This window comes from Mauremys mutica, chromosome 10 (assembly GCF_020497125.1).
Source record: "Mauremys mutica isolate MM-2020 ecotype Southern chromosome 10, ASM2049712v1, whole genome shotgun sequence".
Taxonomy (NCBI): Eukaryota; Metazoa; Chordata; order Testudines; family Geoemydidae; genus Mauremys; species Mauremys mutica.
In genome coordinates, this window is record NC_059081.1 from 28064487 (window position 1) to 29217919 (window position 1153433).

General features: G+C 41.0%; 4 protein-coding genes and 3 long non-coding RNA genes across 18 annotated transcripts; 3 read left to right on the forward strand and 4 right to left on the reverse strand.

Annotated features, from left to right (window-relative positions):
* The first annotated feature begins 13446 nt into the window (after positions 1-13446).
* GALNT13 (polypeptide N-acetylgalactosaminyltransferase 13) lies at positions 13447-506431 on the forward strand. 7 transcript variants are annotated; one of them, XM_045032703.1, is made up of 14 exons: positions 13447-13637; positions 48485-48649; positions 138739-138925; positions 202351-202600; positions 307817-307985; positions 346118-346284; positions 348513-348720; positions 351472-351642; positions 363741-363858; positions 384878-385058; positions 436041-436180; positions 446130-446228; positions 475748-475882; positions 501785-506431. In XM_045032703.1, the coding sequence occupies exons 4-14, from the start codon at positions 202459-202461 to the stop codon at positions 501923-501925; spliced, it is 1671 nt and encodes a 556-aa protein (XP_044888638.1). In that variant the 5' UTR covers positions 13447-13637; positions 48485-48649; positions 138739-138925; positions 202351-202458; the 3' UTR covers positions 501926-506431. The 7 variants fall into 7 exon arrangements, with proteins under 7 accessions (XP_044888638.1, XP_044888637.1, XP_044888636.1 ...); XM_045032702.1 differs by lacking the exons at positions 13447-13637; positions 48485-48649 and adding an exon at positions 137307-137371; XM_045032701.1 differs by lacking the exons at positions 13447-13637; positions 48485-48649; positions 138739-138925 and adding an exon at positions 179455-179617.
* LOC123378646 lies at positions 56892-109647 on the reverse strand. The gene is made up of 5 exons (XR_006582692.1): positions 109567-109647; positions 80475-80596; positions 79236-79341; positions 61344-61555; positions 56892-57777 (listed from the first exon to the last, which is right to left on the reverse strand). It is a non-coding gene; the product is annotated as an uncharacterized LOC123378646 (long non-coding RNA).
* RPRM (reprimo, TP53 dependent G2 arrest mediator homolog) lies at positions 66148-67612 on the reverse strand. Its single transcript, XM_045032709.1, has one exon. It carries the CDS (start codon positions 67315-67317, stop codon positions 66922-66924), a length of 396 nt encoding a protein of 131 aa, XP_044888644.1. The 5' UTR covers positions 67318-67612; the 3' UTR covers positions 66148-66921.
* On the reverse strand, positions 337304-338077 carry LOC123378647. Its single transcript, XR_006582693.1, has 3 exons — positions 337971-338077; positions 337697-337785; positions 337304-337434 (listed from the first exon to the last, which is right to left on the reverse strand). It is a non-coding gene; the product is annotated as an uncharacterized LOC123378647 (long non-coding RNA).
* Positions 506432-526940: 20509 nt separating the features above from the next.
* On the forward strand, positions 526941-529565 carry LOC123378375. Its single transcript, XR_006582577.1, has 3 exons — positions 526941-527179; positions 527972-528164; positions 529432-529565. It is a non-coding gene; the product is annotated as an uncharacterized LOC123378375 (long non-coding RNA).
* Positions 529566-650512: 120947 nt separating this feature from the next.
* Positions 650513-817750, forward strand: KCNJ3 (potassium inwardly rectifying channel subfamily J member 3). Of its 3 annotated transcripts, XM_044978491.1 has the most exons (4): positions 650519-651558; positions 665676-665892; positions 674223-674260; positions 675421-676769. In XM_044978491.1, the coding sequence occupies exons 1-4, from the start codon at positions 650872-650874 to the stop codon at positions 675505-675507; spliced, it is 1029 nt and encodes a 342-aa protein (XP_044834426.1). In that variant the 5' UTR covers positions 650519-650871; the 3' UTR covers positions 675508-676769. The 3 variants fall into 3 exon arrangements, with proteins under 3 accessions (XP_044834425.1, XP_044834427.1, XP_044834426.1); XM_044978490.1 differs by lacking the exons at positions 674223-674260; positions 675421-676769 and adding an exon at positions 816455-817750 and having other exon boundaries at positions 650513-651558; XM_044978492.1 differs by lacking the exons at positions 674223-674260; positions 675421-676769 and adding an exon at positions 669008-669117 and having other exon boundaries at positions 650517-651558.
* Positions 817751-980078: 162328 nt separating this feature from the next.
* LOC123343391 lies at positions 980079-1036060 on the reverse strand. 4 transcript variants are annotated; one of them, XR_006572222.1, is made up of 2 exons: positions 1035632-1036060; positions 980079-980208 (listed from the first exon to the last, which is right to left on the reverse strand). XR_006572222.1 is itself a non-coding variant. In XM_044978506.1 (2 exons), exon 2 carries the CDS (start codon positions 1013344-1013346, stop codon positions 1012732-1012734), a length of 615 nt encoding a protein of 204 aa, XP_044834441.1. In that variant the 5' UTR covers positions 1013347-1013666; positions 1035632-1036060; the 3' UTR covers positions 1012658-1012731. The 4 variants fall into 4 exon arrangements, 2 of the variants coding, with proteins under 2 accessions (XP_044834441.1, XP_044834440.1); XR_006572221.1 differs by lacking the exon at positions 980079-980208 and adding an exon at positions 1010623-1010745; XM_044978506.1 differs by lacking the exon at positions 980079-980208 and adding an exon at positions 1012658-1013666.
* Positions 1036061-1153433: the final 117373 nt, after the last annotated feature.

Consider the following 1153433-nt stretch of genomic DNA (forward strand, 5'->3'; position numbering starts at 1 on the left):
ACAAATGTAAGGTCGGCATGAGAGAGAAAGCGCACCTGTGTGTGCCCCCTGGAACTGCCTCAGAACACCTCTGTACTGCAGCAGAAAAACAAAGAGAATCCTTAGATGTAGTGATGCAGAACACAGAAAAGAATGTTTTGCATGTCTTTATAGTGTCACAAGTATATTCATGACATCTCAAGACATCTGGGTTTCCCTCCTCTCAGGTACCAACCTGAGCCTCTGCCTACTCTATTCCTTCTCTCTCAGGATGCTAGTCTGCATAACACTCTTCCGCCCCTCTCTCTCTCTCTCTCTCTCTCTCTCTCTCTCACACACACACACACACACACACACACACACACACACACACACACACACACACCGAGACACACACACACACACTAACTAAAGACAACCTCTGTGTCTGTGCTTTTCTTCTTCTCCTCTCAGGGATACCCCATCCCTAAATCCAGTCCATCTGTGCTCCCCTCCCCCATTTCTCTCCTGAGTTGCTGGGACAGAGTGGGGAGAAATCTTTCAACCCCCTCTATTTCCTCCAGGGGATGGCACAGGTTTTAGGGTATGTTGCCAACCTCTTGCTTTGCCTCCCAGAGAAATGCTAGGCTAGGGAAGATGGCGTTTGAGTTCCATGCTCAGCTGACTTACAAGCTGGGTGAGCTATGCAGCTTCAGCTACAGTTTCCCTGTATCATGCTGTGATGGGGTTTGCATGCCTCACACTGGGCAGGAAGGGGTTAATTCCACACTCTGGGCAGAGGACGCCACACCCCCTCATCCTTGCTGGGCATGCTCCAGCTGGAGCACCAAGATACAAGAGAGCAGCTCAGTCTGGGTGGACTGCCAAGAAGGGAGGATGCATATTGCAGGCTCCAGCCTGGGAGCTTCTGAAGTCCCAGACTATGGAAGCGTAAATCTACGTACATTTGCAGCTAGTTTATTCAAAGGTTCTTTGTTTTGTGTCGGTCTGTTAGTTCTGCACTGTTCATATGCAGACACTTTGTTCTTCTGTCCTTGCTGATACCTGACCAATAACTGACCTGCTCATTAGAGAGACAAGGTGGGTGAGGTAATATCTTTCATTGGACCAACTTCTGTTGTTGAGGGACAAGCTTTCGAGCCATACACAGCTCTTCCTCAGGAAGTGGGATTTGGACTAGCCCTCTAAAACTAGTTGTATAGACAGTACTTTGAATTTGCAAGCCCCGCCCCCTTCCTAGGCTTCAGAGCCTGAGCTCCAGCCTGAGTCTCAACTTCAAAGGGTTGTTTACACAGCTATTTTTAGAGCATTAGTGCAAGCCCTGCTAGCACAAGTCTCTTGACCCGGTCTGGGAGGCTCGCTCCCACTCACTCCAGAATGTTGTGCAGATGTATCTTGCATGACTTAGGAGTCTAAGACCCATTTTCAAAAGTCACTTAGGCCTGGGCTACACTAGTGAGGGGGTTCAAACTAAGATACGCAACTTCAGCTATGCATAGCTGAAGTCGAAGTATCTTAGTTCGACTTACCTGGCTGTCCTCACGGCGGCGAGTCGACTGCCGTGGTGCCCCCGTCGACTGCGCTTACTCCTGCTGAGGTGGAGTACGGGCATCGATTAGCAGATCGATTTATCACGTCCAAACAAGACGCGATAAATCGATCCCCGATACATCAAACACTACCCGTCGATCCGGCGGGTAGTATAGACGTACCCGTAGAAGCCTAAATTCCAGTGGATTAGGTTCCTAGGCATCCAAGTGACTGAAAATGGGTCTGTGACTTTGACTTTGAAAAATAAGTCACTCAGACCCTTTTGATTGTTACCCCAAGTTTTCTTGGTTGATGTCTAGTGCTTCCTAGTTTCAGTGCAGCTGGAAATACTGCAGGAAAAGTAACTTTTGTGAAGTTCATTGCATCTACTTTCAGCTGAGAAAATTCAAAACCAACTTCTTTTAAATCCTTAAAGGTTTGGGTCAGTTCTTACTTTGTCACTGTAAAAGAAATACACAAACAACATGTACAATTCTCATCTTTATAATCAAAGATTAATATGAGGAACTGCATTTATTTTTAGATATAAATTAATATGGCTCAGCTATTCCAGTCCATAGTGGGAATGTGGGTGTTTTCTTGGCTCATCCAGGAGTCTTTCTTTGCCTTGTAATGCTTTTCCATTATTAAACATTGAACACCACTGTTCATTGTGAAACTACTGTATTAGAAATAATTAGGGACAAACCTTAGTTTGTCCCCGTTTGAACATATGTATTATAATAGTCTACCTGACATGAGATGAGTTATTGGTAGTGAAACTTGGAAGAGAAGCCAGCTTTCTTAGGTGCCAGTGCACTGCCTTAAAATGAAGAGATTGCCCTTTCTCTTCTTGCAGTACTTTGTCTCATTCACTGTCCATCCTAGCCACGAAATGAAGCTGGGGTCCTTTAGAACAAATAGTATGAGATCACGTAATGAAAGATTGTATCACAACGGGGACTGAATTAAGATTGCACAGGCAGAGAATTATTAACACCAAAGAAAGAAGTGAGACTAAAATTCATGCTCTTCTCCTGGCATCAGTACTCCAGTCCTGCCAGAATGCTCAAGGGTGCCATTCTGGCACATTTTTGGGGAGATAGAGATAGCATCTTTTATGGTACTTCTGGTACTTTGTGGTCCAGCACTTCTCAGGGTACGTCTACACTACGGGACTATTCCGAATTTGCATAAACCGGTTTTGTAAAACAGATTTTATAAAATCGAGTGCGCGCGGCCACACTAAACACATTAAATCGGTGGTGTGCGTCCATGGTCCGAGGCTAGCGTCGATTTCTGGAGCGTTGCACTGTGGGTAGCTATTCCCTAGCTATCCCATAGTTCCCGCAGCCTCCCCCGCCCCTTGGAACTTCCGGGTTGAGATCCCAGTGCCTGATGGGGCAAAAAATCATTGTCGCGGGTGGTTCTGGGTAAATGTCGTCAGTCACTCCTTCGTCTGGGAAAGCAACGGCAACAAGCATTTCGCGCCTTTTTCCCCTGGATTGCCCTGGCAGATGACATAGCATGGCAATCATGGAGCTTTTTTTGCCGTTTGTGACTCTCACCGTATGTGTACTAGATGCCGCTCACAGAGGCGATTCAGCAGCGCTACACAGAAGCATGCTTTTGCTTTTGCATGACAGCAGAGATGGTTACTAGCCATATTGCACCATCCAAACCCTTCCATAAATTGGAACTGAGGATGATCATGGCTACCAGTCCTTTTGTACCATTTGCTGCTAGTGCCCCTGGTCAATCAGCCAGGGGCGCCAAAGCCAAGAGTGGTTACTAGCCATATTGTACCTTCCATCGTTTTGTACCATTGGCTGCTGTCATAAGTGCCCCTGGCCGATCAGCCAGGGGCGCAAAAGCAAAAATTGGGAATGACTCCCTGAGTCAATCCCTCCTTTTTGGTATAAAAAAATAGAATCAGTGCTGCCTAATATAGGCAAAGTGTGCTAGAGAACCCACCTGCTCTGTGTCAGAGCCCGCAGAAATTATCTGTATGCTATTCACAGGGGGTGCTCCTGTAACAACCCCACCTGTTGATTCCGTTCTTCCCCAGCCTTTCTTGGCTACCGTAGCATTGTCCCCCCACTTGTGTGATGAATTAATAAAGAATGCAGGAATAAGACACACTGACTTGTTAGTGAGAAATGAGTGGAAGGCAGCCTCCAGCTGCTATGATAGTCCAGACAGGACATTAAGCAGTGTGTAGGAGAGGAGCTACACTGCTTAATGTCCTGGGGCAACTGAATCTTTTCTTTACACATGAAGGGTGGGGGCTGATGGAGCTCAGCCCCCTGTTGCTATGATGAAGACGGTTACCAGCCATATTGCAACCATCCATCCACCAGAAAAAAATTAGGGCCAATAGGCTGATGACGAGGACGGTTTACCAGTCCTTTTGTACCATCAGCTGAGGCTGATGATGAGGATGGATTTCCATCTTTTTGCACGATCAGCTTATGCTGATGATGAGGATGGATTTCCATCGTATTGTACCATCAGCCGCCCATGACGGGGGGGGAGCAAGGATGTTGGTGTTGAGTGCTGCACTATCGCGTCTATCTGCAGCATTCAGTAAAGATAGGGTGACATGTAAAAGAGTCAGAGGATTGTTTTTACCTTTCGCTTCTGGGCGTGTGGGTGGTGGGGTGGGTGAGTAGATTGCCGAGCTATGCCCTGACCCGCAGACACTGTGTTTGACCCTAGAAGCATTTGGAGCTCAGCCAAGAATGCAAATAATTTTAGGAGGCTGCAGGAACTGTGGGATAGCTTCAGTCCTCCAGTCCATGCGCATCCATTTTGATTCTTTGGCTTTCCGTTACGCTTGTCACGCTGCAGTGCGCTGAGTCCCTGCTATGGCGTCTGTCTGGAGATTTTTAAAAAAGGATTCTGAATTTCATCTTCTGTAACGGAGCGCTGATAGAACGGATAGAACGGATTTGCCTGCCCTTACAGCGATCACATCCGCATGGTCCATGCGGGAGCTCTTTTTTTTTATTTGATTTCGGACTGCATCGCCACCCGTGCTGATCGGAGCTCCACGCTGGGCAAACAGGAAATATTCAAAAGTTCGCGGGGCTTTTCCTGTTTACCTGACCACTGCATCCGAGTTCAGATTGCGGTCCAGAGCGGTCACTGGTGCACTGTGGGATAGCTCCCGGAGGCCAATACCGTCGATCAGCGTCCACACTAACCCTAATCCGATATGTTAATACCGATACTAGCGTTACTCCTCTCGTTAGGGAGGAGTACAGAAACCGGTTTAAAGAGCCATTAAAATCGATATAAGGTGCCTCCTAGTGTGGACGGTTTTGGCGTTAAATCGGTTTTATGCTCCTAAAACCGATTTAAACGCCTAGTGTAGACCAGGCCTCAAGCGCAGCACTCACTCACTGCCTGGCCCCCAGTGGATCCTCCTTAAATCAAAGGAGCAGCAGCAGCTGTCACTGTCAACCATCTCCTACCCTCCAATCCAGTACTCTAGCTGTATGCCTATGAGCACATTCAGTGTGAAGGGTATGTTACTCCAGCTGTGGGTCTGGAGCATATTCAGTGCAGATTGCTAATATCTCTAAACATTCAATCTCTCCTAATAAGCTCTACTGAGCACGTATGGTGATTTCAGACGCATGTACCTCTGACAAAGCTGCTATATTTTCATGGGGACAGCAAAAAGCCACTCTCTGGCCCAGGATGATTTGCCTCTGCCAAGTTTTAAATTCCTGTTTCAAGCCAAGGAAGCACTAAAGCTCTTCAAAGACAAGGTTAGGGAAAATATTGAACAGTGAACACTATCCAGTTTGCTGTACCTGTCTCTTGGAAATAGCTCAGGAGTTTTTGCTGACACTTAAAACAAAACCAAAACAAAATGAAAAATCAGTCTGAGGCCACGAATGAGTAAGGAAAATTTCAGCCCAAATAATTAGTCTGATCAAATTACAAGCAAATGAAAACAGAGGCTTATTATAATGCTAAGTTTTAGGCAACCTTAACTATGAGTGCAGATATTAGGTCTGCCTGTGATACTGTATCACTGGGTAAGGAATGGTGTCCCTAGCCACTGTCTGTCAGAGGATGGAGATGGATGGCAGGAGAGAGATCACTTGATCATTGCCAGTTAGGTTCACTCCCTCTGGGGCACCTGGCATTGGCCACTGTCGGTAGACAGACACTGGGCTAGATGGACCTTTGGTCTGACCCGGTACGGCCGTTCTTATGTTCTTATTATTATAATGGATAACTCAATTCTGCTTCTCCTGACTTGAACAGGAGCAACAAGCATTCTTAAAACTACTATACCCACCTGCTGAAGTGAAAAAACAGATTGACAGAGCCAGTAGAGTACCCAGAAGTCACCTACTACAGGACAGGCCCAACAAAGAAAATAACAGAACGTCACTAGCCGTCACCTTCAGCCCCCAACTAAAACCTCTCCAGCGCATCATCAAAGATCTACAACCTATCCTGAAGGACAATCCCTCACTCTCACAGATCTTGGGAGACAGAACAGTCCTTGCTTACAGACAGCCCCCCCAACCTGAAGCAAATACTCACCAGCAACCACATACCACACAACAAAAACACTAACTCGGGAACCTATCCTTGCAGCAAAGCCCGATGCCCACTCTGTCCACATATCTATTCAAGTAACACCATCATAGGACCTAATCACATCAGCTACACCATCAGGGGCTCGTTTACCTACACTTTTACCAGTGTGATATATGCCATCGGGGGGATTGCTCATTGGTTTGAGCAGTGGCCTGCTAAACGCAGGGTTGTGAGTTCAGTCTTTGAGGGGGCCATTTAGGGATCTGGGGCAAAAATCTGTCTGGGGTTTGGTCCTGCTTTGAGCAGCGGATTGGAGTAGATGACCTCTTGAGGTCCCTTCCAACTCTGATATTCTATGATTCGAAGATCAGACCTCTTGTAGGTGAAAAGCACTACAGATATAATGCTTTCTTCTTTTATCAGTACTTTGCCTACAAAACCTGGCGATAACCCAGCAAGTACTGTGACTAATAATTTACTTCTGCTTTGTAAACTGTTCCAAAATTACACATTTATTTTGCTGAAATTAACCGTGCCACAATCACTAGAAGCTTAAATTAAATAGCATCATCTCTTCCTCAGCCTCACCCAGACAAGTGAAAGTACAGGGGGAATGATTTGTCCGATTATCCTGCTATTCCAGAGATATGGGTTAGTGCAGACATTTCAGCTTTTTCATCCCCACGCTCTGCAGCATGAAACCAATCACAAAAGGAGGGAGCTGAGTCTTCAGGTGGTAATTTCCAGTAATTAATGCCTTGGGGAGAACTCAGGCCCATAATAGCATAATAGTCTGGTAAGTCTGCCAGTGAAGTGGCTGCTTCTCAGTAAATGCAGTTCATTTTTGTCAGTCATTGTCCTGATCGAAAACTGAAGTGTTTCCTTTGATAAAACAGGACTGCTAGAAGAACGGTTCTCTCATGCTCTGCTCTTTATTTGTTTGCAGCTACCAAAAATTGGCAAACCTTTAGATAAGGTATCTGTCTCATGCAGGCTGCTGTATCATTTTTTAGTATTATATAGAGGTTTATTGTATCTGTATAAGGTATGTAATTCTTCTAGGCCAAATTCTGAAGCCTTTACTCAGTTTTTATTTTGTTCTTATTCTCGCCAGACTTTCACTGAAGTCAAGGTGAGTTAGGTTTTGCTCCATGCCACCCAGAATCTTTCACTGGCTTGAAGTGAAATAGAATATTTGCCCAGCACTTAGCAAACATTGCAACAGCTTGTCTCTGAAAACAACTAATTATCTAGTTGCTGAACACAGCTTGCAAATAACTTGTTTGCAATAACGGTTAGGTCTATATCCAGGCCTGTTATTGCACATCAGATATAGGAGAATTTAAAGATATGTAAAAGGGGTAGAATATCAGACTATCAAATTGTTGTAAATCTTTATCCTGTCATTGTGTTAATGGAATAAATATTGAAATTAGTGTTGAGTGGAAATGTCCATTAAATGTATTGAACCAAAATGTCAAAAACAAGAATAAGAGAGAGGAAAAACCTTTCAATCATCTAATTTATCTATTCCTGGCGTAGGATTGCTCTGCAGAGTGCGGTTTTTAGTTTTAAAAGTCCCAGGGGATGAAGCTTCCATCACTTTCCTTGGGAGATCAGTCTACATTCTAAAAGATCTAGTCCTTCAGACCTTTTCTCTGCTGTTCAGCTTAAAATTTTCCTGTGTTCTTTACTCCTAGTTGTACTTCTTTTACAGCCCTAAATAACTTCTTTCTCCTTAGAAAGTTTACACCAATGAATGGGTTTAGTGATCTGCTGAAGGCACTGCATTGTGAATATAAAATAAATGATACTTTCTATTTAAGGGGAAAGGTTCACCTCCTATAGTTACTCTGAGCTGTAATGATCTTCCCTCTGGCTGGAAGAGGCTCCCTCCAGATCCATAATGTCACTTTCCAAGTATCAGCAAAAGGAAGTGGAGAAATTGGTGGTGCTCTTCACCCACTGCCAGGGGTTGCCTTTACTGTGCTCCCAGCCCTGCTAGCCTGGAGAAATTGGGAACAAAATCCATGATTTAAGCTCTTGTCCCCTACTTGGCATCCATTGCAATTAGCCCTTTCTATCTATTTATTTTTTTAAATCTTGTGCGGCAGATATCTATCTTTTCAGATCTTTGTTTTGAAAGGAAGCTCTAATTTTTAATCCCTTCTTTTTGAAGTAGGAGAGTTTGAGGCATACTGGAACAACTGACTTCTTAGCCTGGCAACAAGCCACACTTCACATCATCAGACAAAGTGGGGTGTGTGTGCATGCGTGCGTGTTTGTTAGAGTGCTCTCTGTGGGGTTGAAAGCCATCAGCGGGGAGTGCGCACATCCATGATAGTCAAGTGTGGCAAGTTTCCAAATCAGGTCAGCTATTTAGATTTTTTTTCATAAGGAACATTTGCTGCTTTGAAGTCCAACACTCTGGAGGCAGACAGAGAGTGTTCTGGCACATAGCAGTACAAACATGACATGACCGACTCAAGTTTTGTTTAGATAAATGTTTGACTCTGGGACCTGGCACACTCGTTTCAGTCTGTAATGGCAAAGATCCATATTGGAGATTATATTAAGACGACATGATAGGAAGGAAGCTACTGTACATGTCCCATTAGCACTTCTGAAACACCTACAACTAGCAATGATTTTATTTTATTTAACTAAAATAAAATAACTAAGAAATGTTGTCTGTCAGCCGTATTTGTGGCAGTACGTAATGCTAAAGCATGGAAAGCTAGCAAGGGAGATTTCAAGAGAAATGGATTGTTATGTAAGCAAAGCATTTTAAAGTAATGAATCCCAAGGAAAGCTACATGAAATGCTTTTTAATTTTGAAAGCAGTTTTCCTAGAAAATTAGGACCTGCTCCTGCAAGACCTTACTTACCCCTGTAGTCCCATTGGAATCAATTGTACTACACACGAGTAAAGGTTTTTAGGATCTTGTCCTTTATTTATATTTGTAAAGCTGTTTCTGTTCTCTTTGGGAAATAACAAAGCTGGCACCTTCCTCCCTGTTTTTTGCCTACAGAAGTTTTGGTTCTCAGCAAAATTGAAAAGAGTGGAAATGTTAGTTCTCGAAAGTAATTTTTTTAAAATTGTGTGTAGACAAGAGAGTGAATAGTATAGAGTCAGATTCTGAAATCCTTCTCTGAGCAATACATTACAATGTAAACATTCCCATTTGTTTCAGCAAGACCATTTGAATAAAGGTAGCAGAATCAGACCTTTAGGATGTTCTATGGCATTAACAAAACATACCTTAAAAATCACTAACCATTAAAAAAAAATATGCTGGGGGCAGGGGATGTAGTGCTCCAAAACAGCTAAAGTGAAGGATTTTTAATTGTGCTGCTGTTAGTATAAGCAATAATCATCTGCCTAAAATGGAAGCTGTTTCGATAAAGCAAGAGATTTGAGCTAGTCTTGTGGGAAAAGTGATCATCTATTGTTCTGAGGATTGTAATGTATTACCCACCTGCCTGCAATTTGATTTTTGAGGATAACAAAGAAAGGCTCGTATACTGCAGATTTTATAAAAGTAAGTGTGAAGAAAAGTACCCCCTTAACAGAGACTAGTGAAATTAACATTTCCTGACAGAACAGAGATCCAACTACAGATCAGGTCCTTCTTAAATCTTAGCACCCGCCCCGGTTGTCTCTTGTCTGATGCATTGCCTCCTGGATGACTCATAGAGTATCATGCATATGCAAATTTGTGACATCCAAGGAGCTCCTTCAACATTGCCTCCAGAGAAACTAATAAATATGAATGACCCTGTCAACCACAGCAAAGTTTTCTTAATTTAATAGGATAAAGGCTTGTTGTTCTCACTAATCATAGAGGTGAAAGAACTCTGCACGTATACATATTTTATCTAAGCATTCTCTTTGCATTTGTTTGTCCTCTCCTCTGTGCAATTTGTACTATAAGATTATTTTTTTATTTGCACATTATTTATTAGAAAAATCTCAGACTATTTCAATAAACATAAAGCATGGACTCCATGTACATTCTTCAGCTTGTCCCACAGAGGGGAAGGAAGATTAGCTCAGGGTAAACAATTCTAGGATGACAACAGCCAGATATATGTAGTTAATACAAGAGATAAGCATGATTTCTAAGATGTAGCTTATTGGTCGGGCACTGTAAGTTTTCTTGTTGCTGCTTTAATCCAAATACACTTCGGAATTTAATTTGTTCTCTCACATAGTCACACTCACATACATCTATTAGGGTTTATAATGTAGAACTGGTGTAGAGCACAAGATAGAACATATTTTTCACAAGTTGTATATGTTGTGATTAGAATTTAAATTTTAATATAACTAAATATCTATCATTATTATAAATTTTAATATACCCTATATATTATCAGCCCTGGTCAGTGCCACTAACACCCTATCCATCAATATAATCCTAAAAATGACTATATGCAGGAAACCACTTGGTCACCACACTTACCCCAGCCACACTAAAAAAAAATCTGTTAGCTACAGCTAGGCACTCAGATACCACAAAGTTTGCTGTGAAGGGAAAGTCTGGGACATACACCCCTGCCCCCGAAACACACTTAAAACCACTATCGCAAAACAAGGACACTCCACCAGAGAAGTAAATCACATTATGGAAAGGGCCACACAAGTACCCCAGGAGAACCTGCTTCAGTACAGGAAAAAGAAACCTAGCAACATCTAGTTGTCACCTACCACCCCACACTGGAATCCATATGGGATATCCTCAAACAATTTCAACCATGGTCTTAACAGGGGCACTGGTTTTATGGCTCATTACAACAGTTTGTAACACCACACTGTCTGCTACCCTTAATTGCCCACTTCAGACCCTTTATGCATATGTCTTAGGTGCCATTTTAGAAATGAGAATACAATAATGTTGAGTTGGCCTAACACGCATGCATTCCGAAAAGGAAAGTAAGTGAAAATATAGCTTAGATTCTACAGCAAAGAAGGAAATGTGCTTCTGCCATATCTTCAGCCATAAGGGATCCCTGGCTCATGAGAGCACTACCTCATCCAGAACAGCCTGAAACACCAGGATTATCTTTACTGCTTATGATCCACTGCTCAGTGCCTAGGTGGTGTGGAGTCGGAGGTGCTTCACAGTGACTGAATGATCCATGGGGATCAGAGGCTGGAGCAACCATGGAAAAATATTAGCGGGTGCTTAGCACCTACTTGCAGCCATGGTCCCTGCCCTCCCCCCCCCACAGTGCCTCCAGCCCGCTGGTGGACCCACTGATCAATTCTTCCTCCCTCCCAGCGCCTCCCGCCCGCCACGATCAGCTGTTCTGCGATGTGGGGGAGGAGCAGGAACAGGGAATGCTCGGGGGGGAAGGGGCAGAAAGAGGTGGGGGCAAAGCAGGGGCAGGAAGAGATGGGGCAGGGTTGGGGGCAGGCCTGAAGTGGAGGGGGGGGGTCGAGCACCCCCCAGGGACAGAGGAAGTTGGCGCCTATGCATGGGGATAATAATTTTGAGTGCGATCAGGAAGTCTTCTGGTTTCTTATTGCTCTGACATCACAATTCCCCTCCCCTCCTTTCTACTTCTATTCTTTTAACTTAATCCTGGTACACACAGCAGTTTGGGAATAGACACACTCCCATGTCTTGCATATGTGAGTCTGCCATCTTCACTCTCAGCTAGCGTGGAATGCTAGAAGGGGCAAGTGTGGTGATAGTGATGGGGCATGCAAAGGGCTGAGGAAGTTTGCACACTGGACCACGGGTCTTGTATTAGAGGCAGAATCTACTAGCTTTGCAGAAGGCCCTGGTTTTGCCTAAACTGGCCCTAATGATTCTTTGTGTTTTTTAAGATATTCAGGAAAATAGGAACATTAGACTTTTTTCTTTAAAGTGAATGTTACCTTCATGGAAGATGCAAGCATGACTTGGACACTGAAGTCCTTTCTCCATCAAAAAGATTTATGGCTAGCAGACCTTACTGTCCCCCGACCCTATTCTGAAGGAGGCAGTTATAGGGTAATAGAACAATTGCCAGGACTATTTGGAGCCAAATTATAATCTAAAACATATGCACACAGCGTCCAGTGCCTTCAGTAGGAGTTATATGTGCTAGTCAGTCCTTCTGCTTTGTCAGCCTGTTACTGACCAGCACACATGATGTACAAGAAAATTAGTTGGAGCAGGAGTGGAGGGGAAAAAAAGGAGTCTTCCCAAAGGATACATTTAAGCCCTTTACAGACTGGATTTCTTTCTAAAAGATATGCTCTAGCTCAACCAGAAGTTGTGGGAATCAATATGGGTCATATCTCCAAGAGGCTAAGCACAGACCTTGCAGCCCATGGGTATGGTGGCTTTAAGCCATTTTTTCCACCCTCCAGGGCTGCTACAGTGGCTGGAGAGACCCACTTCCACCCGTCAGTTATACAGTTCAGGGTTTGGGGCAGATTGTTCCATTCAGAGGCAACTATTTGGAGAGGAATGTTCACTACAACAGTGACTCTTAACTTTTCCAGACTACTGTACCCCTTTCAAGAGTCTGATTTGTCTAAGTTTCACCTTACTTAAAAATTTACAGAATCACAGCACACTATTACTGAAAAATTGCTCACTCTCTCATTTTTACCATATAATTATAATTGGGATGATTTAGTTGGGAATTGGTCCTGCTCTGAGCAGGAGGTTGGACTAGATGACCTCCTGAGGTCTCTTCCAACCCTCATATTCTATGATTCTATGATTATAAAATAAATCAATTGTAATATAAATATTGTACTTACATTTCAGTGTATAATATACAGAGCAGTATAAACAAATCATTGTTTATGAAATTTTAATTTGTATTGACTTCACTAGTACTTTTTATGTAGCCTGTTGTAAAAATAGGCAAATATCTAGATGAGTTGATGTACCCCCTGAAAGACCTCTGAGTACCCCTGGTTGAAAACCACTGCACTACAAGATGGCACATTTTCATGTTGTTCTTCTGAGAAAGATGATGCTACAACTGTGTCACTTACTTGTGAAGAGGAGAGAGGATCATGGAAGTCAGCCTGTGACATGAACTAGTGCAAATAGTACTCTTGGACAGGGAGAAAAAGTTTACTGTACTTATGCTGCTGCTATTTACTTTTAGTGTTCAGGTCATGTGTGTAAGAGAGAAAAATTTGGTACAACTGGTTTCAGGGATTAGTAAGAGTGTTGGAGATTCCCTTGCTTCTGTCTCTGCTGTTCTACACACACAACCAAAAGTTGTACCGAGTCCATGCAGGTCCCCATCTTGTGGACGCTAAAATTCAAAGTGGGGAATAAACCTATGACACTAGCCCATTTACTGAACGCTGCCTGAGCAAAAATGCTAGTTCTTCACCTGCTTCTCTCTTCCCAGGTGCAAGACTATCTTACAGCATCAAGGCCTGAGATGGTGCATGAGATTGGGAGGAGATGGTGAAGGACTGAAGGGAGTAAAGGAGGCAGTGGTGATCAAAGGATGTGGAGAGGGGAACAGGGACAATAACCGAGGGACCAGGAAAGCCAAAGCAAGTGACGTGACTGGGCAGACAGTTAAGTCAATTGGCAAAGGTAATGTAAACTCAGTGGCTAAATGAGTTAGCCAAATGGCAGCAGTGAGGTTAGAGCCAGCAGAATAAATTTACTTGCAGCTGCAAATATTCAAACAGTTTGACTAAGTAAAAAAAAAAGATATAAAGTAGTAATTTCCAAGACAACATTAAAAATGAAGAAAGCAAGGAAGGTTTATTTTCCTTCCCTTTTTCATCATAGATCTTGTCCTTATCCCTATTCCCACTTATATAAAACACTTTTAATGTAATCAGCATCCTTCCACTGGTCTAAAAAGGGTTCCACATCAAATCTGGGAGTATTTATGCTGATTCTAATAGGAATACAAGTCCTTAGGTCTTTAATTTATGCTGGCAATAAAACAGTTCTGTCTTCCTTCTAATCCAGAGCAATGCGTCAATGTTGCCAATTTCTGAAATTGAGAAGGAGGAGAACCCTTTAGTTAACAATCCATGAATCCTGAAGCACAAAATGAGTAGTTGAGTTAACTTAGTTGTGCCTATCTAGATAGTAGGGGAATGATATCTTTCCCAAACTTCTGCATATTCTGCATGTCAAAATGAAATCCCTGTAATTTATGTTTGTAGCCTAACAGGTAATATGATTTGATTTAATCTTAATGGCATGAAATAGACTCAGTATAGAAAATTAAATTAATCTATTCCTGGAATTCAGAGATTAGTTTTAAGTACCATCTCTTGTCAGTTATCATTGTGGCAAATTATCTGAATCCCAACCCAAAATTGTATCTAACCCCCTCCCCACCCCCCATTCTTTGTCTAGTTTCCAGGGGCAATGGAAGACGGGAGAGATTCCAGAGGACTGGAAAAGGGCATATATAGTGCCAATCTATAAAAAGGGTAATAAGGCCAGCCCAGGGAATTACAGACCAGTCAGCTTAACTTCAGAACCTGGAAAGAAAATGAAGCAAATAATTTAAGCAATCAATTTGCAAACTCCTAGAAGATAATAAGATAAGTAACAATCAGCATGGATTTGTCAAGAGCAACCTAATAGCTTTCTTTGACAGAGTAACAAGCCTTGTGGATAGGGGGAAGCTGTAGATGTGGTATATCTTGACTTTAGTAAGGCTTTTGATACTGTCTTGTTTGACTTTCTCATAAACAAACTGGGGAAATGCAACCTAGATGGAGCTACTATAAGGTGGGTACATAACAAATTGGAAAACCATTCCTAGAGAGTAGTTATCAGTGGCTCACAGTCAAGCTGGAAGGACATATTGAGTGGGGTCCCACAGAGATCAGTTCTGGGTCCAATTCTTTTCAATATCTTCATCAATGATTTAGATGATGGCATACACTTATAAAAGTGAATAATAGTACTCTTATTATGTTTGCAGATGATACTGAACTGGGTGGATTGCAAGTGCTTTGGAAGATAGGATTAAAATTCAAAATGATTTGCAAACTGGAGAAATGGTCAGAAATAAATAGTATGAACTTGAACAAGGACAAATGCAAAGTACTCCACTTAGGACCATTTGCACACATACAAAATGGGAAATGACTGCCTAGGAAGGAATACCACAGAAAGGGATATGGGGGTCATAGTGGATCATAAGCTACATGTGAGCCAATGGTGTAACACTGTTGCAAAAAAAGCAATCATCATTCTGGGATGTTGCAAGCAAGACATGAAAAGTAATTCTTCCACTCTACTCTGCGCTGATTAGGCCTCAAAGGGTGTATTGTGTCCCGTTCTGGGCGCCACATTTCAGGAACGATGTGGACAAATTGGAGAAAATCCAGAGAAGAGCAACAAAAATGATTAAAGGTCTAGAAAACATGATCTTTGAGGGAAGATTTGGAAAAAAAATGGGTTTGTTTAGTCTGAAGAAAAGACTGACGGGGGGACATGGTAACAGTTTTCAAGTACATAAAAGGTTTTTACAAGGAGGCAGGAGAAAAATTGTTCTTCTTAACCTCTGAGGATAGGACAAGAAACAGTGGGCTTAACTTTCAGCAAGGGTGATGTAGGTTGGATATTAGAAAAACTTCCTAACAGTCAGGGTGGTTAAGCACTAGAATAAATTGCCCAGGGAGGTTGTGGAATCTCCATCATAGGAGATTTTTAAGAGTAGGTTAGACAAACACCTGTCAGGGATGGTCTAGATAATACTTAGTCCTGCCATTAGTGCAGGGGACTGGACTAGATGACCTTTTGAGGTCCCTTCCAGTCCTACAATTCTATTATTCCTTGTTCAGTGAACCTTCCTATAAAACTGAGAAATTGCCATAAAAATATAGTATATGCTATTTTCCAAAGTGGCTTAAAAGCATTTATATTTACAAGGCCAATAAGTAAGAAGAATGCCCATTTCTAATATAGATTGAGCCATCTCTTGAGTTCCTCATGCCTTATTTTGTTAATTTATAAAACTGAATAATAACATGGCTTAATTAAAAAGGAGAAAAATGTGGGCAGACCTTCAAGTATGAATAATAATAAACTAGGGCCCCCTTCCTGCAACTGTCCCTTCTAATCACTTCTACATCCTGGTTATCATAGTCTGCCACAATAGCGCAGTGTCTAGGATTTAACCACCGCATGGGAATGTTTTAAATGCAAACAAAAACCTGCCTTTATTACAATTTAAGAGATTTCTACTAACCTCAGGTTTTATAAAACTACTTCTACTATACTTAAATTTTGGGTGTAAATTGACCAGACAGCATGGGTGGCCGGTGAACTGGCCACTGGGGGAGGCCAGCCCCCGGCCCCTCCCCTTATGCCCAAAGTCCCACCCCTCCCCCTTTCCTTTTGTTCCCCCTCCCCCACATGAGTCCAGAGCACCCCCATTGCTGCCCTGGCCCCCCTGCCCCAGGCCACCAGAGTGCCCACAGACTCAGAGGGCCGGGCGGTGTGGCTGCAGTGGCCCCAGCCCCAGAGCACTGGGCAGCTAGGCTGCCACCCCAGGCCTGGAGAGCCCAAAGTGCCTGGTGCCCAAGCAGTGTGGTCCCAGCACCCTGAGCGCCAGGCAGGCGGCATGGCCCTGGCTGCAGCGCCAGCCGCCCTAGCCAGCCTGGGCCACAGAAGAGCAGGAACTGCCGGAGAGTGCCTGGGGATAGAGCATGAATGGGGCCACAGTAGGCTGTTTGGGGACACACAGCCTCCCCCAGCCTATGATACCTACTGCCCATGCCAGACAGTGTCTTTTAAATGTGTCTGCCTGGCTACATATTTTGCAAGGAATAAATGAATATTCTGTACAATAGTCTTCCTTCTTAGCTATCAGGATCCCCAATACCTTAAAAAAGGGTAGCCAAAATCCAACAGTCTGTCAAAATTCAAATGCCAATAAGCTGAAGAATATGACTTCCTTTTTTACTAAAGGGAAGAAGAGAGTTTTTTTTGCCTTAATTTATTCTTTAATCCCAAACAAATGGCAAACTCCTCTCTAACTTCCAGTACTCTCTTGAGGGACCAAACTAATGTTCAGAGACAGTGCAGAACACTGTGTACACTTAATGCAATAACCTTTCAAACTAAATCCACCCTGATACCTGAGATACCTGGGTCAAGTTTTACACTGCTGGCTAAAGACTCGAAAGCAATAAAAGGGTGACAAGATGAAATTTGCTCAGGTATTTCTTTTCAGGCAAAATGATCAGAAATATTGATTTTTAAGCTTTCCCATCCACCAAATCAAGTGCTATCTTTAAAGAAGCAGTAGCTGGTTGTGCCTTACTATCCTGTACAGCACATGTTAAATAGTACAACATTACTGATTTTTTATGACTGATAGAATATACTAACTGTCTGGACAGAATATTTCTGTCTGCAATAAGACGTGGGAATGAGTTGCAGTGATTGCATACCTACAGCTAGTTTGCAAGTTCAGCTTGAAAGGAGTTTGTGACTTTTTGTGTGAGAATGATTTGCATGGTGTATGTCCCAAAGTTTATTAAAGTTTGTGTTTGAACCTGGTTTTTCCAAGGTTGATTCTTCCAATGAACCCAGAGAGAAGTTTTGAGTTTGACTAGTTCTTGGCCACTTGCGGAGTTTCACTGGTTTGTTGATATGGAAAGTAGATTAGACTCCAGTGGTGATGCAGCAGCAGAATTTTGTTCAGAAGGAAACAATTTCCCCTTCTATCACTAGGCTGTAATTATGTGAACCAATCATGTATATAGTAAAAATGAAACCAGTTCCCTATCACTGGGGGAATTATAGAAGGTGATACTGTACCTTCCTCAAGCAGCATTATAAATAACTTCAAGAAAATGGACTAAAAATCAGTGCAAGATTTCACCTCAGAGGATCCCTACTCTACTCCAGATGCTGCAATACCCAGAGCAACTCTTCATCAGTGATAGTTACTTAGCTTTGGCAATTGTGTAAGAAAGGGTGGAGGAGCATGGTACAAGTGGAAAAATGGGGCTGAATGTGCTGGGCCTGCTTCCACTGCAACTAAGGGGAATGTGTGTCCCCTTCCCTCAGAGCTGAAACTTTAGCCGTGGTGTTTGGAAAAATGAGATACGCTTTGACTGGAAGGCGGCTTCTTGCAGTGCATTTCCTGACAGCTAGAAGGATCAGGATGCATTGTTAAGTGGAGGTATGTCTGCAAAAAATGGTCTGGTAAGTGTATGAAGAATAAACTGGTCAAATGCTGCCTTCAGTTGTACCTAGGCAACCCATGCAATTTAGAGTTACAGAAGTACAAGTGAAAGAAGAATTAGCCCAAGTATTTTTTTTTTTAAAACCCTTTCTGGTAGAAAGAACCCTATTCTAAACTAACTGATTCTGAGATACAGTAAAGGATCTTGGGTAGGAATTCACCAAAGATAAAACCCAAACATCTAGGGAAAGCAGGAGCAGAGGTAGTCTTGGCACATCAGTTGGCAGTTCCCAAAGGGGTTTCTGTGATCCAACCCATCACAACTGTATTAAAAATGTTCTTATAAAAACTATATTTGTAAATCAGCAGATGATTCACTATCCTGAATTTTCATGTGTGCAGCGACACCTCTTTTTACATTTATTGGTGCTCATCTGAGCTTTGCTGAGCCTGTCTGAAACAAAGGCAGGATTTTGACAATGCTGTCATGTAAAAGATGATAAACGTGTCTTTGCTGTATGTTAAAAGTACTTTTCAGCTTAGATTAACAGCATCCTCAGGGATGGTGGGAGCCAATTTAGTTATTTCAAAAACAATAAACCAGGCTTATACACAAAGAAAGTTCATGAATTGCTGCATTCTGCGCAAATGTGTAACAATTTTCAGATGAAAAAAGCAGAGTTGTGCTAAACAGCATAATTAGACTGAAAATAAAAGATGAATTCTTATAAACAATGCTGGATCTTACTCAGATTTCTATCTTTCCTTTTATTAAGGGAATGATTATTATAGCACTTAGTGATTCAGAGTTAGTTTATCTCTCATCTCAATTATATTTAGCTCTAAAAGATACAATATACATGTGACCGGTTGGATCATAGAAACCCCCTTGGGGCTCCCAATTGATGTGCCAAGACTACTTCTGCCCCTGCTTTCCCTACCAGCTTGGGACTCCAGCACCTTGTCTTGCTGAGCCAGACACACCCATCTGCTCCAACAAAGACCCAGGGTCTGAACCACGTGCCCCAAAGCTGCAGACTTAACCTGAAAGCAACTTACAGAAGTGTTCCTGTCTTTAACACTCAGATGCCCAACTCCCACTGGGGTCCAAACCCCAAATAAATCTGTTTTATCCTGTATAAAGTTTATACATGGTAAACTCATAAATTGTTCGCCCTCTATAACACTGATAGAGAGAGATGCACAGCTGTTTGCCCCCCAGGTATTAATACATACTCTGGGTTAATTAATAAGTAAAAAGTGATTTTATTAAATACAGAAAGTAGGATTTAAGTGGTTCCAAGTAGTAACAGACAGAACAAAGTGAATTACCAAGTAAAATAAAATAAAACACGCATATCTAAGCCTAATACAGTAATACAACTGAGTACAGATAAAATCTCACCCTCAGAGGTGTTTCAACAAGTTTCTTTCACAGACTGGATGCCTTCCTAGTCTGGGCACAGTCCTTTCCCCTGGTACAGCCCTTGTTCCAGCTCAGGTGGTAGCTAGGGGATTCCTCATGATGGCTGTCCCCTTTGTTCTGTTCCACCCATTTATATATCTTTTGCATAAGGTGGGAATCCTTTGTCCCTCTCTGGGTTCCCACCCCCTCCTTCTCAATGGAAAAGCACCTGGTCAAAGATGGATTCCAGTTCAGGTGAGATGAGCACATGTCACTGTAAGACTTCATTACCCACTTGCCAGCACCCAGTATACAGTGAGACTTGCAAGTAAAACACAGCCATCTGCAGACAATGGTCCTGGTTAATGGGAGTCATCAAGATTCCAAACCACCATTAATGGTCCACACTTTGCATAATTACAATAGGCCCTCAGAGTTTTATTTCATATTTCTAGTTTCAGATACAAGAGTGATACATTTATACAAATAGCATGACCACACTCAGTTAATTATAAGCTTTGTAATGATACCTTACAAGAGACCTTTTGCATGAAGCATATTCCAGTTACATTATATTTGAATTCATTAGCATATTTTCATAAAATCATATAGAGTGCAATGTCCCAACAGTGTCATAGATATGTATGGAATATAGACTTATACACACTGTGCTGTTACTTGTCCAGCATTTTAAAGAAGCCTCAACTCAGCCTTTAATTTTTCACCCTCAGTCAATTATTACTACTAAATAGCATGTGCAAAGGGTAGAATTTCGACATTTTAATTACCTGGTTACCTACATATGATTTCCAGCACAAAGTTAGAGGTTGTTTTGGAATATTTGGCCCATTTAGGTTAAAATCTTACATATGTAATTATAAAGCTGAGAAAATAATGTTCTATTATATATAATCTGAATTCTAAAAGCCTGGCTCCCCCAATGTCCTTTGACACCCTGAAAATACCATTTGTCTTCTTCCAATTCTTCAATGCTGATAGAAATATCTAAAGTGATACAATGAGGTAATGTATAAAATATATGATAACAAATGAACAAAGTGTCTGATCTAGAGCTGCGTTTCTTCTCTCATAGTTTGCAGCTAGATTTCCTCCAGGCAAAACCTTTTAATATTTTACAGCTCTGCTTGGAACTAAGTGCTGCAAGGTTCTTGTGATGATACACTGTGTGAATGTTCACTGTATCTTACTAGCAACATCTCCATGCATGTCTGGAAAGGGGCTGTTTACTGGCTTCCTTTCATATTCATGTATAATTTGCAGACAACAAATGGGTTTTCCTGGTGTGCATGTCTTTCAGAATTTATATTAATCCATTCAAAGCACAAACAAAACAATTTAAAAATCAATAGCTACTGAGCTACATTAAGGAAAGAAATTTCATTAATGTTAATAATCAGAGGAATTATGGAACCAATCCCCTTTACTGATCTTTAGATGAAACACTAAATTTCTTTTGCAATGTATCAAATACTTTAAACAGATAATTTTGTGTTCCTTTATACCTGCAAGGTCATGATACATTGTAGCCTGACCTTTTTTGACATTAACTGTACAGCTATCTGACAGCATCTACCGGTACTTGTCTATTTAGGTGTCTAGACATGAGTTTTTGTTTGTTTGTAGTCCACACCGATGTATTGCTTTAAGTGAAAAGGTATACATGGTATGGTGCACCTTTGTATTGGACAACATATGTTGGTAGTGTTTTATCAGTTTTTCTGTAGTTGAAGAGACACAGTCACTATAAAGTCCTGTTCTGGTGTACTTGTAACTTTCTAAATACACAGTAACACCTTACATTTCTCTTGTGTGCCATCCTAAACTGGATATTTCAGGTTGCTAAAAGCTTTGGCCCAAAAGACTTGGTAACATCGACTTCAATGGGAGTTCCTGGGTACTCAGCCACTAACTGAGGTCATTAACTGGGCCACTTATGGTAAACTCCAATAATCTTGACCCTCAGCTTAGGTAGACCAAAAAGCATCTACTCTTTTCTGTATTCTGCACTGTTGTTGTTTGTTTCATAATATCACCATAATGTAATATTACAGTGATGCCACATAATGTATGTCAGGATAGTGCAGTTATTTTTTCCTGAAAAATGATTGTCTAAATGTCCTCAGAACAGACCTGGAGTGCAGTAAACTCCAACTCCCATTCTCTGTGCTGCAGCTTCAGTAAACAAGTGCAACCTTAATGAACAATTTAGAACCTTTTGGAGTAGAGCAAGTCCCTGCACTTACTCCTTCTCACCCAAGAAAAATAGTTTAATTAGAAATTTTCCTGTGCCGTGGCTTATAAGGTTAAATGTTCATGTATTGTATTGTACTTTCTCCTGCATGTGGGATAATGGGTTACAAACATGTGAAATTTAACAGAACATTTTATTTTTATGAAAGCAAAAACAGAGATCTTCACCCAGCTCTGAGTGAATGCCATTGTATCAGATGCTCTTAAATTATGTACATAAAATTCAGTGGTAGATTGTCAGACATGTACATTTTTCTTAGTTCAAAACTGTATCCGTAAATCTTTCATTGCAGTACAGCCAGTTTACTTTAAGAATGCCCAAGAGGGGTGAGCAAATGCTGAGATGTCACAATGGAACTGAGCAACAATATCAGTTCAAGAATTGTGCTATCTAAGGAAACTTTAGAAATGCAATTCACAAGGGTAACTAGAAGTAATGTGATCAAGTTGAGAAAAGCAAGATTTAGGTCTGAATATCAAGAAAAGCTTGCTAACACCGAGTGAAATATTATTTAATATCCTTCCAATGGAAGTGGTCTAAAACCCCCATCCAGATGACTTAATAATGGTTGGACTTTTCTATTTCCAATTTCAAGTCTGTTTAATAATAATTTTTTAAATTGTGCCACATGCTGTGGGTGTATCAGATACCAACAACTAAAAGAACAAGTGATGGATACTAAACATCCATATAAGGAATGAGAAGTAAAACGCTTCAAGGCAAATGCCTGTTGGCTACATAGATATCAGGGATGGTGGTAGTTCTGGGTATTGAGGAAGACATTATAAAAGAATGAACAGGTGGAAACTGTGAAAGGAGAAACTAACAGAATTTCCTGAATTCAGCATGGAAGTAGCTGCTGTAGGGGACGATAGAACTCTTTGCCAAATCTGTGGTGTATATACCACAATCAGCTATCCTACTATATTCTAGGCTGCACCTGTTACTGGGGGGGCACCAGAGAACCCGAGTGATCTTGTGTCTCCATATACCATCTATAATGCTATATATATATATATATAATTTTGTGTGTGTGTGTGTGTGAGAGAAACACACACACACACGTGGTCTTTGTCTAGCCATAGCAAAAGAGCTTTTATGCTGGCTGGTCCAACCAGTATAAACTAATGGACCATACACAAACTGTGTCTACTCTAGGAGCCAGACTGTTATAGAAACTACCTCCAAACTAATGGCATCTTGAATTCTATAAATCTCAAAAGTACCTCCCCACAAAGCAATATGTCCAAGGAAAACATGGCAACAGCAGCCAAAGCTAGGGAATATAGAAGTACCTGTGAGGAGTCCAGTGACTATAGCTTTTGCACAGCTGTCTAATATTAAAAGCAGAGTGCTGAAGTCACTCTACTTCCACTGTTGATCCTTGAGCTAAGAGGGGAAGAAAAGAATTGAAACAAGCTTAAATTACATCAGCTTCAAATTTCAGTCAAACTCTCTGCCTCCATTCCTTATTTTACATCCCATTAATGTCAGAACACAATGAGTGGGATATTAATTGTATCACAAGACATAGTTGTTAGTCAAATCTAGGCTTAGTATTTTTTCTTTAATTAAAATTAGTTAGGGGTGCAGGGCTCATTTAAAAATGTTGTGGGGAATCTGAAACTTAATTCACACTTTATAGAAAAATGACAATAAGAAACATCATTTAAATTTGTAGACACCTATGCTTAAAGACTTCTGGGCATCTTAACAACAAACAAAACCCTAAACAAACTACCTAACCACCTGCCATTTAATGCCGTTATCACTTGAGCTGCCAGCTAAGGGATTAATCATATGGCTATGGAAGTCAGTAGAAAGATTCTTTGATTTCAGTGGGTTTTAGCTTAGGTCTTACTGCATGTGTTCTAGTGCTGTTACATATCTCTTATCTCTATTTTTCAGTTTATCCTTGGATAATTAATACAAAAGTAATTAAAAACCGGAATGATCTACATGTAGTTGCTTTGTATTGGAAGGCAGCCTTTGGCCCTTGGCGTCTGTCTAAAAGAAACACAATACTCTTAAAATATCTCTCTTTTTAAAATAAGATCATGTATATATCTTTATCCTCAACCTATTCAGGTATAATACATTTAGAATAGCTTGTTCCTCACTGCAGGGATATTGAAGTTGAAGGAGGCAACAGCAATGGGGTAAAAACATATTTTCATTTCCTTTAAATGAAATTATCAATATGCTTGGTCTCTGTGTCATGAATAACTTAAATCATATAAAATGGAAATGATAAATTAGGACCACTGACATAATTCACCTCAATAGGAATGAGTAGTGCTTTCATGTTTACATTAAATGTTGTTTGTTGAATGATACAAAGTGTGTTAGCTTTCAGATTAGACCTTTTTAAAGAAGAGGATTTTAAATGTAATTTACATAAAAGAAAAATTAAACAGGCAGAAACTGGTATAAATGGAAGGTTAGATATAAACTATAATGTATGCACCATTTGAATAATTGTAAAGATGGTAATCATGAACAGGGCTGTGTTTTGTGTTTTTTCATTTACAGGAGGCTATGTTCATATGCCATTTTTTCCCCATACTTCATTTATGGGCTAACTCCTCTAAGTTTGGCTTGAGATTTTTACTTTGAACAAAAATCACTCAAGCTAAACTAATAAGGTTTGACTTGTTTCAGGCCAGCTTTGCATGGTGTCCCCCCATCCACAATGGTTCTTGTACCTAACTAGTGAGGGGTCCACATCCCAGCTGAAGTTTCTGCTTTGTAACAAAATTCAAGTGAGTTTCTCCTGCATTGGGGTGTCATAAAGTTCTACCCAGCTCAGTTTATTAATATTATGGATGGGGCATCATAACCTTTCAATATTCCAATCCAGCAAAATACTTAAGCACATGCATAAATTTAAGCAAGCGAGTAACCATTGACATCAGTTTTTTAAAATGTATGTCTCAAGCATCAGTGTGATTTGGTATAGAACGTTGAAATATGGCACAGAAACAGCCCTCTTTTTGTAGGGCTATGCTCTGAAATGAAGTGAAATTGGATAATTGTGTTAAGATACCCTTTGCAAACCATTGGATCACCTTAAATATTTGCTTACCTTAAGCATGCAGAAGGAATCTGTAAAATCTCATGCATAGTTACTATTGCCAGGGAAACCACTTTCTTGGTATCTGTTTTCAGTATTTCATTCCCCCTTTTTTCCTGTGACTCTAAGAGAGCTGCACTAGCTCCCCCAGTCTAAATTTACCAAGACATTGGCTGACAATGTTTCCATCCATTTATGCAAAAGATGTATAGAAGAATACTCTGTCAACTTTCTAAAAAGCCATTGAGTTTGTGTACCTGATTTTCTAAAAATGTATGTAGCTAAGTTTAAAAATCTGACTTTTCATGGAAAACTATGAAAAATATTCCGCTTACAGAAAATTCTTTACTTATGTGTGTGTTTCTGAAGAATTGTCCATAAACAGAATGTTGTTTATAGTTCTCTTTGTACCAGCTCTAACAGACTTGCCCATTTAAATTTTTCGTATACAGCCAGGACACACTTAAAAATTTCCACTTGTTTGAAAGATTATACATAATAGAAGTCTCTCTATTTAAAAGATAAGTACTATTTCTGAATGGGCCATGTTCCAAACTCAAGGTGAGTTATATGACACAAAAATATAACCAACACTATCACGCCAGCTAAGTTTAAGTTAGTGTTTTCATAAGCCCTTGTTTTCAGCCACTTTGAATTTTCCAAAATGTTCCCATTTTTGGCTGAAATTTACCAAGCATGGTCTCCACTCAAAGGTGAATGTTTTGGGAAGGGTTTGTAACAAGACGGTGCAGTCATTTTTTAAAACAAAGAGAATGAGGGTAGGGGTGGGAAATCCTCATTTTTATTTATAGACAATACTGTAACTTTTTTCTCTTTTTTTAAAATATCTCGAGCACCAATGTGGCATGGGACAGAAAGTTGAAATTTGGCATGGACCCAGCCCTTCTTCTGAGTATTCCAGTGAAAACAGATTTTGATTTGACAATTATGGACATTTGAAAAATGCTGTTCACGCAGGCACTTTAGCAATGTTTAGAGTAAAGGTAGGATGTGCTCTGCTTCCCTAGAGGAGTCCACTCTCGCTTTCTCTGTATCATGGAAGTGTGACTTTTATAAAGTGTATGCTTCAGTCTAGTGCATGAAGTGTATGTGGTTCAGTGTGTATATGCCTTTAATTCCTTTTGTATTGCTAGGAACTTTTACATGGAAAACATCCTTGGATTTAAAGAATTAATAAGTTTCTTCTGTTTATTCCTTATCATAACATAATGAGGCATGTGGGCCCCAATCCAAAACCCACTGAAGTCAATGGGAGACCTGCCATTGGCTTCAATGGGCTTTAAACCATATCTCTGATCCTACAAGCCTTTTACATCTGGTACTCCCATTGAAATCATTGCAGGATGATTAGTAGCAAAAGGAAAGGAACAGTTAAGAAAACATACTCTTTTCATGCAATGTCTCCAGTAATGAGAGGGCAAGAGAGAAAAAAGACTGAAAATAATGAGGCAAAAAAACCCAGTATATTGTTTCTAGTTAGAATGTTTTTCAAAGTACTTCATGAGATGCTGTGTAAAGTTGTTTTGTTCAGATTTCTCACATAGCCCTTTTGAATTCAGGATCTGGCAGTCTGCTCCTTGATTTTGTCAGTCTTTGTCCTTTTGCTGAGGATAAACAATATAGCAGCAGTAAAGCAATAAAGACATTAAATCTCTGATTAAAAGAAGGAATGGGGAAGATAAATCTGATGGAGTCTTGCTTTTTCACTAGGGGAAATTCTTAATCCTTACTGGTGTGACCCCAGTTTGACTGCCTGAATTAGGGGGCCTGGTCAATGGCACTGGAAGAGGGCAGGTCAGGAGGCCAGGGCCTTCCCACTTTTTGAAAGTGAACGGGCCTGGCCTGTCCACTTTTCACCAGGGTGGTCCCCACCCCCTTCCCTCCTCTTTGCCCTGAGGCCCACCCCGAGACCAGGCCAGCGTGGAGCCCAGGAAGTTGTGGGAGCCATGCAGAACCTCCACATGCCTGCGGTGCAGGGGGGCTGAGAGCAGCACCTGGCCTGTGTCTCTGTCTCCTGGGCTCCCTGCCCAGCCCAGGGCAGGTGGAGGTGGAGAGTTGGCACTAGCTCCCCACAGCTGCCCACAAGGCTATTCATGACAGTGGCCTTGGATCCGCAGCCCAGCCATGGTAAGAGCTGCATGAGCAGCTGTGAGAAGTCATGAGGGTCTGGGGGGCGGGGACACAGGCTGGGGGCTGGTCATCTTGGGCCTCCTGCACCCCAGGCAGGTGGAGTGTCCACTGTGGCTCCCCACAACTGCCCGGCCCCACGCTGCTCTTATCATGGCTGGGTTGTGGCTCCTGAGGCCCGCCCCTCTGGCTGGAGCTGGATTGGGGAGAGCTGGGCAGCTGTGGGGAGTGGGTCCCTCCACCTGCCTTGGGCAGGGAGCCTGGAGGGGATATGGGGTGTGTGTGTGGATTCCCCAGCCCCACTCTGGCTCCCAGCTTGGCTGGGGGGTGGGTGAGTGGGCTTGGGGGAAGAGGAGGAGTGGGTGCAGTGGGGACCTCAGAGGGTGGGGGGGCTGTGTTCCCCCTCATTTTGGGGAAGGCACCAGTGCCCTTGGGCCTTGTTACTCCTTTGGGCACTCTAACTAGAAATTAGGTACCAAATACTTGTTTTAGGTGACCAAGTGTCTATCCGAGTGTCTGAATTCAGCACTGGTAGCCAAACTTCAGAGCTGAGGTCCCCATGATTAGCAGATGACAGCCTTTTCCATTTACTCTTCTGCAAAGCTGACTTGAAAGGTATTTTGTTTGCAAAAACAGGAGTTAAGGCTTCTGTAGTTCTTAAAAGTTGATGACCTCAATAACAGTGGTTTTACTCAGACACACATTTGGTGACTTCAAAGGGAGTTTTTTTACTGAGTATGGATTGCAAGAACAAGCCCTAAAACTGGAGGCAGTGATGCTGATTGTATTTGTTTAGGAATTAATTATGTCCTTTGCTACTGTGGATAAAATGGAGAACCCTAGACACAGGGTATGTAAAGGTGCTAATAATTTTCATTTCAACATCTTTTTAAAAAAAATTTATTTCTGTGTCTGTACATGTTCTGCCATTAATGATTGGGATTTCAAACAGAATTCCCATTTACAGTGTTCTACTTCACCTTTCAATAACAGGCCCTTTATGGAGTTTCATAAGATGTATGCTATTTGAGAGTATACCTTCAGTATGGGTGTCACTCAGAATATGTTAGAAAGGGGTGTTGGCTTCAGGTTTCAAAGCAGAACAACTCCATTTTTCTTTCATTAGTAAAACATTTGTATGTGTCTTTCTTGCACCTAAATTTCTACTTCCTGCCCATAATAAATTTTTCAGACATAGGTGCTTCATCCATGGTTATCTCGCCTACAAATGTTTTAGCAATGTAATGTGTGAGCAATTATATTATATTCAGCAACATGCCTGAGAAAGCACAGATCTTGCACGAAAACAGTGGATAATAATAGATTTTTGTTATTGCTCATCTTCCTTTGGTCATAGAGATGCTCATCTTGATTCCTGTAATTCTCTTCCTCTCATCATTATATTTTCTTTTCTCTGTTATATTTTAGAGAATTTAAAAAAAAAACCCTTTTCAAAGAATACACAGTAGCAGCTCATTTTTTGAGAGACTTTTTATAGTTTAAATTGAAATGTGACTGAAGAATCCAACCTGCAGGTAGCACAAACACATTCTCTTCCCCCTGTAATTCAGTCCATAAAAATCTGGTATCCATAAAACCTTACACAGATATTAAGAAACCAGAAAAAAAATCTGAAAAATCATTGCCTGGACTCAGAGTATAGTCTCATCAGCGTTCAGCTCCACTCCAAGAGAATGGAGAAGAAACAAAACCCAGAAAAATATGAAAGAAAGAAGTTGAAAGAAAAGCACTGAGGAAAAAAAATGTTTTTTCTTAAGTGAGAGGATGAGGATGAATGTGGCAGACTTACAGAATGAGCAAGTCAGATACGCCTTGCTAATTGCATTGCATTTTTCATTATTCCAGTTGTCATGCTGAAATTAATTGATGACAAAGTTATTGTCAGTATGAAAATGTTGGTATTTGTACTCAAGTGTTACAGTGGGTCTCCATATTCAGTGTCCCTGAGGGACTCCCTCCACCTGCTCTTGGCACTTGTAAGGCTGAGGCCTGCTGACCAAGTTCCTATATTAACTTAGCAACACAGGGTTAGAAGTTTGCCCATCCTGTGAAGGTTTCGGTTTTCTCGCCCTTCAGGGGGGTTAGTGCTTGTTCCCCCAAAATTAACAGTCAAAATCAAATAGGGGTAGGGGTAACAAGGTGGTTCTTTGTAAGAAAAACGAGAGAAAAAGATAATGAAATACATATACTTTTATACTCTCATGGACACAGTGACTATGCATGGGGTTACTAGAAGATGTGAAAATGACCTTAGAAATATTGGTCGAGGAATTCTTGAGTGCTCTTGGCAATGTCCAATTCCCATTTGCCTTTTGAGATTAAGAGTTTGTCTACATGATGGGGTGTGATTTCTAAATTGCACAAATGTGTAATTGGTCCCCCTGGACCTTCTGATGTGCACTGAAGGTTCCCTAGTGCCCTTTAGCATAATATTGTTTCAAACTATTTTGTAACAAAACTATGTTAAATAATACAATCCCTTATCCCCCTCTTTTTTAAAACCAGCTCTGTTAAATATGATTTATTATGGACTGTGTGGACCACAAAATTGTGGTCAGCTTTGTGTCATCTAATTTGAATGTTCCCCAGCATGTTCAAAGACTATAAAATTTTCTTGAGTAGACCAGGCAGTGGCAGATTAGCCACTGGGCTAATGGGACCTGTACGCAGGGCCCCCCCGCAAAAATGGGCACCCCTGTACCCTGACCCACTCCGCCTGCCTGGCGCTCCTGCCAGGGAGCGGGGTCGGAGTGCCCGGGCTTGCCCTGCTCCCCGTGCCTGCCCGGTGCTCCTGATGGAGAGGGCCTTGACCTGACAGGAACGCAGGGAGGGATAGGGGCACTGCAGGTGGAAGAGGTGGAGAGGGGCCCCCACTTGCTCTTGCTCAGAGCCCCACAAACCCCTAGTCTGTCCCTGAGACCAGGCCTGTGAGAGCTGATATGTCCAGGACAGCACTGCAGATTGTTCACCCAATCCTGAACTGGTATCTGCTAACACTGACTCCTGCATTTATTATCCCATTAGATAGTGTGGTTGCATGCAGAGATTATTATATAAATTTGCAAAAATGTAATGAAATACATCCTCAATGTACCAGACATTATAGACTACCTTCCCCTTTACATACACAGATAAATTAAAAGTTCATCCTGGGAGTTCTTATGTTTTTTAACTAGATCTCAAACTATTTTAACTTTCCAAAATGAAGTCATGAATAAAGTGCTTCACAGAGTACAATATATGCAATTAATCTGAGAAGAAAAATTAGTGGTTGATTGACTACTGATATGTTTTTGTTCTAATACTTCTGCAGACAGTATGCTTTATTACATTCATCAAGATACAAATGGGGAAAAATGATAATGAGCTATAGATCATCTTTCTGTGATAGCCTTAAGGAATGTTTGCCAAGTTTTGAGATGCCCCAGTTTTTGACTAACTTCACAAGTACCCTGTTGTTTTTAACATGTTCCTCCTGATCCAGAAAATTCCAAATTGCAAAATAGACAAAAGCCTAATTTATCAATTTGGAAAGTCACTGCTAGCAAGTCCAGGGTCATGGGTTTCATTGTAATCATGGGCATCCATGCCATCCATTTACACTGACTGGTTCTGCTCAAGAGAGACAAGTGGGTGAGGCCCAAGATGGGCTAACTTCTGTTGGTAAGAGAGACAAGCTTTTGAGCCACACAGAACTCTTCTTCAGGTTCTGCTAAAGACTGTTGTATCTGAATAATCTTCAGCCTGTTCAAATGAACAGAATAGGGAGGCCAAACCAAAGGATGGTGCAATGTGCATGCTCCCCCAGCAACTAAAACAAAGTTAAGTCTATTTTTAGGGCCATCAGCCTTGAAAGAGTCTTTTTAAATACATCCCCATCCAGTAGACTGAGGATTCTCAAACTTTCCCCCACCTTTAGCCTCCAAACCACTCAGTTTCTTGCCTTGATCCCCCAGTGCCTTGCAGTTGCCAATGATTGTGGGATTAGGGTTACAGCAAGCGAATAGGGAGGGGACTAGCCATGGGCTTCTAGTGGGGAAGTGCTGGGTAGAGGGCACTGGGTGCAGTCAGTTGGACAGACTGAAGCCATTTTATGTGGGGATAAAGGTTTGTGAGCTTGTGGAGAGGATGTTTTTTGGTAGGTAGGAATGGTGGGGGGTCATGGGCTGGAGAGGGAATGATTGCTTCTGGGGTAGGAGTAGTGAAGATGTGGAGCGGATGGGATGACTGCTGCTGGGTGAAGTGGAGGAGGTGGTGTGTAGCAGATGGTTCCTGCAGGTGTGAGGCTGCTGAGTATGGTAGCAATTGCTGGCAGTGGTGCTAAAGATCCTTGCTTCTCTTGCCCCCTCTTCTTCCCTTGATATTTAACCCGCTGTGTGACTTAACACAGTTATTCTACTCTCTAAGGTAAAATGTAATAGACACTGTGAGATGAGATGCATTAGGCCCAGAAGCACCCTGCTGAAGGCCTTAGGGCCCTGCCACACTCTGTCCCAGAGAAGAGCAGAAGAGAAGTGGCTGCAGGGGAAGCAGCCAATCGGGGCTGCAGGAGTAGTCAATCAGGGACCAGGAGGGCCATATAAAAAGGAGCAGCAGAGACAGAGTCAGTCAGTTGCTACCTGGGGCTGGAAGAGAGAGGACTGTGTTCTTGGCTGGCTGAAAGAGTAGCAGGACCACAGATAGCTCAGTGTGGGCAGGGACGGAGGAGCTAAGAAGGAACTGCTGTTGGGACTCAGTAAGGACTGAGCCCAAGGAGAGTGGCAGGAAGACAGTGTTTCCAGGGAGAAAGCCCTGGGGGTATGGTCCCATACCAGGAAGGAGGTTGTTCTGTTTCACCTACAGACAGGGTGTGTGACTGGGCTGGAGGGTTGAGTCACTGAGGACCCACTGAAGAAACCATCAACCAAGGGGAGGTGGTGAGTGCTCCTGAAAGGTGGATGCTACTGTCTTATAACATCACAAACTGAGAGACTGCAGGCACATGAACTCAGTGCTCACAAGAGGTGGGTGCCAACCCTGTACACACTGTAATTCTACTAATGTGCTATATTTGAACTGTCTCTCAACTGTCAGGAGTTTTATTTCTTCAAAAAATAACCAATACAGTCCGGAAGCTGTTGATTCTGACTCAGACAGTAACAGATGTAATCCCTTCACAGTGGCTCATTATCACAGGTAAGAAATAGTTTATAAAAGCATTAGCTGTTCCTTGGGGCCAGAACTAAACAAGCCCATTTATTACTGCTGGCTGCAACCAGTTCCTCTAGAATTACTGCTCAAGACCGATGTGAGATAGTAATGCTGTTTATAATTATAGTCAGCCATGTATAGTCAGACCCCCGTTTTTGTTGCTCACAATCCATAAGTAATTGTTGGCTTATCTAGGATAAATATTCATGGAAAAGTACTGTTGAATTAAATTATATTATCTTTATGACTCTTTTTAGAAAATGTCAAGAAGCCAAAATATAATAAAATATTTGAGTCACTTTAAGCATATGACCCGTGTGTGCTGTAATATCTGCCCCAAATCTCAAAATCTAGGGTCAATTCATGAAGTGAATCACTTTAGGAATATTAATGAGGGGCAGATGTTGAGCCCAATAATTAAACTGTCACTTATTGGCAACAATTGTTAAACATATATGTACATTTTCTCAAGACCTAATTTTATTTTCTCTTTATGTAAAAATCAGTAGGTATTTTGAGAATTTGAGCATTTTGGGATAGAAACATAATATCTGATAGATTAGTGATTTAATCCTAGTTTCTGTCACTAAACTAGCCCATCATTTGAGTAGGGGCACACATACTATGGTGATGGGTGGCAGTATAAAGCCATAAGATAAATTAATAATTCCTTCTCTGAGAAATGATACATTAACACAAAGGAATATCTTGATGGTGTAGTTAGTGGTACAGCTAGAGTTTGCATTCATGCACTTTCTATGGATACCCAATGTACTATTGTGATGGGGTGTACACCCCGCACAAGTTCTGAGAAGCCAATTAGGGTATCTGGCTGCACCTGGAGGGAGAACCCGGCTTAAATGAACATGAAGCCCAGCAGGGCAAAAGCAGGCTGGTTAATATACAGTCAGGAAGTTGATAGCAGAAGTCATCAGCAGAGAAAGAGACTACAGTAGTTCTCTGGGACCAGAGAGATTGGAAGGAGAAAACCCAGGATAGACAAAAAGTGCTGGGATTCTAGCCCTGGAGAAAATCAAACTCGGAGGAGTTGTGGGAAAGGAAATCCTGAGATGGCTGGGTAGAAAGAAGCCCCGGGAAACAGCAGCAAGAGATAGGACTGTGCAGCCTTTGGTTGCTTGTTGTAGGGTCCCTGGGCTGGAAACTAGTGTAGAGGGCAGGCCTGGGTTCCCCTACCAGCCACTGGGTAGTGGCACAGGATTGTTGGAAACACCAACTAGGCAGTTGGTCTGGAGGGACTTTGTTACCTCAGAATGGGGGGATGATGTAGTGACCTAGCAGAGGGTGGAGTCATGAAGAGAGGGAACACTCCAAGTTGCAGACAGAGAGAGGTGCCATGGCATGAGTGAGTGACAGAAGGGGACACCAGACCAGATGAGAGCTGATTCCCCAGACACAGCTATGAGGAGGCTCCCCAGTGGTGAATGGACCCTGTCACACTTACCCATTGCTCTCAAATGGCTTCTTTTGAAGAGAGCCCATGAAGAGCTCCTCATGTTGGAATTCATGGCATAAGGTGCAATGAAGTCAGTGGTGCAATGGTCCCAGGTGCAGTGAACTGCAGGATTAGGGTATTGAATTGTAGATGGGCAGCTCAAGTCAGTGGAGCTATGCCAGTTTACAGTAGCTGGGGATCTGTCCCCTGTGCTTGAGAAATTAAATTATATTTCATGGAAACATTTAGGACACATCTTCCTTTTTTTCCCCCCTTTCTTCAGATGCTTTTATGGGTCAGCCGCACAAGTTATGAAAAAAAATATTATTCATGCACCCACCCACACACCAAACAAACCCTTTTAAATACTCCAGTGGACACATCCAAAGTAGTTTTAATAAAATGTGAATTGTGTTGACTATAGGAGATATAAACTGTAAAAGTTGAGGAATTTTTTTAATTTTGTTTGAGATAATTCCTGTTGTTGAGGCTGGAGACCTTAACGGAGAAAGGGCAATGGCTCCACTGCCTCAGGACACAAGACACTTGCTTACCTTGCCACAGTTCTTATTGCACACTGATCAGGGAGCCATTGAAGGGATGGGGGTATAGGCAGCCTGGCCTAGGGGTCACAGCTGGGCTGGGGTCTGCACATCAGGGAGGGTAGCTGCTGAGCTGGAGTCAGACGAATCACAAGAACCAGCTTCAGTAAGCAAGAGTTGGGACCAGAGTCAGGCAGAAGTTGGAGACTGAAGATTAGAGCCAGAATCCGGGTCAGAGTCAGACTAGGATTGGGGGATCAGAAGACAAGGCGAAGTCTGGAGTCATATCAGGACAAAATCTGTATGGTTGCCCAGATAACTTCCTGGGGCAACCCCCAGCGTAAAAGAGGGCTGCAGGGTACCGTCACTTTGGCTCCCTGGGGTGGTACTTCATGTGGTGCCTAGTCTCTGCAGTATTCCCTGGCTGTGGTTCTGCATGGCCTCCTAGTGGCACCTGAGGTCAGACGTCCCAGGCTCTGGAGACCTGGGTTTTAATCCACAGCCCCTTACAGCCATAACAGCTGAGACATATTGTAATATTAGCTGCCACTGTCTGAGATACTCTATATCATGGGGGAACAAACTGCACTCCATGCTCATCCTTATAATATGATTGTGTGGTACCCAATGCAAAGTTTGTCTTGTTGGGTGTTTTCGGAAGGCTCATGATGCACTGAGCATTGTTATAGTAATGTTATAGGTTGTAATTTCATGTATATAGTTATGAGGCTGAAAATATATCCTCATGGCTTAAAACAAGCCCAGGCAAAACTCTCCAGGAGCAGAGGGGCAGTTCACACCTCATCAGAACATGTAACGGACAAACCCAGCCTCACAGGAACAAAGGACACTGGCCTAGGCAGCAACAAAGGATTGTCCATTACTACTTGTCCTACCTTCAGTGGACATAGAGAAAAATTGACCATTGTCCTCTTTATAGTAGCCCTTAACATATTGGAAGACTGTTATCAGGTCCTCCTTCAGTTGTTTTTTCTCAAGACTAAACATGCCCAGTTTTTTTAACCTTTCCTCAGAGGTCAAGTTTTTCAAAAACGTTTATCATTTTTTTTGCTACCAGCCCCACCTATAATATATCAGGTCAGGTATTTTCCCCTTTAATTTGTGTACTGCACCATGTGTATCTAGAGTGCTAAATAATGACCAGAAAATCACTATGCTTACACATTGCAGCTTTGCCATGCTGCATCTCCACCCTCACACCATGCGTGTTCCTCAATCCTCACTTGAAGGGTCACCTCAAAATGTAGGGGATAGTTTAGTCTTCAGTCCATCCAGTAACTGGATATGCCTATAGGGGCGCAAATTGTGATGGTGTGATGTAGACACCTGTTCACTTAAAGCTGAAGTGAGACCATCAGCTTGTTTCATATAGGTTACCAAGTATCAAATCATTGGTTAATGACATCTCATAATTACAGACGTGCTGGATTTGAGCAAAGGAGCTGGTGAATATCTATTATGAATCACCTGAGCCATTTACCTTAGCACCACCCACACAAGCTATTTGTGTACAAGTTTAATATAGTAGATATTGGTACGGCCATGGAAGGAATCCAGAATTTAATTTTCAGCATCAGTTCTGCTGACAGCTTCATCTGTAATATTATGAATTAGCTATAGCAATTTCACTTAGGAAAACTTCATATTAATTTTCTGCCTCTAAATATTAGTCAGCTCTTGTTCCTTAAATTAATGTGCTTTTCCATAACTATCTCACAAAACTGCAAAACTCTATTTCATTTAATTATACCTTTAATGTTCTGATTTTGATCCTATCTTAGTGACAATTTCTTTTAAAAAGGATAGATTCTTGGCACAGAAAGACAGGATTTTTGTTCACTGTCTGGCATTGTTACTACTAAATTGTTGATCACTAAATTACAAGAAAATGAGAAATTAATAAAAAAAAAGAAACAGACGACATTTTGTGGGGGAAGCACAAGGACCAGAACAAACTGAACAATCTCCATTAATCTTCCTTGGGATTTGGAGAGGAAGTGGCAAAACTCTCGTTGGAATTATAAACAGCGCTTGAATCATTTTCATAGTGCAGTATCCCTGTTTAAATAGTAATAAATTACAATCTTGCTCTGTTATCATCTGGCACATTCCTTTTGCTCTTTCCATGAAATAGCCGTAAGATGATTTAAGGTGTTTTTGTTTCCATACTATCTGACATCAGGGAAAGGGTTTACTGGTGATTGCGTTATGCAGATATTATGCCATTATTTCTTTCTTCTTTTCCCACAACTCTCATATCACAAAAGGTTCAATCTTGCAAAGTGCCAATGGGAGCTGAGAGTACTCAGCAACTCTCAGTAGGTACTGTACTTGGCATTTTACAGGACTGGATCCAAACTGATTGTCAGAAGGATATTTGCATATTTAGTTTTCATAGCAGTGCTTCTTGCAGAAAGACGTGTCGCCATCACCACTCTTACTTCATTTGATTGATTTCCCCTTATTTGCATTTTCACTTATCTTCGCCTTGAAAGAAGATGATCCTCCTTCACCTTAGAACTGACCCTGGTTTTTAATAAGCATATTTTCTATTCACTCTTTGAAATGGATGAGTAAGTCTCTGTTTCCTTTCATACCCTCAAGCACTGAAATATATGGGCGTGACAGAAATGGCAAGGAACACTTTAAGTAAACTTTGCAACCTGCAGTTTGAAAAGAGAAAAATACCCCCATGATTCTTCTGCTGGGGATCCTAGGTCAAAGAGGGGAGAAGTAACTGTTTGACAAGCAGACATAAAAATGCACCCCAGCGAATCCTAGTAAACTACAATACTTATAATGGGGTTTGGTTTCATTTTTTTCACTCCCTTCAATTGATGAAGATTTCAGAATGAAACAAGAACAAAAAGATTTCCCTTTCTTCATTTGTATTATGAACTCAGTCTACATCAGGGCAGCTCTCTAGAGGTTCAAAACTTTGCATGGTGTAGGCTATTTAAAATGAATGATGTTCAAAAAACCTTAGCATTAACTGATGCTGATGAATTATTCTTTTGTAGCTTTCTTTCAGACTCTCAGACTAATCCATAACTGCATCAAAGAGATCTTTTCAATTTTTTCTCACCTGGAAGCCCATTCAGTGTCCTGAATCTGTCATACTATGGATCAGCATATGTTTTTTGTTTTTTTGTTTAGAGTTTTAAACTGCTGCATAGCTGTGCCTGGCTTGTTTTTGCCTTTCAAATAGCAAAGAAACTAAGAGATGATATCTCTAAGGATCTCCAGTCATTTTATCTTCTTTACATTTCATTGATTTATAAGCATGGATCTGATATAATATAGGTAGAGGAATGTTAATACCTTTGCTGTAATAACCCCTATGGAAATCTGTTTATTATAAGTAGTATAAACCTAATGGAAGAGACTAAAAATAAAGCCTTTTATGGGACTGCCCTGATATATATTTTATATATATAAAAAATACACATAGTGTTATTCTACCAGTGAAGAGAGTGCAAAAATATGCAGGTATTTCTTCATAGTGCAATCACTAGGGTTTTATTTAACCCTAAAAATGTCAAAAGGAAATGCAGAAATGGCAAATCATTTTCTACAGTTCTGCACTTCTATGCCTAAAAGAACTGATAATGATATTGTGAAACAGTACACTGGACGGTTATGATTTAAAAATGCATTTCAATTTGTTTTTTCTACAAATGTGTTTACTTTGTTTCCTGGGAGCAGTCAGCTTGGACAATCACAGGATGAATCCCCTACAGTCTCTCATCAAATTTCAAACATGAAGGGGATGAAATAAGAAATCTGAAAATAGTGGACTTAAAAAAAATAAATAAAAAAAAAAAGGGGAGGGGGGGAGGATGTAGAATTATGTTTTGAGGGAGCCCTGGGAAAATAGATATGGATCATTTGTTGTGAGACAAGACATGGAAATGTAGTTCTGGGCAATTTCTTAATACACACAAATCACTTCTCAGTAGAACAGTAGAAAGGGTACCAAAGTCGTAGGCTACTGTAACAGTAGAAGACTTGATAGATCTGTAAACCAGTGCTCAGAGCCCTAAATGGTGGGGTGATGAAGTGGGAATGTTCTTGATGTGTTATGTGAATGCTGAGTGGGGAGTATTGACCTGGAAAGGTTGCAGGGGAGTTGAGACGGCCTGCATTGGGGAAGGGAGCATACCTGAGCATGTAACCTGAGAACCCAGGAGGTGGGGTTGAAGGCCAGGTAACACCTCTGCCTGGGAAACTGGACAAAGGCTGAGGAGGAGCCGGGGGGAGGCTGAGTGAGAGGCTAAAGGCAGTTTCAGTTTTGGAACTGGCTGGGAAATGGAGAGGGGTGCCCTGACGGGGCTTGGGCTTCCCAACGGGGTTGTGGCCTCCCTGGGAGCCCCAGATGGACCTAACTAAAGGGGGTCCTGTTGTCTGTATCGGCAAGACTTGTTTTGGGCTGTGTTCCTGTCATCTAAATAAACCTCTGTTTTACTGGCTGGCTGAGCCCTGGTCTACACTAAGCTCGGGGGTCGAACTAGGGTACGCGAATTCAGCTACGTGAATAACGTAGCTGAATTCGAACTACCCTAGTTCGACTTACTTACCGTCCAGACGCCGCGGAAGCGAACTCCGCGGCTCCAGGGTCGACTCCGGCAACTCCTCCTGCCGCGGTGGAGTACCGGAGTTCGAACTAGCGCTTCCGGGGTTCGAACTATCGCGTCTAGATCAGACGCGATAGTTCGAACTCCGAGCAGTCGACCGTCCCGGTAAGTGTAAACGTACCCTAAGAGTCATGTCTGACTGCAAAGTGGGGGTGCAGGACTCTCTGGCTTCCCCAGGACCCCGCCTGGGCGGACTCGCTGTGGGAAGCGCATGGATGCTGAATGCTGAATGCTCCAAGGAGAGACCCAGGAGGTGAAGACCTTGTAAGCTTCTTGCCCTGAAGACAGTCTGCTCCAAGGGAGAGGAGGCTCCCCAAAGTCCTGACTGGCTTGGTGGGGAGCAGTTCCAGAGCATCGCCCGGGAACTCCGTGACAGGTGGCACATCTGTGGCATAGTTCTCCCAAGTTCATCTTCCAGAAAGTTTTAAGTAGCCAGTGCAGCCCCAAAATGGCTATCAGGTGGTCAGTAGATACATGGAATCAGTGCATCTCTCAGCATTCTCACCTGGCAGGACTTCTTTGGAGCTCCCAGCGAAACCAGTAACTGTTTTTATTAGGTGCATTTCTATGCCTCCATGTCCCCGTCCCAGTCATAATGTGTCTGGCCCCTGGCTAGGAACCTGGAAGAATATCCTCTGGGCAATAGCATTTATACATAAATGGTGATGAAAAGGCATGAAATAACTATTTAGATATGAAGTATGGAGGTCTTGCCTTGTCTACAGTAACTTGTATATCTGCGACTGCAGTTAAGCCAACCAATTTCAGCCACTAACTTGATCCTGCAGCCTTTTGGTAAGAATAATTCCTGCTGGCTTTCATGGGAATTCTGTGCATGAAATGACTGCAGCATCAAGCAAGAGACTGCTACAATGCTACGCTACTGGTTCCTTCACTCCTTTTAACCCAAGACCCTTAATTTAGCCTTCTGTGGCGGTCTGTTCACTGTTGTCCCATTGACAATTGTATCTTATTTATAAGAATTCAATGTTGATCAATGTATTTCCCCTGCATGATGGGAAGAATTTGGAAAAGGTATTATAGTTATTCTTTGGTAAGAGTGCCTGGTATAAAAGTTTAATTATCTACCACCACTAAGCCTGTCATTTCTCTTTCATCAGTAACATAGAAGTAAGATATTTTCTACTTTGCTGACCTGTGTTCCCCCGTCTACTTGGCTTTGGTATTTCTCCACAATTCTCACTTGGGGCTTCCATGCCAAATAGGAGAGTTTCCTTTACATAAATGAGGATGGCTGAATAAATGGTGACTCTTAATTTACCTCGGCCTCTAGTATATTCTTAGATGTACTTTGTGCTGTACTCCAGCGGAGTGGTTACAGCAGTGCAATGGGTCTGTTTCATAGTCTCAAGTCATTTTTGTGGTGGTTAAAAGTCTCAATCTTATCAATTGTTTCTTTAAAATGCATTAGATGTGAACAAAATATGAAAAAGGAGGTGATTGAAGCACAACTTTATATTAAAGTCTGATTAGTTCCCTTCTTGTGCCGCTTTCTCTGTTTCCCAGGTTGGCTGTGCAGACTCATTCTTTCTTTCTCCATAATGACTTATTTTTCTTTCACATTTTGAAAAGAACAAAAAAATTGATCTGAAACACAAACATTCCATACCAAAAAGATATCGCTAGAAAGAACGGAAATAGGTTTGTATATTAGCCCTACTTTGCAGTGATAGGGCCAAGTCATGGCTCTGGTGAGTCAGGGAAATGCAAGCAGTCATGGAGCAACTATAGTGCCTAACCCCTGTAGGAAAAAAACCATTATGCCGGTGCAAAGCATAAAGCCTTTGGACACTGGGCAGCAGCACAAGCTATACCTTCAAAAAGATATGCCATATATTTAAGCGCCTATGTCCCAGATTTAGGCTCTACTGCAATCCACAAAACCCTACTCAGCTGCTCCCAAAAGTTGTAGGTGTTAATTTTCACTGTAAAAGTCTCCTAGGGTGCCTAAGTTTCTGGGCATGCATCCTTCTACCTCAGCCAGGTGCCCGGACACCTATCCTGTACCTAAACCCCAGTGTGGTCCTCAAATCAAGGGACAATAGATGGGACAATGCTTACCTTGTCTGATCTGGTAGGCATGCTCTGAGCATGACCAACTCCACACAAAATGGCCAGAGAATGACAGAGCAGTGTCCCTTTTACCCTTTAACTCAGTGGTTAGGGCACTCATTTGGGATGTGAGAGATCCTGTTTCAAATCCTTCCTGTACTTGAGGAGAAGGATTTGAACTGGGATTTCAAATTGCCTCTCAGGTGAGTGCCCTAATTGTTACTCTGATTCTGGCCCAAGGCATGTTTAATTATTTATACAAAATGAAATGTCTTCAACAGGGAAGGAAAACTGAGAGAACCCACACTTCAGAATATCCCATATCCCAGTGCTTAGGGCACCCACCTGAAGGCTGGGAAACCCTTGTTCCAATTCTTCTTTCTCCTCAGGCACCCGAGGTGGAAACTGAACTAGGGTCTCCCACATGAGTTCCCTAACCAATACCCTAAAGGTATAAAGGAGGCTGCTGCCACCACCCTCACCCGCTGTGTGGAGTTAACTGTGTGCTGCTACTGTTCTTGCAAGAAGTGGCTTAGGTACCTGACTCCAGGAGATGGTTCATGGCTGTGGATCGCAAACAGAGATGGGCATCTCCCTTCAGCCCAGACTCAGGTTCCTAACTCTGTGAGAGGGGCAGGACTTAGGCTAGACCCCACTCATCGGTGCTGCTGTTGACTAGCTTATGGAGCCCATTCTAAGGTGTCTGATTCTCCCCAAAGATTGTATAGGGAGCCTAGTCACCTAACCCATGGTTTGTGGATTCCATTGGGTGGTTGGGGTCCAGATCCACAATGGCATTTGGCTGCCTTATGCTTATTGAAATCAATGAGAGGTTAAGCACCTAAATTCCTTTGGGGATCTGGGCCTACGGACCTAAAAGTTAGGTGTTGCAATACTCAGAGTAGCCCTTTTGACTTAGGATGTGTATTGTATAAATAAATGAGAACAGCATTGAATGATTTCAAGGTAACCATTCACTCTGGGCATTGGTGGATTGTCAGAATGCATTTGGCATCTCCATATAAAAATTTAAAAGATAAATGAAGAAGCATGTTTTTATGGAGAATACTGATCTGTTCAGCTTTACCTGATTGCTTCTCACACCCAAGTGCCCTTGATAAACACAAGACTATTGACTCTGCTTACATTTGTTAAGAGCAGGACAAATTCTTTTAGAACTTTCATCCCAAAGCAGCAGGACTGAATCAATGGCAGTTTATATTCTCAAGTGCAGTGCCTGTGGGTCTCTTGCTGGAAAAATGGAATGGTCCTTTTAATCAATCACAGGAATGAATCTTTGTCAAAAACAAAATTGGAACCAAATTAGAAGTGCTGGATGTGTGCTACTGAGCCACAGTACTAAAGGAATCTTAAAATCCCAACATGCTATAGAACTTTAAAAAAAAAAAAAAAAAAAGAGGGGCAGAAAGAAAGAAAAATAGAAATGGTCATTTAACTGTGTACTAAAGTGATCCAAACTCTCCCTGATCTTGGTTTCCAAGCAAGATGAGAATACCACACTTAGCAATGATTTCTAACCACTATGTGTGTCTATATTCTGGGCTTTCTTAAGGAAACAGCCCAACTCTCATTAAAAGGCAAGATAAAGTTCTGCATGAACTTAAATGGAAACAAGATCAAGCTCTTAAGACCTGATCTTATTGGCCTTTAATGGTGAGCATCTCTGGTTGCTAGTGTCACTTTATGTTTAATTGCACATTCTAACCCGTAGAAAGCCTGGGTGGACCCAAAACCTATTCTCACAAAGGCTGGGTGGCTAGGAAACCACACTGGTATTGTTACAAACATAGCATAGTCGAATGGATCAAGCACTAGGCTGAAATTGAAGAAACCTGGTCTCTATTCCCAGCTCTACTGCTGTGTGACCTTGGAAAATTCACTTTACCTTTCTGTGCTGTCTTGTCTGTTTAGACTGCAAGCTTTTCGAGGCAGGAAGTGTCTCCTCACTATGTATTTATAAAGTGTCCAGAATCATGGGTCCCTGGTCTCAGTTGGGGCCCTGAGGTTTTACTATATGATAAACAATAATAATAGTTTGCAAAAGGCAAGAAGCCACTGGTTTAAAGTGCTGCTTTTATTTAATATATATCACGTTTTGGATAGAAGACAAAGGTGTATGATTAGGAATTATTAGATAGCCCCTACTATGTTCCATTTACTGCTCATCTCAAATCTCTTCTAAGGTAAATTCATTTTCTCTCACTTTCTTGTGTGGATATACTTTATTCTTAATCAGAAAGTTCTTTTGTACATAAAAATGAGCAAGAGATGTTACTTGAGAAGAAAACAGTGATACCAAGTAAATGGCATATACAACTTTGTGATAGGGGGTTTGTGGGTCTGGCTGGCCTGCTGGTTAGCACACCTGCCTTCCAGTCCCTTGCCCCTCTGTCAGGGCAGCCGCAGTAGTGATATCTGTCCTGACTTTGAGACTGGAATCTTCAGCTTTCCACCCCCTCTGGGCCTCAGTCCTTAAAGAGATGCGATATGGGGACCTGGGCCTTCTCTCTACCAGGTTGCAACGCAGGGCCCAGTGGGAGGCAACACGGGCTGAGTCCTCCCTGCAGTATTTCCAAGTCTGCTTCCTTGGGTTACTTCCTACCAGTGAGTCCCTTCACTTTGGGGCATGGCCCATATTGTCCAAACAGTTAGCCTTTCAACAACAACAAAAGAATCCAAAGTACCAGGGCCCTGCAGGACCTGCTGGTTCTCCAAGGGGGTAGTAGTAGGAGAGGCTCTGCTTGAGGGCCTTACCCACTCTGTGCTCCCCTCTCCAGCTCAACCTTCAGTCTGGCTTCCTGGAGAAGGATTCCTCTTTCTTGCAGCCTCTCTCATCACTCTTTGCCTGGGCTTATGAGCTGCCTTTTAACATGCTCCTCCAGCTGGAGCATGCTCAGCAGGCCCAGAGGGTAGGGTTGCCAGGCAACTGGTTTTGACCAGAACGCCCGATTGAAAAGGGACCCTGGTGGATCTAGTCAGCACTGCTGACCGGGCTGTTAAATGTCTGGTCGGTGGCACAGTGGGGCGAAGGCAGGCTCCCTGCCTGTAGGGTGACCAGACGTCCTGATAAAATCGGGGCTGTCCCGATATTTAGCCATTTGTCCTGTGTCTCAAAGATTGATTGGGACGCAATTTGTCCCGATATTTTGCGGTACTCCTTTCCCACCTTGCCCTCCTATGTGTCGCAATATTTTCTTCCTCTCATCTGGTCACCCTACCTGCCTGCTATGGCTCCGCATGGCTCATGGAAGCAGCGGCATGTCTCTGCAGCCCCTAGGTGTAGGGGTAGCCAAGGAGCTCTAAGCACTGGCCCCACCCCAAGCACCGCTCCGCAGCTCCCATTGGTCAGGAACACCTCCACATAGGAGCCAGAGTGGGGACATGCAGCTACTTCTGGGAGCCACCTGAGGTAAGCGCCGCCCAGAGCCTGCACCCCAACCCCCTGCCCCAGCCCTGATTCTCTTCCTGCCCTCCAAACCCCTTGGCTCTAGCCTGGCACACCCTCCTGCACTCCAAACCCTTCATCCCCAGCCCCACAACCCAAGCTGGAGCCCTCACCCCAACTCCCTGTGCCAGCCCAGAGCCCCATCCTACACCCCAAATCCCTCATCCCTAGCCCCACACCTGAGCCCCCACCCCCAACCCCCTGTCCCAACCCAGAGTCACCTCCTGCACCCTGAACCCCTAATTTCTGGCCCCACCCTGGAATCCACACCCCCAGCCCAGAGCCCATATCCCCTCCCACACCTCAACCCCCTGCCTCAGCCTGGAGCCCCCTCCCATACTCCAAATCCCTTGGCTCCACCCCCCAGCCGAGAGCCCCCTCCTGCACCCCAAATCTCTCATCCCCAGCCCCACTTCAGAGCCCGCATCCCCAGCCAGAGTCCTCACTTGCTCCCGTATCCCAACCCACTGCCTTAATCTGGAGCCCCCTCCTGCACCCTGAACTCCTAATTTCTGGCCTCACCCCAGAGCCTGCACCCCCAACCAGAGCCCTCACCCCCTCCAGCACCCCGACCCCATGAACCAGCCAGGTGAAAATGAGCAAGTGAGTGAGGGTGGGGAAGAGCGAGCGACAGAGGGGATGGAGTGAGCGGGAGTGGGGCCTCAGAGAAGGGGTAGGACGGGGCAGGGCCTCAGAGGAGGGGCAGAGCAGGAGGCAGGGAAATGGTGTTCGATTTTGTGTGAGTAGAAAGTTGGCAAACCTACCAGAGGGGTGGGGCTATTTGTGTTATGCTCATACCAAGCACACGAGATCTTTATAGAAGAAGGCAAATACGCAGCATTTATTGAAAATACAACAGTTAGCATATGCTTTTCAATCTCTCTCTCTCTCTCTCCTGCCAGTGATGTTTATAGTTACCAGTCTGTTGTAGCTCGAGTCAATCTAATGGCCACTTAGATTGAGCACAAGTGTGGAGCTGGGCTCTTGTCAGTCGCGATCCGATGCGCCGAGGCTTTGCAGGACTCAACCCAGAGTTCCATAGCAAAACACGCCAGCTTTATAGTTGTAAATTCCCATTTGAGTCCATGCATTTTACAATGTTATTCTGTAATCATTAGTCCTTAAGCGGTGTTATTATTTGATGGTTATTGTCGGGCTTCCCATCGTTATCTCCTATTTGTTGTCTCACCTTCGGGGGTGCCTGCCTCACCTCTGAGGTCGTCAGTGCTGCTAACATGTTTAGCATCGGACACAATGGATGTTTTCTGATTGTCTTCTGGTCTTTCCAAGTTTCTCACTTCTTCTTGACCATCTGGACATTTGTGATGGCTTACACACCTTATCTTTTCCTGATGCATGCATTCCTCATTCACACAAACAATCTCTTACAGAAACCTTCAAAGGTATACAGACAGCAGTATTGTATATTCAGCAGAATACATTGTAAATCAAGCCTTGCTAAATCTTATAACTAAAACAATTCACATTGGGGCTTCAGGCCCTCAACATTCTTCTAATCTCCTTAACATAGATACAATACAAGATCCTGTCTCTTACTTACTAAAACCTTAAAACAAAGAAATGTATATTTAACTAGAGTGCCTAATTTGTAATACATATAGGAAACCATAGTAGACATTATAACTTATCCTAAAACAAAAGGGTGACCATAATCAGTCATAAGGATTGTTCTGATCTGTCATTCCTTTCTGCTATTCAAAAAGGGTGGCTGACAGGATGAAATCAAATCATACATTAATTCTTATTGGACATTATAAAATCCTGCTCCTACACTTGGGCCCAGTATTGTCTTTTAACCCCTTTGGGCCCAATGTGGGGACTGTTTACACCAGTGGTTCCCAACATGGTGCCCGCGGGCGCCATGGTGCCTGCCGGGGCATTTATGTGTGCTCGCCTAGTGCTCAGCAGGGGAGAGAAGCCACAGCCCCACGCCTGCTGGGGACAGAGAACTCCGGGGCTGCAGGCTGCGGACGCCAGTGTTCTCGCCCCCTGGCAGGCACGGGGCTGCGGCTTCTCTCTGGCTTCTCCTGGGCTGCAGACTGCGGGAGCCGGTGTTCTCGGTCCTCCCGGCTTCTCTCCAGCTTCTCTCTGCACTGCCCAGAACTGGCGCCACCCCTCCCCCCCCCCCAAAAAAAAACCAAAACCAAAAAAACCCCGCTCTGACTCTGCAGAATGGACCCGTAGCATGTGCTGCCCCAGGCACATGCTTGCTCCACTGGTGCCTGGAGCTGGCCCTGTATGTGAGTAATTGTTGGTGCCCGCCACACTCTTCTGAAAACATGAATGCGCTACTGGCCACAAAAAGGTTGGGGACCACTGGTTTACACCATCACAAACTGGACACTATACAGTGTCCCATTTTTACAAGACAACATGAGAAGCCCAAGAAAAAATGCCCACATTGAAAAATGGAAGGATGGAATTAGATAGGGACTCTTGTCAATTTGAGTGATAGAGTAGGGATTCCTATGCATCTTGGTGAGATTGTACAGGGCAAAAAGAAATTATTAAGAAGGGAATAGCGTTGTTATAATGAGATGAAATTAAGAAAGAGAACATTTAGGCTGCAGATCAGGAAAAGCTGGGAGAATGAGGTTTCTTAACTTGGAACTATTCTCTGTCTTTTTGTTATTTAAAATTAGGTTAAACAAAGCACTAGTTAATGGACAACGGGAGATGGACTAGATGACCTAAGTGATCTTTTCCATCTCTTAATATATACAGTTCTGTGTTTCAATCCAAAATGTTTACTAAACATGCTGCTGCTTTTTCCAGGGGGTGGTTGGCAAAGGGAGATGCATGGGTTTTTGAGGATGCAGTAATTGTAATGAAACTATTCAGTGTATTAGTGAGACACTGGGGACGTATTTTTAAAGTTCTGAGTGACAGTTCCACTATGTGCACAAATCCCATCATTTTTAATGGGATTTGAAAATGTAGCGCTAGCTGTCATATAACAGGCATATTCTGAGGCTAGTGATTGTGGAGCGGGATGAATGTATTATAGAGAATTCTTTCTTCCTTCACCTCATAAAATTACTGAATTGAATATCATTCTAGGTTGCTGTTTTAACCTGCTAACCTCTCATGCATTTTTCTCATATAATACCTGTAGCATGTATGGAGGAACTTTTCACTTCTGCATCGTTGAGTATGGTGATATATTTAGCTGGCAGTGCAAAGGGCATACATCTTTCCTGAGTTGTATGAAACCTTCATTTTTACAGAATATGTCAGGGTTTCAACAGATGATTGTATTCTAGCATCATACAGAAGATACCATTTGCTAACACTTTCTCATAACCTTGAGAAACTTAGAAGTTAGTGATGGAAACATCCTATTAGATGATCTAGTCCAATTTCTTGCAAATTGTTCCCTACAGCATCTTTTCCAATACATTGTCCACTCTACTTTAAAAGTCCCAAGTAATGGAGTTTCCCTTGGCAGACTATTCCACAACCTTATACTTGTCGCTGTTAGGAAGCTTTTCTGGTAATTTAGCAAAATTTTCCATCCTTTTTCTCCAAGTTATACATGTACCATCTTCATCTTCAGTACATCCTACAGACTCGTATGCTCTCCTCCCCTCCTGTTTGTATTCCTTTAGTAAGATATTCACACTTTTATGCTTTGAATCTTTCTTTATAAGTTGTTCCAGTCTTCTGATGATTTTTCCTGCTCTCTTCTGAACACTCTCAATCTTCAGTATCTTTTTGGGACTGTTGTGGCCTCAATAGAATAATAATCCAGGTGTGGTTATACCAGAGCAGTACGGAGAGGGATCTAATATTTCCCTACTCCGTGATATCTTCATGAATGCAACCCAAAACTATGTTAGTCTTTTGTGCTGCCCTAGTATGTTAAACTCATGTCTAACTTTCTTTTAGGCATTTTGTTAATGACTCTGAGTGTTCTTTCATCATTCTTCCCTTTAAACTCCTTCCTCAGATGAGTGTCAACTAAGGAAGAATTCACGTCCTGACAAGATTCTTGGGGGAAGCACTGAGCTGTTCCATGGTGGCCCTTCTGGTATCACCTTTCCAGTGGCATGACCGCCTGGCACTGGTGTGAGAGAGTCACAGGTTCACCTGAATCAGTGGAGCATCTAATGAGGTAAGCTCCCTTTAAGTCAACTGATGTCCAACTCCCATTGCCATCTGGCCTTTAAATTCCACAGCTTAAAACAAAAACAGACTTTTCCTGACTCAGTCAAAAAGGTGCAGTTAGATTTAGACCCCTGACCAGTCCAGGCTTTTTTGGGTTAAGACGGGAGATCCTTCTGCCTCAGGTTCACACACAACTGACCACTAGAGGAAGCAGCCAGTTATTCTACTTTGTCTGCTCTCACCTGATATCCTTCTGCTCACTCCCAGCCTTTTTACCCCAGGGTGTGTCTCGGCAGCTGGGCCTATAGCAGAGGGCAGCAAATGCCTAGTACATCCAGTCACAGACAGCAATGACTATCAACTGCAACTATGGCGACACTACCACCCAACTATAATGTTTGCCCTTTCCTTTTGTAGCTCTGCCTATGATTTTTTTATCCAAATTTGAAAAAACTCTAATTTTTGTTTTCTTCCATATGAAACCCTCCAGGCATCTATATACATTATTATAGCAAGTAAATGGAGGGAAAACAAAACAAAATTTGAATTCATGGTAAGCAGCTGAAAATTATAAAATGAGAGTTTAATCATTAGGTTCCTTGGGATGCAATTCTCTCTCACACCATCAGGGAGGTAGAGTTAGAAACTGTGTCATTTGCTCTTTCAGTAGCTTGTGGGCTGTACAGCAATTAATCTGCGATCCAGGGATTCTGCAAGCTGCCTGTCACCTTCACCATGCTGCTGTGCACCCTTATCTCCCTCTGAAGTAGGGGAAACTCTCTGCCACAGAGAACCATGTTAGGTTTGATGGGCCATTACATGTCCACGATCTGGATCCCAAATAGAAGCAAAAGGAAGAAATTTAACCTGATATTGATAGAGTAAGGGACATAGGAATGGTATATTGCTTTGTGTATTTTTCATATTGTGTTTTTATGTCCCCTTTTTTCTGGGAACTAAAAATACTTTCTATAATTGTGGAATAGGTCCCGTGTAGCTAGTGACCAAACTTCTGGGTACAGGGAGTGCTGGATACTTTAAACTCTCCTTGATTTGTTTCTTCAAGAATTGAATATACTGTATTCTTCAGCTGCAAGCAAAATTTGTTGGCTTTAAAAAAAAAAAAGCGAGAGAGTCTCCATAGCAATGAACCGACTCTCACAAACTGTAAAGAAGGGGTAAATTGGACAGCTGTTAGTGCCACTTCATTTGGATTTAAAGTCATTAGAGCAAGAAAGAATCTGGGATTCTAAAAGTTAAGTTTCTAAGTTTCACTTTTATGTTGTAGAATTGAAAATGTATTTGTTGCTTTTATGACAGCGCCAAAAAAAAGCCTTATTGCCACCAAATGTTCTGACAAGAACTTTAAGACTTACATATATTTTCTGCCATACAATAACAGGCTATTGACTGTGCAAAGGGAAATGAGAGTAATAAAATAAGGAAACGTTCACTGTCTTTGAAACCATTTAAAAAAATTGTACTTGTAAATGTTCAGATTTGTCTGCAGGGAATCCGACAGTAGCTCCAACTAATAGTCACTGGAATTTACACGGATGATAGTTTGCACAGTGCGCTATCCTAGTAAATCTACAGGAAGTCTTTGCTTGTCTTATAATGAGCTTACTTAGAGATGGAAGAATGTTTCTGAAATGTAAATGTAGTGGGCTGAAATGTTTTCCATAGGACTGAATAATCTCTTCATTAAGAAGAGATGAGGGGACCAGAAAACCTTAACATTTTTTTCAAAGAGGAAGGAGGGAGGAGGTAAAGCAATTACGAGATATAGAAAATGAAAAATGCAGAGAAGTAATGGTTGGTTAAATCTCTATTAAAGCATAAAGTAATTATACAGCTGTAGTTTTACTGTCTCAGATCCCTCTCCTCTAACTCCATCTTGGATTCCCCCCAACTGGGCTTTTGTCCTCTCCACTCAATTGAATCAGCTCTCAGGAAGGATTCAGATTATTTTCCTGGACAGATCTTTCGATCTCTGCTTCATCTTCTCCCTCCTTTTGACAGTGTCGATCAAAATGTCTCTCTAAATCTCGTACTCACTTGATGTTGTCATTGCTGGTTCTCCTCTTCTGTTTTCTTTGAAGGGGTTCTCCTTCCCCTTCCCTTTTTGCACTATACACTTAGAGTGATCTCATCTGCATGCACAACTTCAATCACCATATTTATACTGAAACCTTTCAAATTACCCTTTCTGCTTATGACTTGCCTTATTCATCCAGTCTTACATCACTATCTGCCACATTCTCCTTCCTGCCACTCAGGAAATTCAAGAGCACTGACCTGTCATTCAGGTTCTCAGAATTTCCCACATTGACTACAGACTCCTTCTCATCTTCCTTGGTATGCCTGACACTCACATTGCTCTTGTGCAATCCTGTCAAAAGGTGGCAGCTAAATTAATCTCTCTGGCCAGTTGCTCTCACTTCTTCTTTGAATCCATCTACTAAATGAAAAGGAAATTATTGATATCTGGAAATGTTATGGAGGATGGATTGATAGAATTTGATGACTCCCCTCTTTTATCTGAGAAATCAGGCATGTATCCAAATCCTATTGCTTTTTCCTCCATAACATTTCCAAAATCAGACTTTGCTATATTTACATAGTGCTAACATTTTTATTCAGGCCAAGGTCCACTCATTCTTCAAAATCCTTTTCAAGACCCACCTTTTCTATGGTGCCTACAAGGAACCAGCCAGTTAATGATAGCTAGGTTATATCAAATTTCATTTATTTAATACCAAACAAACCAAAGATTTCAGATTAGCTGAGAACCATGAAGTTGTGCAATAGCTGACTTGTGCAACTGCATATTCTTATTGTTACTCTTGTCATCTTCACCCTTTCCTAAATTTCATGTCATTCACTTGTTGTAGCTTGTTTAAAATTAGTGTGTAAACTCTTTGGGGGCAGGGACCATGTCTTTCTGCGTGTTTGCAGTGTGATGGAATCCCTGGGGTACAACCTGGAATTGTGGGACTGCTGTGACCCCTTAACTCTCCAGCCTGGTCTCTCTCTCACAATGTTTTGCAAGTGACAAGCAGCAAATTTCTCTAAGTGTTGTTATCACCCAGCCACCAGTATGCAGTGGCACACCCAACTAAGCTGCATAAATGCTCTCCAAGCCACTCATGAACTATATGCAGGGAAACACCAGCAAATCTCTCAAGCCTTCAGCCTTGCACTCTAGAAATACACAGTCTAACACGGCTCCAGACCTTCTCTGGAACAGTGCAAACTTATTAATTAGTTCACCACTTCATCCAAGGAAGTGGACATTCACCAGCCTTTGTAATCTGAGCAGATTCCCCAAGCAGTTTTAGACAAACTCATTGGTAAGAATAAAACATTAAAACAAGTTTATTAACTACAGAAAGATAGATTTTAAGTAATTATAAGTGGTAGGCATAAATGTCAGAGATAGTTACCTTAAAAAAATAAAAAGTAAACACACATTCTAAATCCTAAATTTCAGACTAAGCAAGATTTGAATCAAACAGCTTTTCTCACCCCACTGGTTGTTGCAGATAGTTTACAGTTCTTAATATACTGGCTGAATTTCCTTCTCAGCCTGGGACCAATCTCCTCAGTTCAAAGTCTTTGTCTATTTTTCCCTGCATTCTTGTGCCTTCAATGAAGGTGGGGGAAGAGGGAGGTGATCTCATGATGCCACTGGCCCTTATTTTATACTCTCAATCCATGCCCTGGAAAGATACTGGCCCAGGCATGTCCTGGTAGGCCTTGCTGAGTCACAGAGTTGAGCAATTCCCATTGTGTGGTGCTTGCACAAGTGTCACTGAATTGTAGATCTCTTGTTTACAATTCCCCTGCTGGTCAACGCCTGCCTGGGTATGGGTCACCTCCTTTGTTGCCACTGGAGAACTAGCAGTGGGTAACTCTTAAACTCACAACATATTTCAATAATGACCATATAGCAGAATATCATAATTCCATATACAATGATGATACACATATTTTGACAGAACAATGAGTTTCAGCAGATCATGACCTTTCATATGGTATTTTACATGGCATGCTCTGTATGAAATATCACAACCACATACAAATGATGAATATGGGGGTTACAGGGTCACACACAGCCAATAGCACTGTACAGTACAAGTACTGCATATAAAACTATGTTTACACTTACTGTGGTGTGTAAAGCAGTGGTTCTCAAAGCTGGTCCGCTGCTTGTTCAGGGAAAGCCCCTGGTGGGCCAGGCCGGTTTGTTTACCTGCTGCATCGGCAGGTTCGGCCAATCGCAGCTTCCACTAGCCGCGGTTCACTGCTCCAGGCCAATGGGGGCTGCAGGAAGCGGCGCGGGCCGAGGGATGTGCTGGCCACCCTTCCTGCAGCCTCCATTGGCCTGGAGTGGCGAACCGTGGCCAGTGGAAGCCACGATCGGCCGAACCTGTGGATGCAGCAAGTAAATAAACCAGCCCGCCCTGCCAGGGGCTTTCCCTGAACAAGCGGTGGACCAACTTTGAGAACCACTGCCATAAAGTACAGGCACTACACATGTAGCTATGCGCTGCAGTGAAAGGCAGGGTGCGTCCACATTTGTCTCTATGGTGCATAGCTACACACCACGGTGAAAGGTTCTGGCAACTGGGAAGCAACAGGACACTACACTGCTATTTTTAGTATTGTAGATGTGGGATGCACTGGTTGGCCAGGTAGAGAGCCAGATAAGGTATACACCCTAAGGTTCAGGTGTATGGGGCACTCTACTCTACTCACTGAAGACATGACTCACCATCTGCATTGCTATTTATACCTATGCTAGCTAGGTGTGCAGTGTCTGTACTCTACACACTGCCATAAGTGTAGGCCTACCCCAAGAGTTGAAGGGATGCAGTGGATACAATACTGGATTGGGATGCTTTACTTGGCTCTGCTATTGACCTGCTGTGTGACCTTGGGCAAGTCACTTTATTTCTCTTTGCCTCTGTTTTCCCATCCACCCTTTGTCTGTTTTGTCTATTTAGATTGCATGTTGTTCAGGAAAAGGACTATGTCTTTGCACAAAGCTCCTCTGCAGCATGGGGCAGGGGTCACTTGCTGGAGGATTCTCTGCTGCTTGAGGTCTTCAAACCACAATTTGAGGACTTCAATAACTCAGACATCGGTTAGGGGTTTGTTACAGGAGTGGGTGGGTGAGATTCTGTGGCCTGCATTGTGCAGGAGGTCAGACTAGATGATCATAATGGTCCCTTCTGACCTTAAAGTCTATGAGTCTATGATGGGTCCCCGATCCTAAATGAAGCCTCTAGGCCAGGAGTGGCCAACCTGAGCATGAGAAGAAGCCAGAATTTACCAATGTACATTGCCGAAGAGCCACAGTAATATATCAGAAGCCTCCCATCAGCTCCCCCCTCCCCTGCTCCCAGTGCCTCCCGCCCACTAGCGCCCCTGCCGATCAGCACCTCCCACTCCCTCCTCACACCTCCTGATCAGCTGTTTCGCCATGTGCAGGAGGCTCGGGGGAGGAGTGAGGGCACAGCAGGCTCAGGGGAGGGGGTGGGAAGGGGTGGAGTGGGGGCAGGGACGGTGGCAGAGCCAGGGGTTGAGCAGTGAGCACCCCCTGGCACATTGGGAAGTTGGCGTCTGTAGCTCCAGCCCCAGAGTCGGTGTCTATACAAGGAGCAGCATATTAATTTCTGAAGAGCTGCGTGTGGCTCCGGAGCCACAGGTTGGCCACCCCTGCCCTAGGCCCTACTATTGGTAGTGAGGTCTGCTAGTAATAATAGCATAATGGGGCCCCAACCCTAATTGGCATCTTTAGGTACTACTATAATACAAGTCTTAATTATAGAGGAAGGACTTTGGAGCAGAGACAAGGGTGATACAGTTGCTATGGGGAAAGTGGAGAGGAGAGACTGAGTTTGAAGTGGAAGGCAAGGCTGAAGCAGAGATTGGGGCATGGCAGTAGAGGCCCTGGCAGATGTGACAGTGTGCATATGGCAGAGAATATGTGTTGATGGGTTAGCAGATGCGGAGAGGGAGAATTTCAGACAGTTATGAAGGCAAGGGCTTGGCAGAGTAAGAAGGCAGGGCAGTAGAGAGAGTGGGATAAGGGAAATTGGCAGTAGGAAGAGGGTCTGGACCACACAGTGTAAATGCATTATTCCCTTGAGATTAAATTGGAGTAATGATCTGCAGTGGATAATGGGAAGATTCAAAGCTAGTGGCTTGCATGTAAAGGAGCATTACACAAAGAGGTGATGCAGAATCCTACACTGCCCAAATGGCGCTGCAACGTATTCAAAGAGCACAAAGTCTTCAGTGACTCTTTGCCCTAGAAATACTGTATGAGGGCTTCTACACCAGGGGAATGGCAGGGGACTTCACTATTTTCAATTTTTATTATTATATCCTATAAGCATAAGAATTACTGCATTGGGTCCATCTTGTCTAGTATCCTGTCTCCCACAGTGCCAATGTCACATGCTTCAGAGGAAAGAGCAAGAAATCCCATAGTGAACAGTTATGGAGTAATTTGCTCAGAGAGGAAGTTGCTTTCTCACCACTGTCAACTGGTAGTTGGATTATACCCTGGAGCGTGAGGATTTATATCCTTTATACAAACATTTTACCTTATCTGTTCTCATTACCTCTATGAAATCTCTATTCCTGTTAAAAATCTTACTAAGATCTTTGGCTCACTGGTACTTTGTGGCAATGAGTTCCACAGACCGATCATGCACTGAATGTATCGAAAGGATTTCTTTTATCTGCTTTAAAATTGCTGCATTTCAATTTCATTAAATGGCCCCTTCTCCATGGATTATGAAAAGGATAAACAGGAGCACTTGATTTACCCTCTTTATAACATTCATTGTTTTAGATGCTTCTACATCCCTTCTCATTAATTTCCTTTCCCAATGAAACTATCCCATTCTTTTCAATCTTGCCTCATGCTGAAGTCTTTCCAGCTGGTGCCATTCTAATACAGAAAGGGGAAGGGGGCAGAATTTCAGAGGATTGTGCAAAGGATGTTCGCTAAGGCATGGAGCCCAGCTCTTTGCACACCGGCACACAGGGAAGTTGGGCATTGGTGGGCCAGAGGAGAGGTGGGGGTAAGGTCTGAACTTCTGCAGCTGTTCTTTTCCTTTTTTCCCCACAGAGGGGGCTGTGTTTAAAGTTGCAGTGACTACAGCAGCTTCAGGGTACTGGTACCAGGGGAGCAATTGAGGAAGCGCCCTAATGCAGTGGAAACCAGGAGAAGCAGAATTATCTAAAATATTAAAAAAAAAAACCTCAAAAAGGGCTGCCAGCCACTGGCCACATATGAAGGTATGAAGAGGAATAGATCTTGTTTGAGGATATTTTTGAAGTGACCAGTGGGGAAATTAGGTTTCTAGTAAAAGCAGCAAAGAGTCTTGTGGCACCTTACAGACTAACAGACGTTTTGGAGCATGAGCTTTCGTGGGTGAATACCCACTTCGTCAGTTGCATGTCATGTATTCACCCACGAAAGCTCATGCTCCAAAATGTCTGTTAGTCTGTAAGGTGCCACAAGACTCTTAGTTTGGATCTGTAAAAGCAGCAAACACGGCTACCCCTCTGATACTAGGTTTCTAGTGGACAGCAGGTCTAAACCTCAATTGTGGAGAGGTCACCATTGCTCTTGAATACAAAATAATTGAGACATGTGATGTTCCTTGCGGCTTCTTTAACTATACTAGTCACTTGGAGTCATGGTGTGCTGAAATCAATGGATCTTTCATTCAGCAAAATCTGTTTATGCATGCCATCCCTCACCCCCCCACAAAGAGAGAGAGAGAGAGATGTTCTTTAATGATTCATGATAGATACCGTGGACTCAAAGTCAGTGTTTTAAAATTTTCTCAGCTAAAGATCAATACTAAAATGTGTTCTCTATACTTACATAACATAAATATTTTATTAGGAGAAACCATTTCATTATGATTGGTTAAAGCACTCCAATCCAATAAAAAAAGTACTCAATATATTGGATATATTAAATGATCTATGAGTATATGATCACTTTAAGTGATAAATATGATAGTACATGTAGTCTTTATAATTTAGCAGAGCCTGTCACTTACAATAAACCCTGGTTTATTAACTACAAATAGACAATGCTAAGGATCCTACACTCCTTATTCAGGCTAACCTCCTTTTGGAATCAATGGGAATTTTGCCTAAATAGAAATGCATAACAAAACACAGTGCTTGCATGTATTTTACCAGAAGAAGCATATATTTTCTAGATACTTACAGTTTTCATTTGATTATTATTGCCCCTATAATATGGTGAGCATAAAATTAAAATTACACAGCCATCTAGACAAATTTAGCCTGAGAACATTTAAATGGCTATATCTAAAAGCAATTGCAGTTGCTGGAGCTATCTTCATAAGTGTACCCATTTAACACACTGTGCAAAATGTTTCAGTGTTTGATTCTTGTGTTGAGGGCTCATCACACATTGTAACCAGCTTTTAGAGAAAGGGTGAAATCTGTAATGATTCAGTGGTGTTTCAAAACCAGCATTCCATAGCCAGCTGCAAGGAAAGATGCAAAAGCCAAGTGAGACACAAAAGAGAAACGTGCTGTTAGTTGATAGGGAGGAAGGGGACATAATGGAATTTGTATAGGTTTTCTAAGGGCTCTGTTTTACCACAGAACTGAAGGAATTACATACATAAGAAATCACATACATAAGGAATCTATTTTCTGTTCTAGCTTGTTTTGCACACATGAAGCAAATTTAAAAAATAAAGCCAAATTCCTCTCAGTTACTCCTGTACAACTCCATTGACTTTACCCTTCTTTTAAACAAAGCAAAGTAGTTATAGATATATCTCAAATTCTGGGGATGGCAAATAATCTGAATGTGGAGTGGAATAAAATTCCAATTCTTCTTCGAGTGCTGTCCCTGTGGGTGCTCCACTGTAGGTGACGGTGCGTCCCGGCGCCGTTGATCGGAAATTTTCGGTAGCAGTGCCTGGTCGGGACGCACACACTCAGTTGGTATCTCCCGTCTCGTTGGAATCTTCCTGAGCGCGTGCGTCCCGCACCCTCCTAAGTTCCTTCTCAACCGCCCTCGGCCGAAGACGGGACTCGGAGCAGTGCTGATCTTCTTCCCTGGTTTTTGAATGAAACAATTACATAGAAATAGTTAGTTAGTAATATCCTAGTTGTTTCCCTTCCTTTAGAATAGTTAGTTTAAAAAAAATTTCCTCAGGTTTGTCTCCCACTGAGACTCTCTCCCCTGGCATTACTAGTTCAATAATGCCAGGGGCTTCAGGATTCAAGGAATTTGCTTCCTGTCAGGACTTTATGCCAATATCCAATGGGCACTCGCGCTGTGTGAAGTGCCTTGGCAAGACACAAGTCCCTGCCAAATGTGTCCACTGCACGAGCCTCAAAACCAGGGCTCATCCTGACAGGAACCTGCCGCTGAAACTGCTTCTCATGCAGAAATCCCTGCAGCCGCCTCTGGAGACAGGTAATGGCAAACCCTCTCCCTCACGCTCCCCGGCCAGGTCCGAACGACCGGGAGCATGGCTTCACCCTCTCTGGAGCAGAGGCAAGAAGCTCTGCAGCTGCCTATGGAGCAGGGCAGTAAACCCACTCCCTCACGCTCCCCTGCCAGGTCAGAACCGACCGGGAGCCCGGCTTCACCCTTTCATATGAAGAGGCAGGAAGCCCTAATGTCTCCTCTCAGAGACACTCAAGAGGGTAATTGATCCCCTGCAGAGTCTTTACCCTTGGTGCTGTCAGTGCCGAGAGCAGGCAACTCTGACCGCCCCTGCACTTTACAAGCAACTCTTACAGGGCTCTAAAGCAGGGACCCGACTTCCCGCAGCGGGAAGCTCTCCTCGGCACCGGTTTCCCCGGCACCGACAATGGACCCGGTGCCAACAACGAGTTCCTCCTCCGGCACCGAGTCTGCCTGCCTGCTACCCCCAGCAGATTCAGACCCTCTGTGAGGCTCTTACAAACAGCTCTCAGCTCCTGCCAAAGTGAAACTAAAATCACTCCGGGCTGCCGCTCAGACTTCATGCTCTGCAGCACACCAGCCTACGGAGTAGCAACCATTCCTGCATTAGCAGGATATCTCTGTGGCCCCTAGGCCTGGTTCTCCGCTCCGGGACAGGGAGCACTCATTGTTTGAACAGCAGCTCTCCCCACGTGACCTGCGTACTTTCACTGATAGTGAGAATGGCACACAGCAGCAGGCAGGGTTCTCCCGGCCTGAGTCTCCCCCCCCCCACCCCCCGGAGCCATTTATACCCCAAGACATGGGGCATCATAAGAATCAGCCTCAGTTTCCCTACTTTGTCCCCCAGTGGCCGGGACCCATTTTTTTCCTACCCGATGCCCTGGCCTCAGTGGTACCCGTGGTCGGCTCCTGCCACTGCTTCTCCTTGCGCTCCTTCTACCAGACCGCAAGCTCATCCTATGCCTATATCCCCAGCTCTATCAACATCTAGAGCTCCTGAACCCACTCCTGAAGACGTGGGCTATGACCCCTTCCCTGTTTTACTGGCTCCTGCCTCACCATCAGCCACAGAAGTCGCCCTTATGCCTCCACCTCCACAAAACATGGATGGCTTTATGCAATTTCACGAACTCAGGACATCCCTTTGGAGGAAGTCCAGGAGACACAACATAGGCTTCTCAAAATCCTCCAACCCTCTGCACCTTTAAAGATAGCACTACCCATAGAGAAAGCTCTCCTAGAACCAGCTGGTACTCTCTCGCAGACCCCGCCTCCATTCACCAACATGCAAGAAAGCTCAACATAAATACTATATGCCTGCGAGGGACATTGATTTCTTATTTTCCCACCCACAACCCAATTCTATTGTGGTTGATGCAGCAACACACAGAACAAAGCAGCCACATTACTGGCCCACTCTGCAGGACAAGGACCTCAAATGTCTTGACCTCCTGGACCGCAAGGTTTATACTCTTCTACTTTGCAATTTAGAATTGCAAATTTATTCTACCTTCCTTGCAAGCTATGACCATGACAACTACAACAAGCTCTTTGATTTGCCTCCCATATACCGAAGGACAGGAGAGCAGACTTCCAGTTAGTCCTCGTCGAAGGTCAATTGGTGTCTAGCATGGCACTATAAGCATCCCTGGACGTGTCTGATCCAGCAGCCCACACCACTGCAGTGATGATGTGCTGGTCTTCTTGGCTCTCGGCATCCAATATCCCCAAAGATTTGCAGTCCAAAGTGGAGAGTCTCTCCTTTGACAAAGATAACCTCTTTTCCCACAAACAAACAAACAAACAAACCCAATATGAAATCTTTCAGACTATGAAAGACTCTAGAGCCACTTTCTGCACATTGGGCACTTACCTGTCCCTCCCCAGGAGACAAGGGTATCAACCTTACCAAACGCCCAGCACAGAACAATATCACCAACCCCGGTCTACACCGTGTGACACTGGTAAAAACCGCAACAGACCTCTTAGATGCAGGCAAACCCAGGCACAACCAACTACTTCCCACCATTGGGTAACAAACAATTTTGAAGTGCTGGTCGGGGGTACATGCAACCATCCCTTGACTCCACCGTCTATTTGCCCATTTGGCTACCACCTCCAGACTTTCCACCATGTCTAGCAACAGATCACGCAGGACCATTGTGTCCTGGAAATAGCTCAGTCAGGTTACTCCATCCGTTTCCTATTTTCCCTGCCTATCCTTTCTCCGTCTCTGTCCCTCTAGGGACCCCTCTCACAAGCACCTTCTCTGCGTGGAGGTGGCTCATCTTCTCCACCTAGATGCAGTCAAGCATGTGCTGATGCAACATCGGGGAAAAGGATTCTACTCCCAAAAGAAAGGCGGGGGGTGGAGACCTACATTGGATCCGCCAACTGAACATGCTTGTACAGGTGCAAAAATTCAAGATGGTCACATTGGGCACAATAATACCCACACTGCACAAGGGAACTGGTTCACAGCTCTCACCCTACAAGATGCCTATTTCCATATATACATTCATCCAACCCAGCAGACATAGTTTTCTGCATAACACTGACTCCGCCACCGAACATATTGGCCTCCCTACATTGGTAGACAAGTCCAGAGAACCTATGCACGGACGTTCCCTTCCATCCACATTCCCCAGTACTCATGTTAACCATGGTCGCTTCCCAGATAGATTGCGGAACGCACTTAGGCAACCACAAGGCACGGGGCCGCTGGTCCCTATTAGAGACGCGTCCGCACATCAATCTCCTAGAACTCCGAGCTGTCAGGCAGGGAGGAGCACAATCTCACTCTCTATGCACAACGGCCATTAAACTATGGAATTGGTGCATACATCATCACATAAAAGTCACCGCTTCCTACCTGCCCACGTGTCACAACACTACTGCCGACACACTCAGCAGACAGTTCTCTGAGAAACACGAATGGGAATTACATCCATCAATACCCCAACAGCTGTCTTCCCACTGGGGCACTCCATTGATAGACCTGTTTGCCACTCCTCAAACTGCAAATGCCATCTATTTTGCTCCAGAACAGGACTCGGAAACACACCTCATTCCTTGGAACAACTCCTTCATGTATGCTTTTCCACTGATTCCACTCATACACAGGGTTCTACGCAACATCACAGAGGACAAGGCCCGGGTCATACTTTTTGCCCCAGCTTGGCCCAGGCAGACATGGTATCCTTACCTGCTACGCATGTCCATCCATCCTCCCCGTACTCTCCCCGACAGACCACATCTCTTCTCCCAGAACTACGGTCAGCTTCTTCATCTGCAGCTCTGGAAACTCCATCTGACGATGTTGTTCTTTCAAGGTTTCAATCCCACGAATTAGCCTGCTCAGAACAGGTCTGACATGTCCTCCTGCACAGTAGAAGGGACTCCACTCCTAAGACTTACCTGCAAAAGTGGAAATGCTTCTCCATCTGGTGCTTCCACAGATGCTTAATACCCCAGACTGCAACCCTCCCTGACATCTTACACCATCTTTTCAAACTAAAACAGGACACGTTTTCACTCAGTTTTATCACAGTACGTCTCGCGGCCCTTACCACCTTCCATGACACTCTGGACGGCTATTCACTTTCACATGCCCCACCATGAAACCCTTCCTCATGGGCCTGCAAAACCTCTACCTTGAGATTCATTCACTAGTAGCCTTCTGGAGTCTCAACCTAGTTCTCTGCGCTATTATGAAACCTCTTTTCGAGCCCCTGGCCACTTCATCCCTGCTCCACATGTCCAGGAAAGTGGCTTTCTTGGTTGCCATAACGTCAACAAGAAGGGTTGGTGAAATAAGCGCCCTGATGGCCTACCCTCCCTACACCATTTTCTCTAAACACAAGCTTACCATACAAACCTGGCCCAAGGTGGTGTCTACCTTCCACCTTAACCAGTCAATACACTTACGTGTATTCCATCCCAACCCTCACATGACTCCACAGGAAGCTGCATCACATACCCTCGATGTCCGACGGGCTCGTGCATTCTATCTTGACAGAACTAAACCATTTTGTGAATCCCCTAGGCTTTTGTTTCTACTACCAAGAGATCAAAGGGTGATGCTATCTCTAAGCAAAGACTCTCCAAGTGGATCTCCACCTGCATCAGATCTTGCTATCAGACCCAGAATATTCAACCACCAGAGGGTGTTAGGACTCATTTTACTAGAGCAATGTCAACATCCATTGCCCTCCTCCACGGCGTACCTGTTACAGACGTATGCAAGGTGGCCATGTGGACATTTGACCACACATTTGCCAAACATTATGCTGTCGCATGGGATACTACAGCAGACACCATAGTTGGCCATATGGTACTTTCTACCTTTGTTCCTCACACAACTCCAAAATCCCACCAACCATAGTGGGTACTGCTTTACATTCACCTACAGTGGAGCACCCACAGGGACAGCACTCGAAGAAGAAGAGAAAGTTACTCACCTTGCAGTAACTGAGGTTCTTCGAGATGTGTGTCCCTGTAGGTGCTCCACTCCCCACCCACCTCCCCTCTACTTTGGAGTATTAGTATGATTTCTCCACGGTAGAGAAGGAACTGAGGAGGGTGCGGGACACACGTGCTCAGGAAGATTCCAACGAGACGGGAGATACCAACTGAGTGCATGTGTCCCGACCAGGCACTGCTACTGAAAATCTCTGATCAACGGCGCCGGGATGCACCGTCACCTACAGTGGAGCACCCACAGGGACACACATCTCGAAGAACCTCAGTTACTGCAAGGTGAGTAACTTTCTCTTCTCCTGCACACTCCTGTAACTGTGTGAATTCTTTGGCATTGTGTTCTGTGAAACAACTGAAAACAGGCACCCAGATTGAAGTCCTAGGATAAAATCCTTGGCTCCATTAAAGTCACTGAACGAACATCAATGGGACCAGCATTTTTTATGTATAATAGAAAATTTCCTTCCAGGACCTTTATTCTGGTGTCAATTTTATATTTTGTTTCGCTAAGTGCTAATAGTTCTTTCTTTCTCCAAGAGCTTCATGTATTGGAAAATGAAAGGGGGCAAGATTAACCTGGAGTTTGGGGGTTAAAGTACTTTGCTGCCATTAAAGCAACAAGACAGAAAGTGTGTGCGCACTCTTGAGATAATCTTATAACTGAATTGTCACAAAACTCTTCTGAAATCTTAAACCAATTTTATTGTCAAATAAGTTAGCATTCCATAAAACATTAACAATGCAGTTAGGCAAGGTAAGTATCAGGGAAATCATCTGATATAGTGCTGATATTATTATATCATGTGGTATTCCAACTAGTTACTTTTCCATAACCCATAATATTTTCTTATAGGTGTGATCTTTGAGTTCACATTTTGTTGCTTGTTTGAAATCACAAAGGGGTACCTTTATGAATGAGAGATTTCTAAATGCTCTCCTGAAACCTCCACTAGACTGAGGTGTCTCATGGTCTAAAGAAACTACGTACAATCTTCAGACAGCTGACTGCCCATCAGTCTCAAGAGCTGCTGGTGCCCAAGTGTGTTTAGCAATGTCTAGAAGATAAGTATGAGTTGGGAAATAAATGATTTCCTCCATAGTAGAAGAATGGAGGTGACTGTAGTTATCAGAATCTCGGCATAAATTAGTTTGGGGGACAATTATTTGTGTCTGGTTCAGAGACATATTTCCCCTCAGTTTCCTTTTCCTTCTGTCTGGCCATTGATACTCAAGAAGCATAGACAATAGTGGGATATTCTGTGCATTTATAATATGCAAAGTCCTCATGGCTTCTCTGGGTTTCTGCCCCAGAAAGGGGTAGGTGGCAGCTGGGATTAATACTAGGGAAGAATTTAGGCAAGAAACTTTGAACAAAAAATTATTTCAAACACAATTTCCAAATTGAAATGGTCATTATATAGAGCTTAAGAAGAAGTCATGTATCAGTCACAAACATTTTGTTAGAGCTGGAGGCTTATTTTTTTTATAAGAGATCCATTGGTTGGGCTGGAGCCAGGTTTCTGGTATTCTGTCCAATTGATCAGTAAATCATCTACTGCTGATGTTTTGTTTTGTTACGAGATTAGAGGTTTTTCATCCTTTAGATTTCCAATGGTGGAAATGTTGTGGCTTCTGGAAGAGATTAGTCAATAGTATGTTACTCTTAAAGTGTTTATGCATCATAAACACAGTTGAATGGGGCCACATCCCAGATGTTTCATGATTCTACTGTACCATTTGCAACTCAGGTTATTGGCAACACTGTCTAGATGTGATGTTTCAAATGAGTAAACTTTATACATTCAGAGTTCTTGCTTCTGTCAGCCAACTGCATTGCCAGCTACAAAAAAGAAAGGTGAATTAAGGAAAAGATTGAGTTATGACTAAAGTTCTTGCCAATGTCTCATTTGAAAGATGTCTCAGTAACATGACTTTACTTTGATTAATAACAAATTCCACAGCACATTTATTCCAGAGGAAGCAGGCAGATCTGTTCCTTGTCTTTCTTTTAAATGCAGTGAAAGAATGAGTGCATGGTTGAGCTGCAGGGAATTTTCTGCTTGTGGTTTGAATTGAACTGTGTAAATTCTGTTTCTTGCTTAATTATTTATTAGTATATTATTCATAATGGAACTATAGTCTCAGAACCTGCTCAATTCCATCCTCTCTTAACTTGATTGTGCATTTTGTATTTAATAAATGTTACCTTGATCAACTGAAGCAGGAACTTTTTAATAACTTGATTGAGACAAAAGACCTGGTCAGATCAAATGTCTTTTTGATGAGCCCTTGATGGCTCAAGCAACATTTTAAAAACTTTTTAAAGAAAAGTCTAAGAAAATTTTTTAATGGTTTGCTTGCATATTGGAATTTAAAATAGCAGTCAACAAAGTCTTGCTTAAATATTTTGTACGTCAGTGACAGACACTTGGCTTTCAGACAGATTGCTGAAGTCTTTTTGCATGCCTTCAATCAGTGACAGCATTTACGCCAGTTTTACTTCTAGAGCAGATGCAGATGTATTGATTTACCACTAGCAACTAGTCCAAGCCCTTAGGGATTTGATAAACCGTCATGCAAAACTCCCCATAGAAAGATGTTCCCTTATCCCTTTAAAGAAAATAAATACACTGAAGACTCAAAACCTTTTGGTGTGTAATTTTTACCCTAAAGGAATGTGACTACAATGAGGCACGTTGCAGTCAGGATTTTATCTAATTTTTTTAAAATATTCTGGGGAACACACACACTCCCCGTAAACTCTGGCTATAACACTGATCCAAGGCTAGAACCAACGTGTCAAGAACCAAGGCACATTTCTGGCTCTTAGCACGACTCGAGCATTTAGAAGCTGGGGTAAGTGCTGGTCTTACTTTTAGATTGTATGCAAGTTTTCGGCACACAAAGCCTTCATCGCCCTTATCTGTCATTATTGCTAAAAGGATTTTTTTTAAAAAAAAAAGCAGAATAAAACGGAAGATTCCCGAGTTGCAAAGACGAGATCTTGGACATGTTGTATATTTCAGGCTAAATCGACTTGTCACGGACATCGAAGTTCCCTTTCTAAAAATAGTTCTAGTAGTGATGATTACTAGCAGATCACTACTCCTCACCTTTTATTAGCTGCGTAACATGTTTTCCATGGTGGATCATATCGTGGCAGACGCGTATTCCCAGCTCCTTCCTAACACCTGAGGACGAGCCTTGAAATTACACTTGATTTAAATTGACCTCAGTTTTGTTGAATTGTTTTAATCCACTGATCTCATAAACGGTTGGAAAAGAAATATAATTGCAAAGGAAATGGCCTTGCCTCTAGATTACCGCGGTGTTGCAATAATAGAATTTCTTGTGTTTTCTAAAATGTCTTATCCCCTTTCCCCCCCCCCCCCCTCTATAACCTTTTTTTTCTGCTGAGGAGCAGAGAGCTATCAAAGTGCACACCAGATGCTGTATTCCTTCCTGCAGACCCCTTCAGCTAACTTCATCGTTGTTTGTGGAAGCGCAAAAGGACTACGGAGACCCCAGAGTCTAAAAGCTTAAGATGTATTTTATTAAAGCAAATGAAATCAGAAAAAACAAACCAAGACAGTTCCCGCCCGAGCACTTTTCGCTGTGTAAACCGTGCAATTCATAGACAAAAAGCGAGGGCTCAGCCTTCAGGCGCGCCGGCTCCCGCAGGCGCAGGAGTGACTCGGACCCAGGCTACAAAAAGAGCCACAGTAGAAAGACAACTTCAGACATTCACATGGTGGTTGTTAGTGTTGTTTGTTTAGTGGCAACGAACTGCCAACCCGCGTCCCACCGAGCCAGCGTCCTGGCTGTTGTCAAACGTATGAAAAACCGTGGAAGGAAAAGCTCTAAAACAGGAATTAACATTTGACAATCAGCATTTCCTTCCCAACCCCCCCGCTCCACCCCACCCCTCTGTTTTTAAACCAAGCAGCGAAGTGCATCACAATCACTATATACAAGGCGCTGCAGGAGGCTCCGCTCCGGCCGTGTAACATACAGAAGAGGCAGACGCGCCCTGACTGCCTGGCTGGGGCTGTCCCCGTCCCCCCCAGCCGCCCTGCTCGGGAGCCGCGGGAGAACCGGGGCTGGCATCGGAGCGTCCCCGGGCAGCAAGCAGTGCCAGAGCCCCCAAGCCAGGAGCGGGTCCGAGGCGCCTCCGCTCCCCTTCCCGGGGTGGGGCTGCCCCGCTCGGGCAAAAGGCACCCGTGGCCGCTGCAGCAGCAGCAGCGAGGGCCTGCGGCAAGTGCCACCTGTTTCCTGGCCGGCTCCTCAGCGGGAGGCTCTGGCTGTCAGTAGGGCCCGACCACCACCGCCTCCACCTCTTTGGACGGTCTCCGGTCCTTCACCAAGAAGTTGATCATCCCCTCGGACTTGATGAGCAGGTTGCAGCCCAGGAAGAAGATGCCGAAGACCACGGTGAGCGAGAGGACGCACATGACCGCGATCTGCACCACCCGCATGATGTAGAGGCTCCTCTCGTCCGGGCCGGTCACCACGAAGCCGTTGTCGGTCACCACGGAGGCCTGGGTGCAGCAGCGCAGGGCCCGCTCCAGGGCGTCGCTGCTGTTGGCGAAGAAGAGCCCCGCCGCCTCGGTCTGATTGCCCAGCGAGGCGTTCATGGCCGGGGGCGCGGGCGGGAGGAGAGCGGAACAGGTGGCCCCGAAGACCAGCCCGGAGCGCCTCATGCAGCGGCGGCGGCTCGGCGGAGCAGGCGGGAGGGAGCGAGCGAGCGAGCGGCTGGCTGGGGTGCGGGGTGAGCTCCAGGCAGGGAGAGTTCTGCGCTCGCCCCCCGCAAGCTCGCAGGAGCCGCCTCCTTCTGCTCGGCTGGGGCTGCGGGAACTTCTCCGCCTGGGAAGCCACTCGCCGTGGGAGGGGTTCGCTGCTCCTGCTGCCGGCAGCTCCGAGGGGAGAGCGCCCCTGCCCGGCTGCTGCGGGCAGCTGCTGGAGTCACAACACCCTCCGGCACCCGCCCGCCTTGTCACTTGATGACTTGGAGATTTGTTGGTTTTAAAGGGCTGTCGGTCTCACGGCGGGGGTGGCGGGGGATGTGACAGGCCAGCGGGAATGATGACTTGGCTGCTGCACTGCCTCCTACACAGCTGGGAAGTTTGTTAGAGAAGAAAGACCCCCCCCAAGCCAGCACCCACTGCGCTTCCTGGCACAAACCAACTCCAAAAGCGCGACACTGGCACCTGTATCCTGCTGGGCCGAGCTCATTTTTGGTTGCATCACCCCTGGTCTTCCCACCCGTCCCTTAGTTTTACTGTCTAAGTTTAGTGCATCTGCAGCTAATAGCAGTGATACGTTGTCTCTATTTTGATGGTGCAATTTCTGAGTGTGTGGCCAACATTTGTCACGTTCGGGGAAAATCTGATTGCTAGATCTAACCTTTTGTGGCGCAGTTGCATAGGGACACAAGCTCTGGATTTATATGTGCAGCAGACGTGGGTGAACATCTCTATTCAAGCAGTGGAATTTGGCTGATTGAAACACAAACAGGATCTAGCTTTTTGCAGTACCTTTGTTCTGGGATGCACTGATGGCTGTATTGTTGGGGGGTTTTGGGTGTAAGATGAGCATCTACATTTCCTCTCTATTTATGCAAGAGATGTAGGAGGGTTGAGGCCAAAAATTGTCTGGATCCATCAGGATGCACAAGCCAGATCAGGGAGTTTGCTGTGCTCTTGTGTTGAGATGCATCATGATCTGGATTATATTGGCACAATAGGAGTGTCTACAAGTGTTTTATTTACATGGATCCAAATGTCAGGTGCTGTTTTTGCTGTGTTGTGGTAGCAGGATGCATGATCATTTTAGAGTTTTTTGGGTGCAGTAGAATGACTAGATATGTGCTTTATTTTGGCAGTTTAATTTGATTGCTTGGGTATAAAATCAACCAGATCTTTTAACCAGACTCATTTATTAGCTGAAAATGCAGGGGCCATATGGCTGCTTGTGTTTGCAATAGCCACCTCTTTCCCTTTGCTCCACTCAGCTGCTTCAAAACAGCAAAGTGCTAAGGTCTCATGAAAGTATCCATAGTTAGAAATCTTTTGAAATATTTTTGTTGTACAAAAGTATGAGCACATTGCAGGCTGCTGGCAATTGATTCTCCTGAAATCCTAAAGAGTAGCTAATAGTTTAGCAGGATCCTATGCACCATCACTTATGGTGCCATTAGAGATGTAGACCTAATTCAGTATTCCTCTTCCCTGAGAACTGTGTATTTGGGAGTCAGAGGTCTGAAGCATTTCATATTACACATGTGGATTTGACTCAAAAATTGACCTGATGTCAGTCTGAATGAATGGCTAAACTGAACAGATTAATTGTCTTTTATGTTTTACTTCCCCAGTAAAGGGTGAGGGTGGTAATAAGGAATTGTATCACCAAACACACAGATATATAAACAGAATGTTTGTCATGAAAAGCCAGCAAATGTAGAACGAGTAGGCTGAATTAAATACCTTTCTGTCTTGTACAATGTGGGCTAGCCCCAGGACAACACCCTGGGCACTTTGGAAATCTTCTATGCCTTGAGGAGAGAATCTGCTATCACACTTGTGTGCAGCCTGCCTTTTGGATCTGCAGTGATGTTTCCCAACTCTGGGAATAAGATAGGGTTGGAGAATGGCAATTCCTGCTGGTGTCAACCATGCTACCAGGATTATTGTTGCCTTACATGAGAAACAGTGAGCATGATAAATGGAGAGACAGCAAATGGATCCAAGACAACAGGAATGCGCCCACTGCTAGAGCCTGTTGAGTCTGTCTCCAGCTGTACAATTCATCCAGCTGGCTGAAAAGTTGGGTTGCAAGAAGTTCACTCCCAAGGGTCCCAAATACCAGGGACCCGTAGTTTTGCATATGTTTGCATATTTTCTTGCTGTAGATCCAATAATGTGATTGATTTACTGTCAGCTGCTGTAATTTTCAACCCTGCAGTCTCCTCTGCCTGAATTAAAATTTAATTCTTGAAACAGCTACCAGAATCTACTTGCTAGGGGTGTCCACTATTGTAAGTACTCACTGTAATTGATATACAGAATAGTTGGTATGTTGTCTGTGCAATACAATCAAGTGGTCTGTCTTTGTCAAATTGTGAATAAGTCTACAAGGAGTTCCAGGCAATTGATATGGAGGGATGAGTACTTCTGAGTCTCCTTGTGGCCAGTGCAATCCCTAGTTGATAAACTAACATCAGACTAAGTGCTGAAAGAACCTAAATATAACCCCCTTCCTCATTCCAGGCCTGCATTGGCCCTTCCTCTAAGCAGAGGTTGCTGGTGTTCCAAAGTCTTTCCTAAGACCACCAAGATATCTTCTGTCTCTGGAACTCTTGCCACAGGCTCACCTGCATTCTAGGAATTCCTTGGCAAGCCATAAGGGACATATCCAATCCTTTCCCTGGGCCCCTGTGAGACCTACCTATATATGAAGCAATGAATAGGATGAGCTCTGATGTCATTCTCACATTATCAGATGGGATAGGATGAGGTCATTTTATTTTCACTACTGGATACAAACCACCATATTAATTCTAATCAGTGATGAAGGCTGGTGGTTATTTTATCCAATGGATATTGTGGGAGATACAAAATCTTCAGAAGAGAAGCCAAAATCCCATGTGATTCTTATCTCAACAGCTGATGCCACCAGGCCTCTAGACAAGGTTTGTGGAGCGCCCCTTAATAACAAGATTGTTTCATGGACCATCCTCTGTCCTGTATGTAATTCTCTGTGTGCACCATCTCCACTCCCAGTCAAGATGGCATCATATCTCCACAGCAGTTAGAGCAATGGATTATTTGGTATTTAAGTATTTAATGTTCTTTTAACTTTTTGAAAAATGCTATTTAGTAGCCAGGAATGAGGAGAGCCAGAACCCTATGCCAAGTCACCACCCTGTGGACCATTATCAAGTGCTTCACAGATGACCACAGTTTGGGAACTACTGATATAGCACTTTCCATATGACGAACTCAATGTAATGAATTAATCCCATGACAATATGAAATGAAGGTAGTGTTGTTATCCCAATTTTACAGATAGCGACATTGAGGCACAGCGAGACTATGATTTACGTAGGGCCACAAAAGAAGTGGAAAGAGAAACCAAATAAGATTACTCCTAATCCTGTACTTTGTGCCCTCTGACATTTAAAATTTGTTCTAAGGTTTTCTTCTATGGTGGAGTGGCAAAATAGAAAAAGAGTTATTACCATAAACAAACAACAAATCCTATATTCTGTACATTTTATTTTACATTGTAATTTAATGCCAGAATTAAGGCAGGATGTACAATTTCACCTCTGTAGAATTGCTGTAGTTTTTTAATTCTTATTTTGGGTTTAGCTTTTAAAATCTGCTGGATTTGAAAAACAAATATAGAGCAGCTTTGAACATTGAAGTGCAGGTGATCTGTCTTCTGCAATCAAACAATCTTCTACAGTGCTAGGAGAGCCAGACTTTCCATATGTGCAGTGACAGGTGGTTGCTTAGTACTAATGTGTAGAGAAGCATGAAAATGGTAATTTCTGTTCTCTGATCCAGGCTTATTTAAAAATATGAGGCAGAGGAGAATCATTGTCAGACCTCAAAAGAGCCCTGTTCTTATACTGGAGGATTAAAAATACCAGAAATAAATTACTTTGAGTAAACTAGTAACTGAAAGAGCCAAAACAAAACATTGACCCTTTCTTAAAACTTTCATTTAGAGTATTTGCATGAATCTCCATTAGTGACAAATCTAGCTTGAAACCCATCTTATAAGTATTGATGTAATGATTAACTAATAAATAACCCAACTGATGAAATATTAACTGAATTATACTGTAGCAGTTTCATTGGTGCTCAGTTTCCAAACTTATTGCACGATAGCGTTTCACTTTTCATTCTGTTGTTGCTTTCCTTGTTTGACTTCAGTGCAGTAAGCACTGTATAGTTAGAGAAAGGCATTTCAATCTATTTTCATTCACTCTATTCATTAATTTACTTTTGTGCCGAGTCTTGTCATGATTTGTTTCAGCCAAACTATGAATTGTGGTGTTTAGGGTTTTGTTTGCTTTTGCAAAGGGACAATTGGTTCAGTAATTTTTATGAGTAGTTTTTTTGACACATCAAAAGCTTTTAAATATTTTAATGACTTTTTTGTATAATTAGAAATGGGGAAAAGTATAAAGTTCAAGTTGAGTACAATAGGCGTCTTCGATGATGAAGAAAAATCAAATCAAAGTTTTTTAAATAAGTTTTGATATGTGCTAATATATCTCCTTCCCTCTGTGGATCTGAAAACAGTTTTCCAAAAACAAATTAAGGTTTTCCAGCAACTCTATAATATAGGAACATATTCTCATCTGAAGCTATTTGGAAAAAAAATATGAAAATATTTCCATAAAAATGGACATTTTTTACTCAGTTTTCTGACCATCTTCATTATTACCCTCATTATACGGATGCTGAAACTCCAGCTCAGGGAAGTCGGTCATTTACTCAAGGTCACTGTGATGACCACCCCACACAAAGCTTGAAGGGATTAAGGTAGGTAGATAGGCCAATGAACTGCCAAGGTTTCACCTGGAGGAGGAGTGAGGATTGATTAGAGATGAGGCTCAGTTGGACAGGAACAGGAGTGGCCTGTATAAAGCTCATAAGATGAGCAGTATGAAGTAGTCTCTCCGTAGCAGGTGTGTTTGGGGCTACAGAGGCAAGTAGCCTGCAGTTACTCCCTGAGATGAGAGAGTTTGGGCTGGGAACCCTGGGGGAGCCAGAATGTACAGGAAGGCTCAGGGAAAAGGGAGTAAGATCCAGGATGGTACAGGCCTTGGGTGCTGACTAGAGGGCCCCTGAGCTGGCACTTAGCAGAGAGTGCTGGCCTGGATTCCTCTACCAGCCACTGGGGAAGTGGCTCAGAGCAGGCAGTGGAGGGCAGACTGCCTGGGACAGTTTTCCCCCAAAGACTCTGATACCCTGGAAGAAGAGAACTATAGTGACATGGCCAGAGGGCCAAGTCACGAAGCAGAAGCTGTAGCTCTTGGAGTGAGAAGGGCCACAGGGTGAGAGAGGATGACAGGTGGAGACACCACCAGAGGAGGGTGCAGCACCTGAAAGGAGTTAATCCCCAGAGCAGCCAGCAGGAGGTGCCCTGAGTGTAAGTGGACCCTGTGACTATCACATAGCAAGTGACAGGAAGAGAACTCAGAGTCCTCACTCCCAAGCCCATAGTCTAAACATTGGTGTTGAGGGAGTAAAGGCCCGGCCAGAGTGTCTTTCTGCACTGGCAATCTATGGGTGCTGAAATAGCCCCTTGGGGCTGTGGTGGCTGGCCATAGGTTAGAGAAGGGCTGAAATTGCTCTAAAACAGTGATTCTCAAACTTTTTTTGAAAATTGCTGAGGGGCTTGGCGGACCACTTAATGATCTTTCCAAATGTTGTTTGTACCATTAACTAACTATTGTAAAGTGCTTTGGATAAAAGGACTATGTATAAAAAACTTAATAATAAATGTTTTTTGGTTCTACAAATAAAAGCACACCTCGTATTTTAATAGCAGTAGTCTTACCTTTCTAATGCAATGGATGTGCCCTCTTTCCCCTGCTGCGGCAGCCCCCGAGCTGGGCCTGGGAAGGAGAGGGGTTTCTCACGTCACAGCAGCCACAGAGCTGAGGCTGGGAAGGAGGGTCTCTCCCCAGCAGCCGCTGTGCTGGAGCTGGGGAAAGTCGCCTCTTTCTCTGGCCGCCACAGCCCTGCACATCCCAAATTCCCCCACCCACTCTTCTCATTCCACTGCCCCCTCCCACCTACACCCCTATTCCCCACAAGGCCACCACCTCACCTTACATGTGCATCTTTTCCAGGGTCCAGGCACCTAATTAGTGGAGCCACGGCTGCACGGCTCCACTAATTAGATGGGTGGCCCTTCATTCTCTTGTGTACGGCCGCCCAGGCTTGCACCTTAGAGGGAACTATCTGTGGACTACCTGAATGGAGCTCACGGACCACTGGTGGTCCACAGACCACAGTTTGAGAACCTCTGCTCTAAGACATGCCGGTGATTGGGCCAGCTGGTTCTAGAATTGGTGGAGAATAAAGGTAGTGCAAAGGCATTTTTGGTCCATCTTCATCTGCTCTTGCTGCAGCTTGGATAAAACTCCAGAATTGGTACTAAGTCTCTAACATCAGGATAGAAAGATGCACCTAAAATCTAGATCAAGATGCAAAAGTTTTATCTGAGTTGAGTAGCAGCTCCAGTCAGAGAAACTAATGAACTGAAAGATAGCAGTAAGAAACAGAAGACTGGTTTGTGCTACTATTAAAATTAAAGTGTGATTTCTAGCTGTGGATTCATTATCCATATTCAAATAAAAGCAGAACCATGTTTTTGGGGGCAAGATTATTTATTTTCTATTGTGTGGCATTTTTTGTTTGAGAACATCAAGGAAATAGATCAAAATCCAGAGTATATTTCAGGTCATGTAGTGACATCTAGTGTGTATAAGAGACAATATGCAGTATTAACTTACACACAGTGGGTTTTGAAATGGGAAACAGAAGGGACACAATCTCACAACTGCCTCCAGAAATCTGAACTAATTATTGGCAGCAACAAGACAAAGTTGTGGTGCCACCTCATTACAGTGTGATCATTACAAAACTGACAAATATTTGAGCCTGCCAGCACTAAACTAGAGATGACATCAAATTAACCTCAAAACTAATGGTGCTTTAAGGTTAACCAAATTTAGGCTGCGTCTTCTGCAAATGGGGAAAAGAGGTAGCTAAGTGGGAAACCACTGCTGTGTACCTTTCTGAATTTCTCCAATATCTACTCCTGAGGGCATTCTGCACCAAAAATTAAAAATTCTGCACACAATATTTTAAAATTCTGCAAGTTTTATTTGTCAATAAATAAATGCAGAGGCTCCAGCATGGCAGTGGGGAGCACAGGCCATTGGCTGTAGAAAGGTGGGAGATCACCCTACAGCCTCCCCACCCCTGGGACATGGACCCAGTGGTGAGTCTGCGCCCGATCGTGACACAGCATAAGGCCTGGGCTTGCCCCAGAAATACTCTGGGGCCCTGCTCCTCTGTGCCAGCTGCACCAGCATAGGCCTGCACAGCACATTTCATTAGGGTGTGCACCCAGGGAATTTTTTTTTTAAAGGTGAACATCATAAAGGTTGGGGTGTGGGAGGGAGTGCAGGGTGCGGGAGAGGGTGTGGTGTGCAGGAAGGGGCTCAGGGCAAGGGCTTGGGGCAGAGGAGGGGTGAGGGGTGTATGAGGGGGCTCAGGGAAGGGGGATGGGATGCAGGAGGGGGCTCAGGGCAGGGGGTTAGGGTGCAAGGTGCAGGCAGGGGGCTTAGGGTGGGGGTTGGGGTACAGAAGGTGTGCAGGGTGCGACAGGGCTCAGGGCAGGGGATTGGGGTGCAGGAGGGGTGCAGGATGCAAAAGGTGTCTCAGGGCAGGGAGTTGGGGTGCATGGGGGTGCAGGGTGCAGCAGGAGGCTCAGGGTAGCGGGTTGGGATGCAGGGTGCGGCAGGGGGCTTAGGGCAGGGAGTTGGGGTGTAGGGTGCAGGAGGAGGCTCAGGGTAGGGGGTTGGGGTGCAGAGTATGGCAGGGGGCTTAGGGCAGGGAGTTGGGGGTGGGGTGCAGGCAGGGGGTTCAGGGCAGGAGGTTGGGGTGTAGGAGGGGTGCGGGGTGCAGGCAGGGGGCTCAAAGCAGGGGGTTCGGGTGCAGGAGGGGTACAGTGGGGGCTCAGGACAGGGAGTTGGGATGCAGGGTGCAGGCAGGGAGTTGGGGTGCAGGAAGGGTGTGGCAGGGGGCTCATAGCAGGGAGTTGGGGTGCAGGAGGAGTATGGGGTGCAGGCAGGGGATTTGGGTGCAGAGTGCAGGCAGGGGGCTCAGGGCAGGGGATTCGGGTGCAGGAGGGGTGCAAGGTGCAGGCAGGGGGCTCAGGGCAGGGAATTCGGGGGCGGGGTGCAGGAGGGGTTCGGGCTCTGGCCCGGTGCCGCTTACCTGCAGTGGTGCGCTCGCTGCCTGCTCGCTTGGCCCCGGCCCCACGCCTCGCTGCTCACTACATCCCTGCGCAGCCCCTTGGCGGGGGGAAGAGGTGACACAGGGCTCTGTTCACGGCCCTTGCCACGCCTCCAGGTACCTCCCCTGAAGCTCTCATTGGCTATGGTTCCACATGCTACCTTGAATGTCCTCAGCTAGACTTCTTATGTGGATTGGGGTCTTCCAAGCTCTTTTGTCTGTTAAATGCTTCCTGACTGAGCACATTCCTTTCCCAAGGAGTGACCAAATGTTCTAACTAAGGCTACTTAGAAATCTAGCAATTATACAGCCAATGTTTATAACTTTGAACACACAAATGGTGCCTGCATACAACTAGGATGAACATAACCAGTAGATCATAACCTTTACATAGATATGTTACATGGCATATGTAGCAAAACCCTATTCCAGTTATATCATACATACATTTATAAGCACCCCCCATAAAGCCTTATGGGGTCACTGTCACAAAGTGCATATCTTCTCTGACCCAACTGTAATTAATCTTATGTAAATTACACCTACCTTTGATAGGAGTAACCTGAATCAGGCTCTGTAAGGAACTGCAGCTAGGCAAATAAAGGCCCTCATTAATGCTGTGTTGTCATTAATGCATGGTCATGTGTGCCAACAAATGGAATAGGGTATAAATTAGAATGGAAGTAAAGGATGTTGACATAATCGATTGTTGAAAATATCTAAATGTACGGTGTGCATATACTGTGTGCCAATACAAATATATTTTGTGTATCGGTCAGCCCCAGATTGATCTACACTACCTGTCTCTTGCTCTTTACTATTGCAAATACATTGCACAAACATTATTGTCACCATTTAAAAGAGTTGTATAATGTCGATCTTGTTACGTAGTTTGAAAAATTACCTGCCCTTTGTGCAGGTAATCTTAACCTAATCAGCACCAGCTGAATCATTGTCAACTCAGAGGGCTGCAATTTCACTTTAGTTTTTTGTGTATATGTACCATATCTGAGAGTGCTTGCATATTGAGGGTATTATCTGTGATTAATACTGTATAGTCATTGCACTGTGTTCTGGTTAAAAGTTGGATAACAAGATTTTAATGTTGATTTATAATACAGAGGGCACTTTATTTTTAAACTTGCTGTAAGAGGGCTGAATGCTGGTCCCATTGAAGTCAATGGCAAATCTCCCATCAACTGCAAAGGGAACAGGATCAGCAAAATGTCAATGCCTTTTATACAACGTTCAGTTTCCATAATATGGGGGGCCTGGTTGATGGGTATAGACTCCTTTGAGACAAGTGCCTTAGAATGGCTTCTACCTATTGGTGTTTTGAGTACTGATACTAATAATGCCTTGAGAGTTGCTTCCTTTTTGTCTTCTACAACTAGTGCATTTGCACACACTTAGGGGATAACGTAAAAGAGTCTTTAGGTGAGGTTAGTGAGGGCTATAGGCAGCAGGGGCGGCTCTAGGATTTGCGCTGCCCCAAGCAGGGCGGCGCGCTGCGGGGGGCGCTCTGGCAGTCGCCAGTCCCGCGGCTCCGGTGGACCTCCTGCAGACGTGCCTGCGGAGGGTCCGCTGGTCCCGCGGCTCCGGTGGACCTCCCGCAGGCATGCCTGCGGATGCTCCACCAAAGCCACGGGACCACCGGACCCTCCGCAGGCACGTCTGCGGGAGGTCCACCAGAGCGGCGGGACCAGCGAACCTTCCACAGGCATGTCTGCGGGAGGTCCACAGGAGCTGCCTGCTGCCCTCCCGCAGGATGCTGCCCCAAGCGCGCGCTTAGCGCGCTGGGGTCTGGAGCCGGCCCTGATAGGCAGTGAAGTAATTTCCAGGACCTCTGGGACATTAATGTCCATTGTCAAAAAGAATTGGCTTTCCAGTAACAGGTGAGAACCATTCTTAGTCTAGTAGGATTTTTTTGTTTTGTTCCCCACCCAAGATTTAAAAAAAACAAACCCAACCTCAGAACATTTTAACTTTTAGGTGAACAGCAATACTTCATAGGACTTGGCTCCAATACCTCTTTTGGGGATATCAAATTTATGATAAGGTTAGATACATTCTTGATATGGTGTATTTGTCACTAATGGTCCATATTCTCCGCTCTACTTCTGGCCACTCAAGCATCTGTCCCTATGTGGCCAGCTGAGAATTTGAACAGTGTATGGGGCTCTTTGCTGGCATCAAAGGATCAAGCCACCTCCTACATCAACTGCCCCTCAATACCATGGCATGAGAGAGGATGAAATGAAGCATGCCAATTGCCATATGATCCCATACAGACTATAGATAGCTGGCATAAGAGCAGCCTCTACACTGCTCTAATTGACACTGATGGGAAAACACCAGTGGAAATGCACCATGTGAATCAGGGAGGAATAACCCTAGGCACTGAGCAGATCATGAAGAGGAGACCTAGTTTAATGTGTTCCTTGCTCCACAAGGTATAAACTAGTCTCAATACTTGCAATGGGATTATTTGTGTATGCATAAACATGCCAGTCAACCAACCACAAATAAAACATGCTCTGTTTTATTTTGGGTCCATTCCACTCTTAATTTCCTATATATAGCATTCTCACTTAGTATCTTTCTTTAAATATATTCTATTTTGAGGTAGAAAAACTATTCCAGATCATCTTCCTCCCTCAAGGCTTTCATGAGGAAAGTTTAATGAAGTGGGCAAGTCCTTTTTATATATGTTTGTAAAGCCTGTGTCACCCTGACTTTCAGCTGAGAAGTCATGCCATCAGCAGAACAAATATCTCTTATCAGGGTCCTCCAATCTTGAGTATAAATACTCACAACTTCCTTTTCCCAGTTTTATGACCAAAAGTACAATGAATGACGATGAAAGCTTAAAAAACAAATCCATAAATTCTTAAGGTTTGAGTCTCCTCTCATTTACACTGGTTTTGCACCAATATAACTTTTTTTTTTTGCAGTGGCGTTACTCCTGGTTTATATTAATGTAAATGAGAACCAATGTAAGTGAGAGGAGATTTCAGGTCTGACTTCTAGATCATCTGTAGGTGTAAAATAGTCAGTTAGCACAAATATATAATGACCTCTTAGAAGCTGGTTCCAAGGGGAAACAGTATTCACTTTTAACTTCTGCCCACCAGCTAGTTTGGAGAGTTGATTTTAATTAATCTTAGCAACATTCAGGACTGTCAGCTCTTGCCAGTCCTATGGCAGGCTGTGCTGGTGCCCTTTTTGGTACAATTTGAGAAGGGGTCTATAACAGAGTATGCTAGCCCTGTCAGACCAAACCTGGGTCAAGCACATTCCTGTTTCATGTTTGCAGAAGGACCCCCAGTGAAAGGTGCAAGTTGGTCTGATGGAGGACTGCTTGGAAGCCAAGCACCCTAGGAGTGAAGTTTTATTGAACTTAGATTTTTTTTTAATAGCGTTTAATATTTACTTTGGAAGGGGAAGACTTTTATTGTTGGTGGTTTAACCAAAGTGCTAAACTAAACTGTCTATACCACTGAGGAAGAGGGAATCTGTGGGAGTATCTATCCTGACTATGGAAAGATGAAATGCTATTATGAGGTACTCACCCACTCCAACTTAGCCTTGTGGGAAGCCCCAGCTCAATTCCTCTTCTTTGAGCTGCTACAACAGTGATTCTCTCCCACTGAAGTCTCCTCAGCCAATTCCAGCTATCTTTAAATAAAAGCAAAGTTTACGGGCAACTTGCAGAGGGAAGGAAGCATGAAATAAGAGTTGGCTGAAATGTAAACTTGGTTACACGGGGATTCCAAGAAGTGTAGCTAACCAATACCAGAGTTTTCATTACAAAGCATGGGATAATATACCAGAAACTCTTGCATATTAGGAAGCTCTTGGTTTGCTCCAGTAGCAGTACTGCAAAGTGTTGCTTTCAAATCAGTAGGTCACATGCACTCCAGAAAACATCACTCTGTTAATCAAAGTTTCCCCCCAGGTACAGGAAAGGGAGCCTTTTGTTTTTCCAACTCTTTCAAAGAGGCCAGTTACCTACCATATTCTCTTCCAAACACCAGTTTTGTCAGATATGTACATTTTATTACAAGTATATTTAGCTCTCTGAAATATAATATTGACCTCTCAGTTTATAATATACCTGAAAAGTTATAACTCACATACCAGGAGACATGCCTTAGTTTTGGTGTAGTTTCATAGAACATATTTCCTTTACCGCAAGCACTTGTAGTCTGTAGTCTCATCTATTTATCTTAGGTAACTATATGGCCCCCCTTACTGGAGCACCTCGTAATCTTTAATTTATTTATCTTCACTACACCCCAGGAGATATTTTACAGGTGGGAAATTGAGGCACAGAGACCCCACATGACTTGCCCAAGGGCACACAGGAACTCTGCAGCAGAGCAGGGAAAGGATCTTGGATCCCCCAAATCCCAGGTTAGCGCCTTGACCACTGTTCCTCTGTGAAGTCTTTCCTCTCCCCTCTCCTTCTACACACACTTTTCATGTGCAACTGGTTCACAATAACACACAATACGAGCTGTCATTGTGTGATTTGTGTGAGAGAGATAGCTGGTGTTCTCCTGGAGGTCTCAGCAGAGCAGCTATTTACTATGTAAGGTATGGCTGTTTCTGCCACATGTTCACTATAAAATATTATACTTTTGCATTCCTACATATTACAGACCATTGCCTCTTTCTTGTAATAGTAACTTTGTGACCATCATGACAGCTTTGGGCAGGTTAGCTCAGCCCAAGATCAGTATGTGTCCCTGGCTAGCTTATGCTACAAATTGCAGATTATGAACTAGTTGGCTGGAGGTTTACCATACCTAATAGTCAGTTGGCCATATCCTCTTGGGACTGATGTGTGCTGGCTGGTATGGAAGCTGGGTTTTCCTGAGTACAAGATTGATATTCAGCCCAGGTACTGGAGGATGAAAGCTCTCTACCTCTGCAAACACAAAGCCAAACAGAAAACATTGCCCCGAGGTACAAAAAGTGGCCTTCATTTGTTGAAATCCATATGTATACACAAAAGCTGCATCGAGACTGTTGAAAATGTCTCCTCTTTGGAGTTTGCCAGTGTTTTCACGCAAAATCCCAGCATACATAAACACAAGTAGCACCATGTGATCATTACAGAAATGGTTCCTCTGTGGATATCCCATTCAGCAATAGTATAATGATCTCTTTATCATGTTTGATAGCTTTTTACATTAGACAAATGGATACGTGTAAATCAGAAGAAAATTCTGTTTAGAAAAAGGTATCATGAATAGGGCTGGGTGAATTATTTATGAATAATACTTTCACTGGAAAACGTAGATTTGGGTTGACTAAAACATTTCACAAATTCATGCTGAATTCACCAGATTGTTTCAGATGGGGGAGGGGGAGTTCCCCCCAAATCAAAATGTTTTGTTTAACACTTTTGAAATGTCTCAATTTTGTTTCAAAACTTTGCTTCAAATTTTATTTAAAAATAGTAAAACATCAAAATAATTAAATGTGGTGGTTCAGGTTGAAATATTTCATTTGATCCAAAATGAACTTGAATTTTTTTTATATGGCCATTAACACAAAAATTAGTTATTCTCAAAGCTCTAATCATGAAGTTGCTTTTTTACTCTCAGTAAAAATAAGGAAGTTTATAAAAATATCTACTCTCCATTTGCAAATAATAAAACTAACAACTGCTGGTTTAAGTAAACATGGGAAAGTTCCATATTTTTTTAAAAGGAAAAGTAACATAATATATCGTCTCATAGCTCTCATTACAAATCATTTGAAAAAGATGTTAAAACATGTCCTCAGTATGAAAAGAAAATAAACAGAAGCATAGGGCTTGTCTTCACTGCAGAGTTAATTGAAACTATATCTCAAGTGTGGCCCCTAACTTGGGTGCCATCCATCCCAAACCCCCTAACTCGCATATGGTAGTGCCTTTAACTCAAACTGACTAGCACATCGGGGGAATGGGCTGAAGTTCAAGTTAGCACAACTTGTTAGCTGCTAACACAACCCCTCTGTGTAGCTTGACTGTTATTTTATAGTGTGGCTAGGCTATCTCAAGAGGAGTTAAGGTTAACTCTGCATTGATCTAGTCTGATCTAGGCTAGGCCTGGGAAGGAAAGATGCCTAAAGGGTTTGGCTGATGTGAGCTATGTGATTAGGAATCTCCAGGGTTTATTTAGAGTGAGGCTTGGCATCAGATCAGCCCCTTCAGGCATGATATGGAGTATTTGTCATCTGCTAGTGGCTAACCAGAACTGGCAGCTTCAGTGAGAGGCTGTTTCCTGCTCCCCAAGTCCCTTTGTCTTTACTTGCTAATTCCCTCTACATTGTCACTGGGACAAGGGGGCTCCTGAAGATGTACCTATGTAGGAAATAGTTATCCTAGGTAATCACTGAAGTTTTCCTTCAAGGACTAGTTCTTTTATGTTTTCCGATATGACTTCAGGCAATGGGTTCTGCTTGATGTGATTCTAAAAGCATCAGGCCAGATGCAATGTAAAGGATAAGATTGCAATTATGTAAATTAATATATTTACTTATTTTTTTTGAATAAAGCCAGCAGGCTCTGTGCTTTCTCTAAACTATCTTGGCTTGTAATTTGGTTGCCTGTTGGGATGGAGGTAATTAGAGAGAGACAGCTGTAAAATTTAAGTACGGACATGACATGAAGAAATTCACCTTATGTTACAAAAATGTTCTGCTCTACTAATCCTGTGAGAAGAACATATTAATGTATTCATCAATGTACTTTTTGCTACCTTTTTTTCTGTGCCATCCAAGGGCTTACAAAATCAATTTTAGATACCTCGTTTGAGGCATGACATTGCCATATTGATGGTTTTAAATAAAAGCACTGTCTGACAAGATATATTATTAAGTGCAAATTAGGGCTGTCGATTAATCACAGTTAACTCACGTGATTAACTCAAAAAAATTAACCGCTATTAAAAAAATTAATTGTGATTAATCGCAGTTTTAATTGCACTGTTAAACAAGAGACTACCAATTGAAATGTATTAAATATTTTGGATGTTTTTCTACAGTTTCATATATATCTTGTATTATGTTGTAATTGAAATCAAAGGGTATATTTTGATTACAAATATTTGCACTGTAAAAATGAAACAAAAGAAATAGTATTTTTCAATTCACTTCATACAAGTACTGTAGTACAATCTCTTTGTCCTGAAACTGCAACTTACCAGTGTAGGTTGTTTTTTTGGTTACATAACTGCGCTAAAAAACAAAACAGTGTAAAACTTCAGAGGCTACAAGTCCACTGAGTCCAACTTCTTGTTCAGCCAGTGGCTAAGACAAACAAGTTTGTTTATATTTACAGGAGATAATGCTGCTCTCTTCTTATTTGCAATGTCACCAGAAAATGAGAACAGGCATTTGCATGGCACTTTTGTAGTCTGCATTGCATTGTATTTACATGCCAGATATGCTAAACATTTGTATGCCCCTTCATGCTTCGGCCACCATTCCAGAGAACATGCTTCCATGCTGATGGCGCTCAGTAAAAAAATAATGCATTAGTTAAATTTATGACTGAACTCCTTAGGGGAGAATTGTATGTCTCCTGCTCTGTTTTACTCGCATTCTGCCATATATTTCATGTTATAGCAGTCTCGGATGATGACTCAGCACGTGTTGTTCATTTTAAGAACACTTTCACTGCAGATCTCACAAAACGCAAGGAAGGTACCAATATGAGATTTCTAAAGATAGCTACAGCACTCGACCCAAGATTTAAGAATCTGAAGTGCCTTCCAAAATCTGAGAGGGACGAGGTAGGGAGCATGCTTTCAGAAGTCTTAAAAGAGCAACACTGTAATGTGGAAACTACAGAACCCGAACCACCTAAAACAAAAATCAACCTTCTGCTGGTGGCATCTGACTCAGATAATGAAAATGAACATGCATCGGTCCGCACTGCTTTGGACGGTTTTCAAGCAGAACCCGTCATCAACATGGACGCATGTTCCCTGGAATGGTGGTTGAAGCATGCGCATCTGGCATGTAAATATCTTGCAATGCCAGCTACAACAGTGCCATGAAAACATCTGTTCTCACTTTCAGGTGACATTGTGAACAAGAAGCGGGCAGCATTATCTCCTGCAAATGTAAACAAACTTGTTTGTCTGAGTGATTAGCTGAACAAGAAGCAGGACTGAGTGGACTTGCAAGCTCTAAAATTTTACATTGGTTTATTTTTGAATGCAGTATTTTTGTACATAATTCTATATTTGTAAGTTCAACTTTCATGATAAAGAGGTTGCATTACAGTGCTTGTATTGGGGGAATTGAAAAATACTATTTCTTTTGTCTTTTTACAGTGCAAACAATAGTAATCAAAACTAAATACAAAGTGAGCACTGTACATTTTGTATTCTAGGTTGTAATTGAAATCAATATATTTAAAAATGTAGAAAACAAAACAAATTAAATGGTTTTCTATTATTAACAATGCGATTAATTGTGATTAATTTTTTTAATCGCTTGACAGCCCTAGTGCAAATTTGATCACTTGAATGTTGTATAGTGTCAAATGGCTCTGTGATAACAGTATTGTGTGGCGATAGAGCTGATGACAATCACCATGTGATTTCTGTTTTAATTGAAAACATGCATCAGTGCTATGTAAAGTTTTTTTCTATTACATTCCTATTGCAGTTATTGGTGGGGTTGTGAAACTGAATAAAAGCATGTAGAGGGAATTACAAGTGCTTTCCCCTTGTAAATGCATATTTGTGTAAATAATGGTGGTGTGAGTTGGTGAAGTCTCTTTTAATGGTGCAAATTTCATATTGCCCATTTGAATAAGACTCCTAGATCCCAGGGAAGCAGCAATATTGATTGATAGCATTAGGACCAAGAAAAGGAATGCAGTAGGTACCTGAAATAACTGCTTAAAAAGAACACAAACACCCCTTATCGTAAGCAGATGCAGACAGTCCCTACTAAAAGCCAGAGTCTTCCAGGGCTGGAGCTTTGGTTGGTAAATTCCTGACATCTAAAGTGAAACCAGTTTCAAACAATTTCTGTAAACTTTATCTTCCAAAGGCATATTCAGAGATAAGCAAATGTGTACCTGAATCTGCCCCCTCTGAAGGATCAGGAAGGCAGACACTTATTACCACATATAGCTGGGTTGAGTTTAGTGATGGCTGATCCTCAAAAGGTTTGACATGGGCACTTATACAGTCTCCTGAGTCTGCAAAATTGGGCTGCGAAGCTAACAGTATCTCCAGTTGGTCAAATATAAGCTATTGGACAGAAAGGATCCATTCCACATCCTACTGAAGTCAGTGGAAAGATTCCTATTGACTTCAATGGGCTTTGGATTAGAACCTAAATTTGTTGACAAGAATGCTTTTAAAATTCAGATACGCTATGGGTTTCTTAGCTCAGATATACTTTTTTTGTTACCTCAGTCACATAAGGGCATTAAAATGTTTCTGTACAAATTATCTCTATTAAAATTGACATCTTATTTCTCAACACCTCTGTTCCCTGGGCCTGATCCAACTTCTATTATAGTCAATGAAAAGAAACCCCTTCACTTCAGTGGGGGAGGGGAGATAATTCAGATGACGCAGGTAATATCTAGACCGGGGTAGGGAGCCTTTTTTCTATCATGGGTCATTGAGCCACAGAAAAATATCAAGCATGCAAGAAGCAAGTCTTAAAGACTGTGAATGGCTTGCCAATTACAGAACCAGTTTCTCCTCCCTTGGTTTTCACACCTCAACTGCTAGAACAGGGCCTCATCCTCCCTGATTGAACTAACCTCGTTATCTCTAGCTTGCTTCTTGCTTGCTTATATATACCTGCCCCTGGAAATTTCCACTACTTGCATCCGACGAAGTGGGTATTCACCCATGAAAGCTCATGCTCCAAAACGTCTGTTAGTCATAAGGTGCCACAGGATTCTTTGCTGCTTTTACAGATCCAGACTAACATGGCTACCCCTCTGATACTTGAATTAATAGAATACAACATAGACAGGGACTGCGGGATTATATTGCTAACCTCTAACAATATATATGTAAATACACAAAAACACAAACATTATCTATCAATATGTCCCTAAAGGTTGAATCTGGGTCAATTAGCCTGCAAGCTGCTTAACCCTTCCTGGGATTGGTCACAGTTGGGGAAATAGTAAACGTTGGCAGTTCGGATCCATGTTAGCTTCGTATTTACTGCACTCTAGCTTCACTCTGCTGGGTCTGCCAGACAACCACTTCATTATTAAGAGACCTTCATGTAGTAGATGTGACAACAATAAAAGCCAGAAAACACGATGATTAAGCTGACGCTGCATCCTTCGGTCATGTCTTTTTTGAAATATTATGTAAAATGGTGTGAGTTAGGAATTCCGCCCAACAGTACATGTTGGGCAGAATAAATACATTGAAAAACATGTGTTGTTTTCAACAATCACTTTTGGATGGCAAATCAGCAGAAACAAGTATTAATACTAGCAATGATAACTGTACATCTCTATGCCAGTGTCACCGTGCCTCAGGGGTCACAGATGAGAATATCAGATTCAGGACAAACTGCTGAAAAATAGAGCAGACTCACCCCAAACTGGTGGTTATTCTACTATTAGCTATACCAAGCCAGTAACAAAAGTCAACTTCTGTTGCACCACACTGGTTAACAAGAAGTCAAAAATGCAGTCTCCTTAGACATTCCAGCACTTACCTCATCACCCAGACAGCAGACTTTAAGATGAGAAGTTATTAAAAACATATTTAATCAAACAAAGGGTTCTTCTGATACCAAGAGATCAGTCACATAGCCAGGTCAGTATATAATTCAGATCTTACCCAATAATCATGCTGCTGCCAATCCTTTAATAACTAAAATCTAAAGGTTTATAAGAGAAAAGAAGAGAGTTAAAATGGTTAGGGGAATCATATACATAAAAGTGATTGCAAAGCTCTTATATCAGGTCTGAAGCAGTGACTGAATAAATGCTAGCTTGCAAAACTCTCTGGAAATTACCCAATCAGCTTGGGAGTCATCCGTCCCTGTTTAGAGCTCCCTTGTTAGAAACCCAGTCCAGATAAATGACGAAGGAAATGAAGACAAAATGGAGATGTTTCCAGGGTCTTTTATGCCCTCTACCACACGGATGGAATTTTACTGTCCCAAACAAAGCCCACAGCACAGTTTGTGGAAAAGTGCAGGCACAAGATGGAGTCAAGGGTCACATGAGCAAGTCACATGGCCTTACATGGCTTGCTGACTCACAAGGGCAAGCCATTTGCCACTTGGAGGCTAAGGCATCTGCTGGAAGAGCCATCTGGGTAGAATGAATTTCTTCTGTGGCTCATGGTGAGAGTTAATTGTCTTTGATGGGCCATCAACACAAAGCTGTCTGGCATGGGTGGTGCATATAGGAAGCTAAGCCTCCCCAAAAAAGCCATGCAGGGGGGGGAGGGGAAATGCCACTGGGTCACCTCTCCGGAGGCGTGCCAGCCTACTGCCACCTTTGGAGCACCGGAAGCAAAGCTCCATAGAAGTGAGGGGGGCCACTGGTGCCCAGACCATGGCCCTGTCCATGCTCTGCCTCACCCCCAGTCTGCCTCTTCCCCTGATGTCCCCCTGCCTGCTGCTCGCCTAAGGCAGGAAAAAGTGATGGGGCCATGGCCCCCAGTGGCTCCCCCTGTTATGGGAAATGGGTGGAGAGGAGAGAGCGGTGGGGGGAGGGGGCAGAGAAGGGCAAGTTGTGGGTGGGTCTTCAGGGGAAAGTGGCAGGGCCATGGTCCAGGCACGGGTGGGTCTTCCGCTCCCCTCCTTCCCCCCCTCCCTCTGAGGTTGCTTCCGACGCTCACATGTGAGCCTCTCCAAATGGAGGACTCACCCCACCTATGCTGTCTGGCTGCAATGTAGACTTTACTGGTGGGTGTTACACCAGTAACAGATACATTTGAAATACAGGTACATAGTCAATATTCATAACTTTATATGAATGTATCATCTTTGAATCTAAACAGTATAATCATATTTGATTGTTACTTTTCCGCTGATGCCTTACATGGCAAACTTTGTATAAGATTTGTTGCAACAGTATACCAGTGGTAGCAACAATGATGTACGTGGCCACATTTCAATCATACAGTATCACAGCCAGGGCCTGAGAATGTAAAATGTGTATAACTCCCAGGGGTTGTGTTGATTGGGAGCTATGGAGGCAATAAGGTACATGGTCTGATTACCTGATAATTATACAATTAATTTATATACACCTGGCTAATGACTGATGTGCCACATGGAGCAAACTAACTCTATGCCTGGGTGTGATGAATTAGGTACAATTTTATAAGAAATTGGAGAGTAAAGGGCAGTGGAAAAAATAACAGTAGAAAATCAAAACCCAGTGTGGGGTTTTGAACCTTGCAATAAGCTTTCATGCAGAGAGGTTAACTTGGATTGTTTTGTTGTGGCGACAAAGGAAAAGGAGATTCTTTGAGTTGGATGGAACATTTGCAAGCAAAATAAAGGCCTTTCTTCTTTTGAGCTTCTAGACTGAATTCTGCTGTCTGCACAGTCCATTTTATTTGGTAATGATTCTAGAGAAGCAGCTGCTCCCTTGGATTTGCATGCAACTTCCACGTAATTTACTCAAGAAGCATTGTATAGTGGCTGAAGCACAGAGTTTAGGAATCTGGAGAACTGTTTTCTTTATTTTTGGCTCTGCTGCAGATTTGGGCCAGTTATTTCACTTTCCCCCCGAATCCCACCCCAGCTACTGCACAGGAATGTTGTAATGCTCAATCAATATTTGTAAAGTGTCTTTAGATCCTCAGTTGGGGAAAAAACAATGTATGTGCAAAATATGATGTTCAACGGAATGAAAAGTAAAAGTGCACACTTGGAAAAGGGCATGTGCTCTGTGCTGCATATGATTGTTGAACTGAGGAGATATGCTCCATCTGAAATGAGTGAGATATTGAAGTATTAAATTAAGAAGTAATCTGTTAACTTCTAGAATAGTACAGGGTGCAGTAATATATGGGAAATATCTGCTTATCAGATGGAGACATTGTCCAAATATTTCATGATGAATTACACCTATAGATTGTATCCTCTCAGTGTTTCTTCTCTTTCTCTTGAATTTAGATTCTTTTGTGAACTGCAAATGAAGCATGGGGTGCAAATAATATTCCCAGATGTATATTCTAAATGCTTCACAGAGAGAGAATACCTGAATTAACCATCAGTGATTAGCAACTCTACACTACTTGCTACGTTTGCCATTGACTTAACTGGGATCAGGATTTTGATTTATGGAAGTGTAAAATAATTCATTTAGAAAATTACATTCTAGAGTAACCACTGTAACCAATTGCATAATCTGTATTTTGATTCATGACCCATTAATTTTATTTAAATCTAGTGATATATCAATTTCACCTAGGTTAGTCTGTCTGGCTGTGGATAAATCTTTCTTTCAAAGGTGTGTCAGCCTTGACTTGGAATTTCCTGGCTTGTCTATTGTATCACAGTATTAAGATTTAAATGTAACTTTGCATAATCTTGTGTTCATTCTAGATTTTTTTAATGAAAGGTTTTAAATGTGTTTATTTAACATTTTATGTCTTGTGGGGGTAAATATGCCCTTACAGTAAGCTTGTGTATAGAAGCATATTTCATAAATTCAAGTTTAATTTGTTTTTCCAAACAATATTTTGTAGCATGTATTCATTGATCCAAACAGTTTTTGAACATCTATGGTTTTGTTGGGTAAAAGATACTCATGGAAGGCACACTCATTCTGGACATGTACTATTCGCTGTTCCAGGCTATATAAAGTTAATATTTATGCAGTTTTTTAAAAGTGGATTTTACAAACCCTTTTGGATTAGAATCTTGTACTTGTTACAGTTTATTGGGCCAAACAGACTCTCAGGCAGTCAGTGCACTGCATAGCAGCCTGCCTAAGGCCTGATTCAGCCAAATCCCATTGACTACTCCATTTGCTTAAAGATAAGCATGGATGTAAATGCTTTGCTGGATCAGGGCCTTAGTCTGTATCCTAGGAGCTATTTTGAAAAGTTCAGTGAAAGATGTGCTCATGCACAGGAAAACCATCATTTCTAGATCAATTGGGCCAAATCCTTGCACAGCAGAAGTAAACACTGGTTTACCATGGCAGAGACCATATGTTCCTGTGTCTGGCCTCGTTGGGTTTGCATGTCGCTTTAACTCACATTGACAGTAATAGGAATGCAGCTGGTGGAAGCTTCCCAGTCAATGCCCTTTCTAGCTGACCTGACTATTCACCTTATTTTGCCAGCACCATTATTCGCTCTTAGGACGTAAGTGACCCCTTTTGCTGGCATCCCCAAAGCGAAGCTGTACTTACTTCACTTATTCTGTCTTCATTGTTACCCACCAGAGAGCTCTCCCAGCATTTTCGCTGGTGCCAGCCTAAATGCTGGCAGTGAACTTGGTCCAATAACTTCAAGATTACTTAAAATCTACAATTCCTACTGCACATTGCCATGCCCCTTGGGATCTTTAGCAAAAGAGCTTTTATATCAATTCCATTCAGTAAATGGAAATCTTTCCCTTGACGTGCTCCTCATCAGGTCCCTTCTGATATCAGAAACTCCATATCCCTCACTTTCCCAGACAAGAATGAAAATTCATTAACTGTCTACAATGAGAATGAAAATAAACAGAAGGGCAAAGGAACATTTTTATTGGTGCAGAGTGCAAACATTATTTTATGAACTTTCAATGTGTTATCAGTTAACACATTCAGGAGTTTAGGTGTAGAGTTACAGACAAGTACCTAAAAGGCTTTTATTTTATGGTACTTCCATAGTTGAAATAGCAAAGCAGATTTTGGGGGTGGGGGATTGGTTCATTCTAATCTGAGATTGAAAAGCTAAAATGTTTGGAGTCTAGGTTTTATTAAGGTTCTGTATGCAAACCCTGTATTTGCTGGTTCGAGTGCACAGTTACTTTGTGTTCATGTATTCTGTGCTCGTGCAATCGCAGGCTTTGTATATTCAGTTTCAATCCAAAATTAATTTTTGTGCTTGAATTTTCAAAACCTGAGAGAGGCTTATATTGGAAACACAGCAGACACTCCAGCAGCAGGAGTTTGTGGAGCATAATAAGGATAAACTATACAAGTTAAGAACTGAAAAATGAGAAATGTAATCAGTTATGTAGTTAATCAGTAAGAAAAATATCAGTCAGTCCTTCCCTCGGTAGAGAGGAAAAGACCAAATTTTATTTTCTTTGGCAACTATTGCTGTTCCTTTTTTTTCCTTCTCCACCACCTCTCACCACTCTCAGATATTCCCTCTTACTTGATGTCAATTTCAAAATCTCCAGCTGTACACAGATAAACTGGATTAGTTTCCACAATGTCATTGCCATTCAATTTGGTTTTAGAGACAACACAAACTGAAATGAGAATTGATTGTGTCTGTGGTGAGCAATACAGTTTTCAGGTTCTTTAGAAGACTGTGTCTCTTCACAAATTCGGTTAAGCATGAAACAAACATCCTTCTTCAGAACAGCACAACACATGTAATGAAGCAACACAAGAACACATTAGACATCCTTTTTCATCTGTACCCTAAGCAGAGATTTATTTATTTATTTTGGTAGTGGTGTGTGTGTGAAGATAAATGCTTCACCAGCCTCCAACAGCAGGAGTCTGAAGTGGAGAAGGAGGAATACCACACAGTGGGGATGACTCATTTCTTTTGTCTAGTCTATAGTTATCACACTGGTTGTCAGTCAGTCTGAAATAACTCCACTTTGAGGGTAGCTTTAATATTATGCTACATGCTGCTATAACGGTTATTTAGTAATTCAGCAGCACTGAGCTTTTCCTTCTGTTTTTTTTAACTTTGACATTCTTGCATATTCTATTCATATATCCATGTACACCCATCAAAATTTCATTCTTTGATTTATCTCCCATGGCCAAATACAAGCACAAGACTTTTAAAAAAAACATTAAAAAAAATTATTTTAGTATTTACTCATCTGAAAATGGATGGATTTAGGACTGTTCTCCCTCCCTGCTGAGTATGCCAGCAGCTTGCTTTAATTAGTAACAGCAAATTAGCATATCAAGCAGTAACTCTATACTAGCACATAAGAGTAATATGGTTTAGTTTGGCAGAAAAATGTATGAAGGGCTAGCCACAATCTAGAGGCATAGGCGGGAGTAGGGGTTCCTTATACCCCAGAATTGCCATTCTGGAAGTGCAGGATCTGAGATCCAAATTTTCATTCTTGGTTAGGAAGGGGACAGGAAGTAGGTGGAGCCATGCACTGGCTAGCAGAATTGGCTGAGCATGTGGGGGAGGTACACTGCGTCCCATAAAGGAGTGTCACAAATTACTCCCTACTCAAACTGGGGAACTCCAGGAAGTTGGGTTTTTTTAGGGTGCTGCCACAACATAAATAATAATCAGTTGTAGTATTAAAACCTATATAATTTTTGTTCTTAGCGAGACAGTATGTAAGTTACTATGACCTGCGTTAGGCCTCGCATCCTTGGCACCTTGCATGGGCATGTGAACAAAACTGTCAATTGGTTATTGAATGTCGTTACTGGTTGTAAGGCACATTCATTTCACCAAGAACAAATAAAGATGTTTTAAAATGAAGGGTGGCTATTATTACTGAACACTTGCAATGCTGCCATAGCCAAAGACCCCATTCAAGATCAAAGTCCCATTTTGCTAGGCGTTGTAAAATCCCCTAGGAAAAGAGGGTTCCTATCCAGAAAAATTGTCTCAATAAAGACAAAAAACAGATGCATGGTGAGGAAATTGGGATGCGGCATACAAGCAAAATGATTGTGGTGGTGATAGGCACGTATCTTGTTTGTTCTATTTTAATGCTAGTTACATGTAACCCTTGTCTAATTATTTAAAGTTATAAAAAGAGTGATTCAGAACACTGACATCCAATTGTTGTTGTGTCCTCAAATTGTCTGGATCTATTCTCCATATTCTTTCATTCTAGTCTTATATTTAGAACCTACCAAATTCACAGGCATGAAAAACGCATCATGGACTGTGAAATCTGATCTCCCCCCATGAAATCTGGTCTTGTGTGCTTTTACCCTATACTATACAGATTTCATGGGGGAGACCAGCATTTATCTGATTGGGAGTCCTGCCCAAAAGGGAGTTGCAGGGAGGTCATAAGTATATTTGGGGAGGTGGGGGGTTGGGGTTGCGGTATTGCTGCCCTTACTTCAAAGCTTCAGAGAGCGGTGACTATTGGTGGGTGCCCAGTTCTGAAGGCAGCACCCAGCCAGCAGCAGCGTAGAAGTAAGGGTGGCAATACCATACCATGCCACCCTTACTTCTGCACTTCTGCCTGCAGAGCTGGGCAGCCAGAGAGTGGCGGCTGCTGACTGAGGGCCCAGATCTGCAGGCAGCAGCGAGAAGTAAGGGTGGCAATACCATACCCTGCCATCCTTACTTCTGCGCTGCTGCTGGCAGCGGCTCTGCCTTCAGAGCTGGGCTTCTGGCCAGCAGCTGCCACTCTCCAGCTGCCCAGCTCTGAAGTCAGCGCCCTGTCAGCACCAGCACAGAAGTAAGGGTAGCAGTACTGTAAGCAACCCCCCCCCAACTCCTTTTTGGGTCAGGACCCCTACAATTACAACACCATGAAATTTCAGGTTTAAATAGCTGAAATCAAATTATTTACATGCCAGATATGCTAAACATTTATATGCCCCTTCATGCTTTGACCACCATTCCAGAGGACCTGCTTCCATGCTGATGATGCTCGTTTAAAAAAAATATGAATTACATTTGTGACTGAACTTCTTGGGGGAGAATGGTATGTCTCCTGCTCTGTTTTACCCGCATTCTGCCATATATTTTATGCTATAGCAGTCTCGGATGATGACCCAGCACATGTTCATTTTTAAGAAGACTTTCACAGCAGATTTGATGAAACGCAAAGAAGGTACCAATGTGAGATTTCTAAAGATAGCTAAAGCACTCGACCCAAGGTTTAAGAATCTGAAGTGCCTTCCAAAATCTGAGAGGGATGAGGTGTGGAGCATGCTTTCAGAAGTCTTAAAAGAGCAACATTCCAATGTGGGAAACTACAGAATTGAACCACCAAAAAAGAAAATCAACCTTCTGCTGGTGGCATCTGACTTAGATGATGAAAATGAATATTCGTCGGTCCTCACTGCTTTGGATTGTTATCAAGCAGGACCCGTCATCGGCATGGATGCATGTCTTCTGGAAGGGTGGTTGAAGCATGAAGGGACATATGAATCTTTAGCGCATCTGGCACATAAATATCTTGCGACCCCAGCTGCAACAGTGCTATGCACCGTTCTCACTTTCAGGTGACATTGTAAACAAGAAGCGAGTAGCATTATCTCCTGGAAATGTAAACAAACTTGTTTCTCTGAGCAATTGGCTGAACAGGAAGTAGGACTGAGCGGACTTGTAGGCTCTAAAGTTTAACATTTTTATTTTTAAATGCAATTATATTTTGTACATGATTCTACATTTGTAACTTCAACTCTCATGATAAAGAGATTGCACTGCAGTACTTGTATTAAATGAATTGAAAAATACTACTATTTTTTACTGTGCAAATATTTGTGATCAAATAATATAAAGTGAGCACAGTACACTTTGTATTCTGTGTGGTAATTGAAATCAATATATTTGAACATGTAGAAAACGTCCAAAAATGTTTAAATAAATGGTATTCTATTCTTTAATAGTGCAGCTAATTGCACAATAGCGATTAACTTTTTAAATCACTTGACAGCCCTGGTATTTTTATTTTGTTTAGATCAGTGTCTCCCTCATGCTATCTCAAGAGTAATTTGTTTTAGAATCCAGTTCAAAGTGTATCTGTTTTGCTTTACTATCACACGTGCTCCTGAAGGTTAAATTGTAAATCCGGAGTGCTCACGTGGTCGGAGTTCTTGGAGACTGTGAGCTTGGGCTACTGGGGAAACTGAGGGGTCAACAGTGGTCCTGGGGCCTAGGGCAGCTAGACTGTATGGTCCCATTTCGGTGAAGGAGTAACAGACAGAGAGCACCTGTGCCCAGGAGAGATGCCAGAGAGTCTGTAGGGAGAGAGGCAGAACAGTGACTGAAGGATTTGAGATTAAGGGAAGCTTTAAAGCACATCAGTCCAGTGGATTGGGACCCAACAGCATCCTGGTGAATGGCCAGCAGAGGGAGCTTTATTAAGGTCTGTGAGTGAGCAATTATGATGGTTGATTTGAAGATTCCTTGAGATCCAAAACAATTGTGCTGGGAATGGGGAGATGCAAATCTGGGCTGAAACAGCTATTGCATGAACAGCCATGAAGAAAAGCATTACAAAAGGGATACAGAAACAGGAAATACAGTCCTAAATGGATTGGGAACTGGGGAGATGGGGGAGAACAATGGATATTTTTTAGAGACATGACTGTTGTGTCCGACAGTGTCTGGGTAAATATGCTTGTGGGGGAAGTTTGGGATTAGAATGAACAGAATATAGCTGGGTGGCGGACATGACAATTGATTTAAGATGCAGAGGTTCAGGGATGCTAATGGCTGCATCTCAAGGAGTCTGTGAGGGACAAGACAAGCTGGAGAAAGATAATGCACTGGAGAAAAGTGAGCTTTTGCTCACATGTGGTATAATGCACATGGAAGTATTTTGACCCTCTATTTTAACTTTTTCCCCCTCTAATAGAGTTCTCTGAATTCTTTGAGAGGAGCAGGCTGGAGTTTGCACCCCCAATTTATCACTGGATCCAGTGGAGCTTTGTCTTCCGCTGCCCCTGAAATTCTCTTTGAAAAGGGGTTTCCCCAGCACGGGGGCTCAGCACAAGGTTAATACAGGGGATTTAATGTACTTCAACCGCGGCCGGCTCCCTTGTCTCCACACATGGCTCTTTGCAACCCATGGAGGTGGCTTATGTATTAGAGGTAGGAGAGCCATAAATGAAGGGTTGGTCCCTTCCACACATGCACAGGGGGATGAATGGGCACACCATACTCTCTGTCTCAAGTACCTGCCATTCTCTAGGCCTTTTGGCCTTCTGATCTCTCTAACCTGGTGTTGGAACATTCTTTCCAAATTAATTTCATTACATTTGTGTTTTTTACATTTTTGGCTCTTCCATCACATTGAAAAAAATATTCAGAACAATTCCTACACAATAAGATAAATCTATGTGCAGGATAATACAATAACAACTATAATTTTCACCAATGATATTGGTGTAATGACCGCTGGGAAGCAGTGACAATAATTAAACGCTGGGACAATCTTGAATGGGAAAGATCTCTCCCTTTCATTTATGAATTGTCTTCCTGCTAAGAAACTGTATTTATCAGGAGGCAGTGCAAACTGACAACTTTAATTTTGCATTGCTTGGCTAGAAGCAAGTTTAATTACATTAACATTTGTTTTTATTTTTTAAACCCAAATGCTTTAAACCAAAATGCTTCAAGATTTAAAATAGAGAGAGATTAACTGTCTGAGCCTTTGTTTGGATTTCTTCTGTTCAGGTAATAATACATGAGAGGAAGGTTTTTGGGAAGCAGTCCAAAGATGTGCATATTGTACCAATTAAAACATAACATTTTCTGCTACCCAATAAGAATATAAAAAAGCTTTAAAATTCTCATAATCAAGATTTGATTTTTTTTAATGTGGGCGATCGATATCTATTTCCTAGCCCTGTTTTCAGAAACAGTTGAACTGTTTGGCTAATTTCTTTTCTTTTTAAAACGTCAGTCACAATTCAGACACCTCCAATAGAAAATTTCAGCCCAAACAATTAAAGTTTGACAAAGTTATAAGGCACTGAAAACAGGTCCTTCTATTTGGAAACAGTGGGCAACGTTGTTAATGGGCACAGCTACCAGCCACACCTATGATACAGAAATATACTGCAAATGGACAAGGGTAGCACGTACAAGTGTTGCTTGTATCTCCCATATCTCTTGTAAGCCTCTACCTTACTTCCAGCAGCATCAGCGAGGCTTACACCAGTTTTCCCCTAGGTTGAACAAGAATGCACATGTGTTATAGCTGGGATCCTTTGACACTCCATGGCCCTCGTTACAGGCATCCTATGGTGCAGTTGCATAGGAAGTCCCTTCTATGTACATAATGTTCAGCATTCACTGCAGATAACTCTCTCTATATAAAAAGCTATTTTGCCTCCTTCCAGCTACTGGAGAGAAAAATCTATATAGATTTTTTTGCCTCTCTTAAGTGGCTCTTTGCTTTCTTCTGTCTGAAATACTGAGTTAAAGTGGGAAATAAAGCCCTGGGCTTTAGCTCTGCCTGTAGCTGCCACCATTATTGTTATTAATTGGGTGGAACTGATCTGTGAGGCCAGAGTGCTCAGGGTAGGACACTCCACTCTCACTGCCCATTGTGGATGACTGTGAAGTGGAGACCAAACTTGTCACGTTTCCTAAAGGTTTTTAAGGACAAACAGCATTGCAGGCACTCAAAGCCAGATCTGTTTATTTTGCTAACTGTTGCAGGTAGCACCAGTAGCCCAGACAATAGTGTAATGAGCCCATTACAACTAGGCAGGATTGGCATCAACATTTAGTGTCAATAAAAGCACATGTTGGATTTAATCTTTCTCCAACTGTCAGGGCCATGAATCTCTTCCAGCTCCACAACCAGTTTATGTGGCAAAACATCTTTCCCTTGAATCTGACTAAAATTCGCATACTCTGGCACAGTAAAAGGGGCATCAGCTGTGATAATTATTTTTAACAACTTTTTGAGTCCAAAAACATCAGGAAAGCTGCTCAATACGACAAAAAGGGACATATCAAATCAGGGAGGAGGGGATGAAATTTTAGTGACTCTCCGTTACTTGGCCTGATCCCTTGGTTGGCCTGAAATAAGTCTGTAAGCCCCTCAGACTGTACATCCTATACCAGTGATTCTCAAACTTTTGTACTGGTGACCCCTTTCACATAGCAAGCCTCTGAGTGCAACCCCCCTCCCATCAATTAAAATGCTTTTTTGTATATTTAACACCATTATAAATGCTGGAGGTAAAGCAGGATTTGGGGTGGAGTCTGACAGCTCCCGACCCCCAATGTAAGAACCTTGCAACCCCCTGAGGTATCCTGACCCCCCAGTTTGAGAACCTTGTGTCACTATTTAGTCCAACACAAAAACACTGTATTAAGATGAGTTAAGGTTGAGAGTGTGGATAAATAATGGAAGGGTAAAAAACAGTACAGGGATGTTGTAATTAACCTAAAACAAAACATTATTAATCTAGGAAATTCAGAGTTAAGCTTTCAATTTAAAAGAAATCTGAACATGTTAGAAAAACACTGTTAAGACCCCAGAGCAACCTTAACTCTGCCCAGCAGTGATATCGTTCAGTAACCTTTTGATTAAAGTATTTTAGTGTTTGTGGTACCAGGTTAATTACACTGATTTTTTAGTCACATTTGATATTTTTCCCCTTATGTACCACTACAGAATATACTTGCACATGTTTAGTCATTGTCCATAATGGAAAGACTTTTGGAGGAGAAAGATTTGACACAAAATATACTGTTTATAGTGGGAGTCACAAAAATAAGATACACATAGGTAGAGTGACCAGATGTCCTGATTTTATAGGGACAGTCCCAATTTTGGGGGCTTTTTCTTATATAATCATCTATTATTCCCCGCCCCATCTTGATTTTTACACTTGCTATCTGGTCACCCTCAGGGGCGGCTCCAGGCCCCAGCACGCCAAGCGCGTGTTTGGGCGGCATGCCACGGGGGGCGCTCTGCCAGTCGCTGGGAGGCGTGCATGCGGAGGGTCCACTGGTTCCGCAGTCCGCTGGTCCCGCGGCTCCAGTGGACCTCCTGCAGGCGTGCCTGCGAAGGGTCTGCTGGTCCCGCGGCTCCAGTGGGACCAGCCAAAGCCGCAGGACCAGCGGACCATGGAACCAGTGGACCCTCCGCAGGCACGCCTGTGGGAGGTCCACCGGAGCTGCCTGCCGCCCTCCCGGCGACTGGCAGAGCATCCCCCGTGGCATGCCACCGTGTTTGGGGCAGCGAAATGTCTAGAGCCGCCCCTGGTCACCCTACACATAGGTGAAAGCCTGGCCCCATTGAAGTTGGTGGGAATTTTCTCATTGGCTTCAGTAGGAGTGGGATTTCCAACTAGGAGCTGCACAGGGAGATAGAAAATGTCTCAAGCTAAGTTAGAATGCTTAGAAGATTACTGAGATTTTGGAAGGTAAGTTCATCATTTTCAATATCACAATGGAGAGTGACAGACCCTTTCTGTCTGAGACATCTTAGAGTGGGGCAGGAAATGGTTTTCCCAACCCATGACAATTTTTGAGATTTTTCAAAACTTTTTCCTTTCCCGAAATGTTGAAATCTCAATTGTTGAACTGATAATCAATCTGAAAATAATTTTGGGTGAGGTCAATTGAAATTTTTCAATATCGGATACCATGGGCTGTTAGGTATCCAGTCACTGTAAGGTTAAGGATGTTTGTGGCACTTTACAGACATTGGCTGACTATCTAATTATCATAACAGCCTGTGTGATAGGTAAATAAAATCCCTATTTTACAGATGTGGTAACTGAGGAAGAGAGCTGCAGAGGCCAACATTTAGAGACAATTGTATAAAATTAAGCATCAAACTCCATATTCAGGCACTTAAGTAAGAGTGGCCTGATGACCTGCAAGCTTCAGAAGAAATAAAAGAGACAGATTTAAGTTGTGATTATTCTGAATCCTAGTGGCCAGGCCTTGCTGACAGTGAGAGGAATGTAAATAACCTTGAATCTTAAGGGAGTGGGGGAACAGTGACAAGCTTTTAAAGCTATTGATTAATTTTACATCAATTTACACTTTCAAGGTTATCTTCAAAGAGCTAGAAATGCACTTTTCTGTTTTTAAAAAGGAAAGCTTTATATTTCTAGGTCCTCGAAGTCCAGCTCTGTGGGCAGGGATGGAGGAGTCTCTGTGGCTGCATTAGTAAACTAGGAATGGGTGTGCCCTATAACAGAGGTTCTCAACCTTTTTCTTTCTGAGGCTCCCCCAACATGCTGTAAAAACTCATTGGCCCACTTGTGTCACAATAATTGGTTTCTGCATTTGTAAGCCAGGGCTGGCATTAGGGGGTAGCAAGGGCAGTTGCCTGGAGCCTCATGCCACAGGGGCTCCTGCGAAGCTACATTGCTCAGACTTCGGCTTCAGCCTCGGGTGGCGGGACTTAGGGCCCTGGGCTTCAGTTCCAGGCAATGGAGTTTTGGCTTTCTGCCCTGGATCCCAGCAAGCCTAACACTTGGTGATCCCCTTGAAACCTGCTCGTGGCCCCCCCAGGGAACCCCAGATCCCTGGTTGAAAACCACTGCCCTATAAGATGAGCTGATAATCATTCCTTGATTAACTCCAGACAAAAATTAAACTCTCACTGAAAAAACAAGCACATCTACTAGAACAGACAGACTTCAGTTATCCAAAGAACAAAATAACTGCTCCTAAAAATATGCTGTACCCCTAAAGATTTCTGAATGCTTTAATGCAACATAATGAGCTCTTAGCTCTTGGATAAAAATAGAATTTTTTTCTCCACCAATCCAGACTGTAGTCTTGGAAAGCACTGTATATTAGTCTATTAGGTTTAGAGTACAATAAAAACATTTATCTTTGCCTGTCCAAATGTAGAAAGACAAAAATCAATTTCTCTGGAGCCAGTTGTCATTTAATGTTCTCACTTTAGCAATATGGTGCAATCTGTGTCACCGATAAAGTTAGATTTTGTGTTGTTTGTTCCAGGAGTGCAAAATGCACTTATCTCTTAGATTGCTTTCTACTGCAGTTTTCACAGGAAAGAGCCACTATGTCCCTTCTGTCTTTGAGACAGCTAGTGTATACTAAAGATGGTCAATCAAGGTTTGTTCTTTGTCATTTTGCTGCTTTTCTAGCAATGTAATTAACTTCTTTTATCAGAAAGATGCAGAAGAATTAAATAAGAGACTAGACACAATCCACACTAGACTGTCTTCTTGCTACATCCTAAATTTCCTCCCTTGCTTTAAATACAAATAGGATCCAACATTTGTTCCTAATTGAATCTATGTATAATTGATTATTTCATCAAAGGTTGACCATGCTTCAGCCATCATTTGAATAAAGAACTGCCTTTGGTATTTTTCAAAAATGAAATTGAAAAGGAATGTACAACAAATAATTGAATGTAATAGAAACATGTGGACGACTCTTTACATGTTAATGCTCTTTCTCCACATGCAGTCTGCTAATACTCCATCTTCCCTTCCTCTCATACAGACCACAGGCAGTGCAGTGAACTCAATGGAAATTTTGCCATTGTCTTTAGTGGGGCCAGGATTTTACCATCTGATTCTTCAGTGGAAATTACAGTTCTCTCTTAACATCCTATTTGGACAGGTAATAGTGCCTAAAAGCCATAAATGGAAATGATATAGGTATCTGCTGAAAACTGTGTCCCAGAGGGAGGAAGAGACAATATCTGCAAGACACGGCCAATATTCTACATCAGATGGGGCTGACGTAAAATGACTGCATGATCAGAGAGCTATAACCAGCTCCAGAAGGCCTCCCCTGTCTCCCCTGGTGCCCTGCAGAGAGTGTCTCTAGCAGGTGATCTGACCATACTGTATATTGTAGGAGCTCTCTGTCAAAACATAAAGGTATTTGTGGGTACAGAATGAATGGGACGAGTGCTTGTGTGTTCAGAGTGCTCTCATGGTTGTCTGGAATGAGCAGCTTACTGACATTTATTGGCATCTTTCCTCTTCGCTGCCTTAAGGCATTTCCATAAAATCCTAAGTGCTCTGCTATTCTTGTAGGATAAGCATTGTGCTCTTGCAGGCGCACTGCAGCTCTCAGTGCAAATCTCGTTTTGTATATTCTGCAGCTGATCCCTGTACAGAGCTCTTATTGTTAGAGTGCTGAATTATTTACTATTCTTATTGTAGTGCAGGAGCTGTAGTCAAGGACCAGAACCTCACTGTGCTAGGTGCTGGATAAAGCCCCAAAAGACTGCCTCTGCCCCAAAGAGCTTACAATCTAAGGAAACGCCATGAGATGACAGGTGGATACAGGCAAACAGATGGGGAAGTAGAAGAAAACAATGTTGGTCAGCATGAAAGGCAGTGGTCCACATCAAAGATAAGAGATAATGTCTGCTGATCCAAAGGCACAATTTTTGTCCTTCTAGTTTATTAACTCTGCTTTTTGTTCCAAGGGTTTAGTGCTCTGAGTCTCTTCACTGTGAGCCTGATTGCGCATGGACTGCAGTGAAGTGGCTCCTGACTTACAGGTGTGAGAAGGTCAGAATTAGACACAGTTAGTTTTTTAAAAATACTTTTGACCAAATTCTGCTTTCAGATGCACCAGTGTAAATCTTGAGCAATTCTGTCTCCACTGGAGTTCTGCCAGATTTACACTGGTGTCAGAGAAGAAAATTTGGCCCTTTGTCTAGTTACATAAGCCAACCAACTGCTTTGACTTTCCTGGGACATTTCTTTTCCTATACATTCCATTTAGATTTTCCTCTAGCTCTTTTTATGACACTTTCACCTCTTGCCCTTTTTTCTCCCCAACACACTGAAGTGTCCCTTCTTCCATCTGCTAATTACACTGAACCATCCTTTTCCTTTCATTAGGCTTGTTTCCTGTTTTGATATATTAGATCTGACACACTTCGCTCCATATACTGAGTCCGGAGGTCAGGAGTCCATTTCCCTTCCCTATTTCTTGTGTATCTGCTTCAGTCGAGCATACTAAACTAAAAATATCAGCCGGTTGGAGAATATTGCTTTCAGCCAAGGAAGCATTCACTATGATTCCCATGTCACTGTCTAAAACTCCCTGATGATTTTCATCATTCAAAACTAACCAGACCATTTTCTTTTAATTCTCTTCCTCAGGGAATACCCAGCAGCATGGAGCCCTGTGATTTAACTGCTCTAGCTGGCAGCCTTGGAGTTGGGATTTCCCAGTGCTATCTCCAAAGGGCTGATTCTGGAACATCTCTCTAGTCTGGGCCTGATTCACCACTGTGTTACTCCAGTTTGATACAGGTTTAACACTGTTTAAATCCATGGAGTTACAATGGCATAAAACTGCAGTAACACAATGGGGAATCTGGCCCTGAGTGTCAGTTTCAGAAACCATCTGAGGACATCAAAGCAGCACATTCACGGAGAGCTCACTGAATGTGATCTGAGTATCATTCAGCATGAAAAGCAGGCAGTGACTTTTCTGGGCAGCATGGTCTTGTGTTTAAAGCATGGGACTGGGAGTCAGTCAACTTGCGTTCTGGTCCCAGTTGTAACAATGACTCCTGAGTGAACTTAGGCAAGTTATTACTCTGTCTGTTTCAGGATGGGATCCCTGAATGGGCTGTAGTTGCATGGGAGCTTGCATTCATAACTTTGCTAGACACTAAAAATCGTGGTCTTAATAAAAGACACAGGATTTATGGCTTATTATAACAATCTGTAACCCACTAACCCCCCTTCTTGTCCTATGACTACATGGATGTTGACGGGCCACTTCCCCTTGAGTGGTCCCTTAGAATATGTGCTAACTACTTATGCTAAAGTATCTGTTTGATCTTGTATTTAGCTGTGATGCTCTAAGTACGTTTCCCAGACCCGAAGAAGAGCTCAAAAGCTTGTCTCTCTCACCAAAAGAAGTTGGTCCAATAAAGGATATTACTTCACCCACGTTGTCTCTCTAATATCCTGGGACTGATACAAGTACAGCACCACTGCATAGTCATTGAGCCAGAGAGAGAGACAATGACTTTGTAGGGGACTCACTTAGGATATGGGAGACTCAAGTTCATGATCCAGACTATTTAATTATTTGTACACAAAAGAATAGCTTTAGCAGGAGAGAGTGAGAAAGACCTATACTACCATATTCCATAGCCCAGTGGCTTAGGTCCTTCTCTTGCAGTCAGAAAGACCAAAGTTCTCAGATCCCTTTTGCACATGAGGCAGAGAGGGAAACTGAACGCATGTTTACTGCATCTCAGATAAGAGCTCTAACCAGCTGGCAAAAAGTTATAAGGGAGACCACACCACACATCTGAGTCCCACAAATCTTTTTTGGGGGGACGGGGCTGAAACTATTTAGTGAATTTGTGTCAAATTCACAAATAGTTTTGGGTCAACTGAAACTGCATTTTTTTGGTGAATAAATGTATCTGAAAATTGTTGTCCAAATGGACGAGTCCTGTGTTCCTTTATTTTCTTGAATGGTAAAAACCACCCTGTGCCAGGTTTATGTGGGTAGTTCTTGCCAGTAAACTTTAAAAGAATCTTTAAAAAAGATATTCACAGAAAATAATGAATGAGTAGAACCCAAACCATCAATGATAATTGTTTGGGGTTGATGCCAGACAGACTCAGGCAATGAGTTGGAAGAGCACCAGGCGTCTGTGTTAAAGAAAAACATTGGAGAATGAAAAATACGAGTTCACAAAATGCAAACATTAATGCAGTGCTAAGCATTAGATTTTAAATGCACAAAAATCAGGAGTTTCATGTTATGGTTCCCACAATGACCATAACAGCCACAATTATATATAACTTTTATGCCTTTATATATGTGTAAAGTGGCAGAGTTATGGTGCCCATAACAACTATAACTCTTCCTTACCTGACTTTTTTGTGAATTTCAAATCTCCTCCAAGGGCCCAGTCTTGTATCTCTATTGGCAAAACTTCCATTGAATTAAAAGACCATTAACTTCAGTGGGAGATTTTCCCACATAAGTATTACAGAATTGGGCTATGCAGTGGTGCTTTAGCACAATTGTTTGCATTTAGTTACCTTTTTGACTATTACACTTAACTTTGATATGGCCCATGTTATATTTGCCTTCTTATCAGCATAGATAGTAACAAGATTGGTTAGTTTGCAGATGCAATATGCTGAGTGATTCTGCTGTTATTAACTCTATAGATTTATTTTAACATTTGAATAATTAATACAGGTTGGTAGTTTACCAGAATTAACCTTCTAGAGATTCAGTTTTAGTCAAGAAGAGGCACAAACTTTTGTCAATGCCAGGAGGATAAAGGTGGGCTTTGTGTACACCCAGATACCACCTTATCTCATAAATACTGGTAACAATTAAAAACAAATATGGGAGAAAATGAAGCAGGGAATCACACCGGATCAGGTCCTTTGGGGTTACTTTGGCATGTCCAGTCATCTAGAACTTTGATGTGAAAAGTCATTCAAAACCAGTGAGGGGGGGAAATTTGCATTGCGCTTATTTCCAAAATAGTGCAAATGGTCAAAGTAGGAGCATGAATTATGTCTTTGAAGTGATTTGCCCATGGCTATTTTTTTTCCTAGTGATTTCATGAGAGTAGAGTAACGTTGGCCCCAAAACAAAACTACTGATCAGAACATAACTGAACTCCAGTTAAACCTTTGATCCCAGCCCAAACTTTCCCACTGCTCGCTGCTATCTCTACTATCAACTGAACCAAAGCAGCAGATCTGAACCATCCCAGGGAATTCTGGATCTGGATCTGAACTTTGTGGCTTAGGGCCCATCTTTAAATAAAATCTTCTCTGTGAGTGCAGTAAATGACTGTGCTCTGTTATGTTTCATGGCCTAAAAACAGAATTTAAATTAAAAAGAAAAAAATATTTTGCTGGAGGGTTGCAATGTAACACTACTTTATTTCTTAGAATTCAGAGTAATAACACACGTGAACCCCAACAGAGGGGGACAAAGCTGGCTGCTCCCTAAAACAAACAGCACAACTTGCCTCGCTTTACTGTAGTCTGTCTGCAAACTGACACTGATCACATGCTTTTTCTTAGAAAGCCCCCTGCCTGCAAGCAGGACCATGAAAACCCCTCTGAATTTAAAGTAATAGATCACAGATGTAACAGTTTTCAAATATACCATACTCTATAGAGGAGAAGAGAATTTGTAGTGAAATAAAAATTGTTTTGAAACTGTCTAAATTCACATCTATCTACAGCACTAATAAATCTATGATTTTACATGCTCTCACTATAGACATGTAAATGTAAAATAAGTAAATAGGAAGTAGCCCTACTGTCATCTTGAGAAGTCTATCTAGATCAGTAGTTTAGAGTTACAGGCAGACACACCAATAGCAGAAGGAGTTTTCCAGATCTTTTTCTTTCTTTTTTTTGGGGGGGGGAGGGGGAGGGGAGGAAGGGGATGCTTATTCACCTATATAATGGTTATTCTTGTCCTAATCAGATGTAGTGGACTGTAGTTTGCCTCTGAAGCCCACACTTTCCAAAATGTTTGCTGGTCCCTATATGTCTGCTTGCAGCTCAGATCTTCTGGTCCTGATGGACATTTCCTGTTGCATTTATCATTAAAGCGTTGATCTAGCAAATCTTTGAGGTGCACGGCGGCACAAAGCTGTTGCACTCCAGTAAGTGGAGGCAATAAGTGGGCACAAAGAAATGAAAGTGGTAGAAATAGTCTCCTCCATGCTAAGAAGTAATAAATCTCACGTCCCTTCCATGCCCACTCTTAAGTGTGCAGGATTAAAAAAGGGAAGTGGAATGGACAGACAATGGGCATGTCGGAGATGTGGCTTTAAACGTGACTCTATTCTAATGAGGTGCTTTGCTATGTGCTCTTCTCATAGGTCTTACTTCTGCCACTTGTCGGAGTAACGTGCTTGCAGCGCAGTAGTGCTGTCATTAATGCAGAATCAGGTTCCTTTGTGCTCCCTGTTCCTCCCATCACTTCCTGTCTAACTTTGCTTATATGCAAAGTGCTCCCCACCTACATTGTGAAGAATCAAGCTCTAAAATGGCATCCAATAGGGATTACCTGGCTACTCAGTTCATATCAATGGGGACATTAAAATATTTGCAGTTAGCTGCAGAATACTGTTTTAAATTTTCTCTGAGCTTATATGCTGCAAGTAAATGTTTTTATAGTCTGCTAAGGCAGTGCTAAAAGTCACGGCAATTTCCTTTGAAGCGCTTTAATAGCATAACTGCTTAGCAAACCTTCCTCATCATTCATATAAAGACATGGTGCTATAGAGTTAGGATGTCATAAAAATCCACAGTAATCAATAAAGCACGGGAAAAAGACTATCAGTCTCCTTTTTGTTTAATAATTCTTGATGTCTGACTTCTAAATCCTATGGACCCTAAAGATTTAAAATGTAATTAGCTCCCCTTTGATCCATGTTGATTTGAAGATCATGATTTTCAATCATTCTGTTGACAGATGTCAAATGCAATGTAGAAGAACTTCCATAACTTTGTATGACAGACTGACAAATTGTCAGGAATATAAACAGAAGTTATACTAGGACTCACAAGTGCAAAGCTAGTGGGAAAACTTTTCAGTATGAAAGAGTCATTTCACTGCCTGAATATGAGCTTTATGAAAAAAAAAAGTTAGTTGCTCTAAATATCAATGGATGTAATGTGTATGCCATGAAACAGTCCATACATTTATAAATGCACGTACAGAATATTATTGTAAACATGTTTATTAAACTAATTGTTTTGATGCCAGTGAATTCCAGGAGGTGTTAGAGTACAAATCCAACAAAAGAACAAACCCTCAAACAGTTATTTATACAGGATATTTACCAGCATTGGCATTAGGGAGATAGTATAGCCTAGTGCATAGGGCTCCGAACAGGGACTCAGGAGCCCTGGGTTCAATTTCTAGCTCTGCTGATAGTCTGACTGATCTTGTGCAATTCACTTCACCTTTCTGTGCCTCCGTTTCCCCATCAGTAAAAGGAGTATAGTGATACTGACCTCTGTTGTAAAGTGCTTTGAGATCTAAAGATGAAAAGCACTTTATAAGAGCTAGGTATTATTATTAGAACTTGAAATAGAGTATTCTAATGGTGCTCTAGGACCAAATTCTCCCCCACCCTCACCCTTTGCACAAAAACACATGGAAGTCAAGAAATTGAACCACTTTCCATGTGTTTCTAGCACTAGAAAAGCTGGTTTCTTCCCTCCCTGGTCTCTTTTAGGGTGAGTTGGCAGATGGGTGGAATGGTCAAAGGGGCTGGGCTGGTTTTCTAATTGCATGGAGATCAAAAATTCGGGGGGAGCCCTGGCCTGCAGATCTTGTGACATCCATGCAGATGGTCTGCCTCTGTGTTGCTTCTCCTCTCCAGACAGTATGCTGATTCAGTACCAAGACTGCTATTTGTTCCCTCAGTACCTGACTGTGCACTACCTGCTAGATAGAAGCTATGGATCAGAAGTTCAGAGCGGTCCAAGTGCTTGTGCAGTACTCAGGGGTTTTAGGACTCATTCTATGATGCTGTTTGTGGGGGCATATATCAAAAAATGCTGTTCTCCCATTTCTGCCTCAGCCCCCACCTGAGAGATCAACCCCAAATCCTATGGAACTATGAATTTTTCACATTTCTGCTAGAAGTTTGGGGTATTTTCTGGACCTCCTCAGCATCCCTCTCCCCCTGTACAAATGCTCAAGGCACATTGGGTTCCCTTCCAGACATGGGACAAAGAAGTCTATGTGGCCTTTAAGTGGTAAATTTGACTTGGTGCACCTTTGGATTCTATTTTAATCTTTAAAAGGAGAAAAAAAAAGCATTTTGGACATATTTAGTATGCATTTCACAGTACTGTATCCAGTAAACAATTTTCGCCACTAATGTACATACTATATAGTATATATTAATTGCATGATGATTTGCCCTATAATATATCACATACAAAAACTCCATTAAAAAAAAAGAATGTATTTAGGTGGCAAAGTCAGGCACCTGATAATCAGCAAACACCAGATTTATAATTGCCCATGGAACCTTAATTCTGTCTCCTCATGTGTCCATCCTGTGTACTGAACAAGGCAGGGTGGCTGCCGTCATCTTGGCCAACAGACTGCAGATTGAAACGGGGACCTCCATAGCTAACAGTCTGAGTATTTACGGCTTAAGTTAAAGAAATAGGCTCTGTAGCTGAGGCCTGCAACAGACTTGCACCTTCTGTAGATCAGGCACAGATGGGGAAGTGTAACACCTGCAGACCAGTGGGTTACTTGTGCATCAAAGTTGTCTTGTCCTCACACTGGAAAATAGAAGTCTTGCTAATGGGTAGAGGAAGCAGTGATGAGGAGGTTTGTTTGTTTGTTTGTTTGTTTTTTTTGGTCCCCTGTTAGGCTGTGATCCAGCAAGGACTTTAATAGAATTACTCGCATGCTTAAAATTAAACATGTGCTGATAAGTGCTTGGCCGCTGGATTGGGGACTTACTGAGGGTCTTTCTTTGAAGGCAGTGAACCAAGATAAAGATCCAGGTATTACATTCAAAGCACATCCTTTCCACAGAATGCAACAAAGGTCTATTTCCTAGCTACATGGTTTGTGCAGGCTATTCCATTGTTTACCCCTTCATGACCTTGCAACATAACTACATGGCCTCCTGACCACAAGGCTTGATTACAGTAATTTCCTCTTAGCAGAGTTTACAGAGGGCTTCACTTTTTCATTTACAGCTTGTTTAGAATAGAACAGTATGTTTGCTCACTGGTCCAAGCATATAACACCTCCCCTCGGCTGTTTATGTTGGCTGCTATAATGTGGTATATTGACTTCATGTTGATACCATTGGCTTTTAAAGCCCTTAACTGCATAGGTCCTGGCTATAATTGAGACCTTAAGTATCATCCTGACAGGAATTTGTTCGTGTTCTGTCTCTTAAACCCCCTCCCCCTCACCAATCCCAACATTGCCATCTTAAGTCAAAAAGCAATTGCATTTGTATTCTCATGGGTGCTACTACATTGTGGAACTTTCTCAAGTCCACCCCCATCCCCCTTTTAAAAAAAACAATTCTTTTTTTTTTTTTTACCTGAAGCTGTATTTTCCAATGACCATTGTTAGGCTTCCTGTTTGTTCTTCTATCTCTTTCCCACTTCTTTTTTAAATAGACATTCTAATTTGCATTGATCTTCCTGAATTAAGAAGGTGGATTTTAATGATGGTTTTTATTGTACATTTAATTTGGTTTTGTGTGTTCCACAGAGCCCCAAGCACCTTTGAAATGCAATAGAAACAAAATTACTATAAAATATTAGACACACAAAATGCTCAGAATTTGTTTTAGATTAAGCTTTTTACAAAGCATCCATTGCTGCACTTATTTCCAAAGGTGAATATACTGTACTGTGTTTCTGAAATCCTGTTTAGATGAGCAAATGTCCTGAGTTCCAAAGTCCAACTTCAGAGTAGCAAACCATTCCGGAATAACGTATTTATTGTAGTATTTTGGAAAAAATTCCACACACCACGCTGACAATTACCTTTTCAGCATGCTGCGAGGGAAATCAGGCACAAAATACCCATTAAAATAACAGAAGTTTTCTCATTCTGAATTCCCTGTGCACTCTGCTGAATATGTCCCAATTTGTGTTTAGTTGCACACATTCAATATAAAAGCATATTTGGAACCAGAGAAAGTAGTTAAATTGAGAGCAGTAGCAATGACCTTTTTTCGCATCTCCCTCACTATGTGGGATTCTTTAATATAAGAACGGCCATGCTGGATCAGACCAATGGTCCATCTAGCCCAGTATCCTGTCTTACAACAGTAGCCAGTGCCACATGCTCCAAAAAGAGTGAACAGAACAGGGCAATTTCAAGTGATCTATCCCCTGTCATTCAGTCTGAGAGGTTTAGGGTCCCTGACCATCCATTGATGGAGCTATCTTCCATGAACTTCTCTAATTCTTGTTTGAACCCAGTTATACTTTTGATCTTCACAACATGCCCTGGCAATGAGTTGACTGTGTTTTGTGAAGACGTGCTTCCTTATGTTTGCTTTAAACTTGTAGCCTATTAATTTTATTGGGTGACCCCTAGTTCTTGTGTTATGTGATGGGGTAAATAACACTTTTTTCTCCACACTAGTCATGCTTTTCTAGACCTCTATCATCCCCCCCACCTTAGTTGTCTCATTTCCAAGCAAAAAAGTCCCAGTCTTATTAAGTTCTCCTCATATGGAAGCTGCTCCTTACCCCTAACCATCTTGTTGCCCTTCTCTGTATTTTTTCCAATTCTAATACATCTTTTTTGAGATGGGGTGTCGAGAACAGCACATGGTATTCAAGGTGTGGGCATACCGCGGAATTATATAGTGGCATTATGATATTTTCTGTCTTATTCTCTATGCTTTTCTTAATGGATCCTAACATTCTGTTAGCTTTTTAACTGTTGTTGCACATTGCACAGACGTTTTCAGAGAACTATCCATGATGACTCCAAGATCTTTCTTTAGTGGTATCAGCTAATTTAGATCCCATCATTTTGTAAGTATAGTTGGGATTGTTTTCAAATGTGCATTATTTTGCATTTATCAACATTGAATTTCATCTGCCATTTTCTTGCCAAGTCACCTACTTTTGTGAGATCCCTTTGTAACTCTTTGCAGTCTGGTTTTCAATAACTCAGACATAGGTTAGGGGTTTGTTATTGAAGTGGATGAGTGAGATTCTGTGGCCTGCATTGTGCAGGAGGTCAGACTAGATGATCATAATGGTCCCTTCTGACCTTAAAGTCTATGAGTCTATGATTTAACCATCTTGTAGCTTTATATCATCTGCAAACTTTCCCAACTCACAGCTTATCCCTTTTTCCAGATCCAGGATATGACCAGGAGAATTTAATCTCCTTGACACTATTTTAAATCTGACTAATAGAGAGCTCAGTTTGGTACATAAGAACCTGCTGATGATTGTGCTGTCCGTGCATGGCCACAGATTGTTTTATTTGTGTGTAATATGATCTGATAAAGCAATATGTTTCAAAAGGAGAACTTATTTTGCTGTCCTTAAATCTTGCATGTAGGGTGTTATGCGGGATTCCTACCTTGTAAGTTGGAGAGCTGCTTCTGCAGACTGTTCCTTATGGGATTGTTCTCTCAACATAAGGAAGATGTAACTCTATGAGAAACTATAGTACAATTTAGTTGATTATTTCTGTAGTTTTCAGAGTGAGTGCAGTCTTTGGATGTACAACTATTCAACTATGTATATTGTAAAGCAATTATAAATGAAGAGAATTCATTTAATACTTTAAGACATTCTAGAAAAATTGAAAGAGGAAGCAACCAAAGCAATTTCCTGACCTGCTTCTTGCTGGAAAATTATTGTGAGTCTGAGTACTTTGAAAGTGCTAGCATTATTTTTGTATTGGAGTGGGAGCACGAGATAACCTATTTGGATCTGCTCTTCCTAAAAATAATACTTTTTTTGCAATTATCACTTTTCTTTTGATAATTTCACCTAGCTCTTTTACAGGGCTTTGTTTCAGTACATCACACAGTGCTTTATAAAAGAGGCAAGTATATCATTGTCCTGATTTTACAAATGGCAACACTAAGATGCAGAGAAACAGTGACTTGCCGAAGGTAAGCCAGCAGCAGAACTTGGAATAGAACCTAGGTTTTCTGGGCTAGTGCTCTGTTCACTGAAGCAGTACAAGCTGTTAAAATTTTAAGACTCACAACCTCTCTGTGAGATGTGATAGCATTACAGAGGCTGTACTTCAGTGCACTGTACCACTGCACTTAGTAAAGCTAACACAGATAGCTAGTATGACATATGTTTTTTTTTATTTAGAATATTGACACAAATTCAATGTTAGGGTGCTGATGGAGGTTTCTTTGACTAAAGAATATATAAGAATTTAAAGAATGCTATACCAGGGAAAGGAAGTTTACTATGTCTTTATCCATTGACTGCTCTATGTACTCAAATTATACACATTAAAACATAATATGCCTGCCTGTGTTTTCTACTGTTTTGCAATAGTCTTATTTTTACCTTTAATGCTAGGATCACAGCACTATGGCAGCACTTGGAATTCTTTGAGTAGATGATAGATACACACTTTTGGGGACACACCCATGTACTCCACACCTAACCTGGAACCCTATGGAAAGCTCTGGCTGTTGGGGAACTGCATAATGTTCCATGAAAGGTAAAGTGTATTTTGAAGGCTATCTAAATTCTTCTACACGCACAGGATCCAATACAAACAGTAAAGAAATATGGATGGGAAGTAGAGGGTGGCTCTCTATTTACAATCTACTTAAAGAACTCAGGTACAGGTGAGTAACTTTTCTTCTTTCAAGTGCTGTCAATGCAGATCCCTCACACTTTTGAGATTCACTAGCAGGAACAAAATCCTAAGGTGTTGGGGGTAAGAAGGAGTCGTCACTGAATGGTGCATGTGGACATTTTTAACTTCTGAGGTCAGATGGAGAAGATAATCCTGCACAAAGGGGTGACCTGAGCTCCAGGCAGCAGCTGTTTTTATTTCCACAATGGGAACATGCCAAATGTATCCGGAATCTAGTCAAATGTTCTCTGGGGCTTTCAGGGACTGGGATAAGCACTAGCTCATAGCATGTTTCCATACAGGACGTAACCCATTTTGACAAGTGTTGGGATGATCTAGCTTATCATCATGAAATCTGATTCTGTCATCCTAAATCACAACTAATCTGGGGAATTTATAGCATATTTGTGTTTTATTAAAGTAGCAGCTCCTTATGGGCCTTCTTAGCCTCTGGCATGTCTGACCTGGCAGTGAATGTGGGTTAGGGATGATAATGGGTTAACCGGTGGTGTGATTTGGATGGAATCCGTGATTACTTTAGGGATACAATGGGGATGAGGATGCAGTTCCATTTTGTCCTTGAGCATGTAAGGAGGATTAGCCACTAAAGGCTGGAGCCTGATGATTCTCCTGGGGTTGGCTGCCTCAGGGTCTCTTGGGCAGAGGGGTGTCAACTGGCTCCTGCTGAATAAGTCATGCCTATGGCACAACTATCTCAGAGGCACTGTGCTACATGGGGGAGAACCCGCAGGATTTTCAGATGTAACCATTTTAGCACCAAGCACCTTAACCCCACCCCAGAACTACCCCTTTGACCAATTTACTCCTTTACCGCATCTCAGCACAGAGCCCTTGAGCTCATATGGCAGCCAACCCCATTCTTTTAGCCTGCCATACTGTCCAGTTGTCTGTACAAGCTTTTGAAATTCTGGCTGTAGCGTACCATGGGTAGCCTTGGTACATATTCATTATTCATCACTAATAGGTTATTAGTATCTCTTATCTCACCAACAGATAGTTTGTGCCGGTGATTTGAAAGTAGATTGTTCTCTGGGCTCGCTGGGTAAATACCAAGCAGATATGAATTTAATTAAAGTAGAGTTTTTTCTTCTTCCTTTTCTGTGAAGAGGGCACTGGAGAAAATATGTTCTAATAAACAATATTATTGGCTTCTCTTTTTAAAGGTTAAATACTTGTAAAATGATCTTGCAGAATATGGAAGATATTAACAATTCAAGCCCAAACCCCCACCCATTTGAAATCTCTAAAATTTCTGGGATGTGATGAAACCTCATTCTTAATAGCAGAAACTTACAAGCATGTGAGTGGCAAGCTTCTCGTCAATGACATTTGTACAGATTATGGTGAAAGGAACTGCAATTATATGACTTGGAGACATTTTAATGTTTATAGAGGTTTAAATAGCTGTAGAGGTCTGTACGCATGCCAGACAATAGCAATCAACAGGATGGTGATAACACCTAAGCTCTGTCTGCACTAGTGTTTCCACTGTTGTTACCAATGGTGGCATTGTAGTGGGTGTTGAATTACATGTCCAACTTTTGCTAGAGAAAAAGGGGAATCCTGAGAAGATGGGTGGGGTGGGATGGAGGGAGATATAAGAACAACTTGGAGGGAAGGCATGGATATTTTATGAGAGAAGAGTCCTGACGGGAGGAAAGTATAGAAGGATCATGGGGATTCTTGAATAGCAGGGTAGGAGAAGCATGAGAGTTGTTTTGAGAGGAAGGGGGGTTGTACAGACAAGGGAGGTGTTCAGAGGGCAGTGCAGGAAAATAAGCAAGTGCATGGGGTTGGTTCCTGAGGGGATGGAGGGGTGTTAATGAGACACTAGATGGGCAGCACTTTGAGTTACTACAGAGAATTCTTTCCCAGGTGTCTAAACGGTGGGTCTTGCCCACATGTTCAGGATCTAAGTGATCACCATATTTGGGATCGGGAAGGAATTTCTTCCTGGGTTAGATTGGCAGAGACTCTGTGGGGGTTTCACCTTCCTTTGCAGATCGGGTCACGGGTCACTTGCAGGTTTAAACTAGTGTAAGTGGTGGATTCTCTGTAACTTGAAGTCTTTAAACCATGATTTGAGAACTTCAGTAACTCAGCCAGAGGTAATGGGTCTATTACAGGAGTGGGTGGGTGAGGTTCTGTGGCCTGCAATGTGCAGGAGGTCAGATTAGATTATCATGATGGTCCCTTCTGACCTTGAAGTCTATGAGTCAACACAAGGTGGGATCCTGAGGTGTGATGTATATAACTATGTCCCTGTAAGGAGAAGTGTGAATCTGTGTTTTGTGTGCTCCATCTGTACCCGTAAGGAGTCTTCCTGACTACTGATTCTCTGTTGTGGGGAGGGGTCACTTTGAGGCATATCAAGGGGGCTGCTACTGGTTTGGAGGCACACATCCTTACTATCTCACTCACACCCACATCCACACACTCTCAGAGCATGCTCTTTGTCTCATGCAAACTTAACATTTGTTCTTCCTTGATTTCATTCTTCTAAAATAAAAGCCGATTGGACTGAAAGTTTGGGTTTGATCTCTGTGTATGGAAAATATAACAAGGATATTGGAGTGTGGGAGGCTAAGGGGAAGAGGTGAGCTGGTGAAAGAGGGAAGGGGGAGAGGGAGGACAGCAACTTTTAAACTGCACAAAACCTGCAGCCCTCGCCACCAACTCCACTACCCCCAGTGCCTGCTGCCTCTTCAGCTACACCAGCTCAGCCCTTCCCCATTCTCACACTGGGTGCTACCTTTGCTCATCCTCACAAGCTAATTTGCCAGCTGGTCTCTAATTGGAAAATCCACCCCTGCATTTTTTTGAAATTCCTCACCTTTCCGTCTTTCATCAAATAAAGAGTTGATCTGCATATTACAGGCTTTGTTTACCTCTGTAATCAACAGTGGACAGGCTGCTGTAGAAACAGCCCTTTAAAAGATAGTTTAATTGAATATTAATTGGGGATGTGTGTCCTCTGATGTGTTAAGGATTTCTTTTTGAATCAGGCGGTATTCCTTTTATATCTTCCTGACTCCCTATGGAAAAATCACAGGCTGCAAAATCATGAATCAATCTTTATTCACCAAAACTGTATGGTCTGAACTGGTGGCCTTGGGGTACCCTCTTCCATGCAGAAAGCAAAGGGCCAGTCCTGCAAGAAAACGTTTCTTGATGGGAGTGGCTCTTACATATATACATAAGGCCCTTTGTCATGGGGTTCTATTGTCTTTACAATTTCCCAGGAATTTATCAGTGTTAATAAAAAAAATGTAAAGTGTGAAAATCAAATAAAAAAAGAAAACAAAACAAAGAGCCAGTGGGGTGAAGAGTGTCTGCTATTTATTGGAGGCAGTGGATGTGGATGTGGTTAGAGGAGCCTTCCAATCCCTACAGGCCTAATGCTGCAGCGATGGTCTCTGTTGCCAGGACCTACCCGCCCCATTTCACTCCCCTTATTCTGTAGATCTTTTCAACCCCAAGAACTTAAAAAAAAATCAGTGGGAAAACAAGTTTGTTACCAAAGAAAAGGGCATCTTAAAATTGTCTTGATAAAAGATCTCTAGCTCCCTCTACTTACATTGCTCTTATCGCACTGAAAAAGATCTTAGTGAATGTTGTGTCTGTTGCATTCTGCTTAGAACAGATTATAATGGAGGTGGCATAGAGAAGGCAGAACCAAAAGTAAATACAAAGACTGTATTTTAAAAAAGGCAGAAAACTTTGACTCATGCATACATTTTTACAAGATTGGGTCCTAGTACTGCAGTCAAGTTTTACATAAACTTGAAATCTATGGGAATATTGCTGGATTTCAGCGAGATGCATTAAACTGAAGATATAGCAAATTCAGGACTTTGCTACTGCTATATTCTCCTAATAGATTACTAATTGGGGATTTCAGGGTTTGGTGGTTACAAAATGACTATATTTAAAAGCATTTGTATAGTGGTACAATAAGATGGCAGATGAAAATGAAGGATTATTGTAATTAAAATGTTAGAAAATGGTGAGCCTTTCAAGATATTCTAAAATCACCCAAACTCTCCGGGATTCAGAGACAATTTTTGTTGCATTTATAAGCATTTCTCTAATTTATTGAAAATAAATCACTATTTAATTTTGGAAATGTCAGAAAAAAGCTGAAAAACCTTTATTGACCTGATACTGCACATTTACCTGAAACACAGTGGATCAATTTCATTACCTGTAAGCAACTGATTGACATTTTGAGTGTCATATGGGAGCTCCACAGATACAAATCTCATCCAAATAAAATATATTGAAAAGACCAATTTTATGCAGTTCTATCCTGTTTTATATTGTGTGGAATACTTGCATTTAGGATAATAAAGGAAATGGAAACAACTGACAGCAGTTGTATTTTATGTCAATGTCCACATCTTGCCTTGCTAATTAGCTTAAGTCTGACTTGAGGAAAGCAGTCTTCACTAGGTGAGAGAAGTTATTCATTCTCCTTGCCTGCCTAATTCTCATTCTTTCCTGAAAAGAAATTGTCAATCATGCTTAATTGCACTAAATTATGTGATGGATTGGAACAGAACTACTGGTTGCTTCAGGCTAAAATGGGTGCCTAGTTTACTTTCATGAGTCTCAAATTGGGATTTAAACTATGCTCTGGAAGCAATTTATATGATGTCAAAGTGGTGTCAGTGTTCAGGGCAATTGAGCTGTTCAGAAAATGGAGACACTTTTTCCCCTAAAAGAAGATTTTTGGTTGAAACATGAAATTCAACTTTTGAAACAGTTCTATAGAGCAGCCTTTTTATTTGCCAGGTTTCTAAACTGTGGTTTATATTTTAGCTTTTCTGGAGATCTGGAATTCTCTCTGAGGCTGATGACTTTCTAATTATTAATAGTGCTGAATAGAAATTTTGGGTAAAATTTTGCTCAGTTTTTGTATCCAACCTCAACCTTCTGTAAACCTATTCCTCACCTCTGGCACACATACCTCTTCACTTCCAAATTTCAACTGGAAGTGCCACAAGAACACACACAAAGCCAGTGAGAAATACCATTCAAAAAAGCTGACACCAAGAAATATCACATGTATTTCCTTAGCAATTTCTAATCTTATTTCTAGCTATCTGACTTAGTCTTTTCTAATGCACAGTTGCTATAGTATCTGAGTCTAACAATCCAACCTCGGCACAGGCCATGAGCAGGACTAGAACCTGGGGCCTACCGTACCAAAACCCACAAGCTTTTACCATGGTAACAATAAGAACAGCTCCCTTAGCGGGAAGAAGTAGGAACCTCTTATCCTTTGTGAAACAGCCACTAAAGGGAACCATGATCATACCAACATGCCAATTTCAAGATTTTATATGCACTTCAGATAAGCAGCCAAGCTTTTGGATCCTTAGCTGAACAAAGCTGTCATAAATATAAAGGGAAGGGTAACAACCTTTATGTATGCAGGGCATAAATCCCTCTTGGCCAAAGGTACAGAATCACTTACCTGTAAGGGGTTAATCAATTCAATTAACCTAGTTGGCACCTGACCAGAAGGACCAATGGGGAAAGAAGATATTTTCAAATTATGGGGAGGGGGGAGGTTTTTGTTTGTCCTCACCTAGTTGGTTCCTTCTTGGAACAAAGAGAGAGACCAAGCAGGTAACCCAGCTCCTAAAAAGATGCTGAACTCATACATCTAAAAATTATAGAAATTGTAAGTAATAGCAAGGAAATGCATTAGATTATCTTTGTTTTAGCTTGTGAATTTTCCCTATGCTAAGAGGGAGGTTTATTCCTGTTTTTGGTAACTTTGAAGTTGAGCCTAGAGGGGAATCTTCTGTGTTTTAAATATTTTTATTTACCCTGTAAAGTTATCTTCCATCCTGATCTTGCAGGTGTGATTTTTACTTTTTTTAAAAAAATAAAATTCTTCTTTTAAGAGCCTGATTGATTTTCAGGGTTCTAAAAACCAGGGATTTGGTCTGTGCTCACTTTGTTAACCTATCAGTTGGTATATGATTCTCAAGCCCCCCCAGGAAAGGAGGTGAAGGGACTAGGAGGGTATTTTGGGGGAGATAGGGCTCCAAGTGGCCCCTCCCTGAATGTTTGTTTAAATCACTTGGTGGTGGCAGCAATACCATCCAAGGGCAAGGAAAGGAATTTGTGCCTTGGGGAAGTTTTTAACATAAGCTGGTGGAATATAAGCTTAGGGGGTCTTTCATGCGGGTCCCCACATCTGTACCCCAGAGTTCAGAGTGGGGAGGGAACCCTGACAAAAGCCTATCAGTCTTCTGACGTCTTTTCATCACAAGTGTTTTAAGTGGTCTGAGGTAAGGCACCTGTTTCTACAAAAGTGAAAAACAATGTGCAATATCCTTTGTTGTCTAAAGCACTCTCCATTTAGTGACTGAGGGTTAGATCCACAAAGGGATTTAGGGGCCTGCCAGCCACTGGAGGCACCTAAATCCAAAATGTAGATCCTCAAAACCCCTGCTCAGCTACACCTATCTAAACCTGTAGGTGCCTAAATTCCCTGGGTGCATGTATTTCTGCTGCCTGTAGAGTCCCCATGGTACCTACGTTTCTGCTGGTGGGTATGAACAAAGCTGCCTAAATTCTGATAGCACTGAGCTGCACAGCACCTGAGTCCCCTCAAACTAGGTATTGAATTAGCTATCCCACCTGTGGGGCCTAATCCATTAGGCGGCCTCTAAGCATGTCTTCCAGTTGGGCCCTACACAAAACACAGCCCCAGCAAGGTGGTTCAAGTCCTCATTCTGCCTGAGAGGAGCAGCGGTTTAACGCCAAGTCTCCTACATCCTGGAAGAGTGCCTTAACCACGGGACTATTGGGTCTTCTCGGGGGGTGTGGTTCACTAAATCTCTCCTGCTGAATGAAGCATTTCTATAAAATGCGTTAGAGCAGGGACTTTGGTCTCCCACATCCCAGCTGAGCGCCATAACCACTGGGTTATAGCATCAATCTCTCTGGCACAATGAACATTTATTTAGACAAAGTGGAATATTTTCCAGGTGAGAGCTACCCACTTCAGAATACCCTGCCACCCAGTGGTTGTGGCACTTCTGTGGGATGTGGGAGAGCTAGGTTCAATTTCCTGCACTGAATCAGGCACATGGTGATTTGAGCCCAGATTTCCCACATCCCGTGTGAGTGATCTAACTATGGAGAACTGCTCGACACTCAGCTTGCTGGCTTTTGTGAATCCCATTCTTAGGCACCTAACTCTTCCCATTCGTTTTATGGGGAGCTGGAGACCTAACTCAGGGCTGAGGATTTCACTGGGTGACAGGTAGCCTAAAGTTAGGCACTGCAACACTAGATCCACCTGTTTGTGGTTCTCCTCTGAAAGATTACCTAATCCACTGCATCGTAGCGTAATAAAATCAAACTAATCTATAGCCTGTAATCTATATTACTTCAACTCACCCATAATCTCTCATCTTGTATAAATCACACTATTTTATACTGCTTTGGTGAGAAAATAATGTATGTCAATTATTCTGTTTACTGTTAATAGAAATTCAGAAACTGATGATCTGAGCGTATTCATTGTCATTTGTGCAAAAGTGTGTATTGTAATATATCAGGGAATGATACAGACAAAATGAGTGTGATGCATGAGAAAGCATTGCAATAAAACTTAGTTCTGAGGTGATCTCGTGACTTAGTTCTGAGGTGATCTCGTGACTTAGTTCTGAGGTGATCTCGTGACTTAGTTCAGACCCTAGTTTACTGGGGCTGCCTGACGTTCACCTTATCAAGACAAGTAATTATCAAGAAAAGTTTACAGCATAAAGAAGAAAGTCATGAGAATTTATTGATGCCACTAGATAGTAGGAACTCAAAGCTAGTAATGCATGGACAATAATAGAAAAAGTTAAGAAAAAAAGAACAGTTCTGATGTAAAGACTTCTGTAATGAGGCTAGAGGAATCTCATACTCTACAGATTCTCTTTGTAGATATTATTGTTTCCAAAATAAAAAATAATTCCCACAACTTCTAGTCCCTTTGAGGGTGAATGCATCTTTCATACAGTAAGTTGATGCATTTTTTACTCTGTAGTCATCCAGACTGAACTATGATACCTACAGTTGCACAAACTTCCCATATTCATTTTAAGTTTTTTCATTAACTTCAAAGCTTAGTCTTGATCATTTAACAGTGTAATGTACTTCTTCCAGCCAAAACATCTCCAGGCACTTTCCAATGCTTTACCCTAGTCTGTGCTGCCAAGTTTCTGTTCCAGAAAGCACAGGGGCAACTACTGCCCCCCTATTTTCAAGCACAGGGGTATAAAATTGTCTCCCTCTGGACCCTTTCACCCCAACTTTGTTCCTGTGGCAGCAGCAGCTGAGCATTCCCCTGGATCTCCCCTATGGGGTACCCTAACAGCAGGGGAGCAGAGATAAGAGCTCCTTCCTCCATTTGAAAGGCAAAGGCAGCATCAGACTCAGGCAGCAGAGAGAACCAGAAGGAAAAGTCCAGCTTCCCACCATCTCACTCTTAAAGGAATAGGAGGAAGGGTCCCTTCCCACCTGCCCTTTATTAGAAAGACAGACGGCTTGGTGTTAACAGAGCACAGGGGACACACATGGACACAAACTTGTCGCAGAGCAGAGGGCTGAACTATATGACCTCTTGAGGTCCCTTGTAGCCCTACATTTCTACAATTCTATGAAAGTTGGAGGGCAACAGTTCTGGGAGGGAAAGTGGAGGACACCAGGTTTAGGGTGACATAGCAGGACACAGAATGGTAAAGAGAGAGACAGAGCACTGCGGGGACGTTAGCAGGGACACAGATCTCTAAACATGCACACACACAGACACCTGTTGTTATGGTATAACATGTTGCTCTGGGAGGGCTCTCAGGAGGTGGGAAGTGAACTCTTCTGTGGAACCAGCTCCTTCTCTCCCTCAGCTTTTGGAACAAAAATGACTCCACCAAATCCTTCAACATATTTTGTGGATGCAATTCAGTGGGTTCTTCCCCACCTTAACCCCCTTCACATATCACTACCACTCCATGGGTATTGAAGGGAGGGACTGAATAAGCAGGCCCAGGATTTGGTCCTAAGGTAATATGCCTCTGCTGGAGAACAATTCCTACAGAGGGATATTTTAGATTCCCAATGGAGAAGAGTCCAGCACGTTCAGTCATGCTATCCCAGCTTAGCTGATGAGCATACACACCACTACCTTCTCCTAGCTGGAATATGAATTATGTAACTGATAGCTAATGCTGCACTAGCTCATGTAGCCGAGCCATTTTTTTTAAGAGATTGTGAGTTGTGTTCATATCATATGTGCACAAATAAACTGATAACCATGATTTCTAGGAAGTTTTCTAGGAAGATAGTTATAAAGGCAGGCTGCTTATGTTTTACAGAAGATTATATATGTACATACACTGCTTCATATAAAACATAAAACTAAATTAAACCGAAGTCACTACTCTTAAATTTGGAATAATCATTTGCATTTTGTTTTCAGATACAACTATTGGCTAATTCAATCAGGATTGATTGAACTAGCCACTGAAGAATTAATCACGATTTATCATGTACAACAAAAGAAACCAGATGTATCACATCTCTGTTTGAGTCACCCCAATTACTTTCCAATATCACTAGCTCAGTGGTGCAAAGTGAAGGGCTGGTTCAAGAGAAACTGGAATTGGACATTCTGCAGCATGTGGACACAGTCAGACGTAAAAAAATAATAAAAAAAATCTATTCCTCTCCCCCCCTCCATACGCATCCACACACATTCATCTCTTATTCACTTCAGTAACCATAACAACTATGCAAGCTGAGAGTAAAATTTGGCCCATAGACTTACCCATGTGCAGTGAGAAAACAACATGTTAGAACAGTTCAGTAAGAAGTCTATTGTGATGTCACCTAGCAGCATGAATTTTAAATTCTCATCTTATCTTGTCACTTTGCTCACACAATTGTTCAGGAATGCTAGGCAGTTAATAGGCTCAGAGGAAATAAGCTGATATGTTTGTTGTAGCTTGTTCTTTAATCAACAAAAACAATATGAAGAAACCACTTGAATACATTTGGGTTCCAAATAACCGTGTTTCGTTAATATACACAAACATGCAAGGCTTACATACATTTGACATGGACACAGCAGCAAAATGAGAATAGTCACTTGCATGGAATTAAATTGCAGGCCACAATTTTTAACACAGTGGAGGGACGCTACTGTACCTCCCCCGCATCACCTATACCTGGCGTTCCATTGGTTACAGGGCTTGTTACCATATAATCCATAATTCAGGGTAGGTTCTCCTCAGCCTACTCCCCAGGACTCAGCACCCTCTGTTCCCATGAGAGGGATGCAGGTTGGGGACCTCAGCCCATGAGGTCTTCAGGTCTGACTTTGGCCTGCAAAAGCCACAAAGTCTCATCCTATCACTTGAGTCCATCACCAAAATCTCATGTCTTTTACCTCTGGGAACCATTCATTTTATTCTCTGACCTTTTGTTGGTGCTGGCTGTGAGTTGTGATGAGTAAGCAACATCACCCTAGTACCTTAGTTTAGGTACTGCACATTTCTGCTTAACCCCCTGTGGCTTGCAGGTGCTGCAAGGAAGGCAAAAAACTCCCTGGTCCTCTGCCAATTGGTCCATGGTTCAATCCTCTGAACAGGCGATTGGCTAGACCCCTGCAGCATCTGTCAGGCTGGGTTCCCGTTGCTAGTTCAGATGGGCAGGGTGGGCTGCTGGAACAGAATGTCAAATGTATGCAAGCATTTGCCCTTCCCTTCCTGCCTGCCCTTCCGCGGGCTACATCCTGTCAGATGAGGAATGCTGGCCAATCAGCACCCCTCTCCTTCAGCTGGCCATTGGGTGCCAGAGACTCCAGGGGAGAAGCTAGATATTGTCCCCTGGGAAGAGCCTCCCTCCCTTGCTACTGGAGTTGTCCCTCTTTCACCACCGACCCATCAGGTTCCACCACCTGTTGATGCAGGTGGGTGGCATATTGCTGCTCTGATTGGTTTCTGTAGGCTTCTACAAAAACACTCCGTGCCATTAGAAGACTCACAAAACTATTTAACGGGACAGTAGTTTATTCCTATATGCTGCAGTTCTCCTGAAAGTTGAAATCTGCTGATCAGAATGTGTTTACTGTATGATGATGATGAATGCCAAAGAAATAAATACATGAATACCAGTTAGAGAAGGGGAGAAATTCAGCTCTAAGGCATGGTCCTACATCCTGCCCAGATGCTGTGGAAATATCCTCTGTGGCAATTCCACGAGGGAGGAAGTGGGTTGTGCAGGAAATGGGCTTTCTTCACAGCATCATCTGCCAAATGGGGAAAACTGGCATAACAAGAATCTGAGAACAGTGGCTCCATTTAGAAAGTCGAAACGCAATAGGTTGCAAAGAACTGGGGAAAGGTGAGACAACAACCTTGCAGAAAATGTCATTGCTACAAGGAAACGTCCCACATTGAGTAACATGGGACCCCAAATGATTAAAATAAGTGGAAGTCACTGTATTGTGAAAGACAAGTAGACCATATGTTATTAGAATATAAAATTAAGTAATCTAATGTGATTTAAAAACATTGCAACGGACAATAAAAATATATGGTCAAATAACTAACATGTATAGTTAATTGTAAAACAGCTGCATCTATCTGACAGAATCATTACATTAATGCCTCTTAAAGTTTTAATGGTTGCATTTAGAGCCATTTACTGTGATTGGCAACACATCAATCAGAAACTAAATTTTTTCAGCATTACACAGGGAAACTTTTAGTAGTGACCAAAAATTAATTAACAGAGGTGGTATTTCAACCAAGTGGAGCAGAATTATACTGTATGTCTTTGTGAAAATCTCTTAACACAAAAAATGGTCTAATGGTGGTCTCTCATATAGGTTTCCTTGGACTTCTTTTTTCTCTTCCAGTTCTCAAATAGGCTCAGAAATTCAGAATACTGTGAGATTAGAGCTAGTCAAAATTCATCTGAAATTTAAGGTTTCTTTTCAAAACAAAATATTTTGTGGAAAATTTGTCTTGAAATTTTCCAGTTTTTTGAACAACGCCCCAAAATTGAAAAAAAAAACCACATTTTTTTGAAAACCAAAACAGGCTGGTTTTCAGTTTATCAACCAACTATAACTTTTCCATGAACATTTTTTAATAAAACAAAAAATGGCTTATTTTAAAATGTTTCACTGAAATCCCTTCCCATTTTTGACTAGCTCCATGTGCGATAATTGATATTAAAGTGCCAATATTAATTGATCTTCACACAGGGAACATGTAAGTCAAACCATCCTGTTCCTGTAAGGCCCTTTGTCCCTCTGAAGGATTCATCCCGTGGAAGGGCAGGCACTTACTGCAGTGGGCTCCTTCCTTGAGTTTCCCACTAGAGAGAGGGAGCAGCTTTAATACCTAACAGGAGCTCTGTAGGACACCATTGGCTCAGGTTGCTCAGGGAATGCGCTGAACTTACGTACAGGGGGCTGAACTGGATGACCTCTCAGGGTCCCTTCCAGCCCTATTCTGATTAATAGAAACATTGAAATGTATCCCCTGGTTGCTATGACCACTCCTTTCTCCTGGCCCTTGATGCTCACATTTGGGCCTGTTTTTACCCCTTACAAAACCCCTACATATATTGCAATATTTCCCCTAGTGAACTTTCCATCTCAGGGAACCTCTTTTGGGACTTGTGCCATCAGAAGCTAGGGAAAGACCCAAGAGTAAGTCAATACAGTTATCACCATAAAATCCCTGTTGGTGTTTTTAACTCTGTTTTGTAGTTCGTCTCTCTCTCTCTCCCAATCCAGCTTCTAAATTTGTTTTTAGCTTCTTTTTCACTAGCCGAGTCATGTCTTGGTTTCAGTATGGAAAATCTAAGACTGAAAACAATATTTTTCAAATAATTATAGTAATAAAGAGTAGTTTATATGGCACTGAAATCTCGAAGGCCAGTGAATGTCTCTGTGCTTCAAAATGTAGTTTTCTGACAATTTTTCTCTGACTTCTAAATCATAAATAGTTCTGGGAGCTCTTTCTGGAGTCTTTTGTAGGAAAATGTGTCAAATACATACTGTGTTATTACTTATGTACTCCCATATATCTGAATCCATAGGCCCTGAAACTATAATCAGATATCCAGGTATGGCGCCTGGGACCCATGCAGAACCCTGGGGTTATGCACCGGTATAACACTATGAGTAGTGTGTAGTGGGTAGTAGACAATGAGAACTGAATCCAGGGCTTCTGGTTCTCAAAGCATGAGCTTCTATTGCCTGAGCAAAACCACACTCCTCTGTTAGCCACAGCTATAGCAGGCTCATCAACCTCTACGTGTAACTCCACCACCACTAGAGGGGGCAGAGTACCAAATTTAGTTGCTGTGAGTTAGACAGGTGCTAGGACACACTCACATGAATCACACTGCAGGATTAGAGGACGCTGTTATGAACCACATGACTTTCTTTTCTAGGGGAAGCAAAGTTAATTTAAGCCTTTGGCAAATATTTAGACTTATTTCAGGTGTAGTGTCTATGAGCTACACATTTCAATAAGACCACTGAAGTTTAACTACACAGTCATTAATCCTTGTGCCAAAATTTTTGTTCTTTTTAAATGTATGTAATTTAGAGCAGTAAAGCATGAAGTGAAAGGCACACCGATGTATCGCAGTATTTGACGGATTGCCATCCCTGATTTTCTGACCTTCAGGACTACACAGACATCACTAGGCTGTACACTATAGACACCCACAGGATGTTCATGTTCATAAACAGGGATAAAATGCAGGACCTTCTATTCCAGTATTACAGGCTCCTGCCACTAGCAATAAAGGTGAATCGTAATGCACACTTGGATGGGGCTGCTATTTTAGTAGGGGGGCTTTGGTATGCAAACACTGGCTAGTTATGTTACTCTCCAGAGAGCTCTCTCTCGCATAGGACTTCGTACCGATGTGGTTTTGTAGAAGGTGGCAATAATGTTATCAATAACCCTGGACAACATTTTTCAAATTTTGGAGTTCAAAGAAATAGGAAAATTTCTAAAATAAATAAATGAATAAAAATAAATCCCCCAGTTCTCTCCTAGCTCTAGGTATCAGTATTTTTCCAAAAGTGTTTAGAAAGTGCATATGTGCCCAATGTGCATTTAGTGCCGTGTATATATCAGATCCAAAATGGAAAGGTCAGTCTTCAGTTTGAAAACCTGTCCTTCGTCATGCGAACAGGAAGGGCTAGTAGCCTGAACGTGGAACGACTTAATTATGTGAGATATTGAGCACCTCCAGAGAGGTGCTCAGTTCCTACGGAAATCAACAGGAGACACTCAGCACTCCATAGGATAGATCTCTGAATAACCAAATAAATCTTTAATATCTATGATTTTACAGAGTCTATGATATTCTTAGATGTACTTGTGATAGATATGGCAATGTCCTGCCAGACCCTTGGGAGACTTCTATTGAAAAGTTTAAGTATCTTTGGGGGGTCCATTGAATTAATGAATTATTTATGTATTAGTGTGGGACAGACCTGTATGTAAACTCTCTAGAGTGGAGAGGTGAAGTCTATTAATACAGCCCAGAATCATATTAGCCTTTTTTGCAGCTGCATGTTGTTGACTCATTTAGTTTTCATATTCATAACCCCCAGATCCTTTTCAGCAGTACTACCACCTAGACAGTTATTCCCCATTTTGTAGTTCTGCATTTGATTTTTCCTTCCTAAGTGAAGTACTTTGCACTTGTCTTTACTGAATTTCATCTTGTTGAATTCAGAACAATGTGCAAGACAAGAATGGACTTTTGGGACAATAAATGTTAAGTGGATTTCCTTACCTAGGGAGAGGTAAGTGCAAATTCTCTCCCTCTGGTTATGCAAAAAACAAGCCCAATGAAGCTATGCCATCAGGAGTGGATCATTGTCTGCTGATTATCTGTTCCTGGAGACTGGAGATCAAAGGCCCAAACTGTCTAAAGAAATGGCTGAACTGCCCAGCCTGGGTTCTGGTTCTGAATCTGAGAGTTATGAACCTGTAACCACAGGCAGGGCCAGCCATAGGGAAAATGGCACCCAGGGTGAACTTGTATTTGGGCACCCCTGGTCCCTGCTACCTCCCCACTGCCTCCCTCAGCCCCCACCCATCCTCCCTATCACCCATAGCCCCCACCACCATGCTTAACTTGTGCCGGGGCTTGCCAGGACTGAGCCCTGGCTCCTCTAGACTTAGCAGTTCATAGCCCTGGCACCTCTGGGCTTGGCAGTTCATAGCCCTGGCACCTCTGGGCACCCAGCCAGCAGCCACCACTTTCTGACCACTCAGCTTGAGCCCCAGCCCCTCTTTCATTAGAAATTAAGCTTCCCCTCTGCCTTCTCATCCATCCCCACATTGCCCCCAGGCTCCACTGACTTCTCACCATGTGGCCCTGAGCTCCCTTCTGCAGCCTTGCACCCCAGGCCCACCCCTCTCCTTGCCTCTTGATCACAGTGCCCTGGGAAGTCACCCATGTTGCCCACCTGTAAGGCTGACCCTGTTGGAAGGACAGAGGCCAAGGTCACTGTTGGGGTGACCTCTGAGCTTTTTAGCATGCATGCAGGTTCTTTTATTGTTTTAGTATGTTTTCTCTAATGGCTTCACCTTAAGAATAAATGTGCTTGCTTAGCTAGAGCTCTGTGGTAACTTGTAACTGGGCAATTACATTGTGCGTAGCCTCCAGAAACAAAACAGAGTGCACACACTGGCCTGCTTAGCCAGTCTGGCTTGCTGTGAATATCACAGTGTAAAGCAGGGAACAGTGCAGCCTTAAAATACCCTGATCAGGAGGGAGAGAGAGGCAGGTCTCCACCCGGGGAGGTGATGGTTGGGAATGAGAATCTTTTAAATGGATACCCTTGGTAGACTATGGACGGGGAACTCATGCAGTTACTCTGAAACTGTGACATATAGAGGTTACATACAATCCTGGGTCACAATAATACATAAATCATTCATTTAATGCAATGGACCCCAAAGATAATTGAACTTAATTCAGTAAAATCTCCCAAGGATGTGGCAGGATATTGCCATATTTGTTACAGTACTTACAGGCAGTTTTCCTACAATAGGAACAGTCAGCTAAATTAATTATAAAATAATTCTCCATTAATAATACCTAGTGATTCATACCCAATAGCAGCAAATGTCACACATTTCTGGAGTATTTTTAAATGATTAAATAAGATCTAACCAGAACATTAAACCCATTTGCAAATTGTTTAATTGGCAAAATCAGATCTCAGATTTTTTGTATATTATTGTGAACTAGAAAACTTTTAACTCTGTCTGAAATAATCAATATAAATTTGTTAGCAACTTGATTTTCTAGTAACATAACCTGTCCCAAATGGAAAGACAAGGAAGTAAATAGCGGTTTAATTAAATTAACACATGATCTTTTTGCTTAGAAAGCGTTCCTTTCCCATTAAGACAAGAACATTTAACCTTGTAACAGGACTGAATTTCAGAGCATATGATCTTAAAGGATCCCTACTCTGGAATATTTATTCAGTCATTACTGGTCTCTGTTTTTCTGAAAGGTAAGTTAAAAGGTTAGAACAACAATTTCCTTACTTTGTAATAGAAAGTTTCATTAACATGCTACAAGTACAATAGAGATTTTATAATTTTCTCAAAAGTAATTTTTTTTCTTCTGTTGCAGGATGCACTTTTACTTTTATTGTTCCTTTACTAGCATTCGTTTGTTAAATTATAAGAACTTGCTACCGCTAGACCTCCAGTGTCTGCAGCACATCTTCATAAGAAATAATGCAGGCCAAATGCTGAGGTGCAGTTTTCCCTCAGTCCTTACTCATCCACATTTCCATTGGCGTTAGGATATCAAGATTTAGCACATACTTTATGATGCATTTTGGTCAAGTTACTATTGTAAATGGAGCTGAGTGAATAACTTGCAGCTGATGATACAGCTGGTTAATCTTGCTGCTACAATTTAGTGAGCAGATTTGTCATTTCCATTAATTTACCTGTTATTCAATTAAAGTCTTTCAATTCTTTAAAACTCTCTGGAGCAATCTTAAGTATGCGAAACTCAAACTGCTTAGCTTAGCTGTAATTGGCCAGCCAGATAACATGGTATTGTTTCTGTTTAGATGAGTGCACAAGCATTTGAAGCATAAATTTTTGTGTTCGCTTACTTCGAGTTCAGTTTTGTGAATTATGTGCAACGTCACATGTTGAGGCAGATCCTTAGCTGGCTTAAATTGTCAGCTGAAACTTTTGAAATGCACTTTATGTGAGCATTTATGACAAACTCAATTGCCTGAATTTTTGTGGAAAGCAAATGAAAAAAGGTGTGAGTATGGCAAAAGTAAAAATGGAAAAGTTTTAGCATGATTCAATGAACTCAAACTGTAAGCAAGAATTTGCAATTGGTAAATTAATGGATTTCATTGCCTCAGTCACACCTTACACTGCAGATGCACAGCTGAGATTCATGCAATTTATTTGTTAAGTATGAAGTATGAGGATGAAATCTGCTAGAATTAATTTAAGGATTTAACACTTCAATTTCCAATTCTATTTAGGTATTTCATGCTTGAAAATGGGACTCATAAGGCCTAATCCTCTCCTCCCCCGGTTAAATACACAAATTTCCATTATTTTTTATTGCAGTACATCACTTTTATTTCAACAGAATTATCATAGGGCTGTAACAAAGCAAAGATCACTAAATATCAAAATTTTAAAGTTTAAGCATGGAAGCATTTTATTCAATAGAAGAGCCTATCTTCTTATTTCAATAAACAAGCCAGTCATTTAGCGAAACCTAAATAACGTTCTTTTAGTAAATTCATGAAATGCGTGGTTTCCCTTGTAGCTTAGGCCTGGTCTACACTAGGACTTTCAGCACAGTGCTCAAGTACCCAAAAGCTATCATACCCTACATTTGCCAAAGTCCTTCACTTCCAGACTCACAGTAGTCCCAATCCCAGTCCCATCCCCTAACTGTCTACTTAATTAATAAACATGCTTTGCTGTTAATTACTTAGTATATAATATCTCAAAAATATTGTAAAACTAATTCTACAAGTGGCACAAAACTGAAGCCAGCACAACTTAGAGATTTCTGTATTGCTACCTGTGTGTTCAGGTTGACTAGTGTGAAAGTTTAAGGCTCACAGTGGTGTCAAATCTTGTAATTTTATTGGAAGTCTCACAATATTCAGTGTGTTTGATAAAGACCACACTCCTGGGATCAGGTCATTGTGAATCTCAGCTTCCAATTAAAAAATAAAAGTTTCTGGCTCTTTTGGTTGCGGAGAAAAGCTTGAAAATGAGAACCCTAAGGCTTCAAGAACAAGCGTTCACATAAGAACCACTCCAAATTTTGTATTTTTAAAGTTTCATAGAAAGGTAGGGCTGGAAGGGACCTCAAGAAGTCATCAAGTCCAGGCCCCTGCACTGTGGCAGGACCAAATAAACCTAGACCATCCCTGACAGGCATTTGTCCAACTTGTTTTTAAAAGATTCCAATGATGGGGACTCCATGACCTCCCTGGAAGCCGATTCCAGAGCTTAACTACCCTTCTAGTTAGAAAGTTTTTCCTAATATCTAACCTAAATCTCCCTTGCTGCAGATTAAGCCCATTACTTCTTGTCCTACCTTCAGTGGACATGGAGAACAATTGAGCCTCATCCTCTTTATAGCAGCCCTTAAGACACTGGAAGACTATTATCAGGTCCCACCCCCCACTTCATCTTTTCTCAAAACTAAACATGCCCAGTTTGTACCTTTCCTTATAGGTCAGGTTTTTAAAAACCTTTATCATTTTTATTGCTCTCCTTTGGAGTCTTTCCCATTTGTCCACCTCTTTCCTAAATTGTGGTGCCCAAAATTGGACATAGTGCTCCAGCTGGGGCCTCACCAGTGCCAAGTAAAGTGGGACAATAACCTCCCATGTCTTACATACAACACTCCTGTTAATACCCCCAAGAATTATAGTAGCCTTTTCTGCGGGCTATGAATGTTTGAGGTTGGCAATACGGGGTTCTAAGAGTATGTCTACACTTCACCTGGCAGCATGATTCCCAGCTCAAGGAAAAATAGAATGGTGCTGCAGCAGCATGAGTGGCGAGAGCAGCTAGCTGCCCTTAGTGTGTGCTTGCCAGAGATGCTAAGTACATATGCAGGGCAATTAGTTCCTCCCAGCACTCATGTTGCTGCAGCTACATTCCATATTTAATAAGGAGTCCTTGTGGCACCTTACAGACTAACAAATTTATTTGAGCATAAGCTTTCTGGGCTAAAGCCCACTTCATCAAATGCATGCAGTGGAAAATACAATAGGTATATATATATATATATAGTATTATAGTATGTGTATATATACACACACACACACATAGAGAGAGAGAACATGAAAAAATGGGGGTTGCTATACCAACTCTAATGAGACTAATCATTTAAGATGGGCTATTATCAGCAGGAGAAAAAAAAACTTTTGTAGTGATAATCAGGATAGCTCATTTCAAACAGTTGACAAGAAGGTGTGAGTAACAGTAGGGGGAAAATTATCATGGAGAAATAGTTTTTAATTTGTGTAATGTCTCATCCACTCCCAGTCTTTATTCAAGCCTAATTTAATGGTGTCCATTTTGGAAATTAATTCCAGTTCTGCAGTTTCTCTTTGGAGTCTGTTTTTGAAGTTTTTCTGTTGAAAAATTGTGACTTTTAGCTCTGTAATTGAGTGACCGGGGAGGTTGAAGTGTTCTCCGACTGGTTTTTGAATGTTATAATTCTTGATGTCAGATTTGTGTCCATTTATTCTGTTGCGTAGAGACTGTCCAGTCTGGCCAATGTACATGGCAGAGGGGCATTGCTGGCACATGATGGCATATATAACATTGTTAGGTGTGCAGGTGAATGAGCCTCTGATAGTGTGGCCCACCGTAATCAATTAGTCTCATTAGAGTTGGTATGGCAACCCCCATTTTTTCATGTTTTCTGTATATATAACCTTCCTACTGTATTTTCCATTGCATGCATCTGATGAAGTGGGCTTTAGCCCACAAAAGCTTATGCTCAAATAAAATTGTTAGACTCTAAGGTGCCACAAGGACTCATCGTTCTTTTTGCTGATACAGAGTAACACGGCTACCACTCTGAAACCTGATTCCATATTTAGTGCGCGTAGCATAGCTGGGGGGGGAAGCGGGGCAGCGGTCGCTCTCCTACTGAGCACAAGTGGCGCCTTTTCAATTTCTTGGCGCCTTTTTAATTTTTACTCACCCAGCGGCACTTCGGCGGCAGGCCCTACACTAGCTTCAGGTGTCTTTGGTGGCACTGCAGGCCCTGCCACCAAAATGCCACCGAAGACACGTGGAGCGAGTGAAGGTCCTGCCGCTGAGGTGCCACCGAATACCCAGAGCGCTGCCCCATCAGTAAAAGCGCTGCCAGATGAGTAAAAAGCGCCACAGCGTGTGGCACTTTTTTTGTGATTGCTCCCCCTGTTCCCTCCACCTGGATACGCCACTGTTTAGTGCATTAACTTAATAAAAGCTAGTGCAAGTTTGACTCCTTGAGCTGGGAATCACATCCCCAGCTTGAAGTATAGACATACTCTAAGATTCTGATCTGTGATGTGGGGGAAGAGGAGGTGCACTGTCCCAGCAGTGGCACCTGGAAGCATTATGCTTATGGAGCTCAGGAACAGGGACAGGGGCCCAGATCCTCAAAGACATTTAGGTTCCTAACTCCCATTGATGTCAATGGGAGTTAGGCACCTAGAGACTTTTGAGGCTCTGGGCCTATGCCTTTAGGCACTCAGCACCAGCAATTACTAGGGCCGTGATTCTGATCTCAGACTAGTATAAATTATGCCTTGCTCTGCTGTAGCCAATGGAGTTACACCACCGAGAGTATGGAATCAAGCCTTAAATCTGTAGAATAACATTTATTGCACACAATAATGCTGTTCTCCATGCCATCCAGGCACACAAGCTATTGTGTGCTGCTTACAGAGCTAGTGGAACCTTTTTGCTCTTAAGGAATGCAGGCAGATGCATTATGGCTCTCCCCTGCATGGGATTGTTGATGGCAGAAGGATTATCCAGAGCAATTCTCACCTAGCACACACACATGCTGCGGTAACCATAATTTGGCTTTTAATTTCTGCAAATTAACTGGAGCAAAGAGGATGGTAAAATTAACTGGACAAGTTAATTCTATTTTGCCAGGTTTTATTTTTTCCAAAAGAACTCCAGGATAGCAGTAGCCACATGCCAGTACTTCACAGGGCTGTGTGTTAAATAGTATGCTCCACAACTTACTACCACATAGAAATGTGCTTTCCCAGCCAGTTTTCATCCTGATTTGCTCCTGAGTTTTAAAAGGAAAGTGCTTTCAGCTGAAGGCTCATTGAATTTCACAGGTGTAAAAGAGGCCATAATTTTAAGACAACAGGTAGTATAACTGAATTATTATAGTGTCCTGACAATTCGTTATTACTGGTAGTGATACACAAGAAGTAGAAAATCTAGGCTGAGCAGAAAAATGGAAGTTAAAGCAAAAATGAATTTTATCTGTAAACAGCTATATTGATACCGATCCCTGAGAAGTAATAGACATGAAACCCAACAGAGCAGAAGCTGACTAACAGGATTAGGTAATTTATCTATCCAATATTTGTATTCTAATATATTTCAGAGTCATATTTGTTATGTTCAATAAGTTGCAGTTTACAAATGTCAAGTCTGCTGATAAATATATTTAAAGAAAAATCTTAGTACACATCCCATATCCCTTTACTTTATATCTTAAGATTTATTTTTGAATCAGCAAGCCAAAAATGTTTTCTTAGAATGAAACTGAAAATTAAATACCTTTTATGTCCTCTAAAACTCCTCTCTTCAGCTTTCTGTTTCTGAATAGCCGCTTAATGATTTCATGCACTTTGTCATGGGGCACATCACTTACCACCAGACTGGCACCTACTCACTCTGGGGATTAGCTCGAGGCAGGTGCCCCCCTATCCACACTCTGCACACCGTGACTCCATTTCTATATCCACCTGCAGCCCCTCTAGCAGCTTCAGGAACTGAAGCATCCTCTTTGTGGCTCAGCCCTCTGGCCATGTCACTATCCATGTCCCCCCCTTCCTGGGGCTTTGGCTTCTCAGTAGTCTTAGGCAGCCTTCCTGCTCGCTGTCTAGGTGCCACTCTCCCAATGACTGTTAGGGGAAAATGGACCTGCCTTCTTCTCTGGGTTCCAACCAAGGGACCCTCAGCTCAGCAGTCTGGGTCTTCTCTCTTTGGACTCACTGTTCTACCCCTGGGCAGCTTCCTACTACTAGTCCCCTTTCCTTCCTGGGCCTACCAGTTCCTAAAGCTGTCTCCTTCTCCCCAGGGAGTGAGTAACTGACGCCTACAATCTTCACTCACTCCTCCCTTTCTCCTGGAAGTGTCTGCCTTTTCCCAGAAGCCCTTTCTGCTTTCAGCTCTAGGCTCTATAGGCCCTGCCTATTCCTGCCCAGCTGAGGCTCCTTAATTAGCTGTCTAATTGGTTAATTGGCCCATTTGGCCTGCATTAATCCTTGCAGAATGAGTGTGGGGTAGACACTCCATCACACACTTCTGCTTTAATGTTAGTATTTTTCATTCCTGATGTATCAAGTGTTTTTAAGTTAGTGGTTTTTAAAATGTTTTATGATATGTAGTTTTAATGTTACAAGGAGGAAACAAAATAAGGTGTACCCTTTTTTGATTCTAAAATGAAGATGTGTCACATTGTCTTGACATCATCTGTTCTTTATCCTCTGTTGTCTATATAGCACATTAAAAACACATTTGGAAAGCAACATACTAATCCTTTTAAGCATTCATGTGCACAGCAAGACAACATTTTAAAAAGAGCAGATGGAATAAGAGGAAAAACAGATTCACAAACCAACTGAATTCCATTTGCGATCATGCTAGTTGGTTGAGAATATTCAAATAACCATTAAGATAAATGAGAATATGAATGAAACATAGTTCATTTTCAGAAGTCTGTGGTTCAATGAACTTAGGCCTTCATTTATTGAACTTTTGATTCTACAACTAAATAACAAGCTCTGACTCTAATGGCTAAATGGCATTTCTTTTAATATAAAAATTTATTGATAGTTGTAAATTTCTTATCCACTGTATGAAAGAAATAAAACTACCCCAATCTGTACATCTAACGTGTTCCAATCATCATAGTAAGTTATTTTCCAATAATCTTGTCTTTTTGTTGTTTTAAAATATATTCTCTACCTTGTCACAAAATCCATGTTTTTGGTCATTCATCTGTTGCCAAATTCATCTCTGGTGTAATTCCAATGTAGTCATCTAGGATTCTGAATCTTTTTTTTATTATGCTACCAACTCTGTTTAAAAATGTTGGTATGCCTAAATGTGTTAAATACTTCTGTCATGGTTTGGACCCCCCTTCTGGGGTGCCATCTGATGTGATGGGGTCCTCCTGAGCCTGCCCTTTCCACCAGCCTGAACTCCCTCACCCTGTCTTACTGCACACACACACACACAGGTAGGGATGCACCCAGCTGTAGAATCACACAGTCTGCAATCAGCTCTGTGTGGGAAGACTCAGCTCGGGGAATTGCCCGGTACTCTGGTACACACACCCTCTGGAGTGTAAACCCAAAATTATATTGTCTTACACTCAGGGGCGGCTCTAGCCGTTTCGCCGCCCCAAGCACGGCGGCACGCCGCGGGGGGCGCTCTGCCGGTCGCCGGTCCCACGGCTCCGGTGGACCTCCCGCAAACGTGCCTGCGGATGCTCCACCGAAGCCACGGGACCAGCTGACCCTCCGCAGGGATGCCTGCGGGAGGTCCACTGGAGCCGCCTGCCGCCCTCCCAGTGACCGGCAGAGCGCCCCCCGCAGCATGCCGTCCCAAGCACGCGCTTGGCATGCTGGGGCCTGGAGCCGCCCCTGCTTACACTGTATAGAGAGCTATACAGCATAAGCTCATGAAATTTGCCCCATCCCTCAATGTGGAGGAAGATATGCACAGCTTCCCCCCCCCCAGTTATGAATTGCAAAAACTGGTTATAGAATAAACAAAAACAAGTTTAACTACAAAAGGTAAATTTTAAGTGATTATAAGGGATAACAAACAGAACAAAGCAAATAAAACAAAACACGCAAACTAGGCTTTTTACATTAAAGAAATTGGCTACAAATAGTAATTTCTCATCCTAAATGTTTTATGCAGGTTGCAGAGTTTCTTGAAAGTAAACTGCACTGCTTGCAGCTTAAGTCTCCAGGTATACCCTTCAGAGGCTGCCCTTTCTTGCTGGGCTCAGACCCTACGCCTCCCTCAGTTTAGTTCTTTTGTTCCTTCAGGTGTTCTCAGCAGTCTGAATATTCTGAGCTGGGGCTCCCTCAGTTTCTCCTGTTGAAGCTGTTCCATTGTGGATAAATAATGGACTTGTTGGAGCAGGGGTACCAGGCCAGGGTCTCCCAGGTGGGTGCCCTAACTAGTGGGGTACAGTTATTCCCAAATTCATATTTCTTCTCTCTTTCTCTCTGCCACAGACTGTTCCAATGTGGATAAATACTTAGTCATTGGAATAACTCTGTAGCCCAAGTACATTTGCAGATCCCACTCCTGATTACTAGGAATAATCCCCATTCACTAGAAATAAGTGTAATACAGATGCTCAGTGCGTGTGAGGATGTCTCCTAGGGCATGTCTACACTGCATCTGGGAGTCTGGGTCCACAGACTTGTGTTAGCGGAGTTTGTTCTCATGCGCTAAGAATAGCTGTATAGACGTTGTGGCTTGGGTTCTGAAGCCTGGAGAGGGCGTGGGCTTGAGGGCGAAGCCACAACAGCAAATGTGTCTATTTTGAGAGCACTTGCACAAGCCCCACTAGCACTGTGGACCCGGGCTGTCAGGCTCGCTCTTCAGTGCAGTGTAGACATATCCCTACTGACTGCCCCCAGTGCCTGTAACAGCCTGCTACTTACTCCTTTAACTCTGGCCCTGGGGCTTCTGCTTTTAGAATCTGTTCCAAAGCCTACTGGAGTTAGTGGAATGGCTCCCATTGCCTTCTTTGGGTTTTGCATCAGCCTTTTGGAAGTAAAGGTCCTAACTTTTATCCTCCTTGAATACTGTGGTGTCTGGTATTTATTTGGTGCAAAAGCACACAGTAGTAAGCCACATCTTCAACTGGCAAGGTGAGATCTCATGGCTAGACAGTAACATAGAGAGACTTCCTAACACTAAACAAAGGAGCTTTGCAAAGATTTAAGCATCTTTCTGTGCTGTTTGTATAGTGCCCATCTCAATGGGATCCTGGGCCGTGACTAGGGTCCCTACGTGCTATAATGCCAATAATAATCTCTAGAAGAAATAACCTCTAAATAAAGTGAAAAAGACTAGCTCTCCACAGTACTCATTTTCTGCTTCCTATATTTGTTTGTTTAGAACCTATTTTATTAGGAAAATCTGATAAAAGCGGTGCAATGTCATGTGTATTCCAAGTCAAGAGAATGTTACAAAATCTACAAAGATTATCAAACATACAAGACACCAGAAATGGAGTTATACATAGAATTTGAGCATATGAGTTGCAAACATTCTTAACCTGATGGAATTCTTCATATCAAAAACAAGAGAAACTTTAATGGTTATTATTTAAACAATACACATTTTAAACTGTATTTCTTTTAGTGATTATACCAGCAAAACAATTGGCTTGCTTCTAGCAGAGATGAGTGAGCTGGTTTGAATAAAATAAGACCCGTTTCTTTCCCCAAACTTAGCAGACTAATTTCTGAAATTTGATATAGTTCTTTTTAAACACAACTTCTTTCACATCTTCACAGGGGTTTCCATATCCTGGTGATCGACTGAACCAGAATTGGGATAGAGACCAAAAGAAATGCTGTCATCCTGGGATTTCCACCTCAACCTAAGGCAGGAAGCACCAGAAATCGCAGGCGACTGCCACTTGCCAAAAGGTCTTCAGCCCAAATTTACAGGCTCAAGAAATTCGGACAAAGCTTGAATAAGGTAATCTGGAAATGCAGGCTGAGGAACTCACATGGGCATGTCTAATATGCACCTGGGAGCAAGCTCCCAGCCTCAGTCCACATATTCAGGCTAGTGCTCTAAAAAAATAGCTGTGTGGACAGTGCTTTGACATTGCAGCTTGGGCTGGAAGTCAAGTTTTCAAGCCCTCCTCCCCAGGCTTCAGAGCCTGAGCTCTACCAGAGCTGCAATGTCTACACAGCTATTTTTAGAATGCTATGCAACCAGGCTGGGCGGCTTGCTTCCAGATGCAGTGTAGACAAACCCATTGTGACCCATGAACCAGGTGCGGTCCAAGTATTTCAGAAATGGGGAAGGGAGGGAAATATAAAACAGGGAAAATATGTGGTCTTTGAGAGACATATGTTTCTCACTCTGTAACAGTACTGATTAAAGGGAACTCGTACCAGACCAGGTAGGGGAGGCACTTTCCCTGTTATTTGTCTGGTGGGCGTGTCTAGTTTGCCCCACTGTGCTAGGCACTGTACAGACACATTTTGAACAATACTAGGTAAGGAGGAGGGGAAAGATCTCCCTCTGCTTTTCATGGAGGAGGGGGAGCTGCACACTTTCCTTCCTTTGACTTTAGCCCCTGTGTAACAGCAACAATCCCAAACAAACCTACAGGAAGTGTCTCTGCAGACAGAACAGAGGGTCCACTTGAAAGTGAAGGACATAGTGTCAAAAGAGGTTGGGTGCTCTTATAACTCTGCATTCATTGCTACACAAAATATAAAAATATGAAGAGAAGTGATCTGGGAAATCTTAGCCCAGAAGTATGTGTCTAACTCCTTGCATTTTTAATTTACATTATAAAAAGGCCATGAATGACATTAAGGGCAGGCCAAGAGAGTTTATGCTGGGCTAAGACCAAGAAGCAAACCTTTCTTTTAAAGAAGCCTTTATTAAAAAGCAAGTGTGATGGAAACTTTTGTAAAAGGGGTCAGACTGCTACAGCTCTGCCTGCACTGCAGCTGCCATCAGTTTTAGTTCTGGTTCAGCTGAATCAGTGGAAATTATGGGGGGAACTTCTCGTGTGTATACAAAGTCTGATGATTGGAGAATGGTGAAATGATATGACAAGATCAAGACCTGAGCAACTGGGAAAGAGAGGGCTTTTCAGTTAGACACACACAGTTTAAGGCAGTCTGTTTTTGCTAACACTTGGTGTAAATGACTAATTGTGATGGGATGTACCTACACTGCACTGGTTCAGCAGGGGTTAACCACGCCTATGGGCTGAGGAGGCCACACCCCCTTGTCCCTACTGGGCATGCGCCAGCTGGAAGAGAGAAGAAAAGAGAGAAACTCAGCTCAGTCTGGGCTGGCCACCACAGGGAGCAGATGTGTACTGTAGACTCCTGTAAAGCTAAGAGGCAGAAGCCAGTTGGGGCAAGGCTCCAACTGAAGGAGGAGAGACAGCGGAAGCCTTGAGACTACTAGGCTTGGAAGGAAAGGTAAGAAGGAGCCCGGAGGAACTAGACATTGATCTGGTTATGGAAGTGGGGATAGACTCAGTGTATTTTAAAAGGACCCCTGCTGAGCCCATGGTGGATACACCTGCCACAGACAGGCTGGGACCTGGTGGAGTAGGTCCCCCTACCCTGGCTGACACCCATCCCTTACTGGTGGCCCACTCCCCTCTGGCCAATAGGATGCCCTCTCCTGCCTAGGAGGGTGGCCCCATTGATCCTGGGGCCACCCAGCCCTGCCTAGGAGGGTGGGTGTGGTGACATAGGAAATTAGGCCACTTAGGCTGCCAAATCCCTACTTTAATTCTCCCACAACCCAGCACCCCCCTGATGGGAGTACGTATCCTGTAATACTAATTAATATTTTGATGAAATTAAGCTTTTGTTAAAGATTTAACATCATCACACTTTCCTAGCTTACAGCATGTGTATTAAAGTGTGATGGTGTTAAATCTTTAACACAAGCTGTGAAGATCAAGCATAATCATATCCTGAGTCTTGATATTTCTCAAGTTTTAAAAAAGTAAGAAATAAACAAACCTTTCATGACTTCTTGATTACATCATAAAGGAGCAAGACCATTTATTTAAAAAATCCTTTCATGATCACATTTAGAGAGGAAGACCTTACTTTCTAAGGCCTGTCACAATCTCTCAAATGCGAACATTCCTTGGCATGACTGGGTACTGCAGGCAGTGGATTTTGGGTTATGCAACAATAATTAAACCATTACAAAATCTAAGACAGACACTCCTGAGCCGCTTCTATGGTCCCAGGAGGCTGAACAAGCTTTCATGGATATTAAACAAGCCCTTTCTAGTGCCCCAGCACTTGGACTTCCTGATAACACTAAATCGTTTGGTTTTTTTTCTGCCATGAGCGCAACAGGTTTGCCTTAGCTGTGTTAACACAAAAATGCAGTGATAAACACCGCCCCTCCCCCCTTTTGCTCTACCGACTGAGCTAGCCAGGCCTCCTGCATGGCAGGCGAGAATTCTACCACTGAACCACCAATGCTCTCAATTAACAGATGAACCCCAGATTCCTTTACGTCCGGATTTATGTGAGGCAGCAATCTCCTCAGCACTGATATGCAGCTGCAACCTGTCCCATATCTGAGGCGGCAATCTCCTCAGCACTGCTTTGCATCTGACCTTGTTGCAAAATCAATATGTTCGCATGGTGTGAGCCCAAGAGGGACAGACAGGCCCGAGGGCAGTCCTCCTCTGAACCCCACTAGAGATTTCAAAAGGTCTCTTACTCCTTGTCTGGCACCTTGGGGTTCAAAGGGAACAGTACATAGTGATTGCGGCTCTCTCAGCCGAGTGTTGCCATCTGAGTCACGGCACCAAATTGTGGAAGAAAACAAGTCCTCACTCTGTTTGTTAGCAACGAGTCAGACAGTTTATTACGAGCAATTGCAAGGGAAGACTGCTGTCAGACAGGGGGTCCCCCTGACCTTAGGCAGATCTTCCCCCTACAAGCAGTACAAGACGAGTATTTATAGGTTCCCGTTACATACATCAACGGCTAATGGTTATCCTTTGTTTATACAAACTCCCTCCAGACACTACCTTATCTCAAAGTTTCTGCTTAAGTCAGCATTTCATTCTCATCAACTAAAGCAAGGCGAAAACAGTATCTCTTACAATTCTCGTGTTGTTAGGGTCAAAGTTACCTTTTGCTCAAAGGTAAGCAAAGACATTTACCCCTAGATCCTCCTCCTTCTCTTATTTTCTGCTTCCACACTTTGAATATTAGATTAATGAATCTGCTACCACAGGAAATCTTCTCCCCATGCAGGTATTTATAAACTGATAAAGTCACCTTCTATCGTTATCTTGAATAAACTAAATTGCACTTCTTTAGTCACTCACTGTAATATGGGTTTTCCAGACCTTAAATCATTTTTGTAGCTTTTTTCTGAACCCTTTCCAATTTGCCAGTATCATTCTTAAGGTAGAGACACCAGAACTGGACACAGTATTCCAGTAATGGTCTTACTAATGCTGTATACAGTAGTAATACTGCTTTTTTTATTTCCCTGTTTAAACATCCAAGGATCGAATTAGCTTTCTTAGCCACTGCACCATCCTGGGAACTCATGCTGAGTTGTTTATCCACCATGATTCCTAAATCCCTTTTATAGTCACTGCTTTTCAAAATAGTCTTCATCCTGTAAGTGTGACCTATAATCTCTGCTCCTAAAAATATGACTTTGTATTTGTCTGTATTAATAGGCATGTTCAAATGAGCCTATATTACCAAATGATCCAGATTGATTTATCTTGGCTATTTATATAGCCCCATTATTGTAGCATATGAGTGACTTACAATCTTTAATATATTTATCCTCACAACATCCCCCTGAAGTAAACAAGTACTGTTTTCCCCATCTGTAATATCTCTCCCTCTCATTTATTGATATACGCGAGAGAGACCTCAGAATAGTCGAGTGGTTAGGACACTCACCTGAGATGTGGGAGACCCAGATTCTAGTCTCTTATTTGGAGCAGGAATTTGAGCCTGCATCTCCCACATCACAGGTGAGTGATCTAGCTAGCGCATAGACTCAACCTCTTATGCTGGAACTGTTTTGCTTTGTATAAATTTAAGTAATCATTGGGCCAGAGAGAGAGACTGACTCAGGCAGAGCAAAGACTGGAAGCTGGGGGTCTCGCATCCCAGTGAGAGCTCTAACCACTGGGCCATTCTGGAGCTCTTTCTGCCTTTTTTGCAAAAGAATTTCCAAAGATCACGTTTTCATCCTGATGTGGCAAGAAAACAAATCCTGAATTCTTGAAATGTTTTGCAAAATGGAACGCATGATTTATGGGCATTAATTCTACTACCATCCTTAAGACTTTACTGATTGCATCCCTTATGAGACTTTCCATGATTTTAACCTGGGATTAATGTCAAGCTAACTGGCCTATGGTTACCTGTGTCATCAATTAGTGCATTTTACAGACCAGATTGCACAGAAATGAAGTGACTCACTTAGGGTAGGTCTATACTTACCCGCCGGGTCGACGCGTAGAGTTCGACTTCTCGGAGTTTGAACTATCGCGTCTAATCTAGACGCGATAGTTCGAACTCCGAACGCGCTCCCGTCGACTCCGGAACTCCACCACCGCGAACGGCGGTGGCGGAGTCGACGGGGGAGCCGCGGACTTCGATCCCGCGGCGTCTGGACAGGTGAGTAACTCGAACTAAAGTAGTTCGACTTCAGCTACGCTATTCGCGTAGCTGAAGTTGCGTACCTTAGTTCGACCCCCCCCTAGTGTAGACCAGGCCTTAGTCACTCCCAGCTGGGATTAGAACACAGCTTTCCCTACTCCTCCATCCCTTGTTCTACCCACTGGGACCTGGAGTCTTTACTTGAGGGAGCTGTTTATTCAAAACATTTGTCTTTAACTTGTGTATTGATCTTTATAAAATATGACTAATATGCAGCTAAGATTTAAACCTGTGTTTTTTGCATCTTGACTGCTTCCAGAATGGGAATAGCATTGATGTCAAATTGATGTAACTGAAGTCCAGTATTTTTATTAGTATCTTATGAAAAATGATTGAGGAAAACGTCTTTTAAAAAAAGCATTAATTAATTTAATTACTCTAAAAATAACTAATGCTGTCTATTCAACCTGAGAGCAATTCCTTTGAGCCATTAGGGTTCTTGAAGCAAATGATATGGATTAATCTTTCCCATATGAGTGAAATTACAGCCTCTAACCTTGCTAAAGTATAGAACAAGTTAGATTGAATACCAAGTTGGTCTGAATCCCAAGATGGTTTTTGCAAAGATGTGGATGAAGAACTTTCACCAGTATTTCCCCAGCTCAAAGTTCAGTGATACTCAAGCAATATGTACTCCTAGGGGAATTCTTCAGGAGTGCATGCTGGCAGAGAACGCCCTCAGCCCTCGCAGATTTCCTTTGTTTCCCTGCAGAAAATGGCAGGGAAGTCACGCAGGAGGGAAGGGCGGGGAGTGACCATGGGCACAGTTTTTGGGGAGGGATTGCCGCTGCCTCTCCTCAGGGCTGGTGCAAGGATGTTTCGCGCCCTAGGCGAAACTTCCACCTTGCGCCGCCCTCCCCCCTGAGGCACCCCGCCACGGCAGCTCCCCCCCCTCCGCCCTGAGGCACCCCGCCACGGCAGCTCCCCCCCTCCACCCTGAGGTGCCTCCCTTGTGGCAGCTCCCCACCCTCCGCCTTGAGGCACCCCCCCCGCTCCAGCTCACCCCTGCTCCGCACACGAGCACCCTGAGCATGCCATCACTGCTTCACTTCTCCCGCCTCCCAGGCTTGCGGCACCTAAGCTGATTGGCGCCGCAAGCCTGGGAGGTGGGAGAAGTGAAGCGGCCATGGCATGCTCGGGGAGGAGGCAGGGCAGGGGTGAGCTGGGGCAGGGAGTTCCCCTGCGTGCTGCCCCCCCTTACTTGCTGCAGGCAGCCCTCCCCACGCTCCCCTGCCCCAGCTCCCTCTGCCTAAATGCCGGCGGTGACCGGGGAGGCCAAAGATCCGGCCACCGCAGTCGCTGCTGAAGAAAATGGCGCCCCCAAAATCCCAGTGCCCTAGGCGACCGCGTAGGTCGCCTAAATGGTTGCACCGGCCCTGCCTCCACCTCCCGCCCCCCCCCCCCCGCACCATTCTGCAAGCACAGAGCTGCCCAGCTGCAGGAGGCTGTATCTCAGCTCTGCTGACTCTGCAGCTGAACACCACATCCTGGGTCTTAGTGCCAGTCGTGCTCCCCTTCTGTGTGCTGGGAGCTTGTTTTCTGTGCAACAGTGAGTGCCCATGGTGGGGCTGGGTGGGAGGGAAGGGGAGAGGGGAATGGAGAAGAAAAGGGAAAGCAGGAGCCCAGCATGTGGCATCCCCTCAGCAGCAGCTGGGGCTCCCCTGTTAAGCAGACCTATTGAACCCTCACCCTGACAAGCCCTACTCCTCTGTGCTTGGACCCCTCTGAGCCTTGCACGCCTGGACCCCCACCCTATCTAGCCCCACTCCCCCAGCACCCAACCCCCACACTGAGCCCCCCCACACACCCAGACCCCCTGCCAAGCCCCAACTCCCCACACCCAGGCCCCCCATCCTGAGCCCCAACCACCTTCACCGAGATCCCCTGCAGAGTCCCATTGCCCCTGCACCTGGACCCCCGCTCCCAACCAGCCTTGTGTATCCAGATCTCCCACTGAGCCGCCCGCACCCAAATTGTGCTTCACAGAAACCTCTCACCTACACCTGGATCCACCCACACTAAGCCCCTCCACACTTGGATCCTGCTGGGCTGAGCCTGCCTACCCGCATCTGGCACAGAGAGGCAGGGCTCTGGGGTGTTTCTGGTGCAGGCCCAGCCCTTGCACTGGGTCAGGTGCAGCCTCTCTGCCGAGTCCCTATACAGGGGAGGTGGGGGCTTCAGGGTCATCTCCTACATCAGTGCAGCCAGTGACCTGTGCTCCTCAGTGCCATGCTGGAGCCACATTTATTTATTGACAAATAAAATTTGTAGAATTTTGCAGAATTTTAAAATATTGTGTGCTTAATTTTTAATATTTTGGCACCAAATTTTAAATTGTTTGGTGCAGAATTCCCCCAGGAGTAACTATGTACACTTGGCACTTTCAGACTGAATGAGTCAGTGTATGGATGGTAGTATCATGTCAAGTGAACAACAGCATGTCCCTACTGAAATAGCAAACAAGTTTTGGATTGTTTACTCCAGTTGTCAGACTACAATATTCTCATAATGGAGACAGAGGTCAGTAGTTCAGAGTCTGGTGGGGGGGAACTCATCAATTACATATTATACGTGGTGGTGGCGGCACTGATTCAATTCCAAAAGCTGTTGCAGGGAGAGAGAGAGAGAGTCTGGTACATTTGTTCTAGAATTTCAGAGTCCATTCCACCTGCCTAAAGTGGGATTGGGGAGAATTTGCCAGTGTTAATAGGCAACTATTGGGAAGGGGAAATACCACCCTCCCCCCGATCACCACACACTTGGGGATTTGTTCACATCTTGTTAAACTGACAACCTGTATGACATTTTGTGAGTAAAACTATGAGGGAAATTCTTCACTGAATTCTAAAATGAGGAAGTGTGCATCAAAGTGGAATCATAACACTGGACAATGGATATACTGCATTTCCTGGGAAATAGAGAAGAAATCATGTTGCAATTTCCATACTAGTATTTCACTTTGTTAAACATTTTCTCATTCTATGTCAGTGAAGGAACCTTCTGAAATGATCTGTTCAACTCTGATCTCTCTGGAGTGGGGGTGGTGCCTGTCTCTGAGCAAGAGCCTGCGGGGGGGCGGGTGTCTGTGAAAAAATTTAAATCAAAATGCGGGTCCTCAAGTTGCTACAATTTGAGAACCGCTGCTTTAGAGGGTAAAAAAAGCCAACAAAAGGACAAAGAAAATAGATTTTTGTGTAGTTGGCTCTAGGTCTACTGGTTATAGAGAAGTTTAATGGTACCAGTGCACTGGTCTGAGCCCCTGCAGGTGTGCAGCTTAATGGAGTATTAATGGGTAGCCATTGAACATGACTAGGGAATACAATGGAGTGGAAGCAGTTGCCATGGACAAAAGAAGTGTGCATTTTGAGTTCATGCAACTCAAAATAAAATATGCTGTAGTTTACCTATCTGCATTGCAGCATTTGTTATAGCTCCTGTAACTCAAATGTCTCCCTCCTCCCAGGTTTTTCATTCTAATATCACAGCTTCATTTACTCTCATTTCTGAAACTCACGCCTCTACCTCTGTTTTCTTATCTGAAACCAATGAAATAGTTTGATTTTCCCCTCTCCCACAACATTGTGGCAAAAACAAGACAATTACCAGAAGGTTTCTGTGTCACTCACCTAGATCTATAGTGACTGACATCAGCCACCCTATGAAACAGTAACAAGGGCATCAGAATTTCATGTAAGGAAATGCAATGTTTGTCTTTTTGCTGCTGATAGAATGCCAACACCCTTAGGAGTGCTTGTCATCTTGTATTACATCTACACCAGACCTGCAGGATTTGTGCTGTTCTTCAGTGAGCAATGAATGTTTGTAAACAATTTTATTTATTAATGACATATGAAAATAAACGTGTTTTATATGGGCAAAGGGGATATTTTCCATATGCCTAATATCTATAGCTGCATTAACATTTACACTCTCCTAAACCCAGTCTCTATTCTGTGTGTGTATGTGATATATATAAAATACACGCCATTCGTCTGAACGAAAAAATGGGAGCTGTTGAATTTATTTGCAGGAGGGGTTCAGATGGAGAGATTTTTATTCATGAACAGAGACAGACACACATGAGGATGTAACCTAAATTCTAATAATGAGGGTAATTGTACTCTGACAAATGGAGCTGGAGCCAGAGAATGAACAATCTTTCAGTCAATTCATCTATTTAACATTTTGATTTTTTTAGTAGATTTTTTTTTAAAAAGAATCTGACCTTTCTTAACACACTTACCATTTGCTTTAATTTTTCATGTAAACAAGATGAAGTTACAGCAGCTTAAGACCTTGCAGTTTACATTGAGCTCCAAGGCTTAATTAGATCATGTTTAACATTCTCTTGTCTTGAGTAAGTGTTCTTTGTTTGGCACTCATCACTAGTAAAAACCAACCTGCATTTTCTGTTTTTCTAACAGTTTCTATTTCCAGTATAACATTGACCTTGGGATCGAAATTGTCCTTCAAAATGAGAATAGTTTTGAATTACAAGGGCTCAAAGATAAGAGATTTCTAGTTGTTTTTGTACATTCCTATAATAAAAAGTGGATTCATATTTTAAAATGAAATTCAGGAAGAAACCTTATTCTTTCAACTGAGACATACCAGAGTCTAGTACAGCATCTTAACTGTTCATTTAATTACTTTTCAGCTTGCTGTCATAACATTAATGCAACTTTAATATTCAGTACAAAGGGTAAAAGAATGGAGACAACTATCCCATGACTCCAGAAGTCAAACCATTTAAAAGAATATAACAGTAACTAAATACAAATAAACCTATAATTCTCATACGTAATAGCATATATAGCAAAAATATAGAGTAAAATTAAGAAGATGTAGTAGCGTGGGGTGGGGTCACTAAAATGTTTAGCACTAAAGTACAGAAACATTTCCAGCTCTATTGAAAGACAGGCAGGCAGCATATACTGTTACAGAATGAAGTCTTTTGAATTTCTATTTTAATGACACAGACCTTGGAATTGAATTATAAATTAGAAGTTTGTTATTCACTAGTCTGATAATATGGAGAAAATTATCCAGTACTGTCTCAAATTGTCAGCAATGAGTTAAAGGTAGCACAGCTCTCTAAAAGTGAGTGGCAATTCTGTCTCTTTGGCTATGTGATGGGGCAGAGTGGCCCTGCACTGGTACAGCAGGGGTTAACCCTTGCTTCCTAACAGAGGAAGCCACGCCCTGGAAGCTCTGCTGGGCATGCTCCAACTGGAGAATAGATATAAAAGCCTGCAGATCAGCTCAGTCTGGGTTGATCACTGGAGGAGAAGGATGCATGCTGCTGCCTGCTTCTGAGGAGGGAGAGCCGGCGCGTAAGGATCCAGGAGCTAGCCAAGCTAAGGCACTACTTGGTCCCCCAACAGGGGATGTCACAGGAGCGAAACAGACTGGAGGACCCCCTGCCCCAGATGAACTGGTATTTACAGTAGGAAGTGACCCAGGGGATCTTTAGAGACAAACAGTGTTAGAGCTGTGGGGAAGCATGGTGTGTTGTGGGCGGATCCCTGCCAATCGAGGAGCAAGGAGAGCTTGCCACTACCAGGGCCCTGGGTTGGGGGCTCGGTGGAGAGGGTGGGCCTGAGTGCCTCTACCCACTCACCTCTGAACCGTGAGGGAGCTTATATGGACTCTGGCCGCTAGGCTGTGCTACCCTGCTTGTAAGGGAGGTGCTAGGTCACGCTACTGCGCCAGATGGGTGATAGTAGAGAGGAAGACCAAGAGGCTGTCATTGACCGCCCGCAGGGAGGCGAACGTAAGGACTTGAGAGTGGTGAGGTGCCAGCACCCCATCCTGCCCCTGCCACAAAGGGGTGCCGGGGTGCCCAGTCTGCCACAGGCTAGTTCAAGCCAAGGGTTCTCTGCAGCAGAAACTGTCAGTTGTGTGTGTGGCATGAAGCCTGAGACCAATAATGAATTGAGAGCTGTGTGTGAAGCTATCCATTTTTGCCTCATAAGCTGCTGATGTGCAAGAACTGAGATTTTCATGATTTTTTTGCAAGATTTCTGTACTTGATCAAGGGGGAAAACTTGCATTTTCTGAAACTGGACTTTCATGGCCAAAAAGATAAAATCCTACCCTGGTCCAAATTCTGAAACTTCTATGTGGAAAAACTGGCAGCTTTTCACAGGAAAATGGCATTTTCCACCTTCAAATGTGTTGGGTGTTTACTTTTCTGTAAAACAACAAAACAGGAATGGTAACCAACTTAAAAACCCTGAGATGAACCAAAACATATTTCACTTCACAAAATCAACATCCCCTAGTGCCCCTACCCCCATTTCAGGCAAGATGTGGCAGAGAATTTATTATTTTATTAGATATTTATTTCTCTCTCTAGTAGGGAGAACAAATACCTGAAGAGACTTTATCAGAGGACAAACATGAGGGCGTTTCAAAATAGTGATAATGCTTTAGTTACACTAGTTAAACACCTAGAGAACTTTTTTAAATGGTATTTCTTTTGTTCTATATTTTGTGCACCTGAGGACTTGATGTATAAACTGTAGAGGATATAGTTCTGCAAACTTGTCTGTCCCTGGCAGTTTACTTGTCCTTCACTGCTCAGAAATAGAACACACATTCATAAAGGATGACAATTGTATTAAATTATAAGAATTAAATTATGTAAGCATCCCATATGGGTCTTGATTAAAATGCACAGCCAGGAAATTCAGAATTAAGAATGGAGCTCCATTTTTGACCATTTCTGTTGTTCCTATGACAGATTCCACACACACAATGACTGCATTCCTGCAAAGCTCCGGCTGGGACAGGGCACTGCCTTTATGCCATGTACCTAGCTCCCCAGAATCTGTGGAGTTTATATTTCATAGGTTTTCCATAAACAAAAACAGAAAAGCAGGTTTTCCAGGGTGGATCAAGGAATTTCATCATTCATGAGGAATGCTTTCTTAACTTGTACTAAGCTGTGTGTGTGTAAGAGGAGGTCCTTTAAAATTATTCTTTTAACCACAGGTTATGGCATTACTGCTAGGAAGACACAAGCCCATTTTAAATATAGGGAATACCTGTCTTCTGACAAAGTAGTAACACATTGCAGTGCTGTAGTCACATGTTCAAGACAGTGCTTAGTCTCATACTTCTGGGACCGGGAGCATCACAGATGCTGCACATTCATCAGTCTCTGTTAGGCAGGAGCACTTCTCATAACTTTCAAGGGGGAGTCCTCTGGCCAATGATCTGAAATTCATTGGTGCTGCCAGTGGCTAGAGAGTAATTACTTCTAATAGCCATCGGCATGACTCCCTGAGGGTTTGGTGGTTTTAGGCTGGTACTTGAGGCATAATGGCGTAGGAGGGGAAAAATGACTTCAGAAGAGATTTCAGACCCTTATGTTTTCTTGCTTGATTAGTGAAAACTTGCATCTATAGCTGAGAGGGGCAAAACCAAAACTCAACAGACACACTAGCCTTCAGAGAGTAATCACATTAAAGCAGATCTTATATCAGAGATGGTGACTTATTCATAATGTCTTTTTTTTGTGGAAAAGCCCATTACCAAAATATTTATTTTGCTTTATTTAGATCAATAAATGGAAAATGTTATTTCAGTGATGTATAACGTATGTTTACATTTATAAATTGTACTTCTAAATACAACTTTAAGTGCCTCGCTTTGCTTGTTTTCCTAAAGTTAAAAAACAAACTTGGCAACACTAGACTGTCCATAAAACCTTTATTATAAGTTAATTTGTTTCCAGTTTAGTAGAATTTAATACTAATAAACCATTGCTTTATTGCTTCAGTTAATTCTAAATATTTGTCTATTTTTAATACAGCCCAATAAAGATCTACTATTTTGAAGGATAGTTATTCTGAGCACTAATGAACTAGAATTGCAGTAAGCAGTTGTCAGATTTAAAAAAAAAAAAGGTCTAGATGGCAGGGACACATCCCAACAGGAAGAGTCTAATCAATTGAGATGAGCTATCATCAGCAGGAGGGGAGGGAAGAAAAAACAAAACTTATACTGGTGGTCAGATTCTCCATTGTATTATAGCTCCTTTATAGTGCTCTAGTGGCATAAAAACTGGATTCAGCCACTAGGGGAAATCCCCTGGTATAGGGGAGCGTTGCCACATGGCATAGAACTGGCATAATGGCTCTCTGCCATGCCTCCTTGTAGTCCTCTTGTAGAAGGGGCCCCGTCAGGGGAAGAGATGTGGCAGAAGTGCTACTGCACTTCAGCTATCCAGGCACTCAGAATCATCCTTTCTGGGTTATAGGCAACCAGGTGTAAATTAAAGTAGCCCTGAGACTGGTTTAAATTTCCTCTGGGGCCAGCCTGAAACTTTGCTTCCTCCTCTTTTTGTTGTGCAGAGATTATCTAAACCAGAATGAGAATCGGGGTTCAGGCCTGAATTTGTGCCATAGGTATTAAAGAGCTTCAAACCTATGGTAGTGAAAGGAGCTGAAGGGACCTTGGACCAAGAATGGAAGGAGTTGTTGAACAGGAAATGCTAGATGGTGGTAGTGGAAGAATCAAAGAGAACATGAGACAGAGGCCTTGTCTACACTACAGGACTATTTCGAATCTACTTAATTCGAATTTGTGGATTCGACCTTATGAAGTCGAATTTGTGTATCCATACTAAATACACTAATTCGAACTTCTGAGTCCACATTAACGGGGCCGGCGTCGACTTTCGAAGCGGTGCACTGTGGGAAGCTATCCCACAGTTCCCGCAGTCCCCGCTGCCCATTGGAATGCTGGGTAGAGCCCCCAATGCCTGCTGGGGGAAAAAAATGTGTCGAGGGTGGTTTTGGGTAACTGTCGTCATTGAACCGTCAATCACGCCCTCACTCCCTCCCTCCCTGAAAGCGCCTGCGGGCAATCTGTTCGTGCACTTTTCTGGTCAGTGACAGCGTGGACGCCACAGCACTGCAAGCATGTAGCCCGCTGCGATCCTCGCCGTTTTCTCCTCCTCGCACTTTATCGTCCACCTCTTCCACATTCAGCTGCTGAGAAATTGGGCTACTTTTCAATGGTTCTGCAAGCACTGGGGGACCATAGGGGACGTTTTACCAACATGAACGTCGGATGGCCGGGCAAGGTTCCTGATGCGTGTGTTCTCAGGAACTGTGGGCTGCTCAGACGCCTGCTGGAAGTAGTTTCTTCCCGTACCACGAAATAACTGTTGTGGATGTGCATTTGCCTATAGTGATCCTCGGTGACCCAGCCTGCCCGCTAATGCACTTGCTCATGAAGCCCTATACAGGCGCCTGGGACAGCGACAAGGAACTCTTTAAATACCAGCGAGCAGCGTGACCTGTGACTGTTCAGTTTCTTTACAGAGAAGCTGAACCTGCCCCTGTTTCTTTACCCAGTTACTGTTGACTCTCCTCTTCGGTTAAATACCCCGTTCTCCCCGTTTCCTCCACTTCCAAGACACGTGTAAAAATAAAATACATGTCACACTGTTACTGAGGAGAGGTTTCTTTATTCATGACTTTTCGTTAAAGGGTCGAAATTGGAACGCAGAAAAACGGTGGGTAGGGTGTGCGCTGATGTAAAGACCGCCTCTAAACTCAAGGAATGACAGGCTCCTGCTCCTACAGCGGTCCGCATTGCCGGACTGCTTGTTTCAACGGAGCTTGCCATCCCTCCTTTTTGGGATTCTGTGTGCGGGGGGCTATGTGGCCTTGTGGCGGAGGAGGACGGATACAGATTCCTCTGCTGCGTGACTCAGCGGTCCAGGACAAGGACCGCTGTATAAGATCTGTAACCGCCCTTCCCCGCTAAAAAGTCACATCCCCACCGCCCACACAGAACCTGGAAACCACCTCCCATACCGACCACGGTGCCTGCTGACTGCACTGTGTGTGTTACCCGCTGCTGATCCGGCCCCCGTGTCTGTACCCTGGGAAAGGTGCCTGTCCTATGCAATTAGCAACGCACTTCCCCACGCACCCCATTCAAACACAGTCTTCAGTGAAAAAACATGACGGAAACAGTACTTAACAGCAAAGTATTTTTATTACTTAAGTACACAGTTATGGGATGGGACTGGGATTGGGACTTGTTTGAGTCCGGAAGGGAAGGAATTATGCAAACGTAGGGTATGAGAGCTTTTGGTTACTTGAGCACTCTGCTGGGGTGCAGTGACAGTATTCACGGCCCAGGGCGGGCATCCTCCTGGTTATTTAGGGTGAGGGGGGTATGTGACTTTGTGGCGGGGGAGGGCGGTTGCAGAGATACTGCCGGGGGCTCTGTCCTGCAGCGGTCCTGCAGAACATACACAAGTCGCCGGAGCGTGTCCGTTTGCTCCCTCACTAGTACAAGCATTGCTTGAGTCGCCTTCTTGTGTTCCTCACGCCACCTCTCCTCCCATTCGCTGTGTGAGCGCTGGTACAGAGAGACTTTCTCCCTCCACTGCCTCTGCTGGTCCGCCTCGGCTAGGTAGCAGCCCACACATTCATCGAAAATCGTGTCCCTTGTCTTTTTCTTTCGCCGCCTAATCTTCGCCAGCCTCTGCGAGGTGGATGCTGTGGAAGGTCTGGAGACAGTGGAAGCTATGAGATGGGAAACAGTTAGTGCATTCCTTGCAATGATACTTTTTTGCGAACAATTAACTGAGTCTAGGCTGTCTCTGTGAATTTTTTGTTGAGACACCTGTGCCAGCTGTTGCACAAATCATTTGCGCGGTGGATTCTGGGTAAATGTCGCCAGTCATTCCTTCCTCCGGGAAAGCAACGGCAGACAATCATTTCGAGCACGTTTTCCATGAAATGCCCTGGCACACGCCATAGCGTGGCAACAATGGATCCTATTTTGCCTTTTGTGTATGTCACCGTATGTGTACTGGATGCCGCTGACAGAGGCGGACCAGCAGCGCTACACAGCAGCATGCTTTTGCTTTTGCATGACAGCAGCGATGGTTACCAGGCATACTGCACCGTCTACCATACCATGAACTGGTAAGAAGACGGTAATAAGATGGTCATGGTTACCTGTCCTTTTGCACTGCGCCATTTGGTGCTGTCATAAGTGCCCCTGGTCGATCAGCCAGGGGCGCAAAAGCAAAATTTGGGAATGACTCCCCGAGTCAATCCCTCCTTTTTGGGTATCTAAAAATAGAATCAGTCCTGCCTAGAATATGGGCAACTGTACTAGAGAACCACTGTATCATAGAACCAGAGACCACAGCTGCTCTCTGTCCAATCCTGCATAAATTTTTAGCTGAACGCTATTCACAGGGTGTGCTCCTGAAACAACCCCAGCTGTTCATTCCGTTCTTCCCCCAGCCTTCCTGGGTTCCAATACCATTGTCCCCCCACTTGTGTGATGAAGTAATATAGAATGCATGAATAAGACACAGGTAGTCGTTTGTGAGAAATGAGTGGAAGGAAGCCTCCAGCTGCAATGATAGTCCAGAGATGACATTAAGGGGTGTGGAGGAGGGAGCCACTCATCCCTCTGCTAGTCCAGGGGCAATTGAATCTTTTCTTTACAATGAAGGGTGGGGGCTGATGGAGCTCAGCCCCCTGTCGCAATGATGAGGACGGTTACCAGCCATACTGCACCATCTACCATGAAAAATTAGCACCAGGCGGCCTTGACTGACCGGTCCCAAGCAAGTTGGTATGGTTGTCATGGTTACCAGCCCTTTTGCACTGCCCCATGTGCCAATAGGCTGATGGTACAAAAAGATGGAAATGCATCCTCATCATCAGCCATCCATAGCGTGGGGGGAGCAAGGATGTTGGTGTTGAGTGCTGCACCATCGCGTCTATCTGCAGCATTCAGTACAGATACGGTGACATGTAAAAGAGTCAACAGAGGATTGTTTTCCCTTTAACTTCTGGGGGTCGGGGGGGTGCGTAAATTGCCGAGCTATGCCCCGACCCACCGCGGACACTGTGTTTGACCCTAGAAGCATTTGGAGATCAGCCAAGAATGCAAATGCTTTTCGGAGACAGCAGGAACTGTGGGATACCTTGCGTCCTCGTTCCCCCCTCCCTCCATGAGCGTCCATTTGATTCTTTGGCTTTCCGTTACGCTCGTCACGCAGCTGCGTGCTGAGTCTGTGCTATGCCGTCTGTCCGTTTATTTATTAAAAATACTTTGGACCAGGCGTAACGTAACATTTCTTCCCCTACTTAGATGCAGGAGTCTCCGAGCGAGATCACCGTGAGGACGGGCACTGAAGGAGATAGAGAGCACATGCTGCGTGAAATCTAGCACGAACCACGGACCTATGCAGCCGTGCTCTGGGAGGCAGTGCTCCCTGAATACCGCATGAAAGCCTCGCGCGGAAAAGTGTGCTATCACGGAGCACCCAATAAGGCAGCTCTCCCCAGGAACCTCCTGCTGATGCTTATCGATTAACGGCAGGAGAGCTTCGTGGAGTTCTCCCAGGAGGATTTCTGTTCTATCACCATATATACAGAGACCTCCTTTTCACACACTTCAGATTCCTGTTATATTAAGAATAAAAGTTAACATGGTTAAAGCACTTACCGACTGATCCTACCCCTGATTCAGGATCTGGGTTCCTGGCCGGAGAGGGTTGGTAGGGGATCTCCGTGACGGTGATGAAGAGATCCTGGCTGTCGGGGAAACCAGCGTTGTAAGCACTATCTCCTGCCTCGTCCTCCACAAACCCTTCCTCATCTTCCCCGTCCGTGAACATCGTCGAGGAACTGTCCGTCGACACTGTCCCATCATCAGAGTCCATGGTCACTGGTGGGGCAGTGGTGGCAGGCTCCATAGCGTCCATTGGCCGCTTTGATTTTTTGGTAGGCTTGTCTGGGGTCCTTGATTTTCACGCGGCACTGCGTTGCATGACGGCTGTATCCTCTGTCTGTATCATGGCTTTGGAGACCTTCTCGTAGGTCTTTGCATTCCGTTTGTTGGAGCGCAGCTCCGAAAGCACAGACTACTCGCCCCCCACACCGATCAGATCGAAGAGTTCCCGGTCAGTCTATGCCGGGTCCCTCTTTCTATTCAGAGATTACATGAACTCCTCTGCTGGAGAGCTCTGCATTGCTGCCGGTGCTGTGGAGCTCGCCCCGATGTGCAACCAGAACGTCAGATTCAAACCGCCCAGACAGGAAAATGAATTCAAATTTTCGCGGGTCATTTCCTGTGTGGCTGGGCAGAGAATCCAAGCTCGGGCTGCTGTCCAGAGCGTCAACAGAGTGGTGCAGTGTGGGATAGCTCCCGGAGCTACTAAGTTCGATTAGCATCCACACCAAGCCTAATTCGAGCTAGCCGTGTCGAATTTAGCGTTACTCCACCTGCCGGGGTGGAGTACCAAATTCGAAATAAAGAGCCCTCTAGTTCGAATTAAATGGCTTCCTGGTGTGGACGGTTGAGCGGTTAGTTCGAATTAACGCTGATAAATTCGAATTAAAGTCCTAGTGTAGACCAGGCCAGAGAAAAGAGAATTCTCCAAGTAGTCTCCCCCTAAACCCACTGATGTGACAAGGAAAGGAAAACCTGGTAAGAAGGTGTTCATATAGCAGGAGCATGAGGGAGATGTTTGTTAGGAGCTTTCATGTAATTTTGGTTTGGGACTACATAAAAAGCAGCTTTTTTTTTTTATTCTCAGTTTAATGTGGGTGGATGCAGTCTTTCTGCTTCAAAGATGCATTTGATATCAACAAGCCTGGAGCTAAGTGGAAGTAGTTCATTACTCTGCTATATATGAAGAGCTAGATTCAGGCACAAGGTCAGAGGGAAAATATGAAATATGTAGCCCCAAACTGGGGAGAGACTACAATAGCATGTTGCTCAGGTTCCTGGGGAGGAGGAGGTCTACCAAAAACACATTTGATAGAATGACCTAGTTCACAAACACTGTTAAGCTCTAGTGAATTGAGCTCTAGACTTTCAATCTTTTTTGCTCCTGTAAGAGCTATAGAGCTCTCTATGTGCTGGCTAAAGTGGGTCAAAGAAATCATTGCAAGTAACTTATTTGGGGAACATAGTCCTCCTTCCTGTTTGATATATGAACAGATCATGATTTAATACATTTGTTCATTCAATATTGCGTGGTGAATAATGTATTGACTTGAACAGTTCATAGTGTAACATAGTAGGTTTTTGCCTGAGAACATTTCCCCCTTGGATCATTTCCTCCCACACCATGACCGTGAACCTGTCCCACAGATTCTTAAAGGTAAATTTTGAACAGGTTGTTACTGGCCTAAGTGAAAGTGCCTGTATAGTCCACTTGTCATGGAGGTCACATCTTATTGTTTTTGTTCTCCAAATGGATGATCTAATTATGAACTATTTTGATTTCTACTGAAATAATTTCGTTTATCAAAGCTTTGTTTCTTGAATAAACAAGTCTCAGCTCTAGGCTCCAAATCTGCTTTCTGACAGAATTCATAAAAACAACAAAACTTTGAGTATGCACATAGATGAACTTCTTGAGAGAGAGACATGGATTCAGGGAAGAACAAAGGGTGCTGTTTAGCTAACTAGAAGACCAGAAGCTAAGTGTGTCTCAAGAGACATGAAGTGACCTAACCTGTATCTTTTTCTTCTGTAACGTAATAGGAAATACAACGTACTTTACTACAGGATAAGTGTTTCTCCCTATGCTTTTTACTCTTTAATAAAGCTCATTTTAAAGGAGAACTGCTGTCTGCTAGGAAGTTCACCCTGCCTTCCCTACCAGAGGAGAATAAACAAGCAGGTAGCTGATATTCAGGGTTGTGCAGGCTACATGAATTTCAGGTCCTGGAGCTAAGGTGACCAGATGTCCCAATTTTATAGGAACAGTCCTGATAGTTGGGGCTTTTTTCTTATATAGGCTCCTATTACCCCCACACACACACACACACTCACCTCTGTCCCAATTTTTCACACTTGCTGTCTGGTCAGCCTACCCAGAGCCACCCACTCTGTCAGGCTAGTGCAGTGTTTCTCAAAGGTGACCACCAGGTGCTTTTCTTGCAGCCACAGCTGCCTGGGCTGTGATGGGGGGAGGGATGGCCTCCTGTAGTGGCTGGGCCCCGCCCCCTCTGGAGAGACACAAGCTGGAGGAGCAGGCAGCCAGTGAGTTCCTCATTGTCTTGGGGTCAGTGGGGTCTGGGTTCCACCCTTGGGTGGTGGGTGGCAGGCTTCTGCCATGGGGTTTCAGGCTCCATTCCCTGGCCACACAGTGGCAGGCTCTGGCCCCAATCTCACCCCCCCCCATCACCCTTGCCCTCGCTGCCTGCCCCAGTGCCCACCTCCTCATCCAGGGCTGTACATTTTTATTAAGTCTGCAAAAGGGGGAAAAAAAACCCCACCCTACATAAATACATGACAATGATTTTGGTATGTATTTGTGTGGATTTACTTGGTTTTTCCTAAAGTTAATTCAGTATTTTAGGAAAAATTGTGAGAGCAGCCCCCAGCAAGAGATGGTGGCTGCACTCTGAGGTCACCAAAAAGTTTGAGAACCTCTGGTGTAGTGGGTCATGGATCATGAGATCCAATCCAAGGAGGGTGATCCCCAAAGGCTCTCAGAGGGTAATTGACAGACCAAGCAGACAGGGCCGGCTCCAAGTTTTTTGCCACCCCAAGCAAAAAAATTTTCCCACGCCCCCTGGCCCTGCCCCAACTCCGCCCCATTCCAACCCCTTCGCCAAATCCCTGGGCGTGCCACATTTCCCCTCCTACCCCTCCCTCCCAGGGAGAAGCGGAGCAGCGGCGCTCTCGGGGGAGGAGGCGGAGGTGAGCTGGGGGGGAGTGGTTCCTCTGCCCCCCCCCAGGGTTACTTCCTGTGGCCCTCCCTGCACCCCCCACCACCGCAGCTCACCTCCACTCCGCCTGCTCCCCTGAGCACACCGCCGCTGCTCTGCGTCTCCCCCCTCCCTCCCAGGCTTGGCACGTGAATCAGCTGTTTGTGCCAAGCCTGGGAGGGAGGGGGGAGAAGCGGAGCTGTGGCACGCTCGGGGGAGCAGGCAGCAGTGAAGCAGAGGTGAGCTGGGGGGAGCGGTTCCTCTGCGTGCCCCCCCCAGGGTTACTTCCTGTGGCCCTCCCCGCACCCCCCACCGCTGCAGCTCACCTCCGCTCAGGGCTGGCTTTTTGCACCCCAAGCGCAAAAAAAAAAAAGGGGGGGGGAGCCAGAGTGCCGCCTCTTGGAAAGTGCCACCCCAAGCACATGCTTGGAGCGCTGGTGCGTAGAGCAGGCCCTGACGCAGGAGAATGAGGTGCAGGTGTGGTTAAAAGGTAACAGTGAGTATATCTTCGCATAGCGGAGGCAACAGCAAGAACTGCATAATGCATTCCATTCTAAAGCCTATTCTCAGTTGCACATAACTTTCTGAAACTTGCAGCTATCAGACTGAAGTTTTCCATGCTTCGTTTCTGTTCAAAGGTGACTGATTGTAAAGGTGATCAAAATTTGTATACGTGTTCTTGAAAATGAGGAGGGGGGCGGAAATAAATGCTTCCCCTTTATAAAAAAGCTGTTGCATTTTTTTAAAAGAACTTTGCTGATCTCAAGGCTGGTTGAAAATTTAAAAGTGGCAAGGAAGTAGTCATCCCTGGGTTATGTGAATTTGAATTTTTCCTGAGAAAATTGGTTTAGGGTTGATTATGAACCTTTGAAATCACATACTGAGCACGTGTAACACTTACTGCTGAATATGTAGGATGGTATTTGTCTAGGGCTTGTCTACACTGGCAATTAACAGCACTGCAACTTTCTCACTTGGGTGTGAAACCCACCCTCTGAGCGCAGCAAGTTGCTGTGCTGTTAAGGTTCCTCCCCCACTCTGAACTTTAGGGTACAGATGTGGGGACCTGCATGGACACTTCTAAGCTTAATTACTAGCTTAGATCTGGTAACACTGCCACCATCCAGAAATTTCAGTGTCTGGATCACTTTCTGTCCCCCCCAAAACCTTCCCCTCCCTGGGCAGCCTTGAGAGGCTTTTTTACCAAGTTCCTGGTGAACACCGATCCACCCCCTTGGATCTTAACACAAGGAGAATTTAACCATCTCCCCTCCCTTCCCCCACCAATTCCTGGTGAGTCCAGATTAATCAGGTTCTTAAAAAGAAAGCTTTTAATTAAAGAAAGAAAGGTAAAAATTATCTCTGTAAAATCAGAATGGAAAATACTTTACAGGGTAATCAGATTCCTATAGCCCAGAGGAACCCCCTCTAGCCTTAGGTTCAAAGTTACAGCAAACAGAGGTAAAATCCTCTCAGCAAAAAAGGAACATTTACAAGTTGAGAAAACAAAATTAAGACTAACACGCCTTGCCTGGCTATTACTTACAAGTTTGAAACATGAGAGACTGATTCAGAAAGATTTGGAGAGCCCGGATTGATGTCTGGTCCCTCTTAGTCCCAAGAGCGAACAACCCCCAAAACAAAGAGCACAAACAAAGACTTCCCCCTGCCAAGATTTGAAAGTATCTTGTCCCCTTATTGGTCCTCTGGTCAGGTGTCAGCCAGGTTTACTGAGCTTCTTAACCCTTTACAGGTAAAAGAGACATTAACCCTTAACTATCTGTTTGACAGCTGTAAAGCACCAGTGTAAACAGTGCCCCAGCACTGGGAGCTATGCCCCTCGTTGAGGTGGTTTTTTTAGAGTGCTGAGCTGCGCCACGACCACACAAGGCACGTTAAAATGCTGCTGCGTGCTCTTGTAAATCCCACTCATAGATCGTGAAGCTAAGGAACAGATCTGCTATGTGTGACGACACAGTGAAGATATGCAGGGGATGAAGCGATGACCTCACACAAGGACTGAGTGAAGCAGACTCCTGTATCTTTCAAGTTACCCAGGATCTGGGGCAAGGGCTTCTCAAGAGGGGTGCGGAAGGAATGTTACTGCCTATTGTGTAGAAAGCCCAAACAGGAGCCACATTGTGACTAGCAGAGCCATAACTAGGAAGATCAAAAACACCTTCCCCAGCTGAGCAATTATTAAGGTTTCCAGGAGAGTCCCCTTGTTGTGGGCCTTCCTAAAACATATGGGCATGGTCTGGTGCTGTCCAGCCAAATTGTTCCAGATTATGGAATTTATAGGTGCTATTTTCAAGCCAGAATAACTGCTCAATCCTAGAGAGCAGCTCCAACTAACCCTGTCAAATTGCATACAGAAAATGTAGATCAGGGGAAATGTTAAGGTGCCAGTTAAAGAACTGAAACCTCAAAAGTGAAAGTTATTGGTATACACAGTTTTAACTCTCCCCTATATGTATGCATTACTGTGGAGTTTAACTGCACAACCCCAAAATATTCTCAATATACAGTACATTTTTTTTCCTGCAACTTTTATAATTATGTACTATTTTGTATCTTGTAACTTCCTGTGCGGCCTAGGGCAAGTCACTTGATGTCTGTCTCAACTCCCTGTCTGTAAAATGGGGATAATGGATAGGAACAGTTGTCAGGACAAGTACCTTAAACTGTGAGTGCTCAGATACTATGATAATGGATATACAAGTACCAAAGAGACAAGCAATTTTACTGATACGAAATTCACACTATCTTATATCAGATACTACTATGAGGATTGAGTGGTCTTTTCAAATGTGTAACTTCAGTGGGAGCAGTGTTAGATCAATGCTGAGTGATTTTGAAAATCACACCCTGAGTATAACAATATAGAGCAATAATGAACATTTGCTGGAACATAGTGACTACGTAACTGGATAACACATTCCCTCATTCTGTGAATTGCATCCAGGGAAGGCACATTGCTTGTTGAAAAGAAAACGTATAGTAAATGAAGTCAGTTCTGAAATACATTAGCATAAAGGGGCAGAGCTAACCTTTATTGTGCTATTTCCTGACATGAGAGAACTTAATTTTGCAATTTTAAGGTGTGCCTACACTACAAACTTTTGGTGATGCAAGTTACATTGGTATAAAGCTGTCACAGTCAGTATATCACTGTGCATGTGCATACTTGGCTCCTTGTGTCAGGGGTGCACATTCAGCAGGAGTGCTTGTTTCGATGTATAGTGAGGTGCATCATGGGTAGTTATCCCAGTGTGCAACTCACCACCATCCAGCATACTGTCTTTTAGGATGCTTTGGCAAGGTATGATGGGACAGAAATGAGTAGCCCAGGGGTGACTGGGACTGCAGGGTCAAGTTCCCATCATGCAGTTTTCTCCATCCTATACCATCTCATCCCATAATTTTCACAATTTTCATAATTTTCGCTGTCTAAAATCTTTGACAGAAGTACAGAACCCACATAGTGCTACATTATCATCATGTGCCTTGCAAGAACAGGACACATGATCTTCCAGTATTTGCAGAGCTGCAAGAATTGCTGCACAGAACATGACAATTTCCTGAAGGGCAGATTGCTGTAGGACATAGATCGAACCAATTCAAGGTTGTTGGTGGCCTTCATGAAGCAGCTGCAAAGGATGGCGTACCACATCTGAGCCAGAGAAATACCTACTGACTGGTGGGATCACATTGTAATGCAAACTTGGGATGATGAGCCGTGGCTGCAGAACTTCTGGAGGTGCAAGTACCTGTAGTGCTTGCCTTCAAGATATGGTACACTGAGCACACTATTTGCATCCTGTGGGCTTGGAATAGAGAGGAACCCCAAAAATTACACTCTGAGCCATCCTTTGGCCACATTTAAATAGAACCATAAAACGTCAATTACTGTTCTGTTCTGTATGTGACAGGAAAGACATTGTAGTGTGATTGCCGTTCCTCTGCCACTCTTTGAAACATCAAATGTCACCTTGACTGCAGCTCTGAAATCTATGTGGGGAAAAAAAGTGCTTTCAACATCTCAATTGCTTGAGTCTCTTCTCGCATGCTGCTTTGTAGCTTTCTGTAATAGCTGTCTCAAGTGCACAGTTACGAAGAATATTTGTAGAATGAAAAAGAAAAGAGCTGTCACCATCCCTAGAAATCTGTGTAGTTTCTGTTTGTTGTATGGCTCTGACACTTCAGTAATTGCTTCAACCTTAGTGCAGTCAGGCTTTGTGCCTTTCTTATATGAAACATTTCCTAGATTTCGTTTTTCAGATGTTTCAGCCCTTCTCCCTTGTCGTATTCAGTGCTTTTAGTTTGTCAATATGTTCAAGTCATTTGTAAACTATATGAGAATGTCATTGATGTGACGTGGCTGTCATTCCTTGCTTTCCTCATCAAGGCCTGAATTGGCCCCTTACAATCTATTCTGAGATATGTGCTACCCCAGGAACAGAGCAGAGACTGAACTGGGATTGTCACAACTTGGTCCCTAGTCCCCTTTGCTTTGGAGGGGAGTGAGGTGTAGGAGATATTTATCTTCCTAGTGCAGCCAAGACCTGGACAGGAGTGGGGGTAGTGGCTTCTTAGGAGGCTGCTCTTCATTTACAGCCATGCCTTCCCCCGCTTCACGCGACCCTCCCCCCCTCATGATGTGCAGGTAGCCCAAGCAGCAGTGTAAGGGGGCGGCTCATGCTCCCTTACATACTAGTGTGGGTGCATAAGGCTGGCTCACAACTGAGCCCTAAATTTTTTATATGAATTATTTTTTGGTATTTTAAAAAAGTCAACATAAATACAATACAAGGTATTGTGAAATACTCTGTACACCATACCACTAGTATTTTGTGGTAACACATTGCAATAACTGTGCTGCAAACCCTAGTGCTGCATATCCACCCAGGAAATACTGACCTTGATCCCAATTCCACTGAAGACAATGGAAAATCTCCCACTGTCTTCAATGAACATAGGATTATATGTATATTCTATGGTGCCACTGACAAGCATCACAAAATTCAAGCCAAATTAAATATACTGAATCTTTGTAACTCTGCAGGAAGTGGAGTGGAGATGGTCTTCAAACTAGATAACCAATGAAAATTGAGTCTGCCAGTTAGGCTTCCTACAGGGCAGAATTCCACCAGAGAGGAGTTACATGTGAAAAACTTCTACACCGTATTTTGTGTGGGGAAATGAAAGGGTTGGTAATTGAGGAAACTATCATGTTAAGATTATCTGGTAAGTTGTCTGACAAATGATGTTGGTTAAATGGAAGTTTAGAAGCAGTATTTTAAAGGGATCGTGTCTTTACATAACAGTAATATGAAGAACCCAGCTGGGCCCGTCTGAGTTCAAATAACAGTGTGTACTAACTACACATGACGTGCAAGGCCTAGCTACCTACATACTACAGCTCTGTCTGGTTTCTAATACAGAGAATACAGTGAGCACCACTAAGACTTACAGCTATTTAAAGGGATACCACCCAATTCCTATACACTACCAAGGTTGAACTGCAAACCTATTAAAGCATATAAAGAAGCCTCTACCAGGGTCTTCTCAGGACGTCAGAGGAACTATTCTCATTTGATAGCTTCTGAGTCATTTGTGCCTTGTAAACCTACCGTATTCTGTGTAAACTGTCTATTCTTCAACCTATCTTTTGAATCTGGCTAGTGATTTTCTTAATTATGACCAAACTCTCTACACTTAATAGCTCTGCCTGTTGCAATCAGAAATAGACAGTTGGCTTTTTCTGGAAATTCTATACAAAAGGTGGCACATTGAGTGCAGCCCAATGAAATGTTTACTGTCAACCGGGGTTCTACGCACCCTGTCTTGTCTGGGGGGCTTAATTTTTTTAAGAGCTAGGATGTAGAGATCCTCTAAGCATTGTCCAGCCATGCTGAATTATCTTCTCCTGCCTCTGTCCATTGTGTTTTGTACTAGAATGGTTAGCTATAGATTCAGGGGGAGTTAAGAAATACTACCCAATTTTTTTTTGTACAAAGGTATTGTTACTCCTGCAAGAGACATAGATTCCTTGCCTATCAACATCAAAAAAGAGCAGCACTCCCTTTTAATCCTTTTCCATGTCTCCTTCTCTTCTTGACCCCTTTAATTTTAATTTTCAGTTTTCCTATCTAGGTCAGGTAATTTGGGATTTCCTGATTTTTCTACTGCTATTTCCTGATGCCTGATTATCTTTTCAGAAGACAGCTCTCCCTCTCTCTGTCGTTGGCTGGTGTTTCAGGAAGGTCAGATTTTTCCTCACTTTTTCTGTCTTCACTTTCTTCCAATACTGATTCCTCTCCACTGTAGTTTTATTCTCTCTCTCTCTCACTCCTGTTTTCTCCTCTTCCCATTTGTGTCTCACCTTTATATTGAACATTTTCTCACTTTGCTAATTCCATGCACTCTTTCCTCACCCCATTCTTTCTATCACTACTCTCCCCGCCCCTTTTTTCTTTTGTCTCATTGATGGGTGTTTAAAATATTTGCAAAACTTTTACAATGAAACCAGAAACTAACCATTTAACTATCCGTTAACATTTATTTAGGAATTACTCAGAACTGACTGACTTTTATGGCTTTAAACTTCTCAAGCACTTAGTCGTCCATGACACACAGTGCACAGATTAGATTTAGCAAAGTTTGATCATAGGATTAAACAGGAGAAGTTTAGCGAAATCCATTTTAATACATGGTCAAGACTGACAATTTAAACACAAATGTCATAGAGGCAAAAGCAGAAGAAAAGCTATTATTGTGCCTAAAACATAAGCTTGGAAGTTAGGAGTTCAATTCCTTGTGCTGCCAAGGATTTCCTGTGGGATCTCGAGCAAGACACTCAACCTCTCTGCCGCAGTTTCCTCATTTGCCAAATATGGGTAATAGGGAAATACTATCTCACAAGGGCAGTGTGAAGCTTAATATATTAATGTTTTAAAGCACTTAGAGAAGTGCAAAATAGTATTTGTTATCTATGTGATGTGAAACTATAAATCAAGGTACTTGATCTTCTGCTGGTGGTAATTGCTGTTGTTTCACTGAAGTCAATGGAGCTATGCTGATTTACACAAGCTGGAGACCTGACCCAAGGTGACCACGCCAACCTTAACTTTGTTCTCTTCTTACTTGTATCCCATGAACCTCAAAATTCTTCTTGTTGCCCCACTAATCATAAGTATGCCCCTTTACCTCCACCTGCCTCTATGTATGGACTAAAGATTGCCTTCTCTATGAGCCACAATGATATAGAGTAGGACAGAGATTTTGATATCCATCCACTCTCCACACTGGGAATGGAGACCACCTTATACCACAAATCTCAGCTAGCTTCCAGAGTTAAGGTTGCTGTGAAGAAAATGGGACAATATACAGAGTAAGGGTGCCATAAGCATCTGCCAAATGGATCCTCCTAGCAAAATTGATCAGAGGGTTGCAAACTATTTTGGGAAGATATCATAGCATTCTAATCTATGTCAAATGGACAAGAGAGCACAGTGATGGGCACTCTATACATACTTGTAAAATAAATATTAGAGCTGATAAAATTTTGTAACAATTGAAAATGCTTCCATTTTAAAAATCCCTTTTGTTGATTGATTTTAACAAAATACTAACTTTTAATATCTGACCAGCTCTACTAAAGATCAGATTGGATGCTTTGAGAATGTCTTGGTTCTTTTCCCCCGTTGTTTCAATTCTTGCCTTGATTGTGCGTTACATTTTTTTGCCACATTAATTTCCTTTGAGTGTTTTGGTTGTAAATGTGCACAGATAAATATATCTAAATAACCATTTAAGGCCCTATTCCCATACTCAGGTCTAGACAGGGGAGCCCTTTCACCTGCTTGGAGCCACCTGAGTTCAATGGAGATCTGTGCAGGTGCAATGGTCCACACACAATGGTGTGATTACTTGGCTAGGTGTATTAGATCAAACTCAAGAACTTGAAGTTTGAACAAGTGGAATGAACTGATAAGTTAAAGCAATGATTTTTTTAATCATATGTATACTTACTGCAACTCGTAACCTATACTGCCTCATCTCTGCAATATTCCCTGGCCTAGAATATGTGACATCCTATGATTTAGTACTTGGACTGTCAACACTTTCATTCATCTGTAATAAAAAGTTAACTACTAACTACTCTAATTCCCTTCCCATCCATGCAATTCAATTTCCACAGTTGAGACTCTGAGCCTTAACTAGTCTGTGCCACATGCAAACAGCATTTAAATTATTAAATTTGTCTCTTTATTATTCCACTACACTTCTCCTGAGAATTTTTATAGAGTCCCCAAATGCTTATATCTGTCTCTTCATTTAAATCTAATAATACACCAATCAACTGTCTCTACAAGTAGTTCTATACAAAATAAAAACAAATCAGCTAAGTGCTAGTTTTCTAGGCATTGCAGTTTTCATAAATACTCAGATTGCAATGGTGCAAGTGTCACTATTTTTCTTAAATGTAAATTTAACATCAATAGCTAGGGGCTTTCTTGCAGCATACTGCAACGTAAGATTGACAGCTTTTCTGTCTTTGTCAGACTCTGTAGTCACTGAATAAATCAAGAACTATTTACATTTTGTTCTCTGTTCAGCTTCATTTCCATGTAGTTAAACATGTGAGGGTAATGTAATAGATTCATTTTTTCAAGAAAATTCTCTATTTTGACCTCACGAATGATTCAGCAAGACACTATCAGAGTCACAAACATCTTTGCTGAACCACTCTGATGTCACGTTACCAAAATACATTGCCATAATGTAGTCTGCACCCATTCACTGCCATAATAGTTCACTTTTGCAGTATGACACATAGCCCATATCTTAATCTAAATTATGCCTGCTGATCAAATTATCTGCTGATATTGTTCTATACATAAATTCCCTCAGTTTATTGGGCCACCTACAATAAAGTTTTCTAAACCTTACACATAATCTCCTATCTTAATCAAATTTAACTTTCTGGAGATACACAATACAGATATTGTGTAGCTGTGGCCTCAGCATTCATTCTGGCTTGACAGTTTTCCCATCTGACATGTCATAAAACTTAATTTCCCCCAATCCTCGGCTTCACCTCCTTCCCCCCAAGAACAGTGGCCCAGGATATTCTCTTAATCTCAGATGTTCTGTTTACATGTTGGAACCTGAGTAGCTGGAAAAAGTGGCTGGGGTGGGTAAAGGAACAACTCCATCCCCTCTGTAACTATAACAGAAAGGGAACAGAGTAATTTGTACCAGGGCAATGGTAAGTGGGTGGTTGTGAACAGTCTTGTGAATATGCATTTATTTGGCATTCTGTTGGCTCAAATTCAACCCTGGAGTGTTGCACCCACAGAATTCAAGCAGAATTTGGTATCCTGGGTATGGTTGGGGTATAAGTTAAAGTAGGGGGCACATATTGGGTCAAAATTTTTTTTTAAAGCAGAACTCTCCATTAGAATCAATAGGGCATTGTACTTAAAAGTCAATAGCACAATATGGCACAAGAAGTTCGGTCTACTTTACACCTTCCTGTTAGTTGCTTTTCCTGACCCCATCAGTGAAAAAGTTATATTTGCTTTGCAGACCAGAGAATGCCAAATTAGTGAAAGCTACATTAATTTGCCACTCAAACTACTGCTGAATTCTACACAGTGCCTGCAATGCTGGTGCACCTGCTTGCATTTGGCTGCATTTAGCTCCATGTGCCCTATTTTAAAATCTTCATAAGCCTTTATGAAAGAATACAAAGCTAAAAAATTCTGCTGTTCTGATATGCTAACTTTTTATTTCTAGCATATACCCATTTACCTGAGATACTTAAACAAATAAGTTCCTAAACATGCAGCCAATAAGTCCATCAGGTGTACATCAACCAGTCTGGGAAGTATCAACCTTTTCTGAAAGTAGAAAGGTAAACCTTCTATTTACACATTAAGGATCCTCAACATCCCTTTTGTAAATTCCTTCCTTTACACTGTTCACACCATCAACAATCTAACACTCCCCCACCCCACAATTTAAATATGGTTTAGCAAGCTTGATACCGATACTTTTGCAAGCTACATTTTTATTGTTAAATGAAGCCCTTCAAAAGCTGAACAGTCTCCTTTATCTTTAGGTGAAGACAATAAATTCTCTTGTTCGACTAGTGGAAAGATTATCTTTACTGAGTTTTGGGTACACTGGAATTTACATTGAGTTAATTTGCATATCAAAGAAGGCTTCCACTCTCAAAAGTTTGTTCGTGACTGGAAATGAGCATAGCTAACTGTTAAACAAAGGAATAGATCCTTAGTGGCATCATTGTTTGAAATATGATCTAGGATTTGGAAAATGGGTAATGCTGCCAGGTATTTTTTTGACTTACCATGACTTAAAGTCTTCAGTTATTTTAAACTAGTCTTGAAGAGAAGGGGCCTAAACCCAAAAACATGGCCTGAATTTGCTGCTTGACCCTAATTTAGAGTGGGTTTCAAGTTTCATACAAACCTTTTGCATGGTCTTTTTGCCTCTTAACTTTCATTGGATGTTCCTTTGCTCTTGATTTTAAAAAAAGGGTAAACAGGAACTGTCACCTGCCAAACATAATATCATTTGATATTTATATGCCTCTGTCATGTCCGTTTTTACTTTCTACCTCTCTAAACTAAATAGTGCTAATCTTTTTCAGTAGCTTCAGAGAGTCTAGTTTATCCATTCCTCTAGCTATTTATGCTGCTTGTCCCTGGACCACTTCTACTGCATCTTGTATGAGATCCGAAGACCCCAAAGGAGGCAAGGTGCGGCTTTATCATTGGAAATTTTAACTTCAGTATTTTCTGTCTCACTTTTTATACATCTTTAACATTCTCTTTTGCTTTTTTTCCCCACTACTACTGGGCACTGAACAGATGTTTTCAGTGAGCTGAGTGGTTTAGGTAAGACCTCATCAATGTGTACAAGTAGTTCAGATTATTCTTTCCAACATGCATTGCATTTGTCAAAACTGAATTTAATCTGCCATCCTGCTGCTAAATTGTTTTGTTATATCCCTATTTTCTGTGAGTCTCTCTGGTCTTTACTAACCTCAATAATTTTGTATCATCTGCAGATTTAGCCTCTTCTCTGTTCACCTTTTTCTCTTGGACACTGATCCTTGTACAAGACCATAAGGCATTCCAAGGTTTAATTCTTTTTATGTTGAAAATTTATCATTTGTTCCTACACTTTTTCTCTCTGAGAAAATTCTGTAATAGATTAGAAATTGTGTCTATTTTGTTTCTTGAATAGCATCTTGCACAGGATTTTGTCAAAGGCTTTTTCAAAATCCAAGTTATATCAACCTGTTCTTGTTCATCCACTATTTTGCTGACTTGTTAAGAAAAGTTCTAGTAGATTGTCGAGTTTCACAATAGGTCAAAAATCAAGCTAATCCCATTTCAAAACAAGGCCAAAACAAGACAATCCCTAAAAAACCCCAACACTTTATGTGACTAGATCCCCCGGGTGTGCAGTCTGGGACTGTGGTGAGCCCGCTGTGCACCCCTGACTCTCTCCCCTGCTTGCCCCTGCTTGCCAGATTCCGATTTTAAAAAAAAAAAAAGGCAGCAACAAGCTACAAGCCAAACAAGCAACAAGCCTAAAACTAGCCAGCAAGCAACTCACAGGCCAATTAAGCCAAAAACAAGCCCAATTTCTGTGGTTATTTCTGCAGGTTTGGCATGTCTGACTGCAATAGGTATACTGCCTAAGTTAGAAGTGCTCTGTGCATTTTTGTATCTTGGTTTAACTTACCTTAATCTTGCTCTAATAAGGTACACCTCTACCTCGATAGAATGCTGTCCTCAGGAGCCAAAAAAATCTTACCGCATTATAGGTGAAACTGTTATATCAAACTTGCTTTGATCCACCAGAGTGCGTAGCCCCCCCACCCCTCCCAGGAGCACTGCTTTACCGCGTTATATCCGAATTCGTGTTATATCAGGTTGCGTTATATCGGGGTAGAGGTGTACCAGGAATACATAAGCTTAAATAATTTCCTATAATAACATCCAAATCAGTTCTGTATGACAGCACAGTAGCTTTGCCTTAGCTATCACAGAACAGAGACAGGCAAACACCAACATTTATGTGGTACCATGGCAAAACAATACTTTGGGATCATCTGCTAAAATGTACTGCCTCAGCAGTATGGTTGTCTTTTTAACAGCAATTCAAACACTCTTGTTTGAACTGCGGAGTGATCTACTTACCTTAAAACTTTTCCCGTATTACAAGCCAAAGGGCCTATCCACATTTTTTGTACTATATTAACTGTTCGTTTAGAAACAGATATAATCAAATAGTACAACCCCCACCCCCGCTATGCACTATAAAAAGGTGCTTATATCAATGTAGCTTATTTCCCCAAATCTGAATGTTTCCTGCACTGTCAGACGTTGCACTTTTCTACCAGTATTACTTTGTCACACTAGGATGTTGTACCATTATAACTGTTTCTAAACAGGAGTTAAAGTGGTACAAAAACTGTGTAGACTAGGCCTTAGACTCCGTTCACGCTTCAAAGGGCACCTTCCAGAGCCAGCAGAGGCTGCTTTGCCTCTGGGAATTCACTCTGACAGGAGAATGGATGGGCATGTCCCACCCTGAGCTAGTGCCACCAAATTTTGGGGCTCTGCTCCATTGTATAGGGGATGTTGTGGGGACTTTGTGCCACCCCCACATTTTTACCACTGTGGACCCTGAACCCACAGACCTATCCCAGAGCTAAATCTAGCCCCTTATCTTTGTTAGTCCAAATATTTTTCTCTTTCTTTGGGCACCATCCTTGTAAATATTTTCCTCTCTCTCATCTGCAGTCCTTGGACTCCCACTACAGCCAATTAATTTTGACCATGTTCTTTTTGGTTGATCAGTTCTGATTTCAGAAACTGTTGCTTGGTATCTGCATCTCAAAATCTAATTTTCTACTGCAAAATTGTAACATCGTTCATTCATTTTTAATGCTCATAGGCAATTTGTCGTATTTTGAGGAGACAGTATATGCTTTTATCTCAGTAAAAACAGAATAACTTAATCTGATCTCATTACTATTTGTTTACTGAGATAAAAATGTTGGTAGCCAAACAGCCCTCGACAGGCTCTGTATATGCTAAAGCATATTTGAACACCGTGTCTCACATAGTTTTGCAATTCTTTTCATTATATGCAATCTATACTGAAAGACTTTTCCTCCAGAGACATTTTGTGTTGGGAAAAATCACTGAATTCATGGTAAGACCTTGTGAAGAATAGTTCCACAAACAAAATTTCAGCCCTTATTTAATTTTTGTGATTAGTATTTTATGCAAATTCCTATTAAATTTTTTTTATTGGCCATGACGAGAGTGCTTTTAAAATTCTTCTCCCTGACACTTAATTTTTGCTTTTTTGAAAGGAAGCTCTAATAACGTATGTGGCCTGTGATTTCCTTATGTCATATCTCCTGTAAGTGGTTGTCTTGAAATATATTTATCTCAAATGGAAATTACTCCTGCTGCTGAGAATTCCATTTGTGATGGTATCTTGAATTAACTGATTTTTAAAGATTTTATTTGATCTCACTCACTAAGTTTGATCATTTGCTAAATTATAATGCCTCATCAGTACTGTACATCCAAGCTTTTCTGTCTTCATCTTGTTTTATTTTCCACTTGTATTTTTTCTTTTTTAATCTGTTTATTTTGTCAAAAGTTTGTGTTTCTCCTAATCATTATCATCTTGTCATTTTATCCATCCATTTTATGTCTGTAAGGTTTGGACAAAAATAAAGCTTCACCCAATCCTGATCTTAAAAATCCCACCTACTGATTAACATTCAAGTCTTCAGATGCATGGTTTCCAAATTGTTTTTAATATACTTTTTTAGGATGCTTTGCCCATAACCTGTGGAATTTCCTGGCATCATTCCTTTGTTCTTCATACTGGGTTGAGGGCTATCACAGTAGCTGGTATATGTGTTGGACTGGGTTTGCGCTGCCCCAGGAGCTCACAGCCCCACCGCCCAGAGCACTGCGCCAGCGGCGGAGTGAGCGAGCTGAGGCTGCGGTGGAGGGAGGACAGCAGGGGAGGGGCTGGGGGTGAGCCTCCCAGGCCAGGAGCTCAGGAGCCGGGCAGGATGGTCCTGCGGGCCGCATGTGGCCCACAGGCTGCAGTTTGCCCAACCCTGTTTTAAGAGGTTCAGTGGGTGATGCATGTTTATGGCCACTGGAAAGGAAAGTTGGTGGCAGAAGAGCAGAGGGTAAGAAAAAAGAGATCTTGGATGGATGATATGGTATCCTGGGATGATCAAAAGGACTATTAATCCACAAAGATATTAGCAGAGGATTGTACAGAATGGACTACCGTGGTTGTAAATCTTCAACAATGGAGATACCACATAAAAAGAAGAGGTGTTGGAAAGGATATAATCTTTGGTTGGATATTTTCTGTGTTAGGAGTTTTTGGTGATCATTTCTATAATTTATGCTAAAGGTCCTAAAATCCAGGATAGTGTTTTAAAAAAAAATTCTTTATAATGTTTCAGAATATAAATAAATACATACATCAGCAGTGGAGGGACAGGGAAAGGACAGGGAGACAATCCACATCCAAAGATGAAGAGTCGGGTCTATCCAGTTCATTGTTAAAGGGTGTGACGGTCCCCACCCCTAGGGTCAGGGCCGCGTGGCCCATTGGTCACAGTCTATAAAGCAGCCCTTCAGTGCAGGGTAGCATAGCCTAGTGGCCAGAGTCTATAGAGCTGCCCTTTGATGTGGGGCAGCAGGGCCTAGCAGACCGAGTCTATAGCATTGGGGTGCCCCTTATGGGGTGTGGCAGCCCCAGGCCCACCCGACTCCACCGGACCCCGACCCAGGGCCCTAACAGTGGCATAACGGCTTGCCACTGATGCAGCAGGCGGGTCCTACCGAAACACACTGAGTTTCCCCAGGGGGGAGGTACCACTCCATCACCCTCCCTGGGTCACTTCCTACCAGAGACAGTATTGGGGTTTCCCATGAGATGTTGGGTCCTCTGTGTTTGGTAGGGCCAATCACCTCCAAGGGTTCCTCCAGTCGCCAGGGTGCAGGCAGGCCATGGATGGCTTTGATTCCCGGTGCAGTCAGGGGCTGTGGCTGGCCCTCCACAGGAGCTTCCCAGGCAGGTCCTTCCCCTGCAGCCTCCAGCCCAGAATGAGCTGGTCTCTCTCCCTTTATAGTACTAGAGCACTTGGCGCATGCCCAGTCTTGCCAGGGAGGCAGGACTTCCGCTGTCAATAACATGGGCTTAACCCTGTCTGGGCTAGTGCAGGGTAAGCAGACCCCAGCACAAAGGGGGACAGGGAAAGGTAACATGTCCTCCCTGCCCCAAGACATCAAAGACTGCAACAACTCCATAATGAAGCTGTCATCCACAAAGACTACAGGAAACCTTATTCTTCCAAGGAAGCAGAACGGGTAGCAAAGCATCCCATACCCACCCCACACGTGCCACTTTCAGAGGAAGTGTCTGAGTGAACTTCATCACGGACACACCTCTCTTGCCCTTAGATGCATATAGTAACCCACATTGTCATTGTGTGTGGGAGACAGAGGGACAAGATCCATGGACAGCCTGTCACTGTCAGGGCATCAGGCAGATTTCATTTGCATGAACTCCCCAGCCTAATGTAGGACTCTGAAGGTCCAGATCAGTAGGTGGCTGTTGTACTGCTCAGTGCCTCCTGCCATGTCAGCATGATCCTTCTGAGGATCAGTGAGCCCAGCATGAAGTATCTCTATACAGGAGTAATGACTGTCCTTCAGAATTTGACTGCAGTGTAGATGAGATCAGCAAACCGTTTCACATAAGTGACTGAATGCAGTTGTCCAACAATAATGACACTTGGTCACTACTCATGTAGCCAAATTCAAGTCCCCTGGATCAGCCAGGAAGTTATTGGCTATTCTATAGTAAAATGAGAACTACTACTTCACCTTCTCTCCTGTCTGAGTGGGTAGATATGTCATCTGGGAAAATCATAAGTAAATCTTTCCCTCCACCCTCCCCTAACTGACTTTTCTTAGCTTAATTGGTCTAAGTATTTTATGTCCTTTGTGTTTTTAAAGGACATAAAATATTATTAGCTAGGATGGGTAAGAATGGTGTCCCTAGCTTCTGTTCGTCAGAGGATGGACATGGATGGCAGGAGAGAGATCACTTGATCATTGCCTGATAGGTTCACTCCTTCTGGGGCACCTGGCATTGGCCACTGTCGGTAGACAGATACTGGGCTAGATGGACCTTTGGTCTGACCTGGTACGGCCATTCTTATGTTCTTAAGAGCTACTTTAAGTGAAAATCACTCCTACTCTAAAATTAATGACAAGTCACAGGTAATGAAAAACTACACTTTAGACACTCCGATAAAGTCAAAAACAACTTCATTGAGAAGAGTATTGAAGTAATAAACTTGTAATGTCAGCAAGATGTGAGCCCTTTATTGGAGAAAACTCATGTACTCCTTTTTAACAACTATGTGCCAGTTATACACGTGAAAATGCATTGTGTATTTACAGAATTCTAGCATCTAGTTTTTGGTTTTACTCTTAGTAATATTTATTTTACACTACAAGTAAACAGAAGTTTTGTATAGGATTTCAATGGGGTTTTTCTTGGTAGTGAAGAAATAGTCAAAGATAGTTTCTCTAGTTAAAATGTACGGTAACAATTATTTTCCCCAACCCCCTGAGGAAAGTCAGATATACTTTCTCTGTGGGAGATCCCTACATGACTATTAAGCTATGAAGTCAAGACTATCAATTTGAATGCAGGAAATTTTTTTCTTTTAAAAGTGAGATTTTACTGAAAATGTATCATTGAATCACATTGAAATTTTCTTAATCACAAGAGAGATTTCATATGTTTAAGTGTGATGATACAAGAAGAGATTTAAAAAGTCAGATTGTATAGAATAAACTATATTTTTCCATCAATTCATAAATAAATTTGTTAATTAATCCCAATTTACTCACACAATTAAATAATCACAATCACACTGTTAAACAATAGAATACCAATTGAAATTTTATATATTTTGAATGTTTTTCTACATTTTCAAATATATCTTTCAATTACAGAGAATACAAAGTGTACAGTACTCACTTTATATTTATTACAAATATTTGCACTGTAAAATGATAAAAAATAGTATTTTTCAATTCCTCATACAAGCAAATCTCTTTATCATGAAAGTGCAACTTACAAATGTAGTTTTTTGTTACATAACTGCACTCAAAAACAAAACAATGTAAAACTTTAGAGCCTACAAGTCCACTCAGTCCCACTTCTTGTTCAGCCAATTGCTAACAGAAATAAGTTTGTTTACATTTACAGGAGATAGTCACCTGAAAGTGAGAACAGGCATTTGCATGACACTGTTGTAGCTTGTGTCGCAAGATATTTACATGCCAGATGTGCTAAAGATTCATATGCCTCTTCATGCTTTTGCCATTGTTCCAAAGGATGTGCTTCCAGGATTGTATGTCTTCTGCTCTGTTTTACCTGCATTCTGCCATATATTTCATGTTATAGCAGTCTCGAATGAGGACCCAGCACATGTTCGTTTTAAGAACATTTTCATTGCAAATTTGATGAAATGCAAAGAAGATCAGATGTGAAATTTCTAAAGATGGTTATAGAACTGGACCCAAGATATAAGAATATGAAGTGCCTTCCAAAATCAGAGAGGGATGAGGTATGCAGCATGCTTTCAGAAGTCTTAAAAGCACAACACTCTGATGCGGAAACTACAGAACCCAAACCACCAAAAAAGAAAATCAACCTTCTGCTGGTGGCTCCTGACTCAGATGATGAAAATGAACATGTGTTGGTCCACACTGCTTTGGATTGTTATTGAGCAGAACCCATCATCAGCATGGACGCATGTCCTCTGGAATGGTGGTTGAAGCATCAAGGGCGATATGAATCTTTAGCACATCTTGCGATGCCAGCTACAACAATGCCGTGTGAATGCCTGTTCTCACTTTCAGGTGACATTGTAAACAAGTAGTAGGCATTATCTTCTGCAAATGTAAACAAACTTGTTTGTCTGAGTGATTGGCTGAACAAGGACTAATTGGACTTGTAGGCTCTAAAATTTTAGTTTTGAATGCAGTAGTTTTTTTTGTACACAATTCTACATTTGTAAGTTCAACTTTTATGATAAAGAGATTGCTCTACTGTACTGGAAAGGGTGAATAATATTTTTCAATTTCTCTTGTTTTTTACATTGCAAATATTTGTAATAAAAAATAAATACAAACGGAGCACTGTACACTTGGTATTCTGTGTTGTAATTGAAATCAATATTTGAAAATGTAGAAAACATCCAAAAATATTTAAATAAGCGGTATTCTATTTTAACAGCACGATTAATTTTTTTAATTGCATAACAGCCCTAAAATTTTTGTGAATAGCCTTTTTTTTCATTACTTAACTAGATGTATAGAGGGTTAGTTTTTTTTCTGTCATGCTGTTAGTAAATTATTCATGAGTCATTTTATCACCATTCAATTGGTTTTCTGTTATCCTAGCTCTGAAATAGGCTAGTACAAGATACTTAAGAGAAAGGTGTGAATCCTACTCAATGGATATGGCAGTAACATGCTTCCATGTGGGGCTCCTTCCTACCACCAAGCAAGGGGAAGTCAATATCTTGTAGACTGTCCATTAGGTGTCTTTTTTTTTTAAGTCTTAACTTGACTGACTGCAGATGAGTACCTATTTATAAACCCTACCAAGGAATTTGTTTCAAAAATATATTGTAGCAGTGAATTCCACATGTTAATTTATTTGTTTTACATGTTACCATATAATTTCATTGTGTGTCTCGTATTTCTATTTCACAAGATGGATAATAGGAGCACCCACATGACCTTTGCTATATTATCATTTTACATATGTTGAAAATGTCACCTTCTGTTCTTTTCTAGAAGCCAGACAGCCTTCTCTTTTAAGTGTCTTCCCTTCCATGCATCTTCTAACTTTCCTTATCCTCCTCTGGCCCTTTTCTTTGTCATCTCTATCTGAGATGGAGGTAGTATTCAAGGCGAGGGCATGCCCTCAGCATATACAATGATATTAAAGTACTTACACAACCGTATTTCTCTGTATCTTACTGCAACCTAATCGCTTATATGCGTGTTTTGCCCCCTGTCCACACGGATCCCGAAGTCTTTTGCTTGAGCGGCTACAGGAGTTAGAATCCAGCCTGATGTAAGAGTAGCCCAAGGCTGACTCCGGCTGGCACGTACCCCCTTTGCTCGCCGCGCGGGGTGTGCTCCCCCCCCCTCCCGCGTGTTAGCGGCTCCAAGACACGCGTGTACGGGCGGCCAGGCGCAGGGAGGGGAGTTTTCCTGAAGTTATGCGGGAGATTTGGCGGCGTCTCGCTGAGCAGTCGCAGCAACCCCCCCGGTAGCAGCGGGGCGAGGCTGTCAGACGCTGCCTCACAACACCCGCGTCGTGGAGGGAGGCGCCCCAAGCCACGGAAACGCGCTGACAGGCGCCCGGGCAGGCAGCGGCTCCCGCCGTTACCCGGGGCGGGGAGGACGCTCCCCCCTCAGCCCAGCGCGGGCTCGGGCAGCGCCCTGCTGGGCTACGGCAGCTGCGCAGGGCTTCAGCGAGCAGAGCAGCAGCCCGAAGTTTGTCCCGCTCTGCGGGAGGCTGCGCCCCCGACCAGCCCCACCCAGCCCGGAGCCGCAGCCCCACCGCGGCCACTCTGCGGCTCTGTCTGCCCACGTATCGCGGGACTTGGGCGCCCCGCTCCCGCCAGCCCGCACAGCCCTCGGGGAGGAGGGGGCTAGTGACGTACAGACCCCAGCCCCGTGCGTGCAACCCCCCCCCGGGAGCGGGAGCGGGAGCTGGAGCTGGAGCTGGAGCTGGAGCCGTTCGCGGCGCCGACACGCGCGGGGGGAGGGAACTGGTGACGTAAGGTGCCAGCCCCGTGCGAGCCCCCGGCTGCTGCGATAGGCGGAGCGGATCGGGGGCGTGGCCGAGCCGCCGCCGCCGCCGCCGCGGCTCAGCCAGAGGTGACAGTGCGCCAGGCGCGCTCCCATCACCTCTCCTGCCTCCTGCGTCCGCCTCCAGCCCGGGGCTGCGAGATGGAGACGCCGCTTGTGGACGAGGAGAGGCCGGAGCGGGGCGCGGCCCCGGGGGGCGTGTGAAGCCCTCGCTCCCCGCCGAGCGGAGTCTAGGTGAGCCCTGGCGGCAGCGCGCGGTGCCCCGCTCAGCGGGCTGGGGAGGGCGGCGGGCGCCCCGCAGCCGCGGTGCGGTGAGTAGAGGGGCTGCCCCGGCGGCGCTGGGCGCTCCCAACTTTCTGCGGGGGCTGCCGTCCGGCCGGGCGCCCCTGGCTGCGGGAGGAAGGTGCCGGGGCCGTAGCTCCTGGCGGAGGCTGAGCTGATGCTACAACAGGGCGGTTTGCGGAGCCTCAAAGCCAAGCGGCGGCGGCCGCAACTTTCTCGTGGGTTTGTGTTGCCTGGCCGGGGGAGGAAGGCGGCAGCGCTGAGCGGCGGCATCGGGTTGGCATCTGCCCCTGCCCGGGTGCTTAGAGGCGGCCTGGAGGGGTGGAGCGGCGTCCCCCGGCGCCCGGAGGAGCACGGCAGAGGGCATCTTCTTTCCGAGGTGCACGGCGGGCTGCGCTGCCTGGCAGCGGGCGGAGAAAGTCTTCCCGCGAATGCTGCCTGACAAGCAGATGGGGCATCTTCCTTCCCAGCCACCCGCAGCACAGGGTAGGGGATGGTGTGTGGGGCGGGGAGAGTTGCAGCCTAAGAAGGGGATTGAGGTGTGGGATTAGGCTTCTTTATCCTCAGGGACATTTATTACCGCTGCCTGGCAGAGAGGGGGGGCGTCTTCCTTGCTCAGCTCCTTGATGCACTAAGTATTGCTGATGGGATTGGGTTTTATGTCTGTACATGCTGCTGAAATCTGCTCCTTGCCAGTAGTAGTTTGTGGGCTGTAGAGAAGGGTGGGTAGGTGGAAGAGGGGGCTCAGGAGAGACTTGTTTGCTTGTATCTTCACTGAGATGCTGCTACTGTGGAGGAATTTCAGACTCCAGAGAGAACCTGTCCTGAGTTTTCTGATTATGATAATTATTGCAGTTATTTGCTGAACAAAACAAAATACATGGCAAAAAAAGATGCAGAAACTCAGAAGTCGATTGTTGCCCTTGTATACCTACTTCCTAACACCTTTTATTTTTCTGTGTTCAACTTTCATTCTTTTAAATATTTAATGTAAAGACGTCTGCCTTTTTGCTGTTCACTGTGCAGCAGTTGTACAATGTGGTCCTGAAACTAACAATTTGGGCAGATTTCCTGCTGTGCGGAAAGAGAAGGGTGAGAGTGCAATAGAAGTCAGAGCCAGGAAACAAACTTGTATGTAAGATATAGAAATAATTGAAATCTAGGGCTGAGGGGAGGGATTTTGAGAGGTCATCTAGTCCATCGCCACGTACTGAGGCAGGAACAAGTACACCTAGACTGTCCCTGATAGGTGTTTGTCTAACATATTCTTAAAAATCTCCGATGATGGGGATTCCACAATGTCTCTTGATAACCTACTCCAGTGCCTCACTATCCTTATAGTTAGAAGGCTTTTCCTAGTATGTAACCTTGCTGCAGATTAAGTCAATTATTTCTTGTCCTACCTTCAGTGAACATGGAGAACATTGATCACAGTCATCTTTATAACAGCTCTTATCAGGTCCTCCCTCAGTTATGTTTTCTCAAGACTAAACATGCCCAGATCTCTTACCCTTTCCTATTTAGTCAAGTTTTCTAAATCTTTCATAATTTTTGTGCTCTTCTCTGGACTCTCTCCAGTTTGTCTACATCTTTCTTAAAGGATGTAGCCCAAAACTGAACACAGAACTCCAGCTGAGGCCTCACCAATGCCAAGTAGAGCAGAATAGTTATTTCCTAGGGCTTACATATGACATTCCTGTTAATATACCCCAGAAATATATTTACATTTTTCACAACTGCATCATATTGTTGACTCATTCAATTTGTGATCTACTATAATCCCTGGGTCCTCTTCTGCAGTACTGTCTAGCCAGTTATTTCCCATTTTATAGTTGTGTCTTTGATTTTTTTTTCCTTAGTAAGTGTAGCTTTGCGCTTGTGGTCATTGAATTTCCTCTTGTTGATTTCAGATCAATTATCCAGTTTATTAAGGTCATTTTGAATTCTAATCCTGTCCTCCAAAATGTTTGCAGCAACCTCTCCAGCTTGGTATCATTCACAAATTTTATAAGCATATTTTGTCTCCAGGAAGGAGCTCTCTGGGACCCCACTAGATAAGTCCTCCCAGTTTGACAATGAACCATTGATAATTACACTTTGAATATGGTTTTTCAACCAGTTGTGCACCCATTGTATAGTAGTTTCATTTAGACTTCATGTCACTAGTTTTCATGAGAAGGTCATGTTGGCTTATGCCCTACTGCAATGCTTTACTAAAATCAAGATATATCACAACTACTGCTTCCCCCAATGAACTAGGCCAGTAACTGTCAAAGAAGGCAATTAGGATGGTTTGACATGATTTGTTCTTGACAAATCAATGTTGGCTATTCCTTAACCCTATTATCCTCTAGGTGTTTATAAACTGATTTGAACAGTATCTTTCCAGGAATTGAAGTTAGGCTGACTGATCTGTAATTCCCCGTGTCTTCCTTTGATCCCTTTTTGTACATTGTACTAAATTTGCCCTTTGCTAGTCATCTGGGACCTCACATTGTTTCTCCCTGGGAAATAATCCTGCCCATGCTCAACTTGTTCTGAAACTCTTTATGCTGAAGCAAATACTGGACAAAACATTAATACTTTGTTTAAATTATTTTAAATTATTTTTAGTTCACAAGTACCATTTAATTTTTCAATAGTGGTAAATTGACACTTGTATAACTTACCCTCAAAATTTTAATGGCATCCACAGTCCTAAAGATGGTAAAAATGTAAAGCAGGTGAGATACTCCTGTGCCAAGATAGTAGACAATAAGAGACTACCTTAGTGAGTTGCTGGGAATATAATATATGGCAAGATATTTGCAAGAACTGATCATCTGCCATATCACTTTGCTGAAAGTGTAATATCTACCTCGTTGTGGCATTTGGGGTTTGCGACATTTTTGTGTGGGAGAGTTCTAAAAGTGTACTCACTTCATAGTGACCAATTGTTTCACTTGATGACAGCAACATTGGGAAGAGGGAAGTATTTGGATTAAGACTGTCTGTCTGAGAACTGGGAATGAAGCAAGTAACATAAGTACAGCTTGAATATTATTTGTAAATCCTACCTTCATTCTGTTCTCTCTACTTTTTTAATGACTTAAGCAAAGTGGATGTAAAATGCTACCATTCTGATTTAGTAGCTTTTTATGCTCACTTTGAATGAGTGTAAATGCCCAAACAACGGGGCAAAAGAGAATCTGGCCTGTGTTTTCAAATCTAGGTTTTTGATTCATCACATGATAAAGCGACGAGTCAGCTGTAAAGCTCAGATACAGAATTCAGGTTTACATGCCAGCTATTCTTCCAAGGATCAGGTTAAGTTTGATTTCAAGTTAACTGGATATAAATTAATTTAAATTTGTTAGAAAATACTTATAATCAGTTTGGAATAGTAGAGGCAGAAGCAGCAGCTGGAATTGCCATTATTCTTCCTTTGTTGCAAAATGAGGAGAATGAGAATATTTGTTTGGGTGTTTCTGAATGGCTGAAAATAGTAAACAAGTAATAATTGAGAGTAAGGCATGACTAGAATTAAATACTTCACAGGAAAGGAAAAGGGTAGGGTCATTTTAACTGCTTGGTGGCTGTTGAACTCCAAGCAAAGAGATAAGCAGAACATTTACATTTTCCCATGAAATCTCTGTTTTCCTTTGTATTCTCAGTTAGTAGCACAACCTCATTTTAGCTCTTAATAAACCAAAGGTCTCTGTGTCCTGTGCACATGAGTAGTACCATGTAAAGGTTCTAATGCGTTAAAACTATTTTACTGAGACCCTGTTTTAAGTCACGAGTCTTCACTTATGTTAGACTGCACTTTAACCAGAGTCATTACTACAAGTATTTTGGTTCTTTTATTATTAATGGAAAAAACAGCTTTGAATGTTATACTGAGCGGGTCAAAGTGTTGGGGGTGTGGTTAGAAAGAATGGACTTTAAGCCAAGCTGTTTCAAGTACTTATTTCCAGGAATGAAGACCGACCTAAGTTTGGATCCCCCGACTACCTTCATAGGTTTATTCAGTGATTTCTTCATTGTGGCATTTTTTTTCAAAGATTAAATTAAATGAAGCAGTGGCCTCTCTCTCAGGGCCGCCAGCAGTATTTGGGCGCTGCCCCTCCCTTCCCATGGAGAGACAAAAAGTTGGAGGAGCAGGCAGACAGTGAATTCTCCACTTTCCCGGGGCTGGGGAGGTCGAGCTTCCGCCTTGGGGTGGTGGGTGGCAGGCCCCAGCCACGGGGCTTTGGGCTCTGTTCTCCATCCATGTGGTGGCATGCTCTGGCCCTGAGCTCCCACTCCCCCTCCATCACTGTTTTCCCCTGCTGCCTCCCCAGTGCTCCATCACCCCTGGCCCCCACTGCCTCGTACCCACCTTCCTATTCAGGACTTAATTTGTCCCCAGGCTTGCCTTGAGTGAGTGAGTCTGCTGTGAAAAGTGATATTTGTTTGTATGTTAATATCACTTTTCATAGCAGACTTAGTAGCTAGCAAGTCTTTAAAAAAAGCAAAAGAAACCAGAAAAAAAGACAACATGCAAAGCATCTTATTTGTGTTTCTATTCTGTTTAGGTCCAGTAAAGTATAGAGACCAACTTAATATTATTTTTATTATTGAGTCTGCCAAAGAACCCACAACCCTACATACATAAATTACAATGATTTGGACATGTATATGTGCATATTTATTTGTTTTCCCCAAAGTTAATTAAGTATTTTAAGAAAAAATGGTCAGAGCCAGCAGGGGTTGGTGGCCGCACTATGAGGTCATCAAAAATTTGTTGAGAACCCCTGTCTTGAGCAGTGTTTCTCAACCTTTCCAGATAATTGTACCCTTTTCAAGAGTTGGATTTGTCTTCCATATCCCAGGTGTCACCTCATTTAAAAACTACTTGCTTACAAAATCAGACATAAAAATACAGAAGTGTCACAGCACCCTATTACAGAAAAATACTTACTGTCTCGTTTTTACCATATAATTATAAAATAAATCAATTGGAATATAAATATTGTACTTGGGTTTCAGTGTATAGTATATAGAGCAGTATAAACAAGTCATTGTCTGTACTGACTTTGCTATTGCTTTTTATATAGTCTGTTGTAAAACTAGACAAATATCTAGATGAGTTGATGTACCCCTGGAAGACTACTGCATATCCCCAGGGGTACACGTACTCCTAGTTGAGAACCACTGTTCTAGATCCTCTAGTGTAGTCTTCCAAATCAGACACAACACTGTTGTCAGGTATGTTGTAATTTGGATAGCCTTCTGAAGGCACAAACAAGGAAACTGAGGCAGTTGTGGTAAGTATGCTAATACATACTCTCCCCGTAGAGGAAAGCTACTGAGTTCTTCCTCTTTTAATTTATATGGAGTGCTTATTGAAAGTAGGACAATGTTATAACTGGATCGTCTAGCTGGAGCCTTGTCCTATAACCATGTAATTTTTGAGTCTCTGCTGTATCAGTTTGAGTTTCTTTGCATGCTGGCAAAGCACTTCCTAGAAAGTATAATTAATGAAGGGGAAAGTTTTATAACTTGGTTAAGGTTGGAAATTCTTTTGCAGCTTTAGGTAATGTTTCTTTATTTGTAGCAGTAAATCCTATACTGTATTCTGTGTGAACCAGCCAAAACAAACAAATTAACCACAGTGCGATAACAAACAAACAAGTAAACTATACACACATTGAAATCTATGCCTCTCAATATGTTGACAAAGAAATTTGGCAGCAAAGCAGCAAAATTAGGGACAACACTTAGATATCAGAAACAAAGAATAAGAAACCTGGTAAGACTATTAATATAAAACTTTCAAGTGATAGTCTCTTATGAGACAGTAGAATAAAATGGAACAAATATATTTTTCTTGAAAACATGGTAGAACTAAATTTCTTCCTCTTGAAACCCCAAGATTACTGTATATACTCGTTCATAAACCGATTTTTTCGTAAGAAAGGGATGCACCAGAGAAGGGGGTCGGCTTATGAATGGGTATAGAGAGGGAGAGGTGGGACACAGCCCTTCCCCCAACAGAGGGAGCAAGGAGAGACAGCACAGCCAGCAGAGACAGAAGGGCAGAGATGGGGCCAGAGTCTCTCCGCTTCTGGCCACGCTGCTCTCCCCCAAGCCTCTGAAGCAGCTGAAGCGCCGGGGCTGTCAGGCTGCAGCCGTGCCACTTGGCACCCCCCCCCCCCCCCAGAGCAGGCTGTGGCTGCGCCGCCTGGCCTGCCGGAGCACACTGCCGCCGTGCCGCCCTGCCCAGCCTGTTGGAACATGCTGCAGCCACGCTGCCTGGTCTGGCCCGCCGGAGCAGGCTGTGTCTGCGCTGCCCAGACTGCTGGAGCAGCTTCAGCCAGGTCAGAGACATCCTCCCCTGGCCCTCCCCAGATAAGGTGGGAAGGGATGGGATGGGGAGAGTGTAGAGGTCCTGGGATAGGGGTAGGGTCATGTGGGGCTTGGTCATAGGGGTTACTCCCCTGACTCTCAGCTTCTTCCCCCCAAAAAATTTCCCTACCAGTTGCTGTCCCAGTCCATCAGGGCAAGCAGCTGGTACGCTGGGACACTTTGTTCACTTAGGTTTACCTCTGTGCCTGCAGACGCCCGAGGTAAACAAACCATCTTGGCCAGCAGCTTATCCTGATGGCCCAGGAGCCAAAGTTTGCTGACCCCTGAATTATAGGATTAGTTTATGAACAGGTTATAAAAAAATTTCCATTTTTATTTATCCATCTTGAGGGGGGCTTATTAACAAACCGGCTTATGATCCAGTATATACGGTAATTATTGCTCCAGGAATTAAATTTTCTGTTCAATATTGTGAGAGCTGTATATTTTTAAAGGACCTTTGTTTCTGCATGATTGCTTGAGATATATTACTGAGGATAATAACAGGAAAGAGAGAATATACACTGTAACATACTAATTTTGGAATGATGCAGTTTTGAATTTACAATAAAAACAGTGGGAAGACAGCATTCTAGATCTGGTTTAAAAATAGCCTTGTATTTTCATATTCTGAAGTTACTACTGTAAATTGTTTTTTGATGATATCAGGGTTTGAGCCTAGTTTTCTTAATACAAAACAAAACAAAAACAAACAAAACACCTGATGGTCTCTTCATTAAACAGAATAAGCAAAATAAGCTTTTGTTGTGCTGTTGTAGCTCAACCCATTTTCTGTGTGTCCTGCATGCGTAAGGAATATGACAGTGTCCTTCTGTAATAACTAAGGGCCAGATTCACACAGGTATTTAGGCTCCTAAATTCCATTGAAATCAATGGAAGCTAGGAAACTTTGTGGATCAGGACCTCAGTGTGGGTAAGTCTTATCTTCAGTCTAAAGTTAGTAGCCAATAGTGAGAATTGTCTTTGACTCTTCCTTTCTGAGATAAAATTATCAAGTTTACAGTGCTGGGATTAGGTTTATATGCTCTCATAGCACTGAGGTTTTCCACACTGTTATGGTTTCAGTTTAAGTCTGTAACAAGAGAAGTCAAATAGCAAGGCTTGAACAACTTGATTAATCAAAGATTTAGTCAAAGATTAATATAGCATAATACAGAAAGGAAGGCCAATATCTTGTTAACCAGTCTGGGAGCAGCAGTGCAGCTGTTCAGATGTCTCAAAATTTGAGCTTCACTTTATTTCTATATATACTAAAATTGTGTAAAACTGATGAGGGTTTCACCATTTCTTTATAATACTTCATACCTAATATATCGTTCTTATCTATTGTCTTTGTGTTTTGGGAAGCCTTTTTGCTAAGCTGTTTACTGCAGAGTCTGTGCCAGGCTCCTATTTTGGTTTGATCATAGCATTCCAAAAGTCCGCAAAACTTTAGAAACATCCTGCACCCAGCTATAGCTTGGTACAGAGGACATGTTAGCTAAGCATCAACAGAATTGTTTTTGTTCGTTTTCTCTGGAATTTTTCTATACCTAATGCTGAGTTTACAGTACTTCACAACTCACCTTTTGTACCTCATGGATTTTTTCTTATTTAGCGCCATACATTTTGCAAGACATATTTGTAGTAGCCAGGCATAGTAGAATACCTTAAGGCTTGTGGCCTGAATGTATTTCTTAAGACCTGTTGTCTGATACTGCAGGAGAATACAAGAGTCATGCAAAAGTTACAGCATCTAACTGTAGTTCAATTTTAGAATATGATTTAGCGTGAATATAAAGTATTCTAAATGTAATGTAGTATACTTATTTACTATTAACTACTTTCTTATGTTGGTTACATGATGTCTCACTTTTAAACACACTTATAGTTACAGCAACAAACACATTACATTACTTGATTAATAGTGATATGGGAATGCATATATTTTCTGGTAGATAGCAATTTATCTTCCTGGTTAATAATTCTCTTTGTGAAAGCTCTTTCTCCAATATATCCTGTTTACAAGAGTTAGCTCCACAAACCTTGATAAAGTCTATTCTTGATTGGTAACTGTTCCTATAGCTTTTAGCAACGTACAGTAAAAGCTGTTTTATCTGGCATTTCACCACTGGAAAGCTTTGTAAACCGGCATTTCTGATCTTCATTTAAATTCCAGTTTATAGTCCAGTTGGTGTGGGGCCGGCAGGGGGTTGGGGCTCCAGAGGGGGCATGGGCTCTGGGAGGTAGTTTGTGTGCGGGAGGGGGCTCAGAGAGGTGGGTTGAGGCACGGGTGGGGGTGCGGGGTGCTGGATCTGGGGGCCACTCATCTCGGGTGGTTCCCTGCAAGTGGCAACCTGTCCTGGCCGCAACTAGGCAGAGATGCGGCAGGTGGTGCTGCATGCTGCCCTCACCCCGCCCCGAGTGCTAGCTCCGCAGCGCCCACTGCCTGGGAACCATGGCCAATGGGGGAGGGGTAACAGGTCCTGTGGGCAGCGGCAGTGTGCAGAGCTGCCTGCCACGCCTCACCTAGGAGAAGCTGGGACAGGTCGTTGCTTGCAGGGAGCTGCCTGAGGTGACCATTCCCTGGATCTGGCACCCCACATCTCCTCCTGCTCCCCAACCCGCTGCCCCTCCCGCAACCAAACTCCCTCCCTCTTAGTTAACCAGCGTTTTTCACTTACCAGCACCCTCCATTTCTCCCAACATCCTGGATAAAACAGCTTTTACTGTACATAACTAAAACTTTGCAAGCAGTATTTTTCCCCCCCCATTTTGCCTTCGGTCTGTCTGCAGAGTAACGTGGGGCTTTGGTTTAGTTTGGTCAACAACACTATACCACCTATACAAGCCTTCAACCCACCAATCAAGTATCTCAGTTTCTTGTCCATAGTCTTGCCTGATTGGCCTCAGCAGGAAGTGAGTTCTTCTTTGCCTATGTAGCTGGTTACAAGAGGCCACAGAGCCTCCAATATGATGGTGTGTATCTTACAGGAGGTAGCCATGGGATACTGTCATGGAAACTTGGAGGTGGTGGAACCTGACTGCACATGGAAAAAGTTACTTGATATCAAGGGCTCTGCGTAGCCTGCCCTCCAACTATTTATTTAAAAAGATGTTGGATTTGCAATAACTATATTTTCACCTCTAAATACAGCCATTTGTGACTTTCTGTTTATTGGTGGGCTTATTATGAAAAGAGCATTTCATGTACAATGTTCAGTGTTGCTATAATAGCTTATGAGTGTGTAATTTGAGGATTTTTGACCAGTTTTCAGTCAGAGTAAGTGCGCAGTCTCAAATTATGAAAATGTGACCCTCAGAAACAATCTAAAAAAGAAAAGATGGACAGTGCATCGTAGGTAACGACTGCAATATAGCCTAGGGTAGCAACAGCAAGAAGTGCTATTGCCAACCCATCAACAGGCCAGTTGTGACCTTTATATCAATTCAGCTTTACTTACAGGTTCAATTTTTTAAAAACTTTGTTACACAGGGAATATGCTGATAGGCATTTTGTGCATACCAAAGAAGATAAACGGCTGCATCTACTTACAGGTTATTAGTTTTTAGTTAGAGTGCATGCAAAATAATGGGATGGCACAGCTGGGGTTGTGTGCAGGTTGGCTAGTTTCACAACACTGTGGAACTTTATAGCATCTGTGCTAGTGAATACTATAAAGTAACACAATTGTAAAAGGTAGTGGGGAAATCCTTTGGTACACAGTTGATAACAGTCTGATCTACATTCTCACTCCGATATTTGTCCCCTGGCTTTCCCGTAGGTCATTATCTCAATAGCTGGCTGTTACTGCCTCATTTTATCCCTGTTTGGATGGGCAGTGCACATGGGGTTCTGGCCTGAATCTGTCAAGCCATCAACATTGTGTGTCTGTGTGTTGTTCTAATGCACCTTTGCAGAACATTGAGATAGCACCTGTAATCTGGAGAGCAAACTGAAGACATCACTTCTGCAAGGCACACTGTTAATTGACTGTGACAAGGTAAAGTGGCGTCTTAGGCAAGAGTCTCTTCACCCTTTTTATCACGTGGCTGGGCAGGGTAAAGGAAGAGGAGGCAGGTTTCAGGGGAAGGCTATATCCTGTTTCCCATTGGCTGGTTGAAGCAGTGAAAAAGCCTCTGGAGATGGACTAGTATTTTTTTTTCCATTGAATTGTTTTATTTTTCGTTGCTTATGTCAGAGGCCGGCAACCTTTCAGAAGCCTCAAGTTTCAGAGGGGTAGCCGTGTTAGTCTGGATCTGTAAAAGCAGCAAAGAGTCCTGTGGCACCTTATAGACTAGCAGATGTATTGGAGCATGAACTTTCGTGGGTGAATGGACGAAGTGGGTATTCACCCACGAAAGCTGATGCTCCAATACATCTGTTAGTCTATAAGGTGCCACAGGACTCTTTGCTGCTTTTTCAGAAGTGGTGTGCCGAGTCTTCATTTATTCACTCTAATTTAAGGTTTTGCGTGCCAGTAATACATTTTAAAGTTTTTAGAAGGTCTCTTTCTATAAGTCTATAATATATAACTAAACTATTGTTGTATGTAAAGTAAATACGGTTTTTAAAATGTTTAAGAAGCTTCATTTTAAAATTAAATTACAATGCAGAGCCCCCCTGGACCGGTGGCCAGGACCCGGGCAGTGTGAGTGCCACTGAAAATCAGCCTGCGTGCCACAGGTTGCCTACCCCTAACTTATGTCCTTTTATAAGAAACAATACATTGTGCCCTGAAGAAAAAAGGCCTTAAAAAAGGACTTGGGTGTGGAGTTTGTCCTTTCCCTGGCTGGTGAAATAGCTCGCTATCTCACAATGGCCAACGGCTAGACATCTCGAGGTGGACCTAGACTAGAGTTTCTGTATTTGAGTAGAGGCTGAGCAAAACTCCATATCCAAACAGTCCTTTATTTTAGGATCCAGATTTTGTAAATGGCCTCTCTTTTTGTAACGGGCTGAGCCAAACCCCTGGATTTAAACACCTCCTAACGTTGTGGTTTTTGAGCCCATCTATTACAATCTTTCAACTTAGTAAAACTAAATATTGCTTCTCTGTGGTATAAATTATGACTCTTGGGAGTCAGGGGAACACCTCCAGTGTCTGAGTGCCATGGAGGAAGGCACTGTACCTAGGTAGGTACACCTTTGGCATTTAGGCAAATATGCATGGCAGCATCACTCACTATGCCTTTTAAATAGCATCTTAGCTTATGTTTGCCGTTACTGTGGGGCCAGTGATACCAATACACACTTCTGAGGCTTGGAACACAGCTGGTAGTGTTGACTAGTCAAGGTCTTTCTGTCCCCAGTGCTTTAAGGCCAGATTAGAATGAATAATGGGGGAAGGAAGGAGAGATCCTGATAGTGGGATCTTTTAGAATGTTTTCCAAAGGCATTGATGTAAGTCTCATCACTGGGGCCTCTAAAATCTGCCTTAGACATCACAATACAAAATATATTGTAAGTAAGAGAGAGAGAGAGAGAAGGTAGGTGAGGTAATATCTTTTAGTGAACCAACTTATGCTGATGAAAGAGACAAGCTTAAAAGATCTCACCTACCTTGTGTCTCTAATATTTTGAGACCAACATGGCTACAACACTGCAAATGCTGTAATGAATAGTCCTGCAATGAGAAGAGAATTGCTTAGATAAACTAAAAGGTCTTTTCTCACTCTAATATCTGAGAGTCACAGATGTGAGTTTTAAATGAAGAATAAGTCCATTTTTAAATGTCAAGTAGAAGACTCTCAAGAGGGGAAAAAAACTAAAGAATTCTTAAGATACAAAATGATGTTGATTGACTTTTAGCTAGAAATACCGAATTCTAATTTTGTTGTCTTATCAAATGTGAAAAGGCACTGTTTTGAGCTCTTGATAGGCTGTCAGTTCCACCATAATTTTTGCAGATAATTATTCATAAATTAATAAACTACTTGTGGGAATCTAATGATGCCTCATGCTGTTTCTGATCTATTCCTAGGATATTTGCAGACTATTAAAATGTACTGAGAATTAGTTTCACAGTAACTTCAACATGTCTTAACTTTGGAATAAGAAGTCTGTACAAAACACATTCTACTTTCAAAAAATCACAATTTAAGAAGATAGGGTTGCAAAGTTTACTTATTAATGCCAAATGACCTAGGAAGGTTTCTGGACTGGTTGTTTTGTTTGGTTTGTGCTTTGGAAGCAAAACTGATAAAGTATGAAAGACATCTGTCACATAGAGTGTAGCACACTTTAAAGATACACTAAACAAAAAATTTAATTCTCACTCTCACACTGTTCATTTTAGCCTATGAGATCACCTTTTATGCGTTCATGGCTCCAATATGCATATATTTTCTGTGCAGTTTTCTTGCTTCATATTGTCCAATTGGGAATTGTCACCAATGCACTAATGCCCAAGTTAAATGCTGATGTAAAACTTGACATAAATGGAGTCTATGTTGAGTCCCCTTTCTCCAAGCAGTATTGCGATATTATCCATTCTGTACATTCTGCATCTTCAGTGAATTCCACAACAGCCTTAAGTAGCTGATGGTCACATTAATTCTGCGACTCACCTTGGATTTAAACTGGAAATTCCGTCCTATGACCTTGAGCTCACGTGATAAACTGGACTCTCAACTGCATCTTGTACAGCAGAGTTGAATGTGTAGACTTTGCTTATTTCTCATGCACTGCACTAAGCTGAAATTGCTCTGCGATGGGAATTGCTTGCCCCATTCCTTTGCCATTGACCTCAAACTCTTGGGACATCATTATAGGTGTGCTTCTACGATTTATTAAACTGGCCACTTATGAGACCAGGATCTAAAGCTAAAAATGAGGTTGTTATTGACCCGAAGTCAGTATTGGGAGGTTAAACACTAAGGCAGAGTTTCACGTGGTATTTCCACTAGTTCCTTGTAGATTTGTATGGGTACTTTTAGTATTGAATGCTGCTCTCGGTGTGGTGTGCTTTGCTGGCATAGTCTCTGTATTGATTTGAGTACTTCACCATCACCACTTCTTAAGTTCCATCTTCATTAGCCATCTGCATCAGTTTCAGTGTTGAATGTTGCAACAAAATATTGCTCACAAAATGTGTTTCTGTAGCTGTTGTGTGGACATGCTGTATGGGCTGTTCTTTGTAAAATGATGCAGCATGTTAACACACAACATTGCACACAGCTATTACCATACCAGTGCCAGTGGCTCTCCTGAGGCCCCAATGGAGTAGGGTGACCAGACAGCAAGTGTGACGGGGTGGGGGGTAATAGGAGCCTATATAAGGAAAAGACCCAAAAATCGGGACTCTCCCTATAAAATCGGGACATCTGGTCACCCTACAATGGAGGAGGGGGGAGTGATTTGGGAAAACCTGCAAAGTATTACAAGACACGTCTGCAGATGGCAGTGGGAAGAATTGCAGTGGCAAATTGAGATAGTCAGTCTGCCAGAACTGGAAGACTATGCCTTGAGTGGCATCTTGTATTTAAAATTGTGTTAGTGCAATCTTAAAATGCAGTGTGTCCCAGCTAAATAACGAAAAGATAGGAAATAAGAGTGTTAAGGTCCTAAGAGGTGTGTAATGAGTTAAATTTATTTATTCACTTATCCACTTTTCTATTGCGCCTATAATCCTGAGCAACATATACAGTTATTAATATGTACATAAAAATATCAACCAAATAGAGATCTTCTGCTCTTCCAGATTGTAATTTTTTGCTTCACTGTGTTTTATCGGGGGGAGAAGAGTAGGGTGTGTGTGTGTATGTAATTCATTATCTTTGATATTATAGGGAGATATTAGAAAATAGGTCTCTGGTGAAATTTATAGCTTTATATACTCCTATGTTGCAAAATATATACTGTAGAATGTACAGTTTAACATAGCTGAGTAAGTGATGGTATTGAAATCCTGCCTTTCAGTTGTTTCTGATTGTGAAACCTTTCTGTTTTATTTGTATAGTGTTTAGTATTTTATTATGGATAGAATAAGAATGCTGATTTAGCTGGAAGATGTTGCTACATCCAGTATCCTATGGGAAAGCAAGTATACTTTATTTGTAGTGGAGATATTAATGGTGCACACTTCATTGCGTTTCTTGTCTGGAGAGCAGTTGAGGTAACCTTATCCAGTGTTCCTCCATTTATAAATAACTTATTACTTAAAGCTTTACTACCATATGGTAAAGTGATATCTCCGGTTAAACCAATTTAAGATTACACTAAACCAGGAGAAATAACTGAGACATCGTCTCTGCCTTTTCAGGATAAGCTTTTATGCTTTTAATTTACACACCACCAAGAATCCTGGAAATGATGAACCATTTGCTTGTCATTTTGATTGTGCATGATTTTTCCCTTTAACCCTAGGTATTAAAAAGCTCTTGGGATACCTGAAAGGTTCTACCTTTTTGGTTTCTAAGATGAATCTGAAACTGTTGAAAAGAATCTTGCAACAGTTCTGAAACCAAAACTAAAAAGACATGCTGTGGAAGTCAAAATAAAAAAGATTTTAGTGAGTAATACAAACCTTATGTGCTCATTGAAATGAAACAATACAGTGGTTTGGAAACTTAGCTGAATTCCATCAAAAATTACCTCCTTGAGAAATGCAGCTACCATGAATGGGTGCTAGGGACAAGACTGCTGATTGTTGTTGCTAAGCAGCTGCTGCCAAAGTGAGGCTAACAGTCAAGCTTGAAATAGTCACCTAAGAAAGTATCTCAGAAACGGAAGGCAGTACAAATTCAATGTTGGGTATAGAGGACAAAAATCTAACTAAAATAAGAACACTTTCCATAAAATATGGTTAATCAGATTGTGTTTCCAGTGGGCATTAACTCTTGTCAACATTCCAATAGGCTTCTAATATTAAGATCAAAATAGCTAGAGATGGAAAACTACCTACTAGATTAATTCAACAATAAAGTGGCTGATTTAAATTTACTGCACTACTTTATTATAATAGTACATATAGCATTTTCACCTGAAGTTCTAACAGCACTTTTAATAAACTAATGACAAGAGGAGATCTGGCACCCCAGAAAGGCTGTTTAGTATTAGGCCCATTTTATGGATGGATAAAGCAAGCTACAGAAGGATCAAGTGATTTATCTGAAGTCAGACTCATTTTCTTGTAGGTACTCAGTCTTCTAACTTCCACTGAAATCAATAGGAGTTAGATGCCTGAATACCTTTGAGGATCTGGGCCAGAATTGCCAGGCTGTAACTTAAACCCAAGAGGCCTAACTTCAGGTTCCCTGCTCTAGCACTCAAACTATACTTCCTCTAGTAAACCATTCACATTACTAAATGCTTCTAGTACCCTCAGAAGGTGTTGCTGTGAGTAGTGTTTGTGTCATGCACTCTTGGCCTTGGTTCTGGACACGTCATTCACACAGTTGTCAATTCTCTTATTTGTGTCCACACTGGTAGGAACCATTTCTCAAAGGCCAGCTGATCAATGTCTTACAGAAATCTACACTCTAAAAATGTTTTTAGATACATTTGTGTATAGCTGTTTCTGAACACAACTTTTCCAGGAGGTGCTCGCTGCCCCTGAAGTGATGCCACTGTGATACATCCTCCTATCTCCTTAGCAATTAAAAGCCAGGTCAGAATATAAAATCACGAGAGGGTCTGAAGTTGTTGGAAAGTAGGATAATGAAATATGAAAATGAAAAACTGTAATATAGGATTAGTTGTATTATGGACATGGTTGGAGAACAATCAGGTTTTGAAATTGGATGCTCCCTAAAGGAACCTAGAGTAAGATAATCAACCGGGATGTTCAAAGAAAACTTTTCCCAGTGCTTAAAAGGATGTCACTTTGACTGTTTCTCTCTGAGCTTACAGATAACACTTTAGCAAAATATCATATATTTCATCTTGGATATTTAGTATTTTTATTCACATGATCAAACAGATAAACTAGATGAAATACTGAATGTATAGGCCCTGTTGAGAGGTTAGCAGGCAACACATTGCCTGAATAGAGGAAAGACTACAGCTGCATGCTGCAGGTGCGATGATGATTAAGGAATTTGTCCAAGAGGGAAGTGTGGCTTGGCCCGGCTTTGGGATAATGCCCCTGGAACACTCTGCAGAATTTGAATTAATGAATTCTAGGAACTTGACACTTTAAGTGAAAGAAGAAAATGCTGGCAAAAAAATATTTTTGTATTGACACACTTTTTTACTTTGGCTGCATAAAATACTCTGAAAAATAGGCTCTATGCTCATCCAGTCACAGAGGCACACAACTTTATGAACTTCTAGAAATTTTGGTCTTAATCTCTTTGCCTCAGTTCCTCATCTGAGAATGAAAATAGGTTAATATTTAGAAAAAGTTCAGAAAAGGGCAACTAAAATGATTAGGGGTTTGGAACGGGTCCCATATGAGGAGAGATTAAAGAGGCTAGGACTTTTCAGCTTGGAAAAGAGGAGACTAAGGGGGGATATGATAGAGATATATAAAATCATGAGTGGTGTGGAGAAAGTGAATAAGTTATTTACTTGTTTCCATAATATAAGAACTAGGGGCCACCAAATGAAATTAATGGGCAAAAGATAAATAAACAAAAGGAAATTCTTCTTCACACAGCGCATAGTCAAACTGTGGAACTCCTTGCCTGAGGAGGTTGTGAAGGCTAGGACTATAACAGGATTTAAAAGAGAACTAGATCAATTCATGGAGGTTAAGTCCATTAATGGCTATTAGCCAGGATGGGTAAGGAATGGTGTCTCTAGCCTCTGTTTGACAGAGGGTGGAGATGGATGGCAGGAGAGAGATCACTCGATCATTATCTGTTAGGTTCACTCACTCTGGGGCACCTGGCATTGGCCACTGTCGGTAGATAGGATACTGGGCTGGATGGACCTTTAGTCTGACCCAGTACGGCCGTACTGGATGTTCTAATAATGTTTCTGGTGTACTCATATACTAGGATAATGAATGTCATAGACTGTCCTGGGTAGAAATTAATCCTCTATTCAGTGCAGAGTGTTGAGCATAAAAAGAAACATTGAACAACAGCCTCATTCACTGAGCATTATTCATCCTGTGCATGGAATGCTGCAAGAGACTTATGAAAAAAATTGTCATCATGATGCATACACACAAGGGAGCAAATGTAAGGGTTCACAGACAACTTTAATAATTGCATTCCTTAATTTTTTTTTTTCAGTGCTTGACTTTGCAACCTTGAAATCTTTTACTACATCTGTTTCTTAGTGGTTATTATAGACTAAGCAGGTAGCACTGCCTATGATAAAGTTTGGCTGACAATTCCCATTATAAGATGTTGTTTTCAGTTGCTTATAATTTTTCTGATCTTTAATCATTTGGACTGAAATTTTCCATGCCAGGTGTCTACTTCAGGCTGGATTTCTTTTTGAAACCTGGAAAGTTTTTCAGCCAAAAGGATTCAGCTGTTTCTGAGAACAGGGCGAGGGAAAAATAAGTTGTTTTCCCATTTAAAAAATTCTGGTTTCTCTACTTCTGAGTGCTGGACTTTCAACCTTAATATTCTTTTAATGTACTTTTTTTTTGGTCTGGAATATATATATTATGACACAGTGGTGTGCCAAGGCAGTGACAGGTAAGCCAAGGTCGCTGCCTTGAAGAGGTTACATTCTAAGCAAACAGTGAGTGGTGTGGAATGGGATAAAAAGAGATAGAAGTGCTAGATGCATGCTAAACTGCATGTTAGTTCTATGAGTGTGTATTTGTTTTTAACACTAACTCCTGACAGTATTGTTAACCAGGACACATTGATTCTTTGGGCTACCAGCATTGTTCCAACTTTTTGCTTCAAGCCATTTGTTTCTGATAATTTTAAATACTTTTAAATTAATTTTTCATCTAAAGAAATGTATGTTTTCTAATATAAAGCATTTACAGGGACTAGTAGACACTTGAAAATCCATTAGCTCATTGCCAGAAACAAGGAAAACTGGAATGGAGTCTCCAACACATCTGTCAAGAGGTCAGGGTTTCTGGGGCAAGGTGGGGTGGAAAGAAATACTTTTCAATTCTTAAACTGAAGGAATAGAATCTGTATTCTGTGTTTAAAATGCATCTTACTGATGTTAATGCTTCATGTGTGTATGCTGTTTGAAGTTCAAAAGAGAAATATTGCAAAAAATATTACATGGTTTTCTTTTGTTTTAGGAACTGGTCCTTAATTGAAACACAAGCTGACTTAAAAGTTGTAATAGACAAGTGATTTCTTCTTAATAATGTGACTTCTAATGTGGCCAAAAAATTAGTCTCCAAAAAAGATTAAACTTGGACTCTTATAGTTTTATCTTCAACATATATAAGAAGTCTGTCTGTCTGGTACATAACTGGCTAGGGCTATTACCGAATGTTAAATGAAAATATCTGCTGGTGGCTCTTCCTCTAGTTCTGAGATGTTAATTATCATCTTAAAATGAAGATTTAAAGGAGATAAAGAATGGGAGGCATGATTCTTATCTGTTAATAAATTACAAATTCTATCTAAGGTACTTAGTCTGTTCTTAAGTGCTAGAATCTGATGTCAACGCACAGCATGCACCGCTACATACATTGAAATAACAGTCTCTATTTGCATAATGAACAAAAATATCCTGAATTGTCTTTGACTTTTTTTAAACTGCAGAGCAGATTTTTTTTCTTTAGAATCCAGGTAGAAATTTTTATTCCAAATATTGTTAACATAAGAGCAATTTACTCCCAAAATTAATTTTCCATTATTACCATTCACCATTAACTCAGTATAGTTTATTGCCCAAGCTTTATTGGACCACAGGTAAATTTCACAATAAAGGAAAAAAGTTCAGTGGCACGTTGGAGTGGCTCTTGCATCAATAAGAGACAGTGTTAAAACTTATACAGCCTGGGGCACAGAAGAAGATGTCATGAAGCCCAATCTGTAACAGCTATGGTTTTATTATTATTATTTTTAATATAAATAAGTAAACCTAATTGAAGAGACAGGTTCTTCTAGATTATAAGGTCCTTGGGGAGAGTCTGTATTTGTGCCTTATATAGCACCAAGGACATTTTTGGTATTGAACACATAATGATTCTGCTAAGCATCCCAAAAGCTAATTCTAACCTCCCTAGTGGTAGGGAATGGGGGAGACCGAGCATATCAGTCATAATTTCCCCCGTTTTTAATAAAGATCTCTGTCTGAGGCCAATACATTTAGAACTGGGACATTTAGAAAAGTTCATCAGATATCAAGTACAGAAATGGTACTTTTAGAACTATTTCAAGGGTTATATTTAAATTTATACTATCTTTATCTTTCTCATCTGTTTAGTTTAGTATGTAATTAAACTTAGTCACCTTATACTTTAACAGAATAATTAATAACAATAAAAATGAAATTCAGCACTATTGCAAAGTGTTTTTACTGGTCTTTGGTTAAACATAGTAGTTGGTGAGGGAGGAGTCGGTATACCATGTGCACTGTTGTAGATTGTATATTTAAAGGAGAAAAAGAAATGTAACATTTAAATGGGTGCTCAGTTTAAACAAACCACCATCAACAAATATGAAATAATATAAGCAGATTAGGCCCCAAATCTCAACTGTCTTAAATACCAACATCCTTATGTGGGAACTCTCTCAATTCTAAATATTTTTAATTTACTACACTATTGCATAAATATTTTTTTAAAAAGAAGTAAATCTGAGCAGTTGTTCATGAAGCTTAAGGTAGAGTGTCATATGTAAGACACGAGACAATTGTCCTGCTCTACTTGGCGCTGATGAGACCTCAACTGGAGTACTGTGTCCAATTCTGGACACCCCTGTTTAGGAGAGAGTCCATAGGAGAGCAACAAAAATGATAAAATGGTTTAGAAAATCTGATCTATGAGGAAAGGTTAAAAAAACTGGGCATGTTTAGTCTTGAGAAAAGAAGACTGAACAGGAACCTGGTGAGTCTTCAAATATGTTAAGGGCTGTTAGAGACAGGATGGTGATCAATTGTTTTCCATGCCCACTGAATATATGACAAGAAGTAATTGAGTTAATCTTCAGTAAGGGAGATTTTAGGTTACATATTAGGAAAAACTTGAAAACTATAAGGATAGTGAAACACTGGAACAGGTTAACAAGAGAGGTTGTGGAGTTCCCCTCACTGGAGGTTTTTAGGAACACATTAGACAAACATCTGTCATGGTTGGTCTGTGTTTACTTGGTCACTCCTCAGTGCAGGGGCTGGACTTAATAGCTTCTCTAGGTCCCTTCCAGCCCTACATTTCTATGGATATGTCTACATTGCACTGTGGCTTGCCCGTGTTAGTTGACTTGGGCTCGTGTTACGGGGCTGTTCAATTGCGGTGTAGACATCTAGGCTCAGGTTGAACTCTGAGTTCTGCCTCATGGGAAGGTCCCAGAGCTCTGGCTACTGCCTGAGCCTGAATGTGAACACCACAAGCTGAATCCCAACAAGCCTGAGTCAGCTGACACGGGCCAGCTGCAGGTGTTTAACTGCAATGTAGGCATGCCCTATGCTTCTAAGGAACATGAATTAACCAGCTAATCTTATTCCCAGAGCTATGCTGAAAATTAAGGGGAGGGTCTTATCCCTTATTGGAACTGGTTTAGGGGGCTCGCTAAATCTTCTTTCCAATCATTGTGATCCTTCTAGTGGCTATTTAAGTACTCTTATGTGCTCCAGACAGGAGTAACAGAGCCTGAGCAGCAGATTCTCCTGCTTTTTTCCAATCCTTCCTCCTCTCCCCCTTCCTACCCCCAACCCCACAAAATGCAACCGTTCAATGGTGATCCACCAACAAAGGCATATAATATATTTTGAGTCATAACTGAATTGTAAGATCCTTGGGACAAGGAATGTGTCAGCTTCTATGTTCTGAGCACAAGCTGACACTAAAAGAATACAGAACAGGGACTAGATAAGGGCAAAGCTAGAGGGGTAAACATTTCTAAGGGCTAGTCCACACTTACCATCCGGGTCGACGTGGTGAGTTTGACTTCTCGGAGTACGAACTATCGCGTCTGATCTAGATGCGATAGTTCGAACTCCGGAAGCGCCGTGGTCGACTCCGGTACTCCACCACTGCAAACGGCGGTGGTGGAGTCGACGGGGGAGCCGCGGAGTTCGACCCCGCCGCGTCTGGACGGGTGAGTAGTTCTAATTAGGGTACTTCGAATTCAGCTACGCTATTCCCGTAGCTGAATTTGTGTACCCTAATTCGAACCCCCTTTTTAGTATAGACCAGGCCTAAGGGTCATTGCTCACTAGCCTAAAATCAGGCTTACCAGCTATGGCTTTGTTTGAGGGAGAGTATGTTTGAATTGCATCCTTCCTCAGCTTTTGTTTTTGTTTTTAATCCTCAGGGAGTATATTGTCTCAGTGCTCTAGTAAGAAGGACTCTTACAAGAAGGAAGCAGACCAGTGCAGTAGAGAGATAGTGTGGCATCTATACACATACTTGTAAAGTAATCCATGCCCTAAGTTAGTTGGGTCCCCCAGAGAAGATGATATTTTATTAGCCTTGTTACCCTCTTTTTGAGAAGCCAATAGATTTTTTTTCCCAATAGCAAGAAGGTAGTTTACCATTTTCTTCAATACAGTCTTTTAAGTAGTTTAAAATTTGGATCCTCAGAGTGGAGCATGCTCTTCCAAATGAGGGCTGTCTCTAAACTGTCATTTATTTTTGGAAAAGACATGTATGTAAGTGCTAATAGATGGCATATTTTGTTTTATTAGGCCCTCAGTAAGGTATCCAGCTGCTGAATGTTAGGACACTGCTTTTGAAACCTGGCATCAATACAGGAAATGTCCTATACGATTTCCCATCTCTGCGTGGAATGCCCTTTGTAATGGTAGATGTGAAAGTTTAAATTTACAATCTAACTTTAATATATTACAATAGAATGATGAATAGCTAAGTTTAATCCCCCTCCCCAAACATAGTCTTTTCAAGGCAGTATTCCACATAGGTAGATGGAGTATCTTGTGGCACTCTTCCTTCAGTGACATCTGGTGCTAAAGTGGTGGTCTGAACTTCAGTGACAGGGTCACTCTGTTTTTTGGGTTTACAGACATCTGGATAAAATATAATCCAACACAGGAAAAAAAATCAGAAGTACCGATCTCTTTACAAAAGCAAAGAAAACAAATCTTTGAAAGATGGGTTAACATTACAAAGAGGATAGTTAGATACAGGAGAAAGGAAAATAGTTTAATTTTTAAAATAGAGGAAAAGCATCTCAGCATTATATGTTTGTATCATTTTGCACCTTAAACTATGTATACTTGTTAGGTAATTCAAATATTTTTTCTTTAATTGCAGTGGATGCTCTTGACTTCACTTTCATACTGGAATTTAACCACGTGGCTTGGATACATCCCAGCAGTAGCCATCTTTACTCAGTGTGTGAACTAAAATCCAAGACAAGAGATGAGGAGATTTGTCTACTGCAAGGTGGTTCTTGCCACCTCTCTGATGTGGGTGCTTGTGGATGTCTTTTTACTCTTGTACTTCAGTGAATGTAACAAATGTGATGACAAGAAAGAGAGATCACTGTTGCCTGCTCTAAGGGGTAAGCCCAAGTTCTAAATTATGTACAAAGGTCACAGATTTGTTTGGAAGAATTTGTCCTGACCTGGAACTTGGACTGTTATGTTATGTATGTAAAATATCAGAATCTTAAGCATTCTGATTCATATTACTGTATTTGGTTCAGCTTGTTGGTTATGTTAATTTATCTTAGTATTAGATGATTAGCATATTAGCAGCTCAGACAATTTGGTATAAATAAAATTAAATATAGAACTCTCATTTACATGGAAGTATTTGTGTAGGAGAAACCACAGTTCTGTGAAGAGTTTTTCATAAAGGAAAAACTTGACTGACATGCAGATCAATTGATATGCAGAGTCTATGTAACTGCATTTATTATGGTACATGTTGAATTAAAAGTTTGGTTTAACTCTAGTCAGAAAACTTAAAAAAGAAAAAAATTTTTTTTTTTACCTATTCTTCCATACAGAGACATCATGATCATGTTTGATTTAACTGTAGCTACGTAGGGGGTAGAGACTGGCAAATATTTAGCCACTCTTTCTCCTCCATCCTACTCCTCCCCTTCCCCCCCCGGCATCCACCCAAAAACTTCCCTCCCTCTAATGTTCATTCAGAAGATTAAATGAACTAGAGTAGTCTGTTTTGCTTTCTTCAAATATTTTAATAATTTGCTTTACTGGCAGTTATCTACATGGAAACTGAATCTTAAGAGATTATAACAGAAATAGTCATGGAAAGCAAAACTGAATGTGTAATTGTGAATATTTGTACTGCAAACTGGTTCTAAAGTTTCTCATTGGCTAAGAGAGAATAACATTGCTTCATCTGTCCAGTGTGTTCAAATAACACAATTGAAATGTAGACTGATATTTGTTTGAAAACAACCTCCCAGAGCAAGAATAAGTCATTGATATTTGAAAGAGAATTTTGATTTAATGGATACATTGGAGACTCTTAATAAGTGGAAAATTAACAAACAGAAGAGGAAGTAAAATTTGTCAAATTTTTCATTATGAATTAATTGCTTACCTCTGCTAGGGAGTTTAGGTACAGTCTATGCAGGAGGCAAAGTAGTTTGAGTCTCTAATGGGATTGGGACAAGTCCCATTTAACTACTATATTTATAATTTATCTTTTGCTGAGAGTATGCAAAAGAGAGTATACAAGGCCATCAGTTTTATAATGAATGCATATGTGGATTAATGCACTGATCTGTGGACAAAAGTTGGGAATAAATCAGTCCTTCTGCCATTTGTTTTTGTTTTATGTGTGTGTAAGGCTCGGTTCAGTTGCTGTTTCTGCTAAAAGTTGAAATACCTCATGATGGATCATTTCAGTTTGGAATGATCAGTTTGTCATTTGTTGAACTGATTCAGTCAGATCAGTTGCCAAAAGCAGTCAGGGCCTGAGTCAGCAAAAATCTGTCTGGCTTCTCAGCCAGTATACATAGGTTTGCCTGTCTTTTTCTGAGTTTAGAGCTTCATTTATTAACAGTGAAATAAATAAATAGAATTCTATTGCAAAGGCTATAACTAGTGATTGAGTTCATTTTGTGTGTCCAAAATATTCAGTTGTAAAGTAAATGAAAGTATAAAAGGTTGTCTCTTTCTTGGTACATGAATTGGATTTGTTACAAAAATTTGAATAAAGACTTTGGTAAATAATAGCTCTGTCTGAGAAAGGAGTTAGAGGATTTCATCCATTTGAAAAAAAAAAAAAGTGAAAACAAACCAAAAGCCCTAACTAAATAATAAAGGTGCTTAAAAGCATCCTAGGGATACATGGCTATATGTCTATATTGATATTTTCTTTCTTGTTTTAATTTTTTGCATTTAGGTTTTAGATCTGGGTAATCTAATATGTTTGATTTTAGTGGGAATACTTGATCAAGATCTGGCCTATTGTAACTAAAAATTGATTTGTCTTTATTGTGAGCTGCAGAAAGAGGAGCACAGATTACCTCTAAGGCAGGGGTTCTCAACCTTTTTCTTTCTCAGGCACCCCAGCATGCTATAAAAACTCCACGGCGCACAACTGTTGTTTTTCTGCATATAAGAGCCAGGGCCAGCATTAGAGGGTAGCAAGCAGGGCCGTTGGCAAGGGCCCCATGCCACAGGGGACCCTACGAAGCTAAGTTGCTCAAGCTTCAGCTTCAGCCCTATGCAGTAGGGCTTCAGCTTTCTGTCTTTGGCTCCAACAAGTCTAATGCCAGCCCTGCTTGGTGGCCCCCGTGAAACCTGCTCATGGCCCCACAGGGGGCTCCAGATCCCTGGCTGAGAACCACTGCTCTAAAATACAAGGTAGAGATTTCTCAAAAGATACTGTACTGTTGTCAGAACATGCCTTTCATAGATAATTATACTAATCTTAACTATTTGCTTGCTGATTTCATTGTAAAATAAAAAATGAGACAATTCGACAGTGGTTTTTGTTTTAGTGTTAACTCTGTGCTTGTTTTTTTTATGTCAGTTTACTTAAGTTTTTTTTTCTCTTCAGAATTTATATTGAAATGTATATTTATATTGATGCATCTGACCATCACATTTTGCTAAACATTTTGCTAATTTGTATGGATTAGCTAAATAAATTATTTTTAAAAACCCCGTACATAATCCACCAGATTTTATTTCATAATCAATTTGGGTGACTAGACTGCAGTAGGCATCTTGTAAACCGTGGTGTCTACTTTTCATGAGTTTTAATATCCAGTTTATTGGATTTAATGTGTTATAGGTGTGACATGATTTCTCTGCAGAATTCTCCTCTTCTCTCCATTGCAACTGAAGCTATTAAACTTATAATGTAGTATTACTGCAACAGGGTGTCTGGGTTTTGTGGAGGAAGAGTTGTACAGAATATGTAATAACCTTCCTGTTCAGAATTTTGGCAAATACAATATGGAGTCATTGTGTGTGTGTGTGAGGGAGGGGGGGTTCTCTGCTCCTAGGAAAATACTTGAAGTTGTAACTGTTCATTGCAGAACTGTAATAATTATATTCATGTTGTATGAGGGACCTAGGGACTCTATACAATTTCATTGGAAGATTTTCTTTTGCATTGCATGGTTTTTTTGTTTGTCTGTTAAAATTACATTAAGCTTCTGACTTAAAGCAACAAAACGATGACAATCTAATTTCATCCTTACTGCTTGCTTCTGCCTAGTAATTGCAGTTTCTATGAATATAGAACTATGCCCTTTGAGACCCTCTATTTTACTTGGTAACCACATGCTGAGTGAAATCGAAGCAACTCTCTTAAACTGGAATTGCCTGGTTTAGTTGTTTTTAAGTGTCAAGTCTAATATGCTCTGTTAACATAGCATTTGTATAAAAAGCTTTTGGTTTTAAAGACAGTACTGTACTGTGCAAACTACAGCAGTTAATTTGCTTAATGAATAGTTGCATAAGTAATTGCTGCATACTTTTTTTTGTTTTGTTTTTGTTTCTCTTCTCACTGGCAGCTGTAAATTAGGGAATCCAAATGTCTGACACTCATATGGAGTTTTTTATTTCAGTAGTATTTCCAGAGTAGTCAAATCAATATATAAATTGTATTACATAAATAGCTACCTTCCAGAATAAAGATGTTTTGCCGTCAGCTTCAGTTGGAGCAGGAGCGGGACAGTTGAATGACCCAAATATTTTAAAAGCAGCAAAGAATCCTGTGGCACCTTATAGACTAACAGACGTTTTGGAGCATGAGCTTTCGTGGGTGAATACCGGGTACACCACACGATCCATTGTCTACAGCCAAGCACTGAGGTACAACCGCATCTGCTCTAACCCCTCAGACAGAGACCAACACCTACAAAATCTCCACCAAGCATTCTCAAAACTACAATACCCGCACGAGGAAATAAGGAAACAAATCAACAGAGCCAGATGTGTACCCAGAAGCCTCCTACTGCAAGACAAACCCAAGAAAGAAACCAACAGGACTCCACTGGCCATCACATACAGTCCCCAGCTAAAACCCCTCCAACGCATCAGCAGGGATCTACAACCCATCCTGGACAATGATCCCACACTTTCACAAACCTTGGGTGGCAGGCCAGTCCTCGCCCACAGACAACCTGCCAACCTGAAGCATATTCTCACCAGTAACTGCACACCACACCATAGTAACTCTAGCTCAGGAACCAATCCATGCAACAAACCTCGATGCCAACTCTGCCCACATATCTACACCGCCGATACCATCACAGGACCTAACCAGATCAGCTACACCATCACCGGTTCATTCACCTGCACGTCCACCAATGTAATATACGCCATCATATGCCAGCAATGCCCTTCTGTTATGTACATCGGCCAAACTGGACAGTCTCTATGGAAAAGGATAAATGGACACAAATCAGATATATATACACACCTGCTCCTGGAAATTTCCACTACATGCATCCGACGAAGTGGGTATTCACCCTCGAAAGCTCATGCTCCAAAACGTCTGTTAGTCTATAAGGTGCCACAGGATTCTTTGCTGCTTTTACAGATCCAGACTAACACGGCTACCCCTCTGATACCAAATATTTTATTTAGAATATCCAGTAAGATGTGTTAACTCACGTATTTCAGATTCAAAATGTGGATGTACTAAAATCTTTTTTCTCTTGTGCTGCCGCATAACACATTTAATCCTCTTGAAAATTATGTTGTCAATTTGTTGTTTGAAATAGTTTACAATATAGGAAATATTTTAGAAATATTTTTAAGACTGTAGCTCTGCAAACTGCTACATATAGACAGAACCCTGAGGGTCGCTTGTGCCCATCAGTTTACAGGACTGTTTTTTGTGTAAATATTTTAATAAATGTAATACATTTTCGTACTCTTATACTATCAGCTATGCAAAATTTTAACTATATATCTAGAGTGCTTGTTAAATATCCACATTTTCTAACATTAAATTTTAAAAAATAAGTTTATAATAAGCACCACAAAAATGGAACAATGAAAATAAAAATAGTAAGTCTATAAAGACCCTTTTGCTCTACAAGTGTTGTCTAAATTTGTACTTGCATCTGCATATGACATCTTATTGTTTTAAATATTTGATTTTGATATTCTTGAAAATAAGTTTATGAACACCTCCAAAAGAGAGTGTAGAATAGCTGTAAAACATAAAAGCCAACACAGATAATTGATATACCTCTACCCATTATTTTATAAAATAGATTTTAAAAGGTACACCAAGAATCCATGTACTAATTATTGTAAGGTCATTTAATCCATTACTCGTGTCGTTAATTAGTAGAAGGGAAGGACTACTACTTCTGTATAACTATATTTTTAGCCATGGGTACAATAACAAGTAGTCATTCCATGCCTTCTAATCTGTGATAATTGTTAAATCTCCTAAATTAAGGTGTCAAGTGTTCTTGTGCCAATTAAGGCATTAGATTAAATGATTCCAAAAGTTAATACCAGCACAATTGTTGCAAAGCTATGGGCAGTAGCAATATGGAACAGCACATCCTTGTCTAGTATTATCCACCAGCATTTGGCTGTACATCTTTAGATTTGCTGGCCAGTATAGTGGAGGCCAAGTGGTATGAAATAGTGTGTCTGCTGTATTAGGTGAGATCAGCTGAACAATCTCTTCATCTTGATGCAAATGTTATCCTAAACTGGAGTTCGTATTTGAGTAATGCTTTCTTTACACCATATATTTGTTCCTGTATTTTGAGCAAGCATCTTGTTGGAGAGAAGATAGTTGGTTAATTAAAGTAACCACTGGATCACATCAAGAATTTACTTTTAAGAAATATAAGAAAAAGGTAATTTGGGGTTCTTTAATTTTAAATGCTCATAATTTGTTCTATCTGATTGCCTTAAATATTAACCTCAACATCATCCTAAAGAAGCTTGCTGTTGCCTGTTCACTGAGTAGAAACAGATTTTGGACTAGTTCCCCATTTATTTGATAGACTCTGACACAGACCAGGTCTTTTGTAGTACTTCTCCTTCTCCATACTGCCTGGGTTCCAGAAGGTTCCAGCATTTAGAGTACTGGAGAAACAGAGCACCTCCTGTGAACTGGGAGGAGTAATTGCAGGGTAAAAATCTTCAGCCCCCAGTACAGAAGGAGTCTTTGAAAACTTTAGCTGCCACACTCTAACATGTCTCTGCTGAGCATGTGTGAATTGACGCTTTTGGAGATTTATAACTTGTCCGGTTTGGATGGATTTTCATGGGGAAAGTAAAAGGCCCATCCCTGAAACCAGGGATACCTGTGCCAGATCCCACCCCTAAATTTCAAGTCCCTGCTCCAAGAATGCTCCCTTCTCAATGAAATAGTGTGGGGGTGGGGGAGGGAGGCCAAAATAATCTTATTATTTTGGCTAATATCTAGAAATGGCCAAACCTTTTTTGAGGGGTGTGTGTGTGTGTGTGTGTGTCGGGGGGGGGGAAGTAGCCTGAGGCAGCCAGGAAAATTTCAGCCTCAAAGGTTTAAAATTTCAGAAAGTTACTACACGTAACTGCGTAACTGAAAAAGGATTCTTAAAGCAAAGTGTTGGGCAACCTTAACTAGAGTTGTAGCTACCATGTCTGCTTGTTGAATAAATGCACACAAGGGCATGAATGTCCAAAATACACCCCCCCATCTCTGTATACTGTGTGTTCTCATCTCCTGTCTGCCCTGTACATTCTACTTGGGAATCATAGAATATCGGGGTTGGAAGGGACCTCAGGAGATCATCTAGTCCAACCTCCTGCTCAAAGCAGGACCAATCCCCAACTAAATCCCCAAATGGCCCCCTCAAGGATTGAACTCACAACCCTGGGTTTAACAGGCTAATGCTCAAACCACTGAGCTATCCCTCCTCCTTAATCTGAAGTCACTACGTCTGGACCACGTGCAACTCAGGGTATATCTACACAGCAGCTGGGAGCGTGCCTTCCAGTCCAGATAGATAGACTCGGGCAGCTGGTAAGCCAAACATTTCTGTTTTGTTTCTCCTGAAACACATTTTTGCTTGAAACCCCTTCCAGTTTTTGGCCCGCTCTAGATAAAACCAGGTGTCTCCACCTCAAAATTCCCCTTGCCTTTGCTCAGTCAGTTTGTCAATCATTAAATATTAACTGGTGTCTTATAAAAAAACCACTGAAAAAAATCTAATCTGCATTCCTCTTTCCCTGTTTTTAATTAATGAGATGCTGACATCAAATGGGAACTTCATTGCCTACAAGTTCATTTGCTTAATTTGCCTCAAGCCCTAAACATCTCTCTTTGAAATAATTAGATGCTGCTGAGATATGTCACAAATAAGCATTACAAGTGAAAAGGCTTGTTCCTGGTCCTGTTCAATTCAATGGTAGTAGGAGCACACCCAAATTGAAGAATAATGATGCAGGTTTAGATGAATTTATAAGCATCTCTGTTAGTAGCCTTAGTAATTAAAAAAAGGGGGGGAGGGAAGAAACAGAAAATATAACATAAGCAGAACTGTCGCTAAATACTTTTTATTACAGGCAGGGCTAAGTTGCCAACACTTTTTATTATAAGAGACTGTTTTCAGTTGCCTAAAACTGCCAAACTTGTATGGGTTGAAATTTTCTATGCCAGGTGTCTGATTCAGACTGAACATTTTTGAAAATTTCAGCCAGAATGGATCAGCTATTTTTGAAAATGAGGCTAAGGAAAAATACATGATTTTTCTTATGTTAAAAAATCGTAAAAGCTCTACTGCTCCCCTGCTTGGACATTTGTCCTTTCTGATAGGGATTTGTCTACTGTCACTTCTGTGAAAATCTGCACAAATTTGGCCAAGTTAAATGCCTTTGAAAATTCCGTTTGCATGTGTTCAGTAGAGACTTCTTGGGTTTTTAATAGCAGAATTCCCTGTGGACTGAGCATGCTCTTGCCTGCAGTTGAGCAGTACTTTCTTTGCAACTTCAGCCTGAGGTACCTGCAGGCTATACTATGTCTGGCACCTAAACTGAGAGCAGAAAGACTGCCTCTCCTGTGTTCTTGATGAACCTCTCCCACTCCCAGGCAACGTGGGGGAGGAAGCTGCCTGATTCAAATACAGAGGAGACGAGAGCTAGATCTGTGGGGAGGGAAGTGGGGAGCTGATTAGGAAATAGAGTCTGGATGGGTTTAGGAGGGGAGACTTGGACTAGAGGCTAGCAGTTGGGGGAAGAGGGGAATTGGGAGACTGGGACTAGGTGGGTAATGAGACTGGAACTGGAAGCCAAGGAGGGAAGAGAAAGGGCTGAGAGCCAGTAGGTGGGAAGACTGAGTCTGGATGAGGAGCTGGGGGGAAACTGGGACTGGTTGGAGAAGAACAATGGGTCTGAGAACCTATAGGGTGGGAGGAAGAAGATGAGGGGAGACCAAACTGATGAGGAAATGGGATGCTGGGGGAGAACTAGAACTAGCTGAGCAAAGAGACTGGAACAAATTGCTGGCGGAGGCGGGGAGATGGGATGGGACACTGAGCTTGGATGAGGAGCTGAAGGAGGGAGATTAGAACTGGGAGCCAATGGAGATGTGGAGGAGTTGTGGGGACTGGAGGCCAGGGTAATGGTCTTGGAGAAAGATTGAAAGAAGAGCCAGGATGGGAGAAACTGGGAATTGCTGGGCAAGAGAATTGGGACTGGGATGAGACGCTTGAGAAGGGGAGAGTGTGACGGACTAGGTGAAGACACAGAGTCCTGTGGCACCTTATAGACTAACAGAAGTATTGGAGCATAAGCTTTCGTGGGTGAATGCCCACTTTGTCAGATGCATGAAGACAATGGGACTTAGATGAGAACCAGGCGTGGGTGGGAAAGAGATAGGAAAAGGTTAGAGGAAATGAGGCAGAAGTGGTCATGCTTAGGTGCAATGGGCAGAAGAGTTCTGCACCTTGTCACATTACACAGGGCCCCAAAGCTCTTGCTAAAAGCCTTTCGGAAACAAGGTTTTGAGTGAACAAATGGAAGGACCAATTACTGCCCTTATAAAACTTCAGCTTCTAAATTATCATCCAAGACCATCTTTATTTCAAGAGAGAAATGGAAGAAGATAATGTCTACTTTGTCAAACTTCACTATACCTTTCCTAAGATAAAATCTCCAAATCAGTTTCTGAGCTAATTGGTCTCCTGTAGATACCATGCATAATTCTTGTTTTGCTTCCAGCCAGCAATTGCAGCAAATCCATGTATAAAGATCTTGGTCCAGACCCAGTACTAGCATCTCTTGATGAACTCATTCTTAATAATACTTAACAGCTATCTGATGTCCAGACCAGAGAGGCTGGTCATTTGTACAGATACCAGGCCCTGTGTTGGGGGAACACATCTGGACTCCTAAATGACCTGCGGGGGGAATCTCGCCAAAAGGGGAGACTTCAAATATAAATTGTCTCATGCTGTGGATCACCAGACTTACTACTCTCTTTTCAGAAGATATATAGCTGCTAAAAAGGCAGAAAACCAGTATTACTTAGAGAAGTCACCTGGTTTGTGTCCTGGGGAAAACTCATCTGTTCCTCAGGGTTCTACACTAAGAATGAAAGTCTGGGTTGGCTGAGTCAGCAGAACACACAGAGGAAATTTAGCTAGCCTTTCAGTGCATCACAGACCAGACTGAAAGCTCATTGATGAGCCTATTTGCATTCCAGCCGTCGTGGAAAACTAAGTTCACAGATAAGATAGAATTTTCCATTTCTGTGCACTGAATGAGACAGTAGTCCTGCCCCCTCCTCCAAAAGTGATCATGTAATTTAGTTATCAGAATTGAAACAGGACACTAGATGGGGAGGCTCTGTGTCACTACAGAGAATTCTTTCTCAGGTGTCTGCCTGGTAGGTCTTACCCATGTCCTCAGGGTCTAACTGATCGCCATATTTGGGGTTGGGAAGGAATTTTACCCTGGGTCGGATTGGCAGAAAGCTTGGGGTTTTTCACCTTCCTCTGCAGCATGGGGCAGGGGTCACTTGCAGATTTAAACTAGTGTAAATGGTGAATTCTCTGTAACGTGAAGTCTTTAAACCATAATTTGAGATCTTCAATTACTCAGCCAGAGGTTAGGGGTCGATTTCAGGAGTGAGTGAGGTACTGTGGCCTAATGTGTAGAAGGTCGCCCTAGATGATCACAATGGTCCCTTCTGACCTTAAAGTCTGAGAGTCTGAGTCTGCGTATGCACAAATGGGTCAAATTAAGATTGCTTAGGAACCTATTTCCTAATTTTTGAGTACTTGACTTTGCAATGTTAATAATTTTTTTAATTGATTTTTGTTTGTAAAATATATATATTCATACAATGCCAGAAGCTCTTTACTGTTGTAACTTTTTTGTATTTAATGTGCATGCACATTTTATATCCTCCACAGCCCCCCAAGATGTAGGCTAAAGTAGTAAACACAATGCTAATGCTAATTATGTCGAGTACCAGAAATAGAGGGTAATGGTACTGAAGTTGCTAGACAAATTATTAAAATATTATTTTGGAGGAGAATTTTCTCAATGAGACAGTAACTCTACTTTATTCAAACTGATCAAGTACTCCTATTCTTAAAGAGAAACAGGCTGTGTTGTGATCATGTGAATCAAGTTAATGAAACATTTGGATGCTGTAATAAAAGTTTGGGGTTATGGCCAAGTTTAGAAAATGAAGCATTCATTTCAGTAGTTTCCATAGAAACATGTTTATCTGACAAACTACTGTATGCATTGGACACTCTGCATTTATAATGGTAGCACATATTTTTAACATACCATATGGGTATAATAGATGGATGAAATAATATTTATCTTAAACAGAAATCTTGTCACAAATTTGTTGACAAATAAGATTTAAAACATTGATCTGGATATTATGAAAATGCATTAAGTTTATAGGTCTTTGCTATATACCTCATGAAATAGAGTTTCTAAAGGTTGAGAGAAAACTGTTACATAGACACCTCTGATTGTGCATTTAAAAATAAATGGAAGCTCTGACTGAAATTTTTAGAGTCCTTATCAAGGTACGTCATTGTGTTTTCAAGTAGTGCATGGAAATAGATCATAGGACTTATTATTATTTGTAACTGTAGAAGCAACAATAATTTATTTACTAAGTTACTTATTTTTAAAGATATTGAAAGTATGACTGCTAAGCAGCTTCTTTTGTCAAAATGAAGGAATTATTTGTTGTGGGATAGGTTTTAATAAGCAAATATTGTATTGGGAACCATGATTTATATTTATGTCTCTTGGAAATACCGTTATCATAAATACTGCTGCTTGAGCACTAAATAGTGCATCTGCAGTCTCGTTTATTACCAGTTGCAGCTGGTGTCCAAAATAAGTGATGAGGTTGGTGATTAAATATTAAATACCCTTTCATCCTTCTCTAATAAAATATTTCTGAGCTCTGAATCTCCCCACACTTCACCATTGTTTTTGATTTCCTAAATAAAATTAAACAACCAACTAAACAATTTGGTGCTCCTCCCTTGATAAATATATTATACCCCAATAGCTCTTCTGCTGCAACTCCCACCTCTGCTCCCCATATGCTATAAATCAGGGGTCGGCAGCCTTTTGGAAGTGGTGTGCCAAGTCTTCATTTATTCACTCTAATTTAAGGTTTCGCGTGCCAGTCATACATTTTAACGTTTTTAGAAGGTCTCTTTCCACAAGTCTATAATATAGAGCTAAACTATTGTATGTATGTAAAGTAAATAAGGCTTTTAAAATGTTTAAGAATCTTCATTTAAAATTAAATTAAAATACAGAGCCCCTTGGACCAGTGGCCAGGACCCGGGCAGTGTGAGTGCCGCTGAAAATCAGCTCGCGTGCCGCTTTCGGCATGCGTGCCATAGGTTGCCTACCCCTGCTATAAATGAACAGGTTTCCCCACCCACTCTGCTCTGCACTAATAAAGAAGGCACTTGCATATCTGAGAGGTAACTACTGGTTTTTGACCTGCCCTAATAAAAGCAAACCTGATGTGCTCAACTCCACTGTATGTCATGGAACACAACATGTGTCCTTCTCCAGCACACACAGAACAGGAAATTGAGAGGTACAATAGAAAAAAGTTCAGGCTTATATTAATGTGCATAATACTAACACTATGCCAATTGTTAAGTTGTTATGGTATGTAACTATTCTTTTAATGTTCCACTGTTTGGTATAGAAAAGAATGATAAATACTTTCTAGTGGGAATGTCTTCTCATTTGATGAAGGTTTTTAAGTTCAATTAATATTAATGTGACTTGCTATGTTAATGGGAACGTAGGGAGCGATCTCTGAATCTCTATAATGGATCCCTTACAAAATATTCCCTATGATACCTTACATTACCAGTCTTCACTTTTTATTGTCTGTCTTAGAGTTTTGTACTTCTGTCTGTCACTGCAGTGTCTGAGAAACTTCCACATAAAATCGATAGCAATAGCAAATTTCCTAATGGACTTCATGGAGTCTCTGGCACGTCTCTTTTGGGGACGGGGGGTAAAAGCTCTGCTTGGGGAACGGATCATACCAGTGAATTACCATGTTGTAATAATATTCGGATACCTTTGGAGCCATTGTGATACCCACATTCACTGTGGTGCTAAGATAGAAGTCAGCATATCTTATTCTTAGAATTTTTCCCCAGAATATATTAGAATGATACAGCTATAATATAGTCTAATTGCTGGCCTGGCACCTATCCCCAAATCTGTAAACAAAGTACCATTATGTTATCAGTGGACAACTGGCTGTTAATACTATTGTGATAAGAGCTTACTGCCATTATGTTTTATATAAAGGATACCAGCTTTAAAGGCTGTGAAACATATTTATAACCGCTGCTGAACAAAATCCTCAGACTGCCAGCTAAGTCCCAATGCTGTGCTGGGTAATTTTCCTTCAGTTTACGTGCTTTACCAGCCTGCATTTTCAAACCTCAGCCCATGTTCCTGAAATCCGAACATGGACTGTGGTAGTTTCCATAGCTGAGAAGCCAGGGGAACTAACTTCCTGACCCCAGCTTACCACTACCTCAGCAGCCATTCCCTCCTCCTTGAACAAACCTTCCTAAACACGTCTAAAGTAAAGATGATGGTCTTGGTGGTAAGGAGAGAATCAGGTACAGGATAGTTTCTCTTACAGGTTCAAGTTCACAAACTCCAGTCTCTAAGACTATCTGCAGGGAGCAGATTCACTTTCAGCACCTATAAACAAAGCTATAGGGTTCAGTTTGAGATTCCCTTTGCAAACCCTGTCCTGCATTTGCACAACACTAATTAAGAACCACAGCAGGTGAAATCTCAGTCCCATTTGAAGTCAATGGTAAAACTTCAACTGATTTCAATAGGGCCAGGATTTCACCCCAGATTTTCTGTTCATTTCTTTAGGTGGGGTAAAGTATGGGAAGGAAAAATGGGAACAGTAATATATTGAATCCAAATTTCATATATTCTGAAGCGATGTCTGGAGTTTTTGGAAATTGTAGGGTATTCAGGGTCTTTAAATGGCAGAAGAATTCCACTGTGTCTGTGCCTGCCCGTCCCTTCCTCACAAACATTATGGTGGTACCTTACTTCATACTGTATAGTGGTGCAAACTTCAGCTGGGAACAAAACCCTGGCTCTGAATATATCCAAATTTATGGTGGTTCAATATACAAACCTGGATCTAGGTCATAATTTTAAAAATGACATACCAACGTAATGGATCAGACACCCCCAAGTCTAGGAGAGATTGAAATCTATATCTGAATTTTGCAGCTTCAGTACTCTGTGTTAAAATGTAAGTCTGATCCCGTTCTCCCTGAAAACCTTGGAAGTTGCATAATGGACTTCAGTAAGAGCAGGATCATATCCTTAGTCCGATTCCCTGGCTTTTGAACAATAGACCTAAATTATACAGGAGAAACATTGGAATTGTGGCACTGCCAGTTTCAGGATCTTTTGGTGCTACTGTTACATAAATAAATTAAATACAACTAACTTTTATTTTAAAATGTCCCATATTTTCAGTTTTCAGTATGGTGCAGGTTTTGTTTATTATTGCACTGTAGAAGTTGTTAGGGGGAACCTGTTTGTTCTGGCAGCTGACAGGGGGCTTTGGTGTCTCTGAAGGATGGGAGTCTTCATCCCACAGAAGCTGATTGAAGCTTTATATATGGGGGGAGGAGGTGTATCTTCTCTTTTCTGCTCCCTTTTGGGAAAGGAAAGTGGCAAAGTTAAATTTGGGGAACAGGAGGGGATTGTATGCCCCACTGCCCACACTAGCAAGCCTTTATAAAAAAAAAAAAATGACCAGCCCCACTGCACCTCGTCCCAATATATACCAATATATACAACAAATTTGATGTTTCTTCATAAATAATCAGTATTGACCTAGTTATGTGTGTATATTTTAAACCTGTTGTTGTTAGGCTTTGAGCTAACCCTTCATCTAGATGAGTGGGGAGTTCATGCTTTTCTCAGAACTATTGTTTCCTCTTTCTGCAGGCTCAGGCAAACGTTGTATTGGTTTAGAGCTAGTTCACAATTCTAAGAATACATTTGCAACCATAAGGGCTAGAGAGTGAGGACAAGATTTCAAGAAGATGAGTGGCTTTGGGTACCTTCATTTTTGGGTGCTCATCTTAAGTAATCTAAAAGAGGCCCAATTTTCAGAGGATGGGTGCTCAATGCATTCTGAGAATTGGGCCTGTTTAAAGTGACTAGTTACTTTTGAAAATCTTGACCTGCATTTTATTTTTTAGATGAAAATTGAGATTCTGAGTTATGTATTGTGTAGAAAACTTAAAAAGAATGTATTGTAATTTACATGGCTGCATAAACACCTTGTATATTGACCTTTTCCTTCACATATAAATGTTCAGAAAACTGTTAACTTTAATTATGCTACTCTAAACGTTTACCAGGGGTTATTACAATATTAGGGATTTTTTAAAGCATTTAACAGTATAGAAATGAACAGCTAAGAGTTAATGAGCATTCACATATACTCTCAGCTCATATAATAAATCCATTAACCTGGTTCTTCTTTCCTTATGGATAGATTCTAGAGAGTTGCAGTGAACAATTTTTCTTTCCCAAAGGCTCTCATGTGGAGTTTTTCAGGGATCATTCCTATCTTCTTATATTCATTATTCAAATGAGGCCATTAAAGGAAGGTGTGAGCTACCCAGTGCTCAGATGGACAATGCCTACTTCTATAGGTCTGCCCTAGCTAGCTGTGCCTTTGTGACGGGGCTGGTTAAAGCTCAATCCAGATAAGATCCAGGAGGGCAGAGGAAGCTTTTTGATGAGATAAAGGAAAAGATGACTTTTCCCAACTCTGAAGGCATCTGTCTCTCTCCAGTAGTCATAGTGGAACACAGTCTTCGGGTAGTGCTTTCAGAAATGCAGGTAGATGCAGTGACCAGGATTGTTTCTAAATGGAAGAATTTGAAAGACATTTGTTTTATGGGGGTTCAGTAGCTTTTTAAGCCTATTACTAGTGGAATGTTTCAAAGAAGTCCTGGAAAATTTCCTCTTCATCCTCTGTTTGTAATTCACTCTTACCTTCCACATGTTCTCTCTAAATCATTCAGTTGACCTTGGTAATTGTGGTGAGGAATTATGCTGCTTAAGGACAGAGCTCTGTGATCATTTTCCTTCTCTTTTTTCATTCTATGTCAAGGTCCAGTTTCTACAGAGGAAGACTGAATCTGTCTTTCAGTTTCTTTTTAAGTCTCGCCAGTGCACGTTTTTCTCTCCCATGCACCTTGTTCTCACAGTAATCAGACCAACCAGAGATCTCATTTTTATTTGTCCATTTCATTTTGCTCTCCATTCTCTCTTCCACAGTGACTTGATAATGTAGTACATTTATTAGCTCGAGTGATTGAGACTTGGTAAGTTTTCTCTTGGGTTCTGAAGAGCTCTGCAATAAATTTTTCATTTGAATTGGATCTCTACATTTGTGTTGTTTAACTCTTAAGAATGACATGTGAGAGACTTAAAAATGTTGCTAATGAAATGCACCATACTGACAACACTGTAGATTGAACTTACTTTACCATTTTGGGAATAGGTAAAGAGAGTAGCTGCATAAGCTTCCTTGCCCTGCCCAAGTACCATTGTATCTCTAAGGTGCCACCATAAGGGACAAAAGAGCACTTCATTCTCCATGCCGATTAAGTCCTTTGCCTGCTCTTGTCATATTTTTGTAGTGTAATAGCTATGCAAGGTGAGAAAAGGAGTAAGACAGTTTCTGATGCGTGAATCTTACAATCTGAACATGTTAAGGACACACTAAAATGATTACTATTGTGGGAGGGAGGTGGAGGAATAATGATGTTTGGAGAATGTCATTTTCCAGGGTGCTCCAGTTGCATAAGATGTCTTGTTTCACATTTTTTGTACATACCTAGTTATTTTCTATAGTTTACTTGGAGGACTGTTATTGAAAGTCTTTCTGGAAGAAAAGCTTCATGGAAGGAAGCTGAATTACTGCTGTAGTAGAATGGCATTCAAGTGTGAGATTATTCTGAATATTATTGAAGTGATGGAGGAACGAACAAAGGCAGAATGAGGAAAGGTTTAAAAGGGCAGTTAGGAAGAAGAATTGAGTGGAGAAAAAGGAGGAAGAGGAAATAGGAAGCAACAAGAACAACAATGTAAGTAGAAAAGTTGTGAATTCTTTATAGATACTGCCAATTGTAGTATTTTTTTAATGTTGCAGACCTATTGGTATTGGTGGATACCATCAACTCACTTCATATAGAGAAATGACTAGCCAACCTCTGATTTATTAGACATATGAGTTTGGGTTTAATCACTTGAAAGGTTCCATGTTCCATCACCAATTCCCTGAATCATCCAGTCCTCACAGAGGTTTTGCCTGTGGCTTATCAAAAGTTAGTGCTTTACGATCCTTCCTGTACACAGTCATGTGTGACTTCTGTACACTGTCACATGAGTAGCAAGGCTGCTCAAGGTAGAAAAATCTCCAGCTTCAAATGAAGACCAGGATGTATTGGCCTGCACCCTAAGAGGAGGGAGTGCCACATAACCACCTCAACAGGTTACTTTAATACAGCTACTTGTGAAGAATAATTTTGCAAACATTTTTGAATAACTGTGAATGTTTTGTGACTTTTTGTTCTGTTTTACCAAATCATTATTAGCACTTATGCTTGTGGGTGTCTTTACTTTGAAGGACAGTTAATTACTCTCTGCTTGACTGACTGGAATGAAGTGGTATCATCTCTGCTTGATGGCACTCTTTCAAACTGATACCAAACACATGCTGGTAGGAATTAACAATACCATCTTTATCATATTTCACTGACATTCACAAGAGCAAATGCATTTTCAACATTTATCAGTTTAGCAAGTGTAACAGTAAGTATCAAAGTGATAGGCTTGCAGAAAAGTTGTCACACTATTGAATAACATTTTGTGGTCCATTTACAAGGATGAAAACACACCATCCTCATCCTAGTAAATACACTCAGTTATATGTGCTCAGATATTGATCTGTTTGCAGTACAAGGATTTAATCCATTCAGCATATTTTGTATAGTCAGAAATGCTTAGCACATGTTCTGCTGTAGTCCTTGTGTTGTGTAGTACCTTTTAGTATATTGAGCTAAATTCTGATCTCAGTGATGGTGGTTGTGACAGGTTCGATCACAGAAACCCCCTTGGGACTGTCACCTGGTGTGCTGAGACTACCTCTGAGCCTGATTTCTCTGCCAGTTTGGGCCTTCAGATCCCTGCCTTGTCTAGCCAGACACGTCAGTCTGCTCCAACGCAAACCCAGGGTCTGAACCGCACGCCCCAAAGATGTGTATGAGGTCCCTTCCAACCCTAATCTTTTATGATTAATGGACCACACTTTGCATAACTACAATATGACCTCAGAGTTATATTTCATATTTCTAGTTTCAGATACAAGGATACAGTTATAATCTACTGAGTGTGGTCATCCTATTTGTATAAGCTTTGTAATGATACCTTGCAATATACTTTTTGCATAAAGCATATTCCAGTTACATTATATTCACATTCATTGTCATATTTTCATGAAATCGTATGGAGTGCAACATCACAGTGGTGTAAATCTGGAGCAACATTACTGAAGAGATACCAAAACAATATCTCTTATTCTCAGCTGTTACTGAATGTTTAAGTATCAGAAATTGCCAAAAATGCCTTTCCTTTGGAAAGAAAGCAGTAGTGTTTTCTTTTGGATGTAGAACGTGTTTAATGCTTGTCACCTCAATGCTGGATTACTTTAATGTGCTCTACACGGGGGCTGCACTTTCAGGCCATTTAGAATTTGTAGCTGCTCCTCTATTAAACAGTTTCTGCAATAAGGAGTATATTACATCTGTGATCTGCACTACTGATCAGTTGATTTCTAGATAAAGTTTTATAAATTGATTTTAACCTATAAGGTCCCCTAAAGTTTGAGCATTGCTCTAGAGACCACTTCTCACCATGTGTGATTCTAAAGCTCGCAGCACCTGTCTTAAATTCTTAGTCTGCCAGTCCCCAGATTTAATTACCTAAGGGCATAGCATAAAATTCCCTTCTTCTACAAGGCTTTCCAGGAGTGGGAGGCTGCTGTTTAATAAGTTCCTGGAATGAATGATTCAGTAAATCTTTGGTCTATATTGATTGATGTAGTAAATGATGTGTTTTTAAACCTTGTACGCTCACTTGGTCCCTTTAAAATATATAAATAAATAAAATACATAGCAACATTTGTCAGAACTAATTAGTTACTTAATTTTACAGAAGTTTAGGGCAGTAGGCCTCAAAAATATTTTAAATTAGAACGTTCATTACTGATTTGGAGTGCAAAAGTGCACCATGCTGAAAACAATTATTATCCCTGCCATCTATTTTAGCATATGCTCTTTTCTCCTGGGAGCATACTCAGATCCTGCACAGATGGCAGCCTCCTGAAGAGAGTACTTACCTTGTTCTTCTGTATTATAGTTCAGAAGGTATAGTTTATCACGTTGTACTGTTTTGTAAAGATCTTCCTTTAGGTTTGTTTCAATGTATTTTTTGTTCTTATTTTTCTATTCTAGCTTTTTATGTTTGTTCATTTTCGTTATTCTATTTTACGCCCCAGTCCTACAATAGCATGGGTGCAGGTGTAGTCCTGGTCCTGTGTGCACCCCCACTGGCTTAATGGGACATAAACCTGTGCATGAAGTTAAGTGTGTGGTTTTAAATGGAACTGCATATAGAAACAAATCAAAAACACACCCCAAAACTCCAGGTAGTGGTATAAATTATGATCTGTAATATTGCAAAGTGATATTTTAGCTCCTGTAGCATTTTAGTTTTCAGTTATGCTGATATTTTTGTAATTTAGTTTTTGAATCATATACCGGTAGTCACCATGTGAAATCTAAAGTATGCATAAACTAAATATTTTTAAAATCACAACTTTTAAGAAAATGAAATACACTAAATGATCTTACTTATCAGGTTCTCACACTCTTGTTTATAAATAATGCATATGCTGTTTGACAGGTTGTTTTTACTTCATTCAGTATTGTTAACTACTCTGCTATGCTGAGGTTTTATTCTCTGATTTTAACACCTGAGAATAGTCCTGGACAGGATTTAAGAAACAAAACAAGACATTGAAAACATTAGAAATAGTAAGAGAAAAGGTACGATAGTAAGCTGATGGTGTTGCATTGTAACAATGCTATAGGTTGCATTGTCATCTTCCAATTTCGCACTGTCAGAAGTATTTGTTGCATTCCTCTTCTCTATGGTTACAGCTGTTGTCAGTAGCTACCGGTGTGGTGGTCTGCTCTTGTTCGATGATAACAGTTGGCTGCATGCATGTTCCCTCTGTGTGATGCCCCAGTTCTGTGCAGATAGCTGACACAGCAGACCCTGAGAGAACCCCCAAAGACCACAGACTCTAGTAAGATACGAAGGAATCCTAGCCAGGTTTATTGTCAAATGAAGCACAGTAATAGTTTCCCATAGAATCTATAAGACACACTACGAATTTGTGCCCTCTGGCAATGGACCGGCTCAGTCAGTGGTGGGACTTTCCACTGCCCCCTAGGCCAGACAGAGATGTGCACTCCAGGACCTACTTTTATACAGTTACAGGACAGATTACTTATCCCTACTAATGTATTGAGGTACAACCCCTTGACTCATTGGGGGCTGTCTCCCTCTTTGATCATGTCGGTTCAAACAAATCTATCCATCATGTTGTCCTTTTGACCCTGTCTTTAATATGCACCTACCTGTTCCTTGTTATCTCTGTGGAGTGTTCTGATGCTATCTTGGCACAAGTTCCTCTTATTAGCATTTATCTGTGGATGCACCTGCTTCTAGCAGTCCTCTTCTTGCCAACTTCTGTGAGTGGGGCCTGCCTCTGGCTCACAGCCCAGCTTTTGCTTAGCAATGCCTGGAAGTACTTTGGTTCAGGCTTCAGGCCTCAGACTGGGCCTCTTGATACAAGAGTTTGTTTCAGGGCCTCATCTTACTATAGCTGTCATTCAACATTCGGGGAAAACTTTAATACAAGTGCTAATGAGGATTACCAGTGGAAAACACGTTTTAACTTTTACCTCAAAACTAGTACACTATGGAATTTAAAATTATAATGACATGCACCATAAGTGAAGATTTAAGCTCTAGTCATTCCATGATTGCCAAATCAGACAAGCTAAATAAGCATTCATTTGCATAATAAAGAGCTAAGAAAGAATCAGAGTGAAATGTATTCCAATGTCATCCTTCTTGTCCTTGGGATTCTATGCTTCTTTTTTTGAAAAAAATCAGTCAACCTTTGACTGTCCAATCACTATATAGTAACAAGGATACTTGTTGGTATCTTGATCCCTTTGCAATGTGCCAGCCAGTGGAGGCATTTTACAGAAAGGTGTCATTTACTTTGAATATTGGTAAAAGAAAAAAATCATGTTTTTATGAGAGGAAAAGAATAGGTAGAGAGAATAGTAAAACTAAATGTTCTCTGATATTATAGAAGATCAATAAAGTTCACATAATATCTTGTGTATATCAATCTTGTATGATTGTACATGTCACTTTTAATTTCAAAGTTTTTTATTTTTAATATAAAAGACTTCTTCAAGGAAATCCTTTGAATTCTGATTTGTGTTTCTGTGGAATAAAGCTTTCAAAAACTCTATGAATTACCCAATGCATAAAAAGTAATTTGTGGTCAAGAATGTTTTGCTGTAAAAGTATTTTTCTTAGGTTTTTGTGACTTATATACATTTAAAATATGCATACTCTAAAATGATATATGTATTAATCTCAGATTCTCTTTGCACACTTTTTATTAAATTAGCAAGAACTCTGTAATCTGAAAATGAAATATACCACAACATATTTTACTGTCTGTTAGCAAAAGGGTCCACTCCACTTTCCATGACATTGATTCTAATAGGAGTAGGATCAGAGCCTACTGTACAACTTGCATTATGTAAAAGCAGCAAAGAGTCCTGTGGCACCTTATAGACTAACAGACGTATTGGAGGATGAGCTTTCGTGGGTGAATACCCACTTCGTCTTGCATCCGACGAAGTGGGTATTCACCCATGAAAGCTCATGCTCCAATACGTCTGTTAGTCTATAAGGTGCCACAGGACTCTTAGTCTGGATCTGTAAAAGCAGCAAACACGGCTATCCCTCCAATACTTAACTTGCATCATGTGATTTATAACTTTCCAGTCATCACCTTCTACATTACAACTGTCCTTGCAAAGGTATGCACAACTGCAGTGCAATTTTACACACATTTAAGAAAAGTTATACGTGAGGAATAGTGGTTAATTAGGGTATTTTTTTTGTTTTGTTTTTTTTTTAAACTAAAAACAAATCTTCCCTTAAGTTCAGTGGGGCTAGGATTTTATCTTCCACCAATAACCATTGTCTAGTTTTATTTATTTATAAACCAAGGCCCTTCATCTTGTATAGATTTGTTTTGGTTTCTATTTAAATTTGAAGTGAGTAAATTGGTAACAATAAGCACCTGAACATTTAATATGTGCCAATATAACTTAAGTGAATCTTCTCATAACCTTTTCTTTAAAAAATAATTGTTTTTCAGCTGGCTACACTGGTCTAGCCCTACTTTGGCCAGATATATTTTTAATTGTAACACAATCAATTTCATTTATCAATTCTTGAAGAGTAGTGACTTCAAGGGTACAGTTATGGAAAGGTCTGCTGTTTAAATCCTGGCAGAATCCTGCTGCCAGGAAGGATGGTGTTATCTATCTATGTCAGAAACAGCCTTTTCCTCCTCTGAGTCCTTGTTAATTACCTGCTCCACAGCTGATCTACTTACCAAGTATATTTAGTGTTGTTTTTGGAAATCTAATCACTTGGGCAGAGTGAGCAAGTGAAAGAAAATTTGGAGAAGTCCCTGTATGTGCACTGTAAGGATACAGCTACATTGGAGTTGGTTGGTGTGATTCTGGGTTCACATAGATGTATCTACTCTAGCTCCACTTGAGCTAGTGCCTAAAAACAGCACTGTGTCCATGGCGACTCAGACTAACCACTGGAGTAAGTACCCAGGGGATTGAGTGGGATTAGGCAGCTATCTCAAGTGGCTGACCTGCCACCACAGCCACACTGCTATTTTTAGGCACTAGCTGAAGCAGATCTAGTGTGGGTAAATCTACACAAACTGGGAATCACACATCCCAGCTCAAATGTAGATGTAGTGTTAGCTCCTTACACCCCACAAAACAGGGTGGCTTCTGTACTCCATTTCTTTCTCTTTGCTTGAACTAGGACTTCTGTTACATTTGCCTCATAGACACAGATGTGATTCTGGTTTTAGGTGTGAGTAGTAGTCTGCTTTGTAATCAAGAGTGGATAAGCACCTGCTGTACCTGTGCTGACAGAAGTATGCTCTAGGAAGGGACTCATTTTTCTAAGATGAGTCAACTCTATTATCTTAGTGGATATATTTGTTTTTCTTAACTATACAAACTAGAAGAGTGGTGAAGTTTGCCAGTAAAGCTTTAATTCCAGCCTTGTAGAGGAAAGGTGTGCAAGTGTAATGCCAATCTGTAATTCATGCCTTCTTTATTTTTGGATGAAAGCTCATTTTATCCCTGTTCTCTGACTGATTTAATATCATTGACAAAAGGAACTGAATACAATGTTTGCTTGTAATACTTTAAGCAGTTTTTGTAGTACTTTAAGCAGTTTAGCTACAGTACATTAGCAGGTGTAATTGTAATCTATCACATGGGGCATAGTGTTCCTCCGAAGTATGAAAGATAAAGTAATGTATGAATTACCTCTCAAAAGTAAAAACAATAATTTTTACATTTTTACATTTCTTGTAGAATAATCAGGCTTGGATCTTAAATATTTTCCCCACTTTGCAATATACTCTTTTGTGATGAATCATGCTCTTAATTATTTTTAAATCAGAAGTGTGTGAAGGTTATTTTTAGACACAAGATGCCTACTCATATATTCTATTAAGTTAAATGGCAGTTTGACATGAAAGGATATTCTCTGTTTGTCTTGTACTTTAAAATGCCATGGACACAATTGTGTCAGGAAATTGGAATCATATGAGTGATGAATTTGCAGCATCTGCTGTCAGTAACAGATCTCATTCTCTCCTTATGGCATTGTAGACAAGTTTACCCAATATTTAAGTGTTTTAAATGTATACGTTATCTGCTATTGCTTTGGTTACTCAGTATTACAATTTATATTTCAGAATTATGCCATTTTGTTTTTCAACCAGTCTCCTTAAATCATTATCAAGTAAGGGCTCTAGAGAACCTCTGACCAAAAAGCCTGTGCTCTTCTAGCTTATAGCTAGAGGCATGCCCTCTACACCTGACTTCTCTTCCTGCTCCTGCATCAGACATGACATTGCGTAATTGCCTCTCCTTAATTTAGTGGTTCAATATTAGCATTAAATGCTACATAGACCTGCTTAATAACTACCAACATCCCCTCTAATGGATTCTCCTGGGCACTTATGCTTCCTATTCGATTCTCTACATATGTACAGAAACAAAAATGGATCCAACACTCTCTGCCTCCTCCTCACTATTCTTTTTCTATGTACTTTAAAATAAAATTGGGCTGTTGTAACCCACCTGCTCCATGTACACTCATAGAGTTTAAGGCCAGAAGGGCGCATCAAGATCTATTCCAGTGGTGCCCAGTCTTATTACACAGATGGGCCACATAACCTAAGAACAACCTTGTGTGGGACAAAGGGATTCTGCATATTTTAATAAGACTTAGCCCATATTGATTTATATTTTAAATTCAGCTTGTTTCATATGTAGTTAGCTTGTTTTTGGTACAAAATTGTCTATTTACACATTTGAGTACTCTAAAATGTATGGAATGAAGACAGTTTGGACATGTCATACTTTCCCATTCCCCAGCATTTTGCACTATAAAGTAATGTTGAAAGTACACAGCTTTGATAAATCTTGAGTTTGGTTTTGGTGTTGTATTTTGATGATTTCCAGATTGCAACAAATGATAGCTGATGATAAATCTGTTCCACAGTTGAGTTACATCCGGGGATAAATTTGGTTTAATTGTCTTTAAGAAAAGTCTTTAGATGTATTTTTCAAGAGAGGTGTATTTTTTTAGTACCAGCATATTCTTCAGTAATGCATGTACAGTATTACTGTACAATTAAGACGAACAATTACTGCTGAGCCTTTTAAACGGTGATAAATTTATATGAATTCCTTTCATTTGAAGAATAATCTCTAGGTCATTTGTTTTGAGGTTAATAAGTTTTGGAAATGTTTTCATTTTTACTGACTACATTTAAACATCAGTATAATGTGGTATTTTTCTCTACTCATCTTGAAGTATAATAAATTAGATCCCCACTTCATTATGATTGTTAGAATGTGTTGGACTTCCCTTTTATCACTCATCTACTGACGATATTTTGTTCTAGTGATTATTTTAATTGGGGCACTTTGCATATAAAACATTAGAACTTGCACACTATCTTATAGTCAGTGTGTACAGTTCAAATTGAAACACATTCTGTAACTGAAAGCACAAAACCTGTATTAGATGAGGCATTGGACTGTTTTTCCTTTAATGTACCAAAGTTATTGATAAATGAGTTTCTTTTGTTAATCTTGCTTTCATTTTGCTTGTCAAGCATTTGCTGAACAAAATTAACTTTGCACTTATAGGATTAGAAACTATGATTCCAGTTTGTCAAAGTATTAAAAAATCTGGTGCTTTAGACCACAAAACATTTAGGACTGAGGGCAGGTCTTCACTACCCGCTGGATCGGCGTGTAGAGATCCATCTATTGGGGATCGATTTATCGTGTCTCGTCTAGACGCTGATAAATCGATCCCCGAACGCACTCCCCGTCGACTCCGGAACTCCAGCTCGTGAAAGGCGGAAGCGGAGTCAACGGGGGAGCAGCAGAGGTCGACTCGCTGCCGTCCTCCTGGCCAGGTAAGTCGACCTAAGATACGCCGACTTCGAAACTCCCTTCCCCACCCGCCCAGTATAGACCAGGGCTGATTCAGTAAAGGTGGGTCTACACTTAAAATCCAGCAGCAGCACTGGTGCAGCTGCACCGCTGTAGCACTTCAGTGAAGACTCTACTATGCCAATAGGAAAGCTTCTCCCATCGGGGTACTTAATCCTCCTCTGCAAGAAGTGATAGTTATGTCGACAGGACAAGTCCTCCCGTTAACATAATGCTGTCTACACTGGGGTTAGGTCAGTATAATTGCATCGCTCAATGGGGTGGATTTTTCATACATCCAACTGGGCGACGTATATCGATGTAAGTTTATAGTGTAGACCTAGCCTAGGGTACTTAAGAACTTGCTTAAGTACCACTGAAACAATGAAATTTAAGCATGTGCTTAAATATTATGATATTTTGGCATTAGATCTCATTACAGGGGTTTGGCCTATGAGGATAAGTTCTGGTGCACACCAGCCCACTAGGCTTCAAGAGAACTCAGTGTGGGTGCAAGGGTTCTCCTATGTGGATCCAATTGCAGGATTAATGTCTTAGACTGGAAGGTGTTTCTGGCACACTTGTGGGTAGTGTAAAATAATAAATAATGAGCAATGCAATCCTGTTGTTCAGTTGACTCAACTTACTTAATTAATGCACTAAATCATGCTTCTCTGTAGATAAATAATATACCTGATGACTGACATGAACTCATTTAGAGAAGCATCGTATATTTATTTCTAATCTACAGGGGTAATTTGGAATTAAAATTAGTATACCACATTTGGCTTCAGTGATGGTGTGGAAACTAACATGGCTATCTGGCTTCCACAGGAATTTCAGTAATTCCTATGAGGCAGGAGAAATACCAAGTTCGTAGAGTAAGCATGAGCTGCCAGTTATTATCTGATAATGAATTCACTGTGGATTCAGGTGTCCTCTTAGAAACATCTTTAAAATTATTTATAACTAGACCAATATAGTCACAGAGTGTGTGAAGGAGATTACCAATACAAGATCTTCAGAATTATCCACTAGTGAGACATTGAATGAATTTCAGGAACATATGTAAATAACTTAATTAAATTATTTGAATTTATTTACAGTATATGATATTTAAATATTGTGATTCAAAGATTGCAATGGAGAATATTTATCTTTACACTATTTCAGTTTTTCTGTAATTTTAATTTTTAAAAATCCATTTGACTCTTGAGCATGTGATTAATCTTTGCCCAACAGTACTACCTTGCAATTTTCGGGGTTATATTTTAATTTTGTGAGTGAACTTAATAAATGATATCTTTACACCCTTGTATCACCTTGAATTAGAGGATCTCAAAGTACTTTAGAAATTAACCCTCACAACACCCCAATGAGATGATACTGTAGAAATTATCCAAATATCTTAATGTGGAAACAGCTGGACTGTGTCTTCTGCAAGATTATACAATAATTCAATGGCAGAGCTAAAAATAGAATCTTGGGGGCAGCTCCTCAGCTGGTGTAAGTGGTCTTAGTTGCATTGAAGCCCAGTGAAATTTCCTTTCAGTGGCACTGCGGCAATTTACCCCAGTTGAGGATTTGGCCCCAGAACTGTGCTCCAGCTGCTCTGTCATAATCTTTCTATCTCCTTGTGTAATGACCTTGATCACTCTAACAAGTACTAAATGGTGTCATAACTTTTGCACAGGAGAAGGGAGGTTAAATAAATGGCAACATTTTAGACCCATGAACATCTTGCCCAATTAGTAGTTAATATTATTATGAGTTGAGTGGATATTAAATTCCATTTTCTGCCTCGCTAAATTGTCTACCTTTCTAAGCCATGTGAGGATTTTCAATATGCAGAAAAGATTTTATTGTGGTAACTCTCACTTACGTAAAACATTAAAAAAAATACATTTGTTTTAGTGGAACTGCTTTGAAAGAAAAATAGAAAAAATATGAAAATTTTTGGATTTTCACAATGGCCAATATTGTATGATATTCTGGCAAATTGAACTATAAGTATTATAAACATATTGAGAGAGCTTCTGCACTCCAAACTGTGCTGAATTACAAGTATAATGTTCATCATGTAAATGTTGGTATCTGAATGTTGAATAAAGCTTTAATGATAAAAGATTTTCTCCATTAAGTGATAACAAAGGCCTTTGTAATAAAAGGATTTTGTCAGTCTTTCAAGATTTAGGAATAATTTAACTATGTTAAATTTTCTCATATTCTACACTGATTAAATGGCATTTCCTTTATCTGTTGCGCACTGGAAATCACAAATTTAAATATAGCGTATTATGACCCTAATATTAGCTGGCTAAGCAGATACCACCAGTGTTGATGGTGCTAACCTTTTGTAATCTGTTAAAGGAAAATAATTTTTGTGTTAGTGTTAGTTAGAACAGGACGGTAACCACAGGGAAGTTCCCAGTTTTCTTCTCCACCTTAAGGATATAGTATTACAATACTAGATCAGACCACTGGTCCATTTAGCTCAGTACCTAGTCTCTGATGATGATCTTAGCTTTGGAGTAAGATGCAAGTTATCCCATAGTGGACAGCTATAGAATAATTGCCTAGAGGGGAAGTTTTTTCTCCCATCCCTGCCAGTGATTACTTTGAAGCATAAAGGTTTGCATTGCCTACAAAACATTTTCTTCAATTTAGTATACTGTAACAGGACATTTTCATTATCCATATAAATGTATAATTTTTAAATTTACCAAGCTCTTAGCTTCAATTTTATCTTGTGGCTGTGGGTTCAACAGGTTTAATTATATGCTATGTAAAAAGTATTTGCTTTTTTAAACTTGTTGCTTTTGTTTTCATTTAATTTCCCCTTGTTCTCTAATTATGAGAATGGGTAAATAGAAGAGCACAGTGTACCTTGTCTGCAGTATTTGTTGTTTTGTATTCATATAACATGCCCCTCTTCTTTAATTCCTCTCTAAATAACAAGCTCAGCTTTTCAATCTCTCTGCAGATGGGGTTGCTCAATGACTAACCATTTTCAATCACTTCTCCCTGTTCTATCTTTCTGTTTATACCATATCTTTGAAATAGGATGACCAGAACCTAACATATTTCAAGTAAGAGGGCAGTATTGATTTATATAATGGCATTATATTATATAATGTCACTCTTCTCTTGTGACAATTTGGCAGTCCTGTTACACATGTCCTCTCCTCATTCTGAATGTGATGCTTCCAGGGGAGCTGCACTTCCTCCTACTGCAGTGGACCCTGCCTACAGACAGTCAGGCTATATATCTTCCTCTCCTTTGACTGCTCCACTTGCTGGAGCTGAGCATGGAAGGAGCAGACTGCTGCAGGAGGTGTCCATTCAACCTAGCTTTGTTACATCTCTCTGAAGTCCCTCACTCACTCCTTTATCTTGACTAATATAAATTGTTTTGTGTCAGCCACAAATGTTTTCACCTCTCCAGTTACCACTCATGAGGCTTTGTCTTCACTAGAGGTTTTACCTTGAGTTAATTGACTGCCAATAAAATTGAGGTATTTGATACCTTTGTAAAGGCTAGTCTGGATGCTTTGCCAAACATTTGTTCTAGGCTATAAATGTTTACGGTTTTCCTTAGAAATCAGTACAGTGTAACTTACAGATGTTTACAGCTTTGATCAAACATTTGAGAGTTATGCAGTCTCATTCGGAACAAACATTTTTAACTACCTCAAGTTAATTGGCAATTGGTTACCCTAGTTAAAATCTCTAATATAGACAAACCCTTGTCTCTAAATTCCTTTTTGATGAAATGTAGAAATGATAGAAAATAAGCTCCATTATCACCTTGATTCCTCTGATGTATTTGCTCCCTTTGCAATTGGCTTGAGAACTATGCATGGTATGGATACAGCACAGGACCATCTCTGATTAGTGAGAAATTAATGCCTGGTGACTCTCTTAGGCTATATCTACACTGCAGAGACTATAGCAGCATAGCTACAGCAGGGTTTTTTCCATCTTCCCGAGTGACAGTAGCTAGGTCGACAGAAGAATTTCATCAACTCAGTTGCAGTCTACAGCAGAGGTTATGGCAGCATAGCTACAGTGCTCAGGGCTATGGCTTTTTCACACCCTTGACCACCGTAACTATGTAGAACTAAATTTTAAGTGTAGACGAAGCCCTAGATACTTGATACCTCTGTCCGTGAAGTCATGTTAACTTGGCCTGTAGAACAGTGGTTCTCAAAGCCGGTCTGCCGCTTGTTCAGGGAAAGCGCCTGGCGAGCCAGGCCAGTTTCTTTACCTGGTGCATCTGCAGGTTCGGCCGATCACAGCTCCCACTGGCCGTGGTTCGCCGCTCCAGGCCAATGGGGGCTGCTGGAAGCAGCATGGGCCGAGGGATGTGCTGGCCGCCCTTCCCACAGCTCCCATTGGCCTGGAGCAGCGAACCGTGGCCAGTGGGAGCCGGGATTGGCCGAACCTGCAGACACGGCAGGTAAACAAACCGGCCCAGCTCGCCAGGGGCTTTCCTTGAACAAGTAGCGGACTGTCTTTGGGAGCCACTCCTGTAGAACATGCTAATCGTGGATGTGGTCCCAGTTCAGTAGCCTTTTTTTCCTTTCAGAGATCACAGAGCATGGTATTGAGCAGTTCTTTATCTATCCTGAAAGCCCTCATGTGTAATACTTCATTGATCTATCCAGTCTTTCATGCTGTCCTAGAACCACAGGGTCAGAAGTGACCACAAGGGTCAAGCTTTCCCAGTGCCTGATTTGAGAAACGGGCCTGGATGAAAGTAAATTCATTAAAGCTCATTCCAGACAACATATGATGAGTAGGAAGAAATATTCTTCAATTTTATTTGCCAAGTGACAAAGGCATAAGAAATATCACTTCTCTCCCATCCTGTTTTCTCTAATGTGGTGGTATCACTACATCTAGTTTGTAGTCTGGAAGCCCTTGTGAAACCTTAGCTACTCTAGATTCCCAGGAAACAGGAGGACTTTTTTTTTTCCTACCTACTATGAGACTGCAACCTTTTTTTTCTGGACTTATTTGGACTTATTTCTTCCTTTTTTGACTTTCATATTGGACTACTCAAATGCATGTTACTCAGGACTGCCTGCCTTTGAAGAAGACTTGGAATAATTACCTAGCCTATACAATAGACCTCTGCTTACTTAGTAGTGCTTGTTGTGTGGAGCATATTATACATATGCTTAGTGTACATGCTGGCTATGGATGTGCTTCTAGGTGCAATGTTATGAGTTGATTGATGTGTAAAGCCTTATTATGGTTTAGATTCTGGATATCTTAGGGCTTGTCTTCACTATGGGGGTAAGCTGACCTAAGTTACGCTACTTCAGCTATGTGGATAACGTAGCTGGAGTTGACGTAGCTTAGGTCGACTTACCTGGTGTCTTCATTGCACTGCGTCTATGGGAGATGCTTTCCGGTCGACTTCCCTTACTTTTCTCCGAGAGCTGGAGTACCCAGGTCGACTGGAGCGCACTCTGCTGTCAATTTAGCGGGTCTAGTGAAGACCTGCTAAATTGATCCCTGCTGCATTGATTGCAGCAGCGTCGAAGTCCCTCTAGTTAAGACCAGCCCTTAGAGAGCATGCTTCCTTTCTTTTGTCATATTCACAGAAGATATGAAATACTGTGTTTTAGCTCTCACAGCAAAACATTCACATCTGAAGGCTCTGAATCTGAATTTTTTTTCCCCTGTGGGTTCAACAGAGTCTGAATTTGTGGTCTTTAGGGCATAATGCAAAGCATTTACTTAAGGAAAGGAACCTGAGGAGGAAAAGTTTCTGTGTGGCTAAGGGAAGGTTTTTGATTGTTATATACATACACCCAGAAATTCAAATGGCCACATTTTGTAGATACTGATAAATAAAAATAATTATACTCTTGTAACTACTGTTTAGAGTCTGCAATCTAGAATGATAGTGGAAGAAGGATTGATGTGCTACTTGCAAACTGGATGTACATGAATTGAACAAAATGGGACATCTTGTATAAGCTAGCCTACTCTTGGTTGGTTCTCTTCCCCATTGCTCTGCTGTTGTACTGTAATCTCTGTTGTTGTTGTTGCAGAAATACCACAAAATAATGTGACTGGTAGGCCTGGCAATGCACTAGTCTTTTTTTTTTTAAATCTTGAGTTTAGCCTCATGATAAATATGACTGAGTACAGCTCAATCTGTACTAATGTGACAAAGTAGCAAAAACTCAGTTTCCATTTAAGAAATCAGTAATTTCTTTTCCAGCATTTCATATCATATAATGGGTCCTATGAGTCTGATTCATGCTATTTTAAGTGCCTCTCATACTTTTCCATATATTATAGATCCATGGCTATTTAAGATCATAAATGCTGTCCATTCACCTTCTAGGCAGATTTACTCAGCACTAAACGTACACAGTAATTTACAGAATATGCAAAAAAAATTGGGTTACTGCCTAGCACATCTTACAAATCAGGGCCCTGGTCTTTTAATTAAATACATATTGTGTGCTGGGCTCAGGCTTTAAAAAAACATGCAGGCTCCCAGTGGTTGTAAGACATGTGGCTGGTGAGCCTAAGGCAGCTGTGAGATTAAGGGAGGAATTAGCTAGCTGAGTTTAGCAGCAGAGGAAAGCAGAGAGGTTGTTTTTCTTTAGCTTGTAGGTACTCCACAAGGAAGAACTCAGGATGGGAGGAAAAGAGCAAATTGCCAACACCACTGCTAGCTCTTTCTCTGCCTGCATGCAAGGGAACCCTGGCCAGACAGGCACCCTGACCATGGAAGCTTCTACGCATGGCCTGGTCTTGACTTGCTGGGGATGTGGCCTGCATGTCCCTTGTTGAAGAAAGGTGGGGGAACCACCTAGTGTGAGAGGTGTCTGTAGATGGAATCCCTCAGGAACCACGTAAGAGAACTGCTGGAGGAGTTGGCTTATCTGTGCAGTATCTAGGAGCCTGAGGATCTCATTGACAGGTTGCACATCGAGATGTGAGCAGATGGAAGATGCCAGCCAACTTGAATAGACGACAAGGGAGCCAAAGGAGAAAAAAGAACAGTCTGCTCCACCAGGAGGAGACCTCAGGCAGTAGATTGTGATTCACCCTCCATGCAGGTCCCCCGTTGATCAGGTCAAGGAATTATGGGAAACTCTGCAAAAACTGTGCATGTTGCCTATTTTAAGCCTGAGCAGCTAGTCAGGTTCCAGGGCTCCGGTGATGTTCTAGGTGGCAGAAGAAATTGATGGAATCTGTTTTCTGTGATACAACCTTGTTTATTTACAAGGAACATACAATGTCTTGGCTATCCTAAAGCAGAAGTAGCCATGAGCAAAGGGACAGCACATGAAAAGATGGGAGTTGCCTTACCGTGTGTGTGTGTGGGGGGGTGTCAGTGCTAATGAGGCCAATTCAATTAAGGTGTAAGTGGCTTATTCTCAACAGTTGACAAGAAAGGGTGAATATCAAGAGAGGGGAAAATTACTTTTGTAGTGCTTACAAGGCCATTGTAATCAAGGTGGACGTGGGCCATTTCCAACAGTTGACAAGAAAGTGTAAGTATCAGCAGAGAGAAAATTACTTTTTGTAGTGACCCATCCACTCTGTCTTTATTCAGGCCTAATTTGATGATGTCCAGTTTGCAAATTAATTCCAGTTCTGCAGCTTCTCATTGAAGTCTGTTTTTGAAGAATTGCCACTTTTAAGTCTGCTATTGAGTGTCCAGCAAGATTGAAATACTCTCCTACTGGTTTTTGAATGTTACAATTTTTGATGTCTGATTTGTGTCCATTTATTCTTTTGTGTAGAGACTCTCCGGTTTGGCCAATGTACATGGCAGAGGGGCATTGCTGGCATATGATGGCATACATCATATTGGTAGATGTGCAAGTGAATGAGCCCCGATGATGTGGCTGATATGGTTAGGTCCTATGATGGTGTCCCTTGAATAGATATGCCATCTGCCCAAGAAACTTCCTGAAGAAGCACAGGAACAAATCTACACAGACACACCCGTAGAGCCCCTGACCAGGTCTCTATCTGCTACCCAAGATCCATAAACCTGGGAATCCTGAACGCTCCATTCTCTCAGGCATTGGCACCCTGACAGCAAGATTGTCTGGCTGTATGTACTCTCTCCTCAGGCTCTATGCTACCAGCACTCCTAGCTATCGAGACACACTGACTTCCTGAGGAAACTACAATCCATTGGTGATCTTCCAGAAAACATCCATCCTAGCCACTATGGATGTAGAAGCTCTCCACACCAACATTCCACACAAAGATGGACTACAGCCATCAGGAACAGTATCCCCGATAATGTCACGGCAAACCTGGTGGCTGAACTTTGTGACTTTGTCCTCACCCACCTTGTTAATCTCTAAGGTGCCACAAGGACTCCTCGCTGTTTTTGTATCAAGCCTTGGTTTAGGAACCAATCCCAGCTTTATACCATTGATTCCTATGGGAAAAGCGGTTTCGACTTATAACGTTTCAACTTACAATGCAATTCTGAGGAACGAATTGTGTTGTAAGTCTAAGGACTCCTTGTATATGAGGTCCCTTGTTCTATTTCCCGAATGTCAAAGGGCACACTGCTACATCACCTGATCTTTCTTAATCTACACTCGTTAAAATGTAATTATCCAGCTGTGCTCCCTTTTGGTTAATTTCATTCAAGCACATAGAAATACTCACATCTTCACTCAGAGGCTTCACACTTCAAAGTCTTTCTATCAAAAAGAAGCAGAGTAAAATCTCTAAAGAGGAGACTCTATCTAATAGGCATACAGTTAATTATTCAGGAGGCTTGGAGTCTAGGATTTAAAAAACAACAACAAAAAAAACCCTTCAGAGATGTAAGCTATCAGAATCTGTTCAGAAGATTATTCAAGTTGCTTATAAGTAAGTTAAAAATGTCACCTTACACCAAAATTCCAGAATATACATTTTGTCCATAGAAATAGACAGTCTAGTCTCTATCAAGAAATATTAAAAACAGAAACTAGTCAAACCCATGTAAATTCATTTTGAAATAGTTTCAACTGGGTTTTTTGGAGCACTAGTGACAACTGTATTTAAGGTAGCGTCAATGTTACCATAATAACCCCTTGCTTTCTGTTTCTGCTGTCTTTTTGATAACTTTCAATTAAAATCAGAGCAAAAATGGTTCAGCTGTTTTCGTGTGTGTGTTTGTGTGTGTGTGTTTGTGTGTGTGTGAGAGAGAGAGAGAGAGAGAGAGAGAGAGAGAGAGATAGAACACATGCCCATTGTCTTGTAGCATATTTTTTTTACCAACGTTCTAAGCAACTAAGAGCAGCACTGGCAGGATTACTTGGTTAACATAGCTTCACAGTGAATGTATGCCTCCTAACGTGCATGCTGGTGAGAGAGGCCTTTGGAGAAGTCCTGCCTCATTTTATCTTCCAAGGTGCTTTTTCACTTCTTATTATCTTATACCACTGAAAACTTTGCATCAAGCACAAAAAACATAGTTTTTTTGTCTCTGACACCACAGGAAGAAAGGCATGACTCCAGAAAGGTGGTTTAACTAGTCCACAACTTTATTAAGTTTCACATCTGGGACGTACCAGGCAATGACTCATCCAGTGCAAGCCGTAGAATCGTAGGACTGGAAGGGACCTGGAGAGGTCTTCTAGTCCAGTCCCCTGCACTCTAGGTAGGACTAAGTATTGTAGCCCATCTTTGACTGTGGTTTGTCTGACCTGCTCTTAAAAATTGCCAATGACTGAGATTCCACATCATCCCTATGTGATTTATTTCAGTGCTTAATTAGCCTGACAGTTAGGAAGTTTTTCCTAATGTCCAACCTAAATGGCCCTTGCTGCAACTTAAACACAATGCTTCTTGTCATATCCTCAGAGGTTAAGGAGAACAATTTTTCTCCCTCCTCATTGTAACAATCTTTTATGTACTTGAAAATTGTTGTTATGTTCCCCTTCAGTTTTCTCTTCTCCAGACTAAACAAACCCAATTTTTTCCATCTTCCCTTAGAGGTAATTTCTAGACCTTGGATCATTTCTGTTGCTCTTCTCTGAACTTTCTCCAATTTGTCCAAATCTTTCCTGAAACATGGAATCCAGAACTGGACACAATACTCCACTAGTGTATTGTATTGTACTGTATTCATTGCAGAGTAGAGCAGAAGAATTACTTCTCGTGTCTTACTTACAACACTTTTGCTAATACATCCCAGAATGATGTTTGCTTTTTTTGCAACAGTGTTACACTCTTGATTCATATTTAGCTTGTGATCCACTATGACCCCCAGATTCCTTTTCACTGTACTCCTTTCTAATCAGGTCCATCAATGGCTATTAGCCAGGATGGGCAGGGATGGTGTCCCTAACCTTGGTTTTGCCAGAAGTTGGCAATGAGCGAAGGGGGGGGGATGGATCACTTGATGGTTACCTGTTCTGTTCATTCTCTCTGAAGCACCTGGCATAGGCCACTGTTGGAAGACAGGATATTGGGCTAGATGGACCTTTGGTCTGACCCAGTATGGCCATTCTTATGGTCTTCTGTACCTGCATGGCCCTGAGGATGTCACATGGGCAGCAGATGTGTGCTGATTGGGCTGCAAGTAGCCTGTGGGCTGCGGGCAGAGAACCACTGCCTTAGAGTAAGCTTCACTCTCTTTCCATGGCTCAATGACTATTATGAATGACTATGAACAAAACAGATTTTTTTGAACAGATCAAAATATCAGTTATTTGCCAAGCTGTTTCCATCAATAGTGAGTAGTTCTGCTTCTATCAAACAAATTATTCTGATAAGGAAACCATTCTTACAAGATATTAACATAGTGTTATCAGCTACTTTGGAAATCATATTCTATGAGAAGGCATCTCTTTTGGTTTCACTACTGTTTGTTTTCATTTTCTAAAAGCTACATATGTGGGTAGTCAGTCTTAACTGCTCATGATGTTGATAGCTTTAACTCTTCATAGCAGGGATCAGTTCTGGGTCCAGTTCTGTTCAACATCTTTATCAGTGATTTAGATAATGGCATACAGCGTACACTTTTAAAGTTTGCAGAAGTTACCAAGCTAGGAGGGGTTGCAAGTGCTTTGGAGGACAGGATTAAAATTCAAAATGATCTGCATAAACTGGAGAAATGGTCTGAAGTAAATAGGATGAAATTTAATAAGGACAAATGCGAAGTACTCCTTTTAGGAAGGAGCAATCCGTTGCACACATACCAAATGGGAAATGAATGCCTAGGAAGGAGTACTGCGGAAAGGGATCTAGGGGTTATAGTGGACCACAAGCTAAATACGAGTCAAAAGTTTAACACGGTTGCAAAAAAAGCGAACATCCTTCTGGGATGTATTAGCAGGTTTGTAAGCAAGACATGAGAAGTAATTCTTCCACTCTACTCTGCACTGATTAGGCCTCAACTGGAGTACTGTGTCCAGTTCTGGGTACCACATTTCAGGAAAGATGTGGACAAATTGGAGAGTCCAGAGAAGAGCAATAAAACTGATTAAAGGTCTAGAAAACATGACCTATGAGGGACGATTGGGTTTGTTTAGTCTGGAAAAGAGAAGACTGAGAGAGGACATAACAGTTTTGAAGTATGTAAAAGATTGTTAGAAGGAGGAGGAAGAAAAATTGTTTTTCTTAACCTCTGAGGATGGGACAAGAAGTACTGGACTTAAATTGCAGCAGGGGAGATTTAGGTTGGACATTAGGAAAAACTTCCTAACTGTCAGGGTGGTTAAGCACTGGAATAAATTGCCTAGAGAGGCTGTGGAATCTCCATCTCTGGAGATTTTTAAGAGCAGGTTAGACAAACACCTGTCGGGGATGGTCTAGATAATACTCAGTCCTGCCACGAGTGCCGGGGGATTGAAGTTGATGACTTCTTGTGGCCCCTTCCAGTTCTATGAATCTGATAGCTAAGATTTTGAATAGCAGTAGAATCATGAAACTGTTTTAAGTAACAAAACATAATCCCTGTATGTTCTAAATAGCTCATGTTACACAAAAACAAGGAAATGGGAGTTTCAGGCATATTATCTATTAAAATGTTATGTTAATCTCCTGTATATTATTGGGGTTCAAAGCTTTTTCCATGAACCACTTCAGTTTGCAAGAGGGAGTCTGGTGTGGAAATTAAAACACTGGAGTAGGAATCAGAAGATTTTGGTGTTATTTCTGGTTGCTCCATAGACTTCCTCTGTGACTGTGGACAAGTCACTTAATCTCTCTATGCCTTGTTTCACCATCTGTTAAATGGCAATGATAATACTTCCCTGCCTCACAGGGACACTGTGAGGCTTAACTAGTTAATGTCTGTGAAGTGCTTTGGATGAAAGGCTCTCTAGAAATGTGAAGCATTAAACTACATATTATAATTCGAAACAGCATTTAAGCCCCTTTTCAATCTATCCTTTTAACCTTTGTTTTTTTCCATTTTTCATTTTGTGCTCCTTATCTTTCTCAGTTAGTTCTTTAAAATCTTTCAAAACACGGCTGTATTAATCTTTGCAATTTCATCACTGGAAAAAAAATTCTGAACATCAAGTGCTTGAACTTGTACATGCTCTGGCAAAATACCTATTGACATCACCAATATGAATGGGTGTTTTCCTTGTGCAGAGTGCAAGCGCAGGCCCCAGGTGTACTCTTTCAATCAGAAATTGACATTTTGCTTTAATCTTTTTATACACATTATTCTACCTGTTACTTCATTTTTATGTGCTGGCCCATTTTTATTTCTTTAGCAGCTTGTTAATCTTTAGACTCTGCATTATGCATTGCCATAATGGTGGTGTTAGCACATCAGTTAAATTACCTTATGTTTGCGAACATTGTACATTTTTTGATGTTATCTACATATATATTTGTTGAAACATTATGAAGTTGTCACATCTTCATAAACATGTACAAAAGAATAAACATTTATATATACTCTTGATGCAGTCTGTCTCTAATTTTCATGTGCTGCTGAAAATAGATGTTTTGCTAAGTTTTAGAAATATAAGTTGGAGCAGTAATTAACTGTACTTGCCCAGAAAATACCTACTATATGGAGCCCTGTTTTCCTAGCTGTTTGTTTTTCAGATTTTCAGATTATCTTATATTAGTAGTTCAGTGACTACCATCTTTCTACAATATCTTTCTATTTTTGTTTCTGCTGATACTGCATTTGCTGTCCCTCTTCACTTTCCAGATTAATTTTTGTCTCTGATTTTTCTCATAATTCTTAGTTATTCTTTGACATATCCTCACTCTTAAGCTAATGCACAATGTTGCTTTTTAATTATACTGTAGTTTTTCCCCCTTTTAACTGGGATTTGTCTTACTGTTCCTTCTTGAAGTACGTTAGTTTTTTTTCATCCTCTTTTCTATTTGTGTAAGTGTGTTGTGAATTTCTAATATGCCAGGACTCATTTTCGAGCTGTGATGTGACACTCTCAAGCTCAATCATCACCCTTCTGAGGGACCGAGAGAGAGACAAAAACTTGGATGAAACCAGCAAAACTGTTTAAAATATTTCACATTGCTAACTTAAGAGGATTTTTTGTGAAGAAACTCTTTGTAAATCTGAGTCTCGCAACAAAATATATTTAATTTAAAACAGCAAGCTGGCTCTATCAAGAATGAGCATGATTAGCCTTAGAATGTTCTCCTCTTTGTCATAAAGAGACATGCACATCTTTTCACTTCATCAGTTTCTTCATCATCAGGAGACTCAATAATAGGTGCCCTCAACATCCACCTTGAGAAAATGATACATTGATGATAGCAATCTAAGGCTTGGGAAGAGCCACTTTTATAAAAAAGTAATATATAGGGGCAACTACATTCTTAAAAAATAACAGATGGACACAGCAGTAGAGTATTGTTTATTAAGAAAATTAGATTTAGAAATATGGAGACTATCCTAATTTCTTATTGTGGGTCCTGCGCTTTTCCTTTGTGTGATGGGTCAGGGTGCCGCCTCTTGCCTCTATTCTTGGGCAGCTCCACTAGTGCCCTGGTGGGGGAGGAAAGGGGAGTGGGGAAGGGACCCGGGCCCTCCCGCTGTCTATTCTGACCCAGCCCAGGGGCCCTATGGACAGCAGCTAAGTGCTTGGAGTTGTGATTCTTTCCCCTTGGCTACCTCCTGTTCTGCCCCTTCAGCTTCTCGGGCTTCTTACCCTCTGTCTCCTTGGGTAGGGTTTCTCTTGGTCCTCTGTGCCTGGGGAGTCCCTCTGCCCTGCTTGAGCAGGGTTTCCCTTCCCCTGGTATTCTGATCCTCTGGTCAACAATAGTACTCCTCCAACTACAGTCAGCTCTCCTTCCCTCCTCCCATCTGACTGAAGCTGGGGTTTTAATCAGGTCTCTGGCAGGGTCTTAATTGACTCCAAGTGATCTAATTAACCTGTAGTAAACTCTTCTCAATCCACAGGGAATAAGACTCTGATCATCCTGGGGCTTATATACTTCCCATCTATCACTCTTTTGCTGCCCTCTGGCCCTGCTGTATCACATTACTCTCTCTGCTGTTGGTATTCATTCACATATGCACCTCAGTGGGTCCTCCCACACCATCTCATTTATATTCAGACTTTCCCCTATATTTTATTCATGCTCACACATACTTAGTTTACTCCTGGGGAAATTCTGTGCCAAAATATTAAATTCTGCAACAAAAAATTAAAACTTCAGCGTACAATATTTTAAAATTCTGCAAAATTCTACATATTTTATTTGTCAAAATAACACAATATAATCATATCAGTTTCAGTTATTTTTGGTCATTTATTTCAAAATACCTATCAGCAAGTATGTCTGTAATATATATGTACAACAAAAAAGATTTAGGAAATGTTTTTTGACAAATAGATTCCTTACTCGGCATATTAATACAGAACTCTGATTAATAATTCATTTAAACTACAATACAGAACCATATTTCTCGCACCCCTCAGAAGCAGTGCAAAGGCTTGGGGGAGTCAGCGGTAACGGAGGAGCTGAGGGAGAGGGAAGTAAATTGCTAGGAAGGAGCCTGGGTGTGAACTTGGAGGGTGTTGGGTATGGGTGGGAAAAGTATGGAACAGGTTTTTTTTAAGATGGGGTGGGGATGGAATGATAGGGAGCTTCCCCCATTCAGACCCTGGCTGACTCCTAGCCTCTACCATTCAGTCAGGCACATCTGTCTCTGTCCCCATGTGGTCCTTCACTCCCATGTGTCCTTGCACCCCTGTCCCTACGTGTCTCTGTAGCCCCTCCCCCAACCCCATGTGTGTCTGTCCCTACCCAGCCACTCCCCATCCCTATGTATCCCTGTCTCCATGTGTCTCTGTGCCCCACTCAGCCGCCCCCTGTCCCTATGTGGCTCTGTACCCGCTCCCCCTGTCCCTATGTGTTCCTGTGTGCCCTCTTTGTCCCCCTGTGCCTGTGCCCCCACTCAACCACCCTCTGTCCTTACGTAGCTCTGCACCCCATGCCCCATCACCATGTGGCCCTGCACCTCCCTCTCCTCTGTGGCCCTGTGCCTCCACTCCCGTTCAGCGCCTGCCTTAGTCTGTCCTCCCCCACTCACACTTATGGACCCCTGTCTGACCACCCCAGAGCACCCCACACTGTCTGTCTCCCTATAGCGCCTGTTTCCTGGCCTGGCCTGACAGGCACACGGAAGAAGGCAGGCTCTCTCTCTTCCTTCACTGGCCAGGAACTGCTGCTGTGTTCTATTGCCACAGCTCCCTCTGGTGGGAAAAAGGCGGAACTGCAGCAATATTTTGGCAGAAGTTTTTTTCTGCACAAAAATTAAAAATATGCACGTCTCATTAATTATGCACATCTGCAGTAGTGCAGAATTCCCCCAGGAGTATTAGTTCTCTCCCTCGATGCACTCTCTCAAAGCAGGAACAGGTCGGGGCTTTGGGGATTGGAAGGGGATCAGGCAAGAGCAGAGATAGGAAAGGATTTTTCACTTTTGATGCCTGTTTTCTTTTGCAACTGGCCAGAACTGTGGGGAGTTATAACAGGTCCCCCACATAACCTCCATTGGTTGCATCCATAATAAAATATGGGGAGGCTGGCAGTCTATTTACAGAGAATACATATAATAAACCCATCAGACTTGAAAGTAGTTGGCAAGCAATTCCTTGCTTTTTAGATATTCCTAGTCAATCACCATGTTCTCATTAAGTCGGACTACACATGTATAATGGAATTTTTTTAATTTTTAAAGTAAAATTAGTAATTTGACAGTCCTCCTTACCCACCAAAATGGTTGCCATGCTTTACTCTTCAAGCTACAGCACCTCAGCACTCTCGTGATGGAACTCCTTCCAGAGAAGGTTGAGGCACAAAAATGAGAGAAGAGTGGCTCTCCATGCTTGTTCAGTGACCCCTGGGCTAAGAGTCCCAACAAAAGTGATGGTGGTTTTTGCTATGTGGATGCAGTTCCATAGCTAGCTAACCAAAAATGGAGGAAGGCAACAAAAAATAAACTCATGCATCTGACGAAGTGGGTATTCACCCATGAAAGCTCATGTTCCAATATGTCTGTTAGTCTATAAGATGCCACAGGACTCTTTGTCGCTTTTACAGATCCAGACTAACACGGCTACCCCTCTGATAAAAAAAAAATAAACTGCAGCTCTATGTAAATCCTACAAAAGACAGGTGTGTGATTTCCTCCCTGGTATTGTTAAGAGCTTAATATTACTATTTATAGTAGTACAGTAACTCCTCACTTAAAGTCGTCCTGGTTAACGTTGTTTCATTGTTATGTTGCTGATCAATTAGGGACCGTGCTCGTTTAAAGTTGTGCAATGCTCCCTTCTAACGGTCGTTTGGCAGCCGCCTGCTTTGTCCACTGCTTGCAGGAAGAGCAGCCTGTTGCAGCTAGCTGGTGGGGGGCTTGTAACCAGGGTGGATCAGCAGCCCCCCATCAGCTCCCTGCTCCCCTAAGCTCCCTGTGCAGCAGCTGCTAGCAGGCTAGCAATTGCAGCTGTCCCTCCCCCCACTGCCATGTGCTGCTCCTGCCCTCTGTCTTGGAGCTGCTCCCCGAGCCTCCTGCTTGCTGTGTGGGGGTGGGCGGGGGCAAGGAAGGGGAGGGCTAATGTCAGGGTGTTCCCCTCCCCCCTGCTCCTATACCCACTTACCCCTTCTCCATATAGAGCAGGGTGGGGACACAGATGGAGAGAGACAGAGAGAGCCTGGGGCAGCAGCTGCTGTCTCAACTTCCTGATCCACTTAAAAAGACAATGCACTTAAGAGTGGGTCAGCTTATTTAAAGGGGCAGTGTGCATCTATCTCTCTCTCTCCCCCCCACACACTGTGTGTCTCTGTCTCTGTCTGCTATGCTGTCTCCCCTCCCCTCCATTCCTGCTGCCTTGTAGAGGCTACATTAACAACAATGTGTTAACCCTTGAGGGCTCAGCCAAGTGCTAGTTCATCATTTAGCCCCGGGGTTCTGAAACGGGGTCACAAGGTTATTACATGGGGGGGGGTCGCGAACTGTCAGCCTCCACCCCAAACCTTGCTTTGCTTCCAGCATTTATAATGGTGTTAAATATATTAAAAAGTATTTTTAATTTATATGGGGGGGGGTTGCACTCAGATGCTTGCTATATGAAAGGGGTCACCAGTAAGAGAGCTTGAGAACCACTGATTTAGCAGCAGGGCATTTCCTGGGAAATATCTCACCCTCTTCCACCCTCTAACTTCACCACCTCAACCAAGTTTCACAATCATCATAGCTGTGAACAGTATTAAATTGTTTGTTTAAAATGTATTGTGTGTGTGTGTGTGTGTGTGTGTGTGTGTGTATGTAATATAGTTTTTTGTCTGGTGAAAAAAATTTCCCTGGAACCTAAACCCCCCCATTTACATTAATTCTTATGGGGAAATTGGATTAGCTTAACATCGTTTCGCCTAAAGTCGCATTTTTCAGGAACACAACTACAACGTTAAGTGAGGAGTTACTGTAGAAGGATTTAAAACATTTTAGAGAGAACATATTTTATATACTGCATATAAGTGCATAGCAAATTATGTTCTAAAACACAACCCATCAGTTGGTGGGTGGGACTCTCTTATCTGCCGTCGCTGATAGTATCAGTCCTCTTGACCCCAATTTCTGGAGTTATTAGGTAACAATGTTCTCTCCTAGCCAAGACTTTGTAAAGAGATCACTCAGTGCACAAGAAACTCACTTTACTTACCATACTGCCAGCTAGGAACATGCCGCTTTATTTAACTGTAGAGCAAACTAAAAGAGGGAAAACTCCCACTACTTAATCAGGAGGAAGGGAGGGGTGCATGGCTCCAACCCATAATACTCTGGGTATCTCAGCTAACCCTTTGACCACTTCAGTTCCTTTTTCCTCATCCCTCTGTCTGATTGTGAGCAAGTCTTGGCTTGTGGAGCCCTCTCACTTTTCCCTGGCTGAGTTCCTGTAAGGAGCTGTAAACCAGCTACAAATGTCTATTCCAGGCCTTTTACAATGTTACTTGGCTGACAAATACCACAGGAAAACTTGCCTCCACATAAAGTTATCGGGACTTAAAGCACATGATCAGTTATTCCCATGATCTGTCTGTTTCAAAGTGAATCTTATCACAGTAGGAAGATCTTTTAAATTATTTAATCTTTTGAATAACATGGTCACTAGGATAATGTATGGAATCCAACCTTTCCAAACATCTGTAAACTGCATATTTTATTCCAGAAACAAGTGTTTCTGTTACTGACCTCTTTTAATATTGTACTACAAAGGGTTTAATACAAAGGATAAACAATAGAAAAAATGACTGATTAATAAGAGAAAACTGTCCTGAAAATTCCATTACCAGAGTCAAACTATTTGCATTATGGTGCTGAAAGGGTTAATAAGAAAGAAAAATTTTATAGTGCACACATGTATAGGATTTCCAATCTAATTAAGCAGTGTTAGAGTGATTTTTGTTTGTTTTTGTTCAATGAATCTGTGCTTTAGAAATTAGTCTGAGGGCCAATTTTTCTAAGTAAGAATTAAAAAGAATCACTAAATCTTGTCTTATTGGGTATGTATTCCATATGTTAATCTTGATTACATTTGAAGACAGATAATGATGGCACAAATATAAAGTATAATTTAATACTAAACTTATCTTAGTAGAGTTTTAAGAGTTATTTAAATCTTTTGTGCCACATCCCAAAATCAAAAATCCCACCACTTTTTTTTTAAATTTAGCCTTTAAAAACAAAGTCATAGCTTGTCTAATGTAAAAACAAAAAAATTACAGAGCTTGGTAAACAATTATTCTTATCCTTTGAAAAAGTTCTGAGGCTGTCAAATGGAAGAACAATTTTGTGGATCCCAAGAAGCTGTTTGCCCAGCTGCTACCGGTGACCCATTCTTTCTGAGGGCAGTATTCCTGCTAACTGTTAAAATTTCATGTTGTGTTAAAAATAATATATAACAAAACCAAAGAAAATAAAACCTTAGATTATTCTGGGAGTGACTTCAAGATGGCCGCTTTGAGTTAGCATGGCAGGATTCTGTGACAGTTTTGTTATGACTGACTTATGATTTTTTTAAATAGCACTAAACTTAGAGTGGGATGGTGTCTAGAATCTGAACACTTTCTAGATGATTTTGAGGCTTCTTAAAACTGGACATATAGGGTACATTTAAACATGATAATTTGGAGAAATAAAAATATATTTGAAGATATAGTAATTTTGTCCTATATGAAGGCTGACTGAACCAGTGCAAATGCTGCCACACTTTTCTTAGCATGCTCAGAGTGCATTCAGTTTTGTTAAACAGTCACCAATTACTATAATGTGAAATAGCAAATAAGTCCTCAAACATCCTTTTGGAGGGGTGGTGAAGAAGGGGGAAGGTGAGGGATAAGAGAGAGTTTGACTCAGCTCTAACTTCAACCACCTCCTTTGTAGCCCTAGCTTCCTCTCACCTCGTTCCCTCCCAGCATCAGAAAAAAAAATGCTGCAACTAAAATAGTCTTCCTTTCTTGTTAATCTGATTTTGTCACGCTGTCCTCTTTGCATTCTGATATGGTATCTTCTTTCCTTCTTCATCAAGTTAAAACTCCTGCAGACCTCTGGTCTCATTTTCTCCTTTCTATCTTGCTGTCCTTACGGGCCTTTATCCTTTCTCACCTTTGCATCTTCTTCTGTGTTGCCCATTATGCTCTGAACCTCCTCTCTCTGATTCTACTTCTATCAAAGAGCCATATTCATTTCATTTATTTCCTTCCTTTAATTCCCACTTCAGAGGCTTTCAACATCAGAAGAGTAATGCAGTATTGCCTACAACAGCATTTCAAAAATCATGAGTCAGACTGCAAACAAATCATGAGACTGGCCCAAAAAAACCATGGAACCCCCCCCATACCAACACTTATCTTTTTTGGTGTGTCCTCTGATTTTTTAATTCCTCCTCGCTATTTTGTGTGTGTGTGTGTGTGTGAATATGTGTGTGACAATGTATGTCTCAAATTTATAGTAAGTAAATTTGACCCTTGCTTCAGGAGGGCTCAGCTAAGATCAGGACCCTGTTGTGCTGTTGCTGCTGTTCGTCCTTTAAGTTCAAAGATGACTGTGACATTACTGATTGGTTTGGTTTCTGTGAATGCATGAGTGGCTGATCAGGCCAATTTGAGCGGTCTGTGGCACACTGAATGAGAAATGCAGCTATGGGTTACTTGATTAACAGCAGACATGCTGCTGTGCAAGATTTACGCTGCTGGCACTTCTGCTGTGCCTCCACAGTTGGTCTCTGCTCCTAGACTGTAGCTCCAGTGTGGATGAGACTTCACCAGGTAGAATGATCATGAGTGAGATCTTCCCAAAACTCTGGGTCAGTGTTGAACTGCCTCAAGGATAACGTGGGGGAGTAATTGAAACCTTTCTTTTGGCCTCCCTGAGAGCGTTTTCCCTCCCTTAGCTCAAAGATCTTTGTCAGGTGCTCATCTGACATTCCGGTGACATTGTCTGCTCATCTCATCTGTGATTTCATCAACTGATTATGGATGCTTAGAATACCTGCCTGTATGAGAATCTCAGTATCTGGAACCTTGTCTTGCCATCTTATCCTCATCAGTTTCCTCAGGCAGCCCATTTGAATGTGATTCAGCTTCATATCAGGCATCTGCACACCATCCAGGTTTTGCATGCATACATCAGAGTGAGCAGCACAATGGCTTTGCTAAACACAAGGAGACATTTAAAGAAAGTCCCAGCCTTAAAGAGCTTACAGACAGACAGTCTAAGCAAAGCATGAGGTGAGTTTGTGACATAGCAGGTGGAACTAAAACAGGCCAAACTCCTGTCATATATGGGCTACCACACAGAAGTTAGATGGAACTAATTTTTAAACCCCACTGAGCTAGGCAGGATCCAGACTCATGACCTACAGGTGAAAGGCTATGATGTAAAGCTGGGCAAATATTTTTGGATGATAGCTTTTTTTAGCCAAAAAATAAAATAAAAATAAAAATGCAGTTTTGGTTGACCTGAAACAATTCAGAAATTTGACAGGAACTTGCTAAATAGTTTTGGCCCATAAAAACGTTTTTTGGGATTCAGATGGCAGTGGAGTGGAAGGAGGGCAGCACCTCTCATAATTTTTAGCTCAGTAGTCAGGGGATTCATCTGGGATGTGGGAAACATGGGTTCAATTCCTCCCCTGGCCTGGTGCAGAGCTGGCATTTGAATTTGGGTCTCCGTATTGCAGGTGAGTCCCTAGCTCATGGGTTGTTCTGGTATGTCTCTCTGTTTCTCCTGTTCAAGCTGTTCCACTTTCTATAAATAATTAAATAGTCACTGTAGCAGGGACTTGAGCAGTGTCCTAACCACCAGGCTACAGAGTCTCTCTCTCTCTCTCTCTCTCTCTCTCTCTCTGACTATTCACTGTCATTATGAAAGGTAATGCTTAGTATCCCAACCGAAAAGGAAAGCAAACCAAGACAGTGCAACATTCAGGCTCTAGTTGTTCCTTCACATATACCGTCTATTCTCAGCAAACACTTCATTAAGATAGTTTTCTAAGTTTCTATATGAAATCATACTATAATGCTCACGTTCATACTCTATTTATTGTAACATCCTTTTTGTCATGTTTATTTGATGTAGCAAAATTAAACATGAATAGCATAACCTGCTTGTTTACTCAGTATTCTGTTATATTCCCATAAAGTCTATATCATCATCTAATAATAATTACTTAGATTGTAAACTCATTGGAGGAATCTGTGATGCTGCAATGATTGGTTTCTCTTTTTTACTTTTGAGGGTAGTGGGTTTGTAATGTTCTTAGTTTCTGATTTCACGTACGTGCAGGTAGGGTGACCAGATGTCCCAATTATTTTTTTTTTAATAGGGACAGTCCTGATATTTGGGGCTTCTCTTACCCCCCACCTCGTCCTGATTTTTCACACTTGCTATCTGGTCACCCTACCTGCAGGAGTTGACGTGCTTCTGACACCACATTCAATGTTCCAATATAAAAAGAGACAGAGCCAAGACGGTGCAATGTGCAGGTTCTATTCATTCCTCCACATATTTGTCTTCTCTCATCAGGCACTTCCTGAAAGGCTAATTCTCTAAGTTCGACAATTGGGAAGATATCTATTGCAACACCTGGAGGAATCCAGGCCCCCAGAAGCATTGAGGATGAATCTTTGAGGATGAATCTTGCTTTCTGGAAAGATAAATTTATTGAATCAAGTTCTGACCTTTTTAGAGCTTATACAGATAGGGTCTTGCATTTTCTGGACACAAACAAAATATCTCCCACATACCATGCTCAGGCCCAAACACACTTTACAATAAAGTGCCACACATTGTGCCCCCTAATGAAAATACAAATGCTAAGAATGCAGCATAAATGTGTCCTAGTGATTATAGATAGTCGCTTAATGTATCAAATGCTGCCCTTGTTTGAGTACTTTTTGATGAGTGAGGATCTTTGTATGTAAAAGCATAAGCCTGTACCATTCGAGCTAAAGAATTAGCTCTCTTTACATGGAAGCAGTAGCAGAGTCATAAACCTCTATGCTTGATTTTTTTTTAATCCAGTGCATTATATATTTTTATCCAGTGCATTACAATTAGAACTGTATTGTCTAATTTAGAGTATAAAGTCCTTTGTGAAGGGGTTGAGTCTACCTCTAGACAACTATGCTGAATGCAAGTGTTGTCTGGTATAGAACACAGTCTTTAGGTGGAACAGTTTTTTGTGCCTGATGTGAGAGTACTGGGCTAAAGGAGCATGGGGGAAAAAGTAATGTGCCAGTATTTCTGAGGAAGGCAGGACTGATTGTATATTTTTACTGAATTCCTGAACACAAATAGGTACTCATGTCTGAGTGATTTTGATATCAACTGGGTCAAACATTCTCAGATTTACTTTCAACTTTTTCCTTAGCAAAAACTGAAAAAAATTCATAATATATCTGATAGCCCTTTAATTGGGGCAAGTAGCACCACAGATAAAGGAGCATGCAGTATGATTAGAGCATTTACCCTGAACTTACAATTGTATTAGCCTCCTAAAGAAATGATTGTAATGGTAAACACAGTAACCTGTCTGCCTGCTTACTTGCTGTACATATAGATTCAAGGAAGTTTGTCTGTAGTATTTTTATGATATAATTTATTGACTGTAATTAAATTATTTTTCAGTAGTCCAGGTTATTGTTCCATTTTAGTATTTTGTGCTCCGGATCCATTTTTCTGAAAGAATTTAAATGAGCTTAATTTTTGTACAGTTTGACAGAGGGAGAATGTATTATTCAATTGATTTAAAAAAAATGTAAGCAAGTTACAATAAGCAATATGCTTCCAATTCACAGCTGGAAAATTTACCTATCAATAATGATACTTAAAATAAGTCAGTGCTCTGCATAAAAGTCTGTATTTGGAGGGACAAGAGTAGGCTAGTCTTGGGAAAATGATATACATGAAATGTAATTAGTCCATAAGGATGTTTTTTTTGAGCCACAGGAATTAATACAGAGTTTTGATGAGGAATATGAAGTCTAATCCTAAGGATCTGTGCACGTAGTACCCAGATGTTCCAATGATAGTCTTTCCGATAAACGTGTAGGTGAAACACTATGCATTCTCTTAACGCTGAATAAAAATGGGAATACATTTACAACAAATGCCTTTTATTCTGTGTTGGTAGAGCTTCTATTTAATAGAGTGCTGATACTGATTGCAATAATTAATTTAGTTAAATACAATAACATTTAACAGTATGTCATGTGGATTGTGGAATCATTATTCTAAATACAAAATATGTTAAAATCTAACTTTTATTTTAAAATAATTAAGGTTGAAACTCAAACTTACAGGTTAAAGCTATGTGAAATCATTCTTTCAAGGATTCACCAGTACCCTTATCTGAAATACTTAACTAAATATTTGTAGTTAGAACAATTACTAAAACAAACTGATTACAAAATATTTAATATTTTGTCATCTACTATCTCAAATACTACATAGAGACTGATGTAAGGTTAATTACCTGATTCCTAGGCCTGGTCTACACTACGCTTTGAGGTCGAATTTAGCAGCGTTACCTCAATTTAAGTCTGGACCCGTCCACACGACGAAGCGCTTTTTTTCGACTTAAAGGGCTCTTTAAATCGATTTCTTTACTCCACCTCTGACGAGGGGATTAGCGCTGAAATTGGCTTTGTCGGGTCGAATTTGGGGTAGTGTGGACGCAATTTGACAGTATTGGCCTCTGGGAGCTATCCCAGAGTGTGCCATTGTGACCGCTCTGGACAGTGCTCTCAACTCAGATGCACTGGCCAGGTAGACAGGAAAAGGCCCGCAAACTTTTGAATTTCATTTCCTGTTTAGCCAGCATGGCAAGGTGCAGGTGAGTGCAGATCTCATCAGCACAGGTAACCATGATGGAGTCCCAGGATCACAAAAGAGCTCCAGCATGGACCGAACAGGAGGTACGGGATCTGCTCACCATATGGGGAGATGGATCCTTGCTAGCTGAACTCAGTTGCAGTAAACGAAATGCCAAAACATTAGAAAAAGTCTCAAAGGACGTGACAGACAGAGGCCATAACAGGGACGCACAGCAGTGCCACGTGAAAATTAAGGAGCTAAGGCAAGCCTACCACAAAACCAGAGAGGGAGGTCCGGGGCAGAGCTGCAGACATGCCACTTCTACGCTGAGCTGCATGCCATGCTAAGGTTCGCAGCCACCACTACCCCAACCCTGTGCTTTGACTCCGTCAATGGAGAATCACGCAACAAGGAAGCGGGTTTTGGGGACGAGAAAGATAGCTCACAGCAAGGAAGTGGAGAAACCGGTTTCCCCAACAGCCAAGATATGTTTCTCACCCTGGACTTGGAGCCAGTACCCCCGAACCAACCCAAGGCATGCTCACAGACCTTGTAGGCGGAGAAGGGACCTCTGGTGAGTGTACCTTTGTAAATATGACACATGGTTTAAAAGCAAGTGTGTTTAATGATTGATCTGCCCTGGCATTTGCAGCCAGTACATCTACTGCAAAAGTCTGTTAACATGTATGGGGATGGAGCGCAAATTCCGGTGTTTGCTGGCATTCAGACAACATCCATTCTTTATCTCTCTCTAGTGTTATCCTCAGGAAAAGTGATATCATTCATGGTCATCTGGTTGAAATAGGGTGCTTTTATTAAGGGGACATTTAGAGGTGCCCGTTCCTGCTCTGTTTGGCTGTGGCTGAACAGAAATGTTCCCCACTGTTAGCCACGCGGTGGGGGGAGGGGTCAAGTGATCATCCCAGAGAATAGTGTGTGTGTGGGGGAGTGTTATTTGGGGTTGTGTTGCACGCTAACCTGCAAACCGCAGCCCCTTCTTTTAAATTGCACACCCATTTTAAATGGCCAACCCAACAGCCACTTGGTATGGGAAATGAGGGCGCTGCTGTTTGAAACCATTCCCACATGTTATGAAGGTTAAAGAAGCCAAAAGACTGTGGCTTACCATGGCTCCCTGCAAGCCAAATTCTGTTGCCTGGCACTGTGTGAGTAATCTCTCACACCACACCGGCAGGCCCTCAATATAAGAGGCAAAATGCTACCTTGTAATGAAAGCACATGTGCTGTGTAATGTGAACAGCAAGGTTTAACTGGAAAGAGTGATCCTATTATTCTCTAAAATGTGTCTTTTTCACCACCAATCTCCCTTTTCCCCCAGCAGCTGCAAATGTTTCTCCTTCGCAGAGGCTAGCGAAAATTAGAAGGCGAAAAAAACACACTTGGGATGAGATGTTCTCAGAGCTATTGCTGTCCTCCCAGACTGACAGAGCACACCAGAATGTGTGGAGGCAGAGGATGTCAGAGTGTAGGAAAGCACAACAGGAACTCGAGGAGAGGTGGAGGGCTGAAGAGGATAGGTGGCGTCAGCTTGCTGACAAGGCAAGAGTCAATGCTCCGACTGCTGGAGCATCAAACTGATATGGTCCAGTATATGGTTGAGCTGCAGGAAAGGCAGCAGGAATACAGATCGCTGCTACAGCACCTGTGTAACCAACCGCCCTCCTCCCCAGGTTCCATAGTCTCCTCACCCAGGTGCCCAAGAACGCGATGGGGGGCCTCCGGCCACCCAGCCACTCCACCCCAGAGGATTGCCCAAGCAACAGAAGGCTGGCATTCAATAATTTTTGAAGTTTAAGTTTTAAAGTGCGGTGTGGCCTTGTCCTTCTCTCCTTCCCCATCCTACCCTACACTTCCCTCCGCCCCCATCCCTCCCAGGCTACCTTGGCAGTTAGCCCCCTATTTGTGTGATGAATTAATAAAGAATACATGAATGTGAAGCAACAATGACTTTATTGCCTCTGCAAGCGGTGATTGAAGCGGGGAGGGGTAGAGGGTGTTTAGCTTACAGGGAAGTAGAGTGAACCAAGGTGGGGGGTGTTCATCAAGGCGAAACAAACAGAACTTTCACACCGTAGCCTGGCCAGTCATGAAACTGGTTTTCAAAGCTTCTCTGATGCACAGCACATCCTGCTGTGCTCTTCTAACCGCCCTACTGTCTGCTGCCTCTAATCAGCGGCCAGGCGATTTGCCTCAACCTCCCACCCCGCCATAAACGTCTCCCCCTTACTCTCACAGATATTGTGGAATGCACAGCAAGCAGTAATAACAATGGGAATATTGGTTTCACTGAAGTCTATCCAAGTCAGTAAACTGCGCCAGCACGTTTTTAAACGTCCAAATGCACATTCTACCACCATTCTGCTCTTGCTCAGCCTATAGTTGAACAGCTCCTGACTACTGTCCAGGCTGCCTGTGGACGGCTTCATGAGCCATGGCATTAAGGGGTAGGCTGGGTCCCCAAGGATAACTATAGGCATTTGAACATCCTCAATGGTTATTTTCTGGTCTGGGAAGAAAGTCCCTTCCTGCAGCTTTTGAAACAGACCAGAGTTCCTGAAGACGTGAGCGTCATGTACCTTTCCTGGCCATCCCACATTGATGTTGGTGAAACGTCCCTTGTGATCCACCAGTGCTTGTAGCAGCATTGAAAAGTACCCCTTTTGGTTTATGTACTCGCTGGCTTGGTCCTCTGGTGCCAAGATAGGGATATGAGTTCCGTCTATCGTCCCACCACAGTTAGGGAATCCCATTGCAGCAAAGCCATCAACTATGACCTGCACATTTCCCAGAATCACTACCCTTGATATCAGCAGATCTTTTATTGCGTGGGCTACTTGGATCACAGCAGCCCCCACAGTAGATTTGCCCACGCCAAATTGATGCCCGACTGACCGGTAGCTGTCTGGTGTTGCAAACTTCCACAGAGCTATTGCCACTCACTTCTCAACTGTGAGGGCTGCTCTCATCTTGGTATTCTGGCACTTTAGGGCAGGGGAAAACAAGTCACAAAGTTCCATGAAAGTGCCCTTATGCATATGAAAGTTTCGCAGCCACTGGGAATCCTCCTAGACCTGCAACACTATGCGGTCCCACCAGTCTGTGCTTGTTTCCCGGGCCCAGAATCGGCGTTCCACAGCATGAACCTGCCCCATTAACACCATGATGTGCACATTGCCAGGGCCCGTACTTGGCGAGAAGTCTATGTCCATGTCTATGTCCTCATCACTTAGTCTCATCAGTGTGCTGCCGTCGCCTCCTCGCCTGGTTTTGCTTTGGCAGGTTCTGATTCTGCATATACTCCAGGATACTGCGCATGGTGTTTACAGTGCTCATAATTGCCGCAGTGATCTCAGCGGGCTCCATGATCCCAGTGCTATGGCGTCTGGGCTGAAAAAAGGCGCAAAATGATTGTCTGCTCTGACGGAGGGAGGGACGACTGACGACATGGCTTACAGGGAATTACGGTCCACAAAGGGGGTGGCTTTGCATCAAGGAGAAACACAAACAACTGTCACACACAGAATGGCCCCCTCAAGGATCGAACTCAAAACCCTGGGTTTAGCAGGCCGTTGATTTCACGGAGGGGGGGAGGAAGCAAATGAATACAAAACAAATCTGGTCTATTTCTTGTTTTGATACACTCCATCTATCTTTTACATCTTTAGGGTGGCAGCAGACAGTGCAGTTTGATTTCTAGCCATTGTCAGCTCCTGGGTGCTTGGCAGAAGATGCTGCATTATGACTGCTAGCCAGTGTCATCTCTTGGGTGCTCGGCAGAAGGAGACTGCCCAGGCGCCCGTGACTGACCTCACCAAGGTTGGTTAAAAGAACACCCAGGAATATGACGATGACGGCTACCAGTCATAACGCACCGTCTGCTGCCAAAAGGCAAGGAGCTGCTGCTGTGTAGCAATGCAGTCCCACGTCTGCCAGCACCGAGGAGACTTACGGTGACGGTCAGCTGTGCCGGTTCCATGCTTGCCGTGGTATGGTGTCTGCACAGGTAACCCAGGAAAAAAGGCACAAAACGATTGTCTGTCTGCCGTTGCTTTCACGGAGGGAGGCAGGGAGGGAAGGGGGGGCCTGATGACATTTACCCAGAACCACCCATGACACTGCTTTTGCCCCATCAGGCAGTGGGATCTCAACCCAGAATCCCAATGGACAGCGGAGACTGCGGGAACTGTGGGATAGCTACTCACAGCTACCCACGGTGCAACGCTTCGGAAGTCGATGCTAGCCTTGGTAGTGTGGACGCAGTCCGCCGACTTAATGCACTTAGAGCATTTTGTGTGGGGACACACACAATTGACTGTATAAAAATGATTTCTAAAGAACTGACTTCTATAAATTCGACCTAATTTCGTAGTGTAGACATACCCCTAGATATGTTACATATTTTTGTCATTATCTTTTTTTAATTGATCTTTCCATTAGCTTTAATTGGTCAATGCCTCCTAAGCTGAAGAAGTATATTGTTTTTATTTCTGCAGAGGGCTGCATTCCAAATCCAGTCTTGTGTAGGGTAAATCTCCAAATCTCTGGTAATTCTGTTCAGACAGTATCAATCTGTTCACTTAATCCAAATTTCTGATGCCAAATTTTAAAGAATCACGCAAAAATTTGCTTTTTCACAAATAAATCAATTTGAATTACCCTCACATGGTGGGAGTCTCACCACAGCTGTTTGGTCTTTGCACATACGGGTTATTATGCTTGGCAAATATTCCATGCATATTTGTGAGGCTGTTTGAAAGTTTGACTCTTGAAGTCTGTCTCTTTTTTTTCTTTGTTAGTCTCCACTTCCTGTCTTTCAGTCACCCATTACCCCAATCACCCATTTTCAAACACTAGCAGGTGACTTGGCGGTGATATTCAATGAAAGGATTCAGTTTTCAAACTCATTCCATTGGACTCTGGCCAAATGAGTAATGATTTGTAAGCCTCCTGTGGAGATCCCCTGAAACAGAGATGCTCCAGAAAAATCTCAGAACTTGAAGAAAGCAGTTGATCAGACCTTTTTACTCCTAGAGATGAACTCTGTAGTAAGCAGCCTGGATGGGAAAGGAGCTAAAGTACACATCTAAACTTTTTATAACCTAAAATAATAGCTTGTTTTCAGTTTGAGCTGAAGTTCAGGCTGATTCTCAATTAATTGGAACTAGTTCACCCATCCTTAATCTGAACCCGTTCTTCAGTGAGTAGGAGATGTGGTGTGATGGGTCTGATCCAATGTCCTTTAAAGTGAATGGAAAGTCTGTCACTTATTTCAGTGGGAACAGGGTTGGGGTGACAAAAAGTTAAAATACAGATATATCTGAACTTGTGCAACCAAGTTATTATTCTGGCCTTATTCCTCCTATATCTTCTGTTCTGATGCAATCATTGGTATTTTTTTAATGTAAAAGGTTGAACTTTGCCCAAATAATTAAAGATTGCATCCACTTTCCTATGTAGTACAGTATGTAGACATTTATAATTAAGTCTCAGAATTGGAGATAGGGAGAGAATTCATCCGTTCACTTAAGACTGGCCTAAAGGTTTAGTGTAGTGTATATCCAGACATGTAATTAAATTTTAAAGGCATAAGAGTTTATTCTGCTTTTAGAGTAAAAATTTTAATAAAACGAATCATTGTTGAACAGCTTTGTAAAATCATTTATTGTATTTATGTAGAGAATAGTCCCAATGGCACTTTGGTGATGTTTACATCTTTAAATACAAGCTAGAATATTGATCAGATTACATTAGGATGTAGTTAATACATTAACTGATCAATAAAATTATCCTGGTGGTTTTAACTTCCTAGTATCCTTTCTTTTAGCTTTTAACATTGTTTAATTTCCTTATGCTTGGGTTTATATTTAGTGTTTCATTTTTCCATTACTTAAAAGTTATTGACTCTGAATTTTCTAATGCGATATGTGTTTTAATATATGGTTCAATCAATTTAAAATTATTAAAATATTGTAATTCTAGTACATATGAAAAAGTAAAGCTAACAAAAATGAACAGTGTTATCTTTAAACATACTAAAATACAATTTGGCACTATTTTGAAAAACACCACAATCATATTATTGTAATTCAAATTGTTTAAAAGTTGAATTGCTTGTTTTATATAAACATTTATTTGGATGAGAAGTATAGGACCACATTTTCAAATGAACCTCAAACTGGCCTCAATTCTACATTCTTCTTCAAATAGACATAGTGCCTTCAGGCATTAGTGCTAGAAAATTCTCTACATGGGTATTTGTGCCTGCACACGTGGAAGCCACATTTTTAAAGTGTGATCCTTGATCTAAGCAATGATTGCTAGAGTGATTCAGTGGTCTGAGGGAGATAAATGTAGATGAAGATTTGTTGTTTTTGCAGCACAGTTTAAGTGCTTGTTTTGAAAGATAAAATAATTAGTTTGTCTTGGATCAAGGGGGGAAAAATGCAAACAAAACTTGAATGAGACTGGGGACATAAATGTGAGGTTGATGTTTAGATTGTAAGCTCTTCAGGCCACTGCCTTTATTCTTTTTTGAATAAAATGTTTTTGCTATTAAGAACAAAAGAATGTCCCTACTGGGTCAGACCCAAGGTCCATCTAGCCCAGTATCCTGTCTTCCGACAGTGGCCAATGCCAGGTGCCCCAGAGGGAATGAACAGAACAGGTTATCATCAAGTGATCCATCCCGTCGCTCATTCCCAGCTTCTGGCAAACAGAGGCTAGGAACACCATTCCTGCCCATCCTTGCTGATAGCCATTGATGGACCTATCCTCCATGAACACTATTATAAAGTGTTTATCTATGGCACTCTAGATAGCTCTGACTATTTAAATAAATTCCTGTGCTTCACAGGTCCCAGCAAAGAGGACTGAAAATCCGTTATCAAGTGGGTGTGCTTCAGGCACTCCAGCGCTGGTTCCTTCATTTAAGCAGCCTTAATGGTAAATACATAGTATAACCAGACTAAAAGAAAAACAGCCTAATGACATATGAGTTAACCTTCCTCTCAGTAGTTAACAAATAGGTACTGGGCAAAGAGAAGGTGCTATCAGAAGTGTACAACATCTCCAGTTTTCCTGTCTCCTGCATCTGGTTGCTTGCCCATTGATGTAATTAGTTTCCAACCTTAGTTCTTACATGGCTGGGCTGGCTTCCATTTAGGACCTGTTAGTCAAATTAAGGCAGCCACATTCTTACATGGTTGAATATATCTACAGTTCAGGCAGTTAGGTCAGAAAACTCGATGCACTTTCCTGTGATCTCTGACAAAATCTGTTTGGGGTTTGTAGTTTTATTTAGATGCTCTCGTAACACTAGCAGCAGTAAGGAATGTTTTGCTTGAGTTAGTGTGTAAGTAATGTATTAAAAAGATAGATGCCAGTATTGTCTAAAACGTTATTGTTCTGAAGCGGCACACAGTACTTGCACAATGCAATACTCTATGTGCTAAGTGTGACTATTTTTGTCCTGTGTTCTTCTGAGAGATCATTAACTGCAGTGTTTCACCCATTAACAGAATGCTTTTTTTTTTTTAAACAATCAAGTTTTCTAGATAACTATAACATTAAAGACACAGTGATAACGTTTCTTGTAGCTTATGCCCCTGTAATGGGGATTGTTTGCTGAAAAGTAATGCTGTTTGTTTGTGCTTGTGATTTCCCAAGAAAATGTTCTGTAGTTTAAACTTACAGTATCAAGTTTAGCAAATATTTTCTAACAAACATAACCATTTTTAACTTCACAAGTTTTTTTATATTAATATTTCTTAATACTAGTCTTTGATGTATGTTCTTCTTCTGCTCCTTAAGCTTGTATCAACTATAGAAGAATACAACTGCATCCATTTTCTCACATCACGGGTGTCATAGCGGGTAGTGACAGTTTTTGGCAGAAAAGTGAATAATTAAAATGTAGCAGCATGACAAACAGTAGGGCTCTGTTTCCTGTAAATTTCAGTCATTAGATAAATGAGGTTTCCAGTTTTTTGTATTACAGCTTGCACAGCATGCTACATTAAATTACTTAAGCCTAATACTTACAATTCAGTACCCTGTTTGGGATTCTTTATAGACCACTTGCTGCTGAAATAGCCCTATTCCAAACCTAGATTAGTTAAGAGCAGTGTCCTTTTGTAACCACCTTTAGAATTCGTCCCCATAATACTAAAAAAAAATTAAATTAAAAACCCATAGGAAAGGCAGTTTGCACACACAATAAATTGTGTCCCTATTTTTGTGCCCAGAATTAATTCATGCTTTTTCCTGGAAATCCATTACAGGTGCAAAATTATGGTACATTTAATCTGCTGAAGCTCACCCCGAACAAAGAACTAGCACAAGGTGGGCTCAAGTGACTTTTAAATGGTCCATACATCTTGCAATTGTAGCCAAGTCTATGCATTGACTATCTGCACAGGGTGAATTTCTCTCAATATAATTATTTACAAAGTGGGATGCATGTTGGGTGAAATTCATCCCTGTGCACGGCGCCTTTGTTCCACCGTAGTCTCTTGTAAATGCTCAAAATAAGATTAAGTGGAGCATAGGCCTTGTGCTGGCCTTTTGGAATTCACCCCTGGAGAGTATGTAGAGAGGGTGTTTACTCTCATTACTGTGGAAGAGAAAGGGTTTCAAGTCCAACTGTTGTTAGTTAGGCCCACGGTTTGGTGATACTTCTGATTTCTCATCAAGTTACTGGTAGCATCAGAGGCCTAAAGCCCTTATTTCATCTGTGTGGTGATGATTGTGATGGCTCCTCTTTGATATGGACTGTGCCTTTTATCACCCCCAGACTTGATTAGTGAAATACACTTTACATGGTGACAGGTTTCAGAGTGGTAGCCGTGTTAGTCTGTAACAGCAAAAAGAACGAGGAGTACGTTTGGCACCTTAGAGACTAACAAATTTATTTGGGCATTAGCTTTCGTGGGCTAAAACCCACTTCATCAGATGCATGGAGTGGAAAATACAGCAGGAAGATTAAGGTTTTCCCCATGCTAATTTCCCCCCTACTGCTACTCACACCTTCTTGTCAACTGTTGGAAATGGGCCATCCTGATTATCACTACAAAAGTTTTTTTCCTGGTGATAATAGCCCACCTTAATTGATTTGTCTTGTTAGAGTTGGTATGGCAACCCTCATCTTTTCATGTTCTCTTTGTGAGTGTGTGTATGTATGTTCCTACTATATTTTCCACTCCATGCATCTGATGAAGTGGGTTTTAGCCCACGAAAGCTTATGCCCAAATAAATTTGTTAGTCTCTAAGGTGCCACAAGTACTCCTTGTTCTTTTTACACTTTACATGAACTTCCTGTCATCCACTGCTTTATTTTACAGAGTGTATGTTTTATACAAATGACTATATTGATCCTAGGAAAATAAATAAATACAATTTAAAATATGTGGTGGTTGGTGTCTTTCTCTAAAAGGGAAAGACATTAAAGAAAGGGAGAAGGGAGAAAGAACAGTTACATGAGTTTTGTCTCTGGCTATGAGATTGGTTCCTTTTCTGTCTCTTCTGCTGGCCTCCATTCTTCCCTCAGCAGCAATGGCAGGCAGTTGTAAATAAATTTAAAGTTATTTTGTTTGTAGAAAATCAAGGTGGCTTGCTTAAACATAGTCTTTCAGTTGAAATGTAATATGGACACATGGCTAGATTTGTCAAATCCATATCTTTTAAAATAATTTTGAAAAGCTGAGCACCAAGCCTAGTTGTTTGTCAAGTGGAAAAAAGGGGTGAAAGAAACAGTTTAGGTTATGAAATAACCTTATAAAATAATCGAACAAAATAAAATCACAAGCAGTAAAAGATGGAAGAAGGGACAGTTAATAAGGCTGAAAGATTACTTTAGAAGTCCAAGGTACACTGAACATTAATTCTGATGTGATAAGGTATTAAATAGCTCCTTTCAGTGTCACACTGGTAACGGCCTTTCTCTGTACTTCAACATCTGCACCTTGTAAAAGCAGAAAATCTAATTTTGCAACAACAAAAAAGGCCTTTCCCAGAAATCTGATCTTACACACTGTACATTTATCATGGCTAGCATGTCCCCGTTTCATCCTGACACTTTCCTTAAGAACCCCATGGAACCTACACTGAATACAGAACATAGCTGCTTAGCAATGTCAGACACAAATAGCTGCTTATGCTAGTGCTCCTGAGCCAACAAAGGCTCCCTATTGTCCAGGTACAATTTGAAGTGAACATGTCTTATCTTTTGAAAATTTTTGCAGAGATTTTCTGGAGGTTTTTCTTCATGAAAACCCAGATCTCAGACAGTTGGAGTTTTGAAAACTTTGAAAGAAATAAAAAATATTCCCCTAATATGATTGTTTTGAAAACAGGCAATTTTTCATTTAAACAAAAACTGAACAAAACTTCTGGTTCTGAGCATCTGTGGTTCCTTCTCTGCAGCAGCTCAGCAGTTTCCCCCATGGCTGCCTTGTGCATCACAGGGGAGAGAGTAGTTCTGGTTAGTCCATTGCCTGTGTCCCTCCTAGGCTGTGGGAAGCTCAGGGGGAGCAGCATAAGAGCTTGAATGGCTCTGCGTGAGCCTAGCGAAGGATAGCTCCTGTCCCTCACACAGCCATCCAGGGCTGCCAAGAAGAGGGATAAAAGAAGCTAAGAACCAACAACCAGTTGTAGCTCCCTGATTCTCTGCTCATCCCTGGGTTAGAGCTCAGTGGGGGCTTCTCTAACTTAGGCTGGCTGGCTAAGATCTTCAAGGGATCATAATGCCATCTGTGGATACCCAAAACTTAACATGCCACTCCCCCAGCACACCTGTCTGCTGTAGGAATTACAGGGAAGCAAGGAAAGGAAGTCAGCTATGCTTGCTCTAAACCCACTGGAGGCTATCCCACACTAAGGAATCTGTACCAAGGAACTTGTGGAAGTTTTTTACTCCCTTTTTATTTCCTGCATGGCACAACAGGAGCAGAACTAGGGAGATCGTTTTAGCCAAAGTATTGACTGTTTTTTGAAATTATACATGTTCAGGCTGAAAAGGTTGTACATGTAAAGGTCACCTGGGGAAACTCCTGCCTGACTATCCATCTGTGTGCTCTCGGCCTTTTAGGTAGCAAAGTTAAAATTTCTGTCATTTTGGATAGTTCTTTTGGTGAACATTGGGCCTTTCTGAGTCCTGACTGGAGAAGCTGGATGGAAAACAGGTTAGTCTGCTAGCCTGGGAGCCCAGAGACCTGGATTTAACCTCCTGCTCTGCCTCACGCTTTCTATACTTAAACTTCATTCTTAATGTATATGTTGTAATCACAAATCTTGATAAATATGAAGCCATATGTTTGCAGTTGCCCAGTTTATTCTGTTTGATAGTCAGAAACGATATTGTATACACAACAGAGCTATGTCTTTTTCTAGCATAGTAAAATTCAGTTATACATAAATAAAAACAGTATATTGTAAATTACAAGTTAGTTCTGGGATTTTATGGAAATATTGCTGCAATTTCCCAGTATTTGGGGTAAAATGAAAATGAAGTACTTGTGTATTAAGTACCTTTACTAATTTAATGTAAGGAATAACTGGGATAATTTTAAATGCCTTTCTGCTGTTCAGTAACAATAGAGAAGACTGGGGTTTTTGTAATACAGCAGAATTAATATAATCTGCCTGTTAATAACCGCCACCATTGGTGCCTATCTAATAAATAACCATTAAAGCATAAGTCATTCTTCATATTTTTATATAGGCATAAACAGTAAGAAAGTGCCTCAGGTTAGAGAAGCATGATTTTTTTTAGTCCATGTTGTGAAGTAAATGCTGTAGTCTACACAATAGAAAATAGGTAGTATTCTATCATATGCCCTACTGTAAGGTGTATTACTCAAATAAAATGAACAAATATCCTATAATTCTGAACCAAAAACAGTAAAGAGCTGATGTATGAGAGCATACTTTTAATCCAAGGTAGTTTTATAACTAAATAAAACAAATCATAACTCTGAACAAAGCACTATTATATATGACAAAGTATAAAACATTAATGTTCCTTACATTTGACAACAGTAAAAATGTCCTGGATTGTTTTGAGGCCATTGCTATCAAATGTTATTTGGCAATTTAAAGGCAGAAATCATTTTTGTTCTGTTATGAACAAAAGTCCCTAAACTCTCCTAGAATATTGATTGCAGCAGGATAGGTTTTAATCTGGATTTCTGAAGTGAGTAGGTTCCCAGATACAGCATTGTCTTCTTTGCCATTCATATATCATACTGAATGTTCATTTTGCTTTGTAGTTCTGAGAAGTCTTGTTTTTTTCCTTCCTAAGCCTCCACACAAGCAGTTACACTTGGTCCAGTTCATCCTAACTCTGTCATCTTCAAAGGAATTATACCTGGGTTGAATTTAGCTCATTGTTTACAATTGTCACATACTCTGCAGCAGACATGGTATGTGGTATTAACTAATCAGTTAATTACAATGATGCTGACAGATTAGAGTTCAGTTGCATTTTGAAATAAAAACAAAATTTCAGCACTTCTGAATTTCATTGTCTTCATTAGTAGCCTAGCACACAGCATAAAGCAGATTGATTTTGTTTTTGCAGGCAATGTTTTAATTTTAGTTGGGTCCATTTCAGAAAGTAAAGATCCTTTGATTAAACCACCACCCACTGTTTGTATTCAAGAAGTGTACTTTACTGTAAGTGTTGTTAGTTTCATATTTGAAAGAGCCCCATTGATGTGATTATGGGCATTGGCCACAAAATTGAGATCACTGGTATAAACTTGGTTTAACAAAACAGAGTATTGGGCTTACCTTATTGAAAGTGGATGGCACTTTTAACTGGAGAAGCTATTATATTTGAAGTGGATATTTTTCTCTCCACGTGCATTTTCTCTTGCATTTTTAACTCTAAAGCTGATGCTTTCTTTATCATTTTTGTTTTCCATAATGAATTTTTTTTAAACAGACATCTTTTAGGAGTTCCTTGGAGAAAGAAAGCAAAAATGTATTACAGCAACTGAGAGTTACAATAGATACATTTACATATAAGATGTAGATATATATTACAGATATACTAGTTGGAAAGAATACCTGATAAATTTTATAATCTGACAATACATTATTTCATATTTTTAATGGAAAGAGACAAGCATAAAAATGTAATTGAATAGAGAATCAGGTCCCCATATGTCAAAAATACTTCATATATATTTTAGAATAAAGATTACAGTGTAAATTCCCATCATGGCTTTTTGCATACTTGCAAATTATCTGTTCCACATTATCAGGGTTACTGGCACAGCTTTAAAAACAAAACAAACCTGAATCTGGTGAAAAGGAGAGGTTGCAATCAGGGATAAATACTTTTATTAATGAAACTTACAAAAATCTTTTGACATGAAAAGAAACTCTACCTTTTAGAGGATAGGAGCAGTAGTCAAGGGCATAGAAGGTTTTAGGACATTGTGATTCAACCTTTCACTTTCTATTACTAATTTCAGTCCCTCCTAGGGAATAAATTGAGAATTAGAGTTGCTCTTTCCACTGATAGTGATTAAAATCATAGCTGGTACACAGGAAAATCCAAAATGGGACTTTCTGGCTTAATAGAAACTATATGAAACATTAGTCAGGAGTTAAGTTTGGATTAGACCTGGTCAGACAGTGGTTCTGAATTTGGTCTTTTCAACGATTGCTGCCATCAATGTGAAGGTCTTACTGTAAGATGAAGATATTAAAAAAAGAACAATTGGTTTTGATTCGTCGTCTAATGACTACCCTAATTTTCTGAAAGCATAAGTGATCTTTGGGGAGAGGTCAGTACAGTGAAGTCCAGTGTTTGTACATTACATTACATTTTGTAATGCAGAATCTAAATTGCTGCTGCCATTGTTGGTGTTATCCTTTGCCTCTTTTGTAATGTTTTAATACTAGTTCTCTCCATGTGCTGTGTATAAGAGATTAACTTTAAAGCATCAAGCAAGTATAAGATCATGGCTGTTCTAATTTAGGTTCACATGCAGTTGCCTTTTAAGGCCCTTATTCTGCAGTTATGAATATCCAAAGCAGCTATTTCTTCCTCTCCCAATAAGCCCCTATGTCTAGAGCTGGTGAGAAGGCACAGGAGCAGCATAATGTCTGAATATTCCTCAGGAGACATTTCTACTGGGTTTCTAGAGGAGAGTAAAGAGATCACATTGGAACAGGGAATCCAGCCCTTTATGTTAAAAAAAAATGTAAACTTTATTTTGCATTAACATAAGGTGCGTGTATTTATTTTTGATGTTTCGCAGTTTATACAGATGGTGGAATCCTGTTGTTTATGTTTAAATCCAGGGACACTGAACAGCTGATTTTGGACAAAATCATTTCATAACTCTTGAGAACTTTGATATAATATATGAAAAATATTTGGAGCTGGATATGTAGAGAGTTAACAAAAATGCATTTAAGTGCCTCAGAAAGGAGAGAGAGACACATTTTTTTTCTTACACATTCTTTATTCAAAGTGATTAATTGAAAATATTTACTAGTATTTTCAAGACTCAGATATTTTTACTGTTTCTGTGCTATTACCCAAGCATCCAATACCTGCAGTTCAGTCTTAACAAAGACACAGTGCAGACACCAGTTCCAGAAAATTATTCTATACTGTTATTGCTCCCCTGTGTAACTGTATCCACATATGAAATATATTTCATGATACAGAAACCTTTGGCATAGAGAATCCTTAGATGGAACTAGCTTTGAGGTTTATCGAGATGACACTACCATAGGCATGGACTTTAGGCAATTGATTTTTAATCTTTATAGCACACGGTGAAGTAAGAACCTTTGAAAAAAGGCAAGAAGTACAAAGTATTTTTTTAAATGCTGGCTGTGAGTGAGGGGCTTGATCCTGAGAGATTCTGGTTTAATCAAGGACTGATGCTGTGGGCATTGAAGAAAAGTTTCGGGGAGGGAGAGCTCAGTGGTTTGAGCATTGGCCAGCTAAACTGAGGGTTGTGAGTTCAGTGCTTGAGGGGGGCCACTTAGGGATCTGGGGCAAAAATCAGTATGTGGTCCTACTAGTGAAGGTAGAGGGCTGGACTCAATGACCTTTCAGGGTCCCTTCCAGTTCTATGAGATAGATATATCTCCATATATGAGGGGGGAGGGATAGCTGAGTGGTTTGAGCATTGCACGCCCTCCCCTCCCAAACCTAGGGTTGTGAGTTCAATCCTTGAGGGGGCCATTTAGGGATCAGGGCAAAAATTTGTCTTGGGATTGGTCCTGCTCTGAGCAGGTGGTTGGACTAGATGATCTCCTGAGTTCCCTTCCAACCCTGATATTCTATGAACTATTAGCCTATAAGAGGAGCTTTCCAAATCTTTCTTTTTATAGCCTGAGTAATTTAACCTAGAGGGCACCAAGTTCTACATATGAAGCTCCTAATTATAATTCTTAATATTTATCAGTTTAAATAGCTCAGTGAGTTTTGCTATATGCAGTAAACTAAATATTTTATCACACCTGCTTAGAATTGAGAAATTGACTTTTGTAAAGTCTGTATATTCTGTTGGTTTGACTCCTCTTTAATTTCTGTAAGAAAATGAAAACTTTTAAGCAGTACATTGAACTACTAAACAGAACAATTAAATATGTTTTAAGAAATTTATTTTCTCCCAACTCTAATGAACTGATATTGTTGTACCAATATAATAAAAACCAGCAGGATCTTATTAAGAGGGATAAGGCAAAGATGCCACATTTATTGTAAATACCATAACAAAACAAAAGACAATGTTTTCCTACTTGTTTCCATTACTACTTATTCCTTATACACACACACACACATATTCATCCACACAATCATTCATTCAGGTTCTGTATAGATGTTATAGTTACCAGCCTAGATGTTGCTCATGCCAAGTTACTGGCCAGGTATCTTGGTCATGAGGATGGAGCCGAGTCTGTGTCAGATGCATCTGATGCTCCTGGAGGCTGGCGGCAGAACCATAGACTCAAAGTCCTCAGTCTTTAGAGTCCAGTTTTATAGGGATTTTTCCCTATGTTAGTTGATAGGAGTTGCTTCATTCTGCTGTTGCTAAATCAATCAGCAGATGGCTGGCTCCATGTTATTAGATGTTTTGTTTTTCCTTCCTTTGAGGTGTGGTGGGTGGATTCCAGTTTGCCCTCCGGGGGTCATCTGGTTGATCCCACTTGACACCTTGTTCAGCCAACACTGAATTCTTCAGACTGGTAACTCCCTAACCATTCAGTCACATACATTCTCTCTCTATCTTAATCACATCTATTTCACTGTCTCTTTGCTTTTTGGGGTGTTACCAATTTATGTGAGACTCCCTGTCTTTTAACAATCAAAGATAAAGTGAGATGAAAACTTACAGAGGGTGGGGGTTTCTATCTATACACTATAACAGCTACTGTTTTGGCTTACTTAGAGTTAATTAAAATGTTTAACAAGTTTTATGCAAAGTATTTCTTTGAGCTTAACAAGTTTTATACCAAGTATCTCTTTGAGCAGACTTTACACAGACACAGCTGGTGGCTTGCAGGTTAGAAGCTAAATGTTGGGAATCACAAATTTACTTCTAACATAAACCTTAAGTTATAAAGTATTAATTAACAATAAATCAATAAATCATTTCTCATATAAACCATGTTTAATATAAACCTTCTTTAATATCCCTACATAATATGCTTTGCTAAGGATTGTAGCATCTGCTTTGTGCTGTATATTTCAAAACTAATCCAAGGTCCAGTTTAGATACCTGAATCATGTGACCAAGAATTAGTTTGGTTATGTAATGTTTGAATAATAATTTGCACCTTTATCTGATGATCGCAAATTAATTTGCAAAGAACAATAATTCAAGCCCCACAGTGCTTCTGTGACATAGGTTTGACAGCTATTTCACAGGTGGATAATATAAGGCACAGATAATTTAAGCAATGACCCCAAGGTCTCAGTCAGTTGGGAATGGAATCCTGGAGTCATGACGATGCCCTGAGCAAATGGAATCAGTTATGCAGTCCCCAACTTTGTGTTTTCCTGAAGTGATTGGATGTACAGAGACAAGTATGGCAAAGTATATAGAAAAAGACTAGTTAGCTAGCCCATTTGTGAAGCAGTTTGTTTTTTGATGTAGGATTTGATTTGGACACCAAATAAGTGCATTCTCATGAGAAAGCTAAAGTAGGGCAGCTACCTAGAGAAACTAAATGACTCAGTGTATTTCCTCTGAAAGCCTTAAGCTTCAATTTAATTGGCTAAATGCGTCAGTTCTGTAACCGCTAAAAGGATAGAAGTCTAACTGTATTGATGTATTCTTTGGAAAGATTTAAACCCTTGGACAGACATCTGACCCGTATCGGTGGATCCAGTTAGAAACTGTCAGTATAAGACAAATTTGCTGTGGGTAAAATCCATTTTTAATTTACTTAAAATGTCTTTTCTTGCATCACTGTCATAATTTCATCTCTGGTGCTTGGCGTTTTAAAGGCCAATTGGAAGCACTTAGTGTTTCTCCCCCATTTTATGTTTTTGCAATGTGGATTCCAAGACAAAAATTTGGTCAATCAAGGTGGGCTGCTTAGGTTTTGTTCCATCCCTCACATGATCCCCTGGTCCAACACTCAGCATGGTGAAGAATAGGAGTATTGGGCCATGTCTGCCATTCTTCTTCATCCACAGTAGTAGCTGTACTCTTTGAGAGGCACACTTTCTATTACATAGGGAGACTTGAGATTTCTGTTTTCTCTGTAGACCACTTTTAAAAGATGCTAGTCTAATGCACAGTTAGTTTACTCAGGCCGTGTGCTCTTTCCCATTTTTCATGAGTTCAAGGGATGCCCCTAAATATACTTTTCCTAGGATAAAAAAACCCATACTGCTGCCAGCAGTAGCACAGAACTGCAGAAGTAACATTTGATCTTTGCGCTGGGAGGGGTGGCTATGGGGAGGCAAAGACAAATTTGGGGGTAGCTATAGCTCCCGCAAGTCCCCCTAGTGCTGCCCCTGCCTGTGTGTCTGATTGGCAAAAAACAGTAATGTATAATTCGACAATCTCAGTGTTCTGATTGGTCTGCAGCTTAATGCAGCTCTTCAGCTGCTGAACAATCAAGTCCTCTGTCTCAGTCCCACCATTTTAGTCTCAAGGTGACAAACCTGCGTTCATGATACAATCCCCAGAGTCCAATTTCCTTAAAATGGTGATAGTACAAATATATATTTTGTTTAGGAACAACAATCACTGCATTATATGTTTACAATACTTTTTGAAGTAAATACACTACATTGTGACAGAAAGATGTTATTTTCTAAACTGCTAGATTTAAATTATATGTTTTATAGCAGTTGCTCTGTTTCCTGCATGTACTCATGACCCCCACATCATAACCCCATGACACCCTAAAGGGTCACGACCTCCCCAGTGTGAGAATCCCTGTCCTAGAAGATACCTCAGTACATTTAAGGCAATACCTTAAAAGATAAATGCTTCTTTTTTAATGGCAATTACATTGTGATTGGTGTAATAAGCCTTGCACAGTATATAAGAATAAATCTGTTTATCTCCTTGCTCTCCTGCATTATGGCTTGTCACAAACTAGAACCATATGGTTCGTTTTACTGGGCAGTAAAGTGTATATGTTTTATACACTGTATTGTAACATACATTCTGATCAAGTGTATACACAATATATAAAATAATATCTCAAGATCAAATACAAAGATTCTTATGTTTTCAGTTCTAATGTGACCAAATGGATAACCTCCTTTACAGACCTTGGGCCAGATCCTCAGCTAGTATAAATTGGTGTAGCTCCATTGATTTCATGCCAGTTTGTTAGCTGAGGATCATGCTGTATGACTCTTCGATTGCTTATTTCCCTGCCTCAGAAATCTTAGTTAACCAGGATGCTGCTTTTTTGGGCGCTTTGCCTTTTGTATATATAGAAAACATGCATGGACAGGAGGCACACATACCAATTTAGGAAAAGAAGGAAAACAGTAAAGTTTTCTATTGCTTTGGAAGTAAGAGAAGAATTGCTGTAGGACAGTGTCTTGCATACAGTACTGAAAAACCTTGAATGATACAGTGGTTTAGAAAGTCCATCTTTTGAAGTTTTATCTTTGAATATAGGTACTGCATACATTGGATCAAATTAGGAGCCAAGCACTTTCATCTTGGTCACAGGTGGACATTAACAATGCAAAACTAGTGTCAATGTCTCATGATCAGCACCTCCGTGTCTGCTACATGCTAATCCCTGCATAGATTATTACTGCTAGGGGCTTGGGAACGCCGTACAACAAGTGGGCCAGGCACTTTGAACACAGGATGCAGCCCAGAATGCCCTCTATGCAGCTTTAACCAGGGAGGTCAAGACGTGGATTGTGAGCCACAGAGATTTTTGAGGTGCAAGATTTGGAGTGCCTTTTCTTTCTGGGCACCTGCCTAGTCTTGGCCCAAACCCTGAATTTACCTCACATTTTGTAATTAAGAAGCCTCTGTAATTCCAGTTTAAACTCAGAAATATTACTACTCCTTATATCCCTTCTTCCTTTCTGCCCAGCCTTAGGATAAAGGCTATGTAGGTTTGATTTTGTTTTCTTTATTATATAGACCACAAAGGCACCCTAGATCCCTGAATGTTATACAAAGTAAGGTTTCGGAGTAGCAGCCGTGTTAGTCTGTATCTGCAAAAAGAACAGGAGCACTTGTGGCACTTTAGAGACTAACACATTTATTTGAGCATAAGCTTTCGTGGGCTACAGCCCACTTCATCGGACGCATAAAATGGAACATATAGTGAGGAGATATATATACACATACAGAGAACATGAAAAGGTGGGAGTTGCCCAATCAACTCTAAGAGGCTAATTAATTAAGATGAACTGTTGTCAGCAGGAGAAAAAAGCTTCTGTAGTGATAATCAAGATCCCACCTTTTCATGTTCTCTGTATGTATATATATCGCCTCACTATATGTTCCATTCTATGCGTCCAATGAAGTGGGCTGTAGCCCACGAAAGCTTATGCTCAGATAAATTTGTTAGTCTCTAAGGGTAGGTCCATACTTACCCGCCGGGTCGATGCGGAGAGTTCGACTTCTCGAATAAATAAATTTAGATTTATTTAATCTAGATGCGATAGTTCGAACTCCGGATGTGCTCCCGTCGACTCCAGAACTCCACCACCACGAACGGCGGTGGCAGAGTCGACGGGGGAGCCGCGAACTTCGACCCCGCGGCGTCTGGACGGGTGAGTAGTTCGAACTAAGGTAGTTCGAGTTCAGCTACGCTATTCGTGTAGCTGAACTTGCGTACCTTAGTTTGACCCCCCACCTTAGTGTAGACCAGGCCTAAGGTGCCACATATACAAAGTAAGAGCGTCATATGATAGAAAGGAAATATTAGATTTGATATATGTGTAACAAGATTTTTGAAAATTTAACATTTGTAACTTAAGCACCTGTTAATATCTCAGATCACTGTATTATTTTCTTTAAAACAAAATGAATTCAACATTTTAAAACAAATAGATATGAATTGGAAATTAATTCAAGATGAAAACACACAGTGACACGTCCTGGTTATAGAAATCCTTCTGACATCATTTATTGATACCACATTCTAAAATTTTTGAAGCTTCAGCCTTTAAATCCACTGTAAAATAATTTTTAAGATCAGCTCAGTAAAGCTTCATAAATTTTCTGATTTGACTTTTGAACCTGGTATGGCCCAAATCTTCTCCTCTGTGCTCAAGTAAAGAGAGAAGGATGAGGAGAGTTCCAGGTCAGTTGGAGCCAGGGGAAATAGAATCATCAGGTCCGTAGTAGTCAATTTAGCTGCTACACCCTCCCTAGTGGGGTTAGATCTGGCATCCTGAATTATTTTGATGTACTCGCATGTAGGGAATGCAGGAAGTTATTTACTGTATTACAAGTGCAGCCCACATGCTTTGTACAGCAGCAATTGATTTGAAAGACCAAAGAAAGGGAGAGGAGCAATGGGGAGAAGACCTGGACTATTTTGTTTGAACCCTTTATTCCCTACACATGTGCAGAGAGCAGAGCAGGGCAGCTCAGCTTGAAGGACCTAGATGGACTCGTGGTGTGGCAGATAATGGATGTGCTCAGTAGTTGTTTCTGAAACTGTTTAGAAAGTTTCCATTAAGGATAAGCAATCTTACAGGCCTCACTCATATTCATAATCTGAGAGCTGAGACAATCAGAGTTCAGAGAGGAAAGACTAGAAATATGGGAGTTGGAGACAAATACATTCCTGTGGACCCAGTGGGTGATCAATGCAGGACCAAGAGACGTGTCCGCTGTGAGGGCTGCATCCCAATATCTATACCATTCTGAAAACAAGTGAGTAATTACTTCAGCTTTACTTACTGGGGTTGTCTAATTTATTAGTTTATAGACTAACGTATAGTCTACCATAATGCATGTACCTAGAGGGAGAACTGTAAGGGGGAGCATTTGTCTCCCCTAGAAGCGACAGGGACTCTGAAAACTATGCTTCACTATAAACTAACTGCTTTAAATTGGGATTCTGTTTAAGTTAAAGAGAACAGGAGGCAGAGTTCAGTCAGGTGAGAGTTTGTAAATCCTAACCTGATTTAGGTTTATTGGGAAAATATAGTACCCTATAGAGTAAGAACCTTATAGAAATCTAGGGAAAGGGATATTTTATATATTGATCGCAATACTTGTACTACTTGGGATACAAGCTACACCAGAAAATGAGGAGACCAGTCAGCTGTTATCCTAAGAACTGGAATGCTGTTTAGCTATAAGGATCCTCAGACATGTGTTTGCTGACAAGGCTCTGAAGAATCTGGAAAAGAACAGAGGTGTTGTTTCGATCTTCTTAAGCTTTTGAAATATCCAGGAATCCACGTTACGTATTATGGCCACAGAGAGACTAAGAAATCATCTCTGAAAGAAGATCAAAGGGGAATGTGTTTATATATGCTTGCTAAAGAACAGAAGTGCAAATATTATGTTGAAGCTTTACACTGAAATATATGTCGCAGCAGCAAAGTGATGGAAGTGTGTATAAGAAACATCAATAGTTTTACTATTTAATAGAATTTTTAAAAAGTTATTAATGTTTTCCAAATGCTGTTTACAACTTTTTTTGTGTTTAAATATTTATTCAGTATGAATTGGTAGTACACTTTCTTTAAGGCTAACTGAAAGCTGTTGTTGACATCTACCTATATTCAGCTTTTTGCACACAACGGCCCTAAAGGTTTAACTCTGTAATGCTTTCCAAAATGTCCAGAAAAGACGTACTTTTCGCCTTTTCAGCAAGAGTTAAGCTGAGATTCAGGAAAAGGGGAGTGTAATAGCATTTTACATAATTTACCCCCAGCAGTCCAACTACACCAATGGTGATCAGGGACTGCCACTTTTTACACAAGCAAAAGAGCATATATATTCATAGAAAAATAAGGTCCTATATTAGGATACAGAGTTGTACATTTTGGCGTAGCTCTACTTGGTTGTGTTCCATGTGTGCTTTTATAAAGAACATGCTTAAAATTTGATTTTTAATTTCAACAGGAGTAGCTGTTAATGACTACAATATATACAAAGTACAGTCAAACCTCGCAATAACGCACCCCGCCATAACGCAAAATCGCATATAACGCGATCATAAGTTGGCTCCCCTTTAAGGCCTAATACCAGTGGTCCCCAACGCCATGGCACCCGCCGGGACATTGATGTGCCCCTGCCTAGTGCCCAGCAGGGGAGAGAAGCTGCGGCCCCGTGCCTGCTGGGGACAGAGAACTCCAGGGCTGCAGGCGCTGGTGCTCTTTGTCCCCGTCAGGCGCAGGGCCGTGGCTTCTCTCCGGCTTCAAGAGGGGCCGCGGCCCCATGCCTGCCGGGGACAGAGAACTCCAGGGCTGCGGGCGCCGGTGCTCTCTGTCCCTGGCAGGCGCGGGGCCGCAGCTTCTCTCCGGCTTCAAGAGGGGCCGCGGCCCCGCGCCTGCCGGGGACAGAGAACTCCAGGGCTTCGGGCGCCGGTGCTCTCTGTTCCCGGCGTGCGCAGGGGCCGTGGCTTCTCTCCCCTGCTGGGCACTAGGTGGCGCACATCAATGCACCGCGTTGGGGACCACTGACTTAAACTGACCGGCTTGAAACCCCGCTATACTGCGATCCCGCATTTATCGCGATGGAATTTTTTGGACCCCAAACATCGCGTTATAGCGGGGTTTCACTGTAACTGATCATGTTTGTGCTGGGTACAAACAGTGGAAATATATTTGTGGTATTATAATAGTTACTCAGGCCTGGAGTTGTCCATGTTGATCTAAAAATAAGCACTTAGGTATAAAAAGGTACAAATTTTAACAGAATGTACAACTTTTAAAACCTGTACAATTTGATATCAGAGATCTGTCAGTTTCCTTTTCTTCCTCTGCAATATCTCCTCAGGCTCAGTAACCTCACTGCATTGTATACAAACCCAGTAAGTTACAAAGTAGCAGTAGTTTGAAGGCTAGGACTATAACAGGGTTTTAAAGAGAACTAAATAAATTCATGGAGGTTAAGTCCATTAATGGCTATTAGCCAGGAAGGGTAAGGAATGGTGTCCCTTGCCTCTGTTTGTCAGAGGGTGGCGATGGATGGCAGGAGAGAGATCACTTGATCATTACCTGTTCGGTTCACCCCTCTGGGGCACCTGGCATTGGCCACTGTCGGCAGACATGATACTGGGCTGGATGGACCTCTGGCCTGACCCAATATGGCCATTCTTATGTTATGTAGTTTTGGAAATAAGCTTTATTTCCAGGCAGTCACAATAGTCTATGACCCCAGAGCCCAAAAGTTAGGTCTTTTCTTGGTACGGTAAAAACAGCTATAGCAGCTTTCCTATATATATATATAATATAAAATATTGAACTATGGTTGTATTGGACAAAGTGCCCATTGTATTGCATTTAAATTTAATTAACTGCCGTATTTATTCAGAAGTTGGGCATATTGGTTTTACAGTAACTAGTGCCAAATTTAATGCATCCCACTCCAATAATTAAGTTAATTAAAATTATTAAAAATCCTCAACCAGTTCCCTGAGTAGAATATATCAATAGCCTATGTGACAGGTGAATATTACAGCCGCTTTTTACTGATTGAGATGGAAATTCTAGTGCCTTCTGTGCTCTTTTCACTAACAAAGCACTGCACATGCCCTTTTATAAGAATGGGCTGTGATGGGCAGTGGAAACTCCAAAAGTTGCATTTTGCACAATGCCCTCTGTGTTTTTTTTTGTTGGCAGGATTTCCCCCATCCTTAACCTCTCCCACTGAAGAAGCTGCAGGTTTTACATCCAAACTCATGGTTTCCCCAAGACGTTCCTCTGCACAGATTTTAGAGATACAGCAGAAACAAGGGCTTCCATAAACATGCCTCTCTCTTGCCTCTGCATTGTTATCCAGGTCACCAACCCCTGGCTTTGTGCTCCTGGTGATCTCCTTAGTGGAGGTGGTGGTCTAAACTGCGGAGGGGAAATGGCATAAATTATGCCAGCTTCCTCCATGTGATTTGGGGAAGACACTGGTAGAGCACAGCTGCCTTCCGATCTACATCAAATCCAGGAAACTAGAATCCTGTGAGGTGCTTCTGCATAGCTGGGTGGAGTGGAGAACAAGCGACAGAGTTTGGAGGAGGAGCTGTGAGCAGAGAACCCCTTCTGTATAAGTAGGGTGACCAGACAGCAAGTGTGAAAAATTGGGACATGGGGTCGGGGGTAATAGGTGCCTACATAAGGCAAAGCCCCAAATATTGGGACTGTCCCTATAAAATTGGGACATCTGTTCACCCTATGTATAAGGATCTATAGAGGATGAATGGAGCCATTGTTTTGTGAGCTTAAAATTAATGGCTGAGATTTTCAAAGCTACCTACCTTTCAAAGCTAACAGATTTGGATGCTGAGATTAATCAGAATTGGATGTTCAAATCCCCTAGGCAGGTTTTAGAATCTCACCCTATATCTCTGTGGCCTGTAAATGATGTATGGCGGAGTGTCTGCTACAAAAACTTTTCTGTGAATATCCATTCCGCTTTCTCTGTATTCAGACCCTGTTTTGTGTTCACTTTTTGTGTATATTCTAAGGAAACAAGCTTCACTGGGGTGAGAACTTGCAGAAAACTGAATGTTAACTTGAATTCTCAAATTTTCAACAAAAGCCAATTTCATAGTATACAAGCTGAAATTGGTGATATTGCTGGCTTGTAGTTACATACATAATCCAATGCCATCTCTGACATGAATCAATACCATTTTTGATGCTTCAGCCGTTAGACCCACAGATGACTTATATACTGAAGTAATAATACAATGACTTTTGCAGTGGATTGTCTATGACTAAACTTCAGACCAATACTTATTCTCAGAAAAAATATGAAACAATTATAATTAATATATTTCACAATTTTGCCATTTGTTTGCAGGAAGTTTACAAATAAGAAAAGAGGTGAAATTTCTTGAATAAGTTACGGGATAAGAATTATTCATTATGCTGTAGTACAAAGGCTGTCCTAAAAAGGGGAAATCTTAACTCAAGTAACATTTTCTCTAGCCTAGAGCAAAGAATGTAATTTCTATAAACAAGTTACTGATTTGTGCTGCTAAACTTAATGTAATAGCACAATGAATCTTATATCAAATATCACTTGGGATAATGTGTAATGCTCAAAATGCAACTCTTCTGTGGCTCCACAGGGTGTTGATTCAAATGGCAGTTCAGAAAATAAGTAATTCCACTATTCATAAATAAATTGATTTATTCAGGGATAATCTCTTTTCCTCTGAGATAAGTAGCAGGGTTGGTTTTAATGGCTACAGAATATTCTAGGCTATGGCGTTGAGTAAGAAGTGCATGGGAGAAAGGATTTCAAATTTGGGCAGAATGCTATCTGGACTTTGCATCAGTATGAAGAAAACAGGAGAAGCCATTGGGCCAGATCCTCAGCCCCTGCCCTGAAATACATTTTCATCCTTTATAAGGGTTTCTATTAATATTAATAGGAGTTGTAAGTTGGGATCTCAATGCATCATGCTGAGAATTTTACCCTTTCAATTTTGTCCCTGCATGTTCTTCTAGTCCCTTTTTAAAATGGTGAATTGTATTTTTGTCTTGAAAATTTAAATCAGAAGTAGTTAATTACTATGAAACTGTCATGTTTTAATTATAATTTACAGTATGGAATAGCATATTTTAATATGATTCAGTGTTATTGAAACAGCTGTAAATGAGAAATGATTAAAAATCCTGCAAATAATGCAGTTTTTTGTAGGGAATGGTCCACTTTTTAGAAGTAGGTTTTTCACTCTGGGAGCAGCAGAAACATTCAGAAGGCTATAGAAATTCTGTTCCAGATTCCATGGATTGTTTGTAGGGTGCTGATGATGTCCTAAGAATGAATTGCTAAATGTAGGAACTCTAGAGAAAATCTGAAATTCCTCTTAGGAAAGTACTGTGTGCTGTTAATTTGGGCAGAATTGCATATTCTCCCTCAGGGTTCACCAGTAGTAGGAGTTAACACCCAGTAGAGTGGTAATGAATCAAAGACTTTTTTTTTCACCAAGTGGATCTGTTTGTCTTTCATACCAGTTTCACGGTTCCTCACTTCTGCCGCAGATGTCCAAGGCTTGGAAAAGGGGCAAGAATAGTGCACTTTCTGTAGAGGGAGTTCCAGTCTTCCTGCCATTCCTTTCACTTGAAGAGTGACACAAAATCAGGAAGGATGTTTGCTCCTGTCTGACCCTAATAGTTTTGGTTTGGGACAGCAGAGCTTTGTTTATACACCACCAGCAGTTAGTATGGTAATTATCCTTCTTTCTTCACCCAATCCCACATTTCTACACATACACACACTCACTGTTGTAATTTTTTGGTTTTCCAGATCGTCTCCTTCAGGGATGTCATCCTGCACACTGATCCCAGCTTGTCCAGACCTCCCACCTAGTTCATAAGTATAAAATAGTTGTATCTGGTGTTTCTTCATTTAATCTCTCTTCTTTTACCATTTATTTTTGCTGAAATGTCATTGGGCTTCAGTGTACTGGATGAGTGTTTCCCTCTTACCCTTTGCATTTGGTTACTTTTTCTCCTAGACTCCTGTTTTCGTGTGGATTGATGTGTTGGGGTGTTCACCCCACACATGACTGGAGGGGTTAAAGTGGCTAGGCAGGCCAATTAACTGCCCAGGCTGCACCTGAAGGAGGCAGGGAGCTGGCCACTAATTGGAAATAGGCTCAGGTCGGTAGGACCAGGAGGGGCCTGTATAAAGCCCAGGAGCTGTAAGCAGAAAGGGGCTATAAGAAGTAGTTTGTAGTCACTCCCTGGGAGGAGGGAGTTTAGGCTGGCAAACCCTGAAAGAGGGGGAAGCTCGGTAGGCAGGAAGGAAGAAAGAAGCCAAGGGAAACTGCAGCAAGGGGTAGGACTGTACAGACCTTGGCTGCTTGTTATAGGGTTCCTGGGCTGGACCCTACTGTAGAGGACAGGCCTGGGTTCCCCTGCCAGCCATTGGGAAATGGCACAGGGTGTTGGAGACACCAGCTGTTCAAAGTGCTTGAAGGACTTTGATTTCACTGGAAGGAGAGGACCTTAGTGACCTGTCTGGAGGGCCAAGCCATGAACGGGAAGCTGCAGCTCTGGAAGTGAGGGGCTGTAGGGTGGAAGAGAGAACAGATAGAGACACTGCCAGAGGAGGGTCCAACACCTGGCAAGAGCTAATTCCCAGAGCCACCAGGAGGAGGCAGCATGTGTGGTGAGTGGACCCCATGACAGTTGGCTAATGCTTTGCCCCCTTTTCCATGCTTATTCTGTGGGCTGCTATTGAGAAACTTAATATTTATGCTGGTAACAATCAAGTCACATGAAAAAATAATTCCTACTGTGTTGCACCAGTTAACCTATCCTCTGACTATTTGGACTACAATTGGGAGTTAGAGGAAGAGGGCAATTTTTTCTTTCAACTGCAGAAGTGCTTCGCTGATGCTTCAAGCAGCTCCATGGAAATGAAAATGCATGCATATGGTTAGTAGTGTCACATAAAAAGAGTCAAATAAGACAACTATTACTGTTTGAACTGAGTCACTATGAACAATTTATTTTATAATCTGTCATTGTTTAAATAGTCTCTTCCAATAACAAAATGTTATATGTACAAGAGAAAAAAGATAATTACTTATAAAATTACAACAAAATGAGTGACAATGTAATTGGTATGATATATTTAGATCTTTTTCATTTATGATTATTTAAGGTACAGCAATTTAGATATTGCATATATTATGGTACAGAGACTATTTAAGTTTTCATAATATGATTTTTCAATGCAGAGCTGCACTGAGTACCACATGTCAGAGATCTCATATTTCACTGCACTGTCTTAAAGTACTTATATTAGATAATTAAAGCATGTAAAAAGTCTGCCAGTGGTTTTTAAAAAATTCAATATTTCCCTTTTCGGTGCTCCTGTGATAAGATAGTGTTCATTCTTTGTCTAGAAATCATATGGGGAAATAGGAAGCCCAGTAATGGATAAGTGTCTTTATCCTCTTGAGAAAAATTTGAATATTCAGCTCAATTATCTGTGACTTCCTGTCTTTAAAATTACTGCTGAACAACTAAAAACAGATTATTGAACTGCTTCAAACTAGTCTAATATTTAATTAGACTTTGAGTTTTGATCAAAATCTAGATATGTGGGAGCTTATTTTGCCAGAGCTATTCTCATGAGCAAAACAAATAAGAGTGATACCAGTAGAAGCATTTTACTTTAAAAGTGATGTGGTCATTTACTTGTGCAAGGTTGTACAAACAGCTTCTAGCTGATCAATGCTCTTGACACTTCATAGCTCAGCATCTCCCGACCATGGGAAAATCTCGAGACTCGTAGCCAAAGCAGCTTACCAGAGTGCATATTTTGTCCTTGATTTGATCCTAATCTATGCTTACAAGTACGACATCATTATTTTCACATGCAATTACTATGGTGTTTTTGTATGCACACACACATTCACTGATATTGCTCAATACTTTACAAAAATAAAGTCTTAGATCCCTTCAGTACTTTATTCCATACATTACAACGTTTGTTTTAAAATTAAAACAATCACCATGTAATTGGCTGTTTTGTCCCTATAAGGGCAAGAGATCTTGAGCTGAGGAGACCTGGGATAGTGTGTGGGGTTAAATTAGTAGAAGCAGCTGGTACAGAGGAACTGATTCCCCTATAAAGAGTACCAGGAAGCTTTAGAGAAGAGAGGGATGCACTGAGACTGATAAGACTCCAGCAGGGAATGCTGAGCCTGCAGGGAAAAGGGCTGCAGGCAGGGATGCTTGGGAAACCCCCTGTGGGAAGGGACTTAGAGTATAGATTGGATGAGGATGGGAGTTTTTGAGAACTGTATTTTGGGAGCTATTTTATGTTAATGAATCCAGTCCCCAGGAGTTGTGTGCTGTGGTAGCTTACTTGAGAGCCCTGAGAAGTGAGAAAACTGAGGCAGTGTGACCTCAGGTCGGGGAGGGGGGTGCTTGGGAGACAGCCAGAATGTTCATGCACCACAGCTATAAATTGCTGACAGTCATGGTGAGGATTTTTCTTACAGGTACATCGATTGTCACATTTTACTGGGTGTTCCATTTAGCTAAATTAGATCAGAGCCATGACTATAATAGTAGCTAAAATACCTCTTACAAGATTTACACTGAAACTACCACATTAAAAGGAAGATAACTGGTTAGAACTTCTATAATTGGCCTGATTTCATAGAATGCAAATACTGAAATGCGTCAGTATGAACGTGTGTGTGTGTGTGTGTGTGTGTGTGTGTACGAATAAACTCTCACTTTCCTTATTTGTGGGTCATCACTTGGCGTGTTAATGAGATACTAGATGATGCTTCTTCTCAGACCCTTGCTCCAAAAGTTTGCAACCATTATTCTTTAAATAGGTTTATAGCTGTCCTAAGGTGATTTTTTCACCTGCTGCTTGCTACATCAAATTATTTCTCTGTCAGTCAGACTCAGCCACCAATTTAATTTTCTGCCCTCCAGCATCCCAGACTCTTTCCTATATCCCTCAGGCTGTCTAGCTTGAAACTGCTAACAGAAAACCCAAAGCAGTTTTGCATATCTCTAGACAGCACTTACAGTAGAAGCACTGAAAGATAAATATTTACAAGAGAGGCTACAGTGTTTACTAGTGCATTTAACTAGATTATTTAACATCAGCTACAGATTTTTCAGAATTATACAATATGAAATGCTAGCATGGAGAAATATTGTGAAGTGTATTATCAGATGTAATGATGTTTGACTTGTGCAGGATTTCGAGATAGCATGTGATGAAAACTAGAAGACTTTATCTTCTGGATTTAAGATTAGAGGCTTTGAGCAGCAAGAGGAATATGGCATAAACAATATAGTACTGTATTTGGTTGTGGTTCACCCTTTTGTTTATTGGATTCTGTGCAGAGTTGATGGCAAGAAATTCTGTGTGCTCCATGGAATGCAATACTGGTTTCCTTTCCTATTCCTGGATTTACTGTGGAGATGTAACAGAGAATTATCAGCCCAGGATGCAGAAAAAATGCCAAGTAGCAAGCTATTAGCAGGTCACCTTACCATGCAGACTCAGATGCACTGAAGTATGAAGTAGTATATTACATAAAGGATATTTTGGTGTTTCTAATGACTCTTAAAGCCTGAAGAATGTAGCAGATGATAGAACAGGAATGGAATACAAGAGTGGTACCTATACTATAATTCCTAATAGGTTTTTTGTTGCTTGAAATGTTTTTCAGCTTTTTCTGGAGTCAAGATGGGGATTGCTAACTGGTATCCTTATGGCTGTTTATGACAAAAATGCCTTAGCTAAGGAGACGACTATTGCTGGCTGTACTGAGAGGAAGGGAAACTTGAAGCAGGCCACAGAACTATGATTTGATTGCTCAGGCAAAATGGTTTGGCACCTTCTATATTTAAAAGTATATCTGAATGATGGAAAGTAAAGTGAATAAGCAACACACATCATTCTGTGAACTGAACTATAGCGAAACTTCATTACTAATGAAGCAAAAATGAGTCACAGTTTAATGCACGGGCTCTAGAGCTATTCATCATCTAAGCCACAGCAGTAGCGCAATAGCCTTATGGGCCATCTCTTCCACAGTTGCTATTAGCATGGACTGCCTTCCTCCAGTTCATGTCCAAATAACAGCCGCGTGGAAGTTATTCCTAACCAAAACTACCCTGCTATAAGTAGATTCCAGTGTATCAAACTGCTCTGAGCCTTGTTTGATGTGAGGTATTGTCACCTGCATTTGTTACCAGCTAACTCTTTGGAGGCAAGGGCTGGGTCTTGGAAAGCACCTAGCACATTTGGGGTTGGACTACAATCTAAATGACAAATAATATGAAGGAATTGCGTTTTACAGTCTTCGAAATGGCCTAGCAAAACAGTAACTTCTATCATTCTCCGTATAAAGGCAGTGTTCATAACCCCGATCCTACACCACTAGCATGCTGTGAGGTTATCGTAGTATAGCCTCTGTAGTCCACATCAACCATCATGTTGTCATTGAGGATTAGTATCCAGCTGCAGTTCATGCTTTTTCCAGCTGCAGTTTCTGATTTCAATATTAGGTCCACCACTGCTTCAGTAACTCATCATGCAACAAAACTACTACTGCTAACTTTGCCCCTACACTGGAGATACTGTGGAGTAGCAGAACCATGACACCATCACCATCAAGAGGGGAGCACTAGCCAAATATCAAGCAGGTGCACACTGGCACCAGACTTTGAGCACTGACTTCTGGTATCATGGGCTTACTATGATTCTAATTAGTGAATATGTGCATCCATCCATACACTCTCTCACACAGCAGAATGGTTAAGAGGGCCAAGAAAAGTACGTTCTGTAGCACCTCTTGCTTCTGCTCCCGTGAAGAATCAGCATGCATTCTCCATAGTGCATGCTATCGATTGCAGCATATGTGTATAACCGTAATAAATCTGTGTCCTGATATAGGTACTTCTTAGCCCTCTGTCTGCTGAGTTTCCTCATCTGATGACTTTTTCTGAGTGCCAAAGTAGGGAGCAACAGAGCAGTATAGTAGCAGCTCAAGAAACTTTTCCTGATTCCTTCATTGTCAGATCTTTCTGTCACTATTCATTGCACTGAACTCGCTCCTTTCAGCGTGGTCTATCTCTTTTCCCATTAAAGTTCACTGGCACACAACTTTTACAAAGGTCCAAGGGGTAGAGGAGCTTACCAACTTGAAACTGTGCAGGCCACAGCACTGTAAGAATGTCTTGTTCCTGTTGAAATTGGTGGCAACACGCCTGTTGACTTGAGTGTTGCATAAGCAAACCCAGGAGGTGTTGCCAGATGTGCTAGCTGGGAACCATCCTCCAGGCAAGCCTGACTGAAAGCTCATGGAAGTCAGTGGCAATACACCTATTGATTTCAGGCTGTGGATCAGGCCCGGTATGAGTATTCTGAGGATATCCTGGCTTGTTTCTACCCTCACAGCTGTCGTCAGCCAATTCATGTAGCACAGGGCAAGATTTTGGAACTGAATCCCAGAATCTGCTTTCTTTTTGGCTTCAGCATTGTCTGGGTATATATGGTTTAATGTTAACAATCCATTAATTTAATGCTTAATTGAACAGAGAAGCTTCATGCAGTTTTTGTTTTTGTAAGTTCCATTTGCTGTAGAAGAGAGAGCTGCCAATTTCTATGTATTTAAGTTTCAATGTATTAAATCAATTTTTGCACACAGAGGGGTAGAATATGGGCAAAACTGTCTCTTGCCCTATGTACCCACATAGAATGGTAAGGGAATCCTGACTCCTATGTATAGGATAGGATCCGCTATGTTGCTATCCTGGGGAAGGACAGCAATCTCTTTGGAGCTGGTATTTCCATTGATATGCAGGTGGTGGGTAGGGTTATGGAATATGCAATACCTTGATTCCATTCTCACTGTGTGATCCAGTACTGCTGGGATGGCACTGCAGGGTATGTAATCTGCTACTGGTGTATCCCAGAAAAATTAAGCATGATTTTGCACTTTTTCCTTCTTCAAAATATGAATTTTACAAAATAGAATGAAACTGCTTGGAACTTTGTAGTAACTTCCACACTGGATGTAAGAGGCACTCTGGGTCACAACTGCATCCCTGATCTGCATCTGGAGCAGTGCAGCTTTGTGCCACCCCTTACTCATGGTAGACTGTAATCTGATGATTTAGCCTTGTATATTTAAACCTTCATATTTAGCTGTATTTAATTCTGGGACTTGTTTTGGAAGCAGTACTGCTGAAGCCTAAACCAGTTTTCATGCAATTCCTTTGAGAATGAGACAGGAAAGATTGATTTTTATGTCTCATATTAGTTTTGGAATAAAAAATAAATCCATGATAATTAGGAACTGCATAATGCATAAGCTGTGTCTAGAAAGATACAGTGCTTGTACTGATAGAGAGGCAACTGGGGAAATAGAAATGCAGAAAAGCTAGCAGTCAGTACTAAAATTTCTAGATATATATGCTCCACTACCTATTTAATTTATATACTTTACACATTTCAATTCTAGTCTATACTTATTATTTCCAGATTTATTTCAACATTTATTTTGAGAGTAGAAATGAAACTCTGTTTAACAAAGCGGAATGGTTTACTGGTCAATGTGTCTTTTAAATGTTTGGGGAGAGGGAAGGGAGGGTGTGAGTCCGCCCCTACATGTGCAATATACATAAGAGATTACAGAGCCAAATGCATCATGCACCTTAAACTACCCTGCCCTTTCCACATAGACTACATCCCAAAGGAGGAATTACTAACTTCCAAAGCAGTCAATTTTTTCTTTTTTTAAATTCCCAACCAGACAAAAGTTTCCTCAATCTTTCCTGATATTTGGAATTTTTCCTTCAAATTACCTGGAGGCACAGGATGGGTAAAATTCAGCTTAGAAGACATGGTTTGAACTCTGGAAGTCCCTAGGTCAATCCCTTGTGTGTTGGCCAAAAAAGACACCCATCATATAAGTGGGGGTTTTGTCTAGAGGGGTCTGTGGCTCTCAGATGCTCAGGACGTTTCCTCTCTCCAGAGGAAGTATGTAACCCACTAGTTAGTGTGTATTATGCATCACCCTCTGTGCCTGATTCCCAAAAGGAACATCTAAAGTGACATTTAGTTGCAGTTCCTTGGTTCAGACCATAGTATTGGCCAAGATCGTGAGTGTCACAATCTATAAATAGATCACATAAGGATAAAGTGATATTCCCAGCTCCTTCTCCTTTTGGAAAAGTCATTTTTGTTTGTTTTGTTTAAGAATAGTACAACACTGATTTTAATGGTTTCTTCAGAGAACTAATTCTCAAACCTAACAATCAAATTTGAGACTGACATTTTTTCCCCTTTTCTAATGTTTTTTGAACATTTTTGGATCCAAATGACCAATCCCACAATTCTACATAACTCAACCTTTTTTTTTTTAAGAATGTAGGGTACACAGCATTTCATATTTCTTTTATCAAAAAACAAACTCGTCGTAATAAACATCAACAATTTAATATAATGCTTCCACTACTGACTGTAGTAACTAAACGAGTTAACCTGTTGAAAGCAGTAATATGGATGAATGTCAAATAGGACAGTGCTTCCATCCAAAACCAGCAATGTTGTTGTGTAGGCATTATAGAAGAGATGGTGCACAGTATGGAAGAAGAAAAGCAGGAAAGTTAAACAGGAGATGGTGATGAATTGTGTTCCTTGGCTAGTTTATACACTATTATTCAATTATCATTAAGGCTAAGATTTTGTCACACATTTTTAGTAAAAATCACGGACAGGTCATGGGCAATGAAGAAAAATTCGTGGAAGCCCGTGACCTATCCATGACTTTTACTCAAAATATGCATGACAAAATGGGGAACTGCAGGGCATTCACACCACCTGTGGCTCCCAGCTGTGGGGCACCCCCACTGTCCCTCCTGGGGTGCCCTGGCCACCTGTGGTGGCTCCCAGCCACCACGGGCAATAGGGGGACCCTGCAGCTCCCAGGCGCTGCAGGCTCAAGTCACAGAGGTCTCTGGAAGTCACAGAATCCGTGACCTCCATGACAAAATTGTAGTCCTAATTATCATTATTGTGTAATGGTTTGAAGATTTCCCAACAAACAAAATAACTCCTCACTGTCCAATGCATTCCTGCCAATTATTTACCCAAGAAGCTCTTGGTTCAGTTATCTGCACTATTATCTTTTTGTATTTCATTGAGGAAAGAAACTTGAAATTGCCTTTGTGTAAGGTAGGCAGCCTGCCTCTTTAGCATTCATCCTTACATCTAGACTGAGGACTTGTTTGGTTCAAGGATTTGAAGGACCTGTTTTGTTTTGTTTTTTTTTTGTTTTTTTGGCTAGTGGTCTATATCCAGTGGTACCAAAGACCAAAAAGAGTAGAGTTCAACTTCTTTCTGTGTAACTGGCTACGATGCAATCAGATTTTTGTCAATTGAAATAACAAGGTAATTGGGCAGTAGGAAATACTGAAAAATACTGTATGTTCAAAAACCTGTAGTGTATGAGTTTATTAATAGCTCAAACTTGGATTTCATTAATAGTTACTTACACCCAAGGTACAGTTATCGCAACTTAAATATGCACATGAAAGATCAAAATAAAAATAAATGTAAACATGTCAAATGTGTTACTGAGCTCTGGTATCATTTGAACATTCACATACTTACCTAAGCAATATTCCCTGTCTGAAGCATTTTCTGAATCATAAATTCTTTGTTTTGAAATCCACAGGCTACTGCCTCCCCCCACTCATTTCTCTTCTGCAGTCTACCAAAGATCTCAGCACTTGTAATAAGCCCTTGAGTGGGTTGTTTTCACTTCCAAAGGAAGCCTATCTGCTGTGACAGATGATGAAATATGTCTGCAGGCAGAGTGCTGGAAAAGTAGCATTTTTATTCTTTTGGGGCATGCTTCATGTCACTTTATCCCTGCATGCACCAAAAGGGTCATTGAAGGGATGAGCTGTTAATCTTGTGCTTGAAGGTAAGACTATTCTTGATAGACAAATTTCCTTGAGAAAGCATATTTGAAAAGTACTTGAAGCCTGCTTGAATATATTAAGACTCAGTGTTGTTTGTTAATTGCACTGATGAAATCAAATTAATTCTGTCATCATGAGATTCATAATTCTGCCTATTTCTGATGTAAAGTGTATATAGTTCCTGCTTTGATTATACAGGTATGTATAGTAAGATTTGCAAGATGTGGCAGTCTGCAGATATTTGTAGGTTGCCTTTGTGTCAAGATCGTGAAAGATACCGGTAATTCTAAAAATGTAGGGCCAGATCCCCAGATAGTGTAAGTTAGTGTTGCTCCATTGACTTTAGTGGACTTGCATTGATTTACACTAATTGAGGATGTGGTCCATAGTCTCTTAGGGCTTGATCCAAATCTCACTGAAGTCAATGGAAATGTTTCCATTGACTTCAGCTCATTCCTTTAATCTTTCAGGATACCATAATAATAAAATAACAGACTAGGGAGGTGGAGGAAACCTCTTTGTTCATCTAGACCATCCCTCTGCCCAAGCTAGAATGTTCTATATCCTCCAGTACTTTTGCCAGTGGATAATTTGGCCCCTCATTCAATTATTCTGTGTCTTCAGTCTAAATTCCTCTTTGTTTAATTTTGTCCCTTTTATTCTAATTATGACTCTTTGGCCCACCATTCAAATACTTATACAGATTATTGGTTTTCATAGTCCCATGTTTCTTATTCCATGTTTATGGATGGTGCCCATGTTTTTCCATGGGTCTGGACCTGGGTGAATAATTCATGAGTACTTCATTACATGCATTTTACCTCTTTCTGTTGGCAAATGTGTGTGTACACTTTTATGCAAACTTTCTTGCATTTATTCATAATTTTAAATTTTTTTGCAGATATTTTGCAAATAATTGTGATGCATCTTGTTCAAGAACTGTGTAATGAGCATTTGAGACTCAAAGTTTGAGTCACTAGGCTGTTTGCAGAAAGTAGACATAAAATGGAGACACTAAAATATTTGTTTCAAACTAGTATTTGTAGATGGATGTTTGTTTTTGATTTGCAGTATGCACTCAGCTGTATGTGGGATCAAGGCACTTACATCCACATGCAGCAGAGCTTCTACTGGTTTTGTTTATCAGTTAACCAAGCCTTAATATGTATTTCTTTTCAATTTTACCCCAACAAGGTCTATATTATTATTTATTTTTTGCTATTCCGTGAATTCTTCCAAACTGCCAATATCCTCATTGGGCTACTGTGGTGCCCAGAAATGTGTGACGGGAGGGAAAGACTATCTCATTCCTGGTCCATGCTGTGCTTCCATGTATATTCCCCAATATTGCACAGACTTATTTTGCCAGTGTAACCCATGATCCTTCTTAACATCTGTAACCAATGTGCACCTTCAACTCTGATTTATAGAGATCTTGTCCGAAACCTGATAAAACTACAGAAATTATTTCTGCCTGTAAGACATACATTCACTGTATGGTATCTCAGGCTATTGAAGCACGAGTCATCTGGTTTTCTTTCCTGTGATATAATGTAGATAGCATCAAATCTCAAGACTCCATTAGATATCAGATCGTCATTATTCACTCTTTGTGAATGCACCAACATGTATGTGGGGATGTGTCATATGCACCTGTATCATGAGCATTATGGATTGTAGACTCATTTTATTCAGTCAAGGGAGGGAGGGCAAAAATACTCCAGAAGTCCATGAAGTATGCAAAAATAAGGGATTTTTATTTGACATCTCATAAGAGCAAATACGTTTGGCATGAAAAAATACAGCTCCCTTTTTTGATTTCAGCTAATCAGCCTTCTCCATCTTTCTCAACCGTTTCCTTAGGAGGTTCATGTACGTAACAAAAAATAAATGATTTTAGCCCTCTTTTTTTGATAATTTATAGCAATTTGCCATTTTGGCTTCTGTGTGAGTTTAATTTCCACTTGTAAAAACAGATTTGAAAATCAAGACTAAAGTTGCATTTAGTACTTTGTGGAAAATCTGTTTTAGATTTTTTTTTTCTGCTGCTACATTTCATCACTACTTTCCAAATCTCTCTTGCTCTAAACGCTATTGCTCTATGCTAATGGCATGCGGCGGTACAGGTTGTTCTGTAGTTTTTTATGTCTTTCACACCCCGAACTGCCAGTTCATGGGCATATTAACTGATCATGTTAACTGAGGGGACGACAAGGCAGTACACTTCTGTGCTTGAAAGATTCTTATTTTCTTTAGATAAATTGACTGTTGCAGAATAAATCACCAAACTTAAATTGAATCAAGGACTTAAATATCACCTTCAATGAGGTACTTCGCTTGGATGCAACTTTAAGCATATGAATAGTATCATTAAAATTAATGAGATTACTTGTGCTAAAAGTTAAGTGCATAGTGAGGTATCTTCCTGAATCTGGGCCTAAAGTGCAATGTAAAACAATTATAAATAGTGTTTTGAATATGAGTGAGGCTAAAATCTTGAAACTTTTTATTTAAAAACTAATAGAAATATTGCAAATATTAGGCAAATGCTGCAATATATGTTTTTAAAGTAACTTATTACTCCATTCACACAGTGAGGCCAATGATTGTATATTTTTCCTGCAATGCATGTTTTGATAAATTGTACTTTCAGAGTTACATGTTAAAAAACGACATTGCTATAAATTTAAGCATGAGATTTAATTTTAACTACACAAGTCAGGTTAATATTTCCTTTCCACTTAATTATATTGCTTTTTAAAGAGAAGAAAAAAAAGGAGGGGGAATAAAGAAAATACTATAATGAACTGGCTACTGTGTAGGTGTAGACCTCTGTCCTCTACTGGATGGAATCTCAAACACTCACCTGTTGTCTTAGGGCAGGTCTACACTATGGGATTAAGTCAACCTAAATTATGCAACTCCAGCTACGTGAATAACATAGTTAGAGTTGACATAGCTTAGGTTGACTTATTGTGGTGTCTACACCACCCTGGATCCATGGGAGAAACTCTTCTGTTGATTTACCTTATGCTTCTCATTCCGGTGGAATACCAGAGTCGGCAGAAAAGTGATCTGCAGTTGATTTAGCTGGTCTTCACTAGGCCCACTAAATCCACCCTTGGTGGATCGATCGCCGCAGTGTCTACGGTAAGTGTAGACATACCCTTAGTTCCTGCATTGCTAACAGCTATTAGTTATTCTTTTAGCTCTAGTGACAGGGGTCTGTACTCTTGTAGCAGAACTATATGAATTCTCTTAATACTATTGCTATGGAGCTAGAGTGGCCAGGCTAGCATAAGGATATTAACACTAAAATTTCTAAGAGATCACAGATTTGTAATAACAATTCCCCCAAGAGCTGAAACCCTATTGGATCACCCTAAGGACTGAGCATTTGCACCCCCTTCCAAATCCAATGGGAGCACTTCATCTGTCCCACCGCATTGTTAATGGCATTGGTTTTATATTTTAAATGGTTTTTGATTCAGTTCTGGATGATTTTTAAATGTCAGTAAACCAGCCGTTTTCCTATAGTGCCACTACAGTAAGACTTTAATGGGGAGTTCATTGGATGTACTGAGAGAGAAAAAATTTAATAAAATCTGATGACCTGTAATGAAATATGAAGATTAGTTCTCAGGGACACAAGCATAAAATACCTTCTCTATAGCTGGCAGCATTATTAGAATGAAGCCTATGTGTTTAATCATAGTGCAGAAGCAGCTCAGGATTTATGGAAACGTTTGCCTGAACGTCTAATGTTGTTCCCTCTAACTTCCTTTCTTTTGTGCCTATGTGGAAGATTTTACATGGAAACTCTCTGGTGTCACTTTTGTTCTGTTAACCTTTCTTGACTTAGATAACTCTTTGCTGATAGTATTAAAATGGGTTTAACAAAACATCTTAAATGCCTAGTTTTTGGAGGGTCTTGGAAGCTCAGCACTCTCTAAAACCAGGCTCATTTCAAGTGTCTCAATTAAACTTGAGGCACCCAGTATCACTATGTAAATAGGTTTGTTTTGTATATGTGGCTTTTCTTTTAAGATAGTCTATTAGCATTTCCCTATGATCAAGAAGAATACTATATACATAAGGCCATGAAATATTTTATTCAGCGTTCAGCTTCAAGTTGCTTGTGCTTATATTAATTAGGATTCTGATAAAAGATTTTAGAAAACAATTTTTTCAACACAAGTACATGAGAAGCCACATGAAATACATTTTTGTTTCTGCCTCACATCCTCAATTTTTCTCTCCAAAATGATTGGGGCATCTGAAAATTTAATACTGCTATTAAATTTTTTTAAAATCAATAAGGGCAGTGAGTACAATGAAAACAGTGATTTATAAACATAGGAGTTGCTTAAAATAACAAGACTATAATGTGACTTTTAATAAAACACATACTTGTATTATGCGAATGGATTGGGGGCATTGACTATGCTTAGCTGCAAGTCAGCTATGGTTAAATGTTTAATAGGGACTAAAATTTGATGCAATGCAACCTAGACCCGGGGAAAGGCTTATAGAATGTAGAGAAGTCTACATGTATGTCTTCACTACAATTAAAAACCCACAGCTGGGCTGTGCCAGCTGACTCAGGCTCGCAGGGCTCGGGATAAGGGGCTGTTTAGCTGTGATGTAGATGTTTTGGGCTCAGGCGAGGGCCTGGGCTGTAGCACCCTGCAAGGTGGAAGGTCCTCTGAGGCTGGGCTCCGGCCTGAGCCCAAATGTCTACACCGCAATTAAGTAGTCCTTTATCACAAGCCCAAGTCAGCTGGCATGGCCCTGACGTGAGTTTTTGATAGGGCATGTCTACACTGCAATGTTACATTCTTAAGCAATGCATGAGATGCACATTGTAAAGCGACTTTTGTTTAAGGTGTATGCATCAGGAAAGCACGTTGTTTATGTTTAGGGTAGAAAGCCACACAGAGCAACATCTGACCAATCTTAGATGTTGTAAGTTGTGTGAGGGCACTGGTTTGGGAATCTGGAGCTGTACACTCCAATACTGTGGCAATGTATAGCTAGGAGCTAGTCTGCTGGTAGATCTACTTGGTGATCAAGAAAATTAAATTTTGTATGTTGGCTAGTGTAATTATGAATCTTCTTATTCTTGATTCCTATTAAGCCTTTGCCTCACTAATATTGTAGCAGTGAGTTCCACAGACTAACTGCTGTTAGAAATTACTGCCTTTCATCAACTTTAGTTAGGTTGTCTAAATTGCATTGAATGTCTCCTTCTCATATTATGAAGAATATATAGAAACTGACAATAGACTTTCTCTGTACTATTTTATATAACTGGTTCATGTTCCCTGTTAATCGCTTCTGTAAATAAAATTGTCCTAATATTTTTTTTCCTCATATGAAAGTCCTTTATACTGCTAATAATTTTTGTTCTTCAAGTATGTCAGTGCAGATCCCACTCTAGGTGGGTATGTGCCAACTGTGTGCAAGCTTGGAATGTGATAGCAGTGTCCCCGGGGGCTATGACTGCACAAAGCACATCCTGGTGCTGCCACTCAGAGCTTAAATGCTTGCTTCCATCATCCTGTCTCTACAGCTCAAGATTAGGGTTGGCAGTTTTGGTTGGACGTATTCCTGGAAGCTTCATCGCATGACATAATCTTTAATTAAAGGTTAACGTTTAATTCCTGGGCAATCCTGGAGGGTTGGCAACCTAGGCTTTTGGCTTACAGGACACATACTTACACAACCTGCAGGAAGTTTCTACGGTGTACATCATCTTCATGGTAATAAAACATGCATAGTCTACTGAGGACTGGGCCAGTTGATGGCATTATACTACTCTTCGTAGAATGAAGTTCCAGATATGGCACAATTCTACAAATCCACAAATCTCTGGAGTGGCCCCCTGGGTGATGTCAGGTCAAGGCATGCACATCAGTGGAGAGCTTGAGGACATGATGTGCTTGTCCATCTTGGCAGCATGACTGAATATCTTGCAACATTGCTTTTGAATGTAGTGAGCGATCAGAGGAAAGCCAGATCTGTGAGATTATGGCATTTTGCACAAAGTTGAACCGCTTTATGGATTTGGCACTGACAGCGCATATAGAATGCCTCTAGTTGCTTCAAGTCTGCCAGTAAGAGGGTCCAGGTTTCTGACCCATATAGAACTACAGGCAGCACACAGCTGCAGTGTTGGCTGCCCTCAAGAAAAGGGATGTTAAAAAGCCATGTTTTGCATATGTGTGGGCAGGGGTATTAAATCCCTCCTCAACCCATCATTTTTGTTCTGGTTTATTTTTAGAGGGCTTCTGTGTTACTCTCATTTTTGAGCTTCAGTTTCATTCTGTAGTATTTTACACAAGCATTGGGTTCTAATTTCAATCTGTAAAGGAAAACTGAAACTAATTTCAAGATTTAATAGGGAAGTGATGGAAGCATCAAGATCCTTCCTTTCTCCCCCCTGCCTCCTCATCACCTGGGGTCCTTGTCTCCCTCCCCCCTGCCCGCCCAGGATAGGGGGAAGTTTTCATGTTGAAAAAATAACCCTGTAAACAGATGGTGGATGTCAGATACTGCCCTCCTAGGTATGCTATTGGCTGCTTGGGTGGGCAATGACACAAATCTAACTTGTATCTCCTAGTAATTTATCCATATTGTATGGTGGAGACATCTTTTTTCATAATTTGTAAATGATTTGATTCTTGTGTGCAGATTTGATTTCCAGCAGAAATTATTCCCCCCTCAAATTTAATTCAAACTGTATATTGAAGGATTGAGACAATGTTCTGAAGAAATAAGTACAGTTTATGGATTTTTCTTCCTACCATGTAATCCTGGCTCAGTCACGCACTGGTGTGTGCTTCTGTGGAGCTTATGCCATTTGTGATACGCTCTTCATCTTCCCCTTCTTTTTGAGTGGCAGGCCTCTGCTCTTGACTAACTCCCCTTTGCCTTTCTCTGTTTCTGCACCCATACAGTGACTATAATAGGTTGATATCTTACAGTGATGCTGTAAGCATTTATTACATAGGGCAGATCCTCAGCTCATATACATCAGTATAGCTCTATGGAATCAATTCCCAGTTCACACCAGCTGAGGATCCTGATCTTGATGTCTGTACTGTGCTTTGAATATCCAAGTGCAATATAAATGCTAAGTATCATGATAGTTTTAATGTAGTGATTTCTTTGTGGATGTAAAAAATAGCTTCCTAATAGACTATAAATAAAATGATTGACAGATTGTGCAGTTTGCTCTCTTTACCCTGCTGTTTATAGTTGAGGGGGAAATGAGGGTGATTTCACACATTGCAGCCCAATTTGGCATGGTACTCTAGATTCACTGATTTTAATCACCGTTTCAGAGCTGAATAAGGAGGACTTCTCTCTCAGTATAAAACATCTTGTACTTCTCAGGGGTTCATGCCCTCTGTCATTCCAAGACCAAAAGGTTCTTTTTCTAGGTTCCATTATAGTGGCCACCTGTCCAGAATAGCTGACAATTAATTCACCACAGTTGCCTCAAATCCAGACAAGCTAAAGGGAATAGGAACTCTCATCCACCTATTCTACACACACAGGAACCCACAGACACCACTACATTAAGAGGATTCGGTTTAGAGCTTCGCTTCTCTGGAAGAAGTAACTGGTTTTATGGGCAGCTGGCTGCGACCTCTCTGAATCCTGGTATCTCATTACAGGGATGAGGGATATTTTCCCCAGTGTAGGTTGTGAAGTGAAGTACTTCTGCTTTCAAAAGCTTTGTACACAGTATCACCAAGGAACTGTGGGCCTGATCTAGTTATTTAAAGTCAATGGAATTTTTTTATTCATTAGCTTCAGTAAACTGTCTGTATCAGGTCCTTAGCATACAGTAGTTCTTGAAAATAAGGGAAGCATATTTATCCTACAGGTTTTAGTTAACTAGAATGGAAAGTGTAAAGGTAACCAGATATTTTACAATAAAATGTAACAAATGCAAAACCTACTCTGGCTGTTGCCCGCAAACTGTAATTGCTTACCTATAGCATAGCTCTCCAGTGAATGAAACCATTTGAATGTGCCTTTTATAAATTTGACTTTGATTTTGATGTACTTGTGAGAATTGGGTAAACAGCAGTTGTCAAATTTATTTATTCTGGGCTTTAAAAGTTCCTGATGGCTTTCTAAACTAAAAGCTTTGAGATGTCCTGAGATTATTCTGGAGACAGTTGCTGACCTTTATATACTGAATTCATAAACTAAAATCCAAGAGCATAATTCCAAAAATAGGGATTTAACATCTTCAATAATAAGAACACTATAAGAGAAGTTTAAATTCTGTTTTACATAGTGCACAAATACAACAGTCATATATTGTGAAAATTGGTTCAGGGCACAGTTCAAGGCAGAGTACAAAGTTCATTACTAAAAATATAAAGACAAAGAAAAAAATGATAATGATTTGAAAATGGAGTTCCAGGGAGTTCCAGGGAACTCTAATAAAGGAAAAATGCAAGAGGAAAAAAGGGAGATCCTAAGCAAAAACATCATTGTAAAATCAGGAGAAATGATATGCAAAGAAATAAAACAAATGAAGTGTTTTAAAAGGCAACTACAGAAAAATAAGGACAGTTGTATTGCTTATCCTCTGAGAAACATTATTAGCTACTTTAGTGTAGACCCCCAACTTAATCTGTAGGAAATAAGTCTAGGTGAGTAACTATATAATCCACTTTATATTCTGTGCTTTTATGAAAAATCGCCTTTATAATATAGAGATTTTCATATGGATTTGAATGGTGGTATAGAAAATCATAATACTGGTAAAATGGTGATGTATACTTTTGGTTTTCAAATTGAAGAAAAGGGGTGTGGGAGTGCTTGGCGCTTGATAAAAAACAGTAAACTGTGATGGCTTGTGAAAGCTAAAGCTTAAAAAATGCAAATGGGACTAGCACATCTATACCTCAACCAGTTTATTTAAATGTTGACCTCATGCATACCCTGTAAGTGAAACATAGCTAGTGTATTTTTATTTTCGAATGGCCAAGTTAAATAATATATACAGCTCAAAATACTACAAAACATGTTAAAAATAATTAGTTGAATAATGGTAATGCAATGGCTGTGTGAGCAAACACAGCAGTCATTATGTGAGCTGAACAATAGCTCACTCATCCTTGGATATTGGGACGTGTTTTATTGAAAGAACACACATTGGCTAGATTGCCAAGCTTATTCTCTGCTCTTTTCAACAAATATAATGGGATCTTTTACTCTCCTCTGTACAGCCACCAAAGTCCAGCAGGTTAAATAGCTTTTAAAAAGAACAGCACTTCTCACTGGATGAAACTTACTCACGCTTTGTGCTGTGTGTGTGTGTAAATGAGCTTTGTGAAAGGAATCTGTCCAAGGGTTGTGTGGGGATCCACAGTACAGCCCATGGCCCTTTTTCAGAGTAGCCCCTTAGCCGCCTTTACAGCTGGTATCCTAGGATGGAATGCGGGTAGGCCCCCTTCACATTCCCTGTGGAGGTGTTTTGACCTACAGACCAACTTGACACACATCCTTCCCTATGCTGGAATTTGTATAGCTTGCTTGGAAGTAGTCTAAATGTACTCATGGAGCCCAGCTCTATCACGTGTAGAAGAAATGGAGCTTCCTGGTATGCTTCTTCTGTAGGTGTTCATGCTAAGCAGCAGAACCTCAGGGTTTTCCCCTAGTTGGGTGATTTGAGAAATCTATTTGATTTGGTGAACTTCACTGACTGCAGTATTGCAGGTGTGCTTCAGACTTAGGTTGCAGAGAATGGGTATTAGCCCAACAGCTAACATTGGATTTGAACTTTCTGCAGGGAAAAAAAAATCATAGCCTCCTTATTAGGAGTATTTTCAGTATTGATCCTATATTAAGATTCAGTGAAGTACCAACAGCACAATAGTGACTAAATGCATTTATAATGGCAGTACAGTATAGTTGAGTGACGATAACCAGCATGTAATCATGGATTAATCATCTACCCACCTAATATCAAATTACCCCCCGTGAATATTTTTCCCCATTTAATGAACTAAACTATTGTAAGCAGTGAATAGAGTACAAGGTGGTGGTTTTGACAAGTATAGCTTTAGAATGGCCTGGGACCTCCTTGCCAAAAAGCCCACACTTCTCCAGGCTGCCATAGTTGCAATCAGCAGAGGTACCACAGTTGGAGTCTCCGTGGTAAAAGATAAATAGGACCCAAGCCTTTGGAACTGACTCTCCACTTTGTCCAAAATGGCCCCAGTCTATTGACCTTCAGAGCATACTGTGTTTCCTCACAGCTACAGAAAACAAAAGACTCTAATGGGAGATATTAAAGAGAGAGAGAGAGAGAAGCATTTGCGCTTACATAGAGCTCTGGATGGGTTTTCCAGACCTGAAGAAGTGTCACAGCTAAATAAAGGGTGGACCAGATTGTTTAGCAGAAATAGTTAAGGTACCATTCAAGGTGAAGCAGTCCATTAACACTCCTCCAGTCAGGGTGGAGGGGGGGCAGTAGATGGGGAGTGGGGGGGGGACATTAGTGGGTTATAGATTGTAATAAGCCATAAATCCAGTGTGTCTATTTAGTCCATGATTTTTAGAGTGCAGCAAAGTTATGAATTTAAACTCCCAGGCTCATCTTTTGAAAATTTTGTGCAGGTTTTCCCTTGAGGAAGAAGACTGAAATGTCAGATATAGAGTGATGGGTTTGTGAAAAGTGTTCTACCACATAACCTGTGGACGAGATGTTATTGTCTGTCATTTTTCTGTGAGTTCATTCAAGAGCATAGTAATTGTCTCATTTCACTGATGTAGTTGCTATTGGGGCATTTAGTGCACTAGATGAGGTCACCACATGTTGTGATAGGCATGTGTAGGACCCACAGGTGTGTTGTGGGGAGGGTTGATCATTGTAGCTGTGGAGATATGTCTGCAGGACTTGCATCTGTTCTGGCAGGGTCTGGTGCCACTTTGAGTTGGTGTCCGGGTCTGATGATGAGCGTGGAGAGATTGGTGTGTTGTTTGAAGGCCAGAAGAGGGGGCTCAGGAAAGATTTCTTTCAGGATGTTTTTTAAGGGAGGGACACTGGACTAGGGAAAGGAAAATTAGGAGAACATTAAAGAGTAAACTAAATTGTGTTAACTAAATCATGTGAATAGTTTGGGAATAAGGCCAACGGGCTTAATGGTTCATTGCCAATCAACTATGCATGCCATCTGAGTGTACTAGTAACTCAAACTTTTGCTATCTGCGTTTATGAAGTTCAAATATAGTCAAAAGTTACATGCTTGGTCTCTGGGGCTCAGTTGATGATCTATCTGCTCTAATAGTGCCCCTCACCCGACTGATAAACAATGTTGACGTTACTCTGGGAGGAGTCTTCTCACCCATTCTGCTTGCTGATAGAAATTGTTCTATGATATTGATTGTCTAGCAGAAGATGCCCTCTTGAGGGCTACAGTTAATGTCTACTGGATTTGAGACAGTTAGGGATTATTTCTTATAGATACTCTGGGCACAATCCATTTGCTCAAACATGAGAGAGAAGATAGAATCCATTTTGGAGCCATAATAAAAATAGATTTTTCCTGTTACAAATGCATCTGATTTAGACTATATATTTATTTATACTTTATTTTAAAAAGTACTAATGAATGGTGGTTTGCTTAAATACAATTTAAATCTTACATAAAGATTGAACATGGGCTGGCTTTGTTGCATTTTAACCACATTAGAGCTATAATTCTGCATGGCAAGAATGTGTTATCTAAGGATGAAATTTAATCTATTTTAGTCACAGTACACAGCATGAGTACAGACTCTGTAGGAAGTTATTTAGCTTTGTAGACCAAAAGCTACAATACAGCAAAATCTCTTTTTGAAGTTTTACCCTGATGCACTTCAATGAATAACTGTAGAGCAACAACAGATTGCGGTGGTTCTCCAGCTTGAAGAGTGTATAGTTCAAGCTTTCAAGAATGAATGTGCAAGTTGCAAGCCTGTTCTGTGCCTTATTTCTTAATTTATAATGTTCACAATGGCAACTAGAAAACATTGTTCAATAGTGTACCATGCTATTGCCTTGAAATTCCTGGATCCATCTGCTGATGCTGCTTGGGGGGAAGCTGTTTTGTATTGCTGGACCTTACCTGTTTCATAAATTGCTATAAAGTCTGAATTATCAAGTCACTATCTCAAGGATTTCCACTAGGTGTTAGTCTGTTTAAATACTAAGTATTTCTCTTCCTGTTAGAGCCTGGTGCTATGAAGTGAAACACCCTGTCGCAGCAGATAATGGAACAGATCCCACAGATTGTATTTAACTACATTTTAATAGGAGGTGAGCTTCTGCAAGGATAGGTATCAGGTCACTGCCAGTGACTATATCAGTGATAGGGCTGATCAAAAGTTTATCAACTGATTTCAGCTAAAGAAAAATTTTCATTAAATTTCTGCTTTCTGCAGAATTCTTGTCAAAAAAAAGCAACCTGAAGCAGGGCTGGCTCCAAGTATTTTGCCACCCCAAGCAAAAAAAGCCGGCCCTGACCTGAAGACCAAATACCTCTCAACTTAAATATTTCACTTGAAAACCAAAATATTTCGAGTCAGACTTGCTGCCATAGTGCCTAATGAGAACTGTAGTTTGGTTGTCTTGCATGAGCATGGCTCCTCAATTGGACTTCATTCCTCATGCTGTGCCATGGGACTCCCATAATGTACCATCCTCCTATCAAAAATGGAGACTATGGGACTTCATGGGAGGTGCAGTTCAACCAGTGGCATAAGGCACTACAGCTCCCATGAAATACAGCAGCAATATTTCCAAATTGAAATGTTTTGGATTTCAGCAAAAGTGTACATGTGTGTTTTTTGTTTTTGTTTTTAAACCACAAAGTTTCCATTTCCAGCCAGGGGGAAGAGGAAAGTGGGAAACTTCTGACCAGCTATAGTTCATGGATGATGTAACTTTACTGTGTTAATCATGTTTAAGCTTTTGAGCATGTGATTTATGATGGTGATTTAGTTTGGTGTTGGTCCTGCTTTGAGCAGGGGGTTGGACTAGATGACCTCCTGAGGTCTCTTCCAATCCTAATATTCTATGATGCTATGTCCACTGGTGTTCCTACAAGCCTGAGCAGACTCAGTCTGAGCTGGGTGCCTGTTCAGTTTATCATGTGCTGTCTCTCCAACAAAGCTGCTTCCTCAGTGTTCGCTGAACATTAGTTATGAAGCTGATCACATCTCCAGCAGGGAAACACTGTATAGTTCATATAGTACAGTACCTAGTTTACTGACTGGAACAGCCACGTCAACTAGGTACAGGTCCTAACCTGAAAGCCTTCTCTGCCAGGTAGATTGCATATTTCACTCCAAAGCATAATTGATTTCAGGGCCGCCGGGGGGGCAAGTGTCCTTCACTCGCTGCGGGGCCCGGTCCCCCAGAGCTGCTTCCATTCTGGGTCTTCAGCGGCAGGAGGGCCTTCCGCTGCGGGTCTTCGGGGCACTTCGGCGGCGGGTCCCGGAGCGGAAGGACCCTCTGCCGCTGCTGAATTACCGCCGAAGCGGGGGCCCCCCACTGCCAAAGACCCCAGGCCCCCTGAATCCTCTGGGCTGCCCTGATTGATTTAGTTGGGGTTGGTCCTGCTTTAATCAGGGGGTTCGACTAGATGACCCCCTGAGCGCTCTTCCAACGCTAATCTTCTATGAGTCAGCTATGAGTCTAAGAATGAGTATCTACTTTGAACTACAAACCTATGTTGAAGCATTAGCATTATTTCCTCCTGGCCTATTTAGAGGTATTGTGGACCAATATAGGTCCATTTCTTAGTTTTATTTTAATTTTTCATGGGGTGGAGGCAGAAGACATGGGTGCCTCTTTCCTGACCTGATTGCCATGCAGAAGGGGATGAGGACAAACTTCCTCCCTAATTTCACCACACTTGTAAGGAAAACTCTCTGCTATAGAGAGGAAGGAGACCACGGGCATGTGAAAACCAGCTATCTGGCTAGGTATATGCCCCACCCACCTCTCTGGTGGCAAAGGGATATGAACACTTTGAAGACTTGCTACAATATATTCACTCTGCCATTTCCCAAGATAGCCCTACTCAGACTGGGGGATTCATCCTCTCCCCCTTTCCGTTTATGCTACATTTGTGGGGATGAGGCAGTTTATCTTGCTCCTTCCTTTGCCCTGAATGTTTTCCTCCCCTGGTTTCTTAAGTCTTGCTTCATTCTATGGCCAGTTTCATGCTGCTGTGTAGAGCAGTGGTTCTCAAACTTCGTTGTACGGCAACCCCCTTCTGACAACAAAAAATACTACATGATCCCAGGAGGGGCAATCAAAGCCTGAGCCCCACTGCTCCAGATGGGGGGAGGGTGGAGAGGGCAAGGCCAAAGCCTAAGCCCCACCGCCTGGGGTGGGGTAGGGGAGGCCAAAGCCAGGGCTTCAGCTTCAGCTCTGGAGGTGAGGCTCAGGGTTTGGCCCTGGGCCCCAGCAAGTTTAAGACGGCCCTGGCAACCCCATTAAAACAAGGTCCCGACCCACAGTTTGAGAACCATTGGTCTAGAGAAAGGCTATACTCTCTGACGTCTTCAGCAAACAGGTGACAGAACTTATTCCAGTAAGAAGGGTGGGAGGAAGGGATTCTGAGGCTGTGTAAAAACTGTACCATATTACAATTCTTAAATACACGATTTGATTTAAAGAGTCTGACCCTCTCTTTTCTCCAAAAAGTAAGGGCCAAGGATACAGCAGTGGCTGTCCAACATTAGTGGCTACCATCATAAATATTTTACTTGCTTTTTATAATGCAGTGAGATGTTTAAAGCACGATGAAAAGTTAACAATAAATAATGTGGCTGCTGGTGGGGTGAGATTGCCAAATGCTGTTCAGGGAGAATTAAAAGAGCAGAACAACATACATGACCACTTCTTCCTCTCTTGTCGGCTAAGTGTATTTTCCAAGGTAAAACCCAATGATTAGGAAGCATATAGAGCACTATAATTTCTTATCATTCCTTCTGCAGAGCCAGATCTAAAGAACCAGCAACTGCCCAGACTCAGAAAAACCATTTTATAAATGTCAAATGAGCATTTAGTAGCAGTTCCGGTGCATAGTGTATTTAGCTCTAGGGAGGATGCTGCTGACCCTAATGCACGTTAAACAGTGAGCCTGTCACATGCACATAGAAACAGGAAACTTTATGGAGCAGACCTAAAATTTCAGAATCACCACTTGCAGTTCTAAAGTGGCCCCAGTTTTAAGAATCCCTCTGATTTCATTTTAGGTCACAGTCACAGTGAAACCTAATGTAATTCTTCCTCTTGCAATGTATAAATGTGCTGATATTGATCAAAATGGGCATAATAGATGGATTCTTTAAAATGAGTTGTACTACATTCTTTGTTCAATTAAAGTGTAAACTAGAACTGGGGAGACGAGATTTCTGTGGTGTGGTCAAATGCTATGTACGCTATCTGTCGTCCATAATATATATATAAAAAAGCCAAACTTCTAAGCTCATTTCTATTAAATTTACTGAATAAGGACTAATGTCTAATTTGTTTAGTGCACCCATCATTCTCCAGTCTGCTCAGAAGTCCTTCATCTCCTGTGGAACAATGATGATTTGGAAAGGCTTTTACAGGTGTTTGTTTTCTTTGTTGCAAGCATGAGCAATTTTAATGAATAATTGGCTACAGAGGCTCTGATAAGTAACAGCTTCCTCCAGGCATTTATGCTCTGTGTTTTTTGTTTTTTGTTTTTTTTTTCCAAAACCAATCCAGTTCATTCCAGTGCTAAGGAACTGAAAACACGAACAGACAAATAGAAATGGGAACCTTTTGAAAAGTAAGCCACTGTATTCTCTGAAAAATATTGGGAGATCCATGTGGATATTGGAATACTGCAAATACTGCACAGCCTGCTGAGGAGGAAGTCATGATTCATGAACTTAATTGGCAAACTAAGCATGAAGATAGTTTGGTTGTATGTATGGGCACACAATATTTCTAAAGACCCCTATTAAATTCTGAGAGACTTTTTTCCATATGGGCAGTCCTATGCAAAATGGGAATGGTTAAACATCCTATAGGAAGGATATTATCACTAAATTGTATAGACGTCTAAATTATTTCTGTAGTTCCTATAAAAAGATTTAACTCCCTTAACCATTCCTGCAGTTGTGGGCTCCTACTCCCCCATAACATGTGACATATACTGAATATCTGTTAGAACAAGCATTAATCTACACCAGTTTGTGATGACTTGCATAACTCATTTGTGGCTTTGCCAGCCATGAGTAATGCAACCATCCCAAATTAATTCTATAAAGATATAATAGGAGATCACACTCTCATATATTCCATTTCTCTCTTGGTAGACTTCTCTATGTATCAGGGAATAAGCTAAGGTGGAGGATCTTTAAAGATTTTGCTTTTATTGATTTGTGTCACATTTTAAATGGCATGGTATAAATGCTGGTTTTTATGCTCATTTACCTACACTTAGTTGTTAGCAGGCAGTATTAATGCTTCCTAGTTCCATTTTTATTACGTTCATATTTTTTCAAGCCAAGTATGGATGGAAATGAACAGGAAACTGAGGACTAATATTGCATTATAAATTTCTGCAATTTAATTTGCAAAACTGGGTTGTGTGTGTTGTTTTTTTCCCCCAGGATCAGAAGCTAATTGGTTAGTACAATTAAATCCTTCAAAAAGCTTTGAGTGAGTTCATTGCGGTCGATTGGTTTTGTAATGGTTTATAGGACTGTGTTCTGTCACACAATTAATACAGTTAAGAAAGAGTGTATTTTTTTCTATTTTTATGGTTTAAATATTTCACATGGGAGTGGGGTTCTCACAGATAATTCTCAGGTTAATGCTGTTAATGGATAAGCTAATAGATCAAGCTGTTCAATTTTGGTTCAGTAAGTGGGACATCCTTTAGGACAGGGGTAGGCAATCTATGGCACGTGTGCCAAAGGTGGCACGTGGTCTGATTTTCAGTGGCACTCACACTGCCTGAGTCCTGGCCACTAGTCCGGGGGGCTCTGCATTTTAATTTAATTTTAAATGAAGCTTCTTAAACATTTTAAAAACCTTATTTACTTTACATACAGCAATAGTTTAGTTATATATTATAGACTTATAGAAAGAGACCTTCTAAAAACGTTAAAATGTATTACTGGCACGCAAAACCTTAAATTAGAGTGAACAAATGAAGACTCGGCACACCACTTCTGAAAGATTGCCGACCCCTGCTTTAGGATATCCCATTAAGCAGCCTATTTTATAGGAATGCTGTGGAGACATTCCTGGGATGAAATCCTGATCCCATGAGTGTCTCTTGGGAGTCTTGCTATTGACTTCATTAGGGCTAGGATTTCACCTCTGGCAAGTGAGACCTGGCTTCTGCCCCTGCCAGAGGTGACATCAGTGCTTCAGGGAAGGGTTCCTCTTCCTTTGCTTTTGGTACGGTTTCCTGAGATCCAGCTTTTTTGGGGTTGTTGATCAAAGCGGCTTCTTGTTTGTTTTCTCCCCCTCTCCCACCCCCCCCAGCAAGCTGGACAACTGTGCCCCCTGCACACACCACCTCCACTTAAAGGTGAGGTCAATCTCAGGTTTAGGAAACCATTTTTAATAAAAAATATGGCTTGGTTTCAGATTTTAAACAGTAATTGAAGTTGTTAAAATATTTCATTGTTTCTTTTATTCTGGGAAATGGCTTCTGAGGTTGTGTAACAATGTCTGGGCAAATTATGTCACACTAATATCCCTGGGTATTTTCTGATTAACTTTAAGAACTGACACAAAGTCTTCCTTCGCCAAACCTTCAAAACAAACCAATCCAATCCTGCAATCAAATGCCTGTGCAGATTTGATTGTAGGATCAGGGCCACAATGGCAATGTTTTTATTTGATTATCCATGTCGTCATCATCAGATAGATCTTGACACTGAAGATCTAGCAATTTTATGATGCTGATTGTTTTCAAAAGAATGCTCTTGTCTTTTGGATTGATTTAACATGCAAATAATTAATAATATTAGTTTTCTTGGAGATTTTTTTTTTCATTTAAATACACATTGAAGGTACATAGTGAAATTGATTGTACTTATTACATTGTTTGTCAGCAGGATGTTCCTTGCCACTCTTTTGTCTTGTATAATACGATGATGTAATTATATCTCAAGTTCAATATACTTTTTATTTTGATACTGAAAAACTTAGGTTAAAATGTGCTATATTCATTTTCTATGTCTTATGTACAAATACCTCTCATCAAATATATTATAAATATATAAAACATGTATTCTGTTTTATTGTATCAATACTGTAGCATAATTCACATTGGGATAATGTAGGTTTACAATCTTCTCGCTCTGGGATTAGTTTCTTTATGGCTAGAATATTTAGTAGCATGTACATAGCAGTCAAGGGTGACTTTCAAAAGGTTAGGAGTTTGGATTCAATTTTCATAAGCATCAGATAATTTGGATGCTTATATAAATCTCATCCAAATCTCTTGTATATGCAAAATTTCACTGGGAATATGATATTGTGACACATAATTGTTGTTCTCATTATATCTATCTATCTATCTATCTATCTGATTCATTACTATTATATGTGGTCTCTGCCAGAAACTAGAAGTGGGCGGAAAAATGTATTTGAAAATTTATTTATTTATTTATTTATTTTTTAAAGAAAAAGTCTTGATTCAAGTTCAGGTTCAGATATGGGTGAAATCTCAGTCTTGAGTGCAGACTTTTTATTTTTCTCTAAATTACCCCTTGTTGATAGATGCCATAAATCTCCTATTAGTGCAGAATGAAACCAATACACAAATATTAAAAGTGGGTATTTTGTTATCTTGTGTTACAGCTGTTATTTCAAGAAACCAAGAAGGACCTGGAGAAATGGGAAAGGCTGTGCTCATTCCCAAAGATGACCAGGAGAAAATGAAAGAGCTGTTTAAAATCAACCAGTTTAACCTTATGGCCAGTGACTTGATTGCACTTAACAGAAGTTTGCCAGATGTAAGATTAGAAGGGTGAGTTTGTAATGCACTGTGTAATTTTCAACACACGTGGCTCAAAAATCACACTGAGCCGTATTTTACCAATAGATATTTTCCTGGGATTCCTAATTGATTTCAGGGCATGATAGGGCTCAATATTTGATTATTTTCAGTGGTTGGTTGAAGAAGCTGTTTGAAAACATAATGATTTTATCATTTATATTCCCGTACTTACAAAATGCCTGTCAATGGCAATGGAAGTGTGTGTGGGGGGGGAGTGTACTGAGGAGAATTAGACCTCAATCACATTTCTAATGTGCCTTTTATTTGTATGTTTTTTAAATTGCTATCAGCAGACAACTGTGGCATGCACTGAACAATTTATACAGCACTCAGTTACCAGCTATGGTACCTGAGGGGAAAAACAGTCTCTCTAATCATTCTGGTTGAAACATATTAGGTGAAGATTTAACATGTGTATGCTTAATCAGAATCTTACTTTTTAAAAAAAAGGTAGTAAGAACTATTTCCAAAGGCTAGAAAGATGTCCTGAGAAGTCAGTAACAACATTTTTTTTCTCCAGTACCATCTCTACAGTTGTCTTCTAATACAAAGTTTTATGTATTAAAAAATGTTAGTGTTCCACATGATGTACCGGTAGTTTATGAAGTACTGTACAATGTCAGGTTGCATCAATCACTTCATATCATGGCATATGCCATAGCTATCTAATGTATGTTACATCATTGGGATCATAGTTACTTTTTTTCTAAGGGGGACTTCTGAATATGTTATAAAGTGTCCGTATTTACTATCTGAAAATTCATAGTCATCACACACATAGATAGCTCCTAGCACTGAAGCACTAATGGTAGAAAAGTAAATTATCCCGAGACTACATGATGGCTTACATCATAAGGTCTTTGTAAAGTCCTGACTGTTCTGATTACTGTAATTTTTATGTTACAAAAAACTTGGCTCAGATTTGCCATCATTACAAAATTGTCTTGAGAAATTTTCTGTAATGTGCTGGCTTTGTGGGTGTCAATGAGTGTGTTGCCCTCAAGTCGTAAATCCATGTAGCGGCTTTGAGATCTACGCGTGTCAATACCGCAACTCTCCTTCAGTTCAAAAGGGCTATTTTTAATTGAGTCAGAGGGCAAATATGCCATCCATTGTGCTCTGTGTGTGTGTATGTATGTATAAACGTGATTTATATAATAATTGTCATTGTATGTGGTGCTACAAGTTGTTGTGCCAAACAAAATTCCCCATTCATTGCTGAATGTCATGGTTAAAAAAAAAAAAAAACTCCATATGGTACCTGGCCAACTCTGGCAATGGTGTATATAGGAGAGGATAGGAGGAAGAATTACCTCCTGTCCCCCTAACATATTTATGTCCATATTTCCAGGAAATAATGGAGTTACTGCAGCATAAGCAAGGCCCTTCATTTTCAGTTTTTACCAATTTTTCCTGAAAAATTTCCAGGTTTAACAAAACCTTTTATTCAATAGTTACCAAGTTTTGGATCACTCAACTACATGAAAAATTGGATTAAGAAAATCCAACATATGACATTAGGTGTGATGATAAAAAATTATTCTATCTGTTACAGTAAGACAGTGTCATGGAAGATGCATGCATGTGTGCATATATATGTACCTCGGTGCTTGAGTTCTAAAATTAGAAGTGCTGGAACTCCCTGGACCCAGCTCCCTGCTCCAGAAGGGAAGCCTAGTAACCTGGGAATCCTAAGGCCTGGTCTACACTGGGGTGGGGGGGGATGTCGATGTAAGATACGCAACTTCAGCTACGGGAATAGCGTAGCTGAAGTTGAAGTATCTTTTTTCGACTTACCTCCTGTCCTCACGGCAGGGGATCAACAGCCGTGGCTCCCCCATCGACTCCGCTTCTGCCTCTCGCCCTGGTGGAGTTCCAGAGTCGATAGGAGCACGTTCAGGGATCGATTTATCGCGTCTAGACGAGACGCGATAATCGATCCCTGATAGATCGATTGCTACCCGCCAATTCGGCGGGTAGTGTGGACGTACCCTGAGTAACAGAGCTGCCATCTCTCCTTCTGGAATGGGCCTGGAAGAGGAAGAGGTGGAGAAGGCAGCATGAGGAGACTATGCCCTTCCCTCCTCTACCTCTTCCACTTCTGAAGCCACTCTTCTCTATCCGTTGCTTTATTTCTCTCTTGTCCCCAATATTTACATGGAAAACCTGAAGCACTGATTTTTTTTCTGTTTTAAAGTTTTTTTTTTAATAAACAATACCAATAAATTCCTGGGAAATCTTAAACAAAATAAAAACAAAAAATGAAGAGCATTGAAGCATAAAGCTAATGCAATGGAGTGGAAAATCAGCCCCCTAATTTCTTAACTTCATTTTTTGGATATATATAAAAAAGATACTATTTTTTAAAAAAAGGCTCAGTCCTCCTAAGGAGGTTTTCAACTGAAATTACATGCATGAAGGATTGACATTAGGGTCAAATTAAATTTTACAGATGTTGGTATCTATTTAAAGATACTTGTAGATTGCTGTCTGTAAATTGAAATCTGGGAAGGCCCCAGGGCTTCGTAACCTCACACCTGAGTTACTGAAGACAGATGAGAGTATTGTTGTACCACAACTGCACAGGTTCTTCCAGACCATCTGGCTCACTAATATCATCTTTGACTGGAAGAAGGGTGGTATTCTGCCTCGTGTTAGAAAAAGGAAATAAGGCTGGGTGTAATTGCCACTATAGATGTATTATCCTGTTGTTGGTCCCAGGGAATGACTTTGCTTCTCAGTTAATGTCTTGAATCAGTTCTGAACTTTGTGGCAAAGGCATGAAACTTGGGCATTCTCCTATTGACTAAATCTTTACCATGAGACAGCTTTTTGAGAAGATGCTTGAATTCAATAAGCCATGTGCAGCACTTGATTAATAGACTTCAATCAAACTTTGATTCAGTGCATCAGGTGAGCCTGTAGGATTTGATGACATGACTTGGCATCCCTGGGAAGATAACGTTATTAATAGATGATGATGATGATAATAATTAATAATAATGAAATAGAAAGCTGTGTTTTGAGATAATGGTAGATACATAGCATGGTTTCCTGTTTCCATGGGAATTCAAGGCTACGTCCTATCATAATCTTTGTTCAATATTTGGTATTGATTGGCTGATGGATAAGCTAGAGGAGGCAGCTGTCGGTGGCACTGAGCTGAACATCATTTTGCTTTGATACCTTTGAATACCTTGATGACATTGTCTTATTGGATCAATCTGTGAATCACTGTAGTTGATAGCTGATCTGGTAGGGCAAGAACCAGTACACTTTGGTTTGGTTATCAATCAGACAGAAGTAAGTTCCTGAAGGAGTAGGGTGACCAGACAGCAAATGTGAAAAATCGGGGCTGGGGGGTAATAGGAGCCCATATAAGAAAAAGACCCAAAAATCGGGACTGTCGCTATAAAATCGGAACATCTGGTCACCCTGTGAAGGAGCCTTTGACAATAGATTACAACCAACTCAGTATTAACCTGACCAGATGGCATACTGATCAGATGGCAACTGTTATGGAGTGCTTGAAAGTTGTAGATGTTCATATAGTAGCAGCCAAGTTCCAGTCCGTTCAGTGGTCTCTGTGGAGATGTCACGGCATAAAACTTACCACGAAGCAGTGGATCAATAGAACCCTGGTTATACCAACTTTATTGTATGACACTGAAACATGAGCACAGAGGAAGGCTGAAGAATGGTGGATTGGTGTTTTGATTCTTGTTGGCTTCATCAGCTGCTCCGTATTAAGTGGCAGCACAAGATCAACAATAAAGCTATCCATAGCGAAATCCAGTGAGTGCCTGCGTCAACACTGGTTCATTTTTTGGTGGTTTCCTTGGTACAGGCATATTAGGATGGAAGTCCTATTACAAAGCATGTTTACCAAGGACTGCCACTACACAGTCAAGTAATCACATGGTTGCCCGAAGCTTTGATGGTGTGATCGGTTCACCAGTGACAGACATAGACTGAACAGCCAGCCAGTCTTACGGACCTAGCTAGAGCTGGGTGGTACTTGATCTGCATGAGGCTACAACCTTTTTGGATTTGCAATGATGACGATTGGTTTTGTGTATTTGTTTTTGTTTGGGGGGCTGGGGGGAGAGAGATAAATCTTGTTTTGGTCACTTAAAACATACAGAAATATGGGGCTGGCTCATCTTTATCTTCCCCCTTTCAATTCTCTAGTCCTCATCTGTTCTTATATTTTGCCACCTAGATACTCTGATAGTGGCACACATATCAAAAATGTAATAAATTGCTACATTTGTTCTCTCAAATGACTTCCAAAGTGGATCCCACTTTTACCTTAGTATTGCTGGACCTTCCATCCCTATACAGACACTTTCTGATAGGCTACTCTTCTCTCTCTGCATTCTCTCTAGCTCTCCCTTCCTTGACAAGGACTTTTTCTTTTTTTAAATTATAAGATTCTGAGTAGTTAAAAATCCACATGCATGCCTGATCTCACACGCTTATTTGCATATAAATATAAAATGCTTCTCTTTTTTAATGAACATACTAAAAGAGCAACTAAAAGATAAATTAAACATTTAAGTATTAAATGTGTTCCATGTTTTGTTTTGATGTGGGAATTATAGGGTATCAGCCACCACATGAAAGCTACTATAGATAAAGATAAAGCTTGTCTAAGTAGTTCATCTACCCTAAGGCTCATCATTCTGCAAGAGTGTCAACAGCTGGCACATAAACAGGATCATTTCAGTTATGTTACTTTATCTTCCCTAATCCTTCAGTATCCCCTTAGAACAATATTCATTAGTCAAACTGATTGGCTGGTACTTATTACTAATAATTTAGTGCCTGATTCTGCAAATGCTCAGACACCTGAGTAATGTGAGTACTCAGGAGTTGATTTACTCATGTGAGTGTCTGCAGAATTGATTACTAGATTATTTAGGAAAAATGTGAGGCAAGCAAAATTATAAAAATATCAATTTTAAATTATTTCTCATTAAAAAAAATCATGTTCCTAGAATATCATGACCTACACTTAACTCTCAATTATTTTAGCTTACAACACATTTTTAGATAAATGAAAATAATTAAATACACACACATTGTCAAGATGTCTAAATCTCCAATTATGCATGCTTTTAAAATCTTCACTTAGCATAAATTGTCCTGCTTATATATGTTTGGTTTAAACATTAACCTCTCCAGCTCTAAGTGGAAATTTAAAATAAAACAAGCAACTCTCCCAGGCACCACAACACATACATCACTGCTGTTAGGGTAAGTCTCATGCATAAACCATGCATGTATGCACCTCCTTGAACTGTAGTCATTTGAAAGTCAGGACAGGTAACAGTTATGACAAAGCTGTATCAGTATTTTTTCCCTACAAGGCAATATTTCTGGTGATTGTGTGGTAATTTTTAGCAAACCATAACTTACCTTGTACAGTGATATCTGCAGTTATTGTGTGCACATGCAGATGAGCTTTTGTGGTGAAAGTAGTCCTAGCATAGTGGATTTTTTTTTTCATTGCTCAGAGCTGAAAAGATCCAGTTATGAAAACCAAGGACCTGGTTCTCCACTGCAGTGGTGTTGATTTGCATGACTTTGTTTGTGGATTTTTTTTTTTGGGTGTACAGAATATAGAGTTGGTGTAGAAGTTCCTACACCACCACCCAGCCTGGATTTGGTTTAGGGAGCACACTGGATGAAAGAGACCATGTCCAGAATGGTCTACCCTCCACTTCTTCCTCACAGCTTTGGCAGCTGACACAACTTGGAGCCCAAATCAGACTGCTCAAATTTATACCAGAGATCAGCCTGCGGGTCACAAAGGTTAGCTTTGCAATACTTGTCCTAAGCTGTGCAGTTTTCAGGTCTAATCAATGACTGAATAGTGCAGGGGTAGACAACATATGGCACACGTGCCAAAGGCGGCACATGAACTGATTTTCAATGGCACTTACACTGCCTGGGTCCTGGCTACCAGGCCGGGGGCGGGGGGGGGGGGCTGCATTTTAATTTAATTTTAAATGAAGCTTCTTAAGCATTTTAAAAACCTTATTTACTTTACATACAACAATAGTTTAGTTATATATTATAGACTTATAGGAAGAGACCCTCTAAAAATGTTAAAATGTATAACTGGCACGCGAAACCTTAAATTACAGTTAATAAATGAAGACTTGGCACACCACTTCTGGAAGGTTGCCGACCCCTGGAATAGTGTATATAAGTGTAACTGAGAGGATATTTCTGTATAGGAAATTTAGCTTTAAAAGAGGAAAATGTAAGACCCAAAGACTCAGTGCTCTTTTGAAAGTTTGCCTGTTTTCCTGTAAAGCATGACAAAAATAAAGTTGTGAAATAGGATGAAATTTACAATTTAGGGGATAGCTACATTCTATTTAAGGGAAATGAAGCATTCTGTTAATGCTGTATGCAGTGTATCTAAATGCATTTCCAGGATCAAAAGAAGGTGGGTTTTTTGTCTTCTGTCTTAAAGATGAAAAGTATTGAGAGAGATGAAAAACACATTCCATTTTTCTTTCTTCAGACAGATGCTTTCTGTACACTGTGTCTTTAGCGAGTGTTAAATTGTTTTCAGTGCCAACTTACAATACTTTGTTACTGAGGAGGAATATAATTTCATGGTTAATATAGTGAGCATATGAAAGTAAGACATATTTGTATTGACGTGGAAGATATAGGCATTCGTCTTATTTGCATTAGGTGTTGAAGTTGCCCTACCTGCTAGATTATAAAAGCAGGCTTTTCCTGTGAAAATCCAGTGTTTTCTGAATTGCTGTTACCACGGCAACATAGATGAATAGGGAATAAAATGTTCTTGTTGCACAGGTTACCAAGAGTGGTAAGTTTGTGTGTGTGCATCCTAAATGAAAGTTCCCACTGCCTAAAGTGCCATTCCTACCACCCTCTTATCTAGGGTAGAGTTTCTGAGTTGTGTGTGACAGTGAACTGATTTATTCTGAACACCTGTGAACAAGGTGGGCCAACAGAAGAAACTTGATACAAAAAGTCCTGTTAATTCTCATATAATAACCTGATTCTTCATTCATGGTATAGTTTTATTGCAACAAGCATCAGCTCTTTGACTTTTGGCCTGTGGAGAAATGGAAATATAAAGAAGGCAACAGGTAGGGTGGCCAATTTTTTTTTCCTTCCTGGTCCCTTTATTGTATTTATTCAGTTCCTCAATAGTCTCTGTTCCTGTTGTGGTCTAAGCTGGAGTAAAATGAGGCAGATGCTGTTGCTGCCAGGTTCGATATTTTTTGTCAGAGACAGGCTTCTGGTCCATATCTGATACCTCTATACAAAGTTGAACAGTTTCAACAGGAGAGACTGAGAGAAACCCACCCCAAAATAGCAAATAGCCTGGTGGACAGGGCACTCACCTGGCATGTAGAACACTGGGCCTCAGGTCTCTGCTCCACATCCAGCAAAGGGGGCAGTTGAACTTAGGTGAGTGCTCTAACTACTAGGCTGTTAGGCCATAAGGGGTAGAGTGGGAGGACAGTGGCACCTCCTTCTCTTTTGAGACAGGATATGCATATCTCCAGGAGAGGTTTCACAGCTATGAATCTTGAGCAGAAGGAGGCAACTCCCTCTGGCCCAGAGTTAGGTGCATAACTCCCTTTTGGGGGGGGGGGGGAACTCAGGGGTCTTAAGTCATATCCTCTTCTTGCCATTTCCTACGGCTAGTTCCCTGCTCAGCTTGCTGGCTCCTGTGAATCCCTTTCTTAAAAGTCTGACTCTCCGTGCACTGGGTAGGAAACCTGGGTGTCTAACTCGGGGCGGTGGATTCCAGTGGGTGGCAAGGCACCTAGACATTAGGTGTTTGCAATACTGAGTCTGAATCCCCTTTGTGGATTCACCTCTAAGTGTCTTGTGTGCTCTGCAAAAGTGTTTCTCAGTGAAAACAGCACATATCCTTTGAATTTCTATCCTGAATTGTCAGCTTCAGAATTTTTCTCTCTTCCAAGTCTTATTTGGCACACGTACTAGTATGAAATCTTGAAAATTACACTAATTCACCATAGAAAATCATGATTTTCATTTTCTTTCTAAGAATTGTCTCAAACATCTTAAAAAAATCACCCTTAATCTCTCTCTATTGATAAGCCTCTGACAATAGACTCTGAAGAGTATCCTATATGCTGTATAACCCATTAGAGTTGGATTTTCTCATCTTTTTAGGTTCATGTGACTTTGCTTCTGACAACAAAAATTAACATGAGAACAAAATGTCGAGGCTTTTATTTTTCTGCTCTGGAAACGCTTTCATTTGTAGGTGTAATCTCAGATGGTATTGTGTATTACTTTCTTTATATCCTTCATTAAAAACCAGAGGCCTGTCATTTTTTGCAAGTCATTTTTGTAGCTGTTTTTGGACCATAGTACCTCAAATTCTTGGCTAAGAAATTGCATTTTTGATTTATTTTGCTTTACTTGACAAGGATTTCTTTAAAAAAACCACACCAATATTCTGACTTTTTCCCTTTAAACTACCAAATTCTTCTAAAGATTTTATGTTCATCCTTAAGTGATAGAATTAGGATTATAGATATACAATCTGATCTAAATATTTCATCTAGATTTTTTTTAGCCTTGACTCAGTTATCACAAAACTAGATAAGTCCTTAGGTGTTTGCAACCAATTAACAGGAATATCCAGTTAAAATACTCAACTGTTCCAATATTGCACATTGTGATGCAAAAATAACATGTTTGGGTTTGAGGTTTTGTTTTTTATCGTGTCCCAGCTAAATACATTGAATGGCAGCTTGAAAGCCTGCCCCTTGCTTCTGGCATTTATAAATAGAAGAGGTAAGAGAGAGCTTCCAGTTTGATTTCAAAGAGCAGGAAGGAGGATTTTAAGTAGTGCACACTTTATATTCTCAATCTGTATACTTTCCAGGTCTCTTTTGTGATGGAAATTTCTGTTGTTGCTATAACTTAGTTATTTACAAATAAACATAATGTCTGTTCATGGAACTACTTTTCCTTATTGTGAAATATTCACATTCTTTGTAGGGTGTGTGTGTGTGTGTGTGTGGTAGGCAGTATACAAAAAGTATCTGTTTACCACTACTTTTGGAGAGGGGCTGGTGGGGGAGAAGAGAGGATTTGGTTTTCGGTACTTTTGTCTTTATCATACTAAATCATTGTACTGGGCTAAGTTCACCCCCCATGGTTTACATTGGCTTTTGACAGTCAAAACCTGGGTGCATGGTCCCAACGGAGGAAAGCATTCACTGGGGGCAGCAGCAGTCAGTGACTGCAAGCTCCATTCTGCTGGGAAGGCTGTAGTGCTACATGGTAGCATGAAAATGCTTTCAGTACCTCAATACATGTTTGTGGGGGAATTGTTGATGAAACCTGTAGGTTAGCTGGCTGTTTGTCTAGGAAGGGAACACTTGGCAGGAGAACCTTCACACAACTTAACACTTGGATAAACTGTTCTATGTAGTAGTGGTCATATATCCACTTCATTTGCCTTTTACCATCAATTATTATTTCATTCCTAGTTTCTGAGTCATGCTGGATCAGCCTCTCCAGAATTCCTTTATTGCTAAAGTTGCTTCAAGTTGTGAGATTAAAAGCTACCCCATTAGTTTATTTTTGAGCATACAAGATATGCCGAGAAAAAATACAGACTACTCAGATCTTCTCATTTACCTGTCTCAAACTGTATAATCTTTTGAAGAAGAAAATGGATTAGAAAGCCTAGAGAAATTAATTAGTTCTGCTAGAAAGTGTTGTTAAATGAAAGTTTGGAAATGTACCTACTTTGTGAACTCACAAAACCAAAAACAAACAAACGCACACAATCCATCACCTTGGAAGACTGCCAATGGGGAGAAAAAAATATAAACAGATACCCTGTCTGAGATCAAAGCGAGTTCCCAACACATAAATTAGCTAATAACTGTTAATACTAAGTCAGGAAAAAAGATAAGGATCGCCTGACACAAAGAAAGATATGATAATGAGTAAACAGACAGTTTCTCAGTTGGTTTTGTGGATCTTTTATCCATATTGTCATGCAACAAATGGAACAGTTAAAATCTGCAGCTTTTTCCTTTTGTCTCTCTTGATCTAGTTGCTGTTTTCCCAATACAGAAATAAGTGCTTGACTCCATTGTCACTTTCATCAGTATTATACCCATGTGACCGTATTGTTTCCAGGTTACTTCTGGATTACACTGGTGCAAAAAAAAAAAAAAAGGCCCTGTCTGGTGCCAGCTCTGGGAAAAAAAAATAGGTAAGGGAGTGGCCTGGGCTATATACTTCCATGTTTTGGAGTCCTCTGGCAGATTTTTGGGAAATAGTCTTGTAATAGACCCAGACCAGTTGGGAACAGCAGTAAAGGACAAGAGACTACAGGTGAATACAGACAGAGGGACGGATGTGGAGTACAATGAGACCATACTGGTCAGTAGAGCTGGTCAAAATTTGGGACTTCCATTTCGTGGGAAATTTTACCACTTTGAAATTTGTCAGATTTTTAAAATTTCCTGCAAAAATAGAAATTGCTTAAATGTTTCATTTTGGAAATACCAACATATGATGATCTTGAAAGTATATCTGCTTCCTGGGCCCCAGCTGCTGATTGAAATTCATGTGATTCTTGTAATGTTCACTTGGTCATCAGTGATCCCTTTCACCCCTGCTATTTAGTGGTGAGCAGCAGTGAAACTGATAAGAATCGTGTCACTTTCAATTAGCTGCCAGGGCTTCCACAGTCTACAGCTCCCAGGCAGCCTTCCTATGGGCCCCCAGGGCTTCCAGATGCCTGAGCTAGCTGGCTCCCCCAGCTGCCTGCCTCGTACAGGCCGCGGAGATGACTGCCCCAAGCATTGAGCAGCCTGGGGAGCCAGTAGGCCCACGAGCTTAGAAGCCTTGGAGTCCCCAGCCCTGGGGCAGTCTGGATGGTGAGGCTGTCCCAGAGCTGTGGACCCCGGTTGTCTTCCAGGCAAGGTGGTGAGAAACCAGGCAGCTGTCAGGAAACCTGTGGTTTGTCAGAAGCTTGTGAACCCAATGGGTTTCTGCAAAACATTTCAGGTTTGACAAATTTTGCATTTTCTGACACAAATTTATGGCCAGTTCTGTTGGCCAGTATGATAAGTAGCTCACCAGCTGCCAAACCCTTTTTGTCATTTTTTTTTGTAGACTTCCAGGCAAAGGAGAGTTTTAAGGAATTTTAAGTTAGCAGCAATGTTAGAGAGAACACGTACTACTGCTTCTATTGATTATGTAGTCTGGGTGTAAAACTAGAAAGAAACATGACATGCTAAAAAGAGTTCTGAGTATGTCAAGGGGAGAGAGTTTGATATACTGCAGGGAAGGTACTTGGGAAATATATTTCCCATAAAAGGCATCTAAGGGTACGGATTGGCGGGTAGCGATCTATCTATCAGGGATTGATTTATCGCATGTAGTGTAGACGTGATAAATTGATCCCCAATCGCTCTCCCATCGACTGCTGAACTCCAGCTCAGCGAGAGGTGGAAGCAAAGTCGACGGGGGAGTGGTGGCCGTCAATCCCGTGCCGTGAGGACGCGAAGTAAGTGATTCTAAGTCAATCCAAGATATGTTGACTTCAGCTACGCTATTCTTGTAGCTGAAGTTGCGTATCTTAGATCAGTTCCGCCCCCCCGCCCCCGTGTAGACCAGGCCTAACTATGTAACACTAAAGCAGAGTTAATTGTGAAAAAGCCAGTACCTCAGAATAAATAGGCATTACACAGATGCCTAGAAATAGTCCTCTAGTTCTCCAGATTCCTGCCCAAATATACACAGTACAGTTCCTTATAGAGAGATTCTGCTGGCCCCTTATCCAGGGCAGTGGAAGTAGAAGAAGTAAGGAGCTTCCTCCTGCACCTCTTTAGGAGGCTTGCGTAAGGGCCAGGCAAAAATCCAGTACCTACACTTAAGAGGAGTTCAGGGATTGCTCTCTTCGTATTCCCCTAAACAGTGTAAGAACCATGGCTCTACCCTCATCAGGGATGTCTCTCAGTTCAGGGCAACTGCACTTGTATTCCTCCTCTGTTATACCTCAAAGGCATCCTAGGCTTATGGCACCTCAGTCATGCCCTCTCTCTTGGGCAGAGACCTGCATCTCTTCCCCCATCCTGGGTTTTTTCTGTGGTGCACAGTTCCTGTTAGCACTGTGATAGTCCTGGCAAGCCAGACCATCTACACAGGCCAGCATCTGCACTTTTTCTCTCCATAGTCTACAGATAACTCTACTCACCAGCAGGTACCAAAGACCTCTTTATAAGAAAGTGCTTTCAACATAAGAATAAATGTATTACAGAGAAAACAATAAAAGAATCTATTTGCATGCTAAAAAGTTTACCAGAGGTCACCCCAACTTCAGCCTCAGGCCCTGGTAGATGTCAGTCCTTCAGAACACACAACTGTGTTTTCCCATAGTTACAAGTTCACAGCTGTCTCAGATTCAGAATCAGAACAACCATGGACAAGTCAATCTTCTTTATACTGCTTGGGTCTTTTGATATTGGCTTCTTGTAACAGCTGGTCAGCAGGCACAGTCCCACTTTTCAGGGCACAGTGTCAAAGGGCTGGGTTTTTGCATAAACAGAGGTGGGAAATTTGAATTCACCACCACTTAGGTATAACCCAGGAAAACCATTTAACACTTTGTTCCAAAAATCTATTCTTGTCTGGAACATTGTTCAGTATAGACCTTTGATGTCCAGATGTCTAATTTGTCACATTTCCCCACTGGAGAGGTTACCTACAATCCCAGCCCACAATAATACATACGCCTTTCATTTAGTACTTAAACTTAATTCAATTATATTCTATGAAGGAGTAGGGCAGCGTTCATGCTCCCTGTGCACACTGAGGAGGCTGCTATCCAAGCACAGAAGGAGGGAGATGCAACAGTATTCAGAATATCTGGGCAGGGACACATAACCTTAACCCTGTTCTCTATTCTTAAAACTATAAAACCTCTCTTTCTGCAATTCCCATCCTAAACTTCTTAAGAGTTTCTTTAGTTCCTTTTGCAGCTCTCCCAGTTTTGCTGTTTGTCTAAAATCTTCTAAATTCCAGAGTCTTCCTCAGTTTCAAGATGTGGATGTTCATAATCTTTGAATAGGAAAGAAAGGACTACTTTTTCAACCTCTTTTGCTGAATGGTCTCTTTACAGGAACATGTTAGAGGAACAGAAAGAGAACTCAGTGTATGTGCATAATCTCATCTTCACATTGCACAAAACATTCTCACTAATTACTTTATAATTTGTTTAAAAATTTGCATAACCTGACAGCAAAATAATTTAAGCCCAAATAACTTCAGTTTAACATAATCATATATCTGTTTTAGTAGCAACTACAAAACCTTAATCAGCGTTCATTACAGCAATGCAAAACTGCTATATAGCTTGTTCTAGATATGCATATTGGTATCAAGATTCCAAAGCTGTCATAAGAACTCAGTTACTGGAAATTATTTTAGTCATGGAAGGAGAACTGAACATACTAGAAATATAAATAATTTCTAACCTAATTGTATAAATCTATAATAAGTGTTTTCACTAGCTCACTCTTTGTAGAATTGGTCCTAAAAATAAATTAGTATCCTATCTACTAGCATTCAGTGCAAGAAAATCTCTAGTCTGTATGCTGCCTTCTAGAACTGTTGGAGCTTGTCTTTATAGATTTATACTGAAATGCCTCCCTGGAGCCAGATTAAACACAGACTGGCAGATTTTACTTTGCAATAGGCTACTAGCAGGAAGCAGAAAAGACTGTTTTTGAAATTCTTTAACATATGTAATAAATTCTTTGTATTTCTTCTTAGAATTGAAGAATTTTCTTTTTATATAAAAAGAATATTATTTATAGATCAAGTGAAGGACTATGGGTCATTATACAACATCTTACATCTGCCATAGCTATGAAACTAAGATTTCAGATTCAAGCATTATCAGCCAAGCACCAAAGTGGATGAGGACAAGAAAACGTGAATGTTCATCAGGAGTATTTATGTATGGCTCATATAATTTGAGGTTGCTTCAGTAACCAGCACCAATACAAAAAAAAATTTCCAAGTTCTCTATGTGCGGCTGTATCAATAAGCTCTTGGGGGAGGGGAACCATCTCTTTGTTTTGTGTTTGTACGCATCTAGCACAATGGGGTCCTGGAACATGACTAACACTCCTAGAAGCCATGGTAATACAAATAAGTAATATGATTTTACCCGGTAATATGAGGGAAGGGATTTCATCCTGAAGTTGAAGAGTGCAATTGTCTATTGGTCCAGGCAGTCTGTGATATTTTGTAGTGACAATTCTGCGGAAAGTGTACATGATAGCTTTAATTCCAAATATTGATATACTGGTATATTTTAATTTGAGCCATGTCGTACCCAAATAAAAAGCATACATTACATGAAGGAGTTAGACATTGCTTGGCTGTTGAGATATTTGATTAATTCAAGTGAGTCTCTTTTAGGGTGAAGAGGTCCACTTTTGAAAATGCCCTTTGTTCAGCGATTCCCTAAATAATTAAATGGCCTAAAAGTTCAAAAATATGTCCAGAGCTGGTTGAAACTCAGAATTTCTATTTCATGTGAAATTTTGATATTTCAAATTTCCCCCCCAAAATAGGAATTCTGAAAATTTTAATTTGGAAAAAATTTGAAATGTTTCAAAATTTATCTCCCCTTTATTTTTATCTTTTTAAAGACATGTAAGTAGAAGTAGTGGATAATATGTCATATCAGGTCATGTCAGTCCTACTCAATTACTGACATATCAAGTATGACAGTCAAAATATTTTATTATATTTTTTAAATCATTAAAGGCAGTTGCTTCTTAGTACTGATGAACAATGACAAAATCAGAGTTTTTCAATGTGTCTCTTGTTTGTGTTTGAATTAAAACAGTTTGACACTTCAACACTTTCATCTAGAAAAGATCAGTGCTCAGTACTAGTTAGAGGAGCAGCTGTTTTCAATATCCTAGTATTTAGAAAGAGTCCCATCAACACAAGAATATTGAATATAGCTTGTCCTCTAATTGTTATTATGTAATAAAGTTATATTATGCACTACTAGCACTGACACATCACAAAATAAAAGTAATATAAAAATGTTAAATTTCAAACCAAAAATATTTTTTTACAACAAAATTTTGGAATAATTCTGAAACAAACATTTTTGCTATCTGGAATCTTTTCAAAGGAAATTTAATGAAAACTGGTATGATTTTACAAAAATATTCAGTTTCTTGGACATGGCTGTTTCCAGAAAATGTGCGATGAAAATGTTCTAAGCCACTCTAAATATAGATCCATTTCTTACTGCAACACTGCTTTATACAGGCTACACTGCACTTTGGAAAGAGAAAGGTAACTGGCAGTTAAGATGAGCAGAGTGAAGTGTGTTCAAGTGTAAAAGAAGAACTTGTCATTTGTATTAAAACAAGGGAGGGCATCCATATTTCAACCCTTAACAGCACTGATAGAGCACCATATCCTAATAGCTTTATTAGTGAGATCCTAAATGTGATCACTCATCTCCTTAAGGAAGTTCAAAAAAGAAAAGTTCTCACATGCAATTTTGTTGGATTCATTGCACTGTTTTTGGTTACTTTTCCACAATCCTTGTTGGTTTGTGTTTTTCTCTGTTGGTTTATTTCTTTATTTAAATATATTATGAAGTCTTGAGAAGGTTGATGTACGTGGGGAAGATGGGAGGAAATGAGTTAAGATGGGAGGAGGGACTAGGAAGAGAAGGAAACGAAGGATCAAGGGCAAGGAGAGCAACGTAGACAATGGGACTGCAAAGTGGAGGGGAATGGAGGAGTTCGGGGAAGTAATCAACCATGACTCCCATGACGACAACAACAACAAAAAAAGTCATGGTTTTGGTTGCTCTGGCCAGCCTAGTAGCAGACAAACACTCCATGTTTGTTTTTGTTTTGTTTTGTTTTTTTATACACAAATTTGGCTCTGTGTGCTAAATGGTACAGACCTGCTGTTTTTTTAACTATTAGCTAAATATTGTTAAATGACATTGATTATTTTTGTGCAAAATAAAGGATATTTGACTTTGCTTATTTTTCCCCATGACAAACAACTTTCATTAACATGTTGTGTGGCAAACTTTTCTTCCTTTTTAACTAAAATCATGACTCTTGCAATTTTGACTCCTCAACCAAGGCAAAGAATCTTGCCTCCCCACCATCTCTCTAGCTCCATTATAGCCTGAAACTGATTAACATCAAAGCACCTTAAAACTCATCGCCCCCACCTCCAAGGCAATTTGAAGATGGTGGGAAATAGCAAAGGTGAGTAAGTGTTCAAAGGGGAGGAGGATTTTGATTTTTTGCCTGGCTAACTGGTGCTTGTTTTTTTTTTTTAATAATTTTACTGCTCCTCTTAACTTAAATATATGTCAAGGGCACCTGCCATGTAAGCATCCTTTCCTATAAATCTAAATAAAGAACAGAAATAGTGACATAGAAGACATTTATAAAATTCCTGAGGATGCACAGACTTTTCCTAAAATATAAATTTATTTAGAATCATAAAGGTACATTGCTTAATATTTTCCATGAATGCATTTTTTTGGGTTCCTCTTTTTCATGTGCTGTTCCTGAAGTAAAGCTCCCACATATACCCCATAGACTCATAGTGATGCTCATTGGTAGCGGATTTGCTTGCAGCAGCATCTTCCTTGTGAACTGACTGTGACTCGATTTTTCTGATGTAGTTCAAGGCTATTCAAGCATGAAATTGCCTCCTTCGTGTAGAGCAATCCCCTTTTGCCTGGCAAGTCAAGGTTCAGAAACTTGATATTTACTGTGATTACAGTTGTTGACCCCAAACAATTGTTGCTACTAACAAAGTTAAGCTTTTTTACATGGCCTGAGAGGGAGATGTTAAAATAACTCACCAAATTCTGTTCAGAGGTGAAAAGATCCTGCAATTATATTCAGCAACCTGAAGCTAACTTATCAGTTTCCTTACTGAAAAAAAGATTCTATAATGGTAACACTATTTTTTTATGCAATTCTAAAAATGATAGACAATGAAAAGCTAAAGAACAGGAGTATGAGACACTACTCTTACAGACCATGGCACAAATATTGAGCACAGAAATGTAGGACTGGAAATGAAGTTGAGAGGTCATCAAGTCCAGCCCCCTGTGCTGAAGCAGGACCAAGTGAACCCACACCATCCCTGACAAGTGTTTCTCCAACTTGCTCTTAAAAACCTCCAATGATGAGAATTTGCTCCTGAAGGTAACTGAATACTAAGCATGGACAGCCAAAGTGCAAGTGATTAGCAGTCCGGCTTTTTATCAGCAACTGCGGAGAGGGGTTTCTGCATAGTCCAGAGAAATGTACTGGACATAATGAACTGAAATTAACTGGTTATTAGGTTGGAGCAGCAGCTCCACTATCTTTGAGTGGGTGCAAGGTTAGACAATGCTCAGGAAGCGCTCTTATTGTGGAGAGGGGTGAAATCAAAGTTCTGTCCTTCCTCCTCCCTCTTCAGAAAGTGAGGGTCTGATGAGGTGCTAGCCAGGGCCTGGGAGTATGCTGACAAATGAGTTTTTGGTTGGCCCTCGGCAGGGGCACAAAAGGGAACGGGAGTGGGTCGTAGTTCTTTGAGTACCTATGTAAGGGCTGCCTATAAATATAAGAGCATTTGGAGCCCTCTCTCAGGGGTGGTTTCGGTCCTAGTCCTGGAGAGGGAAACTCTGGGAACAGCTTAGTTTAACGAGAAAGGTTTAGGCATCTGTCTTGTTATATATGGTTATTGTATGTGATGCAGGTTATTTCCACACTTCAGGAAAATATTCTATTCGATTGACTTAATGGCTGTTTTATTTTTTTAACGCTATTGACAGCACACCCAGAAAATTCACTCAGTGTTACAGCGAATAACTTGGCGTAATTCCCAGAATTCTAGGGAGCAAAAACTCTGTAGACAATTCATGCTCCGGCCTTAAGTGCTTATTAAAGAAAGCTGTCCTCCATTTTTGGTGTGGACGGTTATTCAGGGGAAGAGAGATGCAATAATGTTGTATGTGTTGTAGTTTAATATACATCGTACACCATCATTATTCACAAGTAAGAACACACTGATAGGTCCTTTTCTACTATGAATGCTCATTAATTGTGGAGAAGCTAGCAGGACATATTATATAATATGCAGAACCGGAAAACAGCATTTCCAAATTTTGTAGAAAGCAGAGTTGTGATTGAGCAGTTACAAGAGCCATTGAACAGTACATCTAATCATCATGGAGAAGTCATGATGACATACCTGCAAGGAGCATTGACACAATAATACTAATGCTTGTGAATTTACAAAATTAGATTGTAGTTAATCAAGATGATAGATGTGAGCCTTGCATCACAGTGATTTGCTCTGGTACATTTGAAAAATCTGGTGCATCATAGAACTATTGTTTGATTTGTTGCTTTTGCTATCTTGACAGAAATCCAATTTACGGAGGAAGCTCTAAGACTATATCTGTTACCTGCCTTATGAAGCATGGCATTGAAGACTACCTTATACCTATTAGCTAACACTTAACAAGGAACTAAATGACTGTGGCATAAATTATATCATCTCCCTTCTCTTTACTCAGAATGACACACAATTTTGCCTCTCAGCTAAAAGCTCCAAACCTAGCTTCTGTAGATTATCACTGAGCAATAAAATGAGGACATGATGATTAAGCCTGTAGCACACAAAATGTCATTCATGGTGCCATGTGAAAATGACTGCTGATTTTCCTCTTCTCTTATTTCCCTTATTGTGCAGTTATAAGTCAGAATATTTTTAGTTTCAGCACTGAACACTTTCTAAAACATACTTTGAATATATAATAATTCATAGTATAGAGAGCATGCAGGGGTGCAATCAGAAAGGCCAAAGCATAATTGGAGTTGCAGCTAGCAAGGGATGTGAAGGGTAACAAGAAGGGTTTCTACAGGTCTGTTAGCACCAAGAAGGTGGTCAGGGAAAGTGTGGGACCCTTACTGAATGGGCGAGGCAACCTAGTGACAGATGATGTGGAAAAAGCTGAAGTACTCAATGCTTTTTTTGCCTCGGTCTTCACAGACAAGGTCAACTCCCCAGACTGCTGCACTAGGCAGCACAGTATGGGGAGGAGGTGAACAGCCTTCAGTGCTGAAAGAACAGGTTAAGGACTATTTAGAAAAGTGGGACATGCACAGGTCCATGGATCTGGGTCTAATGCAGCCGAGGGTGCTGAAGGAGTTGGCTGATGTGATTGCAGAGCCATTGGCCATTATCTTTGAAAATTTGTGGTGACTGGGAGAAGCCCCGGATGATTGGAAAAAGGCAAATAAAATGCCCATCTTTAAAAAAGGGAAGAAGGAGAATCTGGGGACCTACATGGAGCAGGTCCTCCAGGAATCCATTTTGAAGCACCTGGAGAAGAGGAAGGTGATCAGGAACAGTCAGCATGGATTCAACAAGGACAAGTCATGCCTGACCAATCTTCTATGATGAGATAACTGGCTCTGTGGATATGGGGAAAGTGGTGGATGTGATATATCTTGACTTTAGCAAAGCTTTTGATACAGTCTCCTACAGTATTCTTGCCAGCAAGTTAAAAAGGTATGGATTGGATGAATGAACTATAAAGTGAATAGAAAGCTGGCTAGATCATTGGGCTCAACGGGTAGTGATTAACGGCTCGATGTCTAGTTAGCAGCCGGTATCAAGCGGAGTGCTCCAGCGGTCTGTCCTGGGGTCAGTTTTGTTTAACACCTTCATTAATGATCTGGATGATGGGATGGATTGCACCCTCAGCAAATTCGTGTATGACACTAAGCAGAGGGGAGAGATAGGATACGCTGGAAGGTAGGGATAGGGTCCAGAGTGACCTAGACAAATTGGAAGATTGGGCCAAAAGAAATCTGAGGTTCAACAAAGACAAATGCAGAGTCCTACACTTAGGATGGAAGAATCCCATGCTCTGCTACAGACTGGGAACCTACTGGCTAAGAAGCAGTTCTGCAGAAAAGGACCTGGGGATTACAGTGCACGAGAAGCTGGATATGAGTCCATAGTGTTCCCTTGTTGCCAAGGAGGCCAATGGCATATTGGGCTGCCTTAGTAGGAGCATTGCCAGCAGATCGAGGGAAGTGATTATTTCCCTCTGTTCGGCACTGGTGAGGCTACATCTGGAGTACTGCGTCCAGTTGTGGGTCCCCCACTACAGAAAGGATGTGGACAAATTGGAGAGAGTCCAGCGGAGGGCAACGAAAATGATCAGGGGGCTGGGGCACATGGCTTACAAGGAGAGGCTGAGAGAACTGGGGTTATTTAGTCTGCAGAAGAGAAGAGTGAGGGGGGATTTGATAGCAGCCTTCAACAACCTGAAAGGGGGGCGGGGTTCCAAAGATGATGGAGCTAAGCTGTTCTCAGTGGTGGTAGATGACCGAACCAGAAGCAATGGTCTCAAGTTGCAGTGGGGAGGTCTAGGTTGAATATTAGAAAAAACTATTTTACTAGGAGGGTGGAATGAGTTACGGAGGGAGATGGTGGAATCTGCATCCTTAGAAGTTTTTAAGGCCCGGCCAGACAAAGCCCTGACTGGGATGATTTTAGTTGGGGTTGGTCCTGCTTTGAGCAGGGGGTTGCACTAGATGACCTCCTGAGGTCTCTTTCAACCCTAATCTTCTATGATTCTATGATAGTAAGACAGAAAAGGTGAGGATCTCTCAGTAAGGCACAAAGAAAATGCTGTATCAACAGGTGGACTGGAAATGAAACCAAAGGGTCATCTTAGTTGGTGGGGAAAAAATTAGCAACCAAAGGTGTTTTAAGAAAAAGCCTTTCCTGATCTATAATTCCCATTACAGATTTGTTCTGATTAAGCTATTGGTCAAATCATTATTGCTAATGCTTTCCTGTTTTAACGAACTAGGACTCAATTCTACCCCCATTTAAGTCACTGGTAAAATTCCCTTTGACTTCAGTTGTGCAGGTCTTATGTGTTTACAAATCTGTCCATTCAGCTTTGATCAGGTCTGCCACCACTTAAGTCACCTTAAAGATACAGAGAAGTAAAATGGCCTCTATACTATGGTGTTTGTTTTTAAGTAGTAGTCTGTCTACATTACCTTATTCCCACTCAAACATAAAATAACTTTGAGCTTTTAGTAAATGATTTTCTTGCATTGAGTAACTTCTAAAATATCAATGCTGTATTTAGGGTTTGAAATCCCTAAGGAAGTTTGATATTCAAGGCTACATTCAAAGTATGTCGTCATTATGAATGGCGACAGCTGAAAGTCTGAGTGAAGGGTCTTTGTTTCTGCAATATACCTGCTTATACTGCATAATGGAACACCAGAGAGCCATTTTCATGACATATTTTCACAGCTATCTTCTGCTGGATATAAAAATTGATTGTTTCTACAGTATTTTGGTTCAATAAAATTCAGCAGGACAATGTAGATGCAGTTGCTTTATGATGCTGCTTCTCTGTAAGTGAAGTGAATCCTTTTCTTTACAAAAAAATCTGTTTACATTTCATTTGAATTTGTTTTAATTTTTTTTGAAATTAAAGTAATTTATGTAAATAAAATTGCGTCTAAACTTCTACATACTGAAACATTTTAACAGAACATGTTTTATGACATTACATTATTTTCTCTTGTCTAAGATGCCTGGTTGAAACAGATAATTCATTACATATAGCTGTCACAAATTGACTTCTGTAGTTCCTGTGGGATTTGAGACTTACTTACAGCTATGGTGGATGGGGAAGGGAAAGCATAATTGATTGATTGATTAAACCTAAATTTTTGAAATACCTGTCAGAATATGGGAATTGAAGCACACTTGCTTTTTCTCTCATTCTCAGAATCTTATCTGGTCCATTATAATGTTTCAGTTTCCCCAAGTACTTTCTAGATTGTGTATAGATTTTTCACCCAGAACAGTTTATCTTAAACAATCGGCTTACAGTAAGCAGGGTCGGCTCCAGACCCTAGCACGCCAAGCGCGTGCTTGGGGCGGCATGCTGCGGGGGGCGCTCTGCCGGTCGCTGGGAGGGCGGCAAGCGGCTCCAGTGGACCTGCCGCAGGCGTCCTTGCGGAGGGTCCGCTGCTCCCGCGGCTCCGGTGGACCTCCCGCAGACGTACCTGTGGAGGGTCCACCAGAGCCGTGGGACCAGCGACCGGCAGAGCGCCCCCCACGGCATGCCGCCCTGCTTGGGGCGGCAAAATGTCTAGAGCCGCCCCTGACAGTAAGCATGATCACAGAGCTACATGTGTTCACTCTAACTTGTGTTCATAAGGAAATTTTTGCACTTTGAGTGGCTGATTTTTTTTTAATCTGCTAACTGCTTAATAGGAATTTTCAGAAAGATCCCTTTTAGAGATTATCTGAACATGACTCTATTCAGACCCACTAAATCAGAGTTTGTGACAAAGAAATGTTATTTCTAGAAGTGCTACTTAAAGGAAAATGAGGATTACTAACCTCTCATTCGAGGCATTATTTATAGTAGATACATTCAGTGTAAGTAGTATCAGGACTTTATTTGGCTTCATATAATGTACTTGGCAGTTCAGTGACAGTGTTTTAAAAGAAATGACCAGGATTTTGGCTGTCAGTGTTTTCTTTAGAGAAGCGAAGTCAGAAAGAGCCCTTTCCATTACAACTGAGTGTTGAGCAAGCCATTGTTTCATTAGAGTACTGACCAAAGCTGTTCAAGACTTCCTAGAAAGTACAGCTCAAGCTTTGTGCTGCTACCTAAAAAAGATTTCATGGAATTTTATGTGACTAAGCCGTCAGTGACCACAGATCTGGAACCTTCTTCCCTGGAGCTCATAGGAGCTGCTAATAGTTGCCAGCATAGAAGCTGAACTCCATCACATGACTCCAGTCTTCGAATCTGATTGGCAAAACATTGGTGATCCTGATGGGTTCACAGATTCTATTTAAACCAAGAACAGAAACAGGAAGTTGTTCATGCAATCGATTTTTCCCTACTTAGGACTGCTTCCTCTGCAATACCTGCTTCTACCGATCTGGTAGCCTGACTCTGCCTTCCTCCTGATGCCTGACTCTTGGTTTTGCCCTCTGGCTTGCCTCAGACTCTGATCTCCTGGTATCTGCCAGGCCAGACTCTTGCTCCACAAGAGTGGGTTAGACTGCCCACATCCTGTTTAATGCAGTCATCTGTCCCATGCACATAATGTTATCTCTGAAGATGCTGTTTTCACACACATTTGCTTTTGCATTTTCTTTACAATGTCCATATTGGACTATTGCCATGTTAATTTTGCTTTAGAACTTGAAGAGACATCTTGTCTCATGTCTAGTTCTAGAAGGAACATGATGAAGCTTCATTCATGTTCACTGGCTGCCAGTCCTAGTAAGAAGTAATGCCTTCACCTCCATTCAGATATTGATCAGTGTCAAAACATGTAAATGACCCTGTGGCTCAGACCAAGCTTCACCTCCAAGATTTCCTTAACTCACAGTAGCTGCAAAGGCAGGCCTGTGAGTTATTTCTGTGCCTCCATACCAAAGCTGATAGTTGATAGGAAGAGAGAAATTATTTGATCCTGAGAGAGAACAATAAAATATTACTGAATTTTCTCCTGAGGATCTTCCAGTGGTGCAGGGGAGATTGCTGAGGAATAGTTCTCCTAGGCATTGGGATGATGGCTGAGCCAAGGACATGACCCATTCCTTGATTTAGTTGATTATTAAATTAGCGAGGGGAGGAAGTCATAGACAGCAAGCAAACAGGGATGACTGGCAATAACTAAGAGAGGTGGTTTTAGGCTTATCTGGTAGCTGCCTGTTGGAAACTTAAGAGCCCTTCAAGTCATCATTCCAGTTACTTTCTAGGGAAGATATCTATGGCACTAGTCAATATATTATTGGTGTTCATGAACTTTGTGTATACAATATCAGAAAAAAGGTACCCAAGAGTAACTGTAGTGTATTATCATAGGGGCAACTTTTAAAATGAAATCCCTGAATTCAGTAGTACTGAGAGCACAGCCAGAGGCTCCTTAGCAGCCGTTGTTGGGTTTTTTTAACCTCGTTTGTCTTAGAATTCTCTTTGATTTGAGGTAAAGTAACACTATTCCTCCCATTCTGTCACACCACAAAGCTTTGGGGTGTTTTTTCTCCAAAAAATTGTGGTGGCAGCACTAAGTGAAAAGTACGAATATTAACATCTTTCTGTGAATATATTTGCCTTTTCACTTGGGGATGGGAATGAAGTTTCCTTTATCCACTTCTGTAATCCATGATAGAGGACTTTTCATCTGTGTACCCCTTTCATTACAACATAGAGGGAAATTTCTCTTTACGTGAAAGGTTCATCAGGATTTGTAGAACTAATGCTTCAAATTCAGTTGTTGATGTGCATGCTTATGAGCCTGTACGTGCTTGTGCACATACGTCATTCCACTGAGTTCATTTCTGCAAGCACAGCACTGAGGTAGCTAGGCCTGCCTGGAGCTCAATATAGCACTCCCTTCCTCTCTGATGAGCAGTAGGAACCCTGCTCTCCGTCCACCAGCAGTGGTTTTCCTATTCCTTTCTCCCTCCGTCAACCACAGTGGCTCTCCCACTCCCTTCTCTTTCTCCCTCTTCACTCACCCAGCCCACTCTGTAACAATAGCTCCTGTCCTTCTTAAGGAGCAGACAAAGCTTCTCAGCAGGACCAGCCCAAAGAGCTCAACATGCACTTCAAGAGGGGCCTGTAACACACCTAAATGTAGAGGAAATTTTGAATCAGAACTAAACCTAATGACTGTTCACCATCTGTATTATGGGATGAGGCAACAGCCCTATCTGATCGCTTCCAAACTTTTAGATCCAGATCTGAAGTTGGTAACTGGGAGAACCTCAAAAAATGATGAAAATATAAATAAAAGGATAAAATTCCCATGCATCAGGATTTTCATTAGTGAGCCACAATTAAATAAATTTTAGTTAAGATATCAGAAATTTATCAATTGAATTTTTCATTTTCTATCATTTTTGTCGCACAGACACTTAATTTTTTTAACCAGAGAGTCATTATTTTATAAATAGAAGTTCAGTATAACAATTATGAAAGTGACAACCCATTTAAAATGTAAACTCTCTATTTACTGTTCTTGAACATTAACTCATCTTGATAGTAAATATAGACAATACAACAGTAACTACAAGATATTAAGTTTACTGGAAAGCAATCAAACCTGTAGATGCCTGAGTGACTTAATCAGCAATATAACATTGACTTAATCAGCAATATAACATCTGATGACTTGGTGGTTCACTTAACTACAATGCCATTATATTTAACAGACCAGCTTTCAAAAGGTCTCATTGCAAATAATATTATTCATCACTCATGACTTTTCCATTCCACAATATTGGCCTTTCTCAACATGTATTACTGTGAAATTAAGAATGGACTTTTCTGACATCTTGATATTGCTTTCAGTTTTTAAGCCATGACTTTGTGTTGTATTTAAACAGTAATGATGGAGGCAAAGGGTAATATGGAGGATTAGTGGCCATCTGGGAGGAACTGATGGCTTGTGGCTGCATTAATATCAGCCAATCATTAATACTCAGGAAGTACCCTGTACTGAGATGTGCAAAAAAAAAAAGTGTGCAGATTTCCTCTCCCCCATCCTGGATTATACTGTTTCAGTTGGTATGCATTGTACAGGGGCTTTTTGAAGAAGCAGTGCACTGGCCAAACAGAGGTCTTGAATCATTTTGCAAAATGCTATTAAATGAGCTACTACTAACACTCCAAACTTTTTCAGCTGAAAAAAATACTCTACTAGACTATGCTGGAATATAACATCTTAAACCTGGACCAAGATGATGGCATGAGGATTGAATCTGAAAAGGGACAAAGAGGGAGGAGAAAAAGTGGGACAAGCACAAAGAGAACAAGGGTATAACATTATGGTATGTCCAGCCAGGGGTGGGAAATGTCACCCCCTGTTATTGAGGAAAGTTTGTTTACCCATCTTCCTAAAGCTTTTTATGCTTTAGGGTTGTTTTTGGCATTTCATATAATCCTGTGAATCAATGGGACTAGTATGCAAAACAATTCCAAGGGAAAGCCCAGAGAATCGCCTGGTGCTGATGGACCATTTTTCAAGTCCTGTGTTTAGTGTCCGGAGGCTCTTGCCTTTTGAGAATAATGTGTTTTCTAACTAAACTGACTATTGAAAGGCTATCTAATATTTCATTTCTCTTACCCAAGAGCATTCTGTGCCATTAGTAGCAAAAGTCTACAGGCAAGAAATTCTTAGCAATTCACGGAAAGTTTCTACTTTAAGGACTGAAGTGCACCATTTGTCTGTGTGCAGAACTGAACATAGTCCTCTCTTGTTCACATACTGCCATAGTAGCACATTTAGTACTTTCATATCTTATAGTGAAATGCAATGCAGTCAATGCACATCAGGCTGTCAAAACAATAATATAAAAATTAGAAATTTATGTAACTCCAGGTCCAGTGAACAATAACCTTAGTACATTCTTCAGGGAAATTTAATATAGTTTTTGGATCTTCTTTTTGATAGAAGCAGAAAAAATTCTGTTAAATACCTTTTACTAAAATTCAACCATTCAATCATCTGAAAGAGTATTTCAAAACAGTTAAAAATACAGTTGAACCCTATGTCATGTCGCCGGCCTAGGGGTTTGCCAAAAATAGTCGAGATAACCGATGATCGAGATAAACCCCTATCCACCCCCCCACCCCTGAACTCCCCTGCCCTCTCTCCAACACCCCCTCCCTGCCCCCTTACTGCGGTGCCTGCACGTGGCTGGATCCGGCGAAGCGGGACGGGGAAGCGGGGCCGGGCGGCCGTGGACGGGGACCCGGAGCCGGGCAGCCAAAGAAGCGGGACCCGGTAAGCGGGGCCGGGCGGCAGGCGAAGCGGGACCGGGTAAGCGGGGCCGGGCGGCAGGCGAAGCGGGGACCGGGTAAGCGGGGCCGGGCGGGCGGCAGGCGAAGCGGGGACCGGGTAAGCGGGGCCGGGCGGGCGGGCGGCAGGCGAAGCGGGGACCGGGTATGCGGGGCCGGGCGGGCGGCAGGCGACGCGGGGACCGGGTATGCGGGGCCGGGCGGGCGGCAGGCGCAGCGGGGCCGGGCGGGCGAAGCGGGGACCGGGTATGCGGGGCCGGGCGGGGGGGACCGGGTAAGCGGGGCCGGGCGGGCGGCAGGCGAAGCGGGGACCGGGTAAGCGGGGGCGGGCGGCGAAACGGGGACCGGGTATGCGGGCCGGGCGGGCGGGGACCGGGTATGCGGGGCCGGGCGGGCGGGCGGCGAAGCGGGGACCGGCGAAGCGGGGCCGGGCGGACGGGCGGGCGGCGAAGCGGGGACCGGCGAAGCGGGGCCGTGCGGACGGGCGGCGGCGAAGCGGGGACCGGGTATGCGGGGCCGGGCGGGCGGCGGCGAAGCGGGACCGGCGAAGCGGGGCCGGCGGACGGGCGGGCGGCGAAGCGGGGACCGGCGAAGCGGGGCCGGGCGGACGGGCGGGCGGCGAAGCGGGGACCGGCGAAGCGGGGCCGGGCGGCCGGCGAAGCGGGGACCGGGTATGCGGGGCCGGGCGGACGGGCGGGCGGCGAAGCGGGGACCGGCGAAGCGGGGCCGGGCGGACGGGCGGGCGGGACCGGGTATGCGGGGCCGGGCGGGCGGCGAAGCGGGGCCGGGCGGACGGCGGCGGGCGGCGAAGCGGGGACCGGCGAAGCGGGGCCGGGCGGATGGGCGGGGACCGGGTATGCGGGGCCGGGCGGGCGGGCGGCGAAGCGGGGACCGGCGAAGCGGGGCTGGGCGGACGGGCGGGCGGCGAAGCGGGGACCGGGGAAGCGGGGCCGGGCAGGTGGGTACGCGGGGAACCGCGGCTAGGGCAGGAGTCGCGTGGCCGGGGAGGGATGCGGCAGGAGCCGGGCAGGGCTGCCGCCGGAGTTACAGTCGAACCCATTTATCTCGACCTCGGTTAGTGGCAAAAGCTCTTCTGTGCTCCAGATATTAGGGTTCGGTGAGATTAAAGAATCGACATAACCGATGAGAAACCGATAAGACAAAGAGGGAGTTTGGCGGTTCCACTACTAAAACGTCGACTTAATAGGGTTGGCAAGTTAACCGAGGTCGAGATAAATGGGTTCGACTGTAATCCTGGATAAATTACCAGGCTCTTGTGGAGATCTCTGTGTGCCAGCAAAAAGCATTTCTCTTTCCTTAAAATGTAGTCAACATAATTGTGGTTTATGAATGTTCCAACCATATCTGTAAAAGCAGAAACTAGAGTTTTTATAGCAGCAGTCTGATTCCCTCTCCTTTACCTCCCCCATTACTTACTGAGCTTCACCCTTTTTTTTTTTAAATCTTCATTTTTCTAGTATCTCTTACATGATGATGTTGAAGATGCAGCCTCTTTTACACAGTTCTTATTAAAGAGCCTCCAACTCAGGAACTTGATTTTTTTGGTAGTCTTAGAGTCCAGGACTGTTGACGTCTAGGGCATGGTGGAAAGCCCATTCCTTTTCTCAAGTGTTTGCTTAAGAGGTTGATTGGTGAGGGTGAAGTGTTTCTTTTGTATGGAATAAAATGTATGCCTTGAGACATGTTACATCGGATGATTGTATACATTTTTTTTAAAAAGCTATAATAATGTATTTGAGAGAGTCCTGGAACAGCTTCAAGTGATTCAAGAAAAAGAGGTAATTAAAATAAATAAGTAGTTTTTCATAAAACATGAACGTAATTGTTCTGTATTAATTAGCAACAGGGTAAGTGAAAGAGCGAGTTTGCATTTTAATGTTATATAGCTGTCATTTTTCAGAAGCCATGTGTTGTCCCATAATGAATAAGAAAAATAAAAAAAATTATGATGCATATTTCCTGAATCATATTATTTTTCTGAATAGTCACAGAAAGAGATTTTCTTCGTTCTATGTTTCTTCAAAAATGCAGTAGAGGGTGGTAAAATTACCCCAAATGTGTATAAATTTTAACAACTATGAAACATAAAATATCAGCAATTTTGCAAGATTCATTAAACATTTTATTCACTGTGTAGTAAATTCTACAGATCTTACATATAGGAAGCATACAAAGGATCAGTATTAAAGTCTTTACTTTTACCTTTTTACTTTTAATTACTGTTACTTTGTTGCTGAAGAGCAATAAAGGGTAACAAATAAATTACCATGCAAAAATCCAAGAAGTCGTCTAAACTACGGATATTTAACACACTTTAGATTTGGTCTTAACACTGCCACATATCTAATACAAATGTCTAGAGCAGTTGCATTTTCTCATCTTATAGACAATTTTGCTTTTGTTCATGTGTGAGGTATTGTCTTCAGTTGCTTCACTGAAAATATCAGTACAATTCTGAAAAGGATAAAATCACAATGTACCAGTTAACGTAATTTGCGCATAGCCAAGTGGAAAGATGGTAAATAGGTACATACTCTCAGTCTGTTTCCATGTTATTCATCTTGGAAAATGTATTTTTTTCACATTTAACAGCTGTATTTACTACATGTGTATTCCCAAAGCAACATCTGACAACTATACAAGCAAAAGTGATGTTTTTAGGAAAACATTTCAATCACTAGTATATTTATAGCCATCAGAATGGATTGTAAATGACCTGGAGAAGGCAGAGAATAGTTCCTTTGTGTTTATAATTACAGGAGCAATAGCAGTTGAGTTATTCATCGCTATTTTGATGTGGTGCAGCTTTAAATAGGAAAAAAATACAACATGAATCTTTTAATCATTTCAGTAATATAAAGTGAAAGGTCTTTAACTTCTGCACATCTATATATAGTACCACCTGAGTAAAATGTCATTAAATCAAGTGATAAACTGTTCAGAATTAAGACATTGTTAAAGGAGAACTACGGAGATTAATGGAGTTTAACCTCAGGCTGTGGGCGATACTCAGTACTTTTGAGCCCATGAACCTTGAAACTGTACATTGTACGACAGGTAGAGTTTACCAAATTACTCTTGCGTTCTTGTAAGAAAGATACTCCCTTGTTGCAGGACTGGTAAAATTTTAAAACTCCAGGATTCTAAGCAGTTGTAAAAAAACCGTTCTGAAAATATTTTTCCCTTCACCTGAAATTCTGTGCCCTAACAATGTCCCATAACTCCTTATTTGGTGACATCACTAACTCTGTTGGACATGTGTGTTGCATTATATATTATACCATCTGGCAGGTGGTAGTAATTGGAAAAGTTAACCTGCCACAAATACCAAGAACGCACATTTTGAAGTCTGGCTGCCGTTTATGGTTCCATGATAGTGAATGGTTATTTCAGTTTAGTGAGGGAAAGTAATAATGTCCACTTCAGAACAACCCCTTGAGAACAGGGAATCATGGTTGGGTCTTTTAGCTTTTATTACTTGGCAACATTACTATCTGTACATTGCAAGAAGAACTTTGTATGTTGTAATACCTGTACATGCAACTTTACCTTAGAACGTCCTATATCCTTTTATACTGTTATCTTCATATATTATTTAAATTTTCTCTTTAATAGTCATATAAAAAACTCCGCACAGGTTGGTTACATTTGTTTATGTAACTCTTAGAACAGTACTTTGGTCATCTGGAAGCAAGTTTTTTAAAATATAAAGTAATTGACACACATTCAATGAAAAATGTATTCACATATGGTTATATTAATGTATTTGGGAAGAAAATATTAATTGAAAATTATCAAGTATGTCACTTGTCTGAATTTTATTTTCTAGAACAGTTTGTGTCTTTTATTATAGATTGTGATAATTTTCTGATGCACTTCTGTTAACTGAAAATGTGAATTACAGTAAGAACAAGACTAATGATTATACACCCACTGTGTGTGTAATGTTACTGTTTTTCTTTAATTTTTTAAAAGTGAATTTAATACTTATGAAAGTGTGTGTGCTGGAAACTAATCAGTCCTAGTTTATCCACCAAACAAGTTTAGTGTAGGCAGTGACAGCACAAGCTTCCCATAGGAACCAGCCTCAATTGCACTAGACTCGAGCATAATTCAATCTCCATGCCTTCTTTGTTGTGCATTACAGTTATTGGCAATTTGGATGGTGGCTTTTGTGATGTGCTCTAGAAAATCACTTGAATGACTAGCTGTGATGACTTGTGTGATGTACATTGGGAATGATACTAAGAACACCAAACTTAATTCACATAGGCCTTCAAACAGCTAAAAGATTATAATGACCGTCAGTTAGTGTCATGCAATATATTATAAGTTTGTTTAGGATCCTTCTCTAGTGACTTGGTACTACCACAACAGGCTTATAGACTCATAGATTCCAAGGCCAAAACAGACCCTTGTGATAATCTAGAAAGACAACCTTTCCAGACTACTGTACCCCTTTCAAGAGTCTGATTTGTCTTGTGTACCCCCAAGTTTCACCTTGCTTAAAACCTACTTGCTTACAAAATCAGACAAAAATACAAAAGTGTCACAGCAATTTTTCAGTAATAGTGTGCTTACTTTCTCACTTTTACCATATAATTATAAAATCAATTGGAATATAAATATTGTACTTACATTTCAATATATAGTATGTAGAGCAGTATAAACAAGACAGTCTCCTTATGAAATTTTAGTTTGTACTGATTTTGCTAGTTCTTTTATGTAGCCTGTTTGTAAAACTAGGCAAATGTTTAAATGCCTAGATGTGATGATGTACCACTTGGAAGACCTCTGCATATCCCCAGGGTACACATACCCCTGGTTGAGAACCACAGCTGTAATACACAGGCCAGAGATCTTCCCCAAAATAATTCCTAGAGCAGATCTTTTAGAAAAACATCCAATCTTGATTTAAAAACTGTCGGTGATGGAGAATCCACCACAACCCTTGGTAAATTGTTCCGGTAGTTAACTACTCTCACTGTAAAATAATTTATGCCTTATTTCCAGTCTGAATTTGTCTAGCTTCAACTTCCAGCCATTGAATCATGCTACACCCTTCTCTGCTGGATTGAAGAGCCTATTAAATATTTGTCCCTCATATACATACATACAGACTGTAATCATCACCTCTTAAGCTTCTCTTTGTTAAAGTAAATAGACTGAACTCTTTGAGCTTATCACTATAAGGTACGTTTTCTAATATTCCCATGGCTCTTCTCAGAACCATCTCTAATGTATCAATATCTTTCTTGAATTGTGGACACCAGGACTGGACACAGTATTCTAGCTGCGGTCACACCAGTGTCAAATACACAGATAAAATAACCTCTCTACTCTACCCCTGCTGAAGATTCCCCTGTTTATGCATTCCAGAATTGCATTAACACTTTTGGTCACTGTGTCATGCTGGAAGATCATGTTGATCAGATTATCCACCATGACGCCCAAATCTTTTTCAGAGTCGCTGCTTCCCAGGATAGAGTTCCCCCATCCTGTAAGTATGGCCTAATTCTTTGCTCATGGCTGATGTTCCTTATTTAGCTCAAGTTGTACATGTTTGTGCTGTGATGCTGAAGTTCCTAGTATTTAAATCATGCAGGTGACCAAAGCAGAGGTCATTATAAGTGTAAATCATGTAGTCATCTGTGCAGTTATCCAACGTGCTGGCACAAATGACTGTTTATGTATGCAAATTTTGCAAATGCATAAAGCAGAGTCTCTTTTATAGTTGACCCAAAGAGTTATGAATGTCTCCGCTTTGCAAAAAAGTTGGATCCTTTGCCATACATTGATGTAAGAATTTTTCAGTGAACTGGGTCTTAACTTATACAATAAATAGATATAGACCAAGAAAAATATTGTTAAAAGAAATAAGTATTAAGGCTATATTGTTCCATGCAACTGCACCCACAAGCCCCTCCTGATAAGCCTTGCAGGATGTATAAACAAGAATTTAGCTTGAACACTCTGAAAGGTTTACTTTCTGGAGTTTCCCACATGTGCTCCCAACAGAAAAGTGGATTGGAAACCCCGTAGAGAGGTGCATAGGAGGCTCACCTTAAGACTCAGGATCTGTGAGGAAAAGCAAACTCCAGCCATGCAGAAGACTTACCCTCTCCTGGCTGTCACTGGCTTTCTCCCGCTCCTCATAGTTGTGTACTGTCCCTCTCTGACTGGGAATAGAGGCTTTCGAGGAAAGTTAACACAGCATTAAATATCAGCTGGATTTCTGCTCAGAAATTCTATTGGTGTTTGCAGAGAGTATGCCATAGTGATGCTATATGAGATTTTTTGTGTTCCTTAAAGTCCCAGCTGCTGGAATCAAGAGATTGCATGAAAACTTTTTTTCACTAAAGAAGTAAGTGGCTAGCCTTCGTGGCTGCAAAGCTTATAAAAAAAAATTGTCCTGAGTGCACCGTAAAGACTCAAACTAGAAAACCTAAGATTTTTTATTTGGAAAAAGTCAAGATTTGGGGGCCTGACTCGTGATTTTTTGAATGCTTGGGACTAGCAATGCTGATGCCAAGTAAATACACTGCCCTCACTCCTAAACTTAGAACTTCAAACTCATGCTAGTGCAGAGGAAAGCAGAGAAGGCTTAAATGTGTTACAGAGCCACTGGCTTGCATAGGGTACTTCTGCCCCTTTTTATTCCCTTGTGTTCCCCTCTGTATTGCAGAGAGGAAAGCCCAGAGACGAATTTTATAATCCATAGTGGACTAAAAACTCCTCTGAGTGCTTTAATGGCAGCTACCTGTTTTCTAAATAGCAACTAATGATACATTGCAAATTATGATTTAATGCTACAGCTTAGGCAAAGTACCAGCCTTTATGACTTCCACTGAAATCAAGTATCCTAAATTAAATGAATTGGGTAGTTTTAATTTAGTCTCTAGTGAGAAATTCAGATGTCAAGAAATCCCAGCACATCACTTGGTGCACTTCAGAATTTGTTCATGGGAGTTACCCAGAATGAGCTGATCTGGAAAGCGAATGATAACTTTCACATGCACATAATTTCTCTACCTATGTGTTTTTCTTTGCTTTCTTATTGTTTTCTGTGATTCATTCATTCATTTGTTAATTTCTGTGTGTGCTTTAAACAGTTTAGCAATGTCATTTTGTCTGTTTTGTGTAACAAAAAATTATACAATTGTAATACACGACAGATTTCAGCCATATTCAGTAAGAAAGATTCAAAATGACAGCTGTATGCATAAATTATACATTACTGATCAAAGTCCCAAGTGTGAATGTAGCAGTCAAACCGTTACATTAGCCCTGTTTTACCTTAGGCCATTGTAATGTCTATATAGATGATTGCATACTTGATTGTACATACACGATAGGTTGAAATGTAGTTGACCAGTTTATCTGTAGGTTTATCTTTTTTTCCTATCTACATCTAGGTGTTTCTGCACTATGTACTGATATACTCTGGTGTCTCCAATCTGTGGGATGCACCCTTAGACCACTTAAATTGGTTAACATAAGTTTTTCCACATTTCTCTTGTTTTCCGTAACCTGAATTTATATACAGATTAACTTAGTTTATGTACAATATAATAGTAACTGATGACACAAATAGTGCTTTTATATAGCCTGTAACAGAAGTATGACCTGGTTTTCTATATTTTAATTATATCTCTTTTTATTCTTTTATTAAAATACATTTTTTGTCCTGGTTTTCTCAACCTTTTTTACCACATACAAATGCACCTGTCATAGATGGTTTTTCAGTTTTTACATAAAGAAATCCATTTTTACTTCCTTTACAAAGGTAGTGCTTGATTTCTAAGACAGATCAGATACTCACAATCTTCTGTGAGATGACTTCTTGCTCTGCTCCCTGCCCCCAACACTTGGTTTTAGCAAGAGACTAACAAATAGAATTTTTACTTAAGTTTTTGTTAATTTGTTTGTTATAGCAATTAATATTGTTTTTGTAAATATTTTCAAACACAAACTTTAATAACCAATTTTTTTTAAACACAACACAAAAGAAAATCATATAAAAATTAAAACAAAATGAAGTTTAAAAGCAGGTTTATGTACACATGTTGAGGGTAATACACTTTTATGGTATTTGCTTGTGCTTGGGAGACAAATTTGAAATGTTTAGTTAGCTTTAACATTTTATAACATAAACGGACATAATATATATCCTTTTAAAAACATTTTGGCTATAATGCAGGCTAGAGGACCTCACTCAGTAATTTCTCGTTGAGCTAGAGCATATCTTTTAGAATAGTAATTAATAGTAAAGGAGTTCTTTATGATCCTGGCTAATGCTGTATAATTCTACAAGCTGAATGTTTAGCGGATGGGATATATACTGTAAAAGTGTTAAAAACGTGGAAGAGAAAAATCCTTCAAATAAATATCCATCTCCATGAGGGCAATATATAAAAACACGGATATGTTTTTCTTATTGCTTTTGCCATTATAGTACTGTGATGAAAATATTTTAGACTATACAATCTAATTTTAATGCTTTGCTTCAAGTAATTTTAATCTAGGCTTTTTTTGTTTAAAATCAAATACCAATCATTACTGAAATAATAAAAAATGTATAACAATATCAGAAAAAGGTAAAAGAAATACAGTACTGAAATAACCCCTTCAACCATGACATTACATTGTGAAGGCACTGGTTGTTAAAGTTATGCTGTGCTTTGCATTGGAATCCTTCCATTTCATACTTCATTGACTGAATTTAGTTATCGGGTTTGTCCACAATATATCTTCAGGGGACAATTGAACATCATATGTTTTTAAGAAACCATTTACTAACTTTTGCAGAGGAAACAATGTTCCCTTTCTGAGATACTGCCTTATTTTGCTCACATTTCTTTGAGTTACTCTAACTAAACTACCACCATCCCCACAGATGATAATATATAAAGCCATTTTTTTCATGAACCCTGTAAATTTAAATCATAATTGATGCCCAAATGTATAGTTAATTAGGCCCCCACCGTATTTAGGAAAACAAGGACTAATATGTACCACCTTTCTCCTTGGATTTTAAAGCTCATTAAGCAAATGAATAGCTTGCTGCTCTAAGGCCATGTTGTTTGACTAACTTCTTTAGTGATTGCTTCCAAATTATACATAGCTATAAAATCTGCAAGAACAGTTTCCAGCTCATACACATTTAGCATGATTCTTGCTGGCTCAGCTGGGAGGAGATTCCTTTTGAAGCTCACCTGGCAGAAGAGCTGCTTATTATCACAAGGCTCCTGGTTTTACTCTCCTGCAGTAATGGGCAAGAAGTACCACATGGATAAGACAAGCAATCAAGAGAGGTTCTTTGCTCTGGTTTCTAGAGCACATTATGGTTCTGTGACTATAATATGGAAACCAGTGGACTAATAGATTTTTTTTTCTACATTTGATACTTGGAAATGTCACCCTTAAATTTTGAAGGTTGTCATTGTGACTCTGTTTTATGTAAGTTTTTTCATATCAGTGAAACAATAGAAAGTTTTACAGAGAGTTTTGTTATGATAAGTGTGGGGGGGTACATGGACCATATAATGTTTCTTCAGTGCCCTAATTCTGTCATTCTGCTGACTCCTAAATGAAAAAGTAACTGGACTGACTAACCCAGTGTAAATACTAGGGAGACAGCACAACATATAGTTTTAGTTGTACTGATTTTCTGCAGCATGGTGAGTATTAAAATATTATGGACCACAGAGCTCTTGTGTGAGAATTATAGCACACCAAATCAGAAAAGGCCAGTAGACTACAAAAGAGTTTCTCTGCTTGTAACATTAGTTAACATAAATGTTCAGATTTAAAACATTTCAAAGAAAATGTTTAAAGAGGAATGTATTAACATGTTCTTAGGTTATCTATAGTAAAAAATCATTACTACGTATAGGCTTCGGGACAGGTAAGCATAGGGTGACCAGTTTTTCAAAATGCAAAAAATGGGACACATGCAGGAGCCCCGCCCCCTGACCAGGGGCAGGGCCTTCGGGGAAAGAGGAGGACCACGGGGCAGGATCTTGTGACAAAGGGGGGAGCAAAGGCCCACCTCAGCCCCTCTCCCCCACCACCAGGAAGAGGCTGGCACTGCCCCTGAGCCTCAGGCAGGCACGGATAGGCACCGCAGGGAATTCAGAACAAATGCTGTCCCAGAGTCATTCAGCCTGGGACTTGAAATGTACATTTTGGGACTATCCTGCTCAATTAGAGATGGGTGATTCCTGTAGGTAAGCACTGAACTTGCAGGCAAGCATGTGTTTAAGTGCTTTCTTGAAATCGGGACCACAAAGATGAAAATAGAGCTATAAAATGACTTTAAGTTTAGCTGACATTCATCAATATATCTAAAAGATTTTTTTAAGTAGCAATGCTGAAAATATTAGAATGAAGTGTCTTGGCTTTGACTACAAGTACTGTTGGTATTATAATATCTGCCCGTGCATGTGAAGTGCACGTATTAGAGATGGGGTAAGGAGACTGTATTTTGATTTGGGATTTGCAAGACGCCTCCGGTGAATTTTCTTTACTCAAATCAGGAGTGGTTAGTATTTAGGGTTCCATTATGTGACCCCCAACCCCAAATTTTAGAGGACAGAGATAACAGGTTTTAATTCCATTCTTCTGTATAATGGACAAACTGGAGTTTTTTGAAAAATATTCATTTTTAGGTTTTAGTTTTAAGAAACTTCCAGTGTTGCTCAGTGCTGGGTCCCATTTTATCCAAGCTGTAGGACTTGAGGGGTCGGGTCATCACTCACATGTGGGGTGTGTGTGTGTGCGCGTGCGCACTGCATTATTTCTTGGATGTAAATGCTAATTCTTCATTTGGGAAATCTGGTACAAAATTTTATTTGCAGCTTTAGTCTTTTTGCTGATCGTTTTTCCTAGCCAGAATACAGTATTCAAAACCCAATGCCTGAGAATCTGTGTGATTTTTTTTGTTTTGTTTTGTTTTTTGAGGGGGGCGTGGATGGAGGGGGGGGAAGAGTCTAGAGAGATTCATATCCTACTGAACGGTGAGCTGTCCAGCAATCTCGAAGCTCAATTTCCAGAACTTGATAATCTGTCATCTTGTTACATAGCACTGGAGAATGAATTTATAAAAAGATTCTTATCTTTTTTTTCTCTTTGGCAGATGCAAGACAAAAGTCTACCCTGATGAACTCCCAAATACAAGTGTAGTTATAGTATTTCATAATGAAGCCTGGAGTACTTTGCTTCGAACTGTTTTCAGTGTTATAAACCGATCCCCACACTATCTGCTTTCTGAGGTTATCTTGGTGGATGATGCCAGTGAAAGAGGTATAACCCTTGCTCAAATTTTCTTATGGATAGTTATAATAATTTGATAGATTTAAAATGTACATATTTTGTTAGTGTCACATTTGAGAACCCTGCAGCAGGGATTGTAAATCAATGGAGTTTTAACCAGTAATGAATTTGACCTCCAACTCCAGAGAGACGCAGTTTTGATTGTTTCCTGGATTAAGTAGCTCAGTAATAATGGTGTTTTTCAGTGACCATGTTGGACAACTGGTCATAAAGAATTTTAATGTATTTGGGAAGGTGCTAAGACATGGACGTTCCTGTAGCAGTAATTGACAGGTATTCTGACTGGAACTGAATGTTTACAGAGAGATTTGTGAGAGCTGTGCCAATATTTCCGATAAAGAATATCATGAAGAATATAGTGTCCTATGTGTCTGTCGTTCACTTCTCTCCTAACAAGGAAATGACTCACCCTTGAGGTTTAAACTTGCTTGAATGTCAGAAGCTTGAACAGTTTTCTCAGATTACTCTTTGTTTTTTGTTTTTAATTTATTTTGTGCCCGAGTTTCATATAGCCTCAATTACTGGTTTAAAAAACTATTTGAGGGTAGGAAAAGCAGTTTTCAGTAACAAAAATTGCTTTTGACAATGTTAATGTTTTAGAAATAAAAAAATGCTAAAATAATGGAACTGGTGAAAAGCCAAAAAATGTCAGTGTATTTGCTTTGGATGTCAAAATGTTTGCACAGCACTGCATCATGAGGACTGCAGGATTTGGAAGCTGTGTTGCCTGATTTCTCTATGGGTTCCAAAACCTATCCCCTGAGGGAAAACTTCAGCAAATACTATAAGATGCACCTCAAAGATTTTCCTGAGCCTTCTGTCCTCCTCATGGAGGTTTTACCATAGGCAGGTGCGTTACTGTCCTATATCTGCAGCGGTTTTAAAAATAAATGCAGGGGAATTTGAAGCTTATTGCACAGTATGAAAGGTACTGTCTTTTTTTAATCCACTGATTAGCTACAGCATCATATCATGTTCAGCATTATATAGCTGTCACATTATATCAGGCGCAGGGCTGTGCAATTATTTTGACATGTGAAGCAACTGAATTTTTTTGGCTTTCCCCAGTTCCACATTTTTAGCATTTTTCCTCTTCCAAAATATTAAAGTGGTCAAAAGCCTTTTTTGTGACTGAAAACTTCCCCCCCCCATGCAGTATGGCTCCCTTACTGGCATCCTCTAGTCTCTGAGGTGTGCCCTTGGAGGGATTGCAGGTACAGAGCTGGTGTTTAGTGCTGCCCTAAGTAGCATTAACATCCACATGGCTACCCAACTACATATCCCTGTTTCAGAGAATAGAGGGGAAGCGTGCACTCTCTCACTCACGCTCACAATGTGCAGCTGTTACTAAGGGGTTTTGGGGAGGGAGAAGTATGTTGCACTGGCTTCACTCTATCTTCCTTCCACTGCTCTGGGTTTTTCCCTGGACTTTTTGTTGCTCCCTTCCAAATCAGACATCAAAGAGAAGCACAGTGTCAAAGTACTTAACAGGACCCTCATACACAGGGATATGGTATGTTATAGAAGCTCCCAAACTGCTGAAGAAGCTTATTAAAAGTGGATTTATTTGAAAACTAAACTTAGACTCTACAACAAAATAGCAAAAACATATATTTAATCAAAGTACACATTTCTGGATTGAATTTACACTCAGCTTTGACTGACCAGTGTTATAAATAGGAAATTAATCACAATCTTTTCCACTTGAAATCTTTTATTTGCATGGTCTTCTCATGGGACCCATTTAACCAGAACTATATTGCAATCCAGAATGTGAGCAGTGTCCTAATGTAAGCCTCCATGACCTGGAAACTTATCTCTCATTCTTCAGAAAATTGACAAAGATGTCTGTATTTCCTGAATTGTGCTTTCAGGACCTTTGGTCTTTCAATATTCATAGAATCATAGAATATCAGCGTTTGAAGGGACCTCAGGAGATCATCTAATCCAACCCTCTGCTCAAAGCAGGACAAATTCCCAGACAGTTTTTTTTGTTTAACCCCAGTTCCCTAAATGGCCCCCTCAAGGATTGAACTCACAACCCTGGGTTTAGCAGGCCGATGCTCAAACCAAACATTGTCCAAGAATTACTCCGAGTGACCACTATGATCTATTACTGTTCTATTTTGAATCCTCACTGACTGCTGAATCTAGTTTGAACAAAAGTTTTTCTTGTATTTTTAAATTGCATTTGGCAGATTTTCTGAAAGCCTCATTAGAAAATTATGTGAAAAATTTGGAAGTGCCAGTAAAAATTATTAGGATGGAACAACGGTCAGGACTGATCCGTGCTCGGCTCAGAGGAGCAGCGGCTTCTAAGGGCAAGGTCATAACTTTCCTGGATGCACACTGTGAATGCACTTTCGGCTGGCTTGAGCCCCTCCTGGCAAGAATAAAGGAAGACAGGTAAGGATGGATATACGTTCTGCATGATGACAATGCCTGCTACACTGCTCTAGTTAAGGTTCTGTCAGAGTTTCCATTACAACCCTTTATTTTCAGTGTGATTATATCTTGGCTATAAAAAGAATCTTCTTTGGCCTGAACACACTGAAAACAAGTCATCAACCTGACAGCATTTTTTAGTTTAAACAAATGGTTCAGTACTTTTTCTCTTACAGTAGTGCCCCAAATTAATTTCTCAATAAATATTTTTATCGGGTTAAGATGCTTTAATAGTTATTGTATCTTTATTCCTACAGGGTCTCTGTTACTGGGGCTGGTAATAATAGTTAATAAATGAAGCCTCGGATTTCTGTGGCACCTATCCAATCTTTGGCTAGCAAACTAACCTGCCACCTTTGTTTGGTTCATGAGAGCTTGTGTATGCAATGCATTCCTCCACTAGCCCCATCTGTTCTCTTCTTGTGAGCTCACAAGCAATTGGAATTTATGCTTATCCTGTCTTCCAAGTGGATGGTGCAATGTGTACCTGCTCAGTTTGTGTGTAAGTGAATCCCCAGTTGAAACCAGAAATCAGAGCCCCAAAGCCTTGCTATCATCACTTTTTGCTATTGCTTTAAAAAGCAAATTCCATACACTTGTGTTTTATGTTGAGGAAGCAACTGTGTGTGTGTGAGAGAGAGAAATAATACCTGCTTGCCTATCTACAAACACTGTTGTGTTCGAGGCCAAAAAAGACTCTTTGCCTCTATTTGAGAAGCAGATGTACTGCAAGAGGTCTCCACAAAATGTTCCCTGAGTGATCCAGACAGCAGAGAGGCAACAGCAACCAGTTACTTCAGCAGCTGCTGGGGTTAAAGATGGGTGGAGTGTCTCCTGTGTTTGAAGGATGATGGGTCACTGTGGGGAGGAGGGCAAATGTGTAGGGGGACAGGGCTATGCGTTGGAGGAAAGTGGCTTCACTGCATCAATTGAATGCTGCAACAACAACTAAAGAGTGTTTTTTCCTATGCGTAGAGAAGGGATATGGGGTTTATGTGGAGGGTGTCTACAGAGGAGAGGGTATAGTGAAAGGAGATGGGCAGGAACTGTTCAGATATGTGGGGAGCAAAGGAATGGAGAAACTTTACAATATCAGTTCAGTTTTACTCTTGGGGTAAAAAATGCAGCGTTGTCCCTGCTTGCTTGAAGGACGGGGATGTCTGTGCATGGGGATAGGAATCAGCAGTCTGACCTGGTGTTTGCTGAGGGGAGAGGGGGTGTCAAGGCTTCATAACTCACTGTGTAGAAGCTTGCTGCTTCTCATTTGATGGCCTTCCCCCAGCATCATCATCTCAGCGACCCCAAGTGCTAGGAGATGATGAAATCACCTGTGTCTGAACCAAACCAATTTAAAGATAATCTTTTATGTGTGAGAGAGAAGATCACAAATGCACAAGAGGCATGAAAGAAAGCTGACTGTTGCACCCTCACGGTTGCAGTTTAATATAATATGCTTTACTAATTGTTTACAATAATAACCTCGTTATCTCTAGCTTGCTTCTTGCTTGCCTATATAACCTGCCCCTGGAAATTTCCACTACTTGCATCCAAAGAAGTGGGTATTCACCCATGAAAGCTCATGCTGCAAAACGTCTGTTAGTCTATAAGGTGCCACAGGATTCTTTGCTGCTTCTACAGAACCAGACTAACACGGCTACCCCTCTAATAATTTGTATGCAGCTGTTATTGGAGTGTTAGGGAAATACACAATCTTTTAAATTGTGGTGCTCTAATTGCATCTTCTTCTAATGTTTCACTAATGTATAGGGGATTTTTACAGTTTACGCTGTGACCCATATGTTATAAAGAATGTTAGAAATTATGAACTGATAAAAACATCAAGCATAGCAAAAAGAAAAGCTATCTCACTGGGGATAAAATAACATATGGCACCCGTTGCAGAAAAGTTAAAGCTATGTGGTACAGAGGTCAGCTTGGCACAACAGCAGCAAAATTTAGGTGTATTTCAAAATCTCTCTGGCTCAGTTATGGGGTTTCTCTTTAGCCAGCGCCAGTACTGATACAGAGGACACTGAGAAACAAGTTGTTACTCTGCATAGTTTCAAGCAAATACACAGATTATGCTGTGTATGGACATTATATAGTCTGTACCATGTTTGGCCTTCTGAGCTGGTGTTTTGTTAACATGGACATCAGCTTGAAAGTCAATTAAATCACTCTATTATAGAATATTGAGCAATGAAAATATGTACAAAAGCCCCATAAAAATACTTGTACAGAGTAAGTGATGTAATGAAAACTGAAACCTTAATGAAACATTTCAGTTTTATTCCAAATTCATGACAGATTTGCTGAGGTTTGAGTGAACCTAGATGAATTTTTGACCAACCTGCACCAACTTAATGCATTTGGATGGAAACTGTGGGGACCCCCTATTTGGTTACCATAAGCTAGTCCTGAAATCTGGTAGCTTAAAGCTGGGCTGTGATTTGAAGTTGGCAGACTAAACTTGGAGTGAAACTCAGGGAGTGAAAGCCCATGTAAACAGAAATGGGGGGGGAAAAGGGTTTGCAAAAAAAAAAATCTGACAACTAGAAAATTAATTTTGCACAATCTTGTTTCCAAATAAAAACTGCAGCGTGAGTCTTGATTTGTATGCAGAGAAGCCACAACAGAAAGGGATCTCTAGCATATTAGTATGCATTAAAACTGAAATTTCTTATTTTAAAAAGTACTTTTTTTTTCTTATAGAAAAACTGTTGTCTGTCCAATCATTGATGTGATCAGTGACGATACATTTGAATACATGGCTGGGTCAGACATGACATACGGAGGGTTTAACTGGAAGCTTAATTTTCGCTGGTATCCTGTTCCTCAGAGAGAGATGGACAGAAGGAAAGGAGACAGAACCTTGCCTGTAAGGTAAGGAGACTGGGCAAAGGATGCTATTGTATTATCTTTAACTAAATTGCATAATTGTGAGCATTGCGGTGTTTTATTTGTGGGTAATCATTTTTAATTATTAATACTTTACTGAAATTAAAATGTATACATATCCAGAAAGCATAAAGGTGTGGCACACCTTTTAGATTAAAACAATAGAAGACCATTTTCTCACCTATTCATAGCACTGCAATATAGTTATCAGAACTGAGCAAACGCCTTAAAGTTCTTCTGGGAGTAGTCAATAAAATAAGAAATGAATTTGTTTCGATGTGTTTGTCCACTTTGTATTAATTTTCTTCAAATATTCTAGTGAAGAAGTTTATTGGCTAACCTTCATAAAAACAATGAATTTTAAGCTAATATTAGGAAGTACTTGTGGAGAATAACTTCTGAACTTGTAAAATTCAAATATTTTCCCTAGAAACTTGATTCTAAAATTCATGCTCTTCTAGACAGGGAACAGAATTGATACCTACAGTACATGTCCTATCAAATCTAACAAACATATCTCCCATTCCAGTATTGACTACTGTCAATGAATTGCTCATGAATGATCTATAGACTAAGATTTAGTCACAAAAAGTATTTGGTGACTCACTTTAACACATTTGAGAAACTTGCTATCAGCTTGTAGAAAATTTGTGAACAGAAAAAAAAAAACCTGACATTCATTGACTAAATTATTTGCTATGGATTATTTGCTCAACTCTAATAGCTATAATGGTCCTCATGACAGTTAATGAAAGTATTGAAAAGCTGAAATAATGATTTCAAACATGTCCGAGGCATAATGCTGGATTGGGAATTTCCCCAACTTCATGTCCCATGACAGTGTGTAACAGGCAGATAAAGAGAGAGCCAGCTCAGGTTGAAATAGTTCACAATGCAGCCAAAAAAAAGGTTTCCAGACAAGACAATGGATAATAAAAGAAATTTTCATAATTATGTACGTCTGAAAGGGCAGAAATCTATAATTCTATGTTCTTCAGAGTTTTTGGGTTTTGTAGGTTTAGGTTTTTAAATATATTTCTGCTTGACAATGAAGTTATCAGGAACCATCTTTTCTTCCACTTATTTATTAGGAAAAACTACAGAATCTTAGTATGTAGAATATAAGGATTAAATGCTTTCGCACAGCTGAGAGGGGGAGGGGCAAAGGTGGCTTTTTGACACCTTTCTGTTCCCTCAATCTGAATCCAAGCTGCAGCCTGCTGCAGCCAACCTTCAAGGGTCTATTCTTCAGAATAGCCAGTGCATTGACCACCCCTGTAAGTAAACCGTTATGCCAAGGCTAGGAGAGGAGGGGCAGGGCCGGCTATCGCTGTTCTGTACCACCTGGCGACTCCTCCATGTTGGTTACCTCTCAAGCTTTAAGGGGGCCAGGATATGTCTCTTAAATCTTTGACTAGAAAGCATGTGCCAAATTCTGTTTGGAAATTGCTTTGGGGAATTGGACGCTGGACAGTATATAATGGCCCTATTTAAACTGCCAGCAATTTTTGATAATTACCACAACATGGTACATAAGAACATAAGAACGGCTGTACCGGGCCAGACCAAAGGTCCATCTAGCCCAGTATCTGTCTACCGACAGTGGCCAATGCCAGGTGCCCCAGAGGGAGTGAACCTAACAGGCAATGATCAAGTGATCTCTCTCCTGCCATCCAGCATGGTATTGGGGATACCACAATTATTCCTATTTCTAGTGTAAGGAAACAGTACCATGGGTACCATAGGTGATAAATGTTGACTTTTAAAATAATTACCACTGTAAATGTTAGCCTTGCTTCACATTTAGGGCTTAATGCTTTCCAGTGTGGCTGGGTGTGGCATGGACTCAGGGATGGCTGTCAGGGAGCTGATTCTGGCTCTGTGATTCTTGGAGCTACTTCCAGCCCCAAAGCAATGTCGAGATGCTTCTTGGCAGCACTAGCAGTGCCAGTGATGGATCCTTTATGGATCCTACAGCAGTAGAGAAGTACGGTGGCAGAGCAAAGCTCAACCAGGTGCCATTCCCATCAATAATGTACCAGTACCTCCTCTCCAGGAAGAGGGTGTGGAGACCAGAGGTTCAGGGCCTGACTGCAGTGCAGATGTGCCTCTGTCAGGTGAATTCTCTTCTGTGCAGTTGCAGCCAGATTATAGCTCCTTTTGTAGCACCTAAATGGTGCAGAAGGGCTATAACTCAGCTGGAGATACTGGCCCATAATGTGGACTTGTAAACTACCTGTTTGTAGTTAAAAAGTATTCCACAGAAATGTTCTAGAAGTGTATACATACTGTACAGTATATAGCGCACACACACACACACACACACACGCACACACACACACACACACACACACACACACACACACACACACACACACACACACACAGCTATTGATGGACAAATATTGTCCCAAAGAGCAAAATTAGAATGGTGAGGGAAATACACCACAAGCAAGGAAACTATCTTCCCCCTGGGTCACATTTTACTGCTATCATCTGCAGAGCCCCTCAGTAGCTGTTTCACTAATGCTGAGAAGTTTGCGTAAAATCCCAAGAGTTAATTCTTACCACTGTCCCTACTGGCTCAGCCTCTCTTCCTCCTCACCTGGTGGCGCCATCCTCCATGCCCCCTTCTGTACTGGCTCTCTGTTCCCTCACATCCCTGTGCGGTGCTTTGTGTGTCAACCTCCAGACAGCAAATGTGAAAAATCAGGATGGGGGTGGGGAGTAATAGGAGCCTATATAAGGAAAAGACCCAAAATTGGGACTGTCCCTATAAAATTGGGACATCTGGTCACCCTAACCTCCTTGCTTGACTTATCCACTCTCCCAGCTCCTGAATAATGGCACTGACTTGTGGGGAATTTCAAGAAATTCAAAAAATGCTGCTGGCACCAGCTCTCCTCTCCATGGTTACCAACTCCTTTAGTGAGAAAATGTTTGTGTTTGTGAGAAACTTGCTGGTATGTTGGCTGGTCAGTGTAGGACTTCACTGCTGATATCCTACTTCCCTCTCTTGGAGTCAAGTAGCATTCTTTTATAGAGTGGTCCTGAGCCAAAACCAGTCAACAGATTTTAATTTAAAAAACTCCTTTTATTAAAATAAAAATCCTGAAGAGGTTGGGAAGAGACAGAATAAGACACTTATTTGGCAGGTGCTTTCTGTTGTTAGCTGAGGTTGCTTGAAATGTTAAAAGTAGGCCTGTTGGAAATAATTAGTGAGCAAAGTAATGTATCACATGGCTAATGATATTACATAAATTATAGTGTGTGGGTTTATTTTGATTTACAAACAAACTATTAACTCCTAGACATGTATGAAAATTCACAAACAATTGAATTTGTAATAAGTTAAAATTATAATAAAATAACATTAACCTGCCTATAATCCTCCCCAGCTTCAAAACAAAATATTCCCCAATTATCCACCCCATTCCCCTTTTTCCTGTGCCTTAGGGGAAAAACCGGGGTGACAAGTGAGTCTTGCAGCTTGTTTTGATGGCCACCTGATCCAGGCCCCGATATACCAGGATAAGTGAGTTTCAGAGTCAAGAGCCTCTTATCAAGAACACCTACCACCAGTTACTCCTATTTAAACTAATGTTAGCTCAGACACCACAGGTGAGCATGGCTGCTGTGACGTCCCATGTGGGGGAAAGGCTGTCTCAAGTAGCCAGGACCCTCACCCCAAACTTTTTTTCATAAGTCAAAACAGCATATGAAACTGGAAATCAGCAGGCAGCTAGTGCATTTCCTGAGCACAAGTACAGTGGGCTTCCTATAGGAAATAATATTTAATTAGTGATCTATTGTGTTTGATGCTATCTGCAATTTCCAAATAGCTTTTAAAGCATAGCCTCATATGGAGCTCACGGCAATAAATCAACCTGGAGGTGTCAAAGACATGGATAATAGTAACAAGGTCTGAATCTAAAAGAAAATGATTCAATATTCTAGCCAAGCCTAAAGTGTTTTTGGCAACCACTGCTACTTCAGAAGCTACTGGGGATCCAAAACAAAGAACAAAAAAACCCCTCATACTGCAAATCTTAGCAACAAACCTTTTCTTCTGGTTGATTTTCCCATTCTACAAGCATCTGGGTTAAGTACTGTGAGTGTGTATCTAGATCTGTTTTTTCTGTCCAACTGATTAAATAGGTGTATATAACACCACTGACTTACATGTTTTCTTGAATGTGTGTATTGCATCCAAGTTCTGTTCTTTGGCACAGTGAAAGTTAAGGTGGTTGTACACATATAATTGAAAGAAGAATGTTACCCAGAGTATCTATCATCTATGATAAGTTAATATTGGTCCACACCTACCTTTCCCTTTTTATATTCAGTAGCAACATGCATACACTCTAGTATAAAATAAGAGTTGCTTCGTAAAGATCTTTACCACCTTTAGTAAGAAAGATCTGGATAATTCAGTCATAAGTCACCCAACATGCTCATGAAGATAAGTCTTAACAGAGCTCAGTCATCTTGTATTTTGTGTATATAAATCCCGATAAGTTGAACATGAAATTTACTGTAAACTCTAACCAATAGAATGTATCTGGTTCTTTTTCTTCAGTCGATGGAAATAAGCGCTAGACTTAGTTGCTTTGTTTGCCCTAGAAATTACAAGAAACTGTTTTATGAAATTTAATTTTGTAAGATGATTGGGGAGGTGAAGCAACAGAAATATCTGCCTTTGCTGGAGTTTCTAGAATTTATGGCAAATGCTTAATTAATTCAATGACTGTTGTAAAAGCCTACAGATAATTATCATCCAATACAGTTGTAAAGAAAAATTTATTAGTGTAAACTATAACTGAAAAAGAAGCTCTGTCAGATAGCTTTAAAAAACAAATCACCCACAATGAACAGTAGCTGTGGGAATTCATAAGTCTCTTATTTTATATTAATTAGTGATGCTTAGTGTAGCAAATAAAGATTCAGAATTCAGTTACAGTAAAATTAAAATACCTTGATCCAATGTACAGTCACTGCTGTCACTATTCTTCACAAATGTGTCCCTATTATTTTGATCTCATATTTTTCTCCTTTGTTTCCAAAACACTGCTCCAGTGTCCTTGTTCCCTTTCCTGTTTCCTCCTCACCATAGAGTCAGGAAGTCTACCTAGCTAGATTTTTATAAGGTCACCATAGTATATTATCTCCTCCAATAATAATTTTGCACTTACATGGTGCATTTCACCCAAAGAACTCTTAGCATTTTTACAAAGGTGGCTACCACCCCCAGTTTACAGGTGGTAAGTGACCTGCCTAAAACCACACAGCCAACCTGGAATAGAATCCAGCTCACTCAACGTGCTGTCCTCTACACTATCTACTAAGCTGTGTTACTTTGTTCATGATTCCAAACAAATTCTCCATTTCTCTTTCAGCTGGGGAGAGAGGTAAAGATTATAGGGACAAAGAAACATTTTTGGATAACAAGAACCAACCAAGCAACTTTCTGCCAAAATTCAAACACAGAATCGAATCAGAACCTTTTCTAAAGTTCAGGAAGAATTAGCTGGATTTTTCTGAGGCTTGATTGTTATCTTGTTTTTTCCACAAATGTAATTATTTTAGTCTATAACAAAAGCACCACAACACCAAGAGAAAAATCTGTGACTAAAATTACAGAATGAGGAAGAAGGGAGGGAGGGGGTGGGGGGAGAGAGAGAGGAAATCTCCAAGAGCAGATTGATTTCCAGAGCCAAAGTAGTTTAGACAAGCATTGCACTTGGGGATTCTCCCTAGAACCAGTTGGAACCTTCACACCTTTGAAGGTTTTTCCATCAGTTGTTCTCTTGCAGAAATAAAACCTGGACTGTGATTGATCATTCTTCAGTGTTTGAACCCAAATATTGTCTGGGCCCAGGCAGCCTATGGAAGTTGCTGCAGGACACTTCCTTTAAAAGGGTGCTTTGTTTATCTAAAATAGAGTAAGATGTAAGGACTGCCAATCAATATATGTCTTAATTAAGCTCCTACTTAACCCCAAAGTTTTTAGCTTGCTCCCATTTAAGTAAATGACAAAACTCCCATTGACTTTCACTGGAATAACCTTAGGCCCAGTAGAGCTGCAATAGGTTGGACTTTTTCAAAATGCTTTATTTTTATACATGCACAGTCCCCTCTTCTGTGAGTACAGAGATTCCTCAGGCTGCAGAACCAATGGGATTAGGCTATGTAACGGGAGAGAGGGTGGCTGGATGCCCTGGGCACATAAGAGGAGAAAAGTCCCTGCCAGCCACAGAACCCTTCTCCAAGTGAGCTCCCTTCATGGTTGTGCACAAAGAATGGAAGGGGTGTGGCTGGAGGACCCACTAGTACTTAGATCTTCTGCCCTACAAGTGGGAGGTGTGATCATGTATGGCTCCAGCCATCAGGCTTCAAACTACAGCCACATTGCATGCATTCCACCAAGGGGTGTCTATCCCTTTGTCTTCCAACATTTTCTCTGACAGCCATTGATTTCACTCCATTGATGATTGCAACCAACATGGTGGTTATAAAACTACCAGCCATTGGCTGAAAGGATATACTGGACACTAGGAGGAGTTGTGAAATCAAAAGACAATGGGAGCATGTTTGAGGGGCAGTTATAGTAACTTCCAAACCACTATTCTTTTTTAGCTCTTGATGACAAAATGAAAGAATTACAAATCAGAGCTTTATGTAACTAATTACAGGCATCAATCCAACATGTAGCTGTGATTAATTAAAATGGAGTAACAAACACCACAGGGAATTTTGAACCATGCACTTTTGTCAGGTTGTTGTATCCCACCACTGCCCAAATGATGAGAGAGAGAGAGAGGGTTAACCAAATCACATACTCTTGCTAAGCAGAATGACTTCCTTAATATTTGCCTTTAAATAGCTTTGCATACTATTTGTGCTCTGCAGAGCTCACTGTGTCTTTGAGAAAGTTCATTCCTCCTCCTGTCAGTGTGCCAACATATTATCATGCTTCAGGCAACAGAATACTGTCTGTGCTGAGAACAGTTTAAATGCAGCTTGTGTCTTCATACCTACAATGACAAAAATACCAGATGTTTTTGTGCTGTGCATGTTAAAGCTGTCCACACCAGTCCATCTTTTCTGGATATCACCATATTCATCTTCCCTTCTTAAAAGCTCAGTTCACTAGGTGCTAACATTTATTGAGTCACTCTTTATTTTGACATTTTTGCGTTCTTCCTAAGCATTTTATTATTATGCCAACTACTATGAATAAAAATAAAAGAACAAACATATAGAGAGAGTAGGGAACATATCTTTTTTTATCCTTTTCTCATTCTCCATCCCAACAACTGGATGATGTCTGATACTAGTAGGAACCTATGTAAATAGGATCCTTATTCCAGATTGCATATAGATAATGTCCTTATTTATCTTGCATACCTTAAGGTGATCTATAGTTTGCATTTTTGGCTGTGTGTTGAGGCAGTCAACAAGGATGCCAGCTGGTGAAACTGTAGTTCTGTTTTTTGGGTTGTGGTTGGACTGAGACCACCAAATCATATGGCATAGAGTGGTACGATGGAAAGGATTGTTGGTCATGCTAAACTGGGCTAAAGTTGAACTAATGACTTGGGAGCAAAAAGCTTTATGTCTCATTCATAATTCCTAGTACCACAGGAAATGATGACTTGTCCACATTCCCTCATGTTGCTAAATGTGATTCATGTAATTTGCGACTGTAAAATATGTTGTGTGCAGTGTTGTTGTGGGCATGTTGGTCCCAGGATGTTAGAAAGACAAGCTGGATGTAGTAATATCTTTTTTAGGGCCAACTTCTGTTGGTGAAAGAGACAAGCTTCAAGCTGACACAGAGCTCTTCTTCAGAGATCTGTGTGGAGCGTGAAAGCTCCTCTCTTTCTTTCTCCAAGAGAAGTTGTTTCAGTAAAAGATACAATTTCACCCATCTTGTCAGTGTAAAAATATGTAACTCATCAATTTCCACTTAGAATTCTTGGAGCCAAAGTTAAATATAACAGGTAATACTCCATGCTGCTCTTCTGAAAGGTACAGCACGGATTTCACAACCAGGATCAGGGGGATGTAGGGCCGCTTTAAGCCAACTTTCTTCCCTCCCAGTTCTAGGCTGCTCCAGGGCTTGAGGAGACTCCCAACATAACTTGGACAGCCCTGGAGGCCTTATCTAATTTTTGGCAGCTCCACTATAGACCATAGTGCTGCCTAGAATGTCTGCAGCCTCCCCACCAGTATGCCTTTCTGTCCCTATGCCCTAGCTTGCAAGGTGATCATTGGGAGGCAGTATTCCACAGGCCCTGCACTGACTGAATCATCCCTCATCAGGATACGGGGCTTTTAGGAGGCTTTTGTGCTATGTTGCTCCTTTTACCCAGCATCAAGGAGCCAGATCTTCTTCCCTGGTCTATCTCAGTTGGTTGGCAAAAACCGAACAAACCAAGAAAGCCAAATAACACCAGAAAAGACCAAACCAAATAAGACCAGAAAAATAAATCAGAATATGCTACCTTTACTCTTAAACAATCAACACCTAACATACACAATGCACTGACAATCATATAGTGGCAGCAGCTGAATTTCAGCAAGGATCAATAAGACTTTTATTCTTTCTATTATCGCTATTATAGTTGTTTTTACAATGACAGCGGCACAGCTTTTGTTTATGTAACAAGTACAATTTACATAGTTGATAATAGTTTTGGCTGTCATGTTTTATTTAGGTAACCCCTTTATTGATGTGTATGTAAATTTTACAGTAGGCCTGTATGATACTCAGTAGTTTCAGTTTGTAAGGATTGAGGCGAACATTGCTTACAGTTTTGATCTCTATGCAGTTGCACCCACAACCCTGCCATCAAATTTCAAAAGCCCCACAAATCTCAAAGTAAAACTCAGTTGAAACTGCCAAGAGTCACTTGCTTTCACAACGAAGCTGCAAAAATGAAAATTTTCACATGATTTTGATGCAAAACATCAGGGCTTAATATTGCAATCTCATGCACAGATGAGTAAATCTACTTATGTGAAACCAATGGGACTACTCATTTCAGTAAGATAATCTCCTATATGTGTGTTTGCAATATAGGGCTCATATTTTGGCTCACATTTGTTCATTCCTTGCTACATGCAGGTTTGTGCAAAACATTTGTGAATCTTAGTGATCGCTTGATGAATCTGGTCAGTTTCAAATATGTAAATAAAACCCAGCAAACTTAGTGATTTTAAGTTTTAATGTAATGATTTCACACAGAAATAGAGTTCTTTAACTAGCCGCTAATACAATTGTCATTTAAAGCTAATATTTTTGAATTGGTAAGTGCTCTCTAAAATATAATGTGACGTGTATACAAATTTACAAGAATTTTTGCTTTTTCTCCTGCTTGATGATCGTCACCTACAGTATTACAATATCGTACAGTGAAATGCCCCAGTCAGGTAGGGGGCCATAGCCAAAAATCATTACCATCTGTTCAGTTTCATTATTGTTCCTCATTATAGTTCAGAGGGTCAATGATATTACTTGTGGCAGAAATATAGCAAGGTTGAAGGCAGTTAAGCAGCTTTGAAACCTAGGAAGGCTTAACTATATTGAAATGACAGACAGTTAATTATCTGAGCTTACAGTGTAGAGAGCATGGGAAGAAAAACACACCTGTGAAATGTAGGTAAATGCAGAGGTTCAATATCATTTGCTTGCTCTTCACTGAACTATGCTATCTTATTAGGAGTTATCCTAGTAAGCTCTGGCAGAAGAGGAAATAATTATGCAAAGGCAACTACTCTATGGTATCAGCTGTATATGTCATACAAAATATATGTATAGGTATATAAGGTAACATGGAGGATTTCAAGGAAATCTCTTAGCAGTGTAGCTTCACTGGCACTAGCAATGGTGGGAGTGCTAGTATAGACCAGTAGCCAACTTTCTTTACCACTGGAACAGTTAGAAAGGGGTGTCTAGTGCACACTAGTGCTCCCATTGTTATTAAACACCAATGAAGTTGTGCTGGTGCTAAAATAACCGTGGAAGAGGTCCCTTGGTGTGCACAAGGGTGTATGTGTATCCAGGTATATATAGCTGAATAGAGCTGGATGGGTAATGCAAACAATTTCCCATATTACTGAATGAATTCTGTTGAGCTATGCTCATTTGAGCAATCAAATTGATATCCACAGTTTCACAAAGCCAACTGCAATGTCACATTCACAAGCATTCGTAGAAACTGAATTTTAAATTCACACACCAGGGGTATTTGTGCCGGAAGTGGTTGCATTGCTTATCCATTCAGGGAAGGGACACCTGTGACATATCTGACCAAAGACAAGGAGAAAACTACAAATTTTAAACATTGTATTTGAGTATCTGATATTCAATCTTCACAAACAATCCATTGTATAAAGAAAACTTGCTGAATAAATTAATTGTTGTGAATTACTAAATTGACTCAGCTGTATATTAAAGCTGTTTGTATGTGCGTCTATATACATATTTGTATACAGTGTAATAGAAAAGATTAGTTTCAAAATGCATATTCTAATTAAGTATTCATTTTGTAACTGTTCTTAATTCTGAGGATAAAACCACTATTCAATTTCCATATTTGAACACCAGTCCCTAATTAATAGTTATTCTAATTTTTTTGTGCTTGGATATTCTTATCCAGCAAAGCACATAAGACTTCATTACTTTAATGGGTCTGCTTAAAGTTAAGCTCAAGCTTAAGTGCCTCATCACATCAGCATCTTAAATATTAAGAGCTAGAATGTAACTTTAGAACCTGCCTTCAGTAAGGGGCAGGGTTTAGCTGCACCATCAGAGCAGATCAGAGAATTAATTGCCGTTATTTGCTCTCTGCTTCCCTTTTGTACTGGAGGGAAGTAATCTATTGGTCTATACCAGTAGCCTCCACACTGGCTCGAATCTGCTGACTAGTGGATTGCAGGGAGGGTCAGAGCCAAGACACTGCCAATCTCCCTACCCCGTGCCTACCCATTTATACAATAGTGGAATAGCATTTCCACAATAGTTGCTCTCCTTCCCCCACTGCCCCTCCATGTAGGTAACCCATGCAGAGGATTAACGCAGTGCCTTGCACCTTCTTACTCCCTTGTATGGTGTTGTAAGGACAGATGACAATCCTACCCTAAGGAATTTACAAACAGATTAACTAAAGTGTGGAGGGCCAATTTTTCAATGAGGGAGAATATAGAACATAAAGGCGCTATTCTGAAATACTAGAGCATATGACTAAAGTTCTTCATAGCCATGTTTGCAGGGTCAAGTTTTAACTTAGATTCCATGCTAGTTCTGTCCTCTCCCCTTAGCTGTGCACTACTTTTAGGTTGACAGTACTATAGATGCACTAATAAAAGCATTGATTATGAAATTATCTCAGCCTTTATTCTGATGGTAAGAGAAGGCCAAAGCCAAGTGTCTGTGAAGCCTGAAATTAGTACCGTTTCAATAATGTATGTTTATATTATCTCAGATAAACATTTGTCATTAATGTAGATTTAAACTCTAAAAAATCTTTACAGGGAAACAGGATATTTTTACTCATAGGAAATTTGCACTCTGATTGGATTTGCCTGTTGTAAAGATTTATAATCCTGTTAAGGGAGATTATGCCTGGTAATTTTATGAACATTTAGTCTGTCTCTAAGGGGAGAGCTAAAGGCATTAAACTCTCTTCACTAAGCATTTCAGATTGGATTTAAACTGCTATTCCAGATGCAAAAGGCCAATATTCCATCCACTTAAATTGATTTTTAGGTGCATCATATTAAGTAGAATTTCACGTACAGAGTGATGCTGCAGTTCTTACTCCGTAAAACTCCTGGTGTCAGTGGGAGTTTTGTCTGAATAAGAACTGCACTATTTGGCCCACAGCTGGAGTAGAGCTGTAGACATTCTAAACCATATTATTTTATATATTTTCATTAATGTATTTAGAATATATTTTTATATTCAAAAGGTCTGGAGACATGTGCTATAGTATCATTTATTAAATTTCAGTGTCTTTCAAAAGGTATTTTTCTTTTTTTTCTTTTTTCTTTTTTTATTTTTGTTTGTTTTCAACTAGGACCCCTACTATGGCTGGTGGCCTATTTTCTATTGACAGAAACTACTTTGAAGAGATAGGAACTTACGATGCAGGAATGGATATCTGGGGTGGAGAGAATCTTGAAATGTCTTTTAGGGTAATTCCCATTTTACTTCATTTTCTGACAACCAACAGTTATACTATAATGACATGTACATTGCAGATGAGGCACTTTTGTTTTAGCTAAAATGCAAGTTCTGGATTAATTTAAAATTCTAAAAATAACTAGAGATGCCTCGTGGTAGTGTTTTGGGGGTTCTTTTTCTACCGCATGCAACATTTATCATTGCTCTGAAAGATTTTTAGATAATGATTTTAAAGTTATCATAAGGTTTACTAATATATTTATATTAAAAACCCAGGGCTTTCATTGAAACAGTAGGGGTGCCAATTGACGTAAATTAAGTAAAGAAGTGTGCAGTATTGAAAATCCAACTATGCTTTTCAACAGAAGCTTTCAACTATGTATATTATCATGGATTTGCAAGCTATGACTGGGATTCCTGTTCTTTTTACATATGAGCGCCATGCTCTCTCAGGAATTTCATATCCTGCAGAATAGTGACTTGATTTCTATCAGTTGGCAGCATTTTGCCCCTGACAAGAATAAAATGAAATGCATTTATTTTGTAAATTACCTTTTTAAATCAAAGGAAGATTGGAAAATTGCGGCTTTGATGAATAAATGATTAGGAAGGATGTGAAAAATGACTTAATATCATATGATGTATTGCCGTCTTTACAAGGCAAAGTAGTATGCAAAATAAAACTAAATACATTCCTTTTCTTCGCATAAAACACTAAAGTTTTGTCAAGCAGATATTATTATTACTTTTAGAAGAAATCAGCTGAGGCTTTGGCAGTATCTTAACTACATAGTGAAGGCATACATTGTTTATTGTTCAATGAAGTAGAAGGATAGAGATTTTTTTCTAAGCTTCTTTTGCCTTGAGTGTTTTTGCTTTAAAGTATCAGATGTAATATTGTGTGTGTGTGCGCCCACATGTTTAAATGTACCTGTTAATTCAGTTCACTTTTTGCTGGGTATAAAAGTAAATGAATGTCTGCCACTTATGATGAGCAGTCTTAACCCCAAAGAACAGGCATTTTAAAACTAAAATTTTTGATGTGAATTAAACCATGTCCCAATGAACCTGGACACAATAGTCTATAATTGTCCAGAAAAAGCCTATTGTTAGAGCCTTCCATGGAGACAAAATTTGTGTCTGCATCTGATTCGCAGAAATGATCCACGGATATTCAGATTTGCAAGGCTCTAGATACAAAATTTCTCTCTGTATCCTATCCGCAGACCATTTTTGCGGATACTTGCGGATTTGCAGGACTCTACTTATTGTAGTTCTAATTTCAGGGTACTTCATCTATTGTCTTTGAGAAGGACTCTGTCCTGTTATTGAGGAAGCTTCTCTCCGGGGTTCCTTTTGTAATATACTGTCAAGAAGGAAACCTGAAGAAATTGTTTAGCCATCATCTTGCAGCATCTAACTCCTTAAAGTTCAAATCCTAGACATTTGATAAATGCTTTTGTCTCCTGTTAACAAAAATATTGAAGCCTCAGGCCTTGATTTGTACATAATTCTCCATTTTTGATTTTGCATTTTCTTTGTACAGATTCTTAGAAATTTTTGTAAGTGCAAAAAATGAAGTAATTTACAATTCCTTGCCATCTCCGCTCCTCCCCCTCCCCCCATCCCCCTACACATTGTGTCTTTGCCTCTCAAGAAAAGTGTAGTATTCAATTCAGGCCAGCACATACACATACATTTCGCTTTAAGCACATACTTAAGAACCAGTTTCAATCAAGATAGACTTAAAGTGTGTGCTTACCTGAATCAGTGCCCTATATTATAAAAACTTGCTCTGAGGGGCTTAATGTCTTAAATATAGTGTTCTCCATCCTCCACTGATTCTACCTTGCCTTGTTGTTTCCCAGCTCCCTGGGAGGCAGTTGGGGTATCCCTGTAGTATCTACCCCATCAGAGGTCAAGAACTCTGAGGATTTAGCTGCTTTGAACCATAGGCCTTGTCTACACTACAAGACTATTTCGAATCAACTTAGTTCGAATTTGTGGATTCGACCTTATGAAGTCGAATTTGTGTATCCATACTAAATACACTAATTCGAATTTCTGAGTCCACATTCACGGGGCCAGCGTCGACTTTGGAAGCGGTGCACTGTGGGAAGCTATCCCACAGTTCCCGCAGTCCCCGCTGCCCATTGGAATGCTGGGTAGAGCTCGCAATGCCTGCTGGGGGAAAAATGTGTCGAGGGTGGTTTTGGGTAACTGTCATCATTCAACCGTCACTCACAAACGCCCTCCCTCCCTGAAAGCGCCGGCGGGAAATCTGTTTGCGCACTTTTCTGGTCAGTGACAGCGCGGACGCCACAGCACTGCGAGCATGGAGCCCGCTGCGATCATCGCTGCACTTATGGCCGTTGTCAACTCCTCGCACCTTATCGTCCACCTCTGCAACAGTCAGCTGCTGAGAAATCGGGCGAGGAGGCTCCGGCAGCGCGGTGAGGAGAGTGGCGCAGACCTCTCAGAAAGCAGGGTACGCCGGGCAGTGGAGATCATGGTGGCAATGGGTCAAGTTCATGCTGTGGAACGGAGATTCTGGGCCCGGGAAACAAGCACGGACTGGTGGGACCGCATAGTGCTGCAGGTCTGGGATGAATCACAGTGGCTGCGAAACTTCAGGATGCGTAAGGGCACTTTCCTTGAACTGTGTGACTTGCTGTCCCCTGCCCTGAAGCGCCAGGACACCCGGATGCGAGCAGCCCTGAGTGTGCAGAAGCGAGTGGCCATAGCCCTCTGGAAACTTGCCACGCCAGACAGCTACCGGTCAGTAGCGAACCACTTTGGCGTGGGCAAATCTACCGTGGGGGTTGCTGTGATGCAAGTAGCCCACGCAATCGTTGAGCAACTGCTCTCAAAGGTGGTGACCCTGGGAAACATCCAGGACATCATAGATGGCTTCGCCGTGATGGGATTCCCAAACTGCGGTGGGGCTATAGATGGGACTCACATCCCTATCCTGGCACCGGCCCACCAGGCCAGCGATTACATTAACCGAAAGGGCTACTTTTCTATGGTGCTGCAAGGACTGGTGGACCATAGGGGACGTTTTACCAACATCAACGTCGGGTGGGCGGGCAAGGTTCATGACGCGCGTGTGTTCAGGAGCTCTGGTCTCTTTAGACTCCTCCAGGCAGGTACTTTCTTCCCGGACCACAAAATAACGGTTGGGGATGTGCAGATGCCTACAGTGATCCTCGGGGACCCAGCCTACCCGCTAATGCCCTGGCTCATGAAGCCCTATACAGGCGCCCTGGACAGAGAGAAGGAACTCTTCAACTACCGGCTGAGCAAGTGCAGAATGGTGGTGGAGTGTGCTTTCGGACGTCTCAAGGGGAGATGGCGGAGCTTACTCACTCGCTCGGACATCAGCGAAAAGAATATCCCCGTAGTTATTGCTGCATGCTGTGTGCTGCACAATCTGTGTGAGAGCAAGGGCGAGGCCTTTTTGTCCGGATGGGAGGTTGAGGCAAATCGCCTGGCTGCAGTTTACGCTCAGCCAGACACCCATGCCGAGAGAATATCCCAGCGGGAAGCGCTCTGTATCCGGGAGGCTTTGAAAGCAAGTTTCCTCGGAGAGCAGGGTAACCTATGACTCTCCACTTGCTTTCAAGAGAAACTGACCCTGGGCCTGTGTCAGTTTGTGTCGATTTGGATCTGCGGCTACATGCCGCGTTCTCCAAGTTTCCCCCACTTCCAAAGCACGTTTTTAAGCAAATTAATTGTTACACTCATTATTAATAAATCTTTCTTTTACTTTGCATTTCTGTTCTGGTGTTGAGACATGGACGCATACTGTGCTGGGCACGGTGTGCACTGACGTACAGACCGCTTCCTCCATAGAGGACTGACATCCTCCTGCTCCTACATAGGTCTCTGGGGTGGGGGACGGATGACAGTGGTTCTGCATGAAGGGGAGGGTTTGCAGGAAGGGGCGAGTGGTGCCTTCTTTGCATAGGGGTTTGGATGACGGCAGTGGGCTGCGGGTTTCTGCGTGGGAAGGGGTGATGGGTGTGGGAGAAGGGTGACTATCTGTCCGTGGATGAGGGCTCTTGTTGGGGCTCAGGGCAGCGGATAGGCTCGTGGATCCGTTGCAAGTGCATCGTAAGGGCAGCCTGCCTTCACAGTAATGGCGTGGCAGGCGCTAGGACCCTGGACAAGCATACACATTACGAAATGATCAGGGGCAGCATACACAACACAGAATGACCCTGGTGCCTACTGACTGCAGTGTGTGTGTGTGCCCCGCAGTTGATCCTTTCCCCAAGTCTGTACCCTGGTACTGTAGGCTATACCGTGCAAGTATGAAACCCCTGTCCACCCCATACACCGAAAAATCCTCTGACAGGAAAGACATGACGGAAACAGTGATTAACAGCAAACATCTTTTATTAATCTAATAAACAGTGGGGGGATGAACCTTGGATTTGGGACTGGCTGAGCCTATAAGGGAAGCACTTCTACAAATTTCTAACGTGAGAAGTGCGGGGTACACGGCCGCTCTGCTCTGGTTCAGTGACAGTTCTCACGGCCTCTACCACCCCTCCGTCTTGTACTTTTGGGTGAGGGGGGGCCAGGACTTCTTGGCTGGGGAGGGCGATTGCAGAGACACTGCAGGGGGGCCCTGTCCTCCAGCCTGCGGTCCTGCAGGACATCAACAAGGCGACGAAGCGTGTCCGTTTGTTCCTTCATGAGACCAAGCAGCGTTTGGGTGGTCTGCTGGTCTTCCTGCCGCCACCTATCCTCACGTTCCATGAGTGTGCGATGCTGCTCACATAGGGTCTCCCTCCAGTGTTTCTGCTCTGCAGCCTCTGCTCGGGAGCAGGCCATCAGTTCAGCGAACATGTCGTCCCTAGTCTTCTTCTTTCGCCGTCTAATCATTGCCAGTCTCTGCGAGGGGGATGCCGGGGCAGTCCGGGAAGGAGCCGAAGCTGTGTGATGGGGAAAGTTAGTGATTTCCTTGTACAGATACATTTTGGCGAACAGTGAACACCGTCTAGTCAATTTCTATGAAGAAGACCGTACCGGACAACAAGTGTCACGTGGTCTCCAGAGAAGCACAACATTTTGGCCTACGCTCTGATTGGCTGCGCCATTGCACAGGAGAGCGGAGAAGTCGGGAGAGATAGCAGAATCCCTCTAGCAGAGAGTCCTGGTAAGCCTTACAGTACATTATGCTTATCAGTTAACGGATAGCTGTGCCGTCGTGCTAAAGGCAATCTGGAAATCAGATACTATGACCCTTTTGCAGCCACTCCCGACACTGCAGAGGAAAGATCAATGTATGCTTTTCCTGTGTGGCCTACAGCACGTGGCTGCTAAGCGCGGGGCTTTGTTATGCAAAGTATAAGTAAACCATTAAGAACAGTAACTATTCGCTAATTGCCCTAATTAGATGCAGCACTTCAGTAACGAGATTACCCTGAGGCGTGTCTCTCGAGTGCAGAAAGAAAGGATGTTAAGGGAAGCACTTCACCGACCGGGACCCTACGCGGCCATGCTGGTAGAGGCGATGGTTCCCCTGTATCTGAGGATGTCGTGGCGTGGAAGAGTGAGCTTCACCGGAGGACCAAATAAGGCACCTCTTCCTCGAAACCTCCTGCGGAGGGTATTTGAGGAACTGTTTGAAGCATTTGTGGAATTGTCCATGGAGGACTATTGTTCCATCCCAATCTGTGTAGACCTACTGTTCGTTTAGTTTCCCTTTAAAAACTTTTAGATATAGTATTTATAGATAGAATTTATATTTTTGGTATACATGTTTTCGAGCAAATAAATATTTTCTTGTTTATACGACTTACCGCCTGATCCTTCCCCTGACTCTGAGTCCGGGTTCACGGCCGGTGAGGGTTGGTAGGGGATCTCTGTGAGGGTGATGAAGAGATCCTGGCTGTCAGGGAAAGGGGCATTGTGTTCGCTGTCGCCTGCGCCTTCCTCCACGGACCCTTCGTCGTCTTGCCCATCGGCGAACATCGAGTAGGAACTGTCCTGGCTCACTATGCCATCCACTGAGTCCACGGTCACTGGTGGGACAGTGGTGGCAGACCCACCGAGAATGGCATGCAGTGCCTCGTAGAAGCGGCATGTCTGGGGCTGTGCTCCGGAGCGTCCGTTTGCCGCTCTGACTTTTTGATAGCCTTGCCTCAGGTCCTTGACTTTCACGCGGCACTGCATCGCATCCCGGCTGTATCCTTTCTGTGTCATGGCTTGGGAGACCTTCTCGAAGGTCTTTGCATTACGCTTGTTGGAGCGCAGCTCCGACAGCACAGACTCCTCGCCCCACACAGCGATCAGATCCTGGACTTCCCGGTCTGTCCATGCTGGGGATCTCTTTCTATTCTTGCATTGGGCTGACTCCTCTGCTGGAGAGCTCTGCATCGTTGCAGGTGCCGCGGAGCTCGCCCCGATGTCAAAGCAAGAAATGAGATTCTAACTGTCCAGACAGGAAAAGGATTTCAAATTTTCCCGGGTCATTTCCTGTGTGGCTGCTCAGAACATCCAAGCTCGGACTGCTGTCCAGAGCGTCAACAGAGTGGTGCACTGTGGGATAGCTCCTGGAGCTACTAAGTTCGATTTGCATCCACACCTAGCCTAATTCGAGCTAGCAAGTGCGAATTTAGCGTTACTCCACCTGTCGGGGTGGAGTACCAAATTCGAACTAAGGAGCCCCCTAGTTCGAATTAAATGGCTTCCTGGTGTGGACGGTTGAGCGATTAGTTCGAATTAACGCTGCTAAATTCGATTTAAGATCCTAGTGTAGACCAGGCCATAGTGTACTAGACAATAACTCTTTCCCTAATGTGTCCCTTAGGAAGTATAACCCTATTTAAACTGAGAATTGCTTTAAAGAACATGATTACCTATCAAGTGGAATCCTGGCTTCATTGACTTCAATGGGACCAGGGCAAAACTCCCATTGACTTCAATAGGGCCAGGATTTCACCCTGTGTGTTTAGGTTTGTGATGTGAGTTGGCTGGTCACAGAATATTCCATTCTCTAGAGAGCAGAGCATCTGTTGATAGCATTTTTTCCCTTTAATACTTTCTTTAGACATATACAGTCATATTGTGAGGTCCTTGCTCAATTTGTAGTTTGCTCCCATTTAGGAATTTGTCTAAGTAAAGACCTCAGCATTTGGCCCATGTTATATAAATTGCGGGACTCTTTCATTAGTCACTAAATTCCAAATTCAGATTAAAAATGTCACTCCAGAATATTTGAAATGGTCAAGGGCAGTAACGCAAGTGCTAGTTATAGAATATGCACTTGTAGTAAGGAGAAGAGGGAACTTCACAAACAGAGCTATCCTTCCTCACTCATTAAAACTGGGCAAAATAAGCTTATGAATTTTCTGATGAACTCTCCAGGCATCACATTAGAAAAAGCTATTTCATTTCTTACTTCAGAAGACATTTAAACTTCAAGAAAAATCACCAGTTTGAAAAATAAGCATCAACCTAATAAGAGAGCAAGGTATCAAGAATAGAAATAAAATAATATGTTTTCAGTGCAATGCAATTACCATGGAAATGGAAAGCATTAATACTATGCTATTTCTTGGTATTCAGAGCCTTAAATTTTAAAAGGAGGCAAAGTGTGACCTAATTAAAACAAGTTTTAAGACATCAAGCAGGAATTGATTAACAAAATACCAATGGGAACAAATTAAAAAGTAAAGCTGGTGAAAACATTTCTAGTTTCAATTTTTTTTCTATGAAGTTTTCTGCATTTTTTGACCAGCTCTCTTGAAAACTAGTGATGTAGCTACCATAGTACAAGTACCAGCAGGTGAAGCCTGGTCTAATGGTACCAGGGTTTACAGTATTTATTTTATGCAAGTGTTGTTTTTGTGGAAGATGCCAGACTGATACTATGGTGGCTTGAGTCAGAATTTAGTTACAAAATGAGCACAGCATGGTAAGAGTCAACAAAACCTTTACTTATGCTAGCTCAGTAATGTGCCTCTCTCTACCTGTTCTAGAGGGATTACCTTTTATGGTGAGAGCAAAGTTTAGTCTCCTCACCTGTGAAATGTTTGGCCTGTCTGCTAAGACAACTAGCCAGGGATAGTGGTGAATGTTTGTTCATTTTCTTAAAAGAATATTTCATCATCTGAAGCTTTTGTGTCATCTAGCAGAAATGTGTGTTGGCACATCATGTCTCCTCAAATTTATGGTGGACTTTCCCTCTAGAGAATTTCATCAGGATGTATTTTTGTCAAGGAAGTGTTCAGAATTCTATGTAGGCTCTCCTCTTGAAAGCTTCTGATTATAGACTCATGTTATTCTTTCAGGAATTTATGCTGAATGTAATACTCTGTATTCTGGGTATCTCAAGACCTACAGGTGCCTGTCATTGAGTTCTTTTTGGACTTTGAATAGTTACCAACACATAATAAGCAGTAGGCTTGAATAATGTTAATGATGACACACTTGCTATCAGAAGGTAGGAAATTAAAAATTGTGATTGGAATTCCCCACTTAAAGCTGAAAACAGACACACAACCTCATGTAAAGATGAAGTGTCTGTCCAAAATTAGAATTTTCTGGCTTTTACCGGTTGGTGTCATACTATTTGATTATGTTGTTATTTTTGGAATACATGTCCCAAAGCTTAGTTTTAGCCAGGATCTAAAAGTTAATGGTAAGCAGTTCAAAACCTACTACCAAACAATCCCTTTTTATACTATTGTCCTATGATGGACATTCTGAGGAACCACTCTTATGAATAAATTTAAGGGATAAATCTTCACTAGCCCTGTACATCCCTTTTATACTCCACTATTGCAGCATTGGAGAGGAAGCAAGCTCCATAGAATGTTTTTATGAAGAACAATAATTGGGTGATTATGAAGAGGTGAGCATTGTATGTTCAAACAGTAGGACATTTTCAGAAATGCTGAGCATTTGAACTGAATAGGATCTGGGGATACTCATTACCTTTGAAAATCAGATTACAGTGTCTGTCCATCTCTCTGACAAAAGGGACTGAGAACAATGGGCTTCAAAAGGATCAGGCCCCAAATCAGAGTTACATATCTATTTAAGAGAATTTGTCTCCACAAAGACAGAGAGGAAAATGAAAGGCTTAAGAAAGGAGAAGTCAGATCTAAGATCATAACAAAACAGTCACCTTTGGGGCAGATGTTTTAGAGGCGGCTTCTCTTCCCAAAGGTGAACATTTTATAAGTTAGATAGTAAAAATCACTTCAGCTCTTCTGAAGTCATGAAAGGTTAGAAATATTCAAATTTTTGGATATGAAAAAAAAAAATTCTGGCTACCCTTTTGTTTTCAAAGGCATAGCTCAAAAAGAGTTACACTCTGAGCGCCAGATACTCAGCTGGGGTAAATCAACATAGCTTCAGTGAAAGAATTTAAGTATTGAGTAGTCCAAATGAAGTCAAACACTCGATTCAGGAAAGCATGTAAGCATATGCTTAAAATGGGTTGAAATTTTGGGAAAATGTTTGTGAATTTTTTTCCCAAAACATTTATCCTCTGCGCTCTCTCTCTCTTTTGTCAAAAAAATTGAAACTTAGGCATTTTTTTTGACCAGCTCTACCAATAATCAAGACAGTTCGAAAAAGAAAATGTGTTTTTTCCCTTTTGAAGTTAAGAATGGATAAAATGTATAAGTCTTGGGACTACCTTAACTCATATACACTTAGAAAAGTGTATGCTAGTACATATGAAGGTATTGCTGTTCATTCTGCAACGCTAGGAGAAACTAGTTAACCTTGTGCTGACTCACGCCTGTTAATTCTTCAACTGCAAAATTTATTGATGACAATGATAGGTGCCCATTGACACCTACCAGCTGTTACCTATCAGTTACAGAACTGGGAATCGATCTGTCTGTTCTTTCATAAAGCACTTCCATTCCCTTTTGTGTAGAAGATTTTTACACTCAAGATAATATTGTCACCGTGCATATTATTCTGTTGTGCTTCATCTTTATAATTTCATGCAGCATATTTTGGAAATAGATGGCAACTTCGAGGGCTTGTCAACATTTTTCACTCTTTCTCCAGCCCCAGTTCAGCTCCACTGGTGCTAGCAACAGTGGAAGCACTAATATAGCACATTCAGGCATTTTTATCATTGCCTCTTCTAACCATGGCCCGAGTTGTGTTGGTGCAAAATGAACAAAAAATGCAGAGTCCTAGTGCAAATGCACTTTTGGTACTCTTGGTTTGATAGATGCTTGACATGATTTTCATGTTACTTCACTATTTTCCCACAGCCTCAATAGAGTTAATACTCTTTTGTGTGTGCGTCTTTTTCTCCTGAATGAACATCCTTCATAATTTACCTATGGTAATCTCTTACTGCCATCCATTGTTTCCCTTTCTGACATGGACTTGGAGAATTCTAACAATTCATTTGACTTATTCATGCTTGTACCAATTGGTTAGAACATCATAGCTATGTTGGAATCCCTCCTCTAGAAAAAGCCTCCCTACAGCCATGTTTGACATGGCCAAGCAGATTGCCTTTTTAGATCTGAATGAACAAAAGGTTGCCACAATGTATAGATGAAGGAGTCAAGATGTTACAAAACAATTTGGAGAGAGAGAGCCAAATTTTATTAATGCATTTGTAGCCGGGTGGTCACCTCACTCCAGCCCTGAGGGGGTTAAAGGCCAGTCCTGGGAGAGGACCAATAGGAAAAGGCTGGGAGGCAGCCAATCAGGGCCGGCTGGGCCCTATAAAAGAGCTGCAGGGCCAGTGGCAGACACAGACTCTCTCCAGCCTTGGAGGGAGAAGGGCCTAGCTGCCTGGGAGCTCAGGGTACCAGAAGCAGAGCAGGGCTGGGGAAGGGCAAGAGGAGCTGGGGAGCTCCAGCCTGGCAACTCCCCAGGCTGAAGCCTTGTTAAAGGCCCAAGCAGGTACAGGGGCTGCAGAAATGTAGCCTGGGGAGAGGCAGAGGCAGAGGCAGCTGGTCCAACCTCCTTGCTGGTGATGAGTGGCCATTATAGACTGCAGTCTGTCCCTGAAAATGGGGTTTAGATGATGACTGGCAGTAACCACTGAGGCAAGGTGGGTATAGGGGATTGGGAGTTCCCCTGGGAGGGAAGACACAGAGTGTGGGGAGACTGCGGTGGGCAGAACCCCAAGGTAAGGGTCACTGGGGTCCTGGAGGGACACAGGGCCTGAGGCAGGTGAGACACCGGACAGCAGGAGGCGCTCTGAGGCTGATGAGCTAATTCCCAGTCTGACCAGCAGGAGGCGGTGAGTGCTCGATCTGCTACAGCACTCCATAATATGCATGTTGTACACTTCTCAGATGAAAGGAGCACTTACATTTTGGGGTTGTTTTTTTAGTTTGTTTGTTTGTTCCTTACTGTGCACTTGAGACATCATTAAAGTAATGGTTGTATCACTCTATGAGAACAAGCATGCACTATATTGTTATTCTTGGTATAGAGATTTCAGTCTCAAAGGTGCCTTAGAAAAACAGTTTCCTTAATGTTTCTTTGTCAGATAATGATCCCATAGAGCATAAAATAGAAACAAGACCACTTGAAAGTGAATTATTCTGAAGGCTAGGATGTGGGCATGTTCCCTTAGCAGAATTTTTGTTGCCAAAGACTATGGCTGTAGCTCCTGTTGAAGCTCAGCATATATTAATTATCAGCAAAACTTCAAAAACAAAATTGTGATGGAGAAGAACATTTTTCAAAAGCTGCAGGAAATCAAAGATAGACTAATGATTGATCTGTCCAAAAAAAAGTCAGATATGTGTGTTTACCAACCAGAAGCATGACGAATATGACAATAAAGCAGGAAGTATGCTGCAGGAACCTGTATTATAGTCAGAAAACTTCAAAACTGAACATAAGAACGGCCATACTGGGTCAGACCAAAGGTCTGTCAAGCCCAGTATCCTGTCTTCTGACAGTGGCCAATGACAGGTGCCCCAAAGGGAATGAACAGACAGGTTATCATCAAGTGATCCATGCCGTCACCCAACCCCAGCTTCTGGCAGAGGCTAGGGACACCATTCTTGCCCATCCTGGCTAATAGCCATTGATGGACCTATGTTCCATGAAACTATCTAGCTCCCGTTTGAACACCTTTATAGTATTGGCCTTCACAACACCTTCTGGCAAGGAGTTCCAGAGGTTGACAGTGCATTGTGTGAAAAAATACTTTCTTGTGTTTGTTTTAAACCTGCTACCTATTAATTTCATTTGGTGGCCACTTGTTCTTATATTATGAGAAGGAGTAAATAACACTTCCTTATTTACTTTCTCCACACTAGTCATGATTTCATAGACCTCTATCATATTCCCTGTTAGTCGCCTCTTTTCCAAACTGAGAAGTCCCAGTCTTATTAATCTCTCCTCATATGGAAGCTGTTCTATATCCCTAATCATTTTTGTTGCCCTTTTCTGAGTCTTTTCCAATTCCAATAAATCTTTTTTGAGATGGAGTGACTACATCTGCACACAGTATTCAAGTGTGGGCATACCATGGATTTATATAGAGGCAATATGATATTTTCTGTCTTATTATCTATTCTTGATGTTTCCCAACATTCTGTTTGCTTTTTTGACTGCCACTGCACTTTGAGTGGATGATTTTAGAGAATAATCCACAATGACTCCAAGATCTCTTTCTTGAGTGGTAACAGCTAATTTAGACCCCGTCATTGTATATGTATAGTAAGGATTATGTTTTCCAATGTGCATTACTTTGCATTTATCAACATTAAATTTCATCTGCCATTTTGTTGCCCAGTCACCCAGTTTTGTGAGATCCTTTTGTAGCTCTTTGCAGTCTGCCTACTATCTTGAGTAGTTTTGTATCATCTGCACATTTTGCCACCTCACTGATTACCCCTTTTTCCAGATCGTTTATGAATATGTTAAATAGGACTGGCCCCAGTACAGATCCCTGGGGGACACCACTATTTACCTTTCTCCATTGTGAAAACTGACCATTTTGTTAAGAAACGTATTGTGAGTAGGAGTCAGCCACAATTGGCATTGTTGAAATCTCTGAAATTTTTTAATACCTCTCTTTTTTATCTGATGTTCGAGTTGAGAGGAAAAGGGTATCTTGAGGATCCTTCACTTCTCAAATCACTAGAACAAACTGTGTATTCTTGGTATCACTTCTGACTAAGAAGGCACCATCCTAGGAATGCAAACACAAAAGGATCAGGATCCCTAAATATCGCCTGTAAGTTTCTCTAATTGTTATAAAGTTTCACAAACTACAGTTGCCCTTTTGAGCTGATGTCTACAACTGCTTTCTGGAGTCCCATTGCCTGCACACCCACTTCCTAGAGAAGATGGTATCATCTATGAGCACAAATATTAAATGGATTAATTGGATTATATGGTTCCTTTCTCACTCAATACTGTCCACTGTAAATCTAGACTAGATATTGCAGCTAATTTTTAAGCTGATTTCTCTGCTATCCAGCTGGCCTCAAGGAGGCGCATCAGTATTCAATAACCTGCTTTATCCTGATGGATGAGGAACTGGCATTAGTGTTTTCATTCACTTCAGAAAAGGCTTAGGAGTGTAATCAGTAGACAGGCTCATAAACTGTTCCACATGAAGTTGGCTGTAGCTTATTTTGACTAGAGCAACACCAGACTGCTTGTTTCAGACAGTAGTATATTGAATCACCCAGCTGGAGTATTTGCACTGTACAGCGATCCTTGAGCTGTGGAATGTATGTGTGCAAATGGAATGGTTCCACAAAGTTTTCATTTCCACAAATATACAGATTGGAGCCATCCTAGTTCCCTTATTACTTGCAGTAACAATACAAGGCTTGGCTCAGAAAATACAGATTAATGATACTTAATGAAATGTGTATCTTTTCTATTGGGAAAACAGTCACACAACTCCACATAAAATATTCCACAAGATAATGGTAATACAAGTTACTAAATATGATTTTTGTATCTTCAAATAAATCAATATAATCTTTTAGCAGTGCTACTGATCTTTGCTTTTTTTAATGATTTTATTTGTAGCAAGTCATATAACAATGACAATTTGGCAAAATATGACACAGTATCTCCTTTTAACAATGAATAAAGATCTTTAGTCTAATAAAAGAAAAATATCCCTAAATCTGTCCTCTCTGTCTCTCTGCTATAGTGTACATTTTATGCCTGTAGCTTTACCCTCCTGTATAGCTTCCTGATACTGATTTAAAGAAGCAGTACACATATCATGAGTTGTCGCATTCATCTTTCACTAAATGCCTTGGGCTGTAAAACAACATGCTATCGTTACAAGAGGATTGCATACAGTGAAGGCTTGGGATCTGCTAATTTTTCACTTTGCTCACTGCACCATGTAAAAATAAAGTGGAACATTAGCCATTCAGGAGTAAATCGTCCAGTGGTGTAAAAGGTGTTTTAACCAGTCAGGTGGGTGTAATTAAGTACCTAAATAGTGTAACTGGCCAAAGTGCATAATTGAGACCTTTCTGAAAAAGTTCTAAACAATTTAGTAAGGATGAAACCACCAGTGTTTTTTTAGACACTTAATAATTTTTTATAGAAATTACTCTAAAGCCTGTTAGGATCTTATTCTGCATTACATTCTTTCTTTAGGTTTTTTTTTTAAATCCATTCTAAAGAATTTTATAGCAAGAATTTATTTCCCTCATTCTACAGGATGTTTCAAATATTTTTCAGTTTTTATTCAGTTCTGTAGGGGTTATTTTCCATAAGGGAATGCCCAGAGTCCCCTCATAGTGGAAAAGGAGCCTTAAATAGCAGGTGGGCTTTTCTGAGGTGAGTGGAGCATTAAATAGGGGTTTAAGCTGGAAAAGGGGTTGTCCTTTAGAAAAATGGAGCATGTCAAGGTCAAAGAAAGCTAAACTCATACTTTGTTGAGAATAAGATATTGTTTAATCTTATTTTTGAACCTAGTATTGTGTGTGCCTAGAGCTTTGTATAGACACCTTCTTTATTATTGTAGAAATCCAAATAAATCAATGAGGGGAAAGTGTGTTTAATTCCGCTGGGTTACTTAGGTAGTACTTCTCCGCCTTAAGAAACACTCACATTATAGCAGTCATCAAAATCACTATGTAACAGCCACACAGCACTGCAGAATAGAGCCTCTTCCAGAAAAAACAGTGAGGGGGTCAGCATAACCAAAACCCACCCCATTTACTATATGCCTAATTATGGTAATCACTGAAAAACACATGGCCACTGTTCAGATGCCCGAGGACATGTCTGACAGCTGTGCCATGTTCAGGCTTTTTTATATGTCGCTTCTTAGCTTGCACCACTTTACTGGATTTTGCTTTCCTGATATAACTCTTGAATAATATGGGTATTATCCTTTTCCCAATGTGCAGAAAGGATTAATAATTCCAGGTCCTTAGCCTGACTTTATCTCAGCCTTTATTTTTGCACTTGCAAAATTGCAGTGATTGCTCAGGTGATTTAAATATTTAAGTATACTATTTTAGGCACAGTCACTGATTTAGCTGTCTAAAAGACCTAAGCCGCACTATATAATTATGGACAAAATAATGTGAGCCAGTGTAACTCATAGTGAGGCTGGAAAAGTTGCATGCATGCTTACTTATTTTCAGAAGTAAAACTAAAGTAGATGGTGTCACTGAAAATTATTTTAAGTGTTTGTGTAATTTTGAGTCTCTAAGCACCTGCCAAACAGTCATTCTGAAAAACTAGCCCAAAGGGTTTTTCAGTATTCCATAAGTGTTCAATTCTGCTGACTAATTTTAGGAGCACAGTTTGTACCCAGAATGCACTGAACATGTGCTTACATGCTTAAATATACATCCATAAACTCAGGACTCCCACTTATTTATGCTCTTTCCTTTGGGCATGCAGTAAGGTTTGTGCACCTAAGCTCCATTTGTTCTGAATGTAAATTTATGCACCGCTATCTATACTGTATCCTTAGATTCATTTTTGTGAAAAGTTAGCTACAAGTATCAAAAGGGCATTGAAATAGCTAATTTCATTATTACAGCATATTTTAATTATTATTAATGGCTATTTTCAAATAAATTTTCTACATATTTCCTTATCAAGGCAGCTGTTTCTTGTGTTGATTATAGTCATTTTCACATGATGGAAAACAAGTCTTTTTGTACTGTGATTTCAATGCCTGCGTGTAAACTGTGATTGATGAATGATCTAATTGAACCATCAATACTTGTAAACATGTTCAAGTAAAAAAGAAGTATTAGTTTCCCTTTCTAAAATCCTGTGAAACAGATTACTGATGCATGTAAAATATGTTTTCACTATCCAGATCTCTTGAAATCTTAACCTAAAACATAAAAAATAGAATTAATTATAAACTCGTAAAGTTATGGGTTGTGCTATAAAAATGCATTTTTTCACTATGAAAAGAGAAATTAAGCATGCAGTAGAGTTGTGACTTCAAGAATGAGGCTCTCACCAACAATTCAGAAGAGTTGTTTCTCATAAACTCCATTGAGGGCAATCAAATGTTTCTGTTCTAAAAGGTTGGGAATTAGAATGGTTAATTGGTAAAGCAGCTGTATCAACAGATGGGTATTTGGCAGTAAGAAGCTGACTGTGCCTTGCTTGCCCCAGTGTGATCTAGCAGACATCAAATATGCACTGAATTTTTATTAAATTGTCAAGTTTAAGTATCCATGGTAACTGTTGGAGAATTCTATAGCAGCCTAAAATATGATTATACTGTCAGACCTGGATATTCTACCTGCAGTGCAGTAGTCAACACAAAGACCAATAGTATCACTGCTGTTCTAAGCAACTATAAGGGTAGTGTAAAAATGGAACAAATCACGTGACTTGCTTTAAATAGATCAAAGTAATTTATGCTATAAAGGACAAGTGGGTGTAGGAGATATTTCACTTCTGAGTATCCACACATTGCAATATACACACCAGCAACCAAACACTGGGACCTGAATGTAAGTGAACTTGCTTTGAGTTGGTATTGACAAGACAGAAATGATGCTTTGTGGAAGGAGAAAACACGAAGTAGTGGTATGAGTCAGGATCTCCATCATTTATCAGCTAGGTGTGCACATCTTTTATCAAATTGGTTTGCATTCTGGGATGCTTTGGTTCCATGCTGTTCTCATTTAGCAGCCCTGCCCCAAAATGTCTTTTATCATCTGCAACTGCAGTCATTCCTAATATCGGCACTGTCACTGTTCACACCTTTGTCACCTTCAGGATGAAACACTATAGGGCTATATTGTAGACCACAAGAGACTTCAGAAAGTGTGGAATCCAGCTGCCTGCCTCTCAAGAGGAGGTGAGGCAGCAATGAGAATACAACAATAGACAAAGTTTTGTGTTGGATTTTTATTTGCTTCCCAGTATAGTTCATGGTGTTTGTGATTATCTTTAAACATCTGAAAGGTCACTTCTTACCCTAGCACGCAGGTGAGTTTGGCTTAGATGTTCTTTGGATAAAGCTGTCTGACACCAGTAGCAGGGATGTCTCAGTTGAGGACTCTTGATTTTGGACTTGATTCCCCTCCTAGCCTCAAACTGTTCTGTTTATAGCATCTTGCCATTATAAAACATGACTAACAAAAGCAGGATGCAAGCAGACATTACAATTAATGGACAAGCTGTAGAGGTGCGAATTTAATTATCTGGGATCATATTTATACAACCAAGGCAGCAGTTCCAAAGAAATCAGAAGACCATTTGGGCTGACCTCCCTTAAGAAAGTGTGGAAAAACTGTGATATCTCAAAATGTACAAAGGCGTGACTGATGAAAAGGCTAACTTTTTCCATAGCAATTTATGGATGTGTATAGTGGGAAGTTAATGCTACTGACAAGAAGAAAACTGAAGCTTTTGAAACGTGCTGGTGAAGACTCTTGCATATATCTTGGATGGGAAAAAAAGAATGAATGCCTATATTAGAAATATTATTGGAGAGACGCAAACCCTGATGTCGATAATCAACAGATACAAACTTATGAACTTTGGTCACATTAGGCATAGAAATGGAAATAACCTTGAGGAAGTTGTTATGGAAGAAATGGTGAAGGGCCTTCATAGTAGGGGATGAGCAGTAAGTGGCTGGGTGGATGGTGTGTGCAAGGCAGATCAGTGAAAGGTCGCTGCTGAGTGTTCAAAATTAGTGATGGATCATGAAGGTTCCTGAAAATTCTGCTATGATGTCACCAATATTCAGACATGCATAAATGGGTTTACGTAATAATTTATCAATCCAGTCAATTCTCACTGTTAATAGTTCTCGGTATAAAAGGTACTGGGATAGTAGTACCTCCCTACCTCACAAGGCTGTTGGGTGGATAAATATACTTTAAAAGATTGTGTCGCACTTAGATACTACAGTAATGGAGACAGGGCATTAATAGGATAACAACAAAAACCTTAAGAATAGACTTCCTCCCATTACATTTGTACATGACCTCACTCGAAGGAGGCTGTAAAGCACAAATTCCAGCACTCCCAGACAAAAATTGAATTAAAGCCTGCTATACAGTAAGTTAAACAAAAGGGGTTGTAGCCACTCAGCAAAATATAACTGAAAGAAATGAAACTACTGCAGTGTGAAGCAGAGTTCACTTACTAGACATATAATTGCACATGAATACTGTACCCTACTTGTTTCCAACCCAAAGGTGTGTTCATGTGCAGTTATAAGATTAGCCAGTGATCACAACAAAATATTAACAGGTTGCTTGTCATCCCAATTTTGGTCATGTCTACACAAATTCCATATAGTTTAAATATGGTACTACATTTTTAATAGTAGTCAATTTCCCCATGAATGCTTAAAAGCAGTTTACAAAAAAAGAGACTGAAAGGTTAAAATGCTGTTCTTCACAATGGAATCTAGACACCTATATAGTCCTGTGATAAGTTTACTGGAGAGGAGGTTGTATCAGGAGCAATGAAAATTTAGGAATATAAATTTAAAACAAATATTTTGGGAATTTCCTGGTGGACAGTATAATCAGTGGGGCGAGGAATGGAAAATCTGATGCTAGAGAAGTATCTTAGTGTTGGTGCTTAATGAGAGGCATAATGTTGAAGTACATTAAATATATTGTTTTGGAGGTGGTTTGTAAATATATACAGTAATGTATATTTACATTTTCTCATGCATTCCCTTTTTAAAAAAAGTTAGCAACTGTTCTGTAGTATGTCAACTTGAAGTTTCATCTATACTGACTAATTGTCACTGAATATAAAACACAAGATGTTAAACGCAAGAATGTTTTGTTGTTGTCATTGCTAATCCCACCAGAATACATTATTTAGCATACTAATGGAATTATAGAAAAGGGTTTAGCCGTATTAAATAAGAGCTACATTGTTACTATGGCAGCAACATTTCTATTCGTACAGTTTATTCTTAAATGTTATGTCTATTTAAAGGAGTCCTTATTACAAAAATGTAACAGTTCTTTTGTCAAAAATGCCAGAAAGTTTTTGTATTTTTTTTATTATTAGGAAGTGCTGTAAATTGACTTCATAAATTATGCTGTTAGGTGAGAAGGAAAGCCAAAGGTAGTGCATGTGGGGACATAGAAAGAAGGTGGATGGGTTGGATGGCGGCTGCTACTCTTTGCTTACAGCAAAAGGGGGAATGAATGTCAATTAAGTATAAGCCCCAAAGAAACTGCATAATATTGGTAATATAGAGAAGGGAGTAGTTCTGAGGAATATGTTTAAGTACATTGTGAGGTGAAAAACTGAAAAGTATAATTGTAGTAACCACATTACAGATTTATTCAGAGGTAATTAGTTGATAGAGTGAAACTTCTATATTGGAATGGTGACACTACAAAATTTGCTTAATTTCTAGAATCATCAATCTAGATTATGCAGCAGCAGTAGCACTACATACTTAAGGTTGCAAATTAGTTTCTGTTGTAAATGTGATACTTACTTGTCCTTCATTCCTCATAGTCCATGCTTCTGTGAAATCCACACAGGAATAACAGCTTCAAAATTGGTGGGCAAGGTCTGTGATCCGAGTGGAATTTTTTTGCCAAATTACAGGGCTATTGGATGCTGAAATGTAGGAGTGAATTATGAGTCCCCAGAAAGAGAGGTTAAAAACTTCTGATTTTTATAATGTATAGTCCTGGAACCTTAAAATTTCATTGGTCCTGCAGGTGGATCTTGTTTTATGAGAACTCACTGTTGTTCAGTGTAATTAAGTCTGCAGGTCAGATGGAATATTAAAAGCCTAGGGCCAAAATTTGCCTTCAGTTATACCAGTGCAATCCCACTGAAATAAGGGGAATTACATTGATGTAACTGAATGTGGAATTTGACTCCAGGACTGTAAGTAAACCAGTACTTTCCACTGCATGGAGATTATCAGATTTTATTTTGTGTGTATAGGTTTCTTCTTAATAGTCTAAGATAGCAGAGCTGCCTATCTCACCACAGACAGAGGACTGGTTTTGGAGCCAAAGAGCATACGTTTTGGCCTAGTGCTTCATGTATGTAGCAGGATGATGACCATGGTGACTGTGTGTATGCATATCTATACCTATAATATTACAATCAAGGACCATTGTACCATCTTCTAAATAGCCAAAAAACACAATGCCAGCAAAAATTACCAAAGCTCTTTTCTATTGTTATAAAATGTTATGAATTGCAGAATGAAATTCTTGGAAACTCAAAATCATTAAAAAGAAAAGAATAACTGATATCCTGAATTGAATGTGCATAGCATAATTACACCGTTTAGAGGGTAGGGTGCTAGAAAAAAATGTGTGTGTGTCTAAAGTGGTAGGGCTAAGTCTACCAGTCAGGTAAGCTTGCACAAGATGACTGAAGTGTATGGTCTTGCACCTGCTTTATCATTAGTGAAATTTGACCCATGCTATATAATTACATTAAAAATTGATGTGTAAATCTGTTTTTTGATCTCAGAAGTGTATAAAGTAAGGAGTCATCTGTCAAACATTTTCTTAGAGATGGCTGCTTCTTGCAACAGAATTTTTGCAGGATACTTTTTATACAGTTTTTAAATATTTTGCCTAATTTCAGATTTGGCAGTGTGGAGGCTCCCTGGAGATTGTAACATGCTCTCATGTTGGACACGTGTTCCGTAAGGCAACCCCTTATACTTTTCCTGGTGGCACTGGCCATGTAATCAACAAGAACAACAGGAGACTAGCAGAGGTCTGGATGGATGAGTTTAAAGACTTCTTCTATATAATATCCCCAGGTAAGAAATCATTTTGTGATCATTTTATAACATGTATATCTATCTGAAAAATGAATATGCGTATATATGTATGTGAGTGAGAGGTGTGGGAGAGCATAGTTAGAGTTCTTTCAGCATCTCCTTCTCAAAAGTCAAATCCTTCTAACAGTGATCGGTACCTCTCAGACCTCGTGTTATACGGACATTGGTATAGTCTCGGGCTCTGACTATAACATAGTCAGGAAGGTGCCAGTTTGGACCGAGGATGTTTCCAGGTGGTCTTAAATTTAATAATCTGCCTAAAGATAGCATTTGTGATGAGCAGGTCATTCTTCACACATTTTGCTGAGAAGGAGAATCCCATCAGGGTTTACATTTCCCACCCCTTCTTTGCCTACTTGGAGCACTTCTAAAATTTGTCAATTTTTATTTGTCTGCTATCATGTAACATAATTGAATGGTGTCTCTTTTTCATTTGACTCTTTCTCTTCAGTTTCTACCTGTATTTTATCGATTTCTATCTTCTCCTCTTTACTAAGATACAGAGAATCCTGGTTAATGGATCCTTCCCATGGGATGTCTCTGTCCAAACCATGTGCTCCTCCACACCTGCTGGCTTTCCCCGAGCCTCTAGTTTGCTGGCATGTAAAATTAAAAAGGTCGTAATCTGGTTCTGTTTTGGTTTAGGTGGAGCCCATCCAAAAGGTTCCCCAGTTCATTTTAAACCTAAATCTGTCCTCCCTACACTTTCATCTCATCCATGCACTGAAACCCTGTGGTTCTTCCTGTCTAACTGGCTTTGCATGTGGAATTGGAAGCATTTCAGAGAATGCTGCCATGGAGGTCTTGGACTTTAATCTCTTACTTAGCTTCTAAATTTGGCCTCCACAAACTCTGAGCATGCCCTCAGCTGACTCTCTTAATATCTGAAGACACTTGATTTGTGGTTGAGTTAACATGACTATCCTATGACTGCTAAGGCATGCATGTGCAAAAAGGGGGTATGCTGAGAAAGAGAGAATATTCTGAACCCCTTAATTTTTTAAAATTTCATTTTAAACATCCTAAAAGATACTTAGTCAACCTGTCACCCAGTAAAAATATCATCCAAAATATTTTTTAAAAAGCAACAATTCCCCACAAATCAACATCAGCATATTTGCATCAGACTAGCTATGGTTTTTCTGTATTTGTTACTTTGTTTGTTTCTCTGATCTAAAATGGAAGAGGATGTAATGAGTTGAGAACAATAAAGATGCCATGCTAGGGAAAGGACTCTTTGACATGATTTACCATGGATTTGACCAAATTAAGGCACAGTTTTTTTAAAAATCACCTATTGTATCATGTGGTATATTTTCTAAAAGAATGGATAATTTCAAGTTCTCTTTTGCCAGACAGTTTGATAATACAAACATCCCATTACAAGGGCTACTTGACATGTTACAATAAATGCTTTTAATAATATCAATTAAAAATACAGTTTTGCTTTATAGGAGTATGAAACAAGGAAATAATAATACCTTGATCCTAGGTGTCTGCCATTATAGATGTTTTTGCATTACATCTTACCAGCAAGTGCTCCAGGCTGACTAGGGTTAGTTGTTTAATGCATTTCGGTGAAATAATACACTCAAAATGCATTAGAAAATCACATTAGCCTTCATTTTATTCTAAAATACTTTAGAAGGTACTTTCTGAATTGGATACGTTATTGGTAAAAAGCATCATTATGTAAGTGTTTGGGATAGTGATATAGACAATGGAATAGTTAAATTATTCTATTTTTCAAAAAGGGCCTGGAATGAAATTGCAGCATTGCAATGGTGATAGTGGTTCCTGTTACTAAAGACAAGTGTGTCAGCATTTCAGTTATGAAGACTAGCCAACCTGTGCTGTTTTTCTTTTACTCCTACCCCCTATTCACTGACCCTAGCTAGCAGAGTGCAGCAGCACATCGATATTTTGGGAAGAGGGTTTAATTCCATATCTGCCAGAGCCAGTGTAGGATCTCTTCATTCCATCATACTTTTTCATGCCTTGCTGATTTCCTTTGTCCCCCATTCTGTTTTGTTTTCTACTTCTCTTCCCTTGCCTCTCTGCTTAGTGTGGGGATTTCAATACACCTCTACCGTGATATAACGCTGTCCTCGAGAGCAAAAAAATCCTACCGTGTTATAGGTTAAACCGCGTTATATCGAACTTGCTTTGATCCGCCAGAGTGCGCAGCCTCCCCCTTTCCCGTCCGGAGCACTGCTTTACCGCGTTATTTTCGAATTCGTGTTGTGTCGGATCGTGTTATATCGGGGTTGAGGTGTACCTAGGTCATTCTTTATTACAGTAGACTCTTACATTGGGTTTTATCTTATATCCCTTCTTACACAATGCTCCCACTGAAATGGGTGATAGGGGAATGTAGTATTTTGAGTCCAAGGAGGTCACCAGTATAAAAAAAATTTAAAAAGCGGAATGGAAAAGTAGATCCAAATTTTGCCCATTTTACACAAATTCAGCTTGTTCTCTGTTTGCTCCCCAAACCTGTATGTGCCCTATTTCCAAACTCTTCCCACTCTGAGAGCTCTGTTAGTCATGTGGCCAATTGTCAGACTGCCAAAATAATATGTTAATGTGGAATCAAAGATAGTTAGTTAGTAGAACAATTAAGCCTTACTGACTAAAGTGAATATTTTCTGGCCGGTCTTAATAGTGTAGACACTTTGGGCCAATCCTATGTGGTGCTTTCTCAGTCTGCACCTTATTGACCCAGCCTTTTATCTACAAATACAATGGAAAATGGGACTAATACTCCGAAGGTGGTAGTTTGATAATTTAGTATCACACAAACAAAAAACAAGAATATTATTTGCCTTAGATGTTTTTATATGAGAAGATGAAATATTATATTTTTTTAAAATGGATGCAGCCCTTTAGAAAGTAAATGTATTAAAAATGTGGATGTTGGTAATGTCAAATGACTGTGTAACCTTGCATTTGCTTCAGTGTTTCATTCTGGTAAGTTTTAATAGCCAAGTGCCCCACTTTAGGAAGCAAGGGATACAATGAATAGCTTTTCTGAGATGTGCTGCCAGAAATAAGTATTTAAAAAGGTGAGCAAGAGGCAAACAGATATTTTTCACTGGTGAATTGTCTCAAATACTCAGGAGGCCCCAAAGCATGAAGCAGCATACAATTGGGATGCTAATTAGATTTAGAATCTATCTCCACAAAAGAACTTTTTTTCACAACATGTATTTTAAAAGTGCCTAATTCGTTCTCTCACAGCATGTGTTTGAAAAGTACCTCATGCACTGTATTTCTTAATTTACCTCTATAGATTTTTTCCAGTCTTGTGAAACCTCTGTGGAGTTAGGTGCTTGGGATATAAGGTTTGATTTTGAATATTGATGTGATTAGTACAGTAGGAGATATTGGAATATGGAATTTGACACCTTACCTCATTATGCAACAGAATTATTCATGAGGATATCTTAATGCCAGGTCCTGAGGTGATGTATTATTTAGTGTGTGGATCTTTTCTTGATATATTGGGTAGATAGACGATATCCTGCCTTAGGCAGGATGGGGGAATGTTAATGAACCTCCACTGTTGTGAATTGTTTAACAATTCCATTGTTTAGCTAAATAGAAAATGGCTTATTTGAAAGTTTTGACACACACAGCCTTTGAGTGATGCTCTTGTAGTGGCGCACCTGTCCTTTAAGAGCTTAAATGAATGAACATTTTAGAGCTTTCTCACAGGAACTTCTATCTTGGAGAAGAAGAAAAATTGATTTTTCTCTTTTTTGCAAAAGAGATTCTTCTGGTGTCACGTTTGGATCCTTTTGTGACTACGCTTACAATCCTGCAGGATACAGCATGTAGGGTGAGAAGTTATTTTCACCGCCCAAATCCATACGTAGTCACCTAAATATACATCACCAGATTTTCAGAAGTGATAATCACTCACTAATTCTATTGAAATAACTGAGATTTGCAGGAATCCCATGCTTTTGCAAGCCAAATGACTTGTACTTTGATGCCAAAACATAGATATAAATAAGAGTCTGTCTTCACTGCATAATGCTGTTCAGTGTACTGTCTCTTAGCTTGATGCCCAGGGGCTGGATTGCCCTTTTCTGCAGTAAACTCTCCAGGAGGGGCTAAAAGGAGGGAAAACTGTGTGGGATGTCCAACATCATTTCATGGTGTGAGGGGGAGCTATTTCCCCCTTCACAAAATGGACTATGGGGCCTGGGTAATCCCAGAATCAAGGTCCTTGAGCCCCAGAGTTTCCTAACCCGGGCCTAGTCCCTGTAGGCCCGGCTTGACATAAGTAACTTGCCGCATTTCTTATTGGGGATAAGTGGGAAGGTGAATGGAAGGTTAAGTTTAAATAGGAGCTTGAGAAACAGTATGCTGGAGTCAGGATGTGTGCGCTAGCTAAGATAAGCAGCAACAGACGGATGCTAGGGACTGTAGACAAGAGTAAAGATCAGGTTCCAGGTGAACAGTAGGTGGACAGAGCATGCTGTACAGGGAAACCAATCCAAAAATGTGTGGTGTAATGGATAGCAAATGCAATGTAATGTGTAAATGTACATAAAAGAAGAGGCTGTCTGTCTAACTTTGGATGTGTGGTATGCACCTAGCCACTCCCTACTCTTGAGTCTTATCAACTCCCTGTCGGTTTGCTGTATGCCAAATAAAGGAACCTGTGGGCTCCAGTGGAACTCAACTGCTTGGAACTCGCTTTGTTTTATTGGTCCATGGGATTCCCTTAAAGTCCGCACCAGAGAGGGAAATCTGTGGGAACATTAATATAGCTCTAACCTCCACAGGCCAGTGTGTGGAGTGCACCGCTCTGTCTTGCCTCACACTATGTATGTGTGTGCGCATGCACACCACTCTCAGCCTTGCCTCACACTGTGTGTGCACATCCTGCTTTCAGCCTTGCCACACCTAGTGTGTGTGTGGGGGGGTGCCCCTCTATCTGCCTTGCCCCAACCGATGGGGTGGGGGGAAGCCCATTTTTTGCTTCCTGCCTGTCATCCTTTTTTCCTTTTTCAGTCACCTGTTTTGTCATCTTCGATTTTTCTAACCAACCCTCTTTAAAGTATAGAACTACCTTAAACCCTGTTTCCTGCTGGAGAGTGTTCAGAGTACAGAATTTGTCTGAGATTAAGTACAAGTACTTGTGATAAAACTAAAGGTCCAAATTATGGCTCTTTTGTCCCTTCTGGTCAGGGCTTCCATTAAAGTAATTGAGTTTTGCCATTGATTTCAGGGCATTGCATTTCCATTCATGCAAATTACTTTGAGCAGAAGGTGCTGCATAGTGTCCACAGAGGAACTGGAGGATTGTGCTAACACATGCAGATGACCCCAGACCCTATCGTGAAAGCCACCCCCATAACTAAATGTGCAGAGGAAATATTATGTGCAGTCACACAGGGACAGCTCCTTGGGACTCACCTTTTCAGCTCCCCTCCAAGCAAGCGACACTGACTATTCCTACACAGTAGACGTACCAGGAGTTGTCCATATCTTGAAAAATGAAGCATGAGGATCCAGCTTCTTCTTGGTTATCATTCATCTGTCCTCTTCTAGAGGATGAAATAAGCTCCTCCATCTACCTCTCCATCTTGCATCTCTCCATAACGGCAAGCATCCCTGATCTTGCTGTCAAACTGTCCCAACCCCAAATGAGCTAGCTGTGTTACAAACGTCTGTCTGAGACAATAAACATTGCAAAAAGCATCTGCAAAATCTGCTTTGAGCTCAGTGGATTTTCCTTCATGGCATCTGCTTTGTGCAAATATGTCCCTGCCTCAAAATTAAAATTTGGCCCAGGATATTAACTCTTAGGTCAGTATTGTTTACAAATGATTATTTATGTGCTTGACAATTTGGATAAACTTTGGATAACAATATTGTTCTATAAAGCTTTTTATCACTTAAAGATTCAATTTATATTACTACTGTGCTAGGAAAATTAGGATGAGTTGGTAGCTTTACACATTGTATAATTCAGTGTTAAATTGTGATTGCTTTTGCAGGGTTTTACATTTTGATTAAGTTTTTAATTACAGTAAATTTATAAGAGCTGCAGTTTTCTAAAGCAGAGAGTAGAGGTTAGATTTATTAATTACTCCAGAAACAAAGCAAATGCTTAAGGCTGAGTAAATGGATATTGAAAATACAAACCTAGCTTTCAGGCTTATTTAGAGGCAATGTTTAATTACAAACCTATGTTCCTATGTAAGCATTTATAATCATTAAATTACTTTCTCTTAAAATTGTATGAAAAAAAATGCCACTCACTCTTAAAATCACCACCCGCTCCTTGTCCTCTCCTCCCCCCCCCGTGCAATGTTATTAGTTTTCAAATTGAACATGGCCTTTCACATACTTTAAATACAGAAATCAAAGTAGAAGTGTGAATACAAGATTAAAGTACCTAATTGTGCAGTCTTAAGATACACAGGAACTCTGAAATTTGTTGGATTTTGACTGCATGAGTACTGCAGGGTGCTGGAACAATTTGTATAGTGGGGGTGCTGAAAGCCATTGAACCAAACTGTAAACCCTGTATATAATGGAAACCACTTCAAGCCAGGGGGTACAACAGCATCCTCAGCACCCCTAGCTCCAAAATCTATGGAGGACTGAGGAATAAAACTCTGAACTATTTTGGATTAAAAAAACCTTATAGTACTTACATATTGAGGAATACTTTGAAACTGATCTCGTCACCTTCCATAGGTCTCAGATTTTATTTTACTCGTGTTATTTGAATGGCCAAAGATACATGTGTTGGTCCTGCAGAAAACTTGTATTGTTGATAACCATTTCTAAAAACTACTGGGCCTGATTCTGCTCTGTTATACTGGTGTAAGTCCCAAGCTCAGCAGAAGTACTCCTGATTTACGTTGGTGTAACCAGTCACAGACTTCAACATTGTGATATCAAAACTAGGAGATTGCTGCAGGATTCAAGTGAAGGAAGAGATGGGTTCTGTAGAGAAAGGTCTGTATTCAAACACATTTTCAACAATAACAAAGAAAAAATACCACATGACAAAACTAATTTTTGAATGAATTTTCACTAGTTTAGAGCCTTTTTAAAAGTCCATTTAAATGATGATTAATAAAATTATAATGAATATGGTTAACAAAGTAAAAATACAAGCAGAATTATTGCAAATAAGGGTAATTTTCTTACATAAGAGCGGCAGATATAAAAGGAATCTCTGCATTGACTTCTGCCATAAAAGAAAAGGGAACTTAACAGAGCTGAGGCAACAAGATTGATCTGCAGCAAATATAGATACTGTGGTTTTTAAAAGGCATCTCTATTATTTTTCTTCATCAGTTCATCCCATCTGCCCCATCTTTTTTCAGACCTTTCAGTAGTTAAATAGATGTGGTCTTTTTAAGTTCAGGTAGGATAAGTAAATGTACAACACCATAAACAGGTAGTTTTCCAAAACAAATGAAGGAAATTTATGACTAGCTGAATACATTTAAGCCTTTTATGTCAGGCTTAAATAGTTTGGGATTCCTGCATTGGCACGAATTTAATAATTTCTGTTGGATCCAATGAATCCCAGTAGTCATTGGGCAATAGAAAGATATAGCTATAATAGTGAGTATGTCATGATGAGAACCAGTCCAAGTTAGCTAATACTCTTTCACAAACATTTTAGTGATGTGGTGTTGTTTTGCCTCTCCACTTAATACAATTTTGTACTCGCCTCCTCCACTCCCACCCCAAAATTGTATTTTTTACAAAATTTTGAGAGACTGCACACTTTTCATAGCAAAGAAAGCAAAGCTCACAAATTTGATCAGTGGAGTAGTGCAAAACTTCAAGGCGGGAGAGTGGTGCCAGGGATAAGTACAGATAATGTTAACGTGGGCATAGAGATTACTACCTTGATTATTCATTGATCTAAGAAGCAGCAAAGAATCCTGTGGCACCTTATAGACTAACAGACGTTAGTTAGTCTGTTAGTCTATAAGGTGCCACAGGATTCTTTGCTGCTTCTACAGAACCAGACTAACACGGCTACCCCTCTGATCATTGATCTAAAACGTTAATACTGCTAATTAGAGTTGTGCAAAAACCGAATTTCTAGTACCAATTAAACTTTTTAAAAATTTTCAGTGATATGAAAAAGGTAACAATTTTGGGGCAAACAACATTTTGACCCAAAATGAAATTTTTTCAGAATTTTTAACTTCTTTTAAAAAAGAACATTGCAGTAAAATTCAATATGAGAAGGCCTTTCAAATAAAAAATGTTTCATTTAAAAAATGTCAGAACCAAACACACACACGTTTTCGCCCAGCTCTACTCCTGATCAAAATTTCTACCCATGTCTTTTATTCCAAGCATTTTATTTATTTACTTATTTATTTATTTTGCTGCCTTTTTACAAACCCAAAACCTGGCAAATGTCACAGGAAAAAAAATCCATGGAGAATATTTCCTCCAGTTGTAGTCCCTGACTGGTAAGGTATAGTAAGGTAGGATTGTAATTGCTGGATGCAAATCATGCTTGAGGATACAGCCATAAACTATATAGCAAGAAGAAAGCCTGTGGTTTGTTTCCAGAAAGACTGTCCTGCCAGCCTGGGAGTCTTTCCTATGCTTCAGAATGAAATATTCTGGGAGTCAAGATCTCACCGTGAAGCCCTTAACTTTGAGGGAACACTCAGTGAGTTGTTAGGGCCTATATTAGAAGTTCTTCTAGTTGAAGAAAATCCTCTGTTAAACTCATTAATCCAGATGTTGCTAAGGGATTGTTTCTCCAACGTGGCACTGTTCCCCTTTAGTAGCAGACAATGGGATCATCATATTTCATCAGGGTGAAGGCTGCAAATGGAACAAAAAAGTAATCAAGTTCATGCAGAAAATAGAAAATAAAGTTACCAATTATGAGATGGCCTTCTTTATAAGAAACAGGTAGATGAAATATTAAGTAACTATAGCTTATTCTTTTATAGGTCATTTCTGGATGTCAGAAAATTGTTACCAATATTATTAAAATGATTTTTTATGCTTATATCCAATACCGATGTCTCATAGTTTATTAGTCTGTATAATATAGGTTTCTAGATAATACTGTTAGAGAACAAAGAGAGTTACATTTTAGTAATTAGTTCTCTGAAGCGATTGTCTATTGGGCACATGCTTATCTACCCTGCTCTCCTTTGGGAACTGATTCATTTGAATACTTATATTATGTCCTAAAAGAGAGAGGTACTGATGGTTATTCATACTGGTAAGGTGTTAAATATATCCCTTGGAATACACCAAATATTATGCCTCGAGGCAAAATCGAGCTATGAATTGCTGTCTTGAAGTCGTGTACCAGAGAAGTATGACTCCACTTATAACAGCAACTTATTAGCTCAATTTATAGATAAAATAGCCCTCCTCACCTAGTATGTGATGTAGGATCTGTAGGAACCAGAGTTTTGAAATCAGCACAGCTTTAAAAGATTTAAAGAAAATTCCGATTGTGAATTCTTGACAAAACATTGTGGCTTACAATGTAGGCCAAGTTTTCCATGTAATGAAGTCGGAGTCTAAGACACATAGGATTAGGTAGGTATATACCTTCCTGCACTTACATTACCTTCATGGATAGGCACTTAACACTGTTTGGAGCAGCTGTTAGGGATCCAGCAGAATGTGTTACCCTCTGATCTGTCTGAGCCACCCTGTGAGTGTGATGTCTATTGCTGCTTTCTGCAATCCCACCCTCAGTGCCTTATACTCCTAAAGGTAGATAGGATGTTTTTGTGTCATAGAATATCAGAGTTAGAAGGAACCTCAGGAGATCATCTAGTCCAACCCCCTGCACAAAGCAGGGCAAATTCCCAGACAGGTGTTTTTTTGTTTGTTTGTTTGTTTTAAACCTAGGTCCCTGGGTTTAGGGATCCAGTGCTCAAACCACTGAGCTATCCCTCCACCCTCTTTTAGAAAGTGGGATTCTGTTTGTTGCAGAGTGCAATAAATATATTTAAAGTATTCACTTATATAGTTTTATATGTGAAATTATGATCCTGCATTAGTGCATAAAATTCAGTTTGTATGGCCGATCATTTTCAGTGCATAGGTATGGTTTATAATTTGAACAGCCACTCAAATGTAAAGATCAGTATTGTTAATTAACTGCAGTTGTGAGACAACTTTGTATGATAAAATCTTGTGTCTGAACTGGAGGAATTTTCTAAAAGGTCATCTCAGCAACATGTATCATTTTCTTTTTAATTGAACAAATACTTCCAGGAAGCTACACATCCCTAGAAGCAACACTCTTTGTGAAGCCATCGTGGATCAGCTGGAAGCTTTTGTAGACAGTGCATATGTAATTCTGGTTTAGTGACATGTCAGATAGAGTAAGCTCTTGTATGCTACCATAATACAATAACATTCGTATTTTTAAAAGATAGTGTTTTCATTATCTGCTGTACTTTTTCTACACTGAGGTCATAAACAATAAAGCCCGAGAATGCACTCTTTTGTTACAGTTTTGGTAAATGGCAAAATGTTTCATAGTCTCTAGGTCGAGTAACATATTTACTATAAATAGTCAATAAATCCAGCGGCCCCAGTTAGGACTCCATAGCGCTAGGCATTGGACAAACAAAAGTAAGTTGGGCTTCCGGCTATAAAAAGCTTCCAACTTAAGCAACCAAGCAAAAAATAAATAGCAAGGGAGAAAAAAAAGCCAAATAAATATTATCTATATAAGAAGATTCCAGGATTGTCACTTTGTGTCTCACTCTGAAGACTAGAATATCTGAAGTATGAAGTGATGGAAACAGCCACAAACATATTTGGAGAGATGTGTGGTGATTGGGAAGACACTGGAGCATCCAAAGGGTTGGTATGTGCACACTTACCATAGTCACCAGCAGCTCAGACAGGAATTGCATATCCTGCGGTACAATCCCTCCCCATGTCCCCCTTGTGGATGGGTGGCTCTAAACTGCCCCAATGCAGGCCTTTGCATACCTGGTTTAATTTGGTCTCAGGTCTAGGTCTGGTCTACAGGCAGTTTTTGTATCACTGTGACTATATCTGTTTAGAAACCAACTTAGAGAGTTGAAATCCCCTAGTGTGAATACAGCATATGGGTGCTCTCCCTTCATATGCAACTCTCTTGCATTTACTATGTATTACATCACATATTTTTTGATTGGCTTGGTCTCTTCGCAGGAACTAATCCCTGTGCAGCATGCTCGGTTCATGCATTGTCCATGCTTGACCTCCTCTTTACATTCCTAAGTATCTTGTCCATTTTTAATAAATAGTTCCCTGGGTGTTCTCCCTTTTCTTTTAGCTGGCTCAGACATTCTATCTTTTTAGCCTGCTGACCTATTTATTTCAGCCTAATGATCTGTTTACTTCCCTAATTCTTTCCTCCAAAAAAGGAGGCCTCTCTTCATGTGTTAATTACTCATGTCAGGCCAGACCTATAGTTCTTAATGTGAAAGAATATACACATTTTATGTGAAATCTAAATATGTAGATTAGATTAGTTTTTTAAACAACATTATCTGCCTCAGAAGATTAGTGACCTAACCTTTCCATGCCAAGTGTATCTATTTTTGACATCCTGCCAGCTTGACATTGGATGATGAAGGAAATAGGTTACATTTACTGAGGTGTAATAACATTTCTGATATTTATTCAATAGTTATTGTAAATCCTATACATAATATTAGTAAAATTCCATGCAAGTTTGAATAGTCTAGTCACTGAACAGTCAAAAGGGATGCAAAGAAATGTATCTTGTTGGAAGGTAAGTAGCTATGAGTATATACAAGGCATGTGACAAAATATATAAGCAATGCTCTTCCTGTTCCATTTTTTCACTAGCTCCCTCTTCTCCCATTCCCATACCAGGTTTTTTTTCAGCTCAGTTAATCAAAAACGTTAATCATTTCATGTATTTTAAGTAGGTTGTAACTATATGTTCTTGTAGCCATATTCTTATTATGATTCTGATTATTATGACTCAATAGTAGGGCTGTCAAACAATTAAAAAATTAATTGCACGATTAATCGTGCTGTTAAACAATAATAGAATACCTGCATTCAAAAATAAAATGTCAAACTTTGGAGCCTACAAGTCCACTCAGTCCTACTTCTTGTTCAGCCAGTCGCTCAGACAAACACGTTTGTTTACATGTTCAGAAGACACCAGCAGAAGGTTGAATCTCTTTTTTGGTGATTCAGGTTCTCTAGCTTCTGCATCAGAGTGTTGCTCTTTTAAGACTTCTGAAAGCATGCTCACACCTTGTCCCTCTCAGATTTTGCAGGGCACTTCTGATTCTTAAACCTTGGGTCGAGTGCTCTAGCTATCTTTGGAAATCTCACATTGGTACCTTCTTTGCATTTTGTCAGTTCTGCAGTGAAAGTGTTCTTAAAATGTACAGCATGCTGGGTCATCATCCGAGACTGCTATAACATGAAATATATGGCAGAATGTGAGTAAAACACAGAGAAGGAGACATACAATTCTCCCCCAAGGAGTTCAGTCACAAATTTAATGCATTTTTTTTTAACAAGCGTCATCAGCATGGAAGCATGTCCTACGGAACAGTAGCCAAAGCATGAAGGGGAATATGAATGTTTAGCATATCTGGCATGTAAATATCTTGCAACGCCGGCTACAACAGTGCCATCCGAACACCTGTTCTCACTTTCAGGTGACATTGTAAACAAGAAGCGGGCAGCATTGTCTTCTGAACATGTAAACAAACTTGTTTGTCTGAGCGATTGGCTTAACAAGGAGGAGGACTGGGTGGATTTGTAGGCTCTAATGCAGTTATGTAACAAAAAAAATCTACATTTGTAAGCTGCACTTTCATGATAAAGAAAGTGCACTACAGTACTTGTATTTTTCATTCACCTCATACTATTTCTTTTGTTTATCATTTCACAGTGCAAATATTTGTAGTAAAATAATATCAGATGAGCCCTGTACACTTTGTACTCTGTGTTGTAATTGAAATCAATATATTTGAAAATGTAGAAAAACATCAAAAATATTTAATAAATTTCAATTGGTATTCTATTGTTTAACAGTGTGATTTAAAACTGCGATTAATCACGATTAATTTTTTTTGAGTTAATCATGTGAGGTAACTGCGATTAATCAACAGTCCCACTCAATAGATTATCCAAACTAAAAGATTTGGGAAAGGGCAGCTGGTCTAGCTTTGGAGCAGGCTGATAAGGTCATCATTAAAGTCCAGGAGTGTCTTTTTGTGCTGTGTGTCTTTCTCCACTGTGAGATGTCTGTCTGTCTCTCCCCCAATCATCTCTCTCACCATCTGTAAGTCATCACCATTTACCTTCTCAACCAGTCACTCTCATCATGACTCGCTCCACTCTCCCTTTGTGACCCTAAAAATGGACAGTTATGCCTCCAATGACTATTTGTGTGCAGATACCTAATATATGCAGGCAATTGCATATTTGGGTGCACAAATCGGGCACATTTTTATGTACACATTTGCACAGAGGCAATTGAGAAAAATCAGGCGCAAAATACAATACACTCAGTCACTGAAGTGTAACAGCTCAGTCACTGTATGCCCTTGCTGCATAGCTAAGACATTTTATAATCTTAATAATCAGTTAGTATACAATTAACACATAGTACCTAGCCTGTTAAATCTAAGATTAATGCCAAGTTACTGTGTTTTTAGAGCACTTTACATAAATTTAATTTTAGAGTTTTTATTTGGGATTGCAAGATCAGAGTTTGTGTTTTACCAAGATTAACTCAGCAGATTATGTGCAATGATTTTTTTTCAAATGTAATTACATAATTAGGTTGATAATGACTGTATTAGTTTAGTGAACAAGAAACCTTGATAAACATTTTCAGTCTTTCTTCAACCATTTCGAATTTTAATGTTTAAAGACTTCAGAAGTTATGCAGTGACATAACTCCAAAGTAAACCCTTTTAACCTATGGCATTAGGGCCTGAGCCTATAATGAGATATGTAGGGCTAATCTTGTGTACCTCTGTAGCAGGACATTAACATACTGATTCAGATTTAAGAACAGCTGCATCACATAGGGGTGGCTACTCCACATGCACAAAGCATTCTTAGGTTTTACTGCTTCATCATGCTGTTGCTGATTTGGGCTTCATAGTAAGAAATAAGTTCTGTTTCATATCTTCATAAAAGATTTAGATAATGTCATAGAGAGGACTTACAAAGTTTGTGGATGATATGTAGATGGGAGGGGTTGCAAGTGCTTTGGAGGATAGGATTAAAACTCAAAATGATCTGGACAAACTGAAGAAATGGCCTGAAGTAAATAGGATGAAATTCAATAAGGACAAATGCAAAGTTTTCCTCTTAGGAAGGAAGAGTCGGTTGCACACATACAAAATAGAAAATTCCTGTTTAGGAAGGAGTACTGCAGAAAGGGATCTAGGAGTCATAGTGGATAACAAGCTAAATATGAGTTGACAATGTAACACCTTTGCAAAAAAACCAAACATTTTGGGATGTACAGTGAAACTCCGCTATAACGCGATGTTTGGAGTCCAAAAACTTCCATCGCGCTAAATGAGGGGTTGCAGTATAGCGGGGTTTGTCAGTGATCCCCAATGTGGTGCATTGATATGCGCTGCCTAGTGCCCCTAGTGCCCAGCAGGGGAACGGAGCCCCCCGCCTGCCGGGGACAGAGAACTCCGGGGCTGCGGGTGCCGGTGCTCTCTGTCCCCGGCAGGTGCGGGGCCGCAGCTTCTCTCCCACTTCAAGAGGAGCCGCGGCCCCGCACCTGCCGGGGACAGAGAGCACCGGCGCCCGCAGCCCCGGAGTTCTCTGTCCCCGGCAGGCGGGGAGCTGTGGCTCCTCGTGAAGCCAGAGAGAAGCCACGGCCCCGCACCTGCCGGGGACAGAGAGCACTGGCGCCTGCAGCCCCGGAGTTCTCTGTCCCCGGCAGGCGGGGAGTCGCGGCTCCTCGTGAAACCAGAGATAAGCTGCGGCCCTGCGCCTGCCGGGGACAGAGAGCACCGGCACCCACAGCCCCACAGTTCTCTGTCCCCGGCAGGCGGGGAGCTGCGGCTCCTCTTGAAGTGGGAGAGAAGCCGTGGCCCCGCACCTGCTGGGGACAGAGAGCACTGGCGCCCGCAGCCCTGGAGAAGCTGGAGAGAAGCTGCAGCCCCGTGCCTGCTGGGGACAGAGAGCACCGGCGCCGGAAGCCTCGGAGTTCTCTGTCCACTGCAGGTGCGGGTCTGCAGCTTCTCTCCCCTGCTATGGTGTTGGGGACCATTGGTACAGTACCATATTGTATTATGCCTTAAAGGGGAGCCAACCTTTATATGCGATTTTGCGTTATGGCGGGGCGCTTTATTGCAAGGTTTGATTGTATTAGCCAGAGTGTAGTAAGCAAAACACGAGAAGTAATTCTTCCACTCTACTCTGCACTGATTAGGCCTCCACTGGAATATTGTATCCCGTTCTAGGTGCCACATTTCAGGAAAGATGTGGACAAATTCGAGAAAGTCCAGAGAAGAACAAAAAAAGTAATTAAAGGTCTAGGAAACATGACCTATGGGAAAAGATTGAAAAATTGGGTTTGTTTAGTCTGGAGAAGAAAAGACTGAGAGGGGACATGATAACAGCTTTCAAGTACATGAAAGGTTGCTACAAGGAAGAGGGAGAAAAATTGTTCTCCTTAACCTATTAGGATGGGACAAGAAGCAATGGGCTTAAATTACTGCAAGAGCAGTTTAGATTGAACATTAGGAAAAGCTTTCTAACCACCGGAATAAATTGCCTCAGAAGGTTGTGGAATCTCCATCATTGGAGATTAAGAGCAGGTTAGACACACCTGTCAGGGATGGTCTAGATAATACTTAGTCCTGCCATGAGTGCAGAAGACCGGACTAGATGACCTCTCAAGGTCCCTTTCAGTCCTATGATTCTATGAAAAGTAGTCGTGTTGGGGATGGAGAATGTGAGACAGAATTCAACACTACTTATTCCACATCCTAGCCACCAAAAGGGCTCATTCTTGCATAACTAAATCTCCCTTTGACTGTAGTGAGAATTTTGGATATATAATGAAAGCAAGATCAAATCCAGAATGGTAATACAGTTGTCATGCTGTTAGGAGTTACTTTTACTAAAGACAAAATTTAAATGCATTGATTCAGTTACTAATAATTGGGGCCTAAATTAACAGGATGCTTTTTGACTCCAAGTGTATAGTGCATCTCCCAAAGACTACTCTTGCAGCCCTTCTTTTGGGCACCTGTAAAAAAGGAGGGAAAAACTGAACTATAATTAATCTGTTATTCACTGGGACCTGTTATTGCTCCTGTGCCAATTACACTTTGTTAATATTCTTGGTTCTTGTAAGGCTCTGTCCTTCAAACCCTCACTCTTGTAACAGTCCGTGCATATATGTATAGTTCAGTTGAAGTTTAGCATTCGCAAGTTCGGCTCTTTAGTCTACAGCTTTGTATTGGTTGACAAAAATAGAAATTGAATGGAAGCAATAACATTAAAAGAACAGTCTAATCACATTTTCAGCTTGCTCAAGGCTATTTGGTTTCTATTCATTTTCGTAGAAGTCACACAACTAATTCCCTGTGTGCCACACTGAAAATGAGACACTTTGAGATATACTCATATAATACTATCGTTAAATATATAGTGTTGTCTGCTTGACAAACTGCACACATAGAAAAGGCCCAATCCTGCCCTTGATTATGTCCATGTAACGCCCAGCGAAGTCCCATGAGACGTGCACATGCATATCCAAGGAGAGAATAAGTTCTTATGGATTTAATGGCATATATATTTCACTCAAGTTTTCATGTAAAATGTTCTGCATATTTAATTATTCCAAAGCCATCACTATGTCTGGAAGTACACTTCATTACACAGCATGAAAATTATTTCAGTATATATTCAGATTTTTTGGTACTGGCATCCAGATCTCATGCATGCATGCAGGTGGACCTCTGCACCCACATGGAGCTCCTCACAGGATTGGGCCTAACCATATAAACATTTTTCTTAATGTAGTGCTTATTCAGTATTTCCTGTAGCGGCTATTACTTCATACATTCCAAGGCCAGAAGGGACCACTGTGATCATCTAGTCCAGTGGGTTTCAACCTGTGGTCAACAGACCTCTGGGTGCCTCAGGCTATACCTAAGATTTCCAAAGGGGTCCGTAAATCCATTTGAAATTCTGTAGGGGTCCACACGTGAAAAAAGAGTGAAAACCACTGAACTAGTCTGACACTTTGTATAGACCAGGCCATAGAACTTCCCCAAAATAATTGCTAGAGCATATCTTTTAGAAAAACATCCACTCTTGATTTAAAGATGGTCAGTGATGGAGAATCCCCCACCACTCATGGTAATTTTTTCCAGTAGTTAATCACATTCACAGTTAAACATTTACACCTGATTTACAGTCTGAATTTGTCTAGCTTCATTTTCCAGCTATTGGACTGTTATAACTTTTATGCTAGATTGAAGAGCCGATTATTAAATTTTTGTTCCCCAAGTAGGTACTTAGACTGTAATCAAATCACCCTTTAACCTTCTCTGTGTTAAGCTAAATATATAGACTCAAGAAACTCAATCACTGTAAGGCTGGTTTTCTAGTCATTTAAGCTTTCTGGTGATTCTTCTCTGAACCTTCTCCAATTTTCAAAATCCTCCTTCACCTTAATGACCCGTTTGTTTGTTTGTTTGTTTTTAAGAAAATTACAGTTAGCTATTAAGGGTCATACTTAAGTAACATGTAAGTGGTGGAGAGGACAATGAAACTAGAGCTGTGCAGCATATTTGTGTTTGCATTTTTAAATTAAGTCACTTGGAGTGGCCCCTGTTTTGTGTTTTCAGCAGATGTTCCAAAAATGAATTTACTAGCTGGAATGTTTGTGGAAACAGAAAACATTAGACAAATAGTTGAAAGTATTTGTGGAAAGTGAATTTTTGAGTTCATCTATGCAATTGTTCATATCAGAATCTTTATTTGTGTCTGTGATCAGGGGGCCACACTGAGGTTACTCAATTGGGGCAAACTGCAAAGAAGGGGGCAGACAATTCCCAAAGCTGATGGATATTCCAATACTTAGATTTACCAAGCCAGCACAAAACAGCTTCTGCAATTCCTTACTAGTTGCACAGAAGCCAAAACACAGTTCTCTTATTGCAACCCAGCCTTGGGCTTCCAACCAGATATCCAAGTCAAACATGATGTTACTGAAAATCTTATTAGTCATATAAGAAAGTTCTACCAGTCCCAAAGGATCAGACACATTACCTCCCAAGTTAATGAATATTTCAGATTTTACCCAAATACATGCGTATAGCCAATTCTTATGATCTAAACTGAAATTTATTAAAAAAAGAAGAGTGTATTGATTAAAAGATCAGTATATTTACAGACATGAGTACAATTCTAAGATAAGTTTTATAGTAGAGATGGTGAGCTTTGTAGTTGCAAAGAGTTCTTTCAGAATTAGTCCATAGGTTATAGTCCAATGTTCATATTCAGGTTGATCTAGGTGGGACTGAAGATCTCAGTCTTCCAACTTAGGCTTCCCTTTCATAAAGCATCAAGCAGATCTGAGATAAAAGGATCAGGTCCCAAGAGTCTTTTATACAGTTTTCTAGCATCCTGTGTACCATACATCACCAGTAGTGAACTACATGGATTAAAATACGGTAATTTATCTATTAAGCAGTTTATCACAAACTTTAAAGAGACATATACACAGTGACATTTCACCCAAGATTCATCTAAATGTGATCTCTGAGTTGATAGTGATAGTAATAGACAGGAACTGTCTGTTTACATGGCTAACATCTAACAAAATGTAAGTATCACCTCTAATTCTCTAACAATACAGGTTTGCATTTCAAAGTTCTAGCCCATCTAACATGGAATGGCCCAAGTTACCATTTACATACTTTTCTAACATGTCTTGAAAGGTTGAATCTGGATCAATTAGCCTGCGAGCTGCTTAACCCTTTCTGGCCATGTGTTTCAGTGTTATGTTCATCGAGTCAGATAACAGTAGTATATTGTGTGGTCAGTGTATTCAGTTAAAATAAATCAATATGAATATAGAATACTCTCAACAAAATCATCACAGATGAGCTGCAGGTCAAGAATTAGTCACATAAATTACTCAGTGACTAATTCTGAAAATCAAATTTGAGAAAAATCACGATCCGTACATGAAGAAGGAAAAAAAGGTGAAATTCTTTGAATAAAATATTGATTACATATTCTTCCCCCGGCTCTAGTTGGAATAAAGGTGCATGCTGTTCCATTAAGACTTTCATTTGTTGTTGACACTCTGATGTATTCTTTTCCACTTAGAATATAAATTATATTGACAAATATGAATATCAGATCCTTTGCTGAAAGGTTAATAACTACAGAAATAAGGTGTACCTTACAGCAAAAACACTTTAATTCATTTTTGTCTAATATGGTAAAGAAAGGAAGAAAAATACAGTAATGACATGTCAAGCAGATATAATAGAATCACAGAAACTGTGGATGGAAAAGGTTTAATGATTTAGGGTTGGAAATGGTTAGGTCATCTTATCTCATTTCCAGAATTGCTCCCTACAGCATATTTTCTAGTTCTTTGTTCAGTTAAGCTTTAAATTCACTTATGTGACTGAATTACCTGAAATTAAAAAAAAGAATAGCATTTATATAGTGCCTTTTCATCTCCAGAATACTTTTTATAAAGATTAACTATTCTTTACAAGACCCGTTTGAGGTAGTTGAGTGTTACTTATCTTTTAAACAAAAGGAATCTGAGGCAGAGATGTTGGGTGAGTGTGACAGTCTGTATCTCTATGTTCAGGCTTTCTACAAGACTATGATAAACTTTGTACAAGGTATGCCTTGTGAAGTATCATTTGAAAACTCATCATCTGCTGATCATTATTGTCATGATAAAATGTGTGGCATCATTGTATGTAAAGTTATAAGATTCTACTGTACGATATGCTCCAAGTTTAGAAAAGCAGGCATAAATCAGTTCCTGAGAGGCAAGAGGCTAGCCAACACCTCAGCCAGATGTCCACATAATCAAATGGACTATCACCTGGCTAAGCACCCGTTCTTTGGCAGTAAGAAGGGTATGAGTGAGAAATTGAGTGAGAAAAGCCATCCCACTTTTTATGGACTGTAAGGGTAAGTGACAGGTGGAGAGATCTCAGGGGGAAGAGGCAGTGTGGGAGCGGAGTCTTGGGGGAAAGGGGCGGTGTGGGGCGGGGCCATGGGCACTGGTTTTAGGGAGTTTCTGCCACTCGTGCCCTAAGTAATGTCAAAGTGAGTTACCCAAGGTCATAGAAGGAGTTGGTCAGGGTCAGAATTAGAATTATGCTCACATCACTAGAACATGCTTCTCCCAGATACTGTAGCTGGTGATTGCTCTTTTCCTGAACAGTGTGCCTGTTAATACACTATATAAGACAGTGACATGCATAAAAAGAGAATTATGTAGTAACATTGAAGCTTAATTTCTAATATAAGAATGAAGTGCATCATGAAAACTACTCTTGTTTGCTGCATCATGCATGAAACAATGCTCAGAAGGTCATCCATCTTCACAGAGTGAGAAATGGAGTAACTGGCATAAGCTACATGTAAAATCAGTTTGGTTATCTCAGTTGTTTATAGCACAAAACCACGACATATAATGTAGTGATTTGTCTTGACTAGTAGCAATCTTTATTTTCAGTAAGTCCCCTACTGAAGTTTCAGGGGAGTGTTGTTTGGAAAGGTGAGTGAGAATATTGCACTGTGCCAGGCAATAGTGAGTTTTATTCTCTTAAGACCTGTCAGTCTGCCAGGCAACAGCTTTTACATTTAAAAATTTGCCTGCAGTTTGGAAAGCAAATGTTGATATTTCATACACGTGCTAACATTTAGTTCACATACATAAACTGTCTTTGTAAATAATTTGCTGTCCATGTAACAATTAGCTGAGAAAATAAAATTTAGACTAAATGTTTCGGCACAGGATTTAAATTTGAAGCTCATCCAGTTTAAACAAATCAGTTTCACACATATTAACAGTGGAAATTGAATTACCAGAGTTAAGAAAACATTCTGATGTAAATTCTAGGTCCCAAAAACTTGTTTGAACAGATTTGAACAGCATTAAATTCTCCTTTTGCTGATCCGTTATGCTATCTGAGCCTCTCTCCTTTTGCGTAAACAAGGAGAAGCAGCTCAGATTGATGTCTCATTCTGGAATGCCTGGAAGGGTTTTGTATGTTCACACTGCTCAAAGCTTATTGGTGGCTATAAATTTGACACATTGCTTCAGTATACCTTGTAAATTGCATTTTACATGCATTTTCTTGCTTTCAGAATAGGTTTTTATTAAACTCTGATTTTAACAATAGCTGTCTTGACTTAAATTTCAATCATATAGGCAGTAATGAGACTGGTATGTTTGCAATCCATCATTTTGAAATAATCAGTGTGTAATATTGCATACACAAGCTACTGATTTAAAACGTGGTCTTACAGAGCAACATGCAGGTTTAGATACCCTCAGTACAGTACATGATTATGTACTTTACGTTTCTTGATTCCAAACAAAGATTCAGAGATATAATGCTAGAAGGGACCATTATGATCATCTAGTCTGACTTTTTGTATAACAAAGTCCATAGGACTTCCCTGAATTAATTCCTTTTGAATTAGAGTATATCTTTTAGAACAACATCCAATCTTTATTTAAAAATTGCCAGTGACCACAACCCTTAGTAAATTGTCCCAATTGTTAATTACCCTCACTGTTAAAAAAACTTGCATCAGATTTCCAGTTTCAATTTGTCTAACTTCAGTTTACAGCCACTGGATCTTGATATCCTTTGTCCTGTTAGAATGGAGAGCCTCTTATAAATTTTTTTTTTGTTCCTGATGTAGGTACTTATGGTTTTCTCTGTTAACCTTAACCTACTCTTTGTAATGCTAAATAGATTGAGCTCCTGGAGTCTGTTACTGTGAGGCATGTTTTCCAATCCTTTAATCATTCTTGTGGCTCTTCTGTGAACCCTCTCCAATTTATTAATACCCTTCTTGAACTCTAAAATTCTGAACTGGACACAGTTTTCCATTAGTGGTGCCAGATACAGAGGTAATAGAGCCTCCCTACTAGAACTGGGTAAATAACTAAACAAACAATTTTTTCAGTCTTTCCTTAGGTCATATTTTCTAGACTTTTGGTTATTTTTTGTTGCTCTTCTCTGGACTTTCTTCAATTTGTCCACATTTTTCCTGACATGTGGCACCCAGAATTGGACACCATACTCCAGTTGAGGCCTAATCAGTGCAAAGCAGAGCAGAAGAATTGTGTCATGTCTTGTTTACAACATTCCTGCTAATACATCCCAGAACGATGTTTGCTGTTTTTGTGACAGTGTCACACTTTCGGCTCATATTTAGCTTGTGATCCACTATGACCTCCAGATCCCTTTCTGCAGTATTCCTTCCTAGGCAGTCATTTCCTATATTGTATGTGTCCAACTGATTGTTCCTTGCTAAGTGGAGTACTTTGCATTTGTCCTTATTGAATTTCAGCCTATTTACTTCAGACCATTTCTCCAGTTTATGCAGATCATTTTGAATTTTAATCCTATCCTTCAAAGTACTTGCAACTCCACCAGCTTGGTATCACCCGCAAGCTGTATAAGCATACTCTCTATGCCATTATCTAAATCACTGATGAAGATATCGAACAGAACCGGACCCAGAACTGATCCTTGTGGGACCCCACTTATATGTCCTTCCAGCTTGACTGTGAACCACTGATAACTACGCTCTGGGAATGGTTTTCCAACCAGTTAAGCACTCACCTTATAGTAGCTCCATCTAGTTCATATTTCCCTAGTTTGTTTATGAGAAGGTCATGCAAGACCGTATCAAAAGCCATACTAAAATCAAGAAAGACCACATCTACCACTTCTGCCCCATCCACAAGCCTTATTATTCTGTCAAGAAATCTATTAGGTTGGTTTGACACAATTTGTTCTTGAGAAATCCATGCTGTTGCTTATCACCTTATTATCTTCAAGGTGTTTGCAAATTGATTGCTTAATTATTTGCTCCATTATCTTTCCAGGTACCGAAGTTAAGCTGACTGGTCTGTAATTCCCTGGGTTGTCCTTATTTCCCTTTTTATAGATTTGCATTATATTTGCCCCTTTCCTGTCCTCTGGAATCTCTCCCGTCTTCCATGACTTTTCAGAGATGATCACTAATGGTTCAGATATCTTTTCATCCGGCCCTGGTGACTTAAAGACATCTAACTTGTCTAAGTCATTTTTAACTTGCTCTTTCCCTATTTTAGTCTCTGACCTTACCTCATTTTCACTGGCGTTCACTGTGTTAGACGTTCAATCACTACTAACCTTGTTAGTGAAAACTGAAACAGTCATTTAGCACTTCTGCCATTTCCACATTTTCTGTTACTGTTTTTCTCCGCTCACTGAGTAACGGACCTACCCCGTCCTTGGTCTTCCTCTTGCTTCTAATGTATTCGTAGAATGTTTTTTGTTACCCTTTATGTCTTTAGCTAGTTTAATCTTGTTTTGTGCCTTGGACTTTCTAATTTGTCCCTACATACTTGTGTTATTTGTTGATATTCGTCCTTTGTAATTTTACCTAGTTTCTACTTTTGTAGGACTCTTTTTTTTTTGAACTTCAGATCATTTGAATATCTCATTAAGCCAGGGTCGTCTCTTGCCATATTTCCTATCTTTCCTACGCAGTGGGATAATTTGCTTTTGTGCCATTAATAATGTCTCTTTGAAAAACTGCCAACTCTCTTGAACTGTGTTTTCTCCTTCAACTTGCTTCCTGTGGGAACTTACCTACGCACTCCCTGAGTTTGCTAAAATCTGCCTTTTTGAAATCCACTATCTTTATTGTGCTGTTTTGCCTGCTACCATTCCTCAGAATCGCAAACTCTACCATTTCATGATCACTTTCTCCTAAGCTGTCTTCGACTTTCAAATTCTCAACCAGTTCCTCTCTATTTGCCAAAATAAAATACTTGGTTTGGGTCAAACCGAACTGTTATCTTTTCCTTCCTCCCTCCCCTGTCCCTTTCTTCCCTCTCCTTCCTGGCCCTCTGCTGTCTTTTCCCTTTCTTGTCTCTTCTCCTTCCTTTCTCTCTTGACCCCCCCATCCTCACATGCCACTGGTTTCAGGGAGGCTGAAGGGGGTGAATAAACAGTAATGCAGGATTTCAAGCCATCTTGAGCTCATTGTTCTATCCACTGGAAGCATTGGAAGAGTGCAGCCATTTTTATTCGAGGAAAACTCACTTCTAGCTGCAGAAAGAATGTGAGGAAGTGGTAGGCATTTTAACTAGGGATGCCCAGCTTCAGTAAATTTAGAAGTACTGAGAGTTGGTGGCCATTTTAATAGGGGTGAAATTTGCAAGAAGCTCATGAGCTCTGAACAGATTTTGTAAAGATCAGTTAAAATGGGACACACGTGATGAAACTAAAAGAACTGGCAAGTTTCTATTATTCAAATATAAAGCAGGACGTTTATTTTGGTTGGTGGGGGTATGGTTAAAACTGCCTTACTTGCATGCTTGTTCATCAGGAAGACCCAGACGTGGCATCGCATCCCCAAACTGGCTGATGCCATATTTTGAGTATTGTTGGAACATGAAATATTCTCCCTCCCCACTTTGGCTTACATCCACTTTCTCTGGTTCTTGTGTACCCAGCAATCTAACCCAGCAACTCCCTCACTGTTGCTTTACTTTAATTCTGAACCGATTTAATTCACAGGCACGTTTGTTTAAACTTAGGGTGTAAAAGTTTAGCTTGTTTTACCTCACGCTTACTCTCATGATCCTACCCTTGTCCATATCTTCCTAATTTTATGCAATCTGTGTTGTTGACCCACAATCAATTGAAAAACGGAGCTTAAAACTTTTCTTTCTTGTAGGTGCTCCTGTTTCATTTATCATTTTATTTTAAAACGTTTTACAAGACAAACATGATATTTGTACATCAAAAAGTGAAGAAGTGGCACAATACATAATAAATATACATGAAGCAAGACATCAAAATCTTATTTTATCTTGTGTGTCATTTACTACAGTCTGGTGCTTGCAAAGAGCACTCAATTACCTTTCCAGTAAAGTAAAATCAGAGAGAGGAGATTCCCAGATCGTTGCTTATGTGGGAAACAAGACCATTCTAGAATTTTTTTTCATTTTCGTGTTCTACCATGAGCTGCATAGCAAGGTCTGTGAGGGCTCAGATCTCATGTAGCTTGTCAGCTGATAGGGGAGAGTGATAGTGAAACTTTCATTTTATTACTTTAAATTTTAACCCCGAAATATGAATAATACTTATACTATAGGCAGCTTGTTCTAGAGGCGAGGATGTTGTACTGGGAGTTGGGCAACACACACATTCTGTTACTGGGTCTGCCTCTGACCTCCTGTGTGACCTTGGACAAGACACTTCACCTCAATTTCCACTTCTGTCCTTTGTCTGCCATGGTAGATCTTTGAAGCAGAGATTGCCTCTTATGATGTCTGTACAGAGCCTAGCACAATGTGGCCCAATCTCATTTTGCGTCTCAAGGCAATACTGTAATATAAATAATAATTCTATCTTTTGTATAAAGCCTTCTTTTATATACCCCAAATGCAGATAACTTGAGTCACCATCGTTACTATAAAATAACTTGATTTACCATTACTATCTGATCGAATAACCTTAGGACTTACAAGTTTGAAAGCGACATAACAAGTTAGACCATGCAGTATGCATATGTTTTATGAACAGATGTTTATTGCTTTAGATGACAGTCGCTTAACAAGCCATCATGTTGTGCTCCCTTTTTATCTCTTAAATGACAAATAACAGATTTTACCTGCGTAAGGATATATAAGTAAAAGTACGTTACTTCCCTAATCAGAATGGCATAAAAAAACAAGAGTAAAAACACATTCATGGAAGGAGTGTGTGCAACAGAATAATGTATAAATAGTATGAAATAAATCTTTGGAACATATTGAGGGGTTTTAAACTAAAATTATTAGCCTGATTTGGAAAAAAGAAAATCCTATTTTGCATGGATGCTCAGACATATAAGTTAATTCAGCACACTTGTTTTATTAGACTGTTTTAATGTGTTCGCTATCATAATAATGCATTCTATTAGTTGCATACCATTAATACTTTGCTATCAAAGTTGTGTACTTATTTTTAGGTGTAATTTAGAGGTGAGAGAACCTCGGGGGAAGACTTAGATGTCATGGAAAACTGCAGGGAAGAAGAAACGTAGGCTCTAATCCTGGAACTTGTTCCAGGTAGGCAGACCAATGACACTACATCAAACCCTATTTACTTCACTGGAGCTCTGCAGGAGTGCAGGTGTTCCTTCGTATGGAACAAATTGCAAGATCAGAGTCTTGGCATTCAGAGCAGAAGACAGGGAGTCAGTTTTCTTCCCAGCTCAGTCATTTTAGTTTCTCCATTTATCCACCTGTAAAACAGGGACAATAATAGTTACCAATTTCACAGCTACCATAAGGTTTAATTGTTGGAAAGCAGTTTGAGAGACATCAAAGGAAGGTAGGCAAAATGTTGCATTTTATAACTACTTCTTATTTCTATCATCTGTCATTCTGTCTCCTTCATCACAAAGCTTGTGGTTTGTGTCTTGCTGCTGTTCAGACTGCTCCCTATTGATCCCAGAATGCTTGCAAGCTGTGTATCACAACAGCAGTGGTATTTGTACACAGGAACATAGGATTCTGGAGGTGATCACTGATAAACAGACACAGACTTCTCTCTCTGAGGCTGTGGAGTCAATTAGAAAAGGGGCTTTTAAGGATGCGTGAACCAGTTAATTGAAAACAGGGATGGATTCAGACTTGGTTGGTGAGATTACATTTTGTCCATTATTTTTCAGTTTCTTTTCATCTCTAAACTTCTTAGTCCAGGCTAAGATCAGAACGATGAAGGGGGCAATGCCATGAAGAGGCTACTATTGTATTGGTTTTCTTTGTTTGTTGGGTTGTTGTTTTGTCCCGTTGAACAGAAGCTGAAAGTTATGGAAATCTCAGCAACGTGGCTATTCTGATGAGTTGTACAGTGCAATTTTTCCAATTCCTGATTTGTAGAAAATGTGAATAAATTCTGGATAATCTTGCTGACTCCTGGATGCATAACTGAGCCAATAGACAAATCTATTGAGGTTTTTTAATCCCTATTGGTGATGTAGCTGAAAGTTTGCAGTGCAGTGGCTGAGATAAGAAAAAGGATGGGGCTGAAGAGGCAGAAAGAAAGTAGCTGAAAAGGAGGGCAGTAGAGACAGAAAGTTCTCTTAAATAACTGCAGTCTATGTATAGTATGTTGTTGATTTGAAAGTTAGTCACTTTCTTAGGCTAAAGTAAAGCTTCTTACAGCCACAGGTTTCCCTGTATTGTAGTTTTGGGGAGTATGTGTATGCTGATCTTTAGATATTATAAGGCTATTTTAGGTATATAAATATAGTCATTTGTGGATGAGCCTGAGAGAAATACCAAAGAACCTAGCTAAAAATTGGATCTAATTTAAACGAGTGTTAAAAAAAGTATACAATAAATCTCTTGCAAAATTGAATAGCTTTGTGTGTCTTTGTAACATGAAAATATTGTCTTTCTAAACACATGGATCAATAACACAACTGGCAATAAGATGTTTTACCCTACAGTGAACAGCAGTGGAAAATAAATGTGCATATAGTGATCAAATAGATTTTTTTGGTACTCTTTTTCCATCTTGATTGTTATGTTGTTTGAAGTAAATCAGCCCTCCATCACACCCCTAATCTAGTGTCAGACCTGCAACCATGACTCATGTCACTAACAATGCTCACATGAGTAAGGGCTACAGGACTGACAGGGAAGCAGGCTTCCTGGGTTCTTTTTCTATTCTGCCACTTAATTACCATGGGCCTACCTGAGACATCCTTAAATCTTGTAATTGTACTTAAGCACATATTTAAAGTTAAATGCACATTTTAGTGCTCTTCTAAATAGGGAACTTTAGCGTATCTTAAGTATGTACCTGAATTGGAGCCTTGTAGTCCTGGTTCTGCAGACGCTTATTAACACACCTGCTTAATTTTAGTGACATGAATAATCCATTGACCTCAAAGAGATTACTCAAGTGATTAAAATTAAGTACATCAGTGTCTGCAGGATCTGAGCCAAAGTTTCTACTGTGTGCAAATCAGTTCACCTCTCCGAGCCTCTGTTTACCTACATGTAAAAGGAATATGATATTAATCCTTGCAACACACCTACTAGGAAGGTTAATGAATGTTTTAAAGTGCTTTCAGAAGCGTGGATAGAAGTCACTATATCAATATAAAGGATGATGATGATGCTTTATTTGTAGAAAGAAGTACTGACATTTTCCATTTACTTTCTTGAGTAATAGTAGTTTAGAATTAAAAGAATTTTAAAAGTTTCTAAATTGTATAGCGTCATATATATATTTTCTCATGTATTTAGAATCTGCCTAAGTCACTACATTTCACATTAGTTAAACTGTGATAATTTATATTTTTTTGTTCACGGTGTGCGCTAAGAACCACTCAGACAGGTTTTGGACTCTTTTGTCAGTTGTGCGTATTTTTTGCGCAGTGAAAACGAAGCACGACTGAGAATTCCACAGCCAAGTTCATTAGTATTTTGCCTGATTGGAATGTTTATGAGCTGCCACTTAACATGTCTGCTTCTGATACAGGTGTGAAATAAAGGTCACTGGATTTCAGAAGTGTGTGTAATTTACTTTATATGTATTCTTTACTGAGCCACCTCATAAGAAGTTTCAGAGAAGCACAAAAGATATATTGCAATAAATCATTGTGCTCTGCAGATGATTCCAGTGAGTTAGATCATGTATCATGCAATGTATGGTGATTATTTTTGAGTTCTAGGGTCATCTTTTGAATTTCTGCAATATGTCAGACCTAATTCTGTTTTCTGTTCTGCTGGGATGCAGGTAATTTCCATTTTCTAATTAAAATACATCTGGTTGCAAAGATTAAGTCACTTAATTAACTACTACTTTTTATTATAGTATGTGCAGTTAGGTAGAAAATGGTGTAATATTACCAAAGATTCACATGGATTTTTGTGGAAAAAGCCCAGCGTTCCATTAAGGCAAGATTCACATGACCCTCACTGAGACTACATTACAAACAAAACAAGTTTCAGACATGACATTTAATACTGTCTTCTCATACAGAAGATTATCATTAATATTGTATTTGTCACCCAAAGTTTGAAATAAGAATGTAAGAACGGCCATAGGGGTCATAACAAAGGCCCTTCTGTCCCAGTATCCTGTCTTCTGATAGTGGGCAATGCCAGGTGCCCCAGAGGGAATGAACAGAACAGATAATCATCAACTGATCCATCCCCCGTCACCCATTCCCAGATTCTGGCAAAATATCCAACATCATTAAAGTAATGTGCTCTAATGTGACAGATTGTGTACATCCTTTCCTGATATAAGTACAGTACAGGGACCAGAAGTGACCGGTGACTTTGGATGCCTCTGTTTTGGGGCAAAACCTTAAAGGATTTCTGATTTTTAGAAAATGCTGAGTAAACATCCTCTGAAAATCAAGCCCCTTTAAGGTCCTGGGAGTTGCTTGCCCCAAACCCGAGGCACTCCAAATGACTTGTCACTTTTGAAAATTAAGCCAGTCTAGCCTCTCTTAGGTAAGATGCCACCTAAGTAAAACCTGGTACTGCATATGAGGGATTAGAAGCAATAGCGTTGAGCCACACTTGCTCTATAATGCACTGGATTTTTATGTGGACATTATTTGCATCTAATGATATTTAATAACTTTCATTTCACAAATATAGGAAATACAGTATAATTTGTATGTTTTATTTTCATTTTTCCCAAAGATGGGGTTCTGTGCATATCTTTGTACAATTTTGGCATAAAATGTAGTTTGTACAAGAATGATGGATGTCAACGTACATTCTCTGAAGCTATGAGTGGTCTCCTGATAAAATTTTTTTTTCATACTGGAAAATTAAATGCAAGATTAGCTGCGATTTCAAATTTAACAGAGCTTAGTAGTAAACACAGATGCACTGACGTGTTTCTGTAATATTTTTAGATTTAAAAAATGGCTTGAAATTTTTCATGGAGCATCTATATACATTTCAGAGTAATAAAACTTCAGCAAGATTTTATCTATTTATTTATTTTGGGGCTTAAAGTAGGGAGTAACAACTTTGGGCGTTAACAGTTAGTTAGTCATTATAATCATGGCTTCTTGGGTTCCTTTTTTAACTCTAAGGCCTGGTCTATACTAGAAGAGCTATACTGGTATAAAACTATGTCAGCTAGTGGTGTGATTATTTTTTTATACCCATATAGTTTTATACTATTATAAGGCCTTGTGTGGATGCAGCTATGAGTGGTATAAAGATGCCTTTTACTGATTTATAGCTTACTCTTGGTTTTGAAGTGAAATAAGCTAAACCAGTATAAGCACTTTTACACTAGTATAACTGTGTTTACGCTAAAGGTGTTTTGCTGCTGTAACTGTACCAGTATAATTAAAGTGGCAAAGCTTTCTAGTGTAGAAGAGCCCTGACTTGGTTCCTTTTTCCAATGTAATTTGTTCCTTTCTTCTCTCTGTTTCCCTTTTCATTACCCTTTCAGCAAGAAGAGGAACAGCTTTGTTATTCCTTGACCTCTTCCCCCCCCATAGGGTGGTTGTCTTCTCCACTTGGCCACTAAATGTTTATTTAGTCTTCATTAACCAGACCCAGTTGTCAGGCCTTCGATTTGCAGGAAGTTTTACTTCTGTGACTGAGAGTGAGGAGTTTTGAACAGATTTACTTAAAGCAGCTGCTTCCAAATTACCCTTCAGTTTGCTTATCCTTTGCATCAGACCTAAAACATCTCATGGGCCATGATCATCCCTTACCATAAACTGTTTTGAATAGTTGTTCTCCTGAACCATCTATGTACTTCTGGCTGTTTCTTAATGACATATGCCTGCGACAGAAACTTTTCTGATTTTCCACTTATACTATCGAAAAATATAATCAGTGTCTTAATGCCTGATCTTAAACTTGTATTCACATGAGTAATCCTTATGCAGGTAGTACCAATGAAGTGAACAGATAAACTGGAGCGAAAAAAATTAAGAGAAACTTTGCATAATCAACCCAGTGTATGCCACAGTCTTCACAGCCAGGGCTGCTCAGTGAAACCTTGCAATGAAACCCAAACTGTCACAATCAGGTGTTGCTATAAGTTAAGGGGAAGGTAAATATGAGCACAAGGACAAAAGCATAGCAGATATAGATAGAAAGGGTGAGAAAAGTGAGTACAATTTTGTAGACTGTGGGCTTATTCCTGCATTCTAGGTGAGTGCTCCAGCCACTGGACTAAAAGCTGTAAGATAGATACTGCCACCGGGCATTTTGTGTGGCAAGACAGGCACCTAACTAATTCCCTCAAGAAATACCTTAGGCACCTAAGGTGCCTGAGTCTAGGAGAGAAATTCCTGGTTGTGAGTTGCTAGCAGGGATCAGCACCTTCCTTCAGTCTGGACTTAGGTGCCGAACTCCATGAGAGTGGTGGGACTTAAGGTATACACTTCACATCAGCATCTGTCCTTGGGTATCTTAGGCATCTCCCTGTCTAGCGTGCTAGCTTTTGTGGATCTCATCCTCAGGTGCCTATATCTCTCCAAGCATTGTATAGGCACCTAACTGAGGCTTTGTGGATCATGTTGTTGTTCCTGTGATTTTCTGAGTGCCTAAAAGTGAGGCGTTGTGAGGTTCAGTGTTGCAGCATCTAAGTCCCTTTGTGGACTAAGGTCTAAGACACTTTGGAAAATTTCACCCTAAGAATTTAAAACATTCTGATTAAAACACTCAGCTTTCAGTCTCACATCATGTGATGTCATAATTTCACTAAATCTCCAGACATCACAAAGACTGTAGGGTACACAAGTCTTGAATTTCTAAAGAGTAAGTAAAATTTTAAAGCAAAAACTTCATACGTCACAAAGAAAGGAGCTGGGGGAGGGAAGGCACTCCCCCGATATTGCCTTTCTCTGTCTTTAGTAACATAATTAGGAACGACATCTTGCAGTACACTGCACATGGGAAATTCTGCTCCACCTCGAGGGAGGCACATTGATTTCTATAGTCCTCTGCATAGCTGAAGTGAATTGCAGGACAGGCCTAAAATGGATTATATCAATCCCATTACTCTAGCTATTTATAATGCCAAACCACAAGAATATCAGAGAGATAATACAGGAAAAATATAGATAAAAGAAAAAAGTTCCTGCCAGTGTGTTCACTTAGGCAGTCGACTGGCTACCAAGGAAAGTAGTGTCCCTTATAGAGTGACCAGATGTCCTGATTTTATAGGGACGGTCCTGATATTCAGGGCTTTTTCTTATATAGGTGCATATTACCCCCACTCCCTGTCCTGATTTTTCACATTTGCTGTCTGGTCATCCTAGTCCCTTATGTTTACATTGCCTCCCACTTTCCATTATAAAAAGATTTTTGTGACTTCTTCTTTGAGGAGGTTTCAGACCTCCTTGTTTGCAGCCAGCCTGCGTTTTTTGGCAGGAGGCCCTCAGGCTACCGTAATGTATTTTTTGTTCCATGAAATTCTGTTAAGACAAAATGCCATTTCCTTTTTCTGGCTTTTGTTCCTCAGGAAATTTTTGGCAGCATACTGGAATAACAACAGATCACACAAACTTTTTATCAAGCTGGGTTGCTGTACTAGCAGCAGCAATACCCAATGTGCTGGGAACACAGTGGAGCTGCTAGAACAGCTGTAGCAGAAGGGACTGGGGGAAGAAGAGAGCTGGGCTGGGTTCCATCCTCTCACCTTGACCACCCTTCAGACTCAGCATCTGGACCCAACAGTGTATCCCTCTATAGTCTTCTGCTGCTGCCAGCTAATGTAGTTAGTCCTGTTTGAGTCTTGGAGCTTAAGTGGTAGCAGATAGTATTGCAGTGCTGGGAAGGACTTAAACATCACTGTTTATCATGATGATTAAAGCTGTGATTTGGTCATGGAAGTCATGGAATCCGTGACTTCAGACAGCACCAGTTAGGAGCAGCAGGGAGCTGCAGGGTGCCCGCGCAGTTCATGGCCACCGTGGACGGCAGGGGGGAGTCCCACAGCTCCCCATCATTGCTTCCAGCCACCACGGGTGACAGGGGGGACCCCCCTCCCACCCTCTGCTGCCCCAGGCAGCAGGGGGTACCCCCGCAACGATGGGCAGCAGTGGGAATCCCTGCTGCTCCCCGCCACCATGGGCAGCGGAGGGATCTGCTGCTCCCAGCTGCTATGAGCAGCAGCGGGATTCCCTGACACCGTGGGTGGAAATAGGGACCCTCGGAGCTTCCGGTTGCTGCTGGCGGCAGGGGGGGTCCTGGCAGCTCTCAGCCGCTGCAGGTGGCAAGGGGGATCCCCGGAGATCCTGGCCACTGCGGGAATCAGAGGGGACTCCCACCCTGCACCTTGGAGCCGACAGCGGAGGGGGGTCCCAGACACACACACACACACCCAGCTGCCCAGGCTGGGTATTTTGTCATGGGTATTTTTAGTAAAAGTCACGGACAGGTCACAGGATTCTGTGAATTTTTATTATTGCCCCTGACCTGTCCGTGACTTTTACTAAAAATATCAGTGATAAAAGCTTAGCCTTACTGATGATGCATGACAGGAGGTTGTTAGTTGTGCATAATAATCAGTTAGAATATTACATACTTATAAAAACTACTTTAAAATAACTCTGAAAAGTCAAGTACTAAAAATGTTAGGAAATGCCAGCTTTACAGTTGCCTATGCAACTCTCATTCTGCCCTCTTCTGTGTATGCAGTCTCATAGTCTTTAATTACATGATCATGCGCTTTTTCCACGAGACCTCTGCTTCATTTATTACTTATGATGGCTGCACAAGAGGGCAGAATAAGATTGCATGGGCAAGCAGAAATCTGTCATTACCTAACATTCAAGTATACCTCTACTCCGATGTAACGCGACCCGATATAACATGAATTCGGATATAACACGGTAAAGCAGCACTCGGGGGGAGGGGGGCTGCGTGCTCCGGCAGATCAAAGCAAGTTTGATATAACACAGTTTCACCTATAACATGGTAAGATTTTTTGGCTCCCGAGAACAGCATTATATTGGGGTAGAGGTGTACTTGACTTTGCCACTTAAAGAATATTCTTTTAATGTAGGTTTTTTAATGTAGTTTAAAATTAGAGTGAACAAGGAGAAAAAAAGAAAAAATTTCACGTAGAGACTAATCATGCATTATCTAGTACAATGGTTTTCAAACAGTGGGTCATGACGAAGTAGTGGGTCGTGGAATGGAAGGCACTGGGTCGCGGCTGCTCTGGTCAGCACTGCCAACTGGGCCATTAAAAGTCCCATCGATGGTGCTGCCCAGCTAAGGCTAAGGCAGGCTAGTCCCTACCTGTTCTGACATCGCGCTGCACCCCGGAAGTGGCCAGCAGCAGGTCTGGCTCCTAGGCGGGGAGGCCACGGGGCTCTGTGTGCTGCCCCAGCCCCAAGCACTGCCCTCCCCTTCAGTTGCCCGTGTACGTCTGCCTACACAGGCAACCCTCTGTCCTTGTGTCAGGATTCGGGTACCCAAGGCCTTGGCTGCCCTTCTTTCTCTTTTGGTCTTCCTGCCTTTCCCCGGGACAGGGAATAGCTCCTGGGACATTTCTGCGAAAAATGGGAGGTGACATTCTGCTGCGGAAACCCCCTGAATTTCGGGGAGCTCCTCTCCCTCTAATTACTCCGGTGGGAGCAAGTTTCCAAACCCAGGGAAATCTCTACCTATGAGCATGGGGTATGGGAGGTTTGGGACTACCCCTGCTTTCATACCGGTGACATTTCCCTGAATTTCAATTTTTACTGGTATGGTGGGGTAGTAACTAACAGTCCCATGGACACAGGTTACCCCTGTACGCTTGGCCTGCATTAACTGGCTGCGCTTCACTAATTTACCCAAAATCAGGGTGATAGCACTCCCCGAGTCTGAGTGTCATGGTTTCTACCGCATTCAACTTTACCTGCCTTGTATATTTATGTGGGGTGACTGTGACCCCTACAATATTGAGTAGGCTGCATGGGTCTGCCCCGTTCCCCAACTCCCCGCACCCATAACACCTATAATTGCTTCTAGTCATTCCCCTATCACGTGGGTTAGGAGATTTAGTCCCAGGGTTCCCCCCACTCAGCCCTTCCCCTTCCTTCTGGGTTCCTGACCGGTTTTCGACCTCCCTCTTCTTCCACCTAGGACTTCCTGGGGGATTGGCCGCCCGACCCTCCATGGTCGGGGTCAAATGTTTGTTTCGTGAGGGGCCTTCCTTGGGTAGTTGGGTTAATACCCTGGCTGTTATCCGTCTTTCCACCAATGTGATCATTTCGTCATAGGTGGACGGATCATTCTGGCAGACCCATTTTCGGAGATCTGGTGGCAGCCCCCGCATGTAATGGTCCATGACCAAAGTCTCTAATATGTCCTCCGGGCTGCATGCCTCAGGCCGTAACCACTTCCGAGCAAGGTGTATGAGGTCGAATAGTTGGGACCTTGGAGGTTTGTTCTCCCTGTATTTCCACTCCTGGAACCTCTGGGCCCGTACTGCTGCTGTCACCCCGGATCGTGCTAGGATCTCTGCCCTCAGCCGGGAATAGTCAGCGGCATCCTGAGTGGGCAGATCAAAGTAGGCCTTCTGGGCCTCTCCATACAAATAAGGGGCGAGAATGCTGGTCCACTGCTCCAGGGGCCATGCCTCACGCTGTGCAGTCCTTTCAAATGAGAGGAGATACGCCTCTATGTCATCGTCTGCCGTCATCTTTGGCAGACAACTGGTGGCCCTCAGGGTTCGCGTCCCATTGGACCCCTGGGCCTGGGTGGTGAGGATCTTCAGCTGGTCCACAACCTCGCACAGGAGGGCTCGATCTTGGGTCGCCTGGCTCATTAACAATTGGTTGGTTTCCTGCTGTAACCTCATGGACTCCTGTTGTGCCATCGCCTGAGCCCGGGTTGCCTCCTGCTGGGCTGCTGTGGCTTGCACCAGTGCTCTCACCACCTCCTCCATGGTGGTACAAACAGCAACAACAACAAAAAAACAACCCACAACCAAAACCCCAAGTGCACCCTTTTTTTGTTTGTTTGTTTGTATTCTTTTTTGTTTTTTTTTCTTTGTTTTTTTTTTGTTTGTTTTTGGTTGGTTTTTTTTTTTTTAGTAACCACCTCTTTGTTCCGCCACGCTGTGAACAATCACTATCCCACCCCTGACACCAGTTGTGGCAGAGCTTTGACCTTGCTCCTGTGGGTCCTGCGCTTCTAGGCGGTTTATGCTTAGCCTCAGTGGCTCACTGTGACCCTCCACATAGCCCTTCTCTCTCTAGGGCCAGGGTTACAGTCTACTGAGCCCTTTTCATCATAGGCTGCAAGGAGGTTGGTGAGAGAACTCCCCCAGCCTCTGTTCAGCCTCCTGTCCTGACAGGGACCTGACTTCCCCTTCCAGGAGCTGTTCCTGTAGTGGGGGGTTGGGGGGAACCCGGGCCCGCCCTCTACTCTGGGTTCCAGCCCAGGGACCCTAATGGTAGCAGTTGTTGGCAGCCAACCTTTCACTGCCAGAGTTGCTACATTTCCCTGGGCCACTTCCCCACAGCTCTCCTGCTTCTCCCTTCTTCACCCTTACCTTAGGGCTCCTTTAACGATGTTTTAGGGTGTCTTCAGTAACCAGCCCTTCAGCCGCACTTCCTCTCCTCTGGCTCCCTGGCTCCTCTGCCTGACTGGAGTGAGCCCTTTTTATAGTAACAGCAGGGCCTTAATTAGAGTCAGGTGGTCACATTAACTGAATGGCCTCACCTGACTCTTTACAGGTTAATTAGAGTCAGGTGTTCTCATTAGCCTGGAGCAGCCCCTGCTCTGGTCAGTCAGGGAACAGAAAACTGTTAATCCAGTGGCCAGTATATCTGCCTTCAGCTATTCTGCTGTACCCAACTGGCCTGAGTCTATCACAGTGCATAAAACACTATTAAATGTTACTGAATAACAAACAATTGATAAATATCAAAATCTCTTGACAAATATTCATGAACAAAAAAGGGTGGTGGTTGTTGATTACTCTACTGCAGAACTTTACTCTAGCTTTCAAATGTTTCCAGTGGGATACAACAATTCTTTTTCTGGTGGGTTCTAATGTCTCACAGCTTCAAATGAGTATACTTATTATGAATCAAAGAGCTAGTGTAAAGAATTTTTTAGTTTCGAAAGATCATTTCAGCCAACTTTCCTCTTCTTTTGAATCCAGGTTTGCAGACACAGGGATATGAAAATCAGTGTCAATCAAGTTTTAAAACTCTCCAGTAGATTTCTAAATACTGTAATATTTTCTGCAAAATATGTGACATACACAGACATGATGGTGTGGGATAGTGGAAATGATTTTTTGGGAACAACTTGAATAATGACCTGGATCACCATAGCCACTCATGAGGAATTGCAACTGCCCTAAAATTGTGCCATCAAAACGTTGATACATCCCATACCATTCTCCTCCCCCACCACACACACACACACACACATCTCTTAAGACAGGAGGCTGCTTAGTATAGGGACAGATTTCACTAAAAATAATAAATGCTGTGAAGTATTCTGCAGATGCCTTTAAATTAGTTGCAAAATTACCCCAAGATTCCATCCCTGATGTGTCCCCTTCCTCTCTTTGCTCTCCATTTGAGACTCGTAAAATAAGCTATTTGGGACAATGCCCGTCTTTTACTCTTTGTACAAATTATAGCACAACAGAGCCCTAATTCTCGAAGCACTATGGTAATAAATAGTAAAATCCCCAGCTTCATCACCATGTACTTTGTTCCAATGCATATCACGTCTATCTTTATCATTATGAATTAGTTCATGCCATCTTGTCTCACAAAAACAGTACATTTAGCCAATTTTGAAACGATATCCTCCTTCCAACCATTTGCAGTATATTCCAGTTAGCCAAAAGTAGGTGTAATGCAATGCCCATATCATCTAGTTTGTTACCACTTGAAAATCATTGGCTTTTTCATCTAATCAGCTCTGTTTCCCGAAATATTTAAATCCATTCTTTTACAAACTATACTTTTTCTATAGCCTTAAATATTATATTCAGATCACGCGATGCTTTCACTCTACTGCCATCAAGCACATTTTACTCACATTTTCTTATTTACATTTAAACATTTACTGAACTCGAATTATTTTCTTATTTTCCCTTAACTCCTCCAAGAATTGATTATTTGGTGCACAGTGACATAATGTATTGATTCATAATAGCTTGGTTTTAAATTGAGCAGAGGGGAATATAAAGGATTACTCAAAATCAATACAAATTAGTTTCTTGCTCAAAGTAAAAATAATATATGTGCGTGCTAGCATGCATGTGTATAAGGTGATGGAGATCTGGATAAGCCAGTCTGTTAGCCTGAAATGAAAAGTATTTATAGCTGGGTTTGTTCTGAGGTGGTTTTTTTTTAATACAATACAAAGGAGAAGCTATCAAAATCTCCCGATTGTATATACTGTGGTAGAATTTTCAATTTGTGAGTGAGATCACACTGAGAATGTAGTTAATGGGAGATTAGCAGATCACAGTGAAACAAGGCACAGCATGAAACATCCAGTGAAACAAAAACTAGATGCTGTTCCTGTAAGTCACATGGTGTTCGAGTTGAGAGGCAGTATTTCTGATTTAGATCATAAAAAGAACATCAACGTTTATTCTCTTGTATTGCTTGTGATCTAAAATGTTATCATCATTTTAACATCTTGAGTTCCTGGGTGTTCAGCTTTAATGTATTATCTGCAAATATTAAAACACTGAGAAAAAAACAATATTTGTATTTTGCTTTTAATTCCCTAAAATTGACGCCTCTGCCCAAAAGTGGGCTGGCTAGGTCACAGACAGAATTCTAAGCCACAAGAAAAAAAAACTACAAGCGTGCCTTCTCCCTGGAGTAGTCAGATAACCATTCTCCTTCACTACCCAACCCCACTACAATCAGATACTTTCCTTAAAATGTTGTTTGACGTTGAAAGTGAAAATGATGGTTTCCAGATCAAATGTGCACAGTTTACAATTAACAAGAGGCTTCTCAAACTGCCACCCCTACAAATTCCACCAGAGCTCTGAAAATCAAGATGGGTTTTCTTTGATTCATGCATCACCAATAATTATCAACAACAAAGATTTTGCAAATAGAACTTAGTTAACCATTTGTTTGATTATGCATGAGCCAGAGTAGAAACCAATCCATACACACTCAACTCTTTTGCCTCTTTAGTGGTAAAAGGAGTAAAAATGATAAACTTATTTTAGTCAGTAAAGTCACAAGGTATGACTTGTTCTGCAGAGTTCCTTTTCAGAGCAATACTACATTTTAAGTGGTGGCCTTTCATCTGGCAGGTGGGATTGGTAGGTGTTAGTGGGTGCAGGAAAGATAATTCTTAGGGATTGTAGTTTCTGGGTGCAGATAAGTAAGCATGCTGGCATGTGGTGTTTCTGATACTAAGTTACTAATGCATTTTCTTTTTGATCATTGACCCAAGAACAATGCTTGGAAAAGTTTATTGTTCCCTATGTATTTATACAGTTTCCCTCACCCACTGCATCACAGAATATTGCATCTTAAATCATAAATATTTTTTCATTTGTTGTTGAATATTAATTGTCTGGCTATGCCGAAAGGAGGACATGAGACATTTGACATTGGTTTAATCAGGCCACAACTTTATTGTTAGATGTCTGGGACTACCTAGCAGATAACAGTGTACAATGCAGGTAACCCCCATGTTTATTCCATAATTACCCGGGGAGCTTTTACCAGCTCCCACTCTTTTTCCATCCATGTTCCTCCATCAAATCCATTGCCAGGACCTTACCATCCACCCCCGCTCGTAGGAGGGTTAAGGTGGGCTATAAGAATGGGGGGTTGGCTCCCTGCCATACCAACCATAGGAGTCCCAAACCACTCCCCATTCCTTTCTTTAATGAACACCTCTTTTTAAGTCCTTTTCCAAGCCATTTTTCCGGTCACTGTATACCTTTTCTATGGAGTACCTGCACTGGGCAACCGTCCTACACTTAAATAATGAGTTGTGACATATGGCCTACCTCCCATCATGCCATGCATGAACAGAGCCCTTCCTGAAACCCACTGTGGGGAAGGCGAAAAAACCCCAGCTGCACCCAAGCCGATTTGGTGGTAAGGGAAAAATTCCTTCCCAGCCCCCTTAAAAAAGAGACCGCTAGTGTAATGCCTACAGGAGGTGTTGACCAAACCGATATTTTGCCACCTAAAAGGGAAGGAGGGTGGGTCCTGCCTCAGCCTTGGTCTGTGTAAAAGGAAGGCTCCTGGCGGCACTGTGCTGCCCCAGTCCAAACTCTGCATTCCCAGGGGATGAGTCAGCGACCACTCTGCCCCTTTTGCAGGAGTTTTCATCTCCCCACCCCCAGCCTTAAAGCAGTGTTCCCTTCACTCGGCCAGACTAGCCAAAAAACCTCCTGCTTAAAGGTGCAGAGCGGTCAGTATGTCAGTCAACAGATGTTTTTTTAAATTAAAGCAAAGTTAATCTATATTTTAGCTGTGTCTCCATTTCCCAGAGGCTGTCTGAGAGCTATACTGGTACTGCTGCTAATATGAGCATTTTCTGTTCCCATATCAGTCTGACAGTGAGGAAACAATCTCCAAGATAAGCTTCACATCTCTAATGTGATAGCTCCTCATGTTACCATTAGACTGGATGTTTTTGTCATATTTGAATACACTACTCTGATCTAGCATGGAAAATTACAGAAGAGAACATTTCAGATCACAAGCAACAGCTCAGACATTTGAACATGACATTCTTCTTAAATTTGATTCCACTTTCATTCTGAAGACCTTTACGGTTGTCAAAAATAACTGCATGGTCTTGGAGGTGAAAAACCATAATTGTAGTTATATTACTAGGCTTCCTCACAAGGGCGTTTCAACATGTGTAATTAGAACTTCAGCAAAAGAAATACACACTAACCAGATGCTAATTAACTGAATCACAGGGTTAAGCACTCTGAGGTGAAAGAGAAGGCTCTCAGTGTGCTGCAAAAGAAAAGTTATCCTAGGATACATTAAACTCATCAGAGACTAATGAGGGAAAGTGTCCTTATGCACCCCTTTACCTCATGGAACTGCTCATAAATCGGAGTTTTAAAACATATCTTCTGGAAAAGTTTCCACATCATAATATGATCCTCAGAATGGACCCTAACTGGCATTGATGTGGACAGTGACAAAATGAGCACAGACACATGCATGGAATTAAGCAGCAGGTGGTAACTTTTATTAAACTTTAACACAAGGGAGAGGCGCTACTCCTCCCCCCCATCACCCATACTGTCCTACACCAGGGATTTAATTGGTTCCAGTGCTGGGGTTACAGGGCTCCTTACCATATAACCCATATCACAGGGTAGGTTCTCCTCAGCCTACCCCCCACCCCAGACTCAGCTCTCTCCATATGAAGGGGACAGAGGGTTCAGAAGGGTGGGGACCTTGGCCTGCAACGGCCACAAGGTCTCACCCTACCACATGAGCCTAAGGTCCATCATCAAAATACCAGGTCTCTTACCTCTGGGAACTGTTCATTTTATTCTCTTAACTGCATGGGAAATTGGCCCCAAGTTGTGATAAGTAAACAGCTCCACCCCAGTAAATCAGCTGGGTACTAAGTATGTTCCTACTTAACCCACTGTGTCTTGCAGGTGCTGTGAGGAAGGCTAAAAATTATCTGGTCCTACGCCATTGGCCCATGGGAGAAAAAAATTCCTTCCTGACCCTCTAAACAGGAGATGAGCTAGACCTTGCAGCATCTGTCAGGCTGGGTTCCCATTCCTGGTTCCGGTGGGTAGGGTGGGCTGCTGGAACGGCGCCAAAAGGGGCTCTACATGGCCCCTGTGCTGGGCTTAGTCCTGGGATCTGGAGAATGCTGGCCAATCAGCACCTCTTTCCCTCAGCTGGCCAATGGGTGCCAGACACTCCCGGGGGGGGGGAGTAGCAACCTATTTTCCCTTGGCAAGTGTCTCCCTTCCTTGCTGCTAGGACTGGTCCCCTTTCAGCGCCGGCCCCATTAATTTCCCCCACACTTTGATTACTGCAGTAATCTCTCTGCAAGTCCGGGGGGGGGGGGGGAATATGCTGCTTTGCTGAACCTCCTTTCTCATATAGCTGTGTCCTCCATTTACAGACCTAGGAGTCTGGCCCATAGAGAACAAAGATGCACAAAGAGTAGCAAACTTAAAAATAAAATAAAATAAAAATGCAAGTGGACATAGTCCTTTTTCTCACATAAAAAGCTAATATGCTACAAGGTGATGGGGCTTTCTCAGACAGGAGAATTCAGTGAGCATTATATTATTAACTCAAAGATGTTAGATTTTTTTCACCATGACTTCCTGTGCATGAGCGCATGCTATCTCATGCTCTCTCTCGCTCTCCCCCAACCCCACCCACCTCCCAACAAACAAAATCTAATTGAAATGAAAAGCTACACTCTTGTGTTTCAGGAACATCACAACAGTATTTCCAGCCCTTAGGTACTCAGATATTATTAGTCAACCACAAGCAATCATGAGGGTTTTTTAATTGAATTCTTTTTGTTTGCCTGAGCTTTTCTCCACAACTCTGATGGCTAGAAATGTACTTTAAAGGAAGGATGGTAGAAAGGAAGGAATATCAGATAATAACATGATTCCAGGACTTGGGAGTTTAAGAAAGTCATCAAATATTGAGAGGCTTGTATTACAGTTTGGGAGAGTTGGCATTGCTACTATATGGGTTAGATATAAAATAGCTGGACGCTTAAGCAGAGACTAATCCAACGCATAAGATCTAATCCAACAATTCTCGCTGAGAATTCATGTCAAATTTTTGACTCAATAGACTGCAGTATTCATCCTATTGACTCCAATGGCTTTGCCTGAGTAAGACCTGCAGATTTGTGCATATAGTAGCAGTACCTACCAGTAGCACATATTTCATCTCCATCCATCTCTAATGACTTTTGACTACCAGGCTCCAGTTTTTAATGGGAAAACAGTTCCATCTGCTGGATGTTGTGTGTAAAGAACGGTGTACAATTCCCTGCCTTTATGTTTTTAAGTACGGTAAGCACTGTACATGTAGTGTAGAACTGCTACGTAGTCTAGTGTTTTTTCTGTTTTCTAAATGCTGACCTATCTAGGCTATATTTATTTGAGAGATTTAACTAACGAATAAGCAAACAAAAATAATCAAAGCATAATGCATATTTTAAATGCTATAAGGGAAGCACAATGTTATTTAAGATTTTTTTTTGTACAGGTTTTATTTTTATTACCCGCTATCAGGGTAAAATTCACTTTACCCGCATGCATGCTCAGAAACGGAGCTTTTATGCAGGTGAGGTGTGCAATGTGTGGATCCAGAGCCAGGAGGTCACAGGGTAGCCACCTTCCCACCCCCGGTCAATCATCTCAGCTACTATTCCATTCTGCTGGCTGATGTTAGGGTCACTGATCCTGCCTGATAGGATGGAAACCATAAAATATGCTGACTTGTCCCCAATGCCTCCCTCTATTGAGGCCTATATATAGGATCAGTGTGTAGCCCAGTGGTTAGCAACCTTTCAGAAGTGGTGTGCCGAGTCTTCATTTATTCACTCTAATTTAAGGTTTCGCGTGCCACTAATACATTTTAATGTTTTTAGAAGGTCTCTTTCTATAAGTCTATAATATATAACTAAACTATTGTTGTATGTAAAGTAAATAAGGTTAAAATGTTTAAGAAGCTTCATTTAAAATTAAATTAAAATGCAGAGCTCCCCGGACCAGTGGCCAGGACCCAGGCAGTGTGAGTGCCACTGAAAATCAGCTCTCGTGCCGCCTTTGGCACGCGTGCCATGGGTTGCCTACCCTTGATGTAGCCCTTATTCAGTACTCTGCAGGGGGAGAGGTCACACTGATGGGCCATTCTTAGGTAGCTTCCCTGCACAGCCACACTTCAGGTGTGGAGGGTGTTACCTCAGCTTTCCATAGAGAGGTGAATTTAGCTTTGGTGATTGCACCATTGCTAGTTAGGGGCCAAAAATCAAAACATATTTTCACAAAAATGTTCTAGGTTGTTTTTGTTTTGACATGTTCAAAAACTGTCCCTGTTTTTTCTTTAATATTTTCCCCAAATGATCAAAAATACTATCCAAAATACTTATTAAAATGGTTATTGAAATTTTTTATTTACAAAAAACAGTTTTAATAAACAAAATTTCTTGATAATATTCTCAATAATGCTTTTAATAAAAAAGATAATGGAAAACAAAATATCAGGAGGGAAAGCACATTTTTTCATGGCATGAAATATATTGACAATATTTTGTGCAACTTTTGATTTTGAAATAAAGGGTATTTTTCAATAAAAGAACTTTTCATGGAAAAAATTCAAACAGGCCTACTCTTTAGTTGCTCTAAACATTATCCTGGTACTTCTACCGAACATGTCCCAGGATGAATTGGTCTAAATCCTAGTTGTTCAGTAGCTTGTTTTAGAGTTTTTCCCATTCTGATTTAGGCAGTGAGTGGGGCCCAAGTGTGAATCTTAATACCATGTACCTACAATCCAGACATTTATAGACTAGAAAGATAGCTAACACATCTTAACATTAGCTAATGTGTTTTAACTAACACAGGTTAAAATAGAGCTTAAAGTAGTATAACTAGGGCAGACGTGTTTAACTTTTTGTACTATTTTGTTTGAAAATTTCCTAGGTGGCAACTCTGACTTGTGGACTGCCTGCCTGCTGTTTCCTAAAACAAAATATTAAATAACAACCTGAACGCTAAACTTCTTCAGTAGTCTTTTTTTCAAATACAGTAGAATCAGCAGTTATTAGGATATCCTGATGGACGGCATATTGTCCCTTTCTTTCTAGTAACCATGTGAGAATGTGTAAAGGCTATAGTAATTACCAGTCTGCTCTGGGTAGTATCACTTCTGCAGATGCATTATAGTTAGGAAATTAAATGCAACTGGGCAATACATAAAATCAGGACATCTGGTCATCCTAGTTGTGCAGCTATTTAAAAATGAAGATTCAGATTGTTGTGTGTTGCAAACAAAATAATCAGTTCAAGTGGCTAATGCCTCATTTTTCAATGTTAGGCTGCAATGTGGTAAACTAACTGAAATAAAACAGTTTAATGAAATAAGGGAGCGCTAATCACAGAAAAATCACAGGCTGTAGAAACACTTGCAAGCCTTGAAATTCCTTTTGTGAAGTGATAACTCAGATTTGGGGCCATATTTTGTTCTGAGATGAGGACTTTTCTCTCACTGACCTTCATGTGCACGCTATCAAGGGCAGAATTTGGCCCATATATATATATATTTGTTTGCTTTGACTGCTGACATTTATGTGGTTTCTTCCATGCTGTTTCCTACATATGGAACACTCTCCTGTATCTGGTTCACAAGACTACCACCTTCTCATTCAAATCCTTCCTGTACATTTTCATCTACCATGATATCCACAAGAAATCAATAGACTAAATATTGCGAAGTTGTGAGATAGTTGGAGACAGTCTATATATTCCTTTAATTTGAATGGGAATCTACTATTAGGATGTAGCCAGCCACCATCTGGCCACCTTACTTGTTTGGATTTCCCCTCTCCCTTCATCTGTTTTGTGTTTTGAGCGCATCAGTTCTCAAACTGAACTGTGGATTCCTTGTTGAAGGTCTGCAGAGTATTGCATGCTCACATGGTGCTCATTATAACTCATTTGAAATGCTTTGAGTTCTTATCTGTTAATGCCCTTACATATAATGAATTACTGTCATTGCCAGATGGATGCTATCTGATGATAAATAGGAAGAGAGGTATCCATGAGGCAGTCTCCCTATTGAGTTGTGTCCCACATTGTGTAAAGAAGTTTGAGAACCTCTGGTTTAGGTCCCAATCATACAATCTGATCTGCATGGGAGGACCCCTATGACCATGCACAACCCTCTTGAAGTCCATATAGCCAGGGTGGCAAAAAAAATTACCTATATCCATGTACAAGTGGCCAGAGATTGTCCCATTCTATGGGACATAGATTTGGCTACACGTTTGAGTATTGCAACCCATTTTCTCTAGGAATGAAGCAGCATGCCCTGAAAAGCACCAACTAGTACAGAATTCAGTAACTCAGCTTAGCAACATGGGTCACTATGAACACATCTCCACCAAGCTATGCTCTCTGCATAGAAAGGTCTGTGGAAGGTCTCAGTCCTAACATTCAAAGTCATCCATGGAACTGGCCCTAGGTATCTGAGGGAATGCCTCTCCCTCCTCAGTTACGTCTGCTCACACCAGGTAGATTCCATTGCAACCATGAAAGTATTGACCAGTAGAGAGAGGCTCATTAGTGGAAGATACAGGAGCTGGCCCTGGACTATAGAACTTACTCACATGACAGATAAGTCAAGAATGAAAACAAGCCTTAATACTTTCAGAACAAAATGCAAAACTAATTTATTTAACTTCCAAATATACCATACATACTTGATTATAAGGCAGTTCCTTTATAAGCCGACCCCCCCCCAAGATGGATAAGTAAAAATGGAAACTTTTTATGACCTGTTCATAAGCCAACCCTATAATTCAGGGATCGGCAAACTTTGGCTCCCGGACCATCAGGATAAGCCGCTGGTGGGCCAAGATGGTTTGTTTACCTCGAGCGTCCGCAGGCATGGAGGTAAACTTAAGTAAACAAAGTGTCCCAGTGCACCAGCTGCTTACCCTGATGGGCCAGGACAGCAACTGCTTGGGAAATGTTTTGTGGGGGTAGAAGCTGGGGATCAGGGGAGTAACCCCTGTTACCATCCCCCACATGACCCCACCCCTAGCCCAGGATCCCAGGGCCAGGGGAGGATGTCTTTGGCCTGGCTGGAGCTGCTCCGGCAGGCTGGGCAGTGTGGCCGCAGCCTGCTCTGATGGTCCAGACCTGGTGGCACGGTCGCAGCATGTTCCAGCCGGCTGGGCCGGGCGGCATGGTGGCAGCGTGTTCCAGCGTGCTCCGGCGGGCCAGGCGGCGTGGCCACAGCCTGCTCGGGGGGGGGGGCGGAGCCAAGCAGCACAGCTGCAGCCTGCCAGCCCCGGAGCTGCAGCTGCTTCAGAGGCGGCGGGGTGAGCAGCATGGCCAGAAGCAGAGAGACTCTGGCCCCACCTCTGCCCTTCTGGCTGTGCTGGCTGTGCTGCCTCTCCTTGCTCCCTCTATTGGGGGGAGGGGCTGTGTCCCGCCTCTACCACTCTATACCCGTTCATAAGCCGACCCCCTTCTCTGGTGCATCCCTTTCTTATGAAAAAAATTCAGATTATGAACAAGTATATATGGTACATGCAGGAGGGAGGCAATTATCACTTCAAACAGCTGTTACATTTTGACAGTAAATAAAATAACAAATAGAAATATTTATTCATTCAAGTCTGAACCCCACAAAATCTCTTATCTTTTTATTCCAAATAAAGGTGAGCCATAAAGTCAGTTAAAATGTTATTTCTCAGACAAGATGAGACAGAGTAGTAGTAATTTTCCACTGTCACATTAGGTTTTTTTTAATTCATTCAGTATAAAGTTCACTAACATGATTAGACTTTCTCTTTGTATTAACAAATAGGAATGCTGATGAAATACAAAATCAGCAAGCTTATTTTTATATAAACTGAAAATTACCATTGGTGTGTATCATTAATATGATTAGATAACTGTCAAGAAATTTTTCAGAGCTGTGAAACACACTTTCATTAGTCAAACTCAAAAGATAAAAAACTGAGATGGCTAATATATTGTCAGAGTTCATTTTTCTGGGTTTATACAATTTGTCTTAATTTTAAGAATTATCCAAAACGTTTTTTGAACAACTAAACTCTTTTAAGCCAGAGCTCTATTGCAAATATTTTCCACTGCAGCCTCAAGACATCTCTATCTTAGGAAAACCTGATCTAGAATGTGACTGAGAGGCAAATGTATCTTGTGGTGGATTATAACCTTATTTATCTTCTGCTAATTATCCCCAGACCAAGGACCCATTCTCTTTTTCCAAATACAAAGAGACTTGCCTGTCAACCCCATCTCCTTGTGCTTTATCAAGTTTGGAACTAAAGCTCCTGCACAGAAAGGCACCCTACATAGTTTTTGGCAAGTGGAAAGGTAGTTCGTGCATGATTACAGCATGCTTTTGGCAGCCATTGCTCTTTATTTCTAGCAGTTAAATTAACTGCCAGAAATAGAGAGCAATGCTTTATACCATTTGAAAGCTGGGGTTGCGGGCTTTTATATGGTCTACACCATTGATTCTGTGTTTAACAGTTCTCAAGATAACAAGCACTAAAGACATGTCAAAATCAAAGGGGAGATACAAAGGTAATTAGAATGTTGTGAGTTTAAAGTCCATTATCTCATGAAACTCTAGACCTGAAAAAAAAATTGCTATCAACCATTCTAAAGCTGGGAGCCTCAGGAAACAATATAGCTCTTTAGCGGCAGTGGAACAAATTCTGCTGTCAGTTGCATTGAATAATTACATTGATCTTAGAGTCATAAAAATGCAGAGCTAGAAGGGACCTCAAGAAGTTATCTTGTCCATCTCCCAATGCTGAGACAAGATTAAGTATACCTAGACCATCCCTGACCGTTGTTTGTCTAACCGGTCTTAAAAAAAATCCAATGATGGGGACTCCACAACCGCCCTACATAACATGTTCCAGAGATTACCTATCCTTATGGAGAGAGGTTTTTTGTCCTAATATCTACCTAAATCTCCCTACTGCCAACTAAGCCAATTTCTACTACTTCTCCCCTCTGTGGACATAGAGGCCAATTGATCACAATCCTCTTTATAAGAACTTTTTACATATTTGAAGACTGTATCATGTTTCCCCTCAGTCTCCTGTTCTCTAGACTAAATATGAATTTTTTTTGGCCTTTCCTCATAGGTCATATTTTCTAACCTCTTATTTTTGTTGCTGTCCTCTTGTACTCTGTTTGTCCACATCTTTCTTAAACTGTGCCACCCAAAACTGGACACAGTTCTCTGGCTGAGGTCTCACCAGTGCCAAATAGAGTGGAACAATTATCTCCCGTCTCTTACATATGACACACCTGTTAATACTACTCTTTATTGACATTTGCCTTTTTTGCAATAGCATCACAATATTGGCTCATATTCAATTTGTGATTCATTATAAGCCCTAGATGTTTCTCTGCAGTACCGCTGCCTAGCCAGTTATTCCCCATTTTGTGTTTGTGCATTTGATTTTTTCCTTCCTAAGTGTAGTACATTGCACTTATCTTTATTGAATTTCATCTTATTGATTTCACCTTATTCTGTAGTAATTGAATCAATTGAATTACTTTGGATTTACATAGATGTAACAGAGAGAAGAAATTCTCCAGAGAACATGTCAGTATATCGGTCCATTCTTTTCTTTCCAGAGAAGTCCTTTAGAAACAGTTAAATTCAAACAGAGAGGGGAGAGTGAATAATGACAACCAGATTTAGATTGCAAACATAAGTGTAAAATTTAAGAAGTAGGAATGTCAAGGAAGTAATTTCAATGGTTATGGGATAAATTGTGTTATAACTTCTGGGAATGACAAGAGCAATGTCCAATCCCATAACCAGAAAAATGAAAATAAGATGCAAATTAGATTGCTGAGAACATGACTTTCTGAGCATATATTGACTGTAGAAAAGCAGATTGTATAGTGATTGTATTTATTTTAATGAACAGATATTAGCACTTGACTGTGCCTTTAGGCTCATCCGTGAGTAAGGGGCAATGTGTAGACTGCACCAGACCACAGTAGCACCAGGAGGCATTGTGCCTCTGGGACACCTCTTTAAGGTACAATCTCCTCCTTGTTTCTCTTCTTCCAAGGGGTAGTAATTTGCTGTTGGTTTATAACAACAGCAAATTATGAGACTATCTGCATCAGCTTGTGCTGGTAGTTATGTTGCAGGTGTGGAGCATTAGTTCTCAGTGCCTCATGGGCAGCATGAACCCAGAGAGTAGAGGGAAAGAAAGGCAGGATTTTCTCCCGTAGAAATAACAAGATTGATTGAAAAAGGCAGCACTGTTACTTCCATACTTGCAATAAGACAGTGGGTTCTTTATGACAGTTGGTCAACTTTTTAAAGACAATGAACCAATTTTTGAGGGTTTAGATAAAATAATCCATCTTCCTCTCAAGTTATTTTTCTCAAAACAATTTGTTAAATTTGAACACACCAGCAAGATGCCTTTTAAAACTGTACTTAAATATTAGATGGCTATTTTTTCTTTCTTTCTTAGAAAATCAAAGCACATAGAAACACTGGTAAACTAAAGCAAAAGAAAACAGTGTGAATGATAGAACTTAAAATTATCTGTTTTGAAATCTCTATATATAAAATGAAGCTGGATAAATTGATATGGATCTCAATTATTTAGGTTAGTTCAAATTTAACTTTGATTCTGAGCTACTAAATAAATAATATTTTATACCATATGTCATTAACTATCCAAGATGGGAGCCAAGACATTAGTATGGCTATACTTTTACATATTAGAAAATTATAAACAGTACAGATATTGTTTTTATTAGCCTTTAATTTCCTAAAGTGGATGGCAGCAAAAATATCAGTGTGGTAACAGCTGCTACATGCAATTGTATCTTGTCGAGCTATAATTATAGGAATTAGAAAATGATAAAATGATCGGTGAAATTTTTGTGTATCTGTAAAGAATACTCTACATTGATTATGTATTTCTCTGAAAAATTCCAGGCGTTGTCAAAGTGGATTATGGTGATGTGTCAGTCAGAAAAGCACTAAGAGAAAATCTGAAGTGTAAACCCTTTTCATGGTACCTGGAAAACGTCTATCCAGATTCCCAGATTCCAAGACGCTATTATTCACTTGGTGAGGTATGAATTATTTCTTTTGGTTAAGTAAAAAAAAATATTGTGCATATGGGGGCATTGCTAATGAGCTAGAGTTTCTGTAGTGTTCTCAATTAAATGCTTTGAAATGTTCCCCATATCAGATCTTTTTATTTTAAACATACTGCTTTTCTTTTGCGTGCTTCATAAGGGGATGTCTCTTCATAAACATTCATACCTAAAGGTTTCTCTTTTTAACTGCATATCATGTTGGGAAAAATAATGCTTGTGACTAATACTTTTTAAATGAAAATAATGTGCATTAGTTGGAGAAAATGCTTTCCAGTAGCATTTATGTGATTATGGATAGAGCAATATAACTGAGGTCATTTTTGCCAAATTGGTTTGTTCATTTATGCTCTGTCAATTGGTGGTGTAGCTTACAGCTGAGAATCACAAACATTCCTAACAAACAACAGATTTTAATGCAACAAAGTGCAGAGACCTCTTTAAATGTCAGATAACTTACTATTTAAAATATTATTTTATGTTTTATCTGAGCTGACTTTTAAAAGCTCTAAATACTTGTGCAAAAATATAACTACTGGTAGAACAGCAATCAAAAGGGCTTGTGTTTTTCTTACATTCAGCAAAGTAACCTCAACATTATAAGAATTTGGAATTGCTATGCAAAGTAAAATCCACAGTAGGGTTTTTAGTCTAACTATTTAAAAAGTAAGTCAAACATGGTGTTAGAGAGAATGTACTTAATAAGCATGAAATAATAGGGTTTTGGAAGAGAATGTCAGAATGGCAAATGTGAAAATTATAAAATAGTCATTAAAAACACCTTATTTTCATCAATATGGCCTTGGTTTCTATGGAAACAAGAACAAAAACTCAGGCAGCATCTGTGAACTAAAACTCTTGCTTGTCAATTTCAGCTGTTGGCTGCCAGCCGAGCAGCAAAGGTGGATTTTTTCACCTATAGATAATAATACTGGAAATTCGAAAAGAGCAGAAGTAAGAGAGACACAGGACAGTATATGTCTATTACTTAATGGGGAAGGAGAGCAAATAATGGATGAAACAGAGAAAGCTGATGTGTTGAATGCCTTTTTGGTTTCAGTCTTCACTAAAAATGTTAATGGAGATCAGATGCTTAACACAATTATAACAACAAGGGGGAAAAATCTCAGGCCAAAACACAGAAAGAACAGGTTAAAGGCTATTTAGATGAACGTTAACATTATAACATTGTTATGTGTTATATATATGTATATATATATGTATATATATATATATATATATGTTAACGCATAACATTATATGTGAGTTATGAACTCCCTTTGGCCTTGTCTACACTACAAGACTATTTCGAATCTACTTAAGTTGAATTTGTGGATTCGACCTTATGAAGTCGAATTTGTGTAGGGCTGGCGTCAACTTTGGAAGCGGTGCACTGTGGGAAGCTATCCCACAGTTCTCGCAGTCCCCGCTGCCCATTGGAATGCTGGGTAGAGCTCCCAATGCCTCCTGGGGGAAAAATGTGTCGAGGGTGCTTTTGGGTAACTGTTGTCATTGAACCATCAATCACGCCCTCCCTCCCTGAAAGCTCCGGCGGGAAATCTGTTCGCGCCCTTCTCTTGTCAGTTACAGCACGTACGCCACAGCACTGCGAGCATGGAGCCCGCTGCGATCATCGCTGCACTTATGGCCGTTGTCAACTCCTCGCACCTTATCGTCCACCTCTTCCACAGTCAGCTGCTGAGAAATCGGGCGAGGAGGCTCCGGCAGCGCGGTGAGGACAGGAATTCACAGAGTGGCGCAGACCTCTCACAAAGCAGGGTACGCCGCGCCATGGAGATCATGGTGGCAATGGGTCAAGTTCATGGTGTGGAACGGCGATTCTGGGCCCGGGAAACAAGCACGGACTGGTGGGACCGCATAGTGCTGCAGGTCTGGGATGAATCACAGTGGCTGCGAAACTTCAGGATGCGTAAGGGCACTTTCCTTGAACTCTGTGACTTGCTGTCCCCTGCCCTGAAGCGCCAGGACACCCGGATGCGAGCAGCCCTGAGTGTGCAGAAGCGAGTGGCCATAGCCCTCTGGAAACTTGCAACGCCAGACAGCTACCGGTCAGTAGCGAACCACTTTGGCGTGGGCAAATCTACCGTGGGGGTTGCTGTGATTGAAGTAGCCCACGCAATCGTTGAGCAACTTCTCTCAAAGGTAGTGACTCTCGGAAACATCCAGGACATCATAGATGGCTTCGCCGCGATGGGATTCCCAAACTGTGGTGGGGCTATAGATGGGACTCACATCCCTATCCTGGCACCAGCCCACCAGGCCAGCGAGTACATTAACCGAAAGGGCTACTTTTCAATGGTGCTGCAAGCACTGGTAGACCATAGGGGACGTTTTACCAACATCTTCGTTGGGTGGGCGGGCAAGGTTCATGACGCGCGTGTGTTCAGGAACTCTGGTCTGTTTAAATGCCTCCAGGCAGGTACTTTCTTCCTGGACCACAAAATAACGGTTGGGGATGTGCAGATGCCTACAGTGATCCTCGGGGATCCAGCCTACCCGCTAATGCCCTGGCTCATGAAGCCCTATACAGGCGCCTTGGACAGAGAGAAGGAACTCTTCAACTACCGGCTGAGCAAGTGCAGAATGGTGGTGGAGTGTGCTTTCGGACGTCTCAAGGGGAGATGGCGGAGCTTACTGACTCGCTCGGACATCAGCGAAAAGAATATCCCCGTAGTTATTGCTGCTTGCTGTGTGCTACACAATCTCTGTGAGAGCAAGGGCGAGACTTTTTTGTCCGGATGGGAGGTTGAGGCAAATCGCCTGGCTGCAGTTTACGCTCAGCCAGACACCCGTGCCGAGAGAATATCCCAGCGGGAAGCGCTGTGTATCCGGGAGGCTTTGAAAGCAAGTTTCCTCGGAGAGCAGGGTAACCTATGACTCTCCACTTGCTTTCAAGAGAAACTGACCCTGGGCCTGTGTCTGTATGTGTCGATTTCGATCTGCGGTTACATACCCCGTTCTCCAAGTTTCCCCCACTTCCAAAGCACGTTTTAAAGCAAATTAATTGTTACACTCATTATTAATAAATCTTTGTTTTACTTTGCATTTCTGTTCAGGTGTTGAAACGTGGACGCATACTGTGCTGGGCACGGTGTACACTGATGTACAGACCGCTTGTTCCATAGAGGAATGACATCCTCCTGCTCCTACATAGGTCTCTGGGGTGGGGGACGGTTGCAAGTGGTTGTGCATGAAGGGGAGGGATTGCAGGAAGGGGTGGGTTTGCAGGAAGGGGCGAGTGGTGCCTTCTTTGGATAGGGGTTTGGATGACGGCAGTGGGCTGCGGGTTTGGGCGTAGGAAGGGGTAAGGGGTGTGGGGGAAGGGTGAGTATCTGTCCGTGGATGAGGGCTCTTGTTGGGGCTCAGGGCAGCGGAGAGGCTCGTTGCTACGGTGGAAGTGCATGGTAAGGGCAGCGTGCCTTAACATTAAGGGGGTGGCAGGCGCTAGGACCCTGGACAAGCATACACATCACAGAATGACCCGGGGCAGCATACACCACACAGAGTGACCCTGGTGCCTACTGACTGCAGTGTGTGTGTGCCCTGCAGTTGATCATGGCCCCAAGTCTGTACCCTGGTAATGTAGGCTATACCGTGCAATTATAAATCCCCTCCCCCCCATACACAAAAAAATCCTCTGACACGAAAGACGTGACCGAAACAGTGAACAACAGCAAACAGCTTTTAATAATCTAATACACAGTGGGGGGATGAAACTTGGATTTGGGACTGGGTGAGCCTGTAAGGGAAGCACTTCTACAAATTTATAGTGTGAGAGGTGTGTGGTACATTAGCGCTATCCAGTGGTGCAGTGACAGTTCTCACGGCCCCTACCGCCCCTCCGTCTTGTACTTTTGGGTGAGGGGGGGGCAGGACTTCTTGGCGGGGGAGGGCGGTTGCAGATACACTGCAGGGGGGCTCGGTCCTCCTGCCTGCGGTCCTGCAGAACATCAACAAGGCGCCGGAGCGTGTCCGTTTGCTCCCTCATTAGCCCAAGCAGCGTTTGAGTCGCCTGCTGGTCTTCCTGCCACCACCTGTCCTCCCGTTTGATGTGTGTGCGATGCTGTTGACATAGGGTCTCCCTCCACTGTCTCTGCTCTGCCGCCTCGGCTCTGGAGCAGGCCATCAGTTCCGCGAACATCTCGTCCCTAGTCTTTTTCTTTCGCCGCCTAATCTGCGCCAACCTCTGCGAGGGGGATGCCGGGGCAGTCCGGGAAAGAGCCGAAGCTGTGTGATGGGAAAAGTAAGTGATTTCCTTGAACAGATACATGTTTGCGAACAGTGAACACAGTCTAGTCAGTTTCTCTGAACAAGACCATACAGGGCAACAAGTCTCACGAGATCTCAGGACAAGTTCGAGATTTCGGAATACGCTCTCATTGGCTGCGGCATTGCACAGGAGAGCGGACAAGTGGGGAGAGACAGCTGAATCCGTCTAGCAGACAGTCCTGGTAAGCCTTACAGTACATTCTGCTTATCAGTTAATGGATAGCTGTGCCCTCCCGCTAAAGGCAATCTGGAAATCATATACTCTGACCCTTTTCCAGCCACTCCCGCCAGTGCACGGGAAAGATCAATGTATGCTTTTCCTATGTGGCCTACAACACGTGGCTGTTAAGCGAGGGTCATTGTTATGCAAAGTAAAAGTCAACCATTCACAACAGTAACAATACACTAATTGCCCTAATTAGATGCAGCATTTCATGAATGAGATCACCCTGATGCGGGTCCCTCGGAGTCACAAAGAGCGGATGCTAAGGGAAGCCCTGCAGAGTCCAGGACCATATGCGGCCATGCTTGTGGAGGCGATGATTCCCATCTACATAAGGATGTCCTGGCGCGGAAGAGTGTGCTTCCCGGAGCACCCAACAAGGCACCTCTCCCGAGGAACCTCCTGCGGAGGCTTTTCGAGGACCTAAATGAGACCTTTCTTGAATTGTCCCTGGAGGATTATTGTTCAATCCCTATATGTGTGGACCTACTTTTCATATAGTTTTTCTTTGAAAATTTTATATATAGTATTTCTATTTTTTTATACCTGTTTTATAAAAAATAAATGTTTACATGTTTATAGCACTTACCGCCTGATCCTTCCCCTGATTCAGAGTCCGGGTTAACGGCCGGGGAGGGTTGGTAGGGGATCTCTGTGAGGGTGATGAAGAGATCCTGGCTGTCAGGGAAAGCGGTATTGTGTTCGCTGTCGCCTGCGCCGTCCTCCACAGACCCTTCCTCATCTTCCCCATCGGCGAACATCGAGGAGGAACTGTCCAGGTTCACTATGCCATCCACTGAGTCCACGGTCACTGGTGGGGCAGTGGTGGCAGACCCACCTAGAATGGCATGCAGTGCCTCGTAGAAGCGGCATGTCTGGGGAAGGGCTCCGGAGCGTCCGTTTGCCGCTCTGACTTTTTGGTAGCCTTATCTCAGGTCCTTGATTTTCACGCGGCACTGCATTGCATCCCGGCTGTATCCTTTCTCTATCATTGCTTTGGAGACCTTCTCGAAGGTCTTTGCATTCTGCTTGCTGGAGCGCAGCTCCGACAGCACAGACTCCTCGCCCCACACAGCGATCAGATCCAGGACTTCCCTGTCTGTCCATGCTGGGGACCTCTTTCTATTCTTGGATTGGCCGGACTCCTCTGCTGGAGAGCTCTGCATCGTTGCAGGTGCTGCGGAGCTCGCCCCGATGTCCAGCCAGGACGTCAGATTCAAAGTGCCCAGACAGGAAAAGGAATTCAAATTTTCCCGGGTCATTTCCTGTGTGGCTGGTCAGAGAATCCAAGCTCCGACTGCTGTCCAGAGCGTCAACAGAGTGGTGCACTGTGGGATACCTCCCGTAGCTACTAAGTTCGATTTGCATCCACACCTAGCCTAATTCGAGCTAGCCATGTCGAATTTAGCGTTACTCCACCTGTCGGGGTGGAGTACCGAATTCGAACTAAAGAGCCCTCTAGTTCGAATTAAATGGCTTCCTGGTGTGGACGGTTGAGCGGTTAGTTCGAATTAACGCTGCTAAATTCGAATTAAAGTCCTAGTGTAGACCAGGCCTTTGTATGATGTTACTAACATGTTTAAGGCCAGACAACCTAGCCTAGGTAAAAGCGATAAGCAGGTCTGTCCTACAGAAAGGAATATGGTTTTACCTCAATTAGCAGTAAACAAAGCCATCGAGCTAAACCAGCAAGGCCTATCCTGATCCTGAACTTGAGATGCAGAGAATTAACTGGGCTTCTTCACTCCAAAGAGATGCACAGGAGACTGAATCCCCTGGGGGCCTTCATGACTTATAAGACAAAAACATCCCTGTGGAGATATAAAGAGGGTGGGGAGCGAGAGAGACTATCTTTATCCTCCTTCTTAGGAGACAAGGAAACCAAGCAATTTGATCTCTGTGATAGGTCCTGGCCAGGCTGGCCAGTAAAAAGCGGAAAAGGAGACTGGGGGTGAGAGAAACCATCTTGAACAAAACCGTATCTTGCTAGATTAAGTTTTAGACTTTTGGATGCATGTTTTCACTTTAATTTGCTTGTGAAATCTCTACCTTAATCCCTTTTACTTGGTATCACTTAATCAAGGCTCTTTTGTATACTTTTACTATAAACCAGTTCAGTGCTGTGTTTGAAGGTAAGGCTATATTTACCCCAGTTAAATTAATAAGTGGTGATGTACTGAACAGTGAACTCAACATCTTCTGTGATTGCACAATGGCAGGGGCTATGCACTGCAGAGAAACATATCTGAGGAGTTTGGTGGCTGGAGTTCACAGACTGTTACTTGCTAGGCAAGGCTTGGGCCAGGAGAGCCCTTGGGGAGTTTGCTGGTAAGGGATTCTGGTGTGGCAGGGAGCTGACACACAGTCTAATCACCAGCAAAACTCACTCTTGCTCAGGCAGAGAGGTAACAGTGGCACACAGCTGTCAGTATTCCCAGCAGTGTGTTACAAGAACATACTTATAGAATTTACTGATGATATCAAGCTGGGAGGTGTTGCAAGCACTTTGGAGGACAGGATTAGAATTCAAATGGGCTTGATGAACTGAAGAATTGGTCTGAAATAAAAAGTGAAATTCAGTAATGACAATGCAAAGTACTATGTTTAGGAAGGAAAAATCAAATATAGAATGGGAATAATTGTCTAGGCAGCAGTACTGCATAAAGGGATCTAGCCGTTCTAGTGGATCACACATTTAATATGAGTGAATAATGAGATGCCGTTGTGAAAAGGCAAATAAAGCTTGGACAGGGAGCCTCCTTCAACAACCATGTGAGATAGGGTTCTCCCCCACCACATATGGAGAGCAGCTTGTCCAACTGCCCCTGGCTCAGGATAGGAGTAGTCCCCAGCAGCTGAAGCTGCTTCTGCTTTTTAATAATAGAACAACCTAGTCCTGGAACCTTCTCTTTCCCCTCATTTGAGTCATACATGAAGCCTGCTACAGACTGTAGACTGCAGAAGAGAAGGCAATGAAGAAGGATAGGGCTAGAACTGGGAGTAGCACTACTCACTTATAAATGAACTCAATCCCCCAAGCAGCTCCATGGCTGCTGTGTGCAGAACAGATGGCTCATTTCCATCACCAGACCAACCTGTCTCTAAAGAGATCAGTCTGATGTGTGGGCATACTACCCAGCCTTATGGACCTCAGATACCCCAGACAGCCACACATCTAGCTTGCACAGCAGAGTTTTAAACAAGCCTGAGTTAAAATAAATAAACTGTTTAAGAGCAAACACCCTGATGGTTTCCTTTGAGGGAGGGAAAGCAATTTAAAAACAGATATCTTTATCATCCCAAATTTCTTAGTGATAAGTCGCCATATAAGACTCCCTAGTTGAATTTCCTGTCAGAGTCTCTTTTTCCCTGGACCAGTAAGGCCTGAGAGGTCTGTAAAATAACACCACTGAGCATCTGAATGAGAGCCTTGTGTTTGTGAATAGTGACCTCCTTTAGTTGATTAAGAACAACATTCTAAAGACAGTCCCCTTCCAGTCCTCCTTGGCATTGTGCAATATATTAAAATAATCTGATTTTACTTGATTTGCTGATTTAATTCTGATTAATTACATTCCAGCTTGATTTATCCCATACATACAGTACCAGTTAGGCTTCAGTAAGTGGTATTTGTAATTGCAGCTGATGGATAATTGTATTTAATATAAATGTTTAATCAAGAATTGAAGTATTTTGGAATTATGCAGTATCACAATGGTTTTTCATAAAGGATGCATGAGAGCTAAAGATGCATTTTTACTTTGTGTATTGCTGTTGGAAATTCCCCCTCTCCTACTGACAGGGGGAAAATTTTTATTTGTTAGACACATTCTTTAGGGTCTAAGCCCCTTTCTTCTGAAAAAGGGTAATAAATAAAAGAATAAGTTATGTGCATGATGAGCACTTTACACACTTTGTACATGCAGCTTCACTGAAACTTTGGGGTGCCAGACAGTATCACTTGGTGTGCTGATGGGGCCTCAAAAGGGATTGTAGTGTCACGTGTTTCAGTTCTGTCTGCAAAGTGAAGGAAAGGGTTGAGGAGGCTGTTTCTGAATTCACCCACCACTTCTGGCACACAGGCACCATGTTGATGGACACAATATAAGGACCTAGACAGATACCCAGATACTACAAAATCATCTTTTCTAGGGAGGTCTTACCAGAACTCTCGAAGAGCAAATATTTTGCCTTGGGAATACACCAGATTGTGCCAACTATATTTTAAAAAGTATTCCCTGGGGGGGTGATACCCCATATAAAATCTATCTACAACGTTTGCTTTATTACACTCGTGCACGTGCACACACACAATTGCATTTGTTAGACATTGTGATAAACTATCAATATATTCATGGTCTGATTTTCAGAGGTTTGAGCACGTTAAGTTCCCACTGACTTTAGTGGGAACTCTATGCTCAGCACTACTGAAAGTCAAGCCATCATTGTGTTTTCAGAAGCAAACTATAAAATATGCTATTAAAGTGCATTGAAGAAAAGTTTCCCATCTAATGCATTATTCCATGTTTATTGCTCTGAGCAAATGGTTTTGTTGAAATGGAGAAAAATAAAGAGATTTCCAAATTTCTCACTCCTTTGTAATTGTGTGCACCCAGGAGGATGGAAGGGTTGTCACAGAGTAAGGGGAAATGTTTACTTGGAGCCTTGTGTTAAAATATGGGCAATACGTGCTGGTGATAGCCAACTGCACAGTATACTGTATTACAGTGGAGGAGAGAGAACCACTTTTAGTCAAAGGGCATCAGGGCAAACCATTACACTTATGAAAGTGCCATAAGATTGTTAAAGTCTGTGCAGAGCAGATGGGGCCTCAGTCTTTAAGGTCTTATCTGAAAGGAGCACACACAGGAACTGTGTGTTACTCAGTGGCTCCACCTGGGAAAGATGGAGAGTTGAATCAGCCCTGCTGCACTTAAAAAACAACGATGAATTTTGAAGACAAATAATTTTGTCCTATATCACTTTCTTCAGGAAAGGTCATATTTTATTAGATAATTAAGGCAAAACAGTCCATTGACATGGAGGAAGAGGTGAATTTTTAATACATACAATTAAGGTATCATTTAAATCACAATGTGCTGCTTTGTGATATTTTTCATGTGCTTGAAGATGTTTTTTGTTCAAAGCTGGGAACGTACATACATGTTGCAGGTTAAAACATTGGTGCATTTGGATCATGTAACTGAACATTCAGATGGGTAGTTGCTCATGCAGTTATCTTATTTTCACACATAAATGTGAGGTTTGGAATTATATTTTTCAAAGGGCATCTGTAGTGCCTAGGTCTACAAATTTAATCCTAATGTTTTTTGCAGTGTCTTCTGGTTTCTTTTCTTTTCTTTTTCTCTTCCTTTTAACTACCTGCATGTGTTTTCACCTTTGTTTCTTCAGATCAGAAATGTTGAAACCAACCAATGTTTGGATAACATGGGCCGCAAAGAAAATGAAAAAGTGGGTATATTCAACTGCCATGGCATGGGAGGAAATCAGGTAAAAAAAAAATTAGTTACACCGTATCTTTAATCTGCGGGTGTGGAAACTAAGGCACAACAACCATCTAAATAATATATATAAACAGCCTGATTTAAATTCACTGAAGGTAGTGCTGAGGCTAAAAAAGAGTCAAAGCTAAAATGTCTCCCTTCAACACTTCACTGCTGCTCCTTTACTGATGAAGAATGATGGGATGGTATTTTTAAGTGTTGGTATTTAAATATTAAATATTCACAGGGCAACACACATGTATTGTCCCATGTACCTTTTACTTTTGGCAGCATTGAAACAGTTTACTTACCTAATTGTGCTTTGGTATTGCAGCAGAAATGTAGGTGTGTAGAATCACCTTTGTATTCAGAGGTAATAAAACAAAAGCTATAGTTACAATTATTGAGCAAAACTTACTACTTAACTTCCTGCCACTTATGAATTTTAACAATACTCAAAAGGCCTAATTTTCAGATAGTGGCTACAAACTTTGAATACATATATGTTGTACACACAGACCCCCATTTGCAGCTCTGGCCAAACTCTTGAGGAAGGAAAACAGTTATAGCATTTGAAATGTAAAGTATTAAATAAGCTTTTACTTTAATAACATCCCTTGTTCCCTTTCCCTTTAGCTGGAGAGAGCTTTTAAAAAGAAAAAAACCCTTGTCTGACAGTCTCTGAGATGGATCAGACGGTAGTAACTGTCCCTTTTGGGAAAAGACAAGTTAGCTGAGATGGGCTGGAGCTGTTGCTGCTGCTGCTGTTAAAATCAAATCCCATTTCATCCCACCTGGGAGTTTGGGTTTCAGCTGGAGCTGGTAGAGGTGATCATGTCATCTGCGTCCCTCTCTCCGGCCTGGTCTGGCCTGGACATCTCCCATGACTAGGATGATGAGGGCCTGGGGTCCCAGGAGATGTGCGGGGAGGTGAGGGGGTAATAGTCATAATGATGAAGCTTGCTCCAGTAGCCAATTTTTCTCCCAAAGCCTTTCTTTAAGAACCCACAAAGAGAATAGCCCATCCCCTATTATTTTGTCCACCAATTAGGTCTAGTGTCTAACACACCAATTTTGGTTCACTGATTTCTGGTTCTACACTTTTCTGGTTTACTAAGCATGATCTTAACACAGTCCTTGAGTTATATCAGTAAGTCTTTTTGTTTGGACTATTTCATACCTTTTCCCATCTATGTTTGTTGTTTGCTGACTTTTTACGGTTGAACTCCCGATTAGGGTAAATCCGTAAGCCCAATTATCCCGACAGTGCTTACTACTCTGAGTGGCCCCACTGGCATTCATGGGGCTGCTCAGGGCACTCAAAGCTTTGCCTGGTAGTTGTGTGTGCTGGATTGGGCTCTAATATTTTTCTTTAATGGCAATGGCAGATTCTGAGCTTCCTTGGGCTGGTGTTACAATCCACTGAAGGATTCTTAAATCTCCAGATTATTTTTGTCCCTCATACATGCACACTAGGGGTCACATTTCCAAGTAAGCACAATGGATGCACATGCAGAGTGTGAATTTACCTATTGCACCTTCAAATCCTTATATTTGCTTATGCAAATGAGTTATGTTATATTTCTGGCATTATTTTTGCTGACTCAGCATGAGCCATTCATATTTGACCTAAATATAGGGGTCCATTATCCATCAGTACTCATACATAACTCCTATAATCATTAATGAGAGTTCATAATGAAAGAGAAAAATAGGACAGAATGCAAGTGCTAGATGGACTGTATAGCTAACAAAATATAGCTATGAAATAGAACTATTTCAGATTGAAAAGGATGTCGAAAATAATACCAGTCTCATTAGGATTTCTGAACAAAAAGTATGCAAGCTTTCCCAGCTTGAGGCAAATAACTCATGGCTCACAAATCTTGCTAAAAATATTTTGTAACTGTAACATCTCAAAAGCATTTCAAGGGACTTTAAGGCTAAAATATTAGAAAAGACCATATATTTTAACATTTCTTTTACAGAAAATGTTGCATTTATAGTCTTAAGAAAACGAACTGTGTTGATTATGAAGCCATGTATAGTACTATATGTTTGATTTATTTGATGTATTATGGGTGAAGAAATCACTATCCTACATTTTAGAAATGTTGCCAGGATATCATACTTTGATAGGCTTCATGGCCATGCAGACCTGTGCATTTGATAACTGCTAACCACCAATTATGGTGCATTAAATTAATGGAGATATCCTATCTCCTAGAACTGGAAGGGACCTTGAAAGGTCATTGTGAAGGCAGCCCCCTGCCTTCACTAGCAGGACCAAGTACTGATTTTGCCCCAGATCCCTAAGTGGCCCCCTCAAGGATTGAACTCACAACCCTGGGCATTGATGAGTTAACTACTAACCCCTTTTTAAAAAGCTACAAATTGTACAGTACAACTTACTGCAACTTTAAAACTGGTCCCTGTGCAAGGGAAAAACTTTAAAGGATCAAGGAGCCAAATACTGCCCTCCGCTATGGGGAAATGGTTCTAAATAAAGTCAGTAGATTTTGTGTACTGATGTCTGAGTGGAAAGAGCATATACGCCTTGACATGGACACAGCAGCAAAATGAGGACAGACACATCCATGAAATTAAGTGGCAGGCCACAATTTGTATTAAACTTTAAAACAGAGGAGGGGCGCTACCTCCCCATCACCCATCCTCTTTTATATCAGGTATTTAATTGGTTCCAGTGCAGGAGTTACGGGGCTCTGTACCATATAACCCATAACACAGGGTAGGATCTCCCCAGACTATTCCCTGAGACTCAGTTCTCTGAATCCTAGCACCCTCCTCCCATGTGAAGGAGACAAATTATACAGCAGGGTGGGGACCTCAGGTTGCGAGGGCCAAAAGGTCTCACCCTGTCACATTGAGCCCAAGGCCCATCATCAAAATCCTACATTATTTACCTTTGGAAACCATTCATTTTATTCTCTTAGCTGCACTGGAAACCGGCTGCATGCCATGATGAATAAACAACTCCACCCTCGTAACTCAGCTGGGTACTAAGCATGTTCCTACTTAACCCACTGTGCTTGAAGGTGCTGCAAGGAAGGCAAAAAGCTTCCCGGTCCTCCACCAATTGGCCCAAAGGAGAAAAAAATTCCTTCCTGACTCCCTAAACAGGCGATCGGCTAGACCCTGCAGCATCTGTCAGGCTGGGTTCCCATTCCTAGTTCAGACAGGTAGGGTCGGCTTCTGGAACGGAGCTGAAAGGGGCACCATATGGCCCCTGTGCTTGACTAAATCCTGGAACCTGGAGAATGCTGGCCAATCAGCACCCATCTCCCTCGGCTGGCCAGTGGGTGCCAGAGACTCCCGTGGGAGGAGCTACCTATTATCCCTTGGCAAATGTGTCTCTTCCTTACTGCTGGGACCGTTTCCCTTTCACTGCCGGCCTCCTCAAGTTTCCACACCATTTGATGGTGGTGGGAGGGATGGCAATTAAACCTGTACCTGCAGATAGATTTTTGATTAAATGGAACATTGGCAATGAGTGAGTCACACAGGAAGATGCATTATTAATGCTTATCAAAATCAGACACTAGGTAAAGCCCCTTCATTGTTTCATTCCACTTTTGCAATAGCTGACTTCTAGGATTTTTGTTATTTTAGTTGAAATCCGTTGATTTTGCTGGTCAGGTAGAGAATGACTCAGCCATGTGGTTTGTCTGCCTGGAATCATCTCCATAGGCATCATGGCTACTCTTTTATTATGTTACCATGGGAATGGCTTCTGTTACTGTGGATATTCAGAAATAGAGCCTCTGCTCATAACAATAATCTAATCGTACCCTCATTCACACACAAGAAAAAGAAATAAAAGAAGTCTGAACTGGAGATTAATGCAAGTTTACAATTGCTACTCCTATATGTTAGTTTTACCAAAAGAAGCTTTCTTTTTTAAACATTACGATTTAGTAATATTGGCTCTCTATGGTAATAGATGAGAAATGTCTTCCTTAGCCACACACATTTGTAGGAAGAGCAAGAATATATAATCAATCACTCTTTTTCTCTTATAAAGATAAGTCAAATAAACAAAAAAGCTCGAATTTCAAGGTTCATCATTCATTCGTTTCACTTATTTTGCATTCCTTTCTTTAGATCCAGTGGTTGTATTGTGTTTGACAATTCAGTACAATAGCCTTTCTCCTAGTGAGGTGTGTTTTAATAAAAAGAAATTTAAAACTATCAACAGACATTTGTTGTAATACCATTTGTTTAGTCACTAAATCTTCAGAACTAAATGAACAAAAGAGCTCACCTTTTGAGAAGCCTAGATTAGAAGAGACCTTGTGCAGTGGCTTTTCCCCCCAGTCTTCTGCTTTTTAGCAGCAGGTTAAAATTAAGGAGTGAGATTTTATATTTTCAAAATATAAACACGGATTGGTGTCGGCTTGACAGGAAGAACAATGACGGCAAATGCAATGGGAGAACAAACAGTGAAAAATCCAAGTGAGCTATGAAATGTATATAGTAGTAGATCCTCTGCAGCATGGGGCACAGGTCACTTGCTGGAGGATTCTCTGCAGCTTGAGGTCTTCAAACCACAATTTGAGGACTTCAATAACTCAGACATAGGTTAGGGGTTTGTTATTGAAGTGGATGGGTGAGATTTTGTGGCCTGCGTTGTGCAGGAGTTCAGACTAGATGATCATAATGGTCCCTTCTGACCTTAAAGTCTATGAGTCTATGAGTATAGTTCTTTTTTATTTTGCTACATATTTAATTATTTATAATTTTATGCTGGAGCTGGTTTAAACGATGGCTTTCTGAAACTGTGCTGTCTCGTTGTCCTCGTCTACGCTTGCAACTCAGCTGTGTAGGTGGCAAAGTGGGGGCGTGCCTCTCAGCTAGAGACAGGGGCGTCTCCAGGCACCAGCGCACCAAGCGCGTGCCTGGGGCGGCCTGCCGGTCGCCTTGAGGGAAGCAGTCAGGCTGCCTTTGGCGGCATGCCTGTGGGAGGTCCACTGGTCCCGCGGCTTCGGCATCAATTTGACGGCGGGTACGCCGAAGGCACGGGACCGGCGGACCTCCCGCAGGCGCGCCACCGAAAGCCACCTGACTGCCGTGCTTGGGGCGGCAAAATACATAGAGCCCCGCCCCTGGCTCAAGGAGGCATGCTTGAGCTAGCTTGCTAAAAATAGAGAGTAGCTGCAGCAGCATGAGCTGCAGGATAAACGAGCCCCTGAGTACTTGCCCTTCCAAGACCCTAGGCACATACTCAGGACACTGCTGTGGCTACTCTCTATTTTTAGCATGCTAGCTCGATTAGACAAACACCTATTGGGAATGGCCTAGATAATATTTAGTTCTGCCATGAGTGCAGGGGACTGGACTAGATAACCTCTCGAGATTAGAGCTAGCACCAGTATGTCACCTCGAGCTGGGAATCACACCCACTAAGCCACTCAAAGTGTAGACATAGCCTAAGAAGCACAGCACAGAACTCACAGCCCAGGGGTAGTGGCTAAAGTAGCTTTAAGCCACCTTTGTATCCTCCTAATCCTGGACTGCTCTAGGTGCAAGAGGCTGCACATAATTTAGACAGCGTTGGGGAACTGTCTAAATTACAGCAGTTTCCTTGGGCTGCCATATGGCTGTCCAGAATCTCAATTCTGCTGAGTGCTAAAGACCGCTCCCCCCCCCACACACACACACCCTGCCAGTGCTTAACTTGTAATGGAAGAGGTGTCAGGGCGCAAGTAATTTTTTTGCATTCATAACTGATGTGGAAAGCCCAGGGGCTATGAACTGCTAAGCCTATAGGTGCCGGGACTCAGCTCTGGCACAAATTAAGCACTGCCTCCTGCCCCCCAGCCCTCCCTCAACATTCCCCCTATGCGGTGGTTTGCAGTGAGGTCCTTGGAGCCTTACAGCTATCTCTTTAGTATTGGCACTGGGGTCATCTTCCCCAGCTGTATATGGCACATTTAGGGTCCCTTTACCCCACTCTGGTCCTTTTACCCAGTTTAAAGAGTCTGGAGCAGAGGTGAGGCTCACACCCCAGGAATTAATGAGTCCTAATTCCATTTCTAACACTGAACCCCTCTCTCTCCTTGGGCAAGCCGCTTAACCTGTCTGCCTCAGCTTCCCCACCAGAAAAATGCAGATGATAATACGCACATAACTCACCTCACAACATGAAACTCCATGGAAATTGCTGATGGTGAAAGGAGGTGAATGTCCTTGCAAAATGCTGTCAAAGGCCTTCTGTGTGTTGTAAGTCAGTGTGAATTTGACCCAGTGTTTGTAAAGTCCTCAAAGGTATTATTCAGTGATGTTTGTGGTCACTTTTGCAATCCCTGTTTCTCCATTTTAACATCACAATTCTGTAATCCTTTCCTATTTGGCATTCATTCCACCATATTCTAGGAAGTTATTCTGGGAGTCTTTAGTCATGGTTGCTCAGATCTATCCTGTCCTGCTGTAATGGAACATCACAAGAGAGTGTTGCATGGTAATTCTGAAAGCTGCTTTCTTTTAAAGATGCTGGCTTATTCGGGGAGATGTTATGCTTTATTTTAATGCAACATTAGAGATTAATGCTTTTACCAAATCTTTTTACCTTGCAAAGTACTCTTTCTAAATGTCATGAAAAAGAAGGATATTTTATGTGATAGCTGACTGTAAATCTGAGACTAGTAAAAGCAAAAGCAGAAAACGACTATTAACAGCTGGGATATAAGCGTTAGATAAAAATCCTTTTTGTTGTTGCATCCAGATAAAAATTTCAGAGCTATCCAAATGAGGGAATAAGTATGGTAAGCTGAGCCACTCCTCAGCAATTGCCCTATTCAATTTTTTAATTATTTCTGTTCATCAGTTGGGGTTTTCTTTTCTTCTTCTAAGAATAATAATTGCATAGTCAACCTAAATTATATGTTACAGTTGATGATTTGGAGTGAGTTCTACAAGGTGCTGAGATCTTCCTCTATGGTGCTGTGAACAGCATTCAGCTCATCTCTGGAAATGTGCAGCCCCTTGTAGAGTCAGGCTGTAAGAAACTAAAAAAAATATTATGTGTTTGGAGACTGCGAGTGAGATCCTCACTCCTGCTCTAGCCTTTTTACTTCAGGTAAATGAGCCAGTGAGACATAAAGGGGCCCTAAAAGCCCCATGTCCAGCCTAGGGAGGTTTCCCCGGTGCAGGAGCTGTAGAAAGTCTGCATTTTGAGGACTCCTGCACCAGCACTGATGTAGGGACCTGCCAGGTTTATAGGTGGGGAAGAAGGGACAATATGAGGGTGAGGTCACAGTATGCAATATTGTGGAGACTTTGGGCCATGCTGCAGTCCATAGAGTAGCCCCAGAACCTGCTGTAAGTTAGATCCCAAGGACTGTCTAGGTTGAGCTGGATATTTTCTTTAAGTGAAATATGAAAAAATAAAGTTGTTGTTTTTTTATTCTAACTAAAAGTTACAGTATAGTGCTCAGAAGCTCTAAAAGGTCTCATATGCCTCTTATGCTCCAGGTTAACCATGCAGAAAGCAAAGTTACCCACCAGGTCAGTAAACAGTGCTGGCTATGGAAGAGAAGTGGGGGGAGCTGTAGTCAACCCAGTTGTGTGACCAGAGAAGTGGGGCTAGAGAAACCTGGTTCTATTCAGGACCTCTTTTGTATTTAAAAAAATAAAAATTGACCATACATGTTGAGGCTGGGATCTCTTTCCCCCAGTAAAGTTACTGTCTGCAGAGGTTTGGGGCTTATTCCACCTTTCACTGGCTATGGAGACAAGGTAAGGGAAATCTTGCCTTCTTTCCCTCCATTTACTGTTATATGGGGCTCCCTCCTTGGTGATCACCATTTGCAGAGGAAGAACACAGCCTTGTGAGCCCCTTGCTGGTGGCTGGCAGCTCTAGCTCCATTTTAGAACTTCCATTTTCAGAACTGACTGTCAGCTGCTCCTTCCATGAGCTCCACTGCCCTGTACAGGAAAAGTTAGAATTAAGGAGCAATGTAAGACTGGATTCAGCTATATGCAGCTGCTTCTGAGAGTGAGGTAACCTTTAGAATAAAGGGCAACATTGATGGCTATAGGCTTCAGAGCTGTAGCTTTGTTAATCTGTATCAGCAAAATCAACAAGGAGTCCTTGTGGCATCTTAGAGCAGGGGTTCTCAAACTGGGGGTCGGGACCCCTCAGGGGGTTGTGAGGTTATTACATGGGGGGTCGCGAGCTGTCAGCCTCCACCCCAAACCCTGCTTTGCCTCCAGCATTTATAATGGTGTTAAATCTATAAAAAAGTGTTTTTAATGTATAAGGGAGGTGGCACTCAGAGGCTTGGTGTGTGAAAGGGGTCACCAGTACAAAAGTCTGAACCCCCTGCCTTAGAGACTAACAAATGTATTTGGACATAAGCTTTTGTGGGCTATAACCCACTTCATCAAATGCATGGGGTGAAAAATACAGTAGGCAGATATAAATATACAGCACATACCTGCCTATTGCAGTTTTCACTCCATGCATCTGATGAAGTGGGTTATAGCTCACAAAAGCTTATGCCCAAATAAATTTGTTAGTCTCTAAGGTGCCACAAGGATTCTTCGTTGTTATTGATGGCTATGAAAGCAAGGACTCTCAAACATCTTCCGTGAGCTGTGCAGACAATTAAAGGCTGAACAGAGCCCTAGAATAAAAAAATAACCTGCAAATGTCCCCATTGCCTTTTTCCACTTATATTCTACATATAATCTTAAAGGATGACCATAAAATATGTTGTATGTTTGATTTGTTAGCACCCTTTTCTTAGCATTTAGCCTTTTGCAATTCATTTTTAATTAGGATGTTCAGGTGAAATAATGAACACAAGAGCATAGTGTTTTGGCTAGTATCAGGTGGAGTTTATGGTCTTTCATGTTCTTCTTAGTATGTGAGAAAATGTTCAGTTTTTCCAAGACATACTGTGGTGTTGATAAGTTTGGTTATGCACAGTTCTGTTCCGAGGTGGTGGGCCTTGGAGAGGGATCTGTGAGAGCAGCAGGGGAGTTTGCTTTCTGTCTTGGTCTCTGATCAAAGTCAGAGGCAGAGTCTCTGAGGAACAGTTGCTCCCTGGAAATCGGGCATTGGTTGTTGTACTGAGATTCCTAAAAGAAGAGACTACCTACCTGCCATTTGACCACCTCTGTTCCATATCTAGTTCTTATATAGCAAGTTACATATATAGTAGACTGATTTCTCCTCCACTGGGAAGTTGACCTGCATGGCCTCGGCCTGGAGATCTGTTGCCACTTGGCAGAGGTAACATTACATAGGTATAGCCTATATCAAAACCACATTCTCCAATTTCAAAATGATTCCCACCCTCCCCAAGAAGAATATTATATGAATAATAATAGAAAAGCAAGACACAGCTAAGAGAGGTTCAGTCACTTAGGGCTGCATCCCGCACAATGCTGAGTACTCTCCATGCAGGCGAGATATTGAGTGCCCTGCACTCCTGTTGAGGGTACTCACAACCTAGCAGGACTGAGACCATGGACATTGTTGGTTCATTGGCAGTTAGAACCCAATCCTACAAGATGCTGAGTACTTCCTGAGTGGTGCAGGATTGGGCTCTTAGTGAATCCAGAATGAAACCAGCCAGATTTTTCCCTAGTTTTATTTTTAGTAATAAAACCTCACACGGTAACAGTTGTTGTAGAGTGACATTAGAACAGGCGTATTATGTATTTGTTTTAGCAAACATATATATGAGGTAACCATTTCCCCCTAAGTCTTATATTGACCGCTTAGAACAGATTAGAAACTGAATGACAAAAAGCATATAGTTTAATGAAGGAAGTGATGCAGAGCCCTTTCTCAAGGTAGAATTCTAAGTAACAAATCTTTAGGGGTTGTTTTCCATCTGTGGAATTCTCATTCTATGCATACTTAACGACAGGATAGGTATTTGTAACATGCTAGTGAGTATGAGGGGTTTCTACACAATGACATGTAAAAAACGTCTTGATGCTTGGAAGATATGTTCTTAGGTATGTGCTTGACTTTTAGAATCTACTCAATTTTGACTATAACTATAAATGTATGTTTTATCTTGCTCTAGAGAATTTTCTACAATAGAAATTCTCAATTATAGTTATATTATGTGGAGTAATTTTTTACTCAGTAAATACCCTGCCAAATCATAAAGACTAAGAGCCATATTGGGCCACTGATTTTAAGCACAAGAGAACTTGCCATTAATTTCAATAGAGAGTTCTGCTGAAAAATCACAATATGGCTTTATAAGTGTAATTAGTCAAACTTTATATATTTTATTTTAATTATAATGTAGCAATGATTCTAACATTTTATACAATCATCTAAATGCATTTTAAACACATTAATTCAAAAGGGCAGAATAGTTTATTTAATCATAATTGGACATTAAGATAAGAAATTTGTCATGTCTCAAAGAAAGGCATGCTGGTGTTTTTGCAGAATTTACATAAGAGAAAGTATCACAGAAATGAAACTAACAGAACGATCTCAAACTTTCCCACTTGGAGAGTCAAGTGCCAGTGCAATTGGGCAAACAAATATGGCTTAATTGTGCTTCACCTGAAGTGTCTGGTTTATCAATCTTTGTATGAGTGTATTTTAGGATTTGTTAGATTTCATTTCCATAATTTTAAAATGTCATAAAGACAATACTAAGTAACTGTCTAGGAAGCAACTCAGCATTACTCCACTTCACTCTACACCTGCCCCTCTTACTTCTCTGCTGCCCTGTCCTCCTCTCCCCCTGCCCTGCAATGTCCCCTTTCCCATCCATTTTCTTCCCATTTAACTTTACCTCCCAACTAATCCTTTTCCCTTCAAAAACTAACATGATGTTTGCTGCTATTACATTGTTCACTCCACTTGTGCGGTACACCCCTTTCCACACCCTGTGGCTGTCTGACCTATTTATGTTGTGAGCTCTTCAAGGCAGGGCCTGCCTAATACTTTGTGTTTGTATAGCTCCTAGCACAAAGGGGCTCTGTTCTTGGTTGGTCTTTAGGCATCGTGTCCGTTTCAGATAGTAAAGGAAAGAATCTTGTTTATATAGTTAATGTGCTAAGATCCTGGGAGCAAAGCCAGACTTTTATTATAGCTTCTTTAGAGGGCCATCCATTCTGAACTGAAAGTTGTCTTAACAAACCCTTGATGAAACCCCAGAACCAAAAAGTCCATTTTTATTGCAATTTCTATGAAAGACATTATATGTACTGTGGTCCTAGGGTGACTGGATAGAAAGTGTGAAAAATCAGGACAGGGGATGGGGCGTAATAGGCACCTGTATAAGAAAAAGCCCCAAATATCGGGACTGTCCCAATAAAATCGAGACATCTGGTCACCCTATGTGGTCCTGATTTGATAGCAGCAGTTCAGAAATTGATAGAAGATACTGGTGTGGAAAATAAATGTTTGAAAATCAAGAAAATGGTTGTCATCAGCACAGTAGTCGTTATTTCATCTGTATTTACAATACCATCCTTCTGCACATGATGAAAACTAGTTCCCTAGCAATACTTATTTGAGAATCCCTGTAAAACTAAAATGTCCTTTCCTGAATATGTTCTATAATTGTTACTGTATATATGTACAAGAGACATTTCCAAAGTCATCAACTGATAATAATTACCTCACAAAAAATGTAAACTGTATATTTTTATTTTAATGTTATTGGTTTAATATTTGTATACTTTATACTGCCTCTGAATATTGGGCCACGTTACCTTACAGTAATAATTGGTTTTAGGTTTTTAATATGCTTAGAAGCATCTGGGTATGAACACCAAAAATAACTAAATAAACAAACAAATATTCATTATCATTATTAGAGCTGAGAGAACAGTGGAGTAAATTTTCCATTAGTATTTTTTGCAAAATGAACTTTGATTTGATCAAGTTTGAGATCACTGCTATTGGTACAAAAATCTGCTAGATGAGATATGAGTTAATTTCATGCAATTAAACATCCAGCCATATTTCCTGGTTCAACAGGGCACTTGACTGATTTGTCCATTGAACAACATAGTGTTGTAAAAGTCGTGGTTACTAAACATACTAAGATATTATTGTAAAATGAAGCCAAATATCTGATTATGCTTTGTCTCTTCTATTCAGTCACAAATATTTACATTTATATTTTGGATCTGTCCATATACTAAAATACCTCGGTGAACTACAAGATTTTCATAATTAACTATCAAGTTTGAAAATGAGTAAGCAGAGTGTGCATAAATCTGCTGTAATATTTTGCCCCCTAAAATGTCCTAATTGGAAACTTGGTAACATTTGCGTTTATTCTTTAATTGGTAGTATAATCAACTTCAGTTTGAATGCTTTGCCTAAGGTGGCTTTCATCAATTAATGTCTTTGTGCATCAACATAATGTGAGAGGGAAGAGAAAGCACTTTTCCTGTAGCTTTTATTAGAATGCTTTAAATCAATTAAGAAAGGTGAATTCAAAATAATTGGGAGGCTTGAGATAGTTAATATGGCAGCCAGAATAAATGTGATTTAGGCCCATATGCAATGTTTCTATCTGAGACGTGTCCCGTTAGTGAATGCCCTTACCTGCTCCTTGATTTTGAGGCTTTTTTTTTTTGACGAGAACATTTCTTCACTATTTGAGTCTACATAGTATTAAAAAAGTATATTTAATATCCTGGGCTTGAATCCTCGGACAACCAATAAAATATACTTGCCAGAAATCTCCCCTCAGATCCATCCAATAATGTCTCGTGGATCTGAGACGAGAGTTTTGTTCATAGATGACTGAAGCTACATGCCTATTTGGCACTGCATCATGCCATCAGCATGTGTCCTACCTCCTTCTTACTAGTCGGCAGGTAGGTGGCAAGGATTCCACCTGGAGGGCATAAGATATAAATATCCTTCCCCTGGTAGGTCAGTGCTACCCCATCTGAGCTGGGTTCTGGTTCTATCTTGCTCACCTCAGGTGTTGCCTCCTTTTCCTTCCCCTCATAACCCAGGGCAGTGGGGACTTTTCGTGGGGCCATCTCTCCTTTTCATCTGCCCAGACAAAGACCCACTGTGTTCAGTTGTGGGAAGCACATTCCCTTTATCTTTTGGTTTGTCCATCCTGCGGCAAAAAAGAATTACAAGTATATGCTAATCTTAAATCTGATCCAGTGATTGTACAAACCATTTGTACTTATCCATGTTACCAAGTTCAGAAACTGTATATATTTCTGCAGGAGTGATTAGATAGAATAAACTTACTGTTGCAATCTGTAGAACATAATAGCATGCAGATCAAGGCATAATCAATTTAATTGCATTAATTGGGGAGGGATAGCTCAGTGGTTTGAGCATTGGCCTGCTAAACCCAGGGTTGTGAGTTCAGTGCTTGAGGGGGCCACTTAGGAATCTGGGGCAAAAATCAGTACTTGGTCCTGCTAGTGAAGACAGGGGGCTGGACTCAATGACTTTTCAAGGTCCCTTCCAGTTCTAGGAGATTGGTATATCTCCAATTATTATTTATTTTTAACTTTGTTTTACTGTGCATTAAGGAACTCTAGAACATTTAAATTGATATTCTTTTCCCCGCAGAGATTGCACCCACCAAAGATTGTCTGCAGAGATAAATGTGCTATTGATGTGGATGTTCGATGCAGAAGATAATAAACACCAGGTTGCATAGTCCAAACATAAAAGAATAATAGAATTTTAAATATTGCTTGAAATCCCAATATAAGGAAATTGGTACAAATTTGTACCAACACTTGACTTGATAAAGAGTTAATTGCGTTGTTTTGAACTTAACCAGTGTTGATCAATCAGGTTAATTTCTCAGTCTTTTGCTTCAAGCAGAGTGGAATACTTGGTCTGCTCCTTTGTACGTCAGTAATACACAATATGACTCTGTCATTTCATAGTAATGCTGGTATGTGAGCAGTAAGCATAGGCTTTGACATGCTTGTGGTTTCATAGCAGTCATTCCTGATTATGTAGTTGCTGTTCGGTGGACAGTTCTAGGTATCACATTACAGGGGTAATATTTAAACATTGAAAAAGGTACATAGGAAGATAATCACCTTGATCACAGAAACTCCCAGGGATTACAGCCACTGGGTATGTTTGCATAGCTACTGTCTGGGTCAGAATTGCATTAATTAGAAAAAGCTATCAGCTATTCAGATAGCGGTAGAAAAGGTAAAAGCCATTTCACAGAATAATAGTTATCTTATTGTATGTTATCAACGTACTTATATGCCCCTCCCCACAACACTGTAGAATCTAGGCATCTCCCAAATACTTAAAATTTAGAGCTGGTTAAAAATGTTAATAGTTTTTTTCCATTTATCTGATACGCTCTGTTTTAAAAATAAAAGAAATAAAAAATATCTTTCTCTTTCTTTTTTCCCAGCCTATAGGAAAAATAGCTTAGTTGTGTGTGTGTGTTTTAAGGAGTGGGTCTATGTGCTTGTGAAGCCCTTATTAAAAGAAAGAAAGGAAAAGGTTTTGCAGGTAGTCCTGAACAAAGAAAGCCCCAAATCATTCTTATCTGGGAGTGAGTTCCTTAGTTGAGGTTCAGCTGTGAAAGTTTTGTCTCCTGTGCTCACAAGCCTGTCTCTATTTGTTGATATTTTCATGCAGAGCCTAACTATCATGGGAAGTCATGTTGCATAGAGAGACAACCTTTTAGAAATATAGGCCCATTCCTATTGAGGGCTTTAAATATGAGGACAGAGACCAGGGATTAGAATTTATTTTCAGTGGCAGTCACTGTGTAGAAAAGAGCAACTAGGTGATCTGTTCACAGTTACCTGTGTTGCTAAACAATGAGCTGCTGTTTTGTGCTATTTGGTGATTTTTCAGGGTCTGTGATGTCATCCCAGATATAATCAATTGTAATAACCCAGCCCGAAAGTCACAAATGTATGGATCACTGTAGCCAGATCTGAGTCTGTTAGGAAATGGTATTCTTCTGTCCACTGACAGATGTAAGTGGATGTTCTGTGCTGACATTGTTATTTGAGCATCTAAAAATGCTCGGGTGTCCAAAAGGAGCCCAATGTTGCAGCAGCCTGGCTTAACAATCAGTGGGCAGATGTCCTCAATAGAAAGGTATAGAGGCAGCAAGTTCTTCAAAGGTCTTCCATCTTCCTACTAGTATTCAGTCAGTCTTGCCTGGGTTCAGATTTAGCCAGCTGCTCTTCAAACTGTCTATTTCACAGGCTAAAAACAAGAGAACATGAACTGAAGTCATGAAAGGCCTGGGCAACAATGGATATTAACAAAAATGTCTTTACAGAGGGTCATGTATGTGTAACTGTCAAAGGCATTAGCAAAAGCTGAAAGGGTAAACATATTCAAAAAGGAATTAGAGAAATATTCACAAGAAGCAAAGTTTGCAAGGTAAAGACCCAGGAAGTTAATAAACACCTTTCTAAAGGGAGAACTAATGCTGGGAAATTGTTGTGCCACAATCTATTTGTGTGTTTAAATCCCATTATCTAACATCATTGATCTTATCCCCAGTTCTGTATTGCTACTGCAACACAAAATGCAAAGTTGGAATACTATGAAAGAGCATTATTTGTGCCTAGTCTGTCTACCTGCAACATCTTGCGAGGCGGTGATCCTGTGAAATTTCTAGACCAAAGTATTTAAATTTATCATCTAAACTTGCACATCAGAATCAAACCTTTGGAGGGTGGTTCATCACTAACCAAATCCACAAATGCTCAGTTTTACATTTGGATCTCTGCTTTTGCTGAATTTATATGTAAACTTTCAGGTATTTAGAGAGCTCCTTATTAGCTACAGATCAGTGAAGAGTCCAGAGGCAAAGTTTTAATTTATGTTACTAACTGCTTTCAAAACTGTGATTTTCATACATCAAAACAGCATTTATGGGTTTTGTTAAAACTAGCTTCTTTTGTTAAGCAGGCTGCCTTTTCAGTGATTTGTCTTCACAAATGTGGAGGACAGGATCAATGGATATTGGCAGCTCTCATCTACATCGTTTTTCAGATATGGTATCTGTAGTATCAGGGAATAGAATTAGGCCTTCTTAATTTACCAAAAAGTATTAATTAGCTAAACTAACCCTAATTCAGTATATAAAAATTACTAATAATACTCTGCAATTTATAGAGCTGGATTAGAATTATTATTAAATAAGAGGAAATACCTACTATTCCTTAGGTCTTCAGAGAATAATACCTAAGCACTCAGAAGATTCTTCACTTTCTGCTTGGTGCATGACTTAATTGATGGATTTTATTTTCTGGGTACATGAGATAACCTTTTATAAAGCAGTGTCATTCTTTCTTCTTAAAATAATAAGATGAAATATGAATGTTATTTATTATTGTATTCTGATGGTGTCCACAGTGAACTATGCACTGAGCACACAGAGGATGAAACCGTCCATTCCCTGAAGAGCTTACAGTCTAAGAAATTTTGATGAAAAGCTGAAAACCAATTATGAACCAAGTCAGCTGGGAGGAAGAATTTAATCAAAAAAATGTGAATGATGGGAATCTTGTAAGAACACCTTATTAGATTCCCAAAAAAGCTACAATTGAGTAAGAGAGCTGTACTGGTTAAAAAACTGACCTGGTTTAGAAAGGAGGTGAAGGCAACTATATATATATAATCCCTCCACTAACACAGTGTTTGGGATATTCTATGGACCTTCCAGGATCCAATTTGGATATGGATAGAGACCTCCTTAGTATTTTGATGAAATAAATCCTACTGGGAATTATGTGATTATGGGAGACTTTAATTTTCCAGATATATATTGGAGGACCCAGATATTCCTGGATGTGATAGCTGACAGATTTCTTCACCAAATAATCATTGAACCAACAAGAGGTGATGCCGTTTTAGATTTAGTATTGATAAGTAGTGAGGACCATCCTAGAAGAACTGGTTGTGGAAGACAATCTTGGTTCAAGTGATCGTGAGCTAAATGGAAGGATAAACAAAAATAGGTCTGCAGCTTGTCTTCTTGATTTCAATAAGGCAAACTTTAAAAAAATTAAGAGAAGTAGGAGAGTGTACTGCACTGAAGAACTCAAGTATCTGAATGTGGAGGAAGCTAGGAATTATGTTAAGTCAAAGTTACAGAAACTGTCTGAAGCCTGCATCCCAAGCAATTGTAGGGTGAGTTGCAGACCATACTGGATGAGCAAGCATCTGAAACAAGTTATTAAAAGAGAGCCTATAACAAATGGAAGAAGGGATGGATCAGCAAGGAAAGTTTACCTCTTGGAGGTTAGAAAGTGTAGGGAAAAAGTGAGAACTGCCAAAAGTCAAGCAGAGTCAGACCTTGCAAAGGAAATTAAAAACAATAGTAAAAGGTTATTTAACCATACAAATAAAATAAGGAAAGAAATAGGATGGGGTGGAAATTAAAGATAATCTAGGCATGACCCAACACCTAAACAAGTACTTTGCCTTGGTTTTTAATGAGGGTATTGAGGAATTGAGGGATAGTGGCATTGTGGCTAATGAAAACAAGAATATGGAAGTAGAAATTACCACATCCGAAGTGGAAACCAAACTCCAAGAGCTTAATGGGACCAACTCAGGGAGACACAATAATCTCCATACAAGAATATTAAAGGAACTGGCATATGAAATTACAAGCCCAATAGCAAGGATTTTTAATGTCCGCTGTGTACCCGGAGGAGCCAGAGGACCTGTGGATTACAAAGGTACCAAATCCCTGGGAGGTAGGAAGTAGCCCAGGGGCAGCCGATGACTGTCCAGCTATGTTGCTGACTGACTTGAGGTCAGTGTGTTACAGCTGGATCCCAGCTTAACTCAGTGGAGGACCACTCCGCCACTGTTAGGGCCCTGGGCTGGGACGCGGTGGAGTCATGCCGGCCCACATCCCCCTACCCCTACCACCCCACCCCTGGGGTGGCCGACTCCCCACCATAGGCCAGGAAGCCTGTGTGAACCTACCGTTCATCGAAGTAGGACACTTGACTCAGTTGGTGCCCCCTCTTCTGGAGCCCCTAGACTGTGTGGGTGTTCATCCCTACCCAAAGCCTGAACTGAATGTTTGTTGGCTGCTCAGCCAGACAGCTTAGGTTAAAGCCTGCCCCCTGCTCTGCCCCGCCCACAGGGCCAGAGCATTAGATTGTTAATTACTGCCAGGCTGCAGGCTAAAGACTGCTCAGTGCCCAGCTGATCTGAAGGAGAGCGAGAGCCTTAGACTGTTGCTACTTGTGCACCTCTACTGGGCAGCCACAGACCTATAGACTGCTTTTGACTTGGCCCCGCCAGCGCATCCTGAGCCCAAGCACTGTTGCCTCAGACAAGAAGGTGGAGTGACCTCCCTCCCCACTTGAGAGTGAGGGACCACTACAGGGCCAATCTTATTTAACATTTTCATTAACGACCTTGGCACAAAAAGTAGGCGTGCACTGATAAAATATGCAGATAACACAAAGTTGGGAGGTATTGCCGCAACAGAGGAGGATCGGAATATCATACATGAAGTTTCGGATGATCTTAAAAACTGGAGTAATAGAAATGGGATGAAATTTAATAGTGCAAGGTCATGTACCTAGGGACTAATAACAGGATTTTTTGCTATAAGGTGGGAACATCTGGGTTCAAAGTAGCAGAGGCACTGGTGAGATCTCATCTGGAATACTGTGTGAAATTGTGGTCTCCCATGTTTAAGAAAGATTAATTCAAACTGGAACAGGTGTAGAGAAGGGCTACTAGGATGATCAGAGGAATGAACCAACCTTATCAGAGGAGACTTAAGGTGATTGGCTTGTTTAGCCTAACCAAATGATGGCTGAGGGGAGATACAGTTGCTCTCTATAAATACATCACAGGGATAAATACCAGGGAGGAAGAGGAGTTATTTAAGTTAAGTGCCAATGTTGACAAAAGAACAAATGGATCTAAACTGGCCATCAACATGTTTAGGCTTGAAATTAGACACCGGTTTCGAACCATCAGAGGACTGAAATTCTGAAACAACCATTTAAGGGGAAAGGTGGGGGCAAAAAACCTAACTGGTTTCAAGACTGAGCTAGATAAGTTTGTGGAAGGGATGGTATGATTGCCTACAATGACTGTTGTAGCAAATATCTCCAGTGGTTGGAGATGGGACACTAGATAGGGAGGGCTCTGAGTTACTACAGTGAATTATTTCCCAGGTGTCTAGCTAGTGGGTCTCGACAACATGCTCAGAGTCTAACTGATGGCCATATTTGGGGTCAGGAAGGAATTTTCCCTTAGTCAGATTGGCAGGGACCCGGGGGTGCGGGGGTTGCTGGTTTGAACCAGAGTAAATTGTGGATTCTCTGTAACTTGAAGTCTTTAAAACGTGATTTGAGGTCTTTGGTAACTGAGACGCAGGTTATGGGTCTAGGAGGGTGGGTGAGGCTCTGTGGCCTGTGATGTGCAGGAGGTCAGACTAGATGATGACAATGGTTCTTTCTGCCCTTGGAATCTACGAAAATATTGATGATTTGCCCCGTACCCCTGAAAATGGCTTCTTCTAGCTGTCGTCTTTAAAAATTACATACTTTTTCGTGTTTTTAGCTTATAGCTTCATTTTGGATAGCTTAAGTAAGATGGGGAAATAGTTATTTAATTACTATAAACAAGAACAATTGGAGTATTAATTTTAAATGTCAGATGTTCATAAAGGAGTGCTGTGAAGAAAGTTCAAAAAATTCTCCAGTATTATGGAACACTGGCGTATTAGTTCAAATATGCTCCATGACTTGAGCTTCTCTTAAATATGTATTAAGGAAGCATTTCAATTTACAAGCCAGGGCCATTCCCACTGTGCTGTATTGAGTGGAAAAAAACCATTAGGTTTATGATCCAGACTGAACCTTTCATAGTCAAGTCTTTCAAATGAAATGTGTGTGTAGTTGTGAGAGAGATGCATGGAGTCTAGTCTTCTCTCTGGCCATTTGAGTATTATAACATCTGTTAGCACAACTGTGACTCAAGTGACTCATGTTCTCATCAACAAAATTTGTCTTTGCAGATTAATGCAGAGTCCACAATTGTGTCCGTTTCTTTCAGTAATTAGATATGACTATTACTTATCATTGACAATTGTTGCCTAAAAACACCACCTGTTTTCAAAACTCAATAAGACGGTCCCATCAAGAAATGTCCTTCCATTGCAGTTTGAAATCAGTAGAATTAGAGCCTACTAGTAGAGCCCTGCATGGACACACACTTTATATCCACAGATATAAAGCGGATATCTGAGGAGCTGCAGGACTCTACCAGGAACCGCAGCAGTGAAAGCAACACCATATAGGGCCGCCACTCTCAGGAGCCAGCACCCCATGTGAGCAGCTCCTCTGGCATGGCTGTACCACCCCCTGCCCAGCCCTGCCCACTGGAATGGGCAACAGGCTCACCAGCAGCTGTGCCTATTTGCACTAGTGTGTTCAAGCAACTCACATGCTCCTGGATAGGAGACGCAATCCGCTGCGTGGAAGGGACTTCTGTCCGGGAGCATGTGAGCCGCTTGCACACACTAGCATGACCAGGGACAGCTGCCGGTGAGCCTGATGCCCACCCCAGTCGGCAGGGCTGGGAGCAGTACAGCCATGCGACAGTAGCTGCCCACGCAGGGCCCTGGCTCCTCTGAGCGGTGGCCCGACGTGCTGCTGCTTTTGCTGCTGTGGTTCCTGGTAGAATCCTGCAGCTCCTCAGATATCTACTTTATATCTACGGATATACATTTTGTATCTGCACAGGACTCTACCTACTAGGATTAAATCAGCTAAAGCATTTTGCGGTTTTGATTCAAATGTGGTAATGGAGTGATGCTTAAAGTTATTGTAGTGCACTCATTACACTGGAGTGATGGGCTTTAAAGTAAAGTAAAGTAAAGTACACTGTCAGATTTCCCTCATTGTGTGGGTAACACCTTTAATTTATCCCTTTATCACATATGACTCCCGCAGGCCTCACCTTTGAGACAATATATCAGTCATGACCTGTATTATCAGTGTGGCCGTGTAACATCAAGAGGGTGTAAAAATGCCATGATGTTTTATGATCTCAGTATCTCAGATGGTAAACATCCGTTTGGAGCCCTGGCAGTTAGACTTGCTGAAGAGAGGTGCCGCTCAACCCCACTCAAAATGTTCCTGATTATCCTCAGTTGTGGGGCCTGTTAGTTATTAGTTTAGAGTAGTTCTTTTAATTTATACAAAGAATGAAAAGGGTTTATTTTTATTCAGCGGGGGTGGATCCTTCATGGACATTCTTGCAGGGGCACTGATTAGAAAAAAAAAGCAAGATTTAACACACACCAAAAAGAGAAAACAAGAATGTTGTTCCAGCCTCACAAGAGTTTGAATGTTCTGTGCCGTTGCCTTCTCATGTTTTCCTTTGCTGTCCAGACAACGATTAAACCTAAATAGGATCCAGCTCTACCAAAATATTGTGAGCCTGCAAAAACTTCAAGGTGTTTCCTCTATCATTCGCCCAACACACGGGTCTTGACCGTCACGTTCTCTCAAATCCTACTCCATCCTGTATCCACCCTCAAATGCAGATTCTCCCCCACCTTGCTGTATATTCTCCCCAGTCAACATCATCAAATAACATTTTACAGTTTTTTTCGCATTTGTATGTTTTCAATATTGCCAGCTCCAATAATTAAAAATCATGGATCAGGCCCCTCAAAATCATGACATGGGCTTAAAAATCATGAGGTTTTACAAATAATAAATGTTGGGTTCTTTTTATTTGCCTTCTGATATTGGAAACTGTATACTTCATTTTCAAGCTTTTCTTCACCACTGTGTGGGCTAGAAACGTACTCTTTTTTTTCATCTGAGAACTAAGATGCTTGTGTAAAACCTTGACTCTAGGAATCAACTCTGCATTTTGACCATACCTCCTCCTTTCTGGTGTTTGTGTCAGCTCTATTCCTTTATGAGCTGTTAGGAGAGCAATGAAACATTATTTTTGTTCTTCTCCAAGTGATTGCAGATGTGTATTTCACCTAGGTGTGCACATGCCCAGCAAGCCAAAGCTGGACAACCCCTGAATTGAATACACATCTGCATCCACATCTTGAAGAACAATTATTGTACAGATATCAGAGGGGTAGCCATGTTAGTTTCTATCCACAAAAACAACAAGGAGTCTGGTGGCATCTTAAAGACTAACAGATTTATTTTGGCATAAACTTTTGTGGGTAAAACCCCCCACTTCTTCAAATGCATCATCATTTTACCCACTAAAGCTTATGCCTAAATAAATCTGTTAGTCTTTAAAATGCTACTGGACTCCTCATTGAATTTGTACCAATATGTAACATGGGGATTTTTTGCTGTTTCGTGGGGGAATTTGGGGGGAGACAGGAGGTGTTTCCAGGAAAAACATGGGTTTTGGGGGCGAGGGCCAATAGCAACAGCTTCTTTCTTATGGTCTGCTGACTTACAGATGGATTGGGCATGGATTCTATAGATCCAGGTACCCAGTCAGTTATTATCTGCACCCATCATGCAACATTGGTCTCTGGCCAAAAAAATTTTCATAGACAAGTTCAAAAACTGAACAGTTTTCGAAGGTGGAAATAAAATTATAAATTGATAAATGGCCTTTGTGGGGGATGAGTGATATGACTGGCCACACAGGTATGTAATATCACTAGCGATATCAGAATAATATCTTATTTTTTGGAACTATCTTTGGAGGAATTCTGTCACTTGCCACTTTGGAATCATTCAGCATGAGTGATTTAGATGTAAATCATTATTATATCACCTTATATAACTCCTACCATATCATATTATTATAGCGTGTAACAGATTGTGAGGCTTCTTGGGCAACAAACCAGCACATACAATCACTAGAACCAGGACTGGGAAATGAATGCTGTGATTCCTTTCCAGATAATCTTGTTCTGTTCCATTATGTTTCATTTGGTTCAGTTCCATTCCACTGGTTGTGATTAGCATCTGAGGAACAAAGAAGAATTCTACCAAAACAAGATGATGACAGTCATTGCATTCGGAATCACAGCACTTCAGCGCTACAGCAAAATAGGCATGAGTCTCTAGTAACCCAAACATTTCGATGTGGGAAAACCTTTTCATCTTAAAATATCCTGGAAAACCTCTTAGAAATAAACCATTAAAAAGTAACTCTGTTCAAATATATGTTCCCAGGGAGCAACTCTAGTTAGAGAGATTGAGGTAGAGGCCAAACTCTTTTGCTCTTGCCAGCTCCTGCAAATAAACTGCATCAGAAAATCAGCAACATCACGGCATTATCTTTCAAGACTAAAAGCTGGCTCCCATGCTAAAGAAAAGAACTTGGGGCACCATGTGTAAAAGCACCATCAAATGACCCCTTCCATAGCAACAAAACAAAATAAAATAAAAGTTTATGGAAAGTTTCTGAGATACAAGTTTTCAGACTTGAGTTCCTTTAATTTCTTTGCTAAGTAATTACTTGCTATTGTTTATTATTTGACACATGTTTTTTGTTTTGGTATAGTAGTAATTTCTAGTAGTTTGGTTACTATTAAGCAGTAAAGATGGTTACTGGATTAGAAATTGTAAGACATTTGATACTACAAGAAGTATGTCCTCTATAGACATGTGCATGATTTAATCTACCCATCTGCTGGAAGACAAGACAGCTTTATGATCAATAGATGAAGCACTTGAGCATCAATAATACCAACACATTTAAAATCATCTTTGTAGATATTGCAGCAGGCCATTAATTTAGGTAAATATTTTATCCAGGTAAAAAGATGCCTGAGAAAACAAACAAAATAACATTTGTTATGTCTGTGCTTTTGCTAAGTATTTATCAATTACAATATTTAATTCTCTTCCGCAGACTACTGCATACTATATCTCTAGCATATTTGGTAGCCACAGAAACAAACTATTCATTGGGGGGTTTAAAATTTGCCTAATTATGGGTAAGATTCTGCTGACCTCAGGCAGACTACTCAGTGGGACTCCTTGTCTGTAAGTTAATACTTAATGAGAGTGAGGCTGGCAGAATCTGGCCCTGTTTATATGTTCAGTACATTGAAATGAATTCCTAGAAAGTAAGGGCTGGATTGTGACTCAGACTTGCTCAGCTGTGTAGTGAGTGAGGGAGAGTAAGATTTCCCCACCCCCATGTGCAGTCACATTAGTGCTCTCCACTTCAGAAGCTTCAGGCGAGGGTGAGCGTAGAGGGGGTGTGTGCAGGTATTTAAACTGGATCCCTTTTGGAAGGAGGAGCTCACACTCTTCCTCCCCCTCCTCCCTACTGCAGCTCTGAGGCCAGGAGAAGTTCTGTGCCCCTGGCTATTATTGGGGGGAGTGCCCTTGCTTGCCCCTCCTGGTGCCCAGTACCCTTCCCCTCATCTCCCCACTTACATACACAGAGCATATAGATGAGGAATAGAAGGAGTCTTAGAGTCATGCTCTGGCCTACGGTTGCCACCTCACAGGTACAAAAAACCAGGACATTCCAGGTTGATCCTTAGTCAATAAAACTGGACAGCCGGCTTTGTGTTCTGAGCACCCTTCTGGATTTCCTGGGAGAGCTACCTCAAAAAAAGGGACAATCCCGGGAAAACCTGGACAGGTGACAACCCTACCTTGGCATGCAATGCACTGACAAGTAAGTTACATTGCAAAAAAAGAGCTACAGCAAATGGCTTCCTATGGCAACCTAGACAGGGAAGGAATTGAAATTTTATGAAGTTTTACAACAAATGCTAAGCTGGCATCCAGTGTTCTTTTGGTCTTCCATAGAGTAATGTGATGTTCTCCTTTCTCTTCCTTCCCACCCTACTATCTGCTCTAAACAAAAACAGACAGGGCAGAGTGTCCCAGGAAGCAAAGGAGCAAGACACAAGATAACTGAACTGTTTTAATGAATGGGGCAATGCACAAACCTGGCTCCTTCAGTTTCCAGCTCCATTAGAAACAGTGGCAAATTCAGTGTTTATCAAATAGAAAAGATGATGTGGTGTGGTATTTTCAAGGCTCTGGGACTGAAAGCCAAAGAAATAAATGCATGATAATATGTTGTGATGGCATTTTAAAAGTGAAGTGGGCTCACAGGCCCAGACCCTCAAAGATATTTAAGTGTCTAACTCTCATTAATTTTCATGAAAGTTAGGGACCTAATTATCTTTGAGGATCTGGGCCATAACTGCAAAAGAACAGCGCATCCTGTGAGACAATCCCCCCATAGTGCTTGCAACTGAATGTTTTAAAAGTTTCCTTTTCACTTGAAAAGGCATATTTAAACATTGGCCTGTGCTTGTATATGTTTTCAAGTGAAAATAAGACTATTAACACTCCAAAGGTGGCTTAGGGTATTTGTGTGTCAAAGAGCAACTCCCAAATAGTGGCTGGAATTTTGTAACACCTGCAGGATCCTGGAAGCTCTTAATCCACTTAAGTGCCTGAGGCATAATTAATTCCTTGTCACTGAACCATGATTCAGTATCTCCGATTGTAATGGGTCACGAAACAATCCAGTTGATATAATTTGACTGCTAAACCAAAACTCAGAAAGTTGTAAATTGACGTTCTCTGTGGCAGGACGGCCTCTCTAGATTCTGAAAATAAAGTCTGGGGGATGCTGCATACACTAAGATGCAATTCTACACAGGTGATGTTAAACCATTTCTACCTGACTCTGGGTGAAAGGTCAACAGTTCATGGTACTTTTCCAAATGATTAAGGGGTAATCTAGTGTCTTGGCCTGCAAAAGGAAAAAACAAAAACAACCCCCCCACACACACACACACATATTTCCTAATTAACCACATTATAGTATCTGGTTTCATATGGTCTATTGCTGAAGGTATAAATAAGGAGCAAATAATAGAGGTGTTTTGCTTCTGTCCTTGCCACAGACTCCCTGAGCAAACCTCCAAAATGAACCTGCAAGGGTTGGTCTACTGTCTTCTCGAAGTAAAGACAACGTGCAGTTCTCAATTCACGTGACATGCATAAACCGAAGCCTGCAGAGTTTGCATAGTCCTAGTTGAAAGAACAAATTCTCAGCCAAAATGCAGAACATGTTTAACATGTTTATATTGTAAAGGGGGGGCAAATTCTGCCTTTGATTATGCATATGTGTGAGCCATGATCTTCTGCAGGGCATAACTTGTCCTTCAGTAAATATGGTGTTCATCAGTGGTTTGAGGTTGGCCAGTACACAACATACTAAGAACACTCTCTATTACATGTGTCTGAGAATACGAAATTTGAAAAAGAAAAAAGGTCACTGATCCGTATCATGCCTGGTCCTTCTTAGCTTTCCTCATTTCCCTTTGCCTATTTCTGAACCTGCTTCTCGCTCCTCTTTACTTAAAAACTCATTTAGTTGTCTCTTCATTCGGCTGCTTCAGTGTCCCCTTTGGCTGTTTGTTTAATACTGTGAGATTTACTACCATCTGCATAAAATAAATTTGCCTAAATTTCAATTTCCCAAGTTTGAGCCCTATTCTCTTGGGCACTTGGTGTAGTGTGCTTAAGTGCAAAAACTTAGTTAGATGAAATTGCCTGTCCTAGTTTTAAAATCTTCAATTGAGTCACAGCAAAGTCTCATGGTTTTCTAATATAATCTGGCCAGCTTTTTCAATCTTTCTCATAATTCACTGAAAAATGGTTTCATTCTGATGTATGATGCCAGATATATCAAGGGCAATTTCATCATTTAGGAAGTACACTTGCCTTCTCAATAGACACAGCATTGTACTAGGTGAGTTATCCGGGGTTTTTAAACCAATCCCAACTTTTTGATTTGGATTATATTCCTCTAGCAATGCATGACAGTATCTTGTTTAACTTTTATCCTACTTTAACATATTGGGTTTAATCCCATAGGAATTGTCCTACAGTAACTATGAAAACATTTTTAGTAGCTATGTATTATACCTCTTTGTTTCATGAAAATTTAATATTTTTGCATACGCGTTAATCATTTGTATTGATTTCTGTTAAGTTATATTTGCCCTTTTCAAGTGAAACATTTAATGCTATACGATTTTGACTGCGTGATTAAATGTTATCCAATATAATTACTAAAATATTATTTTTCTGTATAGACATTGATGTGACCAAATCATTCTACAGTAACTCCTCACTTAAAGTCGTCCTGGTTAACGTTGTTAGGTTGCTGATCAATTAGGGAACATGCTCATTTAAAGTTGTGCAATGCTCCCTTCTAACGTCATTTGGCAGCCGCCTGCTTTGTCCACTGCTTGCAGGAAGAGCAGCCCGTTGCAGCTAGTTGGTGGGTGATTGGAATCAGGGTGGACCGACAGCCCCCCCATCAGCTCCCCGCTCCCCTAAGTTCCCTGTGCAGCAGCTGCCCAGCAGGCTAGCAATTGCACCTGTCCCTCCCCCAACTGCCATGTGCTGCTCCTGCCCTCTGCCTTGGAGCTGCTCCCCGAGACTCCTGCTTGCTGTATTTGGGGGAAGAAGAGGAGGGGCTAATATCAGGATGTCCCCCTCCCCCCTGCTCCTGCACCCTGCTTACCCTATCTTCCATAGAGCAGGGGGGACACACAACAGAGGGAGCTTCCAGGCAGCAGCAGCTGTGGTCCGGTCTCAGCTTGCTGATCTAATTAACAAGACCCCACTCTTCATACTTAAAGGGGAAATGCCCTCCCACCTTTCCTGCTGCCTTGTACAGTAGAGTGTGAGAGTTAACCCTTGAGGGCTCAGCCAATTGCTAGTTCATTATTTAGCAGTAAGACATTCCTTGGAAATATCCCACCCTCTGACTCCTCCACCTCAACCAAGCTTCATAATCATCACTGTGTACCAGTATTAAATTGTTTGTTTAAAACTTAGTGTGTGTGTGTGTGTGTAGTCTCTTGTCTGGTGAAAAAAATTTCCCTGGACCCTAACCCCCTCATTTACATTAATTCTTATGGGGAAATTGGATTCGCTTAACCTCGTTTTGCTTAAAGTCCATTTTTCAGGAACATAACTACAACATTAAGTGAGGAGTTACTGTACTACTCAACGTGGTATTCACAATATTTTGCTTGAAACAGCAGTACCTCAAAGCACACTACAGAACTCCTGCATATGATATCAGGGTCTGCATGGCCAGTTAGTGCAGAGCAGGCTAGAGCATCGTAGATTCACACCCTGGCTTGCCATGCACTAAGTCAGCATGTATACAATCCCTTAGAGGTGCAGCAACAGAATCTCACCCCATATCTTAACTACTGAAGTGCACTGCTAAAGATCATTACTTGTGTATTAAAATGTGACTGTGAAAATAATTATAGTAAATGTGGCCAGTATAGGCATGGTTTGTTTTACATATTTGCTCAGGCCCAAGAGTTAATAATCATAATGTCAAAACATTGAGCCTTTTGTTTGTTCCTACCTGAAGATGTCCACAGTTAAATGAACAAAAAAGTAGAGATATGCTGAGTAAGATTTTATAGAGTAATAGTTTTATTCAGTTACTGCTTCTACTGTTGTATTATGCTAAAAAGTTGTATATATTGATTTTGCTATTATTTATTCAAGATGTTGTAAAACCGCACTTCCTCTAATGCAGGTACTGAAAACTAGCTTGAAATAGTTTTGTTGATGGTGACCCATTGTTTTCCTGTTCTTCAACCATAATTTTATCAAATTACCCCAATATTCTTTATTCCAAGATATAGCCATCTACACCAGTGCTTCTCAAAGCCGGTCCACCGCTTGTTCAGGGAAAGCCCCTGGCGGTCCAGGCAGGTTTGTTTACCTGCCGCCTCCACAGGTTCGGCCAATCGCGGCTCCCACTGGCCGCAATTCGCTGTCCCAGGCCAATGGGGGCTGTGGGAAGTGGTGCGGGCCGAGGGATGTGCTGGCCGCCCTTCCTGCAGCCTCCATTGGCCTGGAGTGGCGAACCACAGCCAGTGGGAGCCGCGATCGGCCAAACCTCCGGAAGCAGCAGGTAAACAAACCAGCCCGGACCGCCAGGGGCTTTCCCTGAACAAGCGGTGGCCCAACTTTGAGAAGCACTGCTCTACACCATACATGATAATCCTTGGTACAGAAAATTGGGAAGTTGAGTGTTTTGGCTAAGAACACCCTGATTCTTCAAATGATAGGGTCCATATCCAAACCCCGTTGTTAAAAAAAAAAAAACCATCCTGTGAAATGCTTTCTGAAATATCCATATATAGGATGATGTATTGTTACTTTGTCCTTTTGTAGTATTCTCAATGTAAAGACTTTAAAGACTTACACACTTGTTTAACTGTATTCACTGAATTGTCCCTTTGATTCAAAATGTGTAAAGTTAAACACATGTGAAAGTCTTTGTTGGATAAGGGCTTTATAGTCATTTTCTGTTATAAAACATTCATTTACAGTCATAGTGTGAAGCTTATGTAAACTTATGTGAAACACAGTACAACATTTTTCAGTCCTTCTCAATGTAGCAGAAGGAACGGCTGTCAGGTCACTAACTTAAATCAAAATGAGGGATGTTACAAGTCAGTAATCATTTAAATAGGTATGTGTCTTTAATCCCCTATAACTTTAATCATTTTATGTTTTCAGGTATTTTCTTTTACTGCTGATAAAGAGATCCGCACAGATGATTTATGCTTGGATGTTTCTAGACTCAATGGTCCTGTGATCATGTTGAAGTGCCATCATATGAGAGGAAATCAGCTCTGGGAGTATGATGCTGAGGTATATAATTATTTAATAATTAGAGCAGAAAAATACAGGTCCAGTGGTTCATATCCACTATTACTCATTTTAATTTCAGTTGGATTGCTTGACACAGGGATGCAATAAGTATATTTTTGTCAGTTGTTTGTGACAGAAGATAATTTGTGAGTGTGATAGCTGATGGTGGAGCTACTTTATCAGATTTATATCATGATGTGATGGTGTCCTGCCAGGTCAGGGATGCAAAGTGCTAAAGGAATACAGCTGGTTGAAAAGTTTTCAATTTTCAATTTTTCATCCCAAACCACAAAAAAAAAGATGAAAATTGACTTTAATTTTTATGTGGTTATTGAGCACGATGCAATTTTTGATTTTCAAAAAATTTCATTGAAATGTTAAATATTTAAAAACACAGTAAAATTTTGAAATTTTTACAGGTTTTTCTACCAGCTCTTAAATGGAAAATGCTTGGATATGTATTTTAATGACAGAAACACTGTGATATGCAGATTTCTTTACAAGACTCTGATCTTGAAAAAAAATGAGACACCTTTAACTTTACACACTCTGAATAGTCCCATTGTAGGCAACAGATTGAGAGATTCTGGGCATCTTCAATTCATACTGAAGTCAGCTGGAGTTGAAAAGGTGCTGAGCGTCTCACAGGATCAGTCCCATCATGTGGATGAAACACGTGAAGGGCTCAGTTCTGCGAAGTCCTGAGCACCTTCAAAGCAGTGGGAGCTGAGGAAGCTCTATATCAGGAGAAGGCAACCTATGGCACGCGTGCCGAAGGCGGCACGCAAGCTGATTTTCAGTGGCACTCACACTGCCCGGGTCCTGGCCACCAGTCCTGGGGGCTCTGCATTTTAATTGAATTTTAAATGAAGTTTCTTAAACATTTTAAAAACCTTATTTACTTTACATACAACAATAGTTTAGTTATATAGTATAGACTTATAGAAAGAGACCTTCTAAAAATGTTAAAATGTATTACTGGCACGCGAAACCTTAAATTAGAATGAATAAATGAAGACTGGGCACAGCGCTTCTGAAAGGTTGCCGACCCCTGCTCTATATCTTGCACAATCAGGTCCTTAGTGTTAATTTTTTCAAGCGTAGTCTACTGTTTGGCGTACCTTTTGTAAACGTCGGCTGCTTGCTGTAAGAGTTAATCTAACACTCATCTGTGTAATTTAAGGGACTTCAAATTGTAAATGGTCATTTATATTTGGATCAGTTGCTCTGTTAGGCAATAGATGTACACAGTGCTTCAAGCAATTTATAGTTTCCAATGTCATCTCATTCCCAAAACTGTTAAGCTATGAGTTTTTGTTCCATATTTCAAGAATGCTTTAACTCTCATGTAGCAGAAGATATGCAATACAATAAAGTCTTATAGCTAGATTCTGCTATTAGTTATACCAGTATATAGAGAACTGCATTAATAAAGTAACTGAGATTAGAAAATGTCTTAGATTTTACTAAAAATCTAGTCTCATCTCTGAAATTGTTATAAATTATATGCAAGACATAGAGCATACACTTGTAAAACTTGAAAATGGGTAAAGTTTATTGCTTTGAAATGAATGCAAAAATTTGGAACTATTCTACGTATAAACTTATTAAATCTTTCACAGCAAGCTAGAAGTACCTGTGTTTAATGCTATTTCCTTGCTAAAACTCTAACCGTACCCAGAAGAACTCTTCTGAAATCATATTGCTCCCCCTCATCTGCGGTGCTCTACTTGCAATATTTAACACCTTCCCAGAGCGTGGGACATGTCCGCTTTGGGGGAGTGTGAAGCACTAGCTGTGGGGAAGCAAAATTAAGATGACTAGGTCTTTAAAACATTGTGAGGATGTAGTGGAGCGAGACTCACTTGGTTTAATTTTCCTGAAGGGGGAGTTTTGTTTTGTTTTGAAATTTGAAATTGGCATGAACTAGGTGGTCAAGCCTAGTGGTTCAGAGTCAGGGAGCAAGAGTCAGAACCAAGCGTCAGAGCCCCATCCAAGGGAGTAGAGCTGGAGCAGGCCAGGAAGAAGGCAGGAGCAGGCCTGCAAGAAGGTGGGAAGCAAGGCAGGCACAGGAGCAATCACTGTTGGAGACCACTGGCCTAGTGCTGCTGCTGGGCTTAAGAGCAGTCCTGGTGATGCCCCTCCAGCCAATCGGAGAGTCTGGCTGATCAGGATGTTCAGCGGCATGTGCCAGGCTCAGCGGCAGGCCCTGATTCATGGTAGAAATATTATCAAATTTGGAAAGTGTGGATCAGCTTTATAATTCGTCAAAAAATGAAGGGGATCATGAAAACTTCATTAACATTTCTCCCTTTCTTTTTCAATTTTGAAATGTTGCAATTGGACAAATTGTGACTAACTCTAATAGCGAATAAAGGCTCCAGTCCTGCAGCTATTCCCATGTGCAGAACACTGAGTCTCTGTGGAGCTCCATTGAAGTAAATGAGGCTTCACATTACGGTTACCATCTTTCAAATGCAAAATAACTGGCATCCTCCCCCCACAAGGCAAGCCCACTACAACCTCAACCACAGGGCAGCTCTGCAACCCCTAGCCCTCCCCTCCCCTCCCGCCCCTTGAGCAGACACTTATAGTATCTATACAGAAACACACATAGATAAGATTGGTAACATCATTTTCTTACCTTGGTCATGTTTCTCCAAGATGCTCTGTTTATATCTGTCACAGAGATTATTTTTTCCCCAAACTGCATTGATTCTGTCTTTTAATTATATACTTGAATGTGAACGTTTTGGAACTTTATACGTAAAGAAAACCCAATGAGTCTATTTCTTGAATTTGTATTTGCTGTTTGCTTTTGATATTTCCAGCAATTTATTTTTAATGGCAACATGTTAGCATCTTTAGGTGGACACAGAAACTTTTAACAATTTACCCATGTTAAAAAAAGGCAGATAAAATTATTTTTCAGGCAAATCCATAAAAAAAAGCCAGGTGGTAAGCCTGCTTCACACAGATCTAGACGTCTGCCTGTGCAGAGAATCTTGGAGGGTCAGTACACAAATTTACTAAAGATCTTTCCAGGGGAAGGTTCTTAAAAATGTAATAGCAAATCTCAATTTTGCAGAGTGAAATTCACCCGAAAGTGTGAACTTAATTTTCTTCTACAAAACAAATTTCTAATCCATGACCATAGAAGGCAGCATGTAAAGAATATATAGGCCATCCAATGCATATAATTAAAGCAGTAACAAGAAAAATTAATATAGAACTGATCTTGGCTGAGGTCTAACTTACGTAGGCTTTTGATGTCATAAATATACTCTGTAGTATAACAGCAGAATGTAAACCCGCTGTCCCCTCATTAGGAGGGAATCATTTTGTTCATATAAGCAAGATTTAAAGATCTCTAATCAGATCACTATTTAGCTACATTTTGGAGGCTGTTCACGCACTGAGGTGACATGGATAATATCTGAGACTCAAGATGTGATGACACAAAGTAACTCCACCTTAGTTATATTAATTGATATATCCAAATGGATGATGATTTCCTTTACAGCTATTTATAAATTGGGTAACAAACTCAAGAGAGCAGCCTGGTGCTAGCCTGTGGCCTCAGTATTTAAGTGATTTATGGTGATTCTTGTCCTAAATGTCCTAGGAGGATAGGCATAAAAGCACTGTAGAGAAAGTATGCTCAGCCTCAGATTGTTCTACAATGATTCCCTCTGGATGATGCTTTTATTATCTTTGCTAGGTTTTGGTTAGAGCTATGTCCTGCTGTCTTCCACTTGGTATCAGGGTCCCTTTTTACTGTATTCAGTGCCTCTGCAGGAGACGAGTGAGTAGGGATATAACTAGATGTTCACTCCTTCACTGACAAAAGAGAATTATTAGCAGGGGGAAAAAACAGAATAAGATGCTAGACAAGCATTCATGGTTAGGCCCACCAATTAAAGGTTGGTGCTGTGCTGATGCTCTTTCATCATTGATGTCGATTTTATCAGATCTGGCCAGTGTTGTCGTTCTTATAGCAAGCAGTTTGTATCAGTATTATTCAAATCACATCAGTATTAACCAGTGTCCACTGATGTGCATGGTTCTTAAAGTACAGTGACATTAATCACTTTACTTTAAATGTCAGTTTTTCAGGCTTTTGGATTGAGGTATTTCAGGCTCATCTGAGACACAACTCAGATGGTAAAACAGACTTTCTGTCATTAACTTTAATTGTGTTATTTTTAAAAAGGAGCTCTCTGTCCATTAATGAATCTGAAGCTAGGAAAAGCAAAATCTCTGGGGAATTTTCTGATATAACTTCCTGATGCTCACAGTGACCTATTTTATCATTTTATGTGTTTTCTTTTTCCTGTGCATAAGCAGTCAGACCTAGTTAATCCAAGCCAACTGGTGTATTGAAAAAATGTGTTTGCAATCTGTGCATATATTTTAACTCCAACCTGGCTGGATCTTTAGTGAATTCTTGAAGGCAATTTAAATTATCCAAGGCCAGAAGCTAACGAATGTGTATTAATTGGATCCAAACTTCAGGTCCTTTATATGGGTGTGCAAGGTCCAAAACCTCACTGCTGGGTGTGAGCTGCGTGTAATGGAGTCTGAAGCAGCAGAGAATGTGTGTCAGGGGACTCTGGACTCTTGTGCATGCTATGCAATAAACAGAAGCACCCTAGAAAGGAGAATGAGGGTGAAGCCAGTAGGCCAGCATGCATCTCAGATCCAGATAAGTACCAGTTTGATGTAAAAGAATAAGAGTGGACCATATCCCTTATTTAGTAGCTAGGCACTTGTGTATTTCCTGGAACTTGCTTTTAGTATGTTCTCATTCTCAGAATTTCTCATTAATATCTGAACAACATCGACTGAGAGCATATTACCCATATTATAAAATCTTGACCCTATTGAAGTCAATGGCAAAACTCCCACTGATTTCGGTGAGGTACCTATAGTGCCTAGCATTAATATTGATAATCCAGTGTGCCATGGAAGTTTCTAAATCTATCCTCCGTCACCTAACGTCACCTCTTTTGTAAATAGATTTTATTTCACAGAAAATATTTTATTCCCCAAATCAATCTCAGAGAGGTATTTTTTGCTAATAAATATGGAAACTCCGCTCCCAAATATTTTGGCCTAAAATAAGCTTCCACAAAGACAATGGCTCTAATCCTGATCACCCTACTAGTATATGAATAGCTAGCAGTAGCTGATTGAACAGGTTACTGAATGATACATTTCTGCAGTTCTGAGATCAGAATCTGGTTCTTAATCTGATTAGCTACAGTCAAGGGAGCATTGCCTGTGACTTTCTTCTCAGCTTTAACAAGTGCCAAATTGGATTATTTATTTATTTATTTATTTATTTTGGAGTAAGGCTAGAAAAATATTGGATTTATAACACCCTATACAATTCTTTGGAAAACTATTTTGATTCTATTAATGATTATATATATAAATTCTCTAGCTCATTCTCTATCTATATCTTTCATGCTACAGAAAATACCATCACTTGCTTTTAAAAATGCTATCTTTTTCTGTTTAAAGGGATTTAACATAAAAGGTCCATAATGGAAGAATTTATAAACTACTTATAAAAACAAAATCAACCATTAGGTGGCGCTAATAAAAAAGAAATATTCACCATGCTTCATGATCAGTTTTATATGAGAACTCTGTGAAAACTGCTTTGTTTTGCCATCTGTTTTTACATGTAAAACACAATCCGTTACATTAAATAGAGAAATAGATTTTTTTTATATAATTCGTTACATGGACTCTAATTTATAGAAGACATTGCAATATCTGTCAGGTTATGTGATTCTTTGCAATTCTGGACATAGTTCTCTTCTCAATCTCCTTTATGCCTTATGGGAGCGGGTTTTGGTACATTTTAAATTGAATATTCTCTCCCCAGCCTAGATATCTGTGGGGAGGATTGGGCCCCCTAGTACTACATGTTGCATTCCATGTGTTTAGTAAAGAAATATTATTAAGCCATAGTGCATGATTTTGTGCTACAAGCTGGAAAAAGGTAACTATGATGGGCATTATGTCCTGAGCCAAAGGTCAATTATTTCATGAGCACTGGGAGTTACATTTATATCATCATAGTGAGTACTTTGATGCTTTGAGAAACTTCCTTACTACGCATTTTCCAAATCCCAATATTAGAATATTGGATAAAAACTGTAGCCAAAAATTTACATGTATGACTGTATGCAGTATCTATTATTTGTTTGTGCGTAATGCTGCAAGAAAAGGGTATGGCCCTTTAGGCTTAACATATAAATCGTTGAGGATAAAATTGCTATCTAAACATAGCTCGGTGGAGAACATATGTCTCTCTGTCTCCTGTAGAACATCAAAACAAATACTTCAGGGAAGTAGTACATATTACGCCCCAATTCTTGGATGTACATGTACTATGTGTGATTGGGATCTGAAAGGCTCCTAGCTCAAGAGTTTGACTGCTTGCTAAAGAAGAATAACAGTCAGCTACTACTTCGCTCATCTGCACCATTTTATCCACAGATAGCTGAGAAACTGTCTTGGTCTGCATGTGCAGAAACGTTTTTTTATTCAACTCTTCCTCTTCCCCTTCCTCTCTGGGGCACAGTTTCCACATTTTGGGGGAACATTGTAAATCACTGTTCTAATTCTTCATTTTTGTTTTTCTCAGTGTAACCTTACCCCAATAAAATTTCCTTGTGGGTAACTGTCAGCTTGCTGTCTGGATTTCTCTATATATTTTTCTTTCTGCATGTTTGTATTAAGCAGCTCCAGAATGTGACTGCAAGACATCCCTCAGAGAGAAGAACAATAAATCTTTGCAAGGTCTTAGACTGAAGGCAAACATAGATGTGATCCATGCTTTGGTGTCAGCTTCTGGGCAGAGTGTTTCATACCTAGAGTGGGCAGCGTCCTAGTCCTTGAAGATGATGTAAAAGGTTTTAAGGCTTGAAGAAGCCTTAAAAGGTTGGAGAGTTGAACAATATTCCCAGACAGCGAATATCAGAGCTGCCCATTTTTGTGTTGGTCTCACTCAGTAGACCATATAGCTGTTCTATTCTGTATAGGTCTTTGATAAATACTTCGAAATGATTGGCCAACCCACATGCCAGAGCCAAGAGGCTGAGCCAAGTCTTGTGAGACACTGGTGTCTCATCATGAACTTTTGTGGTGCTCAACACCTTGAACCCAGCAGATCGTCTACTGAAGAACAGATCAAAAGCCTGCAGCAATGACTGATTATATGCCTTGGATGCTTCTATCAAACTTCTTGAAATCTCAACTCACCATAACCCACCACTAGGTCAGACTTTCTCATCCAAAATACTGCTAAATTGTACTAGTAAATCAATATTGCTATGCCTCGTCCCACCGTAGGCCAGTGATGAGTGGGTTGTAGTCCAAATTCTAGGCAGCAGCACCTAGTGTGAGTACTGGGCTGCCCACTGCTCTTTTCCATGGTGGTGAAGAGAAGCCTTCTCCTAGGTCACAGGGCAGCTGCAGAGTCTTCTTGGGTTGTTGCTGCACCCATGCTGCTTCAGTAGCTTTTCGTGTCCCAGGTAACAGTGGATCTTCCCCTCAGTCTCCCTGTCTGTGCAAAGAGGTCCTAAGGAGAGGTGAGCTCTATGCCATGCAAGCCCCACACATCACTCCTAGAATCCTACCCTTCCCCTATCCCCACTTTGACTAGCAGATCAGTGCAGATTCAGCTACAATGGGCACCTCCATGTCTGTGGGAAGATTTGCACTGATAATCAGTCATTCACAGAATGGGAGCACAGAGCTCACTTGGAGTTCAGCACTGTGGATTCTCTATCTGCCTGTGTCTAAATCCCAATTTTTGGCACCATCAACACTAAACCACTGCTTAGCTCATTAAAATGTCTTCTCTAAAGCCCACAATGTCTGAATCAGGGATTCTCAAACTGGGGGTCGGGACCCTTCAGGGGATCGCAAGGTTATTACATGGGGGGGGTCGCGAGCTGTCAGCCTCCACCCCAAACCCCACTTTGCAGCCTGCATTTATAATGGTGTTAAATCTATAAAATAGTGTTTTTAATTTATAAGGGGGGTTGCACTCAGAGGCTTGCTATGTGAAAGGGGTCACCAGTACAAAAGTTTGAGAACCACCGGTCTAAATCATCCGCCCAGGGGCGGCTCTAGAAAGTAGGCTGCCCCAAGCAGTGCGGTGCGCTGCGCCGCCCTTCCCCGGTCCCGCGGCGGGTCCCCTCTTCCCGCGGCTCCGGTTGAGCTCCCGCCGGCATGCCGGCGGCAGGTCCACCGGAGCCCGGGACGAGCGGACCTGCCGCAGACATGCCTGCGGCAGGTCCACCGGAGCCAAATGCCGCCCCCCCGGGAAAGGGCCGCCCCACGCGCCTGCTTGGCGCGCTGGGGTCTAGAGCCACCCCTGCATCCGCCTCCCTAAATCACTCTGCAGCTTTACCTGGGTTTGAAGGCAGGTGAGAGAGAATCAGATTCACCAAGTGACTGTTATCAGACAGTGCTGGAGGATTCCTCTGATTCCTGTCAAAAGCCTTACACTGGCCTCTCTGAAGACAAAGCTCCTGACTAACTCCTAGAAGATCTGTTTGTCATTTCTGGTGACACCTAAGACTTTTTAAGTTAGAGATTGTGAAAGACTCCAGAGCAGGAATCGCACTGCTCCTTGAGGTCATGGCCCTTTCAGATCCATTGGTTGCATTCATTTAACAGATTATAGATGGGTAGTTAGTTAGTTAGTGGTTGTGGTTGTTAAAACCCAAGCTGCTGGAATCAAGAGTTTGCATGAGAATGTCAGATTTTGTTTTTTTCAAAAGTAAGTTTCTAGCCATTATGGATGCCAAGAAAAGCATGAAATTCTGAAATGAGGGCACTCTAAAGACTCAGAAATAAAAAGAACTATACATCTCATGGTTTTTATGGCATTCATGGTTTTTTGGGTCCTGACTCATGATTTTTGGGTGTTTGTGGTTGACTACACTGCTTGAGGTTGACTATACTGAAAGAAAGGGGAAGCTGATAGTAATGAATATAAATCAAAAGTTAGGAATTGTAGAAAATTGATAATGGAGAAATCTGTAGGCAGCAGAGCCAACGGCAACAAGAGAGTGTTTTTTAAAAATATATTAGGAACAAAAAGAATCAGGACAATGATATTGGTCCATTACTAGATGCAGAGGCGGCTCTAGACATTTTGCCGCCCCAAGCACGGCAGAGCGCCCCCAGCGGCTTGCTGCCCCAAGCACGTGGCTTGGCGTGCTGGGGCCTGCAGCCGCCCCTGACTAGATGGAAATGGTAGAATTATCCACAATAATGCAGAAGAAGCATTATTTTTCACACCATAATTGAGAGGCAAAGATTTAAATTAGCTTGAAACAGACTACTTTGCCCAAAATTAAAAATGAGAGAATAGCTTGAGTGGGTGCTTGAATCACTATTAAATACATTGTTAAACATTTTTAATTTAGCCCCAGAGACAATTAGTTTTGGGGATTATAACATTATTAAAATAAGTTACAGAGAAATTGCTTTTCTTACATGTGTCAATATCATCTCTTGATATTTTGAAATACAGCTCCACAGCACTTCTAATTGTTTCATCTTTTCAGTCCTACCACTGTCATATGCATTGCCTCTCCTTAGTAAGACCACTTTACACTGAGTGTACATGAAAAAGTGGAGCAAGGTGACAATCAAAGACACCCCACACAGTGTGACACAATAGACAGTCTTTGCTTAAGAGAGACAGAGGACAAGGCATAGCATGGGTGTTGCAGGTCAGGTGTGAGGTGCATTGGCTAAGCTGTATGAGCTATCTTGCACAGCACTGACCGTCACTTCAGCACTACGAGACCATCACTTTCATGAGCCCTAAATTCACTCCCAAACTCTTTAAAGTGCAATAGGCAACATGAACTAAAGATAGGAGGTGATAGCTCCTAAAGGGATTAAAGCAGAATTTTGTTTAAAAAGGCCTGATTGGGAAAGGCACTAAGCACCTGCAACTCACATTGAAGTCAGCAGGACATATATTGAAGTCCTGTTTTAGTCCTTACTCAGGAACCTTCCCTGCTCACTTGTGTCTGAGTAAGAAGTGAGCAGGACTTCAGGCTCTGGCAAGGTTGGAGCCATGGTACTCAGCATCTACCACAGTGATGACCAGCCTGTGTTTAGGGGCCACTCGTTGCCCTCAAGGTTTTAAATTGTCACCCCGAGGGCAAGTGTGTTAACAAGGAAATGTGAATTTGATTATATGAACTGAAAATGTGTTCCCTTAGCCCCACCCAGTGGCTGTTAGACGGAAGTGTTTGAATCTTCCCCATTCCTGTGGGAAGTAATAGTGGGCACCATCTCCAGGGCGCAGCTCCAGGGACAGCTTTGTTGTTAGCTGTAAGTGTCATGAGCTGTCGTTCCTATCGCAGCCCCTTAGCAGCTCTCTTACTGGGCCTCTCTGTTGCTGCCCTACCTGCTGGGCTGTGGGAACCCTAGGAAGAGCAGATAGAAGCTGATCCTAGGGGACTACATAGTGAACAGTGGCTGCCCTCTCCCACGTATATACCCAGGGCAACCCAAAGGAGGGGAAAAGGAAGAGAAGCTGAGACTAACAACAAATTATGGCTCCCTATTTCTCTACCCCAGCCCAAGTTAGAGAAGTTTATGGGAAGCTGGAGACAGACCCATAAAAACCATACACCATCTGCACCTGCGGGGAGCAAAGGAAGCACAACAGGGTTGAGAATCTGTTTTAAAGTACTGATTGTGGCCCCTTGACCTTTCTGAAATAATGTTTGGCCCTAGGGCTGAAAAGGTTGGACACTCATGACCTTTCAGGATCGGGGCGGATAAAGCAGGAATTAATTTATGATATATTTATTTATAAAATACTTTCTTCTTTGAGTGCTGGTCCCCATGTGTGTTCCACTTTGGGTGTACAGATGCACTCCATGTGTCTAGAGTCAGATAATTTTTGAAAGCCGTATCCGCTGGTCCATGCTTTCTCCCTCACTCTCCTTGTGCCTTCAAACCAACGGATAAAGGGTGGACAGGACAGATCATCTCTCTCCACTTCCTTCTTACCATCTCACGTCCTGAGTTGGAACCTCCAGTGTTCGAATCTTCATGTTCCTTACTAGTAGAAGAAAAGATTTCACCAGGAAATGCTATTTGACCACATGGAAACATTTTTCCATCTGGGTGCAACAAAAACGTGTATCCTTAGAGTCAGCAGATATCAGCATCTTATTTTAGACTATCTTCTGTGCCTCAGAATGACTTATGTCTCCATTAGCTCTTTACAGGTTCACCTGGCAGCAGTCAGTGCATACCACCCATTTTCTTGTGGGTATTCAATTTTCACTCAGCCCCTAAGTAGTAGATTCTGGAGAGGACTAATCAGATCTTTTCCATCAGTAAGGTTTCATGGCTTGTGGCTGTCACTTCAGCCAGAGGGGTAGGTGAGCTCAGAGCACTGATGGCAGATCCAACTTGCACCATATTCCATAAAGCCAAAGTCTCATTACATTTACATCCTGAGTTCACCCACAAAGTTGTTTTGGAGTTTCAGCTGAACTAGTCAAACCACTTACCTGTGTTTTTTTTTCTTTTCTGAAACTACACACATCTGAAGAAGAAAGGAGACTTTATTACCTCAACGTGCGATGACCCTTAGCTTTTCATCTGGAAAGGACAAAGCTAATCAGAAAGTCATTCAGACTGTAGCTGAATGAGTCCAAGATCAAGCTACATCTTCACAGAGGATTTCTAAATGGCTCTTGCACTGTATCATACTCTATCTGTTGTCACATCTTCCTCCTCCTCCTGGAGTGAGGGATCATTCTACAAGAGCACAAGCAACATCAATGGTGTCTCTTCAAGAAGTACCTCTCCTGGACATTTGCAAAGTTATTCTTTACGCTACTCTGATCACTGGCATGCAGTTTCATGTGTTTCATGGTCATGTCTCAAATTCTGTACATTTTCTTTCCTCTGATCACTTAAGTCCTTCTCTGAAGACCAGAACCTAAGAAACCTTCCTTCTGCCTCTATTTATGTGACCTGCTTATTGGGTGCATATCAGATGGACACACACACACACACACACACCATGTATTACCCTTATCATACCGTAGGCCACTGGACTTCTAGAGATGAGCCAAAACTAGGATTGTTTTTTTAACTGAATGACACCAGCCTGAACTTGATGGTTTGCCAAATCTGACCACAGACAAGAGATGGGACTGAACCCTGGCCTGTGGGACCTACAAGCCAATACTCAATTGCCCTTTAAAAGAGGGATGGATTAGAAGAGTCAGACCAGGTAAAATCACCATCTGTTGGATTGCCCTGAATTAGGAATTACAGTATTTATCTTTTATTGTAACTGACTAAGCCAGTCTACCAAGGCACTTCCACCCTTTCTTTTCTGCTAGACCTAGGGAATAATCCTTTTGTCTGAGTCATGCATCTGTGTGTTTAGAGGTGACCCAGAAGGTGCTAGAGCCCTTGAGACTGATCCTCAGCTAGTGTAAATCAGCCTCGCTCCATAGACTGCAATGAGCCCAGACTGACTTGCACCAGCTGAAGATCTCGTCCTTATGGGCCAGAGTTTTAAAGGCATATAGGCATCTAAGATGCAGATAGGTGCCTATTGGGAATTTTAAAAGCTTCCCAATTCCTTTAAAAATCTGGCCCTATAAGCTTTAGCAGCTAACAAGTCTGTCTTTGAGGTTATGATTCAACTGGCAGGCTACCAAGTAACTGCTAGAGGTTGGTTTATCACATCACTTCAGCCAAGCCATTGAGTGGGGTCAATTACAATGTTTTATAGCATGTATTTGAGCCTAGCAAAATGCAGTAGCTTAAAGTGATCAATAATAATGGATGCTTAATCAGCGGAAGTGTCATAGCATCTCATACATAGGTGGCAGTACTTGACCTGGTATGCACACCTTTTGAGGAGAAAAGACAAATAAATCGGAGTTTAAATACTGCCTTACAAAGCAGACCAAAGGTAATCATGACTGAAGATCCATCAAACATTAGCCGGTGGACAGGGGGTTTTTCCCCTGAGAACTGTCATCACAGCAAAAAGACCATTAGTTAAAAACTGAAAAGTGATCCCTAAATGCTGTAGTCTGGAAGCATGCTGTAGTACCAGTATCCCAGTGGTCATTGTAACGCTAACATTTGGGGTTACATCTGCAGTTATAGAGATTATTTTCACGTCATATAATTAAGTGAACAGGCAGAGGTGATTGAAACAGGCCCTTTCTTATCTCTACCCTCAAAAAAATGGAGAGTCATCTTGTTTTTTCTTTACATTCACTGAAAGGAAAAAAGAAACAGAGCAGCTTCCAGACAGGATCAAAAGAAACAAATAACCTACTGGAAGACTGAGTGAGTGATTTCACTCACAGACCATCCACCCCAGGTGGCATTTTGTTTGTCCGAAGCTGTTTCCATCCCCTATTGTGAAACAATTGTAATGTTTATTATAACCCTCTTATGCTTGAAATGAAATCCTCATGGCCATGAAAAACACAGAACTGGCATCAAGTATCAGGGGGTAGCCGTGTTAGTCTGTATCCACAAAAACAACAAGGAATCCGGTGGCACCTTAGAGACTAACAGATTTATTTGGGCATAAGTTTTCATGAGTAAAAAACCTCACTTCAGAACTGGCCTGGTTCCAGTGAGAGTGTAGACTAGACACTGTCTGGGCTAGGGACAAGCGCCATCATGGTCCATTCATTGGAAGAATGAAGAGGGAGACAGTGCGGTGGGTCAGAATGGGGTTATAGCCAGGGGGGCCATGAATCGCATGCATGTACTGCCCATAAAAATATATGCATGGAAATATCAGTCTATGGACACTACTACTGGCCATAACATGCAGGCTGCTACAGGTTGGGACTGGGAATTCTGACACCCGCATGCACATGCGTATGAACACAACCTTTTTGTTCAGGCTGCATGCTGTTTCCCAGAAAGTCATCCTCACAGAGCATCATCACTTTGGCTTATCGCGGTTGTCATCTTTATCGGCAAAAGCAGCTCATATAGAAATGTTTCCTATAAAAACCAAACAAAAGTCCAACATTAAATCTTTTCTTTGGAGGTTAAAAAAAATCTTTACCTGCATAATTGATCATAGGGACACAGTTCAATTTTAAAAGCAGCAAAGAGCCCTGTGGCACCTTATAGACTAACAGAAGTTTTGGAGCATGAGCTTTCGTGGGTGAATACCCACTTCGTCGGATGCAGTTCAATTTTAAGAGAGCAACATTCCAAATTAGGGGAGTTTGAGACCACTGAAAACAATAATGGCAGTAAACCTGAAGCTTGCAGACCACCTCTCGAAAAACTTATTCTCCAAGAAGGCTATGCTGGGCTGGGCAATCTACTTAATTTCTAATTTCTTCATGAAGTATACTTTTGTTTATTTGTTCTGCGAATTCAAGCTTGGCAGGAAACTCATTTTATTTGATTTTTTTTAATCCATTATTTTTCCTCATTGTTTCTTAGTGCTGTTATTTCCCACTTCTCAAATAGCACATTAAGATTCTTGTACTCCTTCCCCTATGAAATCGGACTATTTAATTACAAGGGCAACATCACCAACCTGCTATATGCATAGGTTGAGACAAAATAGAATTTCCTAGCTTTCCTTTGGGCTATCCTATAAAATTTAGGCTAAAATACACAATCTAATAAATGTTAAAATGGTGATAGATTTAAATAGATATCTCTCTTGCTTTGTTTTATCATTCTGTATTTGAAGCCAGCTCCGATACTTCACCTTATACTGTGGCTTGTGGAGTCAAGCCAAACCCCATAACTTCTCTCTCCCTCTCTCTTTCCCAAATTAGTGTAGTATCTGAACTTCTCACAATCTCCAAGAGCTCCCGGCATTCCTGGTTTGAATTATTATATAATATTTATATTACAGTAGCATTCAGGCCCATGAAATACATATGAAAAAACACACGAAAGACATCTGTGCTGTGCTCATATAACTGGCAAACACAATGGCATTTCTACCCAAAAATCCCGGTGGCTCTAATGTGTATGGTATCTCTTATAATATATGGAAATATGTACAAGAAAAAAATTGTAAACCTTTATCTATTATAAACCTGTCATACTTTCTGAAAATAACTATATATATAATTATCATTTATATATAGCACATGAATAAAGATTTCAAGATTTTTGTGGTAAATTTGCATCACCTAACATTAGTATAGTATAAACCAGAGATAGGCAACCTATGGCACGCGTGCCGAAGGCAGCACACAAGCTCTTTTTCAGTGGCACTCACACTGCTCGGGTCCTGGCCACCAGTCCGGGGGGGCTCTGCATTTTAATTTAATTTTAAATGAAGCTTCTTAAACATTTTAAAAAATTTATTTACTTTACGTACAACAATAGCTTAGTTATATATTATAGACTTATAGAAACAGACCTTCTAAAAACGTTAAAATGTATGACTGGCACACGAAACCTTAAATTAGAGTGAATAAATGAAGACTCGGCACACCACTTCTGAAAGGTTGCCGACCCCTGGTATAAACCTATTGGATAAGCATTGTATAAACCTAGTGGAAAGATGAGGGATTTACAAAGACTTGTTTTTCCTGAGTCATTGTTTCTTTCATATTTCTGTGCTTCCGTCAGTATGTAGGTAAATGGGAATATAGTTTTGAGGTAAGTATACTAACGCTTGCAATTCCTGTGATAAATTCTAGTTTAGTATCTCCCTCTCCTTGTAGTAGTGTGGTACAAAAGTGACCTTAACTTAGTATCTTTCAGTAGACTGTATTTCAAGATGATAGATCTTAACTTTTCAGTTACTCAGTGTGCAGTACCTATATGTGTAAATATTTTATGTGGAATGCATTAGTTTTTAGAGAGACTGATAACTCGGGTACATCTTCAAAATCTGTTGTTGGTGGAAGATGTACACACAAGTTCCTGTATACTGTGTCAAATTGGTCCCTCAAATTGTTCCCTATGCATGTGTCGGAGAACAGAATTTGGCTGATTATTTGAACATGAAGAGTAGATTTATATATCAAGTCTGCTTCTCTCCAATCAAATGCAGTAATTATGTCCTTTGGAAACCAAAACTGACTTCGCTAAACAAAACCCTATTTAGGGCTTGATGCCTATAGAAGCCGGTAGCAAAGCTTGCATTGATTTCAGTGATGCAAGAGCAAGCACAGGCTGTTCTAAAAAAAAATACATTTTCCCCACAATACAACATAAAGAGTGATAGTGGAGAAATATAGAAGCATATATTTCCAATTAATTTGAGCAACTATTCTTATATTGACTGAATAGTCTGATAAACCTTTGCCGTCATGACTGACTTAACATGCAGTGATGTGTCATTAACTTCACATTTACCAGTGTGCATCATTAAAAAAAAACTATAGCTTTTGCTGAACTGATACTTTGTAAACTTATGGGGCCCATAAACTGAAGTCAATGAAGCCATACTACCTTATACCAGCTTGAGGATCTGACCCATAAATCAGACCTTTGGTAAATTGCAATCTGATTACAATTGATCTAAAAGGACCCATGCATTTTTTGAAAGGAAAGAAAACCCAGATTTTGCACTTCTTTCTTATATTTTTAAAAGTACACATTTAACTGAAAGGAAAACAATAGGGGGAGACACTCATCTGCCGTAAGTTAACATAGCTCTTTTGAAGACAATTGAGCTATGCTGATTTACACCAGCTGCCAGCTCTGACCCTGCTTGTCTGAGAAAATCAAATACATTGGTCTGTCCATTAAAATAATGCATCACTTTTAATATATTTCCTGTTGAATCTGCTAAATATATAGTATGTACATATAAACATGCAATACATTGAAATTATTAAATCTTTTCATTGATTTGTCTATATAACATTGCTTTTCCTTTAATAGAAAAGTAGACAGATGAGAGGGATATGAACATGAAGCAGTGATACATAATGAAACAAAAATTGATCATTCTGGTTACTCAAAGTGACATTATAAGGACATTTGTTCTTAAATTTTCTTTGTGGCCTCCACGTGTTTTATTTTTTACTTTGGAACAAAAATCGGGATGGCTGCAATGAGTTATACATAAAATACTAAGTAACATTTTGTTGTAGAGGTTATATGAAATATAACTTCAAAGAAAGGTCTCAATCAGGACTAGCTGTAATTTCTGTGAGTACTGCGCTTTCTGTTTTTAATGCTAGTACTTTCTATTAATATTAAACTAATTTTAAAAAATAACCTGCAATTACATTCCAGAGCCTATATAAAGTCTATATATTGACTCTCCCAACATACTGTACAGATGTATGCAATGTATATTCAAGACATTAAAAAGTTGCTTTACTGTATTCTACTCAGTTTTATTTCAAGTGACAAAAAATGTAAAGCAGCTGTTTAAACTCTTCATACACAAAACTCTATACAGGTTTCCAAAAGGCTATTGTTCTCTAGATTTAAGGTGCAACTTTTATGTATTTATAGGAACTATTCATGAACATTTTCCTCCCAGTAAAAGTTAAATTCTCTTGTTTGTTCCAAAAAAGGATACCTGTCTTCTATATGAGCTGCACAAACTTGTTGTTCATCCATCCAACAATCTGCAACTCATAAGTTTAGGATCGCAGGATGTTCCCTCACGTGGTTCCCCTCATACCACTTGAGTTTTAAATTTTAGATTAACACAGCACAAGAAATAGAAGTGAAATATTGTAAAATCCACTGCGCTTTGCCTGATTGTAGTCAGAACAGAGAATCTACCTCCCCAGAGGCTATTGTGAGTCTGTGGAGGAAAGGATTGCTCCTTTCCCCACACCAGGATGACAGGAGCTGGGAGCAGTCTAGCAGACATTAGGTTGGTAGCTGAAAGCATCAAAGCCAGTTAGCTGCCTGAGGAGGAGGCAGGGTTCTCTGAATTCTCCAGTGTGTGAACATCCTACCTCCAGCTTTGCAATCACATCAAACCTGGACTCAGTTTGTGTGGGGTCACTGTTATGTTGATTAGCAAATCCCTGAAGTATGAACTCTGCTGGAAGACAGCCTCATGAGTTTGTTATAGAGAGACAACAAATGCTAGCATGAGGCAGAAGGAAATAAATATTCAGTGCATTCATTAAATAGAATAGCATCTCTATCAAGCTCCTTGTTGAGCACCACTGAAATGGTAGAGTATGGGAAAATGTATATTTTTCATAATATCATGATGGAGGATCAATGCCAACATTTACAGTAATTTAATACAAAGTACCAGAGCTTTGTACTATGTCCAGCAAGTGTTCCATAATATGCTGCCTCCTGCAATTTGATCAGGGGATGGACTTGATGCCATAATAGCTCCTTCCCATCTCAATTTACTATGATTCTGTATGGAAATATAGGGGCCAGGAATTGAAATTATGTCTGGTAGTCAAATTCTCCTCATCTAACATTTTTATTTTTATTTGAAACATATGCACATATTATTCATTAAGGACCCACTGTGCTAGGCACTGGACACACGTGCAATTAAAAAAAAATCTTTATCCCAGTCTTGGCATATGATGAGACAACAGGTGGATAAAACAAACAGATGTGGGTTGGGGTTGAGAGAACAAGTGAAATAAGTGTAGTGAGCAGTGGTCTCAGCATGCCACTTGTCCAGCATTGTCAAGGTCTATTATTTGTTCTATTATTTGCGCCTCATGGTAATTGCTCCCAGTTCACTTGCACCAAGTCCTTGCTCCTGCATGGAGCTCTGTGTGGACAGGTTTCTGAGGTCAAGAAAAGTCCCATTGGAAGGGTCTACTGACCCAGAGCTTCATGAAAGATCAGATCCTAAACTTGTGATTGTGCACTTTTGTGTGTGGGTTAAAACTATCCGAGTTTTAAGAATATCCTCCAACAATAGAACAGTGCTCACAGATGCAGCTAGACTTGAGAGTATTACCTAATCATAATTTCCCTGATGTACTGTTATAGAACAGTTTACTAATTTTCTTTTATTTGTTTTTGCTGTCTTCATATTTGCTTTTACAATTTTTCTGTCATGCAGACCCACACCTTTCTTCATATAATCACCCAGTCGTGTCTGACAATAAGCAAAATAGAGGATGGCACCCGTGGTCCCACTGTGGAGACTTGTAATGGTAGCCCTTTGCAAATGTGGATGCTAAGAAACTTCACAAGGCTGGAAGTTTTTAGGAATATTTTTTACAGCCCCACTGATTATTTCCTTTAGCAAATTATTTGAGGTTGGTATTAAAAAAGAGTGAAAGAAATGTATTTCAGTTAAGATTTTCCCTGAATAATGCTGTCTTTCATTTTCTACTTGTTAACTCATCTCACTTCCTTTTTTGGTTTTATATTCATAAATATTCTAATATTATAGAGAGACAAAGTTGATTATTATTAGTTAAATACAATTCTAGATGCGTTAAAATATCTGGGACCAGATGGTAGTTCCACTGATTTTAATGGAGCTTTGATGATTTACACCAGCTAAGGATCTGTATCTTTTTATAGATGTATAGTCCAACATACACAGGTACTACTGATTACAAAAAAAAAGTCTGTTACAGACAAATATGTTCAAAAACTCATATTTATTTTTAAATTTGTTTATCAAAATGTGAGCAAAATGTGTTTCCGTTATCAAAATGGATAATTTAAGTATCCATTTGCCATTGACTGAGTCATAGCAAACCTGCTAAATGCTCCTTGCCTTACTCACCAAGAGGCCCTATTGGAAGTAGCAGGGCCACTTATGTTCATTAACAGGAGCAGGATGTGGCCGTAATTTCTTACATGCCTCCCCAATCCTACAAACATGCATACGCTTGCCTTTAAACATAGGAGTAGTATCTTTGAAATCTCTGGGTGAAGTTCTGGCAAAATTCCCATTGACTTCCATGGAGACAGGATTTCACCCTATCACACTACTCATGTGTTTAAAGTTATGTACCTTGGAGTTTGCGGAACCAGGGCTGTAGTATTTATTCACTCCAACAACACTCCCATTAAAATATATTGGAGTGTTCCCTGACTATAGATTCCAGAATTTTATCCATTTATGCTTAAGTATCTTGTTTTAAAATATTATTTTGTCAGAATCTCGTTCCTGAGATTTAGTCTCTGGAGAAGGTTAATTTTCATTATTGTAAAAAATGAAGATTTTATAGTATACAGTGTTTGTGAGTGAGCAGAAGGCAGACTCCGGTATATGTCCATTAACAAAATAAATGGTTCATTGCAAAAAAATGTTTTGCTATGTAATGGTTTCGCAGTAGTATACTGAAATATGTTTTTTCTCAGTATACTGTATAACAGCTAGGTAGCAAAAAAAAATGCTAAGATTGTTTTTCTCAGTATTGTATTTTTAAAAAATGTCTAAATGTTAATTCACCTTTCATTTAAATGACATTTCGTTGGTATCTTTTCAAATAAAATGATTCATAATAATAATTTCCTCTAAGCGGTTTGATAATGCTTAACTATTTTTCCATCACTTTGATGTTTATAATTACATGCTAGAACTGCTAGGGTAAAGAGATCTTCAATTTTTATTATGTTTGCCATAATGCATGTGAATTGTATGCTCATCAGAACATATTTATTTACATATACTTGATGAGTAAGAAAATACAGAGGCTTGCTCTTAAGCTTGTGAGTGTTTATATAACTAAAGCAACTTCAGTATATTTATTCTGATTCTGGACATTAAAAGGAAAATCCAGACTGGTTTGTGTATGTGGTATATTACCCACTGTAATTGATTGTTTTCCAAACAAAGGAGCTTTTTCTGTAATAGCATTAATAATGATAGAATGGAGAAAAATGCTTTTAGGAGACAATTGAAAAGCTCAATGATATGCTAGCCTTATATGAAATTATACATTGAATAAAAAGGAACAGCTGATGAAGGCAGCAGTATCATTTCTAGGCTTGTTTTCATTTCTGGTTATATTCGAGAACGATCGAAGCTTAATGGATCTTAAAAACATATAAGTGAAATATTTTTAATGCTTTGAAGAGGGTTATTTAATAAACAAGCTACTTCTGTTAACATTACTAATTCTTTCCCCTTGTGATTAGTGAAAGATGGCTTATCTCCCAGCACTGAATGAGTATTAAATGGCCCTGAATGATTTAGTAAAACAGATGTAGGCTTTTCTTTGGGAATTGTATAACAGTTTGTTTTGAACTGAGGAGCAGGCCTCTGGGGAAGCTTTACTTAAAGAATAGACCCAGGAGAAATTACGCACTGCATAAAATGTTGAAATGTGACATACGTCAATCCAGCATGAACTGTAAAGTAATATTATCTTCTGCAATATTGTGGAGAGATGTTTGGGTAATATAATTACAGCTATTGCTCAAGTTTTAAGAGAAAATAGCATCTTAAAAAAAAAGTTTTAACAAACAGAATTGGCAAGGATATACTGAAATTTATATCCATTGTCAAGGTACTGTAATTGACAGCATGTCACTCTGTGGTTCCTGAAGGCCACCTAAGGAAGGTGCAGAATATGATACAAGTCTCTGGGTTAAAGACCATTGGCTACAACTTCATTACTGTGATTAACCAGTAAATAATCCATTATTTATTATTAACTTGCAGCTTAAATCCATGAGGTCCCTTAATCAATGTGGCCCAACATGCCTACGAGCAACTCAGTGGCCCAGCTTCCAGAGATATCCTACTCCATACCAGAAGTGTCTCTTTTTACAGTTTTGTCCTATGAGGAGAATTACATAGCTGGTATTCATTCCTGTACCCAATAATAGGGTCCATAAATTGCCACCAATTTTCCAGCACTTTGTGTCCCAATACAAAGCTGGATGCTGTCCCACAACATTCTCCTGATGCTGTGTCAGCTCACCTGGACCTTAACACATTGAACCTGAGTTGTGAGGATTGCCTTTGGCCTTGGAAATATCGAGGGTCCCTAGAACTAGGCTCGGATTTCAGCAGGGCTGACTCAGCCCATCATATTTCTGAGGCAAATACACTGAAAATGCAGTTTAATGTGTGAAGGTCTTTTAGATAAGACTTTAAAAACAGGTTTTAACTGCTTCATATGGACACATAAGCTCCCATTGTATTTCTTGTATGACTAAGGGCTCTCCCCTGGGTGGTTGGCCAAAATTTCCCATCCCTGCCCCTCAACACACACTGTTTCATTGCTCCAGTTGGTTGGTAGTCTCCCCTCTGTGACCCAGTGTTGGTGTATGAAAATGCTGTGTTTTGTAAAGCACTTTGGGAACATTAAGGTTGAAAAGCCCTTTGAGAATGTAAAATATTATCGGCTGTTGGATTTTTATTAAGCAGCTTTTTCTGAGGTGCTGCAGGCATCTATGAGATACATTGGTTACCGTTGTAAGAGCTCTTGTACACTGATTACTGCATAAGACAGCATACAATATGCAAACTTCCAGACCGCAATTTAGATGTAGCTTTGGATGATTTATCCACCCTCTCATTTAAAATAAGACATAACAACTTATTCAAAGCTTCGTGTGTCCTTTTCTGGGAAGAAATGGTTGAGCAGGGTCATTTGTTTCCCAGGATAAGTTTTCATGGCAAAAAAAAAAGGTGTGTTCTTAACTTGTTGGCTAACTTGCATAAACTAACTCAGGTTAAAATAGCAGTGAAGAAACAGCAATTCAACTTTTAACTTATGTTAGCAACTTGAATTGAAGCCTGTAGGGAAGGTGGAGGTTGAACTCAAGCTACTAAACTAAGTTCGGAGCCGAATTGCTGAGTCTTCACTGCTGTTTTAACTTGTTAGCTAACTTTTGGGGGGAGGAAAGGGAGAGTGAGTACATATCCTCACATTATTCTCTCATTTGGGATTGTCCACAAGTCAGAGTCACAGTCAGGGCCAGCTCCAGGCACCAGCTTATAAAGCAGGTGCTTGGGGCGGCAACTCCGGAGCGGGGAGGCACTTTCAGGTATTCGGCGGCAATTCGGCAGAGGGTCCCTCACTCCCGCTTGGAGCAAAGGACCACCCGCTGAATTGTTGCAGATCGCGATCGCCCCTTTTTTTGTTTGGCTGCTTGGGGCGGCAAAACCCCTGGAGTCGGCCCTGGTCACAGTAGGGCTGATTTTATTCTTAGGGAAAGAGTTTTGCATGGCCAAAACACAGAGCAAATTCCCCATTTGATTCACAGCTACTGTGTGTTTTTTGATGTGTTGGCCACCTTCTAAAGTTACATTTAACAGGAAGAATTTGGGGCTAGATTGTGCATTTTGTGCACTTTGAGCAAGGGCCATTACATAGCAGCATCAGCTCTGGAGGCATCATATCTCAGAGGAAAAATTCCTCCTGGGCACCTTGGTTGTGCTGTATGTCAATGACTGGGATGTGGGTGGTGCAGCCTAACGGCTAGACCCAGCATTACGCCTATGGGTTAGAGCTGGCATCTGAGGCCAGATGACAGAGTTGAGGATAAGAACTGGGTTACCTGGAGTGGGATGACAGAGAACAAGCAAGGACTATCACAGCCACAGGCAGATGTTTTGAGCAGCCACTGAACTGCTGCTGCTGGGCTTAAGAGCCAGTCTGCTGACTCTTCCAACCAATCAGGTGGTGCAGCCAATCAGGCTGCCTACTCCAGGTCAGCTGTGCTCCATAGATTGCCCAGAAACTTTGTGTTGCAGACTGGGTGCACTGCAGGCCCTGATTCCTGACTGTGTGTAGGGAGGGATGTAATTTGCTACAGATCTTATCAAGCTGCAGTTTATTCCCTCCCTCCCACCCATTGGGCCAGATAACTCTGCTAACCAAATCCATTCTCACTTGCTCCTGTGGGGAGCATATGGCACATGACTCCTGCACTCTCCAATGCCAAGATCTTGCTAACCTTAACATGGTGATATAAGGAAAGAATCCCTAGCCCCTGTTTCCATGTGTGGCCTCATTAGGGCTAGTCACAATCTATCCCTTAGCTGGTACATGCTTGAATGGCTCTAGCCTTGTTTGATCACATCACATAAGCATTTCAGAATGCTCTATACAATCCCATGGAGCAAAGAGGTGGAGGAAGCCTTTACATTTATTTTCATAAACTGAAGAGAACTTCTCTGTCAGGCACTTCAGCAAACAGGGGGTCTTTTATTGGGGAAGTATTGAGTTCATAATAAACACTAACCTTGAAAGGCCCTTGATAATTAACAATACACAATATAATGATTGGTCTAAGCTAGAGAACTCAAGCTTCTCTTCAGTAAAATCCTTCTCCCATCTCCATGCTGATTTCTGGGGGAGGAGGAGGGATAGGATTCTATCCAATAATCCAGTGTTCCAATAAGCTCTGGAGCAAGGCACTTGAATAAAATTTACATTTTGAATGTGCCATTGCTGTGGGGGACAGCTGAGTTTATGTTTAATCTCTTGGAAGGACAGATTAAATTTCACCTTGGGTCATATGTTTGACACTGCTGTTCTACAACATTACGGTCAGGGGTTGCTACTGTACATTTTAAAATATGGATTATATAATTCTTCTGCAGATGAGAAATTTAGGATGTCTTTATGTGTATGCTTGAGATAAAGGTTTACTTCTGAAATCTGTGGATAGAGTACTAGGTGTTTCAGAACTGGTACCAAGTTCTTTAGTAAATACAAGAGTTTCCTAATGCTTTGTTTTAGTCTCCTTTAGTTCCCCCAACAAAGGAAATATATGATCTTTGGATAGGAAGATGCTGCATATTTTTAAAAGAATGTGTACAGATTTGAAGGGAAAGGCTACCTGTTTTCCTTAGGAGGTACTTTAACACAGCGCCTCCAGCACGTGGTATGCTCACTCATGTAACACACTTGAAGTGTACCTACTTTTTCTCTTGCTCACGTGTATGTATGTGTATAAGCAACATTGTACACATGGTGTTGATTTGATATGCTATGTAGTAAGACAGAAATCAAATACAGATATGGGTGCCTCCCCAAATAATTTCCATCTCACTCAGAGTTCTCCATTGGCACCTTCCTGTGAATGGGGTTGTGAGGGGAACATTTCCTGGACAGAATAGGCTTGAAGCTATACTGCACTTCCCTGTGACTGCTGTCATGTCTATGTTAGGTCCAGATCAACAGTGTGTGAAATAAAGAAATCTAGTTCCCTGCCATTACCTTGACTAACCGCCCCATAACCAAAGACCTACCACAATCACACCAAGTCAAATCTTGGGGCAATTCAATTTGGACAGCACCGCAATCCAGAGACATTTTACCGTGGCCTGTTGAGGAACTCTGCTGACTCTGGGGTTCTGCTCAGTATTATATTAGTGCTAATCATTTTAGTGCACTGTGATTGTATTATCAAATTTTTTGAGACAAGAACTAAAAAATATTTTAAGGATTAATTTTTTGGAAACAATGGTTGACTGTTGATGTGTGTAAAATCCACCCTCAGTTGCACACGCTATAATCCCCACAAATGTAAAGGTGAGGAATATGGAAAGGGGGGCGGGGCAGGACTTTGGACTGGACATTTGGACCTTTGATTCCTTGAACCTAAACATAATTGCTTTGTAATAATATTCACTTGCACTTAATTTGAACTTTTTTTTACACATACATCACAGTTCCTCACTCCTTAAATGGCATGGCCTTGACATACATCTAAGAAAGGTGAGCCCATTATTTTAATCAGAAATGTGAAAAGTGGCATGATCCAGGGTGTTGGTGTTCACTGTGTCATAGAGCTGTACATGTGGTAGTGGTTACTTGGTGGTTGACGCACAGTTTGAACAGGGACATTTGCTTTAGGATGAAACACTCTTTTCTTGTGACTGCTAAAGTAGGTTAAGATTAAAATTATTAAATATTCAATTCACAACATTAATTCTCTTTCGACAATTATTTCATTAATTTTTTTGTTTGTTTGTTGTTACAGCGGCTCACATTGCGGCATGTCAACAGCAACCAGTGTCTCGATGAGCCATCTGAGGAGGACAAAATGGTTCCAACCATGAAAGACTGCAGTGAAAGTCGTTCCCAGCAGTGGCTGCTACGTAACATGACCTTGGGTGCCTAAAGCTAAAGAGACTTCCCATGTTCCCTCAGACCTTGCAACATGTCTAGGCTTTCATTCTTCACTTATTTGAATCAGAAGAAAGGATATTCCTTTTCCTTTGTTCTTGGTGAAATGAAAGGCTTTGAAGCCCTCTTAGAAGTCAACTGTCAGAGCAAAGTCATTTGGTTTTTTGCTTGTTATGGCATGTTTGCACATGCCCCTTTGAAAGTTGTGTCCATTCAAAAGAAGCACATTGGAAGCTATAAATAGCATAATATATGCTACTATCAATACCAGATGCACTTGGAAAAGTATTTCCAGAAGGACCTTTGAGCCTAATCTCAAAAGGTTTGGGGGTTTTGTTTTCTGGTTATGTCATATAATCTTGCTTGAAAGTGACCTGATGTAAAATGCCTTATGACTCTAACTTATGTTGTGAAAGATTATATCAGTTCCTTTATAAATTTAATGTATTTGTTCTGGCCCTCCATAGCAACATGACAAGGATATTAGTTGCTCCCTAGTGTCATTTGATACTCAGTGAAGTATTAAACTGAAAGGGTTACTGAGCAGTAAATTTACTGTACATAACGAATGTTTCATGTTTTGTGCCAGGAACAATGAAATCGCTATACATAACAGTTCTTTATAAACGCAGCAAAACTGAACAAAGAATACAGAAAGAAACTGATACTATATAATAAATGAAACTTCAGCAAAAAAGTTTGAATGATATTAAAGAGAGTGGGCAACATACATGAGTAACCCAGATTAATGCAAATTGAAATTGCCCATGTATCCTCTACAATAGGAAGACAAATCACTATGGGCCTCATTTACCTGTGTGCACCTCCATTAACCCCAAATGGTTGCATGGTCAGAGAATGGAACTGGTAGCAAAATTTTGCCATCTGAGTCAAAAGTTAGGCTGAAGCTCAATCTGTAGCCTCTGGCTTTGAGCATAAATATCTCAGCAGACTGCCTAATGTATACAAGGCCGTCCCAAGTTTGGAGATCCCCACAATAACTATGTACAAAGGGACAGGCTATGGATGGAGTTTGAGCTCTAACTCTGAACTTCCTTGCTTTAATAGGTTTATGATAGATGCTTATTTATATTTTAAAATAATAGTTTGTCTCTTAATTTCTTTTCTCTTTTCTTAACATGGATATTAGAAATGTGCTGCTGATGAGCAGTAGTATCAAAGGCGTCATAGGAACCAATACCATATCAACACACACAGTAAGAGTTTGCGAGAGTGGTTTGTGTTGTTTTAATACATGTTCATAACACAGACATTTAAGCTAATCCTTCTAGTGCGTATCACCACATAATGGATCTGCTATAAAAATGCTTGCATTCTGTGCAATAGGCTTAATGTATGTCATTTGCCCAGGGGCATAAGGGTCATGGGAGGTCCCAGCATAGCAGAACCAGGAACAGAGCAGCAGCCACAGAAGGGCTGCTGAGCAATATGGCAGCATCCTACCCAGGAATAGGAGATAGATTCTATCCCAACCAACCACCCACACTTCCCCAAACACCGGCTGTTGCATTGTGTTGGGAGCGGGAAGATGAAACTGACTTCATTTTCTGTGTACTGGCTCCTTTGGCGAATGTATATTACCAGTACCATGTATTTGCATACTATGGATTGATATTTCATGCGCATTTTCTTGATATGGATCATTAAATGAATACCAAATGCATATTAAATTTGAAAAATCATTACTATACATACACAGTAGCTGCTTTTCAAGCCCTTATATCTTGTCTTTTTTTAAGACACACACAAATTGTTCACATTATAGCTTAACAGCTATCAAAACTGAACAGGGCTATAATTTTACTACATGAAAGGAACATTACAAAATCACAAACAAAACCATTTAAATTCCAAGCTTAATGCAGAACAAATTATTGCATTTTTCAATCATCGCCTTTCAAAGGTTTGTTGGCCCCTGCACACCCTTATTTCGAAATTCATGCTGATAGATCACTTATTTGGCTACTTACCTTGATAGTGCCCCTGTAACAATAGTGGTGCTGGTGGGAACTACTATCATGTCTGACACCGTTTATCAATGTTAGAGGAGTGCATATGGTAGTTCCTGCCATCTTTTTTTAATCTCTAATATTCTTATTAAATAATATCTCACTTATCTAATTGCAACTTGTAATGGTTGCTAAGTGCAGTTGCACTGCATATTTCTGATTGGAGAGTAATGAGAGAATGGTACAATATCTAAATTGATTTCAAGAGTAGAGTCTCAAATACAGATCATGAAACTGTTCGACCTTTCTTTGCTAGGCATGCAGTACTACAGTGTTTAATACCTTTTTATCTGTATAAAGTGGATTGTGGCAATGAATTTGGACTGTTATACTCCTTGATTACAGTTGATGCACCTTTATTATATCAACAACTGCACTGCTATATTATATACGAGCTGCTTGACTTAAAAAAATGTTTGTTTTATTTTATACTTATTGATGGATAATGACACTGAGTAGCATGTTTAGAGCAGAAATGTTGTTCAAAGGCTTGTCAGAATTGCATTACAGCTAGAACTTAGGCCTCATGCTGCAAACACATACACATGTGCTTAACTTTACTCGCTGTGAGTATGCCATTTGACTTCAGTGGGATTGAGCACTAAATTTACTTCCTACGTAAGGAGTATAGGAACCAAATAAGCCACCAAAAAGAAATCTAATATAAGCATGAGGAGAGATGTCCTGCCACTCACCAAGTGACTATTGTGTTGGTCTTGAGAGACTCCAGGGCCATCTTAAATTCTCATGCAATCTGAGTGGTGGTTTCTCAGCTTAGCAATGCTATTTCATGTCCTTAGTACTGAGGCTAGTATAATGAGCATAAGACTAGGAACATTCTGGGTTCTAATTCCAAATCCTATTATTGAATTCCTGTGTGTCCTTGGCAAGTCATTTAGGCCAAAATTATTCAAAAGTGGTGGTTAATTTTGGTTGCATAAATTTGTGGTGTCCAAAGGGAATACCCACAGATTGAGGCACCCACAATTAAAGGACATTTTTGAAAAAAATAGGCCTTAACCTCTGAATCTGTCTCCCCATCTGTAAAATGGAACTAATTCTTCCCTACTTCCCAGGGTCTTGTGAGGATTAACAAATAATGTTTGTACAGTGTGTTCAAATGTAAAGAGCTTTATAAATGCTGATTATTATTATTATTACTATTAGCGGAACAGTAATTCCAGTCCTCATATTTTCCAAAAGTTGCTTTCAGGGAATGAAAGCCGGACACGAGGCTAGAGCAACACGTTAAAAGCATTGAATGAAGGCATTTTGAAGGGCAGGTTATTACTGTAAATAGGGCAAAAGTGCTGCAGTTTCTCATTACCCCATATCTTCAGGAGTTACTTGGGGAGGAGGGGACTGTTGTAAAATATGAGAACAAGTTAAATTATAAGACAGATTGCGTTAGTTTTGACTGGAAGGGTCGTTCTGGACTGATGGAATGTCTTATTCCTTGGAATAATTTTTTGTTAGTTTCTTTGATTTTTGTTCTACTACAAACTAGTATGAATAACATATCTAAGAAAGGACAAGTACTGTATGTACTGCTAACCTATGTATTCTGAATTTTGCACTTGAAAGCAAAGATCATATCTGATCACATACATTTTAGTTGCATCTGATTTGTAGATGCTGAATACAGTCCTCACATGAGGCAATTCTTTTTCAGATGCTTAAGCTTAGAGCTATTAACTAGATTGTATTGTTTTCACTGGTATGAACAGTGTGGGGAAATAAAAAGAACTTAAGTGTTGGTAAATGTCAGAATCCATAAATCCTTATGCATTATGTCCATCATTTGAAAATCTTTAATGCCCATAATTCAGCAGGACATCAAAGATTTAATTAGCTATTGTGACAGCTATCACTTCAGAGTTCTCTTTGTGTACCACTAACCATGGTTCTGTTTCCTGTATTGCAATATAGGGAATAGATAAAGTTAGCTGCTATACTGTACAATATCTGAACACATCTGGTAAGATTACACCATGTTTAAACTGCTACTAAATATAAGCTATTGAATGATCTTAAGGTGTTGAATGAACACCAGCAATGTGTTTTAACTAGGTTATGTGAATTTTAGTGTCAGTGTTTTTCTTACATTCAATAACTTCTTAAATCAAGTCTTGTTCATATATATATTGAAGCCCCCATTTCATTCTCAAATAGCATGTGTTCAGGAGAGCTTGATAAGTGTGTTTCTTTTCAAAAAAAGCCATTATGATTTTAAGTATACAAAATCTATCTCTATTTAAAAAGGAAGTTATCTATAAAGTATGGACTCGTGTAATTTCTGTTCTCTGTGAACTAGAAGAGGTTGGGATGTCAGTTTATTTAGAGGACTCACTTATAAAGCATCCTGAAGAAGTGCTTGAGACACAAACTCAAATTAAATTTACAAAGGTAGATTGTGGATAAAGAATTACACATTTTAAATGTTGTAACAGTTATTTAATGGTCTGGTACTCTTTGCTGTAAATTTAAATATTTATACATTTTTGTAGAATAAAAAATACCAGTTTAGTTTTCTTCTGGTGTATATTGTCTTTTGATAGCTGTGCAGTTATGTCTTTCGTGTTCAATTGTTGATCTATATTATGAACTAGACTATTTTCAAATACATACAATTTACTTTGAGCTCCTTTATCCACATCCTAAATTTGCACAGAAATATCCAGAACGGTTATTGCTATCTGGGTGTACAATAAAGAAGTGCATAGGAACTGTCTCAGTCAAAAATGGCCAGCACTGTACATGTTATACTATCCAAGACCCCACTCTCTGGAACCTCACTCTGACATGGAGCTCCACTGTCATTGGTAGAGCTCAGCTCCAGGTTCAGCTTGCACCATCAAAGCACAGTGAACTCTCCACTACATGGTCCATGATTAAAATTACAGTAGCACCAAAATAAAGGAATATATAAAAGTGTGGGTCAGACCGACCAATTCTTAATAGATCAGGTTTCCTAAATCCAAATTGCATGACACATCCTGTTCATATATTTAATCAAATGTACAATTTTCAAAAATTCTGTCAATGGGAAGGAAATAGTTTTCATCCAAATGCATGTGTTATTTCTCATTTCTTCTGGCAAAGGACTGAAGGGACCAAGCTGGACAATCTTATACCACAATCATGATTGCGGATTCATGATGCTTTTCATCCATAGCTCATAACAATACTCTCTGATTACAGAGAAATAAGGGAAATCTGGAATCTTTTTATACTTAAAGTAACAGATATTCAGTATAGTCTATGTTAATGACCAGAGGTAAAAAATCAACATTTTGAATGGTGCATTGACAGGGTAATTTCTAGTAAGAGGCAAAGAGAGAGGCTATCAGAAAAAAAAATAAAGAATTGGTGAATAAAATCAAAATTAAATCCATCTCAGGAGACCAAGAGAGGAAGAATATTAATCCAGTTAATATTCTCCTACTTCTGTAGAGAAAGTGATTCATAATAAATTTCAGGAGGAATAATGGCAAACCATTATTAGATTATTTTAAATTCTATTGTGAATTCTAATTGCTTGATTAACCCAAATCTCCCTGAATTAATTTCATGAAATATCAAGGGAAAGTGATACTTTTTTTTTATTTATTTAGCTTTGATCACCAATAATTTGAGTAATTTATACAAAACTGCTGAAGATTTTTTAATAGGAGCAATTTCAGAAATGGATTTAACAAAAACATCCTTCTTTCTGACTCTCCCTTTGTAGTGTAATATGCAGACATTATAAACTGTACTGATTTCTTCTTAGTTTATCATCCAAGATATCTCCCTTAATGCTGGCACCCTTGTTTATGAAAATATAGAGGCAGAAATATCTTTTAAACAACTCTTTGTCAGAATTCACCACCATCAGTATTTTCTCATTCTAAAATTATCTAGACTGCCTCAGAAATAAATAGATGAGTAAATATTTCTGATGAATGCTTGTTTATATACAACATTCAGCACATCTATGAGATTAAAAGATGATTTTGAAACCACTACAGTGATTATGAAACTATTTTGTAAAGATGCAATTAACTGTAGGGCTCGTGCTAATTACAGTATGTGAATTGATAGATGATTCACCAGATAATCTATTTGTGAGTAATGAATGCAGAAATTGAGGTATGTTTCTTTTCTGCTCTGCACTCAAAAAGTTAATAAGTTAATACTAAAATTAGAGAAGGAACAACAGTCCACAATTTGTTTTCCTTAATAAAAAATATATTTTCTCTTGTCCCGGCACAATGGGCCAAATTCTGAAGTCCTTATGCTGGCAAAACTCCTCTGGGGGAAAATCCCTGAGGGATCAATGGAGGTGAGGGCACTCAATAACTCACATGATCAGGTCCCTATTCCACAGACACTCTCCAGGTCTCAGAATTCAGTCCCAAAACTTATTTTAATAGGAGTTTTGTTGAGTAAGGTCTGAAACATTTCACCCTAATGCTCTGATCCCATGTATACTTTTATGCATGTGAATAGTCTATGGAACGTAATAAAAATATACATGCAGGATTAGGGTCTCAGTTTGTAAGTATGGAACAGAATTAATTATTTACTTATATGCATTTTATAATTTACTTATATAGATTTTATTTTTGAATACACATCTTTAAGAACAGGTTAGACAAAAACCTGTCAAGGATGGTCTAGGTATATGTGGTCCTGCCTCAGTGCTGGGGGCTGGTGTGCATGACCTCTAGGAGTCACTTCCAGGCCTACATTTCTATGATTTAAGATGGAGCCACCTAAAAACATTTACAACTCTTTTCAAATAAATGGAGTATCTCCCATTCATTCAACTATTAAAGATTAAACACAAATAAGCATTCACTCATCCCCCCACCCCAGTACTTCCCTTTAAATCATCTTAGCTCACCATCTTCTCAAAAGCCAGATTGCTGAGAGAATAGAGAGACCTTGCAGTGTTCCATTAAGGTGAACACAGTCTCCAGTTCTGTCAGATCAAGGGTGGAACTGCATTCCAGATGTATTTATTTCTGTATAAGTAGGAGCATTGCCAGCACATCACGGGGCGTGATCATTCCCCTCTATTCAGCATTGGTGAGGCCTCATCTGGAGTACTGTGTCCAGTTTTGGGCCCCACACTACAAGAAGGATGTGGAAAAATTGGAAAGAGTCCAGCGGAGGGCAACAAAAATTATTAGGGGGCTGGAGCACATGATTTATGAGGAGAGGCTGAGGGAACTAGGATTATTTAGTCTGCAGAAGAGAAGAATGAGGGGGATTAAATAGCTGCTTTCCTCTACCTGAAAGGGGGTTCCAAAGAGGATGGACCTAGACTGTTCTCAATAGTATCTGATGACAGAACAAGGAGTAATGGTCTCACGTTGCAGTGGGGGAGATTTAGGTTGGATATTAGGAAAAACTTTTTCACTAGGAGGGTGGTGAAGCACTGGAATGGGTTACCTAGGGAGGTGGTGGAATCTCCTTCCTTAAAGTCCTGGCTTGACAAAGCCCTGGCTGGGATGATTGAGTTGGGGATTGGTCCTGCTTTGATCAGGGGGTTGGACCTGCTGAGGTCCCTGCCAACCCTGATATTCTATGATTCATTTTTAACACCTTGCCAGCCGCCCCCTCCAGTTTTAACCAACTCTCACACGTCAGCTCATTTCAACTGCTGCAGTATCATGCAAAGATAGGCGCACTCTCATAGGTCACAAACTATGAGGTTCATAGGTTTGAACGAGCACCTTCAATTGCACCCAGTAAGCAGAGGCCTTTGCAGATCATGGGGCACAAATATGTCATGCTCCAGCCAAGATGCAACACTCAGCAAGCAGGGTACCATATTATATTCTGTACCAGCCAAAGTTTGCAAACGGTATTGCTTGAAACACCAGGAAGAGTATGTTGAAGTAAAATAGTCCCAAGGACACAAATTGTCAGGTATCTGTAGCAAGAATCACAGCTAAAGAGAGGACAAACATCTGAACAAGCTTAGATGGAGACAAACAGATGGAACGCTGCTATCTGAGTGTCCAAAAGCAACTTGATATCCAGCACATTGCATATCTGTGTTACAAATGGTGGCCTTAAGTGGTTGGTCCACACTTCTCATCACAAGAATAAGGGAACCAAAATAACATTTACCAATTCTCCCAGTAGCTTCCCCCCACCCTCCTATCATTACTTCAGAATTAGATGAACTGAATTTCAGTCAAGTAAACCCTATCCATACCTCAGTCTGGACTCGGTTAGTCCATCTCTCATAAGCAGACATCAGAGCTCAATATCCAGGTTCCATAACCACTGTATCAAGGGAAGGGTAGGTATTGTATACCTCCCTCCACATGTTGGGTTGGGTACTCTTCAACCACATCAATTTTATTATCTGGGATGCTGCCCCACAGTCACAGTGTGGGGAGGAAACCAAGCCAACCTGGAGCATGGTTGTGGCAACTCTGATGAAGCCAGAGAGTGAGTAGCATGTTGAGCCTGATCCAGGATCTACGATGACGTGAGCAAGGCAGCAGGTGCAGGAATTCTCTCCTGAATTTACTTAATGTGTTATACTCTCTTTCCCACTGATGCTTCTACTCTGTAAGGACATAATTTAAGCTTCCTGGGAGTGCTAATCCATCAATTACATCAACAAGAGTGGATGAAATGGAAATAGAATGCGGAGAGTATTCCACATGCTGAAGACGCTGCCAACCCACATTGTACTTCCTCACCACCCTTCTTTTCTGTCCTTTATACACATCAAAGAGGAGATGTGACTGAATGTGGAACCCTGCATGAGGAGAAGGTAGATGCAGGTAAGCAACTACCCAGTGCTAACAACCTCAGATTTTTCAGCAAAAAAGTAATGGAAAAATCCAGATTGACTTCATATACTCCTGCTGGGGCCTGCCAGTGCATTTACACCTCTGGTAAACAATACCGAATGCAGCTGACAGAGCTAGACATTCACCTCCTAATCTTCATACATCACTAGTAGGAGTTCATCAACTAGTATGACCAATAGAATCTATGGCTCAGACCTAAAGCTAAACTGATTGAGATCCAGAAGACCAAGGAATCCTAATTCTGATGGATGTTCTCACCACAACTGCTTTGAAAATCTTCCCCCAGAAAAGGAACATTTAAGACAGTGAGAACTGGAGAGTTTGTCAGTTTATTGAGGAAGGTATAAAAATACCTTCTTTAAGAGAAGCTGGCATCTTGCCCTCCCTCAAGTGGGCATTGACAATCCATGCCAGTAATGGTTCAGCGCTTCCCAACTATCCTTCACAAACCATCCACACCATCTCTCTCCCGCCCCCCCAAAATATAATTGCTGCAAAGAGACTACTCACTGAAAATACCCTTGGAGGGACCTTTAGTGTGATAACTAACATGGTGTATTGGAAATATCATTTGGCCATTCTCAGAACCATATCAATTAGAGGTGGAAGGACCCATTACTTCATTCAGTCAGTCCTGCCCCCGCAGGACGGCTACATACTGATTATTTACTAGTTTTTGTCCAATATTGTTTTAAACGTCCCAAGCAGCATTGCTTGAATTAAAATGCATGATTAATGTGCAAACAATCAGCCTTGAACTTCTCCTGGCCTACAATTAGAAAAGCCATATGTTGGTAATTTTCCCTAGATTTTCAATATGCTCTTGAATCTGACTTACAATTTGTCCTCATTGTAATGTGATGTGTAAGATTCTCCATACAGGTAATATGCAGGCAAGCAGCCATAAAATAGGCTCAAGAGTGATTATACCATAAATTTAATTAGATTTGCAGTAAGGTCTTGCATTTGATGTTTAGTCCTAACAGTCACAAGGTATCAGTTCCTATTTTTTAATACAGATTTACTAGAACCAACAAAGATAAACTCAAGTTGCAAAATTTTTTTTATTACTAAAAATGTTAGTTATTTATACTGTTTACCTGTTCTCTAGATCACTCCAGCTGCACTACACACGGTACCAGATAGTTCATATATGGTCATGTTAATGTGTCAATTAAACATCGGAGGGCCAAATCTTACCTCATTCACACAAACAGTTCTACTGGCTTAGAGCTTGATCTTGCACTCATTGTAGCCAATGGCAGATCTCCCATTCGCTCCAAGGTGCAGTATCAGGCCACTGAGCTCCAATCCTGCAACTGATAGAATGTGAGGAAGTCTCACCTAAGACTAATGTCATGTGACCTTGTAACAGGGTGATTTGCCCCTTTATGGCTGAGGAGCCAGCCAGCCCTGTTCAAATATCTGACCCAGTTCTCCTGCGCTAGAAGAGATATTCCCTAGCTGGACCTGATTAGGAAGGTAGGTGGCATCTGGGGCAATTTAAGGGAGACAGAAATGAGAGTGAGAGAGAGAGATTCCCAAGTTAGCAGAGCCAGAGACTTGGGGCTGGACAGGACTGGTTCTAGGTGGTGAGCAGGGTGGTGGCCCAGGGATATAACTTCCAGGAGGCACCAGCCCTACTGCTGCACCATTTGGCTTTTTTTTGCTCAGCCACTTGCTGGGCGGTGGGTGGGGGCACAAAAACATTTTCTGCCCTGACCGGCAACATGGGTAGGGCTGCCTCTGAGGCTGGAGAAAGCTGAGAGCCAGGGACATGGCAGAGGGTTTGCCCGCTGACCTGTCCAAGCCAAAGAACAGACAGAACCAGGAGAGTGTTGAACTTTCTCCTAGGGAATGAAAGAACGCCAGGTAGGAAGACCAGGTAGTTCCTGCCGGGAAAAGTAGGGAAGCATTCCAGCTAGAAGGGGCCAGGGTGGCTATTTGGCAAAAAACAACCACCACCACCACCAGGCTGGAACTGAGGAACAGCCCTGAGACTGGCAGAAGTCTCTGGAGCTTAATATGTGCTGTGTTAATGGATGGTATATTGAGACTTCAAGAACTGTTTGAGAGTTTATGGTAATAAATCATACCCAAGCTGGGATATTAGCCACAATGCAGTTCCTCAGAGCCCTGAGATGGGAAAACTGAGATACTCTATGGCTGCCATAAGAGAAATGCTAAGGAATAAGGAGAACATGTCAGCCTTAAAGAAATTGTGCAAATTAAGCATATTTCCTCCTTTTTATGAAATTTGCAAACATGTTTACATGAGTCACAAATTCATAATTACATACTCTAATTTGCCAAATACCATCACACTACTGTGATTTTGGAAATGTGGTTTCACATACATTATTCTTTAAAAAATGTAGTTTGTAGCATGTATTCTCTGAAATGACTGAGCCCTCTAATCCCACAGGGATATAGCCGCTTTGCCGATCCAGGAACCAATTTTACATTTGCAATCAACACACAGGATATGGGGATGGTTCTTTCTCAATGTTTCCTTGACCATTTTTGCCTCATTGTTGCAAGTGATTGACTTCAGTAGAAACAGCCACACAGCATAAGTATCAGCCCAGGAGGGCAATAGTACACAATTTTCCATTTATTTTATATAAAGAGACATCCTCTGGGGGTATAAAAAGTTCTAAAAGCAATTTAAGATATTTTACCAGCCTGTGTACTAAGCATTTTTCTGATCTCTTAGGTTGCCTAAATCATCAGTGTTTACCACATTGCTATTGCACTAGTGTGCTGAGATAGTTCTAATTAAACCTTCCATTTAACTACTATAGATGCTGGCACTCATTTTAAAGCTAAAGAGTTGGAGTCAATATGTAGTTTGATCTGCTCCAATTATCTTGTATCAACACACCTGTTTTAGCCCCATTTCAACCAAGGGCTTAAGCACATCCATCTTTAAGCATCTGAGTAGTTCCATTGAACTGATATGCTTCAGTACCTTGCTGAATCAGGATCTTAATGTAGACTAAGGTAGCTTTCCAGCAGGCAATGATGTCTTGTATTTGATGCTGAGGGTACGCACCATATTATCCTTCTTCAGCTTGTTTCCTGTGCAAATTCTGTACATGCACACTATCCCCAGATGAAAAAGCACAGGTCAGAGTACTGATTGAATCCCTCTGGACCTCAGTGTCAAGCAAAAGGTGATCAAAGCATTGTAATATAAGAACATAAGAATAGCCATACTGGCTTAGACCAAAGGTCCATTTAGCCCAGTATCCTGTCTTCCGACAGTGGCCAATGCCAGGTGCCCCAGAGGGAATGAACAGAACAGGTAATCATCAAGTGATCCCTACCCTATCACCCATTCCCAGCTTTTGGCAAACAAAGGCTAGGAACACCATCCCTGCCCATCCTGGCTAATAGCTATTGATGGACCTATCCTCCATGAATTTAGCTAGTTCTTTTTTGAACCGTGTTATAGTCTTGGCCTTCACAACATCCTCTGACAAGGAGTTCCACAAGTTGACTATGTGTTGTGTGAAAAAATACTTCCTTTTGTTAGTTTTAAACCTGCTGCCTATTAATTTCATTTGGTGGCTCCTAGTTCGTGTGTTATGAGAAGGAGTAAATAACACTTCCTTATTTACTTTCTCCACACCAGTCATGATTTTATAGACCTCTATCATATCCCCACTTAGTTGTCTTTTCCAAGCTGAAAAGTCCTAGTCTTATTAATTTCTCCTTGTACAGCAGCCATTTCATACCCCTAATCATTTTTGTTGTCATCATAATTGTAAATTAAATGCCCAATCCCAACCTCATTATAGTTGACAGTAAAACTTCTAGTTTTGATTCATCGAGAGCAGGATCAACTCTCAATCCTTTGATTATGATTATAGTCAGTGTCTACTTGAGTATAACAAATGTAGAAGAAAGCTTAATTACATCTATACTTTCAGAGACAGATGAAACAAGCATTGTGTAACAGGATATGCAACATGTTTTCAGTCTTTATGGTTTCTGTAGTGAAAGTATAGTGTTCTGAACTTTTTAAATTATTTTTAAAAGCCTGTTATTGCCCATATGAAAAAGTCCAACAGAATTTTGTAGAGTGCTGTTTTTTCCAGTAGAATTATTAAATTAACTGACAGCAAGGATATTATCTCTTACATTCTGTAGGATGGTTTGGACATAAAGAATTTCATTATTTGTCTTCTGTTTTCTTATCCTAACCAGTAGCCATTATGTTCAGTATTACAGCTCCATCTCTTGTATCAGGAAGCAAGAAATGTCAATCAGCTCGATATACCCCAGTCCACTTTTTTGCTTTCTACATCGGTAAAGCACAGGGGAACATAAAGAAAGCACTGTACCTTCCTTCTTCTAGCCATCTCAGGGCAGGGATCTGGGTCAATGCCTCTTCCAATAACTGGATGCCAAAGACGATCAATTTAAAGTGTGCTAGTAAAGATGGTTAAACAGGGAAGGAATGGGGATATTCTGAAAAAAACACCCTCTTTTTTTCAAAATTTGAAATTTCATTAATTTTTCTAGATTTGAAAAACAGTAGCGAGCTCTGCATGCTGGCAGTTTCTTTGCCAGACCCTGTCCTCGGATTCCCAGCCAATTGCCTGACTGTCTGATCAGGAATAAACCCAATCTCAGGAGGCAGCTACTGGAACTCTTCTTACCAAAATATCCCTCTGCCTCATCCCACCACTCCTGACAGAAGAACTGGGGATTTTGTTCCCAGTACTAATTGTTCTGCAAGTGAACATGGGGCTTCAGCTAAAACTAGAATTCCTGGACCTAGCACGGTAGATTAAGGACTATATCTTCCTTGCTTAGGACCAAGCTAATAAAATCAATCTGCAGTTTCGCAAATTGCACTACACTGTGGCCATCTCACAGGCTTGGAAGGCTAAAGTATCTGTCCCCTCAATCTCTTAGGCAGCCCCTGGTCATCTCCACTTATGTTCACCTGACATTATCAACTGGACCTCTCGTCTACAGAAGAATCAGAGTTAAGCCAGTCAATGATCTGAGTGCCACCCTAGGTAAGTATTCCAACACTGTTCTCTGTGTTCGGTTACTGTAAAATAATTATCATGCAGGATATGTGAAGACAGGGCTGTACAGTGAAGAAAATTACTTGTCATAGTCCTCTTTTCTCCTAGCCTACATCCTCCCTGATGTCCCTAGACAGTATCAGTACCATAAGTATCTCTTAACATACGGTAATTTTTTCTTATTCTAACATATTATTTCACACTGGAAGTGCCTAGCTAGTAGAAAGTAAGCAGGCAGAAGTCGACACATAGATTGCCAGTTATTCCTTACCTCCTCCTTCCTGACGGATGGAGACATAGTGAGTGTAATGGGTATCAGGTAGGATAGGAGAAGGTAGGACTGTGACAAACATTACTAATAAGTAATCTCTTCTTATTCAGTTCTGTAGTCGGGGGGTCAGAATAGTTTGCTGTATTGTAATAAAGCAGGTAACACTGTCTTTTTAACTTGAATGTAGTCTGCCTACCTTGTATTAGCATGTAGCCTTTTAAGGGAGGAATAATGACAGCAGTATTTTTATGACTGATTTTTCCAGTCCCAGAGGTCAATAAGGGATTCTAAAGGTTATAAGTGGAGACTTAAAGTCATTTGAAAACTCATAAATCATGTTTCTGAAAAAGGATAGCCTTTAGTTATCAAGGATGCAGGGCTTAATGAAAGCTACTAATAGTTGTACCAGTCTAGGCTCTTTTTTATAAGTGACATAATTCTGGGTGGAGCCAGATATTTTCCTCATTCTGACACCCAAAACATCAAACTTGGACTCACATTTTGATTTGGTATAAAAAGTTATCTCCTATGATCTGGGAAATGAACAAATGTTATACCTAATCTGTGACATGAGAAAAATGTTTGAAACTAACAATACAAATATCTTTGAGAGGGAAGGATACAGTAGTCTGTGGTTAAGAACGGAGCCCAAGATTTTCAAAAATAGGAAACTAAAATTAGGTCTGGTCTACGCTACAGGGTTAGGTCGAATTTAGCTGTGTTAGGTTGATTTTAAAATGAATGCATCCACACAACCAACCCCATTCCGTCAACTTAAAGGGCTCTTAAAATCGACTTCTGTACTCCTCCCTGGCGAGGGGAGTAGCGCTAAAATCGACCTTGCTGGGTCGAATTTGGGGTAGTGCAGACGCAAATTGACAATACTGGCCTCTGGGAGCTATCCCAGAGTGCTCCAATGTGACTGCCCTGGACAGAACTTTGAACTCCAATGCACTAGCTAGGTACACAGGAAAAGCTCTGGGAACTTTTGAATTGAATTTCCTGTTTGGTCAGTGTGGCGAACTCAGCAGCACAGGTGACCATGCAGTCCCCCCGGTATCATAGAGTCTAGAATGTTTCTAAGCTCCCCCTATCATCTCCGTCCCTGAGGTTATTGCAGATTAGAAGGCGAAAAAAACCACACTCGCAATTACATGTTTTCTGAGCTCATGCAGTCCTCCCGCACTGATAGGGCACAGCTTAATGCATGGAGGCATTCAGTGGCAGAGGCCAGGAAAGAATTAAGTGAGCATGAAGAGTGGAGGCAGGACGCGATGCTGAAGCTAATGGGGGAACAAACGGACATGATGAAATGTCTGTTGGATCTGCAGGAAAGCCAGAAAGAGCACAGACCCCCCACTGTATAACCACCTACCCTCCTCCCCATGTTCCAGAGCCTCCTCACCCAGACGCCCAAGAACGTGGGGAGAAGGCTTCAGGCACTCCACTCCACTCCAGAGGATGGCCCAAGCAACAGAAGGCTGTCATTCAAACAGTTTGATTTTTAGTGTGGCTACAATAAGCAATGTGGCCATGTCCTTCCTTCCTCCCATACCTCACCCAGGCTACCTTGTCTGTTATCTCATTTTTTTAATTAATAAAGAATGCATGGTTTCAAAACAATAGTTACTTTATTTCGAAGAGGGGAGGGTTGTTGGCTTACAGGGGACATACACAATCGACTGTATAAAATCAATTTCTAAAAATCGACTTCTATAAAATTGATTTAATTTCGTATTGTAGACGTACCCTTAGTCTCCTAAATACTGGGTTAGGAATCTAGATAAGTGGCCTGACTTTCAAAAGTGGGCTCCTGTTTTGGGAAATCTTGAATTGAAGATTCAGCACAGGGCTCTGAATTTCATGGGTGTTGGCCACCATAGGCTTCCATGGGTTTATGTCACCTCCCAGCCTACGACTCCCTTGCTATAGGGCAAAGGCACTGCGCTATAGGCTCCTAGGATCTGGGTCTGTCACCTAAGGTCTAAAATGTGGCAGCCTGCAGGTACACGAGCTCTCCTGCAACCCTGTCAGCCCTTACCCCAATTGTCATTCTACTGTAGACCAGGCAAGTGCATATGAAGTGTTGGGGGTAACTTAGAACTTCTTCCACGCTGCTTAACTTTCCTGTTCTTCCCCAGGATGACTGGCTGTGCTCTGGAAATGCAACAGGGGGATGGGTTAAGCTCCACATAAACCAGCTGCACAACAATTCTATAAGTAAGTGCATCCTTTACTATATGCAATGCACAATAAATTACTATAGGTATTCACCCATCTATGGTTCTTCCACATCCCAAATACCCACCAACGGGCAAGTGGGCTAACCAGTTGGTGGAATAGGGTGGTGAAGGTGAAGCTGCTTTCTGCTTCACCGGGTCTTTTATTGGATTCTCAAGAGATAACAGGACCCAGTCCGGATTTCAGACTTGTCTGCCACCATCATAAATGTTACCAATTTTCACACTATGCATAGATTGCCCTCTTATTTCTGCTGGGTACATAGGCCAGGGGCCTAAGCTTTCAGCTCAGACTAGCCAGCCACTCAGGCCATTGGTGTGTACTGGCCCACCTATATGCTAGGTGGCTCCTTGTAGTGCCTCAGAGCAAATGGCCTGGCACCTGGTTCTTTTAAAAGATTCTAGTTTTGTACATATTTGCCCATCTTTAAATATTGGTTTACTAAAGAAACTGCATTGTTCACTATTGACTCACTCATGACATTAGCTTTTCTGTATGAAGAAAAGAGAATCTAGAAACATTAAACAGCTTTCAATTTAATTCAACTGTATTTTTTAAATTTTCTTTTTAAAAGCTACTGCCATGTTGATAAAATGCTTTTGATAAGCACTGACAGCTTTTGCTGGGTTCTTGAAGCTAGTGTATGTTCATCATTGGAGTCCATGAGGAGTGTAATTTTTCCAAGCACTGCACAGGACAGGAGCAGTGGGAGATGCACTGCACAAACCCTGCACATTGCTTTGAAAATATGCCCTTTTTTATTTTGCTTCATGCACTATAACTGGGCGACGCCTATAACCCACTAAACAAAACCATGCTGTAAATAATGCCTTAGGCATTAAGATTCAGCTCTTAGTGCTTAAGTCATTGCTGTCCTCACTACGTTTGTTCAAGGGAATATTTTGCAAAGTGGGGCTAGAAATAATTTTGAATAGAGTTGATTTAAAGGAATTAATTATATAAGCACAGATAGAAGCAACATGGGCAAAGTGTCACTCATAACCTTCTGAAGCTTGGCTATAATTCCTGTCCTTATTTCTGTTTTTAATTGCATTCTTTGCCTTTTCAGTTAACCAAGACACAAGACTTCAGCCTGTCCATGTATGTACAGAAATTCTCATAGAAATCAACGGGCACTTGGGAGTTCTGTACCATCCAGCATACTATACACACCCAAGCACCAGGACTGCAGTAGGTACTTGGATGATGCACCCAGTTAACCAGCTTTAATGAATCCTCCTGTATCCTTAGATCCTATGTCTATTCTAAGCTCAGAGATTTAACCATCTAATGTTTTGAGGCCGAAGGGAGGTGTGAATCAAACACTATTTTTTAGTCTTTATCTTAGATTTGTTCTTGGTTTTATCAGCCTTATCACAGGACCTAGTGTTAGTACATAAAGAGCCAGATTCCACTATCATTTACACTGGAATAATTCTGCTGACGTCTATAGAATTACACTAGTGTGGACCTGGTGTCAGATCAGCATCAGACCTACAGTATCTTTTCTATCTTTTGAATAAGCTCCCTGAATCTTCTGTTTAAATAAATATATATAAACTCCTGAGCCACTACTTCCTGCCTCTTTTTCAGGTCCAGTTTAGTCCATTTTTCCTCAATTGCCTGGCAAATGCCCCTACCACCAACCAAAAGAAAAAAAGAATTTCTTGAAGGACAGTCTTCTGATTCAGGCACTGGGATTCAAGAGACCTGGGTTCAGTTCAGTGTTCTGCCATAGGTTTGCCCAGGTCACACAGGAAGACTCTTTTCTCCATGGGTGAGATGCTCATCACCCCTCAGGCAAAGGGGTGCTAAAAGTCCTGGATCCAGCAAGGAGAGAATTCATCAGGCACAAAATAGGAAATCAGCCACAGGCTGTCCTCTGAGGAACCCCTAGCAAACCCTGGCATATAGGATTTACCAGGTGCAAAGTTGAGGGGAGAAGGGTATTTTGAGGATGCAGCCATTGCAACAGCACATAGGGCTATGGGGATTCTGGGCAGTGCTACGTGGGGACGGGCTGCTCTAACTTAGCCTTAAGGAACTGCCTAAATTATGTGTCTGGCCCTGGAGCATCCTAGAATCAGGAGGTCATACTGTTGACTTAACCATAGTGCCCCTCCCTCTTGGCTGTGAATTCTGTGCTGCACTTCCCAGAACCACAGCACAAAATCATCCCAGCCAGGGCTTTGTCAAGCCGGGCCTTTAAAACCTCTAAGGATGCAGATTCCACCACCTCCCGAGGTAACCCATTCCAGTGCTTCACCACTCTCCTAGTGAAATAGTTTTTCCTAATATCCAACCTAGACCTCCCTCACTGCAACTTGAGACCATTGCTCCTTGTTCAGTCATCTGCCACCACTGAGAACAGCCAAGTTTCATCCTCTTTGGAATCCCCCTTCAGGTAGTTGAAGGCTACTATCAAATCCACCCTCCCCTCTTCTTTTCTGAAGACTAAATAAGCCCAGTTCCCTCAGCCTCTTCTCATAAATCATGTGCCCCAGCCCCCTAATCATTTTTGTTGCTCTCCGCTGGGCTTTCTCCAATTTGTCACATCCTTTCTGTAGTGGGGGCCTCAAAACTGGACGCAATAATCCCGATGTGGCTTCAACAGTGCCGAATAGAAGGGAATAATCACTTCCCTTGATCTGCTGGCAATGCTCATACTAATGCAGCCCAATGTGCCGTTGGCCTTCTTGGCAACAAGGGCATGCTGTTGACTCATATCCAGCTTCTTGTCCACTGTAATCCCCAGGTCCTTTTCTGAAGAACTGCTGCTTAGCCAGTCGGTCACCAGCCTGTAGCAGTGCATAGGATTTTTCTGTCCTAAGTGCAGGAGTCTGCACTTGTCTTTGTTGAACCTTATCAGATTTCTTTTGGCCCAATCCTCCAATTTGTCTGTATCACCCTGGACCCTATCCTACCCTCCAGTGTATCTACCTCTCCCTCCAGCTTAGTGTCATCCGTGAACTTGCTGAGGGTGCAATCCATCCCCTCATCCAGATCATCTTCACCCTATATGCCTCAGTTCCTGTCTCTATTTAGACTGTAATTCTTTGGGGTATAAACTGTCTCTTGCTATGTGCGTATACTGTGCTCAGCACAATGCAGCCTTAATTTAGCTCTTGATCTCTAGTTGGTGCAGTAATACAAATAATAAATCATAATATTAATATTAACTTGAGTTAATAACTCTACAATGATTTTTGCACAGAGCCTCCAACGTTCCATCTTCTTTGTTTTACCTTGGAACTTTTGAAGTGCAGTGCAGTTTCAGCCTACGGCATGATCCAACCCACGCCTCCCTCCCCACGGACAATAGGAGTCTTTCCATGGACTGTAGCAGGCTTTGTATCTGGACTCTAGTGAATTACTAGTAAATTATGGGCATGTGCCACACAGCCAGATGAAGATGCAAAGAAGGGTGTGATGGCAGATCTTAGTCCATTCAACCCAGAAGAAAAGGGATTTTTGTAAAACAGTAAGTTCCACTAAAAGACGAACTGACATTAATAGAAATTTATTTTTCTACATCCAACTAAGGGCTTGTCTACATGGGAAGTTGGCGAGGAGTAAGCTGGCACTAGCTATTCTGCACTTGCTCTCTGCATAGACACTCTTTCTGCTCACTAAAAGTACCTTTGTGTGGTTTAGCTTAGTATAATTTAAACTAATTTGTATTACTGTAACAACTTCAAAGTGTACTAAGATAAAACACACACAAGCACTTTTAGTGTGTATTATGAGTGTCCATATGGGTTGTTAGTACAGAATAGTTAGTGTGCTTTAAATTCACACCCTAGCTTACTCTACACTAACTCCCAGGTAGACAAGCCCTAAATCATAAATAGGCAACATATAGTGAGAGCACCTTTTCAAGTAATACATTTAAAGGAATACAATTATAAACAGAACAAACTTCCATTGCAGAACAAAGGTTCACATACAATGGACAATAAACCCAATTTAAAAGAACAGAGCAGATGAATGGGTAACAAATAAACAATGTCTGATAAAACAGCAGTGCCCTAATAAGAAATAGATGACAAATGGAATCGAGCTATTTTGCAGAGTAAGATGGATCCCTGACTGCTGTAAATATTGAGCACTCCTGATTTACATTTAAGCCCACTGTAGGAATAGGGGGCATGTGAGGTGTGAGCTAATCACACAGGAACTCAGACTATCCTGGGAAGTAACTACCTTTAAGACACATTGCAAGACCCTCTTCATTGAGAAAGCTTTCCCACAGACAAACAACGCCCCAGTCTGGGCCTGCATGGATTCAGAACCTCCCATGCCTAGGGAAGGGCACATCACAGACAACTCCATATAATTCATTACAAGTGGACAGTCTAACTTAGCTGGGAAGTACTTTGGTATTACAGTGATGGACACTATATAAAAGCCCTAAGAAGGATAAGAGAGCAGGTTTGGGGAAGTAGACAGGTTACATTCCAGGAGATATATTTAAAAGCTTGGGACCTTGACAAAGACTGAGGTCCATATTCAGAGGATTTATGTAACAAGATGTAAGTGAAAGGAGAGTTTTAGTTATGCTAAAGATCCAGAAGAGGCTGCCAATAAAAATACCTTAGATTCCGCTCTGAATCTGACCCTGAGAATCTCTATTTTTTTTTCTTTTAAATTAATAACCTCATGCATTCCGTTCAGTAGGAGTTGTCAGTAATAAACTCAGTTCTGTGCATCTAACCAAATTATCTGTCTGTAGGTACTAGCCATTTAATCTGAACAATTCAGTTCTTCGCTGCTCCCATGATAATATCTCCTTCATATTCCATGAGGTTATGCCTACCAGAAGGAATTAGTCATAGTTGGAAATTATGAAGTTAGTGCTCTATAATTCATCTTTCATTAATATAGAGGAGTTTGCTTCTTGAATGATTATCCTTCCATTTTATACATATATCTTGATAATATGTGGTGTTCTGCCTGCTGCAGCTTGAAAGTGGGAGTTTTAGTGTAGTGCTTTCACTGGCGAGGAATAATAGTATTAGAAGCAGAGCCACAAGTGATAGACACATGGCTTTGGAGAGAGAGCAGGTTCTTCAACTCCTACATATGTGCTCTACTCAATCGCTGCCCTGAATGGCTTCCTACTAATGGAGCAAGATGATTATGTCAAATGTGAACAAACAAAGCAAACTGTGAACAATTTGAAGAAGAATGTAACCAGTTTATCAATGCTGACAATTTGTGATGGTTTTAATGAGTAAAGTGCAAGAGGTGCACTGTCAAATGATCTGGAATCTCCTGCCTATTCTCAGGTGTCTCAACTCTTTTACTGAAAGAATTCTTTATTACAAGAGATTTAGCACTGGAAAAACTGTATACAAATTCATGTAGCCACCCAGTCTCAGATGATATTTTCCTTCACAGAAAACTGATATTTGTCTATGTAGGTTGTAAGCTCTCCAGGACAGGGGGTGTGTCTCATTATGTCCTATGCTTAACTCAGTGGAGCCCTGTGATGGGATCTATGGGCCCCACACCAAATTAGGCCTGGGAGGAGAGCAATATTGGTTGAGAGAGGCCCCACCCCTCAACAGGTGCAGGGTCTAGTCACAGTGGAGGAACAGTTTAAAAGGACATTGGTAGCCTGGGAAAAGGGAGAAATCAGTTGTATGTGACATCTGGAAGCAAGCCTGATGCTGTGACAGGAGAGGCAACAAGGTTGTGAAGGCTGCTCTAATGGCAGGCACTTGGATTTCCTCCCTCTCTTTGGAAGATGAAAGCCCTAAAAGAGATTGATTGAGCAGGACACTAAGAGACCAAGCAGAGTATGCTAAGCCAGCAACCATGTCCCAAACTGAGGTGCTCCAGACTGGTAGGAAGTGACCTGGGGCAAATATAATTAGGGGGTAGCTCAATAACTCGCTGGTTGCTTTGATAAACCCCCTGTTGTCTCTGAGTTGGGACCTGGTGAAGTGAGTGGGTTTGGATTCCTTTATCTTGCCACTTCCACCCCGCCCCCCCCACTGCTCCTCTGAAGTGACAAAACCTTTGGAGGGAGCAATTGGCGCATGCAGGGGCAGAGGTGCTGGAGCTAGGGGTGTGGGAGGTGCTGCTGTACCTCATGTCTTGAAGGGGTTTCCATCATATACAGGGTTTACAGTTTGGTTCAATGGCTCTCAGCACCCCTACTGTACAAATTGTTCCAGCACCCTTGTGCAGAGGTGACTGAGACCACACCTGTAAAAAGCCAGAGCCCTGCCCAGAGGTCCCTGCCTCACGGAGATGGCTTTGCCCTACTGTGACTGTATGGACAACTCATAACAGTCATGCCCTTGTCTAGAGGAGCACACCATGGGCCTGGACAGAGGCTGCTTTGTTAAACCATTGCCAAAGAGGTAGCTACTAAAAGCCAAGCTCCTGTTTAGAGGAGGACATCATGTGACAGCCCTGGGCTGCTGTTGTGGCACAGATTCTCAGGAAAGCGCATAGAATCAGACCACTTAACCAAAGAGGTGCTCTTGAGCAATGGCTGTTTGCGGCAGGACTAGTGGCTAGGTTTGGCAGATATGTTTCACTTCCCTTTCCCTGATTCCTCAATGGGGTTTGTTTTTTTAGAGCATTGTCAAATATTGGCTTTATGCTTGTGTTGCTCTTTGTGGCTTTATGGTTCTTCATTGTGCGTCTGCAGTGAAAGAACACTTCTGGCTATTTATTTTGTTCTATTGCTAATGGTGAGAGGATAGTGAGAGTTTCTATCAGTCTTGTTTTAGTCTCAGATTTTCTTTTGTTTGAATGGCTTGGTTGGGGTGTGAAGCATTGTCTGGCTTAGCCGCCCATTTCTGTAAGTGTTCTAGCCCTTTGCTGAACCAAACTCCCTGACCTGAATGCCAGATGAGGATCCAAACTTTACCTACAAGTTTGTGTGTAGGGTAACAGGATATGTTTTTGTTATGTGGAATTCTTATATCGCTGGTCACTTGCATTGAATTGTAAGTCATATGTGTTCTTCTGCTTAAATCTCTGCCTCTCTTTCCAGTCTCATAGATACTATTCTCCTATCCTTCCACCCCACCCTCATGGGGTCATTGGTTGTCTTTTTAATAAAAGTCATAAGTCTTGTTTCCAGGTCCTGCTCTTGTCACCTAGTCAGTAAGAATGGCTGGATCAAAGTCTGGACAACATGATACAGAGGTGGATCTAGGAGGTAATTACACTGACTGCAGGTGAGCTCTTGCGGAGTAATCTATTCAGAGTTCAGAAGTTAATCATATGTAGGAGGTAGCTACAGTGTCTTTCAAGGACTTATTCTGTGGCTTTTACTAGGCAGCTTTACTTTCATTTAAAATATCCTTTTTGCAATTCCTATTTTAGGACAGAATTCTCAGACATGTTTTGCACAGTATGGCAATACTAAGTCATAAAATTGTTCTCTTTTGACATCTCAAAAATCAAGTAATAGATGAGGAATAACTTACAATGCACTACAGGTAGTTCTGAATTGTATGGTGCAGAATAAGTTAGCAAATGCAACTGCAATATGATATTTAGGTATCTGAACTAGAAGTATCCTTTTTCTTATTTATAATGACAATAGCAATTGATCCATTATTATCCCTGGGGGAAGATTTCTCAGACAAATAAAAAAGAACACAGTTTTCTGCTGTTGATATGATGTTAGTCAACAAAATAAAGCTTTTATTTGTCCCAATGGGAGCACTGGAAACAGAACTGTTAAGTTCTATTTTTCTTCAGTGTATCAGGAAAAATGTAGTTATTTGCAAGAAGACTAAATTTCTCATCACAATACTGTATTGCTAGCATACTGCATGTATTAGCTGTAGCTAAAGATACTGCTGCAGAAGGGTTTTCATGCTGGGTAGGTTTAGGCATTAAAGCAACATTGGAATAGGACTCCACAGTCAAACATTTAATACTGTCAACGGAAATAAAGTCTGTGACACTAACACAATATGTGAGCTAGTTTTTCTCTCATATGTGTCTCTGCTCATCCCCTGGCTCTCTGTGCCAGGGCAAATGCTTTTTATAATGTTTTTAAACCACACAAATAGCAACAGTTCACTGGGATTTCATTTAAAACAAACACTAAGGTTTCATTTAAGTTTACATGTGCAGTCCTTTCAAGAGCTCTGTGTGAGCCAGAAGGTGTGACAGAAAATTAAATGCAACAGATGGAGCGAGAGAGCTTGTAATAGGAACTGGTCCCTAGAAAGAAAGATATCTCCTACGAGTAGAGAGGAGATTTGGGGGAACATGAGCAAGAAGGAAAACAATGAGTCCCAAAAGCTCAGACATTCAGTCCACTTCCAAGTGGTCGTCTACAGATTCAACCCTGGTGGGTTTTCCTAATGCTAAAACATGTAAATCTTATTTACTAACTAGCAGCTGAAAGCCCATGTTGTCACGCGGGAGTGGCAGTTGGGCCAAGTAATCCACCGTCTGTGCAGTCTTGCTCATACAGCCAGTGGATTCTTGCAAATTAGCTGTAGTGAAAGGTGGTCATTGGTTGAAGTTACCTCTGATATCATAATGATCTAGGACTCTTGGCATGGCATAGGTGCATGCCCTGCTGTCACACTGGCGTAACTGATAAAGTCAAAATGGCTGAAACTGTGAATCCCAGTGATGATTGAATCTGGTGATATTCTGAAGAAAAGGTCTCTCAACCATGCTTGTGGCTGTTTCCTTCATGTGACACTGACTCAACAGGCATTCTAGGCTTCTGAGTGACACACGGTGACAATCCTAAATGTAGGACGTAATGATTGTAATGTATATTTTAGGTGTTGGGACATGTGAAAAGATTTCTGCTTGTCTGGCAAGGAAAGAGAACAGTCAGGTAAACAGGTAGGTCAGCAAACTAATTAGTGCTAGGCAGAATAAGTGTTTATACAATTCTGAATGAATAACTTTGTAACAGTGTGCCGAAGGCAAGCACCCAAATGTGGGGGTTCACTTGCCTTTAACCCTGTGCTGGGTCCTATTTTGGTGGGCTGATCACTCCCTGAAGCAGCAAATAAATAACATACTTCTTCAGTTTCTAGAGTCTGTCTGTGAATCTGTGTATTCTGGATGGTGGGCACTGGAATCTTAATATATAGATATACTTTCATGGCACTAGAGAGACAAGCCCAGGAAATAGTGAAGTATTAGATGAAATCACCATGGGTGAAGGGAGAAACTAATTCCCATAATCACAGAGAGAGAGAGAGAGAGAGCACCCAGGAGAAGCGAAAATGGAGCTTTGGAAGCAAGGAGAGAGAGAGAGAATTTAAAAGCCTGGGAGCAGAGATCAGTGAGTTTGAAGTGAATCACGCAATAAGCCAGTTCATGAAAATTCATGCAGCTAACAGGAGGTATGCCATAATTCAGAACGGTCTCTCTTACCATTATAACTAATTTGTGTATGAAACTATAACTTCATAGAACAATTCCAAATACACTTCATCTTTTGTGGAGAGATTTTTCACCCCGACTAAGTCTGGGGAGGAAAGTTTTAAAAACAGACAATACCCAAAACTTCTAATGCAAGTTGAAGAGAGCTTTGTCTAAAGTATTTTTGCATTGTTTTCTATATGAGAGAGAGAGAGAGTGCACGAATGGGCAAGAGTAACATTAGCTATTTTTTTTTAATTTCAGGGGTTCAGGGGAAGATGCCAAAGACAACTCTCACATCCTAATGGTACAGCATGTTTCAGATGACCGTTATTAAATAGAAATGCACAGGTTTTCCAGGAATGCTTAGAGAGGAAGGATGGTCAGTGGTTAGGGTGCTAGCCTGGGCCACAAGGCTACCCATGTTCAATTCCTGTTCCATCTCAGACTTCCCGGGGTAAGTCACTTAGGCCAAGATCTTCAAATATTTAAGTGCCTAATTTCCACTGATTTCAATAGGAGCTAGGTCCCTAAATAGGATTTAGGCTTTAATCTCTTCGTGCCTCTAGTCCCCCTTTGTAAAATGAAGATAACTCTTCCCTACCTCATAAATACATTTAAGATTGTGAAGGAGGGAGCAAGCTCTACAGAGAGGGACTCCTCAGAGAGCCCCCCCCTCCATTTCTCAAGAGACCATATCTACAGAATATCAATATGAGCACTTCAGGTGATTCCAGTCATCCTGATAGCAGGGTGAGACAGGTCATGCTACCTCATGAAGTCATGTCTGGCAGTATGAAGAGCTTTATAGTTAAAAACAGGACCTTGAATTGTGCCCATCTGTGAAGAGAGGGCAGTGCACTGCACACAGGTGGACTCTATTGGTCAAACTTGCCAGTAAGTGGGCAGATCACCTTATTTTACTCTAGCTGAATTTTTATTTTAAGCCGTTTTTAAGGGCAGTTTTTTTCACTTGATTTGACTTTATTTTATTGTATGTATTTAAATAATGTTATTAATCAGTCCTTGACGTGCATGTGCATACTCTCTGCTAAGTTCTTTCTATAGTGTGCACATACGGTAGTTAATCATATTTGCTAAAAACATTGACCTCACATTTACTTCCTCTATCTAGGATATGGGGAGATTTCTGCAGTTTACCAATTATATAGGCTTCAGATTACTATCTAATTATAAAATACAGCAAGAAGTGGTTAGAAATCAAGTCATGTAATTTTAATGGGATCAGTAATATAATTAAAAGATTACTTTTTTCTGCTTGGCTAGGATTGCACCGAATATTATATAATTACAAGACACAAATCTGTTCACCTCCAATATTAAAATGCATGGGGAAATAAAATAGGTATAAAAAGCATTTGGCTGTTTATTTAGAAACACCATCTTATTTAATTTTAAAAAAACCACCTTTGTTCCAAATATATTGTGAGGGGTTTTTTTTAACTAAATTATTAAGGTCACTTACGTATTATTTACAAAAAGTTACTCCTGCCAGTTTATTGTTGTTAATTGTGATTGTCCCAATTCTGTCAGAATTTTTTCTTTAAATAATCAGGTGAAAATAATTATCTGAGCCTCTAGTTGATGTGTGGTGACTGTGATAAGGTTGCTACTTTTTTGAAAGCTTTTTGAAACTACTGCTTCTTTCCTCATCAAACCATTTTTCTTGTACTTCTGTTTTGTTCCATCTTCCCTTTTTTCAGTGATTCTGAAGAGGGAAAAACTGGCTGAGCTATCTGTGGGAAAGCGTGAGTACCCCTCCAAGAGCAGAGCCTGAGGGGAACCCTCTTCAGGGTAGAAAGCAGGCGGTTGCTAGGCAGCCTTCAGTCACGTGGAGGGGAAGGGAATTAAAGCGATGTAAGACTTAATTAAGAGAACTAACCTCTCCTGATGTATAGTTGGACTGAATTTTTCTCTTATTTTATTTAAAGTGTGGAGTTTTAGTTTAAATAAACTGGATTATTTAACTGTATTTATAGTTGTGGTTTCTGTTGGCTAAATTCCATCCTTTTAGATTTGCTTCAGTTGTCTTATGTATTGTTTATATTGCACAAAGATGTGGTTCCTATTCTGAAAAGCATACAATGTCTCTTAAGACACTCACACATTGTCTCTTGTAACAAATGCTGCAGTCCTGTAGGCTAGTGATATGTGCTCAACCTGATGGTTCTGAATCCACTACAAATATGGTGGGGGTTCTGTTTCTTTCTTTTACCTGATCTAGTCATTATTTGTTGCCTGGCTTCCTGGAGATACCAAGGGACTCTTGAGGAGGAATTGGAATGAAAAGAAAGCAATGGCCTTAAGGACTGGTTCAGGGAGTGAAAGCTATGTGTAAAGGGAAATGTGAAAAATGGCTGTGGCAGAAGTGGATAAACAAGCAGTCCAACATGTTGTCATTGCCGAGTGTGTGTGTGTGTGTGTGTGTGTGTGTGTGTGTGCGCGCGCGCGCACGGGAGAGGAGGGGAGTTATACTGGAATCTTCCTCAGACTTTAGGGTGAATTTTTTTTAACTTTATTTTTCCCTTCCTAAGTCAGAGGTGTATCCCACGGTGAAAAAGGAAAGGGAGTGCACTGTGTACCAGGCAAGGAGGGGTGCCAGCACTAGCAGTGAGCATACACCAGATGAGAAGGGGGTGCTTTCTAGCAAGGGAAGGGGAACTGCACTCCTCCCTATTGACTCTATTGTCCTTTGCATAGCAAAGTTCAGAGAGGACCCAAACAAAAAGCCAAAGTGGGATTTTCTTCACACTCACAGTCCTCTGAAATATTCCCTTCCCACACACACACTTTGTCCTCTGTCACCCACACAAAGCACACAAAGGTGAGATTCTGTGCTGCACCGCTTAGAAAACTCAGCTGGGGAGAAGACGGGTGGGAGGCGGACACTGTGGCGGCTTTAAGCCACCATATTAACACCATCATAATGGTTTATTGGATTTAAGCTACAGTCTCCCTGAGCTGCCCTCTGGGCCACTGTCCTGCCCTGTGGTACAAGTCTTCAGGAGGGAACCTTACAACTGTGTTTTGCTATGCCTATGCTGGGGAAATTCCCCTCCTGCTGGTTATGGGGCATTTAAGGTCCCTTTATGCCACTCCCACCTCTTTATGGACCATAAAGGAGCCATAGCAGGGAAGAGGTGTCCAAAATGTGCAACCTAAACTGCACTAGCTGTCCATCTCCTAGACCCTGGTGTCTCTCTCTCCACTTCCTTCCCATAGCTTCCAGTGTTTTTACTCTGCTCTTTATTGGACCAGCAGCTACTGAGTAGTCTTCTATACTACTACTCTTCTGCTGGTCTTCCTTATTTCTCTGCCCTCCTCTCCCAATGGAGGAGAGGTAGAACAATCACAAATGAGGGGCAGCTGTTGGAGACGAACTCTCCTTTCCCTTTGGGAGCAGTGGGTTCTGTAAGGCTCCCTGCATGTCTGTGCCCCAAGCACTGTGCAGGAGCTGCAGGGATGGGATTCAGATGTGATTTTGTTCATCCTAACACCACAGTACACAAAACACTCTCCCTTCAATCTGTCACTCATTCAAGAACTGGCCTTGGTCTAGTTCTTGGGTGAAAGTCAGCACCTAAATACTATAGTGACAGGCTCTCTAGAACTGGATGGAAAGTGTACCTGCCCTGAGAGCTTTCTGCTATCTTTCCTTAGTACTTGTGAAGAGGGTCTGAAAGGGATTCTAAAGGCAACACAATGGAGAAGGATTGTGCTAAAGGAACTACAGCATTATTTGAACACTGGGTCAGTTTCACAAAGCTAATAAAGATCCAGAAAATCATAAATTGTTTTCTGAGCTGGATGGGAATTATTTTTTGGGTAGGGGGGCAGGTCTGGCCTTACCATGAGGCGAACTGAGGCGGCCGCTTCAGGTGCCAAACTGTGGCTAGGGGGGCATTAGGACCCAGAGTGTAGAAAATTGTGTCTGCTGCTGGTGCATATGTATTCTCTCTGCTCTAGATGCACAGAGATGGTGGAGTGCTGTCCTGGAGGAAGGAGGGCACGAGACATAACAGGCAGGCAGGAGAAAAGGTGATAGGGAATAACAGAAAGCAGCAGGAGCTTCAGAGATAGAGGAGGTGGAGCCTCTTATGTACCACTCTAGCACCCCCCAGGAGCCTGGACTGATTAACACAAGCTTCTCAGGGAGCTTCCTGTTTCCTGCTGCTTCCCTGAACCCACTTGAGGAGAACAGGCCATCAACTGAAGTAGTAGGAGCCAGTTAGGCCCTTAAAACACTGATATCTTCCCTCACTCAGGCCCTGCTACCAGCCTGGTTATTTGTCCCCTTCAACTGAGTATTGAGTGCCACCATAGCTGGCCCAGAACAGCAGTCATGAGTGAAAGAAGAAAGCGCCCCTCTGGGGCAGCATTCAGAAAAAGAAAGAAAGCAAAGGAAGCTTTTCTATCTAAGCAGGAAGGAGCTCTCCTCAGATACACAGACACAAATGTTCACGGTGAGCCTTCTGGCCCCAGTGAGGATGAGAGTGGTGAGGAGATGCCTGATCTTCCAGTTAGTCAGAGTGCAGATGACCTGGCAACTACTGCAGCATCCATATCTCCATCTCAAATAGATGCAACCATGCACATTCCTGAAGAAAAGTGTAGATCAGAGAAGAGTGTGGTGGAGGCGCAAGAAACAGCTGCTGCTGAGTTTAGTTCCTTAAGTCTAGGTGACCCAGGACTGTGGACCCACTTGAGCAGTAGCCTGAGGGACTTCCTTGTACTGCATGAGCCACAGCAAGTGAAAAACTTCATGTTCCCCAAAGACAATGAAAATAGAAATTCCATCCAACACATTACTGGCGTGAAATCCCCAATGGTGACAAAGTGGAGAGGCCATGGCTTATGTACTCAATAACCCAGAATGCTGCATACTGTTTTTGTTGCAGACTCTTCCAGTCTAATGTTCCAGCTAAATTGGGTTCTACAGGAACAAAGGAATGGAAGAATCTGGCTAGAAATCTGGCATGCCATGAGAAGGCAGCAAATCACCAGAGAGCATTCCATAGGTGGAAAGAGCTTGAGATGAGACGAGGATTAAGGCCACCATAGATGATCAGCTTCAAGAGAAGATTGCATCAGAGTCTCTTTACTGGCAAAATGTTCTGAAAAGGCTCATTGCCATTGTGAGAATGCTTGCTACCCAAAACCTAGCACTGTGTGGCACTTCAGATCAGCTGTATGTGCCAAAAAATGGAAACTTCCTTAAAATTGTGGAGCTGATGGCTGAGTTTGATGCTGTACTTCAGGAGCATCTAAGGCCTGGTCTACACGAAGGGGGGGGTCGAACTAGGGTACGCAAGTTCAGCTACGCAAATAGCGTAGCTGAACTCGAAGTACCCTAGTTCGACTGACTTACCTGTCCAGATGTGGCGGGGTCGAACTCCGCGGCTCCAAGGTCGACTCCACCACCGCCATTCGCGGTGGTGGAGTTCCGGAGTCGACCAGAGCGCCCGGGGAGTTCAAACTATCGCGTCTTGATTAGACGCAATAGTTCGAACTCTGAGAAGTCGAACTCACCGCGTCGACCCGGACGGTGAGTATAGACCTACCCTAAGAAGAGTCACCACCCAAGAAATGTACACACACCACTACCTGGGAAAAACAATTCAAAATGAGATCGTACAGTTACTGGCAACAAAAGTCTAACAGAAGATTGTGGCAGATCTGAAGTCAGCAAGATATTACTCTGTTATTCTGGACTGTGCACATGCATCAGCCATGCGGAACAAATGACTTTAATGACGTGTTTTGTAACAACAACAGAATCTAGTGAAAATGTCCCTGCAATGGTGACTGTCAGAGAGCATTTTCTAGAATTTATTGACATTGATGATACTACAGGAGATGGAAAGACAAATGTGCTTCTTGAAAAGCTGGAAGATACAGAAATTGCGATAGCTGATATGAGAGGTTAGGGCTGCAATAATGGTGCCAACATGAGAGGAAAGAACAGAGGAGTGCAGACATGGATCCGAGATTTAAACACTCGAGCTTTTTTGTCCCATGCAGTTCTCATTCACTGAACTTGGTGGTCAGTGATGCAGCATCAGCTTCTAGTGAGGCTGCTGAATTTTTTAATGTAATTCAAAGCATTTATGTATTTTTCTCTGCATCAACTCATCAGTGGCAAATTTTGAAGCAACATCTGGGAACATCCTCTCTGACACTGAAACCACTGAGTATCACGTGATGGGAAAGTTGAGTGGAGGCAATAAAGCCTATCAAACACTAAATTGGGAAGATAGATGATGCCATAGTTGCCATTATGACAGGAACTGTTCCTGGGAACATAGTGGCAGAGGGAAATGGAATCACCAGAAACATACATAACTTCAAATTTTGGTGTGGCTTAGTGTTGTGGCATGACATACTGTTTGAAATAAATGTTGTAAGCAAGAGACTCCAAGGTGTTGACCTTGATGTATCTGGAACAATGAAACAACTGGACAAAGCAAAGTCATACTTACCGGTCAGATGAGGGATTTCAAAACATTCTGAAGAGTGCACAGAAGTTGGCAGAGGAACTTCACACTGAAGCTATTTTCCCACCCATTCAAGAATATAAGAGTCAATGAAGAAGACGACATTTTGATTACGAGGCACGGGATAATCCCATAAGAGACCCCAAACAACAATTCAAAGTTGAATTCTTTAACCAGGTGCTAGATTGTGCAATGCAGTCAGTTGAAGAACATTTCATGCAGCTCAAGGAACACAGCCGTATATTTGGGATGTTGTATGATATTCCAAAACTCCTCACTATACGTGAAGAAGACCCACACCAGCAATGCAGGGCACTAGAGACAGTGTTGACGTGTGCAATATTGATGCGTGTGATTTAGGTGATGAACTGAAAGCCCTTTCAAGATACATTTCAGCAGGATCAACTCCAAAGGCTGTTCTGGAATATATGTGTACAAATAAGATGACCACTCTCTTTCCAAATGCCTTTGTTGCTCTGCACATATTTCTAACGCTTCCTGTAACAGTTGCCAGTGGAGAACGCAGCTTCTCCAAGCTGAAGTTAATAAAAACACATCTATGCTCCACAATGACACAAGAGAGGCTGATCAGCCTTGCAACTATCTCAACAAAGCATGAGCTGGCCCAGACTGTGGACCTTCAGGAAGCAGTTCAAATCTTTGCAGCCAAGAAGGTATGTAAAGCACCACTTTGATTATTCAAACAGCTAAAAATGCCAGTGTTTGCTATGCAGACAAGAAGAGTTACATTTGCTGTTCCGGCATTTGAAAGTTAACTGTTACTTAAAATTTTTGAACAAGGCATTTTAAATTGTTAGTTTTCCTTCATTGGGGTAGGTAGCAGAGCAGTACCATGAGAGGAGTAAACAGGAAGAAGGCAGAACTGAGACCTTTCAAAGTTTTGGCCCAAGTGAGGGAGTGTGGGGACGTCATTTGAGCTCCCCGCCTCAGGTGCCAAAATGTTGTGGGCTGGCCCTACGAGGGGGGAGTGAAGGGAGAAATAGTAATTGATCTATTTTAGCTGAAGAAGAGCTAATTTTAATCAGGAATTAAGAGGAAATCTCAACATGGTAAAAATCCTCATCCTACCAGTATAACGCCAGATTGGCTCAGGTCTTTTCAAAAACTCCAGCATAATGTCCACAATTCCTCATATTGTATTTTCCAGACAGTGTGAACACTTGGTATTCAAAAGCTAACTTACACAGATTGGGGGAATTAGGCGTGAAAGGAAAAGCTGTTGGAATAGCAAAGCACAAAGCAGTTCAACAACTTTTTAAAAAAAATAATAAAAGGGGAGGGGGAGAAAGAGAGAAGAAATGAAAAAATTGAAAGTATCTCTGCCATCATAAAATCAGTAACTCCTTTGAAATTAAATACACTAATCAAATAGTAAGCACTAATTACTGTAGACTTCCACCTGTCCACCGGGGTGCCCATGGAAAATGAAGGTTGTGAGAGAGGATGATCCATAGAAAAGCTAATCCAGTGTGAAGTTATTAGCTTTTCTGTTTAATTTTACTAGGCTGGAATGGAATCCCCACTCTGTAAATCCCACCCCGGCCCAATTTGACGCCATTCTCTCCCCTTGCAGAGCTTGGCGTTTATGGAGGAGGGTAGATGTATGAAGGAGTAATCCACACCTGGATGGGGACAGGGGGTGACTGCTGATATTTTCACTTCATCTTTACCCCAGAGGAGTCTTGCTACAAAAACTGGCTGGTGAGAGGGTTGTACTGAAGAAGAGTCCATCTGGCTGTTTCTGTTGAAGCACACTCATTATGTCAGCCTATGTCTAAGAGCATCAAATTCAAATGGTTGTCTAATGGCATTTCTCACTGTCATTCTGTCTCAGGGATGTCACACGCCAGTATTGTAAAAACCTTATCAAAGGCTTGCTAGTGACAGCAATACCACACTGATTCTACCTCCAGAGTCTTGGAAGCTTTTTTCTCAAGAGTATTGGCAATCAGGAGAAAGGGGGATGGAATCTAGAGTGCACTATAAGTGATTTTATTTAAAATTATTTTATTTACAATATTTTCAGTTATTTTCCATTTATCTCCGTAAGTGAATGCTTGCCCTGCTCCATATGATCATCCTCAACCCTGTAGCATGATCAAAACCAATTTGATAATAGACATTTTAAAATGAAAAAAGGTAATTAAATATTGCGATGTAAACATGTCATGATATATTGAGTCATTTGCCATCACCCTTGCCTGTCTCACTTTAAAACTAGGCCGTTACAATGCGCTGTTGTCCTAGGGTCTCACCCCCACTTTGAGCTTGTGGGTTCAAAGATGGGGACCCGCAGGTATTCTCCCCCCACCCTAACCTTTAGGGTAGGTTTCCTTCTCGCTGCCACCACTCGATTATTTCGGTGAATCGAGACACCCCTCTGTTCCCCCCTCCTCCTTCCAGAGACTTTCCTGGGGAAGCACAGATCAAATCACAGAGGGAGAAAGATTCCTTTCACTTCCCTCTCCCTTCCCTGCTTTCTCTGCTTGGAGACAACCCTTGTCTCCACAGAGTGGCGCCTAGCTTCCTTCCCCTGAATCCACAAAGAATAAAGAAAAGAGGAGATAGACATTCATAGGGTCTTCTTATTAATCTGGAGAAATTTCTCCCTTTTCGATTCTTATATGAAATTACCCCGTACTTCTAATACTCACTAGCTTGAATAGAAGAAATTAGTTCAGAAAGATGAGCAGGCTTGGTTAAGCGTCTGAGCTGGTGTACTTCCAGACGGCTAAGAACACAGAACAAAGAACACACAGACCCAAGTTCCCGCTCTCTGGGATTTTCAAATTCTCTTCCCTGATTGGTCCTTTGGTCAGGTGTTTCACCAGGTCTGTGTTAACCCTTTGCAGGTAGAACTTAACCCTTAACTAACTACTTATGACAGCTGTATATGGGGCTACATCTTAATCTGATTCAGAAGCTGGAACCGGTGTATGGGAAACTACCTGCTTGGTAAGTGGGGTGCCCTATAGAGAGCGAATGACACCCATGCCGTGGGCTCTGAATTGTAAGCTTCTGGATAGATTTTAAGATGTTGGTTTTGACCTATAAAAGCCCTAAGTGCCCTGGGAACAGCCTGCCTGAGAGGCTCCCTCTTTTTCCGTGATACACTGAGACAGTTGCAGCCAGGAGAGATTCTGATGATGGACCACCACTGATATCATACAGAGAGTTGGTTGGCAGCACATTCTCCACAACAACCCCAGAGTTCTGGAATGCCCTCCTGCTCCTGGATCAAAATGCCTGGGGCATTGATGTCAGTGGGGAAATCATCCCAGATTTGCTGACTTTCAGAGCATACTGAGGAGCTCTTTGTTTTCCCTGGCGGTTGAGAAAAGCTGATCTGCAGTTGATAACTAAACCATTTACAAAGTGTAATATCAGGCCTACACCCTCCCATAGTTCATGACCTCTCAGTCAGTGTGAGCTGGGAGGGGGCTACTGTGGGGGTAGTATTTGTATTTAAGATGGTGGGTGAGCAGAGGCAAGGGTTGTATTTTGATTAAATAGCAGGGTGTTCAGCACCTGTGTACAGAGCTTTTATTGTTCTAAGCTGAAAGCAAGCACAAACTGCCATTGAATATGGAGCCTGGGGGAAAGAGGGCTAAGGAAATGAGTGGGGTTGGGCTAAGAGGGGGAGGCACAGAGAGCATCAGGAGACATTAGGAATGTTTCCATTTTCTTCCTCTTCATTGGCTCCCAGTGAGTCCTGGTGGCCATGGGATTTTGTCAGCTGCATCATGTGTGGTGTGACCTGCTCCCAGCTCACACTGGCTGGGAAGTCCTGACCTAGGGGAGGTGAAATTACCATTTTGTAAATGGTTATTGATTAAGTTATTAAACATAGAACAGGTTTTTTATTTCTATAAATGAAGAATCTATGTAATTAGTACCAACATTATGACCGTCAGAACTGGATACACCAATATCTTTAGGATTCCATGTTATAATGGATGAATACAGTATTATCTGAAGGCTTGGCTAAGGAATCTTAATAGAAAAGCTCTAAAAATCTTTGATTATGCAACTTCATCTGAGTTCACATGAAAACTAATGGTTGAACTTGGAAATGACTAGCTATGAATGTATTATTTATTCCCACTACAGGGTCTGTTCTAAAAAAAATTGTCCCTTTGAGACAAGGACTCCCTTTCTCCCAGATGAACTAATGAGTAAGATCAATGTGCTGTCAGTAGCTGAGATGTATTTTACTTTACTGAGTCTTTATTTTGAAAAAAGCAGGTGGAATTTGAATTTTTGTAAATCTCTAACACCGTAGTAGTCTGGATTTGCCACTGTTTTGAAGGACTGTCATTTTCCTAAGGATTTTTTTAACTCTCCATGTTTTGTGACCTATGCTGCTATCAAAACACTCAGGAATAGTGTTTGGCAGTTAAGTTAGATCATTTTTTATCTTGGTAGAATATTCCATTATCATTGTTGTTTACTCTTTTAAAAAAGATATCTATGGAGGACATAGGGAGAGAATGGAAAGATGAGTATAAATTAATATTCAGTCCTGAATGAGGGGCAAGAATTTGCTCAAAATAAAATACATCCTTGTTCTCCAGAAAGGAATCCCACAAAGATTTTAAATCTTCTCAATTCAGAATGGATCCTGTATCCCCTTCCCAACCAGGTTAGGTGTTTAATGCACACAAAGAACTAGTGCACTGGACTCTTGAAAATCTGCCCATAAACATCACATTGGGAGTAGCAGGGTGCACTTTTGAAAACCTGATGCCTCTACTGAAGAGGCTAAATGTGAGCTGAGATCTTTTGAGAATATATAACTCCCATTGTGGGTGCTAAGGACTTTTTAAAATCGGGTCCTGTAGGTGAAGTTTTGCTGTGCTAGTGGATGATTTTCAAAGGCACCAAGAGCAGCTAGACATCCAGCACCCAATGAGCATTGGTGTTAATGGGAGTTGGGTCCCTAACTTTCCTTTGTGCCTTAGAAAATCTCTCCTTTATTGTGTAGATTCATGTCACTACACTCCTATTCAGGCCTCGTTTTTGTTATGGAGGAACTGTCACTGGAGACTACACCTCAGAATATATTGCTCCATCTTAAACTGACCTGCTTTCTGTTCAGAGTTAGGGGTGCACTTTATGAGCTGTTGTAGCAGAAGGTGTAGATTGTTTTCAACACTGCTATGATTTTAAGCTACTATTTGAGAAATAGCACATGAACATGAAACTACAGATTGTCCTATCGTATACATGCTGTATGCATTATGAAACAGAGTGAAGCTTGAATGTGCAAACTTAATAATAATTTCATCACTATTTAATGTTTAATAATGTGTGACAATCTTAATGTAGTATTTTGTATGGAATTTATTGAGAGATCCATTTTGTTTGAATCTAAATGGCAGTTGTAATACCGATATTCTAAGTTGTGCTCATCTATTATGTATTTGTCATTGAATGATTCTGAACAAGATTTTAGTATGATAGTAGTATGCACATTAATTATGGAGACTCCATATTTAAGGATGCATTGAGATTTGTGCTTAAAACAGGGGTAAGATAGTAATGCCATATATAACCCATAAATTCAGTAGCAATATAACCAAGCTGGTTCAAAACACTTACATGATGCCTGTGTCATTTAAACATATTCCTGATGAAATCCATTCTAACAGGTTCCTATTTTTTAGTTCTAAAATATTGTAGAGAAAAGCTCTTTCTTCTGCCTCCGGCACATACTAATAAATTTAGACTCCTGATAAGATCCCTTCCTGGAGAAGGGCATAATTGAGTTTGTATTATATTGCTCCTCCTTTGGAAATTGTAGATATAGTTTTGTTTGAAAGGAACATTATTTAACTATTTGCCTAGCAAAAACTGTATTTCCAATACAATTGATAAGTTGTAATAATGTATTTACTTGGGGACATTGTGTTGTCATTCAACAGTAGTTACAAGAATTTAGCATATTGAAACTAAAGTGCCACAATAATTACATTTATTGTGTGCTTTTCACATATTCAATATTGCAGAAAGAAAACATAATGATTCTGACTCTTTTAAACTCTCTAAATGAATGTCACGTCTCTATTAAATATGGCAGGAGACTTAAGAATAAACTAACTACCGCCCTAAGTTTTATCCCTATGCCTGTAATTGATTCTGGCCACAGTTATGATCAGTGACAAATTGAATGCTATTGAACTGAATGCTATTTAAGAAGAAGAATGTGGTTTTGTGTTTGCACTCTTTGCAGCTGGTTCCTAAATATCCCACATTCTCCATGTGGCATAGAAAAAAATTAAGACATATCAGCACTGCTGGTTTGGATTGGCATTATCCTGGAGTGGGGGACTGGCTCATAAAGGAGGTCACCACATTGCCCTAGGAGAGGGAAGAAAAAATAGTGTGGGAGGTCTGTTACCACAAATGAATTGGCTCACAGTACTAGAAAAGATGCACTGGCAGACTACTGCCAATGAAACTTGTATATATTATCCTCCACACGTGTATGTGTGTGTGTGAGAGAGAGAAAATGAATAAGTCACACAGTGTTGAAAAGCATTCAAGGCCATATCACCTCTCAGCATGGAGGGAATGAAATTCAACTATTGGACAAATCTACCTAGTAAATGTGAAAGAGGCTGCTTCTTCCCCACCACATAGCCCATTTAATCCCTGGCCAAAATCAATGTAGTGAGGCCCTACACATTTTCAGAAGGAATATGAGTCAGATTGGAGGAGGTGAGGTTCTAGTGGGTAGCCACTATGGGTCTGATTCAAAGCCGATCGAAGTCCGTATTTAGTCTTTCCAGTGACTTCATTGGGTTCTGAATCAGGCTTTATATGGAGAATTATCCCCTAGCAAATGGAATTTCCAGGATTTAGGGCCTGATCCACAGCTCATTGAAGTCAATGGGAGTCTGAGGCTTGCAGGATCTCAGCATATGGCTGAAGGATAATTTTGCCTTCAGGTCTGCCAGTGCCTATCTGAACAAAGGACAGTCTAGTACCCCTACACTCTTTTCCCTCCTCTCGCTATTTCTTTAGTCATTTGGTATGTTTGAAAAGTGTTGGATTAACTGGCAATAAAGACTAAAGCCTTCTATTCAATGGATAGCTCTAGAATAGATAGTACTACAGGCGTATGAAGTGTAATTTTTCCCATACTATCTCTCCAATGTGACTTAACCTTGGTTTGAATAAGCCATATCTATAGAACTTACTGTAACGGCCAGCAAATGTCACTTTTTGATGGTTTGCAGTGTTGTTGTAGCCGTGTTGGTCCCAATGACTTTTTGATACATTGAGCAGACAATGTAAAGATAAAACACAGGACTCTGACCATCATCTCCCTTAATACAGGCCACTGAACAGCCACCCACTTTTAATAACTGGTCACTACTAAACTGGGATGAACTTGAACCAGACCTAAAGGTGTCAAGCTCTGTAACACTTGTATTCACACATCCAGCCTCTACCATTTTTATATATAAAAAAGACTAACAAAGCATCATACATCTGACCTGAATGTCTTCTGCGTATAGGACCTCACACAGCAGAGAAGGAACTGCACTAACTAGAAAGTAAACACTAATTGAAATGTGCAAACATTAGACTTGTGTGCTATTGCAGCAACTAAATTAGATTGCGGTTAGCAGTTTGAAATTTTCTCCTTTATTGGATTAATGCAGATGAGGCTTGCCTCCTTAGAAACCAAGGTGTTTGCCACACTGCTGTCTGTACATGCAGACATTTATGCATATGCTTAACTTTAGGTAGATAAATAATTCTATTCCCTTTGTTACCAAACACCAGCTGCCTCATAGGCCCTATCTACATTAGAGAAATTTGCACCAGTGTAGCTACTTCAGTGCAAACTCTGCACTGTGGTAAAGTGGGATTGACTCCATCAGCATGGCTTACTCTAGTAATTTTACATCAGTGCAAACTTATATTGGTGCATAACTTAATGTAGACAGGGCTTTAGGTCTTCATCCTGCAAACAGTTTACACACACAACTTTTGTCTGAGGGAGTAGTAAAAAGGACTTTGCCTGAATGTAAATATAAGCAAACATTTGCGGAACAGGGATTTACAAGACCATTAGTGTATGACAAGTGTTGGTTCTGTCATCATATTCCGCATTAGCAAAAGTATCCTGAGGGGGGAATTAAGCAATGTTTGGGGGGGAAGAAGAAAACAAAATCTGAAGAGGTTTTGATGTTGGCAGGGAAAGGTCTATAATGTCCCTTCTTTATAAGACAGAAAGCAAGATATCTGTTTAATGTCTGTATTAGGAAGAGAGCAAGAGTAACCACTTTCCTGCCTGTTATCAAATTGTATCCTGCCTTCTGCACACCTAGAGTCCATGGTGAAATTCTGGAATGGACCACATCATTACTCAAACTAAAGTAAGCTGTGGTGTGGGCTCTACATATGATGGGAGTCTCTTGATCAGAATTTATTTTTAAGTGATCTACAAACATGCTACATTTCATTTTCTTCAGCAATATGTGCTGAATGCTTCCACTAATGGAGTGAATTTTAGAGTGTCTTATTGATGTTGATAAAGAAGCTTTGAAAGCCATAGCATATACCATTGCCCATCATATACTGCAGTTGCTGTGGACACGCAGAATTTTCTTAGTATTTCAGCTATCACAGCCTGATGCACTTTGGGTACAGACCAGCCACTGTGACTTCAGGCATTCTAAAAGGGAAGATAAACTTTCAGTTGTTCTCATGCTGAGCTCCCCTCCTAGCCTGGCATGTGAGGTTACCCAGCATACATTACTGAAGTAACTAAAAATCTGCCAATTTTGTTTTCATATCAGCTTTAAAATATAGTTTTAGATATGGAGTTTATGGTAATTACAGGGATGTTCATCAGAACCACTGCAATTCATGATCTTTAAGCATTTCTATTGGTTTGAAATCATGGACTGACAACTGATTAGAGTAAATATTGTGACAGACCCAAACCAGTGGGGTACAGGAGTCTGGTAGAGGGCAAATATACTGATCACTGGATGAGTAGTTTTCTGTTCCCTGAGTGACCAGAGCAGGGGCTGCACTAGAGTAATCAGGAACCTGCTAGAACCAATTAAGGCAGACAGGCTAATTAGAACACCTGCAGCCAATCAAGGCAGGCTAATCAGGGTACCTGGGTTTTAAAAGGAGCTCACTCCAGTCAGGGAGGGGGAGCCAGAGGAGAGGACGTGCATGTGAGGAGCTGGGGGCAAGAGGCACAAGGAGCTGAGAGTGAGAGTGCTGCTGGAGGACTAAGGAGTACAAGCGTTATCAGACACCAGGAGGAAGGTCCTGTGGTGAGGATAAAGAAGGTGTTTGGAGGAGGCCATGGGGAAGTAGCCCAGGGAGTTGTAGCTGTCATGCAGCTGTTACAAGAGGCACTATAGACAGCTGCAATCCACAGGGCCCTGGGCTGGAACCTGGAGTAGAGCGGGCCCGGGTTCCCCTCAAACCTCCCAACTCCTGTTCAGACACAGGAGGAGTTGATCCAGACTGTGGGGGAAGATCACTGAGGTGAGCAAATCTGCCAATAAGCGCAGGACCCACCAAGGTAGAGAAGGAACTTTGTCACAATATAAACAAAGGTATAAGACAATGTTTCTAATTGAGGTTCTAATGGGGCGTCACAGTGATTGGTGGATGGTGGTCCAATCTTATTAAACATCTTAATATTTTTATCTGAAGTGACAGGGAGAATTCTTGTGGTAGAGCTACTGGACTGGGACCTTAAGAGGATCTGAGTTCAATTCCTGGCTGTGTCACAGACTTCTTGTGTGATCTTGGTCTCTGGGTGAAATCCTGGTCAGAATTACATATTTTATGCTCAGTTCTTTCATCTAGAAACTGAGGATTGTAAGGGTAAATTACTAATGCTTGTGAGGTTCTGAGATTACTAATGCTTGTGAGGTTCTGAGATTACTAATGCTTGTGAGGTTCTGTGAGTGCCACAGAAAAGCCTGCAAACAAATAAAGGACAGACATATTAATGAAAGTTACAATGATCCTACGCTGGGAGACATTGCAAACAGTAGTTAGGGCACAGAAATGCAGCACCACTTTTCATAGAAATGCAGGAGGGAAAACATAGGTAGGGAACAACAAAATGATTATATTCAACCTGACTAAATGCCAGCTAGTTTCTGGTAGAAAAATGATCAGCAAGATAAATATGGGTAAATCCTAATTTTCTGAACCCCGATTATCCAAAATTTGTTTTTCCCTCTTTTCTGAAATTGATGTAGCATGCCAGGCATGCACTGGAAACTCCAATTTACCAATGTTTTAGATGTCCCCTCAGGCCTTTGTAAAACTGGAATTTGCCTGTATTGAATTAAAGTGACACATTTGAAAAGCAGTAATGTTAAAAACTAAAGAGGTTTAAGTGAGGGAAAGGAGAGCAAAGCGCATGAGTTTGCAATGTAATATGGCATAAAAAGCCAATGTAAATTTGGATACATATGTAAAAGAATCAGATCATGCTACAAGGAGGAAAGAGTTGTCTTCTGGGCAGCGCTCGTGAAAACCTTGAATTCAGCACATATTTCCATGCAAATACTGTGCGTATCTCAAAAGAGGCAGATAAAGAGGGAACAATTATTAATGAGATGGAGAGCTAGATGGGAAGGATGAAACATGTCCTAACAGTGACTTAAGTGGAATCGTCTCCCAATGGAAGATGTGGAAATAGTGTCATTTGGGTCACTTAAAATTGGATTGGAAAAAGGTACCAGAAAACGTACTTTAAGAGAAATGCCTGAATTAGCAGGGTGGATGATTTAAATACCTCACTGAACTTCCAGTGTCTCATTTATATTATTCTGTTATCAGGCACTATTTTGAGCAGATTCTAAGCTAGCCATTGCACTTTGCTTAAGACTAAAACTTGATTTACAAATTCTCAGTCCAGGAGTAAATTGTTTTTCACAATATTTTATTTATAGATTCATAAATTCTAGGACCGGAAGGGACCTCGAGAGGTCATCGAGTCCAGTCCCCTGCTCTCATGGCAGGACCAAATACTGTCTAGACCATCCTGGATAGACATTTATCTAACCTACTCTTAAATATCTCCAGAGATGGAGATTCCACAACCTCCCTAGGCAATTTATTCCAGTGTTTAACCACCCTGACAGTTAGGAACTTTTTCCTAATGTCCAACCTAAACCTCCCTTGCTGCAGTTTAAACCCATTGCTTCTTGTTCTATCCTTAGGGGCTACAGTGAACAAGTTTTCTCCCTCCTCCTTATGACACCCTTTTAGATACCTGAAAACTGCTATCATGTCCCCTCTCAGTCTTCTCTTTTCCAAACTAAGCAAACCCAATTCTTTCAGCCTTCCTTCATAGGTCGTGTTCTCAAGATCTTTAATCATTCTTGTTGCTCTTCTCTGGACCCTCTCCAATTTCTCCACATCTTTCTTGAAATGCGGTGCCCAGAACTGAACACAATACTCCAGTTGAGGCCTAACCAGCGCAGAGTAGAGTGGAAGAATGACTTCTCGTGTCTTGCTCACAACACACCTGTTAATGCATCCCAGAATTACGTTTGCTTTTTTTTGCAACAGCATCACACTTTTGACTCATATTTAGCTTGTGGTCCACTATAACTCCTAGATCCCTATTTAAGAAGAGTGACCTTTTTTTGGTAGCAATAATAATGAGGGGGAAATGCACAATACAGCCATCAGTGCTGTAAGTGTATGCTGTGTATTGACATTTATGAGATTTTACAATGTCTCTTCTCAGATTCAAATACTGCTAATAAGTTTATATTAGCAGTGTGTATAAAAGAGAGATTACAATGGCTAATGTTAATATCAGTTCCAAATGGATTAGCAACATTAGCAATGCATTCAGTAACCTCTATTTTATCCATTCAATAACACTAAGAACATGAATAAAGGCTATAAACGTGTTTGTTTTTTCCCTTTAAATACAGTTCCACATTATGATAAAGTATATAGAAATTTGGGATTCCTTTAAGAAGGGATTTCTACACTTGAATGTATATAGAATCTGATTTTCACAACTTCCAATTGTGTTTTATTATTTTAGGCTATCACTATGAAGAAAAACGATATTACACACAGAAAAGCATTAAAATAAAGCTGATGTTCTAATTTAAACTAATGTATTCAAGAGAATAAAGCAAAGACAAGGTGAAATTATGGTGAGACAAGCATTTCTAACATAAAATACCTTCCTGGTCTCTCTTTATTATCCATCAAATAAATCCTATGTTCCAATTTTCTCATTCCATTTCAGCTCCTCAAATATTATCTCTGAAAAGTTGATCAAATTTGGATTTATGCTACTTTAAATGAGGGTACGACTATTTGAACTTTGTTAACCAACATCCTCAGTCATGAGGAAAACAGTTAAGCTTTGGGGAATTTTTACCATGGAAGGATATTAATATTTCTAGAGTATGATGGAATTCCTGTGAAATCAATGAGACTTTCATGTTCCAACAGATTTCACTTGCAGGTTACATTAAATGTAGCTGTAATAATCTGGAGAGATATTTCCTTTCTATAGTATTGTTTTAAAGACCACAGATACTATAGCAACTTATTTTAAGGGTTTTTTTTTTGTACTGTGTGATAGTGTCCAGCTCCTACTGACTTCACTGGGTGTGACATTTGACACTAGCTGAATAATATTACAAAAGAAAACATTATTTAAATGTACCACCTCTTCGTTTTACATGTGAATACCCTTCAATTACCTTTTCCTTTCCTAAAAAAGGATAGAAAAATAAAATGGAAATGATCAAACAAAATGGATCTGAATCCCAAGAACTATAGTGACTGTCTAGCGGTGGTGTGTGCTACAGCCCTCTTCCTGTCCTAGGAGCTGTGTAGAGCCTTTCCTTTACCTCATGTGCCTGTATTCTTTGAGCAGGTGCTTCTGGGTTTTATTCTTGCTGATTCTTAAGTTTCCATGTGATCACGGCGCTCAGTCTAGTTACTGCAAAGTCCAAGATGGCCATGGATTTGTTATAATATTTCAGACACAACCATTGTGAATAGAAAAGCCACCATCTGTGTTTTAAAAGGACTGGTCTGGTTAAAACTCTCTTTTTAAAAAATAAGAGTATTCCTTGTGGGCTGTACGGCCTCACTAGGACATAGCCCTTGGAAAGGGGTAGCATGTTTGTGCACTGCTCCAGGAGCAAATACAAGGAGCCACAATTCCCCCCCTCCATACACACACACTCCACATCTTCCACTCCCTCACTTTTGGCAGTGCGCCAGCAGTAAATTACTACCTCCAGCACACTAGCTCAACAGCACTGACCAAAGTAATGGGGGTTTGGTGGTGGAATCATTCCCATCTCACAGGCTTAGAGGGTAGTAAGTGCTCCTTAACTCTGTGCACCAGGCCCTAAGCCCCACCTCTGGGTAGTCACGCAGGGAAGTAAGAGGTGGGGGGAGGGGAAGGGTATTACTCCACTTCATTTTCCTGGGCAGGTGCATGTCCTACCTTAGTTTTGCCCAATGTTACTAATAACTTTAAATTTTAAAATATATTTTAAATTCTTCCATAATTTTTACTGCTCACATTCTTATTTGAACTTGCCTCTTCTTGAGCAAACAAAATAGACCTTCCTTTTGTTGCCTTCTACCTTAGTTTCTATACACATTCACTTTCAGGTTTTCGGTAAGGCGCTCAGTGCTACAAGGGAATACTTGGTTTTAGAAACTGCTTCCATAGAAATTAAACATAAAAAAAATCTATCAGTCTTAAATTCTGTATGTAGAAAATTCCTTGATTTTACAGATCCTAAATTTGGGGCTGCGTTCTTTTGAAGGATTAAGGCTCAGATCCTGCCAATGGTTATGCGTGTGAGTAGTTCCATGGAAGCCAGTAGCACTACTCACAGTACATAAATTTAAGCATCTTCACAAATTTTTGCAGGATGAGGGTGTAAGAAACAGAGTCTGACATGTATTTTTCCAAATCTACAGTACTTATAGTCAGTTACTTCTCATTTCTCCATATATATTTTATCAAATGAAATAATGCATTCCTGGCCTCGAGTTAAAGTACAAAGAAAATAGATTGTCTGTTTGAATGAGCTTAACACTCATTAGAATTGATAGAAATTATGCACAGTTCCCTGTAGTTTGAGCAATTTTGTTTAATTGTTTGTCACTGAATGTTAGAATGATTCTGTCTTTCACAAGAGACTGGTGGATCTGATCATTGTTGTAATGACAGGGAATGATGTGAGTGTTTACTGGGAGACTAGTTTTACAGGAAATTATTTATTCATATTCCTGTAGCACCTAGGATCTGTAGTCAGGACAAGGAGCCCATTGTGATTGTTGCTGGACACGCTCTGAACGAAAAGAATGGTTCCTGCCCAAAGGAGTTTACCGTCTAAGTATGTGCGACAAGAGACAACAGATGGATTCAGACAGATGTGGAAGTGCAAGTGAACAATGAGACAATATTGGTCAGCTCGAATAAGCGGTGGTCTCAGCACACTGCCAGACCAACTGTCAGATTGTTCGTTGGCATCAAGGAAAAGGAAAGATTTGAGGATGGATAATGAGGTAGCTTTGCAAATGTTTACGGAGAGTTGCTCCAAAGTGAGATGCAGCATGGCAGAAGACACAAAGATGCTTGTTTGAAAATGTAACAATTGGGCGAAGGAGCCTGGTATCTTGGGCTGACTGGAGGCAGGAGTTGATATCTCCATAGTGAATGAGAGATGACAGGTAGGGAACGAGATAGGCCATGAAGGACCTTGAAAGTTAAGACAAATGGCTTATGTTTGATGTGATAGAGACAATGGTTACATGCAAGGGGGAAGGAGATCACTGGCAATGTGAGGTGAAGAGCTTATTCTTCATATCAAGTCCTGGATCCTATCTGCCTATAACATAAGTAAAGAAGAGCTAATTCAAACCAAAACTACATTCTATCAACTTACTTAAAACTGGTATTCAAAGCTATCTGATTTCTAAGACCTTCTTCTTGTACCCTAATTATCTTCAATTCCTGGAAATGCCTTCATCAGCTGAATGTTTTATTATTTCTTATGTTAACTAAATGCCAATTCTCTTACAAGAATGCAATTTTAAAACACTTGAATTTTATTTTAAGACTTTAGGCTCTATTATATACCCTGTAAATTTGTATAAATGACAATTTTAGTGGAAATCATTAAAATAACAGCTCCGCTTTACATAGTTTTGGGGGGGGGAAGCCTTAACTTCAGTTTTTCATTGTCAGAAGAAAACATAAAGAATGTCATTGCAGCACATAAAGAGTTGCTTTAATCAAATTTGTAATATGGCATCTGAACATTGTAACACAAATATTTTGAACAATATTTGCAAAACCAAAAACTCACACTGTAACTGAATATACACTACTGGAACAAACTATGTGTCTATTTTTTTTCTTTGTTCAAAAATATTATAATCCATTGATTAATCTGCCATCTTGAGATAGATAAGAGATACTATGGAGATGAGTATGGTCTAAATATTTAGGTATCTGAGACAATATGAAAGACATCTCTGCTATTACTTGGAAAGATGTGGTTTGCGTTTTGGCAACAATTGTTTTCATTTTGAATTTTTTGTAGGACAGAGGTGGCTTGTATGCAGTATATATTTAATGAAAAATAGAAGATATTAAAAGGTAGTTTGAAGAAAATATGGCACAGTCAATGTAGATTACCTGTATAGTAGTGGTGATATCAGATTTTAAATCTATCAAAATGATATTCCCACTGGGCCTTGGCAACAGAGTTCCATATGATGATTAATTTCTTTATAAACTTGAAAGTACATAAGAAAACAGAAAGACAAGAAGACCAATGAGCCTTTTCTGACCCCCTTCTTGCCCCCTGCAACTGTTCATCTTACAGTTAACAAGTTCAGAAAACGAAAGACTGACCAAAATAAGGAAATATACATAGCCAGAGAGAAGTTTTTCACTTGGAGCAAGTCTTCAATAAAGTATATATATGTGGACAAACAATGTTAAGAGATCAGAAGTATAGCTGCACCAGGGTATTATTAATGTTGCACTGATTATGGATATCTTAAAGAGGAGTAAACAGAATTAACATTTGACCCATTTTTTACCTAATGCACATATTGTGAAAATTATTTTAATTCCCATGGTGTTTTAGTAGTTTGATATCTCGGTGATAGTCTTAGTTTGATCAAACAAATGTCCTACACACTGTTTGGTGGCACAAACACAATCCAACACACTCTGCTGCCATGCACTGTAAATCCACTAGCATGGGTCCACATGCCCAGCAAGATTCTACAGAATCACTGGGGCCATGCTAGCAGATCCCAAGGAAATTTTGTATTTAGTTCTTATGAAGTCAATGGGACTATTTACCTGATTAAAGTAAAGCATATACATAGACAAACCTGAAAACAGTTATGATTTGATTTTCTTGTAGCTTGGAAAAAAATAGTACACTTTTTTAATTTGGATTTTTTATTAAAGATCCTGAAATAGTTGGTAATAAATGTTACTGGAATGTAAATATAAATCAACCTCAACCATCTCGTAAATATTTCTGAAATATTGAGCAAGATCAATAATTTATTATTACAGTTACAAAGAGTTCTAGCAATCTCTTGACCTGCTCCGGTATTGTGTGACTAAGTGAATCAATATTTCATTTCAAAGCTCCCTGGCAATTTAGACAGGTGTACTGTTTCTACTGCAGAAGATCTTATCTCCAGAAAACTTCCCAAAAAGTTCTGTCAAGGCTAGTATCAAATGCTATTTTTTAGATGCAAGTCAGTAATTTGTTGCACATAAAGTTTACAGGATTAACTGTTCTGTTAACTCTGCTGAATGATTTGAAAAGGATTTCATACTGGAAAGAGTTCTTTCAATGTGAAATACTGGTGTGGCAGTGTTTATTTTAACTAGGTGTTTATTTTTTTATAATTTTGATGGATAATATTGATTGTAAGCATTTTTTCTATTTAAATTTTCACAGTTGCAGGAAATTGAAAGGTGGGAACAGACAATTATTTAATAACAGGTTGAGATTCAAAAAGTTAAAAGCTTTATAACCATTAAAACACAAACTCAACATATGTCAAAATTTTGGCATTAAATCAAACTCAAAATTCTCAAGCAGAATTTTCTTTCTTTGTCTGTCTGTATATTTCGATTGTTATGAATGGAAATATTCTTTCATTGGTTTGTATGTGTACAGTGAAATCGACCTCTGTTAACATTTACTGATAAAATCTAATCATTCCAAGACTAACTATAATTTGATAAGCCAACTCCAACTTGGAGTTAATAGAAATGTTCCAAATGGGCCCTAAAATACGTGACTGGCTCAGCATTAACCTCAGCACACAACATTGACGACTCCTCCCATTGAAGACAATGGCAAAACTCACATTGCCCTCAGTCAGGTAGATCAGGCTACAAATTTATATAGCTTTTCAAAATCTTCTCTATTGAAATATTCTGGTAATAAAAATAGAGAGATGATGTTGCAGGCCTATGTGAACTTCCAGCTGCAGCACATGAGCTTCTTTCTCAGCTGCTAGCTGCCACATACATTTCTAGTGGACTACTCTGGCTCTCTCCTCAGCTTCCTTCCATCTCAGCAATTTCTTTCTTCTCCATTATTCAGAATTCCAGCATCCTTATTTCTGCATCTGCAGTATCTCGGGCATAGCAGTGCTCAGACCCTGCTTTTTGGTCATAGCCCATGAGCACAGCTCTCACTTCCTGATCTGAAGTTTCCTTCTTAATGGTTATCACCCTTTATATATCTTTATATAGTTTTTTTTTAAGTTATTTTGAGTCAAGACCCACATATGATTGTGATTCACCCATTGTGACTAATCTTGAACCCTTAACATTCTCAATATCAAATTTAATTTTTTAACAGCATTGTGTTCTGATCTTTAATCCCAATTGACCCATGGCGTGTGAATCCTGCCGACTACGCCAATTGTCACACTGTCTCGAGTGGCTCACAATTATGAGGGCCAATCTTAGATCAGACTGTCAGAAACAGGGCAGATACCCCAAACTGGTGGTATATTCTATAATTAGATTTCACCAAGCCAGTAACAAATGTGAACTCCTGGATCACTTATCAGTTTTACCATGGAGTCACAGACAGTCCCCTTAGGCTCTCCAGTCTATCTTGCCATCCAAACAAACTGTACTTTGTGATAAAAGGTTATTAAAACAAAAAATCACACCACATGAGGTTACTCCCAATCCCAAATGATCAGTCAATTACCACAGATTAACTGGTACTCTGGATCTTACACCAAAGACAATGCTGGAAGTCAATTCTCTAATAAACTAACTAAGGATTTATTAGATAAGAAAAAGAAATGAGAGTTATTGAGAGAGGTTAAAGCAGGAAAAATACATAAACAGGTGAGTCAAAGTTTGAGTCAAAATAAACTGCCAGTTTCCCAAAAGTCTTTCAGGGTTACCCAGAATAATTCTGGGGATCTCTGTCTTCTTGTCTAGATAGTCTACCTTGTTAGAATCCAAACAGTCAGGAGATGAAGGCTCATTCCTTGAAATCCATTTTATAGCTTTTTCATACAGTCAGCCAACCGACAGTCTCACTACCCGTGTGGGTGTTTCTTTTGAGAATGGTGAGTGAGGAATATACTTAGAGTCTATGAGCCCCCATTGTCACACACAATGGCCCTTGCTTTGAAGTTAGCACTCTTCTTCATTTGCATTTCCCCAAGGCTTCCTCTGCATTTAATGGGTTATTTAGTTACAAGGATATACATAATCTAAATGCATGCCATTATATTATAATAGGAATAGATAAGTGAAAACAAGACAGGTAAATTTCCATTCATTTTCATGAAGTTTTAACACCTGACTACATTCTTACATCAACATACCTTTTTTTTACCTATGGTTAACTAATTACCAGGATACACTTAATGTAACATGATAGCAATCAATAGGTTATAGATAAGTGAAGACAATTCTAATAACATTTCCTTTGAACTAAACTAACACACAAGTGAATTGACCTGATTATATTACAGTACCTTTTGACACTCCTTTGATTTCTATTAGCATATGAGTGAATAAGCCTGCAGCCCTGGCCTGAGCTGGCACCCTGGAAGACATTGTCACAGCTTGTCACTTGGAAAGGGTGCCCACTAAAAGATAGACCAAAGGTACAGCTCACCATTTAACTGTAGCAGCAGTTAACAAAGTAGTAGGGGAGACAAATTTTTACTTCTTACCATGCCACTTTCAGCCATTAAAAGACTATAACTATAATAATTAGTGAACTCCTTCATAACCTTTTTATTAATTTATTCATTTGTATTGTAACGCTATCCTGTGTGCTGAGCGTGCCTCTCCCAGCACCTTCCCATCCCTGATACTCATAACCCCCCTTCCAGCCATGGGAAAAGCCACATTCCAAACAGTAAATTTTTCAACCAGCTTCACCTTAGTTTGGAAAAATTAGAACTACTGGTTGTTGAAGAAATTGCCATCAGAATGATTTTCTGCAAGGAAAATCAAAATGAAATACTACATATTGGTTAGTTTGACCTGAATCAGAATATATCATTGTTTTTGAACTGATGTGAAACATTTAGTTTCAAATATAGTTCAAGAAAACAGTAAACTATATTTTTCTCGTGCATTACCTTATGGAAGTATAGTTCAAGCCCCCATTCTCTCCTATGTGCTGGGGTCCCCTGAGCACTACATCTCCCTTAATGTAATGCAGATTTTCCTCTGATCATGCATCCCTCTTTTCTGCTGTGTGCTGCATCATGGGAGTCATGATTCTGGGTGCACTATGGGAGATGTAGTCTGGCCAGGGAGCCTGCCCAAGTGAAGAATGGGGGAGTGGGGAGAATCAGGCTCCCTAACTACAATTGCCATAGAGCTAGGTGCCACTATGGGGAAAATGCAGTTTAATATTAAATTGCTTTGAACTGAAGCATTAAAGGTTAGTTCAATAAACCAAACTGAAACACTTCAGTGTTAGAGATACTGAAACATTTTGTATCCCTTAAACATTTAGACATTTCCAAATCAAAACTTTTTCGGAGTCTCTATTCTGTGAAAAATTTTGAAATCTCAATTTACTGTCCCAATTTTGGACAAAAACAAATGTTGAAATGTAGGAATTTCCTGTGGGTCAGACATTCTGTTCTTATTAGAGCTGACAGAACTTTAGCTCTAAATGTTTATATTCTCTCCTATTTATGGTGGAGTAGGCAGAATTTTCTACTTTAAAATAGAGGGTGAGATTCTCTAGCATGGTCTGTCCTCTTTGCTCTTCTCCAGTGGCACAAAGGGGCCAGGGACTAAAAACTAATGGATCTCCCAAGCTGAGGATTCAGTGGCTGGGACTACCCAGCAAACACAGAGCCATTGTAGCTGGCTTCTGTACCATCTTTCCACTCTGTAACCTCAGGTGTTGGCAGTGTGCCAATGGAGAGCTTGTGGCCAGAGCGTACTGTTCTTCAGCAATTCCTTATTGGTGGATGACCCATTGGGGACCATAGCAAGCTGTCACTAATCTACAGTGGAAGTGGAACTGGCATAGAACTAGCCTGATAATTAGGCAGCTGCAATCTGGTCTCTTGCGGTCCCTTTCCCCTTTTGCTGTGCCCAGTGGAAACTAGGTGTAGCAGAGAATCTAGCTCAAAATTACTAAAACTCATAATTTTACTAGGGGATCATGTGGTAGTAGTAGTGGGTAGTGCTGGGGGACTCCCTGGTGGGACTACTGATGCACCTCATCAAGATAGGGCCCAGTGATGACCCCGAGGCTTTCCTCGTCACTTTCGAATGGGTTGCTACCGCTGTCCCTTGGCCTCCAGAACACTGGGCCACACTGTTGGCTCCTTATTTGACCAGCCAAGTGCAAACTCCCTACAGCAACTTTGCTCCTTGTGAGGCCTTGGATTTTTCCCAAGTGAAAGCTGCTATATTAGACCATACTGGCATTAGCTTGGAGACCTATCAACAGCAATTTTGCAAAGAACGGTACCTGCTGGGGGCTCTGGCCCAACATTTGCAGGAGTATTGCAAAATGGCTGAATCCGGAAACACCCCCCGCCATCTTATGAGGCCCAAAATAGCAGAGCAAGGCAGCCAAGAGTGGCTGATGCTTGATGGAGAGTTCCTACAGGAAGAAAAGGAAAACCCAACGTTGAGCCGAGCCTGGATGCCAAAGGCCAGGCAGATGTTGGCCTGATGCGACATCAGGGACCATGCTTTGAGACTCACAATGATCACCTCTATCAGCTGGCCCAAGTCCCACAGATTGGAGAGGAACTCCGCCAACTGCTGGTTCCCAAACGGTACCATTGAGAGCTCACGCCGTGCCCTGGGCTGGCCACATGGGTGAGAAAAGACCCTGCAATGGGTAGTGCTGAAGTTCTTCAGGCCTGGCATACCCCAGGAAGTGTACAGGACTATTGTGCTTCATGCCTGGAATATCAGCACACCAGCCGGAAGGGGGTTCAGCGGACATCTCTGATCCCGCTCCACATAGTGGGAGTACCCTTTGAATGGATCGGCCTAGATCTAGTGGGACCCTTGGAGAAGAGCGCTCCTGGGTGTCAGTATATTCTAGTGTTAGTCGATTACACAACCTGCTACCCAGAGGCCATCCTGCTACGGACCACCACAGCCCCATCATAGCTGCAGAGCTTCTTAAAATTTTTGCCAGGGTCAGGATACCCACAAAATATTGATAGACCAGGGGACAAATGTCTCTTCCAAATTGATGAGTTGTGTCATCTATTAAACATCCGTGCCATCAAGATATCAGTATACCAGCCACAGACTGATGGCCTAGTGGAACAATTTAATGGAACCCTGAAGGCCATGCTTAGGAAGTTTGTGGACAATGACCTATGACATTGAGACAAGCTGCTCCCCCTTGCTGCTGTGCTTGAGGTCCCCCAAGCCTTAACAGGATTCTCCCCATTTGAGCTCCTTTATGGGAGAAGCCAAGAGGGATCCTGGACCTGCTCCGAGAGACCTGGGAGGAGCAAGAGTTGGGGGTCATGGAGTCAGTCCCATACATCCTGCAACTGTGGGAATGTCTCTGGAAGCTTGAGGAGTTCACCCGGGAAAACTTACTCCAGGCCGAGCAGACCCAGGAATTTCAGTACAACCAGAGGGCCAAGCTGCAGACCTTTGAGGCTGGGGATAGGGTCTTGCTGCTGTTGCCAGAATTGAAACTACTCACTAAATGTCTGGGACCATTTGAGATTGTTCGATGGGTGCTACTGGTGGATTATGAGGTCAGACTCCCTGGGTGACAAAAGGACCTGCGGCTATACCATATAAACCTTTTGAAGGCCTGGAAGGCCTACTGATTGCCCCCCAGAACCCAAATTGGGACCAGTAACCAGTGGATCCCCTGACTGGATACCAAACATGATGCGACAGGACTTAAGCCCCGAGCAACAAGTGAGACTACAATGGCTGGTCATGGACTTCTCCTCCATTTTTGTCCTCCCATCCAGGACAGACAGGTATTACCAGCCATCATATAGACACCTTTCCTGGACAGAAGGTTCAAAGCCAGCATCACCCACTCACCAGGAAGATGTGGGATGTGGTCCAGAAAGAACTCAAAGCAATGCTAGCCCTAGGGATAGTGGAAGAGTCCCAGAGCAAATGGAGAAGCCCAATAGTCCTGGTTCCAAAACCCAATGGGACGGTGAGGTTCTGTATAGACTTTAGAGGGGTCAGTGCCATCTCCCGCTTTGATGCCTGCTCAATGCCATGGGTAGATGAATTGCTGGAATGGCTAGGAGGTACTTCAAACCTTTTCTATGATTTATTTTGCATCATTAAGGTGCATTTCATAACATTAGAATTCTATGAATCTTCTCCACATATTCTATGTATAGGTGTCTGTGACAGGTTATGCATACCTCACACCAGGCAGGAAATGGTTAATCCCAGACTATGGGCAGAGGAAGTCCCACCCCTTAGACTGTGCTGTGCTAATATAAAGGAGAGCAGCCCAGCTCAGTCAGGGCTGACCACAAAGAAGGAAAGATGCTTGGTGGAGGCTCCAACCCAGGAGCCATTACAGCCCTGGCATACAGGAGCCAGAGATCCCGAGACCCAGACCAGAGACCTGTCGCCTACAGCTGAATGGCTGGAGTCGGAGCCCCAAGGATCCCATAGACTCTGACGTCATATGGACTACAGCTGCAGGAAGCATGGTAGAAAGTAGCCCAAGGAGGTGGAGAGAGTGGTATCTCCCACCCGCGTAAGGTCAGCCTGTTACAGCTGGATTCCCCGCTAACACAGTAGTGGACCACTCTGCCACTGTTAGGGCCCTGGGCTGGGACCCGGTGGAGTCAGGAGGACCTGGGACCCCCTACCCCAGTCGCTACCCTCACCTTTGTGGCAGTCCCTGGATCTGGCCACTAGGCCCAGCAGCCCTGCATTGGAGGGTCGCTGTATTGATTCTGGCCACTAAGCAACATAGCCCTACACTCGAAGGCTGCCCTATTGACTCTGGCCACTAGGCCACACAGCCCTGCACTTGAGTACCATCCTATTGACTCTGGCCACTAAGTTGCACAGCCCTGCAATCAAGGGCCTCTATATTGACACCACTAGGCCATACAGCCCTGCACTAGTGGATGGCCATATTATCTTGGTCCATTAGGCCACACAGTTCAGAACCCAAGGACAGTTGCTTTGACTCTGGCCATTGAGTTGTGCTGTTGTGAGTCCCAGGACAGTCTGGTGGACTGTAACCATAGTGTCACCACACCCCTAATCCACCCCAAAGAGGGACTGGGTGTACGTACACTGCCACACGGTCTCAGTCTAGCTCTGTAGCTCTGATACAGTTTTTCATGGATATTTGGTGCTTAATTCTCTTGTGGGATCAACAATGTTGAAATGAGAGCAGGTTCTAGGTTGGATATCTGAAATTTTTAATTTGGACATCTGAGGATTAAACTCTGTGAAAGTTAAAAACACCTAAGATATTATTTCTTTCCTCAGTCATTATTGGGAGCTATTTTACCCTGAGGTTAGCTCTAGCTCAGCAACGAGGGAGTTGGATGATGTTAGCATGGTTTGTAACTCATTTTATGCAGATTGTAGTTTTCTCTGAATGGAAGAAATGACTGACAAATCTGGTATCTACCTATTTCTTCCCTTTGAAATCGTGTGGTGGTGTTATTATTATTATTATTGCTGACACGTTTACACTAGCATCTATCTGAGAAGATAGAGTTCAAAAGGGAAAGTGCAGTAAGGACACCAATTTATTTTCCTTCAGTCTTAAAGTTTTTAGGTAAGGGCCCACGTCATTAAAAGTATTCTGTATGTGGGGTGGATGGTATGCAGGGGGAATTAAGTTATTTTTACCTGAGAACTAACAGACTAGGTTTCTGTTTTGTCTTCTTTTGGGGTCTGGGCTTCAGAACAGGAGGATATGGAAGTAACCGACCTTGGTAATTACTTAAGGAGATGCAAAATGTTCTACAATCACTTGAGTCTGCCACTGAATTTTAGGGTCCAGGCCAATCTGGTGTACATGAGAACTACTTCACTGATGTTAGTCAAGTTGCACCCACTTATGCTGAGTTTAACGATCGTCTCTCATGTCATTATGCAGAAGAGACCAATAGATAACACCAATTTTACAAGCTGATGAACTAATAAACTGGAAGAACAGGGTCTCTATGATTAAACATTTTATTTAGAGACACTGTTTTGTGAAGGGCGGCCTAGGTGTGCACTGGAAGGAGTCAGTTCTACCCTCTGTGCCATCTAATGCAAAAAATCAGCATCCCCAGCGAAGTCTGACAGAAAGGCAAGCGAAGGAGAGGAAAAATAAAGGGTCAAGAGTTCTTTGTTACTGTTTATTATCAGGCTTCAAATCTTCAGGGGGCTTTTTAGGTACATCTGAGCTAAACATTCCTGCAAACAACTTGGTCGAGCCATGATTGCAGACACGGTTGATATGTTCCCTGGGTAAGCAGCAATTCTTTCATTTCAGACATACATCATTTATTATTTCCTACGGTGCTGAGCTTCATTGTTGCTGTTTGTGCTATGGCCTTAGCTCTGAACTGTTTATGGCTGTATATCAGGAATTTAGCTGTGCATATTGGCTACTGTGGCTGATTAAATTGGCATTATTTTGCACTTTTAGCAGAGCCATGTATATTTCAAGGGACACTGTCAAGTAGTGCAAGCTTAAAGGGTAAACTTAAAACATAGGCTTTATCAAAGCTAATACTTTTTTTCTTTTTGAAAATTTAAATGAAAATAGTTTGCAAGAGGTTCTGCTGCCTTCCCCCCCCCCGCCCCTCCCCAGGTCCTATAAGGTGTCTACATCCTTATAAAGGATGCAGTATTGCCTAGTGGCCAGAGCAATGGACTGGGATTCAGGGGACCTGGGTTTTATTCCCAGCTATGCCGCTGGCCAGCCTGGCAACCTTGGGCAAGTCACTTCACCTCTCTGTGCCTCACTTTCCCCATCTCTAAAATGGGGATAATGTCTGACTACTTTGAAAAATGCTTTGACAGTTACTGATGAAAAGTGCTATTTAAGAACTAGATATGATGGCATTGTATAGGGGTAAACACCAGGCTAGGAGCAGGGAGAATTCCCTTAGTGCAGGTATTGTTAGACCACTCAAATGCAAGATCTGGAATAGAGGACAAGCCAGGAGTCGAAGGTGTCATAGCACACCTGCTATGGCTCTTCTGGCATGTACTGCAAGCTACAGACAACATCAGGGAGGCTGCCATAAATTAAACTAGCCTTTCAAGCCTGTTCAAGTTTTACTGGGGGCCACTGCATGACCTGCAGCAGCCCAGTATCCAGAGGGGGCAAAGGTTGATTTAAAGCCACCTTTGGCATCCTTCCCCCTGGATTGTGCTTTCAGTGCTGTGCTTATTGGAGGTGCAGCACAGAATTTCACCCTTGGTATTTATACTTTCTCCAGGAGCCCAAACACTGCAGGGTTATGCTACTGCATGAAGACTAGGAAGTGAAGCAGACTACAGATTAAAGTGCGCAAGGAAGCTCAATTAAATGCTCATTGTTGGCATAACTCTGTTCCTGTTGACATTAAGGGGAGTCTTGCCATTGACTTCAATGGGACTAGAGTTAGGCCAATGTTGTGTGCTTTTGCAAAGTAAGCATTAACACACACACTCATGCACACAACCCATTCCAAACATTGGGCTATGTTTGGGCTAGCGCAGACATCTGCCTGCCAGCTATGGACACTTAAACTAGATATTGGATCAAAATGACTTTCATAATTTGTTGGAGGCCCATTAATCCTTTAGGATAGATAAATAGATACCGCATACTATTATAGTCATTTACAGTAACAGTAGCCTCTGTGTGGGGGTATAGTGGAAATGTGCTTCACTTACATCCACGTATAAGGGTTAAAATGATCAAAGTAAAACTTTGTTTCATGGCTATGGGTCCTCCGCCCCAGACCCCCCGCTACAAATTTTTCTTGCCCCTGGTATATTTTTGGGGATGCATACAATTACTGATTTAGAGAAGATGAATCGTTTAAGCTCCTGGTGCCTAGAAAACTGTCTGCTGCACTTATTACTAACATAAATCTCTAGCATTGACATCCAAGGACTCAGAACTGCCGTTGCTTTCAGTGAGAGCAGGATTTGAACCTAGGTTTCCAGCAAATGATTTATGGTGTCTCTTTTAGTTATCATTAGAGCAGTTAAACATCACCAAGAAGCAGAAGCTGTTTGTGAGTGCATGACTGTATAATCTTACTGTGATAATGTTGGCCAAAAGATAACAGCCAGCTTTAATAATAACTTCATTATCTTGTACACTATTGATTAACAGAACACTTGTTTATCACCCATAGTGCCAGCTGAGCATTCTTTCAGTGCTTCAGCACCTTTTCCAGACCTACCGCTTTTGTGGATAGTATTTGTTGCAGGTTACAATGAGGAAAACACAGTCAAGTTCATAGCAGGAAGGCGATGACAAGGACTTAGGGCTTGTCTACACAGTAAAATAATGTGCTCTATGGGGGTATGATTTCTAAGCACATCAACGTATTGTGCATTAACTGGTCCATGTAGATGCTGGTGCACTAAAGGTCTCTTAGTGCTCTTTAATTTAGTACTGCTTCAAATAGTATTACGATAAAGCACACCAGCAGGGTCTATCTACATGGACCACTTTAGTTCACTTTAAAAATCACACCCCTGTGTAGCACAAAACCCCACCATGTAGACAAGCCCTTACCTTTTACTAGTTCTCATGCATTTCCTCATAGCTCTGTCTTTGGAGGTTTGTTTTAAAAAAAAGTTTTATTCTCAAGATGTTCAGATTTCCTATATGTCAGCCGTCCACAAGAATTGTAAAGGGGAAATGCCAAACACGGTATTGTTTGTAAAAAAAACAAACAAACCAAAAAAACCCCTTTTTTCTGTTTTATGATGAAAGGGGAAGGACTTAAAGGTATTTTGCTCTTCTTGAGCTTTTATTCCAAAAAAAATTATTCTTGCTTGTGTTTTTCCAACAGAAATATCCAGTCTTGCCTTCCTTCTTTTACTCAGACGAGCCTATGGAACATTGAAAATTAGATGGGATTATAGGTCACACCAGAGACTGAAATCTGAGCTGCATCTTCCCATTCCTCAGTTAAGAAAGAAGGGGACTTTTAGTCAAATTGTTTTAAAATATTTTCTTTTTCGTTGGTTTTGATAAATCTGCTGAAGTCAAAATTTCTAACGAATACTCGGTAGAAAGTGAAAGATTCAACAGTGCTTCCCCTCCTATTGAGGGCTGAGAATACTTCCATTCTGGTCCTCTGGAAAATCCTCAAGCAAAAGCAGGGGAAACTAGTATTTCATAGTTTAAAAAGAAAGAAAGATATTGAAGTTATGAAGGTCACCTCTCTTCACTTCCAGCTATTCTGGACCAGAGTTGGGCAAACTGTGGCCCGTGGGACCCTCCTGCCTGGCTGCTGAGTTCCTGGCCCGTGAGGCTCGCCCCCAGCCCCTCCCCTGCTGTTCTCCCTTCCACGCAGCCTCAGCTTGCTTCACTGCCAGGGCAATGCTCTGGGCGGTGGGGCTGTGAGCTCCTGGGGCAGCGCAGCTGCAGAGCCTGGCCTGACCTGGTGCTCTGTGCTGCGTGGTGGTGACAGTGTGGCTGACTCCAGCCAGGCAGTGTGGCTCTAGCACCGCCAGCCACCGGTGCTCCAGGCAGCGCGGTAAGGGGGCAGGGAGCGGGCAGGGGGGTTGGATAGAGGGCAGGGGAGTTTGGGGGATGTGGATAGGGGTCGAGATGGTCAGAGGGCAGGGAACAGGGGGGTTGAATGGGGGCATGGGTCCCGGGGGGGCAGTCAGGAATGAGGGGGGTTGGATGGGGTGGGGGGGCAGTCAGGGGCAGGGGTTCCAGAGACAGTCAGAGGACAGGGAGAAGGGATGGTTGGATGGGGCAGAGGTCCCCGGGGGGGGGCAGTAAGGGAGGGGGGTTGGATGGGCTGGTGGAGGGTAGTCAGGGGACAGAGAGAAGGGGTGGTTGGATGGGGCAGAGGTCCTGGGGGACTATCAGGGAACACAGGGGGGTTGGATTGGGCAGGAGTCCCGGGGGGTGTTTGGATAGGGGGTGGGGGCTGGGCCACGACCCCCTCCCCTAACCAGCCCTCCATACAACTTCCAAAACCTGATGCAGCCCTCAGGCCAAAAAGTTTGCCCACCCCTGTTCTAGACCCACCATTTCATATTGTAAACCAAAATAATAACATAACTTTGGAACTTTGATCCGTGCCTCATCAAATTATTGGGAGCAACGAATGACCATGGCAGACACCTTCTTTAAGTTTGCAGGAGGTAGCAACTTTTCCTCTAGTGTATTATAGCATAAATGAAACACAGGACTGGCTCCACAAGGGGACTTAAGACGTTGTGATCCTAAGCATTATAATACCTAACTTTTAGGCAACTTGAAAATCACAGGTTTGTGGATTCCAGTTGGGGCCTAGGTTCCCTATACAATGAATATGGAAAGAGGCACCTGAGAATGGGATTCACAGAAGCGAGAATGCTTGGCCAGGAACTACCTAAGTAACCCAATGGGAGATGACAACAAGTGGTGTGTGTCCTAAGCTCTGCTCCTCTCCTCTCCCCAAGTTAGGCACCTAAGTCTGGGCTGCAGGGAGGTGCCTATCCCTGCTTGCTAACCACAACTGGGAACCTCTCTCCTGGAATCAGGTGTCTTAAGAGCTTAAGATGTGTTTTGTGAGAGTGGTTTAGGTACTTACCGAATTCCACAAACAGCTGAGGTGACCTCCCTTACAACCTTTATCCCACTGGTTAGGAAACCCACCCAGAATGTAGGAGATCAATTCCCGATTCTGCATGATGAGAAGAGATTTGACCCTGGTTTTCTCACCTCTCGGGTAAGTCTCCTTCCTAATAGACTGCAGAGTCATTCTTTCCCTGATTGAATTAACAGTTAATTATTTAGAAAGTGGAACATCTTCAACAAGAGTGTTGGAGAGAGGCCCACATCAAAATATCCCAGACTCCAGTGATTTGAGCACAGTTTGTGTATAGTTTACTTGCTTGGCGGTACGTAGTTTTGTAACTCTTCAATCCTTTCCCTCTGCCTCTTTCTCATCCTGTGACAATGTTGTTATGCACAGGGCCGGCTCCAGGCCCCAGCGCGCCAAGCGCGTGCTTGAGGCGGCATGCCGCGGGAGGCGCTCTGCCTGTCCCCGGAAGGGCGGCAGGCGGCTCCGGTGGACCTCCCGCAGGCATGCCTGCGGAGGGTCCGCTGGTCCCGGGCTCCGGTGGACCTCCCACAGCCACGTCTGCAGGAGGTCCACCAGAGCCGCGGGACCGGCGACCACCAGAGCACCGCCCGCAGCGTGCCGCCGTGCTTGGGGCAGAGAAATCGCTAGAGCCGCCCCTGGTTATGCACCTGACTACACTAGGGCATAGGTATTAGTCTATTAAGTGTTTAATAAAATATGTAACTTTATTTTATTTTTTCTCCTTTTTATGCTGTTGTATTAATTTTGATGGAATAAATGGTTCCCAAAGAGTCAAAGGTGTTAATATGATCCTCCCACTGTCCAGCATTAAACAGTTTGAAATTAGATTCAGGATTTGGAATACAGAGACCACAGCCTGCTTGGTGCCATGGCAAAGACACCATTAAAAATCCCTTTTTGACCTTTTATTGAAGATACAGAAAAGAAGAAAAAACAGTTAAGCATTTGAAATGTAAAGTATTAAGTAAGGCTTTTATTTTAACAACATCCCTCCTTTTTTTTCCCTCTAACTGGAGAGGACCCTTTCCCCCCATTTGCAAGTATTTTAAGTGGTATTAAAGATGGTAATAACTGTATTTTTGAGGAAAAGAGAAAAAGTTAATGGAGATGGGCTGGACATCTTGTTAAAGTCTGATCCTCTTTTCTTGAAGACAAGACAAATACAAGAAAGGGGAGAGAAAAACAGCAAAGCTAGAAAATGCAGCTTCTGTCTCTGGTGATAACTTTCACTTGCAACCTCACTGCTGTAAAAACAAAGGCACAGCACATGATCTATCAGCCAGTCCTGAGACCTGGCAAACCTGTACCGGCATCAGGCTGTTCAGGGCATTGCTTATAACTGCCTTTCTGATCACAGGCTCACACCAGTGTTCCAAAAAACTCTTGGCAGGCTAAGTGAGACTGTTATTAAACAGAGGGCAAAAGGAAAGAGACATAATGTGGGGAAGGAAAAGGACACATCAAGGGTGGTGATGACAAAGTCTTACATTCCAGATAGTGTTCAGGATTCAGCTGGAGTGAGTGGAGGTGGTCGTGTCATCTTGGTCCCTCTCTCTGGCTCAGCCTGGTCAGGACAGTGCTCATCGTAAAACAGTGGTGTTATATTACATATATTTTAACATCTGTGCAAAACCTTAATTTTCAATAGAGGCAGATCTGAAAAAAATACTGAATCCAAATACTGATGATTTTGGGGAAAATTCAGATTTGGATTACAATTTTTTCAGATTAAAACCTCTTTATCTGTGTTGGGCAAAACCAAAACCAAAACCTAGATCCAAACACCCCTTTGGGGAACTTCTCATCTGGCCCAGAACTATGAGGTTTGGGCCCATATTTAATTCACAGTGATTCATAGTTTTGCTGTTAAAAATGTTGCCAGAACTCAGCTGATATTATCACATCTCCAATGTGATTTGCCAGTAAAATTTAAATAAATAATGTGACTGCATCAAGATGATCAGGAGTGCAGAAGTGATATAGGAGGTTATCATTTTTAGATGCACTGTTCCCCTCCCCCTCAGCTAAAACTGGTTTATTTTCACACCATCATTACACTTTGGGGATTTGGTACTTGGCAATTCCAAAGTAAATGACTGAGACTTAAAAACAGTTACTGACAGAGAGTGCTCAGCGTGTTATGGCTTATCCTGCAGTCTCTCTATATAATATACACACAATCATTGGTACTGCTCATATGAGTAGGGGACAGGGAGTGAGTCAGATGGTCAGAGCAACAAAAGAAGAGGAGGATAAAGAAGAATCTTCCTTCATAGTAGCTGTATAATTCTTCACAACCTAACAAAGCTTTTTAAGCACTTAGGTGCAGATACTCCGACAGTTATTACTATTATCTCTCACACCAATGTCGCTGTGATGAGATTTCAGGTACTCCTTATCTCAGTTTGTGTCATAAGAGAGAGATGACTGGATCCTGGAGAGTTCTGTAGGAGGCAGAGGAAAATGATGTTATGTCTTCTAGCACTTGGTTTATGGGAAAATCCTTCCAGCATCTTCAGGAATTATGCATATGTTTTTGGCTGCCTCCATTGATATCATTTTGAATAAGGCAAAGTGTTCTGTTTTATAGATGTGAATCATGCAGTATTGTCAGTATTATTCCCTTCCTGACATCTCAATGATTCTGAATATTGAGGATAGCACAGAATTTCTATTTCCTATCAGTGAGATTACAGCTGCATTTCCTGTACATTTGAAATATGCTCTACCTTTTTTCCCAAGAAGTACGGTAGCAGGATAAATTGTAAAAACATGTTTATACCTGGATTATCATCATTTTTGAAAAATAATTTCATATGGACCGTGTATAACAGCTAAAATGAGTGAAGGTGTGCACCTCATCTTCATTTCTTCTCCTGTGGTTTCTGCAATATAGCAGGCATGCTTTCAAGTCCTCTGCACTCCCTTTGGGTCTTGAATTCCAATTACTTGGAACCAGCTGCTTGAGCAGATGTTTTGGCAACTTGTTTACTCACTGGGTAGGGAGAGGTATGTTAAGATTTATCTGTCCTAGAGCATCATCTCACATTCTCACAGACAAGCTGTCATTCAGGAGGAAGGAGGAAGTTGGTGAGGAGGTTGAAACAAAATGCAAAACCTTGTGTATGTGGATAACCAGCACAATTATAGGCAGAGCAGGTAGAGATGCCTGTAGCTGAAGTTGCATGACACTTCCCATGTAAAACTGTTTTCAGTTGCTTAGAACTGTGACAGACTTTAGTGTTTGAGCTAATGTCTTCTGTGCCAGGTGTCTGCTTCTGGCTGACTTTTTTTTTTAAGCTTAAAATGGTTCAACTGTTTGTCAGAATGAGGTTGGGGAAAATCCATTGTTTTGCCACTGTTAAAAAATTCTTACATTTGGTATTGTGAAGCTCTAATGTCTCTATGACTTGGAGTAGGGACTAAACGTTTAGCAAGGGGGTAAAGAGACTGGAACTGGCATAAATAGCTTGGGGGGTGAGGAAGAGACCCCCAACAGGGGGGTCAAGGGAGCGCAGTCTATAGGGCCGCAGGGGGAACTGTGATGAAGAGCTCTGTGGGATGGGAATAGAGACTGGACATGGAACCAGAGCTGAGCAGGACAAGGAGCGAGGGGAGGGTGCTGATGAGATTAAGAAAAAGACGGGGAAGGGTTGGGGAGCCAAACAGAGGAGGAGGGCAAGGGATTTTGACTTGACTGTAGTCCAGCTTGTGACACAGTGGAACAGTTATTACAATGTCCAGTCCATCTCATGCTAGGCTATTACAAGTGTTGCAGTCATATGTGCTTTACAAATACCTAGGTCACAGCTTGCACTGGGACAGCTCAAGTCTGCTCAGTGAGCTTGGTTTTTTTGGGAGGGTGGCTACCTTTTCTATTTTGTTCCCAATCCTGCCCCACTGCCTGTCTGTCACTCCGGAGCCATCCTATGATCTTGTTGGTGCCTTTGGTTCACCAGAATGCCTGGTGACTGACTACAAACACACTGCTGAACTTAAAGACCTAGCTGTAAGTCTGGGGGCGGGGTTTTATCATTGACAATCTGCAGGGTCCCCTGCTGTTGCCTGCAGTGCCTATGTAGAGGTATCTGTTACCAATGCCAGGTCCTTCCGTTACCATTAGCTGCAACCTCAGTAGAGGCTGCTATTCATTGCTGCCATTAATTGCTGATTGCTAAGCAATACACTAACAATTCTTTCTGCCCGGGAGAAGGTGGTGTTGGTGGCAGCAGAGAAGGAGGAGCACCAACTGAGGCACTGAAGGTGGGTGGGTGTGAGTCTGCCCATTGCTAAAGACAGCCCCCACCCCAGCATAAGGAGAGGAGCTACAGACGCCAACAAACCCCAAGGGGACAACAAATGAAAAAAACAGGGATGGGAATAAAGGTCATGGGAGCCAGAGAATACCAAGCAGAGTACCCCAGACTGTGCCCACTGTTCTTTGAAGGCATCCAGGGAGGCAGTGGACACCACCTAGAGGAACTCTTCCTGGAGACATAACTTAAGGAGGGATTGGAAGTAGGCCCCACAATCACCAATGCCACCCCATCCCACTTCCTCCTCGTCAACCTGCATCGATGGCCACATTGGCCAGTTCCAGGAGGAGGTTGATGAGGCGGTCTCGCAACTTTCTGAGGCCATGGACAGGGAATGTGTGGGGAAAGTGCAGTTGGGACTTCAGGAGGAGGTTATGGAGGAGCCGGAAAAAGGAGCTGCAGTCTAGCACACCTTCCGTAAATGTGCCCCAGGGTCTCCATACTGATGCAGAAAGGCAGGTGTGGGGGGAGTTCATGAACCACATTAGATACATGCCCATGCTCACAGCTCTGTGAAGGAGCCAACAACTAATATCTCCCTTCGCTCTGAGAGGGTCCCACGCATCCGGTGTGGTAATGAAGTCCCTGCCCAGGACCAGGTACTTGTGAGAATCCAGAGTGCTGAGGAAGGCAGATGCCTGCCAGAAGAAACACACCCACTCTGGACCTGGTATCGGGGCATTGATGTTAATGAGGTTGAGCATCAGCCCCTCCATGCAGGATGGGAGGTGCAGCAGGGGAGTTAGCACAACCTCAGCGACCCCTCTAGTCAGGGGCGGTGAGTTATATGGGCCCATGGTGCCCGGGCTCCAGGAATATTCAGGGCCGGGGGCTCTGCTCCACCAATGTTTGAAGCTGGGTCTCTCCCATCGCCCTGCCTGGAGTGGACCCTGGCCCCCGCCCCGCACCTCCCCCGGGCTCCGGAGCGTTCCTCCAAGCATCCCTGCCTGAATGAAAGTAGTGCCTCTCCCTCGCCTGCCTTTGCTGCCAGCTACAGCACAGCACAAGAGCAGTGCCTGCGGCCGGCTGAGGCAGCTGGCTGCTGCTGCACCTCAGGACGGGGAGGAGGCACACACGTGCTTGGCAGCCCTCCCCTCCCCTGTCACTCACCGGGAGGAGATGTCAAGGGGGCTTCCGGCGGTAGACATCTGGAGTGGACCTCACTCACCTCAGCTGCTGGGGCTTCGGTGAGTGTTTGACCCTGTGATCCCCCTCCCCACCCCAGCAGTCACCACTCCTGCCCCATACTAGGCAAGGGGCAGCCCCATCCCCCACCTGCAGTGAGGCTAGGGTGAGGGGCAGCAGGCTGCATCAGGAGAGGAAGGAAGCCACATGTGATGGCAGCCCCCTCCCCCCCAGCACCCACCCACCTCCTCCACAGCCTGCATCCCCACCCCTTTCCCACACACCCCTTTGGCCCCCAAACTCCCTCCCAGAGCCTGCACCCCCAGCCCAGAGCCTGCACCTAAACTCCAGCCCAGAGACTGTACCCCCAGAGACTGTACCCCCACCCCCTCCCACTCCCAAACTCCCTCCCAGAGCCTGCACCCCCACCCCCTTCCCACACACCCTTTCCTGCCCCCCAAATTCCTCCCAGAGCCTGCACCCCTCATCCCCTCCTGCATCTCCACTCCTTGCCCCAGTCCAGAGCCTACACCCAAAGTCCATCCCAGAGCCTCCACCCCAGACTCCATCCCAGAGCCCAACCTCTCAACCGTTCTACACCCCAATCCCCTGCCCCAGCCCAGGGCCTGCACCCCAGACCTCCTCCTCCCACCCAAACTCCCTCACAGAGCCTTAGGCAGCTGGGGGGCAGAGTTCAGGGAGGCGGGTTCTGGGCATTCTTGGAACCACCACATTTTCTACAAACCTGCTGCCCCTGCCTCTAGTACCCTGGGCTCTAGGTCCAGGAAGAGGACGGTGGCCATCCCACCAGACAGCACAGCCGAAATAGACCCTTTCCCCTCACTCCAGCCACCTTTAGCCCCTGGGTCTGTGTGGGTCTCTTACAGGAAAATAACAGAGTACCCCCTGGCCCCTACCCAAAGGAAGAAGAGCACCTGGCACCTACGGAGACCAATTATACAGCCCTGGGTGTTCAGGGAGGCAAAGCTGGTGTGTTTCACTGGGGAGTGGAGTAGAGGATCCTCATGGCCAGGAGTGCCAGCCATCCCCACAGAGCCGAACAGCAACCTGTGGTCAACCTCAAAGGTGAGCAGGAAATCACTGAAGCTGCAGGCCTTCTGGAAGACTGTAGCATCCTGCTTTTTGGTCTCCCTGCTGTCCCCTAACATGGCTCTCATGGCCTGAAGGACCATATGGGAGTCCCCCCAGCACTGGAGAGCAAGCTGCACCTTTCCCCTGGAGCCACGGGTGTCCAACAGGAACAGGCGCAGCTCATTCTGTAGCATGCTGGGAGTCATAATCTCTGCGGACTCAACCGAGCCCATGAACTCCTGGTCATCTGCCGGCCAGATCTCCTTGATGCCCCCGCAGATTTCAGGCAGGGTGGGCATGCCACACCCTTGAGGGTAGCAGATCCCATTCATGATGCCTGGTCTTCCAGCACCACTTCATTCACCCCAGCCCCTGGCAAGAGGGCGACAACAAAGGAAACACAGCAACCACAGATGGGACAGAGAAAGGAAATGCAAAAACCACCTCCCAAGGGCTGCCTCCCACAAAAGGGAACAAAAACAACCTTGGGGTGGCAGCAGCATGGGAAATGGAAGTGGAAAGGGGGTGGAAGAAGGATCAGGGGCCACAGTGGCTGAGCCAGAGCAGGAGGAACAGGAGCAGCTGCATAGGTAGCAACCCAGAGGCCAGCAAGGCCTCCCAGCTCCCCCGCCCCCACTTCCTCAAGGAGGAGCTGAGCTTGGCGGAGCTGAGGGTGGGGCTGAGGTACCACCCACCATGGAGGAGCCAAGCTGAGGGGTATCCAAGCTCTACTGAAGGTAAGCGTAGTACAACACTACCTAGAGAACATTAAAGCCCCACCTGGGGAGCTAAGCCCAACAAAGACTAGGTATCATATGTCCCATTTTGGTATCTGTCTCAAAAAGACGGGGTTTGGCAAAGTACTTGTGCTCCCCCCCCCCCGCCTGTTTTGAGCCCTGATATAGACAGCTAGCTATGATGCATGCAGGTTATTCAGAAACCTGTATCGAGACACATACTCATAAACTCCCAGACAGGAAATTAAGTATTTTTATTTTCCTTTTTGGTACTAGTTCAGCTCACTTCTCTATAGGGTTTTCAAGGTATCACTGTTTCCTAGACAACATTTAACATGATGCATAAACTATTTCAAAGGAACAACTGTTCATTTCAGACTCATAAGCTTCATTGCATTGGCCAACCACCTCTCCTGCTGTGAACTCGGGTACAAATGAGTAATATGCAGTCCTGTGGCTTTTCTTTTGTCACTATTTAAAGCAGTGCAGTGAGAAACCTACAATATGTAATAGTCAACAAATATAATCAATGTTCTCATGGCAACGAAAGCAGAAGCTATTGTGTTCATGTGCCAGTCATCACAGTGTGGGCTTATGAGGTGGTGATAGTCAAGAGAATAAATGGTGAAATTTCTCCTTTGATCAGTACTGTTCTGTAGAACTCCATTCGTTCCCTCTCCTTTCTGTTTCTATAACAATGCAGTCTGGGAGATATTTACCACAATATAATACAAAATTTAGACCTTGATTTCCTTTGACAAAACTGCATGTGAGAAACCTACACAGCTCTTGCCTCTTCCTCCCCTGCAAATAATCATGGTCTATGCTAGAAGACAGTAACACAGCCAGAAGTCAAAGGTCTATTACAGGAGTGGGTGGGTGAGGTTCTGTGGCCTGCAGTGTGCAGAAGGCCAGACTAGGTGATCATGAAGGTCCCTCTGACCTCAAAGTCTATGCGTCTTGTAGAAAATAGCCTACATTTGCTAAATAACTATCTTTTTCTACTCGTAAATTATCTATGAACAGCTTGTGGTTGTCTCAAATTTATTCATGACATACTGTTCACCAAATAATTTCATGACTGATCACGTGAGTGTTCTATACTTGAAATTAAATCTGTGTTGGTTAGTTTTCACTGAGCACATAGGTTCATATTGTTTTGTTTCTGTTCCCAGATTGGATGACTGTAACTCCATTAGAGGTCCTGATTCAGCAGACCAATTAAGCACGTCTAACATTAAGCATGTGAGTAACCTACTGACTTCCGTGGTGCTATTTATATACTTAAAGTTAGACATAGCTTAATTGGTTTGCTGAACCTCGGCCAGAATCACAATTCTGGTGTGAAATACTCAAATTTACTGGTTGAAAACTTATCTTCGTGGAGTACCGTATATACTCAATCATATGCCGGTTCGTTTATAAGCTGACCCTCCAAAGACGGATGAGTAAAAATAGAAAATTTTTATGACCCATGCTTTGCTCATCCTGCTCAGATTTGTAAGGAGGAGTATCAAAAATACCTAATTTGTCTTTCAACAAAACATTTATAGAAGGGAATCCTTTAACAGTGAGTTTGAGATTGTGAGCAGCTGCGGCACTATTGCTACTAATGCCTTCAAGTGATTTTTTTTAGTCTAGAACTAGGCCAGTGGGTGTTGGCAATGCCAATATTTGTCAGAGCCAGTGGCGGCTTCAGGCACCAGCGCACCAAGCGCGTGCCTGGGGCGGCAAGCCGCGGGGGGCGCCCTGCCGGTCCCTGCGAGGGCGGCAGTCAGGCAGCCTTCGGTGGCTTGCCTGCGGGAGGTCTGCTGGTCCCGTGGCTTTCGCGGCAATTTGGCAGCATGTACGCCGAAGCCGTGGGACCAGCGGACCTCCCACAGGCAAGCTGCCGAGTCCGTAGGACCGGGGACCTCCCGCAGGCAAGCTGCCGAATCCGCGGGACTGGGGACCTCCCGCAGGCAAGCTGCCAAAGGCAGCCTGCCTGCCATACTTGGGGCTGCAAAAAAGCTAGAGCCGCCCCTGGTCAGAGCAGTATTCAAAGCTGTCATGTGTCCACTTCACTGTCCAGTTTCTCAGAAAGCCATCTGGTGTACGAGACGGAGGCAAAGTCACCAATTGTGCTGAAAATTTTCATGCTGAAATGAAGTTGGAGGACAAAATCCATACTTTGTATTAACTGTGGCTCTGAGAATTTGCTTACTGTAAGCCTCCCCTGAACCAGTTACAAAGAAATATTTTTGGCTGTTAGCTAGCTTCTCTCAAAGGTGGCCACTAAGAAGAACAGGTTTAAAAATTTTATTAAGATGATGTTTTTTAAAAAAAAGTGAAAGGTACAGAGTTTTAGCGTAGACGTTTCTGATTATCAGGGAATAATGGACATATTATCGAGGGGTGAGAAGTTCGGTTTAAGATCGGATGGCATAAGGAATACATAATCTGCAATATCCCTGATTGGGGATAAAAGATTAACGGGTCAATGTACAGACATTGAGATATGAGGGTATGTTGTTCATATAATAGTTATGTTCAGGTGTGGAGAATAATGAATGGATATGATGAGGAGGATGGATTGACCCTCTTTTGGTGAGATTTAATGTTCAGTGAGTTTATGGTTCCAGTTCATATGGTACAATGAACAAAGTCTCTCGGTCCCTTTCTCGTAGTCAATGCACGATGTCGCTCCGGCTCATGCCTCCTGCTACTGTCGGTGGCCAGTGATGTGTTCACTGTAGATGTCCCTGGACTATCGGATGGTGTCTGAGACCATGGTGTTGCATGAGCCGTGCGTAGCACACGCTTATTGCAGGGGTCCCAGGCGCCCAGGGCTAAGACAATCAGGGCATTCATCTGCACCTTGTAGCACTTCGTTCTCAGCATACTTTTCCAACTTACAAGCTCGGGCTTTGGGAAAGGCTGGGGTCCTGTTCTCAAAGAAGACCATGATGTCGACGCGGATTATCTTTTTCTGGGCCTTGTAGGTGACAATGACGTCAGGTCGCAGCTGGCTATCGGTACCAGGGATGGCGCAGTTCACAGCGACTTTCCCCCAGAGGTGGTGCGATGGCTTTCACCAGGCGGTTCTGGATGGCGTTGTGGCGCAGCTGCCAGGCTCTGGAGTGGGGCTTGCAGCTGCACAGGACATGGGGCAGGGTCTCATTGGAGTAGCCGCACTTCCTGCAATGCTTGTCTCGGTTCCCGTGGTGGACGGCTCCATTGAGTGGGATGCAGTTGAGCCGGGCACGGTGGATGAACCACCAGTTGGTGAAAAGGGTGAAGCTGCCCCCGCGAGGAAGTGGTTTCTGGTATCCCACTTGCTGGTCAACTTATTATTACCCCTTTTTTACCCCAGTGGCTAGCCAAATTTGAGGGCTAGCAGGCTGTTTCCGTTAGGATAAAAATTGATGGTGGAATAGATATTTCTTTGATGCAATCTTTGTTCACAAAGAAAGCACAAAATCCTGTTTCCTTGAATACAGCAGGAACCAGTGTCTTTGCTCACAGCTCCAAGCCCTTTTAAGCCAGTACTTTACCCCAAAGTGCACGCTTTCAACTTTTTCCTCAGGGTTATTCTACCAGGGCTTGTCTGCATGTGTCTGGGCTTTTTTGCTCCTTTTCTCAGTGCTGCTGTGTGTTTCTGTTCTCTTTTTGTCTCTCTCACACACATACCTCCACCAGTCAATGCCTCAGTCCCTGTGTTTGGTATATCAGTCTCCAGGGAAAGCTCTTGGGCCATGTGGATCAACTTCTACTTAAACCTTGCCATGTTCCTGTGTTTTGGGTGGTGGCTTCTATTTTTTCATCCATCTGGTTACATAAAGAAGCTTGATTGTTTCTTACATTCATGTTGAATGAAGGGCAATGGTTATGCCAACCAGCTTCAGTGAGATTTGGCCAACACCTCAGAATAACAAATGAGTACCAGAAAGATCAGCGGGGTATTATCCACTGGCAATGCTCCCTTCTGCCTGTGCTTAGTTTTCCTGTAGAGAATATAAAATTGTTTTTCCTTATTCATCACTCTGTTCTGCCTGTTCTTGTCACTTAGGATCATACATAATTAGCCTTGCCACTCCCACTTCTGAGAGCAGAATATTTTAATACCCATTGGTTTATATTTGCAGTCTGTGCTCTCAGCTTAATTTTGTTGCTTTATGCATTTTACGCTAACATGGAACAGCTTGTACCTTGATTTTGGGGGAAAAAACACACTAATTATTTCAATTGAATGTTTATTAAACCAATGCACTTATATTCAAGTGTCCCTTTGTTTCAAATTACTGAGTGGGGGGAGACACACAGAGATAACAGAGAACTGTTCTGAAGGCCAAAAGATAAAGCATTATGTTGCATAGGGATTACAAATGCCGTTCTTGCAAACTATCCTCCATTTGCTGTTGCTGCAAAAAACATCACTGTTGGTGATTGGTAATGCTGCCAGTTTTGGCTTTATCGAATTGCTAGAGTGAAAATGAATTTTTCATGAAAATCCTGGAGCTCTGTGGACATGTCGACCTATGTAGTTGGGCAAACTAATTCAAAATTTAAAATGAAAGCAGAGTTCAGAGATAACATGCACTGTTCCTCCCCACTACAATGCCGGGGAAGGGATACTAAAGAAACAGAAGGAAGGACTGAAGCAGCGGTAGCATATAATGCCACTTGGCATTCACAACTTTTGGGACACAACTACCGCCCCCAGTGTGTTGCTCTAAAAGGGATTTTTCTTAAGGGGAAATATGAGTTAATAATTTAACTAATAGGACTTGGCCTCAGCACCGGGGGGAAGCCAGAATATGTGTGCTCTTTACAATTATATCTTAACTGAATGACGCATATTATGGCCCCAGGAAATGAAATAATTTTTTACTACTAGATAAAGAAAACTAAGTAGGGAAAAGATCAGCTGATTTGAACATTCCTTAGACATAAATAGGTGCAATATTCTTTTTTATATTGTTGCATTAAAAATGAACTCGAAGGTAGAAAGTCTTTGCAGTGAACACAATCATTCTGCATTAAATATGAGCCCTGCAGTATCTGTATCTGAATCAGCAAGTCTTGTGCAATCTGTCATTCTGTTTACCTTGCCTCATAACTAGGATCACATTAGTCTATTGTGGTGACTAACCAGCTTCATTACAATTTGAGCAAAAGGCTTAAAAAAGTATGAAAGTTAATGTTGATTAGTCAAAACACAGAAAGGAAAATTTGCCTCCCAGTGTTGAACATTAGCATCAGAGAAAATTGCTTAATAATTTTAGTGCAAAATTCTCAATTTACATAATCATTACATGGCAGCATTCCATTCACTATTCATAATCAGCAACACTATAATGCATTTCTCTTCATGTATGCCTCAGAAATGAGATAAAATTGATATGATCTCACTATACTGCATATTTTTACATTGTTATTGCTCTTACTCCTGCAGTTCTATGTTTTTTGTTAGGTTATTTTGGGATGAATTCTAACAATCAAATTCTGGTCTCACTGAAGTCGATGATAAAACTTCCATTGACTTCAACCAGACCAGCTTTCGACCCCTACAAAGCATCTGAGACAAAATTTCTTTTTAAATCAGCTATCAAAAGCTGGACATAGTATAACTATATACCTAAAATGAATTTACAATTCACACACATTCTCAAAACATAGGACCCTTAGGTTTTATCCTAGAATTATAATGTGTTGACATAAAGTTTTGTACATATCAGTAATTTAATTGCGATATCCCTGCAATAGTTCTACCTTTATCAAAAAATAAAAAATGTTATAAATATAGGAAATTCAGAGTGAAGGTTAAACTTAAAAGAACTTCAAACATGTTCAAGTGTGGAAGAGAATAGTCCAGGTAGTCAAGGTACTCAGACAACCATAGCTCTGCATTGTAGTGATGCCATGTAATAACCATACATTTATAATAATGGCTAATAGAGTTTGTAGTCCCAGATTAGCTGATTTTGAAGACACAATCATATATTAGATTATTTCATTTTGTTTGTGTTATAATTATAGGGCAGTTAACTTTGGTTGGTTGATTGCCTTAATAGCAGATAGACTTTAAGGTCAGAAGAAGCCATCATGATCATCCACATTTCAATACCTTTGCAGGTTTAAATCTCTTATGTTTTTTTTCTCATAGTTAGTGAATTTCATGCTGATAAATCAATACAACACTCTCTGTGCATTATAATTCCTCCCCTTTCTCCTTCTTGTCCATCTTTAAATGGACTGAAGAGCCCCTAGAGTGTGTTCTAAAATGTTCTTTTGTGTAGCAATCATGTTGATGAAAATCTGTTTTATTTAACTTATTTGGTAGAGGCAATTTAAAAGGTTTTTTCCCCCATGTAAATTACATGAAAAATCTTATATAAAAACATGAGTCACTTAAAAATAGACCCTTTGGGATATTTAAAGAACTATCAAATTAATTTCCAGTATAACTCTACTGAAGTCAGTGGAATTACACTTAGGTTGAATTTGGACCAAAATCTAGAACAGCTACTTAAACTGAAATTTATCTGACAAAATGTTGTTTGTAATACAGTTGGTGAATCACTTTGGGACATCAGTGAGAATTAAAGGGTCTGTTTCAAGGGATTTCAATATTACATTTATTCCAGAAGCTACTTAAGTGATAGTTGTGATACCTTTACTAATGTGGCTCATATCTTTTTTGTTTCTGCTTTTTTAGATTCTTCTTCCCAGTCCACCTTTCTCACTCTATCTTCCACTAATGACACCTTAATCTGTTGCTTTTGTCCTTCATTGGACCTCATTTCTGAGTCAGAATCTAGCCTTGTATCAATACCCATTTCCCATCCATTCCAAAGTGTAATTATATTGAATGTTTCCTGTACTGATGAAGTGCCTCTGTAAGTGAAGCCTACAAGTACTTTGTCTTTGTATTTCTAAGTAGACCATGTCTTCTTTGTCTTGTCTTTGATAAAGTAAGAAAAAAAAAGTTCTTTGCTATATGTATATTTGGAAGGGGATTGGGTTTGGTTTTAGGTTTTGACAATTCATACTCAACCTTACGTGTGAGGTCCCCACCCCCTACTCTGGCACCTTTACACCAGATAAAAGGGCTAGAACAATGTAAATGGGCTTTCAAAGTGCTGGCTCTGGCTGTGTGAAGATCCCCGAGGCTCAGGCACTGCAGAAGATAGCAATATGGCTGCTTTCTGTGAACACCCTTGCAAGTATGGACATAAAGGGTGTGTTGGGCATGGGTTTTTCAACCAACAAGCAGAAAAGAGATGTTTCATTTTTCTACAAAAAAATCTAAGCTTAAAGCTCTTGCAGAAATCAAATTAATAAATTTCCTTAATAGAATTTTAATAATGCTGTAACAGCATGTTGTTCATATCCATACTATTTCTGTGAACGAGAACTTGAAAAGGAGCTGCACCACTACCCTGCTAATCATGAATGTATGCAAGAGTGACAGATAAACTTCTCCCCCCACCCGCTATTAATACTTGCATATGCCTCTAGGCCTAACATGTTTTTACTAGCCTAATAAGAACAAAATGAGGAGAATAGCGACAGGGAAGGTGGTCCCTCAGCTAACATTTCTAGCCAGCAACTACTGCAGTGTTGCTTAGAAGGAACAAGTAAAAGCAGAAGAAAATAGGAGATGATAATTCTGTATTGGCTAAATTGGCAAGTTGTCCCCATAGGAAATTAAAAGTGAGCTATTTTGATATGTTTTGGTGCATCTCTAACAGCACATTCAATTAAAACCCAAATTAACTTTCAGCCTCTGTGCTCCTTGCCCAGCTGTCTGAATATGAATTGCCCTGTTCAGGCTGTCTGTGACTGATTCATGTACTAGGTCCAGAGAGCGTGATTTAGTGGATAAAGCAAAGGACTGAGAATCAAAAGTTCTGGAATCTGTCCCTGATGATACGGTCTTGCTGTGTGAATTTGGCAAGCCACTTACCATCTCCATATTTTTTACCTACCTATAAAGTAAGGAACAACTACAAAAGCCACGGTGGCATTGTAAGACTTGCTTTCAAAGCAATTTGCAATCCTCCCATTTCAGGCATTATAGAAGTGTTACCATTGTTATATAACACACAAAATAAGCTATGTTAAAAGAACATTAATGTTGCAAAGTCAAGCATTCAAATTAGGAAATGCCAGAATTAAGGTTGCCTGTGCAGCCTTAATCCAGCCTCCCTTCTGAGTAGGCATTGTGATAGAAAAAAAATTGAAGGCATGAAAATACTTTGGATGGGAAAATTGGCAGAACCCCACAGACAGCTGAGCAAGGTGATTTAAAGGTTCAGGAGTGAACTTTTTGTTGGTGAGTATTACTTCACAAATCTGAAGATAATATCGTGCTGGGAAGGCAGGTAGAAATAGTGGAGAGTGAATGTTCTTCTGCAAATTACATATGATAGGTATTGATATATTGGTGGAAGCCATCAGTTATATTGGGAATGTATTACATGGATTTTACATCCAAGTTATCATCTAATCTAATCTGTGTATGCATTTCTAATTGCCCTCCTGCTGTGGTAGCTAGTGGATAATTAACAGAAAAGTCTTACCCCTTTGAAGAGTCGAGATAAAGATATAGTTCATGGGGGAATGTTATTGTCTCTGGGGAAAGGACGATCATTTAGGTGGGTTTTTTTGTTGTTGTCATTTTTGTCTCCCCCCCCCCACACACTTAGACCTATTATGTAGATAAAACACTGGGAACGAAGCAGAATTTAATGGATCAAGGAGTGGAGTCCACTCTTACTCCCAGCCAATCTCAATCCCAACCCCAAATAATTCCCTAGGGGCCATATCCACTGGCTTTATGAATACTGTGGACCACTGTAGTGATGTGAAGGGACTACAGTGCAATAGAGCAATAGGCCCACTGTTGTAACCTTTATTTGTGCTAACTGTGCAGCACCGTTGTTTCCTATATCCTAACAGGATTTTTGGAGATTCTTTGTTAATATTTTCAGTTACTGTATTAATAAAAAATGAACTTTAAAAGTGTAAAGGTTTTTTAATTTTGTTTGACAGACTCTTCCCTCTCTCCCCCACCCCCCCCCCATGTCACATTGCATCCCATTACATCACATTACACCAGAAAAGCTTTGTGTAGGCCTGGAGCCCTCAAACTACACCTTCCAGTTAGCAGTGTCTCTTACAGGAATTTGTTGTTATTCAAAGGCGATCACTCTGAAGGTCAGGTGGAATTTTAAGGCTTCAGGACTTCACTAATGTAAGTGCTGCAGGTGATGTATTTTGCTTTAGACTAGGAATTCAGAAATATGTAGTCTTATGAATATTACATGAAAACATCTCTAGTAATAGCCTTTAAATGATTTAATTTTGAAGAACTGCATAATTTACAGGAGAAAACACATAGAAAATAATTTGGCTGCAGTATAATAGACCCATTTTAACAACATATTAGACCTTATTCGCCACTGTGTTACTTCTGTTTTGCACAAGTTTAACTATTGATTTCAGTGAAGTTACACCTACATAAATCTGGAGTAATGCAGGAGTGAATCAGGTCCACTAAGTGAAGATAAGTATCACCAAGCAAGCAGTATTTTTCCCCCTCTGTATCCATTAGCCGATTGTTTTAGATACTGAATTCTAGCAAATCCCATGCAGCCAAACAAGCATTGTCAACTAAAGGGTGAAATTTGTGGGGGTTTTAAGTGTACCAACCTTTGCTACAGTAAAAAACAGTTGTAATTGTTGTGCATAAGGGTTACTGTAGTTATTCAGAACATATTGAAATATTTCAGTCCCAAAATGGTTTACTTTGTGTGCAGACTCGCAGTTCAATTATTATGAAAGGAAGTTGGTTATTTGATCAGTTGTGCATAATGCCTCAAATTCAACCATAAAATTTACAATTGATATTTCAGTTCAGATACTACTTTTCTTTATATAGAGTTCTGAGAGTATTCTTCAGAACACAGAATCTGGTGTTGATATTCCAGGGTTCTATTCTTGGCTTTGCCACTGACTTGCTGTACAACTTTAGGCATCCCCCTTAACCCCTCTGTGCCCACTTACCCATTGGTAAACTGGGACCGATAATACTTAACTTCCTCATAGATTTTAAGGCCTGAAAGGACCCTTAGATCATCTAGTCTAACTTCCAGTTTAACATAGGCCATAAAATGTTACTCAGGCACCCCTATATTGAGCTCAATAACTTGTGATTGAAAAAAAGCATATCTTCCAGAAAGGCATCTAGAAATTATGGAGAATCCACCACTTTCCTTGGTAGTTTGGTCCAGTGGTTAACCACTCTCACTGTTGTAGTGAAGCTTGTCTGTAAAGTTATTCTAGATTTCTGATGAAAAGTGCTACAAATTAAATTATGAAATTACATTAGCTTGTGTGCCTTCATTTGCTTTATTCCTTTTACATATAACAAGAGAAAAATGTGATTTGTCCCATTTCCAAATTATTTGTCCAAAGGAGTTAATAATGAGGCTTTTAATACCACAGAATCTGTGGTAACAATCCACTAGGCCAGTGTTTCCCAAACTTGGGACGCCACTTGTGTAGGGAAAGCCACTGGCAGGCCGGTTTGTTTACCTGCGCGTCCGCAGGTTTGGCCAATCGCAGCTCCCACTGGCCATGATTCGCTGCTGCAGGCCAATGGGAGCTGCTGGAATCAGCGCGGGCCGAGGGACATACTGGCCGCCACTTCCGGCAGCCATTGGCCTGGAGCAGCGAACCGCAGCCAGTGGGAGCCGCAATCAGCCCAACCTGTGAATGTGGCAGGTAAACAAACCAGCCTAGCCTGCCCGGGGCTTCCTCTACACAAGCGGCATCCCAAGTTTGGGAAACACTGCACTAGGCCATGGATGGCAGTAGGACATACACTGTAAAAGTTTCTCTCTCATGGCCAGGGAAACAAAACCAAATGAATGAGAGAGATAAAGGGCCATATTCTGTCATCACTTATACTTATGCAACCCTACTAGTCAGAATGTGGCCTATGATATATGATCTGGTGGTAGCATTTTTGCAAAGTAGTCTTTCTTCTTTATATAGTATGCAATCCCTGTTTTGTAAGAATACTATATGTATCCTTGAGTTTGCATTACAGGTCAATTTTAATAATGTTTGGCTCTCTGAGAAAGATGAGAAGATTAATGTGGTTACTCCACTATAAGGAGACCAGTTTTAAGACAAAATGTTGCTAGTTTGATTACTGGAAGTATTGAAACTCAGTTAAACTGATGTGTTGTATACAAGTCACAATAGTCAAACTAGCAGTTTAGTTTCAGTTCCTAAATTCAAATCTACACATAGAGAGAGCACTTTTTTCTGTCTCAAACATATATGCTCAAACATATCACATCAAATTACATAGGTGGTGATACATACAAGTGCACATGCATCTTGTCCGGTTGGAATTTTTTGTTTTATTTTGTATTCATAAAAAATATATGTGGTGTGTGCAGCTAAAATAAGGGCACAGGGGTGGGTAAAATGTCAACTATAATACATGGATTTCCTATTCTACAGTCCCAGATGGCTTTCTCCAACTCTTTCTTCAAAAGTAAGAGATGCCGTGAAATGGTCACATAACGAGGACATTTTTCTCTCTGCAGGTGTATAGAGAAAAGAGCAACAATAGGTAGTTACGTCATCTGCAGAGAACATTCTCTCTCTACTAGGAATCAAGTGCACTTGCAGTAGGATTTTAGAAGAAATAAGATGGGGACCTTATGCTTCAGGATATAAACCAATCTCTTACCACAGTGGTTAGGAAGAGACTTCCACTATGGGCAGGTTACTACACAATTGTCCACTGCAGATCTTCTTGTGAATCATCAGATAGTGGCCGTTGTAGGAGACAGGACACTGTACTATAGGATCACTCATTGCATCATTCTTGTATATCTCTATTCCATTTGCAGTGAGTTACCAGCCAGCACATGAGACAGGATCCGGAGAGGATAGTGAGCGTGAAACACAAGGAGGAAATTGAAGTGTATAGATCCATACATAGGTATCGGAGGCAGCCATCCCAATGCTTTTCTCCCCATGTGACAGGACAATTTACTTCAATATCCTTCAAAAACCTTACTGAATAAGCTTAAGTATCTTTGGAGTCCATTGTATTGAATGCAAAGTTTATATATTATTGTCGGATTGCAGGTAACTTTTCTAGGAGAGAGATGTGGCCAGCATTATCCTTGGGACATGTTATGAACTTCAAAAAACTATTTTAATCAATGTGCCAGAGAAGAAGGAACTTTTGGGACAAACAAAGTTAAGGAAATACCTGTCGGGAGGTGAATGCAAAATCCCACCTCTTGAAGCTATGCTCTGAACAGAAAACCATTGTCTGCTGATTACCTGTTCTTAAACATGAAAACCAGAGGCCAAAGCTGTATAAAGAAGAGACAGACTTATTCATGTGTGTTCTTGTTCTAAGCAAAAGCTGTAACCGCAGAAGAACCCTGTGAGAGAGCTGAAGGACTCTTCACCTACCAGGGCTCTTGTTGGAGTTGCGAGTGATCTTTGGTAAGTGAAGCTTTGGTAAGATCTTTGGCATTAGCATGCATGTAGGTTTTCAATTGTTTTTAATATTTTCACTGTAAAGTTTTCACCCTGAGAATAAATGTGCTTGCTTAGAAAGAGCTGTGAGGTAACTTTTAAATGTGGGCAATTACAGCTGTTCATAGCCTCTGAGGAGAAAGCAAACCGACACAGGCCTGTTTAGGCAGTCTAGCTTTCAGGGAAACTCAGTGTCAGCATAGATCTGTGCAGCCTGGAAAAACCCAAGTCAGGATGGGGAGAGAAGCAGATCTACGCCCAACAGAGATGACAGCTAAGGAGATGGGAGCCTAGAGTGGGTGCCCTTGGTTGACCACAGAGGGGGCTCTGATGTGTGATATATATGGTGGGAGCATGTGTGGATCTTTGACAGTGTGAATTGCCATTAATACCCAGGCCAGTGAAAGCAAGTACTCTAGAAGAGAAAAGTCACAGTCTGCTTGGAAATTGTATAGTGAAAAGAGAGACGGGGTGGGGGGGAAGGAGGGAATGAATTACAAATAGCTGAAGAAGGAGTCTACAGGTGCAGTTGCCCTGAACTGTGACACTCCCCAATGAAGCTGTGTTGCTGAGTCCACACTCCCAGAACAACCCCTGTGGCCCAGCAGCAGCAGCTGAGGGCTACATTCTGAAAAATGTTAATGCAATCAGGGGTCAGGACAGACAGGTAAAGGACAACAGACAATGGCAAAACACTTAGCAACCACAGAGGGAGATGGCCCCAGAGTTACTGCCCAGGATATAGCATTCCTCCTACAAAGTAACCCCAGTTCAGCATCACACAGATAAGACTCTGTCACACAGGGGAGAGTCTGGCTATTGGATTCATGGCGGCCCCCTTCCTACCTTCACTTGGGTGACATTAATCAAGGAAGAAGCTTCTTGTACCACAGCTGTCAAGGGTTCAAAGTTCCTCCTTCCCCCACGACTTCTGGTGTTGCTGATCAGGTTGGGAGATACCACATTTCTCTGGTGGTGGTGGTGGTGGTCTGGGGATAGAGGAAAGGGGATCAAGAGTTCTCGTTTCCATTTATCATGCTGCTGGTGTATGGGGGGAGGCTTCCAGAACTATTCTTCCTTCTGTCCCAATTTTTTCTCAGTTCCTGTCTCCTCTTCTCTAGTCTCCACCCTTTCTCTCTCTTTTTCCTACCCAAACAGAGGGAGATTATGTAGCAAGGGGAGAAAGGCAGAAACTGAAAAGGAGGATGAGAATGAGGATTAAGAGGAGGAGTTAACAAATATGGGGTATGTAATGAGTGAGAGGAGAGAGGGAATGAATGAATACAGTTACATGGAATGGAGGATGAGGGGGATTCAGGGGAGAGGGAATTGGAGTGGGCAAAACTGTGTTTCATATGTTTAAACTCAAACTCTTGGCAATCTTTCATTCCAGCCCACAGGAAAAAAGAAAATAGAGGGCATGTTGCCCTGACTCCGCTTTCCTCTACGTTTCACACTCTGACCCCCTCATGATTCCATTCCAGGATGACTTATAAACATGCAAAATCTGACATTTTATCATTCATTTTCTATATCAAGTGCTCATAAGGATCCACCTCAGCCATCTCCAGATACCAATCCTTAATTACAGAAAAAGTACCACTCTAAACCTCCAAGACTGAGAGAGAGCAATGAAATCCATCATTTAGCTGTATCTAGTAGTGCTGAAAAAAGTTATAAGAATATCTGCTATAAAGTGGAGGTTTATAATCCAATTATTTTTCTATTATGTTAATCATTTCCTTTGGGGCATGATCCAATAATATTAGTCAGGATGCTGCCTGCTCTCCCACATCTCCAGCAAAAGCATTCTTATTTAGTCCACATTCATAGCCATGGGGAGGAATCCAAGATGTTCTTTGCAAGATTTGGCATTTACATTGCTGTATGTTTAATACGATTGTTTGTTATTAGTGACTGGAAAGAGCTAGTCTTTCCAGAAAAATTAGACTAATTCTTCATGAGTCAGATGCTAAGGTCAATTAATACCACTTCAAAGTATGGTTTTCATGCCAGAACATCTTGGGAGGAAACAGACGTGAATTTTCTCTCTGCATTTTCCTTTAGTTAAAGATATTTGAGTTCTGAATCAAATGGCCAGACCATTGGCCCCATTAGGTCCCTTTTGTACCACTCTGGTGGTGTCAAGTAGATTAACAGCTGCCCTAAAGGTGTAGTCAAGGCTTGAAACAGGAGGAAGTGGTGATAGGAGTGGGGTGGTCCCCATGTCTTATCTCACTTTGCTGATGCATCCTGGGTTTGGTCAGTGTCCTTAGGCCAGGCAGCTCTTCCTGCCTCATTAGCCTTGTCTTTTGCATGTGTCATCGGTCTGTCCTCCTTAGCTCAGATAAACACCCACCTTGAAAACAGCATCTGTCCTCTTTTTTTCCCTGGTGCTTCTGCTGGGGGAAATTCTGGGCTCCAGTCCCCCCATCAGCTTCTGTGTAGAGAGTCAAGCAAAGTCAATGGCCCTACCTCCAGCAAACCGATTGTTCTGATAGGGGACAGTCATTCAATGTTGATGGTTTTTGATGGCTCTACCATATCTCCTCGGACCTATTCTTTCCACTAGGTGTCAAGCCCAACTATAAAATGGTTGCTCTAATCCACACAGGAAGTTACAATACAATGCAGAGCCCTGAAACAAACCTGGCTTCGTGATCGACACAGTCATATCCCCAATCTGTCACACATAGTACTTATTTTAAGATACAACAAAGTAAAGCACACAAAAAATAAAAAAAAAGATGCTTTCCGCTGGTTCAGATTCTAATACCCTTATGCACCTTGAGTAGTACCTTACTGCTCAAGTAGTTACATGAAATGGGATTACTTGAAGACTATGGTGCAACTAAGTGGGAATCCGGTCTTTTATCTGCATTATTCCTATAGAAAGTAAGTTACACACTAGTGAAATCCACAGACATATTAATTGTGAAGGAACTCTCAAAAGATGTTGTTATGCGCTAGTCTATTAGCTTGCCTTCTTCCAGCATGCTTACCACCACTCTTCTTCCTCCCGACACAACACTTGCCAAACACACAGACATTATGTCTAAACTTGGAGCTAGGGATATGATTCCCAACTGGAGGAGACATTCGCCCACTAGCTTGGCTATCAACAGAATGTAGCCAGTGGCAACCAGCAGGAGGGGCTAGCTGCCCCCAAGTATGTGCCTATGGTCTCACACAGAATAGTACTTGGGGCAGCTAGCTCCTCTCGCTGCTGCAGCTACACTCCATTTTTAGCAAGTAAGCTCTATCAAAGCTAGAATGGATATGTCTTCTCAAGCTGGGAATAACGTCCCCAGCTCCAGATGTAGACACACCCAGATATGTATGCATCACTTTCTCTTTCAGCAGGCAAGACACTGTATAGCAACTGTACAGTTATAGCCAGTGTAATACACAGCTTCTTCTCTTACTATCTGTCCTTTTAAAATCCTCTTCTTGGTAATGACCCAATCTGTCTGTCTGGCCTAATCACCACTGAATCAGCCCTGCTGAAAGCAGAAACTCCTGTCAATTAGTCACAGGGAGACCTTTATCCAGAAGAGCAGTTTAGTAATATGTCAGGCCCAGAGTGACATTTAATCCTTCTAAAGACATTGTAACCCATTTTGAAGACTTAACCCCTCCCTCCCATCAAAAGTAACCCTAGTGTCCCTTTGCTGATACAGAAAAGAAGAGGAATGAGTCAGACAACAAGGAGAAAGGAAGGAAGAGCCTGTGCTTGCCTCTGCTCTGTTGTCCTTGTCCTTTTGCATTTATTCCTTCTTTCTTTAAGCAATTACACAACAAATGGCTAAGTGAAATGCTATAACCCTAATGTAATGGTGCCACAGCTACTGCTCTGCCTTGCTGGAGGCGACAACAAATCACTGTTTCATATGGTCCTGTATGGGTTACTGCAGATACACATTTCAGAAGCAGTGTGGCAAAGTGGACTTACTGGCTCACACTACTTAACAAAATAAACAAATATAATGACCATTTTTATAGAGGGTAAATTGACATTAGAATATTAGAATTTAAACATGAAAGGTCAAAAATGGATGTTGTAAACCCTTTATGATTTCTCAGGCCCTTCCCCAAACACCTTGCTCACAGAAACTGGGACAATACTACTGGATCCCGATACAAAACAATGTCCATTAGATTCACAACAACCCATCCATCAATAATCACAAATTTTTTCACGGACACAATGGAATTTTGCCAGGAAAGCCATCAGGAAATACAAGATGAGGGCAGATGCATCTTGTCCTGAGAGCAGATCTTTCGATGTGAGTAAAAATGAAATTGCTTCTCAAATATGATTTTATTTTCAAATGTCAATGCAATTTTAAAGGCTTCACATAAACTGTGTTCATGGTTTAGAATTTTAAAGAGCTTTAAAATGCAGTTATAAAATTTTTTACAGTTCACTTTTGTATATGGAACAGTATTTGACACAATGGTGGTATATTAGTTCATTACAGTATAAATATTTCTGGCGTAGCAGTTAGTAGAAAAGAATTAAACCTATATATACACTTGATACTTATTTCCCTTTTTCACAGACCAAGCGTGAATATATATTTCCCTATAATATAATGTGTGTATATTTATGTATAAGTGCTATTGTTGTTTATTATGTTTCCATTTTATTGAGTGTTTATTGTACTCTAACAGATGAGACCTTCAATTCTATATTGTGATACTGCAAAGATATAATATCGTACATTCATTCTGAACTGATCAGTCTAGACAAAGTAAAGAGTTGGTTAAATTATAAAGACAGAAAATTGACCATTTCAATATTTCATAAAACATCAGTAAAGTTAAAACAGTTATCTGAATTGTAGTTGTTCAAGAAGTCCATGTGAATGTACGTACACTATAGCTCATAAAGGGATTTCAGTTTGATGAGGTTTTCTGAAAAAATACTGTGCTCTAAAGAAAATCAAATTAATTTTGGTCTGTGCCAGTCAAATTTAAATTTTGGAAGTACAGCAAGCAGAAAAACATCAGGTAGTTCTACACTAAGTAATGGCGATCATTCCCTCAACCAATTACTACTTAAAAAGTGGAAAGCTCAGAAAAAAGGAGATCCCAGGGATCAGAAAATGATGAGCAAGCATATTGATTCCTTAAATGTAAATCCACATTGGCAATTCAAACATTATAGATTCCTGCTGTGATAATATCACTTAGGTCATATGAAAGTGTCATGAAGGAAAAAACATTGCAGTAAAACTAGAATATGTTATTATGGTTTACTCATTGTATGTAACTGAAGAACATTTTCAGGAAAAAGAATGTTACCACTGCAATAACATTTCCTATGAAAAAATTACACTATTCTCAGCAGTAGAGGCTGCTGTGGAGAAACAAAAATATTAACTGAAAATAAGTTTATCCTCTAGAGAGATTTTTAAAAAAAATAAAACTTTTTTACAGTCCTAGAACATTAGCATTAAAGTCTCATCTTCTTTACTACGTTTCCAAAAAGTGGTGGACATTCTTTTCAAAGCCTTGCTATTCTCTAGATTGCCATCTACTGGATGGATGTTTATTTTACATTTATAAGCTTCAATTTTCAAACAAACGTTTTAAATTATTCAGCCTTGTCACTGTTTCTTTCCACACATTTTTTAACACTGCTACAGACTTAATGCAATTTCAGTTCTATTTAGCTTAACAAACAGAAGGTAAAGGGGTGACAAGCCATCTACAAGGGAACAAATATGTAATGATGGGCTCCTCAATCTAACAGAAAAAGGATAGTCTGAACAGAAGTTGGATAGTCTGGCTGGAAGTTGAAGCTGGACAAATTCAGACTGGAAACAAGGCATAAATTCTTAATGATGAGAGTAATTAACCATTGGAACAATTTACCACGGGTTCTCCATCAATGACAATTTTAAAATCAAGATTGAGTGTTTTTCTACAAAACATGCTTAAGGAATAATTTTGCGGATGTACTGAGGCCTGGGCTATACAGGAGGTCAGACTAGATAATCACAGTGGTCCCTTCGGGCCTTGGCATCTATAAATCTATAAGGGGGGCCAAGGTATGGTTGAACAACCAGACTTAGTTCTGGAATTTCCTAACTGTTAAGTGTTTGACCTTACATGCTTAATAATGTTTTAAATTATATTTTACAATGTACGACAATCATGTTCCCTTTGTGTGTGTGTAATTTTCTAAGTTTTTAAAGAAGCAAACTGAAAGAAGAGAAATTCCATCGTATTGACACCCACATGGTCTGTCTGCTGGCTTGGAATCTTTAGGTCTCTTTAACAGGCCTCTGCCACTTGAGCTAACAGTAACTGACAGCAGGATTTCATCCTCTGTGAACCAGCACTAGAAGGGGATGAGAGAGACACTTTGTCAGTGGGTTTCAAAGATATTTGCTGGCATCTGAGGAATGGTGAGACTCAGGAATCTTGGGTTCTATTCCAGGATCTTGAGGAGGGTGAGCTCTAGTGAGCACAGACACCTCTGCCAATGTACTCCAAGCTTTCTCCTTCTGCCCCATCCTCTCTAACCTGTCCCTGTCCCAGTTCTGTCTCTTCTGCACCTGACTCCTTGTCCAAGAGCCATTTTCCTTACCTACCTAATCCCAGTCAACTTGCACAGCTAGTCCCAATTCTGACAGTCCCATCCCATGTCCTTGCCCTTGCCCCCAATCTCCTTGCTCAGCCAGTCACAGTTGCCCCCTCCTGGTTCTTTATTCAATCTCTCTTCCTCTCCCTTCCTACCGCACAGGCTCCCAATAGAATCTCTACCCCCTGGGCTCCTCATTCTCTCACTTCATACCCCCAGCCTCTCCCTGTGTTCTTGCCCAGCCAGGCCCAGTTCTCCCCTCACAACCCAGCTCACTGTTCAATCTCAGTGCTCTCCCTAGCACCACCCTACAGCTGGCTCCCAGTCCCTCCCTGCCATTTCCCTCACCAGCTCCCCATCTAGTCTCCTCCCTTGTAGCTCCCAATCCCAGTCTCCTTGCCCAACCAGTTCCAACCTGTCTGCCACCCCCCCCCACGCAGTTCCCAGTCTCTTTGCCCAGTCAGTCCCAGTCTCCCACCCCCCCCACAACTCCCAATCCGAGTTTCTCCCCACTCAAGTCCCAGTCTCACCAGACACCTTGTCCTTTCCCTCCCCCATTTGGTCCCCTCTGCATTTGAATAAGATGGCTTCTTTCGCCATGCTGCCTGAACACTAGCAGGAGGATCATTGAGAACAAAGATAGGGTGATCAGACAGCAAATGTGAAAAATCAGGACAGGGGGTGAGGGTAATAGGAGCCTATATAAGAAAAAGGCCCAAAAATTGGGACTGTCCCTATAAAATCAGGACATCTGGTCACCCTAAACACAGAAGATACACATTCTGTGCTCTCAGGGCCAGTGCCCAGCCCCACCCTCTGGCTTAGAGCAGCTGGGAGCAGTCATTACAGGGAAAGTCTTTTTGAGCCCCCATAGTCTAGGACTGAACATGATCAGTCACCCGGTGTGAATGGCGCATACACAGTGCAGTCACATATAGGAGCTGTGAGAAGCTTGAGCATGCTCAGTGAGGATGGAATATTTAGAGATTTCAGCAAGTGCTAACAAGTCTCTACTAAGCGTGTGCAAACTGTAATTATTCAGTGTCTTATGACCTGACCAAATTTGGGTTGATTTTCATGGGAATGGCAAAAGACACCTGCCTGACACACAGGCCAACCCCGACAGATTTAAAGTTCCTATTCTTAGCCCTGGGGGTGGGAGAGCTTTTCAAAGAAAAGGTTTCCAGAATTTTTTAACATGGCCAAAAGAATGTATTTTTCCCCAGCCTTGTTTTCAGAAACTGCTCAATTGTTTTGGCTGAACTTTTTCAGAACAATTGAGCCTGAGGAAGACATCCAGCACATAAAATTTCACCTGAAAAGTTAAAGTTTCCAAAGTTAAAAGCAACTGGAAATTTATAATGGGAAGTGTCTGGCAATCTTAATAATAAGGGGTGCTACCAGCCCCACCTATAACACCACGTAGTCCTTGACAAAGGCCTGAAGGACAGATTTTTTTCAGAGGTACAAATGGTAGTTAGGCACCTATTCCTATTGAAAGTCAACAGGCGTTAAGGGCCTAACTGCCATTTTCACCTTTGAAAATCTCCCCCTTGATCCAGTGAAGACTTATTTAAAATTATCAATGTATTTGTGTGTGTAGTCCTCTTAAAGTCAATGAGGCTATCAGGTGGTTAAAGTTTTGCATGCATTTAAGTGTTTTGCTGGATTTGGACATAAAAGTCCATGTTAGTTTTCTGTGGCATTTTGTGTTCAGTTAATGGAGACTACACCCACAAAATGTTTAGCTTTTGCTGTGGGCTGTCCACTGATTTCAGTTGATGGCGCTGTATCTATACTCATAGTCTACATAAAGCTATACAATTTTACCAGTTCCTAATGCTTTGACTGCATTCTTTCCATGAACCACTTGAATTTACTACAATAATAGTTCTACATTCTAATGTTTTATGGTTTTGTCGGTAATGTTACTATGAGGTTACTAAAATAACGATATATCAGATTTGCATGATAGCTTTATTATGGCATTATTTTCTTGGGAATACTATTGAAATGCATCAAGTAAGGAAAGGAGGCAGATGAAAGATTGTTCAAGGGGAAAAACTGCTAAAATATTTTGAATAGGTTATTACAACCTAAATCTTAAGTGAAGGATAGAGATTCAGCCACAGTCATAAAGAAATGCTAGGCAAAATTTATGGGGAGCCACCAAAATAATAAAGAAAATTGCAGTTTCAAAATATTTTAAATTAACCAGGCTCCTATCCAGAGTAAAGAGTACCTTTGTTTTGCTCATTTTTCTATCAGTATAAGCAGTAATAACATTTTATTCCATTTTATTCTTCCATGTGATGTACATTTATTTTATAATTCAAAGGACAAAGGAAAGCTTTTAAGGGTGAGTCATGGCTATAATTTATTTAAACTTAAAGGGGGAGTTGCAATAGCACTGAAAAGAGAAATTGCAGGTTTTGAAGAATTCTTAATACTCTTACTGTCATACATGCAAAACATGTTGTATACGATTCCTGTATTGACTGTCAAAGAAAAAGCACTATTTTAAACAGGATATGTTGAGGCATATTATATAAGATTGAATGCTAGCTGTAAGCTTCAGAAACCACATTTCATAATGCACATTACACTGTGAGTCTTTCAAAGAAAAGAACTCACCCCAAAATCTATTAAATCTAAATTAAATTATTTCACATGGGACACTTAATTTAAAGTGTTACCGTCACATTAATCTGAACATGACTCAGAGATGCTAGCAAGATTTGAATAATATAAAATAGTTTAAACAGGCTACCTATATGGAATCTTCAATGTCTGGTTCTAAAATTCTCTTGAAATTGAGTAAAAAATTTTGGAAAAATTCAGCCAAACTGGTTCAGCCACTTCTAAGAACAAAGCTAGGGACAAATACATTGTTTTTCTTATGTTAACAAATTCTGGCAATCTTTTCATTGAGACGCTTTGGAGCAGAGACTTGAAATTTTCCAGGGGAGATCTTTTTGTCAGGGATGTACCTTTTGCTGTGCCCATGAAAAGCTGTCCAAATTTGGCCAAGTCATAAGCCTTTGAAAAATCACAGTTCACACATGCTCAGAGACTTCTTAGATTTTAGCAGATAAATTCCCCCCAAAGATTCCATTCGCACTGAGCATGAACTGAGCATTACTTTCTCTACAATTGCAGCTCTGAGCCACAGCAGGCCATGTGGGGTCTGGACACATGAACTGAGAGCAGGGAGCCTGTCTCTCCTGTCCTCTCCCATTTATTAGCATATGAAAATATGCAAACCCTTTCCTTAAGGTAATGTTAGTAATTTACATTGAGTAGGAAAAACACAAAATCAAAGGATGTGGTTCAATTTACCCATCTATTAATTGTATATAATAATACTTATCTATTTCACAAGGGTAAAATGAGGCTAAATTAATGTTTGAAAGATGATGAAAGAGGGCCTTAGAAGAAAGGTACTGTGGAAATACAAGGTGTTATACAAAACTCCAAAGCTGTGCTACTTTGTGATCTGGGTTGAGTGGATTTCTTTGTGGGTAGTTAACTATTACATAGTTTTGTTACAGAGCCTGCTAGATTGCAAGATGATCACTCAATCATAAAACTAGGCATCCTGAATCTACTGTTTATCAGCTTATGCAGAGACTGATGCAGTAATTGATAGTGGGGGAGGATATATGAAAGATGTTAGGGTCAGTGGCCGGAAAGGGGTTGGTGTGAGAGAAGCTGCATGAAGATTGACTTACACAATGCCATCCAAATAATTCCAGCAAGGTGGATTTGTCCCCCTGTCAAATTAGCTATGGGTCCAGGATGAATGCAGCAGATTCCATGAATTGCCTGACAAGTGCATAAAGGCATCTACATATTGATCATGTGTCTCTGTTCTGGCTCTAGGGCTTCCCACATCCCTTACCTTCCATGCCCACTCCCTTCCCTAACAGGATAGCTTGGCTGGCATCCCACTAACCAGGGATTTCCCTACCATGGCTGTCCCTGGAAGGCAGCCTTTAAACAGGTTCTCCAGCATAAAGGGGATTCTACAGCGATGGTATAAATTCATTAGCAGTTATTCTACATCTCTGTGGGAATTGCAAGGGGACAATGTGCACCCCAGCACCATGGCCCATCCAGTCTGTAACCCTGCATGGATCCTGACCCTGTGGGGACCCCTTTGTGGAAATTGTGACCTGGAAGCAACCTACACTCCATTCCTTTTACCCCTCCAACCCACACATGGATATTACCCTTTGTGCATGGCTTCAAGGGTGTGATCCGAACCAGTGATAGGTTAACTTCCCTTTTAATCTGTATTTGACATAAAGAGGAGTTGTCCTTTCCTCCCAAATACTTTTCAAAGGACACCAAACCTGTGGCAAGATCTTCTGTCAATTCCACTTTTAGGTTTCCTGGACAAATAATACAAGTTCTGCCAGACAGTAGAACTATGGTAGGTTATTTGAAAAGAAAAGATGGAACAAGAAAGGAATAATGTCCAGACATGCTTGTGCTGACACTTACAGACAAACATAATTGGATATATATTTAGCAGCCTACATTCCAGAAAAAAGGGAACTGCACATCTTTGTCAGAGTCTTAAGTTCATCTGACAAAGAGTTAAAGAATTGAAGCTTCAAAAACAAGGCTTACAGAGGCTTGGGGACAACCTAAGGCATAGTTGCTGGCTCTGTAATTTACAAAATATATTTATATGACTCAGACAGCAAACTTTGTGTTGAAAAAATACTGTTTCTCTGTAATATGTATGTATATTTATTATTAATCAGTTAAATACAAGCAGTGTACTTACAAAATTTAGTATTAATGGTGTAACATTTTTTTTTAAAGGGAGCACAAAAAACGCCATGTCGGACAGCAACAGTCAAAACAAAATGTTGCAAAGCATACCGAGTAGGATGGAAGAATAATACTGAAAATACTATAATGCCATTATATCTTAATATGTTATGTCTTTATCTGGAATATTATTTTCAGGCTGGACCTTCCTATCACAGACATGATATAGCTGAAACTAGAGGTGGCTCAGAGACAAGCAACAAGACATATTAGCGACATGGATAAACTTCCATATGAAGAGTTGCCTGTGATGGGGTGTTCAAACCCCATACTGGACAGCAAGGGGTTAAAGAACTACTCTGGGTCCAGCCAACCCATCCTGCCACAGTCATAGCAAATGCACCAACTGGAGGAGGAGTGAAAAGGCAGGGGAGCAGCTCATTGGTGGCAGAGAAGAGAAGAGAGCAGACTTGCAGCTTCAGGAGCCACAGCTGAGGGAAGGCAGAATCTCCCCCTAATCAACTGCCCAAAGGTTCCTCCCTGAGGGAAGAGAGGGCATGCTGCAGAGACAGCCTGATAGTGATGCATCCTCATCTCCATCTCATACAAATTCCGGACTTTATTTTTGTTTGGAGTACCCCAGCGGGAGGAAAGCCTTAGGACTGAGCTGGCCCAGGAGGGCGGGCCATACTGCAGGAGGAGGCAGTTGCCACCGGAGAGAGAAAAGAGAGTGACCTCGCTACACGTGCAGATGCCAGAAGATGCTTTTTGGTGAGCAAACCCAGATGGTGACTTTGGGACAGTTGTGTGTGTGTGTGTGTGTGTGTGTGGGAGGGGGGGGGTGATAGAAAGTGGCCCAGGGAGGTCGGCCTTTAGGAGCCCTGGCTGTGGGAGCACTGACAGTCCTCAAAGGGCCCTAGCTCAGAGCCTGCTGGAGTGGGAGGGCCTGAGCTCCCCTGCCAGCAACCCCCCTGCACATCATTGGCCTACACCCTGATCACTAGGCAGCACTCCCCTACCAATCACCCCGAGCAAAATCCATCATATTGCCATAACTATCTGCAGCAAGGCTACTTGCACTTTCTGCTGAAGCACTCGGTACCAGCCCCTTGGTTAGATGGATGTCTGGTCAGATTCAGTATGGCGATTCCTCTATTCCTCAAATTGACAAAGTCTTCATGTGTGTTGGGACATGACTTGTTTGTAGAACTTTTTCTAGACAGAAAGCGTAGTTCAGTAGATTTTTGTGACAGTTCTGAATCAGTTGAGGTTTAACTTGAAGTTAAAATGTGAGTAAGAAACTATTGGCAAATTGACTCAATTTGAATTGGGGCCTGATTCTGCTCCCATTGGAGTCAATGGAATTTTTGCCTTTGGTTTTAAGAAGAGAGAGCTAGAACATACAAGAAATACAGTTTTTTAAATACATAAATGGAGTTAAGTGAGAAGAGAAACAGGCCCTTAGTATCTTCTTTCTAGTACCTAGATGATCAAGCAACAGGACCTGTCAGTCCAAAGTGGATTGCTCTAATTTGATTTTTGGTATCCTCCACCATCTTTCAACAATCAGTCATCAGCTGTGACTCTAGAGAAAGTAAGGGCTTGCCTACCTGGTCCCACAGCTTGCACTATGGGGATGTGAATTACAATGTGCTGCTGTGCTGTAACTCCCCCAGTGGATGCTGCTGGCGTGAACACAGTGACCCATGTGGGTACTCCTGGCATAGACCAGAAGACTACATTAACGTGAAGTCCTTTTTAGTTTGTGGCAGCGCATCCACATGGGGCAGTTAGAGTACAACAGTTTGCTTTGCTCTGAAATTCAGACCCCTGTAGTCTGCACTGCAGCGTGATGTAGACATATCCTTAGGGTATGTCCATACTACCATTAAAAAACCCATGGCACTGAGGTTCAGAACCCAGGTCAGCTGACTTGGATTCATGGGGCTTGGGCTGTGGAGCTATAAAGCTGCAGTGTAGATGTTCAGGCTGGAGCCCAGGCTCTGAGACCCTCCCTGCTTGCAGGATCTCAGATCCAGGCTCCAGCACAAGTCTGAATGTGTACACTACACTTTTTAGCCCCAAAGCCCAAGCCCCATCAGCCCCAGTCAGCTGACCCAGGCCAGCCATGGCTATGCCACGGATCTTTCATTGCAGCATTGACATACCCTTAGATTAGTGGGAATTAAGGTGTAGATAATCTTGTTTCTCTGGGTCTTGGCAATGAATATCCACTTTCCAACCAGGAGACAGATGTTTTCTTCTTCACAATACATTCCACGTATTTGTCAGCTTACTCATTTAGGTTTCTCCTGACTTTCAGAAATTTCAGCATAGCAAACAATTGTTCTCAAGGAATAATGTCCAAAGCAATAAAGGCAATATCATACTAGAAAACAAAATGTGTACACCCAGATATCGTAATATTCTAGATCCTGGGAAATGACAATGGCCAGATTCTGCACTGTGGCAGAAATAAATCTCAGAGAGATGGATTAGTGGGTAAAGTGCTAGTGAAAGTGGCCCAAAGTCTATGATAAAGAAATTAATCGGTTGACTGTGCAATTTATCACATGGGTAGCACCTCCATCTATGTGCTGAGTGTACATATTAATAATACAAATATGATATTCTGAATCATGAGAATGCTTAACATTTAAACAGTGCTTTTCAAACAATACTTAATCAGTGCTCAAATACCCTGTGAAGTAAGCAAACTGTAGTGATGGCTACCAATGTTTTATCAAGATGTAAAGTTTTCCCCTTTAGCATATGATTAAACCCACAGGGCCATGTTCTTGCCGAGTGTGTTTCTTTCTCTTTACAAAATTTTATCAAGTTAGACCATGACCTTGTTGAGCCAAGTTAATACACAATGCTGACCACAACTTCGCAGTCATAGAATCTTAGAAATGGAGGGATGGAAGGGACCCCCCAGAGGTCATCTAATCCAGCCACCTGCACTGAGACAAAACAAAATATGCCTAGACTATGCCTGACATGTTTGTCTAACCTGTCATACAGAACAAATTGGATCACTTAGTAAAATTGACCCATTAAAACAAAATGCATTTTAATACAGCCAAATAAAAAGTTAGGAACAAGGAATGCAGGCCATACATATTGTGATGGGGCTACAAACCCCACACTGGGATGGAAGGGGTTAAAGGAGAGTGCTGGGCCCAGCTAGCCCTGCCCCTCCAACTCTGCAGAGCATGCTCCAACTCGGGACAAGGTTGAAAAAGGAGCAGCCCAACTCAGAAGGATGGAGGCTCGGGGGCAGTACAGCCCTACCCTGCAGGCTCTTGCCAAAAGGGGCTAGAATCACCTCCTGGACTGGAGGACTCTGTGCTGAGCCTGGTTGGGGCTGATGGATTAGTTTCCTTTTCCATTTTTTTTCCTTATCTGGGACCAGAAGTAGAGGGAGGGTAGCTCAGAGGGTCCACCCCCACTCTCCATGGGCCCTGGATCAGGGCCTGGTGGAGTGGGTAGGCTCAGGCTCCCCTATTCCTCAGTGGATCCTAACTACTAGCCCCCTCCCCGCCCCAAGCCCTCTGAGGACCACTGGGCCCAGCTACCCAGAGTAGGGGACTGTATCCTGGAAAGCAGTGATTCTAAAAAGGGTTTAGGGATTATAGTGGGTGAGCAGCTCTGTGGGAGCTCTCAGTGCAATGTTGTGGCAAAAAGAGCTAATGAGATACTTGGATGTATAAACGGGAGTAGGAGTAGAGAGATGACTTTTACCTCTGTACATGGCACTGGCGACACCAATACTGGGATGCTGCATAGAATTCTCATGTCCACATTTTAAAAAGATTGTAAAAAAAACTGGTGCTCCAGACCAAGCATAAACATTTACATGGCTATTTTTAGACCACAGTGCAAGCCTCAGTCTGTAGTCCAGGCTCTGAGACTTGCTGTTGCAGGGCCTTTTTTTGCTGTGTAGATATACCCTAAGCATCTATGAACATAGCACTGACAGCGTCTGGCACAGGCATATACAGTTGCTATTAGTAACAAGTTAAATCTTTGTTCTTTGCAACTCTGTTGCTGAAGAAGTGTGATTTGATATTACGTGGGGGGAAATGGTGTGTTCTGTTGTTACTATTCCAACAGTGGTGGTAACAATAATAATTATCTCAGGCTTCCAGTGGACAATGACAGATAGTTAAATTTGTTCTTGCAGCAAGTCAATATTTCTAAAAATTGTGAGATTTGTACTAGGGCAACTAAATATGTATTTATTTAATAAACATATGTATTAGTTTACCTGAGGAACTGCCTGTTGTACCCTCTTTGTTCAGTCACAGGGTGTGAATGGTGCTTGAAACAATCAAATCGGTGGTTTGTAGTTATGAGTTAAGAACTAGGGCCCACAACCTTACAATGAGTTCTGTCCAGGTGGATCTCTATGTCCCAGTGCAGCTGTGTTTACATCATGGGGTTCCACACAGGTCCATGGGTGCACCTACATTGGTGCTCGTTGCAGAATGGGTACCTAGAATTTTAAATTTGGACATTTCACTGACCACTTTGGAAATATGAAATATAAAATGAGGTAAATAGCGCTCACTATTGTACCAACCGTGACTCCCCAGGGCATTGGGAGGATTAATGAATGCTTGTAAAGCATCTGAGGTTGAAAAGTATTACATATACTGTAACAGAAATCTATTGCATTTGTGAATTTTCATTACATGCAGGTTGTCCATTGCCAATTTTCATTAAAGAAATGCAAACTCTTTTAATATATCTTTGTTAGTATTATTTATAAAAATATTCAAATAACATTAAATAGTTCTTGTTTTGCAAAATTATATCAAATGCCCCCTGTGTATTTTTGGCAAAATGTGCCACTGGAGAATCATTATATATCTTATGTAGGGGATGTCATCTACTAGCATATTACTGTTCATATATGCATCTACTGCACTTATCAGTATGCTTTATTTTTACAACAATCTTGTGCAGTGGTGCTGGTTTTTAAGAGTAATTCAAGGAGAACACTGACCTCAATGTATCACTACCATGCAATTAAGTGGGGGAAAGGGGCTATGTTTTTTCTATTCACTTCACAATGATGTCTTATCCCATATAACTTGTTTTTGTTTGTGGTAAATATAATTCCTTGTTTATTAGACCGTAATCATAATTTTTAACCTCAAGCAGTGAAATATCTTGAGCCTTTTTAAAAAACCAAAAACCTTTGTGCAAGTCAAATTCTTGCAGGTCTATAGGGGATATTTTGATTTTTATGAATATAAGAATAAAAAATAAGACTGAGTTTAAAAAAACCAAAGAGGAGACTTTTGCATGAGATATACTGGAAGTGTGCTACTTATATTTCAACACCAGGTATAACAATATTGGATTAGATAAAGAAATCAGAATTAACTGGCCAGATCCTCTGCTTCAATTGTACACGTGCAAAGAGTAGATGAAAGTAATGCTAATGATGGTATGGCAAATGGTCCACACATAATGGGAGAGTGTGGCATCACCCTTTTTTCCATCCAAGCCTCTGGACATCCCTCCTTGTTGACACTGGAGAGTTTCCTGTGGGGTTTGGGAAGTTAAATGACCAGCTACTGGGGGGCAGAGCTAGGAAGGTGAGAATGTCTCTCGGTGGAGCTCTGCAGATCTCCAAGGAGACAAAGTTTCCTGTGGTAGTTAACCCTGCTAGATTCAGCATTAATGCCTGATGTGCAGCTTTTTACTCCACTTAACGGGGTCATTCAGTTGGGGGCAGGGAATCCAGGGGCGGCTCTAGGAATTGCACCGCCCCAAGCAGGGCAGCACGCCGCGGGGGGCGCTCTGGCGGTCGCCAGTCCCACGGCTCCGGTGGACCTCCTGCAGACATGCCTGCGGAGGGTCCGCTGGTCCCGCAGCTCTGGTGGACCTCCCGCAGGCACACCTGCGGATGCTCCACCGAAGCCGCAGGACCAGCGAACCGTCCTTGGCGCGCTGGGGTCTGGAGCTGGCCCTGAGGGAATCTGAGGAGTCACATGGAGAGGATGGCCCTCCATGCATGGCCCATGGGCCTCGCAGATGAGGATTGAATTACCCACAGCACTTGGCCATAAGACAGATCCCTCTAGCCCCTCAATGGGGCCTTAAAGCATTCCCCTCAGTGGGAGGCAATTCTACAGTTCCCAAGTCTTAGCTATTTTTGTTTTAACTTTTCCCTTTCACTTGACTGAAAGTGGGATCATTTAATCCAGTATTTGCAGAATTAATTTCTCCATCTCTCTTGCCTTCACTGCAGTATGTTAATTTAATTCATATCATTAGTTACAGACTCAGAGGAAGGAAACAGGACAAGGCTGAACTGCACAGACTAGGAGAGGCAGCTCATGATGCTACTTAAAAGTATGAGTTCAGTATAAAATTGGCAGTAGAAGATTTTGATTTGTCTAATTTAAGACAATTTACTATGGGAGAGACAGAGGGGAGCAGAGGTAATGAGCCCTCCTGCTTCATGTTAAAATAAATTTTCTGTGCCTCAAAGTATTGCTATGGCTGTGATCATTCTTACTACTAATATTTATTCATGGCTACAGCTTTCCTTCTAACTAGCCAGATTTTAAGTATGTCCCCCAGCAGAGGGGTTTAAACAGAGGTAGAGGGAAAAGCGATAAATAGAAAGGGGACTTGCCTCCTTTAATTGACACTATATCCTTGGTCTTGCTGCAGGAAGATGAGAATAATGTTTGTTATAAGCAGGCCATATTTTGTTCATACAGGCCTGATGGCCAAGCAGAAATGATGTTTCTATTGCAACCTTCTCAAGTTCTTTACATTATTCTGTTTTACTCTTTATGTATATTTAACATCCATGTTTTTCACCACTATTCACATTCTTCTCATTCCTGCTATGTACCGCACAGCTTGCTTGCTTCTATCAAATAGTCCAGCATTGTATCTGTCAGAAACCATAATGGGGATAGTCAGATACAGTGATTGGAGCCATGGCAGTTGGGCTTAGTGATTGGAGCTGGAATCAAGAGTCCAGAACTGGGTTGGAGCAAGGCTGGAGTGAGAGCAAGGCTGAAGCAGGGCAGCAACAACAACAGGGATGGAGCAGCCTAAGGCTTGGGGAGTCTGTTGTCACCATCAGGCAGGAGGGAGTTCCAAGCCCTGGAGTGACACTGAGCAGACTGAGCTGCTGTTCCTCCTGTGGGGCTGATATACCTACCCTGGGAGTCACCAGATCAGTTCCTGGCTTGCAGATTGGCTTAAGCCCAGCACAGGAGTGACTTATCACCTTACAATATCCAATTGGGGTTACTTCTTATTTTTATATATTTTCCCTGTGAACCACACCAAGAGTTGTGATAGTGTAAAATCCTAAAGTAATCTGTTTTCTCATCATAGTGTAGGAGAATATTGTGACCTCATTCCATTAGTTGATCAGGAATATCTAAATATTTTTTCTCTTCCCAATAATTGTTTTCATAGTTTAACAATGCTGTCTCCTAATTTCAGAGAATGTAAGAACTTAGAGCCCTTTAAAACTGCAATGAGCCAGACAGACGAATTGTTTCGTCCATGCCATGAGATTCCATTTCAGTTTGCTTCTCAAGGGCAAAAAGAAAACCGAGACAAAGGAACAACAAAATAAAATACAGAGAAATCAAAATGAAATATGAAAACAAAATACAACACAAACAAAAAGGAAAAAAATTAATGAACTAAACCAAAATGAGATACAAGTACAAAGAACATACAGTGCACAAGATATGAACTGAAAGGAAAGAGAAATCACTGACCTTGGAAAACTGAAAGTACGATATAGATGAATAGTTTGTCTGAAGGCTCTGAGAACAGGTAAGTTTATAATGTAAGCTATCCAGTCATAGAATTATAGAAATGTAGAGCTGGAAGGGACCTTGATAAATCATCAAATCCAACCCTCTGTGCTGAGGCAGGACCAAATAATCCTAGACTGCTGTTAAGTAGATTTCATATTTATAACACAGTCTTAGTTATCCATCCTACTTGACTTCTTATTTTGAGAAGGTGAATCTTGTAAAGTGGCCAGGGAGTGCAGCTGGAGTGTTTTATTAATAGTTTAGCCTGGCATTTCCAAAGGAGCCTAAGGGAGTTAGGTGCCCAAGTCCCAATCAAAGTTAACAGGAGTTGAATACGCAACAGCCTTACAGCTCATTTGAAAATTCCAGCCTCACATTTCAAGGGTACACAGGGTATGCTGATCCCTTTGTTAAAATGAAATACTGTAATTAGCTTAGAGGGATGCTGACAAACCCCAAATATAATCCTCCCTCCACCACCAAAATCATTCTTTATGGAAATCTTAGATCCCGCGTTTGGTCCTAATATAAAGTATTACAGCCAGCTCACTGTATAAACACCGGGAAGAAAGGTCTGTCAGCATTGCAGCTGTAACAGCCTAACAAGGATGCAATGTATAGCAGCTGCATCACTGCTGAAATGCTGAAATTCTCATTTACCTTTAAACTTATGTTTAAATGAATTTTCTCCAAGGCAGTTCACAATAAAATATTCCTTGTTATGTGCTATTTTTAGACATGATCTATGGAAATGAATGGAGTGAGAGAGTCTAGCTAATCGCTTTTTAAAAGCCTACCATTATTCTGGCTTTTGGTGGCCTATGTACAATGAGTTTGGTGGCCTTAGTTTTAGTTCCTTGTCATGAGGTGAACCTCATGCCTCAGGGCTTACTGCCTACTGTGAAGTTGCTTGCACCTGCCTCTGAAGCATCTGGTACTGGCTGCTGCCAGAAACAGGATACTGGGCCAGATGGACATATGGTCTGATCAAGTATGTCAGTTCCTGTAGTCACATAACAATAATGCCACTAACACATATGGTATTGGCAGTCTTTGCATTGGCAAGTACTCGACATTATTGGCTTTGACGTCAAGGGGATTACTTGTGTGTTTGACAATTAAGTGCTGTGCTGGATCAGGGTGGGTAGTATTGTAACCCCACATGGGATTTCTCATCTCCTGGAGCTCCAGTCTGAGTGTGTAGGGGGCTCTCTACAACTAAGTTAGCAGCCAAAGCCCCTTGACTCTATTCTCAGCATGCTTGGTGTCAGTGGTGGGGAAAGAAGAAATTAGAAATCCCTACGGGGGCCAATAGAGAGGTTTCTGTCTGGGTGATCAGGATGAACAGCCCACTGGACCAATGACAAGTTAGGGCTGCACAGCTCCAGCATGTTGACGGGAGAAGTGGCAGCCTGACTTTAGAAACAAAAGCCTGGTCTACACTAGGCGTTTAAACCGGTTTTAGGAGCGTAAAACCGATTTAACGCCACAACCGTCCACACTAGGAGGCACCATATATCGATTTTAATGGCTCTTTAAACCGGTTTCTGTACTCCTCCCTAACGAGAGGAGTAACGCTAGTATCGGTATTAACATATCGGATTAGGGTTAGTGTGGACGCTGATCGACGGTATTGGCCTCCGGGAGGTATCCCACAGTGCAGCAGTGACCGCTCTGGACCGCAATCTGAACTCGGATGCAGTGCTCAGGTAGACAGGAAAAGCCCCGCGAACTTTTGAATATTTCCTGTTTGCCCAGCGTGGAGCTCCGATCAACACGGGTGGCAATGCAGTCCGAAATCAAAATAAAAAAAGAGCTCCAGCACGGACCATGCAGATGTGATCGCTGTAAGGGCAGGCAAATCCGTTCTATCAGCGCTCCGTTACAGAAGATGAAATTCAGAATCCTTTTTTAAAAATCTCCAGACAGACGCCATAGCAGGGACTCAGCGCACTGCAGCGTGACAAGCGTAACGGAAAGCCAAAGAATCAAATGGACGCTCATGGACTGGAGGACTGAAGCTATCCCACAGTTCCTGCAGCCTCCGAAAAGTATTTGCATTCTTGGCTGAGCTCCAAATGCTTCTAGGGTCAAACACAGTGTCCGCGGTGGGTCAGGGCATAGCTTGGCAATCTACTCACCCCCCCCACCCATCCCCAGAAGCGAAAGGGAAAACAATCCTCTGACTCTTTTACATGTCACCCTATCTTTACTGAATGCTGCAGATAGACACGATGCTGCAGCCGTCAACACCAACATCCTCACTCCCCCCATGCCATGGGTGGCTGATGGTACAAAAGGACTGGTAACCGTCCTCGTCATCAGCCTATTGGCACATGGGGCAGTAACCATGCTGACTAGCATCCGTCAGGTCGATCAAGGGCTCCTGGCTCTAATTTTTTCTGGTGGATGGTGGATGGTGCAGTATGGCTGGTAACCATCGTCATCATAGCAACAGGGGGCTGAGCTCCATCAGCCCCCACCCTTCATGTGTAAAGAACAGATTCAGTTGCCCCTGGACTAGCAGAGGGATGCTGGGCTTCTCTCCTACACACTGCTTAATGTCCTGTCTGGACTATCATAGCAGCTGGAGGCTGCCTTCCACTCATTTCTCACTAACAAGTCACCATGTCTTTTTATTCCTGCATTCTTTATTACTTCATCACACAAGTGGGGGGACAATGCTACGGTAGCCCAGAAAGGCTGGGGGAAGAACGGAATCAACAGGTGGGGTTGTTACAGGAGCACCCCCTGTGAATAGCATACATATCAAGTTTCTGCAGGATCTGACACAGAGCAGCTGTGCTCTCTGGTTCTATGATACAGTGGTTATCTAGTACACTTACCTATATTCTAGGCAGGACTGATTCTATTTTTAGATACCAAAAAGGAGGGATTGACTCAGGGAGTCATTCCCAATTTTGGCTTTTGCGCCCCTGGCTAAGAGCAGCCAGGGGCACTTATGACAGCAGCAAATGGTACAAAAGGACTGGTAGCCATAATCATCCTCACCAGTTCCAATTTATGGAAGGGTTTGGATGGTGCAGTATGACTGGTAACCATCTCTGCTGTCATGCAAAAGCAAAAGCATGCTTCTGTGTAGCGCTGCTGAATCGCCTCTGTGAGCGGCATCTAGTACACATATGGTGAGAGTCACAAAAGGCAAAACAAGCTCCATGATTGCCATGCTATGGCATCTGCCAGGGCAATCCAGGGGAAAAAGGCGCGAAATGCTTGTCTGCCGTTGCTTTCCCAGAGGAAGGAGTGACTAACGACATTTATCCAGAACCACCCGCGACAATGATTTTTGCCCCATCAGGCACTGGGATCTCAACCCGGAAGTTCCAAGGGGCGGGGGAGGCTGCGGGAACTATGGGATAGCTAGGGAATAGCTACCCACAGTGCAACGCTCCAGAATCCGACGCTAGCCTCGGACCGCGGACGCACACCACCGAATTAATGTGTTTAGTGTGGCCGCGCACACTCGATTTTATAAAATCTGTTTTACAAAACCGGTTTATGCAAATTCGGAATAGTCCCGTAGTGTAGACGTACCCAAAGAAAGAGAGTTTGAGTTTGCAAGCTGCAGACAGAGTGCAATTCAATGAGTCTTTGATTTACCTTTTTCCCTCCTGTGTTCTGGACTTTAAACTTCTTGTCAGCTAGGAGTATTGTTATTGATTTCTTAAGGGATAGGATGTCGTGGCCAGCATGTAGGAGGCTGAGTCTAGTGGTTTGTAACCTACTTCAGAAGAGTCATGTTCATGTTACTGGAAAATACGCATGGGGCCAGGCACTTATTTGGGGCATGAGAACTCAGGCTAAAGTCAGAATACTAGGAATCAGGCAGGTCAGAGTCTGTAGTGCCAGGCAAGGGGTCTGAGCATCAGCCCAGTAGCACCCAGTTGTACAGACAACTTCCCATGCCACTCTTTGAATTTAAGTAGGAAGCCTTTGCCAATCAGATATCCTGGTGTTCCTCCAATCAAGGCCCAAGGGAAGCCTCCAAATGTAGCTTCAGGTTTCAGGGTCTCTCAACCTGGTAGCAAGTGCTGGGTGAAAGCAAGGAGTTGTTCAAAAATAACATGCAGAGCAATCCCTTTTTTCAGGAGCCTCAGCCTGACAGCAATGCCCAGGCAGAAGACAAACTCTCTTCTGCTCACATTGCTCCCTCTACCCAGATCCTTAACAAAACATAGCATAATATAACATAACCACAACACACAAGAGATCTTCTCAAAACTGAACATTTGCTCACACTCTAATGGACAATTATGTGTAATTTGTTATCTGGTGACTCTTGCCATAAAAATACATTTATTTTTTTAAATGTAAAGTGTTTTTCTATTTGACTTAGACAAAACCCTAGTACAATGTGCTCAAACATATGGGAATTACTTCAATATATTGAAAATACAGCAGTGTAATGGTATATATAGTAAACTGGTTGTGCATTATTCAAATGGAGAGAGAGAATATGGAGTGGCCAAAGGTCATGTGGCTCATATGTTTGTCCACATACACATATGCAGATATCCCAGCCATATATTGAACTGAGTACCTTACCTGTGAATTTACTTGTATATGAGAAAAGTTAGTGGTGTAGCTTTATAGATTACAGGAGTTAAATTTGTTAATGTTGCTAAGTGATAGGGGAAATGTAAAAGCAAATGGAAGAACTTATCTGGGACATTTTTTTAAAAAATGAAGAACATTAAGAGGAAGAACACCCGAAAGAATGAAAAGAGAAACAAGTGAAAGGGAGAAGGAAATAAAAGTAAATAAGGTCCTTGAAACCAGAGCTGCCTGCATAATGAAGCTGAGACATCAGAACTCAATGGACAAAGAAAAGGAGACTAGAAGAATAGAAAAGTGATGGAGAAGACCAAATACCATATAAACACAAAGGGGAAAAAAGCATCTGCTTTTGTCCTAGTTCACAAAGTAGCCTGCTTTAAAATGAGCACTTATAGTTCACAATACAAGAAACTACTTAAAAAAATTCTAGGGTAGCATGCCCCCTGGCATCCCTAGATTAGATTAGACATCACTCAAATACTACTCTTTGTTTCTCATTCCGGAAGAAACTAATGTAGCTGCACTGCAGGGATACAACCATCTATATTCTTTCTACTTCTATTTTTGATCAAAAACTGTACACTTCCATAAAAGAGAAAAGGGAATACTTAGGTATATTCTATTGTAGGTGTACCCAGGGGAGGTTTCTTTGTGACTATTCTAGAAGAAACAAAATAACAAAAATGAAATTTAATCCTAGGTTCTATTTTTCATGAGGAAAAAAGCAAGATTACTCCTGATAGCTGTGCATATTTATTTCTAGGGGGTCTGTAAAACTGCCTACTCTATTAAAGAAAGAGAGAACTTTTTTGGAATCAAGGTATAGATCATGCAGTGGACTTTTGCACTAGCCTTTTATATTTAGAAATGGAGACAAATCTTGCTTTTGTTTTCAGCTGTGTATACACATAGTTAGTCTATTTACTCTATTTCCAGTGGAGTTATTCCACATTTACACGAATGTGAAGGAGAGTAGAATTTGGTCTGTGGTTTAAATTCTACATAGTTTTGAGCGTGGCTGGATATTTCACATGTGTTGCCTGCCCCCTATACCTGGCTCAAACTAATGCTAATGCCTCAGTTTTGTGGGCAGAAATGCACTTATCCACTTTAAAAAAGTGGGGGGAGGGAATATCCATAAAATATGCTTGTATAAGGTATTTTTACATTTCATGGGGACATTAAGTATTAGGCTTTTTTCTTCCAGTGCAATTCAGGAATAACTCCTGTGATGTAAAATTGGTTTAAGTGAAAAGAGAATCAGGACTACTAGAATTACCCCAGATTTACCATGTGTGCAACTAAAAGCAGAATGTGGTCACATCAGACAATGTGGTAAACTGAATGGAAAAGTCTGATGACAAAGTTCTCTTCAAAAACCAACCATCATACTTAACAAACACAGCAAACAAGCACAGAGAGAGGGATTACAGCTAAGGAATTACACAGAGAGACAAATGTATGAAAAATATAATGGAATAAATCTGGTTTTGAACAACCATCAAGTGCATTGTGAACTAGCCCACATAGCATGTGACTGGGAGGGTGTAATGTATCCATAATATATTCACAGCTGTGCCTCTCCAACCAATGTATATTTTTATGTAGGGATTTTTGAAACAAGTAATGTAGCTTTATGATTACAGTTTGTAAGAAAGGAAACACGAGGTTATTTATTGGATGGAGTAGTAAGGGTGCCAAGGAGTGTTCATCACCACATGCTGGAATCTGTGATACCATAGGTACTTATCCGACTTGAATAACCAGATAGTTTTGGTAACTGTTGGTAAATGGTGACTTTTTAATGGCAATGACCTCCAGTAGCTGCACACTGGGGGAGTTTTAAAAAATATTACCGAATTTCTTTCAGATAAATAGACCCATTTATTACAAAGATAATATTTTTATTGTTAATGTCATGAAACAGGCTGAATTACCTAAATTGTAAGAGGCCAGAGGCTACTTAGTCAATTTAGAAAATGTAAAATAAAAAAAAAGTTTTTGTATTTTTATGGGAAATTTTTTTGCTTATGCTTAACTTCTAGCAATTTAATTTTAGTTTTCAGGAATATCTAGAGACTCTAAACAAGAGACTAACAGATATGAAGCTAGTCTCAGCTTCATTTCAGGCAATGGTCATTCTTGTTAACTGACTTCAAAGGGTAGTATTCTACTCAGGCATCATTGTCAAAACAATGTCAAGACTGCCTTGAAATGATGTTGCCTTGCACTGTACATGACCTACAAGGATCCTATTACTGTCACTGGAAGAAAATATCTACTATTTTTCAGCCTCAGTAACAACCTTCCTTTAGCCAACAGCATTTTCTTGTGATAAGATGATCTTTCAGTACCTGCACTTGTTATCTTAGAGTAAATTGGGAAAATGCTGGCTTACTAATATACCAGATGTGCAAATTGGAGAGTATTTGGGTACCTGCACTCAGATAATAGCCTTTTACACCCAACTTTTTCCAGGTAAAAATTCTTCACTGCATTTCAGCTTTAACTTCTCAACTGGAATCAACTAATATTAATTCTACTACAATGTTTGTAGAACATTTACTCTGTTCATTCCATTTTCTGATTTCAACAACATAGGTATATTTTTCCCCTATCCACCCACTGATTATCTGTAAACATTTGTGAAATGGTACCCTAAACTTTGTGTAGGTTAAAAGTTTACACCATTCATACTTGGTCCTTTTCACTTCCCATAAGTGATTCTTTTCTTATGATGTTTTATTTTAAATATGCCATATGATGCTCTGTGTTGTAGTAAAGTACTAACCCAGTAATGATTTACTGGAATGTATATCAGTTGCAATTTCTCAAGTGATCACGAAAAATACTTTGTCAAGAAAATAAAAAAAGTTCAGAAGCCATGCTAGCTGTGAAATATGAATTTGGTAGTGGTTTCTGGTAATTGGGGGTAGTACTGTTGTATTAATTTAGATGAAATAAACGGGCCAAAGATGTTAATATTACCCAGTCGTTGTCCAACCTTAAACAGTGTTAAATGAGGTTTGGGGTTTGGTATACGGAGACCTCAGCCTGCTTAACACCATGGCAAACACACCACGAAACATCCTTTTAATCTTTTATTAAAGATAAAGAACAGAAGGAAAAACAGTTTAAAGCATCTGAAATGTAAAATATTAAATAGGGCTTTCATTTTAATGTTTCCTGTCCCCTTTCCCTTTAGCTGGAGAGAGTTTTGGAAGGAAAAACTCTCTTGTTTGACCCATCTCTTAGATGGTATCAAAGATGGTAATAATTGTCCTTTGGGGTAAAAGAGAAGAAGTTAGTTGCTATAAACTGGAGTTGTTGTTGCCGCTGCTGCTGTTAAAGCCCAATTCCATATGATCTCAGAGGGTATTTGGAATTCAGCCAGCACTGGTAGAGGTGGTATTGTCATCTGGATCCCTCTCTCACTCCTGGTCTGACCAGGACATCTCTCAAGATCAGGATGATGGAAGCCCAGGATCCCAGGAATCAGTGGGGGTAGCAGCCAGGACCCCAAGATGGTGAATCTCGCTCCAGTAGCCTCCATCTTTTTCCCCCTCAAAATGTCTTTATTTAAGGACCCACAAAGGGAGTGGAGAGTGGAATAGCCCATTCCCTCATTATTTTGTCCACTAATTAGTCCTAATATCTGACACCCTAATTTTGGTTTATTAATTTCCAGTTCCACATCTTCTGTTTTTTTTTACCAAGTAGGATTTTAAGATAGTCATTGAGTTATATCAGTAGGCCTTTTTGTTTAGATTAATTCAGTTTTTTTGTCTTCCTTTCATACCTTATGTTGTTACAGGTTATTGTGACATTTTATTAACTTTTATGTACTTTTTACAGTTGAGCTTCCAATTAGGGTACATTTTTTGTCCCCATTATTACAACAGTACCTCCAGTACAGCATCTTTAGAGAGTTTTTTCACATGCTCCATGGATGACTACTGTTCTATCATCCTTCTGACACACAGTTATTACTTTAAAATGTAGAAGAAAGAATGTTGCTTTCTGAGCCTCTAATTACAGAGCAAATACAGATGTAATCATAATTACGGCTCATGTATCTTTAGGACAGGGTGTAGACTTGAGTGTCTTCTGATGGCTCAACTAAGGAACAACTATAATTGTCTTTCAGTTTTACAGGCAGAAAACAGTCTGATGCTTAAGTTGTAACTTAAACTCATGAAAGCAAAGAAATTCAATTAATTCTGTCATTCAGTGCTTTTCTCCTATAGTTGTACTTTTGCATTTTCAAGATCTCCCATATATAGCAAATGTATTGCAACACAGGCAGCAATTGTTAACTACAAAGATGTATGTCTTCTCAATGATGAATGGCAGGATTTAAAGAACAATATTACCAGCTCTGATTGGCTACTTCTTAGGATGAAAGCAGTAGATCTTAATGGCTCCAAAATGGATATGATAGTGTATTGTGTAAAGGAATACAGTCCTAATTTGGAGTGGGGGGTTGACTTCATTTCTTTTAGACTTTCATTCTCTAGTGAATCCTCTGAGTCTGATCTCACTTAAACTGGTTCTATAGCAGTGCAGCTCAATGGAACTCAATGGAGCTACTACTGATTTACACCAGTGCAACTGACAGCAGAATCAGACTTTTCATCTGCTAATTATTCACATTTTGGCCTTTTAACACCAAAATATCCAAATCAACTTTTTTTCGAATTTTATTCTTCCCCTCTCCCCTACCCCCGATAATCCAAGAGATGCCAAGTATCCATAAGGAACTAATTTCTGTGGCCTAACTGTAACTATTTGCAGTTGGTATTAGCATTTCCATTACAAACTAAGATGATCTGCATACAGCTCTAATTCACTGGAAAAAGTTATTATAATGGAGTAGCCAAGTTGTGATTTATAAAGTAAATTCAGAGTTAAGGTTGCTATGGTTTTATAAGCCTGTTGCTGTTTGCATATGCACTCCTTTCATAATATGATGAGATAATACAGTATGAAATATTACTGGTAAGTTTTTATTGTACAAATATGGGTTAACATGTAAAATAGTAAAATATTTCATACATTGTTTATATTACATTTCCAGATTATACAGGTTTGATAATTACATTTTCAATGTCAGTATTCAAAATTAAACCCCCAACTTGTGTGTGTACAAATGTTCATGGGCACAGAATCCATATTTTTGTAGATAGCTTAGTAACCAATCTGCATATGCCAAGCCCTGTCTGTTTTACCAAATGCAGATTTTGTTTGCGTGACACTGTGCAGTTGTGGAGGCTGGCTTTCAGGCTGGTTGTAAAACTGGTTCCACCATATGAGAGCATCATTGTCCAGTTGTCCAACCACTGATGTGGTCCAGCAACATTTCTAAAACTTGTTCTGTGGGGAATTATAGGTAGAAAAGAACTAGAAGTAAGGTGGTGCATAGTTAGACAGATAAATCATTAAATTATTCAATCAAGATATTTCAACATAGAAAAATATTACAAATGGGGTGTCTGTCCAGGAACATGCTTCCTCACTATTTATCTATCTAGGTAGCTATATGTGGAATCAGGGCCGCCCAGAGGATTCCGGGGGCTCGGGGTCTTCGGCGGCGGGGGGCCCTTCCGTTCCTGGACCCACCGCCGAAGTGCCCCGAAGACCAGCGGCGGGGGCCCCCCCGCCACCGAATTACCGCCGAAGCGGGACCCGCCGCCGAAGCGCAGCCCGGTCTTCGGCGGTAATTCGGTGGCGGGGGGGGTCCCCGCGGCGGGTCTTCAGGGCACTTCGGCGGCGGGTCCCGGAACGGAAGGGCCCCCTGCCGCCGAATTACCGCCGAAGACCGAGCTGAACTTCGGCGGCGGGTCCCGCTCCGTCTTCGGCGGTAATTCGCCAGCGGGGGGTCCTTCCGCCCCGGAGCGGAAGGACCTCCCGCCGGCGAAGACCGGGAGCGGCAGAAGCTCCTGCGCCCGGCCGCACAAGAGTTTGCCGGGCACCCCGGAGCGAGTGAGGGACCCTGCTCCAGGGGCCCCGAAAAACTCTGGTGGAGGCCCCCGTGGGGCTCGGGGCCTGGGGCAAATTGCCCCTCTTGCCCCCCCCTCTGGGCAGCCCTGTGTGGAATACGCTTCCTCTTTCTCTCTCTCTCTCTCTCTCTCTCTTCACATATAGATGCAATACCTGTTTTCATTAAAATTAGAACAGTGATGAGGCTGTGCTAAGAGACCTAGTCACCAAAAACCTGAGCAGCTTTTCAATTTTGGACTGGGAAAATATAAACTGAAAGCAAGATACCTTATAAAGCCTGCGGAGGAGGTTGAACAGCAGTGACTGAATCCTTCTGGCACAGACACATAACTGTAACTGTTTCTTTTGGCTGTTCTAGATAAACAGGAACAAGATGAAATGGAAAGGAATGGCTTAGCTAGACAGAACAAAGAATGTAAGGGACTGAAAACAGAAAATTGTTGTTTTTGCAATATACATTATATAATTATCCCTCAGTTTTATGGTAACCCAGGTGCAACTTATGGTCCCTTGTCTTAATTATTCAACGAAGGCCAGGAATAGACAAGCTATGACAGCCTTATTTACTTCATTTCAGAAGAGGCAAATGTGATCACTGGGTGGGCTCTAAACCAGCACTTGTATTTTTGTTCCCCGATTGAAGTATTTCTCTGAACCTTAGGCCTGGTCTACACTAGGACTTTAATTCGAATTTAGCAGCGTTAATTCGAACTAACCGCTCAACCGTCCACACCAGGAAGCCATTTAATTCGAACTAGAGGGCTCTTTAGTTCGAATTTGGTACTCCACCCCGACAGGTGGAGTAACGCTAAATTCGACATGGCTAGCTCGAATTAGGCTAGGTGTGGATGCAAATCGAACTTAGTAGCTCCGGGAGCTATCCCACAGTGCACCACTCTGTTGACGCTCTGGACAGCAGTCCGAGCTTGGATTCTCTGACCAGCCACACAGGAAATGACCTGGGAAAATTTGAATTCATTTTCCTGTCTGGGCACTTTGAATCTGACGTCCTGGCTGGACATCGGGGCGAGCTCCGCAGCACCTGCAACGATGCAGAGCTCTCCAGCAGAGGAGTCCGGCCAATCCAAGAATAGAAAGAGGTCCCCAGCATGGACAGACCGGGAAGTCCTGGATCTGATCGGTGTGTGGGGCGAGGAGTCTGTGCTGTCGGAGCTGCGCTCCAGCAAGCGGAATGCAAAGACCTTCGAGAAGGTCTCCAAATGATAGAGAAAGGATACAGCCGGGATGCAATGCAGTGCCGCGTGAAAATCAAGGACCTGAGACAAGGCTACCAAAAAGTCAGAGCGGCAAACGGACACTCCGGAGCCCAGCCCCAGACATGCCGCTTCTACGAGGCACTGCATGCCATTCTAGGTGGGTCTGCCACCACTGCCCCACCAGTGACCGTGGACTCAGTGGACGGCATAGTGAACCTGGACAGTTCCTCCTCGATGTTCGCCGATGGGGAAGATGAGGAAGGGTCTGTGGAGGACGGCGCAGGCGACAGCAAACACAAAACCGCTTTCCCTCACAGCCAGGATCTCTTCATCACCCTCACAGAGATCCCCTACCAACCCTCCCTGGCCGTTAACCCGGACTCTGAATCAGGGGAAGGATCAGGCGGTAAGTGCTCTAAACATGTAAACATTTATTTTTTATAAAACAGGTCTAAAAAAATAGAAATATTATATATAAAATTTTCAATGAAAAACTATATGAAAAGTAGGTCCACACATATAGGGATTGAACAATAATCCTCCAGGGACAATTCAAGAAAGGTCTCATTTAGGTCCTCGAAAAGCCTCCGCAGGAGATTCCTGGGGAGAGGTGCCTTGTTGGGTGCTCCGTGGAAGCACTCTTCCGCGCCAGGACATCCTTATGTAGATGGGAATCATCGCCTCCACAAGCATGGCCGCATATGGTCCTGGTCTCTGCAGGGCTTCCCTTAGCATCCGCTCTTTGTGACTCCGAGGGACCCGCATCAGGGTGATCTCGTTCATGAAATGCTGCATCTAATTAGGGCAATTAGTGTATTGTTACTGTTGTGAATGGTTGACTTTTACTTTGCATAACAATGACCCTCGCTTAACAGCCACGTGTTGTAGGCCACATAGGAAAAGCATACATTGATCTTTCCCGTGCACTGGCGGGAGTGGCTGGAAAAGGGTCAGAGTATATGATTTCCAGATTGCCTTTAGCGGGAGGGCACAGCTATCCATTAACTGATAAGCAGAATGTACTGTAAGGCTTACCAGGACTGTCTGCTAGACGGATTCAGCTGTCTCTCCCCACTTGTCCGCTCTCCTGTGCAATGCCGCAGCCAATGAGAGCGTATTCCGAAATCTCGAACTTGTCCTGAGATCTCGTGAGACTTGTTGCCCTGTATGGTCTTGTTCATAGAAACTGACTAGACTGTCTTCACTGTTCGCAAACATGTATCTGTTCAAGGAAATCAGTTACTTTTCCCATCACACAGCTTCGGCTCTTTCCCGGACTGCCCCGGCATCCCCCTCGCAGAGGCTGGCGCAGATTAGGCGGCGAAAGAAAAAGACTAGGGACGAGATGTTCGCGGAACTGATGGCCTGCTCCAGAGCCGAGGCGGCAGAGCAGAGACAGTGGAGGGAGACCCTATGTCAACAGCATCGCACACACAGCGAACGGGAGGACAGGTGGCGGCAGGAAGACCAGCAGGCGACTCAAACGCTGCTTGGGCTAATGAGGGAGCAAACGGACACGCTCCGGCACCTTGTTGATGTTCTGCAGGACCGCAGGCAGGAGGACAGAGCCCCTCTGCAGTGTATCTGCAACCGCCCTCCCCCGCCAAGAAGTCCTGCCCCCCCCTCACCCAAAAGTACAAGACGGAGGGGCGGTAGGGGCCGTGAGAACTGTCACTGCACCACTGCATAGCGCTAATGTACCACACACCTCTCACGCTATACATTTGTAGAAGTGCTTCCCTTACAGGCTCACCCAGTCCCAAATCCAAGTTTCATCCCCCTACTGTGTATTCGATTATTAAAAGCTGTTTGCTGTTATTCACTGTTTCGGTCACGTCTTTCGTGTCAGAGGATTTTTTTGTGTATGGGGGCGGGGAGGGGATTTATAATTGCACGGTATAGCCTACATTACCAGGGTACAGACTTGGGGGTATGATCAACTGCAGGGCACACACACACTGCAGTCAGTAGGCACCAGGGTCACTCTGTGTGGTGTATGCTGCCCCGGGTCATTCTGTGATGTGTATGCTTGTCCAGGGTCCTAGCGCCTGCCACCCCCTTAATGTTAAGGCACGCTGCCCTTACCATGCACTTCCACCGTAGCAACGAGCCTCTCCGCTGCCCTGAGCCCCAACAAGAGCCCTCATCCACGGACAGATACTCACCCTTCCCCCACACCCCTCACCCCTTCCTACGCCCAAACCCGCAGCCCACTGCCGTCATCCAAACCCCTATCCAAAGAAGACACCACTCGCCCCTTCCTGCAAACCCACCCCTTCCTGCAATCCCTCCCCTTCATGCACAACCAGTTGCAACCGTCCCCCACCCCAGAGACCTATGTAGGAGCAGGAGGATGTCATTCCTCTATGGAACAAGCGGTCTGTACATCAGTGCACACCGTGCCCAGCATAGTATGCGTCCATGTTTCAACACCTGAACAGAAATGCAAAGTAAAACAAAGATTTATTAATAATGAGTGTAACAATTAATTTGCTTTAAAACGTGCTTTGGAAGTGGGGGAAACTTGGAGAATGGGGTATGTAACCGCAGATCTCACTCAACACATAGAGACACAGGCCCAGGGTCAGTTTCTCTTGAAAGCAAGTGGAGAGTCATAGGTTACCCTGCTCTCCGAGGAAACTTGCTTTCAAAGCCTCCCGGATACACAGCGCTTCCCGCTGGGATATTCTCTCGGCACGGGTGTCTGGCTGAGCGTAAACTGCAGCCAGGTGATTTGCCTCAACCTCCCATCCGGACAAAAAGGTCTCGCCCTTGCTCTCACAGAGATTGTGTAGCACACAGCAAGCAGCAATAACTACGGGGATATTCTTTTCGCTGATGTCCGAGCGAGTCAGTAAGCTCCGCCATCTCCCCTTGAGACGTCCGAAAGCACACTCCACCACCATTCTGCACTTGCTCAGCCGGTAGTTGAAGAGTTCCTTCTCTCTGTCCAAGGCGCCTGTATAGGGCTTCATGAGCCAGGGCATTAGCGGGTAGGCTGGGTCCCCGAGGATCACTGTAGGCATCTGCACATCCCCAACCGTTAGTTTGTGTTCCGGGAAGAAAGTACCTGCCTGGAGGCGTTTAAACAGACCAGAGTTCCTGAACACACGTGCGTCATGAACCTTGCCCGCCCACCCAACGAAGATGTTGGTAAAACGTCCCCTATGGTCTACCAGTGCTTGCAGCACCATTGAAAAGTAGCCCTTTCGGTTAATGTACTCGCTGGCCTGGTGGGCTGGTGCCAGGATAGGGATGTGAGTCCCATCTATAGCCCCACCGCAGTTTGGGAATCCCATCGCGGCGAAGCCATCTATGATGTCCTGGACGTTTCCGAGAGTCACTACCTTTGAGAGCAGTTGCTCAACGATTGCGTGGGCTACTTCAATCACAGCAACCCCCATGGTAGATTTGCCCACGCCAAAGTGGTTCGCTACTGACCGGTAGCTGTCTGGCGTTGCAAGTTTCCAGAGGGCTATGGCCACTCGCTTCTGCACACTCAGGGCTGCTCGCATCCGGGTGTCCTGGCGCTTCAGGGCAGGGGACAGCAAGTCACAGAGTTCAAGGAAAGTGCCCTTACGCATCCTGAAGTTTCGCAGCCACTGTGATTCATCCCAGACCTGCAGCACTATGCGGTCCCACCAGTCCGTGCTTGTTTCCCGGGCCCAGAATCGCCGTTCCACACCATGAACTTGACCCATTGCCACCATGATCTCCACGGCGCGGCGTACCCTGCTTTGTGAGAGGTCTGCGCCACTCTCCTCACCGCGCTGCCGGAGCCTCCTCGCCCGATTTCTCAGCAGCTGACTGTGGAAGAGGTGGACGATAAGGTGCAAGGAGTTGACAACGGCCATAAGTGCAGCGATGATCGCAGCGGGCTCCATGCTCGCAGTGCTGTGGCGTACGCGCTGTAACTGACAAGAGAAGGGCGCGAACAGATTTCCCACCGGAGCTTTCAGGGAGGGAGGGCGTGATTGACGGTTCAATGACAACAGTTATCCAAAAGCACCCTCGACACATTTTTCCCCCAGGAGGCATTGGGAGCTCTACCCAGCATTCCAATGGGCAGCGGGGACTGCGGGAACTGTGGGATAGCTTCCCACAGTGCACCGCTTCCAAAGTCGACGCCAGCCCCGTTACTGTGGACTCAGAAATTCGAATTAGTGTATTTACTGTGGATACATAAATTCGACTTCATAAGGTCGAATCCACAAATTCGACTTAAGTAGATTCGAAAAAGTCTTGTAGTGTAGACAAGGCCTTAGTGTTCTTATATAAATATAGCAATAGCATCACAAAATATTTGTTTGATGAAAGGAACGAGATATAATATACAGTGTTACTTTAATTATACATGACCCTCGCCAGCAGTATATTCATTGAAGGGGACTTGACCTAAGGCCCCAGTATAAGAAAACACTTAAAGGTGTGTTTAAGCACACGATACTGCTGACATGCTTAAAGTGAAGCCTGTGTGCACCCCGGACAGATCCCCACCAGAATTAGCAAGAGGGAGCAGTGGGCTGGGTGATCTCCCTAAGGCCCTGTCAGCTTTGGAACTTGCTCCCCCAGTCTGAAACACTGATAGTTTATCAACCTTCAGTACATTCATCAAGGCCCATTTATGAGGGTCTGTGAGGGATCTTGTGGGAGATTGTAAAGATCATATGTATATTTTTCTGATATGTGTTAATTATTGGTGAAAAGTGGGGTTGCAGGAGTAGCCTGGTTTTATAACTATATTTTTTAGCTTACTCAAGGAACACCTAGAGCGAAGGCTACAGGATACTTTTCACTGAATTTACAAATCAAAATAAATAATCTTCTGAACATTTTAAACAACTACAAACAGATTGGATGACTTAGGGTTCTGAAAACAGCCCTTCTGGGTGACATGGGATCTGTTACAAAACTCCCACTGACTTTAATGGGAACAGGATTAGGCCCTGGATTACTCAAGGTCTGATCCTGGGAGATGCTGAGCTCCTCTTGCAAGTCGCTGAGTTCTCTCAACTCCCATTGAAGTCAAGTCACATCTCAGAGGAAGCATGCAGCACCTCTGGACTGGGCCAATACACAATAAGCAGAGCCATATTAAAGTAGCTGTGAATTTAAGTCAGACTATAGGAAAAAATCTTACTATGCATAGAATAATAAGTATACCCCCCTGAAATGATTAAATTAGCAGGCACTCTGCTTGCACTGTCTAGGAAGTACAATTCTTTGCTAGGTTATTGCCTCTTTTGTAGACACTCTGGGCCAAATCTTAAGCTGGGTATATTCCATTGAGCTCTATGAAACTGAGCCAGTTTACACCAGTGAGGATCTGATCCCATGCTTTCGTGCACTGTGGTTGTCAAGTGTTAAATACAGACTCAGAAAGATACTGACACTTACCTGGCCTCCTCATTTCTGGAGAAATATGTCAAAACTAAAATATAGTCACAAAACTAAAGAAAACCACCTCGTTATTCTAAGAACTGCTCAGTTCCTTTGGGAAACTGAACTGGGTTCCATATTTTCCTTAGACCAAGCTGAGAAAAAGTCTGTAGAAAAGGATATATTGCATTCTGCCACTCTGACCAAACAGTATAGATAACAATATATGAGAGATACAGGCTTTCCCATTTTGCACTGAGCTCTCATATTATTGATATGGACGATAGTATAATACTTTGCCCTTTATAGTGCGTCTCAAAACACTCTACAAATATGCAATAGAGTACGCCTCTCAACACCCCATTGAAGTAGAGGACTATTATTAACCCCATATTGCAGCTGTAGAAGTGGAGGCAAAGAGAATTCGTTCACCAGCTTGACCAAGGGCAGAAAGAAAGCCGGGTGTAAGTCCTGAGCGAGTCTCAGAGTGGAGGGATAGCTCAGTAGTTTGAAGATTGGCCTGCTAAACCCAGGTTTGTGAGATCAATCCTTGAGGAGGCCATTTAGGGATCTGGGGCAAAAATCTGGGAATTGGTCCTGCTTTGAGCAGGGGGTTGGACTAGATGATCTGCTGAGGTCCCTTCCAACCCTGACATTCTATGATTCTGGTCTCTTACACCTTCTATGGGTATGTCTACACTGCAATTAAACACCCACAGCTGACTCAGGCTTGCAGGGCTTGGACCAGTGGGCTGCTTAATTGCGGTGTAGAGGTTTGGGCTTGGGCCCCGGGAGGGAGAGGCTCTGGGACCCCAGGACTGGGATGGAGGAAGGGTCCCAGAGCCCAAGGTCCAGTCTTAGCCTGAATGTCTACTCAGTAATTAAACTGCTCTGCAGCATGAGCCCTAGTCAGCTGACATGGGCCAGCCACAGGTGTTTAATTGTCATGTAGACATCCCCTTACTGACTTTACATCCTCTTACTGACTCCTTAGGCTATTTTAACAGCAGTGCATCAGCTGGAGGTTGCAGTTCACTGGCCACACTCATTTTCCTCAAAGCCATTCCCTCGAAATATCTGCTATGCAAGGAGGATGCAAAGGGCATAACATAAAGCTACTCGAGCAGGTCCTGCACCATGCAGAGATGTCTCCATGCTGTGGAAAGCTGTAGGATGCTAGTTAAGTTAGCTGTAAAGCTGCTTTGCAGTGGTCAAAATCTGGCTGTGTACATGTAGAATTAAATTCTACTTACTATGCAAAGGCAGTTTTGGAGGCAATGAAACACATTTTTATGACACAATTAATGTGAGATTGCCTATGTCTGAGCATACAGGCTTGCATGCTATGAACTAGGCATGGACCTACTTTTAGGGAGAAGAGGAGGAGTAGGAGTAATATAAACAATTTGTGTGTCCTTCTCCACTAAGTATGTGGCAGAGTGCAGAGACAATATTCTAAAGTTGGCCCTGGTAATATGTATTTATATAAAACCAAGTGATGCTCACATTTTTGTTTCTAATGCTAAGCTCCAACTATATATACACAAACACACAATATATTAATGTACTACTAATTAACTGACCTGATAGTCAAAGGTTCTGGACACCCGGAGGCTCCCAGTAAGACAAATGGTGTCTAACAATGAATGCTTTGATGTGGAATGAAGTGCCTATTTTTAGGTTCCCACATTATTAATGCTTTGTTTTCATTTTTAACTATTTTTTGCAAATAATTGTTAAGATTCTGACTGCCATTTCCATTGAACTGGCAACCAATAATATTTATGTTCTTTACAGGGTCTGTTCACTGAGTTTTATGTGAGAAAGGACTATAGGGTCAGACACACAATACAGTGCATCGCTTTGAGCCTATCCCAGAGAGAGAAGAAAAATCCACATAGCTAAGCTTCTTTGAAAAATGGTTCTTGTATCTTGTATCTATCAACAAAAATCATATATTCTAGATGTTGAAGGTGGAGCAACATATTATATTTTCTTTGTTAAGAATATGAAAGGTACTACTTCTTCACCATGTACATACCTCTCAGTTTCTCTTCTAAGCCTTGTCTTTTTTCATAAGGTAGAACAGGACTAATTCCCTGTAGAAACAACTATATCAGATTCATTGTATGAGTTATATACAGAATGGAGCTCACTGAAAATTGCTGTGTGGCCACCTTGGTCTTCAAATTAAATACACAGATAAATCAATGGATGATGCATTTGCAAATGAAAACAAATGGTTAAGAAGACTGTTTCAGAGAGATTAAATTTAAAAATTGACCTATACCTATGGATATGAAACTTGAAAGACTTGCTGGGGCCAAGTTAGCTTTGCACCTTGTTTAAACCAAGGTATCACATTATGGCCTCTGTTACTCCTGTGCACCCTCATGATTTCAGTGCAATTGCATGGATGTAACCGAGATCAGAACCTGGCACGATGTATGTTTCCCATTACAATTTCTGGACCAGATTCTGATCTTACTTACACTTGTATAAATGAGGAGTCCCTGAACCGAAGTCAGTGAACTTACTAGGTTAAGTGCGATCAGGACTAGCTCCCCTCTCTTGACCCACTCTTTTTTTCATCTATCTTCTCATATGACCTTTCCTCCCCTTTTCTCACAAGCCATCTATCTACTTACTATGGTGATACAGGCTAAATATCTGAGCACTTTAGGCATATTTGTTTTTCTGAGCGCTTGTCTTTCGACATCCTCAAAATACTTTACAAACATTAAGAGCCCATTCCTAGCTCCCAGCCCTGTGCTCACTTCACTGACAGTACCTTTCTAAGGCTGTATTTATTTGAGGGGGTTTTGTAAATAGTACAAAATCTGATTGCATAAGGTGACTGGTTTGCTACTTTGGTGATAGATTCATATTATAAAGTTTTATTTCGAGTGACATTGCTGTGGATGGCTTTCCGGCATGCTTTTTGAAAATAATTTTGCTTTGGAATTTAAGGCTTATTTTAAGTTCATTTTTAAAAGGACCAACAAAGCAAAACGTTTAACAATAGCTCATGCTGGTTTGAATGAGAAATGTTTAAATAATTGTACTCATTCTGGAACATGTCAAGCAACCCACTTGAGAGCAATAGGACCAGATGTCATTTTTCAGCATGCTATAGGGCAAGAAAGAAATGGATAAAAACAGAGTCCTTCCTAATGTGGACTAAAAATAATCTGAAAAGAGCAATAACTTTACTGAACATTTTATAACATACCCAAATTACAGTAAACCTTCTGAAAATTTAGGTCCTAATTCTTTGTTATTGTCAGATATAATTTTACTAAAAGTTCTGATTTAGAAAATAGCAGCAGCCATAACATACACTGAAATCCTCACTGCAAAAAGAAAATTGATTCATAGTTACTGTACAGACACTGTTGCTGCTAAGAATCAAACACACATAGACTTGCACCAAGAAATAATCAGATGGGATCACCATGTTAGCCCTTGGTACATATACTTTACATTTAAGAAGGGCCAAGATTATTTGTCTAAAAAATAAGACCTAGCCTGAACATTTGCACTTACTTTGAAAGGAACACTTCTCCCCCTACTCTTTGTTGATGGGCTCTCTCCCTGCAGCTGATGTTGCTTCTGCAGCTCCATTCAAAGGCTTCACTATCAGCAGTGCTCCAGAGTGCATAATGCATAAACCTTGTATAAGATGCAATGACATTTCTGGGGTACCTGTGGAGCAAATTAGCCCCCAAATCACCCAAGCACTCCACTTCCTCCCAAGGCTAAGTGCTCTACAGTTTGTAAGGATGTGTATTTGTACTCTGAGTGCACAGTGAAATGCACGCACATGGTCTTGCATATTTGAGGGCATTTGGCCCCAGTAGGCAGTACAGAAGAGAGCTTGCATTTGTGTTAATATGGAGGGTGGGGGGCTGTGGTGTCCATTCAGGAGGGAGATGTTTAGACATCTTAAAGATAATTTATTTGTTTTTTTTAAAGTTGGTTTTATTTTCAGCAACTTTTTCACATTTTACTTGTGCGTGCCATGATTTTGGAAAACAAAAACAACCCAGCCATTTCTGGTAAAATGTGGAAAATCTGTGGCATGTTAGCTATCTACAGAATAGGCTAGAAGTCAAGGGGCCAGATTCTGGCTCCCTTTCCAGCCATTTTGTCCCACTCTGGCATTGCAAAGAGGCCAGAAAGCTGTCCTAACCGGATAACTGAGGCTTCCCCCAGGAAGGGTGTTTCAGAAGCATGGCCAGAGTGCGCTGCACTCCAGCAATCCCTGAACAATATAACAACTCCTTAGGAGTCATTCAAGCCAGCAAAATTAAGAGCTCTAAGTACTGAAGTGAACCCATTTTCATCCTTGGCAGTCCCAAGGAGCAGCGGAGTGTAACGGTGATGGAAAGCCACCTTTGATCTCGCTCGCCACAGCTGCAATTACTAAAGCTGTGTCGTGGCTGAATAGCAGGCCCAAAGCCTTTATTTGTTTATTGAGGGAATCATCCAAAATCCATGACCACATTCCATAGGAAACTTGAGGCCAAACTGGAAGAAGTTGAGGGTGTGGGGGCTCAAATTCTACTTATAAATCCAGGTCCTGAGTTAGAGGAAAGATTTCCATAAGGAGTTAGGGATTAGGAGATGGAAACACAGGACCAGCTGAATGCCCAAGTTCAGGGCTAGTTATTTTTAAATACAGAGGGAGAGTCTAAAGAGAGGACACAGCATGCTAGGGACTATCACACTAAGCATGAGAGAAACAGACGACAATCTGAAGGCCCAAGGACAGAGTCTTTTTTATTCTAGTCCAAGCTGCTACATGAAACGATATGTGACAGGGCTGCTGTGCTGTAAATGCACTGTTTTCTGGGTCACAAACTCTGCTATGAGCAAGTAAATGGAATGTACTACGTGCATATAACCAAATGAAACAGAATGAAAGAGAATTTTTTTGAATGAGTTTAGAGCAAAGGTACACACATTTTATAGGTACACATAAATTATGTGCATTGTGCATGTGTAAGGGCATGTCTACACTTACTGGGGATCGATACTGTGGTGATCGATGCACCAGGAGTTGATTTAGCGGGTCTAGTGAAGACCTGTTAAATCAACCCCATATTGCTATCCTGTTGACCCCGGTACTCCACTGGAAAAAGAAGCATAAGGTAAGTCGACGGGAAAGTGTCTCCCATTGACCTAGCATGGTATAGACACCTCAGAAAGTCGATCTAAGCTACATCAACTCCAGCTATGTTATTCATGTAGCTGGAGTTGCGTAACTTAGGTTGACTTACCCCCGTAGTGTAGACATAGGCTAAGTGAGGTCTTCTCTACATTGTGTATAGATAATGGAGACAGTTGCCCATCATTAAGGTGCTGATTGAGATACATTGGAGGAGTATTATGGAGAAGTCTTGCAGTGTTGTTGTTTCTGCTGTACCAGTCCTGCAGATTCAGAGGAAGACAGGAAGTCAATCTTAGATTATCAATTCTATAATCAGGGACAGTCTTTTTGTTTTTTGTTTGTACAGCACCTAACACAATGACTGAAGACCTTTGATGCTACCATAATATAAATAATAATTAATAATAAACCTTTCACAAACACTTAGGTCAAAATTTTGGAAGTGTGTCTAGAGTTGAACATCCAAGTCCATATTTAGGCACCTAAATAGGTGAGCTGATTTTCAGCAGTGACAAAGAAGCCACAGCCGCCAATTCATTGTTTTAAATGTTTGTTGCAGGTACTCAGCAACTCTGAAAATCAATAGAGTTACTCATGATTTACATTTTGTGAGATCAGAATGTAGTTCCGTATATCTATTTCTATCCTAAGCTTGACAGGTGTATTAGTATATTACACTGACTCTAAACAAATATTGTGACTCGCAATATAGATTATGTCATATTTTTCAGAACTGCACCAGGGCTTCAAACATGATCAAAAATTACAAGCTACTAAATATTGCAGGTAGACATTGTCACAATGTTTGCCAAGGTCTTCATTTTTGAGAATGTAAAGAAACACTGTTAGCAGCTGAACACAGTAGCAAAGGTCTCTCTTCTTAATTATCTGTTGCTATTTCTAGACTATCAAGATGTTGTAGCACTTGGACGAATATATGCTGTGTTGCACTGTGCGTTGAAGTGCATAGGATATGTAGCAATTAGGAAACTCTGAGTTACCAAGTTTGGATCAGAAATTAGCATCCTTTGATCTGGTTTGAAGTTATTGCAAAGATTAATACAAAATGCAAAATTTAAATCTAGACTGGATTTTTTCTGAAATTTAGGGGAGGGGCTAGGATCCAGAATTCTAGGTCATATTCATCTCTATTTGTTAAAGTCCTTTCTAATGGAAACACTCGTGTATGTGCCATCATTATTTAGAATCTATTTGCTTATATTGATTCTTTGGTCTCATGAGTAATAATATTTCTTACTATGAAATTCCCTATGCTGTTTTTTAAAGTAGCTTTAATAATAAAAATGTTTAGCACTTATGCAATGATTTTCAACTCTAGATAACAAAGAACTTTATAAAGGTGTTCAGGTATTGTTATTCTCATTTTACGGATGAGGAAATGGAGAAGCAAAGAGGCCAATAGTTACACAATAAGTCAATGACAGATCTTGACTTGCACCAAAACAATGGTTCTTGACTCCCAGTATGGTGCTCTCTCCACTGGACTATATTTGACTCTCTTTAGGCTGCTTCTTACATTAAATTGCTTACATGAAATTTTTTATTATTAAAATGCCTACTGAAGTTATAGTGCTTTCCAGCTCAACTGAAAGCCCATTGTGTCAGGAGAAAATCCATTGTAAATAGGATTGTTGTATGACAACCAGTATATTAATTCCACTCAAAAATGAATTCTGCCAGCACTTCTGTTTCAGCAGAGATTTATGTAGTTACAAAAATGTTCCAAGCATTAGCTAGTGTGCAGGTCAAGTAGCTAATTTTAAAGCACTGTGACTTAATTATTTTTAGAATTGTTTTGGGGTCAAAATATTGGGCAAATATTCAATGCAGCTTGTGTAGCGGGGTGAAATTAAAGCCTTGTTTGTACTTCCCTGATCCTTAGGAACAACTGAGAGCAGCCTCAAAAGTTGTAGGATATGTTTTTAGAAGGGTTAGAGATGGAAAGATTTTATTTATCTGTGCCTTTATGTCAGATTAAATTTTTGCATCAGAACTAACATCTTTCAAACCAAATTGTAGTTTGCTCTACTTTCAAATTGACAGACATTAAACCATGAACATCAATGGATAAATTAATTATAATTATTCACTTCAAACTTTTAAACTTATTTCTTCATTATTCTATTCTATTGTATTCTATATAGGTGCTTATATTGCACTCATTACTATAGTGTCTTCCAGTAATGTGTTCAGCAACATGACAACACATCTGCCATGTGGTGTTTGTTCTCTCATTTGTTACATGAGTAAGAATAACTGACGATAGCAAAACTTTAGTAACCAAGTCTTTGCTAGCTTAACTCCACAGACTTCAAGTAAAAATTCTTCCCTGCCCTTGTAGAGGACATTGGTTTTATCCAATAAACACGGATCAAAACTCTACTGAAGTCCATTCAGAGACTAATTTACTAATTTGGTCGTATATGTCTTACTGAGCTGAAGCCTAGGAAAAAGTAATGTTTTGTCTGTAGTTTCCATTTCATTTATAAAGATGGCACACTTGGCAGGAGTTCAGAAGAATGAGAGTTGGAACTGGGAAATGTGTCCTTTGTTCACTATTAGAAATGTAATGTGTAAAGGGCCCACACTGATGCTCTGAGCTGTTCAGAGTCTTACATAGAACAGTAATCAGTGCAGCTGACCAGAAAACAAAAGAGGATTTAATATGCAGGAGGGTTAAAGGGGTTTTTTGTTGCTGTTTTATGTTTTGTTTTGTTTTGCTGTACATTGTGTCGTGGAGTCTCTCTTTTATTTTCAGTTCATATACTGGGAAAGATAGATTGTCTCCCATAGACATAACAGAAATGATAAACAAATTGGAATCTAACAATGCAGATATAACTAGTAAAAAGAAACAGACGTTATTTAAATGCAGGAGCCAATGTTAAAGATTATTATCATGCAGCCAAACTAAAATCTCTTTCCAAGAAAACTGCAACTTGCAGAACCAAAGAAATTCCAGGTTAAGCTGCTCATTCTGTCCCTACCTCAACTCACTACTAGCCAGATGTTGTGAAACAATCTGAATTATTAGTTTGAAACAAGGCTGTAGTAATGAAAATACATTTCACCCATTCAGAGAATTTGTTTACTCTCATGCAGCAGCAGAATTTACATAAAAGAAGTTGCTACTAAATTGTCTTTTAACTGATATGACACAGCTACAATATTAATATATGCTGTAGAAAAAACAAATATTATAGCTAGAGTCTTATTTTACCTGTCCTGGAGGAAAGTTGTGCTTCAGTCTCATTTGTCTCTCTAGACACCATCCTTTTTCTTATCCTTGTTTTTTCCAAAGTTCCAGAGTATGCATCTGGGTTCAAGTTTTGTCAGACCTGAGATTGCTCTAATTTATGACAGCAGTGAGCCCCTGGCTGTCTCCTTACAGCGTGAAGGTAAAGGCAGCATACAACCTGATCACCCCCATGCCTTGGGTCTAGCGCCAAGCAGATCTCAGCTAGACCTAAGGATGTAACCAATCTTTTCACAGGTTGTAACTTGTCATGGTTTTTGCCTTCACAATTGGAAAGCACTGTAGTCTTTTAAAACTCCATATTAGATCTTCTCCAATATGGCTTCTGACCTCACCAGTTCACCAAAACTCTTTGACTTAAAATCATAGATGTCCTCCTGCTTCCATATTCTTGTCTTTGAGCCTCTCTGCTGTCATCATTTGTCTCTTCTTTTTCCTCCCCTCTCTTAGCTTCCATAACTTCGTGCTGTCCTGGCTCTCCGACTGAGCTGTCTTCAGCATCTCACCGGTGACTTTTTGTGCTGCTTTCTGTCCAGTCTGTTTGCTTTCTTTATCTTTCTCTGTAAGATCTTCAGGTGGGACACTTGTATTTCTCTGTGTTTGTAATATGCTGTGTTAATTTTTTTGTCTTTGTAAAATTTTATACTATGATGCATAAATAAAATGAACTTGAAACCTGGAACAATGCATACAGGAACCTGTCTCTGAGAGTGGGAGAAATCCCTTTAGTTACAGTTGGCTAAATTGAAGCTGATTGGGGAAATTGTGCTTGATGGCAGGTAAAAAGGTGGCTTTGCATTGCCATTTACTTTTCACAGCATAGAAGTCATTGCATTTTAGAAATAAAACACAGTTAAGCATTGTTATCTAATATAATTTATTTACCATCCTGCATTCTTAAAGGATAAATTACATTTATTGAGGCTTGCATTTTAAAGGACAATACTTTAAGTGTTGATGTTAGATTCCTTTCTCTGACTGCCTCTCTCTCTTTTTCTGTTCAAATGTCAGAACATGGTTTAGAATTCTGAGTGACAGAGTCATTCCCTTTCCTCACTTAGTGCCAGTGATGCAGATTTTACAAGGTAAGTTATGGAGATTCAGTGATGTTTAATACTTTTCTTTGAAAGAAAATGTAACCTTGTCAGGCTTGCTGGATAAATCCACTCAACTTATCTTGGCTGTGAGCTTCTGACCAGTCAGGCATAACTTGGGTTTCCACACAAGATGGATTATATCACCAAGAGTGATGTGCATTTATGTGAAAAAATTAATTTGTTCGTCTGTCACCAAAGGAGTCCAAGTATGAAGTGTTCCAACATTTATACTATCTGTCCTCTTAAAGCATCAGAGATTTGGAGCCAGATTCTGCCTCTGTGTACTGCATAGAGTACATTGCAGGGGGAAAACCAGCTTAAACAGCTAGTTGTTGATTCCTCTGGTATAGTGGGATTCACTAATGGCATACTCAGCTCTACATTATTCTCTTTCCTGGTACCAGTCTAGGAGGCGTGGTTAGAATGCTGCTGTTCTCTGGTGATCCCCAGCTGCTTGAATAGCCTGTTGGGGCCATCGACAGAAAATGCAAGTTAGAGCAGACTTGAAATGGGGAAGCAGGTATGAAAGGTGTGAAAGTGGCATATCTTTGTCCCTAGCTGACCCCCCCTCACCCTCCAGGTGCTGCTCCAAGTGGAGCTGAGCCAGACCTTGTGGTCTATGCCATTCTCTTCAAAAGTTGCAGTTTGTAATATTTCTCTGTTTTCCCTGTTGAGTGGCATTGTGTTCTGTGCAGTTTTACAAACTGACCTAGTGGAATGAGCTTATGCTCAGCCAAGCCTGTAACAAGGTGGTGACAGCAACTGAAGAAAGGACATACTAGTTGCCAGATTTCTATTTTTCCTAGACCCTGAACTTCATTACAGCAGCATAAATCCGAAGTAACTCCATTGACGTTAGTGGAGTTATTCCAGTTTTATGGGGATGTAACTAAAATCACAATCTGGTACTATTCAATTTGTGGTGCTCTATACCTGTAAACAGGCAAAATCAAAGAGCTTGAATGTGAAATACTGTCTATAAAATGGAAAACTATATGGAAATTATATAACTGCTCCAAGAATGATTGATGTTCTTTGAGCTCAAGCCTCTCTGGTGGTTCTTGGCCTTCATTTTGCCTGCCTACTGCTGCTGACCAGCATTAGGCAATCCTCAGAAGGTATCCATATTCAAAATAGCTCAGAGCACTGATGTTTATGAGCTGTTGATTAGTATTCTATATGAGATACTAAACTGGAACAGCTGACATCTTTTATTTAAGCCAAAAAGGGCCTTCTGTTGTATAAAAGATCGCCCATATCCCATAGGTGAATATTCAAAACAACTTTCCTAGTATAGCCAATCACAATGTTTAAAAAAAATTAAGCATGACTATAAAATGAAAGCACAATAAAAGTATGATATAGAGCCATAGCTATGGGGCAGACACTTAGAACTGATAGATATCAAGGCACTTCATTGTTTACAGCCAATTTCTACCTTTACTGACATCCTGGGTAGTTCCATCAAATTGAGTTCCATGTGACTACACAAGGTGCTAAGGGAAAAATTGGCCCACTCTCTCCAGCCTGTAGCAGTTTATTACCATGTTATCTCAGAAGCCATTTTTTATGGTCTATTGAGGAAGAATGTAATGATACACAGAAAAAATTCCAGGTTCAGTGTGTGGTTCCCCCCCGGTATCATATTTCTTCTGATTTAGTCTGCAACAAAATTGTAATGCAAGGGAAATTTAGCACTGAAATATGACTGAATTTGGTCTAAAAGTCATTGTAAACAGAGAGACGTGTGGTGATGCAGATGGCTACTTGTTTGCCCTTCATAATTAAAGCATGTGTTGATGCTCCAATAACACTAGAAATGTGCCACAAAAGCACATTGATTTCAATATAGCCAATCATCTGACTAAAGAAAAACTAACATCTGTCTACTACTGCACAACAGAAAACCAGAATATGTAGATGGATAATATTCACTTATCCAACAAGGTGGTGTCTAAACTAAATGTCTGAAAACATCTTATGCTGTTAAAAATAGTAAATTCAACATGATTTTTCTTTAGTATAAGTTTGCCGCTATGTACAAGAATGTCCTTCTCATACAATATACACTGATTTAGTTTGTTAGCAAGAAGTATATTTGTTCAAGAATATTCCTATGCAATCAGCAATAAATAGTGAGAATATCCAAGATCTCAACAGGGCAGAAAGGGGAGAAAGGGGGAGAGGAAGAGTGTGTGTACTGGGTGGGGGGGAGATTAATCTAAACTAGATGAAACAACTGAAGAGAAAAAGAGAAATGTGAAAAGAGAGTATATATTAATCTATTTAGCTGTCATGTAAACCACCAGCTGTTTGGAAATAAACACAGCACCTAATAGAATGGGGCCTTCTTCCTCCACTGACTACCCTTGCTTTTGTTTTGTTCTTTGTCTTTTAAAAGCTAGCTCATTTCATTAAACTTATTTCTATGTACAGTAAATGCTGCACTTCTTACCATCCATCAGACTCTCTTAATCATGAGTCAGGCTGGTAATCTGTTGTTGGATAATGAACTGAATGTGCTATGGTTGGAATAAATCATCACTTGTCAAAAAATTGGATAAGACTCTTTAAATGTGATACTGCACTTCAGTCTGACCTCTAACTTATCCAAAATGGATGTAACAGCTCTGATGACCTCTGGGAAAGAATTGTGCTGATGAACCCAGCGTGAAATAGCACTGCAGGTCTTGAAAATGACATTCCATTAATTTTGCTGATGAAGTGTAACTTAAATGTGCAGTGTTAAAATAGTTCATAGTCGTTTTAGAGAGATCAGACCCATTGAACCAGATGGTATTGGAGCATTCATAAGGAAATGTCAGGGTTATATTTGCCTGTGCCCAGCCCCTTTAAGGATTGAAGGTCTTCTGAGAAGGAGTAAAAGGGGATGGCTCTGGTTGCAGCAGCAGAGTTGTGTATGCTCTAAGGATTGAGCAGCAATAGGGCTTGTGAAAGCTGTATTTGTTTGGTTTTTTAATACTAAGTTTAATAAAACTCTAGTTTTAACACCAGTGTAATATTTGGCAAGCACAGGCAGGACAGGCTTCATTGCAATGATTTGACCTCTCCGAAAGAAAAGCCTACCTGCAGCTGCTGTAGACTGTTCCAGGAAAAGATGCCAGAGGAAATTTAATTATTTGCAAGCACTATGGCTGGGAAAGAGAGGACCTGCATATGGAGGTAGGACGACTTTTATACCAGTTCACGGATGAGCATTTAAGAGAAGTCTGACTCTCTGGGAATTTCTGAGACAAGTTGCAGTGAAACTGCAGCAAAAAACTATCTTTCTTTAATTAAATATATAAGAAGCTACTTAAATAGGCAGGAAAAATTGGAAGATCAGAGGTTGTCTACATTGCTGGCATTAAAAGATAAGATTTTACACCTTGTTTCTACATCAGAAAAGGAGCAAACTGGAACAAATGAAGGACAGACAATTCAGATGGTATGCTGAAAAATGAAGATTGCTTGAAATACTGTTTCAGGAAAGCATGAAAGAAATTATGGAAAATCTGTCACCACCACCCCAGAAAACAGAACCAATTTTAAAGAAAGACTTTAAAATAACAGGACAGAGTGGGGACTCCCACCTGGTGTATCAACTTGAAAGTGTATCAGATTGAAAGTGGCATTCAAAAGGGGTACCCTGAGGCAGAGATCATGGAAACTATGATCAGGGCAGTTTGCCCAGGACTGAGCCTCAGGGGCTACTTGGAGGGACAAAACTGATCTGAGCCTTGCAAAACTGAGGTGCATCTTAAGGTCCTATTACCAGGAAAAAGGTGCATTTCAACTTTTCCTGCAGATTTTAAGAGCCAGAAGAGACACCTCAGGATTTCCTAGTCTGAGCACTTGATTTGAGACAGAAAGCATTGTTTGCCTCACAAGAAGCTGACTCTGACCCAAGATATGGCCCTGTCCTTGTACAAAACATGTTCCTCCATTCAGGCCTGACAGGCCCGAAGAATGACAACATTCGGATTGCAATGCGACCTTACTTAAGAAGATAATTAGGTTGCAGATGAGACTTTGTTTGAGAAGCTGCACACTGCTGTAGGTGAAGAGGTAGAGAAACAACAGAAGTTGGGGAATACAGCATGTACTAAGGCAGTAACTTGTAGGTCTGTGCAATCACCCTACACTGAGCACAGAATAAAGCAGCACCTTCTCCCAAGAGAAAACTGATGAATGGGATATGGGAACTATAGGCTAGAATTGATTAAATCAAAGGTGTGAAAACTCAGATTAATATATGAGCAAGTTGTCCAGGTGCATGACAAAGGAACTGATAATGGTATGAACAGGCATGCAGACAGGATGTGCTAGCTGCAGGCAATCTGGCAGAGGCAATACTTGTAACCACTGTTTCAGATGTGGCAGGAAAGACCACTACCACTCAGGATGTTGTGCAGGAAAATCACAAGAGAGCAGAGACCAAACTGATACTGCATCTGATTTACCAGTAGTGGCCTTCATTTTCCATCTAATACCCAAGCAGCAAACCAGAGTAGCTAATTTAGTTGGAAAGAGATGTATGGCAAACATGGTGTTTCCTCAGTAAAGTAAACACTCAGGATTGATGAGACACTGGAACATTGGTGTGCATGGTCTCAAGTCAGTGGGTGGAAGATAATCTCCCAGGGACAGGCCTTAGAAAGCTTGAAGAGTTATTGAAATTAGAAGATGGGCTTGATCTTAAAGCTGCCAAATCCCTTTCAAAGGGTGGATTGAAGTCCAATTCCAATTAAGCAAAGATGATGAAATCGTGACTTTTCCTGTGCTGGTCTGCTCACACAAATTAGAGAACTTGATCATTAGCTACGATGTTACTGAGGAGACAGTCAAATACCACCACTGCAATTTACTTGATGAGGCACCAGCCCCTAGAATAGAACATCATCAGAAACAACAATTCAGACGAACTGTGTGTTTAAATTAGGGAGAAGGAATGTAATTATCCCCGAAGGAAAAACCACTAGTGTAACATGTTGGGCTCATGCAGGCCTCGATTCTGAAAGTTTAATGGCAATATTTGAGCTAGATGCTGCTGTTCAGTGTTCTGAGGATTTGGACATAAAAAAAAAAACATTAGTCAAAATACCCAAAGGATCCATCTTGCTGGATAAATATCTCTGTGAGTAACCCATTAAAACATGACATCATTTTGAAAGGACAGATTGTGCTGGGAAATTTACAGCAGATTAAATCTGAAATTCCAGGGAACATTCTACAGATAAAATCCTCACTGGTGGCATCAATGTTAAAAGGCAGAGATGTGATATCCTGGATCAAGGACTGAGCCAACAAAGAGAACAACCTCTAAGCAGAGGTGAAGATTGAGCTCTGTCTGAACAACCTAAGCAGTTTATCAAAGATGCAAAGGAAAATGGCCCAGCAGATACTGAAAGAGGAGTCCAAAGTTTTCTCCAGAGGTGATGGACACATGGGAAAGATCCCTACTCTGCAGATGCATAGCAAGTTACATGACCAGCAGCCTGTACAGAAGATTTACATCTCAGTGCCTCATCCACTATATAAAGAGGTAAAGGAATATCTGCAAGATCTCCTGAACAGGTGATGCATCACAAAATCAAAGTCATTCTATTCATCACCAGTAATGTGTGTCCAGAAAAGAAATGGCAGTTTGACTCTCCGTCGACTATCAAAATTTAATAGAAATACCATTCCTTACTATAAATACCAGACAGACAACCCATCCCTCAAATCCAAGATGTTTTGAATGGATTAGGTGATAAATCTTTTTCTCTGTCTTAGATCAAGGGAGGACCTTCCATCCAGGTTTTGTGGCTGAAGAAAGCTGTCACCTCACACAGCCTTCATTACATTAACAAATGCATTTGCTGCCTTCCAGCAGTGCATGCAAAGTGCCTTGCAGAATTTAGGGAAGAGATGTGTATTCCCTACCTGGATGATGAGTATTCCCTACTTAGACAATGTCCTTGCGTAAAGTGGCACTATTGAAGAACATTTTGAGGAATGTAAGGAGAGTATTGAAACAGTTAAGAAGCTTGGAATTAAGTTGAAAGCTTCTAAAAGTGAACTCTTTCAGATATAGATACATTACTTGGGAATGGTGGTATGTGCTGAAAGATAAACGGTGGATTCAGCTGACACAGTTGGTGTTCGTGCTCTTGCAGCAAAACCACCAAACACCAGAGTGGCACTTTGCAAGTTGTTAGGCTTCTTCTCCTACTACGAAGGTATTTGGGTGAATTTGATCTATGAGTGACCTTGTGGGAAGAGACTAGAAAAATTGATGTTGATTATGAAAACAATGGTTCCTAAATGCCAGTACAAATGCATCCACCAGAATCAAATCAATAGTGCTGACAACATATTGCGGACACCCTCTCTGCCCAACTAATGGTACCCTTCTAGTGGGTGCAATTTATCATTGGAGCAGAATGCCAATCTCAGGCACAACATATAAGTCCTGGTGCAGGAGCTGCAAGCGGTGTCTGTCTACTGCGTGACACAGGTGTGGCTGCACACCTTCTGCATGCTATGGAAAGAGTCTACACATACACTAATATGAAGGAGCACAATAGGGATGATCTGGGGATGGGCTTGGTGGGGAGTACAGATTGATATTTACATGGATCCAGTAGCTCCAGTACCCTATGCACATGGCACAGAGGGGCTGCAGCTGCTATTCAAGTCTACAGTAATTGCATCTTTGAGGGATGGGATGAGATTGTACTGCAGCCTCATCATGCTTGCCCTAGCTTGTGAATTTCTCCTTCTTAACTCATACTCTAAGCATATGGAGTGATTTTTTCAACCTGTAAGAGGATGTATCAATTTAAGCAAGTCTTCCAAAAAGAGAATGGGCACATTCCGTACATAATGTGAAATCAGTAAAATAAATTGTCACCTCCTGGCATATCAAGTACTACTATTCAGCCCATTCAAAAAGTCTACCAGGATTTAATGGCAGTGATGGACATCATGAGTTTAACAGTGTGTCGTTATAAAGGCTAAGCCAATTTGCAAAAAGAGATTTGACATACCTGATATTTTTATTCATCCCTTGCCACTCATCAATGCTCATGAAAATTGCAGAAACAAGTATCTTGTAGAGGCTAGAGAAAATATGATTCATTCATTCTTACAATTAATTAAGGGCTAGTCAAATGGTGGGAAAACCTAAGGAAAGCACTGCATCTATTCCCTGATCCTGGGGCAGTGGGATTAAGGCATTTACCACGAGTTTCTCTATAGACAACAAAACCAGTAGTTATGAAACCCCACAACATTTTTATTAATTATTATTATTATAGCTTTGTGGCACTGTATAGCAAAGAACACTAAGCATATGGGAGCAATTCCTAACAGTAAGAATTTCATTTGGGAAACAGTAACCCTGACGCAAGGCACATACCTTATTATATTCCTTATTAATAACATAATAAAGAATAAGCAACAAAGAATCCTGTGGCACCTTATAGACTAACAGACGTTTTGCAGCATGAGCTTTCGTGGGTGAATACCCACTTCTTCGGATGCATCTGTTAGTTCTTTGTTGCTTTTACAGATCCAGACTAACACGGCTACCCCTCTGATAATAAAGAATAGCAACAAATGTTTTCACCAACATTACCTTACTACTCTAAGTGAGAGAGATGCAAGTTCCTTGAAGGTTTATGCATGACCCCAACGTTCTGGAGCCAATGCCTCTTACTTGCATCTCGGCACAGTGCTGTGTTGTAGATGTATGTTTAACTTTTGGCTTGACAGTGTGTTTGGTTTTCACTGGAGTCTATGATAGCCTTATGATCCTTTATGACTCTGCTGGAGACTGTTACAAATGAAACCAGAGCCAATGTCAGGCTTTCTTCCTTTGTGAAATAATATTTTTCTGCCTCTCTGCCTGCTTTAGCTGGAATAAGCTCCTCTTTCAATATTGTCATATCTTCACAGTTGTTGATTATGAGCCTGTCAATTGGCTCAACGTGTCTCTGCAGCAGAACCCAGAAAACCAAAGCAAGCCACTACCTTAGCAGTATGTGTCAGTGAGATCTTTCAGGGACAGAACTGCTGCAGTCATTCTGACTACAGTGCAGGGCAAATGATGCATCTCTAAGACTCCTCCTTAGGGAAACCAATTTACTAGTTCTGCACTTGAACAAAACAATCCTTAAATGGGAAATTATTTTATTAATTCTTTGTCTCCTGAATGAGTACTACCTAGTGATCACAAAGCTGTCTTGCCACTCTGTTCATCTTCCAGCCCCTACCCTCTGCCTGTACAAAAAGAAAACTGGAGATGTAAAACAAGCCAGAGTAAGACTTAAAGAGTGCATAGCCCTTGTGTCAGAGGCATGAACTACGGACCTTCTTGCTTACTTGTTTGTTTTTATCCCACTAAGAAAGTGGATAAAATATGCTAGAATCAGGGACTGGAACTGTTGAATGTAGGTCACCCTGAACCCTGTTGGGTTTTGCTGGTAACTGTTATATTGACATTCTCTTAGAATAGTTGTGCAAGCGTAGTAGGCTATTAGCATTCGGTATCTTAAAGCCTAATTCTCCTATCACTTATTAGTGATGAAGATTTATTAGTGATAAGGACTATTGTAAATTAGGAATAACTCCACTGAAGTTGACAGAACTTACAGCACTGTAAAACAAGTTTAAAGATATGTCTACTGGAGGTGTAATTCCCAGTTCAGATGGATGTACACATCCTAACTTTGATCGAGCTGGCATGCTAATACTAGCAGTGTAGCCACAGTGGGTGGTGGCTTGGGCTAGCCCCTGAGAACAGTCCCATCCAAGACCCTAGATATGTACTCAGGCAGTTAGCCCATGCCACCACCTGTGGCTATATCAGGCCTTCTTGAGGTCCAGAGAGGTCTGGTCCACTTCCAGCTTTTGAGGCCCCTAGCCATAATTAAAATAAAAAATGACGACACATGAAAACAAAATAAGGCGCCAAAAAAAAGTGAGACATAATTTGAATTTTTTTTATTTAACAAATGCTTTTCTAGCCTTTTTCTGTGCAAATGCACTAATTATTGAGGAAAAATCTAGCTTTCATGCGTATAAAAACAAGTTGTGAACTTATCAAATGCCAAAAAATTAACAAGTGTCTAAATCTGAGGCCCCCTAACTAAACAGAGAAGCTATGTTTTAATTCTGAATTAATGTTAAAGTTTTTACTTACATTTTGAAAGGTGAGGAAATTTTGAGTTAAGATTCTCTTTGCACCATTAGCTGTGCCTCTTTATTTGTAGGCACTGCATATAAACAAACCTCATTTTATCCGTGCAACAGCTGTTTGCCTCATTTCAGGTGCTAAATGAGATTTTTAGCTCTTGTTCTGGGCAAAATGTACGAAGAGTTTAATTTATCAGTGATATTGCTACTACTGCTATTTATTATGGCTTTCCATTTAATCGAGAAGAAATGATATGCAAAGTAGTGGGTCTGATTTTTAAAGAGACTACTTTGAAATGTATTCATGGAGTGTTTAAGGTAATGGTTTGCATGTGCTATTTTTCGACTTGGCCTAGCCCAGTCCTGGAATGCACCTCAAAATGCTATTTCTAGTTGTTCTTTACATTCACACTTGATCTGGGTGGCACTCGATCTTTGGGATTTGCCATGATGATGATTTATATTCACTCTATCTTTTTAAATAGTAGCATTAAATATCTTCTCCTGTATTTTGTGTCATGTTTGTGTATCTATGTGGTGACATCCTGATTCCACTAAAGGCAGTGGGAGTTTTGCCATTGACTTCAATAGGAGCCAGATTTCTGTTCTGTTCTGTCCAATGGTGTTCTGTTCTCTCAGATTCTTCCCCATAGACACAAGAAATTCAATTGAAAAACATGATTTAGAACCCAAGCCAAACCAAAATGGTGATGATTATATGGTTAAGTTGTACCATACTATAAATATATTTGGAAGACTATTTTGAATTACAGTATGTTGCCACTAGATTTTATAAATGACACTCTCACAAAATGCTGTGAATATGTTTTGTGTATCAAATTATGGTGGTACCACATGTCTTTTCCTGCCTAGGCACCTGATCCAAACCCTGCTGAGTAAATGGAAAGACTCTCATTGATCTCTGTGTGCTTTGTATCAGGCCCCAAATCCTGATCCTGTAATTGGGTATATGAGGAGGGGCCCTTGTGTCCAAATAGAAGCCATTGAAATGAATAGGAATCTGCTTGCATGGACCTGATTACAGATTTGATGCCCCAATTTTGTATTACCTTTGTCTACATTAACAATAAATATTTCAAGAGGAACTCACATAGAAAATGACTGACAAAAAATAAAGCTTTCTGATTTTGATGATTCATAGATTTATAAGGCTAGACAGGACCATTGTGATAATCTAGTCTGACCTCTTGCCTAACAAATATCATTGAATATTACCCAGTAACTCCTGCATCTAGTCCAACAATTATTTGGGGTTGAACTAAAACATATTTTAGAAAGACTTCCAGAGTCAATTAGCAGAAGCTCAAACTCAGGCAGCCCAAAGTTTCAGGGATCTTTTATGGTTTTTGTGTATGAAATTGTTATTAATACTTTTTGATAGTCCCAATGGTCCTCATTGTGGAATGGTCTGTCCTGCATCCTAAAATGTTAGTTTTTGGAATATTCTACCGACTCAATTTTAATTCAAATTAGAAAACCCCTTCATGGATCATGAGTGACTGAATGACAATGAGGTTATTTTGTACTGCTAGAATGCAACACTATGCTCCGAATTCCCTAGTACAATGGAGCTGCTTGTACCGCTGGCAGATCCAGCCACTGAGAAATTCCCATGGTGTAGGTTGTGGTTTTGTGGGGGGTGGTTAATTGTCTGTCTCCTGAAATCTGAATTTCATTCATGTATTTGCAGGAACTATGTGTAGCATCAGCAGAAATTAAAAGCTCAAGAATAAGGGTAAGTCTAAACTAGGAACATTACAGCTGCGCAGCTGCAGCTACACTGCTGTAGTGTAGACTCTTACTACAGGAGAAGGGATTTTTCTGTCACTGCAGTAAATCCACCCCCTTGAATTCTATCTTTGATCTACCTGTGTCTAGAGTTGGGGTTAGGTCAACCTAACTAGATTGCACAGGATGTGAAATTTTTTACAGCCCTGAATGACGTAGCGAGGTTGGCCTAAATTTTGGTATAGACCAGGCCTAAGATCCAAAGCAAGTGAACTCCAAGGTGGTGGTGTTCTGTCTCTCAGTTTATAGCATGATAGAATTCCCAAGCACTTCCATTAACTGCAGAGTTCCTGGTTGGAAAAAGAAAATTCTTTCCAGGGCATTGCTAATAGCAAAGTATTTCTTTCATTGAGCTCATCTGAATGCTAATGGAAATTCTTATACATTTATGAGTTTGTCTTGGCATCCACTCCCATGACATGCTTACCTTTCTGCAAGTAGTAAGACAGATATACACTTTCGTCAATCCATCTATTACCACCTGGAATGATATCATGGATGTGGAAAGGAGCTCAAACAAATGTAGGAATACTCTTACAGGTGAGAAAATTGGTACTTCCTCTTATAACAGTTATAGTAACTTAGGTACAACGTTCAGCACTTTTAATCCCGCTAAGTAGGCTCTCCTTAGTGTAAGCAGAGTCAGGATGAGCTCTACCCTGACATCTGGTGGTAAATTATGAGGAGTGGGGAAAGGAATTTCAGGCATTTGCATTGGAGTAGGGAAAGGAATTTCAGGCATTTGCATTGGCAAACCCACTCCACTTAGCATAGTACACAGCAGCCTGGGATGGTTATTTTCACAGCTGTGGGATCCCCAATTTCTTTGTTATTGGGGCAGGAGGAATAAAGTCTTGTCACCCTGATTATGTGAATGAGGAACTATGAAACTGCCTTATGACAGAGAATCTCACCATCAAGTAAATAGCACTCGCTAGACAAGGGACATGGGTGTCCTGACTCTGCTTACATTAGTATAAATACAGTTTATATAATAATCAAAAGTCTCTGCCGTGCCAAGCAGAATGGCAATGAAATGTGTTATACCCAAAGACATATGCCAGGAGAGGCTGGAGAGAGCAGCACAGGGAATGAAGAAGTGCTGGAAAGAGAGACAAGAACTATCAGGACCTGAGTGAAGACTGGACAGGACAGAGGAACAGTGACCAAAGGACAAAGTGTCCAAAGGTCTGATTCTGGCTTCCATTCACAAATAGGCCCACTCATTTGCAACCAAAAAGGAGCAAATTTAATTCAGTCTTCCTCAAGAATCTAGGCAAATAACGATGCCATCTGCTGCCCTGGCCAGAATATTTCTTTCTTGGACAAAGGTAATCAATAAGTTGGTTCTGAAAAGACTCCAGGTGCAGCTGACATTTTCCAGTACACCAGACTCCTTACATGCAGGCTTCAGACAGGGATATAATGCAGAGATGGAACCGTTGGATAAACTCTCCATAGCCATTTAAAAACAATCCATGATGATATTTTTATATATATTGGAGGAGCCTTTGACACAACCAATGATAAGGTCTGCTGCTGACACAGCTAGGAGACCTGACAGAGTTGCGTGGAATTGCATAGAATTCATTCCTTTTCAGACAGATTTCCAAAGAGTGCAATGGGCAGTTCTTCTTGCATGTGGATTTCCATACAGCTCAGTCCTGTCCCACGTCTGGTTTATTGTACATGTCTTATACCATTAGTGAGTTTATGAGAAGCAACAGGCTTTGATGTCAGCAATATGCTGGCGACACTCAACTTTACATTTCTTTCACGTCTAATGAAAACAAGGAAATAGGTGTCCCAGTGTTTGGGAGATATAAATGCATGGATGAAAAGCAGCTGACTCAAGTTCAACTGGGAAAAGAATGCTATGGTGCTGACTGGAAGAAGAAAGCACTTTGAGGAAGTTGCTTGAAGCTATGATGTGACCTCCTCCTGAGGGTTTTTGCATTCCAGTTGCAAGGTGTGGCATGTGATCTCTGGATCCTCTTCGAATTACGCTGCTCCTAGATGTCCAAATAAGAGCAGTGGCATCAAATGCCATTTTCTATCTCAGGCTAGCTAGAAGACTATGCTCTTTCCTACTGAAAGACCAACAAAAGTAACCCATGCTTTCTTCACCCCCAGATTAGACTTCTGCAGTGCCCTCTACGCAAAAGCGTTGAGATCATATTATGTCCTGCCCTAGAAGATCCTGATCCAAATCTTTATAGCCCTAAATGGACTAGAGATTAGCTATTTCAGGGACTGTCTTTCATCCCAGGCCACACTGCAACAGCTACATTCCACACTGGCACAACAGCTGCTGGAACCTATGGAACTCCCTGCTGCTGGTGATCAGAATAAGTGGAGGCCTCTCTCTGAAGGTCTTCATCTGGGCAATTAAACTGAGTGGCATAGCCATATAGAAGAGTATGGAGTAACTGGAGCGGGCTAGATACTCAGAGTATAATCCTTTTGCTTTCCAGGGGCTGAGTGTATTAAGTTGGAGGATTTCTCTGGGAGGGAACCGCTGAGATCTATATCAAAGCAAGTCTTATAATACATTCTTATTAATCATCTGAGAGGGGAGTAAACAGTATGATAAGGAACTCCACAGAGGATACTAAATTGGGAGGTGTTGCAAATCCTAGTGAGGACAGAGAAAAAAGTACAAAAAGACCCTAACATTATGCCTACACTGCAATAAAGCACCACCGGCTGGCCCATGTGAGCTGACTTGGGCTTGCAAGGCTTTGGATGTGGGGCTATAAAATTGCTGGTAGATGTCCGGGCTCTGGCTGGAGCCTGGGCTCTGGGAACCTCACCTATCATAAGATCCCAGAGCCTGACCACCAGCCTGAGCCCAGATGTCTACACTGCAATTTCATAGCCCAAGCCCTGTGAGCCCAAGTCAGCTGACACCGGCCAGTCACAGGTGTTTTATTGCAGTGTAGACACATCCTGTGAAATTAAAAATGTAGGTAGAAAATGACAAAGTAAAATTCATTTTGGAAAAATGCAAATTAATATTAAATCAAGGGAAATAATCCAAAACACATTTACTTAGCAGCACGGAGAATCCTATAAACCAATAATGCTGAAAGCGACATAGGAGTGTTAGAAGACAGAAAATTAGATATTAATTTGCATTATGACACAGCAGCAAAAAGATCACTAAATGTTTGTGCTGCATGCCTCGTTAGCATTATATTATGGGGCAGATAGTCTTTCTATAGTCTGTGGGTGCTTCATTTGTGGGTGCTCTATTCCCAGAATGATAGATTTACTCGAGGGAGAACAGAAAAGGGACAAATGAAATTGATCCAGGGGATGGTTAGAGGTATACACTTACTTTTTTCTCTCTAACTATTAGGGGCTAATGTGATTGGCTCACGTCCTTACATGGCTTTGGGGAGCAGTGGGCACTGTAAGGGGCTCTCTGCTCAGTTTCCTCTTCTGGTCAATTGTTTTTTGCCCTATAACCTTCACTCCCATCCCTGGTTTCTCATTTGTTGTCCTCCAGAATCAGCTGTAGCCCTCATCTACTCACCCTACCCCTGGCCTTAGCAATGGGTGGGCTTAGGCCTACTGTTTTTCCCTAGTCCTATAATAGGTACTTTACTTCTGGGGGAATTCCGTGCCAAAAAATAAAAAATTCTGCACCTAAAAATTCTGCGCACAATATTTTAAAATTCTTCATTTTTTGTCAAAATAACGTAGTATAATCAAGCTGGTTTCAATTATTTTGGTAATTTATTTAAACTACAATACAATAAATGGGGAGCACTGGAGGAAATCACCAAACCCTCTCTATCTAAAAGTAATGTAGCTAGTACTGAGTCTTTACTTCTAGTTATTAGTCAACAAATATATGCAGCCATATGCTCAGTGTTACATCATAGGTAACTGAAGAGCAAGTGAGGACTGAGGACTCAAACTCACAATTTATACTGGCTACTGACCATCTCCAAAAAGGTCAGCAGCAAACAGTTCATGGAGCACATTTTGATAGGAAATGTTTTCAGTCTAAAATTTTAGACCAGTTCAAATCACTAAAGCACCATAACCATTTGTAAGGCCATACTTTCCTTTACAATAAGGCTGCTTTACACTACTCTGGCAGTTTTATACTCCTAAGGCAATTCACTAAGACCAATGGGAACAATTCACTAAGCAGGCAGGCTGCTACATTCTGCTCTGCGTGAAGGAACAGAGCCTGCCCCATGCCTACCTCTTCAGAAACATCCCAAAGCCCTACGCCTCCATGCCGAGTGTGCCACAATAGCAAGAGAGAGGGACAAAGTGTCTCTCTCTCTTTTACATGCACAACTGCCCAGATCCCCCCGGCCACCGGCGGTGATTTATGTCTCTACTGGCTGCTCTGGGTGCCCAAATTGACCTTCTGCAGTGATGGCGATGGCGTGCATGATCACGTTTCCAGCTTCCCTTTGCTTCCCCATCAGAAGTCATTTTTCTGTGGGGAAGCAAAGAAATCTGCAGGGGCCATGAATTCTGCACATGTGCAGTGGCACAGAATTCCCCCAGGAGTAGTATTCAGACATCTCTCTCCTCCCCCGCCCCAGTAGTCCCCCCCTGCACTGGCCAATCTTGTGACCTCATAATGGCCAGATTAAAACAGCTGAATATTTATAGTTTATCTAAGAAGTAATTAAAGGAAGTGGGGGAGAGATATGATTGTGCAAATATTTTAAAAGTGCAGTGCCAGGAGGCAAAAGGGGAATTATATATGGTGGCAAAAGTTGTTAGGAATAATGTGAAAATATATTTCTTAAAGAGAGAATGCAGGCTGAATATTAGGAAAGATATCCTGACAATGAACTGAATTACATTTGGAACAGTGTCCCAGAGGTAGTGGGAAAACCCATCACTTGGGACATTTACAAGTAGACTACACAAAACATTGGGAAAAAATAATATAGAGACAATCTGGAGTGGCAGGGGCTGGATGGCCTAATCGATCACTGCTTGATGGACTTTCATGAGGGCTGTACACTGTCTTCACAGAATCCTGTCATGACTGTATTGTAAAGTGCTTCACAGACTTCTACCCAAAAAGACTGACCAGTTGTTACAATACTTACCCAAGTACTTCATTCCTCCTCACTTAGGATGCTAAAATGTTTCACAGCCTTAACTGTGAACACTTACTTATTAAAAGGCAAAATGATTTTAGTCAGTATGCCATAGCTATAGACAATAAACTAGACAACAAAATACTTTGAAATCACTTATATTTGTTGTTATTAGTAGGAAACAATATAAACATATATTTAACATTAACAAAACTATTTTACAAAATAATCTCAATTTTTAGAAAAAAATTAATTTTTAAATCTCTACATAAATACATTGAATATATACAATTTTCTCAGCAACTATATACATTAAAATAATTCATATTATTTGATTTTTTCCCCACATAATAGCCTTCGTCTATGTAACATTACGTATATGGGAAACCATCTTTATCTTTCAACCTGTGCTTATAAGGATGCTGAAAATGACAGCCGAGGTGAGAAATAAAGTATGTTTTTAAGAAATAGATACATGTGATTATATCAGATAACTCCTTGGAATCCTGATTGAAAATAAATGTGCTTACTATGTTCTTCAAATTAGTAATTATGTAGATATGAAGACTTAATTTTTATTTTTCTTCACTTTAAGTAATTGTCTGTCTTCATTTTGGATCAACTTTATCTGTAATTTAATGCAGTTTTTGTTAATTTCCTGTTGTGTTTTGATAGTTTGTTTTATTTAATATTTCTGTAATTAATGTATAATAATATTCTGAGTACATAGAAATCAAACTCAAATTTACTCATGTTAAAATATTTAAACAAAAGAAGGTCTCCATATCCCTCCTCTGCATGCTCCATGAGAAGGCTTAGGAGAATTTACCCAGGAGGTCTCTGCACAGGTTGTTGGGGGATGGGAAAGTAGGCTCTTCTACAGAAGTCGGCGGCTGCTATTTATTTGTACTGGTAGCAACAACAAACCCCAGTCATGATGGACCTGGACCCCATTCTTCTAGGCGCTGTACAAACTGGGGACAAAAAGATGGTCCCTGTGTGCCAAAGATAATTGAGCTGGGTGTTGTGCTCCAGGGAAGCAAATTGTGACACTACACTGGCTTCACCTCTGAGCCTGTGCCTGTCCCCTCGCCGCTCCTTTGCATAGTAGGAATAGACATGAACCGTGACAGCGGGGGGTAAAGGCTCCCATCACCATGCCAGGGGGCAGAGAGGGGGATTTCTCTGTCTTCACAGGACACCTGGCTCAGAGGCAGGGTGGGGACAAGCTGCCGTTGCCTGCCAGCAGGGGAAGGAAAAGATCTGGGGACGGGATGAGCACGGCTCTTGACACCCTGCTGCCCTCTAGGCTCCAGGGAGGGCTGCTGCTAATGCAGCCTGAGGAAGCCAGGGTCTCCGGCTATGGCTGCTGCTCCCGCTGCCGCTCAACCTGCGGCACCCGCTGTAGGCGAGCTCCCCGGGCCACTGACGTTCCGGACGCGGGCGGAGCTCCGCCAGCAGGGGGCGTGGAAGAGCAGCGGCGGCTGCGCTGCAGCGGCGAAGCGTCGCTGGGTCCGGGCCGCCACCCGCCCGTCGACCCAGGAGCCTAAAGGACTTTTCAGTTGGGGCACCAGTGGCCTGCTAGCCGTGCTCCCCCTCAATCTAGTGACAGCTCCCCCGGGGCAGATCCCTGAGTGGCCCCTGGGTCCGCAGGCAGCGTGCTGATCACAGCTGCAGGCAGGGAAGCAGGCGCACGGCCTGGAAGACCAGCAGCAGCCAGCGCATACCAGGCTCTCCCTCAGCCTCCCTAAAGAAAGGTGTTATGGAGAATAAGGGCGAGGGGGAGCCAAAGAAAGGAAACGAACGGCTGTGGGCACTAGTAGGTGCACGAAGGGACAGCTGTGTAAAATGTGAGGGGTTAATGGGATTCCCTCAAAAAGTTATGGCAGGGCAAAAAATAGCGACACTGGTAAAAGTTCATCAATAGGAAATTTTATGAGTGCTTTTTTTAAACACAAAGAGGGTATTTTTTTTAAAGGAAATAACCCAGGAAATTATTTTATTGCCACCTCCACACACGTTTAAACTTTAAGCAACCAGCTATTAAGTTGTAAAAAATAAAAATGTCAGAGCAAACTGCTGCTGTAACTGTTTCTTTCAAGTATCAGAGGGGTAGCCGTGTTAGTCTGGATCTGTAAAAGCAGCAAAGAGTCCTGTGGCACCTTACAGACTAACAGATGTATTGGAGCTTTCGTGGGTGAATACCCACTTTGTCGGATGCATGTAGTGGAAATTTCCAGGGGCAGGTATATATAAGTCTGTTAGTCTATAAGGTGCCACAGGACTCTTTGCTGTTTCTTTCAATGCAACCGTAACCAGGCAGTGGTTACCCACGCCCCCTGACAGTACTTGGCCCTCATGCTGAAAAGGTTCAACTGAACTAGATGGGTCCTTAGAATACCAAGTGTCTGATCAGTCCAATCCCAATCCATAGTGTTAGCTCTGGAGCCCAACAACATCAGCTTTTTATTAGAAAAGTAAAAAAGCTCCATGGTGTCCCATCTCTGTGCTGTGAGTATATTGACCAGGTGATTGCATGAGCATAAAGTTTGGGGGGGGGTATTGCTCTCCATCCCCTGACCTTTCATGGGGGGCATGGAGGCTGGGAAAATTCACTGTTGGGTGCTGCAGCATGGGGGTGCTTGTTGCCCATCAACTGTTGAACCTTTGGGCTCAGTGGAATGCACCCTCCTGCCGCTAAGGCAGTGATACACAGACCTTAGTGATTCAGGAACCAAATTAGCAATCAACATTACCAGAAAGAGTCCCAGTCTTGTGAATTCATTGTTTCCTTCACTACTGTACTATATATTCAACCACACAGTGTTTTAATATCATGTGCCATAAAGAGCTGCAGGAGACACATTAAAGATCCACTTGCAGTTCCAGAACCTCAGTCTGAGTATCCCTGCTCTAGGGGTTGTTTTGCCTCCTTCCTGGGCAGCTGAAAGGCCTCCTAACCCCCCTCCCCAAGCCAATCCTGCTAGATCAGAGCAGAGGAGCCAGCCAGGAGACTGAGCTAGACTAGATCACAGAGAGGAGACTGCACCAGCCCCAGGCACTCCTGTACTCCCCTCCCCGCCACCCCCAGGAGGGAAAGAAGGGGAGCTGGCCCATGCACAGCCCCATGCGTATGAAAAGAACATAAAAATGCCTCTACTAGGTCAGACCAAAGGGCCATTCTAGCCCAGTATCCTGTCTTCCGACAGTGGCCAATGCCAGGTACCCCAGAGGAAATGAACAGAACAGGTAATCATCAAGTGATCCATCCCCTGCCGTCTATTCCCAGCTTCTGGCAAACAGAGGCTAGGGACACCATCCCTAACAGCCATTGATGGACCCAACCTCCATGAATTTATCTAGTTGTTTTTTGAACCCTCTTATAGTCTTGGCCTTCACAACATCCTCTGGCAAAGAGTTCCACAGGTTGATTGTGCATTGTGTGAAAAATACTTCCTTTTGTTTCTTCTAAACCTGCTTCCTTTTAATTTCATTTGGTGACCTCCTAGTTCATCCAGGGGTGGGATACAAGACTGGTAGGAGAGGGAAGCTGAAACCTGGGAGAGGCGAGGTGGGACTGGGAGGACCTTGGCGAGGAACTGGAGGGACGGGCGCATGGTGGGGGGTTGCTTTGGCTGAGGGGGACTGTGAGGAGGAGCGTTAGGGAGGCGGCGGTATTTAGATGGAAGGGAGAGTGGGAGGCGGGTTATGAAGGGGAGGGTAGAGGGAGGACTGTGGGGAGACGGATAGGAGAACAAGGGGTAGGCAGTGGAGGGAGATCTGAGAGGCTTGGGGCACAGCAAGGGGTGTTTGGGGAAAGGGGCTGGGCTGGAGGGAGGCGTGTGAGGAACCCGAGGGAAAGGAGCAGCTCTGGGGTGCGAGGCGGCGAAGAGGGAGGGTTTGAGAGGAAGGAGAGTTAGGGACTATTTGAGGAGGAGGGCGGTGTATAGAGCGGGGAGGGAACATATTGCTGGGGAGCCTGGCGCACCACTGCGGTCCTGTGAGGGTCTTTGGGCCCCTCACGTGTGGGCAAGATCACGTGGCGACTCTCTCATATGTTCTGCATTAGGCGGCGAACAACTCATTTGCACCGAGCGCTGCCTCTGCTGTTGATGATGTGCCACAATCGCAGCAATTTGTCGGCTTCCGAGCCAGTGATCCGCGAGCCGTAAGCCGCAGCCCGTTTGCCTGCTCTGCGGGAGGCGGGCTTGGAAGCCGCTGGGGGGAGCCCGTTGCTCTGGGGGCGCCGGTGCTGCCCGGCACTGCAGAGCCAAGTGAGGAGCAGCGGAGGTGCAGAGCAGGCAGGGGCAGGGGCAGGGGCAGGCGGGGCTAGCCGAGCTCCGCCGCTCCCCGCACGCGCCGCCGCGCGCACACCCCCGGGCTGCTGCCGCTGCCGCTGCCTCGCCACGCCGCGAATCGCGCCGCCCGCTAGCATGAGGAGGAAAAAACCCGTGGAGCATAATTCCCGTTCCAGCTAAAAACCTGAACGGGAGCAACCGACAGGCTGTAACCTCCGCCCCACGGTGTGCAGAGGGAGGGGAGAAGCTGCCAGCCCAGCAGCGTCCTGCCTGCTGAGCTGCCCGAGCCGGGCTCCTGGGGGTCCCTCCTTGCTACCAGCCGCCGCCGGGGGATAATGGGGGACCCGTATCTCAAGCCGTCCTGTAAGCAGCAGAACCGGGGCTGAGGAGAGAGAGGAGCAAGTCCTGAGCCGCAGCTAGGAAGCTGCCTCCTCCCGGGGATTGAGGTGCCCGGTGCTCGCCGATCGCCTCTCCGCCCATGTGCCTGACTTGTGCCCGGCTGAACAGCCGATAGTGAGACCCGGCTGGAAAGAGACTGACTTGCTGGGTGGGGGGATTAGGAAGGGCAGGGGGTCAGGAGGCTGCCGCTGCCGTTCCCCGCCTTACCAGGGGTGCACTGAGCCTGGGAAGAGATGCCTTTGTGCCCGGTCCTCGCCAAAGGATAGCGCCGTGGAGGAGCAGGAAGAGAGGGAGGAGAGGGGCAAGCACCTGCCCTTCTCATTGCAGGCTTTGCAGCTAGTTTGCTCGGAATACATCGGTTTTCCCCCTCTGACATACAGGTGCAGCAGAGGGAAGTGGAATAAGGGCGATACAGAGCGAGCGAGCTGCACAAAGGTAAAACGGGACTGCATGTCTTTGTGTGGCTCCTGGTTTTAAGGGGGGTGGGGAGGGAAGGGAAGGTTCTGCCTGTTAAATAGGGAGCGATTGGAAAGTAAGGGGTTGCAAAAAGAAAAAGAAGAAGCATCTGAAAAAAGGGGAGCGAGGGGAGAAGCAGGAAGGGAAAGAAAAGATTAGGTAAGGAGAGAATCAGAAAGAGGAAGGGAGACAGAAAAGTGCAGAAGGGCAGAGAAACAGGGAAGGAAAGAGGCAGGGAGAGAGAAGAGTAGAAAAGTAGAGAGTGAAGGGGAGAGGCAGACCCTCGCCCCCTTGTGCTATGCAAGCCTAGTGGTGCCTCCTTTCTGGTGACTCTGGCTAGCTCCTCCATATTATGTCTGCACTCCGAAGGAAATTTGGGGACGATTACCAGGTAGTGACCACCTCTTCCAGTGGCTCAGGCTTCCACCAGCAGCAAGCAGCAGCAGCTGCTCCTAGAAGAAAGAGGCAGCGATTTGTGGACAAGAATGGTCGTTGCAATGTGCAGCATGGCAACTTGGGCAGCGAGACAAGCCGCTACCTGTCAGACCTGTTCACCACCCTGGTGGACCTCAAGTGGCGCTGGAACCTCTTTATCTTCATTCTCACTTACACTGTGGCCTGGCTCTTCATGGCCTCCATGTGGTGGCTCATCGCCTACATGCGGGGTGATCTGAACAAAGCTCATGATGATAACTACACTCCCTGTGTGGCCAATGTCTACAATTTCCCCTCTGCCTTCCTGTTCTTTATTGAAACTGAGGCCACCATTGGCTATGGCTACCGCTATATCACTGACAAATGCCCTGAGGGTATCATCCTCTTCCTCTTCCAGTCCATCCTGGGCTCTATTGTGGATGCCTTCCTCATTGGCTGCATGTTTATCAAGATGTCCCAGCCTAAGAAGCGGGCAGAGACACTGATGTTCAGTGAGCATGCTGTCATCTCCATGCGGGACGGCAAACTTACCCTTATGTTCAGGGTAGGCAACCTTCGCAACAGCCACATGGTCTCCGCGCAGATCCGCTGCAAGCTACTTAAAGTAAGTTCATGGTCCTGTTCTTGCCCTCTACTTGGTGGTCAAACAGCCTCATGAACCATTCATCTCTCCGCACAGCTCTTGTGCTGCTGTCTCCTTCGCAGTGCCCATCCAGCTCCTCCTTCACTCTCCTCTTCTCTCCAGAACCTTCACACCATCTCTTCTGCCTCCTCTGTATTAACACCTCCTGCACATTCCACTGCTTCCTGTAGTTCTCATGCTGCCTCTTCCTCCACAGAGCACTCACATTTCACCCTTCACCCTCTCCCCAGAATTCTCTCACCTTTTCCTGCACCTTTCCCCGTTCCTTGAAGCACTCAGACTTTCTTCCCCTTTCATCAACCTCCTTCTCCCCAGACCACTGTCAGCTCCCCTTCTACTTTCCCACCTCTTCCAGACAGCATTCAAGATGATTTCTTCACCTTACCACTTCTGACTTCAATACCTTCCTCCTCTTTTCTCCAGAGCTTTTCCATTGTCTTTTTTCTGCTTCTCCTTCCTTTCTCCTCTTTCTTTACAGCACTCTCAGCTCCATCACCTTCCTTCTGAGGACTCCCATTTCCACCTTCCTCTTCTTTCTCCAGAGTACTTGCATTCCCACTCTATCAGAATTCATCTTCATTCATTCATCTTCATTTTCAAAGCATTAGATTCCCAAGTCATAGTTAACTTTTAAACTCCCCTCCATCCAGCTCAGTTTTTTAAATCAACATTTTCTTTGTTTGCTGCTTTGTGCGTCAATCTTTGGAGTATCTTGGAAGCACAAGTGTATTTTCTACAGTTGGCCTTTACCTTTTGGTCTCTGCACCCTTTACACTATAGTTTGCTGTCAACACATTTCCAGTTTGTTTACTATGTCTATTCAGTACTGTAATATGGGTGCATTTTATAGACAGAATAGGTAGATTCCTGCCCTTAACATTATATAGTCTACATTTTGAGCTGTTAAGTAAACCGGGTCTATTTTTAAAGAAAGCAATCTCCATTCAGAATCTCTGGTTATTGTTTTAACTTTTGTTTTTGTTTTGTCAATTTTCTAGTGTATCTTTTTTTGAATAATATTGAGGACTAGTCATGGAGATATGTGCAGATAGTTCATTAACTTCATGGGAGGCCTAATCTCAAGATAGTGGGTTTTAAAATTGTATAGATGATTTGTAAGGAAAACTGATCGTTTAACTGACATTGTAAGTATAATTTAACATCCTTACATGACCTAAAATAAATTTAGATTCAAGTCAAATTTTGTCCAAAACCTAAAAGCAATTTAAATATTTCTATGGTATTCTACAAGAAAAATTCGGTGGTAAACAGTACATATTTTAAAATATCCACCTGAAGTGTTTGCAGCTCAGACATTTCAGTATTTTTATAGAGCTTGATCTAAAATCCATTGAAGTCAATGGGAGAAACTCCCATTGACTTCAATGGGCTTTGGATGAAGCCCCTAGATTATAGTAGTCTGCAAATGAAATTGACTAGAATCTGACTAGTCAATCCTCATCCTCTAGAAAATGGATATTCACTACCCTAAAATATTGAAAATTATTTTTTTTAAATATTCTCCAGGTTTATTGGTAACAAAGGTTAAGATATTCTCCTCCCCTCTCCCCCCCCAGCCAAATTCTGCTCTGTTACCCCTGTGGAAGTCCTTTTTAAAATCATGGCAGTTCCATGGTTTTAACTAAGGCCCCAATCCTGCAATTTGAAAAGTGTTGGCAGAGTCCCATTGATTTCCAAACAGTGAAGCATATATGCCACAGTATGGTTAAATGCAGAGGCTGCAACTTTATTAAAACTTTGTAAATTACCTGGCAGGGCTATTCTAGAGCAGGTTTCAACTGTTCATCAATGGCTCCAGCTTGGCAGACATGAGAGTGGAAGTGAGGGAACCCTGGCTGGAAGCCAGCGTCCCAACCTGTTTCCCCCTCCTCCATGCAGGAGGTAGAAGAGATGAGGGGACCTCACGGTGCGTGAGACATGGGAGCGTACCCCCTCATTGTGCAATGCTATTCTTGGGGTCCTTGCTGAAGCATCCCCTTGGGTTACATGGACCTCACCTTGGACGCTTTTGAGCCCACCAACTGTACTAGAAACTTTTAAAGTCATGACAGATGTTATTTAAACCCTAAATCTGGACCTCCAGGATTATGGCTGGAAGGTGAAAAATCCCACATAGAAATTTGACAGTTTTGTCTTATTGGAAAAAATCCCTTCCAGAGCCTGAAGAAAACTTGGCAATCAGATTTTTCCTGGCATCATAAGAAATCTAGCTCACTAGACAAGGGTGGGCCTGGAAAAGAGCCCAACATGGCTGCTCCCAAGCACCAAACAGACACAGCCTCCACCTTCTTGCTGCCCTGTAGGGGAGAGATAATCAGCTGGCCCATCCCCACCCTCTATGTCCAATGGCAGCAGCAGTAGTAGGCAGGACAGGCCCCTCCCCCTGCCCCACAGCACAGGGAATGGGAGTGGGAAAGGAGAAGCAGCAGCACTTTCCCCCTCTCCCATACACACATGCTATGGGGAGGGAGAACCTGGGGAAGTGCAGGAGCTGTGCCCCAGCTGCTCCTGCTTCAGATCTTTCCCTCTCCCCCCCACTTGTGGGGGTGTCCCCGTTGCTCCTGGACCCATCAACGATGCACACTGCCTAGCCAGATGAGCACCAGTGTAAGTGTCTCACTACATGGATTCAGTGGCAGGATTGTGGCATTTGGACCTGAACAAACATTTCGAAATGAGATTATTCTCTATTTTCTGTAGTATTTGGAGAACCAGGTCCATAGTTACATACTAATTCATGGAAAAGTCTAACCTCCACACATTGTCCTCAACTTCAGTGAATTTCTCATATGCATCATAGGATAGAAAAATTTAAAGAAATTGAAGTTGCTTCTTTATTACCTTGCCAGGATAATTTCCATAGATCAAAATTGAAATACTTAAGGGAGGTACTCTAACTTCCCCCGTTGGCAGCTATTTTAGATATTTTTGATAATTAAATCAGACATTAGTTATATATTTTCCATATCTGGTTAAAGGGGATTGTTTTCTATTATCAGTACTTTAAATTACTAAAATAAATTATGTGTGAAATAACCAGGTTGGTGGTGTTCATCTAGTCTTTAGAGGGCACCAAAATAAACCATGGAACTGCTTTACATTATTAGGCTCTACTGTCCAATTAGAGGTCAGACTACTGATCTTAGCCCAACCTTATATTTAAATTAATTATTGTAAGGCATTTAGCCCTGAGGTACATTTCAATAACAATGCTGGTCTATGAATTAAAAAGTTCTCCCTTTGAGTAATTTTGGCATGTCCCTGTAAAGGATTATAAAAGCTGAAGCTGCTTTTAGAACTTGCCATGATTCCACAAAGCTTAGCAGATATTACCAATGTGAGTGCAAGAGTCCATAGTCACTTTTTATGCTTGGTTTAGAAGAGTGAGCCAGTCCATGAGTGAGATTTATTGTGCAAATTTGTTGAATGTAAATATTTCTGTGAAGAAACTTGTATTAGTATCAATTTAAATAAAACACCAAATGCATCGTAATATGTAGAAATAAAATCACATAAAACCAGGCTACAATTAAAGGCATTATATTAAAAATTGTACTGTAGAATGTTCATGCATACTGTGCCACACAAACAGTAACAGTATGAGAGTTTGTGCATTATGGTAACTTTGGACAGGATTGTGTCCCAGAGCTGACATGCATAGAGAGTGCTCTTCCCACACACATGTATCCCTGACTGTGGAAGGATGAGGTGGTTTTGTGGAAATATGTCCTTCCTCAATTTTTCAGACCTGGTGGAGAGCTCTCTGTGAGGATGGGGATGTGTGTGTGGAGTGAGCTAAAGGAGAAGGGTAAGTTAGGGGCAGAAAATGGCTAGAAGCTATGTACACTGACCCCAACTAGCTCTGAAGGGTATACTCTGAAAAGTTTGTGAATCTCTTTTCACCATGGATCGTCCAACATGCGCAGGTTCTGGGAGCTGAGCCCAGAGCATGCTGGATGAAACTTGGCTCCTAGATAGAATTATTCGACAAAAAATTCTGCAGTGAGAGTGATCTTGTAGACAAAGGAAAACTTTAACAAAGAGTACTGAAATGTGTAAATAGTCTTTTAAAAAAGTTTTCCATTCCAGTATAGTACTTGGTAAACATTTTTCTCTGATTTGTGAGACCTATGTTGGATTTTCTTTATTTGAGGAACACAGGCGATTCATTTTAGAGGTTAGTGAAACATTGTTTTATTCCAAGACACAGTCATAAGATTGGAATTTCAAAGTTATCTCTACAGCTGGTTTTAAGAAAACCTTCTGTTAAGATGCTCATTTGATGGAAAATGGCTTTTTCAACAAATTAGAATTATTCACGAAAATGTAAGTTTTTGAAATCTTTTTGTTTTTTGCTGAAAAACCAAAAAACTCGAAAACTAAAAGTTCTGGAAAATGTTTGGTTTTGAGTTTTTTTTTTAACAAAATCCTAACGATTTTGAAGAATTTTGACAAAAGTGAAAAACATGTCATTTCTGTTGACTCCTTTCTCTCCCCACTCCCTTTCCTCTGCCTTAAATATATAAATATATATTTCCCAGCCTTCTCTGGTTAACTCTGCCCATCATCATAAAGTTCATTTGAGATCACTTGCAAACTACAATCCTATTGTTTAAAATAATGTAGGGACCAGACTCTTATACTCTTGTTCAGATTGAGTAGCACCTTGACTTTGGTAGGACCTCCTGTGGAATAATGGATTATATCACAGCTGTGAAATGTAAAGATTTTGTAGTGTAACATTAAGGGTATCCTGACCCTAGTTCAGGTACCAAGGGGAGCACAGTGATGAACATCGTATGCAGGGTAGAGTGATTTCATTTCATATCATGATCTGGACACCCACGGAACAACTTTTAGATAATGTTTTCACCTCTTAGCTCAGAGAGCTTTGACTAGACTTTCTCTGCCATGTGCTGAGTGGCTGTTTGCTCAAATCCTCTCCCTTCCTCTCCCTCACAATTGCTTCACCTCAGCTTCAATCCACACCTGCACTTCTTATCTTCTCTCCTGCTCTGTCTCTCTCCTTCCTTTGAATATTCCCTCTCCCTTCACTTTTCTTTCCATTTTAGCTTATTCCTCTTAACTAAACCAACCCCCCTTTCTCCCCTCCTCCTGCCTGAAAAAAAATTGTGGAGCTAACATGTTTGCCACCATCACATTGTTCACTTTGTTTGTGTTATACTCTTTCCCTCACCCTGTGTCTGTCTTGTCTATTTACCCTGCATGCTCTTTGGAATGGGGATTGTCTGCTACTCTGTTTGTTGTAGAGCAGGGGTGGGCAAACCACGGCCCATGGGCCGGATCCGGCCCCTCAGGGCTTTGGATCCGGCCCGTGGGATTGCCCCCCGTGGTGCTGCAGGCCCCACACCGGTCTCAGAAGCGGCCGGCACCACTTCTCTGCAGCCCCCCAGGGGCGGGGGGGCAGAGGGCTCCATGTGTTGCTCTTGCCGCCAGGCACTGCCTCCCGCAGCTCCCATTGGTTGGGAATGGGGAACCATGGCCAATGGGAGCTTTGGGGGAGGTACCTGGAGGCGTGGCAAGGGCAGCGCATGCAGAGCCCTCCACCCCCGCTTCCCCCAGGGGCCACAGCGCTTTCCGGAACGGTGCAGCGTGGGGCCAGGGCAGGCGTGCAGGGAGCCTACCCTGGTCCCGGTTCGCACCGCTGCCACCCCAGAGCCGCTTTAGGTAAGTGGCACGGGCCGGAGCCCGAACCCCTCCTGCCCCCAACTCCCTGTCCTAAGCCCTCTGCCTGCACCTCCCACCCCTCCTGCACCCCTACCCCCTGCCCTGAGCCCCCTCTCGCACTCGGCACCCCTCCTGCACGCCAACCCCCTTCCGAGCTCCCTCATATGCCCTGCACCCCTCCTCTGCCCCAATCCCTTGCCCTGAGCCCCTTCCTGCACACCACACCCCCTCCCACATCCCATACTCCCTCTTGCACCCCAACCCCCGCCCCGGCCCTGCATACAATTTCCCCACCCAGATGTGGCCCTCGGCCCAAAAAGTTTGCCCACCCCTGTTGTAGAGTGTCTAGCCTAATGGGGCTCCATTCTTAGTTCATTCTTAAGGCACTACTATAGAAGACTTTATTATTAATAATTAATTAGCCTCAGGCTTCGTCAAGCAAATTTAAAAAGATCATTGTAACATCATATTAAAATTTATAGTGAACTAGATTATGAATGTTGGGTTTTTAAAAATACAAATTAAGGCTCTGATCCTGGAAACATGTTAGTAGATAGGTAACTTTATTCCTCTGAATACTTCAGTTGGATTCATAATGTGCTTAAAGTTTAAGCATGTGCAAAAATGTTTGCAGCAGTAGCTGTTAAAACTGCATTTTTATTAAAACCAGTCTTTGTAGCATAAAATATTGTCATGTCAGAATGAAAGAGCTTCAGCATTAACAATGAAAAGCGATTTAGACTTTCAATATATTATCAATTATCGGTGAACTTTTTTTATGCACATAGGCCAACATTTTCAAAAATAGCCTAAAATTAGGATCCTAAACCCATATTTAGGGAGCTGAGGGTGGGATTTTCCAAACCACCTAAGTGACTTAGGAGCACATTGACTTCAAATTGCAAATCTTGATAGAGAAATATAGCCTGGTCTAAGTATTTCAGCCTTCTTGACTTGTGGAAGTTAAATATATCAGAAAGTGGCAGATATAACACGGACTTTTCACTTATTTGTTTTGTGTCTGAATTTGTTTTGCTCATAATAAGGGCAGCATTGAAATCTTGGACTTTTCTTTTTCACTAAGGATTTTAAGTGTGAAGCCTATTAGTAAAAAAAAAAAACCTCCATGTAAATCTGAAATTCCACTAACATTTACTATGAAGACTAATGAAATTCTACTAACACTATACACAGTTCGGAAACTAATTAAACAACCACAAAACATCTGCATTAGCAGTTTAAAGTGGTAAGAAGGTAAAGAACTAGAAACATGGAAATAAAATCTGATTTAAATATAATCAATTTAAATAAAAAATCATTATTTCAAATGTTTTAAAAGTCAAGTTTTAAATTATTTTTTTTAAATCATGATTTTATTTCCATTGACCACCTGCTGATCCATTAGGACAAGTGGCTGAGGAGGGACAGGGAATATGTGGAACCATGCCTCTTGCTCTTTCAGCCTACCGAGTTGGTCGACCACTTGGGAGGAGGGTGCATTTTATATATTGAAAGGGTGCAACAAATTGCTCCTCACTTCTAGTACAACCGGGATGCTCCTGATTCTATTCATGGGTTGGTGCTATTACATACTACTCCTTATTTGGGATGTACATATAATGCAGTAAAGAATCAAGAGGTTTGCAAGACTACTAAGTATCATGCATTGGAGAATACTGAGAATATCCTGGAAATCTCAGTAAATCAAAAATCCTGAGCTGAACCCTCTTAAGATAAAAAATCACGAAGCAGAGCTTAAAACCTCATGAGATTTGCCCCACAAATCATGAGATTTTTAGAAACATCATTAAACCATGTTTTTTAGTCTGTCTTGTGACTTTTTAATTCCCTTCAACTCTTCTGGGTATGTGTGTGTGATAGTTTCAGCTTGAAAAGTAAACCTTTAATGCACACAAAATGCATGCCTCTTCCCGGCTGCTCAGATGGAGATTCCACTTACCATCGCCTCACCCCTAAGCTGTGGCAACTTCCAGACATTTCCTTTTAATGTCTTGACTCCCTTCTGCCTTGATGCCCCCTGGAGCTTCTCTTCTTCTCTGGACCCAGCAGCACCACTTCTTCAGCTCTTCCCCTTGTTGCCTTGCTGCCCCCCAGGATTTCTCTGTCTGGATCCCGAGCAACACTGTATTCCCCTGGCTGCTTTGGGAGGACTCCCCTTTTCCACTGCTACCACCAGGCTGGGAGAGCTGCCATCTGATACCTCCATCTCCCACCCCTCACTGTTCTCTGCAACCCCTTCAACCTCCCTCCTCTCCCAATTCCCTCTGCAAAATTTGCATCCTTCTCTTCCCCCCTGCTCCCCCTGCCCATAGCCTTTATTAAGGACAGCCTCACTGAACACCACATGCATCTGGACTGTAGGGAAATGGCCATCTTGCTGGCTTCAGCCTCAATGGCAGTAATAGGAGATGGTGGCCATTTTGAATATTTATGAAAATTAATAAATTGTCAATGTCAGCCTTTCATTATTTTTTTCTGAGAGAGGTAAGTGAACACCCCCGAATCGCTAGTCATGATAAAATGTAGAAGGTGGCAATACTGCACTCTCATTCAGCTGCCCCTTGTTGTGATCTAGCTCAGCTGAGATTGCCTGTGTCCATCAGGGTTATAGGATTTGCTGCTACTGGCCACCAAGGGCTGCTGTATAACCTGCCAAGCAGGCAGCCAGGAGGCCTCCATACCTACTCTCTTCCTGGCTTCCCATACTGGATCCAGGGGGAGATGCCACTGGGAGGGTTTAGGCAGTGGCAGAAGGTGAGGGGAAAAGCCCAGCTTTACCTCAGACAGCTCCATACAGCAACCAACTATCCCCTACAGCAGGCGTTCTCAAACTGGGGGTGGGTTCAAAAGGTTGTTATGGGGGGGTCACAAGCTGTCAGCCTCCACCCCAAACCCCGCTTTGCCTCCAGCATTTTTAATGGTGTTAAATATATAAAAACGTGTTTTTAATTTATAAGGGGAGGTTGTACTCAGAGGCTTGCTATTTGAAAGGAATCACCAGTACAAAAGTTTAAGAACCACTGCCCTACAGCCTTCAGCACCCATCTTAGCTACCTTAACATCCCCCAGACTTTCTGCAGCATGCACCCGTCCTCTCCTCCCCCACAGTCCCTCATCCACGACTTTTGAGTTTTGTGTAGCTCCATGCCCAACCTTAAGTGTTTAAGGCAGGTTGTGTTGCTTATAAACTGAAGTTCATGGTTGTATGCAAAGTATTTTCAGCTATTCAAAGTGCATACAAAACACAGTGGAGCAGCACCAATTTTGGCAGCTATTGATTTATATGCCATTGCATTGTAACCATGTCACCAAGTTAAGTACAAGACTGTATTCAGTTGCATTGCTTTTTTACATTATTGAAGTGACCACAAGACTGCTAACAAAAACAGTTCCCTTCCAAAAATGTTCAGTGGCCCACCTGTATGTTTTTGGCAAAAATAGTGTTCCTTTAAGAAGCACAGACAAGGATATTTGTACAGATGCGTTTTAGATGTTTGATTTGATATATTTACATAAAGCTCATTGTTTTGTGGTAGGATGTGATGGCAGAGGCAGCTTCGTCACTCCTATCTACAATGGATTTAAATTCATTGTCGTATTGGAATCCTGTTTTAATAAAATCTCTTGGGATTGTCTCACCCCACCCCCATATTTCACAGCTAAAACTTCAGGGCTATAAAATATAACCTGTGATTACATGTGAATCTGAAATACGATTTTCTTAGAGACTGGCTTTGGGATTTTTGGTATCATTTTAAAATGTATAGGACCAAATCCTGAGAGAGGACCATAATAATAAACAGGCAATTACATCACAGAACAAACATTTTACTGAGGGGTTCTGATGATGATATAAACTATTGTGTAAAAACATGAGTATCCAATCTCAAAATGGAATTATAGCACTATCATTTAAAAATTAAACCGGATGCTTCAGAGGGCTGGACCTGTGGCTTTCATGGTTCTTGCTCTTCCACTGCTCCCATTTTGGTTAACCCTGACAATTCATAGAGAATTCCTCATTTGTGTCTCTTCCCCCCCCTCCCAATTTCCCTTTTCTGACCCTCTGTTCTGCTGCCTATCTGGAAGAGTCTTTGGGTTTCAGAGGCTTTTAATGTACAGCTGCCAGAGCAGATTCCTCTGCTGCTTAAAAGCTGGATCTTTCTCTCAAGGCAACCAGTATGACTTCCTCTGGTACCATAATTGGTCAGATTTTGTAATTCACTGCTATGTTGACTATAATACCATCAACACTACAATCCACATACACACACTTTAAATATATGCAGATACAGTTTTATTTTTGTAAATGTTTACAGTCTAAGTATAATTAATTACAGATGCCTTCTGAATTATAACAACAAAAGACATAATTAGAGGAAATAATACAAGCTGGATCTTGCCAACATTTAAGAATGTAACTATCAGTGTGTGTAATCCCCTTGATTTAAATAAGAGTATCCATGTTAGTAAAGTAGCATGCAAGATCTGGCCTACATCAGCAATGAATAGTTTAAAAAAGTATTACAATATTACTTTAAACCAGAAACTTCATTTTGGTCACTTATATCAAAAGTTGGTATTGGCAGATGTGCCAGTTTTTGACTTACCGGTAGTTCACTTTTACTTGGAGAAAATAACTTCTCTGTTTTGTAAGGTAAAGTCAACAATAAGCTGTGGTTACCAGCAAAGGCTACAGTGATCTGTGCTAGTCAGCATAGTCAGAGCACTAAGAAAAGGAAATAAAGAATCAGAGCAACAGCAGGAGGTGGGTGAGAAGAAGGGAAAAATATGGCAGAGCAGCAGGAAAGGAGGTGTATTGAGTCAATAGGAAGAGAAGAAGGAGGGTGATATATGGTAACAGAATTGCAAAGTGTCCTTTGTTATTATACATCATATGTAAATTAGTAATCCAAAAATTATATAAAGCTTTAATTTTTTTGCGAGATCATGGCTATATTAACAAATCATTTGCATTTCACTCAGTTTATTGCCTGAGTCACTTGATACAATTAAGTATATAAAGTTGTTATATTTAGTTATTGAAGGTAGGATAATTTTCTCTTTATAACTTGGTAATTTATGAGGTTAAAACTAACTGGAAATAAAATGGAAGATTCCTTCATATATTATAAGGCTAGAAGGGACCATTGTGATCATCTAGTCTGACCTCTTGTATGACACTGGTGTTAGGACTTCCCTGAATTATTCCTGTTTGAACTAGAGCATATCTCGTAGAAAAAAATCTTGATTGTCAAATGTCCAGTGACAAAAAATCTAACACAGCCCTTGATAAGTTGTTCCAATAGTTAATTATACTCTCTTTTAAAACTGTACACTGTATTTCTAATCTAAATGTGTTCCGGTCTTGCTTAAATTTAAATTTTATAAATATGAGTAGCCACATGAGTTCTTACTCATGGAAGTAAGGCCAAGGGACTACTTATGTGAGTAAGGACTCATCACCTGGGGAAAAGGTTTTCCAGAACAAACCTTAAATAAGTACCATAAACTTGAAATCTAGTCAAATTTTAATAAATGTGTTAAAAGTGGTTTCTGATTCTATACCTGCCCTTGAATCCCTCTGCTAATTTTTGTGGTTGTTACCATCACATTTTCCTATTTAAAAAAAAAAACCCACAAAAAACCCAAAACATTTTCCCTCCCATCCTCTGTTGCAGAGTAAATAATTTTTACAAACAGAAAGAAAACTGACAAGCTAATGCTCCAGACCTGCCTTTGCACAAGAGGAGCGCTGTGTCCATGCAGAGCCCATTGTAGGACTAGGGCCTGATCACACATGAAACAGTAAAACTGACTGTACGCAAAATACTGTCAAATGGACAAAATAAACAAAGTGGAAAATCACATTCTGGTCTGCAGTATTTTAACCAATGATTGCTACAATACCTAAGCTTACTGTAACTGAAAGAAAAACAATCTCCCCTAAATTTTGAAATACGTACATTTGAATAATAGACACACAATACAGCCTAGTTCTAGACACGCAACGTAGCCTATAAAGCAAGAGGTTAAATTAAATCAGATTAAAAAGTGTCTTTCACAGCACTGGAATGATATTTCTTATCTTTATAGTTACAGCGATAAAATGACCTTTTTTTTAAAGTGTAAAACTCAGAAGGTTTACGTTTTTTAACCAATGTTGCTGCCTTATACAGGTAGATTAAGATGATCAAAAATGGAGAAAAAAAAAGTGGCAGTTGTCATCAACATTTTGAAATCTGTGAATTTTTCCAAACTGCTTGAAAATAGATTCCATTTGAAGCTTGATCTGCAGAATTGTCTTTGATATTCCAATTCTGCTACCTACCAAATAGCTTTCATAATGACTTGACATTAAACCTAGAAAGCTTGCATCCTGTTTCCCTTGTTCACTAACAAACAGAATCATGCAAAAGAATAACATGAAGGAGGACATATGACCTGTTTTTGATAAAAGGCAGTTTTAGCTGTTTGTGTTAGTCTTGTGATATATTTTAAATATAAAACAAAGCTTAGAGAAAAATTGAAGGGCTTGTCAGTATTGCCATGCAGTTTGAACTACGGGGCTATGAACAGCAATGCGCACCAAAGTGCTGCACTGTAACTCCCTTGTGTGGATGCTGCTGGCGCAAACGAAAAGGTTCCTAGTTCATATTAATGTAATCCTCTTCAAACTGTATTACATTAATGTGAACTAGGAACCTTTTCACTCACACCTGCGACATCCACGAGGGACTTTGAGTGTAGCACTTTGGTGTACACTGCTATTCAGGCCACGGTAGTCTGAACTGCAGAGCAGTGTAGAAGTGCCCTGAGACTCTATACATCATATAATAATAAACCCTACAGGCTTTATTTGCAACTTATTATTACCAGTGTACATTTAGATATGGTGAAATTTACCCAGCTTCTTAAGAGACACAGTAGTTCCTAATACTGCAGAACTGCCATGGTTATGCTGCATGAGACAAGGAAAGAGGACTCCATACTCCTTGCATGCAATAGAACTGGGCTCCACGACTGCGTTGTGAAGGGCAGTGTGAGTGTGGTGTTTTGGTGGCAGGCCTAGCTAGTGCATTTGAGATTATACAGTTGCTAGTTCAGGTGCTGAAATAATAATGACCTGCAAAGTTTAAATTAAATATGCAGATTTTTTTAAACAAGGTTTATTTGAGCTGAGACTTTGAACTTCAGCATTCAGCTCAGAATATTTTTACAGATTTGTTATGAGATTTTTTTAAATACAGTTTATAGGAAAGAAGTTGACAACCATTAACTACAACAACAAACACCACTCTCTACTCTGTGATTATGCAGTTATGCACACTGAGTATGTAGTAGAGAGGGAATACTTTAAAATATGTTTTCTACTCACTTTTACACTGCCATAAGCATTGTCAATCAGCTTCCATACACCTGCATTTCATGGAGCAGCCCATCTACATTTAAATGCAGTAGATTTATGTAATAAGTTTATTATAATAGAAGGGCTATATGTGGCCTTGTGACTCTTTGGTCTTCTCGATACATTCTGTAGCATGCAGTGGTTTTATATTACATTTTAACATATATACACCAGTGGCAGTAGGTTAAACTTGTAGGAGGGGCAGTGTAACACTCTCTGGCTGCACAGATACTCATTAATGGCCTGAATCTGCCACCCTGAGTCTCAGGGAGTAGTCCCTTACATGTGAATAGTCCCATGGACTTGATTGCAACCACTTGCCTGATAGTAGCAGGGCTCTAATTAAGGGTACTTTTAAAATTTCCTTTCAGCTGTTTTTGTGGCTTTTCAATGAACTCTTGCTGCTTTTCTCTGGGGCCCCCTAGTCAAACATGCACATTTACACTCTAGCCTGAGCTATGGGAGGAGCTGCCCCTGCATGAATACTTCTTTTGACTGAGCGTTCTGTAAAATGAAGGCTGTGAATGAGCTGCAGAATTGGATTAAAGGCACATTTATTTTACTCTGATTTTATTTCCTAACTTTTCAGTGTGGCAGTGCCCCAGGTGTCCTGGTGGCAAAACCACCACTGATGTACACCCACTTCTGTAATTTGTGTTAACAGACATTTTGGGGCCAGGCATTTTTCCAAAGCTCATGAGTTAGTGAGCTGTAATTATAGTAAGATGTATATCATAAATAATTCATGCATGTTCCGTATGAACAACATTGGGTTTCTGCCTGGTTTTCTATAACATAGCTGCATAATGATTTGTTTGGATTTTGTCTCGGATGATTGATAGTGCAAAGTGTTGGCAATGATGTGAATTGCTGTCAGGGTGTCTCGAAAATTGCTGTACTAGCGGTGATTTTTTCTCTTTTTTTCTGCATGCTTGTCTAGTCTCGGCAGACACCTGAGGGCGAGTTCCTCCCCCTCGATCAACTTGAACTGGATGTAGGTTTTAGCACAGGGGCAGATCAACTTTTTCTTGTTTCCCCACTTACAATCTGCCATGTGATTGATGCCAAAAGCCCCTTCTATGACCTCTCTCAGCGAAGCATGCAAACTGAACAGTTTGAGATTGTCGTCATCCTAGAGGGCATTGTGGAAACAACTGGTGAGTAAAAAAACCAACAACCCAGCAAAACATATGTTTGTATATAGTTTATAATTGTGTTGCTTTTTCCAAAGGTGAAATAGATTTTTACAATGGCTTTTACTCTATTGTAGTAGAATGTCATTAATGCATATAAGGTTACTATACACCTATTTTCAGATGAACTACATATTATTTGAGCGATTGTTTTGAAAACGAAAACGTATGTTTTAATATGCATCTGCATGCCCAAGAGGGTTGGTAAGCTAATAAAATAACAGTAAATATCTGTAGAATTTGATTCAGCTGCTCAGTTGTGCCTGTATAAGGTCTTTTGGAATGTAGAAAATAAATGACAGATGCATGCAGGTCTGCTCTCATTGCAGTCTTTACTGTAGAATAATGTATTTTATGCTTGCTGCAAGGTACATGCATGATTGTGTTGGAGTTACTAGTGGACAGACTCACCAGTAGGCTTGTGTGCATGCTAATAAGCATGACTTCAATGGGAGAATATTTAGAGATAATACATTTAGGAAAATATTCTATTTACTATTTTTTTCAGTTCATATTTTTGTTTTTAAATATTTTTGTATTACCCAAATGTAATAGGGGAAAATGTTTAAAATAAAGAGAAACTTTTGATATTAGATTCCTTCTAAAGGAGAAAAGTGCACTGTGTGCATAAACAAAGGAGTATATTTTATGAAGAATTTATGGCACTAACTGTATTTTTAATCCAAACATACTGTTTTAATTCTGAACATTGTCAGCACTACTGTAATTTGAATACACCTTCTTCGGTTCCAAAAAATACCATTTTTTTGAGGATGGAATATTGGATAATATAGGGCCATGAGCATGTGGACAAGAGTCAATGAGCATGTGGCAGGATAGAAGCCAGAGGGCCTAAGCTCGCAGTCCTTGAATAAATTCAGTACAGCTTCCACTGAAGTCAGTGAGAGCAGAAGTAGCTCCTCTGTCCTTATTCAACTAAAACTCCTGCTAATGTTAGTGAGTGTTTTGCTTGTGTAAAATCTTAAGGACTGAGACCCGGATTGTCTATATAAACAGAACTACTATGCATATGCTATTTATTAGAGATTGGTGATATTGGGAAAAGAATTCTGCAAATAATCATTGGAATTTTTAAACTTGCTTTGGCTATGTTTTCACCCCCTTTTTAATTCAATGTTTGTAAATATTCTAGTCTTAAAATGGTCTTCATGTTATCAAAAATAAGCTGCTGGGAGTAGGATCTTATTCTGAAATCCTAACTCACATGAATTTGCAGGATCAGGAGCGAGATTTATAGAAGTAGTCAAAAGTGGGATAAACAAAGTGAAAAATAATATATATGGATAAAGCATGAAAAAAATGAAAGAGCTTAGAGTACAATAGAGAGAATGTGAACAGAAAATAGAAGAGGAGACGCTCAGAGAGAAAGCAACCCAATTCTTGAATTAACTGGTTAGAGATGAAGCAGAATTAGACTATTAGAGTTTGAGAATGGAGAAGAAACAGCAGAATGCAGCAGGGAAAGCAGGCTTTGAGAAATTAAATGGGAAAAGGATGGTACTGTAAGAGGAACTAAGAAAGAAAAAAGGGAGGGCCGATTTCATACAAAATACATTTGGCATCAGCACTGTGGACAGTTTTTACTGTGAATCTGGTCTATAGAGAAGAAAGGATAGAAGAAGTGATACAAATAAAGAACTGAAATAAAAAGGCAGTCTGGTCTAGTTTCTGGTGCCAAACATATTACTTATAGGGATTTACCACATGTTCCTGGATTGAACAATAAATTGTGTTTCCACTAGATTAAGTGAAAATTATAAAGTTTCTCTCTTGCCTTTTACATTAAAAAAAAATCCTTCTCCAGTTTTTTCCTTCTTTTCCTTCCTACTATCCCTTCCCAAAAATATATTACAAGATAAAAATTAAACAAGTTTTCATTTTTAAAACTGTCCTGTAACATTTTTAAGCATACCAGTTCTGATCTTCTCTAAGGACCAGATTGTCACCTACCTGGGAAAAACAGATTTCCCACTCAGACTGTCTTCTGAGTTTTTTTGGGATGGGAGGCAGGATTTGCCCACACACAGACCTTGAAAAGGGCTTACCCCTCTAAATCTCTGGGATACCTGGCAGAAGCCAGGGCTGTGCACATGGACATCCTTTCCTATGCACTAGTTTCTAGGCTCACGTGTCTTGTGATTGCTCCTGAATCTTTCCTTGGGAAGGAGGTCAGTTCTTACAGTGGAAGGTGCTACCTGTGTAAGGTAACACTAACTGATTCAGTATTATTTTGCCTGGGTTTCTGGGCTGATGATGCTGTGGAAAGGTTGTCACCCTCTGACCACATGGTTTTCACATAGAGGGTCTTCTGTGATCTCTGAGACCAGGAAACACCACTCAGCCTCTTTCAAATGTTGGAGGGCTTCTCCACACCATTTGGGTTCCCCCCACAACACATAGCTTTAAATACTGCACAGTGACATTTTTACTTATTGGATCCATTTGCTGGCCTTTGTAATGGTGTGTTCATTATAAGTTTAACTGAGATCATTGGATCGTCTTTCACCAGTGTGAGCTCTTCCTCGCTCCAAGGAAGTTACTGATGTAATATTTTCAGTAAGGGGAGTAGACTTGGCAACACACCCTATCGCCTTCATATGGTAAATTGAGGTTAATGCTTTGATTTGGGGAAAGCATCAGCCCACACATTTGGCCTTAAGAGCATAACTTTAAGGGAGAGGATCCTCTTTTGAAAATATAATAATTATGTTGCTATGACTTCTGTTCATATAGATGTCACTTCTGCAATGTCATCTAATGGTCACAGTTGAATCATAACAAAGACGCAGGAAACTGTAGTATCCAAACTCCTTTGGAAGAGTGACTGTATTTCTTCAACACAGAAATGTACAAAAGCAGTCCTAGGGAAACAATATGGGTTAGGAGAAAAGTGACAGATTTCTCTGTCTGCACTAGCAATATGTGTTTTCATGAGGCTTCCCAGCAGATATGGTCTGAAGCAGGAATTTTTCCTTCAAATTTGGACAGCAGGTGCAGCTTGATGTATGTTTACTATAATGAGTGTATCTTAAATTGAAGAGTATCTCCATTATTCCAGTGGTATTCCTAACTAATATGATGTAAATGATGATGACTATGGTTCCTAAGTGCCCTGCTGCCCACCTTCCATTATTGTGAGAGGGTGGGATATCTCCTTGAAGAACCAGGTAAGGGTTGTATAAAAACTACTCCTTTAATTTTAAAGTTCAGTAGAGAAACAAGTGGCTAAAACCAAAACAACCTTCCCCGCCCCCGGGTTTCAACCCTACAAAATACTCCTATCTATGTTAAAAGTGATCTGCTAATCTACAGCTCAGACAAGCATTAAGACTCCTGGCCTCACTGAAATCAATGACGAAATTCCCATTGACTTCAATAGGGCAGGATTTCAGCTCAGGCATAACCTACTGCTACAGCTAGGTTTCTGCTTGCTCCTTTGTTATTTTTAGCAGTTGCTTAAGCGCTTCCCTTAGCTGTTCAACTCAACCCTCTTGATGATTCTGATCTTGAGAGTTGCTGAGCAAAGTGGATTGCAGCTGTATAGCATCTACCAGGATCAGTACATACAGAATTGAGGAACAATAATTCCTATTTAGAAGAATTAAAATCTTCCTGCCAAACAATCTCTAGAACCATGAAAAACTACAAACCACAAACATCATCATTGTATATTACAAACATTCCTATAGTAAAATTATAATCTGTGATGTATTCTGTATATTCTGAATAACAAAATGCTACCCAGTTACTAACATACATATCCCCAGAGGCCACATCTAAAGTCAATGTTCATGTTACTCACCCAGCTTTTGGGTGTGTCTGTATCACATGGAGCCTCAAAGTGGAAGTAGGACATCAAAGGAAAATAGCAGTTTCCTGTGTTGCTGCCTACTTTGTTAGTAATGGTTCCATGGTATGAAGAGGAGGATGTACTTCTGTATAGGTTGGCGTTGACACATGTAGCAGTGAATGTATGAGGTGGCCTTGGAAAAATGCCATTCCCACTAACACACATGCCTGCTAAACTTTGCTGAATGTAATGTAACAGCAGAAAGGAGGATATAGGCAGTGATGAGCTGCCAAAATCTTAACAACCGGTTCCCTATAAAAAGTTCTGATTTAAGGGGAGGGGGGGAACAGGGGAGGGGCCGGGGTGGGGGGAAACATACTCATGGGGCCGGGGGCCCCTACAGGGCCTGGGCCAATTGCCCCACTTGCCTCCTCCCCTCCCCTCCCCTCTTGCCACCCCTGGAGCTTGCAGCAGCCCCCCCCCCCACCTTGCCGGGCCACTCAAAAAGCGGCAGCAGGACGACTCCCGAGCTGAGCTGAGCTGCCCAGCTGGTGCCGGCGGCTGGCCATGCTGCAGCTGGGGGGAGGCGGCGGAGGGGCCCGGGAAGCCTCAGCCTTCCCAGCTGGGAATCCTGGGAGCAACAGGATGGTCCGTCCCGCAGACCGGAGTTCTTTGCCCACCTCCTGGCCCTTTAACAATGGGTTCTCCACGGAGGTCTAATTTTAGCAACCGGTTCTTGAGAACCTGTGTGAACTGGTTCCAGCTCACCACTGGATATAGGTGAAAGGCAGCGGCTCCACTCCCAGCTACATTAGTGGCTGTAATACCACTAGTAATGCAAGAAGTCATACCTGCAGGTGGATGGGGGCTGTGAAGAAACAGCCTGCCACTTTTCCTTCACAGGGCTCAACCTGACTAGAGCTTTTTCTGCTGTGGGTTTTGGGCAGCTTTCCTTGCCAGCGGTATATCATCTGGGGGGTTATTCTAATTGCTTCTTCCCTCATGTAGTGTAGGAGCAGTGCCTTTAGGCAAGAAGTAGCCTTCTGACAAACAACACTCTTGGGTGAACTGGTCCCTAAGCCTCAGCCCAATATACTCACCTACAACAAACTGACATTTTGTGCCTTGCTGAACAATGATGGCCCTAAGGGAGTGTAGGAAGACAAACAGTGCTAGTGTAAGCAGGTATATTGGAATGTCTGAGACAGTTCCCTTTATGGTCCCTGTTTAAACATTGCTGTTCTTGGTGCCTTCTGTAGGATCGACAGGCATGGACTTCACTCCTTTGTCCATGAAATTCTCTCTCAGTGACATGCAGGTTCCCAAAAGATGATTCCACTGGAAACCCTCTCAAACTTTCAGAACCTTCCCTCAATTTAAAGCTCACCAGATTTCTTGACCTGTATCTTGGTGGGTTGTCCTGCTAACCTAATGATGCACATCTTTTCGGATGAGAGCTATAAATTGTAGGTATCCCTAAAGTGATACCAGTATCTCTGATAGAAGACTACATCCTAGACTGTTACATGCACGTTTGCTGAATCATAATATTCAGAAATATTCTTGTTATTGCAGGAGGATTTGTAATGTTAGAAATAATTCAATTTGTTAACAAATGAATCCTTTTTTGTGGAAAAATTAGCTTTTATATAATTTCTTCACCCTTTGGTCTCGCTCACACTTCCATATGGATTTCTGTGCTCTCTTGAGAGTACATTATTATTACCTTACATGACCCTTGACTAACAAGCCTGAAGAGTGGATTGGAGCTCTGTATCAAGGATGGCTTTTAGCTATCCTGGCTCTTGTATTATTCCACCTCTAAATATGTACCTTTACTATTAGGGAAAAATCTCAATTTCATACAGACTGGGTTGATTGTCTCAGGAATGAGAGAAAATGAATAAGTTATATAAATTGTTTCCTAAGGAATTAAATTTGACAGTTTTGGCAAGACAACATTTAAGTTAGGCACAGTAGATTCAAGGGGTAAGAGTAACCACACCACAGAGGTTTTTTGAGTATATTCGAATACAGTATTTCAATCTCATTTAGTAGTAAATATTAGCAAAATAGATTAATTTTACTTATATTTGTGGAAAGAGTATAGTATAAAAACTTGTTTTACTTTAATGTAGTAAAATACATATCAGGGCACCTTACTGTCTTTTAAACACATACATTATTGTAAATGTTGGCAACTAGGGATAGAAATTGCTTCTAAATGCTAGCAGGTCTTTCAGAGCAGAAGTGGAGATTTCTGTAGGATTTTATATATTTTGCAACCCTCCCTGCAGGATTTTTCAGGCAAAAAGCTTTTAGAAAACCCTATGTTATCAGGCTATTTGGAATCATCAATAAAATAGTGTTAGTTGCCTCCAATGTACTGCTTAAATGATGCAGGGATACGCAATGAAAGTTTTAAAATGTCCTGGCTCTTTATGAATATACACACTGAAAAGAGCATCAGGCCAGTGGAATATTAAGCAAACAGCTGGAATGGTTCTTGTTGTCTAGAACTAGAACTTCATTTTCTATTATATGCAAAGTAAAGCTTCTTTTCAGCATTTTTCACAAATGTCTTGTGAAATTCAGTAAACAGGTCATTAAGTTTTGTGTTTGAATGAACCTGGTTTGCAGGTCACAGTAGATGGAACTAATGGCAGTATTGGAAAACATCTTGTGATATGTCTCATGTGACCTATCCTAATCAATCTTTGTCAGACTCGACAGATAGCACAGAACAATTTCAATACTTGTGAATGTTTAGATGGGGAAAAATTGCAATGTGTGTTGATGAAGTTCAGATGAACTTCAGATGTTTTTGTAAATGACATTGGTGGCAGAATTTGAACCAAAGCGTGTCCCCCCCCTCTCTTTTTTTCCCCTTTGATGAGAGTTTCAATTAACTCTCTCACAGAGCTCTAGTTCAGAAAGGTTTTGTTTTATTTAGACTGTAGCTCAGTTTAGCTAATTTTTACTTTCACTACTTATCTATCTTTGTCATAAAATGTGTGCTTCCTCTTAATATCAAGTTTTTGCTGATTGAAACCAAATACTGTCTAACTGTTACAAATGTCTCCTCTCAACAAATACCCTTCAATAAAAATGAAATTTCATGGCGTCCAAGATCTGGTGCATCAAGTTTTTGAAGAGTAGCTTTACATGCTTAATACTTTCACCTGTGCTTTCATAGAAGTTCTTACTTGGTTGACTAAGGAGTTTATTGATTATCCAATTTATTGATTAGCCAGTAAACTTTACCCCTGCAGTAAAGAAAAGTGGAAAGTATTCAGTATGCCAAGTTTTCTTAAAAAGAATACAGAAATCCTAAACTTTTAAAAATATATGTTTGATAGATCAGAAATTTTAATTGGTTAATATCAACATTTCATTCCAAGTCTGCATTTAGTGTAAGTTCAAGACCTTTATTTTTGATGTTGGTCATATTTCATATATATGATAAGTCTGTGAATTCCATTATAATCTTCAGTGATAATAAATATGAGGTGAAGGTTAGTAGTTTAATGTTTCATTTTAAATGTAATGAAGGATGAAACATTTTTGCTATGTCAAATGAACACATGAGAAGCAATGATTCAGTGATAATCCCTATTGTCTGAATCCCAGCCCCATTGAATTCAATAGCAAAAAGTCTTATTGACTGCAGTGGAATCAGGAATATGCCACATATCTCAAAATGCACATGTAGAAGGGACTGCTTTTTACTACATGTTAATTACCACAGTGATTGCATGACTGAAGATAAGCAAGGGAATAAAATTTCTTATTCCCTAGGATTTGTCTCTGTTGCTACTCTGTCCAACATTACGTCCCCCTTTTAAGTTCCCCCAATGTGGGAAGTGTTCTTGAAGAACTGCTGCCTTAAAAGTCAGCAAGGGTTTTTCTGAAGCAGTTGCAAGCAAGGGGTTGGGATCGTGTTTTTTGAAGCTGCATTTAATCTAGGTGTGGGTGTCAGCCACTTAGGAAAGAAGCCCCCCCTCCCACTTTCAGATAGCAGATCTCCCACAGAACCTATTCCCATGCAATGTGGGATTGAAGGAAGAAAGCAGGGCATGGTCTTAACCATAGAGTACAAACTTTCCCATCCTTCTCTGTCCAAGCCGCATCCCGTCTGATAGCTGATGGAATGATAGGGGGCGTTATTTTTTTGCTGTAATGGGAAAACCATTTATTAAAATGTTGTTGAATTTGTTACCCCATCTATCCTGGCATATGGTTGGTTCCTTTTTCCTAGGGTGGCATATCCAAAATTCAAATTTAAGACATATGCAACAATGTACTAGGCACCTGTTCACATGTTACATAATGCCTTTTTATTATTCTGGTGTTTCTCTCTGTAGACAAAGATCTTCTCTGTAACCATTAAATAAACTATTGTTTGCCTAGAGAACTGCATTTTTAAAACTTTAAAATCTGACTCTAATTTCAAATTCACAGTATCAAAATATTTTATTTTTAGTTCAGATGCCTCACTCTCTTCAGAGGATCAGCACAGGGGTGAGTTTCAAACACAATGAATTTATATTTAGAATAGTATACGGCCTTTCTTCTGTTTTGCATCTACCTTTTTTTATTTCCAGACTGATTTTACATGTCAGCACAGATGATATGATAACATAATATATCTGAATTTCAAAACATTAAGCAGACCTGTAACATAGTTAGTTTTCTGAAGCTGCTTTCTTTTTTTATAAAATTGACTTGCAGACAGTCATTACCATGGAGAAGAGATCACTTCAGAAATAATAAAATTATCACATAGGGGAGTTGTGTTTTCCCCTTCAGTTGTGAAGAGCTCACAAACTAATCCTTTGTGGTTCATATTAGAGTCTTACTCCAGTGCATTTGTTAATACTAACATGACAGAATGAACAGAAAAGGCCTTGCTCAGTGCTTATTGTTTCTATAGCTTGAGTTTAAATGGGAATTCAACCCATCTGCCTAAACTCAGTTTTTGCTTTTTTTATGGTAAATTTAGTCTCAATACGCTCTTGAAAAGTACTGTGAACATAGGGGCCAATCCTGTAGTCTCCCAGCACAAAGAAATCTTACTGAGTTCTATAAATGGGTGGTTTATAGGATTAGGCCCATGGAAGACTTCTACCTTAAAATCATTCCATTTTAATCATCTAATTATAATGAATAAAGTAAAAAAAAATCCTTAGTTGAGAGAGAGTGTAAATTACTAAAGCTACTGTGCTGTTTTTAAAGACAAGAATTCTAGTGAACATTTGAAGAATCTTCATTTCAACTATGTATTCAGCATTCTCTATTGTCTCCTTGATACTGATATGCCAGATATTGCATCATAGAAAAATCCAGTATATGAGGTTGAAAGGAAGAACTTTATTTCCTTTAAAAAAAAAAGGCAAAACAAAAACCTGTGTGAAGGAAAATATGGAATTCCAATTAAGAAAAAATATGAGAGAGTTGGAGTCACGAGAAAAGTATCAGGGGACCAATGTAGCACTCAGGTTTTTTTAACATTGTGTTTTATATTTTGAGACTTTTCCCTTTTTTAATTCTTACAGACATTTATTTGAAAAGATCTTTAAAAATGAAAAGTTTTCCTTTAATACATGGGCTTAAGCATAGTTGGAAATAAAACTGTTTTAAATGTGAAATTAATGTGCATGACTTTCTTCCTGTTACTTCAGGGTGACAGTACAAAATGCTCAGTGACAATACTACAACAATATACCTTGTCAACAAACAGGGAGAGACATCAGAGAACAGCTTTATGATCCAAAAAATAGAGACTACAAACAAAGCAGAAGACTTCTCACAGTTGCTCTCCGCATAATGCTGTTATAGAAGGCTAGACTAGGTTAGTGTTTGAGATGGGAATAGGTGGGAAAGCTGTCCCACTTAAACAGGGAGGGATAGAAAAATTAGAAGAGTTTTCTCCTTTGGGAAGGGAGGCAGGACTCCAATTATGGGGGAGTGGGGTAAAAGAGCATAGGAAGTACAAACTACAAATATATGCATCTTCTGAACCTCTGTGCAGACCAGTACATATCAGTATACCTTTTCTGCTCTAAAGGCTATAACCAGAATGGCTAGAACACTGGAAGATGCACAGGGAAGTGGACTTAGATTATCATATTTATGTCTCTCCCATCTGTAATTTTTAAGTTATGAATTATCAGGAGAAAATCCAAGTTGGTGGTCTTTGTGTGGCAGCTCTGTAAATCCACTGCACTCTTCATCTAATAGCTGAATTATGAATTTACTGTAATTCCTTCCTGCCATGCAGGGAAATATAACCCCTTTGTCAGGTACTTTTCCATCCACCCACTCATCTGTGAGACAGAAGCAAAATAAATTAGGCAGATCTTCCATTTCTTTATTCCCATCTGCTAAATCCTAGTCTGTCACTTTTTTAAGAGGGTCTATTTCTGTTACCTTCTGTCTAATGTTAATGCATTTGGAAAGTGCTGAACTGTGATCGCCTTTATTGAAAGGACTAATAGACTCTGAGTATGTAATCATATCTGGCACATCACAATAATATTTGGTGGTTTCATGATGTGTCACTTATATTGCAGAGGATGTAATCCTTTTTGTCCTTGAAAAGCTTTTGTGTAATTTTTACTCATCTCCCTATTCTGTTCCTTAACTCACATGTTGTTACAGTACATGTTTAAATTGTGGATAAAAGCTTATGCTAAGGAAATGCTTTGGGAACATGAAAAAGTAGGTTGCCAACATTTTTGGATTATTCAAAGAAAGCTGCAAAACAATTCCATGTGGTTCTGCCAGGTTCATCAACCCTATCTCGGATGCCTACTTCTGAGGTGTTTGGGGCCAAATTTTGCTATTACTGCTGTAAATCTGGAGTAGCGCTATTGAAGTTATGGTGTTATTCTAGGTTTACATTGATGTAACTGAATGATTAGTACTGCCTTCATTTTTTCTGTTCTTTTCTTCTTCTTGGTATTTGAAGGTCAGCTTAGCATTACTTTGCTTCTCAAAGATTGTGCAAAATTTGAGGAAAATTAAAAAAAAAGGAACAGCTAAAGTGCTCAAGAGTGACCATGACTCGTGAGGGTAATTTCTAATAGTTAAGGACCTGAAAATCATCATATTATATATATATATATGTCTCCAAAGTATTAAGATACCCTCATAGATGATGATGTACAAGTTTTTGAAGTGCCCACAAAGCATTTCTTTTCAAAATTGACTGAAGTACTGTCCCATTTTTGTGAAACGTTGCTGTAATAAAGATTTTTTTTAGACATCTGCTGTTAATATAGGAATAGCAAAACTTCAAGAAATTGGCTAGAGAGAAATAATGTTTGAGTCTTATATTGGATTTCCATCAGAGGCCTCAATTACTACGTATACTTAGGAGCCCATATCCTTTATAAATTGCAGTATTATCCTGCAACTTACTGATAAGCTACTGAAAGTGTTGCAAAGTGAGCATTTCATCAGAATCTGAAACATGTTGGCGCCTAGTAGGAAACTGGTTCATGAATTCATTCTTAAAGCTTATTAAATGTTATTTTGAAAATGTTTAAACAGTATCTTCTGAGCACAGAAATCAAACAACCTGTCACATATTAATCAAAAAAGTTAGAATATAACCGAAAGCATATTTTTCATTGTTGATATATATAAAAAACACGTTTTCTGAATGATGAAAATTTAGATAGCCCCTTAAAAGAGCTTTCTCAAATATAAATTCCTTTCTAATAAAAAAATGCCTAAGTGATCAATGAAGTGCAGTGCAAATGTGAAAGCTGCATATAATTTATATAAATACTAGTCTTGTTTTAAAATATGTGAGGCACTAAGTATTGTCCTCAAGGTTACTCTATTCATATTGTTGCTTAAAACTTAAGGAACTTAAAAAAAAAAGATAAACTGGTGACAAGCAAATACAAACACATTGTATTTCCCATTGTTTCTATTTTATGATCCAACTTGTCATCTCCAGCACAGACTCGGGCACGATGGAGAGGGGCAGGGGAGTTTGTAAAGCACTTGGAGATTTGCAGATATAATAAATGCTAAATGTTTATTATTGATTTCAGCACAAAGAGACACATACATTGTAAGCAACTTCATAAATCCTAAGTAGGGTTCTGAGCCTTCCAGGTGCTGAGTATCTCTTGAGAAATACCCAGTACATTGTTAGTTTGGGAGCTAAATCAGGAAGGGTGGCCAGGGAGAAGCTAACTAGTGTAGTAAGAAATGTGCCACCTGCTGTCTCAAAGACTAGATAAATTCCACTTTGTCCCTCTACTTTTTAATAGACATTGGGCACTAACATACATACATATACATACACAAATTTTTTTTACATTAAATCTCAAAGAGCTTTATAAAGGAGGTAACTAAGAGGGACAAATGGTCAGTTTCAGGATGGAGAGAGGTAAATAGCAGGGTCCCCTAAGGATCTGTAATGGGACCAGCGTTATTCAACATATTCATAAATGATCTGGAAAAAGGAGTAAATAATGAGGTGGAAAAGTTTGCAGATAGTTCAATTCAAATCTGACTATGGAGAGTTACAAAGAGAGATCACAAAGGGAACTGGGTGACAGGGCAACAAAATGGCAGATGAAATTCAATGTTGATAAATGGAAACTAATATATATTGGAAAACATAATCCCAACTAAACATACAAAATGATGGGGTCTAGCTTAGCTGGTACCATTCAAGAAAGAGATCTTGGAGTCATTGTGGATAGTTCTCCGAAAACATCCACTCAATATGCAGTGGCAGACAAAAAGTTAACAATGTTAGGAAACATTAGGAAAGGGATAGATAATAAGACAGTAAATCTCATAATGCCACCATAGAAATCCATGGGATGCCTACACCTTGAATACCCTATCTCAAAAAAGATATATTAGAAATGGAAAAGGTACAGAGGTCAGCAGAAATTATTAGGGTATGGAATAGCTTCCATATGAGGAGTGATTAAAAAGACTGGGCCCGTTCACTTTGGAAAAAGAGACAATGAAGGGAGGAATATGATAGAAGCCTCTAAAATCACTAATGGTGTAGAGAAAGTGAATAAGGAAGTTTATTTATCCCTTCACATAACACAAGAATCAGTGGTCACTTAATTAAATAAATAGGCAGCAGATTTAAAACAAACATAAGGAAGTGCTTCTTAATACAACGCACAGTCAACCTAAGGAACTTGTTGTCGGGGATGTTGTGAAGGCCACAAGTGGGGTAAAAAATGAATGTAGATAAATTCATGATGGATAGCTCCATCCCTGGCTAATAGCTAGGATGGTAAGGGACACAATCCCATGCTCTGGGAGTCCCTAAACCTGTGACTGCTGGTTGTTGGGACTGAACAATGGGATGTATCACTTGAAAACTGCCCTGTTTCTGTTCATTCCCCCTGAAGCATCTGGCATTGGCCACTGTTGGAAGACACGATCCTGGGCTAGATGGACTATTGGTCTGACCTAATATGGTCATGCTTATGTTCTTAATTGGGCAGTTAACAGGATTTTAAGATTTTGCCGATTCTAACAATTTCTTATCCAGGTAAAACTCTTACTGAGGTATTGAGACATATGTCTGTTGAAAAAATATGCTTTCTTTTCTATATTCAGAAAAAAATATAACTCACTGTGTGGTTTTTATTTATCAGGTTTTCCCAGTGTTTTTTTTCTTGGACTAATGTGTTGTGAATTATTCTAAAGTATTTATATGAACATAACACATATTTGAATATTTTGAATATAAAAAGTCTCTAATTTCATGCTAAATGAAAACTTTATTTTATGAAGCTAAAAGGGAAACAATGTATACTAGGAGAAAATTAGAAAGTTAGAACTATCGAAGATCTAGAATGGAAGTTGAATGGGTGGAGTCGGTGGTTGGAGCAAGTGGTGTGCCTACTGGTTAGAATCAGCTGTTATTGATCACTGCTTTTTACATAGTTAAAGTGATAGGAAACAAGCAGTTGAATGGATGGAAGTAATGAAAATAGATAATTCTTCTAAAATAAAATGTAAATATTTGAAGGTAATGCTATGGAGCCAAATAAAGATTTGTGCTTGTCTGAAATGCAGAAAAAAATATATTTTTTTGATTTGTGAGGCCATTATCATGAGGAAATGTAATTGTAAATGGAGAATTGTCATTGATCCAGTGTGTTTCCAGTCTGGTCCCACAGGGGTTGGTTCTTGGCTCTACGTTATTAAACATTTTATCCATTTTCTGTAAGAAAACATAAAATCATCACTGATAAAGTTTGCAGGTGACACAGAAATTGGGGGAGTGGTATATAATGAAGAGGATAGATCACTGATATGGCGCAATCTGGGTTGCTTGATAAACTAGGCAGAAGCAAATAATATGCATTTTAATACAGCTAAATGTAAATGTATACATCTAGGAACAAAGAATATAGGCCATACTTACAGGCGAGGACTCTATCCTGGGAAGCAGTGAGTCAAAAACATTTGAGGATCATGTTGGGTAATCAGTTGAACATTAGCTCCCATTGTGATGCTATAGCTAAAAGAGCTAACGTGATCCTGGGATCCATAAACAGGGAAATCTCAAGTAGGAATAGATACCTGTATATGCTTTACATGTATATTTGGCTCTGGGGCGACTGCTGCTGGAATACTGTATCCAGTTCTGGTGCCCATAATTGAACAAGGATGTTAATAAATTGGAGAGGGCTCAGAGAAGAGCCATGAGAATGATTTAAAGGATTAGAAAACATACCTTATATTGAAGGACTCAAAGAGCTCAATCAATTTACTTTAACCAAGAGAAAATTAAGGGGTGACTTGATTACAGTCCATAAGTATCTACACAGGGAACAAGTATTTAAGAATGGTCTCTTAAATCTAGTAGAGAAAAGTATAACACGATCCAATGGCTGAAATTTAAAGCTAAATAAATTCAGACTGGAAATAAGGCGTAATTTTTTAATGATGAGAGTAATTATCCATTGGAACAATTACCAAGGGTTGTGGTGGATTCTCCATCACTGACAATTTTTAAATGAATATTGGATGTTTTTCTGCAAGATACGCTGTAGGAATTATTTTGGGAAAGTTCTATGGCCTGTGTTATACAGGAGGTCAGACTAGATCAGGGGCTCTCAACGCGGTGCCTGCGGGCATATCTAAATGTGTGTTGCACTAAAATAATGGAAAATGTGGAAGTAAAATCATGGAGGACAGGACAGTTGAATTCAGAATTTTGGGGGGTTTATATTACTTTCACGCCAGTCAAGACAGCTCAGCATCAATTAAGTGTGTGTTTTGCACATTCTTTTGTTTTGCTCAAAATATATAATGGGGTAGGTGCTGAAAAAGCAAATAATTTGGTGAAAGTATATTGTTATCTAGAGGCAGATGCAAAAACAGTAGTATCTAGTTGGCAGACGAGGGACGTTATTGTTATCTTGTGTTTTACTTACAGAATTGCAAGCTTTTCATTTTGGACAGTGTTTGCATTTTAATGTTTCAAGCATAAATATGCTAATAAGGTGAATTTATATAACGTTTTGTGTTTCACTTAATACAAGGTTCATGTATAGGTTATTCCCTTCACTTTTCCCCTCCTCAGACTGATGTTTTGGCTTGTTTTTCTGGGTAGGGAATAACCATAAAAATCCTGGTGAGACAAAAGAGAGAAATGATAGCAAAGAAGTTTTAATATTATGAGTTAGTCTTTTGGAGCTTTCCTTTTATCTTACATGACCTGAATGCCTGGAAACCAGTCATGTCGTTTAAAAACATTTTGTGCATCCTTTAATCCAGTGGTATTTAACCCTCTGGGACTAGCCTTCATTTACTGATTCAGAGGCATACATAACATTGACCATATGTGGTCTGTGTATACATGTATTTCAGTCTTTTCATGAACAAGTATTGAAGTGATAAGCATGAGTTAGTAATCACTGCGGGACTGACTTGTGCAATGATCCAGAAAACTTAGGCGCACTAAACTGTGATCTCTGATTGTATCATAAATCTGAGCAATGCTTGCAGCAAGTAGAACATATCTAACAGGAAAACATTAATTCCCAGATCCCTAAGCACATGTGATTTATATCTCTTGTGCAAGTGAAGCATTTTTATTTTCTTTTTAAAATATTGTATCTTAAATGTAGCTTAAAAGGAGTGAGTGCAAGTTAACCTTTAGGTAATTGTAGTAAAATGAAAGCACAGCCATGGCAGGCACTGATTTATTGCATCCTGCAAAATCCATGAACATTGTTTAGACATTTGTATAGAGGAGAAGAATACTTCTGTTTCCTCACAAAGTGATTTTAATGCTGTAGTGGCTATTGTTATCTCTTCAGTGCTGCAATGCTCATGTCACATTCTGTGTGGGATGCATTTTTATCACATTAACATTGAGAATAGTCTTGAAGGTGTGGATTCTACTTTGCAAATAAAGTACTGAATTGCTCCCTTCAAGTGAAAGGTAAACTCCACAAGGAGATCCCTGTGAAATTTCTCTTCTATCATCCTGTCCTTGATGGGAGTATAAATTGGAGCAGCGTGAAGTCATTATTTCACTCTTCTTGTATACTGTGTTTCTTGCTTCTTTTCACAAGTGTGAACTGTAGATTTCTTGGGCAAAAAATACAGGAGGAGTATTTTTGACTAAAATGGCATCCTATTGCAAATCCAGTGAAAACCCTAATATGTGTATAAAGAGAATAGCTTCTATGTAGGCTTGGAAAGATTCAGAAATGGTTAGTCATCAGTAAATGTCAATTTTATCTGACATGCAGAAATTGACAAAAATGCATCAGTATAATCAGGGAGCACAGGACTCCCTCTGCATCTTTCACCTACAGGGATATAGTATCCTGTTCCTCACGTGTGTAGGGAGCCCCCTGGAACTCCACTGTCACTGGCCCCATTTGCTCACTCACCAGCTGGGAGGGGCCTAGTGGTAAAGGTGCAAATTTTCATCGCTACTTGTTGGGTGCAACCCTCCAGGAGGGACTTAAACCATTTTAGTGCCTGACCCTGGACCCGAGCCACCTCTCTCACGTGACACAGCAGAATCTTATGGTCAGCAGTGCTGAATGCTGCAGAGACATCCAGGAGGATATCCTCTATCTGTTGACTGCAGGAAATCATTCATCGGTGTCACCAAGGCAGTTTTAGTTCCATTTCTGGTTCAGTTGTCATCTAAGTTCAGGTAAATAAGAGTTGTTAAACTTCTGTTTATCAAAAGTATTCTCTTAAAGTCTGTATTGTGTCATCTTTTGGGGTCAGGGTGGAATGGGTTAACCACTGTATAGGAATTGAGTCTAACAAGTAAGTTTTTTATAATTGTCTATGAGATTGTGGTCCAGCCATTATATAGTAATTTGTTTTCAATGTTAATGTGCTTAACCATTCAGATTCTGGATTAGATTGACTTTGGTAAAATTCTTTAGTTGGAATTTATAATCAAATGGCCAGCCATCTTTTTAGAGTTCTTAGAATCTGTAAATATAGATTCTTTTTGGTATTTAATGATTTAACTCTAATCCTATATTGAGACTAACTTCATTGGTTTGTTGAATTGATCTGATAACTGTAATACTTTTAGTTTAGTTTAATATTCTTAACAGTAGCTTTGTTTGTTTTCCTGTTTTGAATTTTAATAAAATAAAACAGATAAAATAAAACATTTCTTTCAATAAAGCAATGTGGGTATAGAATCTTTGAGGTGGGATACCAGCTGGTCAACTTAAAAGCTTGACCAGTTCCCCCTAATTAGTCTTTGGTTTCCCAATGACTTAATGAGTTACAGCTTTTGTTATGTGAGCATGGGAAAAAGGCATAACAATACTAAGGGTATTCCTACACTGGAGTGGAAGGTGTCTCCTTGAGCTGGCAAGCACATACCCTGCTAGCACCAAGTGTAGCCATGGCAGTGCGAGTGGTGGGAGGGGCTAGCATCCTCAAGTACAATCCCATCCAAAACCCTAGCTACATACTCAGGAATGTTAGCCCCTCCCACCACTCGTACTGCCGTGGCTGCACTTCTATTTTTAGCATACTAGCTCAATCACAGAGAACTGGAGTATGTCTCCTTGAACTGGATATTAAATCTTCCAACTCCAGTATAGACATACCCTAAGGTTTCCATTGAGATGGACACTGACCACTAGCAATCTTACAAAAGCAGTGAGCATTGCAGGGATCAGACATCCTATTCCCTTTTTGTAATGGGGTAATGCCAGCGTATCAGTATTCGCCTTTTGATTTGTAAATTTTCATGAGACTTTCTTTGAGAAATACAGAAAATAAATTTCAGATGCAATTTTGTTGGTGCCTTGCCTCCCACATCCTGGCAAAGAAATGGGGAAAACCATCTTGACTAGATAGATGATTCAGGAATCTGAGCTTTATTACATTAGCGTCTCCATTTCTGCACAGAACCAGTCTTTCTTTCACCACTCCTTTTTTGCTGAGTGATGGTGGTTTCCATTGTTGAAATTAGAATGCTTAATAATGTTGTTCATCTCTGAACAAAAATCAGTCACATGACTAAGGTAGGTATGAGAAGCTGTAGAGACAGTGTTATGACCTCTTGCATAGACCAGCTAGATTGAATTTCTTAAATGATATATCTCTTTATATGGTAGCACACTTAGTTGTGTCCATTGACGAGTCTTTGATTAGAACAGATGCTCATATTCAATATGTTGCAGCGCATGCCAGGTTTAGCATTAACAAACCTGAGTTATGTAACAGCAGAAAATAGTAAATCTTTTATTGTATGTGGATCTATGTCCTGGCAAAATCTTTGCATTAGGTACTCATAAGGATTTGGTGTTTTCAGTAGTTAAGGTCTCTGGTATCTGTCATCTATCAAACAGAAACAATAGCTTGAAAAGTGACAATGCTATGCCCAAGTGAAAACTATTTGAAGAACTGTCAACCTTCAATCCCTTTTTAACAGGGATGGTGAAGCCAAATCCCAAGGGCTATTGCTGGAAACTTCAAAAGTCAGGTTTCACCAGCTGTGCATGGTAAAGGACCAAAGAGATTTATTTGTATATTGTTGATCAGTAATACAGTAGTATCATCTGTGGTGATAGAACAGTAAAAATTTGCTGTGAACAGGGAGTCAGTTAATACTTTGCTTTTTTTCCCTATGGAAATATTTCGGAGTCCTTTGTTCTGGTGCGACACAGCCTACAGAATCTCGCACATGCTGGCGCATACAATGTGTTATGCGCCACATAGACTACAGTGTGTGGAGGGTCAGGAATCATCTATAACAGTGTTTCCTTAATGGTGAGTCCTAGGAAGGTTCTAGATTGGTCACTATGCCCAGGGTCAGATTAACCCATCACTGAGAGTGAGCCTGCCTCGCACTCATCCAACAGCAGCCTTCTGTCCCACAGGCTGGGCCTGACTTCCTATTCCAGGCCTTGCGACCTGGTGCAGGGGTTCACGGCACCGCTCAGGTTTGAAAGCTCACCCGTATCATTACAAATGCCCTTTTGCTTTGGTTCTTCCTTCAGGTCAACATGCTGTTGCAAAGAGCATCATTGAGTTGATCACTCTGCAACCACTACTGCCTCAAAGATTAGAGTGCTTTGCCTGGACTGGCAGGGAAAAGAGGGGGTGGCTCCTTTAAGGGTCTCCCGTTCCCTTGCGGGTTGGCAGGCAAAGTGGCTGGGATTGGGAGACAGGGAAAGGCATCACCTGAACTAGTGGTTGGGCCAATGGGCACCTGGGCACCTGGAGGAGGGTATATAAACTCTGTCCCTCCAGCCGGAGCCCCCTCTCATACCTCGATTATCAGCTCCTATCTGAGGAATTATTGTAGGACCATTTGTTGCTCTGCTGTGGGAATTGCACTAGTGTCTTTTTTGGGTACCGGGAAGACATTTTTCCTCAAGGCCATATTGGCTCAGGTGAGAGTGGAAGGTGTTTTTTGCCTTCCCCACAGCAGCTCGGACCCAGTGAGGTAGGTCGGGAGGTAAGGTTCAAGTTGCTGCAGGTGATAGGTGTCCAGTTCAGGTGCTTGTCTGGTTTCCTGATAAACCAGAACTAGAAGTGGACTTAGGGAAAGGTATTCCCTAAAAAGCTGTGCAATGGGAGTTGGGGTAACTAGTTCTGTGTAACTTGAAAGTTTGTGTCTCTCACCAACAGAAGTTGGCCCAATAAAAGATATTACCTCACCCACCTTGTCTCTCTAATACCGTGAGAACGACATGGCTATAACACTGCATACAAGGAAAATTCTGTCAGTTAGAAATTTTTCATTGATTCCTAAATTGCATGAGACTTTGTAAAATGAATAAATTGCTCATGAGTTCAGAGCAGGCATTTTTACAATTATAAAGAAAATAAGATCTTCATAGATTTAAACAAACTCATGCAAGCAGATTTCTTTCCCACATTGCTCCAGCAGGCACATGGAAGTATCTGCTAACTGACATGAATCTGTCTTTAGAAGAGATTCTAAGTTAGTGTAATGAACAGATCATTAAATATTTAATTTTTTCCTTCTCTATATTGATTCACTGTTTACTGCAGTTCAGTATGTGAGTCTTGATTTATGTAGTGTAATCTGTCAAGCGTAGTTTACAAGCCTCTATTCAGCAAAGCACTTAAGCACAAGCATAATCTTAAGCATGTGCTTCAGCCCATCCCAGGATGGATTGATTTAAATCAAAGTGATATAGGTAATTTATCTTATTCATGGTTTAAATCACAAGCAGAAAATTTGATTTAAGTAATTGATTTTAATCTTGTTTTATATTCACACTTTTTAGTTATTTTCTTAAAGGGTGATTCACATGTTCATTTGCAAATAACTATAGCCTTTACACTAAATTTGGTGCTTCTTCTTGCTAAGCAGGAGGATACATCACATCTATACATATTTACTTAAATCATTATATAGCTTAATTTACCTATTCAGAGTCTTACTTTTATATCTATTATGTTAGAAAAATGCCAATGATGCATTTCTTATTTACTAGATGACTAATTTTTTACTTGTCGTGTGTCAGTCTTTATTAGATGGAAATTCAATTAAAAATGCCCCAGAACAGAATTTTAATTGTTTTTATTATTATTAATCTACCTTAAGTATGCTAGAAACATAAGGAAGGAAAAGTTTATCTAATAATTTATCAAACATTTGAAACTAACTGGTTAATTTAAACAAAGAAAGTATTATCTGTAGTTAGTGCAATGAACTGTTTGTTTCTGGTCAGTGTGTCCTTCAGGGTTTTAGAACTAGTAGATCTCATCATTTCACACCAAGTTTTCATTCATAGATTGAAAGGGGAAAATGAGCTTTCCTGTTTTTTCAGCTTCCAATTGGTTTCTTAACTTTGAATGAACTAGTAATTGAACTGAATGGATTGAATAAACTGAAATGAAGAAAATATTCTCTTTGTACCTGTAGAAGAGGCTACTGCTATCCAAATCTGTTTTAGCACTTCAGCAAACTGAGGTGCTCAGCCAGTGACTTCCACCAGTATATAATCATATACTGGGGATTTACCTGAATTGTTATTGACTAGAATGATAGTGGCAATTTCATTTGAACATGAAGAGGGAAGCCCATGTTAAAATCTTTCAGGTGTTTGCATGCTTTTAGAATTGTTACGGCTTTTTATGTGTTGCTGAAAAGAAAATAAGATTTTTTTCCATATGCTCTCAGTATTAATGTAGATATTTAGTTACTGTTTACCATTTTCAGATTAACATGCTTTAGAATATTTTTGTTGGTCTTTTTGAGAGAGAATTTTTCAGAAAATATTTTAATATCCGTATTGAAATGACCAAATTCAGACACTGTTTTACACATTGGTGCAATGAATCTATGATCACTCGCATGGTGCTTGGAGACATGAGTATACTGAGGTTGTTGGGGAGGCCATTTCAGAGCCGTGCTGGTATCGCCCATACACCAAACATTGAAATATTGCTCTGAAAGGATTGTTCTTGGTCCAGAGATGGGTGAAGCTCTAACTTTCAGGAATAAAATAGTTTTTGTGGAATTTCACCCAAGTAATCCTTGCTCATGAGAAATGCATGTGAAACCTAGTTTTGTAAGTCTTATGGAGTGAGGCTAAAAGAAAGCAAAAAATGAAACCATCCATTGGGGGACATTACCCTACAGATCTTTGTCTCCAGCAATTATTTGTGCTGATGTGTGGAAGTGGGACCTATAAGAGGAGCAAGGTAGGTCAGGGAGGAGAAGGGTAAGGTAACAGAACGTGACAGGATTTCTAATTTTCTTTAGGCTTGTGCTGCTGTATGGAGTTTACATACTGAGCTTTTTCTTCAGGATTATGTTAGGTTTTTATCTGGTGTCTAAGATAGATACTACATCTTCTGCTATGCAGAAGAGACTATATTGACTGTTGGGGAAAATTAGTTTTCTATTTCAAAAGAAGAAACTCTCATTGCTCTGTTTCTTTGACTACAATTTGCCTGATGATATGAGCATTTTTTGCTTCCACTCAAAACTAAAACTGGTGGTTGCTGAAATACAAATACTCTGCAACTTATACAGTGCAGAGCAGAATGTGTGGCAGCTCTCTTTTATGTTACTTTGCACAGGGTATAAGAGGGTGTATTTTGATCCACTGGGTAAAACATTCTGCTTAGAGAGAGGAAAGTAGAAGCCCAGGGTTTTGAACAATAGCAGCTGCAGAATGGCTCTGCTGATACTTCATGGCCTTGGGAAGAAGGAGTTCTGACCACTGTGGCCAATGCCTGGGCAAGGGTCTTTAAGTGCATTTTTATCTAAGTTTCTTTGCACTGCAAGCCTTGGGTTGTGTAATGTAATGAAATCAGTCTTGGTGGGGGAGAGGGTTGTTGCACTCAACATACTGATTTACGTCACACCCAATGTACCCTCTGGCTGATTTTATGGGTGGTATTGACAGGGTGTAGAGCAAGGTCACATCCTGACGCAGGGTTTTAGGCAGCTGTGGGGGGAGGGGTGTGTGTGTATCTGTCATAGGAGCATTGTGGGGATGAAATTGGAGGAGAAGAACCTGCATGGCTTTCCCCTCCTCACCAAATAGGTTATTATTAAAGCAGTATTAAGCCATTTTGATGCATTTTAGTCATCATATTAGATAGAAGAGTGCAGAATGGCAAACAAGCACTTTTTGCTACAATTTACTGTAGTAGCATAATTTGAGTGATTTGTTTTAGATTAATGTCAGACTTCTACAACTATTTACAGCCTTTAGAGTATGTCCCTCAAGCAAAGAGGTCTTTGTCTAGCTAGCTGGAAGAAAAGGGGTATTGCCTCTTTAGCGGTTCCCTTACATTAGGTGGGAGAAGGGAATGTTTACAGGGATGGACAGGAAGGGCAGGAAGCAGTTGGGGCCAGGTAAGGAGAAGGTACTGAATTATGCTTCCTGCTGACCAGAAGCGTGGGGGGGTTAATAATATCCCATGAAGTCCTAGCAAGGCCCTTTTTTACTGGGATCGGGTTGGCAGCAGCAACCCACTCTCAAGGAGGATCTGGTTCCCCTTTGATCCACTGCAGGCATTATATTAGTTGCCCTTTTCCTTGTAGGGCTGGAAAGGAATTTTTCCCACACTGCCGGATTGCGGGGGGGGTTCACTTTCCCCACAGCAGGTCTGGGACCCAGTGGGTGGAAGTAGAGGTATTGGGTTATGATGTTGCAATTTAGTATGTAAAACCTTGTGGCAGATATCCAGTGCAGGTAGTCTGTATGGAAGAGATATGGATATTGGATAAAATAGATTAGAAAAGGATTTCAAGGAAAGCATTCTTTAAGGTAGCTAAATAAGGTGGGTTGGGGTTCATATGCCTGGAATTGCGGGGCGCCAACCCCCTCCTCTTGCAGTGCCCTTTCACCTTATGCAAGGGAAGGATAGCTGGGCGGGGGGCGGTGGTGGAACAATTTGTATAGTGTGGGTGCTGACAGCCATTAGACCTGTAATGCTGGAAACCACTTCAAGACGGGGGTGCAGCCGCACCCCTAGTTCACACACCTTTGTAGTTGGGACCTGGCTGGGGATTATTCGGAAATGTTTAAGGAAAGAAGGGTGCAGCAGCGCAAAAGTAAGGGAGGCAGTACTGCAACCCCCCCCATAACCTTGTAACCCCCCCACAACTCCTTTTGAGTCAGGATCCCTACAATTACAACACCATGACATTTCAGATTTAAATATCTGAAATCATGAAATTTACTATTTTTAAAATCCTATGACACTGAAATTGACCAAAATGGACTATGAATTTGATAAGGATAAGAGAGAGAAAACCTACATCATGATGTGATCTTCCACCTATTTCTCATCCATATTCTGTGTATGTCAGACCTGTATGTGCAAGGTCTGAACTACACCTCTACCTTGATACAATGATGTCCTCGGGAGCCAAAAAATCTTGCCGCGTTATAGGTGAGAAACGGTGTTATAACGAACTTGCTTTGACCCACCAGAGTGTGCAGCCCCCCCCGCCCCCGGGGGCACTGCTTTACAGCGTTATATCCGAATTTGTGTTATATTGGGTTGCGTTATATTGGGGCAGGGCTGGCTTTAGGCCTATTCTACCAATTCCCCCGAATCGGGGCCCGTGCCTAAGTGGGCCCCGCGCCCAGTGAGAATCCCTTCCCTGGCTCGAGGTGCCTTTTTAATTTTTACTCACCTGGCGGCACTCTGGGTCTTCGGCAGTGGGTCCTTCGCTTGCTCTGGGTCTTCAGCAGCACTTCGGTGACGGGTCCTTCACCGACGGGTCCTCCAACACCGAAGAGCCGCTGAAGATTCGGAGCACCGCCCGGTGAGTACAAGCCCCACATGTTTTTTTACGTGTGTTTTTTGGGGTTTTTTAGTTTTTAGTCATCCTTGCTGGGGCCCCGTCGAAACTGTTCGAATTGGGCCCCGCACTTCCTAAAGCCAGCCCTCTATTGGGGTACAGGTGTATCTGTATAATATTTAATCTAAGCTTTTTGAGAGAGGAGCTGCCTTTTCTTACACATCTGTATGCTTCCAAGCAAATCCAGCATTCTGTAAATGATAATTACAACCACAATCCAGATTAGGCTAATTCACAAATAACAGTTGGCGAGAGACAATGGGTCTGTACTGATGTATTTTAAAAGGTCTTGCTGTAGATACAGATTAACTTTCTTTGCTTAATATTTATTATTGTTTCAGCTGTAGTAAAATAAAAACTTCAAGCTCATTGATAAAGAAGTTAAATATTTGTTTACTTTCACTTCAGTGGTACTTATAAAAGCTATGTCCTTAAAATGTGCTGTGGGTGGACAAAGGTACATTTTTAATTGTTGAACATGAAATAATTTTATTGTAAAAGGGTTAGAGAAACAAGAAATAGTAGGCCAGCTCTAATTGTGTCTCTTACTGCCAGCTCAGGGATGTGACTCCCACTATTTTAGTCATGGGGGTTCTTTTACATACCTTGGGGTACACTGATTAAAACCAAGCAAAAGCATCACAATTATTAACCATAGCCATTATTTAGGAAAAAGAAAATATGAAACAAAACATATGATAAAGTGGTTACTGTAGTGATATGTTTGTAGAAGATTATAATTTAGAGCCTCCCTCATAAGGGATAGCATTATGAACATAGGAATTTGGAGATAGGTCCTGAAGGTGGGGGTTGGGAGCACTGCATGGCTGTGTGCATGTGCAGCAGTTTGCCAGAGACACTCTCCAGTTTGTTTTATTAAAGTTTTATTCCTTTCCCTTTCACTGGTTTGTTATTTAGTGAACTCCAGGATCGTTACTGCTACTTATATTGAAATCTCTTTTTGTCTCTGTGGAGAGCTGTAGCCAGAGATTACATCTTTGAGACTGGGGATGCCCTTAGTGAAGCACTTTTCTTTTGGTAAATATTGGTGCCAGTCCTCCTGGATTGGCCTGGAGTCTCCAAGAATTAATCTTTAATTAAACATAGGCATGTGATGAAATCTCTAGGAATACATGCAACCAGAATTGACAACCGTTTTGGTACGCTGAAACCAAGGTCTGATTGCCCAAAATGATTGAGTCCAAGCTTAGAGTACCACACAAAAGCAAAGGCTGTTTATTAATTAGCAAAAGAATTAGTTTAAGGACAGGTGAGCTTGTCTGCTTAGTGTTAATCACCAGACAGTTGATAGATGAGCAAAGGAAGCAATCTTAACTAAATCCTATGAAATTAAAAGCTATTTTAATCAGTTACTTAGGAGAAACCATTCAAGGAGCTGTCTTATGACAGGCCAATTAACAAATATTAACAAATAACAAAGAGTCTTAAGTCCAATTAAATACCACTATTTCTGTGTTAACCAGTGATTAGTAGCCCCTGCCTCCTCTCCAGGAATATATAGTCTAACGTTGTGGTGATTAACAACAGAAATTGTTAGTATCTTAAATTACAGTAGCATCTCTGAAGGGTTAAAACCTATGTGCATTTTATGTAACAATCTCAATATTCAAATAAAATAATTACAAGAGTTATTAAATGTAGTTCATTGGCAGTGTCTTTAGTTAACTTCAACATAAAGTGGTAAAAGGAAGTTTTGAGGAGGCTTTCCTTGGGTAGATTTCTTCTTGAGTCTTCTCTGTTTTTCTTAGCTATCTGTGGCAGCTTGCTTATGGAGATGGACATAGTGAGTTGGGTTGAGTGCTGTGTGTCTGAATAGGGTAGCAGAGTGTGTGTGAGGGGGGCTCACTTCAAAGCTTTGTACTCTTCTCCTTCCAACTTTCTTGCAACTATAGAAAAACAAACTTCTTCCAGGCTTGTTTAGTTTTATTGTTGGTTACTGTCATCCTTTCATTGACTCAGTACTTTCATGGGTTGGCCTTAGGAGTGTCTTCATCTTATGAATATATACAGGGGCGGCTCTACAAATTTGGCCGCCCCAAGCAATCATGCCCGGGAGGCGCCCCCGAGCCGCGGGAGCAGCGGACCTCCCGCGGGCATGACTGCGGAGGGTCCGCTGGTCGCGCGGCTCGGCTGGACCTCCCGCAGCTGCGGGCGGTTCGCTGGTCCGGCGGCTCCGGTTGAGCTGCCGCAGGCATGCCTGCGGGAGGTCCAGCCGAGCCGCGGGACCAGTGAACCGTCCGCAGGCATGCCTGCAGGAGGTCCACTAGAGCCGCCGCCCGAGCGTCCCCTCCGCAGTCATGCCTGCGGCAGGTCCGCTGCTCCCGGGGCTCCGGTGGACCTCCCGCAGGCATGACTGTGGCAGGTCCGCCGGCCCAGCCTGCCGCCCCCCCGGGAAAGGGCCGCCCCAGGCGGGTGCTTGCCCCGCTGGGCTCTGGAACCGGCCCTGAATATATAATTTTGTTAATGCTATGTGTGCATTAGGGTTGTAATTCTTCCTTGACAGTTTTATATTTCCTTTGTCTCTCTGGTGGGAGCATCTCAGAACATCTTTAAATATAGACATTTAACTCTCTTATTCAATCAATTTTCTAAGAGATTTCTTCAGTTTCCTTAGGCTTTAACAGGAAAGGAAATATTTTCAGAAAGTCCAAACACACCTGTTCTTTATACAAAAGCTTTCAGTTTTCAAAACAGTTTTTAAAATTAAATAACTATTAGAGTCTTTAGCTTAAATAGTTATTAAAGAAGTTGTTGATTCTTTAACAATTTTTTTCCTCCAGTACCTTGTGTACTGCATTGACTGACATTCCCAGGGATCGCTTCATCAACAGAAGGGCTGAAGGTTGGCTTGTTTGTTTTTTTAAACAGCTTATTTTGTGCAGAAAATAAAATTTGTGAAGCAACCCCAAATCCACTATAAAATGCAGAATCTTCAGTAATATTCTGCCACACTGAAGTCAATGGGAGTTTTGCCATTGATTTAAATAGGGCAAAAAATTGTGGTTCCATGCGTTCACAGTGCCCCTAGTGATGGGCAGACCCCTGAACAATTGCAGGTTTGCTTTGGCTTAGATAAACTTAGAGAAGTGAGCTTACCTGAACCTTTTGAAGTTGCCCTTGTCCTTCCTTTCCACATCCCATATTTCTTTTCTGCAGATCCCACAAGTCCTGACCCATGTCTCAGTGATGGTGGTAGGAATAAGAATGGGCAAGGGCACAGGGTCTAGCACCTCTCTGCTGTGCCTTGTCCAGTACTTAGTTTTGCATGCTTTTGTGCTTCTTCAAAGTCAGAGCCACTCCAGACTCCTGTGTGTCTTCTCTCATCCAAGTGAAATTGATTTACAATCACAAGTTAGCTCAGTAGAAACAGACAATCCCTGGTTAAGACTCTGAGATGGAATTTAGCATAGGTACCTGGTTGGGAATCAATTTAGGGGCAACGGTGTTACCAATATATGATAGGTTCCGTTTGGTTTCAGTTGTGGACTAAGCTTCAGACTGGCTTTTTTTCCCCCTGTATGACATTGCTCAATTATGTAAACAGTGGATACTGTGCTTGAAAATGCAGAACAACAAAATTATGTCCTTCGTTATGTATGATCCTCATGCATTTTCTTCAGGGCATGCGGTGCTGTGAATTCTGCACATAATATGCACTTTTTAATATCCTTCTTGACATTGTTGCCTAGTGTAGTTTTATAAAACTATCTGTTTCTCTGAATGCATTGGAAATTGGGTGACAAATTGGAAGATAAGTGGTTCTAAAATATTCTGTGCGTTTCAGTCATTTTAAACAATAAAGAAAACAAATTCTTCCAGAACCTAGGTAGCACTAGTCTATTTGACAGAAACTATGCAGGATATATATATAGTAACTTATCTGTTAATTAGATATATCCCTAAATATGTTGGTAATATGCTTTGCATAGAATATAATAAGTGGTACATTAATTATATTAAATCCTGCTGTAGATAGAGATAGACAAACCATTTTGCAAAATATTAAAACCACAGCCATATCCCAGAACATGTTTAGTTTTGAAAAAGTTTAAATAAACAGCTGCTCTCCTTCCTTTTCAGCTATTCAATATTCCTTCCCTGTAGGTAAGCTAGCTTCAGATTCAGACCTGCCACCTCTGCCCAGCTAATTTGAAGATCTCATTATGAAAGTTAACAGCGATCTGTTTCTTTGATAGAGTTTGGGGGAGAAGTCTGAGGTTTCTTCGCTAGAGGTGTCGGAATGTTTTGGTGCATGGCTTTGGATCTTGTAGCTTTAAAGTACATTCTCATAGGGGTTTGGGGCCTTATGGTTATGTCATAGGCATTGACCATTTCCAAGTGATGAAGTGCATGCATTTCCTAATGACATCATCAGTGGGAGGATAAAGAAGGGAGAAATACCTACGCCTATTATTTTAAATTGGTGAAAAGAAAGAAGAAATAAAGATACACATTACTCTAGTTTACCTCTATTTCCTGAAACCTTGTCCTGCCGCTGGGTGTAGGCATTTTGTTTAAAACTGTACATGCTTTATCTGGATCAGCAGCCAAAGGCTATAATCCCACAATTTGTATGCCAATTCCTTTTCCACTGCACTTCTCTCCTCCTCCCAGCTTCTTCCCATCTTCAACAAATGTTCCATCTTAAACTGAATTTAGAGCATTGAACCAGTTCATGATTCTACAGTAAATGTTCATTTAAATTCAGTCCGGCGCGCCACTTCCCATGACACTCTTTGGACACAGAGAGCCTCAAGGGTTAGACAGACAGCAGCCCCATGGCAGCTGATTAGCTCCTTGCCCCATATAAACCCAAGGGGCACTACAGGAAGTGTCCAGGCAACAGCATGGATTTTCTGTAGCTGCCATGATCATGCCTGCTCCTTGCTCTTGAATTCTTGGCTTGACCTCGGCTTGATTTGGACTTTGCCTCCTGACTCAGCTCCTGAAACCTGATGTGGACTCTGACCGTTGATGTGAACCATTGCCAGGATCTGACAGTGAACTCCTCAACTATTCCTAGTCAAGAGTTTTCCCCTGCTCTGACCCTTGGCCCCGACTGCTCATGTTGGGATCCTGACACTACCGAGAACAATCTTCAAATGACAGTTTACCATAGGAAGCTCAGTTAATTAATATAAAAATACAGAAGGAAAGGGGGAAGCAGAGGAGGAAAAGAGTGGCAGTTTGAAATTGTTTCTTCTTCCTCTTCCCCATTACTTTGGCTTCCCTTTCAGCCTGTGGCCTAGCAACCTCCGTGAAAGTGACATCTTTTTCCCTAGAAAAAAATAAAATGTAGGCTCTTACTTTAGCTTGTTTAAAAAAAAAAAAGTGAGAGTCAGATTTATCCTTTGGGCCACACATTGATAGGGCAGAGATGTTCACATGGGAGAAGGAGAGGGTGAAGCAGAGCATGTGTCTGTGCGTGTGTGGGAAGAAAAGCAGAGACTGAGTCATTGAGGTGGATTTGAGGAAAAGTTTTAAAGTATATAATAAAAAGAGTTTTGCTTGCTGTGTGAGATAAGGAAAGGAGTGGCTTCTTTGTTATTGGTCTGCATCATCTTGCCATGGAATTTTTTTTAACCCTCCCTCAGACCTCCCTTTCTTATTAAAAAAGAAAATCTGAGCTATTCAGTTTCTGGAGTTTGCCACTCCTTTGATTTGTAGCTATAGATTTGTGGAGCCTTTGGCTTCTGGATCTGGAGCTATTTGTGTTGATGCATCTTGAACCTAACTGATCTTTCACTGAAATCTCCCAAACCTAGCTGTTAACTCCATGGCATCCTTAACTCTGTATCTGTTCAAATTTTAAACCATACAATAAAGTTGGCATGAGGCTGCCTGGTATTGGACATAGCTAAGAGCGCCAATCTCAGGTCAGACTGCTATAAAACAGAGCACGTTCCCCAAACTGGGTGGTATATTCCATCATAAGAATTCACCAAGCCAGTAACAAATGTGTGCTTCCAAAATCCTGTACTAGTTATTATGAAGCCATAGACAATCTCCTTCAGGAACTTTAGCCCCTCATGCACCACCCAGACAAACCAGACTTCTGTGATAAATGATTATTAAAACCAAAAATCACATATATTAGGTTCTTCCAGTTCCAAAGAACCATGGGAGAAGGAGAGGGAGCCTTGAACCAGTTTGACATACTCCAGGTCAAAATATACTTTAGATATTTCCAAAAAAACACACTGGTAGCCAATCCTTTAGTAACTAAAAACTAAAGGTTTATTAATATAAAAAGGAAGAGAGTTATTTATAGGTTAAAAGGAATCATATAGGTTACAGCTGATTTCAGAGTTGGTAAATAAGGATAATATCAGTGATGTCTAATCTGCCAGTTTGTAATAAATCTGTCTAGTTCCTCCCAAATATTGAGTTCCTTGGTCCATTGTTCAAAGGTTTTCTTTGTTAGATATCATAATCCAGAGAAATGGAGCAGGAAAGAGGAAAATTAGTAATGTCACAGTCTCCACTTTTGTATCCTGAGCCCATGTGCCTGGAAAGTTACTGGCACAAACATGGAGTCTTGGATCACGTGACCTTGCATGGCATTGCTGAGTCATGGGGCATCCATTGTCTCCGTGCCTTCCGAGGCATCTCCTTAATGGCCCATCAGCCATGGCTGGCTGGTCTGGATGTAAATCTGTCTCATGGGTGTTACATGTTTGAGATACAAACACATAGCAAAAATTCATAACGTCATACACAGTGCTAATACACACACATAAACAGGATAACATTGTTCAACAGATCACAACTTTTCCAATGGTACCTTACAAGGCATACTTCACATAAGATTTATCACAATTGTGCAACAGTGGTGATACCTTAGTGTACATGTGGTCATTTCTCTTTCTATATGGTGTCACAAAGACCAAGCATGGAAAATGTTAACTTCGGAGATTGTGTTTGAGAACATCATAAGCAGCTGAAACGGTGGGCTTAAAATGGAAGGTGAAACTCCAGCTTAGAGGATTATGACATATTGGACCTGATTCTCAGCTGGCATAGCTCCATTATCTTCTGTGGGGAATGGAGCTGAGAATTTGGCCAAAAAGGTGAATGGGGAAACTTATGGGGAAACTGCTAGCATGTGAGATTGGAAAGGAGAAACTGGCCTCAAGCCAAATAAAGAAGCTGGATATCTGCTGGATCAGCAAATGTTCCACCCTGCACCCTCTTCCCTACAAAGGGCCTGGCCGAAGTGAGTAGGAACCTCTTGGGGTTCAGAGAAGGGAAGAGGACCCTAAAGGGTTAGACAAATATCTGAACATGGGAGTATCGACACAAACCAAAAAGGCAGATTCTCTGAGGTTCACATTCTGACTTTTAGGTGGGAAAATGATAGTATTAATATTTCCCTCAATGGGTTTAATGCTTTATTTGTTAAAGCTACGTTGTTTAAATTATCTAATCATCTCCCACATAGCTGTGGTCTCTTGCTACATTTTGTTTTATAGTAGATGAAATGTGCACCAAGAACTACACAAGAATTAAAGTGAAAAACATAAATCTCTACTTTTTTGACAAGTAAGACCTGCAAGTAAGCAATACAATCTATACCCTTCATGCTGTTCAATGATAATTCATTGAGAGAAGCCATAGCTCTGTGGTTTAGCACTCACAGAAGAAGAATGTATTTTGTCTGAGAGTTATGTAATTTGAAAGGACTAGGAAGATGCGTTTTCTGTTTCACTGATATAAACCTATTTATTCTGCTCCTCACACTCTGTTAAATAATGAGCAGTTTAAAATGAGACTTCTGAGGAGAAGTGTAGTTTGTACTTGTCATACAAAAATCATACTTTTTAGTTGGTACCACAGTTTTTATACATTTATAAGTGTGACGAGGGCTTTGCTCTCATTTCTAGAAACCTTTTGAATACGTGAAAGATTTTCCTGTAATTGAGAGGGGGAAATAGAGGTGAAACCTTTTAAGTGAATCTTAGTGACAAAGTAAAACTAACTTATTTAAATTACATGTGCAGTTAGAATATTATTGGTGTTCTTCATTTCATGTCTTAAACTTTTTTTTGTTTGGCGTTGCTCTGCACATGTTCCATTCCACAGTAAGAGAAATGATTTCTATTTGTGTGTGCAAATAAATTTATAAAAGAACATGGAGAATCTGATGTAAAATTACAAATAGTCAGTTAGTTTCGCACCCTATCAACATTTATAATAAACTCCCTGTTTATAGCAATAATCTTTCTGAAGCACACAAGGCATGTCTCCTCATAGCTAATGTCGAGAGAGCAATATTGTATATAAACTTACTCGCTGCTTTGCATTGAATCCGATTCTTAAAGGTATTAGAATAATTTGTTTGCTACAGTATGTAATCAAATGCCAGTCAACTTTTGTTGCATGTAAATTGATTCATCTCAGAGGAGAAGAACCACAAGAGCAACTGTTCTCAGTTGAAATTTAGAAAAATTAGGTTTATAGGGGATGGAAAATGATTGTATTGCAATGATAGAATGAATTTTCTATGTGATTGGTTTTATTTCAGATAATTGTACATTCTATATTTTGTACACAAGTTGTTCCACAGACCGTAGCAACACCAGACAGAGTTACAGGCTCCTATTGAAAGACTAAAGATAACAAAACATGAGCCAAATTGTTCCCTGGTGTAATTCCATTGATTTAACATCAAAGGTGAATTTAGCTTTAGATTTTCATACAGCTCAGTTATAGACACTGCTCCCCGTTGGGAACAGTGCAGAGCTCCCCAGTCCCACTGGTGCTATACTCTGTCAGGGATGCAGCATATTTCCTACTGTGTACCCCGCCAATTGTTTCTCCCTTGTGCACCCCTGGAGAAGCTGGGCACATTCATGGTTCTGTATGTGTAGAATGTGGAAAATACTGGAAAGCAAATACAGATATATGAAGCCCAGGAAAATGAGCCTCCCCTAATCTAAAAACAGTAATTAACAGTAAAATTGATAGGATAAATTGTGTAGTGTCATAGTCCCTATTATATAATACACACAATATAGCACGTATATAGCAGATTTGTAAAAATTGTTTTCTGCCATTATATGAAACAGCACAAACGATAATGAAAGTGGAATCCTCCAAGACTAAATCCTTCAGTAAAGTACAGTTCTTTAGTAATACACCTTTTTACTACTGATTTGAAACCATTTCTAATCAATCTGCCAAGTCAGTTTACTGAAGCTGTGTTAATGCTTTACAGCATTAGCCAGTGCCCATTGCATTCTTTAATGCTGTCATTCAGTCAAAGCCTGTAAAAAAACAATCTTCTTTACTACAGTTTTGCTCCAGTTTTTAGAACAGATTCATAATTATCTAGTCCTTTACTCAGTTGTCTGATCTGGGAATGTGTGTGTGTGAAGTGATTTCTTCCAACATTTAGTGTGGCTTATTGGTACTGAATTGCAATAACCCAGCATGATTCTTACAAAACATTAATGCAAGTCAACTTTAAGGACATCGGATTAGGTGGAGATCTATTAACATTTATAGTGGTTTCATAATCACAACGTGGAATTTGTTGAAGAGAGAAGAAATTAAATTCAACAGGATTAAGGAAACTTCATAAAATGATGTATGTTCCAGACTGAGAAATTATTGCACTTTCTGTATACTGCTGCACTGATTACTGTACAAATGAAAGAATTACTGTTATTTTTTGAGCTCATGAACAGAATATTCTGTGCTTGTTTAGATTGAATAAAACTAGTTGTTACAGTTATGGACAATTGCACGACATAATTTTCACTTGATGTGTATTTATAATCAAATATAACCAAGTCATTAAATTTATGTAAGGTCTTCAGTTCATTATTCATTTAATTTAATGTTGGGGAAAGCCATAGGCTTGGTAACCTCCCAAACTGAGTGATCCACTTCCAGGAGTGACCAAGTTTTCTGCTCCTTTGTTGTGGTGTCAAGTTTCTTTCGGGACTGTCCAAAATCCATATACCCCACTCTGCCAAGTTCCTATCTTCTGCACAGTCCCCAGCCATGCTTCTAGTACAGCCTGATGTGATGATACAGAATGGAGGGCCGATTCTACATCCAGATACACCGCTTCTGTACCTCACAGCTTGGATGTTGGCTGGCTGACATTCATGGACAGAGCCTTTTTCATAGATGTTCAGAACATTCTTGTTTGTAGTGGAAGAGATTCCACTATACTGACTTAGTCAGTGAAATGGAAGATGATCTATATCTGGACAACACATAAGCAACTATTCCCATTAGAAACCCCAATATCAGATATTCTGGATTACTTACTAGACTTGATGTTGAAGATTCTCCACCAGTTCCATAAGAGTCCACTTGTCAGCTATTTCTGTTCTTCCTCCTCCTACGAAGGTCACATATCTTCTCACTTCCTACAGTTACTAGATTCTTTAAGAGCCTAATTCATCATTTCATAGAGTTTTAAGGCCAGATCACTGAATCTGAACTTCTCTATATCATGGGCCATTGAATTTCACCCAGGTATCCTTATACTAAGCCCAAAGTTAGACTAAATAATTTCAGTCCACAGGAGACTTTGTTGTTGTGTGCACAGGCAGAGAACAGGAGAGACCAAGGTGCTACCAATGCCCGAGGCCCCTGCAATGACAAGGAATTGAGATATGCTCAGATGAAACCAGTAGGCAAACCATATCCCATGCTACAGAAGAAGGTGAACCCTCCCCCTCCCCATGTCCTGGCCAATCTGACCTGGGGGAAAACTCCTTCCTGGTCCAATATATGGCAAGCAGTATGACCCTTGAGTGTGTGAGGAACATATAGCAGATGGGCATCTAGAAAGAGGATTTCCTGTATCACCTCAAAGCACTGTTTCACCCTGGCCAATGTCCCATCTCCATTTGTGGCCAATCTATAGTGCTTCAGGGGAAGGTGGAAAACCCCTGGGATACATCTAGCCAATTGTGCATTGGGGGAAGAAAACCTTCCTGGCTCCTGCAGGTGACTACCTGAAGCAAGCAATTTAATTGCAGTCACTATCTCCATGCAGAGTTGCTAGTGTTATGAACATGTAGAGAACAATGCAGGTAATCCCATTCTCCCTGTGACCCATCAAGGGAGGGGATTCTCAAACCTATCGACTCTCAGGACAGAAATGATCACCGTGACCATTCAGCCCACCATCCCATCCCCCGTGTATATAGGCCACAGAATCTCTCCCAGAAGCTAGATTAAAGCATGGCTTTTTAAAATCTGTGTAATCTCATTTTAAAGACTCCAAGCAATGGTGTCTTTAGTCTTCTCCAGGTGAGCTGTTCCAATGTTTAATTACAGTCACAGCTAGGAAATTGCATCTTATTTGAAGGCTGAATTTATCTAGCTTCAACTTCCACATATTGGACCTCGTTATGCCAATGTCAGCAAAAAGCCTCCCTCTTTGCTCCCCTCAGTGTCAAATATATTTTCCAACTCTAAGTACCCATACACAATGATTAAGTCACCTCTCAACCTTCTCATGAATAAGTTAATTCATGTCTTTTCTTCAGTTGGAGAGACTCCACCTTCAGGGACCTTAGTATTGCATTATTGAGATTAATGGGACTGCCCTTTGAACCCATGACAACCTGTTCTTTATATCACCTGTCCATGAAGGCAGTTTTCTTAGTGGCTATTGAAAAGAAAAGGAGAGACCCTCAATCCTGGATTCTTTAGCTGCTACTGCAGTAGAAATAATTAATCACTATTAGTATTGTATAGTATTGTCTATATACTTTGAGTTATAGCCTTGTTTTTAACTTTACAGATTAGAAATTATAGGTGAAGCCTATGAGACTACAGATGACACTGCAATATCTGTGAAGGTCTTTCATCTCCATATTGTGGCCTTCTTAGCAAAGTTTGAGCAAAGTTGCTGATTTTTTGTGTGAATAGGAGATCTGTTCAGTAATTGAGGCGAGTCTTTTTGGAGAAAGGTGATTCAAACTTTTATTTTAAAATCAGAAATAGATACTGGTACCTCTGAAAACAGAAAAGACCTTTCTGCAATTTACTTTTTTAAAAAACAAAGACCCCTTGGTTTTTTTTTTTCCTGTTAGGTTTTCTTTTTTAAAAAGACTAAAGAATTAAGGGATGAAAGAATCCATCACTTCAGTGTATTTTTGAAGCTTAGTTTTAGTCCCTGATATTTTGATTAAATCAGTAGAAACTGTCATGCTTAATACTGAGGAAAGGTTTAGCACCCCAGATTCATTAATGCAGCTGAATCCGAGAATATTCCCTGGTTCTCTTATTTCAGACCTCTTATTTCAAACATCTTAAGATGATTCTCATTTTTTGAGTTATTTCACCTACATTTTAAGCAAAGGCAGGATATTGTCAAGTACTGCAACATTTAATATATCTATGCTTTCTTAGTTTTCTGGAGAATAATAAACTTGAATATCAAAATTATAATTTACTTAAAGGACTGCTCTGCCTTTTAAATGTTGAGAACACATCAGGTTGGCAACTTATTTTTCTCTATTGCTTTGTGCCATTATGACATCTGTCTCAAGTTGCAGATTAAATCTCAGTTTTGCCCTCAGATCCATGTTTAGGATCTATAAACACTGGACCTACAACAATTTAATGCTACCTAATTTTAGCTTCTGAGTTTCATCGTGCTGTGATTTTGTGAGGTTGTCTGCCACAAGTTATCACACAGTAGATGTGTTCCAGGCAATTAACACGGTGGTGGATCTGTGCTTCCTCCATTTTGGTTACAGAGTCTAATTCTGTCAGACTTTTTTTTTTCATGGGGCTGTGGATCAAGTTACTCAGATTTTGAGTTTCTGCTTTTATGGTGTGGGGGTGAGGGAGAGTGAGCAGTGGCTTAAGGGACAAGGCTACTTTTCGGCTTTTCTGGCCAGGTTTGCTTACTGTGGTTCTGGAGATGCTCCATGCCAAAACCTGTTAATTGGATCCCTGTCCTTTGTGGCTGTTGGAAGGAGAAGGGTGCACATTGTCCTTGAGGAAGCCATAAGCAATCATTGCTTAACATTGACAGTTTTGCCACTTATTCACCTGCAGCACATCTGTTTTGGGTGAAAATCATTGAGAAGGGTGTGGCAAGTTAATTCTGGCAATTTCTGGAGTCTTCATATTTTCCAGATCCCAGTCATTTGGATTTTAGGATGGATTTGAATAGAAATGGAGAGATCAATTGAAAAAATATTAAAATAGCTTGTGGTAAGAAAGTACTTTACTGTCCTTCAAAAATGTATATAACAGATCATGTCTCTTCCACCTTTGCAATAGCGGATCTCAAAATAGAGATGAAGTTTGAGCAAAAGTAGTTGAATTATGTATAATCTATAAGGGGGGTGGTCAAACTTACTGATCCGCCGAGCTGCATACGACAGTTTTCATAAGTTCGAGAGCTGTGCCCCGGCAGGCACACCCTGCAGGGGTGAAGCCCTGAGACCCCCCACTTCCCGCTGGGCAGAAACCAGAGGTGACACACACGTCAGGTCCTCCCTCCCACACCTGATTTTTGCCTCATGGTGCCTCCCTGCACTGCAGCTGCTGGAGCCAGCAAGCTGGGAGCTGTGGCTGCGGGGAGAAGCAGTGGGAAACAGCTGGGAACTTCAGGGAGAGCCGCTGCTTTTGCTGCTGCATCTCCAAGTGGAGCTAACACCTGGGAGCTGCGGGTAGGGGCTGCCAAAGGTCAGAGGGGGGTATGACTGCGGGGCATGACTCAAGCTGTTGGGAGGGCAGAACTTCCCACTCTCAGCAGGCAGCAGTCATCTCTAGCAGAAGCCCCTAGCCCCCACACCCCGCTGCCGCAGGGCAGAAGCCCCGAGCTCCCTCCCCAGCCTAGTAGGCGGAGAATGGGAGTGGGGGGCAAGGGAGCTCCAGAAGCCACAGTTTAACTGTAAAAGAGCTGCATGTGGCTCACAAGCCACGGTTTGGCCACCTGGGTCTATAAACTGTTCACACACTGCTGTCTGAAACAAGTGGTCCGGTGTTGCTCTAGTCAAAATAAGCTACAGCCAACTTCATGTGGAACAGTTTATGAGCCTGCATAAATGTGGAGCCAAAAGGAAGTTGTCTGGCTGTAACTGGTTGGCAAGTTCCTTCATCCTGTACTTGCGCCGAATGACAAAAGCAGGAGCAGATGACTTATTAGTGGTTACTTCTAAGCCAAGTGATTCTAGCATTGGCTTTTCTCTATGACTGCTGAAAAATACATCAGAAAATGGCTCTTTTCTCTGACCAAATCCCAGTAACCTTTAGTTTCTCAAAACTTCCCCTTGTATCGCTTACACAATTAGGTGTGAGCTGTATGAAAATCTTTCAATTGTGTGTTCAATAAAAGGGAATAAAAACATTGTAGTGTTGCCCTCTATAAACATTTAATAGAACAAATATCAATGAATGTCAAACGGTGCAATTCCACGCTAAAAGGATAGCCCATTTTACATTTTGCCCAAAACTTAGGTATTGTAAAAATAACTTTGAAAAACCTAAGATCTACGGATTTGTGGAAATGTTTTTTTTAAAAGCAAACCATCTTTCCTCATTCAGTGTATTGAGCACAAACATTGCAGCACTACGCCAGCGTGAAATTGAAAGTAAGCAAAAAGGGAAGGTGGTTTGTCTATTTGCAAAAAGAACAGGAGTACTTGTGGCACCTTAGAGACTAACAAATTTATTTGAGCATAAGCTTTGTCTATGCATCCGATGAAGTGGGCTGTAGCCCATGAAAGGTTATGCTCAAATAAATTTGTTAGTCTCTAAGGTGCCACAAGTACTCCTGTTCTTTTTGCGGATACAGACTAACACGGCTGCTACTCTGAAACCTGCCTATTTGCATTTCCCAATCTGAGAAATGGGAGAACATGCAGAGAGAAAATTAGAATACTCTGCTAGTTAGTTCAGTTTCAGTGACCTGTGATAGTAAAGTTTAATATTTGTATAGCACTCACTCTCGCCCTGGTGCTTAATAAGCAAGTATGAAGACCGGGACCTTGTTCCAGCGAATTTACAGTCTTAGTATAGTCCTGTAGCCTTAAAATTCTATTTGTCTCCCAGTGGTTTCTTAACTGGCAGTATGAATTTTATTAGAAAACATTGAGGGCCTGAATTTCCTTTACACTCAGATTCCCTTACAGTGGTCTGGCACAAGAAAGGGGTGTTAGCCTTGGAGTAAATGAAAATTACGCCCTCTGTGTTATCCAGTGGAATTCACCCAGCCATGGAAGAAACGATGGGCAGGACAAAGAGCAGTGTGAAGGGGCTTTAGTGTAAACGAAAATTTAGCCCTCCATTCCTGTAAAACAGTGGTTCTTAAGCAGGGATCTGGGGCCCCCTGCTGGTCCACGAGCAGGTTTCAGGGGGCCAGCAACAGGGCCAGTGTTAGACTCGCTGGGGCCAAGGGCAGAAAGCTGAAGCCCCACCGCATGGGGCTGAAATCCCCAGGGCTGCACCTGAAGTTTGAGCAATGAAGCTGTGGGAGGATGTAATACCAACGGACCGTGGCCATCGGTGGGGGCAGGATTGAACCTAGGATCTATGGTGCTTAGTGCATGACTCTCTACTGCATGAGCTAAAAGCCATATGGCCGTTAGCTAAGGCTGTAGAGCAAACTCATTAATCTCTCTCTCTAAGTGGTCTTGGTGCCACTAGAGGAACAGAACACCACACCTAGGAGGTGTGTGGGTTACATGGGGCCCCAGGCAACTGCTGTGTTTGCTACCCCCTACCGCCGGCTCTGGCTTTTATATGCAGACAACCAGTTCTTTTGGCACAGGTGGGCCATGGAGTTTTTATAGCATGTTGGGGGGGAAGCCTCAGAAAGAAAAAAGGTTGAAAACCCCTGCTGTAAAAGACATGCCTTTTCTGTAGAGCATATGGGATACTTACTCTTCCAGGACTGAACTTATCCATAATGTAAGTGGATTTTTTGAACAATATGAATTTTTTTTTTACCTGGCAATGTAACTTTTATGTGGTGGTTCATTATGATCAGTGGACAAATGAATAGGGAGGGAATGAACAAAAGGGAGACCTGAAATCTTTGAAGACTGAGGTACTTCTTTGGATTCAAAAGTGAGCTCAGTCCTAGGAGCTGGCAGAGTGTGGTCTACCCCAGGGGCGGGCAAACTTTTTGTCCTGAGGGCCACATCGGGTTTCCAAAATTGTATGGAGGGCCTGTTAGGGGAGGCTGTGCCTCCCCAAACACCCAGGTGTGGCCCAGCCAACGCCCCCTATCCAATCGCCCCTGCTTCTCGGCCCCTGACAACCCCCCCCAGGACTCCTGCCCCGTCCACCTGCCCCCCCGTTCCCTGTCCCTGACCGCTCCCAGAGCCCCTGCCCCTGACTGCCCCCCGCTGTCCCATCCAACCCCTCCTCCTTCCTGACTGCCCCCCCCGGGACCCCGCCCCCATGTTCCCTGGCCTCTGACCGCCCCGACCCCTATCCACACCCTTGCCCCCTGACCACCGCCCCCCGAACTCCCCTGCCCCCTTGTGCTGCCTGGAGCACCGGTGGCTGGCAGTGCTACAGCCGTGCCACCTAGAGCGCCAGGACAGGCAGCTGCACTGCCCAGCTGGAGTCAGCCTCGCCACTGCGCAGCACAGAGCACCGGGTTAGGCCGCAGCTTTGCAGCTGTGCTGGCGGCGCAATGAGCTGAGACTGCAGGGGGAGCAGGAACAGCAGGGGCCGGGCCGAGGGCTCAGAGGCCGGGCAGGAGGGTCCTGTGGGCCGGATGTGGTCCACGGGCCGTAGTTTTCCCCCCTCTGGTCTACCCCGAGCTATTGGTTAAATGCCTAGTATGCAAGAGATGGGAGGGTTGGGCATGTAGCACCTCCTTCTAGTATGAAGTTAATAAATGGCCTGGCGCTTAAATCCATCCCTGTATCTGTCTTCATTTGCCTGCAGGTTGTAATCAATATAGTTCAGGCCTTCTGTCTGAGTCCTCCCTGCCAACATGCTATAAAAACTCCATGGCCCACCTGTGCCACAACAACTCTTTTTCTGCATATAAAAGCCAGAGCCAGTATTAGGGGGCAGCAAGCTGGGGAATTGCCCGGGGCCCCCATGAAGCTATATTGATCAGGCTTCAGCCCCAGATGGCAGGGCTCAGGGCCCTGGGCATCATCCCCATGGAGTGGGGCTTTGGCTTTCTTCCATAATGAGTCTAATACTGGTCCAGCTTGGTGGCCTCCCTGAAACCTGCCTCAGGAGGCCCCAGATCCCTGGTTGAGAACCACTGACATAGTTAATGGACAAAGTGTGTAAGTATAGATTCAAATAGACCCTTTAATTATATTAAAATACTTATATCTGGCAGAATTATGGATCTGGAACCTGCCCTCTGTCATCAAAATATACACACAGTAATAATTGTAATATTAAATACCAGAGTCTGGTAGCAGATCTACTGATATTTTGATGTCCCTGCATAGATCGTCACACGTACCAGTTTGACTCCAAAATTGCACTCTAGTCTAAGGGTCCAAGGTTTACATTTCTAAATATTAATCTAAGCACTAGTAAATGTTATTTTAAGCATTCAAGCATATTTGTAAACAGTCTGAGGATGTTTTATAATTTCTGTCTTTATTCACAAATTATCAGTCAGTAGGTACCTGAGTGATAGTGTAGGTTGCTGCTTTGGAAAAAATAAATATTTAGAATGTTGCTATTTTACTAAGTTATAATTGTACTACATGCAATCTTTATTTCTGTTCTGATTTTGGGAGAGAAGAGTTTCTTTTTAATTCAGTAGAAAATGGATGTTCTGTTTAAAGGGGGATTCCTCATTTTTTTTGAAGTGTTTTGTATGAAGCATACTGTAGCTTTTAGGGGAATTTTTAAAATTGCCTTCATTTCCTGTAAGGTTCAGTTGATAACACTAGTTCTTGGTCTGGAAGAGGAACAGTTGTCCTGTCATGTCTCACCCCAGGATTTGAGCTACTTGCCAAGGCTCATACCGCAAAGTTGAGGGAAAGAGGTGACCCTACATTTGGCAAAATATTAAATTGAGGTTCCTTCTGTCTGTCTCGTGTGCTGTCCAAATAAAAGATGATGAGCTGATTGCAGGACAGGAACTGAACTTACTCCTTAAACCCTGCTCCACCAACTAATTATTATCCTGAGCTAGGTTTCCTGGGCCCCTATCAAATCCAGCTTCCCTGTGGTACACCCTGTCTTTGCTGGGGAGTTTGCCAGCAAAAGATCTTCTAGGGAGGACTCACCAGTGGAACACTTTTTATCCCCAGGCAGGAGAGGCCAACAGCATTATTTTGCTGTACAAAAAACTAGGTATAGTGTTAGCAGCAGCTTCTCTCTTGTTGCTGTCAAGAAGAGGAAGACAAGTAGCAGGGGTCCTTAATCTACTCATTTTCTCTTAATTCATTCTAGTCAGTAGCTTAACATGGGGACTTGACTTTTGCAATTGCTGTTTGCATCAGCCATCAGCACTCTTTGAGCTTGTGTAACCCACTAAACTTTGGGTACTTGTATAATCACTATAATTCCATTTTACAGCAGGAATAGTGAGCAGGTTCAGTCTGTTTTGACAGCAGAACTCCTGCCTATGAGTAATAACACACAAGATAAATATGCAAATTTGGACTGTCATGGATGCACATACCCTGAGTTGCTTCAGTTTGGAATAAAGACACCACAGTGTCATAAAGCTGCTAAGACTCAAAATCTTTAAGTTTATAAGAGGACAGTTTGCAAATACTATGTAAGCAAAAAATAGTATGAAACATACAGATGTCTTCAGTACCAAAAGATACACAGACCACAAATCCTGTGCATTTAAAACATGCACCATTGATTTGGCATTAATGTCATCACACTGTTCTGAGCTGAACAAGCAGCAAGCGCCCAGTTGTTTGAATAGGCTGTATCCTTCTCCTTGTGGCTATCTTCTTGCCGCAATTAGTAAAACCAGGCCTTTCTGCTCTCAGATTCAGCAGACCTTACAGAGTAAAGGAACAAAAGGGCTGGGAAGCAGCAAATGTGTTGCATGGGTGTCAGATGGCCACCTGGCAGCTACTGAAGAGCACCCCCAGCAAAGATCTTTGAGCTTTGGACTGGGGGTTTTCACTGACGGAAAAGGAAGATAATGAGCAAAGCTTTTTAGCCCATGCCTTTCTCCGCCACTATCAGAAAAGCTCTCCTTGCTGGGGTTATGTGATGAGCTCCCCAAACCTCAAATTAGTATTGCTCCTGTCTTTTGAAGTGTGTCCAGGAACACTGGTATTTTGGCTAACAATCTCTCTCTTATTAAACCAGTCTAATGTCAAACTGTGTATGAGCTATTGCTGAGCTCATGGCTGCTGTTTGTCTACACATAAACTGCACCTCCAGAATTTATTAGTCATTACTTTATATAGAACTGAGAGATATTGTGAGTGCCAATGCACTGTATAAAACCAAATTCTGTTCTGTTCTGTAATTGAATTCTATTGCTGACAGCAGTAAATGTCATCTTTGTCAATAAGACTTTTGGAGAAAAAAATGTGCCTCAAAGTGGCCTTAAAACTTTCCTGGAGCTGGGCAGAGAGATTCAGGTCAAACCGTATAGAGTGATATAGCTAGGCTTTTCCAGCTAACGTGAATAAAAATATAGGTTTACCTCACCTAGCAGTGCTAAAAGTGCTGTAGGGAAAGATAAGCAGCTGTTTGTTTGATTTTTTTTAAAAAGCAAGTTTAATTCCCATTCCACAACCACAAGATGAAAAGTTGTTACTATCAGCAAAAGCCAATCCAGTAGATACTGAACATATGGGAAATGCAGGCAGTATTTGATTTCTTTTTGAAGAATCTTATGCATATAAACTTGTGCAAGCAACTTTGGTCTGTATATAGAGTCTCAGCAAACTAAAATGTCTACTTTTATGGTGTGATCAGATGGTGTTGTCTGAAAGAACAGTGAGAATTACAAGCACTAGGAAATGGGTAGAATTTTGTATAGGCAGCATATATTGCAAGGGCTTTGACGTTCCTATTTGTGTTTTCAGGGCAGGTACTTCTCAAGCAGAGCACATATTTTTGAAAAGCACTTGTCCAGTGGAATTCATAACACAGCTTCTCTCTCTCTCTCAGTTTTCAAATATGGAGCTAGAACAAGCCAGAGAAGGAGACAACTTAAAATGAAGGTGAAAGAAATAAAGATGATGAAAAATAATATAAAATAGGAACATCAATAAATGTTTAAAAGAAACCAATCAGTTCAAGGAAAGAAAGAAGGTGCACATGGAGGGGGGAGAATAAATGAGGGAGTGAGAGAGTAATAAAGTAAAGATAAAGAAGACTTGATATAGTTTTTATTGAAATTTTATTTTATTGACAGTATGGCTTCAATTAGCTAGCAGTTTCAGGGGACATCCAAAACCTTCAGATAGCCTGGTTGCCAGCTCTGCAAACTGAATTCAGGCTTATTTTGCATAGCTGACAATTTCTACTGTAGACTACTGGGCAACTTCCCCCAAAAGAAAACTTTGTGCTGGGGCCCTTAGACACTTAATGGCTTTAACTTCTGAAGGCTGTAATTTGACAGCCTCAAGGGCACAGTAGCAGTAGGGCACATCAAAGTGCCCCAATCCAAACTATGCCCTTAACCGCCAACCTTGGAAAGTGTATGTCCGTCTTTATAAATATCTGCACCTACTTTACCTTAAAACCCATTATAACCCTGTTTTGGGCAACAGAGGATTTCAGATAAGCTTTGCCAAATACCTTCTCTACTTGTTATTATATTCCTCTAGAAAATGGCTCTCGGCTTTTCTTATTTGGAAAAAGAAGTGATGTTATAAATGATGTAGCTTTGCTGTTTAGTGTTTGTTTCTAGCATAAGTTATTAGGCAGGTCTTTTTAAAAATAACTGCCAGGGTGACTAGTAGCTTTTTCTCTGAATTTCCTGCCTTCTTTGAAAAAGTGTGTATTCCCTGCAATGGTTTCACTCTGATAAATCTATTATTTTAAAGATCTGTTTACTTTAGTGCTTTATTGTTCATTTTTATCTTTATTCATTCTCGATTTAACTTTTAAAAACTCAGTTTAAAACTTAACTAAAAAAGAACCAAAAATTTCTTCCAACTGGAAAGAGTTAAATACCTTACAATAAGAGCCTGAATCCATACTAGTCATTTCTAATCTAATGAAATATCACTGTAACTTTTAAATATTTTTTATGTTGCAGTATCTGAGTTCTTTTAATTTTACATTTAGGACTTATTAAACACATTTGCACTTTCAGACATACAGATGGGCAATGCAAGCTTTTACTTTCCATGGTAGAGACAAGTTCACAGCCTAATCTAAATGTAGAATTGTGCTTGACTGAGACTAGAACCCATCAGTAGTATTAACTTAAAAATAAAAAAGAAGTATAAGTTTTTAAAAAGAACAGGTGGCCTTTTTTTTCCCACCTGACCTTAAACTGTCATAGTATGTGAAATATGTCACTCTTACACTGCTGAAATTGCATTTATTTATCTTTTCCACAAACCGCTCTACATTTTTAATTCACAAAGTAGAAGAAATCTATGCACTAATGGTGCTCACACATTCCTTAATTTATATGCCTGCTTGTACTGGGGCCAAGTTCTGTGTTTGAATGCATATGGATGTATCCCACTGATATCAGCGGGAGCTTTGCAGACATTCAAGGACAGAATTTGTCCCTGATCTCCCTTTTAATAATGTTGTTTATTTCTAAATGTCTTATAAAGCAAGAACGATTATCAAATTACAACAAAGCATTCTTACAGTATTTCTACAATGCCTGAATCAGTAAGATACTTTCTGATGCAAAGAGTTGTAAAGTTAATATTTTAATGTAAAGTTTTAGGATATTTTGGTTATAGTCCTTGAATATTGACAACAGACCATATTCTTTCTTCTTTGTCCAAGGAAGAGGTGGTTGTGTGTGATTTCTGTATTTCTTACTATTGATAGTCCTCCTTAACCGAGCTAGTATTTTATTGACTATATTAGCCAAAAAATACAAGAACTAGGGGTCACCAAATGAAATTAATAGGCAGCAGGTTTAAAACAAATAAAAGGAAGTTGTTCTTCACGCAGCGCACAGTCAACTTGTGGAACTCCTTACCTGAGGAGGTTGTGAAGGCTAGGACTATAACAATGTTTAAAAGGGAACTGGATAAATTCATGGTGGCTAAGTCCATAAATGGCTATTAGCCAGGATGGGTAAGAATGGTGTCCCTAGCCTCTGTTCGTCAGAGGATGGAGATGGATGGCAGGAGAGAGATCACTGATCATTGCCTGTTAGGTTCACTCCCTCTGGGGCACCTGGCATTGGCCACTGTCGGTAGACAGATACTGGGATAGATGGACCTTTGGTCTGACCCAGTACGGCCGTTCTTATGTTCTTATGTTCTAAAAAATTGGTTATTATGGTTACATGGTAGCTTAATAGGTCAATAGGGAGGGTATATAGTAGCATCTTACTGTGGCAAGGATTATTTTAGAGTTACTCTCACTAATGCTGTAAGCTTCTCCCTCATTAGTATAGTATTTACAAATGTCGGTCAGTGGGCCTATTAACATTTCTTGAAAAGTTTTGTGAAATTCATCAGGCTAGATGAGGCAGAGGCTTTCCCTTGTTTTATATCTGAGTTAGAGGCCCACACCTCACCTCTTAGCATAAATGTTACCTACTTATGGATATTTTTATTTGGGGCATTATATTTTCCTTGCAAAACTTTTTAACTTCCAAACCAAAAGTCTGCCCATTTATTTTGTCTTTTCATATTTGTTTTATTTATCTAAGTTCTTTTTCAGTTTGAGTCTATTTAATTTCATCCTTGTATTTTGTAATTGTTGAAAAAATTCCTTTGAACCATTTTATTTATATAACTGGTCCAGATTAAGTACATTCTTATCCATTTATCTTGTCTTTTGTGTCTTCTTTAATTGGGAGCATCTGCTAATTAACTGACCTCTCATTACAGCCTTCTCTGAGTCTAGTGAACAGGCCCCTGTTAATGTTATCTTTAAGTTCAAAGTATTGAAGGAGCTCTCTCATTTTTGATAGCTTCTTTTCTCTGAGGAAATGAAGCCAGTTTAATCACCATGAATTAATCTGGGAAGACAATTTCTTAGGTCAAGTGAGGCTGGGCCATTGATCTTACCTTACGACTGTTCCAATTGTGCTGCATTCAGCTAATTGCAAGAGAGAATGTATAAAGATATGTTATATTAGGTATGGTGAAGGATGTCTGGCTAAACCCTGTCCTGCTTCAGTGTCTGATGATTCATTTGTGTCTGTACACCATGCTGCCTAACCTATTAGCAGTAATATATGTACTGTCAGTGATTCCTAGTTCAGGGTGGGTAGGGTGGGCTGCAGGAATGGAGGCAAAAGAGGCTTCACATGGCCCCTGTGCTAGACAAAATCTTGGGAGCTTGGGAATGCTGGCCAGTCAGCATCCATCTCCTCCGGCTGGCCAGTGGGTGTCAGAGACCCCCCAGGTAGGGTATCACCTTTTCAAAAGGCAAAAGTGGGAAACATACAGTAGCCCTATCCCTCTCTGTGGGCCCTGCCTCTTATCTCTGTGAGGCCCTGGCCAGGCCAGAAGCCAGAGCCATGCTGTGGTAAGAACCACCCAGGAAGGTGTCCTGGGCAGGGGGCTTGGCTGGTGCTGCCCCTGAGTCTTGGGCAGATGCGGATTGGCGCTGCAGGATATCAGGTACAAATGCTGTCCAGGAGTCATTCACCCTGGGACCAAGACATTTGGGGACTGTCCCACCCAATTTGGGACACATAGTCACCCTACTCCCAGGGGGAGGAACTACCTATTGTCCCTTGGCGAGTGTCTCCCTGTCTTGCTACTGGGACTGTCCCCCTTTCACTGCTGTTCCCCTCAATTTCCTCCACCTAGTGATGAGGGTGGGTGGCATTAGCCAAGTTTTTCAAAGGAAAAGAGGGTCCATTCTGATCTTTATGGTTCTGTGGCTAAGGAAATGTGTTGTAGTGTGCAACTGCTAATCTAAAACCAAAATACCTTATCTGTCAAAAATAAAGATACTAAGGATCAAGTTTTAGCCATCTGAAATAAGTCAGCATACTGGTTTTCCTATTAACTTGAATGGGAGGAGGATGAAGTCCGTAATGAGTAGGAAAGAAATAAGCTGGGACTAATGTTACTGCCGTATTTGCTTTTCAGTAGAAACCAACAATACCTTGGCAACTAGAGATTGTGCAGAAAACGTGTTCAGATTAAAGTTACCTCATCACCACACTCCAGTCCTGTTTGTTTGTTAGCATCACTTGTTGCTTTTGGTCTTAAATTTAGAATTGTAAGTTGTTTGGCGCATGGACTCTCTTTTACTGTAGTTTCTTGCTTTGTACAGCACATAAGCTTGAAGGGGTCCTGATTTTCAAAATAGTGGTGTAAAGTTTAATTATTTTTTATTTTTATTTTTATCATTAAAAAGTCTCCCTGTTTTTCCTTCATGGAATAAGTCAAAACAAGCTTACATGACTTTGCTGAATTTCTTGAAAAGAAGTAGGTAGAATAAACCTGCTGTGTGAATTTTCCGGATGTGGAAAGGTTGTTGAATTTCAACATTATATTATGTTTTCAGAATGGTTGATGGGATTTTAAATATGCAGTTGCTAATAAATGTGTGTCTCAGTGCCAGCATGTCATGTACCATTTTGAAAAAGGCTTGAGTCACAGATAGTTCAAACTTTTCACTTTTGAGCATTTTTGTTTCTTGTCTCTGTTATTTCTTATTTTATGTTTATATTTTTAATCATCAGCATAAGAAGAAAATTGCAGTCAATATTTATGGTCATTAAAGCCTACAGTGATTTGCTCTGGGGGTAAAGTAAACTCTTCCAGAATAGGGGATATAGAAATGTAACAACTGCATTAGCAATTGTTTGTTTTTTAAATGTTGCTGCTGAGAAGATGGGCTTCCAGCAAGGTGAACGTGCAGTGTTGAGAGCTCATGCATTGATTACATCTGTCCTTTTGATGTTTTGCTTTTGAAGAAAAGTAGTATCTGTTAAAGGTTAAAACCATATTTAACTACTAGTTCATTTGTGAACACTAGGCTATAATTTTCTGATGCAAAGGCTATCCCTCTAATGGCCTTTTAAATACAACTGTTTAGTGTGAAACCAGAGTTTCTAAAACTCATTTTTATTATTGACTGGTTGTTTTTTTTCATAACCACATTCTTCAGTAAATGTCTAAACTGCCACCTCATTCAAACTGTTTAAAAGCTAAATGTATGTTCTGGAAAATATTTGACCTGTAGCTTACCTGATGCAATAATTTAGAAATTACTATGTAGTAATGTCTAAGAACTTACAGAGCAAGTGTTATTCACTTCTCTGATCCTTTTTGAACAGAATTATTTTTAGTAAATTAATTTTCTTAGATGAATGAAATAAAAATTTGGCTGCTGTTCTTAATGTTTTATTTATTATGATAAATATTTATGTAATCCGTTCAACATAGTCAAGTACAGTCTTACTGAAGATATGTCAGACTTGCTATACTTCATGCAAAGCCAAACACTTGTGTTTAAAAAAAATGTGAGGCAAAAGTGGGGCAGGAGATCCTCAGCTGGTGTAAACTGTTATACATTGGCTTGAGTGATGACAATTTACAGTAGCCGAGGATCTGCTTGTTAGTTTTTATATAATTAAAACAATGTATTGAGGGACATGATCTAAGACTAATAAAGTTAATGATGATGGTTTCCATGAAGTTACAGTATATTGACTCTTAGGCCCTGGACTTGAAAGCTGCTCATGTGTATAGAGGAGTTATTATGTGTTGTCACCTGCACAGAATTCCTCACGAGTGAATGTTTGCAGGATTGGATTCTTAGGCATAAGCTATTACATAAATTATGATACACAGAAATCATTAAGGCCCTGTAATGGGGAATATAAATCCTCTCCTGGTCTGGAGGGGGTTATCTTGCTTCCAGAGGCTCAATTAACCCCTTCCCAAGTGCACCTGTATTAGCTATTAGGTCTGGGTGAAGGACTTAAAAGAGAGAGAAGCTGGGGGGAGGGGGAGAAGAGTAGACAAGCTTCTGCAGCCTGGTGCAAGCTGGATGCCTGCCTGTGTGGGGTTCTGGTGAGCCATAGGGTGCCTGAACCTCTGAGTAAGGGGGAGATTATGCTAGCTTCTGGACCATGGGGTTGATCAAGACACAAGTGCCTGTGGTTAGACAGGAGGATAGTTTCTTGCAGCAGCATGCTGTAATGGGGTGGCAGCAATTTGAGCCCAGCCAGGATGAAGGTTTGATTGTTTGTATGTTTCTATTGCCCTTTATTAAAAAAACCAAAAACCTCTGTTGCCCTGGAAAGGGCTGGTCTCTGTAAAGTAGTCTGGCTGGTGATCCAGGTTGTTCCTATGGCCAGAGAAGGCCAAAGTTAGTGGGGAAAAACTGAAGCGGTGTTGCTACATCACTGTGTGGCCAGAATGGTAACTTTGCTACAGGCTCCAATTCAGGCACATATATGCTTAAATGTTTCTCCAGACTGAAGCATTGTTCTTTTAGTGTGAACAAACTTGAAGTGTTTTAAATGTGTTGAATGTCTCTTCTGAGATGATCAGCCCTTTGTTCATTTTTAGTGCTACTAGGTTTTGAGAATGGTTCCAATATGTTCCTGTTTTGTGGTATCTGATTCACTATAAATAGTGTGTGGGTAAAAATGTTTCCAATGTTTCATATTTTTATATACATGTGAATGAACAGTGCAGTACAACAACACTGCAAGTGTGTGTGTGTGAGAGAGAGAGAGAGAGATGTGGAAAACTTGAGGAGCTCTGTGTAGCTTGAAAGCGTCTCTTCCACCAGTAGAAGTTGGTCCAATAAAAGATATAACCTCACCCACCTTCTCTTATATTTTATATAAGATTTAAAAAACTCTGTCTTTTAATAGCAAAATGTTTGGTGTGTTCATAGAAGGGTAGTTTCTTTACCTCTCAGTTAACAATATCAGTAAAAAAAAATAGACTGGGCACAGATTAACAAGTCCAAACAACCGTTTTAATTAAGCAATACACGTTAGTATCCAGTTCCGCACTAGATGAATTAATGGTGCCAAACTTCCTAATTCTTATTCAGTCTTTGAACTGAAAATTGCAGGTTTTGGACCCTAGTATGTGAACAAATAAGAGGGTTTTCCACTGTTTCTGTAACCTCTTGTGGTGGTTTTATTTATTTAGAAGGGTGGTGGTTATTAAATAAAAGACAATTATAACAATAAGGATTTTAATACTTTAAGGGCTGAATGCTCATTCTGCATGTAAAGATGAAGTTAAAGGGGCTCTATGTGGCCTGTGGGAATCCTCTATACCAGCGGTTCTCAAACTGTGGGTTGGGACCCCAAAGTGGGTCATGACTCCGTTTTAATGGGGTTGCCAGGGCTGGAGTTAGATTTGCTGGGGCCCAGGGCTGAACCCGATCCCAATGCCTGGGGCCAAAGCCCGAGCCCAAGGGCTTCAGCCCTGGGTGGCAGGGCTCAGGTTACAGGCTCCCCTGTCTGGGGCTGAAGTCCTCGGGCTTTGGATTTGCCCCCCCCCCCCGGGGTGGCGGGTCTCCGGTGGGCTCAGGTTTCGGTCCCCCCTGCCTGGGGTCCTGTAATAATTTTTATTGTCCGAAAGGGATCGCAGCGCAGTGGGGGAGGGATAGCTCAGTGGTTTGAGCATTGGCCTGCTAAACCCAGGGGTTGTGAGTTCAATCCTTGAGGGGGCCACTTAGGGATCTGGGGCAAAAATTGGTCCTGCTAGTAAAGGCAGCGGGCTGGACTCAATGACCTTTCAAGGTCCCTTCCAGTTCTAGGAGATTGGTATATCTCCTATTATTATTATTATTATTTATAAGTTTGAGAACCCCTGCATCTATACACATTCTGCCTCAACCAAGTCCAGGGCATGGAGCAGCTGTGCATTCCTGTGGCTAATACTGCAGTCTTCAGGTTGAAGTAATGGCATCAGCAAGCTATTCGGCCCCCCGCCCTAACTCCGACCACATGGGTATTTTTGTCCCTAGATCTGTGTAGTGTATTGACCTTCTGGCTGTTGTTGGGGAGCAACAGTGGGAAACTGAGTCACAAGTCCACTTAATGTAGGCTTAATCATTCTTTGTCTTTATTTATACAATTTTAGACAGAATTTTTGTCACTTACAGTTTCTAGACATATTTATTGCAGAAAAATAACAGATAAGATGGAATTGGTAAACGGGCCCAGGTCACTACATTTCAAGGCACCTGGAAGTCCTTCCACCTTCCATGACAGTCATTGCCTTCTCTGATCCCTTGCTCTGGTCCTCTAATCCCACCTTTCAGTTTCTAGTCTGGTGTTTCTCCAGTTTGGACCCATGTCTGGTCTAGTCTGGCGTTTTTCTGTTTGGGCCAATGTTCACATAGGCCTTTTATCTGCAGTAGATTACTTAATCTTTATCCAATTGGCTTTAACACAGTAACCCTTTGGATTTTAGGCAACCTGTACATTATGGATATGTGAGCTTCAATTACCCAACTTCTGCATTTTTCCTGCTGGCTTTGCAGTTTCTGGGTCATGTCATCCTGCCCTGGGTCATCCCTGAAAAAGATCTTTTTGTTGTTACATGTTTGCACGGCTTTTTTTTTTTATACATCAAAACCTCCAGCACGATGTTACTTTTGTTCTGTCAGTAATAACATTATTTTAAGCAACACAGCAATTCTATGTAAATAGGCAAAACAGCACTTATGCCAGCAAGGCCTTGGCCTAAGTGTTACCTGATCTGTACTCATTCACTACCTGTAATTACAAATCATTAAAATATAACTGGCAAAGCTTTTAAGATTACCATTTAGCAATCCTTCACTTTTATATTTTAGTGTTATAAAATATATATGGGGAGGGGAGTTTGGAGAACATGCTAGGATTTTTTAATGTCAGTGGTTCATATCTTCTTTAAACATAGGGTTTTCATTCAAAGTTCAGTTTTGTTCGTGCATCATGACAAAAACATTATTAGAAATTATTTTGTGAATGCATTTTGATACGTCTCAATTTTAGGGCCTTAATATTTAGTTGCTTTTAATGATACCCCAACACGGTCTCTCTTCTGGCCTCCTCTTAACACTCCTCTGGGCTTCCATGGACCAAGCTCCTGCAGAGCAGTGTTATGCAAGGTGCACCATGCGTTACTTTTCTGAACCTGTTACTTGATTAAGAATGTAAACACTTGGCACCAAATTTTATAATCTATATTCTTTGAAGCCTGCTTTCTGCATGGCTGATATTTGGTGGTTCCACTGATTTTTGGGTCCTTAGATGCTTATTCTGTGGATGGCTCACAGAATTTATCCCTACATCTGAGATTGGGCAGTTGTTGTAGATTATGTGGCTAGAAAAAAATGTAAATGATGCATTAAAATGAATTTTCTATTCATAGAACAGTATTCTCCAAGCTTAAGCATTTGAGGAAAGCCTTGCATGATGTCCTCTTGATGCAGCAGTTGTGCCACGGGACAGAGAGATACATACTCACAAAATGCTGGAAACAGAAATTTTTGGTGGTGCAAACATGGCATAGCCAGCTTTACATTACCCTTGCACCTTCCGGCAAAGGGGAGAAATGGCAGGAGAGAGCAGAATGGGGTGCACATTGTTCAGACTGATCCATGGCCAGCAGAGGATGTATAGGACAGCGCCAACTGGCATAATTTAGAGCTGTCAGTGTCCTCCGATTTGGGGGAATAAAAAGGTGTCTTAGAGGCACTTTCTTCCTCCCTTTATACCTCCCTGAGCTATGCCAAGTGAAACCTTGGCTCAGTTGAGGATCTAGTGGTTTTTCACTGAGAGGTACCACATTTGTATTTTTCCGTAGGTATAAATACAAACCAAGAGAGACCTCTCAGAATGAAGTAAATAGAAGCTGTGAAGTGTAATTCTAATTGCTGCTTCTTAGGACAAGTCCTTGAAACTGTATTTTTTAATGTAATGACGCTATAGGAAAGTAGCCCCTTTTCCCATGTAACATTAACACTTTATCCTAGAATATAGAGAAATTACCAAATACATGTTTGAACCAATTATAACAATTGCTTTTTTATTTTCCTAATTCCCATGATTCTTCTTGCATAGTCCAGGTTTCCGTTTAATCTGCAATACTTTCAGGAGGACTGAAATTTCTTTTAGTATACAGACTCAGATATAAAAAAAACTGACTTGTACTAATTACTAGGGGGCGGGCTGTCGATTAATCTCAGCTAACTCATGCGATTAACTCAAAAAAATTAGTCGTGATTAAAAAAATTAATCTCGATTAATTGCAGTTTTAATTGCACTGTTCAACCATAGAATACCAATTGAAATGTATTAAATATTTTGGATATTTTTCTACATTTTCAAATATATTGATTTCAGTTACAACACAGAATACAAAGTGCACAGTACTCACTTTACATTATTTTTATTACAAATTTGCACTGTAAAATTGATAAACAAAAGAGAGTATTTTTTAATTCACCTCCTACAAGTACTGTAGTGCAATCTCTTTATTGTGAAAGTGCAACTTACAAATGCAGATTGTTTTTGGTTATATCACTGAGCTCAAAACCAAAACAATATAAAACTTTAGAACCTACAAGTCCTCTGAGTCCTACTTCTTGTTCAGCCAATTGCTAAGAGAAACAAGTTTGTTTACATTTACGGGATAATGCTGTCTGCTTCTTATTTACAATGTCACCTGAAAGTGAGAACAGGCATTCACATGGCACTCTTGTACCTGGCATTGCAAAATATTTACATGCCAGATATGGTAATCATTTGTATACCCCTTCATGCTTTGTCCACCATTCCAGACGACATGCTTCCATGCTGATGATGCTAATTTAAAAAAAAATGCATTAATTAAATTTGTGACTAAACTCCTTGGGGGAGAATTGTATGTCTCCTGCTCTGTGTTTTACTTGTGTTCTGCCATATATTTCATGTTATAGCAGTCTCGGATGATGACCCAGCATGTTGTTCGTGTTAAGAACACTTTCACTGCAGATTTGACAAAATACAAAGAAGGTACCAATGTGAGATTTCTGAAGATAGCTACAGCATTCGACCCAAGATTTAAGAATCTGAAGTGCCTTCCAAAATCTGATCTGAATGGGGTGTGGAGCTTTCAGAAGCCTTAAAAGAGGAACACTCCGATGTGGAAACTACAGATTCCTAACCACCAAAAAAGAAAATTTAACCTTCTGCTGGTGGCATCTGACTGTGATGATGAAAATGAATATGCATCAGTCCGCACTGCTTTGGATCATTATTGAGCAGAATCCAACATCATCAGGGACGCCTGTCCTCTGGAATGGTGGTGAAAAATTTCTTCTATTTTCACAGTGCAAATATTAATAATAAAAAAACAAAGTGAGCATTGTACACTTTGTATTCTGTTGTAATTGAAATCAACATATTTGAAAATGTGGAAAACATCTGAAAATATTTATATAAATAGTATTCTATTGTTTAACAGTGCAATTAATCGCGATTAACTTTTTTAATTGCTTGACAGCCCTACTAATGACTATAACATAGACAAGATGGGTAATTGCAAGCTCAAGCTAAAGCTAAAAAAACAGTGGAAAATTCTATCGGCTGTTAGACTTCTGGTTAGTCTTACCTTGCTTGTTAATTTTATGAAACTGAAATGACTAAAACAACTTAACTAAAGTGAGTACAGTATATTGAAAAATCTACTTCTAAGCAGAACAACTTTAGGGATTTTCACATAGAACTTTCATGCATTGTGTTCTACATCAGTTCATAGTGAGGCTATTCTCTTTTGGAAATGCCTCGTTTGTCTATGTGGCACCTTCGGTTAAAAGTTACGAGAGGCTTATTTTGCCTATGTGATCAATTAACTCCTTTCTTCCCAAATGACCGTGGATGGTGATCTAGGACATCTTATGGTTTTCTTTGGACGTAATTTTCCTTTGGGGTCTGGTTTTATTGCAATATATATGAGAAACTGGACCTACCTGACAGTATGCAGACAGTAAACATCTAAGTGGTGTGAATTATGCTTCAAAATATTTGCAGGCACTAAAAAGGGAGACTGTATGAAAAAATGTAATTGTTTCTTTGTATTTATGTGTTTGTATGTATTTCTTTGTATTCCTCCATAAGTGTAGAAGATACTTAATGGGGTGAAGAGCCTGGTGGGAGGGAATATCACTCCCCTATAGGGACTTCATTAAGACTGTTAATGCTTATGTATTTTCCTCTGCCATAGAGCAGGCGATACTAGGGAAAGTGGCCAACCAAACAAGCAGGATTTCACACACAATTTTAGAAAAAGAAGGCATCTAGAATCTTTTTGATTTTTGTATTTTGAATGATCTCTTCTATCATTACCAGTTCTGCAAATTCAACTTTCCTGTCCGTAGTTTAATTCTGATCAAATGAAAAATCACTAACTCTAATGTATTGGGCTACAGAAGATCACACATTAATCAACTCCTAGAATCGCTAAAGACCTAGGAGTAATTGGGTATTTATTCTCAGAAATATATAAAAGTCCACATGGGACTGAAAAATCTAAAACCATTTTGGTTCTAGCATCCCTCCACTAGAGGGATGGATTTACTGTATAGTGCCACAAGACTTTACTAGCTGCAACATAATCAGCATGTATATGAATAAGCTATTTTGTTGGATCAAACATACTTGAATGTATAGCAGAATACAGTGAACTTTTCTTATACTTCAATAATATATCTATCAATCTATGAGATTTAATTTGGGTATCTTGTTCCATACTTCAATCACTGGTTTACATTTCTACTGTTTATTCCTAGAAAGGTGATGATTCATCAAATGACTGTCTGTTATTTGAGTGAAGTTTGAAATATTTGTTAAAGATAAAGATTATTTGGAAAGAATTGATGGGGAAAAATCCCTACTTATCCAAGATGTATACAAAATTGGAGTTTTAATAAATTTCAAATACAGATTACCACACCGTTACTCTGTAGTGAGATGCTTTTTTTGGATTCCAATATTGTGGTAGAGTATACAAGGTTTTTGTTTAGGTTGGATGCTAAGGCATTAAGGATGTAGTGTACTAGCTGGTCGGTTGTTTTTTCCTGTGTGTGGCACTGTAGTTTACAAAGTTTAAATTAGGAATGAGCAAAATGATACAAACTTCTCTTCAGGTGTGGGAAAGATGAGATATAATCCCCTCCCCCTTTCACCTTACCTTTGGCAATCCATCACAGGGATGATGATGGGAATACCCAGGGTCTTCTCTCCCCACGTGTTTTTCAGGGGTTGAAAAAGAGAAAGGAGACCATTCACAGTTTACATCTGTATGGGAAGAGTTGGTTGGTGGTGTCAAACAGGCTTCTTCAAGAGGTATCTGTATATTTCAGTGTATGGGATCTGGTGCCTCTGGCATCAATCTGTTGAACTTTTCTAGTGAGCAGTATCTGTTAGTGCCAGTTGCCCCTCCACGTCCCTCATGAAGGATTCCAAGGATACAAAAGGGAGAGTGGTTCCAACTGCCCTCTAGTTCTTTAACCATTGAAGGACCAGTAAGTTGGAATCATACACATGTCGGTCTTGGGTCTCAGCCTGGCATTATGTATTATAAATCAAGCAAGTCTGGACTAGGCTTCTTTAATATTAAGCACAACGTCCATTGTCTTCAGCTCTGCTTCGAGGTCAAACAAAACCCAGTGTCATTAGCAAACTCCCTTTTTTGGGGGGGGACTAGAATCAGGAGTTCCTCCTCATGTTCCTTCTGATTTTGTTGGTTCAGGAGGTCTGCTGAGATATTGCCATAGTTGTAACAGTCTTGGCAGTTTGGTTCAAATATCCTAGTTCTAAAGTTAGCAACACTTCCATATTACTGGGCCAGTGTCTTCAGTTTGAGGTAAGAATCCGCACCTGATCATGGATTGCCTTGGATTATGCCCTAACTTCTAGAGGTTTTGAATATTCAGGATCATCTTATGAGTTCTTCCATAGGGGAAGGGTTGTCATGGAGAGGAGTTGTGATTTCAGATGCCACCCTCACATACTCAGTCATTGTAATACTTTAGTATATGGAACCATTGCGTCATGTACCACTAGGGTTACTTGTGTCTTCGTGACTGCATTGAAAGAATGTAGATTTCTTTATAGCTGTATACTCAGTTGTACTACATCAGAAATAGATGCATTTTGCTGCCCACAGGGTACTGTCTGGTGAGATACAGGCCAAATGGCCTTCCATATGGGAAATGTGACTTGGTCGGGGCCCTTATTGCCATTTCCAGCCTCAAGTCACTTATGTTTTCATGTCAAACCTGTCATCTACTACTACTGGTATGAAGAGAAGAAATGGCTGGAGCCCACTGACTGTCCCCTCCTGCAGCCTTACTCTGCAGATGGGGTTTTGAGCTGGTGTATCAGCACTGTCCGTAGACTCATCCACCACTGTTATGGCCTGAATCCTTTTTTTTTTTTTGCCACAACCATTCCTTTGTGCTGAGTGGCACAGAACTGCCCATGGGTATTTTTGTGGCAGTATACAAGAGTGTGTAGGTGAAGATGTTTCCTCTGCATTTTGACCTTTGCTTGGCTGTGTGAGGGGGAGGAGGCAGGATTTCAAGAGAGTACATCTTAAAGTGGAAAATATTTCCTTTTCTCATACGGCTTCACTTTAACGAAAAGAACAAAATAAATAATGAAAATTCAAGTCCACTAATTATTGAAGAAAAATGTTTGTAAAGACTTCTAATAATGTAAACATTACCCAAAGCCTAAGCAAGACTATACGATCTTTATAGAGAAGAAGCTTTGAGGGCCTGATCTTTACCTGATTTTAAAGCACTGGGGAAACTCCCATTCATCTCACTGGGAAGTGAATCAAGCCCTGAATGAAAAACTCTAAGGGTTCGATCTGCGAAGTGCTGAGCACCATTTACAAGGTGTTGAGCACTCTCATTTTTTGTTTGAGGACACTCAGGAATCTGCAGCATCTAGCCTTAAAAACTTTTGAAGGTACAATAGGATCAGAGTCTAAACAAGGCAACTAATTGCATAATTAAATTGTTTGGCAAGAGAAAGATGAAAAAAACCTTCATTTGGCAAAATTGTTACATTTTTGGGAGGTGTTATGGAGGCTAAATCAATTTAAATATAATTTTTTTGGGGGGTGGGGGGGGAGATGTGTATTTGTGCTGAGAGCCTTCCCAACAAGTTCCAGCCCAAGTGAATTAAAAATGTATTATGCAATCGGAATGCAGAAAACTTCTTAATTGTAGTGGCATTGCCATTAGACGGGTCCGCAGAGTGCAAGAGAATCAATCACAAAGCTTTATAACTTTCACTTATTGTAGTTGCATATATTATTCATGCTTATGTTTCATTCTTGAAACGTAAGCAATACAAATAAATGATGAAATAGCTGTATACTCAGTTACAGCAACAACCTGGATCCCGCAACAACTTGGATCCCGCATATATTGGTTTAATGTGACTGAACACACATGCTCCCTCCAAAAGCATTTTTAACATGAAGGTCCTGACTGGGCTTCTCAGTTGCATGTCTGTAATTTTCAGTTAAAATATTTTTGGAATAAAGTGGCTGGTTTGCTGCATGCTTTAAATGTTCTGTACCTTTATAATGAACACACTATGAGCTAGTTGAGTTTAAAAATCTCTAGAAGCAAGTAAACAAGTTCTTTGTTAATATTAGTTGTTATACTGAATTGTGTGTAGTTAAGCAAAGTAAGGAAAATAATTTGAGTCTAAACACTGCTATGCTCAAACATTCATATTACTGGAAATGAGGCCTTAGAAATGTGCCATAAGGGGATAATGATAAATCTTATTATCTCCAATCCAGAACTGACCTGGTTTAAGGGTTAGTCAGATGTTGTTTTTTATTATGGTCCACCATTTGTGCTGAAACTTTAAGGGTACTTGCTTAAGGTCTAAGCTTTAAATTCTTAACTACATATGTTAAACTTTCTATTTTTATTAACTTAAACTTTCAGGGACTCTTGCATTTTTTTTTTTTAACCGGACAAATTTCAAAACCTGTTTTAACCTTTTATCTTCTTTGATGGGCAATATGAGGTTATAACCAAAAATCTGACTGAACAAAAATGGTCAAATGAGCCAATAATCTGTGATTTTTATTATGAAGGTATGCATAGTAGATAGTTACAAAATGCAGCAATAGGTCTCTGCTTGTCTATAATATTGTTATGCAAAATCTTATTATAAATGTGTTTTTAATATGGGTTATTGCTTTCATAAAGGTGTAGAGTATGACAGAAGAATAATCAATTAATGGTACATCCATTGTTTAGAATAGTTTCTAAATACTCTTGTGAGAGCTGCATGGTGATATTCATTGTTACTTCATTACTTGTTGGGGATTGCCCAGATGTCACATGATGCTATCAGCATAAGAAAGCAATGTCTATGCTAAATTATATCAGTATTCTAATACTAATTTTCGGCTGTAAGGAGTGTTCTGCCCAGTTTGGATAGGAGTGTTCTGTTTTATGGACACAGTTAGGATATCAGGGCCATAGGGATTGAGTGTCAGTGTAGGGTGGCAAGGCAGGCAGGTTAGTGGGAAGCTGCAGGCGCTCCATGTTAAAGGGTATCCTGAAAAGTGATTGACTGATATTTCCATATTTGATTGCTATATCTGTACAGATCATCCTAGGGGAGGAGATGCAGTTGCATATCAGTTATGCACAATGGCTAAGGTGAGGTAAAACATGGGGGGCGGGGGAAGAGGGAGAAGACAGGCTATGTATTGGGAGGAACTGCAGAGCTGGCTCTTTGTAAAGAAAGGCTTGCATTATGGTAGGACTGAAAGCTTTTGATCTGACCTGTTCCTGACATGCCACTCTATACCGGGACTAAATGGTTAAGAATTTGGGGAGTTACCCCACCCTGATGGTGTTACAAATTTTCTTTATATTGTGGCTTGCTTGATCATATTGAATTATGTGATTTTTTTTTCTTTTTTCTTTTTTTCCTTTTTTCTGTAGAGGGGACTGAGTCCTGATTTCAACTGGCCCCTGGTTCTTGTTCATGGAGGGCGTTACTCCTCACCTTTTTCCTAAGTTGTTAACTCTCCATAGGCCTTCATGTTGTTTGTGAGGTAGTTCAATAAATTGTAAAGCTCGTGGAATAACGAACTCAGTAATATATCAGGTGCCCAAGTGTGTCTGGAGATGAATAATTATGGGATTCATAGAGTTACCGTTGAAGAGATAATAGTTGGGAGGTTAAGAGTGTTGCTGTGCTGTTCTAAATATTGCTCCTGGAGGCATTCAGTGACAAAAAAACTAAAAATTCTGCAAATTGTATTTGTCAAAATAACACTGCATAACCACGCCAGTTTCAATAATTTTGGTAATTTATTTCAAAATAACTATCAGCAAGTATGTTTGTAACAATCCAGACACACACCAAAATTACGGTTGCCAACATTCTACTCACAGAAAACCGAACATCCCTGCCTCAATGCTCCCCCCGAAACCCCACCCCTGCTCTCTCCATCCCCTCTCCCTCTGTCGCTCGCTCTCCCCACCCTCCCTCACTCATTTTCACCAGGGGTTGGGGTGTGGGAATGGGTGAGGGCTCTGGGCTGGGGATGAGGGGCTTGGGGTGCAGGAGGGAGATTGGGGCAGAGGGTTGGAGTGTGGGAGGGGTTGAGGGGTGCAGGCTCCGGGCGGTGCTTACCTCAAGTAGCTGCCGGAAGCAGCGGTATGTCTCCCCTCCAGCTCCTACACAGAGGCATGGCTAGGTGGCTCTACACACTGCCCCATCTGCCGGTGCCAGCCCCGCAGCTCTCATTGGCTGCGGTTCTCAGCTAATGGGAGCTGCAGAACTGGTGCTTGGGGCAGGAGCAACACACGGAGCCCCCTGGCTACATCTAGGGGCTGGAGCGGGGACATGCCGCTGCTTCTGGGAGGCACGCAGAGCTATGGCAGGCAGGGAGCCTACCTTAGCCCCACTGCTCCACTGACCGGACTTTTAACAACTCGGTCAGCAGTGCTGACCGGAGCCACCAGGGTCTCTTTTTGACCGGGTGTTCCAGTCGAAAACAACCCTAACACAAATTCCTCCAGGAATAGAGTTAAAGAAACCCCTAAGATAACCCAGGTCCAGTTTCTCTGCCCCCTTCTCTCCTCCCCATCCAGAGCCCAGCCAGGGGCCCAGACACCCACAACCCCTCCACCTAGAGCCCACATGTGGGGTCCCCCCAGCCTAGATACCCACATCACATTCCCCCCACATCCAGCCGTGGGACCTCTCTGACCCAGATATCTAACCCCTTTCCCCCAGAGCCCAGCTGCAGGGCCTCACCCTTCCCCAGACACCCATCCCCGGTCCCCGAGCCTAGGGATACAGAGGAGAAACAGCTTGATGCTCAGTCCCAGACTTGCATGGCGTTTCCTGCACATGCTGCCCTCTCCTTCCCTCAGGTCAGTCTGGGAACTGCGGCGGCCAGGAATCCTCTAGCGCCTCTCCTTTCCCCTGGCAGTGTCTTCTATGTGTAAACTGGACTCTGCCGAGTCTAGTGATGGCTAGCAGCACTGCAGCCCATTTCTGTGCGGGAAAGGAAATTCTGCTCGCACAATGTTAATTTCTGCAAAATTCTGCATTGTGCAGTGGTGCAGAATTCCCCCAGGAGTAGAATATGCTTTCATATGCTTTTAAAAGCTAGCTTTGGGCCCAGATAATGCTTTGTTTGGAGTCCTCCATATGGAAAGGCGTTTGGGAGCACTTCTATCCTTTGGTGCGCCAGACTCTTCTTTAGCTCACGTCACTAACTGCTTTTGATTATGTCCTTGGTCACTCTTGTGTTCAGCACTTTTCTACATCAGGCTTTGTGGCTTGTATTCTTCTTCCTAGAATGTTTACTCATTCCCTGCTTTTCCTTTATAGTATATCTGGCTGAAATGGTATTTAATTCTAATGCCCTACTTTCAGTTATTTAAACTTTTTAATACAACAACTTTTAGTCTATTTCTCATGCTTGTTCTCAACCCAGAAGAGTTTTTTTTTAAAGTTGGTAGAAAATTCACTTAGCTGTTTATAAAGATCACATAAACAGGCATATTATGACTGAAGATACGATTTAGTCACAGATGTCATGGACGTCATGGATTCCATAACTTTACCAGACCTGTGAGGGCTACAGCTGTCAATGACTGCAGCCAGGGCCGGAGTCAGGATTGCACGTGTACACACACTCACCCGCTGCAACTTTGCCTGGGTTGGAGCTAGGGCTGTGCACCCTTGCTCCATAGCTGCGCTCTTCCCCGCCCCCCCCCCGCCACACACACACACAGCTGGGGCTTTGTGCCCTCCCCTCAAACCCCCATGGATGGAGGGACTTGGGCTGTCAGTCCCCCTTCTATGGGGCTCCAGCTCAGCTGTCCTCTCCTCCCTCCCCCCGGTTTTTAGTAAATTTTAAGTGGATAGGTCACCGCTCCCCTGCCCTTTTGTTTATTGCCCGCAACCTGTCCATGATTTTTACTAAAAATAACCATGACAAAATCTTAACCTAATTGGTCATTATTAAGGTTATTTTTCTATACTTTTTAACAGCCAAGGAAAGTAAATACAAAAAGGGCAAAGTTGCACAAAGGTTTAAATTTCCTTTCATAAAGTAAGGAAAATTCAGTTATGTTTCTCTTAGCAATGTTACTTCTGCCTCTCAACACAGTGGTCTCTCAATTACCTGAGCATCACACGATACTGAGCATTATTACACGAGTAGACATAATTTCCAGTATATTGAAATGGAAAGGTACTGCATTCTTTTCTATACTATTCCACTGATAAAAATTTGGGCCCTGATTCTACAAGGTTTTAGTCACATAAGTAACTTTACTCGTGTGACTAGGCCATTGAACTCAGTGGAACTGCTCTCATACTTAAGTGTCTGCAGGATCAGGGCATGTGTAAGTAGGTTACGTGGAAAAAATATGATCAGATTTTTCACATGCCGAACACAACAAAGAACATACAAAAGTCACAACAAAACAGAAGGATTGCCTTGCATGGCGTAAGGGATCCACCTTCATCGTTTCTAGGAATGTTGCAAATTTGAAAGAATTCTGATATGATGTCAGAAAAATCATTTCAGGAGTTAATAACCCAAATCTTCGTTATCTTAGAGCAAAGTCCTGATCTAATGAAATCGAACAATCACAAACACCTCATTAAAATCCCTTTGACTGCATGACAGTAAATGTTTTATCACTATGGCTTGAATACAATACCTACTATGGGCTGTACATAGACAGAAAACTTGGCAAGATGTTGTCATTCCATTAGTTTAATTGCTGAAGTATTTGAGAACAGTCAGAGGAAGATGAACTGCCTTTTTTTTTTTAAATGTAAATGCAAATTGTAAGCGTAGATTTAATCCATAATGTAAACTACTTCAACTCTTGCTGTTTTCTTACTCGTACTTACCTAGTATAGTGAATGCTGTCTTTGTTTAATAATTTAAGATGTCAACAATTCAATTTAATGTTAATAAAAATTACTACAGCATTTTGTATTAGTGCATACTTTTACTAAAACTGTGATGCAAACCCCCATTTGAAATGTATACAAAAGGTAACATTTTGTTACAGATGCTGTGGTAACATGCATTTATTTTCTAAACCAAAATGAATTAACATATCCAGATTCTGCACTCATCCTTTGCAGCCACATGAAACGTAACATGGAGGCACAGGTGTAACTTGGGTCAGAAATTTGCTCCTATACTTCTAGGTTTCTATTATAAGATTAAGGGAACAATGCAGAACTTTTGTACATAAAAATAAATTGGATAAACTCTCAATCCTTACTCTTTAGCGCTCTGTTGAAACATTGTACTAGTGATAGCATCAACATTCTGCTCAACTCAAGAGACTGAGCATATTGCGATTAGCCAGTGATGTGCTGCCAAAATGTTAATGAGGGACTCTCAAAAATATATTCTCTTGTTGTTTTTGATTAAACCCCCTCAGCTAGGTAAATATGCACCATTTGGGGCACTAATAAACCTCAATGGAGTCTCACCTCCCACAGATTACCCATTATCTAACAGATAATTATGTAGCTTCAGAGAGATTACTTGCATACATACATACATACATGCCTAAAAGAATCAGAGGTCTGGAAGAGACCTTGAGAGGTCATCTAGTCCAGTCCCTTGCACTCATGGCAGGACTAAGTATTATCTAGACCATCCCTGACAGGTGTTTGTCTAACCTGCTCTGAGATTCCACAACGTCCCTAGGCAATTTATTTCAATATTTAACCACCCTGACAGATAGGAAGTTTTTCCTAATGTCCAACCTAAACCACCCCTGCTGCAATTTAAGCCCATTGCTTCTTGTCCTATCCTCAGAGGTTAAGAAGAACAATTGTTCTCCTTCCTCCTTGTAACAACCTTTTATTTACTTGAAAACTGTTATCATGTCCCCTCTTAGTCTTCTCTTTTCCAAACTAAACAAACCCAGTATTTTCAATCTTCCCTCATAGGTCATGTTTTCTAGACCTTTAATTATTTTTGTTTCTCTTCTTTGGACTTTCTCCAATTTGTCCACATCTTTCCTGAAATGTGGCTCCCAGAACTGGACACAATACTCAAGTTGAGGCCTAATCAGTGCGGAGTAGAGTGGAAGAATTACTTCTCATGTCTTGCTTACAACACTCCTGCTAATACAGGGGTTCTCAAACTGGGGGGTCAGGACCCCTCAGGGGGTTGTGAGGTGATTACATGGGGGAGTCATGCACTGTCAACCTCCACTCCAAACCCTGCTTTGCCTCCAGCATTTATAATGGTGTTAAATATATTAAAAAGTGTTATTAATTTATAAGCGGGGTCGCTCTCAGAGGTTTGCTATGTGAAAGGGGTCACCAGTAAAAAAAAAGTTTGAGAGCCACTGTGCTAATACATCCCAAAATGATGTTGGCTTCTTTTTTTTTCTTTTTTTCAAACAGTGTTACACTGAAGGGTCACTTTACCAAAACAAGCTGCAGCCACTAGTTGAATTTCTCTCTATTTGCTTCAAAACATGAAGCATGTATCAAAGAACCAGTGATTTTTGCTATGTATTCAGTGTCAATCATGGTACATGATACCCATTTGATCACTTGGGTTTGAATAACCAGGAGTAAATAGAATACATGCTTCAGCAGATTCTCTGAGGAACAGAGACTAGAGTACCACAGCTGCTGCTGTGTTCAGAGCAATGGTGGGTATAGAAAAACTGGCTATATTACAAGTAGCCCCCACCAAAAAAAAAAAAGCCCTCTTTGGACACTGCAATTCACCTACTTACTGCTTCTGATCTTCAGGCCACTTTTATTAATGAACACTTGAATCTGAGCCTTGTTACCACCTATAACACCACACCTCAGCACCTATTCTTCTGCAAACAAAGCCATCAGAGGTAAAATTATGAATTTATTTATAATTACAATGTACCACCACATCTCTTGTGCTGTTAGTCAAAGATGATTTAGTGTTCATCCAAAAACGAAATGGATATTGGCACCTTGCCACTGTCATAAAAGCAGCATCTATTGACAGGGCGGCTCCAGGCACCAGCACGCCAAGCGCGTGCCTGGGGCGGCAAGCCACGGGGGGGCGCTCTACCGGTCACCGCTAGGGCGGCAGGCAGGTTGCCTTCGGCGGCATGCCTGCGGAGGGTCCGCTGGTCTCGCGGCTTCGGCAGATCTCCCGCAGGCTGCTGCCGAAGGCAGCCTGCCTGCCGTGCTTGGGACGGCAAAATACCTAGAGCCGCCCCTGTCTATTGGCAGATCTTACTGCACCTAGACCGTGCTGATGGATGTGAACTTCCTTAGAGCATGATGTATATGACGAGGTTGATACAGATGTTAGTTCAGAATTGACAGATGCTTTCATTTCAGCCACAACCCCTGCAGTAACCACGCAAACTACCAGTGTTTGCACAGCTGAAAACACAGTAGTCACAGCTGAATGGTTTTGAGTTTCCCAAGTATGGCAGTTAAAATTGATCCCAGCTGAAACCCAGAAACACTTCAAGTGAAGCTTGGGGAGGCGTTCTAAAACAATGCTGTCAATTGTCAACTGGGTTTCCCTTTGTTTGCCTTCTGTGGGAACACTGAGGCTTCCCCTTTGCCCTTTAGCCCTTCAGGGCCTGTATCTGAACCTCCTGGTTAAGGAAAACTGGGCTTCATAGTCTTTCAATACTCCTCCATAATTGGCCAGAGGGTCACAGGTGAACAGTGTGAGTGACATGCCACACATAAGGGCTCAGCTCATTGTCTATGCAGTGCTCCAAGACTTTAATTTCCAGGAAGCAAGAGGTTGGGACATAGGCCCCACCATATATGAGGCTAACAGTTCCCCTAGGTTTGTTTATCAGCTACAGTATTGATGAATCTGTAATTTTTGAACTCAACATCCAATAAATTCAGGTAATGTTATGGGCATCAGTGAGCACAACCCTACTGACTGTGGGGCAAATCAGAACTCTGGACCAGCCTGGTTCACAGGAAAATCAGGGCCCCTAGGATGCCTGGTGCTACAAACAAAGGAATCTCATAGGCAGCAGTTCAATTACCATGTAGGAAGAGTGTCTTTCTGTAGCCTGGACTCATAACAAAAATAAGGGTGCCTTACAGGGAGGATTTGGAGGAGAGAAGTGGAGACTGGGTTGTGAGGCAGGATTGTGGCAGACCCTGGCTTTGAGGTCTGCTGTGATAAAACAAGCAGACCATAGAGATCAAGTGCCACTGAAAGGATTTGAGCATTTTTATACAAAAGTGTGAGTATAAAAATGTAAAGCAAAAAAGTACATACATATGCTCATCCTGCCCCAGGATGGCTGGTGGTGGCAATTAATTGCTAAGACAACTTTGCAGGCAGCGCTAAATGCTACTGACCTAACTGCAAGATCAGTGTCATAATGCAGAGAGCCTCTTGGTTGGTTGCTTCTGAGATTCCAAAAGAAGTCCAGGCAAAAATAGAGGACTTATGATTTGTTTAGCTCAAAAACTAATGAGGTGTTACTCACTGAAGGATATACAATCAACCCACCATTGTTTAGGGCTCTCTGCCCATCACACAGGAGGAAACAATTCAAATCTCAGATGACTTTGAGGCAAAGACCATCTTCTTAGTAGTTTTACTAACAGAAACTGACCAATTCTTCTAAGAGACCATGTTTTCAGAAAAGAAAGGCAGAAACCCCCCTGCAGTTTTCCGTTTCCCTGCAGAAAATGGCAGGGAAGCAAAGGGAAACTGAGCCCTGAGGGGGAAGACAGGGGACGACCATGGGTGCAGTTTTGGGGAGGGGATTGCCTGCCTCCAAACAGACGTGAGGCATGGGGGGGCACATGGGATTATATACCCCTGTGCCCCCCGGCCGCATTCTGCAAACACAGAGCTGCCCATTTGAAGGAGGCTGACTGTGCAGCTGGTTTCTCGTGCCACTCGTGTTCCCATTCTGTGTGTGGGAGCCTTCCTGTTTTCTGTTCTGTGAAACAGTGAGTGCCCTCAGTGGGGCTGGGTAAGGGGGGTGGGAGGAGAAGAGGCAGTGGGGAAGGAAGTAGGTGGAATAGGGCAGGGGAATGTGTGAGTGAGGGGAGAGGAATAGAGAAGAAAAGGGGACAGAGGAATCTCGGGGGGTGAGCGGGAGCCTGGCATGTGGCAGCCCCTTGGCAGCAGCTGGGGCTCCCTGTTAAGCAGGCCCATGAGACCCTCATGCTGGCAAGCCCTACCCCGCTACACCTGGTCTCCTCCGATGAGTCCCCCACACCCAGACCCCCATCCCACTGATCTCCAACCAGCTGCACCTGGACCCCACCCCATCAAGCCCCACTCCCCCAGCACCTGAGCCCCCCACACCCAGACACCACCCCCCCAGTGAGCCCCATCTCCCCACACCAAGCCTCTCCTCCCGAGTTCCAACCCCCTTCACCTGGATCCTCTGCAGAATCCCATTGCCCCTGCACCCAGACCACACCCATGAGCCCCGGTGCATCCAGATCTCCCACTGAGCCACCTGCACTCAGATTGCCCCACACAGAAACCTCTCACCCCACACCTGGATCCTCCCCCCGACTAATCCCCTCCACACTTGGATCCTGCTGGGCTGAGCCTGCCCACCCACACCCGGTGTACCTGGCACAGGGGTGTTTCTGGTGCAGGCCCAGCCCTTGCACTGTGTCAGGGTCAGGTGCAGTCTCACTGCTGAGTCTCTGAACCAGGGAGGTGAGGGCTTCAGGGTCATCTCCTACCTCAATGCAGCCAGTGATCTGTGCTCCCCACTGCCCTGCTGGAGCCATGTTTATTTATTTACATAAATTCTGCAGAATTCTAAAATGTGTGCATACTTTTTAATTTTTTGGCACAGAATTTTAATTTTTTTGGTGCAGAATTCCCTCAGGAGTAAATTAACCTGGTACTTTCCTGTGTGTGTAAATCAGCATCTTTGAGACCAGCGCGGTTCTAGGAACAGTACTGATTTTTATAACCATTGTTTAAGAGCCAGCAAAAAGAGCTGAACAGTTGTTTCTTATGAGTCCTGCAAAAAGGGACAGTGTCAAGTAATTGTATATAGATTTTATTTTATTGTTTTCATCAGTTACTTGCTGTCTGTAGTGCTCAGAAATACCACATTCCATTAATAATCCTGTCATTTTCCACTTGATAACCCTCAAGATTTTTCCTGTGTCACATACTGAAATTGACACTGCTGTCTTTTTTTAATAAACAGAACTATCAAGTTACATAACACATTCTCCTGCCAAAACATTTTTGTTTTTTGAACCAGTGTCATCAATTGATCTGAACACAGCTCTGGGAATGGAGACTAGCAGCTGTACAGCTAGCAGCGGGAGCAGAAACTATAGTCTGTATGGCTGTCAAAAATGGTGGCCCCTATTTTAAAACTAAGTGATTTTTTTTTTACAGTAGCTGCAGAATGCAGTGATTGCATCTTTCCCATATCTGGAAAACGGGTAGTTCAGAATCCTTTCTAGAGGGAACTTTTTGAGCATGTTTTGGGAGTCCATTGCCCCTAATGTCCTACACAGCGGTTCTCAAACTGTGGGTCGAGATCCCAGAGTGAGCCGCGACTCTGTTTTAATGGGTTTTGCCAGGGCTGGCGTTAGACTTGCTGGGGGCCAAAGCTGAAGCCTGAGCCCCACCTCCTGGGTCCAAAGCCAAAGCCCAAGGGTTTAAGCCCTGGGTGGTTGGGCTCAGGTGACAGGCCCCCTGCCTGCCAGCTTTGCCCTCCCACCCCCACCTGGGGTGGTGGGGCTTGTGCCCTCGGTCCCCCCTCCTGAGGTCATGTAGTAATTTTTGTTGTCAGAAGGGGGTCATGATGCAATGAAGTTTGAGAACCCCTGTCCTAACACAATGCCCAAACTGTCTGACATGTCAATTCTTGAGATTAGTCTGGGAAGTTGCCTGGAGTATACGACACACAGGCTTAGCAGTGAAAGGAGAGCCTGTAAGAATGAGGTAAAGTCTCCTGGTCAGTGCTATATTTTGTTGTTGCTTGAGGGAGTTCCCCTGTATTGTTTGTCAATTTTGTAGGAAAGTAGACCCTTTTATACTCTTATTTCAGAAGAAAGGAATCCTTCAGCTGCTACTGGGTGATTCAGGAGAAGATAAGTGTTTCTCCCTCTTGGGTAATTAAACACAAGCAAAATTGGTCAGATTGTGCTTGCGACTAGGGCTCATCTATATCTCCATGTGGAATTGGCATGTGTTTGTGTTGAAGCTTGTAAGTCTTTTTTGCATCAACTGCTTTTAGCAGTTCTAGGGTTTCTGCAGCATGAGGTGCAGCGCCTGGAGTGGCTTCTCTGGGGAGAATATACTTGAATTTGCAAGCAACTTAGATTTTATTTTTGTGGTGTTCTGGTAATTCTGATGCATAACCTTTCTCTTGATGAGCTATGGAGCCAGCATCCATTGCCTACCAAATTTTACACTCAGAAGCCTGTAAATATGTTGGGCCTGACTGTGCTTTGACCTACAGCCAAAGTAGCATAAATGAGCTGTTAAGCCAGCAGATCTGACCATAAAATAGCCCAGATGTAGACTGATTTTTCCCTGGTTGGCATAGAGCAGGCAAAACGGCTCCATGGGCTCCCCAAGCCCTTTCTTACCGTTGGTATATGGGACTCCTAGTGGGTGTGGCTCCTTTCCAGTTAGTTTCAGCTGCCTGAGTGGCTCTTGGGGCCAGGACAGCTCATTGTAAGTTAGAGCCGCCCTAAGGCTTTTACAATGAATATGAGCAGCTGATCCCAGAATACAGAGAAGTTTGAAGGAGGCATTAAGTAGAGCTTCATATGATGCTTGGTCCATAAAATATCTGAGATGCTTTGAAAACCTGTTCTCCCACTGCTGTTAATTTATGTAACTCCATAAGTTAGTGAACTTTGTTCTGCCTGCTCCCAAGGACATTCCTCTCTCTGTGCTTGCTTTCTACAGAACATCTTTTGAGAGGATGTGAAGATGAGGATACAGGCAACAAATAAACATCAACATTATTTTCCCGTTAAGTTTTTTTTTCTTTTGCATACCAAGATATTCCCAAGTATTGTTTTCATTTATAGTGAAGTGCTCAGTCATCACAGAGTGAAGTATTCTCTAGTATTTAAGGCATTTTCACAAAGCTAAGACGTTGTTACAACTGCTTGGACTGACAAGATAAATTTGTACCCTGGAACATCATGTTCGCTGGGCCCCATCCTCTTCCATTTCACTTTATTTTTACATATATTTTTGGGGAGTAGCCTAGGCTCAGGGCCCAAGTACAACTGCCTCCCCCTGCCCCATTATCTTCTTCTCCTTAGCCATGCCGTATGGGTTTGTACACCCAATATTTTAATTCTCCAAAAAATAATAGGAATAAATCCACTTAAAGACAAAAGGAGCAGATTATGCTGTGGTACCAGCTGAGCTGGAGTTCCAGATTGAATATAAGTTGAAATGTTAGATTCTGCACCTGTTTTTAATATTGCAAATATATCCTCGATCACAAAGACATATGCCATATCTTGTTAATAACAAATACAACTAGACACAATTCTTCATAGTTACTATAGTGATGGCTGCTACTGGAAACAGAAAGATCATCCATTAAGCCAACAGACAGGCGCTTAGTTACTCAGTGGGATGCTGCATTGATATACAGGATACAGACAGGGGTACTGGAACAATTTGTATAGTGGGGTCTTGAGAGCCATTGAACCAGCCATTGAACCCACTTCAAGTCAGGAGGTTTGGCAGCACCTCCCTAGTTCCAGCACCTATGGATACTGACTGATATAGATAACTTTTTAGTTAGGTTTTTAGTAAACAAAAAAAAATCATTAACCATTTCTAGAACACTTTTTTAATAAATATTTTTGGGAAATTGTAAAACCTTTAGAAAAATGAAAGATGTTTCTGTTTTGAACTAGGGCTGTCATGTGATTAATTGCACTGTTAAACAATAATAGAATATCATTTAATTAAATATTTTGGATGTTTTCTACATTTCAAATATATTGATTTCAATTACAACATAGAATACATGTACAGGGCTCACTTTATATTTAGTTTTGATTACATTTGCTCTGTAGAAAAACAAATAGTATTTTTCAATTCACGTAATATAAGTACTGTAGTGCAATCTATCATGAAAGTTGAACTTACAAATGTAGAATTATATACATAAAAACTATTCAAAAATAAAATAGTGTAAAATTTTACAGCCTGCAAGTCCACTCAGTCCTACTTCTTGTTCAGCCAATTGCTCAGGCAAACAAATTTGTTTACATTTGCAGGAGATAATGCTGCCCACTTCTTATTTACAATGTCACCTGAAAGTGAGAACAGTCGTTCTCATTGGCATTGTTGTAGCAAATGTTTCAAGATATTTACGTGCCAGATGCGGTAAAAATTCATGTGTCCCTTCATGCTTCAACCACCATTTCAGGGGACATGCCTCCATGCTGATGACAGGTTCTATTCGATAACAATCCAAAGTAGTACGGACCAACGCATGTTCATTTTCATTATCTGAATCAGATGCCACCAGAAGAAGGTTGATTTTCTTTTTTGGTGGTTCGGATTCTTTAGTTTCCTCATTGGAGTGTTGCTCACAGAAAGCATGCTCCACACCCCTCAGATTTTGGAAGGCACTTCCGATTCTTAAACCTTGGGTGGATTGCTGTAACTATCTTCAGAAGTCTCACATTGGTACCTTTTTTGCATTTTGTCAAATCTGCAGTGAAAGTGTTCTTAAAATGAACTGGGTCATCATCTGAGATTGCTGTAATATGAAATATATGGCTGAATGAGGGTAAAACGGAGCAGGGGATGTACAATTGTCCCCCAAGGAGTTCAGTCAAAAATTTAATTTAAGAGTTATTTTTTTAACGAGCATCATCGGCATGGAAGCATTGCCTCTGGAATGGTGGCTGAAGCATGAAGGGGCATACGAATGTTTAGCATATTTGGCATGTACATACCTACAAAGGTGCCATACAAATGCCTGTTCTCACTTTCTGGTGATGTAAATAAGAAGAGAGCAGCATTATCTCCTGTAAATGTAAACAAAGCTGTTTGTCTTAGCTATTGCCTGAAAAAGAAGTAGGACTGTGTGGACTTGTAGGCTCTGAAGTTTTACATGGGTTTGGTTTTGAGTGCAGTTACGTAACACAAAAAAATCTACATTTGTAAGCTGCACTTCCATGACACAGAGATTGCACTACAGTATGTGTATGAGGTAAATTGAAAAATACTATTTTTTATCAATTTTACAATGCAAATATTTATAATCAAAAGTAATATACACTTTGATTTCAATTACAACACAGAATATATATGAAAATATAGAAAAACATCTAAAATATTTAATAAATTTCATTTGATATTCTATTGTTTAACAGTGCGATTAAAACAGCATTTAATTTTTTAATCGCGAGAAATTTTTTTGTTAATTGCGTGAGTTAAGTGTGATTAATCGACAGCTCTATTTTGAACACTTCACACTGAAAGACACTTCAAAATTATGAATTTTTTCACATAGGTTATTTTTCAACAAATTCCGCTAGATAGGATGGTATCATCAGACTACCAGGCTCTGAGTAATTATGCCTTTGCAAAAGAAATTGCCAAGAGCCCATTTTGGATCATACATTGATTCACCTGTTCAGTTTAAATTTGAGCCCTGTTTCTCCACTGTCTTGCATCTTTTATAATTACACCTCTGCAAAGTGCTACTGCTATGATTTTGTGTGTGCTTGGTGCAGGTGACTACACAAGGTGCAAGGCAATGGAGAATCAGGTATATAAAGTTTAAAAACTATATCAGGTGAACAATTAAAGGGGGTAAATTCAGGCTATGCTTTATTAGATAAAATAAAAAGAAATAAAGAGTGAGATATACAATTTATTCAGAAGAGTGGATTGATTTAAATTACTGAATTTAGTCTTGGTTTAAGTCAGCAAGCAAGAAACCTAAATCTAAGTTGTCAATTTTAATCTTTTTCTGCATTTTTAATTTTTAGTTACCTAAAGGAAAGTTTGTTCTAGCTGGTTGGTATATTCATTAAAACATGCTGATTTACAACTAAATATAGCTTCTACACTAAGGGTATGTCCATACTACCTGCTGGATTGGGTAGTCTAGACGCAATAAATCGACCCCCGAGTGCTCTCCCGTCGACTCCTGTACTCCACCGGAGCAAGAGGCGCAGGCGGAGTCGATGGAGGAGCGTCAGCAGTCGACTCAACGCAGTAAATACACTACGGTGAGTAGATCTAAGTACATTGACTTCAGCTATGTTACTCACATAGCTGAACTTACGCAACTCTAGATCGATTTCCCTCCCCTCACCCAAGTGTAGACCAGACCTAAATTTGGTACTTTTTTGCTAAACAAGGATACATCCTATTCACATTTAAATAAGTTAGCTTTATATTCATTTACTCAGCTCTGACTTTTTTATTAAATTAGAAAGTGAGGAATGAATCTAGTAAATTTCTTACTTACTAGATAAGTATTTACCCTGGATTTAGGTAGAGCTTAATTTGGATAGAAAATGGAATTCAATTAAAATTATACAAAAATAGCATTTGAAAATATTTTTATTAGTTAAAACTGCCTTTAAATGTGCTGGATACATAAGGGGAAAAAAAGCGTATCAAAATTTTGCATTCAAAACTGACATTAAACAAAGGAAAAATTAACTGTAGTTGGCAAATGGATGGATTGTTTCTGGTTGCTGTGAGCCAGATTTCCAAAAGTAGTTAGGTTCCTAAAGATAGGTGCCTACTGGAATTTTCAAGAGCATCCAAGCAGCTTAGGGGCCTGTTTCCCTTTGATTTCTTATCTGTGTCATTAAGTGCCTAAGCAGGTTAGGTGTCTATTTCCCATGGAAATCAGACAGCCCTCAAGACTTTACAGTTTTCTCTCATCCTCTCCCACCTGGATTTTTCTCATAGATTGGAAAAGGAAAATAAGCTTTCCTGTTTTTTCAGTTCCCAACTTTGAATGAATTAGTCCAAATAAAGAATATATTCTCTTAGTATCTGATAGCTAAACTGAAACAAAAAGTAATTAAAGCGAAACAAATTAAAGCCCAACAAACTGAAACTGCTTGCATTTGGAAAAAGGTAAACACTGGTATTCCGTCCATTGTAAAGCCTGCAAATAATAGATATTTTGTTAGTGCAAGTGATATTGTGGACATCATTAAAGCTCGAGTTGACCTCAAGAGTTAAAGATGTTGTTTTCCTCTGATTTTAATATAAAATTTAAAAAGTAGCACTCTTTTTAGCTTATTAACATTTGAAGAGTGCTCATTGATACAGCATATTCTATTTAAATGATTTTGATTTTAGTAATATTAGGCCTTAACATAGTTTAAAGTTATGACAACCTATGTTTATTTTTTAAAAAGAAAATTTATTTCATTTAAATAACATCATAATTTAAATTTGTTTAATTCTAAATGGATTTTTGTAAGTTACATAAAAAATAGACTGGATTGATTTTTTTTTTAAATCCTTAGCCAATGAAATGGCTCAAACCCAAAATAAATTATTCAATTTCAATTCATCCATATTGATTCTAAATAATTCAGATGCTTGGGATGGCGGATTGTGTCATTGACTCTACCATGTACATTTTCTCTTATGCCTCTAGTGGCAAAGAAGGCTTTTAGACAGTTTCTGGGGTATGAATTTTGTGCACTCCTCTAACTGCTAACATTGGATGGATTTCTCTGGAAATTTTGCTGACAGATCTCATCTTGTACCTGCCAATTTTGTTGACATGGAAGAAAAGAGCATAGGAAGGCAGAAAATAAGATTAAAATTATTTTAAAAATATCAGAACATGCAACTGAAACGAAATAGAAAAATCTGTTAGCAAATACTTTAGTTTTGTAACTGAGTGCAAAGAGCAACCTTGATATGAAATTTTGAAAATGAGATTATACCAATTGCTTTATTTATAAAGAGGCCTACTCCCTGGTCAAAACCTTGCAGTTCCATTTTTATTATTTCCAAATGGGAAAATTATATTTTAAAATTTAGATTACTGTTGTAAACATGTGTCTAGCCCCATTTTCTTATGATTTATAGTAGTTACAGTAAGTGTTTTTCACTCCTGGAAATTTAACATACTAGTAAAGAAGACTATGAATGTTATAATCTTGACTGCGTCTGCATTATGGGGCAATAGCACACAATAGCAATAGCACACTTGAGAGAAACAAAGAAGTCTGCTTTGTAGTAAAATTACCTTTTCAAGACAGCACATTTTGCCAAAAATAGTTTTAATATAGACCTAGCACGTTGAGGATATCTAGCTGGATTCAGTCTTGAAAAGGGAATGAAAAGGGAGTGCTGTTTATAGATTTCTAAGTGTGAAGTCCTGTCCCTTTGAATCCAATGAGAGTTTTGCCGTTGACTTTACAGGGGTCAGGATTTCACTTTAGGACTGAGCCCTCTACCTCAGCATGCAGTCTACTAATGCCTGAGTACTCAACACAACAAAGTTTGTAGGTGTTTAGATCCAACAGTTTGCTTTTGCTCATCATAAAAATATAGGCTAGCTGTGAAATTGAGTCCAGATGCAGTTTCAGATTTTTAAAACCTCCTGTGCTAAAGTTTTGGTTGTTAAGGTTTGGGATTTGTTAAGGACCTTTCTACAGATTGGGAGTTGCCTAAGTTATGAGAACCTATTCCCCCTAAAATAAAAATAGTATAAACATTTTAGGTGTAACTACTGTAGAGCTGTACATCAAGCTATCCTTATTTCAAACATCATGCACTGGAGATTTATCATATTTCAATAGAAATATTGATCATGTAATGACGTGAACGCCTATTTCTTCCTAACAACTATTTCCTTTGTTTTCAGTACATCGTTTGTAAACCATATTTTATGACAGCTATTAAAGTGGTTTCTCCTTTGCCTTCAGGAATTTTCCTCATAAAGAAACTGTTCAGATATTTCATTTATAGGCATCAAGAATTACTTAAAGATGTGTAATCAGTATTGGCTTCCTTTGTATTTATCTTAAATGGTTGGAGAAGTGTCAGGCAAACTGATGTTTAATTACCTACCTTAACACTTTTTTTTTTTCATTTGACATGATTCCAGTGAGTTTCACTGTTTGAAAGACTCCGGAGCATCTGGTAACTAGAGTTTAAATAAGTTGCAAGATTCTGCATAGGCATTTTTTATTCTTCACAATATTTTATATTCAGATTTTAATTAAATAATTTTACATCAAGTAAAATATTATGCTAGTTAAGTGGTAGGGTATATATGTGGCTGTTGATTCTTTAAAGACAAAGATAACTTAGGATATGCTATATGGGTGAAATGCTGGCCTTATTGAAGTCACTGGAATTTTGCCTTGATTTCAGTGGGGCCAGGACTTCACCCTAGATATACAACATGAAAACAGTCTGATTGGAATTATGGATAAGTTAAGCATAATTGTCAACTGTTAGATCATCTAGTCCATATCTGTGCCAATGCCAGCTTGTTCATCATATCAAATTATCTGATGATTTGTCCAGTCTGCTTTCCAGTGCTCAAGTAATAGGGCTTTTACCAGACTATAAACAAAAAAAATGTATTTCCTCTTATGGAATGTCTACACTGCACACCTCTAGTGGTGTCATGTAGGGCAAGAATAGCTACATGCTGCAGTGAAAAGTAGGCCACTTCCATGTGTGGTGTGTAGCTACACAAGCCTTTCCCTGCTATCTCCTTCATGCCAGAGCCTTTCCACACCTGAGAGGATTGCCAGAGCCTTTCCCTGCAGCAGGGGAAGGCTCTGGCAGTGGGGAGGTTACAGTTGCTACACTGCAAAAAACAGCAATGAGGACAGGGGAGGCACTACTTGTGCATGTAGGGAACATACCCACAGAGTTCAAGCATGTCTTTACTCACCTAAGCAGTGCCTCACCATATACACTGCTATTTGTACCCATTCTAGGGGGAAGAGGGCATGTAGTGTATGTACTCTACACACTGCTGAAGAGTGTGCAGTGCAGACTACCTTTGAGATATGCCTGCACTGGGGCTGGAGATGTAATTTCCAGCTTGGGTAGCTATACCTTCTTTAGCTCTGGTCGAGCTAACAGCAGTGTAGCCACAGATGCATGGTTGGTGGGATGGGCTAGCCACTTCATATGTGTACCTAGGGTCTCCCTGGGTGAAAAGAAATATTAACTATAAAGCTATGCTATTTCATCATGCAAGGCGAAATCAATGTTGTTTCACTGTGGGAAATGTAATCCTCATTGCTGCATACAAATTTGAATTTTAGGCTTCTAACTCAAACTGCAAATGTAACAAGAAAGATGAATTATCCCACAATGAAATAAACAGTCAAGGATAGCACAACAGCGTGTGCCCTATTCAGTGACTTAATCTAATCAAATACTTCTCAAGTGTCTGGTAAAAGAATAACATCCCAAAGCATAATTTGGATATATTTATATTTAGAGAGAAACTCTCTGGGATCTTATCTATAGCTCTTATTTTGCTAGATTCTCACATGGTGTAAATCGACTTAACTCTTTTGGTTTCAATGTTAATTGAATGTTGCGTGATGAAATAGCATAGAGCTATATTTAAACTCCTTGCTAGAAAAAAAAAGTTATATTAAAAATATACTAATATATGTTTCCCAGGGCATTTGATTAATCCAAAGGCTTTCTCCTTGAAAGACATAACCTATCCACTTTTCATATATGGCTGGGGCAAGTTATTTTAATACACAATATATATTTAATTCACAATATAAAATTTTCACTAAAAGTAATCTCAAGATAAAAATTTGATAATGCCTTCAGTCAGCCATTTTCTGTGAATGAATCACCATCACAGTAAAGAGCTTTTGCATTTTTAAAACACGCAAAGCATGGCTACCATTTATACACGTACTCCACTAGCCCTTTTTACGGCTCCTGTTAAAGGTTAGAAGAAGGGTACAAAGACTAATGAATGATCATGTGACAATTTTTAAAAGTTACTCAGGTTTTCCCTGCTTTCCTACATGTGCCACAGCATTGAGAGGTTAAACAGAAGAGATACAGAAATGGAGCTCCTCACTAACATTAAAGAAAAGGGGTCATATAATTCCCTTAAGCTTCATGACACAAAGAGAAAGAAAGCTGTAATTTTGATCTCGCATCTCTAATGCCATCGACAACAACACATTATTGTTTCCATCTGAATGAACAGAGGCACCTCTGTCTCAGTGGGGTCTATGTGTTTTAAAGGAACCATGTCTGAAGAGAATTGCCTGAGACAGCTACTCGGCCACAGCGTTCTCTCAGCAAATCGAATTCCTATAGGAATTAATGTTGACATTATCAGTAATAATTTCTGCATATTTTGCTCCTGTTTTATGACATCCCCCTGTTTGGGAGTAGGAGCAGAGAGGAAAGGAGTGGCAGTATGGCTGTGACCACTATGCTGCTGGGGGAAGGAGGCCCAGGAACAAGTGCAAAGGCACCAGCTCTTCCACAAGCACACTGGAATGAGAAATACTTTCCTGTGTAGCTTTGCTTTTTCTACACGTTTTTTCCACTTGATGTAGACCCCCAAATCAGACGTTTTTTGTATTTAAGAACTAGTCCTCTTACAGTAAAAACTTTCAGTGTAGTCATAAAAGTCATAAAACACTGAATGGCATAAGTGTCAACTAGTCCTAATCCTAGTGTGATTAAAACATTAGGTGTATTTCTTCCTAGTTTGTTTCATATTATTCATTTAGTTCCATTCTGCATGTTCACTCCCATTGGCCAGTTTGTCTGGAGCTGGAAGGAATTTGTGTAATCTACTCCGGCTGAGCAGTGCGTCTATCCTTCCTTCTCCCAGTGCCCAGCTGATCACTGGGACCAGAAGGAGAGTGAGAGGTGTTCCTTGAGTAGATGCAGTGTACTGCATGGGGCCCCCAAGAGATTTTTTGGGGCTGAGGAGGTAAAGAAGGCTTGCAGATCTGGGCTACCTACTTTGGCTAGGTCTGGGACAAATTAACTGGTGTTGATTTACCTAGTCTTGGTAGGTTTTCCTAGAATTCTGTGAAGTTCTCTAGCTTTGAGTGACAAAAATAATGATGTGTATATTGTCCAGCTATCTAGAGTAATGAGTGCCACGAATGTGAGTACCAACCTTACGGCAGCCTGTTATGAACCAGGGCACAAACCCCAAACTGGTTGTGGGGTCTGTAATTGGATTTCACCAACCTAGTATCAAGCATGACTTCTTCAGGCACTATAACAGCCTTAACATGGAGTCCCCTTGGATACTCTGGTCTATCTTGCCACCTATGCAGATTTGCGTTTATTATAGATGGCCCCTTATAAAAAAAATGTTCTGAAATGTTCATAACTCTGAACAAAACATTATGGTTCTTCTTTCAAAAGTTTACAACTGAACATTGACTTTATACAGCTTTTAAACTTTACTATGCAGATGAAAAATGCTGCTTTCCCTTTATTTTTTTAATAGTTTACAATTAACACAGTACTATACTCTATTTGCTTTTTTGGTTTTTTCTGCTGCCTGATTGCACACTTCTGATTCCAAATGAGGTGTGTGGTTGACTGGTCAGTTTATAACAGGGCCGGCTCCAGGCACCAGCATTCCAAGCAGGTGCTTGGGGTGGCAGTCTGCAAGGGGCGGCAGTCCATGTGTTTTTGCCCCCAAGCAGCGCACCGAATTGCCGCCGCGGACGGCGGGGGGCAGTCCTTGTGCCGTTAGGGCAGCACACGCGTTTTGGCGGCGGCGGCGGCAATTCGGTGGCAGCTTCTATGTTCAGCTGTCCGTGGCAGCGCAGCTTCTCTCTTCCGGCTGAACACAGAAGCTGCCACCAAATTGCCACTGCCGCAGAAACATGCGTGCCGCCCTAAGGGCACACGGACTGCCCCTGCCATCCGCGGCGGCAATTCGGCGCGCTGCTTGGGGCGGCAAAAACAGTAGAGCCGGCCCTGGTTTATACGTCTGATGTTTGTAATTCTGAGGTCCTACTGTATGGTTAGAATAAACATTTAATATCACCTTATAACATGGAATACAGGTGTTATAAGTAAGATTAATACATGCAGCATCCTATAAGCATTTCATAAAGTCTAAACACATTCTTATAACTCTCTAATATCTATTTTAACAATACCTAACACCAGGTGAGCCAGGCAGGTTTCCAACTATGCATTTGCCAGTGTTCGGTAAGGCTTGGGGCCTTGGCATGAGCTGGCACCTGGTCTGTTAGCAGCACATATTTACTATGGTAAAGCATCACGTGCATCTGTAGAAACACATTTTTTTATATTGTGCTTTTATGGCTGCACATCAATTTTTGTTCACCTACAGTATGCTAAAAGTATAGCCTTCTATAAAGGCTTTCCCCCCCTTCTATTATTGTCTACCGTAGCAGCAGCAGTGCATAGTTATAAACCTATAGCATGCCCTATGTAAATAAAAAAAAAATACAAGTAAAACAAGACAAGATCCAATTAATACGACTTCATTGCTCAAAGGAAAAAATAGCAACAGATTCCAGCAAAAATAGTTGAATGTTGATACTGTAATTAATCAATTTGCAAAACTTTCTGGAATTAAAGCTATATTCTGAAAGTTTTCTAGTTCAGATTAAATGCTTCATTAGTATTGAATACTGTATATTCCGGCGTATAAGACGACTTTCTATATTAAAAAACCACCCCCAAAAATCGGGGGTCGTCTTATACGCCGGGTATAAACAGCGGGCGGCTGGGATTTAAAAGGCTCTGTGCTCCCCGCCACAGCGGGCAGCCCAGAGCCCTCTGACTCCCCGCCGCGGCTGGGATTTAAAAGGCTCTGGGCTCCCCGCCGCAGCGGGCAGCCCAGAGCCCTCTGATTCCCGACCGCCGCTGGGATTTAAAAGGCTCTGGGCTCCCCGCCGCAGCGGGCAGCCCAGAGCCCTCTGATTCCCGGCTGCGGCTGGGATTTAAAATGTTCTGGGCTCCCCCCCTCGGAAGGGGGGGTCGTCTTATAGGGCGAATATAGGCCAAAACCTATATTTTAACTGTAAAATTAGGGGGTCGTCTTATACGCCCCGTCGCCCTATACGCCGGAAAATACGGTAGAACACCAAACCTGAGAACACCAAACCTGAGAACACCAAAAAGTAAATAATAATAATAATAATAAATAATGACATTCAGATAATGCAGCTTGCTAGTCACAAAAGCATATTGGACAGTTAGAATAACTTAGGCTAAGATAGGCTTAGTCCAAAATAACCTGAATTTGGCGACTTTCTGAGAATGCTGCTAAAGATTTGTTTGGAGGGATTTTTGGAGAGGGCTGGGAGGTATGCTTCCCAGAATTATGAAAAGCTGGGAAAAAGCTGCTGCCTTTTGTAGTGGTGGTGGTGGTGATAGGCTGGCAATGTTCCTTTTTGAATAACTGTTTCAATCATGCTGGGATTTTGTTGTAGTATTAAGTATGCTGGGCACCTACTCCTTTGCATAGTCACTTTATTATTTTAATTAACATAGATAAATGGATCTAAGCAGTAGGTACATGTATTTATGAATGTGTAAAATAAACTACTATACCCAGCAGTAACTGCAGCAATTATACGAAATCTATGAAAGTGAGGTGTAGAGATGCTTACTATGGTGATGGTGGAGAGGGGATCTTTTAGAACCGAACTGCTAACTCAAACAATATAATAGACTCTACGCTTCCTGGCCTCTCCCATCCTAACACTTCTCACACAGCACCAGAAATGTCAGATAAAATGAAGACCGGTTTTATAGTTAATGCAAGAGTGTTCAAAAAGTTTCATCACTCTGCCCAAATTCACTTAATGAGTGAGAGGGTTTAGGAAGGCATAATGGGGAGATAATTGTAGATGTTAAGTAACTAAGATAAGAACACATTTATAGTCACATGCAATAACGGAAGGAGAAAGTGTGGGTCCTAGTGGCACATAAAGAGGAGTCAAAAACTTCCTGTTAAGCAGGATTATGGGTGAGCTTTCAAGCATCCATTTTTGTGCCCCTGAAGCTCTTTAAATAAACTGAGGAGAGAAAAGTCCAGTTTAAAGACAAAACAAAACAAAAAACCCTTTGTTTTGAGTAAACTCTTTGGTATGATGAATGAGCCCTGGTACTTGCTGAGAACCGATGCTGTTCAAGGTTTCCTCAAATTAGCCAGTGCTTTGTCTGTATTTGGCATTGTTTTGTTTTGTTTTTTTTAAGATAAGTCTTATTAATATAAACCAGAGAAGTCTGAAACTAGACACCCTACCAGTAAGACTTATTTTTTGAATTAAGTTCCCTGCTCCTCTACATGGTCACTATAAATGCTGTTCCCCAATTATTGAATGTTAGCAACTATTTTTCTTTGTCATCTTGGTGCCCTAGCTGGAGGTCTGCCAATAGTAGCAGCTGGTACACTTCCTGCTGCCAGGGGCCTTTCCCAGGGTCTGTTCTGACAGAGTTCTGGCCAAATCTGGCTCACCATAGTTGCATGTAAATTGCTATGTTAGGTTGATTAGGATGGCTTTATGTTGTTTTGGCTACTTACAGTTGACTCTAAAGCTTTAATGCATGCTGTTCTTTCTGTTAGACACCCTGCAGGATTGAGGTAGATTTGTAGCAACTGGTATCTGTTATCACCAACTAAAAGCTTGATGGTCATTTTTTTTAACTGTCTTTCCTGCAAAGACTTGTCTAGATGCCCAAACAGGAGGTTTGCCAGCCACTTAAGTCTTAAGTTCTCACTTGTACTCGTATGGAGCTTGATCTAGTTTAACGTCTGATTCCACATTTTGTGCTTTGCAGAAAGGATTTATCCCTTCAAAACTCCATGTCAGAACAGTATTGACAATGTGTTGTGACCTTTATACTAGCATTTCTTTCTTGTGCAATGAAAATGGGGTTTTTCTCACCTGTTTTTGCTATGCAAAGACCTAGCCAGTGACTCTTAAAATGTCGTACTGCTTTGAAATGCAACATAATCAACGGAGGACATAGACGCTTTACAGTTCCCTCAAGCTCTAGATGCCAACTGCAAAAGAAAGAGCAGACAAATTAGCGCAACTGCAGGCTATATAGTATCTTCACTTTCTGTTTGTCATTGAGTGTCTACCGAGGCTTCTTAAAAAAAAATACACCACCACGAGCAGGTACAGTAATTATAGGTCAGTGAATAAGACTCAGGACAAACTTCAGATGAGAAATATTTAAAGATTTAAAAAAGAATGCTCACAGTTGTCGTTTATTTTGGTTCAATACTTATTTAAAGCTGTTCCTCCACACATTAACATCAGCCTTAAGTTTTTGTTCTTAAAAGGAGTACATCATTGCTAATGTGACCATTATATAAAGACACTGTGGAAACTTAGGAACACTGCCACATTTTGTTGAATCCTTTCAGTATGTGAAAGTCAAGAATTTCCTGCATGTGCTCTCAAATTCTGTTTTTCTGTTGGCAGTGAAGGATTTCAGTTTTATTCTCAGGCATGTTGTTTAATATTTTTTGTTTTTAAGTCATCAACGACTATAGCCTTTTTAATGGCAAATTTATGCAAGACTGTACATATCAGAAGTTGTCAAAACTCAGTGTCTTAACTTACTTTCCAGTTGTAATTAGTTTGGTTTATGAGAAATGATTCTTCTCTGTTGAATCATACACTGTACAATACAACAGTTTTGTAGTTTCTTTGTGATACTTGTCATGTAACACAGACTGATCCTTACTTGCAGTAACCAGACAAGGGTCAGTGCCACAAATGGTTCCCAGCACTTTGTAAATTTAATATCAATTTTGGAGATGGATGGCTGTACCTCTTCCTTGACCTACTTCCTATTTTTTCCTCTAGTGAGTACCATTATAGCTGCTAATTAGTAATTAAGTTCTGGTCTTTACCCAGGGCTGTGATCACACTCCATGCCCACTGTTATCATTAGACCTTGGTGCATATCTAAGATGTTGTGTAAATGTTTAAGTATGTTTACTATTTACGACAGACTTTATTTTTTCTGTCTCATGAACGCACAGCTTCGGAGACATGCAGAGAAGCTTATTGAAAGGAGCAGTTCTCAGAGAACATAGAGAGGACCAGAGTAGTAACTACATATACGAAGTCTGTTGAGGTCCTAGCTCAACCTGACAGCAGATTATGAAGAAGTGTCAGGATGGCAAAGATGAGTGGAGGGCTTTGGAGCTGTATGATTTTGTTTTGTGTAGTAATTTTAAAGGAGGTTCTGGTTGTCCAAAATGAAATTTTACACTGTTAGGACCACACTCACAGTAGTAGATTGCTGTGTCTGGACTAATCAATTTAGATCAGATTCTAGAAACAATTTATCCCATTCATAAAGATGTTTTAATCTATATCCAGCAAAGTATCATGATGTACTGTGACATCCAGTGTTTGTACTCTATGATAGAATTGGGTCTCCTGATTTAAACCCATTCAAGAAGAAAAATTGATTTTGTGAAACAAAAGATAATATAATAAGGACATGCAAATAGTAATTATATAATAATTCCATGATGTATATAGATACTAATACTAACCTGTTTTTTCAACAATCTGAGATGTGCAAATGCACAGGCAAAAATATTGTCTGATGTGCTCAGATAACTTTTGCAGTTGAGTACATGGATGAAAAGATAGAGGTCTCTTTTAGCACTGACAAATCCCAGGTTTTATTCAAAATAATTGTGAAATATAGCATAGTAGCACATGCAGATTTTGCATACATTTATGGATGCATTTGTGTACATATTTGTAGGAAATGTGTAAAGCTGTAGGGAGTCAGAGAAACAATCACACAGAATAACATTTTCAAAAGAGCACAAATGAGCTCAATGGGAGGTAAGCACCTAATTGTTGAGGTGCCTTGAAAAATCTATTAAGTCCCTATCTGCATCTTTGAGCACCCAAATTACTTCTGAAAAAAGGGATTTAGGTTCCTAAGTTACTTATGTCCTGATATTTTTTTCAGAGACCTTTAGGCACCTAAAGGTGCAGATTGATTTCACCTATTAGAGTTAAGGGCTAACCTGCACAGGTGATTAGTGGGATTTTCAAAAGCACCTGTCTGTATCCTAAGCATCTAAATACTGTAGAAAATCTGGGCATGTAATACATGAAGGGGGGTAGGGGTAGCACCCTTTTATGAACACCTGGCCAGCCAGTAGCTATAAAAACCCTCTTGTAGCTGTTCTCTAATTGCTCTACCTGTAAAGGGTTAAGTCTCACTGCTATGCATAGGTAAAAGGAAGTGAGTGCGCACCTGGCCAAAAGAGACAATGGGAAGGCTAGAACTTTTTAAAATTGAAAAGACTCCCCTTTTGTTTGTCTGTCTGCTCTCCTGGGGAGAGGGGACAGGGCAGCAGCTATGCTGTAAGAAGCTTGGGCCAGGTATGAAAAAATCATCAGTATCATACCTAGAAACTACTCGTTTAAAATCCCAGATATGTAAGTAGATCAGGAAATGTCTAGGAAGACATGATTAGGTTTGTCTCTTTTATTTCGTTATGGCTTGAGGATTCCTCTGTGCTAACCCCAGGTGCTTTTGTTTTGCTTGTAACCTTTAAGCTCAAGAAAGCTATTCTTGGTGCTTAATCCTCGTAGTTGCTCTTTTAAAATCTAGCAATAGCCTGAGTTCCTGGATGTATTTTCTTTCTTGTTTTTTTATTAATAAAATTTACCTTTTTTAAGAACAGAATTGGATTTTTGTGTCTTCAGAGGTTTGTGCACATGTTGTTCAATTAGTTTGTGGCAACAACTGATTTCCTTTTCATTTTTTCTTTCTCAGCTCTTCCCTGGGGGAGGGGGTGAAAAGGCTTGAGGGTACCCCACAGGAAGGAATTCCCAAGTGCGCCTTCTTGGGCTCTCAAGGGGTTCTGCACTTAGGTGGTGGCAGCATCTACCAATCCAAGACCAGAGAAAAGCTGTAAGTGGCCAGTATTATATGGCCTGGAGTGGCCAGTATTAATTTTTAGAATCCTTGCGGACCCCCACCTTCTGCACTCAAAGTGCCAGAGTGGGGAATTAGCTTTGACAGGCCCTGAGGTACTTCTGAAATTTACCCCCCATTCAGAACAACACTGTTGGGTACAGTCAGTATCATTTCCCATTGTTCCTACGTACCTAGGGCGAAATTATTTCATTCAGGAGCCTCAGAGAACAGATTACGTGGATCCAGTAAAGTGAGTGATTAAAATCAAACATTCAGTGGAAGAATTAAAGATACTAATGGGCAAGACTGAATGTTTGTTTGAGAAAGAATCTTTGTGTCCTGACCATTTTTCAAAGAAGTGGCCTCTGACTGATAAAGGATCAGAGTCAGTAGGGACGTTGCACTTTCTAGGCAGGTGGGAGTTGTGTCACTCCACTATCTGGCTCTGGAAGTAGACAGCTGAATGTGAATCAAACCCAGCTGGGAACAAAGTAACCGTTTAAACTCTCTACTTTTGTGTCCAGTGTCGTGTTGGTTTTTTTTGTTTTGTTTTGTTTTTTGCAATGCATTTCTATAGATAGGGACCAGATTCAGCCCCTCAGTGACTCAGGCCTACTGCTCATGGGTTTCTGTATGTTTTCTCTGCTCAGTTTTAAAATGTATATTTTGTGTAATCTAGAGTCTAATCATTAATTATTTTGTCTAAACTGATCTGCATTCATGATTTTGTCATTGGATGTAATGTCTCTATTTGTTGTTGTTTTTTGCCTTTCACTTTCTTTAGAAAATTAGTCATTTAAGGTAAAAAAAAATAGGAAATGAGATCTCCAAATACTGTCTATGTTTTGAACGTTTGTTTAATTGTATAGGTTCTTAGGATGCATTAGTAATTAATAAAAATAATACTGCATGTTTACTTATAAAAAGTCATACTTCCCTAAGAATAAGGTAGCTATCCGAAGAATTTCAAAAATTCATCCTGCCCATATAACATAGATACAGTATTTGAACTAGTATAAAAATTCACCAATAATTTCCTGCTCAACAGTAGATAACTCTCCACTTAACTATCCCCGTGAAGAAAAGGATAATTGCATATTGGGCTAAATTATGTCATGTAGTATTTACAGTGCTTAGCCTGCTCCACTCTAGGTACTACACACACACCCTTGTAAATAGACAAATTTCCTTTTTCTGAAGTAAAATCTTCATTGCTGACCTGCAGAGATGATCTTCTTCCCTTTAGCCAACCTGATATGGGTTGATACCAGTTTAGGCATTGGGCTTTCTTTCCTAATAGATTTTAAGCGTTTATCTGATGTCCTTAACCTCTTTGGATTCAGTCCGGGATCCTGCAACCAGCTCTTCTTGTATTTTGCTGTGGCATTGAGCCAGAAATGCAGTTACTATCTTATAAACTCATAATGTTGGGCCAGCAAAGCAGCAACTCTTCTCATGATTCAGTTAGACTTAGATTACTCTGACAGAGGATCTACAATTATTTATTTCTCTTCGATGCTTTTGTTTCCTTACACTGATTTTTTCCTTTTATTTTATCCTAAAAATATTTAAACTCTGTTTCCAGATGAGCTGGAGAAAAGAATTAGGAACAAGCACTGGCAGGGCTGGCTCTGGCTTTTTTGCCAGCCCAAGCAAAAAAAAAAAAAAAAGGGGGGGGGGGTGGCGGGGGCAGCCGGAGCGGCAAAGCAGGGAAAACAAACAAACAAACAAAAAAACCTGTGGCGCGGCCGGAGCGGCAAAGCAGGGGGGGGAAAAACAGCGCAGCCAGAGTGGCAAAGCAGGGAAAAAAAACAAACAAAAAACCTGTGGCGCGGCAGGAGCCAGGGTGCAGGGGGACTTCCTGCGCTGCAGACATGCCCCAGCTAGTGGAGGGGAGAGGGAGGGAGCGGGGGGGAGAGAGAGAAGGGGGGCGGCCAGGGCTTCAGCGGGGCGCTCGCCACACGGCTCCGACCACTGTGCCCTGCGCCGCTCGGCGGGGAGGGAAGGACGCGGGCTACCCGGCTTGCTGCAGACCTGGCACCGGCTGGGGCAGACGGAGCACGCAGCCCACTCCCAGCAGGGCACTCCCCTCCTCCGCACCTCCGCCCCCTACAGGGCGGCCGGATCAGCAAACCAAAAAAAAAAAGTGACCGTGCTGCCCTAGGATTGGGCGGAATGCCGTCCCGTAGAATCTGCCGCCCCAAGCACGAGCTTTCTCGGCTGGTGCCTGGAGCCGGCCCTGAGCACTGGCCATCTGTGAGGCCTAACAAACTTGGTGATAGCTGGTTGCTCAATAAAAGAATAGAAGTTCAACCTTAAACCTTCTAAGAACAACTTAAAGTTAACGAAAGAAAAGTTTAAGATATATTCAGTTGGGGTACAGCCCAATTGAAAAAGGATACAACCTAAAATGGAGGACAAAACAGCAAAACGTAGTGATTGGAAGTCACTTGTACTATTACACTAGAAGAGTATGAGCCTCATCAGTAGATTGATACGTAGAGGCATGTAGGCATCATCTAATACACATGTATGACAAGGATTATCAGGAAGTGTCTTAGTTGTAGGTCCTTTGAGGCTCCATGTCTCTGCAAGGTTAATGCCTCATACGCCCCCACTCATGTGCTACACCAGCTCCCCATCTCAAGCTCTCAAAACTATACCAGAATCCTTAATTTTCTTGTAACATTGTTTCTTTTCTGACATGCATCCAGAATGTTGAAATCTTCTCTTTAATGTAATATTTCTGTTGAAACATAATTCACATCAGTCTAGTAATTCCTATTGCTGCTGTGAAGGATTTGACTTGGGGGCTAATACATGCCCTTCAAAACCATATTTATTAAATTGGCTGTAATGAAAGTTTATTGTATCTAGAAGCATTGGGAATACTTTTTGTAATGTGATTCTGTATTTCTTTGAAGATGACCGGAGGTCCTGGAGTTCAGACTCCCATTTTCACAATAAAGTTTAAATCAGTGCATCAATAATTAGTCCAGTTACATAGCACAGGGTGTATATCTACCGGTGAGCTTTTTTGTATTTTTCAGAGGGGAAATCCTCTGGCTTTAAAATTATGCTTTGGCAGAGAGAAGTGCAGTATCTCATGGAAACCATGCAAGGATTTCCTACCTGCTGTGCTTAATTTCAGAATTCAATGCTATCATTAAAGTTATCATTTTTGGGGGGAGGGAATCTATTTGCTCTTTCATCTGTGTGCCTTGCTGCATCAATTTTTCTCAAAACACATGTTTTCAGAGTGAATGCCCTCAGGCACCCCAAGAATTTAGTGTCTTTGGTTTGCTGTGTACATTGATTCTATTTATGCATGATGTGAAATATGTCATTTTCCCCCTGCAGAGTGGAGGGGGTCTCAATCTCCCTGCCAAGACCTCTAAAAATTCCAGTTTTCTCAATAAGCCTACCCTCTCCTTGAATTGTAGCACTCTTCTTCTGGCATAGGGGGACTGAACAGCAACAAGATTCTTTCTTTGCAGTCAGTCAATGCTGCTTTTTAATTCGCTCTTGGGGTAGTTGGATCTTTGCTGAGCAGTTCATGATTCTCTCTGCACACAGGCCAACTGAACAGCATTCATGGCACTCGCACAAATTTTTTTTCTTGGGTTTAAGTGCTGAGCAGCATGATTTAGAAAACATGATATTAGCATACATAAGTTTTTTAGGGGACCATAGCCTATATAGGGGAATTATACCTATATTTTGAGGTGCACTTGTGATAATCCTGGAAATGCACATTTTCATAAATGACCAGTACCGGTAAATATTATTGGCACTATTTTCAAACCTGGATGCCTAACTTAGGGCACCTGTTCACATTGGATGCTGACATTGGGACCTGTGTGCTCAAATAATCATATTAGCCATATGGTCAAATGCTGCTGTTACATCAATATAAATCCAGAATAACTGTTGAAATCTTGGAGGCTGAAATCAAATTGACATCTATGTAATGGAGAGCAGAAAATTGCTTCTGCATGCTAATTTAAGAACCAAAAGGTAGAATTAACCACCTTAATGCAAGTGTCACAATTGAAAAACTGGGATTCTGGTATTACTGTAAAAAATTTCTATTGACATATAAACTTATTGTTAACTATTATAATTTATCATCATACATTAATATCGTTGCTTCCAACTTTTGCTTAAGATTGTATCAGCATATCTGTTATAAAGGCAATCCTTCCTATAGTTTATATTTTACTGGTTTACTTAAATCTAAAATTGAAACTGTTACAGTCTATTGGAAGCACAATATATTATGCAGAAATAGCTATACGTATTAATTCACTCAACAGATCAGAAGAGCAGAAAAAGGTAAAATGCATTTGATTGTGTTTAGACATAATTATAAATTTGTAGTTAGAACTGGTTGAATATTCTTCTTCAGATTCATTGTTTGATTAATTTTGTGTGTTTATCATCAAATAATGTTTAGCCAATTTTATTAAAACAGCTCTAGTATTTAATTGAGAAGGGAAGAAAATACACTGGCTCTCAAGAAACTCAGTGAGTACTTCACTGATACGCAGGAGACATGGCAGACAGTCAGGACTAACCAAAGAGAAGTGTCTTTCCTATCATATTTGCAATGAAGGGCCATGTAGGTATATCCAGGGGCAAAATTTCGCTCATTACAAACAGAGAGAAATATATTTTTGGACATCTATTGAACTCTAGCCAGGATTTCAGTTGAGCTTCCCTGCATTTATTATGTAAGTTTATAAAATGTCATCTAAAGTGAGTGAAGTCATACCTTTGCTATTGTGAGTGTCTTATTAACATTAGTAAACACCCCTTCTCCAAATGCTTATAACATTTGCTACTGTAGGTCAACATCCTTTCTTGGTATCTTCTTTTGTACTTGCTGCCATTATTAAATTTTACTCATGTTATTCATTAAAGCGGTCTTCTATGTAATTCTCTTCATCGCTGCTTCACGAATATCTTTTCATACAGTCTTGGAGCCTAACACTTCACTTTTTCTTTATGTGGCTTCTTGAATTTCTATGTCCCCATTTTAAAAATACCAACTTTCCCTGTCTCCAGGACAGGGTGAATTTATAAAGTTCTGAGATTTTTATGCGTTGAGACCTTCTATTTTATCTCATGGCACTCACAGGCTTCAGAACTCTGTAACTATCTCTGACGGATCTGGCCTACTTACAAAAAGTGTTTGGTGTTCTTTTGTACTAGAATTTCAGACTTCAAAGGAGTAAAATTTAGCTTCCTTTTCTTGGCATAAATAGCTTGAAATTATGCTTGTGGTATCATTGCACATTAAGTGGCAAAAGCAAGAGTAAAGAAGATGGAAGGCAGCCACGTCATTCAACAACAAGAGTGAGATGTTCAGAAAGAACAAATTTCTTTGTCATCATTTTTGAAGAAAAAGAAGGGAAATTTAACAACCACTTTGGAACCTTATCTCCTTTTCCCACTCTGCACCCAGTGCTTTGATAGGAGTTGGAGGTCCTCTTCTTCTCTTGTGAAAGAGATCATTATGCTGAAAGGGAAGTAAACAGGATATGCTTTCAAACATATCATCTGCTATTTTAGCAAATCACTAGGATCAGGAGAGGTATTTAGATTTGAGACTTGCATTAGATTTTAGTTGCATCTTCCATCTTGAAAAGATTTTTTTAAAGTTAATATAAGCTTTATATAGCCACAAGCTTGCCACGGCTAACTGCATTTGTTGTTGCTTTGCTGAGCCTCAGATCAGGTCAGTCTTTTACTTGTAATGGCTCACCTTGTTGTGCCTATGAAGGAAAACTTGTGTATTTTTAATCTGTCTGCTCGATGGGGAGAAAAATGGGCATATTATCTTTCATTGACAGACCTAAACACACAACTGCTGATCTGTTAATGTCCTTAGATTCTTCCACCTTAGGTGATATGCTATTCCTTAATGTACACTGTAGCAACCTAGGAGAGATTTTTATATAGAGATTGCAAATTTATAATAAAGATGTCACCAGTTGGTTTACAATACATTGACTCTATATTAGTTTTTATTTATAGATTAAATGGAAGATAGGATATGATTGAGGCCATCAGCCTTGCTCATTTAAGTGGCCTCAAAGTCTCAGGATAGTTTGAAACCTATCCATAATTCTCCATACAATGTCCCAATCAGCCTTCCACAGTCTTTAATGGTAAAAAGCAGGCAGGCTCACTGTAGTTGACACGTGGACATGTTCTCTGTACTTACAGCTTCTGAATTTTTATGTTAATGTAGGTTATCAAATTAACCTGGAATTATATATTAGCAGCCAGATTGTGCCACCCTTACAAGTCTTCCCATTAACTACTTATGGAGAAAGGTATTCGTCAGCATTAGTAAGTGAGACTGAATTAGAACCTAAATGAACAGACCGCCTATCACTGATGTCAAAAGTCACATTTGCCTGATCATTAGAACCAAGAAACCTGATTCTAATCTTACAACTGGTGTAAATTAGAAGCCAAAGGAGTGTATGAAATAGTGTAAATGAGTTCACAGGCAGGCTCAATAAAGCTTAGGCAGGAGAGAGATATCAAGGACCGAGACACTGGAAGTCGTACCATGCAAATTCTATAACATGTTGAGTGTAGCATGGGATTCTTCATAAGGAACCATGCAGAGTGTAACGTACTTTTGAACATGAGTTGACGAGTAATAAATATTTTGCATTTCTGTAGTGCTTTTTCACCTAAGCATCTAAAAACACTTTACAAACATTAATTAAGCCTCATAACATCTGTGCGAAAAATACAGACTACTTAGCATTACTTCACTCAGCAGGGTAATAAAGTTGGTGTTTAACAGCACAGAATAACAGTACGTAACATTTTAAGATTAGCAATGAAGAGTAGGAGAAAAATTTAGGTAAGTAGAAAACAATCACTTGATTTTGAATTTGGCCAGAATACTAACCATTGCAAAAACTGCCATAGGATCTGTAGGCCAAAATTTCCAAAGAGGCTTTAACTTGGCCTTATATATGCACCTTAATTTTGGGTATGTAAATTAGTTAGCTTCTGTGATTTGGGTATACAAATGCAGGTTTTTCCAAGAACAACAACTGGTGCAATGTAGAATTAGAAGCTGACATAGCTCCCACTTCTCGCTGAGGTGGAGAATTATGCGGACAGGAGAGTGCTCTCCCATTGGCATAGCGCATCTTCGCCATATATGCTACAGTGACACAGCTGCATCGGTGCAGCTATGCTGATATAGCGCTGTATGGCAGACTTGCCTTTAGTCTCACGTGGTGTCAGTTATGTCACATTGAAAAAATTGCAGAATTGGAAATAAAATATTAGCAAAGTGCTCCGTTCAATAGGAAGTCTTTGTGAAGCAGAAATCAGCACTTCAGATTTGTGCAAAAAGAAGGGATTCTTTAGAACAGTGAGCTATATGCAGGAAGGTGGGAAAAGGGACTCTTGTCATAGGGCCTGATCCAGCTCCCACTGAAATCATCTCATTGATTTCACTCGAAGCAGCATCAGTTCCATGGTGAGTTTACCCATCTTTGCATGGTATTGTCTAATAAGAAATAACTCAGTGTTACTTTAGAGTGGGAGTGAGTCATGGACTTGGTTTTAAATTAAACCAGCATTTGTCCTAATTTGAAAAGTACAAAATCAGTCTGCTTCTAGCAATTATTTCTTTACCAAACAGAGCCCATTGTAATGCACTGTGTTTTTTTAAATACTAGTCTGGTGATGAAAACACACAGTAGCAGTACAAATTGTGGCTGTCTTGAAATCATCAAGCCACATTTCTTTTAGAACAAATAAGTAAAATTACTGTCATAGTTTAAATGATCTCAGGATGGCCTCAATCTGTCTAATAGGGTAGATTTACTGCAAAACTTTTTATGCATTGCATTTCTTTAATGCAACTTGGGTTATACAGTTTATATAAATTTACAGATATTTTTCTGAAAACAGTGTGATGGAAATATCACAGATTTTCCACTAAAACATGTTTAAAATTAAGTAAATTTTATTGTAATGTTATCTTAATGGCTATAACAGATCTTGATCAGTGTATAGAATATAGACTGAAAAATCCTATGTTCTGCTCAGAATGTACAATAATGTGTAACTTGAGTTGCTGCTAATGTATATCTATTGATGTGTTTTTCCTGTTGGCTGAAAACAAGTACCTACATAAATGATTTGTTGAGAACCTTTATAAAGGGAGGCAGATTTTGTATTCGAACAATGTTTCTTGATTCAAGTAACTTTAAGGATTGTAAAGTACAATATATTTGCAAATCCATTTAGACTACAGTTTGAATTATAGTAAGAGGCAAGACCGTGACAACATAACATGTATAATAAATGTTAAGACATTACAACATACACAGATGTAGATGCATTCTGAGTAGTGGCATACTAGTAGAGTTAGTATTAGTGACTTATTTAATTGAAAACACGAATCAAGAAGATCGACCATATCGGGTCAGACCACTGGTCTATCTCGCCAGTAATCTGTCTCTGATAGTGATTGGTGCCAGATGCTTCAGAGGGAATGAACAGAATACTGCAATTTCTAGTGATCCGACCCCTGTCATCCAGTCCCAGTTTCTGGTAGTTGGAGGTCTAGGGAAACCCAGAGCACGGGGTTGCATCCCTGACCATCTTGCCTGATAGCCGATCGGTGGACCTATCCTCTTTGAATGTATCTAATTCTATTTTGAATCCAGTTATACTTCTTCCCTTCGCAACATCCCATTTCAATGAGTTATACAGGCTGACTGTGCATTGTGTGAAGAAGTACGCTCTTATGTTTTAAATCTGCTGCTTGTTAATTTTATCAGGCGACCCCTAGTTCTTGTGTTATGTGAAAGGGTAAATAACACTCCCTTATTCACTTTCTCCACACCATTCATGATTTTATACACTTCTATCATATCCCCCTTAGTCATCTCTTTTCTAATCTGCAGTCCCAGTCTCCATATGGAATCTGTTCCATATCCCTAATAATTTTCATTGTCCTTCTCAGCACCTTTTCATATTCTCATATATCGCTTTTTGAAATGAGGTTACCTGAACTGCATGCAGTATTCAAGGTGTGGGCATACCATGGATGTATATTGTGATATTATGCTACTTTGTTTTATCTACCCTTTTCCTAATGGTTCCAAACATTGTTAGCTTTTTTCACTGCCGCTGCACATTGAGCACATGTTTTCAGGGAGCTATCCATGATGACTCCAATAATGCTTTCTTGAGTGGTAACAGCTAGTTGAGACTCCATTTTTATATTTATAATAGAGTTACTTTTTACAGTGTGCATTACTATGCATTTATCAACATTGAATGTCATCTGCCATTTTGTTGCCCAGTCATCTAATTTAGTGAGATCCCTTTGTCACTCTTCACAGTCAGCTTTCGACTTATCTATTTTGAGTAGTTTTATATTGTCTGAAAATTTTATCACCTCACTGTTCACCCCCTTTTCCAGATCATGTACGAATATGTTGAACAGCACTGGTCCCAGTACAGGTCCTTGGGGGATCCTGCTATTTACCTCTCTTCATTGTAAAAACTGACCATTTATTCCTACCCTTTGTTTCCTGCCTTTCAGCCAGTTATTGATTCACAAGAAGACCTTCCCTCTTATCCCATGACTACTTACTTTGCTTAGGAGCTTATGGTGAGGGACTTTGTCAAAGGCTTTCTGAAATTCCAGGTACATTATATCCACTGGATCATGCTGGATAAATTGGTGAGGCATGATTTCCCTTTCAAAAGCTGTGTTGACTCTTCCCCAACATATTGTGTTTATCTGTGTCTGATAATTTTGTCCTTTACTATAGTTTGAACTAATTTGCTTGATATTGAAGTTAGGTGTACTGGCCTGTAATTGCCTGGATCGCCTCTAGAGATTTTTTTTTCTAAATAGGCATTACATTAGCTACTCTCTAGTCATCTGGTACGGAGGCTGATTTACACAATAGGTTGCATACCACGGTTCTGCAATTTCATAGTTGAGTTCCTTCAGAGCTTTGAGTGAAAACCATCTGGTCCTGGTGACTTATTATAGTTTAATTTATCAATTTGTTCCAAAACCGCTTCTATTGACACTGCGGTCTGGTCAAAGGTTTCAGAAAGCCTTTGACAGTTCCTCAGATTTGTTACCTAAAAAGAGTAGGCTCAGGTGTTGGGATCTCTGCCATATCCTCTGCAGAGAAGACCAATGCGAATAATTTATTTAGCTTCTCTGTAATGGTCTTGTCTTCCTTGGGTGCTCCTTTAGCACCTTAATTGTCCAGTGGCCCTAATGATGGATTGACAGGCTTCCTGCTTCTGATGTACTTAAAAAAATTACAGCAATTTTTTTTATGTCCTTAGAATTTCAAGAGCAACTAACTTTCTTGGCCTACTGTATTATACTTTTACCCTTGACTTGCCAGAGTTTATGCTGCTCTCTATTTTCCTCACTAGGATTTGACTTTCACTTGTTAAAGGTTGTTTTTTTGCCTCTAAGTACCTCTTTTACTCTGCTGTTTAACTAGGGTGTCTTTTTTTTTATCCTCTTACTATGTTTTTTATTTACAGTATACATTTAAATTGAGCCTCTGTTATGGTATTTTTAAGTAGTCTCCATGCAGTTTGCAGGCACGTCACCCTGATGACTGTTCCTTTTAATTTCTGTTGAACTAGCTTCCTAATTTTTGTGTAGCTCTTCTTTTTGAGGGTTTTGTTGGCATTTTTACCCTACAAGGAAGTTAAATTTAATTAAATTTTAGTCACTATTACTGAGCAGTTTAGCTATATTTATCTCTTGGACCAAATCCTGTGTTACACTTAGGACTAAATCAAGAATTGGATTTCCCCTTGTGAGTGCCAGTACAAGCTGCTCCCAGATGCAGTTATTTATGGTGTCAAGAAATTTTATCTTTGCATCCTTTCCTGAGGTGACATGTACCCAGGAAATGAAATCCCCCATTATTATTGAGTTTTTTCTGTCTTTGTAGCCCCTCTAACATTTCAGAATCACCATCACTGTCCTGGTGAGGTGGTTAGTAGTATATTCCTACTGCTATACTCTTATTGTTCAAGCATGGAATTTCTAGCCTTAGAAATTCTCTAGTACGGTTAGAGTCGTGTAAGATTTTTATTTTATTTGACTCTATGCTTTCTTTCACACATACTGCCACTCCCTCATCAGCGTGACCCACTCTGTGTTTGCTATATATTTTGTACCCTGGTATTACTCTGTCCCACTGATTTATCCTCATTCCTCCAAGTTTCCATGATGCCTATTATATCAATATCCTCATTTAATGCCATGCACTCTAGTTCACGTATTTCAGTGTCTGACTTCTAGCATTTGTATATATGCACATGAATACTTTGTCAATATTCAGTTGCTTACCTTCATGTGTTATGTTATTTAAATGGGACTCTCTTACGTTTAACTGTTCCTCACTAGCTCCTACCTGTACTTTACCAACTTTTTTCCTAACCTCTTTACTAGGATATAGAGTTCCTCGTTAATTATATTTATCTTTAAAGGATGTCTTGGCCTGAATCATGTGCTTCTCTGCACCTACCAGCTCTTCCACAGCTCTTAGTTTAGGAAGTCTTCTAGAACCTTTTTTAATTTTATAATGCCAGCAATCTGGTTCTGTTTTAGTTTAGGTGGAGTCCATTCTTCCTGTATGGGCTCTTCTATTCCCAAAAGGTTCACCAGTTCAAAAAAAAAATCTAAACCCTCTACTCCTTACACCAGAGTCTCTTCCACGCATTGAGACCCTGCAGTTCTGCCTGTCTAACTTGCCCTGCATGCAGAACTAGAAGAATTTCAGAGAATGCTACCATGGAGGTCTCTTACCTAGCAGTCTAAATTAGGCCTCCAGAACCTCTCTCCTATAGTTTCTTACGTCATTAATATCTACATGTACCACGACCGGTGGCTCCTCCTTGGCACTGCATATAGGTTTGTCTAGATGTCTCGTGAGATCCACAACCTTTGCACCTGGCACGCAATTTACCACATGGTTCTCCCGGTCATCACAAATCCAATTATTTATATTTCTAATTACTTTTATCTGGCTCTTCCTAGTGTAAGTAGAGTCAGGATGAGCTCTACCCTGACATCTGGTGGTGAATTGTGGCGAGTTGTGGAAAAGAACTTCAGGGGCTGATCTTATTTGCATAGGCACACCCATCCCGCCTAGCATGAGCCCAAATGGTTACTTTGGCTGCTGTGGGACCCCAGTTTCTCTGTTATTGGGGCAGGAAGAATAAAGTGTTGTTACCCTGATTATGTAACTCCAGGACAATGAAACTGTTTTATGACAGAGGGACTCGTCATCAACTAAGTAGCGCTCACTAGACAAGGGACATGGGTTCCAAACCTCCAGTGAATTGAGAGAGGCTGGGGACAGGTATTTGTAACTGATGGTATGGGCCCCTTTTGAGGCCCTGAAATACCAATTACACCACCTCCTCCTCTCTCTACTGTGGAATATCAGAGCTAATTTTAATTCCATTAGGAGTCTAGTTATAGGCTGCTGAGCTGAATTTACTTTGGGCCAATGGTGCACCAGCACTGAGGCTCCCCTACTACAAGCTGAAATCACTAAAGAGCTAAAATTACTGAGAGCGGAAATCACTGAGTGCTGTGGGGGGGGGCTGAAGATATATTGCTGAGCAGCTGGCAGAGCAGAGCAGTTTGCAGGACAACTGGAGCAGCTCGCGGGACAGCTGGTGGAGCGGCTCACAGTGAAGGCTGCAGCAGAACCTCATGGAGAAGTGGGGCAGTCGGCCTTGGACGACATAAGGTGCCCCTTAACACCTCTGCCCCCTTCTCCCCCTCTTCCCCCTCTCCCCCCGCCCCCCCCGGGCTGGGAGGTAAAACTCTGCAGATAAACTTTTGAACTCTGGGACTGCACTGACCAGGGACAGAGACTTTTGGGTTGTTGGACTTTTGGGTTGCTGGACTTAAGACCCTGAGGGGAAAAGGATACTGCCAAACTTATGGGAAGGGGGGTGGGGAGTCTTTTGCTCATGGTTTGTGTTATGAATCCTGTTTGTGGTGTTTCCCCAACATAATGCCGCATTGTTTCCCTCCTTTATTAAAAGGATTTTGCTACACTCAGACTCCATGCTTGCGAGAGGGGAAGTATTGCCTCTTAGAGGCGCCCGGGGGGTGGTATGTAATTGTCCCAGGTCACTGGGTGGGGGCTTTAGCCAGCTTTGCATTGTGTTATTGAAACAAAACCCCTAGATACTGAACCCAGCCCTTGTTGCTGCCAACTCAGATGGGCAGAAGGGTTACACTAGTAACTGGGGCTACCTCCCCAGGAGGGGTATCCTCAGTGCAAGAGGATACCATGACATCATCTAGAAGGAGGCTCCCAGCTATGGGATTATTTTCCTTCCACTCCAGCTTAATGTTCTCCTTTGCTGGGACTTTAACCCTCCTTAACAACACAGACGCTGTCACTCTGGGAGTGGGACCGTTCTGTTTTGTCCCTGAAAGTCTTCCTTATCTAGCTCTCTGTCTCCCTTAATTCCTCCAGTTCAGCCACTCTGGCCTCAAGAGCTGGTGCTGTGTCTTTGAGAGCCATGAGCTGCTTGCACTGGATGTACACACATGCCATTTGCCCACAAGGCAGGTAATTGTACATGCTGCATTCAGTGCGATAGACGGGATAGCCCTTACCCTGCCTGCATTGTTTTAATTCTTGCTGGCTTGTAGCTTTTTTTGGCGGGGAGGGGGGGGGAGGAGGGCATTATTGGCCCAAGTTTAGAGTATGGTTGTTAGGTGTATCTGCCTCTTGCACTCCATTGCAAAACTCCAGGGTTCGCTACCTCCTGTGATTGCTCACGAGTTGTCTCTTTAATCCTGTGTTCTGCCTGATTTAGCCCCGACCCCTTGTCAAGGGACATTAAAGGGGTAGGGATCAAAGGATGGTGGGCTAGGTCCTCATTAGTGAGCTCTCAGCCTAGCCTGGCAGGCTGCTTGGCTCAGCACACAACCCCTACAACAGACCACTAAAATCTTTAATCCAGCAAGCACACAGCAAGCAAGCAGACACACAATAAACAAACAGACAGACTCACCCCAGTCGTTATGTAGTCTCTCCTCCTTCACCTGGAAAACTCCCTCACAAAACTCCCTTGTTTGCTACTCCCGTTCGCCAGCAATCAACAGCAGTCATTTGTTTATTGACTTTCTTACAAAAAGCAGTACATAATTAGCATACTGTCTTCTACCCATTATCTCACTGACACTTTCTCAACAAACTGCATTGCCTAACAAAGGTGGCAGTTGTTCCACGTGTGCCCAGAGATCATATTTAACAAAAGTTGCTTCTTTCCTCTGGAATGGAGCACAGAGCCTCCATATGTTATAAGGGGATTTCTTATTCTGGTATGACTATTACTAATGATTAATACTACAAATACATATGCCCTGAGTCTTTTAAATGGAGGCTCTTATAATGGTTTTGCACCTACATGCACTGTACTAAGTTACTTTATGTTCTCCCTTTGCATGAATTAATGATAACGGGGAAGGAGGTTGCATAAAGAAAATAATATTGTTAAAGAACCCATGATTCCGCTCTTCCCTGTCAGGGTTTGCACCAGGAAAACCTTGATTTCATAATATGAAAAATAATTAGAGAAATTAAAAGGAACTATATGGCGCATTAGAAATTGGGGGTTAACTGTAAACTATTAGTCTTTTTTTAAATGGACCTCTATCCAGGAGTCCACAAATTTTGACAGTGCAGTGGTGTATATTCATACACGCCATATTTGTCTGTAGAAATCGGGTAGCTAAGCATACCTATACCTTGCTTGCTTAAGGTAAATGTATGAAAGCAAATATAGAGGTCTGTTTGAATGTTTGGCCCTGAGAATATAATTGAGAAGAATGAGAATGTACCAGGACAACTTTCCAAGCAGAAACCCAGCTCTCTGGAAAGGGAGAGGAGTGAGATTTGTATTTACCCTCTTTGTGGGTTCATGTTTTGTATCTTATTCTGGTGATAGGAGATTAAATTTGAGGGGAGAATATAAAGGCCCAGAACAGAATTGGTTAAGACTGTGTAGTATTTTTTTCAAGATTAGGCTGTTAAATCCAAAGCATCCTAAATGACCACAAGTGGTCAAGACTTTGATTGTACATCTCTTTTTGAAAATGTAGCACAGTACAAACTGTAGCACAGTACTTAGAATCATGCAGGTGGTTTAATTATGGATTCAAAGAAAAGAAGGCACCTACTGAAACAGCACCACCACACCCTGTGCAACCTAGCTTAAGGTCCTCCCTCCTAATATGGATCAACATTTACCTTGCTTAGTTATGAGGTCTGGCAAGCTTACACCCCCATTATAGATGAAGTTCACCCTTTTCGAAGTTCTAGCAAAGGACCTATGCATCCCTTAAGTCCTTCCTTAAGGTATTAAGTGAAATGCAGTTTCACCCTAAAAGTAAATGCTGAATATTGCGGGGGTTGAAGATATGATTGAAATGGAGTATTATATAATAGAAAATTACTTTGCAATGTTGTGTTTGTCGTCTTATCCCTCTTCCTCATTACACAGCTGACATTCTAACACAAATTCAGTCTATCTACATACTACCCAATTCATGCAACTCTTTTTATCTTCTCTAAAACTCAGTACTAGTTGAAGATTGAAGATAATATAGTAATTTAAAAACAATTAGCTTTCTGTTTATTCTTCAAGGAAGTGTGTGTATTAGACCTTGTAACCAAAACTATTTATTTTCTTGAAGAATCAACAGAAAATATTCTAGTTTATTTTTTTCTTGGAAAATATGCCTGTTTCCTTCTCTTCTTAGGGTAGGGACTAGTATTTTATCCTGAGAAATGAACTCCATGTTCTAACACAAAATAATGGGGCAATTTATTACTCTACTTTTTATAGTCATAGCTACCAAGAGCTACTACTAATTATGTCCCACTGGGTTGCTATGTTTCAGCTGTGGCTCTTAGAAAAGTTATAGCAGTTCAACTTATATTAATATTAAAAGGTATCCTTAAAAATCTTAACTTCATCTTCTGTTTGAGCCATGTTCATATAGTTAAGTTTCTCCTAAGTCTGCCTTGCAAAATTAATAATTCAATTCAAATAGCATGCATTGTTGGTTTTGGACTCCAATATATGTAGAGCTGTTGGCACAAAAAGGAGGATGAGAATGTACAGGTTTTGCCTCCTTTATTAATTGACTTGAAAAATTACAACAGAGTTGAAACTTTTATATACATTTTTATTATATACATGTATATACATATTTGTATTTTATTTGATAAAAATATGGCAGAACTTTGAGCCATATTCTCACAGATCTATGCTTCAGTGTATCAGTGAGAAATCTGGAAAAGGAGAATAGAGAATTTGGAAGGGGAGAAAACCCCATGTGAAAGTGTATTTGCGAAATTGTATCTGCAGTTTCATCCCTTCGTCATTGCTCTCTGTGCCCTAAGGACTAGGGGCCAGATCCACAAAGGTACTTAGACATTGCAACACCTAACCCTTAGGTACCCTGCCACCTACAGAAATCGTCAGCCCTGAGTTAATTGCAAGGCTTCCTGTGCATTGTATGTCTATGAAAGAGATCCTCAGAAACTAGCAAGCTGAGCAGGGAGCCACCTAAGCTATCCAAGAGTGAAATACATACCTACAGGGTCAGGACAAGCTGGCAAGATAAGTCGGGGAATGCCTCATTTGAGAACCCCACTTTGAGGCCACCAGGGCTTTAGCAGCTTTGTGCTGCCTACTGGTGAAAACTAAGGCATCTAGTCAGTTTGGCGGTGATTTTAAGAATGGCACCTAAAGAGGCAGTTAGGAATGTAAATACCTTGGTGGATCTGGCCCTGATAGCCTTCGGCCCTAATATGCATGCAAAGCCCTGGTTGACTTGCTTCCCAAAGTGGCAGTCTTTGCAAACTGTTTGCCTAAAAGTGAGAGGTATTTTTCTAGGGTTGGTGGGGTTTTGTTTTTGTATTTTAGGGTTTTTTGCACGTATTTCAGGTTTAGCATTCTTATTGTCATTGCTACACATGCACCATTTCAAACAGGCATGCCCAGGAATCCAAACCTCATCTCACATGTTGACTTTTAAAGTAATCTAGCTGATTTTGTAAAAGAAGAAAATGTAATGCCATGATCAAAGAAAAGAAAAGCTAATTCATCTCAAGTTACACAAAATATGTGCTGCAGCATGTAAGGCAGACTTCTGTGAGGAAACGTTCACAATCATCATGAATTAAAATAATGTAAGCAGATTTTTATAAGTTTGGTGCAGTAATTCATGCTGTGGAAATTAAACACCAGTAAAAATTATTGATTTAAAGATAAGAAAATTCTGTTCAAGTTCTCCTATTAAAATCAAATTTGTTTATTTTATTTTTCATTTTAGAAATATTAAAGATACAATTTTGTGGGAAAGATCTCTCTCTTATTTTGGAAATTAATGTACTTTATTTAATGCATTATAATAGGATATACAGACTCCTGTCAAATCATGGAATTGTAGGACTGGAAGGGACCTCAAGAGGTCATCTAGTCCAGTCCCCTGCACTCCTGGCTGGACTAAGTACCGGTGTTATCTAGACCATCCCTAACAGGTGTTTGTCTAACTTGCTCTTAAAAATCTCCAGTGATGGAGATTACTTTTCTTCTTTCTTCTTCGGCTGTCCCTCAATGAGAGGATGATGTCTGCCAAGGGGGTTCATTGGTGGGTTTTTTGGTGGCTGTGGAGCCCAATTTGTGCCCTGCAGATTTTCCCACATAAGTAACAGGTGTAATCTTGGAGGAGACATAGTTGTTGGCTGAACTGTTGTGCCCTTTCTTTCCTCCTTTGTTGCTTCTCTGTCTCATGAGCATGTCTCTTCTTCTCAAAGTGAGCTGTGGGTTGGTGTATGAGGTGGCGCCATTGCGTTCTGTTCCGCGCTGAGTCCTCCCAGTTCGTTGGGTTGATGCCTCCCTTTTTAAGGGGTACTTTCAGTATGTCTTTGAAGTGCTTCTGCTGCTCTCCACGAGCCCTTCTTCCCTGACTTAACTGAGAGAAGAGTACTTGCTTCGTGAGGCGGGTGTCAGGCATACGTACACAGTTGCCAGCCCAGCAAAGTTGGTGTTTCATGACCTGCATTTCTATACTGCTGATGTTGGCTGCAGAGAGAACGCTGATGTTAGTATGTCCTGAGAATCCTCCTGAGACAGCACTGCTGGAACCACTCCAACCGCTTGAGATGTCTGTAGGTTACCCAGGTCTCTCACTCATCAAGAAGGGTGGGGATGATAATTGCCTTGTAAACCAAGATCTTGGTTTACTCCTGCTTGCAGATCCCTATCATTGAAGACTTGTTTGAGTAGTCTTCCGAAGGATGTGCTGGCACAGCTGAACCTGTATTCAGTACAGGATCCGATGGAGATTCCAGAACCTGCCTAGGCAATTTATTCCAGTGCTTAGCCGCCCTGACGTTTTCCTAATGTCCACCCTAAACCTCCCTTGCTGCAATTTAAGCCCATTTCTTCTTGTCCTATCCTCAGAGGTCAGGGAGAAGAATTTTTCTCCTTCATCTGTGTAACAACCTTTTATATGCTTGAAAACTGTTGTCATGTCCCTCTTCAGTCTTCTCTTCTCCAGACAAAACCAAACCATTTTTTCCATCTCCCCTCAAAGGTCATATTTTCTAGACCTTTAATCATTTTTGTTGCTCTTCTCTGGATTTTCTCCAATTTGTCAACATCTTTCCTGAAATGTGGCACCCAGAACTGGATATAGTACTATTGTTGAGGTCTAATCATGTACATATCTAAAAATGGCACCGTAAATAAAGGGATAAAACACAGAATGAATAACTACAAACCTACGAGGACAATGTATTTACTTTAAAATTATTAGCTGTGACCTACTGATTTATGGCTAAAACTGTTTAAAAATTATTTTCAATAGTAACAAAATGTTAATGTTGCCTTGTTGCTGCTTTTAATCCATTCATATGTATTTATCATTCTCCTACATATCCTGATCAAGCCACTGTTCTCAGTGGGAACTGATGGGTATGGATGACTTCTGAAAATCTATTACATTCATGTAGGTGTCAAAAATGGGAACTGGCCTCTTCTGAAAATCTGGTCACGAATGTAGTTGTCTAAAGAAGAGCCCTAGGGTGCTGAACACTTTTGAAAAGCTGAACCTGAACAATAGTAGTGTGTATTTGGTGTAATTTTAGTGTGTGTGTGTGTGTGTGTGTGTGTGTGTGTGTGTGTGTGTGTGTAAGCAGTAACAAATAATATATAATGGATTTACATTTAATACAAGTGTTCCATTAACAATCTATGAGCCAGAATGTGACACACACACACCAACTCCCGACAGGGAGCATTTACTAACACAAATAGGCAATGGAGTTGCTCTCATAAATTACTGCTCACAAATGTGATTTATAGGGCGAGATACTGAACCTGTCATTTTAATGACAACACCCTTCTCTTCTATGACATCCCACTCAAAATAAAAAGAGTGGATCCTAATGTGCAATATATCAGTTACTCAAAGGTAAGTGGAAAGTCTGTCGTAAGCTCTGCAACAAGCACCCACACTTGAATAGCAAAGGGCAGTAGGACACCAAAACCATACAGGGACTCTTCATTAAAGCAGTAAAGGGGATTACCGGTCACAAAAGTCTGGGTCACCAGCCCAGGCACTGGCATTTGAACTTGGGAAACACTGCATAACAATTTTTAGTATAAATTAGCTGGATTGCTTTTTTAAAGAATTACTAGTAATCTTACTGCTTCACATCTAACCATTCATATCCTCTAGTTTTATGAAAGTTTGACAAATCAATTTAGTCTCCCTGGATGAGGTACACTTCCATTTTGTCTGGAAGCTGTTTGTTTCTGGCAGTGTATATATATTCCCATAATGTACATATATAGAGGCACCGTAAATAAAGAGATAAAAAATAAAGGTAAGCATTGTTACTTCCCCAAACATCTACAATCTGGTGATGGTGCTTTATTTTCCAATATCTAGCATGACCAGAATTGACAGAACTTGAGCCAATTTAGTCATTATGAGCATTAGTTTCTTAGAAGAACTTGTGTGCCTTACAGTATTTTCAAGAAGTTTTGTCAATTAATATCAGACTACTGAATACCATGCAGCAAAGTCTGTGTTCAGTTCAAAGGATCCCCTGTGAAGTACTGCGAATGAAGTCTAAAAACATGACCCTAGCTGTACTCTATTGGGAGATGCTCGTTATGATAGAACTGGTAGTTAAGAATGCCATTTAAGTAGAAAAAGAGCATCCGAACATATGGTAGATGCAGATGAAATAGTTGCAGATGAAAACTAGTGGAAACACAAGATCAGACATTAGCGGTCTCTTGTAGCAGGAGATAATAGACTATTCCCTTCAAGATATAAATTACTATTTTGGGATCCTTAGATTAAATTGTGAAGGTGAACTTGATAATCTTAAAGTTTTGCATGAACACTAATATTTCTAAGTATCTGTAATGTTTATCATCTTAAGGAAGGAGGGAAAACATGCAGGTCCAAATTCCGTCCTCAGTTACTATGAAGCCAGAGATATTGGGCATGGGTATATAGCCTGTAAGCCATCGAACTAGATTAGAAAAACTGACCTATGGTTCTTAAATACAATGAGATATGTTGCACAGTACTTCATGTTCTATATTTCTGGTTCAGGATATCAGATTTTGAATGCTAGCTTCTTGGATTGAAATCCATGTTACGGTTTTTGAGAGCTAAGAGGTCGTCTTGTACTAAATACTTGTAGTTCAATACCAGTATTTGAAGCAATACAAAAATATACAAAATGGACGTTAAAATCTTATGGCTTATGTTTAAATAATTAAATGCAGTATGTATTAAAGGAGCTATTATAATTTCCCTTGGTATGTGACTGGTATGTGATTGAGTTCATGAACTTCTTTAAAATATCTAATTTTATCCCTTAAAATAAAACTTGTGAAGACAATTATACATTTTGGATTAAGATTTTTGATATTTATTTTTAGAGTCATATCCACAAGCACAGTACATTATGATCAGCTATTCTCTTCCTCACATTGAAGCCTGTGGAGATTATTAGTGTGACTTATGTCATCTAGAATTCCAAACCTCCTGAGGTTCTAATTGTTTATTATAATCAGTGTTTTAAAGCTTTATTCACCTCAGAATTTCATGGAAGCAAATATACTGTAAAATGATAAAAACAGCATGTTTTACTTTTACTTTCAACAATGAATTTGAAGATTGATTTGCACAATTGCTTCATACTGCTGTATTCTAGAGAAAGTGTGCATATTAATATAATTAATTAATGACATGGCACAATGTCAAAATAATAGTATCAAACATTAGTTATGATTATCTGTCTCTGTTATGCAGGAATTATTTTGCACAGGAATAAGTGATGAATTTTCAGAACTAATTAATGGCTGATAAAGCTGCTAAACTCATATTAAACAATATTTTAGCCACTATAAATAAGCTTGCTTACATTTGGATATTGCTTTAAAAATATAGTCTGTAGATTTCTATTATGAAGAAAAAGTCATCATAAGTGCATATGCTACTGCTTTTTTGTTCCGTACTGTTTTAATGATTTTTAGCGAAATTCATCCCTAGTATAAGTAAATTGACTTCAATAATTGTTGAACTTTAACCTCAGTGAGAAGAATTCAACCAGTTATACACTCTCTTGAGGATATATGCTTCCACAGGGTCTGCATCAGAGTAAAGAGATTTTCAAAACATAATACACCTCTATCCCGATATAACGCAACCAGAGATATAACACAAATTCAAATATAACGCGGTAAAGCAGTGCTCCGGGGGGGGAGGGGCAGGCCGCGCACTCTGGTGGATCAAAGCAAGTTCGCTATAACGCGGTTTCACCTATAATGCTCCCAAGGACAGCGTTATATAGGGGTAGAGGTGTACAAGATGCTACCTTCCATTTGAACACATAATTGCATGCATATATAATCAAAACACTGTACTACTATATGAATTTTTGATATCCTAATCTATTGCTATTCAAGATCACTATTGAAATTTCAGCTTTTTCAGTTTCATTGATTGTTACTGATCTTGTGTGTGGAAAGTGTGTATTGCATATCCCTAAAATATTTAATTTAGTAAATATTTCTACTATAACTAGAAAAGTAAGTCATTTTCACAACTTTACATGACAAGGATCAAATAATGAGCAGATTTAAAAAGTGTAATCTTCAGTTTGGTACAAAAAATATGCTAGTTTAGAGATCAAGAAAAAAATAACTGATGCAGAAAATTGTTTATCATGTATTTTCCCTTTGCTCAATTCAGGCTCTCTATCATTACTCACTCAATGTTTTTTAATTAACGATATGTCAGTTTAAAATAACTATGATAATTCAGTCATAATAATAATAATCGGAACTCTCTTCTTGTAAATAAACTGGAGTTCAGATATTTAAATCCTGGTTACATCTTTGAATCCTGAATATCAATAATATGTTATGATGGATTTTGTTTCTTTAACATATATTTCCAGAGGTTTTTTTCATGACAGGAACCTCAAAATTGCACTAGCATGGAAAATGCTATATTAAAAAAAACTCCATATTTTTAGTACACATAACTATCTCTGTGGTATTCAGTTTTTGGTCACCGCTTCCCGCATTTTATATGAAATATATATAGTTCTGTTATACACTTTTGTGACCTGGGGAGTTGTGGCATGTAGCAGTCAAAAGAGAGCCTCGGGTGAGTAAAATTGTGTGTACAGGCTTGGAGGATTGGGTCCTATAATAGTTACATCACATTATACCTGTGTTTAAAATAAGAAAAACAGACAAAATATGTATGGCTGGCAGACCAGTAGTGCAACTTTTTACACTATGTCGACAGATAAACTTGAAAAGGAGATGGTAAAAATTCTACACCATTTTAGACAGATTTCAGTATGTTCTTGCAAGTTACACTTTATTTAAAACCCGGCCCACCAGTGGTTGATAATTTTCTTTTTGTGTGTATCTGAGGTCATGATGTAGCAAAATGTACATTGCTGTTCTTTCTGTGTTTCTATATGTGTCGGCTATATATATTTTTTTTCAACAGAGAAGGACATCATTTAACACAAACTTTTCAGGGTATGATGCTACAAACAATTAAATGTGCAATTAATTTTACTCACATATTCCTGTTGAATTCAGTACTATGGGATCAGAGCTCTAATGACCAACTTGGGGAAAAAACCACTTATGCTCATGCTCCATAAAACAAAAGAGAATCTCCAAATCCGTGTGTTGCCATATCTGTGTTGGATGTTGTGACTTGACTAAAGATAGGTGATATTAGTAAAATAATTCAGTAATAATTTGTATTATCCAAAATTAGCTTAGTTGCATCCACATTTCAGTATAAGGTACTGTCCACTTCAGATGCAATAACTTGCAGTTTTGATCATCCTTGTAGGGTATCAGCTCTGCAATCTTTGATTTATTCAGAATTGTGGGGGTTTGGAAGACAGGAAAGCAAAAAGTACTTTTATCTTTAACTTAAGTGAAATTGTTAAAGATTATGAGAATTTCTACCAACTTCACAGAACTTCACCCTGACCCTCTGGGATGAAGGTGAAAACTCAAAAGTTGTATAGTTGTGGATCTTTAATTTGTACTTAGTTTGATAGAATCCTAAAAAATTAGGGTTTTTTTCAGTGCATAAATTCTAGAAATTAGATAAATTGATGCATTTCCACCTTTCAGCTGCTCTCAACTAGAAGAGTGATCATTCTTTCTACTCACTGGATTCTCAGGGGACGGGTGTGGGATGGGCGATCTAGTAGTACGGTGGCTTTTGTGTTCTGTGCACGTGGGGTGGAGGGGGCAATTTTCGCTCTAGCATGTGGTGGAAAGTCTCTTTGGACTGACTGCGGTCATAGCAGTATGATGTGAGAAAGCATTGACTGGCCACACCAAAAGACAGACAGGAAATAATGGATGTGGTTTAATTAAGCTGCAACTTAATGTCTAGGAGTACCAGTGGGTTGGTACTAATGGGGGGTGGAGCAACCCCCCATCCAGCAGCCTTTCGGTATATGAGTGGCACCTTCCCCAGAGGCCTGGAAAGTGACACCTTCCCCCAGCAGGATCTCCTGTCCTGCGTGGCTATGCCTGGTTCCCCTCTCTGAGCATTGTGACATGGTGCACAGATTGCTTAGCATCGCGCCCCCATGCACAATGTTGCAATACAACATGGTCAAATGGGACCTGGCCACCCATCCGCCTCCATCATAATGGAGAGGCAGCTGGATCAACCCTGAATGGCTCTGCAATCCCATGTGCTCGGTCATAATGCCCGCAGTGGGACAGGTGCCTCTGCTTTTGGGTGAGTGTGGGATGGGCTTGCTCTTCAGACCACCACTAATGGTCCATTACGCTTGTTCCCCTCTCCAAGCCTACTGAGAGTGAAGGGGAGTAAATTCCCCCACCGTCTCTGCGTACCAGTGAATGTTCCATGTACTGGGTTTTTTCATTAAGGCAAAATTGGTTGATAAAAAGAGCCCTGCAAATCCACTGGTATCGGCTTTGTACCTGCGGACAATTTTTGCGGATCATGGATCGGCTACAGATGCACCTTTTTGTATCCGTGCAGGGCTCTATTGCTAAAGACCCAGGCTTCCTGAGATCTTACTGTACCTGAATGGTTCCTTATTGAGTCCCTGTACCAACTCTCAAATTCCACCCACCTCATAGTCTGAGTGACTTGAAGACTTGGCCATTACCAGTGTGTATCCCTGCCTAACTTGAATCCTTTGTCCCTACCTTCACTCTTGTAGGTAGTCACCACCACTTGGACTGGAAATAGCTCCCACAGGATTATGTTCCTGTCTCTTCACGGATCCAATGAGTACCACTCAATTTTCAGTCTGAGTCTGGCACCCCATCCTACCTATGAGGAAACCCTATTGCACTGAATGATTGTCCAACACTCAATAAAATCTCCATTTCTTAATTTTTCCTCACTAAATTGGATCTGGCCAGGACCAAGGATGTGAAATTGGAATGACCGAGCATTTAGTTCATGCAAAATAATCTTGGATGCTTCAGTCCTCCTAGCTAACACCCGTGATCTTGCCAGTTCAGAGATACTTGACTGATGTGTCCCATGATATCCATGACCACCTTCTGTAAAGAGTCCTCTCTTATAGAGTGCAGACTCCCACAGGCTGCACACATCCCATGCCTCAGTTTCTCCAGTTTTGGCTGGGGTCTTAGCCATGCCCCAGTTTCCCCGTGTGCAGGGAGGGAGAATATGACAACTTTTAGAAGAAAACAAAAAGTATAGTGAAGGGGGAGGGAATAAAACATAAATCAAAGTTGGCAAAGTTTTTATTTTATAGGAAGTTTGCTGCCAAAACACGCAAACAATGAACAGTATGTACAATAAATATTCTTAGTCTTGTATCTGTGACATCCATCTGGCTTTTTTCCACCTATTTTAAAGCTATTTAAAAAATGGAAAAGCGCTCATTCTGACATGAATACAAAGGCTTTTGGTCTGCTAGTCATGTAAATGTATGATTGTAAAACTTCTCTTAGGTCTGTTGTGGTAATGGTAAATAGTGAATTGCACCTATCATCAGAATAGAGGCATTCTTGTCATGTTATTTTGGAGTGCAGGCTGATAATGACTCAAAGTATATTAAATCTTTGAAATTATTTACCGGCAGAACCAGGGCCGGGTCCAGACCCCAGCGCGCCAAGCGCGTGCTTGGGGCGGCATGCCGCGGGGGGCACTCTGCCTGTCGCCGGGAGGGTGGCAGGCGGCTCCGGTGGACCTCCCGCAAATGTACCTGTGGAGGGTCCGCCGGTCCCGCGGCTCCGGTGGACCTCCCACAGGCACGCCTGCAGATGCTCCACCGGAGCCGCGGGACCAGCAGACCCTCCGCAGGCACGTCTGCAGGAGGTCCGCCGGAGCCGCGGGACCGGTGACCGCCAGAGCGCCCCCTGCGGCGTGCCGCCGTGCTTGGGGCGGCAAAATTGCTAGAACTACCCCTGGGCAGAACCCATAGAAATTATGGACTGCCCGCCCCAGCGCCAGTGGGGTCCTGGGCCACTCCCTCTCTAGAGCACCCACGGTGCCCCTGGGCTGCCCTCTGCCCCAGGGCACCCAAGATTTAGTCTGGGGTATATAGTACAGGTCACAGGCCATACATTTTTGTTTACTGCCTGTGACCTGTCCATGGCTTTTACTAACAATACCCATAACTAACACATAGCCTCAGTGGCACATAAAATGGATTTCCATCTCGAACGGTGCCTTGCAAATTGTCTTCCTTCAGCAAGATTTGGAATGGGAGGATTTAGGCCAGTGGTTCTCAACCAGGGATTCGTGTACCCTTGGGGGTATGCAGTGGCCTTCCAGGGGGTACATCAACTCATCTAGATATTTGCCTAGTTTTACAACAGGCTACATAAAAAGCACTAGCAAAATCAGTACAAACTAAACTTTTATACAATGATTTATTTATACTTCTCTATATCCTATACACGTAAATGTAAGTACAGTATTTATCTTCCAATTGATTTATTTTATAATTATGTAGTAAAAATGAGAAAGTAAGCATATTTTCAGTAATATTGTGCTGTGACACTTTTGTATTTTTATGGCTGATTTTGTAAACAAGTAGTTTTTAAGTGAGGTGAAACTTGGAGTATGCAAGACACATCAGAATCCTGAAAAGGGTACAGTAATCTGGAGATTGAAAACTACTGATTTAGGCTTCTTAAATCCCTCAAAATTTCATCTTCCAACCTCATTCTAGATCAGCCTTGTCCTCTGCTTCCTTCAGCCTCAGGTTGATAATCTTTCTGTAAAAATATACCTTCTTCTGCAGGTTGGACATGACCCAATTCATATATGCAGTATCTGACATTTAACATATATTCACAATAGAACAATCTTTTGGATTATTTACTAGGTGTAAATACATGCTGGCCCTCTGCATAGGGACGGATTTCACTTCTCTTCCCAATCCTGATCACTCGGTCCTTCAGAATAATGCTAACCTCAGAGTCCTGTTTGTCCTCTTCTTCCACGACCATCTCTACAATTCTTACATCTCCCCTTCCCCAGGAATCGCCCTTCGTAAGCCGGTCCTCAAAGCCCCTAACTTTCCCTCCACATTCCTACCCAAAACTTGCCAATTTAAATATCTCATTTATTTTTCTGCATTATTCTATTTTTTTAGCCTTTGCCAAGTGCAAGCTCGTTGTCCTTCCCCATCTGCCTTTCCTTACGGTTTTGTTATCTGCCATGTCTTAAATTAATTTGTAAACACCTTGAAACAAGAACCATCTCTTTTCTGTAGTGGGAGGCAACTAACACACTTTTGAGGCACTGTTGCTATAAATAATAATAAATTGCAGTTTACCACCACTGGAGAGAGGAGAGGGCCAGTGGAGTCCCCCTTACACCAGCCAGGATAGAGACTTGCTTGCTTGTTTATGTTGAATGTTCAACCTGTAATGACCACATACAAATTAGGGGTGGGAGTTAACAAATCTAAAGCTACATCAATATACTTGCAGTTTGTTTAAGTAAATTTCATGATTTTCTTGTGGGGGGGAGAGGCGGTTAGAAAGGTATAGAACGAGTGACGAATCAATTTATTCAAACGTAAAGGGCTGTTTTTCATTTTTGTTTTTCTTGCCTCAGAATTAAAACATTTTTAGTGCATGATTTTTAAAAATATTTCTCTTTAATTTCCCCTTCTGAATGTATGATTGCTGAATTTCTGTTAAGTATTTATCTGGTTCAAAGTTCTTGATAAGTTAACTGACCTGAAACAGCATTTTCTGGTCAAAAACTCTTCCAGATGGAAAATCTGGAAAAGCACAGAAAAGTACTGCATTCTTGGCTGCATTGCTAATCTGTAATGGGTCATATTCTGTTCCCAGCTTCACTGGTGTAAATACAAAGTAACTCTATTAACTGCAGAGCACAATTTGGTCAACTAAATGTCCCAATAAAAACTGGTTGCAGAGTAAAGGACATGCAGCACAGAACTGCATACTCTCTTAGCTTCCCTATGGGGAGTCAAAGAAAACAAATGATTTATGAGGCTTCAAGTTTAAAGGAAGTTCACTTCCAATATTAAATTAAGATGGTGATTTAGACTATTCCCTCCAGATATTCTGATATTGATCAAGGGTAATTTAAAACTGCTCACTGCTAAAATCAGAACTTGCTACTGGTATAGTGATGGTCTTTTATAGTCAATGTAGATTGTACACAATTCAAGAGCAGCTGCAAATTAAAAAAAAAAGTTGGAATACATTTGCAATATTTTGCTATCACAAGGAGGCATGTTCCTGTATTATAACATCTTCTCATTAGTCTGGCAGCGGATTGAATCCTGCAAGCATTTTCTGCCATGGTGCTCAGTACTGTAACTAGTCCCATTGATCAGACAGACCCTTATCCAGCGTGTTTTACTACATAGAGTTTTCATAACCAGGTAAACCATTCATGAGAGTCTTTTTAAATTGTATAAGATGTAGTACAAACCTGGGTTTAGAGAGGCAAAGGAGCAGGCCTTAATGATGGCTTGAGGCTCAGTGCAGAGGTTCTCTGAATGTAAAGTATTTAAATAATTATTTTGCACGACAGCCAAAGTTGTCAATATTTCAGAATCAAACCTAAAATCACATTATGTGGGTTCAAACTTTATCGCAAAGAGTTTGTCCAGTCCTTATTTCAAACCAATTCGTATTTTTCTTACAACCTCTTCACTGAGTAACATCATTTTTTCCCAGTAACTTTTCTTTGAAGATTTGCATTCATTTCCCCAAGAGTTTCTCAGGTTGAAAGGGAGGGGTTTCTATTGAGACTGCGACTCAGTACAATCTACAGAGAAATCCTGTCTTTGAAAAACCTGAAGCCTAAAAGCTTTTAGGTTTTCTCAGGAAAAACAAGCATGGAATATAATAGTATCTCGGTTTCCTCTTATCTGAAAAGACTGAACACAGGATGTTTTAGTTAGGGGGAAAAAACTCTAAAATTTAAGAGAAGAAAAATGATTTGTCACATTATAAAGATTTTTGCTGCTTCTATACAGAGGCAGAGTTACTAGTGCTATTTATATACTTGGGATGCTTCATGTTACTTTCTACATTCTGTTCTTCCTCTATGTATGTTGTATTTAAATATATTGGTATTTTTCTTTAATTATCTTTATTCATATCAAGTTTGTTTTGGATTACTTGGGCTCATTTCAGAGCAAGAGACACACTAATGGCAAGAAGCTACATCTCCCACAGAGGAGAAAATCCAGAACTCATATTGATACCTCCCTGATCCCTTCTCATGGGGAGGGAGGATTATGCTGAGTGAGCCTGGGTTTCTGCTTCAGTGTCGATGGAGGAAGAAGTTTGAAACACTGCACCATCCTTTCTTCCCTTTAGTGTGTTTGAGTCATAAGAACGGCCATACTGGATCAGACCAAAGGTCTGTCTAGCCCAGTGGCCAATGCCAGGTGCCCCAGAGGAAATTAACAGAACAGGTAATCATCAAGTGATACATCTCCTGTCTCCCATTCCCAGCTTCTGGCAAACAGAGGCTAGGGACACCATCTCTGCCCATTCTGGCTAATAGCCATTGATAGACCTGTCCTCCATGAACTTACCAAGTTCTTTTTTGAAACCTGTTATAGTCTTGGCCTTTACAACATCCTCTGGCAAAAAGTTCCACTGGTTGACTGTGCTTTGTATGAAGAAGTACTTCCTTGTATTTGTTTTAAACTTGTTGCCTATTAATTTCATTTGCTGACCCCTAGTTCTTGTGTTATGAGGAGTAAATAACACTTCTTTATTTACATTCTCCACATCAGTCATGATTTTTTAGACCTCTGTCATATCCCCCCTTAGTCGTCTCTTTTCCAAGCTGAAAAGTCCCAGTCGTCTTCTTCTCTCCTCATACGGAAGCTGTTCCATCCCCCTAATCATTTTTTGTTGCCCTTTTCTGAATCTTTTCCAATTCCAATATATCTTTTTTGAGATGGGGCGACCACATCTGCACGCAATATTCAAGATATGGACGTACCATGGATTTGTATAGAGGCAATATGATATTTCCTGTCTTCTTATCTATCTCTTTTTTTTTAATCATGCCCAACATTCTGTTCACTTATTTTGACTGCTGCTGCACATTGAGTGGATGTTTTCAGAGAACTATCCACAGTGACTCTGAGATCTTTCTTGAGTGGTAACAGCTAATTTAGATCCCATCATTTTATACATATAGTTGAGATTATGTTTTCCAATGTTCATTACTTTGCATTTATCAACATTGAATTTCATCTGCCATTGCTCAGTCACCCAGTTTTGTGAGATCCTTTTCTAGCTCTTTGCAGTCTGCCTCGAACTGAACTATCTTGAGTAGTTTTGTATTACTTGCAAATTTTGACACCTCACTATTTACGCATTTTTCCAGATCATTTATGAATATGTTGAATAGGACTGGTTCCAGTACAGACCTCTGGGGGACTCCACTATTTACCTCTCTCCATTCTGAAAACTGACCATTTATTCCTACCCTTTGTTTCCTATCTTTTAACCAGGTGCCAATCTATGAGAGAACCTTCCCTCTTCTCCCATGACTGCTTACTTTGCTTGAGAGCCTTTGGTAAGGGACCTTGTCAAAGACTTTCTGAAAATCTAAGTACACTACATCCACTGGGTCCCCCTTGTCCACATGATTGTTGACCCTCTCAAAGAATTCTAGTAGATTGGAGAGGCATGATTTCCCTTTACAAAAACTATGTTGACTCTTCCCCAACAAATTATGTTCATTTATGTGTTTGACAATTTGTTCTTTACTATAGTTTCAACGAGTTTGCCCAGTACTGAAGTCAGGCTTACTGGCCTGTAATTGCCAGGATCACTTCTGGAGCCTTTTTAAAAATTGGTGTCACATTAGCTATCCTCCAATCATGTGGTACAGAAGCTGATTTAAATGATAGGTTACAGACTACAGTTAGTAGTTCTGCAATTTCACATTTGAGTTCCTTCAGAACTCTTGGGGGAATACTATCTGGTCCTGGTGACTTATTACTGTTTACTTTATCAATTTGTTCCAAAACCTCCTCTAATGACACCTGGGGATCACAGTGGACAAGAAGCAGGATATGAGTCAACAGTCTGCCCTTCTTGCCAAGAAGGTTAACGGCATATTGGGCTACATTAGTAGGAGCATTGCCAGCAGATTGAGGGAAGTGATTATTCCTCTCTATTTGGCACTGGTAAGGCCACATCTGGAGTATTGTGTCCAGTTTTGAGGCCCCCACTACAGAAAGGATTTGGACAAATTGGAGAGAGTCCAAAGGAGGGCAACGAAAACGATTAGGGGGCTGGGTCACATGGCTTATAAGGAGAGGCTGAGGGAACTGGGCTTATTTAGTCTGCAGAAGAGAAGAGCGATTTGCCTTCAGCTACCTGAAGGAGGGTTCCAAAGAGGATGGAGCTAGGTCGTTCTCAGTGGTGGCAGATGACCGAACAAGGAGCAATGATTTCAAGTTGCAGAGGGGGAGGTCTAGATTGGATATTGGGAAAAATTATTTCACTAGGAGGGTGGTGAAGGACTGGAATGGGTTACCTAGGGAGATGGTGGACTCTCCATCCTTAGAGGTTTCTAAGGCCCAGTTTGACAAAGCCATGGCTGGGATGATTTAGTTGGGGTTGGTCCTGCTTTGAGCAGGGGGTTGGAGTAGATGACCTCTTGAGGATTTCTTCCTACCCTAATCTTCTATTAGTCTATATAGCTATAAGACCTGCGGCCACTGCAGTTAATGGAAAGTCTTCTTTTTTCAGCAGTTAAAGGCCTGAGATTTTTTGAGTGGAAGGAGAAAGTTGTGTTCATGTATCCCTAGTGATTACACTGTGGCCACAGTGTGAACTATAAATAACTGTGCAGCCATAGAGTCACTGCAATTCACAAGGGAATATGGCAGATAATCTAATCTTTTCCAGCTTTATTTACCATTACTTGTCTTAAATGATTATGCTTGGATTTATTTTGGCATAAGTGTCGGTGCAATCCCTTAGATCATAGGTGCAATGCATTAAAATTAAATAAATAATGCATGAATCCTTACTACAACAAAAACAATGCAACACATAATATAACCTTATGCCTTTCTGTTTGTTATTGAGCTTTCACAATTACTATTTTCCTAAGTGACGTAAGTGAATACAGCCTGCCCATGTTTGAAAGATGTATTTTTTACCCCTTTTTCTTTTACTTCTGGATTTCTTATGTGATTGAACATGCAATAGCTTAAAGAGAAGAAACCTTATATTATATGTATGTATAGCTCAAAAGTTACTGTATCATTCATTCTGTTCTGTATATATGATGACACTTTGGCAGTTCTAGTTCTATTATAAATAAAAATAGAAATTGGTTGTCTGGGAAGTAGGAGGGAGGAAATCCATTATAATTTATGCTAAACTATACCTTTGTTCATGCCATCTTTTGGCTGTTGTGTCCATTTGTAGTTAATACTAGAAAAGAGCTATGGACAGAAATATCACGAAACAAAAATAAGAATTCTGCTGAGTACTTGGACCTTCCATTCATCTAGTTATAAGCCCTCCATATCTTGGTGGTTTATAATAATTTATTTTTCACTGCTTCAATAACTTATTCAGTCATCTTTTTTATATTTTTTTAAAATGGAGCATATGTATTCAGTATGTTTTAATCTTTTAGATCAATGAAAGTCTCCTTTTTGAGGGATTCTGTCCTTTTGAAATAACACACTCCTTTGGTGCATAGCTGAGTGGATCTTCCTTGAGAGAAAATATTATGCTATGTAATATAACTGCATTGTAGAGATAAACAATTTATAACTCCTATTACTCTACATACAATGATTCCTAATGATAGCGCCATTCAATGACTGGAAAATAACAAAAGGATGAATGCTGCTGGTAATTGGTCAAGAAGCTGAATATTTTTAACATCTAAGCTCTCCAAAGTATCAATATGTTGCATATTAAAATGTGCAGATTTGTTTAGCTTTTTTAAATAGCATGTTTGTCAATCAAAGTAAGGATTATGAAGTTCATGTCTCTCAAAATTACATCGTGCTGGTGCCATGGCTGTGTCAGACTATTATTTGGACAGTGCCACCAATATGTCATTATCATTTAAAAAATCATGATCTTAAAATGTATTGAAAATGTGAGAATAGATATTTTTAGAGATTTTATTTGAGTGGTATATGAAAAAGAAAGATCCACTCAGTACTTCTGGATATCATTAGCATTTGGGTGAGAGTGATTCAAGATACAAAATTAAATGTTTTTCATCTCACTCCATAGTTGACTGCATTCTGTATCAGAGAACAGCACTTTCAGAGTATAACCAAGAAGTCATCGGTTAAAATAAAAATCATGTAAGACAGCATGAGTTGTAACTCCTGCCTGTTATCTGGCATATGGATATATCTGATAGTGCCTCGTTTCTGATCTTGGGCATATGGCTACATCATCTCCCTCCCTGTTCTCTCTTCACTCCATGTCCCTTTTTTTTTTTCCTCCCTTCCCCTCCACTGGCCTTGGCATTAGTTGCCTGCTGTCTTTTTACACTGTGAGTCTACTGTTGGTACTAGCAGGAAGAAACTAAGATCCCTTTCTCTGAGGGATCCATGATGACGATCTTTATGGATCACGACATTACTTTTCACTCTGGTGCTGCCACTCATTTGAGTAACATACCAGTAGTAGGGAAACTGCAAAAATTGGTGTGTGACAAATGGGCCTTTAGACATATCTGCTCAAGTATGTGATTGAAGGTGCCTTGAACCTCAACCTACACTTACCCCTCACCTTCTGTGTATAGGGTTAAACCAGCGAAGTTGCTAAAATGGCCTACAAAACATTTGTGTTTCTTAATATGTTCTACATAAGAGGAATTATGGGACAGGTCCTCAGTTGGTATAAATTGGTGTAGCTCCGTTGAAGCTAATGATGTTATGCCAGTTTACACCAGTTGAGAGAGTATGGTCCTGTGTTCTTAGAAGTGAGGAAACTGCTACTGACAAGTGCCAGTCCTGAAAAGAGAGTGTTCTTTTACAGTTGATCATTATGTGGTAAGTGAGGATAACTCTGATAGAAATAACTAAGGCTAAGATTTTGTCATGGTTATTTTTAATAAAAGTCACGGACCGGTCACAGGCAATAAACAAAAATTCACAGAAGCCATGACTTGACTTTTGCTTCTGTGGCTCCATGGTTTCCCCTACCACTGTGGTGGCTGGGAGCTGTGATGTTCCCCCTCAGCCTGTGTCAGCTGGAAGCTGCAGAGGGCCCCCCATCCCCCGTCCATCCACAGTGGCTGGGAACTGCAGGGTGACCATAATTCCCAAATCGAAAATGGTGCACTCCCAGCTGCTCGCAGAAGGCTTCTCCGCTCCCTCTCCCTGTGTGTGAAGCTCTCGCTCATTGCTGGAACCCTGAGGCAGGTCCCCTCGGGAGTCTGTCACCTGTCACTGCTGTTGCCTGTCATTGGAATCCTGCCAGGGCCCTACTGGCTGCCAGCTCCAGAGTCCCGCAGCCCCTGGGGCTGAAGCAGAGAATGTCACAGAGGTCTCTGGATTCCATGACTTCCGTGACATAACATAGCCTTGGTAATAACCAATCCTGGGTTTCTCTTTTGTAGGAACAGTACTTAAATCTGCACTGGAGCTTTCTGACTATTACTAATATTCCGTGTGTGATGCTGTATGGAATCTGGGGGACACTTGAGGATATTATTAATATTGTAAAATTATAATGAGTTATGCTAGATATGCCATGTAAGGTATCTGCAAAAATTTTATGACTTGCCAGATATGATAATCTCATTTATGTGTTTGTATCACCTTTGTATTATGAGTTATAGATATGTATGTCAGTATTTCAAACTTGTGCTGTACTTCTAGATGTCATACCCAGATAGTTTGGGCGTCAGCTCTGCCTAGCCTGCTTGATGGCCCATTAAGGACCATCAGCTATACAATTGACCCATGAGAGAAGGCAGATACACCTTATGACTCAGCAAAGCATGCAGGGGCATGCCTACAGACAGAACTCTAAGGCCTCCAAAGCCATGTGCTGGGCAGCTTTTTTGTTTGAAACAAAGGAAGCATAGGCCACATGGCAAAAAGACTATAAAAGGCAGCTGCATCTTCTCCATTTTGTCTTCAGTTCTGCTTCTTACCTCTGGAGGAACTTTGCTACAATCTGAAACTCTGAACAAAGCACTGAATGACCCATCTAAGATGTGCATGTATTCCAGAGGGATTTTCAAGCCAGCAAACTCAGCAATACTGCTAAGAACCTGATATATGGACTTCTTGAAATTTTTGTATGTATGTGACTGTATTACCATTTAACATCTCTCTCCTTGTTTTTTCTTTTCTCTTTATAATAAACCTTTAGTTTTAGATACTAAAGGATTGGCTGGCAGCGTGGCATTTTGGGTAAGATCCAAACCTATACTGACCTGGTAACATGGCTGACCCTTTGGGGTCAGAAGAACATTTTGTATATGTGAGTAGAGTTGTAAAATAACTTCTCACTGTACTGGACTGAGGTGCTGATTGGGAGCCAGAGAACTGGAATGCAATGAAGGGGGCTGTGTGATTTCTTTTTTGCTTCTTGATAACAAGGTGGGGGATCAGAAACACGGTTTGTGACTGTTTGGGGCGTTTAACTTCAGTTTTACCCACCAGTCTTAGGAGTATCTGCTCTTCCTTTTGCAGCCTGCCCTGACCTTGGCATTTTCAGTGAGGGCTGCCCTAGGAACGACAGGTCACACCGTGCATGTGTTAAAAATGTATTATAATAAACACTAATAATAGCTAGTTACTTCCCTAATAAGGATCAAGACCAGCTATCTTTAAGGCCCCACAAAATGATGGCTATATTTAGAGAGTGATTAAAAATGGTCCTAAAAAGAGGATAATATATTTGATCAAAAATATCTTGGCTGTCACTGCTAGGTTTTTTTAAGAACTGAGAACTTCTGGGAGAACACTGCAATTTGAACAAGCTAGGAATGTATTCATAGTACTGGAGCATAAACAAAGCATCTAAATTGAGCTGCAAAATAGAAGGTTCAATTTGCTATGCAGCATTATAGGAAATAAAGTATAGCAGCATATTGTGATGTTAGTGATCTGAATGTATGTATTTTATTTCCTGATGAACTGTATGTATCTTCCTTTTTTACACTTTATTCACTTAAAAAGTGGTAGGAAATTAAATTATTAGAGCATCTTATAGATTTAATTAATAAAAAGTGATTAGGCTAGGCAGGACTTTCTATGAGCAGCATGCTGAAGATTTAAATTCCAAAGAGAACTAATAAGGTTTTCTTTCTCAAACAGTAAGTCATTTTACCCGAGGCATTGTGCCACATCAGTGCCATGCCTGAGACATGATAAACTGATTCATGGGAAGAGGAAGAATTAAAGCATGATCCACTCACTGCAGTTAAAAATCAACATTTTTTTCTGATAATCTGGAAACTGCCATAGTTTCCCATGTTTTTAGGTTTAACTATTGTTCCTTTTTCATCATAAAGATTCATAAGGCATTCAGTAGCCCTAATATTGTAATTAATCACAAATCAATGTATCCCACTGTAACACTGAATTTAGATTTACATTTCAATACAGTTTATCTATATCTGGGATGATTTAGTTGGTGTTGGTCCTGCTTTGAGCAGAGGATTGGACTAGATGACCTCCTGAGGTCTCGTCCAAACCTAATATTCTATGATTTTATGATTCTGTGATCAGCAGTGACTATATGGGTCTAATATGAATTCTACATAATGATTATTATAGTAATTGGGTTTTTTTAGGGGGTTTCACTAGAGTGATGAAAATCTCATTGACAGAGATCTTATCGACACTGAATTCTGAAGAACTATCTTAAAAGCTCAGTGCTATTCCTTATTAGCTCACAATGAATAATGATTTTAAATCTTTCAGCTGAGCTACCAAGCAGTTACAGAATTTCATAGAATCCTACAACTATGTTGTAGGCCCAAATCTTGTGGAAATTATAGAGCAACTGCAGGAAAGGTCCTCGCAAGTCTTCTCCGGAACCGTCGTCTTCCTCTTGCCAAAGACATTTTTCCTGAATCTCAATGTGGGTTTAGAACATCTAGAGGCACTAATGACATGATCTTCACTGCTCATCAGCTGCAGGAAAAATGTATAGAACAGCCCAGACCACTATACCTGGGGTTCATTGACCTCACAAAAGCCTTTGACTCCATTAACAGGGAAGTGTTGTGGAAAATCCTTCTGAAGTAAGCCACTGAAATTTGTCACGATTCTTCATCTCTTTCATGATGACATGCAAGTGGTGATCCTCTGTAATGGACCTACTACAGCTCCTTTTAAGGTTGACAGGCATCAAGCAGGGCTCTGTCATTGCCCCGATACTCTTTGCTGCGATGCTCTATTTTGATCACTGAAGGGGCGGCTCTAGAAATTTCGCCGCCCCAAGCATGGCGGCATGCCGCAGGGGGTGCTCTGCCAGTCGCCGGTCCCGCGGCTTCGGTGGACCTCCCGCAGGCATTCCTGCGGAGGGTCCGCTGGTCCCGCAGCTCCACCGAAGCCGCGGGACCGGCGGACCCTCCGCAGGCATGCCGCCAAAGGCTACCTGCCTGCTGCCCTCCCAGCAACCGGCAGACTTCCCCCCCCCCCCCGCAGCATGCCGCCTCAAGCACGCACTTGGAGTGCTGGGGCCTGGAGCCGCCCCTGGATCACTGATAAGATCCTGGTAGGAGTGCAGCTAATCTACCAAATGGAGACCGCTTCTGATTCAGAATCAAAACATTGCCGACTTCAGTCATCAAGCTTCAATATTCTGATGACGCTGTAGTGTGTGCTCACTCAGTGAGAGAACTTCAGGTGATCATCAGTGTCTTTGCTGAAGCATATCAGAGAATGGGATTGACACTTAACATACAGAAGACAAAGGTCCTCTATCAGCAAGATCCTGGTGCACAATTCCCAGCACCAGCAATACAGATCCAGGATAACCCTGTAGAGAGAGTTCCATATCTTAGAAGCCTCTTCTCACTGGTATTGATAAAGAAATCCAGTACTGGCTCAAACGTGCAAGCCAAGCTTTTGGTCGTCTGAACCAAAACCAAACTCATGGTCCATACAGCTGTTGTGATCCCTACCCTACTGTATGGGGCTGAAATGTGGACAATATTGTTGAAATATCATCAACTCTATATACTTAAGATTCTCCAAATCAAATGGGATGATAGATGCACTAACATCAGTGTCCTCTTGCAAGCCAATATTACAAGCATCAAATTGATGATTATTTATCATCAACTATGCTAAGCAGGCTCTGTTGTCCAGATGCCTGCTACCAGACTGTCAAAACAAGTCTTCTGTTCTTAACTCAGCCAATATAAACATGCTACAGGAGGGCAGAAAAAACACTACAGGGATGTCTTCAAGGCCAATATGAGGAAATGCAACATTGATATCAACTTGTGGGAACATATAACACAGGATCGACAACAGGGGAGGACTACTTGAGGCAGGGAACTCAGCATTTCGAGAATCAGATGCTACTGCATGTAATGGAGAAATGGAAGTGACAGAGCATTCTGTGGCTCGAACCAATACCCAAGGTTCACCCACGCTGATGAGAAACACATGTCTGCAATGCGGAAGACTCTCTCCGGCTCTAGACGAGGCCTTATTAGCCATCAGCAGACCTACAGATATTTTTAAATGGACAATCCATAAAAGACAATCATCCTGGACTTTGAGGGATTCCTGATGATGAGGCCCAAATCTTGTAGTCCAGCTAAGGGTTACAGACAATTTGTAATGCAATAGAATCGGTATGGTTCTGCTGCAAGCAGTGTGGTGAGTATACAGTATATGGATCCTCTGTGTGCAGCAGAACAAAGCTTTGCAGTAGCTCTGTGCATCCTACTGGAGAGAAGTTTGGGATATGGTCAGCGCCAATGGATCTGCTTCTTGTGGCTCCATGTGTGTACCCCCATGATGGAGGCTTGGTGATCTGTGAGAGGATTTCTTATCCCTTCTCCTTCAGACACCATCACCCCCAGCGCATAGCACATTTACTTAATCTAAGTCCTGTGAAGAGGACTTTCCCAAACAATTAGAGAGCAAAATGAGCTATGTGTTAGGTCGTCTGTATACTATCTAGGATAATTCTCAATATTATACTGTGCGTTGGCCATTAAAATTTTAAGTGACTCAAGCAGTTGTGTTTCTGCCACTTTGAAAATTATTTGACAGCCCAATAGATCTGATATTCATCTAACATATCCTTTAAGTTCATCCCATTTTTCTTAATCCTTTAGTTCTCAAGTTTTGGTCTGTGGGCCACTGGTGAGCTGCAATTCACTTACAAGTATTGCATGGAACAATAAAAGAAGCAACGAAGAACATAGAAGATGGATGAATAGCGGTAAGGAGAGAAGGAGGACGATGGACAGAAGGGAAAGGGATGAAACGGGGAGGAAATTATGTCAACTAGCCAACTGTGGCAATGATCTCTTTGTAAAGTACTCAAATATGGTAATAAATTAGGCACAGGGCAAAAACTTAGATTGCAAATATTCTTATCCAGACCTGCCCCTTATATCTCAATTCTTGTACTCCCTGGTCATTCTGATTCCCAAGCAGCTGCTGCTCTCCACTCCATGCAAATACACTGTCAAGAACATCTATCGCCCTAAATATATCAACACTGCCTCTGAATCCTTGAGTCTTTGTTTTTCATTATCGCCTTTTTATAAAGCTTCATGTCCTCAGTTCTCAACTCTGCATCTACCTCTCTTACCTGGTCTTGTCTCATAGTGCCTTGCCTTTATGCCACCAGTCCACCAGACTTGTTCACTTCTTTGTCAGCTTCTCATAAAATGACCTGATGTTTTTACTTTTGCTGCCATTGGCATAGGGCCACTACCTCTGTCCTTCAGATCTCCTCTTCTCAAGATCTACTTCTGCTCTTATAAGAAATCAGCCAACCAGTGATGTCTAGGTTGAGTGATAATGGGGGTAGCTGACTTATTTATTAAAGTGGGGGAGGAGGGTATTCAAATGATATAACCATCAAGTTGTGAAATAGCATCTTCTTGTTACCATTACCCTGCTTTCCCTCACTGCTTCCCCTCTTACTGTTTGTTACACTTGCATGTTGCGTCTTTCTTCGGGGGGGGGGGGGGGGTCTTCAGGGCAGGGAACCTGACTGTGTGTTTGAACTCCACATAGCACAATAGAGCATTTAGTGTTTAATTGGTGCAATTCTGTGGTGTAGACAGGTCTATTTTATGTTTAATCTGTCAGTAGTCTTGCACACTATGTGAGGCTTTCCATTACCACCACCCCTTTCACTGCATATAAAACACCAGCTGTTCTAAGGTGGTCTTTTCAGGTTCTCATAGCTTTCACTTAAATCACTGTTTTTATTAATTATTCCTGATGGCCTACTCATCATAGTAATTTTTATTTTGCATCTCTCCCTGACAATGGTACAGGGACTGAGTCTCCATGTAGCTTACATAGAAATCTTCTTGCATAAAAAAAACAATTTATTAATCTGATAAAATGCATACCCCTTTGGAGTAAGACAACATAAAAAGGCTTTGTTGTGTTATTTTCCTGTTTATAGACTGAGTATCACAATACATAAATGTTACCCTTTGCTAAACATCACAAAAATATCAGTAGAGGAAACAAGGAAAACGAAAAAGGAGCTACTGCAGTGTTTTCATCTTACTCTCACAGCATTTAGAGATCTGGCGTTTTATGGGAATTGGAACAACTTTGTATATCACGTGATATTTAAATTATATTTAGTACAAGCAAAGAGCTGCAGTATAGTAGTGAATACAGTTAATGCTCCCTGTCATATAACAGAGAAATGAATACTCTGCCTTAATGAAAGCTAGTTAATCTAGTAACAGCAAAACATGATTGCTGGATTATGAAGCTCAAAGATGGGTGTAGCCTCCAATTAAGTAGAATTCACAAAACATTTACCTACTGTTTTATTTTACAATAAGCAGAGAAGGGTTGAATCCACCTGTTCAGCTGTAGTGAAAAAATCTGGTATAAAAGGATCTCAAATGAAAATTTAGTGCATAAGTGAGTGCAGCTGTTTTCTTAGGCAAGTTTCATTAGTGAATTGCAGATAATTATAATATGATTTGGTGAGTTTCATGTATATAAATACTGCATTGGATGTTTGTTCTCCATCTCCTCCTAGTAAGAGGAACATAACAGAAGACACTATCCCATAACTAGGTACAGTTATCGGATAGCTTCTGTTATCTTTAAAATGATTTTTGTCTCTTACATTTCAATTAACTTCTTAAATCTTCCCCATATATAAAAGTCTGAGTTGTAAATACATTGAAAAATTATTCCAGTAGTAATCAGTACATTCACACACTATCCATCAGCGCATACGGTAGGTAGCCATCAATGTGAGGGTGGATTATCTATCTCAGTTCTACTGAAAAGAATCAAGTTACAAAAATGAAAGCACAGCAAGATGATACATTTAACAAAGTATAGCACACCTAGGGTGGGTAGCCACAATTTAACCCAAAGTACTTCTCCGCGCTGGCTCTGATTATTCTCAGTCTAATACACAGCATGTTCTGATAACATATTATGATAAAATAGTAATAGCAAAACTTCATCAAAATAACTGGAAAACTTTTACAGTTTAGATACTGACTAGCACCTTAGAATTCCTTGGCTAGATAGACAGATTGCATATTCTTCATAATAACCCGTTTTATGGGTTGCCATTCTAAATTTAATTTCAAGGGTTTTCATGGTTAAAATAAAAAGTAAAGGGGTAAAAGCATCCATAATGTGAATCTCTTTGAAGACAGAGCTCTGTGAAAAGATTTTGACCTACTAAAATTTTCTCTTCTCTTGTTTATGGAAAATGTTCATATTCACCTAAGAAATCAGGGACTTTCAATTTACATTTCTTTACCTCTGTTTACAATGTCTCTATTTTCTGTGGCCAACAACAACACACAACACAAAACAAAATATATTACAAGTGAATACTGCCATAGCTGGTGGAAGCAAAGGGCATAGCTCACCATGGAGTCCAGCAAGGACATTGATCTCTATGAGACTATTAGTTGCTGTCGGTGATATTCTGGTATTTGAGTGTAGAGGAGAGAGTTCTGATTTGGGGTCAAGATTGTTTGAATTTCAAATACTTTGTTAACACAGAATCCAGTCTGTTAATTTCAGTATAGTATTTGGTTTACAAATAAAGGACTGGATTGTTAGGGCTATTACCTAGCAATGCAGGACGTACTGCCCTGCTCAGCCCAGTTCAGATTATGACTTGTGCTCCCCTAATACTCCCTGCAAGTGAGTGAGCGGGGAGGGGATTCTGGCCTCTCTCCTTCCCAATGTCATGCTCACTCCCCAGCCAGAGGAGCTGGCTGGGTGCTCAGAGGGAAATAAACAGCTCTAGAAGCAACTCATCTCCTCCTAGACATCAAGGGAGGAATTCAGGAGGACTTGAATTCACCACTCTGTTCCTGGGTGCAGCTATGCTTATGTAGCGCAGATGGTAAAGTTACCATCTAGGCCAAATAAGTCACCTGCCCTTTTACTTTTTCCTGTGATAATATGCTTATAATCTAGTTCCATAATTTTGTTTTCTAAATCAATTATTTCCCCGTGTACATGTGTGTAGTTATGATAAGCCATCGTAGGGTTTTATTTTCCTGGGAGTATATTATATGTCATCTTAGGACATTGCAAGCAGTGAGGATTCACACCTGAAATTTAGAAAGAAAAAACCAAATGCATGCCTTTTCCTGGCTTATCTCACAATTCAGTCTTCAGTGCCTAAACTCTGTCTGCTTTAATTATTCAAAATGTATGAGAATGTGAGTGTGATCAGATAATTCTGGTTGTTGGGTTTAATGTGCAAGAAGGGGACCTGGCAAGCATTTGTAACTAGATGCATTTCAATCCTATTACTTGGCTGAAGCAAAGCAATTGCTGAGTCTGAAGGAACGCTGAGAAACAGAGGCTGTAGTTAATAAATGAAATACCAAAAATAGAAATTGAAATGGTGGCACCACTCTGGAGTGGGGGTGGGGGAGAGAAGCAAAACAGGCATAGTTGAAAGTGGTAGTTGAAGGGGGGCGGAGATGTATCAGGGGGGCAAAGATGTATCAGGGGGGCAAAGTGTGGTACAAAGCGTTAGAGTTGGAATTCCTAGTTTCCATTCCAGATTTCACCACAAACACACTGTTTTGCCTTGCTCAAGTCCCTTAATTCCTCTGAGCATTGGTAAACTCCTCTGTGAAATGGGCATACCTACCTCATTAGGAGTATTCTTCTGCCTAAGCAATCTCGGTAAAGAAAACTTAGTAAAGCCTTTTGAGATACTCTGATGAAAGGTAGTACATATTAGTAAAATAGAAATGGCAGTTAATGAATGATAGGTTATTGGCTAAATTCAGTAATAATGGGATATACATATACCATCCATATAATAATGTATTATGAGTTTTAGAGATTGATTGAATAGATTCAGCTCTATATGGATACTTCAGAATTCAGGAATGTTTTGAGGCTCATAGTAGGACAAGCATTTTGACTTAACTTACCTACAAATTTTGCTGTAATCCTACCCCCCTTCGAAGTCAATGACTTCCAAGAGACTCCATTCAAGCTTTTGAGATGTTGCTTTTTTTTATTCTTTTGCAACTGTAAGAAAGTACTGCATCTGAAAATGGGTATTTGCTGAATGACAGCACAGTGAATAAAATGGTGATATCATTTGCAGAAATGTTCTCTCTAAGAAATACTTTCCAGGGGAAAGCATTAAGATTTTTTTCAACCACCTTTATGATTCCATGGTTAGGTTTTTAGTACTTGTCCTTGGACATTTTAATCTGGGATCATATCTGATCAGTTCATGTGAAGTACTCATCACTGTAGCAACCCCACCTAATACACTATTTAACATACTTGTACTAGCTAGAGTTAGCACAAGTTGCTGAGCCAAAAATTAGACCTCAGGTAAGTGGGTGCCTCTCCATTAGAGACACTGAAGTTAGATCCACTTACAGACAGTTTAAAACTTTTTAGATTTGCTCATAAAAATAATGATTCATGGTAATTCATATAAACTTAACGACTCTTAGGTTATGTTCTTAGCAGTCACTTTTATTACAGTCATTTTAAAGTCTAATGATTATTAAATTTCCAAATAATTTTGAATCTCTTGTTTTTCTGTTAGACACTTAGCTCATATTTTACTTAGAAGTAATTAGGATAGATACACTGTAAAGACTTTGGTCAAAATTACCTCTTCTATTTTTATTTAATTATTTGTATGAAGTGCCATGTGAAAACTAATTCTAATATGCTGTGCTGGAATATTTGCATAATCCAACTTGTTTTCTGCTCATTGGTGCCCATGGGAAATAAGATACTGCATCTCAGTGGTGCCAAAATGCCATGAAATCTTAACTAGCTACACAAGAAGATAAAGGCTTAGACAGTCTACTGCCTAGCTGAGGTTGAAGTAATTACATCCAGTTTTCCAGTCATGACTAGACTCATAGATCTTCTGTTCTGAAGCCAAAAAGTTCTACCTCATTAGATGTAATAATTTGTAATTAATCATTTATAATTTGGCAAATAGATGCATTATTCAGTAATGAAATTGTTTCTTACAAATAAAGCACATAACAGAAAAATACATAAATGTTACCGGGAAGGTAAATAACATAATCATCTATGAAGCAAAAAAGCTAGTCGAAACCCCACACTAGTCTTCCAGAATTCTTTTTATTTTCTTAAATTAAAACGGTGAATGGAAATTCTGTTCAATATGAATGATATTTTTTCCTGCATGCCCTCCCTGTTACTAACCACTGTGTTATGTGCCAGTCTGAACAAAGGGACAAAAGATCAATATGATTGGACACAAGGGACTAAATTAATCTGTAGTTAATTTACTTTTAATTACATGGATTTACACCAGTGATAAATTTGAGTCAAGGTTTTCAAAAGCAGATCCTGGCTCTCTTCTGTCAAAGTAAGGATAACAGACATAGGAAGGGGTTGTACACACATAATCACTATGGTTAGGAAAGGTTGCATCGCCAGTGCCAACGCTGCTCCTGTCTCCTCTGCCTGTACCTGTATACAGACCAGTGGTTCTCAAACTTTTGTACTGGTGACCCCTTTCACATAGCAAGCCTCTTTAGTGTGCCCCTCCAATAAATTAAAAACACTTTTCTATATTTTACACCATTATAAATGCTGGAGAGAAAGTCGGGTTTGGGGTGGAGGCTGACCACTCGTGACCCCCCCCCCCCATAATAACCTTGTGACCCCCTGACCCCCATTTTGAGAACTCCTGATCCAGACAGAGAGCCTAACCATGAATGCCTCTACCCAGATCCTGGTGTGGATTTGTGCCTGCATTTCCCACTCTCAGAAAGCCAGGTTGGGGGGACCGTCTTGTGTGAAAGGTGTCTGCTGGTGGACTCTCAGGATGCAAGTGTGAGAGCTACAGGAGAAGGTGGCTAGGTTGAGAAGCATCCATGCACATGAGGAATTCATTGAGAATATTCATATGGAGATGTCCAAGGTTGAGGAAGCTATTCAGCTAGAGAGGACTGCTGTTACATCACCTGGGGAGGATGATATAGCTCTGTCACAGGAGGGCACTGGCTCCTGGTTATTTCTGGCAGCAGGCTGTGCTCCATCCCTACTCTCAACCCGCCACCATAGTAATGAAGAACCATTATGCAGACATGGCAATGAGGAATTGCCCCAAAGTTAGAGGAAGAGAAGCCATATATCTCCAAGGCTGGGAGGAGGAACCATAGGAGAGTGGTGGTTGGTGACTCTCTTCTGAGTGGGATGGAGGCGTGCATATTTTGGCCTGACATGGCATCCCAGGAGGTATGCTGCCTGCCAGGAGCCTGTATACGAGATGTTATGGAGGTATTGTTGTGGATCATCCATCCCTCTGGCTACTACTCCATGCTACTCATCCATGTGGACACTAATGATACTGCAAGGTATGACCCTGAGTAAGTCAGAAGTCACTACAGGGCTCTGGGAGTAAGGGTGGAAGGAGCTGGGGGTGCAGGCACTCTTATCTTTCATCCTTCTGGTCAAGGCCCAGGCAGAGACAGATGCATCCTGGAGGTGAATGCCTGGCTGCAAGGATGGTGTCACCAGGAGAGCTTCCTTGACCACTGGATGTTCTGGGACGAAGGACTGCTAAGCATAGATGGGATCCACCTGTCAAGGAAGAAGAGCATATTTGAAGACTGACTGGCTAACTTAGTGATGGCTTTAAACTAGGTTTGATGGGGGCAGGAGACAAAGGGTCAGAATCTGAGGGGAGCATGGGCCGTTGTAGCAGAGATAAGGGAGAGACGAGAGAATAGAGGGCGGAATCAATCAGTATCTTAGATGTCTGTATAATAATGTGATACTTATGAGGAATAAGCAGGAAGAACTAGAAATGGTAGTTAATAAACAACTATGACATAGTTGCAGTGCTTAATTTGTTATGAAAGAGATGCCGGAGCTCACGCAATTAGGTAGGTTCCAGGGCTCAAGCCATGGGTGATGTCATGGTAGGGGTTTACTACAGACCACCTACCCAGGAAGAAGAGGTGGATGAGGCTTTGTATAAACAACTAACAAAATCATCCAAAGCAAAGAACTTGGTGGTGATGGGGGACTTGAAATACCCAGACATCTGTTGGGAAAATAACACAGCAATTTCTTGGAATGTATTGGAGACAATGTTTTATTTCAGAAGGTAGAGAAAGCCACTAAGGAAGAGGTTGTTCTAGATTTGATTTTGATAAATAGTGAGGAACTGGTTGAGAATTTGAAAGTGGAAGGCAGCTTGGATGAAAGTGATCATGAAATGGTAGAGTTCATGATTCTAAGAAATGGTAGGAGGGAAAACAGCACAATAAAAATAATGGATTTCAAGATAGCAGATTTGAGCAAAATCAGGGGAAGCAAATCTAAGGGGGAAAATAGTTCAAGAGAATTGGCACTTTTTCAAAGAGACATTATTAAGGGAAACAAGAGCAAGTTATCCCACTGCGTAGAAAATATAGAAAGTAAGGCAAGAGACCACACTGGCTTCACCAGGAGATCTTCAGTGATCTTCCACTCTCCTCTGCACTGATTAGACTTCAACTGACCGCCTTGGGAGGGGTTCTATCTTGGAAGATAGAATTATAATTCAAAATGATGTGGATAAATGGTCTGAAGTAAATGGGATGAAATTCAATAAGGGCAAATGCAGAGTACTCCACTTAGAAAGGAACAGTCAGTTGCACACATACAAAATGGGAAATGACTGCCTAGGAAGAAGTGCTGCAGAAAGGGATCTGTGGGTCACAGTGGATCACAAGCTAACAACCATTTATGTACTTGATCTCAAAGGTCTAGAACACATGACTTATGAGAGAAGATTGGGGGAAAAATGGATTTGTTTAGTCTGGAGAAGAGAAGACTGAGCGTGGGGGGGGGGGGCTAGTTCTGGTAGCTTGGGTTTACTTCTAAGTGAACATGACTGCTCTTCTTCTATTATTTAGTACATGATAAAGGATTTCTAGGCGTTGACATGTTAGGAAAGATTTAGAGAAGTGAATATGTATAGATTGGAAATAAACAGATTAAAATGTGTCATAACCGTCTGTAAATATCTGAAAGGTGTCAACATCAAAGGTGAAAGAAACTGTTCAAAGTAGTGCCAGTAGGGATAGTTACAGTTTGAAATAGCATGAAGGAATTGCAGCCCTGATCTTGAGAGGCGATGAGCACCTTCTGTCTATTGACTTCTTGGCTTCAGGAATGTTGTTGTTCTTAATAGTAAGAAGAGTGAATTTAAAGAACTAGCTACTGAATTCAGTTGAAGATTCTCCATCACAGGTAAGTGGAGAACATGGAGACCTGGGAGATGGGTCAGAAATAGGAGGGAGCATGGGCTATAATGGCAGAGAGAAAGGAGGGTCAGGGCAAAACTGGGAGGCAAGATCAAACCAGTATCTTAGATGGCTATATACAAATGCGAGAAGTATGGGTAATAAGCAGGAAGAACTGGAAGTGCTAATAAATAAATACAACTATGACATTGTTGGCATCACCAAAACTTGGTGGGATAATGCACCTGATTGGAATGTTGGTATGGATGGGTACAGCTTGCTCAGGAAGGATAGACAGGGGAAAAAGGGAGGAGGTATTGCCTTGTATATTAAAAATGTACACACTTGGACTGAGGTGGAGATGGACATAGGAGACAGAAGTGTTGAGAGTATCTGGGTTAGGCTAAAGGGGGTAAAAACGAAGGGTGATGTCATGCTATGAGTCTACTACAGGCCACCTAACCAGATGGAAGAGGTGGATGAGGCTTTTTTTAAACAACTAATAAAATTATCCAAAGCCCAAGATTTGGTGGTGATGGGGGACTTCAACTATCCAGATATATGTTGGGAAAATAATACAGCGGGGCACAGACTATCCAATATGTTCTTGGACTGCATTGCAGACAACTTTTTATTTCAGAAGGTTGAAAAAGCTACGAGGGGGAAAGCTGTTCTAGATTTGATTTTAACAAATAGGGAGGAACTCCTTGAGAATTTGAAAGTGGAAGGCAGCTTGGGTGAAAGTTGTTATGTAAAGCCTCCACTCAAATGCGATTGTAAGATCTGTAACTTGTATCATTAAGTTCTGCAACCTTTTTGCAGACTTTGTAACTTCAGTTATTGTTAGCATAGCCTTTTAAGTTTTGTAACCTTTGCAAGCTCTTTAACCTTTTCAAGTTACCACTTGTATGAACTTCCAAGCTGTGTAATATCCCATCACACAATCAGAGAGAGTGTGAACAAGGGAGTGTATGAGGGACTGGGCGGAGAGGAACCGCAAGGAGAAAGGAGCCCGGAGACAGGTGTGTCTAATATAATCTGCTCTGAGAAGGCAATCACGGAGTGCTGTAAAGAAAAGAAGAACCTGGTATGCATGAAAGGAACTGGTCTGGGAATGCTTCTCGGTGATGGACACAGAAAGGAAACTCAGTGTACGTGACAGGAGCCGCCCAGTTCCAAAATAAGAGGAAGAAGGCATGCACACAAGCCCCTGCTTCGTGACCTGCTCAGCAGCCTGGATTTGTGACTGCAGGCAGACATACCAGATCTACCACACTTCGGCTTCTCGGCCTCCATGCTGTCTCTGGTAACTCTCCGCCTGTGTAAGTGTGTGGGTGCATGAGGGTATGAATGCAGTGAATGTGTGCGAACAGAGGTAACAAAAGTGATCATGAAATCAGAAGGAAGGGTAGGAGGGAATACAGCAAAATAGAGACAATGGATTTCAGGAAGGCGGATTTTGGTAAGCTCAGAGAGCTGATAGGTGAGGTCCCATGGGAATCAAGACTGAGGGGAAAAACAACTGAGGAGAGTTGGCAGTTTTTCAAAGGGACACTATTAAGGGCCCAAAAGCAAGTTATTCTGCTGGGTAGAAAAGATATAAAATGAGGCAAAAGACCACCTTGGCTTAACCATGAGATCTTGCTTGATCTAAAAAATAAAAAGGAGTCATATAAAAAGGGGAAACGAGGACAAATTACAAAGGATGAATATAGGTGGTCAACACAGGAATGCAGGGGCAAGATTAGAAAGGCAAAGGCACAAAATGAGCTCAAACTAGCTACAGGAATAAAGGGAAACAAGAAGACTTTTTATCAATACTTTAGAAGCAAGAGGAAGACCAAGAACAGGGTAGGCCCACGGCTCAGTGAGGAGGGAGAAACAGTAACAGGAACCTTGGAAATAGCAGAGAAGCTTAATGACTTCTTTGTTTTGGTCTTCACCGAGAAGTCTGAAGGAATGCCTAACATAATGAATGCTAATGGGAAGGGGGTAGGTTTAGAAGATAAAATAAAAAAAGAACAAGTTAAAAATCACTTAGAAAAGTTAGATGCTGCAAGTCACCAGGGCCTGATGAAATGCAGCCTAGAATACTCAAGGAGCTAATAGAGGAGGTATCTGAGCCTCTAGCTATTTTATCTTTGGAAAATCATGGGAGACAGGAAAAGGGCAAATATAGTGCTCATCTATAAAAAGGGAAATAAAAACAACCCAGGAAACTACAGACCAGTTAGTTTAACTTCTGTGCCAGGGAAGATAATGGAGCAAGTAATTAAGGAAATCATCTGCAAACAGACATATGCAAATTTTCAGTAATCTATTTGTTATATACTGATAAATTTAAGCTATACATTCTAGAGTAATTTATGCAAGATTGACTACTAATTGCAATATTCAAGCTACATTTCTTCACATATATAACTTGAAGAAAATCTAAAGCATATTAATAATGGACAGAGAACTTTGTATGTCAAATTCTCCTTATAAATTCTTGAGTGTGCACACTACTTCCATGGAATTCAAAGGGATTTGTATGTATGGTTCAGAGAACGGTTAACCCTCCTGAAATGAGAGGTAGCACATCTATGTGTCTCCATATCCTTAGTGACTGATTCGTGTCTTGTTGATTTCAGTGGGAACAGGACTATGCCTGAGTGTGTAATTAACATAAAGCTATGTATATGTGACAATGGAACACGGAAAGATAAGAGATGATTGAGGATATGCATTTGGTGCTCATCACCATAGTGTCTGAGCACCTGTATCGTATCTGGGTGCATCTTAAATGGTTGTAACATGCTGACAGTTGGGGCCTTCAGGAAGCATTCATTGGTTTGTCCACCTGGAAGGAGGAGTGAGGGGGGGAGAAGATTGTCAAGAATGAATTTGTGATACTGGACTTTGATGGGTATTTTAGCAGTCTTATAAATTAATTGATAAAGTAAATTGAACTAATTTTGTACACTGGAAAAAATTGCGTTTATACTATTCCCTTAGGCAACAATTAAAAATGTTTACTAGTCTACAACTATAAAAAATGACCTTAAACATGATTAAACCAAGACCACTTAAAACTGTTCTGTTTCATTAGAGGCTAGATGTTCATAAACCGATATTTCCTTGTGATGTTACCGTATCTGTCTGTCCTCATGGTAATCTGATTGCACATTGTTGTTGTTAACACACTTTTCCTTACAATAGGTATAAACCAAGTTTTATCATAGTTTAGAGGGCAGCAAAACTGAATTGAGATAAATGATTTAGCTGGGCTTTTTCATTACCCTACATATAAAGATAGAGCTGTATATGATGGAGAATCGATGTCAAAAAATATTCAAACAGTGTGATAAGCTCAAATATTAACAATGTAAAACTGTTTAAAACTCAAGGTAATGGCATTTTGCAGTGTTCCCTTTTGGGTACAAATGCAAGAGAAATATGTTTTATGTTCAAGGTATCTGTACTCTTTAAAGCTGTGAGCCATAGAACCTCCCAGGATATTGTATTCCAGCTGCATCATGTTGTCCATAAACTATTAGAGCCTTTTCTCATTATGAGTGAAGTTCACCTCTGTGCAGTAGACCAGCACAAGGCCTACTGCACATACATTAGTCCCATGTAAGAGGGAATTAAATGATACGCAGGGCATGTGCCAGCTCTCAGCACAGAGATGATGTTCCCCATCTCAGTATAAAACGACTTCAGCTCTAGAGATTTGCTATCACACAAAAAACCCTAATACATTTACAGGAACCCAATGACATGATTTCTTTGGCCAAGATTTCTGCACATTGGTGACACTGTTAACACTTTGCATGAGGGAACAGATTCAAACATTTTGTACTGTCGAACAAGATGTCCATTAAAGCTAGTTTACAAAATATATTATTTGACCATCTTTTCACATTTGAATACCGGTTGCTTTTGATTCTCTATTACATATGATAATTGCTTTCCTTGTCCTGTAGAATAGTGTCTAACAAAATCACCACTACAATAAACTCCCATTTATCCAAATGGCCCGGGGGACATCAACAAGTTTCAGATATCCAGGCATTCCGATGAACAGCACTGATTAGCTAATGTAGGGCTACATGGGGGACGCACTGATGGATTCAGATAATGAGGATTTTCAGATAAAAGGAATTGGGATAACTGGAATTATACTGTATTTACCTAAGTTACATCTGGCCAATTTATGTATTGATATAAGACTTTGTTCAGTTACATAGTGTGACAGAATGTGCAATAGCACAATTACATAATATAATGGCACAAAAGAAACTATTGAGAAGAACCTTTATGCCATCTCACCACAGCTTTCTTTAATGCCATCTGACTGCAAAGGAAAAATGTAGCTCCAGGAAATTCTGAAAAACAATGCACTTGGTTATAATTGGGTCACTTAAATATTTCAGTTAGAATGTTCTTTTTAGTTACTCAGTTACGGTCCTGAGTGATTGCAGCTGCAGCTACTTAAGGGGGAAATTCATTAATGAATTTTTAGCCCATAATTCTTCAGCATCCATCAGTAGCTACAGTCCAATCAAGTTGGGAAAACTTTTTCCTTAGTCATAGGCAATAAACATTTGTTAATTGTAGCCTAAAGCAATGAAATAAATATAATTTTTTCAAGTGTTGCAAAACAGATTACGTTAAGCGATTAGATTAAATGCATGCCTGCCAAGATATCCATCAGATGACAGTCTTACACATGCTTTTATCATCATCTTTCTGCCAGTACAAATCAGTGAATACTGTATGCGTCTTTTAGCTCTCTGCTTATCTGCAGCTCAGTTTGCTACCTGTGAACTGTCTCCTGTGAGAAGATAGAACTCTCTCGTAGTTACGTGGACTACTTTCATGCAGGAACTTTTTTCAGATTTTTATTAAAAACTAATAAAAATTAAACTAGCCAACAAACAACAAATTCAGAACCACAGGCATCAGTTGATTTCTCTCTGTCCCTTAAGATTTAGGGTACTGTCTGCACAGAACCACTCTATGTTAAAGCTTGGTTCAGTTTCTCTCACATGCAAACCCCTAATTTGTTTTCAGTGTTTCACGTTTAAAAAAAAAAAAAGTAAGGATTTTTCTGCTCTTCTGTTGGTGTTTATGAAGTTACTTTCAACAGGAGAGAAGCTGCCTACATATGCCTAAACCAGGGTAATAGTGTTCAACATATTCCTCACACCTCTGGCAGGTGCATTCCAAAAGGGGACAGGACCATTGTCCTACCTTTTCCTCACCCTCTTTGGCCTGGTGCACCCTGGGAGCATACGAAGAGAGTGATCAGGTGGGGACTACAATTGTGGATGGTAGTTATGTGGGCTGCACAAATGAGTGTGGCTCTTTGTACCATTCCTCCTCACAGTCTGACCCTAGGTTCCATTCATTTATCCTTGTGTAGTGCTATTGATGGCAGTGGAGTTACACAGGTGTAACTGAGAGCCTGCAGAATCATCATTACTGGTGATGATATGCTAGATGGAAAAGATTCTGCTTCACTCTTAGAGCTCAGCTTGAGTTTGCAGGGATGACAGCTAGGAGGGAAAAAACTGTACTTGTAAGCTAAACGCACTTGTTATAACTATCTGTGATAGCAACCAAACCTGTAATCTGTGGTACGATGTTTGCAAAGTCATTTTTAAAGAAGAACCAGACACTAAGGATTAAGTGAGTTTAATGTTCTTTTTTTAAAGCTCTCTGGGATGTTTGAATGAATGGTGCTAAGACAGTGCAAAGACTTATCTCATATGCTATAGCTATAGTAAAGCAAAAAAAAAACCCACTTCAATTAAAACTCCTTGTTTTAACTTGTTCATAACTTTCAAGGGGCCAGTGTTGGTATAGCTTCCTTGACGGAAATATGTGTCTCATTGAAAAATTACCATGCAGTCCCTTGCTGTGTCCTACCTCCTGAGTAGGATTGAGTGATAACTCACCCCAGCCCTTCTGCATCTAGCCCCTGAGTAGCTCTCACCTCTCAGGGTGCAATGGGTAATAAATACACTATCTGAACCCCAAAATGCCCCACTTAGAGCTCTCAGCTCCCAGGAAGGACTGCATAATAACATAGTAGAACCTCAGAGTTACCAACACCTTGGGAATGGAGCTTGTTCATAACTCTGAACAAAACGTTATGGTTGGCCTTTCAAAAGTTTACAGCTGCATATTGACTTCATACAACTTTGAAACTTTACCATGCAGAAGAAAAATGCTGCTTTCCCTTTATTCTTTTAGTAGTTTGTTTGACACAGTACTATACTGTATTTGCTTTTTTTCTCTCTCTCTCTGTGCTGATGCCTAATTGTGTACTTCCATTTCCAAATGAGGTGTGTGATTGACTGGTCAGTTCGTAACTCTGGTGTTCGTAACTGAGGTTCTACCGTACACTCTACCAAATATCACTCCTAATCTCCCGATGTTCACCTTCCTTTCTTCTTGTTTAGTGAGTATGCACTACATCAGAGAGGTCCATTTGTGGCCAGTGACAGCATCTGTCTTTTTAGTAGTTTCTAGAGACAGATGTGTTTCTGATTTCCATTACTCCAGCAGGGACACCCAACCAGGTAGCTGGACACCTACTTAAAGTGGCCAGAGCACTTTTGGAGGAAACAGGTGTGAAGACAAGTGAGGAACGAATGGCATATGTTTAAACGTGTACACCAGATCAGAAGCTGCCGAGAACAATTCACTGTAACAGAGCTGGAATAGACACTGGGTAGCATCAAGTGTGTAACAGCTGCATGCTATGACAACATATTTCCAGAATTCCTGAAAAACCTTGGTCCCCGCTTGGTCCTGCAGCGCATGTTACCCGACATGGAGAGAATTTTGAGCCCTGACCAAGCTGTCTTTCACTGAGGCCGTAGCACATGTGACTAAATACTTGCGCTGACCAAATTTGTTGAAAATGGCTTCCAGAGAAACTTGAAAACAGGTGCTGTTTTCATCGACCTAACAGCAGTGTATGGGTGGGGGGAGAGAAGATGAGTGCTTGGAGACGACAGAGCAATGAGTTACCCCAGGGCTCTGTGCTTTCTCCAACCCTGTTTAACCTTTACATCAATGACTTGCCAATAACGGAGTCATGAACGTTCATTTACACAGATGACATCTGTTACGGTACCCAGGCCCGGACATTTCACAAGATTGATGCCACCTTAAACCAGGATATGATAAAGTTAGGTGACTACTATAGAACTTGGCACCTCCAGCCAAGCATCATAAAAACAGTCTCCAGTTTATTCCATCTTCATCACATCAGTGCAACCCAAGAACTGACTGTTTATCTGAGTGGTCAGAAGGTGAAGCATGAAGTATAACTAGCCTATCTTAGAGCGCACACTAAGTTACCATGCTCACCTGAAGAAGACAGCAGCTAAAGTTAAGACACGTAACAATCTTCTTAGCATGGCTTTCAGTTCTGAGCAACATTGATCTTCCTAGTATCGGATGAGAGGTTGCCGCTGGCAAGTTACTGGAGAAAGTACGTGCCAACACAAGCCTGCCACTGCACAATGACCTTCTTAAACCACCAGCTGCACGTTTGCTGTCACTTTGCCCATTTTGGTGAGAGAAATGGGTATCTGCTATAATCCCCAACCAGGCCCTCCTCGCCGGCCCCACAATCTTCCCGCCTGGTTTTGACCTGCCCCGTCGCCAGTGGTCCCTGTTGAGCAGGTTCTAGACTGGGCAAGGTCTCTCTGCAGCCAACTAGGATCTCTGGAGCCTTCGTGACAGCCCTTTGTGCAGCTGCAGCACAGCACAGACGATGCACATTGTCAATGAATGCCTGCTGACTAGGTTCAGTGGTGGCCTAGAAGAACTGCACTACGCCACTGAAGATGCCTATGCACATGCTCAATAAAATAAATAATTCCAGCATGTCACTTAGGACTTATCTACACTTAGAAGGCTGCAGAGGTGCAGCTTCACCAATGCAGCTGTGCTGCTTTAGTGCTTCAGTGGAGATGCTACCTACACGGATAGGAGAGCTTCTGTCGCTGGCATAGGCACTCCATCTTGCTGAGAGGAAGTAGCTATGTCAACAGGAGATGCCTTCCCATCAACATAGCACTGCCTACACTGGGAGTTAGGGGTATAACTATGTCATTAAGGGGTGTGGATTTAGTAACACTGACATAACTGCTAGTGTAGGCCAAGGCTGAGTTAAACTTAGATAGCTGACACTGTCATTTTTGATTACACAAAAACTTGTGTTTATAATTTGCGAGTTAGTGACTCAAAAAGCTCTATGCAAGTCATCTTACAAAAATAATTAATGCTGTAATATTTATGCTATTTTCTAGTTATCAGTGTACACTAGACAGTAACCCTTGAGCTGTTCCAGCTTTGTGTCTCACTTTCATAGTGAATTAGATATAATTTGAACCCCATCATCAAAGGCCACAGTTTGGGTATGTTGTCAATTATCTCTTTTTTGTAAAGAGATTTTTTCATTTTATGTAATTTGTTAACTACACTAAACAAAGGTCAACAGAGCTAAACAGCCATGTGGTTTACAGTGATCACAGATCTAATTTCCAACACCGCTGTATTCATTTTCCATATATTGCTTACAAACACCCATCTACTAATGAGTTCCCTAGCTAACATGAGATAAAAAGAAGCTGAAGTTGAAGGTTGTCATTGGGATTGTTCTTTGGCTGTGCCTCTATAGATAATGAACAACTGCATAATAAAGGACACAGATGGGCCGCGTACTCAACATAATTAACACTGCTAAAATTTATTTCATGATGATCTGTTGTGTGATGTGATTCTTTTCCACAATAACTTCATAACAAAATTGAAAGGCCCTGGGATAAAAAGAAAACAGGTCATCAATCTAATTTATATACATAGACATAGTTAGAAAGAAATTCACTGCGTATAAATAATATAGCTTACCTGAGTGGAAGATGTCTATGGTTGAAGATTTGTTGTGCAGCAGGACTTTTCAATATCCTACTTTCTTTCACGTTATTTTAATAAAAAGCAGAAATGACCATGAAAAGAATTAAACAAAACTGGCAGAATAATACTAGTATGATGCACTAAAGCATATCTGTTTGCATTATTATAATTAATTAATTTGAAAATGAAAGATATAGGTTTCCAGGAAAGACTGTTCATCAGCAAAACGGTGGATTCAGTAAGGCTTTGTCAAAAATTATATTCTGACAATAGGGTTGGTTTGTTTGTATCTTTCAAAGGCTTCATTTAACTTTTTCTCATTTTTGAGTGTTGTCCTTTGTTGCTGCCTAAACCAAGGACGTATGCTCATGTATGTGTATCTTCCCCAAAACAAATTAGCCATTCCTACTGTTTGTAATAATAAATAGGGTAAAATTGCAATTAAGAGTTGCAAAACACGTTGGTAGATTTAGAATGTAATTATGTTCACAGATAACTGCAAATAAAAAAAAGTTAAATCAAACCACCCATGGGAATCAGTTACAATGACTGATATGAAAATGTAGCTGTTGAAAATATAGCCTGTTCCTTACACTCAGTTCTCCTTATTTCTCCTAAATCTCCTGATTAAAAAGTATATTCTGGTAGAAAACTGATTTTATTTCAAATTTTCAGGTATGTGAATAGGCACGACATCAAGCATTGGGTTGACATTAGCAGCAAAATATTAGAGGAGGAACCCCATTTTTAAACACTTGATTATAACTTGTAACAGGAGCCAATACAAATGTTTTGAGATTAGCAAAGGCTCAGTACATAAAAGTGAATTACCATATAGTACTGTACAGTGCATAAAAGTGATTACAAAACACAATTTAGCCATTGTTGAACAGATAACCATTTCCCCCACTTTTCTGGGTCCCAGAAAATTCTTTGCCTTACTGTGCCCAGCCCCCTGGCATACAACCTGAAAGTGTGGGGCCACTGCACCCATTAATTCTTCAGCCTGGGCTGTGTTTCTCTCAATGCTTTGCCAGTGACAAACAGCAAACTCCTCCAGGTGCTGTTATCACACAGCCACCGGCAAACAGAGACACAGCCAGCGAAGTTGCATGAATGCTTTCTAAGCCACTCATGAACTGTACAGAGGGAAATGCCAGCAAATTCGCACCAGATTCCAGTCTTGCAACCCAGAAATGTACCCTCTTACACTGTTCAAGACCAAGGTCATTAATTAGTTTGCTGCTTCATAGTGGACATGCACCAGCCTTTGTAATCTGAGCAAATTCCCCAAGCATTTTAGACAAACTCAGTGGTAAAGATAAAACATTAAAATAAGTGTACTGACTACAGAAAGATAGATTATAAGTGGTAGGCATAAAGGTCAGAGATAGTTACCTAAGAAATAAAAAGTAAACACATTCTAAATCCTAAACTTTATCAGACTCATTAAGCTTTTCTCACCCCACTGGATGTTTCAGTCGGGTTACTGTTCTTAATACACAGGCTGAATTCCCTTCTCAGCCTGGGACCAATCTTAGCAGTTCAAAATCTCTGTCTTGCCAGTGTTCTTGCTGCCTTCAGGGTAGATGGGGGAAGTGATCTCATGTTGCCACTGGCCCCTTTTTGTACTCTCAATTCATGGGCTTGGAAAAATACTGGCCCAGGCATGTCCTGGTGGGCTTTGCTGAGTCACAAATCCCCACTGTGTGGGGCTTGCATAACTGTCTCTTACTGAATTGTAAATCTCTTGTTTATAGTTCCCCTGCTGGTCAATGGCTGGTGATGGTTGTTTAACACCCACCTGGGTATGGGTCACCTCCTTTGTTGCCACTGGTGAGCTAGCTGTGGGTGTCTCCTAAACTCACAACATATTTCAATAATAACCATATAGCAAAATCTCATAACTCCATATATAATGATGATCTGTATTTTTTCACAGAACAATGAGTTTTAGAAGATCATGACCTTTTATATGATACCTTACAAGGCATTTGTTGAAAAAAAAAATAAACGTACACTAGTATTGAGGTTACAGGGCGTATTTTGAGGTACCATATGTCATGCTTACAAATAAACATGCTGACTGAATTGTGGCTAGTTTTCTTCCATGAACATATAAGTGACCATGCTCTCTAGCAGCCTCAATTCAATTTTGCATCTTTTAGTTTTTGCCATGACTTGTGCTTCTCTTTTTATACTTCCTCTAATTGGTTTTCCATGCCTGGAATCTCTTTTGGCTCATATGTGGTCTTTGTTATAAAACATGCAGCTGCTAATAATTTCTCTACTTCTGTGCAAAAGCAGATGGAGTGGAACAAATTCTTAGTAGAATACTGTGGCTCTGAGCATTCTCATGCTCCAGGTACAGGGCTCCAGTTGAGATACTGAATGGACAGGGGTAACCCACAAAAGGGACTGGATAACCAGTTCCAGGAGTGATTCCCCCTTTGTTGTTGCCCTACACAGTCCATGCTGCTAGTTGCTCACTATTTCACACTTTTCGCTCTGTGGCCTCACAGAAGGAAATTGCAGAATACATAGTAGAGAGTTAATGCTCTCAAAGTAAAGTAGGAGAGCTGAATCATAATAATCTATTAAGGGTTGTGTGGATTTTGTAGTTGGATGAGCAGGGCAGGTGCATCAAGTATTCAGTGATAACAGTGTTTGAAATTAAGTGAATATTAGAGCAAGTTCTGCAAAACTGGGATTATTTTTATGAAACATGCATTTCAGAAGTGTGCAGGTATTTATTTAAGTTCCTGCTTTTTGTGTGTGTGTGTGTATATTTTAGTTAATATAAATGGAAAAAGACTAAGAATTTGCCAGTTTGGGGAGGAGGGGTGTTTAACTTTCTTTTTAATGCATTTCAAAATCTAACAACGTTATATAGCATGCTGGATATGCCAGTACATCAAAATATGTTATAAAAACATTATAGATATAAAACTTCTTTAAGAAAAATATGGTTTTTATCATTTGTGTGCTGTTGGTAGAATTTACATATGCAAAACCCATTACCTGTGTGGGCATATGCTCATCATGCCGATATACTCTCGCAAGTGACACACAAAGGGGAACATGTTAAAAATATGGCCTGTAAAATGCTACATAGAAATAGTAATAACAATACTTAGCATTTATTTAGCATATTATATCTTCAAGATGCTTACAAATGTGAATTGATTAATCCTCGCATCTAGTAGTTAATGTAAGCATTTTTAGGCAATGTATTATCTGCATTTTACCTGTGGGAGATTTAAGACAAAGGGCGGTTAAATGACCTTCCACATTCTGTGTCAGTGCAAACCTGGGAGTTCTTGGCTCGCAAAGAAGGTTATGTTCCTTGGATGGCAAGATGACTAATCTGTGTCTAGTTCTGCATTGCAGATGGTCTGCTCTCTGAAAATATAAACAAAGTCTCTTTTATGCTGAGATGGGAGTAAACAAGAACTTTTAAACCCTCAAGATTTGGTACTATTCATTTAAACCCTGAAGAGGCAGCTTAATATTGTTACACTAATGTTTGTCACTTTCTAATTTCAAATCTAACTAATTGGCCATTAAACTACATTACTATTTTATCTACAAATTTGGAAACAGAACAGTCACCACATAAACAGTCATTGTAACTGAAGTACACTGCTTTGAGGTCAATATAAAGCAATAATATAGGAATGATTGGCAGCATGAGTGATTTTTTTTCTCACAGCATGTTTCTGGACGTTTAAAATCCATGTATGCATTAATAGTCATGACCCAAACTCAGATTGCTATCTGCCCCTCTGGTAGCTGGTATTTGTGGGACAACAACAATGTTTAGTGCAGTTTGTTCTTTTGTTTAGTGTCCACTTCTGCAGCAGCTACATACTTCAGTTACAGAGCAAAACAGAAATGAGCAAAAACAACTAAGAACAAAACTCAGTCAAGTGCTAAACAAAATAAATGGGTCTTGTATTGTGCCTGAATTGCCTGCTAGATGGGTTGCCAAATTTAAATACATAACATAATTGGAGAGGGAAGGAGCTATCTGCTCATTCCACACTGCTATACCCATTCCCAAAGGAGCTGTGGAATTGCTCATGACTGTGTATGTGTAGCCCTATTACAGCTGTACTTAACTCCTGATGAATGACCAAATTTACTTTACTGATGTAAAGCCCAGCTATTTGGGGTCTATACAGGGCTCGGTTATGGATTATGCACTGTAGGCTTAGGGCCCAACATTGAGTCGTCATATGATAATATCAGAATTTATAGTTTAATTTTTGATAGCTCTCATAGTTGCAAAGAAAACTTAAAAATGTGAACCAAGAATCTGTAGACAGCCAGAAACAATAGCTCTGAAAGGTATGAACTGGCATCTCAATGGGATGCTAATTCCAGAGCTCACTGTGCTAGGATGCCCTGCCAACACCATTTCAAGGGACAGGAGTCTGCATAAGAAGCATGCAATCAAAAATAAAAAAATACTATTTCAACTATCACGTTAATATGGAGAAAAATAAATAGTTATTCTATGAGCTCTCAGAAAGCAATTTCTAGGTTTGAGCTCTGCCTAATCTATCTGTCATTATGGTGTAACAGTCACAGTGGTAAATCTATGGGTATGGCTACACTTGCAGCTGTACAGCGCTGCTGCGGGAGCACTCCCGCGGCAGCGCTTTGAAGTGCGAATGTGGTCGCGGCGCCAGCGCTGGGAGAGAGCTCTCCCAGCGCTGCAGGTACTCCACCTCCCCGTGGGGATTAGCTTACAGCGCTGGGAGCCGCGCTCCCGGCGCTGGGACAGTGTTTACACTGGAGCTTTACAGCGCTGTAACTTGCTGCGCTCAGGGGGGTGTTTTTTCACACCCCTGAGCGAGAAAGCTGTACTGGTACCAAGTTAGGTTCTGATCTGCAATCTTGTTTGCACATGACTCCCACTGGAGAAGAGCAGGCTGCAAAATTTGATAAATTGTTTTTATTCAAAAATGCTTGTGAAATTTGTTTTCTGTTCACTGATGAGCTATAGATTTAAATTTATTAAATGACAAAAGTAAAAATTCAATGAAAAACAGAACTGAGGTTGTTCTGATATTTTGTGACACACACACACACACCCCACCCATTTTCTGACCAACTCTATATTGGAGACAACAGTAATTTTGATTCAAGAGAATTATTTGATCGGAGATATGCAAAATGTGCAGGTAAGTGTCAAAAAAGGCCTATGTAACAATGTTTCTGATACAGGAACATATCTCCAAAATAGCTGGTCAATGATTTCAGCGTTTAATTAGCACTGGTGTGTTAAATGCATGAAAAAAGCACAACGTGTTTATATGACATATTACAAATCAAGATTCTATACATTCAAAATCAAGTTAGATTTGATTTATGTAATTTTATTTCTTAATAATTTATCAAGGCTTTTGTTTCCTTTTTTGTTACAGGGATGACATGTCAAGCCCGAACTTCATATACCGAAGATGAAGTTCTCTGGGGTCACCGTTTTTTCCCTGTGATTTCCTTAGAGGAAGGGTTTTTTAAAGTAGACTATTCCCAGTTCCATGCAACATTTGAAGTCCCTACTGCGCCCTACAGTGTGAAAGAACAGGAAGAAATGCTTCTTATATCTTCCCCTTTAATAGGACCAGCTGTAAGTAACAGTAAAGAAAGGAATAATTCTGTAGACTGTCTAGATGGTCTAGATGACATTAGTACAAAGATACCCTCAAAACTGCAGAAAATGACTGGAAGGGAAGACTTTCCCAAAAAACTACTAAGGATGAGTTCTACAACCTCTGAAAAGGCCTACAGCATCGGGGATTTACCTATGAAACTTCAGCGAATAAGCTCAGTTCCTGGCAACTCAGAAGAGAAACTGGTATCTAAAACTACAAAGATGATGTCAGATCCTATGAGTCAGTCTGTGGCTGATTTGCCACCAAAGCTTCAAAAATTGTCAGGAGGAGGAGCTAGAATGGAGGGAAAACTTCCACCCAAATTGAGGAAGATGAATTCTGATCGCTTTACATAACAAGAATAGACATTTAGATATTATTTAAAGTTTGAATTATTAGTCAATCCAATTTGGGCAGGAAAGCAAACTCTCTGAAGAGGGTATAATAGCTAAAAGGTGAAAGTTTCCTAAGCACTACATGCAAACTGGGACAGCAGTGTTCTTCCCAGATAATGATGTACTGTAAGTATAATGTTATGATAAAAGACCTGAAGTCCTGACTGAGGTCATAGGAGAGCAAATATTAATTGGCATGTAGTATCACAACAAGCATGCAATAATAGTGTGCAATTTTTGCATATAGTTTTCTGGCATGATTCTTACTATATTTATATTGTATATTCTGAAAATATGTAAAGGGGGGGTGTTATTCTCCCCTATATTTCTTAAGGGTAAGTAGTAGGTAAAACATGAGTAGGAAACTTTCAGGGCAAGTTATAATTTAATTTAAAGTGTATTTATTTTTTCTGATGTAGATTGTGATGTTTTGTTCAAACAAAGTAGTTATGGTGCATGTTTTCTTTCTTAAAATAAGGCTATAAGCATTAGTCAATTCTGAACACCAAATTTCTTAGCCTTAAATTATTTGCCATTTTATAATTTGCTCTAATAATTTATTTGTTTTTTTTTCCTGCCATTACAATGCTGGGAGAATTTAAAGTGTACTTCATAAGAGGTGTTAGCAAAAAATTGTACTATTTAGGGCTGGGCAAAATATCTCAGAGTTTGTGTTTTAAGTACAAAATTTAAAATAAAATCATGAGATCATTTTGTTTCATGACTAGTAATATTAGTGTAACAAAACATTCAAAATGGGCACTTTGCTTGATTTTCTGATGTAAGTAGTATCAGTCTGATAGGAAAATGTAAAATCGACTACTTAGACTTTCCGAGTGAAATTTTGTCCCAATTACATCAAAGGCAAAATACCGATTAGCTTCAGTGGGGCTGGGTTTTCACCCTCCACATTTAGGACCCAGTCATGCAAACTGTTACTTGTGCATTAGTGGGACTACTCACTTGAGTAAGAGTCTGCAGGATCTTTTGCTTTAGTTTTCCAACCAAATTGGAGTCTCACAATCAGAATTATTTTTTCTGAATTTTCAAAAATTGCTAAATCATTTACTGAAATGCCAAAAAATGTTAATGCACTCTTATTGTCAACAACGTCCATCTAGGCAACTTTCCCCTCTTTTAGGGGAATTTTTCCCTCTTGCTTTTTGAAGTGCAAGAGATCAATTCTTCATAAATGTATTTTTGAACTTGTTTTATTTTTCATTTCACTTTGTTCTAAATTCTCTTGGCAGAGATGAGCCAGCCTGGTATGGCATAGTATAGGTACCGCCAGCTCAACCATGGGTCGGTAGCATTTTGGTACCGATCCTCTGCTTGGAGTTGTCCTAGTTCTTCCACTAAAAGTTGAACTTCTATATAGCGTACATCACAGCATCTGGAAATAATCATTAGTTGATGCTATATCATTACTAGAAGTGGTGCTTTGGCACGGTATCTGCATCTGGTTTGGCATTTCAGGAATAGGTCTGGCTTTCGGGGTATCTTCAGGCAGTGAGTATTTCTATGTTGGCTCATCTCTATTCTGTTCATAAAAGGGTCAGTGTGATTAATTTGACCATAAATGTGTAGCTGGTGCACTTATGGAAACAGGGTCATTAAATAAGACAACAGCAAAAATAATAGTAATAATTATTAATCCTGATCTCAAAGTGTGGGAAGTAATTTTTTTGTAATTATCCAAAAGTACGGTAGTACCACAGTGAACAGGAATCTTTTTACTTTCAGAACATACATTGTTATTTTGATAACTGTGTAGTGTTAACTGATTTCAAAGGGCCTTGGACCATCTTAAGTGAGAGAGTGAACATTTGTAGTACTGTATAAAGAAGTAATAATAATAGCAGATCTACCAATATCTGGAAAAATAATTTTTTATTTTATTTTGTAATTGGTTGTAAGGAATGAAAAATAGGGAACCTACATTGCTAGAAGTGTTGATCCAAATATAACAAATGATACTCAGCACTGTTCACCATCTGCCAATTGTGTACCTATGGATTTCACATTTACTTACCGAGTTTTTCAGAGTTTATAATGATCTGTGATCTACATTGCATGCTTGTTATACTTTTGGCTAAACTGTCAGCCCTTTGCACATTATTTGGGGTGTGTAGTAGTACCATGCTGTAAATGCCTGGTGAGCAAAATTGTGATGCGTTAAAAGATTAATTCTGACAGCTTCATTGTCCCTTTGGTGTTGATACTTTATGACAGGCATTCTTACAAAATACATTTGACATCTGTGCCATTCAAGTCTGAAAAAGTCCTGTCAAAGCAATTTTTGGCACCGCTTATTCCATTGTGTAAGTTTCTGCAGTGTGGAAGTTTTTAAAAAAAAAAATCTTACCCTTGAGATATTAACTTTTTAGCATTTGCTTTTGGGAAACTTTGGAGAAAGTTTGTGCAAGAATATCAAGCATATTTTAAAAAAGTAAATAAATTATGCTAGTGGAACCTGAATACAAATGCTATGAGAATTAGAACTGTTTATAAAGTGCAAGTGAACCACAAATTACTTAGGTTGTGTCTACATGACAAAGTTTGATTGGCGTGCAGCTGCAGACTTTTGAATACACTTGGGCACGCACACACTTGGGTGCTTGTGTTGGCGCTGTGCATACTCACGACAAGTGTAAAATGGGGTGCACCAGAGGTAGGTATCCCAGTATTCCCCATGGCACCATCTGGTGCAATGCCTTGTGGGATATTTTTACTGGGCTTTGTGAAATACCAGGGATTTCTGGGAACTAGGGGTCAATTTTCCACCATGCCACTTTCTTCGTCCTGTAGTGCTTGCCCCAATCCCATAATTTTTGCACCATTTTAAAAAACTTCCACAGTCCTGCAAACTGCTTTCCTGTCTCTACCATCTCTGGCAAAAGCCTGGACCCTGCACAGCTCCGCACAATTCTCATGAGTGTTGCTAATACAAGGCGAACGATTCTCCTGTATTTGCAGAACTTGAATGAGTACTACTACAATTGCTCATGCAGTGAGGAAGATGCAGAGATGTTTAAGCACAATGACTGGATGCAGATAGACATAGTGGGGGGTGAGAGATCCAGAGCAGCTCCACATGGTGAATCTCTGTGTCTGGGCCTGAGAAACTAGTAGTGATTGGTGGGATTGCATCGTAATGCAGGTTTAGGATGACGAACAGCGGCTGCAGAACTTTTGGATGCAAAAGGCCATGTTCCTGGATCTTTGTGGCAAGCTCACTCGAGCCCTCCAGTGCAGACACACCAAAATAAGAGCTGAATTGACAGTGAAGAAGCAAGTGGCAATTTGGATTCTGGAAACGTGCAATACCAGATTGCTATCAATCACTGGCCAATCATGTTGCAGTTGGAAAATCCACAGCGGGAGCCACTGTCATCCAAATGTGTAAGACCATTAAGTGTGTCCTGCTGCACAGGACTGCGACTTGGCAATGTGCAGGAAATAGTGGCTGGACTTTCAGCAATGGGGTTTCCAAACAGTGGTGGGGTGACAGACAGACCGATATACTTCTAAGTGTGGCTGATTCTGTGGTTTTCACAGGTCAGTGTATGTGTAGCTATGGCTTTCCTGGTTTTCCCCCAGTGTGGCATGGTAGCAGTAAAGATGTATACCATATTGCCACTTGTTACATGGGGGCGGGTGGGTATCAGACCATGGTGTTTTCCAAGGCCTGGAAAAGCTACTGAGTCTGACGTCTCTGGGCATATAGGTCAATAATGCTCTGTAATATCTAAGTTTGTTGTCCGAGCAAACCCATCATGTCCTGATGCATTTCCCAGTATGCCTTTTGTCCTTTTCCTTCTCCTGCAGCAACCGCTTTCTCCATTCTTGGTCTTTCTCCATTGTCACGGTCATATGTCTTCTCCAAGCCCTGTGTTTACAGTCTGAGTTTGTAGAGGATTGGAAGATCTTGCAGAACATATTCTCCCTAGTCCACTTCTTTCTCCTCCTGATCAGGATCAAATATTCAGCAGATCTGGAGGGGGCACCTCTGAAGACTACCAGGTCAGAGGTTGCTGATTAAAACAGACTGATATTGCATTAGATTTATACCCACAATGGAAAGGGAATGATAAGTCTAAAATCTCTCATACGTTATTTCCTGTAATAAGAAATGCTGGTTGTCACTTCAGTTTTGGAGCGACTCGCAACAGCACCACTCTGCAGCTCAAGCCATGGTGAGTGGGGTGTGGGGTTGTTCTTTTGCATGGAAGGTTTAAATGCTAGGTGCCCCTGGGTGTGGGTATAGGCAAAATGCAGTGAATATTGGCAGTATTTTCACAGGCAGTGATAACTTTGGCTGATATCTCGGCACAGACATTCCTACTGCCAATGGCATCCCAAAACTACCTGGGCCCATATGCTGCACAGAGAGCCTATTTACTGCAATGGTGCCAGCCAAATGCAACACAGATTGTCATGGGAAAATCTCATATCGGGGGTGAAGAAAAAAGGCTGTCATCCCTAGAAAGGTTTTGGAGAGGATCGCAGAGGTTCTCCATGGACATCCCTGTTCAAATTAACAAAGTTCTCTGCATGACCCCCTGCCCAGCCCAGCAAACCAAAGAATAGAAACGTGGATGCCAATTCTACCTCTGTTTGCTCTACCTCTGCCTGAGCACAGGGCACTAATCTGATGTGAATTGTGTAATCAGACTGCCATATTACTCTTTCTGAATTTATTCTCTACCATTTTTTCCTAATATTATACCAGTTTTTGTTCTCTACATTTGAGATGGGCACCCTTTTTTAAATGGGGAAGAAGAGCAAGATGGGAGGGAGATGAGATTACTGGCAATGAAAAGGGCAAAATGATTATAAAGAATAATGTCTGTACACACTTACTAACACTCCCTTCCTATCAGCCAGCTCATCTGCGTTCACATGGTGGGACTGGTTTGAGTCTGATGGAAATTCAGACTGCTTCTGGCTTGTGGCATGGTTTTTCCCCTTCTCCCTACAACAGGTCTGCAATTCAGGCTCCTCCAAAAAATCCACAGTAGAATGCAGGGTGCTGGCAGAGTCACTGCCAAGTATGGCCTGCAGGTCATTCTAAAAATGGCAGGTCTACAAGTTAGCATCAGATTTCTTGTTGCCTCCCTCCCCTTCTGGTATCCCTGGCAAAGTTACTTCATTTTCACACAGCACTGCTGGTCATCTCTGTTGTGCTGCAGTTTCAGTATCCCCTGTGCAATTTGCACATAGATGTCTAAATTTCCACAGTTATTCCATAGATTTTACAGTATCTTCTCCCCACAGGCCAAGGAGATCCAAGACTTCTTGTTTACTCCAGGTAGGAGCATGTCTAGTAGAATCTGTGTGCAGAGCCAGCATGGCCAGATGTACACAACAAAGGTAAGCTGGTAGGTGTGCTTGCCAAGGTAGGCAATCAGGAAGAGTCATTTCAGAATCACATGGGAGGTGCTAATAGGGAGGTGGGATGGTTAAGGGATTCCAGTCTCTGTGACCATTGGCACTGGAGTTCAAAATTGTTACGGGGACATGCATATTGTGAGACAGTTGCTGGAGGACTGCTAGGATCAACAGAGGTAATTCAGTATTTACACTTGCACTGCATCAACCTTAGTAGGCCAACCGTGGCTCTCTGACAGTCAGGGAGGTGGTGCTGTGTGATGGGCACTTATGTTGGTAGGAGATAGGCTTTGGTTTAGACACGTGCACAACTAGGGTCAACACAAGTGGACTTAAGTTGACCTAACTTTGTAGTGTAGACCAGGCCTTAGTAATCTGAAGAAATCATGCTTTGAAATTGGAAAGTACTGTCCTTTTTATGTTATGTTTGATGCTGCAAAATATTTTGATAAATATTCAGTTATGATTAATTCAAAATACCTATTTTTTTATACAAAACATTCACCCTTCCCTGCTGGGAATAAGGCTGCTGAGTCCTGTGGCTTGTACTGGAATATAATGTATGTTAAGACTAAAATATTGATAAGTGCAAACAAACATGAATAATAAATTAGTTTGTAATTTTTTTTAAGAAACAGAAGTTATTCTGGGTTAATATTTAATTTCTGTTAGCATAGCCACTTCTCTCATTTCATCATTTTTGTTTTTGCCCAGCCCTAGTGCTTAAGCTAAAAAAGTATTTCTGTCTGACTGCACAGCAGGTCTGTGTTCTCTACTGCTGAATTTATGCTTGAATTATATTGTAAATTGTATATATTCAAATTAGAATAAACTAATTGCATTTTCTGGCATGCAATCTATAATTGTATAAATGTACAAGTTTTTTTGGATTATACAAAATTACAAACTCTTGTATTCGTTAATACTGCAAGCTCAGTTTTATCTAAAGCTATATTAAACTTTCAAAAATTGTTGGGTTTAAACGTCATAGTGTACTTGTGATTTATCAAATGTACCCTACGTATATTTTTTAACAAATGAATAAATATTCAGGGTTTTGATTTTTGTACAATTATTTAAATGATGAGGTGGTAGCCTTATGATTTGGCATATACTATACAAAAATGACAGGTCCACTTCAAATCAGGAAATGAGAACGGGACTTCAGGTGATTCAGTTTTTAAGCAACAGTGATCACAGCAAAGGACATTTCTGGGGGGGCTTTGGGCCTGATCCATCTCCTATTAAAATTAGTGGAAAGACTTCAACTAACTTCAGTGGATATTGGATCATGTTAGCCAGCTGCGAAGAACTGATGGCCCATGACAGTATTAATTCCAGGCAGTCATCCGTTTTCAGGAAACACTATGCTCAGTAGAAGTTATTGCTCGTAAATTGTATGATATTGCCTCCAGGTAATTTGACCTTCTGTACACACATGCATCCCTCTATGGCACCTCATATGAGTCAAGATCAAAATTAAGTTCTAAACATAGCTGTCTTTGGCACAGATAGGTGTATCATGTCTCTTTAAGAGCATTATTAAAAGCTACTTCCTGTCCCCCACATGTGATGTAATTTTTAAGGTTCTTCTGGGAGGAAAACTCCTTTTCCCCAAGCCTGTGTTAGTAATAGGCCAAACACTCTTTGAAAGTTTTGGAAGTGGATTCCTGATATATATTCATATTCACTTTTCTTTAATATGCAGCCCTTCTTAATAAAGCTGTTTACTTAGGAAGATACAGGATGCGGTTTCAGTTAACCTAGATATTGATGATTAATACAGGTCCATTTCAAACAAAGTCTTTGAATGTCAGACATTTCGATAGTTCATTTTCTCTTCTGAGATGGATTTATATACCTACTAGTTTCTAGAATTCTTGTTTCATTTTAATAAAAATATTCTACACTAATGAACCAAAACACCTCTTACCACTATTGTAATTGTTTAAAAAAACAAAAACCATCATTACTATATAATATGGTAGTGGGGTTTTTTTCGAAGTCATCTAAATTTGCTGGTTCAGGAAAGAGAATTAGTTTTGATATGAAGGGATCTGTGAATCAGACTTTAGTTGCACTGTCATAAAACCTACCAAGCTGTTCCCTTACCATGCTACCCAAGCCAAAAATATCTTCCTAATGCAGCCTTGGATGTTGTTTACCTGCAGATGATTTGCCATCCATTGCATCAGTATGGAGGGCCTTTATAAATAAAATTTTTCAATTACAACATAGTTCAATTATTCTTAGTGAGCAGACCCTAATGTTCAGAAACATCCTGCTGATATCATTCCCAGATGTTTTAACCTGGTAGTGCACAAATTCTCTTTTTGCAGGGATGAGAGCAGGAACCTAATAAAATAGAAGTTTAGTGGACTTGATGATGTGGATGAGCCATCACAGAACATTCAGACAGAATGGAGCTGTCCAAAAGACTTTAAGCTTCACACTGCTATAAATGAGAATACATTTCATGCTATGTGGGAAGGTATCATTGTTAGGTCCTGTATTTCTTTACATTAACTATCATCCCATCTGCACAAAAGTGGGGAGTTCTGCTTCTGTGGCCTACTCCCCTAACCCTGAAAAATCAGGCACAAGATGCCTCCAAAAATCAGTGGCCACTTTTGAAAATTTAAGCATTCTGAGCCTCAGTTCCCCAAAAGTACAATGGGACTGATAACACTTTCCTGCCTCACGGAGGAAGTTGTGGGGTCCTTGGGCACTACAGCCATTGGCACATGCAAGTAAATGGAATCAGGTGGGTTAGCTCCAAGTTTTCCTGTAGTCAGCAGTTTTGGGGGGAAACATGCCACATTTTGCAGTAACCCTGCCTCCTCTAGCCATAGCCACTTTTTCCATGTCAATTCTTGGCTGCTGGATATTTTGTGAAGAATTTATCTGTGAATTTTCTCCCTTTACAGGTGAGGGCAATATTTGTGGGCCATGGATAGATAGGGACGATTGTACTGAGGTACACTGTGGGAAGACTTAAACTTCTGTATTTAAGGCAGAGGCTGTTTCATCTTCACATTATTATGGGAAAAACCCAATCCAGGATTTATAGTCACAATGCTTTGGAAAAAAACAAACATTGATGTTATTTCATTTGTGTTTTCATCCCCTTGATGCTAGAAAATGCATGATCAAGAGAGAAATTGGAAACAGAACTTTCAGATCAGGTAGGATTATTTAAAGGGGAAAATTATTTCTGGGACATTTAGGTCTTGGATCTGAATGAGGCTTTGTCCTAGAGTAAAAGTAATGTTTGTATAATCTTGTTTGAAGGTTAGGAGCATGGAAATTATGGGCAAACGTAATTTTGTAACGGAAAAAGAGAGAGAGAGAGGGTGAGAAATTTTGCATAACATTTATATACATCAAGAAGGGAATGGTAATTTTTCACTGCATGTCCATGAACATGAACTCGTTGGAAGAAAACTGAACTTCTCTCTGAATGTATAATCTAAGGGTAACATTCCAATTTCACTGTAGTCAATGGGAGTTTTGCAACTGGAAAGTGAAAATTGCACTGCAGGCACCTGTGTGTATCATTCGGTACCTTAATATCTTTAAAAAACTGGCCCATAGTCACCTTTTGAAAGTGGAACCTAGGCTCCTAAACCACTTAGGAGCTTTTGAAAATGTTACCCTGATTCAAATTACACTTGCAATAAATACTTTAGATAGGATTTTATCTTTAATTAAAAGATGTAAACAGAACTTAAATGTTAAGACAAAAATTCTAACAGCAAAATATAACAGGCAAGTTTGGAGCTCAAAAATCTGATCTTTTTTGTTCTGCAAGATAAGAGTGAAAAGTTTCACTGTAAGGGAAATAGAGAATATATAGCAGTTTGGTATTATTACAGACATCACCTTATTAATCACCTGGTGTAAATCGATTGACTGTCATGATTTACCTTCACACTTTGAATGCAATCGATAACATTTCATTAATGGCCAAGTGCTCAACGACCTGAGAAATCCAGGTATCTGAAGATAATCTTTCATTTATAGAAAATGTTTAATTTCCTTTCTCCATTTATAAATTAGTACAATACCTTGATTTTATATACATAGTGCTATGTATATAAAACTGATCATATATACAATCTTGCTTTACATTATTTTTCCCCATTTTGAACTGAAAATGGAATCCTATAATCCATAGCTTCTTTTAGCATACCAGCAATACTTACTACTTCAACCATCTCTTACAGCTGAATCTGATGTGTTGTACGTGTGCTTGTGGTGTTTTGAGATTGAACTGACTCCAGGAGAAACCCATGTTTTCACACAGTGCTATTTTAGAGATTCTTACATTTAAATTTCATCTTGAAAAGGCAGAAATATTGTTCTTTAAATTGCTATTTCTACTCCTGTTATGACTTACCATTAGTAATTACATAATACTGGAAACATGCACTATGCATTACAGAACAAATAAAAAGACACGTCTTGCCCTAGAATAATAGTTGGGCTAGATTCAGTAGCGTTCCTGTGGATTCACACTGGTGTACTGAAAGTAGAATTTGACCCTACGTTCTAAGACAGCCAACACCATTGGGCAATTGCAAATATTTGAGGCCTGCCTGATTGTCAAAAATAAACAAATATCATGGTGATAGATACAGCATAGGGACCTAAACATAATAAAAAGAACATGTTCATAATTTGTGGATATAAACAAAATTGTTCATTTAGTCAGTTAGATGCAAACGTATGTGGAACTGGAAAACAGTCTTTGAAGAAACATTGTGAATAAAGTGAAAAAACACATTGTGTGATACTATCAAGATATTTGTGGAGCAAAATCTGTTGTTGAAATGGGCAGATGTTTGACAAAAAGAGATCATGATGCTACAGAATGGTATCGGTCATTTTGTGTCATAAAACATAAGACATGTTGGAATCTATTTCCTCAGCCATGTACATTACCAAGTGAATTGGCGACATTTATTCAGATTTTAAAAAAAAAAAAAAACCCTGAAAATGCTGATGGGTTAACAAATATTTATTTCAGAAGAATACAGCCTGGGAGGTGAATGTGAAGGAAACTGGAGTGAAAGTGAACCACAAAACCTGGTAAAATAGTAAGCCAAAACCTAGGTTATAGGCCCAATTCTGCTCCATTAGCTTCAGTTGGGACAGAACTGGGCCCCTAATTTTCCAAATTGTTTAATTACCCTAGAAAAGATGTTTGACCTTAGATCTAATATTTGTTTAAATGAGCACGCTGAATAAGAGATCATCTTATGGATGCTGATGTTAAAATATATTTAAAATATTTCTAGGATCCAATCTTTTTTTAAATAAATGTGTACAATCACTCATATTTGGTATGAGGATGGAATGATGCAGAGAGTAGGGTAGAAAGAGAAGAAAAGAATCCAACAACTTTTAAATAAGGGCTCTGAGTGTGATTCTGTGTAGGAGAACAGGGAGGTGCATTAGGATTGCCTCTAGGTGAGTTAGCTTTCTGGGACCCTATTGAGCTCCACATGAGGCCAGTAGCATATCAATGTAGCGTTGACAGTACCGATTTTTCTCCAAGCACTGCCTGTGTTCATAGACCAGTTATTCAGGGAAAGACGGGTGGAGTCATGCTTTTAAAAACATTCACTATTTGTTTGTGATAAACAAAATTACCATTTTCATAGATTCAAGGTAACATGTTTATGTATTTCACATTTCCACTTCAAGAAGAGAAAAGAGAAAGAAAACAGATCCTTTTATGACAGCCTAATGTTTGTATGATTACAAGTACTATTTAACACAAGTGCAATGCTGGTTTTGTTAATCTGTTTACAATACTTCCAAGTACTCTATGGTTGCTATGAAAATGAACTTGAATTATTATTCCAAAGATAAACATCTGTGCATCATCACCTATCAAGAGGTGAAAAGGCCCAGCCTACTCTATTATGGCATGGCTTTATAACCAGCAGGATGACTCCATATAAATAAATGTAATGCTCTTTAATTTTATTATAGGAATCCTGGGAAAGCCTTCTTGTTGATGGAGTGAGCAGTTAACTTTTAAGTTGTGCTTCTAATAAAGTAATTTTTTTTATCAAAGCTTTATATGCAGACATTTTTCTGTTAAATGTCTCTTTTCCTATCACCTACAAATAATACATACACAAGTATTAAACTCCATAATCATACAGCAGTAAATCGGAAGTTACATTTAAAAAAACCACCTGAAATACAAAGAAAGTGGGGTACAATAATTAGTCACATGCAGACAAAACAAAAAAAATGTATCTAAACACCATAAATTCTTCATAGAGATCATAGAGCAATAGACTTTGAGGCATATATATTAGACTTAGCAAGATAATCAGTTGTGCCCAGCTGTGATGAACATGGGAGCTATCTGTCTTAGATTTATAACATTCATAAAATTATCTGTGGGCTTTCTGGTGGTTTATATTTCTGGCAAAAAATAAATGAGAATTAAATCAGGCTTAGTTAAGTAAGCAGGAACCAAATATCAATGGCTGTAGACTATCCTAATGGCTAGTACTCAAACATGGATGTTATAATTCCTTTGAGGTTTACCTCTGCTAATGTGAAATCAGCATGTGGTTGGTCCAATCGAGGTGTGTGGAGCTTGAAAGCAGTTAAAAAGCAGATGTTATGAGGAGACAAGGTTTGCTGCTTGATATCAAGGAGAATAGGGTGGGAGGCACCACAGCTATCTAACTGCATTAGGTAAATTTTAGATAATCCTTAAATACATATTATTAATATTGTCTTCTTGTTTTAAGTCTTCTCTGTTTAAGTTCCTATTGATAAATAATCTTTTGTTTTGAGCAAACTATTCTGTGTCACTGCATTTTCTATCTGGTCATAGCTCCTGGAGTGAAGTATATGGCTGAGTCCAAAGGCAGTTGGAAATGCTGAGGTGATACAGTTGGTAAGCAAGGGATGTTGAAGCCCGGGGATTCATTCTAAAAGTGGGGTGAATCTCAGGATTCCACTGTGTGAGAAGTGCAGGTGAAGGCCTGGCACTTGGAAAGGATGCCCGGAGAGAGATTGGGGGGAAGTCAAAGGTACACCTAGCCCTGGAACCCTAAAACCAGGATGCAAGATAATTTTTATATATTCCTTAAGGCTGTAAGATTCCCCATTGTAAAGATATTTTACACATTATTGTATTACATGCTCGGGGGGCGGCAGGGGGTTGATCCAAAGCCCACTGAAGTCAATACTCAAACCACTTTCTTCTTCCTTTCACCTGCTGGGGAAGGTGAAATCACACTCCAAACAATGGCACAGCTTCAGTTCTCTTTCCTGGGCATTCTGTACTGAAAATATTCAGAACACCACAATACAGAACAGTATCACCGCCCCGCAGCTCTTAGCATGTGTTTCCAGGGCTTCACCGTCATTACAGCCCTTCTTCCAGGGCTAACGCTTCCCTCAGCTGTTCTCATGCAGGTGTTTCCCGCTCAAGGTTTTCCACCTGACTGGTGTAGAGAGCCTTCTCGGTTCCCCATCCTAAGATGCAGGAAGTCCTATATGCAATTTCTTGTAGGGCACATGACTAGGAGCCAGCAAATGACCTGCAACTATAGCTCCCAGTCTGAAATGGCCTCAGATCTGTAATAGGCAGAGTGGGATGCATGCAGGCACCCTAAAGCCCAATGCCCTGTCAGATCACCCTCCCTGTCACAATTGTTAATTCCATTAACTTTCCAAATACTCAGATTTTCAATTTTGGTGTCATTATTTTACCCCTCCTCTAACATCCAAACTATTCCCAACACCTGTTGCTTCTCTATGAACTTTCTGCCCATTCACTTGGGCTTTGTGCAGGGAACCAGGAGCTCTGTAATTTACACCTTCCTGCATGCTGTTTCTTCTGAATCAGGCTTGTTGTGTTTTACAGGAGTCCTGGTGTCGATTTTAGAAATATTCCTGGTTAAATATCATCGATTGCTGGAGGTGAGTTAAAATTTTTGGTGCCAGGCATCCTTTGACCCTCACCAGTCATAGCCATTGTTGGAAAACAATGTGTCATTGTTCCCCTCATATAAGCAGAATGACCTTTTCTTAATATCATATTTCAGGTAACCTGTTTTATCACTTGATATTTTTTAAATATCACAGAAATATGCTAATAAAAGAACAAAGCTAACGAATTCCTGTATGTTTTATTTGAGCAAAATGTAAGACTTATAAAAATTGTATTTTATATCTGACAGTCTCCAGTGAGAGAGACCTATACTCATGAATGCCTGCTCCCAACAGTCATCTGTGCTAATGGCTTGACAATATCTCTGTTACTAAGAGCTTTATCATCTTCATTTTAACTCACATTTAGACAGAAATAACCCAACATTTTTTTTTCAGCTACACACAGACCTTATCAGCTGTGTAAAGTGCACTGCAAGCAACCGAGTAGGAAAGTTGGAAAGGATTTTTTTTAAATGCGAAGAATTCTAGTTAAGAATATTTTAATTTCTGCCTATGTGAAAGAGCATTGTAAAACCTGTAGCATGCAAAAGTGAAAGTTGTCTGGATGGTCTCTTTTGTTATAGTGTATTAAGTTATTACAATGGGATAAAAATGTGGAGTCATCTGATTTTATACAGATTTCATTGTATTCTACTGGAAAATAAATCTTGTACTTAAATTATGTATAAATTCCTACCATGTGTGCTATAGCCTTTTAATTTGCCCTAGATAATATTGATCATCCTGAATTACACACATTCCTTTTACAAAAGAAATTTTTCCTCAACTTTTATTAGTATATGTTAAATATAAAGCATTTTAAAGCTGCATGGTGCTTAATAAATGTGCACTGTGTTTAATATACGCTCCGGACTGGACAATTTCAGTATTCATCAGTACTTGATCCTTTTTGGATTTATAGTCTAGTATCCATAAATTTCTATAGGGTTATTTCTGAAACCAACTCATGAGAAGAATTTTACTCTGGACCTAGTTATTTACGGGTACTAGTATCTCCCTCTGTTTTATTTAATTTGTTTTACTGCTCAGTTATCAATCGCTTAACTCTTATCTGCTTCATTTATCCCTAGAACAGATCAGCGCGCCCCACAATTGTTTAAACCCAAGGGGCAATAGGCCAGGGAAAGTAAAATCTCAACTAATGGGGTCTTGAGATCTCATCTTGGAATGAATCTATTGTTTTCTAAAACAATCATCTCTGGAATTTTCTATACCAAAATTATTCCATTACTTTTATTCCATTTGATTATGAACTCGGTGTATGCATCTGTTTCAGACTGAAAACTCCATTTTGATTGGAAGGCTGATTTTTATTTTCCTACTGTCTGTTGACCTCCATCTTGAATTAGAATTCCAGAGGGTTGCTGGCACAAGGCTAACAATAGACTGTGAAACTTTGTCATTTGGATGGTCAGTCCTCAAAGAGATGGCAGCTGCTGCTCAGGGCAAACCAGTTTTTCAAATTTGTACTTAGTGGGGGAGAGAGGTCCACTTTGGCAGTGAAATGATAAATAATCCCAAGCTTAGTTTGCTGCTTTGCTTACACCAGAGCATGGCAATAGGAAGGCCTCTTGCTATGCAGTGGAAGGGATCTTTTGTCCATTATTGTGATATCTGGAATATTCATTTGAAGCAACAACGGCATTTCTGCAACATGTTCTTTTTGCACTCTTAATTTTCTATGGGGGAGAATAAACCAGCTGTCTGAGGTTCTGGACAAGATTTTGAACCCATTCAATTAGCAACATTCTGGGGCAGAGTCTCAAACTCATTGTCTGGATTTTCACACTTATTTTCATGACTAGACTCAAGAGGACTGGATTAAATCTGATGTTTCAGTCTCAACTTGTTGAGGAATATAGAAACAAATATATAAGACTGAACCTCCGGAATGCTCCTGAAGTACTATTGAACACTGTTAAATCATTTATAAAGTACTATAAATATATGCTGTTTTTTACCAGCATAAAATAATTACACATTTCAACCTGTTATTGAATTATTTATACTGTGCTATCAGTGTGTATAGCACTTTACACACATACAAGATGATGACAATGTCCCTAAATGAACAAAAGTTAGTTTGGATGAGGAGAGAGAATTACATTGCTTAGTGCACAGGAAGTAAGAGGATTTTCCAGGGGCACTATCTAGCACAAAAGAGGCACATGGCTTGGAGGAGGCACAAGGAGCATTAAGCAATGGAAATTGGCCAACGAGGGCTTGGGGAAGATGTAGATGGGACTGGAGCTCAGTAGAGCCTTGGAGATAAGGCCAAGGACCATTTGTCTGGTTAAATGCCATCTGTTGCTAGAAGTGAACGCTAGTAAAGGAAGTTGAGGAGGGTCTGAGTGTTGGAGGAGAGGCATATATATGGAACAGCTGCATTTTGAATAGACTAGAGAAGCTTCAGCATTTTGGTTAGTTTCCCACATCTCCACTCTCTAGTCCAGGGATTGGCAACCTTTCAGATGTGGTGTGCCAAGTCTTCATTTATTCCCTCTGATTAAAGGTTTCGCGTGCCAGTAATACATTTTAACATTTTTAGAAGGTCTCTTTCTATAAGTCTATAATATATAACTAAACTATTGTTGTATGTAAAGTAAATAATATTTTTAAAATGTTTAAGAAGCTTCATTTAAAATTAAATTAAAATGCAGAGTCCCCCGGACCGGTGGCCAGGACCCGGGCAGTGTGAGTGCCACTGGAAATCAGCTCGCGTGCCGCCTTCGGCACCCGTGCCATAGGTTGCCTATCCCTGTTCTAGTCTGAGACCAGAAAAGGAGGAGGCTGCAGTAGTCAAGGTGAGACATAATCAACGCATAAACAGATGTAACCAGGTGTGACTCACCACTGCAGCACCTCCTGCTGGCTGTCCTGGGAATTAGCTCTGTATGTTAGTGTGCCCTCTTCGGATTGTGCTTTGCCATCATCACTCTTGCTCCAGGACCCATGTCGACTCTCTCCAAGGACCACAGCATCCTCTTCAGCAACACAGTCCTCCAGCCATGCCACACACTGTGCTCCTGCCTTCCAGGGGACCTGAAGTCCACTGTTCAACCACTTCCCTTAGTGGCTACTGGCCACTTCCTCATAGCCCCCAGCATCCTCTTCACCTTCACCACAGGGTCTCCTCCTGCAAACCCCAGCAGCCAGCCAGCTGTATCTCACTCTCCCACTCCCTGCTAACAGCACTGCTCTGTCCAGGGTGCTGGCAGTTCTCATTCCTCTGGAGACACAGTGCTTCCTCCCTGGGCTCCCAGCAGAGAATACCCTCCTCTGCCCTGCAGCTCCCTTTTTATATGGGCCTGCTTGGCCCTGATTGGTTGCTCCCTTCAGCCCTTCTCTGATTGGCTGCCTCCTGTGCAGCCTTCCTAGGTCTCTATTAACCCCTTAAAGCCCAGTGTGGAGCAAGTGCCCCATCACAACAGGGTTTTAGTGGTACGGACAGAGAGCAATGTTGCCAACCCTTGAGATTTTATCACGTCTCATGATATTCAGTGTTTTACTTAAAGCACTAGCTCAGAGAGACGTGATTGTGTGAGACTCCCAACTTTCATATTTAAAACAAAAGTTTCTACCCTCGTTTGTGGTTGCAGAGAAGAACTTGGAAACCTGACCCAAGTTCTCCCTAAAGGCTCTAAAACTAAAACCTGAGCAACTGGAACCTGCATTTGTCATCTCTGATCCTCAAGATGAATGTCACCTGTCAATTAGCAGCCTTCCTATCCCACTCAGGGAAGGAGCCACATCTATAAACTTTGAATCAACTTGTACAATGTAAAAAAATCCACTTGTATTTAAAAGCTAACTTTATTGTAATGTAAATTAACATGTAAAAAGGCTCATTATATTTAGCTACTAAAATAAGCATTTTCTGCTTTTCAAATTGTAAAGTGATAGTGTTTCAATCTCCTATGAAGTGGGCAAATGCTTCAACATTTTTTCAACAAAGAGATAAATTAATCTAATAAATTATTTGCGGCAAATTTTCCTCTCCACTCTAAAACCCTGAGTGGGAGAAGGTGGTGTGCAATTAACCTCTGTTTCCTCTCTCGGTTCAGTACTGGTGATAAGAAAAATCCCTAGGACTTATAAATTGAGGCATGTTGGGTTGGGACTAAATGTGGAGTGCTAGGATTGAAAAAAAATACTCAAATTAACAACTGTCACTATAGTTTAATTTCATTGTCAGAACAGGTGAGCTATCTTGTATGAACAGCACTTTCTAAAAGTTCAATGTTTTGTTGCCTGAATTGTAAAACAGATGCAACAATCTTCTGAAGAACTCCTGACTGGAGTCTCTGACTGAACTGCACCAGCCTGAGGATATTTAAATATGATGCTCATGCCACTTGCAGACATATTCGGGAGTAAAAAGTAAAGCAATGCCACGTAAGACAAAAGCCTGTAAGTACATATACGAAAAGAAGAACAAGGATCTGTTTCAGAAAACACAATTTCTAAAAATAGAAGACTTCTCTCCCGCTCCCCCTCCCCCCCGAATCTTAATCTCAACAGTAAGAGGTCAGGCACATCTGGAATACATTTCTAAGATATAAACACAACTCCAAAAAAGCACCAAGCCTGATTCTCCATTGCTGTTCATCTTATGAATTCATTTACACCTGGGCAAAGCATTCTAAAACTGGTGTAAATGAGTGGAAAATTCTAATTTGGTAGCATTTAAGATTCATTTTGTAACTGACTACAAGTGGTGCAGGGTAGAGGAGAATTTGTATGTTTAATTTTTCTAGGAATTAACTAGAAACAACTAGTTGCTGTCCTGTCCTGCTGCTATCATGCTATCCTATTGAAACTTACAATTTTTTTTCTAGCAAATGTCAAAAAATTAGCAGCAGATTTTCAGAGTTTGCACTCAAGCTAAAGGCCATGTCATGATCTTAATGTTGTATGCTATAGCTAAACAATTTACAAGCTACTATAGCTGCAAAGAGTTGAAAACATATGTGGAAAGTTACATCTAATGTATCTAGCATTAGCTGTGATGTAAGCTTGGGGAAATATGCTGCTGAACAAAGCTCACATTGAAGATAAATGTTCTAAGCTTACCAAGTTTATGAGCCTTGAGTGACTTATTGTGGTCTGCAGCCAGGACACACTAGTCTTCGGTAGCACAAAGAGATTGGCTTGGACAAACCCTTAAGTCTGTGTGGCACTCTTTGCAGGATTGAGGCCTAAGTCTGTGATCTTGCTATGCTGCCAGGCCTCATTAGTAGGTGGGTAAGAGACTTCCATATACATCCCATCAGGCTGTAGGGAGTAGTATTTATTGTTCAGGTGATTGAAACCTTCCCTGGAATCTGACCCAACAATGAAGCCAATGGATACTGTTCTGTGCATATGTATATAAACGATACACGTTATACAGATGATATCCATGTGATAAATTGCACAGGCACATATGATAAATAAAGGTAACTGATCTCTGATCCATTAATTGATCTCTGAAAGACAGAGTCTAACATTCCCAAACCACTACCAGCATTTTTAAAAAAAAGCCATTTAAAATAAACCAACCTGCTAGGAAAACATTTCCTCTTCCTACCACCAAACATGTGAAAGTGAGAAGGGGTGCAGAAGTTGGCAGCGACCACCACCTTGTAACAGCCTCCATCAAACTAAAACTGAGAAGTGTGGGTCCACCAAACAAGGGACGTAGACGTTATGACACTGACAAGCTAAAGTCCCTTGAAATACAGAAAGCCTTCATTCTGCAGTTAAAGAACAGGGGAATGCAGATGAGATCAACAAGAAGTTGGACAAAGTAACAGCAATTTATGAACAGAGCAGTGAAGCCTGTCTAGGCTACAGGCAGAAAAGGAGGAAGGAGTGGATTCCACCCAACATATGGAACGCCATAGAAACCAGACGAACCCTGACAAAAAAAGTTTTAGATACAAAATCGCAGAAGCTAAAGGACAAATATCATGAGCAGTATAGCAAGGCATACCGGGAGGTCAAACACCTTGTGAGAGCGACAAATGGCATTATATTGATAATCTGGCAACACAAGCAGAGGATGCAGCTGCTCGTGGTGAACAAGGAACCGTCTATAAAACGATGCAGCTTATCAGTGGTAAATGGCAGACACCAACAAACACTCTCATCAGGAACAAACAATATAACAACCGAAGAACAAGAAGAAATGCTCTGAACAGAATTGCTGAACAGGGAGCCACCTAAAGAGGAAGCAAACATCCAGGAGGCAGAAGAAGATCTTGCTATTAACACAGACACCGCAACTAAGGAAGAGATCATTCAAGCCATCAAATCCTTAAAAATGGGAAAGCTCCTGACAAGGATAACTTGAATGCAGACTTGTTCAAAGTAAATCCTAAATTAGCAGTATCTATCCTGAACCCTCTATTTACATCAGTCTGGGAAAGGGAAAAAGTGCCAGATAGGGTTATAGTGGGTTATAGATGGGGTTAAAGTGAAGATATGAAAGAAAGGAACTCTCAGTTATTGTAATAACTGGTGTGGTATCACACTTTTCATTCAACCAACAAATTGGACTGAAAATCAATCACAATAAGACAGATATCATGACCTTTAATATTGCCTCACCATCCCTGGTACAGATAGAGGATTGTGTTCTCACCAATGTAGAAACATTCATGTACTTGGGCAGCACCATCAGCCAGGATGGTGGAACAAGCCAGGACATCCGGAACAAAATCAATAAAGCCCGGAAAACCTTAAGGAGCTTAAATACAGTCTGGAAATCATCAAAATACAACACCAAAACTACTCAAGATTTATCAGAGCTGTGTACTTTCAACACTACTTTATAGTGCAGAGTGCTGGGGAATGAGAAAGTATGACATGTCCAAACTGTCATCATTCTATACAGCCTGCCTCAGAAAAATCCTCTGTATCTTTTGGCCCAGAACAATCTCAATCCAAGATCTATTGACAAGAGGATCTGAGCACCATCACTGCCAGGAAGCGTTGGAGATGAATTGGCCATGTGCTTCAGATGGAAACTGATTCCATCAGCAGAATAGCAATAAGATGGACACCTAAAGGCAAGTGAAAACAACACCACTCAAAAACAACATGGTGAAAAGCTGTGGAAGCCGAGCTGAAAAACCTGGGGCACAGCTGGGGAACCATTGAAAGACTTTCCAGAAACAGACAGGAGTGGAGAAGCTTTGTCATTGCCCTAAATGCCTGAGGCATAATAGGAACAGAATGATGCTGATGACCACAAAATATGTACTTTCCTCACCTCCAAATTTCCCCTGCTGAATACACAAGTTGGGCAATTTTCAGTCCTGGCCCAACAGGAGCTTCCTTTGATACATAAACCATCATTGCTATAAAGTCCAATTGTTCATGACCCTACAGGCTACAAATGAGCACTACATGTGCTACCGGAAATGGCAGAGTCCCCTCTTTGTTATGGGCCCTATTACTTACCTCTAGCCTTGGAACATTTTTATGTATAGAAAGACTAGTTATAGGTCTTTTTTCACTTTTACTCTGTCTCTGAGCCTCACTCAGATCATAGTAATTAAAGAACATCACTTTATAGCTGGAGGGATCCAAGAAAGTACTTCAGAAAAGAGCTAATCATAATTTTTCAACATTTTATATTTTAAATTTCAGCAAAAAAGAAAAAAGAAAATGTTCTTTGACCAGCCTTATTTAAAAACACTTGGAAGCATAATGTAACATGGATATGTTACATGAGTGTTTGGTGTGGTTTTAAGTTTTTATCAACTATCATTTGGTATTACCTGCATAACTCATTCCTGATCTCACCCCAAATTGATGCCAATAAAATCTTTTATATTATGCCGCACTGATATATTAAATACTCGTGTATGTGTGTAGCATTGGTTTCTAAAACCTTAGAAAGCCAATGTGAAAGAAATGACACTATAAAAATGTATGCTTATAATGTTTAAGATTGAAATTAATAGAACAGAAAGTTAAAAGTGGTCTGATAACTCAGAAGCCAGAACAAGTCAAAATTAGATGAAATATTTTAAAAGGGTCTTTATGGGTTTAGGTTGTGTGACAGTTATGCCATTTGTTACCACATTAAGGTAACACCCCAATCTAGCACTTTGTTCCTTATATGTACGCAAAATAATACTGCTTTTGCTGGCTGGCAGTCCATCTCTCTCACTTTTTATGTGCTTTGCTCTTTCTAATAGCAACTGATTTTGAAGTGCTCTCTCTTCTCTCCCCCTCTATGTGATGCACATCATCCTGCCCTTGGGCTTTTTAAAAAAAAAACACACAATGAGAAGATTCTGAGGCAGTGATTTTGTTCTGCAGATTAACTTCTACTTCACCAGCACCAGTGAATCCTGTAACTACAGTGTTTGATGGCTAAGAAGAGTGACAGTCATCTGCATTTGTTAAGCTTATTATCTCTCAATAGCCTAATGGAGACAGTTGGATTTATGATGAAAATGCTCAATAAGCAGCAGAGAGCACAAAGAATGTGAGAGGTTAGTTCACCAGAGTTGTTGCCGATTGCTGTGAATAGTTTACTATAGCTGTACTATATATAGTGACTGGAAGTCAGGTCTTTATATATATATATATATATATATATATATAAAATCATAAAGGCACTTGGAGTCAAGTTAGGTGAATTTATTTCAGAGACTTACTAAGTAAGATCCAACTTTGCAGAATTTGAGGCACTGCTCCCACAATACTAATTACTGAAATTTTATTCTTGGTGCACAAAACTCATTGGCACTATATCAGGGATAAATTTTGTTCAAGTGTTTTGAATAGTCCTTCTTTACTGAACATCCCATAGAAAAAAATCTTTTAAATAAATGCTTTAGCATTATCATGACATAAAAAATTCTCTCTCTAACTTTTTGCGCTTTCTTCATTAAGAGATGAAGATCATCATTAAAGAGCTGAGAATCTATAATATTAGACTGTGATGGGCAGGGAAACTTCTCTCCAAAACTCTATGCCAGCAAGTGTACCAGGCAGCCCTAAAACAGGTATAGCTTTGTTTAACACTATTGAAACTAAGGCCTTGGCTAAACTACAAACTGAAGTCGACTGAAGTTAAGCCACTGCAGTAATTAAAGTGGTGGTTCATGTGCACACTCTGCTCCTTCTGTCAGTGGTGCATGTCCTCACCAGGAGCACTTCCACTGACTGAAGTGGGGCATTGTGGGGCACTGACAGCTAGAGCCTGTCTCCCCAGGGTGTGGAGGGAGATCTCCAGTTGTGAGCCCCACACTAGGCTGACAGCCAATAGGGGATGTAAGTAATGCAGTATCTACACAGACACTGTCGTCTTAATAACATCAACCTAAGTGCTATGGCTCTCGCAGAGGTGGAGTTATGAAGTCAATGTAGTAGGCAACTTACATCAGCAGGAGCACCACTGTAGTGTAGACCAGGCCTAAGTTTAGCTTCAGATTTAGCTAAGGCACTAGCTTTCTTTGGTGGAATATAGTCATGTTGGTTGAGATACTGCCTCCAATGAAATCAAGGGGAGTTTTGCCATTGACTTCAGTGAAGCCTGAATTTTACCTTATGATTATCATGTAGATTACATTAGTGTATGCTGTGCAGTAGGCAATTCCTACAAACAACAGAAGACATATGCCCTTCTCTGAAGAGTGTATAACTTGAGAGACAAAGGGTAGGGGAAATGAATACTCCATAAAAGCATTGTGATCAGGGTGCTGATACGCATGTATCCTATTAGTAGCAGGGCTTTAATTTTTTTTGTTTTTTTCTAAAGTAAACGTTAACTTTACCTTATCTCATCCTTCCTCCACAATTCAAGCCCCTCGTTTTTTCCCCCCACCCTCATTGGGAGAGACATGGATGGATATGAAGCTGAGAATATTTGATCCTTTCCCTCAACAAAAATGAACTGGTCACTCTCAAGATAAATTGATGAAAGAGGCTTGGCCATCTTCATGTAGACATTGTGGAAAAAATGGACCGTTAGGAGGACTATAAATGAGGTTTAGGACAGCTCCATGTGTGGAACACGGACACCTTACCCCTTCTAGAAAAAAGTATTAAGTATTAATCAAATTCATAGCTCACCTAAGTTTGGAAAATTGACCTAAACTTAAATAAGACACGGACTGAAAATCATTCTTTTTAAATGAGAAAATCCTTTTCTTGGAGGCTAGGAAAAAAATGTTTCAAGGTCTAGTATCCTTAGCCAAGGCAAAGAAGATTGCAAAGCGACTATGGGCCTTAGGAAAAAGTAAAATGATAAATTTTAAAAAGGAGGCTAATGAGAGATCGGTGAAGTCTCAGAGCAGACTGCTATAGGAGACCAATATAAGAGCAAAGCCTTGGCCCATTTTAATCCTCTCATTAACATCAGTTTTTGTCACATCTCCTGTTTGTTTCCAGCATGGGTAAAAGAAATCTCGCCTTCTTTTAAAATGGTCTCTACTCCTAACTGACTCCATAACTCTTCTAAAATCCCATTTCTCAGAAATAAGACACTTGTCATAAAACAGGCAAACACTTGTCACAATGATGAACCGTTTTCTATGGTTCTGAGAACTATCCTCAGGCAAAAGTTTTTAGTGCTGGACACCGTCAAGTGCATAAACTAATCAAGTTGGCCCCAATTTTAATGTCCACCAAGAGAACTAAGAATAATGCAAAGAAATAAAAATTTCCAGTTAAGGCTTAGTTAAACTTCTTTTACAGTTACATCTCCTCTGTCACCATGCATTTCATATTATAGTACATAGCTCAAACAACACATCATGCAAAGTCCAACAAAATCATACATTTACAAACATCTTAACTTGAAATGATTGACACACACATTAGTTATACTATATTTTTCCTTGGTGTTTTGTAAATAGAAAGAATGATTTGTAATACACAGTCATAAAAAAGTAGAAATAGCAAACCCTGTATCAGCTTTAATAAGAACTGATGGTAGTTTTTCAATTCCACCAACAGATGTCATTAGCAATTTCTATCTTCGTTACACAATCAAAATATACTCCACAAGCCTCAGTTTTTCCATGCTTGAAAGTATTCTCTATGACAATTGGTCTTGGTATCTCTTTCCCCACCCTATCAAACCTATAGAGTCTTCCTCTATTTTGTATTGTAATGTCTCAGTTTACATGTATTTGCAGATGTAACTTTTCTGATGCTAGCTATGCTATGCAGGAAAAAAAGCTAATTCTACATTAGCATATCATGCTTGCATTTAATGAGCTTGCTAATTTCCTTTTAAACTTTAAATTGTTTATTTAGCTTTAACACCTTAAAATTAGCTAATATTTAGAAACAAAAAATTGAAAATTTCAGGCTGCAAAGAATGTTTATTTATAATGTAGAAAACTCGCTGTTTGAGTAAGCCCAGCTCTTCTTTAACTATACTGGAGCTCGTGCTCCTTCATAAACAGGCCAAATCCTATGGCCCTTAGTACTGACTGAATCCAAGATTAAATTGGGACAAATACTAAAATGTGCTGAGAAGAAGCAAATCTCCTTGGGCCAAATCTTGAATACTTTACTCAGTGGGTAGGTGTTACTGTATTTAGAAATGTCATGTCTCCATTTTTGAGTGCTACTGGTTAAGGGGAGAATTGGCAAGAATGATACCTGCCTCCCTGGCTGAAGGGGTGACACTACCATGTGTGACTGAGTTTCATGATCCTGGAATTCTATGAGACTCTCAGCTGCTGGTGGAAAATCAAATAGCAGATGCAGCCAGATGAAAAAAAATTGCTTATCTGCATCTAATTTAATGTTTCTTTCCTGTGTGGCTCTTGCTATCATCCTTGGCTTTGCCGGTGCTAGACGAGATTCCTGTAGAGTTCTCTGCACAGGATGATTGGCCACTACTTGGAAATTTAAGGTAGTGCAGAAAGCAGCATGCAGGGAACGTGCAACATCCATACTTAGAGCGTTTCAATGGCTCCTGATACATTTCTGAGGGGAGTTCGAGGTGGGTTTTAATCTATGAAGTCCTGATTTGGGACTGTTCTTTCCTTCTTGGCCTATACTGCCATGACTGTGATCAATTGAAGTGCTTAAATTGAAGCACTCTCAATGTAACAGAGAGAGCAGCTGGCAGGATGCATCCGGGGTCTTTGAGTCTGAAGTTCTCTTCCTTTGTCAGGCCAAGAGAGTTATTTATGCCCATTTTACAAATGTGTAAACTGAGGCACAGGAATATTAAGCTCAAGGCTTTTCCCACTCTTACATACACACATGCTCTAATACTAGAAAACAATGGCTTAAATTAAAAAAACAAAATTCATGCAGAGACATGGATACAATCTCAAATTGCCTTGAGTCGTGCAAAAATCTGTCAGCTTTTCTTGACAGTTTGTTGACTACTACCTTCCTGCCCTTTGCAAAGTTTGGAAGGCTTTAAATGGTTTATATAACCACTATTAATACTTTGCAGTCACTTTCCTCAATAGTCATCTTACTATGAATAGTTGAATGGGAAAGTCATGATGACTTTGTTTAAATAAGAGATAAATGTAATGCATATTTTACTTATAAACCCAGAATTACTTTTATATGCAGAAATCTCACCTGATTCTCCTTAGGATTGTAGCCAGTATGAATGGCAGTAGAAATGAAATATTAAGACCACCAAATACAATGTGTCTACATCTTGTACATACTAACCACTTAGCTGAAATATTTAGAAATAAAGAGCTGCTCATTCATTCTGAAAAACAGCTGTCAAAGAATTCTTATGACTCTTGCTTTTTAGTAATAGCAGCAGGCAGGGGCGGCTCCAGGCACCAACACAGCAAGCACCTGCCTGGGGCGGCAAGCCGCGGGGGGGTGGCCTGCCGGTCGCCGTGAGGGCAACAGTCAGGCTGCCTTCGGTGGCTTGCCTGCAGGAGGTCCGCCAGTCCCGCGGCTTCAGCGGCGGGTACACCGAAGGTGCGGGCCCAGCGGACCTCCTGCAGGTGCACCTCTGAAAGCCGCCTGACTGCCATGCTTGGGGCAGCAAAATACATAGAGCCACCCCTGGCAGCAGGATAATCAGAAATATGTTCACTAAACATGAATGAAACTTGAAAATAATGTTTTTTCTTTCACGAATTGTCGATGGTGTCCTCTCCCCAACTGTATTTGGGGCAGGTATTGAGGGGAGACAATAAAAAGAGTGCACAAGAAATGAATCTACCGTAAACTGACCTGAAAATGACCCTTACACCTTTGTAATCTATGGCCCTGATCCTGCCAAGATTTTTGCACATGCTGAACTTTATGAATAAGCCCATATTTAATATTGGCGTAGGCCCTGAGACAAAGCCCACTGCGTACAGTAGAATTACTCTTTTAGAATCCTTGTGGTACCTCGTTGTTCTTACTGACACAGACTAACACGGCTCCCCTCTGAAATCTTTTAGACTCATCTCCCTTAAAGAGTCAGTAGTTTCCTAGAATCATCACACAGTACAGTCATAGTTCAGAGCAACTGCACCAGTATTACCCCCTCTGTGGTCCATTGAGGACACTCTTTGCTCCCGGCTCCTTGGATGTCTCCTCTCTGGGGTAAAGACCTGCATCTCTCTCCCTTCTGATCAGTGTTTTTCCAAGCTGCACAGTTCCCCCTCTGCATTGTGATATTCCTAGGCAAGCCCGACTGGCTAAACAGCCCAGCATTTGTGCTATGCTTTCTCTTCAAAGGTTATGAACAGCATAATGTCCCATCCTCATAAGTTACCACAAAGCTCTTTCTAAGTAAGCTAATTTATTATGAAGGTGAAACAATTACAGACAAAGCATATTCAAAACAATAAAAGAATCTACACACTTGCCATAAAGCTTACCAGAGGTCGCCCCAATTCCAGCCTCTGGCTCTGGTAGGTGTCAGTCCTTGAAACCCACAACTGAGTTTTTCCCAGTTCATAACAGTCTCCGATTCTGGCAGCAGGCCAGGTGCTTATAGAATTTGGGGGGGGGGATGCCAGCTCCATGCCTTCTCCTGTACCCCATTCCTCCCAGTTCTATGGATATCCCTCTCCAGGTGCTCTGTGGGGATGAGGCTAAGTTGAGGGGATCCATTCATCCCCAGTCACTATGGCTAGCCCCAGTGTAAGTTAATGATTACTGTCCGCATTAAGGGACAGATTGTGCTCCCTTTGAATGCAAGGGAGTTTTTCCATAGTCTTTTATGGGAGTGCAATTAGGCTCTAACTTACAGAGGTTCTGCTCAGTGCACAACCAACCCTTTTAGCCCTGAGGGAGTTGGAGCAAGAACCCAGCAGGGAGATATCAGCATCCAGGTATTGGAAAGAACCACGGTGCCACAGACACCAGAGTCTGGAAGACAGAATGGCGACCCAGTGCCTTCACATAGGTGATCTGCAGATTTCACAGGCTGAACCCTCTTTCACAGAGCTCTTTCTTGCCTCTAGCACCTATCAGGCCGAAACTCAGAGGTCAAACTCTGAATCCTTCACATAGCCATGAGCAGGCAATTTGACACCACTCGCTTATGTCCTTTATTGGCTACAGTCTAATGACCATCATCTAGCTTTTCATTTTTAATAGTTCAATGTCTTTCTATACTAACATGAGTATACTCCTTCCTATGGTTAAGAATGCCCGTTACAAGAGTGCTCTGTTGTTGCTAGATGAAGTGTCTATAGCTGGTGCCCAGGAACCTGTATCTCAGCTCCTGGGTTTTGTAGGACAAGTAAAACATCTTGTGCAAACCTAGTTAACATTTCTAAGTGTTAGGTACCATGTTCACTTGGAGACTTAGGCTATGGCTACACTACCACTTATATCGGTATAACTTATGCCGCTCAGGGGTGTGAAAAACACACATTCGAGTGACATAAGTTACTGACGTGTGCCAGTGTGGACAACGGTATGTTAGCGGGAGAGCGTCTCCCACCAACATAGCTACCGCTGCTCATTGGGGGGTGGAGTAATTATGTTGCTAGGAGAGCTTTCTCCTGTCAGCATAGAGCAGCTATACAAGAGCTCTTACAGCGGCACTGCTTCATCGGTACAGCTGTGCTGCTGTAAGCTCTCTGTTGCCATAGGCCCTGTCTACACTAAACTGTTTTCCTGCTACCCACAGTGCCTCTTTGAACAGCACAAACTGAATGGTCACTGTTAAGGGGGTATATTTCCCCCCTCTATCTACAATACGTAGGTTTGCAAGTGATTGTTTACAAATTTTCCTATTATGAGAATTGTTTACTTCTCTCAGGCCTCTACAGTTGCCTGAGCATTAATAGTATTAAATCAAGTCACATTTAACCCATCAGTCTGGCCTACAGGATCCACATGAGGACGGGTGCAGACTACCACTGGATGGGGATTAGTAAAAGTCTGCTCTGCTGGACACTGTGCATAGTCAGACCTGTCTTTTGTGTTGCAGAGCAGCTGGAGAAAAGGTGGGATAAGGGGCAGGCCAACCTGGACTATACAGATGAGTTCCATGCAGTAAAAGGTTAGTGATGTTGGGCTAAAAGGCTTCCAGGGAGAGAGAAACTGTATGCTTAGCCCGAGAGAGGCAGGACAAGGCTGCAAACAGAAGATGCTGTTCCTTGGCAACAGGGCTTCACTCACTCATGTCTCAGCTCAGCAGTCTGCAAACAGAATTGTCTGTGTGCAGTATTGGCCACCACTGTTGAAAGTGAAGAGCCCTGTGCATACCTTGTGTAGCTAACTAAATGACACTGGAAAGTACCATCTGCCCGGCACCAATCTTTCTGCCAGCAGGAAGCTGAGCCCTTGCAAAGGCCCAAATCCATTACGGTTTGCAAAGGGGATAACACCATTCACTGTACACTGCCTCACCCTTAACCTAGATGAATTGCAGGTACGGGGCTAAAGCTGTCTTCTCACCCCATCAGCCCAGGTCTTCCTGCTGAAACTACCACACCTGGTAGAGGGGGTGGGGGTTATGTAACAGAACATCTATCTGTTAGACATGGACTGGCAAGCGCTGACTTGTGTACAGCCATCGAATAATAATGAATCCAGTTATCACTAATTTGGCCTGCATTTGAACCCACCATGCATAGGTAAAAGGCTCCATAGCCTATTATGGGTACCCTGCGTTTTCTAGGGTTTCTGAATTCCTCATTTTATAATACCAGATCTAGATGAAATATTCACCTCTTAAAAAGAACGGGGAAAGGTTTCCATACTTTGGACTATCATTTACAAATGTTATGGCTCCAGAGTGATAATTCTAATAGTTTAATAAATCTTCCAGCAAATTTACAACAAGTGCCTAATGCAATGCACTAGAGGAAAAAGTAGAGGTAATGCTTTGTAAATGAAACAGAAAATCAGTCAGCATGTCCCACATTCCTGCTCCACTATTCCCCCTAGGTCCAAGAAGCCTCAGAATGTGACCTTAGAAAGCTTGCCAAAAAAAAGCAGTCTCAGTTAACCCTTCTAAGAGATCTACTTTTCTAAAGGAGAACATGGAATGCAATGCTCCAGATGCAGCACTTGATAGAGGGTATAAACGGGACCAGATTGTCCTCTGAATAAAGCAACCGTAAAAGTATACACCATATAACATGCATGCAAGATACAAATTACAAGTTAAAGAAAAAAAAATCCCTTAATCCCGCCCCACTTACAGTTCTGGAGACCAACTGGGCAGAAAACCAGGTCATTTGTTACTGAATCTGCTCCACTATGCAAGGCACCATCTAATTCATAATAGATGTTTTATGTTCAAACACGTAATCTAATTGGTTCAGTAGCCCTATATGTTTTATTTTGTACTACAGCCATTAAACATTTAGGGACAAATTCATCCCTGGTGTAACTCCACTGAGTCCAATAGAAATACAAGACAACTGGAATTTTACCATTATAGTTCACCCAACAAAGCAGAAAAGGCCACGAGAGAGAGAGAGAGATTGTTAGATTTCCATCCTTTCTGCTTTTGTTCTTCATTCACCAACCTTGATTACTGCTTTTTTCCCCCTCACTGTCAGAAAGGGTTCTGATATGCCACTGGAAACTTAATTCACCTTGAAGTAATGGGTGTCTTTTACCCCAGCAGAAAATCTTGTCTTGGGCTGAATCCTCTGTGGTCAGTTCATATTGACAGGTCATGTGCAGCCCTGCAATTACTCAAACTCCCTGCAGCTTTCCAAACAACCCTATTTCTGAAGGCTTCTGAAGGTTTTTGAATCAGGGGTTTACTCCATCTCTAGGCATGAAGATTTATTATCTCCTCAGTGCACACATCTTGCATTCAGATGGCACTGGGAATGATATGCATATATGGAGGGGAGAATAAACTTTTATCATTTAACTATGTTGTGAAGAAACTATTATATACTATTTCAAAAGCTATTGGAATTGAAAAATAAATGGACAATTGATCTGGACTAAATCTTAATCAGAGATGCAAACAAATAGGTAAGGAAACTGCTTTGCTCTATTCACTGATTAGCAGAATTATTTTCAGGTAGTTAACCGTTATTCTGCTTAATACATTTCTCCATCATTGTTTTTCTGCACATCTCAGTTTAAAGATTCTATTCCTTAGTGACACAACCACTTAATTGAACTTGTCATGGAAATCCATGGCTGAGACTGAGCTGCACTGTTCATGTGTCATGTGACGGCATACAATAAAGTCGAGGAATGTTATTTGGAACACACACAAATGTGGATGAACCGTCCCTTGGCTCTCTTGCTGGACTGGCACATACCGGTTCTGCATAGATGAATATGTCTATGGTGCCCTAGTTCTGGCTAAACCGGCCATATTATTCCCTCTCCATGTTTAGCTTTTAGGACGGATTCTCCAGAAATCTGCTTACACAGCAGAAAGGTGGCTCTACCTGATTCTGTCCCAGCCCTGTTGCAAGTTAGAGCTGCCTGTCTGGGACTGTCCACCAGCTGGTAAGCACACTCCAGCCATGCCCCTCTATGCTGGGGGTACAGAGGGTGGGGTATACAAGCCAACAATTCTGGCATTATATACTGTAGGTCTGCCGGGGTGGTCCCTAGCTGGAACATTCAGGCAATTTCCATTCTTTGTGCCAGCTGATTTGCATAAAGTGGAGTGGAACTGGGCTGTGAATCTGGCCTGTAATGGTTAATATACTTTAGATATTTGTCCCCTCCTCCTTTCTTTGCATATTTTAAATCCCAAGAAGAAAATCATGCACTTCTTATGGGGGGTCTGAAAGTATTGGAGGTGGAACTCATTACCCACTGCATAAGGAGTCAAACCCCACTGCATTTTGCAGCATCATCTTCTCCTATCCCTGTGGATTTTTCCATTGGCAGAGGCAATGTGGCCCTCAGTTCTCGTTCAGGCAAACGCTTATATAAAGAATCCCAAAGAAGCTTGCCCTAGGTCCTGGGGAAGACAAACAGAACACACTTTGAAGTGGACTAGCACTGCAGACCTAATGTACATATGCAGAGTCTAAATACCGCAGTGATGGACACCATAGAACAGTGTTTTCTAAACTGGGTCGCAAACCACCAGTGGGTTATGGGAAGGCTCTAGATGGGTCACAGTCTGCGGTGGTGGGGAGGCCAGGGGAAAGAGTGGGGCTGGAGGGCGAGCTCCACAATTCAGCATTGTGACCTGGTGCATGAGGCTGCAGCGCCACTCAGCTATGGCCTGGCTGCCCTTCCATCATGACAGAAGGGCAGCCACATCAAATCTGAGTGAGTGGCATGGCAACCTGGTGTACAGGGTCTCAGTGCCACTAAATTTGGCCCAGCCACCTTTCTGTCATGATAGAAGAGGGCTGGGCCAGACCTCAGTGGCGCTGTGAGGCCACACACCAGGTTTCAACACACAGCGTGAGGAGCTGGGCCCAGTCCCACAGGACAGGAACCACAACCACAGGGTGAGCATGGGATGTGCTCACTCTCAACCCCCCCTTCCCGCTCCAGGGCTCCCCTCTGTACCAGGCCAGGATCAGGGTTGGGGTGTCAGGGTGGAAGGTGCTGCTGTGGGTGGTTGGTGCTCCATCGGCAGGGTAAGGAGGCAGAGGAGAAGGATGCAGGCCTATGGTTTTGCATCCCCCCCCCACCATGAATTTGGACCTTGGGTGGATCGAGTTTGGTGGTTCAATTTAGTGAAAAGTTTGGGACCCACTGCCATAGAAACCACAGAGAGATTGTATGGAAATAATAGCCACACAAAATAAAATATTGCTTGACATCCAATACTAACTATTTCAGCCACACAGAGCAAACTTTTTCAGGGTTTTGGGCATAATTCCTGCTAAAATCCATTTCAACACAGAACATTAAAAAGGAATCTAGATTTCTAAATTGTCCATGTACTTATCATTGGCAGCTAACAAGTGTTCTGCATTGCCATAACAGTTGATGTTCCTGGCATGCAAACAGACAAATGAGATAAAAGCATGAAATGCTGTTGCTAGAAGGTTGCAATGTAGGACTACTTTATTTCTGAAAATCCAGACACAACAACTAAAAACAGAGAGAGCGAGCATGGGCTACTCCCTAAGGCAGAGAAGCACAGCTCATTCTATCTTGCTTTAGGTCGCCTTCTTGCAGACTAGCTCCAGCTGCAAGCTTCCCTATAGCCACTTAGCCTGCCAGCAGGACCAGACCCCCCTACCACACACATCCACACTCTCAGAGCAGTAGCTTGCAACTCCAACACATATCCTCAGTTCATCACACTATGGGCTGCTTAGACAATCACATGTAGATGTTTTAGCAGCCGTCTGTCATAAGGTGGCTACAGTCATCAACAGACGATTATCATCTATAACGTACTTGCTGTTTGTCACACTAGTGGAGTAGCAGATTATACACCCAGCATGCAATCTTCAACTCCTTAGGGCATCTGTCATAATTAGTAATGTGTGGCTATAATTTTCCAAAATAATTTATATTGTGTGCTGCGGCATACACACTAATAAAAGTCCCTGCTTGTTCTCTTCCTGCATCTGGCTGGGAACTGTTTATTAGCTACATGGGGTATGTAGTCATGAACACTATTTGAAATAGAGTTTGTTGTAGCCCACAGCACACCTCCAAGCTGATCTCCAAGATGATGGAGAAAGCTTTTTTGCAAGTCACAGTATCTGCTCCTTTATTGCCCTTGTCTGAGGTCTTAAATTTGAAATCAAATTGATTCTTGTACTTCTTGTTTCCTCTCAGTGTGTGTTTTATAGCAGAAATACATTTCATGGGCTGTAATATTATCAATGCAGGGTCCAGTCATACTATCTTTAGCTACAGGTGAAGTGGGAGCACCACATTGTCAAAATATTAATGAAAAAATAGTTTAAAACTCCCTGCTGGATGCTTTACTTCTCGCCAATTGTATTTCCACAGAGACTGAAATAATCCACTGGAAGCTGCATGACCAACATCTACTAATTTTAAATGAAACTCAGGAGGATAAATCTTTACTGGCTAGACATATCTTTGCCTGGTCTCCACCACAGTTGCTTGCATGGACATGGCATCTGTGGGTTTCATTGTGCTATAGCCTAGTTTAAGCCATCTTCAGTCTTCTTACAATACATAAGTGGAAAGGGCTCTAAAATAAAAATGGTCCAATAGCTGAATCAGTTTTTTAAACTAGTTTTATAAAATTGCACCATTTGTGGAATCTTATCTGTTTCTATGGTGACAGATACGAACAAATAGGACACAGCCCTGGCTGTCATCTACTTTGTTTTCAACAAGGTGTCCATTATCATCACTGAAAATACAGCACATTATTTCCCAAGTATCATAAACTGAGAGTAACTAATGAGATCACAACAAGCCTTAGCATGTGAAGACTCACAGTAGCAGAACTGCAGATGGGAGTAGTAGCCTGTTTCATTAGAGCTAACAGAAATTACAGCCTTGCTCTTAGGAATTTGGGAAATAAATAGAACATGAATTTATGTTTCTGAGCTGGGCCCTTGTGAATCACATAGGATAAATATTCAGGACTAGGGGACAGGAACATCCCATGATCACTAACAAATCTGTGAATTGAAAAATCCACATCTGCCCTCCATGTGTGCACGCGCACAGGGAAGTTGTTTGGTTTTTTCCATTATAGATGTGTGAATTTTCAAGAATTGTCTAAGTTTTCTCTGCTACAGATCAGCTCATTTTAATGCCCTGTTACATGTGCTGTTGTAATGTCGACAGACCCAAGTCATTTTCACGTGGGCTCAAACCTGGGCTCTCTGGAGTTTAATGCATGAGCCGCTACTGCATGAGCCCAGGCTGTGGCAGGCTCATAAATCGCTAGTTGGTCTAGTTGCCACTAGAGAGGGACAGAGTGCCACACCAAGCAGGCATGAGTTACAGTACACTCTATGCCAGTGGTCTCCAAAGTGAGGTGCGCAAGAGGATCCTTGGGAGTGTGCGACCAGAGGCGCACACGCTTTTTTTTTTTTTTTTTCGCTTTGGCAGTTGGGGCGGGAGTCCGAGCGGCGCTTTTTTTTTTTTTCTCCCCACTTCGGCAAAAATGGTGGAGCCGGTGTGGCAGGCCACTGCTCTATGCAATAAAGACTTAATCCTGCTCTCATCAACATCAAGGGGATTTTCCCCATGAATGGTGAGAATTGGCGATTGTACTACGTTTCTTAAAACATCTGTGGGTTTATAGATTTAGCAGGACGCTCCAGTTAGTCTTGTCTCTGGACTCACAAATTGGGTAGAAGCACTAAAAAGTTTTTGATGTGAGTGAACTTTTTCTACCTATGACCTTGGAAGGAAACATAACGGCTACCTGGCCTCTAGATTTGTTCTCCCTGATTTTGGATCTGTGACAAACAAGATATTTGGGAAGGAGGTATGGGATGAGGTGAGCCAATGCTGAGCCAAAGGTTAGATTGCTGTGTTTCAGATCAAAATGGAAGATTTGGAATCACAGATGGTAGGTAGATTTTGCACTGATGGTGGTGGTTCAGGCTTGCCTGCTTTAGGCCTGTGTGAAGTAGTTGATTCCTGCCTGTGCAAGGCTGGATAAATTGATTTAAGAGTGTCAAAAGTATCACAAACTTGTGTGTGAACTAAATCAGTTTTTGGTTAAACCAGGGCAACTTGTAATAGAGACACAGCTGAAACTTTCCTGGAACATATCCAGCCCCACAACACACAAACAAAAGCCCTGTAATGCAGCTAGTTCTGCTACAAGCTGGGCAGGGAGAATGCATGGGGGGGAGGGGAGTTGGCAGGTGGAGATGAGGGAGGGAAGGAGGAAGAGAAGGAAAGAAAGAAAAAAAAGATTGTTATTTCTATTTTTAAATACTTGGGATTCACTCAGATAGTTCAGTGATCAATGCCTTATACGTAACTAGATAGGTGTCACTGTGAGCTGAAAGGGCAGAGGGAGGGTAAGGCTAGGAGCTGTATTTATGCACATGTATAAAACAATTTTCTTGGGGAGGAGGAGAGAGCGCTTGAAGGAACATCTTATCAGGAGGATAGTAGTGTTCTATGTATGCTTTTCCTTTTCATGGGGAAATAAAGGTCAGTCCACTCATATTCTTAATCCACCTCTGAAAGACTCAGTATCTAAAAATTTTGCCTCCACATACATACATGGCTCCATAGGAGTTCTGCGTGTTCACATATCTATACATTGTATGTGCTGTTCCTGGATTTCAAATGAAATATTTGTATCACAGAAGCCAATTGTGAACACTATACTTGCCTAAAAACTTCAAAATTTGGCACATGATATTTTTATGACTATGTAACCTAAGTGCAGACATAGCGCCCAGTATAAAACATGATTATATAACATATTAGAAGTGACACCTCTTTCCTAATGTGGAAAATTTCAACATAGCACTCAGATTTCTCAGCAAAATTGCCCTTTGCGTCAGGGTATAATTTGAACATTTGAATCTGCTAAAATTTTGAATGGTATAAATTACCACCTGTCTCACTTGTGGTTTCAAAATAAGCAAAGTGATTGTTCAAGCTCCACAGTACAGGAGTCTGGGAATATTTGGAAAGCTACATTTTTACTGAGCAAGATAATTAATGCCCTAAAAATAAATCGCCCCCCCCAACACTGAAAAAGTTTAGAAACCATCAGTAACTTCAAGCACAATTTATCCTGTGATGTCTCTGCATATACAGTAGTACTCCTGCACAAGGGTGCCAATAAAGCTGCTCTGTACACATAAGCTTTATATCATGGTATTAGATCTTAAAATAATCTGATCACCTTTAAAAGGTTACCTCTAAGTCTCTAACCCTACAAAGGTTTATGTATGTGCTTAACTCAGTGGGACTACTCGTGTGCAAAATTAAGCATGTGCATAAACTGTTCCAGGATTAGGATTTAGCTGTGCTCTTTAGCAGGAAAATAAAGGTTCAAAGTATCTGAACATCATAGGAGAAGAAAGAATGTCCCACCCCAGCATTGGCAAGTGGGAGGGGAAGAATGTTTGATTGGACTAAAAGGAATGATGCTTAAACTCCTGAATGGGGGAGTGGGAAAGGAACAAAGGGGCCCCTCCTCCTATATCGGTGAGGAACATGCATGAGGGAAGGGGGGGAGGGGGTTGTCCCCCACTGGCCAGCCAGGAAGGGGGGCAGGTAGTGGAAAAGGAATAATTGTCTATTATTCCCCCATTCCCTCAAATTTAAAACCTGCCCAGCCTTGCAGCAGCCATCTTGCTTTAGGGTTGTCCTGCCCTCCCTGCCTTCCTATAGTTGTTCTGTGCTTTTAGGATGCTGTTGGCCTAGCTGATCCTCTCTTTTGGGGCTCAGGAAGGAATTTTTCCCCGTTAGGCCAAATTGACAAAAAAAATGGCAATTTTTTTGCCTTCCTTGCAAAATTGTGGAGGATCAATTATGTTCCAGGGGCAGGGGGATGTATTATTGGGAGATAATATAGAAAATTGTATTCATTGCAATTTGCAGCTGGAGTCCAGGGTCATAAAGGCAAAAAAAAGGGGGGGCAGCTCCCAGATGTGCCCCCCTAGTGGACCTTGTTTTTGTAAAGTAAGAAGAAGGGGAAACCTGCAGTCTTCACAAATGAACTCCACCTTGGTATCCTTTGCTTCCTTCATGAATGAGAGGGAGAGGGGCTTCCGAAGAGAGCTGAGATCTACAGCTAGGCCGAGAGGGTCTCCAGTGAGTTATTGGTGGTAATACAGTGTGTAGCCTACAGAGATGATGCTTGCTTATGTTATATAGAAATGTGTTCAAATGTAAGTAGGCCCCAAAATCTATTCTCTAAAAATAGGTTTGGCAAAAGTCAAGCGAGGCCTGGTAAAATATGAGTAAAATGAAGTGAGACAATTCAGAGACCAGTTAGGGCATAACTCCAGGTCACGTTGTAAACATGGTTTGGTCCTAACTGGTTTTTACAAGTGTTTTAGATGAAATGTGAATGTGTTGGAAAATGCTATCTATATTGATAGTTATCAGTATGGTGTTTATGCGGATGTTAATTAAAATTATACTTAATATTAAATAGCCAATGAGAAAATAGGGAATATTTAATTATGGTAGCAGAATATAGATATGGTAGAAGGTAAATTTAATGTTAATTTTAATGTTAACACCCCTTAATTAATTAAGGGATGTTATTATCATTGATTATAAATAGGGCAGTTTGCCAATTGTAGATAAGTGCACCCATCCATCAAGGTACGAGTAGGGACAGGATTATACCTGTGTGAGGCTGGCAGACAAGGTGCCCTGTCTTGCCAAAGATTTAAGCCTCAGCCGAGCACTGACAAATTCATTGCTGGAAATCAGCCTGTTTCACTTGTGTGTTAGTATGGTTAAGATGGGTATTGGACTTATAACAATGCATTTAGTGTTTAGACTTTATGAAATGCTTGTAAGTTGCTGCTTGCATTAATTTCACTTATAATATCTTTATCATTTGCTATAAAGTAATATTTCAGTGTTTGCTTTGTAACTGTAAAATATGTTTGTTCTGATACTGTGACCCCAGTCAGAGGGATCATCTCCTGCCCCTTAAGAAGGCCTATCAAAACTCAATGGGCTGTTGTGGGAAATTACAATACGAAGACTTTGTTAATTGCCCTCTCAAATCCATGAAGAGGTGAGATACAAAAGGGCTCATCCCTTCGGGTTGAATTATGGAAGAAGGAAATAAAAATAGCTGACAAGAAAATATTTCATCTTTTGCTGTTTGGACTCTCACAGGCGGGAGCGATGGAAACACCCTAAAATTGGGGGGAGCTGAGAGGCCTGAACTGTTCCCCCCACTTTCTTCCCCAGGCCCTGCCCCATGCCACCCATTCCCCCAAGATGCTGCCCCCACACCACCTCTTCCACCCAAGACCCCACCCCCCACGCGCTCCTCTCTGCCCTCTCCCCCTGTTGTTCACTTTCACAGCCAGTAAAAAGTGGAAGGGGGCATGGCTCCCTGGCCCCCCTGTTCCGGCACCCCTGCTCACAGGCCTGGAGCTACGAAAGAGAAGCAGAGATCCCCAGGGTCAACTTGGTTTTGCCCTAAAATACTTACAGAGCTGAAAACTCTGTCACCTTTTGAAACAATTGACTGTAACTCATTTGTATATATGTATTTGCCTACTTTAAACGTAATAACTCTCGTTTCTGTTCTTAGTTAATAAACCTTAGATCACTTACAATACTTTGTGATCTTTGGCTTATAGCAACCATCTATCACTAAGTCCAGCTTGCTTGGGTGGCAAGACAGACTGGAATGCCCAGGGGTACCCTCTGTGACTCTATAGTAGGACTGTTATAGTGCTTTATAAGTTCACACTTGTTACTAGATTGGGGTCTCTGCCCTGCTTCTTGACAGTCTGCCCTGAGGTTGGCATTCATGGTTGTGAACCACTCCAGACAATGTGAGAGCTCATTCTTCTCATCCAGGGACTCATCATCCTGGCTGCATTTCATCTTCGAACGTGAGCATTGCTGCAGTGTATGGTCTTATTGTAATGCCAGTTTGCTTACCTAGCTATTTTATATAAAGTCTTTCGTTTTATCACTCATTATGGCATTTCCAATCCTCTACTAAATTAAATTGTCTGTAACTGCCCTGGAGGTTCAAACCTTAAAGAATTCGTATTGGTTTTATTCCTTGTCTTTAAACTACTAATCAGGAACACATAAATCAAAGGTTACAGAATGGAGTACTGCAACCTCACACTGGACCCAGCTCGGTGCCTGGTATGTGAGATTTGGGGAAGCTGTCTGTGCAATTTGTTAATTCAGCGTGAGATTATGAACACTCTTTATGTATCTTTACCAAGCTGCAATTCCCGTTTTCAATGTGCAGCACTTTGCCTTTGGAATTGCAGTCTGACATAGAGGTAGAAAAGGGAAAGGGACAACAACCAACCAGGAGAACTAGTTTATCTGGGGAGAGGTCACTTAGCAATAAATTCATTTGGTGAGGGTCTGGGATCACTGGGAGAAGATGACCCAGGAGTCACTTGACGGAAGGACGGTTGTATAGGACAGTCAGAAGCTGATCTATTTGCTCTCTCCCGGGACATTTTTCACCAGCATGAGAGGAGGGAAGCTGTTGCAGGAGTCAGATAAACTGGGAAGGTGCTGCCAACCTGAACACAAATGTTCCCCCAAAGACTCCCAAGGGAGTCAAAGCAAATGCCTATAGGGTTTATTTATTTTTGTATAGTTCTGTATTTTTCATGTGATTCAGTAAAGAACAACCACAGTGTAGAACTCTGGCCAGTGTCTGTGTGCGTTATATCCTACAACTTTCACATGCCTCCTGAGAGAGTTAAACTGGAGCCTAGGTGATTCACACCTTTGGTGATATTCTGGAAAAGGGTGTGTTTAAGCTGCTGGGATATCTTGGGTGTCAATGGTGGATTTGGGGGGCCTAGGCAAGTGGACTGAGGGGCTCTATTTCCGTGAAGGGATAACAAAGTGTGTGCCCAGGAAATGGGCCAGAGAGGCCAAGGGAGCAAACACTGCGTCAGCCTGCTCAGACTTACAGAAGCTTAAAAAAACCTGGGGAAACAGAGGCTGGGTCCCTTTGCAGTCTAGTGAGTGGCCAAAAGAGGGACCTCAATTGGAGCAGTGACAGATGTCTAACACCCCACCCTAGTGTAAGTTAATAAAGTTGTGCCCTGCTGCATAAATCCTGCCCCATCTGAAAATGATGACATCATTCTTACCTTAAGAGATACAAACAGTCTGTGTGCAGGAAGCCAAAAGGTCAGAATACCAAGCTGTTGCTACCATTCACAATCTGCTCTCCATACCTGTCTGATATTTTGGGCTGTTGTATACATCCATGTTCTGTGCCATTAGAGAATGTGGTTGAGTGGAGTAAATTGCTTTATATGTGCCATGGTGTCAGGGAAGAAAGGGAATCTTTCATTTGTTCCTGTGGAAAAAATAAAAATGTAATAGTTATTTCTGTAGGTGAAATAGGATTTATAGACATTATGAAGTACATTTCAAACTCAGTCCTGTGACAATACTAGATAGAAATCAGGCCTTCAAAGCCCTACTATCAGTAAATGTAAGAGATTCTCATTTAAGAAAATAACTGGAAAGTTAATTAGAAGGCAAGGTTCCATGTCACAGATTATTGGCTACAGGGGGGAAACACTTTTTGCACAGAAACTTCTCAAACACAGGAAGAATGATAGGTCTGACCTGAAAAAACAGTTACTGTCTAAGGTGGGAAATATTAGCAAATAGTTAAGTGGGGTTTTGCAACAAAGACTAGCATACAAATGAAGGGTAGTGACTCTAAAAAATGTATGAAACCTATAGATTAGACTTTAGTTAGGATAATGGATTATCTTTTCCTAGGGAGGGTGTAATGTTAGAGGATTTTACAATACTGGAAAATGCAAATTATTTCAGCTTTTCAGAGGTTGTTTTTGTTACAATGGAGGTTTGATAATGATGAACCATGTTCTCGCACAAGTATCAGAGTTCAGTCGGTAGATAGGTTAATTAACAGCAAAGAGGGAAATCAGGTTGAAGTATTTCCTACACAGGAAATGGATAATCTTTCAGATAACATATGTAAATCAAATTATACATATTAGTTTAAGAAATGACTGACTTTATTAAAGACTGAATTGTGACTTTGCCACAAATCTCAAGGAAGGGGCAGCAGATTGTTGCCTTGCCTCTGGAGCAGACAAGGAAGCAATTTGTGTCTAGGAGAATCACAACCTGCTTCCTGTTCAGACCTGATTTTAGGGAGAAGTAACCAGTGCCAGTCCTATACTAGGCACAGTATATTTCCCCTGGTATGCTGGCATGCTTGTTCTAGCCAGTGCTTTTGGGGGACGAGGGTGGAGCCAAGGCTGTGCGTATGGGAAGAATATAGTGATTCCATGAGCCTGTTCTCCTCCCCATGCTGCAAGTCATGAGAGAATAAGAGAGCATCTTAACCCCCTTACAACTTGGAACTGCTGTGTAAACTGGATCTCAAACTGGCCCAGTGAAAATAGGTACTAAGACTAGGGTATAATAAGCAATGACGCTTAGGCATATTAACATGAGAAGGATGCGGTATAATGGGTATCACTCTGATTGTGAGAGAAATGAGTGGGTAGGGCCATAGAGCTTATCTTCTCCTCCAGGGCATAGCTGGCCTATGTGTATATGGGGGCGGGGCTTATAGGAACCCTGCCCTTGGGCTCCAGGCAGCATTGTGCCTCTCTACCCTTAAGGACTCCAGTTCTACCTTGCTCCCTGTCAAGCGCTATAACATTAAGCCACAATTGAATACAAATATTAATGTTTGTAACCCTACTAAGCCAATTATATTCTGCACAGAGGGACTGAGAGATGGTTAAAACAAACACCAATGGAACATGCCTAGTAAGTGAAATTATGTTTCTTCCCCGCCCCCAACCTCCGTCCAGATGTAAATAAATGTTTCATTCTTGGATAGCCCCAAAGGCAAAGATGACAATCTGAAAAGGAGGAAATTAGAAGGTGGGCAACTATAGATAACATGCTGTCACCCAAACAAAGCCAAAACACAAAGACAATTACAAGAAAATTTCTGCTGAAACATGAGGAAGAAAAAAAAATCAAAGTGCATGTTAAAAAGAAAGAAGATACTACAAGGGAGGCGATGAAGCTAGGCTGAAATAGGCAAATGGAACTGAAGAATGGGAAGAGATACTGTGGTGACAGAGTCAGTGTTTTTCCTTAATTGTCAAGATTTTTCTGAAAACCTTGTTATAATAGAATTATGCTTCTTTCTCTGTTTTGGTTTTGAAGACAGACATTTTCACAGCTTGCTTAACCCATAGTGGCTAAGTAGATGCCAGAGATGACTCTTGAAGGCACAGCTATACAGCTCCCAAACTATAGTACTGTATGACTAGTGTCAGTGTATACTTGCACTAAGAGCAAAAATAGCACATCCCATGTAGTGATTCTTGAGCTCTAAAGAGATTAGGAAGCAATTCCTTAAATTGGTGTTCCATTTAACACCAGGTTCACTCAGCTTCTAGCTGAAGGTGAATGTGTTTTCTGGGACTTATATTCAGCTTTAGCTGCAAGAGTTTGTGTATGAACCTCAAAACCTGAGTAGGAGTACAGGATCTGTTCTGTGATGCCTGTTGCTAGGGAAACCACTTCCTTTGTCTGCTTTGTTCCGAACAGTGGTTTATTTAGTGACTTTAAATGATGCAAACCATATTGGGGCATCTGGAAAAAATGGTGTAATGCCTTTATATAAAAATATTATTGTATAATGAATAATGCTATAAGTACCTACATGAGTATTCACTCACACATATGCCATCAATCCATTTTAGACTTGAGGAGGGACTAATTCATGAAAAAGCTATTAAGGTGCATTGGAATGTATTTACTTGAAAAAAGAAACTAGAGGAGCAAAACAAACAATGTTTTCTTTCTGATTAAAAACATATATAAAAAAAGTGATGATCAGAATGCAAAATTCCTTCGGGGTTTGTGTGTCAGGCTTGATTATGCTCTGTTACACAAGTCTGAATCAAGAGTGACTCCATGGATATGTCTACACAGCAAAGAAAAACCCCACAGCTGGCTGATGCCGGCTGACTCAGGCTCACAAGGCTCAGGCTGTGGGGCTGTTTCATTGCTGTGTAGATTTCCAGGCTTGAGCTGGCATCTTTGCTCTGGGACCCTCCCGGGCCTGACTAAGAAGGGGAAGAGCATTTTTCATGCACTGACTTGCTAACTTAGTGAGATGAGCTTTAAACTAAATTTGAAGGGGAAACGTCTCAAAAGCGCACAGTAAGCATAAAAAAAGGGACTTGAACAGAGAGTTACATATTGGGAGTGACATGGAAAATTAGAATAGGGACATTTGAGAAATAAGAGTGAAATTAGGGAGGGAATCTGCTCAATATCTTAGGTCTCTATTCCCCATACTCCTTGCATTTGTGTATAAACAGGAAGAACTGGAAGTATTAGTGCGTAAGCTAAATTATGTCTTAATGGCATCACAAAGACTTAGTGGGAAAAATCTCATGACTGGAATATTGGTATGAAAACACATAGCTAAGTCAGGAAGTACAGGCAGAGAAAAAAAGAGAGGAGGTGTTACATTATAGATCAAATATATACACACTTATTCTGAGGTCCAGAAGAAGGTGAGAGGCAGACCAGTTGAAAGTCTCTAGGTAAAGATGAAAGGAGGTGATGTCATGGACATGGCTGGAATCTATTATTGACCACCAAATCAGGAAGCGGAGGTGGATGAGGCATTTCTAGAGCAAATATCCAAGACACAAGCCTGATAATACTGGGGGACTTTAACTATCCAAACATCTGTTGGAAAAGTAATACAGCAAAATACAACGTTCAATAAATTCTTTGAATGTATAAGGGACAACATTGTGTGTCAGAAAGTGAAGGACGTAACCAGTGGACAACCTCCCTAATATACAGACTTGCTGAGTGAACTCTCTACTTCTGCATTAATGGCAAAAGTGACTGTCTAATAGAAATGTGTGGAAAGCAATACGAGGATATCTGGTCACACATGAAACTATTGCATATCTTTTCAGTTTAGTATATATTAGTCCCTGATACTTGTAGATTATGTTCTTATTGTTTGTCTATTTAGTCACTTTAATAATTAATATCTTGCATGACCTTTAGAGATTCAGGGGTTTCCTCCCCCGCTCAGGTTTTGCAAATAATGAACATTGAACTTCATTATTTATATGCTATTTCCACTTTATCTATTTATATATGTTTTGTTTCATTGTATACTTATATTTTATATACAAATAATAAAAAGAAAGTTTAAAAAAGTGGAGGAAGTAACCGGGAGACAGCCATTTTAGACTTGATTCTGACCAACATGGAAGAATTGGTGTGAAGGTGGAAGGCAATATAGGTGAAAGTGATCATGAAATGATAGATTTGCTGTTTCTAAGGAAAGGAAAGCATGACAGCAGCAGAATAAGGACAATGGACTTCAGAAAAGGAGACTAAAACTCAGAGAATTGACAGATTTTCTTCCCATGGGATCCTACCTAAGAGATAAGGGAGTTCAGGAGAGCAGACAGTTTCTCAAGGAGACAATATTAAACACACTACTGTTAATTATTATGATGCAAAGGAACAATAGTAAGAGGCCAATGTAGCTTGATCAGGAGCTCTTTAATAACCTGCAAATACAAAAGGAATCTTACAAAAACTGGAAACATGGAAATTCTTATAAGTTGGGTGCACAACTGGTTGAAAGACCATACTCAGAGTAGTTATCAATGGTTAGCTGTCTAACCCAGATGGCCCAATCTAACTGGGTCCTGCACTATTCAATATTTTCATTAAAGAGTTGGATAATGGAGAGGAGAGTATGCTTACACAATTTTTTGATGAGACCAAGCTGCGCTATGAAGTGCAGGATTAGAATTCAAAAGGAACTGGATAAACTGGAGAAATGATCTGAAACCAACATGAAGAAATTCAGCAAAGACAAGTGCAAATACTACACTTTGAAGGGTGAAAAATCAAATGCACAAAAATAAAATGGGGACTAACTGGTTGGGCAGTAGAACTGCAAAACAGAATCTGGATGTTACAGTGGATCACAAATTTAATATGAGCAAACAGTTGCAAAAAAGGCTAATATAATTCTGCGGTGTATTAACAGGAGTGTCGTACATAAGATGTGGGAGGTACCGTAAGTGTTCTGCTCTACTTGGCACTGGTGAGGTCTCAGATGGAGTACTGTGTCCAGTTCTGGGTGCTACAATTTAAGAAAGATGTGAGTTGAGTTGAGAGAGTCCAGAGAAGAGCAACAAAAATAATAAAAGGTTTAGAAAACCTGACCTATGAGGTTTAGTATGGGGGGGGGCGGGCACTGGTAACAGTCTTTAAATATGTTAAGAGCTGTTACAATCAATTTTTCTCCATGTCCATCAAAGGTAGGACAAGAAGTAATCCATTTAATCAATAGCAAGGGAGATTTAGGTTAGATCTTAGGAACATCTTTCTAATATAAGAATAGTGAAGTGCTGGAATAGCTTATCACGGGAGGGTGTGAAATCCCCCTCATTGGAGGTGTGTAAGAACAGATTGGACAAACACCTGGCAGGGATGGTCAGCTGCTTCAGACCCAGGGGCTGGACTTGATGCTCTCTCAAGGGCCTTCCAGCTGTACGTATCTATGGTTCTCTGATTATGACTCCAAATGGAGTTATGTAAGTAGAAAAAAAAGGGTCAGAGAGAGGAGAATCAAAACATAGTATTATAGATGGAATGGTACAAAAAATAGGCCCAATCATATTTTTAAATCTCTTTGTGACAGATAGGACAATTTCCTGCAATATGTTTGAAAGACCTTATTGTATTGTGGGCCAGGGTTGAATGTAACCTCCCCAGGGAACAAATGTGACAGATGTAATACCTGGAAGTTCAAAAGAAAATGTGCCAGACAAGTATGGACTTTTTGGACAAGAATGGTTAAATGGATTTCATGGAGAATCACAATGCAAATTACCCAACTCAGGTTATGCTAAAACCCATCCTTTTAAAGCTATGGCCTGAGAAGAGGGTGATTTTCTGTTGATTACAGAAGGCCAAGATCAAAGGCTAAAGTTCTATAATGAAACTGCTGATCTGCCCACCCGGGTTCTGGATTTAATACTGATATGAAATTGTAAGCATGGGGAAGACCCAGTTGTGGGTATTGAAGTATTGAAACCTACTTGAATCCTATGCTGGAGTTGGGGGTGACTTCTGGTAAGCTTTTAAGCATGGATGTAGGTTATTTTATTATTTTCTCAGTAATGTTTTACCTTAAGAATAAATGTGCTAGCTTAGAAGGAGCTGTGTGGTAACTTATAACTGAGGGCAATACACTGGGCATAGCCTTCAGAGTGAAAGCAAAGCCCCAAACCATACTGGCATGTTTAGGATACTTGATGATGAGGTACAACAACAGGTTTATTGGTATAAATTTCTCTTTTACAATGTCATATATGCTCACCATTCATATTGTTTGTCTGGCTTTTCTATTTTGTGGCTCATATATTTGTAATTGCAGGTTCAGCTTTCTATTTCAATTTTTCCATGGTTGGACAAACATTAGAAAAGCATATACTTTTGACATTCTTTAGACTGCTTTCCCCTGTGCAGAGAAGGGATGCTCCAAGATCAAAAGCAATAACTATGCTTATCCATTCATAAAATCTTAAGAAAAAATTAAACTGCCCAAACTGCAGCAAGCATCCCGAGTATTGCCCTCCAACCAAAACGTTCGTCTAAGCTGCAGAACTGCTTTTATGCCAGAGCCTGTGTAAGATGTGGGGTGATTTTGTGATGTATAAAACTATCCATTTGTTGCTAATATGAAAACAGCAAATGTATTTCATTTGTGACATACTGTAAAAACCAATTTGCAGTCTTGGTGCCAGAATGCAAGACACACAGGACCACTTAATGGATTTATATGGCCCAAGTGAGATATTCTGCTTTCTTTCAAGAATAAAATTGCTAACCCTTATGTATAGCCAGTGATATAGGCATATAGGTAAGAAATAGGTCTGAATTAAGGCAGTAACACAAAAGCCTACAGATCTGAAACCTGTAAAACTATAGCTTAGCCACAGTAACTGAAGTTGAAGGACTAAAGCCTTAGCATAGGTAACCAACCCATACATGACCTTATAGTTAAGATGTGTATACTAATAAGTTGGAGGTAGAAGATTTAGTGATCTAAAGAAGGAGGAGACCCCAATGTTAGTATAAGATAATGACAAGAGACTGAAACCCCTATGGAATCTAGGTGTTAGCTAACCTATGATAAAAGGTTCATGGCCTCTTACATTTCAAAGAGATTTCCTGGAATCTGCCATGCCAAGGACTGCTTAAGGGTAACCTTATCTCTTACAGGCTCTCCAGCAGGAGATGATGTGAGTATGAGATTGCTTGACACTCTGTATCATTTCTCCCTACTTTGCTATGTTGTATTGCTTGTGATATTACTAATTGTGCTAATAATAAAAGTATTACAAATTCAAAAGGTCATATTGACAGTGTCTCTCCTGCATCTACCAGGGTCCACACTCCCAGAGTAAATCTGTGGCTGATCTAGAGGCAACTGAACTCTGCCAAACCATGGAATGTTAATTGGAAACTGTACATAATACCTAACCAATAGATCAGGAAACACATGGTAACAATGATAACATTCCAAATGTGAACTGAATGCAAGATTTTCTCCCTGAGTCTGCACAAAAACTGAAATAATAGTTTAGATGTGCTCTCCTCTGCCTCTTATTAATTACATTAGGGTGTTAACGCTACAGACTGTTGATGAGACTTTAAAAGTCAGCATTAACTATTTCATTGCTGATCATTTTAGCAGATGGGGCAGGAAAGTGAGTGGGAGTGGTCCAAAAAAAAGTAGCGGTTGCACTGGGAATTGCTTCAAGGAAGAATATGCAGCCAGAAAACAGGAGGAAAGATGGTAGAGAAACAGAAAGCAGAGTGAAAAAGAAGAGAAACAAAGGGAAAAAGTAGCATTGATGCTAAAGGTAAGCATGCTTTCCCTCTGAGCAATATTAAGAGCGGCAACTTTTGTGGGATTGAAATCCTAGCCTCATTGAAGTCAATGGCAAAACTCCCACTGACTTCAATTATCTTTCAACAAACCTCCTGGGGGCATGGATCAGTGTTCACATTGCACTCCACGTCAGTACCCGGCCTGGGCCAGGGAAGCTAATGATCTACCTAGCAGACCCAATTTGATGCTGAATCTTGGTCATGTGCCACCTGAGGCATGTATTACATATGCTAAGACAACCAAAAGCTCCTATTGACATTAGTGGGAGACTTGCTGTGGCTTGAGGGTAATACAGAGACAGTGGTGGCTCCAGGCACCAGCACTCCAAGCGCTTTCCTGGGGCAGCAAGCTGCGGCGGGCGCCCTGCCGATCCCTGCGAGGGCAGCAGTCAGGCAGCCTTCGGCGGCGTGCCTGAGGGAGGTCTGCCAGTCCTGCGGATTCAGCGGCGGGTACGTCGAAGCAGCAGGACCGGCGGACCTCCTGCAGGCAAGCCACTGAATCCGCAGGACTGGGGACCTCCCGCAGGCAAGCCGCCAAAGGCAGCCTTCCTGCCGTGCTTGGGGCGGCAAAAAAGCTAGAGCCGCCCCTGTACAGAGAGCACCACAAAATGTGCATTCTAGTTTTAAAGGTATTAGAAAGTCCAATGATGATTCCATACTTGACATTGGAAATACAGCTGGAACCAGTAATACCTCTAAAATTGGAATTAACTTTTTAATAGCACCTACTGTGTGCAATCCTAAATTTGGATAACGGCTTACAGACCAAATCAGAAATGGAATCCAGTCCCTCTCACTGAATGGGTTTGACTGTCCTGTTAGTAGGTTTTAATGCTAGTGAATATGAGAGACAAATAGTTAAACTGACCTATATCATCCCTCACGTTTAACACCGGAGCACTCAAAAAGAGGAAGTCTGGTCTTCTTGTCAAAAATCTGTATTTTTACAATCTACAGGAAAAAAGGGAGAGAGAGAAATTCATTCCCTTAAGCATGCACGGTGAAAAATAAAACCTGTGTAAGAATGTTAGATTGGGTTCAAATCTGAAACAGTTAACAAGTTACATTAATACCAACTAAGATTGGCCTAATCACTACAGCTTAATGGAATCTCACTGTATTTGGAACTAGCTTTCCCTGTTTATTTTTGGGTTCAATTCAATATGCTAATGCTCATCTTTAAGATACTACATAGTAAGATACAGAAAGGGGCAGCCTTTCACCCTATATCCTAGCATACTAGGATTCTTGCCATTGGCTGCTGGGATCAAATACTCTGCATCTATCTGTAAATAGGCATCTAGCTACTATGGTGATAAATGCTCTTTACTATATTAAATTATATACAATATAGTGTTTTGGGACCTGTCTAGATTATTGGGCCTGGTCTGGTAACTATTTTCTTTTAATTTACTGTATCCTATTCAGTCTTATAGTCATGTGTTAAGGGTGTATCTATGGAGAGACCTTGTGTGCATTGCCACCGACAGCAAGGCTTGCAGAACTAGAGACTTTTAAGGGGAACCATTAGGAACAGCAACATGCTCAGACTTGAAATCAAACAGTTTTATCACTGATTTTCTGGTAATTCAAACTGTTCCTGTGCATTAGCCACTCACCTGGCCTACCTCTTTACAGAGGAATTTTCAGTAGGAGAGTATACTCCTAGTTCTACACTCCAATACAGCCATAGTCACATTCAGACCCAAACACAGCATCTACAAAAGTCAGCTCAAATCAGTGTGTGGCATGCAGCAAAGGCTTCTGTTCTGCCATGCAGATGATAGATGAGAAGATAAATATGCATGTATTTGGACCCACTTTTAAAAATAATTTTACACCCCATTCAAACCAACGGATGCCTTTAAACACAATTGTAAAATAAGAATGGGACTTGCTCCTTTGAGATCTGGAAAACATGTTGTTACAAATCTGGTGGAGCTTTGCTTGCTGGACACTCAGACTGCTGAGCAGGAATCCAAAAGCTGAATCCTTGCTGGGCTGGGCAGAGTTTAGGCCCTGTTCCTGGCTTTGAGACTTTAGGTGTGCACTCCAGGTGTAGTCCTCATGTCTGACACCCTTCTTGGCAGTGGGACCCACACAGCTCAATTGCCTAGCTGCAGAAACTAGTGCCATCTTCCACAAGTATCCCAGGAACTCTTACGCATTCTCCAGAATCCCGCCAAAATCCAAGCCTTCTGGTTTACAGCTTCTCTCTTCAGGGGCACGCAGTAGTGAAACCCAACACACATAAAGACTTCATATAGGATCCTAACCACAATTAATTCCTCACTTATCACAAGATAAAGAACACAGACAAAATCAAAATAATAAACACACCTATACACACTTTCCCTGGCTCAGTTTCCTCATTACTATGGAGAGTTCTTCAGACTTAGGGCAGAGTCCTCTAAGGAATCCAGGATCTGTTCTCTTCCAATGACTGCTGACTCTTTTATAACCTCCAGCTCCCTTTTGTCAGGATACTTCCTGATCAACCTTATCAAATGATCAGAATGCCCCACTGAGTGATCTGTTGCTCAGTTAACCGACCTGGGCATCCTGGTTCCTCTGGGTAGGAGCCACCCTATTGTCCATGGTGGTTTCATTTCAGTGGTAGGGCACTTAAGTTAATGACCCTTTATTGTTAATTTTATGCTACCATCTCTTGGAATTTCAGTCAAACACAGAGGTAAAAAAACAGATAGGGCAAAGAAACAGCACATTCAAAACTGAGTTTGCAGGTTGAATGAGGATACCTACTAAATTCATAATCTCACACAGAATAAATAAATTGTACAAAAATGAACTCCCCAGATGGTCACTCACGTCTCATAGTGAGAGACTAAAGAAACTTAATTTGTTTATCCAAGAGAAGACTAACAGGTGACTTGCTCACAGTCTACAAGACCTGGGGAAGAGATTTCTGAGAGCAGAGGGCTCCTTAATCTAGAAGAAAAAAGCAGAACTAGTGACAGACCTGAGACCTAGGAAGTGTAACAAATTCAAAGGATTATATAGAAATGTGACCAGAAAGGCACTGATTTTTGGGGCAGTAATTGTTAAGTGGGCTTCCTGAGGAATCCTTGAGGAGTGATTAATGCAATGTACAGAACCCCAGTTAGGCAAAAACCCAGCCTTTTGAAGCTATGCCTTGATGAGAGGGCCATTGACTGGAGATTACCAGTGTCCAGAGACAGGAGATCAAAGGCTCAAGTTGTATGAAGAAACAGCTGAACTGTTCAGTCGGGGTCTAGTTCCTGATTTAAAAACTGACATGAATTTGTAACCAAGGTTGCAAACCGAGTAAGGGAGTTTGAAAGACTGACAGTTACCAGAGCCCTAAGCTGAAGCTAGGGGTGACCTCTGGTAAGCTTTTAGCATGCATACAAGTTATTTTATATGTTATTTTTGTAATACTTTTGGTCTAAGAATAAATGCAGTTTGTTTGTGAAGGGTGTTTGGCAATTGGTGCACCTGGAGAAAGAGTTAACCACAGGTCCTGGACCTTGGTCAGATCTCCTGGAAATTCGCAGTGAGGTGAAGACGGGACAGCAAGCCTAAACTCCCAGTCTGAAGGGAGAGAGAGACGAGTCTCCATCCCAAGAGAGTTGATGGCTGGGGAGCCAAAAACCCTCAGAGGCGCCCTCAGAGAAGACCAAGAGGGGGAATCAAAGATGCAGTTAACCCTGAATCTGACATACCTAGATTCAAGTATCAGAGGGGTAGCCATGTTAGTCTGGATCTGTAAAAAGCAACAAAGAGTCCTTATAGACTAACAGAAGTATTGGAGCATAAGCTCCATGAAAGCTTATTCTCCAATACTTCTGTATACCTAGATTCAGTTGTCTGAAGCTGAATTTAGAAAATTAAAACTTTACATGTGATTAATAGTCTGAACATTGAGGATAATCAATCACTGGAAGAATTTACCTAGGGATGTGGTGGATTTTCCATCACTTGAAGTCTTTAACTACATATTTTTAAATACATATGCTATAACTCAAACAGAAGTTATGGGCTTGGTGCAGAGATAATTCGTTGTGGTTCTTTGGCCTATGTTCTACAGGAGATCAGATTATATGATCATAATATTCCCTTTCTGGTTTTAAAGTCTATGAATCTGTATTCATTAGTCTTTATATTAATTATATTAATATAGACTAATACTGGCTGAATACAGAATCATAGAAATGTAGGACTGGAAGGGACCTTGAGATGTCATCTAGTCCATCCCACACATGCTGATGCAGAAACAAGTAAACCTAGACCATCCCTGACAGATCCCTGTCCAGCCTATTTTTAAAAACCTCCAATGATGGGGATTCCACAGCCTCCCTTGATAACCTATTCGAGTGCTTAACTATTCTTATTAGGAAAAACTTTCTAATATATCTAACCTAAATCTCCCTCACACTCGATGAAATGGATTACTTCTTGTGCTACTTTCAGTGGACATGGAGAACAATTGATTGCCGTCCTCTTAACATTTGAAGAGGTATCAAGCCCCCGCCCTTCTTTTCTCAAGACTAAACATCCCCAGTTTATTTTTAACATGACCTACGAGGAAAAGTTTGCTAAACCTTTTATAATTTGTATCCAGACCTCTATTAGCTCCTGCATGTGGAAACTGCATGCTGGCCTGACCAATTCTAAAAATGTACAGGTTGTTGTAATAAAAACAGTAAAGTAGCTGTTCAGCAAGAATGCAGCCAGGACCCTGCCCCTTCCAGTGTGCCTTGTTAGTAAATATAGTCCCCTTCTCCTTTTTGTATATGAAATTTAATCACATATTAACTGTTCTCCCCAAATCTGTATGGTAGTAGCAAAGAGTGTGTTTCTAAGGCCAGGGAGCTGGTTTTTAATCTGTGAGTGAGCTGCATTCAGGAATTTAATGTGACCAGATCCTTGAGCAGTACTTTATTGTGGCTGGTACCGCCAAATCTGTGAGGAAAATAGATGTCTATTGAAAAGACCTCTCACAATACAGAAATATGATCTAAACAAGTCTGGGTGATTTGTTAAGGAGTGCCTAAGATTTTGTTATTTTTTTTTATTGATAAGAGGTACTTGTTGCAGGGCTGGCCCCCAAATCTTCATGCAATAATCATCTTCCATATCATGACTATTCTTAGTGCTGCAGGCAAGTATAAGCAGTGCTAGAGTGAGGATGGCATTTGGGTACCATGGTAACAACTTTCCTTTTCTCCCCTGTGTTCTGGATTTTGCATTTTGAAATTAATTATTCAGTGTTGAAGCAACAGCAAAAAGAGAGACTCCTTCCCCCCCCCCAATATAGCCAGGAAGAGTCATGTCTCCCAGGTTTCTAAGAACAGCGATAATAAAAATTGCTTTGTTGTATGGTGGTTTATGATGTTGTTTCAGAGGAACTATTTATGCATATTCAGACAATTCAGGCTATTTAACTGAGCTGAGAGGTTTTTTTTTTAATTCTCTTTCAACAAAAGTTTTTGATAGCTGTAAAGTTTGTTGTACTGTAGCAACATTGTGCATGATCCCATTGAATCAGAAACCTAACTGGGCCAGATTTTGATTATAGGACCCTATCTTGCAATGGATCTATGCAGGAAGATCCACTGACTTCAATGGAAATTTGTGAGGGTATAGTAGTGCACCCAGAAGGATCTGATTGCAAGCTTTTAGTCACACTGGTGTCAGGGCAGAGGAATTCCATTGATCTCATTTTTTAAATTATTTCAGTTGAGTTTCTCCTGTTTTACAGTGCTGTAATTAAGTGCTTTAGTCTGTGCCATTATTGTTAAAAATTACAATTCTGCCTGGCAAGTGAAATGTCTTTCTTTCCCTTTTTTTGTTTTTAAAAATGTAGAATTGTGTTTTGGTTTGGGTATTTTGCTGTTATTTCATCCACATTTGAAAGCTACAAAACAGGCCAGTTTATGCTTATGTAAATTAGTTTTATATGATGGTAAAATAAAAGTCCTTTTTGTAAACATTTTTTCAATAATTTGGGGCTATAAAGCAAACAAAGTGAAAGACAAATTTCTACTACTGTTAGATATGTCTTAATATTTATTTCCTTAACATTCTAGAGGTATTAATTTCTACTGAAAGCTGATCTCATCAGTGAGCTAAATCGCCTTGAAGTGGAACCTGGCATTTTTTCCATGTTGTTTTATTCTTTCACGAAAGGCAGCATGACATTCCGAGGAGAGGGTTTATTGAAAGAGCGGTGCATTTGATGTGACTGATGCATCATGTGTCTTCAGAAATCCAATTTCAGCCATTTCCTGCAGCAGCACCAGGGAGCCCTGAGTGAGTGCTGGGTCTGCAAGCCCCTCTGATGCTTCCCACACAGAAGAAACTGGCACCAATGGCACCAAGCTCCACCTTCCCATTCCCATACTGTTCCCATGGTCTGTGAAGAGAGGAATGTAGGAGCTTCTGTGGTGCCTTATAATGCTTCCTTGCCCCAGTAAATCCCTGATACACAGTCACTGGCAGCAAGAACAGTGACTGTGACTGTGACAGAGGGGCCTACCTCTGTAGTCTCTTGTACCATTCCATCCACTGATTGTCTTGGACTCTAGCATCTATTTCTATGCACAAGCCCCGATTCTAACACTCTGTCCCTCTTTTTCCTCACCTCCTCCTTTCCTTTCTTGCCTCTGTTCTGATCTCTTCTTCTTCTTCCCCAACATATGTACCCCTCTTTTTGCTGCTGTTAAACTCATTCCTTCCACTATTTCACTTACCTTCTTTTATACCTTACATTTTCTTCATCTCTACCAACACATCTGTTTATTGATGTAACCTTGCTGTCTTATGCCTTACCTACCCTAGCATTTGCCAACACTTGTCTACCGTTAGACCACAAGCTCTTTAGAGCAAGACCTCATCAATAACTTTGTAAAATGCCTGACACGCTAATGTTACAAAATGTTAATGAACAAATGTTAGCTAAAAAAAATAAAAATAGAATAAAACAACAACAGTGTTCAATTCTGAGACCTCGTTCATGCTGAATAGTACTTTATTCTGCATCAAAATCAGTGCAATTATTGGTGGCATTAGGGTGGCAGAATTAGGCCTTTAAGTAGTAATATAGGAATTGCCAGACTGGATCAGACCCCAGATCCAGTATCTTATCTTCAACAGTAGCCAGTACCAGAAGCCTCAGAGGAAGGTGTAGAAAATCTCCTATTCCCTAACAGAGATTGACTTATACCCTGAAGCAAATGCTATTGCAACTGAGGCAGAGCACCTGCTGGTGCTGCCTTTGGGGCAGTGCAACTCCATGTGGCTGTTTATTATTTTTCAGTCAGAAGCAGTAGACAAAAGGCTCAGAACTTTTATAGTCTTAGGTTAGCTGATCTACACAAGGGTACTTACATTTTTGTATTGACCCCTGTGCAATGTGAGGTTACAGTACTTACCCTGTTGGTTCTACATCAACAATAATTAAATAACTAGTTACATTAAATAGTTTAGCACATGAGTATTAAGGTCAGTAATAACAGTAATACTGTCCTATGTGATTCTAGTAAATAAATTGTCCTATTTCTATTTTCACTTCAACAGCTATCTTAAAAAAGCTAGATGAGGCTACACATCCACAGTGGTCCTTAGCAAAGAGCCTAGTATTGACTAGATTATCTGGAACATTCAATGAAAAAAAAGGCCCACCTAAATCCTTTTATCCATGGACTTGCTGAAAAGCTCACATTTAAAATTATTTTGCTTGTCACCAATACGGAACTGGAGTGGCTCCAGGCATCAGCACGCCAAGCATGTGCCTGAGGCGGCAAGCCACGGGAGGCGCTCTGCCGGTCGCTGTGAGGGCGGCAGGCAGGTTGCCTTCGGCGGCATGCCTGTGGAGGGTCCGCTGGTCCCATGGCTTTGGCGGACCTCCCGCAGGTGCGCTGCCAAATCCGCGGGACTGGGGACCTCCCGCAGGCAAGCCACCAAAGGCAGCCTGCCTGCTGTGCTTGGGGCGGCAAAATACCTAGAGCCGCCCCGCCTGTGCAGCAGCAGTTCCTCTGGTCCTGCATGATTTTTTCTGCACCATCCCATCCTGCACACTGACACTCAGCTGGCCCTTTTGATTTCAGGCCCCCATGCACAGTAGAACTGCACAGATTCCATGGTCAGGGCTGGTTGGGACAGGATTTATCCCATATGGAGAGTAGAAAGACAATCAAGATCTGCTATGTGTATCTGATTCAGTTTTGTCCTTTTAAGTATCCACAGCCTTGTGGTCAGCTAGGGATTACAAATATCTTAACGTAGAAGCCAAATAAAACAGTACTAGAATGGGTGGAATTAAGTAAAATCTCTATCAGAAAATGAGAGCTAACCAACCTACTTAACACCGGGGCTGTTGGGGGAAGAAAAGACAAACCAAGCCAGAAATGCCTGTTCCATCGCAGTACCAAGAATTAGTAGTGACTCAATGCAGCCTTTTTCAGAAAACAGATGCTTTCAGAAAACTGGTCCTTGATTTAATGATGATTAATCTAATTTTACCATTGTGTACAACACTCCACTGGTGGAGATCCAAGACTCTCTTTTCTGAAGACCTTGTTAAGTAAGCAGCAGTTCTGTACCAGGCTTTTCACAAAAAGCAGTCCAAACATATGGTTTGTGAGAATCTTATAATCTGTAACAGGGTACGCTCGCTGCCTGAGGGCCTCCTTGTGGCTAGGTCTGGGGATTAGCTCTTACCCGGTCTGGCACCCATTTCCAGCAGTTGCTTGCATTGTGGCCTCTCTCTCACTCTCTTTGTGACTCAGGCCTTGGGCCAGGTCACTATTTAATCCTTCCCTTTCGGGGTATCAAAATCCTACTAGAAAAGCTGTCCATACGCCGGGTCAGGCATTCTTCCTGCCCCAGTCCAGGTCCAGTGCCACTTTCCCAGTGGCTGGAAGGGGAACCCCAGCCTACCCACCCACTAGTCTGCCCAGGGACTCTATGCCTAGCAACCATGGTCTACTCAATCTCAGACCCTGTTACTATTTCCCTAGGCTCCGTCCTATCTCACTTCTCTATTTCTTGGCCAGTTTCTAGGTTTATCAGTCCTTTGCTCCAGTGGCTCCATCACCTCTCCCAGCTTCTTGCGAGGCCAGGATTTAAGGGTTTACTCTCCCCCTGGAACTCCTCCTCATCCCTAGCCCACTCCCTTTCTCTCTAGGTGGTGACTACGGAGCTCTTACTTGCAGCCCCCTCCTGTGCTCATCTTGCTGGCTTTATACAAGCTAAGCCTTGTAGGCAGGTGTTAGTAATGGGAGATTCGATTATTAGAAATGTAGATAGCTGGGTCTGTGATGACCGGGAGAACCGTATGGTGACTTGCTGCCTGGTGCGAAGGTTGCGGATCTCTCGAGGCATCTAGATAGACTTATGTGTAGTGCTGGGGAGGAGCCGGTGGTCGTGGTACATGTAGGTACCAATGACATAGGGAAGGGTAGGAGAGATGTCCTGGAAGCCAAATTTAGGCTGCTAGGGAAAAGACTGAAATCCAGGACCTCTATGGTGGCATTTTCAGAAATGCTCCCAGTTCCACGCGCAGGGCCGGGTAGGCAGGCAGAGCTTCAGAGTCTCAATGCGTGGATGAGACGATGGTGTAGAGAGGAGGGGTTCACGTTCATTAGGAACTGGGGAAACTTCTGGGATGGGAGGAGCCTATACAGGAGAGATGGGCTCCACCTAAACCAAAGTGGAACCAGACTGCTGGCACTAAACATTAAAAAGGTTGTAGAGCAGTTTTTAAACTAGGAGATGGGGGAAAGCCGACTGCTGCAGAGGAGTGTGTGGATCGGACACAGACTTCTCTTAGGGGAGAGTGTGATGATAGAGAATCTCCAGGTTATAGTCAGGAGCAGAGGACTGAAAAGTATAATGTAAGGGCCGGATCAGATGATAAACAGTCACATAAAAAAGAATCTGGCACATCAGAAAAAGGCAGGCTAATAAACAGGGACAAGTTTTTAAAGTGCTTGTACACAAATGCCAGAAGTCTAAATAATAAGATGGGTGAACTAGAGTGCCTTGTGATAAAGGAGGATATAGATATAATAGGCATCACAGAAACCTGGTGGACTGAGAGCAATCAATGGGACACAATCATTCCGGGGTACAAAATATATCGGAAGGACAGAACAGGTCGTGCAGGGGGAGGAGTGGCACTATATGTGAAAGAAAGTGTAGATTCAAATGAAGTAAAAATCTTAAGTGAATCCACATGTTCCATAGAGTCTCTATGGATAGAAATCTCATGCTCTAGTAAAAATGTAACATTAGGGATCCATTATCGACCACCTGACTAGGACAGAAATAGTGATGATGAAATGCTAAGGGAAATTAGAGAGGCTATCAAAATTAAGAACACAATAATAGTGGGGGATTTCAATTATCCCCCTATTGACTGGGAACATTTCACTTCAGGACAAAATGCAGAGATAAAATTTCTCGATACTTTAAATGACTGCTTCATGGAGCAGCTGGTATGGGAACCCACAAGGGGAGAGGCAACTCTAGATTTAATCCTGAGTGGAGCGCAGGAGCTGGTCCAAGAGGTAACTATAGCAGGACCGCTTGGAAATAGTGACCATAATACAATAGCATTCAACATCCCTGTGGTGGGAAGAACACAACTGCCCAACACTGTGGCATTTAATTTCAAAAGGGGGAACTATACAAAAATGAGGGGGTTAGTTAGACAAAAGTTAAAAGGTACAGTGACTAAAGTGAAATCCCTGCAAGTTGCATGGGCCCTTCTTAAAGACACCATAATAGAGGCCCAACTTCAATGTATACCCCAAATTAAGAAAAACAGTAAAAGAACTAAAAAAGAGCCACCGTGGCTTAACAATCATGTAAAAGAAGCAGTGAGAGATAAAAAGACTTCCTTTAAAAAGTGGAAGTCAAATCCTAGTGAGGCAAATAGAAAGGAGCACAAACACTGCCAACTTAAGTGCAAGAGTGTAATAAGAAAAGCCAAAGAGGAATTTGAAGAACAGCTAGCCAAAAACTCCAAAGGTAATAACAAAATGTTTTTTAAGTACATCAGAAGCAGGAAGCCTGCTAAACAACTAGTGGGGCCCCTTGATGATCAAAATACAAAAGGAGTGCTTAAAGACAATAAAGTCATTGCGGAGAAATTAAATGGATTCTTTGCTTCAGTCTTCACGGCTGAGGATGTTAGGGAGATTCCCAAACCTGAGATGGCTTTTGTCGGTGACAAATCTGAGGAACTGTCACAGATTGAAGTGTCACTAGAGGAGGTTTTGGAATTAATTGATAAACTCAACATTAACAAGTCACCGGGACCAGATGGCATTCACCCAAGAGTTCTGAAAGAACTCAAATGTGAAGTTGCGGAACTATTAACTAAGGTTTGTAACCTGTCCTTTAAATCAGCTTCGGTACTGTAGCAGGGTGGACCCTGCTCCGGCCCTGAAGGGGTTAAAAACAGCCCTGGGAAGGGGCTTTTTGGCTGGGCTGATTGAGGAAAGTGGCTGCAGCTGGGGCCACGCCCCAAACTGAAGCCCTGGGGCTTATAAGAGGCAGGGAAGCCAGAGCACAGACAGTCTCTCTCTGCCTCCAGAGGGAGATGGGCCTGGCTGCTAGAAACTAGAAGCAAGATACCTGAGTGCAGCAAGGCTGGGGAAGGCCTGAGGAGCCGGGGAGCTCCGGCCTGAAAAGCCCCAGGCTGCGGCCTAGCAGTGGGCCAATAGGTACCGTGGGTTGCAAGGGGCAGCCCGGGGGTAGGACAAAGCAGCAGGTCCAAACCCTCCTTGCCAATGATGAGTAGGCTAACATTGCAGTCTGCCCCAGAGTGTGGGGCTAGACCATGACTGAGCAGTAGCCAAATACTGAGGCAAGGTAGGGATAGCGGGTGAGGGTTCCCTGAGAGTGGAAGGGAGACCCAGAAAGAAAGGGGTTACTGCAGGGGGCAGCACCCCATGTAGAAGGGCACCGGGTCCAGGGAGGGACACGGGGGCCTATGAACAGGGGGATCACCGGCCTGCAGAGGGCGCTCCGGGACTGGACAGAGCTAAGTTGGAGAGCAACCAGCAGGAGGCGCTGCAGGGGTGAGTACCACCCTGTTACAGGTACCCAATGACTGGAAGTTAGCTAATGTAACGCCAATATTTAAAAAGGGCTCTAGGGGTGATCCTGGCAATTACAGACCGGTAAGTCTAACGTCGGTACCGGGCAAATTAGTTGAAACAATAGTAAAGAATAAAATTGTCAGACACATAGAAAAACAAACTCTTGAGCAATAGTCAACATGGTTTCTGTAAAGGGAAATCTTGTCTTACTAATCTATTAGAGTTCTTTGAAGGGGTCAACAAACATGTGGACAAGGGGGATCCGGTGGACATAGTGTACTTGGATTTCCAGAAAGCCTTTGACAAGGTCCCTCACCAAAGGCTCTTACGTAAATTAAGCTGTCATGGGATCAAAGGGAAGGTCCTTTCATGGATTGAGAACTGGTTAAAGGACAGGGAACAAAGGGTAGGAATTAATGGTAAATTCTCAGAATGGAGAGGGGTAACTAGTGGTGTTCCCCAAGGGTCAGTCCTCGGACCAATCCTATTCAATTTATTCATGAATGATCTGGAGAAAGGGGTAAACAGTGAGGTGGCCAAGTTTGCAGATGATACTAAACTTCTCAAGATAGTTAAGACCAAAGCAGATTGTGAAGAACTTCAAAAAGATCTCACAAAACTAAGTGATTGGGCAACAAAATGGCAAATGAAATTTAATGTGGATAAATGTAAAGTAATGCACATTGGAAAAAATAACCCCAACTATACATACAACACGATGGGGGCTAATTTAGCTACAATGAGTCAGGAAAAAGATCTTGGTGTCATCGTGGATAGTTCTCTGAAGATGTCCACGCAGTGTGCAGAAGCGGTCAAAAAAGCAAACAGGATGTTAGGAATCATTAAAAAGGGGATAGAGAATAAGACTGAGAATATATTATTGCCCTTATATAAATCCATCGTATACCCACAACTCGAATACTGTGTACAGATGTGGTCTCCTCACCTCAAAAAAGATATTCTAGCACTAGAAAAGGTTCAGAAAAGGGCAACTAAAATGATTAGGGGTTTAGAGAGGGTCCCATATGAGGAAAGATTAAAGAGGCTAGGACTCTTAAGCTTGGAAAAGAGAAGACTAAGGGGGGACATGATAGAGGTATATAAAATCATGAGTGATGTTGAGAAAGTGGATAAGGAGAAGTTATTTACTTATTCCCATAATACGAGAACTAGGGGTCACCAAATGAAATTAATAGGCAGCAGGTTTAAAACAAATAAAAGGAAGTTCTTCTTCACGCAGCGCACAGTCAACTTGTGGAACTCCTTACCTGAGGAGGTTGTGAAGGACTATAACAATGTTTAAAAGGGGACTGGATAAATTCATGGTGGCTGAGTCCATAAATGGCTATTAGTCAGGATGGGTAAGAATAGTGTCCCTAGCCTCTGTTCGTCAGAGGATGGAGATGGATGGCAGGAGAGAGATCACTTGATCATTGCCTGTTAGGTGCACTCCCTCTGGGGCACCTGGCATTGGCCACTGTCGGTAGACAGATACTGGGCTAGATGCACCTTTGGTCTGACCCGGTACGGCCTTTCTTATGTTCTTAAGCCTAGCCCTTGCCCACCTAGGCTTCATCATCAGTTAGACTATATCTGTCCCTGACTCTCCTTCAGGTGCAGCCTCTAAAGTTAATTGACACTTTTTAACCTGCTCAGACCTTGGGCAGTGTGAACACCCCCTTGTATCATCAAATGCATGCTGTACAATTTGGGGAGTATAGATTTTAGGTGTTTGATTGTGAAACTCATGAAAACAACATTAGCTTCGATTGAATAATGGGTAAATGATTTTTTAAAAAGAAATACCTCCAAATGTCATGGATTTTCTAAATTAATTTTGCTTTGACATAGTTCATCACATTACTTTCTACTCCATTTACAAACAAACAAAAAACCTTGACAGAAGAAACCATATATATTTCTTTAAAATAGAGAGAACCTTGAAAAAACACTGGCAAAGCGAAAACATAGTAATGAAGCCTGTTTTTTTAAAAATGAATTGCTTATATCTACACTTGTTCAAAAAATTAAATTCACATTTACTCTTACATTTTAATTAGTTTAATATACCCCTTATAAAAGCAGTGGAAACAGTATGGGTTAACAGATTTCTGCTACAGAACTAATCTTAAGTCTGTTCCTTAAAAGTCATTTTTTTCTTCTTTTAAATTTCCAGGGAACATGTTGGAAAGCTTTTTGTCCTTTTCCTCAGATGCAATGGAAAAGAACTTTGCAATAAGTGACCACTATGCAGTGCTGTACTCAAAATATCTCAGAGTGAATAGTTCTGGTGTGCACAATTTATATAATGAATATATGAATTCCAGAATCTTAGCAAAATAACATTTCATATTTTATTTTCTCTTCTGCAGTTTTTTTTAACCAGAAATTATGTCTCTTAATCAGAATTAGCGTTAGGCAAAGATATGGCAGATGATAATACTATAATTAAAAGATTAACAGTAAGAATATAAATTAAACTGCTGTTTTGCTTCTCTATGCTTCATAAACTAATCAACATATTACACTAAAAATGTGATTGGTAGCATTCTTTGCATGCATTACCCATTATGTTTAGATTTGATTGCTACACTTGCAGACACAAACTATTTTTCATTCAGCAGACAATAGGAAGTTATGAAACAGTCACTGTTAATTGTGAATTAACTATAGATCAAAGATTTTGCTATGTGGAAGCAGCACTGATCATAAACACACAAGATTTACTGAACTTCTGCCCTCAACTGCACAGGATAATTTCACATCCTTACAAACTGAAAATAATTTAATGAAGTCAGTTAGATAAATGACCTATGCACTTCTGCTGGAGTTGACATTATAAGTGCAGATTGCCAGGAAATAACTATTTTTCCGTTATAGCAAATGCTGTTCTGGAAGCCTGTCTCTGAAGTCAGAATTGTTAAGGGGTCAATCTAGAAAAGAAGGATGTTTAATACCCCAGATGAAATAAGAGTCTGCCCTGCTGCTTCATTTGAACTTCATGTCTCATTCTTATGTCTCACTTTTAGGCCTTGTCTACACTACAAGACTATTTCGAATCAACTTAGTTCGAATTTGTGGATTCGACCTTATGAAGTCGAATTTGTGTATCCATACTAAATACACTAATTCGAATTTCTGAGTCCACATTCACGGGGCCAGCGTGACTTTGGAAGCGGTGCACTGTGGGAAGCTATCCCACAGTTCCCGCACTCCCCGCTGCCCATTGGAATACTGGGTAGAGCCCCCAATGCCTGCTGGGGGAAAAAATGTGTCGAGGGTGGTTTTGGGTAACTGTCGTCATTGAACCGTCAATCACGCCCTCACTCCCTCCCTCCCTCCCTGAAAGCGCCTGCGGGCAATCTGTTTGTGCACTTTTCTGGTCAGTGACAGCGTGGACGCCACAGCACTGCAAGCATGTAGCCCGCTGCGATCCTCGCCGTTTTCTCCTCCTCGCACTTTATCGTCCACCTCTTCCACATTCAGCTGCTGAGAAATTGGGCTACTTTTCCATGGTTCTGCAAGCACTGGGGGACCATAGGGGACGTTTTACCAACATGAACGTCGGATGGCCGGGCAAGGTTCCTGATGCGTGTGTTCTCAGGAACTGTGGGCTGCTCAGACGCCTGCTGGAAGGTAGTTTCTTCCCGTACCACGAAATAACTGTTGTGGATGTGCATTTGCCTATAGTGATCCTCGGTGACCCAGCCTGCCCGCTAATGCACTTGCTCATGAAGCCCTATACAGGCGCCTGGGACAGCGACAAGGAACTCTTCAAATACCAGCGAGCAGCGAGCAGCGTGACCTGTGACTGTTCAGTTTCTTTACAGAGAAGCTGAACCTGCCCCTGTTTCTTTACCCAGTTACTGTTGACTCTCCTCTTCGGTTCAATACCCCGTTCTCCCCGTTTCCCCCACTTCCAAGACACGTGTAAAAATAAAATACATGTCACACTGTTACTGAGGAGAGGTTTCTTTATTCATGACTTTTCGTTAAAGGGTTGAAACTGGAACGCAGACTGTGGTGGGTAGGGTGTACGCTGATGTAAAGACCGCCTCTAAACTCAAGGAATGACAGGCTCCTGCTCCTAGAGCGGTCCGCATTGCCGGACTGCTTGTTTCAACGGAGCCTGCCATCCCTCCTTTTTGGGATTCTGTGTGCGGGGGGCTATGTGGCTTTGTGGCGGAGGAGGACGGATACAGATTCCTCTGCTGCGTGACTCAGCGGTCCAGGACAAGGACCGCTGTATAAGATCTGTAACCGCCCTCCCCCGCTAAAAAGTCACATCCCCACCGCCCACACAGAACCTGGAAACCACCTCCCATACCGACCACGGTGCCTACTGACTGCACTGTGTGTGTGACCCGCTGCTGATCCGGCCCCCGTGTCTGTACCCTGGGAAAGGTGCCTGTCCTATGCAATTAGCAACGCACTTCCCCACGCACCCCATTCAAACACAGTCTTCAGTGAAAAAACATAACGGAAACAGTACTTAACAGCAAAGTATTTTTATTACTTAAGTACACAGTTATGGGATGGGACTGGGATTGGGACTTGTTTGAGTCCGGAAGGGAAGGACTTATGCAAACGTAGGGTATGAGAGCTTTTGGTTACTTGAGCACTCTGCTGGGGTGCAGTGACAGTATTCACGGCCCAGGGCGGGCATCCTCCTGGTTATTTAGGGTGAGGGGGGTATGTGACTTTGTGGCGGGGGAGGGCGGTTGCAGAGATACTGCCGGGGGCTCTGTCCTGCAGCGGTCCTGCAGAACATACACAAGTCGCCGGAGCGTGTCCGTTTGCTCCCTCACTAGTACAAGCATTGCTTGAGTCGCCTGCTTGTGTTCCTCATGCCACCTCTCCTCCCATTCGCTGTGTGAGCGCTGGTACAGAGAGACTTTCTCCCTCCACTGCCTCTGCTGGTCCGCCTCGGCTAGGTAGCAGCCCACACATTCATCGAAAATCGTGTCCCTTGTCTTTTTTTTTCGCCGCCTAATCTTTGCCAGCCTCTGCGAGGGGGATGCTGTGGAAGGTCTGGAGACAGTGGAAGCTGTGAGATGGGAAACAGTTAGTGAATTCCTTGCAAAGATACTTTTTTGGAACAATTAACTGAGTCTAGGCTGTCTCTGTGAATTTTTTGTTGAGACCCCTGTGCCTGCTGTTGCACAAATCATTTGCGCGGTGGATTCTGGGTAAATGTCGCCAGTCATTCCTTCCTCCGGGAAAGCAATGGCAGACAATCATTTCGAGCACGTTTTCCATGAAATGCCCTGGCACACGCCATAGCGTGGCAACAATGGACCCTATTTTGCCTTTTGTGTATGTCACCGTATGTGTACTAGATGCCGCTGACAGAGGCGGACCAGCAGCGCTACACAGCAGCATGCTTTTGCTTTTGCATGACAGCAGCGATGGTTACCAGGCATACTGTACCATCTACCATACCATGAACTGGTAAGAAGACGGTAATAAGATGGTCATGGTTACCTGTCCTTTCGCACTGCGCCATTTGGTGCTGTCATAAGTGCCCATGGCCGATCAGCCAGGGGCGCAAAAGCAAAATTTGGGAATGACTCCCCGAGTCAATCCCTCCTTTTTGGGTATCTAAAAATAGAATCAGTCCTGCCTAGAATATGGGCAAGTGTACTAGAGAACCACTGTATCATAGAACCAGAGAGCACAGCTGCTCTCTGGCCAATCATGCATAAATTTTGAGCTGAATGCTATTCACAGGGTGTGCTCCTGAAACAACCCCAGCTGTTCATTCCGTTCTTCCCCCAGCCTTCCTGGGTTCCAATACCATTGTCCCCCCACTTGTGTGATGAAGTAATATAGAATGCATGAATAAGACACAGGTAGTCGTTTGTGAGAAATGAGTGGAAGGAAGCCTCCAGCTGCAATGATAGTCCAGAGATGACATTAAGGGGTGTGGAGGAGGGAGCCAATCATCCCTCTGCTAGTCCAGGGGCAATTGAATCTTTTCTTTACAATGAAGGGTGGGGGCTGATGGAGCTCAGCCCCCTGTTGCAATGATGAGGACGGTTACCAGCCATACTGCACCATCTACCATGAAAAATTAGGACCAGGCGACCTTGATCAACCTGTCCCAAGCAAGTTGGTATGGTTACCAGTCCTTTTGCACTGCCCCATGTGCCAATAGGCTGATGATGAAGACGGGTAGCAGTCCTATTGTACCATCAGCCACCCATGGCGGGGTGGGAGGAAGGATGTTGTTGTTGAGTGCTGCAGCAGCGCGTCTATCTGCAGCATTCAGTACAGATACGGTGACATGTAAAAGAGTCAACAGAGGATTGTTTTCCCTTTAACTTCTGGGGGTCGGGGGGGATGCGTAAATTGCCGAGCTATGCCCCGACCCACCGCGGACACTGTGTTTGACCCTAGAAGCATTTGGAGATCAGCCAAGAATGCAAATGCTTTTCGGAGACAGCAGGAACAGTGGGATACCTTGCGTCCTAGTTCCCACCTCCCTCCATGAGCGTCCATTTGATTCTTTGGCTTTCCGTTACGCTCGTCACGCAGCTGCGTGCTGAGTCTGTGCTATGCCGTCTGTCCGGAGATTTTTTAAAAATACTTTGGACCAGGCGTAACATTACAGTAATTCCCCTACTTAGATGCAGGAGTCTCCGAGCGAGATAACCATGAGGACGGGCACTGAAGGAGATAGAGAGCGCATGCTGCGTGAAATCTAGCATGAACCACGGACCTATGCAGCCGTGCTCTGGGAGGCAGTGCTCCCTGAATACCGCATGAAAGCCTCGCGCGGAAAAGTGTGCTATCACGGAGCACCCAATAAGGCAGCTCTCCCCAGGAACCTCCTGCTGATGCTTATCGATTAACGGCAGGAGAGCTTCGTGGAGATCTCCCAGGAGGATTTCTGTTCTATCACCATATATAGAGAGACCTCCTTTTCACACACTTCAGATTCCTGTTATATTAAGAATAAAAGTTAACATGGTTAAAGCACTTACCGACTGCTCCTACCCCTGATTCAGGATCCGGGTTCATGGCCGGGGAGGGTTGGTAGGGGATCTCCGTGACGGTGATGAAGAGATCCTGGCTGTCGGGGACACCAGCGTTGTAAGCGCTGTCGCCTGCCTCGTCCTCCACAAACCCTTCCTCATCTTCCCCGTCCGTGAACATCGTCGAGGAACTGTCCGTCGACACTGTCCCATCATCAGAGTCCATGGTCACTGGTGGGGCAGTGGTGTCAGGCTCCGTAGCATCCGTTGGCCGCTTTGATTTTTTGGTAGGCTTGTCTGGGGTCCTTGATTTTCACGCGGCACTGCGTTGCATGACGGCTGTATCCTCTGTCTGTATCATGGCTTTGGAGACCTTCTCGTAGGTCTTTGCATTCCGTTTGTTGGAGCGCAGCTCCGAAAGCACAGACTACTCGCCCCCCACACCGATCAGATCGAAGAGTTCCCGGTCAGTCTATGCCAGGTCCCTCTTTCTAGTCAGAGATTACATGAACTCCTCTGCTGGAGAGCTCTGCATTGCTGCCGGTGCTGCTGAGCTCGCCCCGATGTCCAACCACAAAATGAGATTCTAACTGTCCAGAAAGGAAAAGGAATTCAAATTTTCCCAGGTCGTTTCCCGTGTGGCTGGTCAGAGCATCGAAGCTCGGACTGCTGTCCAGAGCGTCAACAGAGTGGTGCACTGTGGGATAGCTCCCGGAGCTACTAAGTTCGATTTCCATCCACACCTAGCCTAATTCGAACTAGCCATGTCGAATTTAGCGTTACTCCACCTGTCGGGGTGGAGTACCAAATTCGAACTAAAGAGCCCTCTAGTTCGAATTAAATGGCTTCCTGGTGTGGACGGTTGAGCGGTTAGTTCGAATTAACGCTGCTAAATTCAATTTAAAGTCCTAGTGTAGACCAAGCCTTAGTGAAAGGAGAATAGAAATTAATCATGGTATCAGGAACATTGTATTAACACCATTGTTCTGCAAACTAGGAAGCTTCTGGGTTAAGTTGGTTAAAAAAAGAGGGGGGGAGGGTAAATTAGAATTGAAAAATATTGTTTTTTTTCTGAACTGAAATTTTGAAATTCAAAATTTAAAAAAATCTGTCCGGTTCTAGCTGATTGAAAAACAGTGAGAGTAACAAGTGAAAAAAACCAAGAACCAAATAAAACAAAAAACCCAACAACCTACCAATGATATTTTAAAGGGTTTTTTTTAGGGCTGTTAAATGATTAAAAACATTAATTGGAATTAATCACGCTGTTAAACAATAATAGAATACCATTTATTCAAATATGCTGGATGTTTTCTACATTTTCAATATAGTGATTTCAATTACAACTCAGAATACAAAGTGTACATTGCTCACTTTATATTTATTTTTATTACAAATATTTGCACTATAAAAAAAGAAATAGTATTTTTCAATTCACCTAATACAAGTACTGTAGTGCAATGTCTTTATCGTGAAAGTTGAACTTACAAATGTAGAATTATGTACAAAAATAACTGCATTAAAAATGAAACAATATGAAACTTTAGAGCCTACAAGTCCACTCTGTCCTACTTCTTGTTCAGCCAATCACTCAGACAAACAAGTTGGCTTACATTTGCAGGAGATAATGCTGTCCTCTTCTTGTTTACGTCACCTGAAAGTGAGAACAGGTGGTTGCATGGCACTGTTGTAGTTTGTGTCACAAGATTTTTACATGCCAGGTGCCCTAAAGATTCATATATCTCTTCATGCTTCAACCACTATTCCAGAGGACATGCATCCATGCTGATGACGGGTTCTGCTTGATAACAATCCATAGCAGTGCGGACTGATGCACGTTCATTTTCATCATCTGAGTCAGATGCCACCAGCAGAAGGTTTATTTTCTATAGTTTCTATAGTTTCCGCATCTTTTAAGACTTCTGAAAGCATGCCGCACACCTCATCCCTCTCAGATTTTGGAAGGCAATTCAGATTCTTAAACCGTGGGTCAAGTGATGTAGCTATCTTTAGAAATCTCACATTGGTACCTTCTTTGCGTTTCATCCACTCTGCAGTGAAAGTGTTCTTAAAATGAACAACATGTGCTGGGTCATCATCAGAGACTGCTATAACATGAAATATATGGCAGAATACAGGTAAAACAGATCAGGAGACATACAATTCTCACCCAAAGAGTTCAGTCACAAATTTAGTTATTGGATTTTTTTTTTAAATGAGCATCATCAGCATGGAAGAATGTCCCCTGGAATGGTGGCCAAAGCATAAAGGGGCATAAAAATGTTTAGCATATCTGGCACATAAATACCTTGCAATGCTGGCTACAAAAGTGCCATGCAAACTCCTGTTCTCACTTTCAGATGACATTGTAAATAAGAAGCGGGCAGCATTATCTCCTGCAAATGTAAACCAACTTGATTGTCTGAGCAGTTGGCTGAACAAGAAGTAGGACTGAGTGGACTTGTAGGCTCTAAAGTTTTACTTTGCTTTATTTTTGAATGCAATATAACAAAAATATCTATATTTATAAGCTGCACATTCACAATAAAGAGATTGAACTACAGTACTTGTATGAGGTGAATTGAAAAATACTGTTGTTTGTCATTTTTACCATGCAAATATTTGTAATCAAAATAATATAAAGTGAGCACTGTGCACTTTGTATTCTGTGTTGTAATTAAAATCAATATATTTGAAAACACAGAAAAACAGCTAAAATATTTAATAAATTTCAATTGATATTCTATTGTTTAACAGTGCGATTAAAATTGAGTGAGTTAACTGTGATTGACAGCCCTAGTTTGTTTTTTAATTCTCAATATTGACCAGCTCTATCTATGGAAGTTTCACCAAGGAGTTCAGGGAGGACAAGGTGGGGTCCATAGTGTAACTTGGGGGTGAATCTTCACTGTGTTCCTCCAATTTTACATTTTACATTGATGTCAATGTAGTTACATTGGCCTAAGAATGGCAACATAGTAGTCAATTGAGACCTTGTAATCTAAAATAGCCTAAATCTTTGAGTTTTGTTTTTCTTAGAATTGACATGTTAAAGTTTCACTCTGATTAATTATGCGTAATTATGGTTAACTCAGCACTGGGTTACCTATCAGACCTGGGAAAGTGTACCCCAATATTACAGCAATTAAAGATACAAGAGGGGGGAATTGTTTTGTGGAAGGCAGTTGAGTACAGTTACCAGTTACAACATTTCTTCTGAGAAGGTCCTTTTTTGTCATCACTTTGGACTTTGTGTATTTGAAATCAATAACTATTTTATTACAAAAAACATGGTATAACCAGATAGCTCTTAAATAAATCAATCATTTTCTAGAATTTATACAAAAATGTAAAAATCTCATAAAATCTCACAGGAATTGCTATCTCCAATTTTACCACCTTAAAAAGCTCCCAGCACTGTCTGCTGTACGTATGTAATTATTAAACCTGGCTGTAAAAGGTAACAATCTTTATGTTTTTTTTAAAGGGATTTCCATTTAGTCTTAGAATTATATATGTCTATTGTATACCTCTATTGTTCCTTTGTCCTCTTTTTACTGAAATAAACAGATTAATATCCTTTAATTTGATTCATGAAAAATGCATAGGGTTAGATTAATCCTTAATCCAACTCTATTGCCTTCAGTGGAATTGAGCACCAGCGATGAGAATGACCCAGTACTCTTTGTGCCCTGATAGTAATCCATGATTAGATCATAATAATCAACAGACGTTGCAGCCTGAAATGTTCATCTATTTTACACAGACAGAATTCTCTGAACAGCAGACTTTATTTACAGCTCAGTAAGCAGAACTCCAATTAAACCCAGTGACTTAAGAGGAAAACTGAACTAGTTAAGGTCAACAGATATAATAGCATTTAGCATAACAATCTGAAATAGCAGCTATACAGTGACTAAGCGAGGGGGGGAGAGACAGAAAAAACCCATGCATCATTCTTGTCTGAATCAAGAGAAATCAGGTTTAGAAGACTATATCAGTCAGATACAACTCTGTGCTACTTTCTTAAGGGCTCAGGGACAGATTTACAAAGGGACTTTGGCACCTGCCTGCACCTCTAGGTGCCCAAATCCAACATTTAGGTGTCAATGACATTCACAAAACCACTCTCTCAGCCAGGGCCAGCTCCAGGCACCAGCTAAGGAAGCAGGTGCTTGGGGCAGCCAATAGAAAGGGGCAGCACATCCGGGTCTTTGGCGGCAATTTGGCGGTGAGTCTCTCAGTCCCTCTCAGAAGGAAGGACCCGCCGTCGAATTGCCACCGAAGAATGAAGCGGCATGGTAGAGTTGCCGACGAAGTGCCAGCGATCATGGCTTTACCTCCCCCCCTCACTCTGCTTCGCCGCTTGGGGCGGCGAAAAAGCTGGAGCTGGCCCTGAACTCTGCTGCTATCTAAATTCTCATAGGCACCTATATTTTTGCCAGTGGGCATGCGCAAAGCTAATGAGCTGCTTAGAAGTGTCAGCCATGTCTAAACTCTGGTGGGATTCTCATTCGGAGTGTCTCCCATAGTACCCAAAAGTCCAGTGGTTAGGACACTCACCTGCTTAGGCGCCAACTCCATGGGTGCTCTGGGGCTAGAGCACGCATGGGAAAAATATGGTGGGTGCTGAGTACCCACCGACAGCCCCCTCTCAGTTCCACCGCACTGCCTCCTGCCCACAGACCCTGCAGATCAGCATCTCCCCTTCACTCCCCGTGACTCCCATCCGCTACGATCAGTTGTTTCACGGCATGCAGGAGGCTGGGAGGGAAGGGGGAGGCATGAGGATGTAGCGCACTCAGGGGAGGGGCGGAACTGGATGGGAAGAGGTGGGGTGAGAGGAGATGGAGCAGGGGTGAGGTCTTGGGGGCAAGTGGTGGAGTGGGAGGCTGGGCCTGGGGCAGAGCCGGGGATCAAGCACCCCCCGGCACTCTGGAAAGTCGGCGCCTGTGCTCACCTAGGATATAGGAAACCCACATTTAAATCCCCACTCTGCCTTAATTGGAGCAGGGACTTGAACCCAGGTGTTCTATATCCCAGATAAATGCCCTAACCACGAGATTACTCCTGCTCCAGTACTAATATTGATGATGTAGTGCCCCTGCCAATGGTACATAATGTGTGCATGGGTGCAGGCATTACTGTGGCACCTACAGACGCCTATCAAATGGGACCTAGGCTTCTAAACAACATTGAGTATCTGGGCCCTAAAGCCCCACCCCTCTCTTCTGCATTTCACTCCTGGCTAGTTTCCACACAGCTTCTCTCTGTTTTTCTGGCCTCGTTTTTTCTAAATAAGCCATATCTTGAGTGCTCAGTTCTTGCCATAACCCTAATGAATGTTATACTGTGTATTTTCTTGTCTTTTTCAGATACAATTAACTCTTCCAAAATATTGGTGCTGGTTGGTTAGTCAAAGCATTTGCAACATATTGTTCGTTTTGGGCCAAATCATGGGCCATGGTGTCATCTGAATATAATAGTGCATAAACCCTCTATTCTGGTGCTATGTTAGCTTGACCTTCTCTGAGCAAGACAAAAAGATGAGGGAGGCGTGTCTCTGGGGCTGGAATAGAGAGCTCACATAAATGAATTTCTTTGCCATCATAAGTGACTCTTAAATGCTTAAAATTAGTTCCTTTTAAAATGTGTATTTCCAAATATTTTGTATGTAATAACTTCCTAATATTATTGTTATGTGAACAGGAGATGTTTCATGTAGAAATATAACAAGGTTATTTTATGTTGTAACTGGTGATTAACATAAGAAGCCATTTGAATATAGAATATTCATATTAACTGGGGAATTAGTTATCTGGTAATGCTTTCACAACTTCTTTACCAAACTCTGAAAGACAAATGATGTCTCCGAAGATTGCTAAGAAAAAGGACAATGACTTATTAAATAACAATTCAAGTTTAAAAAACTCTGTTTAAGAATTATCTGTGTTTAAAAAGACCATTTTTGAGCTGAATAACTTTCATGTAGAAAGGAAGAGTGTTTTGAGTTATTTGAAATAGAATTTCAACTGTTGCCAAGCCCAGATGAAACTAAAGAGAGATATCAGAAAACATACTAAATAGAAGAAAAAAGTTAAAACTCTAACTTTAAAGATGAGAATTCCTTGCTATGAAGACAAAGGCTGTATAACCGTCAAGTTAAGGAAAAATTACAATTCTGCGGCATATGAAGTAGCAGATCACTCGTGAACTAACAAGACAACCTAGGAAGATGCTGAGACAATGAACGGTTGACAACAGCTAATTTTAAATCTAGCCAAACCTGAAAGAGGTGTGCTTTCCTCCTTCTATGAAATTATAGGAAAGAGAAAGGTATAACAACTTTCTGAATTGAGCAAAAAGCAATACATTCTGCTCCCATCCTCCACTTGACAGCATTCATCGCAGCCCCACATCTCTGCTCAGCCTGTCTTTACAACCAAAACAGCTGGAAGGAAACAGCTAATGAGCAGCAGAAGCAACTTTCCAGGTCAGATGAGAATATCACCAGGACCTCAGCATGTGTTGGTGAGATAAAATGTTAAAAGCACTGCCAAGGAATTAGATTTAAATTTTCTTGTAATTACTTATTGAAATGCTATGGTATTTAAGTACTAACAACTCCTCCTGTTAAACATCAAAATGTTAAACCATGTATTCCTAGAAAGGAAACATAAGCTAACCTTTGCTAAACTGAGAAATAGTGGTACTCCAATAGGATTTAAGTGTCTTAAATTTTATTAATTCTCTGGTCTCAAGACAGCTTCTTGAATGACTTCTTTTTAGTAAGTGACTTAAATACTTCCTTGTTTCATAGACTTAGTTAAGCTCCACTATGTTCATTTATAAACTGTTTAGGTTATCCATGATACACCAAATAGCATTCACGTAAGTGAAGTTTCTTTGGCCAGCTATAAAATGGTTTCATTATCTGTGATATACCGAACCAGGACTGTCTACAAGTTTGGAGGAGTAATATATTTCTGTTACAAAGAGACATACAGAAGAGATTATAACTGAAGTAATCATTGTTCTTTTGTTTTTACTTATTTTCCTAGAGGTAATAATAATCATCCTCATATTCAAGCTCAATTGTGATTATGTTGCTTTTCTTTTATTGGGGTGTCCCCTAAGGCATGGTAAAGAACTCCTTGTGACTAAAACAGGGGGAGTTACATCCCTGGATTGGCATTACGAGTGAGAATTCTCAAGATTTAGCTGCCATTTCTTGTTTCTCTAGACTGTAAAGTTTTAGCAATTTTGAAGATTAAAATTGCTTGGTGTTCAGGAACCTGAAACACCCTTTTCCATCCCACAGCATTCACCGTCTCCCCAATACCATTCTAATCAGCCTGCAGATAGACAGAGCCACAGATTCTGTCCCCTGACTAGAGGTCTGGTGTTCAAGGGTCAGGAGGTGTTATGTGACCACTTGAAAGACAATGTCCTCTGCTCTGAATACAATTAATATTCCAGTGGCATGGAGCATGATTGGACCACGTATTGTCAAATGGGCCTTATGCATCACAAGGAGCAGGGAAAGAATGTGGCCCATGATTAAATTACCATTTAACAGTTCAGGAGCGTTTACTCCTCAGCTCTATAGATTTTGCAGCTATTTATCATGATCTGGGAGTGTGATGTACAAAACAGCTACAAACATTTTATTTACTGTGTCACTGTGTTGACCAAGTGATCATTTAAAACTTGAAAAATAAATATACAAGTCAGATTTGTGTTGATAGTTTCTCCCTCCCATTTGTATTACAGATTCCCTTTCTTCTAATGTATTAGCTTGCATTTTTGCAAGATCAGCCACTATCTGTTCTTTTCTTGTCCATATTCCTAACCTCTCAGTCCCTTTATATTATTTCTTTGTCCTTCTGATGTTTGCATAGTCTTTTAGATCTACGTTTTCTTTAGAACTGTTGGTATTTGACCTTTCTTCCAGATCACCAATAAAGAACAAGACACAGAAATCACTTCCTGAAGCACTAAGTCTAATACGTCCCCTCAACTCGATACATTAACCAGTTGTCCCCAACAAAAGCCTTAGTAGTTAGGTTCCCCATGAGTAGAGCATTCAGTCATTTGAAATTAATGAATAGTTGGGCCAAACATTTTCCGTTCTCATCCTTATGGTAACTGCTTACTGTAGTTTTCTTTGTAATTTCTCATATTTTTAACCCACTTCTTTTACCACTACCTCTCTTCATTATCCATTTTTCACCTCTCTGGCTCTCAGTAAAGAGCTTTGACATCCTTCCATCTTTCCTTACTTTTCCATCTTTCCAACTTTATTATATACATTGCACTTAACACTATTCATATTCCACTAAGTCATGCTTACCGTTTTTCATTTCTGTACTTGAATTTGTATGTAGAAACTGAATTACATGGATACTTTACAAATATTCACCTTATGTTGCTGTCTTTCTTATAATTCAAACTGGAAATACATACCATACTTTCTGTTCATTTCATACCTTGTTTCATGTCCACCTTACAAGCCCCACCCAGTTTTGAGTCCTGGATATTTAATAGTTATCAAAGCACTAAAGCCCATATTTTTTAAAAGTACTTAGGCTTGAAATCAATGGCAGTTAGGCGCCTTTAAAAATATGGGCCTACAACTCTATTCTGCAAAGCACTTAAACACATGCTTAGCTTTAAACACATAAGTAGTCTAATTAAAGATTATGGAATGAGTCATATGGTTAAAATTAAGAATGTGCTTATGTGTTTTGTTGGATGGGGACCTTAAATGATAATTGAGTAGTCAGACTCCTTTACTATATTTATAGAATCAGTTGGACTGTAAATCCCAAAAAGGGCTACTTGAACAAATCAATTTATTCTTTTACCAGTTACCATTAAAATACAGTGTTATATTCATTTAGTAGAATTGTTTTGGACCACAGATGTGAGACATTTTACCTCTTTGCAGAACATGTTGAAACAAGATACTATGATGGATGGAATGAACATTTGTCACAATGTTGATACTGCAGGATCAGACGTTTTTACCCTGTAGCAACCATAATAGGCTTTTAGATTTAACATAAGCTTTGATTGCCATGAACTGCTGAAATATTGATGGTGAATTTCAAAGCATGCTAGATAAGTGAGAATCTGGGAATGCCAAGGAAGTTCACCACGTGCATGAGAGAAAAACTCCAGAATAAAAACCTATTGAAAGCCAGGCATAGGGGTGGCTCGCAACAAATGTGTAGTTTAGTACAGTGAATAACTGCAGTAATCCATTCAACGTCAGGAAGAAAGACACACTGAAGACAACACAAGCAAAAGAGAAAAACATGATTTAAAAAAAATCCCAGAAAAATATGGTTTTGCCCTTTTATTGTTTTAGTCTATAACTCTCAGTTGCTAAATTAGGATCTGACCATATGAAGCGCTGAATGCCTCCTGAGATAGTGGAGTACTCTCTGGTCCCACTGAAGACAGTAGTGCTAAGTGACTGATAGAAGGCTGTCCCAGTGCCCGATAGAAAGTTGTCGTAGAAAGCCCTTTAAGGGCTTAGCCTGTGATGCATCAGCTACCCTCCCCAACAGCTGATCCTGATCAGTTGGAGATCAGTGACTTGACATAGTGTATGTCTACACAGCCGCTGGGAAGTGTACTTCTCAGCTCAAGTACACATACATGCACTAGCTCTGCTCGAGCAAGCACACTAAAAACAGCAGTGTGGCTCAGGCTAGCTGCCTGAGCACAATCCTGCCTGGCCTCACAAGGGCATGCACTCAGGCAGTTAGTCTGAGCCACCACACATGCTGCCACAGCCATAGCCACACTGGTATTTTTAGCACCTTGTTCAAGCAGAGCTAGTGTGTGCATGTTTACCCAAGCTGGGAATCACCCACTCTCCCCCAGCTGCTGTGTAGATCATTCCTTTAGTTATCAGTACCAGCTGGGAGAGAGCTGGGGATTTCCATAACGAGCTGGGTGAGCCGCGGTGGACAAAGGAATCCCAGAGAAGAGTTGAGGTGGGGAATTCCTTCTTTCTGGGAAGCAGCCTGTAAGAAGGCTGAGAAGCAAATAGAAGAGGACTACTCCCAAGGTGTGCTGGACACCTGCCTGAAGGCAGGAATTCTGACCAGTGGCAGCCTGCCTGAACCCCTGAGAAAGGGGAGGAGTGTGCCAGTCCTGGGCAATAGGGTTGTTTGAGGTACAGGAGCTGGCAACAAGGCCTGGGGAAAGACAATGAGTGAACCTGTGAGAAAGAAGCACCCCACTGAGCCCAGCTGGATGGAAGGTTTGGCTGGTTGATATTTTTGGTTGGATTTTGCTAAAAGACACTGAGGCCCAGAAGGGGCTGGACTCTGTGACTGGCCTCACCCATGGCCTGAGTAGGCCAAAGAATAGCAGGGAAAACTGAGGCAAACTTGCTGCAGCACTACAGCTGGACATGAGGCGGTATGCTGGAGTGGCAAATTTGTAACAAAAGCATTTAGTGCCCCACAGAATTGGATCCGTGTAGCACTCCAATTGTAGAGGTAGAAGTTGAGTTTTCCTCAGTGAACATAATCTAAACAAACTCATGCATATATAGGACTTGATGAGTAAATAGCGCAAGTGTTGATCCTTTCCAGCCCCATCTGGCTAATCTCTGTTGGCTTGAAAAGGGACCAAGAACAACATATTTGTGGACATAAGTGAGTACTTAACAGCAATAGCAGCAACAGCAGACAGCACTAATGGGGGACTAACCTAGTCTTGTTCTTTATGATCAGACCTAGATTTCAAACCAGATGAGTATGAGACAAGAATATTTTTATTAAAACTCTTGAACATGAAGTAAGTTATTACACAATCTCAGTTCGCCTTACACCGATGGCAATGGCGCTTTCATTTAAAGTGAGGACAAACCTAAAACAAAAAGAGTCAGACACAGAAAAAACAAGAACATAAAAATAAGAAATCTTGACACAAGAACACAAAGTAGCACAAGTAGAGTGCAGATAAATGTTTCTATGCAATAACAGCAAAAATATTTCTTTTAAATTTATGAAAGGAAGGAGTCCACAACCTGGAAACTGGAACAACCACATTTGAAGTTTTAGTCTCCAATGGGCCAGTGATCCAAATATTTTTCCTAAACTTCAACCATATTTCCCCTTTCTTACCTGCAACTAATATTCCCCATCCCCTTACTTTCCCCTCAGATCTGTCTGTGGTCTTTGTAGCCAGATCTGCAACCACAGGCAATCCAAAACTACGTTAGAGTTGCAGATTCCTTCCCCATTGTCTATCTAAATGACTATATATTTACCTCACCTATGAATATACTCTGTCTCACTCTGTGTCAATATTGTACCAAGTAAAATGTTCATCAAAGCATGCCATTCTGCCTCCTCTTTTTCATGCACCTTATTGTCTGAGTTCCCAACATCAATATGGTGTTTCTTTCTCTTTTCCCTTCCTGATATCACTGTGCTATTTTTCTCCGGTAATTCTGCATGGTCACTGTACTACTTTCCTCTGTTATTGCATCATTTTCTTTTTTAATACAACAGTAACTTCTTCTGAATGTTTAGTGTTATTATATTTTCCTCTCTTCTGATCTGAATATCACACTATCCTCTCCACCATGTTATTGAACTTTTCCTTATCTCTATCCACTCACTCATATTGTTGTCAGCAATACTTTTGGTTCATTTGGAGGAATTGTTTAAGTTGTCTTCTTTTTACTATGGAAAATTTCTGAATCATGCATTCTGCCTCAGGTCACCTGGGGTGAAAGTCACCCCTGTGCAGAAGGCCAGCACAAAGCCTATGCCAGATTTAAACCTTATTTTGAAAGCTCAGTGCTCATCCACTGCTACTAAATAATGCAGTCTTCCCAACAAATATTTAACACACTTTTGTTAGATATGTTGAATAAAAGTTACATGATATGTGATATTCATAATATTTCTTGTCTTTTCTGAAATCTGAGCTGTAGGTTTTGGAACAATTAAGCACTTTTTGAACTTCTGTTCTGTATGGATATTTAAAACATTTAACTGTTTTAACTACAATAACAGCATTTTTGCAATTTCTTACAAGCAAATGCTGCATTTCACAAAGCTGATCATCTGAGGATCTGAAAGTGCTTTGCGAACTAAACTCCACCGTACTGCTCATCTGTGTGGCATTATAGATAAGTACTATATAGAACACCTCATGCACAATCTAAATGCTGCCACATCTTTGTGAAACTTTAAACATTTTTTACTAACAAACAGCAGTGGACAGGACAAATAAGTGAAGCAGAGGATGATAACCAATTGAAACTGTAGGAGAAATCCAGGTAGATTGTAACAACCTCTTTTGGGATTTGACAAAGACACCTCTTCTCCTTGAAAAGAGCCATGGAATTCTTAATGAACCCAAGCAGGAAATACTTTGGTTTTGGGTCTCATTCAAGAGACTGTGCCTCCAGCAATTTTCTGGAGCATTAGATCAGTACTGACTCAAAAAAGGAAGGTGCTGCCTATTGAATCACTTACTTAGTTAAATGAACATTGAATAATTTTTTTTTCTAAGGCCTCTGTCTACCTTGGCAATTGAAGGCTGAGATTTTCAAAGCTTTCCAGATTCTTTTGAAAATCACAGTTTACGCTGCTAGCTAAACTATCTTTATACCAGTTCTGATTAATTTGATGCAGGCACTGTTTGTCAGGGCTTTGTAGACCAGTATAACAATTATTTTTAAATCTGCTATTGATTACCCCGCTCTGGGATTTACACTGTTAGACTGACCTGATTTTAGAATGGTCTACTGTGGCCAAACTAATCCTGTTTAAACAATGTTTGCTTGAGCTAGTTTAAAACCAATTTTACAATCTGCTCAACTAACAGTTCAATGCCCACTAAGCTGAGGGCCTTAAGAGCTGCACTTTTCCATAGTAGTGAAGGAAATAATTCCTATCATACAAATAAAATTGGTTCCAGAGAGAAAATATCTAATGGAATTATAATCCAATATAAGTAAATAAATGCAGTACATGGGCACATCAAACATGTAATTTCTACAGACTAACATTTCACTCAGAGAGCAGAATGGCTAAGTTACTGAAGGGAATTCATTGACTGAACTCTTTACAGCATTATAAAATGTTCCAATCTCCTCGTAACATGAAGTCTCAATAATATAAAATTGTTACAAGAAAATGTAAAACCCTTTAAAAAAAAGTTTCAGTGTAGAAACCTGTACAAAACGGTAAGAGAATCCCTGTCATTCTTTATTTATGTGTGCTCTCTCTTTCTCTCTCTAAATATATATATAAAATTGAATTATTTCATAATTCTAGATACTGAGTGAAAAAATCACCATTTTTGCATAGCTCACATTTTAAGCTTTATTTGTCCTTTGACACCAGATTGATGACTTAAATTTATCATGAAGAAAATAATTATATATGCTATGTGATCAGAATCATCGATTGTCTTGCTGGCAGAATTTAATGCTAGTCACATTTGTCTTGGCTTTACAAATTTGCTTAGCATTCCAATCCAATATAGGACCAGTCTGATTTCACTTATAATTAATCATTTCTAGTTTTACAGTCATGCTGGAGAAACTCTTTAGGTATCCCAATCAGGAAGAATCTTTCTTCAGGCTCTTTTGGGCTTGGTACTTTACAAACACATAGGAAGAGAAAGTCTTTGCCCCAAAGTAGGGCCGGCTCCAGGCACCAGCCCAGCAAGCAGCTGCTTGGGGCGGCAAGTCCGGGTCTTCAGCGGCAATTCGGTGGCGGGTCCCTCACTCCCTCTAGGAGCGAAGGACCAGCCATCGAATTGCCACCGAAGACTGAAGCAGCTTTTTTTTTTCCTTTTTGCTTCTTGGGGTGGCAAAAACCCTGGAGCCGGCCCTGCCCCAAAGACTTACAATCTAAACAGACAAGCCCAACACAGGGTAGGAGGCGCAGAGGCACCGAGAAGTGACATTACTTGGCTAAGGTCATACAGAAGGTCAGTGGCAGGGTTGCAAATAGAATCTAGGTCTACCAGCTCCCAGTCCAGTGCCCCATCCACTAGGCTACACTGCCTGTCAGATAAAAAAACCTACAACATTTATATATTTTGCGGGCCCCCCCCTTGAGCTGGGACCCTGGGCTACAGCCCCTAAAGCCCCTGCCTTAATCTGGCCCTGCCAGCAATTCTGTCTCATGGACTCTGCAGATAAGTATCACTAGGATCTTTGAACTACCCCTGTTCATCTTTAAGGGTTGTGAACTCTAAGCCCTAATGATGACAATTAATTGGCAATTGGTGATGGATGCTGTTGAACACTGACTGACAGCAACTTGGTTTACATACCATAGACAGATCCTATATTTCCATCTGAAAATTTATATCAACCTCTACAAACCAGTGAACAAATGTATATTTCCCTGTCAATCTCAAAGGCACTCATTACTCAATAGACTATCTGCAACCAAGAATCTCACTGGGAAGTTCAACACAGAGGGAAAAGTTCATTAAAAAGCATTCATCTCCTGCTTGCTTTACAGTTGGAATAATTTCTAGCATAACAAGAACAAATGGCTGGAAGCTGAAGCCAGACAATTTCAAGTTAGAAATAAGACACACATTAACAGTGAAGATAATTAACAAATGGAACAAACTACCAAGATAAGTGATAGATTCTCCATCTCTTGAAGTCTTCAGAGAAAGACTGGATGCCTTTCAGGGAGATATGCTTTAGTCAAGCACAAGTTATCAGGCTCAATACAGTAGTAACTGGATGGAATTCTATGGCCTGTGTTATACAGGAGGGTCAAACTAGACGATCTAATGGTCCTTTCTGATCTTAAAATCTATGAGTCATCCTTCACTGAGTTCATTACTCCATAGGCAAAACTGTGAAGATTTTATAAGATGTTATAAGACATTCCACTGCCTTTTTCTGTCCACATTTAAGACTACAATGAAGAGCATAATCATCATCAAAGACTGGGCACTTAGATGCTATTTATTAGCACTACCAAAATTACTATTAATCTATTGTATGAAGTACAAAATATTAGCCCTAGTGTGCACCCTTCTGTTAAATGCTTATTTATAATTGGAAGACTACAGATATAGATTTACTTTTCTAGCTCCTTGGAGAAGAGAAGAGATCATGTCTCCCTCTGTGTTTTGTATAGCACAGATGAGTAGCCAATAAATAACATTCAGACTGCTCCTATGATACAACTAGTATATGGGGATCAGGATGTTTTTTAAAGTGACCAGTGATTTTTGATAGCCAAGTTTTGGGCGACCAACTTGAAACACTTTTTAAAAGCTTGATTTTCAAGAGGTGTTCAGCAGTTTCTCAAAATCAGATCCTAAAGTGTCTTAAACTGGGCACCCAAAATTGAGGTACTCTAACCACTAATCACTTTTGAAAACATTGACTCCAGTATAAGGTCACATAACAGGTCAATACTGATTGCTCAATTAGAAAATAAGACAATTAAGACAAACTTGGTTTGCCACACTCATCCATAGGTCAGTGGTGAAGTAACATGTTCCTTTTATTTGTTTCAGAAGCAAACTTTCACACATGCTAGGGAAAACATGCCAAATAAAAAGAATACAAATGGAATTATCAATTTAGCTATTAATTCTCCCAATAGTTTCTTGGCAAACCTTCTTTCCCCTCCTCTCCCCTCGACACCCCCAAGTAATTAATAGTTATTTGGAGAGCTATAATATTGCTTTGTGCTTTGTTTTTCTACATGTTGAGTGTTATTTTGTAGTTGTGGTGAAAATACTGGAAAACGTAGAAGGAAGGGGAGTCAATAAAAATAAACCAGAAACACGGGTTTTGTACAGATAGGAGGATTCTGAAAGCCTCAATATCACTTGCGGTAAGATTAATGTCATGAGCATACAGCAAGGTCTCATTAGAAAACTGTTCCCATCTGGGATCTCTTAAAATTCTACTGTTGCTTTCTTTATCATTGAGGTTAACTCACAAACTGACTCTACACAGACAAGAATCACACAGGTGTTAAGTCATAACAGGCAAGTTTACATTCTGGCAAGCTAACAGCAATGGAAAGCAAGATGAATTTGTGTTTGCACTTTTCATTTAGCTAGATTGGGCTCTTGCTGTTTTTTTGTTTTCCTTTTTCTTCAGAGGACTGGTTTTAAATCTCTTTTTATGTATTTGTATTCTTTTTCTGATTCTGAAAATGTAAGTGCTGGATTGAAAACTCTTATGAGATTCTCTCTCTAACACACCTCATTGCATTCAGTTAGTTTCTTTGGTGAATGATGCCTCTCAGTGACAGAAGCACAAGCTCGGTTTGCAGGGTCAATGGTGACAAGCTTCCTGATATAAATAAAGATAGATAGAAGCTTGTGCTCCTAGTCTCTATAGAATAGTATAGGAAGACCAAAATAAGTAATAATGTTAAAGTAAGTTTTTATACCTTTGACTGACTTTATGTTGTACCAATTGTGGCTCTGAGAAATAGTGGAATAGATGGTATTTGTGAACACACAATAGTATGTGGCACCAGCAGAAAGCACAAGGGAAGGCTGTCATAGACAGGTTGCAGGCACCCAGACCTAGTGGTCAGAGCCAGAGTCCAAAGTCATAAGACCGGAGTCAAGAGTCACTGGATCAGGATACCAAGGGGTCAGAGGCAGGAGACAAACTGTAAGTCAGGAACCACAAGTCCCATGGCAGGAGTCAAGCAGGGGAGCAGGAGCAGGATGGATTCTCGTTGTTCAGATAGCTTCCTGTTTCTGCTGCTGGCTTAAGCAGGACCAGTAGGCCAATCAGCTGCTCTGGGACTCTGCCAATAGGACCTCAGGGGTGGAGCCTCAAATTGGGGCTGGACTTTGTGGGTCCTAGGTATGCTGTCGTCAGCAGGCTGCCAGGTAGAGAGTTGGAGCATGGCTGCTCCTGTGAACCCTGCTGACCTAGGTTTGAGGCCCACAGTCATGACAAAGAATATATCAAAGGGTTCCGTCTATTGTATCCAGTATTTGTCCATTCAGACTGACCAGCAAGACAGAAAAGGAATATTCACCCTAAAATAAACTTAAACTTCCTTAGTTTATTTATCAGTTGAAAAGAAGATAAAGAGAAATACTCCTTATGCACTTGATAGAGCTTAATGCTGTATTCTGTTGGACATGTTTGCAAGAAACAAAACCAAGAAAAAATTGGCACTGAGGTGAAGTCGGTTGAAGTTCAATACTTTTCCCATTGAAAGCAATGGCTAAACTCACAATGTCTTCAATATGGCACCCTGGGTGAATTCTTATAAACCTGGTTTATACTAAAATTAGAACAAAACAGTGTGATGGGTTCCCCTGGGGTGCCACCTGGAACTGGGGGTACCACTGAGCCCACCTGACCCACCATCCTAGGCTCCCTTTACACTGTACTGCTGTGACAGGCCCTCAAGCCCCCTCCAGCACACAAACAGGTAGGGACACACCCAGCGGCAGCTACATACAGACACTGAGATCAGCTCTGCGTGGGAAGGCTTCAGCTAAGGAAGTGCACACCCCCATCTGGAGGGTAAACCCAAAATTATACCATCTTGCGCTGCACAGAGATCTGTACAGCATAAGTTCATGAAATTTGCCCCCTCCCTCAATGTGGAGATGAAATATAAAACAGCTTTTTACCCCAAGTTATAACTCCCACACACTGGTTTGTGACAAAGCAAAAATAAATGTATTAACTACAAAAGACAGATTTTAAGTGATTATAAGGGATAACAAACAGATCAAAGCAGATTACCTAGCAAATAAACAAAAATCTACGCTTAATAGCCTGAAGAGATTGGACATGAATAGCAAATTCTCACCCTAAATGATGATTTAAGCTAGCTGCAGAGATTCTTGAGGGGCCAGCTGCACTTTCTTGCAGCTTAAAAAGCCCACTTCCTTTCACAGGCTAGAAATCCCTCTGAAGTGGTAACTGAAGTTGATGTAGTTAGATCCACTTACTGCAGTGGCTACACTGCACTGTGTCGATGGGAGAGTGTCTTCTGTCGACTTTATGCTTCTTGGGGAGGTGGAGTACACAAATCGTTTTAGCATGTCTTCACCAGACCGGCTAACTCGATACTTGCTGCATCGATTGCAGCAGTGCCAATCTACTGGTAGGTGTAAGTGATTTATTCACCCCCCTGAGCGACATAAGTTATACTGATATAAGCTGTAGTGTAGACATAGCCTTAGTCAAATCAAAGTGCTTCTTCAATGCATCTTAGAGCAATAAGGTGGGTGAGGTAATATCTCTTGTCGAACCAAATTCTGTTGGTGAGAGAGACTTACACAGAGCTGCTCTTCAGGTCTTCAGATTTGTACAGAAAAAAAAGTCATGGCAGGGTGGAAAAGGAGGAATAGATTCTTAAATGTGTTTGTACAAATATATTGTATTGTAACACTTCTTGGGACATGAAGAATATGTAACATTCACCACCTGATTATTTACTTTTTGATTGACTCCCCAGTGTTTCCCACTCCTATGATGTTTGTGCTTTTCAGTCCTGACCAACAAAATACATGCATAACTTTAAGTACATGAGTAGTCCCATTAACTTCAATGAGACTACTCATGTGCTTAATGTTACACTCCTGCACAAGTGCTTTGCTGGATCAGAATCCTGACGCAAAAAGCCCCTTGTGGACTCAAACTACATCCCCATTTGTTGATTACCCCCTTTTCTTTTATGTCTCTGTATCACTCTCTTTTTCTTTTTAACATAAATAGTGTTATTTATTCTACTGACAAGGGAGAGAATACGCAGAAACTTAAAGTAAAAAATGTCCAAACTAATTCAGATGAAAATTAGTAAAAGAGACTAAAACATACAAAGACTATCTGCTTTATATTTAAAGATGGACTTAAGCTGAGAAATTCACATCTGAATTTCCCCACTGGTGGAGGGAGATCAGATCCAGGATTCTCATATAATTAAGGCCATAGTAAAAAGATGGAGGAAAAGACTAAGCAAGGGAATGAAACAAGGGAACTTCAGACAGACTGTAAGACTAAGATGTTCATATAATATTTCATCATGTTGAAACCAACGGCTAAGGAGATAATTATCTGCATGTATTAGTAGTGAAGTGATAATATGTAGTCAAGGCCCACTAATGTGCTCAGTAACATATTGTCTCCAGCAGCGAGTATTTGTATTACTGCCAATTAATCTGTAATGGTGCTTTGAAAAACAAAGTGTTAGCCAAGACACTGGGGTGACTATCTTTGAATGCTACACTGCGTAGGGCAGAAGGCAGAAGACTGTTAGTATTCTGAACATTCACCGTTCCAAAAATAAGCAGATGGAAGCTCAGTATAAGAGTTCAAATAGATGGAACACTGGAAAGTATTACCTCTAAGGACTTGATCTTGCACATCCTCTCACAAACCACTGCACTGAAGTCAATAAGATTATTCGGGCGACTACATATGGAATCATAGAACTGTAGAGTTGGAAGGATCATCAAGTCCAGCCCCTTGAACTGAGACGGGACCAAGTAAACCTAGATCACCCAGATTTTGACCATCGTATTCTTAAAAACATCCAATGATGGATTTTTGTATGTGGTTGGGCCATGATATTGCATTACAGCATTAGGACTGAGCTCCTGGTTTAGATTTTAAATTAATAATCTTCCTTCCTAAATATCAATTATTTTGTTTGCTTTAAGACAGTTGCCATAATCTGATCAGGAGCAAACTTCTGCCTACATAATCTCAGGAATTTTATAAACACAATAGCCACAACATTATTTTTATATAAAATAAAAGAGAAAGCAGTCACAGATGTCCTAATTCAGCACAGCACATTAAACACAAGTAGTCCCACTGACTTTGCTGAATCAAGGCTTGAGTTAATGGATAAACTATGAGGGTACAAGTCACAACTACCTGGAAAAGTGGCTGAATTTGTCCTTTTTAAGGGGTTCTTCAGAGAGTATCTTTTAACTAGGGGCTCACTGTCCGTTTGATATGATATGGCCTTGATTTGATAATATTCAGGACGCACTTGGAGGGTTGGAAGTTTATTGTTTTGAAACTCATCCCCATTTTGTTATATTTTACATAATTGTTTAAGCACCTACAGCTTTATATGAACTATTTAAGGAGAAAGAAAGAAAATATTTATTTAAAGCTTTTCAGGGCTGAGTGGAGCTTTGCTTATACATCTTATGGCTTTGTTTTAAATTGGGATGTATTTTTTTTTAAAATAAGAATAGCTCCATCTATATTCAGTTTGTATAAGAATAGAATCAGTTTCTCTTTAAAAATATTTTATACCAACACACACACAAACTCTGGAATTTAATAAATCATGAGTTTTCTGGGTAGATCAAAAATAGGAAATAACAGAAATGTCATGAGAAATGTATGTGGTTACCAGCGCATTTCTGAAAATGCATGAAATTCAGATAAGCACCCCAACTTGGGGAAGCTTTGACAAACTGAACTTCTGACTCCTGTAAGGTTCAAATATCACTACAGTATTTTGAAACTCTTCTTTATTTTAGAAAAAGTCACTGTTTGGAATGGGTTTGGTCTATCTGTAATGTTACTGCAATAAAGTTAAGAGGCTATAGTTCCTATTTCCAATAATAACTGTAAGTCATTTACTCTTTGAATTTGTAAATATTTCAACAGTGCGAATGAAAATACACTAAAGAATTGCATGAAATAACTAAGTGGATAAAAAAAAATCAAGGAAACTTCTTAACTAGAAACATTACACTATCTGTTGTAGATGCAGTCTTTCAAGTTCTATTCTGGGGGAAGTAACTGTAAACATTGTGTCCCACCATTAAGCATGTAATTACATAGAAGGTTTTTTGTTGTTGTTTTTTTTTAACAGAGAAGCTGAAATGAAAGATTACAAGTTTTAAACATACATTGTAAAAATATTCATATTATTCTTTCTCCATATAAAAGGCTTTCCCTGAGAAGCAGAATATCACCATTTTCTGCACAAACTTTCTTTATTTGATTAAATGTTTTTAGAGAGCAAATCATTCTTGGTGCTGGATTATTTGAGAATATTTCCAACATACTATTTGCATTGTAAAAGCCTATCTCTGAAAAAAATGAAAAATTCTTAATTTCAACTTTTCTGTTTTTTCTTTATGTTTCTTAGTTACATGTTGAATATGACCTAGCAAAGATAATACATTCAATGAGACATATTCTTGATATAACTATGCCTCCTGGGCCTGATCTGACATTCCTGGCACACTCAATACTCACACTGAACTGTGTAAGAAGTGCCATGGTAGGCACTGCATTACTGCCCTCGAATGATGAGCCTGCAGTGCAAAACGTGGGGCTGCTGTCCCACCAGGTGTTCTGCCCTTCTGATTAGATATTAAAAACTAGCAAAAGCTAGTTTGGTTTAAGAGCCCTTCAGACCTGGCTTCTGCTGATGATACACAGCAACAATAGGTGCATTTAAAGTCTTCATGACAGCACTATTGCTTTGGCTCTGCAGCACTACCACATGCCCATCCTAACCCTCCAATATCTCCCACACTATCTTACACCACAGCTCATCTCTTGTGATAGTGATTGCAAAGGACTCACTTCCTGGTAAATCCTACAGCAAAATGATTCTAGAACCCAGGTCACACTTTACAGGGAACAAGACTTGGACCATATCTCTCCCCCACTTCTCATCCTTCTCCCTTCCATATTTATTATTAAATCTATGTGTGAAAGTTATTTGTTTCTTAAGTTACCTCTCTCCTCTCCCTTATATTCTAACAAAAACTTACATTGATAATTTTCAATATGGTCCTAGTTATCAGTCCTGCGAATCAGTACAACTGCGTGATCTTATATCTTGACTAAGGTGCAACAGCAAGGTTAAAATTAATGGGCAGCAGGTTTAAAGCAAATAAGAGGAAGTTCTTCTTCACTCAGCGCACAGTCAACCTGTGGAACTCCTTGCCTGAGGAGGTTTTGAAGGCTAGGACTATAACAGGGTTTAAAAGAGAACTAGATAAATTCATGGAGGTTAAGTCCATTAAGGGCTATTAGCCAGAATGGGTAAGGAATGGTGTCCCTAGCCTCTGTTTGTCAGAGGGTAGAGGTGGATGGCAGAAGAGAGATCACTTGATGATTACCTGTTAGGTTCACTCCCTCTGAGGCACCTGGCATTGGCCACTGTTGGTAGACAGGGTACTGGGCTGGATGGACCTTTGGTCTGACCCAGTATGGCTGTTCTTATGTTCCGTTATAAGATAGGGCTGCCAGGTGTCTGGTTTTCAACCGGAACACGAAGTCGAAAAGGGACCCTGGCGGCTCCTGGCAGTACTGCTGACTGGACCATTAAAAGTCCAGTGGGCAGCATAGCAGGGGTCTGGGGCTAGAGGCAGGCTCCCTGCCTGCCCTAGCTCCATATGGCTCCCGGAAGCATCCACCAGGTCCTTATGGTTCCTACGCACATGTGCAGCCAGAGAGGCTCCACATGCTGCCCCCGCTCCAAGTGCTGGCTCCACAGCTCCCATTGGCTGGGAACCGCGACCAATGGGAGCTACAGGGGCAGTGCACTGAAGTGCATGGAGCCATCTTGGCCACCCATGTACCTAGGGGCTGCAGAGACCATGGTAAGCACTGCCAGGACCCCAGCCCAGAGTCCCCTCCCACACCCAAACTCCCTCCTAGAGCTGCATCCCCCCAACACCCCAACATCCTGCCCCAGCCTTGAACCCACTCTTACACCCCAACCCGGGCCCCACCCCAGAGCCCACATCCCCAGACAGATCCCTCACTCCCCCGCTGCACCCCAAACCCTGCCCCAGCCTGGAGCTCACCCCCACCTCGAAACCTCTTGGATCCAGCCCATAGCCCCCTACTGCACCCCAAACCTTCATCTCTGGTCCCACCCCAGAGCCGCACCTCCAGCTGGGAGTCCTTCCCTGCACCCCTATCTGCTGCCCCAGCCCAGAGACTGCTCCCACACCCTTAACCCCTCATTTCTGGCCCCACTGGGAGCCTGCACCCCCAGCCCAGACTTCATACTCCCTCCACACATCTCAACCCCCTGCCCAAGCCCAGAGCCCTCTCCTGCACCCCAAACTCCTCATCCCAGGCCACACCCCAGAGCCCACACCCCCAGCTGGAGCCATCACTCCCCCACACCCCCCAACCGGTGAAAGGGAGTGAGGGTGGGGGAGAGCAAGCGACGGAGGGAGGGGGCATGGAGCGAGTGGGGGTGGGGCCTCAGGGCAGGGCTGTTCAGGTTTGTGCCATTAGAAATTTGGCCACCCTATTATAAGATTCAAACACAAGAAGACGAGTTTAATTGAAGCCTGATCCTTTCTGAACTTTAGGACTTATGCAAGCTGGTTCTGATACACAGTATTTGATAACCAGTTTTGAACCACATGGAGAGGGGCTTATAGTGATTTAGTCCTGATCTATACTGTCAAAGACCTAGACAGCAGCCTGCATGTCACGACCATATCAGGGCGTAAAAGGGATTAAGAACCCTCGCTGCGCATAAGCTGCTGGGAAGGCAGTGGATAAGGTGGGACAGAGAATGTGTGGGGCTCTGGTTCCAACCCCAACATGCCAGTGAACACAGTTGATCCAGCGAGTGGTAGGTAGGTAGAACAGATTAAGAATGTGCTACTGAACAGGACCAGCATGTTCTCCCTGTAGGGTAACGAAGGAATCTTGCCTCTCTGAGGCATGATTTCTTTTCTGAGTGCTCTTGGGGTGGCACACACACTCACCAGCCTTACACAGGACAGATTGTAATTGCACAATCCAATCTATGAACAGTACAAAACAAAATTCATCACCTCATACATAATCGATATCCATTCCAGGCCTTAATCCTATAATCACACAGTCTAATTTGGAGCTTGATTGCAATGGCATAAATCAGGAGAAACACTAATAAGGCAAATGAAGGTGCACTATTGCAAAACTGATGTCACTGGTTTGAAAATCAGGCTGACAGATACCACATCTAATCACATACATAGCAGAGAGGAGCAAGATCTGTATGCTCCCATAACCAAATGACTTTATTATTTGTACTGAGGTATCACCTAGAGCAGTGCTACTCAAAGTGGTGGTCCGTGGACCGGTGCCGGTCCGCGAGCCATTGGCTGCTGGTCCGCAGCGAGTTTCCAGGAAAGAAAGAGAGAAATAATAGTATAATTTAAAAATCACACAGGAATTCCACCAAGAATAATTATCAGTCGATAAAAGTTAACAATATTAAATATTATGTTTGCAGAAGCACATATTATAATATCGATAAACAAAATAAAAATGTCTGCCAATTTTTATTTTATTCATTATATTGTTTCTGATATAAATTAATATTACTACAAACCCATTAAAGTCAGTTAATATCTCATCTTGTCTCCCAGATTTTGCTAGAGAATTACTTGGAGGATCAGAGAACTGGAGCAAGAGCTTTCTCAGCTCTCAAGTGAGAGGTGCTGAATCTAAGAGACATCCTTTCTCAAGTATTTATTTTAAAATAGAGGCTAACATAAGTAAAACAAACTAATAAAAACAGATTATTCAAAGCAAAGTTGCCTTAAATTGTCTGGTAATAGCCTCTGAGAAACTCTTCACTGATGTAAAGCTGAAGGAGACAGCTCAACCACGCTATCACTTGTATAAGGAGATGAAGGCATGGGTTGGTGGTGGGGGGTGGAATTCAGCTCTGCTACACCTAATCCTTCACTGGCTAAAGAAAGACCTGCTCCTGCACAGTTCTAACATGCACAGACACCAGAGCACTGAAGATCAGGGAGGCACAAATGGGTCTCTCTAGCCTCCCCTGTCATTTGAAGCTTGGGTGGAATGGAGAGTTTGCTGCAGAGAGTTTTAAACAATCTGACTAAAATTCACTTCTGCCCTCAGTTCATTCTGTTGTGATTACTTGATCCTACCAATTCTCCAATAGTCCATAGAGTCTTCAGCAAAACAGGGTAGGCAAGACAGTCTCATGTAGAAAACAAGTAGAACTTATATTAGTGTTTTTGAAAAAAGATACTCATTATAAAGAAGCAAAAAAAAGAGATAAACACATTTTATTCCCCTTTCAGAATACCTTTAAGCTTGCTTATTTCCTCAGGTGTGCCTAGTTTTTCCTCTGTATATCTACAACCTTATATAGGATTTCAAATTAGTGTCCCTCAATTGCTGTTAGATTTGTTGCATGACCTTCATTTAAATTTTGTATTTAAAGTTCTGCAAGGTTGACTTCTCACCCTTCTCTCCCCCCAGCAAAATGTGTTTTGGCTATTGGGGCATAACAGATCATAAAACCATTTTGTTAAGTTCTTGAAATGCACAGTAACTTTCAGAGCACTATCTTGAGGAAACAAAGTTTTGGGGAAATAACAGAAAAATCCAACAGTAATCTTTGCACTTTCACTTTATTAAAACCATTTTTATTTCTCTCTGTGAGAAAGCTATTTATGTCACCAGGAGCCATCTAAAGTCCCCCAGTAAATTATTTCTGAAAAGCTCATGGCTCATTCTCTTTTCCTCTGTTTTTTTATTAAGGACAAAATGATGACACAACAAACTAAGTATAGAAAATTGGAGGTGTGCTATTTATTTGGGTGCCAAATTGTTAAGCACCTAAGCCCAGCTACTGAAAACCCACAGTGATGCACTTAATGACAAGGAGCAATTTACAAGAATGATATTGATGTAGAGTGCAATGGAAGATGCATTAATTTAATATGACTCCAGAATGTGATGCCTCAGATATCCTGGCTAAGAACCAACTTGTGGCCTATGGAGCCAATCTATATTTGTTATGTCTCTCCTAGTGGGCTCATCATAGCAGCTGTTGCCTCAAGAATTTGCCAAATTGCCTCCCATTGGTGAGCAGGCTTGTAATAAAATGCAATGGTAACTCATTGTCATTCTTAACTACAAGGATTAATAGTGAGAAATTGTGCTATTATCTTTTTTACATATACTCATAATTGGAGGGGATTGCAATACACTGTTATTGAATAGTAATAGGCAGTCTTATTTTTTTAAATAAATTAGACATGTCATGGCCAGCACAAATTTGAGAGACTCAACTGTTGCCAAGAATGCTCCAGCAGGAAAAAGTGACTCCACTGTAAACATGAGCTCACTGTATAGTTTATAACTGAGTGAAACAGCATCATGAAATTTCCACATCAAAAACAGAAGATTTCCTGAAGATTTTGGTCTGGTGAATTTTTTTCTGTGGCTGAAGCTATGAAAGACTGCAAAGTTTAATGGCCAAATTCACAAGTGACGAAAATGAGCACAACTCCATTAAAATCAGTGTAACTGTTTCTCAAAAAATCATCTCTGCACTAATTTCTATGTGAAACCCTATGCATGCAATAATCTCCCAAATTGGACCACCCAACTAACACTCTTTCATTTAAAATTTCCCATGAAAACTCATTCTCTCTGTGATTCCTTCATTTAGGGAGTTAACTATTTTCACGTATACACACACACACACTTTTTATATATATATGCATACACAGGGCAAACTTAAAAAGTTGGAGGTAACCAGTTCTAGTGCTATATCCTATTCTTAAACTGAAGAATTCCACTATAACCAGTAACACCTAGAATCAGAATGAACACAGACACATACGCTTCCTTGTCCTTTGCCCCAGCTCCACCCTTACTTGCAAGACATTACTTAAATTTAGATTGTAAGGTCATTGGGGTTTTAGAGTAACATATTATAAAAGCTGTTTCCTGGCCTGAGTGCTGTATGAGACACCAGGACAACGTCCACCTACTGACTCTCGGGTAGCTCCACAAAGGATCATGTGAGTAATGCAAGTGCTGGCCATTTGGCATTCTCCCTCTCTTCTCATAAAGTGTTTATGTTTGGTTGGTTGGCTAATAAAAGCATTAATTACAGAAAGAACTGTGTGTATCTGATCTCAGAACTATCTCAGATTACTACCTTTTAATCAGGTAGGGTGACCAGATATCCCAATTTTATAGGGACAATCCCATTATTTGGGGCTTTATCTTATATGTGCCTATTATTCCCCTACCTCCTGTCCCAATTTTTCACCCTCGCTATCTACTCATCCTATAATCAGGGGTGCTGGAACAATTTGTACAGTGGGGGTGCTGAGAGCCATTGAACCAAACTGTAAACACTGTATATGATGGAAACCACTTTTAGTGAGGGGGTGCAGCACCCCAGCACCCTAATTCCAGCACCTATGCTTATAATGGATATTATATGTATACATTAGGCTAGATAAGAATATGTCCCTATTTTGTTTTCTTTATTAAATGGTAGCCATATAATAAGTCCTGGATGGAACAGATCCTTTAGCACAACATTTAAATGAAAGATTGTCCTAGTGCTAGTGTCACAGATCTGAATATAAAAGAAAACAATATTCCGCAAATATAATGTCATTATAGCATTATGTGCTGTCAGCAAGACACAGAAAAACTAAAATGAAACACCAATTCAGTGACTCACCTGACACACAGATAAACTTCTCAACCTGAAGAGGATAAGAACACCCATGTTGTGTGTGTGTGCGCGCATGTGCCAGAGAGAGAGAGAGAGAGAGAGAGAGAGAGAGAGAGTGTGTGTGGTGGGAAAGGGGGTCGGGGGGGCACAAAATAATTTGTTTTTATGAACTCACATGCTGATGTTGTTTCTCATTCCAGGAACTTCTCTTTTAATTATATGTTGGGAAGCATGTTCTGAAGCATTATTAAAAGGCTACTTATCCTGTGAATAAATGATCCATAAAAAGACATTTGCTGGCACTGTTCGGATACATGCAGCGTATTAGTTTTACTCTACTGGCAATTCAATAGCTGTTTTTTCTAGGTCACAAAAATAATAGATCTGAAGTCCTAGGTTTTGGGACAATGCCACAAATAAATCTCTAGAACTACTTGAAATTTTTCATAATTTTGATGAAAATCAGAAAAAAAAATTCCATATTCTTTTTTTTTCCCCTCATTTTCCCACCTAGCTTTAGAAATCTCTGATTGAAATTAATAAGAGATATTTCTGGGTCTGTAAGAAAGAAATGGAAAGAAAAAGAAAAAATGAATAATCTGTTCTTCTCCCAATCCATGAATACAGCACCTCTTACTTGTGGGCACATCTCACTAATCTTTTAATATCATTGCATGGAATTCCAAACAAGCTTTAATTGCAGATGCTTAGCTAAGCAAAGGCCTATTACAAATGTATAATGATACCATAGCACAGGTATTCAGTAAAAGCTTGGGAAGAAAGCAGTGAGAAAGAACAACAGTATTGTGAAAATAAGGATGTATTGCCTGAGAAAGGATTGCTAGATTTGGCTCCCCGAGCCCCAAGCTCTTCAGATCTCAGCAAATAAAAAGACTTTGTTAACTTGTAATTGTCTTGATCATGTCTGGTCATAACTTCTTTTGTTTAAAACTATAACAGATGTTACAGGCTCAGCAGATATCACTCTGATTGACTCATTAGAAATCCAAAGATGGGTTTGATAATATTTTTTTTTAAATCACGTTAATAAAACATTATAATAAATATTTTCAGAGGGCTTTTTGGAATTTAAATAATTGTCTTGTGCATGATGGCATTTTTATAAAATGTTTTGATTTTTTTTAAATCTCTGTGGGGAGTATCAACAAACCAGAAAAATCTAGATCAAAACATTTGACAGCAATATGCCCAGCAGGTAAATATATAAATATAGGTGTAAAAATGTAGATGTAAAAGTACAACAACACTGGAGACAGAGCAGATAACTACAGAATGTCAATGAAAGCCCGATAGTCTCTATCCTATAAGGCTATCCAAGAACCTAAAATAAATACCAGTAAATAAGTTATGGCTACAACTCATCTAGCAAAGTTCAGTCTGCACTCCTGAGATCTCAGTTTTAGAAATGACATGAGATGAATGTACCAATGCAAATGTTTTTCTGTGCTGGAGATAGTAACAGAAAGGAAAAAATATCAACATTTTGAACACACCATGAGGATAAAAGCTGCAGGATGCTGAATTGATACAGAGGTTCACTCTAGACTTGTATTAAGAATTATAAACAGAACTCAGACTCAGCAGCTCCTTGAATACCTCAGTAGAGGACACAGAAATGCACGTGACTTTCCCTGACACTAAATGAACTCCTCTTTTTCCTGAATAGCTTAAAAAATTGGAAGGTGACCAATACTTAGCAAGAGTGTGATGAAGAAGATAAGTTGCAAATCGTCTACAAGTTGCCATTTGCCGTGAGAACAATTAAAAACCTAGGATGTTGGATGTTCAATAGTCCCTATTTAATTAGACATGACAGAGATGGTTCATCATTAAAACACTTGTTTTCCTCATAGTGAGCCAAAATGCTCCCTCCCTCCCACCGACCGAAGATATCCTCAGAATCCCTTCCCGTCTGTTCAGTCACAGGAGTGTTGCCCTGCACAGAATAACTCAAAGAAATGTTCTTTAAACCTGGTGGATCCTCAGGGTCATCTGCATAGAAGCCCTGTTCCTTCACACCAGCCAGCTCCCACCAGATATCTGGCAGTGCAATTACTAGATGCTCTAATTCACTGCAACTGCCCTGAACTATTTGGGGTGGAAGCTCCATAGCAAATATAATATAGACAACCCCGCCCCAGACCACTCACTCCTTACTCAGAGTCTGCCTAGTCTCCACCCTCCCTTCCTTGTCGGTTCCAGATCTGTGAAGCACACTAAATGAGTTCTGGAGAAAAAGGGGATAGTGCTGCAGAGATCATTGGGTTTCGCTTCCCCCATTCTTGCAGGAAGTAGCGAGCTGTCCATGCAGAGTCCCTTCCAGTCCCTGCCCAAAACTATAATTAGACAGGGAAGTAACTATGGTATCTCAGATATTGTGCCTGATCCAAAGCCATTGAAGTCAATGGAAAGGTGCCCCAGGGAGTTTCAATGGGCGTTGGATCAGGCCCATTGTATGCTGTCAGGCAACTGACTTTTCAATGGTGACCTCAACATCATGGCTTACCTCTTAGAGTGCTTATACATCAATAATCTGGGTATGTCTACACTACAAGACTATTTCGAATCAACTTAATTCGAATTTGTGGAATCGACCTTATGAAGTCGAAGTTGTGTATCCACACTAAATACACTAATTCGACTGTGTGAGTCCACAGTAACGGGGCCAGCATCGACTTTTGAAGCAGTGCACTGTGGGAAGCTATCCCACAGTTCCCGCACTCCCCGCTGCCCATTGGAATTCTGGGATTTCCCCCCAATGCATGCTGGGGGAAAAATGTGTCGAGGGTGGTTTTGGGTAACTGTCATCATTGAACCATCAATCACGCCCTCCCTCCCTCCCTGAAGGCGCCTGCGGGCAATCTGTTCGTGCACTTTTCTGCTCAGTGACAGCGCGGGTGCCACAGCACTGCGAGCACGGAGCCCGCTGCAGTTATGGCCGTTATCAACTCCTCGCACCTTATCGGCCACCTCTTCCACAGTCAGCTGCTGAGAAATAGGGCTACTTTTCAATGGTGCTGCGAGCACTGGTGGACCATGGGGGACGTTTTACCAACATCAACGTCGGGTGGCCAGGCAAAGTTCATGACGCGCGTGTTTTCAGGAACTCTGCTCTGTTTAGACGCCTGCAGGAAGTTAGTTTCTTCCCGGACCACAAAATAACTCTTGGGGATGTGCAGATGCCTATAGTGATCGTCGGGGACCCAGCCTACCCGCTAATGCCCTGGCTCGTGAAGCCCTATGCAGGCGAATTGCACAGCGACAAGGAACTCTTCAAGTACCAGCGAGCAGCGTGACCTGTGACTGTTCAGTTTCTTTACAGAGAAGCTGAACCTGCCCCTGTTTCTTTACCAAGTTACTGTTGACTAGCATCTGCAGTTACATACCCCGTCCACCCCGCTTCCCCCACTTCCAACACACGTTTAAAAATAAAATACATGTTCCACTGTAACTTTACAAAGGTTTCTTTATTGATGACTTTGTGTTAAAGGGTTGAAACTGGGACGCGGACTATGCTGGGTAGGGTGTGTGGTGATGTAAAGACCGCCTCTAAACTCAAGGAATGACAGGCTCCTGCTCCCAGAGCGGTCTGCAGTGCCGGACTGGTTGTTTCAACGGAGCCTGCCATCCCTCCTTTTTGGGACTCTGTGTGCAGGGGCTATGTGGCCTTTTGGCGGGGGAGGACGGATACAGATTTCTCTGCTGCATGGTTCTGTGGTCCAGGACAGGGACCGTTGCATGAGATCTGTAACCACCCTGCCCCGCTACAAAGTCACGTACCCCCCCCAACCACACAGAACCTGCAAACCACCTCCCATACCGACCAGGGTGCCTACTGACTGCACTGTGTGTGTGACCTGCTGCTGATCCTGCCCCCGTGTCTGTACCCTGGTAAAGGTGATTGTCCTGTCCAATTACCAACCCCCTTCCCCCCCTTCAAACACAGTCTCCTCTAAAAGAACATGACGGAAACAGTAATTAACAGAAAAGTATTTTTTATTATCAACTAGACAGTTAGGGGATGAAACTGGGACGGGAGCTTGGGTGAGGCGGGAAGGGAAGGACTTCTCAAAATTTAGGGTATGAGAGCTTTTGGGTACTTGAGCACTCTGCTGGGGTGCAGTGACAGTTTTCACGGCCCCTGGTGCCCCTCCTTCTGGTTATTTTGGGTGAGGGGGGTATGGGACTTTGTGGCGGGGGAGGGCGGTTGCAGATACACTGCAGGGGGGCTCTGTCCTCCTGCATGCGGTCCTGCAGAACATGCACAAGGCGCCGGAGCGTGTCCGTTTGCTCCCTCATTAGTCCAAGCAGCGTTTGAATCGCCTGCTTGTCTTCCTCACGCCACCTCTCCTCCCGTTCGCTGTGTGAGCGCTGGCACAGAGAGAGGGTCTCCCTCCACTGGCTCTGCTGGTCCGCCTCGGCTCGGGAGCACCCCATAAGTTCAGCGAACATCTCGTCCCATGTCTTTTTCTTTCGCCGCCTAATCTTTGCCAGCCTCTGTGAGGGGGATGCTGTGGCAGGTCTGGAGACAGTCGAAGCTGTGTGATGGGAAAAAAGGAGTGAATTCCTTGCAAAGATACATTTTTGTGAACAATGAACACAGTCTAGTCTGTCTCTGTGAATTCTGGGTTGAGATCCCAGTGTCTGATGGGGCAAAAACCATTTTCGCGGGTGGTTCTGGGTAAATGTCGTCAGTCATCCCATCCTCAGGGAAAGCAACGGCAGACAATCATTTCGAGCCCGTTTTCCCTGGATTGCCCTGGCAGACGCCACAGCGTGGCAACCATGGAGCCTGTTTTGCCTTTTGTGCCTGTCACCGTATGTGTACTAGATGCCGCTGATAGAGGCGGTCCAGCAGCGCGACACAGCAGCATGCTTTTGCATGACAGCAGAGATGGTTACCAGCCATACTGTACCATCTACCATACCATAAATTGGTAATAAGATGATCATGGTTACCAGTCCTTTTGCACTGCACCATTTGCTGCTGTCATAAGTGCCCCTGCCTGAGATCAGCCAGGGGCGCAGAAGCCAAAATTGGGAATGATTCCCTGAGTCAATCCCTCCTTTTTGGTATCTAAAAATAGAATCAGTCCTGCCTAGAATATGGGCAAGTGTACTAGAAAACCACTGTATCAGAGAACCAAAGAGCACAGCTGCTCTGTGTCAGATCCTGCATAAATTATGAGCTGTATGCTATTCACAGGGGGTGCTCCTGCAACAACCCCACCTGTTCATTCCGTTCTTCCCCCAGCCTTCCTGGGCTACCATACCATTGTCCCCCCACTTGTGTGATGAAGTAATAAAGAATGCAGGAATAAGACACAGTGACTTGTTAGTGAGAAATGAGTGGAAGGCAGCCTCCAGCTGCTATGATAGTCCAGACAGGACATTAAGGAGTGTGGAGGAGAGGAGCACAGCATTCCTCTGCTAGTCCAGGGGCAATTGAATCTTTTCTTTACACATGAAGGGTGGGGGCTGATGGAACTCAGCCCCCTGTTGCTATGATGAGGACAGTTACCAGCCATACTGCACCATCTACCAGGAAAAATTAGGAGCAGGCGCCCTTGATCGACCTAACTGATGCTAGTCGGCATGGTTACCAGTCCTTTTGCACTGCCCCATGTGCCAATAGGCTGATGATGACGATGGGTATCAGTCATACTGTACCGTCAGCCACCCATGGCGGGGGGGGGAGCAAGGATATTGGTGTTGAGTGCTGCACCATCGCATCTATCTGCAGCATTCAGTAAAGATAGGGTGACATGTAAAAGAGTCAAGAGAGGATTGTTTTCCCTTTCACTTCTGGGGGTGGGTGGGGGGGTGCGTAAATTGCCGAGCTATGCCCTGACCCACCGCGGACACTGTGTTTGACCCTAGAAGCATTTGGAGCTCAGCCAAGAATGCAAATACTTTTCGGAGACAGCAGGAACTGTGGGATACCTTGCGTCCTCAGTCTCCCCTCCCTCCATGAGCATCCATTTGATTCTTTGGCTTTCCATTATGCTTGTCACGCAGCAGTGCGCTGAGTCTCTGCTACGCTGTCTGTCTGGAGATTTTTTAAAAATACTTTGGACCAGGCGTAACATTACAGTAATTCCCCTAATTAGATGCAGGAGTCTCCGAGCGAGATCACCCTGAGGACGGTCACTGAAGGAGATAGAGAGCGCATGCTGCGTGAAAGCCAGCACAAACCAGGGGCCTATGCAGCCGTGCTCGGGGAGGCAATGCTCCCTGAGTACCTCATGAAAGCCTGGCGCGGAAAAGTGTGCTACCACGGAGCACCCAATAAGGCAGCTCTCCCCAGGAACCTCCTGTGGAGGCTTTTCGATTCCCTCCTGGAGAGCTTCGTGGAGATCTCCCAGGAGGATTTCTGTTCTATCCCCATATATATAGAGACCTCCTTTTTACATACTTCAGATTCCTGTAATATTAAGAATAAAAGTTTACATGTTTAAAGCACTTACCGACTGCTCCTTCCCCTGATTCAGGGTCCGGGTTAACGGCCAGGGAGGGTTGGTAGGGGATCTCCGTGAGGGTGATGAAGAGATCCTGGCTGTCGGGGAAACCAGCGTTGGAAGCGTTGTCACCTGCCTTGTCCTCCACAAACCCTTCCTCATCTTCCCCATCCGCGAACATCGCCGAGGAACTGGCCGTCGACACTGTCCCATCATCAGAGTCCACGGTCACTGGTGGGGCAGTGGTGGCAGGCTCCGTAGCGTCCGTTTGCCGCTTTGATTTTTTGGTAGCCTTGTCTGGGGTCCTTGATTTTCACGCGGCGCTGCGTTGCATCCCGCCTGTATCCTCTGTCTCTCATGGCTTTGGAGACCTTCTCGTAGGTCTTTGCATTCCGTTTTTTGGAGCGCAGCTCCGAAAGCACAGACTCCTCGCCCCACACACCGATCAGATCCAAGACTTCCCGGTCAGTCTATGCTGGGTCCCTCTTTCTATTCAGAGATTACATGAACTCCTCTGCTGGAGAGCTCTGCATTGCTGCCGGTGCTGCTGAGCTTGCCATGATGTCCAACCACGAAATGAGATTCAAACTGTCCGGACAGGAAAAGGAATTCAAATTTTCCCGGGGCTTTTCCTGTGTGGCTGGTCAGAACATCCAAGCTCGGACTGCTGTCCAGAGCGTCAACAGAATGGTGCACTGTGGGATAGCTCCCGGAGCTACTAAGTTCGATTTGCATCCACACCTAGCCTAATTCGACATAGCCATGTCGAATTTAGCGCTACTCCCCTCATCGGGGGGGAGTACAGAATTCGAACTAAAGAGCCCTCTATGTCTTCCTGGTGTGGACGGGTGCACGGTTAATTCGAATTAACGCTGCTAAATTCGAATTAAAGTCCTAGTGTAGACCAGGCCTAAGTAAAGATACCTTGAAGCAACTGCATTCTGGGAGTCATTAAGGGTATCGTCTGAGTTAAAGCGCTATACTTTGTCTGGCAGTTACAGCTCTAAGGTTCCTTTGTCTTGAAGAGCAGCTCCACAATAGAAGGGTAAGCACGTAGGCCCATCTAACCAGACCTTGCAGTCTCAGTGAGCAGTCTTGGACTAGCGGTTTCTCAGAAAAAAGTAAGGGTCTGAGGGAGAAGAAGGGATATTTCATGAAGCAGAGAGACACTGGAAAGAGACAGAGGCCCAAGGCAACTCCTTCTAGGCATGGGGGAGGAGCCTGACTCAAGATTTCTGCAAGGAGGCAGTTGCTTCTATACCCTTATTACCACCCTACTCAAGAAAAGATGACTTGTGTACAATTTGTATATTTCCAAATTACATTAAGAAAATACCTGACCCCACATCACAATTTCTGCCTCACTTGTGAAACTGACTTGCAAGGCTCTGAAAATCTCCTTTACCAAGCAATAGAAGAAGAACCATTAAAGAACTGGTATGGTGCGTGCGCAGGAGCATGGCGGCTCCTTTATATGAAATTGTTTTCAACAAGACTGGAGGCTCCTGAAGGTTAGACCTCAGGGCAGTGAACTAATCCTCTTTTTAACCCTCCTATACAGAGTGTATTTAAAGATTCGATTCCAGGAGTATGACTTCATTGTGTATTAGAGCAGATATAATGAAAGCTTGCCACCTGATTAAGTCTAATAAGTGTTTTTCCCCCTACTTTCATGAGAGCCTGAGGATACATTAACAAACTATAGACTAATTATGTTCACTGAGCAGAAATATTTTGGCAGGAGTAAAATCTGTCCTTCCCAAAGAGAGAGAAAAGTCTAACCAAATGAGAACATAAAAACAATACAGATTTTGTGTAATGGCATAGTACTTCCAGCCATTTAAGGACATTACACATACTGGATAAAATTAACCAGTGCTAGTGCATGGCATGGCTGTGTTAATTACTTAGCTATTTAACGTGGAGGCCCAGTGGTGAATGGAAAGGTGTAGTGTCTCCTTTCTGCTGTGGCATCTTTCTCACTAGTTGGCTTTTCATCACCAGGGTTCTCAGGGGGGGTCTGTATCAGCTTCTGCTAGCACAGACCCTGGGGGAGCTTAGCCTACTGTCTGGAAAGAACAGCTTTTGATAAACATGTCTGCTTAACTCTGCCAGGAAGCGTAGCGGTGTTTTCTAACCAAAGTCAGCTATCCTCAGTCTGGTTCACTGTCTGATTATGGACAAGTCATGGCAACTCTCTGTGCCACAATTTACCCACCTGTAAACTGGATATAACAAGTGCTTATTGTACTTCAGGATGTTTGTAAATTGCTTTGAGATCCTTCCATGGAAAGGACTACTTAAAGAGTAATTATTCAGTATCATTAAACTACTTACAAACTTCTAGTGTTAGGGAAACAGCAAAGAAGATGTCTTACAAGATTATTTTGTATAGTAGATTACTTAAAATCTTCAGGAGAGATCATTTTAGAAAGATCTTTATTAAGCCAAATAAGTAAATTCCTTTTTGTACTACCTTCATATTCCTAACAGACATTTACATGAATTTACCAATTCAAATTAAATTGTCTTTGTATTGTAATCATTATTTGTCATTATACTCAGTGTTTTCAGAATAACCCATTTCAATTTATGAAAGTTGTGCACTATTTTAAAATATCTGCACTAAGTTAATTATTGAGAAAAATGAGATCTAAGTAGTAAATGTATTTGTTCCAGAATTGAAAATATTCCAAACGGTTCTAAGCTATTAAGCCAAATTTTTAAACTTGAATGCTTCAGATTAGGCATTCAGCACCATATTTATTCTCCACTCCTACAAACAGATCCATGTAAGTGGATCTTTGCATCCCATACTTGACTTAACGGGATTCCACATGGTTTCCATTAGAAAATGCCATTTTGACAAAACCTAAATTTGCCATGAAACTATCAATTTCCATAGAATTTCCCACATAATATATTTCAAAAGAAAAAAATAATTTAAAAAAACTTCATTTTGGAAAAATGTTCAAAATTTTGTTTCAAAATGAAATTTATTTTAATTTTTTTTAATTTTTCATGTTTATATTACTTAAATTTTACTTTATTTCATGGCATGTCAGTAGTAGTAGTGGATAGTATGACATATTATCCTCTACTACTCACATCATCGTATGATATGATAGTCAAAACATTCTATTTTAATTTATTTTTAAAATGAAAAAGGGAAACTGCTGTTTAGTACTGGCTGAAACATCATATCTTATTTGATGTTTCAGCCATGGGAATTTTCAAAAAAATACTTGCTTATTTATTAGCTAGGAATGAAAAACTTTGAAATGTCAAAATTTCCCACAAAACAGAAATTACCCATTTCCACCAGCTCTATTTGTAACCTTCAATGCCTAAACGTAACCTGATTTTCAGAAGTCCTTGGCACCAAAAATCTACTAAAGGCAATGGAGCTAAAAATCCTTAGCACCTTTCAGAAATCCTCATTTTTAAACAGCTTGTGGTGTATCATAACTTGCAGCAAGTGTAAAAATAAAGAGCACTAGCAAAACCATATGAATAATTTTTCATCAAGCTATGGGCAAAAATGGCTGGAACAGAAATCATTTTTTGTTCTGTTTGTGTACAGTGCCTAGCACAACAGGGCCATAGTCCACTATAGGCTCCTAGGTGCTTCGCAATACAAATAATAAACAACAATAATTAGGTCTCATTTAAAACATGGATAAAATAATGGCAGGTCTGGGAATGGGGATTGAATTCTCTGAAAACAAAATCATGTAGCTGTTGTGCTATTAAAGAATCTCTAAAAATAAAAAGTAACACAGCTTCTTTGAATCATTATAGCATCACTTTCTAGCTCCCTGACAGTGTTAAAAAACAATATGGCATTTGGAAGAAAATTTATACACCAAAGCCTGCTGCTGCTGCTGCTATATTTGGATTCTCCTGCTGCTGTTACAATAATGCCAGATAGAATTTATTCCTACTAAATAGCCATTAAACCAATCCATTTGGACAGAAGCAGCATTCTGGTATTTTAAATAAACTTTTATCTAGTTCATTCAATATATAATATTCTACTGAAGGGCACAATACCCTGCAGTATTTGCAGGTAACCTTTTGAATCAAAATGGGCTGTATACAGGATTATATTCTACACAAAGTAGACATCCCCAATAGAAGAAGAAAATTGTTTTCTATTGTCCTTTCTGTACATTATTTCACATCAGATATATTTTGGAGATTTTAGTCACTTGGTCAGGTTCACTTTAGCTGGGGAAAGAAGATCTGTGTTGCAGCATCTTCCCCCCCACCAGTTTAACCAATTGCCCCTGGGAGATTCACCGGAGGATGGGTGGGCACCTTCCATGGAAAGGAGGTTGCATGAATCTCTCCCTGGGAGACTCCCTCCTGCAGGGTGTCCCTTGAATGAATTTGGCCCATAGTTTTAAATTGAAAAACAAGCTATTCAGGTTATGGACAATAAAAGGTATGGGGCGGGTGGGGTGGGGGAGAGGTTAGAACACCATTAATTCAATCTGCTGTACCAGGGTCCCTGAACCTTGAGGGGCTGAATGCCCTCAGCTCCCACTGCCTTCACCTCCCATTGACTTTACTTTATATGTCAAAGAATTGTGCCCACACAGTTAACAGTTGAACAACAACTGCTTTAGAAGTTATTTGCTTCTTTCCTACTCACAGGAGGAAGCAGCAGTTTCTCTCTATTTCTGATGTACATTTCACACAGCTAATTCACAGGAAAGCAATTTTCCCCATGAGCTTAGAAAATGCTACAAGAAGCAGAATATTTCCTGCCTGCAGGTAGGTGACCTGATCTCTTCTAGTTAAATTAGGGTAATTTAACTCATTTTATCAGAGCTATTCAGATAACATGTGACTTGAATTTTACATCCAGTACTATTCTGCAGAGAATGCACTGGAAATAGCAGGATATCCTGAGTAAATGGGCTGTGCAGGCAAGGCTGAGGAATGGAATCCTCATCCATATCCTGCAGCAATGGGAACAGTGTCACCCTAGGGTCTCTATTGCAGAGCACAGACAGGAGCTCTGACTCTTCACATACATGGCTTTGTCGGCTTGTAGATTTGTCAATTGTGCACCCCCAGTTTATTGGACTTGTACGATCTGCAATCTCCTCATCAAGCTGAAAAATGGAAACATGTTGGGTCCATTGTGTTTTGACTCTTTTCAGCCATGGTGAGGGTACAGGATCCACTTTTAGTTCCACTGACTGAAAGAACAATATGAAATAGTAACTTAGAACCATGGTTCACAGAATAACAACCACCCATTCTTAGCAATAGGGTTACCTACTCCCATTGAAGTTAGACAGACTTTAGCCACTGGCTTCAATGGGAGTTTAAAGGGACCATTCTTTTGTGGAGGTTTCTGTTTGTATGTTTTTCTTTTGCTTCAGAAAGTGCTTGCTGGAGCAAAGAATAAAAACCCTAACAATATTCCTGGTATTCCTTTCCTTTGGGACAAATCCTTCTTATTTTACTCCTGTAGTGGAAGTACTAAGCTGAGAAATACTTGCATGGTTTGCTATTGTAGACAGAGTAGTGAGCATTTGAAACCTCACAAATAAAAAGATTATCAGGATTTTCTAATATAAGTTTGAGAAAATGTCTTGCATATAAAAATAAAGGCAACATGCAAAATTCAACTATAAAATTATGTATTTCATTGTCCAAATTAGAAACTAGCAAATTCAATAATTTCTCTATTTGTCTAGTTACTTTGATGGCTGTCAACATCTTAATATATGAAGAATTACTTAGAAGCCATAAGCATATCCTACTTCATCAATCCAATTCTACCTTTAACTTTCATTAAAATGTAGTAGTATTGTCAATGCATTACCTGCAATTTACCTAATTTTATGTAGGTTGATGACTACCAAGAGTTTTTTTGTAACTCATGGTAAAGAGAGTGGAACCATATGATAATCAGAGTTACTAGCATCTGATAAAAAAACATTTTGCCTTCCAACCTTACAGTACTTGGTATTTCACAGACATCTTTTTAAAATTTGATATTTCCCAAAGAGCCCACTTTATTTCTACATAAAGAAAACATCATCTATTCTAGCTAGAGTGTAACTTTGCTTTAAAGAAATCTGCGTAAAGATTAGAGATTGAATATGATCATACAAACCCCGAAGTCCCCAGTCAGGCAAAATTTACAGCTTTGATAAGAATTTTGCCTGAGTAGGAACTGCAGATTTTGGCCCATATACATCAGTAAGAACTGTGGATTATATGAGCTATGTAAAACAAATGGTACAGTTGTTTATATCCAGAGGCATAGCATATTAAATTACAGCACTAAAATAATTAGGATTAATCAATTTAGGACACAAGAATCCTAAAAGCATTGGCTGAGGAGATCTCTGGCCCACTGATGCTTAATTTTAATAAATTGTGGCTTTTCTAGAAGACTGGTAGAGTGCTAATGTTATGCCAATATTAATAAAGGTTAAGTGAGATTATTTGGGTAACTAAAGGTCAATTAGCTTGACAAAATAATGGAAAGCTGATACAGGAGTCAATGGATAAAGAATTAAAGGATAGGAATATAATTAATGTCAGTCAACATGGTTTTGTGGAGAATAGGTCTTGTCAACAAATGCTATTTCATTCTTTGATGAAATTACAAATTTGGTTGATAAAAGTAACTGCACAGATGTAATATACTTAGATTTTTATAAAGTGTTTGACTTAGTACGACACAACATTCTGATTAAAACAATGGCTCTATCTAACATTAATAGAGCACATGTTAATGGGAGTAAGAAGTGTAGATGACAGATCTCAAAAAGTAGTTGTCTACTGGGAATCACCACCTAATAATAATCTTGAAGTAAATATAAAATCACTGCAGATCAAATTTGCACATGATGCTGAGGATAGGGCAGTCACACAGAGTGATCTGGATCACATGGGAACCTGGGTCAACTGTTGAAACAAAATGTGTTTCCATAGAGCCAAATGCAAAGTTATACATCAAGGAAGAAGGAATGCAGGCCATATCCACAGAATGGGGGATTGGTCCTGGAAGGCAGAGATTCTGGAAAGGATGTAGGAGTCATAAGTGGATAAGCAACTCAACATGAGGTACCAGTGCAATGCTGTTACAAAAAGGGCTAGTGTAATCCTTGGATATGCAATCAGAAGAGTAGTGAGCAGGAGCAGGAAATAGTGTGTACAGTTCTGGTGTTCATTTTTAAAGAGGAGGTTGAAAAATTGGAGAAGGTGGAGAAAAGAGCCACAAAAATTATTTGAAGGCAGGAATACATGCCTTACACTGAGACACTTGGCTCCATCTGTTCAGCTTTATCAAAAAGAACATTGATTACACTGTATAAGTACCTTCACAGGGAAAAAATATGCCAGATACTAAAGATTCTTTAATATAGCAGAGAAGCACATAACAAGAACCACTGGCTGGAGGCTGAAACCAGACCAATTCAAATCAGAAGTGAGGCACAATTTTTTAACAGTGTGGGTAATTAACCGCTCAAACAGACTACTCAGTGAAGTGGTAGATTATCCATCACTTGATGTCTTCAAATCAAGACTGGATACCTTTCTGGAAGATATACTTCAGCCAAACACAAGTGATGCTTTAGTTAAGCACAAGTTATTGAGCTCAATGCAGGGCTGACTGGGTGAAATTTAACAGCCTGGGATAATTAGTAGGTCAGACTAGATGACCTAATGGTCTCTTCTGGCCTTAAACTCTATGAATCAGTGAAAGTAATTGCTACTTCCTAGCGATTATCTTCCATTTAAGTAGAATTAAAACAAAAAACAGAAATGCCAAACTAGTATTACCTAAGTTAATTGAACAGGTGGGATGAGCTGGAATTGTTCTTTTAGTCAGATTTACCAATAACTGCACAATCAATGACAAGTGGCCAAAGCAAATGAAGTGCTAATGAAATACAGAATCAAATAGGATAGCATGTGGGACCAGATTTTTTAAAAGGTCTTCATGCACCTGAAAATGTAGATGGGCATGTATGATTTTCAAAAGTGCCTAGGTGCCTAACAACTCATAGGCAGTTTTCAAAATCTCAGTAGGCACCTGTTTGCATCTTCAGGTAGCTAAATATCTTTGAAATAGTGGTTCCTTGCTGTTAATTGTTCCATGCACAACAAGTGTACTAAAATAAAAATGGACATTCACTGTTAGTGACCTAAATATATTCTGTCACATTTTAAAACAAAAGATATTTGTTCTCTTTCTTTAAAGACAAATCTAAGTACTGGTAACAAAAATATTGGTCTACTTTAAAATAATGTATTTCTTTACAGTAGAAAACTATAGCTATACACAATTAGTATAATATACATGACAGTTCTTACCACATAAAGTATTTATTTTTCCTGACAGTTTTATCTTTTATTTTTAATATAAACAATAAGCTCCCTGACTTTCCTCTCAAAAGTCAAATGGTTCAGTCCAAGAAGCCACAAAAAATGTTCTTTATACATAAATCTGTGGAAGCATCAGTGGGATGTAATGTCAAATATAGCTTATGAGAGAGTTTTTATGACTTTGAGCTAAAGTCTCCAAACCCTTTTTTTTAAAACTGCTTTGCTGCTGCTAAGTGTGCCAAATCTGTCCAGCAGGATGCATTTCCAGTGCTACCAGACTTACTAGTTACCCAATTAATTTCAGGAGAACAATCAATCAAATAGTCACCACTACAGTGTAAGTTAAAGGTTTCTGGTGTTCCCTGAAACTCAGGATATGGAAACGCCTGCTCACCAGCAACCCTAATTTTAGAGGCTCTATTCAGGTTGCCCTATGGATCACAAGTGAAGATCACACTTGACCCTTCATAGTCCACCTCCCACAAGGTCAGCTATCTCTGCCAATGAGGTTCTAGGAACTTGAATACAGCAAAGACGATCCCTTGCTGTCCAACCCTGCAATCTTTACTCAGGCACAACTACCATTGGCTTTAATGGGAATTTTATCTGATTTAGGTCTGCATAATTGGACTTATTAGGAAAATTACACAAATGATTCAGAAATATTTCCATAGCTTTCTCAGATCCTAATAATGGCAGCACAGATCTCCTCCTCCCACAATAACACCTGCATGAGAAGATTTTGGGGGAAGCAAATCTCTAGAAAAGATGCCACCACATCCTTCTGTCAGTAGGTCAGGGTTCCTCAACAGCACAGGGCCTTCTGCAGGAATGACTATGCAACCTGGGGCTGTATTGTTTGTTCTCTGTAATATCCATGGGGCTACAGGAGACATAACGTGCACTCTCTGTGACTCTAGGAGCCCCTCAATGCCCACTGTCAGAGGGCCCTCTATATTTGTAACTCATAACACACTAATGTCATAATAGGTATCCAAAAGGTATCGTATAAGGTATCATATGTAAACTGGTGATGTGCTGGTCAGGAATATCATTGAGTGATGTATGTACAGGTTGTGTTTAAAAAATTGTATGTGTGTTCTGGAAATACATTCTTAAAACATATTTTGGAGGCAATGAACAAATCAAGTCTGCCCTAGACAAAGGGATGTGGATTTACCTGTCTAGTCGGTTTCATTATAGGCAGAGGACAATGAAAGTATATTTACATATATGTAAACTCTTACTATGTAAGTGGTCCATATTCAAAGTGAATTATACCACTGATTTAATGTATTTTATGTATATAGTTTTCTTGTAGAACTTTACATTAATGTATGCAATGGGCATGCCATATCCTGCATACCTTGTACATGAGAGGAGTCCCACTGATTTCCATGGGATTACCTGTGTTAGATACAGACAGTAAGATTTGATCCTATGTAGGCTACAGAGACATTTAGGGATATTTATTTCCATTTTTCATCAACAGTTTGAAAACAAACAAACAAACAAAATATGAATTTCAAGCCAGTGATCCCTCTTCTCTATTTTCTTTAAATTCAATTTGGTGTGAGTTATAAGCCTCAGTTTTGACAGCATTTGGTTTTCAGTTCCAAGTTTTATTAAATCATATGGTAGGTATTATTTACTTCTGTCTCCATCAGTTCACATCTAGGAGGATTCACGGAGGTTAAAAACAGCCACTGTCACAATCTTGTTTTTCTTCTGTGACTTTTTCATCATGGCTTGTGAACCTATACAGTCCCAACCTACTGGGTGTCTTTATGGTGTTTAACAGCCCGTAAATAAGGGTAAACATTTTAAAAACACTTAACTCCCAATGGTTATTACCAATGACACTTAGGTGCTTTTGAAAATTTTACCCATAATGCATTTAAATATAAGGGCTAGAATACACATTTTCGTTCTCATTTTTTTGTTTTTTACTTTTTGGAAGGTGTTCTGAATTTCCTTTCTTAATCATTAAGGAGGCCTATCTTTATTCCAATCACTGTGTCATGAGCCAGAAAGCTGCCATCATCAGTGTCTGACTGTCTCCAACACTAGTTTGCCAGTCCCATGAATAGAACTCTCTCTGTACATATTATCATTCCATAATTATCTGACAGTTAAACAGATTTGAGCACGGCTTCGTATTTCATTATAATCGCCTTGAATTTTTTTTTATGGGGTGAGTTTGCTCTGCTGGTTCTTCACACTGCCAGTACTCACATCACACAAACATAAGTGGTCCTAGTCACGATTTCCCTGTAGCCCATCACCATTGTCAGCAGAAAAGGGCCATCTGCTGGACAGAAAAATGCCCTTCGGAATGTCCTCAGAGTCAGAGAGTTCTCCAGCCAGCACATATAAGCCTCACTCTCTTCCAGTTCAGAGCAGAGGGGGAAGCGTCAAGGGAAGGAAGGGGCTGTGGCTTGAGTGCACTACTCTCTGGCTGTTCTCAACTGGTGGTTGGCCCATGGGTGCACTTGTAACAAGCCCATACATTAAAGCAGACCTGAGTGTCTTTGTAACTTACACCAGAGGCCTAGTAAGTCCCCAGACCACTCAAGAACACAAAAATCACTTGCTCCCCTCCCTGCACCCACTCTACTCCTGCACCAAGCACAGAGATGCAGGAACAGAGAATTGGAGCCATTATTTTTATCATAAACTTTTACAAATATTTCTAAATTCTATTAGAATTAGAAAGGTGACATTGAGCCTGAATGTACAGGGTAACCGAATGTACAGAATTCCTTACTCTGATCACTGTGGTACCAATTACATACCCATAGCTGCATTGAATAATGACACTAACATAAATCCTTAGAGCCTGATCCTCAGATGTGAGACCACCACCACCATCAGCTCCCAGTAGTGGTCTCTCAACACTTCTCAAGATCTGAGCTATAATGTAAATACAATAAAAATCTAAGCTTCTCTGTGTTCAGTGATTTTTCCTTTAATGCTGACAAAGCAGAAGACCAATGTGACACTGATCTATAAGTAAAACAATTGCCCGACACTATCGACACAATTGAGAAGCAGTTTGCAAGAATTACACAGTCCACTGCTGATCTAAAGGACAAACCATTTAAAAAAAAACCACAACCAAGAATTCATTTTAGTAATACCTAGGGCTTCTTTATATGTGAGTAGCAGCAGCCACTCAAATAATTTGATTATTCTTTGTTTTACTTTGGCTAGACATTCTTTGAGGAGATTAAAGGTATATCTACACTGCAGCTGGGAATGTGCCTCGCAGCCTGGGTAAACAGATTTGTGCTAGCTGCGCTGGCGCTACCATGCTAAAAATAGCATATTGCTGTTGCAGCATGGGCAGCAGCTTGGGCTAGCTACCTGAACTCAGACACTGGGGTCAGGAGGGCTTAGACTCAGATAGCCAATCCAAGCCACAGCCACAATATCCACATTGCAATTTAGCTTACTAGCTTGAGTCTGTCTTCCCCGGAAACATACCTTAGATGGCTCAGTGTTTGGGAATGGATTGTTAGAGGCTTTCACTTCATGAACCAAACAATGCAAGCTTTCTATGTGCACAACTCCCACTAGAGCTGAAGGGACTTACACACATGGAGGTCCGCAGGTCCTAGGTCACCAACCAATTTCTGTGCAAATCCTGCTCAGAAATATAGTGTACTAGGCTGAGAGAAACCAAACTCCTCTGCACAGGTTATGGTAAGGAAAGGACTCGCTCCATCTAATTGCCTGACAGACTATTGAAGTGGGGATGAACTTTATGTACCGTCTTATCATGTCTTCTATTGATGTACAAGAGGAACACTTCACCCAGCTGCAGACCATGCTGGGGAGTGGAATGGCAGAATAGGGGTAGGGGCAGGGCTTCCAGTGTTGCCTGTTTAGTGATGAGTCTATCTCCTACTCCTCCAGATTGTTTTGTTTTCTGATTTTAGGGGGAGGCCTTGGTCAGATGGGCTCCATTTCACTGTCTGAATCTGCTTTGTGCCTAAGGCCTCTTAAACTTCTTCCCTGCCTGACTTTTTGTCAACCAAAATGAGAACTTGACATTTCATAGAGACATCAAGATACAAACTGGACTTGAGGAGCAGATGCCCAGCTAAACAGATTTATATCAGCTGAGGATTTGGCTGGAAAAAACAAAAGTAGTTCTAGAATACTGATGACTCCAAGAAACAAGATTTTCATCTGAGAGTAAGGCGTGGACTCAGCTTTCACAGAGTCTAAAAAGCCCACTGAGGTTTTGTGGATCTGCAGAAACAACTAATTTTGCCTAGATTGGGCACGAAGAGTGACACATGATTCAGTGCAGAAACATCCGCACATGGTATTATGCAATACTTAAGTCTCGCCTAAACCCTGCAATGAGTGATTCAGTGGGGCTTAAACGATGTCAAGAGCAGGCCCTATTTGTTAGTTTGATATTTCATGCTCAAAATTCTCAGCAAGAATTTTCCTTACTAGTCTTTTGGTGACTGTGTGCAAGCAGTATCAATGTGTGGTGAAGATTATGGTATAACATCAAAATCTTACAACGATATGTTATCATTGGAACTGCAGTCAATGTTGTTATGAGGTGGGTGAAACAGCATTACATGTTGAGTTAAAACCCCATTGAGATTGATAGGTGTGAAGTTGCCCTTCAAATAACATAATTGTAAGAATAAGCCCCACCTAAGACAAAAGGTGTGTGTAAACCCATGCAGGAGCTTTTGACTGAATATAGTTTTGGGTAAGAGTGTATTAGAAGGGAAGAGAGAATACACAGAAACTGAGAACAGACAAGAGCACAGAGAGCGGCAGAGGCAAAAAAAAATCAAGAAGCCAAGCAGTAGCTGATGAGCACAATGTAACCCCCGAAAAAGGTAGAGAGAGAGCTTTTGGGTCCATTGGCTAAAGAGGCTTGGAGTTGTCAGCTAACTGCTCCTTTTGTTTTTGATTCCTTCTGCATTCAGAGAAACAGGACTTCGTACATTCCTGGTAAATAAACCAACCTATATCAGAGAAATACCTGACTATCACCAATTTCTACTCCCAGCTGGAACATCCCCATGACCCAGAAATTTGACTAGCTGCTCAGGTTGAAAAGGGGCAACAATATAATCTATATATCACACATTTGATATAGTAATTTGCTTGTGTATATTCATAGATATAGTTTTCATGTGTGTTTTGTTTGCATACACATATGCATGTACAAAGTCTCTCTTACGTATCCTTTCCCTAACTCCCTTTTTCTTACTCTGAAATAAAATACATTTTGTAATTTTAAAAAAATTGAAAAAGAGTACTCCACACAATGAATTATTCATACCTTGCAAAGAAACAACTGTAAAGAACTATAATTTCCAACAAACTGTGATTTCCATTCAGTGTTTTGCCTTAAAATTTCCCCAAGAGAAGTTGCAGCCCTTATACTTGCAGAATATATTATTGTAATTACAGTGGCTACATGAGCCTTTTCCCACATTATTGTCATTTTTGGTTTATGTGATTTTTAAATATTCTATTTTTATAAAGATAATTTTTGTACACAATAAAATTCCTAGCTCTTTTGAAATAACAGAACAAAGAATTCAATGTATATATAATTTGCATCTTTTAAAAAAAAGTTATGGAAATAGGAATCTCGAAAAGCTAAGCTAGCCTTTAAAATAATTTTCTGGAAATTATATATCCTAATTTTCTTTCCTTTCCAGTCTTTTTTTTTTGTTCTTTTTCTTGTACTTGTTTAAATAGCTTAAAGTTATGGTACAAACTGCCATAATAAAGGTGATGCACACAAATAGAGGGTGGTAGATTGACACGCACTATAAAGCTGTCCTCTCAGCAGAATCTATTAACAGAACAGCATATCAAAAATGACAACCCCATTAGGCTTCCAGTTACCACAGGAAAGAACTCATAACAGTAAACCAGGAACCACAGGAAATTACTGTTCATTCATTATATTTAGTGACATCTGATTTTTTTTTAGAAGTTTTACACAGTCTGAAGAGATACTGAAACAAATCATCATTCTAAAATGGTTTCCTAAAACACTTGTTTTGCACTAACACACATAATCAATGGACCCAATAAAATATTCTAAAGCCATATTAACAAAACAGGAACAATAGGCCAAATTCGGATCTCACTGACGTAAATCTGGAGTAATTCCATTAATTTTAGTGGAGTTTTTATACCAGTGTAAATGAGAACAGAAATAGTCCAGTATGTATATATTTTGTTTGTATTAGTGATGCTAGAGAAAGCCTGCCTTCAGAATATTATTTTAAATGCATACAGTTTTCATACACAATGATTCAGTAAGTCACAAAAAGAGTTGAAAATCACTTACTCAGATTGTAATTGCTTCTTCCACCAAGTTATAAAATTCTGTTTTATGTTGCTGAAAATGAAAAGTTCTATTATTGGATTTGATTTGGTGAAGATTACTTACAAGAGTAAGGACTCCTTCTATGAGAAAGGATTTATAGGGTCAGAGCTAAAATGTTTTCACTGATTTTAGTATATAAATGTCCTCCTGGCTCATAGGAGACAAAACATTACCTATGTGAAAATTGTATTGTCAGTTTACCAGGAGATAACCCAACTAATTTACATGCAAAGGATTGCAGCTCCCCTTATCTTGAAGATAGACATACAACTTGTGAAGACCACAAGTTTCAGCATGTATTATCCAATCTTGATCTAGCTAGCCCAGTATTTCTAGAGGGGACCTGCAGGATGACACCTTGTGAAGTCACTTTGCGCAGCTCTAAATGAGGTGAAAAATGCAACAAGGGAGAAGCAAGCTCTAATCTCGGTGCAATGACTCTCTCAAATAACAATGAAGGCGGTTGCAGGGCACATTTTAAAAATCCTTGAGCTACACACAGATAACTTGCAAGGTCTTGCTTTGCCTTTCTCTGATTTTTCAGAAGTCAGTTACATCTCCTGATATACAGTTGCCAGTGGCTTCACTGGAGTTGCTTTGGTATAACTCAGGGGTCGGCAACCTTTCAGAAGCGGTGTGCCAAGTCTTCATTTATTCACTCTAATTTAAGGTTTCGCATGCCAGTAATACATTTTAAAGTTTTTAGAAGGTCTCTTTCTATAAGTTTATAATATATAATTAAACTATTGTTATATGTAAGGTAAATAAGGTTTTTAAAATGTTTAAGAAGCTTCATTTAAAATTAAATTAAAATGCAGAACCCCCTGGACTGGTGGCCAGGACCGAGGCAGTGTGAGTGACACTGAAAATCAGCTTGCATGCTGCCTTTGGCATGCATGCCATATGTTGCTTACCCCTGGTATAACTAAAGGTAAAACTTAGAAATTCTGCTGTTTTAATGAGGACATGGATGCTTGAATTTTTGAAACAGTTAGACAGAAAATGAATATCTGTTTTTTCTGCAGGTAATTACAGTGCACACTAAAAGAAAACATTGGAGGCCTGGGGAAGAAGCGATCACAACCCACAGAATATATGGTGACCTGGATGCGGAGCAGCAGGAATGGACACTGAATAAGTCAGGCACCTATAGGCAGAAGAATGTGATGGATCTGCAAAGCAGGGGACTACAACTCACAGGGCCATCCTTAGGGAGGTGCAGGGCCAGGGACATTAGAAACTCAGTGCCTATCTGTGCGGGGGTGGTCCCCTCTGGCTCCACCCAGGCCCCGCCCCCACTCCACTCCTTCCCCCAAGGCCCCACCCCTGCCCTGATTCTTCCTGCCCCCACCCTGCCTCTTCCCCACCCAGTTCCACCCCCTCCCCTGAGCGTGCTGCGCCCACCCTCCTCGCCCCTCCCCCTCAGCACCTTGTGACACTGCGAAACATCAGTTCTGCGGCAGGTGGTAGGCGCTCGGAGGGAGGGGGAGGTGCTGATCGGCGGGGCCCACCGGTGAGCAGAGAGCACTGGGGGGAGAGGGGAGGTTCTGGGAGGGGGGGTCCTCCTTGTCCCCCCCCAACCCACCTGCTGCTCACCTCACTCGTTCACTTCCTCACCCTGCTTGCCCGCCTCCCACCTCACCTCCCCACCCATGGGCCACCCCAAAGTCTCTCCAATTCACCATACCCAAGGGATGGCTCTGACAACTCATCAGTCCCCTCCTGACCACACTTCTCTTTCTCCTGGACAGGTAAGGGAAAAGGTCCTGAACCAGACATTACAGCTGGATGCAGGTGTGTATGGGATGTATGGGGAAGCACCAGTGGCTGGCAGAGAGCAAGGGCAGAGGGTTCCCAATGCAAGATATTAACAGATCCTGGCCTGGAAACCCGAGTTCACCTATTTGCTTAGGTAGAGACTGGACTGGAGAGGGCACCACAGGCAATAGGGTTGAGGAGCCCTGATTCTCAATTGGACTGCCCCAGGGACAAAAACATTTACCACTACTGTTCACCTTGAACTAACTGTTTAAGCCTCTGTACCAAGGCAACCTTTCCCTTCCCTTCCAGCCCTAGTCAAATAACCTTTCCCTTAGTCATGTCTGAATGGTTATTGTGACCCACCAGGGCTAGTGCCTGCAAGGCCTAGATGCTTAAGCACCTATAGAGCTTCTCCCAAAGTCTTTGTGCACTAGGTATGCTACTGGTACTCTAGGGATTTGCTGTACTCAGGCACTGAACAGCAGCAATAATTACAAGAGTAAGGAGCCACTAAGTGACAATTAAAGGAAAGGAGACCATGTCTACAACTTTACATGACTGTGATCAAACTTTTGAGCAGTGGTAACCCTTTTCCTGTCTCAGCCAGCACTCACTTCCCCTCCTCCTAACCCACAGTCAATTCTCCCTGTGAGATGGCCAATACTCCATCTCTTTTGGGGTGTCCTTCCTTATCTCTCCCCCGCCCAAAAAAAACCAGATCCTTTGTGGGAGCAATATTTAAATGCCAGCAGGAGGCAAAGCTTCTCCCCAGATAGGAATTGGTGTACACTGCCCCTTCCTGTTTTCAGTTAACTCTATTTCATATTTCAGTTCATACACACAAGCTGCCTGCAGAGAAGCAAACTTTGCAAACAGGGTTTTATACTATATGACTAGCTCTGGCACGAAACCAGCTTGCTTTTACCTCTCCACACTGTGATGTTTCAGCATGTTTCTCATGATTGATTTTGCAAACAATTTATTATGCTGTACTTCTTTCCCTCTACCCATTAGACACATATAGGTGGAAGAGCGGAGGAGTGAGAGAGGGTGAGAAGGAACAGCATCATAATGTAAATCAAAATACATGTCAGAAGAGTCCTGCATTGGGGTAAGGCAGAAAGAAAATTCAGTAACCAACCATAGTGAAGAACAGTCAAGATAAGTAGTCAAAATGCCAAAGAGCAAAATGAAGAGAAACAATGGATCGCTGAGTTTTAAGAGAAATTCTCAGCAGCGTGCAAGTTACCAGCTCCCAACAGGAGCTCCTCTTCAGTATACATTTATAGATTTATTAGATTTTTCTCAAATCATGTTTGTAGATCAGTTTATTCTTGATTATACTAGCAGTATTTAAATTCCCTTATAAATACTCCTAATTCCTTAAAACAAAACAAAAACAAACAAAAACAAAAACAAAACAAAAGGCCTGGGAAGGATACACTATAAAATGATTTGACAATTCAACCACATACTTCTAGGATAGCAAGTGCCAAGGTGAGATCTGGGACCCAATTTTAAGGAAGAACACAACTTTTAGATGAAACAACAGATGAAGTCAGATCATTTCATTATTGAAGTTTAATTGGTTTCTTTGCAGCTGCATGCTTTGATCTTTTCTGGGTGATAAAAATATTGTGCTCCTTAATTGGATTATATGTTTGGCTAAACTCATATATCGGGGCGGGGGAGCCAGAATAGTCCTAATGATACAGGACACAGTCAATATTAACTACCTTTTAAATTTATTCCATCATGCACGAGTGACTGTGTTTGAGATATTACTAGGAAATGGTGTAGAAGTCTATGGGCACAATTCTTTTCCAAGTAAAGTCAATAAGAGTTTGTTCATTGAATACAATGGGAGCAGGACTTGGCCCTATATTTCTTACAGGTTGTGAGAATTAATGATATTGAGACGTGCCTGAACTTTACAGACTATTTACTAAACTGCGTTGGACACGACCTACACGCCTTTGTGGACAGGATCTGTTATAGTTTTACTTCTAATTAAATGATGAGAAATTAGGTATATAGATATATGTAATGTAAAGTATGACATTGCTCTATAGAGATTCATAAGTGAAATGACTGGTTGAAAGTTGACAGCCTGGGCTGAAAACAATTAAATCTAAATCTTTATGAAGATACCAAGCCACATCAACCTTTCATCAGAATATGAATAGTGGAAGCAACAGTGTGGACCTTATTTAGCTCCCATGACCATTCCTGCTCCTGAACTCTTAGCTTTGTCCTCAGCTTGATTTGGACTTCGCCTCCTGACCTGGACCCTGAAACCTAACTCACTCTGAACTTTGGTATTGACCCTGACCTGGAACTCGACTACAAACTCCTCTGCTACTCCCAGCCTCATGTTTGCCCCTTGGTCCTGACTGCCTTTGATGGGATCCTGGCTGTTTGCCTGGACCACCCTAGCCAGTGGTGAAGGCCTACCCTGGGGGAACATGGAGGCAGCAGACCAGCATGCCCAAGAGGGTACTGGAAATATCTGAATGGGTTGACCACTTCCAGGAGGAGTTCCCTATGCTTCAAGCCCATGTATCGAAGCTGGCAAATCAGAAACAGCTCTGTGCAGGCATCCACCCAGCTCCATGGTGAAAATGTGGCACTGCAGGCCAGCTGGCACAGTATGCCACAGAGAACCAGATGCTATGAGAGCAGGCAGCCAGGCTGGAGGATGAGAATGCTGCCCTACAGCATTCACTGCAGATAAATACCCAGGTTCCCCAGCCTCCCTCCCAGAATGTTTTAATGAGGATCACCAAAAATTCAGGGGAGTTATTAACCAACTCTGTTTGTGCTCTGCTGTTTGTGCTCTGCCCACAGTCCTACACCACTGGCCAAACAAAAGTAGGACTCATTAGCAGCCTCCTGATGGGAGATGCATTGTATTGGGCTTGCCCCTACTGGAACAAACAAGCTGGAAGCTATCAAACTGGGATACCTTCCTCCGGGCATTCTCTGCCTTATCTGACAATCCCCACCATGCCTGCTCTACAGAGGTTGCCCAGTGGTGCTCTTACTCACGTCTGGGGAGCTCTGAAGCTTGTCTCTATCAGCAACAGAAGTTGGTCCAATAAAAGACATTACCTCACACACCTTGTCCCTCTAACATCCTGGGACCAACATGGCTACAACACCACTGCATTTATAGACCTAATCATATGCATTGACAATAGGTTCAAGGAATAACATGAGGAAAGGAAGGGGTCTCTGTTGCCACCCAGCCAGTGCCTCTTGGAACCTGTCTCCTGGGGCCTGGATAAGCCCCAAGATAACACCCGCGACTCCTAACTGAGACATGCAGTGAGTACAGTGACATCTTTGAGAAGAAGACTGCTGACACCCTATCACCACAACAGGATGATGACTGGCCAATTGTACTGAAGTTATGGGGCCAAGGCACCATTTTGCCATATCTACAGGATGTTGGAACCTGAGCAGGCTGCCCTGCATTCCTGGAGAATCTGGCCAAGGTTTCATACAGCCATTTACCTCTCCCATTAGGCCCCAGTTCTGTTTGTTAAAAAGCAAGATGGACCCCCATGCCTTTGCACAGATTAGTAGCCCCTCAATCAGGTTACCTTCAGGGAATCAATACCCCCTTCCATTCATCCCAAAGCTACTGGACTGTGCATGAGCAGCTCAGTTGTTCATGAAACTCAAACTGTGGAGGTGGGGGCCTACAACCTGGTTCAGCACTGAGCTGGGGATGAGTGGAAGATGGCTTTTAGAACCTGGTCTGACTACTATGAATACCTGGTTATGCTACTTGGCCACAAAAATGCCCCTGCAACATTCCAGCACTTCATAAACAATGTCTTTCATAGCATCCTAGACCAGTACATTATAGTGTACCTAAATGTATCCTTATCTCTTCTGAGGACCCTGAACAACACACCTAGCATGTCCAGTTGGTCCTGGGACAGGTGTACCAACATAGCCTGTATACAAGCTGGAAAAGTGTAGCTTTGATCAGTGCTCCATGGAGTTCCTGGGTTAGAACCTGTCTCCCAATGGCCTTGGAATGGACCCAAAGAAGATGGAGGTTATATGGCCCTGGGTGCCCCACAAAACATCAAGGAGCTGCAATACTTGCTGGGGATCACTAACTTTTATGGACACATCATCTCTGGGTTTTCAAGCTAAATCATCCCATTGACAGAGCTTCTTTGCAAAAACACTTCCATCAACTGGTGTCTGGAGGCCCAATAAGCACTCAACTGGCTCCAGAGGACCTTTATCCATGCCTCAATCTTGATCCATCCCAACCTGGCATAACCCTTCATCTTCAAGACTGACATCTTCAGTGTGGCACTTGGGGCCAGCACCTTGCACCTACTATTCATGGAAGCTCACTCCAGCCAAACAGAATTATGCAATTCTAGATAAGGAAATTCTAGCTATCAAAGCGGCCTTTGAAAAGTAATGCACTATCTATCCCTCTTTCTCTCAGAGCACTTGCTTTAGAATAAAGTAAGAGAAAATTGCCTATGATGTCATAAACAGGACAGAAGCAGCTTTTCCTGCAACCTTGGAGACAAGAAAAGTTATATGGAAGCAAAATGAGTATAATTTTTAATAAAATATTTATAAAGACTAATACTATTCTTGAACTTCACAATTTTAAGAAGTGATATCATGTAGTAAAAACTAACCTAGATGAACACGACGAATTTCTCCCTTACCAGTGCAACTGTAGAATATGTACTCTCAGTCATTTATGGTTTTGTCCCAGCTTAGGAGACATATTTTCTGCTTCTGCTGGTTACTAGTGTTTCTATTATTCTTTTTAAAATCAATAGGTTGAGGTCTGTAACAATCAGACTGCTGACTAAACTACAGTCAGCCAGTTTCTGATCCTATTGAAGTCAGTGGTTTTTTTTCTATTGACTTTAATGGGACCAAGATTTAATGCCGTATTTTGATCTGTTTGTCAGTGTGTGGTTGCCAACATGTAAACAGAGTAACCGTGCCAGTAATGCATGTGGAACAATTTATGCTCCATAAAATCCACCTCAAGTATTTGATGAGAGAGAATCTTAGTAATGTTGGGCTTACAGGTCAAATATTCCCTTTAGCTTTACCAGTGCAGCTCCAATGAAGTTAATAAATTAATCTCTAGGTAGCTTCCTGAAAATGAATTGAGCATTAATATTTAATCTAGGTAGGAGCAAAGCTGTGCAACAAAGACCCTTCTTTTTGGTGGAAGCTGACTTTTTCATTCAGGTGGGCACCCAGAATTCATTCACCCCCAAATCAAACTTTAGGTGTAGATGTGAGTCTGGGAAATTTACAGGCTGATCCTCAGAGGTGCAGAGAACTTCCTAAAAGATGCTGAGCACCCAAAACTTCCATTCACTCAGAACCTGATCCTGCATCATTAGTCAGTTGAAGTTTTGGTCCCAGTTCAGGACAGTTAAGAATGCATTAAAGTCTCTTTGAAGAGAATGGCACTTCAGCAACATACTTAACTGGAATCCTGAATAAGGATGCTTTCCTGAATGGAGGCCTTTGACAGGAGCATGATTGGACCCATCGTAAGGAGTTAAGGACGCTCAGAACCATACTGTTGATGCTCAGAATCTTGTAAGATTGGATTGCTATAATTTATATAGTGACATTTGTGCTAGTATAAAACAGGTGCAGGTAAAAATATTTTACAATATCCCAGATTTATTATTTAATTCTCATTCTTAGTAAAGTAATAATCTGAATTTTCCTGCTCATGTTTCTTGTGAGCTACCACTAGACGCAACCAAATGATACCTTATTACAAAATGAATTTTGGTAAGGAAAGTTGAGCTGCATAATTAAGGCGATAAATTCTTAGAGAGAGAATACAATAATAGTGGCTTGTTTAGAGTTTGGTACTATTACTATAGATCTTTTGTTAAGAGTAGCTGTGAGTTGGAGGCCTGAGAGTCCTCGTCCTCTACCTCATGAAAATGGGTGTTAGAATTCTCTCCGAATAAGTTTCTAACTTGAGCAATGCCATTCCATTTTAACCCCCAATTGAAGATGCAGACCTTATCTGTTCTGTGATCTACCTACTGCTATATACACTGTAAATAGTAGTTTAAGCATAGCATTTCCTCGCTAATTCTTTCTTTGTTGCTCATTGCAAATAAAACCCTAAGATATTGATTGACTCCTGTGTAAATAGCAAATGGTTCTTTTACAAATCCTTTTTCAATTTTTATTTTTTCTGTGTGCTGTTGAAAAGTTCTAGGCTGACAGCTCTTGAAATGGAATTCGCTTTCACTATCAACTCGAAAGCAAAGATTCAGGCAGTGGCAATTCTAATTCCCTCATGCCCGGCCAATATGCTGCAACCCTGAGCAAGGATGACCACTGTTAGGGATGGAGAAGGCAGCTCAGACTCAGAACCTGTCTAATCCTTGACTTCTGTACTGAGTCTGTCATACAGTCCTAATGTGATAGCTGGTAGCTTTCCGAACCTCAGATCGTCTGTTTGGGCATATTAGCTCTCATTGGCCCTAGACTGCAATACCTCAGGGTGATATCCAGGTGGACTCAATTGCAGGCCTGAGGCAATTCTTACCAACTCATGTGAAAGGAACTCTGTAAAAAGGAAGAAGAAATGGAGCAGAGGAAAACTGTCCAAGTTAGCTTAAAAAAAGTTAAAGAATTGACAAAATTTAAAATACAGAGTGAAAGAAATTGCCAGAATGAAAGAAGAGGTAGGTAGATAATATGATGTAAACAGGTATGTTTACATGTTCTCCTTACAATCAGTTTGCACTAGTTATCTGAACACAAGACTGGGAGCCAGAGAGTCCAGTAATCCTGGTTTTGACATTGTATAACACCTCCGTGCAAATACATTAACTTCTCTGCTTTTTTCCTCCTGTGTAAAAATGGGGATACCAACTTATGTTACAGATATGAGAAATAAATTAGTAACTATTTGTACAGTGCTATATGGCCAAGATTTTCAAAACTGACTCGTGATTTTGAATGTCCAACTTGAGATGCCTTAACTGGGCTTGATATTTATAGAGGGTAGATAGATGCGCAGCACTTTCTGAAAATCAAGCCCCTTTAAATGGTCTCAAAGTGGGCACCCAAAAAACTGAGGTACCCGAAATCATTAAAGTCACTTCTGAAAATCTTGGCTTATGTGCTAAGTAACATTCCTATTACAGCAGTAATGACCTTGGCACAGAGCAGTTCCCAGGGCTCAATCCCTCCCAACTGATCATTAAACTTTAAGGAAATGCTTTGTGCCCCATCATTGCTGCTTAATCAATTACATTATTATAGCTCTAGTACTACCAAGACCTAAAACCATGCATTGCTGCTAATGGGTTTTTGGTGAGTCATGAAGCCACTCAGATCTACTCTTTCCCCTCATTTCTGCCTACAACAAAGTTCATTATCACTTAAAGGTTTAAATTTAAAAAATTCAACTACTTAGGGTGCACGCAGAAAATAGTAGCCTGCCCCTCAGTAATAGAGTTATTAAAAGTCAACACAGTGGACTTACAGCTGACCCATATTCTGAAAGACATGGAGACAGTTGTATCTGAGGTAATGGATCTATGCTTATCGAGGTAACTTTCAAATGATGGTTACTATACACAAGTGGGTGGAGGGATGTTCTGTGACTCAGAACCTGGATTCATTTCCTAGATCTGCCACTGGTCTGCTGGGTGACCTTGGGCAAGTCATTTCCCTCCATATACCTCAGTTTACCTCAGCTGTAAAATGTGCATATGATAAACATTCCTGCAACTGTGAGAAAAGTTATAATAAGCTATTATTAAAGTTATTTCTCTTGTTCGTTTCAAGAAAGTTGTTCCAGACTTTATATAAACTATTTTTTTTTCATTTGGGGGTACAGTATCCTCTGTTGTGATCATTACACTCAGACAAAAGTCTTCTGTTTACGTGCTCCTAGCCTCACTTTGGGCACTTCTGAAGCTGACAGTTCCTCAACAGTTAGAGCCCAAAATCGTCAGTTGGGACTCTGTAAACTGACAGTAAAAACTGGGCTGCTCCAGAAGCCCCAGGAAGAACAAACAGACATCATTTATTTGATTATAGTTTTCAAGAATCCAAGCAGGGTTTGGCAGAAATACTATGCCTGCAATATAAGATTCAATATACCTGGGTAAGCTTGTCAACACATGCCTGGGCATCTCTACAGACAGCTCCGATTGGCATTTCTGGCCCACTACGGGCATATTTCTACTCCAAACCAGCATATTTCTTTTTTTAATTTATTTTAACTAGCTCAATGATTTGTTTCCCATTCATAATGAATATAGGATTGATTTCAAGGGAGTCATTACAGGTCCAGTTATTGCTAACTTTCTTCATACTTCCCTCTTCCCTTTGAGCTTTCCCTCTTCATTTAACAGTTTTTGACCTGGAGGCTTTAGTACCTGGGTAGAATGGAAAGGAATTCTGATTATTTTGTGAGTCACACCCATGATCTGAAGATAAATTAGGATTGGATTCTGTTGGCTGAAATTCAATCTACTTGATACAAGAATGCATTTAATATAAATATATGTTCTTTGTTCTGATTACAGGGTTCACTAGCATTTTTCTTGCATAAAGCAATTATTTCTGTTTCATGATTTTAAGGAATATCAGATTCAGCACCGACAGGCACTTCTCTTTCTTTCATGGAATATTTAGGGGGTGGAACTGCCACCAGCAATAGGGATGAATGCTGCACTCTATTAATGTGTTGGCTTGGGATGGAGCTATTTCTGCCTTTGGTGGGGGGATGTTCTGACCCTTTCACCATAGTTTGGATTTCTGTTGTACCTCCTTCAACAGCTGAGCCCTCATTGGCAGACACTCCTAGAATATTTATAAAATACAGATCACCGTTAAGAGAAACTGTTCCTTTTAGTGTTTTATAAGAAAGTTACATGTCAAATGAGGCTCCAGAGGAGGGGGGAATAAAATCAGATTCCAAGTATTGCAGGGTGTGAGGTGTGCTCCTCTCATATTTTTGACCAGGAAGGTTTGGATTGTGTTGTGCCAAGTGTCCAGGAACTGGGGTATGACAATGATTCTATGTACAAATTTCTATGTTTGGCCAAGCATATGAGTAGAAACACAAACAGGCGGAATTTGTAGTTATGATAACTGGTAAATGACTGGTTTCCTCCATTTACAGGTTGCTGTGCCTATTAATATTCTCATCCACTCTTCTTACTTAGATTCTGAACTCCCTGGTGCCCTGCTTGCTATTGGTTTGTACACTGCCTAGTACAATGGTGCCCTGATCCCTTATGGGGGCAGGGGTCTATGCATTACAGTAGAAATAATAAAAAATTACTAGTAGTAGTAAAAGGCATTTACCCATTTAATAGATGAAAGCCTATTAAGGGAGTTGATTTTAATTCTGTCCATCCCAAAGGCTTCCAGGAAGCAAAGCTGGCAATAATTAGTTTCTTGCAAATAATGAATTTGTTGAAATATTCAGAAAACTTTCAATCTGGTAGATCCATGGCATCACTAAAGGATCCCATAACTCATTCCTACCCTTATCAGTCCTTTGCCTCCATTCTCTGTCTGTTCCAATTTATGAGCAGTACTAACGGTATGTAATAGCTTTGTAAAGTGTTTTCAAATACCTTGAAAATAACATATGAAACCAAAGCCTTTCTATTCTAATTTCAAGCTCTATTAGAAACACAAGCGGAAATAATTCCATATTTGCTGCAGGGAAAGAAATGTTATTTCACAAATTCTAACAGCCTGCAAATAATTGAGAGTAAAACTTTTAACTGTATAAATGGAATGATGCACAACAGAGAAGGGGAAAGTCCAACTTGTACATGAGGTGAGGAAAATGTATAATGTGAATTACAGTAGGTTAACAATTATGTTAGTTTAAGAAAAACAGGAGGGTTTGAAATTATATCAGCATACTGAAGTGCTTAGATTTAGAACCCAATCCTCCTTTCATTGACGTAGATAGCAAAAGCCATATTAGGAGCAGGATCAGTCTCTTAATATTTTAGAGTGCAAGCCAATAATTCAAAAATATCCATATACATTTATTTGCTGTATTTAAAAATAGATTGCTTCTACACTGAAATCTTGCATACCAACTCACTCAGCCCAGATTGTATTTCTATGATCAAGGTGTTACGCCAGAAAAATATGGGTTTGCAAAAGATAGATTGCACCTTCACTGCTGCAGTAGTATGGAGGTCCCTGCTGAAGTTTTACCTAAATATGGGTGTGGAGGAGGGAAACAAACATTTGCAGAATGCACAGTATATCAAAGAACAACACTGCTAGTAAAAGATCTGAAGGATAAAAAAATATCTTTGAAGACCAGCAAAACTTGCAGTAATTAATCTTGTGGGTATAAAAGAATATACTTTTTGTAAATATCACAAGAACGGTCATTGAAAAAAAATATATGCATGCTTTGTTTATATATAGTTAAACAGCTTGGCACCCATTTTAGTAGTATTTTGGCATTCATGTCACCTATTTGCTTAAAAGTTCACAACTAAGAATCTAGTTTGAAATTATTACATTTAGGACAGGAGTAGGCGGCCTATGGCACAGATGTCGAAGGCGGCACGCGAGCTGATTTTCAGTGGCACTCACACTGCCCAGGTCCTGGCCACTGGTCCGGGGGGTGCTGCATTTTAATTTAATTTTAAATGAAGTTTCTTAAACATTTTAAAAACCTTATTTACTTTACATACAACAATAGTTTAGTTATATATTATAGACTTATAGAAAGAGACTTTCTAAAAACATTAAAATGTATGACTGGCACGCGAAACCTTAAATTAGAGTGAATAAATGAATACTCGGCACAGCACTTCTGAAAGGTTGCCGACCCCTGATTTAGGAGGTTACATTGAGCACTTTGTTTATTCATTTTTACAAATGCCAACCTGTGACTTGTGGAACACCATCTGTCTCTTACCACCAGATCTCCATGAGAAATATGTCTAAAGTGTGGTGCGGGATACTGCATTAATTTTACGTTACAGTTATATTCTGATTTGGGTTGGAACATTTGTATTTTCATTAATTATACTAATGAAAGTATTTAAAGCTTTCCTTTGCCCTTAGTGTGAATGTCATTACTGTGCACGCCAGGGGTCCCAACCAGACATTGAACTTAATTCTGTAGTGCCTGATTCTGGGACTAGAACCTTTTAAACCTCAGAATTTTAAATTAGTGACTAATTGGAAATTCTGAAAAAAAATCAATAATTAACCAACAATCACTCATTGAATCAGGCAACACTTGGAGGTATACACAGGAGAGTAGAGGAGTATATATGGCATTGGTGAGACCAATACTGGAGTATTGTGTGCTATTTTGATGTTTATATTTTAAAAATTGAGAGGGTGCAGAAGAGAGCCACAAAAATTATTAGAGCTCTGGAGAAAATGCCTTACAGTGAGAGACTTAAACTAAACAGATTGAGCTCTTTATCACATAAAAGATTGAAAGGTGATTTGATTATAGTTAAGGCTATGATTTAGTCATGGGTATTTTTAGTAAAAGTCATGGACAAGTCACGGCCCATGACTTCTCCATGAATTTTACTAAAAATACCCCTAATTAAATCTTAGGTGCTGGAGGCAGGTGTGTGTGTGGTGTTCCCGTGAACACTGCTGTTCCTGGTGGGGGGTGGCACTGCTGCTGCCAGGGGAGAAGGGGGGAGGGAAGCCTAGGGTCCTGGCGCTGCTGCTCGAGTGGCCCTGGGGTTAGCTGCACTGGCCGCTGCAGAAGTCACAGAGGTCCCGGAAAGTCATAGAATCCGTAACTTCCGTGATCTCCGTGAAAGACTTGCAGCCTTAATTATAGTGTACAAGTATCTTCATGAGGAAAAATACCAGGTACTAAAGTGCTCTTTAATCTAATGGAGAAAGGCAAAAACAAGAACTGAAGGATAAAACTGATGTTATCCTCCATAACATATGCAAACTCTGTTAAATACTAAGCCTGACATCTTGGACATTCTAAACAGTATATTTCACATATTTTATAAAGCTGAAAATTTGTCTTTTTCCAAAACACTTGTTCATTTGGGATCCTGTTCAGTTCCATAGCTGTAACCAAATTTCAGGTTAAACAGAGTCTGGCTAGACTTAGTGGGGCAATTTTTCAACTTGTATATCACAGGAGAGGGCTTTCCCTAAATTCAGGAATCTGCACATGGGAAGTGAGAGTTCTTGGGCAGGGAGGAATAGTTCTTGCCTCAAAACACCATACGGAACATGGACAAACGGCACCACAGCCAAGAGGGAACCTTTATGTTTTGCAGAATCCACCTTCATGGGATTCCCATGGCTGTCAGCTGAATAGGTTTGCTTGGCAGCATAAAGACGTGGATGATCTTGTGTCTTGAATGAAAACCTAAGATCCATGAAGATCTTGAGGGATCTGTGAATCCAGGGGACCAGACATGATTCTTCCATGGGAACAGTGGAGGAGGGAACCCAGCCCTAGAGGGAATGAAGCTGGAGGAAACACCATAAGGGGAACACTATAGAATTCCCTCCTCTGAAGGATATTAGTTCTTCTGGCAGGAATTCATGTGAATAAGTGTGATCTGGGCCGGTACTAACATCACTCAAATATAATTGAGGGGTTTGTTAGTAATATAAAAAACATTGACACAGGGTAATGATCTCCTGCTGCTATATAAACACAGACACATTTATGGAAATTGTAACAATGAAATTACTGTTATACCAAATGAGTGATGTAAATTTAATCATGTTATTAGATGGATGATGGTGCACTAGAGTAATAGTTACTCACGATATTGTTATTGACCTGCTGAGTTATAGTTGCCTTTAAGACCAGACCCACTGGGCCAAATTCATCCATGCAAAAAAACTCTATTGACTTCAATGAAGTTAATAGTGGGGATGAATTTGTCCCTAGTAAACCAGAGATCTTATATATAGGGTTGGGGGTTTTAATCAAATGTATGCCAATTTTATAAATATGTATTAAAATTTAAAGTAATTAAAAACACCATATAGATATGTCTGGATAAGAAAAATGTAAGTTGCCAACATGTCTTAGAAACCTTATTGTAGTACATGCATATCACCAATTGGCCAGAGAGAGAAGCAAGAGCTATTTTATTCATCAATGAAAGGCTAAATTAGCTTATCTAACACTGACTATTGAGTGGGTTAAGGGAGTGGGATATAGACAGGAAGAGCTAAGACTTCTCCTATCTGTCAATATCTTACAAGACACGGTCTGATAAAATATCACTTAAAAAGAATGTAGAAAAATTGGAAAGGGTTCAGAAAAGAGCCATGAGAATATTCAAGGTCTAGGAAACCTACCTTGCAGTGAGAAATTTAAGAAGCTCGATATATTCAATTTATTCAAGAGAAAGTTAAGAATTTGACCATGGTTTATAAATACCTGCTTGGGGAGAAGTTTTCTGATGGTACAGGGCTCGTCAGTCTAGCAGCTAAGCCATAATGAGACCCAATAGCTGGAAGCTGAAGCTAGACAAATTCAGGCTAGAAGTAAAGATGCACATTTTTAACAGTGCAGAAAAATAACTATTGGAACAACTTACCATTGGATGTGGTGGATCTCCATCAGTGGATGTCTTTAAATCAAAGCTAGAAGTCTTTCTAAAAAGCTTAACCAAAATTTTTGGCCTTGATGCAGGAATTACTGGGAGAAATTTTAGGCCAGTATTATGTAAATAGTCAGATTGATTATAATTAGAGCTGCATTACTAACTGATTTAAGTTCACTTGCCATACCCCATCCCGCCAAAAAAAATCTTGTTTTGAGACAAACATCTGTGTCATTTGCTCCAAAGCCATTTTTTTATAGAATTGAAGTAAACTTCAAAACAGAGTCATTTAAAATTGAAACATTTTATTTTATTAATGTTTTGGTTTTCATCCAAAATAATTTACCAAATGTGACATGAATTTGCAAAAAGTGTTTGGTCACCCTAAATCTGCATTTTTCAGGAAAACAAAGTTTCAGATTAAACATTTTGCCTAGTTGTAATCATAATGGCCTCTCTTCTGGACTTAAAAACCTATAATCTATCAATCTACATTTTATATGAGGTATGTTCTTCCAGAGATCTATCATCTGGGATTTCAGTAGGAAAAACAACTCGGATTCAGCTATCCAGGTAAATAGTCTTTGATCAACATCTGTTCCACACACATTACTGATATGAGTTCTTTATTTTGCAATAAAATCTTAAATTGAGGAAGACACTTCAAACTTAATAGGTTTAGACTCTATGGCACATGCTTAGATTCTTGATTAGTTTGTTTTCCAAATTAGCCTTCTGTCCTGTCTAGAAATTCCCAGCGCTAATTTTTCAAGCATGCATTCTGAATCCTAATATTTTGAAAGGGTTTACAGTTCTTCTTGGAATATATTTCCCATAATTTTCTGTTTTTCTTGTCAAAAATTAATAATTGCATCTCTATTTTCTTTCCCCTTTCTCTGTATAGCTGACATTTTTGTTGTTGCTGCCTGGCTTACCTCACCATAATTGTTTTTTGCTTTAGGAAAAGGTGGTATTGTAGCAGCATTTCTATTCTGCCTTTATTTAGTAGAGCCGAAAAGAATGCCAGTGAATTGAGACATTGAAAGATATAAAATCTTAAATGGAAGAGAGAATAAAAATGTTAATCTAGTTTTGTTTTAATACTAGAATTAGTAACCCACCTCCTTTATTCAGATCACTGAGCAAAAGCAGTACTGAAGCACAGGCCAAGTCACAAACAAAGCACTCAGCAACTTTTTGAGGCTATTTATCATATTTTATGGCCCCATCACCATAACCTGTGAGCATCTCATAATCCTTAATGTATTTAGTCTCACAATACTCCGGTGAGGTAGGAAAGTATGATTATCCCCATTTTATAGAGTGGGCAAATCACTTGGTCCCAAGTTCACACAGAAAGCCTATGGCACACTAGGGAACTGAACCTAGGTCTCGCAAGTGCTAGGCTAGTTCCTAAGCACTGCATCCCCTTTTCTGAACTTTCAAAGTGGCATATGCTGTAACTTGCTAGGAATATTGTAATTTTCTCCTTAGTCCATTATTGCTTAAAACTAGCATTCCCAAAGAAACCTACAAGACATGAGATGCCAAATCCCCACTGAGATGCAATAGGAATTGGGTGTCTAACTACTAGTTTCCTTTGAAAAACCCCAGGCTAAGTGAGATTACAGTAAAATGAAATATTATTATATTATTATTTTTTTATTTTTAAATATGGGGCAGAGAGACATGCCCATCCTTTTAGTGTTCTGAGATCTGAGGGCCATGTTATTCTCTCTCCTTTATGGGTCAGAAATTGATTGCATGGTCTAGGAGAGAGGAGCCAATGTGCTCATTCTTTCTGATTCTGTAGTAGCCCCTATGAGCAAGTGTTGCATGTTTGTGGTGCTGCAGGGTATTTTTTGAAGGATCACATAGCCATAGGTAGGCAAAGACAATGAACAACCACTATACATAGCACTGTTGCTGATGAATTCACTCCTGAAATTTCTAGCAAGATTTTTGAATAATTAACTTCTGCTCTGCCCCTTCCACACCACTTTGATGAGGAGAAGGTGGTGCAGGTAGGGAGTCAATGACAATACAGCTCATGAATGAACCATATTGCTATGGGGAAAAGGTGGACCAGGGAAAAGTAGAAAGGAAGGTGATTGTGCAGTTCCCCCTGAGCAATGCAAAGTGGCAGACAAAATTCCCTCTGGTTCCTAAGACTACATGCACTTAGGAGACCTAATGCCAACCCACAAATTATTCCCTTCTTAGGGGGTGATAAATGTGAACTGAGTTTCCCTACAACATTTTTCCTTCCTATGTGTTTAATATAGGAGGCGATGATTGAACCCCAACTAGGGAGCAATTATGAGCCTCAACCTTCCTCTCTTCTTATCCAGTGGTCAAAATTACAACTTGTGCTTTTCAACCTTTACTCTTGTTATCATTATGCTTTTAAATTATACTATAGATTTTTCAGGAGTGCTATAAAAATAATACACAATGAGATGATAAACGACAGTATAAGAGTTTCCTTTGTTCTTCACCAGAATTTCAATGAATAGCTGTGCCTATGATCTCTTTGACATCCATGCATATTTTAGTCAAGTACAAGCTGTGCACTTGTTTTTGGTGAATGCCTAAGTTACATTTGTCTGATTTCAAGTTGGTACAGTACACATTTTTCTAGGTGACCTATCTTATGAGGCTATCCAAACTACACCACATTTTAAAACTTGTGTTTTAAGAGCTATTTGCATTTATCATGAACTATGACAGGCAAAGCAGTCACCTGCCACCAAGAAACTCACAGAAGGACCATAGCAGCCAGGAAACTCAGAATTCTCACCTGCTCTTGTACATTTGCAAGGAGGTCAGAGGCCTGACCTCCCACATCAACCAATACAGGGGATCATAGGTGGTGAGGGCCTTGGGGGGCTAAAGGGGGGTGCCCCCAAATATATTTTTGAGCCACTGCCTACACACATTCCCAGTTCAGCAGGCAAGCCCCACATCTGGCAGTGCTAACACCAGGAAGGGGATGGCATGGGGGGGGAGGCATTTCCTGTGCACTGGATTCCCAGCAGGGAGCGCTGGCTTCTGAGCAGCAGTTCATGAGAAGATTCTCTGGGATGGGAAGAGACTAGTCCTGGGGTGGGAGGGAGGAATCATGGAGGAAGAGGAGATCCTGAGGCGTTACAGCCAGCAGTGCTAGAACCAGGAAGGTGGCGAGTGGGGTGTTGCAGGAGGAAGGCCCAGTCTACACAAGGACACGCATATCAAGTGATGCTGTGGTGAGCTCCTCTGAAACTGTGATAAGCGAGCCAGAGGAGGGAGCTGGGCCCAGCCCCATAGGACAGGAGCCACCATTGTGGGATGAGCTTAGCCCTCCCCATTCCCACCTCCCAAGAATATTTTCACCCTCTGCTTATAGAAGGGAGCTGCCAGGAAGGGAATCCCCAGACCTGTGGATTCAGAACCAGTGTACAAGCATATGACTTCTCCAGTACTGCCTTGTTGCCTTATCCCCACTTCTTTGCTGGAAATGGGCGATGGGATGGATCACTGGATGATTACCTGCTCTGTTCATTTCCTCTGGGGCACCTGGCGTTGGCCACTGTCAGAGGACAGGATACTGGGCTAGATGGACCTTTGGTCTGACCAAGTATGCCATTCTTATGTTCTTAGGCAACATGGATTCCAGTTATCTGTGCAGTCATTGGCTGAGCCTCCCATCTTAGATCTCTTACCTCATCCTAGACTGATGCAACCTCTCCATTTGTTCCTCACCACAGCTGTGCTTCAATTTCCAGCCATTCTTCACCTCTCTTGGACACAGCCCCCTCCCTAAGATCTGCAACTTTCACCCCTTATAATCAGGGTTTCCAAAGCTCTTCTTTCCTTAATTGCAATCCAAATCCAAACTGAATCCAGCCAGCTCTTTAGACACTCTGGACACAGGTCTCTGCCAGGGTTATGACCAACTCCCATCGACATGTGTGGCAATTTCCTCCCTCTTCTTCTGAAAGATCCAACTCCGCCCCCCAAAGAGGAAGCAGATGCCTGACATAGGTTTTCTGCAAGCTCTACTTCAATGAGTCACTTTCTTCACCCATTTTTGCAGCATGTCTTTAGGCCTCCACCCCATTCATGGATCAGGATTTTTCCCCCACTGAACTGAAGCTCCTACCCAGACTCTAGACTCCCCCCCTAGCATTTCTATATATGCAGAAATCCAGAGTTCCTGCCCTTTATCAGTCTTATTTTCAGTAGAGAGGAACCCATTTCTCTTCTCAAGCTTTCTCCTGGGCTCTCTAGCACAGCCAAGTCCTTTTCCAGGCCTCTCAAAGACAGAACTAGTGAACATCCTGTCCCCTTCCTAATCTCACTCACTGAGGGAAAGGAAGCTCTTATGTCCCTTCCCTAGCAAGCATTGCTATCCAGTCCACATCCACTCTGGGAGCTATATCTCCCAGATAAGTCCTGGGGGAACTGGGATGGCCTGTAGCCTTTCTTAAAGGAGTCAGCTCACCTTATTACAGCACTTTGTCCCAGGACTGCATATTGGCAGTGGCGGAGGGAACATAGCAGGAATTAATGCCATCTCAGGCAGCATTACTCTCACCTGTGATATTTGCAGTAGAGGTCTGCCCTTGTCTAATTTTTATTCTCTTCCCAAACTGGATCCAAGCCCACCCAATCCAACCTTGACCTGACCCCATCCTTTATCCCAAACCTGAGTCAGCATTGCCACCATCACTGCCTCCTGTCCATGGAGTCGGATCTCCTCCTCCTGCCTGTTAGGTCACTGCAGCAGCAGCCACGTGCCCTGCTCCTGCCATCTGCCATTCCCTGCTGCGCTAGAGAACATGAGGCACTGACTCCTGGGTGCATACACTCCACAGCACACACAGTGCAACGAGGTGGTAGCAGCCAGCAGGAGCAGGGCATGCAGCCACTCTAGTATCAACCCCACAAGCAGAAGGAGGAGAGCTGACCCAATCTGATCCCAAGAAGGTCCAGTTGTTTCCCACCTGACCCGCCACGTGTAGTCGGGTCCCATTGGATTTCAGGGCTCTAATTTGCATGGATATTCCCAAGTAGGGCTCAAAATTTTTCAGACAAAATAATTTATCTGGTGAAAAATGAAGTTTTATTGCAAATTTAATTTTTTGCACAATAAGTGATTTTTGATTGAATTCCCCTCCCCCCCCCGCAGCAAATTTCAAAACAAACATTTTAAAAAAAATGAATGAAATAAAAATGTTCCTGAATTTATGGCATCCCCCACACTCAAAAAAATGTGATAAAAAAGGTCAATATGAAAAATCCTTCAGGAACCCCACCCTCTTTTTTCCAACTAGCTCTGTTCACAAAATCATCATGAGACAATCTGGCTTCTTGTGGTCCCACTCCCAAACTCCCATGAAGATCTGACCATGTGGAGCTCCAGCATGCCATCTCATTTACTTGTAGGTTACATATCATAATCATCAATAAAGATTCTGCAGGCCCAATAATGCCTGAAGTTATACCTGATTAACCCACTGAAGGCTTATGTGGTTGCCCAAGGGTAACTGAAGGCATAATTTGAAGAAAATTGGATTGAACAGAGATAACTCAGAGCAGAATTAGGTCCACAGATTTTTTTTTTTAAACTGGTAAACATGAGTTGAAAGAACTCAGCTTGACTCTCAGATCCCTGGATGAGTTAGCATGCTATCAATTAGAAGAAAAAAAGCTCTTTGTAAGTAAGTAAAAAAAGTTAAGTAATTTATATTCAACAAGCATGGAGCCTCACAATGCTATTTTTACATAGGCAAAGCTTTCCAACATGAATATGCCTCAATGTTTCGGAGACCAACTTAAGAGATCTTAAATGGACCTGATTTTCAGAGGATGGGAGCTCAATATTTTCTGAAAATTAAGCTCCTTTACGGTGTCTCAAGTTCAGTACCCAAAGGTCACTGGTGACTTTTGAAAGTCCTTGGCCAGAGGTGCTTTTCAAACCATACCCACACCATGTTGCATATCACTTATTTTGCTTTGATATAATATAAATTAAAAACAAAGTTTTGTTCTATATTTTAGTATAGTGGTGGAACCCCTTGCTCAGAGATGGAAAAGGGACTCTGTGGAAGAAGTTTAATTGAAAAGGCTTCATTTATATGACTCCGGGCCCTATTTATTTTGTGCTGCTTCTGTAGCACCAAACAGAACTGATTGCTTTCATCATGCCAGTTAAAATAGACCCCACACAACACAACTCCAAGGTGAAAAATAAACCCAGTTTGTACAACAACCTCTGTGTAATTGCAGAAAATATTTACCAAATGTAATTTCTCTTTTAACCTCTATTGTTAATTAATTTTAAAAGCAGATCTACAAGATCCACTCTTGTTTTCTAATTAAATGATAATGCATCGAATAGGTAGATATATTTATAACAAAAAGTTAGTCATCTATTTGCAGTAATAAGAATGGCTTATTTTTAATTTCACTTCTTATCATGCTGTTACAGTTACTGCTGCTCCCTCTGTAAACCAACTGCCCACGCAACACCTGCCACTTTAATAACTGGCGGGGTGCATAAAATTATTTAGTCATGGCATTTTCAAAATGTTAGACACTATGACTATTTATTAGAAATAATATGTTTTATTGCAGCTCTGAAGGCATGTACTGAAAATGATTAAACCTAAATTTAGCTGAGTTGGTCTTTCAAAGAATTTTCTAGTAACTTAGATGAAAAGAAATGTGCATTCTCATGTCATCTGACCATAAAGGTCCTATAAATACTGTGCACAATGCTATCAGCTACTGTCAAGTTAGCTAAAAGCTTTCATGAAATTACAGTTGCTAACTGGGCCAGATCAACCTTTCCATTTTTTGCCAGAAAGGGGACGAAATAAACAGAAAAATTGCCCAGTTGACAAGAAGTCTATTGAAGAAAAGAGTGGTGCCTAAAAGTGGCATCATGCCCCCCCACCGTGATATGAACATTAAATCCTACAGAGTCCTACTATGCACCTGCCCTCTGGGAAGGGTTTGTTCTAGCCCTGGCAGAGGGATTGAAGCAATGGCAGCTGGTAGCCAGGTGCAACATTTTTACTATGTACATAGGAGACCAGAGGAGTACTGCAGAGCTTCTGGCCAGTACCTGTGCTCAATGGCCTTCACTTACATGCAACATAGTATTTATTTTGTCACCCCAGAAAAGCTAAAACTGATGCCTTAGGACACCTTCAGGGTTGGCAGACCATGCTCTGCTTCCTCAGGGTGAAATTCACCTGCTGTGGAGGGGCAGCATGAGGCATGTACGTGACTTAGGCCCTAGCTCAGGGACTTAAGTGGGACTTATGTGGGACTTAAATGGTGCAGAGGCATTGAGCTCACCCTTTGCACAGACATGTATTTTATCCTCACTGAATTGCCAAATCCTGGCTACCTGGGAGGGAATGATGCAATAGAAAACCTGTAGTCTTCAAGTCAAAGAGTTTCCCACCCATCTGAGGTCGGTCTGTGAATATTTACATTGGGCAGTATGTCTTTAAGAGTTTATTTTGCATGTGGTGTGTGCAGGTTTAAATTCCATTCAGTAATATACATTTAATATACATTTTCCGTGCTTTTGCAAAAAACAGAAACACTCCCCTTTCCCCCCAACACACACACGCTTTAGGTAAAACAAGGACATTTTTCTTCTTGAGCAGTTTATAGAACACATTGTTGACATATTGCCCAGAGAAATGTTGAAAGGGATGTTACACAAAGGCCCAGAAAGACTAAACACTCAGCTGCAACACATTTGTGTAAATGCTCAAATCTAAAATCTTTTGGGTAGCCAAAATAGCCCTGAAACGTTAAATACAATTAACATTCACCTTTTTCCTTTTAGAAATACTAATTAGAAATAAATTCAATCATGGCACTTAATGGGGATTGAACAGATGGAGTTCTGTGGAAGTTGCTCAAAGCAACCTAAATTACACGAAAATAAAGAGTAATTGAACTGAATGATGGAAACACTGGGCCCTATTCTGTTCATCTACAGAAATAGCCAGCAGAGGGGAGATGAAATAGAGTTTCAAATAGAGCTGGTCAAAAAATGAGATTTTTTTCCACCCCCTACAATTATGTTGTAATTAAAATTTTAAAAATTTCAACCCCCTCTAGTTGGTTGAAAAATGCGAATATATCCCATTTTTCATTAAAAATTGAACTGATGAAAATTTTTGAAAAAAATCAAAATTCAAATAAGTCTCACTAGCTCTAATTTCCACTGAGAGAGTTCTCTCCACATTCTTGTTTTAGGGGTGGAGACAGTCTGTAAACCCATAACTGCTCAGAACCATGTTCCCCATCCCTTGTGCACTCACAGTGGGCTAGGTGTTAATTAACCCTAATTTTGGTGTTTATTAATTCATGTTAACAAATGTCTTGACGGGAATTAAAAACACCCCCACTGTTCTTGAAAATAGTAGTCAGTAATGTTTCACTGAACTATTTGTGAAAAAAATAAAGGACAAATCAGCAGGACGATGAGCAGCATTAAATATTCAAGGTACCTTTAATTCAAAGTTTTTGCATTTAGAGTAGCCTAATTACTGAAGAATAAGTGTTTTTTAGGAAGAGTACATAATTTAGTAGCTTTCCCACCTGAAAAAGATAAAATCTTAAATTTTTAGTAAAGAGTAGGGTGCTTAATCATAAATGCATCCTGCTGTTTCTTTGTCATGGAATGTGAGCTTCACTTAAATGGTAAAATGCTAGGTTCTCCATTAATATTCCAAGTGATATAATACGCTCAATTTTAAACTCAAAGAGATGCATTAGCTGTGATCAGTAATTAAAAATACATTTTCACAAAGAGCTTCTACAACTAGAAGTAAAACACATCTCACCCACAGTTTTATCTTTGCCCCAAAGTAATTTATCCATGCTTTAACTGTAGCAAAGAATCTGAGTTGTAATTTTTTTTTTTAAAAAAAGGGGGGTGGGCCGGAATTTAAAGGCATTTTTTCATCTTTCCAATATGCTTTGCAAAAAGCTTGCTGCTGCATCAAGTTATTTAGTCATGACGTTTTAAAAAACATTAGACATTACAAACATTTATTTGAATTTGTAATCGATCACAGATCAAAGATCATTATGAACATTAGGGAGGATTTTCTGTTATAAAATATCTCCTTTGCACCACTTCAGTGACACAACAAGGTGGAAACTACCTGTTTTAACCAGCTATCTGAACAGCGAAGGGGAAAATGCTGGGTGGCATAGCACAGGCATAATGATTCCATGACAATCATATCACAGTCTGAATGTAGGAGTGGCTATGGAAAGAGAGGTATAGTCAGAGCACCCAGTATTCTAGGTATTCCTGGCTGCTGGAATGGCGCCTTGCAGCTATAGGCAGCAAGGCATAGAGTACAGCAGCTTTGAGACTGCTCTAAAAAACCCAACCCAAAACCAATCCCCACAAAACCCCAACAACTATCAGACCCATAACGCCAGTTAATGTGGACCTATAGTGCAAAAGTCCCCTTCATGTGGAATAAAAGAAAATGAATCCCTGTTTTATTTTTTAGGTAAACATTCCCGACACAGGACCAAAATCTGGTCTCACTTGCATGGATGTAAATTGGGAATGACTATTGACATCGGGATATAAGTGAAAGCAGAATTTGGCCTCCTGTGTGGCAGTGAAGTTTTTTAAGTACACAGGGCCAAATTTTTAAAAGGTATTTAGGTGCCTAAAGATGCAGATAAGTGCCTAGTGGGATTTTCAAAACAGCATAAGCAGGTTAGGCACCAAACCTGCTTCAGCGCTTTTGAAAATATCATTAGGCATCTAATACCTTTGAAAATCTGGCCCATACACTATTAGCTGGTTCCTAAACACTTATCTATGGAAGTGTATTATCATTACAGTATTTTTATTGTGTTAAATCTAAAGAGACTGACTGGACCATGATGAGGGATAATCAGAAAATCCCATTTAGCGAGTTCTGGCTGGCAAGAGGGCTGTTGGAAGATCTAGAAACTACCAACATAGAATGCCAGTGCTACTAATGCACACAAAACTATCAATGGACTTCAGGCCTGATGATGCTAGTGCTAAATATCCTCAGTTCCAGCTGAAATTGATGGGAGATGAGGGCGCCCTTCAGTAGATGTGGAGACCCTTAAATAAACCCTCTTACAATGCAATTATGAACATAAAATATCAACTATCACCAGATGAGGTATCTTATTTATGAATAATAATGGTTAAACGTCAAACATCAAAGGATCAATTCAAGATAAGTGTTAGATGTTTATTTGGACCACCATGACTCCCTTCATTCCAATGTGTGCTTCTCAGGCATACCAGGAGACCCTGGCTAACTCTACATTCAGTTACTCAGACCCCCTATTAGAAGCAGGATGATCAGGAAGCACATTGCCATCTCTTAACTGCAACTGAAGCCTGGTCTACACTAGGCGTTTAAACCGGTTTTAGGAGCGTAAAACCGATTTAACAGCACAACCGTCCACACTAGGAGGCACCATATATCGATTTTAATGGCTCTTTAAACCGGTTTCTGTACTCCTCCCTAACGAGAGGAGTAACGCTAGTATCGGTATTAACATATCGGATTAGGGTTAGTGTGGACGCTGATCGACGGTATTGGCCTCCGGGAGCTATCCCACAGTGCAGCAGTGACCGCTCTGGACCGCAATCTGAACTCGGATGCAGTGGTCAGGTAGACAGGAAAAGCCCCGCGAACTTTTGAATATTTCCTGTTTGCCCAGCGTGGAGCTCCGATCAGCACGGGTGGCGATGCAGTCCGAAATCAAAATAAAGAAAGAGCTCCAGCACGGACCATGCGGATGTGATCACTGTAAGGGCAGGCAAATCCGTTCTATCAGCGCTCCGTTACAGAAGATGAAATTCAGAATCCTTTTTTAAAAATCTCCAGACAGACGCCATAGCAGGGACTCAGCGCACTGCAGCGTGACAAGCGTAACGGAAAGCCAAAGAATCAAATGGACGCTCATGGACTGGAGGACTGGAGGACTGAAGCTATCCCACAGTTCCTGCAGCCTCCGAAAAGTATTTGCATTCTTGGCTGAGCTCCAAATGCTTCTAGGGTCAAACACAGTGTCCGCGGTGGGTCAGGGCATAGCTTGGCAATCTACTCACCCCCCCCCCACCCCCAGAAGCGAAAGGGAAAACAATCCTCTGACTCTTTTACATGTCACCCTATCTTTACTGAATGCTGCAGATAGACACGATGCTGCAGCCGTCAACACCAACATCCTCACTCCCCCCCTGCCATGGGTGGCTGATGGTACAAAAGGACTGGTAACCGTCCTCGTCATCAGCCTATTGGCACATGGGGCAGTAACCATGCTGACTAGCATCCGTCAGGTCGATCAAGGGCGCCTGGCCCTAATTTTTTCTGGTGGATGGTGCAGTATGGCTGGTAACCATCGTCATCATAGCAACAGGGGGCTGAGCTCCATCAGCCCCCACCCTTCATGTGTAAAGAACAGATTCAGTTGCCCCTGGACTAGCAGAGGGATGCTGCGCTTCTCTCCTACACACTGCTTAATGTCCTGTCTGGACTATCATAGCAGCTGGAGGCTGCCTTCCACTCATTTCTCACTAACAAGTCACCATGTCTTTTTATTCCTGCATTCTTTATTACTTCATCACACAAGTGGGGGGACAATGCTATGGTAGCCCAGAAAGGCTGGGGGAAGAACGGAATCAACAGGTGGGGTTGTTACAGGAGCACCCCCTATGAATAGCATACAGCTCATAGTTTCTGCAGGATCTGACACAGAGCAGCTGTGCTCTCTGGTTCTATGATACAGTGGTTATCTAGTACACTTGCCTATATTCTAGGCAGGACTGATTCTATTTTTAGATACCAAAAAGGAGGGATTGACTCAGGGAGTCATTCCCAATTTTGGCTTTTGCGCCCCTGGCTAAGAGCAGCCAGGGGCACTTATGACAGCAGCAAATGGTACAAAAGGACTGGTAGCCATGATCATCTTAGTTCCAATTTATGGAAGGGTTTGGATGGTACAGTATGGCTGGTAACCATCTCTGCTGTCATGCAAAAGCAAAAGCATGCTTCTGTGTAGCGCTGCTGAATCGCCTCTGTGAGCGGCATCTAGTACACATATGGTGAGAGTCACAAAAGGCAAAACAAGCTCCATGATTGCCATGCTATGGCATCTGCCAGGGCAATCCAGGGGAAAAAGGCGCGAAATGCTTGTCTGCCGTTGCTTTCCCAGAGGAAGGAGTGACTAACGACATTTACCCAGAACCACCCGCGACAATGATTTTTGCCCCATCAGGCACTGGGATCTCAACCCGGAAGTTCCAAGGGGCGGGGGAGGCTGCGGGAACTATGGGATAGCTAGGGAATAGCTACCCACAGTGCAACGCTCCAGAAGCCGACGCTAGCCTCGGACCGCGGACGCACACCACCGAATTAATGGGCTTAGTGTGGCCGCGCGCAATCGATTTTATAAAATCTGTTTTACAAAACCAGTTTATGCAAATTCAGAATAGTCCCGTAGTGTAGATGTACCCTAAAATCTTCCCAAGGAGACATCTCCTCCACTCCCACCTCCCGAATTTGTTTGGGCTGTGGGCAGCACTGTCCACAGGATGGGGTTGAGAGACAAGTTCCTGCTCTTGGTAAGCATATTTAAGGAAAGAAGTAGGATGCAAAGTAAAACCTTCTCGCCCCAAGTGAACTTCTGCTCCATTTTAAATGACAGGTCTTTATGGCTTCCCCTTGAATTGTGCTCCAGAGCATGAGAACTGTCCCTCCCCACAAAACCCATTGTGTAAGGAGGAAAAGGTATTTTGGATAAAGGGTGCAGCTCAAGAGGAAACAAATTTGAAAGGAAGAGTAGAGTGGCCAAGAAAGGAGGTTACTTGACCTGCCACAGCATCCTATAAAGTAACAGCCCACTGGCTAGGGAGGGGGCGGGGTCAGGATCAAGGGTGCTTTCATGTAGGCATATTGACCGAACCTATAAACAAGTTTGGATTCAGGTCAGGGAACGTGCAAATGTTTAGAACAGCTCTTATTTTGCCCCAAATGGTTCACCCAATCCTAACAATAACTCAGTTGTTTAGAGAAAGAGGAGGACTAACTGCTGATACAAGGAGAAAGGGCAGAAGATGCAGCTTCCATTACAAATGCTGTTACACTTCCCGCATTCTTTCTCTGTGCTGCTATTTTAGCAATGTCATATCTCACTAGCAATTTAGGTTACCTGTTTTAAAGTAGACTTTTTCGGGGCTGGGAAGGAGCATTGGGAAGCTGGTAGAAAGATAAATATTTCACTAAGAAAAAAGTTGCAGGGATATATACTAACCCTTAAAGAAAGTGGCAAGAACATCAGCTAAGAGTTGCAGAAGTGACAAAGATAAAACTCATTCCTTTGTAAGGTTATATATCACTTTTAAAGAAGCCAGTTACAGTTATAAAATATGCAGACTCTTTAATGCTATGGAAAAGGAACACATTGAATTGGTTTGATTGATTAAAATGTCCCGTGGTACATCTATGGACTTTCTTTAAATTCCTGTTCATATTTAATAATAGGCTTCATTCATGCTGACAAAAGAGTAATGGTAAAAAATAAAAATGGATACTTTTATTAATTTTGAAAATAGGAACAATTTTTCCATAAGTTTCCTATAATTTTCTGTTGGGCTGATGAAATGGAAAAGGACGATACTGAAGAACCCTTTGGAACACTGATTTTTCCACATTGCAGGGTAAATGCTTGCTTACAGGGAGGAATATGTGTATATACCAATAAAGTTGCCATAATGTATATGATAAATGAGTTTATGTTGCACTTTTGCTCTCCTCACCTGCATTGTAATCACCAGTCTCAGCTGGGATAACTTCTAATATTTTGATTCTGTCAGAACTTGCAAAAATCTTCTACCCCCTTCTTTTTTTCAATTAAAAAAACAATGTTTCTAACTTTTCTCCCAAACATGGAATCTCTCACCACAGGTTCAAAGTCTAGTACTGACCAATTTCAATTCAAGTCCTATGGAAATATTTGAGGTCCAATATCATGTGGACCATATAGACTAGAACCCATCTGTCTTGCTCCCACTAGAAATCTGAAAGTCAACCATTCAAAATGCATTGGGCATCCATTTTTAATCACGGGAGGTTACAAGTCTGTAGACCTTCAAACGTCAGTACCCTAAGAACATAACAACGGCCATACTGGGGTCTGATCAAAGGTCCATCTAGCCCAGTATCCTGTCTTCCAACAGTGGCCAATGCCAGGTGCCCCAGAGGGAATGAACAGAACAGGTAATCATCAAGTGAGCCATTCCATGTCGCCCATTCCCAGCTTCTGGCAAACAGAGGCTAGGGATATCATCCCTGCCCATCCTGGCTAATAGCCATTGATGGACCTATCCTCCATGAATTTATCTAGTTCTTTTTTTAATCCTGTTATAGTCTTGAACTCTTTGCCAGGAGATGTTGTGAAGTCCCACAGACTGATTGTGCATTGTGTGAAAAAACACTTCCTTTGGTTTGTTTTAAACCTGTTGACTATTAATTTCATTTGGTGACCCTGATTTATAGAAATGTTTTAGATGTTATAGGTTTTCAAAATCAGTAATATTTTCTCTGTAGACTTGTAGTACGTAAAGAAACCTGGCTTTACAAGATAGATAGATAGATAAAATAACACCTACACAAACCTCTAAAAAATGACACTTGTGAGTAATGTGGCCATCCTATGCTCAAGCCAATACAAGCTTTATACGACCTCAAACCATCATGTATTCTCACATATCCATATACCATCTGTGGTGGTAATATTTATGGCCCTCATATTTATGCATATGCTTAGCTCTAACCCTGACCACCTGCACCCTTCTTTCTAATTTGTCTCAACACAACTTACTCCAGCAGTCAAAGCCTCTAAGCAGCACTAAATGGTCACAAAAATGTTCCATTGAAATTGGGAATTTTCCCTCCTGCCCGCTTTGTCTGAGGTGAGAGGGAAAGGACTAGGGGTCAGATTTTCCAAAGGTATTGGCATTGCTGTGCTCAGTATAGCAACACCCAACACATTTAGGAAGCTAAACCTCATTCTTGATTTAAGAGAAATTTAAGCACTTAGGAGCCTAAATGCTGGGCATTGCACTGCTGAGCACATCAGTGCTTAACTATAGTTAGAAACCTGGTCCAACGAGCCTCTCCTCCAGGGCTAGGAATTGGAGTTTTATGCTGCTTGAAAAGGGAGAATTCTGAGAATTCTTCAGCTTCAAGAAAGTCCCATAAGGACTTCCAAGTCATGAATTACCTTTGTGCAGCTCCTATGTGGGGAATAAATGGGGCAACATACAGTCTTTCATGCCGTCAGGTTATCAGTCTCGTGTATGTGTGCACACAAGAATTTTTATATATATCAACAGACAAAGATTTCTCCTACTCAGTGATTTATCAACATTTGTTACACCTAATAAAAGGGAATGCTTGCTTAAAGATCTATTACTATAGAGGAAAATAGACACTTTATAAGTGTTTGTACAACACGTAGCAAAGATATACATGTCTGATCCAAACAATCATTTTGAGTTGCTATAGAAAGAACCTTAGATAAAAATGGACAATGTTTAATGTGCTGCTAATATCATGTACTGCGATGAATTATGTTAATTTATAAAGGTGCATAGTATGGCTGTGCTGTTGTCTACTTGCCTTTCATAATTCCTATATGGATAAGGAAACAAATTACTAGATTTCAGGTTATCTTTCAACAAACTATTGTTTTCCAGTCTGAAAAAGGATAGATCCTGCTCAAGTTCCCATTTTAGCTAGGTGAAAATTCTATTTGATTCTGTTTAGGTTCTTAGAGCATGCTCATTACTTTGGACTATCTAAGTACCATGGATGGGACAGGATGGTGCCAGTAATGTCATAAAAGAGATGAGACTAGAAAAAGAGGACCATATTTAATGTAAAGCTGCTACAAGAGTCTTCTCATTAGTTTTATACTATATAAAAACTACAGTAAAAGGATGTTTGGTTGCACGGTCAAGTGCTCAAAAGTTAGAAAATGCCAGTATTCGGGTTGCTTGTGCAAACAATTCAACCCCCTTGAATAGGCATTACGATACAGTCTTTAATTTCATGATTACATACTATTGTATATACTCGTTCATAAGCCACATTTTTTTTAGTAAAAAAGGGAAGCACCAGAGGAAGGGGGTTGGGTTATGAACTGGTATAGAGAGGGAGAGGTGTGACACAGCCTCTCCCACCAACAGAGGGAGCAAGGAGAGGCAGCACAGCCAGCAGAGACAGAAGGGAAGAGGTGGGACCAGAGTCTCTCTGCTTCTGGCCACGCTGCCTTCCCCCAGCTTCTGAACAGAGGCGGCTCCAGGCCCCAGCACGCCAAGCGCGTGCTTGGGGCGGCAAGCCGTGGGGGGCACTCTGCTGGTCGCCGGGAGGGCGGCAGACGGCTCCGGTGGACCTCCCGCAGGTGTGCCTGCGGATGGTCCGCTGCTCCCGTGGCTTCGGTGGAGCATCCGCAGGCACGTCTGCGAGAGGTCCACCGGAGCCACGGGACCGGTGACCAGCAGAGCGCCCCCCCGCGGCGTGCCGCCGTGCTTGGGGCAGCGAAATGGCTAGAGCCGCCCCTGCCTCTGAAGCAGCTGGAGCTCCGGGGCTGGCAGGCTGCAGCCGCGCCGCTCGGCCCTGCCCCCCAGAGTAGGCTGTGGCCATGCCATCCAGCCCACTGGAACATGCTGTGGCCGCGCCACCTGGTCTGGCCCGCCAGAGCAGGCTGCGGCCGCACTGCCCATCCTGCCAGAGCAGCTCCAGCCAGGTGAGAGACATCCTCCCCTGGCCCTCCCCAGATAAGGTGGGAAGGGACGGGGAGAGTGTGGGGGTCCCAGGCTAGGGGTGGGGTCATGTGCGGGATGGTCACGGGGGTTACTCCCCTGACCTCCAGCTTCTCCCACCCCAAAAATTTCTCCACCAGTTGCTGTCCCGGCCCATCAGGGTAAGCCGCTGATGTGCAAACCATCTCAGCCCATCAGCGGCTTATCCTGATGGCCTGGGAGCCAAAGTTTGTTGACCTCTGAATTATAGGGTCAGTTTATGAATGGGTTATAAACCTTTTCCATTTTTACTTATCCATCTTGGGGGGAGAGAGGGAGAGGTCGGCTTATAAATGAACCAGCTTATGATCAAGTATATACGGTACTTTTCCCCCAAGACCTTCTCTTATTCAGGGAGGAATCAGGGTTGTATAGTTAATAAGCTGTTGTCTATAGGAACCCTGCCTGTAGAAAAAAGACCCTAAAATGGCACTGTACAAAAAGGCTACATCTACACCCGAAAAGCTACAGCAGACCAGCTGCAGCACTGTAGCTATGCCACTTCAGTTTAGACACTTACTACAATGACAGGAAGTTAATCCACTTCCCTGAGAGGTGGAAGAATTCTTCCATGGACCTAGCACTGTCTACACTGGGAATTCGATTGGTTTAACTACATCTCTCAGGGGTGCAGATTTTTCACGGTCCTGAGACACATAGCTGTACTGATGTAACTTTGTGTCTGGGAGCTGGTTCTGCCATGAAGAAACAGCCCCCACTTACAATCTAAATAGCAAAAAAAGACAAAAGGATGAGAAAGGAATATTCATCCCCATGTCACAGATAGAGAACTGAGGCACAGAGATGTAAAAGTCACTTGCCCACCCAATATTACACAAAAAGTCCATGTCAGAGCCAGGAATTGAACCCAGATCTCTTGAGTCCAAGTCCAATACCTTAACCACAACGCTTCCTTATTAGAAATATTGCACTAATAACCGTAGTTAAATAATTAATAAATAATAAAGGAATTCATTTAATGGATTTGCTAACTATATGTAACATTTCAAGATTGATTCTCCAGGCATTTATAATACATAGGATAGCTACCTTCAAATCACATGTACTGTGAAAGCGTTAATGACATATCAAAAAAGCAAGAAAATCTCTTCTACACTTCAAAGATTTAGAGGTAAGGAATTTTTAGTATAATGATTCAATGATAAGTAATTGCTAAAAGGACTAAAGCTTAAAAAGGCTACAGATATGACTAGTGCAAAAATGATAATTTCCTACTGCTATATAACCCTGAGCATTATACATTTATTGAAGTTCAAAAGGTTGTCACAGTTGTCTATATTGTAGAGTGGAAGAGACAGAGGAGATAATAAATGACATAGTACCCAGTAAAAAGCAAAAAAAGGCCTCAATGCTCAGACATGAAATGATAAAGCTTGCATTGCTTTAGACCCTTCAGCATTACTGGTACCATAGCTGTGTTTTAACAAGGCTGCTAATATTACATGAAAGTTATCATTTAAATTACCAGGATTTGTAGGAAGGCTTATTAAAGTAAATATATCCTTAAATAGAATTTCAGTGTTTGAATGCCTGTAGATCAAAAAACTAATACTTTAAAGTTAGTTTTAACTAAGAAGAAAAATATATATAGTTGCTTACACTGGGACCTAATCACTAGAACTAAGGAGATAATTCACAATGAATAGTTCATTTGACCAATTTTCTCTTTATATATTTTGTAAATTGTTTATGAACAGATTTTGAAAAATTTAGACCCATTGCCCTGAATTATATGTGAATTTCTCCAGTGAACAAGTCTTAATCTAGAGGTTGCTCACAAGCAGTTCATTATGAATTCTTGCAATTCAAACTGCATAGGTTAATATAAAGTCACATGGTATGTCTTCAGTTAGATAATTTTTATATATTTAACCAACATTGTGTGAATGACTGAAGCCATCTTAGTATAATCTTTGTATGACTCGGAAGTGTAAAAATAGGAGTCCATGGACCTTCCTATCCAAATCTGAGGGGAGGCCAGAAACCTAAGTACAGAGATGTGTGTCCCTTGGCCATGTCTAGGAGGAGATCATCCATCAGTGGAAACTCTGTCCTGTTGGCTGATTTGACTGAGAAGGGTTCAGACTATTGGCATTACCCAGGTGTTGTGGGAAGTCCCTTGCAAATACCTCAGTTAAGTTAGATACTTAGTGGTAGTTAAACAGGTCAGTTGCATCAAGCAAGGGTATCCGAAGTACCATTTGGATTATAGTGTGCTTCAGGGAGGGAGTAGATTTCTATGGTAATTCTATATCTAGTATTTTGGTTTTTTTGTTTTTTTTTTTTAATTAAAATGTTGTGTGGTACCAACTCAAACATCTTACAGAAGCCTAAGTATATTATGTCAACACTTGTAATCTCATCAAAAAAAAAAGATTAAGTTTGGCAGAATCGGTTTGCACCAAATACATTACCCTCCTTTATTAATCAAGTCCCATATAAGCCACTGTATTGCCCAGGATCAATGTCAGGCCAACATGCCTGTAATTACCCAGGTCATCCTGTTTACCTTTTTTAAAAATTGCCTGTCAGGGATGCTTTAAGTTTACTTGGTTTTGCCTCAGTTCAGGGAGTTGGACTTGATGACTGACGTCCCTTTCAGCCCTACATTTCTATGAGTCTGTGTTTTCATGAATGCACAGAATAGGTTTTCCATTGATTTTTTTCAGACTAAATAGGAGCTGCCAGTTTTTCCCTGCATTCCGATTTCTTAGGATGGGTTTTTAATGTAAGCCAAAACTCTACCTTTTCAAGAAAAAACGGAGTTTGTAGATCTAGATATTGCACTTTGAGTGGTTTTAATATCTCAAGTTAACTTTTCAATCCAGTTCAATATAGGCCCTCTCTCATTTTCTCTCATGTCAATCATATGCAAAAGCTCATCATCTCCTTCATTTGCACCGAAGACTACTCCAAAAATCATTTTTTCCAGAACTTACCAATGGCCATTTCTCTATAGATTCTGTTTGAATGCCCAGTTAGTGACTCTTTCAAAATTCATAGTCTCCTCAGGATATTCTTGACATTTTAATGTTCTGTTGGTGTGATTGCATGGAATCTGCAGAAAACTGGTAACTATCTTAAACACATCCTGAAATGGCAACAAAATAGCCTTATTTCTTTATGTGGAACAATATGCATCTGATTGTGCAGCTGGAAACCTTTCTTCTACATCAACCTTTATGAAAAAATGTTTTAAGGTTGCATGATGTTCAAATAATGCACTGCTAGGAAAGATCTTACTCTGTTGATTATCATTATTTATATAGTACAAAATTCACTCATATGCAGAGAGCCAGTGCAAGGCTGCACCACTTAAGCCCTCAAATCCACATAATTACTCATTGAGTAAAATGCAGGGTTTGGCCCTAAATGTAGTAACTAAAGGCCTGATCCAAATCATATTGAACTCAGTAGGAATGGGATTAGGCCCAAACACAGACTGAACACTACTACTCATTAACTTAATCCCTGTAGCATTGTGGTGCGGTGACTGATACCATACTGCCATCTGTAAGATCATGCTCCTAAAAATAAAGATTCAGTGCTAAAGAATATATGCTATTGACAGAGTAAAGTGAAGGTACTAAAGCAAGTTCTTATTTACCTGAGCTGAAAAAGCCTCAGGTCATTAAATATTCAGATCAGTGAACCACACAATTAACAGGGAAGCTTGCACTGTCTGAAAAAAGAAAGAAAGCACTAGAGTTTGCATGTGTACTACTTTAGTATCTTACAGACACAGTGCAACTACTGCACCCCCTTAAATTTATCTTTGTTTAGGTAATTAATCATTCTGTGAAATGTAGCCAAGTGTAGGTTTTCGGAAGAGCTGTGAGAAGTATTTTAGGCATAATTATAATTCTGTATTTTTCATAATTGGGCATCAGCACATACTTTTTTAGCAAACCTGACATCTACTACAGTACTTAAAATCTTATTAGAAACGTATTGCACAGGTTAAAATAGTTATGAATGGTAGCATTTGTGTAGTATTGGGAATACATTTCACATTTCCAGTCCCCTGAGACTTACAGTACATCTGAGAGGAAAATGCAGAATAAGCAGCAACATAAAACTGCAGCGTTCTCCACATCAACAATTTAAATGCAATATTTTTGCATATCCAGTTTCTTAGTAAGATCCAAAGCCTGCTCATCCTTCCACAGGTGCATAGAGACCCGGGCACAATATAACTGTGAGGATAGCAGGATTCTGGGAGTCTGCACAGGTATCCGCACTCCATACATACTATAGAGCTAGGTTTCTAGGAACTTTCTACACCCCATTACGTAGGGGAGATATAGAGAGTCTGGTGGGAGGAGGAAGTGGCTCAGCAGCTATAGGAACATTTTCCCATGCTGGAAGTGGGGTGGAAGGGGAGTGCAAACAAATACTTGAACAGTCCTAAAACCAGTCCAACTGGCCTAAATGTCAAACAGCATAGCCACTTGTTCATGCTGCATACCGGAAACAGGATTTGTCATTAAATGCAATTTAACCCTTGTACATCCAATTGTACTGAGCACCAGTGCAACAAGCTGGTCTGTGTGGAAAAGTAGAATTATTTTTCCAGCTGTTCATAGAATTGTGAAAATCATTTACAATTTGCATTTGCTATTCTACTGACAGTGAACAGTACATTTCCATACTTCAGATTTTTGGAGGGTTTTTTTTTTTAAGATTTAGCATAGAATCATAGAATATCAGGGTTGGAAGGGACCTCAGAAGGTCATCTAGTCCAACCCCCTGCTCAAAGCAGGACTGTAGCGGGCTGGCTACCCGCTCCTGCCCTTTGGGGCTTTAAAACAGCCCTGGGAAGGGGCTTTTGGCTGGGCTGATTGGGGAAATGGCGGCAGCTGGGGGCCACGCCCCAAACTGAGCCCAGGGCCTTATAAAAGGCCAGAGCAGCCAGGAAGCCAGAGAGTCTCTCTCTGTGGTTAGAGAGAGATGGGCCTGGCTGCTTAGATGTTAAGATAAGTACCTAGGGTGAAGCAGGATGGGGAAAAGGCTGAGGGGCTAGGAAAGCCCCAGGCCTAGGAAAGGCCCAGGCCTGCGGCCTAGCACGGGGCTAAGAGGTACTGGGGTTTGCAGGGGGCAACCTAAGGATAGGCGAAGCAGCAGGTCCGAACCCAGTTGCCGGTGATGAGAAGGCTGACACTGCAGTCTGTCCCAGGATATGGGGCTCGATAGTGACTGAGCAGTAGCCATTCTGAGGCAAGTGGGGATAGCGTGGTAGGGTGGGGGTTCCCCTGAGAGGGGGAGACCCCGTTATAGTTAAAAGGGCACCGGGTCCAGGGAGGGACACGGGGCCGAGAGTAAAGCAGGTGGATCACCAGCCTGCAGAGGGTGCTCCGGACTGGAAAAAGAGCTAAGTTGCGGAGTAACCAGTAGGAGGCGCCGCAGGGGTGAGTACCGCCCATTTACAAGGACCAATCCCCAGACAGACTTTTGCCCCAGATCCCTAAATGGCCCCCTCAAGGATTGAGCTCACAACCCTGTGTTTAGTAGGCAAATGCTCAACCCACTAAGCTATTCATGCCCTAATAAGGTTGCCAGCCCTCCCAGAATGGCCAGGCGTCTCCCAGAATCAATCTCCTGGTGGCTACTGAAAACAATCTGGAAGATTTTAATAGGCTGCAAAAAGTCCGGTCAGTGGTGCATCAGGGCTAAGGCAGGCTCCCTGCCTGCCTTGGCTCCATGTGGCTCCCAGAAGTGACTGGCATGTCTCTCAAGCTCCTAGGCAGAGGGGTGGCCAGGGGTTCTCTGTGTGCTGCCCCCACCCAAGTGCTGATTCCACAGCTCCCATTGGCCAGGAACTGCAGCCAATGGGAAATGCAGGGGCGGTACCTGCAGGCAGGGGCAACATGCAGAGCTGCCTGGCCGCCCCTGAGCCTAGAAGCCAGACATGCTGGTCACTTCCGAGAGCCACCCGAGGTAAGCACTGTCTTGCTGGAGCCTGCATCCTGCACCCCCTCCCACACCCCAACCCTGTCCCAGCCCTGAGCTCCCTCCTGCCTCTAAACTCCTTCCCAGAGCCCACACCCTGAACCTCCTCCTTCATCCCAATCTCCTGCCCAATTCTGAGCCCCCTCCAGCACCCAAACTCCCTCCCAAAGGCCCCACCCCAACCTGCACCCCAACCTCCTACCCCAGGCTCAGCCCGGAGCCCCTTTAGACTCAGAACCCCTCGGCCCTACCTCCCAGACTAGAGCCTGCACCCTGTCCAGCACCCCAACTCCCTGCAAGTGAGTGGGGGGGAGAGAGCAAGTGATGGAGGGAGGTGAGGATGAAGTGAAAGGGGCCTTGGGAAGGGGCGGGGTAAGGGTGTTCGGGTTTGTGAGATTAGACAGTTGGCAACCCTATCTCCTGAGGAAGACAGACTTGTTTTTGGGGAGAATTATAACATACCTGTAATGCTTTAACCCTTATGTTATCAATATGTATTCAACTGTAACTACAACTTAATGTAGCGTTTTGTTTTGGGAATATACTCTAAGGCAGTGGTTCCCAAACTGGGGTTCGTGAACCCCTGGGAGTTCGCAAAATGTTACAGGGGGTTCTCGGGGGGAAAAAAATTCCTAATGGCAGCCAGAGCTGTCCCTAGGGACCCTGGGCAACATGGGGCCAGCAGCCTGGAGCCCCTGGATTTCTAAGAGCTAAGCAGATCAAATCAAGCATATCTATCACACTGAGATTTAAACTTTAAGACTCCTTATAAGAAATGGAAAGGGAGGTGGATATTTTTTGCTGTTTTTAAAATTCAGTAGGCAGCTAGTATGGTTTTTAAAATTATTATGAAGAACAAGTTTAAGCTTTGTTGTAACATGCATTGTTTGCCTGGACTGCTCAAGATCTGAGTGCTTCTGTAGGAGGAACCCTTTGAGTTGGTTTCTTAAATACCTTCATGCTGTTTCACATCTGATACTCCTTGATGAAACATAAGAGCCATGTCTTATAACAGGTTTATTCAAAGTGATACAAGCTATGAAAGTGAGATCTTGGAAGAGCATTGCCATTTTCATAATAAAATACTGTAATGATAAATAATAATTAATAATAGTGTGTAATGAACATGTCATAAAACAGATTTCCAAGATCACTGCTTTTATAATTTATACTCAGGTAAAGGAGAAAATCCCTGGAAACATTAATTTTCAGGAGGGGGTTTGCGAGACTTGACAGTTTAGTGAAAGAGGTTCACAAGTTGTTAAAGTGTGGGAATGACTGCTCAGGAGTTTTGGGTACAGAACATCCTCTGCAGATAGATGAAGGGAATAGAAGTGGCAAGGGTAACAGGCATGAGCTCATATTATTTGGAGGGGAGGGCATGTAGGAGCAGTATCATGGACCAGTGGTTAAAGCAGGGAAACTTGGGTTGTATTCCTGACTCTCAGTTCCTTGCTGTGATCTTGGGAAAGTTTTTAAGTAAAATAGTATAAATGGATTTCACTCCTCAGTGGTAGTAGAGTACAGAATACTTCTATTTCTGGTTATTCAGTTTTAAGATGAGTAGGAAAGTCCCAGAGACATTCTACCTGTCACTAGAATATTAAAATACCACCAGAATGATTAAACCTGCCCCAGCCCTTCCTTTCATAGAATGACCCAGGGCTCTCATTAGTCACGTCCTAGTATCTTCTATTTTCTTATTATGCTAGTTGCTGCAGAGAGCATAGCTGGGATTTACACAGTGTATTTACAATCTAATTCCATTTGCTTTCTGGGGAACACAGACAGATGAGCTGATCTACCATGAGGTGTGGAATGTGGAATCTTGTAAGGGAAAGTAGCCATTTATTTTATCTACAGCTAAAAAGGCCATTTTTCTGGGAGTTGTATCCTCCCTAACACTGCCTACCAGCTATGAAGATGGGATGATTTGATGAGGTGAAGACTTGTCAACTGAGAGCCACATCCCTGCCAATTCTCTACCTCAATCTTGGAGTTGACTGAAGAGCTCAGAAGAGAGAACCCACCAAGGATCCCACAAACGAGTCACATGACCTGCTGGAGGCTGGCAGTTTCCACAAGTCCCTCACCAGCATCACATCTAGGAAAACCAGCTCATGTTGTGGAAATGACGAACTCAGAACTGCTGAGATTTCCATGCTGGTATGGAAGAGAGCCTGGAGCTCACTCTGGGTCCTGGAGGATATGGAAAGTGAAGGCATATCAATCTTTGGAAAGGCATCATCCATCGTGCTAACAAATACCTCAAGTCACCTCCTCCCCGAGCCCCCACAGTGGAGGTGACAACAAGATGGCTGAGTGAGGAGTTCTCTCTTTAAAAAGGCCAGATCATCCCTGTGAGAGATGACAGCTTCAAAGCAGGATCTGGCCAGAACAATCTTCAGTTCTTTGCTGGGGCTAATTTATGCAGCAAGAGCCATAGGAAGAATCATCCTAATGGTTACTGGAGAGTTCACACAGAGCTACAGTAAGTTAAAGACTTTAAAAATCAGCATAGTCATTTATAATTGATGTGCAGAGAAAATTGAAGTCAATCTGAGAAGTTGTGTGTAAAGTTTATTTTTGGTCTCTTCTACTTGATTCTGTTCTTATATAAAGACCTGATATCAATGTGACAGAGACTCATTCAAAATTAATTTATTATTAAAATGAACTGGCTAGACCAAAGATGATGTAGTAAACCCACATTTTCTCAAACTTAAAAGAATTTTAAATAGCTGAACATTTTTACCCTAAAATTTATGCACAAGCTCCTCAATGATGAAAATAAAAATATTTTACCACTTCTTGGTATTGAGAACACAGACTTTTTTCTACAGATTGTGAGAACAAAAAGCAAGCATCTGCAGTCATGCTGGCTAGGTCTATTAGCAGTACATTTTGGGGTAATCCAATCAGTGAAACAGATGTTGGGCTTTCACATTAGCCACCTATTGATCAGGTCATGCATGAGAATTGGACAGACACAGAGACTGATTTTAAAGCAGAAGGCTGAAACTTTATTAACCTAACTTTAATGCGGGGGGGACTAATTCCCCTCCCCTCAAAAACCAGGCATTTATTTGGGTCAAGTGCAGTGTTAAATGGCCTGCATGCCAAATAACCAATACTCAAGTTTGGCTCCTTCAGCATAACTCCTAAAATTCAGCCCCACCTTTGCATTCTCTTCCCTTTGGACGGGGGAAGAACTGGGGGAGAAGGAAGAGAAGAGACAGACAAACAGGGACGGTGCAACCACTAGGCGAACTAGGCGGCTGCCTAGGGTGCCTAGTGGTTGAGGGTGCCTAGAAGCCTTCTCAGGCAAGGAGGTGGAGTGGAGGTGAGCTGGGGCAGGGGGGTGCAGAGAGGGCCGCCCGCAGTAACGGGAGGGGACGCACAGGGGAACCGCTCCCCGCCCCAGATCACCTCCACTCTGCCTCCTCCGCTGAGCACACAGCCCCCGCTCTAATTCTCCTCCAATTGGCGCCGCAAGCCTGGGAGGGGAGGAGAATTAGAGCAGCGCCGGCGTGCTCAGCGGAGGAGGTGGAGCGGAGGTGAGGTGGGGCGGGCTCCCTCAGCGGTGTTAGCTGCCGCAGAATGAGGGGGCCTCCCCAGGCGGGGTGAGCTGGAGAGGGGGTAGCTGCTGTGGGGGGGGGGCTCCCCAGGTGGGAGGGGTGGCGGGCTGGGTTAGCTGCTGCGGAGGGCAGGTTTAGCTGTCGTGGGGGGGCTCCTCTGGTGGGTGGTGCAAGTGTGCGTAGTTAGCTGCCGTTGGGGCGGGGGCGGGCAGGGTTAGATGGGTGGGAGGTGGCACAAGGTGGAAGTTTCGCCTAGGGCGCGAAACTTCCTTGCACTGGCAAGCTGTCCCAAACTTTTGGGAGACCATGTGATGCAACAGTTAAGTTAATCTCTGTATGCATTTTGTATTTGAACAGGACTTCCAGCTTTGTTTCTTTTCCCTGTGCGCTAGTACTTCATAAACTGAAAAATATAATGTATTTTTAATTATTCATTTCATATATTTCAAAGTCCTTGCAGGATAATTTGACACTGGCAACAAAATAGATATATGCCCCCAAAATGCAATAAAGCAGATCTGAAAGAAATGTTAAATCATATTCATGTCCTTTTAAATGAAAGCAGTCATTTGTTTCGGAGGATGAGCTCCTACTTTTGTAGTGTGGATATTTTATGGTACTAGAATTTATATAATCCACATTAGCCATAGTCTTAAAACATGCTCTGTCTCAGCACTTAGAATGCAGACTATAAAACTCAGATTCCAATCAATTAATTGGCCATCTTATCCCATGGGTTCATTTCAATACAGCATACTCCCCATTGTTCTCAGGGACTGAGAAAGACTTCATTCAAGAGCTTTAGCAATACAAATCACTGTCTGAACTACATTGAATCATTACAATTCTGTCACCATTTTAAGCACCAACAAGCTCCCATCCTTCTATCACGCTTCTGGATCAAAATCTTCAGGCTTACCGATACTCTTTCATTCAGTGAGGAAACAAAATATTCTTGTTAAGCAAAAACATTCAAGCAGCTTTTCCTTTGTCTTCAGTATACCAGACATCATATTACATGATACTGGGAAGGCTTTTTGAAAACCCTGATGTCTACGTACTTTACTTTAATAAATCAATATATCTGGAAACTTAGCTGTTGCAAATTTAGCTGGATTAATGTATTGATACCAAATATGTCACTACAGCTACAATTGTGCACCACTATTTCATAACTTAGTATTCAAGGGTCTTTGTCCAGAAGACTGGCTTTGCTACCAAAAAGAGTTTACTCACTACATTTACTAACAGGAATATACTTTAGGTTTTTTTTAATCTATTTGAATTACTACATTATTTGCTTTAGAAATATTAACAGCCTCCTTGGATTCTTCTACCCATTCCTAAATTATAAGAATAAAAAGATAGAGAATTGTTGTAATTTACAACTTTGTTGGTACATTTAAAAAAATCCACAAAACTGGAATGGATATTAATAGTTCTTTAGACACAATGTATTTGAGGTCAAAATCAATTTTGTAAGAGCACAATACTCATTTAATAATATTGCTTAGTGCTTCTCATCTTCAGATCATTTTGAAAACATTAGCTAATAAAACCCAATATAGTTTGCAGCTCAACTGGAAAATATTAACTAATAGATATTAAGACAGCCATGAAAAATTAAATCAAGATACTTTAAGAATGTTTAAAACATGGTTAAACTTTGAAAAGTGACTCTCAAACTGGCACTATAGATTTAGACATCAACTATCTGTCATTGGTTCAATTTCAGGTTAGTTTATAAGTAAAATTGTATTTAATTGCCAGCCTTGCAAACTAATCCTGGCATCTGAAAATAAAACAGTTCTTTTTGAATGACATTTTTGGTAATAAAGATGTATGATTGGATCAGATAGCATTTTTAATTATGAGAGCTGGAATAAAATCCAGCTCCCCTCTATTTGGTTGTATTGACTCTGCCATGCTGGTTAAAGTAGATCTTTGCCAGAATAGGCACCAATTCAGCTAGAGCTGATTAGGAAATAAAGTTTCCAGTTTGTGGAAAATTTGAAGATTTTGGAAAACATGTCTCAATTCAGGACAAAACCATAATGGTGACTTTTTTTGTGCATTGAACCAAAACAGAATTTATTGGTTTTCCAGCTGCCCAGCTGGAAGAATCTTATCAGTTTCATCTCTCCTCTCCAGGACAGTTTTCCAGGCTTTCAAAGTCAATAGGAAGACTCCCCTTGATTATAATGGCTTTGGATCAAACCTAAGTCACTTCAAATAATGCAGTTACATACAAGGCAAAATGCATATACATATTCACCCAAGAGACAGGACTATTATTCTTGTAAATAATTCCCCTACACCCAAAGGGAAGATTTACAAGATATTTTACAGCATATTAAACATCTCCTCCATATCTTTCTAGTCTTTGAAAATTTAACTTTTCATAGGGAACCTCTAAAAAAGATCCAAGAAGTCCTCAGATTATATCCTTGTCTCCTTTCAGTCAAATGAATGTCTATCTACACTTTGGGCCGAATTGAGATTTGGTAATAGTGGATACAGCTCCTAATAGACTCATTACACCAAAACTGCATTTGGAGTGTTTTATCTTGCATTATTTCTGTGCTACTTCCTGCATCAGGCAACACACGGAAATGCAGGGACAAGTAAAAATGTGAAACAATAAAACCAAGAGTCTCCTAAACTTTAATGATTCTCTGAGAAAACCCAGGTTCAGCCAGACAAATATCTGAGTTTATCTTTTATCTAGATCAATTTGATCAGCTGGAAGCTGTGGTGTGGAAGCAGCTAAGCTGTGCAATGGCTCCTGATTTAGATCTTGCTTCCGTCCCAACATCCACCAGTTCCCCAATACAAAGCCATTTTGCTTGGCCTCTGCACTGGAGCCCATCTCTCATCAATAATGATTTTTTCTTAAAGTAAAATTTGTGTCCACTTTTACTGGGGTCATTCAAACACGCAACATACAAGTGAGTTTCAGTGCTTTTATATAGTATTCATAATCCAAGTAAGGCAAATGCCATCTTCCACTTTAATATAAAACATGGCAATATTATAATGTGCTGCCATTTTTTAAGGGAAGGTGCCAATGAACATTTTCCTCTGAAAGACCCAGTGCTGGCATTTAAAAGCAAATTGTCCATTGAAACCAATGAGGGAGTTGCTTGGAAACAGAGTGAAGAATCAAATCCTGATAATGTAATGGCAGTACCATAAAGCCTGTCTTAATGATTTGCTACACTGGAAGGAACTGAAATCTCTATTACAGCACCTTAATTGCATTGCTGAAGCACAGCTTCATTTAACCAGAAGTTGTAGCTTCTGTCTTCTCTGTGGCACTAGGCAGTCGGTGAGGGGCATGGAGCTGAAGGAGGTAGGCAGAGCTGGATAGCTGCAGAAAGAACGTCTTAGGGAGTGCTAGGGAACAGCTCACTCTAGTGCTAGTTATAAAATATTTTTAAAAGGAGCACTGGAGAGTCCATCACCTATTGATACATGCTAGCATGAGCACAGAAGTTGCAGTATCTTGTATGTGTTTCCAACCCAAGCATGGAGTATCATTGGATAGGCTCAATGGCACCACATCCTAATGTATGAGAGGATGCCAATCCTGTACTGGGACCAACACCTATGTCACCACATCAGTCAAGTCAAGTCCCTTTTCCCACTTTTCCCAGTGAAGGGGCAGCAGAATTTTGCACATAGTAGTGAGAGATAAAAATATCAAGAATGAATGTCATGCAAAGCTGATAAAGCATTTGAATCTACAATCAGATCTGTGCAATAAAAATATAATTTTCCAATCAGGATGTCTCATTATTTACTTTCCATTTCATATTTATCATATTGGGCTCTGCAGTGCGTTCAAGCTCTGTTCGTATTTCAGAATGTCTTTTGTATTTTAAAAAGTTAATTTTTCTGTACAAGACTATATTATGGAGCAAAATGATAGATGTAGAGAAATAAAGTATTACTGAAGCAATGAACAAGCACAGAGTTTGACAACCTAGAAGTATTTAACCTTCATTCTTCACTGTGACTTTTTAAATTTGAGTAGCAGACATGACTTCAGTCAAAGAGCACTACCATTATTGTCAGTGCAGAAATATCCCACACCACTGCTTGCAAGCAATAGAGCACTACATTACTATCAAAACACATTGAAGGCATAACACACATCGAAGAGCTGCATTTCAAAATTGAAAAGATATGCACTGGCAATTATATGCTTAGTTTACTTGCACAGGTACCGTGACTGTACATGCAACACTATCTAGGCATTTATCACACATCATCTTACCATCTTGTTTGCATGAATAAAGGAACTGTGATGTGACTTACTAGCCTTTTGTTTATAATTATCTGATTTGTTGTGGAATTGCACCACTTACTTGCATAATAAATAAGAAAAATCACACATGTTGTTGCATACACAAATCCTACAAATCTCACACAAACTTTTAATTAGATAGGAAATAACACTTGTTTCCTTATACAAATATCAGAGCTGGCTCTAGGGGCTCTGTTGCTATAGGCAAACAAGCAAATGTCTGTCCTTACACACCCATTGTCACCCATACCAACAGTTCATTGAACAACATCTTGCTGACCTAGGCGTTCTGCTGGGATATTCTACCTGATAGAGATCTCAAGGTTCTACAGCTGACTGCTTATTTTTAAAGTCTGGTTTTAAAATATTACTTTTTTATGCCGATACTCTCAAAACTCACACCCATTGATCACTGTGTTAATCAAAACATGCAGACTGTTAGAATAGGTCTTCAAAAAGTACAAACCCCATATTTCCCCCCAGGAATGGAAAATAATTAGAAAACTTAAAATAGGTGGTGAATCTGAATAGGAATGGAAGAGCCAGAAGGGAACCATCTAGTGCCAGCTGCACACCAGTTCACTTGCTTACTGACAAAGGCCTCCCCACCTTTAGCAACACAGGCCGCACTGAATCCATTGCGGTTCTGATGCAGGTGCATGGCAAAAGATAGAGAGAATTAGTACTTGCGATACAGAGACAAAAGAGAGAGAAATATCCAAGGCCAACCTCAGCTTCCCCAATGGTTCTTTGCAAACTTACCCCTTAATCTGCTAGGATCTCCTGAAGATCATGGGTAGAGTTGTTGGTGGGGGGAGGAAGAGGAGAAACAGGCTTGGTAACACCATTTGACCCCATGGGATGCTTTGGCATTGGAGCCAACTCTGGATCCTTAAATCAGACACAAGTGAAGATGTAAGTTAAACAAATAACTCAACCATAATAAAATAACTTTGAAAGTTTTTAATTTAAGTTTGCTAAAGTTAGGCTCCTAAATCTATATTCAGCATTATTAGTATAACATTTCCACTGCTGTCTAAATAGAGCCAAAAGTCACAAGAGCAGCAACGGCAAAAACAAAGTAAGATTCTAAGAAGGACCACTGTATATTACATTTGTATCCATGCTATGTTAAAAACTCACCATGCAAACAATAAAAATAAGTTTTAAAAAACATTGGTTGATTTCTGTGACCAGGAATCCAGAAAGAAAAACAATCTGGCTGACCACAAACAGATTTGTTAACATCTGTTTTTGGGGTCTGTCAGCATAATAGAAACTGCAGAGCCCATTAGTCCCTCTGACTTGTCTGCAGCACAGGAATCACTTAACAGTATAGGACATTTGCAACAATGAACCATTAAAAAAGGCTCGGCAAAATTGCATGCTATGAAAAAGGTAATAGATGGGGGGGGTGGATTTATGGGGGATAGATTGTGGGAGGGGGAGGTAATGTGCTCTGCTGTGAATTTTTGGCTGAGACACAGAATGAAGACTATTGGAAGATTGCCACTTTATCTGCTGTTCTCTAGGACAGATGTATGAAAATAAATGCGTGTCTTTATGTACACTAGTTATATAAAAATAATCTGCAGACTCCTTTCAGACCTGTCAAATCTTCAGGAAGGAAAGTACTATGCTGCACTTGAGAAATGTCAAGGGAGCTGGTGGGTGTGACCACCACCATTCATTTAAGATAAGTTACATCTTTTTATATAATAAAAGGTAGTCTTCACCTGAAACAGGCACATTACCTCCCAAAACAAAGGCACGAGACTACTGAGGAATGAACTATGTAGGAGAGAGACTTGGCTGGGTATTGTTTTTAGTGGGGGGGGGGTTGTATGTGAGAGAGAGAGGGACAGGAGAAGCACCACAGAAAGAAGCAGACACGGGTTGAACAAGCATTGAGATCATGGCCCTGAGAAAAAGCACAGAGCGCGAGAACATGGGCTGAATGCTGGCTGATAGAGGCTTGGAGCTGTGAGCAAAGAAATTCTTTCCTGTTTCATTCCTCCTGTGTTCAAAGATACAGGATTTTGTATGCTCTTTGTAAATACATGAGACTACCTCAAAAGATACCTGGCTCCATCATCAATTTCTCCTAACAAAAACAACCCATAGAACCCCAGCTAACCACTCAGATGACAAAGGTACCATTTAACTTTGCCAGTGCTTCAACTCAGTTATTTACAGTATGTCCTATAATATACTTAGTTATTGCCTCTGCTGAGGGATATTGTAAATATTGTGGTAACATTTTTTGTCAATTGTCATTGATAGCCATGTTTTTAAATATGACCATATTGGTGTCCTTAAGTACAGAAGCAGGAAGGGAGCAATAGTCCCCCATCTGTCCAAAGATTGGGAATAGAGTTTAATTTTTTCCCCTCTCTTTGGAGGAGACACTATTCAGAATGTTACTGAAACAAAATTCCTACAAATTAACAAAATTTTGTTTGGATCTGAAACTAATTACAACGATGTAGGCAACTGAAAATTAAATTATGATGTTAGCTTTGGAAAATACCATGGTAAAAGTACTGAGAACTATTTTCACATTGCACAAAATGCTGACTTGTCACTTTTAGTGGTCCATATCTTTGCAGTATTTTTTAATAAAAAACAAATTTTGGTACTTAAAGTTGCTTTGATATTGCAGCTATAAATAGCTTCACCTGTATGAAACAAAATAAATACATTTTCACTGATTTGTGGCCTTTGGAATGGGAAATAGCAAGTATGCCATTTGAAATTTCTGGTACAGACTAATATTTACTCCCTGGGCCCAATCATTTGGCATAGATTACATTGTCATTGGCCTAGCTCTCCACTAACTGGATACCGTAACACATGCCACAATCATGACCACATCTAGTACACAGCAACCCTCTGTCTTGAATTCTAGCTAACAAACTCTCTGCTAATGGGAGGTCAATTAAGTCCCTTGGTATTGCACCCTCTGAAGCTCCACTCCTAGGGAACTGCTACATTCTGAAAATTGGAAATGCAGCTATTTAATTCCATGATTTATCCTTTTAAGAAACAAGAAGCCCATTTTCCTATCATACCAATTTTACACCAATGTAACTCCATTGACGTCTAAGTAGTTATGCCCAACTATTTCTCCAGTGTAAGAGAAAGAGCATCAGGGCCATGGCAACAGACTGAAAAATCTCTATTTAGTAAGGCCTTGATTCAGTAAGGTACTTAAGCATGTGCAGATTTGAGAGACTGCACTGAAGTCAATGGGACTACTCACCAGAATAGTCACATTGGTTCAAGTTACAACACATTAAATACATTGCTGAATAGAGGCCTTAGAGTTCACCAAAAATGTGACTAGAACCAAGAGATAGAAATTCCAGTGGGTCATTTTGTAAGGATATAGATCTCTAAGCTTATTACTTATGAAGTATTTGATATAATTTAATTCACTCTTCCATAAAGACGAATTTGAATATTAGTTCATACATTTATATACACCCACTTTATTCAGAATCCTAGACCTGCTCAAGCTTCACACAGAAAGACATCACACAGCTTCATTTGATCCCCATTGCCACTCAGTTTTTTGGCATTCAGAGAAGAGTACTTTTGGAGGGTGTTTCAGCATGATATGTTGAGAATGTATGTTTTAAGATGATGGGAATATTTAGTCAAAATACTTGAGCTATGTGTTGCCTTAAAATACAGCTGACTTTAGAAGTATGACAGTTTAAAAACGTTATTCTATTAATCTTTTATTGAGAAATAAATGCATTGTTATACAAGTGTTATATCCTTGGGGCAGCCGGTGTAGGAAGCAATCACTTGAGGCCAGAGAGCAGGCAGCTAACCAAAACCTCCATTTTATTTACAGATATACAGAGAGCTCACTCAGCCGGTTGAAACCGGCTGAGCTATCCCTTAATAGTCTAACTCAGTTGCCATAGTAACAAAACCCATGACAACCAAATACACAACATATTCCTCCCCCCCTAATAAGAACATCCCCTAAATAAAACACACACTAAACTAGAGAAGGAGGGTAGACTGCCTCCATTCCCGGCTAAACCCTGGGGATTATTTTGCCCCATACCCGTGGGTTCGCCCTAACTAAAGATCCAGCTGATGAGGAGGCCTTCTGTCTCTAGGTGGATTACGGCGAACTTCTGGTGTTGTTGCACCCGAAAGTACTAGGGGCTCAAGGTCCGCAGCACGAATAGGTGAGGAGGTGGTATCAGCTCGTGCTGGGCAAAGGGGTATCTCAGCTGCCGGCAGTAATGGAGGAGAACAGTCAGGAACAGGTGCCTCATGATTCGGTGTCTCACCAGGAGGGGTGAAGTCAGACCCCTCAACTGCAGATGGGTCCTGAAGACTGGCATGACCTGGCAACAGCTGATCTACATGTCGCCGCCAGGTAAGATTCTCTGCAGTCCGGACTGTATAGGAAACAGGTCCTGTTTGAGTGATGACTGTGGCCGGGACCCATTTAGCTCTGGAAGTATAATTCCGAGCCAAAACTGGCTGTCCTGGGCTAAAGGTTCGGTCTTTGGCTCTGGGTGCCCATCTGATGACTTGATATTGCTGCTGATGTTGCACAGTTTGTCTGGGTTCAGAAGGTTTCAGCAGATCAAAGCAAGTGCGCAGCTGTCGTCCCATCATTAGAAAGGCTGGGGAAGCCTGGGTCGTAGCATGAGGTGTGTTTCTATAGGAAAGTAAGAAGGCATCCAGACGCTTTTGAATGGCGTGTTGTCCCTTTGCTGATTTCAAAGCGTTTTTTATTGTCTGCACAAATCTTTCAGCTAATCCGTTGGTGGACGGATGATATGGTGCTGACGTGATGTGGTGTATCCCATTTGCCTTCATAAAATTTTGAAACTCCTGAGAGACGAACTGCGGTCCGTTGTCGCTCACAAGTTGTTCTGGCAACCAAAACGACTAAAGAGTCCTCGTAGTTTTTGGATAGTACTCTCTGCAGTAGTGGACTGCATTATAGAGACTTCTGGCCATTTAGAATGGGCATCTACTGCCACCAAGAACATGCTTCCTTCAAGGGGGCCAGCAAAGTCAACGTGAATACGTTGCCACGGGTTTTCAGGCCAGTCCCATGGGTGTAGGGGTGCCCACTGGGGTGCATTTCTTACACCCTGACATGACATACAAGCTTTTGCCTTCTCTTCAATAGCACTGTCCAATCTAGGCCACCAAAAATAGCTTCGTGCAATTTCCTTCATGCGCACTATTCCACAGTGACCGGAATGTAGCTGTTCTAACATCTGTGATCTCAGGGGTGGTGGAATAATGACACGCCTCCCCCACAACAAACAACCAGATTGGACCGATAACTCAGTCCGCCTGGACATGTAGGGAACAAGGTCGGGTGAGACCGGAGAGGTTTGTCGAGATTTTCCATGCATCACCAGGTCCATAACTTGGGATAATACTGGGTCAATGCGGGTTGCCTTCTTTATCTGAGTAGCAGTGATGGGTGTATTCTCTACCTGTTCAAAGTAGAAGATTTCCTTTTGGCCACTATCTTGATGTTTGACCGGTAAAGGCAACCTTGAGAGGCCATCTGCATTGCCGTGCAGAGTGGATTTCCGATATTTGATTTCATATGTGTGTGCAGAAAGTATCAATGCCCAACGTTGCATACGACTAGCAGCTAATGGGGGAATGCCTGTGTAGGGTCCAAAAATTGATGTCAGAGGTCGATGGTCTGTAAGAAGAGTAAACTTTCGCCCAAACAGGTACTGATGAAACTTCCTAATTCCAAAAACAATTCCTAATGCCTCACGTTCGATTTGGGCGTAGTTAGTTTCTGCTTTGCTTAGAGTGCGTGAAGCAAAAGCAATAGGTCTTTCTTCTCCCGAAGGCATAATGTGTGACACGACCGCTCCCACTCCATAAGGGGAAGCATCGCAGGCCAATTGCAGGGGTAAGGATGGATCACAAAGTGCGTTAGAACTTCAGAATTTAACAATGCATCCTTAGCTTTGTTAAATGCAACATCACAGGCGTCAGTCCACTTCCAGGCCTTGTTGTGCCCAAGGAGCTCATGAAGTGGTTTTAGCAGTGTGGCTAACTGTGAGATGAACTTCCCGTAATAGTTCAGTAGTCCTAGAAATGAGCGCAGCTGGCTTACATTTCGAGGTGGGGGAGCCTCCACAAAAGCTTTAACTTTTGCAGGGGCCTTATGAAGACCTGCAGAATCAATGATGTGTCCCAAATATTCAACAGAGGGCTTGAAGAATTCACACTTGTCTTTGCGAACTCGTAGGCCATACTCTTCCAGTCTTTGTAGGGTAGCCTCTAAATTCTTTAAGTGATCCTCTTCATTTCTTCCAGTGACCAGGATATCATCCAGATAGCACTGAACTCCTGACAAGCCACACAAGATCTGGTCCATAGCCCTCTGGAACAGGGCGGGAGCCGATGTGATTCCGAAGGGTAGGCGACAGTATCGATAAAGCCCCTTATGAGTCACAATAGTCAACAGCTCTTGGGACTTTTCATCGACGTGCATCTGTAAATATGCTTGACTCAGATCAATCTTACTGAACTTTTGTCCCCCAGCCAGGCCTGCGAAGAGGTCATCGATGCGGGGAAGCGGGTATTGCTCTGCACACAACACTGGGTTGACAGTGACTTTAAAATCACCGCAAATCCGGAGAGAGCCATCTTTCTTCACTATTGGAACGATAGGAGTGGCCCATGAGCTATGGGTAACTGGTATTAGGACTCCATTGGTGACCAGGCGCTCCAGGTCTGCTTCAACTTTTGGCCTGATGGCATATGGCACAGTTCGGGCTTTCAGATATTTTGGTGGACTGCCAGGTTTAATGTTCAATGTCACAGTGATTCCCTTCATACTTCCCAAATCATCTCCAAAAACAGCAGCATGTTTCCTTAGTATAGGGGTTAGACTGGTTTCTTCTTTAGTCATCCGGTGCACTTCTGCCCAGTTCAGCTGAATCTTCCCAAGCCAAGACCTACCCATTAAGGCTGGGTAGTCACCTCTCACCACAAACAGTGGCAATTTAGCCGCCTGTCCATTGAGCTCCACCTTAACAACATGGGCACAGCTTCACCTGTATACGTCTTCAGAACAGTTTTTGTTGCCTTAAGCGGAAGATGCTGTAGCTTTTCCTTATACACAGTCTCAGGAACCAGCGAGACAGCTGCACCGGTGTCTAGTTCCATGCGTATAGGTTTGCCCTCCAATAAGGGGGTTACCCAGTATTCATGTGAGCCTGCTGCCAAAGACAAAACATGCAGTGGCACTTCCTCTTGTGAGGTGGTGTCACCTTGATCATCCTGGGTCTGCTCTAGGGTATGCAAGGTTCCTCTTTTTGTCGGCCAGACCACAGGCCTCTTTTTCTTTTGTTTATAGGCATACTCAATGTGTCCCTTTTTGCCACAGTGTCGACACACCAGGTCCTTACACCAGCATTCTGATGCCTGGTGTCCTGGCTTACCACAGCGGTAACATTCTTGACTCTGCACAGTTTTGTGGGTCGGTTCTTGTGACACTTTTTGCACCCTAGGGGATACACCGATGTATTGTGCCTCCCTTGTAGCCAGTTCCATGGAGACAGCAATATCAACAGCCTTCTGTAATGTAAGCTGAGCCTCTGTCAGTAGGCGCTTCCGTATAGCTTCACTGCAGAGGCCACACACTAACCTGTCACGCAGGGCATCATTTAACATCTCTTTAAATTCACAGTGTTCTGCTAGCTTTTTTAAAATGGCTACAAATTGTACAACTGTTTCATCTTCCTTTTGGTCTCTTTTGTGGAACCTATATCTTTCAGCAATTACCAGTGGTTTTGGGGAGAAATGAGACCCCAGGATTTCCACAATGTCACTAAGATTTAGTCTCAGGCTTAACAGGGTGTAGTAAGCTGCGTAGCAGAGAGTAGGTTTTAGCCCCTACAACAGTTAAGAATATTGGCACCTTCTTTGCTTCTGTAATGTCATTTGCAATACCAAAAAGCTCAAAACGCTCAGTATACACATGCCACTGCTCTGTATTCTCATCAAAAGGCTCCAGGGGCCTGGTCAGAGTAGCCATGATTTTTAGTTTCACTTTCATAGTCAGTGCAAACAAGCAGCTTTTTTTCTTTGTTTGGTCTTTACCTTGACTTCTACTTCCTTCTGTTACTGGAGCAGCACCGGAATCCCACCCTCGTCGCCAGTGTTATATCCTTGGGGCAGCCGGTGTAGGAAGCAATCACTTGAGGCCAGAGAGCAGGCAGCTAACCAAAACCTCCATTTTATTTACAGACATACAGAGAGCTCACTCAGCCGGTTGAAACCGGCTGAGCTATCCCTTAATAGTCTAACTCAGTTGCCATAGTAACAAAACCCATGACAACCAAATACACAACAACAAGGTCCCAATTCTGTCCCAAGTGAGGCCGGTGGAAAAACTCCCCTATTGACTTCAGTCAGAGTACAAACAGACCCTGAGAGATTTATTACCGAATGTCACTTTTCATACCTTACAAAGATGATACATGATAATTCAACTTAACAGAAACAACGTTTAGGTCAAAACCTTATAAGCATTGTCACTATTATGCTTGTTCAGAGATGAATAATGTTGGTTCTCTTAAACTGCCCATGGCCTAGATCCTTCATAGTAAGTTTAACAAATGTTTCTTTAGCTTGAATTTATTTGCTTTCTTCCTCAGCATTTGAAAGACAGAAAGGCAACACAATGTGAACATATTTTTCCACCTCTTCCTTCAAATTACTTGCAGCATTATCTTTTGAAATCTTGGTGATAAACTGTAGTAACATCTCTTTTCCTCAGGAGAGGAAATATTTGCTCAATCTACACAGAGTAAAATTCTATGTTATGAAATGCAAGATGTGCTATTTTAAGATGAATTACTATTAGTCCATTTAAAATACTTTTATGAAAGGGCCAAACTTCTTTAGCGCTTACCAGAAGTTTCTCCCTCAGGCTGTGCTGTTTGAGGTCCATGTCTCTCTCATTTACAGAAAACAGATGGTGGGACAGGGAGTGCAGGGGCTGTAAGGGGAAGAGGTTGAAGCAACCATATAGTCTAATACAGCTTTTATCAGCATCAGAGCAGATTTTACATGTTGCTAAGGACTGAGAATTTGCCCATTTGTTACTGGCATTTCTCAATTTTAAAATAATGAACTGGATCAATAATTGTAAAGAAAACCTTTTACCATTAAACAACCTGCTATCTTGTGAAAAATAAGGACTTAGCCCTGAAGTCGTTACTGCAGATGACGTTCTGGATACTTGTGAAAATTATGAGTAAAAAGGCTTTGCCTGGGATATACAAACAGATGTTGGGGCAGAGCAGGGATTGAATGCAGACTTGCCCCCTGCCTCACAGGAGCACTGAAACAGCTTAGCAGCTACTATTGCATGGCTAAAGAAACAGGCACAACCTGCTACATGCCCACATACAGAGAGGATTATAGTATACAGTGGATCCGCAAAGTTCAGACTCATCATGACTCCAGCCTGCTCCTGCCCCCCACTGCTTTAAGATCCTGTGGAGACAGATTCAGGGATCGATTCATGGCATGGAGACAAGGGGCTGCAGAGTTCTAAATAGCCTCTCCAGTTTCTGTCCTCAGATTTTCTACTATGTCTAGCGCTTTTTTTGGCTGCAGGATTTTATCTTTGGTCCTCACTGGGAAAATTCCAATGGACTTCATGGGGGCGTTGTGTGAGCGAATACAATAGTTAGCATTAAAATGAAAATACTAGAAGTCTCACAGTGAAGACACCCTACTGTCTTCAACTTAATAATTTAGTTAACATTTTAATTATGCTAAATCTATTTTCATATTACCAATTACTCGGCTACCAGATACAATGTTAAAGAGTAAGGTGATCTACCAGTAGGAAAAACTCATTCTACTGGAACCCAATGCTCATTTATGTCTTTAATAATATGTAGTACTTTATAAATGATACATTACTAGAGCTGGCCAAAATTTTATTTTTCCTTGAACATTTTTTAGAATTTTTTTTTTAAATAAAAAAATCACACTCCATTGAAAAGTCAAAAACTGATTGTTTTTTAACAACCTGAATCCAGAATATTTTTTGGCTTCCTTTTGTCAAAAACAAAAAAAGGTACGTTTTTCAATGTCTCAAAATACTGATCAAAACAGAAATCTTTGTGAAAAATCACGTATCAAAAAACAATTCATCTCAAAGTAGACAAAATATTTCAACATCTAAGTATTACTGAAAACGCCAGTACATTGATGGGGTTTGAACAAACATGAACAAACTAAAGACAAGTACGTTTGTAGGCATGAACTTTCATATGTGGAAAAAATGCAGAGTTATGGAAATACATTTTTGGTGCTGTACATTTCCAAAATGGAATGGAAGTAGCCAAGCTGAAAATCAGATGTACTCTTTTGTCCTGTTTAATGATCTCAAAAAATACATTAGATTTATTGTATAATTTAATACATGTAATTGTCCATTTTCTCAGAAACCATTTAAGGAGAAGTGTTTTCTGCTGGTTAGAAATAGGGCATGGGAGGAGCCTTTTGGAGCAATGGATAGTTATGACCTTGTCAGAACTATATAACAACACAAAACCACATGCTGCTCTAGCCTTTGTTGATTGTTTGCTTTTATGAGCATTAAATTCACTCCAAAATAAGAAACACTGTATAGCAGACTTAGCCTGAAGTATATGGGTCATAGTCTGCATGTACTAACTAGAGCAACAATTTATGAATCTGTTGCATTCGTCCAACTGGGGGGAAACAGGGCAAAAACTCAAATATATAATTTTATGCCATTCTCTTCACAATGGAAACCCTCTAGCAACCTTGACTTGCTAACTAATTTTACCATTAGAGTGTAAGGAGGACTTTGGAAGTAAAAAGAAAAAAGCTCGTTATAGGCGGTGTTGATGAGGGTTCTCTCTGCTGGGAATGTGCAGATGGTTTGTGGGAAGCCAAAAAAGTATAATTAAAGCAAGCCATATTTTATATATATATATATATATATAATGTTATGGGAAGGTTGCACCTGCTTTGAATGAGTGCAGATTTTTCCACTCAGAAGATAAACTGGGTGATAAAAAAAAAGCCTGAGGAGTTGTAACTCAAAAGTTATTAACACAAGTAGGAAAAGAAAAAAGGGGGAGTTTATGGCACTTATTCAGTCTTGGGAATATATAAAGGGCTTTGTACTTCTATAAACACCCTTAACCCCATGATCTCAAAGCAGTTTGCAAATATTTGTGTCTCTATAAATACAACAAACTCTTCAGAGCCTGGATGCCTTGCATTTATTTGAAAAATTGAGCATTAAAAGGGATCACGGGTCTTTTAGGCAGGCTGTAGCATACAGGGAGGAGGTGATAAACTATCTTGTAGTTTTGTCTGGAAAATTTTAGATTGCTGAATTTGTGCAAACTAACACAGAGAGTTATGCATGTCCTTAGTCCTATGTTTTAACTATAGCTACACTTCTTCCATTCAAAGAATTAAGAAATACATTTTTACCAATTCATATGTCAAAAGAAAGTGAGATTAAAGAATAGCAAGGTAAACATTTCAATGAGGCCAGAACCTCAACTGGCATAAAGTGGCAGAGCTCCATTGAAGTCAAGCCAGTTTTTGCCAAATGAAGATCTGGTACAACATGTGAAAATAGTAAGACTATGCTCACTATAAAAATAGAAGCAAAACAAATCTATTTTTGGTACATCAGAATTGGTGAGTGAAATTATAGATTTACTCTTGGAAAAGGAAGAGATGCTATCTCAATTTTTTAAGCAGGTCTAATTTAATTTTGGCTTTCTTCTCTCCCATTCAAATTGCACAGCATCTAACTTGAAAATATTTAAATCCTATGACATAACTAATTCCTTTGTAGTCACATTAATATTTCAAGACATAAGAATATCATTTTGTCTTTGAATGATCTGAGTTAGCAGTGTCATCAAGTTAGCTTCTCACTGGCTCCTCTCTTATAAGATGATAATTCATTTCCCAGGAAACTTAGTGACAGCAATAAATAAACCTAAATATGTGAAATCTTCAAGTGACATTTAATTGTTCAACAAAAGCTCAGCAAGCTCAAAATTGTCTAGAGATATGGTAATTTGAGGCTCATTTTTCTATTATACACCAAACAAAGAATTAATGATAAAAATAGTAGATGATACCAAGAGCTCTTTTTATTTTACCTCAGTGCTAAATTTGTCAAGTATGCTATTCATTGATGTTGACCTTTATAGTATACAGTCAATCTACAGTAATATTTCATAACATTATACAACAAAAAACTGAGGTGACATTAAATTCCACAAATTGTCCAAAGAATACATTTTAATAGTATGCAAAAAAATATCAACGTGTGGACGGTGGACTCTCTGTGGGTGCACTACCTTGTGAGCTAGGCATGACATAGCAGCTCTTCTCTCCGTCACCCTCTGCTGATGGTCACTCTGGACCTGAGGTAATCTGCCTCTTCTCAGGACTTAACCCTCTAGCCAGGTCAAATTTTTGTTTCCGCCCCTTCTGATAGAACAAAATGTAACACAACAAAAGATCCTTCTGACAACTCTCAGGCTTTTCCTCAGCCTGTCATTGAGGCTCAATTTTCAGCTTTAAGGTCAACTGTCCTTACATCAGACTTGTATGCCCCTTCCTCAGAGCTGGTAGGGGAACCCAGGTGCACTCTCTGTTCTGAGTTATAGCAGTTAGGTCTGCTCCTTCAGATGCACTGCAATTTCCCTGGACCACTTCTTATTTCCAAGGGCATGGCTACACTTGCGAGTTAGAACGCATTAAAGCAACCCCGGGTGCCCTACCTCACAACATGTCCACACTGGCAAGGCACGTAAAGCGCACTGACTCCGTGGCTAGAGTGCTTCTGGTAATCCACCTTGGCAAGTGGAATAATGTTTGATGCGCCCCTGCTGGAGTGCCGCACCACCAGTGTGGACTCCCTGGCCTGTTAATACTCGCTGATCAGCCTCCAGAAGTGTCCCACAATGCCTGTTCTAGCCACTCTGGTCATCAATTTGAACTCTACTGCCCTGCCCTTAGGTGACCAACCATCAGACCCGCCCTTTAAATTCTCTGGGAATTTTGAAAATCCGCTTCCTGTTTGCTCAGCCAGGCATGGAGTGCTTTCAGTGAATCTTTCCCGGTGACTATGCCTCCATGCACCAGGCAATCCCCAGTATGGAGCAATGGTGAGGTGCTGGACCTCATCAGTGTTTGGGGGGAGGAAGCTGTCCAGTCCCAGCTGCACTCCAGCCGTAGGAATTACGATACCCTCAGGCAGATATCAAGGGACATGATGGAAAGGGGCCATGACCGGGACGCACTGCAGTGCAGGGTTAAAGTGAAGGAGCTGCGGAGTGCCTACTGCAAAGCCCGTGAGGCAAACCGCTGCTCTGGTGCTGCCCCCACGACCTGTCCTTTCTACAAAGAGCTGGATGCAACAATGGGGGGCGACCCCACCTCCATTCCAAGTACCACCCTGGACACTTCAGAGCCCAGTTCAACAAGGCAGGAGGAGGAAAGCAGGAGTGAGGGTGCTGAGGAGGAGGAAGACACCCTGGCATGCCTATGCATGCAGCCAGGAGCTGTTCAAGCCAAGAGGAAGGTAACCAGTTGCGGCGGCCGGTGCTTGGGGAAGGACAAATACCAGAGGAGGTTCCTGGTAAGCAGCTTTTATTTTGGGAAGGAAGTTATTCGGTGCGGGTTCTTGGGATGAGGAGGGTTATGGCTACATGCATGCTTAGATGCGGAATAGGGTGTTGATGTGCTCTCTCACACTGCAGTAATCTCTGCAAAGGTCTCATCCAGAAGTTGGGGAATGCACTTGTGCAGGTTTCTTGTCCGAGTCAGGCTAACATGTCCACGCCACTGTGCCATGAGGGGCGGGGGGGACCATTGCTTCACACAGGCAAGCTGCATATGGGCCAGGGCGGAAGCTGCACTGTAGAAGACCACCCTCCCTTGCTTCCCAGGTCACACTCAGCAGCGAGATATCTTCCAGGATAAACTCCTGTGGAAAATGTGGGGACAATGTTCAGTATAGGGGCCCCTTGCAGCTGTTGGCTCTCCCCAAGGCACAGAAACCTAGAGGACAGTATGACCATGAAACAATCAGTCCCCCTTGCTTACTCACCATTTTGGGGCTCTCATGGGTTATGCCCACTCGCTTCAGGACAGGCAAATTATAATATTGTGTAGACTGTGCTTGCCCTTAAGTACGGGGCAATCATTGCTCTGTTTGGTGTGAACAATGCTCCCTCTGTTAAGTGTTGCATTTTGCCTTTACAGGCAACCTTGAGATCTCAGCCATCTGTGTTAGCAATGGCCGAAAGACTTCAAAGAATTAGGAAGAGGCCATGTAGAAGCAAAGTCTACATGTTGCATGAAGTCATGCAGCAGTCCCTTAACGATAATCTAAAAGCACAGAAGTGGAGGGAGAGTGAAAGGAAGATTGGCCAGCAGAATGAGGAGCTCTGGCACAAAAGTGCGGAGCTCCGGCAGCAAATCACGGAGTGGCTGATAAGCATCCTGGAGCGCCAAGCGGACTCGATCCAGGTGCTGATAGTCATGCGGGCGGAGCACTACCATGCACCGCCCTCCCCTGCAACCCTTGAACCAAAACTCTTTCCCTTGTGCCCCCATGTCACCTCCAACCCACTTTCCCCAACATCTGGGTTCTCATTGCCACCAGCTGCCTCCAGCACCTGTAGCTTCACCATCCAGCCCTGGAAACTATGACCCTTACCCACTGCACTCAACCTCCATCACTCTGCATTATAGCCATCCTGAAGTGCAGCACTTATTGCACAGCACTCCAGACAGGAAGGCTGAGTATGGTAACAGGACATACTCAAATCTGTGATTGTACCGTTCCTCACCCCCTTGCCCTTTCTGTTTCCCAAGCAGTTGTGTTTCTTTTCAATAAATGGATTTTTTGGCTTTGAAAACATTCTTTATTATTGCATAAAGTAAAAGATACCTTAGACCAGGAATGCAACAGGCACTGCAAGTCAGTTTAGCAAACACAGATTCCTACTAACATTGGAACCAGGGCACTTCACTCCTGTGCAGGGTACCAAACATTACTGGTGGCTTTCAGCCTCCAATTGCTCCCTCAAGGCATCCCTAATCCTTGCAGCCCCATGCTGGGCCCCTCTAATAGCCCTGCTCTCTGGCTGTTCAAATTCAGCCTCCAGGTGTTGAACCTCTGAATTCCATGCCTGAGTGAATCTTTCTCCCTTTCCTGCACACGTTATGGAGGGTACAGCATGCAGATATAACCGCAGGGATGTTGTCATCGGCCAGGTCTAGCTTCCCATACAGAAAATGTCAGTGGCACTTTAAACAGCCAAAAGCACACTCCACAGTCATTCTGCCCTGGCTCAGCCTGTTGTTGAACTGCTCCTTGCTGCTGTCAAGGCTCCCTGTGTAGGGTTTCATGAGCCATAGCATTAAAGGGTAAATGGGGTCTCCAAGGATCACAATGGGCATTTCAACTTCACCTATGGTGATCTTCTGGTCTGGGAGAAGAGTCCCAGCTTGCAGCTTCCTGAACAGGCCAGTGTTCTGAAAGATGCGCGCGTCATGCACCTTTCTGGGCCAGCCTGCGTTAATGTCAATGAAACACCCACGGTGATCCTCAAGTGCCTGGAGAACCATAAAGAAATATCCTTTCCAATTAACATACTTGGAGGCTAGGTGGGCTGGTGCCAGAATCAAGATTATTAGCCTACACTCTCCCTGTGACATTGTGTTTAGGTATGGTATGCCAAAGGTGATTTAACTGGCATACATCCAGAATAATTTCACTGGCTTCAGAAAAGTTATTCCAGGTTTTAGACCTATGTCACTGAGAGCAGAATTTGGCCCTTGGCATTGGTACAGTTTTACAAAGTAATTTTTTCTTTTGTTTTTTTGGGGGTGAATTTCAGTGCTCACGAGCGGTGCTGGATTGGCTTGGTTACTTCACAGGAACCAATCACTGTACAGTATGCACTGTCTATGCTTCAACTTCCTCTTTACTTCATCTCTACATTCTTAATTTATTTTATGCCTTGTTATCAAGTTCAGAGTAAATAGTTCCCTGGGTATTCTCCCTCTTATCTTAGCCTATTGACCTATTTACTTATCTTATTCAGCACAGACATTCTGTTTTCAACCTGATGATTCATTTATCTTCCTAATTCTATCTTCCCTCCGTGTGTTCATTACTCATGTCAGGCCAGGCCTCAGCCGGGGTGGTTTCAGGCACAAGCACGTGCTTGGGGCGGCAAGCCACGGGGGGTGCTCTGCCAGTCGCTGTGAGGTGGCAGGCAGGCTGCCTTTGGCGGCATGCCTGCAGAGGGTCTGCTGGTCCTGCGGCTTCGGCGGACCTCCCGCAGGCATGCCGCCAAATCCGCGGGACCAGGGAACTCCCGTAGGCAAGCTGCTGAAGGCAGCCTGCCTGCCATGCTTGGGGTGGCAAAATACCTAGAGCCGTCCCTGGCCTCAGCAACACTTAGGAGCTTAAGTCTCACTGAAGGTCAATGGAATTTAGACTTTTAAGTGCTTAAATCGGTTTTGAAAATGGACAAACTCCTAAATCACTTTCACACTTTTGAAAACTTTACCTTATGTCTACATCCCGAGGCATTTAAGAAATGCTTACATTCCAGATTTTTTGTGAATGTTAGGGTCCAGCATGTGCACAGTAAAGGACAGGGGCAAGTAGTGGTGTTTGTGGCATCTGGATTAGGATTTTCCCTGATTAACGTTTTGTTTGGTTCTCAAAATCTTACTTTATCAAACTTATTGAGCAAAATTACAGTCCTGCTAGGTCTGCATCAGTTGATTTTTTACATCCACAGGCGCACATGATTTAGCCTGTGCTGCACCTTTATGTTTTACACGGTCATTAAGTTTTATCTCATTATAATTTCACCTCTTATTAAAATGAAATAAGTCAACTTTCACATTTTTACCATGGTTAACAGTTCAGTAATTTAAAGAGGTTTATTAAGCACAGTAAGGAGTCCATGTTCTTTAAATACTTTTCTATTAGTTACTCAGTGGAATAATAAATTCAGGCACTTGAGCATATAGAGTACACTCAGAGGTCATGATACAATGGGTGGCGTAGATTCAGGCCTCAAAAACATGCATTTAATTGTTAATTTGGGGTCCTGGCAACTGAACCTCAAAAAGTTAATAATTTTCACTCCCCCCCCCCCCTTGTATAAGAAGCATCAACTCAATTGCCCTTTTCCTTTTTTATCCTCCTCTTCAAAAGGCCCTATGTTGGTGTCACCAGACCTCACAAGTAAGGTTGGCTACATATCAGACTAAGTTCCTTTCTCACTAACAACAGTATAAATTCAAAGTAAATCCATTGTAGTTACTCTTGATATAGATCAGTAGAAGTGAAAGCAGAGTTTGGCCCCAAATTCATAGGGAAGGCCTCTGACATGGGTATTAAAAGGACCAAAATTCATAATCTTTTTGCCATGAGTGTGATGCATACAACTGTATGCTATCACTGAAAATACAGATATTTATTTTATGTAATTTCCTTACTGCCACAAGGATACAGTAACTATAAATTTGCCTTTGTCTAGTTTCTCCCCCCCCCCTTCATTTTAACAACAAAAGCTTTCGTGGGTGTGCAATATGTTTGACACTTTTCCTTGTACTCAATTAGTTCAAAATGAGGATGTGGCTTCTCCCAGGCTTTTACAACCTCCTCTTGCCTAACTGCTTCCTCCAGATTCTTTCTTCTAGCCTCCATGCTTCTTTTTAAGTTGTGAAGCAGAAGAGCTCACATGCACCTCCACCACAAACTACTGGCTGGGCAGCAAGTGTAAAGCAGGAGCATGGTGAGTAGGCATGGGGGAAGATATTCAGTTTTCCTGTCCAGCTGAGAAGAGTACCTCAAAAGGAGGAGTGCTTCTGAGGCATAGACATAGCTGGGTTTTATTCCAGTTAGCACTTCATAGCTGGATTTTGTTTTGGCTCACACAACCAGAAACCACATTTTTCACTAAGTTCCAGTTACCTGACCAAATTTTGCACTAATGGAATTGCACTGATGGAACAATGAGGTTTCACAGATGTAGCAGAGCACACAATTTGAAGACAGTGGGCCTGCACAGGTGTAACTAAGGTAGAATATGGCATCTGGAATCTATTTTTGGTGATGATACAGAATTCCTGTAGAATCCATCTTGATTCCCAGATCAAGTTTGCAGAGCTCAAAGTTTGAATTTTTTTTTTTAGCTTGTAATCTGAACAAATAAGATATGAAAATTATTGAGAAACAAACATGCGAACTATTACAAAATCAGCTTTCAGAGTGAAACTGCATTTAAAACATGCTTTTTCTACACTTCTGCTTTGAATGGACTAAATACAGTTGGCTCTCTCATTCACACCATCATCATCATTTCGGTAACAGATGGGTGGAGCTATAAAAACCTGATAATATAGGAGGGCCCTTGACATACTTGTAAAAGCCTGAGAGATAGGACACTATCATTTGTATGATTTAGCTTAGCCTGGTATCATTGAAACTCACTGTAGAACCATTGTATGCCAGACCTCCACTGTATTCTGATTTGATGTCAAGAAGTAACACTCATGAATGTCAAGTTTTATTATTCCAGTGGGACACATCATTAGTCCTTACAGCTGAAAAAGGAGAAGGATTTTCATTTTACTTTGACAGCTTCACTTCATGACAATCTGCGTGTTTTGCTTAGTTCTCAGTTATTTTCTTTACTTGTTTAGGAAGAAATTCGCTGCACCTGCAAGAAGTCTGATTACTTTGGCTTTATGAAGATAAAATCCTGAGGCAGCACGTCGGGGAAGGGAAATCTGTGCTTTCAATCTGTGACTGTATATGGACTACATTTCAGGGGTCCTCAAACTGTGGCATATGCAACACTGATGGTAAATGGGCTTAATGTTCTATCCATTCACTTCACAGCAAATTTTTAAGATGATGATATGCAAACCAATAAAGTTTCAGAATCACTGAGCTAGAATAATGGGCACTGCTTCTCTCCATCATTTGCATGCGGTGCTTGGGTCACCTAATCTACATAGTCACCGATTCTGTGAACGACCAATTCCCCCTCCCCATTAACTTCCGTAGAGCTCCACAGAGGTCTATCCATTCACTTGTAATTAATATCCCACTTCTACAATCATTAAGATGAGATAACCCTGAAATATGCAAGCCAGTAAACAGAAACACTCAGCAGTCATTACAATGAAAAAACCTTAATTAATGTAGAAAGTGGTTATTATTAGAAACCCATTACTCATTAAAATGTACATTTATAAGCAAGTGTAAATACAGCAGTCACCTAACATAAGACAAAAACCCAATTAGTCTGAACTAGATAAAGCCACATTCTAAAGAGATGTAAATTTTTGGCACCTTCTGGACATGAGAGGCTTTTAAAACCAACCCAGGGACTGAAAATGGTTTGAAGTTTAAAAGGATCTCAGAAAAAGCACTAATAGAGAATCCTTTGGTTTCCTTCTATTTAAAATGGGAGAGTTTATAAAGCATTCAATAAAGACCTACTTGAAAGAACAGATCTCCTTGCTGACAGCAACTGCTAATTATGTGCCAGTTATGATCACTTAACTCATGTTGAATAGTACCCTATTTTATAAATATTCCCAAAGAAGCCAATGGGCAGATCCTCAGCTTTAGACCATGTGAGAATTTGCCCCGGTGGGGATATTGATGGACTAAAGCATTGTTGCAGTGCTCCCAATAAACTAGAAACCTAAAACACCTCAAGAAACTTTGGAGTTCAGAGAAACTTAATATACATGCAATACAGCAAGTGGTAAATAATCTGAAATTCCTGCCTACTGGCAAATACTATAAGACTAGAATGTTTCCATTCTGAAAAGTGATTAAGTGAAATTCTCAAAGTGGGATCCATACTTATCTAATTAATTTTTATGTTACTTGCTCATTTCATAAATAAAAATATTGTTTTTCTAGCTGCTGGCACTACAAACTCAGCATGAGCTCTGAAAGAGAAGCTGTTGAGGGTTTTCTTTCCCCCCACCCTGTCTCCCTCCATTAGTATATATTACGCTTCATTTACTCATGTGCAACCCATTGTCTTCATGCTATGCTCTCACTTGACATTGCAAATGTAGTGTCAACAATGGAGTTGTATTGGTGTAACTGACTGATAAAGGCCAAATTTTCAAAAGACCTCAGCACCCAACAGCCTCCATTTAGACATGTAGGTAAGTGGTCAAATTTTCAGATGTGTTTGACACTCAGCAGCTCCCACTGATAACGAAAGGTTGGGTGCTTGGCACTTTTGAAAATCTGGCCCAGTTATGAGTACTGAGCACTTCAGAAACCTGACCCTTAATAAACCATCCTGTTGGCTATTGATAAGAAAATCCAGCTCACTCTCCTGGCTGTGTTGCTTTGTTGTGCTGAAAGGAAAAGTGTGCAGGGGGGAACCCACACATGAACCAACCTTACTTTGGTGCTAAAAATAATCAGCTATGGCTCCATATCCACACAGGGAGCATAGCTGTTATGTATAGAGACATTTGTACACAGTTGCTTTTCAATGTAAAGCCACACTTTAAATTACTGAGTAAAGGGACTTTTACAAATAGGGTGACCAGGAAAATTAAATTATATATCTCCCATCAAACCCATGTGTACCATGTCTGATGGATATTTAACTCAAAGTTCCATAAACACAGAACCTGGTGAGAATGGCCCATACACTTTTCAGCAGTTTTCCATACTAAATCAGTGCTCCAGCTGTGTGGTTGCAACAACACTGAAAGTTGACCTGGCCGCCTCTCCAGACAGACAGATGGGTGGCTGAGCCAAATTTCAGCGAGTGGCATTGCAACTTGGCACACAGGGACCGGAATTCCCCTCACACTCAAAGAAATGTGAATTGGTGCCACTGCCCAGAGTATCTACCTTCTGATTCTGTTTTCCTTCTAATCATACTATGTTTCCTTCTACTATAGATATGGGATTATCTTTTCCTCTGTCTTTTTCAGGGTCCCTCTCTATTATAGTTTCTTGATCTGAAGACAACTGTTTTTGACTTAGCAGTGATTTCACTGTTTGAAAATTGCATATACAGCAAAATATTTTGTTAAGTCTTTAAGTTTCACTTGGAGACCTATCCAGTTCTCATGGACTTCAGTGGCCATTGGCTCAAACCCTTAAAGCAAGACATCAACTCCACATGTAGCCTTTTTTAAAAAAGTAAAGTGAGCTAAAAGTAATTTCAGATATTATAGCTGCCTTTAAGGCTCCCTTACAAATTTTGTGGTTTTACAATCACTTTCTCTCTCTTCCCTGTTATGTTAAGATCCACCCAAACAGTTGAGAAAACTAATTAAACAGAGGAAACTGTGAAACTCAGTATTTATTTGTTCTCAAATGGACAAAGTAAATACTCTAACAAAAATATCCTCTCTAATCTGTGTCATTTATACTAACCGGAGGTGTTATTTGTAATGTCAGGGCGGGTGCAAGCAAGGATGTTTCGTGCCCTAGGAGAAAATTCCACCCTGTGTGCCCCCCCCCGCCCTGAGGCGGCCCCCCGACCCGGGGAGCCGTGCAGCAGCTCGCTGCCCCAACTCATCTCTGCTCCGCCTCCTCCCCGAGCACGCTGTCACTGCTCCACTTCTCCCACCTCCACCTAAATGCCGACGACGACCGGAGCGGCCAAAGATCCGGCCGCCGAGGTTGCCACCGAAGGACCCGAAATGCCACCCCCTCAAATGCTAGTGCCCCAGGCCTAGATCACCTAATGGGTTGCACCGGCCCTGATGGTAGTGGTAAACAGTTTTCACACAAATACAGAACTTACAAATAACACTTTTGAAGTGAAATATGTGACATGCACGCGTGTAGCTACTTAAGTGTACACTTGACAGGGAGTTTGCAAGCTCCACTAGCAAAGTCTCCAAGACCCACAAGCTCATACAGTGAAGCTTTTTGCTGAAGCAGGGGGATCACGGAGCAGGAGTGGAGTGGCTAGAAAGTGGGTCCCAATAACAGGAAGGCTGTAACTGGTACAGTAGGACAGTGCTCTGCAGACAGTGACGGCACCCCTCAATCAGCTCTGCCCTTGCCTTCTGGTCCCCTTTTCCATCCCCAGTCCTGCTAGAACTCCTGCTCCTCCAGTCATTGATTCAATCCAGGACTCCTCTTCCACTTTGATCTGGCAGAGCTTAGGAACTCTGCCAGAGCAAAAAGATTGAGGAATACTTGTGGAAGTTTCATATGCCCCAGGTATGCCCTACTCTAGCACCTCTGTTGTTCTGGAAAAGTCAGCAAACTCTACCTGGAAGAGCTATCCAGATTGCTTTTGAAATCTGTTTAAGTGAGCCTGAATGCAGGCCTCAGAGACCAGCTAGCCACTCACTGGAATGTATGACAGTTTTGGGTGGCCCAGAAGCATTTGGATAGTTGATTCAGAAGAAAGGAACTGCAAACCACTGGCTCTGGAGCCAGGAGTTTACCAGTTTTCCTTGCAAACTCCTCAACCCAGAGTTCCAGTATTTTTAAGTTTTATTTGCATTTTATTAAATTATATTAATATATTTCTATAGTGCCATATATGAGTAGCCAGTGTGCACGTGAGGAGGGGATTACATGGGGATTCAGAGTGAGTTCTAGGGATGTACCACATGCATGGCTGGTGCCAAGAAGGGGTAGAGGAGGAATGAGGTGCAATGCATGGTTTCTATGAGTGTTGAGGGAGGGTGCATGGGCTAGTATTTTCCCTAGCCTTGTTCTTGGGAACGCTGAACCATTTTGACTGAAATTTTCCAGAAAGATTTTGCCTGAAACAGACATCCAACAAGAAAAAAAAAAAACCCAAATGGTTACAGTTTGGCAGAGTTATAAGAAAGTAACAACAGGTTCTTTTAATAGAAAGTGTTAGGCGACCTTAGTAGGCTGGACTTCCAGCCCCACCTATAACAAGAATACAGGACTACATGGACCACTAATCTGACCCAGTATGAAAAATCTTATATTCCTATGTCAAGAATGAAAGCACTTGTTTTGCTATTTGTATACCTCTGACAAAGGAGACCACAGGCACTACCTCATCACCAGTGCACAAGAGCTGAACCTCAGCTTCACTTCTCCCACTGTTCCTCTGGGGCTCAAAAGGAAGAGCTGTAGGGGCAGAATGGGGAGAGTGCCTGTGGCAAAGCACGGCTCCAAATCCAGGGGTGAGTGAACACGGGGCCAGGAAATCTTTTTGTAATTTTTTTTTGCTTATGGTTACATGGTTTGATTTATGCCGAAACAGGTTGTCCCTGCTGAAAAATCCTTGCTGATTACTGCTGTTTAGCTTCTGTTGAGTCATCTCACCAGCTTACCATATGGAAACATTAAGTTTTCTTCACAATATGCAAAATGTAAAGCTTTCTTCTGTATTTTTCCCTTCCCTTCCTAGTCTTTGGCTTCAACAACCACTACTGTGTCTCAGATTGCCTGATGGCCTGCTCCTCCCCGTAACATTTGGGGGAAAAAAAAACAAAAAAGAGATCAATTTCTAAGCGGCACTCATGTCCATTTCAAGCAAAATGGCTTCGTTGGGAGATGTGTGATAGAGAGGATAGGTCCTAACTCTAGTCCCTTGCATGTACCTGTAGCTCCTTATTATATGTGCCTTTATTGGGGACATGTCTCTCTGTCCTGTCTGCAGTATAAAACCATTTGCCATTACTGACTCTATTCCTGCACTTCTTCACTGTGTGAGGTATTGGTTTCATGCCTTAATAGCACAGATAATACTTCTGATGATCCGTAATTTTATTGGGATTCCATGTTCCAAATTCAACATTAGCTTACAGCGAAATAATGTGACTCAGTTATGTCACCCCATTAAAATTCAGGTCACTTCCCCATAGTTAGGAGACATCTAACAGGAGAATGATCTAAATTTAGGAGTGAAGGCCTCAGTCAAATAAACTGAAATACACTTGCCTACGTAAAGGAGAGCTTAAACAAGGCTATGGCTTAAACAAATGTGACGTGTCAAATTTTAATCACATAAATAACATGTAGCCTAGGCTTGTAAGAATGTCACTGGCACAACAGAACACATTCTTGTAATACACAAGCCTAGTGAGCATAATCATAACCACATTGGCAAAGGCCCAATGACTATACAGCCTCTTACTTTCCAATAGCTAAAGGAACTTTCCTTTAACACAAGTGACAGTGGCCTTATTTTTGGTGATGAAGCTCTGGGGTTCGACTTCCACAGCTGACTGTAGCATCTATATGAGTATGTGACACATTTTATGATGTTCTCTGAAGAAAGTAAGAGAAATAAATGAGGGGCCTGAGGAGACCAGTGGCCTACAATCCCCCTCCCGTCACAAAAAATTCAGGGACTATTAGGGAAAAAAAAAAGAGAGAGAGAGACTATATTCCATCAGCATTTCCCAGATTTAGATCACTAATAGCCACCTGCCCCTCTCCTGTCACTATCATCTGGAGATTAGTGAGAGAAAATGAAGCAAGCCATGCCCTTGCCTCTGATCTGAAGGAATGGCCATTGTAGGGATGGGACAGAGACTGATTGACCACGTTCATCAGGGCAGGAAAGACTAATGATGCTCCTACCACACAATGGCCTGACAAATTAAATACTTGTCTCACACAGAATGCCCCCCTCCCCAATATTCCCCCCTAAATGGAGGGACTCTGTGTCAACCCACATTGGGAGGATCTATTCAAATAAATGGGAATAATTGCAAAGCAAGGTACTACTAAGTGAGAGAGTAAAGGAGGCAGAATTGAGCCGTGTGTGATTTCCCTAATCTCAGAGTATTAAAACTGAAAGCATTTGGAATTTACATAGCAACCTTGGGAGAATATTAGGCATATTAACTCTACCACACAGTGAAGCTACTGTGTATCATTTCTTCTAATACTCAAAAGAAAGAAGCAGCATTGCTCACTGAAGATACTAGCTGTTTTAAGGGTAAATGTGTAGATCATATTCATCTCTTGCTTTCTAAAGTGCCATGTCCACCACTGACACGATATAAAGAAAAATAACGAGTAAACAGTAAAGACCTGCTATCCACATTTGAAGTAATTTCCATACCATAGTGAATATCTTAATTTAAAATGTACTATAATATAAATGAAAATATTCTAACAGTTGTAGATATATCAGGGTGTTTTTTTGTTTGGGGCTTTTGTTCAAGAAAAAAAAAATCAAACCTTAGTATAGACACAGCTTTGTGGATTATTTTAAAGACCCCAGGGATGCAGAAGTACAGTTTATCCAGAGTGTGTTGCTAGGAAACCTTAACATTGGCTAAGTTAATGAGCAGAACATTATTTTACAGTTGAAATAATGTAACAGGCAGATCTAGACCTCATGAATAATCAAACAGGTTAGATAAATAATCCACAGCTTTTCAAATTTAGTATTAAAATATCATATTATACAGGTATTGTATTAGAATAATAAATGATTAAGATTATACATTTTAGGCTATTAATATCAATAGCAGCAGTTAAAGTTAAAGAATACACTGTCTTGTACGTATGTCACTTATTTCTCCCATAGAATTAAGTTTTTGGTTGTGACAACTGCTTTGTCCTTTATATCCCCGCAGTTTGTTTTCTTTTGCACTGAAAAATTAATGGGCCAGATCCTCAGATGGTGCAAATTGGCAAAATCTGGCCCTTAAATGTGGGGGCGAATATATAAAGCATCAATAATTGTGTGTTTCCACTGAGGTAAATTAAGAGGCAAATATTACACAAGGCCAGAACTTCAGCTGATATAAACTGGCTTCACTGAAGCCAAAGTTCCACTGTGTGATATCTTGCTCTCAGCTAGTCCCATTGGGTTCAGCTGTGTCTGGGAGACCTATTAGCAGCTAGTGGAGGTAAAAAGAAAGCTATAGCCATGGGATAAATGGGTTTAGAAAAGTTATGTCCCATCCTCAGACAGGAGTGTTTGAATGCAAAAGGCTAATGCTCAAGCCTTTTAAATAAATAATTAAAAAGGATGTAGTTCCACATGTCCAATAACATTCACAGAACAATGTTACATTACCAGGTTTGCTTAGAAATATTTAGAAAAGCAGCATGATCTAGTGGGTTCTGCATGAGGCTAGGAGCCAAATGCTAATCATGGATCTACCATAGCCTATACCAAGCTGGTGATCCTAGGGCAATTCACTTAAAAGATTCCTATGCAGGTCTGCTTCCCCATCAGTAAATTCTAATATAGTGATTATGATCTTCCTATGCCACAAAGGTGTTCTGAGGACACGTGTGTATTAGCTGTATAGATATGAAAAAATATAGACTACATACATACTATGCATTAGGCAAGCAAAATCTTCTATTATAGTATTCTACAGTAATAGTATTAGAATATTTTAATTACTGCAGTTGAATGCTGTAGCACATTTTCAAATACACGAGCACTGATTACACAGTTTGCATTTAAAACAGGAAAGAATTAGAGTATACAAATGTTTACTTAATACTTGAAGTTAAGTCTTTGAAACTCTGTCTTTTAATATTAGATGTTCATCCTAATATTTTCTGGTTAATAGCTGTATATTTGTGGGGGTGGGGTGCACACATGGGGCCTGGCACAAGTAATATAATGGAGAAACTCAGATTTTCTTCATTTAAGAGCAGTAACTGGGTTCTGACAGACTGATTTTGCCTGAATGTGTTTCATAACAGATATATAAACATATTTCTCAATTTATTGCTGTAACAATGAAATATTTGCTGTCCAATAATCTTCATTACAACCTTTTTCTGACTACAAGGAACACTGACAGTTCAGAAATAATCCACATATGCAAGACATCTGCTTTGATAATGAATGATATAAAGAAATTCTGCTTGTTAATAGTTCAAAAACTTATTATGGTCAGTGTTTATTTAAACAGTAAATATCCCCAAGTGCCCAAGATAAAGGTTTATGATTTTCCATGAAGACCTGGGTTTTTGAATCTCTAAACTGCTAAGAGCTAGCTAATTCAGATTCCCAGGAATATTTTCTTAAATGAAGCTTCACTGCCTAGAAGTTAAGCTTAACAACATCATCCCTCCCCTTCTCTCCAAATTATGTTGCACAGACTGCATTTGCTGATGGATTAATTCAATGTGACCAAGGCAATACCCTCTGTCAAGTGGGAAAACATTGTGTAAACCAAAATGATCAAAGGCCCTGGAATATCTGGAGCATCTCATACAAAGATACTTCACTTCAACTTTTCTAAAAGATTCTCTGCAGTTAATGAATCCATGTGAGAGGATTGTATCAGAACTATTACAGCAGGAAGGATATGACAACACTCATGTTTTGCATGCAGATATAGTCTTATCTGCATTGCAGATTGCTATTTAATGTGTCAGATGGAGATTAAAAATATGCTTAGATAAAAGCTGCATCTCCTGAAGCTTAAATATAATATTTTCAATTTTATAATAAATTAGTCATTTTATTTTCAATTAGTAGCTGAAATTCCAGCAAATATTCAAAACAGACCAGGTAATTTTAATTAGGTTTTACATTTTTAAAATACAAAGAATATTGTGTTCGCCTACACTTTCTAAGCATTAGATATTTTCGAAGTTACATACAAAAATTAGAAAAGGATTAAAGATTTAAAGCTCCACATTTCATTTCCATTTCCCAAATCTACAGTGCTTAGTAATAAGCTTTAATTTCATGAGTCAAATAATAAAAATTGGAGTAGGTTAAAATTACAGAACTATTGATTCCTGCTGCACACTATGTGAATAAACTTGGCAAGAGGACTCCTCTCCCCCAGGCCAAAGAGTAACAGCAAAAACTGCTTTTCACTATTGCAATGTCAGGGCAGCAGCAGCCCATTTGATGTACACCAAACCCCAACACATGGAAATGACTGGTAGATTGTGTAGTCATAGATCCACCCATCTTTCCTGTGGCCCACCCCCATTCCTGCTGGGGTGTACTAAAACTGTGCTCAGCAGCATATAAGACAAACAGATTCTCTGTGTGCACACATGCTTTTTGCATCCTGCCCATTTCTATGGTGTGGAATCTCATGCTTTTTGGTGTGTGTAGGGCTTTCTGCAACCCAAACCTGGGTCAGAGGATCTGAGCCAAAGTGAACAAAAAGTAGCCCTATGTTGTGTGTATGTGTTCTATATATTAGCTGTTCCTTTGTACAATTCATAGATTTACACTGTTTATATCCTATCAGATTTACAATTCTTTCAGCTGTCATGCTTTATCATGAGCCAAATGTAAATAAAAATATAACTGAGCTGCCATATATCAAAGAGCAGAAATGGATGAAAAATAAGAAAATTTAAGCCAGATTTCAGGACAAACTTCCTAATGATGGAATTGTGGAATAACCTTCCAAGATTACCAGAATAGTCATCTTCCCTATCGTTTGAGACATTTAAAGTTCATGGCTAATAACTGCCATTTTGGACAGGTCTCTCAGGTGTTCAAATTCCTAGCCTTTCACGAGGAGGCATGGGTGCTTGGGGACAAATTCAGAAAGGTACTTAAATGCCTAACTGCCTCATTAGTCCATCATCATTAGTCTTAAGTCCATCATCTAGGTCAGCGGTTCTCAAACTTTTTTTTCCCCTGCAGACCACTTGAAAATTGCTGAGGGTCTCGGCGGACCACTTAATGACCTTTCCAAATGTTGTTTGTACCGTTAGTTAACTATTGTAAAGTGCTTTGGATAAAATATATAAATAAAAAAGACAAAACATTTTTTGTTCTACAAATAAAAGCACACAACTCGCATTTTAATATCAGTAGTCTTACATTTCTAATGCGATGGATGTGCCCTCTCTCCTCCACCATGGCAGCCACAGAGCTGTGGCTGGGAAAGAGGGCCATCTCTCCCTAGCAGCCACAGCCCTGGAGCTGAGAAAAGTCCCCTCATTCTCTGGCCGCCACAGCACTGCACATCCCAAATTCCTCTCACCCTACTGCCCCCTCCCACCTGTCCCCATTTCCCCCAAAGCCACCACCTCACCTTACAGGTGCATCTTCTCTAGAGTCCAGGCACCTAATTAGCGGAGCCACGCCTGTGCAGTTCCACTAATTAGGTGTGTGGCTTTTCATTCTCTCATGTGCAGCCGCCCAGGCGTGCACCTTAGAGGGAACTATCCGTGGACCACCTGAATGGAGCTCACGGACAACAGTTTGAGAACCTCTGATCTAGGCACCATTGACATACTCAAAACCACAAGCTGTTGCCTGCACCACCACTCCCCACCCTGGTGGGTCAGCATTTGCAAAGGCACCTAAGCCCTAATGCTACCCCACAGCTGATCAGCTGCTTGGAAGTCCAGCACAAGCAGAAGCCCTCACTGTTCCAAAACTCGGGGGCGGGTTGTTTCGGTGGGGCAGCGCTCAGGGTTTGGGGTTTTTTTGCTGCTTGGGGCAGCAAAAAAGTTAGAGCCGGCCCTGTCCAGGTGTGGGGGTACAATACATTTATATGGTGGCATGATGATATTTTCTGTCTTATCTATCCCGTTCCTAATGGTTTCTAACACAGTTAGCTTTTTTTGACTGCTACTGCACACTGAGCCAAACTATCCACAATGATTCCAAGATTTCTCTCTCTTTCTCTCTTTAGTGGTTACAGCTAATTTTGATCCCATCATTTTGTATGTATAATTGGGATGATGTTCCCCCATGTGCATTACTTTGCACTTAACACTGAATTTTGCCAGTTTGATGCCCAGTCACCCAGTTTTGTAAGATTCCTTTGTAATTCTTCAGAATCTTCTTTGAACTTAACTATCTTGAGTAATTTTGTATCATATGCAAAATTTTTCCATCTCACTGTTTACCCCTTTCTCCAGATCATTGATGAATATTTGAACAGTACAGATCCCTAGGGGACACCGCGATTTCCCTCTCTCCATTCAGAAAACAGATAATTTATTCCTACCCTTTGTTTCCTGTCTTTTTAGCCAGTTACTGATTCATGAGAGGACCCCCAGGCAAATGTGTGTAAATAAAAGTCTTTAACAGTCAGGAAAAAACAAAACAGTGGATTTGACATGGTAGAAATGACTGCGTGCACGCGCGCGCGCGCGCACACACACACACGACTTGATTAACAAGGACACTGGTGAACCCAAACCAGTTGTCATAGGTCTCCTCCCCCACTTGGAGATTTTGGGTTCCAAGATGGGGACCTGCATGGGCTCCTCTAAACTAATCCTAGTCTAGATCCGGTTCTGCTGCCACCAGTTAAGTTTAAAGTGGGTAACGCACTGCCTGTCCCCAAAACTTCCCCTGGGGAACCCAGATTCAAACCCCTTGAATCTTACCAGAGAGAGAGAAACAGCCAGTTCCCCTCCCCTCCTTCCCCCTCTCCAGCCTGCTCTGGAGAGATTACACACCGAGTCAAATCCTTGACTCAACACAAAGAGGGACTCACCTCCCCCTCCCCTTCCCTTGAAATGCAACCAAGAGAAGAATCAATCAAGTCCTAAAAAGAAAAGAGTTTATTAAAAAAACAAAAAGAAAGTACACTATCTCTGTAATACCAGGATGGAACAATACACAGAGTCTAACTTATAAACCTGGAGAGATTTCTCCCTCCCCCTTTCTTTCTCAGTAAAAGCAAAAGTAACAGCAACAGAAATAAAGATATTCCTTGAGCAAAACACACAATTGCGAATGTAGAAATAAACTTATAATACTAGTTCGCCTTGTTAACACTTACTAGCCTGAATAGATGAACAATACTGCAAAAATCTTGGAGGACTTGAAAAGGTGTCTGGACTCCCTTAGCTCCAAAGAGAAACTCCTCTCAAACAAAAACCACAGAAAAAAACTTCCCTCCACAGAGATTTGAAATTATCTTGTCCCTGATTGGTCCTCTGGTCAGGTGTTCATCAGGTACTGCTTGTTAACCCTTTACAGGTAAAAGAGACCTTAACCCTTAACTAACTGTTTATGACACCAGTGGAAACAGGTAACTGAACGTGTGCACTAAAGAGATCTGCCCAAGTGTCCCTTTTCATGGCCAGGACATAGGCACCCTGATCTAGCAGTTAGGAACATGGTCCAGGAGAGCCATGTTCAGGTTACCAGGAATCAGGCAGAAGCCAGTTGCACTAATCTGGACTGAGTCACCCAAGGTCAGGATACCTAGAATCAGGCAGATCAGAGTCTATAGCAGCAGGTAAGGGGTCCAAGCAGCAGCCAGATGGAGCCCAGTTGTGCAGACAGCTCTCTCATACTCTTTGGGTTTAAATACAAAGCCCGGCCCAAGCAGAGATCCCAGTGTTCCTTCAATCAGGGATTAAGGTAGGCCTTGCCTGATTAGTTTCATGGTCTCTCTGGGTGGTCAGTTGGTAGTGAGCTGCTGAGTGAGAGCAGAGACAGACAGTTAATTGGGAACCATGTTGACCATGGTTAAAAGCATGTGGGGTTATGACATGACCTGCTGCTGTGTAAGATGACTCTGGGGGAGATACTATCTGACTCAAAGAGAGTAGGTAAAGCTTGCTGCACTTACCCTGAGAGGCCTCAATTGCTCAAACAAACCTCTGTAAAACCTCAAGCAGGAACTCCTATTCCTATTGAATTTTTAGTACATGATTTTTATTACACGTGGAAAAAATGTAAGTGAGAAATAGAGTTTCTTGATTTGCTGACAAGGCATACAAGGAAACATTTCAACATCTGTCTCAAGGTTAGAGAGTTCTGTGTGGTGCAGAGAGTAATCTGGTTGCTTAGCAACTTCAGTTGCTTAAATTAGCTAGATCTGTCCAAATAGGTTGGGAAAGAACAAGAGGGAGGGTAAGCTATAGAGGTGTCCCTCTACAGCAAAGATACATGCAGCATCCTACAGATCACTGCAGAACCTCTATGCCCATCTTTGCAGCTGGCTGGTAACTGCATCTTCAAACTGCAGATCCTGCGGCAACAAAGCATTGGTTGGGAGGTGTTAGGAAGGGGAAGGCCTACAAAGCCCACTCCTGCTATCACTAGAGAGAAGAGGGAGTGCTCTATCTTTGGTGAGTCTCTCATGAAGCTGTTTCTACTGCCACACAGAAGAAAAATTGAGCTCACCACTGGCCACCAGATAGTGGGAGGAGCAAGAGTGACACCTCAGAGCCACGTGTACTACCAGAGACCGGGGGCTACTTTCACCTTCCTCTCTCAGACTTTTGTAGATTCTGTGAACAGCTGTAAATTCTGTAGTCTAGCCCAGTGCTTCTCAAAGCCGGTCTGCCGCTTGTTCAGGGAAAGCCCCTGGTGGTTCAGGCTGGTTTGTTTACCTGCCGCATCTGCAGGTTTGGCCGATCGTGGCTCTCACTGGCCGCTATTTGCTGCTCCAGGTCAATGGGGGCTGTGGGAAGCGGCGTGGGCCAAGGGATGTGCCGGCCGTCCTTCCCAAAGCCCCCATTGGCCTGGAGCGGCAAACCGCAGCCAGTGGGAGCCGCGATGCGCCAAAACTGCAGATGCGGCAGGTAAACAAACCAGCCTGAACCGCCAGGGGCTTTCCCTGAACAAGCGGCTGCTTGACTTTGAGAAGCACTTGGCTAGCCCTATTTCTATTTCAGTGACTGCAGGACTGCTGAGTGCTATAGGCTCTATGTGTACACTAGAGTGTGCTTCAAATAGCAATGCATATTTGGAATGCGGGGAGAGTATTAAGGGGCCTGGAATTTATCTTTCCCAAGTAAATAAAACCTGCTTAATACTCCAATAGCACACAGATAAATTCCAACTTGGTTTTTGGAAGGTAACTCACATGTAAAATATTCAATATTTTTTCCACTTATAAAATACACTAAAACATTGATTTTTATCTCTCTTCTTGCTTCAGTTGGTTACTCTCTTCCTTTATTATGAGGTGGCAGAGGCCTCTGTGGTTTGGGGCTAGTATTAAGCCCCCAGGCAAATATCTAAAATTGTATTTACAAACAAGCCAAATTCAGCCATTTGACCTATAGTGAAGGCGCTTTTGAAAGTTCCACCTGTAGTGACATTGCCTTTACTATCAAGTGACCTAGGTTCAGTGTTTCAAAATCACGACTGAAACTTGCAGGGTGCCTCAAGACAAATTGGCTCATTTGTGCCAGATTAAAATTTTATATCTATATATGCAAGCTACCACCACCTCCCCCCACTACGTTAACCTTCTTAATATCTGCATTTTAGACGATAGACTGACACCTAGGCAGTCTTTATGTTATGGTTGGTACATTACCAAGCATATTGTCAAGGTTTCAAAAATAAATAGTAATAATAATTTTGCTCTGAGCTGAAGAACCAGCATGCCATAGCATTTTCAGCATAGTTAGTGCTTTATACTATCGTTGTCAGTGATCTCTCAAAGTCAAGGATGATCTTTCACAGGTTTTATTTTTTCCATAGGTCCTTCGGTGACTGAGGACTCGGATTCTTGAGTCACAGGTCCACTGGCAGACATTGCAGGTGGTGTTGGAAGACCGGCTTGGGCCACAATCGCTGCCCACATATCATGTCTGTCAGCGAATGTTTGGATTTCTTTTGCTTTGTCCTCCCACCATTTGTTTTTGATATCTTGGATCCTCCTTTGAACTCCAGCTTTGAGCTGATGGAAAGAGCTCTGCTTCTGATGACTGGATAGTGATTGATTTTGCCAGTCACAGGAAGCTTTTCTCTTCTGGTTCAAAAGGGCTGTAATCTCAGTGTTGTTGTTGTCGTCAAACCAGTCCTGATGATGGCAGATAGCAAGGCCAATGGATTCCTCGCAAACCTCATGGATGGTCTGTTTTAGGGCTTCCCAGTCTTCTTTGGCACTTGTGTTGTCATCTCCAGGTGTGCGTAGGGCCAGTTTTTCACTGAGGAGCATTTGGAAGTGCTCTTGGTGCACTGAGGATTGAAGTCTTTGGATGTTGTATTGCCATCTATGTGATTTGGCTTGTTTTCTATGTTTTGGTGCAATCCTGATGGACATGACTGACCTCATCACATGGTGGCCAGTCCAGCAATTGTCACCTCCTCTAATGACACGGGTGATTTAAACACTCCTAGGTCCTGCGTTCTTATAATGACATAGTCTAAGATGCCACTGTTTTGAGCGGCAGTGTTGCCAAGTTGTTTTGTATGTGTCATTTTGTCTGAAGATTGTGTTTGTGATCACAAGGTATTCTGCACATTTGCTGAGTAAAAGGAAGCCACTCAAATTGGTCTTGCCCACTCCTTCCTTCCCAATGGTGCTACTCCATATGTTAGAATCTTGGCCAACTCTTGTGTTAAAGTCTCCTAAGAGGATTATCTGATCTGTTTCTGGAATGGATGACAAAATTTTATCAAGGTCAGTATAGAAGAATTCTTTCTGTTCTTCAGCTTCAAGAGTTGGTGCATATGCACTGATGATAGTGGCAAATGATTTATTGTCCAATTGGATGCGTTTAGGTCTTTCACTTTTCATGCCTTAGCATTTGCAGCATAGTTAGTACTTTATATTGTATATGGACCTGCAATACTGTATCAGCTACACTGAGGAATTCATATTGCCTGCTGGTATCAGAAAATAGGGGGATTGTGGGGAAAGGAAAGAAAAGCAACAGACTTGCATCCTCTCATTCGTCTTTGTCAAAGCTGATTCCCCACTCCGGGGCTTCGAGTGCAGAAGCGGGGGGAGGGGGGTACCCTCTAGCCCTTTCACCCCCTCTCTCCCCTGAGGAAGAGCTGAGAAAGACAAAGGAAATCAGCTGTTGCCATCAGCTAATTTAAACATGTGCACAAACCTCTTAGACACAAAAAATCCAATTCTGTTCTTAAAAAAGGTAAATTATATTAATTAAAAGAAAGAAAAATACATCTGTGAGCTCAGGCTATTGCTAGATTTAGAGGGAAAAAAACTACAAGGATTAAGCATTAAGAATAGCTTTCTTGAGGTCCAGCTTAAAGGTTAAAGGCAAAACAAAAGCACCTGGGGTTAGCACAGAAATCCACAAGCCATGAAGGAATAAACCTAATCGCGTCTTCCTAGACATTTCCTGATCTACTTACATATCTGGGTTTTAAATAAGTAGTTTCTAGGTCTGATACCGATGAATTTTCATACCTGGCCCAAGCTTCTTACAGCATCTCTCTGCCTTGTCCTCTCTCTCTGGGAGAACAGCCACAGACAAACAAAAAGGGAATAGTTTTTCAACTTTAAAAAGTTCTAGTCTTCCCATTGGCTCATTTGGCCAGATGTCCACTCACTTCCTTTTACATATGCATAGCAATGAGACTTTTTAACTCTTTACAGATCGAGCAATTAGAGAACAGCTACTAAGAGGTATTATATAGCTAGTGGCTGGCTGGGTGTCCCTAAAAGGGAGCTCCCTGCCTTCCCCTCATTTATCACAATCTCATACTGAAATTCTGCAAGCTGTTTGCAAGGGACCATGTAAAGGTAGTTTTATAGAGCCAGTTAGGAACCAGAACTTCAGACTTTAAAAACAAAATATTTTGGACTAAAGCTGAAAAATTGAGATTTTCTATGAAAAAAAATTTGTTTTGATTCAGGACCATCAAAATGTTTCATTTTGCTTAAATTAGACTCAGTTATATAACTATACATATAAACTATATAAATGTTACCAGGCTGAATACAAATCAGTTATATTTTATATTATAATTCAAAAATAAGGCCTAATTTCAGAATGAAATGTTATCTAGATTATGAATGTCATGATATGACAGTATTAAATTACTGATTCAACTTTAATAATATAAAGTCAAAACAGAACATTGACTTTTTGTTTTAAATTGGAACAAAATAAAATCATTGAAGTTTCAGAATTTCCTGTGGAACATGAATTCCAAGTACTGACCAGCTCTAGGTCTAAGCCTTCTATTTCCAATAGTCCATTAATCTTACTGTTGTTCAGGAGAGGGAGGTGAGATTGTTCTGCTTCCCTTTCTCCACGTTGGAGTTGAGGAAGGAAGCCTGTTCTTCCTCCTTGCCACTCTATATGGAGAATGGAAACAGCAGGATGCTGCACTTCAGACAAGGCCAAGAATAAGGGAGCTACTGAGTGACTGCTTCCCAAAGGCCATGAGAAAGGCTAGCATTGTGGGACCGCTAGGTAAGAGGTTGGAAGATCTCTAAGGCCTTGCAAAGCCCAGAGGAGATCTGAACAAGCTCTTCATTCCTGCTCATGCATATTCAGGGGTTTCAGAGAGAGGGGATGTGTGGAGCAGCAGGTAGAGGAACACCTAGCTCCTGCATGGAAGCAGTGAGGAGGGATAGGGAGCGGTGTCCCAAATGACAATTTGGAAGCAGTGAGGAGGGATAGGGAGCGGTGTCCCAAATGACAATTTAAGCATTAATGTAAAACATTCTTCCCTAATCAGAATAGAAATACACTGTGCATTGAAAAACACATTGCAACTGAATTTTGTTGCTAAAAGTAGTGTGGGATTAGTAATAATTACTATATTTTATTACAGAAAAGAGAAGAAAATCCAAGATCAAAGTTTAACAGCAATAAAGTAATGATGTGGTTTTTAAAAAAAAAAAAAAACAAATATTAAAGCCTAATTAACTCTTGGCCTCCTATCCCCAGGCACTAGCAAAGCTACTTATTTCTGATAACATTTATAAAGATAATGCTTTTGTTTATTTTGTTGATTGCAGTGGTTTCTGCCTATAAAATTTCTATGATTTAATATATAATAGAAGAACAACCAAAATGCATGTAGGACCAAAGTTCGATATCAGCACCTTTATGCAGGCTACTTGTTACTAATTTACATGCTTCATAGTTGGAAGTCATCTTCCAGAACTTTCAGGAATGCCTTTCCATCCAGGGAAACAGAGTTAACAACTAACTGAACCCAGCTTTCAAATAATTTGTCTAGATCAGGATGCCTTCTTTTACACGCCTAGGCTCACACTCTGGAAACTTTAACACAGCACTCACATTTGGAAACTGGGCTGCAATGGTAAGTCATTTGCTGAAATCCAGACTTCTGTAACAAATCCGTGGTTGTACAGTATGTACTCCAGCTGCACTGCACATTTGTGATAAAGTGGACAAAATCCCAGTCTTTTGTTCCAGCTATAGGGTCCCTGGGTCGGGACCCAGAGTAGTGGGTGAGCCTGGGTCTGCCGAGGAGCACTGGGGATACTACAGTGCTGGGCAGGGTAGTGGAGCTCTTGGCTGACCATGGCCAGACTAAGGCCTGGAAGCAAGGGCAGGGAAGGTGCTAGGGCTATGGGGGAAGTGGCCCAGGGAAAATAGGCAGCTGGAATAGGATAAGGGGCAGTAAATGGCTGCCAGCTATAGGGTCCCTGGGTTGGGACCCAGAGTAGTGGGTGGGCCTGGGTCTCCCCTCCCCTTTACTGCTACTTGCCAATGAGGAGAGTGGCCTAAATCCAGACTGCAGTTTGCCCCTGAAGCCAGGGGCTAGAGATTGCAGTTAGCCACTGAGGCAAGTGGCAGGACTGAGGACCGTCTATCCTGCAAAGAGGGGGGAGAGTACAGCTGGAGGGCAGTGTCCCGAAGAGGATGCCCTGGTCTGGGAATAACGTGGGTCTAGATGGTGGAGACAGTGGAGGAAGTGAAAGTAATGGCAAGTGAGACACAGATAGTAAAAGGCACCCTGGTGGTCCAAGAGTATTCATTCCTAGCACGACCTGCAGGAAGTGCTGCAGCAGTGAGTCGGCACCGTTACAGTTTAGAAAACATGATCTATGAGGAAATATTTTTAAAATTGTGTTTGTTTAGTCTTGAGAAGTTTGGGAGGGGGACATAACAGTTTAAGTACATAAAAGGTTATAAGGAGGAGGGTGAAAAAATATTCACATTAACCTTTGAGTATAAGACAAGAATCAATGAACTTAAATTGCAGCAAAGAAGGTTTAGGTTGGATATTAGGAAAACCTTCCTGTCAGGGTACTTTAGCACTGGAATGAATTGTCTAGGGAGGTTGTGGAATCTCCATCACTTGAGGTTTTTAAGAACAGGTTAGACAAACACCTGTCAGGAATGGTCCAGTTATTATTTAGTCCTGCCTTGAGTGTAGGGAACTGGACTAGATGACCTATTGAGGTCCCTTCCAGTCCTACACTTCTACGATTCTATTTTATTGGGAACACAAACACAGGCTACAGCCCATGGGACCCAGAAGATGAAGTGCATTCAGAATTTAATCTGCATTATATCTAGGTTGCTACCAAGTATCTGAAGAGGTATAGTGTATAGCTGTCTAGTGTGGGAACAATTACACAATGAATTTATGATTTAATGGATAACATGCTTTCTGTGTCTCAGATACCCTGTATATGATGCTGAATTAATTTATGAGCAAGTAGTTCAGACTTCATTTTAATGCTTTCATTAAAAATGCAGGATTGGTAGAATGTATTTTCTCAACTTATGTTGAAGATGAAGTCTGTTTTAATGGTCGTATTTTCATTCTTACTCCACGCTTATTAGCATAACAAAGGTTAAAGGAGAAACAGCACAACATTAATATATGCTTATGGCAAAAGTTTCTAAGAACAGAAACTAGAGCAAATAAGGATGGAACTGCAAACCATTTCCATTCTAGTCTAAGGCAGGCAATCCAGTTTACCATTAATGAGGATACTGGCATAGCTATGTCTCCCATTCTGACACATTAGAGACACACACTGCTTTTTTTACTCTATATCAGATTTCAGATGAAAGTAAATTTGTGTAAACTAATAGCTTTATAGATGAAAATGTGCCTTCCATTTCTTATTTTTAGAGGGAATCAGGCTTATTGTGTAGACATGGTATATTTAAGGGAGAGGGATAGCTCAGTGGTTTGAGCATTAGCCTGCTAAACCTAGGGTTACGAGGTCAATCATTGAGGGGGCCATTTAGGAAACTGGGGTAAAAATCTGTCTGGGGATTGGTCCTGCTTTGAGCAGGGGGTTGGACTAGATGACCTCCTGAGGTCCCTTCCAACCCTGTAATTCTGTGGTTCTAAGTTACTGTATGTTGCACAGTGCCACATAACTGCTCTGTGACAAATTAATAAACAAGAAAAGGTGTGGAAAAGCAAGTTTTCAGTAAGGACTGGAGAAATGTAGCATGTGTTAAATTACTTTAAAAATATCATCTTGGATACTTGCAAAACAGAACTTTGAGATTCACAATTTTTATGCCTCTTCTCCTAATTGAATAAGTTACATAAAATCTTATAAGTAGCCTTAAACATTACAAGCTAAAGGGCTTAAATCCTCCAGACACTTTATGACCTTACAAGAGAGATGAGTATATTTGCAGCACTTAGCCAGTAAAGAGACGGAGAGGGTCTTTCTATTGTCAGTCATTCCTATTTCCCCCTCTTCCCTCAACTTTTCTTTAAATGTTTGGCAGGATCTCAAAGGTCAGACACAAGCATTGCTGGAAGGAAGCTCCGGATGTATAGGGGGAGACAAAGGCACATCCCGCCACTGTGCAGGTAGAGGAACGTGGGCAATGCAGACAGCAGAGGTGCCCATGTAGGTGAAGACAAAAGCCTCTCCACCTCAGACAGAGAAGGGGGGATTTTATTTGCTATATCACTGGTAATAGGCCCCTTCCCTCTGGCCCAACTGCTGGTACTCCAACTGCAAGCCCCTCTTCCTTTCCTGCCCCTAAAAGGTCCCAAGGGACAGTGAAGCCATGAGTCAGCCTGGAATTTTGAGCAGCCATTGCAGGGAAAGAAGGCTTGACGCCAAAGACAAGATGGTTGCCGATGTTCTGACATGGCAGCAGACAAATCAGCTTATTTCTCACTAGGACCTCACAGCGTACTCAAGGCATTACTGAGTATGACAACATGCAAGCTGGAATCTACTTACATTAAAGACAAAAGTTGATTTACAGACATTAAGATTTAAGAGCAAGTGTGTAAAGATAAGAAGAACAGGTTACATGCCAAACAAAAAGGTACATCAGGCTTCTTGAGTCTAAAACTTAACTTACGTTAAAATCCTTGTCTAAAGCAACGTCTCACTTAAAAGCAGCCTCCTAGCATCACTAGCTCACTTGGCCAGGATCCACCTTTCATGAATGCAAAAAGCATGGTCTTTGTGCTCTCTCGGTGAAGGAGCAGTGTCTTTTTGCTTCTTCTATTTCCCCAAACTCACTGTTTTCTCTCCTGTGGGTCCCATCTTAGGCTGCTAGCGCTAAAACAGTGGTGAGCAAACTTTTCCTATTACGCCATCCATTACGAATAATGGAGTCTGCTCACACCACCTCCCACCCATTACCACACAGCCAAGACTTCCTCAGCAGAGGAGCTTGGGTCGAAGGCAGAGGGCTGGCCAGGGCTCCATTGCACACACCCCTTAACATTCCTCCACACCCCCTGCCCCTACAGTTTGGGGAGCTAAGGTGTTTTATAATCCTGTGTTTCACATTTCACACCCCCCGGCTGACCTATTTTTCCTGTTGACTTTCACATGTAAATAGGGCTTTCAGTGTGTTGGCTTTATGATGCTTAATCTACATATGAATCTAGGCAGACATCTGAAAATACATTTCTTTGTCTGGAAAAAACACTTTTTGCCCTCTGCTTGGGAGTAACACCTATTAACTATAGAGACACATTTTCAGTATATAGACATAACATCTTAGATAAAATCAGTATCTACATTTCATAATGCTATTAGTGACCAGCATGATCCCAGCTTTCATCTAAGAGCTCACATAACATTCCTTGTAAATACGACGACAGCAATGTAGCAAGGTTATCAGGTCTGATAGGAGTTGCTGTTACAAAACAGTGACCTCTCTGCCAGTGGATATCAAGGGTTTCTTAAGGTCACAGTGACACTCAGAAGCAACCCTAATTTATGAAGGCTGTGCTCTAGTGGGTAATGATGAGACCTGGTGAGTTTTTGTTTGGTTGGTTGGTTTTTGGGACATTGGAATACCAACAGGGATGAGTACCACCTTTATAGAAATTGTCTTCATAGCACAGGGAAATCAAATTTCATCCTTCAGATTTAAAGCACCACTACAAGGGTCAGGACAGCCAGAAGGAAACTATTAGTGCCAGCTGCACACTAGTTCACTTGCTTACTGACGAAGGCCTCCCCACCCATATTAACAGACACCACTGAATCCATTGCGGTTCTGGTGCAGGTTCTTGCATCCCATGTACAGTATTTCATAAATGGCTAGGTTTATCATGTATGTCTATATATGGGGAGGGGCATGTTTACCATTTGCTGTTGTTTGAAGCATCAAGAGAAATTGCCACTGAGCAGGAAGTCCGACTATGAGCCTATAGTCTGATCTGGTATGCAAACTCCAGCATTCCTATTATTTTAAAAATCTGATTGCTAAAATAGGTTTTGTATCACAAGAAACTAATTTATTAAATTCTAAATAGTCCTGAATTTAGATAACAGAAGTAATCTTTCTCCTTACAAGAAATACTTTAGCTCTCTATTTATAGTTCAGGAAATATTTCCCAGAAACCAAAAACATTAACACATCACCATGTTCAGTTTTCGGTTTCAAATTTTCATCCACAAATCAAAACTGAATATAAAACGAAAACAGCAGTTCATATATACTGGGCAGTGTCTCTCACTAACATCACTCCTGTACCATTCTGACTCGACTCATGATTTACACTAAGGTGAGTGAGCACAGACTCAGGCCCCTTGTCTTCGCCAAGTAAGTACATTTCTAGGCTTAAGAGTTTCCGCCATTAGGTGGAGCAGTCAGTGAATTACCCAATGGGACCAAATCCTGAAGACCTCATTGAAGTAAAATTTTGTTAACTTTTTGGGACCAGGATTTAGTCCACTGCATTCAGTGAAACATTTGCCTGAGTAAGGTCTGTTGGTTTTGGCCCATAATGAAGGGGATGGGGGAAAAGAAAAAAAAAAGCCAGTCATGATGGAACAATCATTTCGATTAGCTGATTTAGAGAGACCCTAACATTAATTCCAAATGAGGAGTCAGGTGATACAAAACACCCATTTTGTGTTTCCCTTCTATCAAGTGGAGAAATAAAACCTTTTTGGCAAACTTACCCAATTCATGGTCTGGCTAATACTACTTTTTTCCCCTACCACAATGTATGATCTTCTGTCTCTGTACTCCAAAGAATGAATGAGGGGAAAAAATAAAGGAGAAAAAGGGAATACCTAAAAAGGGCTATTCCCTAGATAGCTGAAATATTCACCACTTTGTTCATTGTTTCTCAATGGCAATAAACTCTTTAAAAACAAAACAAAAAAACCTCTAAACTGCTGCACATCAACTATCAACCCTATAAAAATGAACAATAGTCCCATGTCACAAGGGAAACAATCCTCAGGAGGAGAGAAGCTTTGCAAATATTTATTGCATTTTTGTGTGAGTCTTGTACAGCATGTTATTTCATAATCCAGAATTATTCATAGCTCTAAATATAACTTTTGTTTCATTTGTTATGCTTGAGCTGCCAATTAAAAAAGCCCAGGAAGGTTCAGCTGTTTGCTGAATGGAGTTCATCACAGCTAGTGAATCTAAATACTGTGTATTCATAGAGAACAAGCACATCCTCCTGCCATGTTGCCAGCCTCTGTTACAATGCCAAAATGTATTGGTGTAGAAGCTACATCAAGTTCAAGGAGAATTGTGCTTCTGATTTCAGTAGTAGCTGAAAGTCAGTATTTTACTATTTTCTGGACTTCGTCATGCACTTTTTTTTCCATAGACAATCATACACAATCAAATTTAGAATGCCTCCACTAGTCAAAACTGCATTAAACCATACACAGCAATAATATCAATGACCTGAATTTCTTGTCAATATCACTGTGCCAAGAGTAGTTTTCTATTTCCCCTAGTTTTCTTTTTTCTCTCATGTCTTCAAGGGCTGTTACAATTTCTCCTTAATTTACAATAGACTATACATTGCAAGTGCCATGCTACAGGGAATTTATTTTCTCAGTTGCGTGTAAAACAAGATACCCACCTATGGTGCAATATGCATAATAAATAATAGCAATTCATTCAACTATCAGTAATGTATGCTATCAGGCCACTGTTGATGTACATGACAGACACTGAAGAGCGGTGTCACATGAAAGGAAGTATGATAATAGCCTGAACTCAGAGTAGAATTATTTTTATCATATGGAAACTCATGAAGATGGGGTTAGCTCACATCATTGGCTACTTTTATTTTTGAGAGTCTAAATTGTAGATTCAGCTCTGTTTGTTTTTCAGTGTATACAGGTCACATGCAATGCTCTTATTTTATCCACAGTTTTTACTTAACCTGCCCTACATGTCACAGCCAGCTCCCAAAGATCCCTAAGTTGACTAACACAAGGGAATTTGGGTTTGACTTTCAGAGGGACAATTTAAGGATTTCTGCTACCACAAAAAAACCCTATTTTATTTGTATATGGTTCCCAGGGCTAAGGGTTTTCTCCCTGATCTCTCTACAGTGTTAGTTGTATGTTTTCAGGGTAGTCAAGTTAGATTACTTCCCTCCTTAATTACTACTATAAATACTAGATAATGGAGCGATGAGGTGACAAAATAAATCATTGGTGCAAAGAAGCCAAAGTGGGGATCAGAATCTGGCTCCTTCTGTTGCCTCTGGCTAAGACTAAAAGGGTTGCACGCCAACCACGTGTAAGGGAAGTTTAAAAAATAAATAAAGGACACTTTGCCAGTTAGGTATAATGAAACCAAATTTGACACCAGTTGTGTGTCCAACGCACTCTTAAGCAAAAATTCAAGTACATTTAAGTATGCAGAGAACTATTCAGTGGGTCATAGAAAAAAACCCCACACTAAGTCAAATCAAATTTTAAGTGTAAAAATGACACTCAGGCTGTTTTTTTGCATTTTCTTTTGTTCTTTTTACCACTGGACGCTATCACTTGTTTAGTGTCACTGTGGGCCTTGGCCATTCTGAGAGGTTAATGCTTCACTGCCTCTTGGTTTGGCTTCCAAATTCAATGTGGGAGTAGTTAGATACTCAGATTAATAATGCACAGACTTTCCATCCATTGATGCTACCTCGAAAGATATCCCCCATAGCATTTTTAAGGTTCTACAGCTCCCAATTGGAACACTCCTATATCACACTTCAGTAGACATTCTTCCTAAGGTGATAACATCAGCAAAAATCTTTAGTCAGGAGAATAATCCATAGGCTCCAGAGCAGAAGCACATAGGTAGCAAAAAAGAAGAGACACCAATGACCAATTACTCAAACATCTTTCCACTGCAGTTTAAATGTCTGATCTAAGCTGAATTCAAGTATACTTGTGCCAGGTTCTGCAATCTCCTATCAGCACCAACACTGCCCTGGGGGTGAAAGGATGCAGTCATGGAAAGCACCTGAACACCTGCTCACCACAGAGCAGACCAGAACCACCTCGGAAGATGGTATGGCTCGAGTGCCCAAAGTATGTGTTAATTCAGTCATAGCATAGCAGAGCCCTCCCTGGGGATAAATCTCAAGAGGCCCAGCAAGCATCAATTTAGTTCAACGTTTTTGTTACTGTGGGGGATGATCATACATTAAAATTATACAATATAAAAATAATTAAACAATTTTACCTTTATGTGTTGAATATACAAAAAACAAAAACAAAACCACACCCCTCCCCCCAGGAAACCAATATTGTAAGCCATCCATTTGGCATTCCTGATGACATCACAAACCATTTCAGCTTTGTTCCTGTGGTTAGCAGGATGTTATCAGAACCTTGACACCCTCAAACATCTTTATTTCACAGTTACCTGTGTACAGTACGTACACATATACAAATCAAGAGGTGGTCTCTTATGTATGCCTGCTTGTTTCATTTCATTTATGTGCCAGAGCTTGCAAGTGCTATGGTTTACTCGGGCGGGGGGGGAGGGGCGGGACGACGACACAAAACAAAAACAACCAAAAAACCCTTGATTTTGCTTAATGACTGCTAGCCTTGTCTCCACTTCCCCCATTTCAGGTGTCTGCTACAGCAGTGCTTCTCAAAGCCGGTCCGCTGCTTGTTCAGGGAAAGCCCTGGCGGGCCGGGCTGGTTTGTTTACCTGCTGCGTCTGCAGGTTCGGCTGATTGCGGCTCCCACTGACCACGGTTCACTGCTCAAGGCCATTGGGGGCTATGGGAAGGGTGACTAGCATATCCCTCGGCCTGCGTCGCTTCCCGCAGCCCCCAGTGGCCTGGAGTGGCAAACTGCAGTCAGTGGCAGCCGCAATCAGCTGAACCTATGGACGCGGCAGGTAAACAAACCGGCCTGGCCCGCTGTGGGCTTTCCTTGAACAAGCGGCGGACCTGCTTTGAGAACCACTGTGCTATAGGACATAGTAAACAAAGTGGTTAAGTTTCTCTTTTGCCCACTGAATCTCTCACGTGTTTGTTGTCATGTCATGTGATACACAACTCCAGTATTTTAATGTTTCCCACCTCTGCTTTTTAAAAAAAAGAAAAGAAAAAAAACACTTTAGAAGATTTATATTTATTATGTTTACAAAATAAATGTATGTGGTATTTCTGCATTCTTTTCCATGCACAGCATTATACATTTCTGCCTATATCTGTACCTAATAGGCCACAATTTAAAGTAATGAAATGTAGTGCATTGAAAGCATTGTAATATTCAAAGAGTACTTTCACTAAGCAGCAGATTTCTCATCATTTTCTTTCACTTTAAAGCACTGAGATACTTTGTGGGAAAGATGCTCTGTAAAAATAAATTGAATTGGGTCAGGGTTTCCAAGACATCTGCTCTATCAGTAGACTAACATGTATCTTGTTCATTTGATGTGTTTGATGATTTGGGGAATTGATGTACAACTTATGAATTCAGATGGATGTTATGAAGCTATTAAATTGTCACGTCATGGAATACCTGTATGTGGAACCAGGGAAGATAGTCGCTAAATCGTACTGGTTGCTTATGTAGGTGGCAGAATCTTGGGACAATGGGTTGGCTGAAGCTGGGAGAAGCTAGACCCTCCAACTTCTGAGGGAAAATTCCCAGCAACAGAACAAAGAAACCAGATGATGTTAGGGGGACATGTAAACTTGAGGGACTCAAACAGGAAGTATTGGGCTTTCATAGGAGAGGTGTCCTGTTTAACTGAAGGACAAGCCAAGGTCAGAGACAACTAGCTGACCTACAGAGGCTCCACAATTCTTAACACACACTATCTGCTGAGAGGCAGTAGGCAATACACAAAGAAGCCATGTACCACTTCACTAGCTCACACTATGTTTTGCACAATGCTCATCACCTCCCCTGCCCAGTTCCCATGAATTGTGCTTCCTAGGAGCCAGGCTGTCCAGAAGGCCCTCTGCTGTCTCTCCTTAAGAATGCGTTCCACTATGCTGAGAGATACCAGGATGGCTTGATTAACTTTGGGACACATGTCCCATAGAGCGCGGGGCAGGGCATGTGCTTCCTTCACCATCCTCTGCCCTTTCCCCTATAGGCACTCCCTAGACACAGATTCCCTTGACTTGCACTGGGCCCTCCGCTAGTCCCAGAATGACAAGGAACATTCGCCTCAAGATCAGATGAACTCCCCCTTCTGCACGGAGAATGCACCTCATTAGGGACAGAGAAAGAATTGTACCACAGCAAAGCTGACAGAATGCATTCAAACTAGGCAATTGCCGGGATTTAAAGGGCCCGTGGCAACATGTCAAAACAGGGCTAGAGGCTGTCTCTGCTACCATCTCCATTCCTCACTACCCCTTTGTTACTCCTCGCATCCACCTAGGTGCCATATTCACCTATTGAATGTACACATTTAGGCACATGTGTACACATGCCCACACTACAGTTAAGTGAATGTAAAGCCTTTGAAAGATACTGGCTTGATCACACAGAAGACAATCTTCAATTTACCTCTCTACCAGGCCCATCATAGGCAATAGGAGTGAGGAGCACCAGGGTATAGCTGTTTCCCTGCCTCTAACTGGGCTCAGATTTTCCATAAGGATGCCTATCACAGGCCAGCTGGCCACTGTAAGTGATGTATATCCACTGTGCCAGAACAGGTGCTCCCATTTGGCCTATTAAGTGGCTATGACAGTGCCTGGGGCTATAAAGAATCAGAGAACCTAAGAGAGAGAGTCTCACAGATAGCAGCAGAGGGGCTTATCCATTGACATCTCTGTGCTAGAGTGCTGGATCCAGGAGAGGAGAGGGCAGGGGGAGCGAGGGATGCTTCCGTGGTGAGGAAGATCTCCCCACAGAGAGGCTGTGAGGGTTCCCATTGGGAAGAGTGAGGTTATACTCAGGCTGGGTGGCTCCTCTGGCAGAGGGACAGAAGAGGATGACTAGGAATCTAGGTGTGGCAGATGATACTGGTGTGCGGTATGTGGGACATCATGTCATGGGATTGTAAGGACTATGTATACTGGGGAATAAATGGATTATGATGGTACATTGTTAGAGATAGATTTACACGGTTTGTTTTGATAATAAACTGCCCCCAAGGAAAGGTAATGTTGAGGCATGAAATTTTGTGGGAAGTTACTGAAGATTCTGAAGGAAGGAAACTGAGGCAGGTGCACCTGGCATGCCAGAGTGTTCTGCAGGAGGGTGCTTGAGGTAGGGCAGCCCTATAGCAACACCAATTAGTGCTAAGCACGGTGTTTGCTTTGTGATATCAACATCTGTCCATCAGGAATAGAACTGAGGCCTTGTCTACATGAGAAAATTGTACTGATTTAACTAAATTGGTGCAGCACCCTTGCATGGACGCACAGTTTCTTTATTTTTTCTATTCTTTCTGCATCCAGTGGGTTGCCAGCCATCCCCTGCTCCTTGTTCTGAGAAAGTGTTCTGTATTGCACTATCCAGTTTAAGAGTAATTTATGTGCATAAGGACTCCACTTTCACTAGCTTAGTAAAGTTTATAAACTGATCCGATTTCCTAAGTAGACAAAGCTTGAGTCCGTTATACTTCAAAGAGCACCCCACCAAAACCACAGGAAAAAAGTCAGATAACAGCAATTCGGTCACAGTTGATGTGAGCTGCATTTTGAAACAGTAACCCTACAAGTGAAAGGCTTTATATGCAGTTACCTCACCCCATAATCCATACAGATTAGTAACATAGTACATTTAGTACAGTACTACATCACTCTACTAGTTCAAGCTTTGTTGTGTTTTTGCTTTATAATGAAGTAGGCAGTGCTTGAACTTGCTTGCTTCACGGTCAGATAAATAATTTCCTTAACTGTTGTTCTCGTTCAGCTTGCAGTTACTGAAGGACGTAATACAAATCATTATTCTTCACATAATTGAAGTCTATAATTAAAAAATGATGAATTGTGTAACATATTTTACCCCCACTAATCCCTGTACACTTGTCCTCTGAGCCAGCACAAGCAAGTTTGACTAATCAATGTTCTGCTTTTTTGTCTAGCAGATGTTTCTCTCCCTATTTATTGTTTGTAATAAGGTACAGATTGCTGTTAATCATCGAAACATTTTAAAATATATTGACATCAAAACAAGAAGATTGATTTTTGTAAAGATTATTTTTTGAGTGAAGAGTTAACAAGATAGCAAACACGTTTCAGTATAATAATGACTTGAGTGTGTTCATTGCTAATTTGGTATTAACTAGATACTAGGCAAATAAAACTCAATGTAAGCTATGCCTGTTTGGTGTTGTGCTCTGACCCCTCTAGTGGCAATTTGGCCAATGAGAGATTGATGAGCCTGCTCCATCCTTGGCTGAGAGTGCAGGATCTTTTAGCTGAGGCAGAAGCAGCTCTCAGGAAAAGGGATCTTAATGGGTGATTACAAGTTTGGTTGATAAAGGTAATAGTGTTGATGTAAGAGAGACTTATGTAAGGCATGTCACTTGGTACTGCATGACATTTTGGTTAAGATAGAAAAAAATTAATATGGCACACATTAAATAGTGGCTAACAGGTCTTAAAATGAACAGGGAATCATCATCAAGTGCGTGTGTTTCTGTTGGGGCCCCCAGGAATCAGTCTTGACTCTATACTATGTAATGTTTTTTAATCAATGACCTGGAAGAAAACAGACAAAATTTGCAGATGACCCCAAAATTGAGAGTATGGTTAAATAATGAAAAGGACAGATCCTTGATAGAATGATATGGATTGTTTGTTAAGCTGGGCACAAGCAAACAATATGCATTTTGAGATGGCTAAACATATACATCTTGGAACAAAGAATATAGGACATACTTATGTGATGGGGGACTCCATCCTAGGAAGCAGACACTGAAAAATTTAGAGACAGTAGTCTCTAACATGAGCTCCCAGTGCGATGCTGTGGCCAAGAGGGCTAGTGCATTCATTGGATGCCTCAAGAGGAGGGGGAGTATATTTGGTACTGGTGCGACCACTGACGGATATTGCGTTAAGTTCTGGTGTCCATAATTCTAGAATAATATTGTTAAAGAGGTGATGAAAGAGGGGCCATGAAAATGAAAAAAGGATCAGAAAACATGCCTTATTGTGACAGACTCCAACCCATTTAGCCTGGCAAAGAGAAGTTCAGGGGGTTGCTTGATTACAGTCTAGAAATTTCTGCATGGAAAACAAATACTGTATTTGATAATAGGCTCTTCAATCTAGCAGACAAAAGTATTGCACAGTCCAATGGCTGGAAGTTGAAGTTAAACAAATTCAGACTGGAAATAAGGCTTAAAAAAAACCCACACCGTGAAGGTAATTAACCATTGGAACTATTTACCAAGGGTCATTGTCTGAGAGGGAGAATTCACCATTTTTACATCAAAACATATGCTCTAGTAATTACTTTGGCAAATTCTATGGCCTGTGTTATGCAGGAGGTCAGACTAGATGATCACAGGTCCCTTCTGGCTTTGGAATCTATGATCCAGAGGTCCCAAGTTTGATCCCCACTGTTGATGAACCCAGTACAGCAGGGATGGGCAAACTATGGCCTGGGGGCTGCCTCCGGTCCTTCAGATGTTTTAATCCTGCCCTCAAGCTCGTGCTCTGGCACTCCAACTGGGGAGCTGGGTTGGGGGGTTGCCCCGCTTTGTGCAGGCCATTGCTCTGCACAGCTCTCAGAAGCAGCAGAATGTTCTCCCTTCAGCTCATGTGCATGGGGCAGCCAGGGGGCTCTGCACGCTGCCCCCACCCCAAGCATGGCCAATGGGAGCTGCAGGGGCAGCACCTGTTGATGGGGAAGCACGCAGAGCTGCCTGGCTATGCCTCCACATAGGAGCTGGAGTGGGGACATGCTGCTTTAGGTAAGCGCTCCCTGGAGCCTGCACCCCTGCCCCCATCCTGTGTCCCAACCCCCCTGCCCCAGCTCTGATCCTCCTCCCGCCCTCAAAACCCCTCAGTCCCAGCCCGGAGCACCCTCCTGCACCTTCAACTCCTCATCCCTAGCCCCACCCCAGAGCCTGCACCCCCAACTTGAGCATTCACCTCCTCCCCCACACTCCAACACCGTGCCCCAGCCCAGAGCCCCCTCCCACACCCTGAACTTATTTCTGGCCCCATCCCAGAGCCCACACCCCAGCCGGAGCCCTCATCCTCTCCCACACCCCTACCCCCAATTTTGTGAGCATTCATGGCCTGCCATAAAATTTCCATACCCAGATGTGGCACTCGGGCCAAAAGGTTTGCCCATTCCTGCCCTAGAGGCAGGGTTATATCAATTTTGGCCTTGGGAATTGAGTCAGTGATATGGTAACTACCTTATTAAAAAATGGCTCACTCAGGATACTATTTGAGGACCTTTCCCTGTTTAATTAACTTTGATAAGTGACATAGTTCACTTTTCTGATCTCCTTGATCCTTTCCAGGAGTTGCAGTTTATGAATTTCAAAATCAGGGAGATCATGTCAATGAAACTACATCCACAGACCAGTAGAAGAACAGAAATAATTCTGAACTGTGAAAGCCGAGTGGAATGAGTGGAAAATATGACATCACATTATTAACAGAAATGACAACTCCTTTCTTCCTCTCAGTCTCCCCCACCCCCCCAACCTCCCATATAGACAAAGGACAGAAGGTTGGGATAGGAATGAGGTTAAAATAATTACAGACTTGCTTTCTGAAAAGCAGTGCAGGGTTTAAAGGGTAATATTTTCATTCATGTTTTCCTCACACAGTAACTGATTACCTGGTGTACTCTTTTAGACTCAATGGAAATTCACTACATTTACATAGTTTTGCACTGTATCAGCCTTTACTTTACATATCAAATGAACCTTCAAAAGTTACTGTATGTATAACACTGGATTTGGGAAATGTATGTCAAATATTTTTGTACAAGCGCAAATTTAAAGAAATTTTCCCAGTAAGTCAATGACAGAAGAAGCAACAGGAAAATGACCTAGCAGGCAAAGGCTTTGCACATAAGGACCAATCCCATGGGCCATCCAGTCCACAATGTACAGTGTCTGATGATTTATGGCTAAAACTCAGGACAGGGAGTCAGGATACTTGGGTTCTGTTCCTGGTTCTACCGTGGAATTTGTGTGAACTTAGGCCAACATTTTAAAAGTTGTGTGCCCAACGGTAGACACCTAAAAACCATATATATAAATAATAAGTGGCCTGATTTTTAGCAGCATTGCACACCCACAGATCCCATTGTACTTATTTAGGTAACCTAACAGTTTTAGGGTGCAATTTTTAGTGGTGCTGAGCATTAGTCTTTGCACTTACAAAAATAAGTCCCTTAAAAAGTGCCTAATTTTAGGCACTCGTGTGTAAATGTGTTGGTCCTCATCTTTATGTCAGTTTCCCCATCTGCAAAATGGAGGAGGGGTGGAATTTATATCTGTGTTGAGAGGCTTAATTCTTTGATATTAATGAAGTGCTTTCACATACTCAAGTGGAAAGTGCTATATCAGCTGAAAGTATCCTATTATTGGTGCCCATAAATGTAAGCAACTACTTAATAGCAAGGTCATTTAAGAAAATTCCATTAACATTCATGATATCAAGAACTTATGTGCCAAGTCATTCCTTTCTCACTTATAATAAGGCTGAGGGTGGTAAGTCACTTGTGCCAAGAAAAACAAAACATCCTAGCATAGCAGGTTAGTGGAGTAAGTTTACACCCAGTCCAATTTTTGCAAGCAGCAATATTTCTTTCCACAAGTAATGACCAAAGCTTCTGCAGATCCCAGAGTATTCTCCAAAGTCTGATGGAATAAAAATAGTAAGAACTCACTCCCTCTTTCCCTTCCAAAGTAATGAGCCTTCAAAGACACCGTTTTGCCATTTACAGAAAAACAGTTTTCTAAGGAGCACCCATTAAGGAACAGCAGTTTCAATATGCTTCTGCTGGATGTATACAACAATAGTTGTCTTGCTGCATGTTCCCAGATTTGAATTCTGTGGCCTTGGCTTGGAATTCAGTGAAGCATTACATTCAACTAGAGGCAAGTTGCTTCAATAGAGAAGAGCTGGTAGAAGCAATTAATAAATTCTGGCAAGACTGCATGTCTGAAGATGTTTGAAATAGTTCAGCCATATCCACAAGGTACTCCCACTTATCAAACTTGACAGTCCTGGAACTATAGCATGGCACTTCCTTTTCAACACATGAAGGCAATAAATATTTAATGCAAAACACTACGTGTGGAAACAGTGAGGCAGCAGAATACCTCTTTCCCTTTAACTCCCCCTTGCAAGATATTCAAAGAAAAAAAATGGTAGTGAAAATATCAGGGCCACCCAGAGGATTCAGGGGGCCTGGAGCAAAGCACTTTCAGGGGCCCCTTCCCTAAAAAAAAAGTTGCAATATTATAGAATACTATATTCTCGTGGGGGCCCCTGCGGGGCCTGGGGAAAATTGCCCCACTTCCCTCCCACCCCCACCCCCGCCGGGTGGCCCTGGAAAATATAGAACTTCTTGCCAGCAGTTCTAGAATCTCTTAAGGATACTCTGATAGAGCACAAATAGCCGATTAGAACTGGGTTGTCTCCCTCTGATCTGAATGTTATGATCCAACTCATTGGGAGGGACTCTGAAGTTTTAAGGAGGCTAGAAAGACAAGGGCTCCCATTTCCTGTTCTGACAAGGGGCCTGATCCAATGACCACTGAAGTCAACAGGAATCTTTCCATGGACTTCAGTGCACATGGCACCATGTTGTGTCCTGGAAGTGGCCAGCAGGTCCAGCTCCTAGGTGGTGGGGCCCCAAGCGTTGCCCCCACCCTGAGCACCAGCTCTGCACTCCCATTGGCCAGGAACCACAGCCAATGGGAGCGGCAGGGGCGGTGCCTGCAGGCAAGAGCAGTGCATGGAACCTCCTGGCACACCTGCCAAGGAGCTGGACCTGCTGGCCGTTCCAGGGTGCAACACGGTGCCAGGACAGGCAGTGAGCCTGCCTTAACCCCACTGTGCTGCTGACTGGGAGCTGCCAGAGGTAAGCCCGCACCCCAAACCCAAATCCCCTGCCCCAGCCCTGAGCCCCCCCCAAACCAGAGCCCCCTCCTGCAACCCAAGCCCCTCATCCCCAGCCCCACCCCAGAACTTGCACCCCCCTGCACCCTAATCCCATCTCAACCTATAGCCCCCTCCCACACCCCAACTCCCTGCCCCAGCCCAGAGCTCGCTCCCACACCCTGAACCCCCTACCCCCAGTTAGAGCCCTGTCTCCCTCCTGCACCCCAATCTCCTGACCCAGCCCGCTGAAAGTGAGTGAAGGTGGGGGAGAGCGAGCCACCGAGGGATGGTGAGCAGGGGCAGGGCTAGGGTGTTTGGTTTTGTGAGATTAGAAAGTTGGCAACCCTACACACAGCACATTTCGAATAGTACTTTAAACCAGTGGGCACAATGTGGTACTGCAGTTGCAGTTTGTGGCTGCAATGAACTGACACTCTAAAACCATACAGTTTGAGGCCAGAAGGGACCACCAGATCTAGTCTGACCATATACATATCACAGGCCACTAAACCTCCACAGTCCATGTGTTAAATTTTCAAACACTTCTGTGCCTTCTCCCATCCTGCCCCTCATAGTTGGGAGGAGCTCCCCATAAAACTTCTGCAAGCTCACTCATTAACCTTCATTCCCCAAAACTTAAACTCAGATGCCTACAACAGACTTGATGATGTGGGCTGCTGGTATGCTAAGACCGCTTCCTAACTATCTGAGCAATACTGCCTCATTTTTTTCCTTGTAGTGCCCCTTCTGTCTGCATCGGTTTTCTTGTTTTATACTTAGACTGTAAGCTCTTTGGGGCAGGGACTGTGTGTTTGCACAGCATCCAGCACAGTGGGGTCCTGGTCTATGACTAGGGCTCCTAGGATCTATGTAAACAAAACAATAGTTGAAGATAGTGAGTCTTCTATAGCATACACTGGCCATAGCAACTCCCTTCCCCAAATGGAGCTAAATCAAATTCTTATTTGTTACGTTAAATGTAAATCTGGAACCAGGGGCAATGCAGGATTATGTATCTCTCCCCCTCAAGATTTCTGCAATCCACTTAGCAACATGTTCTGAGGGGACCCATCCAGAAGGGCTGCTGCAGACTCTGCCCCGCTGGGCAGTGGACAGTCTTTCACCAGGATGGCCAGCAGTGAGGAGGCAGCGGCTCCCCCTGGTGGTGGCACTCACCTTGTGTCCATACAGCACAGGGAGGGAGGAAGCAGCAGGGTGGCTGGCTGTGGACCGAGTCCCATCACTCCCCCTAGGGTGACCAGATGTCCCGATTTTATAGGGACAGTACCAATTTTGGGGTCTTTTTCTTATATAGACTCCTATTACCCTCCATCCCCTGTCCTGATTTTTCACACTTGCTGTCTGGTCACCCCAACTCCCCCACTTACATGGGACTGCTTCTCCTTCCCTGCTGTTGGAGTCTTAGTGCTTCCCTCTGCCTGCTATGCAACCTACCCTGGGGCGAATGCCCCATGCCTCTTCCCAGAGAAGTGGCTGCTCACCCACTCCTATAGCAGGGGATCTGCCCAGGGGAAAAACAGCTCCCCTCACACTGCACTGCCTTCCATTTAACAACAGCTTTAAGGGGAGTCAGGGGGTGAAGGTGGCATCTCCGGCACGATCCCCAGCAGGCATTCCTCTGCCCCCCCTTCAGATTAGGGGGCATGCCCCAGTTTTAATACCGGTATTCTAGATCCAGAGGCAACATGTGGGGTGGGCATGGGGCACATGCCCATCAACAGTTACACAGTGCCCCAGTCTGGAACAATTCCAATGGATTTTAATCATGCTATTGCCACTGAAGTTAGTAGGTTAACCAGATTGATAATGATAAGACAAAGATCAAGATTTGGACCCCAAACAGTAATTTCTTATTGGAACAGACTAGTTTCCCCAAAACAGACTAATGCTTGGTGCTTCACAGGATGCTAGCACTCCTAATTGCACAGTACCCCTTGGAGGCAATTTCTTGCTGACTCCAGGTTGTGATCAGCTTATGCCCAGAACCTCATAAGACACTTAGGAATATGGATGAAAATTATCTTTTAAAAACGTAATTACATTTCATAATGCAGGCTAACAATTTATGGTTACTACCTATTATAAAAGCAATATTTTGTCTCAGATACTAATATAGTTGGCCCACGCACATGAGTGAAAACCACGTGAAATCAAGGTAAAGATAATGAACAGATGACACAGACTCAGTATGAAGAAGGCTCTGCTGAAAAATGAAAAGAACATACATATTTCATTCCCCTTCTACTGCTAGCTTCTGTTTTAAAGACTGTCTCAAATGGTGAGTCACAGTCATTTTGGGGAATTGCTTAAGGCTCATTCCTTTCCACCGAGATAGCAAAAGAAAAGTTTGAGAGGCACTTACAGTATAATAGGCCATCTCTGAAATGGTGCAGTGCACAAGAAAGGGCCTCTGTGGATTAGAGGTCCCTATCTACTTGTGCTATTTAAGAACGATTATTAGTTTAGCTGGCATGTGGTTCCACTGAATTTCAAAGGAAAGGTAGACATTGGTCTTTCTTTCTAATCTCTAAATATAATGTTCCATGTGACTGTTCTCATGAGGTAATAATGCCTGTTGTGATTGACAGTTATGATTCCATTAGCTTAATGAACTTTAAATGCTCTACAAATAGCAAACATTGATTTTTCACCAGTTTTCTAGTTTAGCTGCTGGAATATTATTCTCTCATAGGATGGTTTATACCATGCAGTTTATCATTACAATAGACAGAGAGAGAAAGCATGATTTAAAGTGATGCATATGTTAGAAACACAGCAGGTGTTGCCATATTATGCCTGGAGAACTACAGCACCATTCTCCAAGTTCCTGCAAAAACAATGTGAAACTGACAGGGCTCACTCACCAAAGGTGGCAGCTCTGGGGGAACAGCTCTCACCCAATTCCGCACCCTCTTCTGTCAGTTACTGAAGCGGTGACCCATCTCACTCTTCATGACTGAGCCCTTGAGCCAGGTCGTCTTATAGCTGTCCCCTTCCAGGATAACAAAGTCTCTCCAGACTAGCTGTCCAATTTGCATCTTCAGTGCTCTTGTGCCACTTTCCAGTGACTGGTAGGGAACCCAGGCCTATCCTCTAAGCTGGGTTCCAGGCAAGGGACCCTATCATAATAGGCCAAAATCCACACAGTCCTACCCTCGTGCTGCTGTTTCCCTGGGCTTCTTCCTGCACAGCCTTCTCAGACTTTCTTTCCCCACAACTCTTCTTGGGGTTGACCCTCCTTCCAGGATTAGAAGTCCAGTATTTAGCCTCTTGCCCATTGCCCCCTGCTTCCAGAGAGAGATTGCAGAATCTTTCTGCTGTAAGATTCTTGGCTTTATAATCTAGCCTACTCCTGCACAGCTGGGTTTCTTGTTCAGTTGAGCCTGGCTCTCCCTCCAGGTGCAGCCAGCTACCCTAATTGGCTCCTCAGGCCCACATTAACCCATTCAGAGTCTGTGAGGAGTATAAACCTCATCAGTTACACACATTCTCTGTAATGAAGCATTTGACTGTATTTCTCCAGGGGATGGGGAGAGAAGTGGTGGGGATGAGACATGTATCTTAGTTGGATACTCTGTCTTTGCACATATGCAGAGAACAAAGCAGAGGGACAGTTTCAGAACAGACCATTACCAGATACATTCGGTAGCTGTTCTGAGGCTGTACAGGAAGTTTTTGTCATGAGCAATGAACCTGGCAGGTCACACCCTAGTGACTCAGAGCTGAGCCAGTCAGGGAGCACAACTGGGTTGGGGAAGATTTACAAATAGAGGAGTTTAAAGCAGCACTGTGGACTCAGCTGCTGATCAATGTAGAATCAAGATGTGTTTGCAGTGAGGGCTGATTCCCTCACTCTGTATGCAGGTGAATGCTAGTCCAGCTTTATTTACTAGGGAAGTCCTCCATTAGGATGTTTGGTCTAGTAAGGTGTGTTTCATGGACCTAGAGTGAGAGCTAATGAAAACATTTGTAATCCCTTAGATGACATTTGTCAGGCATTTAGATTTAGCTACCAGCTAACTGCTTAAACCAGGATTCTGTGTCACTGAAAGAGAAACTGGGGCAGCACTTAGTGAGGTATGTATTTGTGAATTCTTAGCTGAGCTTCTGGGGAGAAAATGATGCCCTATAGTGTAAGGCCCTTATAGAGATCCAGGAAATGTATATTTTATGTGCTGATCCCAGTGCCTGTACTACTTTGGATACAGGATACAGGCTTTTGTTTCCATCAGCAACTGAGGACCAGTCAGCTATTCCCCTAAGGGCTAAAATGCTGCTAGCAGTGGAGATTGTCCCTAGACTATTTATTTGCTGACCGGGTTCTGAAATGTTTGAAAGGACAGAGATGCTGTCACTTGGACTCTTCAGAGCTTGAGAAATGACACATACTACATATTGTGGACACATCATTAAGACAAATCAACTCAGAAAATCAGAGGGGAATGCGTTTTGATGTGTATGCTGAAGTATAGAAAATGTTATGCTGAAACCTTATTTGAACATTTGTAACAGACAAGTCTGTATAAGGAACATCAGTAGATTTACTGTTTAATGGCTTTTGTTTAAAACTTATTCAGAGTGTTCCACATACTATTTACAATGTGTTTTGTGCATTAAATATGTTTTACTTAAAGTGTATCTTTGAAGTTGACTGGCATTAATGACATCCATATATCACTATTTTACACATAACAACTCTGAGGTTTAACTCTAGATAATGTTTTTTCAAAAATTCCTAGAAGACAGAACTCCAGTTTGCATTTCAGCAAGGAGTTAAACTGAGGTGCAGGAAGAAGGGGAACTTAAGAGTTATGCTGAACATCCCCTGCTCTCCCAGTACATACATACACACACAGTTCTAAATTTGTATTTCATAGGCACAATTCAGAAGATCTCTCACTTATTTAAAAACAAGAACATTTCAGATAGAAATAAGGGACTAGGAAAAATATTCTATCTTCCCTGGGCCAAAGTCAGTCCTGGTGTAAGCAGATGCAATTCCCATTAAAATCTAAGCCAAATTCATCATTAACAGTTATATAAGTTAAGTGTTGGGTGTAAATTGGTCAAAAATGGGGACAAATGGCAACTCATTAAGTGAATATGAAAAATGACTATACTGGCTGATGGGCAGAGAAGATATTAACAGGAAACCAGTTAAGAGGACATCTGAAAAAGCACAGATTAAATAGCACCCCTTTCCCACCACACTTTACCCTACATCTCCCTGTTTCTCCTACTACTCCATCTCCTTCGGCATGTAAATTACATTCAGAAAGTGAAGTAGGTGCAGGATACAAGTTTAGTGCTTACACCACCCCGAATTTAGACACCTGGGCTTAATTCTCCTCTAACATCAGTGTAAGTGAGGAATAATTTAGCTGAATTAATGGAGTACAAGACTGGCATAAATGAGGAGAAATAGACCTCATGTGCCTTTTGCTTACAGCCCTGTCATTTATTAGACTTTTTGTTTTGAAAAACCACTTTTCCCTCAAAATGTTTCCAGGACCCTACTTTGAATGAAAGAATGTGGGATTTTTAGGGCCAGCCTTAGGGAAAATGGCACCCTAAGTGAACTGGTATTTTGGTGCCCCTGGCTACTGCTACCCCGGAGCCCCATGTGACCCTGTGAAGCTAAGTTATTTGCTTCAGTCCCATGTGGTGGGACTCAGGGATACAGAAGTCTGGAAAGTCTGAGAACCACTGCCCTATAGTATATAAAGGGTATCTCTTATTGCTGCATTATAATCAATTTCAGTGAATAATATGGGTTAGAAGAGCATTACAATATAGCTGTTCTATTAATTCTGGGTGTGATCAGTGTGTTTGTGCCTTGTTCACCAATTTTTAGGTGGATACATCTATGGAACTCAGTGTTAACATTAGTATTTAAAACAATTGTACATGTTTGGAAGCAAATCCTCCTACAGGCTATAGTAACCCTATAGTTTTAAAAATAGAATGATTTGTACTGGCCAAAGAACTGCAACATCTAGTTAAAATAATTGAACTTGACAAGATTGGAATAGCAGTATATGCATATAAATTGTATAAGATACATTTATTTTTAAATAAATCATTTGTATGTAAATAGTATACACAATGGATCCTCTCTCACATTAGAATTTCCATCCTACATCATTAAAGTCAAAGCCAGATAACCAACTACATAGCTAAAATGCAAAAAAATGGACATGCTAGTTAGTGTTAGAACAATTACTGAAGTCTGGGTTTATCTAGGAGAAAAAGGAGACAGTTTGTCCCTTAATCTATGAATGAGATTCTTAATTCAACTCAAGAAGAAATAGATACAGATTTGAGAATATATACATACTAGGGGTCTAATCCAAAGCACACTGAAATCAATGGAAATATTCTCACTGACCTCAGTGGGGTTTGGATGAGGCCCCAGGTTAGAAGGGAAAAGGTTGAATTTTATGATCATTGCTCCCGTGAATCAAACAGTCACATTGCATGACATAGAACATTCAGAATCAAACCAGAAAAAAAAAACAATTCAAGCAAAGCAAACAATCAGTATAAGGTGAGCACATGTAACAAACTGAATCACAGCTTTTAATACTAAGTGACAACCCTAACATCAACTACGCAAAACTACTTGGCCTGCCATCCAGGACAGACGTTTCCAAACCTTCTCAAGTTAATTATAGGCTCTGGGTATACTACCTCCTATTGATAGCCTGAAAGTGGATTTGATGGTACAGTCTGAAGTGCCCAACAGGTGTTTTGTTGTTATTTAATATTTTGCAGTCAGGGTCAGGGATACATAATGCTACATGCTGTATGAAAACACAACTGAAGACAAACTCCCTATCCTGAAAATCTGACAGATCAAAAGAGGTCTGTGTGGACATGAGCACAGTAAAAGATGCAGGTCTGGACTATAAGTAATAAATACATGAACTCTTCTCCAATTAGGTAGTCCAAATTATTTCTAATTTGGCAATTAATAGAATTCCTCTGAGGGAAAAGCATTAAGTCAAGCTCTCCTCTAGTGAAATAATCGTTTTTTGACTGAAGAATGGAAGATTGCAATCTGGTACAAAAATATGGTATTAAATCTAAATATCATTTACATCACACCAAAATAAGATTAACAGAAGAATGGGTAGAACTGGAAGAAAGATTACAGAAACTGATTCCCACGCTCAGCAATAGTAGAATGGCACTTTAAAAATATATAAATCCCTGCTTCTGTAGTTCCACATGCAGAAAGTCAGCAGGTCGATCTTATAGATAACACTAATTTTGATACAAATTTCTGCGGGGACAATCAATCTCATTTAAAACTCTGAACAAATCAGGTTTACACACTGTGGATAGAAAAAAGGAATCATTAGTATAAAGGCAAAAATGACTTCTTTTGCTGCCATTTTTGTTCTTTATGGTGGAAGCATCCACTGGCCTGGACATTACCAGCGTGTTAGACCTACTGATTTTACAGTAGTGGAGGCAGCATAGGCTCTACTGGGGGAAGCAGAAAGAATGTTTGCTTTTCTAAAGTTCAGAATCTTCTTAGTCGACTGCTGTAGCATTACACTCTGACCTCGAACCTGAAACTACATAACTTGGTAGGATCATTACTAGCAATGCCGATAATATGTATAAACTTAATTTTAATCAAGGACATTGATATACAGAGCATCTGTTCAGACCAATGCATGCTTCCATTTTGGAAAGCAAAAATGGGTTAGAGAAAGGGGAAGCAATGATTAAGGGCACAGCTCCTCATTTTCTGCTGGGGTTGGGCAACAGCCTTTCCCCTACAGTTCCCTCTCCTCTTTGAATGGAGGAACAAGACCTCCCCATCCTGATTCTATCTACTTTAACTACTACTAAACTAGCATTATAGGTAAGAAAAATCTCTCTTTTTTGTACATGGGTATCCACTGGTATGGACACTGCTGATGGAGATACAGATGTTACACGCATGCATACCAGCATGCATTAAGCCCATTTGATGGTTGTTTGGCCTTGTCTGGCAGGTGGCATATGCTGCTAGCCCACTCTGTTGCCTTACTATTGGGAGAAGTGCTGGAAAATGCAATAAGACTCAAAAAGTAATAGCAAAAAAAAAAGTACATCACAAGCAGGAAGCCTGCTAAATAACCAGTGGGGCCACTGGACGATCGGGATGCTAGAAGAGCACTCAAAGGCGATAAGGCCATTGAGGAGAAACTAAAGGAATTCTTTGCATTGGTCGTCATGGCTGAGGATGTGAGGGGGATTCCCAAACCTGAGCCATTCTTTTTAGGTGACAAATCTGAGGAACTGTCCCAGATTTAGGTGTCATTAGAGGTAGTTTTGGAACAAATTGGTAAAGTAATAAGTCACCAGGAGCAGATGGTATTCACCCAAGAGTTCTGAAGGAACTCAAATGTGAAATTGCAGAACTAACAACTGTAGTCTGTAACATATCATTTAAATCAGCTTCTGTACCAAATGACTGGAGGATAGCTAATGTGATGCCAATTTTTAAAAGGGCTCCAGAGGCGATCCCGGCAATTACAGGCCTGTAAGCCTGACTTCGGTACCGGGCAAACTGGCTGAAACCACTGTAAAGCACAAAATTGTCAGACACATAGATAAACATAATTTGTTGGCGAGGAGACATGGTTTTTGTAAAGGGAAATCATGCCTCACCAATCTACTTGAATTCTTTGAGAGGGTCAACAAGCATGTGGACAAGCGTGATCCAGTGGCTATAGTGTACTTAGATTTTCAGAAAGCCTTTGACAAGGTCCCTCACCAAAAGCTCTTAAGCAAGGTAAGCTGTCATTGGATAAGAGGGAAGGTCCTCTCATGGACTGGTAACTGGTTAAAAGATAGGAAACAAAGGGTAGGAATAAATGGTCAGTTTTCTGAATGGAGAGAGGTAAATACTGATGTCCCCCAGGGGTCTGTACTGGACCCAGTCCTATTCAACATATTCATGAATGATCTGGAAAAAGGGGAAAAGAGTAAGGTGGCAAAATTTGCAGATAATACAAAACTAGTCTAGATAGTTAAGTCCCAGGCAGACTGCAAAGATCTACAAAAGGATCTCTCAAAACTGTGTGACTGGGAAACAAAATGGCAGATGATATTCAGTGTTGAAAAATGCAAAGTAATGCACATTGGAAAACATAACTCCAACTCACTTCCTATTTACATTGTCATCTGAAAGTGAGAACAGGAAGCGTTTTCAAAAGCCTCTAATTGACTATCTTTTCACTGACCTCTGAAACTTGGATTCTGGGATTACTTCTCATTTTCTGCTCCCATCGTCCTCACCTACTTCTACCATCACAAGCTTTCAGCTACTCACTCTCAGTCTCCCTGTCCATTATCCTCCTCACTGTCTTTCTCCCATCTCTAGCAATTCTTTCCTTTCCCCCACTTCCACTCTGAGTGCCATCACCAAAATACCCTGAAGTTTAACAAATAAAATATAGAGAAAGATCCACAGAACTAACATGCCACATAGATACAAGCAAAGCAACTAGGGTGATGGCAACGAACACCCCCCCCCCAACCACCACCACCCTTTCTATACTGTAAAATTCTTTGGGACAGAAAATACCTACCTACAGTGTAGCACTGACCATAGCACAATCAGGTCCAAACTGTAACTGGGGCTTTGGAATGATACTGCAATAATAAATAAATGCTTAGAGTCACCAAAGGGTGACTCAGCTTTTTGCACTTTACCTAGTGGTTTAATGTTTTCAAAGCACTATAGGAAGATTGAGTCCTCACTACTCACCTTGTGAGATAGGCAAGTCAAAGTTTTGGGGGGTTTTGGTGAAGGGAAAGACAGATAAGTGCAAAAGTTTCAAACATGGCTATTGTTTCAAGTTACTCAAGTGATGCTGGTCCTAGGGTAAAGAGGTGCAGAAAAGAGAGAGGGGCATGAACGTCTGACACTGCCACAAAGCTCTTTGCTTGACAACAGTTTAATAAAGTCAACTCAGTCATATTCCCAGGTATTGCAGCTACCTAGTCAGCTGTCCAAATTTAGAGTCTTTGCTGCCTAGATTCCTAGTTATCATAAATCAACTAATAAGACAGTTATTAACAATTTGAACCACATAGTTAACAAACTATGTTGTAATTGTTTGTTAAATACTTATTTAGAGCATCTAATTCAAAGTGCTACCTGGTATCAAAATTCATTCCAAAGCTGATTAGTTTTTGGAGCATTCATTTATATTGTCACAGTGGCCAAGAATTTCCTGTTTAACTTGCTTTGCACTTGTAGGTCTTGTAGAATTATATTGAAGTATTAATGAAACCTGAAAAGCACCATCATTATAGGTCTGCTGTCATGTCTTCATGGTATATTGTATAGATCTCTTTACAAAGTGGAGTTTAGAAAAAACATCCTCCTTTTAAAATAAAAATTGACCATCTACCATTGAGTTATTTTGTCAATATTAACTTTTTCATTCTGCCTTTGCAGCGCTCATTATTTGCTCTAGCAAACCTCAGCACACCTGAGTCCTATCCATAATGGATCAGAGTTCTGGAGTATCAATCCATAATAGAAAGATAATCCATTTTTCACACACATCAGTCATCTCAGCTCAGGGATCTACTGACCTCTCTCAGATTTGAAAATGCTATTTTGTTATGGTTTTCCTGTTTTTTGCAAAGCAATTTTACTTGAATGATATTACTTTACTACTTTTTATAACAGTTCATGAGAAGTTTATAAGAACTTCTAGGAGACAACTGTGATGGGGCAAGGCCAGATGGCTACAGTAAAGTAGTAAGGAACAGGTATGTTAGCCCCAGGCTAACCAAATCCCTAGTACCATGGTAACCAAATGGCAGTTGCTCCAGGTTAACCAAGACACCTGGGGCCAATTAAGATCTTTCTAGAAGGCAGTGGACATAGCTACATTGATTGGGCCACCTGAAGCCAGTCAAGGGCTGGCTGGAACTAGTTAATATCCTCCCAGTTAGTCAGTGAGATTTGCATGTGAGGAGCTGGGGGCAAGAGGCACAAGAGTGTGTGGGTGTGCTGCTGGAGGATTGAGGAGTACAAGCATTATCAGACATGAGGAGAAGGTCCTGTGGTGAGGCTAAAGAAGGTGTTTGGAGGAGGCCATGGGGAAGTAGCCCAGGGAGTTGTAGCTGTCATGCAGCTGTTACAGGAGGCACTATAGACAGCTGCAATCCACAGGGCCCTGGGCTGGAACCCGGAGTAGAGGGTGGGCCTGGGTTCCCCCCAAACCTCCCAACTCCTGATCAGACACAGGAGGAGTTGACCCAGACTGTGGGTTCCACCCAGAGGGGTAGATCACTGAGGTAAGCAAATCTGCCAACAAGCACAGGACCCACCAAGGTAGAGGAGGAACTTTGTCACACAACATACTTTATTATAACATGGAATAAGAAATTACATTAGAGGTTTTTCTTTGCATATAAAGAATCATTCTTTTGCCTTCAAATTTACTCAATTATATCCTAGTTAACAAACTATCATCTTTATAAAGCTTTCATTTCTCAATATTTAATTGCTGTGCTGTTCATAACCAGACATCAAGCCATAAAATTTCCAAGAGGCTATCTAGGCACATTTTGTGCCTCCCATGATTTGCATTTCTCAACCACTGCTCCCAGCAGAATGACCTGAAAGCAGCATTAAAAATATACAAAGAAGGAAAGCCTGGAGTCAGTGTGTTGCTCCAACATAACCCAAACTATAGATTTATCCATAGCAAGTTTTTAAGACAGGGTCTAGCTATGATGAATTGAAAAATCCCAAGAGGCAGTTAGAGAGGGATATTTCTTTAGAGGTACAGTTTCAGCTAATAAGGTATTGAGTTAAACAATATTATCATTGTAGATATGGCAGAGAGAGTGCAGGAGAAAGTGAGTCAGGAAAATGAAGGAAGTCAGACCTTAATTATCTGATCTATGGTTAGCCAAAACATGGGTTTCTTGGAGTTTGACTGAAGCTTTGCAGAACTTGCTTTAAGCTTCTGTTTTTGAAGATCTTGGCCAAGGTAACCATCCCAGATGGGATGAGAGAGAAATGTTAGAACACCTTTGTATTTGTTTCTTATCACTCTTACCTAGTCACCAGCCTTCAAAGAAGCAATTCTTCTGTCCTCTTGTAATAGCTTTTCTGGTTCCATAGGTAGGCTGCCATCTTCTTAATAGAGCCACCATTACTTGGTTTAAATAAACTAGCTGTAGTTGTCAGTCTAATTTTCTGATGTCTACCCATTATCATGTGGGTGGATGATTCCAAGTTGGCTTCTTTGGTTATTTGTGTATGCATGTATAGACATTAGGATGCCAGTTATCCTTCATTTTCTTGAGTATATTTTTGTCAGTTTATGGCCTATAATTAAGGCTAAGATTTGTTATGGTTATTTTTTAGTAAGAATCACAGACAGGTCATGGGCAACAAAATAAATCATGAAAGCCATGAACTGTCTGACTTTTGCTGCTGCGGCTCCATAGTTTTCCCCCCACCACCGTGGTGGCTGGAAGCTGTGGGTAAATGGGACCTAGATGTGGCATCTACCAAAACTAATATCTTCATTGGCACCTGGATTAGATTCAAGTACTGTATTTCTTTTGTAATCTCACATACAATGTTTGTATTCTGGGAGATTCAAGGTTTGGGGAGTTTCTATCCCAATTGGTTTTATAACAGATATATTAGTGAAACCTTTTATACCATAGGATTCTTGCAAACTATTTTGGGTCTCTCCTTCTGTGTGGGTCATTTATCTAAAGGCAAACAATTAGAAACATGGTGTAATAAAACAGCACCACATCCACTTTCAGATATCAGGAATCAATATAGTCAGTATGGATATTTAAAGCTGCAAAATAGTGGTGTGTTTTGTTTCCTTTTTGGTTTCTATTCCATTTGGATCATTCAGACAGACATCCAAACTTATTAGAAGTACCCTATCTAGGTTGAGGTACTTGCACTTAATTGGTTCCTTTTTTGCAATATTTGGGATCAACATGGAATGAATGCTCTGAGCTACCAAAAATAGCAGGTCAAAGAATAGACATAATTTTGGCAGAATTCTTGAAAAGGAGAGAACAGTCTTCAGAGGATCTGCCAAAAAGACAAGACCAAGATAAATGGACAAATTTTAAATCCTGAATTGTATGAGCATACTAAAGTGATTTTGCTTTGTGGGGTTTTTTGAGGTTTTTTTAAACTAAATTATGGCGACAGATGACATAACAGGAACAGCTGGCCAGTTTTCACTTGTACACATCTTTTGCAAAAGAAATCTTCATTTCCATTGCATCAGTTAACAGTCTACCATATCAAACACTGATGTTCACTTTCCTTTCTAGCACTTTCAGCTTTTTCCATTTCTTTTTATAGAATATTATTCATGAGCTGTGGTTTCCTCTGAAGCTGATCCTCATCAAACATGACCTTTCTGATGGTTCATGTTGCTCTGCTATAAATGAAATGGAAGGAACTTGGTCTGAGATTAGCACTGGTGTCAATCAGAAATCTATCCTACCACATCTGCTCTGTCAAGCCACAGATTGGACACAAAGGAGTACAGCAGATGGCAAAAACTTTGAAATCAACTAACTTTTAAAGATGTTTTATTTTGGACGTAGAAATGAGATGCTTTCTAGTGGATAGTTCTCAAAAGCAGACATTATAAAAGGGCAATACCCACATCTGATAGACTCTGGATAACTGTCACTATCAATAACAGGAAAATCTGAAAGAAGGATGTGAGAAGAGAGTTGGTAAAGTTCATAAGAGAAGTTCAAGTTTAATATGAGCAGCAATTAACAATGAAGATTAAAACTTCTTAAATCATTTGATGGGCATTTATAGAAAAAGTTGGTACTCAAAATAGAAGTTCACTAAATTAGTTCTGTAATATTTTCCTATTACCAGCTAATCAAGAAGTGATTTTTTTAGAATACTTTAGTAGAAAGCATGATAAGTGAAATTTAAATACTTTGCACAGAAGTTTAAAGGCATGTCACTAGGAAGGGTTAACCATGCTATGAAGCTGTAGAACAGGTTTGCAGTTCAGTAGGAATCCGAGGACCAAAAAAGTGTGGTGGTGTTAAAAGATGAGAGGAAGAATAGTTTTGTGGATAAGGCCAGGGGGTGCTGAGAGCAATTGAACCAAACTGTAAACCCTGTATATGATGGAAACAACTACAAGTACTCCTATTTCTAGCACCTATGGTTAAGGCACTGGCTTGGGTCTCAGATCTCAGCTCTGCCAGACTGCTTATGCATTCATCCTGCAAACACTTAAATGTGCTTATTTTCACTACCACAAGTAATCCCATTGATTTACTCATGGTGATAAAGTTAACCAGAGTGCATAAAAGTGTTTGCAGGATTGGGGCCAGAACCTCTCCCCCTCAGTTTTCTATTTGTGAGCCCTATAAATACCTAGAATAGATAAATAGGTTTTATTCTGTGATGGCAAAGCACTAACAGACGAAGGGGAAGAATGCCTAACAGTAGACTTGGAAGTTTAGGTCATAGTGCCACCATGCTCATCATTCCACACTCAAATATGTAGCACCGTCAGTTATCATGGGAGAATTAGAAGTAATTGAGGACCTGATTCTTCAACTTGTACTCACACTGGACAGCACTGATATTAAATAACTCACTCATGTCAAGTCTGGAGATAGAATTTCAACCACAGAGAAGGACACTGGCTCAAAGGCTAACAAGTTGCTTGAGATCAAAAGTAGGCAACATGGTGAAAAGATAACAAAAGTCAAAAGTTTTCTGAAAAGGAAATACCAGTTGGACAAGATTTAGCAATCTAACAAATGGATGCTGACCTATAATAAAAGGGATCTATTGATTAATGCATTGGTGGGAAATTATTATAGGAGTGCTTTACTACACCTCATGCAGAAGAAACCTATAAAAACCACTTGGATTTAGTTTTGAAATGCATAGAGGCTATGGCTGGAAACAGAGGGCTAAATTCACATCTGACATAAGTAAACAATTCCCATTGATTTCAGAGGATGTTTCACCCAATTATTCTGGAGCTGAATTTTTAATTTAAAGAGCTTGAGGGTAATTACTGTGGCTGCATCACACAAAATTTGTTGAAGTTAGTATATGATGTTTGAGTCAGAAAAAGTAAGTGAGAGTTTAAGTGATTTTAGGGGTCAAAACAGCTAAGAACCTCCCTGCTCCACTGCAGAGGGAGTCCACAGAAACGGACCGCTTCCTCTGGGACAGGTGAACCATATGCAAGGCCACTTCCCAGGAGGATTGCAGTCATGTCACATTATGAAGCACATGGTGTGAGTTGCTCCAGTGACAGCATAGAAGAGGGCATCAGTCAGGGCAGGATCAGAGGATCTGCTGCTGTAAAGTGGAGCAGGAACAATATGGATGGCTGACTCAGTGAGCTCCTCATCACAAGAAGAGGATTCCTTCCCCCATATCTTCTGAATATCTGGCCTACTACCTCCTCATGCCTGGTGTTAGGCTCAGAATTTTCCCTTCAACCCAGGGCATTTTGTTCACAATTTGGAAAAAATGCATAAGCATGAGAAATCGCAAGAGGATTCCAGGCCGGGTTTCCAGAACCTGGATCTAATAAGTCTATATTAGTTCTAGAGGAATCAGAGCATTTTACAAGATAAGAAAAATATACTGGTTACTCCCCCACCCCAATTTCAGTAACACCATTAATCTGAATGGCACCCAGATGCCTGTAGGATCCTGTGCTTGAGCAAGAACAGGCTGAAGCTGCCTGTTTCAGACCAATAGCACCTGTAATATCCTAGCACATTGCTAAATGCCATTACAACCAAACAGATTTTTTTATTCAATATTGAAAACTCCTGGTCTGTGGGAGGGCTATACTCCAAAGGAAGCAGCTTAGCAGCTCACAAAATATTGGAGTGCTTGATAAAAGGGGGTAAATAAGTGGAGTTGTTTAAGTTAGGAGTTGAGAGAATGTGGCTGTAGAGTTGCATCTACAATAGCCTTTTTTCAGAAGTCTATCATTACAGCACAGTCGTCACTGTAGCACCATCAGCAGTAGAAACAGTTGTGCAGTGTTGGCAAGACATTTAAAAATGCAATATGCAAAATACATCATTACTTGCATGAAGTATAGAGTGATTACTGAGTAGGGCTAGATACTCCCCTGGTGTAAATCAACATATCACCATTGTAAGTCAGCAAGGTGAAAACGCCAGCTGAAGAACTGGCCTATGATTAGTTCAATAATTGTATAGATCACAATTTATTGAAATCTATCCATTCTTTAACAAATACAAAGAGAGAAAAACATGGAATAATTTTAATTTCCTGTGAATATTCAATATTGGCTCTCTGATGGTTAGTTGCAATAGGTCAGGGAAGCTATTCCCTTACTGGTTAAGCATGCAAACATTTCTGATATTACTACCACTTGCCTATATGGATGTAAAGTTCTATTTTCATCAAAACTTGTACACAATTTTGGAATTTGCATTTGCTATAAATATTGTAACAAGAGTATATCTCAAAATATAAATATCACCAGAAAAATTAGTACCCCAGGGTTATTAATTTTAGTGGCTTTCCCGCATTTGGTGGCCATGAGTTAAGAAGTTGGCAAGCATGATGAATTAAAAACAAAGACATTGTGAATGAACCTAATACATTGTACTTTGCTAGCACAAGAACAGTTTCAAATATCATACAGTATTACATTAAAAAATTATGCTAATATGTTATTTCCAAAGTCAGCTCTCAAAAACTGAGAAATGCAATAATTAAGTAAAAGCAGCAAAGAGTCCCGTGGCACCTTATAGACTAACAGACGTATTGGAGCATGAGCTTTTGTGGGTGAATACATGACATGCATCCGACGAAGTGGGTATTCACCCATGAAAGCTCATGCTCCAATACGTCTGTTAGTCTAGAAGGTGCCGCAGGACTCTTAATCTGGATCTGTAAAAGCAGCAAACATGGCTACCCCTCTGATACGCAATAATTAACATTACTCCACTGCAACTTTAATTCAACCCTGTTGTGCATATGCATTAAGATACAATTTTAGTTACATGATCACATGCTATTTTTCCCCAGGACCCTGCCTCATTCAGTGAACAGTAGGGATGGTGCACTGTCGGTAGACAGATACTGGGCTAGATGGACCTTTGGTCTGACCTGGTACGGCCGTTCTTATGTTCTTAGGAAAGAAGGCAGCAAGTCAAGATTAATACTGCATCATTTTGTGATATCTTCCTTCTTTACAGTTTACCATCCAAAGCCTGTAATAATACAGAACTGTGCATTTCCCCATGGTCCTTCTATGGGAGTAGAATTTGAGTGCCTCATAAACATTAATACATTTATCTTCATTGTGAGATGATTTTATTATCCCTTTTACAGATAGGGGAACTGACAAAGAGGCTTGCCTGAAGCCGCACAGTGCATCAACTGCAAAGCCAGGATCAGAACTCAGGATGACAGTTGGGATCGGAAAACAGTTCCCTGTTCAAGAGGAATTTGAGATTTCAAAATTTTTCAGTCTCTAATCAGGTCGAGAAGTCAAAAATCTGGAAGATTTTCATAAAATGAAGAAAGTTTGGCTCTGGTCACACAAAATGTTTTGTTTTCAAACTTCCCCTCCCCCACTCTAAATTAATATATATTTCAGAACAAAGTCATTTCAACCCAATAAGAGAATGTTTTCAGTTATAAAACATTAAAAGTGGACACTGACAATTTTGAAACTTTTCAGCAAATATTCACCCTTTCCGGTAAGTGTTTTGGTTTTGACGAATCAGCATTTTCTGACCAAAAAAGTTCATTCAAAGATTCCCAACCAGCTCTCCTTTTCCCCAGGATATCCTAACCCTGTGCTCTGTCTTCCAGGCCACACTGCCTTGCTTACAGAGGTGCTGAGCATGTACAGTTTCCATTGACATAAGTTATAGTGAGTGCTATATGTGACCCAGGTGTGAAGTTGGGGATGTAGAAAATAAGGGACTCAAATTAATAGGCACCTGTGAAAATTTTTGATTTAATAAGTGATTTGCATGGCACCACACAGCATGACATTCTATGGGCTATACGCAGGGCTTAAATTCTCATCAACTATCTTCCGGAGCCCTGTGCCCACTCTGCAGGCAAGGGGCTTCCATGGGTATGAAAATATTTACTAGACTTCTGTTTCAGACAGCTCTGGCCGAATGCAAGTCCTGATTATAAGCGAGTTCTCACGTGGGACAGTCACCACAAGACTTTTTCTATAGTCCCTTACGTTGTACTCTACACACCTTCCAACACCTTGAGCAAATGAGGCAGAGATTCTACAGAGAGCTTAATTCACTGCACAGGGATTCATTGTCTAAGCACCATCCATCCCACATATTGAATGAGGCATGGGTCCTATGGGAAAAGTGTACAATCAGATAATTAAAGACTATCATAATGCATATACACAAGGAGGCAAATTTTAAGTAATGCAGACATCTGCAGGGGCAGGTGAAAGCTTGGGTGAGAAGCCAGCAGAAACACAGAAGGAGCAAAGAAGAAGCCCCACACACAGCTAGAGAAGCCTGGTAGCATTACCCTGAGAGAAATGCTAAGAACACTTCTGATAAAGTGCTAGCTGAAAAAGACTTGGAGCTGTGAACAAACAAATGATCTCCTGTTTCATTCCTATGATGTTCAAGGAAACAGGACTTCTGTTTATTTACAAAGAATATACAGACTGCATCAAAGAAATACCAGACTCCAAAATCAATTTCTCCTAATGAAAACAACGTGCCAGACTCTGAAAATTGACTAACTGCTCTGGACAAAAAGTAGTAACATTTTTTGGTTTGCAAAACTAGTTTAATCTTAAGTCTGTTTCATTTTTAAATGTGTGTCCTTGTCAAGAGTGTTATCTCTATTACATTGGGGGGAGGAGAGATAGCTCAGTGGTTTGAGCATTGGCCTGCTAAACCCAAAGTTGTAAGTTCAACCCTTACAGGGGCCATTTAGGGATCTGGGGCAAAAATTTATCTGGGGATTGGTCCTGCTTTGAGCAGGGAGTTGGACTAGATGACCTCCTGAGGTCCTTTTCAACCCTGATATTCTATGATTAGCACCCAAAGCAGCTGAGATCAGGGTCTCATTGTGTTAGATGTTGAACATATACAAAGTAAGACAGTTCCTGCTGCAAAGAGCTAACAAGATAAGAAAATCAAAACAAAGGAATCATTACCCTCATTTTATAGATGGTCAGTTGAGCCACAGAGATTAAGGTCACAAAGTTCAGTTTCTGGCTGTGCAAAAAACTCACTCAGATCTTAGCCTTGTGTTTTAAGTATTGAGTTGGAACTGTTCTCTCTCTCTAATACATAGCATGAAATGTCCCGTTTTTTTTTTTAAAAAGCCAACCAAAGCTGGAGAGAAGAAGATCATGCCCCTAAAGCTAGACTACCACAAATAAGGGACCCTGGGGACAGGATGAGAGAATAAGCCATACATGACAGATCACTCAATGCACTACCGGAAAATGGTCAGATACCTCACTCTATATACAAATGAAGTGGTTGCCTTTAAAATCTTTACAGTTTTGCCATAACATGACTTAATTACTTGTAAATTATCAGCCTCTACATTTGTGGGTTTGTTTTTTTTGTTTGTTTTTTTGTTTTTACACACACTATGCTCTATTTTCTTCTCTGTACTCATGTTTACCCCATTTTTAAGATAGGTATTGCATATAGCTTCTGGGTCCAGGAAAGTGGCTTTTTGTAACTGATGCCCCACCTCTGCCCCTTTTCCATTTGAATAGGTCTTGTGGCCCAGTTACAGGAAACAAACGAAGTCAAACTTCCACAGAAGCTGTAATTCAATTATTTCTCTTTAATAAATACTGATAAGCTTGTATGTATAATCTCAAAAAATGTGTTTTGCAATTCATGGTTCAAAGCACATTTTCATTAAACTGTAAATCTTCCCCTTTGTGGTGATCTTATCTTGCTCATATAAAAGGTACTCTGCATCAAAAACAAAATGAACGCTCCTCACTGATGAACAGGAAAAACAAGGAAATAATGGCAGCTAGAAAGCTACTCTATGAAGCCCTAACCAATCTTCACATATATTTAAAAGCTTAAGCAGTTTAACAAAGTTTAAATGTTTGCTTTTTAAATTAGTTTTGTAGTTAGCTTTCAATCTCGAGTCCAATTTTCTGAATTTTCCCTCCTCCCAAATATGTTATTTTCTTGTATTCTCCCAGCTTATGATCATGAATGACTTGCGATCCAAATTCTGCTTAGCCCTTTGAAGTCAATAAACCATTCACTCAAAGCCTGCTCACCTTATTCATGTAACCCCCTTTGCATGCCAAAACTACTGCATAACAAAGCTAGAAATTGAAGTTGTACATGTTCCTGCCCCTTAACTGTAAAGGCTTTGTTTTAGCTTTCCCAAATACACTTCTAGACTTTTGAAGTTTTAGTTCAAAACAGTTTTTGCAAAATTAGCACTATTAAAAAGTCCATTGGCCTATAGTAGAAAAGGAACATTAGCAGTCATTCGCTAAGTAAGATTCCTATCTCCCACATAGTTGATAAACAGGAACGTTACACTGAGTAGAAATGTCAAACAGTTTTCTAATTGCAGCTATTGCTGATTATGGGGATTTAAAAAAAGAAAAAGAAAAAGGAAAAAGAAAAAAGCTAAATGCCATATAGACAACTGTATCAACCAGACCTCTGTGAATAATTCAGCTTGAACCTCAACACAACTCAAAATGATGGTGGATTGGAGTCTTGGAGTCCATAAATGATGAATTCGGGTTTAGGAATGTGCACAAAACTGGGATGATTTAGTTAACGTAACTCTAGCCTTCCCTACAAGTGATCCAGACTCTAGGCATCTCCATTCTTCAAGGACCTGCAACTTTCCTTTCCCACCCCTTACCATTTTGGGGGTGAGATGCTGGGGGAAATCTATTCAACAGCACAATCCAAAAGCACAACTAAAGAATGTTTTCTTCTTACTCATCTCCTGCCTCCCTTTCTCTTTCCCATATTCCTCATAGCCATTCAGAAGATTGCTGGTGTAGGTCCAGTGGTAACACAATAGGTATACATTTACAGTTTTAAGGAAGGGTGTGGAGGGGGGAAGGTTCCACATAGTATTCTGAATCATTTGGAGAGCTACCTGGGGATGAAGGAAACTCATACATACATTTTCCCCTTCTCAGGTTTGGGAAGTTATGTGTTTTGCTGAGTTGAGCCTCGTCATGATAAACTGGGTTTATTTTTTATGCAGCTCAGGAATCTGACTAAGACATTGCTTTGACAGTTGTCTCTCATGATTACAGCTATTTGTTCTCCTGTGAGGAGAACATTTAACACAGACCAAAAGCAAAGCAAAAATATTCTTGGCAATATTGCCCATTGTGTATTTTTCAGCCTGGAAATCTATTTCCATCTTTTCACCCTATACTATTCCAAGCTTAATATGCAGAGTTTGATAAAGATTACATCCCTCAAATTTTGGAACTCACATGCCAAATTTCCAGATGATCCTTTTACTTATGCCTTTTCCATGGAAAATATTTAAATATAACAGGAAGCTAGAATACATGTTTAAGATTATCTTTATTTTACTTGTGCGGAGAAGTGGTTATGTAGTAAGAACTACATCCAATCTCTTAAACAAAATGAATAAAGTCATTAGACACTGGGTTACACTGGTTTTCTAATGACATAGCTAAGAGAAGATGAATGAAGTACTTAATCAACATCAGCCTGTACTAGTTTTGCTACATGGAATGCAGAGGAATCATTTTCAGGTAAAGAACTGAAAGTGTGTTCCTGCGGCCATTATCTAAATCGGATCCACAGAACTGTCCCTGCATCCTCTGCCTTGTACACAAAGCTTTATCTATAATTGAATCCTTAGGGGATGAATTATAATTCTCTGATAAAATAAATCCTACAATATTTTCAAATAAATTTGGTGGATTTAAATATTAAAGCTAATTGGTCTCAATGGGAAATTAAAATATATTTTGAAACATTTTTCACTTTGGTGTGGTTAGCCTTTGTTCACCTCCAACATACTGAAAGAAGACACCTTCTAAGCAGAAGTAAAGACTCGCACTGTGGCATTCTCTGTTAAATATAAACTATTTATTCATTTAAATTCATCTGATAATTTACAGATAGCGCTTCTGATTGTCCTGAATGTTCCATCTATTCTGTGCTGCTCTGCTACTGTAATTGTTGTGTGATGTTTGAATAAAGTGCCTGCTGGGGATTCAGTAGCTGCAGATGCAATCCTTTAGTTACATAACCCAGTTGTACAGGAGACATACTGGTCCTTGATTGCCATTACAGTATAGAAGCCAAAGCAGATGCAATAAAAAGTGGGTGTGGTTATTTCTATAGGATGCTTTGCTATCTCTACTATATGAAAAGGTACAAAAAGGACATAACTTGAAGAGTCATCAGTGGGCTGGTAAGTCATGGCACAAAGGTCCTCTACACCTGCTAAACCATTGACGCCTTTCACATAAGCCTCTGAGTGTGACCCCCTTAAATATATAAAAAAGTGTTTTTAATTTATAACAACATTATAAATGCTGGAGGCAAAGTGGGATTTGGGGTGGAGGTTGACAGCTCGCGACCCCCCATGTAATAACCTCGCAACCCCCTGAGGGGTCCCGACCCCCAGTTGGAGAACCCCTGTGCTAAACAGTAAAACAAAACCAAAAAAAAACAACATGTAAGCAGAGTCAGGATGAGCTCTACCCTGGCATCTGGTGGTGAATTATGGCGAGTGTGGAAAAGAATTTCAGGGGCTGATCGTGTTTGCATAGGCACACCCACCCCGCCTGGCATAGCCCATGGCAGCCTGGGATGGTTGCTTTGGCAGCTGTGGGATCCCCAGTTTCTTTGTTGTTGGGGCGGGAGGAGTGGAGTGTTGTCACCCTGATTGTGTGGATGAGGAACTGTGAAACTGCTTTGTGACAGTGAGTCTCACCATCAATTGAGTGGCACTCGCTAGACAAGGGAGTGGGCTCCTTGTGTAAGCCAGAAGCATCAATTGCACCTCCTCCTCTCTTCATTGTTGAATACCAGAGCTGATTTTTTATTCCCTTAAGAATCTAAGTTACAGGTTCCTGAGCTGAACTCACTAAGGCCTGGTCTACACTAAGGGGGGAGGTCGAACTAAGGTACGCAAGTTCAGCTACACAAATAGTGTAGCTGAACTCGAACTACCTTAGTTCGAAGTACTCACCCATCCAGACGCCGCGGGATCGAAGTCCACGGCTCCCCCGTCGACTCCGACACCGCCATTCGCGGTGGTGGAGTTCCGGAGTCGACGGGAGCGCGTTCGGAGTTCGAACTATCGCGTCTAGATTAGACGCGATAGTTCGAAATCCGAGAAGTTGAACGCTACGCGTCGACCCGGCAGGTAAGTATAGACATACCCTAAGAGCTGAAATCACTAAAGAGCTGTGCTAGCTAGTGGGGGAGCCTGAAGCTATATTGCGGAGTAGAGCAGCTGGCAGAGCGGAGCAGTTTGTGGGACAGTTGGAGTGCCCACGGAGTGAGTGGAGCCGAGCAGTTTGCGGGGACGGCTGGAGCGGATCACGGGACGGCTGGTGGAGCAGAGCAGCTGGCAGAGCAGAGTGGAGCTGAGTAGTTCGTGGGGAAGGCGAAAGCAGAAACCCATGGAGAGGCAGGGGAGTCGGCCCCAGACCACGTAAGGTGCCCCTTTCTACCCAGGCTGGCGGGGGGAAAACCCCTGCAGATAGACTCTTGAACTCTGGGGCTGCACTGACCCAGGACAGAGACTTTTGGGTTGCGGAACTTTTTGGACTGCGGGTGATCTTTGGGTTGCTGGACTCCAGGGACATTTGGGGTATTGGACTTTGGAGTCTTGGGGTGATTTGGGGGTTGCTGGACTCAAGAGCCCAGGGAAGAGGACACGGACCAATTTCCTGGGGTGGGTCTTTGCTCATGGTTTGGTCTATGAACTCTAGTTGTGGTGTTTTCCCAATTTAATGCTATGTTGTTTATCTCATGTTATTAAACATTTTCTGCTACACTGAGACTCTGTGCTTGCGAGAGGGGAAGTATTGCCTCTTCGAGGTGCCCAGGGTTGTGTGTAAGATTTTCCCAGGTCACTGGGTGGGGGCTTGAGCTGGTTTTGCATTACGTTGTAGGGAAGGGGACCCCTATGCATTGAATCCAGCCCTTGCTGCTATCAATTCAGCCTGGCAGAAGGGTTACAAACAAACAAAAAACAAAACACTGTTCAAATGGTGCTAGCCTACAGGTACCTGGAGCTGGCAGTGTGGTCAATGGTTAATATTCATATCCATAAATACCCTGTGACAGCACAAGCCTAGAGCCATGTTAATAGGCCTGGGGGTGAGGTAGCCAATAACAACTCACATATATACAGCAATAACTGAAATGTAGGAATTGTGTGTCCAATTGAAAGGGGGTGGGAGTGGGAAAGACAACTCACCACCACCCCACAGGGCTATATAAAATGTAATTAATCTGTTGGAGACATCTTATGTGCAGCCATGAGACAGCTTATACTACTGAAAACTCCTATATCAGAACACAATCCTGTAAGCACCATGGTTATACCTTCAAAAGCTAGATAAGGAAATGGTTTTCTATGACTTGAGCTATCACTCCACAGCAGACCAAGGCAGGTAGAGAAAAAAGTGCACTTCAGCAGCAGACATGATAGTAATATTTATGCCACGGAAACCTCACTGTCATGTACACGGCCTGAGAAGGCAGAATGCATCTTCTACCATTCACCCACATCGATATCCAGCAATTGCCACTGCTTTAGTCATTTGCCTCTGTGTATGTTAACATCCAATACCATGGCTGGTTGTTTTGAGGGTTCACTACACATATTTCAACCACACTCTCTATGCGAGCTGTTAATGACTGCTAGAAAATGCTATCTCAGACATCTTTCAACACAATTTCTAGGCAAGAGTCAAATCCCCAATGTCTGTCTATCTGGATTCAGTGCCACACTTGGGTTATCTGCCTTGCAAATGGATCTGCCATCAACAGAATCAGCTATCCCAGCATGCACAGCAAAGCCCAGGGGGACATTCCATGCTAGGACTGTTTACTACAAAATATGCATGGTAGAAATGAAAACAGTAGACTCTACAGCCATTTAACACAGCTTCCATACCTCTTTTGCCTCCCCCCACGAAAAATCATATGCTACACTGGTATCCATATACTCCCACACACCTTTACTTTCTGGACAGCTGTATTGTGCTGGGAGAATTTCATCCATAGGTGTACCCAAGTTTTCACATTGCTAGTTCTTTGTTAAATAAATAGCAAAAGTTTGAATGCATGAGTGAACAGAACTAGTTATCCGTCAATGTTTACTAACCCCTGGCACCACAGTGAAACAAAGCCATAAACCTCAGAGAATATAGAATGGTCCTCATTCAAAGGCTATTGAAATACATTGAGACTCTCCCACTGACTTCAGTGGGGTTTGGATCAGGCCCAGTTCAGAGTACTCACATAGGATGTGCTGATGCACACATCCCACTGCAAAAATACAGCCACAGTACTTAGACTGAAATATCTTTAGTGCAATGGTATATTGGCCCATGCATGGTGCTCCTAGACACTCCAGCAACACAACCACAAGGTTAGCAGACCACCTATTACAGCCAAGGAATAGAGAGCACAGGAGAAGTCTGGCAGAAGGACTATTCCATGAAAATTGCATAAATGAGAAAGAACAGAGGCATTTGCCAGAATAAAAAGCTTTCTTCCTGTTGTGGCTATCAATGTTAATTAACATTACAAAGCTTCCCACGATCATGAAGAAGCAACCAATTCTTCAAGTCAAAATGGTAAAGTCATTTAACTGTAGATAACCAAATATTCAATAAAAATGGAAACATATGAAAATTCCCATGTCATGTTATTTGTGTCAGCACATTTATACACACACACACGAGTGCTGTTAAGTCAGTCTTCTCTTTCAGTTATTATTGAAGCGTCCTCATTGTAGTGACAGAAATAGAACACTTGCACAATCCTACATTAGTGAAGCTGAATCACCATATTTTAGATGTGCTAGTACCCAGTGTCTTTTAGAGGCATAGTCAAACAAGTTTTAATCATTTTCATTATTACTTGTTCAATGCATATACACCTGATGCTGCATTGCTTGACTGAGAAGCATGAAAGTGACTAAGGTGTGCATTTAGCACATCTTCTAGTAACATGTACTAATACCAACTCTATGGCTAAGTTTAAAAAAAAAATCTGAAATCACTGCGTTACTTGGCTAAATAACTGCAAATGTTGTCTCTCTAGAATACCTTTTCAAACAACAAACATGCTACATTGTCAATCAAGTAAAATATCTCACCAATGTAACTCACTAAAGCATGAAAAAAGGCAACATATGGTGCGCTACTCAATAGCAAAATATTTCTTTAAAAAGCAAATGGTCATGTTTGTTTTCTAATTCTAGCACTTTGTATAGCAAGAGGTAAGATGCTCTTGTAGTTAAGGCACAGGACTGGGATTTTGCAGATCTGGGTTCAATTACAAGCTCAACCACAAAAACCTCACTTCCAAATCTCTAAAAGATAGGGATAACAATTCCTTCCCTCACCCTCTCTTTTTTATTTAGATTGTAAGTAGGTTTCAATTTTATTTTCATACCACATTGGAAAGGATTAGGTTTTTTTGTTCCAGTGTTTTCACAAAAGGAGAACTGTGCCTGAATGTCCATTTTAGGACCAAAACTGGACAGAGAGGCCTGGTGGTTGGGCTACTGGCCAGGGATGGGGGCGGGGAGAAACAGATTCCAGTTGCTGCTCTGGCTGATTCAGAGTAGAGTTTTTTCATTCCTGATCATGCAGAGCCTAGGTCAGTCCCTTAACCACCAAGGTAGCAAGTCTCACATGCATTTTCGTTTCACCAAAAGTGTTCTAACCAGTTCTAACTGTAAGTGTTTCCAGACTGTCACTGATTATGTATTTGTAGGGTGCCTAGCATATTAGGGTACTGATTTCAGTTGGGGGCTCTAGGAACTACAGTAATAAAAAAAAGCAAGGGTTTGATATTATACATTAATACTACTACTAGATACAAATTAACAGATTCTGCAGATGATGTCCTTAAAACCACTACAAAAAAGGCACTGACAGAGAGAAAAGTCAAGGTGTGGAGAATGAGGGAGTTGTGCATAATTTTTTATTATAGTCATGTCAGATTATTTGTTTGGGATTATCCTGCCTTACTGCACAGAGTTTAAATCTAAGTGTGAGGTGGGAGTGGAGACAAACAGGAAACAAAACAATGAGAGCAAGGAGATAAAGTCCCTTATCAACCATCGCCATCCCCCATTGAAGCTACTACATGAAGAATGCCCATGCCTGGCTCCAGCCAGGCTAGCAAGCAGGGGCGGCTCCAGGCACCAGCACGCCAAGCGTGTGCCTGGGGCAGCAAGCCGTGGGAGGTGTTCTGCCAGTCGCTGCGAGGGCGGCAGGCAGGTTGCCTTCAGCGGCATGCCTGCAGAGGGTCCACTGGTCCCACGGCTTCGGTGGACCTCCCACAGGCAAGCTGCCGAATCCGCGGGACTGGGAAACTCCCGCAGGCAAGCCAACGAAGGCAGCCTGCCTGCCGTGCTTGGGGCGGCAAAATACCTAGAGCCGCCCCTGCTAGCAAGGTTTATTCTTCAGGCCCAAGTCTAAAAACAAAGGAAGTTGTGACAGGGTGCTTTACTCACAACTAGATGGCACTGCCTGCTGGCAATTCTGGGGATTAGCTGGTCAGGCCAATGCCCCTTCCAGCAATTACACCACATCAGTTTCTCCTCTGCAGCCCCTCTCAAGCTCTCAGGAAACACAGCTGTCCTCTTCGTGATTCAGCCCTCTGGTTGTCACTATTGTGGTTTCCCCATCCAGGGGGGAGTGCATCAAAGTTCCTGCTCTCCAACAGTCTGAGGCAGTCTTCTGCTACACTCCCTCACAGTGCCACTCCCACAGTGGCTGGCAAGGGATCCTGGGGCCACTCCAGGTTCAGGCTTAGAGACCCTCTACACAGCAGCCTGCACCTTGCTGCCTTTTCCTTAGCCATTTCCATACCACCTGCCCTTTCCCACTCCTCTGGGTTTGCCAGTAACTTCACTCCCTCCATCTGGGAGTAACTTTAGGCAACTAGTCTCTGCAGCCACTCAAACACTCCAGGGAATGATTGCAGCCTTCTTCCTGCTATCACTTCTGTTTCCATTTTTCTGGCTTTGATAGAAGCCCTGTCTGTCTCTCACAGGTGAGCTTCTTTCTAATTAGCTGCCTCAAGCCTAAAGCTCCTCTCTTTGCAGCCCAGTTAGCTGATTGGGCTCACCTGGTCCAACTCTTGCAGGGCCAGTGGGGGGTGCACACCCCATCACAGGAATATTAAATCATTGAAGGATCTCCAACCTAAGAATGGAAGGGGGTTTGTGTGAGCAGCAGCTGGAGTGGAGCATCTGAGAGAGACACACTCAGAGGCTAGTGCAAGCGGCTGTTTGTAACTCTTAGCAGAGAAGTAGGGCAGTCTGGGCTTAGTGGAATTTACCCCACTCTGGCAAGGATGTTAAGAACAAGGTACACTGGCCTTTGACGTTGTAACCAATATCTGATTTCTATGTACCTTTGGGTGAATGAATAAACAATGTTTTGTTTTGAAGAATCTGTTTCTGAGTCACTTTAATCAGTTGCTGGTCACAGGTCCCTGGTGTAAGAGGGCTTACAGCTGACAGAGAAAATTGGGTTTGGTGTGTTAACATGCTTGGGAAACAGGAAACAGGGGAACTGCCAGTTACAGAGTTGTTGAAGTACATGATCCCACCCTTGACAGAGGTGAAGGCAGTCAGGCCTATCATCTGAGGGGCACACTTGAGAGGGACAAAAAGGGGTCTAAAGCTCATTCTGTAACCATTACACCAGATAAAAAAATGTAGGACTTCTGTATTTGTCTCAAATTAAATGCTAGTTTATATAATCAAACATTTTTTCCTGTTAAATTCTCCCCGCTCTCCAAGTGGTGCAATTTCACCTCTTCAGCAAGTATATTATCAAGTTACTGAACATAAATATACAAGTTTAAAGGAAATCTGGTCAAGACATAAAGGCTGATGTTCTCTTAGACAAACTAGCAGGCTAAATACATCACCAAATCTATGTAGGTAATAAACGTTTCTATTAGCCTATTGCTTAGACATTACGGTATCTGAGGTAGAAGCCAAACTTGAACAGCTTAACGAAAGTAAATCAGGGGGCCCGGATAATCTTCATCCTAGAATATTAAGGGAATTGGCGAGTGAAATTGCAAGCCCGTTAGCAATGATTTTTAATAAATCTCTAAACTCGGGGGTTGTACCGTTTGACTGGAGATTAGCTAATATAGTTCCTATATTCAAGAAGAGGAAAAAAAGTGACCCGGGTAACTACAAGCCTGTTAGTTTAACATCTGTAGTATGCAAAGTCATGGAAAAATTTTTAAAGGAGAGAGTGGTTACGGACCTTGAGGCCGATGGCAACTGGGACAAATTACAGCATGGTTTTACGAAAGGTAGATCGTGCCAAACCAACCTGATCTCCTTCTTTGAGAAAGTAACAGATTTTTTAGACAAGGGAAATGCAGTGGATCTAATATATCTTGATTTCAGTAAGGCGTTTGATACGGTACCACATGAGGAATTACTGGTTAAATTGGAAAAGATGGGGATCGAAATGAATATCCAGAGGTGGATAAGGAGCTGGTTAAAGGGGAGACTGCAGAGAGTCGTATTGAAGGGTGATCTGTCGGGTTGGAGGGGGGTTACCAGTGGAGTTCCTCAAGGTTCGGTTTTGGGTCCAATTTTATTTAATCTATTTATCGCTGACCTCGGAACCAAAAGTAGGAGTGGGCTGATAAAGTTTGCGGATGACACCAAGTTGGGAGGTATTGCCAATTCGGAAAAGGATCGGGATATCCTCCAGGGAGATTTGGATGACCTTGTAAACTGGAGTATTAGTAACAGGATGAAATTCAATAATGAGAAGTGTAAGGCTATGCATTTAGGGATGACTAACAAGAATTTTAGTTATAAGCTGGGGACGCACCAGTTGGAAGTAACAGAGGAGAAGAAGGACCTAGGAGTCCTGGTTGATCGTAGGACTATGAGTAGGCAATGTGATGTGGCCGTTAAAAAAGCTAATGCGGTCTTGGGATGCATTAGGCGAGGTATTTCTAGTAGAGATAAGGAGGTGCTAGTCCCGTTATATAAGGCGTTGGTGAGACCTCATTTGGAGTATTGTGTGCAGTTTTGGTCTCCCATGTTTAAGAAGGATGAATTCAAACTGGAACGGGTACAAAGAAGGGCCACTAGAATGATCTGAGGAATGGAAAGCCTGTCGTATGAAAGGAGACTTGAGGAGCTCGGTTTGTTTTCCTTAACCAAAAGAAGGATAAGAGGAGATATGATTGCACTCTTTAAATATATCAGAGGGATAAATACCAGGGAAGGAGAGGAATTATTTCAGCTCAGTGCTAATGTGGACACGAGGACAAACGGATATAAATTGTCAGTCAGGAAATTTAGGCTTGAAATTAGACGAAGGTTTCTAACCATCAGAGGAGTGCAATTCTGGAACAGCCTACCGAGGGAAACAGTGGGGGCGAAAGACCTCCATGACTTTAAGATTAAGCTGGATAAGTTTATGGATGGTATGGTATGATAGGATAACGGGTTTAGTCAATAGGTCAATAACGTGCCACACTGGTAATTAGTACAAAGGGTCAATGTTGGGATATTGTTAGCCTTTTCCAGAGGGTCTGGCTGGAGAGTCTTGCCCACATGCTCGGGGTTCAGCTGATCGCCATATTTGGGGTCGGGAAGGAATTTTCCTCCAGGATTGGCAGTGGCCCTGGAGGTTTTTCGCCTTCCTCCGAAGCATGGGGCAGGGGTCACTTGCTGGTGGATTATCTGCTACTTGAAGTCTTTAAATCATGATTTGGAGCATTCAACAGCAGAGTCAAGGGAGTGAAATAGTTCAGGAGTGGGTGGATTGGCTTATGTGGCCTGCATCTTGCAGGAGGTCAGACTAGATGATCATAATGGTCCCTTCTGATCTTGAATTCTATGATTCTATGATTAGTATTGTCTGGAAGGCATCATGTGCTGGAGAAAAATGAAGATTGGTTTCATGTATCCTTATTTTTCTTGTTGATAGTATTACACATAAAGGAGATCTCACTCACCTTTCCAAAGGCAATGGGTACATTTTGCAGAAGGCATCCTGAGAGCTAGGGGAGTTTGGTAACGTCGCTGATCCATTGTCACTGCCCACTGGACATACATCAGTGCTGCCATATGCTTATGACAGCTGGTGCATTGCTAAAATAATTCTCCATCGCTGAATGAAGGATAGATTGATTTGGATTAACCATTTTACAAGTTTATACAATGGTTCATTGAATATTACAGTTGTGAGGGCCAGTTTTTCTCTTTAAAAAACATTCGAGTCATCACTCTGAATACCTCTTTTCCCTAGCATACTGTAAATATAGTATATGTTTCTTATTATACTTCAGAATATATCCACTCCATTCATGTACCAAAATGACAAAGCTCAAAATTACTATTATATTTTAAAAGCTGTACATGTTCTCATGTAAAAATTACTTTATAAACACACTCTTCAAAGTTTATACTGAACTCATTCATAATATACAGGAAACCTTGTTTGAAATCATACCCCCTGGTCTTTTCTCTCTCAGAGATATTTTCCAGACTAATCTATTGCAGTTATAACATGTAAGTGCTTTAGGCAGTCTCCCACCCCTTAGCCGAGGAACCCTAACACATTAAAACCCACAGGGTAGTATGGTACTGCTACTGACATTATCATTATGCAACAGGTAGCATCTGTAGATGGAAGCTTGACTTTAAACCCAAAAAGGTGCAGTCTGTAGGGAGTGATCTTTTCTTCTTTTTTAAAGGTTCTACTTTCTTAATATTATAACTGCACCAAATGAAAATTTTTCCTGCTTTTTTCTATTCTCCCTTTGTGTCTGTGTCAGTAACTGAGGCTAGAAAATATGAACACTCAGATCCAGGCAGATAAGTCTGTGTTCACACTGCCACCTGGGCAACTGCACATGATAAGAGGTATTTCTGGCTTCATATACCATTTGGTTATGCCGAAGCAGTTAAGGCTGCAAGAAGGAGCCCATGACAATATGTGCTTCTTTCACAGCAAGGCTTCAGATATGCTCTGTTGAGAGTGATGTTATGATTTTGTCCAATTTTTAAAGATATGTTGTTCTTCTCACATACTTCACCTGTATCTTTATAGAGCTCACTTTCAGTAAGCTACTCTCCAGGCAGGTGATGGTGCTGTCTGTATTTGGTACGTGACGGTAATTTAGACCTGTCATTTGTATATTGCTGGCCCTGAAGTTCATGTCACCGTATTCTCTCTCCTGTGGGATTTCCATACATATTGAGTAAGATGAGGGGCAGAGCTGATCCCTACTGTGGTTCACAGATAAAAATTCTCAAGGCAGAGGGAGAAGTGACCATTTCGGATGCTGGTCCAATGAAAGATATTACCTCACCTTCCTTGTCTTCCTTTGGGAATGGTCGTAGAAGGCATTGGAGCTGACTCAGTCCACTCTTTCCAGACAAGTCAGAGCCAAATCATGCTCAGTTGTAATAAATGTAGCAGATAGGTAGGGCTGGAAGGATTAGATTTTTATCAGTAAGTGTCGGGAAACTTCAATTTTGCCGTACACACACAGACCAATCAAGATATTTTCAGCAATAATCAAATTTTATAGATAGGCAAAAAGAATGCTGATTGAAAACTTATTAGAGTTTGATTAAAGGATATTTAATTTGTATATTTTTACATGTGATGTTGACAATTTACGTTTTATACATTTATATAAACATTTAACACTCTGAATCCCATCTACTGTCATTAAATAATTATCATCTGACCCACCCATAATGTCCCACAACTGTGAAAATTTAAGTAGATAAAAATAGAAAAATGCTTAAAAATAAATATCAATATTATCTATCACAATTATATAAAAATTTGAATTTTGCCAAGCCTACAGACCTGATATTTCCCCGCTATGTATTTGAAGACTGTCCACCAGTGGAATCAATACCATACACCTGCTGAAGTCTTGCTGTGAGGGATCAGAGATATCGGCAGAGGTCAGAGGCTCTCATCAACCTCTCAATTATTTTAACTAAAACTAGGAGGATAGGCACTGAACGTTAATTGATGGGCAATCATCCACACTTAGTCATGTTTTTGACTGACAGGTCATAGCTACGGTAGCTGTGTGCAACCATGCATCATTTTTGTAGTTCTATAACTCCTTTCCAGAATCTTAAAATGTTGTCAAAACATTATTTAAGTCTCAACAAAACCTATGAGGTACTGTAGGCAGCATTATACATTTATAGATATAATTAAGGTACAAAGACAAATTATTTAAAAACAGATACATCAGGATTTTATTCCAATATTTGCTATCATTTCTACTCTCTGAAAGTATCAGTCCCACTCTTTCCTTCTTTAGAATTTCTTTTTATTTTTAAGCAATATTAATAGTTATGATGTAAGTTATATTATCCAGTATTAAAGAATAAGGAGCTCTAAACTGTACAGTTGTAAAATGGTTCAGAACTTCTATACTATCAACAGACTGCAGCTTCATTCATTACAATTTTATAATTATGCACTAAATATTAACCTATCACATATACTTTATAATTAAAAGTTTAATCAGGTGGATCATATTAACTCCATCTTGGCATTATTTGGGGATAAGTTCCGTGTGGGATTTTCAAGACTTCATAATTTTTCAAAAACCTCCATATGATTTTACCAATTAATTTTTTTTATTTTATTTAAAAAAATATATTGTGATTAAATATTTCAGGACAGTTTACCTGATGGTGTAAATCCATGTCATTTTATCCACATCACTGGGGCAATGGTGATTTGCATTCGATAGGGACCTGGCCTTGAATTTAGAAGCTATCATCACTATTTAAGGCCTTTGTCATGCAGCTCTTAGGACCAGTAATTACATTTACTAGAAGCCGACCACATTTTGACTGTAAAGTCACAGGTGCAGGGAAGAGTGCCAGATCCTGTAACTAGAAGTAACTAGAGACCCATGGCCCCAGTGACGTCAGTGGGGCTTCATAGGGTGAAGGGATATGCCTTCATGGATCCATTTCCAAGATCAATCCTTTATATCATATTTTAGGCAAAAAGTCTCTGATTTAGAACCTCTCTGGCTGACCAGATCCCCCAGTTGGATCTTTTCATGATACATTGTCCCTTGCTTTCTCTTTCAGGTTTGATCTTTCTCTTTATTTCTTGGCCTGCTCCACCATTCTCTCTCTTTCTCTGTGAAAGCCCATTACTCTCTTAGGACAATATGCACTTAGCCTTCCTTTCAGGTAACAACCCCCTCTTTCTTTCCAAGCCTTCTGCTCTGATTATTCAGGCTTCTTTCAGCTCTGTATCTCCTTTGTTCCATACCCTCCTATAATCTTGGCCTTGGTCTTGCTGGGTGTGTTTTGTTGCATATATATACCTGCCCCTGGAAATTTCCACTACATGCATCCGACGAAGTGGGTATTCACCCACGAAAGCTCATGCTCCAAACATCTGTTAGTCTATAAGATGCCACAGGATTCATTGCTGCTTTTACAGATCCAGACTAACACGGCTACCCCTCTGATACTTTTGTTATAGTGTTATAGTCTGCAGCAATTCAAGATGGAGTTTGAACTGCCATCCTGTCTTGTTGTTTACTGGTATCATGGCCCAGTCATAACTCGATCCAACTGGTTTTTCCCACCACTGGCAAATCCAAGGGCAATTTTACCTCAGATTGTTTCCCACCTTTGCTGGGACTGTACCATATTTTCCCGCTACTAAAGGCATAAAGGAACTGAACTCACTGACAAGTGGCGCAGTTCATCCCAGTTACTGTGCGTGCGCAGTTCAGGCCTTCACAGCACCAGTGCATCGTTGAAGGGCACCATCATTCCTGAGATGAAGAGAAAGGGAAGAAGACATTCCATCTTACCTGCTCCTGGATACAACATCACCAGAGGGTTTCGGTCCGTTTCTTCCACCCTGAGACATCGAGGGACTCTCCAGTGCTTCTCCTCTGCGGGTTCCAATTACCCAACAAGTGTAGGTCCTGGACTTCGCCGCCGCCACAGACATGCTGACAACATAGTGAGATAAATAGGGTTTTCTCAGTTGGGGGGTTATATGTGTTATTGCCAGGGTGATTTGTATTTTGGGCCTGAGCTTTATGCTCCTGTTTTAAAGCTGCTGTTTCACTGTTTTGTATTGTTTATCTAGTTACTGTTTATTCATAATTACCCCTTCCCTGATTTGTAAATTTATCCCCCCCAATACACTTACCTGTTGTTGTTTTTACCTTTACCTATTGCCAGTTTTTTATTATTTGCACTACACATAGGGAAGAGGGAGGGAGACCTGTACACCAGTCCACTGGTGATAGACATGGCAGAGGGTGGGTCTGCTTTTCTGAGTAAAAGGGGCTTGTTTTACATCTTAATACCTACATCATTATACATTTACAGTTACCTTGGCTCCCCTTTGAGGTAACGGTCTCTGCTCCAGCCTCCATCCATAGGTTTGTTCAAACAGTTTCCAGCCCCTGCATCTCATTTCCTCACTTTACCTTTGCTCCTTAGCGATTACAAAAAGAGTAACGGGTCCTAACATGTATTTTTGCATGCTTTGGAAGTTGAGGCACTGTTTTCTATGTACTTTGTATTCACATTAAACTGTTAAAACCAACCATCTCCCAGCAAAAGCATCATGTTCAAACAATTTTTCATTGGGAGTTCACAGATGTTATAAACAAAATAAAAATAAATTAACTAAAGTGATCTGGGGTAGAGGTCACTGAAGAGAATACTACAGCAATAAAGAGAAGTCTAAATGATCAGGAGAAGCAATTAAAAACCTATTATAATTATGTCGGTAAATAATGGAGAATACGTGTAAGGAAGTTCTGACAGAATGACACAGTTAACTGGTGGATTGTGTTAAGAGCTGTTCAGTTAGTAAAAGCAAACATTGTCCAGGTTATAGACACTACAAAGGCAAGAAAAATGGGCTGAGGGCAAAATGAGATGTCCTGGTACAAGCTTAACATTGTTTGATGTATCTTGTATAACTTGCCCAGAAAAGCAGTTCAGTGACATTACTGTTTTTCTCCTTATGCAAACAATGCAACAATATAACAAGTGAGATCATATTTGAAAGGGCAAAAAGGGACTCAAAATGCTGTTTCCTATAAAGAATCAAAGTGGACATGCAGTGGACTGTGCTGAAAGTAGTGGAAGCAAAAATACTGTGAAAGTCCCAGTGAAGGGCAGAAGTAAGGCTAAGATTTTGTCACAGATATTTTTAGTAAAAGTCAGGGACAGGTCACTGGCAAAAATGAAAAATTAACAGAAGCTGTGACCTGTCCCTGACTTTTACTAAGAATGTCTGGGATAAAATGGGGATCTGTGGGTCCCCACACCACCTGAAGGGGGCTCCTGCAGCAGCTGGGGGCTGTGGGGTACCCCTGCCACCTACAACTCCAGGGATGCCCACTGCCCATAGGGGCCAGAATCTGTGGGGTACTCACACCATCCACAGCTTATGGCTCCAGGTGCTGTGACAGCTGGGAGCACCACCGAGGAGCTCAAGAGTTCCCCCGCCACCCCTGGTGACCAGGAGCTCGGGAATTCCCCTGCCACCGAGGAGCTCGGGGGTTCCCCTGCCACTGCCTGTGAACTCGGGAGTTCCTCCACTGCTCCCGCTGCCTGGGAGCTCAGGGGTTCCCATGCTGCCCTTGGCTGCCAGGAGCTCATGAGTTCCCCCATCACCCAGGAGCTCGGGGGTTTCCAAGATGCCCCCGGCTGCCAGGAGCTCGGGGGCTCCCCTGCCACTGACCACAAACTTGGGAGTTCCCAGGCCGCCCCTGGCTTCTAGGAGCTCAGGGGTTCTCCCACTGCCGCCCGCAAGCTCGGGGGTTCCCCCCGCACCCACTGTAGCCAGGAGCGAGGAACCACCTACAGCGCCTGGGAGCTGTGGGATACCCCGCCACCCTTGCAGCTCCCCACCTCTGAAGTCAGGGAAGTTGATGGAAGTCACAGATTCTGTGATTTCTACAACCTCTGTGACTAAATCGTAGCCTTAGGTATGAGGTATTAGAAAAAGGGAAGGCCATGGATCAGTTGAGCTGCTCTCAATTGTCTATTCAAAACTACATTATTGTTCTGAAAAGAACAGCCTCTATGGCAGAAACAGCTACTATAGGTGTATATGTAAAACAAACATAGCATCTAAGTTCCATTTAAGTAAAGTAGAGTTCTTCTCCATTTTTTATTGTAACTCAACTGGCATCACCACTAGACATTTTATGGGAATCCTCTTCCCACATTCTCATTTCAGGTTCCCACCAGGTTAGTAAAGACCAGAGATGTGTAGTTTTTTGTAGCTATTAAACTGCTGTCCTCCCATTGCAGCAATGGCTAACCTGGCCAACCTCTGTAATTAGCATGGAAATGCTTCTTTTCCATCTGTTATTGCCTCAATAATACATTTAGTACAGAGTAGTGAGAGGACTAGTTGTGCACAAAAGATAATGGTACATAATATAAAGTGTAACTTATGTTCAAACAATCACACTTTTCCACAAAGTATATGAGCAAAAAATGGAAACTGCCCAAACACTTATATGTTGCACTTTATGACCATCAGTCTTCTCTGGGTGTATAAGAAAAAATGCTTAAAAGTAAGAAAAGTACCTAAAGAAATAGGCTGCCTGGCTTTTTGGCATATTGTGCAGTGCCATGGGAAACAGGACCAAGCCAGAAGAGGGGGACATACTCACAGGAGTATGGCCAGAAGGAAAGGGATTACTCTCCCATGCAAACAGAGACAGAAATTCCTCTAAAGATCATGGCCTAGACTCTAAGAAGTCCAGGATTTTTACAATGAAGTATTACCACCTCAGCTCCCACTTGCAACCAGTTCTTGAATGTTCAGCAAGAATGGAGGACTGGAAGGGAAGGCATTGCTAACCCTGATTGCAAGGAATGGGGATGTTGTATTATTATGGATTTAATAAGTACCTAATCTCACTTCTGTCATTTTACTCTCTGTTACTTTGTTTTCCCTTCTTTGTTTATTTGGTAAACTCTGCTTGCTAGCTTGGTGCAGAAGTAGCAGAGGGCATGGGCAGAGTGTAGTCAAGATAGCTCCCTTATTCCCAAACACCAAAACTATTCTACAGCCCCTGGGAAGTAGCTGAAAAGACTTCTCCACTCCTCTCACACACTGTGGCCCAGGTGAGTAGAAAGAGCCATCGAGGGAGGTTTTTAGAAGATCTAAGCCATTAGAGTTGCCCCCACTCATCAGGCAAGAGCAGGAGCAGAAGCTGACCTCAACATCTCTTGCAACTACCTATCATTGCTGTAACTTCACATCTATTGCATATGAACTGTAGACATAATTGATCGATTCCTCATGCTCCTTACCACACTTCCATCTTTAATTCTTCCCATTCCCTTGTCCACCCACAATCACCCTCCCTGCCTCTCCTTAGACCTGCCATTTGTACTGTGTCACATAATTTTAAAAAAGCAAATAAACAAACACACTCCAAAAAACAAAGACCCCCTAAAAGACATCTATAGTACCACCCAAGCTAGCTCATTGATTTATATACACCTTTTCCCATTCCCTCCTTTTGCTTTCATCTTTTTCAGATTACAAGCTCATTGGGACAGGGACAGGACTCCTGTACAGCACTTAGGGCAGTACAGATACTCCTTTAATACATATAAATTATCATTAAAGAATACAGAAAATAAAGGAGCGCCCCCTTCTGCAGGGCCTGATCTAGATCCCATTAAAGAGATGAAAAAAAGAGACCCATTGTCTTCAGTGGGAGATAGAGCAGGACCTCAGATACAAAGGGCTTTAAGTTGCAGAAACATAATGCAAGGGTAGGTCTTTGCCCTAAATGCATACCATTCAAACCCAGAGGTTTGGTACTCTTGGGGATGCAAAAGATGGACATAGCCCCTCTCTCAATTCCATTTTTAATTTTAGCTGACTAAAGGCTGAAGAGGATAGTGACTTCTGAATTTAAATAGGGACTAGAATAGCTTCCACTTCAAATACTAGAATACAAAACCCAAACTGAACTATAAACCATAACGAGATTGTTCTCGGAAGAGTCTGAACTGTTAACACCAATAACGTGATTGTTTCTAAGGCCCAGTCCAAAAGCCCTTACTTCAGGTAAAATTCTTGTTCACACCAATGTAAATTTTGCCTGACTGCAGGACTTGGCCCTAAGAGAACATAAAATGACTAAGACATTTGAAGGGGCTCATATTCTAGAAAAAGCCAAAAAGATTGTTTCCAAAACCTCTTTATCTTTTATATACCATGAGTTGCAAGGAATGACTACAATGTGAAATTGCCAGTACTTTTTGTACGATAAGTGAAAAACCCAAAAATCTAGACTACAGAACATTACATGATTTTAAATCAAGTCACTAGCCAATAACTCTGGTTTTCTACCATTATTGTTAATAATTCTTTGTAAGCCCAAGGAGATTTAGATATTGTGAGTGCATTTAAAACCCTAGGAATTTGTGCAATAACTCAGTCTGCAAGCTCTATTTTCTTCCTGTGCAAACTTTGTTAAGAACTTTGGTAGCCATAACTAAGAAACAGTTTGTAAATATTAAAGGTTGCAGTTTTATAAAAAAGAGAGTGTCAGTACACTTATGTACCACGTAAAATGCTCCCACCTGCCACCATTTGACTTTTCCCCTTTTATAGTATTTTCATGATTTTAAACTTTCAGCAAATATTTTTGTAAAATAATAGCAATAAAAATAGTGTGTCATAGTGTAATTCAAGACTTTATCATACATAAGGCATACAAGGGGACCGAATTAATGTTGCAAAGACTACTGTAATCCTGGCATTTTCTAGCATTTGCATGCTTGACTTTGCAGTCCTAATAACGTTCTTTAATGTCGTTTTTTTGTGTGTAATCTGACATAGGCTGGAAGAGTAGTCATGAAATATATCATATATTCAACAGGGCAGAACTAAGTTTTAGATGGAAATCAATGAGGGTCTTCAATCTGTATATAGAAGGCATTATCAACACAGAATTAAATATGGTTTTGGAACGTGAACTGCAATTTTTTTCAATTACCATTTAGTTATTTTTTAAAGTGTATTAATTTTTATTTTTCAAACAATACACCCTTACCTATATATCTCCAGGTCGAAAACACTGATAACTATATTATTACATGCATGTTATAATACAGTGCAGGGGTCACTACCTAGTCTCCAGTAAATCAGGAGTTAAGACTTCCCCTTTCCCTTGTACAGGTACCCGGGGGAAGAGTCACAGCCCTTCAGAGGAAAAAGCCCACACCAAGAGGTGGAGGGAGAAGGGATCAAAAGACTGGCTTGACCGTCTAGCCTTAAAGATCTGCGAATCTAAACTCTGAGAAGAGACCTTGCTGACTAACCTTTTTTTCCCCTGCTGGGTTACTCCATTGGTTTACAGTACAGTAATTATCATCATATTATCGTATTTCACCTCAACTCCCAACAGAAGTCAAACAGTATACTATCAGCATGAATACAGGAGAAAAATATTCTTGATCATATTCTTTCAAAAATAAAAGTTCATCTGTATCAAGAACAGATGCTTGGATATGTACAATTATATCAATAAATTTTCACATCTAAAACTACAATTCAGAAATATTTACCTGAAACACACCTACTTAGCCAGTGACATATGACTATGTACCGTTTTCACTCCCAGCAGAAAGGAAATATTAATGTAGTAGAGGTCAGTCAGAATCCTTTCCCTGATCAGATGACATTTCAAAGGCTCTCTCTCTCTATCTGACTTTATGATCTGCACAAATCTCAGTGTCCTTGGGGCTGTTGAAGATATATGCTTGTCCACTCCATTCTGCTGACGACCTTGATGAGTGCAAAACAGCTGCACGAAAATGACTTAGGTGGGTTTAGGTTCTAACTTTTAAGAATTCTTTTAAGTATACAGAACTATTCTTTTACTTTTGTTTCAAAGGACAATCTATTCTCCACCATAACTTTGGCTCAACACGATTTTTAGAGGGAGGAAAGTGAAAGCATTAGCCCTAAAGCAATTATTCCTGGACTAAACATATGGATTGGCATCAGTGTCAAAAGTTATAAGTAGGGCTGGTCAAAAATTTTCCATCACAACTACTTTTCGAAGAAAAATAGCATTTGACAAAATGATTTTTGTGAAAAATGTTTTCTTCCTGTGGAAAACTAACATTCCACTTCTGATATTTCTATGTTATTGAATACAAAGAAACCCAGCCTATAGAAGAGACTTAGGAGCATAAGGCACCCAAACCACAACTCTCATGAGGCACTGTGGTGACATTTACAAATTGAAATATTTGGGGTTTTGGACAAAATATATTGGCTTTTGATTCTTCACCAAGACCTCAAAGTATTCTTCAGAAAAAAAAATCCAACCCCCTTTAGTTATAATGTATGTCTAATAAACAGTTCAAAATCCAGCACAGGTTAACTGACCAAATGTTACTAGAGTCAGCCATCTTGATGAGAAGATCTTCATGAGATGGGAAAGACAAAACTTATAGTCCAAACAATATCAATTAGGACTTGTCTACACTTTATTTTTGTGCAGACTTAATTACATTAATTTTAAACATATTTAGTTAAATCGGTACAACACCCTAGTGTAGACACACTTACATCAGCTGAAACTAATATGAACAGTTTTAAAACAATGTAAGTGCCAACACTAATGGTTTACACTGATTTAACTAGTTCAACAAGATTTAACTAAATCAGTGCAAAAACTGTGCAAAGACAAGCCCTTAGAAGGAAATAACGTGGGTCCATGTGAACTGCATAACCATTAAAAACGTACCATGGAGCTGAAGCCACTGGGCTGCATTAAAAGGCTCTAGCATCTGCGGTTTGCTCATATGTTCTTTTGGATGAAAATTTAATATTTAGTAATCTACTTCCCCAAGCACTAAGTGGAAACAACAAAAATATAACTCACAAAGTACTACAATCTGGTCACCAAGAGTCAAAAGATCCATGAAGCATATGCTGCAGAAAGAGATGCCATGTGCACATATTTTTATATAACTAGAAGGTAGAATCTGTGGTTGTAGTGCCACACTGTGCTCACATGGTATTGCTGCAGAAAAGAGTGTTCTGAACAACTGACTACAGCATAACACTGATCTAGGTATCTGGCAGTAAGTTTTCAGTAGCGGAGTCAATATTAAGTGTGAAGATTAATATTAGTATTATGAATTTAGAGTGCAAATGAAAGTCTCTTGAACCTTTTTATTAAGACACAATACTTCATGTTGAAACTGATATTTATCTCCCCAAAATACATAAGAGCACCTTCATTAAAGCCACTAATCTAATGCAATTCTCAAATTTCAAAAGCGAAGGCACCATTTTAATTTTTTTAGATGGAATGCTCATACACATATCAGATAGCTTTATTTGTTTATAAAGGAAAAATCCAGGCACTTTACAGAGGCCCAAGAAAGTTCTTATGAACAAATTTTGGAAAGTAAGCTCCAATTTGAGAATTATTACAGTCTCCAATACAAACAAACTATAAATTATATATAAAGTTAGAAAAGCTTTTAAAATTACCTTAAAAAAACTATATAGGAAGCAGTTTCTGTGATACCAAAAATTGACTAGATCTTATTGTGCATGTGATGAATAACCAATGCAGCTAGACATACGGTATCAGCATAAGTCCTTAAGTTATGCAGAAGCCAACTTTATGATACAGAAAGTAGAGGTATCATTGTAGATCTACTTGGTACCCAGAGGAAAGAATAACTGAGAATGTCATTTTACTAAGGAAGCTGGGTATATTGCTCCAAACAAAAAGGGGGGGAGAGAAAAGAGGGAGATGGGCTCTTCCCTGTGCAGCTGGGACAGGAATTGTGCTTTAGGAAAGTTTAACCCCTTCTGAAGATTTCTCTGGGGACATTACTTCTCCTCATTATCACTCTTGTGTACTCTACGATAAAACCTAGCACCAAAAGAGACATCTAGAGGTTCCCATTGCAGTACTGTGATCTAAATATTCTGAAGTCAGAAGCTTTATCTTCACTCTGCCTCTGTACAGATGATGCTTATACAGCTCCAGTCCCCTGATACAGTAGCATTCACACAATAAGTTCCTGAACAGCTTTGCCTCTGATGTCTACTCTCACACAGCAAAATATTATTATTTCTTCTAGAACTAATTATATAAGCATATCAGTGGTTTGGGCAGTGCTCCTACAGTGGCAATATTTGTATCTATGACAAACAGATTGCAAGACTAAAATATAACTTCAAATTAGAGTGACCAGATGTCCTGATTTTATAGGGACAGCCCCAATTTTGGGGTCTTTTTCTTATATAGGCTCCTATTACCCCCCATCCCCTGTCCCGATTTTTCACATTTGCTGTCTGGTCGCCCTGCTTCAAATATGTTGCAGATTTTCATCAAAGACACAGAGCATATCATTTTATCTTGGTGCTTTTATCAGTTTGGTTAGAGTGCCCCTTAGTGGATAGCTCTAGGATCTAATTCTGCTAATCAGTACTGCCAGAGGTTAATATAATGACAAATACCATTCCATTTTCAAAATGGTATCAAAACATTTAATCATTTGATCCTCATCATCAACAGGAGCTGGACTAATAATAGCCATGCACCTCTTTAAAGAGGTGGGAGTGAAGTGCACTTTTGAGAAGAAAGTGTCCAAAGAAAGACTGATCAATAATCCAGTGTTGTGTACAACAAAGAAAAATGAAGCAAACTAAAACAGATTAACAAAAAGGATCAAAAACTGTTGCAGCAACAGTGTCCTAGTGTGGAAAATAAGGTCAGGGCTGCTTTTACATCCCCTTCCAGTAAATGCCTTCTCATTTTAGCTTTATGACTGTTTCCTTTTCAAATATAATTTTTAGCCAGAACTGAGACATCACTATTGGACTGAATGCAGTGTTTACTGTATATCAATGTGATGTTTCCAACAGCAGAGAATCCTTCCAGGAAATTCCTCTTTCAGATATGGTAATGACAGCGTTTGTTATTTTTATCATCTAACTACATAGGTGATCAAAACTGTTATATTAACTCTTTATTTTATAGACTTATATACTTTTACTGGATGACTTAAGTCTATCTCCCCTTCCATATAGGAATTTTCCCTACTTCTTCTAATATTTTTCTATAGTCTAGTTTTAAATATCCCAAGAGATTGACCTTCTGCAACTTCCTTTGGGAGACTCTTCACAGAGAATTTTCTCCTTAACAAGCTATATGCTGCAAACAGTTAATAAAGTTCACTTTATATGGCACTAATGGCTGTCAGTAAACACTCGCCAAACTAAATACTTTAGTTCAGTGCTGGCTGCCGCTTCCCGCAGCTCCCATTGGCTGGGAATGGCAAACCACAACCACTGGGAGCTGTGGGCGGCCGTGCCTGCAGACGGTCAATGTAAACAAACTGTCTCATGGCCTGCCAGTGGATTACCCTGATGGGCCACATGTGGCCCACAGGTTGCCCACCACTGCTTTAGTTACTATGGAAACAGCATAGTCTAAATCTGCTTCTTTACATTTAATAAGATGCAATCCAGTCACAAAGCCCTAATAAAATCAATCAAATAAATGGCATAAATAAGCCACTCTTTGGTGTCTGATAGTGTTGTTTGATATCAGATATTCTTTGTCCAGAGCTGGGGAAATGCTACTAGAGGTCGTCAAACATTTGGTCAAAATTATTTTCCAATAAAAAATGTCTTTTCCACAAAAAACAATTTTTTTCCTGTGACAAAATTTTAGTTTTGCTGAAAATTTTTCATTTTCCTTAAGAAAAATCAAAATGATGTGTGTGTATATATATTATAGAATCATAGAACTATAGAACTGGAAGAGACCTCCATTGGTCATCTAGTCCAGTCCCCAGCACTGAGGAGGGACTAAGTATTGTCTAGACCACCCCTGACAGGTGCTTGTTTAACCTGTTCTTAAAAACATCCAATGATGGACATTCCCCAAGCTCCCCAGGTAATTTGTTCCAGTGCTTAACTATCCCTTACACTTAGGAAGTGTTTTCTAATGTCTAACCTAAATCTCCTTTGCTGCAATTTAAGCCAATTACTTCTTGTCCTGACATCAGTGGATAAGGAGAACAATTTATCACCCTCCTCTTTATAACAACCTTTTATGTACTTGAAGACTTATGTCCCCACTTAGTCATCTCTTCTCCAGATTAAACAATATTTTTCCTCATATGCCATGTTTTCTAGATCATTATAGATATATATGAGAGAGAACGTAATGGCAGGGCAACACCATTACATTTCTAAATTAACTTCTCTTTGCCATAAAGTTTAATGTATAACAGAGATTGCAGCCCACTTTTTATATTTTAATGTCTATAGATAATTGCCTAGGCACTATACTCTAGATAATAGAAAGAATATTGTCAGATTCATTTTTTCAGTTCTTATCCAACTCTTCAGAGTTAGGGATAAGAATTATGCTTCTGATTTGTTTGACTAGGGTATAAGCAATATAAAGAATTATTTTGAGTTTAGTTCTCCATAAACAATATAAATCTGTTCCCAGTGAAGTCAATGGGAGTTTTACCATTCATCTAGGCCCTTCACCAGTAAAGATCAGACCTTGTACAATATTAAGGTGACATCACTGTGAAGTATTGAACTGTTACTTTCATGGAGAAAGTAACATTTTTGTTGTGTGTTTCTTTTTAAAAAGAAACCATTTTTCAAATGAAAATGTTACTTTCTCTTTTTAAACTTTCACTTTTTCCCCATTAGAAAAGCATAGGGAAAGCAAGAGATGGGGAGAAGCTGAACATTTTTGTACAACATATCAAAAATTGTCAGTTGTATCCCCCAACTTTTTGTTATCTCTTTTTCTAAAAACTAAAAAGCTTTAGTCAAATACTAAATTATTCTTTCCATGAGAAATTTTGTTTTTGGCAAAACATTTTGAGCAGCTCTGTGCTGGGATTAACAGATTTAGTTACACTTTTGCCAAAGGTGATACTATCCCTGAGAAGTTCAGAGAAATTAATGCTGTTACTGTGTCTGGTTTCTTCAACAAAGCTGACTCTCCCAAGTGTTCCTGGTTCTTCCTTTTAGCTATAACCCACCTTTCCTCTAATGAGAGTTTTTCCTGTAGTTCTAATTCTGTGCTGCAAGTCATCTTGTTATCCAGATTTGATACACATCTCTACAGATTTAAACATCTTCCAAGCTTTCTAAAAGACTCTCATGTGGCCCTTAGTTCTTTTGCTGGTTCTTTCCTGTCTCTTACTGATACTTGGAAAGAGTTTTCATAGCAGCTTCTCTCTTTGCAAAGAAATTTTGGGAGATATTAAACTTTCCATCCAATGGAGAAAGTTTGATTGCAGCTCTTGTCCTTTTATTCTTCAGTCCAGCAAACACAAAAGATGAAAGTTAAAAACAAATTGTAGCTATTTATGTTTTCTGTAGAAACATAAAAATCACTGATCTGGTAATAGTGGGAGTATTTTTTGATTCAGGCTAGTTTCTTTGCTTCTCACATTTTAAGTTTTATCAAAATTCCCTCAGAAATTCAAAGTTAGTATAATTTCTTCATGTTTCCTAGCTAACATCTGCTTAAAACCTTACCACAATTCTTTCAAGAGAATAAGAACATAACATAAGAACGGCCGTACCGGATCAGACCAAAGGTCCATCTAGCCCAGTATCTGTCTACCGACAGTGGCCAATGCCAGGTGCCCCAGAGGGAGTGAACCTAACAGGCAATGATCAAGTGATCTCTCTCCTGCCATCTATCTCCATCCTCTGATGAACAGAGGCTAGGGACACCATTCTTACCCATCCTGGCTAATAGCCATTTATGGACTTAGCCACTATGAATTTATCCAGTTCCCTTTTAAACATTGTTATAGTCCTAGCCTTCACAACATCCTCAGGTAAGGAGTTCCACAAGTTGACTGTGCACTGCGTGAAGAAGAACATCCTTTTATTTGTTTTAAACCTGCTGCCTATTAATTTCATTTGGTGACCCCTAGTTCTTGTATTATGGAAAGAGACAATGTAAGGCTTTGTTGTGGATTTACTGCTTGTGCTGTGAAAGGGGCAGCTGCCCCAGCAGTAGAGAAGGGACTGAATGGTGAGGCAGAGTCATAATTCAGACCCTGATTCCCTGCTTGCTCTTGGTGGTGGAGGGAATAATCTGCATCAGCCTCCACCTCATTTGGATTACTTCCTCATTTCCTCCTGTCAGCTGCAATGGTTGGTGTATTAGAGGCATGTAATCCTGGCTGCCTACCACACTTCTGTGTGAAAGAAGGAATAGCTGCCTTATGAATGCTGCTCTTCCAGACACTGTAACCTCTAATGTGGGTAGCTGCTCTGGGTTACCTTTCTCTTCTGTGTGGATGATTAGGCCAAGCCACAGACTTACTTTTAATGTTTTGTTAACGTCAGACTTTGTCATCACATTCAAGTGGGTCTATAAATACAAATTCCTCAGTCACAATGAACACATCTTTTAAGGTGTAACTTGTTATTGGTATTTGATAAGGTGAAATCACCATGAATAACCAAGTTCTCTGTTAATTCTACAACAAGAGATATATTTCAAATTCACTTGTTTTCTCGATACCCATTTTCAGTTGTTTTCTAGTTTTTATAGCCCAGTATTATCTCTGATTACTATTAGGAATCTCAATGGTGAACATGCATGTCAATATTGATCTGTTAAGTTTTGGAGCTCATTTTGACCTTTATTATTCAGTTATGAATAATTCAATTTCAGGAAATAAATTTAGCATTTTCAGTCATATTTATGCAGGTATCTGATGGTGTATGAGCACATAATTTGTAGACATAAATATAACATTTTTATATGGGGACTTATTTTTCTGCAACAGCTATGTCCCTCAAAGACTGTTTTTTGTTGTAGGAACTAAGAGCTTGGAACATAGACATCTCAGTTTCTTTCTAGAGCAAGGCATTTATAGTGCTATCTCAGGCAATGCAATTCTCATGGCAGAGAAATGATACATGTACAAAGGGAGAAAGATGATAAACATTCTCAATCTGTGGCCCTTGGAACGTTAGTGGTCATTGGAACATTTCCAGGTGGTTCATGGAATTATTTCCCAAAATGTCAGTCAGTCTTCAAGCAATGATACTTCCTGCCCAGTCCAGGACACTTTCAGACACTTTTCAAAATAGTTGCCCACAAGGAAGGTGTGGACTCAGGAGCACCAGCTTGGGAGGAGACGCTGTCCACAAGAGGATCTGTAATACGACCAACAGAGACGTTTAAGAACCATTCATATAATAGAATCTTTGAATAAAGCATTGCTCCCAACTCCTAGTAGTCCATTACTGTAATGAAAGGTGGCTGCATACATTAATGGAGATAGAAAATGGAGCCCTCAGCATCAAAAGCCTTGGTTTCTTAAGCAAAGGAAGTAACCGTTAGCTCTCACTAAGGGTATGTCAGTGCTTTGAGTTGGAGATGCAATTTCCAGTTCAAGGAGAGAGACCCATGCTAGCTCATAGCTGCTGTGGTGTGAGTGGTGGGAAGGGCTAGCCACATCAAGGATGTACCCATGGATGATGCTAGGTACCTGCTGGGGGCGGCTAGCCCCTCCTGCCGCTAGTTCCATGGCAGATACACTCTATTTTAAGTGCACTCGCTCGATCAGAGCTAGCATGGGAATATTTCCTTGATCTTGAAATTACACCTCCAGCTCAAAGTGTAGCAATAACCTAAGTAGCAGGGCCTTATCTTTGCTAGATCCTTCCACGGGAGGGAAATGTGATCTCACACACTTGCCAGTATATTACATTATGCTCAAATAAAGTGACCTTAGAGAAGAAGGAATTTTCACTTACCCAGCTGAAGACAACTCATACAGTATCACCATCTTAGTTTGGGGGTTAGATCAGCCCCTGTTGCCTAATATAGATTACAGCTCTACTGAGCAGCTCAGTTCTCAGAATCTGAGGCTTTAAGGTTTAGAATCAGGGAAAAATGTTACTCCCTATGACTAGCTACTGTGGCTCAGAAAGCCTCTTCCCAGAGAGTAGGTTTTTTTCATACCTGCTTCACCTCAGCCAACCACTTCCCTGCTGCCTTTCTTCCTCATTCAGTACATCAAGGGTCGGCAACCTTTCGGAAGTGGTGTGCCAAGTTTTCATTTATTCACTCTAATTTAAGGTTCCGCGTGCCAGTAATACATTTTAACGTTTTTAGAAGGTCTATTTCTATACGTCTATAATATATAACTGAACTATTGTTGTATGTAAAGTAAATAAGGTTTTTAAAATGTTTAAGAAGCTTCATTTAAAATTAAATTAAAATGCAGAGCCCCCTGGACTGGTGGTCAGGACCTGGGCAGTGTGAGTGCCACTGAAAATCAGCTCATGTACTGCCTTCGGCACCCGTGCCATAGGTTGCCTACCCCTGCAGTACATGTTGTCAGTTTGGAGATGCTTCTTCTTCACTATCAGCCTCAGTTGTATAAAAATTTTAGTTGTATACTGTTTGCTTACTTGGGTATAACCTATAAGCACTAGAATTGTATCAGTTAAAAAGAGAGTAGGATTAAAAAAGAAAAGAGTACTGATGATATGCTAAGTCTTTCAAACAAACGGCACCATAGCTGACAGTAAGCATTCCTTCCAAGAGCTAATTCCTTATACATTCAGTAAAACAAACCTAATATGTAACCACAGCATCTGGCAGTTTCCAGTAAAGTTATAAGCTGCAGTCAAGTGCCACCTTCCTCCTGCTTCTTCCTAGCTTGAAAGGGGAGCTAGAACCAACTGCAGAGAGAGATGGAAAAGAGAGTGCATGCTGGCGGGGAGAAAGATGGTCTGAAAGAGGGAGTGAAAGAGACAGGGTGGGTCATGACTTGCTTCTCCCAAGAATTCCAACCCAGACCCTCTTCCCAGAGGCCACAAGGAACCCTAGAAACTGGCCAGTCCTTGTAAACCAAATTTTGCAAAGATGAAGCAGAGTTATTGGGATCTGTACTACGGCGGGAAGGGATGACTGCATCTCCTGCCTGTTTGAATGCCAAAAGCCTATAAACAGGTTGGCCCAAATATTCAGCCTACTACAGGGACAGAAGCAGAGTGAAATGAACAGATAAAGAGAGGTAAGCGCAGAAGACAAAGCAAGAGACTGAACAAACAAAGAAAGGTTGTGCCTTTCTTTCTGATGAAAGAAACCGAGACAGAGAAGAAAAGTCATTTAACATGCTGATGCCTAGGGAATTAAGAGTATGGCAGAATTTGAGAGAAGGCTAATGTAGTTGGCTTTTCATCATATCAAGTGAGGAGTGTGTGGGTAGAGCCCAAGTAGTAATTCCATCTGTCACTGATGAGAAACCTAATTGGCAGCACAGACGAGCACAAATTTGACAAGAAAACAGAGACTGGGCCTGAGATTCCTACAAGAATCTTCCAAGGTGCCATAGCCGTTGTCTGTGATATTAAAGAACAGACATTCTAGGAACTGGTACATGTTGAAGTGACTCAGAAATGAAGAATTTTTTTCTGTTGTATTGGTAGGTATCCCTCTGGTAGGCCAGCATATTTGCCTGGTAGTACTGCCTTCACATGGGCTCCTTTGTGTATATATTTTAATGCAACATGCCCTGGTGGTCATCATTTTAAAAATCGTATTTCAGGGCCCCTCGTCCTCCTTCCGCTCTTTCAATTTTCACATGATCTGGTATGCAAGGGATTCTGGAGCACTGGTTCATTTTCATAGGATCACATTAAGTTATTGCTTTGGGAATTTTAAATTTGTTACATTCCATCTAGAGGTAGTTCTTGCTTTTTTAATTCTCTTGGAAATATGCATAACCTACCTTCTTAAATGTTTCTAAAAGTTTATAAGAGATCATTTAAATATTATCAAATTATAAAAGGTATACAATATTTCCTTTTACTAACAAATATTTAAATTTGTTTTAAATATGCTACTTCCATGAACTTGCCATTTGAGCTAATTACTTTACAGTAAATGCACCTCTTAAATAATTGCTAAACCTCAAGAAATGCTTTCAATAATTGACTGAGTTTTCATAAGGAAAATGGTGTTATTAAATCTAAATTAAATGCACATTTGAGACACTTAACTTAAAGTGCTAATATACCAAACATTTTCATACTGTAAGAGAAATAACTTTGGAAATTAATGGCAGGCAACAGTCATTCAGCAACTCCATTGACAGTTTTCCCCATTTCCTTTCATTTATCTGCCAGATATTTCAAACATTTTTGCAAATATAGAGGAAATTAATTATAAATAGTCTGCAATTTAGGGTATTCCACATGCAAATTAACACAAGAACTGTGTGAAACCCATGGTTTCACTATGTTTCGCACTGTTTTTGTAAACCAAAAACCCCTTGTTAGAGTTGCAGAGGTGTAAAATGGCATGGAGTTTCAGGTTAGCATGAGCTCAAAAACTTTGAGACTACTTGGAATGAATCCATGCATATCCCAAATCCCAAGCCATGTGTCTGAGAGAACCCTGCTTGCCTCCCACACCCTTTCAGGAGGCAGGAATTAACACCAGAAATGAACCCAGCACTCAGAACATTGCACCATGGGGGGAGCGCAGCTATGAGGAATCACACATACCCCCACACCCATCCCAAATGTCTAAATAGACACCACAGCAACACTCTGTAACCCAGTTAAAAGCCCAAACAGCCTTCCAGGCCCAGTTTCTAAGGCCCAAAGCAAGTTACCTGCTGCCCCATGTAGTGCTGGGTGGGATAGGATTTGTCTAATAAGCGGAATAGTTTCAAGATAAATCCTTTGTTAGGACCGAAACTACGTACAGAAATAAAGTGACAAACCTTCTTGCTACTCCCTGGCTGCAGCCTGCACCTGCCCTGCCCTAAGCTCTTTTAATTCTGCTCCCCAGCAGGAAACATGTCACAGGAAATCAAAGACTGCATGAAGTGCTTCTAGGAACGGAGGACTTACTCTATAGTTCTTGGGTGCTGTGTGAGCACGGAATGGTGAATCCCAGTCTCTGCAGCATTGCCATGTGTTTATCGTGGTGGTGACCATGTTAGTCAGGACTCCTCTGCTGTCTGCTTCCTCAGGTCCCAGCCTGCACCCCACCCCTGGTTTCAGGCTGCATTTGAACTGGCTCCTGCCATAAGCAACAGGAACAGATGTTCAGGCCACAGCCATGTGGCTCCTCTGTCTAGACCCATTGCTATACCAGCCAACTGACCCAGAACCAAGCACATGGCCCTACAACCACTACCCTATCTCCATGTCAGCAGAGCTGAACTCCTGCTCTGGAGTGACAGATTTCTACCTGAAGGGGGAGGTGAGCTGGCAGCAGGAACTCAGGGGTGATATTTCTTCCCAGTCCTCAAGCAAACAGTGCTCTAGGATAACTCCTCTCTCTGCCTGGCCACCAGTTTCTTAACAAATTTCACCATCCTGCCCATTCTACAAGCCCTCAGATCCCCTTCCCCGCCAAGCATCCCCAGGACCTCTACTGACTTGTTTTAGACTTCTAAGAAAGAAGGGTCCCAGCATCATCTAACCCCCAATCTCTGTTCAGATGTCTTCTGGGGTGCAAGGTGGCCTACTCCCCCCAGCATCTTACTTGTTGTGGGTGAAGAGGAGGCAAGACATGCTATCCCCTGTCATTTTAGGAATCATCATAGGTCAACGTGCCATCCTAGGATAGGATACATGAACAAGAAAGCTCCTTGGTTCTATTCTTGTTATCTCTTTACTGAGTCAGGTTACCTCATGAGACAGCTGGGGAAATGCTGCTGTTTCCCAGACTGCCATGGTGTGAAACCAAGGATCCATCTGTGGATCTGGAGTGCTAACTACTTCAGAAAAACTGTATTTCCCAAGGTTTCATTTCTGTCACCAAAACTGTAACTCAGATCACTTAGATCAGAGACCACCACCTTTTGTACTTCCATAAATATACTGACTGCAGTTTTGCTTCCTTGATATCTCATGTGGTGCCCCACCACAGCACTAGCCAAGACTTACTCTGTAGCTCTCCATTCCCTTTACTCTCCTTGACCTCCTATATACATGATGTCCTCTCCCAGAGCAGTCACAACCCTTCCAGCAGGAACCATAAGATTCAAGCATGAGAGTGGGAGAAGACAACACCAAAAAGGATGTTAGCGATTTCCAGACCACATAGATAGATAGATAGATAATCAAACCTAATATTTGTGATGGGGAAAAAATATGACTGGACCTAAACACTAGGGGGAGATATTTTCCCACATAACATTAATCTGAAAGAAATGTAGCTCAAAAACCAGTCTGTGTCGGAACATGCTGGTAGCAGTGATGATAGATCAGTCTTATCCCAGACTACATTAATAAAATATAATTAATAAGAGTGGGCATTCCCTTGTACAGTTTTGTGGGATATACTGGTATGTTTTGGAGTTTCAGAGTCCTACTATTCACCACAATCAGCTCACACTGGTTGCCTCTGTACAAATGGCAACAGATACTAAACTCAATTACACTATTATACAGGAAGTTGCACTACATTTTAGAGAAAAACGAAGTTATTTACTGCTATGAGCCTTAATTTACTGCAAATTATAAAATTTAAAAGAGAACAAGCTTTAGTAGAATGGAAATTAGAGATGAAAAGGTCTAACAGATCGTTGGTCCATTCTTAGAAAATCCCAGTGCAGGACTGTCTGCAGTCACTACAGTGTATTTTCTAGCACTTTGACCAGTCTAGTTTTAAACAACTCAAGGAAGTGAGCTACTAACACTAAGTGGGAAGCTACTAGTAAATATTTTAGGAGGGCAGCGGACTCTTCCCATCCTCATGCATGCTCATTAATTGAGGTCACTTTTGAAAGTGACCCTCAGTCCTGTCTTGAGGCTGCCAGGCTATTCAATGAAGTGCAGGATCCCTTCATGAATGGCTATTGCTTTGAAGGCCCCCTAAAGAAATCATCATCTAGATTTTTTTCTTGAAATGCACCTTCCTTTTGCCTTCACTTACTTTTATTCTGCTGAAGTTTTTGTACTCCCTTTATAATTACAATTCCCAGTACTGCCTTTGCCATCTCCTGCACCACCATGAACAATTATTTTCCTTCCTTGTGGAAGCAGCATCTTCATCAGTTTTAGATAGTTTCTGATCAAGATTTTTCCTTTAATGCTGTAAACTCACTATTGAAACATGTAAAAAACAAACAATTTGGAGATGTTTTGCCAAAACTTCTGTGTCTGTGCATTTCCCATTTAAAGATTGTGAAAAGATGGACAAATATCTGTGTCTGAAGTATGAGACTATCTAACTATGTAATGCTATGCAGATTTATTATTTCTTAAAAATTGTATGAACTTGCAAAATATAAAAATCTAAAATTATCTACATTCATTTCTGAATCATACTCAATGTTGGGTAAAAAGTGGAATTTGGAAATTCAGCGATATGATGGCATATGAGAGGAAAGGAATTTAATCAGACTATTTTTTTTAACCCCATTAAAAGTTCAATTCAGATTCTGGGTGAACTTTTGAGTCAATTACTGTTTTTGTTTATTTGTTTGTTTTTTCTAACCTGATCCCCAGTGGATGCAAAACATTAGAACTTGTATTTATAGAAAAAATCTCTTCTTGGAGTATTATTTTCCTTTTAAATCCATCAAGGCATTTATTGACAATTGAGATCTTTTTTATTATCACCTGATCATTACATACATTTATGAATAACATTTAGGTCTTCATGAATTTCCTACAGTCATTGCTGGATGGAGCTACAGCATAAAAAATACACACACAGAGTATGTGCTTTCACTTTACAGACTACATGGCACTATCTTATCTAAAGTTGTCTTTCAAGATTTCATCAAAACAAATGAAGATGTGAAGAAATGTCATTAGAAATCAAATGCATCAGATACTTTAAAAATATTGAAAAGTTTATTTTTCTTATAGAGCAACATTGGTGCACATGGTATGAGGTGCTCTCTGTCCTGAGGAGCACACAATCATAGGTGGTTAGCTTCAGTACAGCTCTCTAGAAAGTGATGTGTGGGAGTTAGAGCAGCCCCTTGGGAGATCAGCAGAAGTAGGCTAGAAGAATAAAGTGAGTTTTAAGGAGAGATTTGAGGGAAGAGCTGAATGCTTAGTGAATGAGAAGAAGGAAGCTGTTCTACAAATAGGCAACAACATGAAAGAAGGCACAAAGTTGAAAGGGAGTGGCACGATCCTGCATACACTTATGCACAGGCTTTACCCTGAACCCATGAGTAGTCACACCAAAGTCAATGAGACTTTTCACAAAAAGAGCTGTCCAGAAAATGCAGATTTTTTTCATTAAAAATTTAGAATTTGAAAAAAAAATGAAAACCACTCTGCTGACTGGTCAAAAAAACACCAAACAATTTTAATGTTTTTTTTTATTTTTGCAAAAAAATGATTTTGACTAGTGTGACAGACCCAAACCAGTGGGGTACAGGAGGCTGGTAGAGGGCAAATATACTGGTCACTGGCTGAGTAGTTTTCTGTTCCCTGAGTGACCAGAGCAGGGGCTGCACTAGAGAAATCAGGAACCTGCTAGAACCAATTCAGGCAGACAAGCTGATTAGATCACCTGCATCCAATCAAGGCAGGCTAATCAGGGCACCTGGGTTTAAAAAGGAGCTCACTCCAGTCAGGGAGGAGGGAGCCAGAGGAGAGGCAGTGCATGTGAGGAGTTGGGAGCAAGAGGCGCAAGGAGCTGAGAGGGAGAGGGTGTGCTGCTGGAGGACTAAGGAGTACAAGCGTTATCAGACACCAGGAGGAAGGTCCTGTGGGGAGGCTAAAGAAGGTGTTTGGAGGAGGCCATGGGGAAGTAGCCCAGGGCGTTGTAGCTGTCATACAGCTGTTCCAGGAGGCACTATAGACAGCTGCAATCCACAGGGCCCTGGGCTGGAACCCGGAGTAGAGGGCGGGCCTGGGTTCCCCCCCAAACCTCCCAACTCCTGATCAGACACAGGAGGAGTTGACCCAGACTGTGGGGAAGATCACTGAGGTGTGCAAGTCTGCCAATAAGCGCAGGACCCACCAAGGTAGAGGAGGAACTTTGTCACACCAGCTTTATTCATCAGCTTAAGCTTCAGTATGTACGTTAGTGTATGTGGCTTTGCGGCCACAGATCTTTAGGGAGACAGCAAAGTGCAGTGTGTAGGGCCCATGAGAGGGTGAAGGAAACACAAGAGCCATGTAGAGTCTTAAAGTTGATGCAGAAACGGAGAGTAGTACGTTTTAAGATGAATACGAACAGCAAGTCTCCTGCACGGATGTTATGTTCTTGGTAGACGTATACCTTCTCTTAGAAATCTTTGTCAGACTCTGCTTAAGTATCCTGTTGTAAGGAATATAGTTTATCCAATAAGGGGTCTATTCCCCCAAAGATGCTCACACAGAACTCTTTGTAACTATAATGGGAATTGTACACATGTGCACCCAGATTAGGTTAATTACTCTACTTGTAAATATAGTAGTAATTCAGGGCCCAATTACCAAGCCACTCTCTCTGTCAACTCCCTGGAGAACTGAGTTTTAAGGCAATGTCTACACTGCAATGTAAGCCCAGGGTTTGAACTCAGGCTCAAGCCTAATCCCCCTTTTCTATCTACACAGCGCAGACCAAACCAGTGCTCAGACCAGTGTCCTAGGACCCCACAGGATGGAGGGTCCAAGCATCAGTCAGTCCAGGACCCAGGGTTCAAGTCCTATTGCTTTGCAATGTAGCCCCACTGGACTTGTGTTCTGGGAGTCCACCAAAAGTATTCAACAATCCCATGGGCTGACTTTCTTTGTCTTCTGGATATTCACGTTTGGCAGACAGTCAAGTTTTCCCACTCTGCACCAGGAACAAAGGGCTAGAGCAGCCACATTTTGGGAAGGCACTACGAAGTCTGGGATATAGGTAGATAGACTAGGGCCTGCATAGTGCTGGGACCCAGGGTTCAACAATTCCTAATCTGGGAATCAAATGAGTGTAGATGCTGAAGCCCGAGGTTAGCAAACCCAGGGTCTGCTAACTCAAGTTCTGCTAGCAGTGTAGATATACCCTAAGCATTCAGCTCACTCCAGTATAATGCTACCTGGCTAACCCGTGACACCATATACAGAGGTAGATGTGTAGATACATACACATAATGCATATATAAGTGGGGATGGGAGACAGAAACTAAGGCTGAAAAAAAGATGAAGGTATTGCAATCCAAAATAAATTAACAATAATGTATGGTGGCAACAGTGTGAAAGATGCCAAAGAAGAAATACAACTGTCATTTGTTAATTATTATTGTCATTTACAAATGCAATATACTTCATGTTACTACCTCTATCTATTTTTAATTTCCTGACAAGGCAGCATAGAATATCAGGGTTGGAAGGGACCTCAGGGGGTCATCTAGTCCAACCCTCTACTCAAAGCAGGCCTAATCCTCAGACAGATTTTTGCCCCAGATCCCTAAATTGCCCTCTCAAAGATTGAACTCACAACCCTGGGTGTAGGGGGGCCAATCCTCAAACCACTGAGCTATCCCTCCCTCTTCTACAGTAGGTGCTCAACCAACCTCAGTAACTTTTTTCAGCGAGGCATAGTAAGAAATACTCCCCAAAATATGAGGCTACACAGCCTACAATCTTTATTGGCCTGGTGCCTACAATCCTATCTGTTCCTAGCACAGCTTACTTGTGAATCTGCTGCAGTTAACAAGCACCAGACCAATTTAAATCATTTGGAAGAGGATGGGGGAAACAGTGTTGATGTTTTCTATGAGATTACAGCTTAGATCACTATTGAATGCTGTGTTAGTAATCAGGAAAACAACTATTTTCAAAAGATTACTATTGTGAATTAATTAATGCTGTTTGTCCCTTGTCAACATTATCTCTGTTGTTTAACCTAAGAAAGTCCATTTGAGGAGCAACTGCAAAGTTGAGTGAAGTCCAAAATCTAAGGTAAAGCTTGATGTTATAACACACTCAACAGCTGTTACTATACTGAGAAGTGTACAGGAGACTTGTAGTAAATGTTTAGACTAGTTCACATGATTTTTGCAAAGATGAGTTGGACCTCACTTGCAAAAAAGTCATCAGCAATGTGTGCAGGGGTTCAGTTGAAATATTAATTACTTACATAGCATCATAGATGTCCGTACAAGCAAGGCAGGTCTATAGTAGAGACAGGGTCATATTAAGACAATCCAGGCTGAAATGGAATCCTCTCATTGCTCTGCTGCTGTGCAGTAGTGGGATGCTGCTTCTCCCATGTGGAGAGACACAAGTGGTGGTAAGGCCCCTCATTTCCTTCTGAGAGCAGTGGCAGGCCCCTATTCCTCTTAGGAATCAGGGGTGGGAGCATGGGGTTCCTTTTTCTCCCCCAGGAGAGGCAGGAGTAGTTGGGGGTGGGAGGATCTTCCAGTATTTACCTAAACAGCCGGCACATACACATGGGTGAGTGGGCTGAGCCTTCTGTACATGTTTTCTGTCAGACTCCATTGTTGGGATGGTGTTGACAGAGCCTGAGAGCAGTCGATCTTGAATTTAACACTCCATTGAGATGATTGGGGTAGTTCTCCCTCTCAGAGCTATTATTTCAGACTTTCTGCAGACTCAGACAAATGTCAGTGTTATTCTCAGGGTACATTTTCAAGCTTTATTTCATAATCATGAGGACTAGAAATTTCCTTTTTAACTAAAGATATTGATGCTTATACCTTAATTCATCCCTGGGTAGAGGTAATATAGAGCAGAGGTTCTCAACCTGGGGGTCATGACCACTCTTCCCATATCACTAAATGTGGGAGGAGGGTCTTATGCCAAATCAGAGAAATGTCTCAGTATGAGAAGGGTTGAGAACCACTGGGGTATTGAATGGACTAGGAAATTAAGAGTGCCACACCAGTTTGACAGTTTTGTAGTGGTCTAATAATCAGTCATATTTTTGGAAGGGGAGGGGGCCTGAAATGAAGACTGAGGGCCAGATAAAGTTACATGTCTGTGCCAGCATAGATTCTGACTCAGAGTTACTGGCAGAGGAAATTCAGTGCTTACATGGCAGCATTCAGTGCTTCCTCTACATATAATATGCTTGCAAGTAGGTAGCCTATCCTTCAGAGTGTACTGAACCAATTGGTTTGATAGGTACTACTCTCTTTAAGTACTAGGCCCACCTTCATTAAAGACAGATTAGATTAAAAATCATGACGATTTGGGGGAGGGTGTATGTGGTTTTTAATGTGATTATTTTCTTCCAGAAGATTGGAGCAGCAATTTGAGATTTTGAAAATCTCTATAAATTCAAACTGACCCAAATTCTGTCCTCAAATATATATCAACTTTTTTGAAGTCCGTGAGTACTACGCACAATCTGAATTTCCCCCTATTTTATTATAATTTAAATTCTGTCACCTTCAAGGACACACTCAGTCCATAACACAGTGGGACTGATGCAGTTGCACGGCACTGCGCCAGACTTCAGAAATCCTGCCCAGATAGCTGCTACCCAGAATTACCATCCACACCCATGTTGTAAGTATGTTTTCAGTGGTGTGGGCCACATTCTGGCCAGTGGATCCATGTAGTTGTGCAAAGAGCAGAGATGCACTCACTGTGGTGTAGTTGTGAGTCTTCAAGAGTAGCTGTGGAGAGGTGCTGCTGATGCTCCACTGCCTTGGGGAAACATTTCATTCCCCCAACCCCTGCAGAGCAGCCTTTTGGGGAGGCTTTCTCCTTGGGTGTGCCTGGGTGTGACAGGAAAGCATTCACATGGGGGCTACACTTAGTTGTAAGGTCACTAGTCTCAGCTCTCCCCCATTTCCAACATCATTCATCAGCAGTCACCCCAGTGCTGTGGTGGGCCCCCTTTCAGTAGGTAGCTTCTCCACCCTCCAACCGAGTCACCAATTGGGTTCATCCCCTTCCAGGGTAACAGAGTCCAACAAAATATGTATAGTCTAAGGTCCCCAGAACAGAAATGATCTTCCACCCACCTTCTGCACACCCTTGACTCAGGGCTCACAACATTTCTACCCCATCCTTATCTCCAAAGTGTGGGGGAGGCAGGAAGAAAGGTATTTATGCCAGTCCACAAAAAGGGTCATTGGTAGAAGAGCCCTGTGATGGGTTGGATCACAGAAACCCTCTTGGGGCTGCCAACTGATGTGCCAAGACTACTTCTTCCCCTGCCTTCCCTGCCAGCTTGGGACTCCAGAGCCCTGCCTGGTTGTGCCAGACATGTTTGCTGGCCACAAACGCAGACCCAGGTCTGGACCATGTCCTACAAACTGCAAGCTTAACTGAAAGCAGCTTAAGAAGTGTTCCTGTCTTTAACACTCAGATGCCCAACTCCCAGTGGGGTCCAAACCCCAAATAAATCTGTTTTACCCTGTATAAAGCTTTTACAGGGTAAACTCATAAATTGTTCGCCCTCTATAACACTGATAGAGAGAGATGCACAGCTGTTTGTTGGCCCACCCCCCAGCTATTAATACATACTCTGGGTTAATTAATAAGTAAAAAACAATTTTATTAAATACAAAAAGTAGGACTTAAGTGGTTCCAAGTAATAGCAGACAGAACAAAGTGAATTACCAAGCAAAATAAAATAAAACAAAACACACAAGTCTACGCCTAACACAGTAAGAAAACTGAATATAGATAAAACCTCACCCTCAGAGGTGTTCCAGTAAGCTTTCTTTTGCAGACCAGTCTTCTTCTAGCCCGGGTCCAGCAATCACTCACACCCCTTGTAGTTACTGTCCTTTGTTTCAGTTTCTTTCAGGTATCCTTGGAGTGGAGAGGATACCTCTTGAGCCAGCTGAAGACAAAATGGAGGGATCTCCCAGGGGGTTAAATAGACTTTCTCTTGTGTGTGGACACCCCTTCCTCCCCCTGTGTAGAATCCCAGCTACAAGCTGGAGTTTTGGAGTCACATGGAAAAGTCACATGTCCATGCATGACTCAGAACTTACAGGTAGCAGCCATGGTTCACATGCTACTTTGAACATCCTCAAGTAGATTTCTTATGTGGATTGGAGCCTTCCAAGATCCATTGTCTGTTAAGTGTTTCTTGATTGGGCACTTAACTTGCACATTCCTTTCTCAAGAAGCTGACCAAATGCTTTACTAAGGCTACTTAGAAATCAAGCAAGTACACAGCCAAAATTCATATCTTTGAACACAAAAATGATACATGCATACAAATAGCAGGAATAGATTCAGTAGATCACAACCTTCACAGAGATGTGTTACATGGCATATATAGCATAAAACATATTCCAATTATGTCATATATACATTCATGAGCATATTTCCATAAAGCCTTATGGAGTGCAATGTCACAAGCCCAAGCCCTCCTCCTCCACCAGGCTCTGACCTAGGGTCCTGTGAGAGGTGGCAATATTGAATACTTTGGAGTGCTTTGAGACTGCCTCCCTGGGCCATTTCCTACCACTCACTTGCCTGCAAAGCCTTAAAGTCTAACAGAAAATATCAAAAACAACTGATTCTTTAGCCAAGGAGGGTTCAGCTGGTAAACAACTTCTTTGCTGGCTCGCCCCATCTTCACACAGGCCCAAGTTCCTGGCTTGCCCTCCCCTCACCTCACCACCATGGGGTCCGTCACACTCCCCTCTACTCGGGATTCTAGACAGGCTGCAGTTCCTGATCAGCCCCTATCTCCAGTCAGGCTCCCAGCTGAGGACTTGACCTCTCAGGATTCTTGCAGCCCAAGAGAGAAAGCTCCTAGCTACCTTTCCTCCCTGGTTCCTCTTCTAGGGGCTATGTCATAGGTTTATTCCCCACTTTGAACTTTAGCGTTCACAAGATGGGGACCTGCATGGACTCCTCTAAACTAAAATTCTAGTTTAGATCTGGTTCTCGCTGCCACCAGTCAAGTTTTAAGTGTCTGACACACTCCCTGTTCCCCCAAAAACTTCCCCTGGGGAACACAGATCCAAACACCTTGAATCTCAACACAAAGGGAAATAATTCATTTCCCTCCTCCCCTCTCCTAGTACTTAGGAGAGATACCTTGATTCAAACTCCTTGAATCAAACAAAGAGGGATTCCCTATCCCCCCTCCCTTTCCCCTAGTCCTTGGGAAAAATACCTTGATTCAAACTCCTTGAATCAAACAAAGAGGGATTCACTTTTTCCCCCTCCCCTTCCCCTGAAAATCCAAACAAGGGAAGAAATCAATCAAGTTCTAAAAAGAAAAGATTTTATTAAAAGAAAGAAAGTACACTATCTCTGTAATACCAGGATGAAAAAATATTACAGGGTCTGACATATAAACTTGGAGAGACTTCCCCCTCCCCCCTCCTCAGAATAATCAAAGTAACAGCAAACAGAAATAAAGAATTTATCCAGCAAACACACAATTGCAAATATAGAAAGCAACTCAAAAGACTAATCCGCCTTTTTAACTAATACTCACTATACTGGATAGTAGGAAATACTCCAGGAGAACTTGGAGACATGTCTGGCCTCTCTTAGATCCAAAGAGAGCACACAGAGCAAACAAGGAACACAGACAAAGCCTTCCCTCCACAGAGATTTGAAATTATCCTGTCCCTTGATTGGTCCTCTGGTCAGGTGTTCCTCAGGTTACTGAGCTTGTTAACCCTTTACAGGTAAAAGAGACTTTAACCCTTAACTATCTGTTTATGACAGGCTAGGATAGCTGCTGCTTGCAGGTCTGTTCCTTTGCAGTAAGGACTTTTACTCAGAGGCTTGCAAGATAGACCTGTCCTCCTATCCTGTCTGCCCCTATTCTGAGCTGTCTGGCTTTTATATTCCTCTTCCAGCTGGGGCAGACCTACAGGAACGAGAGAGCAGAGTCACCTCAGCCCTGAGCTGATCCTTAACCTCTTCTGTCCCAGTGTGGGGTTTATAAATCCCATCACAACACCACATGTTTGATAAGACTTGTAGCATATTGGCCTGCATAATAAGGCAGCACTGGAGAAATGGGATATAATGGCATGTCAGTCACAGTCAGAGAGTAAGAGCCCTAACACTTATTTCACATGGGATTTTGCAGTGTTTCATCATGTCACTCAACCTGTTTAATGTGTACAGCTGGCTAAAAGTAATAGAAATGAAATCTTCAGGAAAACAGATTTAAACATTGTCATGATCCACCCCCGAACTCCATTTTCTGACCAGTTCTGTTAACAAGGTGTATGGGAGTGAGGTCAGCAGGACAGAGAGTGAGATGGCTTGAGGTAAGGGGCCCCATTGGTATGTGGATATCATTCAACTAAACTATGTCTTATTTCATCAGCCATGGATGGTCAGTAGAGTTTCCCCAGTGCCTAGCTAATGTTGAGCTTATCTGACAGCTAGCTGGATAAGACTCATTCCAGATGGGACAAATATGTTTGTAGTTTGGAGGAAATCACCATAAGAAATTGTAATAATATATTTTCCTTTGATTATGGGAATTTATCCCAGTTTTGTTACTTACGTGTTAGCCTTTTGAAGGTCTTACTGAATCCCAGGAATCCACAGAACAGCAATGGCTAAGACTGCTTCTTTCAGCTGTACTTGTCTAGGACATTGTAATTTATTCTTCTGGATGTGGAGCATTAATGTGGAGCAACTGAGTTGCTTTGTAACCTCCAATCCAGTATTTCAACACACTCTACTTGGTATTAAGCCTGAAGACTACACGGACACATCAGTTGCTCACATGGTCAGTGGCATGGCATGCCAAACAGTATCACACCTGTAATCTAGAATCTACACTTGCTTCCTGTCTTAGAGGCCCCCCCCTCTCACTATCTCCAGCAGTTCAGATCATCTGAGATATGGGCATTAAGGCAGGCCATTCTTACAGAGAGAGGGCCCACAACTCTGTCTCCACTTAGTCTGCCAGTCAAGGTCATACTGCAAAGCCTATCTATTTTCCCAGGCTTTTTCTGAGGGGTGAGTTTGAGTGGGATGGAGGAAGGTAGAATAGGGAGGGTATTAGCTTTTGGTTAGAAGAGTAGAGTGAAAGTATAGATAGGTAAACTAGATTTCTCATATATGCACGTGAGGTTTTTTTTAAGTGGAAAATTTTAGTGCATCTATGAGGCCACCTTCATAAACTGAAATAAATAAGAATTTATTAAAGTTGTGAAGAAGACGTTTGCTTTGGTGAGGAATGTAAGATCTGGGCCAGTATTTTTAAACCATTGTCTACTGTAATCAGGACTAAATATTGCATTGTATCATCGAACTACGGAAAGCCTTGTATGAAAGATGCTATACAAGAGAAAGTTGTATATTACTGTGTAAGTTCTAGGTTTCTGGGCTGCAAGGTTTCATTTTGCCTGTTTTTATATGAATAATTTATTTTCTTTATTCCTGATTATGATCATTCCTTATGATCTGTCAGAGAGAAAAATAAATCTTTGCCAAATTTCAGCAGTGTTTGAATGCAAACACACACTGTGCATGGGAGGAAAAATATAGAACACATACACACAAGCATTATTGAAATAATTGCTTTATTTTCTCTTGAGGCCCCCTAACCTTAAAAAACACAGGTATTTACTATTCCTATTCAATGAGCATTTTAGACAAAATAAGCATGAGCAACTGGGGTAAGTCGTATATTCCTTTTACTGTGGGAATATTTTCCTGGAAAAGCAATTCTGTGAAAGGATTTGGCCAGAGGAAAGAACGAGGAACAAATACACAGGCAATACGTGGTGTGACCAAAATGATCTCCTGATTTGTTTAATGGAGATTTGTCTGATTTGTTTAATAGTTTACACCATGAAAGTTGAAAACAAGTAAGGGCAGAGGTGAAGTATATGTAAGTGCAGTTTAGTGAAAGATATGTTTATAAAGCATGGTTTTGAAAAGTAAAGATCAAACAAATAAGCTTGTTCCTAGGTGGAAATTATTTAAAAGCTCTCTAGAATAAACAGATATCAGTTGTTTCTTCTGCGCTCAGTTCTCAGGCTAATGGAGACTGATTGGGTGTTTTAACGTACATGAGCTTTTCACACACAAAGGTTTTCCTTCTGTCAGAAAACTGAAGGCAGGAAACTTGTTCAGGGTTTCATGTTTGTTTACTTTGTATTCCAGATGTTACAGCTGATTAACCATCAAGATATTATATAGAACAGCTTTATAATAGTTAAGCACCTAAATGTAGCTCGGCATCCTGCTCCCATGTGATGTGGTTGAAAGCATCATTTTGATTTTCATCACTAGATGGCATTGTTACACTGAAATGTAATTTAAATAGTAGTATGACCAACAGAGCTAGTTAAATTAGTAGACAATTATCCCTATTCCTTTCTTCCTTTTATGTGATGAAACTGGTTACTTATAGCCTGCAGGATAAATTCTATAGGGTGCCTGACTCAGTCAAGGCTGTTTCTTCACAGGCTCTCTCTTCCCAGCTTTCACCTCAATCTGTCATACAGATTTGACACTGCATCGTTCCAACAGTACTCAGAAATGACATGTATATAATGTGGAATATTGTGCACATTTACAGCCAGGATTCTTTTCCCTTAAAACATTGCTTGCTATTTTCTGGCAGTCATCGTTCTGTAAAAAACAGAGGGTTCTTTTCCTTCCATGTACCAGAGACCATCTTAAAGAAAAACTTTTTTTTTAGACACCAAAACAGTGCTAGATAAAGTGCATCCGATTTTTAGTGATAGTGGTTAGTATTTTTAAATTGTACCTGTAGTTCTAGTCAAGAGAAAAAGACTACTGAGTAACAGGACATATAGTTTACAGTTAACACGATATTTTTATGATTCAGTTCAATTAACACTTCACATTATAAATCAAGTTAAGTGGCATTACTATTTAAAGAGGCTCCTCTTTATTTTGTAGAAGAGCAAGAAGACCAGCTCAGGAAGCCTGAGAATCCTTTTTCTTGAGTGTATTAAACACATGGCAGTAGCTTTGTTTTGCTGTGCTGTTGCTCGGTAGTGCTTTTCCTGCCCTAAATGAAAATGTAAAGACTAAGTTAAATCCTTCATTAAAAAAAAACAGTATTAAACATGTAGAAATTCAGAATTCATTTTTAATTACAGACAAGTATCACTCTATTTTTACACCTGGTTATAAGCAAGATAATATAAACAGTAAAGCTTTTAACCACAATATGTACATATTGCAAAAACACAAATATGTACATACACATGCATATGTATATATAGACACACACAGGTGGCAGAGATACTGACAATAATTACAAATCTCACTGTAAAATATTTCTTGTTTTAGTAAGATTTCAAAGCAAGTAATTTTGGCACACAATGAGTAATGCAGCTATAGGACACACCTTCTGGCTAGAACAGCTGCTTTATTTGTTTATTTCCTTAATATCTTTTGTTTTCCAGTTTCTGATTGTAACTTTTTAAGTCCTTTTCAGAGCTCACTGCATGAGGCTTCCTCCTAGATTTCTGAACATGTGCTTTACATCCATATTTCTGACTGTCGAAAAAGGGAACTTAATTACTGAGGTCCTGAAGAGCCAGAGGGTGGGGCACTCAAGGAGTTAATCCTTTGGAATAAACTTTTAAATGATGAAGTGTGTGTTAGCAAGATAGATATTTCTTGTTAACGTTTCTCGCATGAAGGCAAACAAGGGTTACACACATGAACTCAATTTCAATTTACTAATGTCTAAATGTATGGCATATGGAGCAAATTCAGCCCCAACTTCAGACTGGATTACAGTAGCTATGTCATTTTATGGAGGGAGGTGGGGGGGGGAATCTCACAAGGTAAGATTTATTGCCATAGTTAGAAAGGAAAGGAAAGGAAAGGAAAGGAAAGGAAAGAAGGAGACCACTTTCCTAATAATTAACAGTTCCTAGAACTGATTGAGGTCCTTATTTCGATGTGGTTTTAGCACCAATGTAGTATCATCCCAAATATAATTTGCAAGCTCCCTGTAGAGATCACCAATGTTAGGAAGCTTTTGAAATAAGCCAATTATTAAAATCCTTCTTTTATTTGTATTAGTTTAGGCAACAAGCGTGGACCAGTATACTGCCAGACAAATCACATGGTTTTGAATTGTTGCGTTCATTTCATATAGCATGTAAACAAAAACTTACATCCAAATATTTTCTCCTATAAACAAAAATTTCATTTCAACTGAGCCTACATATCAATAAGAACTTTGTGCTCCTCTCATTTTATATAGCTCACTGATATCTCTATATATTTATTGTTTTATTTACATGAGAAATTATAATCCAACAATATACATTTCTCTAGTTTTATTTAAAATGTCCATTTTTTATAATCCTAGATTATTCTAGGATTTGAAATCCTGATTAGATCCTATCAGCTTCAATTAGATCCCTTTACATTCCTACAGTAGTATTATCCATTTTCTGTACATGAAAAAAACCCTACTGCTTGCTCTCAAAATCTTCCAGCTCTCTTCCTGCCTCAATACCCCCACAGTTTAATCTGAGAGTCTTTAAAACCAATAAAAATGTTCATGAATTTAAATGATAAAAGTCAGTATGGTGGTTTAGCAAAGCCTGTTGTACAATCAAAATTCCTAAAATAGATGAATTGATCCTTATGGATTCATAATAACAAACAAACAATGTACAAATAGCTGCATGCTCTGAAGAAGTTCATTGTAATCCATACTGAATATTTTTCCCTTACCAAAACCAAAACCAACAAAAAAAAATCTTCTCAGTGCTTTTATAAAACTTTATAAATTACTTTTAAAATGAAATTAAATTTGCTGAAATTACTATAATTTTTAGAGTGTGCGTATTCCATAAAATGCTTGACTAAATACGATAAACAGATTTTCTTTAAAAGTAGAAACACAATCCAAATAATGATTCTGCAGGGCTTAAAATCACGGTGACAGTTTATGAAACAAAAGGATTTTGATTCAAACTTGCTTAGGGTTCAGGTTAAGATTCTCTGAAACAGCATGTTTAATTCTGTAAATCAAGGAGGCTGGTGGAGGGGGAAAGGGTTCCGCACATTATTTATTTATGGGTTTTCATGGCTATAGCACAAATTAATCAGCTCTAATACTGCAAATGAAACCAGCTGCAGTTCTTCTTGTAGGCTTATGATGCTTGCTCTGTTAAATACTACACACTGCAAATCAAAGTTTTCATTGCAGTGGTCAAAGATAGAACATTTTTCAGTGTCACTTTGTTAATCTCAATGTATTTCAGGATAAACATGAGTTTTATGTGTACATTGTGGATATGTTTATTTTTTAAAGCAGTCTTGGCAAAGTATGTAATAAAATATAAGCCACCTGAAGGATAGGCTGACTAATCTTCAGTGTTACCACTGAAATGATGTAGCAATGCATGCAAAATTACAAACATTTGAGTCCCTCCTTGTGTTCTTTAGAAACTTTAGTGGAGTTTGAAATATTACGGTAGTTTGAATTCTCTCTCAGGCTGGTAAGATTGTAGTATACACTGCATGAAAACTCATGTATAATCTTTACATGTGAAATCAAGAGACCAAAGACACTTCTCACACCGTATTACAGGACCTTATAGATTCAGATGTTTGCCTGTAAGTTTCCAGGTTCAATCTTAAATATTTGTTTTAGCCTATAAACCCTAAATGCTTTAGACCCCTCTCTCCCCAGACCATACTGCTGCACTTCCCGATAGCCAAGGCACTTGAGCTGGATTCTCTTTGATATAAAAGATAGGGGACAGCCAGCAAGACATTCTTGTGAGGACCCCTCCACTTTGAAATTTCTCTCTCTTTGGTTTATTACAATCCAATTTTGTTAGACTATTGCACATGCTGCCATCTCTTTGCATGAGCATTTGGGGAGAATCTGGGATGAGGGATATAGAGGCTGTATTGATTTACTAATGGTCTTATGTTTGGAGCTGGGTAATTGGTAGTTTATAAATCAAAACAAAGTAAAATAATTTGTCATGATCAATTGTTTTTTCATCTGTAAATAAAGTGGCCATCTCAGCATCTATCTGTTTGAATAGTTTTTCTACAAACACAATGTACATTAAACAGAACACTGGTCACCCTAGATTTGCTATTCTTTCAGTGTACCATCATTAGAAATTGTATGACTGTAGAAATGGAATTATCAGAGAGGTTCTACCTATAATGCTAAACAGTTATTTGAAATATCTGAGTATTTACAGTGGTTGTCAACATGCAGCATATTCCATAATACTGAGTACAAGTTGTGAGCAAATGGTGACTTTTTAATGGGACTGCTATACTCTCATGGTGACAATACGTATACAAATAACCATTTATCTGTCATCTATTAAAGGGGTCCCACCAATCACCACCATCTAGGGGTCCCACCAATCACCACAGTAACTGAATGTCAATTACAGCAATTAAGAGTCACACAGAGCTCTTCTTTATAATTAGAAGTTGCTCTATTTTTTAATTTATTTATTTATAAGCTTTTGTCCAGTGCTCATCACCATTGTATCTGAGCAGCTCATATACATAAAGTACATCCTTGTGAGATAGAGAAGCATTATTACCCCCATTGTATAGTTGAGGAACTGACATGTCCAAGGTCACACAAGAAGTTTGTAGTGGAGCTGGAAGACAAATCCAGATCTCCTGAGTCCCAGTTCAGTGTTTCAATCACAAAATGATACTTGCCCTCTTTAAGTCTTAATTCTCCTCACTGGGGGAGTTGTATAGATATCTAAAACAGACTGCCAGATCAGTGTGCGCTCATTATTTTCAATACTTGATTTGAAATGAAGCCAAGGACCAGTGAAACAAAGAAATCTGTGAGTGTCAGTAACAGCTTTGTATATCAAAGTTTTCCAGGCCCACACGTTGTATTTAAGTCTCTAGTCAGTTCAGTGCAGACAATGAGATTAATTTACTGGCTTAGTTTTAATATTGTCTTAATTTTTAAAAACTCATTAATGAGATCAAAGATTTTTGGTTAGATAATTTTATCATCTTTCTCAAATCAGACACAAATTAAAGCTAGAGCTAAATTAGAAAAATCTCACTGTTTTACTATTCAGAATAAACTTACTATTTTGAGAAATGGCAGGGCTCCAAAAACCACATGTGCAAATGAAAATTCATATCATGTTACTCAAACTACTGTTATATTTGTGCAGTTTACTAATTAGACATAAGTATCTGCTCCAAGATACCACATTAAAGAACCATTCCAGGCTCAAAATATCTACTTTTCACAGTTCAATTCTCTTTGGCGAATGGCATAAAAGACATTTTTGTTGCATAATGTCAAGTGGGGTTATATCGGGTTACATTGCATCACTAGACACAACAAGACATAACCACATGCAAAATGACATAATGCAAATTTCAACAAGATGCTACAGATTCCTGCTACAGATTGAAGTGCTTTCCAGAACTTGTACATCAGTGACTTACTGCATGATGACTGAAATACTGAAAGTATTTTAGGGGAATATCATGTACAATGTAAACTCCACCTAATGCAGATGGAGCACTGAAAAGACGTTTCCATTCATAAAAGGTGAGAGAGCAATATTAGCCTCTCCCTCTTCCTTTTGCAACATAGCTTGTTGCTGCCCCTCCTGTCTTCTCCCTCATATTTCTTCAAGTATCAGAATTTTCCTTTGTATCATGGCACTTGTGTTGAATACTAATGGGTCCAACTGGTCCCATTTCAGCAGTATCTTTTCAGTTAGTTTGTGTAGGATAAAGAGCACCTAACCCATATATGAGTATGTTCTACATAGAGTGGGCTACCTAATTTCAGCACCTGAAGATATGTAGGGAAACTAAAGGATCTTCACAAAAGATCAACCAAGATAATTAGGAAACTAGAAGGATCTCTTTAGGAGGAAAAATGAAAAGAGCTAAATATTTACAGCTTGGCTAACTGATAACTAAATGGCAGGCCATAAAAACTGTGATGGGCTGGATCACAGAAACCCCCTTGGGAGCTGCCAACTGATGTGCCAAGACTACCTCTGCTCCTGTTTTTCCTGCCAGCTCAGGACTCCAGCACCCTGTCTTGCTGAGCCAGACACTCCCATCTGCTCCAACACAGGCCCAGGGTATGAATTACCTGCCCCAAAGCTGCAGGTTTACCTGAAAACAGCTCACAGAAGTGTGCTTGTCTTTAGCACTCAGATGCCCAACTCCCAATGGGGTCTAAACCCAAATAAATCCATTTTTCCCTGTATAAAACTTATGCAGGGTAAACTCATGAATTGTTCGCCCTCTATAACACTGATAGAGAGAGATGCACAATTGTTTGCTCCCCCAGGTATTAACACATACTCTGAGTTAATTAATAAGTAAAAAGTGATTTTATTAAATACAGAAAGTAGGATTTAAGTGGTTCCAAGTAACAACAGACAGAACAAAGTAAGTCACCAAGAAAAATAAAATAAAAGGCGCAAATCTATGTCTAATCAAACTGAATACAGATAATCTCACCCTCAGAGATGCTTCAGTAAGTTTTACCTCAGACTGGACACCTTCCAGACCTGGGCACAATTCTTTCCCCTGGTACAGCTCTTGTTCCAGCTCAGGTGGTAGCTAGGGGATTCTTCATGATGGCTCTTCTCTCTCTTTGTTCTCTTCCACCCCTTTATATATCTTTTGCATAAGGCGGGAATGCTTTTGTCCCTCTCTGAGTTCCCACCCTCTCCCTCTCAATGGAAAGAGACCAGGTTAAAGATGGATTCCAGTTCAGGTGACATGATCACATGTCACTGCAAGATTTCATTACCCACTTGCCAGCACACAGGTATACAGGAAGACTTACAGGTAAAACACAGCCATTTGCAGACAATGGTCCTAGTTAATGGGAGTCATCAAGATTCCAAACCACCATTAATGGCCCACACTTTACATAATTACAATAGGCCCTCAGAGTTATATTTCATATTTCTAGTTTCAGATACAAGAGTGGTACATTTATACAAATAGGATGATTACACTCAGTAGATTATAAACTTTGTAATGATACCTTACAAGAGACCTTTTGCATGAAGCATATTCCAGTTACATTATATTCACTTATTATTAAATTTTTATAAAACCATATAGACTTCACAACGTCACACCCCTCTCCTGAACTTACTGCCAGAGACTTGGACATTGCCCATGGCGGAGGCAGTATACCTAAAATTTGTTTTTGGGCTCCCCTATGGGGCAGACACTCCTGTGTCCCCCAAAAGGGAAAGAGACCCTGATCCAGCTGTAGGCTCACAGCTATGAGAGACCTTTCGCTGGCCAGCAAACCCCCCCCCCCACTTTCACTCAGGTTTGGTTTGCTTCCAGCTAGAGTCCTTGGGGTTTGTTCCCACCGCAGCAGTCACCAGGACCCCAACTTCCAGCTCCAGAATACGTTTCTGTGCCCCTCTTCCACTCCATTACAGCCAGTTCATGCTTCTGGGTCTTAATGGCTTTGTCTCTTAAGTCCAGGCTGGTGGGCAGCCTTTTCTTTTTCCAGGGCAGCCTTTTCCCAGGCAAACTGTACATCAATTTTCATTTGTCTTCTCTTGAGACCGTCACTCGATCACGCAATGAGCTGGGATACCACAGAGGACCCCCTTCTGCCAGAACAGGCAACCCTCCATTCCTGTCTTGCTACGTTAGATACTCCAGTCAGCTTCAGCACAGACACAGCGGTTGGGCCACACCCGTCTGCAGTTCACTGAAACTGAGATGCACTCAGCTCAGGAGATTCTTAGTTAACAGAGACTTTCACAGTGCCCAGTGTTCAGCCTTTCTGGGCAATTTGCACCCTGTGCAATTTTAGCTTCTTCTGATCTTCCTTCTTATTTATTTTGCTTTCTTTTCTATCCCTACTTCCCTTACCCAAAATAAGCAAACAGAAAATAACAAACCAGTAACCACTATGTCTGTTCTCCAGCCACCGCACTTAAAACTCACTTAAAATCACTACCAGTACCTCAAAGCAATCAGCTGTGCACAGATCCTGCCGACTACGCCACTGTGACGGGTTGGATCACAAAACCCCCCCTGGGAGCTGCCAACTGATGTGCCAAGTCTACCTCTGCTCCCATTTTCCCTGCCAGATCAGGACTCCAGCACCCTGTCCAGGGTCTGTGTTGGAGCAGACGGGAGTGTCTGGCTCCACAAGACAGGGTGCTGGAGTTCTGAGCTGGCAGGGAAAATGGAAACAGAGATAGTCTTGGCACATCAGTTGGCAGTTCCCGGGGGGGTTCTGTGATCCAACCCATCACGATAATCATCTACATGTATTGGAAAATTGTAAACCAAAAAGGATGGAAGGGATTTATTATTGTGATATAAGGAGCATATCTAAAAATTAAGAAAAGAAATAAGAAAAGGATCCTCATGAAAATCTATTAGATTGTGCAATGGCTGTGGAAGAGAATTAGTGAGAACTTGCAACACTGACTCCAGCCTGTTGGCCATGCCTTAATCAGAGTGATGGTGGTCAAGCGCTCCTATCAGGATTGTTTGAGGTGGATAGCCTGGGCCTACATCCCCTTCCAGCCAATGATAGCCTCACTGGGATGTGTGACTGAATGCCCTCTGGGCATAAGATTGGTTGGAGGGGTTGATCAGATCCCCTCTTAAGGTAAATTCTAAGGGATTTAGAATTTTGTTTCCTCTCTCCTTCCAGCATTCCTCCCACCAGCATGTCCATACACTGAAGCAGAGGAATTGGCTCTTTCAGTTGGCTGTGTAAACTATATAAATGTCTTCTGCATTTGTTGTATGTTACTAATATATTGTGACTGTTTTTCCTGTATCACTAAGTTGAAATTATGGTCAGGTAATTTATTAAATTTATAACTGTGAGTTTTTGACAGGATAGTTCTTGTAAGGGAAATTTGCAAGCCTATTAGACTGGGGGAGGTGGTCTTTATCTCTCAATCTGGTAATTGAAAAAAATGTGATGTCTCATTATTAGAGACTGGCAAAGGGGGCCTGGCCTGTGGACATTGAGACAGGGAGTGTTCACTGGTCTAAATTGTAAACCAACAAGGCCAGGCCTTGGTTAGTTGTATGGCCAAGTTGGTCCATGGACTAGCTAGACTGGAACATAGTAATAAACATTTATTTCATTATATTGTATCATATTTATTTAATTATTCATTAGAGAATTCAGTATATGATGTCATTATTATAAACCAGTACAAGTAGCATCCTATTGTGGGGAGATTGGCTGTGTCTGCCCTTTCTACAAGAACAATCCTTTGTTTGCTGTGTTGACTGTTTTGTCCAATAAAGAAAGCTGTAGCCTCTTGCTATTCTTTACGTGTATCATCCTTACACGTTCTTGGCTGTATAAGATTGGACAAAGCAGCAGCACTAGAAAATATACCATAGGAAACAATCCTGTAATCCCAGAGGGTGGGCTAAATGAGCTGCTGTAGCGGATCTTGTTAATCTATAATTTCTATGATTCTGTGATAATCCATGCATTCTCCAGTAGTTCAGCTATTTCAGTCTCAGCTTGTTTCTAATTGGCAAATGAGAATTACTGCCAGTAGTGATCATACAAATGTGTAAATATTTATGAACTCACAAGTTTGGAATATACAGCTTTTCTGGCTGTCAATCTTCATAGCTACATATTTTTGGCTTACAGACTCATATCTGAACATCAAAAATTGAAAATTTCAAGTCTTTTGAGTTAGGACACATTTTCATGCCAACCTCACCACAACACATTTAATTCATTTTCAAAAAGGGATGAAAGGGAATAAATGTAATGGGAGCCTACTGTCTCATGCAGGTTCCCATGGCAGCATAGCAGGCTCAAGAGCCATCAGAGAGTGAGGGGGGGGGGAAGACACACAGAATGGAGATGCTGGATCTCTTACATGGAACCACATCAGAGAGAAAGCAAAAGCCCAGGAGCTGAGGCAGTATGATATCTGGTAATCTAAGCAAAGTGAGAGATTAGTGAGGAGTGGGTAGCCTTCAGCAACTCTTTCCTACCTCTTCATCACTGATCTCCAGTGACTGCACTTTGATTATCAGAAAACATCCTTTGCATCTGTCCTCATCCTCCTCTCTAGAGTGCTCTTGCTTTTCTGCTCTCTTCTGGTCTCATCCCTCCACTAGAAGCTGTTTTTCACACGCAAAATTCTACTGTCACTACACCTATTGGCCACAATGGGGTTGCACAGGTCTATGGGCAGTATCTGTCCAATGCTCTCTAGTACTCACATAACAATGCTCTGCAAAAATGATTCTGCAAAAATGTAATTGTGGGTTCCGCATTTACTGTAACTCAGTTATTTTCAGGTCAAGTAAAAACATTATTTTTCTAAGTTACCCCAGCAAGCTCATCCAAGATGGCCTAGATCCCTTCTTTATGTTCATCATCACCTGCCCCAACTGAGGCCCCAGAACCAGAACTAGCAGTGAAACAGTTAAAGTGTAACTGAAATATATACAGAATCTCAAGTCATACCTCTACCTTACACACACCTACACCTATAGTACACAAAAACTGGTTCAGGATTACTGGAGAGTATATATGAGAAGGAACAAACACAGCTTGGCTTTCATGTCTCAGATGAATTCAGAGTGCTGAAAATTAACTGGAAACCACTGAGACACACTAAAGATGCAATTTTACAATCACTTTTCAGATATAACAACAATTTAAGAAAATATTATTAAAGTAAAAACAACTGGGACTACATCTGTTCAATTTATTAATTGTGATTGATATTGTGAAGTTCTATTATGAATGCCTATATGAATGTGGACCCACCATTGTTGACAGGTCTTGTATCATGTACACCCCGACAGATACAATGGGAATTACTTAAGATTAATGACAGTACTTAAATATTAAAGTACTTAAAGCCAGCCAGGAAGAGGAAGCATGGGGCACGAAAGAGCAAGATCACAGAAACTGAGTGAAGGGCTCCAGGAGAAAGAGGTCACTCATCATATGCAGCCTCATGGGGCTTGTCTGCTTGCTTTCCTGAGCCCAGGTGGCCCCAAGGACTCTGAACAACCCAAAGGACTTGGACCCCAGCCCAAAGACTGCTCTGGAGTAGTGAGGCATGGACATGCATTCAGTGTTTGTTGTTTTACATGATCAGTACTCCCTGGTGCTTTACATGATGAAGTATAAAAGAGCATTAAGGTGTTAGATTCTGTGCAAAGTATATGTATGCACATGCTTAACTTTACTCATGTTTGTAGTCCCATTGAAATACAATTTAATTTAATTAAACAATACACATTTGTATGATTGCAAGGAGAGCAGGAAGCCATTAAGTACTAAAAGGTGGACTGGGGTGTGGCCAGAGCACTGCTGTGCTCCAGCAGTCTCTAGCTTCTAGAATTGTAATTTGGGGGTCGTTGCAGCCAGGCTCAAGTTAAATCAGCCCAGAGATTGTTCTAACCTTTGCTTTGGCCATAACGGTTATCAGCCATGCCCTGGATCAGAGGAAGTATAAAGGTTCTGTACAGCCACCTTTGCCCTCCACACCAGGTCCTACTCAAGCAGAGCTTAGCTGGACCCAAGTATTGGTCTTTCTGGGTCCAATTTATACTGTTCAGGAGACAAGTCCTTTTAGAGTCATAGAGTGGTGGAGGGAACAAAAACGGGCTGGGTCCCAGCTTCGGCAGGAAGCAAGAGTGCTGCCTCTACAGCATAGTTCTTTTCTTCTGATCCTGCAGAAGTCCCTTCATAGGTGCACTGCTGGGGTTTAAACTTACAAATGTAGCTCAATATTGGGCCATCCCCAATCTTCTAGGGGACAGGGACCATCTGCCTTTTCCTTCAGGCTTGGTTCCTAAACAAGCCTCTGATTCAAGTGTTGCTTGGTCCTTGGGGGTCTAGCTGTTCTACGCCAGGTGCTGCTCTGGCTAGCAGACCTGTCTGTCTCCAACTCTGCAAGCAAAGCTTTGTTCCTCCTTCCTGGCCAGTCACCCCTGGGCTACAGGGAGAACTACTCTCCACAGCTTTATGCCTCCCTTACCCATTGCCCTGAGGGAACATGGTGAATGAATTAATAACCCAGTCAGCTTACTCAGCTCAACTCCCTTTCTCCCTCTGGATGAGAATGTTCCCCCTGAGAGGAGGTTTCAGGAATTTTGGTCATGGGAGGAGACTCCAGCCTCACAGCTCTACAAAAGCCATGCTGCTAAAGACCCAGAAGGTACCAAGTAAAAGCGTTACTATTATTACTTATTGTGTTGCAGTAGCACTGTAAGGATATGGCTGGAGCAGCTCCTCAACACAACATGGATCTCCCTATGGGGAAGAAGTCTGTATATCTGGTGTCCAACAAGGCAGGCTTTGGCCCAATGGTTAGTTACCCCTTCAGTCTTAGCCCAGATGGGTAGACTTGAGGGTCTCCACCCCAAAACATTTTACAAAAAAAGAAAATGTTGCTCAATATTGGGCCATCCCAGTCTTCCGGGATGGGTGAGGGGGAGAGAAGGGGAGGACCTTCTGCCCCCCCTTCCCTCAGGCTTAGTTCTGAAAAAGTCTCTGATTCAAGCATTGCTCGCTTCTTGAGGGGCTAGCAGTTCTACCCCAGCGGCTGAACTGGCTAGCAGGTCTGTCTTCACAACTCTGCAAGCAAAGCTCTGTCCCTCCTTCCTGGCCAGTCAGCCCTGAACTGAGCCAGGCTCTCTCCTTTTATTCCCCTCCAGGTTTGGCATTGGCTGCAAGTATAGCAGGGCAGGACTAGCTGGGCCCCAAAGCTCTCCTTAACCCTTTCTCCGCTGGTATGGGGCTTCTCTGCCCCATCACATTCACTTAGAGACTACAATCAGACATCAGGATCCCATTGTGTTAGGCACTGTATGTACATATAAATAATATAGTCCCAGCCCCCAAAGAGTTTTAAATCTAAACATGTGACAAGGTAACAACATGTGAATAAAATAAACAAATGAAGGCATGTGTGGGTAAGGAGAGGGGTGAACAAGGTAAACAGGGAAGCAATTCTGACTAGCTTAATGAATTGTAGTGTCAGGAGGCCCACTGCCTAGCCATTGTCAAGTGATTTGATTAGATCAGGAGACAGCATGGAGGCACAAGCTATCCACAAAATTCAGGAGATCTACTGATTTGGGGGGCTGATCCCATGCTACTTCTGAAGAGTTGGAGCTGGGGGAATCCCATCCCTTACGATGGAAACTCCAAAGTACTAACTCACACAGTCTCCTAATTGGAGTAGCCTTCCTGGGGGGCAACATGGCGACAATCCCTCAATTACTTTGCAGCGACTCTGAGCTCTGGTACTGCATGTACTGTCCTGTGAAGAAAAAAAACACAAAAAGTGTTGCCTTCTTCTAACACTGAACAAGAAACTTCATTAGAATAAAGAAAACACTATTGTCCTTTATAACTGCTCTGCCACTCTGACTACCTGCTTTACTGTAGTATTTCAGCCTATAATCAACTCCAGGAGCCATCTTCCTGCTTCAGATTTAAGGAAACAGTACACATGTCCTCACATGTACATTATATTTGTTCTGGATCTGCATCCCAATGACCTATAATCAAGTTCCAAATAAGATGTAGTTAAATATTGCTGCTAATTTTAAACAGTGCAGCATACAATACTAGTCTCAGAATGAAGTGTGAATAAACATCATATTATGTACAAGTGAAATATCAGGCCTTGATTTGGCATAGTATGTCAGGTGTTTCTCTTGAAAATTGTTACATATGTTTATTTTGATCTTCTGCCAAGATTGGGAAATTGTTAAATATCTTTTATGTATTGCTTGTCTAAATTCAACAGAAAATAACAGGGTGTCTGAGCATACTTTAATATTGCCCTTCATCTACAGTTTCAGTCTGTGGGAAGCCAAAACAAACTGCACTCAAATTATGGCTCTACCTGTGGGAAACAAATCTGTGAATATTAATTCATTACAAAGGTGCAGTGATAATGGGTGTTAATCCACTTTAACTTGCATCTAGGAGGAAACATTTGAGACACACTTGTAATTGAAACAATGTATTTATAAGAACAGTTCAAGGTTCACAATTCAGAGTTTTCAAATAATCCTCTTTCTATCCTCTCTTCCTGTAAAATAGTGCAAGATCATGCAACTGAGATTTTAAAGAGAACCTTCAGTTTCAAGCCCTCAAAAACTTTGTATCATCAAATCATCCGCCTCCACATCCATGGAGGCTCATATGGTTTCTCTGCATTCTGTAGTAAATGGAGGGTTTAGAAATCTTGCATAGACCAAGTTCATTGTACATAGTACAGCACACATCAGACAGCAGCAACTTTTGATTGCTCTCCACCTGACCTAGAATAGAATCAGTGACACATAGGTGTAATACTCTCCCATTATCTATCTCTTGAGCCATCTGATTCCCATTATTGTAAATTGTTTCACTTTTAGGGGAAGAGCCTCAAGATCTGAAGAGCAGTAGGATATTTGGTTAAATTCATAGCTGTCGTCACTTTATATGAACCCAGAGAAGTTTAGGTTAGGGTTCCATCCACAAAGTTCATCTAACTCAAAACCTTTCCAGAGCATTGTGGAGTACTGTCTTTCAGAAAGTAAATCCGGGCAAACATAGAAGAGCACATCTAACAACATTTTATTAGCAGAACTCTCTGCTTCACACTCTAATACTTCATGCTTTACTGACTGAGTAACAGTATTCTCAGGTGATAGCTATATGGTGGCCTTCAAATAGACACATCATTTAAGGGTCTCAGAACAACAGGCTTTTCTGGGCTGGAACTACAATGCATATATCATCAAACTGCAACACTACCTTTGCCAAACCCTTTATTATCAAAACTCAGACTCCATTTCATAGGTTAGCATGTAGCCGGTCCTTGTGGGTTTGGCCAAGTAAAATACTAACGTGGCAAAGTATAAAAAACAAACCTGCAGCCAGATCCTCTGCTAATGAAAATTGCCATGCTGATGTAAATGAAATACTCCAGTTTACACTAGCAAAGGATCTGGGCTCTATTCTTTTCTTTTCAGATATAGCAAAATCTTGCTAAATCACACTGTCCCATAGCTCAAACCGCTGCTGTTTTTCCCAACTTCTTAGCAAAAACTTAATAGCAAAGGTCTCTAGTGAAGTCTCTAATTACTAAAACTTCATTACTTCTACAAAACATACTACAGAACACATTTATTAGTATATGAGCAAGCATTATAAATAATTAAACTAAACTATGCTTAGCAAATAAATGAACAATATGCATCCTTGCTTGTTGACTGTTTTTGTGATGGTGAACTTGCTACAGAATGTAAGGTTCTCTCTGCAGGGATGGGGGCTTTTATTAGACTGCAAACAGCCATGCACACCTATACGCTGAACAAATAAATAATAATAAGTGTTTGTTCAATTGCCCATTAACTCAAAACACCAGGTAATTCACGAAGTCTCACAGCACTAATTAGCAAGATTCTACTACAGACACACCTCGACTTACACAAGCGTTCTGTTCCAGAACGCCTTGTGTAACTCAAATTTTGCATAAGTCGGAAACGTATACCCAACCATTACGCAAAAAACAAACAAACAAACAAAAAACCCCACAGTGGAAGATCATTAGAGTAGTCACATATTAGAATCAATTTGTGCTTTAAAAGGCCCCAGTCTTGCCATGGAGCCCATGCAGACTCTCACTGAAGTCAGTGGAATCCATGTCAGAGTAAAGGGTATGCTCACATGTATCCCATTGCATAATAGGGGAATAAATGTACAATAAAGAGGGAGTTGAAGAAAGACAAAAACATTTTACTTGTGAGTCAACTGCTCTGTCCACCCTGCCCTTTATTTCTCAGTGCCAACTGCAGGTGCATATTTCAAAGGGTGTATAAACCCCTTTAAGTGTGGAAGCTACAAGAACTATGGAAATAAAAGGAAATACTCAGAATACAAAAAAAAAATTCACCAGTATGCGGGAAGCACTACTGTGTGGCAAAACTATGAAGGCACTTTTTCCTTTCCAGGATTCAAATGGGGATAAAAAATACAGAAAGCAAGTAGTTAAAGACATTCTATCATCCTCAGACATTGTCAGAATGTGAGATATGCTGGAGAGGAAATTCACAATATCTTTGACACCTTATCAGAAACTTGCGATACTGCTGTATACTGGACAGCAATATAGATGCTTAATGAATGTTTCAACTCTAAAAGATCACCAAGAGGAGATCTATGCATTTTGTCAGGATAGACAACAAACCTGCCTCCACCTATGAATTTTCTAATGTGGGAAGAGATTAAACCCAGAGATTATCCTCAGAGACATAACGTGGCTGACAATGTTCCAACTGCTTGTGCATCTCAAATGAGGGACATCATGCTTTTGCATATAAAGGAATGAATTCTTAGGACTTGTGATACCAGCAGAAAACTTTCCTAAATAAAAATAATGAATAAAACTAAATGTCTAGCACTGTGTTACATTATGGCAGCTAAACATGCCACATTTTATATTTAAGAAAGGCTGTGAAATAGTTTATACCAAATACACTAGACCTACAGTTGTAATGTGGTAGAGAATGTATTTCAGAGTCTAGATGTCTACTTTCATTTTGTAATTGTTTCTGTTCCTAAAATACATAATAACATTATATATAACTTTTCATATTTAGCATGTATACAGCTATCAATTAATCCTTAAAGCAACTAATCCTTGTGGCTAGGTAACTAAGCATTATCCCCATTTCACAAATGAAGAAAACATGGCAGAGAAGTTAAGTGACTTGTCCAAGGACACTAAGTTGAAGCCAGATTTAGAAATTCAGAGATCCTGCCTCCCCAGATCATTACATCACAATTCTGTCTAAAATACAAAGCCAAACAATAAGCCCCGTTGATAAAATACTTACAGTCTTTTGTGTATGCACTGTCCTGAACCACCACACACTCTGTGTGTGTGTGTGGGGGGGTAGGGTTGGGGTTCTTTCAGATGAAAGGCCCCTTGTGATGACTCATGAAGCTTCCTATGTAACCAGGTTTTGAAGGAAATGGAGAAGCCTTGTCCATATTCTTGAGCCTGATTTTCATGAAGTGCAATTTCCAAGTAAAGTTGTGTAATAAATCACTATAGGCATTTAAACAAAGAGTTTACAGTACTCTCTGCTGTTTCACAGCATCACCATTTTAGATTCTATGCCCAAAGAATAGGTTAATTCTACTGTTATTATAGTTCTAGGACCAACTCCAGTTTAAAGACTTCCCTTGACTTTAATAAGAGCTGGTCAAACCATTATTTTGGTTTCTATGGAAGTTTGCAACCTGAGTCCTCCATCCTCTTTATGCAACTTGATGCATTTAGAATTGTAACTAGTGCCAACTAGAAAATTGCTGACACCTACTGAGTCACAGTATCGAGGCTAGCATCGACTTCTGGAGCATTGCACTGTGGGTAGCTATCCCACAGTTCCCGCAGTCTCCACTGCCCATTGGAATTCTGGGCTGAGCTCCCAATGCCTGATGGGGCAAAAACAGTGTTGCACGTGGTTCTGGGTACATGTCATCAGGCCTCCCTCTCCCTCCCTCCCTCCATGAAAGCAACAGCAGACAATTGTTTCACACCTTTTTTCCTGGGTTACCTGAGCAGATGCCATACCACAGCAAGCATGGAGCCCACTCAGCTCACCATCACCATACGTCTCCTGGGTGCTGGCAGATGTGGGACTGCATTGCTACACAGCAGCAGCTCATTGCCTTTTGGCAGCAGACAGTGCATTACAATTGGTAGCCATCATCATTGTACTCCTGGGTGCTCTTTTAGCCGACCTCGGTGAGGTTGGTCAGGGGCGCCTGGGCAGACATGGGAGTGACTCAGCCAGGTCATTCCCATCCTCTGCCGAGCACTCAGGAGATGACGATGGCTAGCAGTCATACTGCACCGTCTTCTGGCGAGCAGCCAGGAGATGACGATGGCTAGCAATCGTAATGCAGCATCTTCTACCGAGCACCCAGGAGATGACGATGGCTAGCAGTCATACTGCACTGTCTGCTGCCAGCCTAAGATGTAAAAGATAGATGGAGTGGATCAAAACAAGAAATTGACCCAATTTGTTTTGTGAAATCAATGGCCTGCTAAACCCAGGGCTTTGAGTTCAATCCTTGAGGGGGCCATTCTGTGTGACAGTTGTTTGTGTTTCTCCTTGATGCAAAGCCACCCTTTTGTTGATTTGAATTCCCTGTATGCCATGTCATCAGTTGCCCCTCCCTCCATCAGCGCAATGGCAGACAATTGTTTTGTGCCTTTTTTCAATGCAGACACCATAGTACTGGGATCATGGAGCCCGCTCAGATCACCGTGGCAATTATGAGCACTGTAACACCACGTGCATTATCCTGGAGTATATGCAGAACCAGAAGCTGCAAAAGCAAAACCAAGCGAGGAGGCAATGGCAGCACAGTGATGAGAGTGATGAGGACATAGATATGGACATAGACTTCTCACAAAGTACGGGCCAGGCAATGTGCACAGCATGTTGATGAGCTCTGCATGAGCTCTGCATGGTCACCTGTGCTGATCAACTCGCCACGCTGGCCAAAAAGGAAATGAAATTCAAAAGTTCGGGGGCCTTTTCCTGTCTACCTTGCCAGTGCATCTGAGTTGAGAGCGCTGTTCAGAGTGGTCACAATGGAGCACTCTTGGATAGCTCCCAGAGGACAATACCGTCGAATTGCCTCCATACTACCCCAAATTCGACCCGGCAAGGCCAATTGATTTAAAGAGCCCTTTAAGTCAAAAAAAAGCGTTTCCTCGTGTGGACGGGTCCAGGCTTAAATCGTAACGCTGCTAAATTTGACCTAAAATCGCAGTATAGACCAGGCCTAGGTCAATTTCTACTCTCAATGTCCCTTTTGAACCAAGTCAGCTGTCAGGTGCATAAAGCAGAGACTATAGAACATGTATGTAGCAGTCCTGTAAAATATGAACATGTGCACTTATATTTTTCTCAAATTTCTCCCCATAATATGATAGTGCATATGGTATTTTGAACATGCATAATTTGTTTCCATGACCTTAATTTTCAGTTGCACAGACAAATGATAAAGTTTACTATTACACACAAATAGCTATAAATTTCAGATTAAATTTTTTAAAAAGCCTTTCAGAAATGGTCAAAATTTGACTTAACTCCCCTCCCATCCCCACTTTATCTCACTATTTACTAGAATGCATAGCTAAGCTTTGCCACTCGAGGAAAGCATTATAGGAATTTACTAAAAAACTTTGTACTAGGAATAAAAAAGTCCTTGGGCAAGCTATAATCACTCCTGTACAGATCTTGATCCTAAAGTGCGCTCATTTGAGTCAAAAGATGTTTTTGCTTGAAAGAAGGAGTGTCGCTTTATGAATGACTGCAATAAAGGATTGAAATCTACTGTAGCTAGAATGTTTTAGACTGCAAAGAAGCATTCTTGGAGAGGTTCTTACTGCATGCTCATTAAAAGGTAAACTTTTCTTGGGCTGTATGTCATGTCAATCATTGCTTTCTTGCAGACCCAAAGCCTCCTTTTTCTCTGTTAGAAGCTGTTATCATCTTCAAAGCCATATCAAAACAGTGTTTGTTCTGCACTTTGATTTCACCCACACAGAGAATTCAAAGAGTACAGGTCTATTTGAGAGAGAGAATTTCAGATGCTATGTATGCATTTGTCTTTCTATATTTGTGAGCTTGAATTAAGTGACTAGTTGTTAATAAAGTCATGCACATTAGTAATGGAATGTTCTCATTCAACCACTCAACCCCCTCCCCATGTTCATAAATGCACTAAAACTTAGTGGTATTTAACCTCAGAGCTGCATTCTCTTTATTAAGGAAGTCATTTTTATTTAAAAACAAAAAACAATAATGGATGACAAATTCCAACACTTGGTACAAATGGTAAAATTTGGTTTGTTTTTCCAAAAGATAACTCATTTGTAAATTTTACCTATAGTACATTTTTCCTGAGGCATGTTTGACACCATGCATCAAAGATAGAGGAAGGTGATACAAAAACATATCAGACAGTGCAAAAATGTCTATATGAAAAGATATATTCACTGAATTACCCCTCACAATAATTTCTGTTTATGCAAAAAGGTAAACTGAGGAAACATTTTAAGGTTGGGATTTTCAAACATCTAAGGGAGATGGCCCAAATCCCACTGAATTTCAGTGTGGGGAGGGAAAGGGGTCATATGCAAGTGCCTAACTCCCATAGGCCTGGTCTACACTAAGAAGGGAGGTCAAACTAGGGTACGCAAATTCAGCTACGTGAATAGCGTAGCTGAATTCGAAGTACCCTAGTTCGACCTACTCACCCGTCCAGACGCGGCGGGGTCGAACTCCGCGGCTCTCCCGTTGACTCCGCCACCGCCGTTTTCAGTGGTGGAGTACCGGAGTGGACCGCAGCGCTTCCGGAGTTCTAACTATCGCGTATAGATCAGACGCGATAGTTCAAACTCCAAGAAGTCGAACTCACCGCGTCGACCCAGAAGGTATGTGTAAACCTACCCTTAGACTCCTTCGAAAGTATCAGATTCGAAAAATATCACTAGAGTAATATTGGTTAAGCAAATAGAAAAATTAGAGAAAATTGTCAGCAAAACACATTGGGAATGCATTTTTATTTAAATCAAATCTTTTGGATCTACAGAATGATAAGATAAGTCATAAAAATTAAAGATTGTCAGAAACAATAAAAAACAACATCTTGGCTTTCATTGAGATCTACTCTTACAGGGTCACTTCATACCATTGAAAAATATCTTAGCATTAGTCTTATATTCTTCAGCTCCTAAGTCTTTTACGATGAAATATGGATGAAAAAGGACTAGGTAAGCAAACAGGCAAAGCTATGTAGATGTATAAAAGTCAACTACACTACACCTGCAGACTATTCACAGAGACAACTGCCCTTAAAAGACTGCAGATGAGGGCCCTGAAATTCAGTTATTTGCAGTATTAACCACCCAGTGTTTGAAGAGCAGTTGTGTACCTTTTCACTGTCAGTGAAAAGCTGCTCTGATTTTATTTTATTTATTTATTTATTTATTTTGCATTGTAGAACACTGCACTATAGGAGGGGGAGGAAAAGACAGAGGTCAAAGCATAATTCCCACTTACTGAGACACACATTCTCCATCAGTGCCTAACTCTCACAGAAATCAGAGACAAAGTTGAAGAGTCTAGGAGTTCTTATAGTCCTTTTAGGACCAAACCTCCTCCCCCCCTTAAAAAAAACCCCAAACACCCTTTACTAGGATATGGTTAATAGACCTGTACTAGTATGTCCTTTACTCTGACACTATTTTGGACATGTCAAAATTCCCTACCACTGATTTAGTTGGTGTTTTTCAGCAAGTAGCAAAAAGAAAAACATAAGCTCAACGCTGACTTTCCTCCACTTTCATAATAATTAAAAATAAAACAAATGCAAGTACTAGCTATAGAAGTGTGTGTTCACACCAAACTTTCATTCTCACACCTTCACTGAGTTTGCACCAATATCAGTAAGCTAGCAGCCAGGTCCCAACTCACACAATCAAGTATCACAGTGCAATGGACAGATTTGTAAGTCTTTTATTCAGAGATACTTAAATATAATGGCATTGGTTGGATCGCTTATCGAAGTTCCTACAGTGGTCATGATTTTTTAGTAATCATGCCAATGATTTAAATGGGAGTTTTGTTTAATGGGTCCGTTGTTATTACGCTGGTTATGACTTTTGATTTTATAGATCTGATTCTTTGTTACAGTCTCTTTTACAAAGGCAAACAAATTTCTTGAAGTGTGAGGATCACTAATAATAATGATGATAGGTTTGTAATGAGACAATTAACATGGCTTTTCTCTCCAACTCTTCCTTGTCTCAGGAAGTAGTTATATATGTGTTTTCCGTTGTCCTTTTAGTCATGACTTTTATTCCTTAACTCATAAATCCAGGGCCGGCTCCAGCTTTTTTGCCGCCCCAAGTGGTGAAGAAAAAAAAAAGAAAAAAAAAGAAAAGCCTGATTGAGCAGAGCAATTGAGCTGCCGCTGAAGTGCCACCGAACAAGAAGCAAGGCACTGAAGGACCCACCGCTGAATTGCCGCTGCAGACCTGGACGTGCCGCCCCAACAATGGACAGACATGTCGCCCCTTTCTATTGGCCGCCCCAGATACCTGCTTCCTTCGCTGGTGCCTGGAGCCGGCCCTGCATAGAACTTTGTTAACCTCCATGGTTGTTCTTGAGGGGGTTTATGGCAAGGCTTTCTAATTGCCCTCTCATAGCAAGCCACTCTGAACAGCAAGAGGGAAAATGTCTGCAGTTCTGTTACATCAGTGTTGTTTGTTCCAGGATCCCCAGCCTCTCTTTCACCTTGTTTATCCTTCCATTCAGTTTAAACTGAATTAGCTCATGATCACTTTAACCAAGGCTGTCCCCTACAACCAGTTCTTCTACGAGGTCCTTGCTCCTTACCAATGCTAAATCTAAAATGGCATCACCTCTTGTTGGGTTGATGACTATTTGGTGATGAAGTCTGTCAGTTATCACATACAGGAATATCTGGGCCCTACTATTATTGGTAGCATTTGTCCTCTAATCAATGTCAGGGAAATTGAAATTTCCCATAATCACACAATTCCTAGTGGTAGTTAGTTCATTAAAATATTAAAGTCTCTATCCATAGCCAAATCAGATCCTGGGGGGTTGGTAGCAGACCCCCAAACACTATTCCAGTTACTATTCTGTTACCTTTCTTCCCCAAAGTGATTTTGACCCAAACACTCTGTTTTAGCAATTCCATCACTTCTAATTGCTTTACAGTCTACCTCATCATTTATACATGATGCTTCTCCACCAACTTTACCTTTATTTCTGTCTTTTTGTGAACAACACACCACCACTTCAGTACCTGTTTTCCAGTCATGACTAGTATTCTACCATATTTCTATTATCTCTATAATATTTGGTTTCACTTAATGCACCAGTAAGTCCAATTCCTCCCTTTTGTTACTAGGCTCCTTGCATTGGTGTACGGATATCTTAATTGTTTCTGCTCAGCTTCACCCAGATTCCTATTCTATAACCATTTGTAATAGATGGATATGTAGTTAGCTTTGAACAGCTCCAAGTATGACAATTCCATACCCTCCTTTGTCTGATTATTCTATGGGCCATCAGTTTTTTATAAAGTTTTTTTCCCAATATTAAAATTTTCCCTGCTGCAACTTAAGACCATTCCTTCTTGTTCTGTCTTCATTGACTCATGAGAATAATTGATCCCTGCCCTGTTCAAAACATCCCTTTGTGTGTTTTTAGAGCATTATTATGTCTCCCTTCAGTCATCTTTTTCTCTGCCCTGAACATGTCCAGTTCTCGTAACTTTTCCTCACCGTGTAATTTTCCAAACCTTTTATCATGTCTTTATAGATAGTTATCATGTCTCTCTTAAGTCTTCTTTCTCTCTACCCTGAACATGCCCAGTTCTCATAATGCTTCTTCATGGTGTTATTTTCTAAACCTTCTATCATTTTTGTTGCTCCCCACCGAACTCTCCCCTATTTGTCTATGTCCCTTTCAAAAATGTGTCACCGCTGTACATTTTCCTGTGCACATGGCACACTACTTGAAAATGTCCTTAAGGCAGGGTTCTCAACCCTTTTCTTTCTGAAGCCCCTTCCAACATGTTATAAAACCTTCACAGCCCACCTGTGCCACAAGAACTTTTTTCTGCATACAAAAGCCAGAGCTGACATTAGGGAGTAGCAAGCAAGGCTATTTCCTAGGACCTCACACCACAGGGGGCCCCCAAACCTAAGTTGCTCAGGCTTTGACTTCAGCCCCAGGTGGCAGGGATCAGGGCCCCGGGCTTCAGCCCCACATGGCAAGGCTTCAGCTTTCTGTCCTGGGCCCCAGCGAGTATAACACTGGCCCTGTTTGGCAGACCCCCTCAAACCTGTTTGCAACCTCCTCATCCGTCAATGAGCCCCAGACCCCTGGTTGAGAACCACTGACCTAAGGTATTATGCTGCTATATCTGATCCTCTTGTTGGAGTATGTGCATGTTTGTTTTTCCTAACGTTTGTTGTTTCTTTCACTCTTGTTCAGCTCTCTCTTACTCTAGGTCTTGTTCATTATTGTTTTCTTCCTGATACCCTCAGTATGCTATTAAGAGTTTATTTACAGGAATATTGATGAATGCATAACAGTGTGAACTGAAGTGCATCAAAAGTTTATATCTTTCTATTTATTTGATCTTGTTAAAGTAAGGAAACAATTATTTTGTACATAATATCTGTATCAGGACTTTTGTTTCTTTTGCATTTATATGTTAATAACTCAGAATTATATGGTCCTTATTTAGCTCTTTGGATGAATAAAGCAATTCTCAGAATGTTTTAATAATTAATCGAAGGCTTTGCTGCAGGGCTGCTTTGTTCTGAAAATTATACAAACTACATGATGGAGAGGAATGCTGTAGGAGTTTACTGAGGTTGCATTGTAGTAGGTACAACTTTTTATTGAATATGTATGTAAATCAGAGCATGGGAGAAAAAAAACCAACATTCGGTGCACCGCTTTCCTTTTGCAACATTTGCAAGTTTTTTTCCTGTATTTTAGAAAGGTTCTGAACTTACAATGAGCTTCAAGCTAACAAATCCTGTGTGCACACACACACAGCCACAAGTGGAGTCAATGAGGCTCTGTGCAGTGGTAGTTACCAATATCTGGAATTCATTTCAGGTTTGGTGCCTAGGATATTGGCTGGTTTTTGCAACAGAAAAAGGATCATATGAGCTTTGTTTGGGAAAAGTCCTCTTTACACAGTTTTCTTCTAACAACAAAGAAATTCTCCATCTGCTTTTTGGTCAGTTATGTTAATGTTACTTCTCCTACCTTCCATTGACATCTGTGAGAGCTCCCATATTGCTATCAAAACATAAGCAGTCTCATGTCTTGGATTACTTTCTGCTAGTGCAAAACTAATTCCCTGTACATTTTCTGTGTACACATGCATATGCACAATAGATAAACACACCAATCCTGCAAAGTTCTAGGAAGCTCCTTGAAATATTAAAACCCATTTAGAGTAAACTATATCTTGTTCTTTTCCCTTTAGTATATTACACAATTATTTAATAGATCAGGATCCTTTATACTTCAGTTACACAGAGGGAAAAGACAATTCAGTCAGTTTTAAGTGGGCATAATCATCATAATAAATAATCTTATATAACTTTAATTTAGTCCTGAGGTTCTCAAACTGTGGTCTGTGGACCACCAGTGGTCCGCGAGCGCCATTCAAGTGGTCCACAGATAGTTCCTTCTAAGGTGCATGCTTGGGTGGCTGCAGACAAGAAATTAGTGGAGCCGTGCAGGCTTGGTTCTGGTGCCTGGACCCTGGAGAAGATGCACATGTAAGATGAGGTGGTGGCCTTGGGGGGAATAGGGTGTGGGTGGGAGGGGGCAGTGGGGTGAGAAGAGGGGGTGGGGGGAATTTGGAATGTGCAGGGCTGCAGTGGCCAGAGAAAGAGACAACTTTCCCCAGGTCCAGGGCTGTGGCTTCCAGGGAGAGATGGCCCTCTTTCCCAGCCCCAGCTCAGGGGCTGCTGCAGCAGGGGACAGAGGGCACATCCATCGCATTTGAAAGGTAAAACTACTAATATTAAAATATGAGTTATGTGCTTTTATTTGTAGAACAAAAAATCGTTAATTATTATTAAGGGGTTTTTTTATATAGCACTTTTATCCAAAGCACTTTACAATAGTTAGCCAATCGTACACACAAAATTTGGAAAGATCATTAAGTGGTCCGCTGAGACTTTCAGCAATTTTCAAGTAGTCCACACAAAAAAAAAAGTTTGAGAACCGCTGATTTAGTTTGTTCAGTAATAGAGGGGAGAAACCCAAAATATCTTCAAATCCAATCCCTTTGAAACTTCAGATGAGTACATCAGATACTATAATGATGGGCATGGTATAAATGCTGAGAAATAAGGTTCAGATCTGAATCCCCACATCTATATCTATATCTACCTCTGCGGTGTACATGTCAAGTTGGATCCAAAACCAGAAGGGAGCTGTTTCCTGGTTTAGTGTGGATATGACTTAATTCAAGCAAGAAGCTGGTGGCGGAAATCTCCTGAGAATGGCTAATGTTATGAAATATTCAATGTTCAAGATGGACCTGGCAAAGACCTCCATGATAAGGAGAGGAATTTGTGTGATATGGACAAAATCTCATGGTGTGATGGGGACTGACTGGGCCTGAAGATATTTCAGTGCCGAGAGAAAGGAGGGACTAAGACACCAGTATGAATGAAAAACAGATTTTTCAGTTCACTGGTAATTCTGAAAAATTGGGGGGAAATTGTTTTGGATCAATAAGAAAACAAAATATTTTAATGTTTTGAGCAAACCAAAAATTTTAAAAAGATTGATTGTGTGCTGAATAAAATGTTTGGCTCTCATTCTGAGCCTTTTTTTTAACAATTTAAATTTTCAAAAAATAAAATTAGATTAAATTTTTAAACGAAATATTGTTTTGCATTAAATATTGAAATGTCCAATTTCAAAAAATCAAAACAGTTTCCATTTTTTTCTGATTTTGTTTTTTACTGAAACAATTTGACAAAAATCCACATAAATGAACAAAAGTTATACATGAGGTATCACCAATTCCTTTTTTCATCAAAAAAGTTTCACTGAAAAATTTCACCCAACTCTAAGCACTTGTGCCCTCATAGGTGATATTCACACATCCTATAAAAATTGTAAGTGTTATTACTTTTTCCATTTGGCAAATATTGATTTGTTTTCTGCAGTTTTAAAAGGAGCAGAACTTAGCACAGCAGAGTGGCTGGGCAGCAACTCACGCATGTCCTTGTCATGCCAAATCATTGTTGTTACTAGTATTATGGGCTTATAATTAACATTCTTCAGGGAGTGAGGTTGATCAGTTGGCTGCTGTTAAACAGTCATCAGGGAAGCCCAGAATATTGTAAGACCTGCAAAATTAGTATTTGTATTTTGCAGGACCTCCAAAGCTAGCGGCTACTTTAACATTTCTAATTGGTGAAATAGCAATAATAGGTTTAAAAAGAAAACTTGACTTATAGAAACTGGATGCTTTACATGACTGATTTACAACAGCACTAACACAGATCAGATTTTAGTCCTCAGAGCCTGGCAGTGATTTAGATATATTCAAATTCCGCAGAAATGAGCCACCTTTGTTAGAAAATAGAAATTTTTACAAGCCTCATACAACAGTAGAACAGATCATTTCATTTAAGGCCGCAGCCCACACTGGATTTTAACTTCCACATAAAGAATTACAATTATTTATTTATCCTTTAAAATACATTATAGTGTTTTAAGGACAGGGTATTTTTGCATAGCTGAATTTATTGGAATTGCTTTCAGAGCTCCCAGAGCCTCCTATTTTTGAGTCACACAGAGACAGTTTTATTTTATTTTATTTATTTATTTATTAAAGATTTTTTTTTAACAGTATGGCCCAATTAAACTTGACAGCTTATTCACAATGGGTTCTTGCCTGATGGCATCTTAGACATATTACATTAAAGAAGACAGCATAATAAAGAATATAACAAGCAGAATTAGCTATTGGTATATTTTGTGCTCCTCTGTCTCTCCCTTTCACTATCTGATATTGACAAATCTTGCATTTGGATAAGACGGAGCACGGTACTCTGTGTGTGTCATGTGGATTGGAGTTAAATCAGCTGGCACCACTTCACAGAATGTTGTAAAAAATATTGTTTTGATTAATCCTGATCCATCTTTATGAGGCATATCAGTGACTTCCTTCCTGCCTCCCTTATCATTTCACACACACTGAACATTACCAATAAAACGTCCAACTGAATGTTTGAATACATTTTGGAAATCATTGAGCTTACAGTGGGACCTCCCAGTTGTTTATGGATTTCAGCAAGGATATCAGTTTCAATCTCCAGATGATTAACAAGCAGACCTGGGTGTGGAGATTCTGTCAAGGGGAGGCACTTACTGAGCTCATGCCTCCAGCACATGGTCAATGTTCACCAATGGTCAATGATAAGTGAAGCCATTTATCTAGGACTAGCTTTAAGGATATGCTGTTGCTTCAAGATTCAGTATTTCAACTGCCAAACACATAACTGGTTATTATTTTCCAACCTGAAATTACACAAAGTATCCTTCACATTGGAACTAATGTACACTGAATTATGTTTGTGCTGGAAAACCAGGGTTTCATTAGTTAATCCGATAAATTATTCTGGAATTGGTTATCATCAAACATTTAAATTTGGGTTCTGAATGTGTGTTTGTTTCTGACTGCTGGTTTTTTATACCAATAAAGCTTTAAATGACTTGTGTCCTAGTTACTTCAGAGACTGTCCCTATCACCTGTGGCATCTGAGATCACCTGAGGTGACCAATTTAACAACTCCTGGTTTACTCAGGAGGAGGCTGGCAGCAGGACATTTTCAGTGAGGGCTTCCAAAGTGTGGAGATGGCTTGCCAGCTGAGTTTGCTAGAGGCCAAATCAGTTGCATTTCCAGTCACATTGCAAAGTTCCTTGTTCTTCCATGCTTTTTCTGGATGTGGGAGAGGAGAAACTGGGTAGTGGTAGTGGCAGAGCTTTGTGGAAGGAGCCAGTGAGATCTGGGAAAATTCATTGTTCTTTTTGTACATGGGTCTAAGTAGTTGCTGTTTTGATAATATTTGTGCCTGTGTCCAGAGCAGAGGATGGGCTTATTTTAGAAACTCAAAATAAATACATATAATATGGATGAGAGAGCCCAGAGAAGGAAGATTGTGAACCCTTTTAAAGTAATAGTCATTTAAATAGCTTTTCATGCTGAAGGAAAATCTGCTGAATGCACTGAATGTTTTCCCCCGGGTAGCAATACAAGTGTAAAAGGTCTTTTAAATTTTTCTCATACAACTATTTTTGTATAGGCTAGAACTCACTGAATAATAGAAGCAGACACTAAATACCTAGTCTGAAAATGTATTTGAAAGGCAGACCATTCACAAATGTTAATATGCTCATTAGAACCAAGTTTTGGGGTTTTTTCAGCTGGGTAAATAATGGGTTTAAGATTTAATGCACATTTCAAGCATCTTAAGCTATGTTTAACTAGTAAGCACTTAATATAATGCTACTAGCTGGCAGGTGGTGTAACCAAACTTTTTTTTCGCTTTCCAATTCAGTGTACAGATGAATAGGGAAGTTAATTTCAGGAAATATGAAATCCACTGTAACTATGTATTCAACATCGCATGATGGTGCTGAGTCTTTTGGGCATGCTGGCTGTCTTCCAAGGAACAGCATGGAAGTGTCCCAGGTAGCCTGTTGGAGAACCATTTAATCAAAGGGAAATAGAAATCTTAGGTTTTGGGGGAGGGAGAAGGAAGGGGAAGAAGACAGGAAAACAGGACAAATGTTTTATATTTCCTATACCTATAATTAGGACCTTTGTGTAAGACATAGTCTCAAACAGTCATTACTTCTATTAGAAATTGAACAGGGAGTTCCATATCACAGTAAACAGGCTTAAGTTTCAGTCTTGAACGAAAACTTACCCCAATGCACAAGATCACTGCCCCCATCTCAATCCCCCTCCAAAATTACTGAAATATTTATGCAAAGGCAGCCATTTTGAGTATTCAAGTGCTCACCCTATGCAATGTGTGGAGATGTTGGCAGATGAGCAATCATGGTGCTGTGGCTTACTCTGGTGTAGGAGTTTGGGAATCCTAATTGGTTACTTAGTTCCCTTGCTATTACATTATTAATGTTTCTATAGCCTTTTTCACAACCCCAGTTACCAGTCCAGCTCTCCCTTTCCAACAAATATTCCATATGCCCCCCCCCCCCGCCAGACCTGCCACTGAATTCATTTGCATTTTCCACTCATTTATCATATTTAATCTTTGCATCCATGAACATTTCTCCTTCAGGATAATCACAGGGGGAGATTAATTATGCTCATCCGGTTAATTATGTCAGCCTTGGTTTGCTTCTCTCTTTAGCCTAAACTACAATGCCCATTACAATATAATGTGTAACCAGCAAACCCACAGAGCAGTTTAACAAAATTTTTGACTTTTTATGTAAGCTATAAATCACTTATATCTGTGACTCCTTTTTTTTTCTACCTCATTCTACCAACCAGGGGTTGGCACCTTTAAACTGCCACACATCTGCTCCAATATACATTCAACTGGAACACGAAAACTGGCTTCAAGACTGAGCTTGATAAGTTTATGGAGGGGATGGTATGATGAGACTGCCTACAATTGCATGTAGATGATCTGCAACTGCTAGCAGCAAATATTTCCAATGGCTGGTGATGGGACACTAGATAAGGAGGACTGTGAGATACTACGGAGAATTCTCCCAGCTGTCTACCTGGTGGGTCTTACCCACATGCTCAGAGTCTAACTGCGCTTCTTCAGCTCTGTGTAAGTTCAAAAGCTTGCCTCTCACACCAACAGAAGTTGGTCTAGTAAAAGATATTACCTCACCCACATTGTCTCTCTAATAATAACCTAGGGCCATCATGGCAATAACACTGCATACAAAAAATGTCCTAAAATTATAGGTGGAGGAGATGTTTAGATCTGGGAATTTGGTTTAGCCCTTTACAATTAGGATGATAATTATTTATGTGTACATTACCAATATTGTATAGGGGTCAACCAGACCCAAGTTTAGATTCCTAACCCTTGTGAAAGGTGGGTGTGTTTAGATTCAAGGTTTTGGCTAACATCCATATCTTCTTAGATAATACTTTGTGCTGACATCTTATTGAAAAACCAAGAAACAACTGTCAAATTGTGACTGAGGGTCTACAATGCACAGGAACCATAGGAAGAAACTAGCAGTGAATCTCAATTTAATCCTGTTGAATGAAGTCAGTGCATTTCTGTCTTTAAAATGCAAAGTAGTAGTAAAGAAATAGAGTTATATTTTCTGGAAAACAGACATGAAAACACATTTTTATCTTGTGAAACTGCTTTATAATACCTTAGTGCAACATTCAATAATGCATTTTAATCTAATTTATATTGCACTATTGGGAAACAATTTAGAGACACTCTGTCTTCAAGAGTGTTCTAATGACATTGATATTATTGACCTTAGCATCAAATTTACATGTAACAACACTAGGGAAGTTCTTAAAATTCATTTTACCAGAGTAGTGCAAATATCAAATATCTGCTATTTGCATCAGGGTGCTTACTGAGATTCCCTATAGGCACATAGTCCCCTCAAAATTAAAAAAGTCCTCTCTGAAAGCCACAAAATCCTGATTGTGTCCCCAATTACTAAAATGGTTCTCTTGGCTCTCTGGGAGCGTAAAACAGCAGAGATGCTTACTTAATGTATGCTGACATATGAGAGTAAAGAAGAGTAAGGCTACTCCATTTCATTTTCAAAAGGGAAGAATAACAACCCCAGAGATCAGCTGTGCAGCACAAAGAAACTCCACTGTGTGGGAATCAAGGCATATCCATCTAGGGGATAACAGAGAATTCTACTAAAACTGGCAAAGATATTTTTTGGTCGAAGAAGTCACCCATTTTTCATTAAGGAAGAAACAATAGATGTTTGGGAGTTCAGATAAGCAGCTAAAAGTTTAGATGTCAATCCAAAGTACCTGGAGCTCTTGAATGTCAGCACCGGTCTGGGCATCTCATGAAAACTATGATGCTGCTCTGTGTGTTGGAAATACCACGAGAACATTCTCTCTCTGGAATCGCAAGCCTTCCTGCTTTGGACTGGAATCCTGAAGTGTAGAGACACAAAATAAAAAATAATGGGCAAAAATAACTATCCAGCATTTCTGAACCTCAAAAAAAATTGATTAAGGTCTTGAATGAAGATTCATGTTTACTCTCTTTTTATTTAACTGGTTTGCTGAGTTCCAGAAGGAGATGCACAGTACTAACCTTACAAAGTATAACTTGGTGCTGTTTAGTTTTACTGATCTACTTGCCTACAGAATACATTTTCTTGCTGTTCTAAATGATACATCAAGTATGAAAAACTGTCTGGAATAGCAGAATTCCTCAGATACCTGTTCTTACATGGGTACAAATCCCACATTTTACTTTTTCAACTCTCTATGGAAATAAACTGTACTGACACTGTACCAACCACCTGAAAAGGATTGCTCAGGTTCAAAAATACTTCAGAAAGTAATTTCGAAGTTCATAATGTTATCTTCTCAGCAACCTCCTAATCTTTGTGAGCTGTTGATATTGCCACTCCTATTAAGCCTGTCTACCATCAATCACCAGCACTGTGTGTGATCAGTTTAAGAAGCTAAACCAACCGTTTAGATTTGAACATTTTCTTTATATAGGACCAAGCTCTACTCTCCCACAGAAATACCTTTCCCTTCTAAAGGAAATGCAGTTCCCTTTAAATCATCCTAATAAAAGTGAGGGGAATTGCTACAAAAAGAGCATCTTACCAATCTTCTGGCTGCAAAATTTTGAAATTTCACCTTTTCACAGTGAAAATGATTTAGCTTGAAATGAGCCAATTTTAGCATGAACATTTTGTGAAAACAGAACCAATTTTTGATTTTACAATGAAATATGATGATGTCCAAGTTTTGAGCTTTTTGAATTTCATTGTGAATAATCTGTACACCTCAGGGAGGATGGTATGGTATGAGATACTGAATGATCTGCATTTCTCTTACAAGGGAGCCCACTCATTGGGAAATTCATATTACCTGTAATAGGCATTTGTGTTGGCTGCCTGTGGGCCAAAGCAATCCATAAACGAGCCCAAGAGGCCCTTTTCTGCTTCCCTTTGTTGCCAGTAATCCTACCTTCCACCTCTGTTGTGATCTCTGGTGATGGCTGCACTTTCCAGGCAATGTGGCATGACTCAGAGACTCCAGATGCTGGGACTTTCTCTTTTGCACCGCTGGACACTGCAACCTTCTTTGAGTGGTGCTGGTATAACACCGACAGACCCTGGACGTCGGGGGCGGGATTGAACCTGGGACCTCTGAAGCTTAGTGCATGAGCCAAAGACCAATTTGCTGTTAGCTAAAGCTGTAGCGCAGACTCATAATCTCTCTCTAAGTATCAGAGGGGACACAAATCAGACATCAGGAATGGTAACATACAAAAGCCAGTAGGAAAACACTTAAATGTCCCTGGACATTCAATAACAGATTTAAAAGTAGCCGTCCTTCAACAAAAAAACTTCAAAAACAGACTTCAAATAGAAACTGCAGAGCTACAATTTATTTGCAAACTTAACACCATCAATTTGGGCTTCAATAGGGACTAGGAGTGGCTGGCTCACTACAAAAGCAATTTTCCCCCTCTTGGTATTGACACCTCCTCATCAATTATTGGGAGTGGACCACATCCACCCTGACCGAACTGGCCTTCAAAATTGTTTCTCCATTTGTAAGGTAACTCCCTTCTCTTCATGTGCCAATATATATTTATGCCTGGGTCTGTAATTTTCACTCAATGCATCTGCAGAAGTGGGTTTTTTACCCATGAAAGCTTATGCCCAAATAAATCAGTTAGCCTTTAAAGTGTCACCGGACTTCCTCCTAATCTCTCTCTAAGTGGTCTTGGTGCCACTAGATGGAACAGAACACCACGCCCAGGAGCTGTGTGGGTTACCTTGGCAGGTTTGTAAATATTGTTGGATAACTGCATAGATGCATTTAACCTCTGGGTTTGTTGTCATGTGTTGGACAGTAGCAATAGTTTGCTTGAATTTGGCAAGACTAGAGCTGGGGTCAGGGTAAGGATTCAGAATGGGTTTAGGACACAGTTACCTGTTTATAGATTCACAGGATCACAGCTTCAGGCAGTAAGTCCTGGCAGTGGAAATACAGATATCCCCTTCATTAAAGATGACCAGAAACATGGTGTGACAGGGTTTCAAGGAACCATGGGTTGAGGCTAAGCACCCTTCTTCAACACAGGGCATTAACTTCTCCTGGAAATGAATTCCTGAGCACTTCTATGAGGCTCAGTGTTATTTCTGCATAGTAACAGGCCCATAATCTCAGGCCTGGCAGTCCCTGCAATAGAAGGGCTCATAAGCCTTGGTTTAAGCGGGTGGGTCATGCCCTAAAGAGTTTGAGGGGCTTTACAAGAGAGTTTCAAAGGGCTAGGGGTAGGTGTAGCCAGGGAGCAGCCTCATCTGCCCTTCTCCATCTTTGATTCTGCCCAGATAGGTCACTCCTCAGAAGTAATCCTCCCTGCCTTGCCTTTTGAGTGTGTTGTTAAATAAATTTGCAGCCACTTGGTCAAAATTTCCAGATGTCTGTCTCATCCTCATTTGCCCCATGCTACTCAGAATGTTAATTTATGAACTCAGAATTCATTTGTAAGTTAAATCTAATACTTTTTTGATAGTATTAAACTTGCTACACCTCATTGAGAAACAATTTCAGACTGAACTGGAACTCTTAGTGTTTTGCATTTCTAACCTATATACTGCATAACCCCAAATCACTTAAACATGGTCTTTGGGACAGGGATTAGTTCTTACTATGTGTTTGTACTGTGCTTAGCACAATAGGACCCCAATTTCAGTGGGGAACTCTAGGCACTACTGTGATATAGATTATAATAAATAAATACTAATAATACAATTACCCCCAATTTTTGCCTTCAGGGACAGATCAAGAATAGAAAAATAAAAGCTTAAGAAGAAAATGTTTTGGGAGGTTAAGAGCAAGTGAAAGCAGGAGACTAGACTGCAACTGAAATCCTTTTATAACCTTAAATATTATTATACGTTACTAATGTAATATGTACTGAATAGGTTTGCAAAACATACGAGTCATGAAAAATATTTATAAATAGATTAGACCCTGATCCTTCAATTTCTTACACATAGATGGACTTTTTTGCCTCATGTCCAACCATACAAAAGAAGTTGCATAATCACGACTTAATACTATCCTAGGATAGTAAGATTTTTCAGCAAAGAGAAGAGTTGAAATATGCCATTAAATTCTCTTCTGTTAAACCCCACTGTATAACAGATGTTTTCTTCTGTAGCAATACAGTCTTTCAGCCTTCCTCCTTACCACAAACACCCTCACACACATACACACACACGTAGCAAGAGTGTGTGTGCCAACTGGCATGGGAGCAGAAGAATAATTGAGGAAGTGGATCACTTTAAGTCCCAGTGGTGTGTGTGTTTTAGTTACATGAATAATGCTAATGAAGAAATATATTTTTCTCTCTCTCAAGTATTTTTTTTATGTTTCAAATGCCTAGATTTGATTTTTCATTTCAACAGTTTGTGAAAAGTTGTTTTGTGGCTCAAAAAACAATTGTGCATGGAGCAAAATACAATATAATGGGCTGCAGCAGCAGCAGGATATCTGTTGCATATCTTTGTAAAGAAAGTTTGTTATTTTAGCTAGAGATTAAAGATAGAGTTCTTTTTGACCTCTCAGCAGAGCAGCAAAACATTAAATGGGCATAATGTAAGTGATACCTACTGTATTGAATGATGTTACTCTGAGCTCAAACAGGATTACATACAAGAAATCTTTGAGGTCAGAGATTAAGATGCCCACCTCTAAAACCATCACTGTGTAGACAGATAGATATAGTAGTCCATTGGAATTTTAGAAAGACCAATCTTTTTATAATTTTTTATAAATATATATATACATTTAAATTCTGCCGCTAAGATAAGTGTGATTTTGGTCTTCTGAATATATTTAACAGAACTGAAAAAATGTATTGGAAAGGCACAGTACCACAAGGTTTAAATTTTATACAAGTCCATCTACTTCTCTGGAAGCAGTAGAAGACAAAAATGTCATAGAAAGGCTACAGCATAAACAAAACTAACCTATTTCTATCTAGCTAGAAGTTTATCTTTGGTAGTATTTTTTTAGTTTGGTGCAGTAACTCCAGTAGTTTGGTCTCCATTAATCTGTTCATGTGACATTGCCAACCTGTTTTAGTCCCTACAATTTAACCTTCCTCAAGAAAAACTATTAGCAATGTGTTTGCTGGAGAAGTATTTTACATTCAGTATACCTGTAGAAAATGATAATTAGTGTTATTATAATAATACACTTTTCACATAAATTCTTTTCATCTAAGAATCTCTAATTTATTAAGATTTACAAATTGAAATGCCTTTAAAAATTGATGCATTATCCCAGACATGTAAATTGTTCAGATTGAAGCATAATTAGAATATGTAAAAGAGAACAAAATGTATAGGATACATAACCTATATTTCTCTGAAACATAGGATAGATATGTGTATTTGTATTTCAGAGAAAGAACAAAAGCTATTCTTTAAACTGTTCTAAATATAGATTAGATAGCTATTCCTATAAACATAATGTTGCATATTATATGGTCTCCCATCTTTGTACCATCTTTCCACTTTCTGCAAGTCAGTTACATCTCAGGGAAGCATATACAGTTTATTTTTATTTCCTTTCAATGTATTTTTTCCCAAACAAGCAATATATAGATGCAGTAATATTGAATAATAACCTGTAAATACCATTCACAGTATAATTATTTAAGATAGTTACTGCAATAGCTCTAGAAATATATATTTATAATGAATGTGCATTTCAGCATCACTAGATGGTGTTGCAGAATAGTTTTGCTTTGAATTAGTGAGAATTTAAACTGCTTTGATGTTATGTCCAATACAGCAGTTTTATAGGGTTACATTACATAAAATGGTTTGGATATTAATTCACCTTTCTAGGTTGCTAAAAATTTAAGCACAATTGAATTAGAAAGCACTACCATGAAGTCTGAGGATGAGAGAAACGGCATGAGCTGAAAGAGAAGACTTGAAAAAGGACTGTGGCTCCAACAGAAATCACTAACTGACTATTCTTTGTTTGAAAACTGAGGGCACAAAGTATGCAGAGTTTGGGTCTGAAAGGAGATGGCAGGATGGAAACATTTAAGAAGCTGAACACCACTTAGGAAATTGGAACAAATGGACAGTATTTTGTCCTGATTTGGATTAAAAAATAAACATTTATCCCGTCTTGAAACTTGGAGACTATAATTGTTGATACTATGTATGTAGCAACCAGGAGAGCTTGATATAGTGCTCACCATTGAAAGTCAACATTTATAAGCACCTACTACACAGCATGAGATGTAACTGAAATTTGTCATACCAAGTACAGGGAACCACTATGGTATTTCAAATATAGGCCTGGAGCCTTAAAATATCACTTTCTTTTAGGGAGTCACTTTTGTACAAAAACTCAATGTTATTCAATAAAATTCAATTTGCAGGGAAGAGAATAACCTTCAGCATAGGTGGAATGTCAGGGCTTCAGGACTGTACCACTTTGTGATAATTTTTGGCACTTGCTGACCTTTAAACGGTGACCACACAGGACTTTGTGCACTCTGAGGTAAAATTACTCTGGATCTCTGTAATTTTAAATAATTACTTTTACTTGCAACTCTGTTTCCAGTTAGTGAAGTTTAAGATTCTGTCTCCCCATAGGCACTTGTTTTTATTGTGAAATGGCACATGTATATTATCAGAATATTCTGAACCTGGTAAAATTTGGGCCCAAAGTTGCAAAATTCCATAATGGATTCCTAATATGCAAAATTTTTTGTAGATCGTCAGATCTCGAGTTTTGGTTGGGCTTCGTACAGAGATAGATATAAAGCTACAAACTTCTGACCCAGGTCTGGACCTTAGCTAGAGCTCATCAAAAATGTATATTTCCCCATATTGTTTGCTTTGAAATTTTCAATTTTCAAAATATTTCAACCATTCTATAAACTGGTCAAAAACTGTCATGACTGTTTGAATCTGGAATTGAATACACTATACCAACTGTACTCTTAACAGTGGACAAGGCATCCACTTACAATGAACTTGGATATAATGAAGACAATAGAGATAGTACTTGCTCTTTGTACTTTGGTGAAAAGCAATATGGTTAAAAAGCATTGTGTAAGAACTGAATAGCAGTAGTAGCACAGTTTATAGTGAAGAAGATTGAAAATCCTGAATAATTTCAATGCCTTGCAATACTGCAAATTGTAGTCCCTATTAAAGCAAACATCTTAGAAAAATTGTTCTGTGAAAAATGCAACCACTACATTTCTATAATGAAGAGCCATACTTCCAGAAATTAATTATATTTTACCTTTAGGTAAAGTACAAATTCTTCTAGAACTCAGTGACTCATTCAATAAGTTGTACTAGTCTACAATAGTCAAACCTGTTGTGGATTTCCCCCATCCCCCACTCTCCCGTCTTTTTTTTGTCTTTTTTTTTTTTTAAGTAATAGGGTATTTTTAATAATTGCACCTGCTCTGAGCAGAAAATGTTCCTAGGGCACACAGTGCTAGAATCTTCTACTGTAAAGATTTGGCACTTAGGCTATCACTATTTAAAATCTGATTAATTCTAATTATTATTGCATTCCCAAAAGAATAAACTAAGCTGCATCTCAATAGTGGGAGTAACTGATATCCATTCCTGGCCTATCCATAATTCTAACACCTTATATTATCTCTCACTCCTACTCTCTTCATTCTAGCATATGCCCACTGTGATCTGAAGATGGCTTTCTGCAGAATGAGTTTCAGCCTTAGGCCAGTGTTGAATTTATTAATGTTTCTGCACATTCCCATAGCATGTTGCATAGAAGTTCCTTTCATCATCCCAGAAGATAATATTATCAGGGACACTTATATAACTAACAGGAGATATTTTATATGTGTGGTATTTCTGAGTTTAGTGTAACATATGGCTATCTTGCTTCCTCTGTCATCAGCCCAGAGCAGATTTATATGAGTAAGTAACTGTCAAATTTGATCTGAAGCACCTAATTCACTACAGCCAGCTTTATATACTTAAGTCAAACATTGGTATGTTCAAACCAATAGGTATACAATACAATAGGTATAAAGTGTCTGCACGTTACCCTGAAAGCCATGAAAATAACCATTTGCTGTACCACTTAATCTTGTTGGAAATTGTGTACCATGGCCCCAGTATTTCAAAGGACTTAAGTATGAGCTTAATTTTTAGCACATGACTAGCCCTATTAAAATCAGTGGAACTAGTCTTGGGCTCAAAATTAGGCACACCCTAAAGTCTTTTTCAGGTCCAGAGCTGCTTATGCAACAGGTATAAAGGTAATGTATGTCACCATGGTTGAGCCAAATTCACCTTTCAGCTACATAGGAGCAGCTCCTAGTTTCTTTAATGAGATTTGTACTGATGCTATTGAGAGGAAACCTTTCGCCATAGTTTCTTAAAGATATGCACCAAGTACACAGCTATGTCTCTGTGCAAAAGGTAGGCTCCTAAATCAATAGGTAGGCACCTAAATAATAGTGGCCTGATCAGGGCCGGCTCCAGCTTTTTTGCCCCCCAAGCAAAAAAAAAAAAAGCCACCGAAGCAAAAAACAAACAAACCCAGAGTGCCGCCTCTTGAAAAGTGCCGCCCCAAGCACATGCTTGGAACGCTGGTGCCTGGAGCCGGCCATGGGCCTGATTCTCCAAAGTGCAGAATATACACAATCCTTTGAATTCAGTGGGAGCTGCAGGTTCTTAACATCTTGGAAAATAGATTACATTTTGGTGCCTAAATATGGTTTTAGGAGCCTAAGTTTATACCCCCAGGCTTGAAATTTGTTGCTAAACTCTAAGCATATTGTGTTCAAATGCTCAAAAGAGCACATCAAGTCTCATCTCCACTTACTTGTGAAACAGCACAGATTCTAGCTTAGTATTGTACAACCATGTTTTAACTGTATCAGAAATTTTATGGATCACGCTTTTTTAATGTTTATTATACTGTACCATACTATAAATTTCCATACAATATTATTCTATAGACCAAATTTTTAAAAAAAACCTTTTGTCAAATTGCTATCTTTTGCCCCCATCCCCATGTGATAATAGTCCTTCTACATTTTTCATTATTCAAGCACACCACCAAGCACCCAGAGTGAACAGTGAAAGACTTAATGAGACATTTATCTAGTCTATGTATTTTACATTTTGCTGATAGTATAATGAGGCAGAGGTACTGAAATGAAACATCCCTAACATTTCACATAATTTTCCACTTCCACTCCACCATTTTTAGTATTGCTTTTGGGTTTTTCACTGTTCGATGTTTTGAACTTTATCATCACTATCAATAATCACTATGTCAAATGCAACATTCTGCTATGCTTTTTTTTCCTGAAAGAATGCCTAACCATTTATCTTCAAGCATATTATGAAGATGATTGCAGTCTAATAAATAAAGCATCAATTTCTCATTCGGTTTCACTACTTCATGTAGGTTTTTCTCAATATTGCTGCTGCATTTCTTTCAGAACTTAAACCTTTATCAAAACTATTAAATATGTATTCTTCACAGTCCCTAAATAGCTTTTTATGCCTATTTGTTTTCCACCTTCATTTTCTGTATAACTCCACTGACACTCAACACTGACAGTTACCTAAAAGAAAGTTTCTTCTGGTCTTTAATTGTTTTTCAGTGATAAATTTTTGATGCTATAATTAATGTTATTTGTTGGTATTTTCTTTGACCACCTCTTCCTCGTATTTTTCATATAGAATGTAGCAGTCCTAAAGAGGGCAGAGCATACACACACCATATATTTTACACACACACACACACACACACACACTTACAATGGGCACATTAAAAAGTTTCTTCCATTTTTGAGAGAGATTACTTGTGCCAGTGTTTCTTATTTTAAGGATAGAGAATATCTTTCAAATGTACAATATCGTTCAACACAAAAGAAACCTTTTAACTGTGACCACTGTGTATATGTGTGTGTATGTGTGCATATACACAAATATATTACACATGAATCTCTATGCAGTCTATTGTAGGTAGATACATAGCTATTCTGTGTCCTGTACAAGAGACCAACCATATTCGACAACCATCTATCTCAAGAGAAGTCCTCAAAATAACCCCAAATGTCTAGAGAAAATTTGGGTCCTGATTCTTCTGGGTCATGTGAACGGTCACTTAAAATTTGTCTCTCTATCAGACTTTTGGCATTTTTCGCCTCTGGATGACTCAAAAAATCTAAGACCATGAGTATCACAGACACAAACAATACAATGATGAAAGTGACTTAATAGAATAAAGGCAGAATAGACAGTTGGGATCCATCCAGGCAGCAGCAATAAAACAGTTTCTGAATTCTTGAACTTTCCAGTGTTCACATTTACTTACAAGCTGGGATATACTGATTGTCGGTTTTTTGGTCAAAGATGCTGGGATGTAGATAATCCAAAAGATAAAGCTCAAGGCTCCAAGATGAAGATATACCACCCAGATCTGCAACTGGACAGTAAAAAAGCAAATGGTACCATAGGTGCTTCCTTGTGAGTAAATATGAACGTGGATGCACGTGTACAATTTGAACTGTGCACTTCCCCAGCCTGATGCCACTACAGATTAATGCTTGTCCCATGTCATAAAAGAAGCATAGTATGCAGCATGTACACCCATCAAGCCAAGCGGAAGAGCTGGAGAAACAGAATATATTCACATAAATACAAAGGATCAGAACAGAACCCTTTATGCACTGACAATTTAAGATCTGTGAATATTGTTATTCTATTCACTCATTATCTGAGAATGCTTAGAAGCAAATAACTGTTCAGATGACAAAAAAAATGAGAGGCCTCTTCACTTTCAAAAATTAGACTTTTATAGAATGTTGTTTATTTTCAGCTGAAATTAATTGTCATTCTAGTATGCCCCTACTCAGACACACCTATCTCTCCCTTGTCTCTGCATTCTCAACTACAAAACACATTAATAAATCTCTCTTTCTAGTCTCCTGACACAAATATCAGACTTATAAAAATGATTTCTTTTCTGCATGGGAGTCCTTCATAAGCTTGATGGCACCCTAAGGATTCACCTATTTCCCCAAATGTAATCCCATCCATCCATAAAGCTCATGTAATGTAATCCCATCCATCCATTCAGTTGAGGCAAATGGAATGGAGCTTTCCTAGGAGACTACTAATCCCTCATTCTTTAATCAGCAGGAGGGGTAACTCCAGATGGGTGTCCAGGTAAACAGGAGGAGACAGACAGGATATGGGGAGCAGAAGACTAACCATAAGTAACAAGAGACATGGGAGCTGCACGAACATCATCCTTGGCTGGAACTGAAGAAGTGTTTTCTAGAAAGTTTTTTAATGTGGCTTTTTGTTTTACTGAAGGAAAAAACAGTGGGTGTGGCTGAGGATACATGCATGTACATGAAGTATACCTGTTTCATTTCTGGAAGTAAAAATATGCCCACTAAAGTCCAGACTATCAGAGCAACAGAAGCCAAGGGCTGCCCAGAAAACTGCATATGCAGACACAATTCCATGCACATGGAGGTTAGGTATTTCTTTATTATGGCCTAAACAACACAATAGACTATACTATGCGTAATACCATAGCTTTCTAATATACTGTACATAATGTTCAGTGAACCCGCAACACTGTACATGTGGCTCAGGCATAATGGGTGAGATTAAAGAGAAGAAATGGTCAAGAGTCTGGAGAGAGGGAGAAAGCATCCTCTTGTGTCAGCTCAATGCCTGAGATATTTGCTATGCCAGCATTTCAGGTGCATCAAGGAAGGGATCAATACACAAGACCTGATTTTCATTTTCACAAAAGCCACTTTACACTGGCCTGGCATTGTAAAGCAATCTTAAAATGAGTGAAAATGTAATTAGTATACACTCTTAATGCCTGCTTACATCACCAGAGCAGTGTAAAGCGTCTTTAATTGACTCAGAATCAGGCCTAAAGTTTTAGAACTAAAGGAAATTCTACTCAAAGTATTGCACAAGTCGCTGTGAAAAATTGTCAGAATAATACAGCCATGTGGCTTTTGTCTTTAGCATAGAAGTGCTGTCAGCTAAGTTCATGGTAGATGATCTTGTAGTCTCTTCTAGCCTTAAACCCTATGACTCTGTATATATTTCTTATGACTATGTATCCACCTCTTTCCCCCACAAAGCACCTCTGCTCAATCACAATGCCCAGAACCATGCATTTCCCCCCCAAAAACACTTATGTGTATCTTTGAAGAAATCATGTATGTACAGATCATTTTTAAATGGTACAGTAGATGATTTTAGGTCATTCCTTTGGCATCTTTTGAACTGTTTGATAGGGGACAGCTCTGATATAGACTGAACAATTTGGAAGGAAGAAGCTTGCTTCTTCCAATAGGCCACAGAGTTAACTTTCAGGTAGGAGTATGTGTATGAATGGATGTGTATGGTTTTGTTTATTTTTTTCTTTTGTTGGTCAGCAGACTATTGTTTTGTTATGGCCTGGGATAATCCTAAAATGTGACACAAGAAGTTTATTGGAACAAAGCGAACACCTAACTGTCATTTGTGCCTTTAAAAATCTCCCCTTGAATACTTAAACGGGGATGTGCCAGTATTTTTTTAAGTTGCCAGTTGAAATAAAGATCAATTTTAATATTTTTTTCTTCAAACAAATAGCCTGTCACTTGTATGCCCAGTCATGAAATTCATAATCCACATTTATAAACCATACCCCTAATTTCTGGGCTTCCCTATTTTTTCTTGGATAAATAATGTTATCCTTTTCCACTTCTGGTATTATAAAATGGTTCACAGGTGACCTAAAACACTGGAGTATCACTTTTTTCACTTTTAGCCAGATTCTAACATCCTGACTCAAGGGGACTGCACCAAGAGTAAGATATTATTCAATGTGAATAATAGTGGCCGAATCTGGCTTTTTGTTATGATAAACCTGGGCTCCTAATGACATTCATATATGGAGTTGAATAGTAATTTTCTAAATAATTTACTGCGCATGCAATAACTGTTTAACATGCTTTTTCCTATTTCAGATCTGAAATGTTTTCTATGTCTCTCTACAGCACTACAGTTCAGTAAACAGATTATTTCTCTCCCACTCTAAGAAGTCCCCCCTCCCTCCCACCACCTAATTTGGATATGTCCAAATACCAAAATATACAATATAAAGTATATTAGAGCATCTAGATGACATGCAAAGATTGTCATAGCTGTCAACTTCTAGTTATCAAGAACGTGTATTAATTTACTGGATTCTCATGTATTTAAGTGCACTGCTCATGTTTAAGTTTATTCGGTTATATCCCAGTAATTTGAGTCAACTGGGTCAAATAATACAATGACACAGGATTAAATTTTAGAAGATTTTTTGCCTCCTGCCTTAGCCCTTCATCTTCAACTGTCAACAGACTCCAATCTTCACTATCACTATTAGAATTGACATTGGAATCTGCAGCAGTATTTGTCTTAATCCAATATTTGTCTCATTCCCACTTCTTACTTTCAGTATTTGCCTTATTCCCGAGTGTTTTAATTTTTGTATTTGTTATATGCCTTTCCTTCTCCCAAAGACTCATCTTATCTGGTTTCTTCTCATTGCATCTGTAAATGATGGTGCAGTGCATGCATGCGTAATGCAGGATGTTGCAGAAGTTCAGAGTAATGACTTGCAAGGCTCAGCAGGTGAATACCGAATTACCAAGTCATTGCTCTAAACTTCCAGAGGTTCAATCCGTGATGAATAGGCATAGCATGTGGGCTTTGCTGGACCCAGTCTGAGAATTGGTATTCCTGCATATAGAAAGTTTTGCTTTTTAGCTCCAGGTTTTCATGTTGTTATGGACTGGGATGTAGGTGGTCTAGCCTAGTAGTCAGAGCAGGAGTCAGGTTGATTGGACAGAGCAGGAATCTAGGGTTGGAAACAAAGCTGAGGGTAGGCACTAAAGTCAACTGCTAATTACCAGAAAGAGGGGTCAAGCCAGAGTCAGAATCAGGAATTGAAGGTCAGGGTCAGAGCCAAGGTCAGATACCAAATGCTAGAGCCAAAGGCCAAGCCAGAGACAGGATCAGAGCCAGGCCTGGTAACTGATAAAAGCAAGGTGGAAGTGCAGGAATTGGAGGAAAGGCAAGGATCAAGCACAAAAAAGAAGCACAGCTGGGACAGGAGCAACATCAGGGGTGAGGCAGGAGCCAGGAGCAAGGCAGGAGTAAGGAACAGGGTTGGATGCAGGAAGCAGGCACAGGCAAGGTCCTATGTAGTCACAACAGGAAATCACCTTGTTGCTCAGACAACTCTCTGTGCCTCCTTCTGGCTTAAATAGTGTGGCTGGACCAATTGGTGGAGCCAGGCAATCCCATGGGTGGTGTGTTGGCTGAGTCTGAGTCCTACTAGCTTCCTGGCCTACCAGGCTTCAGCAGAGATAGGGTAGAGACCAGAATGCGGTGGATGTCTGGGAACTCTCAGGCCTGGTTTAAGAACTAGTGCATCACAATGCTAATGTTCAAAATGCTAAGTGTATACATGCTGGACAAGTAAATTCAAGCTCTAATGAAATATGAAAAAGATAAACAATCCCATCTTTTAACAAACTTCATTTACCAGGGTTACCACTGTCCTCTGTTCATGGCTTCAGTAGCATCTCTAACACTTCTCAGATCTGAAAGAGTGAAAACAGAGCAGCCCATTTGTTAGTAGATGAATAACCAGGCTCCACACCAATTTCTTTCTCCATGGTGCTCTCTAGTCCCAATTCATTATCTTTCATTCCCCTCTTTCCCCAGTTCCCACATGAAATTATATATGCCTAGTGGTTCCATTGCATTAGGTAGCAGAGAAATGGGGCAACTCACTGAAAGATGTCCTGCTCTAGACAAAGACAAGCCTTAGAAAAAGAAAGACACAAGAGAGAAGGAAACCATTAGTTCAGCTACAAAAACTTACATCAATCAAATAAAGGGGGATAAAAAGAACAAAATGAGGCAAAATTAGAAATATCAAGTTACTGACTAAAAAGAATAAATCACATTCCTATCTCCTTGGGCACCAAAACTGAAAAGTGGTGCTTCTTAATGGGGACCCAGTAAGGTGACTCTTGGTTCGTGTGTTAGTGAAGGGGTAAATAACACTTCCTTATTCATACCATTCCTTTCTCCATACCATCATTATTATTAATTTCCAGTAATGCCCACATTCTTGTAGGGGCTGTACAAACACAAAAGAATGCACATTATCTTGCCCAAAAAGCTTATACTCTTGAGGGGCTTGGGGAGATAGACCAGATAGAGACAGATGGGTGACTAAAGGGAAAGGGGGAGAGCAAACAAGTGAAGTGGCCACCAACTGGTGATTAGACATATCCTAAAAATACAGTCTTAATAACATAGTGGTTTCTAAGCATATGTTATGTATAGACAATCCCAAGTTACCCTACAATCATGCTATTATACTTACTTGTAGGAATTGCAGAACAGATGGGTCTTCAGGAGGGTTTTCAATTAAGTGAAGGGAGTGGCCTTGTGGACTGGTCCAGAAAGGGTATTCGGGGCAGGGGGAGAAAATGTGGAGACACCTGAAGGAGAAATGGAGCGAAGACATGTTATTGGTGGAGCAGAGTGGATGAGGGAGAGGGGTGGCAATGTAAGTGTATAATCTATCCAGGAATGAATAAAGTACGGATAACATCAGTTCCAGTCAATGTGAAAATTAATGTATTTAGTCCTCGTATTGCCACCACTGCAGGATGAAGTAAGGTTGTTCTTGCAACTTGCAGGTTAAATGTACTGAGGCTTTGATTATATTGTTCTGAATTCTGTCATGCCTGCTTTGTTTTATGGCTTGGTTACATTTTGTCATAACTTTAGAAACTTTGATCTGAATCCTTAAGCTTAACATGATTTTCCTATGTACTGTTCCTGTTTCAGTGTAGTCAATACATTTTGCTGTTAACTTCAATGAGAACAGGATCAAGCCCTTGTAATATACAACATCTATGACATGTCCTATCCTTGACTTCCCCAGCTATGTTATCTCCTCCCCAATTCATCTCAGACACTCCTATAATATAAACCATACAGCTGTGATTGTGATTATGTGTTCTCTTCATACCCTGGCGTATATTAGATTTTTACTGCAGCTTTTCAGTCTACATAACCTAAAACAGCAGTAATAATAGAAAAGTAAAAGTACTAACATTCTTAGCTTGTTTTTTTCCCTTTGGATGTTATTTAATTCCTCTCTCTCACAAGATGTCTTAATAAAAATCATAGCTTGCTGTATATATTGAGGATTAGACTAAAACACTTGAAAATGACAATTATTTTACTGAAACAAAGATGGCCTTTTTTCTGTACTCGAAACATTCTGCAGCTGTTGATGAATTGGAAGTCCTTTTCTAGGAGACATGTTTTTCATAAGAAACAATATGTATTATATACTTTAGCAAAGCAGGAAGCTCTAAGTATCCTATTTCTTCCCATTGAGAAGAGACGCATTGCATAAATACACAGTATAATACGTTATGAATTCAGATGCATAGGCATTCTGAAAATCTTTCTTGGACAAGGTTTCTATTTAATTAGCTTAAAAAGCCACTCTTCTCTGTCACTGTCTTATGCAGAACCATCTGTGCAGGGAATTAACAATCTGGCTAAATAATCTATGATGGAATTCTTTCTGTCTCTCTTATACTGGACATTATATAGTTGAATTCTAACAGTTGTGCTGACCATTGTGCCAAGTTCACACTGTGGATGAGAAAACAGATTAAGATGAAATAAAGGACTCAAAAATGCACTCAGAACTCAAGCTATACTTGCAAAAGCATCTAGAATGCCAGAACTTGAGGATGTGTGGCAAGGACTCTGATAGGAATACAGGGGGTACCTGAAGAGCCAAATACATGGTAAAAAGCTATGGTTTTCCATATAGATATCACCATCTTAAAACTTTTGTGGGTTACAGCAGTCCCAACTGAACGACTTGTTTCCATAGACTATAAAGGATAAGCAACCAACCCAACCTTTGTAAATTTAAGATATAGACATTTCATGTCTGCAGGGAAAAAGCCCGACGAAAAAGATTGCTGTTGGACAGTATTCTTGCCAATGATCTCTCTCTAAACTGTTCCACGTATTTCCAAGGGTAATGATTGGCAATGAGCAAACTCAAATGCATTAAAATGGCATAAGAATGGAAACTGCCCACATTCTGGTCATCAGAAAATAAAGGATTAAAACAGAAAAAGAAAATAATTTTGCCAAATATTTTTGGGAGACACCATATCCATGTGTCCCTTAAACAACACACTGTAAAATGCCAGCAGCCAATGTATTGGTTGTTTTCTGGGGGGGTGAGGGGATATTAAATTTTGCAGACAGATAGGAGGACCAGCACTTTGTTTCTTTTATTTTATTTATATTAATTTTGATGTGGAGAAGTGGAAAAATCTTTTCCTCTTGATTACTGAGGGTACAATATCATGTTTCATTTAGCCTTACAATGCTGTCACTTTCAGAGCGAGACGTTCCCACACATGGAGCCAGATTCGGCAAGCTCCCATGGAGAGTACATATAGCTTGCACCCAAAATGGTGTCTGCAACAGCATCCTACTCTAATTCTTCTAGTATGTCAGACATTGAAAATCTTTGTGAAGAAATTCCTGTTGTAATCTTTTAGTACACTGGGGACTATTATCCCCATATGACAAATGGGGAAACGGACACAAAGAGGCTAAGTGACATGTGAAAAGGCAAAAAAATCAGTATAGGCCATGTTCAAATTATACAGTGAACACTTTAAAAGAAAAGACTTTCACCAAGCTTTGTCACTGCCACTCCTATACCCTGGCACACAAGGGTAACATTTTCAAAAGCACCTAAATCAATGAGACACAATCAATTAGCTTTCTAAATGACTTAGATGCTTTTGAAAATGGTACCCATTATTTCACTGGACACCAAACCCCAACCTGCTGTGAGCCACTACTGTACCTGGAGCTTCTCCAGCTATGTAGACTCCATGATGCCATGATATGTCACAATATTCTCTTCTTCTCTTTGTAAGCAATCTACCATAAGCATGTAACTTTAGTGCCCCTGTGTGCTATTTCCCCTCACCATTTTGCTGCTTTTCCACTTTAGTCTAGGGAAGTAAAAGTATCAGATGCCTGCTATCCAATCCAATCTCCCCAGCGGACGATAAAGGGATAATAAAAGGATAATTTACTAGTATTCATTCAGATAATCTATCCTGAGCAGATTTTGAACTACCTGCATATGCCTAATTAAGATTCACTACATAATGTCTGCTGTAGATGCTACTGTATGCTTCATAGTGCAGTGTAGAGCCACAGATTTTGTTGGCAGGGGTAAGAGGAGAGAACCAGCTCACCCTTTATACAATGGCTGTTCTCATGGCAAGAGGAATCCCTCCAGAGGCATAACATTCTTCAAAAGGAAGAGTTCATTTGCAATTTGAGAATTTGCAAAATTTTAAAAGATATTCTTGAATGAAGGAAAAATCTTTTCTGTGTTAGCAACAATTTCAAAGAATATATCCCCAAGGGAATCATTCTTCAGCAATATAAATTACTTTAAAGGGAAAATCATCCCAAGCAATTAGATCTTTTAGATCAGGTGACCACCCCCAAGATATCAAATCTTTGAAGGTAAAACTACATCCCCCAGTGATTCAAGGTGCTTGAAGCATCAGTAAACATACCATCATAATTGCATGAGCTTCCTCATTTCACTAGAATTTTTTTCAGGCTCATCATCTGTGTATTGATTTTGGATCATAGTGTTACATGTTTTTCTCTTGTTTACATGTTTCTTTAAGCAAGGTTCACACTCACATAGGTAGTTTGCTCCTAAAGATTTTGTACATATTTTAGTAGCAAACACTCTGGGGTATCTCAATATGGGCCATTCATTATTATTTCTGCCTACAGCAACCTTTTTCTTTCCAGTGACCCCTTCAATTATATAATAGTAACACTTACTGCATCTTTCCTTTGTATGCAAACCATCTGCAAAGCTAATTCCATGGTGCTGTGACCTCTATGAGGAGGATTAAATGCCTATCAAATACATCACCCTTTTGTAACGTACCAGCTCCTAGTTGAGTTAGCAAATGGGAATCTCAAGGTTTCTTCAAACTTTGATTATGATGTTGGATGCCAGTATGAGGCTAGACCAAATAAAATAAAATAATTACTTAGCAGAGGAAATAAGCTACAAAGTAGCAACTGTAAGAGGTTAATGAATAAAACTTTCAACAAATGTTTTGACAAGAATAACTAGATAGAAAACAGGCTTTATTTATCCAATGTTACATGGGTGTAGTGTGAAAAGACCAAGATATTTTGTTCTAGTTTTATGGTTATAAAAATAAATGTCATAATGCAAGAGAGTAAAAGGGCACACAGTTCTCTTACTTCCTATTATCCCAGGGGAAAGGTGTGTTAGTATTGTCATTATTATTGCATAGGTGATAAAACAGCTATTCGACCTTTTGTCCTCTTATTTTCCTCCCCATGTAATAGTGAGATCTCTATAGCCAACATATGATGCTGCCCTCTGCTGTTATAAAAGTAACTATTCCTATTGCTTCGTATTTCACTTTGAATTTTGAAGGAAATAGTCCATTGAGGACTGTTTGTGCCCACTGCAGCTAATTAGACAATCACTTCAAAATCATGATTATTCCAGCCATAACATTATAGTTGTTCAACTATACTGGGACAAATACTCATCTTCAAGTGTGTAATTCAGTCAATTCTGGGTAAATCTGAAGCTGGTATCTGGTATGCTTAAGAAGAATCCTATTGTTCCCACATATTAGTTTTATATTGAACTGTAAATGTTTATAACATGTTTTGGGAACACTTATTACAGCCATGCCCAATATGGTACTATGAGGTACTATGTAAATTGTCAGTTACTACTGAAAACTTCATTTTTTGGAAGTCTTCTAACAAGGACATTGTCTTTAAGAAGAAATTATAGAAAGAAAGAATCTTTAGGTGTATATTTATGGGAGTACCAGTCCTTATGGATTTGTACATGTTGAAATAGCTTAGTCAGAGTTAAAGGGAAATAATAATTTTTTAATCTGAGCATAAAACCATCTGAAATTGAACTTTGTATTAAGAAATCTGGGTGCTCTTGCTGTCTTCTTGATTACAGAAACAGTTTTCAAAATTGTCTGAAAAACTGGAAGGAAATAATATAAATCCTGCTAATATGAGTTTCATAAAATTTATTTAAACAAAATAATTGTAGAATACTATCATTTAAAAAGAGGAAAACATATTATTTTAAATATAAAATAATTAAATATTTAGTTGTCTACTTTTATACACATTTTCCTAAAACTCACATGATTCTATATTTGGTATTGCTGTAATGAAGGATTGAAAATTTACAGTTTAGCTGCCAATTCCTCTGTGATTCTTCACTAAGAATGGGTTTGAATCACAACCTGTAGGTTATTTAAGTATTCTATTTGTTTGTGCAGATAATACATTTCAGTAATCACACTAGTATCAATGGAATGTTGGGAAAATGGTGTAATTGTCCCTATTTTATACAGAATGTAATAAAGATTATTATACACCCAAGTTCAAGATGAAATTCTAGCACCAGACAATGGAATTTTTGGTGTTGTATCCTTTGGCAGTGCTATAAAGAGAGATCAAAAGCACAGTATTTAGCAATCACAAAGATCACACAATGGTGCATAATATACTGCAGATTATACCTACTTCTGCAATGTCTATGCCCAATATAAAGAGTTAAGAATGGGCTATCAGCCTGTAATGTCAACATAATCTCATAATTCTTTTGCTTAAGACAGACCCTTAATAACATTTGTATATGGAAGGAAAGAACTGATTTATAAGAAGGTGAGGTGTGAATACTTAAGTTTCCTATGTGCTCTAGCAATAATTTACTTTCTCCAGACACATACCCACTAGTATCCACTGATCATGAGGCCCTTCCCACTGATACTATGCTCTTCCAAACCATTCATCTTGCTGGATGAGTTAACCATATTGCAGTTACATGATGAAACCAACATCTTACATTCATAAAGTGGGCTGCTGTTTTCAACAGGTTTTGTACATAAGAGCAGCAAGTTTGCCTACCTTGTGTATGTGGGTTTTATTTTGTTTTTTAACCAAAAGGGTAAGACGAGTAATAACAATCCATACATGCAGAAAATTAACATATTTTAAAACAAATTGAACTTCCACTCTTTTGAATTATTCTTCTTTACTGTTCCTACAAACACTATAGTATGTCCATAGGATTTCTCAGAAAGAAAGAAAGAAAGAAAGAAAGAAAGAAAGAAAGAAAGAAAGAAAGAAAATGTCATGGTCTCTCAGCCATTTTCTGACATAAGAAATTAACTAAACACAACAATATTCCTAGATTGGAAATTTTACACTTTCTGGTGTGAAACAAATGGCCAACCACAAAGTCTGTTTGCTTCTGCTCCTCTTGTAGTACAATAAGTCAAGGATCCCCAGCAACAGGATGGACTTAGGCCCTGACTTCTTTAGATAGTAATTCTCATTTGTTTACATTTCCTATAGCCATGAACGCATCTTTCAATGCTAAGACGATAGTAAATGACAACGTAATGGCAAAGCTAAGTATGCTGTAACAGTAAAAAAAAAATCACTAATCAAAGTCTTTCAAATTATATGGAATACTGACAGCTTTTTACACTATTTTAATTAAGTACACTGTAATTTAAACCACTGAACCATAACAACCCAACGTTTAGTGTTATATCCCTAGGAGAACTTTAAAAATATGCATAATTCTGCCCGCAAGGTAATTGAGGGATATTTTTGGGGTGGTGGGGGTAATTAAAGGTTATACAGGAGAGTAATAGGAATTTTACTTGGGTATTAATAGTGTTAGTGACCGTGCTAAAAACTCCTCAGGAAACTGATTCATGTCTGAAGCATAGTTTTCCTTCTGTTATTTTTAAAGGCGGCAAATGTACACATTGAGGTCTGTCAGTTTTTGTATCCAATAGAGTTGTTGAAAGGCACATTTTCATAGTGCAATTTGCTATCTCTGGCCAAAATAATGTGACACTTAAGGAGTGATATGAAAAATTAATTGATTTCTCCACATCAGCAGGCAACAAAGATGTTTATTTTATGGCTATGCAGACTGTGTAAGGATCCTGTCATCTCACAGTACCATAAAAACAGTCTATTTTTCTTAGATAATCAATTATTACAGAAAACAAAGGTCTACATATACTGTACATGTCGCAAAATTACACTTTTCATTCCCATTCATGAAAGTGAATACATTAGATTTCCAGAAATGCAGATGAATTGGATACTGTACAATAGTGAGGAACTTGTGTGGCTATACATCTAGTTTTATTGGAAAGGTAACAGGTATCTCATTGTCACTCATGGCAAACCAATGTGAGAATACTTTCTAAAAGTCTGAAAGAACCAGTTTAGACCTATATCAGCTCTATGGTATGGAAAATATGTGTGAAGTGTGTGTAAAGAACCATTCCTAAAAAAATGTGTCCCAAAGTGCTTGCAATACATCACTTTAGGTGCAATATTTGCTATACATTAAGCAAAAAAAGGTACTCACAACCCCCTAAAGCTGACGGGCTGCATAGATATAACTGCCATGCTGTGTACAGAGAGATTCAATGTGAAAAGTGGAAGATAATGTGCTCACACACTAATGGGCACTGAACTAGACACAGGCTCATTTTTCACATCATGTCATCTCTAAGGTTTGAATAAAAAGTAATGGCCAGAATGAGCCTGGATCTATCTCAGACATTATCATTTGCCTCCTCAGTTTTATTTGTGTTGACTTGTACAGTCTAAAAAGATGACAGTCTCTGGGCCTCTGGATCAGTCAGAGTGATAATACACAGCACATTACACTGTTGGTGACAGGTTCTGTTCTTCTAGCTGGCATATGAAAGGAACGCATCTCTTTCCGTCATTTCAAATGCTATAAACTGACAGAATAAAGAATATTGCAGAGGGGACATCACAAACCCTGTCTGTTATGATTTTATGAGATAAACTGGAGTTTCTAGGGTATCTTGTTCGGGAAATTAGTGTCAGTCAAACTTTTGTGTGTGTGTGGGGGGGTTTTTTTTTTTTTAAGATAAATAGCAGAATCTAGAAAAGCAGCTCTCCCAATTTATACTGCTGCATAGCCAAATCCATATGTTCAATCATGCATAGTTCCCTATTTAAAAATAATGATCCTAATATTGTATTAATTATGAAGAGACTATTATTGGTTTCACCCAAGCATGACTAAAAATTCACCTGTTCTCCCTGTGTATGCGTCTCAAAACTACAATAGAGTACATTAATATCTGAGGTTGCACTCTAACTGTGATATTTGACTTTATAAGAGTCTTAAAGGCATAACCCTACATGCATTCAATTCAAATTTAAGTCCATAGTTCATTTATAATATGTAGAACATTACAAATATAAAAAAGTGGCCCTTAAAATGTTGGCTATTGCCTCAGTTAATTAAGAAACACATCCAAGGTCCACTGAAGTCAGTGGAAAGACGCTCAATGAATTCAACAAGCTTTGGCTCAAACCTTAAGTCCCTGATCCTTCAGTCAACTCTTTGGGTATGTCTACATTGTAATTAAAAACCTACAGCTGGCCTGTGCCAGCTGACTCAGGCTTGCAGGGCTTGGGCTAAGGAGCTGTTTAATTGCGGAGTACACATTCAAGCCGGGCCGGGACCCAGGCTCTAGGACCCTGTGAGAATCCACCCCACATGGAGCTTGTCCCAGGACAGGAATTTGCAACTAGATAAGGTGAGCATCTGAACTATGTAAGGTATGTTCTATGAAGAGTGTAAGGTACTCTGCAGACACTGAGGTAACCTTATCTAGTTATCATTAGATAAAAACTAGGACTTTTTAAGAGCCGTCACTATATTCTGAACCTTTTCTCACCCTTTTTTTTTTAAATATACGTTTCAGTGTCATAAAAATTTACAAGTACTTGAATCGTAATCTACCAATTGCTGTAGCTGTTTCCCATGTAATTTCAGGTATTTCTGTTATAATGAATGTTTCTCACTTGACTAAAGTTACACTTATTATTTAACTTAGACTGTACATTGCCCTATTCTGTCCATTTTGTTTTAAACTTTCTTTACCGTCTAGATGAAAAGATGTCACAAAATATGAAAAATGTATAAAATATACACCACTTACTCATTCTCTATTTTAGTAGTACTCGCTTCTTTAAAATACTTATATTTAATTTACCACTAGACAGATTTCTCATACCACATTCATATTTCAAGTATTATATATATACTGAATGGAACTGCAGAATTAAAAACCTGACAAAACCATTGTAAAATAATAGAAAAGAAATGAAGCAGTGGTAAACATAAAGATATGATTCTCACTTGCACAAATTCTGGCAAAGCCCATTTTAAGAGCTCTTTACCATGCTACAGCATTGTCAAAGGGCCTTGCTGTAATGTAATGAGAATCAAGCTCTTGGTGAATGATG

Coding starts and splice junctions, on each gene's coding strand:
- GALNT13 (XM_045032703.1), top strand. CDS start 202,459: ATGAGGAGATTTGTCTACTGCAAGGTGGTTCTTGCCACCTCTCTGATG. Junction 202,601..307,816: donor ACTGTTGCCTGCTCTAAGGG/GTAAGCCCAAGT, acceptor CTTGTGTTACAG/CTGTTATTTCAAGAAACCAA. Junction 351,643..363,740: donor GACAGAACCTTGCCTGTAAG/GTAAGGAGACTG, acceptor GTTTTCAACTAG/GACCCCTACTATGGCTGGTG.
- KCNJ3 (XM_044978490.1), top strand. CDS start 650,872: ATGTCTGCACTCCGAAGGAAATTTGGGGACGATTACCAGGTAGTGACC. Junction 651,559..665,675: donor TCCGCTGCAAGCTACTTAAA/GTAAGTTCATGG, acceptor ATGCTTGTCTAG/TCTCGGCAGACACCTGAGGG. Junction 665,893..816,454: donor GGGCATTGTGGAAACAACTG/GTGAGTAAAAAA, acceptor TTTTTGTTACAG/GGATGACATGTCAAGCCCGA.
- LOC123343391 (XM_044978506.1), bottom strand. CDS start 1,013,346: ATGAGGTCAGTCATGTCCATCAGGATTGCACCAAAACATAGAAAACAA.
- RPRM (XM_045032709.1), bottom strand. CDS start 67,317: ATGAGGCGCTCCGGGCTGGTCTTCGGGGCCACCTGTTCCGCTCTCCTC.